Source organism: Lissotriton helveticus, chromosome 9, assembly GCF_964261635.1.
Source record: "Lissotriton helveticus chromosome 9, aLisHel1.1, whole genome shotgun sequence".
Classification (NCBI taxonomy): Eukaryota; Metazoa; Chordata; class Amphibia; order Caudata; family Salamandridae; genus Lissotriton; species Lissotriton helveticus.
Genome location: NC_136070.1, coordinates 623221889 through 624197063, shown reverse-complemented (window position 1 = coordinate 624197063; position 975175 = coordinate 623221889). Strand labels below are relative to the sequence as shown.

At 43.5% G+C, this 975175-nt stretch overlaps 2 protein-coding genes and 1 pseudogene across 4 annotated transcripts; all 3 read right to left on the bottom strand.

The window, feature by feature from the left end:
- Positions 1–2858: 2858 nt before the first annotated feature.
- Positions 2859–500794, bottom strand: LOC144781703 (cytochrome P450 2C20-like). 3 transcript variants are annotated; one of them, XM_078660677.1, is made up of 9 exons: positions 500537–500794; positions 444148–444310; positions 381966–382115; positions 269514–269674; positions 236282–236458; positions 233896–234037; positions 170860–171047; positions 97910–98051; positions 2859–4934 (listed from the first exon to the last, which is right to left on the bottom strand). In XM_078660677.1, the coding sequence occupies exons 1-9, from the start codon at positions 500714–500716 to the stop codon at positions 4747–4749; spliced, it is 1491 nt and encodes a 496-aa protein (XP_078516803.1). In that variant the 5' UTR covers positions 500717–500794; the 3' UTR covers positions 2859–4746. The 3 variants fall into 3 exon arrangements, with proteins under 3 accessions (XP_078516803.1, XP_078516805.1, XP_078516804.1); XM_078660679.1 differs by lacking the exon at positions 97910–98051; XM_078660678.1 differs by lacking the exon at positions 381966–382115.
- Positions 415106–415660, bottom strand: LOC144782563 (lecithin retinol acyltransferase pseudogene; annotated as a pseudogene).
- Positions 500795–626827: 126033 nt separating the features above from the next.
- LOC144781700 (cytochrome P450 2G1-like) lies at positions 626828–948833 on the bottom strand. The gene is made up of 9 exons (XM_078660675.1): positions 948585–948833; positions 935235–935397; positions 881768–881917; positions 766808–766968; positions 737573–737749; positions 730386–730527; positions 648538–648725; positions 645067–645208; positions 626828–629204 (listed from the first exon to the last, which is right to left on the bottom strand). The coding sequence occupies exons 1-9, from the start codon at positions 948783–948785 to the stop codon at positions 629017–629019; spliced, it is 1512 nt and encodes a 503-aa protein (XP_078516801.1). The 5' UTR covers positions 948786–948833; the 3' UTR covers positions 626828–629016.
- Between the last annotated feature and the right edge of the window lie 26342 nt (positions 948834–975175).

Genomic DNA, 975175 nt, shown 5'->3' with positions numbered 1-975175 from the left:
AAGTGGGGAGCTGAGCAGAGGTATGCGAGTGAGTCGAGCGAGCGAGCATGCCGGAGTGTCTAAAGACCGGGTCCCACTGGATCCTGCTTGAGCTCAAGCTCTGTGCTCTGCCTCCGTGCTTAATGCTTCGTGTGAAAATCCCTCCTCCTCAAACAGACCAGTGTGGGCTGTACGCAAACAGGTGTTTGAGCTATTGGCATTGTAAATGACAATGCTTTTTATTTATGTGTTTTGAAAACATGCAAGCGGCGTTTATAGCCCTTGCTTAGGAGAAGCAAGGCTGACAGTAACGGCGCCTCTTTTACTGCCAGCCTTGCTTCTAGAAGTACAAAGTGCGTATTTACACACCGTTTGCAAATTTTCAAAACACATAAATAAAAGGCGTTGTCATTTACAATGCCAATACCTCAAACTCTCGCAAATATGAGACCTATTGCATTGCAAATGCTTGTTCTTAAAAATGGGCACAGTAGAACAGTGGTACAACCAAACATTATTCTCCACTAATAGTCTGAAAAAACGTCAGAAGAAGCTGCAGAGCGTAAAAGGAAATCACATTTTGTGGCACTTAATGCCTCAGACCTCTAACTTCAGTCCAAACTCCAGTGTACCAATTTTAACTAGAGGCATTTAGGGCCAGATGTACGACCCGTTTTTGCATGCGCAAACGGGTTTGCGAATCTGTTTGAGCATGCAAAAACATACTTGGCCATGTACATAGCCTAATTAGCGAGTCGCAATTTTTTTGCGACTTGCTATTTGGGAGGGGTGTTCCCTTCCAAATAGCGAGTTTCAAAACAATGCACTAATGTTTTGCGACCGCAATTGCGGTCGCAATACACTCGCAGTTACCACCTACTTCAAGTAGGTGGTAATGCATTTGCAAACGGAAGGGGGACCCCTTTCCCTTTGCAAATGCATGCAACATAATTTTGTAAGTGCTGGTAGTAGTCCCAGGGACCATTGCCTGCCCATAAAAAATTAAACGAAAAAGTTTTATTTTTATTTTTTTTAAATGCAGCCCATTTTCCTTTAAGGAAAACGGGCTGCATTTAAAAAAAAATAGCTGCTTTATTAACCCCTCCGCTGCGCCGAACGTTCCGCGCTGGTGCGGAACGTTCTAATGCGCGGGCGGGGCGGGAATGTTCAGTGGACGTGCGCAGCACTACTGAGGTAGTGCACGCAACGTCCGCTGAACGTGGCCAGCACTGAAGGGGTTAAAAAGCAGTCCCAGACATGGTGGTCTGCTGAGCCCAGCAGGCCACCATCCCTGGGAGGGCTGGCATTCACAATGGGCTCGCAAATTGCGAGAGGCTCATTCATTTTAATGAGCCTCGCAATTTGCGACTCAATTGGGAATCTCAAAACTGTGTAAACACACTGTTGTACATTTCATTTAGAGATTTGCAATTTGTGACTCGCAATGTGTCTCAAATTGAGAGGCGCTAAATGAAACTGCCTTACATCTGGCCCTTAATGATTCGTTTTTAAACAGCTCTTGCCTTCTTCTTGGGAAACTACCTTTTACTGTGAAACAGTATTCTCACTCTTCTTGTTTCTGCGCCAAATCATCCATAATTGTCATCTTAGTCGACTTCAAGTGAACCGCTGTTCAGAATTAGGTTTCTGTCTCCCACTATTGGATCTTGTCTCTGCCTGTGCTTAGCTACAGCATACCACCCTACCTTATTACAAAGACTGACCAAACGTATAATTCTATAATGCAAGTTTCTTCTCTGGACTGGATCTCACCAATTCTGTCAAACAGATCGCAAATTATCTCCCTTTGTCTGTTTGTGCCATGACCTTTCCTCTCCGATGCATGCACCTCACCAGCATAGTTTAGAGATGAAAATTATTTGTAGAAAGGGACTGCTCAGTCGGATTGACCCATAGGCGCACACTCATCCAACCCTACCACTCTAGTAGTATATCAGGATGAGCCACCCCCTTCACATCCTGTAAAACACCTTTTGCAACCAATGTCTCCACGAAAGCTCTAGGGAAGTCTTGGTATTGATATCAAGTCAGCATGCTGCAGCTGCTCTCTCTGCAGTTAGATTAATATGACGTCCCATGTACTTCCCTGAAAGGTCAGTTCTTGGCTGTGAATTGCATTATCGAAAAGTGCCCTCCATATATTCATTCAACAACCTTTACTCCCACTAATGAAAGGCAATGAACTTTGTGGATCTATTACATGTGACGATCAAAGGTATTAAGTGGTAAATCGGTACTGAAGGTTATTTAGTTGTGGCAAAGAATTGTGGTTCAGCACATTTATATGTGGAGTGGGGAAAGATGCCATAGTTAAAGAATGTAAACTGAAAATCGGTGCTGTTTATGACTATGTAAACATACTGATGTAAATGGTAAATTATAATGGATAGATAGTATGCCTTAGTTTGGAAGTACCTTTCATTATTTTAATCTGGTGGTACATGCCTGAGTGTCATTTATGCATAGTCCAGACTGTCACTTTATTGACAATTTTAGTAATTGATAGCACTTGCAGTAGCTGCAACACCATGATACTTTAGCTGAAAAAAAATACAAAGACAAGTAAGTCTGGATTGAGCCTTAAGTTTGAGCAGGTATTAAAATGGTAGAAAACTCAGTAGATCATAGACAGTAAATCATAGACAGTTAGTCATATTTCTAGAGGTATAGCATAACTAATGATAATGAAGTGGTATATAATCCAGAATGCCTTGATCAACGCTCTTACTATTCAACCACACAGTAGGAGCTGTTCATAGTCCACCTATTCGCTCACGGGCCTCACACTATGCAAAAGGTACACATTGAAATCACACAATTAGAAAGAATAGCACAGAGGAGACATAATAACGGAGATACAGAATTCACAATACCCTTTTTATTTAAATCCATTTAAGGTAAATATTGCATGCGCAATACCCTTTTTATTTAAAGCAGTTTATGTCACAGTTTAAAATTACTACACCATTAATTCATTGTTCATCAAAAAATAATAAGATGATCTCAGTTTTCAATAATTCATTGCTGAATAAATGCATCTGTATCCATCATAATGTGAGGGGATGAAGACTCGTAAATCTACATCTAACGTTAAATCTAGACATGGAAATGGTGACTTCCATCCAAGAGGACATTTACAAGTATATGTACGTGTAGATCTACACGTGAGGAGATCTTATAAGCAAACTTCCCTTTGTGAACAGGACTCTACAGTTTTAAGGCTAAACTAACATTTTACTGTAAGGTCTGCACTGGGTGGAACATCCATCTGATGACAAAGGCAAAAATTGTCTGGTAAGCACAGTAAAAGTTCTAAGACAGTTGAGGCAATAGATATACAGACGCCTGATGAAGGACTATTTTCTCTCAGAAAAATGCATTATGGCTCTTATACAACTGATCAATAAAACAAAGTTAAAAACCATGGAGATACTTTGTCAATGGCCATAATCTTGATCAAACAACTCCTACCATGACACAAGTGTTGTGAATCAACATATGAAAAACAACATTTCAAACTGTAAAATGTGCGATCCTGTTCATCAAAAAGTTGTAAGTAAAAATATAAAATGTTTAAAGAAATTAGACTTATTCATAGAACATTTAACCTGTAATTTTTCGCAACACAACATAAAGTTTTTGGGATCACATATTTGAGTTTTGACAGTTTAGATGAGTATTGTCGGGTAATAAGTGCTAACATTTTCTGACACAATCAATTATTTTTAAAATGTATATTAAGAACTGTTATTTATGAGTGTTGCAAAAGCTTACATTGTATTTCAATAAAGACACAACTTTCTCAATGCAAGTGCAATTTTTTTAGATATTGATTAGCTGTTTTTTTAACAAGCATCTTACACTATTTGGATAATGCACAATTGCCTTTTCGAAGTTACATAAAAATATGGGACTGAATTACAAAAGTGTAACTTGGAGCAATTATAAGTTAGGTCTATGTTGGTCTTAAAGTTACATCTTACCCTGTAATTAACAAAACCAAGCAAAGCAAAAACAAACAATTTAATAATGCATTCGGTTTGAAACATTGCTAGTTGGTATTCACAAAAAGGCCCATTTATATGTATTTTTGGCCTCGTCTTAGAAATTCACCTGTAGCAAAATGATGAAGTAGTATAGAAGTAGTATATAGCATATGAAAGGTATAGAAAGGAAAATAGCTAACACAACTTTTGTCAGGGCACGCACGGCTCAGTTTATGGGGTCAGTTAGTGGTTGCCTGGGATGGCATTCGATTTCCCAGACTTACCTGTTGGTACTCTCACCACTGTTTTTACTGTCACTTGTCTAAGGAGCCATGAAGGTAGCAGCAGAAGGAAAACCAGCTTTCTTTTTGTTGTGTCCGCTCTTTGAATTGGTTAAGTGTGAAACTATGAATCAACCCTGGGTTTTAATCAGTACGAAAAGTGGGTATGACGTCACCTCAACTCCATTTCGTGAATCAATGTCTGTTGCTCACTCCATAAAATCTCAACTCCACTAGCCATTCCCATTTGTTCAGCTCTTGCTTTCATGGGTTAGGAACTCATGCTACTTCCCACAAACAGCAATATTGATATTTTTGCATATGCAAGATTTATTCACCAATGTACTTTTAATATATTTAAATATATCCCCACTCCGTTTACACACATTTCAATTTCTAAATGAGGTTTGTCCTTCGCTTACACTGCTGATTGTTCATATATTAAATTAGACCCCCTAAATTATTATTATGGCAGTGGTTTATCTTAAGCGTGGAATGAGCTGGAGTTGATACCAGCGAGGGAGATGTGAAAAACCACTCATCTCTGGGGTGAGGTCAATATTATCAGGATTTCCATTTGCTTTTAAAGTGAAGTTCTGCAGTATGGTGGTGAAGAACAGGAAAAGCTCCATGCGCGCAAGTCCCTCCCCGAGGCACATGCGCTTCCCTGGAATAAAAAGACAAGATTTGATTAGGATATTCAGGAACAGAGACTTGACAATGTGGCATTGGGTGCAACTGCAGGAGGATTAAAGCCCGCTATGTTTGCCAGAATAGGGTGGGGTATTTACCATACATGTGGAAAATACCTGCTACTCTGAGATTTAATAATAGAAATAGGTCATAACATGCAGATTTGATATTTAACACAATCTGATCATAGGTACCATAGCACGAGTATCAAGGGGCCAGCCCAAAAGCATCATCAGCAGGCTCGTGCAGTAGGGCTCCTTGGCAAGATGCCAACACGCAAGCTTCTGTGAAACAAACTCTCACCAATAACAGCAAAAGCACCACTACCATCCTTTCACCACTGAAAGAAATTGATTGACTGTGCCCACACTCAAATAGAAACATCATTTCTGAAAATCTAGGCAGTCCAAAATCAGGTACTTACTATGGAGTCCTAGCATTCAACTCTTCCATTGGTCATAAGGAGTTGTGCCCCCCTGGTACCCCACAACTCTAACATAGTGCAGGTAGATCCTTTAATGGAACCTAGCCGGCATTAAGCAAACACTAATGGATCCTGATTGGGGGACTTACATTGACGAATATGACATCTGTGTTTTTCAGGAAACTTGGGGGCATATTAGCGAAAAGTTTTTTAAAATTATCGCAGTTTTAGCGGCAGGAAACTGCCGCTAAAATGGCGATAATGGACTTGCTCATATACGTTATAGAATTTCAATAGAAGCCCAGGTTAGATGTGCAGGACATCTAACCTGGGCTTCTATTGGAATTCTATAACGAATATTAGCAAGCCCATTATCGCTGTTTTAGGGGCAGTTTCCTGCCGCTAAAACGGTGATATTTTTAACGAGCTTCTTGCTAATATGCCCCCTGGTTCCCTGAATCTTGTTATAGATGTGGCTATTCTAGTTTTGCATGCCCCGCTGCTAGCCAGGAGAGGCCGCTCAGTGGGGGTGTTATTAGTTTGGGTGAAAAACACATTAAATTGCCAAATTACCTCACGCAATGGATCCACCCCTAACCTCCTTGGCTTCCAATTATATAGAGACAATATTTGCCTCTATCTCTTTAACGTTTACAGTAGGCCTATTCAATCTTAACACTTCTAGGCAACCAATTAAGCTTACTGCTGCACGAAACTCGTATAATAGTGGCAGGAGATTTGAATGTAACTATAGAACCATTGGATTGCTGCGTCTCAACTATAAATGATGAGGAGGAACCCAATGGAATATCCCAAAACTAGACATCACACAAGTAGGGAAATGCTCAGTCCTAGCTCTACAGTTGATGGGTATTACACTAAGATCAGGGCTGTGAGCTTGCAATGGCAGATCCCCTTCTGATCAAAATGGAGCTATGACCTACAAACGTGAGACCAGCTCTAGCAAAATTGACTATATATTTCTCTCTCTGCAATTATGGGTACACATGGGCGACATGACGGTCATAGAAAGGGGAGACAGTGATCACAACGCCCTGAAACCGGAACTCATAGGGCTATACAAACATTGTCTAGAAGCAACAATACCAATGCCTTGGGGAATGCAGTTCTATCCAGTAATAAAAAGGCTCTAAGGTGGGAGCAAGCCCTGGTCCATCCTGAAATCCTGAAACAGGTATATACTGGTGTAGGCACTACCGTGAAGACAATCAGTAAATTGACTGAGAATGGAACAATTCCAAAGCAAATTGTAGATGTCCACGAAAGCTGGTTTGCACTAATGAGGGGCCTGTTCTCTAGGGAACATAAGAATTCATTGAAGAGTCATCCCAAACTGCACACATGGTAAAATGCAAAGTGTAGGACAGCAAAAGCCGATCTCCGGGACAGTATAAAAGCAGGAGAACAAAGCCTTATTGCAGAGGCTCACAAAATCTACAAGGCAGAGTTAAGAAATGCCCGTAATGATTGGGAAGCAAAGATTTGGGCAGATTTAACTTGTGCAGCAAAGCTAGGGGATTCTAAAGCATATTAGGCCACTCTGGCACATGGCGACCGCAGTGCAGTCAGCCCAGTAAGTTCAAGTTCAATGTTTTATTGTTTCAGTTAATTAAAACCATAACCATACAATATCAATTCTAATAAATTCTAAAAAAACCTGGAAAAGACCGTAAAAAAAAGTGTATTTGTAAATTCCTTATGATTTAAAAATCTTTTCTCAGCAATTAACACTCATATATATATATATATATATATATATATATATAAAATGTCCATTAGACAATTAGTCAGCCCAGTAACTTTCCATATTGAGCCGTGCAAATGGGTTCAACACCTCTCAGAGCTATACACTATTCAGGCTACTAATGACTAAGGCGATATAGGTGAAGCCTCTCCTATCATCATCCAGGTGCATGTAAATATTCTCAAAATCTCTCTTGCAGACTCGTTACGGGCAGTGAAATCAATAGTCCCTTATAAAGCCACTGGCTCAGACAGCACCCCTTCCAACGTCTGTGGTTCAGACCCTGATATCTGAGCTACATATCTAAATCTTATTACGAGGGCAATTATGAGGGGGGCCTAATACCTGAGTCCTGACACAGCACAAACATTGCCTCGATTTATAAGAAAGGTCAACAGGATGATCCCAGGAACTAAAGGGCCAATCAGTCTTTTAGATGGGCTACAAAATATCTTTTGTCGCCAGATGTCGGGAAAACTGGCAGAATGGGCATTGACACACAATATATTTACCATCCTGCAAGCAGGCTTTCATCCCAAAGTAATACTCTAGATCAAATCTTTAGATTCAGTATGATCTATTGGAAAACTGTTTTACTAGAAAACGGTCATCTATACGTTATTTTTGGGGACCCGTTATTGTGCCTTTGGTGTGGTGTTAGCCCTCGCAGAGTCCGTGGACTCATGACCCCAGCATTCCTAGTGGCAGGAGCCGTTGCCATCATTTCAGTGCACCTAGTGGCGCTTTAAAAACCGGTGCGGGCTACCGCAGCACAGGATGCGCGTGGGCGTGCCCGGGCTGCACCTGTCCGAGGCCGGCCGAGGCTGAGCCCACCCTCTTGGCTCTCCAACCAGGATCCCATCGCTTACTGGTCTACAGTGGTTTCAACCTACCAGGGAGCTGTGCCCCTCACGAGTAGCTGCATCTCCTTGTGATATCTTCAGCGACGAAGGAGATAGGATTGTCTCTTGTCGCTGACAGGCCCTGGCCTCTTGTTGAATTGTCCCCTTTAAATGCAGTGAAGTTTGTGACTGGAGTGATTGGAGTGTTCTTGCTGTGCTCTGTCTCGGGCAGCCTTCGTCTTTCGCTCTCAGGGCTGGACTTTTGTCAACTCTATTTGGGACTGCAGTTCCCTGCTTTTGGATTTTGGTCTGCTGAGCCATGGTTAGGTGCAAGGTAGCATCAGCCACTGTGAGGGCAAAGACTGGTACCACTGTAACTGTAACTACCATGGATTCTTTTTTGCAGTGGGCAGCAGCGGTGATAGATAAGGAGATCGAGTAACAGACATCTTTCTAGGTCACCAACCAGTATCTCTCAACCACCACTTGTTGTTACTCACGTGTCTCAGACAGAAGGTGATGATGAACTTTTGAGTCAATCCAGCAGTTCTGGGATTCTAGAAGGTTTGCAGGCCGGTGATGGGTCACTTAGCTTGTTAATAGCCTCTCCTAAGCCCATGCCACAGCCTCTTTTGCCTGTTATTGCAATATTCAACATGGTGGGTAGAGATTCCAATCATACACAAGGGAATGCCGTTAACCCAACTTGTGAGCCAACGGAACTATCCTCAGCCTCTAGAAGCGAAGACGTACACCTGGTCCCTACGGGGAAATAGCGGCTAGGCGCCATCACCAAAAGGAAATCTCAAGCTATCAGGAGTAAAGCGAAGAAATCTAAACCTAATCTGGTTCCTAAACCCTCAGTACCATCTTCAGTGGCCCCCACCATGGATTCTCTCATGGCTTTAGAAACCTTCCAGGCAGCGAAGACTAGTCTGCTGGACTTAAAACTGGGTCTGCTCCTTGAGAGGTTGACTCTGATCGAGAAAAATTTAGCAGCCCGAAACCATACTTAACTACCTCTCTTAACAGGAGGGCCAAGGGTTAGCCCAGGCCAGAGTACTGCAAGGGACTCTGCTTCATTGTCAATTTTGCCTAATAATAATATGGATCAGCCACAAATCCAACCACAGATGCAGCCTCTAGTACGGGGGGGGGCTTGTAGCAATGAGCAAAGCCACAAGTAAGAGTAGGGATATGCCTGTACAGGTGCTGGTCACAGAAGAAACCCAATTTTCAGGGAGTCGGATGCTGGGGAGTGGTGAGGTTCAGCCACAGTGTCTAGCAGTTATTGATTTACCGCCTTAATCTAGCCCTTATGTAGTATTTTTGAGAACGTCCCTCCTCTCTCCCAGAGAATTAAAGAGGATTTTTACCAGTTAAAGAACAAAGTACTCCACTGGCTATCAAATAATACTACACTGGGTTCAAGGGTGGCAAGAAATATCATCAGTGTTCGTAGAGTCAGTTGGATAGGTAGCTCTTGTAAAATTTGTGCGGATGATTGTGTCATTATAAACTTTGATAGACCACATCTTGTCGAAAGGATTTTGTTTAGGGACATACATCCCGCTGTTCCTAGATCCGGGTCGTCTGTTAGGGCTTTACCATTGGATTTTTTTGTATAACTCTGACACACCAGGGTTTACCCACAGGATTATTAACAGGGATCCATCTCTAGATGGTTGGTCACAAAGATTTCCTCCAGTATATACACAATTTCCCCCACACTCAGTTCACTCAATACATCTGCCAGGTCGCCAGTATACCGCACCTCCCTTTCTGGAGTTGTTTAATAGATTTTCTCCATTAGCAATGTTGGAGGAGTGTGATTGACTTACGTGCCCCACATTGTCTGCCACTGAGTTTGAGCCTAAATATCAGGATTGCCCACTGCAAAACAGGGGGGGGGCCTTGCACACTTGATAATAATATTCTATTGTGGAACATCATAGGCCTGGCCAATAAGTTCCATGTTACAATCTGGCTTCAATTTGTGAATCAATTCAGTGTGATGTATTTGCAAGAAACGTGGTTGGTGGATTGTGACTTGTTTTTGGAGGGTTATAAGGCTTTCTTTGTGCCAGCTTCTCCGTCGGTGGGTGGCAGATCTAAGGGTGGCCTCGTCACTTATATATCCCTTGGCGGTTGACTGCCAGGTACAGGTTTTGTCGACATCAAGCCCAGGTCTTCAGGCTCTGGTAATTAAAAGGGGGCCAACAGATTGGGTCTCATAAATTTGTATTATTCTGTGGCTTGTCCCCCAGGTATTTGTAATATTACATTGCTGGGCTCATTTATAAGGCAGTCTTGTACTTCTATTATACATAACCTTATGGTCCTGGGTGATTTTAATATCCACCCATGTGGATACCCTAGGACCACAAGTGCTGCTGACTTGTGCTGCCCTCGGATGAGAGGGACCCATTTTGAACACCTTACTCAGGGGGAATAATTGAAAAATTTACTAAGCAAATTTGATTTGATGTCCCTTATGTCCTTATCAGATACGCATAGTAAAGCATCTGTCCCCTCCTTTAAAGGGAGAGGTAGTGGTTCTTTTATGAATTATATTTTAATTTCATCTTCTTTGCCAGCCTTATTTTGTTGTTTATTTATTCTGGACTGTGTCTATAGTGACCATCATCTTCTCTGTGTCCAATTGCGTGGTCCCCTAATATTTCTAAATATAAGTGCGGCAAATAAGGGTATGCTAAGACCAACAGATGGTAGACGAAGGCTCAAATGGTCCCATATCTCTCCAGATGATTTTTATTGTGAAGTAAGAGAATCCTGTACTACAGAATTAGCACTGTGTACAATTCCAGGTACATCCCCAGCGGAGGTTATCAGTGCTTACAATATTATCTCCATTAAAGTCACCAAACTCTTAAGTGCTCCGGCTCACAGAGCAGTTACTTCGACTCCCAGATGGTTTGATTCATCTTGCTCCCAGGCGGCAAGGAAGCTGAAGGAAGCATTGAATGTTATCCCGAGAAATCAATCCCAGGTTAGATCTTGTCCTAAAGAGTATAAAATAACATTGGCTATACAGAAGGGTGTCTTGAAGGAGGAGGCTTGGAGGGAGTTGATTCAGTCAAGTACCCTCAGGAATAGCTATAGGTTTTGGACCATTGTCAACAGACCGCTCTTTGAGTATGAAGTAGGGGGCGAACTAGGTTTGCACATTACAGAGGACGAATGGGTGCTCCATTTTAAAGCTATATTTGAAAGCCCAATGGAGCAAATTCGTCAGCCAGGTCGTAATATGGACGTCCCCGCAGTGTTTTTTGAACAGGGAGAGGTTGAGGCTGGTATTGCTGGGCTAACCTGCAATAAATCTCCAGGACCAGATGGCATCCCCCTGATCTTTTTAAGTCTGATCCACTTTTTTGGGCGCCGTTCCTTGTGGCCGTGTTTAGCTCAGAGGCCATGAACGATTGCCCTGAGTCCTAGGCCACCTTCACTTTAGTACCCATTTTCAAGAAGGGTGATCGTAAAAGCACCTATTGCTATAGACCGATCTCACTTCTTGATTCAGTGGTTAAGGTGGTGGGCCGCATACACTTAGAACGATTGTCCACTTGGGCGGAGGAGCCCAAGATAATTTCTGATGTCCAATTTGGATTCCGCCCTGGTCGGTCAACCACGGCCCAATGCCTTAACTTAACCATGTTACTCAGTAAATATACGGTCGCGCGCTCAGGTACTGTCTATCTAGCTTTAATGGACTTGTCTTCTGCATTCAATTGCGTGAATAGGGTCAAACTGTGGCAGTCCATGAGGGGTATAGGGTTAGAGAGTAATATTATCAACTTCATTGAGGGCCTTCACAGGGCAACGAAGGCCAATGTCAGATTCGCCCAGGATCTCCATGTCTCACAGGACTCTGATATAAAGAGGGGTGTAAGGCAAGGTTATATCCTTGCCCCATTTTTGTTTAACCTCTATATCAATGACCTAGACAGAGCCCTAATAGCTACGGGGGAAGATTATCCGTATGTAGGACAACTTGGTCTCCCCGTCCTACTATATGCAGTTTACGCAGTTCTTTTAGCTAGAACTGCTAGGGGTCTCCAACCCCTGTTAGATGCCTTTACAAACTTTATGTCGGAATAAGACCTATCAATTAACAAATCAAAATCCTACATAATGCAGGTGGGGACTCTTCCCAAAAGAAGTTTTCTATTTAGAGTTGGCCCTGCCAAAGTCCCCCACTCTGACGTTTTTTCTTATTTGGGGTTGTTGGACTTGGCCCTTTTCCCTGAATTTTTTCGCTTTTGTGGAATCAACATGTCATGTGGATGTATTTCAAATGCAAATGTTAAATGCTGTGCAATGGTGTACGCCCCTTTATCTCCCCCATGTTAGAGGAATGTATAGGCATTGTGTGGTGTAAGATGCAGGGATACGTGCTGCGCAATGGCGTGCGCAGAGTTATTTTCACCTTTGCAGAAGGGTTACTTTTAAAATGGATGCCATTGCTGTGTGCTTGTGACTGTCTGCCGACCAGGGAAGCGCTGGGTGCCTGACACCTGAAATCTCTCCCCAGCACTGGGACTGCGATGCGCTGTTGCCCTGAGAGTGCTGTTGCTGTAGTGGAACCACAAGGTAAAGCGCTGTGTCCCCCAAGCACTACATTGTCAGAATTTCGCCACTTTCTGTGAGTGCTGTGCTGGCGCGCCGCTGTGGGCCAGGACCTGATGGTGCTGCAATTGCGAGTGGGAGCCTACCCCACTGTTTGTCGCCTTAGTGGGTGCCCACCTCGCATTTGCACCGCTTCTGGGCTGATTTAACCATAGCGGGTGCCCACCCCGCATCTACATTTTATCTCTTACAGCGGGTGCCTACCACGCGTGCCAGCCTAATCAGAAACCCAGCGGGTGCCCACCCCGTGGGTTCATTGCCAATGGAAGCGGGAGCCCACCCCGCGCGTTAAGATTGCCGGGAATCACTGTCGCAGCCCGGGAGAACGGTCTATTTTTAAACTACAGCGGGTGCCCACCCCGCATGGTGCTTCGCTCGAGGGAGCCGATCCCTCGTTGCAGTGCAGAGGAACCGCCACACTCAATGCCTGTTGGCAGCCCCGGATTGGGGCTCTCGTCGCCAGTGCTCATTGACTTTACCCAACTGCCCTTTCGGACGGCGGGCGTTTGCAATGCTTTGGGGCCCACTTTTGTTTCTAGAAGCCTAGAGAGGGGGGCTCCAACAAGCCAAAAACGAATCTGTAATATTGGGCGTGTTGGTTTTGGATGCCCGGTCGTGCCCCTACGAAACGACCAACTCCAGATGTACACGTATTACTGGTGACGACAGGCATGATATTCTGAGATTATAACTAATGTGGCCCTATGCCTCTGGTTTATGCTAATGCTGCTTAGGTTAGTGAGGTGTGCCTAATGTTTTCCCCTAATGCCTGCCTTGTTGGTGGCTTGCATAATGGGCTCACACCCGATCTAAGAGGACTAGGCCTAATGGGAGGCATCATGTTTTTCTGCCTAATGTCTTCATGCTAATGAAATGCCACATGCACCTGTTTAGGCCTGCTCCGACCTATGCAAATGTGATTTAGGCTCATGGTTTATGCCCAGTGCTAATGTGGTTATGCTCCCTGTCGTGCATAATATATTTTTCTGTCAATGTGATGCTGATGTGGATGCCTCATAGTTTTGCGCCCATGTGATTATGCTGATGGTGTTGCGCCTAGTGTGTTTAAGGCCTAATATTAACGCCATTGCTAATGTTGTTTATGCTAATGAGGTTTTTATGCCCTATGTTATGCCTAGTGCCAGGCGAGGATGCTTTATGGTCCTACCTAAAGCTAATTAGGATGTTTTTCCCCCGCAGGCTTACATCGCTGGAGTTCTACCTAATGTTGCATCAATGCTTATGATTATACCAATGCTAATGTGCATGTTTAATGAGATGTTCATAGGCCCATGCCTTATGCAGATGTTCAGACCTAATGCTCTGTGTTAATGATAATGTTTTCCCCAAGGCTTGACGACGTCTTTATGCCTAAGGTGAGGCCTCCTGGCCTGCAAGCATGTTTTCCTTTCAGGACCGGTGCCGATGTGTCCTAATGCTGATGGACTTTACATTTATTTTTGGTACTTAGTTAAGATTATGGCAACGGCCCGATTGGCCCTGCCTTGTAAATAGTCCCCTGTGTATGGTTACCCGGTGCCGGCTGGCACGGAAGATATGCACCTGTGTTCTGCATTCTAGTGTGTTTTTATAAATACACAAGTTATTTTTCATGCAACTTGGTGTGGAGTCTCTTTTCGTAGTGTGCCTGGTGTGTCGCCTGTGTGTGCTGCACGGATGCTTTTCACATTTCCTCCGGGGTTTGGCCCGCCCGCTCTGCACCACGCTACCCGTTTCTAACAGGGGTCTTATTGGACGATCAATAAAAAGGGGACCACTAATTCATAGGAAAAAGGGGGATCTGGCCCGGGTGAACGCGGCGATTTTTAACTTTGCCTCCAAACTGGGTAAGAGACCAATTGCAGCTATGCTGAAAGTCTACCAAGCAAAAAGTTCTCCGGAACAAGTAACGGAAGAAGGATCTAGAGACCCGAAGATAACACACTTAGGAGATTCCTCCCCACCACAAAAATTACAAAAAAGGGAGAGCGGCACCCATGAGGCATTGAGGACACCCCCCGGTAGCGAACAAATAAAAAGCACTTACCCCTGACTAACCAGGAGAATGAACATCAGAAAAGCACGCCTACCAATGGTCCTTTAGCTTGCAGAGCATTAACCGAAGCCGCCCAACACACAACAATGAAGCGGGTTAGCCATATAGAAGACAAATTAAAAGAGCCTTAGCATTCACTAAGTATAATTTACCAACATGGCACAGTGGCACACAATAACACCAAGAAACCTAATGACACAATGTAAATCTTGCAACATAGCACCGACCCAAGGCTAAACAATGCTAACAACACAAGGCCAAAAGAGCACACCACTACTAACAGGGATCTCACTCAGTATGTAAACCACAAACCTTATAATGAAGAAGTGACAGACACCATAATCTTTTCTCCCCATTACAAATCAAGAGGTCGAGGAGACATTTTAAATAGAGGAAATGTACTAATACTTCTGCAATCTATCCCCTACCTTGTGAATATTAACACATTGGATCTACTGTCAATCGAATTTCTGCCAAACAGTAGTCAGTCCAGCCCAGAGGTTACCAAAATTATATGGAAAATGCCAGAGATAGCAAGTAGAATAATACAGGGACTAAATACTTTCCAAAGTTGGGGGATAGTCTTGAAACCAGTGCCAAAACCACCTTATCCAGCACTCTTTTTAAGAACAGCCACTAACAACGAAAACAGCAAACTTTCCTCAGTTCTTAAAGGAGCAATGGGCAGTTCTCTAACCCCAGGTCAACCTGCATTGACTAATTTTTCACCTACGAGCAATTGGCGGAGCATACAACAAACAATATCATCAGCTCAACCAAATTGACATTGGAAGTCTAATTTACAGAATTCACAACTGGCAAAAAATGAGATTATCATGTGCATTTGGAATATAAATGGTTTAGCATCCAAACTAAATGATGATGAAGTCCTAAATTACTTAAAATGCCTTGACATCATCTTAATTCAGGTAATCTGGGAAGAAAAACCCTCCGAGCTACAAGGTTACACTTCTAGCTTTATTCCGGCAATAGAGAGGTCGGACTTTAAACGTTGCTCAGGGGGCCTACAGTCCCTATTTTCAATAATACGAATAAGCGAAACCTGTCCTTTAAAGATCTGTATGACTCCTCCAAGCTACATTCAGGCTTCAGTAGTAAAATTGTTCCTGAATCAAACTGCACAAAAGGTAATAATGATGAACATCTATGTACATCCAAAATACAAATTAAAAACAGCTAAAGAACTGATTAAAGAACTAAAAAGAGTAACGGAGGAAGAGAACACTGAACACATCATCTTGGCTGGTGATTTTAACATGCACCTCCTAGGGGGAGATTATGATGACGGCATCGCACAGGAACTTACGGCTGCATGGGGAATTCCAGCTCAAGGCCCGCAAAAAAAGTGAAGCAAACACGATGCTCTAAATTTCTCATTCAGGAACTGGAACACCTAAATCTAAGATCAGTAAACGGTCGCTATAAGGAGGACAACCCACCAGCTCCCACATATCACTCAGCAAAAACATCGACCCATCTGGATTTTACTTTTATGTCTTCATCTCTGTTCAATAAAATAGCCATTTTCAAAATAGGGAATAACGTGTCTAGTGGCCATATGCCACAGGAGCTGACACTAAAAACGAAGTCAGTCTTATCAGTGGAGGCTGACAAAAATATTGTTTCAGTTGAAGCAAGAAATCTCAAGCGACTAAGATGCAACTCAACGAACATGGAGGTAGTATCAACTACTGCAAAAAACATTCTAACCCGAGTACATAAAACTCCGCTCATCCGATGGATAGTTGGGATGAATTCACCACGTCACTTGGAGATAAAATTCCAACTGGGACTGACCAGAAACAGAGGAGCAAGGCTGTCTATTTAACAAAAATGGCTATGAGCCCTGTCTCAAAAAAAAATTAAACAGATTATAAATAATACCTTAAGGCAACTCCGCAAATCACCGGCAAATCAAAAACTGCAGCAATCTCTCCGTGAATCAAAGACTCTTTTAAAGCGAAGGAGATGGGCCAGGAAAAGAGCAATGAACAATGATTTATGGGCTAAACTACTTTATGAATCGTACATGAAAAATAGTGCCAAGTTTTGGCAATCTATTAACAGACTACAACGCCCAACCCATCCTGGTATAAACTCTAATATCTCCAAAGCAGCCTGGGTCGATTGTCTTTATAATCATTTTAATGAAACTAATTCCCCACCAGTTTTAACCGCTAGCCCGAGAACTGAGAGAGTCATCAGACCTCCAAAGGAGACGTTATACCAAAACCACTTCCCTCCAGACGAAAACCTCTGGCAAGTCTCCCCCCAACAACAATGGGAAACGGATTTAAGATTGGCTCAATGTAACGTCAGAAGCATAATAGAGATGTCCATCAGCCTGGAAACAACCTTGATCCGGAAACAAATAGCAATGGGAAGGCTGGCAGGGGCACCAGGCCCCAACAGCATTCCGCCAAAACTGTTCAAACACGATCCCGAATTTTGGAGTAATGCGTTAGAACCTGTATTTAAATATTCATTTGAAACATCCACAATCCCAGAATCTTGGAGAGGTTCAATTATAAGCCCAATTTACAATCAAGGCAAGAGGTCCATGCCAAAAAACTACAGATTGATAGCCCTCATATATATCAAGGCTAAATACTTTGAGTGGCTTATTTTAAATAACCTAACAACCTGGGCTTCAGAGAACCACATCATTTCACCAACACAAACAGGGTTCCGGCAAGGTCAAGGCACAATAACAAATATTATGGCTCTAACTTTAATTATGGACGCAGCGAAACAGGGGAAATACCCACTGTTTCTCTGCTTCATGGATTTTACAGCCGCCTTTGACCCCGTGGACAGAACAAAACTTTGGCAAAAACTACATGGTAGGGGAATACCGTCCCTGCTTTTGGGTTAGCTTAGGAACCTGCATACAAACACATGGATAACGATAAAGCTTGGTGCAGGGACTCGTGTATCCAAACAAATCCCTAACTCAAAAGGGTTAAAACAAGGGTGCGTCCTAGCCCCGTCGCTTTTTAATCTTTATCTAGGGGACCTACCAGGGGAACTGGACAAGTGCAAAAATCATGCACCAAAATTAGGACATATAACCCTATCAAACCTGATATATGCCGATGATTTGGTTCTGATAAGGTGGACCCCCGTTGGATTACAACACCTCCTGAATGTGACTCACAGTTTCTCACAACAGAATGCCTTGAAAATAAATTATAGCAAGACAAAAATAATGGCAGTAAACCATCATAGGAAGAAAAGCTTCAATTGGTACCTGGACAGTCACTTCTTAGACCAAGCACCCAGCTACAAATATCTGGGATTAATTTAATACTAGATCAAAACAATTCTTTCAAATTACAGATAGAATCCTTTTGGAGGAAATGGGTAATGACATATCTAGCTGTAAAACCTCTAAAGAAGCTCCTGCCAGACTTAACACTTGACCCTTTAATAAAAGTCCTGCAAGCAAAATGTCACCCTACAATAACATACGGTAGCACAGCGATGAAAGGCAAAGACGCAACAGCTGTAGAGAACACAATAACTAACGCATATCGAGCCATCTTTCAGCTCCCTAAGTATGCTTCCTCTGCCCAAATACGTTTGGAGTTTGGGCTACAAAAACAATCAATTGAAAGAAGGGGAGCATACGTAAAATGCTGGCATAAAATTAAAGAAGCAGAGGAAGGGTCCTTGAATAACCATATTTGGACTGAGTTACTCTGTCCTAAAAAATCGCCAGCTAGAGATTACCTGCAGGAATCTATCACACTTTTAGGTCTGTCAGACCTTTGGAGAATTACTGTGTCACACTCAATATTTAAAAAAGCTGTAACAAAGGTATCCCGTCAACTGTCAGTCATAGAGGATAAAAATACGCTATCCAAACGATCTCATGGCTGGGTAGTACTAAATATGTATAAAGCCTTAAAACCGCAATCATACTTGAAAATCGGAATAAAAACAATCACTAAGGAGCAATTCTTAAAACTCCGCCTGGGTATTGGTGCAATTAATCAGTTTCTTCCTCCTTGGGAGAGAAAAGGCGGTGACCAGCCTTGTCGCCTCTGTGGAGTGGAGGACCTATTACACGTAATCTGCACCTGCAACAACCTAAGGGATATAAGAATAACCCTTTTAAAACCTATGTTTAGACAGTATGGAGTTAGGACCTGCGGACAAGCGGCACTGCTGTGTTTCAATCCAGAGAGAGTGCAGCTAAATTGTCGACTCAACATAATAGCTAAGAAACTGAAAAATTCATGCACACTGCCCTTGGAACATTTACCAACAGAAGCTTCGCCAAATGGATTAATCTACTAAAAAGGATAAGTGGCAGAAGATTTACCAATGGAGCCAATGCCCTAAAAACTCTTCTTCTTCTCTTCAACTTAAGAGTAGTACAGTAACTCGCTGTAAAAAACACGGACCTGCCTCAGTGCCTCTTATCATAATCATACTGTAGGGGTTTATCCTGGCGGAGTGTTGCAAGATTGTCGACGGAAAATATGTGTTATGGCAATGACACTGAAAAATCTTTCCATGTTGGCCACGGTCTTCTTTACAACAACACTGTGATTATTTGGAAAAATGTTAGATGGTACACAGGAAAAAAGTCTAATTATTCTGGCAAACGTCCTCCTCCTCCCCTTTTTTAAACGAGTAACTGATGTTAAATATGTGGCCTTTTTAAAAGTGGTTTTTTTCTTTTTTTTAAATATATACGAACAAGATGTTTTCAATTTAGTTTTAATGTATGCAATGGTTTTAATTAATCATGCATAATAAACATTTCTACATTTCTACCAAGCAAAAAGTGTAGCTATAGCCAGTTACGGAAGAAAAATTTGGGGGCATACCGTCACAGACTTACTACAGGTGGTGGAGAACACTTTCTTGAAGCGCCTGTTGTGTGTTCTGCGAGGTCAGTCTAATTTGGTGGTCCACGAGGAAATGGGGGTGCCCTTTTTAAGTGATATTCTGGCTCGGCACCCCATTGTGTTTTGGCTTAAGTGTTGGCTGAATAAAGAACTCTTTGCCACTTGATTTTAAAAGAGTGCATGTTTCTTGACAATGCGCTCCGAATACTGTGGCTTAGATATATCAAAAGCAGTAAAAACACAGCAGCGTTCCCTATTCCAGGGATGACATAGCATTACCACATGGAGACAATTAGGGAATCCTTTAATAGTCTAAGGAAAATGAAAAGGGATGAGCAGGAATTGAGGAAACCCAGCGTCCGCACATTTTTAATGCTCAAAACTACTCCATCTGCAGAGCCTTATCTCCTGGGGTCCTTATCCACTTATGAGCGGTTTTTATTGACCAGGTTCTGCTTGGATCTTTTTCACCTCCTGCCTGCCAGTCCAAGAGGATGCAGTGGAGGTCAATTGTTAGCTCCTTGTGGCTGTGACGGAGAGTATCCACAGGACCTGCTACATTTTATTCTTTTTTGTAAATTTTAAGCTGTACCTCGAAGGTACTTTTTAGTCCCTATTCTAAAGAAAATGAATTTTAACCATGCTTGTCCAGCTCTCCTGTACCTCCAACTGTTGCAGGTGGGTTGTATAATTTTTATTGTTGGCTACCTAAAATGCACTGTGAGAACTAAGGCTTGTTTGGATAAATAGCTATTTAAGCAATGATTGATCTATGAGATAAATGTCTATGCGGACCAGGTTACCCTTGTAGGGCAGTATTAATCAAGGGGGCTACCGCTTGACTCTGCACTCTGAAATTTATTTATGGAGACTAATATGGGAGGTTGTGCAATGGATTCTCACGATATGTTATCTGGCTTGTTATTTTATGGAATCATGCTTTTATTGTAATTTGGATGTTTTGCAACTTTTATGGTTTTATATATGTGAAACTGAATAAAGTTTAATTTGATTGATTGATTGACCTCAGTCTGCCTTCAACTTGGTTCCAATATTGAAAATGTGAGAAGTTCTTAGCAACATGGGAATACCAATCAACATCCTAAACATTTTGATAAAGATCCATGGGAACAACCAGGCGCAGGTGTGATATTGGAAGAAATGGGGAACAAACTGAAGCCTTTAACATAGAGAAGAGAGTTAGGCAAGGTTGTGTTTTCCTTGTATATAAATGACCTTTCAGAAGTCTTGGATTTTTGAAACGATGCTCCAAGGGTTGGTGCTGTAAAATATCTGATGCTACTATTCGCAGATGACAATCTGCTGATCTCAAAGACCCCTAGAGGAAACCAAGAAATGTTCAATAATTTCTTGTTGTTCTGTACTAACCAGGGCCTAGAGCTGGACACAAACAAGACTAAATATATGGTGTTCAACCCCTATAAACTCTCTAGAATAATGGCAAATAACATACCCCTATAGCAAGTTGTAAATTTCACCTATTTAGGGGTTACTATATTGCACAATCGTAGCTGCAAGGAGGACATTAGCAAGAATGCACTAAAATTAGAGCAGGAGACTGGAGCTCTCCTAAGGTTGGCAAGGAAGCTCACATCAACAAGCATAGCTAAAGCTCCAGAAATATATAAGTTGAGGGCAAAAAGTGCTGCCCTTTATGGGGCCAAACTCTGGGGCCATAATGCTATCAAAGAGTTATCAGTTGCAGAGAACAAATTCCTCAAGCGTCAAATGAACCTCCCATATAGTTCTCCTATTCTCCCACTAATGCAGGACATGGGCCTATACCCCATTGCATTTACTATCCAGCTGAGACCAGTACAATTCTGGCAAAGAGCGATGCAGAAAATATTTCTGGGGTGCAAAAGTTAAAGAATGTAATCTGTGAGTCTAACAGATCAATTCCTTGACCAAAGGACTGTCCCACTTTATGAACCTACACTAGATGTCATCCAGGGTACTTTTCCCAGACAGTTGTATATGAAGTTTAGATACAGCACCACAGCACCAGTACCTACACTTGAGTTTACAGCCAGATGAGTAGAAACAAAGAGTCCCAACACTATCTGCCCTGCGTGCAATATTGCTTCTGAAATCCTGGAACACCTCATATTTGTCTGTGAAGCCTGTAAATCCCCAAGAAGAAAGTGGATCATCCTATTATGTAATTTATCAGGTATAAGGTCCCTCCATCCAGCCTTGAGAATAATGAAAACTGACACAGGCAAGGTGATCGATGTCAGCATAGCAAAAATGTTATATGCTACATGGATAATCCGCAGTCGGAAGAAGGAATGCCACTTGGGCCACTAACCTTAATCAATTTACCGGCATTTGACATCCAGGATTAATTAACCCAGAAGAGTGCAACAAAAAGTTTTGCTCTGTGATTTAGCTTAGCTAGGAAGTGCAACTACGAAGGCCTTTCCAGTTTGATTCTATTTTATTCCAGAACATAGTTGAATGAAGTGCAACAACAAGTTTGAAAGGCTGATGCCAAATTGTCACATCCATAACGTTTATGAAATACAGCAAGAGATGCTTTCCTCAGAAACCTAATTCCTGAATTATTGTGCCATATTTGATCATATATTCATAAGCTCGAAATGTTGCTGCTAATTTGACCTTGCCTTTCCCTATAACATTGTCCCATGAAATGCAATAGTAAGTTGAAAGATGCTGTTAGTTTTTTGCTCCTTTGAATCCTTATGAATTACAAGAAACGCTCTTTCCAGAAATTTCAAAATACACTGCTAAATTGATATTTATTTATGCATAGAGAGAGTCCCCTAAACTGATTTTATAAGGATGCGGTAATGATTGTATGATAACTGGCTGGACTTTTAACTATCTATTTTAGCAAACGCGTCAACTTTATGAATGTTTTATGAATTCCTTTTTAACCTGAAGTCTCATATAACGATCCGGAGGGCATGGCTAACCCATGCTCGACTCTATTTTTGGACTCTTAATAAGGTTTTTTGCTTCTGGTGTCAGAAGAAGAAGGGAGGCTTACCAAACTGTAACTGCTCCTGAATGAACGCAATTCGGTTTTAATTTGCTATAGTAGTAAGAAAACAAGTTACTTACCTGTAACTACAGTATCCAGTATTGATATCTTTCATAGATTCACATGCCTGAATCATTCCCCGTCGTCGAGGCGGGAGTCCCACGGTAAAAAATATATACAATAGCAGTGCCTAAAAACCATTAGTAGTAGGCTGGAAAGGGATATAGGCCCAACTAGGCCCAAAACTTAGCAGCCTATCTACCTCATTATGTGAAAAGAACTGAAACTGTAGCCTCAGCCAATCAGCTGACCTCACCCTCTAGAACCTACCTAGCTCAGGCAGTTCTCCTCAGATTTTCCCAGCACAAGTGAGAAGTAGTATCCATAATAAAGAACTGCCCTGCCGGGGAGGAGGGTGGGTGCATGTGAATCTATGAAAGATACCAATACTGGATAACTGTAGTTACAGGTAAGTAACTTGTTTTCTTATCCAGTATTGGGGTATCTTTCATAGATTCACATGCCTGAATCAGAATAGCAAGCAGTAATAAACATGTCTGTCGGTAGAGGAAGGTGGGAGACAATCCAAAAACATATATCCCCACACAACCTGGAAGGTACTAGAGCAAAAACATGTTTCAGAACATATGCATAATCATGACAATACCTTCATATAATATACAGTGTATTAAAAAACAGTATGCAAAACCAGTTTAACACTATAGAAAAATAAGAATCTTTAAAATTGTAATAAACAGTGAAAAACACCATTAAACTCTAACCTCAGTGAAGAAGATGCTGCAACACTACTTCACCAACTGATGTATCTTCATTTACAACCGACTGCAGGCAGTAGTGCTTGGTAAAAGTGTGTACACTTTTCCATGTAGCAGCACGGCAAATGTTCTCCAGGGTCACTCCTGCAAAGAGGGCTGTTGACGCTGACATCATCCTGGTGGAATGCGCCTTAACCTTTCTCGTCAGAGGTTTATTCACCTTCTCATGACAGAAGATAATGACAGAGGAAAGCCATCTGGCTATAGTTGCCTTCGTCACGGCCTGACCACGGGTAGCTTGGCCATAAGCCACAGACAGTTGGTTAGATTTGCGCAAATCTTTTGTCTTTTGCAAATAAAATTTGAGGCATCTTTGGACATCCAAGGAATGTAGCACCCTTTCAGCTGGAGTTTTGGGTTCCGGAAAGAAAGTTCTGAGTTTTACCGGTTGATTGATGTGAAACTGAGTCGGAACTTTGGGAATGAACTTAGGATGAGTTCTAAGTGTCACACAATCCTTGGAAAAATGGAGGAAAGGTTCCGAGATTGTGAAAGCCTGTATCTCGCTTACTCTACGGGCTGAAGTGAGAGCCAATAAAATAGCCACCTTCCAAGTCAAGAACTTCAGCTCTGCTTTATGAATGGGTTCAAAGGGTCTTTTTAGTAATTGAGATAACACAATATTGAGATCCCACTCAGGAGGAGGAGGTCGTACTGGAGGGAAAACTCGAAATAACCCTTTAAGGAACTGTTTTATTAAAGAGGAAGAGCACAACGATGGTTTGCTATAACCCTTTCTGAATCTTGATATAGCTGCTGGGTGAACCTTAATAGAAGAGAAAACAAGACCTGATCTAGCAAGAGACAGCAGATAAGGTAGAATCTGTTCCGGTGGAGCCTGTAGTGGATGGACATCATGTTCTCCGCACCACGAACAGAATCTCTTCCATTTAAAGCGATAAGTTCTGATGGTACTCTGGGCACGAGCCTGAGAAAGAACAGCTCTACAATCTGGAGAGATCTCAAGGTCCTTAAACTCTAGGAAATCAGGAGCCAGGCGTGCAAGTGCAGCGATTGAGGGTCCGGATGTAGTATTTGACCCTCCTCCCGTGTTAGCATTGAAAGTGTTGGCTTGAGGCGCAGTGGAGGCTGATGAGAGAGCAGGAGAAGCTCTTGGAACCAATACTGTCTCGGCCAGCGAGGAGCAATTAGGATTAGAGAGCAACGCTCTCTCTTCATTTTCTGTAGAACCCTCGGGATGAGAGGGATTGGTGGGAAGGCATACGCAAAGATTCCGGACCACCTCATCAACAGGGCATTTCCTCTTGACCCTTGTTGGTGGAACCTGCTGGCAAAATATAGGCATTTGCTGTTCTGTTGTGTGGCGAACAGATCCAGCGTTGGTGTGCCCCAGATCCGAAAAATTCTGTCTACTTGGCGTTGTTCGAGTTCCCACTCGTGACATCCTGTGAAAGTCCTGCTGAGATCGTCGGCCAGAGAGTTCTGAATTCCCTGTACATGCTCCGCTCTGAGGGAAATTCTGTGATGGATCAGCCATTCCCACATTTCCGGTGCTTCCAGTGACAGGGCCAGAGATCTTGTGCCCCCTTGCTTGTTTACGTAGAACATGCTGGTGGTGTTGTCCGTGCGCACCAGCACTGCAGAGCCTGCAATTCTTGGCAGGAAGGCTTGCAAGGACAGAAAAATGGCCCTCAACTCGAGGCTGTTGATGTGTTTTTGTTTGTACTGATGAGACCATCGTCCCTGTACTTGAAGGTCTTGCAGATGGCCTCCCCAACCCTCCATGGAGGCATCTGTTGTCAGAGTAAACTCCGGTATGGTCTGAAGAAATGTGAGTCCTGGAGACAAATTGTTCTTTGACGCCCACCAGAGAAGAGCCTGTTTCATTTTGGGTGTGACCTGGATGCGGTCTTCGAATGAGCCGTCTATCTGCAACTCCTCCTGGAGAGGCCTCATTCTGAGCCGAGCCAGTGGGACTAGATTGAGTGCAGAGGAACACATCCCTAGCAGGGAAACAAATTGTCGGACCGAAAGAGACTTTCTTGTCCTTATTTGACTTGCCAGCTTTGTGATCCTGTCCTGACGAATTTGGGTCAAAAAAGCTTTGCACTGAGAAGTGTCCAATACTGCTCCTAAAAATGTTAGAATTTGTTTGGGTTGCAGTTGAGATTTGGTCACGTTGAGGGTCAGGCCCAGATTCGAGAACAGTGATAGAGCACTCTTGACCGATTGCCTCGTTGAATTTCTTGTTGGACTTTTTATCAACCAATCGTCGAGGTACGGGAACACTTGTATTCCCTATGACCTCAACGCAGCTGCCACCGGAGCTAGAGTCTTGGTAAAGATCCTCGGTGCAGATTTCAGGCCGAAAGGGAGCACTTTGAATTGAAAATGGACACCAGCCACTGTGAATCTCAGATATTTGCGGTGGTTTGGGTGTATGGGAATGTGGAAGTAAGCGTCTTCCATATCCAGTGAAGCCATGAAGTCCCCTTCGATGAGGCAATTGAGGACATCCGTGAGCGTCACCATGCGAAAACTCTGTTTTTTCAGATATTTGTTTAGTTTTCGCAGATCCAAAATTGGACGCCACTCTCCTGAAGCCTTTTCCACAAGGAAGAAGCGAGAATAAAATCCCTGATTTTCCTGGGATGTTGGAACTCTTTCTATCACATTCTTGTGCAGCATCTTCATGGCTTCTATGAATAACAAATGAAGACGTGGGGGAGGTGGACCCCTGGGCGGTGATGTTGGGGGTTTCTGTAAGAACTCCAGAGTGTGTCCGTTCTTGACAAGGTCCAGAACCCACTGATCTGAAGTTATCTTCCGCCACTGTTGATAAAAGACGGAGATCTTGGCGCCCACAGGGAGGGAAGGGAGGATGGATGGTGTCCGGCAAAGCTCACTGGCGCTTATTTGAATCGCGCCCCTGGTTGTTAGAACGTCGTTTTCCTCCTTGACGAGAGAAACCCGCGGACGATGATTGCCTATAGGACTGTTGGTAGTACGGCTTATTCTGAGTTTGATACTGGCGGTTTTGCTGGTTGTGGTAATTTCCTCTGGAAGAAAAACCACGGCCCCTTGCTCTTCTGAAAAATCCTCGCTTATACTGTAGGGTACCAAGCGATTTGGCCGTATCAGTGTCCGTCTTGATCGCAAGCAAAGCTTCATCTATGTGCTTGCCAAACAACAACTCTCCATCATAGGCCATGTCAAGAATCTTGGTCTGGACTTCAGGTCTGAAAGAAGTTGCCCTGAGCCACCCTTGTCGTCTGAGAACTGCCGACCCAGCCAATTGCCTGAAGGCAGTATTAGAAATATCTAGGGCGCAATCAATAATCTCTGAAGCCGCCCGCTCCCCTTCCATGACAACCTTCCGGACCTCTTGAATACGGTCCTCAGGAATAAGGTTGATGAATTCTGACAGATCTGACCACATTTGTCTGTCATAACGTGCTAAAATTGCTAAAGAGTTAGCAACTTTAACAGAAGCAGCGGCATTAGCTGAGAATTTCTTCCCAATCGCATCCAATCTTCTGCCCTCCTTGTCAGGAGGCATTGATATTGGAGTTGCTGGATTCTTGGATTTCTGTTGAGCCGCCTGTAAAATTACTGAATCAGGGCGTGGGTGACCAATCAAACACGATGGAGTATCCGGTGGTGCTCGATACTTCTTTTCCACTCTTGGAAGAACCGCCGGGATGGAAGCTGGCGTCTTCATTATGTTAACCCCTTCCTTCCAAATGTAGTCAATGATAGGTATAGATCTGGACACCCTTCTATACCCCTCTTTAAAATCATGAAGAAAACAGTCAGTCTGCTCAACCGAAACTGTAATCTGGAATCTAGCGGCTGCCCGTTGCATGATGTTATTGAAACCGCCGATGTCTTCTGGCGGAGAATCCGAAGGACGTGGTAAATTCGGAGAGGGCATCGGAATGACGTAATCATTCCATGGTTCCGTAGGCGTGGAATCCGGGATTTCGCCATCCTCTCTTTCATCCTCATCTGGAGAGGAGACGTCAACATCATCACCCCCAGTCTCAGGGTTAACCTCCTGCCTTGGAGACTGTGAAGGTTGTGGCGGAGGATGCCTCGGCATCTCCACTGGCACAGGCTGCTCATTAGTATTAGGCAGAGTCGGTGGAAACCTCTGGTGATAGTCAGCCAGCATGGCTTGTAAATCTTGAATCAAAGAAGACGGAAGATGGGCTGTGTCCTCTGTGCGTTGCGGCTCAGGGTGATAAGGAGTTGCTAAATCCTCCTGATAATAATGATCATCCTCATCGTCATCCTCTTGATATTTTATATGCAACTGGGAAGGGTGATGGGCCACTCCAAAGGGCTCTTCATCATCCCCTTCATCGTCAGAGTCTTCCTCCACGTAAGTTTCCAGAATATGTGAAGGCAAAAGAGGAGATATATGAGAATAACCTTGCCTCTGAAATGACTTCATCTGGAAATGGGTATATTGCACTCTTGCCGGAGATGTGGGCAATAGATGCGTAGATGGCACATTCAAAGGGACCAGTGCTCCTGTCGACGGTGGAATAGAAACAGATGCGGTCGTCGACGGAACTGTCGTCGACGGGACCGTCATCGCTGTTGTTGCCGTCGACGAGGCCTTCTTCGACGACATCCTCGTTGTCGAATCCTTCGACTTACTCTTCGTCGACGAGCCTGCCGTCAATGGAGCTGAAGTCTTCGTCGACGGGGCCGTCGACGGGCTCGTCGTCGACGGAGCGGCAATCTTCGTCGACAGAGTGGCACTCTTCGTCGACGGGGTCTTCGTCGACGGGGTCTTCGTCGACAGGGTCTTCGTCGACGGGGTCTTCGTCGACGGAACTGATGAAATCTTCGTCGGCGGGAGAGCCGTCGACGAGGTCGTCGACGGAACTGATGACGAATGCTTCGTAGACGGTGATTTGATCGCCGACGGAACACCCGTCGACGATGGGCTTTTCATAGACGATGCCTTTTTATCAGACGAAGAAGGTGAAGTGACAGGTACTGAGGAAATCCTGACAGACATCACAGGTGAAGTAATTGCTGAGGTGGAAACCGTGCTTGAAGATGTAGAGGATGTAGAAGAGGTGGTGACAGTATGAGAGGACACCAAAGAGACAGTTTTAGTTCGGGCTGTACTCACAGTTGGTGACCCTGTTGACGCAGCACTCTTTGTGGAGTCAGAGGTTATGTGAGAGAGTTTAAGTTTCTTCTTTCTCTCAGGAGAACACCTCTCTTTGGAACTGGCTCTCTTACTTGAGGTAGAGGCTCTGTCCTCGTCATCTGTGGAAGACGACTTCAACCACAAAAGAACTCTTGCCTCTCTATCCCTGATGGTCTTAGGAGGAAAGGTTTGACAAATCCTGCAGTCCTTCACAACATGTGAAGGATGCAAACAATAAATGCAATCAGAGTGCTGGTCGTCCACATGTACCCTCTTCTTGAAGCAGAATCCACAAGCCTTGAAAAGAGCCTTCTTTTCAGACATCTTGAAGAAATTTGAAGAAAAACTGAGTAGGCACTCAGGGAGACTCCCTTACACTCGAAGTGCGGTGAAAATCTGAGGAGAACTGCCTGAGCTAGGAAGGTTCTAGAGGGTGAGCTCAGCTGATTGGCTGAGGCTACAGTTTCAGTTCTTTTCACATAATGAGGTAGATAGGCTGCTAAGTTTTGGGCCTAGTTGGGCCTATATCCCTTTCCAGCCTACTATTAATGGTTTTTAGGCACTGCTATTGTATATATTTTTTACCGTGGGACTCCCACCTCGACGACGGGGAATGATTCAGGCATGTGAATCTATGAAAGATACCCCAATACTGGATAACGTATTAATTTATTAATTTTTTTATTTTAAAGATTTATAAAGCGCACAGCTACCCCACAGGGTTTCCCAGCACAACGCAGGGCATGTGAGGTTGCAGATAATTAAAACATAGGGATTATACTTGGTTATAAAGAAAGGTCTTTAGCTTTTTATGGAAGGCTGAAAGCGACTGACAGATCCTAAGTTCCAAGGGAAGGGAATTCCACAATTTAGCTCCAAGATATGAGAAGGAGCGGCCTCTCATACAAGTCAGCCGCACTCTGGGAACAGAGAAAAGAAAGAGGCTGGCAGATCTCAGCTGCCGTGTGGGTAGGTAAGGTTTGACCATGCTTTGTATGTACGAGGGTGCCAAGCCATGCTTAGCTCGAAACATGTAACATAGAGCTTGAACTCAATGGGTTTGTTTACCTTAAGCCAGTGAAGTTGATGGAGCAGAGGGGAGACAGAGGCATGTCGAGGCAACCAAAAAAGCAGGTGAGGAGCCGCATTTTGAATGAGCTGTAAACGGCAGACAAAGGCCCTATCTGCGCCCAAGTACAATGCATTGCCATAGTCAAGTCTGGAGATCACCAATGCTTGCAATACGGTTCTTTGGGCTGCGGGTGGAATGAACCAAATGATTTTTTTTAGACACTTGAGTACCGCAAAGCAAGTTGCGGTGACTCCAGGCACTTGGGCTCTCTAAGAGAGAGATTATTATCAATGGTAAAACCCAAGTTCTTAACCTTCGTGACCGGAGCAGGTAGAGGACCCAGAGAGTCAGGCCAATGGCTAGCTCCCCAGAGTTCAGGATTGTTTCCCAGAATGAGGACCTCAGTTTTAGAGCCATTCATCTTTAAATCCTTGCTGTAAATCCACAAAGAGATATTACACAGTTCGAGCTGGAGCAAAGAAGGGTCATGAGGCTGAGCAGATGAGAGAGAGAAAATGATTTGAGTATCATCTGTGTAAGAAAAGTGGTCAAACCAGACTTTTCAGCAATGTCCGCCAGAGGGCGAACGTTAAGATTAAAAAGCAAAGGGCTTAAAATCGAGCCCTGCGGTACTCATGATATTAGAGCTATTGAGTTAGATTTATTAGTATTTGAGAAGACTTAGAATGAGCAATCTTTTAGAAAAGAGATCAGCCACTGCAAGGCCTCTCCTACAATGCCTGAGGTTTCAAGGCGATCCACCAGGATGGAGTGTGAGACCGTGTCAAAGGCAGAGCTCAAATCCAGTAAGATGAGTGCTGCCGTACCACCGAAGTCAAGCTGCTGCCTAAGATATTCCATAACAACAAGCAGAGGTGATTCCTTACTATGCCCAGGACAAAATCCCGACTGTGACAGATGAAATAACTTGTGCAATGCCACATGTGAGGAAAGTTGGGAATTGATGTGTCTTTACAATAATTTGGAAAAGGTTGAAAGAAGGGATACAGGATGGTAATTTGACCAACAGAGAGGGCCAAGATCGTTTTTTTTTTTTCAACAAAGGGAGCACAAGATCGTGCTTCCAATTCCGGGGCACCTGACCTGAGCTTATAGAGGAATTGAAGAGAGTAAGTATCACACCAAGGGCTGATTCCTCCAAAAGTCTGAGCCAGGATGGGGGGAGAGGTTCAACTGGAGAGTTAGAATTGCTGGTTCCCAATAAACACTGAAGAGAGGTCACATACCGTAGTGAATTATGTTCATACCGCTGTATGTTTTATGTGACTTTAGTGTTTTATATTGTGCTTTTATGGTTCTTTGAACCAAAATAAAGTGATGGATGATGGTGATATTTAACACAGCAAAATCTGCATGTCTTGCCTTCTTCCCAAGACCCCACTAAATGTCAGCAGGTTTGACCTGCCAGAATTCATAAATTGAAAACTGTGAGGGTATGAAAATGATCACACAATTTGTTATACCAATCATTGTGCAAACACGTTTGCACTGGAATCAGTAGATATCCCATTAATTGTCCTAAAGGCCTAAGACTACTCACAGTCTGCACATGCCTGGGGGATGTGTGTATCTGGCTACCAGCCCACTAAGCCTAGGAACTATTAGCTAAGGGTAGTGTCTCAGCAGAAGTCTGATCACAAATGAAGTACAGATAGTACTCTCAATATAGTACCCACAAGAGTAAGGTAGAATAGATTGGGAATAGTTATAGAGAAGCGTACTTGGATTACAAAGGGCCTGAAGAAAGCCCTATGTTTTTAAAGCACATGAGGGCTGGACAGAAACATGCCACATGGAGGATAGATGAGGGAGGCATTGTAATTCATCTTTCCCCATTCTGAGTGTTTTTAATCTTGTGTAAGTAGCGAGATAGTCTAGATAAAGCTACTCTTCTCCTTAACTTAATTCAACTTTAACCTAACTCTTCTCAAAAACACACAAATAATCAGCTGAAAAAATAGGCTAGGAAAGAGTCCACTTTACTAGCAGAGGAGAACTACTATGGTGAAGCATGCCACCTAGTGTGGACGAGGGGGGTTCTTCTTTTGTATACAATGATTTAGAGATGTATACATTTCACTAACCATTAAACCTATAAGTCAGGGTGAATTATTATTCTTACATGAGCAACAATGTCTCTTTTCTGAGGTATTGAAAATCATGGAGTGAATACTGTATATCTGAACTCAGAACATCTTACCAATATGATATACATATGCTGATTGATTGTGTACACATTTTTTATTTGTTCATAATCTATTTTCTTCTATTAAGATTACATTATCAAACAAGTAGTAACCATAAGCGTAAGAGTGTCTATTGAGATAAAAAAAAATTTTTAATGCAGAATTCATAGCAAATGATAAATGATAACATGTTTTGGCAAAATGAATCATGGCATTGAAGAGAACTAATCATAACATTCATTTGTAATGGTGCAGGCCAACAGTTTGTTCTTGAATGTCATCTGGTCTTTTATGCTCCTATTTATTCATATTGAATGAATAAATGAATGCGAGACTTTTAGGGCGCGGACTTAGCCCAAGGGCGTGAAGGCCCTAAAACAGATCAACATGCACGCAAAACCGATTCCTACTAAAACCCGTCTCTCAGGGAACAACCATTTCTTCAGAGCTTTACGAAAGATTGGGTGTACTCGTTGCCTCGGGAGAAAATCCGGGAGGGAGTTCCAAACATTGGCAGCCGCAAATGAAAAGGCCCTCCTGCCCCATCTCATCTTTCTGACCCTAGGAACAACAAGGAGGTTCTTTTTTGCTGACCTCAGGTTCCTGGAGGGCACATACTGTTGGATTTTCAGATTTTGATTGACACATACCAGCTGGAACAACTGCAACAGCCTTGCATCTTGGAGGAAGGGCTCGCAAGGTAATTGATTAAAGGAAAAATGGAATGTGATCTCTCAGAGTGAGATCTTGTGGGATATGGGCCACACCTAATCTTGGTGGGAATTTTAAGATAGGCGCGCGTAAAAAAGGCTGAGCGCTTAATACCATACTTGTTATTATGAGTTCCCCTGAGCAAGTGGAACCAGCACTGACTTTGGACTCCACAGCAAGATGCCAACTGGGCTTGGTGGGCCCATGTTTTGGAGAACCGTCTTGTGCAACAGGGGAGAGTGGAAAAGAATAATTCTTGCTAGAGCAATGGCTACATTAAAAAGTAAACCAGAAATCCTTGAGAAAAAGTAAATAAATATTTAATACTATTTCAACTCCGTATTTCAATCTCCCTACCTGTGTCTATCAATGAGAGTCATAGGGGCACATACATCAAGCCATTTTCCGTTCGCAAACAGGCCAATTCTCATGTATGTAGGTAGGTTTTGTCATTCGCAAATTAGGTAATCGCAATTTTTGCGATTACCTACATTGTGAATGCATTTAGTGAATCGCAATTTGCGATTCCCTAATGGCGATGCATGCAGCCTTTCCTAAATGCAAACTGTGCATTTAAAAAACTCTAATTACCATCAACTTCAAGTTGATGGTAATATGTGCATGCTTTGAAAAATGCACAAAAGTGCATTTTTCAAAGTGCCATGTAGCACACACATACCCCTAGGGCATGTATGTGCATTACATCTGCACACTTACCTTTTTTGTGGGGTGCTTCAGTGGGGCCTTAGGCCCCCAGGCACCCTTGGTTTGCATTTGCTATTTACTTCCTATTGGCCTGTAGGCACATAGGAATGAATGAAGTCACATTAACTAATAGCGATTCGCAATTTCTTGGTGATTCCTACATTCATAGGCATTTGCGATTACCAAATAGCGATTCCTTAATAATTACTATTTGATAATTGCAAATTGTAACATTGATGCATGTACCCCTATAGATGTATAATAGAAATCAGAAGGAGGAATTTGAATCTAGGAATGGGTGGACCTCCCTGTAGCCTCTAGAAGGAATGATAACACAGCCTTTTGGGATAATATTGAACATGGGAGTTTGAATACTAGTACTGCCACAGAACATCATATACAACCTCAAGTTTGCAAAAATTAGTTGGCAAAATTATATTCCAATGGCTTGGGTGATGTAACTCTAGCTCATATTGACACAGTGACCACCCTTTAGCTTTGAACCCAGCGATTGACATTACTTTTTCTTTCATTGACTGAGACACTGAAAGCAGCAGAAGCTGTAAAACCAAGGAAAGGTCTGGACCCATACAAAATTCTGGGGGATCTTTATCGATCAGAGTTGGAAGCCTGGGGTTAATATATAGATTTTTGTGAAATAGAATATATAATGGAGCAAATACCCCTGAGTCTTTGTGTGGGGCAGATATTACACCTATTTTTGAGAAAGGCGAAATGAGTGCACTCGTGAATTATAGAACAATCAGGCTAATAGATCATCTACAAAAAATGTTTGCTAGACAGTTTCTTGATGAGGAATTGGAGTGGATGAATGAGGCACATGTTTTTTCCCCTTATGAAGTGGGATTTAGGAGTAGAACCAGAACAATAGACTATGCCAGGAGCGGCTAGTGTCAGGGAAAAGAGGATGGCGGAAGGGTCGGCGGTGGGTGGGGGTCAACAGCGGATATTATATATATTTTTAAAACTTACCTGCTGCGCTCCAGCATTGCGCTCTTCTTCTTCTCCTCTCCTCTGCAGGCAGGAACAGGCTCTCAGACTGCCCTGTGGCCAATCCTGAAGCTTCTTGCATGCATGAGAGCAGCTTCAGTATTGGCCTGAGCGCTGTGAATTTGCGCTTCCAGACAGACGAGGAGTCTGTGCCTGCTCTCTCCAACTCGGCTATGCAGCTCTGGTTGAAGAGAGCTTCAGTGCGCATGACAATTTTGCCAGCCTGACACGGCCGGCCAAACTGTCATGCTCACTAACAACAGTGCTCACCACTCCCCCTCCAGTACTGTCACCCAAAGGCCCCTCCCCCAAGACTCAGTACAAGAAAAAGAAAACAATAATTGAATGGGTTTAAACCCGTTTTATTGTTCAAAATTTATGAGGGTGCTGGCAGGGGGGTGACCCTCATCCACCATATCGGAGGAGCTGCTGCTGGAATATGGGCCTGATTAACAAAGGTAAAGACCTGAAGTCTAACTTGAGACCTAAAGTCTAACTTTTAAACTGAAGTCTAAGTTTAGACCTGAAGTCAAAGGCCCTCAATTATGGGATTTTGGTGTAGGACAGCGCTGCAAGGAACCTTACTGCTCTGCCCTATACCAAAGTGAAAGGGGAGAAATGCATGGTATTAATGCAATATTGTGCATTCCGGTCCTTTCTCCCAGCACAGAGCACAGGCGCCATTTCGGCAACCTAGCACCAAAGTAGGCACCCTTGCACCATGGTGCAAGAGTGCCTCCGTTGCATGCAATGTTGTTTTTGTGCAGGAAGGGACACCTTCCTGCACAAAAACATCCTAAGAGGGGCTTTCTCTTTTCTATATGTGCTGCGGAATGCAGTGCCAAAATCCATGGGTGTTGCGTGGGAAAACCCACTGCATTTCTCATGGAACGCCTCCCGGGTGCAGAGTAAGGCGACGCAGTGATTTGCGCTTTATTGCCTTACTAAAGATTTCTGAGGGCACTCAAAGCCATGCAGAGTGGCTTTGCATGGCTTCATAAATCAGATTTAGATCACTGCGTCACGTAAATAAGCCCCTCAGGTTCGACAGAAGGCTAAGGTCCTGAATTGATCTTGGCGGAAGGGTTACTCTGTCACAATGGTGGATATCCCATCCGCCAAAATATAAACCCCATTATATCCTATGTGATTTATATTTTGGTGGACGGAAAAGCCATCACAGTTGTCACGGAGTAGCCCGTCTCCTAAGACCTAAAAGGCCCTAAGTTCAGACCTGAACTCTAAGTTTACACCAGAAGTCTAACTTTAGACCTAAAGTCTAACTTTAGACCCGAAGACTAAACGTAGACTTTAGGTCTAGGTTTATCTTTGTGAATCTGGCCCCAGGTCTTTAGCTTTGTTTTAACTTTCGGAAGTATTCCAAATTAAAAAAATTAATGTTTGTATGTGTCTTTTGTTGGCTTGAAGGCTGCTTTTGATCTTGTGCCCAGAAATACACTTTGGGACACCCTTAGGTCAATTGGCGTTCAGGAAATATTTTTGATACCATAATTAGGCTCCATGAAAATAATTATGCCCAAGTGCATTGGGGCTTACATGGAGAGTTAATTGCTCATATCCCTGTCAACCATGGTCTAAGGGGTGCATTTTAGCCCCATCTTTGTTCTCCCTTTATATCAATGTGGCTATAGACTTTTTGAAAAACTGTGTCCATGATGCTCCTAAATTGTGGAACAGTAAGGCTGTACCTGCACTTTTATTTGCAAATGATATGTTTCTTCTATCATACTACTCTACGGAGCTGCAGAATGTACTAGATATATTTACTAACTTTTGTGCTCTGAGGGGTTTGGAGATTAATGCTAAACTAAATATATGATTATTTGGGCATGAAAATCCTTCAGGAGGGGATTAAGGATGGGTCCACAATTGTTGGACAGGGTTGATACGTTTGACAGTTTGGGGATTAGGAGTGACGATTCATCCCTGTGGGAAGGCTAAATAGAGAAGAGTAGAGCAATGCTGCTGCACCATCGAGAATCAGCTTTTGGGAAAATGTAGAGAATAACAATTTTTCAGTCTCTATCCCTGGCTATCGAGATATGTAAGGACAAGGCACATGTAGCTGCAGCTGCACCTTATAGTGCAGACATCTGGAGAATTGTTAACACTACTGACCTGTCCCAGTGTGAGACAGGTATCATAAAATCCTTATTAAAGGCACAACATCTATTCCATTGTATTTTGATCTTGGCCTGAAGAGGATTGGGGATTTAGCAGTTCTTAGACACCTATCTTAAATGAGGACCATATGTCGCTGTGGCCTGCTCATGTAAAATCCTTGATGATAACCTTAGGTTTGGAAACAGTGATATATGATCCGTCATTGATTACAAGAGGAGCAAGAGGGATCAAAGTTGCTGCTTTTTGGAATTATGTAATCCATCATTGCCATCATTATGTGAGATGCAGCAAACTAATGGGCAAGTTTTTAGCTATAAGCCAACTCCCTATTTTGGAAATTTTATTTGAACATCTTTCTACAACAGGCCAAAACACTTTGGTCTTTGAATATGGTATGGTTGCATACTCCCATTTCCCTATGGTAGCCTGTGCTGCAGCTTTAACCCGCCTATAGTACATGCTCCCATGGAGAAATGGGAACTTGTGTCAATCCCTGCACCATGCAGGAATAAACAGGGGCACGGTGCCCCCTCGGCCCCCAACCGTAGGCTGCTGGGAGAAGGAGGCCATGCTAGGGGCCCCAAACTTGCTTTCTGGCAGGCTTTCAATGTCTGAAAGCCCAGCATGGAAAGCCTGTCAGAAACTGAGCATTGTAAATCCAATGCCAGAACCATTGTCCATTGGGATTATGTGCCGGTCTCCGACTGGCCGACATGCTCCTTGAGACCATCAGAATCCAACGAGAATGAACGGCAGGTTTCAGTTTTGACCGCATGCATCATAATGCGGTAGTCAGAACTGAAACAGTGATGGGACTTGGAAAACCTCCGACCTAAGGTTAGAGGCTTTCCACACCTCATTGTAAGAAGGCCCTATTTGTTAAATTCAGCTTTGGAATTCTGTACTGTACTGTAGCTAATAGCTTTACATATAAGTTGAAAGGTCATTATGTATCTACTGTGACTTGTTTGACTCGCACTAATGTTTTTGAAAATGTCATTGTCTATTTGTCTGGTATATAATCATCGCAGGAGGAATTAGATGAGACCACTCTGTTTAACTCAAGACTTAAGCAGTATGCTACAGCTTCCAGGGGGCTTCACACTGAAGTGAGTGACCACATTGTTTTTAGCTTTGGTAAATGTTTATACAATTTATGGCTGTGAAGGAAGAAGCAAGGACTTTTTCTCTAGAAATACAAAGGAATTAGAATGAAGCCAAATCCACGCATCCAATTCAGATGGTGCAGTATGAACAAAACTATTAATTCAAGAAGTAAGATACAGAAGATCAGGAAGCATGAGTCCAAATGTCCCTGCGTCGAAGGTTGATAAGTGAAAAGCCTTAAATCTATCCCTATTCTAGAGCAAAGGTGACATCCCTTATCTAAACTTTTTCAGATGGGGAAAGGAAAAGGTGTCAGTACATAGAGCCTTTCTAAGAAGCCTCTCCACCATCGTTTGGGTCAAGTAGCATAAAGCCACTATCGCAAACAAAGAGCTTGTTCTAGGAAGCTCTCGGTCTGGTGGCAAGAAAGAAGTGGAGCTCTTTCCCTAGTTCCAACAATCAATTATCCACAGGTAGAAATCCCATAGTGCACTTTGCATCACATCATCCTCTCTGGGTATGGTCCTGGATGTAATTTTCCATGATGTCGTCCATGTACCTTCCTTCACCACCATTGTCCTTGGCTCTCAGGCCTTCTCCCCTGTGAATCCTATTGTCCTTCCGTTATCGACTTAAGTCACACAATCACAACTGCTTCTCTCCTTGCCTAGCTACTAAAACAAAGGTGGTATGCTACCTAAAAGAACCGCTTATTCACTTGCAATGCAAAACGTGAGAAAGAACAGATTTCACAGTGCACATGAATTTCAAACTGTTAATTCTAAGCAAGAGTTTTCAGGTACTTTCATTTTAGGCCTACGACTTCAGCTAACATAAGAATGCATCATGGTCACATTACGGATTCCCATAATAATCAATACATTTTTAACTAATGCATTTACCTACGTATAGAAATGTCACATTAATAAACACTAGTGGTACATGAGTATTTGTTAGTTTTCACAACACAAGTTCTTCCTGTTAACAATTTTCTGCTAGTTACATCCATTTCCTATGTTAATTCTCCAAGCTACTTTTCAAACGCCTAAAATACATCACGTATTCATGTTACTACATTTCACAATGCTAACACTTCACGGTAATACAGTTGCAAGATTATATGCGGGTGCAGTCTATATATGATTATGATGCACCCCTAAAATAAAACTAGATTTGCACTCCATCATTGATTAATATTGATTGAATTCTTGCTAGAGCTTTCAGAAGTCTGAGGCAAGGGACAATTGTATTTTGACTTGCAGAATCTTAAGTTAAGCTTATTTGAGAAGGTAAGGACTTTGAGAGACAATTCTTCAGGCCAGTGTGGGGGAGGGGGCAAGAAGAGGAAGTTGCAGACTGAAAGCCTGTTTATTTGTTTCCTTTCTAAGTGAATCAACATGTGATATTAGGAATGGGAAGTACGACATTTATGCCAGCATTGTTCTGTATTTCACTGATAAGACTTACAAAACTCATCTAAACAGTTCTGTGGAAGAAAAGGGGTATTTTAACAAAGGCCAAGAGAATAATATGAGTATGAACTTTAATTCTACTCCAAATGACAGAATATGTTCTTGTTGATATTGGTGTAAAGTAATATTGCAATTAAAACAAACCCTACTGCCTAATATTTGTGGAGAATGCTGCTGAACAGTGGTATTCCTGGGAGAGTAAACCCCGAAGAATTGCACCTAACATTATCATAAGACATTTTGTTGCATATCCCAGGAATGCCATCCCTACTTACTTTCTTATAAATCTTCAGCTTAAGAATTACTATTGGATACACTGAGTAGCTTGTAAGACCCTATATTAAATCTTCCTAGCTTCACTACCCACGAGGCTACCCATTTATTCAGTTGTCAAAATTCTGTCATCCGCTCCAGTATAGTGGCCACTTTACATTCGAAGATTTGCCCTTTTCTGGACTTGATACAAAATACTTTTGCCAGTGGTAATTCCAACACAGATAAGGATCATAGAATCCAAGAGTATATACTGTATCTGCTGTCCAGAATTATCTAAGTACATTTTTTACAACATCTTCTAACAATCTTATATACTTAAGACTAAACTAAATTTCACTGTCCTCCGGCACCTAGGTATGAGTACTCATCCCTTTTTATTCCTCAAGTTTTATGCTTATTGGAGATGGTATTTTCGTGAGGATGTAAAAGTGTTTGCTCTATTTTCCACCGATGATCTTAGTTTTTAGGTTTGTGGCTAATTAAGTTTACACCCTGTCAGGAATTAGGATAAAGTGTAAGGTTATCCAAAGGGGTCCAACAAAAATCCCATTAGTCCACCCATTCAAATTAAAATGAGGACAAAAAATAGGCAGAGACACTGATAAACACTGGGTATGGACAGACACTGTATATCAATGTAAGATCTTCATGGGATGATCGCTAAATGCTCTTTAAAAAAAACACAACACGAATAATCTGTATACTCATAAAACAAATGCACTGTGTGAAATGTTTGCATTCCCTAATAAACCAATCTGGTTCTCATGAAAGAAAAGTAATGTTCCACAGATGATCTGCTGCACACTGATCTGGACATTTGTATTAGATTAATGGATACTTCAGCACAGCTATTGTAACTGAACAGATGACTCTGGCTATTGCTGTTATCTGTATGTTGGATCACTGACATAATGTCAAAGCACACACTATTGAGAGACACAAAAGTATTGGAAAATAAATATTGTTAACCAAAATATCACCTTCTTATGCTTTAATAACAAAGCCACAAATATTGTTGTTAAAAATATTGATTCTGATAGCAAAGCAACTAACAACAACTAATGAAGCAATCTGTAACCCAAATTGCACCTAAACTTAGCAAACAAACCAAGAGTATGAAATGCTACAATTTAAAATCAAATTCTTCATATAAATCAAAGGAGTAGGTTGCTTTGCAATATTAGCCAAAAGGATAATATAAAATAAATAATAGCCTACCAAACTCCCAAAAAGCAATAATTTAGGGGCACATTAGTATGTCCGCCCGCCATACCAGTGGGAAATGGGACCACCCGCTAAGGGTGCGGCGGTCCCGCACATCCCATTAGGATGCGCCCGCCACACTGGCGGGCGCATCCCGCATTTTTAATATTGCCGCGGGCGGTGCTAAAAGCGCCGCCCGCCACAATACCAAAAATGCATGTTGTGCTTTTCATTGCACAACGTGACAGGCACCGCACAGTTCCTCCCATTTTGCACATAGAAATGCAGGGAGATACCATAGGTACCCCCCATGTGCACCCCCTAGAGTACATGGGAGCCCGCAACGGGCCCCCGCAAGAAATCCCCGCATGCCTGGCCGTGGCAGCAATGCAGACATGGAAAGGCATATTCCCTTCAACATCTTAATATGGCTGGCGGTGTCCCTTTTCCACCTGGCCGACTTGTCGACCGGGCGGAAATGCAGCGGACGGTCTTTTCATCCACCGCGGACTCCCAAGCCATGGTAAAATGGCAGGGGACTTTGCAGCAAGGATGGCGGGCGGATCGACCCCACCGGGCCGGCAGTGGCTCCCGCCGGCCCGGCAGGAGCGATCCGCCCGCCATCCTAATGGGGCCCTATATCTCAACCAACATTACAAATTATTTTTGATATAAATAATAAACATCATTTTTTTCCATCAGTCAAAACATTAAATAAAACCCCAATCTTAAATACGACTGATATAATAAAATAAAAAGAATACATAAATCATTGATATTTAAAATATAGACCTCACCAACCAAAAAGCTGAAAGAACAAACTAATTCTGTTACGTAAAATAATTACAACACATAAGATGCACATTTTCAAATAGCAATTAGCAGAATAGTTACACAAATAATAAAATATAACATTTCCCACCCAAAATAAATACAATAATATGACCTACTGTTCTGTAGCTGCAGATCATCCTCTGTAACCATATGTAGTCAAAAACTATAATTCACCGAAAATGGAAAAAATATTTTCCAAAAAGCTCCCAAAAAATTTGAAAATGAAACCAATACAATAGAGATCCCTGGAAGCAATCTAAAGTTTCTAGAAAACATTAAAAAAAAAAAAAAGTGTTTAAAAAAGAAAAGTTCCTGAAAACCCAAGAAGACAATTGGTTTATTATAAACCAAAAGAGAGTTCCTTTTGGAAAAAAGGTACATTTGAATGCCCATACAACGTGTTCGTAGAGAAAACCTTCAAAGTAAAACAGAAAACCCATCAAACATTACTTTACTAAAAGTACATATCCATTATATTTAGGCACCGATTACGAGACTGGCAGTCGACTCGCTGGGGCGTGGCAGTGGCGGTCGAGGTCTCCCAACCGCTCTATTACAATAGTCCCGCTGTGATGCCTGCGAATCCCCGTTTCCTGGCGGTGTTGCAGCAGTGAGGAGGCAGTAATATGCTTGGTGGGACCACCACAGTCCTGCAAAGCATATTACAAGTTTCCTCTCTGCCAAAACCGTAGTGGAAAGGTAACAAAGGGGGCCACACAGGGCCCCCGGGTGTCTTACGCCCTGAAGATGCACACAGGTAGGTGGGCACAACTGTGCCCCCCTGTGTGCATGCACACCAGTTCCTGCATGGCATGAAGGTGCAGAAACGTTTTTGGGCGTTCCCATAGTGATGTCCATTTTCAGGTCACTGCTGTGGGAACATTAAAAACAAAGTCTGCCAGACAGGATGGAGCTCCTAATCTGGCAGGCGATCTGACCTCGGCTTTGGTGGTGCAGCGGCAGGGCGGACCCGGTACAGCAATGCCAAAGTTGTAATCGAGCCCTTAATCAGCATAAAGCAAATAACATAACACAGTATAAAATACCAAATTGTTAGATTACTAAAACGGTGTAGAAACACCCAAACATACACATTTATGAAAACAATTCACTTAATACAAGTAAATGTACCACAAAACTAACAAACAACACTATAACTAACCACTATACTTCCCCCCACCATCCTAACCCTAATAAATACCTTTAAAAAGGAATAGCAGCACTTTACCGCAACCTGGATCCCAGAAAATAGACTACAAATGACACGGATAGAATATAATAGCATTAAAACAAATGGCTGTACAATGAAACAAAAAAAAGACTGCCTACCAACAGAAATGAATGAGTAAATACATTAAAGATAATAAATAAATGTATATAAAAATGTAGAAAAGTATTAGACACACAAAACATGTAAAACTATGTTGGAAATTGTAAAATATAAATTAAATAATAGTATAAAATATACAATTATTTAATTTGTACTGAAAAATTGTATGCTAGTTAGAAATATGTATATGAAACGATTTAAGAAATGTTAAGAACATGTTAAATAACAAAGTATGCCTGGAAAATGAACAACATACAATACTATTTAAATATGATTCACTTTGTTTATTTAATCATTAAAATGATTTAAAAGGTCCCAGCGCTGCACTGCCAAAGTTGTTATTGGGCCCTTAATCAGCATAAAGCAAATACCATAACACAATATAAAATACTATATTGATATATTACTAAAACAGAGTAAGAAAACCCAAACATACACATTTACGAAAACACTTCACTTAATATAAGTAAATGTACTAAAAAACCAACAAACACTATAACTAACCACTATACTTCTCTCGACCGTCATAACCATAAACAAATACCTTTAATAGGAATAGCAGCATCTTACCTCAACCTGGATCCCGGAAAATAGACTACAAATGACACAAATAGACTATAAAATAGAAGGTAGCAGTATAATAGAAATGGCCGCACGATGAAACTAAAAAAAGACTATCTGCCAATAGAAATGAATGGGAAAATACATTCAGAATGTTGAATAAATGTATATAAAAGTTTAGAAAACTATTAAAAATATAAAACATGTAAAACAATGTTGTAAAAGGTAAAATATAAATCAAATAATATTATAAAATTTACAATTATTTAATATGTATTGAAAAAATGTATGTTAGAAATACGTTTATGAAGTGACTTAAGAAATATTAAGAAAATGTGAAACAATAGAAAGTATGCCCGGAAAATGCACAACATATGATACTATTTCAATATGATTCACTTTCTTTATTTAATAATAACAATGATTTAAAATTTGTTTTATTTATAGATTTATAAATGTGTTTTTAACTAGGAATACATGTTTAAAAATGTGCACAAATACATTAAATAAGCTTTGAAAAATAAACATTCAAAAATGTGTTACATGTATTTATTCTATGAAAATATGTAACTAATAGTGTTGTTCAATTCAAATGTACAACTAACTACTTTTTAAATTATCATTCTAAGCACCAACAATACTAATTAAATGGCATAAACTACGCCTACTACATGTAATACAGTTTAAGAAAAGTATCTCACCCCAGAATGGATAAATTAAATAATGACACTCCAATGTAAATCATTTTGTAGAAAGTGTTAGACACTTAAGGGGGGACATTTACTATTCCGACTCCTATCTGAACCAATTTAGGGGAAGTGTTGGACACTAAAGGGGGGACATTTACTATTCATACTCAAATCTACACCAATTTGTAGAAGGTGTGGGACACTAAAGGGGTGTAAATTACTCTTCCCACACCTATCTAAGCCAATTTGTGGAAGGTGTTGGACACTAAAGGAGAGAAATTTACTATTTCCACTACACTCTATAACATTGTATTCAAGGTGGTGGACACTAAAAATGTTAGGTACACAATCAACACATACATATTTTTGAGCTATACAATAAAATAAAAATTAGTTAAAAACACAATAACTCAAATTAAAAAACAATATATTTATAATTAAACATTAACATATAAAATAATGTTTATCACTACTAATAATAAATGTATGTTGACTAACCCCTTGCGCGCTGCGATAATTCTCCCACTGTGCGGGAGAATTAATGAGCAGGCCTTCCTCCGCACACGCCCACCGTAACATATGTGTCCCGGGGGCCGTCACAAGCACCGAAGGGGTTAATATTTAGTATTATTCCAAAACTTTGAAACATAAGATATTAAAATTCATACTCCAAAAAGGAAAATCATAAAAGTTTAAAAATACATTTACATTAATACAATAATACATTTTTAGAAAATATAACAACATAGTTTATTCCAATAACAAACATGTGACAATTGTATTATAAAAATGTGGTTTAATACATTTTTCATAAAAAAAACAATAACATACAAATATACTGCAAGTTATAAGTTATATATCATAAATAATACATATTTATTATATTTACATAATTTAATTTAACATTTCAAAAACTTTCAAAATAAATATAAATATAAAAATTAAAGATTGTTTCAACAATTTATTTATAATGACAATATAATTTTCAACATGCAAACAATGTAAATATAAAACAATTGATAAAAGTAAATGTACACATAATTTACATTATTAAATGGATTTTTGATATATTTTACATTTTAACAAATTTTCTTTAATTTAAATAGTTTTAAAAAAAAGATTTACAACACAATATAATTGTCCATTTAATAACATTTACATATACACTTAAAATACTTGTAAAGTATTAATAAAAAAACGAATTAATGTAACACAACTAATTTGAACATTTACAATATTAATGTGCATGCCATTAAAATAATTAATGTTAAATTTAAATAAAAATATTAACTTTTGAAAAGTCTTCCCACCCTTATGCCCTAAAAGCCTAACATCCTGCTACTAAACGCACAAGTTACTTACCTTCGGTAACGATATATCTGTAAGAAACAGTAGTTAGTATTAGATTCCTTACCTTAGAATATCCCCAGGCGTCAGACTGGATCCGGAAGCTTTTGCGTAGCAGTACCCTTGCGCGTCGGTAGGTGTCGTTTGCGGCTCCGCATCAGTCGTTGGCGCCGGGATGGCGTCGCTGGAGTACTTAGACGCCGCCCTCGCGCGCTGATGTCAGTCCTTATACACAGCTTTTCCATGTCAGTCCTTATACACAGCTTTTCCACGCCAGAAACGCAGAGCCATGATAAAAACCAACACTGGCGCCATGAAACTAGGGCCCTGAAAAAGGATGTCCTTAACCCTAGATATCGGTTCGCAGAACGGGGAGGATGGGTGGGGCGGTATGGAATCTAATACTAACTACTGTTTCTTACAGATATATCGTTACCGAAGGTAAGTAACTTGTGCATCTGAAAGAAACAGGTTAGTATTAGATTCCTTACCTTAGAATAGATGCCCCAGCAATACCAACCCCGGTGGTGGGTCTGCGAACCAATGATCACACCAGAAAGTCCTGGAGAACGGAAAGGCCGCAAAAAAAGCCATCTCTCCGGACTTCGCTGTCCAGGCAGTAGTGTCTTGCGAACGTGTGCAGCGAGGCCCACGTAGCTGCCTGACAGATGTCCTGCAAGGGGACTCCACAGCCCAGGGCAGTAGTAGCCGCCGTGGCCCGTGTGGAATGGGCACGAAGCCCCACAGGAGGCTCCTTTCGAGCCAAAGAGTAACAAGCCTTGATGCACAAGAAGACCCATTGAGAAATGGTTCGTTTTTTGCACCGCCCGTCCCTTCTTAGCGCCCACGTAACCAACAAAGAGTTGGTCATCCACCCGGAACTGGCGTGTGCGATCCAGATAGAATGAGAGTGCACATTTTGGGTCCAGATGGTGGAGCCTCTCTTCCTCTTTTGAGGGATGCGGAGGCGGAAAGAAGGTGGCCAAACTGATGGACTGCCTGATGTGGAAGGCTGTGACTACCTTGGGCAGGAAAGAGGGTCGTGTCCACAACACAACTTTGTCCGGAAGGACTGAAAGGAAAGGAGGCTTAGAAAAAAGGGCCTGGAGCTCACTCACTCTCCTGGCAGAGGTGATGGCAAGCAGGAAAGCGATCTTCAGAGTAAGGAGGTGAAGAGGACAGTTATGAAGTGGCTCAAAGGGAGCGCACATCAGAAAAGTAAGAACAAGGTTCAAGTCCCACTGAGGCATCACGATAGGAACTGGAGGAAACATATGAGTCATGCCCTTCAAAAACCTATTTACAACCGGGGACTTGAACAAAGAGGGCTGATCAGGTAGCCTTAAGAAGTCGGAAATGGCCGAGAGGTAGCCCTTCAGAGTGCCCAGAGCAGAGCCCTGCTTGGCAAGAGAAAGAAGAAAGAGGAGAACCTCTGAAAGAGGGGCAGAAAGGGGATCCACAGCCTTTGCTGTGCACCATGCCACTAATTTGTTCCACCTGCAGGCGTATACCGATTTTGTGGAGGGACGCCTGGCTGCCAGAATGACATTACAGACTTCAGGAGGCAAGTCAAATGGCCTCAACTGCCGCCGCTCAATCTCCATGCATGTAAGTGGAGACTGGACAGGTTCGGGTGGAGGACCGTCCCCTGCTGCTGTGACAGAAGGTCCTCCTGAAGGGGCAGACAAATCGGGGGATCGACAGACATGCTGAGTAGCTCGGGATACCAAAACCTCCATGTCCAGTCCGGAGCCACAAGGATGACTTGGGCCCCGTCGCGCCTGATCTTCTTCAGCAATCTGGGCAGAAGTGGTATAGGCGGAAAGGCGTACAACAGACCGCAACTCCACTTCTGACGAAAAGCGTCTCCGAGCGAGTGCCGCCTTGGAAATTCCAATGCGCAGAACTGATGACATTGCGCGTCCTCTTCTGTGGCGAATAGATCTAACCAAGGCTCTCCCCACTGCTGAAAGAGGCCTTGCGCCACGTCCGAGTTCAGACGCCATTCGTGATCCATCATGCACCGACTGCTGAGTTCATCCGCCCTGGCGTTCAGGGAACCTGCCAGGTGTTGTACCACCAGGGTCACGCCCTGATGTTCCAGCCACTGCCAGAGGCGCAGAGCGTCCTGACATAGGGACCACGACCCCACCCCGCCCTGTTTGTTGCAGTACCACATGGCGGTGGTGTTGTCCGTGAACACCTGCACTACACTCCCCCGGACAGAGGGGAGGAATGCCTTCAGTGCAAGCCGGATCGCCCGCTGCTCCAGAAGGTTGATATGGAGCTGGGACTCCGCCGGAGACCAGAGGCCTCTGATCTCTGCTTCTCCCGTGTGGCCTCCCCAACCCTGGATGAACGCATCCATTACAACTACGTGCTCCGGTTGGGGTAGGGTAGAGGGATCTGCCACTGACCCAATCGCGGTCCATGAGCCACCACTGCAACTGTCTTGCAGTGCCCTCCGAGATCAAGACTTGGTCGGACAAGTTGTCCTGATGCTGGGCCCACTGAAACTTCAGGTCCCACTGCCGAGCCCGCATCCACCACCTGAAGGATGCAGGAGGCCATCAGCCCCAGGAGCTGCAGCGTCAACCTGACCGAGACTCGGGATAATGGCTGAAAGATCGGAATCAGAGCCTGAATATCCCGAACCTGCTGTTCGGGAGGATAAACCCAACACTGTGCCGAGTCTAGAACCGCTCCGATGAAGAGGAGCTTCTGAGAGGGACACAGGTGCGACTTCGGCACATTGATGGAGAACCCCAGCAGGTGCAGGAGGTCGGCTGTAGTCAGGAGGTGGCGGACGACTGTCTGGGGCGAGCCCGCCTTCAACAACCAGTCATCGAGGTAGGGGAAGACTGAAACCCCTAACCTACGCAGATGAGCTGCGACCACCCCCATCACTTTCGTGAACACCCGTGGGGCGTTGGTAAGGCCGAAGGGGAGCACGGTAAACTGAAAGTGCTCGTGGCCTACCGTAAACCGCAGGTAGCGCCGGTGGGCCGGCAGGACCGGGATGTGGAAATAAGCGTCCTGCAAGTCCAACGTTACCATCCAGTCTCCCGGGCAGCTAAGACCTGAGCCAGTGTCAGCATCTTGAACCTCTTCTTCCAGAGGAAGCCGTTGATGTTCCGTAGGTCCAAGATAGGGCGTAGGCCTCCTTGGGAACCAGAAAGTAGTGGGAGTAACAACCACACCCTACTTCTGACCCAGGAACGCGCTCGATGACCCCCTTGGCCAAGAGGGTCATAACTCCCTCTTGCAGAAGATTCAAGTGATCCCCCGACACTTGGTGGTACTGCAGTGGCATGGCTGGATGGGTCACCTCGAAAGGGAGGGAGTAGCCCCTTCAGACAATTTGCAGCACCCACCTGTCCGATGTGATGTTGCGCTAGTGGAGGAGGTGATGGCGAACCCTGTCCCCCACTGGCGTCACGTTGGCCTGAAAGCTCGGACTAGGAGGGCTTTGAGGCGGATGCTGCGGGGGTGGATGTGGACTGGCCTCGCCACGCGCTGGATGTTAATCTGTGGCCCGTGGCTGCAGGCCCTGTGGCGGCATCCCTTGCTTGGCCACGAAAGGGGCGAAAGGCAGCAGATTGCTGGCGCAGGGCCGACATGCCCAAGGACTTGACCGTAGCCCTGGAGTCCTTAAAGCGCTACAGCGCACTGTCTGCCTTGTCGCCAAAGAGGCGACGGCCATCAAACAGCATGTCCATAAGGGTGTTTTGGACATCAGCCGAAAAGTTGGCGGACCTCGGCCAGGCGTGGTGACGAATTGCCACCGTCGTTGCTATCGCCCTACCCAGCGAGTCCTTTGTATCCAGCCCACATCGGATGGAGTACCGTGCCGCATCTCGACCCTCCGCAAGGGCTTGGCCGAGTTTAGTCCGGGCCTCCTCCGGACATTGTGGCAGCACGTCTGCAACCGCGTCCCACAGAGAGTGGGTATAACGGCCCAAGAGGCACGCGATGTTAACGGACCGCAATCCAAAACTCAGTGAGGAGAACATCTTTTTGCCATACTGTTCGTACCTCTTGGATTCCCGATCGAGGGGGAGCCGTCGGGAATGCGGTCTGGGAGTTAGAGGCCTGTATGACCAGGCTCTCGGGAGTGGGGAGAGTGGACAGGAAACAAGGGTCGCCCGGAGCCGGGGGTGGCGTCTGGCCACGTTCCTATCTATAGGGGGACCTGTAGTGGGCCTGGACCAGGTGCCCAGAAGAACGTCAGACAAGGCCTCATTAAACGGCAACAGAGGCTCCGAAGAGCTTGCTTGCGGTTTAAGGACCTCAGTGAGGAGGTTAGTCCTCACTGCCGCGACGGGGAGTTCAAGGGATAAGGCCTTGCCCGCCCGCTTCAACACCACACTATAGGCAGCCCCCTCCTCCAAAGCCACGGTAGGAGGGGAGAAAAAAACAGTGTCTGGCGAAGTGTCCAGACCACTGGCGTCCCCTAGCTCACCTGCCCAGTCCTGATAAGACTGGCACTCATGTGCCAGAGGGTCCTCAGACCCCTCCCAATCCGCCTCGCCACCCATCGCCTGGCACTCAGGGTAAAATGATGGGGCCGGATCATAGAAGAAAAAATCTCCCATCGGTGTCGGAACCGGACCGAGGGGGGGACTGGGGACGACGTCGTCCGTGGACGGCACCGGGGGCAACACCCTAGGGGCCGGCGCCGGCGAGGTCGAGACCGAAGCTGCCGACGGCACCAAAGCACCCGGCCCGCTTGGGCTCCCAGTCAAGGCCGCTTGGCCCAAAGGCGCCGCGGAACCCGACGGAGGAGTGAGCGACCTCATGGCCGTGAGGAAGGCGTCCATCTCCTCTGGTGTCGCGTTCTGCCCAGGGACCGGCGGGTATGGGGCAGGCCGCGACACCCGCGGCTCCGTGTGGGCGATGTTGCCCGAACCCCCGGCCGCGTCCCGCGAGCGTCGGGGGGAGGTGGAAGAGTGATGTCGCTTCTTCAACTTCTTGTGCCACTTACCCGAGGACTTGGAGCTCGAGGAGTGCTGTCGATCTTCCGAGCCGTGATGACTCCGGCCCCCGTGACCGGCCCCTCGACCTCCTTCCGGACTGGGACCTCGAACGGCGCAGGGCCGACTTCCGGGGCTCGAGGCGCTTGCGGGACCGCTCCCGCCTAGCCTTCGACATCAAGGCCCGGCAGTCGGGGCACAACTTGTCATCGTGGTCGGGCCTCAGCCAATGAAGACACCGACGATGGGGGTTGGTAACCGATATCAGTTGGTTGCAATCGACGCAGGGCTTAACCCCGGGCATCCCTACCGGCACCGTTGTTCGACTTCGTAAAATGATCAAAAATGATCGAAAAAGTTTAGTCAAAAATTGACTAAGGGTACCATTGTTCCCGGATCGGCGCTTGCTGGCGCGGAAAAAATAGGAACTGACGTCAGCGCGCGAGGGGGGCGTCTAAGTACTCCAACGACGTCATCCCGGCGCCAACGACGCCAACGACGGACGCGGAGCCGCAGACGACGCCTACCGTCGCGAAAGGGTACTGCTACGCAAATGTTTCTGGATCCAGTCTGACACCTGGGGATATTCTAAGGTAAGGAATCTAATACAAACCTGTTTCTTTCAGATAACATTATATATAGATATTTTTTACACATGAATACCACAAAAAATTATTAATTATCTTACTAATCACACAAATTAAAAAATGTTTTAAACATCTATATAAATACAAATGTAAATGTTCGTTAGTTCAAAATCACAAATCTCCGAAAGTTCTTCACCGATTGCTTTGGAAATTTTGACACAACGTTGGATTAGAACGCGGGTGTGTTTTTATATACACAACACTGGATTCCAATACGCGTGTGTCGAATACGCACGTGTATTTAATCGAAAGCCCGAACAGACACATAAAAATGTCAATGTTAGTTTGTTCAAGATCTTAAATCTCTGAAAGTTCTTCACCGATTGATTTGAAATTTTGACACAATGTTAGATTCGGTTAAGCGCGTGTTTATATATACACAACGTGGGATTAGAATACGCGCGTGTCCAATAAGCGCGTGTTTTTAATCAAAAGGCCGAACAGACCCTATCCATTTGGTTGCTGTGCAAAAACTACAAGAGACGCATAGAGACAATAGTCTACATATATTAGGATGGACAGTTGGTGTAAGGATGGCAGACCGGGAAGTGGGTGGAGGGAGGGGGGAGGAGTTGGTTCACTGTGCAACATTAAGAAAGGACTCATAGAGACAATAGTCTACATATATTAGGATGGACAGTTGGTGTCAGGATGGCAGACCGGGAAGTGGGTGGAGGGAGGAGGGAGGAGTTGGTTCACTGTGCAACATTAAGAAAGGACGCATAGAGACAATAGTCTACATATATTAGGATGGACAGTTGGTGTCAGGATGGCAGACCGGGAAGTGGGTGGAGGGAGGAGGGAGGAGTTGGTTCACTTTGCAACATTAGCGCCTGTTTATATATACATAACGTTGGATTTGAATACGCGCGTGTCCAATACGCGCATGTTTTTCATCGAAAGGCCGAACAGACCCTATCGATTTGGTTGCTGCGCAACAACTACAAGGGACGCATAGAGACAATAGTCTACATATATTAGGATGGACAGTTGGTGTCAGGATGGCAGACCGGGAAGTGGGTGGAGGGAGCAGGGAGGAGTTAGTTCACTTTGCAACACTAGCGCATGTTTATATATACAAAACGTGACAATAGTCACAAAGACATATTGTGTGCCCACAAGCATTGTGAAATTAAACATATTAGAAACGTGCGCTTACTCTTTTCTTTCTCTTCCATTTAACAAGACTGAGCAACAGCAACGCATGGCAGGGTACAGCTAGTATAAAATAAAACACACTACAATAAACTATATACAAAATAAAACTTACAAACAATATTATATACAATATTTTCTAAATTAATATTTTATGGAACACTATTAAAAACAACACTCAAAACAATATTCTTACCTAAATCAGAAGTCTTCAAACTGGGGGCACCCCCCTTGGTGCGGCCTTGAGTGATCCCAGAGGAGGCACCAGGCTCTGGCCAAGACAAGCATCATGCTTTGTTTTAAGTGATAAAAAATTTGAGCAGCACTGTATAATGGGCCATTGCTAACTTCTTTTTTCATTGATATCATGACAGGAAGTATGTGCACAAGGGGTAAAAGAACTTAACTACAAAGTTTAAATATGTTTAGACATATTTAAACATTGCCAATTTAACCGAATAATTGTGAAACATTGAGGGGTGCAGCAATAGGAAGTTTGAAGACCACTGCCTCAGATATTCCTGTTGATGATATTTTTGACATCCCAATATTCTTGACGCAATAGTTTTGTATCACAATATTTTGTATTCAATATTTTGTCCAAATTGGGGGCGGAGCTTGCCAGGCACCAAGAAGGTGGCAGCCTAAGCGAGCTCCGTTAACCGCTGAAGTTATCCTCAAGGAATTCGCATCATCTGAGGGCTTAGCCCGCTTTAAAATACTGCAAGTTGCGGAATAGCAGGTAAGCTACTCTGCAACATGCAGTTTTTTAAATGATGGAGCTCCGTTTATTGCTGCCGGAGGAGCTTGCTGAGCGCAATAACTTACTTGTGACTGCCGCGGCCTAGTCGGCTGGATAAACGCTGTGGAGCGTGACCGCGCTCTACAAGGAAATTTTCCTGCAGCGGCGATCTGCCTGACTCCTGTGTTGCTGTGGATCGGCTCGCGCCAGAAGAGCTGCAGTCCCTTACTGGCCAGGGCCTGTGACGTTCTCACTGACTAGAGGTGCTGCAATGTCATGAGGCCTTGTGCTGAGGGCTCGAGGGCCTGCCCCCCTCTGGGGCTGTGGTGAATGCCAGCCGCCTTGGCTGCAGGGGGCACCGACTTCTGGCTGTTGTACGGAGGGCCCCTCGAGCGACGGTCTATCCTCCAGGAGCCCGGCGACTGCTTCGCTGTATGTGCCAGTGATGACGGAATGGGTCAGAGACTGCTCCCCTTTACAGCGCAGCTCCCTGGAGGTCATCAACATTGAACATTGCCGGTGAGTGCAAAACATGACGGCGAGGCTCCTGGTCCCATTTGTTATCAGAAATTGCAAGATTGCTCTCCGGAGAGGGGCGTTTCTACTGACTCAATCCTCCTGATGAACTCTGATGGTGGAGTACACGGCGATATCACATTCCCCCACAGCAGTCCCTGCCTACACTGTGATCGACAGACATAGTTAGACACTGCTTGCTTGCATCAATATACAGAATGGGGGTGGGGTAGAGTGACATCCTGAGTCTCGGGTGGAGACTGTGAGCAGGAATTGCGTATTCTATACCTTTCTATGTGTTTGCAGACTGCACAGGGATCTACGCTGTAACGTATCACGAGAGTAGTCTGATCACTGATTAAGTTTGGTGCTACCGGTGGACACAACTAACTTGTATCTCCGACACACAACGGGGATAGAACATTCCATTGCACCCCTGCAGGGAATTTTTGGGCTGGAGGATCGGAGGCGGGCGCAGCCATGGGAAAAGTGGACAAGTCGCAATCAAAACTGCAATTTAAGCAATGGAAAATGCTGAGGAACAGGGAGGAAGGGGTGGAATTGGCCCCATTGGACCAGGGGGATATGCCGGATGACACAGGGGGAGACATTTGTCTTATTCTGTCGGCCATGCAGAAAAGCCTCACCGCGATATACGGCAAAATCAATTCCTTTTCCTACCACATGGATCGCATGTCTGAGCGTTTTGATAAGTATGCGGAGCGTCTTGACTTGGCCGAAAGAAGAGTGTCAGAAGTGGAGGACGCCCAATCGGAGACAGTTGCCTCTCAGAAACAAATGAGGAATTTGCTAACAACACTGAAAAACAAAGCCGAGGATTTGGAAGCAAGATCTAGGCGCAATACATATGTATAATAGGTCTCCCTAAATCCACAGCTACTCGTAACATGGAACTTTTTGCGGACCAGTTACTGGTGACTCTGCTTGGCCAAGCCACTTTATCCCCTCCCCTATGTTTATACTTGAATTGGCTCATCGATCATTAGCCCCTAAACCACCACCTGGCACTCTTGTGACGGCTCAATTGGTAATTTACAGGGATTGAGATGCTGCACGGCGCAGGGTGAGGGAATTACGCAAATTCAAATATTAAGGCACCATGTTGTTGCTTTTTCCTGACTAGTACAGGAAGCTAGATGGCAGTTTGCTCCCATGAAATACAAACTCGTGGAGCTTAATCTGGATTATGCGATGCTCTACTCAGCCAGGCTCAACATCACGATGGCAAGATCTACATGGACCACAAGGTTCTGCAGAAGGTCCTCAAGGGTTATGACTCCTCTGCTGCTAGACAGCGATGTTCAGACACTGAGCAGCAGGACACTACTTCCAGTTTATCCCTTGATAAACAAGATCAACTCTCCCTTAACTAAAGAGTCGCTCACTCTACACGGAGGATACACTTTACTGGATTTACTCCTACGCAAGATCACTCTGTACATTATGATGAACTTACAATGGGGTGTGGGAGGGCATTGGTGGTGGCAACGATCTGCAGAGTACACATCAGAATAGATACTGGGCTAGTATGTTATCGCTTTGTATTGCTGTTGTTCCATTGGTGCGCCTGCCGCACAGGGTGCATATAAGTTTTGTTTTGCTCATCTCACTTGTTAATTAACAATTGGGGCATAGTACCTGGATGGTAAATATGATGGGTGGACAGTTGGGTATCACAGGAGGTAGAAGAGGGTATAAAAACGCTCTGTCTGGTAACGTACACCCCTGTGTGTTACTCGCTTTGTGACAAATAAGTTATTTTTTTCTTTTTTTGTTGTGTTGAATTTAATCGGTGTAATGTGTTGTAGTGGAAGTGAGGGTGATGCTTTGTCTGTGCCTAATTGGGGTTGACATAGCGTGGGTGGGATGCATGTTGCCTCGGGTGAAGGATGAGAGGGGGGATTATTGTTTCTGTTTAGGTATTGCAGTACACACTCGTCAGGTAAACAATAAACAGATGCAGATATGGCTACAACTTGATGGGTGGCTGGACATTGTTACATGGAGTACCATATGACATCTCTGGGGTTAATTCATGACACAAATTTGACTCCTGACTTGGAATGTTAGGGGTCTTAATGACCACATGAAGGTGAGAAAGGTGGCTGCCTATCTAAAACATCAAGAAATCAATATTGCACTGATCCATGAAACTCATCTGCCTTAAAACAGTAATATGCTTACTTCCAAGCGACTTCAGGGTCAACAGGGTCAATTCACCTCAGCGGGCTTTACTACACATGCTAGGGGTGTTCACATATGGGTGAATTCTAAGTCTGGCATTACATTAGAGGAAGCAGAGGGGGTCCAATGGCAGATATGTAATTGTCAGGTGTATAGGGCAGGGCATTGATGTATATGTTGTAAATGGCTAAGTTCCAAACTACGACGACCTGCATTTTTATCATTCACTATCCGCTCGCACGCTGAAAAAATCCGACATTCCGCAACTTTGGGGTGGAGATATTAACTGGGTTCTGGACCCTTCCCTAGATCTCTCCAAGGGCTCCTCCAGAGGCCCGTCAGCCGCAGCCAGAGCAATTAAAGATATAGCATTACAGTTGTGACTACTAGACGTATGGTGCAGCAAGATCCCCGGACATTGGGGGCTTTACCCACTATTCACCCTCACACGATACCTACACCAGAATTGATTACTGGTTAACCTCTAGTCCATTGCTCACCCACATGACTAATTGCACTCCACCCCCTCGCTCCTTTTTGGATCACTCCCCTGAACTGCTAGACATAGAGTTCCCTCCAAAAATGATTGCTCCTTTCACATGGAGATTCCCTCCATATTCACTGTTAGATACAGTCTTTAAAGCAAAGAAGGCATCCTCAATGTCTGAAATTCTCAGCATTAATGTTGGATCAGTGGATTACTTTAACACAGTCTAAGAGGCGTTTAAAGCATTCATTAGAGGGGTGACTATCTCCAAGCATGCAGGAGTGATGCGATCATTGACGAGCAGGTTGTCTACACTTGAGGGGCAATTAGCTAGTCTGGAACATTCCTTGTTGCATGGGGGAGAAGAGGGCATTCTGGAGAAAATTAGAAAAGCACTATAGGAATACAATTAAGTGCTGGATAGCGAGGTAAAGCATTTTGGAAAATACGCTACTGCAAAACCGTATGGTGAGGGAGAACGTCCCTGCTCGGTTTTGGCTTCACTACAATGGCACAACAGAGAATCGGACAAGATTGAGAAGCTGCGGGACGAAAAGGGTGATCTACTATGTAATCCTTTAGAGATAGTGGATATATTCTGTAGATACTATATGGAACTATACAGCTCCAAAGTAGTTCCTAATGACCATTCGAGAATATCTGGAACATATGAGAGTGTTTGTTCTATAGACCACTCTCACTGTTGGAAGTTGATACCAAAATATTTTCCAAAATTTTAGCAAATAGGCAGACTCCTTTGGTCCCACTTCTAGTTGGCCCAAAGCAGGCGGGTTTGTCCCGGGCGTACACTAACTTATAACTTGAGAACAGTATTCTGAGCCATTAAGCATACTAGGCCATATGTGAAAGCCGCAGCCGTCTTTCTTGATGCAGAGAAGGCTTTAGATTCAGTAGAATGGGCATATATGAAGACGGTGTTGCGTAGAGTGGGAGTGGATGAGATCTTTCTTGATTTAGTGACGTTGTTACATAACATTCCAGTGGCCAGGGTGAGAGTTGGCGAAGTGGTTACCCCACCATAGCAATATCGAGAGGAACACAACAGCGCTGCCCGCTTTCTCCATTATTTTATGCTATAGTTGCGGAGCCTTTGGCATGTGCGCCCAGAGAATATCACGGGTATAGAGGAATTCGCTTCCCAGATTACCTTCTCATTTTATCGCCATATGCAGATGATATGCTTCTGTATGTCCAAGACCAAGGTGACAATTTAACCCCTGTATTAAATGAGGTGCTGCGATTTGGCGCCACATCGGGACTCTGAGTCAACTGGACTAAATCCATAATTTTTCCATTAACCCCGGCCATGACTCCTGTAGAACTGGACTTCCCATTGAAGTGGTCCATGGATCCTGTGTGATACTTAAAAAATACTAGTTCACAATGACTCGGAATTGGTCCTTCAGAAAAACTACAGGAGGGCAATCTCCAGATTGGAAGATGATGTTAACCGCTGGATTCATGTCCGATCTCGCTATTGGGCTGGATTTCCCTTATGAAGATGGATGTCCTCCCTAGATTTCTATTCCTGTTTCAAAACATTCTAATCACGCTCCCTAAACATATATTTAAATCTCTTTGTACTCTACTGATAAAACTTGCCTGGGCAGGGAAGCAACTTAGGGTGAGATAGGAGATACTCACTTTGCCTTACTCCATGAGAGACTTTAATACACCCGATCTGGAATTATATTACAGATCAGCGCAGTTTTCGAAGCACATTCTTGGATACATGGTTCACAAATTCTACCGCACTTGCAGATTGAGAAGTTAGCGGTTGACCCACTAGTTCTACCACGTAAGCTGTTTCAGGCACCCACCAGACGTACCTGTGTTCTTTTTATCCATGCTTGGCAGGCCTTGTTAAATAGACAAGCTAGGGCTCTTTTGTATTCTCCTCTGACCGTGGTGGAGTGGTGTCACTGGTTCACATTGAGTGAAGAAAAAGAAGTATCAAAAGCACTAGCGCTCCTTAACATCAAAATGATGGGAGACTTATTTGTGGGGGGAGAGGCCCGTAGGTGGGATGCTATCACATCTGAAGGACATGACCACTCTCCACTCACGCAGTGCCACTTTTATAGAGTGAAACACATTTTACTTGAATTACTAGGAGAAGATATGCAGGAACCAACTGAATTATTATCACTTACTTTTCTTTTACGCTCTTCATCTCCAGCTAAGATTATTACCACTATTTAGGATTTGACACAAGAATCTAGGCGGGCACATTCCTCCAAACCAAGTCTAGAGTGGCAGAATGATCTGGGGGTAGTTATTGAGGACAACACTTGGTGGTATGGTTGCGAAGCCACTAAGAGCATTTCACTAAACTTTAGACATCGCCTCATTCATTTGAAATGTCTTAATAGGGTTTACTATATTCCTGAGAGACTATTTTGTTATGGCTTGCGGGATACACCAGCTTGTTAACACTGCAATGAGAGGTCAACCGGTTTCTTGCATGTTGCTTGGCTCTGTCCGAAAATAGGTAAATTTTTGCCACTCGACCCGTTACTGATGCTGTAAGAATATAACAAACATTTGAAGAAAGGTGTCAGACACCTTGTAGCAATGGGATTATTGCTCGCTAAACGCTGAATTGCAAAGTGCTGGTCTAGAGGCCCAGTCCAGAAAATACAAAAGATAAATGGGACACCCAATAAACCCTTGTAGGCATGGGCAATGAACAATACCGTGTAGAGGGGTCTACAAGGGATTTAGTTTGAAATATCACTTAGTTAATTTTAGATTCAATTCAAAAAGTCAGTCATAAGATCAAACTCATATGTGTCCACAAGACAACAACAATTAATGCCAAGAGAAAATATATAATAATAATAAGCACACGGCAAAACCTGATTGTATTGGATGAATGTGTATTTCAAAATTTCATTTCTTTTAAAACATGAGTATACAGGGATATATATATACAAGAAATAAATCAGTTACAAGTAGTCATGAACAGACGTCTGATTACTTAACATCAAAAACAGTTCATAACAATCATCAGCTCCTATGAATGAAAGAGTAACTGAAAACAGAAATCTAAAAACGGTACTCTAAGCTACAAAAATTCTTTTTGGAGATGATGTACGAGTCCGACAGCATCTGAAAACCGCGTATGCGGTTTTCAGATGCTGTGGAACTCCGGTTTCCGTTACGAATTTCTGCAAATAATTTTCTGAATCGCGGCGGCTCACAATCTCCACGCCAGTTACCTCAAAACAGAACATTTTATTTGTTTGTGTAGGACCATAGTTTTTAAAGATAACTCTGCGGTTGAGCTAGAGAAGTTACTTCAAGTGGACTAAATTATATGTCCACCTTTTCTCATGAACAAGGGTTCTTTTCCTGCAATAATCTAATGTCCTGATGATGGTTTTATAGACTTATGCTGCGAAGACCGAAACGTCGACTTGTACATCATCTCCAAAAAGAATTTTTGTAGCTTAGAGTAACGTTTTTACATTTCTGTTTTCAGTTACTCTTTCATTCATAGGAGCTGATGATTGTTATGAACTGTTTTTGCTGTTAAGTAATCAGACATCTGTTCATGACTACTTGCAACTGATTTATTTCTTGTATATATATCCCCGTATACTCATGTTTTAAAAGAAATGAAATTTTGAAATACACATTCATCCAATACAATCAGGTTTTGCGGTGTGCTTCTTATTATTATATATTTTCTCTTGGCATTAATTGTTGCTGACTTTTTTAATTGAAACCGAAACTAACTAAGTGATATTTCAAACTAAATCCCATGCAGTCCAGAAAATAGCAGATTGGTACAATGACATGTTATATTGTAACACACAGTTGGAAACTTATAACGAACTCCTTCCCCCACAGAGTTGGCCTAAAAGTTTTTGGGGTCTGCATCAACAATACCTGATTGGTAAGGAAACAGGTGAACCAAAAGGCAATGCTAATATTTAGGTCTATTCATTTTAAGCCGTGTGATGATTAGTTCATTGTTGGTTGAGAAATGGGGGTTGGGTCGGATGTATGTAGTTGACGTTGATATCAGTATAGATATGGGGCTCCGAATTATGTCTAGAATGCTTCATTCCTCTGATCATGATAATACCTGCATGTTGTAAATGTACTGCTCTTGTTCTTTTTGTCAATAAGATATTCAGTTGTGTATTATTGTAAAATGACTAAATAAAATAACTTTAATTTTTTTTTATATATATATATATATATATATATATATATATATATATATATATATATATACATACACACATATATATATCATTTTCCATGACCTTACTGTTGCAGGGATTAAAAAGTCACATGTGTCAACTTTAAAGACAAAACGAAAAAACAGCATCTACAACAACAAGTATAACAATTTGGTCAGGAAGATACAAGCCGACAATTCGATCATTGTCCGCCAGGTCGACAAGGGGGGCAATGTCGTGCTATGGCCACGGACTTTATACTTGGAAGAGGCATATTCACAATTATTGGATACCTCATGTTATAAACGATGCGAACTTACTGACATAAGACAGGCACAAAATGAATTGGGGAGCCTACTATTGAGTTGGAAGAGTGTGGGCCTCTTAAGTCTTGATGAACTCAAATTTCTGAAACAAGACTTTCCAGTTATGCCTGTGTTCTATTTAATCCCTAAAATTCAGAAGGATTCCCACAAACCTCCTGGCAGACCGATCATCTCTGCCATAAATGGGTTACTAGAAAATGTCACTAAGTACATTGATTTTTTTCTCCAAGACTTTGTTACTGCTCTACCGTCATATGTTCAAGATTCAAGTGACTTTTTAAGACAATTAGAATCTGTGAAATGGCAAACTGGGTACTGGCTAATCACACTTGATGTTTCATCACTTTACACCAGTATCAGAGACTGTGATGGTTTAAGGGCTATGCAATTTTACTTGGATAACAGACCTGTCCAGTTTGCGGAACACAATAGAATGCTGATGTCAATGACCTCTTTCTGTTTGAACAATAACTATTTTCAGTTTAACAACCAATTTTTCCAACAGATCAGGGGTGTGGCCATGGGGGGCCTGTTTTTCTCCCAGTTATGCCTGTCTGCTGATGGGCTACTGGGAGAGACAGGTCCTCATGGAGACGCACCACCTGATCGTAGCAGAACAGATTGTTCAATGGTATCGCTACATTGACAATATTTTTTTGATTTGGCGCGGTACCGAGACAGAAGCTTTAGATTTCATTAGGCAATTTAACATCAATGCATTCAACTTAGAATTCACTCACCACATGAGTCAGGAGAGTGTGTGTTTCTTGGATGTTCAGGTGCTGATCAAAAATGACAAATTCCAAACTACACTGTTCCGTAAACCAACTGCAGGGAACACTAGTCTCCACGCTAGGAGTCATCATCCTGCACACCTGATTCGCAGCATCCCCTACGGGGAGATGCTGCGAATCAGACGCATTTGCAGTACAGAAGAACAGTGTAGACAAGCACAGGAGGACAGCAAGAGGCGGTTTGTAGCCCGAGGATATTCTTTGAATACTATCAATTCTGCAATCAGAAAAGTTAATACTTTGACAAGAAAAGATGCATTGCAAACCTGGCAGGGTAGAAGACAGGAAACCGACAGCAGTGATCAACCAATTAGATTGGTGTTGACTTTTAATCAGCAACTCCAGGCTATACGCAAAATCGTTTTCAAAAACTGGAATTTGGTCAACAATGATCCCACTATGGTCATCTGATGCCTTTGAAGCACAGTTTTTCATGTAAAAGGGTGTTCTCACTGAGAGAATCATTAGTTAAATCCAGCCCTGAAGTGGTCACCGTGACCCCTTGGTTTAAAGCAGTTAAGGGCTTCAAAAAGTGCTCATCCTGTAAAGCCTGCCAACATGGTGTCAATAAAACTCAATATATGACTCCTTTTTCTGATACCCCCCGGCTAATTACCAAACAGCTCACATGTAAGTCGGAGTATACGGTTTATGTGCTGGAGTGTCCCTGTGCCCTGCAATATGTGGGTAGTTCCAAGTTGCAGGTGCACAAAAGGATTCTCCAGCACATAAGGGCAATTAATACCGAGGATGCCTCTTATCCGGTGGCGCGCCACTTTAAAGAACTTCATGGCAAACAGAGTCATCTTCTGAGATACTTTGCCATTGATGCAATTCCACCCTTACGTAGGGGTGGTAATAGGGAAGCAATGTTACGGGCCCTGGAAACCAGATATATTCTGGATCTGGATACCAGGTCCCCTATGGGTCTCAATACAAGTGTTGATTTCCATACACACTTATAACTTGTCCCGTGCTTCCGTTCCCTCGGTTCACATGATGACATTTAGCCCTTATTCCTGGTTGTACCCTGATGAATGTGATCTGTCCCCGTAATCTAAGAACTCCTGTGCTAGGAAGTGTTAAGGCTGGGACACTTGTCATAACTTGAATTTTTTCAACTGTAAATTACATGCTTGCTCGGTGTGACGGTTATCCCATGGTGGTCAAGAATATATGGAATCATGAAAATATACCTCGAATCTATTTGTAAATAGGGGGTTTTTAACATCACACTTTTTCATATTTACACCTTTTTTCTGTTACACATTTTTCTACTTGTATAGCATATAATTGGGGGGTTATTGGTCCGGGGGATGTTTTACCACAATGTGATTGATATATAACAAACATTAGATAGTAGGTGATTGGCATACAGTTACACGGTCAATATACATTACCCACTTGGGTGTTATTAATTTGATTGTACATAGACATTGGTGTTGGCAATGCTAGCATGAACGTTATGAAGTTATCACAGATTTTGTAATTTTATGCAGCATTTGGCCACATGCATCAACGTGTTTTGCATTCGCAAACGGTGCGATTTGGAAAAATCGGCCGTTTGCGAATGCAAAATCCGTTTTTGGGATGCATCAAACCTTTGTGCTTAATTCGCTATTTTTAGCATTTCTTAAAAATGCGATTGCATTTAAGGAATCGCATTTGTGCGATTCCTTAAATGCAATGCATCATTTTTTTAAAAATAGCGAATTTGAAAATTGGAAGTGCAAATTAACACGAGGTTAAGCCTCGTGTTAATTTGCGAAAAGCCTCAAAAACGTAAAAAAATGCATTTTTAAAACTGACATGTTACAGACACACATGTCCTTAGGACATGTGTGTGTGAAACATCCACTTAAAAATACATTTCAGGGGTGCAAGGGGGGGTCCTGTGGACCCCCCCTGCACCCATGGAATGCATCAACATTATGCGAATTCTAATTAGCAAATTCGCAATTCCCATTGATTCCTATGGGCCTTTTGGCCCATAGGAATCAATGGGAAATGCGAATTTGCAAATTAGAAGTCGCATAATATTTGCGAACCGGCAAAAAAAGCGAATTTTACCGAATCGCAAATATTAAGAAAAAATAATCATGCATCCCGTTTTGCGACTTCCAAATTGCGATTCGGTATTTTTCGCAATTTGGAAGTCGCAAACGGCCGGGATGATGCATGTGGCCGATTGGGTGGTTCTTCTCTTTCGTTTCCCAAAATTGACTGCATTTCATGTAGATAAGGGCGTGTAAATTTGATTTTATGAAATGTTGTGAAATCTTTGCTCCCCCGGGAATAATGCCTTTGTCTCTATGTACAACCGATTATGATCGTGCAATACATTTGAAGGCTGTGTACTATGTCTATCACCTTGTACTGAAACCCTCCAATCATGTTTTAACATTTTCGGCACTTGCAGTTTAAAAAACCTGTGTCCCTCCCCTAACGTCATGTGATCAGGCCTCTGAGAAGGCCGAAACGTTATGCTGGTGGCGATTCTGAAAATGTAAATAAAAAAATATCCTTTAACCTCAGCCTGGGTCAACTTTCGTTTTTCGACCGGCGACACCTGATGACTACAGGTACGCTGGTTGTTTGGAGACGAGTGTGTATCATATATATATATATATATATATATATATATATATATATATATATTCACTGAAAAAACCATAGGTTATAGACCATATATAGTTAGGAATTAGCATTTAAAAAACCTTATTTTACTCACACAAAACCATTGAAATTCCATATATAGTTAGTTGTACTAACTATATATCGCGCACCCGCAATCCACTGCTGATGACGTCACATATTACATCATTCATGACATGGTCAGTGACATCACTGATGACATCACTGATGACATCTCAAATGACATCACTGATGACATCACTGATGACATCTTAAATGACATCACTGATGACATCACTGATGACTACATTCAGTGACTGTATAATTCTGTAAAGTTAAAATATGTCTTACATATTGAAGAATGAGTGGATGTATAAGTGTCTTGATGAAGGATTTAGTAGGGGCATGACTGACTGTATGAGTGACTGATTAAATGTGTCTCACTGAGTGCATGGGTTAGTGACTAAACTGTCTTCATTTGTGCATCATTATGTCTGTTGTTCTGTAAACTGCTGCATGTGTTGATCAGTAGCTATATGATTAACTGTATGGGTTATTGATTGGTTGCCCAAGCATTTGTATGGGAGACTGAGTGTGTGTGTGGGTGGCTGGGAGGTGTATGACTCTTTGCATAGATGTGTGAGCAGTTGATCGACTAGATGTATGGGTTCAAAAGTGCATGTGGAAACAGCTGTATGGGCGGTTGACTGTGTGCATGAGTGTATTGGTGAGTGAATGGATATCTCAGTGCTACATGTTAAAGTAAGTACATATGTAAAATACAGTACATGTGAGAGTTGACATATATAAATAACTGTGCATAAGAGCCAGTGAATGTGTGAGTGGCTGTATGGATCATTGTGAACTTGTATCCAGGATTGTATAAGTCAGTAAATATGTTTTAGTATATGTTTGAATAAGTAAGGTGTGTATAACTGTATAGTTGAGGAAATGGAGGAGTGATTGATTCTTTGCATGACTGACTAAGTGTCTGAGTAACTCCATGGATGAGTGACAGTCTGTGAATGTCTGTTTACACTGAGTGTATCTAAGGTTATATTAGAGTCTGAAGAGGTTCATCGTATTATCACATGAATGATGTCATCAGTGATGTGATCAGTGATGTCATTTGAGATGTCAGCAGTGATGTCATCAGTGATGTCATTTGAGATGTCATCAGTGATGTCATCAGTGATGTCATTTGAGATGTCATCAGTGATGTCATCAGTGATGTCACTGACCATGTCATGAATGATGTAATATGTGACATGATCAGCAGTGGATTGCGGGTGCGCGATATATAGTTAGTACAACTAACTATATATGGAATTTCAATGGTTTTGTGTGAGTAAAATAAGGTTTTTTAAATGCTAATTCCTAACTATATATGGTCTATAACCTATGGTTTTTTCAGTGAATTTTCAAGGTTTTGTAAATGCTAATTCCTAACTATATATGGTCTATAACCTATGGTTTTTTCAGTGAATTTCATTGGTTTTTTAAAAGCTAATATCTATAGCTGTAAAATGTATTCTTCTTTAAATCCAAAAATATATTTTATATGTTTATTAATAATTTTTTTTTTAAATATTTTTTTTGTTTCGCTCCCAGTTCGCGAACCGGGAAGCTTTCCGTTAGCTCAATTTGATGCCGCGACCCGGTCCGCGAACCGGTAAACGTTCCGTTAGCGCAACTGCCGCGTTAGAAATCAACATCGTGACGCGTCGCGGAAGCGCGACGTATCACGTTGTCGCGTAATGCGTCTTATGACGCGCCGCGTTAGCGCACCCGGAAGTGCTCCGGAGCGCGAACCGAAGCGCGAAGCGCAGCGACCCGGAAGCGATCCGGGGCGCGTTCCGCAGCGCGTAACATAAGCGTGAGAGGTCATGTGACTTGTTAATAAAACTTTTCATTGGTTCATTTAACTTTTGGTTTCATAATCATGTAAGGCTAGGTCAGGTGACCTAAAAATAACACTTTTCATTGGTTTAGAACTATTGTTTTTCCCAAATGATGAAAACCCCTCCTTCTTTCCTCACTCTGACTTTCATCATTGTGAGAGGAAGACCTTTATTCATAGTAGAGCAATGGCTTCAGTACTTGCTTCAGCTGGTGCACCCCCACCACCACCTCCACCTCCTCATGGGAAGAGAGGACCACCTCCCCAGGTCATCACCAACACAGAGGAGGAAGAGGAAGAACTAGAGGAAGAGGAGAGAGAAGGACCACAGTTCTTGGAAGAGGTGCCCCGGGTTTCCCATAGGAAAGCCAGTTTCATTTGGCAGTTTTTTTCTATCCCTCCAGGGCAGAAGAAAGTGAATGCGAGGTATGTCACCTGCCTCATTTGCAAAGAGAAATTATCAAGAGGGACTGATAAAAAGTGTAGCTATGGGAACTATACCATGCATAGGCACATGAACAGGTGGCATCCACTCAATTACAGCCGGGCGGAAATTCGTGACATGGAACAAAACCCAACAGCAACTCCTGTGGCCAGGTCAACATCTTTAATATCTTTGACAGCAGCAGAGGCACGGGAAACCGTGCCAAACATCCAGGATAATTTTGGGCATATGAAATGTACTTGTCTGCACTGCGGTGCATTGATATCATGTGGCAACATGAGTATTAATTCCATCAACCTGGCTTATAACAATCATAATTGCCCTAACCGCCCCACACAGTAATTTTTTTTTTTGCTCCTGTTGAGCCCTTTTCAATGCCTGTTTTTTGTTGTTCCCCCCCCCAAAAAAACCAAAAATAAAATAAAATTGTTCAAAAAATACAAAAAAAAACAAAAAATGTTCAAAAAAAAAATATATATATAAAACAACAAAAACATTAAAAAAAAAGTTCTTTTCAGAACTACCTCCCCTTTCAAAAAAAATTGCTAGAATGTTTAGCACTCTAGCAAGCTCTATTTCTTTTAGTTCGCTTCCCAGTTCGCTTCCCGGTTCGCGAACCGGGAGCGAACCAAAAAAAAAAAAAAAAAAAAAAGAAGAGTAAGTATAAGGAAAGTAAACAGAGAGTGATGTTAAAAGAAAGACAGCTATAGGGAGTAAACCAGAGATACTGTTTAATAGATCTATTTACCGAAGAAAAGACGGAAGAGGGTATAATTGTGGAAAACAAAATAGATAAGGAAGTGAAAGAAAAAAAAGAGAGTAGAACAATAACAAAGAAGAGTTTCTTGGAGAATGTGAGTGAATGTTCAAAATAAGATTAAAACATGGGGAATAACAGAGAGAAAAAATAGAAAACAGAAAACAAAAAATAACAGAAAAAGATTAATTGAAACAGCAAAGAAATGTAAATAACATAGAGCCATATCATCAACATAGGCAATAAAAGTTTTGCAGCTTTTATCGGCAGAAATATGTCACCAAAGCCGCTTTTGCGGCAGAAAACTGCCGCTAAAACCACTTTTGCACCAGTTTTCTGCCAATAAAAACAGCAATAATTTTATTGGCTGTGTTTATAATATGCCCCTTAGTGTGCTTCAACTACACAGAGAGAGCATTATGAACAAGTAGTGAAAAAGTGATCAGTCAAAGACACTAAGAGTAATAGAGACGGAGTGAGTGAACAAGAGTGAGGAACTATGAGAAGAGAGGGACTGAGAAAAAGAGTGGAAGGAGTTGAGTAAGTAGGTAAAAGAGAAAGGAATGAGGAAAGTAGCAAAGGCAGGAAACTGAGGGTTAAAGAAATAAAGCTGTGGAACTAATAGTAGGTGAATATGATAGAAATGTAACGAAAAGAATACAAAACATTTACCTTATAATTGTCGTTAAATTACTCACTTTTTGTTTTTATACTTTCAATCTGTGAAAGAGAGAACAGACATTTGAAAAATATTAAAACATGTATTTAAAAATTACAAAAGACAAGGGAAAAGATTGAAGGACAAACAGTTTTTCAACAACTTTGACACTGACAGAAGCTTCTGCTTCTCCAGGCCCCCTACACAGTCCTAAAGATATACATTTTAAACTAACAGTATCTTGATGCAGATGAAGTGAGGCCTATCTTAAAACATGGTGCATCTTTTGCACTGCTGTTGTCTCAGAAAAGTGTCGCAAGACACTAACATTTTAAATGATTGCTTCAGGATGCCAATAAGATGTGTCCTATCCAGAGGTTTGTTTGAGGTGGGACCTACTCAGGGTTCCAAATGAAATTTCGAGTTGTTTGAAGAGAACAGAGGACATAATACATGTGGAGGCCTACCAACGAAGTGATTAATGTCCACTGCACTCTTGAACAAATGTCAGACCTCCTCTGTCTCCAGGAACAGGCCTAAACCTCATCTACACAATGTGGTGTGTAATGTTAGGAAACACAGGTAATATAATTGAAAAACATGCACATTTTTTTGCTCATTCCACAATCATATGACCTGTGTTTCCTTTACTTAGGTATCTCATTGTGGAAATGTAGTCTATCATATGAAAGACTACGTAGAATATGAGCACTGTATGCAAGAACTTTGACACTTACAGAAGCCTCTCCTTCTCCATGCCTCCTACACAGTTCTAAATGTACATCATAAATGGAAACAGTACAGAATTAATTATACATGTTAAATGGTTTATTTTTGCTGTTCTCAGAATGTATCAAATTTCACTAAAAACAGTGACTTGAAGGTATTCATCATATAACAGCGGGAAAAAAAAAACACAATCAAAATGATTGTGTTTAAAAAACCCATACAACATAACAAATCAGAATTCAGAACTCCTTAAAGTTAACTTACTTTCCATGACGGCGAAGGATGTCCTATGAACAGCTTACTCTCTGTTGTGCTGTTATTACTTTCAGCCCGCCACTTTCTGAAAGAAAACCTCCATCGTTTTGAAAAACATGTTACATACAATAAATGACTTCTTGCTCTCTACCACAAGTTTCCACAAGGCCAAATCTTGTCAGAGCCATTTATAACTCTTGGATTTCTTGTAAGCCAATCCCGTCATTTGGCATTTCCGCAACTTTCAGAATTAAAATGTTGAAGATCATTTTCACAATCCTGGACTAGTAATATCTTCCCCTTCTTCCTCAGTCATGTTCTACATTTCCTATGACACTGATACTGCTTACTATGAAGCAGACTTACACTACCTCTATGACTACTACAATTATTTAATTCTCTACATCACTTTTAATCACAAAGCAATGTAAAACAGTAGACAGCATTGCAGACTTACATTCCCTCTACTCTATGTTTTGATTGGCTGCTTCAATTAGCTTATAAAAAGAAATAGTTTTTCTGAACTCATTCAAAGTGCACTTATTTCTCCATGATGTCCAGTCTTATGGTTAGAAGTTATGTCTCTGAACTACACTTATCCTCAAGGCCAAATCGTGTAGGAGCCATTAGAACTTCTTGAAATTCCGCAGAGCACATCCCGAGATTCTTTCCCTAAAATTTTGGTTTTAAAAACACCAGGTAAGAGTTTTTAAGGTCATACGGCAATTTTTTTTTTTTAAATTAAAACAGAATCATTGCAGAATGACCAGCCATTTCTAGACTTTAAATAAGCTGTGTAATGTCCTGATGTTATTGAAGGACCGTCATGATATATAATTGCTGCAGTTACAAAAGTCCTTCCTGATATTGACAACTGCGAAGCCACAAAATTTTTAATTAAAGTTGTCAATTTTGTTCCATCAGGCCTACATCGTTGGAACATTAAAATGACATACTGGCCATATGTTTGTATAAATAATGTGGACATCATTTCAGATTTACATTGGCTACACTCCATGTTGTGATCAGCTGCTTTTACTAGCTTATTAAAGGAGACTGATTTACTGTCTGGCAAAGTTAAATATATAAATCTTTCTGAGTCTACACTAGTAGTACTTGATACCATACAGTTCTCGCAGTCATGCTGCCATTGATAAGAAAGCCCAAACAGCTGATCTACATCTACACCTTCAGCATGCAATACATCAAGCATATACATTAAAAACTCCTGACAATCTTGCTGAATATTTTGAGAGAATTGTGTTTGGCCTGAACATCTGTCTAACAGATTTCGAATTTCAGACACACTTTCTATGTTTGTTCTATCAGTGCTACATTTTTCTAAGACAGAATTTAACAAACTGCAAAATCTTTGATCAGAATTGACCACAATCTCTTCTTTTACATTTTCTAGAGAAAACAAAACATTAACCACTACATTAGCATAGCAGTTGACACCAGAACTGTTTTCAAATTGAAAACCAACAACATCTTCAACAGAATCCTTTTTGTTTCTGCTTATAATTTCAGGTTCATCGACTTTTCGTCTTTTTGCTACAACCTCCCCAGTATTGGTCACATTTCTTCGTTTCCGGCCTACCACACGTTTCTCAAACAAAGGATATTGAGGCAAATGTGGCGCATACTCTCTTCTTAACCTATTGTATTCCTTAACACAATCTAGATCCGCACAAATGCTTGTGACATCACACTCAATCAAGTACAATCCCGATAAAGTTCTAACTCGTGACAATGCCACATATGCCATACCCTCCTTGAACACAGAACTGCCAATATTCACCAATGCACTGTCTACACTTAAACCTTGCGATTTATGGATTGTCACCGCATATGCTAAGCAAACAGGAAACTGCTTACGGCGAACATATAAGTCTTTTACAAGCAAAAATCTAGCAGAACAACGACCAATTAGCTGTACTTCCTCAATGCCATCAAATTTAATTTTTAAAAATTCAATTCCATCTCTATTTCTGTATTTTACAAAATCAACAACATTACCCATTGATCCATTTACCAGACCTCTTTCAACATGTAAATTCCTTCTTAAAATTATACGGCAGTTCAAGCACACATTCAGAGTCTTTTCAAAACCTGCAGTTTTAGATATACTCTTCTCTAATGAATCCAATTTTGTTTTCAGATTCTCAGACAAAATAATTGTTGATCCCATATGCTCTACTCTGTCAATAGCTTCCAGTTTCACAATCTCTTGCTTTTCTAAATGCAACATTTTGTTGTTGAATTTGGCACATTCTGCAAGAGTTGGCATCAAACATATTCCAGATTTCTTCTCAGTAATTTTCTGAAAAATATTCTCAGGCACAACATCTTGTTCTGGATATAAATTTGACAGTAATCGTGCATGTAAAGCTTCTTTCCCATGCTCGGTCACTTTTCCAATTCTAACATCTTGTAGAATAGTCTTGTAAACTTCATCCTTCGCCTGACGCATATTTTCATGCAGTTCAGCATAATTGAAGTTTAACCATATATTGACGTTGCCAATGCTGCCTAGGCACTTCCTGGTATCTTCATGCGTGAGCATTTTGAACACAGGTTGCCCTTTCACTGGTGTCAGCTGCAGAAGATCTCCGAAAACAATGATGTGTTTGCCACCAAATAACACATCATACTCTGTTTTGAGAACTTCTTGCATTCTCAAATGCACAAAGGCAAGCATGACATTGGAAACCATGCTTACTTCGTCAATGATAAGAAGTTTCATTTTCCTCAAGATTCTTGAAACTTCAAAACAAGCATCTCCAGATAGCTTGTGATATTGTAATTTGTTGTCATGCTCCACTGGCAGCATCAGTAAACGATGTAAAGTAATCCCTTTAATGTTATGTGCTGCCAGTCCAGTTGGAGCGGTGACAACACAAGACAGCGATGACTCTGTCCTTTCCTGCAAATAACATGAAATTGCTTTAATAAGGAAACTTTTTCCAGTTCCCGCTTCTCCACTCACGTACAGTCGGACAGGCTTCAACGACGTACATGAGCACTCTTTCTTGTCATGACTTAATCCATGATCAATTTGCATGGTAACTTCGTCATATATTTTCCTCTGCTCAACGTTGAGTTGTCTTTCCAACTCTTCTAAGTTAACCGCATCCTCCTGAGCATGTGCCATGGCTCTTTCCACTTCATTCATAGCAGTGGCAGCTTCATTTTCGATAACAGGTCCTCCTAGTGGATCCTGACTCAATGAAGCAGAACTCTGACTGTCCTGAGAACTGTCTCTGGCAATCTCGGCTGCAATCATTGCTTCCTGCTCAATTTCCGCATTCAACATTTCTACATATTTGGGAAAAGCAGGACATTCTATGGTCTCCTTGGCGGCATTGAAAGAGTCTTCGTAACAGAGAAAATCTCCAAGCAGTTCCTCTTCTGCACGCCAAGGCTTGAAAAGTTGCAAAAGTGCTAAATAGAAAAACTCCTTTTTTTCAGGAGATTCGCCACTCAATTTTCGATGGTTTACCAAGTGGCATTTTCTTTGCTTGACCAGACATCCCTCACTTCCTATTACAGCATACACTCCTTTCTCAGTATCTTCTTTGATGTTCCTCTTGAATATGTAATTTTGAAGAACCTCATATAAACAAACATTCTCGAGGTGAATGCTTCGATTTGGATAATATGTATCCAACATGTTGGTCTTCAAAATGTCGGTACTGTTTGGCTCCTTTTCCGCCAAATACTCAATTTCCCGCACAGGTTTGAGAACTCGATTACGCGTTGCAGCAAGACCAAGACTCGCCCAAACGATACTCCTGGACTTGGCATAGAGACTTGCTGAAGACAACCGGTCAGAACATTCGTACGCTCCGATTTTTCGATGCGACAACATCTTCAGACTGAAACTGTACAACTTCTTGCTGAGGCTCTTTTCATGGGAAATGTCCTCCCACATATCCTTCAATTCTGTCTTCTCTTTTTTGGTGATGTAAGACGTCACATACCGAGCCACAGCCATACAGTTATCAGCCACAAACTGTATATCCATGTTAGCATTCCACATGGACAAAATCACCGGGTTGTAGTCGTTGATGTACTTGGACTCTTCGTTCCTCTTCAAATTGTATGTGTTTTTAGGTGATTTCTTCATCACATTATGTCGCAGCGAAGACATCAAACTGTTTACTCTTCCTTTAGAAATCACCGGTCGTGGAAAGCCGAAACGACATTTGGTGTAGAACTTGTCCTTGTTTCGGAATTTACGACGACAGTACTTTCCACATCGATGGCTTTGGAAACGCAGAACTTTTTCTCTTAGGCTTTTCTTCTCCTTTGCGTTTGGAACAGCACATGTAGAATACTGTTGTATAAAACTCATCACTGAGTCTTCTGGATCCGTTCCAAATTTAGGTGCATTCTTGATCCACAGCAACATATGTATATGAGGAGCACCTCTTGCTTGGTACTCCTTTCTCCAGAAGAAATCCAACACCTCTCCAAGAGGTGGATTCTTCTTATTCATGATGAAAGACATCATAGCTTCAAATCTATGATTGAAGTACCTACATACATTGACTGGATCCAAAGAGCACAGTTCTCTGGGTGTCTTGAATTCGATGTTTTCTACGTTAGCATTTGCCTCTCGTAGAAATTCAAGTAAGTCTTCCCAGCCATACTCGGCACAGCTCAGAGTGAGGAACCATGTGGGAGTTCCTAAGTTCCTCAGCATACATTTTAAATCACCATGACGACGGTACCAGTACTCATTAGTACCACGCTGACACGCCATGAGATTAATCAGGTGAGAATCCAAAATACTGTCTTGGACATTGACTTTATCCATAAAGTCACTTGCCGAGATGTTTTGCATGTGTATACCACTTTTCAAGATGTGGTTCACTGCATATGACAGTCCAGACAGATCGCTTTCAAACAGGAGATGAAACAAATAAGGAATGCATTGTCGAAACCTAGCATCTCCTGCATACAATCGCAAAGTCCGGTATTCAGAAGCAGGAATTTGATGAGGTCGCTCATCATATCTTCCTCCCTGACCTGTTGGAAAAAGCTGTGGGAAACACCGAGCTTCCAAACTTTCCTCCCAAACACTAATGGGACTCCCTTTGGCTTGTTTCATTTGAAACAACTCAATAGCATTCCCCATGACTTCCTTGGAATGCAAAGGATGAACACTATAATGTTCATATATTTCTTCACTAGTAGAGGGTTCTACTTTCTCAATTTGACCAGCACACAAATCGCTATCCTCTTCCTCACTTACTTCCTCTTCTGCAACATATACATTCTTATAGTATTTATTATTTTTTTTCAAATACAATGTTGCCTTTTTAACTTTCCTAACATCCACTAAATCTTGCCATATTTTCTTATTCTTTGTCGGAACCCCATTAACTAAGATAACCAGAGGTTCCTCTTCCACTTTTTCTACTCCAATTGTGTTAATGTTTTTCTTCAAATCTAGAGGCAAATAAACAACTCTTCCCTTTAATCCTCTCTGTAAATCTGATGGAGGCAATTTCCCTGTCTTTGGCTCCATTCTTACAATAGCCTGAAAGGGATGGATACTTTGAATCAAAATAGATTCATAAGTATTTAAATCCTTCAATTTAGAAGGAATCTCAACCAATTCCAGATTATTATGAACTGCTCTAGCAGGCATCTGGTTTTGATTTAATTTGCAACAACAATAAGTACACACACGTTGATCCAATCCCAAATCAAAACAATTTTCTACCATCAAGTATGTTGTGAAATCCTTCCATTCACTATTATTTTCCCTTTCACTTTTTGCATATAAATCCACTAACTTAGTCTGATTCTTATAATAAGTGCGTCGACACCACACACAAGTGAAATTTGGCCTCTTACTTGATTTGACCTGAAACGTCGCAATTTCCCTCTGGAAATTATCTGTACTGGAAACCTGTACACTATCTTCCACATTACCCGCTTCTTCTTGGTCAATTTTAACATTCTCCTCTTTACTTCCAAAGTAACAAAACTCAATTTCTTCACATATATTCTTCACATCTATTTCAGAACCATGCAAAAGAGCAGCGCATAATTGTTTAAGCATAATTGCTGGACTCTTAGCATAATACAACATTCTAACTAATTTCCTCACTTTATTATGATGCACTGCTAGCATCCTGAAATGATGAAAAACACTCTGGCATACTCTCCTGGAAAGACAAGCCAGTGAATGACCATGCAAACCTGTCACTTCTCTCACTCTGCAAGGATCTAATTCTTGCAACAACCTCATTTTCTGCTTCAAACTTTTCTTATTAAATGACCGTACAAAATCACAAAGCAAATTGATGGAATCCTGTCGCACACTGCAAATACTACTACACTTCCAGGTGTACACAGGACCCTTAGCACGTCTTCCTAAAACCTCATTACCTAACACCTCTTCTGCCTCTGTTGTCACAAGTTTTTCTTTTTCAACTGGACAACCATCTTTCACTTCATAAGCACGACCACTGGTGTCAACTGCATGCACCAAATCATTATCCTGGAAATAACTCTCCTCATTAAAAAATGCCTCAGAGCTTGAACTATGCATCCATTCTCCTGAAAAAACTTCACAAAAATTACTACGATTAACTATTCTCTTCCATCTACTATTTCTTTTGAAATCATAAATTGCCTTGTTTAGCTTCCTAATTCTATTGATTATCAAAATAAATAACTTACGTTTAATTTCAAATGCCTGATCAATAACTTTCTCAACTTTTTTTTTCTCTTATAAAAAAGCACTTTCTGTTGACCTTTCTTAATATTTTTTAACAAATTGCCAATTATCCTGTTGCGGAACATTCGTTTACGAATGTCCCTAAACTGTTGTTTCCTTCTACTATCATGCACAGAGTTATCTCTTGCTCTAGCAGTAACATTTTTGATTGGCCTTTCCTTTCCGTTTGAATTGCTTCTCTTTTTCTGGACTGAAACATTTTCTGTAGTAATATTTTTTTTACTACAAATATTTCTTATGAATGTTTTTGTACTCTTACCCGGTGCTTTCTTGGTGACTTTACAAATCTTTTTGTTAGAGGACTGCTGCTTTTTTTCATTCACCTGCTGTCTTTGACGTTTTGCAGCCTTTCTCAGTCTTTCTTTCGTTGGCATGGTGAAATGTTGAAATGATCTGCAGTTGAATCTGTGGTAAAATATATTAAAAAATGTTATTAACCACTATTACCCAACAGTACATCAATAACAGTAATCAAAAACTTAAAACACTACTTGACATTTTTACATAAGATTTTTTAGTGCTTGGCAAATTTAGAATACAAAAATAGCAGAAAAGAAATGGAATTTATATTCATGTTACCTGTGCTATTTTATATGTGAATCTGATCTAATTTTATGAGCATATTTTAATATTTTATTGAAGACACTACACATAACCTGTTTTTGAAGGTGTCTTTATTTTTAAATTAAACGGTTTACATTTTTACTTTTTATTTATTATAAATTTTAAAAATAAATGTTTATAGTTCCATAGGCTCAAGCAGGTCAGCTTCCCACCCTATGTCATATAATTCGGACAAATCTGCATCCTCATCACGTTCTTCTTCATCCTCAGGATTTAAATCATCCAAGGGCTCAACATCCACTGATGTTTCAATTACGAGTTCAATGATGAGGTCAAAATCAACTGATTGCTGATTGTCGCTCATGTTGATGTTGTCTTTATCTTTAAAGAAAGATAACAACAATGAGATGTTGCAGAGTAAGAGACAAATCTCAGAGATTATAATAGTAAAATTGTTTAACAAGAGTAACATTTTGCAGCTATTATTTAGCCATGTCCAGCGATGCTGAGCAGGTGAAGCCTATGTCTAATTTTTCAGTGAACAGGACTCATCTCTTCTTAACCTTGGATAAGCCTCACCGACTCTGTGTCCCCTGCACATACTTAAATGTAAAGGGGCAGATTTATGTTAAATGGCACATCCCCAGGCATGCACCAGTTAACGTGCACCACTGCTCTGCCACCCATGGTGTGCCGCATTTACAATCAGATAGGAAAAAGCTGCGTCAAAACCCTGCGCCTGCTTTAAGCAGGCATAGGTCTTGACGCAACATTGTGGAGATGGGGCACCCCTGAGCCTTGCTGGAGCTGCATCGCACTTGCGATACAACTCCAGCAATGTGCCACCTTTACGGCACAGATGCGTCATGCATCTGTGCCATTTTTGCCCCATGCTGCGCCGCATTGTAAATGCAGCACACCATGGGTGGCGGAACAGCGGCGCAGGATGACTGGCACATCCCTGGTGATGCGCCAGTCATCATAAATCTATCCCTAAGCTTCTTATCTTGTTACAGATGAACCGCCATATGTATCATCAAACTATTTTGCATTTCCTAAATAGCGAATTTTAAGGGATAAATAGCGATTCTTTACCATTCCTAATTTGCGATGAGCAAATTGCTAATTGCAAATTACCCATTCATTTCCATGGGCCAGGAGGCCCATAGGAATGAAGGTGCAATTTGCGATTAGCAATTAGCTCATCACAAATTAGGAATTTTTCCAAAGGTGCAGGGGTGTCTCAAGAACACCCTGCTGAACCCCATAAAAAGAAATTTGGGGGCATATGGCGCACATACATGCCCTAAGGGCATATATGGGCGTCATATGGCACCTTTTGTTTTTTGGAAAAAAAGCTTTTTGAAAAGAATTCGCAAATTACCACCAACTAGAAGTTGGTGGTAGTTTGCAAATCCTTAATGGCATTTTTTGCATATTTTTTGTTTGATACATTGCATTTAAGGAATCGCAATATTTGCAAATCCTTCAGTGCAATCGCAAAATAAGGAATAGCAAATTTTGCTATTCCTTATTTTGCATCAAACTTGTTTGATACATACCATTTGTCTAATTAGCATTCGCAAAGGCCGAAATTCGCAGAATTTTGACCTTTGCGAATGGTAATTAGCTTGATACATATGGCCCCAAGTGAGGCCTGTCTTGCAACATGGTGCATCTTTTGCATCACTGCTGCATCGGTTTCATGTGGCACGTTTTTTTTACACCATGACACATCTGCCTAAATGCATCAATGTGTAATTTTGTCGCCTCATAGCAAATCTTTTGCACCACCGCTGCATCACAAAAGTGACGCACAGTGGCGCAAAAGAGGCATACACCTATCATAAATCTGTCCCTAGCATTTTAAATGATTAATTCAGGATGACGATAAGGTGTGTCCTATCCAGAGGTTTGTTTAAGGTGAGGCCTACTCAGGATTGCAGATTAAAGTTAAGCTTGATGAAGAATACAGAGGAGATAATACATGTAAAGGCCTACCAATGAAGTAAGTAATGTCCACTTCATTGCGCCAGTCATCATAAATGTATCCCTAAGCTTCTTATCTTGTTACAGATGAACCGCCATATGTATCATCAAACTATTTTGCATTTCCTAAATAGCGAATTTTAAGGAATAAATAGCGATTCTTTACCATTCCTAATTTGCAATGAGCAAATTGCTAATTGCAAATTACCCATTCATTTCCATGGGCCAGGAGGCCCATAGGAATGAAGGTGCAATTTGCGATTAGCAATTAGCTCATCGCAAATTAGGAATTTTTCCAAGGGTGCAGGGGTGTCTCAAGAACACCCTGCTGCACCCCCTGAAAAAGAAATTTGGGGGCATATGGCGCACATACATGCCCTAAGGGCATGTATGGCCGTCAAATGTCACCTTTTGTTTTTTGGAAAAAAAGCTTTTTGAAAAGAATTCGCAAATTACCACCAACTAGAAGTTGGTGGTAATTTGCAAATCCTTAATGGCATTTTTTGCATATTTTTTGTTTGATACATTGCATTTAAGGAATCGCAAAATTTGCAAATCCTTCAATGCAATCGCAAAATAAGGAATAGCAAATTTGGAATTAAGGACATTTTAAGTCATTTCCCCATGTACAGTGTTTTCAAATTATGATTTGAAAATCGTTTTTAGGGAAAAGGAATGGTTTGTAAATTTATGACAAGGACATAATGGTGTAGGCTTCTTTATAAGGCATTTCAGTGTCTCTGAAGTCATTTTTCCCATATTACATTAAAAGACCTTTCCCCGTGGAGCACATTCCTTGTAAATATGCTCCCACCTGTGCATGGTAAATTTAGATTTTGACTGTTTGAGTTACATAGCCATGTTAAAAGTGACCCAAAAAAGTTGCAAAGGCTTTAAAAAAACACTTTCATGTGTCTTAAGGACATTTTAAGTCATTTCCCCGTGGGCAGTGTTTTGTAAGTGGCGCGAAAGAGGCATACACCTATCATAAATCTGTCCCTAGCATTTTAAATGATTAATTCAGGATGACGATAAGGTGTGGCCTATCCAGAGGTTTGTTTAAGGTGAGGCCTACTCAGGATTGCAGATTAAAGTTACGCTTGATGAAGAATATAGAGGAGATAATACATGTAAAGGCCTACCAATGAAGTAAGTAATGTCCACTTCATTGCGCCAGTCATCATAAATGTATCCCTAAGCTTCTTATCTTGTTACAGATGAACCGCCATATGTAGTATCAAACTATTTTGCATTTCCTAAATAGCGAATTTTAAGGAATAAATAGCGATTCTTTACCATTCCTAATTTGCAATGAGGAAATTGCTAATTGCAAATTACCCATTCATTTCCATGGGCCAGGAGGCCCATAGGAATGAAGGTGCAATTTGCGATTAGCAATTAGCTCATCGCAAATTAGGAATTTTTCCAAGGGTGCAGGGGTGTCTCCAGAACACCCTGCTGCACCCCTCAAAAAGAAATTTGGGGGCATATGGCGCACATACATGCCCTAAGGGCATGTATGGGCGTCATATGGCATCTTTTGTTTTTTGGAAAAAAAGCTTTTTGAAAAGAATTCGCAAATTAACACCAACTAGAAGTTGGTGGTAATTTGCAAATCCTTAATGGCATTTTTTGCATATTTTTTGTTTGATACATTGCATTTAAAGAATCGCAAAATTTGCAAATCCTTCAGTGCAATCGCAAAATAAGGAATAGCAAATTTTGCTATTCCTTATTTTGCATCAAACTTGTTTTATACATACCATTTGTCTAATTAGCATTCGCAAAGGCTGAAATTCGCAGAATTTAGGCCTTTGCGAATGCTAATTAGCTTGATACATATAGCCCCAAGTGAGGCCTGTCTTGCAACATGGTGCATCTTTTGCATCACTGCTGCATCGATTTCATGTGGCACGGTTTTTTTACACCATGACACATCTGCCTAAATGCATCAATTTGTAATTTTGTCGCCTCATAGCAAGTCTTTTGCAACGCCGCTGCATCAGAAAAGTGACGCACAGTGGCGCAAAAGAGGCATACACCTATCATAAATCTGTCCCTAGCATTTTAAATGATTAATTCAGGATGACGATAAGGTGTGGCCTATCCAGAGGTTTGTTTAAGGTGAGGCCTACTCAGTATTTCAGATCAAAGTTACACTTGATGAACAATACAGAGGAGATAATACATGTAAAGGCCTACCAATGAAGTAAGTTATGTCCACTTCATTGTGCCAGTCATCATAAATCTATCCCTATGCTTCTTATCTTGTTAGAGATGAACTGCCACATGTATCATCAAACTATTTTGCATTTCCTAAATAGCGAATTTTAAGGAATAAATAGCGATTCTTTACCATTCCTAATTTGCAATGAGCAAATTGCTAATTGCAAATTACTCATTCATTTCCATGGGCCAGGAGGCCCATAGGAATGAAGGTGCAATTTGCGATTAGCAATTAGCTCATCGCAAATTAGGAATTTTTCCAAGGGTGCATGGATGTCTCAAGAACACCCTGCTGCACCCCCTGAAAAAGAAATTTGGGGGCATATGGCGCACATACATGCCCTAAGGGCATGTATGGGCGTCATATGGCACCTTTTGTTTTTTGGAAAAAAAGCTTTTTGAAAAGAATTCGCAAATTACCACCAACTAGAAGTTGGTGGTAATTTGCAAATCCTTAATGGCCTTTTTTGCATATTTTTAGTTTGATACATTGCATTTAAGAAATCACAAAATTTGCAAATCCTTCAGTGCAATCGCAAAATAAAGAATAGCAAATTCTGCTATTCCTTATTTTGCATCAAACTTGTTTGATACATACCATTTGTCTAATTAGCATTCGCAAAGGCCAAAATTCACAGAACTTCGACCTTTGCAAATGCTAATTAGCTTCATACATATGGCCCCAAGTGAGGCCTGTCTTGCAACATGGTGCATCTTTTGCATCACTGCTGCATCAGTTTCATGTGGCACGGTGTTTTTTACACCATGACACATCTGCCTAAATGCATCAATTTGTAATTTTGTCGCCTCATAGCAAATCTTTTGCACCGCCGCTGCATCACAAAAGTGACGCACAGTGGCGTAAAAGAGGCATACACCTATCATAAATCTGTCCCTAGCATTTTAAATGATTAATTCAGGATGACGATAAGGTGTGCCCTATCCAGAGGTTTGTTTAAGGTGAGGCCTACTCAGGATTGCAGATGAAAGTTACGCTTGACGAAGAATACAGAGGAGATAATACATGTAAAGCTCTACCAATGAAGTAAGTGATGTCCACTTCATTGCGCCAGTCATCATAAATGTATCCCTAAGCTTCTTATCTTGTTAGAGATGAACCGCCATATGTATCATCAAACTATTTTGCATTTCCAAAATAGCAAATTTTAAGGAATAAATAGCGATTCTTTACCATTCCTAATTTGCGATGAGCAAATTGCTAATTGCAAATTACCCATTCATTTCCATGGGCCAGGAGGCCCATAGGAATGAAGGTGCAATTTGCGATTAGCAATTAGCTCATCGCAAATTAGGAATTTTTCCAAAGGTGCAGGGGTGTCTCAATAACACCCTGCTGCACCCCTGAAAAAGAAATTTGGGGGCATATGGCGCACATACATTTTAACAACATTCCTTTACGTCAAAAACGGTTTTCAAGTCAAAACACTGCCCACGGGGAAATGACTTAAAATGTCCTTAAGACACATGAAAGTGTTTTTTTAAAGCCTTTGCAACTTTTTTGGGTCACTTTTAACATGGCTATGTAACTCAAACAGTCAAAATCTAAATTTACCATGCACAGGTGGGAGCATATTTACAAGGAATGTGCCCCACGGGGAAAGGTCTTTTAATGTAATATGGGAAAAATGACATCAGAGACACTGAAATGCCTTATAAAGAAGCATACACCATTATATCCTTGTCATAAATTTACAAACCATTCCTTTTCCCCAAAAACGATTTTCAAATCATAATTTGAAAACACTGCACATAGGGAAATGACTTAAAATGTCCTTAAGACACATGAAAGCGTTTTTTGATTGCCTTTCCAGCATGGTTGGGTCACTTTTAACATAGCTATGTAACACAAACATTCAAAATCTAAATTTGCCATGCACAGGTGGGAGCATATTTACAAGGAATGTGCCTCACGGGGAAAGGTCTTTTAATGTAATATGGGAAAAATGACATCAGAGACACTGAAATGCCTTATAAAGAAGCATACACCATTATATCCTTGTCATAAATTTACAAACCATTCCTTTTCCCCAAAAACGATTTTCAAATCATATTTTGAAAACACTGCACATAGGGAAATGACTTAAAATGTCCTTAAGACACATAAAAGCGTTTTTTGATTGCCTTTGCAGCATGGTTGGGTCACTTTTAACATAGCTATGTAACACAAACATTCAAAATCTAAATTTGCCATGCACAGGTGGGAGCATATTTACAAGCAATTTGCTCCACAGAGAAAGGTCTTACATTACAATGGGAAAAATAACATCGGAGACACTCAATTGCCATATAATGAAGCATACACCATTATGTCCTTGTCATAAATATTATAACCATTCATTTTCCTCAAAAACGATTTTCAAATCATAATTTGAAAAGACTCCACAGCTCCTATGCACAATAACACCCTGTCAGTACTAATACTTCACATTTTCTCCAATTACATTTTCTCAAAGAAACAAAATCTATTTGTAAACCACTTGAGACAAAGCAACATTTGAAGAACACAACTTTCTTCATAATTTTCTCCTTAAAGCACACTATTCTCTATCTAAATTAAAGAAATCTTTTCTCACCTTAGCAAATACTTTGAGTTTCAAAACAGTCTCAGAAACACACCAATTTGTCTTCAGCAGAGCAAAAGGTATGCACTCCAGAGTCTGCAGCTATCAAAAGCACAGAAATGCTGTAATTCTTCACACATATCTCTCATGTCACCCAATCAAAACTCTTCCCTCACTTTTTTTCAAATGAAAACCCTTCCCCCCTCTGCCATTTCATGCCTTTTCTGCATGGCAACCACCTCTTGGAAGCCCTCTGGTGTTTGCAAGTTCACACAACAATGTTGCAATTGAACTCTGAACTCTCAGTGCACCTGCATATCCAGTGCATTCTTTCATTTAATGATTTTTTCTTGACCACTCAAAATACATCTTTCAAACAACTCATCCATGTACCCTAACTTTCTGTTTTCAGCAATCATAATCCACCAATCACTGTTACTGCTTCATTAACACAGAAACTCCACAGTTTTTTTCATTTTAAACTCTTATTTTTTCAACTGCCATTTCATTGCCACACTTCATCTGACTGCAGGAGAACCTTCTCTCACCATGTTTCTGTCTGGATTGTTGGACATAGTTACATCTATTGGGCTCAGAGGTATGCTAAGAACAGGAATTTACCTAACCTCAATTTACAAGATGTGGAAATTAAGTGGTTTGGCCACAGAGGATTAAAATGTCACCAATTGATACCATTGGTGAAAACCTTTATGCATTTGCGAAAACCTGACCTGTTAATTGTGCACTGTGGAGGTAATGATTTGGGCACTTTGACTGGGGTAGGTCTGGAAATGCTTTTAAAGGACACCTTTCAGCAATTGATGGCACTTTTTCCTCAGACTGCCTTGGTATATTCAAATATATGCCAAAGACAGAAATGGAGGTGGTCAAACCAATTTTGTCCACAAATTGAGAAGTCGAGGAAGCATGTAAACAAATCTGTTTCAGCTTACATGAGAGACCATGGAATGGGCTCCCTGTACAACAATAACTTGCGTTACTACATGCAAGATATCTACAGAGGAGATGGAGTTCACTTCTCAGATGAGGGCAACAGAATTTTCATTCTGAATTTAAGACTGTGCATTGGTACCTACTTATAAGTACCTAAATGTACCATAAACCCAAAAGCTCTTCTCAGAGCTACCCTACATCTGATCACTCACAATTATTATTTTACTCTAACATTTTTCACTAATTTTCAACAAAGTGCGCTCCCTGGGGCGCTACCCGGTACGCGAACCGGGAGCTAACCTCGCTAAACTTTTTTAAAAAATGGTTTTTTTTTCGCACATATGGGCCTCCTCAGCCACCCTCAGAAAACCTAGGGGGTCAAGATAAGTCTACCGTGCCCCCTTCTACCCATTCTGAACATTATTTGCCCTCCATCTTGTATTTTAATTCGACCGAAACACAAAATGGTGGACTCCCGTAACGCTTAAAGTTCGCGAACCGGGCGCTCGCCAGTTCGCGTACCGGGTCGCTCCCTGGGAAGCGCACCATCAAAAAAGGTGGGAAAGTAGTTTACAGAAAAGCGACTGGAGACAATTTCACCAAATATAGATTAGCTCATACTACATACCAATGCCTACCATTTTCACAAATTTGATTGAAATTCCATTTAACCATTTACCTGTAGACCTCTCTAAATACCCTGAGGTAAATTACTTCACAAAACACATCTGAAGTGTTGGAATTCACAACCAATTAAAATATTACTTTCATTTTCTACTTTTTTTACCTGACATTTGATTGGTTATCTACCTGAATATATATAAAGGAAGAGAGAGAAACACAGCCATTTTGACTACTACTTCCTGAACTACATTGCAAGATCATTTTCACTCGCAACTTAAACTTCTTTTTAGAAGGTGAGATATTATTTTATAAATTTGAAAACATTTTCAGATAGTTATATACTATCCCTCTGTAAGAGTTAGACATTGAGAAAGGCTTCTTTATTATAATTATGGATTGATTTAGGTTTCTGTGGTATAATTATGAATTTACTTAGGCTTCTTCACAGGCACTTTTTAATAGTACTACTTCACGCCTGAAACCATACAGTGCCCATAGATTACTTCTCTGTTATAAACTCACAAGTACCTGTCTGAACTTAAACCCAACAGTGCCCTATCTCTACTGATATATTTATTTTTTATGCAAATTACAGCAATAAAATGGAAGGTGAGCAGAATGTTTCCTTCGAAATTGTTCTGGAGAACAACACAGAAAAAGATATTGAGGACAATGATGACTCAGATTTCATGGATGAATCACGGGACCATGAATTAGTTCAATGTGTAGAATCTGTGGATCATTTACTACATTATGATGACGGTCAAATGTGGGAACTTATGTTCACTCAACAAGAGGACATATCGGACAGTCAAATGCTAGACGTTCTATTAAATTTTGAAAAACAATCCGAAAAATAAAATTGTATGTAATATTAAAAAATTGTTTGAGTCTTTAATCATTTTTATATGTAATTCATAAACTAGTTAAATGTTAGAAATGTTATTAAATTTTCAAACACAATCACAATAATAAATAATTGCTTAAAAAATAAAAAAAAATAAAAAATAATCAACAAAACCAACAATCAATTAACATACAGTATTTGAAAAGTCTATCATTCTTTTTTCCTTATAGTACGCTGCCCAGAACGCTTCCCGGTTTGCGAACCGGGCGCTACCCACGCAAAAAAAACAAATTTTTTTTTTTTTTTTTTTGCCCCGCGGGGCCCTTTTAAAGCCTCCACATTAAACCTAGGGGGTCAGGGAGGATCTACTATGCCCCCTTATGGTCATTTCCCCCTTTGTTTTGGCCTCCTCTTGTCTCTCAATCCTACCGAGACACAAGATGGCGGCCGCTCCGGACTGTTTAAAATGTTGACAGACACCGGAGAGCCAATCAGCTTCGCTACGCGAAGTTCCGTTACGCGTAAAGTCCGCGAACCGGAGCGCTGCCCGGTCCGCTGTTACAGATATATATTTTTTTTGAACGTTAATTTCTCAAAATCCACTGGAGCACATATATTGAGACCTAGCAAAGGCACATCGGGCTACCAGTCCCTACAATTTTGCCAAGTTTCGTGGAAATCCATTCAGCCGTTCGGGCTAAAAGTGAGGCCAACCGCCCTATGGAAAACTCAATGTTAAAAACACGTTTTGGGACCCCCCTTTTTTCTCGGCCCCCCCTTGACGAACCCCCCCCAAATTTCCAGGGGCTGCTCAGAAACATAATGTTCCATTTTCCAGAACATTTCAGCCAATTCCGTCCACAAACGCCAAAGTTATTAGACATAGAATTTTCAAAAATCCCATAGAGAAAAAATCCTAACTATATGTACCTACTGGCGACCGCCAGTAGGTAATATATATATATATACATATATATATATATATATGCTCTCCCAAGGTTGCCCAGATTCAAATCCGCACTCCATTTCAGGTAAGTGTGCCACACTTTATTAAACCAGCATGTGACTCCCCGTCCTGTATTCAGTCTCTTGGTCCGACGCGTTTCAAAAGCATTTAGGCTTTCTCATCAGGGACTGTGGCAGGGCTCGATTTACTTGCTGGTACATTCTCCCCTTCTTGCTTGCTCCGGTGTCCAATTGACTACAGGTGCGCCAAATTTGAATTCCTTCCATTGTGCAAAGGCTGCTGGGGCATGTAGTTATTTGCATATTTCTCTCCCTTCGGTGGGTCCGAGTCCTGGCACCAGTTCCAGAGGCAATTTCATGCCCTCCTTCCTTTTGTAATTAGGCTTCATGATTGGCTTAGTAGCGCATGATCCCTCCTACTGGATTCTGGGATATGAAGTCTTACTGCCCTAGTAAATTACCCTCAGTGGGTTCCACATGTACATTTTTAATAACCAAGTTCGTTGTGGCTGCAGTGAGCCACCGCGATGTTGAAGCACCACAGTGTGCCCCGTTCTCCGACTCTTCCTCATTAACGCTGCAGCCTGCTCCCGCCTCACTCGGTAGTGAAAGTCACAGCGAGATGGCCCCTTGCTCCAACGGCTCCCTCCTTCACTGGCTGGGGGTCGCTTCACTTTCAAGGCGGTGCTCCTTTCCGCGACGAAGCTGTCGCGTGTAATGTTTTTTTGTCCAAATGCTCTGCAGCGAAAGGATCACTCGACAGCAGGTAGGTGAGAAACCTTCATTTATTGCATATGCAGGAGGAGTCAGGTCCCGTATCTTTAGCTTGCAATCCCGACGCGTTTCAGTGCTGTCTGCACTTTCTTCTGGGGAGATAATGTAATTGCGGACAGGCAGTGTCCACTTCCTTTTGTAATTAGGCTTCATGATTGGCTTAGTAGCGCATGATCCCTCCTACTGGATTCTGGGATATGAAGTCTTACTGCCCTAGTAAATTACCCTCAGTGGGTTCCACATGTACATTTTTAATAACCAAGTTCGTTGTGGCTGCAGTGAGCCACCGCGATGTTGAAGCACCACAGTGTGCCCCGTTCTCCGACTCTTCCTCATTAACGCTGCAGCCTGCTCCCGCCTCACTCGGTAGTGAAAGTCACAGCGAGATGGCCCCTTGCTCCAACGGCTCCCTCCTTCACTGGCTGGGGGTCGCTTCACTTTCAAGGCGGTGCTCCTTTCCGCGACGAAGCTGTCGCGTGTAATGTTTTTTTGTCCAAATGCTCTGCAGCGAAAGGATCACTCGACAGCAGGTAGGTGAGAAACCTTCATTTATTGCATATGCAGGAGGAGTCAGGTCCCGTATCTTTAGCTTGCAATCCCGACGCGTTTCAGTGCTGTCTGCACTTTCTTCTGGGGAGATAATGTAATTGCGGACAGGCAGTGTCCACTTCCTTTTGTAATTAGGCTTCATGATTGGCTTAGTAGCGCATGATCCCTCCTACTGGATTCTGGGATATGAAGTCTTACTGCCCTAGTAAATTACCCTCAGTGGGTTCCACATGTACATTTTTAATAACCAAGTTCGTTGTGGCTGCAGTGAGCCACCGCGATGTTGAAGCACCACAGTGTGCCCCGTTCTCCGACTCTTCCTCATTAACGCTGCAGCCTGCTCCCGCCTCACTCGGTAGTGAAAGTCACAGCGAGATGGCCCCTTGCTCCAACGGCTCCCTCCTTCACTGGCTGGGGGTCGCTTCACTTTCAAGGCGGTGCTCCTTTCCGCGACGAAGCTGTCGCGTGTAATGTTTTTTTGTCCAAATGCTCTGCAGCGAAAGGATCACTCGACAGCAGGTAGGTGAGAAACCTTCATTTATTGCATATGCAGGAGGAGTCAGGTCCCGTATCTTTAGCTTGCAATCCCGACGCGTTTCAGTGCTGTCTGCACTTTCTTCTGGGGAGATAATGTAATTGCGGACAGGCAGTGTCCACTTCCTTTTGTAATTAGGCTTCATGATTGGCTTAGTAGCGCATGATCCCTCCTACTGGATTCTGGGATATGAAGTCTTACTGCCCTAGTAAATTACCCTCAGGACTGTGAACAGTTAAATATACCGAATTGCCGGAGCCCAGGACGAAGGAGCAGACAGCTCAGAAACGCGTTGGCAAACAAGTTTTAAATAAACGGATGTGAAGCCACCCTCGATGTGCCAATAAATGAGGTATTACCTTTAACGCTGTGGAGTGCCTTTCTAAAAGCTGAGCCTTTGCATTTAAAACATTCAACACGACAGCTTCGTCGTGGGAAAAGCACCACCCAGGTACAATGAAGGAGGGAATCTCTGGAGAAAGGGGCCGTCAGACCAGGACTACCCAGAGGTCTAATACACGGCGCAGCGTTTGGTGTGAATTGCGAAGGTGGAATTACAGACCGGGGCACACTGGAGTGCTTTAATTATCACAGTGGTGCTGGATTCAACCACTGTGATCTTGTGTAATATTGCGGTAAAACGGAACCCACTGTGGGTGTTTCAAACAAAGAACTACATGTCCCAATATTCCAAGCTACTAAGCTGACACGCCTACAGCTGACACTACTAAAGACAGCTTAAGCAAGGACTGTGAACAGTTAAATATACCGAATTGCCGGAGCCCAGGACGAAGGAGCAGACAGCTCAGAAACGCGTTGGCAAACAAGTTTTAAATAAACGGATGTGAAGCCACCCTCGATGTGCCAATAAATGAGGTATTACCTTTAACGCTGTGGAGTGCCTTTCTAAAAGCTGAGCCTTTGCATTTAATATATATATATATATATATATATATATATATATATATATATATATATATATATATATATATATATATATATATATATATATATATATATATATATATATATATATATATATATATATATATATATATAGTCCAAATAGCCTTTGTGCCTTTTGTTAGTATGAGTCCAGTGCAAATTTGATAAATGTTCCATATTTCCTCCTCTACGGTCTATGATCTTCAAAATGTGTGATCAGAATACCATCCATTATGGTCTAAGCTCTTCTAAATATATGCCTATAATTCCCTCCTCTATGGTCTAAGCTTAACCTGGGACATTCCCTTGGGGTCTGTTAAAAAGTCATGCTGAGGTACACAAAAACATTAATATGCACATAATAGGAGGATCTAAAAATGAGAAAACGTAGGAGATCACAGTTGGCAGCGAACCTAAGCAAAGGTGCTTATTTGCAGTACTGCTGGTATAATTACAACTAAGAAACCTACTTGTGAGCTTGTCAAATGTTTTCAGCCATTTCTTTGGCTGGTTTCCCCCCTATTAATAATTATGTTGGCAGACAATATTTACCATAAGGACCTCATAACCAGGGCCTTCAGAGGCAATTATCTTTTCTATGCTGTTATACTGAGTATTCAAAGGTAGTTTAAGTAAAGCAAACGTATGACCTTTGCTGTATAAAGGAATTCTGGCCAGAGCCTAAGCTTAATGAATGGCAATAAAATTGAAATTCTCAAACATATCTTGGTAGATTGCTTTCTGGGAAATGTCCTTGTGTTCCCAATCTTATTTGGCAGACGAAACTTCAACTGAAGGACTTACTAGGGAATATACCTCAAAATAGTAGCATTTCTGTTATACTGCGTGCTATGTTTACATTTTAATTATTTTACAGGTATGTGGATACGTTGAGGGAAACCTGGAAGCCATGACTTTCACTATAACAGAATCTGTCAATCAAAGCTGTAAGGTTTAAGCTGGGAATGGTGGGGTGGTGCTTTTGGAAGTATTTCCAAATGATTCATTATTTGGTATAGTATTCAAATGCCTTCTCTGGGGACTCTTATGAGCCTGATATAGCAAGAGTTGTCCACTAATCCAGACAACATGTACATCTGTAGGAGGTTGTTCCATGATTCAATAACGAAACAAGAGACCTTAGCAAAAAGCTCCACTACAATTATGTTTAGTGCACATTGTGAAGTTAGGAAGCTTTGAATTGAAATTTGGTCATTGCAGAAAAATTATATGTTTGATACCAATTGCTAAAGTGGGCGTTATTTGAAATACACTATGTTATTCTTGTAATAATTTGGAACAGAATATTCAATGTTGCCATGTAAATTTTAATATAGGTGGTTTGCCTCGTGCTGATATTGTCTTTACTTGTATGATTTTTGGCTCTGGAGACATGAACCACAACATTTGAAAGTCTCCAATTCAAGATACTGTACAATTTTGTTGTCCATCTGGAGCATGTATGGGAATTCGATTTTGAGATTGATGTTTGCTGCACAAGTGACAATTATTATTAAAGCAACTAACTTACTGTACACTGACTCCTGTCAGCGGCAGCTATAGATTTCTCCTGCCTAATTTCTTCCAGATTTTTCAGCAACGCATAGTGGTTGCTACATATCTTGACGCACAAGGAGTAAACTCCCTGCATGTCAGGAACATTTAATTTGTGTTTTTTCAGGAACAACCCCCTACTTTGTGTGCTTACTTATGAAAAAAATCCATAGGCGTAGTCTAGCAGGGCATTTTTGCTGAACCATATCAGCTGGGGCACTTTCAGGGAAAATTTTAACCCTAATAGAAACCAACTCTAACTTTCATAGATAAGGCACCTTGAGGCTTGCAAAGGCTGATAGAGACAGGACTTCTTATGCTCTTCTAAAAAGTCTGCCCATCTGCCACATTTTAAGTAGGAGCCTAAGATAGGTCCCGAGTTGTTGGAGGACAAAAAGAGAAAATCTATCATTTAGCCGGCCATATTTTCTAAACACATCTCTCAAAGCATGTCTTCTATATTAAGTGTGAATTTAGTCTGAGGGAATTCTACCTTTATAAATACCCCCATTCTATCACCCGGTCTTACCTTGATCATGTTTAAACTGCCAGTTGAAGAATGGCTGATATACCCTGATTTCAGATGGATTAATCTCTGTAAAAACCTGCCACAGTATCAGTGGTAAAAGTTAAATGTAGTCTACTAAACTTGCTGGTAAGTACCTCACAACATGGTAGGAAAATCAGATATATGGAAAATGGCAATAGACCCAGACTTTGAGAGTATTTTTCCAGGTGTCCATACATTTTGGTGGAAATTGAGAGGGAAATTGTGGAAAACTGGTCCTTCCAATTGCAGATAAGTCTCTTTCATTGAGAGTATTGCAACACTGATGATAGTTTCATAGGAGCACTTTCTTTTCTGGCAACTTTCAGCAGCAGTGGGGGCTACGAGGGAGGAGAACCACGCTCCTCATCCCTGGACTTTTGACATTACTTCTCGCGTTTCCCGCTTTGCAGGAAACCCTCGTAGCAGTGCCTGTGACCAGCAGCTGTGGGGGCCACGATTAGGTTGAGGACTACGCCACCCATAATCCAGCGGGGCAGAGAGACGCCCTCCCACAACACGCCCTGCCCAGGTGTTCTTAATCGGTCTGCTAGTCCCACCTCGCGGGACGAGCTGGGCGAAGCCCGGGCCCGTTTAAGCCCGTTCAAGACTGACCAAGGACGGGCCCGTTTAAGCCCGTTCAAGACCGGCCAAGGACAGGACGGGCCACCCATTTAACATCTACACTTGGACCAAAAGGTCAGTTTTGCCTGTTAAGAAATTTGATGTGATTTAATATTTACCACAATACGTGATTAAACATCTAGAATATAGTGAGGATGTCTACCTCTCCAGATCCTGGCCAAAGTAGCAGGAAATCAACGGGAGGTTCATTATTGGGAACTCTAGACAATTTCCTTATCAGGGTATCAACTGTACTTGCTAAGGATATAGAACTTACTGAGAAAAGACTATCCTTGGACATACCCTTTGACAAAAGATCTTCCCTGGGCCCCCTGGCAGGAGGCAGATCACCGATACACATACCAACTGACTTACAGGGTACGCTTCCTCCATCTGGAGTGGAGGCACTACTTTGTCGCCTCAGCTAGTAACCATCTTAAATATAAGTGATACCTCTTCAACAGTTGGAGTTTCTGCCAGTGATATAGGTAGAGCCCCATCCCCTAACATTAAAACTTGTTCGGCTGGCTAAGTAAAAGCAGGTCTGGTCCAGCAGAAGGGGGGGGGGGTGCAAGTAAAAAGGAAGCGCCCTGGGCCTCAAACACTTGCTGGGGGGAAAAAAGCAAAGTCCGGTAAAAATATTGCTCCTGCTGATGATCCAGTAGTGACGCCAGCATCTTGCCCCACACAACATGGATCGTGGGATAAAAACGGGCAGGGACGTCACCCAGATAATATGGGGGAGGAACCACACCTGGACTTGGGCCCTTCTTTTTGGAAAAGATTGGAAGGCACTCTTAAGAAGATAAGTCAACCTTTACATGAGCGATTGGACTCTATTGAAAATAGATTGGTGTGCCTTGAACTTCCGCTGGTAACATCTCAGAAACATGCAGGATCAAGGCACAGTGCCCATATTGGTCGGGCTAAAACCCCCGTAGCCCATGGTTCCACCTGCCCTAGTAGTGGTGCCGGTATAGGGCAGGGTGGTAGATCTATCTTAGCTGCTGATAAGGTGCACATTGCTAATCCCCAATCGCCAGCACAGACATGGGTGGGAAATACAACACAGCCAAATGGGGTGCCCCAAATTACTTTGGCCTCGACAGTTGCACCCCCGTCTCATAATCAAGCTGGGGTTGGAGTGCCACTATTAAGCAAAGGGAGTAATCAGGGAGACGGCACTAAGACGGATGCCAGAAAGCAAAATCTCACCGTTTTACCCAGGGCTCACAGTGACGCTCCCTTACCCTACATTGACCTCCCTCCCCAATCAGCCCCTTTTGTGGTAGTTTTGGCAGGGGTTCCACCAGTAGCTCAGGGGAAACGAGAATCATTCCTAGACCTCAAGCATAAGTGTATTTTCTGGCTTAATAAAAACCGTCCATTGCCAGCAAATATGCGAGCTAATATCCTGGGTACTAGGAGAGTTAACTAGATAGGTAGGGGTTGTAAGACGGTGGCAGGGGACTGTATCATCATTAATTTTAGAGACCAGGCATGCGTTAATTACATTTGCAACTGGCCTCATAATGATCAGTCTAATGGGATACAAGCTCTACCCTTAGCCTATTTCTATGGACCCCCAAATCCGGTTTCCTTTGAGAGTGATATGTTTTCACATGGGGTTGTACCAAATTTCTGCACATTGGGGAACATAAGGTTGTTCAATAGATTCCAGCCCTTGTCGGGGCTGGGGGATTGCGACTGACAGTTTGAACCCCAAAGGCCTATCCCAGGTGGTAGAACTGGGGGCACAATGGAAGGGGTAGAGATTTGGAGAGGGCAAGTGACCCCCCAGAACAGTGGGAAAGAAGGGAAGGATGAGGGAGGCCAAAGTTTCATGTGCGATGGCAATATCGAGGTCTCTAAGCTAGATCGGCCACTGGGAAGGCAGATTCATGTACAACAAGGCCCAGGGGATCTCTCCCTATGGGACGAACTGGCCGCAGTACCTGATGGACCATTAAGTCAGACATCTCTTATCTCATGGAATGTGGCGGGGCTGGGGTCAAAGCTTAACTCGCAGGCTTGGGTACAATTTATTGATCGCTTTGACATTTGCCTGTTTCAAGAGGTTTGGGCGGTTGAACCAATGTTTAGAGTAGGCTATTTGAATTTTTTTGTTCCTGCTGTTAAAAAATATCAGGGCCGACCTATGGGGGGATTAGTGATATGGGTTAGGCAGTCCTTAAAATGTTACACCAAGCTCCTCCCTGTTGTAAGCAATGATATTCTCGGGGTTAGGTTTAGTTTCCCTGCTAATTTAGAAATTGATATTTACAATGTATACGCTAGGGGGCTCCAAGGTGGCAAGAAATCTGATGTTGTAGCAGAGTTGGATATACTACTGCAGGCTACCCCTCCTAACACATTGCCATTGATTGCAGGGGACTTTAACACCACTTTTGAACCCCTTGGCTTGGATGATACACATTTAACAGAGGATGAGGATGCTAGGTGGGGAGTTCCTCAACTCAGTACTAAACCCATAAGAAAATGGACCGAGGCTGCAATCCAGTTAAAGGGCCTCTGCATGGGAAACCAGTTGAGGGCTGCCAACGGGCGCACATTGTCTGATAAAATGGGAAAGGAAACTTCCGACAATGGTGCCAGGGCAAGTAACATTGACTATTTACTTGTCCCCCTTCGGATGTGGTCAACCCTTCTGGACATGGCGGTGGTGACTCGTATTGAGAGTGACCATAATCCCCTGACTGCAATGTTCAACCTGGGTCTACATAAAGGGGATGAGGACTTTGGGGGATCAACTCTTCCAGATTTAGCTTTGGCAAATGACGAGCGCCACCTTAAGTGGCGTCAAATGGTAGACCATCAGGAAATTATTGGTAACATTGAAGGAGATTTGGAAGGGGCATTAGAGGCTATGGAGGAAGGCACCTTGAATGGGTCTCCCCTCAATCTTTTGTTAGAGGCACATAATAAGCTCTTCACTAAATTAAAAACATACTTTTGTAAACCGAGTTCAGGAAACAGAAGAGTTCAAATTAAAAAAGTGGAGAGCTGGTATGACGGCTCCTGCCGCCAAGCTAGGAGAGAATTGGGCCAAGCACAATAAGGTTGGCCCGTACGAATTATAGGCTTAAGCAACATATAGCTAAAAGGGATTGGGAAGAGGGCATGTGGCAGTATCTTAAAGTGGCGTGTAATGCAAAGAATCCTAAACATTTCTGGGATATTTTTAAATGTAAATGTAAATGTAAATGTAAATGTAGCCGTACTTGTAAAGCGCACTGATACTCCTGAGTGCCCTGGCGCTGTACTCATACCGCTAGGGAACCCTTCCTGGTTTTTCCCTGTGAAATGTCCACTCCTGGGCATCCCCAGGGTGCAACCAGGCATCCCTAGCGCTGTAGGGGGCCGTTGTGGAGACTAAGCAAGCTATTGCCCAGAGTTGCAGCGTGGGACCCATGCTTAGAGTAGGCACCGAGGCGAGAAATCAGGTCCGAGGAATTATGAGCCCAAGATCCACCGAGACCAGCCAAGGCAGGAATTGAACCCTGGTCCCGGGCCAGACCTCTGCATCAGGGTCTGCCGCTCTAACCATTGAGCCACACTTCTCCACTTCTCTTCTTAAATGGGACAGGGGAGGGCACCGCGAGAGCCCCCAAAACAACGTCGACCGAAATTTATGGGTTGATTATTTTAAGCCCCAATTTGCCAACAGGGCGATTGGCATCAGTGTGGGAGCATTCGCTCACACTTTTTAAAAGGAGTCTGTCTTTACTCTGGGAGAAGTGGACAGGGCATTGGACCTAGTCACTGAGGGACGTGCTACCGGCATGGATTGTGTTCCCGCAGATCTATTCTTAAACAATAGAGGGCGATGGCGGTTTTATATTTTATATGTGGCGAACACCATAGCCCAAGGGATGGAAGTCCCTAAATCATGGAAAGGGGCAGAAATTGTGCCAGTGTACAAAAAAGGGGACAAGGCATTAGCGGTAAATTGTAGACCAATAAGTCTGATCGACTGTATACAAAAGATCATGGGGTGGCTGGTTCTAGGTAGAATCCAGACCTTTATGGATGATGATAATATCTTGAGTCACCTCCAGGCTGGATTTCGCCCAAAAACAAGTACCATAGACCAGTTTTTCTGGTTTATTATGTTATATTGGCGCACCGTAGTCCTGGAAAAAGGTACCCTGTATGCTGTCTTTGTCGACTTAAGGGCGGCTTTTGACTTGGTCCCACGCAATATATTGTGGAAAGTCCTTGCGGGGTTGGGGATGGCATCTGAACTGCTGAGTTTGATCGTCCGCTTGCATGAGGGTACGTTCGCTCGGGTTCGGTGGGGTCGCCAGAGAGAGGTTACGGAGCCGTTCCCGGTGGAGCAGGGAGTGAGGCAAGGTTGCGTCAAGGCGCCGACCTTGTTCTCGCTCTTTGTGAATGGGGTTGCAGCCTTCCTCTCCCTGGTTCCTAACGATGCCCCTGCGATGTCTGGAGAGCGGGGCCCGATCCTCATGTTTGCTGACGACACCCTCATCATTTCAAAAACACCAAGTGGACTCCAGCTCGCACTGAAACGATTTGAAGACTTTTGCCTAGATAGGGGTTTAGAAATAAACACGGCAAAAAACAAGTTTATGGTCCTTACTGGCCGTAAAACTCATGGGTCTGCCAGACCTTTTAGAGGGTCGATATGTATGAATGGTTCCCCGCTGGAGAGGGTAGATGCCTTCACTTATCTGGGGGTTACCCTCCAGAGAGATCTGGGGTGGTCTAGCCAATTAGATATTGTAGTGCTAAAACACCGCCAGCAGGCAGGCATTCTTTTAAAAAAATGTACCTCCTCGATAACAAAGCCCATCAGCACACTGTTGGAAGTATACGGGATCAAGGTGTTAAGTTCGACACTTTATGGTGCTGAACTTTGGGATTCGAGGATTTAAGAAAGCTGACGCTGGCAGAAAATGAATTTCTGCGGAAAGCTACAAGCGTTCCCATAAGTACCCCGTTAATACCACTAATGTGGGATCTTGGAAAAAAGACAGGGCAAGATCTTGCCTTTTTACGGCCATTATTGTACTGGCGCCGTTTATGGTCCACTGAAGAATTACAACATTATGCCCAAGGGCTGAGGGAGATAATGATTATGGATTCATGCCAGAAAATTCATTGGCTGAAGGCCATTCGGTCTTTACTTTTCAAAATGGGAATGAGGGAACTCTGGGATGACCCGGAAAACGCCATATTCCCCTCCAAAAAAATTGTAAAAGAAAAGTATTGGGAGATGGTGATTACAGAAGCGAGGACAAAAGGACTCTCCTTGCACTTAACAGGCCGATTCATGGAAATTAAAGCCCGACCGAAGCTGGAATTATATTGGGACACTATCGGGAAACAGCAGGACTGTACACTCTATTTCCAACTGAGAGTAGGCTCCCTTCGAGTAAGGTCTTTTACAGCTAAATGGGCAGGAGAAAATGGTAATGACAGATGTCCTAAGTGTGGAGAGAAACAAGAGTCACTAAGTCACTTCCTCTTCTTCTGTCCTTTCTATTCGGCCCCTAGATCGATGTCGATTAAGCCTATATGTAAATTGTTTGGCATCCATAGGCATCAAGAGGCTTTAAGAATCCTATGTACTGACCCGACGCCACTAATTGCTGTTGCTGTGGCCACATTTTTTAAATGGGCCTGGGTAATTCGTATAAAACAAATAGCGGCAGGCATGTGAATAATAAGCTGTTTTATACTTGTACATTTTTGGGGGTTGTTTTTATGAGCTTTTTGTGCAATACTCCCCTGTACCAAATGTATATTGATGAGTTGTTTTTAGAATTTATGAAATAATGTAAGAAGATATTCAGCAATAGTCTAACGTAGTTGAATACCTTTTAATATTTATGTATAAGTTTTAATGGATTTTTAATCTAAAATTGTGTATTTTATGTATACTTTTATGACTTAATTGTCGAATAAAGTTTAAGAATGCATGATGATAGTTTTGAATGTGGTAGATTTTCTCTGAAACCTTGATGGGGAGAAAGATTTGTCACAGTGCTCAGCAGAATGGCCTGCAGCTAAACTCTCAATCATATATTTAAACATTTTATCCCATTAATGTTGATTTTAAAGTCTGAGATCCCTTTTTTCATGTGAAACTTTAGCTGGTCATCATTAGCTCTTCAGAAGACCTCTACTTAATGATTGTGTCTAAGTGTCATACCTGCAGAAAATGGCACAAATGCATCATTTTTCTTAAAGCATCCATTGTCATCCAGGAATCGCTGTGGGTCAAAACATTCTGGATTTCCAAACTTCTTTAGGTCATGAAGCACGGAGGACAGTACAGGGATAACATCTGTGCCCTGTGTGAACAAATGAACAGTAGTAAAGTAAGGTACAAGGGGATGAAAAAATGTGCTAAGAGCAGCGTGCAAACCTGTCTAGGGCATGCTACAAAAAGATTGGATAAGGACAGAAATCTTTAATTAAAGACAAGATTAAGAAGCTTGTTTACAGTTTGGTGAAATAAGTGTAATGGAATACATCTGTGGTGCTTTGTCTCCCCCACTAATTTCACTTTTCCTCTGCTCCATTTAGAGTCAGGCGAAACACATTGTTTTGGACAGTGAGCCATAAACTGGCTCTGCCATCAGAAACACCGTACCTTGTGACCCATCCACCCCTTGGATGCTAGGCCACGTGGAAGTTTGCTATTCCCTATTTTGTAGAGGGACATTATTACTTTTTCCTGCCAGGGTCCACCATGAGGAGCGTGATGAAGTGGATTTGGGGAAACTAACACTGGCTCCCTTATGCAGGGAGAAAACTCCCTGTGCTTCAGGAAATCTTTTGGAGGACTTAAATGAATCAAGCTCTCTCTTTGGCAGTTTCGTTTACTTAAACAAAAAGACGCCAAAGCAGGTCCCATAGAACATAGTTTCTGCTTGGTATAGTGCCTTGTTTTCTGTGCATCCGAAGTAAAAGCGGATGTACAGTAGGCAATGAGATTATTGCCAGCCAAAGGATCTCAAAATATGACAGACGGTCCTCATTCAAGGTGATAAAGCCAGGCTGAGGGCCCCCCTTACAATGTTCAGATGGCCCCCCAGGTGCTAAAATCTGTCAATCAATGTACAAAATGGAAGTATTAGTTGAGGGGGTAATTACCCACCTCAAATGCTAACCACAGTCCTTTTTCAGGGTGAACCCTTAAAGTCACTAAATTAACCTGAGATCAACCCCCTCGTAGCTATGGCACAGAGAAGGGGGGCTCAACTTAGAGGGAATGTATAAAGTATTTATGCAGTACTCAAAAATTAATAAAGTTGAATTACAAAGCAAGAAAAATTCCCAACCAATTTAAATATTAGGGAAAATTATAATAAAACGATACAAAAATGACAAATATACAGTCAGTAAAACCGGAGTTGTGAATATTTATATTTTTAAGTTTCAAAATAGTGCCGAAAAGCCCTAAGCACCAACTGCGGTCATGTGATTGAGCTAGTCCAGGACATGGGTAATATTTAAGGCCAACTGTGATGGGGCGAAGGTCGGATACAGTGACAAGGTCCTCCAGTTGAAAAAGTTACCTTTGCATTTAAAAATGTTTGAGGACCAGAATGTCTTCTGCAGGACAAGGCAGCAGGCTGTGACCAAAATGAATTTGTTGATGATGAGAAGACAAAGGGCAAGGTCTTGGTGCAGTTGTTGATGAAGTGGAAAAAGCACTGCACAGGGAAAGTTAATGTTTCACCTCCAAACATCCCTCAACATCGATCCGATGAAGGTGGCTGATTGGTCTGTGAAGGTTTCTACATACAGACTTAGAAACATTTCTAGAAGTCATATTTCTTCAGTGGGGAAAGGCTGCAGGCTGTAGCCAAAGAGGGTTCGAAGTTGTTAGATGCCAGTCAATGGCGGTCCTGCTGAATTGGATTTGCTGCTCCAGAGCACAATGAAGCGCAACATGCTGGGAACTTAATCCCTGCTTCAAGGCACCCTTGGTGGATTGGCTAGGCATATTGTCCCCAGTCTCACATCAGTTTTCAGAGCATAAAGTCGGCAAAACGGCCCATTTTCAGGAAAACTTAAGAGGGTTACACTTTTACACCAGGCAAGGGTACAATGCTTTGGGAGCAGCACTTGGGGGGGGGGGAGGAGGGGGGGTCAAGACGTACTACAGCCGAGGATAGAAGAAGGTTCCAGGGCTAGTCCAAATGGAATTAGTCAGCTGGAAATGTAGGAAAAATGCTGCTTGAAGCTTGTTGTATCCCTGTAACTCAAAAAGGAGGTCATCCTTATGACACTTTGAGTCCATTTATTTGTCCTGGATATAAGAATGTCTAGCCCTCGGGGTCCTTTTCAGGCCACAGACAGCAGGTTCTGTCCTTTTCTGTTCAACCATAGGTCCAGAAGCGATCTGGGAAGGTACTGTGGGTGCCCTGTTCACTAGGGTGACCCTTCCCTCTTTTGCAGCACTTCCTATTGGTTTTACTACAGACAATCCGACAGTGCCCCTTTCTGCCCAAAGCCAACATGACAGAACCTTTCTTCCCCTTTGCAGAGATCATGTGCCTACCCTAGAGGAAGGGCTCGTGAAATGAGCAACCCCTCCTCTGTTGTGACTCAAAACCTGTACTGGGGGTATCTCCTCTCCCACTGGACTTCATGCCTGGCTGCCTAAAAGGACAAAGAAAGGGCAGACCGAGGTTCTAGCCACATCTGGAGGACGGGTGCAGTGTGCTCTGTACAATTCTTTAGAGAAGTTGCTTTTGCAATTTTACAGTTTAAGGACCCTTCTAGGAGGACTTCAAGGTAACCTTTTGAAACTTAAGAAGTTGGAGAGCCACCCCACCCGTGGATACCGTAGTACCTATCCCAGAAGAGCCGGTGCATAGGTCTGGAGTGGTGTCGGAAACCGCAGTCGTTCTCAGTGGAGGGCTGTGAACAAGTACTGCTGTCATGAACGTAAAAAGGGTCCGGTGGAATCCAATCCTAGATTCTGGAAGGAAGGAACCTGAAAGCAGAGGGGAAAGAGTCTGGGTCACTTCAGAGTGACAAGGGGCTCGGTAGACGAATGCCCACCGATGTTGGGTGCGTCAGGTGCGAAGAAGGGATGCTTGACTCTGCCGCCACGAGGACAACAGATTTAGACGATGACCAGGAGCCAGATGTGAGCTGTCCCATGAAAGATGTTGAGTGCTGAGGGTTCGGTGTCCGGCTGGAGCATCAACAAGCCTTGGAAAAAGCAACCCACACAGGAAGTTCAAGCGGTTCCGGTGTGGACCAGAAAGGAATCACGGCATGTCTGGAGCAACCAGGAAAGCCAAACAGAAATCAAGATGACCCTCAGGAGGACCCACAGGCTGAATGACCAGGCTGAATGAGCAGAGTCGCGAGGGGACCTCAAGCAAAATTGCAGAGTACCAGCCCAGGGAGCACACGGTGTGACGAGGCCGGAGTTCTTTGGTGCAAATACTGCTCAGGGTCAGGACTTTATGGAGTCCAATGCACAAGCACAGGAATTGCCAACAAGCATATGCTACTGCAAATAGATGCGGTGCTCAGGGGTTCGGGTTATGCAGTCTCCACGAGGAATTCTGGCTTCAAACTTGATGAGAGGGCAGATCAACCTCAGAGACGTTCATAACCCACCTCCTGTGTTGTTGAAATCTTCGGAGACCGCAGGAGCTTAGGAGCAGCAGAACGGTCAGTTGTGTTGAGGTGCCTGCAAATGCAGGGGAGTGACTACTTCACCCCAAGGGAGATTCTTCAGTTGTCCTTAGTGCACCACTGATCCTGCACGGAGCCTGTGTGGAGCAAGGGCACAGACAAAGCTTTGGACGGAGAGGGAGACGAAGTCAGGCCCAGCCGAAGTCCAGGGAAGTCCAGAGTGTTCAGACGGTCGAAGGTCAGTGCTTTCCTTTTTTACATTGTTGTCCACGTAAAATCTAAAGAGCTGCAGTCAGGTAAGCCCTTTTGTACCCACAGGAGAGGGTTGGACAGATTCAGGGGACCCTCCTAGGGGAGGGGCAGGACAAAGTGGAGGTTACTCCCATGACCCTTGTCCAATTATGTGCCAGAGCAGGAGCCACTGGCTCCCAGAACTAGTTTGAGCTGGACTATGCACAAGGACACCAAATGTGCCCCAGGTGCGGACTTTCAGGCACTCTCAGAGTGCACCCACCCAGCCCCAATACACTAAATCCTGTCTGGGAGGTGGTCAGACCTCCCTGTATGCCTATTGTGCTCCCTTCCTCTGCTGGATGTTTGCTCAGCAGCTGGAGGGCAGAAATGTGTCTCTGGTCGGCAGCATCAATTTTGTGCTGTCCAGGTCGAGAAGGCTGGCACCGGATAGACAAGTGACCCCACGAAGCTCGCTCAGTTACTGATGTGAAGTTATGATTCCAAGGTGTTTGATACCAAACACGGTATGTTTCTATACAGCCTTTTTTGAGATAGCATTTACAGCGAGGTTATAATGCACCTCTACCTATATATTCGACTGAGTCACAGAGAATCCAGGAGAATAGTCCCTGAAGGCTGCAGAGAGGCTCTGCTCAAGCAGAGGCACCCTCTCACTTAAAACCCAGCACCCTGCCTTCAGGTTTGATAAGGCCTGCTATAGGGGTGACTTAATAGTTTTAAGTGTAGTGACCTATAGATATAGTGAACCTATATCTAAAGTAAGAGGTGCAAGCACCAACTTACACAGGTTGCAGTAACAGACCTGTAGTTCCATTTTGCATGGACTCTCATGGGTGGCATAACACATGCTTCAGCCCATGGGAGGCCTCTAGGGTACCTATGCCCTGGGTCCATGGGTACCATATACTAGGGACTTATAAGGTACCCCAGTATCCAATCTGGAGTGTACCAACGTACATGCATAACAATTAAAGGAGAAAGAGGATAGACTTGGGTACTAGTTAGCAGGATCCCAGTCAGACTAGTCAAAACAGTGAGACATCAAGCAAAAAGTGGTGGTAACCATAAGAAGCAGATCCTACTTTCCTACACAACCCCCCGAAAGAAAGGAGATAAGACTAACCTTGACCAGTTGAGTATTCATTTTCTAAGTGGAAATATCGGGAGAGTCCATCTGCATTGGCATGTTTACTCCCCGGTCTATGTTCCACTGTATAGTCCATAACCTGTAGGTAAATGGACCTCCTCAAAAGTTTGGGATTTTCACTCTTCATCTGTTTTAGCCATAAGAGGGGCTTATGGTCTGTCTGAACAATGAAGTGAGTGCCAAAAAAGTATGGCCTCAGCTTCTTCAGAGCCCAAACCACAGCAAAGGCTTCCCTCTCTATAGCTTTCCTGTTCCGGGGAGCAGGAAAGATGCTGTCAAATGGCAGAGATCCTAGTTATAACGCAGTTTTGACCAAGAAGAAGCCCGTCACTCAACCAGAAGTGTTTCTTGGGCATGATGGGAGCTGTAGTTTATTACCCAATTTGGCACTGATTACGGCATGCATTTAATCTTAAAAAGGGACCCACATGTGCTCATGAGGTTTAAAAAAGGGGCAAATGGTAACATACGCCAGCCTCTGTAGTATGTATGCGGCTAAAAGGAGCTGGACCAGTGCCCTGTAGGAGACGTTTCCCAGACAGACGCTCCTGCTGCCACGCTTAGGCTGAGCGGTGAGTTCCTTCATTCTCTATTATGCTCTTAACTAGGCTCTAGGCTCTTTTCCTCACTCAGCACTAGCATGCTGATGTGCCCTGAAGGGCTACTTTACCTGGGGTCACATCTTCCCATTCTCCACTGGGCCGGTCCTTTCTATACCATTGCTGTGCCTGGCTTGGATCGTGTTTGCAAGGGTTTCCACACTGGGACTCGTGCTCAACGTGACATCCCTCATACATCTCTCCGCACACTTGCGAGGTACACCACCTGGGACTGCTAGCATATAACCCCTCTATGGTCAGAACATCAGACATCACGTTTGTGCAGAATAAATTCCACACCCCTGGGACAACTACACTACACCAGGGCTCTACAAGGTTGGGGCCTATACTCCGATTCTCATGGGCCCTCAATATCTCTAACTCCATTCAGACAGCATGAAGCTCCTCCAAACCTGCTGTTTCAAACTCTTAGACACTGCCCACAGCTCTAAATATAGATTTAGTTTGCATTCAGCACCTTTTGCGATAGTTCTGTAGCCATGGGTGCATCCTGGCAAACAGCATTAGTTTGTTCAAATCTTTTAGTTACCTCTTTTTGTTATTGGATACTTGCTCTCGTACATGCTAGTAGGCAGTATTATAATTTTTAACCCCCCTCCTCTACTCATTAGGTTGGATGGGCATTTGTACCTCGGGCCACTTGCCTGGGAGAGAGATGTAAGATACCTGACACAACAGCAGAGTGTTACATAACTAAGTAATTGCTTAACTACGCACTTATTCTGTTGTATAGCACTTGCGATACTCACTTAACGTGCGCTGAGTTGTCTCTCTAGATATGTGAGAATGTGGTTTAAATATGCTGTACCTCACTATTTAACAGAGCTGTATGTTGTTTTTATATCACCACAGGTACACCAGTGAATCTGCTGGATCACTGGTTTTGCATTACACTGCATCGATTTTGCTAGTACACTTTATCTTTATTGTTTTTGTTTTCATACACTTTGCAGTAGCTATTATAAAAGAGATCCTGAAGAAGGCCACAACTCTATTACAGGTCAATACAGCTAAAACATGTTGATCGCTCTTCAGTACAGCTATCTCTAATTACGGTAGCCACACTACTCGATTTCTGGATTTAATTCTGGCACCAGGAAGTATCAATAAACTATGGTAGGCTTACCTTGTAGCTAGTTTTAATCACTCTTACTCACCACTGCTAAGTCAGCACTGCACTACCTCACTCACACTTTAGCTCACATTGGGTTTTAGTAATACCCCTCTTCTTCACTAAAACATCCCTCAGCTCCTTCCTCGCAGAGAGGGGGTTGTAGTCCGCGTCACAACTAGGCTTGTGACACAAGGAGGTATCCACATGATAAAGCATGACACCTTTGGTGTGTGAGGGGAAACTGTCCTTAAAAGGGACCCCTCCTTTTCCACAGCATGTTTTTCATTTTTATCTCATTGGGACAACCGGTACCCAATTTCTCGCACCCCAGCACTTTTTGTGTTATTGAGTGGTGACTGTTGATCTGGGAAAGGAATTTGACACTGTGAACTGGTCATGCCTGGAGAAGGTCAAGCTTAAAATGATGTTGGGACTTGCTGGGTACGGTGGGTGTGCTGGCTCTATACTTACTTCACTGTCGGGATGCAGACAGGTCACAACTTCTCAGAATCCTACTGGATCCATCAGGATACTAGACAGGGATGTCCACTGCCTATGGTCCTGTTTGTGCTTGCCATTGAGCTCCTGGCTGTACTGTGCACTGAGAGAGATAGAGGTAGGGGCATTATCCTACATGGAACTGAACAAAATATATCCCTGTATACCGAAGACCAACTAAAATATGTTGCAGGCATAGAGGCCATTGTCCTATACATGCTGCGTCTGCCACAGCAGTTTGGCCAGGTCTCAGGACTGCATGTTAATATAACTAAACATGCATTTCCCCCTGAAATAGGGACAGAAGAGGCCTCCTTCCCTGAGGCTGGCTATCCGGCAGGCACCCCACACTTTCAGGTACATGGGAATACAAATTTTCCACACACTTGATGGCGCTTGGGAGGGAAACCTTGTGTCCACGTTACGCTCCTTATGTGGATGAATAGCCTTTTGCTTGATGCTTTAGCTCCCCATTATGGGGCGGATAGCACTCGCCAAGATGAATATGTTGCCTCAGGTGCCTTATTATTTTATAAATCTGTCTGTGTGGACCTCAGCTGCGTGGATTGAACAAGTTGACTCTCTCCTCCGAAACTCATATGGGATGGGAAACACAATCGAGTGGACCTGGACATACTAAAGAGGCCCATTTCTTAGGGGGGCTGAGGGTATTCGATTTTGAGACCATTTATCTAGCTGCTCATCTGCAGTAGATTGACAAGTGACTGGATGCCATGCATTTGCCATAATTAGAGCAGCTTGGGGCAGAGCCACACCAAGGGTACTTCCCGGGAGTTTTTGACAAGGGGACTCTTGCTTCAGATGCCCAGGAGAGGAAACGTTAGCATCTTGTGGCCATGGCTCTCCACTGTTGGTAGTCTTGTGTGTGGGGTGCAGGAGACTCTCCTGTATGCCCTGGCCCTCCAGCTGGTGAGCCTGTGACACGGAAATCGCCCTTTTTTCTTTTCGGCAGCCCACATGGTCGGTTGGATGTAGGTGGGACTGATCACAGTGGGTGACTGCTATTAGGTCTCCACTCTGAAACCGTTGGCTACTCTGATTGAGGCATATGGTCTACCCCGGGGGCAGTTTCTTAATTTACGAAGCACTCATATTGACATTCAAATCACTCTGGGACAGGGGCCAAAATGAGCCGCAGATGCATGTGATTTTTCAGCTACTAATGTCAATGCGAGCTAGGGCGCATTTAGTGAAGTGATTTTACGGTGCTATTAGTATGGTGTGCAGGAAACCGTTGCATGCACTGCGGACCAGGTGGGATTGGGAGTTGAGGTGAGACATATTGGACCATGACTGGGTAAGACTGTTGGAATACCCACAGAGGGTCTCCCGTAACACCTGCCTCAAATTTTAACAATTCAGTTATCTTCAACTAACATACCTTGCCACAAGATGACATCAGTAGTGCGGAGGCTGGCCGAGATGCTGCAGTGGGACATAACCTGTACTTTGGAAATGTGCTTAATGGGACCTTCATTAGACCAAAGACCAAGAAAGTAGGGAACCGCTTTCTTGACCTAGCACTAGTGCAGGTCAGGCAGCAGATTTCCATGACATGGAAGTCGGCGGAGGGGCCAATTGTGCCTAATTAAGAATCCTCAGCTAAAGAATGGGAAGAGAGGGAAGAATTGGCTTTGCAAAGGGAGGAAGCAAGGGGAGTAAGGAGACGCCCCTTGCACTCCTCTGGTCGGAGGTATTAGAAGTGTTCAAAAATCCAGATGGAGGGAATGTGCCCTTCTCTGATGCATCAGACTCAGGGACAGATGGTGAGCTGACTGCCTGACAGACCACTCAATTGACCTGCTAGGGCTGCATACAGGGTGGGTGGGCAGGGGAGCTCTCAGTTGGGGACTGTGGTCCGTATTGTGAGTTAGCCTATTCCTGGGGCATTATTCCCGGGTGATTTGTGTACATGCCATCTTCCTGAGTGTATGTTTTAATATCCAAGGCGGTCCTCATGGCCCTGAATGTGGCAAGTAAATGACCCATTGATTATTGAGACCCAATGTTTTAATTGTTTTGCTATGGTTTAAAATATGTTCTGTCGGATAGCTGCTGTGCCCAAGATTGCACCCTGATGTACAAAGTGTGTGAGGGGGACTTCTAAAGTGTCAATGATAGTGTCCCTGAATTACTTATAGAGGGAATTGATTTGATGGTGTCTGATTTTTCACTTTCAAGTTCAGTTTATCAGAAACTGAACATTGTTAACGGAGATCTTGGTTAGACACTCCCAGCTTTTTCTTTAATTATATTGTTATTATCTTTTTATATGTTTTTATAGAAGTCTCTGAATACCTTTCATATTTCTGTATCTTTGGACACAAAGTTCCCTAATTGATCATTAATTCTAGTTGTAATGGTTTTCTTTCTTTTAAATTTTAAATAGGCTGCAAGGGCGATTCCAGCTCTATTAAAAGTTATCATTATTTCAAAATCTTGTTGCATTCATGTTTAACCTCATGCGCGCTAAGCGTTTTACCGCCGTGCGCTGAGTTTTTCTAAAACCCGCGGTTCATGACGAGCTCAGTTCGTCATGAGCGTACGAGAGGTGTAACTCATGACGAGCTGAGCTCGTCATGAGCGTCGAAGGGGTTAAGTTGTTTTTTAGCTGGTCTGTGTTCGTCCTGTCTTTGGAGTGCCAGTGTTTCTGCTCTGTCTCTTTTATATCTATGGTCAGTTTATCTTATTGGGTTTTGGTCTCACCATTTTTTTTTTGCCCTGTGGCATATCATTAGACCTCTTGTATAGAATTTGAAGGTGTCTCAGCAGAGGAGAAGATCACGTCTATATTATTACTATTAAACAGATCTCTGTGATTTTATATCCTAGATGATGGCCTCATTATTCACCAATTCTGGGTTTGTGCCCCATTATCTATTACCTGGACTGTTCAGGGGAATGGATAGAGGGGTCTATTTTTGTCTCCATTACAGTACTTAAAAGAAGGTACATTTGTGGGGCCTCCAGGCATCACTAAATTTATGTTTTGAACAAAGACTTTTTATTTGCTTTTATGCCCAGAAAAGTATGAATTTGGAATTGGATTGTGTCAAGAATGTTGTCTTTTGGAAGGTTAAAGTCTCCACCTAAAATGATAGAGGCATATAAAATCACATATGTATTGCACACAGTAGTACAGTAAAATACATAAATTCAATAGACATCATTGCGTTATAAGTCCCAAACCCTTCTGACATTTGAGGTCAATTATTGGCACCCCCTTTTAATGATTAACTTATTGGACAATTGAACTTTCACATTAAAATTGATTTCCTACATTTCACTACACTTTTTAAAAACATTAATAATATCCAGGTTATATATTCATTTTCTAAAAACTGTAATGCTAAAAAGGTGGGACAACATTGTCTACAACCAATTTTTTTTAAAAGAGGTAAAATCAATTTTTTCCTTTGCACAAAATAAAATTTACAGAATAAGACCGTGTGTAGTGTTGTTTTCTCCGAACAATCATCACAGGGACGAAGTTGTATAACTCTTCTCCAGTCATTCATATTTGGGAAACTGGTTATTCTGTGTCGTATCCCAAGTCTGAATCTTGTCAGTAGTAATCTATCATAAGTACCACAGAAAAATGTAAGATAAGGTTGAATGTTGTGAGTGGTTAGGATCGTTTGGTTATACAGTACTGGGGGCTTCATTATTTCTTCTGTTAATCTAAGTGATTCAAGTAGGGTTAAGCCTTTTGATTTTAACACTTTTCTTGTCCAACTACTCATTGTGCTCAGCTCAGTATAAAACTCTGGGTGGCCTAAATCATGCATAAAGTATTGCGCATACTTTAGCCATACAATTCTTAAAACACCTTCCAGTTTGAAAATATAATTTAAATTGTCCCTATTAAGGTTGGTGTCTACAGATGTCCATATCCTGTGCCATAACAGGATTGCTTCCACTTTTGTAAGATCTGTGATGTATGGGACCCCCGAATCAGAATGACAAAGACATGACGAGGTACTACAGAGTCTGTCAAAATGCATTTTAAAAACACATTTTCGACAATTTGAACTGATTGAAGATCGGAATATCCCCAGACCCCTGCCCCATACATGGCCGTCGAGACGCACTTGGCCCTGTATATCTACAGTAGCTCATGCGGAGGCCGCCTGCCCAATTTTTTCGAGAAGTTAACTAAGGCGGCAGTTGCACAGCACAGGTCCATGTAGCATTATGGTCAAATAGAATTCACAGTAACTAAATCTGCTTGTGAAATCTGTTTTCTGTTTATCAATGGACATGTCCCTATATTTGTGGCTACCAGCGCCGCATCTCATACCAAAGGTTTTTGTCGTATTTACCCTCAACCCTAGGTCACGCATGAAATCCGCAAATCTATTTAATATTCTTTGTAGACCCACTTAAGTATGAGACATCAGAATGGCGTCATCCGTATACAGTAATGGGGGTATGGGCCATCCTTTTATTTGGGGGAGGCCTTGGCATGTGTTAATCAGTGCTTGGCCTAAACCGTTTATATAAAGATTAAAAAGGAAGGGGGCCAGCACGCAGCCTTGCCTTACCCCTTATTAGTTTGAAACCGGCTGTACATTCTCCATTGGCACCATATTGTACCCTAGCCTTAGCATTCCTATAGAGTTGTCTTAAAAAGAGGATGATGGTGGGCTCAACTCCTATTTCCTGAAGGATCCTCCATAGCTTGTCATGCCTCATGCAGTCAAAGGCTTCGGTGAGGTCAACAAAGGCAAGGAACAACCTGCACTTCTATATATCAGTATACTTCCCTATAATAACATTCAGGTTTAATAACATTTCCACAGTTCCTAACCCCTTGCGAAAGCCAAATTGTAATTCAGAAATAATCTTATTTTCCTCGGACCAATCCTGTAATCTTTTGAGTATGATACGTCCAACTACTTTTGCCAAGGAATCCAGCAGTAATATCGGCCGATAACAAGCAGGGTCTTGTCGATTTCCTTTTTTAATATTGGCACTAGAATTGACTCCGACCACATGTCTATAAGATGGGAAGAACAACTAGCTGTGATTACCTGGGTTAACAGCGGGTCTCATAATGCTGTATTATTTTTAAATAAGTCTACGGGGATCCCATCTGGCCCAGGGGCCATCCCACCCTTACTTGCCATGATTACTCGATTTACATCATCCAGGGTTACCTAGAGGTCAATCGTGGTTATTAATGGTGCCGTATCATCGGCACCTGCCGGTTGAGTTTAAAAAATATTGGCACACGTACTACTGTTAAATGTGTTCGAGAAATGCTCCATCCAATGCTCCTCAGTTATCTCAATTGCGATGGGTGGGGCATCCATGGGATCCAAAAAAGGGATCTTATCAGTCTTCCAAATGGCTGCACCATTTTTATACACCGAGGCCTTATGCAGCGCCATAAAGATCTCATCTCTCAGCATCACCTTACGTAGCTTTAATGCATTTTTATAGACCCACCTATCTTATATCAAGCGGTTTCTGGGGGTTTTATGTGTCTCATATTTTAGTTTGGCATATGCCCGCGTACACGTTGTATCAAACCACCCTTTTGTGTTCTCATTTTGTTTTCTTTTTTGTACAAATAGGGCCTCTTTAACAGCTCCTGTAATTTGCTGAAACTATTTCATGTGTGGCATTTTCAGTCAGACAGGCAGCAAATGCTGATTTACTCTTTCTTAAAATATTCCTTGTGATTTGTAGGGGATCCACCATCGACCAATGCAGAGAATAACCATTCACTCTGTTTAATAATAGATTTTGAGGTACATGCGTATTTTTAATCTCAGAATAGGTCTGTCTGCTTAGGTGTGAAAGAGAAACACTCTGTGGGAAATGATCACTCAAGGTGATGTTATGAGTATTACATGACTTCACTCTATTTGAGTATCTGTTTAATATCAAAATATAATTTATTATTGTAGAACATCCTCTGCCATTGAAGGTGCTTTTGAATGGAACAGGTGTAACACACATCTCATTAGCAAAACCAAGGTCATGGCCCAACAATACTTCATTAAGAGATTCCCTGTATTGTGTGTGCGGGAAGTGCGTATCACTATTCCCCTCTTCTGTCATTAGACTGCATACTTCCCTTCCATTGTATGGACACAGAGCAATATTAAAATTGCCCCTCCTTCAAATAATGGGCATGTCCACTTCACAGTCACTTTGGATGGATTTAAGATCATTATCTACTTTTTTCAAGATCCTCCCAATCTGATCAGGCGGGGCATTATTATAAAAATGTGTCAGTACAACACAGTGCTTATTATCAATATACAATATCATCACTTGAAAATATATTTTGACAAATTTCAATTAAATTTTTCTTACATTTACCATATTAGATATGTAAATAGACAAACCCCCCTTTGCCCTCCCAAGACTCCCTGCCACTGTCGCAGTATGAAAAGTTTGGCAACAGTTAATATGGAAAGCATACTTTACCCAGGTTTCTTGGACGCACATGATGGAAAACTTTGATATAAATTCACACCAAAAGGGGTTCCCTTTTTTGATGATCGAATTCCTGAAACATTCCAATAAACCAAGTTGGTTAACTCTGTATTGTTTCAGCCCTTGCAGTTCTTTGGGATCACTTCTGCTGTTGTTACAATATGGACACTAGCTAGTGTCTAGATCTGACTTATACCTACAATAGGGGTAGTATCCTCTGCTGATTGACTGATAATTGACACTTTGTTGTTCATATGTGGCTGAATCGATATCTGGGTCGCTGTCATTGATACCTGTGGATGCTTATTTTAATAGGGATATTTCTGTCTAAAACCTTCTTGTTTTAAGGATGTTGCTCTACCTCCTTTCTTAGTCAGTCAATATCTTCTAAGTTGTTTAGACTATCGAAGCGGTTGGTTACTGTAACACTATACCTAGAATAGGTTTTGACTGGGAAGTTCCTAATCAAGTTTCCATCACTCGGTATCTTTGGTGGTTGATAGAAGTAACCTAGTGGGATGATATTTACTTCTTGGGGACTAATAATATGGCTCCCTGCTCTCTCAAAAATAGTTCGCACCAGATGGGAGATCTAAATGTTAAGACCACACAGTCCCCCACCAGGAATTTATGGGTTTTGCCTATCCAATCTATTCTTCTTACCATTTTGAATTCAGAGAAAAGAGCCTCGGTTAATTTTGTCCTAGTACTCAGCCAATGTAAAGATTTATTTCTCAGAGCAATCCAGGATTCACTTTCATGATCAGGGAGCTGGGGGCTATTTGCCAGAACTATTGTGTAGGGTCTAGCTTCTGGTGAGAGTTCTAAAGATTGTGGAATGTTTTTGAGACAGACCCTTGCTTGTGGAATCAAGGTGAAATTGACCTTTTAAGTGCGGTATGTCATTTAAGTCCCTCCCATGAAAGTTTCTTTGAGTATCTCCCCTCCCATTGTTATTATGATGGTACCTTTCTAAACCAGGGAATTATTTCAGCCTCCACATTCATTTCTAGTGCTATAGCATGGGATACTCCATTAGTCCAAGTTCGTGTGGAATCCACACGTTTTCTTATGTCATTATCACTACTAAGTGTAGCGTTTCCTAAATATTTTTCTATCATTGCCTCTACAGATTTGAAACTCTTTGCCATCTTCGGTAGGGCTTCTTTAAGGATACTCTCTAACCTTTCTATCTGCCCAGATAACCTACTTAAGTCATCTTTTGAGCAGGTATACTCTGTAGGGGATAGTAATTTCACGCAATGACCTGCTTGTGGAAATATTGATGCTTTTTTTCCACTTTGTTACCCTTTTCTGCTGCATTTTGCTCACAATTTTTGGGCCTCCATGTCTATCTTGTACTGTCCAGTTATCTTCCCCCGGATTTCTAGGGTGTTTGAATGGGGGTTGGGTAGCACTATCCTCATCACTAACCCACACGTGGTCCAATACATTTTGCACACAGCCGTTTTCAGACGCTCGGCATTCAGTTCCTTCGGGTGTTGGGGGTCCTTCTCTCAAAATAGTCTCCACTCTCTGGCTTTCTACTCTAGTTTCCGCATTTAAAGTCTCCTCAATGGTGGATATCTGCTTTTAAATTGCCCCCATTGCCCCATAAGGTAGTTCAATAAAGAGGAACATGAACCCATAGCCGCCTCAGGTGCCGACTTTGTGGGGGGCATCTTATTTGCTTCCTCTGCCCCATCGTTCGATCTTTAGATGAGAAAAGGTCGATGGTCACTAACAATACTTAGTATTCTTTCTTGTATTTGTTTATTTGCCAAAACAAAAGGTCCAGGGGCTAATGCTCAAAACAGCAGGTCTCGCAATCACAGGTAGAGTTACAGTCATAGGGTTTTCTTGAAATGCCCAGGTAAATACATGAATTACCAGGGGTCACCCCCTTTGGGTACTTACTAGCGATAAAACAGTGGATAAGCTCTTTTCAGCCAGTATGACCACGAGAGGTGGAGCAGCCCGGCCTCTTCATGTCTCTGACGGGCAAAGACAGGCCCGTCTTGGCCTGGTCTTCATCCGGGCCGAGCCAGGGCACACCCCGTGTGCAAATGTTATAGTGCTCCTGCGTTGAGTTGCTGCCTCCCAGCAGGGTCAGGGATCGTGGCCAAAGTGCAAGTTGCTCCTGCCAGGGTCCCGCGCTGCGGGACACATCTGCTGTTAATATAGTGCTCCTGCGCTGAGTTGCAGCCTCCCAGCAGGGTCAGTGATCGTGGCCAAAGTGCAAGGTGCTCCTTAAATCTTGTAAGGGACCATCCCCCTTCCTCGTCATTCTCTAAAGCAACAATAGATAGTCTGGAAAGCCTACATTTTTTTGACCACCCTATTTCTTTTACAGGTAAACATGTTCCTTACCCAACTTGTTCTCATAGCCAAAGCCTCACAATATCCAATTTCGGACATTTGGATAAAGTCTATGTCGGAGTTTTGCGATGTAGTCTAGGATACTCTTTTTTTACAGGGTGGTTAAGGAAACAACTTAGATGACATTCGTCAATTGCCAAGGAGGATTAAGGGTGCTTGTATATTAGAAGGAAATTAGTAATACATTTTGTAACAGTAAAAGAAAAAGTAACAGCCCATAGAGAGTTCACTCTTCACTCCTGTTTTCCTGCCCATTCACCTTCTTCACAGGAGACCATCCGACTTCTAACAGCATACTGTGGAACTGTGGTGGGAACCCAAGAAACGATGGGAAAAATTGGTAGGGAGACCCTTACCATAAGAAAGCGTGATGTGAAAACCAGGGCTAGTAGCCAAAAATGAACATGCAATAACATAGATGCAGCATGATATAACGATGACGTCAATGTCACAAAAACACAACATGGTGATAGTGTCAGGAGTGACATAATCTTACATTATCATTAGTAACCATTATCTTAGGCATGGCTTATGGCCACTAACACCTAGCTTATAACCTATTATGCAAGTAAATAAATATTGATAAGCATTTTGTAAAGGAATTCAGATTTTCATAAGCTCAGGATATTTGAATAAAATCCCAACAAGGGTCAGTAACAGGGGGGCGTGGCTTAACCAAAATGGTCGGCTAGACGTCTTTTAGCCCAGCACCTGCCCAACTGAAATTAATCCTGCAAAATCCTGGCACTTTTAGCGACAAACTCGGTGCTCCCGAGGTGAGGAGCCCCCCCCCCAGGCCCTGAGACGCCGTAAATTGGGACTCGGTGCTCTGTCGGGGGTAGAGGACGTCCCGGCGACCTGACGCGGACTGGCTGGAGCGGGCAGAAAATGGCGGCTGCCGCACCCTGAGGCCGCCGGAGCCGAGAGTTCTGCAGGCGAGACGGGAGGCGCCCCCCGCGGAGGCTACCGGAGCAGTGGGGTCGCCCGAACAGCGGCGGAGTTACCAGAGGAGACGCCGCACGCCAGAGGTGCCGCAGCCAAGAACAGATTGCTTCGCAGGTGAGGCGGGGGACCTGCCGGCCGGCCACAGACATATCCGCGCGGCCAGTGATAGCGGCCGCCCCATCCTGGGGTAAGGGGATCATGAGGACCTGCCGGTGTGGCCGAGCATCCTCCGTTGGGGCCGGAGGTGAGACGCGCGGCCCAGGAGGACAGCGCAGCAGCCAGTGCACTCCTGGGGCCCGCGCTACGGAGTGGAGCAAAGGCGCCGCGGACCTAGCGGAGCACATCCCCCACTGGTGAAACATTCCTTGGCCCCCAGGCAGCATCGGGGGGGGCGAGGAAGAGATCGGAGGACATTCGGGGGTGTTTTCCTTTCCCCCCCTCGCCCCCCGCCGGGCGGGCGGTGAGAGCGAGTGGAGTGCACCGGCCCTAGGCCTCGTGGGGGCGCGGAGGGGCCTGCCACGATTCTCCGGATCCCAGGGGGCGCACAACGGACGAAGCAGTGCTGGTGGCGAGGGACCTATACCATAGGAGCGGCGGTGGCGGCGGGCCCCCCTGCGCTCTCCAACGGGCCCAGCGGAGTGTCGCTTGAGGGGTCTGGGGGTGTTGTCGCCCCCCACCTCCCACACTTACTGATTGGGGCCCACTGGCTCGGCTGGAACAATAGCGGAAAGGACGCCTGGTGGAGGGAAGACACTATTCGGGCGCAGAAGCGCAAAGAAGGGGCGGCCGCGAAGGCGAGACACCCCATAACAGTCGCGGGGCCCGGACCCGCTGTGTGGACGGCCGGCGGAGGGGGTGATCACTGTGACCGGGCTAGCTAGGGGCCATCCTGACTTTCCCACCCCCGCCCCTGTCCTGATTGGGACCCAAGAACGCTGCTGAAGCCTCGGGGGTGGAGAGAACCGGGACACCCAGGGGGAAGCCTGACGGACTGCCCTAGGAAAACACAGTAGTATGGGAAAGGACCGACCGACAACGAGGGGAGCGCAGGCCAACAAGATTGACCAGTATACGGTCCCAGGGCCCACAGCGGCGGATCGCCCTGGACTGGATCGGAGGATGGAGGCCCATACGGAGGCGGCGGCACGAGATAAAGCAGATATCCTGGCGGCGATCCGTGACTCCAGGGTAGCACTGGAGAATAAGATTAATGGAATGGGTATGGACATTAACCACCTGCGTCTGGACCTCAGAAAGGTGGCGGACAGGGTCACCACCATGGAAGGAGGCTTATCGGTACTACAATCAGAAGTCCATTAGATGAAAGACACGATTGTGGCCCTCCAGGACCAAGCGGCCCGTTTGGAAGACCGGGCGGAGGATGCAGAAGGGCGGTCCCGGAGGAACAACCTCCGCTTCTTAGGCTTCCCGGAGCGTGTAGAGCACCCGGCGACTGACCTGTTCCTTGAGGACTGGATTGGCAAAGTCTTCCCAAACTTGCGCTTCTCTAAGCTATTCGCCATCGAGAGAGCCCACAGGACCCTGGGACCGCCCCCGAAACCGGGCTCTCCACCTAGGGCCATAATAGCCCGGTTCTTTAACTTCAGGGACCGTGGCGTGATTCTTCAACATATCCGCAAGACTGGCCCGCCCAGGTTCGAAAACCATGACATACACATCTTCCCAGACTACACTAGGAAGGTACAGGACCTCAGAAATTACTTCTTGCAGGTCAAGCGGCGTTTGCGGGCCCACGATGTTAAGTACAGTCTGCTTTTCCCAGCCCGGCTCAGAGTGCAACACAACGTTAGGACACACTTCTTCGACCTCCCTTCGGATGCAGAGGGGTGGATGGGCGCACTGGGACTGGCGAGCCACGACCACGCGCAGGGGTGGCAGGAACAGCGACGACGAAGTGCACGCAGGCGGAGCCGGCGACGCGGAGAGAACAGTCAACCCCTGAGGGAACGAGCCTCCGTGGAAAGTGGACGCATCACGGTGGGACCGGATGGTACCTTGCAGACAGAACTCCCGGAGATCCCAACCCAGAACCAATTTTCCCCACTGTGCCTGGTTCAAGAAACCCAGTCGGACGCAGGGGCAGGAACGAGCCCAGTAGATGAACAAGCGCAGAATGAGTGACGGGTGCATCATGTGGTCCATATGTAAGGCATGGGGTCCTGGACGCTGTGAGTAATTTCCTACTTTGGTCTGAAGGGGGTGCTGCAGTCCGACGGAGTAGTGCTGAGGAGATTTTATGTAATAATAGGAGGGCAGGGATGGGGGGGGGGCGGGAGCGATGCACCTGTTCCGACATAGTGACTCTTACTAAAGTGCCAACTTCCACTCTTGCGGCCGGTTGTAGTGTGCCACTATGACCTGCTAGGCCTCGGCTGGGCAGGGCTGCGTGGTACCAGGCAGTCGGCTGAAGATTCAACTTCAAGGCGAAGGGACATTTCTGGACTACTAAATACTCAATTTTAGTAACTACTTTGTTAATTAAGTTGAAGGGGGAGATTTGAGGGGGGTATTTCTTTGGGGCGGGGTTCGAGGTCTCCTGACCAGTTCCAGATTGGGAGATGCGATGCTACCGCCCGAGGGTGGGTGTTGCTGGAGTTCCACGTTGCGGGTTAGGGTGGGATGCTGCCGTGATTGTTTCTGCTCCTGCTTTACATTATGGGGGAAGTGTACCTAACAGAGGGTCGAGTGCAATGAATTGCTTACAAGGTCTAAATGCTACGGGGTCATGTCACATAATGGTGAGGGCTCAGGGGACCTCCTGCTGGGGGTCGTCATGTCAAACACTCACCTACCATGGCGGGTGACGCATGTAAATATAAGCTCATCACATGGAAGGTCAGAGGGCTTAATAATACGATCAAGAGGATCAGGGTGGCCACCTATCTTCGTCGTTATAATGTCAAAATTGCCTTCCTTCAGGAAACACACCTCTGGGGTGACTGCCTTAAACATGTCCAGCGAAGATGGAGGGGTCAGTTCTTTGCCACCTCCTACTCCGGGTTCGCCAGAGGGGCCCTTATTTGGGTAGCTCCGGGGGTTCCTTTTAAGGCTGTTCACTCCAAGATAGACCCAGAGGGCAGATTTGTTATAGTGGTGGGCACTTTGGATAGTCGTGATGTATGCCTGGTGAATGTGTACACCCCGAATGTGGATGATGGTGAGTTTTTGGGTCAAGTGTTGGGACAGGTGGATATTGACCCTGACATGGAGCTCCTTATAGCTGGAGATTTTAATTGTGCATTGGACGGTGGTTTAGGTAGGTGCCCCCCCAAATTAGATGCGAATCCTAAAATGAGGGAAGCACTAACTCAGATGCTCCGTAGTTATGACCTGGTAGATGTTTGGAGGCATCGTAACCCGGTTAGGCGGGTGAATTCATGCTATACACCTGCTGCCGACACCCACAGTAGGTTGGACTACTTCTTCCTCCAGGGCGGGGTCACTGATCGGGTGGAGGACATTCATTATTTGGCGCGTTACTTGTCAGACCACTCTCCGCTCTTGCTTACGTATCTGGTGGGTGGTCCCCGGCACAGGGTCCCGCTCTGGAGGCTTAATGTTGAGGCGTTGGCTGATCTCGTATATAGGGAGACTATCTCGCAAGGCCTCGAGGCGTATTTGGATATGAACTGGGGGTCGGCCAGTACCAGGGCAATTGAGTGGGATGCCATGAAGGTGGTTATGCGGGGTGTCTGCCTCTCCACAGTAGTAGGGGTCAAGCGGGTATTAGAAGAGGAGCTTAGACGGCATGAGGATACGCTGGCAGAACTAGAAAGGAACTTCCCCACTGACAAGGAGCAAAAACCGGAATGGACGGCCACGCGGCAACACCTGGGGGACACTTGGGCCTCCCTCGGCAAGTTTAACAGAACGACCAGTAGGAAAAAGTGGTACGCGGAGGGTGACATGGCGGGGAGGTTACTGGCACGTCTGATTCGAGCCGAAACTCGACCTCACCCAATTTTGGCACTGAGGGATGACTTGGGCCAGTTAGTGTATACCCAGCAGGCGATCACTGAGGTGTTACGCTCCCATCTGTCTAAAATGTATTCGGACTCACAGTCCCTAGCGGGCATGGAGGACATAGAACAATATCTGGAGGGGGTACAATTGCCAAGTATCGCGGCTGAGAGTCAGGAGGACTTGGGTGGGCCACTCCGAGACGAGGAAATAAGAGCGGCGATAGCCCATCTACAGACGGCTAAATCCCCGGGGTTGGATGGCCTCGCAGCTGAACTTTACAAAGATTTCAAAGACGTTTTGGTCCCGAAACTCCTGGAGGTGGCTTCGGAGGCATATGATCGGGGCTTGCTCCCGGACTCCATGCAAGCGGCGACGGTAGTGATGCTCCCCAAACCGGGGAAGGATCCTCTTCTCCCAGGATCCTATAGACCCATATCCATGTTAAATGTGGATTTAAAAATAATCAGTCAGGTCCTCGCCTCCAGACTCCTTCCATATCGCCGACGCCTGGTCAATGATGACCAATCGGGATTTATCCCGGGCCGAAACACCTTGCGTAATATACGCCGCCTGGCCCATGTTATGCAGACCTTAGAGGGTCGGGCTGGACAGAACACGCTGGTTTTCCTAGACATCGAACAAGCATTCGATTCGGTCCGATGGCCCTATTTATGGAAGGTACTTTTAAGACTAGGACTGGGGGAAGGATTTGTACGATGGGTTTGACTGCTCTATACCAGACCGGTAGCCAGAGTTCGCACGGGCAGGTGCGTCTCGGAGGAGATACCTATTTTGAGGGGTACTCGCCAGGGGTGCCCTCTATCCCCCCTGCTTTTTGCCCTGGCAATAGAGCCGCTGGCATGTCACCTTCGTTCAGTGCTTAGAGACCAGGGCATTCGAATAGGGGCGATGGAACACATGGTGTCCTTATATGCGGACGACGTCTTGATCTACCTGCGTCAGCCAACGCACTCCCTGCCGATCCTGATGGCCGCATTAACGCAGTTCACAGCCGCTTCCGGTCTGGCAGTCAATAAAACAAAATCCCAGTTGTACGCGATTGGGACGCAGGAAGAGTGGTAAGGGGTTCCACGCCCTGAGTTGGGACTCCCATGGGTGGATGACACACTGCGCTACCGGGGTGTGTGGATAAGCCGGCACTCCGACACCTTTTTCCAGCATAATATGGGACGGATGATCCGAGGTCTAAAGGGAAGCATCGCCTTTTGGAATACCCTTCCGCTTTCCCTGATGGGAAAGATAGCCTTAATTAAGATGGTGATCCTCCCGCCTTGCTTATACACTATGCAGGGGTTCTTTTACGAGATACCACATCGGGTTTTTCGAGAGCTGGACTCACTCCTCATCCTCCTGTTATGGAATGGGAAGCGATGCAGGGTGAGTTTGGAGGTCTTAAGCGCAGTTGGGGCGCTGGTGGTTTAGAAGTTCCCGACCTGGAGATGTACTATTTTGCCTCACAACTACAACACGCGGTCGCATGGCTGTATACGGACCCCTCGTGGGAAAGATCCTTAATGGAGGGGACGTTTGGAAACAGGCAACTGGGGGCAGTGCTTTGGCGTTTGGGGGGACAACCAGAACATACCCCCCCACTGGCGCGGTTGATGGCGTCGATCTGGGATCGGGTGACACGACGCCTCCTCCACAGCAAACCCTTCGCCCCGGACTTGGATTTGTGGCTCTTACCGCCATTTGCCCGGATTGCACGGGTCATGACTATAGATAAATGGACGGAGGGAGGGTGCCTGATGTTAGCGGACTTGTATCCGAATGACCAATTTGTAACTTATCAGGAGGCAGTAGCCTCCTTTGAGCTTGGCCCAGGACAATTCCTCCAATACGCGAAAATAGCGGCGACGGCGCGGCAGTTGTGGCCGACATTCCCGGAGGCTCCGGGGCACACCCGTACACTGGTCACAATGTTGGCGATGGCTGGGGGTCGGAAGTTTGTGACTCACCTTTATAGGGCCTTGAGGGAGGACAAGAAGTTGGGGCCCCTGACGATTGAGGACAGATAATACACAAATGAAGGTGTAGGGTCCTACAACTGACCAGCCTGGACCTCAATAATCGAGAAACAGAAAAGAATGGCTGATCAGGGTAATTGGAAACAAAATATGTATAACCACACAACCAGTGAGTGTCGTGCAGCCAAGGGTTTAAATATTCCCAACAACTTAGGTATTTTTGAAAAAACTTTATATTATTTCAATAAAAATGGCATCAAAATGGACACCCGTCACCACAGTTGATACAAAAACATACACGAATATATATACAAATATATACAACAAATATATATACATCACATTAAAGGCAACGTATACTTGAAAAAATGATGGAAAACAATATATTACAATTTGTTGTGATGACACCAACTGTAATCTACAATGTGAATTCAGACGCACATATTTGCAAATTAAACACCTCTTTACGATTCATTAAAGAAATAAACCAGTCCTTTGGTAACACAAAACATGTGAACAGGGCGGACACTGAGGTGAAATGGCCTGCCTGTCACACAACACCTGTGAATAGTAGTTTCTAAGAAATTGCAGGTAGGGCCCACAGAAGTGGTATGACTTTCTCCCTAGCTGCACCCTCCGTTCTTAACACAGGCTGGGGGTCAACGCGTTTCGAACCTTGTATATTCTCGGTTCTCCTCAGGACGAGGACTGGATAAATAATTACCTAAAAGGAAATATAGGGAAGGTGTCAGCAGCTGTAAAGAGTATATATATATCTGGCAAGACAGTGCTCTGACTAGCTACCCATACATAAGATTACCTTCTCAGCCAACACGTTGACTGCGTGGAGAGAAGGGGAACCACCGGAATGATTCTGAAAAAACAAAGGGAGGCTTTCACCGTGGGCATTACGTAAGGTTTGTCACACATGGGTTAGGGTGGTTGGCAAGATGCCTAGGTATAGTGAAATGTCGAAATACCTGGGTGTGGTGTCAAAGGTGACGCAGACGGGGGCGCCCAGAGCGAGCTGTATTTATCAGCGCGGACTCACATCCTCTCTTAATTGCGTGTTATTCTGATGAAGAGAGCTGGGGATTGAAAGTGTAGAGTTCACAAGTTCAAACTCTGGAACGGAAAAGTTCGTGCTTCACAAGCTTTAAAATCAACCAGAGGAAGCGTCTCCTACCTGCACACGTTGTGCGCTGTTCAAGGGAAACGAGCCGCAGTATGTCTTTCAAGCTTGCGAGTGGGAATCAATCTCTCGCTGTCGACTGTGAACAAACAAGCCCGTCAGACAGCTGGTATTAGGCACTCGTTAAGCCGCATTTCGAGTGAGCATTAAAGACGGCTCGAATTCACTTACTTCAAGCCTTGTTTAGATGAGTCCGCGATGTTCGTCTGCCAGAAGGGTCAGATTGATGAAGCGGCGCCGCCCTACTGCAGGCTACTTAAAGGCCCAGCCGCATAGGCAAGTAGAGAAGACTGCGAAGGATCATGGTCCTTGTAGTCCATAGTGGAAGGGCAATTGTCAAAGATGAAAAGTGTGGGGAGCCAAATGTCGTTTTGAATATTGGAATGACTTTTAAGCATGTAGTTGTTAAACCCCCCAACGATTAGTTGAGCGTTGAAAGAATGCATTGCGCATACCAAAACCATCATACGCCCACAGTACTTTGTATACATCGTTTCCCCCAATATGACACAACATACACATTTCAAAATGTCCAAAAGAATGGATGTAAGCCCCAATATGACAAAACATACACATTTCAAAATGTCAAAAAAATGGATGTAAGCCCCATAACACTACGGAACTTTGTCATTCAACAAGCAGGTTTTACTATGCCAATCTACCCCCATGGTCCTTTCAATATAAACGAGTGAAACCAAAGAGTAATATCAGACAGACATATGGAAGCCCGGACATTTCCTACTAGCTAATCTCAGAGCCGGGACCATCCCGTGGGGGCTTCAAATAAAGAATGTGCCAGTTATATTCACGGACGACCCAGTCTACCGCAAAGGATTCAGTTTCATCAGCACCAAATGCAGTAGAGACCTGATGGTCCACACCGTAGAAACTGCACAAAGAATCTTGAAAAAGGAGGAGGAGGAAATTGAGGAACAACTACGAGCAATAAAAGACAATCATACGGAAAGTGAGGCGAAAGCTCTCCTAGATAAGATCGAAAAGGAGTTAGTCACTTTCAGAGACAATACCATCAATTTCAAAACTCTCAAATTCGAGAAGGATCAAAAGAACTTTAACATTGAGACAGTGTATCCATATCTCAAGGATGATTTCTATTCCAAACCAGAATCCACGAGATATTTGAATTCCAACCAAGGAAGGTCAAAAAAAGGTTCACTACCTTCTCTGAGACATCATCTTCGGAATCAACGGAAGACTCTGATGCAGGCGAGGGCCCGTCCAATAGAAACCAACACAACAGGAATACTCCCAAGAGGCCTTTTTTAGGCCAGGGCCAACCGCAGAAACGAACAAGATTCAAGCCCGAGTGGGAGATGACCACCCGGAAACAACACTACAAGTCATAGAACCTTCATCTATTATTAACATCTCTGACAAAGCCTTATCATCAGCCGAAAAAGAAGTGTTGGAACTAGGTCTGTCTTTCGTTCCTGGGGTCGCCATGGATTTCACAAGAATCAAAATGGAAGTAATGGAATTTTTTCGCAAAATTCGCCTTAGATGGTTCTTTCGAGACTCGCCCGACCAGGTTTCATGTGAAGCGTCTGGATTGAGGAATAAATCCACATTTTGCCCCTCCAATCACAACATGTCCAAGAATATCCTCGCTTTTGAACGTTCGGTCATGTCATCTCTGAACAATCTTGAAAAAAAACGTCCATTTGTACGGCCTAATATCACAAAAAAACAGAAAGAGGCTATACATCAACTCAAGGGTCAACAGGAAGCGATTATACGCCCAGCGGACAAGGGAGGAGCAGTAGTTTTGTGGTCCAAGGATCTCTACAGGTCTGAGGGAAGAAATCATGTATATAACCTGGAATGGTATCGCCGTATCAATCAAGATCCCACTGCACAAATACAGGACGAAGTCACGAAACTTGTCAATGAGGCTAGGGAATCTGGTATATTAGGACCTAAAGAATCTGAATATCTTATAAAGAAACATCCCAGAACTCCCCACTTGTATTTTCTGCCGAAAGTACATAAGGACCCGAAAACACCTCCAGGACGCCCTATCGTTTCTGGGTGCGATTCTGTGTTGGAGCCCATTGCACAATTCGTTGACATTTTCTTGAAACCCTTGGTGGTCCAAGTTCCATCATATCTCAGGGATACCATGGACTTTATCAACAAGGTGGAGGGACGGCATTTTGACTCATCTTCCCAATTACTTGTGACCATGGACGTCTGTTCGCTTTACACACAGATACCCCAACAAGACGGTTTAGATGTGATTGAACTCTATTTGGAAAGTAGACCCCGTCCCCACAGAGTCCCCACTGAATTGATTGTTTCCTTTGCCACACTAGCCCTCAAAAAGAACTTCTTCACGTTTGAGGAAGAGATGTTCCTACAGGTGAAGGGCTCTGCTATGGGCTGTCCATTTGCTCCCGAAATGGCCATTCTCTATATGGGCCAATATGAAGAGAAGTTCGTGTACAATGACAATCCCTACATCGATCATATCGAGCAATGGCTCAGATTCATAGACGACGTCTGGTGCATTTGGAGTGGTTCTCAAGCGCTCCTGGAGGAGTTCCATACATGGCTGAATAATAGGAGCCCGGACATCAAATTTAGCTTGAGCCACAGTACAAAGTCCTTGCCCTTTTTAGATGTTGAGATTTCGGTCAGAAATGAAGAACTTACGTGTTCATTGTATCAAAAGAAAACGGACAAGAACAACGCTCTCCACTATAGGAGCTACCACCCGAGGAGCCTTCGGGATAATCTCCCGTATGGGCAATATCTTCGGGTGAGGAGGAATTGCTCCTCAGTCCAACAATTTGAGCTCCATGGACAAGCGCTCACGGCCAAGTTACAGGATAGAGGCTATCCACGCAAGCTGCTAAAACACTCGATGAAGAGAGCAAGATGGACCCCGAGGGAGCACCTCCTAGAAAAAAGATCTAAAACCAACATGCAGAGGATTGTGTGCGTCTCTACCTTTGGACCACACACCAGCGAATTACAAAAAATCATCAGAAAGAGTTGGCACCTGGTCGAAGAAATCCTACCGGACGTAGGCACCCCACTATTTGCCCTAAAGAAGAACCGGAGTATAGGTCAGATGATTACGTCCACCAGGCCACCCACAAAAAAAGACACCCAGAGCACTATCTTCGGGTCAACACCAGTTAAGGGACATCGCAAATGCGGTACGTGCACTGTATGCCATATCACGATGGAAGGATCACTGTTCACCGATGGGAACAAATTCTGGCGACATGAGGAACACACCAATTGCAAGACCAAGTACACTGTGTATGCAATCCAGTGTCCCTGCAAAAAGCTATATATCGGCAAGACCACGCAGGAGGTACGCCAGAGAATTATACAACACAGGTCCCGTATAAATAACAAGACTCTCACGGCACCCTTGGTGGCCCATTTCTTACAACAGAAACACACAGTGAATGATATGCGATGGACCGTTCTGGCAGTGATCCGCGGAGGCAGTGGTGACCCAGATGTACGTCTGTCACAAAAGGAAGCGTATCTCATCCTAAAATTTGACACTTCAAACACAGGATTGAATGAAATGTCCGAACTTTCGAATCTGTGACCTGAAATCCTCCTTTAACAGGTCCTCTCCTGTATGCGTAATTTCAGAGAACCTATGCTGAGCTGTGAGACTGCGGCTGCAGTCTTTATTTCCTACTTTCCATTTTCCTGCATGCGCAATCTCAACGAACCTATATTGAGCTGTTAGACTGTTGCTGCAGATCTTATTTCATTTCACACTTTCACCAGGGCTTCCATATGTCTGTCTGATATTACTCTTTGGTTTCACTCGTTTATATTGAAAGGACCATGGGGGTAGATTGGCATAGTAAAACCTGCTTGTTGAATGACAAAGTTCCGTAGTGTTATGGGGCTTACATCCATTTTTTTGACATTTTGAAATGTGTATGTTTTGTCATATTGGGGCTTACATCCATTCTTTTGGACATTTTGAAATGTGTATGTTGTGTCATATTGGGGGAAACGATGTATACAAAGTACTGTGGGCGTATGATGGTTTTGGTATGCGCAATGCATTCTTTCAACGCTCAACTAATCGTTGGGGGGTTTAACAACTACATGCTTAAAAGTCATTCCAATATTCAAAACGACATTTGGCTCCCCACACTTTTCATCTTTGACAATTGCCCTTCCACTATGGACTACAAGGACCATGATCCTTCGCAGTCTTCTCTACTTGCCTATGCGGCTGGGCCTTTAAGTAGCCTGCAGTAGGGCGGCGCCGCTTCATCAATCTGACCCTTCTGGCAGACGAACATCGCGGACTCATCTAAACAAGGCTTGAAGTAAGTGAATTCGAGCCGTCTTTAATGCTCACTCGAAATGCGGCTTAACGAGTGCCTAATACCAGCTGTCTGACGGGCTTGTTTGTTCACAGTCGACAGCGAGAGATTGATTCCCACTCGCAAGCTTGAAAGACATACTGCGGCTCGTTTCCCTTGAACAGCGCACAACGTGTGCAGGTAGGAGACGCTTCCTCTGGTTGATTTTAAAGCTTGTGAAGCACGAACTTTTCCGTTCCAGAGTTTGAACTTGTGAACTCTACACTTTCAATCCCCAGCTCTCTTCATCAGAATAACACGCAATTAAGAGAGGATGTGAGTCCGCGCTGATAAATACAGCTCGCTCTGGGCGCCCCCGTCTGCGTCACCTTTGACACCACACCCAGGTATTTCGACATTTCACTATACCTAGGCATCTTGCCAACCACCCTAACCCATGTGTGACAAACCTTACGTAATGCCCACGGTGAAAGCCTCCCTTTGTTTTTTCAGAATCATTCCGGTGGTTCCCCTTCTCTCCACGCAGTCAACGTGTTGGCTGAGAAGGTAATCTTATGTATGGGTAGCTAGTCAGAGCACTGTCTTGCCAGATATATATATACTCTTTACAGCTGCTGACACCTTCCCTATATTTCCTTTTAGGTAATTATTTATCCAGTCCTCGTCCTGAGGAGAACCGAGAATATACAAGGTTCGAAACGCGTTGACCCCCAGCCTGTGTTAAGAACGGAGGGTGCAGCTAGGGAGAAAGTCATACCACTTCTGTGGGCCCTACCTGCAATTTCTTAGAAACTACTATTCACAGGTGTTGTGTGACAGGCAGGCCATTTCACCTCAGTGTCCGCCCTGTTCACATGTTTTGTGTTACCAAAGGACTGGTTTATTTCTTTAATGAATCGTAAAGAGGTGTTTAATTTGCAAATATGTGCGTCTGAATTCACATTGTAGATTACAGTTGGTGTCATCACAACAAATTGTAATATATTGTTTTCCATCATTTTTTCAAGTATACGTTGCCTTTAATGTGATGTATATATATTTGTTGTATATATTTGTATATATATTCGTGTATGTTTTTGTATCAACTGTGGTGACGGGTGTCCATTTTGATGCCATTTTTATTGAAATAATATAAAGTTTTTTCAAAAATACCTAAGTTGTTGGGAATATTTAAACCCTTGGCTGCACGACACTCACTGGTTGTGTGGTTATACATATTTTGTTTCCAATTACCCTGATCAGCCATTCTTTTCTGTTTCTCGATTGAGGACAGATGGCAGCGGGCGTGTCCGCAGGAGATCACCTCCCGTGACTGGGAAAAAATTCATGAAAGTGTGAGGAAAGTGTCAGTTAGCAACAGATTCAAATTAATTTAGTACAACATTGTACATATGACCTACCTTTCCCCTAGGCGTCTCTAGACCATTGATAGCACTAGGGACGCTCACTGCCCAAGATGCCGCAACTCAATTGCAGACTTTGTGCATATGGTATGGGTGTGTCCGGTCCTCCAAACATACTGGGAGTCGGTCCTGGAGGTTTTGGAAAAGGTGTCAGGATGGGTGGTAGATTTGGACCCCCACCCATGCCTCTTGGGCCTTATCCCTCGAGACCCCAAACGAAAGATGAGCAGGCGGTTTTTGGTATTGAGCCTGGTGATGGCTCGACGCCGCATTGCAATACACTGGTTATCCCCACAGGGTCCGGCGCTGCAGAAATGGAAGTCTGACCTGAGAGAATGGGCGCTGGCAGAAGAAGACCATATAAGGCGTACTAGAAGAGATGGGAAGTTGCCCGAGGTTCTCCAGGCCTGGGGGGTTATGGTCCAAGAGTTGGTGGTATTGGATGCCCCTCTGACGCAAAATAGCCCGGAACTGGTAGAAACGGGACAAGAAGGCATTAGTCCTCCAGAAATCACAACACCTGGTGACCCGATATGAGGAGCTGATTGCACAGACCCGATATCACTGTTTTTGCTTGTTTCTGGTGAATCAAATTGTAAGGCACACAGACCACATTGGGAAGGGTTCTAATCTCGGCAGGGGGGGAAGAAGGGAACGGGGAAGTTGTGAATTGGGGAGGGAGGATGGGTGGGGTGTCATGGGAGTTCAATTGCGTTCAAGAAAGTTTGTGCGACAAGCGATAAGCAACGTCACAGTGTCCATACAAGGGGTGGTTGGGGACCTAATGATCCTCATGACTGTTATGCAACTGACTGTTGATAATATTGTGGAGATAATTTTTTTCACCACTAGAGCAATTGCACTGTGTGATTGTACCTTGTTGGATATACTCTGCAGGAGATGAATAACTTGTGAAACTTGAGAAATAAAGTTATTAAAAAAAATAAAAAAATAAAAAGTTGACGCGGCCGGCCCAGAGTGGTTGTAGGCGGTTTACTGTGTATTTCTATGCTGACAACAATGCTTTCCTTGGTCTGATTCTTACGCTGCTGGCCTGTAAGAGGTTGTAGGCATCATGCCGTGTTCAAAATTGCTTGCCTTTAATAAAGGTTTTTGAAACTTAAAAAAAAAAGGGGTCAGTAACAATAACATGTATAAACATATCTTTGGTGATGAAATGCACAGTAATATATAATTGATCAACTTGCTATGATGTGCAAATCTCAGGAAGAGTAACACTGAATGGTGCCATGTTGACGAGGTGGGGAAAGCCCTAAAATAAAGCATGGCAAAGTTTCAAATTAGCTATGGATGTTGCATTTGTTAAGCAGAATTAAATGCTAAATTGTAACATACACTATTGATGTGCATAAAGTGTGAGTTGCTGGATGAAAGCCAAAGTGGGGATTCTGAAGTGATAAAGAGATGAGAGTAAGGTTGGCCAAATCAGTGCTAGGGGCATCTCTGCCACCACTGGGTGTGGTCCCTGCCTGCCTGGGAGAACAAAGGAAGGGGCTGGTCATGATGGCATCTGATTGTGATAATGTAGGGCTCTTTGAAGCTAATTACGTTCCTGGATGCAGCCCAGTTGATCAACCTGCCAGAAACACCGAAGTCCTCCCCACACCCAAGCCCTGTGCCTCAGCTTTGGGATCAGGTTTACAACACATTAAGGTGCCTAGTTATCTACTGGGTGACAGTTAAAAGCTTATGCAAATGGACTTCTATAGGCTTTAAGCAGGTAACAGGCAACTTTTAAAAAGTACCTGTTCTAAAATATACATCACAAATTTGACTTTACCAATACATTGAGTTTGTAAGAATTTTTTTTTTAATGCCCAAATATGAACTCTGCAGCTGTTTCCACCAAGGGAAGATAAGCAATATTGAATGTAATATTCTATCTCAGTGCTTTCCCATAGAATAGCTAACCCTGCTAAAGTAAAAACAGCATTCTCACTATATGAACATGTTTAACATTAAACCTTTACATCTCCTAATCTTAAGTACCATGCACCCTGCCTTATTGGGAAGTAAGGCCAACTTAAAGGGTGATGTTAAAAATGGGGTCTCTAGTTGGCAGAACTATGCACCCAAATGACCTGCCAGAGGCACATCATGAGCCCAATCCAGTAGGAAGGCTCTGTAGCACTGGGGTACCACCAGCACATGGGCTACCACAGCCTCAGCAATTTTAGGCTCGCTATATAAGAGAGCATTCTTCAAGTAAAACAGGTGAGTTCCAGAGGCGTCACCAGTTGCTTGGGCCTTGACCTGCTTCCGAAGACCCAAAAGAGTAGGTAACTCTGCAGGAATCTTCCCTGGAGGGACTGCCGTCCTGCTGTCACAAGCATAGTTTCGGCAAGTTTTCCAGTTTGGCCACATCTTCCCTTGTAGGTTCCGATGTGTCCCCTTCAGGTTCAGCCTCCTCCTGGACCACCAGAATCTCTGGAGTGGGTTTCCCATGCCCCTTGCCCTTCCTCTCCCTTGTAGAGACCTGGGCCACACTTTCAGGCTCCAAGTCCTTCTGACCACCCTCATATGCTACCATGGACCATGTGGTCAGGCACACCCACTCAGGCAATCCTCCAAGTGTGACCTGAGCTCCACCTCCTTCCAGGCAGTATGCTGCAGGTCAGTGCCCAGCAGACAATCCACAGGCATGGATGGACTCACATCTACCCTTAAGGAACCTGAGATTCCCCATTCAAAGGGAACCTGAGCCAGCAAACCTTGGTGCTCACTGTTGTCTACAGCAACTACTTGATGGACCACATTAGGGACTATCTGCTCTGAAGACACCAGATGGTACCTGACAGTTGTCATGCTTGTTCTTGTGTCTCTCAGAGCCTCCACCCACTGCCTGTACTTCCTAGTGTTGTCAGGCATGAGGGTCTTATTGACTATCTCACTGTCACCAAGGGAAACGAGGGTTAACTTAGCTGGTTCCACACTACTAACTGGTACCAACTCCACCGTAAGTGCTACACTCGCTATCCCTGGTGACTCCTCACCAGTTCGGGACAGTTAGGATCCCCCTTGAGGCACCCTTCCTGATTACATGCAAAACACTTCAGGGGTCCCTTCCCTGCAGGCTTTCTTGAATGGGATCAAATCGTCTTCTCAACAGGGGGTTGGGATACTAGTTGGGACCAGTTAGGAAACTCCTTTTTTTTGTCCCCCTCCTTCTTCTTTGGGGGCCCTGTACACCATTGGCAGATTCTCCCACTTCTTTTGGACCCTGGTGATGAGCCAGAGGTCTGCCTCCTTAGCAAGCTTCCTGGGGTCAGTCAGCTTACTATAAATCAAGTGCTGACACAGCTCTGGAAAGCAAAGACTAAACATTTTCTCATGGGCAATCAAACTGTAAAACTCCTGATAGTCTGTTACCTCACTGCGCTTCACCCAACCACCCAGTGCTCTGCAGAATCAACGCACTCTACCCATGTCTGAGGACCAAGTTTCTCACTGGCCCTAAACTTCTGCCTATATTTCTCTGGAGGCAGACCATATCTCATGATCAGGGTCTCCTTCATGGCAGTGTACTTTGTTCTGTCCTCATCTCCTAGGGCCAAAAAGGTGTCCCTCCCCTCCCCTGAGAAATGCTTCCATAAACCTGCATCCCAATCCCTCTAAGGAATCCTGTGCATCTGCAAAGCAATCTTATAGACCTGAGACCATCAATCTATTTCCTTTCCCACTCCGTAATCCACAAGAGACTTTTGTGTATGTGTACCTTTCCCTCTCAGTGTACTGAAGAAATGCTGCCACCATCTGTGCTGAATGCAGCCCTCTTTGCTTTTAAATCCAGCTCCTTCAAGCTCAGCTCCTTAGCCAAAAGCATCTTCCATTCTTCCATGGCCAATTTATCCCTTTAAATTGCCAATTCTTGCTCCTCTACAACCATATTCAATTTTGCCAGCTCCAACTGGAGCCTTCTTTCTTCACACCTGTCTTTCAACTCTGCTGCAGACAGGCTTTTAGATGAAACACAACTGCCAGCTCTCGATCGAGCTCTTCCACCATTCAGGCTGGCCGCTGCCCCTCAGACAATGTTATATCCTCCAGCCATTTCAGATGCAAGTTTTTTTTTCTCTGCCTCCTCCACAACAATATTCTCATCCTCTGGGTGCACAACTCTAGCCCTGGCTGCTGACCAGGACCTTGGTACCTTTTGCAGCTCCTCCTTTTTAGTGAGGCCTTTGTAAGAACATGTGCACTCCCTGCAGAAACTTTGAGCTGGGGCACCTTGTAAGTTTCCAACTTCTCCTGCTCAAACTCTACTACTGCAGGTACAGCTGTTGACTTTTCAGATTGAGACATGACTGTTGAAAAAAACTCAAAGGGTTGCCAAAGAGGAAAAAGAAAATAAATAGTATATTGTTATGTAATGGTTTGAGATATGGAAGAAGTGTATACCAATCACTGTATGTAACACAGAAATACAAGTTCTATCCCACAGTTGCCACCAATGTTAGAAACGGGGTCTCTAATTGGCAGAGGTATGCACCCTGTCCAAGTAGGGATCCACACTATAGTCAGGGTAAGTGTAGTACACACTAAGGGGCCGATTATGATGGCGGACGGACCTGTGTCCGTCCGCCACCATAGAGTAGGAGGGAACCTCCGCATTGCCTGCGTTCCCTCCTGTGCAATTAGGATGTGACCGCCACCCTGGCGGTCACATCCTCTATTTTTACCAATGCGGCGGGTGCGGCTTCAAGCTGCATCCGCCGCAATGGTAAAAATGCATAGATTGCATTTGTATGCAGAAAGCGGCAGGCACCATGCGGTGCCTGCCGATTTCTGCATACAAATGCAGGGGGGTACCATAGGTACCCCCCATGTGCACCCCCCACACCCCCTTCACCTAGGGGGCCCGCAACGGGCCCCCGCAGTGAAGTTACACATGCTTCTCCACGGCGGAAAACCTGCCGCGGAAAAGCATCTTTTAAAGCCCTCCCTAATATGGTGGACGGTATCTGAGAGACACCGCCACCATATTAGAGCTTTTCCGCCGCGGTTGTAAGCCAACCGCGGCGGAAAAGCTGCGGACGGAAACCAGGACCCACCAGCCATCCTAATGAGGCGGTGGGTCTTTGCTGGGTCCGCTGCGGTTTTTCTGTATCCTCTGGGCCGGCGGTGGCTTCCGCCGGCCCGGAGGATGCGGAAAAACCGCAATCATAATAGGCCCCTAAATGTTTATCTGTGCTCACCATAGTGTAGCTTGGCGCAGGGCAGTCAGGCTAAACTAAAGAGGCAATATGTAAAGTATTTGTGCACACACACAGTATCACAGTGAAAACACCACAAAAGTACTCCACACTGGCTTAGAACAATATCCAATATTTATGTGAGTAAAACAAGACCACAGTGACAAACATCCAACATACAGGAATCAAGATATGAATTTTTAAAGATTGAATAGAAATACAGTGATACAAGGGGTGACCGTAATGTAGAAACACAATTTATTATATTTGTTTAAACTAGAAACTATATTGGGCTGCAATGTAACTCTCAAAATATTAATCATGATATAGATAGCACTAGCACCATACACATTGCTATACACTGCTCACTACAACTGACTTGTCCCCTATATGTACATAGCGCCCCAGAATGAATTCTATTTTATTATTCTTGTTTAATGTTTTAACCAAATATGCTGCTATTAATTCTATCTTATGAGACTTTTTAGTAACCCTCTGTATTACATGATATTTTTCTCTTTTTATTGTACAGATTCTATGTTATTGTATATATTCTATTTGATGCTTTTATTACACATGCTGTCGAATAAGGCTATTTTGAATTGAATTGAATTGAAATATAGCGTCTATAGCTCCAACTGGGGCTAACTGGTTGTACCTGACCGGGACAAATCCAAAAGTTCAGTCCGACCGCGATGGAGCGCGGGCTGGGTTTAGGAATCACGCAGAACTGCTTACAGTACCTTGGATGAGTTGGAAATCAAAGGTTTGAAGCATAGGAGGTGAGGCGTCACAGTTGCAGGGAATGCATCAGTTCCTTAAGCCTGTGTAGTGTCCTAGAGTATTTCCGCTCAAGGATGATGTGTTGCGCAGAGGAAGAGATCCATTGGTTGCTTGTGCGAGACATCGGTTCCTGAAGGCAATGCGGTGTTGATGATGCATCAATGTCGAAAGAACACTGTGTCAATTCTTCAGAAGCCTAAGGGACATGCTGGTAAATACCCGACCAAGCACCCCTAAGGACAAGTCAACGGGTCATATTTTCATCACACCTCTCAGCGGACAAGATCAATGTGGTACCTGCAGTGTGTGCCATCTGACACAAACCAGTAAATCCATCCCTTTTAATAGTTTCAGTTTATTAACTTTATTCGGGTAACTTGGTACCCATAAAAGCACAGCATCGTAACAGGTTATATGACAAGCGGAGAGTTTAGAAATACAAGGCAATGAAAAAATTTACAATTATATAGCCGTAAAATTTTGGTGAATTAGATTACAAGTTAAAAATAACTTCATTGGTAATAAATAAGTAAATAGAATACTATCATATAAAACATTATGTCATCCTACAATTATACAAAAATACAATTTCAGGGATCAGACATGGACTTACGTGCTCTAGTAGCGATTCTTAAAAATGTACATATACGAAGGATCAACTCTTCGTCAGCCAAAGAAACTAAGCACAAATAGGTTTTAACCAGACTAATAGTTTTAGAAAATGGATATAAAAGCCACTTTGTGTATTTCATATAATACTTACAAGAAGTAAAAAGTGTAAGATTGATTGACCACTCTCCCCATCACAGGGACATGGTATGTGATCAAGGTTAGAGTAGTAACCAAGAGGGAAACACAGTGCAAATCTGACAGTTCCTGTTCTTAAGCAGAATAATAGGCTCATTTCCCATTAACTCATGGATAGAGTAAGGTACATAGGTAGAGAATGGTGATACTGTTCAATGGACATGTAACTAGGAACAGAGGATTTCTTGGATTCCACTTCAATCCTTTCTGTGTTATATAAGGAATAGAGGGCATCTCTTAATTCCTTTTTAGAATCAGTTTCAGCTATACTTGGATTTGAAAAGATACATTCCTTGTTGACACTGCGTAAGCTTTGGTGCACTACACTCAACCAAGGGATGTCCATCCCTTTCTCGCACATAACACAGTCATTAATAATCTCTCTAGTGAGTGAGGCGGTCTGGTTGTTCAATACTGATAACCAGAAAAGAGCAGTCGGGCATGTATGAAGTCCGATATAAAATTAAGATTAAGTTCTCTGTGGCAAATATATTGTGGGTTGGATTGGGACACCCAGCAGCTTCCCACAAAACCTATTTTCTTCCTGCTGAATGCAGGAACTGTTTGCAATGCCCCAAATCTCAGCCCATATGTAGCCATGGGAACGCAGTGTAATTAAAAAAAAAATTGAACGGCTAAAATGGCACCAGTGGTCTTTCGGCAGGGAAGGCTAAGGATTGAGTTGGTGGCCTTTTCAGAACTTGCTCCTGGAGTGAGCAAGATGCTCAGTTCAGGAGCCGTTCACAGCAAAGACTAGCCCAAGATAGGGGGAAATATCAGTACTTGTTAATTTCTGGCTATCCACTGCAATAAAGATTCCCAGGACCACAGGATATTAAAAATGATTTTTTTTTAAATTAACACACAAATCCAAGTTATCCATACACCTGACAAAACTCTGTACTAAAATACGCAGGGAGTTAGGAGTGCTGCCTATAAGGACCGCATCATCTGCATATAGTAACATGGAAAGATTTTTCCCAATGATTATTGGAACATCATGAGTTGAGGTTTTTAACGAGTTATTTAACCCATTAATGTAAATAATAAAAAGGAGGGGGGCCAAGACACAGCCCTGTCGGACCCCCCTTCCTACCTTAATGGATTCCGAAACCTCTCCGCCCATGCCGATCCTCACCTGCGCCTGGAGATCTTTATGAAGGTAAACTAGAAAGTGCACCAGAGGCTCATCCAGCCCATATGCCATAAGGATTGTCCAAAGCTTTGACCTAGTAACAAGGTGAAATGCCTAGGACAAATCCATGAAAGCCAGATAAACTGGAGACTTCCGTGCAATGGTATATTTCCCAATGACCAGATTAAGTTTAAGGCATTGTTCATTGGTGCCCACCTTGCTACGGAAGCTTAGCTGACATGGCTCTAAGATACCATTTTCCTCTGTCCAGGTTAAGATCTTATTATACAAAACTCTTCCCAGTATTTTTAGAGTGTTGTCAATTAGTGATATCGGCCTGTATTTACTAGGCTGGGACCGATCCCCTTTTTTGAAGATTGGGACTATAATACTCTTGGCCCATGTTTCAAGTAGCGTAGTGTTGATTAAGCTATTAAAAACATTCAAAAGCAATGGCGCCCAGAAGTCTGGTTTCCATTTTATTAAATCAATTGGCAGCCAATGCTCTGATGGATAGCCTCTTCTACTTCAGAAATGGTTAGCTCTATGGTGGTCAATGGGCCGAGGTCGTGATGGTCTGGGTCTGATTGGGGGTAGCGTATATTTTTGAGCAATGATTTTCCCAAGACTTACTAGAGATGTTACAACTGATGGGGGTTAATAGCTGACCCATCGATCGGAGGTTCCTTACTGCGGACCAGAAGATGTTTCCCTTTTTTATGCTGGTGGCCTGTGACAGAGTTTCCCAGCATTCGTTTAGAAGAACTCTCTTCCTATTTGTAGTCGCTGTATTATATTTCTGCCTTGCCAGTTGTACATCTATGACACACCTTGGGTTAGATGACAATGCCCTGCGGAGATTCCGATTGGACAATGTACATTCTCGGTTTAACCATCTAGGAATACTTCCTGCCGAAGGGGAAGGTTTCGACAAGAGTGTTTTAGTGGCCAGGCAAAGTTTAGAAAAATCCTGAATTACCTCAGTGTGTGTAGTTTGTCATGACAAGCAAGAGTTAATAAGATGCATGTGGCCCTTAACTAATGTTTTGAACACTTCGCCACTATCAGCGCCCTTCCATATTATTCTTAAGTTATCAGTTGAGGGAATGAGATTTGTGGCCCCGCATTCAGAAGGGAACGCGGGTTGGGGTGCAGAACTCAGTACTATTTTAATAGGGTTGTGATCCCCATGGTCCGTAGCAATAACCTCTGTGGCCATTCGTTGATCTTCAAGAGAAGGGGAGATAAAAATGAAATCAATGGTTGAGCAACATCCCCTTCCCCTAAATGTTGGTAATATGTGTTTGGTGGCATTGGAACCACCCACCAAATCCATGACATTGGCCGAATTATATGATTTTAAGAAGATTGCTAACTCTGCGCCCCTACGAAAAGAGGGACCAAAATTACTTGTTCCTGCATCATGCTCCGTATTGGTAAGTTTGGCATCAAAATCACCCCCAACAGAATCCAAGTGGGTCCCTCCGTGTTTTGCTGGCTATCCAAATTAGAAATAAAATCAAAGAGCCCAACGAAGTTCCTGTTGGGAACGGAGTAAAAATCATTGTTATAAAAATGTACCAGGTAGACACAAACTCTCCTTTTAAAAAACACAACTTAGTAGTTTTTACTGTTAGTTGAGAGGGCCTTAAAACTGCCTCCAGCGGCCACATTAATCCCAATAAATAGGCCCCCCGATGGTCTGGCCATTTTGGGGCTTGGGCTACTGCACTACGTTCCAGCTTAGGATACTCAGGTCAGCCCCCATACTCGCCCTGGTTATAACTGGCTTATCATTGTGAGGTAATACCTAATTGATCCTCCTCATAATCCTGTTTGCTGGGCATCGACAGTGGTTGTCAGTCCTGGGAGTCTAAGTTGGGAAGTGTGTGAAACCTATTTGCTGCCAGAGGTAATACATACACATCCCTGTCCGGTGTGGCTAGTGCTTTGTAAAAATAGACTAAGGGAAGGGCACAAATACCAGTGTTTTGTGTGAAAGATTGCGGTCGGGCGGTTAATAAATGATGAACCATTTGTGGTCTACAAAAATTAAGAAAAATACAGTCGCCGTTGATATTCTTATTCGATTGGCCTACCCACCCTACTCTTCTGGCCATGATAATTTCATCCATTGAGGAAGGGTGGAAACCTTTGTGTTTACATGGCCAATATACTGATTTGTGGCGAAGATCTGGCCAGGACTCCCTCTGCCCCCCAGCAAGGTTGGGAACACCAGCCAAGACTAGAACGTAAGGACTGGAGGCCGGTGGTAGGCTCAATACATCAGTATTTGGGCTTGAGCGTATGTCCCTAGGACGGTTCACAGCATCATTACTTGGGTCAGCTGCAATAATACCCGGCTGTGGCTGATTACAGTTAACGCTCCCTGGGGCCGGGTTTGAGGTATTAATATTATGCACTCGTAACATGTCCTGGCTTCGCCTCCACACAGGGGTGGGGTCCGGCACAGAAAGATCTTTCTGGTTACAGCAGGATACACAGGGATTAGCAAAGGGGGTGTCTGGTGGGGGGACAGTACCCATCAATTTCTAATCGGGCCCATATTTATTAGCCACAGATGTTAAAAAGTCCCCCACCACATCATCAAGCACGTTATTCAACTTCCCACGGCTTAGAGTGTCCATAGCAGAGTCCAAGTGCTTTAATTTGCCCCAAAGCAGATCAAAATGTTTAACAATCATTTCCTTGATATTAACCAGCATAGTTTCAAGTGCTTCCATTGCAGGTCCTGTGAGTATAGCTCCCCCAACAGCCCCTATGTCAGCTTCATTACACATAAGCTCTGAGGTAATGTCTGTCTGGGTCGCAACTGGGTTTGTAGTGATAGCCACATGATCGTTTGGGCTGCTAAGAGATTGACAGCCTTTAACATTTTTGGGTTTGGGCTTAGCAATGGCGGCATTTCTCTTCCTTTTAATAGGTCGAGCAGTTAATTTGGTGTTCCTTTGTGACCTTGCTTTAAATAAACAAGGGGAATGATTCATTTGAGGAAGTCTGAGGCTGGAATCAAGGAACTGATATCAACAAAAACAAGGTGCCTCAGACACCATAAATCACACTGGATTTTTTTGTACACAGGAGTCCCTTTTATTGACCCTGTACTTCTTTTCTTTTTTACATCTTTTATATACTTTTTGTAATTAAGAATTCCTTCACCATATGTACAACACAAATATTCATACAAGGGCAAAGCCTTTACATTTATATACACAACATGACAAATATATACAAAAAAACTAATTATACATGTACAACACTACCAATATTTGAAATTTTTACAGTTTGGCGTTTAAATATTTTTGCACAAAGAAGAGAAACCTTTGACACCTTGTGTCAAGACTATATACAATGTTCGTCCTGTTCACCTGTCCTGACTTATGGTCCTTTAGGGTGGTCTGAAAGAAGTTTTTGAGTTTATTTGCAAAGGGGAATTTATCCTATTTCAACTCCACCAGATGGAAAAATGCCAACATGTCTTGGAATGGATCTTTCTAGACCACTGGGTTCTGCCGACACGTTTCGACCTTGCAATTGTGGGACCAACACGTTAATTTATCTCAAGGTCTTCATCAGGGCTGATATCGTTTGCAGTAGGACGGGTTTTGATGTCGTCTTGGTAGCAGAAGAACTTAGACTTTTTTTCTTTTTTATTACCCTCTCTTTTATGGTTTGTATCTTTTCTTAGTGCGGGATTATCCCTGTGCATACAGCTGATTTCTTCTCTTTTCCAGTCCGTACTGGGTTTCCTGGACATGCTGTTTTGACGAGGGCTGCCTTCTTCTTCCGTTCCTGGACTTGCTCTCGCTCTAGCTTGAATGGCGTCTGACGTCTTTGTGACTTTGCAGCATGTCCCCTGGTATTAATGCAGGACGCACCTGGGACAGACGTGTTAGGAGAGTCCAGGAGTAGCAAGGGTGAATTGGAGGGAACAGAGTCAGTTCTCACTGGTGGTGTATTTACTGTGTCTAGACGTATTACATTAGGAGAAACTCAACCCCCAAGTGACAGACGAGACTGTAGAGTGGCAGGGTCCAAAATCAACCATCTCTTCGTCATTTAAATTACGTGCGTTAGGAGTGACTCAGTCCTCACAATAAATGCGTCCAAGGTCCCGACTACTCCTCTTGACTTGCTCATTTTATATCAGTGGTGGCCGGATATCCCGAATACAAACCCGCCAAACAGTACAATTGGTGCAATAGCTAGCAAACTGCTTCACATTACCTTAAGGGCGGATGTTCCCAGAACAAGGGTCAGGACAGCATGGGTGGGTTCTGCCAAAGCCAAAGCCAGAACCAAATAACGTGGCCCAGCCCAGCCTCCTTCGGCCTCTGACGGCCTCAGACGGGCCCGCCCTTGGTCCGGGCCTCATCCAGTCTCGCCTGGACTCGAACAATGCCCTATACGTGGGGGCACCTGAGATGACCCTCCGAAAACTGCAGGTTGTCCAAAACTGTGCAGCGCGCACCCTGCTGAAAATTCCACGCACACAGTCAGCCAGACCTGCTCTAAAAGGTCTTCACTGGTTGCCAGTGAGGCAGAGAGTGGCCTTCAAGGCGCTATGCTTGGCGCACCGCGCCTTCTGGAAAACGGGTCCAGCCATTAACACCGACCTTGTCACCCCCTACCACCCCAACAGGAACCTTCGGTCGACGGAGGCGTTCCTTGCCGTTGTCCCCAGAGTGAAGCGAGCCAGGTCTGGAGGTAGGCTGTTCTCTCTGAACACCGCCAGGCTCTGGAATGCTCTCCCCATCTCACTCCGGTCTAACCCACGCCTCCTCTCCTTCCGAAAAAACTTAAAGACAATGCTGTTTGCCAAATCCTATGTACCCTAGCCTCCCGTCTCCTCCCTGCTTCAACTCAGCGCTTGGACGCCTACGGGCAGCAACCGCGCTTAACAAATATTTTTACAATTACAATTACAATTACAATCCCACAACCAGTATCTCTCTACGTGGCTCATCAGAATACACCTGTACGGAGGAGCAAATTTGGCACCCATCGCGGTTCCGAGAGTCTTATTGTATAGTTGTCCATTAAAGCTGAAGACGTTGTTTTCTTGACAGATTTCGAGCATCTCTAGTACCATTTTGTTGGTCTCCAAGAAGTTTGCTGGCTGTGTCCAGGGAGATTGTCGTGCTGCTCGTATACCATCAGGATGTTTGATGGAGGTGTTTAAGCTGACAATGGCAATCCATGGTAGTACAAAGTCAGGTTCCCATGCGATGTCCTGCAATTTGAGGAGAATATCCTTTGAGTCCTGTATAAATGATGGTATGTCTTTCATAATCACTTGCAATTTTTTATCAACAAATTCTCCCAGTCTGGAACATGGTGAATTTATCCCTGCTATGATCGGTCTACCCGGGGGCGGGTATGTGCCTTTGAGTAATTTGGGCAGTAGGTAGAACGTTGGCATTTTGGGATATTGAATAAAGAGAAATGTTTTTTCATCATGGGATAGAAGTTCAAGTCCATACCATTTGTCAATTTTCTCTTTAATTTGGCGGAGGATTGTTGGAGTCGGATCTTGTGACAGTGGTTGGTATTGCGTAAATTGTTTCCTTTTTCGTCCTGCACTGTAAATACTATATACCTTTTCACATGTAAATAAACAGCCCTGAGGAAGCCCCAGGCGGATGACCATGTAGGGGGGAAAAAACGTTTTGGCTGTCACCTTTTTGCTACTCTCCTGAGAGGGAGTTTGAACTTCAAAAACTGTATATACAAGCATTTACAATGCAATGGTCTCGGCATCATTAAAGGTAGAGCTATTGGCATTGCTCATGACATTTCTTTTTTTTTCTTTAAATCATAAATAATTGGCATTGTCATTTACATTGCCAATACACAGCACTCTGCACTCAACAGCACACACCGCTCTGCACCTGCACTCACTGCTCTGCACCCGCACTCACTGCTCTGCACCTGCACTCACTGCTCTGCACACTCACTCTGCACCTGCACTCACTGCTCTGCACCTGCACTCACTGCTCTGCACACTCACTCTGCACCTGCACTCACTACTCTGCACTCACTACTCTGCACTCACTACTCTGCACTCACTACTCTGCACTCACTACTCTGCACTCACTACTCTGCACTCACTACTCACTACTGTGCACTCACTACTCTGCACTCACTACTCACTACTCACTACTCTGCACTCACTACTCACTACTCTGCACTCACTACTCTGCACTCACTACTCACTACTCTGCACTCACTACTCACTACTCTGCACTCACTACTCACTACTCTGCACTCACTACTCACTACTCTGCACTCACTACTCACTACTCTGCACTCACTACTCTGCACTCACTACTCTGCACTCACTACTCTGCACTCACTACTCTGCACTCACTACTCACTACTCTGCACTCACTACTCACTACTCACTACTCTGCACTCACTACTCACTACTCTGCACTCACTACTCTGCACTCACTACTCACTACTCTGCACTCACTACTCACTACTCTGCACTCACTACTCACTACTCTGCACTCACTACTCACTACTCTGCACTCACTACTCTGCACTCACTACTCTGCACTCACTACTCTGCACTCACTACTCACTACTCACTACTCACTACTCTGCACTCACTACTCTGCACTCACTACTCACTACTCTGCACTCACCACTCACTACTCTGCACTCACTACCCACTACTCTGCACTCACTACTCTGCACTCACTACTCATTACTCTGCACTCACTACTCACTACTCTGCACTCGCTACTCACTACTCTGCACTCGCTACTCACTACTCTGCACTCACTACTCACTACTCTGCACTCACTACTCACTACTCACTATTCTGCACTCACTACTCACTACTCTGCACTCACTACTCACTACTCACTACTCTGCACTCACTACTCTGCACTCACTACTCACTACTCTGCACTCACTACTCACTGCTCACTACTCTGCACTCACTACTCTGCACTCACTACTCACTACTCTGCACTCACTACTCACTGCTCACAACTCTGCACTCACTACTCACTACTCTGCACTCACTACTCACTACTCTGCACTCACTACTCACTACTCTGCACTCACTACTCACTACTCACTACTTTGCACTCACTACTCTGCACTCTGCACTCACTACTCTGCACTCTGCACTCACTACTCTGCACTCACTACTCTGCACTCACTACTCACTACTCACTACTCTGCACTCACTACTCACTACTCTGCACTCACTACTCACTACTCTGCACTCACTACTCTGCACTCACTACTCACTACTCTGCACTCACTACTCTGCACTCCCTACTCTGCACTCACTACTCTGCACTCACTACTCTGCACTCTGCACTCACTACTCTGCACTCTGTACTCACTACTCTGCACTCTGCACTCACTACTCTGCACTCTGCACTCACTACTCTGCACTCTGCACTTACTACTCTGCACTCACTACTCTGCACTCACTACTCACTACTCTGCACTCACTACTCACTACTCACTACTCTGCACTCACTACTCTGCACTCACTACTCTGCACTCTGCACTCACTACTCTGCACTCTGCACTCACTACTCTGCACTCACTACTCACTACTCTGCACTCACTACTCTGCACTCACTACTATATACCTTTTCACATGTAAATAAACAGCCCTGAGGAAGCCCCAGGGGGATGACCATGTAGGGGGGAAAAAACGTTTTGGCTGTCACCTTTTTGCTACTCTCCTGAGAGGGAGTTTGAACTTCAAAAACTGTATATACAAGCATTTACAATGTAATGGTCTCGGCATCATTAAAGGTAGAGCTATTGGCATTGCTCATGACATTTCTTTTTTTTTCTTTAAATCATAAATAAATGTCATTGTCATTTACATTGCCAATACACAGCACTCTGCACTCAACAGCACACACCGCTCTGCACCTGCACTCACTGCTCTGCACCTGCACTCACTGCTCTGCACACTCACTCTGCACCTGCACTCACTGCTCTGCACCTGCACTCACTGCTCTGCACACTCACTCTGCACCTGCACTTACTACTCTGCACTTACTACTCTGCACTCACTACTCTGCACTCACTACTCTGCACTCACTACTCTGCACTCACTACTCACTACTCTGCACTCACTACTCTGCACTCACTACTCTGCACTCACTACTCTGCACTCTGCACTCACTACTCTGCACTCTGCACTCACTACTCTGCACTCTGCACTCACTACTCTGCACTCTGCACTCACTACTCTGCACTCTGCACTCTGCACTCACTACTCTGCACTCACTACTCTGCACTCTGCACTCACTACTCTGCACTCTGCACTCACTACTCTGCACTCTGCACTCACTACTCTGCACTCTGCACTCACTACTCTGCACTCTGCACTCACTACTCTGCACTCTGCACTCACCACTCTGCACTCACTACTCTGCACTCACTACTCTGCACTCACTACTCTGCACTCACTACTCTGCACTCACTACTCACTACTCTGCACTCACTACTCACTACTCTGCACTCACTACTCACTACTCACTACTTTGCACTCACTACTCTGCACTCTGCACTCTGCACTCACTACTCTGCACTCTGCACTCACTACTCTGCACTCACTACTCTGCACTCACTACTCACTACTCACTACTCTGCACTCACTACTCACTACTCTGCACTCACTACTCACTACTCTGCACTCACTACTCTGCACTCACTACTCACTACTCTGCACTCACTACTCTGCACTCCCTACTCTGCACTCACTACTCTGCACTCACTACTCTGCACTCTCTACTCTGCACTCTGTACTCACTACTCTGCACTCTGCACTCACTACTCTGCACTCTGCACTCACTACTCTGCACTCTGCACTTACTACTCTGCACTCACTACTCTGCACTCACTACTCACTACTCACTACTCTGCACTCACTACTCACTACTCTGCACTCACTACTCTGCACTCACTACTCTGCACTCTGCACTCACTACTCTGCACTCTGCACTCACTACTCTGCACTCACTACTCACTACTCTGCACTCACTACTCTGCACTCACTACTATATACCTTTTCACATGTAAATAAACAGCCCTGAGGAAGCCCCAGGCGGATGACCATGTAGGGGGGAAAAAACGTTTTGGCTGTCACCTTTTTGCTACTCTCCTGAGAGGGAGTTTGAACTTCAAAAACTGTATATACAAGCATTTACAATGTAATGGTCTCGGCATCATTAAAGGTAGAGCTATTGGCATTGCTCATGACATTTCTTTTTTTTTCTTTAAATCATAAATAAATGTCATTGTCATTTACATTGCCAATACACAGCACTCTGCACTCAACAGCACACACCGCTCTGCACCTGCACTCACTGCTCTGCACCTGCACTCACTGCTCTGCACCTGCACTCACTGCTCTGCACACTCACTCTGCACCTGCACTCACTGCTCTACACCTGCACTCACTGCTCTGCACACTCACTCTGCACCTGCACTTACTACTCTGCACTTACTACTCTGCACTCACTACTCTGCACTCACTACTCTGCACTCACTACTCTGCACTCACTACTCTGCACTCACTACTCTGCACTCACTACTCTGCACTCACTACTCTGCACTCTGCACTCACTACTCTGCACTCACTACTCTGCACTCTGCACTCACTACTCTGCACTCTGCACTCACTACTCTGCACTCTGCACTCACCACTCTGCACTCACTACTCTGCACTCACTACTCTGCACTCACTACTCACTACTCTGCACTCACTACTCACTACTCTGCACTCACTACTCACTACTCTGCACTCACTACTCACTACTCACTACTTTGCACTCACTACTCTGCACTCTGCACTCACTACTCTGCACTCTGCACTCACTACTCTGCACTCACTACTCTGCACTCACTACTCACTACTCACTACTCTGCACTCACTACTCACTACTCTGCACTCACTACTCACTACTCTGCACTCACTACTCTGCACTCACTACTCACTACTCTGCACTCACTACTCTGCACTCCCTACTCTGCACTCACTACTCTGCGCTCACTACTCTGCACTCTGCACTCACTACTCTGCACTCTGTACTCACTACTCTGCACTCTGCACTCACTACTCTGCACTCTGCACTCACTACTCTGCACTCTGCACTTACTACTCTGCACTCACTACTCTGCACTCACTACTCACTACTCACTACTCTGCACTCACTACTCACTACTCACTACTCTGCACTCACTACTCTGCACTCACTACTCTGCACTCTGCACTCACTACTCTGCACTCTGCACTCACTACTCTGCACTCACTACTCACTACTCTGCACTCACTACTCTGCACTCACTACTATATACCTTTTCACATGTAAATAAACAGCCCTGAGGAAGCCCCAGGCGGATGACCATGTAGGGGGGAAAAACGTTTTGGCTGTCACCTTTTTGCTACTCTCCTGAGAGGGAGTTTGAACTTCAAAAACTGTATATACAAGCATTTACAATGTAATGGTCTCGGCATCATTAAAGGTAGAGCTATTGGCATTGCTCATGACATTTCTTTTTTTTTCTTTAAATCATAAATAAATGGCATTGTCATTTACATTGCCAATACACAGCACTCTGCACTCAACAGCACACACCGCTCTGCACCTGCACTCACTGCTCTGCACCTGCACTCACTGCTCTGCACCTGCACTCATTGCTCTGCACACTCACTCTGCACCTGCACTCACTGCTCTGCACCTGCACTCACTGCTCTGCACACTCACTCTGCACCTGCACTTACTACTCTGCACTCACTACTCTGCACTCACTACTCTGCACTCACTACTCTGCACTCACTACTCACTACTCTGCACTCACTACTCTGCACTCACTACTCTGCACTCACTACTCTGCACTCACTACTCTGCACTCTGCACTCACTACTCTGCACTCTGCACTCACTACTCTGCACTCTGCACTCACTACTCTGCACTCTGCACTCACTACTCTGCACTCTGCACTCACTACTCTGCACTCTGCACTCACTACTCTGCACTCACTACTCACTACTCTGCACTCACTACTCTGCACTCCCTACTCTGCACTCACTACTCTGCACTCACTACTCTGCACTCTGCACTCACTACTCTGCACTCTGTACTCACTACTCTGCACTCTGCACTCACTACTCTGCACTCTGCACTCACTACTCTGCACTATGCACTTACTACTCTGCACTCACTACTCTGCACTCACTACTCACTACTCACTACTCTGCACTCACTACTCACTACTCACTACTCTGCACTCACTACTCTGCACTCACTACTCTGCACTCTGCACTCACTACTCTGCACTCTGCACTCACTACTCTGCACTCACTACTCACTACTCTGCACTCACTACTCTGCACTCACTACTATATACCTTTTCACATGTAAATAAACAGCCCTGAGGAAGCCCCAGGCGGATGACCATGTAGGGGGGAAAAACGTTTTGGCTGTCACCTTTTTGCTACTCTCCTGAGAGGGAGTTTGAACTTCAAAAACTGTATATACAAGCATTTACAATGTAATGGTCTCGGCATCATTAAAGGTAGAGCTATTGGCATTGCTCATGACATTTCTTTTTTTTTCTTTAAATCATAAATAAATGTCATTGTCATTTACATTGCCAATACACAGCACTCTGCACTCAACAGCACACACCGCTCTGCACCTGCACTCACTGCTCTGCACCTGCACTCACTGCTCTGCACCTGCACTCACTGCTCTGCACACTCACTCTGCACCTGCACTCACTGCTCTGCACCTGCACTCACTGCTCTGCACACTCACTCTGCACCTGCACTTACTACTCTGCACTTACTACTCTGCACTCACTACTCTGCACTCACTACTCTGCACTCACTACTCTGCACTCACTACTCTGCACTCACTACTCACTACTCTGCACTCACTACTCTGCACTCACTACTCTGCACTCACTACTCTGCACTCTGCACTCACTACTCTGCACTCTGCACTCACTACTCTGCACTCTGCACTCACTACTCTGCACTCTGCACTCACTACTCTGCACTCACCACTCTGCACTCACTACTCTGCACTCACTACTCTGCACTCACTACTCTGCACTCACTACTCACTACTCTGCACTCACTACTCACTACTCTGCACTCACTACTCTGCACTCACTACTCACTACTCACTACTCACTACTCTGCACTCACTACTCACTACTCACTAATCTGCACTCTGCACTCACTACTCTGCACTCACTACTCTGCACTCTGCACTCACTACTCTGCACTCTGCACTCACTACTCACTACTCACTACTCTGCACTCACTACTCTGCACTCTGCACTCCCTACTCACTACTCACTACTCTGCACTCACTACTCTGCACTCACTACTCTGCACTCACTACTCTGCACTCACTACTCTGCACTCTGCACTCACTACTCTGCACTCACTACTCTGCACTCACTACTCTGCACTCACTACTCTCCACTCACTACTCTGCACTCTGCACTCACTACTCTGTACTCACTACTCTGTACTCACTACTCTGCACTCACTACTCTGCACTCTGCACTCACTACTCTGCACTCTGCACTCACTACTCTGCACTCACTACTCTGCACTCACTACTCTGCACTCACTACTCTGCACTCTGCACTCACTACTCTGCACTCACTACTCTGCACTCTCCACTCTGCACTCTCCACTCACTACTCACTACTCTGCACTCACTACTCTGCACTTACTACTCTGCACTCTGCACTCACTACTCTGCACTCACTACTCTGCACTCTCCACTCTGCACTCTCCACTCACTACTCACTACTCTGCACTCACTACTCTGCACTTACTACTCTGCACTCACTACTCTGCACTCACTACTCTGCACTCACTACTCTGCACTCACTACTCACTACTCACTACTCACTACTCTGCACTCACTACTCTGCACTCACTACTCTGCACTCACTACTCTGCACTCACTACTCTGCACTCACTACTCTGCACTCACTACTCACTACTCTGCACTCACTACTCACTACTCTGCACTCACTACTCTGCACTCACTACTCACTACTCACTACTCTGCACTCACTACTCACTACTCACTACTCTGCACTCACTACTCACTACTCACTACTCTGCACTCTGCACTCGCTACTCTGCACTCACTACTCTGCACTCTGCACTCACTACTCTGCACTCTGCACTCACTACTCACTACTCACTACTCTGCACTCACTACTCTGCACTCACTACTCACTACTCTGCACTCACTACTCACTACTCTGCACTCGCTACTCACTACTCTGCACTCGCTACTCACTACTCTGCACTCACTACTCACTGCTCACAACTCTGCACTCACTACTCACTACTCTGCACTCACTACTCACTACTCTGCACTCACTACTCACTACTCTGCACTCACTACTCACTACTCACTACTTTGCACTCACTACTCTGCACTCTGCACTCACTACTCTGCACTCTGCACTCACTACTCTGCACTCACTACTCTGCACTCACTACTCACTACTCACTACTCTGCACTCACTACTCACTACTCTGCACTCACTACTCTGCACTCACTACTCTGCACTCACTACTCTGCACTCTGCACTCACTACTCTGCACTCACTACTCTGCACTCACTACTCTGCACTCTGCACTCTGCACTCACTACTCTGCACTCTGCACTCACTACTCTGCACTCACTACTCACTGCACTCTGCACTCACTACTCTGCACTCACTACTCTGCACTCACTACTCACTACTCACTACTCTGCACTCTGCATTCACTACTCTGCACTCACTACTCTGCACTCACTACTCTGCACTCACTACTCTGCACTCTGCACTCACTACTCTGCACTCACTACTCTGCACTCACTACTCTGCACTCTGCACTCACTACTCCGCACTCTGCACACACTACTCTGCACTCACTACTCTGCACTCTGCACTCACTACTCTGCACTCACTACTCTGCACTCACTACTCTGCACTCACTACTCTGCACTCTGCACTCACTACTCTGCACTCACTACTCTGCACTCTGCACTCACTACTCACTACTCTGCACTCTGCACCCACTACTCTGCACTCACTACTCACTACTCTGCACTCACTACTCTGCACTCTGCACTCACTACTCTGCACTCACTACTCTGCACTCTCCACTCACTACTCACTACTCTGCACTCGGCACTCACTACTCTGCACTTACTACTCTGCACTCACTACTCTGCACTCACTACTCTGCACTCTGCACTCACTACTCTGCATTCTGCACTCACTACTCTGCACTCACTACTCTGCACTCTGCACTCACTACTGACTACTCTGTACTCTGCACTCACTACTCTGCACTCACTACTCACTACTCTGCACTCTGCACTCACTACTCTGCACTCACTACTTTGCACTCACTACTCTGCACTCTGCACTCACTACTCTGCACTCACTACTCTGCACTCTCCACTCTGCACTCTCCACTCACTACTCACTACTCTGCACTCACTACTCTGCACTTACTACTCTGCACTCACTACTCTGCACTCACTACTCTGCACTCACTACTCTGCACTCACTACTCACTACTCACTACTCACTACTCTGCACTCACTACTCTGCACTCACTACTCTGCACTCACTACTCTGCACTCACTACTCTGCACTCACTACTCTGCACTCACTACTCACTACTCTGCACTCACTACTCACTACTCTGCACTCACTACTCTGCACTCACTACTCACTACTCACTACTCTGCACTCACTACTCACTACTCACTACTCTGCACTCACTACTCACTACTCACTACTCTGCACTCTGCACTCGCTACTCTGCACTCACTACTCTGCACTCTGCACTCACTACTCTGCACTCTGCACTCACTACTCACTACTCACTACTCTGCACTCACTACTCTGCACTCACTACTCACTACTCTGCACTCACTACTCACTACTCTGCACTCGCTACTCACTACTACGCACTCGCTACTCACTACTCTGCACTCACTACTCACTGCTCACAACTCTGCACTCACTACTCACTACTCACTACTCACTACTCACTACTCACTACTTTGCACTCACTACTCTGCACTCTGCACTCACTACTCTGCACTCTGCACTCACTACTCTGCACTCACTACTCTGCACTCACTACTCACTACTCACTACTCTGCACTCACTACTCACTACTCTGCACTCACTACTCACTACTCTGCACTCACTACTCTGCACTCACTACTCACTACTCTGCACTCACTACTCTGCACTCCCTACTCTGCACTCACTACTCTGCACTCACTACTCTGCACTCTGCACTCACTACTCTGCACTCTGTACTCACTACTCTGCACTCTGCACTCACTACTCTGCACTCTGCACTCACTACTCTGCACTCTGCACTTACTACTCTGCACTCACTACTCTGCACTCACTACTCACTACTCACTACTCTGCACTCACTACTCACTACTCTGCACTCACTACTCTGCACTCTGCACTCACTACTCTGCACTCTGCACTCACTACTCTGCACTCTGCACTCACTACTCTGCACTCACTACTCACTACTCTGCACTCACTACTCTGCACTCACTACTATATACCTTTTCACATGTAAATAAACAGCCCTGAGGAAGCCCCAGGCGGATGACCATGTAGGGGGGAAAAAACGTTTTGGCTGTCACCTTTTTGCTACTCTCCTGAGAGGGAGTTTGAACTTCAAAAACTGTATATACAAGCATTTACAATGTAATGGTCTCGGCATCATTAAAGGTAGAGCTATTGGCATTGCTCATGACATTTCTTTTTTTTTCTTTAAATCATAAATAAATGTCATTGTCATTTACATTGCCAATACACAGCACTCTGCACTCAACAGCACACACCGCTCTGCACCTGCACTCACTGCTCTGCACCTGCACTCACTGCTCTGCACACTCACTCTGCACCTGCACTCACTGCTCTGCACCTGCACTCACTGCTCTGCACACTCACTCTGCACCTGCACTTACTACTCTGCACTTACTACTCTGCACTCACTACTCTGCACTCACTACTCTGCACTCACTACTCTGCACTCACTACTCTGCACTCACTACTCACTACTCTGCACTCACTACTCTGCACTCACTACTCTGCACTCACTACTCTGCACTCTGCACTCACTACTCTGCACTCTGCACTCACTACTCTGCACTCTGCACTCACTACTCTGCACTCTGCACTCACTACTCTGCACTCTGCACTCACTACTCTGCACTCTGCACTCACTACTCTGCACTCACTACTCTGCACTCACTACTCTGCACTCACTACTCTGCACTCACTACTCACTACTCTGCACTCACTACTCACTACTCTGCACTCACTACTCACTACTCTGCACTCACTACTCACTACTCACTACTTTGCACTCACTACTCTGCACTCTGCACTCACTACTCTGCACTCTGCACTCACTACTCTGCACTCACTACTCTGCACTCACTACTCACTACTCACTACTCTGCACTCACTACTGACTACTCTGCACTCACTACTCACTACTCTGCACTCACTACTCTGCACTCACTACTCTGCACTCACTACTCTGCACTCCCTACTCTGCACTCACTACTCTGCACTCACTACTCTGCACTCTCTACTCTGCACTCTGTACTCACTACTCTGCACTCTGCACTCACTACTCTGCACTCTGCACTCACTACTCTGCACTCTGCACTTACTACTCTGCACTCACTACTCTGCACTCACTACTCACTACTCACTACTCTGCACTCACTACTCACTACTCACTACTCTGCACTCACTACTCTGCACTCACTACTCTGCACTCTGCACTCACTACTCTGCACTCTGCACTCACTACTCTGCACTCACTACTCACTACTCTGCACTCACTACTCTGCACTCACTACTATATACCTTTTCACATGTAAATAAACAGCCCTGAGGAAGCCCCAGGCGGATGACCATGTAGGGGGGAAAAAACGTTTTGGCTGTCACCTTTTTGCTACTCTCCTGAGAGGGAGTTTGAACTTCAAAAACTGTATATACAAGCATTTACAATGTAATGGTCTCGGCATCATTAAAGGTAGAGCTATTGGCATTGCTCATGACATTTCTTTTTTTTTCTTTAAATCATAAATAAATGTCATTGTCATTTACATTGCCAATACACAGCACTCTGCACTCAACAGCACACACCGCTCTGCACCTGCACTCACTGCTCTGCACCTGCACTCACTGCTCTGCACCTGCACTCACTGCTCTGCACACTCACTCTGCACCTGCACTCACTGCTCTGCACCTGCACTCACTGCTCTGCACACTCACTCTGCACCTGCACTTACTACTCTGCACTTACTACTCTGCACTCACTACTCTGCACTCACTACTCTGCACTCATTACTCTGCACTCACTACTCTGCACTCACTACTCACTACTCTGCACTCACTACTCTGCACTCACTACTCTGCACTCACTACTCTGCACTCTGCACTCACTACTCTGCACTCACTACTCTGCACTCAGCACTCACTACTCTGCACTCTGCACTCACTACTCTGCACTCTGCACTCACCACTCTGCACTCACTACTCTGCACTCACTACTCACTACTCTGCACTCACTACTCACTACTCTGCACTCACTACTCACTACTCTGCACTCACTACTCACTACTCACTACTTTGCACTCACTACTCTGCACTCTGCACTCACTACTCTGCACTCTGCACTCACTACTCTGCACTCACTACTCTGCACTCACTACTCACTACTCACTACTCTGCACTCACTACTCACTACTCTGCACTCACTACTCACTACTCTGCACTCACTACTCTGCACTCACTACTCACTACTCTGCACTCACTACTCTGCACTCCCTACTCTGCACTCACTACTCTGCGCTCACTACTCTGCACTCTGCACTCACTACTCTGCACTCTGTACTCACTACTCTGCACTCTGCACTCACTACTCTGCACTCTGCACTCACTACTCTGCACTCTGCACTTACTACTCTGCACTCACTACTCTGCACTCACTACTCACTACTCACTACTCTGCACTCACTACTCACTACTCACTACTCTGCACTCACTACTCTGCACTCACTACTCTGCACTCTGCACTCACTACTCTGCACTCTGCACTCACTACTCTGCACTCACTACTCACTACTCTGCACTCACTACTCTGCACTCACTACTATATACCTTTTCACATGTAAATAAACAGCCCTGAGGAAGCCCCAGGCGGATGACCATGTAGGGGGGAAAAAACGTTTTGGCTGTCACCTTTTTGCTACTCTCCTGAGAGGGAGTTTGAACTTCAAAAACTGTATATACAAGCATTTACAATGTAATGGTCTCGGCATCATTAAAGGTAGAGCTATTGGCATTGCTCATGACATTTCTTTTTTTTTCTTTAAATCATAAATAAATGGCATTGTCATTTACATTGCCAATACACAGCACTCTGCACTCAACAGCACACACCGCTCTGCACCTGCACTCACTGCTCTGCACCTGCACTCACTGCTCTGCACCTGCACTCATTGCTCTGCACACTCACTCTGCACCTGCACTCACTGCTCTGCACCTGCACTCACTGCTCTGCACACTCACTCTGCACCTGCACTTACTACTCTGCACTCACTACTCTGCACTCACTACTCTGCACTCACTACTCTGCACTCACTACTCTGCACTCACTACTCTGCACTCACTACTCTGCACTCTGCACTCACTACTCTGCACTCTGCACTCACTACTCTGCACTCTGCACTCACTACTCTGCACTCTGCACTCACTACTCTGCACTCTGCACTCTGCACTCTGCACTCACTACTCTGCACTCACTACTCACTACTCTGCACTCACTACTCTGCACTCCCTACTCTGCACTCACTACTCTGCACTCACTACTCTGCACTCTGCACTCACTACTCTGCACTCTGTACTCACTACTCTGCACTCTGCACTCACTACTCTGCACTCTGCACTCACTACTCTGCACTATGCACTTACTACTCTGCACTCACTACTCTGCACTCACTACTCACTACTCACTACTCTGCACTCACTACTCACTACTCACTACTCTGCACTCACTACTCTGCACTCACTACTCTGCACTCTGCACTCACTACTCTGCACTCTGCACTCACTACTCTGCACTCACTACTCACTACTCTGCACTCACTACTATATACCTTTTCACATGTAAATAAACAGCCCTGAGGAAGCCCCAGGCGGATGACCATGTAGGGGGGAAAAACGTTTTGGCTGTCACCTTTTTGCTACTCTCCTGAGAGGGAGTTTGAACTTCAAAAACTGTATATACAAGCATTTACAATGTAATGGTCTCGGCATCATTAAAGGTAGAGCTATTGGCATTGCTCATGACATTTCTTTTTTTTTCTTTAAATCATAAATAAATGTCATTGTCATTTACATTGCCAATACACAGCACTCTGCACTCAACAGCACACACCGCTCTGCACCTGCACTCACTGCTCTGCACCTGCACTCACTGCTCTGCACCTGCACTCACTGCTCTGCACACTCACTCTGCACCTGCACTCACTGCTCTGCACCTGCACTCACTGCTCTGCACACTCACTCTGCACCTGCACTTACTACTCTGCACTTACTACTCTGCACTCACTACTCTGCACTCACTACTCTGCACTCACTACTCTGCACTCACTACTCTGCACTCACTACTCACTACTCTGCACTCACTACTCTGCACTCACTACTCTGCACTCACTACTCTGCACTCTGCACTCACTACTCTGCACTCTGCACTCACTACTCTGCACTCTGCACTCACTACTCTGCACTCTGCACTCACTACTCTGCACTCTGCACTCACTACTCTGCACTCTGCACTCACCACTCTGCACTCACTACTCTGCACTCACTACTCTGCACTCACTACTCTGCACTCACTACTCACTACTCTGCACTCACTACTCACTACTCTGCACTCACTACTCTGCACTCACTACTCACTACTCACTACTCACTACTCTGCACTCACTACTCACTACTCACTACTCTGCACTCACTACTCACTACTCACTACTCTGCACTCTGCACTCACTACTCTGCACTCACTACTCTGCACTCTGCACTCACTACTCTGCACTCTGCACTCACTACTCACTACTCACTACTCTGCACTCACTACTCTGCACTCACTACTCTGCACTCTGCACTCCCTACTCACTACTCACTACTCTGCACTCACTACTCTGCACTCACTACTCTGCACTCACTACTCTGCACTCACTACTCTGCACTCTGCACTCACTACTCTGCACTCACTACTCTGCACTCACTACTCTGCACTCACTACTCCACTCACTACTCTGCACTCTGCACTCACTACTCTGTACTCACTACTCTGTACTCACTACTCTGCACTCACTACTCTGCACTCTGCACTCACTACTCTGCACTCTGCACTCACTACTCTGCACTCACTACTCTGCACTCACTACTCTGCACTCACTACTCTGCACTCACTACTCTGCACTCTGCACTCACTACTCTGCACTCACTACTCTGCACTCTCCACTCACTACTCACTACTCTGCACTCTGCACTCACTACTCTGCACTCACTACTCTGCACTCACTACTCTGCACTCACTACTCTGCACTCACTACTCTGCACTCACTACTCTGCACTCTGCACTCACTACTCTGCACTCTGCACTCACTACTCTGCACTCACTACTCTGCACTCTGCACTCACTACTCTGCACTCTGCACTCACTACTCTGCACTCTGCACTCACTACTCTGCACTCTCCACTCACTACTCACTACTCTGCACTCACTACTCTGCACTTACTACTCTGCACTCACTACTGTGCACTCACTACTCTGCACTCACTACTCACTACTCTGCACTCACTACTCACTACTCTGCACTCACTACTCTGCACTCTGCACTCACTACTCTGCACTCACTACTCTGCACTCTCCACTCTCCACTCACTACTCTGCACTCACTACTCTGCACTCTCCACTCTCCACTCACTACTCACTACTCTGCACTCACTACTCTGCACTCACTACTCTGCACTCACTACTCTGCACTCACTACTCTGCACTCTCCACTCTCCACTCTCCACTCACTACTCTACACTCCCTACTCTGCACTCTCCACTCTCCACTCACTATTCTACACTCCCTACTCTCCACTCTCCACTCTCCACTCACTACTCACTACTCTGCACTCTGCACTCACTACTCTGCACTCACTAATCTGCACTCACTACTCTGCACTTACTACTCTGCACTCTGCACTCACTACTCTGCACTCACTACTCTGCACTCACTACTCTGCACTTACTACTCTGCACTCACTACTCTGCACTCACTACTCTGCACTCACTACTCTGCACTCACTACTCTGCACTCACTACTCTGCACTCACTACTCTGCACTCTGCACTCACTACTCTGCACTCACTACTCTGCACTCACTACTCTGCACTCTGCACTCTGCACTCACTACTCTGCACTCTGCACTCACTACTCTGCACTCACTACTCACTGCACTCTGCACTCACTACTCTGCACTCACTACTCTGCACTCACTACTCACTACTCACTACTCTGCACTCTGCATTCACTACTCTGCACTCACTACTCTGCACTCACTACTCTGCACTCACTACTCTGCACTCTGCACTCACTACTCTGCACTCACTACTCTGCACTCACTACTCTGCACTCTGCACTCACTACTCCGCACTCTGCACACACTACTCTGCACTCACTACTCTGCACTCTGCACTCACTACTCTGCACTCACTACTCTGCACTCACTACTCTGCACTCACTACTCTGCACTCACTACTCTGCACTCTGCACTCACTACTCTGCACTCACTACTCTGCACTCTGCACTCACTACTCACTACTCTGCACTCTGCACCCACTACTCTGCACTCACTACTCACTACTCTGCACTCACTACTCTGCACTCTGCACTCACTACTCTGCACTCACTACTCTGCACTCTCCACTCACTACTCTGCACTCGGCACTCACTACTCTGCACTTACTACTCTGCACTCACTACTCTGCACTCACTACTCTGCACTCTGCACTCACTACTCTGCATTCTGCACTCACTACTCTGCACTCACTACTCTGCACTCTGCACTCACTACTGACTACTCTTTACTCTGCACTCACTACTCTGCACTCACTACTCACTACTCTGCACTCTGCACTCACTACTCTGCACTCACTACTTTGCACTCACTACTCTGCACTCTGCACTCACTACTCTGCACTCACTACTCTGCACTCTCCACTCTGCACTCTCCACTCACTACTCACTACTCTGCACTCACTACTCTGCACTTACTACTCTGCACTCACTACTCTGCACTCACTACTCTGCACTCACTACTCTGCACTCACTACTCACTACTCACTACTCACTACTCTGCACTCACTACTCTGCACTCACTACTCTGCACTCACTACTCTGCACTCACTACTCTGCACTCACTACTCTGCACTCACTACTCACTACTCTGCACTCACTACTCACTACTCTGCACTCACTACTCTGCACTCACTACTCACTACTCACTACTCTGCACTCACTACTCACTACTCACTACTCTGCACTCACTACTCACTACTCACTACTCTGCACTCTGCACTCGCTACTCTGCACTCACTACTCTGCACTCTGCACTCACTACTCTGCACTCTGCACTCACTACTCACTACTCACTACTCTGCACTCACTACTCTGCACTCACTACTCACTACTCTGCACTCACTACTCACTACTCTGCACTCGCTACTCACTACTCTGCACTCGCTACTCACTACTCTGCACTCACTACTCACTACTCTGCACTCACTACTCACTACTCACTATTCTGCACTCACTACTCACTACTCTGCACTCACTACTCACTACTCTGCACTCACTACTCACTACTCTGCACTCACTACTCTGCACTCACTACTCACTACTCTGCACTCACTACTCACTGCTCACTATTCTGCACTCACTACTCTGCACTCACTACTCACTACTCTGCACTCACTACTCACTGCTCACAACTCTGCACTCACTACTCACTACTCTGCACTCACTACTCACTACTCTGCACTCACTACTCACTACTCTGCACATACTACTCACTACTCACTACTTTGCACTCACTACTCTGCACTCTGCACTCACTACTCTGCACTCTGCACTCACTACTCTGCACTCACTACTCTGCACTCACTACTCACTACTCACTGCTCTGCACTCACTACTCACTACGCTGCACTCACTACTCACTACTCTGCACTCACTACTCACTACTCTGCACTCACTACTCTGCACTCACTACTCACTACTCTGCACTCACTACTCTGCACTCCCTACTCTGCACTCACTACTCTGCACTCACTACTCTGCACTCTGCACTCACTACTCTGCACTCTGTACTCACTACTCTGCACTCTGCACTCACTACTCTGCACTCTGCACTCACTACTCTGCACTCTGCACTTACTACTCTGCACTCACTACTCTGCACTCACTACTCACTACTCACTACTCTGCACTCACTACTCACTACTCACTACTCTGCACTCACTACTCTGCACTCACTACTCTGCACTCTGCACTCACTACTCTGCACTCTGCACTCACTACTCTGCACTCACTACTCACTACTCTGCACTCACTACTCTGCACTCACTACTATATACCTTTTCACATGTAAATAAACAGCCCTGAGGAAGCCCCAGGCGGATGACCATGTAGGGGGGAAAAAACGTTTTGGCTGTCACCTTTTTGCTACTCTCCTGAGAGGGAGTTTGAACTTCAAAAACTGTATATACAAGCATTTACAATGTAATGGTCTCGGCATCATTAAAGGTAGAGCTATTGGCATTGCTCATGACATTTCTTTTTTTTTCTTTAAATCATAAATAAATGGCATTGTCATTTACATTGCCAATACACAGCACTCTGCACTCAACAGCACACACCGCTCTGCACCTGCACTCACTGCTCTGCACCTGCACTCACTGCTCAGCACCTGCACTCATTGCTCTGAACACTCACTCTGCACCTGCACTCACTGCTCTGCACCTGCACTCACTGCTCTGCACACTCACTCTGCACCTGCACTTACTACTCTGCACTCACTACTCTGCACTCACTACTCTGCACTCACTACTCTGAACTCACTACTCACTACTCTGCACTCACTACTCTGCACTCACTACTCTGCACTCACTACTCTGCACTCACTACTCTGCACTCTGCACTCACTACTCTGCACTCTGCACTCACTACTCTGCACTCTGCACTCACTACTCTGCACTCTGCACTCACTACTCTGCACTCTGCACTCACCACTCTGCACTCACTACTCTGCACTCACTACTCTGCACTCACTACTCTGCACTCACTACTCTGCACTCACTACTCACTACTCTGCACTCACTACTCACTACTCTGCACTCACTACTCACTACTCACTACTCACTACTCTGCACTCACTACTCACTACTCACTACTCTGCACTCACTACTCACTACTCACTACTCTGCACTCTGCACTCGCTACTCTGCACTCACTACTCTGCACTCTGCACTCACTACTCTGCACTCTGCACTCACTACTCACTACTCACTACTCTGCACTCACTACTCTGCACTCACTACTCTGCACTCTGCACTCCCTACTCACTACTCACTACTCTGCACTCACTACTCTGCACTCACTACTCTGCACTCTGCACTCACTACTCTGCACTCACTACTCTGCACTCACTACTCTGCACTATGCACTCACTACTCTGCACTCACTACTCTGCACTCACTACTCTCCACTCACTACTCTGCACTCTGTACTCACTACTCTGTACTCACTACTCTGTACTCACTACTCTGTACTCACTACTCTGCACTCACTACTCTGCACTCTGCACTCACTACTCTGCACTCTGCACTCACTACTCTGCACTCACTACTCTGCACTCACTACTCTGCACTCACTACTCTGCACTCACTACTCTGCACTCACTACTCTGCACTCTGCACTCACTACTCTGCACTCTGCACTCACTACTCTGCACTCTCCACTCACTACTCACTACTCTGCACTCTGCACTCACTACTCTGCACTCACTACTCTGCACTCACTACTCTGCACTCACTACTCTGCACTCACTACTCTGCACTCTGCACTCACTACTCTGCACTCACTACTCTGCACTCTGCACTCACTACTCACTACTCTGCACTCACTACTCTGCACTCACTACTCTGCACTCACTACTCTGCACTCTGCACTCACTACTCTGCACTCTGCACTCACTACTCTGCACTCACTACTCTGCACTCTGCACTCACTACTCTGCACTCTGCACTCACTACTCTGCACTCTGCACTCACTACTCTGCACTCTCCACTCACTACTCACTACTCTGCACTCACTACTCTGCACTTACTACTCTGCACTCACTACTCTGTACTCACTACTCTGCACTCACTACTCACTACTCTGCACTCACTACTCACTACTCTGCACTCACTACTCTGCACTCTGCACTCACTACTCTGCACTCACTACTCTGCACTCTCCACTCTCCACTCACTACTCTGCACTCACTACTCTGCACTCTCCACTCTCCACTCACTACTCTGCACTCACTACTCTGCACTCTCCACTCTCCACTCACTACTCACTACTCACTACTCTGCACTCACTACTCTGCACTCACTACTCTGCACTCACTACTCTGCACTCTCCACTCTCCACTCACTACTCTACACTCCCTACTCTGCACTCTCCACTCTCCACTCACTACTCACTACTCTGCACTCTGCACTCACTACTCTGCACTCACTAATCTGCACTCACTACTCTGCACTTACTACTCTGCACTCTGCACTCACTACTCTGCACTCACTACTCTGCACTCACTACTCTGCACTCTGCACTCACTACTCTGCACTCACTACTCTGCACTCTGCACTCACTACTCTGCACTCACTACTCTGCACTCACTACTCTGCACTCTGCACTCTGCACTCACTACTCTGCACTCTGCACTCACTACTCTGCACTCACTACTCACTGCACTCTGCACTCACTACTCTGCACTCACTACTCTGCACTCACTACTACTCACTACTCACTACTCACTACTCTGCACTCACTACTCTGCACTCACTACTCTGCACTCACTACTCTGCACTCACTACTCTGCACTCTGCACTCACTACTCTGCACTCACTACTCTGCACTCACTACTCTGCACTCTGCACTCACTACTCCGCACTCTGCACACACTACTCTGCACTCACTACTCTGCACTCTGCACTCACTACTCTGCACTCTGCACTCACTACTCACTACTCTGCACTCACTACTCTGCACTCTGCACTCACTACTCTGCACTCTGCACTCACTACTCTGCACTCACTACTCTGCACTCTGCACTCACTACTCACTACTCTGCACTCACTACTCTGCACTCTGCACCCACTACTCTGCACTCACTACTCACTACTCTGCACTCACTACTCTGCACTCACTACTCTGCACTCTGCACTCACTACTCTGCACTCACTACTCTGCACTCACTACTCTGCACTCTCCACTCACTACTCACTACTCTGCATTCTGCACTCACTACTCTGCACTTACTACTCTGCACTCACTACTCTGCACTCACTACTCTGCACTCTGCACTCACTACTCTGCATTCTGCACTCACTACTCTGCACTCAATACTCTGTACTCTGCACTCACTACTGACTACTCTGTACTCTGCACTCACTACTCTGCACTCACTACTCACTACTCTGCACTCTGCACTCACTACTCTGCACTCACTACTTTGCACTCACTATTCTGCACTCTGCACTCACTACTCTGCACTCACTACTCTGCACTCTCCACTCTGCACTCTCCACTCACTACTCACTACTCTGCACTCACTACTCTGCACTTACTACTCTGCACTCACTACTCTGTACTCACTACTCTGCACTCACTACTCACTACTCTGCACTCACTACTCACTACTCTGCACTCACTACTCTGCACTCTGCACTCACTACTCTGCACTCACTACTCTGCACTCTCCACTCTCCACTCACTACTCTGCACTCACTACTCTGCACTCTCCACTCTCCACTCACTACTCACTACTCACTACTCTGCACTCACTACTCTGCACTCACTACTCTGCACTCACTACTCTGCACTCTCCACTCTCCACTCACTACTCTACACTCCCTACTCTGCACTCTCCACTCTCCACTCACTACTCACTACTCTGCACTCTGCACTCACTACTCTGCACTCACTAATCTGCACTCACTACTCTGCACTTACTACTCTGCACTCTGCACTCACTACTCTGCACTCACTACTCTGCACTCTGCACTCACTACTCTGCACTCACTACTCTGCACTCTGCACTCACTACTCTGCACTCACTACTCTGCACTCACTACTCTGCACTCTGCACTCACTACTCTGCACTCTGCACTCACTACTCTGCACTCACTACTCACTGCACTCTGCACTCACTACTCTGCACTCACTACTCTGCACTCACTACTACTCACTACTCACTACTCACTACTCTGCACTCACTACTCTGCACTCACTACTCTGCACTCACTACTCTGCACTCACTACTCTGCACTCTGCACTCACTACTCTGCACTCACTACTCTGCACTCACTACTCTGCACTCTGCACTCACTACTCCGCACTCTGCACACACTACTCTGCACTCACTACTCTGCACTCTGCACTCACTACTCTGCACTCTGCACTCACTACTCACTACTCTGCACTCACTACTCTGCACTCTGCACTCACTACTCTGCACTCTGCACTCACTACTCTGCACTCACTACTCTGCACTCTGCACTCACTACTCACTACTCTGCACTCACTACTCTGCACTCTGCACCCACTACTCTGCACTCACTACTCACTACTCTGCACTCACTACTCTGCACTCACTACTCTGCACTCTGCACTCACTACTCTGCACTCACTACTCTGCACTCACTACTCTGCACTCTCCACTCACTACTCACTACTCTGCATTCTGCACTCACTACTCTGCACTTACTACTCTGCACTCACTACTCTGCACTCACTACTCTGCACTCTGCACTCACTACTCTGCATTCTGCACTCACTACTCTGCACTCAATACTCTGTACTCTGCACTCACTACTGACTACTCTGTACTCTGCACTCACTACTCTGCACTCACTACTCACTACTCTGCACTCTGCACTCACTACTCTGCACTCACTACTTTGCACTCACTATTCTGCACTCTGCACTCACTACTCTGCACTCACTACTCTGCACTCTCCACTCTGCACTCTCCACTCACTACTCACTACTCTGCACTCACTACTCTGCACTTACTACTCTGCACTCACTACTCTGTACTCACTACTCTGCACTCACTACTCACTACTCTGCACTCACTACTCACTACTCTGCACTCACTACTCTGCACTCTGCACTCACTACTCTGCACTCACTACTCTGCACTCTCCACTCTCCACTCACTACTCTGCACTCACTACTCTGCACTCTCCACTCTCCACTCACTACTCACTACTCACTACTCTGCACTCACTACTCTGCACTCACTACTCTGCACTCACTACTCTGCACTCTCCACTCTCCACTCACTACTCTACACTCCCTACTCTGCACTCTCCACTCTCCACTCACTACTCACTACTCTGCACTCTGCACTCACTACTCTGCACTCACTAATCTGCACTCACTACTCTGCACTTACTACTCTGCACTCTGCACTCACTACTCTGCACTCACTACTCTGCACTCTGCACTCACTACTCTGCACTCACTACTCTGCACTCTGCACTCACTACTCTGCACTCACTACTCTGCACTCACTACTCTGCACTCTGCACTCACTACTCTGCACTCTGCACTCACTACTCTGCACTCACTACTCACTGCACTCTGCACTCACTACTCTGCACTCACTACTCTGCACTCACTACTACTCACTACTCACTACTCACTACTCTGCACTCACTACTCTGCACTCACTACTCTGCACTCACTACTCTGCACTCACTACTCTGCACTCTGCACTCACTACTCTGCACTCACTACTCTGCACTCACTACTCTGCACTCTGCACTCACTACTCCGCACTCTGCACACACTACTCTGCACTCACTACTCTGCACTCTGCACTCACTACTCTGCACTCTGCACTCACTACTCACTACTCTGCACTCACTACTCTGCACTCTGCACTCACTACTCTGCACTCTGCACTCACTACTCTGCACTCACTACTCTGCACTCTGCACTCACTACTCACTACTCTGCACTCACTACTCTGCACTCTGCACCCACTACTCTGCACTCACTACTCACTACTCTGCACTCACTACTCTGCACTCACTACTCTGCACTCTGCACTCACTACTCTGCACTCACTACTCTGCACTCACTACTCTGCACTCTCCACTCACTACTCACTACTCTGCATTCTGCACTCACTACTCTGCACTTACTACTCTGCACTCACTACTCTGCACTCACTACTCTGCACTCTGCACTCACTACTCTGCATTCTGCACTCACTACTCTGCACTCAATACTCTGTACTCTGCACTCACTACTGACTACTCTGTACTCTGCACTCACTACTCTGCACTCACTACTCACTACTCTGCACTCTGCACTCACTACTCTGCACTCACTACTTTGCACTCACTATTCTGCACTCTGCACTCACTACTCTGCACTCTCCACTCTGCACTCTCCACTCACTACTAACTACTCTGCACTCACTACTCTGCACTTACTACTCTGCACTCACTACTCTGCACTCACTACTCTGCACTCACTACTCACTACTCTGCACTCACTACTCACTACTCTGCACTCACTACTCTGCACTCTGCACTCACTACTCTGCACTCACTACTCTGCACTCTCCACTCTCCACTCACTACTCACTACTCACTACTCTGCACTCTGCACTCACTACTCTGCACTCACTACTCTGCACTCACTACTCTGCACTCTCCACTCTCCACTCACTACTCACTACTCACTACTCTGCACTCTGCACTCACTACTCTGCACTCACTACTCTGCACTCACTACTCTGCACTCACTACTCTGCACTCACTACTCTGCACTCTGCACTCACTACTCTGCACTCACTACTCTGCACTCACTACTCTGCACTCACTACTCTGCACTCTGCACTCACTACTCTGCACTCACTACTCTGCACTCACTACTCTGCACTCTGCACTCACTACTCTGCACTCACTACTCTGCACTCTGAACTCACTACTCTGCACTCTGCTCTCACTACTCTGCACTCTGCACTCACTACTCTGCACTCACTACTCTGCACTCTGCACTCACTACTCTGCACTCACACTCTGCACTCACACTCTGCACTCACACTCTGCACTCACTACTCTGCACTCACTACTCTGCACTCACTACTCTGCACTCACTACTCTGCACTCACTACTGTGCACTCACACTCTGCACTCACACTCTGCACTCACACTCTGCACTCACACTTTGGAGTCAGCACACAGGTTGGCACATGGGCAGTCTTTTTCTATGTCTATGACACCCAGGTTCCGCACTGTGTGCGCCACCGATATCATGGAATCTTCCACCACACTTTCTAAAACTCTATAGTCCGAAGCATAATAGGCACAGGACCAAATGAAGGGTAGACATTTGCTTAAAAAAATCTTATTGTATTTATGAGAAGCAAAAGCGAGACTGTGAAATGTGCTGAATATCAGTTTGTTGCGAATCAACAGAGTGGAGTTAGAGAACCAAGAAATAGTAATTTATAATCCGGGTTAGAAGGAGTAGTAATCACAAGCTGAGCATCAACGGGCGCGAAACAGCGTGGTGGGCGCGCACGAGACGCAGCGTGGGCGTGCACATCAGCTGAAAATCGCCGGAGAAGACACTGAGTCTGCCTGCTGCCGTGACTGACCCGCTGCGGAGGGAAAGAGCCCGGTGAGTGGGGGTAGAGGGGGGCGGCAGAGAGGGAGTGGGCAGAGAGGGAGGGTGTGTGCGTGTGTGTGCGCGTGTGTGTGCGTGCGTGTGTCTGTCTGTCTGTCTGTCTATGTGTGTCTGGCGCGTGCCTACCTGCCTGCCTGTGTGTGTGCGCGTCCACAGACCCTGGTAGGCTCGTGCACCGCTCTGTCCTCCCTTGAGAGCTTACTCAGCTGCAATAGGTCTCGGCCGAGACCTAATAAAACACTGCACATGATTGAATGACTCTTGGAATTTTTCCGTGATTGAACTATTATTCTCTCAGTTTGTCCTGACACCTTGTTGGAACTATCTTAGCAACCTTAGGTACAGATGAGTAACAACACAAATGGCCACCGACTTCATAGAAAAAGAACATACTATCAACGACTTATGTTTGACAGTAATCAAGCAAGTCAAGCAAGAGTCCCTATTGTTCGAGAAAGAACAGCGATGGCTTTACAGACTGAAGACACATGAGATAGGCCTGAATGAAAACATCTCCTGGGGTCAGTTTATATGACTAACCCTGGATCCACCAGTGACAAATATAGCACCTGAGATGCCTTCTACTATTGCGATTATCCCCTCATGATACTCTCAGATGCCTGGGGTTAGTTTAGAGCTTTTACAGAACTAACTATATAGCCATCTAAAACCACCTCAGCACCTTAGAAGCTTTATAGCATTGTGACCTTTCCAATGGGGTGTTTTGATAAAGCAGATGTTAACTAAGGATGGCCCACCTGGGCGAGTGCACATCTATTTTCCTACTATCTGCACCTCTGTCTACAAATCCACCTACAACCCGACGTTGGTGTCCTAGCATATGAACAAGGTGTATTGTACGAGTATCTCCACTATAATTTATATGATTTGCCAAGGGTCTGATTCAGACGAACCCGGTTGTAAACCCACAAATTTGAATGTTTTTCCTCTGATTGATTAACAACAACTTTTTTTAGACCCTATAGGAAGTGATTCCTGTAATTCCATTGCTTAATCTTTTTCGCTTTTTTTTGGGGCGGGGGGGGGGGGGGGCGGGTTCCCACTGTGCGGGTATTCACCAATCCGGCACTAACAAAAATATTTTTCCCCTCAGTAGACAAGGCGCGGACCCAGGGACAGTGGACGTGCCTCGTGGGGCTGAGAGAAAGCTCTTCCTCTCCAAGCAGGTTAGCGGTTTAGAGCGGCACTGCCACGAGGACGCCGACAGCAGCACTTATATTACGGGACTTGCCACACCCCTCTGGCCTCACCGAAGCCACGGGCAATCAGGTAGTTCTACAAGGAGGGAGTAGCCTTGATGACGTAAGTCCTGCCATACAATCTTAGAATTCAGGTACTATGGGTTTAGCGGATCGCCATTTCTAATAATAGGAGTTTTTCCTATCCATGGCTGCATCTAATTATCCCTTTGGTATATTGTTTTATACCAACAGACTATGACTACAGGCATCCCTTCTTCCCCGTTTGGACTCATGAGGCCTAACCAGGGCATTTGACATGTAAGTATTGTTTTGTGTGCAGGTCTGTTTCTATTTGGGAATAAGTGCTGTATGTGTCTATCTATTGTGTGTCTACTCTCCCCTTACATTGTAATAAGTTAGTGCTCACTTGTTATTAGTATGAGAAATATTTCACTATCCACTCACTTTAGTGCATGATGGACAACACATAATGCAATTATGAGACCCACGGGCCATGCATATTTTTAACTACTCTTTTTCTCTCCCAACCTCTGTAAAAATAATTTGAAAATTTAAGTACAGACGAAATAGGTGATGTATACCTTTTTGCAATTATTAAGAGATCTGATGACTGTAGGAGTGGGAACAGGAAGTAACCCCCTGAGGTCCTGATGAAAAGCCTTGGGGTAGGGTTTTAAACTAGTTGACTAGAGAAACTAAGGGTCGTTTACCATATCGACTAGGGGACTAGGGGACTGGATAAACTAATCCTTTTCTCACTAGACAGATATTTGTAACCCATTTCTTACACCAAAAACACCACTCCAATATCATTACAAGTAGCGTAGGTGTATAGGCAAAACCTACTATCAGTGCTCCCACATATCAGTCGGTCGCAGCACGCTCCTTTCCGTAGCAGATTAGGGATGAACCTTATGATGAAGCATGCAATAACCCTGGTGGGTTAGGGTTACTTAAAAGGAAAACCTTTTCCTTCCCACGATGAGGTTGACATAGTTCTTATTTCTCTAGGAGTGACTCCTTTTGGTTATTTGATAAATGTTTGGAGGACTTTCCTATCCTTTTTCCTCTATCTCCCTCCTTTCTTGTTTTGAATTTCCAACAGTCACCATATAGGTCTAAAATATATTTCAAAAGTTTGTTTGCTGACAACAAGTAATGAATGATTTATGCAGGGCACAGAGCTGCCAAGCAGATAAAATTCTGGATGAAAATGGTGATGCTGTATTTTGCATCCATAATATAATGTATCTCCTCTCTGCTTGTAAACCACACAGGGTCATTTCTAGGACAAGACGAGATGAGGCAGTAGTCTAAGGCACAACTAGCACTCTACCTAGGACAACAGATTTGCCTACCCTTACGTTGCATTTTTCTGTTTTCTAGTCAGTGGAATATGCTCATCAAGGTATTCCTGTAAAAATGAAGAAAAGGTATTACGAGGAATAGTCCAAATGACATGCTTCCATGAACATCATTCTCCTGATAGAAATCAGTTAACTGTACTACAGTGTAAAGGTGATTTGTGAGTTCACTGTAGTAGCCTGAAGACTTGACGTGCTTCACTTTCTACACCATCAGTCCCTACTCATAGAGTTAACTAGAGACTCAGGGTTAGCCAACATAGATGGTGCTCACCATCATTCCCCATGTTGCAGACTAGTAAAACACCACATCAAATTACATTCCCACCTGCCACCTGCTACCTCCCACCACTCTACCCTTACTGGCCATATGGTTACATTATGTGTAGGGCAGAGTGGTATACATGGGTAGGATACTGATGTGCCTGATCACAATAGGTCAGGTGTTCTTGTACTCAGATGTAACCAATGTGGGAACACTAGGACCAGTTTTACCAGCTGGAAAATTTGTCCAGTAACATTAAATGTCGATCAGGCAAAGGCTGCTGACATAAGCACAGCCTGGAACCGGCCTGACCCCCTCATATTTCACCTCAGGAGGCTGGATGAGCCCCTTCTGCCTGTCTAACCTCCTCTGCCCTGCATGCCCTCGTAGATCCACCTTTCCACCACCAACCCATAGTGATCCACTGCTCCAAATTACTCTCTGCCTTCAGCAGGTGAAACCTATGAGCAAACAAATGTCCATTGGTACACACAGTAATGGGGGTGCACACGTGGATCTTTCCTCAGGAAAACTGGGTCAGCATTAGATTCCCTATTTCTACCGGTATAACTTGTAATTGGGGGGTGCAGATTAGTGACTGACAGACAGAGCTGGTAATTCTGGTCACGGTGACCCTGACTCTGGTAGACCACCAAACTCATAATCATGCTCATAGTGCTGACTTTCTGTGCAGTTTACATAAATGGCTTTTACGAAAGCTCTTTGAGTTCCCTGATCATTGAGAATAAATGACATTTTGTCTCTCAAAATAGTAATGTGATAATAGATAGATTTCTGGGGAATGTAATCCTTGCCTATATGAAGCGCCCATTAACTGGGTGGCACCTAAAACATGCTATTTTTACCTGCATCATGTTTGCTAACAAGATGCACTGGAGAAGGCAGTAGATACTCAAAACATTTGGATTTTTGATAGATGTCCTGTTCCAGTACATCTCTAAATATGCCCTTGAGCCTTTTTCTTTAAAAGCATTCCACAACTTTTGAATCAGGAGACCAAGTGACATGTTTGTAGCACATTCAACATGTAGCTTCCATGAACAATGCTTAATACAACAGATATCGGAACAATGGACATTAAATTAGGACCAGCACATTTTTCATCCTGATCAGGCGAAGGCAGAGTTTGTTTGGTGCATTCATCAATTTCTTTGATTTGACAAAAGACCAGTTTTCAGAATACAATCATAATATACTCCTGTGTTATATTTTACCTTTGGAATGGTGTAGCCCCTAAATGTTGTATCACGAGTCACAGAATGTGGTAGATTCAATGGGATGATATCAATAAAGCGCTGGATCTCATGGATTACAGCATCAGTGTACGGCATCTTGCTTCGGTCCTCCATACAAGGCGGGCGACTTTCACCAATCACATGGTCAATTTCCTTGTGGACCTTTTCTGTAGCGGGAAAAATATCAGTCTGTAAATGTCAAATTTTGTGGTTTTCTCAATAATTCTTACTCTGGAGGTGACTAAAGACAGACATCTTTTTACAGTAACAAGTCTGTACAGGCGTTAATCAGAAACTGTTTAGATAAATGCCCCTTTTTATACGCATAAGTATTGAATCAGAGTACTAACAAATTGGACAACGAGAACCTTTGTATCATGTTAACAGCCTTTAATGTTAATCAAATGTTTGATACATTGACTGTGAAACTCACTATTCACCACTTGTGCTTATTTTTATAGGCTCCTTAGTTTTTACTAATCCTAATTAACTATGTAACTGTGAGAGTGACACTAATCCCTAAGAACTGCAGTTTTTTGCACTTTTGTTTTTTGTATGTGTATTACATCTGTGGCCCACAACAAATTAGGCAATGAGAAGATAAAAGCAGTTTGTTCTCTATTTACTATGAATATATTCCATTGGCCATATTAACATCAAAATTAAATGAGCCATTCAGATGATTTTTTTTATCCCCTTCATTGATTAGTCTTAATCGTCTGTAAAAGTCCAATACCCATGTGACTATAAGTGGTACCACCTCATATATGAACCAAGTAGATTGGCTGTTTCCTTTCATTTTGTCATCTCAAATTTTTAGGTATACAGTGCTTATGCATTATTATTATTATTATTATTTATTATTTAACACTTATATGGCGGAATGGATCATACCCAGGGGATCTCTCGGTGCTTGGCAGCACATAGCAGGACACTCACCGACTTATCCCTCTAAAACATCCAGAGTTTTAGACATTTCTTAAAGTGCCCCAAGGAGGTGCTGCGACGGATCTCTTCCGGTATCCTGTTCCAATAAAAGGGGGCAAAATAGGAAAATGCACGCCCTCCTATTCTTGATTTGTTAATCCTGCATGGGCGTAATAGGTTCTGATTACTTGAGCTAAGCTGGCGGCCCGGGACATAAGGAATTACCTTCCTCCTTAGGTATACTGGCCCCAAACCTTGCCTTGCCTTGCATTATGCAATTAAGAGCCAAAAACAACTTGAACTTTGTTTCATATAAACATGCTGCTTTTCCAATAAACGTTGTGACTCTGAGTGGCTTGAATTCTATGACAACATAGACATTTGCTTGTTTCAATAAACCTGGGTTGTTTGAGAAATTTAAAAATGGGCTACCTGCCTTATAGTATCCAGCACCCTGAAAAAGGGCTAACAATATGGATTAAAATATATCTTAACTGTAAGGCAAATGTGTTGCAGGATGGTTGTCCAGACATGTAATACCTGATACTCACATTTCTTACAACATTTTAAATTAAATTAACCAATTTAATATTTATATTAATAGACCTTCAACCGGGAAATGGACTCTCAGATGATGCATCCTATATACATTGTTACGCTTTTTATCTAGGCGAAAACACTATGAAGATGAAATGAAAATGAAATGAAATGAAAGTGTGTCTTGTAAAGCGCACTGCTACCCGCACCGCAGGCCTCGTAGTGCTATAGACCGCTGGGGAACCCGTCCTGGCTTTCCCTGTGAGATAGTTCCTCCTGGGAGTCTCCAAGGTGAAACCAGGCATCCCTGACATTTGTGAGAGGCTGTTGTGGAGATGAGGCAAGCTTAATGCCCAGAGTTACCGAGTGTGGTCCCTGGATAGAGTAGGCACCGAGGCGAGAATTATCGAGTCCGCTGAACCTGTTCCAAGACCCTGCCATGTCGGGAATCGAACCCTGGTCCCAACCCGTTCTCTGCTCTCGGGTCTGCCGCCTCTAACCAGTGAGCCACACCACTCCACTCCACTATTAGAAGTGGAACAATGGCTATACTATCAGAATATTTTATTTGTCAATATAATCCCCTGGTTATTGTAAGCAATATTATCTTGTCTGAGTGCTTAGGTAGCTTTGAATTGTCAGGCCCTGTGATCAGTTTTCTCTCTCTCATTCTAATAGAATGATAATTGTTCTGACTTTACAAAAAGTCCTGAGTGCCTGTAAAAGAACTGCATTCTTCTCAATCAATCATTTTTGGCGGAAATGCCACAGAAATACTCATTTAAGTTTCACATTGGTATATGATAGCTGACATGAAGATTGTTAAGCAAAAGACACACAAATGATGGACGGAATGCTGAACAAACCAAACATTCACCCCCAGTCAAGAGATCTGGGTTAAATACATTGTTCTTTTGCTCTCCATCCCACCCCAGTTGAGACCCAGCCATATGCAAATCAGTCTTGACCCTGCTTCTTATAGGAACAGTCCAGCCTGAACTGCCAAGCCAGGTCCTTCCTGAGGCACAATCAAGCATCCTTGGACCGATTTCGGTGTATCACCCATCATCAACCAAGCTAGCTTGCATCAAGTGGCACAGAGAGCCTGGGACCCACATCTGGGCATTTTCAGCATATCTAGGGTGAGAAAGCAAAAGACACACATATGATGGATGGGTAGTTCAATATGGACTGTTCCCATGAGGAGTAGGGTCAAGACTGATCTGCATATAGCTGGGTCTAAACTGGATTGGCATGGTAGGCAAAAAAGCTATGCATTTAGGCCCATATCTAATATTCAATATCCAGTATTTGTAAAGTGTGAACCAATCACCCCTAATAGTCTCAACGCGCTGGGGGCCGTCGGGAGATTAAGTGACCTATTGCCCAGAGTCACATGAGGCTGTGCTGAGCTGCCGCCGGTGATCAAACCGTGAGCCCTGTGTTCTGGAGTCAGACGATCTGGCTGCTGCACTACACCTCTCCCTATCTCTGTAGTAGGAGTGAATGTTTGATATTGTTTAGCATTCCATCCATCAATTGATTGTTAACGCACTCGAGATGTTCACAGTTCCTTAGTGTTGACCTACCCTATATTATTTGATCAATTAGTACCATTGAGGCGTGCATTATTGAATCCTCCAATTACAAACATTTAGTTTTCATTAATAAGATGATAACAGAAATCGATACAAATCTTGACACGTAGTCCATTTAGCCAAATGAAAATATAAAAAAACAGTGTAACAAGTAACAAATACTTAAATTAATTTTTTGGCAAACAAGTTAAATCTAGTTAAACCAAAGTTAATAGAAATTATAATAGTGATGTTGAGTTTGTTTAGTTTGGTAGAAATACTTATAGAAAGGATACATATGAGAAGAAAACAGACTGGGAAATGAAAGAAGTGCAACTTGCTCTCATATGCTGTTTGGTATGAGGAGACTAGTGGATAGTGGCTCATGTAAACGCTTATATAACCCCTTGGTCATGATATCCATCTTGAAAGCTTGATTGGAAATTATTATTTTGGTACTCTCTATCCCAACCTTGGGCTATGGAGAATGTCTGGCTTGAATATTGCTCAGTGTTCTAGGGCATTACATGAATTTATCATTTTTACACTGAAGGAAGTTAGTACAGATCTCAAATATTTAAAATGGGGCAACACCCAATGTAATTGCATCGAACTTCTATACTTAAAATCCTATAATATGGGGCCCTTGCCTCATGTTGTAACCCAATACCATTTTGATTGGTTAAAATCCTATTAATTTTTGGAATGGGTCCAAACCTGTCTTTTAGTATAAGAAAGGAGGCTCTCAGCTCTCATTGGTCGACAGAAAACGTCCTCCCACTAGCTTGATTGAGGTTTTTCAGAAACTCTATGGAAAACAACTCCGAAATCATGTATAAGAATAGATAGTCAACTGTGTAACTGTGGATGCCATTCCAGCACAGGATCAATATTATTGACCTGGCATGCAGATGAACCATTCTGACTGGCAAACGTCTTAGATGAAGAAGAGTCTCTGTTTGTAGCATTCACCAATTTAAACAGAATTAACCATATAAGATCATGGAATATTATAGAGAAGATAGGGATGCTACAATGTTTGCTGTTGGATTCGAAAGTGCAGCATAAAAGAAGCATTGCACGAGTTAGCTGGTGCCCAACTGGCAAAATAATAGATGTCTTTTTGTTCACCATCGGGGTACATCAAATATGCATGTTGGTGCCAATTCTGTGTGCTTATATATGAATGTGCTGGTTAAGTATCCGAGTAATGCAGTTGAGGATGATTCAAAGTTGACTGTAAACCTGTTAGAATTATTATTTTGGAGAATAATAAAGCATTCCTCTCAAAATCTCTAATGGGATTTAAAGAATTTGCTGACCCATTTGTCAGATTATTTTGCGGCCATCATGACATTATTACAAATATATTAAAACTCACTAATTTTACCATCTGCGCAAATAATCTAATCAGCTAAATTCTGTAATGGAGAATGTTCACAGAAAGTCTCCATCCTTTGCTCACCTCTGAGTTTGTTTAATTGATACCTTCAGTTTGGGACAGTACAGAGAAGCACGGCTGTTCTGATCAATTGCAGTGATACTATAAAAAGGTTTAAGAGGATTCTGCTCTGGCAGACTTTAAATGAAGATATATGTGTTTTTGTTTACCTGTGTTTTGTCGAATGGTCATATGTGAAGATTGGGTTGAAATACAAATACATTTACCTTAATGAAAATAATTACTGTAAAAGCCAGTGTACATGCAGCATTTGAAACGTGTCACCACCAAAACAACTGGCAAATCGTTAAAATTCTCTTTAAAAATTACATCGTTTTTTAGGATTAAACCTTAGAGGCTGGTACCTAGCAATGTGCACTAACATCATTTCACCTGCCAAAACCAAAAACAAATATTTGTATTGGTCTCTTTGCTTTTTCCCATCTGTTAACACATCATCTATCAACACCAACTTGACAACCACAACACGACCATTTGAACACCAATGAGCATACAGAACTTTACAGTCATTCCGTATTTCTTTGAACGCAGCACCATGGATGTGCTTACACTAATGTCTTCACTAGCCTTTGCGAGATGCATCTGCATAACCAGCTTAACATTATGTGGGCCGCACAACATCAAATACCAGTGCTACTACACGAACTATGGAGAAAGTCCAGTTTTGCCAGGACATCACTCAACCCATTATGTAAGTGGCCAATTCACTTCGTAACTACCTATTGACTGGGTATGACCATTATACAGTACCCCGGACTGCATTGGAGATGCACTGGAGCCCCTTATTGGCAAACATATTGCCCTACTTCAGCTAAAATACTTATTTGCTGAAACTCTATGATATGGACAGATATAAAAATACAGTGGGTATTCTAGCCAGAATAGCCAGCAGCACTCGTGCCACCCACTACAATAGCCTTTCAAAACATGCCTCAGGCGTTCCACTGCTGCCTGTAGAGCAGCGTTTTTACTGCCATTTCCACATGGCAAAATAAACATTTTGCCAGGCTCAAACTATCCTTTTAAATACTTATAAGTCACCCCTAAGGTAGGCCCTAAAGGTTCATAGGACAGGACTAATTGTATTCAGAAAGTAGGACATGTGTGTTTAAGTTTTATATATCCTGACAGTGGGAAACTCCTAAAATGGGTTTTCACTGTTGCAAGGCCTTTCTGTCCCATCTAACTAACACTGGGTTAACATATTACATTTAATAAGTGATGACTTTAGATTGGGGGCAGATAGAGATATTGTGTTTACACTCAAATAGATTGAAATGTAAAACCCTCTTTTATAGTAACGTTGATTTTAGGTCATAATTCTAAAAATGGCCCTATTTGAAAGCTGCCCTTTTCTTTTACCATCCATTTATGCCTTCTGCCAGTGTCCTGGGTCATGTGACTATGACTATGAATGGCTCTACAGTTGGGGCTTGGATATTGCTTCCACACAGTAACACAAAGAGGGCTTAGGTGTGGACAGGATTGGCCTTCCTGACAGGATGATGGGGGAGGTGCTGTTCTCAGCTCTATTGAGACTTCAAGGTGCTTTGCCTCCTCACACACAGGGGAACCTGACACCAGGTCGACTTACCATTTTTCACCCCAGACAGTTTGTAGCCTTGACAGGGGAAGGAGAAGAACTTACCAGAGCCAGATGTGGATCTAGGATAAGTAGTACTCCCACACGAAGGCTGGCATTAGGTATAAATATCGGACCTTCAGAACCACTCATTAGATTACTCCTGGACCTGTGGAAGTTACAGAAGGAGGACTGCACTGCCATTTAGCTGAAGGACTGTCTTGCTGTCTGAGACTGGACCTGCGAGTTCAAATATATTTTGTGTAACACGTGCCCGGGGGGCTTGGACGTGTTACGCTGCTTCTTTGACGAAGTTTACCGTATTTGGAAACCGCAAAATATATTTGAACTCGCTTAAGGGAAGACGGGGTATATTGATATCGACATATATCCTCTAAAAATATTTTAATCAAAATGAATGATTAACACCCTGATGTCACACATGAGATTACAGATTTGAATGAACCAGGATTTCGGTAGGACACAAAACAAGTCCTAACCACGGTTAACATAATCCGTAGATCAAGATATTAAGATCCATACAGGTGGAATGAGAACCCTGTACATGTAGGTCGAGACAATTTTCAAACATTGCAGTAATTGAAGAAAAACTGCGGGTGTCATTTTATAAAATCATCTGAGATAGGACACCGAGAAATAGACAAATGTAACCGATGATTGGATAAAACCTTTTTAATGTGTAAATAAGAAAAGAGACATTCAACTATTGGGGTCTGGATAAAGGTGGTGCGTAACAAGCAAATCACCGAAACGCGTCGACGCTTCTGTTATATTAAATTCAATGGACTATACGTTTGGGACAGCAACAATACAAACCCAACCGTGATTATAGATCCTAATGAATTAATTTTTGTGGATGTTTTATATTGAATCACCTATTGTTGTCTCTTTCTATGTGTTTTTTTTTAAATTATTGCTTTGATGTACTTCTTGGGGGATTGTCTACATGATTTATGTTTATTATCATGGTTTTACATTTTTGATTGAAAAGATTTTTTTACAAATAAATCAATATATTGTTTTATATTTGGGTTTTTAGTGTTTGTGCTTATATTCACAGCTGACAGAGGGACATACAAAAAATTGTTTTTGATATGGTGTTATATGTTTACTGAGAGTGGAAGTATGAGTGAATAGTAATTCCAAGGGAAATTGTTGACATTACAATTGGTCTTTAAAGGTCACAGGCACCGTATGCTGAGTCCTAATTGTTAACAACATCTGAGCAGTGCAAAACATTGGAATTGCAATTCCTAACCTACCTATAAACGCAAAGCTAAGAAACAATTTGTAGGTTGCGCGAGTATTCTTTCTCCGTTTCCAGCACTGGAAACTCCTACTTCATCTTTCCTTCTATATTTAAACGACATATCAAAAAGCCCCCCACACACATGGCCACCTATTGATTTCTTGCTTTCAAAATCAGATGTAGGTTGTGAAAAAGAACACACAAGGTACTAGGAAAACCAGTGTGTACTTTAATTGTTCACCAGGGAACTTTTTGAGGTCAGTTGTATCCCGGGGTCTGTATCTGAGAAAGGTTTTGGAAAGAGGTAATTTATTAGTAGCTACATGGCTCCTGGGGAGGTTATTAGTAGCTTTTAATGTACATGGCTGCCATTGGTCACGTTCATTACACCCGCAAATGTAGCTTCTTGATGTAAATGCCAGCATTTTTAAAGCGCACAGCTACCTCCAACGGAAGTGTCCTGCGCTGTCCGTATACCGCTATGGAACCCTTCCTGGCTTTTCCCTGTGAAATGTCCACTCCTGGGCACCCCCAAGGTGAAGCCAGGCATCCAGAGCTGTTGGGGCCGTTGTGGAGATTAAGCAAGCTATTGCCCAGAGTTGCAGAGTGGGACCCATGATTAGAATAGGCACCGAGGCGAGAATTATCAGGTTCGAGGAAATTGAGCCCAAGACCCGCCGAGGCGGGTATTGAACCCTGGTCCCGGGCTAGACCTCTGCATCAGGGTCTGCCGCTCTAACCATTGAGCCACACTTCTCCACATGATGATGCAAGCCATGCCGTGAATCTGAAAGGGCCTCACAGGATACATTTAAAATTATTATTTAATGTACATGTATGTTACGCCACAGTTTCTCAATGCAAAAATTTGCCTAAAGACTATAAATACTACACAGATTCCTGAATATAGCTCACATAAGCAGAATATAAGAGGCATACCTACTATTGCAAGAAGAATGCACTTGTAGATTGGTGTCCTGCTAACTGCATTATTCCTCCGTATCACAAGTGGATATAATGCACCAGTAGTATGGTGGTTGGAATATCCTTCACATTTGTGACGGAATAACCTGCCAGCAGAACTCTAAATCAGGCCCTATGTCCTATTACAACATGTGAGATTATAGGGTTTTGTATTCTCTTCTTTACCTATTGGTTAAACATGTGCTAAATTACCTAATCCTCAGTGACCTATATGCATTCACCAGTGGCATTTTCAAGGTGGTTATAAATACGCTTGTCAATATCATAAATGTGTTATTTGGCTTTTTACCCACACAAAGACCATGAAACTCTGAATCTTAAAAATATAATTGTTAATCTTTATGTTGCTCCCATCGGTTATTCCAGGCCTCTCCTTACAGAATGCATTGGGGTCTTATATTTTAAAGAATAACATTTACACACACCGTTGCCTGGTGGTTCACAAACTAAAAGAGGCAACAAATAGGTGGCCGTTCCTTTCGCTACCTTGGAGTAAAATACTGGAATGCCCTCCCTGTTCATTTGAGAATGGAACCTTCAGAAACTCTTTTTAGAGCCAAACTAAAAACTCACCTCTTTCCCCAATAATATTTTCTGCTCCTTTTCCGTCCTTTTTCCGCTGTGAGTTTTGTTGGCAGTCAGCACGGGGATACACAGTTGTGCAGCCATGCGCTTTATAAATGTTCTATTATTATTATTATTATTAAATATGGTGGTGGGATCCTCTCATTTTCAGATACACTGCATTTTTTAAAACAAGCTACACGCAGAGGCACACAAAGTAATTCTTAGATTACTTACTGGTAAGCTCATTATTATGACTTGATCTACACAATAAGTACATGACCGCAGAGGCGGATATTTAGAAGAGAAGCATTTGAAACTGAAACAGTATATCATGTGTAGAGGTATCCCATGTATATGTTGGGGGACTCAACAAAAGATAAAATGCCATAAGTACTAAATATGTTGTAGTGTACTTTCACTATGGTAACCAATAAAGTATGTTTTAAAAAAAATATATGACTTGATCTACTCCTCGTCACAGTCCTGGCCCATTGAATGTCATTCTCCCTTCAGCACAGAGTACAACTCAGTGCTTAATTTGTGCCAGTGGTTTTTAGTGTTTAGCACCAGCACTTACTTCTTAGGGTTGGGTCTACAAGTGATATCGGCTCACTAAATTCACACAGTTTCAGAGCTGATATCACATGGTAAATCAATTCCTGATTGGGTTTCAATGTTGTTTGATTGGGCTGGATTTGTGTGTAAAATATTTTAATTTCGATGCCGCAGCCACCCACGTCACATATTACATCACTCATGACATGATCAGTGACATCACTCATGACATCACTGATGACATCTCAAATGACATCCCTGAATTTGCAAGGTTTTTTAAATGCTAATTCCTAACTATAACGTGTGTGAAACCTATGGTTTTTTCAGTGAATTTCAAAGGTTTTGTAAATGATAATTTATAAATGTATTAATTATTATGTCTTTCTTTTTATACTAATTTCTTATATTTTTAATATACATATTTATATTTATTTTATTTTTTAGATTATATTTCATATTCTTATTATAAAATAATAATAATAACAAAACTAAATTGAAAGGAATTTTTGGATTAATAATTGCTTGACGTCGGTTGCAAGTATAACACAGCTCCACCAATGCTCTTGGGGCCCTATGCTCACAATGCTGTATCAACCCTTACACCTGCTTCAAGTATGTGCAAGGTTTTGACGCAGCATAAGCTCAAAAGTGACTGAATGAAATGTTATACATTTCACTCAGTCACTTTTAGGAGGCGTTGCTGCACCCCCTTCTGCACAAGAAAGCCTCTTCTGTTGCAGCGCTTTACAATGTAATACACCCTCCAGATGCGTCACATTGTTAGTAGCACACACCATGGCACATCTTTTGCACCACTGCTGTGTCACAAAAGTGATGCAACGGCTGTGTAAAAGAGGCACAAGGGGATTGTAAATCCGTCCCTAACACATACAAAGTCACCCAGGCAGTTTCACCAGCAGTGCAAATTGAAGCATAGATTTGTAACATATTTATGTACATATGTTACATTCAAGTGCTTCGGACATACTACAGTATACTATAAACACCTTATAGATTTATGCTGTAGCAGTTCCTTATAGTTCTGCACTTTCACATTCTCCATACACTAGTAACATATTCATTCATTCATTTATGAACTACACATTTATTCTGACAAACTTTTACACACTAACATAGGAATATAGTTCTTTCTTTGACCACTGAAGGTAGTGCTAAAAAGAACTGTTTCTTTTGTTTTGAATTTTTTATGTGTTTTCTCAACAAATTCCAAGCGGAACAAAAGAATGAAAAAAAGAACAACTAATGTCGAGGACAGCAATGATCCTGCATCCTGCGTTTCATCAAGTCTATAGACTGTTCCCCATAACACAAAAGTTTATTGCAATAAATGCATAGAATTTTAACTTTAGTAAAGTCAGAATCAATATGTGGGTGTGGACTGCTTGCTGTAAATCATGCTGCCGCAGTTGATGTACTTGGTATAGCAGCAGGTGGGTTCTCGTGCAACCTCCATCTTGCAGCTGGAGCAAAGTTCTTGGGGTGCAAATTCTTCACGTGTTGCACCATATTTGCTGTGCCAAAGGAGTATTTTTTACATGGATCACCCCTTGAAAGAGTTGTTTCGCAAATTTTACAGGTTACTTTTGGAGCATTAACCTTTTTTTGACCTTCTGGAAAAGTGAAAAACTTCCAAATTTGAGCTTCTTTCCTCTTCTTTGGACGTTCTTCAGGAATGAAATCTCCCTCTGAAGAACTGCTGCAAGATGACTCCATTGTTCTTATTATTGTGATCTTCCTTCTATTTGAGAAGATTCTCAGAACAAATGCTTCTTCTTAGAAAGTCAAAGTCGAATAATTATAATGGGATGGAACTTTCAACAGTCGCAATAGGAAAAGTTATGAACCAATCAAATCTCTACTTTTTAAGTCACATGGCTTTGCGTACGCTTATGATGCGCTTGCGTAGCTCTTTCAATACGAGTACGCATGATGTTCTACCGCGATTTGTGTAATTCTTTTTAAAAGATATATATGATTATTACAAGTATTAAAAAAATTCATAGTTATCCCAAATGTCTACCCTTAGTATGTACATTAAATACATACATGTTTTAAACCAAGTAGAAACATTGCCCCCTTTCGTGTACAGAACGCCGTACATGACGTCACACCGAAGCTTTAATGCGACGCGTAACGTCAAAGCATATTCGTACTGTATGCACGGGTACACGCTGAGTAGGATCAGCAGTACAAACTATGGTGCGATCACCCTTCAGTGACAAATCAGAGCTCAGGGCGCGCTAAGGAGAATGATTAGAAGTGCTGACTCATTGCATATCCGATTCTGGGCCTGCATCTGCGTACATTATAACACCGCCCCATCTCTCTCTGTTGTTAATTGTTAGTGCACACACTCATACTTGCACATGCGCGGTGCACGGCCATCCACACTACCCACATGCCACCACCTAGCATGCTTGCTATCATTTAGCCTGGAAACCAATACATTAACCAATGGCATGTCCCCCAGGGCCATCATTCTTGTAGACCGTGAAAACGCTACCAATGACGGCCCTGGGCTTGGTTTGGTCAGCCCCCGCGGTTCCCATCTAATGCGGGCACTGACGTGAGCACGCTCTCTTTTGCCTGCCTGTGCTGCAGTGACAGACAGACTGCCAGACTCAGCAAAACCACATCCTTTCAAGACCTGACAAAAGACGACAGTAGCAAAGGTAAGAGAAGAGGTCACAACATCAGCCTCCACTGTAAATTGTTTATGCTTAATGCTATTGTTTTATCCTTCATATGCTTTCCTACCCCCTCAATGGTTTTAAATTGTACTTACATAATTGAAATATTTCTTTATAAGTCACGAGGTCCTATACACCTCTAATCTTAAAAATTGTGCATGCATAAATTTCTGTGTCGTATTTCTGTACTACGCCACGTACTTAGGCCTCTATTATTATTAATTGTGCGTCCATGATAGTATTTTTTTTTCTGCGTGACGAGGCCGTCCCAGGCCTCTATTAACTTATTAATCTTCCTTTCTTTGCAGGAGCTCCAACAGTCTTAACTACGGAATATTAAGAACCCACATTAAAATTCCCTTTTAATGGTAGTTACGCAACTCAGTTTACGATGACTAATCAAAATGTCCTTTTGTTTCCTTCACCAAATATCGATCAGAAGCAACTAAGGCCTATCGAGCAACAGCAATGGAATTCTCTGCAATTTACTGAATATACTTTGATGTATAGAAGCAGACTTCAAGTCGAATGGTGAACTGCGGTGGCCGCACTCTCTATACAAGGTAAGCACAGCACCCTAGATCTACAAATCCTTCATAGGAATGCATTAAAAATAAGTCGCCATAACGGGCGTCAGTAACGCAGTAGGCACTTCCATATAAACACCATTTGAATGCGGCACTATAACAACTGAAATATACAAGGTACACTGCACTCGTAAAACTGAAGTGTTAGCTTTATTTGTGAAATGAGAGAGGGCCATATTATCAAACCTGGGCGACAAAATTATCGCCACTTTATCGGCAGCAAACTGCCGCTAAAGTGCCCATGATAGGTTTGATAATATGCTCTATTGAATTCCAATCGAAGCTCATGTAAGATGTGAAGGACATCAGACATGAGCTTCGATTGGAATTCCATAGAGCATATTATCAAACCCATTATCCCCACTTTAGCAACACCTTCCTGCCGATAAAGTGGCAATAATTTTGTCGCCCAGGCTTGATATTATGGCCCAGAGTGCGTAGTGTACAGCAGCTTCCCTGTAAAATCTATAATTACCTCCGAGCAGTGACAACAGATAGGTTTCAACAGTCTGACAAACAGATCCACAACCTTATTACGCCACTTTTGAGCCACTTTTAACATGGGTAAAGTGATGCAAGGAGCTAGTAAATGTACATCTCAATTTTCAAGACAAAATCTCAACTCCAGACTGGACACAGTTTTAATGTTGTTTTCTCTCTCTTTCTCTCTCTCTCACTCTCTGTGACATAATTTCTCTTTCTCTCTTAAACTTTGACACTACTGTCTGCTTGGACGTGTAGAAGATCAGCCCAACTGAAGTTGTCAATCCAACTGGCTGCAGTGTTTGGCCGCAAGGTTTATGCACCGGTAAGCACAGAGGCCTAGATCTACAAATCCTTCATAGGAATGCATTAGAAATAAGTCGCCATAACGGGCGTTAGTAACGCATTAGGCACTTCCATATAGACACCACTTGAACGCGGCACTATAACAAGTAAAATGTACCAGGTACACTGCACTCCTAAAACTGTAGTGTTAGCTTTATTTGTGAAGCGAGAGAGGGCCATATTATCAACCCTTGGCGACAAAATTATCGTCAATTTATAGGCAGAAAACTGCCGCTAAAGTGGCCATAATAGTATGATAATATGCTCTATGGAATTCCAATCCAAGCTCATGTTAAATGTGAAGGACATCTGACATGAGCTTCGATTGGAATTCCATAGAGCATATTATCAAACCCATTATTGCCACTTTAGCGACACTTTCCTGCCAATAAAGTAGCAATAATTTTGTTGCCCAGGCTTGATATTATGGCCCAGAGTGCATAGTGCACAGCAGCTTCTCTGTAAAATCTATAATTACCTCCGAGCAGTGACAACAGATAGGTTACAACAGTCTGACAAACAGATCCAAAACCTTATTACGCCTCTTTTGAGTCACTTTTAACATGGGTAAAGAGATGCAAGGAGCTAGTAAATTTACGTCTCACTTTTCAAGACAAAATCTCAACTCCAGACTCTGCGACACAGTTTTAATGTTGTTTTCTCTCTCTCTCTCTCACTCTCTGTGACATAATTTCTCTTTCTCTCTTAAACGTATAGACACTGCTGTCTTCGACGTGTAGAAGAATTGTTCAGAAAAAGTTGTGACACCAATTGCCTGAAATGTTTACCCGCAAGGTTTATACAATGGTAAGCACAGAGGCCTAGATCTACAAAGCCTTCATAGGAATGCATTAGAAATAAGTCGCCATAACGGGCGTCAGTAACGCAATAGGCACTTCCATATAGACACCACTTGAACGCAGCACTATAACAGAACTGCAATGTACGAGTCACACTGCACACGTAAAACCGTAGAGTTACCAAAACTTGTAGGGGCATAGTATCAAGAACGGCGATAAAATTATCGCTGTTTCAGCAGCAGGAAACTGCCGCTAAAGCTGCGATAATGGGCTTGATAATATGCCCTTGTGAATTCCCATAGTAGCCCAGGTTAACACCAGAACCTGGACTGCTATGGGAATACACAACAGCATATTATCAAGCCCATTATCGCCCCTTTAGCTGCAGTTTCCTGCCCCTAAAACGGCGATAATTTTATCGCCGTTCCTGATAATATGCCCCGTAATGCTTCAGCTCATTTACTCACATCTACATAATTCTAAACTCTAATTTTCTTTTTTCTTTTGTAGATTATCAATCGGACACCTTTTGGAATCCATTTCACAATTTGTTTATAACATTGTTTAAGTTATTTTTTCAGTTCTAATATAGTTATAATTGAGTTACATTTATATTTATTGTTTAATAAAAGTTAATAAAAAAAAACACATACTTCTTTTATTTTGTGGGGGAGGGGTATGAAGGGCCACAATAAAAATAATGTTGAAATACTATAGTAAGATATTCAAGACTAGGATCGAAAACTACTGAGTTCAAACTAACAGATATAATAAAAACAACGGTGAGAAACTACTAAAATGGCGGTGGACGGAGTACGTAATCAACGTTTGGTGCTTCATCACTACCTTTCAAATAAATATATAAAAAATACTGTACAAAAGTACAGTAGTGCATGACACACACGAACCGGGAAAAGAAAATAACAGATTTACTAACTGATATAAAGAAAGGTTTGCTTGTTGAACTTGAAGAAAAAGAAAACGTGGGCTTCGAAACGACGCTGAGCATGCGAAGAGAGTACAACTGCTACACCAAAAAAAAAGAAAGCTTTACATACTATCATAGAAATGAAGGAGCATATAATCAACAAAAGGCGATATATTATCACCGCTTTTATCAACAGGAAACTGCCGATAAAGCGGCGATACTGTGCTTGATAATAGGCCCTTGTAACTTCCCATAGCAGCCCAGGTTCTGGTGTTAACCTGGGCGCCTATGGTTATTCACAATGGCATATTGTCAAGCCCATTATTGCCGCTTTATCGGCAGTTTCCTGCCGATAAAAGCGACGATAATATATCGCCTTTTGTTGATAATATTGCTCTTTTTTTTTACCAGTAAACTTAGGTGCATATTATCAAGGACCGGTGTAACAATTATCGCAGTTTTATTGGCAGGAAACTGCCAATAAAACGGCGATAATGACCATGATAATACGGCCTTGTTATTTCCCGTAGAAGCCCATGTTAACACCAGAACATAGGCTTCTAAGGCAATTAACAAAGACGTATTATCAAGCCCACCCTCCCAACATTAATAAAAAACTCCAGACAATGCAGGTACCCGGAGCTGGAAGGTCATTTTACATATCACTGCCCCAGAAATGTGGGAAATGTGGCATTCCCCGCGACGTGTACTGGGAGAGAGAGAGAGAGACCTCAAAACATTTTTTTTTAAAGAAAAATCTGAGGGTTGTCGCTCACCGAGACTGTGGGGAGTAGGACCGTAACCCCCACATACTTCAAAATAAAACCAGAGGAGTTCCGTTCCCCAGTGCTCGGGGCACCTTCCAAGCCCCCATTATGCAGAAAAATTGCCCCCGTAATTTGCCCCCCGGGACCAAATGAATAAAACTGACTTCTACTTTTTTCACCTTTTCCACCGTGTACAAGTACTGCACGAGCACCCCGCCATTTTTTATTTAAAAAATAAATAAATTGAGCCTAAAGATCCATGTACCACCCCCTGACCAAGACTATAGGCTCAGAATGTTTCTACCCTGCCCCGTTTCCTTATTTCTCAACTTTGTTTTACTGTTTTCTTTTGACTCCGCTCTCCCGACAAACAACATGGCTGCCAACACTTCCTGGTTTGGAGTATTAATAGCCAATCAGAATGCAGCTCCTGCTCGTAATTGTACGTATTTCCATACGCGTACGCCGTGATTTTTCTTTAAAAAAAAAAAAATGGAGCCTAAACATCCATGTACGACCCTCTAGAGGGTCAGAATGCCTCTACCTTACCCCTTCCCTTATTTCTCAACTTTGTTTTACTGTTTTCTTGTGACTCGGTTCTAGCGAGGCACAAGATGGCCGCCAACAGTTCCTGGTTTCGAGTGTTGACAGACAGTTCACAGCCAATCAGCATGCTGCTCCCGCTCGTAATTGAACAGATTTCCGTACGTGTGCTGAACTCCGTCTCTAGATATCGCTATGATTTTACTTGCAATTTTCTCAGACACTACTGAACGGATTTACACCATTTAACAAAAAGCACAATCTGCGAACGGAACTCTACCTCTCTGCCAAATTTAGTGTAATTCCATTCAGCCTTTCGAGCTGTAGCCCTGGCTAAAAGTCCCTATGGAAATTGACGAATCACCCCCAAACTTTCAGGGAAGGAGCGGAACCAAGCAGTCCATTTTCTTGGAGAAATTCATGAAGATTCGTCCACCAGCGCCAACGTTATTGCAAATAGAATGTTGTGGATTTCCTATGGAAGCTAGGTCCTAACTATAACTACCTACTGGCGACCGCCAGTAGGTAATACATATATATATATGTATATATCTATTACCTACTGGAGGTCGCCAGTAGATAGTTATAGTTAGGAACTGATTTCTAGTAAAAATCTGTTTTTTATTTGCCAATAGTTTGGAAAAGATTAGTCAAACGGCAGTTTGACAAATCTTTGTGAAATTTTCTAAACTATCGAGGCAGTCACTTGATTGCTGTCTGGAAAATGTTGGGGTGATCCATCACGCTGGGGTCGAGAAAAAGGGGGGACTATAAATGCTTTTTCTCCATGTCAATTCCCAGAGGAAACTTTAGACACAGCTACAGCCCGAACTGCTGAACAGAATTACACCACATCTGGCAGAAAGGTAGCTCTTGGTTTCAAAAGCACTCTTTTTGTTGAATGGTGTAAATGCGTTCAATAGTTGCTGAGAAATTTAAAGAAATTCCCAGTTGTATATCTAGGAACGTGAAGGATTCACAAACCGTCCCGATCTCGTGCCTGAGATTAGGTAAACCCAGTCAGAGAAAAAACGTAAAAATAAAATAAGAAAAGGGGGCAGGGTACAATCACCCAGAGCGGCTAGGCCTGGTTAGGGGGGGTCCCACAGGGACCCGCAGGGCCTAAATAAGCACTAAAAATTTATATATTAAAAACGAACCATGGTTTCATGGGCTTTGTTTCATTTAGGCCCCCGGGTGGGCTTACATTTCGGCACTTGAACTTAGTATGTTACAAATTAAGCACTAGAAAACTAAACATTTTGTGTGTCCCTTTAGGCCATCACCTTCTTTTGAAGTGACCCATAAAGTAGAAGCTAAATTTATGGTACACCCCTTGGCTCTTGAGGGTTCTTGGGGGTCAACTACCCCTCCTGTTAAGTTGTCAGTTTTCAGAGTTGTCAGAGGCATGCCCCCTTTCTCCACCACTCTGCAAACGTGTCTCCTGTCACACTACTAATGGGGAGATGAAGTCCCCTTGGTTCCATAGGAACCTTGGGGGCCAATAAGCCCTCATAGTACCTCCTGTAAGTCCTATACAGAGGAAATCCTGTGATCCGGTTGAGGGCCCCCCTTTCTCTACTATTCTGCAAATGTGATTACTACTTTAAAAACCATAGACATTCACACAAAAAAACTGAAGGTTACAGGGACATTATAGTTAGGAATTAGCATTTAAAAAGCCTTAGACAATCATTGAAAAAAAGTGACATGGTGTTATAGTTAGGATATGGAATGAAAAATACCTTAGAAGTTTACTGAAAAAACTAAAGGTTACAGGGTTGTTATAGTTAGGCTGCCATTTCACTCGTACAAAACCAGAGAACTCCAGCAGTTATAATTAGCTGAGCTAACTATAATTCCCACTCTCACAATGCAAAGCTTGTGACCTCACATATTACATCACTCATGATATGGTCAGTGACATCGATGATGGCATCACTTATGACATCTCAAATGACAACACTGATGACATCAGTAATGACATAATCCACATAATCTCTGACGCACCCACTCACACCCCATATAACCTTTCATACACCAACTCCAACTTCCACACTACCATTCTCAAAACCATTGACACAACCATAGCAGTACATACACACCCACTTACTGATTCAGAGGTCTATACACACAGCCACTCAGTCACCCATACAACCAATTCATACAACAACTCACTCACTAATACATCCCCTGATATATTCACTCATTCACCCATACAGTCACTTACACACTATCAGTCGCAAATAGAGCTACTCACACACCTACTCACTCACCCATGGTCAATCACACAGCCACTTACTCATCTATACAGTTATATACAAACACCAACTCACTTATTCATACAGATACTAACACATACTCACTCACCTATACAGTCATTGGCACAAGCACACACTCACCCATACAGCAACTCTCACAATCACTCACTCACAGATACAGTAACTTATTGTCAGACTTGGCATCTTTGGCATGGTTTCCCCTGACGCAATGCCTCTACCTCCTGCATTTTTGATGCTGTGCTGGATTTCGTTTTTGCTAGCTTAGGTGCTTTGGGCACTTTGCCACCATGGATCAGTGTCAACGTGCAAGTGCTCCCTGTGTAAATTGTTATTATGATCGGTTCTCCCTGATTGGCATATCTGATTCACTACTAGGACCCTAGTAGAGTGCACTAAGTGTGCCAGGGCTGGTAAATCAAATACTACTAGTGGTCCTCGAGCACTGATTGTGACACCCACATGAGTAACCCTGAAAAGGTGTCTCGGTCTGCCAATGCAGTGCCTCTGTTTAGTTTGTTAACTGCCATGTCAGCCTGGCAAGTGCACCCACTCTCCAGGCCCTAACCTTCCCTTTTCCTACATGTCAGTCACCCCTAAGGTAGGCCAGGTATGGTGTATGTGAAAGGTAGGACATGAATATGTGCTTGTGCACACCCTTTTTTTCCAGATATTTCATTGGATGAAGTGATTCAAAGTTTGATGTGCTACTGGGGTATCACTCATTGAGCAAGAGCGTGGTTAATCTGAATCTGTAGTCAGCCCAAATTGGGTTGGATCCCCTGGTGCACAATCTTGGCCTCTAGATCACTAGATTTTTAAAATTAGTGTATGTTAGACCTGTCTGACTTTTTGCGTAGTCCCTCCAATGTATTATTTATTTTGTCCCCTTTTTGCCCCTCATGCCTTTAATTATTTTTGTGTCCACTAGATTTTTCAAGGTGTTGGTCAAGGGGATAGGTGCTCTTTTACCCTCATAATCATTCACCTCAGTTTAGGTGCCCTTCCTGACAGGAATTTCCTTAGTTCAACAAAATGGTGGCTTCTAACTGCCACAACTGTCAGTCCCCTAGAGTACCCCATTGGTTAGTATTAGGCCTTCCAGAACCTTCTGGACCTACTGGACCCTGTAAGGATAGGCTATATAAGGGTAGGGGTCAGGAAGCCATTTTGTGTAGACTGTTGAGCTAGAGGAGGGAGGCGGTGGTGAGAGGAGGTGGACGCGCTAGGAGAGTTTAGTTTGTCGGTGGAATAGGCAGCCTCTCCAAGGAGACGTTCCCCCGTTCATCCCTGACCAAACCCTCTTGCTAAGGCTTGGTAGCTGGAGGCATTGGTGGAACACTGACTGGGCCTTGTGAATCCTGCAACCCCTGCTTTAAGTGACGCTGTCTGAAAGAAGCTCCTTCCCTGCTTCTTGCCCCCTCGCCAGATCCCCTTACCGATTGATCTGAGGGAGATTCAAGCGAGTCACAGGGTCCTGCGTTGACTGTGGTAGTGGCAGGCGGCGCGCATGAGCAGAGGAGCGCTTAGTCTTGCGCAGGCTCCGTGATGCCGGCCTTGTGTGAGGAGTGGCGCTGTACGTGAGCAGGCCGGGAAGTGTCCTGGAACCCCGGGCTTCGGAGGCGTTGCCAGACAGAGACACTACTCCGACGCGCAGGAGCGGAAGCGCCGACAACGAAGGAACGACGGCAGCAGCGCGGGAGAGTACTTCACCGGCAGCCCCCGTCTGGCCTTCCTTTGTCCTTCTAGCAAGTGCGGAGAACCCGTAGTCCGGTAGAGGACCAGCCAGAGTACGAACCAGGAGGGACTTTGCCTCATCCCTATGTCAAATCAGCCAAGTGAGGTGGCGGAAAGGGGGGAAAAGGTGAAAGAGGATTGTCGGGTGACTGGAAGAGTGGGATCCGCCCCAAGCACACCGGCAGCCCTGCTGAATAAGGGCTGTGAGTAAGTCAGCAGCAGCCAGTGAGTGAAGGGGTGCCCCTGAGTAACCCAGTTGGCCGGTATCGGCCGAGTGAACTACACCTCTCCGTTGATGCAGGGTCAGAGGTTTCCCTTCGTGGTAACAGTGGGTTGCCTGTTTTAATAGGAGGAAGCCGCTGTGGGTGGTTACACAAGTTCAGAGCAGAAGGCGCCAGATAAACGGGGGTAAAGGGGAATACTGCCTCAGTAATAAGTCCTCTGGGAGTTGCTAAGAGAGGACAGTACCTGTTTGGAGATGGAGTGGTAGTCTCCCTGCACAAGGAATGTAGTGCAGGATATATTACTTATCCAGTAGCCCTGAAACGGTGTGGGAGTTAAAAGTCAAGGAAATCATTGGTGTGAGCTCCTGGAAATACTTCTAGGAGGCCATTGTTCAATGAGAATACAGCATAGATTGGTCTCTTTAACTCTTTACTTCTTCATTAAATGTGTAGCACTGTTAAGTAAATGTAAAGGAAGCCATATTGAACTGTAATGAAACTGACCAATGGAATGTGAAATGAAATTGTAAATGTTATCTGTTAAGCAAAGTGAGAAGGAATAAGGAGAAATATTGGTGTAAAAAGAAAAGAGATATACAGAAGAACCTAATTATTTTTATAAAGCAATCCATATTTTTCCAAACATTGGTGTAGCGTCCTTTTTGAGTGAAATTACGTTGGTTTACTGCTGGGTGGTTTGCAACCTTCACACATGTGCCTCTAGTGATAGTGTCTTACCCTAGGCCAGTCTACCCTGGTGACCTGACATATTTAGGTTCCAACAAGTTGGTGTCTAGCGGTGGGATCCTGACTGTGGTTGCAACTTCTCTGTAGTAATTGAGCGTAATTCACTAGCCTACACTAGGAGTTTTCTCCTAGCGGCCCTCCTAATTCTTATTTTTGTTTTTTTCAAATTTGTTCCTGGTGGTGGGGTGGAGGTAGCTTCAGGTTGCCTTGCAACTCTATTCTTCTTGTGTGTGTAGCTTTGAATTGCCTGTGGTAAAATAGAGTTTGCACTAGAAAAACTAGACACCTATTCGGTGGCTCAGCTAAAAGATTTCTGTCAATAATTGGGAGTGTTCTTTAAGCGTGGTGCCGAGAAGGGGGAACTCCAGACCAGTTTGAGGGCTTGGGTGGAAGCACGCAATGAGGAGGGAACGGTGAATGAGGAGGAATCGGACAGAGGTACTGTCATTGATAGGACTGCGGAATGTTCCCCGGGGGTGGGTGAGATGTCAATCAGCCCCAAGGCAACCTCACGGGAGGGCAGCAGTGTGTCATAGAGAGGGTTGTCAGAAACCGAGTTAGCTGACAGGAGAGAGGATAGACTGTTAAGGTGGGAAATAGCAAAAATGGAGTTGGAAGAAAAGAGGGAGGGGAGGAGGTTAGAACAGGAGAAGGAAGAGCGGAGAATGGCTCATGAATTCAAACTAAAAGAGTTAGAACTCCAGGCGCTGCAACGGGGACTCTTTCCAATTCCAAATGGTGGCAGCGAAACCAGAGAACCAACCAGGGAGTCCAGACCCTACCTGCCTGAGGATATAATTGCCAGCTATAGTCAGGGGGATGACATAGCCAAGTGGCTGGCAGCCTATGAGGTCTCCTTAAGAGCCCATGGGATCCAGGAGAAGCACTGGGGGGGAGGGTTGTATAAGTACGTGCCTCCTACTGGTCGGGACACCTTGCTGGCCTTGGAATCAGAGGAGCAGACCAACTACCCCACCATGAAGCTAGCATTGGTCAGGAAGTTTGTGCTTACCCCGGAAAGGTATCGCCAAAAGTTCAGGGGGAGCCACAAGTTAAGCACCCAGAACTGGGTGGACTTCCTTGATTATGCAAGAAAGGCATTGGAGGGCTGGGTAAAGGGCAGTGAGGTGAGGGATTATGAGGGGTTGTATGATCTATTTTTGAAAGAGCACCTCCTCGAGAAATGCTTTCCCGAGCTGCGCCAACACCTGGTGGACAGCAAGCTGACCAATCCCCGGAAGCTTGCAGAGGAGGCGGACATCTGGGCAAGTACCCGGGTGTCCTCAAAGGGGACTGGAGGGGATTCCCAAAAGGCTGGACAGGGCGCCCCCCAGAAGAAGGAGGGGGGAGATAAAAATAGGGAGTTCTCTAAAGGTCCCCAAAACAATTTCCAGGGAAAGGGAACAGGTTTCACCCCTAGGGCAAACCCGCCCAGAAACCCTAATCCTGGCCAAAGCCAGCAGCCAAGGGTTCTCCACTGCTTTGAGTGTGGTGGTGTTGGACATTATAAGGGAGATGTCAGATGCCCAAAGAGACCACCCCCTCCCACCGGAGGAAAACCACCGGGAGTAGCTAGTGTAGCGCTCGGGGAGGAGTTGCCCTTAGATAAGGGGGGTGAGTGGGCGGGTGTCACCTTAGTGTCCCTGGGAGAACGGGAGATGGTTCCTAAGATCCAGGTGCCCCCAAATACTATGGGCAGTGGATCACCATCAATTGCCAGAGAGGGGAGGCTCTGAGAGATACAGGAGCCAGTATGACTATGGTGAGAAGTCAACTGGTGTCTCCAGAGCAGGTGGTTCCCAATGTACTCCACCCCGCCGCGATGGCTGACGGCAGAATGGGCCACTATCCAGTGGCTGAGGTTCCCTTTGAGTGGGAAGGGGTTGCAGGTTCACTTCGAGTTGCCGTAAGCCCTGCCGTGCCAGTTGATTGTTTGCTGGGGAATGATATGGAGCACAACGCTTGGAGAGAGGTGGAATACCGGACGCACACCGCGATGCTGGGCACACCTGACTGGGCCTGTGTGAGCACAAGGTCTGCGACTGCCCGGAGAGGGAGTTCGCCTGGGTTGGAGCCTGGAACAATGGCCCAACCCGCTGCCAAAAAGGGACTGACCCGAAGTCAGGAAGAGTCTGCTTCGGCTTCTACACCCCATGTGACAGATCGGCCACCTGCGGTGGTGGACCAGGAGTCCGTGGAGGGGGAAGTAGACTCGCTGGAGGACCTACCCATCCCTGCTGAGTGGCATGTGGAGGGAGGGCCTACCAGAGAGGAATTCTGTAAGGGGCAGAGGGAGTGCCCTACCCTTGAGGGACTGAGGCGACAGGCTGAAGCCCAGGCAGCGGGTGATGTTACGGGACACTACCACATTTACTGGGAGGATGGACTCCTCTACAGTGAACCCAAGGTACCCTTACCTGGTTCGTCAAGGGCCTTGGTAGTCCCGCAACAATACCGAGCCTTTCTGCTGGAATTGGCTCATGCTATACCCTTGGCAGGACACTTAGGTCAGGACAAGACCTTTGCTCGGCTTGTCCTTCACTTTTACTGGCCTCAGATGAAAGTGGCGTCCAACACCTACTGTCGGACATGTGTATCCTGCCAGGCCAGTGGGAAAACAGGGGTGAAGCTGAAAGCTCCTCTGGAACCACTTCCCGCCGTTAGCACCCCCTTTGAAAGGGTGGGCATCGACATTGTAGGGCCATTGGATCCACCAACAACAGCTGGTCACAGGTTTATCCTGGTTCTGGTGGATCATGCCACACGGTACCCAGAGGCAATCCCTCTGAGGACTGTCACTGCACCTGTGGTGGCTAGGGCCCTAATGGGGATCTTTACCCGAGTGGGTTTCCCCAAAGAAGTTGTGTCTGACAGGGGGACCAACTTTATGTCAGCTTACATGCGGGCAATGTGGAAGGAGTGTGGAGTGACCTACCGGTTCACCACTCCTTATCACCCCCAGTCGAATGGACTGGTTGAGAGGTTCAACAAAACCTTGAAGGGCATGATCAGAAGTCTGCCCGAAAGCCTGCGGAGGAAATGGGACGTCCTCCTACCCTGTTTGCTATTCTCCTACAGGGAAATGCCACAGAAGGGAGTGGGCTTCAGCCCCTTTGAACTTCTGTATGGGCACCCTGTACGCGGTCCTCTCAGCCTGGTGAAGGATGGTTGGGAGAAGTCTCCCAGGAAACCCCCCCAGGATGTGGTGAGCTACATGCTGGCCTTCAGGAGCCAAATGGCGCAGTTGTGGAAGCAAGCTGCTGACAACTTGGAGGCCAGCCAGGCAGTCATGAAAGAGTGGTATGACCACAATGCTCACCAGGTGGAATTGGAGCCTGGCCAGAAAGTGTGGGTGATGGAGCCTGGAGAGCTTAGTGCCCTCCAGGATCGCTGGACAGGCCCATTTGAAGTGTTGGAGAAGAAGGGTAAGGCCACATACCTGGTGGACCTTAAGACCCCTCGACAGCCCCTACGGGTGCTGCATGCCAACCGACTCAAACCCCACCATGAGAGGTCGAGGTCATTTTAATGATGGTGACTGATGGGGGAGAGGAAGCGGAAAGCGAACCTCTCCCAGACTTGTTCTCGTCTCAAGAGAAGGATGGGTCAGTGGAGGGAATGATTCTCTCTCCCACTCTAACTCCTGAACAGCGGGAGGACTGCCGCCAGATACTGGAGCAGTACTCTACGTTGTTCTCCCTTGTCCCGGGAAGGACTCACCTGTGTACCCATGATGTGGACACAGGGGACAGCCCATCAGTGAAGTCGAAGACCTACCGGCTGTCCGACAAGGTGAAGGCTAGCATCCATGGAGAGGTTGCCAAGATGCTAGAGCTGGGAGTTATAGAACCTTCCAACAGCCCTTGGTCCAGTCCGGTGGTGCTAGTGCCAAAAGCCGCTCCACCAGGCACCACGCCAGAACTGAGGTTCTGTGTGGATTACCGGGGACTGAACTCAGTTACAAAGACTGATGCTCATCCGATCCCTAGGGCGGATGAATTAATTGACCGGCTAGGAGCTGCCCAATACCTAAGTACCTTTGACCTCACTTCAGGGTACTGGCAGATCTCCTTGACAGATGGAGCAAAGGAAAGGTCAGCCTTCTCCACGCCTGAGGGACACTTCCAATTTTGCGTGATGCCCTTTGGGCTCAAAAATGCCCCTGCCACATTTCAGCGGCTGGTGAATCAGGTCCTCTCTGGAATGGAGGGTTTCTCCGCTGCTTACCTGGATGACATTGCTGTCTTCAGTAGCAGTTGGGAGGACCATTTGCAACATTTGCAAGCAGTTCTCCAGGCCCTGAAACAAGCTGGATTGACAATCAAAGCCAGCAAATGCCAGATTGGGCAGGGGTCGGTTGTGTACCTTGGACACTTGGTGGGTAGGGGGACAGTGCAGCCCCTGCAGGCAAAGATTAAGGCAATTATGGCCTGGGAACCCCCCAAGACACAGACTGAGGTCCGAGCTTTCCTGGGCCTCACAGGATACTACCGTCACTTTGTGAAGGGGTATGGCACTGTGGTAGCGCCCCTCACAGAGCTCACCTCCAAGAAACAACCTCGACGGGTAGTTTGGACGAAAGCTTGTCAGCAAGCTTTTGAGAAACTGAAGCAGGCAATATGTGCAGCACCGGTCCTGAGGGCCCCAGACTTCTCCAAGGAATTCATTGTCCAGACAGATGCATCAGAACATGGCATTGGGGCATTGTTATCGCAACTGAATGAAGAGGGCCTGGATCAGCCTGTAGTCTTCCTATCCAGGAGACTGCTTCCCCGGGAACAGAAGTGGAGTGCAATTGAGAGGGAAGCTTTTGCGGTGGTGTGGGCTCTGAAGAAGCTGCGGCCATACCTGTTTGGCTCGCACTTTCTGGTTCAGACTGACCACCGCCCCCTTCGTTGGCTAATGCAGATGAAGGGGGAGAATCCCAAGCTGTTGAGGTGGTCCATCTCCCTACAGGGAATGGACTTCCGGGTGGAACATCGACCTGGAGTGGACCACGCCAATGCAGACGGTCTTTCCAGGTATTTCCGCCTTAGTGAAGAGGACTCCCAAGGGGTTGGGTAGCTCTCCCCACTTTCAGCTGGGGGGGACGCGTGTTAGACCTGTCTGACTTTTTGCGTAGTCCCTCCAATGTATTATTTATTTTGTCCCCTTTTTGCCCCTCATGCCTTTAATTATTTTTGTGTCCACTAGATTTTTCAAGGTGTTGGTCAAGGGGATAGGTGCTCTTTTACCCTCATAATCATTCACCTCAGTTTAGGTGCCCTTCCTGACAGGAATTTCCTTAGTTCAACAAAATGGTGGCTTCTAACTGCCACAACTGTCAGTCCCCTAGAGTGCCCCATAGGTTAGTATTAGGCCTTCCATAACCTTCTGGACCTTACTGGACCCTGTAAGGATAGGCTATATAAGGGTAGGGGTCAGGAAGCCATTTTGTGTAGACTGTTGAGCTAGAGGAGGGAGGCGGTGGTGAGAGGAGGTGGACGCGCTAGGAGAGTTTAGTTTGTCGGTGGAATAGGCAGCCTCTCCAAGGAGACGTTCCCCCGTTCATCCCTGACCAAACCCTCTTGCTAAGGCTTGGTAGCTGGAGGCATTGGTGGAACACTGACTGGGCCTTGTGAATCCTGCAACCCCTGCTTTAAGTGACGCTGTCTGAAAGAAGCTCCTTCCCTGCTTCTTGCCCCCTCGCCAGATCCCCTTACCGATTGATCTGAGGGAGATTCAAGCGAGTCACAGGGTCCTGCGTTGACTGTGGTAGTGGCAGGCGGCGCGCATGAGCAGAGGAGCGCTTAGTCTTGCGCAGGCTCCGTGATGCCGGCCTTGTGTGAGGAGTGGCGCTGTACGTGAGCAGGCCGGGAAGTGTCCTGGAACCCCGGGCTTCGGAGGCGTTGCCAGACAGAGACACTACTCCGACGCGCAGGAGCGGAAGCGCCGACAACGAAGGAACGACGGCAGCAGCGCGGGAGAGTACTTCACCGGCAGCCCCCGTCTGGCCTTCCTTTGTCCTTCTAGCAAGTGCGGAGAACCCGTAGTCCGGTAGAGGACCAGCCAGAGTACGAACCAGGAGGGACTTTGCCTCATCCCTGTGTCAAATCAGCCAAGTAAGGTGGCGGAAAGGGGGGAAAAGGTGAAAGAGGATTGTCGGGTGACTGGAAGAGTGGGATCCGCCCCAAGCACACCGGCAGCCCTGCTGAATAAGGGCTGTGAGTAAGTCAGCAGCAGCCAGTGAGTGAAGGGGTGCCCCTGAGTAACCCAGTTGGCCGGTATTGGCCGAGTGAACTACACCTCTCCGTTGATGCAGGGTCAGAGGTTTCCCTTCGTGGTAACAGTGGGTTGCCTGTTTTAATAGGAGGAAGCCGCTGTGGGTGGTTACACGAGTTCAGAGCAGAAGGCGCCAGATAAACGGGGGTAGAGGGGAATACTGCCTCAGTAATAAGTCCTCTGGGAGTTGCTAAGAGAGGACAGTACCTGTTTGGAGACGGAGTGGTAGTCTCCCTGCACAAGGAATGTAGTGCAGGATATATTACTTATCCAGTAGCCCTGAAACGGTGTGGGAGTTAAAAGTCAAGGAAATCATTGGTGTGAGCTCCTGGAAATACTTCTAGGAGGCCATTGTTCAATGAGAATACAGCATAGATTGGTCTCTTTAACTCTTTCCTTCTTCATTAAATGTGTAGCACTGTTAAGTAAATGTAAAGGAAGCCATATTGAACTGTAATGAAACTGACCAATGGAATGTGAAATGAAATTGTAAATGTTATCTGTTAAGCAAAGTGAGAAGGAATAAGGAGAAATATTGGTGTAAAAAGAAAAGAGATATACAGAAGAACCTAATTATTTTTATAAAGCAATCCATATTTTTCCAAACATTGGTGTAGCGTCCTTTTTGAGTGAAATTACGTTGGTTTACTGCTGGGTGGTTTGCAACCTTCACACATGTGCCTCTAGTGATAGTGTCTTACCCTAGGCCAGGCTACCCTAGGTGACCTGACATATTAAGGTTCCACCAGTGTAGTTTTATGAAAGAACAGTAATCAAAGTTTTTCAATCCAATTGGTTTTATTAGATGAACTTGAATTCAGTCCATTGTTATATTGTATGCATAATACCATCATCATTATCCTTTTTAGATTTCCGAAATCCAATGCATTTCGGGCTGATGCCCTTTGTCAGGGATCACTCTAAAGTTAAAATGAAAAAATGCTGTGAAGCATGGGAGAAACCATCTTTTCATTCATAAAGTATCAAAAAATGAAATCTTAAGTCTGATTTAAGAGTCAAAAACTAACAAGTGATGTGAGTGAAGTTAAATGGTCAATGCTCAAAATCTGATGGAATGTTTAAGGAAAAGTAACAATATTAGCTATGTGGGTATGCCCATTGTTAAACAGTGTGTTTTAGTGCTTTAAAATGAAAACATGCCCATTGTGAAGCAAAGTGCTCTGATGTGTTAGAAAAAGGAAAATCATCCTATTGTGAAAGGGTGTGGCTAGTGCCACGACATAATGGCAATATACATAAATGTACAAGTCGTGGCGTTGAGCCATGTAAAAAAGTGCTGCAAAAATAGAGAAAGTGACATGCTTTTTCAAGGTTGTGTAACGTGTTCCATGACCGTTAATAAGAACTTAAGTAGACAGTGTTAGGTGCAAAATCTTAAAGCTATAAGATAACGGTGACATGCTTTTACAAGTAATTGGAACGAATCCCCTGGCGTAGCGAGAGTTTAAACTAACGGCTTTTGAAGCGTGTTCCATTATGTTAAAGAAAGGTGACCAACTGATGTAAAGCTTGTCAATGAGTAGCCTACACCGTCCTGATAAAACAGACTGTAATGGTGAATCCATTAGTTGAAACAAATAAGCAAGAACTTACTCAAAGGTCGAGATGGTCAGAGTTAATCCAGCGTGTAACCAGGTACTTGCTTCCGGGTCGAAGCTGTGAGCGATGTCGGCCATTTTTGTGACATATTTACATGTTTACGGTATCTGGTGTGAGTTAGTCGCCATTAAAAAAGAACTAGGTTAAAGCTTGACGCGTGTCGGCCATGTTGAATATATTTTCATGATGGTCATTGATGTGAAAGGTGATAAAAATAAATGTGTGGGAATGTTGCTGAACGCAACATTGATTAGCGTAAGAAATGTGTGTATGTATTGGTAGGCTAGGGACTATGGAGATTTCTAGGAACATGAATTAGTGTGTCACGGTGTAATAAGGATATGCAAAAAAAGTACCATGATTTCACAAAGTGTTAAGAATGCTGAACTTGCAACAAGAGAATTACTTGCACAGTTAAAATGGGATAAAAAATGAAAATGAAAAAATAAAAGTAAAACAACATCTCATATGTCAACCGTCTAAGAGATGCCGTCCATGTTTGAACATACAACCTTCGGACATTTTGATACAAGCTAAGCCGATGTATATTTCTTCACTATCATTGCTCATGATTCTTCATACCATTTATATTTGTTCAGATTACCACTGGTTGACCCTCTATGGCTACATCAGGTCGTATATTCTCCATCTCTTAGTTACACATTTTTAATGACCTGTGAAATAATGGTATTTTTTTTGCTTATCCTTATTACACCGTGACACACTAATTTGTGTTCCTAGAAATCTCCATAGTCCCTAGCATACAAATACATACACGCATACATTGATATGCCTGAACTCAGAATGTTAAGATGCATCTTTTAGTGAGGTTGATTTTTACAATCTGTGTTTGAAAATACCACTTTTAGAAAGGGGGTATTTTCTTGCTTAGCCATCCAGTGTGCCTCTGCAAGGATGTGTATTAACTGTCTGGCTGTGATGTGACAGGGGCTCTGGTGTAGTGGCTCCAGAGAGTCTGGATGAGTCATGGCTGGGCTGAATAGACCTGGGCTGCATTTAGAGTAGGGGGAGGAGATTTCCTTTCACCTGAATGGGCATGGTCTGCCTTCCGCAATGCTGTCTCCACCTCCTGCCAGGCAGCTGCACTAGAGAGGACATAACTGGTTTTGTCAGGACACAGACACTCTCTGCCTTAAGAGAACAAAGACATTTACTGTATAAAAAGAGGGGCTCAGACCCCAGAACTTCAGATTACTTCTGGAATCCAGAGGAACCTTTGCCAAGGAGAAGAGCTAGAAAAACTAAGGAGAAGTACTGCCCTTGCCGTATGTCTGGGGTTGGCCTGCAGTTACTGTTTCTGCCAAGGAAAGGAGAAGGACTTTGATGTGTGCTGGGTTCCCTGCTTGAGGAAATTCTCCAAGGGCTTGAGTAGAGCTGGCCTCCTGTTTTGAAGTCTCAGGAACACAAACTTCAACCCCAGCTGCCCTGAACTTCCTTGCTGGGAGTTCTGACCTGACAATAAGTGACTGTGACTGTGTAGGGTTCAAATACCGGGAGTTGGAAAGCAGCACAACAGCATAAGGTCGACGCATCGCTCTTCTTGTGATACAATGCCGTGGTGTGAGAAGAATCTTCATGCATCGCTGCACTGCTGCCGGCGCATCCCGGATTTCCACGCATCGTCCCTGTGCGGCCAATTTTCCTCGACGCAATACCAGCGGATCGGTGTCGTCTCAGAATCGACGCATCACTTCCACCTACATACCGAACCTGACGCACTACTCCCCTGTGCCCAGCAGAACTGTCACATCGCATCTCCCTATCTCTTTGTTTTTCCGACGCTTCCCATCGCTGCGGCTGTTTGTCTTGGTGAATTTTGTCTCAAATACAGGTACTTTGCAAGAAATCAGACATCCATAGTTTTCTATGGTCTCAGTTGCTAAAACTTTATGAAAGTCATTTTTCTTAATACTTGTATGTGGATTTTTATTGTTTTGGTCTTATGTTTAGATAAAGAAACTTTATTTTTCTAATCTGAAGTGGTGTCCATTTGTGTTATTATCACTGTATTAATGTGTGTTTTGAGTACAAATACTTTACACATTGCCTTTGGGATAAGCCTGTCTGCCCGTGCCAAGCTACCTAGGGGGTGAGCAGCAGTTATCTAAAGTGTGTATCCCCCTTTCCTTGACTAGAAGCAAGGGTCCCCATTTGGACAAATGTACCTACCTCTGCCAACTAGAGACCCCCATTTATAACACTTATGTACTCCAACACTCACCTATACTGCCTTTCACATATGGAGTTACACATATACCACTGACACTTCCATTCGCTCACTGACACAGCCATATGCATACTCACTCATACAGCCCTTCACAGACACACTCACAAACCCATGCAGCCACTGACTCACCCACTCACTCATCCATGCAAGCAGTCACACACACTCTCACCCACCCACACAGACCCTCATACACCCATACAGGCACTCAGACAAGCAATCAATAACCCATACAGACACTCATGTACCTACTCACCAACCCATGCAGTAGATTACACACAAACTGACAGACTGATACAGACATTCACACAACCTAGTCACTCACCCATACATTCATTGAGACACATATAATCACTCAATTATACAGTCAGTTACGCACCCACTAAATCATCCTTACAGGCACTCATACACCCACTGATTCATAAATACACCTTACTGTATATTGATTTAACACACACCCATAAACTTTTTAGACACACACAGTCATCAGATGATGTAATCAATGATGTCAATTGAGATGTCATCAGTCATGTCATCAGTGATATCACTGACCATGTCATGAGTGATGTAAAATGTGAGGTCATAAGCAATGCATTGCGGGGGCGCGAGTTATAGTTAGCTCAGCTAACTATAACCGCTGAATTTCTCGTTTTGTATGAGTGAAATGTCAGACTAATTATAACGTTCCTGTAACCTTTGGGTTTTTTAAGTGACACAAAAACCAAAGGTTAAAGATATGTTGTAGTTAGAAGATTTTATGTATGTTTTGGTATACAAACACAACTTAAACTACACAAACATTAGAAATTCTACACAGTTACAGCTTGATCTTTAATTTACTATTTAATCACCACTTTCAAACTAATATGTCATACTTAATAACTCATATAGATAGATAGATAGATAGATAGATAGATAGATAGATAGACAGACAGACAGACAGACAGACAGACAGACAGACAGACAGACAGATAGATAGATAGATAGATAGATAGATAGATAGATAGATAGATAGATAGATAGATAGATAGATAGATAGATAGATAGATAGATAGATAGATAGATAGATAGATAGATAGATAGATAGATAGATAGATAGATAGATAGATAGATAGATAGATAGATAGATAGATAGATAGATAGATAGATAGATAGATAGATAGATAGATAGATAGATAGATAGACAGATAGATAGATAGATTACATACTGGCAGTTGCCGGTAGATAGTTATAGTGGTAGTTATAGTTAGTGCCTAGTTTCCATAGGAAAAGCAGTTTTTGATTTGCCTCTATCTTTACCACTGTTTGACAATTCTTCATGACATTTTCCAGAAAAAGTGCCCCAGTGATTTTAGTTGTGCATAGAAGATTTTGGGGGCGATCACTCAAGCAGGGGCAGAGAAAGAGGGGGGTCAAAAAAGTGTGTCTCCAATCATAATTACCATAGAGTCTGTAAACATGCCTACAGCCCAAACTGCTTGACGGAATGACACTAAATTTGGCAGAAAGGTAGCTTTTGGTTTGCAGAGCATGCCATTAGGTGTATATCTGTACAGTAGTTTTAAATTTATTAAAATAAATCTAAATTTGCATATTTTGAGGCGTGAAAGCTCTGCGAACCCTCCCGATCTTGTGCTGAGATCTGATTGGTTGCCAACACTTCAACCAGGAAGTGTTTGCAACTTAATCTTGGGACTCGGTCTCAGCCGAGCCCCCAAAAAAAGATTTTTTTTAAAGAGACAGGGGCAGGGTAGGAATACCCTGACCCTTAGCCTTGGTACTGGGGTCTGTTTAGAAGTTGTGCAGTGATCCCCACATAGAGGGTATTGTCATAGTCTAGATGGCTGGTAATGAGTGCCTGGGTGATGGTGCGTCTGGTGTTGTTGAGGAGCCATTTGAATATTTACTTCAACATGCATAGGATGAGGAAACATGATAACGAGACAGTGTTTATCTGCATCCTCATCATGAGCTTGCTGTTGAGTATGATGCCTAGGTTCCTTGCATGTTATGTGGGTGGGGGGCCAAGTTGGGTTGGCCACCATGAGTTGTTCCAAGAGGAGGTATTTCCCAAAGATGAGTACCTCAGTTTTGTCGGTGTTGAGGTTGAGGCAGTTGCTCTGAATCCAGCTGGCCATGCTGGGAATAATGTTCATCTCATGGGCACTGACAAGGGTGGCCAGTGGGACCAGGTATGTGTTGAAAAGGGTGAGCCTGAGAGATGACTCTTGTGGGACACCGCAGTTGATGTCCTTTGGGTCCAAGAAGAAAGGGGGAGGTGCATACTCTGGGTTTTACCAGTGAGAAAGGATGCAATACATTTAAGGGCTTTCCCTTAGAATCCCATCTGGTGGAGACCCTGTAGGAGGGTGTATTGGGACATGGCATCAAAGGCTGTGGATTGGTTGATGAGGATCAGGGCTGCAGTCTTACCCTTGTCTAGGAGAACCTGATTAGCTTCAATGAGGCATACCCTAACACAAGCATATGTAGCTAACACCCAGGCCTACACCGTTCTTTTGTCCCCCAAGCCAGACAGGCCCTATTCACAGTGGGCCTCTTGTTGTCATCAAAGTATCAGATCCTACTGGAGTGTCAAGTCCTTATTGATAGGTCTTCTGGGGTTTAACATGTCACACCTGGGGCACACTTCAAAATATGAGAGCTCGATGCCAAAACCATTCTTGTTTATCAATTGTCTGCTTGCTAATGAACCCTGCTGTGTTCTACTAAATATCTGTCTCTGGATTTATTGAGGGTACTGTGGCTGCCTCAAACTGGATGTTGGTGTTAGATGTTAGAGAATAATAGGGTTACCTTAGTACACTCCCCACACATGCATTTAGTCCTCAGAGTACACGTGCACGAAGCTACCCACCTAAAAGGGCACACACTGGACCAAGTCTGGCCTGCTAACCTGATGATCTCGACCCCCCTGATCTCTCCTTGCACTTGGTCGGATCATCGTTTTATCACTTTTACTCTCTCTGATGTTCGTCCTACTAAAATCCAATTAACAAAGAACTGCACGTCCAGAAATTGGATATATGCTAATATTGATCATCTCTGCTCACTTTTAACTGCTACGGCACTGTCTGTACCTGAATCGGTTCAAACTCAGGCAGAGAACTTTAAGTTAAGGCTTGAATCCGCATGCGACTTCATCGCCCCTCTTAAGACAACCAAGATTCTGAGACCCCACTACGCACAGCAGTGGATTTCTGATGATTTACAAATTAAGAAGCTGGCATTGAGACAAGCAGAATGCAGATGGAGACACCATTATCTTGTAGAAGAAAAGACTAAATATTTTAACTTGATGAAAGAATATTAAAATTCCATTCTTCAAACCAAGGCAGACTATTTCTCTAAGAAGATTCTAAATTCAGCTCATAAGTCTAAAGATATCTTCTCAATAGTAAATGAATCACGTTGAACCCGGCCCCCTCACAGTCCTTCTGTGATTCTCTAAATTCATATTTTATAGAGAAAATGATTGCCATTAAGGCCAGTATTCCAACCTCCACTTCTTTCACAGATGTTCCCAACATTTGTTAGTCTCCATTTCAGTTGATTCTGATTCCTCCCATTTCTCACAATACTTTTCTAGGTCTACTTAAAAAGGTTGGCTCTGGTTCCCCTACTGATTACTGCCCTTCTAACGTCCTTCAGGAAGTTTTCACCAAATGCCCGGATCCCCCACTATCTCTCCTAACAACTCACTTAAGTCTGGCATTGCCCTTGACCTTTTTAAAAGTGCGGAAATCATCCCTATTTTAATGAAGCCAGGCGCTGATCCATCTATCCTCAGTAACTACCAGTCTATTTCCTTACTGCCTTACCTGGGTAAGGTCCTAGAGGTACATTTCTCGACCCAACTTAGTTCCTTCGTCGAACAGTCCCATGTTCTGGACCCTCGCCAGGCTTGGTTTCGACCTGCCTATTCTACAAAGTCAGTCATCTTGACAGTAATGGATGAACTTAGAGGGGGGTTGGATAGGGGCCTTAACCAGGCCCTTGTACTCCTGGATCTGTCAGCAGCATTCAACACGGTTGATCATAACATTCTGATTGACCATGTCAGCAATGCCGGGACCCAGAGTCTGGCTCTGAAGTAGCTCTCCTCCTTTCTCAGCAACCAGTTTTAAGCAGTACGTCTTGCCAACTTCTCCTCTAAAAAGATGGAATTGACCTGTGGGGTTCCCCAGGGCTTCTCCCTTTCTCAGCTCTTTTTTTATTTGTATCTACTTCCTTTAATCTCCTCCTTGCGAGAAAGGAAAGTTGGAACATATAATTATGCTGATGAGCTTCAATTGGTTTTCGACATCAATCTCTCTCCATCCTCTGTGTCTCACTTTCAAGGTACCATGATCTTCATGAGTGAATGGATGAATGAAAATGAATAGAAGCTCAACCCTGAGCTCGATGGTCTCTGCTGTTTTTTTTCAACTGCGTACAATAAAGAAGATCAGCAGATTTCTGTCCAGGGAAGCACCGACTTTAGTTATCCTCGCCATCTCCTGACTGGACTATGCCAACTGACTGTATGTAGGCATCTCAGCGTGCCAGCTCAGATGCCTTCAGCTAGTCCAGAATCAGGCTACTAGACTGATCTTTCACCAACCTAAATGGCATCACATCAGGCCACTGTTGAAAAGCCTCCATTGGCTCCCAGTGGTCAAGCGTTGTGTATTTAAGCTGGGACGTACTATTTTCAAAGCTTTTCACGGCAACAGTCCAGCCTTCATCTCCTCTAAGATTCTACGTTATGCCGCCTCTCGTAACCTGCAATCCTCCCATCTGAATCTGTTAGCCACTCCCACTTTTAAACACAAGGAACATGGTGGCTCCTGATTTACGACTTTAGCCCCCAGTTCTGGAATTCGCTCCCCGTGGAGATGAGGTCTGTTAACTCCTTTGCATTATTCAGGAAACAGCTAAAGACATGGTTGTTTTCCCAGGCATACGATAACTAGGCTACTTTCCCCTTGCTGCTACCTTACTCTCTACCCCAGAGCCAAGAAACCGTCCAGTGAACGTGCGCTTAATAAATATTTTAACATAACATAACAGTGTGGCTGAAGACTATCACCATCTTGAAAATGCCCAAAGTGAGCAGGGTTAGTCCTAGGAACCTTTACCCCATTGGTTCAGGTATCCCTAGTGGTCATTCTCACCCACTAGCTCATGCAAGCATAAATGTGGCATCTCCAGGCACCCACTTCAGAACACCCCTAGACATGTGGATGATAAGTAGTGGACAGAACCTGCTGTCTGAGACCCAAGTAGAGCCTAGAATAACGGGCCTGCTCTCCGTCTTTAACCCAGGACAAAGAAGTGGACTCCATGGATCATCAGCAGACCTCCTGTTAAAGCTTTAGAGACACAACAAGCTAAAAGAGGCTCAGGGGTAACTCAACTTGGACTGGACCCTCCTGGGTGCCTCTACCTGCCAACCTGTGAGTCTCTATGTGACTCTCATGTGACTCTCATGCTGTCCTTGGGACTTTATAAATAATCCTGTGTGGATAAAGAAGTAAAATCAGAAGGTGAATTTTTTTAGCAGGATGAACCTGATTAGTGTAGCTGACTCATGCCCCACTGCAGTCGGCATTAAATTGCTCCTTGGTCCAATCCTACCACGATCATTGACTATAATTGCCAGTTTGTGCTTCTTGGCATTATATCGACTTTAAACTTTAAAAAATCATATCTCTGGTTCCCTTTATTGATTTTTTTTTTTAATTCAGTGTAATTTTGTTTTTCAATTTTACGCTACTTTTCTAAATCGTTTTGGGATTTTGTATTGTATTGCATTTCAACTTTATTACTGTTTTAAATAATACATATTTTACACATTGCATCTAAGTTAAGCCAGTCTGCTCTGGGCAATAGCTACAAGGGAGTTGAACTCAGGTTTGTTTGCGACTTTAGTTGTCACCCAGAAAAGGATTGTGATTATTATTTATTACTTGAGGTGGGTAGACTCAGCATCCGTTTTCTCTCACTTTTGGAGCATGAAACAGAGGTGTAGTATATTTTCAGTGACAGTCATGTCATGTCATCCAAATTGCACTTTTTCTTCACATCAGAAACAATTTCTTCTTCAAAATGGAAGTCTCAGTGAACCTCTTATCATTAAATAGTATAGAAAACAGTACTCCGAAAGAGGCGAGATATGATAGGTCAACCACGTGCCCAGGAATCCCTTTTGAAGAACATAAGTTCGCAAAAAGCTATTTTTCGCACTTTAACCAGTATCTACTTGTAGGGAGTGTTGTAGTGACTGCCCTGTCTCTAATGCAGTGTTCTCAAGGTTTTGCCAGGATGTATTAAAATTGTGGTTAGAGAGTGTGGTGTTTCATTTTTCAACTTTGTTGTCATTATTTAAAAAAAAACATGCAACTGAAACATTTTGTTCCACATTATGTATCCCACTGTATCCCATGGAAGAGTGGCTGCCCTAAGCAGTTTCAGCAGATCAGGTAAAACTTTCAATCATTATGCTTGATTCAAAACATTGCTTCTTTCAGCAGGGTAAGGACGTTAACAGCACATTTTGACATGCCAGAGAAAAAAAATAACTTACACTGTGCAACGTCCACATTCCCGCATAGATTTGCATTTGGCACCATCACACCAACTTCATTCAGTAATCTGTTTGCAAAGTGGGCATGTTTATTTTTTGTAATTGCTTTGTTTTTTCATCTGTATTTCACGTTGTGGTCTATATATATCTTCATCGTATCAGCTACTTTCACTTCCCTTGATTTAACAATTGATCAACTGCTTAACTTTGCAAGCAGGACAGCAATTTCAGGGTGGTCTTGTGTCTGGGGAATCCTTCAAGCTATGGATCCTCATTGTACAGCTCACCAAGTCGTTAGTGAGTCTGTCATCTGTTTTTAGTGCATTACATTTACCCTTCTTCCGCAACCCTCACATTGTCCCAACATGTATTGTAAACAACTGCTCAGCAGCGGTGCACTAGCTCTCACCCAATGGATTGCTTCATGCGTATTAGCCAAGATCACACCGAGTGATAAACCACATGTTTATGGTCTGCCTTGACCATGCAGCAGTCCCCGGACAGTTATGTGGCCACCACTAGAGAGGGGCTTTGGCTCAACCCAGATTTTTGGAGCCAGGAGTATGTTTTAATTGAGTAGAAGTTGTGTGCTTGCCCTTCACAGAGCGGTGATAATTTGTTTATTAATCCAACTGTCCGAGCTTGACCCTTTAGAGGCACGCACAGAAAATCTAATGTTGTAAAAGTGTCTTAGATAACCTGATAATTTATGGTGTTTCTCTTTCTCTAGCAGCAGCAGAGGTGGGAGGAGGGCTTCCCTGAGCAATGTAGTGCAGTCTAATCATTCACCTCTTTCAATATCTGCTTTAGACTTAAGAGGGCGGATTTCTGTTTGAAAACAGTATGGGATGCCCAGGGCTACAGTATTGTACATACATTTTTATGCCTGGCTTGACAGGGCAACTGTCACCTCAACATATGTGATCAACATAAAAGAACTTTCAGAGAACTATTGAGACAGGGGATTAGGCTCCATCCACATATTGGTTTCCCATAGCACATGATTTGATTGGGTCGCATTTATGTGCTTTCACTAAAAGCCTACTTGAATTGCACAATTTGGTTTGTGGTAAGCCTTATACTCAATACTGGTCTGGATTGGTTATGGTGGCAAACCAACGATCATGGATATATGCCTGATCTGATTATGAACTGTTAGGATAAAGGCATTGGGCCTACCCTATTTATTGTGAAAAACATATGCTCACATCAATAGGCATCTAAGTGTTGATTGATATTACTCTATTTTAACGCCCAACAATAGGATTTTTGTTACCTGGACCCTTTGTCACAAACCATGACTATAGAAGGTTTGTTCTGTGAGAATCCTTGTTAGGCTGTCTTTTGAGAGACATTATTGTGCTTAGCTAACAGTGATTTTGTATTCCTTTCTAATTTTATGACTCAGTGTCCGATGGTTGCCTCGTGGAAAATATTACGCTCAAAACTGAAGGCCTTAGATTATTATGGGGACAATCTATGGACCTGATTAGTGCACTGGGAATCGTTATGCACAATGCCATAGGTCTGGCATGCAAAGGCAGTTCATCTAGCTTATTGCAAAAAGCATTTGTTAAAGCCAATAAGCCTTTAACAGTTGGCTGTTATCCCTTTTGTGTGAACAGCTATAGACACATATATTGTTACATATAATCTCACAGATTACCATAGGAGACAAAGGTTGTGGGGTTGGCCTCCCACTCTGATTCAGTTTTTTTACTGTGATGATTCTTGCTATATCATGTTGAGAGGGGTGGCATATTGTTTTGTAAGCTATATTTTTCTTCATATTTGCTATTTTGTAACTGGATGTATGATGGTTGCCAATGTGTGTGCACTTGAACAGGCCAGTGGTGAGTAAGGTGAAAAGTCAATGGTAAATGGTAAAGGCTTAATCGGTTCATTAGGAAAGGGCATGCTAGATTTAATAGATTTGATCTGTTTATTATGAAGCTTTATACGGAGCAAGATGGCCGCCGGGTAGGAGCTCTTGGGAAGAGCTCCAAGTGCTGGGGATCCCATTTCTTCGGATTTTATCCCTGTTTAGCACCCAGCAGCATCTGCCACGCAGAGCAACACGCAAGTAACGGGATTGAGCAAGTAACTGGAGCAGTACAAGTAACTGGACTGGAAAGTAACTGGATTGGAACAACATCTTCCTTACCTGCCGGTGCGGAGGACGAAAGCCGCAGCCTGGAGGCTGAGCATCGCAGGAGAAGACCGAGTCACCCCCACCCTCTTCTTTGGACCCGGGGCTCTCCCTGACCATTTGCGGAGCAAGGCACGGCGGATTATTGCCTGGAGCCCGCCGTGGACAACTGCTGCTTGTTGTGGATGCCCGCGATTTCACCGGAGGTCTCTGACACGCCCAAAATCACCGCTGCTACCGCCGGACCTCGCGGAAGTGGACCCGGACCTGGAGCACTGCTGGCGCCGGACAGACGACGGGAGCCCCACTGCGGAGATGCTCCTGCCTGCCTGCAGTCTCCGCCAAGACCACCCCGTTGTCCCGCTCACGCTGGAAGTGCTCTCCCTGTCCGGGAGCCTGTTTCGCCATCGACACAGCCGGGACGCTGCCTCGCCAGGCTGCTGCGGGTTACTGAGGGACCGGGACGGAGGTCCGGAGCCCACTCGGCACTGCAGGCACCCCCATCGCTCTGACCGGACCGATCAGCTGGGGCACCTGGACGGATTGGACCTGGCTGGAGACGGGACAGGTGGTTGGAGTCTACCGGCTTCCGACGTCCACTCACGGCTGGACGGCCACAGCCTGGAGCCTGACCCACCTCGACAGACTGCTACGGGTCATCGCGGGACCTGGAACGGAGGTCCAAAGCAAGTCCCCTGCTACTGCGGAGGCTCCGAGCCTCGCCGGGTTGCTGCCAGACACTGAGGGACCAGGAGGAGGGCATTGGCTTCGACGCCGGGCTGCCCAGAGCTGCCCAGAGCCTTTAGTCTGGATTGTGGCATCGCTCCTCATCCAGCGACGCCGGGAGCTGCCCGAGGTAGAGGCGTAGACCCTGAACTGCCTCGGGAACAAGCCCCTTGCGGCTACGGAGGCTCCGAGCCTCGCCGGGTCCCGCAAGACACTGCGGGCAGTGGCTTGGACGCTGATCTGCCCTGACACCCTGCAGAGCAAGACGACGAGACCCCCCCTCCTGCCGAGGGTCTCGCACCGGGGAAAAACAGGCTTTGGGAGCCTCCTTGTTGCCACAGCTCTTCAACACACACGGAGCTAAGTCGCTCCACGACCCTGACCCCGCACTAAAGGAAAGGGAGCAAAAATGGCACAAAACAGCACCGATAACGTGTGCCCAATATCGCTAATGTTTTAAGGATGGATTCAGCCGGATAAAGAAGGAATGCCTCACGCTGGCAAAGTGCTCAAAAGAGACAGAATGCAGCCAGCAGTGCAATCGCCTCACTCGTAAAACGCCCCCAGGCTCAGGACAAGGTATCGTGTTTTCATTTAATTTGCATCACCTCTTCACTGAATTACTCGAGTTTATTTCTCAGACTTGTTTGCCCAAAATGGCTGGGGCCATAAAACTTGTAGCCTCACCGGCCTCCATTTTCCCTGAAACCCACATAAAGCCGGTTCCCTCGCCCAAAATGGCTGGGGTCATAAATCTAGAACATCTAAGCACCATACCCCCACAAAACTAATCTAAACACCCACTCTGCCTTCCCCTCACTCGCCAAAATAGACATAAGATTCCCCTCCACCCACCCAGTGAGATAGAAATAGGACTCCTAGACCTGCCTTTTCTTGAACTTCTGAAACTGGCTCACCTCCTTGTTCTCATTACGTAACAATAAACAAAGGACTGCTATACCCCTCAATCTCTCTAACTTGGCAGCCATCTTAGGCTAGTCAATCCTCATCACTGCATCACGCCTAAAGAAGCGGCCATCTTAGACTAGTCTAAATCACTACTCCTTCGCACTCATTCCTTGACTGCTGCACCCACTCTTTCCTCACACACATCATAGCGCCGTTCCTACACCCAGCCACGCATCCCCCTACTCCCAACATGGAACCCTTGGGCAAACACACTTACAAAATAAATTACCCCCCCCCGGGCTCACCAAAAAAAACGCAAAAAGGTTTAAGCACAACTTCTTGAAGTCCCACCCTGAAACACCCTTTGTAGACACCTACTTCTCCCTCAACAATGGAACCAAGAGCACTGATATCATCCTATACACTACACGCAGAGCACAATGGAGAAAAGCACTCCTTACCCTACTTACCGTCTCGACCACTAGGAAAAGTGCCTATGGAGTAACACTCTCAACCACACAATCCCAGTACTACCCTGCTAGAGCAACCATCACCATCTACAACAACGGCACCATCTTAATTCAATCCACAGACAGAAACCTAGACCTATTTGACAACCTGTTCCCCACCTTTAAAGAATACTTCTCTAAATCCCTGATCCCTCACCCTCCCGCCATCATTCCCAACATCTTGGACTCCACACCACCTCCTGACATTAACACGCACCCCCTCACTCCCCCACTACTCTACTCTATCACCCTCCGTCTACAGACACATCACACCTTTCAGCATCAGACGCCGAACGCACCTCCTCTAGCATCCCCCACACCGCCACCCCCTCGACCCCTCCCCCACAGAACACGCACACCTCCGACTAGCTTCTCAGAACACCCCCCTCCCCTAACTGTACCCAACGCAACATGACTCTCTCTCTTCCCATATCCCCCCCACACCTTGCACTGCCGTCCCGCCCCTCATACCAAGCTTCTCAGAACAACCCTCCTTCAACCTCACACCCCCCACTCTCAGTCCCCACTATCCCACCTCCACCCCCGCAACCCCCAGTCTCCACACCGCCCCCATTTACCCATCCCCTCTTAGCACTAATTCCCTGCCCAATAACGCTAACACCAACCCTAACACCAATCCTCTCTCGAACACTTCCAACCCCTTCACCAGCTCCACCTCTCCACCCCGATCACCCCCCTTCTCCAGTAACCTATACGCCTGTTCACCGCCAGTACCCTTCCCCAACTCCGCCACCAACACCACGCTGGACATGATTATGTCCTCCCTCCTCCAAATGAAAGAAGAACTACACTCCATCAAAGAGTTGCTCATCACACACCCCTCACACCCCAGACACCCCCCTCCCACCACCAACCTTACACCTAATAACACTTCCCCCTCACCTCCTACTCTCCTTACCACACAACACCCCCCTCACTGGACCTCTATCCCCTCTTGCAATACCGCCAATCGCAATACCAATCGCAATCGCAATACTACCAATCACAATACTTCCTTTACCCCTAATAACACCTCCTCCTCACCTCCTACTCGCCTTATCACACAACACTCCCCACACTGGACCTCTATGCCCTCTCGCAATACCACCAATCGCCCCAGACGCACTACCGATACGATCTCAGACCATGACATACAAACCCTTCTCCACTCTTACGTCCCGGCTCCCCAAAATGACCTAGCCACCAACCATCTGTCCATCCCAACGATTATCTCTAACCCTCTCAGGCACCACACGCATAACAACAGAGGCTCCGTCCCCAACAACCTCACAAATGTACCCCTCACTATAGAACCTTCCTCCACCCTCTGCACCCCTAGACTCAAATGCATACTTCTCAATTGCAGATCGGCCCAAAGACATTCCGCGGGGGTCGCCGATCTCATCATTTCTCTGGAACCGGATCTAGCCATTCTGACTGAAACATGGTTGTCCGATTCTTCTACACCTATCATGGATATCCTAGTCCCCCCCAACTACTGTATCATTAGATTTGACAGGATCAAAAAGACAGGCGGTGGAATTGCCTGTATTTACAGAAGCAACCTTTCAGTTATTAAAGCGTCCGCCCCCTCCCTTACTTCCTGTGAATACCTCTGCCTTGATGTCATCAGCGAAAGCAAACCGGTATGCTCACTACACATCATATACCACCCACCTGGGGACAAGCTCTCCTTCTCCCAACAACTCATGGACACAATCTCAACCAACTCAGGACGGCAAAACACCCAAATTTTCCTTGGCGACTACAATCCCCACTGGAATGACAGTAGTGGCACAGTGGTAAATAGCCTCAAAATCTTCCTCAACGCCCTTGATCTCACCCAAATATGCAACAGCCCGACCCATGAGAAAGGTTCTATCCTCGACCTTATCATCTCCAAAGAGGACGCTATTCAACTTGAGTCAATCCAACCTTGTGACTGGTCAGATCATCATATTGTCTCCTTCCTTATCAATGAAATAATTAAATTTAACCCAGTTCAACCCTCTAAGCCCAAAGTTTGGAAAAGAGACATGAAGAAACTCAACCCAGACTCCTTACCGCCTAACAGCTGCAATCTCCTACTTCCCCCCTCCGGCGCTACGGACGTTCAACTCCTGACTGACCACTATCTCAATGCTATGACCACGATAATCAATGAGGCTGCACCCATGCAACTGAAAAGAGTCTCATCCAAGATCTCAAACCCATGGTATGACGGGAGCCTCAATGAAGATAGACGGGCCATGCGATTGGTAGAGCGCGCCTGGAGATCAGCCCCCTCTGCACTGCACCTAAAAACCCTGAAGAAACAGAGAAACGCCTACTTCAGGAAAATAAAACGCTCAAAAAGAGATTTCTTCAGCCTCCAGTTCTCCCAAGCAAAAAACCGCCCAAGAAAACTGTTTGAGCTAATCAGAACACAATCCAAAGAACAACTCCAGACACTCAGCACCATGGGCGTTACACCTTCCTGTGAAGACTTCTCTGCTTTCTTTAACCAAAAAACCGACAACATAAGAAGCGATCTCCTCAATGACGCAATCCTTTACTCCAACCCCCAACACACAGCAGCGTCTGAACCAAAGAACAATGCTACATGGTCATCCTTTGGCACCTACTACGAAGAAGAAATTGGCAGATTGCACAGCACCCTGAAACCATCCAATCACCTCACTGACCCTTTTCTTGCTAAGGCTGTAAAAGACTTTACTCCTTTGCTCCTCCCACTCTGGACTAAGATTATCAATAGCTCTCTTCAACAAGGATCCATCCCCAGCGCCCTCCAAGTCGGACAAGTCACACCGCTACTAAAAAAAACAACAGCAGACCCCACTGATCTAAACAATTACCGGCCTATTACAAATATTCCCACTCTCGCTAAACTGTTGGAAAAATGCGTACAGCTACAACTGACTAAACACATAGATAAGTTTGATCTCCTCAACCCTCATCAATCAGGCTTCCGAGCTGGGCACAGTACCGAAACTGCTATGATTCACATAGTTGACGACGCCCTCCAAATCCTAGACCAAAACGATACCTGCCTCCTCATCCTTCTTGATCTCTCTTCAGCATTCGACACAGTTAAACATGAGAACCTACTCGAACTATTAAACACAAGAATGGGCATATCTGGGACTGTTCTCAAGTGGTTCACTTCCTTTCTACACAACCGGTCTCAGAGACTCAAAAGCAACAACCTGATGTCCTCTCCGGTACCTGTATCGCTAGGCGTCCCTCAAGGATCCTCCCTCTCCCCAACACTGTTCGACCTAGTTATGGAACCTCTCACTACTTTGCTACAAGCATCCAATGTTCACTTTCACATGTATGCCGACGACACCCAACTTTATCTCAAAATACAATCTCCCAAGGACATCATGCTTCTGAACACCACGATCAGAAACACCCAATCCTGGCTTGCCGAGAATCACCTCAAACTCAATGCGCTGAAGACTGAATTCCTCCTGATCTCACCTCCCGCAAAAATCTCTACCGCTCAAACATGGCTTAAGCACCTAACGGCTCTAAATGTACAACCTACCATCGTAGACTCAGCAAAATCTTTAGGCATAACACTTGATGCCAATCTCAACATGCAGCAACACATCAGCAAGGCAACGAAAGGAGCGAACTTCCAAATCAATACCTTGAGAAAACTTAAACCCTTCCTTCCAGCCAAAGACTTCCATACTGCAGTACAATCTATAGTCATCCCGCACATAGAATACGGTAGCACCGCCCTCTGCGGGCTCCCCCTAACTACAACTGCACCCCTAAGAGCGTCCCTTAACGCGGCAGCGAGACTCATCACTGGCTCAAAAAAACACTCGCATATTTCCCCTGACTTTAAATCTCTGAACTGGCTACCTTTTGAAGCCAGAATACATCTGAAAATCGCCTGCATGACACACAAGGCTGTACACATGAACTCACCCGCCTACCTCACTCAAAAGCTGACAACTTCTGGTGGCTCTAGAACTACTAGAAGCACAAACAATCTTCTGCTGAAGCCTCGAAGATTTCGGAAGGAAAAAACCTATAAACGCTCCTTCTCAGGAATGGCGCCCAGGATCTGGAACTCACTCCCTCCTGAAACCAGGCTCATCTCCTCCAACAAACTTTTTAAGAAAGAAGTAAAAGCGATCCTCATGGCTAAATACACATGATCTATTATTCTGTATTTCTCAAGAATCCGCTCTGTACTACCTGCCTGACCCCATGCGCTATTTGTTTCACTTGTATTATCGACTTATCTGATTGTATACGTTCCCTCTTTGGATATTTCTATATTGTTGACGCACCTGTTTGACTTTGCATACTGTACCTACTCCACCTCAACTATTCCTACTAGTGTACTACTGATGCACCTGTGTGACTATGCACCCTGTACTCACCTACCTCAACTTTGCCTACCTTTATGCTATCTCCAAAAGCATTTTAAGCACGCTTAAACAAGTATATGCTCCTTCTTTTTGTACCTTTATACTATTGGCGCAACTGTTTGACTATGCACCTTGTACCTACACTACTTCAACTTTGACCTACCTCTTGTATTTTTACCTACCTATGTAACTATGCACGCATCTGTTTGACTATGCACCTTGTACCCACACTACCTCAACGTTGACCTACCTCTTGTATTGTATTTTGACCTACCTATATAACTATGCACCTTGTACCTAACTACCTCAACTATTACATACTATTATTCTATCACCCCCTTGTCCTTGTAAAGCGCTCTGATATCTGCAAAGATCTTGTTCGCGCTATATAAAACTTCAAAAATAAAAATAAATAAAAAATAAAATAAATTATAGCAAAGCCATTCGGTATGACCTACTTATTGTAAAAAGCATGTGCTAAATGCAACAGGCTTTTTAAGGATTGCTTGTTAACACACTATGCTAAAGCTTGTAAGCAGGTATTTTGTTATATTGAATTACCATAGCAGGAATGGGATTTTAATGTTTGTGATCCAACCCAACAAACCGTGGGGATAGAGTATATGCACTACAATAGTCTAGTTAGGCTCTCTTGTGAGAAATTGTATTGTGCTTTTCCAAGTGTAATTTGGAATATATTAATGACTGTATGCTGGACAGTTGGTTTGTGGAAATCTTATGCTCAGTACCATAGGCTTGAGTTGGTTATAATGCCAAGCCAATGATATAGGCTATAAGCATGAATATGATTATTATGAAAAGTTACGAGAACAGTAGTAGTCATAGTATATGGACTGTGAAAAGTATATGTTAAAGTCAGTAGGCATTTAAAGATGGATTGTTATTACTCTAAATTAGAACCTACCAATAGTTTTTTTTGTTACATGGAATCTCACAGATTTCCTCAGTGACAAGGCTTTTGGTTTGGTACCCCCTCTGACAAACCATGGCTGTATAAAAAGTATAAAATGTGCACTGTGAGAATTCTTGTTTAGCCCTGTTACAAGAGATAGTTTGTCACTGTTATTTTATTTACATTTGTTATTTGTTGGTTGCCTTGTGGGAAAGCTTACGCTCAGCGTACAGTACACCTGAGTTGGTTATGGTGAGAAGCCAATGATAGCAGCAATAGGCTTAAACGGTGTGCAGGGAAATGTTATGCAAATGCCATAATGCTGGGGTACATTTTTGCAGAGATAGCAGGCCTGGATTATGCATTTTGAAAAGTATATGGTAAATTCAATAGGACTCTAACAATAGATTGTTGACATATTATGATACAGTCCATAGAAACATATTTGCTTGTATGTATTACCATAGTAGGCAAGGGTACTGGTGTTGACAGGGAGAACATTTTCAATGTGCTGATTCTTTAGAGAGGAGTTGCATATTGTTTTGCCAATGCTCATTTTTACATATTTGTAATTTGCATGATGGTTGCCAGTTAATTCACACTTCAGTAGTCTTGTATTGTATATAGCGTCACGCCATGGGTAAAGGCAGGAGGCCTTATTAGTTCACTAGGAAAAGTTATGTCTGATTCCTTATGTGTGATCTGTTTATAAGGAAATGTTATTGTGGGAAGTATTTATTCATCCAGTATGAATAACGCAGGAAGAATCAAGTTGAGTCCAGAAGAAGTTTATTGCATCTCTTCAAGTCAAAATGTCAGTTCATAATGCCCTTCGAGGACACCCTAACCGACCCCATAAACTAAGTGCGTTCAAAACACAACATGTTTAATAGAGCGTGACTAGAATCCAAAAGACACACAAAGGAAGAGCATGATCTCCACGAGCACATAAGCACGCTCGTGGAAACCACGCTCAATACTACATACAACAGTTATGCCAAAGGAAATAGGCCTTACTAACATATTGTGAAGGGCATCTGTTAAAGGCAGTAGGCTTTTAAGGGGGTATTGTTATTATATTGTGATAAAGCCTAAAGGCAGGTATTTTGGGGCTCATTATGATGGGACCAACCTCCAGACATGCCGCTGCCCCACCGGCCCAATTAGGATGCGCCCGCCATACTGGTGGGCGCATCCTGACCTTTTACCATTGCGGACAGTGCTGCTGGCTGCAGCACCATCTGCGATGGTAAAAGGGCCTACACAGCATTTCCTTGCTTCAAGTGGCATGCACCATGCGGTGCCTGGCACTTGGTGCAGGGAACTTCAGGGGTGGTACCATGGGTACCACCCCAAGTACACCCCCCACCCCACCCAGGGATGCCGCAATGGGCCCCCATAGCCAATCCCTGCCAGCCTTTCCATGGGAGCGAAAGGTCTTTAAACCACCCACATCGTAATATGGCTGGTGGTGCCTGCTAGGCACCACCACCATATTGATGGCCCAGCTCTGCCCAGCTGGCAATCGTAACGATTGGCGACCGGCGGAAAGGTGGCGGAAGGACTTTGCATCCGCTGCGATACCCACAGCCATCATGCTAGATAGAATCCATTATTTGCCGTCAGCCAGGATCTTCTAAGAAGCAAAATCATTTGTTCATAATAGAAAGGGCTAGGCACCACCACCATATTGATGGCCCAGCTCTGCCCAGCTGGCAACCGTAACGATTGTCGACCCGCGGAAAAGTGGCAGAAGGACTTTGCATCCGCTGCGATACCCACAGCCATCATGCTAGGAAGAATCTATTATTTGCCGTCTGCCAGGATCTTCTAAAAAGCAAAATCATTCATTCACAATAGAAAGGGTAATCGTAAATTCCACAGCCATCAATGGCTCTCTTGCAGGATATATGACATAATCTAAACCCCAAATATCGACCTACAGAAATATAAAGTCCTAAATACCATTGTTAAAAATATCATCTCTTTATACATATAAAGGGAAGTACAATAATATCGAAAAAATATATATAATTTTACACTATTATTGAATAAATATATACAAAAATATTGTTTATATATATATATATATATATATATATATATATATATATATATATATATATATATATATATATATATATATAGTTAAAACAGTAAATAGTAAATATTTTAACATGTAACATTAATTTGATGTAAATTAAATATGTTCAAATAATATTTAAAACTATATATAAATATATACTTATATAAACACACACACACATATATATGTATGTATTTATGCACACACAAAATATAAAACTATTACAAATATTCATTTTAATTTATAATATGATTTTCAATTACTAAAATATATATATATATATATATATATATATATATATATATATATATATATATATATATATATATATGTATAAACATATATATACATAAATATATATGCAAAAATAATAACAATATAACCAAATAAATTGCCAAAACATAAAAAATTGTCAATTTCATTATACACAAAGAGTAACCAATAGAAAAAATAAATTTTACAAAAAATATCTTCAAACTTTCCAAGAAAGTATATATATAAAATTAAACACATAATCACATTATAATACTATATATTTGTACAGTATTAACAAAGCTATTAAACTGTAGGAATAATGAATACACTATTCCCAATCTAGTCTCTGCAGCAGTAGGGAATTCATTGGGTGCCGGAGGGGTGAAATTTACTATTCCCACTCCAGTCTCTGCAAGAGTAGGAAAAGTGTTGGACTAAGGAGGGGTAACAATTTACTATTCCCGCTCCAGTGTGTGTAACAGTAGCGAAAGCGCAGGACTGCGGAGGGGTAAAATTTACCATTGCCACCTCAATTGGTGCAACACTAGGGAAAGGGTTGGACTGCAAATGAGTCAAATGTACTATTCCCGCTCCAGTCAGTGCAACACTAGGGAAGCGTTGGACTAAGTAAGAGTAGAAATCACTAGTCCCACTCCAGTCTGTGAAACAGTAAAGAATGCATTGGACTCATGAGAGGTAAAATCTACTTTTCCCTCTCCAGCCTGTGCAACAGTAAGGAAGGCGTTGAACTCAGGAGGGGTAACATTTACTATTCCCATTCCAGTCTGTACAACAGTAGGGAAAACATTGAACTGTAAAGGGGTAACATTTACTATTCCCAATACGATCAGTGCAACAGTAGGGAAATCGTTGGAGTCAGGAGGGGTAAAATTTACTATTCCCACTCCAGTCTGTGCAGTAGTAGGGAAAGTACTTCACCTCAAACACATACCATATTTTAATAAATGTATTACCTGTACAAACATTTAAATTCTTAATATAAATATTATGTATATACATTTTAAAACAATTAAACACTTTAGATAATTATAATGTTTTTAAATAATTAGTATTAAATAAAAAATGCTATTAATTGACTATTTAATTAAATTCTCACACTATACTCCCACATACCCAGCGGCCCACATTTAAAATATAATTAAAATAAAATATGATAACACGATTTCCATATTAAGTAATAAATAAAATAATTAATAATGAATGAATAATTAATTTTTAATTAACTACCACCTAAATGACTTTCCAGCCTATCCCCTAAAAATACAACAACCCACACCTAAAATATATTTATTAAACAATTTACATAATTATAAATAAAGTACATATTTTAATTAAAATTAATAATGAATTGCTTATTAATATTTACTTAATTAACTTCCCACCATATACCCCTACAACCCCAACAACCTGCACCTAAAATATAACTTTAAAACTATAACAATTACACAATTTACATAATTGATTATCAATTAAATAATTAATAAAGCTGAGAATTAAAACCTGCCACCAATCGGTCTGGGAGGACGGCAACGCTATCACTCACCGCAGGCACCCGCTGTACCTGTTCCCCCCATCTTCACCACCATTAGCGGGGCTCACAGCAACTCAAGGACTCAAAGTCCCAGCACTCCCCCTGCGGCGCTAGCAATCCTCGTCAACAGCCAGCGCCAGGAGGTGCCTGAAAAGCAGAGCAGGGCTTCCGCCCACGCAGAATGCGCGCGTGCGCGTGCCGGGAGAAGCCCGGGACCAGGGCGGGGCCGTCTGCGGCCTTCCGAGGCTGGAAGAGGCTGGAAGAGGCTGGGCTGGGCGACCCCTCTTGGCCCTGGATTCCAGAAAATAACTATTATATCAGGGTATGTTGCATACGATTTAATCCGATTTAATATACATGATATTTTCTCCTATTTATTCTTTGATTGACTGTAACTGAAACCGGGCCGCGTTTGGACAAGGCCAAAAGAATGTTCTGAGCTGTGGCCTTCCACTCCGGATGATCCTTCCCAAGTGACCTTATTAGTAAATAATGGAGGAGTGAAAGGGAGGGGGCATTCTATATTGTTATTTCTAGGAGCTACTAATTCTGTTGTATTGTGATATCGTGTCTGTTGACAAAAGGCTTACCCCTTTTGCTGTGAGTAAGGTTGATATCTGTTAGCCAAGTGTATAGAGAAAGCTCATTAGCGTACCTTATATACTACGGTTAAAAACAGCATATCACTATGAGCAAACAAAAAAGTACAACGGGTACTCTGGACAACTTTATTCTAAGGGCGGAATCGATTATAACCCATGAAATTGCCCTTGCTGAAAGAAGGTTATCCTTGGATCCGTCTAAATTACCATCACATAAAGAACCTGGTCAACCAGTCCCATTGTTAATGGTTAACAGTGATTGCATTACATCTCCCATTCACATTTTAGGGATTTCTGTGATAGATCATACTCCTACTCCGATCGACAGCGATCGCCCAGTGGCAGAAGTGCCGTCAACTTCACCGATGGCGACTAGGCATCAAGGGGCAAGGCAAGGGGGACTTGCAAAAAGCAAACCCAAATATATAACGCAAGGGAAACTAAATGTTACCAAAAATGGGGGTGTAGGGCGTCCAAGGATGTCGAACAAAAGCCATCCTGTACTAGTAGAACATATGGGGCATGAAAGTAGATCTTGTGGAACCCAAACCGAGGTTGATAACTCCTCATATACTAACAGAGTGGATGGCATGGCCGAGACATTAGAACATATTGTCGCAGATATCTTTAAGACCACCCTAGATTCTGTGCAGGCACAAATAAACGATTTTTGGGGTAATAGATTGAAGGATTTGGATGAAAAAATTGCCCAGATAAATCAAGCTACAACCAAGCTAGACATTATGCTTGAGGTGGGGAGAGCTAATGTTGAAGATGGGGTGAAATTACTTGCAGAGTACAGGACAAGTCACCATAAAAACAAGGAAGCGATTTGTGATGGAAATATTGTGGTGCAATTGATACAGCCCCTCTGAACGATACTGGTGTTGCGGGAGAAAGAAAACAATTACCAAGAAATAAGGAAGCAAAAGGTAACGCAACCCGATTAGGAGAGAAGAGAAAAGACCAAATCGTACAGAGCTCAAGTAACCCCTGTAGTAGTAGTCTAAGGGTACCGGCACCTAGCACTGATGAAACTGAATATATCCCCAATTGTGACAACTTAAGTTTACCCCCAGCCTCATGCCCGTATGTTCTAATACTAACTGGATTACCGGTTCTAAGGAGGGATCAAACCGAAACGTGGTTCACCCTTAGAAACAAGGTAGTTTATTGGCTCCAAAAGTTTAAAAGATTCAGCCCACAAAAAATGAACGAGATCTTGATGGTGCGTAGGGTAGGGTGGGTGGGAGACCAGAGGAAAAATATTGAAGGCGACTGTATAGTCGTAAACTTTAAGCGCCCTTACATGGCCCGTAATCTGCTAAAAATAAGCGAAGAATCCCTGACGGAGAACACCAATATTCATGCCCTCCCTCTGGGGTACTTCTATCGACCGAATGGGGATGAGACACGTAGGAATTGCGACAATTTTACCCCTCTTGACACAACTAACAGATTCCAAGAACTATCCTCTCTGGAGGCTGTAGATTGACTGCATCTGAGGATAGCCGGAGGAGAAGGAGGAGTGGCTCCAAGAGTAGAAATAGAGATAAACGAGATAATGGTTGCACCAGTTATTGATTATTTGACTAATGTGTCTACGGTGAAAGAGACAGATATGGAAGAAGGTGGGTTAATGTCCCAAAATTTGTTGTTGACTTTGGGTCAAGAAGTGGTGTTGCCTGGAGCAAACATATGTACAAGCGATATCTTGCTAGACGAACCCCCCTTAGCTACGAGTAACTTCACAGATCTAAAACTAATTTCATGGAATATAGCGGGCTTAGGAAGAATGTCAGTGACCCAGAATGGAGTGATTATATTGAATCAAGTGATATCTATATTTTTCAGGAAACTTGGGCATTAAAGTCCCCGCACAGAGTGGGATATAGAACTTTTAATATTGATGCAGTTCCTTCCGTTAGAGGCAGGCCCTCGGGGGGCTTACATTATGGGTGAAGGTAACACTTGAGATCCGAAAAACAATGTTAAAAATTAACTCATTGGATGTTCTGGCTTTAAGATTAATCACAAAGGTAGGAAGGGTGTTATACCTATTCAATGTCTATAATAGACTATGTCCTTTATCAAAAGAGTCACTGATACTGGAAGCGTTGGACTCCTTCCTAAATCGTATGGAGGAGGAACCAAGTATAATACTGGGTGGCGATCTGAATTGTAACTATGAGCCAATTATAGGCCTTAAAGACATCTTTGAAGATGAGGACAGGGCCAATAATATACCCACATTATATAATATTAATCCGGTTCAGTGTACAGTATTGGCAGTTCAAATTATGAGGATGATAGCTGCACATGGATTGAGAGCCTGTAATGGCCGATTACCATCGGACATAGCAAAAGCCTCGACTTTTATAAGGAATAATTCCCAAAGTAACATTGACTTCGTAATGGTTTCCCTTGATATCTGGTCTTATGTAATTGACCTTGAAATCATGCCTACTTTCACCAGCGCTAAAAGGAACTCCATAATTGATTTCACCCTAATAAGCAAGGAACTAAGAAAGAACATAGTGCACTTTGGAATACAAATCCGACCAGAGAGTGATCACTCCCCACAAGAGACAATAATGAGGAAAAACATCGAGGAGAGAACACAATTAGAATATCTGACAGCATTTCCGGAAATATACAAACTGAAGAAAATTAAAAGCAAGGGCCCAGTAAAAAAGGAGATAATGAACGAAGTATTAGAATACGGAAAATCTATGATGGCTTTTGAAAATCAATCACCCATAACTAAATGGGAGAATTTGCACAAATTTGTGCCGGGAAAATTTGCGATAAACACATCAGTAACCCATGGCCACAACGCAAATACTGAGCCATGGTATAACACTAACCTAAGAGACAGGAAAAGGGAAATTGGGAAAAAACTAAGAAAAAAGGCCGCAGAAAAAAGGTTAGGAAAAAAAGTAGACAACAGCGATATACAAAAAATGAGGAAAGAATACAAAGAGGAGTGTAGAAAAGCCGAAAAATCCCACACAGAGGAAATCTGGGAAGAGCTGTTAAGGACTAGTAAATTACCAAATAGTGGAGAATTCTGGAATGTAATAAATAAACTTTTGAGAGGAGCAGGTGGTCAACTCAATATAGGAATAAGTGAAACAACATGGGCCACTTATATTGATAATCTGTATAACATCCAGAGTTACCCAATCAACAGAGAAGCATTCAAAAACCCAAAAAACGGTATAGAACAGAAAGAATCAGTTCTTGGACAAAGAAAAAATGACCGGCAGGACGACACAGACAAAGATGAACAAATGCCGCTGACAACTACCAAACAGCTAACTGGCCTAATAAAGAAAATGAAAGCGGAAGGAGCAGCAGGGCCGAATGGAATGCCAAACGCTTTATTCAAATACGACGCCGACTTCTGGGCAATATACCTAACACCATTATTTAATTACATTCATAAAGAAAAAAAGATCCCACTTTCCTGGCAAGGAAACATCTTCCATCCAATATACAAAAGTGGATGCAGAATGGAACCCGGGAACTATAGATTAATAGCTTTAATCGACGTGAAGGCAAAGCTTTTTTCATCTTGTATATTGTCTCTTCTACGAAAATGGGTAAAGGACAATAAAATAATACCCAAATTCCAAACCGGTTTCAGAGAAGGCATGGGCTGTTTAACCAATCTGTCTGCTCTGTCATTACTAATCGAAGGTGCAGTGAAAAGGAAGACCGGATTAATAGCTTGCTACATAGACCTGAAATCCGCCTTCGACCGAGTGCCCAGAAGACGCCTATGGAAAAAACTGGACCAGTGGGGTCTTCCAAAAACATTAATGGAAACATTAATGGCACTATATAGCGGAACATGGGCAAAAGTAAAACTGGGAGACGGAAGAAGAGTATCCGCAGAACAAAAAATAACTAACGGCCTCAAACAGGGCTGCGTGCTTTCACCAACCCTTTTTAACATATATCTGGCCGATTTGAAAGACCAACTCAAGAACGTGAACGGACACCCGCCTAAACTGGCAAATGAAAGCATTCAATTCCTCCAATACGCGGATGATATTGCAATCTTAAGTCAAACACCAATAGGCCTACAAAGAACAATAGCCGAATTAACAGATTATTTTGAGAGAGAAGGCCTGGAACTAAACATCAAACAAACAAAAGTGGTGAGATTGGCGGGCACCAGTAAAAGATCTTTTAAGTGGTTCACAAATGGCAGACAGATTGAGGAAGTAACGGCTTACAAATACCTAGGGGTCTCAATAAGCAAAAATATGTCCCTTTCAACTCAAAAAAGAACAATCGCTGCAAAAGCACAATCACTGAGCTTTGCGTACAAAGTTCTCCAAAAGAAACTGCAATGTCCATCACACGACCATCTGCTAAAAGTAATGGCAGCCCAAGTTCTACCCTCTCTCTCATACGGACTGGAAATATGGCATGGGAAAGAAGCAGCCATTTTAAATACCCTCCAGACAAAAATATACAAATCCATGTTTCACCTACATAAAGGATCGGCTCCGGCCCAAATTAGGCTGGAATTTGGTTTACAAAATCAAATATACCAAAGGAAAGCTGCCCTAGCGAAATGGTGCTGGAAACTGAGAACGGCGGAAACAGGATCCTTAAACACTTTATGTTGGCAAGAAATTAAAAAACAATACGACCAACAGGAATCTAACTCATGGGGCAATGATCTGCGAGCATCTTTGGAAACCCTCAAAATGGAGGAGATCTGGAAGAATCCACCAGAAGAAGCTGCCTTTAAAAAGATTTGCAAGCTAAATGCAAAAGCCTTATCTCTGGTTGAAGATAAAAAGACTCTGGCCAAATGGCGACATGCATGGACCATTTTAAACTCGTATAAATGTTTAAAGCCTCAACCCTATCTCGTGGCGCACTTCAGGCTATCCTTAAAAAGAAAATTTATGGCCCTCAGAATGGGTGACCATTTCTCTAAAGACTTGATTCCATCATGGAAGGACACACATCAGGGACCAAGATGTAGACTATGCGATTATCACAGTGAGACTCTGTGCCATCTCCTGTGTACATGTGTGCCCTTAAAAGAAAAGAGGAAAATTTTATTGAAACCTATTTTTAACATGCTACAGATTCGTACCTGTAGGCAAGCTGTGATCAGCTGGATGGGAGGAGGCTCAAACATCCTATCATGCAGCGGGGTAAAATTTATGAATTTTGTAGAGTCTCAGCTTCAAAAAGTAGAAATAGACCACAGATAAGGCCTGAGACAAAGTGTGTAATTAATGAACGAGAAAATACATTTTAACTAAATGAATTTTTAACTTGCAGCTATTTTATATGGAATTCTTTTTTGTATATGCATGCTTTATGGTTATGACTAACCAAATAAAGTAAACTTATGACTGACTGACTGACTGAAATCATGCCTAGGATTGAGAGTGACCATCGTCCACTCCAATTGCTATTTTCCATTAGCCTTCTGTCCAATGTAATTCCAACAAATGAAGTAGTCAACCTAGCCAATGCACCTAACAATGTTATACTGGCCAGTAACAATTGTCGCTCATTAAAATGGGCTCATATACTGGAGCATGGAGAAACACTAGCCGAAATTTATAGATTGCTAGCTGATACGTTTGCTAGATTTTCAAGCATACCGTTAGAGGGGAGTACCTTTGTTGACTTATATAATGGGTTTTTCAAATCACTAATATCGTTGGTAACTAAAATGCCAAAAAAACAATCAAAATGCAAATAATATGTCATGTGGAAAACCCTGGTATGGGAAGGATTGCCGTAAGGGCAAGGCTAGATTACTACTAGCAGTAAAAAATCAGACCCCTGCTGAGATTAAGAAAGCCAGAAAAGATTATAAGGTAATACAAGAGCAGGCTAGAAGAAACTGGGATGAGAAAAGTTGGGCAGAATTGCTTATGGCAGCCAAGGAAAAGGACCAAGTGGGTTCTGGAGACTGGTGGCGAAGGGGAATCGTACTGGAGGGGTGGTCAAGGATGTGTTCCTTGATGAAATAACTTGGGTCGAACACTTCTCACAGTTATATAGGGCTCCAGAAGATACTGAGGTATTTGATGAAGATAGATTAGGGCCTACCCCAAGTGTAGATAAACTGGAGTTTGAAATAGAGGAAACAGTGCTAGCAATCAATACAGTTAAAAATGGAAAGGCGCCCGGACTAGACAGAATTACGGGTGATTTATACAAGCATGCAATTAACGTCTGGGCACCTTACATTAATTCTTTATGCAATGCCTTAGCAGCCGGTGCTGATTTTCCGGATAGTTGGAGGGGTGCGGAAATCGTACTTATTTTTAAAAAGGGCAATAGGAGCAAGCCAGCAAACTATCGTCCCATTAGTTTAATGGATATTTTACAGAAAATGTACGCAAGGCACATTTTAACACGTGTGAAAATATGGATGGAGAAAAACTCCATACTTACTAAGTTTCAAGCTGGCTTTAGACCCAGAATAAGCACCATAGATCAGGGTTTTAGATTCTGTTGTTTACGTTGGAAATATGTCCACATAAGGAAAGGGCATCTCTATGTTGCATTTGTTGATCTTAGGGCTGCCTTTGATCTTGTTTCCCGCGAACTTTTATGGGAGTCATTATATTCTCAAGGACTCCCGGCCCGTCTCTTACAGCAGATTATAAGGTTGCATGAAAATAATTATGCCAAAGTACGATGGGGGCCAAATGGCGAACTAACAAACGCTATCCCAATTAAGAGAGGAGTCCGCCAGGGATGTGTGTCGGCTCCCACACTATTCTCAATGTTCGTCAATGTTATTCCATCATTTTTAGAGGGCTGCAATAATGATGCTCCGAAACTGAATGGAGAAAGGGTTTCGTCACTTTTATTCGCAGACGACACTATACTGATATCCCAAACACCCAGAGGTCTGCAATCCCTTTTAAACTCATTCCGAACATATTGCAACAGGAAAGGCCTCGAGAATAATACTAACAAGACTAAATATATGGCCATAAACCCTCATAAATCTTTTAGGGGGAACCTGTTTTTAAATGACCAAAAATTTGAATCCGTGCATAGCTTTATCTACTTGGGAGTTTCATTGGATTCAAAACTTTCATGGAAGACCCAAGTAGAAAAAAGCAAAATGATATTTACACAGAACACACTGCCAATTACGAAAAAACACGGGGCGAGCCTTAGTATGGCTGTGTCCCTGGCACAAGTCTTTAAGTTTAAGGTCCAGACCGCTGCATTATATGGTGCAGAAATATGGGGGCCGTTCTGTAGGAATGTTTTTGAAAACAGCGAAAACAAATTCTATAGGACTCTCTTATGGCTGCCAACAAGTACACCACTAACTCCTTTAATGCTCGATCTAAACATGAAGTGCACAGATCATTATGCTATCCTGAGACCATTGCCATTATGGGTGAGACTCTGGTGCACACCAGAGCTGGTTGATTTTAGAAATGGCCTCGAGGAAATAATGAGATTGGATTTAAACACTTCCAATATTTTGCTAAAACACGTGCGTTTTTGGTTAAATAGGATTGGGTTGGCACAGTTTTGGGAAGAACCATTGAGCTTAACCCAAAACTCCATAAAATTGTTGAAAACTGACTTTTGGTCATACAACGATCATAGTTTACTATCTGGCCAAGTGGGCAGAACTCTCACATGTAACTTTCTAGCTTTTAAAGATAGTCCTTGCTTTGAACAGTTCTTAGATGAGGTCCAACCACCCCTGGCCAAAACCCTATACATGAAATTTAGATATGGAACTCTGAAAACTAACAAGACTATAGCGAGATGGACAAACACTCGTATAGACAAGATTAGTGACCAATGTATTATGTGCCAAAACACCATAAGAGAAGATGAGCCTCATATCCTCTTCTTTTGCCCAGCTTATGCGGCGGCAAGGAAAAGATGAATTAAGCCACTTTGTCTTAACCTAGCCATCCGCTCGTATAAGGAAGCGAAAAGGATTATCAAGACTGATACTAGGCAGATGATAGTCTTTGGTGTTAGCAGATTTCTATTTGCAATAAGCTTTGCACGAGACAAAGTGGGTCTGAAGTTATAAAAGGATCTGTAATATAATCTAGTTTCCTGCACTTTGTACATGTAATGATTGCTGCTATTCTAGGCTAGCCAAATATTCTATATATATCCACATTCTTAAAGTTATTAGCAATTGGAAATACTGATGAGATTAATTTAATCAATGTTCCCATTGTGTTTCTTATAGATTGATGCCTTTTTAACTAATTTATATTGAGATTTTATTGTACTGATTTCCAAACTGTATCCATAAATCCACAAAATTACTAGTTCTTCCATATAGATTTTATATTGTGTAATGATTGATTTTAAGTATCTTTTATGGCTATATTGTGCCGAAATAAAGATTATAAATGAAATGAATTAATAATAAATTAATAATTAATTATTAATCAATATTACTTAATTAACTTCCCACCCTATACCCCTACAAACTCAGCAACCCACACCTAAAATATAACTTAAAAAATATAATAATTACATAATTTACATAATTAATTATCGCTTAAGCAAATAATTACAAATTAATTACTAATAAATTAGTACTTAATTAATTTCCCACACGGACCTATACCCTAACAAACCCAAAAACCCACACCTAAAATATAACTTTAAAAAAAACACACAATTTACAGAATTCATTATCAATGAAAAAATTGATATTAATTACAAATTAATTCGTTATACTTAATTAACTTTCCACCCTGTACCCCTGCAAACCTCAAATCCCACTACAACACTATAAATTACTATTAGCATTTAAATTAAAATGATAAATAGCTTAAAATTGCAAACTATAGTAAAAAACATTAACAGCAATTATACAAACAATATCTAACATATACAATTAAACTATTATTTAAAATACAGAGATAATTATTAAACTATATTTTATACAACCAAGTTACTGAAAACGATATTAACAACACAGATATTTTTTAAATGGATATTGCTTCCATTGAAAAAGCGGTATTTTTATCAGCGTAATTTCTGCATCACAATATTTATGTGATACGATATTAAAACCTTGATATTTGTGTAGCTCAATATATATATAACTTGATATTATGTTCAAATATCTCTCTTGCAATGTGATTCACAGCATTTTCTGATCACATGTGTAAATTCACCTGAAAATGAGTTTGCTTCAGTTTAAGGGTTGGTTGGCCAGTCCTTTAGTTTTTAATTTTCTCATTTTATAGATTCCCTTTCATTTCTTTGATCCTCCTTTTTTTAGTTTAATATTTCTTAAGATGATACTACAGCTCTCCAGGGAGTGTTCATGTATCACTTGTTTTCTGCTCATTTCATCTACAGTGAGACACACCCCACGTGGCCACTTTCTCTAAACCAGGAGACCAAGATGGAATGCTGCTGTCCCTAGTGTTTTGTTCTTTAACCATTCCAATATGGACAACACATTGGTCCCAAATGTGGTAGCAATGCATAAACTTTAAAACAAGGACAGACTATTTACAATACCCCTGCAAGACCGACACCAACTGTCTTGTTTAGTTTCTTTATTGCAAGCAAATGCCCATCGTGGTTAAACAGAAGGAAGTTTTAATTTTTTCTACTTGAATTCTTTTAATTTATTGTACATATATTGTTGATTTTATTTGTGTTTTATTGCAATTGTGTCAGAGGATAATGCAAGAATGAGTCAGTGGATAGATGACTGGATGCACAAGTGCAAAGGTCAGTTACAGAGTACATGTACGATTACCTTTGGAGTGCCTACTCCCATCAGTGACACCAGAGGCACTTTCCTTCAAAAGCCAGACTTATTTGCATTGCCAATGCTTGTTAAAATTCATAAGGCACCTGGTTCTCATTGAATGGATTAACCTTGATTATACCAGGTAACCCCAGTCACTATTTTTTCCAGCACTTGATTATTAAACCTCATAAGGGCATCTTTAGTAACTGTTTATAAAATAATGAGCAGTTTGCAATAGTCTCCATACTTGACATTTTAGGGATTAATTTTAACAATTGTTATGGTTGTAAACAGCAAAGCATAGAAAGAATTCAGTTTATTTCCCAAAAAGCAGGTCATTTTACATGGTATGTTATACCTTATTTTAATAATATTAAATCTTTGATTCATTGTATGCTTTTAACCAGTCTTTATTGAGAACTCAGCGCTCAAGTTTTCATGTAAATAGCAATTGATAGAAATTTCAAACCAAATAGCTTTACACTCTGTCAGATATTAAGGGCAATGTCATTCTTAAGATATTGATTAAACACATCAGCAAAGTCTCACTAACTTCCCCAAAATAATGCAAATGTATTTCTCTCTCTTTCGTCCTCTCATGCTCTTTCTCACTTTATTTTTGCAGGAGATGTGGTGATAGTGCAAGTTGGTGAAATATCTTTTCTATCAATTAGATTTTTTAATAAACAAATATGTGCTTTGACCCTGGTAAATTATTAATCATGTTGCAGCTAATTAAGTCAATATTTGTGTTTTTGGGTCTGTTGTTTGGCACTATGGTTTAGAATGTAAGGAACTTATAGCTTTAGCAGTTAGTAGTCTAGTCTTACCTTCTACTTCTGGATTCTTCAATAATATCATGAGCCCATATCTGAGGGTAGTACTGACTGTTTCAGTTCCTGCAACAAAAAGGTTCAGTGTGGTCATCACCAAGTTTTTCCTGGAAAATTCAGTGTCCGGGTTCTGTGTTTCCTAATGGAAAACAAGATTTCACATTAATTTGAAGATTCTTTTATGGTCCCACTTGAATTTGTGTTTAATTGATGTTTTGTGGTGTGTGTAGTATGGCTAAAAGACAGTCTCAGAACACTAATGTTTACTTATACTAAGAGAAATATATTTAGGATAATCATGGAGCGAAGAAATGTAAATGGTTACTTAGGGCACAATCAGAAAACCGATTGTTAGAAGTTAATGTTCACAGAAAGATAATATAATCTGGGTGTAGTTGGCTTGGACAAAGTGTCTGTTACGCTGGCGTAATCTCATGTAGTTACATTAACTTGGCATATGAAATTGCCAAAAGTAATCTATCATGCCATGTTAGGTACGTAAGTGATGTTCCCAGCAAAAATGTAGGGGCTTTATGCGAGTTTGGCAGTCCTCCTGTGATTCCGCCACCATTGCACTCACAGGAGGACTGCCAAGTCTGTGGTGCACCCGCCCGCCAGATACCAAGTTGAATACAGGGAGGGTGTGTGGTGCGTTGGCAGTGTCACAGCAGCGTTCTGTTAAGCTCATAGGAAAGCCTAGCATGCAAACCGCTGTTGTGACTGTGCCTACAGCACGTTTCTACATAGTATGGCATGCACCATGTCATGCATGCCACCCAGTGCAGAAACATAGGCACCCTCCCACACGCACCCCCATGGACAACTCCGCCTGTTAGGGCCCCTTTACTTGCCTGCCCGCCACTATTTTCATGGTTGGCTCACTGCCATTAAATGGGCTGTGGAAATGAAACTCAGAATATGCTTGATTGTGCCAGCATCAGCACCACTAGTATATTCCTGCTCATTCACACACCGCCACCGCTGCAGGATCCTGGATACCAGTGGAGGCGGTGGTCCTGTGGCAGTCCGACCGCTGCACTTCGAATACGACAGGCAGACCCGCAGGGGTGGTGCAGGTCAGACCGCCACTGCTAGTTGACTGCTCAGGAGTGAACCAGTAAGATTGCTATTTATTTGGATGTCTGGCATTGACCAAGATCTTTTGATTTTAATAAAAAAATATATAGGGGCATATTTACAAGCCCCTTGCACCTCATTTACGCCGCCGTTGCGTCACTTATGTGATGCAGCGGCAGCGCAATTCCTGCTCCATGGTGCAGGGGTACTTACAACGTGACGCATCTGGGGGATGCGTCACATTGTAATGCCTTGCGCCACATGTAGGCATTCCTGTGCAGTGGCTGAGTGAAATCTACAAGATTTCACTCAGTCACTTTTAGGCCCATGCTGCGTCTAAACCCTGCGCCTGCCTGAGCAGGCGTAAGGATTGACGCAGCATTAACTAGATAGGGCCCCCAGAGCATTGCTGGAGCTGCGTCGCGCTTGCGACGCAACTCCAGCAATGCGTCACTTTTACAGCACAGATGCGTCACGTATACAATGCGGCGCATCCATGATGGCGGAGCTGTGGTGCACAATAACTGGCGCATCCCTGCTGATTTGCAGGGATGCGCCCGTTATTGTAAATATGCCCCAAACTATTCCCCACCATCACCACCACCCCAGTGATCAACAGGTTTGTAGCTTGTGAATCTTCATTGTAGGTGGGTGAGTCCCCACTAGAGCCCCTGTAACAAACCTCTACTATTTAGGTGAAAACCTCTTATATCTCTGAACCACTCACTGAGTGACCAATGATACTGACAGATATGTGGGCTACAGACACAGAGAGGGCACTGTGGCATGCTAGTGTCTTCCATAAAATACACATTTGCTCAAAAGTAGTTCCAATGTGGTTCTGGCATCACAGGCATGAAGGCTAAATCTATCAGTGGCAATGGCAAATTAGTTCTTTTTATACTCGAATCTTGCCCCTAACTTGGCTTGATGTAAGAGTGAACTCTCAAGAATCATTTATTGAAGGCATGATACCTTGTGCTGGGAGTTAGATGTAGCCAGCATAAGAGACAGGCCAAATACATCACTGAATGCAGTATTTACTGGAGTTAGAAAAGAGAAAGGATTAGCTCACAGATACAGCTTTTGTCAATTAGTCTAAGATGGACATAGTGGCTAAAGACAGATGTAGATGGAGTTAGTTTTTCTTTATATTTTTTTTGTATTGTTCAGCTTGTCTGTCCTATTCTGAATCATAACCTTGCAGACAGACATAGAATAAGTTAACTCAGTGTAGGTGTACATGCACTAACAGCACTGAAAGATCACAGTTGGGGTCTCTGTGGAGTCATCTTTGGTAACTCACCTGCTGCATTTTAATGAGGAAGCAGTCAATGAAGTCACGAGGGTTGCCTGGATCAAGAGTCGCTTGATGTTCTTTGATATACTCTTTCACAAATCTTTTTGCCACCTTAACATTTTTCTGCACCTTCCTGTGAGGACCAGGCAATGGTTGGATAATGCCTGGAAAGCGATTAAGGAGCTGTAGAAAGAGCAGAGTATTTACAAATGTAATGATATAGTCCTTAAATTTGGCTGTCACTCTCCTCTTTTTTGGTCTACAGTTGTGTTCTCATGTAAATCAGGAAAGTTTTTCATCAACCTCATTTAAAGTTGCTTTTCTCCCTCCTGATTACCCAAGTCGTGGTTCAATGCTAAGCAAGAAGTTACATTTCTGCATTCACATCTTCTAGCTCTGTGCATTACAACTTGAGTTCTGGATAGCTGACTCCTCCACCCCTTTGCAGATATTGGCCTTGGTTGGCTCCAAAAGAAGATGCAGACCTACGGCCACCTTGCTGGTTTGGGTGAACTTGGCCTTGGTTCTGATGATAAATTCAGTACTTAACCAGGAAGTCTGCGAGTCTGGGCAAATCTATGCAAGGACTGCTTCCTATTGATTTACAACAGCCATGCAACCTTCACTTAGCTGTATGTATGCGATTTCCATGGCAATAAAGTACCATTGCTTATAAGAAGGTACATTTCACCAATAGATCTGTATGGATAGCATGGTATTGTTCTGCCATCATGCCATGTACCCAGCATGTATTACAGAAAGTAAGTGTGGATTATATGTGGGTGTTCCCCAATTCTGCTCCACTCACATTGTAGGTGCCATGGTTTAAAAATAATGGAAAACTACAGCACGTGTCTTATGAATAGGGAGCACTGTCCTGGGTGCATCAGACGCAGACCAGGACCTATTACCTTAAATGTGATGTCCCTAGCACAACGCCAAATGTGTGCCTGCCATGAGGGGTGCTTGTTAGTCAAAGGTGGACCGAATGTTTGAAGCAACTGGGTCCCCTCTCACTCTGCAGGTGGCAATGCTTTCTGAATTACAAGGTGATGTCTAAGGGGTTCTTGGGACCCCATTTTCCTGCTTTGAAACAGTGTCCTCAGGGACTCACTGTGAGCCCCCTTAAATGTAGAGAACAATCACTCCACCCTCTGATTGCCTCTTGTTCTTCTGTGGTGCGATATAGGGTGTGGATGCAGAGGCAACCCCCTAGTTACATGGGCCTACAACACCATGCAAATGAGTAAAGCCCTCTCTAAAATTGTGATGGTGCTACATCGCATGGTGTAATATGTATTACAGAATGGGTTGTGTAACTTTCTGTAGCATCTTCTGTCATGCCAAGGTGCCCCAGGGGCATAGAAATCAGATACACGTATGCTTGTTGCGAACCCGAGGGCACGTTTAATAATTTCCCTATGTTTCTTTTCTGCACAACACATTCTTTATTTGTCTAAATCTTCACACACGCTCAATGAGATTAAGTCAGGAGAAAGTCCTCAACATTTTCGCCTTTAAAATCTATTCTGTTTCGCTTTTGGAAAATGTATGTATTTATGATGAACTGGAAACCACAATGAGTGGCACTAGTGTGGTGTGTTTTCAGGTATAAAACAGACCTGCCCTTATAGTATCAAATTAACTTTTTTAACTATCGGTAAAATCGCCAAAGAAATATCATAGCAAATATTTTAGACATGCTCCATAATAACAAGAATAATCCAGAGGGAGGCAGATCTCTGGTGCCACCTTTCTTAGCATGATGAAAGACCCTTGCCATGACTTCAGGATCTTGTGTTTTTTTTCATATCTTGCTAAACAATAAAAGGAAATCAAGTTTCACCAACCAGTTAGAATCCCAAAAATGGATTACACTAGTGAACATGAGGACCCAGAGTGCTTGCACTACCAGTGATTAAAATGTGCTAGCATTATCCACTGCCAAACACTGTATTAATTTGGGGCTAGATCAACTATTTGGCTTTTGTTTTATTGGGCCTGTCAACAATCTACAATCTCCACTAAGTCCTTACCACTCTACATGCTGTGAGAACATTTAGGCTTGCAGATGTTTGGAGAGCCCCAGCTGTCAATGAGGTAGATGCTTCTTATCCTGTGGTCTGCATCAAATAATTTCCCTCGCATCCCTATAATTCAGGACTTCTACGGGAATAAGGCCTTCAATCATATAGCTCAGGAGAGCCCAGATAATTTTGGATGAGACAGCGTTTCAGCAATGCTTTCAATATGAAATGTATGCAGTCTGTACAGAGTGCCTACCTCATATTTCACAGATAACCTGCATGAAATAGACATTTTCCCCACGAGTGGGAATTCAGCTTCTTTCTTAAATATCGTTTGGAAAAATATTAAGGGGACAATATTTATGTCTGAGGGCATTTCTGCATTCTGCATACAATATTCTGACCCACAGAAATATATTGAGCCTATTTCACATATAAAAGTGTAACTTACATGTCTCCACCCCCTCTGTAAGCAATTGGCTAAGGGGCCAATTACGACTTTGGCAGTCCTCCTTAGGGCCCCCATGCCATACTCACACTGGGTTACGATTGCAATCCTTGGTGGGCAGGTGCTGCTGCAGGGTGTCATGGCGGTGCCTGTCTAAGTGAGTATTGCAAGTGTAAACACGTACTTGCCCCTGCCCGCACAGCTGTGGTTGCAAAAACCTTGCTAAATTAATACATTGTTTATTGTCTACAATATACTAATATAAACATATTATGCACTCAAACTTATTTCAAAGTTTACATTTCTTTTACTGCGCATAACTCTCCGCAGTCACACTATAATTGAACATGCTGTACAATAATAATGTATTACTTTTTGATACATCATTTATGTCAACAAGCAAAGATGAATTTCCATAGTTGTTTCCCTTCCCAATGCATTTCGGGATAACCTTACCCCTTCGTCAGAGGAACAGTTCAGAAACCGACTAGAAAAAACTCAATAACTGGAGCATACCACTGCCGTTCAAACAGGCTATATACAATTGAATCCAAGAAGTGTGCTCAAAGCTTCCCCTTGATGAACCGACGCAACCGCGTACTCTCTGGCCGTGATGCCTGTCTAAGTCCCATAAGTGAGCCTCAGACAGGCACCGCCATGACACCACCACAGCATGTTTCTGCCGCACCATGGAGGAACTGAGGTGCACATGTGCAGGGGGGCACAATGTGTGCCCCCTGCGTCCACTCCCAGGACATGGAGCAGCATGGGCCCATTTAGGGTACTCTTTGTTGCCTCACCGCTAACCTTTACATGGCAGGCTCACCGTCATGGAAAGGCTGGCAGTGAGGCAACTTGTATTATGCTCGGTGGTGCCGCAGCAGCACGCTAGCATATTACTCAGCCTGAACACTGTACCACCACCATGGGATCAAGGATCCTGAGTGGCCACAGAGATCCAGTGGCGGTTCAGCTGCCAAACTCGAATATTGTGTGAGGACTGCCAGTCTGGCGGTTAGTGGACCACCATCGACGGTTTGGCGGCCCAATGGACCACCAAACTCATAATGACCCCCCTATTCCGTATCGGCGGTCGCTCCTTCCGGGTCAAAGCGGCCGAACTCTGGAATTCTCTTCCGGTGGAGATTCGGTTGCTGGAAGACCTCCTCTCCTTTCGCAAGGCGATAAAAACTTTTCGGTTCTAATCTTAGTTTCTACTTTTAGCTGTTGTGTTTCTTGTGGTTGTTGCGTGTTACCTTGACATGCGCCGGGACGCCCCTTGGCTGGGGCAGCTGTGCGCAATACAAATCCACGTAACATAATATAACATTCTTGTATGGGTGGGTGACGTCCCTCCCTGAACCCCTAACTGACCCTCCTCAAACCTTGTTAACTTCTCCCGAATCACATTCTCTTTAGTAGTAAAGGTCCCTGTTTTAAGGCACTCCCCTGTGTTCCTCTCACATTTACTACTAAAACGTACGCTTACATGAGTGGAGAATCCGCCGTCAGGCGGAGAATTCAATACACATAAAAATAGGTAATGTGAATCGTAGACTCTGTAAATAGTTTGTGAAAAGCACTTTCTAGTATATTTTGTAGTACTACTGTAGTACAAAAAAAAGTACTACAACGTACAGCTTGTGAATCAGGTTCAGACGTTCCAGTGTACCAGACTTTTTATCATCAAAGTTAAAGCAACTCTAGTATTTAGATCAACCCTTGCAATGCCTTGCACCAACCCATAAAACTCTCTACTATGAGACGAATCTGACAGGATGATGTGTCGAGTATTCCATGTGCCCAGCTCCTCCCCCAGGTGGACTTTCTTACCATCACCCTATCAATTATGAAGATAGTGACTTGGAATATTGCAGGCCAAAACAGACAATGCATTATGGCTAACAATACTTGGGCATTGTCCTATAGTTGTTTTGCACGAATCCTGGTACACATGTGAATCCTTTTTTTTATGGATTCTCTTCAGTTTTTTAAAGTTGCATCACCCTCCCCAGAGGGATGCGCTAAGGGCGGTTTGCTTACTTTAGTATTGGCACTTGCTAGCAGTAGAGCTGTCATTCACAGATCGTTTCTCCTGATGGTGGCGAACTTTCTAATACCTTTTGCAAAAAAATGGACAGTGAACATATTGCCACACTGGAGGACTTTCTTGAACTCTATCCCCCAGATGCATCAAGCATCCATTTTGCGATTCCTTATTAGCGAAAAATAAGGAATCGCTAATAAGGATTAGCAAAATGGTATGCAAGTAGAAATCACTTTAAAAATAGCGATTACTTAAAATTCCTTAATTGCGATTCGCAAATTGCGAGTCGCAATTAAGGAATACCTCCCCATTCATTCCTATGGGCCTAGAGGCCCGTAGGAAGGAATGGGAAGAATTTTCAATTTGCGAATCACAATTAGCGAATCGCAAAATGAGATTGCGATTTCAATGGTGCAGGGGTGTCCAAAGGACACCCTGTTGCACCCCTGAAATTGATCTGTGCACATATGTTGCGCACACACATGCCCTTAGGGCATGTGTGTGAGCAACATGAAACTTTGAAAAATGCACTTTAGTGCATTTTTCAAAGTTTTTGCAAATAACCATGAAGTTGTACTTCATGGTAATTTGCAAGCCCTATTAGCGAAATCGCAATTTTTTAAACTTTAATGCATTGCATTTAAGGAATCTCAATTTGAGATTCCTTAAATGCAAGTAATCGCAATTTAGCGAATTCTCAATTTGCGATTTTTGCATTTGGGATGATGCATCCCAAATGCAAAAATACTGGTCGCAAAGGGGCAGATTCTGAGAATCTGCCCCTTTGCGAGCGGTTTGTAGCTTCATGCATCTGGGCCTATGTGTAGAGGGGATGGCCTTACTATGAAGCTATAGTCCTAGGTGATTTTAACACACATCTCTGTCAGCTTAACTGCACCTTCGTAAAAGGCCACGAGGACAAACTATCATCGGCCGCTCATTTTGAACACACGGACCAAGGCTTCCGACTAGAAGGACTACTTGCAGCTAAAAATCTGCATTGTTTAGAACAGTCAGTTGTAGCAGAAACTTTTCCAATTTTTTCAGGCAGGGCTGTTCCTCTACTATCGATTTTATAATGTTACCTTCTCCCCTGGTCCCTGTGGTATACAATCTGAGAAACTGTTGGGGCAGCTTCAGTGACCATGATCTTTTTTTTATTTTTTTTAAAGTCAAGTCTTTTTTTATTTCACCCCCGAAACAGGGAGTAATCAAGCGAGTGACTGGTACACAGCGTTAAGCCTACAACCCATTCAGGGCCGGCCGCGTCAGGGCAAGATGTAATAAATAACATTGATTGTTCTCGTATTCAACAACATTGTACACAGCGTTCTGCCTACAACCCAGCAGGGCCGGCCGCGTCATATATTTCCCAGTGTACGGCGGGCAGTCACCGCCTAAGATAGCCCGGTCCCTAGGACCAAATGTAACCAGTAAACCAGGAAGGTTAGAACTATGAGACCAATGAGGTCTGAACTTCAACAGAATGTCAGGAAGGAGGACAGCAGGTCAGAGAAGATAGTAGGAATAAGTAAACAGATAAGACTAGGAAAGAAAAGGAGTTCAGAGTGCATCGGAGAGGGCGGGGGGGGTAGGGGGAAGAGCATCACGCCGGTCAACTGGACAGCTTGTAACACCTACATTGTTCTAGGCCTCACGCACTGGAGCTTCTATGACAGCAGCCTGTCTGGTTCAGGGGGACCACGGCGTCCTCCACTAGCCGCAGCGCCCAAGCTTGGGGGGCATGTGTCGCGCCTGTTCTACTGTACATAAATATTTCACCAGGGGTTGCCACACCGCCTTAAAGCGTGTGTCGCGAGCCTGTAATCTAGCTGTGAGAAGTTCCATTGTTATGACATGCCAGAGTCGCACAAACCACGAAGCAATGGGCGGCGCCTCCGTCTTTTTCCAATATAAAGCAATGAGCTGCTTAGCTGCTCCTAGCATTTGAAGCCCCAATGCCCAGTCGCTCCGGGTTAGAGCCTTCAGGCCAGCAGGTTTGACACCCATCAGTAGCGTGCTAATGGCTTCAGGTAGAGGAAACCCCAGTACCCCTCTGATGTGGCTTAAGACCTCCTTCCAGAAGAGGGTCAGCTAAGAGCAGGTCCACCATATGTGTAGAAAGTCCCCAGTCGCAGACCATCACCTCCAGCACTCAGGGGAAGAGGCCGGAAACATTTTGTGCAGACGCTGTGGCGTGTAGTACCACTGGGTCATCATTTTATATGCATTCTCCTGTTGTGGTGTGATATCATTTATTTTGGGTATGTCGCACCACAAACGGCACCACTGTGCCGGGGTGATGTCTGTGCCTGAGATGGAGAGCCAACGTTGCTGGTACGGATGGGAGGGCGGCGTGCGTGGGTGCTGTAGGATCTGATACATTTTTGAAATCAGGCCCTTCGATTCAGTAAAGGAGTGAGCTAGCCGCTCGAACGGGGTGAAAGCGCGTGTGGCCGCCTGATATGTGTCATCTGCCAATACCCAATGCCTCAGTTGAGCATATTGCATCCCAGCCTCGGGCGGTATTTGGAATTCCTCCCTGCAGTGGGCGAAGGTCTTGATAGAGCCCCCATCAAACAGATCTGTAAGTACTCGACAGTTGCCCTGAAGCCACTTATGGAAAGCCCTAGTACGATGGGCCGGGAGGAAGCTCGGGTTCCCCTCAATTGGGGTGCGTGGCGAGGGAAAGGTCGTGAGGCCCTTGCGCACCACTATTCTGTCCCAGATCTCCAGCACCGTTTTCTTGGGCACCGCCAAGTATGCACTCGGAGACCGCCCCACCTGATTTCCACGCCACATCCCAAATGGTGCGCCCAGTCACGGCCCTGTCCATGTGTAGCCACCCCTTCTCGCTCTCAGTTACGCCCCATTCTACTATAAAACGAAGGTGCGCAGCCCAATAGTACTCCACCAGGTTAGGGCAGGCTAGTCCCCCCCCGATCTCGTGGCGCCAACAGAAGAGCTTGGGAGAAGCGAGGCCTCCTCCCCCCCCAGATGAAGTTGGTCAGGTCTCGCTGCAAACCTCTTATGTTATGCAGCGGTATGGGAGTGTGAAGACACTGAAATAAATATAAGATTTTGGGTAGAATGGACATCTTAATTGCATTGAATCTGCCCAGCCATGACGGCACAAGCAGCTTCCACTGCCGCAGATCTTCAAGGACGGATCGTCGACACTCCCTCCAGTTGGCTTGCGTCCAGTCATGCAGCGAGGGGGTCAACTGTAGGCCAAGATACCGGATATGCTGGGCCGTCCATCGATAAGGGGCTATCTGTTCCAGATGAGGTATTTCTGTCTTTGGGATGGTAAGGTTGAGTGCCCAGGACTTGTCGTGGTTGATTTTCAGGCCAGAGACACGTTCAGAAGGCACAGTGCTAAATGCACTGCCGACAGGGACTCTCGGGGCTTTGTGAGTGTAAGGATGAGGTCATCCGCGAAGGGCGCTACTTTGTTGTCTTGGCCGCCTAGAGGGATGCCATGAATGTTAGGGGCCCGACGAAACATATCCGCTAGAGGCTCTATTGCCAAGGTAAATAATAGGGGCGAGAGCGGGCAGCCCTGCCTGGTTCCCCTCCCGATGTTAAACGGCTCCGTGAGCTGCCCGTTGACTCGAATCCTGGCCCGTGGTGCAAGGTACGGTGCCATGATCCTAGCGATCATCTTCTGGCTGAGCCCTATCTTATGTAGTACCACCCTTAGGAAGGACCAGTCCACCCAATCAAACGCCTTTTCCACGTCTAGACAGGCTGGAATCTTCCAGTGGTGAGCCTTCCCCACAAGGTGTGCAATCCTGCGCACGTTGTCTCCCCCCTGTCGGTCGTGGATGAAACCCACCTGGTCAGGGTCTATCAAGCCCGGCATATGGGGGTCCAATCGCTTTGCCAGCAACTTGGTGTATATTTTAAAGTCAGTGTTTGGTAAAGCAATCGGGCGGTACAACGCGTACATTGTAGGGTCTTTCCCAGGCTTCAGGATTAAGGCAATTTCCGCCAGTCCCATGTCAGAGGACGGCCCCTGTAAAGGAGTTGTATAGCCGGAGAAGGTAGGGTCCGAGCTGCACCTGGTACATGCGAAAGAAGGATAGAGGGAGCCCATCAGGCCCCGGAGTTTTCCCCAGGGGGAGCTCTCGAATGGCTGATGCTATCTCCTCCTGCGTGATCGGTTCCTCCATTAACTTCGCATAGTGGGGATGTAGCGTCGTCCCCCATACTGCCCCAGTACCAGCTCTGGAGGCGGTTTCTCTTCCGTATACAGTGCCGCGTAATAGTCCCTAAAAGCCTGACATTTATCCTTCGCTGTCGCGACTCTGGTCCCATTCGACAATTGAACGTTCACTATATGCGCTTTAGCGACACGGGCTCTCAGCCTCCTCGCCAGTAGCCTCCCCACCTTGTCCCCGCCCTCGAAATACCTCTGTATTTATTGCCAAGAGGGATTTCTCCACCCTATTTGTGCGCAACATCCTGAGCTGCCCTCTAAGACTAGCTAACTGCCGTCGCGACCGCAGGGTAGGACAGCCCTGGTCCTGCATCTTCGCCTTCTTTAAGTCTCCTGTTAGTTTGTCCTCCAGCGCTCGTGCCTCTCGCGTCCTCGCGATCGAGAGGGATGTGATATGCCCCCGTATCGTGGCCTTGAAGGCGTCCCAAACCACTGGAAAGGGCGTCTCCGGCAGATCATTACACTCGAAGTAGGAGACAATGGCCCCCCTGATGTCCTCGACATCCGCCGCATCCCGAAGGATACTCGGCGGAAGACACCACCTTCGTTCCTGGGCAGGACAAGCGGCCGGGTCCTGCAGGAGTAGCTCAACATGGGCGTGGTCGGAGAGTGAGATATCGGACATAGTGACCCCTAGAGCATCGCGGGAGAGATCGTGAGATATAAACAAATAATCGATGCGAGAGTAGGATCGATGTGCATGTGAGTAGAACGAGTACTCCCTCTTGTCTGGGGAGAAGTAATGCCACACATCAAACAGCCCTAAGTACGTTATCTGCTTACGCAGTGCCAAAGACATTTCCCCCGCACCACTGAAGGAGCCCTCACTCCAATCCTTTTCAGGGCTCCAGACCAGGTTGAGGTCCCCCCCTATGATGAGCGAGGGGCCTCCCTGTGGCACTTGTTCCCTCAAAAGGTCTCGAAAGTAGCGGTCTTGCGCCTGGTTAGGGGCATATATATTACACAGCGTGAAGCGGCGACACCCAACCTCCACATTCACTCTAAGGAAGCGCCCATCACCACCTCGAAAGGGCCTGTCGCCTCCGCGCCTGATGCCAGCCCTGCACAGTATCGCCACTCCTGCTTTCTTTGTGTCTGCTGCAGCCCAGAACTGAAGAGGGTACCTAGGGTGTGCCATGCGCACGGTGTCAGCTTGCAAGAGGTGCGTCTCTTGCAGGAATATAGTGTCTGGATTCTGTCAAATGAGATAGTGCCATACCTGCTTACGCTTATTGGGCGAGTTAAGGCCCTTCACGTTGAGCGTCACGACCTTCAAAGGGCTAGGTGTGTTCACTGCCATGCTAGGGTCTTGTCATGAGTCATCCACGCCCCGTCAACTGCCATCCCGCATACTCCACACTCACTATAGGCATGCACTCGCACAGTCCCACACCAATCCATTGTCCAGTGCCCCCCCCCACACCCCCCTGAGAAGAGAAGGGAAAGTAGAATAGCAAGAAACAATAGAAGAAGGAAAGGAGTAGAGAGATAAAGAGCGGCCAAAAGGGCCACTCATTTTTACACAACAATCGCGGCCAACAGGGCCTTATTACACTGTCCCCGTTACAGGGCATCCTGCACCCGCAGGTTTGGACGCACTCTGGGATGTCACTGCCTTAGGGGCAGACCGAAGGGGGTTTTGTGGCGGTCTTAAAGGTCGAACAACTGAGGAGCTCCCGCCATCCCCTCAACCCGCACACCAGGGTAGTGTGTGAGGAGCCGCAGTGCATCTCCACCCATAGGTTCATGTGGGCTTAGGTGTGAAACCCCCCTCCCAGGAGGAAGGAAGCAGACGTCCCGTAGTTCATTGTGTTGGGGAGCGCCTGTCGGGCTCTTCTTTATCCCCCTCAAGTGACTGGATGTGGGCTATGATGTCCTGTTTGGCCTAAGAGGGTGATCGCTCAGCGTTGGGAGATACACGATGTTGCCGATGCACTGTAGTCCAGGACGGCCCAGCGGGTATCCTTTCCTTTCCACTAGGCCGGGATGGGCTCGCCGGCGGTGTTGTCGGGAGGCGGATGAGTTGCGCCGCTTCCGTACAGGACCGTATGATTCTGCGCTTGGATTCCCACTGAAATATGAGCGCAAACGGATGACCCCATTGGTAGGCGATGCCCATATTGCGCAGTTTTTCTTTCACTGGCCGAAACGCTCACCTCCTCTTCAGGGTGTTGGGCGCCAAATCTTGAAAAATCTGAATCTTGTGCCCCTTGTATTGCAGGTCAGGCTTGTCTCGCACAATTTTCCAGATTGCGTCCTTTTCGGTGAAGAAATGGACCCAAGTCAGAATGTCCAGTAGGAGCCCCGGCCTCCCTGCGGGCTGGACACACGATGTGCCCAATCCAAAGCCGGAGGAGAAGCGTTCTCATCCCCCCAGACCTTGTGTAGAAGCTGTGCCACATATCCCATGATGTCCTTCCCTTCTTCTCCAAGAGGATCGCCCCGGATGCGGAGGTTATTGCGACGGCTTCTGTTCTCCAAGTCCTCCTGCTTTACTTGGAGCTCGATATTCTGCTCTTCAAGAGCCGCCAGACGCTGCCATAGATGTTCCTGGTCTTCCGTGCGCGTGTCCATCGTCCTTTCCAGCCCATCTACGCGGTCCCTGAGGTCCGTGACCTCCTTCCGCAGTTCCTTCACACACATATGCACCTCAGTCCGCAGAGATCCTACCTCCATTTTCAATTCCGACATAAAAATGGACATAAATGCCTGAGTGACCGGCGGAGAGTCTCCAGCGGTCTGGGATGAACCTTCACCGGCAGCAGGCGTCCCCGCTTTCCCCCACATTGCTACGACAGTATTGTCCCTGGGGGCTGCAGTCGGTCGACTGTGTTTCCTTTGTTGGAGCGCGTCATTGCCAGTTTCACTCACTTCCAGCCCAGAGGCACGAATGATTCCCACAATATCCCAGGGAATGGGCCAGGGCACGGGGGGCTAGTCAAAGAACCAAGCGAGGGCCTGCACTCACTCCTGAGCTCCTCTACTGTATAGTACCCAAACAGGTCCTCCCCTCCACCCGCGGGGCGCAAGTCTATGTGCTGGGATCACCAGTCTCGCTTTCAAGAGCCCGGGCTATCAACATTGTGGGGGCAGGGGCTGGGGTACAGCACAGCGCACCCGGATTACTTCTCCCACCCGGGGCAAGGAAGGCAAGGGACACGTCAGGGCACCAGGGTCACCCCCCGCTTTAATCCACTGCAAGTAAAGGCCTATCCAGGCGCACAAGAACACCCCCCCTGCCACAGGCCAATCCAGGGGGATGCAGGGGCAAATGAGAGGTTTGACCGGCCACTACACAGCCAAAGGATTCACCAGCAATGTCCCCTTCAAAGGCACCCAGGCGACAGTTAGTGCACTCCTACTTTCAAACTGCAGAGCTTGCCGCTATTTCCCAAGGCCGTCGCACCAAGCTCCACTGGTGTCGCGCAGATTTTAAATGGTGGGAGTGGCGAACACGTCCGACTGAGCTTTCCAGGCCCCCACAGCAAGCCCCTATGCCGCGCCAAGCACCACACTGTCCAGTTAGCCACCCAGAACGCAGGGCGTCCACATAGAGGGGGAGAGGCAGTTTACACCCTCCCCACCCAAAGGTCCGTTGCTCACAGCGCCTGGCCTCCCAAGGCAGTCCCCACAGTCAAAAAAGAAAAACGGCGGGCTGCGCCTTCCACTGCCGCCCTGCTCGCTGGACCAGTGCCGCTCACCTTGGTGTCTGATGCTGTCTCGAGTCCATGCCCAACTTCAGTGACTCACCGGAGAGCCAGGCTCGCCCACAGCAAGTGCCTGCCACCTCAAAACTCAGGCCCAGTCAGGCCCAGTCCTGGCGAGGGCCGCGTCGTTGATTGCGCCGCCGAGTCTCTGCACTGCGACTCATAGGTGGCCTTCTATATCCCAGGGGCAGGCCAGTCTCTCTCCGTACAAAGAAAGCTCCGGTAGGCCACACAGTCAGCCCCTCCAGGGCCCACCGTGTTTCAGGCCTCAAGATGTCCCAGTGGTGGGGGGCCGACTGCCAGCCACCACGCACTTTCCAGGCCACACCTCAGGGATCACTGTCCATAGGGCGCCCTTAGACACGCGTGCACCTCGCCAGCGTCCCTCAAAATGGCGGGTCGCATCAGTGTCAGGATCTCAGGCCCCCGGGACAGGGCCGCCTCCGCCAGGGGTCCGGGCCGCAGGGCACCGCAGCGATTGCCCCGCTGGTCTCACCACAAGCAACCCTCCGCCCCACACTCCGGGGTCGTTTCCGTGCCACACCGCGTCACAGAGAGGGTCGCTGCACTCGCTACAAGAGGGCCCAGGTGTCCGGCCCTCTGCTGCTGGTCTCGCTCCTCCGAGTCCCAGGCTCAGAAAATGGCGGGCCCCCCTTTCCAAGCCCGCGACCGGGCTCCGCAGTTCCCGCTCACCGACGACTCTTCGGGCGGTCGAGGGTGCATCCGCAGGCACCCGACAGCCAGATCCCCGCACCCTGGGGCCCAGACTCGTTACTCTCGCACCAGGGCTCGCCGTCCGATCACCAAGCGTGGGTCCTTCTTCGACAGAGGGTCCCAAGATGGTGGGTCGCTGCACCAGGTCCGCCACCTGACTCCTCCGATCTTCGTATGCCAGCTACTTCCCAAGGGGATTTTGACTCGACCGCTGGCTCCTGCTGCTCCGACACCCTCGGTGAGTCCCGGGGGCGATTTCAGGGCCCCCTAGCTCCGCTTAAATTGCACTTGAAGGCAGGAGACAGCGGGAGCCCCACCAGAGCACGTCTGCTCACATCGCCTGCTAAGCCACGCCCCCCCATGATCCTTTAACATTGGACCTGGCTTGGACTCAAGATTTATCTGGAGAGGAGGGCAATAGCGTACCAAGTAGTGCAATTAGTCTATGAGACAAATCACGCAGAATAAAATGAGAGAAGGTGTTACCAGAAGCCTTACTAGACCATCTGTATGCAGAAGGCACAGGTAAGGTAAGGTAAAATTTATTATGCATAGTTAGTTAAAACCGGTGCATAACATGTTATGTAACAAAAGGATCGTAAAATATCATACTTTAAAACGTTAAAAAATAAACGTACAATTAAAAGGTCCATGCGCCTTTTTACAAAGACGGAACAGTGGGTTCCCTTGCTTCCTTCTGTCCGTTTGCTTGTTAGCCTGTATCTGTGTTGTTGATCCCCGGTTTTGTTTATGTTTATGTTTATTAGATTTGTATTGCGCACAAATACCCAAAGGTGTCTCGGCGCAGAGGATTGTCAAGTGACATATATCATGCTGAAGGAAGTCATTGGTCAAAGAGCCAAGTTTTCAGTTGTTTCCGGAAAATTAGAAGTGTTGGACTAGTCTTGATGGTGAAAGGGAGGATGTTCCAAAGCCTCGCAGTAGCTACTAGGAAACGTCAGTCTCCCCAGGCAACTGTTCTAGTGCGAGGGACAGGGAGAAGGTGAGTAGATGCCGAACGAAGGGGCCTGATCGGAGTGTAGATCTTGAAAGCCTTTATTAGAAATCGTGGTCCGGAATTATGGATGGCCTTGCACGCGATTCAGAGGGCTTTACATTTTATGCTGCTTCTGATTCGTAGCCAATGCAGTTGACGTATGGCCGCAGAAACAGAGTGGTGCTTGGGAATGGAAAGTAATATTCTTGCCGCCGCATTTTGGACAGACTGCAGTTTGTCCAGAACCTGCTCCTGAGCATTCAGCAAGAGGGCGTTACAGTAATCCAGTTTGGAAAATATTAAAGTGGTTATAAGAGTTTTTTCCTGCCGCAGGAGGTAAGTAAGGAAGTATTTTTTTGATTTTTCTGAGAATAAAAAAAGAGGACGAGATCACTGCGTTAACATGATGGTGAAATGTTAATTTGGTGTCAAATATGACCCCAAGATTTCTGACCTTGTCAACGGGTACTGGCGGGAGGCCCAGGTCAGTTGGCCACCAGCTATCCGGCCATACCGGAAACAAGTTGCCAAAAGTCATCACCTCAGTCTTGTCCGAGTTTAATTTTAAGCAGTTCATCGACATCCAGGAGCCTATGGCTAGCATACCCTCCTGGAATCTCGACCCCACTGCCACTCCGTCCTTGTGGACAGCCAACACCAATTGGGTGTCGTCTGCATAGGTGGTTAAACTCAGCCCATACGATTGTATGACCCTCGCCAAGTCCGACACATAGATATTAAATAGTGTTGGACTTAGCGATGATCCCTGAGGCACTCCGCACGGCAAGGTGGATGTGGGCGAGTGAAATGTGCCCAGTTTCACCGATTGAGTGCGGTTAGCCAGGAACGAGGCGACCAGATCTCTGGCTAGATGGTTGACCCCCAGTGTTGAGACACGGTCGATCAAGGTGGAGTGATCGACCGTGTCAAAGGCAGCGGAAAGATCTAACAATATGAGGGCCGCTGCCCCGCCATGATCTAGAATAGTCCTGATCTCGTCAGCCGCCTTTATCAATGCAATTTCTGTCCCATGGCCTTGCCTAAACCCTAGACCCTTTGGCGGTCTTGGAATTCTTTGCTCGACCATCGCGAGAAATTTGACATATCTGCAGTTCAATCTAGTATTTGCAGGATTCAGGCAGGCGAGCACCGCTTGCCTTCAGGTACTGATCCCTTTCTGCTTAAACTGGTCCTTAAGGAGCAGGCGGCGGGCTTGTTGTAGTTCTTCACAGAGACAGGTCACATGGAGAATGTCACCTTTCTTTGAGTTGCAGAGTAGGCAGGCCTCGTTGCCCTCTGTCCTGAGCCATGGTGGGAGATATTCTGTACTTGGCAGAATCCCTAATCTGTGTTTCAGGAACCTCATTTTTGTGGCTTTTGGGTAACCAAGACTAAAGTATGATTGTGGTGTCAAAGATTTGTATGAGTTGAGGGTCATCCATGCATGAGATCTTTTGGAAAAAGTAGCCTTGTCCTCTAGTAAGGAAAGTGATTTGACATTTTTCCAAACTAGTTTTTTAAAAGTGTTATGCCCAAGTTGCATGTCCCAAAGCGCAGAGAGTTTAGTCGCTCCCAGCGCTGCCTGCAAGTAAGTTCTTGCCTGAGATGCGTCCCTGCCTTGTATGTCCTGCCATAGCAAAGAGTTTCATGTGTCTGTAGTGGCGGTGCTGAGTTTGTGGCAGCAAATAATGTATGCTCCGTGCCTGGCTAGATCTTGTTTTTGCAGGCCGAACTCCAGTCTTATTTGAGCAGGCGAAGTGTGGAGCGGGAGCGAAAACATTGTTCTGTAAGCTTTAACCTGTATGTTGTCCAGGTTTTTGGAGTCTCCGCAAGGCCTCGCAGCCATAGGTAATTGAGGGGAGTAGCTTCGCCTGAATGACTTTCGGATAGGGGGTCAGGGTCGGTCCCATCAGTTGGGTAGCTACATTTTTCAACGTCACGGCAATCAGTGCTCCTCTCCTTCTTGTTTCCTGCTTCTGCTGCACAAATGAGCCTTCTCTATCAAAAATAACTCTCAAGTATTTATACTCACAAGCTGGCTCAATTTTTAGACCACCAAGAGACCTGGTCTTCTGTTGTTTTTTGTTGATGTTGATTGACATCGTATGAGTCTTGCTCAGGTTTATTTTTAAGTTGTTTTCCGTTGCATAATTGTGCATTTCCATCAGAAGCTGCTGGAGACCAATATAGGTGTGGCTGAGTAGTACAACTTCATCAGCGTACAGAAGGTTACTCAGAGTTTTCCCTCCCATCCTCGGGGAGTGGGAATTGCAGGTATCGAGTAGTCTTGGTAAATCCGCCATAAAGAGATTGAACAATATTGGAGCAATCACGCACCCTTGTTTAAGTCCTTTGGTGGTACGAACTTTTGAGGACAGATGGGTGCCACTTCCTAGCTTCACCTGCACCCAGGTGTCAGTGTGAAGAAGCTTCAGCATGTTTAGAATCGGCTGTGATATGCCCCATTGTGCCAGTTTCCCCCATAGTCTGCCTCTCTTGATGTTGTCGAATGCAGCACTGAAGTCGATGTAGCACAAATGCAGCGGGAGTTTTTTGGTTTTTGCTGCATCTATAATTAATGAAATGGCAAGGATGTTAGTTGCTGTGCCGATCTTTTTCCGAAAGCCGGTCTGGTTCAGTGGTATGATCAGATTTGACTCAGCCAAAGGTGCGATCTCCTCTAAGATGGTGCCCGCGAAGTATTTCGCCTCGTTGTGAAGGAGGGCTACTAAGCGATAGTTGTTTGGGTCCATCTTGTCTCCTTTTTTGTAAATAGGGACGATCGTCGACCCCCTCCAGGATTGTGGGATTCTGTTTAGAAGCCTAACTTTCGTGAAAAGGGTTTGCATGATGTCCGCCCACTCTGTGTTTTTGCTTTGAAAAGGGCTTGGGCACCTTCTTTCCTGCCTTTGGTTATCTGCTTTTTAATTGAGGCTATCTGCTGAGTTCTAGAGGTGTCTTGGCTGTTGGTGAGTGAGCCTTGATCACCCTGACCCAATATCGCAGACATGTACGTTTCACAATCTGTGCTCTTGTTGATCCTTTTTTGTGCTCCTGCGTACTCTGAAGGGTCAGTGAAGTGACTGGAGAGGTAATTAATCCAAGTCTCTTCCGTAATGTGAGATCCTAAATCTTTGTGCTGTGGCGCAAGATCCTATTCACTGATAGCCAGAAGTGGGCACTGTTGTTAGTTTTGGTGTTGTATAGTAATTTTGCCCAAATCTCATTTTCAACGTCTTTTTTAATGTTCCATTTTGTTCGATTGAGCACAGCCCTTTGGTGTTTCAGCTCTGCTCGTAGGTAGATGTTGTTAGGGGCTAATCTCAGCTTCCGTAATGTCAGGTTTACTGATCTTTTTTGTGTCTTTAGTTGTGCTCTCGGTTCTTTCTTTAGGTTGTTTTTGCTGCTCTCTTTGTGAGGATTAACTTTTGGGGCAGTCTTGATTGCCAGTTCTTTTAGCAGTATTCCCATGTAGTGCTCCCAGTAGATAGTGTGCCCGACTGCAATTGATTTTTGGATGTTGTATAGTTGAAGTGCAGCTTCAGCCAGAATAGTTGAATTAACTGGCATGTATTTAATCCTTTTTTGGTTAATGGAGTAAGTCGACCCAAGCGTTATATCTGGCCTGATTGCAGTTGGCGTCTTTGATATTATATGGCATTCCTGGGGGCGATGATCGCTTTCACCCTTATCCCCCATTCTAAACCCCAAGATGTATGGGAATAACGCAAGACTAGCAAAAGTATAGTCCAGAATGGAGCTTGCTGTGGTCGAATAAAAGGTTTCTACTGGAGGAGAGTCTGTCAGAAAATCTTCAGTTTAGTGCCTGAAGGTTTTGATGTTCTAGGTCGTGGAGAAAATGGTTGTTTTGATGTTTTCTCCTGTTTAGTGGGGCACTTTGCGCTGGTATAGTATAGATTCTGTTTAGAGCCAGTGCCTCTTCTCCTGCTGACGAGCCAAGTAGATCTTGATTTAAGCCCCCTGTTAGAAGGAAGAGTGGTTTTTCCATCTGGGTGACATACTCAGCCAATTGATTGGAGATTTTGGAGGAGTCTTTAGCTCTGTTTTTGGGACGGGCGTATGCGTTGATTATGCATACCTCTTCTTCTTTATTCCCAAGGGCTAATTTTATCTTTACTGTTAATGTTGTAGATGAAGATGGATCCATAAGGATTGCCGAAGATATTGATGTAGTGGAAACGTAGGTGGCCAAGCCTCCTGAATGGTGCCAAATCTGCTGGTCCTTGCTGCTGCCATGGCAAAGCAAGTATAGCCTGTGATGTGCTGTGGAGTTATAAGCCAGGTTTCTTGCAGCGTTATTATGTCAAAGAGAGTAATATAATGCTGGAACTCTGGATCGTCCATTTTTGAGTGTAGGCCGTTAATATCCTAGGAGCAGATGCCTATGGTTGGTGCCCTTCCCCTACTGCCTTCACTGTTTTGTTGATAGCGTCAGGCCTCTTCAGGGCGTATAAAGATGGTTCGGGACAGTGTTTCCCTTATTGGAGCTTGATTTTGCTCTGATGCCACCCTTGAGCTTGCTTCCGACCAGCCCCAGAGGCTGCATATGCTTCCTTTTGGTGAGCTTCCTCGTGTGGTCCTAATTGCACTGAAGGTGCGAGTCTGATGTTTCTTTAGCACTGGGCTCAACCGGCTCGTGAATGGTGCTAAGTGAGGGCCTGCTGCCGCCGTTGAACGTGCTGCTGGGTGCTGCCAGGGGCTACTCTTGCTTCTTTTAGGTGAGCTTCCCAGTGCATCCCTAAGAACGCTAAAGGTGTGAACCTGGTGTATCTCTGGCTCCAGACTTGTCCTGCAGAAGGCACACACGATATTACACTTTGCCTTGAAAGTAGTACGCAGGACAGTTTGGTACTAGATGCTTTTAATAACGTAACCAGGTGGATTGCTGGTAATTTATACATCTGTGGTAGAGCAGGAGGCAGGAGGCACTGAGGGGAAAAATTGGTTTGATGGTGAATGTTGCAAAACACATAATAACTTAGCCATTGCTCTCAAACAGAACCCCAGGGTTGAGGAAAGGGTCAATGAATGTAGGAGTGCATACAAATCTGCCCCTCAGCAGAGGAAAAAGGTAATTAGGGAGCAGGCGTGGGAGGACCAATGTCAGGCCAGTGTACTGGAAAATAGCTCCAAGTTCTGCGAAGTGGTTAATTAACAGCCCTTTCTTCTCTGACTCTGCAAACACCAGAGTGGAATGCATCATACCTGCTGAGAGATGGGTTCAACATTTTGAAGGGACCTACAGCAGAGCTGACACAGGGGAAACTGACAATCTGTGGGAGCCTGGAATAGAAATTTTATCGCTGTCTTTTAATGTGGGTTAGGTGCATAAACGTCATTGTGGCCACAGCCGGGAAGAAAGCGTTGGGCCCGGATAGGGTGCCTTCGGATCTTTACAAAGTTGACCCCTTGACCTGGGCTAAGATTCTGACACAGGTTTTTAATGCATTATTTGTGGATTGCCCTCTTCTTGGTCCATGGCCATCATCTTGCCTATCTGTCAAAAGGGTTTGAGGTACGACCCAGCATACTACCGTCCGATTTCTTTACTGGACTAAGCTGCCAACATTATGGGCAAGATAGTACTGGACCTCTTAACCCTATGGTACGACAACTTTAAGATTATTTCAAACCTGCAGTACTTCTTCAGGCAAGGTAGAGATACCTGGATCAATGCTTTGATTTGCATAATATAATGGGACAATATGCTAAAGTCAATAAGGGCCGCCCGCATATGGCCTTCATGGATCTAACCTCTGCGTTCGATCGTGTTAACATATCTAAGCTTTGGCCCTCCTTATCAGATATGGGCATCGATGCACATTTGGTGGCCTTATTACACAGCTCTCATTTCAATCTCAGAGCCTCAGTAAGATATAATGAGAATGGTACTACATCAGCCTTCTGGGATGTTAAGAGAGGGGTCAGGCAGGGTTGTATCCTGGCCACTGTGCTGTTTACCCTCTACATTTAACAAGCTAGTGGATGTACTGTCAGCAGCGTGTAAAGATAGCCCTAGCACTCGTACCAAACTCATCCGTGCGTTATTGTACAATGTACTGTTACTTGCCCTGGCGGCTGTGGGACTGCAAACCCTTCTAAATACCTTTAATGACTTTATGGACTCCCTTGCCTCTCAATAATTTTTTCTAAATCACATATTATGATAACAGGTAGCACAAAGTCACTTAGCTGCACATTCTTCTGTAGGGGGGCAGGACTTACTAAACTTTCCACTGCCCCCTAATTGGGGTGTTGTTTAATGAAAAGGGGTCATGGGTGGCTCAAAGAGCACTTAAAAAGATTATCTTGGCAAGGGCAGCGGGGCCCACCATGGACTTTGCTAAGAGATTAGAAGCCAAACCTATACCTGCGCTACTAAAGGTCTATAGAGAAAAATGTATACCTATGGCTGTGATGTGTAGGGATACAAAGGTGTAAGTGAACTGCAGGTGGCTGAGAAGAAGTTTTTGTACAGACTTCTCGCTGCTCCCACTTCCACCCCCTCTTATATGAAACACAAAGAGCTTTGCCAGGGTTACATCTCTGACCACATCGCAGTTGCACCATTAATGCGATGGATTAAAATTTGGTCAAGCCCTGTTCCTACCTTAAATCAGATTGTTCTAGAGGACTGTATTGAACTTGAGGGGGCTCTGAATATCCCCTGGCTGGATTAAGTCCTGGAGCAGCTGAGGAGGTTAGGCTCCCCCGAGCTATTCACAAATACAAGGAGGTGGTTACGCCATAGTGATTTGAGACACATCAAAAATATGTTCCTGGCTAGGAGTCTGGGGGAAAGGGAAGGCAAGGGACTTTCCAAGCCCACAGAAAGGCAATATATAATATTGAACACAAGTCCACTAGGGCAGCCTTATTGGTCTTTTATTAATAATGCCCATCACAGTTTTCTCCTGACCAGATTTAGATGTAATTTTCTTCATTGGCTCTTAGCTGTTCCCAGAGGATTTTGAAAGCCAGATGCCTTAAAGCCCTGTCGTTGTGATCACTTTTCAGAGCAATATATTTTACATTTGATCTTTTTCTGTGATTTGTATAGTATTTTACGGAAAAAAATATATTTTTCCATTGATAAGGAACTGTAATTTTGCACAAGTGAGGCCCACCCTGATTTACTTACAAGTGCTGTCCTACCCATGGTCTGCTTTGAAGTTGCAAGCTTTCTCTCAGGAGCACTAAGACACAGGAAGAAGCTGTTTAAGGAATAGAGAGCTCCTATTTGTCTCGGTGTTGTGATGAATTGTGCATGTTTTATTAATTGTTGGATGTTTTATGGACAGTTTCTGATGTTATTCTTACTGTCGCTGCACTATTATATCCCGACTTTACATGACCCATTTTTATAGCATTGATTCTGTGTTTTTGTACTATATTCCTGATGTTATGCTTTACTCCTTTTTAGCCAAAGGTTTTACATGGGTTTATCCATATCTAATTGGAAATGTATATGTATTACTGGTTTGTTTTTAAATAGTTATGCATTGAACTTGATTTTAGGCACAAATGTTTTATTTAATGCACTGAAAAAGCTGCGTGACGCTCTTTGTGCACAAAGGAAATAGTACACAGACTGAGTAACAACCAAATAGAGGGGCCATCAGCCATGGGAGGATACACATTTTGTCCAGGACGCACATTTTGTCCAGGACGCTTGGGGAATCATTGAGACACATACGAGCGCTGGCCATGAGACACTAATCACTCAAAGTCCGATACAAAGAACAGGAGGTACCTTCCCTGTGTAGAACTCAATGTATAGAGGAACATACACTGGATATATCAAAAAGAATATATTAGACCGGTTGAAATTATATGGTGACTGACGCCAACTAGCAATCTCGTCTGAACATTAAACTTTTGAGCCCTGAAGAAGTCACAGTGGTGACGAAACGTGTTGGCACAAGCAATTCTGTGGATTTTAACTCAGAACTTGAATAAAGAAAACTGAAAATTCTACTATCAAGTCTTTTTGAAATTCTTATATGTGGGAAGATTTTGTCTGAAAGTTTATTATCACTCTGATATATTTAAACTGTACAAAACAAGTATCTATATATAAACCTTGGTGCGGGTCAACTTTCTGTGATACATGGGAGGATACAAATACCTTTTACTCACACATGGAAGGGGAGAGGGTCCACACACAACTATACCCCCCCGAACCCCCTAAAGTAAATCTAATATACACAAAAAGGGGTGGAGAGGAAAGAAAAGCATATACTGAGGCGTATAAGCAGTGACACATTTGTGTAATATGAAAAACTGCCCTCACTCACACACAATGTGTGTGACATGCTTCATCATCGGGTCTGCTGAGACGCCCAGGCGTAGCCACACACCAGGCAGAGCATAGGTAGGGGAAACATAAAATACAAGCACTTCTGCATCGGTGTATTTATATTTGTTTTGTAATGCAGGTTGTGCTTGACCTACACTCCAGATTCTTTTCACTCTCCTCTTCTGCTAGGAAGACGACAGGGTGATAAGGATCACTATGAAAGCCTGACATCCTTCTTCTTTTCTGCTCATCTGTGGTGACCTTATTTAACAGACAAGGCATCTCTTGCCTGGCCCACACATCACATAAAGATAAACCAAAACATTGTCACTCCTAACTGCATCTGCAAACAAACTTGCTTTCTACCATACTCTTTGAAGCGTAAACTTTTAACACTCCTTGCAACAAAGTGGTTTGCTCACTCTACTTCAAGTTGGAAACGAGCAGTGTCACAATTAGTACTGTCACCTACACCAAGAGAATTGTGTTTATGTTGGTAGATTTTCTTTTAACAATTAATAAATACAAACGTTGGCTTCAGCACCTACATAATTATGTCTGTAATTGATTTCCATGTCCGTAACAGTGGTTTTGGGGACTTAAATAGTGTAGGAAAGTGCCCTTTTTGTATTGTCCCCCTCCCTACTTTTGTTCCAATGCTGATAGGTATGACTCTGAATGTGCACTGGAGTCTCCTGCCTTTCACCAGACCCCTGTGCCAGCACTCTCTCCTTAAAATCATTATGTGTAAATTGAGACAAGGACTTTACCCTCCTTATAAGACAACTGTATATAGTATCAGTGGTACTCAGGACATGTGTGGTAAAGGGGTACCCAGGGCTTACAGCGCTGTTTGTGCCACCCTGAGTAACCCAAATAAACTATCTACAGCAGGTTACCATTGCAGACAGCAGGGGCAAAGCAGACTGCTTGAACTAAACTTTACCCTCACCATGCATGCAAATCAACCCTAAGGAAGGCCTCCTAAAGCCCAGGAGGCAGGGTTCATTATATCAAAGGTGTGGACATGTAAGGGCAAGCTTATATAACCTTATAGTGCATTTTACCATTAATGGATACTATAAGTGATGGACTATCATTGACATGGGCTGGCACCCAGGTAAACCCAATGTTGGCAGGTCCATTATTGTATCGCCTAAATATGTAAATGTAGTTGAGCTTATATAGCGCACAGCTACCCGCAGTGGGTTTCCCGGCGCTTGCTTAGGGAACCCGTCCTGGTATTCCCCATGTGAGATATCAGGGTATCCACAAGGTGAAAGTCAGGCATCCCGCCACGAGGGGCCGTTGTGGAGATTAAGCAAGCTATTGCCCAGAGTCGCAGAGTGTGAACCCAAGAGTCGAGGAGGCACCGGGGCGAGAATTATCGAGTCCGTGGAATTTTTAGCCCAAGACCCGCCGAGGCGGGGAATTGAACCCTGGTCCAGGACCGATCTCAGCTTCCGGGTCTGCTGCCTCTAACCCCTGAGCCACACTTCTCCTAACCCCTGAGCCACACTTCTCATATGTCATCTTTCCTATCAAACAATGTGCCTTCTCTCCCCTAACACAAATCTCAAGTCGAGGGCGATGTGGCATGCACCCAGGTGGCTACCATAGAGTATGTCCACCTTGGTTGCCCCAGCTTCTCGGTGCTCCAGCTGTTAAGCCCCCTCTTCCCGTGCTTGCTGCCACCAAGATAAGATTTTGATCTTCTGCTAGGCAGTGTGATCACTCCCAAGAGTCAGGAACAAAGGCCTGGGTAGGAAGTAGGTCACACCTCCTCCGTTCCAGGTAGTCTAGTGAAGTGGCATATAGAGGCGGTAAGCTTCAAAGGCTGCACCACCTCTGTTATGCATCAGGGCTGACTTTCAGAAGAGGAAACAGCCCTGCCCCTGCCACAAACACATTTGCACCTGGGCAGGCAGGAAATTAAATAGTTAAGGAGGTGTACACCACAGAAGGCAAGCCACACTTCTAGGGTGGGAAGCCTCGGTCTGTACATTGGAAGAAGGTTTCTAACATTTTTAGAAGCAGCAGAATAGAGGGTTTTTGTGGAAAAGGTGACCCATGCCCCAGAATGTGGTCATCTCAGGGGCGGACTAGCAGTAGGGTTTAGCAGCCCATTGGCAACTTGCTCCCACACCCCTATCTCCTCTAAATCTCGGATTTAATGGACACCTCTGATGCTAGAACCTCAGTTCTGAACAACCTGCATCAAAGGGGCCAGAAGAAGAGAACCATGTCTGCGACAACAGGACTAGCCCAAACCAAAAGAGAGATCCTCTGCACCTGGGGCAATGCTCCTAAGACTGCCTGATTGAGATTGTCCTAGGCTATCTCTCGGTTTCCCCATACAGTGGGACCGAAAATGAAAGCCTGTATCACCCTCAGACTCCCCTGGACTAGTGGCATTAGTCCCCTGAAGACTGCAGATATTACAATGTGCTGTACCTGAAGAATCACTGGTCATTGGGCCCTCACTGTATTATTGTGCATTGATTCCAAAATCCATAACTCCAGTTGTGTGTATGCTATTCCATTCATGTTGGTGTCGAAATTAAGATAAAAATACAAACTATATTTATAAATTGGTGTTGGATTTCTTTCGAGTTGTGTCAATTACTTATTGTCCATATTGGTACTCTAAAATGCTTAACACATTTTCCTCTAGTAAACCCTGACTGCTCTTTGCCACACTGCCAGGACTGAGCTTAGGATTTATTAGTGTGAATCCTAGGACCAACTTTGGGGTTTGTGATAGTACTGCATGGTGAAGCCTAATCAGCTTCACCACATAATACTCCACCTTCCTACAGATGGGCATGGGCACATGCGATAAACCAACCAAGGCACACAATGCTATATCCACTTTCATGAAAGGTATGTCACAAAGCACACAGTGCCCAAACAGCTACAAACTTTTCTTGTGGCATCTTGGGATCGATCAGGGTCAGACTCAGGAACCAAAGGAAGTCCTCGAAAATATGCTCAAACCCGCTCTGCTCCCTTGGTATCTCTTTGTATCCTCGGGCAATCGCTCTCTTTCCATCCATTCATTCTCTAACCCTCCTTCTCAATCAATCAATCAATCATAACACTTGTAAAGCGCACTACACACCGGTGAGGGTCTCAAGGCTCTTGGGGTGTGGGGGGGTCCAGCTAGTGATCGAAGAGCCAGGTCTTGAGGAGTCTCATGAAGGCCAGTAGGCACTGGGCCTGCCATACGTTGGTGGGGAGGGTGTTCCAGGTCTTGGCGGTGAGGTGGGAGAAGGATCTGCCGCAGGTGGTCGCTTTTCAGATGCGGGGGACTGTGGGGAGGGCGAGGCTGGCGGAGCGGAGCTGGCGGGTGGGGGTGTAGAAGTTGAGTCGAGAGTTGAGGTATGCTGGGCCGGTCTTGCGGAGAGCTTTGTGTGCATGAATGAGGAGCTTGAAGGTTATCCTCTTGTTGACGGGGAGCCAGTGCAGGTCTCTCAGGTGTGGTGTGATGTGGCTGCAGTGGGGGATGTCGAGGATCAGACGCGCTGATGCATTCTGGATGCGTTGCAATCGCCTCAGGAGCTTGGCCGACGTTCCTGCGTAGAGGGCGTTTCCGTAGTCCAGCCTGCTGGTGATGAGGGCCTGGGTGACTGTTCTTCTTGTCTCGGTGGGGATCCACTTGAAGATCCTGCGGAGCATTCAGAGGATGAGGAGACGGCATTGACCTGTTTGGTCATGGAGAGGGTGGAGTCAAGGATGACCCCTGGGTTGCGTGCATGGTCGGTGGGTGTCGGGGCTGTTCCTAGGGTTGCAGGCCACCAGGAGTCATCCTAGGCTGAGGGGGTTGAGCCGAGGATTAGGACCTCTGTCTTGTTCGAGTTCAGCTTCAGTCTGTTGTTGCTAAGCCATTCGGCGATGGCCTTCCTTCCTTCGTGGAGGTTGGTCTTGGCTGTGTGAGGGTCTTTGGTGAGGGATATGATCAGCTGGGTGTCGTCAGCATAGGAGATGGTGTTGAGGTCGTGCTGTCGGGCGACGTGGGTGAGGGGTGCCATGTAGATGTTGAACAGCGTCGGGCTGAGGGAAGAGCCCTGGGGTACGCCGCAGATGATTTTGATGGCCGTGGAGTGGAAGGGGGGGGGGGCGGAGGCTCTGAGTTCTGCTGGAGAGGAAGGATGTTGTCCAATCCAGGGCCTTCTCTTGGATCACGGCGTTGTGTAGGCGTGTGCATAGAGTGTGGTGGTAGACCGTGTCGAAGGTGGCTGACAGGTCCAGAAGGATGAGGGCTGCTCTTTCTCCGTTGTCAAGCAGGGTCCCGCTGTTGTCCGTGGCGGCGATGAGGGCGGTCTCGGTGCTGTGGTTGCTGCGGATCCTGGACGGGTCCAGGATGTGGTTATTCTCGAGGAAGTGGGTCAGTTGTGTGTTGACGATTTTCTCAGTGACCTAGCTGGGAATGGGAGCAGGGAGATGGGTCGGAAGTTCTTGAGGTCCTTGGAGTCCACCTTGGGTTTCTTGAGTAAGGCATTGATCTCGGCATGCTTCCAGCTTTCAGGGAAGGTTGCTGTCTCGAAGGAGGTGTTGATTGTTTTCTGGAGATGGGGTGCGATGGCTGTGCTGGCTTTGTTGAAGATGTGGTGGGGGCATGGGTCCAGTGGTGATCCGGAGTCGATGGTGTTCATGGTCTCGCTGGTTTCCTCGTCATTGACCTTGGTCCAGGAGAGCAGGCGATTGGTGCAGGTGGTGATCGTAGGGGGCGGTGGTTGTCAGGGTGATCGTGGCGTTGAAGCTGTCGTGGATGTCAATGATCTTGCGGTGGAAGAAGGTGGCCAATGAATCGCACAGGTCTTGCGAAGGCGGAATGTCGTTGGTGTTGGAGCTGGGGTTGGAGAGTTCCTTCATGATATTAAAGAGCTCTTTGCTGTTTTGTGCGTTGTTATCAAGGCGGTTTATGATGGTGTCTGCGGGTGGCATCCTTGTGGGCTGCGTAGTTGTCCAGTGTTTGTTTGCGGAGCCAGTTCTTCTCCAATTTTCGGCAGGTTCGTTTGGAGGCGTGGAGGTCTTCGGTGAACCAGGTGGCTTTCTTGCTGGTGTGGTTGTTGGAAGGTGTCTTGAGCGGGGCGAGGGTGTTGGCGCAGTCGTCGATCCACTGTCTAAGGTTGCAGGCGGCGGTGTTGGGGTCGGCGGAGTCGGCAGGTGGGTTCTGGGCGAGGGTGTTGGTTAGCTGGTCTTCTGTGATCTTGATCCAGCAGCATCGGGCATTTGTTGGGTGCGGTGGTGTGTGGTGGGTTTCCTGAAGGTGAAGTGGATGCAGTGGTGGTCAGTCCAGTGGGGTTCGGTGGTGTGGCTGAAGAAGATGTGGGGGATTGCGGTGAAGATGGGGTCCAGCTTGTGACCGGCGGCGTGGTTGGGTGTTATCACGAGCTGTCTAAGTCCGAGGTTGGCGAGGTTAGCGATCAGGGTGGTGGAGTTGGTGTCGTTGTTGTTCTCTAGGTGGAAGATCAGGTCCCCGAGGAGGATGTAGTCTGGGGAGGTGAGGGCGTGTAAGCTGATGAAGTCGGCAATGGAGTCGCTGAACTGTGGTCGGGGTCTGGGGCTCTGTAGACGAGGGTTCCTCTGATGGTGGTGACGGGGTCGGTGTGGATCTGTAAGTGCATGTGTTCGGCAGTGGTGAGGGTGTCGTCGGTGTTGGTCGAGACTCTAAGGGTGTTTCTGTGGACTATGGCGATTCCTCCTCCGATGCCATTGGTACGGGCCCTGCGGGTGATCTTGTAGTCTTCCGGGATGGCTATGGCGATGTAGAGTCGAGAAGGTCCCAGAGTTCGATGGCGTGTTTGCTGGCGGAGCGGGTGTTGAGGAGGATGCATCTGAGGTAGTTGGGTTCTTTTGTTGGAGGTTTGGTTGGCCAGATGCTGGTGAAGCTGCAGTTCTGGCAGGAGAAGGGTCCGTGGGTAAGCTTCGGGGAGGCCCAGAAGCAGGTGTGATTTCGTCCGGGATTGAGTGTGTGGAGGGTGCTGGCATCATAGCGGAGTCGGGCATCATGGCGTACCTGGGGGGCAGGGGTTCTGGTTCTGATCACTTTGTCTCTACCTTCTTTCTTCCTCTCTTTGTCTCTCAGGAAACCTCCTGCAGCTGCTGCAATTAACCTTAAGAAGCTGAGGTAAGTGACGGAGCCACCAGTAGCATCCCTGGTCTTTGAAAACTATCCTCCAAGGTTCCAGCCTACTGGGTAAATGCTCAGTGGAATAAAATGCCTGCCAAGTGTCCAGCCCTGGGCATGATGATAAACTCATATCAATCTCTGCAACATCAGTCACATCCAAGGGTCTACACAGACAGTGCTTAATTTATAAAACAAGGAGTGCAGGTGCTGAAGCTATGCTCAGAAACCTGCAGCCGGCACTATTACATGTCAGTGCGCAGAATACCAAGGCTGCATAATCTGGAATCCACCTCATGCCTCTCTAATCAACTACCAGACACTCCCTGCCCCTTTATCTCACTGTTGCATGTTTCTGCTTTCTCCCTTTGTGACAATTTTCCATCTTTCTCTTTCCCTTTTGTTTGCGATTTCCTATCTTACCCTTGAGAAATGTTCGATGTATGTGCTAGTCACTCAAAACAAATGCCGGTGGGCACCACCGGCGGCCACCAGCTCAATTTAAGCACTGTACACAGAGCTCCGGCCTACACAGCCCTCTCTATGGAGAAACCTCCCAACAGATACTAGACTTCCAGGAACTGGCTTTCATTTTCTCACTCTCTTTCTGCTTACCTGCGATCTGACAAACAGTTCTAAAAACAGTGGGAGCACCGCCGCTAACGCAGAGGAGCGTTGCCACACTACCCGCAGCACTGCAAAAAAAGGAAAAATAAATTTATAACAAGTGATCTTATTATCATTTTATTATAATGTACTCAGGCAGTTTTGTGGGCGGGTGGGGCTGCCTTTCTCACAGGGGAGGAGTGGTTTGCTCACTCCAAGTGGGCATGAATGTTTGGCCGGCACTCTGGGACGGCATAACACTCATGCACACTTTACATGTTAACCATCCAGGCTGCATTACTGCCTGGGTGGAGAACATACCCCAGGCTTTCATTTCCTGGCTGGACACCGAACCACGGCGCTCAGACCAATCACAATGCTGCATTGCAGCATTGAGATTGGTCAAGGGAGCCTGGCTGGGTGCTTCCTGATCCTGCCTCCTGTTAAGCAGAAGGAATGAAGAAAGGTTGCAGAGGCCTGAGGTGAAGCGGTGGCCGGCCAGCCGGCAGCTAAGAGATTCTTTCTTTCTTTACCCCCCCACCCCACCAATGCCAGCAGTTGCCACTGATAAAGAATGTATTATATTAGTTAAACTAATAAAACCGAATTGTATTAAAGATTAAAAAAAATATTTATATGTTTTGCCCAGCAGCACTACAACGTGAATAAACAAGCGTTTACAAGCACTATTTTCAAAAAAAGTACATTTTCATCGAATGTCTGACAAAATGTCGATATACAAAATATCTACAAACAAAAATATCGCAACAAAAATATCGATGTCAACAATATCGACATCCTATCTCCAAAAATGTAAGTACAAAAATACTGAGAAAAAAAATATCGATGTCAAAAATATCGTAATTAAAAAACATATTTTTTTTTATTAAACAAAATGTTAAATACATTAAATAATACTTATAAATGTAATAAACATAGTTAAAAATATGTCATAATATTTAAAATGTATAATTAATATCCATAATTTAATAAAAAATGAATTAAACATATACATATAATACATAATATATACTTACCTAATAATAACTTTTCATAAATATTTTAATAACTTATAAATAATTAAAACATTTATAAATTACAAATACATCTATACACATAAAATAATAATATAAATACAAATGTAAAACACATTTTAAAAAGTAAGGAGAATGTTGGCTACCGTAGGGATAAAAATTACTATTCCCACTCCAAAGAGTGCAACAGTAGGGAAAGTGTTGGAAAGCGTAGGGGTAAAAAATACTATTCCCACTCCAGAGTGTGCAACAGTAGGGAAAGTGTTGGATAGCGTAGGGGTAAAACTTACTATTCCAACTCCAGAGAGTGCAATAGTAGGGAAAGTGTTGGATAGCTTAGGGGTAAAAAAATGTATTCCAACTCCAGAGAGTGCAACAGTAGGGAAAGTGTTGGATAGCGTAGGGGTAAAAATTACTATTCCAACTCCAGAGAGTGCTACATTAGGGAAAGTGTTGGATAGGGTAGGGGTAAAAATTACTATTCCAACTCCAGAGAGTGTAACAGTAGGGAACGTGTTGGATAGCATAGGGGTAAAAATTACTGTTCCAACTCCAGAGAGTGCAACAGTAGGGAAAGTGTTGGATCGCGTAGGGGTAAAAATTAGTATTCCAACTCCAGAAAGTGCAACAGTAGGGAAAGTGTTGGATAATGTAGGGGTAAAAATTACTATTCACTCCAGAGAGTGCAACAGTAGGGAAAGTGTTGGATAGCGTAGTAGTTAAAATATAACATACTTATAAATAAACTAGTATTTTAAAATATTACATTTTTTTATAATTAAATAAATCTAAATGATTTACAAATACCAATGCATAATTATTAAAAACATAATTACTAATGAATAATTAGGTCACAATAAAGTAATAATAACTACTAATTAATAAAAATGAATTACCAATTAATAATACATTAACAATAATATAATTAGTAAAAACAATGAATGAAAATAAATTATTACTTAATTACATTTAAATTACTTCTCACCCCATTCCCCTATAAACCCATAACCCTCTGCAGAACATAATTATCAATTAATCAATTAATAAAAATTAATTACCAATTAATAAAAATTAATATTTAATTCAAAATTATATAATTAGCAAAAACAATTAATGAAAATAAATTATTACTTAATTACATTTAAATTACTTCCCACCCTATTCCCCTATAAACCCATAACCCGCTACAGAACATAATTATCAATTAATCAATGAATTAAAATGAATTACCAATTAATAAAAATTAATGACCAATTAATTAAAATTAATTTATCATTCCTAAAAATGTATAATGAATTTAGTATAATTAAATTACTTCCCACCCTATTCCCCTATAAACCCACAACCCACTACGGTCCTAAAATACAAAATGCACTTAAATTACATTAAAAAAACATATTAAATACATAATAATATACATAAAAATCATATAAAAATCGATATTAGTAATATCGACATTACTAACATCAATATTAGTAACATCGATATTACTTAGATCGATATTAACAAAATCGATATTGCTTTCCTTCGAAATTCTGTCCCTTCGATATTAAAAAAATCAATATTACTTACCTTCTATATTCTGTACCTTCGATATTTAAACATCGATATTATTGTAGGTCAATATTAAAATATCTATATTTTGTCTGCCTACCATTTTCATCACACAGAGAATAAATGAATGATTTTTTCCCTTTTTGCTTGACGCGAGGACATTTCATCCACTGCTACTACCGATGATCATAAGTAGGGAGCATGGCTTAAAGAAATAAACATGCTCGTTAGTTAATTGTGAATGTTGCCAGTACGTGGGTCCCAGGTAGCGACAAGCATTGTGTTTAGTGAAAATTCCTAACATACTCTTGCTGCCTTCACTTCTAGGCGCTATGCTTTACTATTGGTTCCACTTACAGAGATCTTCCCATAGGAAGATGCAGTGAACAATGGTCTCAAGACAACAGTCACTCTTATTTTTTGTAAGTGTATTTCATTGAAAGCTGTGTGTGAGGGTTACGGGTAAGTGTCCTACGTAAAGAATTCCTGATGTGACAGTCTTTGCATTTGGGGCCCACTGGCTCATCAGAACATCAGGGGCCGTATAATGATGGGCTGCACCAGCTCAGGGAAGGGCAGGTCGTCTACTTTTATACACCTGCACTGGGTAACCTGATATTTCTCGGGTTATGGACTGTTTTTTTCAGACAGAAATGTTCATAACAGTCAGCACTTTTGCCTCTTTCGGCTTCTGAGCTGTGGTTTCTGAAATAATACACTGGGGCCATATTTTTGAGAGGCTTGTGTCCTGTTTGCACCACGCAAAGTGGTACAGGCGTGACGTGAACCTCTAAGTAAGATTTATGAAGCCACGCAAAGCTACATTTCGTGTCTTTGAATGGCTTATAAAACTGTGCTGTGTTACCTTCTTCTTTGCAAGGGAGGTGTTCTATGGGCGTTTCTGTGGGGGTTTCCACGCAACTCCCATGGTTCTTTAAACATTCCCAGACTTACAAGGCTTGGTGCAAGGGCGACTCAAAACCCTTGATAAATATGCCCCTGTGTCTTTACTTCTTCTGTTCTTGCCCCCTCCCAACTATCTTGCTGCATTTGGTGTTCCATGCTGCTCATTGTGTTAGAAATCAACTGGCATCCCTACATATATCATTTTCTATGGAGTACTGTAATGTCTCTTGGAGTCAGTGGTCCTATGAGGCAGATAATGTAACTCCTTTTTTCTTTCAATCTACTCAACACAGGTAACCTATTTAAAATGTCCATAGTTCTCAAGGTTAAATCTCCATCTAAAATTTCAAGCAAAACCAGATCTGACGTTTGCCAGGATTCTAAGGGATACCATGGTCAAAAATAGAATTTGCGATTAAATCTAGTACCCATTCAGCCGTAGTTTACGATGATGGCATGTATTCTTGTATAAAACTCTAACCTATGCAATCACTGTCAGTCGCCATGATGTCAATAACCTTACCTGTGCCCATGTGGAGTTCAGAAAGCGAAAGTTCTCATTGAACAGCTGGAGCAGAGAGAGGTATTTCTTGTCTTCATAGTCAAACCGCGTTCCAAAGACCACTGAGCAAATGACATTTGCTACTGTTTTGCCGAAGACAAATGTTGGATCAAAAGCACCCTCTGGCGTAGGAAAAATAAAAAGAAATAGATTGCTTTAGATATCACAACGTTTTGGAGTTGTATTTGCTAGAATCAGCTCCTCACAGTGAAGAAAATATAATGGCATGTAGGCTGAAAAAGGCTGATCTTGCCATGGAACTAGAAGTGAAGAGCATGTGCTCAAGAATCCCATGGGGAAAATGGCACCCAATCAGACAGCTCTTTATAATGTCAGTAACATTATTATAATTGCTTCCTACTGAAGCTCAGCTGTTAGTGCTATAAATTCGGACTGAAAATTGCCTAAGTATTTCTCCATTTAAATGTTTAAAGACGGTATGAGATGTGTGAATGGGTGCTGGTAAGGATGTTCCTTTAGGTTAATAGGGCAGAACCCTGAGAAATACATGGAAGTGTTTAGCAATGCAGAAATGTATGGATCAGACTCCACGACAACCGCCATGTTTGTGTAATCTGGCCTACCTGAGTGTTTGACACAGCAGTTACTGAATTCATAAGCAATTGTTTGTCTGACATAAGTATTAAGCCTACAAATTTTGAGCGATGTAAATAATTTCTGTTTTCTGGTTCGACTCCTCCTCTGTTGATTATTGGAGGACGGTTATTCAACCGCCCACCCGTTGTGTACCTTTTGGCTCAATACTTTCTTTTATTTTTATTACAGGCATCCAACTAGTTTTTGTCAGAAGAACAAGAATATTGCTACTCAGTTTTTTTTAACATATCTATATGTTGAAGAAAGGATTCCTATGTTCAGCGCACAAAAAAAGTTTGCACAGTTGTGATCAATGTACTCTCCTGACTTAACTGCGCCAATGAATTGATTTTTTGTTTTTTTAAACAAAGTTTTATTAACTTTTTTGCTTGATATCATACAACATATCGCTAGCACAGTACACTGAGCCCTGGCATGTTACATATTGCGTCAGCTCTGCATCGTGAAGCAAATAAATAAAGAAAAGGAAAGGAACCATGTGCTCATTGTGCAACAGAATAATTGTCAGTAACCTTCCTAACCCATTACCCCCAACTTGTTTCCCCACCCCCCTCCCTCTAGCCATTCATCTTAGTACCATCTTCTCTTAGGGAATCTTAATACTCAGATTCCGGCATGCATTGTTACTGTCATGGCAAAAACAGTCCTGAAATACAACACAATACTATCTATTATTAACCAACACTACATCTTCCTGTCATTGTGAGTGGTGTGCCCAGTGGACCAACTCTGGAAGCCCACAGTCCTCATTGCGAGCTATTATGCGGTTCCACGCATCCACTTTCTGCAATTTAAAAGCTTCCAACATTACATCCCACTCCAATGCTATTGGGGTTTTCCGTAGTCCCCTGGCCTCCTCCCGTCTCAGTGCCGCACTTTTGGCACTACCCCACCTGACCATTTCACTATGCCATGTATGTATGGGGGTGGTTTCTTGGACTTCCATCTCATAGTGATGGCCCGTATCGTGAGGAGTAAAGACAGGTTTATAAACCTATATTGCACTTTTTTTTTTGAGTGACTTATGGAGACCTAAGAAGCATACCTCCATGGCGTTGGGTACGTCTCTTTGTGTGGCGGCAGTTACGTGTCGTCTGACTGAGTCCCAGAGCCTCCCTAAGTGTGGGCAGGACCACACCATGTGAGCTAAATCGGCTCCCACTTCAGAACATCTAGGACAGTGGTGTTGCGTTTGCGGGAATATTTTTTCTAATCTACGAGGGGTAATATAGGCCCTGTGCAATACCATGGTTTGGATAAATTAGAATTTTGCATTTCTCGAACTTTTCCTAGGGTGTGCTACAATTTTCTCCCATTCCTTATCATTGAGGATCCGCCCTATATCTTCTGACCATGCGGTTCACAGCGTGGTGAGGGCTATCCCCACATGGGCTTGTATCCCAACGTAAAACCATTTATCAGGTGCCTGCCCCTTCCCATGTAGTATAGCATCTTAACCAGGTCATTTGTGGGTGGCTCCTGCCTCTGTGGGGCCCAATGTGTTTTGACATAGTGTGTAACAGCTGCATGTAAAATGTACATATGGTCGGGTACTCCTGTCTCGCTAACGAAATTATCATAATCCGATAACTGTCCCTCATGAAACAAATCTGACACTGTGGTAACTCCTGCGGCAGTCCGTGGAGCAATGGCGCGCTTTATGATATGCGCCGCCGTTAGTTTAATACCCAGTAGGGGGATGTTGCCAGCATAAGCTCAATGTGTATGAGTGTAGTGGAGGGCTGCCTTCCAGCAGTGCAGTGCTGTGCGCAACATGGCAGGTAGATGCAGCGGGAGTTTACATCTCGGCAGTAGGAGTACATGTAAGCCGCCTCCTGCAACATCTTGGTCTGTGTATCCTATTTCTTGGAGGTTACGTACGGCCGTCCAGTAGGGCAGCCATTGCAGTTGGCAAGGGTAGTAGTATGCCCTGAGGTCTGGGACTCCGAATCCTCCGTTATCCGTGCTCAGTTGAAGCTGTTGGAGGCTTATCCTACGTCTGCCGGATCCACATATGAGGTCCACCAACATGGTGTTTAGGAGTTTAAAAGTGCAGTGTTGGATCAACACCGGTAAGTTTGTAAAATAATATATCAATTGCGGAAGGACCACCATTTTGGTAATAGCCACTTTTCCCATTACTGACAACGGCAAGGTGGTCCAAAATGCAATGCCAGATCGCAGGGCTCTGATTGCTCTATGTAAGTTGCCATCCAGCAGGTCAGTGGGCGTCCAATAGACATGTATGCCCAAATATTTAAAGGTGTGTGGAGCGACCGTTAATGTCATGGGCCCGAATGAGATTTCCATGGGTCGCTCCTGTTCTTGAAAGAAAAAGGCATGAGATTTCATTGGATCAAAGGCTAGACCTGACACACAATCAAAATCAGCAAAGATCTCCGCCAGAGGTGCCAAATCCGAACTCAGGCCCCTAATATATAGAATGATATCATCGGCATATGCCGAGAAGAGGTGAGTGGTAGGCCCAATTGGAATATCCATCTCCTGTGCCTCGGCTCATATTTTAATCGCCAGGGGTTCCAGCGTTAGTATAAACAAGAGTGGCGAGAGCGGGCATCCCTGCCTCGTCCCACAGAATATCGGATATTCAGCCGAGATATGTCCTCCGGTACGTACACTGGCAGTGGGGGCATGATATAGCAGGCAGAGCCAATTAACATAATCTTACGGCAGGCCTAATTTTGCAAGAGCCCTGAATATGTATTCCCATTTAAGCGTATCAAACGCTTGGCGGAGGTCTAGGGATATGCAACCCGCTTGAGTGTGGAGTGGTGTGGTGTGGCAGCCGACATAAGATAGTGTAATCTCCTGGTATTCAGAGACGTGCTCCGGGCTGGCAGAAAACCTGTTTGGTCTATGTGTATCAGTTTATTCAAGAGGGGCATGAGTCTATTTGCCAGGATCTTGCTAAGAATTTTGTATTCTGTTGCTATGAGCGGTAGGGGACGGTAGCTCGCCATGTCAGTGAGGTCTCTGCCTGGCTTCGGGAGCGTGATCACCAGTGCCTGTGCCATCGTTAGTGGCAATGCCCCCTTTTCCAGCACCGTGTTATACAACTGTTCTAGGTGGGGAAGGAGGGAATCCATATAAATGTCATAAAATTATGCAGGCAACCCATCGAGCCCCGGGATTTTATTATGGGGAAGCCCCTTGATCGCTGCCTTGATTTTAGCCATGGTGACTGGGCCAGAGAGTTCTTTCCGAGCTGCTGGGGTCGGTTGTGGACACGGCAACTCGGGTAGAAAGGCATCTATTCGCGAGTTCGTGCTATGTGTAGTGTTACTGTATAATGTGGCATAGTTTTTACAAAAGGCTGTATTAATGTCAACTTGGGTATAGGCTTTAACTCCTCCGGGGTGTTAAGTTCCCTAATCACAATGGCAGGGGGGTCATCTCTCAACAGCTTAGCCAAAAGCGCTCCTGATTTATCCACCTCAGTGTGTCATCTCTGCATGTAGCTCTGGTAATCTATGATGCAAAGGGATTCCAATAGTTCTGCATGTTGGACGTGTATATCCTGAAGTGCCTCCTGTTTCCCTCTGTCGTGTGCGGCCTCTTGCTCTAGTCTATCCATGTTCCGTTCCGAGTCTGTAAGGGATTAATGGATCTCCTGCCTAGCACCCACTTTCGCGCTAATAGCCCTCCCTCGAATTACCGCCTTAAAAGCATCCCACAACAGAGCACCTTTGCTTGTTTAATCACTCCCGCACCGTGAAGGGGGGGTGGGACCTGTCTAATGTGACATCCATGATCGTGTTACAGTCACCCCCTATAATCCAGGGATGGGCCTCCCAGCCTGCTAGTGCCATATTCAGTGTGGTGAAAAAACGCTCCTGCTCAGTGATCGGTGCATATATGCTACCCAGCACTAGTTGCTGGCCATCGAGAGTCCTTCGTAAAAAAATATATCGCCCCTGTTTGTCAATTCACTGTTCCGCACATGTAAATGGTACCCCATGTGATAGCCATATGGTGACACCACCTGCATATCCCGAATTATTAGTAGTAAAAACCTGCCTCTCGACCTCCTATGGAGCTTCACTGCCTCCTGGTTCAGCATATGGGATTCTTGTAAATACACTATTTGTGCCTTCCTCCTAAGTAGCTGTGTGTGAATTCTATGGCACTTCTGCATCAAGCCCAATCCCCTGACATTCCACGTCACAATGTTTTACTGACTGAGTGTATGCATTCAGATAGTAGGTCCGGCGCATGTTCAGGCCGTAGCATAATCCCTGCCGTGACAGCCCATTTCATATCTAGCAAATAAAAAGGACTGCCTCCCACCCCGAAATACCCAATACTCGGCCCAGTCAAACAACTCTACCTGACCATGCAACATAACATGGCAAACAGAACAGTGCCTTGTGCTACCACAGCATTCACAACTAGGGGGACATCGCCAACGCCGCACTCGGTGCACTGTTTCATAAAATTAGTGCAAAAAGGATATTGAGATCAGCGACACTATCTAGTCCTTAGGCAGCATGTCTTGATGGTAGTCAGCCAAACAGTCCATCTGCCGTCTGAGGGGTCATGGTGGGAAAGCGAGCCACACTGCCCTCCGAGTCCGACCTGTTTGCCTCTTCTTCTGAGGATACCGAATCCTCAATGAGCGCAGTCTGTCGGAAAGTAGCGGCTGCGATAAGTGCCTGCTCTTTACTCGGTTGCTGCTGGATTGTTGTCAGATTAGGCCTCCGAAAATTTGGCAGACGCCATTTTACGCCGTTCTACCCGAGCTGTGTTGTGTACTTTGAGAAGCGTTGCCTCCTGCATTTCTAGGGTCCAGTACCTCTAGCAATTCCTCAACATCTTCCAGGCTCTCGAAAAAAGGTGTCTTGCACTCTTAGATGATTTTTAGTCGGACCGGGAAAAGCAGTGCATATTTTAAGTTCAGGTCCCTTAATTTTCTTTTGACTGCCAAGAAGAAGGAATGCTGCTTCTGCACCATAACCATGTAGCCCGGGTACAGGGATACTCTGCTGTTCGCAAAGTGAAATAGATCTAGTAGTCATGCTTTCTGCAACAGTGCGTCCCTGTCCCTATAGTTCAATAGCCGGACAATGAGAGGCCGCGGTGGATCACCCAGTTTGGGCTGGCCGGTCGGTAATCTTTGTGCCCTTTCCACAGAGTACTGAGCAGAGAGGCCCTCTGAGGTAACATGGTCGCTGAACCATTGCTCCATGTACGTAGCTGGGTCCGTCCCCTTGCTTCTTTTAAGCAGCCCAATGACGTGTACAATATTCCATCTTGTACTCCCTTCCGCGTCTTCCACCCGGTCCAATAGGGTATTGACTTGCTTCTGGAGTTGCTGTATGTGGGCTCTATTCTGGGCTTGTTGGGGGGATATATCAGCTGTTGCCGCAGTGTTCTACTTGACCTCATCAGCCAATTTAGTGTGGTCTGCCTTTAATAATATAAATCCAGTCATGAGGGAACCTATCTGTTGTTCGATGGCTTTCCTAGAGTCCCGAACTTCCTGTAGGATAAGGTCCAGTTTCTCCACCGGGCCCGTTTCGGCTGTAGGCGGTATGCAGCTAGGCAGTTGCGATTTTCTATTAAAGTCTGCCTGCAGCATCGTGGGGTTCACTGCAGCATCAGAGTCCTGATTCTTTCCCTTGGTGCCGCCCATCCCCGCAGGACAGGGCGCATGAGCCAGTCAAGGAGTCGTCGCACCACAGTGTGCCCAGTGGACTGCAGTGATAGGACACCGCGACAATATGCTAGTGGCGCTAGCTGCGTAGCCCCAGGTGTATAGTATGAATACACTAGAACCAGTACCAGTAGGCACTATGGACCCCCATGCCAGCTCCGTCGCCTCAAACAACCACACAATGCACCCCAGTAGTCTCTCTCAGGGCCACATATACTCAGGCCCCTGTGTATCTAGCATTCCACCAATGGGTGTAAAACAGGCATGCGTCTGGGCCCCAGCCTCGCAGCTTGTCACTGGACCCGAGCCGTCCTCTACCTCCACACATGCAGCGAGGGTTCCCAGAATTCCATAATATGGCGCCCTCCGTGGTTAGGCGAGTAAACCCACCATTGTGCCAACGTCACAGCTTCCTCTCCCTCTGGGCCCTCTGCAACCATGTATGGCTCCTTACTGACGTTCACCTTCGCCCATGCAGCAGTGGCATGTGCAGCTACGTCGCCGGGTCCGCAGTGGCCATAGTCAGGCGGAAGGCCTCGGCCGTAGGCCACACCCAAGCCCCGGGGTTCGCGTAGGTCCGGCCCCGGGGAACACCCCCTGCCACCGCGATGCAGCACGTCACCGCCCGGCCGGTCTGCTGGGATCACCGCCCGCAGAGTCTTATGCCGCTCCTCTCTAGTACCCCCTGCCGGAGCTCCGATGTCGCTCAGGCACCACACAGGTACGGTCCTCGGCCATCGGCGCACAACAGCAATGTCACAATTAAGGGCCCGCGCTTCTCTCCTTGCAGCAGTCTGGTGCCCGACCACTGCGAACTCCGCTTGCGGCCGATCTCTGGGCCCAAGAGCGGACTGGACAGTGGCACCACTCCCTTACCCCACAGCCCGCCTCAAATAGCAGCCATGGACAGCGTGTGCAGGATGTAGGCAGAATTTTAGGAGCCCGGGTCCGGAGCCTCACTAGAAGGCTGCCGCCATGCTCGGTAGTCAGCCACGCCCCCTCATGAATTGATAAATTTAGGAATACATCACATGAATCTTTTGACATAAATTTAATGGAGCCCACAAAAGATTTTGCTCCACTTAGACATAAACCATGAGCTCGTGCTGTTTACAAAAATGTGTCAATTTCGATACCCCCTTAAGAAGAACAATGATCTAATTAATGGCCATAAAACATCTATGGAGGTACTGTCCAAATGAAATATTTTGACATTCTGACCCTTTCATTACTTAGGATCATCATCAGGGCATGGAAAGTAAACTGAATCTATTTGGGTAACACTTCTGTCCCACTGCATGACACTGAAGGCAGACTGAAGCAGCAAACCATGTGACTAGGAATCAAGGGCCAGATGTACTAAGAAACCATTTTGTGATTCCACAATTGGAATCCTTGCAATTCACAATTAGGAAATCGCAAAAAGACATGTTCGAAAGTGTGTTGAACACTTTCTGCGATTTCCAGTAGGTCGCAAATGACCTCCCTCATGAATATTAATGCAATTTGCAACCCATTAGAAAATGCGAAAATGACAGGCGTGGTGGCCTGCTGAGATCAGTAGACCACCATCTCTGTGATTACTTTTAAATAAAGCAATATTTTTTTTGCAAAGCAGCCCGTTTTCCTTAAAGGAAAAGGGTGGCATTACAAAAAGAATAATGAAAAGTTTCCTTTTCATTTTTTAAGATTAGGCAGTGGTCTGTGGGACCACTGCCTGATCTTAAAAAAAGTCCCGTCCAAATGGGCACTACTTTAAATATTTGCAGATTCATACTATGCTCAAACATAAGGATCCTAATATTAACTAGGAGAAAATTGAAATTATCGATACCATCGCTAAAAGAACAGCAAGAATAGGTACAATCTATGGTCAACTACTGGATAAGGTACAAGATGATCTAGAACATACAGAAACTGCTTGGGCTCACAGACTTGACAATCCGAATGTAGATATTGACATGAGTCTCTCCCTATCATCACAACTACTTATGTCAGCTAGTTTAAAAGCCCAGACCTATAAAACTATCTATAATCTATACTATACTCCGGCCAAATTATATGCCTGGGGCAAAAGAGAGAACGATCATTGCCCCAGATGTCTTAAAGGTCCTGCAACGCTTATTCACATGCTCTGTGAATGCGACCAATTAACACTTATTAAAAAAATGATCTGTGAATTCTGGGAGGAAGTGTTTGGCCATAAAATACCCGACTCCCCTACTCTATATCTGCTAGGCACTGATAATACACTAAACCTGAGCAGGGAAGAAGAGGACATGCTTTTTATAAGCTCGGCAGTCCTCAGGGTAATACTAGCAGCACGGTGGAAAGATTCAGATCCACCGAGTTTTCAAATGTGGTTAGCACGTCTTCTCAGGGTCTTCAATCAGGAAAGTGCCATCTATGCCACCAGAGGGCTAAGATCTGCTATGCGTGGTATGGCGATCTGGCAACCCATCACTAATTGGAGGAGGAGGCTTAGCACAGTGTGATAGTATGATAATGACTTACTCTAATATGTTGTTTTATATGTCTATTCATTGCCCTTTTTCTTTTCATTTCTTTTCTTTTTTTATCGTTTTCTTCACTTTTATTTCACTCTTCCTCTCAATATGAGAATGAAAACAAATCAAACATGGAAGTAATTGTTTATTGTACAATATTATCGTATTTCGACTACTTTTTTTGGTTTGTACCTGTTTTATCTGGTTCTGAAAAATAAAATGCTAAAAAAAAAAAAAGTCCCGTCCCTGTTTGCGAATGGGTTACCAACAACTTGAAAGTGGTGGTAACTGCAGATGTTTTGCGACTGGATTACCAGTTGCAAAACATTCCTACATACCAGTGGGAATCGCTGTTAGGAATGGATGCCCTTAACAAGCCCCTTCCTAATAGTGACTCGAAAACCCTATTTTCGAGTCGGTAATAGGTTACCGACTCACAAAATAGGGTTGGTACATGCCAAAAAACATTTTACTGTCCACAAACGGCCGGTAAAATGCTTTGTACATATGGCCCCAAGAGTCTGCTCAGACATTTGAATAAAGTACTGTCTTAGTGACCATGAACAATGACAAAAATTGTTATGCTCGTCATTTGGTAGCAGGAGTGGCAGTCTGAAAAGTGCCACTTCCACAATGCTTTCTCTCAGTACTGTTAAGAAGGCCTATTCGGCCTTCCTACGCTTGCTTTACTGATCCATCCCAAATAGTTTACTGCAGAATTAGAGTGTTACTAACACTCTCTACCTGCATGTGAACTGCACTATATTCAGGGTAGAAAATGACTTAGTCACCTAACATGTGACTATTTCATCTCTAAAATACTCATTAATAAACATATTTCACCAATGACATGTATAGAAAAATTTGTCATATAGGAAGAAGCGAATGAATGAGAATTATAGAATATCTGCACCTGTAATAAGGGGGATAGGATATTACTCACTTTTGTTATGGAGTAACTCGTCCGCAAAACTCTATGGGTCTTATATATAAAAGCACTTTGGGGGTTTTAACCACAAAAATATTTTTCACAAAGGACCTGATTACGATCCTAGACCGTGTTGGATCCCATCGAAATCGGACGGTCGGAATTGTTTCCGACCGACTGATTACGATGCTCGTGGTCGGAAGGGGACCCGTTCGGTCATTCCAAATCAGTTCCGAATGGCATTCAGAGAATTTGAGTCAGTCAGAGGCGATTTGTACAGCTCTACAGAGAGCATTGCTGACTGACCAATTACGATATTGGATTCGGACACATAAAGGCTGTCAGAAACTGACATTGGGGCCTTCATCCTGATGCCTCCAGGGTCAAGGGGTACCCAAGGGACCCCCCCTATAAAAACATCCACCACAGTGTGCAAGGTTTTCTGCAGACACCCATTTTCCCCATAGGAGCCTGTGTTGTTGGTTGGCACACAGGCTCCCATTGTAGTCAATAGGAGTTCTTACGAACGGTGATCAGAAGCATCATAATTGGTCAGAAAGAACCACCAACAGCGAGTCGGTCGGAACCACAAACCATGAGTCGGTCGGAACCGAATCCGACAAGGTGTCGGGTGGTTTAGTTTCCGGCCGAGTTCGTAATCAGGCCCAAAGTGCGATTTAGTTACATGTTACTGAATCACAATTTGTGTATGGTGATTCAGTATTTGGAAGGGGAATATTTAGGGCATCCCTTCCAAATACTGAATTGCAGTGCTTCGTATGAATGAATAGCAACAGAATTATAGTTGCAAAACATTAATTTTCTACTGACAGTTCAAGGGTGACGATAACTATTCACAAATGTGAATTGGTCCTCTTGGGACCCTTTCCCCTTTGTGAATGTTGAAACAAATATTTTTTAAGAGCAGGTCTACTCTTGGAAAACTTAAACCTAAATGTTTTATTTTATTTTTTTAAACACATGCTGTTTTCTTTTAATGGAAACGGGCTGCATTTTAAAAAAAAGATTGTTTTACTAAAAAGCACTCACAGACATTGACATAAAGGTCTGCAGGCCACCAACCCTTTGATGGGTGTAATTCCTAATAGGTTGCAAATTGCAACCTAACTCTTTGGCGACCCCATTAGGAATCTCTATTTGATGTTTGTACGTTTTCTTACATTAGGAATAGTGATTTCCTAAATGAGATTTGGTAAAACTTGCAAGTACATATGGCCCCTATATTAGGACTTAAAGCACCTCATATATAAATGGATTTTCAATGTACCAGGAAGTGGGACAAAATACAAATAAAATAATACATATATTTTGAGAACTGTTTTAAAGAAATAGAGGCAGAGTAAAACACTAGCTGGAGGGTCATATTTGAAAACTGAAGTATAAGCGCTGGACATCTAAAAAAATCTTGTTACAAACACGCTTTAGTGGTGAAGGAATTTGCTCTCCCAGCATTTCTGAATTTGAGGGATCCCTTAAGCGAACTAAAATGCCTGGACTAATGACACATATAACTTCTTGTCTGTCACTGCTTCTGCCTCAATAGAGGATTGCAGGTTCATTCGAGGTTTGGGTAGCTGGCAGGACAGGCAGAGAGCTGCTGAAAAATCTGCCCACATCTAGTTTTGTGTTCACCTTTGACATGTTCTGCCAGTGTCATTTAATGGAACATTACATTTTTGGGCAATGTCCAAAGGATGTGTTATCACTTGTGTGCTTGCAAAATTGCTGGACTTTGATTTTGTACTTTGCACAGCATTCATCAGAAATGTTCATGAAGTCAGAAAATCTATTTTTAAACAGCTGAGGGAGAAAATATATATATCTTTTTCTGGTATACAGAGGGGGATATACCTCTCCAGGCAACTGTAGGCCACCTGCAATTTACAGACCTGGAGCGAAGCCATACGCAGAGAAACTACAAATTACTGTGAGCATGTTCTGCAGGTAGATATATATCATTAGTGGACCTGAAATAGGGAACTAATTTGAGGTCCTTTAGAGAAATCCTTACTTTTGTTTTTTCCCCCGCTTCTTCTTCTGGTGAGGACCCTGCCCACCCTTGTTGTGCTCCCTCCCAGAGACCTTTCTGTGGACCCTAGTGCTGGCCCAGCTATCGGCCTCCTTACCAAGCTCCCTGGGGTCAGAGAGCTTACCGTTAACAAGGTATTGGCACAGATCTGAAAAACAAAGATAAACATGTGCTCTTTTGCAAACAAATTGTACAGCCACTAGTAATCTTTTAACTCACTGCCCTTCAACCAACTGTCCAGTGGCTTGCACAACAAATCTACACAATCCACCCAGTCTGTTAAGGTAGCTTCTGAATGTCCACGTGCTTCTGTCTGTACTTCTCTGGGTTCAAACCAAACTTCCTGAGTAGGGCTTGCTTCATGGAGGGATATCTCATCCTGTCACTCACTCCCTTTTAGGGCCAGTAGAGTGTTTCTCCTCTCACAAGGGATATGCCTCCACAGACTACCTCCCCAATCCTCCTCAGGGTACTTTTGCTTTTGAAGTCCATAATAGGGCATTAGTTTTGGAACAGACGTTTATTATTTTTAGGAACTTGGCTTTTTCGGAACAGTTGTATACAGATTGAGCACCGTAAAGAATGAGGGTTTCCAATATATTTCTAGTTGATTGTTAGTATTACCTGTGAAGTGTATGGTATAGAATCAATGAGGCTCATACCCCATGCTTTCTACACACAAGGGAATTGTTTCTGTGATCAAATTAATGACACATCTTATTCTTCTGAGCTATTTTGTACCTACTTTCAGAGCTATGCCTGTTTATTAAGCAATGTGTACAAAAGAAGTTTGGATGATGTCATCAGTAATGTCACCAGTGATGTCATCTATTATGTTATTTGAGATCTCATTAGTGATGTCATAAATGATGTTATGGAACATGTCATGAGTGATGTAATATGCTAGGTCATAAGCAGTGCACGGCGGGGGTGCACCTTATAGTTAGCTCTGCTAACTATAAGAAGTGAATATCTGTGTTTTTTAGTTCGAAACGTTAATGTTGTCACTGACAAATTCACCTAACTATAACCTTTGTTTTTTCAATAATTTCAAAGGATTTAAAAACATAAAAACAGATCTTTTTATCACATAGAATCAGAAAATTACTTTAACGCTTGTTTTTTCAGTGAATTTTTTATTTTTGTAGCATAAAGTAACATTTTATTACCATAGGTAAAGCCAACCACACACCATGCACGGCCTATGGGCCTAATGCCCTTTCTGCTGGTGATCTACAGCTCACAACCCGGCTCCCCCAGATGCATGAGGCTGCTGCTCACCTTCTGCGGGCACTACTTTCACAGGTAAAAACGGACAGTAACTCTTTGATTGCAAAAACTATGTCAGCATGCCTGCTGAAAAAAAAATTCTTTCACTGTTTGGAGCAGCTTGGTTTGCGAAAGCAGTTTGTTACAACTACAACTATTCCTTGGGTTTCCCCTCATGATTAGCTCAGAGCATGAGTTTAAGTAGTCTTACAGTTTTTGTGTAGTCTTACATTTTTTGTGTAGTTTAAATTTTCTAAAGGTATGATCCTTATTTACAGATCAAAATATGTCTCAATTTGTTAACAATATTCTGCCTCAAGTGATGCAGTTTTTGGAGCTGTTTCCCCAAAGGTTTCAAAGGGCAGCAAGACTGGCCTGAGGAAAGATTGAATGGTTGTTTGGGATAGCATGAGTCAGGGACACCCTATTAGTTTTTAGAGGTAGGTGCAGTCTTGTACAAGGCACCCCACCTCACACCACCACTAGACCACTCAAAGTTACAAGGCATCACAGGGAAAAGAAGGGATTTTAGTTTGTCACCCAGTACAGAGTTCACCAGAGTGGGTCATGGAGGGCCAGATCCATGCCAGATTTTTAGTATATCCCCATTTAGATACATGTAGTTATCTTAAAATTCTATTATGGATCCGGCCCTCCAGGACCGACTTTGGAGAATCCTGACCTAGGACATCACCAGCTGGGGCCTTCATTTGGCACTAGAAGCATCAAAATTCAACAGGTACAGGGAAGATGGGCTCTAAAAATCCTATCTCTGGCCCTTGCTTATCAAGGCAGTGTTGCATTTCTATTCATCACGCACGCTGAGGTGAACCTGGGGGCCTGTATGCGCCTGGGCCATGCAATATGGCAAGCACATTGAAATTAGGAATGCTAAGGGCAGCACTAGAACGGACCTGGCTTGCACAGCCCAGACATGTGCAGTCACCATAAGTAGGTGTATTTCACCATAAGTTAAATAAGCATGATTTGTAAGTGACCTGCAACTGTTTAAATACAAATACTCACTGAAATCAGTAGGTGGTCCAAGGTAAAAATGTATTTCAGTAGAATTGCCTGCATAGCCATTCATTAGAGTGGAAATTGCATTCCTTCAAAAAGAGCCAGTACAAACCATTTGCAACTGGTCTTGTGAGATTTCTATCAAAAACGGCAAGCATACAAGAGACGTGCACTTTTGTATTGTTTCTTATCCTGGTAGATTTAATTTAAAAGTCTTTTCCTTGGGAAACAGATAAGGGGGCATCGAGTATTGTGCTGAGGCAGAAACTGTCAAGCAATCGGCTGCATCTGCCTCATAATGCTTGCAGTGAACTTTTATTGGTTCTTATGGAAAGCTCTCCAAAACCTTTGGGTTGAGCTCGTACTGCCTAAAACTGCACAAAACAAAACAAAAAGTGAAGGAGGCGCGCGGCAGTGGCAGCGCAAGATGGCCGCCACTTGATGAGCTCCTCACCTTCGAGCGCCGCTCGGAAATACCGGGACTTTTTCTAGGGGGCTTTACAGCATTTCTCTGATGGATTCCTGAATCGGAACACCCATGGACTGCCTGCTGTAAGTTTCAGACCGTTTCATGGTCTGAAAGGACTTTAATCGGCATTTCTACCTTTTCGTTTTTGCCGCGACCGCCATTTTGCGACTTCCACGTTGTGATGCATTCATTACCGGCTTTATGCCTCCTCCTGTTAGCACAATGTGGTGATGTTCCAGGGTTTTCTGCTTCTCTCCTCAGTTTTCCTGCAGCGTATGTCATTTTTGGGAAATGCTTATGACTTTTGCTTGCCTGTCATACTGTGGAACTTGCCTCATATTTTATGTCCGCCATTTTAATTACTATTTTTTCTGCGCTACAATGTTCTCCCCTTCTTTATCATAGTATGCTGCACTTGTGGCCCTTACAAATTTTTTTTTGCCTAATTATGAAGTGATGTGCCCTTATCATCTGTGTTTTTATGGTCATTTTGATGGTAGCCTTCGCTGACTCCACGCTTATTTGATCTTCATTATTTGCTGTGGCCGCCATTTTAAGCATCAATTCCTTTTCGCAGTTCCTACTTGGTTGCGCAGTAGTGTGCCTTCATGATTCCTTCACTACAATAAACTTTCTACTCAGTTTGGGATTGGAAAGGACTCTCTGGTTTAATCTGCATACCTACAATGTTCCTCATTGTTCCTTCACACGACGATGGAGCACTCACACAAAACCCAGGGGCCCTCTTCTGGATCTCGTAAAGATGCAAATGCTGGTGCTGGCAAACGCCTTAAAAAGGATCCTCCTTCTCCTTCTAAATCACCACTTCCTCTCACACTGCAAGATATTATGGAGGAACTGCGTTTAATTAGGCCCTTTATGTCTGATACTGCTTCCACTCTCCAGCGGATAGAAGAGAAGTGGTCTGGTCTAGATTCCAGACTCTCTGACGTAGAACAAAAGATCAGTGATGTCCAGGATGTTGCGGCCAATGTTCAAAGCCTTACTAAGGAAATTAATCAACTCAAAAAAAAACACTGAGGATTTGGAAAACCGAAACAGACGCACTAATCTGCGTATTTATGGTATTCCGGAGAATTCTGAGGGATCAGACATGATTTCTTTCCTAAAATCTCAAGTTCTTCCAATTGTAGGTCTCTCGAAATCCACGGACATTAATATACAAAGAGCTCACAGACTTGGGCCCCAGGGTTCATCCTCTTTGAAACCACGAGGAATAATTGCATATTTCCTTCTTTACTCTGATCTCATGGAAATCCTTCATGCAGCAAAACAACACAAGCAATTGCTATGGTCGGGCCACAACATTTTTTTCAGTCAAGATGTTTCTAAGTTGACTGCTAATCGAAGGAAGGAATTCCTTGATCTTCGGCCTGCACTACATTCCATGAATGCTCGCTATGGTTTGATACATCCCTGTTTTATCAAAGTCACCTACAAAGACAGAACCTGGAGTTTTGAGGACCCTGCTGTTCTTTGGAAGTTTATTCATTCTCAGAAGGGAGAACAAATGGATCTTGGCAAATCTTGATTGATTACTGTATCTTTATGTTTTTTTGTATTAGTATTGTGTATTGTTCTACTTCATTCTTGTTTTGTTCCTTTTTATTGATCTTTTTTTGTTTCTGCACTAATTTTTTCTTTTGTTGTTATTCCCTTATCTGTTTTTTAGGTTGTCCTGTTCACCATGGCTGACGTTGTTCCCACCCTCGTTTCTTCATATATGTATAGTCTTTTTACATAACTTTATTTGTTTTTGTTTTTTGTGTATGACCAAGTTCCTGTTTCTGTTCTAAAAACATCTTTTCTATCTTTATTCTTTCGATATTCTACCCCCTTTCCTCAATTATTCAATTTTTATCCCGTTTTGCGTTGGAATCTCTTCTTTCTCATTGCTCCTCTACAGTGTGGCTGTCTCGCTAATCGCCGCCCCCCCTCTCTCTTCAATGGACGTTTTCTTATATGGCTTTATGGCTGAAGTCTTCAGGCTTTTTGTCATCTTCTTTTCGTTACTTTTTGTGGAGGTGTATGCTCCTCCTTTCCTTCTTGTCTCATTTTCCTTTCTTTATCCTCTCCTTTCTTTTTTGGTGAATGTTTCTCTTCTTTCACAGTCACCTATTCTATCTGTCGCGTCTTTTTTCTTTTTTTCTCTTTCTGGGCCTTGTTTGGCACAATTGTTTCTTCTTTCTACTTTGCTCTTTTATGATGCTGATTTTTTTCTCTCAATTTGATTCACTTCTTTTGTTGGACCTTACAACTTTAGATTCTTTTTTTTTTCCTTTTGCTATTTTCTTTCTTCATTACCTTCCTTTTTTTATATTGGTAAATTCTTCTGTTTCCTAATACCTTAACATACATCTTTCCTCCACTCTTTTCCCTTTAAAATTGTATATCCTTTTATGCTCTTTACCTATGACAAATCTCCGCATTGTTTCATGGAATGTAAAAGGAATGCATAATCCTGTTAAGAAGCAGAGAGTGTTGTCTCACCTTGCTAAATTGAAATGTCATATTGCTTTGCTACAAGAATCACACCTCAGGACACAAGATTTGCCTTCACTACGTAAACACTGGGTGGGTGAAATGTTTTGCTCCCCAGCTGTTAGTAATAAGAATGGTGTAGTTATTTTATTCCATAAATCTTTGACTGTGCAATTACATAATGAATCCAAAGACACCAATGGTAGATGGTTGTTTTTAGATGTAGCAGTTAATAACTCTCCTTATTCTTTTTGTAATGTATATGGCCCTACTGGTATTGATTGCATTTTTTGGTCTGAGTTCTCCATTCTTCTCTCCTCATACACTACTGACAATTTGATTGTAAGTGATGACTGCAACCAACTCATGGATCCTTTTATGGATCGAAAATCTCAAGCCAAATATGTCCCTAACAAGATGCAGAAATCCTTTCATAGAACAATCACTACAAGAGGTCTAGTAGATGCATGGAGAACTTCTCATCCGGATGTTCTAGAATATTCCTTTTTCTCTCCAGCCCACAGATCCCATTCCCGGATAGATTATATTTTCCTCACTCAACATACTCTACAATTCATGAATAGTATTGAGATTGGCTCCATTCTTATCTCTGATAATGCCCCCATTATTTTGGACATAGATCATCGTTCTCCTGTACCTTCATCTAGGCCCTGATGCTTTAACAATACCCTTCTCTTAGATTCTCAATTCTTGGAACAGTTTTCACTCTTTGCTCAAGAATGGGTCCTTCATAATTTATCTTCTGTCTCTCAATTTCACTTCATCTGGGATGCCTTTAAAGCTTCCGCCAGAGGTTTTAATATTGATTTGTATCCCGTACAAAGAAGAAGGCCTTCTCGGATTCTACTTCACTTCTTACACAAATTAATTTGTTGGAACATCAATATTTCTCTGCTAATTGTCCGGATACATTATCCAAACTTATTAAAGCATAAATGCAATACAACAAGCAGTCTTTAGACTCGGCCTGTAATAATCTTCTTAAATTTAATGCTAAAATGTATGGTGGGCGAAATAAAGCTGGTAGATCCCTCGCCAATTATCTCAAAATTAAAAAGCAAAAAACTAAAATTGCTGCTATTAAAGATTCTTCTGGAGTTTTGCATTTTACAGATTCTAAAATTCTTGATTGTTTTACTGAGTTCTACTCCTCTTTGTATACCCCAGAATCTTCTCCGTCTTCTGATCTTATTAATTCTTATTTTCAACGAATTTCTAAGTCTCCCGAAAATCAATTTGATCTTTCTTCTCTGAATTCCCCCATCTCTGAACAAGAAATTAATGATACTATTGCCATTCTACCCAAGGATAAAACTCCGGGTCCTGATGGTCTCACCGTACAAATCTTTCTCCAATGTAAATCTCTTCTGACCCCTCATCTTCTCTCTTTAATTAATCACTTTTTCAATACTGGTTCTGCACAGGGTTCTTTTACTCAGGCTATGCTTTGTATGATACCTAAAAAAGATAAAGACCCGCCCCTTTGCAAAAATGATAGGCCCGTCTCTTTGATTAATACAGATTGTAAAATCTTTGCAACATGACTTGCCATGCGTATTAATAAAGTTATCCCTGATCTTGTTAACATATACCAATCCGGATTTGTCAAAGGTCGTTCCATTACTGATAATTCATGCACCTTTCTTAATATCCTCCACCTGGCCTCCAAATCAGATTCTCCTCTAGCCGCCATAACATTAGATGCTGAGAGAGCGTTTGATAGGGTCAACTGGGAATTTGTCTTTGGTGCTCTTAAAGGCATGGTTTTGGCCCGCCTATCCTCCAATACATTCAACTCCTCTACTCAGCCTCTACTTCTTCTATTTGGGTAAATGGTTGTCAGTCCAATTATTTCCCCCTTCTCTGGGGAACTAGGCAGGGTTGCCCCCTTTCCCCCCTTCTTTTTGTTCTTGCATTGGAACCCTTTTTAGAATCCATCAGACGTTCCCCCCACTATTCAGGCTTTCAATTCAAATCACTCGACATAAAATTACTGCTTATGCAGATGATATTCTTTTGTATATCTCTAATCCATCTACTTCCTTGCCAGCTTTTTTTTTCACTTTTACGGAATTATTCTAATGTCTCTGGTTATAAACACAACGTAGATAAATCTGAGATCCCTTCTCTCAATAAGTTTTGTCTTCCTTCTATGTTCTCTACTTCAGGTTTCAAATGGAACTCTAAATATATCAAATGTCTTGGTATCCTCTACATTAATACCATTAGGGATACAATTAAAATTAACCTTGCGAATATACTTAAGAAACTTTCCACTCTGATTGATGGTTGGTCTCCTCTTTTCGTCTCATGGTGGGGTAGGTTAGCTACCATCAAGATGATGCTCCTTCCTATTATTAATTATTAATCTTCCATGCTTCCTATTTCTCTTCCCAACTCCTTCTTCCGTGTTTTTACTGGTTCTCTTTCAAAGTTTCTTTGGAACAACCGCAAACCCAGGATTTCTTTGGCTCGTCTTCAGACTTCTAAAGAATTGGGTGGTGTTAATTTTCCTAACATTCGCCGTTATCACTCTGCTTTTTACTCTAAAACAAATTTGGACTTCTTTATCCGAATCTTCTGATCCTCTTTTAACTGCTGTTTGTTTATCTCAACCACCTCAACGTTTCTCATCTCCCATCTTTACCCACTCCAAGGCAATTGCTACCTCTCTGCTGCACTCTCATTTACCTCCGACTGATCCCTTTTCACGCATTCCAATTTGGTATCATAAATATATTAAGATTATTAAACGATCCTTATTTTAGAAAGAGTGGATTGACAAAGGTGTTATTACACCTCACCATTTAATGAAAGATGGTTCCTTTATGGATTTTCCAGATGTTCAAGCCTCTTACAACATTTCGTCTTATCATGCCCTTCATTATCCTCTACTAAAAGATTCTCTCATTCACCTTTCCCTTCAGGACCCCCCCACGATCACACCTGCTCAAACTTTATATCCCACTATTGATTTCTCCGCTCAGTTTAAAGCTGCTATCATTTACAAAATACTCTCCCGCCCTCTCCAAGCTAGGACCAAGTCAAAAATATAGCTTTTTTGGGAAAAGGATCTGGCCCTAACAATCCCCTTATGCACGTGGGATACCCTCTGGTCAGAAATTTATACCTCCTCACATTCTGCCAGCACTACGCAGACCTTATATTATTTTTACAACAGACTTTTTCTCACTCCTTGTGATATGTATAAGTTTAGGTCACTAGATTCTCCGAAGTGCTTGTCTTGTCCTCACAATAATAGCAATTTCCTTCATATGTTTTTCCTCTGCCCTTTAGTTAAAGCTTTTTGGTCTCAAGTTTGGTCCAAATTGAATGATATTTTATCTACTAATGTTACTTTTGATATTTCACATGTTTTTTTGGGCAGCTGTTCTTTAGTTTGGAATGTTCCATTTATGGTGGGTAAATTCATTGATTTATTTTTTGCTATTACTTTTCAAATTATTACTACCAACTGGAAGGACACTTCAAAAATCTCTGTCCAAGCATGGTGGAATTTACTTTGCCATCACCACAGACTTAATCGTGCTTTTGCAAATTCCACAGCCCTGTTGATCAAAAAGGACTTGTTGTGGTTACCTCTAACTTCTTTTCTTTCTAGGTCAAATTGTTGTTGTTTATATATGCATTTTTATTAGCTTTTTATTCTTAGTATAGTTTTACTGTTATGTTCTATCTTTCCCTTTTAGTCGGAGCCTTTTTCCTTTTCTTCTTTTCTTCTTTCTTCTCCCTTTTTCTCTTCTTCTTTCCCTCTTCCCCCCCCTCATTCCTTTTTCTCTTTTTTCTTTTCTCTTAAAATCTTAAAATGCATTTGACTATGTACAGTTCTTTATCTTTTAGCTGAGGTGTGATTCTTTTTTTTATTTTTTTATTATGGGTTTTTACCCGTTTGGTCATTTCTATTCAAGAATTGAGGCCTCTCTCCATAATATTCTGTATTGATGTTTTACTTTACACAACAAGAAGCAAAAGATAGAAGGTTTTCAACTTGAGCTCAATTGTCAAAAGTACTGAAGAGAGTTATTGGAGCTGCTACAGGGGATAATAGTGACGTCTATCTAGCGTCATGAATAATGTAGTAAACCACATTCACAATGTTATATACAATATATCCCGAGCATAACTGAATTGTGTACAAAACAGCTGTTGAATAAAGTAACCTGTTCCAAAATCGGTGTCAATCTTCTTCTTTAATGTTCTTTTCAAGCATCAAGCATCTCTTTGGATTACTAGCCAACACGTGTTTCGTCTATTTACAGCAGTTTATGCAATTAGACTTCATCAGGGCAGTCTGTTTGTTTACGTAATTGGTATTGCCACTGGCTTGTTGTTTAAAGCGACGTTGTCTATAAGCTTAAAAGCATTGAAAAACGATAGAGTCAATCGAAGACGTAGCACCTTTGTTAATATTAATGAACACGACCCACGTCAGGGCTGGTCCAGCTTACACATCCGTATTATTTTGGATGTTTGGAGTCACGATAGCAGCACGAGTACGGATGTTTTACTTTGTTTATCACTTCAATAAAGCTTTCTAAACTTAAAAAAAAACAAAAACAAATAGTGAACAAGGGTGCTTTACAAAGCTAGAGATGGCAGCGTCCCATGAGGTACAGCAACAGGTTGCACTCTGCCCAAAATATGTAAACAGTTTTGGGAGCTTAGGAACCAGCACTTGCTATGAGGGAGAAAGTGCATCCTGTGAACTGTCTGGACAATGCTCAGATGGCTGGATCGCCCGGCAAATATTTGTTTCTTACTTGATGTTTCCTGGCACAATCCCACAGCTCCCATCTAAATTGAGATGGAATGGAAGTGATACATCAGTGCTTGAAATGGAACTATAGAAGTGTAGGTAGTCACTTTGACAATTGACAGTGCATTTGTTTGCTGATGAGAAGTGCTGGTACTCCCATGTTAAAAGTATTGCACTTTACTTAAGAAGTACTGATACTCTGCCTTTCAAATGCAAGAAGCGCAGGTACTAAGGGCCTTATTTATGAGGCCTTGCGACAGTTTTGGGCTTCCATTGCGTCAATGCGTAGTAAAACATGCCTCCTGTTGAACCCTATTTACAAAGTGACGCATCTAAGCAGATGCGTCACTTTGTAAACCCCTGCACTACATTATACCTGCGTCAGGTATAATGTATACAGGGTGAGCATTCCCACGTACGTAAGCCTCATAGAAGTGAGGCAGTGAAATCTACCAGATTTCACTGCGTCACTGCTAGGGTGCAAATGCGTCAATATCTTAAGAGGAAGCAAGATGGCTCCCACAGGGGGTGACATGATCAAAGGCTAAGGCGATAAAACCCCCAGTCTCCTGCACCTAGAAAATGCAAGCACTCCATCTGAAGGAGAGAGATTCCTCATACCTGGCGTTAGAGAGTGGGTGGCGGCATTGACAGCGGCTGCGGAGGTCCTGATCGCCGGCTGTGCGGCATTTGAGAATTGCCTCTCTGGAGCTCTACATCGGGACATGGCTTCTGGAGAACCCGTCCTGATGCCGCCGAAGGGAAGCGTGAAAGGAAGGGGGGGGCTCTGTGCAGGCTGGCCCTCTTGGCTCTCCTAGAGGGGATGCGGTCGAGCCCAAAATGACTCCTGTGGCGGCTCAGGAGAGCAAGCGAAGGCTCCAGACGGAGAATCCCCTGGATGGGAAGGGGAGGGGCCTGGGCTCGCAGCCCCAGCCACAGCGGACTGTCATCAACCTGCTCCGGGGGCCGCAAACAGCGCGGATGGAGGAGCAGACAGGGACTGGCAGCCAGAGAAAGAACATTTTAGGTAAGCCATCATCAGGGGCGGAGGAAACGGGGCTTGAAGCTGACCCTACACGGGGGAATTATCTGAGACTGTGCGGGCACCCGACCGGGAACAATGGGTGGATACTGAATTTTCTAGTGAGCCAGGGGGCTCAGAAGAAGAACTGAGGAGCACTAAGGAGGACCTAACAGCAGAGCCAGCTACAACTGAAAATATAGGGCTCCCTATTAGCGTTGTCAGTGCTCTAACCGCCTTAACCTCCTCAAACCCCATAAACACCAAATAACCCAGATTCCATAAACAACATAGCCACTCCCAACTCTGACAGTGAGGGGGGAGGCCTCCCCAACAGGCTGTGCAGAGAGGACCTACAAGCGTGGGGGAGGTCCAAGAGAAATCTCGGGGGTGGCGGATTATCGCAACTGGAGCGGATCTGAATATCCCCAAGAGACAGGAGCTAAGGACTAATAGGCCCGAGAAGGGAGCCGAGAAGGAACCCATTGGGCCCAAAAAAATACACAGGATGCCAGGGGAGAAGGATGTTGACTCCGAGGCAAATTACTTTTACTCCTTATCGGACGCCACCTGGTCCGGTTTGGAATCAGAGTCAGGTTCTAACTTTGAATCTAGTGAGGACAGTGGCTCAGATAAAGGCACTAGTGGTAGGCAAGTTACTCAGGTCACCCGAAAGCCAAACAACAGAGCCCATAGAATAGATAACCTCAAGTCACAGGAGCTAAGGTGGGATTACTCCCTTGGGGACCAACTGGTAGGGGTTGAAAAAGGAGCGGAGAAACAGTTGACTAAAAAATGAGGCAGTAACCCAGGTCCCTCCTACTCTGGAATCAATCCTTCAGTGCGTTGTGGCACATCGGGAGGAAGCCCGAATGGAGAGCAAACATGCATAAAATGTTGCCCGGAAACTACAGGGGGCTGTGAGGAAAATTGGGAGAACCTGTAATAATATTTGTGACCGGATGTCCGAAGTGGAAACAAGAACAGCAGCCCTTGAGGTGTATCTCGCAGGGTCAAAGGGGCAAGTGGAGGCACAACTTGTAGATATTCAATGGAAGCTCGAGGAGAGTGAGAATCGTCAAAGAAGGAACAATCTACGATTCTTGGGGGTGCCGGAAGAAAAGGAGGGGTCAGAAATGAGAGCATTCATGGTCCAGATGCTACAAAAAGCCTTTCCAGATCTAGAAGGCTGGAGGTGGTCCCATGAAATCCAGAGGGCGCACCGAGTTCCATTTAATATACGCCAACCAATTCGCCCCAATGCCAAACCTCGGGCAATCTTAGTCTATTTCGGGAAATTTCCTATTGAGGCAACAGATCTTCGAGAAGGCCAGACCTGATCCACAATGGGCAGCGGATCGGTTCTCCTTCACCAGGCCCGATTTCTGCCACATCACTGTGGAGCGAAGGTGGCGCTTGCGCCAAGTGATCTCCCAGTTCAAGGAGAAGGGGGCACAAGCATTCCTATTAAACCCAGCCCAGCTAAAAGTCATTTGGAAGGACCGGGTCAGAGTCTTTACATCTGAAATCAAGGCTAAGGAGTTTTTAGACGGTGGAGGCAAATGAACTTTGAATGGGCTGGTGGGCAGGGTACATGTGGTGTATAAAAAATAGTAAGACTGACCAGAACTCTTGGACAAAAAACAAAACAAATTCAGGAAAAGAAAGCACTGTATATTGAATAGATTCAGGGCTCAATGTAGCTGGATGGCTTGGCTCATGAAGCAGAATAGGCGAAGGTGGTACCAAGGAAAATACTGGGATGGGTAAGCTAACTTTCTGTACGATCAACATTGGGGGGTTGAATGATCGAGCCAAAAGAGACAGGACTAGTGAAGCACTGCGAACTCTGGGCTTGGACTTTATCTGTCAGCAGGAGACCCACTTTCCTTGGCAGAAGAGAGGTCTTAACTATATTCCAGGCTTCACACAAGCAATCTGCTCTTCACAGACCTCAAACACGAGAGGGGTGGCAATACATGTTTCTAACCAGCTTCCACCAAGTAATCACACACTATCCGACAAATGGGGCCGGTGGGCAATTACTGTAATTCCCACCTTTGGTACACTTTGCATCATATATGGGTCAAATCTAGATGATGCAGATTTATTGACAGAACTTGAGGTAGAGCTTGCTTCTTGGCCTGCTCCATTGATAATATGTGGAGATTTTATTATTCATATGGATTCTGGGTTAGGGAGGGATGGGTATCAAGGTAGGAAACCACGAGTTTTTCATGCAGTACAGGCACTAGCCGATAGCCATAAGCTGTCAGATATTTGGCCTATAAATAAACCTGGCGATCCAGGATATACATATTACTCGTGCCAACATAGAAAGTATGTTAGGCTGGATTATTTTTATATCCCTATCTCACTAGTAAACAAAGCTCAGATAAGGAAGCTACCCATGGTTCTCTCGGACTATAACCCCCTGGTTCTGGATATTGAGATCCCAGGGTATACAAAACTCCCAGTAAAGTGGACCTTTGATAGGAAACTACTGGCTACCAATGGGTTTATTGATCACATTAAGCGCTGGACTATACAGTTTTTTGACATTAATAGGTACAGTACGTCAAGGGAAATGGCATGGGACGCATTTAAATCTGGACTTAGAGGGGAGGTATTTAGCTTTGTAGGGTTTCATAGGAAAAATCAATAGGAGGTTATTAGATCGCTGATGCAAGATCTGAGTAGATATGAGACAGAACATATGGTTACTATTGCCCAAAAACAGACTCTGCTGCAATCAGAGATCGAACTAAAAGAAATTAGTACCAAAGCTAAGATAAACGGAGTGTTTAATCAATCTATAGCCAAAAGATTTCAAACTGATAGACAGGATCACTATGAATACGGGGAAAAGACAGGGAAATATCTGACTCTTTGGATCAGACAAAGAACAGCGGCAAGTAGCATCACAAAGCTAAAAAGAAAGGATGGTACAGTGTCCTGTGATCCTCGAGAGATAGTGGGTATTTTCCAAGACTTTTATCAAGATCTCTATAAGTCCAGGCTTCAAACCGCAGTGGATGTTGGGACCAGTTTCCCGCCTCTGATACAAGAGATAGAGGAAGATATCTTACTGGAAGAGGTGGATGAGGTTTCGCTGTCTATGGCTTCCGGGAAGGCGGCAGGCCCAGATACACAACAACATGACTATTACTGGTCTGCTAGCATGAGATAATACGGTCCAATACACATAGTAAAAAGCAGTTAGGCCTGTGTGAGTTTGGAAATGAATCCCACCAGCCCACCAAATGGCAGAACCTCATCATCTGGGATTGTGTAGTACAGGTATATGATAGGCGTCTCACCTATAATGAGACGTCCTAACAGAAAAAAACAGTGATGGAACAGGCCATGAGATGATAACTCAGTGGTGCTGAAAAACTAATTTTGCAGTGTAATTTAAATGTGAAAAGGAAATGTGATTTAAAATTGACTCTTATGATAACAAAGATAAGTTTATTGAGAGAATATCATAACGTCAAGACTAAAAACAGCGTGTAGGTAGTTTGACAACATAACTACTCTTAGTTGACTAAAGAGGGTAGGGCAAACGTCATAAAAATGACAATGTTTCTGAAAATACTCTACCTGCTACGCTGTATACCACTAGAACCCCCGAATCTCTTGTTTAAAAAAGTTGAAGTGATCTTTTCACAGTTTATCTGGGGATATGGGAAGGTAAGGAGATCTCTGAAATTTATGTCCCTTCCCCAAAATCAAGGGGGGCTGGCAGTGCCAAATATCCTATACTATTACTGGGTCATTACGCTCCAACAAAAGATTATTAGACCAAACCCGGTAATACAAGATGTAGAGACTCTACCATCCATCTTTGAACTAGCTGTGGGTAACCAAGCTCCGGGTTTACTACTTAGACAATTGGAGAGTAGCTACTATAAGAGAACTTGTTTCAAACCTCTCAGAGCAGCATGGAGGGTGTGGCAAAGAACCAGTAAATTGTTAAATATTCCAAAAATTCATCGTTACCTTTTATTATGGCGGTCATCATTCTTCCCAGATTTCCTGTCTGATAAGATCGGCAGCAAGTGGAATCAGGCGGGAATCAACTATGTTGGAGATATTATAAATTCAATTGGTATCATGACATTTGCTGAGATTCAGGACCGGTATGAGATAGATCCACAAAGCTTATTTAAATATTTACAGCTAAGGGAAACTACTAAAACAGTTATGATGCACCTTACCTCCCATCTAAGTATTCCGCTCTTAGACATTCTGGTCCGGAAACAACCCCAGGTGAAGGAAGTATACGCTCTGATGATGGAAGCTAGCGATGACGATATAGTCAAAGTAGAATGTGCATGGGTAGGTAAACTCGGAAATCAAGATGTGGGCTTATGTAGGTCCCTTGAATTGTCCAAGAAGGTCCTTTTATCGGCCAACCTAAAGGCTCAACATTTTAAAACCATATACAGATTACACTTTACACCGGCCTAACTTTGGACCTGGGGGAAAAGAGAGTCGAACGAATGTCCAAGATGTATGCAAGGTCCTGCCGATATAATTCATATGTTCGCTGAATGCTCTGAATTGGTAAAAATGGGGATCGAATCCTTCCTTAGTAAGACTATTGGACGCCCAGTCATATTAACTCCTACTTTAATAATTCTGGGTTGGGATGAGTCCCTGCAGCTAGAATCAGCTCAAGTCTACTTCTGCTTCATGGTAACAGCAGCTCTGTGTATAATGATAGCCTCCAAATGGAAGGATAAGGATCCCCCGACATATCAGGCTTGGTATGCTAGATTGTTCTATATATTTAATCTAGAGATCGCACTATACAAGTGCAAAGGGAGCAGAGCTAGGAAAAAAGGGCAGCAAATCTGGGGACCCTTGTTTGGGCTGCAGAGACAGGGATGAAGATGGAAGTGGGGGGGATAGGAGGGGAGGGGGAGGGAGGGGGAGAGGGGGGGACCCTGTGAATGTTCAAATGTTTATGTTTATTTTATTTTCGTGTCTCTGCTCCTACTTTCTTCCTCTCTGCTCTCCCGCTCCTCCCTTACTGCCATATTCTCTGCCTTCTTTTTTTGTGTTCTTCTTGCTCCAAATAATGCTTTAATCAATGTATGATGTTTTCTTTGTTTTCATTATATATGTGGTTTTTTTTATCATTACGAACTCTGTGTAACTTTCCTGCAAAATAATTTAAAAAATAATAATAAATTACTCACGCCTGCCTTATAGCAGGCGTAAGACTGATGCAAACCCTTTTACATGGGGCTGCCCCATGTGAAAGGACACATTGGTGGAGTTGTGTCACTTTTATGACACACTCCAGTAATGCGTCACTTTTGCGCCATACAGATACGTCAGAAATACTGACGTATCTGTAACTCCTTGCGATGAAATGAAATGAAATGAAATGAAATGAAAAAGATTCTTAATAGAGCGCACTGTGACCAAGCGGCTTCCTGGCGCTAGAGGTGAGAAACTGAGGGAGGTAGGGGATACCAGAACTGTTTACCAGGAATAAGCAATGGAGAACAAGTGTGTTTTAGGCCCTTCCAAAATTGTGAATAAACAGTGATGGATCTGAGTGGAAGAGGGAGACTGTTCCAAAAGGAGGGACCCAGAACAGAGAATCTGGTGCCTCCAGGTTTGGATCTACGGAATCGAGGTACATTAGAGAGGAACTGATTAGCAGAACGGAGGGAACGGTTGGGGGTATAGGGAGTGATGAGAGAATTGATAAAGGCTGGGCCGGTGCGGGCTCGAGCCATGAAGACCAGACAACCCATCTTAAAGAGGGATCTCTGAGAGATGGGGAGCCAATGAAGTGTTTTCAGAACGGGGGTGATGTGGGAGGACTTTGGGAGGTGAAGGATAAGACGGGCGGCCTGGTTCTGAACAGCCTGTAGGCGGCGAAGTTCATACGCTGGAATGCCCACATACAGGCTGTTCCCGTAATCGAGACGGGAAAGAATCATGGCCAAGATGATGAGCTTAAGGGCGTCAGAAGAAAAGAAACGGGACACCTTTCGGATGATTCGGAGGGAGAGAAAACAGGAGGAGACAACCGAGCTGATCTGGGCATGCATAGAGAGGTCCCGACTGACTCTAATGCCCAAGGTCTTTGCCGAGGCCGCTGGTAAAGGTGGAGGGCCAGAGATGGAGGGCCAGAAGGCAGTCGACCAAGGGGAGGAGGAAGAGCCAGTCAAGACCAGCTCCGTCTTGTCCAGATTGAGCTTCAGTTGGTTCCGATTCATCCAATCTGAAATAAAGACCAGGGTAGAGTGAAATTTGGGAGGGGAGTGCAAGGGAGAGGAAAGATCAAAAACAAGCTGGAGGTCATCTGCGTAGTTATACACAGAGACCCCCATATCAAGAAGGGAAAGAATAAGAGGACGGATATAGAGGTTGAAAAGAAGAAGGGACAAAGAGGAGCCTTGGGGAACTCCACAGGGGACCAAGCGGGAGGGGGAAGAGTAACAGGAAAGATGAACCGCCTGAGTTTGATCTTTAAGGAAGGAGGCGAGCCAAGAGAGGGCAGTGCCCCGAACGCCCTCTGCGCTGACACGGTCGAGAAGGATGGCATGGTCGACCGTGTCAAACGCAGCGGACAGATCGAGGAGCACCAGGGCTTGGGGCAGGTTAGAATCTGCCTTACTCTTTAGCTCGTCCAAGACGGACAGGACAACAGACTCGGTGGAGTGAGCCGGTCGGAAGCCCGCTTGGTGGGAGGCCAGGAGGTGGTTGTCCTCGATGTAGGAAGAGAGACAAGAAGTGATGTAGCTCTCCAGGATCTTTCCAAGGTAGGGGACAAGGGAAATAGGCCTAAAGTTAGAGCGGAGGGAAGGGTCTAGGCCAGGTTTTTTTTAAATAGGACGAACTATAGCGGATTTGAAATACTTGGGGACAGAACCAGAGGAAATGGAAAAATTAAGAAGAGAGAGAGGAGGGTCAGGGCAATGGGTGAAAAATACTTTCAGAAAGCGGGCAGGCGCACAATCGGCTGGGGAACCGGACTTCACTTTCTGGAGTAGAGCCAAGAACACATCCAAGGAGATAGGGGGGAACTGATTAAGAGGAATAGAGGACAGAGAGGGGGCAAAAAGAGGAGGGGACGGAGAGACAGGGGGAATATTAGATTTGATCTTGGCAATCTTCTCCAGGAAGAAGTCATTAAGAGAAAGGCAAAGGTCTTGGGAAGGGATAGTGTTCAAATTGGCTCTGTCGGATGCAACAAGATTGCGAACTATAGAGAAGATCTCCTTCGGTTTATTGGCTGAAAGGGATATTTATACAGTAAATATAACGCATCAATTATGTTGCAAGGAGGGCACACTGAGAAGTGACGAATCGCTGCTTTCACGCAGCGATGCATCACTTCTCATAAATGAGGCCCTCAGTGTCTTTGAGTACCTTCCCATTTAAAGCCTGCTCCTCACGCAGTGGCATTCACTCCTAAATGTGCAGTACCCAGTTAGAGTACTCAGGGAGACCAGTGTTCTACGCTCATCGATTTGTATATGTACCTTTCCTTTGTTTAGCTGACTTCTAAGAACTCCAGGTTCCCTTTGATGATGTATTTAACGCAAATAGAAGATATAGGGAGTCATTCAGGCTAAGTTTACAGAAAGTACCTAGTAGAGACCCCAAAACTGAAATAAGGGTTTCATTTAGATTAACCCCTTGACAGCACCTCTCACGAATAATACAGGGAGGAAGCAGTGCTTAATTTGAGCAGGTGCTTTCAGGTGCTCAGCACCGGCACTTTTTTCACAGGACCGGAGCTAAGATTTCTGGTCCTGCATGTGATGGTCTCAATATTAAACGCCTAATTTAAAATAAAAAGAACCACATACCTTGCATGGTGACGTGCTCGTATGTTTTCATAGGGAGGCATACATATGTTCAGGCAGGTATGATTGTGTATCATCACTTTAGTGATAATGTTGTCACGCCTGTCATGAATCCAAGAAGTCATCACTAACGAATGGCTTTCATTCTATTCCCCGAGTCTGCTGCACCCTGCCACTGCCTGGGCCTAAGCCTCCCATTGGATAATTGTAGTGGGGGCCTGCAGCCCTGCATTGCTGCTATCCTCAACGTGCTTGATGTGGCTCTGGCCCACAGCAACTTTTGTGCGCTGTGGAGTCACCTGCAGTTTCCTTGCGCTGCCTCCAAGCATGCTAATTGCTGAGTGTGCTTGAACCCAGTAAGTGCAACAGCCATACTCACGTCTCACAGGCATTGCAGCATTACGGTTGTGGACAGTGCTTTTGCTGGAGCAGGCAGGGTCACAGCAAGCTGAGCAGTGGATGCCTATTCCGTCGTCATAACTGGGCCAAACTAATTACAGGCAGCACTAGCAGTAACATGACTTGCTGTGCTCAATCAGCCTCCTGACCTGCAATAAACCCAGTGATACCGCACTGATTAATAGGTTCAAAAAACGCATTTTCATGTGGTGTGCATTTTGTTTCCACACTCATCTGTTGGTGTAGGTAAAGAAGTAAAACGCATGTCTTATGGGACCGACAGCACAGCATGGTTACAGGATAGAGACTGAGGCAGTGCGGGTGTTGACAGTTGGGCACATTGGAGGTAGAAGTGAGCTCTATAGCCTCCTTGGCAGCATTGTCAGCCCCGGCACTTCATTTTTTACGAATTATACACTGGGAGGAAGTAATCAATATGAATTAACCAGGCAGCGCAAGGCCTGAATTCAAACGTGTTTTCTGAGGATCTAAGTGCAGGTACTTAACCTTTCTTCACCATGAATCGTACCTTGTAAATATTGTTTTTGCTCTCTCCTTTGCAACCGTTGTTTGTAAAGTTTGCACTTTTATTAGTTGATTTTATTGTAAGTACACCAAGCCAGTTTTGTTAATAGGTTTTAAATAGTTAGATTCCCAGCACTTGACTGCTGTTGGGTGCTCGCTGAGAGATATAATCATGTGCCTTAAATATCGATTTTTATGTAGCGTCTCTGCCTTTCTTTTGCTACTGCATCGTTAAAATGATTTGTGCCATGGCATATTTTAAATGTACTTTCCCCTCTTGGTCTCAGGCGGTGTCATCACCACATGGCACAGATGTTCAGCAGTTGTCCTGCAGTTCTTTGACTAAAACCCTTGTTCCACAATAGCACTATGAAGACAAACAAATCATTAGAAAGGGCACTGACTGCTGTAGTGTGACCTGCTGCTGCAGTCGAAGAAGTTGTTCCCGTCCAGTACAGTTACATATCACTGGTAACATCAACACTTTGCACAACTCAGAAACCGTTCTCTTTGCTTTACCTCCGCCTGCCGCATTTTTCTGCTGTTGGGCAACCTTTCAGGATGCATAACTACGCATTTTCTTTTGATAACAAGCATATTTTTTTCGAGAAATGACCTGCTATAATGTTTGAGATGATCAGACATGTACCCACTCTCACACCCACTCACACACCCACAAAACCACTTTTACACCCACTCACCAGACGATACAGCCACTTACACACCCACTTACAGACCCATACAGCCACCCACATACCTACTCACAGACCCCTACAAAAACTCTCACACCCACTAACAGACTCATACACTCATTTACACACCCACTCACATACCCATACAGTCACTTACATACCCACTCACATACCCATACAGTCACTTACACACCCACCCACCGCCCTATGCAGCCACTCGCACCACCACTCTCAAATGTTAATTGTTACAATTAGGAAATTAAAAAAAAACCTTAGAAATTCACTAAAAAACGAAAGTTACAGGGACGTTATATTTAGGAAATAACATTAAAAAAACTGCAGAAATTCATTGAAAAAAACAAAATTTACAGGTGTGTTATAGTTAAGAAAAAGCATTACAACACCTTAGAAATCCACTGAAAAAAAAACAAAGGTTAATGCAGCATTATAGTGAGATTCAGATTTTACACACACAAACACATAGAAATTCATCAGTTATAGTTACCTGAGCTAACTATAACTTATGCCCCCGCAATGCAATGCTTAAGACCTCACATGTTACATCACTCATGACATGGTCAACTGACATCACTGATGACATCATTAAATGAGTGTTAGTGTTTTTAAGAATTAATGGGTGTTAGACATATACTAACCTACTACAAAAGCTACATTAGTATACTTGGAGCACTCCTACTGAGTGACACTACTATTACCATATATTATGTGAGTGGCTGTTTGACTGTATGCATCCTTGTGTGCATGGGTGTGTGAGTGGCTGTATTGGTGAATAAGTGGGTTTGTGAGGAGCTATGTGGACGAGTGAGGAGTGAGTGGCTCCATGGGTGGGGAACTGGGTGTACTGTATAGGTGAGTGAATGGGTGTCTAAATGGCTAAATGAGTGAGGGATTGGGTGTGTATGTGGCTATATGGGTGAGTGAGTGGCTGTTTGAGTGGGTATTTTTTTAAGTAAGTTGGTGTGTTAGTGGCTGTATTGGAGAGTGTCTGTCTGACTGACTGTATGGGTGAGTGAGAGGATGTGTGAGTGCTAATATGGATATGTGGATATGTGAATAGATATGTAACTGATAGTGTGGGTGGGTGAGTGATTGTGTGAGTACTTGTATGGATGTGTAAGTGCCTGTGTTGAGAGGCTGTTTGGGTGGGTGGGTGTGTGAGTGACTGTGTAGGTGAATAAGTAAGTGTGTGAGTCGATGTATGGCTGACTGTGGTGTTGTGTGAGTGGCTGTTTGGGTGAGTGATTGGTTGTATGAGTAGCTGTATGGGTGAGTGAATGGTTGTGTGAGTGGCTGTACAAGTAAATAAGTGGATGTGTGAGTACTGGTATGGATCTGTGAATGGGTATGTGAGTGGTTGTGTGGGTGTGTGAATGGGCATATGAGAGGTTATATGGTGGTGTGAATGGTTCTGTGGATGTCATGAGTGATGTCATTTGAGATGTCATCGGTGATGTCACTGACCATGTCATGAGTGATTGTAATATGTGAGGTCATAAACAGCGCATTGCGGGGCGTGAGTTATAGTTAGCTCAGGTAACTATAACTGCTGAATTTCACTGTTTTTATACGAGTAAAATCTGAGCCTAACTATAACATTAATGTAACCTTTGCTTTTTTTCAGTGAATTTCTAAGGTTTTTCAAATTCTTTTTCTTAACTATATCATCCCTATAACCTTTGCTTTTTTTAAAGTGAATTTTTATGATTTTTTTGACTAGTAATCGTGTTTGCAGAGTGGTGGAAAAAAGAGGCGGGCTTCCAACCAGCTCTCAGGAATCCTGCTGTGCCAGACTTCCTCATCGTAACATAATGGCTTCTGGGCCCCCAAGAACCCCCAGCATCCTAAAGGACTTCATCTCCCAACCAGCAGTGCACCAGGAGGCGCGTTTGCCGAGTGGTGGGGAAAGGGGGCATGGCCTCCGAAGACCTCTCAGCAATTCTGCTATGTGGGACTTACTGGAGGTTACAGGTAGGCTTGTTGGCCCCCAAGGAAATTCTAGAGACAAGGAGACTTCATCCCCCAACCGGAAGTACACCGGGGTGTGCATTTGCAGAGTGGGAGAGAAAGGGAGTGTGGCTTCTGAATTCCTCCCAGCAAACACGCTCTGTGGGACTTACTGGAGATAACAGGGGGTCTTGTTGCCCCCCCAAGGACCCTCTACAGCCAAGGGGATTTCATCCCCCAGCGCGTTTGCAGAGTGGTGGTGAAAGGGCCAGGGGCCTCCAGCGATTTTCCAGTCTTTATTTAATTTTTTATTGGGGGAAGGGTCGTGAGCCCCCCCAGGGCCAATTTTTGCACCGGTACCCTATACACCGGGGAGCGGCCTCTCATCTGGGTGCCCAGGTCCCACCCAGGGGCACCCAGTTATTTTTGCTGTGGAGCGTGGGGGGAGAATCCAGGCCCCGCAGTCCCTGCCAGCTCACTGCCTCCTGGGGGAAATGGTGTTGCTTTTACACATAAGGAGCTGCTAAACATGCAACTCCCTCGATGTGAAAGCAATTGTGCGCAGTTTGTTGCAAATGAGACCCTTTTTTATGCTCTCACTTGCTAAAAGTGGAGGTCAGTTTGCTATGGCTTGGTGGGTGCGGTAAAGCTCCTGCCAAGCCATAGCAAACATCTATGTCCCGGGGTCGAGCACCACGGGACATAGCTGGTGCTGGCCCTGGGGGGATGGCCGTCCACAGGTTGATCTATGACTCCAGGGAGGTGACCTTGTGGCCCCCCCTCTTTCTTTAATTTTGCCCTGTGGAGGTGGTGGTCCATGGGGCTACGGGTCAGGCCGTGCTGCCCCCAAACTATACAAAATATTAAAAGAATTCACTTCCCCTTGTACCGAACAGGTTCCTTTTAGTCCCTCCCAAAATTGGGTCGAATCAATGTCAGAGTTCTTCGATAACATGATTAAATCTATCTATTCCTCCTTCTCCAACTTAGACCTAGGTCAGTCTCCTCAAGTTGATAGCCTGATGCCCTCGCCCCTGCCGATGGATTGCAATGAATCCTCCCATTTGATTGAATTCGACCGATCACTGCAACTGAAGGGCTTAAGAAAAATAAAATCTGGATCCCCTTTGGACCCTTTCTCTCCGCGCCGCTGTGCCGCAATTATGCCACTGCTAGTTAATTCCCTTACTGACATTTTTAACACCTCATTGGAACAAGCCAGGGTACCAAAAGATGGAAACATGCACAAGTTAGACCTATTCTTAAAAAGCCTTCTGACGACCCAACTTTACCTTCCCATTACCGGCCTATATCTTTGCTGCCCTTTTTCGGGAAAGTGCTGGAATATCTGGTAAATAAATGGCTCACGACTTTTGGCTGTTTGATGTTGAGGCACACGGAGTCCTTGACCCTTCCCAATCCGGTTTCCATGCTGCTCATAGCACGAAGACAGCTGTCGTGGAGATTGTGGACAACATCAGTCTCCCGGTTGATAGGGGCAAATTGGCCATTCTCATCCTCCTGGACCTCTCCGCTGCTTTTGACACCATCTCCCACAGTATTCTGTAACATCGTCTGTGGGAGATAGGTGTCAGAGGGGGGGCCCTAGGGTGGATTGAAAACTATCTGACTGATCGCCACACCACCGTTCGAGTAGACACCTTGGTCTCCAGTAGTCGCCAAGTAGTAATCGGGGTACCACAAGGGTCGATCTTAAGCCCGTTACTTTTTAATCTGTACTTAACACCATTGGCTAAAATTATTAATTCCTACGGCTTTGGAACTGTGTCGTATGCCGACGATACACAGTTGCTTATCACCTGCGGCGTGGATCTCGCCGGCACTTGTTCACGTTTCAAAAGCTGCATGATTGAGATAAGCAGTTGGATGAGGAACAACAAACTCCAACTGAATGCCAGTAAGACGGAGATTATTCTGTTCGGTAAAGCAGAAAAGTGCTGTACTCAAGACTGGTGGCCTCCGGAATTGGGAGTGTGTCCCTCTCCTAAATCAGCAGTCTGTAACTTGGGAATCATAATTGATAGCACCCTGTCTATGAAAAAACACATTGCCAAAGTAACTGGGACTTGCTATGGAATTATGCGCAGTCTCAGGAAGATTTTCAGATGGCTTCCTATAGAAGCCAGAAAACCGTTGGTTCAGGGCCTGATCATCAGCCATCTTGATTATGGCAATGCCATGCACCTTGGACTGAACGAGGATTTGCTGTCAAAACTGTAAACTCTCCAGAATGTGGCTGCCAGACTGGTCCTAGACCTTCCCCCCAGAACTGCATCAGCGCCATGTTTGAGAAAGCTCCATTGGCTGCCCATCCTTCAGAGAAGCCACTTTAAGATCTTAAGTATAACGCACAAATCTCTGTATAATAACGGGCCCAAATATCTCCAACACAAACTCAATTGGTATGTCCCAAATAGACCTTTAAGGTCTAGTAATAAATAATTTCTGACCCAACCGCGCGTCCGTACATCCAGGTATGGGCAGCGTTCTTTCTCCTATCTTGCTCCTCTCCTATGGAACAAACTGCCCCCCACCTTCTTTCCATCATTGAGCACAAGCAATTTCGTAAAGCTTTAAAAACCTGGCTCTTCCCCTTTCTGTTAGCTCCAATTCATTCTCTCCACTCTATTCTGCCCCTCAGCTGTTCATCTGGTTTCATGCTGCAAGCACCTTGAGACATTACGGTGATAAGATGCGCTATATAAAAATCTTTGACAATGACAAAAGCCCCAGGGAATTGGCGGACCCTAGGGCTGTAGGGGGTTCCACGTGCCCCCCCACATTATTTGAATTAAAGCCCTGGGGAGGTGGGGGTTTGCGTGGCCCCCCACATTGTTATCATGTTGAGCTCTGGGGAGGTGGCTGTCCCTGGGGCTGGGGGGTTCAAGAGGTCCCCCCTTTTATAAATGAATTAGCTCCACAGACATGGTGGTCCCCAGGCATCGAAAAGCCCCAGCAGGGGGGCATGCACCCCCTCCTTTATTATTATAATACCCCAGGACCTGGCGTACCCAGGGGCCGATCAGTAACGAAGCACGAGAGCCAGTGCTTCATTTTTTTTCATTTTTAGCTCTATTTGCGGATAGCACCAATAAAAAAAAATGCTTTTATTGGCCCAGTAGCCTTAAGAGGCCTAGGGGGTCAGGGTGTCCTTACCCTGGCCCTTTTTATTCCTTTATACATCTTTTCTGGGATTCGGCTAAAGCCGAGTCCCAAGATGGCTGACAACACTTTTTGGTTTGAAGTGTTGGCAGCCAATCAGATCTCAGCACAAGATCGGAAGAGGTCATGGATCCTCTGTGTCCCTCTATATCTGAATTGGGATTTTTCTTAATATTTCAAAAACTACAGAATACATTTATGCCAATTTACACAAAGGTCACTTTCTGGACCAACAGCTAACTTTCTGCCAAATTTGGTGTAATTACGTACAGCAGTTCAGGATGTCCCTTTTTCTCAGCCCCCGCTTGATGAATTATCCCGATACCTTGAAGACAGCCACAGAAGTGAACGTTGAACTAGTTTTGAAAATTTCGAGAGTATTCGTAAAATAACGCAAAAGTTATTGCCATATAAAAATATTGTCTTCCTATAGAAACTGAAACTAGGTCCTAACTATAACTGCCAGTAGGTAGTATATATATATATATATATATATATATATATATATATATATATATATATATAATATATATATATATATATATATATATATATATTCACTGAAAAAACCATAGGTTATAGACCATATATAGTTAGGAATTAGCATTTACAAAACCTTGAAAATTCACTGAAAAAACCATAGGTTATAGACCATATATAGTTAGGAATTAGCATTTAAAAAACCTTATTTTACTCACACAAAACCATTGAAATTCCATATATAGTTAGTTGCACTAACTATATATCGCGCACCCGCAATCCACTGCTGATCATGTCACATATTACATCATTCATGACATGGTCAGTGACATCACTGATGACATCACTGATGACATCTCAAATGACATCACTGATGAGATCACTGATGACGTCATCCAGTGACTGTATAATTCTGTAAAGTTAAAATATGTCTTACATATTGAAGAATGAATGGATGTATAAGTGTCTTGATGAAGGATTTAGTAGGGGCATGGCTGACTGTATGAGTGACTGATTAAATGTGTCTCACTGAGTGCATGGGTTAGTGACTAAACTGTCTTAATTTGTGCATCATTATGTCTGTTGTTCTGTAAACTGCTGCATGTGTTGATCATTAGCTATATGATTAACTGTATGGGTTATTGATTGGTTGCCCAAGCATTTGTATGGGAGACTGAGTGTGTGTGTGGGTGGCTGGGAGGTGTATCACTCTCTGCATAGATGTGTGAGCAGTTGATTGACTGGATGTATGGGTTCAAAAGTGCATGTGGAAACAGCTGTATGGGCGGTTGACTGTGTGCATGAGTGTATTGGTGAGTGAATGGATATCTCAGTGCTACATGTCAAAGTAAGTACATATGTAAAACACAGTACATGTGAGAGTTACCATATATAAATAACTGTGCATAAGAGCCAGTGAATGTGTGAGTGGCTGTATGGATCATTGTGAACTTGTATCCAGGATTGTATAAGTGAGTAAATATGTTTTAGTATATGTTTGAATAAGTAAGGTGTGTATAACTGTATAGTTGAGGAAATGGAGGTGTGATTGATTCTTTGCATGACTGACTAAGTGTCTGAGTAACTCCATGGATGAGTGACAGTCTATGAGTGTCTGTTTACACTGAGTGTATCTAAGGTTATATTAGAGTCTGAAGAGGTTTATCGTATTATCACATGAATGATGTCATCAGTGATGTGATCAGTAATGTCAAATGAGATGTCATCAGTGATGTCATCAGTGATGTCATTTGAGATGTCATCAGTGATGTCATCAGTGATGTCATTTGAGATGTCATCAGTGATGTCATCAGTGATGTCATTTGAGATGTCATCAGTGATGTCATCAGTGATGTCACTGACCATGTCATGAATGATGTAATATGTGACATGATCAGCAGTGGATTGCGGGTGCGCGATATATAGTTAGTGCAACTAACTATATATGGAATTTCAATGGTTTTGTGTGAGTAAAATAAGGTTTTTTAAATGCTAATTCCTAACTATATATGGTCTATAACCTATGGTTTTTTCAGTGAATTTTCAAGGTTTTGTAAATGCTAATTCCTAACTATATATGGTCTATAACCTATGGTTTTTTCAGTGAATTTTCAAGGTTTTGTAAATGCTAATTCCTAACTATATATGGTCCATAACCTATGGTTTTTTCTGTGAATTTCATTGGTTTTTTAACAGCTAATATCTGTAGCTGTAAAATGTATTCTTCTTTAAATCCAAAAATATATTTTATATGTTTATGAATAATTTTTTTTTTAAATATTTTTTTTTCTGCGTTCCCGCTTCGCAAATCGGGAAGCTTCCCGTTAGCTGACCTTGATGCCGCGAAATAGACCGCGAGCCGGTAAACGTTTCTTTACCGCAAGTGCCGCGTTACAAAACAACATCGTGATGCCTCCCGTCCGCATGACGTTTCACGTTGTCGCGTGATACGTCATATGACGTACTACGTTAGCGAACTGGTACGCGAAGCGAGTCGCAAAGCGCAGGTTTCTGGAAGCAAACCGGGAGGCCCTGCAAAGCGCTTAACGTAAACACAGCAAGTCATGTGACTTGGTAATAACACTTTTCATTGGTTCATTTCACTTTTGGTTTCCTAATGATGTAAGACTAGGTCATATAATCTAAAATGAACACTTTTGATTGGTTGAGAACTCTTGTTTTTCCCAAATGATGAAAATCCCTCCTTCTTTCCTCACTCTGACTTTCATCATTGTGAGAGAAAGACCCTTTGTGATCACTGAGCAATGGCTTCTTTAGTAGCTTCAGCTGGTGCTTCCCCACCACCTCCACCACATCCAAGGAAGAGTGGACCACCTGCTCAAGTTATAATTCAACAAGAAGAAGAAGAAGAGGAACAGGAGGACGAGCACGAAGAGAGGCAGTTTTTGCCTGAGCAGCCCAGGACGTCTCACCGGAAAGAAAACTTCATTTGGCAATTTTTTAAAATTCCCAAAGGTCAGAAAAAAGTAAATGCAAGATACGTAACTTGCCTTATATGTCAAGATAGACTGTCCAGAGGGACCGACAAAAAATACAGTTTCGGAAACTACACAATGCATCGCCATATGACTAGGTGGCATCCTAACAACTACAGTGCTGCACAGTTTCGGAACGACCTAGATAATCTCCCTATTATGGCCAGAAGATCTGTTGTACCGGAAGTAACGGGACCAGAGGGCAGGGAGATGGTGCCAAATATACAAATGAGATTTGGTGATGTAAAACACATCTGCGTATTTTGCGATGGATTCATTTCCTACGGAGAAAAAAGCATCACTCTGATCAACAGAGCTATTGACTATCATATGCAAGTTTGTACGAAACGCCCAAAATAATAAATGCTTCTTTTTTTTGTTTTGTTGCTCCTGTTGAGCCCTTTACAATGAATCGTTTTCATTGCCCCCTCCAAGAAAAACCCAAAAAAATATAAAACTGTTCCGAAAAATTCAAAAACAGTAAAAAAATGTTCAGAAAAATAAAAAAAAAAGTTCTTTTCAGAACTACCTCCCCGTTATTAAAAAATTGGTACAATATTTGGAACTGTGCCAACCTCTATTTCTCTTAGTTCGCTTCCCAGTTCGCTCACCGGTACGCGAACCGGAAGCGAACCAAAAACAGTAAGTATAAGGGAAGGAAACAGACACTTATGTTAAAAGAAAGACAGCTATAGGGGAGTAAACTAGAGATACTATTACCCGTAATCCACTGCTGATGATGTCACATATTACATCATTCATGACATGCTCAGTGACATCATCAGCAGAGGATTGCGGGTTTTTTGGCAACATGCCTTATCCACGGTTTAATAACGCTGCCTTTTGCTTTATATAAGTTTTCAAATTGTATGAAATATATACCAATAGGTCGTTATGAACCTTTAGGTAGTGCTTTTCTTCATGAGGTCTGGTCGCTTCCATACACATACAGAGGTTTCAAAGATGATCAAGAAGTTTATCTGAATGGAGAGGAATGCACTGAGACGCCAGATCATTCACTAATGTGTAGGCACATACAGTTACACGGTTCATGCAACAAACACCGACCAAATATGGCTTGCGTGTTGCAAGGCACGCCAGTTCCTGCTATCATCCCCACGTTCAAGTTGTTGGAAAATGGTAGTTATTTGATGCTCAATAATGAAGATTGTTCTGAGTTAATTAAAAGTATTCCTTTTATCGTAACAGTAAGTGAACGGGTTATTTGCTGCAGAAATGTTCTATTTCCTCCCACACATGAAAATAGGGAGTTTTCAATCTGGCCACAAATACCAACCTTGGGACACGTTTCAACGGCATGGCAAGAATAAGAGCTCTTTTGTCTCAGAGAGAGGTGGCCTTGAGTTCGGCCCGTGAAACTTTCGTACTTCACATAGCGAACACCCGTACAGAGGTGCACACCCTTTTCAATTAAGATTTGCCTTTCAATTTCAGCAACATGTTTCCGACTATCTTTAACGCATCCTCCACAAAGTCCCTGGCGCACTTTTTTAAAGTTGTTACCAGTGGTCTCGTGACTTCATTTGAGAAAATCTTTGGAGTCATCCCTGCTTCCTTTCATTCTATTTTCTCCACTCTGGTTCGTGGATTGGCATTTTTACTTGCATTACCAGCGGACGCTCTTGTGCTTTTTTACATTTTTAAATATGGATGTCCCTCCTATGCAACCTCCCACCCTGCAGCTGCTGACACTGTTCCGCAATCGCATGCTAGAATATTATGGTACAATGCCGTTGGCGATATTAAGCACGGCATATGGATTATCTTTTCGATTCTCCTACTTCACCTGTGTCCAGCCTGTATTTCACTGCCTGACCTGTGATTTCGATTGGGCCATTGATTTGTGTCTCTGCGGACCGGTTTCTCCTGACGTCGACTTTAATCAGCTGATGACTCCTATCATTACTCACGAGTTGGTTTGTCCTGGCGAAAGGATTATGGCTGTGGCATTGATGCATGGACTACTTGGTCCCTGGAATTTACTGGCGGCAGCACAGTCTTTCTTGGAACAGAGCTTTCTTGAAAACCCACCGAGCTGTCCTCTGATGGTGATAGAGGATCCGGTGCTGGGAGAGCACGTATGTTCTTTTCCGCTTTTAAATTGGATGGCTGAACTGTTTTCGGATGAAGACGGTGACTTCCTATTGGAGGCTGTTGCAGCTTATTTTGCATACACAGTTATGTCATAGACCTTTTTCATGTTTGATATGCTGAGTACTAGCATTTCATTGACAATTCATTGACTTATTTGTCAAGTTTTTATTATTTACCTTGCCTATTGGCTTAAGACTCGATAAAGTACTTGGCTGTTTTATTTTTCTTTAGCATTAAATTTTCCTAGTTTTTAATGCTTTACCTTGCGGACCGTCCACATATAAACTTGCAATCTGCTCTCATGAGATGGCACTTCTATTATCTTATTCAGTTCGTTTCCGGATCATGGGGAGGTGTCATCTAGGTCCTGGATATCTTTACACCGTGTTAAGTTAGCATGGGCTCATTACCGGTTTAAACGCCATTTTTCCTTTTTTGCAACTTCTGCACACGACACTTAGTTGTTGCTTTAGCTTTCCACCTAGTAGTTCATCGTGGTTTACATGAGAATAATATGTTATTGCTCTACTATCTGCTTTGCTTGTTAAACTATATCTGTACAGCGAGTGCTAAAGTTTCAAGAACAACACGATACAGAATTGTTATGAGGTCTGATCTCCACGACTTCATACTCATAACATAAGTGCAACTTCTGCCAATTCTGGGCATGAGGCGGGTTTTATATTGCTTTGCCGAACACACATACACAACACTTGATGCGGTTCACATGAAGAGAGAGCTGGTGTATGCTGATGTGATTCCTTCAAATCTAAGACACTAAAGTATGGGCACGCCCTAAACCAACACAAAGAGACCTTCTTAGCAAATAATATAATATGTGTATTAGGGAGGGTGAGATATAAGCAGCCGCGGGCCGTGGAGGGAGTTACGGTGAGGCAGGGAGGCGGGGAGGGGGAGAAGCAGGGTGGAGCCCTCTCCACCCTGCCCCTCCCCCTCCCCGCCTCCCTGCCCCACCGTAACTCCCTCCACGGCCCGCGGCTGCTTATAAGTGTTGCTAACTCTTATTCATTTACAGCATGTTAACATACTGTCACCATTCGCTTTTTATGTACTAGTAACTATGCTGGTAATTTTGCTACTGATAATATGTGTACTTGTATTCTCCACCCTGACCCTCCCCCTCCCCGCCTCCCTGCCTCACCGTAACTCCCTCCACGGCCCGCGGCTGCTTATAAGTGTTGCTAACTCTTATTCATTTACAGCATGTTAACATACTATCACCATTCACTTTTTATGTACTAGTAACTATGCTGGTAATTTTGCTACTGATAATATGTGTACTTTTATTATCTAAGGTACTACGCCTGAGAAGACGGCATTAGTAAATAAACATTTCAAATACACATCTGTTCTTCTTAACTCCATGTTCTGGTTTCTAAGAAATCTATAACGACCGACTGTTCATGAGTTCCACGTATCCTGAGGTACTATAAGTTCATATTCTGGATTGTCTAAACATTGAGAGTTTGTTATATCCAATGTGACACTGTACCTAGCTTGCTAAGGAGTTTTTCATTACTAACGTGAGTTTTGGGACACCCTAATTCGCCGAGGTTCCAATCCTCTGTCCACAGTTCTGTGTGAGAACAGAAACCCTGCGACAGGGGCACCCCCAACCCTTGCTGGAGCTTCATCACACTTGCGATACAACTCCAGCAATGCATTCGCCGAGGTTCCAATCCTCTGTCCACAGTTCTGTGTGAGAACAGAAACCCTGCGACAGGGGCACCCCCGACCCTTGCTGGAGCTTCATCACACTTGCGATACAACTCCAGCAATGCGCCACCTTTACGGCACAGATACATCACGCATCTGTGCTGTTTTTGCCCCATGATGCGCCGCATTGTAAATGCAGCACACCATAGGTGACGGAACAGCGGCACAGAATGACTAACACATCCCTGGTGATGCGCCAGTCATCACAAATGTATCCCTATGCTTCTTATCTTGTTAGAGATGAACCGCCATATGTATCATCAAAGTTTTTTGCATTTCCTAAATAGCGAACTTTAAGGAATAAATAGCGATTCTTTACCATTCCTAGTTTGCGATGAGCTATTTGCTAATTAGCCGAATGTAGCCCAATGAAGCCCAATGTAGCCCAATGTAGCCCAAAGATGGCCGCCAGACACACAAAAAAACAAATGTAGCCCAAATATCAGCCAGATGTAGCCCAACTATAGCCCAGTGACAGAATGACCAATCAGCTTCGCAAACCTCCGTTACGCGAAGCGGAGCGCTGTTACAGATATATATCTTTTTTTGAACGTTAATTTCTCAAAATCCACTGGAGCACATATATTGAGACCTAGCAAAGGCACATCGGGCTACCAGTCCCTAATATTTTGCCAAGTTTCGTGCAAATCCATTCAGCCGTTCGATTATTATTATTATTATTTTTTTTGCCCCGCGGGGCCCTTTTAAAACCTCCACATCAAACCTAGGGGGTCAGCGAGGATCTACTATGCCCCCTTATAGTTATTTCCCCCTTTGTTTTGACCTCCTCTTGTCTCTCGATCCTACCGAGAGACAAGATGGCGGCCGCTACGGACTGTTTGGAATGTTGACAGACGCCGGAGAACCAATCAGCTTCGCTTCACAAAGCTCCGTTGCGCGACAAGTACGCGTCCTGGGCCGCTGCCCAGTCCGCTGTTACAGATATATATCTTTTTTTAAACGTTAATTTCTCAAAATCCACTGGAGCACATATATTGAGACCTACAAAAGGCACATCGGGCTACCAGTCCCTACAATTTTGCCAAGTTTCGTGCAAATCCATTCAGCCGTTCGGGCTAAAAGTGAGGCCAACCGCCCTATGGAAATTAACATGGGAAAAACGCGTTTTGGGACCCCCCTTTTTTCTCGGCCCCCCCTTGACGAACCCCCCCAAAATTTTCGGGGGCTGCTCAGAAACAAAATGTGCCATTTTCCTGAAAATTTCAGCCAATTCGGTCCACAAACGCCAAAGTTATTAGACATAGAATTTTCAAAAAACCCATAGAGAAAAAATCCTAACTATATATACCTACTGGCGACCGCCAGTAGGTAATATATATATATATATATATATATATGTTTGCAAAGGCCCAGAAGCTTTTGAGGAAGCACACGACAGCAAATGAAAACCAAGAGGTTTATTTAAACAGAGGAACCAGCATATGCCTTCCAGTAAAGATTCATAGCGCCTGACGCGTTTCAAGGCTCCTGTCATTCTTCAGAGGCGACTTACAGATTGTGAATGTTTTCCAGAAAGGATTAAATACCCAGCTGCATGTAATGTTCATCAATTACTTTGCTCAGTGCATTTTTTTTTATTTCAAAGCATGCTGGAATAGGTAGTCCAATTTAATACCAGTCATTCCCTTGGGTAGGTTCTGTTCAAAACTTCACACTTTGAAAATCCATTATTTACCTCAGTGGGGCCCAGAGTGCAGAGCTGATCATTTTTTCCTTCATTTGCTGTACTGCAACAGGCGTGGACACAGTTCCCACCAGGAGCCTCTCTCCTTCGTGATGGTGCATTCCTCCATGACAGGGGCTGTCGTGTTAATTTATGTTTGCAAAGGCCCAGAAGCTTTTGAGGAAGCACACAACAGCAAATGAAAAGGAAATAAAGACACTCACCAAAGATACTACATGTCCCAGGATACAGCTAACAGATTGGGCACAGCAACTCCTACTAAGGACCTGATTAGTAATAAATAACACTGCAAAACACATGGTGAGCTTGCAATGTGGTGTTTTAATTAGCAGCCCAAGAAGAAGAGGCCCAGAGCCTTGAAACGCGTCGGCATGTAAAATGCTAAATGGTGAAACATGAAGGCGAGCTGCATCAGAAAACCGGAAGGTGCGAGCGCTGTGTGTGCCCTCTCAATGCTTTGGGGCACTTTGTTGGTATATCTATTCACACGGCAGCCCAGCCGTGGAGAGGAGCACCGTCATCAAAGAAGTGAGGCTGTGGTTTTTGAACTGTTTGTAACCATTTACAGTACAGCGCTCGAAATGCAAAATGAGCCCGTCTGCAATGTTTCAAAATCCTACTAAGGACATTAAAATGCTTTAATTGTAAAATGCACATCGAACTTACTAAAGGAAATAATGACACTCACCAAAGAGACTACATGTCCCAGGATACAGCTAACAGATTGGACACAGCACCTCCTACTAAGGACCTGAATAGTAATAAATAACGCTGCAAAACACATGGTGAGCTTGCGATGTGGTGTTTTAATTAGCAGCCCAAGAAGAAGAGGCCCAGAGCCTTGAAACGCGTCGGCATATAAAATGCTAAATGGTGAAACATGAAGGCGAGCTGCATCAGAAAACCGGAAGGTGCGAGCGCTGGGTGTGCCCTCGCAATGCTTTGGGGCACTTTGTTGGTATATATATATATATATATATATATATATATATATATATATATATATATATATATATATTACCTACTGGCGGTCGCCAGTAGGTATATATAGTTAGGATTTTTTCTCTATGGGATTTTTGAAAATTCTATGTCTAATAACTTTGGCGTGTGTGGACGGAATTGGCTGAAATTTTCAGGAAAATTGCACATTTTGTTTCTGAGCAGCCCTTGAAAATTTGGGGGGGGTTCGTAAAGGGGGGACCGAAAAAAAAGGGGGGTCCCAAAACGTGTTTTTAACATTGAGTTTTCCATAGGGCGGTTGGCCTCACTTTTAGCCCGAACGGCTGAATGGATTTGCACGAAACTTGGCAAAATTGTAGGGACTGGTAGCCCGATGTGCCTTTTGTAGGTCTCAATATATGTGCTCCAGTGGATTTTGAGAAATTAACGTTTAAAAAAAGATATATATCTGTAACAGCGGACCTGGCAGCGTCCCAGGACGCGTACTTTACGCGCAACGGAGCTTTGTGAAGCGAAGCTGATTGGTTCTCCGGCGTCTGTCAACATTCCAAAAAGTCCGTAGCGGCCGCCATCTTGTCTCTCGGTAGGATCGAGAGACAAGAGGAGGTCAAAACAAAGGGGGAAATAACTATAAGGGGGCATAGTAGATCCTCGCTGACCCCCTAGGTTTGATGTGGAGGTTTTAAAAGGGCCCCGCGGGGCAAAAAAAAAAAATAATAATAATAATCGAACGGCTGAATGGATTTGCACGAAACTTGGCAAAATATTAGGGACTGGTAGCCCGATGTGCCTTTGCTAGGTCTCAATATATGTGCTCCAGTGGATTTTGAGAAATTAACGTTCAAAAAAAGATATATATCTGTAACAGCGCTCCGCTTCGCGTAACGGAGGTTTGCGAAGCTGATTGGTCATTCTGTCACTGGGCTATAGTTGGGCTACATCTGGCTGATATTTGGGCTACATTTGTTTTTTTGTGTGTCTGGCGGCCATCTTTGGGCTACATTGGGCTACATTGGGCTTCATTGGGCTACATTGGGCTACATTTGGGATCCAACATATATATAGGCCAATGTAGCCCAATATATATTTTTCAAAGTTAATTTTCGTAAAAACCACTGGAGCATATATCTTGAGACATAGCAAAGGCACATCGGGCTACCAGTCCCTACAATTTTGCCAAGTTTCGTGGAAATCCATTCAGCCGTTCGAGCTAAAAGTGAGTCCAACCGCCCTATGGAAATGAAGGAAATGAATGGGTAATTTGTAATTAGCAAATAGCTAATCGCAAACTAGGAATGGTAAAGAATCGCTATTTATTCCTTAAAGTTCGCTATTTAGGAAATGCAAAAAACTTTGATTATACATATGGCGGTTCATCTCTAACAAGATAAGAAGCATAGGGATACATTTATGATGACTGGCGCATCACCAGGGATGTGTTAGTCATTCTGTGCCGCTGTTCCGTCACCTATGGTGTGCTGCATTTACAATGCGGCGCATCATGGGGCAAAAACAGCACAGATGCGTGATGTATATGTGCCGTAAAGGTGGCGCATTGCTGGAGTTGTATCGCAAGTGTGATGAAGCTCCAGCAAGGGTCGGGGGTGCCCCTGTCGCAGGGTTTCTGTTCTCACACAGAACTGTGGACAGAGGATTGGAACCTCGGCGAATTAGGGTGTCCCAAAACTCACGTTAGTAATCAAAAACTCCTTAGCAAGCTAGGTACAGTGTCACATTGGATATAACAAACTCTCAATGTTTAGACAATCCAGAATATGAACTTATAGTACCTCAGGATACGTGGAACTCATGAACAGTCGGTCGTTATATATTTCTTAGAAACCAGAACATGGAGTTAAGAAGAACACATGTGTATTTGAAATGTTTATTTACTAATGCCGTCTTCTCAGGCGTAGTATCTTAGATAATAGAAGTACACATATTATCAGTAGCAAAATTACCAGCATAGTTACTAGTACATAAAAAGCGAATGGTGACAGTATGTTAACATGCTGTAAATGAATAAGAGTTAGCAACACTTATAAGCAGCCGCGGGCCGTGGAGGGAGTTACGGTGGGGCAGGGAGGCGGGGAGGGGGAGGGGCAAGGTAGAGAGGGCTCCACCCTGCTTCTCCCCCTCCCCGCCTCCCTGCCTCACCTTAACTCCCTCCACGGCCCGCGGCTGCTTATATCTCACCCTCTCTAATACACATAATATATTATTTGCTAAGAAGGTCTCTTTGTGTTGGTTTAGGGCGTGCCCATACTTTAGTGTCTTAGATTTGAAGGAATCACATCAGCATACACCAGCTCTCTCTTCATGTGAACCGCATCAACTGTTGTGTATGTGTGTTCGGCAAAGCAATATAAAACCCGCCTCATGCCCAGAATTGGCAGAAGTTGCACTTATGTTATGAGTATGAAGTCGTGGAGATCAGACCTCATAACAATTCTGTATCGTGTTGTTCTTGAAACTTTAGCACTCGCTGTACAGATATAGTTTAACAAGCAAAGCAGATAGTAGAGCAATAACATATTATTCTCATGTAAACCACGATGAACTACTAGGTGGAAAGCTAAAGCAACAACTAAGTGTCGTGTGCAGAAGTTGCAAAAAAGGAAAAATGGCGTTTAAACCGGTAATGAGCCCATGCTAACTTAACACGGTGTAAAGATATCCAGGACCTAGATGACACCTCCCCATGATCCGGAAACGAACTGAATAAGATAATAGAAGTGCCATCTCATGAGAGCAGATTGCAAGTTTATATGTGGACGGTCCGCAAGGTAAAGCATTAAAAACTAGGAAAATTTAATGCTAAAGAAAAATAAAACAGCCAAGTACTTTATCGAGTCTTAAGCCAATAGGCAAGGTAAATAATAAAAACTTGACAAATAAGTCAATGAATTGTCAATGAAATGCTAGTACTCAGCATATCAAACATGAAAAAGGTCTATGACATAACTGTGTATGCAAAATAAGCTGCAACAGCCTCCAATAGGAAGTCACCGTCTTCATCCGAAAACAGTTCAGCCATCCAATTTAAAAGCGGAAAAGAACATACGTGCTCTCCCAGCACCGGATCCTCTATCACCATCAGAGGACAGCTCGGTGGGTTTTCAAGAAAGCTCTGTTCCAAGAAAGACTGTGCTGCCGCCAGTAAATTCCAGGGACCAAGTAGTCCATGCATCAATGCCACAGCCATAATCCTTTCGCCAGGACAAACCAACTCGTGAGTAATGATAGGAGTCATCAGCTGATTAAAGTCGACGTCAGGAGAAACCGGTCCGCAGAGACACAAATCAATGGCCCAATCGAAATCACAGGTCAGGCAGTGAAATACAGGCTGGACACAGGTGAAGTAGGAGAATCGAAAAGATAATCCATATGCCGTGCTTAATATCGCCAACGGCATTGTGCCATAATATTCTAGCATGCGATTGCGGAACAGTGTCAGCAGCTGCAGGGTGGGAGGTTGCATAGGAGGGACATCCATATTTAAAAATGTAAAAAAGCACAAGAGCGTCCGCTGGTAATGCAAGTAAAAATGCCAATCCACGAACCAGAGTGGAGAAAATAGAATGAAAGGAAGCAGGGATGACTCCAAAGATTTTCTCAAATGAAGTCACGAGACCACTGGTAACAACTTTAAAAAAGTGCGCCAGGGTCTTTGTGGAGGATGCGTTAAAGATAGTCGGAACCATCTTGCTGAAATTGAAAGGCAAATCTGAATTAAAAGTATTCCTTTTATCGTAACAGTAAGTGAACGGGTTATTTGCTGCAGAAATGTTCTATTTCCTCCCACACATGAACATAGGGAGTTTTCAATCTGGCCACAAATACCAACCTTGGGACAGATTTCAATGGCATGGCAAGAATAAGAGCTCTTTTGTCTCAGAGAGAGGTGGCCTTGAGTTCGGCCCGTGAAACTTTCGTGCTTCACATAGCGAACACCCGTACAGAGGTGCAGACCCTTTTCAATTAACTCAGAACAATCTTCATTATTGAGCATCAAATAACTACCATTTTCCAACAACTTGAACGTGGGGATGATAGCAGGAACTGGCGTGCCTTGCAACACGCAAGCCATATTTGGTCGGTGTTTGTTGCATGAACCGTGTAACTGTATGTGCCTACACATTAGTGAATGATCTGGCGTCTCAGTGCATTCCTCTCCATTCAGATAAACTTCTTGATCATCTTTGAAACATCTGTATGTGTATGGAAGCGACCAGACCTCATGAAGAAAAGCACTACCTAAAGGTTCATAACGACCTATTGGTATATATTTCATACAATTTGAAAACTTATATAAAGCAAAAGGCAGCGTTATTAAACCGTGGATAAGGCACGTTGCCAAAAAACCCGCAATCCTCTGCTGATGATGTCACTGAGCATGTCATGAATGATGTAATATGTGACATCATCAGCAGTGGATTACGGGTAATAGTATCTCTAGTTTACTCCCCTATAGCTGTCTTTCTTTTAACATAAGTGTCTGTTTCCTTCCCTTATACTTACTGTTTTTGGTTCGCTTCTAGTTCGCGTACCGGCGAGCGAACTGGGAAGCGAACTAAGAGAAATAGAGGTTGGCACAGTTCCAAATATTGTACCAATTTTTTAATAACGGGGAGGTAGTTCTGAAAAGAACTTTTTTTTTTATTGTTTTTGTTGTTTTATATTTTTTTTATTATTTTTCGGAACATTTTTTTACTTTTTTTGAATTTTTCTGAAGTTTTATATTTTTGGGGGTTTTTTTTGGAGGGGGCAATGAAAACGATTCATTGTAAAGGGCTCTACAGGAGCAACAAAACAAAAAAAGAAGTATTTATTATTTTGGGCGTTTCGTACAAACTTGCATATGATAGTCAATAGCTCTGTTGATCAGAGTGATGCTTTTTTCTCCGTAGGAAATGAATCCATCGCAAAATACGCAGGTGTGTTTTACTTCACCAAATTTCATTTGTATATTTGGCACCATCTCCCTGCCCTCTGGTCCCGTTACTTCCGGTACAACAGATCTTCTGGCCATAATAGGGAGATTATCTAGGTCGTTCCGAAACTGTGCAGCACTGTAGTTGTTAGGATGCCACCTAGTCATATGGCGATGCATTGTGTAGTTTCCGAAACTGTATTTTTTCTCGGTTCCTCTGGACAGTCTATCTTGACATATAAGGCAAGTTACGTATCTTGCATTTACTTTTTTCTGACCTTGGGGAATTTTAAAAAATTGCCAAATGAAGTTTTCTTTCCGGTGAGACGTCCTGGGCTGCTCAGGCAAAAACTGCCTCTCTTCGTGCTCATCGTCCTGTTCCTCTTCTTCTTCTTCTTGTTGAATTATAACTTGAGCAGGTGGTCCACTCTTCCTTGGATGTGGTGGAGGTGGTGGGGAAGCACCAGCTGAAGCTACTAAAGAAGCCATTGCTCAGTGATCACAAAGGGTCTTTCCCTCACAATGATGAAAGTCAGAGTGAGGAAAGAAGGAGGGATTTTCATCATTTGGGAAAAACAAGAGTTCTCAACCAATCAAAAGTGTTCATTTTAGATTATATGACCTAGTCTTACATCATTAGGAAACCAAAAGTGAAATGAACCAATGAAAAGTGTTATTACCAAGTCACATGACTTGCTGTGTTTACGTTAAGCGCTTTGCAGGGCCTCCCGGTTTGCTTCCAGAAACCTGCGCTTTGCGACTCGCTTCGCGTACCAGTTCGCTAACGTAGCACGTCATATGACGTATCACGCGACAACGTGAAACGTCATGCGGACGGGAGGCGTCACGATGTTGTTTTCTAACGCGGCACTTGCGGTAAAGAAACGTTTACCGGCTCGCGGTCTATTTCGCGGCATCAAGGTCAGCTAACGGGAAGCTTCCCGATTCGCGAAGCGGGAACGAAGAAAAAAAAATATTTAAAAAAAAAATTATTCATAAACATATAAAATATATTTTTGGATTTCAAGAAGAATACATTTTACAGCTACAGATATTAGCTGTTAAAAAACCAATGAAATTCACAGAAAAAACCATAGGTTATAGACCATATATAGTTAGGAATTAGCATTTACAAAACCTTGAAAATTCACTGAAAAAACCATAGGTTATAGACCATATATAGTTAGGAATTAGCATTTAGAAAACCTTATTTTACTCACACAAAACCATTGAAATTCCATATATAGTTAGTTGCACTAACTATATATCGTGCACCCGCAATCCACTGCTGATGATGTCACATATTACATCATTCATGACATGGTCAGTGACATCACTGATGACATCACTGATGACATCTCAAATGACATCACTGATGACATCACTGATGACATCTCATTTGACATCAATGACCACATCACTGATGATATCATTCATGTGACAATACAATGCATCTCCTCACATTTTAATATAACCTCTGTTTCACCCAGTGTTAAAAAGAGAGTATAATTTTTGAAACCATTGACACACCAATACTAGTTACTACATACGCACTCACTGATTGCTACGTCTACACACACCTTCACTCATTCACCCATACAATCATTCATACATACAATCACTCATCTTTACAACACTATCATATGCACTCATACTCCTATACAGACACTCACAGTCTGCCACTCATCCATGGAGTTACTCACACACCTAGTCAGTCCTGTAAAGAATCAATGACACTTCCATTTTCTTGTCTATACAGTTAAACATAGAGCACCTTACATTTTCAAACATATACTAACACATACTTACCTTCTTATACAATCATTGATACAAGTACAGATTGATCTGCACAGAGTCACACACCTCCCAGCTAGCCACACACACACTCAGTCTCCCATACAAATACTTGGGCAATCAATCAATAACCCATATAGTTACTCATATAGCTACTGATCAACACATGCAGCAGTTTACAGAACAACAGACATAATGATGCACAAATTAAGACAGTTTAGTCACTAACCCATGCAGTCAGTGAGACACATTTAATCACTCACTCATACAGTCAGTCATGCACCTACTAAATCCTTCGTCCAGACACTTACACATCCACTCATTCTTCAATATGTAAGACATATTTAAACTTTATAGAAACAAAAAATCACTGGATGTTGTTATCAGTGATGTCATCAGTGATGTCATTTGAGATGTCATCAGTGATGTCATCAGTGATGTCACTGACCATGTCATGAATGATGTAATATGTGACATCATCAGCAGTGGATTGCGGGTGCACGATATATAGTTAGTGCAACTAACTATATATGGAATTTCAATGGTTTTGTGTGAGTAAAATAAGGTTTTCTAAATGCTAATTCCTAACTATATATGGTCTATAACCTATGTTTTTTTCAGTGAATATATATATATATATATATATATATATATATATATATATATTCACTGAAAAAACCATAGGTTATAGACCATATATAGTTAGGAATTAGCATTTACAAAACCTTGAAAATTCACTGAAAAAACCATAGGTTATAGACCATATATAGTTAGGGATTAGCATTTAAAAAAACTTTTTTTACTCACACAAAACCATTGAAATTCCATATATAGTTAGTTGCACTAACTATATATCGCGCACCCGCAATCCACTGCTGATGATGTCACATATTACATCATTCATGACATGGTCAGTGACATCACTGATGACATCACTGATGACATCTCAAATGACATCACTGATGACATCATCCAGTGACTGTGTGTTTCTGTAAAGTTTAAATATGTTTTACATATTGAAGAATGAGTAGATGTAGAAGTGTCTGGATGAAGGATTTAGTAGCTGCGTGACTGACTGTATGAGTGAGTGATTAAATGTGTCTCACTGAGTGCACGGGTTAGTGACTAAACTGTCTTAATTTGTGCATCATTATGTCTGTTGTTCTGTAAACTGCTGCATGTGTTGATCAGTAGCTATATGAGTAACTATATGGGTTATTGATTGATTGCCCAAGTATTTGTATGGGAGACTGAGTGTGTGTGTGGCTGGCTGGGAGGTGTGTGACTCTGTGCAGATCAATGTGTACTTGTATCAATGATTGTATAAGAGAGTAAGTATGTGTTAGTATATGTTTCAAAATGTAAGGTGCTCTATGTTTAACTGTATAGATTAGAAAATGGAAGTGTGATTGATTCTTTACAGGACTGACTAGGTGTGTGAGTAACTCCATGGATGAGTGACAGAGTGTGAGAGTCTGTATAGGTGTATGAGTGCATATGATAGTGTTGTAAAGATGAGTGATTGTATGTATGAATGATTGTATGGGTAAATGAGTGAATGTGAGTGTAAACATAGGAATCACTGAGTGCGTATGTAGTAACTAGTATTGGTGTGTCAATGGTTTCAAAAATTATACTCTGTATTTAACACTGGGTGTAACAGAGGTTATATTAAAGTGTGAGGAGATGCATTGTATTGTCACATGAATGATATCATCAGTGATGTGGTCATTGATGTCAAATGAGATGTCATCAGTGATGTCATCAGTGATGTCATTTGAGATATAATCAGTGATGTCATTTGAGATGTTATCAGTGATGTCATTTGAGATGTCATCAGTGATGTCATCAGTGATGTCATTTGAGATGTCATCAGTGATGTCATCAGTGATGTCACTGACCATGTCATGAATGATGTAATATGTGACATCATCAGCAGTGGATTGCGGGTGCGCGATATATAGTTAGTGCAACTAACTATATATGGAATTTCAATGGTTTTGTGTGAGTAAAATAAGGTTTTTTAAATGCTAATCCCTAACTATATATGGTCTATAACCTATGGTTTTTTCAGTGAATTTTCAAGGTTTTGTAAATGCTAATTCCTAACTATATATGGTCTATAACCTATGGTTTTTTCAGTGAATTTCAATGGTTTTTTAATAGCAAATATCATAAGCTGTCGAATGTCAAGTACGTGGTAAGTAAAAACATTTTCGTGTTTATGCACACTGATCTGCTTTGAATGCTGCCCCCCCCCCTCCCCCTCGTTTCTATTAGGAGTACTCTCTCTTTGCAGATAGTGAAGGGTAGTTAACGCAGGCCTTTGCCCCCGTTGTAATCCGTTGTGCCTGCTTCTCTCTCCGTTTGATTGATTGTTATACAAGCATTTACTGTTTTAGAATTGTTTCTCTTTGGTTCATTCTCTATTTACAAACAAGCACAGAGTCGCAATACTCTGTTTAGTCTTTGCAGATAGTGAAAAATCGTGTTAAAAAACAAAAGGAATCGAGCAAAATCAGTAGGCCACTAATGGGATCTCTTTTTGACCTCGCTAAAATAGAAACATTAGGAACAACCCCTCATGAGAAATACGAAACTAGTGAGATGAACTGAGCTCCACACCATGATGGCTGCAAGACAGCTCGGCTCCGCCACCCACCCCGCCCAAAATAACGATAAACTCTATGCAAATATTACAAATATATACAACACACCAGCAAAGTAACAGGGTAAAACATTTTATTAAATAACTATTTACATAACTATTTTATACTTTTTGTTGCCCGATCCGGCTAGCTCAATCGATCGAGCATGAAACTCATGCACTCTGATAATTGAAAGTTTTGAGGAGTGCTTGTAACACTGTCTGAAGCCTATTTGCACTTGCTACAGCTTCACTATTCTCAATGTAAGTGGGGGCTGTTTGAGGACGTGACTGCATTTGAAAACAATGTGATGCGGTGCCACCCTGAACCGCTTGACGGAGGCCCCCGAGGGACGGTGTCATGGCGCGGACTCGGAGGGGGCGCTTGGCTCCGGCCCCCTCCGCAAGTCGTGTTGCCCTGGTGTGGCCTGAGATCGCCCCCGACATAGGTGGCCGGCTCCCGGGGTCAAGCGGAACTTTTGCCTTTTGGTGACTCTTCCATTCTTGACCTTGTCCCACAATCCATTTCACCTAAAGACACGCTGTAGTGGGGCGCCCCTTTACCGTTTCAGTTGCCATTCCGCCCGCTTTTGCTACACTGTGCCTCTTCCGCTATTCAGCTGTTTACCGCCTGCTCTTTTGACTACAGCGTCTCGCTCACCATGTACTTGAGTTGTTCCCGCTCTTGCGGTGCAGCGATAGGCGGCTGCCACAGGACTCTCAAAATGGCGGCCGGCTCTTCAGATTTGGGTGTGGTCCACTAAAATGGGCCTGCAACACCTTGGAACTCGGACGCTTGTCTGCTAGAGCTTGGGCTCCATTCTCGAAAGCGTCCCCTCAGCCTTGAAGATTCTACAAAAGTCTTGGGGGCCCCCGACTCTCGCAGGCTTCTGGTGGGGAGCGGCTAGCATGATTGCTCGTGGAATGGCCACGACGGAGCTACGAAATGGTGGTGCTCTCATGCTAACGCCAGCTTCAGTCTGAAACATCCAGAAACACTGTAGACTACCAATTCGATCAGTTCCGGTAGCGCCCCAACGTGACCCGGTAGAGAAGAACTTGCCCTCCCCTCTTTGACTGATGGTTCTTGTTGCCCGTCCCTTCTGTTGTCATTTAACAGAACTATTTAGCCTGCTGAAAGGGGTTGTGTTCCGACCGCTGGTTGGTGGAGACATTTTGACTATATTCTGGACCTGCGTTGTCGCGTAATGCGTCATATGACGCGCCGCGTTAGCGCATCCGGAAGTGCTCCGGTGCGCAAAGCGCAGCTTCCCGGAAGCGATCTGGGGCGCGGCGCGCAGCGCGTAACGTAAGCATAACAGGTCATGTGACTTGCTAATAAAACTTTTCATTGGTTCATTTTACTTTTCTTATTCTAATGATGAAAGGCTTGGTCATATGACCTAAAAATTACGCTTTTTATTACTTTCGAACATTATTTTTTCTTAAACATATGTTATAATGTTCCAGGCTAATGTACTTTCCCGGAAAATTTACAACTGTCCTGCAAGTAAAATATATTCCTTTTTCGAGAAAAAGGGCGTTTCTTCGTCCCATGACGGAGCCGTTGAGCAAAAGAGGCTCGGCCTGCTGTCTTAGTCGCCGATACGCCTGAATATCAGATTCTTATCGATCACTTTATGTTGCAGAAGTAGAAACACAACAGCCCTTGACCATTTATCTTTACTGCGTTCCTGCGTATTATACCTTTTACCCTTCATGTAATTGGACTGCTTTATTTCACTTGCCTTTTACTGATTCTAAAACAGTGACTATTATTAAAAACTTTACCAATGTAAATACTACTACCATGTTTTCTTTTAAAAACCTTTATTGTGAAAATGTCAGTATACAAATACGGGCCTATAACCACGTGGGCCGGCCACGGAGCAAACTGTAATCATATATGATGAGTAGACATTTACACTGTAGAGGAACGTAACAGGCGGGCCATTAGGTTGCAAGAACTAAGGTGTCTAACAGTTGCGGAATCGGTGGACGTGCATTTTATAATTAAAATACGACAGAGCCAGTTACAATAAAATTATCTAGATATACATTTGCGGGCAAGTACCATGGGTGACGTTAATTCGAACTTTCAATAGTACAGTAATCAATAACACATCAGAACTTAATATCAATAGGGATGTCGAAATATTCAATCAATTCTCGTCCCCGCCCGCCATGTGCTTCAAAACTGCATACGTATCTCGTGATTTCAAGGTTCAGCAACCAGTACACAACAAGGAGTTACGAGTCCCATTTATTCCGGCGCCATTTTGGGCGAGGACGGGCAGATCCAGGATATAGTCAAAATGTCTCTACCAACCATCGACTATGATGATGTTCATATGCTGTATTTATTAGAGTAACACTCATCTGTCCACATGAAATTAATTTGCCACAATCTAAACATGTCATTTTAATCTTTCCAAAGTTCTTCTAAATATTTGGGACCGTTTCCCTTGCTTCTGATGCTGTCAGTGTCACTTCTTTGGTGAATGTACTGGCAGGTCGGGGGTTCTCCTCCAAATCTCTCTTTTGTGCAGCACTATAATTAAACGGTGCCACCTCTCCATATGACGATGCATGGTATAGTTACCATAACTATATTTTTTTTCGGTTCCTCTGGAGAGTACATCGTGGCAGATGAGGCAGGTAACGTACCGGGCATTTACCTTTTTTGCATGTAGAGGAAAGGAAAAAAAATTCGAGCGTCCGAGTTCTAAGGTGTCCCAGGGCCATTTTAGTGGACCAGGCCCAAATCCAAAGAACAGGCCGTCATTTTGAGAGTCCTGTTGCAGCCGCCTGTCGCTGTAGCATCAAGAGCGGCCGAAACTCAGCAGAATGGCAACTGAAACGGTAAAGGGGCACCCCACTACAGCAGACGAGCCTCCACCTGGGAAGGCCCGTTCACGCCGCCTCCCCCCCCCCTTCGGGCACCCCACGCCGTTATTCGGAGCAGGATTGTAGGATGGCCACACCAGTGCGGCAACTTGCTAGACACCACCTCGGTGCCAACCGAATCTCAGCGCCTTGTGGTGTCTTCTATTCAGAAAATATTGTTGTGCTGCCTTCGGCCTATTCGCCGCAAGTGCGCACGCAAACTCAGCTGCATTGCGAGTGAAACACCAAGGGGCGCCCCACTGCAGCCGAGGAACCTTCATCTTGGGGGCGACGCACAGCATCACATTGCTTTCCAATGCAGTCAGATCCTCAAACAACCCCCACTGACTGACGCGAACTCACAGGCCAACGGAGCGCCCCACGCCGACTTTTGGCGCAGCATTGTAGGATGGCCACACCAGTGCGGCAACTTGCTAGACACCACCTCGTTGCCATCCGGATCTTGGCGCGTTGCGCTGCCTTTGGCCCTATTCGCACATCGGTCTGCTACTGACGCCATCTCACAGGCCAACGGGGCGCCCCACGCCGACTTTAAGCATTGTAGGATGGCCACACCAGTGCGGCAACTTGCTAGACACCACCTCGGTGCCATCCGGATCTTGGCGCGTTGTGCTGCCTTCGGCCTATTCGCACATCGGTCCGCTATTGACGCCATCTCACAGGCCAACGGGGCGCCCCACGCCGACTTTCAGCATTGTAGGATGGCCACACCAGTGCGGCAACTTGCTAGACACCACCTCGGTGCCATCCGGATCTTGGCGCGTTGTGCTGCCTTCGGCCTATTCGCACATCGGTCCGCTACTGACGCGAACTCACAGGCCAACGGGGCGCCCCATGCCGACTTTCAGCATTGTAGGATGGCCACACCAGTGCTGCAACTTGCTAGACACCACCTCGATGCCATCCGGATCTTGGCGCGTTGTGCTGCCTTCGGCCTATTCGCACATCGGTCCGCTACTGACGCCATCTCACAGGCCAACGAGGCGCCCCACGCTGACTTTCAGCATTGTAGGATGGCCACACCAGTGCGGCAACTTGCTAGACACCACCTCGGTGCCATCCGGATCTTGGCGCGTTGTGCTGCCTTCGGCCTATTCGCACATCGGTCCGCTACTGACGCGAACTCACCGGCCAACGGGGCGCCTCACGCCGACTTTCAGCATTGTAGGATGGCCACACCAGTGCGGCAACTTGCTAGACACCACCTCGGTGCCATCCGGATCTTGGCGCGTTGTGCTGCCTTCGGCCTATTCGCACATCGGTCTGCTACTGACGCCGCCTCACGTGCCAACGGATTTTCTACGCTTTTTATACCCTATGCCGCATAACAGGTCATGTGACTTGTTTATAAAACTTTTCATTGGTTCATTTTACTTTTGGTTTCCTAATGATGGAAGGCTTGATCATATGACCTAAAAATAACACTTTTCATTGGATGAAAACTTTTTTTTTTTCCCAAACGATGAAAGCCCCACCTTGTTTCTGGATGTTTCAGACTGAAGCTGGCGTCAGCATGAGAGCACCACCATCTCGTGGCTCCGTCGTGGTCATTCCGCGAGCAATCATGGCAGCCGCTCCCCACCGGAAGCCTGCAGGAGTCGGGGGCCCCCAAGACTTTTGTAGAATCCTCAAGGCTGAGGGGACGCTTTCGAGAATGGGGTCCAAGACCTAGCAGACAAGCGTCCGATTTCCAAGGTGTCCCAGGGCCATTTCAGTGGACCAGGCCCAAAAAGGAAAGAGCCTGCCGCCGTTTTGAGAGTCCTGTGGCAGCCGCCTATCGCTGCACCGCAAGAGTGGGCGCAACTCAGCTGAATGGCGGATTTTGACACAGTGTACCAAAAGCGGGCGGAATGGCAACTGAAACGGTAAAGGGGCGCCCCACTACAGCAGACGAGCCTCCACCTGGGGAGGCCCGTTCACGCCGCCTCACCCCCCCCCCCCCGGGGCGCCCCACGCCGTTATTCGGAGCAGCATTGTGGGATACCAAAACCAGTGCCGCAACTTACTTGACATCACCTGGGTGCCATCCACATCTCAGCGCATTCTGCTGCCTTGGGACTATTCGCACAACAGACCGCTACTGACGAGCCACCCCCCGGGACGCCCCACGCCGTTATTCGGAGCAGCATTGTAGGATACCCAAAACCAGTGCGGCACCCAGGCAACATCACCTGGGTGCCGTCCAGAACTCAGGACGTTGTGCTGCCTTGGGACTATTCGCACAACCGACCGCTACTGACCATTGTTCCTTCTTTTTTCCTAAAAATGTTTAAATGTTTTTACTGTTTTTGTTGCGTTGTTTATATTTATAAGTTATTAAAGTTTTATAATCCTACTACTTTGTTGGAGTGCTATATATTTTTAATGTGACACATAATTGTAAAAACTTTGATGTACAAAGAGGCATCCTTGGAATCTTCCGCTTCAGGCTCGGTCTCCTCCCCAATCACAATACAGGATGGTTTTCAGATAGTAGGAACGCGTGTGGTGTGACGGATCTCATCGGGTGGGTGCCTTGATCTACTGTAACTCCTTTGAAGAGGGGTGATTCTTTACAGCTGGGGCCATAAAGTACATCTGCAGGGCTACCTGATAGCCTGGGACCGGCCTGGACAATCGGACACTGAGGAAGAGGAGTGTCAGAGGGTGCGGTAGTGAATAGGGCGAAAGGGAGGTGTCGGGCGGGCACAGAGTGTGATTCTCAGGGAAGAGCAGCGCAGATGGGGGGAGGTTTATTGCCCATGCATAAGACAGATAGCGGGGGTGACCAGTGCCTGGGGGAGATGCTTGCGAGGGTGGGGAGCCATGCTAAGGATCGACAGCGTGCAGAGAGTGGGTCTGGTCAAGGCATTTAAAATAGCTGCCGTTCACGACAAAAGTGTGGCATTTGAAAAAAGGCAAGATGGCGCAGACAATGTTTTTCAACACTTCCTGATTTCCTTCGAATCGAACGTTAACAGACGTTATCTCTCCCACATTACCGGTCCCCCTGGGCTTAAACGCCGAGATGGTAGGGACTGCATCCCGTGGAGATAGGCCGAGACGTCACTCAGCAGAAAAAAAAGTTTAAAAAAGTCTATAAACATACAATAAGTTAAAAGTCAATCATTCTTGTTTCCTTGTAGTACGCTCCCCAGTCCGCTTCCCGTTACGCTAACCGGGCGCACCCCACCAAAAAAAACGATTTTTTTTTATTTTTTTTTGGCCCCGCGGAGCCCTTTTAAAGCCTCCACATCAAACCTATGGGGTCAGGGAGGATCTACTATGCCCCTTATGGTCATTTGCCCCTTCGCTTTGGCCTCCTCTTGTCTCTCGATCCTACCGAGAGACAAGATGGCGGCCGCTCCGTACTGTTTGGAATGTTTACAGACACCGGAGAGCCAATCAGCTTCGCTTCGCAAAGCTCCGTAATGCGAAAAGTACGCGAAACGGAGCGCTACCCGGGACGCTGTCACAGATATATATCTTTTTTTGAACATTAATTTCTCAAAATCCACTGCAGCACATATATTGAGACCCAGCAAAGGCACATCGGGCTACCGGTCCCTACAATTTTGCCAAGTTTCATGCAAATCCATTCACCCGTTCGATTTTTTTTTTTTTGGATTTTTTTTTGCCCCGCGGGGCCCTTTTAAAACCTCCACATCAAACCTAGGGGGTCAGGGAGGATCTACTATGCCCCCTTATGGTCATTTGCCCCTTCGCTTTGGCCTCCTCTTGTCTCTCGATCCTACCGAGAGACAAGATGGCGGCCGCTACGGACTGTTTGGAATGTTTACAGACGCCGGAGAACCAATCACCGTAACGCGAAAAGTACGCGAAGCGGAGCGCTGCCCGGAGCGCTGTCACAGATATATATCTTTTTTTGAACGTTAATTTCTCAAAATCCACTGGAGCACATATATTGAGACCTAGCAAAGGCACATCGGGCTACCAGTCCCTACAATTTTGCCAAGTTTCGTGCAAATCCATTCAGCCGTTCGAGCTAAAAGTGAGTCCAACCGCCCTATGGATATTAACATGGGAAAAAGGTGTTTTGGGACCCCCCTTTTTTCTCGGCCCCCCCTTGACGAACCCCCCCCAAATTTTCAGGGGCTGCTCAGAAACAAAATGTTCCATTTTCCTGAAAATTTCAGCCAATTCCGTCCACAAACGCCAAAGTTATTAGACATAGAATTTTCAAAAATCCCATAGAGAAAAAATCCTAACTATATATACCTACTGGCGACCGCCAGTAGGTAATATATATATATATATATATATATATATATATATATATATATATATAGAGAGAGAGAGAGAGAGAGAGAGAGAGAGAGAGATTACCAAAGTTCCTTTGTCTGTCAGTAGTAAATGATTATCCCTGTGGCACTACTTGGAATTTCACTTTAGGAACTGGTGACAATAACCTCTGTGCGTTTAAAATTTATTGCTCGTCCCATTTTCATACTTTTATTGTTAGCTCTAGGTCACTGTATGGCTTTCATGCATTCTCCAAACATTTGTCAAGTAAAGTAGCTTGCCTGAAGTAGAATGTTGTGCCTGCAGGATTGAACTCAAGACAGGCAACACAAATTCTCAAATGAGCTCAAGACAGGCAACACAAATTCTCAAACCATGGGCCTGATTCAAAATCACCATTTTAAGCAACGTTCATGTGTTTATAGCGAAATATGTCACCATTCATGCTTGGAAGGTATGCAAAAAAAGGTATTTGGCACGCATAAATGTTTTTTGTGCAACCTAACTTTAAAGATAGGCTGCTTACAATAAGGCAATATTACACCCAGTGACGGAAAAAAAGTGGTTATATCAGTGTGTATTTTTTCTTGAGAGTTTGTGAAAGCTTACAAATGTGCGTTTGTCAAACATACATTTGTCTTCTGCTTTTTCCCACTCTGGAATGGTCTTAAAAGTTCTCCAGCTAGGAGCTGAAGCGAATCTTATTTTAGGGAGTCTAGGGGAGCAGAACACCTCCAAACCTTTGCGCTTGTAGGGATGGGGTTTCTCCACAGGGAAATATTCTCCCCTTTAAGATTATGTACGAAAGAGTTAATCTGTTTAGGTTCATAACAACAATTAAATGCATTTAAAAGAAAAACAAACTGAGGGTGATATAATCCAGAAGGATTTTTAGCCCAGAACACAAATTCTCACCTAATCCTTCACTTTTACACCACACTCCTTCACAGAATGCTTTCATAAATAATAGGTTTTGCTCTCAGCCTGACCTCCTGTTCCCACCAGTGACCATCCACAGAAACATTTACTCAACCTTTGTCTACCCCATCCATCCTGCTGAACAATTTAAAAGGAGTGAGATATCAGGTGGGAAGCCATCAGATTATTCTGAACTCCTTTTGTCTAGTCAACGCCATTGGCTGTAGCCAATTGAAAGCATTCTTTAATGGTCCTCTTTCAGTCATCACATTCATATGTGTATAGTTCGGGAAGAATTTCTTTTGAACCACTTCTTGTTTGAGAAAAATATTTTCGACCTCACATGAAAAAACTGGAACTCATTGTCCAGAAGCACATTTTTTGGAAGACCCTCTCTCCTGAATACATTTTCCAGGAACATGATGATTGCAGCAGAGCAGATATCCCTAATGCATGCAACCTCTAGCCAATTGGAAAATGGATCTATAGTTACAGCCAACTTTGGTGTTGATTTTCCCACCCAATGTTTGCCATCAGCTATTTCTGCACAAGGATCCCAGGGCAACCTCCTACAAACCATGGTGCAACCCTCATTTTCCAATTCTTATCAATCTTCAAACATTCGTGACATCCTCTAATCCTTGTTTGAATCTCCAAATTAAGGGCTGGCCACCAAATGTTCTTCTTGACTCTCTCCTTGGTCTTAACCACCCCAAAATATACTACAAGAACCACTAAAACAATCATTCCCCTAAGTCCATTTGGCACCACCAAACCCTTACCACACAAAATAAGACCATCCTGAGCAGACAACCCATCCATAAAAAAGGTTTAAGTCCCGAGCTTTTCAACCATCTCTCAGGCCAACCTTCCTTGATGTGCTGGGAACATAACACAAGAACCTGATCCTCTTCCATGACATCTTTCTACTCCTTCTCAGATACAGAACCCTCCGTTATAACGCAATCACCCTCTAACACCCAGAATTCTTGTCTGGACCTTCATCGTGACCCTCACCATTCCTACTGAACCATGCTTAAATAAGTAGTCAGCAGCTCTTGTAACTCCACCACCCACTTTCTGATCGGTGCAGACAAGAAGTGTAAACCTTTTTTGAAAAAATTCTCCCTGAAAGGCTACTTCCTATAAGAAATGTCTAGACTTCTAGATAACTTCAAATTTAGTGCATGGTATCTCATGGATCTTGCATTATTAAAGGAAACCCTGCACTCCATTAAGACTGGTTCTCTGCTGAATCCCCTCCCTGCTAAGCGCAACCTTTTTGATGATTCTGTCCTAATTGTTATTTTAAAGCTTCTTAATACCTCTTTGAGGGATTGCAGCATATCCCAGAATTGGAAGAGTTCTTTGGTTCTTCCCCTTCTAAAAAAAGCTTGTTTGGACCCCTCATGTCTTCTCCAAAGGCATGTTAATATGCAACTCTCAATATTCATTGAGACCCATCAGATCCTCCATCCGTTGCAAGCCGGCTTCAGAGCGGCGCATAGAACCAATGCTGCTCTACTTGGTATAACTGACGGGCATATGTACAAGGAGTTAACACCGCCGTAGCATCAATTTGTTGACATTACGGCAGCTTTTATTTATCAAATGGTGTCGTTGGGCGCACAACTAATGTTTAAGAACAGTGTTACGTTGTAAGATGCTCCTGGGTATCACTCTCTGAACTGGAGTGTATATAAATAATCAAGTCGGATGCATTCCCACATCTGTGGGGTATGTCCCCCGGGCATCAATAAAGTCCTCCAGAAGGAAGGTTTCTTCTTAGTAAAACTAAGTTGAAACGAAAAAGTTGATTTCCACTATTATTTTATTCTTATTCAGAATTTAGTTTTCATCACAAAAGGCGTTCAAATGTGTGATTTATCCATCATTTCACAAAATGTAATGTAGTTGCATATCCAATCTTTTATTATCCCGATGCATTTCGGCAGATACACTGCCTTCATCCAAAGATATTCTAAAACAAAAAACGGAGCGCGATGTAACAATGCATCGTTTCACATATAATTCAGATGTCAACGGTGAGATTACTGTGTGAATTCTGTGAGGACACTTATGGCTATTTGTGAAAACACGGTGGGGTGAAAAGGATAAATGAAAGCAGGAGTGATGTTAAAAGAACAGAAAAAAAAGAGAAACATTGTCTTTAAAGCTGTTAAATGGGCTGTGTTCATACTTTAAAGTAACGGGGAAGGAAAAAACGAGAAAATGCCGTGTATAATGTGAAGAACCACAATATACGCATGCTCCTATAAATCGTGCTTTTAAACGGTTTAGGATCGCTTAAGTGTTCAGCATGAAAATGCGGTATCGATGTCCATGAGAATTCAACAAATTATTCGGTCGTATGCAGTGGAGAGTCCCAATGTGTGCTAGCATGCAAAAAATTAAAACAGTAGCGGTTCCGCGCTTACCACAACGTTCTGTGTGTGTATTATCAGCTTCTTCACAGTCCCATCGGCGATCCGGAAGTAAACATGCGAGTTAGGGGAAGTGATTTATGTGTTCCAGAGGGCGTGAGTCAATTAGTGCCTAAATAAAGGGTTTAAACTCATGACGTGGGAGATGCCCGAAAGGATAAAGGATGGGTGTGGGGAAATAAAAAAGGTGGGGTGTTTACAAATAATGTTACGCGCAAGTTAAACAGTTTTTTTGTCAATTGAAAAAATCAATAAAGTTTTGTTAAATAAAGATGTAAAACAATATAAGCAGAACTCTCTCTATATATATATATATATATATATATATATATATATATAGACAAATCGAACCACGGTTCTACAGGTAACATGCATATTACATTCGATCATTGAGGCCGTGTGGTTTCATAGCAGATAACAATAAAATCCAGTAGTTTTCATATTGCAAGAGTGTATTATGATTGCCCTTTCCTTCAGTTTTTGCAACGTTCTCAAGTACGCAGTATCTTATCTGGCTGACATTATGTCCTGCTTCGATAAAGTATTGGGCTACTGTTGATTTCATCTGCTTTGTTCTTATGTTGGATTTATGTTAATTTAATCTTATTTTTATTTTTCTCTCAGTCTGTCCAACATAAATTTTGCCCCAGGGGCATTTAAGCATGTATACCACATTTGTGGTATCACAGGTGGCTGTATCTCTAATGTTAATCTTATGACCCTTCATGGGGTGGTTGATGGTTGTCCCTTTTATGATGCTGTTACAATGGTTACAATTCCAGCATGGAAGAGTTCCCTTGAAGCGAGTTGTTGCGTACGTTTGTTCAGGATGTTTTATTAATTCTCCGATGTTCTTACTTCGTGTTTACGCTGGAACAACTTGCCCCTACTGATCAGGACACAACCCAACTATCTGAGATTCCGCAAAGACCTTAAAAGAACAATTGTTACTTACCTGTAAACAGGTGGTTCTCCAGTATTGGTGTCTTTCATAGATTCACATGCTTGAATATTCCCCGTCGTCGAAGTGGGAGTCCCACGGTATATAAAAATAGCAATAATGCTAATATAACATAAATGAGAACATCATACATAATCAAATAGAGATAATACATACTGTAAAACCTCTACAATGGTAACTTCCATAGGAAGACATTATAAAGAGAAAAACTCATTTGTAACATATCAGTGTCATTATGTTAGTCCAAACTGCAGCCAATCAGGCTCAAGCACCCTCTAGAACCTTCTCCTCAGAAGCTCAAGCCCTCAGATTTTCGTAGCACTAGTAATAATAGCGCATGAGGAGAAGAGAGCCTCTGAGGGGAGGAAGGGTGGGTCGCATGTGAATCTATGAAAGACACCAATACTGGAGAACCACCTGTTTACAGGTAAGTAACAATTGTTCTTCTCCAGTATTAGGGGTGTCTTTCATAGATTCACATGCTTGAATAGAATAGATAGCAGTAACTCCTTAGAACTGGGATTGCTAATAGATTCTTAAAATGAAGGCAAACATATAGCTTAAAAGCATATAGCAATCACAGAAAGAAAAGGAGTAGGGAACAGAGGCTCACCTTATTTAAGGAGATGGCGAAGCACTGCTTGCCCCACTGCGGTATCCACTTCATTGATGGAATCCAAACAGTAATGTCTGGTAAAGGTGTGCCTACTTGACCATGTTGCCGCCCGGCAAATCTGGTGTAGAGGCACTCCAGCAAACAAGGCGGTGGAGGACGCCATCGCTCTCGTCGAATGCGCCTTTACTGGACACTGTAAAGGCTTGCCAGCTTGTCGGTGACAGAAGGATATGGCTGCTGAGAGCCACCTTGCAAGTGTTTGTTTCGTCACTGAATGTCCCCTCCGCATCCTTCGATATGCCACAAAAAGTTGATCGGATTTGCGGAAAGGGGTAGTCCTTGAAATGTAAAACTTTAGACAACGTCTGATGTCTAAAGAATGAAGTCGTTGTTCTGCCGGTGATTTTGGATCCGGGAAAAAAGTCTTTAAGAAGACAGGTTCGTTCAGATGGAAATCAGTAGGCACTTTTGGCAAAAACGAGGGATTGGTACGAAGAGACACTCCATCGGGCTTAAATTGCAAATATGGAGGCTTGATTGTGAAAGCGTGAAGATCGCTTACACGACGAGAAGATGTTAGGGCCAAAAGCAATACAACCTTCCAGGTAAGAAATTTGGTGTCTGCCCTGTGAATTGGCTCAAAAGGAGTCTTCATGAGCTGTGACAATACCACGTTGAGCTGCCATGCTGGAGGAGGGCGTCTAATAGGAGGAAACTTTCTGAAGAGACCTTTAAAGAATTGCCGGATTATTCTGGATGAGCAGAGAGACGTCGAACCATCGTGTCTAAAACGCGAAATAGCTGCCAGAAAGACTCTCAAGGTGGCATGAGAGAGACCAGACTGAGCAAGGCTCAGAAAGAAAGGCAAAAGCTGCTCCGGAGCAGAAGTGAGTGGATGGATACCTGATGCAGCGCACCAATGGCAAAAACGTTTCCACTTTAGCTTGTACGTTTTGATGGTTGATGAAGCTCTAGCAGAAGCCAGAATGTCTCTGCATTCCTGGGGCATATCTAAGTTTGCGAATTCGAGGTATTCAGGTTCCATGCCCATAACTGAAGCGTGGTCGGGTCTGGATGGCAAATTTGACCCTCGTCCATTGACTGGAGATCTGGACGTGGATGCAGATGAATGGGAGCGCATTGTGATAACAGAAGAAGTTCTGAGAACCAAGCCTGTCTGGGCCAACGAGGGGCGATCAGTATCAAGTGGCAGGGTTGCCTGCGCATCTTCCACAACGTTCTCGGTACCAACGGTATTGGAGGAAATGCATAGGCGAACAGGCCGCTCCAATCCATGAGAAGGGCATTTCCGCTGGACTCTGGATGGGGATGCCAGCTCGCAAAGGCGGGGCACTTCCGATTCAGTGGAGTGGCAAAAAGGTCTATCATGGGATGACCCCAACGGCGGAACACCATGTCCAGAGTAGGCTGATGAAGTTCCCACTCGTGGGTCGATGACGTGGACCTGCTCAACGAATCCGCTAGGATGTTTGAAACCCCCGGCAGATGGCCCGCCGTCAAGGAAATTTGATGACGAAGAGCCCAATTCCAGATCCTTTGAGCTAGCCTAGACAATGGCTGAGATCTTGTGCCGCCCTGTTTGTTCATGTAGTGCATGCTGGTTGTGTTGTCCGTTTGAACCAGCACGGACTCCCCTTGCACTACGGGCAAAAAGGATCTGAGAGCAAGGAAAATCGGCATCAACTCCAGTCTGTTGATATGCCAGGTTCGTTGTGTCGCCGTCCACTTGCCCTTGATTGAAAGGTCCAGGAGATGAGCACCCCAACCCTCCATGGACGCATCTGTAGTCAGTGTTAGATCCGGAGAATGGGCCAGAAACGAAACTCCTTCGTCCAGGTTGGATGGTTCTTTCCACCAAAGCAGACTGTCCTTCATGCGAGACGAGACTCGCACTAGGTCGTTGAAGGACCCTGACACTTGGCGCCATTGCAGGTCTAGTTCTTCCTGTATAGGATGAGTGCGTAGCCTGCAGTTCGGGAGCAGAGCGATGCAGGACGACGCCATCCCCAGAAATGACTTCAACATCCGCACAGAAACTGACTGTTTTGAACGGATGATGGTGACCAGACGTTCTATCTTCCTCTGTCGTTCTTGGGAGATGAAGGCTTTTGATAGGCTCGTGTCTAGAATTGCTCCCAGGAAGTTTCTCCTTTGCAATGGTGCAAAATGTGACTTCTCCATGTTGATGGTCAACCCCAGTGACTCGAATGTCTGCAGGCAGAGACTTGTGTCGTGAGCCAGCTGTAGAGGGGATGGAGATTTCAGAAGGCAATCGTCTAGATAAGGAAAGATTTGCACTCCCTGAAGACGTAGATAAGCCATGACAGGGGCCAAAACCTTCGTGAAAACACGAGGTGCCGATCGCAGGCCAAAAGGCAGCACCTTGAACTGGTAATGCATATTGCCCACTTTGAACCTCAGAAATTGGCGATGGTCTTGGAGAATCGGCACATAAAATAGGCGTCTTGTAGATCTATTGTTGTTAGGAAATCTCCGCTGCAGAGAAGCCGCAAGACTTCCGATAACGTCAGCATGCGGAAAGATTGTTGTTTCAGAAAGAAATTGAGTGCTCTCAAATCCAGTATGGGCCGCCACTCTCCTGTCTTCTTGGCAATGAGGAAAAAACGTGAGTAGAAACCTGTCCCTTGTTGAGAAATAGGAACCACTTCGACTGCACCTTTTAGTATTAGAAGACGAACTTGATGTTGCAATTCCCTGAAATGGGGAGGTGGCGGGCCTGATGGTGGAGAATGTGGAGGAAACTCTGTGAACTCCAAGGCATGACCCTTGCGAACAATGTCTAATACCCATTGGTCCGATGTTATCAGAGACCATTGGGAATAAAACTGCGAGATTCTCCCTCCAACTCCTTGCGCAACTTGAGAGTCATTGACGTTTGTTAGTGGAACCCCTATAATTTGACTTTCCTCTATAGGGTTTCGACTGTGGCTGGCGATTAGACTGTTGGTTGGAGTAACGCTGATTTCCTTGATTGTACTGGCGGTACTGAGTGTGTCCTCCTCGAAAAGAAGTTGAAGACGAGCCTCGTCCACGTGCGCCACGAAAGGGCTGCTTTTTAAATTGCAAGGATCCTAGCGATTTTGCTGTATCGGTGTCTTTCTTTATTGACTCAAGCGCTTCATCAATGTGAGCGCCGAAGAGAGATTCACCGTCATATGGCATGTCGAGTATCTTCGACTGGACCTCCTGCCGAAATGAAGTGGATTTAAGCCAACACTGACGGCGGAGCGCCGCAGCACTGGCAAGGATACGAAAACCAGTACTTGCCACGTCAATCGCACAGTCAATCATTTCTTCTGATGCCCTCATGCCATCCTGAAGGATCTGTTGCGCCTCTGCTCTGGACGCTTCCGGTATCAGCGAAACCAGTGCAGAAATATCCGACCACATTTGCCGGTCGAAACGACCCAAAATGGCCAATGCATTTGCAGCACGAACGGACGTAGACGACATGGTCGAAAACTTTTTCCCAATTGCGTCCAAACGTCGACCCTCTCGATCAGGCGGAGCGGTGATAGGAGTCGCCGGGTTACGGGACCGTCGCTGCGCTGCCTGTGTGACCACTGAATCTGGCTTAGGATGCGAGAGCAAACAAGCGGGGGAACCAGCCGGAGCTTTATATTTCTTTTCCAGGCGAGGGACTTGTGCAGGCAAGGAGTTAGGAGCATGCATGATCTTTATACCCTCTTTCCATACAAATTCTATAATAGGTATGGTGTGAATTTGTTTGTACGGTTGGTTTTTGAAATCATAGAGAAAACAGTCTTCCTGTCGTTGTGCTCTCGGTAATTTAAAGCGGTCCGCCGCTTTATTCATCAGCACATGGAAGCTTGCGATGTCAACCGGAGGTGAATCACCAGCATCTGCTTGCTGAGGAGAGGGTGTCTGTATCCGATAGTCATCGAATTCCGCCATATGTGGGTCCTGTTCCTCATCAGTATCCTGGGGTACTTCCCCTTCCTCTCTGTCCGACTCCTCTTCCTCTTGCGCAACAGGTTGCGGGTTCGTGGGGATAGTAGGACGGGGTCGGTCTGGTTGAAAAGTCTGCCCCGAAGAATGCTGATGGTTTGTAGGGCCTGGTGTGTCCGATGGAGCGGGGCCTGGTGTACCCTGAGGGGTTGGCGGAAATCTTCGATTGTAGTCGTCCAGCATATGCTGGAGGTTAGAAAAAAAAAATACTGGAAATGTTGCCATAGGAACCTGTACATATTGTTCGTCCTGGTGGTCAACTTCCTCCTCCTCCTCGTCCTCAGAACTTGTGTCCTGACATTTAATTATTAATTCTGATGGACTATGTGCATCGTCAAGGACATCGTCGTCCCCAATAGATTCCGTTTCGTGATCAGTAGCCATCATTGGTGATGGTAGCTGGAGAGTAGGAGTTGGCAAGTGGAGAGTAGATTCCTTGCCAGAGGCCATGGAAGGCAGAGGCACTAGAGGCATAGTGGCGAAAGAACCCACTCCTGACGTGGATCCTGCATGTTCCAGCCGTGATCCCTGTGAAACTGCCGCAGCAGTAGCTGTCGCCGTCGACGAGGCAGTTGTTTCCACGGCAGGCGTCGACGATGTAGCAGTAGACGTCGATGAGCGTTTAGGCTCTACCGTCGACGGTGCCGTCGTCGACGGAATCTTCGTCGACGGAATCTTCGTCGACGGTACCTTCGTCGACGGTACCTTCGTCGACGGAATCTTCGACGACGGAACCGTCGTCATCTTCTTCGTCGACGAAGCCGTCGTCGATGAGCTGGTCGACGGAGCGGTCAGCGTCGACGGGACCTTTGTCGACGATGAACTCTTCGACGTCGACGAGGATTTCTTCGTCGACGGTAATTTCGTCGCCGACGAGACAATCGGGATCGTCGACGAGACAGAGGAGATAGAAGCTCTCGTCGACGTAGAAGACGTCGACATAACCATCGTCGACGACGAGGAAGCAGACGTCGTCGTCACTGAAGTCGTCGACGAAGACACCACAGCCAATCTCGTTGATGGAACGGTCGTCGACGAGCCCGTCGACGACCGCGGTGTCAGAAGTGTTACAACACTTATAGAGGCTGGAAATGACGCCTGAGAGCCAGGTCTCGTGGGCGTAGACACAGAAACCATAGGAGCTGTTGGTTGAACTTGTGCCACAGTTAAAGCCATCTTTTTCTTCTTCAAAAAAGGAGAAGGTAACTCCTGAACACTTCCACGCTTGGAAGCAACAGTAGAACAGCCTGACTGGAAACTTTCTGCGTCTGACAAAACATCCTCTTTATCCTGAAGGCACTTCAACCATAGAAGAAGACGACCTTCCCTGTCTCTGAGAGTCTTAGCTGGAAAAGCTCTACAGAATTTACAGTCATCCACCTTGTGTTCAGGATACAAACAGTAAATACACTTTTGGTGGGGGTCCGTCTCAAACAAACGTAGCTTCCCACAGGAAGAGCAAGGTCTAAACAAAGACTTCTTACTTGACATCTTGTAGAAAAAACAACTGAAGTGAAATACTTGAAGAAAACTGAGCAGCGCTCAGGGAGACTCCCTTCACACGACGTGTGGTAGAAAATCTGAGGGCTTGAGCTTCTGAGGAGAAGGTTCTAGAGGGTGCTTGAGGCTGATTGGCTGCAGTTTGGACTAACATAATGACACTGATATGTTACAAATGAGTTTTTCTCTTTATAATGTCTTCCTATGGAAGTTACCATTGTAGAGGTTTTACAGTATGTATTATCTCTATTTGATTATGTATGATGTTCTCATTTATGTTATATTAGCATTATTGCTATTTTTATATACCGTGGGACTCCCACTTCGACGACGGGGAATATTCAAGCATGTGAATCTATGAAAGACACCCCTAATACTGGAGAACCTGGCTTTTCTAAATCTCCTGCCCTATACTCTCTGTCTGGCGGATATGCTAGCGCTCTGAGACCTTCGGGTGCTTTACGCGCTATATAAATGCAATTTACATTACACATTACGCGAAGATGGGTTCTGTGTCAAAAATCCTTACACCTCTCGGATCAGGAAACCTACATGAAATTAGAAAGTAATCCCACGAATTACTTTACGGAAGTCCTACAAACCATTTTACAGAAAGCCCATGACAATGGCATCATAAATGAGAAGACTAGAAAGTACTTGACTCAAGTAAATTCTAAAAGCCCTACATGTTTTATGATCCCAAAGATTCACATAAATCTCAAGGAGCCACCTTGTAGACCAATAGTTTCAACACGAGGTAGTATACATGAACCTGTGGGGAAGTTTTTAGACAAGTATCTGCAACCAATCGTAATGGCCATGAAAACATACATCAAGGACATTACGGACTTTCTTCACAAACTTAATGACATCACTCTTGACGAACAACAAACAACATTCCTGTGTACAGTAGATGTTAATTCATTATACACCTCCATTCCGCACCAAATGGGGATACACGCCATAGAATTCAGCTTAATAAGAACAGAGCTTGATGAAAATGTCAAAGTTTTTCTAATGGAACTCATGGAATTTACTTTGCTATACAGCTATTTCAAATGGAACAATGAATGGTACCAACAAAAAACTGGTACGTCCATGGGAAATTGCGCAGCCCCAGTCTACGCAAATATCTTTATGAACAGATTTGAGGAAGATCATGTACTGACTGTACAACCATGCATAAATTATCTCAAACTTTTTGTGAGATTCATCGATGATATTTTTATTTTATGGCAGGGACCTGAATAAACCTTGAGAGAAGAATTACACAAACTCAACAGCATCGATACACGAATACAATTTACCCATGACATACAAACAGAACCGACAACATTCTTGGACGTGAAGATCACTAAGACATCAACGGGATTTGAAACTGATTTATATAGGAAAGAAACTGACAGAAATAATACATTACACTATTCGAACTTCCATCCACAACCACTCAAGGAACATCTTCCATATAGTCAAATGATGAGAGTCAAAAGAATAGTTTCTAACCCGGAAATGACCGAACAACAACTCGCCAACATGACACAGAGATTCCAGCAACGTGGTTACCCCAATCAGATACTCGAGCAGGCACAACAACATTGTGCACTGAAACCCAGACCAGAACTATTGTCCACACAAAACAAAAACAGTAGAGACATGATTACCGTAGTATCCAAATATTCCACCATGAGCGGAGCATACAAACGTATCATTAAAAAAACATTGGCAAATATTCAGAATGGAACAGGAGTTTAATCACATTTTCGACACAGAACCCATCTTCGCGTACACACAAAGTAAGAACATCGGAGAATTAATAAAACATCCTGAACAAACGTACACAACAACACGCTTCAAGGAAACTCTTCCATGCTGGAATTGTAACCATTGTAACAGCCTCATAAAAGGGACAACCATCAACCACCCCATGAAGGGTCATAAGATTGACATTGGAGCTACAGCCACCTGTGATACCACAAATGTGGTATACATGCCTAAATGCCCCTGGGGCAAAATTTATGTTGGAGAGACTGAGAGAAAAATAAAAATAAGATTAAATGAACATAAATCCAACATAAGAACAAAGCAGATGAAATCAATAGTAGCTCAACACTATATCGAAGCAGGACATAATGTCAGCCGGATAAGATACTGGGTACTTGAGAACGTTGCAAAAACTGAAGGAAAGGACAATCATAATACACTCTTGCAACGTGAAAACTACTGTATTTCATTGTTATCTACTATGAAACCACACGGCCTCAATGATCAAATGGAATATACATGTTACCTGTAGAACCGTGGTTCGATTTGTCCATATTGTAGTTCTGCTTATATTGTTTTACATCTTTAGTTAACAAAACTTTATTGATTTTTTTCAATTGACAAAAAAACTATTTAACTTGCGCGTAACATTATTTGTAAACACCCCACCTTTTTTAATTTCCCCACACCCATCCTTTATCCTTTTGGGCACCTCCCACGTCATGAGTTTAAACCCTTTATTTAGGCACTAATTAACTCACGCCCTCTGAAACACTTAAATCACTTCCCCTAACCCACATGTTTACTTCCGGTTCGCCGATGGGACCGTGATGAAGCTGATAATACACACACAGAACGTTGTGGTAAGCGCGGAACCACTATTGTTTTAATTTTTTGCATGCTAGCACACATTGGGACTCTCAACTTCATACGATCGAATAATTTGTTTAATTCTCATGGACATCGATACCGCATTTTCACGCTGAACACTTAAGCGATCCTGCACCGGTTAAAAGCACGATTTATAGGAGCATGCGTATATTGTTTTTCTTCACATTATACACGGCATTTTCTCGTTTTTTCCTTCCCCGTTACTTTAAATTATGAACACAGCCCATTTAACAGCTTTAAAGACAATGTTTCTTTTTTTTTTTCCTGTTCTTTCAACATCACTCCAGCTTTCATTTATCCTTTTCACCCCACCGTGTTATCATAAATAAACCATAAGTGTCCTCACAGAATTCACACAGTAATCTCACCGTTGACATCTGAATTATATATGAAACGATGCATTGTTACATCGCGCTCCGTTTTTTGTTTTAGAATATCCCCGGATGAAGGCAGTGTATCTGCCGAAATGTATCGGGATAATAAAAGATTGGATATGCAACTACATTACATTTTGTGAAATGATGGATAAATCACACATTTGAACGCCTTTTGTGATGAAAACAAAATTCTGAATAAGAATAAAACAATAGTGGAAATCAACTTTTTTGTTTCAACTTATAGTTTTACTAAGAAGAAACCTTCCTTCTGGAGGACTTTATTGATGCCCGGGGGACATACCCCACAGATGTGGGAATGCATCCGACTTGATTATTTATATACACTCCAATTCAGAGAGTGATACCCAGGAGCATTTTACAACGTAACACTGTTCTTAAACATTAGTTGTGCGCCCAACGACACCATTTGAATTACTTAATTTTTCTGAAACCCGCGGGCGGCACACCCAATTTTCAACATGCAGTACGATGAAATACTCAACCTAACAGAAACCAGAGCAGAAACTTTCGCCTATGGCGATGAAGAAGCATCCAGAATATATGCACTTATAAACGAAGATGTCACGGAATTCACCACAAATCGAACCAAGGAGCAAAACGTTCGTCAACTGTTATATCTTTCCAAAAAAGAGATGATTAACCAACGCCTGCATGTGAGTACCATGATCAAGTACCATAAAGCTCAAAGGATTCAGAGAGGTTTAATGATACCATTAAAACCGTCATTATGCAAGAATGTCCAGAAGTTTAAAGATCGATGGTTTGCAATTTTGAACAAATGTTCATTGGATTTGATACTTTTAATCATTGAGGAGTTGTCAAATTTTTTAGAAGGCCTAACCAAATAAATATCGAAGGTGAAGACAGAGCTTGAAAATAACCTCTCTTCAGAGGAACTCACTAAGATACTGGATGATATCAACATCCAACTTTCCAACATGCCGCTGAAGTGAACGAACATAAAGTACGTAAACTAAGAAGAGATACCATTAACTACAAAATGGGTGAGGTGTATACATGGGCTGATATTTATGCGAGAAGCCGTCAAAATAAACCCGACGCATCTAATACTGATGCCTCATCATCTGAGAGTGATTTAAGCAATCAACAAAGAAGGACTGGACAACTCTTTCAACAGACGCCAACGACTAGTGCAGTGTCCACCTCTTCGGGTATCCCATCAACTTCAACAACAAACACTACACCATTGAGTGAGCCTTTTTTAGAGGTAAGCCACGAATGGCAGGAAGAACCAGGAGGAGCAAAAGAAAAAAGCATTGACAAAGAACCTCCACAGACACGCACAGTGACAGCCAAGAAGGACAAAACAAAGAAAGTGAACTAGGTGACAACCTGGTCATCAACTTCTCTGACCATCAGTTAAGCCAGACACAGATCACAACTTTACAAAAAGGCACGTCATTCGTCCCTACAGCCAACACTAACAAATTAGAATTGAACATTTCATTTTTTAATCCAATGAGGAAACTCAGCTTAAGACACTTTTTTGACAACATCATAGAAACACCAACAAATAAGGAAGAAGATCAATTTAATGGTTTACCTACAAATAGCACGTACATGGCACCAATGTCCCACAAAAGTTTAGACATGTTTGAAACATTGGTTAAGAATCACATATCAAAACTCAATTGCCAAAAGAGATCCAAAAATAAAAATTACACCATTAAAGAGTTGGGGATTTTAAAGGCCATATCACAGAACAAAGACATAACTTGTACCAATGCGGACAAAGGCGGCGCACTAGTAGTTCTAAACACAACCTATTACAACAAACAAGCATCCTTACACCTATGGGATCAGGAAACCTACATAAAATTAGAAAGTAATCCCACGAATTACTTAACGGAAGTCCTACAAACCATTCTACAGAAAGCCCATAACAATGGCATCATAACTGAGAAGATTAGAAAGTACTTGACTCAAGTCAGTTCTAAAAGCCCTACATTTTTTATGGTCCAGAAGATTCACAAAAATCTCAAGGAGCCACCTTGTAGACCGATAGTTTCAACACGAGGTAGTATACATGAACCTGTGGGGAAGTTTTTAGACAAGTATCTGCAACCAGTCGTAATGGCCATGAAAACATACATCAAGGACACTACAGACTTTCTTCACAAACTTAACGACATCCCTCTTGACGAAAAACAAACAACATTCCTCTGTACAGTAGATGTTAATTCATTATACACCTCCATTCCGCACCAAATGGGGATAGACGCCATAGAATTCAGCTTAATAAGAACAGGGCTTGATGAAAATTTCAAAGTTTTTCTAATGGAACTCATGGAATTTACTTTGCTACACAGCTATTTTAAATAGAACAATGAATGGTACCAACAAAAAACTGGTACGTCCATGGGAAATTGCGCAGCCCCAGCCTACGCAAATATCTTTATGAACAGATTTGAGGAAGATCATGTACTGACTGTTCAACCATGGATAGATCATCTCAAACTTTTTGTGAGATTCATCGATGATATTTTTATTTTATGGCAGGGACCTGAACAAACCTTGAGAGAAGAATTACACAAACTCAACAGCATCAATACACGAATACAATTTACCCATGACAACAGAAACGATAACATTCTTGGGCGTGAAGATCACTAAGACATCAACGGGATTTGAAACTGATTTATATAGGAAAGAAACTGAGAGAAATAACACATTACACTATTCGAACTTCCATCCGCAACCACTCAAGGAACATCTTCCATATAGTCAAATGATAAGAGTCAAAAAAATTGTTTCTAACCCGGAAAGGACCGAACAACAACTCGCCAACATGACACAGAGATTCCAGCAACGTGGTTACCCCAATCAGATACTCGAGCAGGCACAACAACGTTGCGCACTGAAAACCAGACCAGAACTATTGTCCACACAAAACAAAAACAGTAGAGACATGATTACCGTAGTATCCAAATATTCCACCATGAGCGGAGCATACAAACGTATCATTAAAAAACATTGGCAAATACTCAGAATGGAACAGGACTTTAATCACATTTTCGACACAGAACCCATCTTCTCGTACACACGAAGTAAGAACATCGGAGAAATAATAAAACATCCTGAACAAACGTACGCAACAACAACGCTTCAAGGGAACTCTTCCATGCTGGAATTGTAACCATTGTAACAGCATCATAAAAGGGACAACCATCAACCACCCCATGAAGGGTCATAAGATTACCATTAGAGCTACAGCCACCTGCGATACCACAAATGTGGTATACATGCTTAAATGCCCCTGTGGCAAAATTTATGTTGGACAGACTGAGAGAAAAATAAAAATAAGATGAAATGAACATAAATCCAACATAAGAACAAAGCAAATGAAATCAACAGTAGCCCAACACTTTATCGAAGCAGGACATAATGTCAGCCAGATAAGATACTGCGTACTTGAGAAGGTTGCAAAAACTGAAGGAAAGGACAATCATAATACACTCTTGCAACGTGAAAACTACTGATTTCATTGTTATCTACTATGAAACCACACGGCCTCAATGATCGACTGGAATATACATGTTACCTGTAGAACCGTGGTTCAATTTGTCTATATTGTAGTTCTGCTTATATTGTTTTGCATCTTTAGTTAACAAAACTTTATTGATTTTTTTCAATTGACAAAAAAACTGTTTAACTTGCGCGTATCATTATTTGTAAACACCCCACCTTTTTTAATTTCTCCACACCCATCCTTTATCCTTTCGGGCACCTCCCATGTCATGAGTTTAAACCCTTTATTTAGGCACTAATTAACTCACGCCCTCTGGAACACATAAATCACTTCCCCTAACCCGCATGTTTACTTCCTGTTCGACGATGGGACCGTGATGAAGCTGATAATACACACACAGAACGTTGTGGTAAGCGCGGAACCGCTACTGTTTTAATTTTTTGCATGCTAGCACACATTGGGACTCTCCACTGCATACGATCGAATAATTTATTGAATTCTCATGGACATCGATACTGCGTTTTCACGCTGAACACTTAAGCAATCCTGCACCGGTTAAAAGCACGATTTATAGGAGCATGCATATATTGTGTTTCATCACATTATACACGGTATTTTCTAGTTTTTTCCCTACCCGTTACTTTAAAGTATGAACACAGCACATTTAACAGCTTTAAAGACACTGTTTCTTTTTTTTTTCTTCTGTTCTTTTAACATCACTCCAGCTTTCATTTATCCTTTTCACCCCACCGTGTTTTCACAAATAGCCATAAGTGTCCTCACAGAATTCACACATTATCTCACCGTTGACATCTGAATTATATGTGAAACGATGCATTGTTACATCGCGCTCCGTTTTTTGTTTTAGAATATCCCCGGATGAAGGCAGTTTATCTGCCGAAATGCATCAGGATAATAAAAGATTGTATATGCAACTATATTACATTTTGTGAAATGATGGATAAATCACACATTTGAACGCCTTTTGTGATGAAAACAAAATTCTGAATAAGAATAAAATAATAGTGGAAATCAACTTTTTCGTTTCAACTTACAGTTTTACTAAGAAGAAACCTTCCTTCTGGAGGATTAATGCCCGGGGGACATATCCCACAGATATGGGAATGCATCCGACTTGAGCTTTTATTTATCGCCTTATTTACAAGTTGCCGCTAACTTCAGTTAGTGTCAGTTTTCTGGATAAAAATGTGAAGTTTTTAAGATCGCCACTTCTGTTAGCGGGAGTTAATGAAAATGAGATGCAAGATAAGCATTCCTGTGCAGTAACTGCTGCTAACCCCACTTCATGATATTTACAAGGAATTCCTTGTACGGGGCAAAACCACCAAAACTGCCTCTAACTGCAGTTAGAGGCAGTTTTTTAAGACCAGAAAATAGCTGGTCTTAAAAATGGTGCAAACACTTGGGGTCTCATTTCAGAAGGTTTTGGTGCTGGACAGTGCTGGGAGGAATGTTGCTATGCTGCCTTGTGACAAAACTACAGGGCAGGACTGCGCACCATCAACAAGATAGGGCGCATTCCTGGGCATCATTCATGAAAAGTGTTGCATTGCTGCGACAAATCAGTGTTGCACCACTTTTCACTACGCTCTTCTTACGACATCATGGATGCGCTGTATTCACTGTACGGAGCTCCAAGTCGCAATTAATGACAGATACGTCTGGAATCCTGATGTATCTGTCAGCCCTAAAGTCACGCATTGCTGCAGTTGTGTCACAAGTATGACCCAACTCAAGCAATGCATCGGGCCAGTCTATCCCTGTGGCACTGTGTCACACTTACGCCTGCCATGAGTCAGGCGTAAGGTACTGATGCAGTGGCATCCTACAATTGCTGCAGTGAAATCTGATGGATTTCATTGCGCCACACCTATGAGGCTTTGTTGTGTGGGAACGGCCACCGTGCATACATCATACCTGTTACAGGTATAATATGGCATAGGGCTTCACAAGGTCACGCATATGCCTAAATGCATCACTTTGCAAATACGGCACAACGTGGTGCAAGAACCAAGAAAATGATGCACTGGCGGGGTGAATCTGTCAGAAAGAGCTCATGAATAAGCCCCCCTGTCGTTTTCCCCTATGGTGGTGCAAAATGACTGCCATGCGCCAACGCAGGCACACTTGCGCCATGGTGCAAGGGTGACTGTGTTGTCGAGTTCATTGATGTTGTGGCTCCATCACTTCTCGAGACATCTGCAGGTGCGTTTGGACTAGTGGAGTGCAGGAGTGAATCTGTTGGCCTTCCTGGAGTGTTGTTTGCCTGGTCTTTTCTTGAGGGGTGCTAGGGTGTCAGTGCAGTTGGAGATCCATAGGTGGAGGTTGCGCGCTGCAGTGTTGGCATCTGTAAGTGTTGGCAGAGTGGTGGTGCTGAGGGAGTTGACAAGAAGTTCTTCGGTGGCCTTGATCCAGCTGCGAGCGGGGGGCGATGATGTACGGTGGGCATGGTGATGTATACAATGATGGTCGGTCCAGGAGAGTCTGGTGGTGTGGCTGTAGTTGAAGTTGGTGGAGAATATGGGCTCGAGCGTGTGTCCGGCTATGTGGGTTTGTGCGGTGACTAGCTGCTTGAGATCGATGTTGGCAAGGTTCCCCAGGAGGGCTGTGGTGTTCTTGTCACTGGGGTTGTCCAGATTTAACTTGAGGTTTCCCAGTTGGATGTAGTTGGTGGAAGGGAGAGCCTGGGGTGAAATGAGGCCTACAATGGCATTGGTGAATGGTGGTCCATAGCCCCGGGCACCTGTAGATAAGGGTGCTGCAGAGGATGGTGTTGGGGTTGATCTGGATCTGGAAGTGGAGGTGTTCCATGGTCACCGTTGGATCATTAGTGTGCATTGTCAGTCGGAGTGTGCTTTTGTATAAGATGGAAATGCCTCCTCCTGGACTGTCGGGTGGTCCTTGCAGGTGATTTAGTAGCCATCAGGGATGTTGATGGCGATGTCCGGTCCGGAGCAGAGGTTGGTCCAGCTTTCTGTGAAGAAGGCGATGTCTGAAGAAGTGGCATCGAGGAGGTCCCAGATCTCTGTGGCGTATTTGTGGAGGGACCGCACATTGAGGAGGATGGAGTTGAGCCGGTCGGGTATGCTGTTCGTTGGCTGGGCGGCAAGTTTCAGGGTGCAAGGGTATTCTTCGGTGATGCTAGATGGCAGACAGCGTTGCGTCCATGGTTGAGAGTGAGGAGGGTGCTTGCGTCGTAGCGGTGAGTGTCCGAAAGGCAGGGTCTCTCGTACTAGGCACGAGACAGGGCTGGACAGACACAGACAGGCTTGCCTTTGGCACACCAGTGGAACGCCCGCTGCACATGGCAGCACAGCGTCTGCCATTAAGTAGTGCTGCAGGGAAGCTGGACTGCTGTGAGGCGGGAAACACAGGAAAGGACACTGGAGGGGACGGGGATGCAGGTGATTGCAGCAGGAATGAGGGAGAGGATAGGGAAAAGAGAACTGCAAAATAGCACAGGAAAAACAAAGCCAAACACAGCAAAGATACAACAATAATAAAATGGTAGGAAAGAAAGTGGAGAAGAGCAGAAAGATGAACAGGAACAGCAGACGAGAGGGACAGGAGAGCAGTCAAGCTGCAGAGCAGTGACGCTCTACCGCTAGACCACCAGGGATGAGGCGTAGGAAGGTGCCTGCGGGTGGAGGAGGGACTCGAACACCTGACCTCTGTGTCAGAGGAACCAGCAGCAGCAGATGGGAACAGCAGCACCAACTAGACGGTGCAGCGCTGTGGAAAGAGGAAGTCCACTAAGGGTTTGTCCCCTGTACACCCAAAGCAAACTAACAGGGGGCAAGGAAGGGCAGCACCACCCGGTTGCCTCTTCTGATCTGACAGTGGCAACCAGATTCCGTGTTCCCCAGTTCCCCAGTTCCCCAACAAGTAACAGCGGTTCAAGTTGCATACCCAAGGGCCTGGGCCAGAACCAGCCCCGTGCCCCTGGCACCCATAGCCACCAATGGCTGTTCTCAACAAATTGAGCGAGTTAGTGGAGTCCCCCACCAGTCTTGTGTGGTGCCTTCACTGATGTAGGTCAAGGTCAGCCACAGTGCAGGGATTGCTATGGGCACGGTGTGCTTCACCCACAGGCGCTAGGCCTGGGCCTGACTCGTAGACGGGCCTCCTCCACTACGCATCTCACCTTCTCCTCACCTGGACATTGAGACCGGGGGCTCGATGGGATCCACTCTCTCCAAATCTGTGACTCAGGCAACAGGAGCCTCAGCCAGGTGGGATTACACAAGCCTGGGTACAACAGTTGCCGCAAATTCTGCTGGGGAACCTCCTGATGCAAGTGTGGTAACAGGGCCCCCCTAGGAGCAAAGTTGCAGTGCTCCCGCCACACAAGTTGGCACCGCTCAGGGGCCTCAACCTCCACAGTGTCTGGCCAGCACAACATCCTACATCCTGTGATGCAGAGAGACGCGGCACACCATTGATAATCTCCTCTGTGCACCATGTGGTAGTGGTGGATCGTAGTATGCGATTCAGACCTCCCTATGTTGGTGCGCAGGAGCGCCTCTACTGTTCACAGCTCCAAGGGGTGCAAGACGGCCTTCTCACATAGTTCACTGACATGTCTCCATGTGACCTGCCAGGTGTCACCACCAGGTGAGGGCGATCGCCGCACCTCAATGTCTACCGCCACGATCCAGCGACTCAACAGCACCTCCACATCCCACTCAGGGTCCCAGATGCAGGCCCAGCGAGGTCTCGGGCCCCGGGGACTGTCTGTGCTTTCAAGGTTTTGGATGCCATGGTGTTGCAAGGAGTGTGCCATGAAAAGTGATGCATCACTGGTTTGGCACAGCAATGTGCCTCTTTTCATAGATGTAGCCCTGAATTTCCTATGGGACTCTGGCTGGTCATCCTGGCTGTTGAAGGGGTGGGGGGAGGGGGGTTTATTCAAGCTGTACTTGTCCCTGGCTGCTCCATTCTGCATGCCGTTGGTTTTATTTCCTATTTTTCATTGGAGGAGGCCTTATAGCTGCCTCTAGAGGCAAAAAAAGTCACGTTAAGCTGACTAACATTCGTTTTTGTTCCGCTAATGGACGTTTTTTCAGTATTCACCTCTAACGTCAGAATTTGTATCGCCTTCACTCTAGTGTTACCGGCAGTTTTCACCGCAGCTACCTTTAGAAGATGTAATTGAGAAGTATGGGCTTATCCTTTTCTCACACGCTGACGACACTCAGATTATTTTCTTTTTATCAGCAGCCCAGCACTGCAACCCTTCTCTGTTTCACCTCGGCCTGAGGAATATTTCCTTAGGGATGAACAAAAATGCGCTGAGGCTCAAAGGTGATAAAACCGGGGTCCTGGTTCAGGGTAAAAACCATGAAATTTGGGGCACTAGACACTGGCTGGACTCCCTAGGGCATTTAGCCACCCCTCCTACCAAGCCTGCTGGGAACAGTTCAGCCCGAACTGCCAGGGCAGATCCTCCCTGAACTGGAAACAAGCATTTTAGGACCGGTTTCGGGGTTTGTGGCTGATGAAGGGTGACATATCCCGAAACCGGCCGATGATGCTTGTTTCCGGTCCAGGGAGGGCTTGGCAGTTCGTTCTCGACTGTTCCCATGAGGCACAGGGTCAAGACTGATTTGCATATTGTAGTACTTAAAATTTTGGACCCGTGTTATAAACATTGTCGTACCATGACGATTTTGATATCAGAAGACCGAGAATGGCTAGGACACTATGCACAAGCATTTTCGTCATATTCGAGTGATGATTTCATCATGAAATCGCCGTTTTTCGTCCTGAACCCTCGGGTTCCATTTTGTGTACAGCAGCCATTTTGTGAGTTGCCCTCACATAGGCCAATGATTTAGGCCAAACACGATCCTGAAGGACACGTACACCTTTCCTGACTTCTCTGTGACCTGGGCAAGCTGACTCCACTGCCCAAGGCCAAACCTGTTCGGTCAGTTCCTCTCCCAGTGGCCGAACGAGATAGTATCAAGGCACAACGTGCCATAAAACCTTTCATCGCACACAAACCATGCCTAATCTTGCACACACCTGTCCCTGTTTCCTACTTTATGACTTGCTTTACGAGGAGGAGGCGCCCGTTTTTATTGGGGTCCGTCGATATCTGATGAAAATACTGGGCCTTGCCGGGTAATTGATTGTGGGCTGAACAAACTGAAATGTGGAATTGTCATTGTGACTCTGCTTTTCCTTTGTAGTGAAAATATGTGAATGGTCAACTGTAAACTAAAGAATGTTTGCCTGAAGCATAATATTTTGTATAAAAAGAGAAGGCTGGCTTTGTAAGATTGAGCAGTCTCCTGAGAATATACACCGTGTTGTACTTCTAGGACGCCTGTTACTTGGTTGCAGCCAATAAATTCGATCTTTGACCCGAAGTCTTAGGGTGTTGTCCCTGGCACCGCTGGGTTACCGGTTCGGTACCGGTTCTGAAAAACCCAGTACTTCAGTTGGCGCACAACGTGGGGCGATATCAGCGGTACCGGTCCAAGCCAGAGGTTCGTGAGGAGCTTCGTGTGAAAATTCTGGAGGAAGGCCGCCACTTCATCGACCCCTGCATGTCGACGTGGTCCGAAAGTCTTTGCTGCGAGGTTCCCCGCTTCCCGACGGCTACGAAGGATTGCTGCCCTGACTATAGCCCTGATTTGGATCCTTGATGATTGGTAGAGCGAAACGAAAGACGAGTCTTCTGGTGACATCATCGATACCTCAGTTAAGTATAAGTGGAGCGTCTCCCAGTCCTTAGTTGGTTCTTAGTTTGGGTATCCTTCGGGATCTCTGATTTGGAACTTGCAAGTACCAAAGCCGAGGGACTCGTGTATTCACGAGAATATCGTATTCGATACCCCTTCGAAGTTTGAAGCTAGACTAGTGAGCGAAGATGCCTGGTTTTAGCAGACTTGGAAATTTGTTTTGTCTTGGTTGTAATAGGGATTCCCGATTGGAGGACTCGTGTCCGGTTCCTCCGATTGGAACTCCAACTTATGAATTATATGTGAAACATGGCGTAGGTCCCATCACATACAATGAAGTATGGATCAAATACACCAGAAGGGATGGTGTTCTAAAATGGCCCCAATATGGTAGCTTTGACACGGAAATCCTAGATGATCTAGAGGTTAGACTTTTCAAGAAGAAAGCCCGGCCGGCGATGTTTGACTCTTTCCGCCTATGGCGAAAGGAAGCCAAACAGAAAGAAATTAAATTAGAGAAGAAAAATAAAAGAGAAAAGGGTATCTCGATAATGCAAGCTGCTATGCAGTTTAAAGATAATGAAGAGGAACAGATGAGCGAACAGTTGCACAGGCAACGTAAAATGATAATCGATAAATGTTATCCAGTCTTGCCACCTCTTCAGCAAGATGCAGCAAAAGAACTTGAAAAAGACCCCCTAATGACGCATTTGTTGAGTTCGCCACCCCCTTATGCGCAAAGTGCACGGCACCTCCGCAACCTTTAGCTGCGCAACCTTTGGTTGTAGTGCCTCCTGCTCCTCCACAGCCACCAGCTGTTCTCCAGTTGGCTCCTATTCCTCCGGTGCAGCCTCCTCAAGGGCCACCGGCTTTGACATCTGCTCTGCCTTTACTTCCTACAACTTTGACCACTATATCGATTACCACTCCTGGTATTCCTCCTGACACTGCCTCTGCATCTGCCTTGCCTCACTCTGCTTTTCCGCCTGCCCTTTCATCGACCTCCCCCTTTGTTCGCCAGAGAGTGACTAGCACTGTTGCTAGCCTTCTATATCCTTTCTTTGGGGCGACAAGTACAACCCCTATCTCAGAGCGTACACAGTTGCGTAGTCAACTGCCTGATTCTAGGGAGAAGGAAACATTGAATTATTTGGCACATAAATGGGTTACTGACCCGATGAGATATGAGCTAGAGTCTGTTATGGATGTCTTCCATCAGTGGGAAGCACCGAAACAGAGATACGTTTTTGAGAAAGTGTGTACTTTCCTATCTGAGGATTTAGAGGAAAATGATTTGGAGCCTAATCCGCCCGAGTTGAGTCGTGTACGGTTCGAGTTTTCAAAAGTCACGATTGTGGGTTCAGATGTTGAAAAAGCGGTTGCGACATTGTTATCCTTCAGGAGTGAAGGTGTTTCTCGTTCATTGTTTGATTCCTCTGTTAAGAAGAAGGTGAGACAGTACCCAATGCGAGAAGTTCCTCCAGTATGGAAGGAAGCAGTACAGGCTGATGTAGGTCTTGGTATTGTAGCTGCACCAGCACATTTTCAGCGTGTTTGGGTACATGTTCCATGGAAGCGAGCTGAAGTTTTGGCCCTTAACCTGTTCGGTGCTCATGACAAGGTCAGCTCGTCATGCAGTACATTGGAGCTGTGCTTATGACTAGTTGACCTTGTCATGAACCATAAGCTTTTAGGATTTTCAGCGTAGGAGGGGAAAACCTCTAGCAGCCTAGGTGTTAAACAGACATTGCCTGATCCCCGTAAGAATCCTGCAGGGTATCACAAGGAGTTATCGCAGACTGCAGGCTCTTGTATTATGAATTTAGCTGATATAGATATGTTGTTTGGAAATGTTGTTCCACAGCCTTTATGGGGAAATATTCGTCATGCAGATCATGATCAGGAGTTAGGTGACACATGGGCTAATATTACTGCTGCAGATGGCCGACAAGTTGGTGGTGCTAAACCCAAAACTTTAGTGGCAGACCTCCCTGGTAGGATTATAGATTACATGAAGACTTTAATGCCTGCGATGCGTGTGAATTGGGATAAATTGTCTGCGTTTAAGCAGAAGAAAGATGAAACGGTGTCGGATTTCTTCACCAGGTTTGAAGAAACTTTTGTCGACCACAGTGGTCAAGATATGAGTACAGAAGGTGGTCAACGGTTGTTCGTTGACAAGTTCGTGCACAATTTGCTTCCAGAGCTGTGTAAGAAACTGAAAGATTCAGAAAGTTCTTGGGCCGTTTCCTCGTCAGCACAGATATTGGCGACTGCACAGTATTGTGAAAATCGAGATAAAGATAAGAAGGATAGAGCAGAGAAGAAAACTAAAGAGTTAAAAACTAAGGTTCTGTTACAGCAAGCGTATCCGCCACTTGGTGGTCAGAATAACTATCAGCAACCTCAACAGTATCAGAGGAACTCGCAAAAGGTCGAGTTTTCTCAACCACGTGTTCCTGTAGGTCCCAATCAGTGTTCATATTGTAAAGAAGAGGGTCATTTCAAGTATAGTTGTCCTATCTTGTTACAGCGTACAAATGGTGCTTCTGGTGTAAGAGGTCGAGGTGTTCAGCAAGCGCCTACAGCTAGAGGACGTGGAAATTTCCCCCAGAACGCACGTTCCCTTCCACCTTAAAATTCAATTAATAGGTTGGATCAGCAGAATAATGCATCTGGTAGGACAGCTCAGTACTATGCTGACGACTACTATGCAGAAGATGAACACACGGAAGGTAATGATTGCTAGGACAGCCGTAGACAAAGAGAGGGAGCTGTTTCAGTTCCAGTAGATCAGAGTGGACCTTATGTTGAGGTGATTACATCAGGTGTGTCAGAGCCTTTCCTGTTGGATACTGGTGCTACAAAGAGTTTTATTATGCACTCTAAACTCCCTGGCGCACCTTTGTCTGGCGAAATGAATGTCTCAGTAGGTTTTTCTGGCGCCCCGGTTAGAAACCCAGTTTCTAGTCCTATGTCCCTTTCTGTTGGACCTTGTGAATTCGAAGCACCCCTTATTCTGACGACAGGTTGTGGTGAAAACCTGTTGGGATTGGACCTGTTGAAAAGATTGTATGCGACTCTGTATTATTCTCCTTCGGGAGTACAACTTACACTGGGTAAGAAAGTGGTCTCTCCAATGTATTTGTCGAAGGATAAACTTCCAACAGAATTGTCATTTCTCCCTGATACTCTTTGGGCAACTGGTCCTAATGATGTGGGTCTTTTGGAAATACCGCTATATGTTGTGACATTGAAAGCCAATGTTAAAATGCCACGCATTCCCCAATACAAAATTTCTAGCGAAGGTGAAAAAGCTTTGCTAGCGATCATTTACGATTTAATTGAAAAAGATGTAATTGAAGAGACAAGAGGAAACGTTTGCAATAGTCCTCTTCTGCCTGTTTTGAAGCGTACTGATCCCTCTCAGCCACCTGTATACAGATTTGTGATTGATCTTAGAGAGGTGAATAAGATTGTTGTGCCACAATTTCCAGTTGTTCCTGATATCACTGCCCTATTGACTATGATTCCAGCTTCCGCCACTTGGTTCTCGGTGATTGACTTGAAGAATGCTTTCTTCAGCATCCCGATTGCCGAGGAGAGTAGGGACATTTTTGGCTTCAGTTTAGGAGGACGAAGCTTTCGCTTTAAGCACGCTCCCCAGGGCTACTGTGAAAGCCCATCGATATATAGTCAGGCTCTAAAAACACAACTCGATACGATTGTTTTAACTGATGGAGCTACACTTATTCAGTACGTCGATGATTTGCTCATTGCTGCAGATACTGAGGAAATCTGTAAAGAAGCCACGTTGTTATTGTTACGTCATTTATCTGATTTATATCACAAAGTGTCTCTTTCAAAGTTGCAATATTGTCGACAAGAAGTGACCTACTTAGGTCATCTCTTATCGAAGGAGGGAAGGAAACTGACCCCAGAAAGAATTCAGGCAATAGCAAAATTGAGTGTGCCAAAGACACAGAGAGAAGTGTGTGCTTTCTTGGGTATTACATCCTATTGCAGACAATGGATACCAAATTTTTCTTTGTTGGCCAAACCTTTGGTGGCATTAACTTGTAGAGATACACCGAATCCCCTTCCATGGTCTGAAGAGTGTCAGAATTTTTTTTCCGAATTGCGCAATGCATTATGTTCGGCTCCTGTGTTGGGTACCCCCGACTACAGTAAGCCCTTTACATTGTATGTCCAGGAGAAGGAAGGTTGTGCATTATCGGTGTTGACACAGTTGTTCGGAGACAAGCAGCGTCCATGCGTGTATTTTTCGTCGACTTTGGATCCGGTAGCTAAAGCGTTGCCAAGTTGTTTAAGAGCCATCGCAGCAGCAGCTGTTTCTATTCGACAGTCTGCTGGTCTAGTGATGAATAATACATTGATTGTGATGGTTCCACATGCAGTGGACACGTTGTTAAACCGGACCAAGACACAGCACTTAACTAGTACTCGGTTGTCAGGTTACGAGTTAACACTGTTAGCGAGTCATGTGCACATAAAAAGATGCAAAAGCTTAACCCAGCTACGTTGTTACCGATTGTAACAGAGTTAGATACTGTTCTGAACAGCATGATTGTTTTCTCAGAACAGAAGAAGAAACAAAAGGGAGAATAGATCTTAGTGACACTCCTCTTGCAAAGTGTGATGGTACCTTATGGGTGGATGGTTCATGCTTCAAGCTTCCGAATGGAGATACGACTGCGGCATATGCTGTTATGACTTTGCATACGATTGTTGAAGCTGCACGTATCCCACCTAATTCAGCTCAAGCAGCAGAGTTGATTGCACTTACAAGAGCGTGTGTGTTGTCGAAAGGAATGAAAGTGAACATATATACCGACAGCCAGTATGCATTTGGTGTAGCTCACAGTTTTGGACGATTGTGGAAAGAACGTGGATTTATGACTTCGCATGGAGCTAAGATACAGCATGGTCAGTTGGTGAATGAGCTTCTCGAGTCGCTTACCTTGCCGTTGCAAGTTGCGATTGTAAAATGCAGTGCACACAAGAAGGTGACTGATGATGTTGGTCGTGGAAATGCATTTGCTGACGAAGTCGCAAAAGAAACAGCGAGGGATGTGATGAGTCGAATGTATGTTGCAGGCCCTGCAAGATGGATTGGTGATGTTGGAATGTGTGAAGACACGATAGAGAGTGTAAAGTCTATTCAGGCTGAAGCTACAGAGAAAGAGTTGAGTGTGTGGAGAGAGAGTAAGGGTAAATTGGATGTGAATGGTTGTTGGGTTGAATTGTCAGAGCATCAGAGATGGTTGTTACCCGTTGCATACGTGCTTGCAGTTGTTACAATGGCTCATGGAATGGCTCACATCAGTGTGAAAGGGATTTGTAAGTTGTTGGCTCCAGTATGGCAAAATGCTGGAATTCCTAAGTGTGCAGAGAATGTGGTCAAGAATTGCATGGTGTGTCTGAAATACAATCCTGGTAGGGGAACCCCAACTCCAGCTGGTCATTTTGCTCCTCCTACGTATCCGTTCGGGTTTTGCAGCTAGATTTCATCCACATGGAAAGGTGCAACAATTTGAAATACGTACTCGTTGTTGTTTGTGCCTTTTTAAGATGGGTAGAAGCATATCCCCTGAAAGACAACACTGCCTTATCAACAGCTAAAGCCCTTGTCAAAGAATTCTTCCCTAGCTTTGGAATGCCGAGAATGGTCTGGAGTGACAATGGGAGTGAATTTGTGGGTCAAGTGATGAAGAAAGTATGCGAAGGGCTAGGCATCCAACAGAAATTTCACGCTGCAAATCACCCCCAATCAGCTGGACTAGTAGAATGCTACAACGGCACGTTAAAACTTAAACTGGCCAAAATTCAAGCGAGCTCTGGTCTTAAATGGCCTGACGCTCTGCCTTTAGCACTCCTATCCACCATAATGACTGTGCATTCGCGAGTGGGACTTAGTCCATATGAGATTGTGTTCGGCCATCCGGCCAACATATCGGGAGTGCCAAGGCCGAAAAGATTCAGTGGAATCGAACACCCTGTCCTGCTTGATTATTTGTATGAATTGACGGCTAAATTGCGTGTTTTACACCAACAGGTTCACGATACTCTGCCTCAGGTCTCTGAAGATCCAGGACATCCGATCGATCCTGGATCCTGGGTGCTGGTGAAGAACTTCCAGCGAACAAAGAATGACCAGCCCCGGTGGACCGGCCCTCACCTAGTTCTTCTCTCAACGAGTTCAGCAATTCGAGTGGAAGGGAAGAAGCACTGGATCCACGGTGTACACTGCAAGAGGGTCCCTTTACCTCTACCGTACGACCGGTGGGTACAGGAGGGCGTCGCTGACTCAGAGACTGAAACTGTGCCTCGATTTCTGCCTTTCAGTGATGCACGTGTAAAGGGAACAAGTTCTGAAAAAGAAAGTGACAATCTCTTACAAGAAGTTGTGCCACCGTCAATTCGATTGGACACTATAGAGCCTGAACTCCTTTTCCAAGACCAGACAATACCTGGAAGGAAAAGATATAATCTGAGGCCGAGAACTATGGACAAATAAAATATATATATTCCTTTTCTTTGCTATTTTTGAAAGTGCAGCTCTCCCATCTGAGAAACTTTTTTATTTTTGTTTTTCGAACCACCATCCGGGTTCCGCTGTAGGGTCGCGGTTGCCCAAGTCTTTGGGGTGCAGCTGGAGACGTTAGGTCGAAGTTTCTGGTTGGTCTAAGGGAGTTGCCCTGGACTGACAGAAGCATCCTTTAGCATAGAACACCCTACCATCGGGAGCAGCATTTCAGAGAGGATGGAGTTTTTCGAGATGGAGAGACCTGTCAAACAAATGAACTTTAAGACTACAATTTGCAAAATGATGACCAAGAAAAGTTTTTTGATATCGTGCATTTTCATGTTGTTCAGTGTATTGATGTTTTTTATAGGATATGTTTTATTCTCTTTTCAAGTGACATTTACACCCACTACATCGCCCATACCTCCTCCTTCCACTGTTTCTTCACATTCTTTTCAACCTCTTCCTGAACATGAGTCCGCTAGGAGATTAGAGTTCATTAATAACTCCTTCGTTCAGCTTTTACACCAACACCAACTAGTTATGAACACGACTAACTGTTGGGTGTGTGGTCTTATGCCTCACACAACGGATAAAGGTATCCCTTATCTGGTTCTGCCTTTCAGCCATAATGGTTCTGTGTGGGCATACAGAACAATGTTCATCTACGAACATGAGACCTACCCCCTACGTTCTGTGACAGACAATCCTAAGAATAGTGCTCTAGTTAAGGGTATAGTAGATATGATTAAGGAAGATATTTCCTATGAGACTATCCCGAGAGATGAGACACTAGTATATATAGGATGGAACGTAACCGGATATGGAGCTACTCTGAGTGAGAAACAGCAAGCTGAGAGATCTTCCCCGATTTGGATTGTACCCCATAAGGGTCACCTATGTCTGCAAGGTACTGGCAGGAATCCCAGAGCTCAGTTAGGGAAGAGCATCTGCACTGAAATGTATGTCTTTGCATCCCAGACTTCCCCTTCGTTCCTAGCAGCTAAGGGTACCTATTTCATCTGCCATGATAGAGCCTATACATGGTTGCCCCCTGACTTTTCGGGCACTTGTTTTGTTTCGTTCCTGTTGCCTCCCACCTACACAGCTGCGACAGATTACCATAAAACAAGGATAGTTAGAGGTGTCTTCAGTAAAGAAGACACTACAGGACAAGAATTTGGGGACTTCATAAAGGGTTTTCTGCAGTTCTGGGGACCAATGGTTAACAGCAGGAACATAAGGCAATTGACAAGGGTGGTTGAGTCCACCGTAATTGAAACTACCGGTGCCCTTAGTAACTTGACTGCTGAACTCCAGTCTTATGACCCTTCAGAACAGGGTCACGTTAGACGTCATCCTTGCAGACCGAGGTGGGGTATGTAAATTGATCCAATCGAGTTGCTGTGTTTTCATTCCAGATAACGCTCCAACAGTGTACCAGGCCATCTCCAAACTACATAAGATTTCAGAATCTATTCATGTAGACAAAGGAGATTGGTCGTTAATGGGATGGTTCTGGGAACTGGTATCCGACTGGGGATGGAACATTCTGATGGTCACTGGGTTGGTCTTAGCCATCCTTTTCCTGCTCTGTCTGTGCGTACAGTGCGCTCCTGCTATATGTGGCTTCTGTGCTACATCGTGTGTAAGGAAGCCTGTATCGAGGGACGAGCTAAGTAATAAGATGATGCTACAGCAACATCTCAATGACTTTACGAATATAGACCTGGACTCAGATTAGCATGAGTATAGGTTATTGCCTATGTAAGGGCAAAAGGAGGGGCTGTAGTACTTAAAATTTTGGACCCGTGTTATAAACATTGTCGTACCATGACGATTTTGATATCAGAAGACCGAGAATGGCTAGTACACTATGCACAAGCATTTTCGGCATATTCGAGTGATGATTTCATCATGAAATCGCAGTTTTTCGTCCTGGACCCTCGGGTTCCATTTTGTGTACGGCAGCCATTTTGTGAGTTGCCCTCACATAGGCCAATGATTTAGGCCAAACACGATCCTGAAGGACACGTACACCTTTCCTGACTTCTCTGTGACCTGGGCAAGCTGACTCCACTGCCCAAGGCCAAACCTGTTCGGTCAGTTCCTCTCCCAGTGGCCGAACGAGATAGTATCAAGGCACAACGTGCCATAAAACCTTTCATCGCACACAAACCATGCCTAATCTTGCACACACCTGTCCCTGTTTCCTACTTTATGACTTGCTTTACGAGGAGGAGGCGTCCGTTTTTATTGGGGGTCCGTCGATATCTGATGAAAATACTGGGCCTGGCCGGGTAATTGATTGTGGGCTGAACAAACTGAAATGTGGGATTGTCATTGTGACTCTGCTTTTCCTTTGTAGTGAAAATATGTGAATGGTCAACTGTAAACTAAAGAATGTTTGCCTGAAGCATAATATTTTGTAGAAAAAGAGAAGGCTGGCTTTGTAAGATTGAGCAGTCTCCTGAGAATATACACCGTGTTGTACTTCTAGGACGCCTGTTACTTGGTTGCAGCCAATAAATTCGATCTTTGACTTCACCTAGAAGACTTTGTGTTTCTGTAGTCTGAATCAGGAAGAACCCGAAGTCTTAGGGTGTTGTCCCTGGCACTGCTGGGTTACCAGTTCGGTACTGGTTCTGAAAATCCCAGTACTTCAATATAGATGGGTCCACACTGGAGTGGCGTAGTAGGCAAAAGAATGATGGCTTTAACCCAGATGTCTTTGCTGGGGGAAAAAGTTTAAATCATTCAGCATTCCATCCATCATTTATTGCAATTACCATATTCTAAAAATGTGCCCCTTTTTTCCAGTAGGCAACTGGTTCGTTTTCTTTGCCCTTACTGTTCTGTTTGCACCTGGACACTCTTTTGAGTAGCTGCGCGCTTTACAAATCCTTATTAACATAACATAAAGTACACCATAAATATGCTTCCCACTTCTTTTGAAAAACATATTTTCCACATTCAGAGTCAAAAATAAGTGTCCCAGAGTCTCTTTAACACTTTGGGCATATTTAGTACAGCATGGTGAAGCATGACATTAAGCCAAAAATGCTAATGCCGCACTCCGCCATTTTCTGAAAACGCAGGGATGTGCTGCATTCACAAGAATGGGGCGCACCCCTGCGTTTCACCTAGCACTGGTGCTAAATTTAGCTGCCAAGGCAGGCACCCTTGTGCCATAGTACAAGGGAGCCTGCATTACAAGGAATGATTGTTCATGTGTAGGAAGGTGTCCCTTGCTGCGCATAAACAATCAGTAACGGCAAATTGTAACTTCGATGTGTGCTGTCATATGTCGCGCACATAGAAGTTGCAACTTGTCATTTTTTAGTGATTATTTATGTGCAGGAATGGACTCCTTCCTGCACATGAACAATCACTAGTGGCGATTTGCTGTTCCTGTGTGCTGCAGATTGCAGCAAACATAGAAACAACAACAACTAGGAGAAATGATTAATGTCTCCTTGTTTTGCCAGGTTAAGACCAGGTTTTCCCTGGTCTTATTTTTGGTGCTGCCTCCTATTTACGCCACCCTTGTAAGTAGGGGGCAGTATCAAAAGGAATGGGTTTTGCAGCGGAACGCCCACTGCAACACCCATTCCTGCCCCTTTCAAGCAAAGTGCTGCGTAAAAAGGAGCCTTATTCACATGGCAGCATTAAGCCATATAAAGTGGCTTAATGCCGCCTTGTAAATAAGGCAAGGGCTTATTGCCACCAGAACGTCACAAAAAGTGATGTTCTAGTGGCAATAAGCTCTTGTAAATATGCCCCTTTGTGTACCTGTACGTTATATTCCAACCATGTCAAACGCTGGGACATAATCTTGAAAACACAGTGGTGGCCGTATTTCCTCATAAAATAACAACATTAATAACACATGCTTCATACAGCATTTTGAGTAGCTGTATGTTTTTATACCACTGCTTAGGTATTAGCTCTGGTTGTAGGCATTAAGATCACCAGAGGCAAGCAAAGTAGTTCACGGTCACTGGGTGAAGGCCACAAAGCTGGCCTATCCAGTTCTTGGAGACATGTTGTTGCAACTGGAACTTTCTGTTTGACTGAGGCAGTGCCCTAGCCAGGCAGAACATACCACTCCCATCAGGGGTGGGTGATTACACTCAATGTGTAACCTGCACCCAGAGGGTTTCTGTGGTGATCTGTAATGTGTACCACTTGTTATTATCTCATCACTGAACCCTATGATGTCATCCATGGAGTTTCCATGTACTGAGCATTCCTCCCCAGCGTTCCCTGTTTGGCAGTTGCAGCTGCTGTGTCTTCCCTTCAAGCTGGACGGCTCTCTTTCCTTGAATAAACCTCCAACAACAATTCCTTGCCTACGCCTCATCTTTACATTGGCGACGGAGGATGGTCAGCTGTTCCTCAGCTGTTTTTACAATCGTCACGCTAATCGTTCTGAAACCATTCTGAAACTCAGGATCTTTTTATTTCCACAAACAACGCTCATGTGAGTACATTTTCAAACGTATTTGCCTGCTGTACCTGTTGAGAGCCGTCACAGCCACCGGACTTTCGTTCTATTTGCCTGCCATTTCGTTATCTTCTACTATTTAAGCTTAATCTACGTGTGACTTTAAACTGCGTGTGACTTTCTAAGCTACGTGCGACATTCCCTTGTGCCGGTCTACGAAACTCAATGGAACATCCCCTCTACCGGCTGACTTCGTCAAGACTTTTTTCTCCACTACCTAAGTCTTTCTCACCTTTGATTCTGCTATCCCAGCGCTGCGTATTTTCTTTGCCGCTTGTTCCTCCCCTTCCGAACTGCTCTTCATTATGATGACGTTGTAAGATTTCCAACGTTCCTCCGTCAAGCGCCATCACGCTTCACGCACGCTGGTTGTCATAGCAAGTTTCATTCGTCACGACGCCCTTGCTGTCTGTCAGCTGCTACACGTCACAAAGACTTCATCTCTGCTGGATTCAAGTGCTCATTATTTCTCATGTGCACAGTGAGAAATACATTCTTCTACACGTCACAAAGGATTTACTCGTCATAAAGGCTCCATCTGCTGCTCTTAAGCCTTCTTTGTTCCTGCCGTGCACAGCTAAACAACCACAAAGCTTTTGCCTTCGCTGATGCACACAGCCATTAATGTTCCGCTTTGTTTATTCACACGCTGATGTGCACAGCTTAAGCACGCAGCAAATCATTCCTCCCTTCACACGCTGATGTGCACAGCTTTATATATCTGATGTGCACAGCTTTATATATATATAACAAAAAAAAAAAACACATTTTCGCGCTGATGCGCACAGCCGATATATATATACACCTACTATAGCAACGTTTACACGCTGATGTGCACAGCATCTGTACATGCCAAAAGATTATTTACACATTTGTGCTACAGTACATTTTCTCTGTTATTTGGTCATTGCTAATTGCAAGTTTTATTCTGAAGACCTATTTGCATTTACAGTAGTTATTCTCATTTCATATAAACAATTTCTCTTAATTTATTGTCCAATTAAAACGTTCCTATTCAAAGAAAAAAAATAGAAGATCTCACGATGCAAAGCGTTTCTCCACCAGCTCCATTTCTTCAGACTCCTGGAGATCCTCCTCTCGAATGGAAGCTTTGGTTGAGATCTTTCATGGCTTACTTAGGTGCAATTGATGGTCTCAGATATCGTGCAGAAAGAAAAAAAAGTCTAATGTATTATCATCTTGGAGTGGAAGGCCAGAACGTTTTCGACCATCTGCCTCCTTATGTCCCTCCTCCCGGTGAAGCTCCAGATGAATTCGACATAGCTATAGCCAAATTGGACAAGTACTTTGTTAAAACTAAAAACATGGTCGTACATCGTTACAAATTCTTCACCAGAGCTCAAAAACCTGAAGAAAGCATTGACACCTTTGTTACTGCCTTGAAAATACTTGCTTCCAAATGTGAATTTGATAATTTCACCTCTCAACTTATTAGGGATCAACTTGTTGCTCGCTTTTCCTGTAAACAAATCCAAGGGAAACTATTATCTTGCAAAGATCCTTCTCTGGATAAGGCTATTGACATAGCCAAAAGTATAGAGACATCTTTGGAGGATTCTAAACAATTAGAAGTTTCCCTCTCCACTACCTCTATTTCTAGCACAGTTTCCACTAAAACGCCTGCTCCTACCAAAACTTCTAACTTTATTCCTCGTGACTCACGTGGTTATTTTAAAAGAATGGGAACCACTAGTACTAGAAGACCCTTTATGCCCAATAGACAATTCAGCCAAAGTACCTTTTGTTTTAGAAGTGGCTCATCTTACCATGTTTCCAATTTCAAGAATTGTCCTGCTGCCAACCAACAATGCAGTCAATGTGGCAAAAATGGTCATTTTTCAAGGGTTTGCATGAGAGGTAGAAGAGGCAGTGTGCGATGTGTCATGAATGAGAATGATCCTCCCCCTGATTTGAATTCTCTAGAGCATCCAGCTGAATATTCGGAATGTGATATAACTACTCAGGAATATGTAGTTGTTGTGAAAGACAATGACAACGTCAGTCACACATTTCATATTCCTGATCCTGAAGTTGATACTATTATTGAAAAACATCATGTCCAATTACTTGTAGATACCGGTGCTCGTATCACTATTGTTTCCCATGACAAATATTCTCATTTTTGGCAAGACAAGTGTTTACTTCCTCCTGATGTTCTCACTGTGGCTTTTGAAGGAAGCAAAATTAATCTTTTAGGTTATTTCTGGGCTGAAATCTCTATTTTTGGCAGATCTATTAAAGGGAAGGTTTATGTTGCCAAACGTGGCATTAATGTCCTTGGTCTCATACATCAGGCAGAATTCGGTAGTACTATTAAACCTGGTTTACCCAACCCTGTTTAGGTCTCGTCCTTTTCCATTGCGAAGCAATGGTAAATGGGGGAGAATTCATGTGCTCCATCGGATAGTCAAACCACCACTTTTGTCCGTGGCGTTTTCTTCGAGTGCACGTACAGGCACGCGCATTTGGCCCATACACTTTCATGGCCATCTGTTCCTGTTCCTAATGGCCCTCCCCCAGCACAGAGCACGCATCGCGGCCGCACAGCACATCAAAGGGCTTCGCCCAGCGTGTGCTGTGCGGCTTCTCCTCCCCTAATTATGTGGCCGGCCGTACTTGTGTTTCCTGGCCGCTTCCCGGCCGCTCTTGTATTTAATTAGCAGCTTCTTTTGTAAAGCATCTACACTCCCACCCGTTCATCTCCCTCCTTCCCCTGTGGCCGGCCAGTGGCTGCTGGACACTGCGCTTCATGTTTGTTAGGGTATACTTTACAGATTACTTTACTTTACAGATGCCTCGCACACCACATCACCACATCAAATGCTTCTTCTCCCCCTCACTCACTCCTCATCCCCATATGCTCGCTCCTTCCCTCCCACTCTTTGAAATTGCTTTGCCGCCCCATGCCGTGCCTCTCACGCGCACAACACGCCATGCCCGCTTTCACTTTCTCCTCCCCCCGCTCTCCACAGCAATGCTAAGAGCTTGTTTTCATTGGGGCTCTTTTCTTAAAGTGCGAATAAAGAGACATTGTCGTGACAGTCCATACCGGTAGCTGCAGTGCGGCAAAAAGCATGTTTGCTTTCCTTTTAATATGAATGTTTTTATTGTTTGGGTCACTCGGTTCTCCCTCGTTCCCACTCCTAAAATCCCATGGCGAAATCTGTTGTCTGATCAACATTTGTATTTCTACAGTACTCGGTGACTAGTTGGACTCACACGTTTTGCGTGTAGAGGACTCCTCATCCCCATATGCTCGCTCCTTCCCTCCCACTCTTTGAAATTGCTTTGCCGCCCCATGCCGTGCCTCTCACGCGCACAACACGCCATGCCCGCTTTCACTTTCTCCTCCCCCCGCTCTCCACAGCAATGCTAAGAGCTTGTTTTCATTGGGGCTCTTTTCTTAAAGTGCGAACAAAGAGACATTGTCGTGACAGTCCATACCGGTAGCTGCAGTGCGGCAAAAAGCATGTTTGCTTTCCTTTTAATATGAATGTTTTTATTGTTTGGGTCACTCGGTTCTCCCTCGTTCCCACTCCTAAAATCCCATGGCGAAATCTGTTGTCTGATCATTATTTGTATTTCTACAGTACTCGGTGACTAGTTGGACTCACACGTTTTGCGTGTAGAGGAGTCTGTTGTAAGTAATCTATGCATCAACTTTTAACACGTGTTCACAGAAGTTGCACTGTTTGTCAAGTGACTTAACAGCACTGCTGCCTTTTACACCAATATTTTTCATTCGTGAGATGGTAGCTTTGCTTCATTTGTTGAACATACTAGTGAATAACTTCATTGTGCGATTGCCTCTTCATTGATTCACTTAGGTCAAGGCCATGCTGTTTATGGGCACACAGGGGCACTGTCCTTTCCAGCATAACATCACGTTTGAAAACATTTCCTCTCAGCAGACGGAATGCTGCATCTGTTAAACCGTAGGAGTACCGCCTATTACTTTTTACGTCACTGATGGTTACCAGAAGACCCATAGGAGGTGAACATGTCTCTTCCTGTAGGCACTGTTTAGTGTTCCTTAATAATTACTGGATATTTCCTGTTTTATTGATGAACATTCACAAATATTTCTATCCGAGAAGGCTGCAAAAAAATGCGAGAGGACTGCATCATTTGAGTTGACACCACTTTGGGTGGTGAAGATATTTGTAGATTGTGGATGGAGATGCATACAGCGAATGATATAAAAAGCATTGGAAATCCAATAGGTCTCGCAATTACGCGAGTCTGAACTATTAGCATTGTAAATGATAATTCCCTTTATTTTTGCGTTCTGGTTTTTAGAACATAAATAAAAGGCTTTGTCATCTACAAGGCCTATAGCTTAAATTTGCGTTAAAACGAGACCTATTGCATTGCAAATGCTTGTTTTATTGAAGGGTACAATCTTCCTTGTTCTACGTCTTCATTTTCTACCCCTGTATGCAACATTTTGGATATTAAATTGTGGGAGCATAAATATGAAAAAAAAATTGAAAATCGCCTTGGTAAAATCACCAACTTTCAACATTTCATCAAAGTTAAAGATTGCATTACCCCGGTCAAACACAAACTCAGAAATGTCCCACTCAGTATTAGAGACGATTTGTCCAAACACCTAAAGTCACTATGTGAACAAGAAATTATTGAAAAAGTAGAATCTACATTATGGCTTTCTCCTATTGTACTTGCCAGGAAAAGGTCTGGTGACCTTAGGATGTGTGTGGATTTGCGCAGTCTTAATGAAGCTATCTGGGTCGATGGTTTTCCCCTTCCTCGTATTGAGGATTTGATAGCAAAAGTAGGCTCATCCACTTGGTTTTCCAAACTTGATCTAAAAGCAGCCTATCACCAGATTGAATTGCATCCCCTCTCACGACATCTCACTGCTTTTGTAACACCTGATGGTGTATTCCAATTTCTTCGCCTTCCTTTTGGATTGGCTTCTGCCGCCGCTGTTTTCCAGCGAATCATGTCCGAAATGTTTGAGGAACTCTAACGTAGTCGTCTTCCGGGACGATATTCTTATTTTTACTCAAACTGAGAGCGAGCATGACAAAGTCATTGACCAAGTTTTTAACATCCTGGAACAGAGAGGTGTAACTCTACAGAAGAGTAAGTGTATATTCAAAACCAGAGAGGTAGAATATCTTGGTCATACTATCTCTGAGTGTGGCATCAAGCCCAGACCAGGTTTGGTCAAAAGCATCATTGAAGCTCCTGCCCCTTCTAACAAAGAACAACTTTTGTCCTTTCTTGGTCTTTGTGAGTTTTACTCAAAATTCATGAGAGACTATGTCAAGACTACTGAATGTTTTAGACTTTTACTAAAAAAGGGTGCCACCTTCAGCTGGTCTGATGAGTGTGAGAAGGGCTTTCAGCTCATTAAAGAACACATCACTAAAGCTCCCGCCCTTCAGCCTTTTAATGGGAATAGAGAAACTGTAGTCACTGTTGATGCTTGTGAATACGGCTTAGGAGCTGTCCTCTCACAATTGGCTTACGGTAAGGAATTTACCGTAGGGTTTGCCTCCAGGACTCTCCGTCCTGTTGAAAGAAAATATTCGGTCATTGAGAAAGAACTGCTAGCTTGCACTTGGAGCGTTGAGAAATTCAAATCTTATTTATGGGGTAGACCCTTTATTCTTCAAACCGACCATAGACCTCTTGTCGACATCTTGTCAGGTAGAAATATCAAACGTACAACCGCACGGTTGGCTAGACTTTCCACTAAATTATTGGAATTCAACTTCAAAGTTATCTATATCCCTGGTGGTAAAAACAAACGAGCAGACTGTTTGTCCAGGTTACCCATACAAGAACCTGACGAAAATGATTGGGAAACTGAGATTGAAGAATGTTTTGTGGCCAACATTTCCCAAAATTCCATTTCTTTCGCTGAAAGTGATTGGATTAAAGCTGTTGAAAATGATGCTGTGCTTAAGGAAGTAACTTCCTTCATACAAAAAGGTTGGCCCAAAGAAAAATCTCTTTCTCCCGAACTTCAGATCTATTGGAAAATTAACTCAGAACTTTCTTTGGAAAATGGCAAAATTGTTAGGGGTAATAAATTCATTCCCCCTTCTATTTACCGAGAGAAAATTATTGCTGATGCCCATTCTGGACATCTAGGAGCCACCATTACCAAGAGAAATGTCAGATCGAATTTTTGGTGGCCAAAAATGGACAATCAAATTGTGGATGCTATCAAACTTTGTACACGTTGCAACACCAGTGACAAAGTCCTTATCTTAGAAGGTGTTTGTGATTCCGTTGTTCCTCCACCTGTTAGAGCTTGGCAAAAAATTGGTCTGGATTTTCTGGGTCCATTTCATGTTCTTCCCAATACTTCCAAATACTTCTTGGTCCTTGTTGATCACCTCTGTAGGTGGGTCGAAGTTGAACCTATCAATGTTCCCAACTCTAAAAGTGTCATTGATTGCTTAAGCAAAATCTTCCTGAGGGAGGGTTGTCCGGAAGAAATTCTCATTGACAATGGGGTGCAATTCATTTCTAAGGAAATGGGTGTTTTTTTGAATAATTGCTGTATTAAACATACCAGAACTCCTTTGTATCATCCCCAGAGCAATGGCAAAACCGAGAGGTTTAATAGAGTTATTGTTGAATGTGTACAAGCTGCTTTCAGGTCCAATAACTGTATCTTCCAAGCTGTAAAAGATCTTATATGGTCTTATCGTATTTCCCCCCATGTTGCCACGGGCTTTTCTCCTTTCGAACTGATGAGAGGAAGGAAAGCCTGCTCCCAGGCTTTCCCCTTTTGGATGGTCAAAAGTCTCCACAGGGGTTGTGATTTGGAAGAGGTGTGGGAATGTGCTAATAAAAAGTCTTCCTGTTCACTGCCTTGCCATGTGGAATTAGGCAAGAAGTCTTTTCACAGTATTCATGCTGGCGATTGGGTCAGGATTAAAAATCCTGTCACTGTTAAGAAAGGTTTTTCAAAATATCTTGATTCCCAGCAAGTTGTGGAAGTTCGCAAGAATGCTGTCAAATTGTCAAACGGCAATTGGTGGAGCACTTCTCGTGTTGCTAAAGATCCTTCCAGTGCAACTGCTCCTTCACCCAATGTCAATGTTAGTAATGGCTTAAGGAAAAGCTCAAGAATGACTGTTAGACCTAACAAATTTCGTGATTATATCTGATTTGCCTTTCATTGTGTTTCGCTCTGCTTTTAAGATAATTTTTTTTCTTCCTGTTTTCTTTTTAAAAAAGGGGGGAGGTGTGTGGTGATCTGTAATGTGTACCACTTGTTATTATCTCATCACTGAACCCTATGATGTCATCCATGGAGTTTCCATGTACTGAGCATTCCTCCCCAGCGTTCCCTGTTTGGCAGTTGCAGCTGCTGTGTCTTCCCTTCAAGCTGGACGGCTCTCTTCTCTTGAATAAACCTCCAACAACAATTCCTTGCCTACGCCTCATCTTTACAGTTTCTCTTTGAACCACTGATGTCTCCCCTAAATTTCAGTCCTGTCTGCCATGAGGCCATGGAATGCAGATCTTAATCTTTGTTGAGGCCATGATCTGGCTCCCAAAGGCCAAGTGTCAAAACCTCTCCCTCCAAACTATCCAGGCAGGCCCACAAATGGCAGAGGTCTGTCGTTCCAGTTGCATGCCCAATGTTTATAGCTGTCACTGGGGAATGCACAGATGTGCTCTCCCAGCCTCCAGTGTGGGATGGAGGCACACTAAAAGGCAGACAAAGAGTTTTAGAGAAGAGAAATACTTACATTCTAGAAGTAGCATTTCTAAGCTATTATAAAAAAACACCTTTATCACAGGGGTGGCTTGGCATTGTGAATCCAATGATAGGAAACATTATGAGGCTGCTCCACTGCAAGCTGCTACTGCAGCTTGAAGTAATTTCAACCTTTCTCCCTTATTAACCTACGGGAAGAGCAAATCTCAAAGGTAGTAAAAACACACATGGGTGTTCTTTACTACCTGGGCAGAGAACATGCATGTGTACCTTCCCTGCCTTTCACCTACAACTTGCTAGACTATTAAGGACTTACCCTAGGGCTGCTCTAGTGGTAGTGAAACATCCTGCCAGGGTTGGCAAGGGTTTAGAAAGGCCAACCTGAGCATAAATGGACACAGAGGCCTGCAATGGCAGACTAGACACATGTTTAAAAGACCAGAGGTTCAAGTGCACACACCCAGGCCATCAATGGCAGGCTGGACACATATTTAAAAACATCATTGGTGCAAGTGGCACACACACGCCAGCAATGGCAAGCTTGTAACATGTTTTAAAATCATCAGGTAAGCACCACTTCATAACGTGTAGGAAAGGCATGTGCACTTTCACACTGCATTTGCAGTGGGAAAGTGCCCTGAGCTCTAAGGCCACAAATAGAAAACAAGCAACACCCTGGTGGTGTTCCATGGGAAGAGCTGACTGCCTAGGTAGGGAAAACCTACATGGAGGTTCTTCATACTTGGGCATAGAAAACCCATGTGTACCTGCCCTGCCTTTCGCCCACCACTTGCTCCGCCCATCAGGGCTCACCCTAGAAGTGCTCTAGTGGTAGTGGAAGGCCCACTCAGGGTTGACTAAGGAGTGAGAAATGCTAACCCGAGCATGAGCTCAACTGCACAGCCACAAGCCTGCAATGGTAGGTCTGATACAGGTTTGACAGGCTATTCTGGTGGGTGGCACAATCAGTATCAGTATCTGCCCTGGGGAGGGGGTGGACCTTTTTACAGGGCACACCTAGGTACAGCACCTAAACCAATCAAGTAGGCACCACTTCCTAGCATGTGTAGGAAGGGTGTGCGCGCTTTTACAGTGCATTACAGGGTGAAAGTGCCCAATGTCCTATGGCCATGAAATGAGAGCAAAAATCAGGAGGAAAAACTAAAATGTTTTAGGGAAATTCCCCTAAGAAGGGCCATGCCCAACATGACCTCCTCCCAGCCTAAAGCCAGGGTAGTGTAATTATCCATTTGATAAACATCCCTGCTCATGATGGTATAGTCTGGATGATTTCCCACCACTGAGGTGGTACCCCACTTCAGCTCTAGGGCCAAGGAACCCAGTAGGATAACTTTTGCCTCACTTGGGGCCCACTCTAGGGTGTGGCCCCTTCGTTCACAGGGATGGTACTTCCATCCCTAACCCCGGGCCACCTTTGTTCACTGGAACAGCACCAGGCCAAGGGCGCCAACAATCTATACAATTTGCAACCCAATTTCTCCAGGAGCTTGAATCCCCTAATGTGTTTTCAGATTTGGAATGTTTTGGACTGGTTAGAGACAGCTTTAGTAACTAGCCAGAGATCAAGCAATCTCAAAACTAGCTTTAAAAATAGTACGGGTGGGTGTGTTGGCTCTGCCTCTATGTTGATCTTATTTATAAGCATGCATTTAATTGGATGCCAGTTGTGTTAGAGCACCCACAAAGTAATAACTCATTTGCACTGTCCATGCACAATTATTCATTATTGTTTCTTTTTTTGACATCTTATTCATTTAGGACCAACCCACTGGGCAGCATACATAGCGTGGGAAAATTCTGTAAAAAAACAATGAGGCTATGCGGCGCCAGTGGCTGTCATGTACAATTCTTTGCTCCACCTAAGACAGCAAGCATGCCACAGTGTGACATTGGTTCTACAAACCAGACAAGCAGACAAATGTTGGCACAAAATGTCGAGGAACGATCTGAGTATTGTGCAAGCCTTTCCAAACAGCAGGCCCTGGGACCCAATAAGCACAGGAGTGGCCAAGCAGCTGAGAGCTATGGAAGCCAGAACAGATATGGGAGATGCAGCTGCACCGTTAGAGCCAAGCAGGTCCCAATTGTTAATAATTCCCCCAAGTACCAGGAGCAGCTACCCAGATCTCGCTCACAAGTAAGAAAGGAATAAGCTGGCAACAGATTAGAGAGGTGATCAGGTATTTTTTGACAGTGCTTGGCTCATACCTCAATGTCTTACTCTTAACGTGTGACTTCAAAGAGGTCTTTCTTTAAAATAGGTCTGTTGTGTGCTCTCTAAGCCAGAGGAAGACCACACATTGATTGTGAATTATCCAGCAATCCTCACTATGGAGCTTAGAAAAATGGGGTTTCGTTCAACAAATTTAAACACAACTAAAACTGCTTTAGCCAATGTTGATGCACTGTTCAGTAACAGAATTATGTAATCTATAAATGTACTCTTGTGGTTCTTTGATTAAGCAGAATACACCAATTTCCTGTTGGGATAAATGGATTGATGTCGGTATATTTTACATGTCTGATATTTGTCAAAGTATATAAGTAATATAACAATCCTCACTCCCCTCACTCATCACTCCTCAATCATTCTATAGACTCATGATACTGAACCAAAATATATGCGAAAATGTGTGTTATTTATTATATTATAGTAATATACATAGAAATCCCTTCAAAATGACACCGTTTTTTCACATAGATATAGGTGTTTGTTTTTTCTTTTTAACCACCTCCTTTTCCTTTCTATGTCAGTGTATTTCATGCATCAAGTGTCACAGGTCAAAAAACTTTAAAAACTAATTGAAAACACATATACAATATACATTTTATACTATATGCTATTCAGCATTTGAATATTTGTGATATTTATCAGTCTTTATACAATATACATTTTATAAAGACTGATAAATATCACAAATATTCAAATGCTGAATAGCATATAGTTGTCGACGCGGCATTTCGGTGGATGAAATTCGATATAACCACCTTCTTCATGACAACAATCATCTGTTTGATTGTTCATGGTTGACACATGGTCAGTGTTATGCTGCTCAATGGATTACAATCCTACTTAGAATCACTCCCTAATCTTTCTCCAGTCACCTTTAAGTATTCTGTCCAGGTGTCTCTACTAATACTAGAGAGGAGAACCTTTTGATTCAATACTCCACCATATGTCTCAATTTGTCGTTGGTGGTGAGTAAGGGCTCCTTGTACACCGTGCTTTGTAGTAATCGCCCCTAATTTTCCTATGTTTGATTTAGGCACCCTTCTGACATATTTTTTCCAGTTGTTCCCGTCCCACAGATCAGGTCTGTTCTGTTTACTCAACAGAATTTTTGTAGTTACACCGAAGTGAAACCTGTCCCCTACTGTTGTAAGGGTACCTCTCGAATTTTGAGACTGATATTTGTCAAAGCAATATGTTTTTATCTTTTTCAGGTATGCAATTTAAATGTCATTTTCCCTCCTCAGAAAATCACAAGTATGTTATTTTATTCAAGGCAACTTTTAATGCCTAAAACTGTTCTACTCCTCATACTCAATATTTTGAAGTCGGGGCATATTTACAACTAATTAGACAAACGCCGCTCTCGTCACTTTAGAAGCACAGGGCTACACCATATGAGTGCTGCTTATGCAGTACACATAGAAGTTGCAACGCATCATTTTTAAAATGATTGTTTATGTGCAGGAAGGTGTTTCTTTCTGCACCTAAACTATCATACATGGTGTTTTGTTGTTTCTATGCCTGTTGCACAATGCATCACATATAGAAATAGAAAAAACAAGGAGAAATAAAGCATTTCTCCTCCTTTCACCTGTTTAAGACCAGGTTTTCCCTGGTCTTAGTTTTGTAGGTGCCCCATATTTACACCACCCCTATAAATATGGGGAAGCATCAAAATCAATGGGCGTTGCGGTGGAACACCCACCGCATCACCCATTGCCCACCCTTTCACACTAAGTGTAGCTTGAAAGAGGGGCTTATTCACAAGGGGGCATTAGGCCGCGATAACTGGCTTTAAGCTGCCTTGTGAATAAACCGAAGACTCTATCGCCACAGGAACATGGGAAAATGTGACGGTCCTGTGGCGATAGGGGCTTGTGAAAATGCCCCATACATCTTTTCTTCAATATTCACAGATTTTCTTGCCACTTTGCTTCTAAAACATTTAAAAGTTGATCTCTACTAATTCTTCCAACCTATTGAAATTATGTGAATTTTGGAACTTTATTGTACATACAAATTTTGCAATACAGCCATGGAAGAAATCTTGCTCTTTAATGTTTCTATTTAGTTACCATCTTTTATTTTCTAATTTATTTAATTTTTATTAAACAGTTGTTATTGGTCTTTTGTTAAATCGCATAATGCAAATATTCGTGATAGATTAGATTATTAGCACTGTGATATAGAACCCGGTATATTGTAACTCGTGTTATATGATTGTCCTATCATTTTTAAATTTTGGATTAATGTTTGGGATAGAGCTTCTCAAATATTCTGTATTAATATTCATCCTTGCTATGAAGTTGTTATAAGTACATTCTCAGCTCTTATATTTCCTTTATCATACATGCCTATGAAGTTATTTAATATTTGAATTTCCTCTGCTACTAAATCTATTACTGTGAATTGGAAATCTGCTAACCTTTTGTCCACTCATGTCTGGTGGGATTGAAATTGATATATGAGAAATTGAATTGAAATCTCTTTTAACAAAAATAAGAAGTCTTCTTCAATCAAATCTTTAAGTATGGAAAACCGTGGATGAATATGTTTCTAATTGCTAAATATATCCAAGTATTTCTAATATTGCTAACTTATAGTGCATCAGTACCTCTATGTAGGTTTTTATAATTTATGTTTATTTTAGATTGTATACTGTTCATATTCACATTGTCTTTTATGTTTTGATCCAATGTTCATAATTGCATTCTCACTGGACAACACTTTTTGGCTGATATTTTTTTCGATTTATTTGTTCTTGTACTTCATTACAATTCAATATAATATTTTGAACAAAAAATTGCTCCGTATGTTCATGTGTCTGTTGTGGAACTGTGTGTGAGTTGGCGTTCTATAAATAACAAATGGTATTACTCGCTATAAAATAACAAATTGTTTCTCCTAACAAATATGAAAGGGTGAGTTGGCCCTACCAAACTTTGTAACTGACCTGCCCACATCTCTGTACCAAGAGTTTATCCAAGTACAGTATTTTGCAGGGCAGAAGCTGCATTCATATATTTTTTTATTTATTTGATATATTTTATTGATTTTGATTTCCTTTTGTAAAGCTGAAGACTTGGCTGGTTTGAGTGACCAAGCCTCATTGCACATCTTTTTGTGTGTATCTTCAGTGCACCTTTCAGCTTGACATGGGGAACAAAGAGAGGAGAAGCCAGCTCTATCACTATTGTAGGTCTACATTGTTTCCTGAGGATAGTGAAACTGCAAGTCCCAGATTGAAGAGTGCTGTTTGTTAAGAAAATATAAATAGGACTGACTGACGGATGTCATGGTCCAAACAATTCTGCTACTTATACATAATGCATATTACCTCTTCTTCGCTTTCTCCATCGCAATAGCTACTCCATGAGTGCATGTACCCATTCGAGTAGTGTTATGGGTTGTTCCTTCTACCCATCTATGGAAACAGAAGACAGCTTTGAAATAGTGGAAAGCGAATGGTGAATAGGTACCTTCACTCATGGATTAAGTACTGAGAAGAATAAAAGAGAGTCCCAGTGATGAAGATGACCGGTTAGTAATCCGAGCATTTCCAAATGCTTAGCCAGCCACCTGTCCCATGTTTCATCTGGACAGGTTACATTCTAGAGTTTGAAGGATGTAGCCAAGTTGCAGATATATGGATTAACAAGTATTCACAAACTCAATGGGTCTGTCTTTAATGTGCTAATGTATGTAAACAGAGATCAAGCTAGCACATTAAAGCCAGAAATATTGGCTTTGCCAATGCGTACTTTTTAAATGTTTTCATGATAATAATGTAGCTTGTTAACCTGTATTCCTGTCAAAATTAATGTACTACAATGTTTCGCTATTACCTTTGACCCGGACCAGAAAAAACTCTGTCAGGGCACCAAAGTCATCTACTTGGTATCGAAACACACGAGCAAAAGAGTTGGATGAAAACAAATAGGAAATCGGTTTGCTTTGAAATGGTTTGTGGAATGTGTCAGACTCCAACATTAGAGGGAAGTACCTAGACTTACAGCCCAGTGCAGACTTCCTTCTCTGAGTCTCTGCACCACCGCCACACAACAGGAGCAAAAAAAAAAGAACTACCCGTCTCAGATAGAAGACTGCACGCACCAATCAGCGCACGTACCGGAACAGTGCTCAGGTATAAACAGGTGGTGGGATTAAGGCTAATATTCCACACTTTATTTGCTACAGTACCTTTAGTTTTTCTGAGCTCTTCCACCAAAAACTGTGCCTCCTCCTGGATTCTCTCTTCGATGCTTCTCTTTCCCATCCCACAATTCCTTAAGGTCATGAGTGAAAATCGCCGCAGTTGCTTCCAGCGCTCTCCATTGCTAATTACGACACCTAGAACAAACACAGGCATAATTATTCTCCTGACGTTTCTTTAAGAAGCGAACAATGACAATGGAGAGTGATGTTTACTGTGTAGTGTTGACGCAACAGTGCACTACTTCTGCCTGTTACATAGCATAGACTTTAGCTTTCTTACCTATACATTATTCCTCATTAGCTGAACATGGAGAACAACCTGGACCAGAAAATGGAACGCGTAGAACTCAGAGACTTTCCATTTCATGAATATCACCTGAGAGATGCAGACACTCTATTTGACATAGAGACAGGTAGAAATAGAGTAGGAAAGAACTAGGCTATTTAAGATCTCAATTAGGCGCTTCCACTGTTTATCTAAGGTCCTCGTTTGCACCAGCCTGATCTGGAACTGAGCCCCATCTTTACAGGACCAGCAACATGTGGGTCCCTAGCCTTCCAACCGCAGATACTATTTCTGGACAATGCCTCATTCCCTAAATGCCTCCATCGTATTGCAATCAATACCTGGCTACTAATGACACCATTTTTGGTACACAGACTCCCTTGTGTGAACAAGGCAGGAAATGCCGAATCGCTTAACAGCTTTACGAATAAACAAGGAACAGATGAATGATCTAAGCCCTTATATCGGTGTCCGTTTCTGATTGGGGAAACTGGAGTTGGAATTCATACACTCCCCTTAATAATGCAGATTTGGGGGAAACTCACACCCCACACTGAAGTCACATTTTTAGAGTCAGTTTTCAGTCTGACTACAAATGTGTCCCATAGTCCAAGATGTTTAGTGCATAGCAGTGTTGTCCAGCAGTTCAGAAGAGCATTCATAATATTAGGGGTCTGTTGGTGATAATGATCAGAATCAGGAAGGTATTGTAGAACCACAGGGTCTCAGGACTTCCTACCATGAGAGAATCATAAATGAATAGGAAGGCAATTATTAATAGAGCAAGGCATCCAGTCCTTCCCTCTTGCATCAATCGCTGAATCCAAAAGAGAAATGTCTGAGTGAGAATCTTTTTAAAGCTCCTCTCTCTATGACATTAGAAACTATTAGAGTTTGAGAGTCATTACACAATAGAATTTGTTTAGATCTGTGATAGACTCCTTCCCCCATATGGTGGTGCACGTCACATGGCTTCCTGAACCTCAAACTATGGTTATCAAAAGAACTTTGACAATGTGTTTAAACAATGGCTTTAAATAGGGCCTGTTTCCTGGCTCTACCAGCTGATTTCATCATGTAAAGTTGCGGAAACTCAACAATGCACACTTTTGTGATGTTGCCAGTTAACGATTCTCAAACCCACCAGTGACAATGAGATAAAGCCTTCATTCAATTGTAGTGCAAGCTTAGGTGGATGCTAATCGAAGTTCGTGTCCCCTGTGTGCTTAGAGAACCAGGAAAATTTTAATGTGAGGCAGATAGACTCTCACACCATTCATGAACTCTCAAAAGCTTCCATGGCAAGTGTCCCACTTTAAACAAGTTACAAACCTCTTGCATGATACAAGCCAGTCGAGGATCTGCAGCTCCCACGGTTGACGTATGTCTTGTACATTTATCAGGTGAGGACCTGCAGACATGACTGATGGCTTCGTAGGGATATGCTAGGTCCAGAAAGTGTGCATTTCTTGTGCCTTTTAATAAACAATTCTCCAGCAAACCGGTTCTTGTAGGGCATTGTGTTGTTTTTCCAGTCAGGGTTTTCAAGTCAATTAGGATAGTTGATGGTGGATTGTGCAACTTTGATGATAAGGCACCGTGGCCATGGCAGACCACATTAGATAAGGTGAATTTTTGTCACCACAATGACAATCAGATTTATTGCCCCCAAGACTTGAAATGAGACAGTAATGCGTTTATTTTACAGTCTTGCTACAAACAGCAGAAGCTCTCTCATGTTTACATGGCTTGCCAATCTCAGCTCCCTGCTCTGTATTGCATGGCTTTCATCTCTATTCTGTGTTTTCTCCACCCTTGCATTATAACTTGTTTGCACTTGCTTTCATTTGGATAGATTGAATCAGTCCATTGCTGATATTATGGAATTACTTTTTTGTCACTTGTTCTTTAGCATGCGTGGGAGTGCATGTTTTTTTCTTCAGAGTGCATCATGCTCTATCCCTTGCTCCCCCTCACTCACCCAACCTCTTGCCTCCCACTCTTACTTGCACTGTTTCTCCGTATCATGCCAGGTGCCAGATGGCAGCCTTCATTATGCCCTAGATGTTGTCCTCCATCCTCATTCCTTTCATCTTGGAGAGGTAGAAAATATTGCTTTCTATGATTTCTAAGTGCCTGGCGTGTTGTATGACACAACGTGATGCCACTGTGCACAATGCGCCACACAATGTGCCTTCCATCCTTAAACTGCAGAAAACACTCTACTCTATACTTTTAAAATGGCGGGTCACCACTGCTTTTCAAATGCCAGCTCATTTTTAAAACCTCTGGTACTGACACTCAGCAGATTCACCTCAACAGCAATGGCAACGTGAAAGCAATTGGTTTTTCCAGTGCTTGTTTAAGGAATGAAGGTTGTGAGGCCATTTGTTCAAAGCAGTGCACGCCAATGGTTTACTGTTGTGTTTTTTTTTTAAATCTGGCGGTCAGGTTGACATGCCTGGAGTTACCGCATGTATAGGTAGGTGCCAGCCTGAGGGAGGAGACATTTACAATAATACTTATCAGAAATGTTCTTGAGAGAAGGTGCTTGGACCTGGTCCACAGAGACCGAATTCCTGAAACATGGATTGTCTTTGTGGGATGTTTTGATCAATCTCTCTATTCAGGAACTCTTGACAGCGGTCATAGAAGAATTTCTAAGATATACAAAGTGACACTAAATCAGGGGCTTCCAGCCTTTTCTTCATTAAGAGCTACTTATGTTCAGGGAAAAGCATCCCAAGCTATTCATATTAGTGGTGTAATTGCGACGACCCCAGACAAGAGAACTCTGAATGACCACCATATTCACGATTACTAGCAGTGATCACCTCATTGCATCAGACAGGGTTTCTAGCAGTTATTTAAAAGTGTTTTGTCAATTTCGCATACCTCCACATGGGAAATACACAACCCATTGCCCCTGACGTTAAGGCTATGGTAATAATAATAAGCCTGTCCACAACACATGATTGATCAGACAAATATCAGTTTTGAATATATCTTGGAAATTTGACCATTTTCCTCTCAATGTCAACGTATCAGTTCTGAAAATACACACATTTTCGTCTTGAATACACACTCTCAACTTTATTATACATAAATTAATTCAGCCAAGCAAAAGCTGTTAATTTACTAGGCTGGACTGCACACAGGAGATCTACTTACAGGTGGCAGTAGTGGAGAAGCCTTCTCTAAATATACTGTCTTCTAGCAACTCTAATGTACATGGGAGTGGGGAGATTTGTTGATGGCAAGGTGCTATGGAGATGAGATGAGCTTCAGTGATCTGTAGCTACTCAAATTACCTATTCCTTGTAAAGGTATTGTGATGGTGGAGGCTTAATAAGTGCGAAGTTGACCTGAAACGTGTGAGTTTAGGTCACTCCAGAAACAAATACTTAGGATCAGTGTGGGAGGTAAAGCACAGTTTCAGTGCATTATACACCTGTGGTATTAGTGAAAGATCAACATCAAGCAGATGTAAAAGGTTTTTGCATTCGTAACACAAATGGTCCAATGTCCCATGGAGGTGGAACATAGATGTCTCAGTCTCATCTGATTCGGGCTACCAACTTGCGACTACGCAACTTCGATCTCTGTGAAGTTGAATTTAAAACTTTTGCTATTCATTCAAGATTGAAAAGATTGCAAGAAGCTTCTTTGTGAAGGATACTGCAACAAAGGTGGCGAATGGCATAAAATAGTGAATAACCTGACTATCAACAACATAGCTAAAAATGACAAACTGAATGTTCAGGAGTAGTACGATGAGCACTAGAATTGAACAATGAATGGCTGGCGAGATGACTGACAGTTAAAGTATTTTTGAGTTTAGGCAAGTTGAGGGCAAATGAAATGGATAAATGGAAACAAATGTGGGCCATTTCTCAAAGCCATTGCACAGGTAAACTGGACTAATACTTGGGCTGGGAGGTGGGGTGAGCGCTCCCCCCTCCCAGAGCATCACACGCAGCACCTGTGAGAGGAGTTGCCCCTGAAGGGGCACAGAAGACGGATAAGACCCCGGGGAAGGCCTCTTCTCCGCCCAAGCTACTGGCAACACATTGAAGGTAGCATAGCTGTTGCCGACCGCTGAGACAGGCCTGGCAGTGCAAGCAGGGCGGGGGCCCCTGGCAAGCGGCAAAACCTTTGTATACTAAGGATAGCTTCACTACCTGTGAGAGAGGGCAATGGGAATATTTCCATCAGGAGGGGACATTCCTGAACGTGATGCCTGGAGGTGATCGGGGAGACTGCGGCAGGGCCTCTTTGACTGAGAGGGGTGTGCGAGGCCGCCGGAGGAGCGGTCCCTCGAGCTATTAAGGTGGCACTTGGTGGTTGATTGCCACGCCAGGCTGGCCATCTTCCCCCCTTCCTCCCGCCCCACGTATCTATTTGCTTGAACTTGCCCTTCCCCCCCTGCGGTGCTATGTCCCTGTGAAGATACCCGCTTACGGGTACGATTGGCAGGCTGGGGCTGACTTGTATTACAGGCCACGGGGCAGTGGAGGCTGTCTAACACCTGAGTCTGTTCGAACTCGCCATGGGAAGAGGCAGAGATCCGAAACTGCCGCGCCAGGGCAAGATGGACCAGTATACGAAGGTCGTCACCCTCCCCCCCCCCCCGGAGGAGTGACCGGGTGCCCGCTCGGATAAGGATACCCTCCTCCAGGCAATCCAGGATGACGCTAGAAGGCCAGATTGGCGCAGTGGGGTCGGAGGTAGCGCTCTTACTTCAAGACCTTTGAAGACAAGATTGCTACCATCCTGAGCAATCTTGCTACACCGCCAGGCTCTGACTCTCAGTCCTTGCCTAATCTCACTTCGATGTTTATCATGGAGAGAGATGCTAGGCTAATCCGGCTGAACAGTTTTCCTCTGCCGTCCTTTGAGGATTTTTGTGTATTGGCTAACGGTGTCTCTTCGGGCTCGCCGTTTAATCCACTTCCACATACATTTTGGAAACTGTTCCGTGAAGAGCTTTTCCCCCCACTTTTTTCCATTTGCTGTCAGTCCCTCAGGTCTGCACGGGTCCCGGATTGCTGGAAGCGGGCGTTGGTCTCCCCCCTTCTGAAGAAGGAAACTTTGGATCCCACCTGTCCAGCAAATTACAGGCCTATCTCTTTACTTCCATTTCCAATTAAAATTCTAGAGAAATGGGCCACAAAACATCTTTCCAGCTCCTTAGAGACCAATGCTTGCTTGGACGTGGCTCAATTCGGTTTTAGACCAGCCCATGGGATGGAGTCAGCAATGGTGACGGTTCTGGATGATCTTCGGACGTGTGCCGACCAAGGTCGAGCAGCCTTCTTAGTTCTGCTCGACATGTCGGCCGCGTTCGACACGGTCAGCCACACGATATTGATCAGGAGACTGGAGGAAGTGGGGGTGTCTGGCTTGGCCCTTGACTGGTTGGTGTCTTACCTTGGTAATAGGCACCAGGTGGTGGCCCTGCCACCCTTCAAATCTAACATCAAAAGGGTTGGGCAGGGCGTGCCTCAGGGGTCGGCCATCAGCCCGATTTTATTCAATCTCTTCCTCCGTCCCCTGATCAAGCTGATAAAATCTTTCAGCATAGCAGTCACCAATTATGCTGACAACACACAACTTATCTTCTCGTTTGAGGGAAAGGAGGCTGTGTCACAAGAGATCTTTCACCGTTGCATGACTACTACGGCGGAATGGTTGAGCCACAACTCCTTGCAATTTAACAGCTCCAAAACTGAGGTGTTGCACTGCTCAATGGATCGCACCCCTAGGCCTCTTCCACAGGATTTTTGGCCTCCTTCTTTTCAGGGCACTAGCTTACCAGCTGAATCCGTTCGGAACCTGGGGGTGATGTTTGGTTCCAACCTGCAGCTGGACGTGTCCGTAAATAAAACGGTGGCCACTTGTATGGCACTGCTTCGTACGCTACGGAAGATTCTACCCCTGCTCCCTGTGCAGGTTAGGCCAGAGGTAGTGCGGAGCATCATCCTAAGTAGGCTTGACTACTGCAACGCACTACTCCTGGGGGCGCCTATGACTTTGGTGGGAAAATTGCAGCGTGTACAGAACTTTGCTGCTAAACTGGCCCTTTCGCGCCGACGTTCTGACTCACCTGCTATGGCACTCAAGGATCTTCACTGGGTGCCAGTCCTTCAGCGGATTGACTTTAAAGCCCTTTGTTTGGTATTTAGAGCTCTCCATGGACAGGGTCCGTCTCCACTGCAGGACTTGTTCTCCTGGTACACCCCATCCAGATCTCTCCGCTCGGCTTCAGCCTGCTTGGTAGTAGCTCCCAAGATTCTGAAGACCCGGATGGGAGGTCGGTCCTTCAGGTTCACCGCAGCGAGACTGTGGAACTCTCTACCGTTGTGCTTGAGGAGTATGGGAGATCTCCCTTCTTTCAAGAAAGCTCTAAAAACATACCTCTTTCCTAGAATAATGTAAGCTGAGCAGTAGCTGTAAACATCGTGTATGGGTGACAAAAGTCTAAGGCGCCAGGATACCCGTTGGGTGACAGCCATTGCACTATACAAGTATGCCAATACATACATACATACCTTAGAAACTTGGCTGGGCGAGACGGAAGACTCAGTACACGACCTCCACAAGGGTATTCAGGAACTCCAATCCTCTCAGAAGGACCTGCTATGGAGGGTGGACGACGCGAAAAAAGAGCGAGACAGAACAATCTCCGCTTTGTGGGCTTTAGAGAAGGAATTGAAGGGACAAATGTACCGGAATTTCTCTACATCTGGCTACGGAACACCTTCCTGGCGGACAAGTTCTCCTCTTGTTTTGTCATAGAAAGAGCCCACCTGGCACTGCTGGCTCGAACACCTGCAGGGGCGCAGTCAAGGCCCGTAAAGGCTGGAGAAGCGACCCCCCCCGGGGCAACTGGAAACACAAACTGTAGGGCACCCTCCGGTGGAGTTGGCAACCGACCCCTGAACTCACTGCGCTTGCATCGGCCCCAGCAGCTACGAAAGGGCCGCACCCTGGAGGCCACCCCATATGCCCAGAGGGGCACAGGAAGACGAAAAAGACGCACAGGTGGATCTCTCGACTCCCGGCTCTCGGTGGGCGCTCGTGCGTTCCGTCCCTCCGGACGGCTTCGGAGGGGCAACGTCACTGAGAAAGACGAGGGGACTGAAAGCAGACACTCTTCCTCCGGAGGGGAAGAGGTGGTAGGCCCCTCAATGCACCCCTTGGCGGCTGAAATATTGGCGATGAAGCAGGCAACGTTGACTGAGGCGGGGGCATCCCAGAATGAACCCCTGGATTCCAACTCCTGAACAGGGGCCTGCAGGGACGACCGTGGTTCAAATTAATATACTGGAGCATTGAAGCTGGAAAAGGCACGCCCTCTTCTTTCTGATCATTCTCTGCTGATCTCGACTTTTTTCCTACTTTTCTTTCTTTCCTTTCTTGCACTGACGTCTCTGACCTTATATTTTCTGGACTCTGTCTCGATGGTTCTGGGACAGCCGCAGGAGTTTAAGCTTGTGGCGTAAGTTGGGCAAAGGAGGGCGACAGACCTCTGCCTGCCCTAAAGTCCACTCCCCGACATATTGCCGTGGATGAGTCATGGGGAAGGGGAGGTGGGGTGGGGGAGAGGGAAAGGGGGTTGCGCTTGTTTTCTGGTTGGGAATGTTTTGGGTTATGTTTTGTTTCATGTTTGCTTGGCACACTGATCGCAGGTAGGCACTGGTAGGCAAACATTCCGTCCACCCCCACCAGGGATGAACTGGACACATGCCACCCTATGGCCTCCTTGACGGTGCATGGAACCCCGAGGATATATTAGTAAACGGCCCCTACAAGGTTCTAACGTGGATCGTAAATGGTCTAGGGGACAAGATTAAAAGAGGACTGATGACGGCACATATAAAATGATTACACCCTGATATAGTCCTCCTCCAGGAGACCAACCTTAAAGGAACGAAGTGCGCTTTTATGGCGAGAAGAGCTTCTAAGGTACTGGCACATGCGGGATACACGGCTGGATCCCGGGGGGGTAGCTATTTTGATTAAAAAATCACTGCCTTTTTCAGTGACCCAGACCTGGACGGACCCCCAGAGGACTTACGTAGGGATGTCAGGAACATGGAGGTGGCAGAGGGTCACAATAGCCTCGATATACTCTCTCCCGAAATTCCAAGCCAGGACTCTCTCAGCATTGGCCGATGTCCTGCTGGACACACGGGGCACGTTACACATCATAGGTGGGGACTTTAAAAACATTATATCCATCCCCATGGACTGCTCAGGGAAGCGTGAAGATGGCTCCCAGACTACTCCCCTGGCCAGGGTTATGACCACACTAGGCCTGACAGACGTGTGGAGACGGCTGCACCCGGCTACCAGAAGCTACTCATATTACTCAGGGGCACATAGGCTACACTCCAGACTGGACTATGTCTTCCTCCCCAGACATGCACTTGCGGCTGGCGATGAGGCAGAGTATCTGGCAAGGGGCCTTTCGGAACATTCACCTCTTTTGGTTTGGCTGGGTGGGAGGCCTCGAGCCAGAGAAGGAGTTTGGAGACTGACGACATGGGATCTACAGAATAATGAGATAGTGCAGGGCCTGAGGGCTGTCACGAAAGTGTACTTTGCAGAAATCATGGGCTCAGTGCAGTCCGGAGTGACCGTATGGGAGGTTTACAAGACTGTACTCCGCGGCAGGGCTCAAAATCGAATATCCTGGGGGAAACGGAAAGCCCAGAAGGAGCTTAATACCCTGGAAACCCAAGTATTGGACCTGCAACGGTGGTACTTCTCGGGAGGGGACTCTCAGGTGCTTCGGCGCCTGACAGATACCCAAAAACAGTATAAAGCCTTAGCGACAGATGAAGCCAAAGCACAGGCGCTTGCGACCTTGCACAGGCTATATGACGTTGAGGACAAGTCCGGAAAACTGCTGACTGGGTTAAGCCATAAGGAAAGGGATGCCAGGTGGATTGAAGGGGTGGTGGATGGTCAGGGACAGATGCAGAAAGGAGATGCTCAGATCGTCCTGATGTTTGCTTCCTACTATCGGGACATTTATAAAGCCAGGGCATTGGGTGGGTCAGAAGAAATCAAGGACTACCTGTCTACTGTCCAAACCTCAGTCTTAATGGACAAGGACAAGGAGACCCTTGAAACTGACATAACGACCACTGAAATTAGAGAGGCAATAGCCAGACTCCGGCCAGGGAAGTCACCGGGTCCGAATGGACTCCCGGTGGAATTTTTAAAAAAAGCTGTAGATCTGCTGACGCCTCACTTCCTGGCACTCTTTAAAGACGCAGCCCAAGAGGGTCTCCTCCCGTTGGACCTGCGGATGGACACGATCGTACCTATATATAAGCAGGGCAGAACTCCTGAGGACTGCACGTCTTATAGACCAATCTCCCTTCTTAACGTGGAGGCTAAGCTCTTGGCGGCGGTCTTGGCCCTTCTTCTGTGTCAGGTGATTTCGAAGCCTGGTCCACCAGGACCAGACGGGATTCCTGCAAGACAGGGCGACTAGGCAAAATTTAAGACTAACACATAACTGGCTTATGGAGGTGAAGGGCGGAAGGAACCGCACATGTTCCTCTCTCTCCACGCTGAAAAAGCATTCAACGCTGTACACTGGCCCTTTTTGGAGGAGGCATTGGTCAAATTCGGCATGGGCCCCAATTTTAGGAAATGGGTGGGACTGCTCTATGCAGACTCTAGAGCCCGGGTGAAAGTGACCAGGATCCTATCTGAGGATTTCCCTGTCAGGAGGGGGACCCGGCAGGGATGCCCCCTGTCACCACTACTATTCGCCCTCACCATTGAAGTAGTGAGGGCCGGCAGACAGACGAGATACGGGGATTTCATATATCATAGGCCGACATGCAGGAAGAAAAAAGTTTGCTTTACGCGGATGATATTCTTTTATATGTGGCCCAACCGGCCATTACGGTCCCTCCACTGTTTATGCTCCTGTGTAGGTATGGCTCCTTCTCGGGATACACGATAAACTGCCATAAATCGGTCTTGTATAGCCCACGCGGGAAGGAGGAGTGGCCCCCTCTGCCTGCTGCCCTTCCGGTTACCCAGACGGGGTTTACATATTTGGGGATCTATCTAACAACGGACCGACACGTCTCCTACGAAACGAACATTCAGCGAATTTTGCAGATGATGCCCTTAGATGGAAGGCCCTCCCTCTCACAATCTTAGGCCGGGCTGCAATGTTTAAGATGATCACACTGCCCCGCTTCCTGTATGCCCTACAGAATGAGTACTTCCCCCTCCCCGGACAGACATTCAAGGTGATAAATGCGGAACTATGTTCTCTGCTGTGGTTAGGAAAACAACAGAGAATAGCTCTAGATACGTTACAGAGAAATCAATACAATAGGGGGATTTCCTTGCCAGATGTGGAAGCATATTATTGGGCTGAACACTTGGCACTGATAAATGAATGGCTCCACGCAGCTGCGGATCACCCGATATACAGGCTGGAAAGAGCCATCATGACACGTCACACTAGTCTCCACTATTTATATGGGGGGGCGGGAAAGAGGCAACTACTCCCGGCTACGCAGATAACTATTTAGATCTGGGACACGGTGACAAAGATGATGGGGTGGTCACACAAACCTACCAAACAGACACCAATATGGACCTGCACATGGTTAAAGGAGCTCCACAAACTCTGAGGTTTAAGGGGATGGGACGATATCGGGTCTCGACGCTGGGAGACCCGGTAGCGCAGAGAAAACGTAAACCCTATGGGACCCTGGTGGCAGAATATGGACTGGGCCCCACTCAGTTCCTCAAATACGAGCAACTGCACCATGCTTGGAGGGCTGAGATGGCACTCGCATTGCCAGAATATGCCCCACTGGAGGGTCGTCTGTTGCAAGAATGGGTACCCAGTAAACTAGTGTCATTGACGTCTAAGACTCTGAATAATAACACGCCGGACAGATGAGGGAAACTGAGAGCAACATGGGAACAGGACTTGGGCGAGATGGACACAATAGACTGGGAGGCCTTGATGCACCACAGAGAAGTTGCGATTAAATCCCGACTACGACTCATACAATATAAGATACTACACAGGGTATATTACAACAGGGCCAGACTGCACCACATGGGTCGAGGCAGTAACTCCTGTTGTCTTACATGTGGACACCTGCAGGGGGCCTTCGCCCATATTATCTGGGACTGACCTATTATACATGCCTACTGGACATATTGGGGAATTGAGTGAGGTGCTAGAGGCAGCGCTCCCAATGGAGCCAAAATGTGTTTTTACTTGGGATAACTACAGATGTAGATTTGAGCCGCCCACATTTGATCTTTGCGATGTTAATCAGGCATCAGGCATTCGTCAGGACCAATGAAATAAAGTGTAGTGATGAACCCCGGTGGTATGGGCGCGCTAAGGCCCACCCTAGCCTGAGGTTACTAGTGTTAGAAAGGACCCCTCTGGCAAGAGAGGGCTCATGCAGGTTCTAAGCGAGTACCTATCGTACAGGGTAGTGTACCCCCCTCCCAAGACCCATGGCGCTCTGATCTTTTGCACCTACTAATAAACTCGGTTCCACTCCAAAGTGACGGAATCTAAATATAATGTTTATAAAATCCTTTTTAACACTAGTAACCTCAGGCTAGGGAGGGCCTTAGCGCGCCCATACCACCGGGGTTCATCACTACACTTTATTTCATTGGTTCTGACGAATGCCTGATTAGCTACTCACACATAGGCAGAAACATGTTGACCACACAGCAGGGATAAAACTGGACTTTTAATTTTGGTCCTTTAACCTACACTTTTGTTAGTATTTATGTCCAATTGGCAAAACTAATAAATTACCTTTTCGACACAATTTTGACATTTTTAACTCACTTAATTCACACTTCACATTTCACAAAAACCAGCTCCACAGTAACCTGGCATTGCAGCACACTAGGGTGGCACTCGGCCACTCCTGGTGGGGCCCGATGATGAAGCATGTCACCAACTAGGTTGGTGAGTGAGGGCTTTTTGAATAACCTAATTTGGTTTTCCTCACAGGTAACCCTTACCGTGAGTGTCGCTACATGCCTGCCCTTGTCTAGTCTCTATTGGTATTACGCTCTTCTGTTGTTTCCTTGATTTCTCTCGAGGGGAGTAGGAGTGTGTGTTCCGTTCCCTTCCTCTCTTGTTGTTACAAGTATGTTGTACATTGCACATTTTGCAATGTTGAGCACAAATAATAGAAAAGCTGCTTTAAACTAATAGCTTTTGCTAGGTAAAAACTAATACAGAGTATTAGTATGGGGGAGATATACATAATGGCTTTTATTTCATAAATTAATATGTTGTGTTTATTTAGTTTTTGGGCGGAAAATAAAATGGATGCTTAAGAATCCAGCATGGCTGAGAATTGTTAGCAGTATGCTGAATGAGAGATGCATGCGCAGAAGAATGTGCCAGCTGCATGAACTGCCAAGTGCCTCAAGTGAAGACACATGGGTCAAGGCCACAATGACCTGTACACACCTGTCACCGTGCCAATGTACCAGTGTTTGTGGGAGAGTCATCCCTGCGTGCAATGTGAAAGCGGGAAGGACATGGACTGATAATATTTCTGCCTAAATGTTGCAATATTGTATTATTATTGATGGTGAAACATATGACTGTATTAAGCCTTAACTCTTCCTTTGTTAAAACTGGTATGAGTTGGATTTGCAATGAGAACAGGATGGTGAGACCCTCATGTCAGCTATTCTAACCAATCACAGTGCAAGTTTCTACTGAAACTGCAACATTATTAGTGTAGTCAGCCAAGAATTAGAATATAAATAATGACCCCTCAGGGGGCGTGTTGGGCATAGAGGAGAGATGAAAGGAATGAGCAAATCTTGCTCATATTTTTTTTCAGAGCGGCATAGGCTAGCCTTGCACGTCATATTTTTGGCAAGGCAGATCGCATTCCTCTGTGGTCTTGTGAAGGGAGGGCAGCCTCTCTGTGTAAGACACAGAGAGACAGATTGAACAGACCTGGGCAGGGAGATCAGCTGATGGAACAGGTTTAGATTAAGATGCTAAAACTCTAAGTTAGGGTTTGACTAACTAACTAATTTTGAAACGATTTATTTGTTTTATGCATTTATTTCTCTTTATGGGAGATTTGTGCCAATCAATAATTATTTATTAGCCGTGCAAAACTCACTCTTGCCTTATATTTTACTGAACTCTTTAAAGAAAGTTGACTGACATTTGATGCCTCATTCCCTTCCTTTATAAAATGCTTTGTATGCAACCTATAATATGCTCTGTGTTAATTCTATTTTCCTATTTTCAATTCTGTAACCTGATTTGATATTTGAGTAATGAATAAAGGGCAGAAGAACCTTAACTTTTAACTAGAAAATAAAACCTTTTAAAATACTCACAATTCTCTTTATTGGCTTAAATATTAACTGCATTTTGATTTTTCATGTTTATGTAAAGTCTCCTGAAGGTAATACATGGTGGCAAAGGTCCATCGCCTTTAAAGGGGTAAACTAGAGGTAAATGAAGTTTTGCATTGAGAAACTACTGTGAAATTACCACTGGATCAGTTTCTGGTAGCAGAGGTTAGGTTAACACCATCACCAAAAGGAGCATAGTTTAATTTAAAGCCTAAATAGCGATAGAAAATAATTGGTCAAGTTAGATAAATGTCCAGATTCTCAAAAGAATGTCCTGATTCCAATGTGCAGAACCTGAAGACTGGCAAAGCAGTACTGGAAGGTGATGCAAGAAGGCAATTGCTGGAGTGGTGTGACTATCAATAGTGTTGTGAAATGTTGTTAATGTGCTAGGATGTATTTTTGAAGTGTTAAAAATAGTAAGGGTTTTGACTGTTGGTAAAATGTTGCTAATTTTGAATTGATGGTTTTATTGATTATATTAGTATTTTCATAGGACAGAGCTTTTGATTTTTGATTATATGTTCTTAACATGAAAAATGAGTGTCTCATTTTATGTTGTCTGGTAATACAGGTACAGTGATACCTGGAAATCCCGGGAAGGAATAGCAGGTGGTAAATGGAAGCCACACTGCAGTGAGGTTACTCATCTGTTGGAATAGCACTGAGAAGCTACGCAGGGCTGGCAGTGTTAAATTAGGGACTATTTTCTGTGTAAAAGTGAGAGTGATTAATAGCAAAGAGTTCGCTGGTGAACCTTTGGTGTTATGTCACCTAGAAAGGGTAACCCTGAAGGAGTAGCAGGTTCTTCCGAGCTTGAGTGACAGCAAAGAGTTCACTGGTGAAACTTTGGTCTTACATAACGTAGAAAGAGTAACACCAAAGGAGTAGCTGGTTCTTCTGAGCTGGAGTGAAGGGTAAGTGGAAGGGATTTACTCGCAGCGTTTGAACAGTAAACTGAAGTTCTTCCTTTGTGAAGAGTAAGCAGAATGTGTTGCGCACCTTGAAAATAAATCTATCCTTTGTTTAGTGGAACAGACAGAGTAGTGAATGTTTTTATGTTGTTACTAACAGAAATTTGATTAAGATAACTCAGAAAAATATTGCAGTAAGATTTTGTTTGAGAAGGTCCGTAGTAGTAGTTAAACTGACTGACATTGAAACTGACATCATTGTAAAAAAATAAATTGCATTGAACTATTGCAGAAATGAAAATGTTTGAAGGTTTAAAGAATGTGTTGGGAGGTAAAGTGAAACATTTGCTTTTAATTGGTGATACTCCTGAAGAAACACCCATGCATTTTATGTCTGCCAATTTGGGACAAAATTCATGTATGTGGACTCACCAATGGTGCAAGATAACTGAAAAAGACTGTCCTTTGAGGTTTCCAAAATATGGTACTTTTGAATTGCAAATCATTGACAAATTAAGGGAAGTGTTTTGTGAAATAAAGACACCATCTAGAGCTAGACAATTTGAGGCTTGAAGCATGTGGGAAAAAGCAGCTAGAGACAAAGCAAGTGAGGATAAAGAGGTAAAGCATCAGATACAGGAGAAGGAAATTAAAGGTGACAAACATTTTCAAATACACAATGATTGAAGGGATGAAATATTGGATGCATTATTAACTAAGTGTCCACCAACTTATGTGGTTCCCATTAAACATATTGATAATATTGTACCAGTAAGTACTACAGTGGCTACTGCTTCTGTTAAACAGAGAGAAACACAGACTGGGAGAACTGTGCAGACATTTCATATTGACCCACTATCTGTTGATTCAGCACTGGCAGTGATACCTCCAGGTGTTCCTGCTTCAAATGTGACTGATTCCAATATTACAAACTGCAGATGCACAGGCAGTGCCTAGAAGAATTGTGACTGTCCCAATTACTATGGCCCCTATTCAAACGGTTCAAAGAGCTTCAGAAAGACTAATTATGTCAGGGTTTATTTTAGAAACTCAGAATTCACAAATCCTTGAACAGAAATGACCCCAGACAGTCCAAGCACTGAAAGGTGGGGGACAATGGTCTTTACAACACCAATAGCCCAGGATAAAATGAATATAGTGGAAGATGGGATTTTTCAAACCTGCTTTGAAGAAGCAGCAGTGATTAAAAAGATAAAAAGCATGGGGGAACAAATTAACTCAGACCCTGAAAAAGAAAAACAGCTTAGTGTTTTGAATTCAACATTTGAACATGAAGAAATTAATAATCCCTGCTGTTTAAATAATGAAAATGTGAACCAGTATCAGGAGAAATAATTAATTTCCCTGAGTAAGGAAACAGCTACATGTGCAGTAACTACACATGATAGACTGACTGATTTGGCTCAAAAATATGAAATTGGTGTTTCAGAAAGTTTTCCATTTCATAAGAATTTCAGGGTACATATGAATGATGAAGCAAATGAGAAAATGTGTTCTTCAAGAATGCAATTGCACATTGCAGAAATAATAACATATATTTTCAAATGCAATGGGTTTGAGAAATTGGTTAACAAGTGGGCAAGAAAACATGAGAAGAAAAAGAAACCACCCGACCTTGTTGAAGAAAATAATAAACAGGATGAGGGAGAAACGTTTTCTTACTCATTGAGAGAAAAGGTAGGAGAAGTGCATGTTCATGTGCCACGGACAAAAGTAAACTTGCAGCATTTCTGAACACATTCCCAAAATTGATAGACAAACTTATGCTGTGGTACCTAAAAGTTGATGGATTTGTTGAAATTTTAAAATTTTCTTTGACATTGCCATGCAAACTGAATTGTGGTTTGAATCTAACGTTGTTGTGCAAAGGCCAGGTGAGGAGACAATGAAAAGGGTTTACATGAATGCACCATCATTTTCTGTTGTTATGGAGAAAATCGTAGCAGTGATTACTTTCCTGAAGGGCAGAGTGCCAGCAAAGGACGTTAATTGGGTACAGATTAAAAGAACGCAGGATGGAAGTAGAGGTGTTTTGTTTTGTGCAAATTCAGGTATGGATGTTGCACTGCTGGAAAAGTATTATTTTGCCATCTTTATGACAGATTTGAGCATTGGAAGAAGAAATATAAGTTTAAACAGGATGCAGCAGTTGGAAATATGCAAAAACCAGAGAGAAATGCAGGTGCAAAATATGTCAGTTAAGCAAATGCAAATGTCAGTTCAGAAACAGGTACAAATGGCAGGAGTTTTTCAAGCTCAGATGCTCCTACAAAATATGGAAAATGCTCAAATTAATTTAAATCAGTTGCCCAGAACAAGTGTGAATTCATCCAGAAAAAAAATCAGAACCCATTTCACCTAGTTACTGTATACACAGGCCTCGCAGGAAAACAATGGTTATGCAAATAAACAGCACAGATTACTGTTCACCAGATAATGATAATTTTCAGATTCCTGAGCAGGATGTACATTTAAAAATGGCCCACGAGAAGCTGTAGCATTGTTTTCAGAAAGGACAGTTGAAAAATTACCTTCTGATTTGAAAGAAATAACAAACACAGAAATAAGAGAGCTCACAGAGAAGGATGCCAGATTAACAACATGTGCAGAACATGTCTTATTAAAATTAGAACCAGATGACATGTATTCAAGAACACCATCAGTTGCAGAACGTTTACCCATAATTGGAGATAAACTGAGTAAAGGATTTTTGATGGTATTGATTGGAAGTTTATGTAACCTTTTGATCACAGGTTCACCGAAACTAAATGAAAAGAACAGATTAGTGCAGGAGATTAATAGCATAACTTTTCCATGTTGTCCTGTGGTATCGAATCCGGCCAATATATTTTTTCACATTCCATGTGCTGAAGAATGGCTTACTGTTATTGATTTTTGTCAAGTTCATGTCACAGGCCCATTACATGAGAATAGTCAGGAGTACAGTAAAAAAAAGATGAATGTCTGGGACACATCATTTGAAGGGGAGGAAGAAAGGTGTCACCAGAGAGAGTGGAAATAATTACGCAGATGAATCCCCCTCAAATTCAGAAAGAAGTCAGGAAGTTTTTGGGAATGGTTGGCTGCTGTAGAGAGTGGTTACTAAACCTTTCCCTAGTGGCTAAGCCTTCACTAAGGCTGACACACAAGGATATGTCTGATCCGCTTCCATTGGACCACAATTGCACCAGAACATTCCTAGATTTGAAAGAGGAAAAGTGTTGCGCCCCGGCGCTAGGAATACAAGTTTATTTAAAAGAAAATACACCAATTTGCAGTGAGATGGAGGGCTGCCCTCTCCCAGTGCCTATTCAAAAACATGAATGTGTTCAAAGGTCTGTGATATATTTCCCAATGACCTTTGATGCCAACATCAATCAAACTGAATATGAATGTCTAGATGTCATGGCAATATGCACAAAGCTAAGAGCAGACTTTAAGGATGAACATCTGACTCAGCTCAACAATGTCCATTTTGTAGATGGCCCATGTTTGAAAGGTAATAATGACACATTAGGAGCAACACTTGCTGTGCTTTCTATACATGATGTTGTCAAGGCTTCATGGTGTTCAGTAGTTACCTCAGCCCAACATTTGAAATTGATTGCCCTTACCATAACATGCAGTATAGCTGCTCAAATGGGAGTCACTATTGTCATGAGAGAGAGAAATGCTAATTCAGTTGCATAATATTGTGTTCTGTTAGCCTATACATTCAATGGAATTTCCACAGGTGAATCAGAAAAGGATACTGTTTATCTCGAAAATGTTTCAGAAGCAGAACAACAGGGTTGTACCAGAACACATTTTGAGAAAAATGACAACTGCATAGTAGCAAATGTGTTATTGCAAAAACTGATGCCCAGGTAGAGATTGCCAGTTTCTCTGAAATCAGATCATAATGAGGTCTCAAAGATGATGTGTGCAGAACAACAGATTGGACAAAGATTGGATTGTAGCTATCTGCCTAAAGATGCAAGCATAATAAAGCAACACAAAGACAGTACAGAGTTTCGCTTTGCAAAATACTGTGTTTCAGCATCACTGAAGTGGCTTGAATCAAATGCACTTGTGAAAAACACAGATGAAAAGACTAACCATTGCTGTGAAGGTCTGACTGATGTGGAGCGTGCAGTTTCTCACCAGATTGCAGCAGCTACACAAGATCTGCATAATGGATGGTGCCAAAACTTTGATCTGAGAGATGCTGTGAAATGGAAAGACCTGTTCCAAATGATCCTGGCAAAGACTGTCGAGAAATGTGGTGGCCTTCCAAATTGGGTGCATGCCTCTCACACACGTATGGTCCTGTGTCCCCCTGATAAAAGAGCTCCTCTTTAAGAAGAGATGCCAGCAGTGGTCAAAAGCACACAGAAAAGGATTAGTCCAGCTGTAAGGGAACTCTCAGAGTCTGAAGCAATACTAGAGAAAACTGAAGTGGCACTGGAAAAGCAATAGGAGGAAACTGACTCAGATGAAAGCGATGTCAAAAGGGTGAAAGAGTCAGATGCAGCCTCTGAAGAAGAAATTAGTGCTGTGGGCCTACGAGTGGAAGTAGGAAAAAACTGGATTAAAGGGTATCCAAAATGTCTGCAGTGGTCCCATGAAAAATCATTGCACCCATAGCTGAAACATCTGAATCTGATCAAAGCGAAAGGCTTGGATTAAAAAAGTGCAAATAATTGATGGTGCTCTGTCAGAGTATCTCAGCACCTGGGTGGTCAAATTGCATGGAAAAATGACAGAATGCCATACTGTATGAGCCACACTGATGGCAAGCTGATGACATAGAGCAAAGAAATGCTGAAACAATAACTGAGAATTGTCAAGAGCTGAAGAGAAAAGAATCTTTGAATGATGAAAGAAAAAGAAGAAAGGAAAAAAAAGAGAACTGTTCTGTTGAATTTTCCTTTTAATATTTTAATTACTATTTTAGAGAAGACTAACAGTTCCAAGAAGCTACTTACAGAACTCAGCACTAACCATTTGAGCTTGGCTATATCTGATCTGATTACAGACAAAACATGTGTTGCCTTAGAAATAGAGGTAAAATTGTTATATGCTCAGCTTTTGCAATAAAAATGTCATCTGTGAAAATAAATAAGTGCGATGATTTACAAATCATTTGAGGTATCATGATTTGTTATCATCAAAGGGTGAGTTGATAGAGCTGTATTTTATAAAGATTAAACATCGCTCTGTTTTGTGTTTCAGACAGACTGCATTTAAAATGACATGCAGATTTTGGTGCACGTGAAAACACATGGCACATGAAACATGAAATGAGGCCTAGTCAAATGCTTTTTAAAAGTGTCACTTTTGGTGCATGCAAAGTGAAAGACATGAAATGAGGTCTGGTCAAATTGCTTTCAGTCTGAAATGCTTTCATTTAAAACCATGCTTAATTAATTAATCATGGGTGTTAATGTGTTGAGTTTAAATTTAACCTCACTATAGAATGTACATTTAATTTAGAGAATGTTTTTTTTAAACTTTTAAAGTAGCACGTACTTGTGCTGAATTAAAATGTGTTTTTGCAGTGTAGAAAAACTCATGATTTCAGTTTCCTCTTTAGGTTTGAAGGTAAGAATGAAATGTGTGTTCTCACCTCCCAGCTCCTTTCCCTTGTATTCTACACTCCCTGTTCCCGTCTCAAGAGACTTTGTTGCATATTTAGACAATACATATTCAATTCATAAGACATCTTCCTTATAATATGTATTAATTAATCAACCATGCACCAACACTACATGTGGGGCAAACACATTTTGCATGAAAAGCTATTTAAAACATTAGAGCATGTTGCTATGAGTATGTATTAATTGTTTGCGCTTTGAAAATTTGCACTAGGCATGTTTAGGCTATGTTGTACATTGCACATTTTGCAATGTTGTGCACAAATAATAGAAAAGCTGCTTTAAACTAATAGCTTTTGCTAGGTACTAACTAATACAGGGTACTAGAATGGGGGAGGGAAACATAATGGGTTTTATTTAATAAGTTAATATTCTTTTGTGTTTGTTTTGTTTTTGGGCCGAAAATAAAATGGATGCCTGAGTATCCAGCATGGCTGAGAATTGTTAGCAGCTTCCTGAATGAGAGACGCATGCGCAGAAGAATGTGCAAGTTACATGAACTGCCAAGTGCCTCAAGTGAAGGCACATGGGTCAAGGCCACATGAACTGTACACTCCTGTCACCGTGCCAATGTACCAGTTTTTGTGGGAGAGTGTCATCCCTGCGTGCGATGTGAAAGCGAGAAGGAAATGGACTGATAAAATTTTCTGCCTAAATGTTGCAATATTGTATAATTATTGATGGTGAAACATATGGCTGTATTAAGCCTTAACGCTTCCTTTGTTAAAACTGCTATGAGTTGAGAACAGGATGGTGAGACCCCCATGTCACCTATGCTAACTAATCACAGTGCGATTTTCTACTGAAACTGCAACATTATTAGTGTAGTCAGCCAAGAATTAGAGTATAAATAATACCCCCTTAGAAGGCGTGTCGGGCTTAGAGGAGAGATGCAAGGAGGGAGCAGATCTGACCAGACATCATATGGATTAGGTACGTAAAGGTTGTGGGTGCAGCCTGGGAGGAGATTGCGTCCGAGGAGAGACAGAGGGAGGAGGGGTCTTGCGCATATTTTTTTCAGAGAGGCATTGGCTAGTCTTGCATATCATATTTTTGGGAAGGCAGATCACATTCCTCTGTGGTCTTGTGAAGGTAGGGCAGCCTCTCTGTGTGAGACACAGAGACACAGATCAACAGACCTAGGCAGAGAGAGCAGCTGATGGAACAGGTTTAGATTTAGATGCTAAAACTCTGCGTTAATGCTTTGACTAACTAACTAGCTTTGAAAATATGTATTTGTCTTATGCATTAATTTCTCTTTATGGTAGATTTTTGCCAATTAATAATTATTGATTAGCCGTGCAAAACTCACTCTTGAATTATATTTTTCCGAACTCTTTAAAGAATGTTGACTGACATTTGATGCCTCATTCCCTTCCTTTATGGAATGCCTTGTATTCAATTTGTAATATGTATTGTATTAATTCTATTTTTCCTATTTTCAATTCTGTAACCTGATTAATATTTGACTAATGAATAAAGGGTCAGAGAACCTTAATTTTTAACTAGAAAATGAAACCCTTTAAAAATACTCACAACTCTCCTTATTGGCTTAAATATTAATTGTATTTTGATTTTTCATGTTTATATAAAGTCTCCTGAAAGTGATTCACGGTGGCAAAGATCCATCATCTTTAAAGCGGTAAACTAGAGGCAAATGAGTTCTTGCATTAAGAAAATACCGTTAAATTACCGCTGGATCACACCTAAAATTCAAGGATAGTGACATGTTTTTTCAATATTCTAATTCAGCAGCAGCCGACTAATATTATTGCTGATAATCTTTGTGACCCCCGGCATTTCTTGTATGTGAGGTCCTATTTTGATCTGAAAGAAACTCTTTATATGGATGTTGCATGGTGGTGAAAAACAAACATTTCTCTACCAAATGTCTGTAAAAGACTCCAATATACCACATACATTAAAAATAAATTAAAGGAAAACATTATTTAAAAAATATGTTAGATTTATTCAAGGTCATCATGGCAAGAAAAGAGCAGGCTCTATCAGGGGGCCCATGAAAGGCCAGGTACCTGGGGCAGGGCCCACTTTGCCCATGCCTCAAAATGTCTCTGAATGCACAACTCTCTCACTATTGCTTCACTTGCTACTCAATCTCTCTCTGTCTTACTACCTAACATCTTAATTTCTGCTTTCCAATTAGCATCACCATGTGCTCATTGTTTTACCTCTCCACCTACCTTTCACTTTCAGCCCTCATCAGCCAGGATAGCTTGACTCCAGTGCATGGAGAGCACGGGACCCACGTCAGGGCATACCCGTCCCACTCGGGGTGACAAATGCAAAAAAAACAATTGATGGACAGAATGTAGGACAATGTCATACATTCACCCCAGTACAGCGATCTGGGCCTAAATCCATGATTTGCATATAGCTGTGTCTGAAATGGGATGGCAAAGTGAGCTAAAGAATGATGATGGATTCAACCGAGATCTGTGACTGGGGTTGAGTGTTTGAACAGTTTCAGCACTCCGTCCATCATCTCCTTGTGTTTGCTTTGTTCACCCTAAGTTGGCAGGGTATGCCCAGATGTGGGTCCCTTAGTCACTTTGCCACTGGATTCAAGCTAGCCTGGCTGAAGAGGGCAGTTAGCCCGAAACCGGCCCCAGGATGCTTGTTTCCAGTCCAGGGAAGACATGGCTTGGCAGTTCGGGCTGGACTGTTCCCATGAGGCACAGGGTCAAGACTGATATGCATATAGCTGTGTCTGAACTGGGATGACAAAGTGAGCTAAAGAATAATGATGGACTCAACCCAGATCTGTGACTGGAGTGAGTGTTTGAAAAGTTTCAGCACTCCGTCCATTATCTCCTTGTCTTTGCTTTGTTCGCCCTAAGTTGGCAGATTATGCCCAGACGTGGGTCCGTTGCTCACTTTGTTACTGGATTCAAGCTAGCCTGGCTGATGAGGGCTGAAAGCCCGAAACCGGTCCTAGGATGCTTGTTTCCAGTCCAGGGAGGACCTGGCCTGGCAGTTCTGGCTGGACTGTTCCCATTGGGCACAGGGCCAAGACTGATTTGCATATGGCTGGGTCCAAACTGGAATGGCATGGTGAGCAAATAAACAATGGATTTAGGCCCAGATCTCTGTACTGGGGTGAATGTGTGACATTGTTCTGCATTCTGTCCATCGATTGTTCTTTTTGCATTTATAATTATGGGTATTCATATGGGAGCCCTTTTTATGGATAGGGAAAATAATTCCCTTTAACATTCTCTTGTACTTTACCCTTGCTATAGTAGGCAGCAAATAAGAATTTTCACCATAACTCTGAGTTCTGCATTAGTATCACAATGGGTGAGCAATCCCCTATTTGGACTATAGCTGTTCTTACAGCTTTAACATGCTTCTCTATTAAAAGTGAAGAAGAATACTGAATAAAGAAAGAAGTTCATTCACTTTCATTTCTGTTAAAGACTGTACTGAACTGGAGGAGTACTAAGTGAGAAGATAGTCCAGTTTTCTTCAATAGTAGAGACTGCTGTATTCTGACCTTTTGCAGAAAGTTATCCAACACTGCATAGTGGTTTGGGAAGAATCTTGTAGAAAAATGTCTCTTTTTGCATAATCATCCCCATTTTCTGTGGCCTGATGCTGCTGTATTTTTTTACTCTATGCCCTGGACCCTGCTAGCCAGGCCCCAGTGCATGTGCTGTGGCAACCAGAACATGTTGAACATGACCATACTCCTAACTGGCATATTAAACTGACCTATAAATCTTTAAAACATATTACAAAGTGTTCCTGGGCCTATAAATTAAATGGTCTTAGTAGCCTGTAGTAGCCATTGTGTCTCTGATAACAGTGACAGTGCAAACACAGTTGAAGCCCTACCACCGTAGCCTTTAGTTTTAAAACCTCAAATTCAACATGTCAAAATAACCGCTTATGATAGGTCCTAACCCCCGCCCCCCTTTTAAATATTATGAGTCACACTTAAGTTGTCCTTATGGTCCAATTGGCAGTAGGCATGGTATTGAAAAGAAGGACCTGATAAGTTAAGGTTAAACATGTCCTTACAGTAAAGAGCCACAAAAACTATGTTTACTGTAGCAGGATTAGCTGTTCCATAAGAAAGCATTGTCATACAATATTAAATGTAATAATGATATCACCGGCTAGCAAATACCTCCAAAAATTATTTTTTATGAATTTTTAAAGTATTCATTACAATCCTAATTTACTGGTGAAGTTTAATTTGTATTACTAATGTTGGTAGTGGTACTTAGAAAGTTACCTTTTTCCTGCCTAAAGCATCTAGAAGTCCTTTTGTCACCTGTCAGCTGAATAGCATCCTTGGTGAGGTGTGAACTAGTTCCCAGTTCTGAGACAAAGGTCTTGAGTGTGGGGAGGTGTGCAGTTTTCTGGCAGGATGGCCATCTCTGCTGTGTCCAGGACATTATTTAGCTTCACATAGGCCTACCTTGTTACAGGCAAATGTTAGCTGACACCTGGGCAGGACACTCATTTGTCTACCTAGTTAGACAAGTACTGATCCAAGTGGAGAGGAGCTGCCCCAGAACTGTTTGAAGTGACCACAGAGGAGGGATTTCTCATTTCACTTGCCACTACTGGGGGCTGGCACAGGAGCTCTGCGCAGAGGAAGAAAATGTCTGTTATCTTGGTTTTAGGTAGAGAGGGCCACTGTGGGATTGTTTGCAGTAGGGCACACAGGAACTGCTGCTAAGTTGGGTAGGGCTACCCATGGGAACATTTTCCTTCTTGGTTAGGGAGGGTCCAGGAGTCAGACTCACCCACAAGCTAGTGCCAGGCATAAATGTGGCATTCCTGAGCAACCTCGTTAGAGCAATAACCTGTGAAATACAGAAGAAGGACTGCATCGGTTGTTACACATTCCCACCGCCTCACTGATCACCTTAGAAAACACTACCTACTCAGGGAAACAGGTTTACAACGCTGTCATCACATCGCATAACTATTACAATGCAGTCGTTACTAAGAATGCGTTGTTAGAACGCGATGCCTTTACATCGCAAGTCATTGGATTAACTTGCTGTAGGGAGCGCTCTAACCTAAGGAATAGTATAATTTACTATTCTAACACCTTCCCTACTGTTGGGCAGGCTGGAGTTGGAATAGTAAATTATACTATTCATATGTCCAGAGCGTCCCCTACAGCAAGTATATCTAATGACTTGTGATGTAAAGGTATCACGTTCTAACAACGCGGTTGCTGTAACGACCACATTGTAATAGAACGCGATGTTATGGTATGCGATTTAACATGGTGTATTCCCTACTCTGAAGAGTAAAATGGGCAACCCAAACTACCCTTGAGGGCTCAGGCAGAGTAAAATGGTAGAGTAAGTGTACCTTCAAGTGATTTATTTAGAGATTTTACTAATTTATATGGAGATTTCAAGGCCAAACAAATGATTACCTTGTAAGTTAATTTCTTTCAGCAAATGCTTTTAGTACTCAGTTATGTTATCTCAAAAATCAGAATCATAGAAATCATACAGAATATGAATCATTAGTTCAAGAATGTGTAAAGAACTAGAACAGAAGCGGGTGTATATAGAAAAACATTAACTTTTTATCTTTAGTAATGAAAAAATAGAGACCAAAACGTCGACCTACGCTTTTTCTTCTGGAATCTGTTTCATTTCTGTTAAGAAGAAAAGTGTTGGCAATTGTTACAGGGAAGGCTTTGAATTTTTATATTATTTCCTTCTTGTTACATTGTCTGTATTTTTAGGTACCCTAAATCTAAAGATAAAAAGTAAATGTTTTTCTATATACACCCGCTTCTGTTCTTTACACATTCTTGCACTAATGATTTATATTCTGTATGATTTCTATGATTCTGATTCACGAGATAACATAACTGAGTACTAAAAGCATTTGCTGGAAGAAATTAACTTACAAGGTAATCATTTGTTTTTTCCTTGAAATTTCCCTATCCATTAGTAAAATCTCTAAAGAAATCCCTTGAAGGCACACTTATTCTACCATATTCCCTACTCAACATCATGCAGTTCAGATTCAGACCATCTTACAGAACCAGCACTCTTCATCACCACAGATGACACCTACATGATTCTTGACAGAGGAGACAGAGTACCCCTCATACTCCTAGACACCACTCCAGCATTTCCGATTTCTTTCTGGTGTGGCACAGTACATAATCCTATGAATAGTTCCTGAACAACTGATGGACTGACCCCTCTTTGCCTCAGGGCCCTGGACTGTCTGCTGACAGTAATACCTTCCTATTTAATGCGCAGAGCGGGGAGGCATATCTGCCTCCACAGTCATCTGCCTATCTGAGGTTGCATGTGCTGTATTATCCCTGATGTGCAAGGGGGCCCTGGGTGCCTCCATATTCCTTTCTTGGGTGTGATCATTCAACACTTCTGCTACCCATAGTAGCTCTTGCTTTGTGGCCCCCTGAGAAATGTAGTGCCAGGAGATGCATGCCCCTTTGGGGCATGGACTACTGGGCCCAAGACTCTACCTGAAAGGGAGCTTTTCTGAGGGGTGGGCTCCTCGCCCTCGGGGTGCCTTCACCCATCATTCTGTCTCCTTGAACCCCCATCCCAAGGTGGAGACAAAACATTTGGTGGCTGGGCCAAGCTATTACAGGTCAAATGTCCTGCAATCAGCGAATGACTAAATTGAAGAGTATGGGAAACTACGAGGTTCAAGGGATAGTGGTTTGGGGCTCTCGTCCTGGGTTGAGGGCCGGTCTCTTCTGGGGCTTGCCACACCACTGGACTCCTCACAGTCGGTGATTAACAAAAGTAGCAACATGACCAAAGATTAAGAACCCAAGCCCTCCAGACAGGGCAAAATGGACCACTATGTGAAAGTGGTGATCCCCTTGGCAGAAACAGATCCAATCGCCCGACCATGCCGGGTAATGCAGCCCTGGTACTGGCAATCCAATTCAATCCACCAGAGAGGCTTTGGAAGGGAGGATCGGAGAAGTACGGTTGGAAGTATCCCTCATATGGCAACACTTATGGAACATATCCGAAAGGGTCACCACAGCAATTACTAGAATTTCGGAGGTGGAAGACGTAACCAGCAGACAATGGAGGGACGTATCGGAAGTTAGCACTATGGCAAAGGACCTGTACTGGAGGTTGGAGGATGCAGAAAATCATGCTCGAAGGAACAATCTACGCTTTCTGGGTTTCCTGGAGGGGGTTGAGGGTCCCAGTTGGGGGCATTTCTGAACAAATGGTTACAGGCCTCCCTTCCATCGGAACAGTTCTCCCCCTGCTTTTTGAATGCTGGATGACCTCCGGGTGCCCCTCAGACTGATCATTGCTAGATTTCTGAACTTCTTGGATGGTGACATAATGCTGAGAGTAGTTCGCCGCATGGTAGAGATCCACTATGTTCCCAGATTACTCCTGAGAGTTGCAGAAGCAGTGACGCACGTTCAACTCTGTGAAAGCAAAATTAAAAGCCCTCCAACTTGACTATATGTTGTTGTTTCTGACGAAGCTCAAGGTCATAGTCCAGGGCAAGATGTTTTTCTTCCACTCCTCAGGGGAGTCTTGGGATTGGTTAGGGGAGTGCCCACCCGTGAGGATGGGGCAGACAATCCGTAGGGGTGCCCCCTGTCTGGAGGTAGCAACACCTAAGACATGCCAGCCCGCGCAGAAGAGACAGAGCCAGGCAGATCGGCTTTGGTGCGCGGATACCGTGGACAGGGTGGGGATGAGAGAGAAGACAGGGCTGTCCTCGGACACCAAGGGACAGGCACCCCTGATCCTGAAAAAGTCAAAACATGCCCAAGAACCAAGTGGCCAGACTCCGGCTGTCCTGGAAATGGGACCTGTCCTCGGACACAGATGGCTCACACCCGTTCGTTAAAGAGATTGCAAGCCTAGAACAAAAACAAAAAAGCACAGCCTCCCCTGTGAGAAATGGCACAATGGAACAAGGTGTACTTGGCAGCCAAATGGTGGTACTGAGCTAAAAACAAAGATAAGGAAGATGGCTGGAACACCTCTGCCACCCCTCCAAAGCTCTCAGACGTTTCTGGGAGAGTGCCTGTACTCTATTTTTCTGTTTTCTTTTCTTTCTCTTCTTCTTCTTATGGTTCTAAGTTAACCATTATTGTTCTTAATATTGGGAAGTTGTGAGCAATTGATGGACAGAGGGCTACAGACCTCTCATACTCTTCCATACATGCTTTGAATCGAGGTTTTTGTACAGTGCAGGGGGGAGCTACTGGGGGGTGGAGTGGGGTATACTTTTGGGAGTTTACAAAGTTTGTTTGATTCTTTTTGAAAGTATGGGGTCACGATAGTGCTTCACTACGGGTGCACACAGACACACAGAGCTACATCTTTTGATTCCTCCCAGATGGCACCACACAACTCATTATGACCTCCTTGCTGCAGAGAGAATTTAGTATACACCTGACCCAATTTCTAAACTATGTACAACTGAGACACACCGAGTTGGAAGAGGTAGAGTTACTTGAATTCACCCCATTAAAGGATTGAATTCTACTAAGTGAACTAGGAAAGGGAGCAATCTCCACCATGTGCAAAACGATCCACAAAAACATGCCAGATACCCTGGGCCAGCTGCGTAGGAGGTGGCAACAGGATGTGGGAGAATTTGAAAACATAGACCGGAAGTTGGCACTGATGCATCCGCGGGAAGTTGCTAGAAAGTCACGCCTATGCCTGATACAGTTCAAAATTCTCCACAGACTTTATTATGATCACCGTAAACTACACACTCATGGGAGGACATCTGCTCCAAACTGCTAGCGCAGTGAGGATGTTGTAGTAACCTTTATTCACATGACCTGGGAGTGTCTCCGCATAAGACCGTACTGGACAGGAATCTTCCAGGAGCTTTCTACCATTTTGGAGGATTTGCTTCCGCTTGTACTGTTTAGGTCGAGCCTGTGCAGCGCATGCAGCGCATGAGCTGTCTCAGCGAGACCTGAAGTAATGTGAATGTTGGCTGAAACTTCCTCTAATTTGTTCTTCTGCTTGTGATTGGTTTACTTGGGCCACTGCTGTTGTTTCTGTGCTTTCTGTTGGCTGTTGATGGTAGAGTTACTTCCTTGTAGTCCTGAAGCAGTGGCGCCTAAGTACAGTTTCCATCCGCTCTGCTTGCACTTCCTTTAATTGAAGTGCAATGTGCCATCTGTAGCCTGCGTCTGTAACTGGGGACTCTCCTGTTGCCGCCGCTCTTGCTGCAGTCATAAATCACTGTAGCTGCTTTCTTGTGCCATCTTCCCTGGCGTTCATTCTCCTGCGTGTCCCCAGACACGGTGATAATTAAAAGCGAGGAGCGGCCTGTTGTTTTCACCTCCTCTACCCCGTCCCCCTCCCGTTGTCCGCGCCTTCTCATTGGCAACTCCTCTTCGCTTATCTCACGCGCGTTTATAGTTTTTTTTTTACTATAGCAATCGCTTTCAGTGCTGCTTGTATTTTTTGGATCCATTTCAAGGCAAAACAACTTGCTGATTGCTGAACGCGATGTCATAACCGAAGCTCCGCTTCTTTTTTAGCTTTTGTCAATTGCCTGGCTGTCAGATTTGCTTCCCACCCACTCCCTTTTTATCATTACGTATTTCCTGTGCCTGCCTCTGTGTTGCTCGAGCGTCAAAGACCCCGGGATTGGATGCTCGTAAATAGCCGCCGGGGGTCCAACGAATGCCCAACGGGGATGACTGGTCATGAGATAGTGTAGTAGTTAGCCTACAGAGGGCACTGGAAGGAGATTGCTAAGTAGGTCTCTAAATAGCGTCGAACGCATGAAGGAGACAATTAGTGACAGGCCCATAGAGGTAAGGCTTGGTTAGGAACAGGACGCCTAGTTAGATAGCTTGGTCGGCATACACAGGCAGGTGATTCCAGCAGGGCTTAGCTAAGCTTGTGACAGGCAGGGGCTGGCAACCAAGGTGATTATTTAGGTTGCAAGCATGCACCAGGAGATGGGGCCCAAGCCCACCCAAGACAGATAATACACCTGCGCTAGAGCCAGGCGCTACGCTGTGGTGGTAGCTGCTAGTTGATTGTGGGTGGCGGTGCAATGACCTGTGGAGAACGTGGGGTCAACAGAATTTGGCCACAAGGATTGCAGAAGGTTGTTCTGGTGTTCCGACTGCCCAGAAAGGGATGAGTGTTTTGCATTCAGGTGTCGCCCCCCCTTTTCAAATATCAAGGACACCCGTTTCTAAGTCTCTTATTCCATGGCAGAGTAGTCCCCAAGGTGGGATATGGCCATTTTGTGCCCCGCCTGGGCAGGGACAGCCGCGCTCACCAGCTGGAGCCGGTAAGGGAGATAGGAGTTGGACATATAGACTGGGGGTGCGGAGCCCATCCCCCTCACTAGGCCAGGGTAAGGAGCCTTAAAAGCGACGGGCTAGGGCTCCTTAGGGCTGAAGGGGGTGAAACAGCTTCGGCAGGGACACAGATGGGTCCCCCGCAAATCGTCCAAAAGGTCTATAGCTAAACATGTGACCCACTAGCGTGTAGTTCAACGCCTTACTGGTACAAGTATAAAGGGCCACAGGTGGATAACAGGGCCATCTGCAGGTTGGTACTTCGCGATATGTGCAGGGTCTAAGGATGGACACCTCACAATTATTCCCTCTCACCTGCGGTGACACATGGGCACCAGGGATAATTTGAACATAATTACGAAGTTGTCTGGTCGAAGTTGGGATGGATAAAGTCCTCCTTGAGGCGCGCGAGGCACTGAAGCTGCTGGATGGAAGTAGGTAACTCTGAGGTGGGGGGCTCTGTCATCGACGGCAGCCTCCTCCAGAGCTGTGGCAGAGTTACAGGGCGATCTGGAGGCAGACGGGTACAGTAAGGGTACCTCTGCGGCAGACTGGTACAGTAAGGGTACCTCTGCCTGGCACAGTAAGGGTGCCTGAGCCAAAGACCTGGAGCTGCAGGAGGTTCAGGGAAAACCGCGACGGCGCCCCGTTAGTCCTCGGGCAGTTGGGGGGCCTTACCAACCGGGGGTGTGCCATACCGCTCCGCCCTGAAAGGGGCCGGAGTATAAGACGCGATCACGTGATCCGGAAAGGGATCTACGAAGGTCCTGCACTGTCTGGGCGTTGACCCACCGTGCTGGCTGGCTCATTAGGCAGGCGGGGCGGCGAGGGGCTGCCGCCTCGATCGCCCGTAAGATAACCCATGAACGTCATACTGTGTTGTATGAAAATAAACCTGCAGCAGTTCTCACCCATAAACAATGTGTGCTGTGTAGTCATTATATGGTCAAAATGTGTAATATGTTTGGTGGGAGCGGATGACGGTGTGGGCACTATGGAGCCGCCACTGTCCAGAGGATAACCAAACCGGGAGAGGTGAGGCCTGTTGTGCAGGTCTGTTCTGGTGACTGAAAAAACAGGTGAACAGGCAGATAGGGAATCTGTTCACTGTCGTATCCAGCTTTCCACCCGGAGGGGGCCTAGGGCGGATGAGGAATGTATTGTACCCCACTGGGGCACCCCGGCTTTCTTTGCTCACTTGTAGTCAGTCTCAAGGTCCCCGTTGTTTCTCGACTCTGTTGGCGGCACAGCATTAGTCGTCTTTCAGCGGGGATGGGATGAACTGAGCTAGGGACGTCTCACCTGACGCCAGGTATTTGGGTCTGCGGTCTCGCCCTGGCCTCACGAGTACGGTGGGAGACTGAAGCTTGCTCTGCCTGGGCAGTGGTCTCATCCTGATGGAAGTGCTTACCTGCCAGCTCAGCTTAGGAGGATGTGAGGTTGAGTGTGGGTATTCGAAGGACGGGGTCGTCTTTTAAGTGTCATCTGCTTCTGGTGGGCAGGGATTTTGTATTTTAGCAGTCCTTCAAGCTACGACAGAAAGAGTGGTCTGTGTAGTCGGTTATAGACGAAGGGCATATACCTCCTAAGTTTGGGAAGCAGCGTAGACTTGCTAGCATTCCCTGGCGGGTAGGAGTAGACGTGGTCATCCCTGATAGTTTTCCTATAGCATCTCACTAGCCAGGTATCTGTTAACTCAGTAAGCACGTACACACACCGGCTCTTTATAAACAGAAGCAGGTGCGTACTAACATGCTTACTCTACCCCTTGAGATGGGATGAGTGTTAAAAAGCCAGGTCCTCAGGAGTTTCTCAGGATTCAGTTGCTCCATCAGTGTACTGAACCGCAACGTTATTTTCCATTTCTAGAGTAGTGGCATGGATACGTTTGAGTCTGTGTGCTGTTTCGACTCAGTTTGTAGTAATTGATGTTCAGTGTTGGCTTGTGACTTGACCAGTGCTTCTTGTGTGCCGGTAATTGCCCAAGAGTTAGTTTCGCCATCAGACTTTGACCCTCAGCAAAAGAGATGCTGAAAGGTGAAAATAATTGGGATGGGTAAGATGCGAATGAGCGAGAAAAGGAGACTGGAAGTGGTGAAAAACAAGATAGCCGTAGTATTTGGCGAGATTATTATTATTATTTTTTTACAAAAACCTGTGACCTGCCCACACTTTTTTATGAGTTAAGCAGTGTTAGGAAGCAGCCATGTCTTTACTACCGTGTGGTGGTGCTGCAGGGCTCCTGGCCCAGTTTTCCCCTTTTTTTCCCCGTTATGACTACCTGTAAATATTGGGTATTACAGCTACTCGGCTCTATAATACCCATGTGATTGATTGACTAGGGAGAATGAAAGGCCTGCTCAACTTCTGCAGGATTCGAATATGTGCGATCTAGAAGGAAAAGTGCTAGAATTTTTTTTCCCTAGAAACCCTGCCGTTTAATCCCAGCTATCCCACGACGTGTGATTTTGGGCAAATGCCATTACTTTAGTGCGCTTCAATGCAACTATTTTCTCGTAACGCAGTCCCCTATAAATATGCTAAAAGCGGGTCACACATAGCGTTACCTTGTCGAGCTGGAGGCTGGCTGGGCTGCCATACCTGCAGAGGGTCACAAAGTGCCCGCAGTTGTTCCACAGCAGTACTGTACTCCATGGCCCCACCAGCTGCTCGGCTCGTTGCGCCACCTCCTCCGCGGGCAGCGCCCCCTGTCGGAAGCTCCGGTCCAGGTGGTTGACCAGCATGAGGTTCCCGTAGATGAAGTCTTGCACCGAGTCCACCCGCACGCTGGCTGCCTTGGCCAGGACCCCCAGCACCAGCCGCTTGTTGGTCACCACCTTCTGCAGCAGGGACGGGCCTTCGGACAGCAGGGGCAGGATATCCGACATCAGGTGGGCTACCCGGTCCTCCCCCAGGTAGATGCCAAAGTGGAAGAAAAGGGTGTGGGGCACCTCCAGCAGGCCCCCCCTTTTCCATATGGACACATTGTAGTGACTGGCAGTAAATACCTCATCTGAGGGCAAAAGTTTGAAGTTGGAAATCAGCAGCACTTTCTCGATAATGAAAGCCAGCAGTTCCAGCATCAAGGATTTCATCCTTCCTTCGCTGCAGGCTGCATTTTCCTGTTGTAGTTACTTCTGCCACTATGATGAGTTTGGCAATTTGGAAATTCGCCCTCCCACTTAATCCCCCCCAAACCCAACGCAGACCCGGCATTGAGAGATGCTGGCTGTGTGATCGGCTGGAAAGAATGTGGGTGGCCGACAGAAAGAAACTTGTTGCTCATTGAAACAGAACATTTTGAATAAAAGCGCATGCCGCAGAAGCCACGACTTTGTTTACAGTCTGGCGTGAAAGCCCTGCCTGAGGAACTGCGGTAACATGTCGTCATTTGGTGTCCTCCTGGCCGTGCCACCTAACGCTGGGGAGTGGGGACCCGTGGACGGGCTCCAGAATGTGTCATTTTCTAAGGATTAGAACCGGGCCTGTCGGGGATCCGTCTTTCGTGCTCCTGATCGTTGTGCCCACTCTTTTCCTCTGAGAAAAGTATTTTAAATCCTTTATCTAGTCTAACTTGGTAGCGAAGTTGCTCTCAAAGAGCTCGAACAACAAGCCCCACTAAGCATGGAAAGTGGCAGCATTTCAAATGGTTTCAGGGATGTTTCGCACAAATGACGCCCACAAAGATACTGTTCCTCTGCTGTTCCTGGCTTCACATTCTATGACAGCATGAAGAGTGCATCGCCGTCTCACCCGGAGAATGAGACGGCAGTCTCATCACATGACAGAGAGAGACTGCCAAGGCATGGTGGAGTGTGGGCCTCGAATGTGGAGAGCTACAGTAATTCATAAGTTGCAGCAGAGATAGGAGGTGGCAGGTCCCCATGATTCTTCTGCCTGACATCTGAGGCCATGTTTACTTAGAAAGGACACAACACAGGTGCTGCGCTGCTTTGCATGAAATGTAGCGAGCAGGATGGCTTCATATCTGATATCTACAAAGATTCGGTGCGGTTGCTGTCATTCCTTGCACTGTCGCATGTTAGGCTGCTTTGAGCCAGGCTGTGTGCGTGATGTTGTCACAGGTTCTGCATTGAAAGGGTGTCATAATAGTACAAAATACTATGCTTGTGTGTACTGCAAAATTAGAAAAGCTTTCAGAAAAGAAAACTTTACACCTTTTATTCAAACGGTTTGTCTGCCTTGAATAGGCCTAGCCTTTTGGTGCAATCCCCTTTCTACATTCTTTAGTAGATAGAGCTTAGCGTCAAAATCCAAGGGTGATTGCATTGGATAACCTCTGTCACCCACTGGAAGCCATTTTTACACAAATTAGCGCAAAGTAACACAAAGTAAAGAAAATCCCAGTTCAAGACTTTGCACTGGTTTGCTTTGCTTCCCCTTCTGTGACCCTGCACCATGCAAAGCCTTGATAAATCTGACCCTATGTATCTACAATAAGAATAGATGAACTCACATCGAGCATTGCATCTGTTATCAGAAGTCTCTCACATGCTCTCCAATGAATCACAATCCCTCACATCTGACTTCAATGCTACTTCTAATTGTTATTTCACACAGCTTGGAGTTCATCAGAAGAGCACAGTAATGATGTTTGCAACTAGTTATTCAAGCAGCATAATGCTGCTTCAGTACCAGTTGGTTCAAATAACAATGCAAACTGAAAGGGAATATCCATATCAGTGTGTAGTCACAAATCCAAAGCTCAGTGCCACATAATTACACGCCACATAATTACACTGCACTCAATACAACATACATTCCAAATACCACTCAGTGCCACATAATTACGTGCCACATAATTACACTACACTCGATGCAACATACACTATAAATACCACTCAGTGCCACAAAATTACACGCCACATAATTACACTGCACTCAATGCAACATACACTCCAAATCCCACTCAGTGCCACATAATTACACGCCACATAATTACACTGCACTCAATGCCACATACACTCCAAATCCCACTCAGTGCAACATAATTACACGCCACATAATTACACTGCACTCGATGCCACATACACTCCAAAAACCACTCAGTGCCACAAAATTACACGCCACATAATTACACTGCACTCAATGCAACATACACTCCAAATACCACTCAGTGCCAGATAATTACACACCACATAATTACACTCTACTGAATGCAACACACACTCCACACTATCTATCTATCTATTTATCTATCTATCTATCTATCTATCGCCCTCACTCCATCTATCTAGCGCCCTCACTCTATCTATCTATCGCCCTCACTCTATCTATCTATCGCCCTCACTCTATCTATCGCCCTCACTCTATCGTTCGCCCTCACTCTATCTATCTTTCGCCCTCACTCTAGCTATCTATCGCCCTCACTCTAGCTATCTATCGCTCTCACTCTGTCTATGGCACCACCACAGCATCAATCAGCACCACCACTGCATCACTCAGCGGCACCACAACATCACTATGTGCTACCACAGCATCACTGAACGCCACAGCATCACTCGTCGCCACCACAACATCACTCAGCGCCACCACCGCATCAACTTGTGCAACCATTCAACAACAACTGGTTCAAATATGTTCTCTCAATGTTACAAGCTTTATTACAAATGTCACAAAAAGATGTTAATATTTCACGTCTGTTCTTGGATTTTCGTCACAATAAACTACATTGAACATAATCTTCACAAAATTATGTACAAAAGCTAATGCCATTATAAATTACAATAACTTTTATTATTAAAAAAATTAAAAGCCATTTTTATTTGTAATATCAATACATCTAGGTCACGGAAATACAACACATATCGCATTACAAATGCTATAGGTGTCACATTTGCAAAAGTTAAAACTATTGGCATTGTAAATTACAAAGCTATTCATTGTTTGTCTTGCTGGCGTTTCCGGTGGTGGTGGCAAGAATACAAGAATTACAGCTGGGGATGAACCTCTATATGGTGGCAGAAAAGGTGACATATAGTAGTAGAGGCTGTCCCTGTAAATTCTATAAGATATGGGGGTGTGGAGAAATTATTTTGGGCTTGGGTCCCTGAAGGGAGGCCTTGTTATCACATCGGACCAGTCCTCAGTCAGAGTTAATTGCTACAAGGCTGTTCCGCATTGTTTACTTGAATACTACTGACCGCTTTAGATGGACAATAATGCCTGAAGTACGTGACTGTATTGCCTTATATTGTATTGGTTTTCGTTTTTGTTGTACCTGGAGCGCTACAGTTGAGTGCCAAGCTGAGTGCCTCGCTGAGAGCTGCCTAATCACTGAACCGCTGAGCCGCCATGCAGCCGTGCAGTCAACATGTACAGAGTACGGCCATGAATGCTGCATCGAGGCAAGGCAGGACGCGGGACGTGGAGAGAGCGTCGCGAGTAGCGTATGGTGAGCCCGGCAACCAAACACACAGCCGCCAAGCTACAACCAACGTCACCGCCATCACTGCTGCTGCGAGGGGGCCACCAGGGCTGACAGGGGAAGCGAGAAGGCGAGCACCCTACAGCTAACAGCCTACAGCCAACCACAGCACCACACCGCCGTTGTGAGCCATTGTGAGCCATTGTGCAAATGAAAAAACAAGCAAACTCTTTACAAACAAATTGATCTTCTACGACATTGCTAGTATGGTTACAGTTCACAGAGCAGTTGTTTGAGTGGAGTGGGGCGGGGTGAAAATGGAGCCGTGGCCAGAACTGATCCGGCAAAGAACAGGGGATTAGAGATACAGGGCAACGATCAGAGGCAAGTTGGGTTGACCATCGTCGAGTTCGAGCGAGTTGGAGTGGCAGCGTTCAATCTCCTGCCCTCCCACTTCCCACTCCTCGCTCGCTCTTTGCTTTGTGCTCCTGTGGTTCCTGCTCCTTTGCTTCCTGCACTGAGCGCTGAGTAGCGCTGGATCGAGCGGAATTCGGAACTAAGCTGTGAGTACTGGTGAGTCAAATTGAGCCAAACCTTGTGTGATCATTCCCTGAGCAGAGGGCATATAATTCAGAGGCCCTGGGCTAACAGCTCAACTGAGGCAGCCAGGAGGTTGTAGGTGTGCTGCATGATGCACCAAAGCAAGGCAAGGGGGTAAGAGCTGTGGAGCTGTGGTGTTTACCTGCCCGCTTGCTTATGCTTAAGCTTGTTTTAGCATATCTGTACATTGTGGCCTATAGGGGTACTATATCAAAGCGCTTATAGCATAGAAATCATTCCAACAAGGAAACAGCGCTTGTACAAATTGAAAAGCTCCTGTCCTAAAGGAACTTTTAGAATTTTGTAGTTTTCAAGTGGCGCTATAGGAGATAGCGCTTGTGCAAATTGAAAAGCTCTTTTAGAAAAACTTTTGGAATTTTGCAGTTTTTAAGGGGTGTAACTGCAGACTGGGGAGCAATCCGTAAATCTGGAACCTCTACAAGGTTCTGTTGTGTGTTCTTTGACAACTTAAAATTGCAATTTGAGATCTGGGTGTGTGAGAGGTCAAGTGCAGGAAAAAACTATCCCACTCTAAAAAAAGAAATCTCCAAAAGATGGTTGAGACAGGCGACGAGAGTGTATTGGAAAATACTGGGTCAAGCCCAAACTCAAGCCCGGGGGCTCCCTTGAAGGGTATGGGGCTAATTAGTACCCCATCCTCTATAGGAGGAGGGCCCAACTATTCCCAGATTAGTATTAAGGATTTCTTTATGCAGCAGGGTGTTGTCAAAAATTAGAGTAATGGTGATATCAATTCACCCCTCTTATTGGAAACTGTAAATAAAGATCAAACAGAATTTGAGAACTCTATAACTCCAGAGGAGCTGAGAGTCAGTGGAAATCAAGTACTCAGCCCTATACAATCAACACAACAAGTTCAATTAAGTCAAGATGTATCTGTGGCGAAAACAACAACGCACAAAATGGTAGTTAAGTCACAAGTTCATGCTACCCCAACTAATGAGTACATAAAGGAGGAGTCTCAATGGAAGACGGGCCTGTTGTAAAGGTTGATCAGTCGGCGGTCATTTCTTTCGACTTATCAAGCTGCACTATGCCCTTGAATGTTAGTGATGCATCTGTTATCTGTATGGGGGATGTGCAGGTTAACAAAGTGTTCCAAGACCTTTTGATAACTGGGAGGTCCGTGTTTGGGGCTGATAAAAAAGGTGAGAATCTAGGATTGCCAATTTTAGAGATAATAAATGATAAGAATATGTTAATTTATTTGGTTCCGAGAAATGTGGTGATGACCAGGTACCGGTCCAGTTATTGGATGACCAGGCAATTTTAATCCCAGTAAAAATGGATAATATAAGCTACCCTCAGGGTGATCAGATCTTAGGAAAAGCTGATATTTCATTGAATGCTGCTGATCCTATTTTAGGTCAGCCTGATAACTCACTGAGCCCTTCGGATCTTTCATTTTTGGAATAATATGACGTTTTAGCCAATGTTGATGGACATGTTACAAAAAACGAAAATACAGCTGACATGGGTGTATGGAAAAGTTTGCTTAATACCATGAATGTTATAACAAGTGCACTTGACTTCCACTCAAAGAAACTTGAAATTCAGGTTGATTTGTTAAACACTTTAGCAGTCTATGTGGCCAGTATTGACTCGAAATTACAAAACCTGACAGGTTTGGTGGTTAAGGCCCAGGCTGAGGTTAATGACCAATTGATAAGATGTACATGTTCCCATATGTTGGACAAAATGTCTGAGCTCCCAGAAATTTTAGGCTCTCTTGTAAAAAAAGTTAAAAATACAGCAGGGAAATCGGTTTTGGATAAAAACTTGGTTTGTACAAAAGAAGGGGACAATAGTGTATATTTTGAAAATAAGAAGCTGCAAGATGTTGAGGCGAACGTGGGTTGTGATGACTTGGGTCCACGAAAGGAGGTAGATGGGGAGGCCGTGGTCAGTAAGTGTCTAGATGTACATGTAGAGAATAGCCAGGTCTCCAATGGACCCAAGAAAGGCAAGCCACTATCCACAGCCAAACCCCTGTGTATAAGCCCAGGGGAAGGTATAAATGATTATCCTCTGCTATCTAAACGTTCAAGGAAAAGGCTGCGGAAAGAACGGAATAAGGCCAGAACTGTAGTTGTGTTATCAGCTATAGCAGCAAAGCCTAGGGACTATTACCCTATATTTAAACCAGCTGTTAAGAAATTCCCACCGCAGGTCACTGTTGTAGCAGGTGGGAATTCTTCTATAGCACTGCCGTTACCTATGAGGGATAATGATCAGGGTCCTATGATTGGTAATAATATTGATGTTCTCAAACCAAATGATATAATAAAATTGGATTTGGTTGACGTCAATAAGGAATGTGTGATAAAATTGAATAATTAACCCCAGGGGTTAGGACCTTTGCCCAAACATCATGTTGTTGACACACGGAATCGGTCAAGTATGGTAGAAATGCTATAACCTACTATTGCCCAGAGTCAACCCCCACTACAAATATTTCCTAAATCTAATTTATCTAAAGAAATTAACTCAGGTTTATTAAGCCCCTTGTGCGGCAGACAAGACTATAGTTGTATAAACGGGGACACCAAATTAGTAATGCACCCATTGTATGAATCCCAGGGATCCCAGGATAGCCTCAACCGGGGTTTACTATTGAAAATCATTTCCACTATCCCTGATTTAGCATTTATTAAATCCTCTGATTTGGTGTCGGAACAATTTAGACAGGTACAGCCCAACACTCCTCGGGAGTCCACTATTACAACTTGGTCCTCGAGTGATATTTTTACTAAGATTTTAGGATCCAGGTTGAATTTTATGGATTGTGGAATCAAGGACGAGATCTGGGCCTGAGTACAATATCCCCCGATCTTGAAGGTAGTGGTAGACTTTAGTTTGGGTATGGGCGGATTTAGCGAATCTGGCGTACGCGAACTTGCGTATTTACGGATTCGCAATCCGCAAGATCGCGAATTTGCGGATTTTTGTGTTTTTTGTGTTCGCAAGGGTTCGCGAGGATTTGTGTACCAGTTCGCAATTGCGAACTTACTTGTCGGCTCGCAACGGCCGCGACTATGTTGTTTCTACGTCTGGTTCATCATCACAGGTTCACAGCACCCTCTGTTTCACCACTGCCACCCTCTGGTACACCCATGCCAGTGATGCCACCCTCTGGTACACCCATGCATCCCTCTGGTACACCCTCACTGCCACCCTCTGGTTGGTTTATCACTGTAAATTATGGGGGTGAAAAAAAGCAAGCACACCTGCCCTGCTTCAACTGCCATGAATTAATTTGGGGTTGATTAATGTATCAGTGATTTTGAAACTTCCAGTCTGGCTGGCACCTGCTTCCTTCCTTATCTGTAATTTGCTTTCTGTTGCAGTGCAATTTTTTTTCACAGGACCTTTATGGCCTACTTGTAGCTATTCTATGAGCCTGCTGTTTGGGTCAGAGCAGGGTCATAGAATAGTTGCAAATAGGCAACTGAACTCTGGAGGGGCCCCTCAGGAAGCACTAGAGTGAATGGTTACTAATGTTAAGATTGAACTTTTGCATCTGCAAATTGCTTTCAGTTCTGCAAAAATCGTTTTTCTGCAATTTCGCGCGATTTGCGGGGCGCGAATCCGTGCGAGATCGATTTCGGAAGCCGCAAATTCATGCGAATACACGATTTTTTTTTTGCGGCGTGTATGTTCGCGTGAGTTTGTGCGTGTTCGCAAGGCGCTTGTAGCGCTACGTTTGCGAAGTTACCCTAGCGGTCGTACATGGGCGCGGCCATCTTGTTTGCGTGACGTAATTCCGTTTCCGGCCGCTATGTGTAATCTCGCAAAGTGTGCGGCTCGCTAGTACAATTTCGCACGTGATCGCGAGGAAAATCTCGCGCGAACCTACCCACGCGGTCGTGAACGGGCGCGGCCATCTTGTTTCTCAATCATTGCTATGGTTCTGGGCATGCTCTCTGTATCCTTTCCTAATCTCTGCCATCCTTTGCTTTTTTGAAGTTTTTTTTTATCTGTTTTACTTATTATCTATCCCTCTATTTTTCTAGCTCTATATTTTTGTGTTTTCTGCTACTTTTTGTTAATTTTGAACTACTTTTTTAAACGCTTTTATTTTCTTCTTCCCTGTTCTATTTCTTCTTTCTTATTTTGCTTCCTTTCTGCCCAGACCATGGTAAAGGGAGCCGGGAAGAAGCCCGCAATGGGGAAGGGTCCCGCACCCCGTGCCCGGCTCCCGTGCGGGCGTTTGAGGGGGGAGACAGTGGTAGCTCGGGAGATTTTTAGTGCGGAGGAGGTGGCCGCACTAATATTTCACGTCCAGCGCCGCCTCCCCAAGACCATCATGGGAGGTGGCAAGATCGCAACCGGCTACGGCATCCGGGAGCGCCGGAAGCGGTGGGAGAAGGTGTGCCGGGCCATGTTTAAACTCTCTGGGGTCCGGCGCACTTATAACCAGGCCACCCACCGCTGGACGGATGTCATGGACCGGGAACGCGACTTGCTGGACGTGCTTGGCGTAGAGATCCCCGGGCCTGGTGAGTAGTAGTAGCTATTTCATCACTACTCTGTTTTATCCGGCTCTGTTATTTGCAAATGTTTGTTTTTTACCAAGAGCAATAATGCTGCCGATTACATTGTAGGTAAATTATATTTCAAAATCTCCTATGCATTTCAGGTGCACTGCTTTCCTTCTCAGTAGCCTTGCTACTATGCTTATTTGTTTTGTATTTTGTGTTCATTTCATTGGCCTGAGAAATTATGTATGAGTGTAGTGTAAAGAACTGCGTAATGCTAGATACTAAGGGTCATATTTTCAATTACCGGCGCATCCCTGCAAAGTAGCAGGGAGGCGCCAGTAATTGTGCGCCATGCCACCACCACCCATGGGCCCAAAACGTCACAGAAGCCTTACGCATCTGTGCCGTAAAGGCGGCGCATTGCTGGAGTTGCGTGCCAACGATGGCGCAGCTCCAGCAATGCTCTGGGGTGTCCTATCTCCCCAATGCTGCATCAAGCCGTACGTCGGCTTCAAGCAGGCGCAGGGTTTGAGTCACGCATCATTGTCCTAAAAGTGACTGATTGACATCTTGTAGATTTCCCTCAGCCACTTTTAGGATTCGTTCCTGCGCAGGAACGCCCTCCCTTGCGCCGGAATGCCCCCTGATGGCGCAGGGCTTTACAACGTGATGCATCTCCCATATGCGTCACTTTGTTAATATACGCCGCACCATGGCACCTCTTTTGTTCTGCCGCTGCGTCACAAAAGTCACGCAACAATGGAGCAAAAGAGCCGCAAGGGGCTTCAAAATCAGCCCCTACAGACTCAAGTCCAGTCCTTCCTTTAGACACATGGCTACAGGAAGAAATAGTGGTGGTGGTCGGTGGATTTATAGTTTGAGTATTCACTGATCTGCAAGCACGATGGACTTTGTCTGTCACTTCGCGTGCTGCGGACTGCTGCCTGCCAGGCCAAGTTAAACCTTTTTAGTAGTCTGTTTAGTGAGTTACATAGGAACTTTCAAAGTCAACGGTCCGCAAATCAAGCAATACTAATAACGTAGTATACCACATGAGATCGGTCAATATATCCCTTGGAATAGTTGTCTATCTATTTGCTATTTCGCCAAAATATTTTGTATTGTTATTTTGAAATGTTTGATTTGGTTGACAAATATCATCCATGTTTTCTGGTCTTTCTTTCTTTCATGTTGTACATCAGCTTCCCCCAGGGGCAAGAGGAGGACACAGGAGGAGGAGGAGGGTGCTGTTCAGGATGCGGGCCAGGATCGGGCAGGCGAGGGCTCCTTTGCTGGCCCCAGTAAGTTTTAATTTTAATATAGAGTACCTATTTTTTCCTAGCGTTCCTCATTCGATTTTTTCTAAATCGTCTTTGATCTTCTTGTAGACTGGATCTAAATTCTTATCCTGCCTCGACTATGACTCCCTGTGGTATTACTAGATTATTCTTATTAGTCTGTCTGTGTAGCTAACTAAGATTGCACATTTGGCAATTCCATTGGACTCCCATTCTAGTCAGCAATAGCTCTATGCACTGAGTGCAGTCCTCTGGGATTGTCCATAATGTCTTTTCAAGTCTTCGAAATGTTTATGCTTTGACAATTGCCAACAATAAAAAGGTGAATGACCACCAAGAAAGAATAAGATACTACTTTACTTTTGTTTTGGATACTAGGACAATCCATTCTACTACTGTTGCAGGGACAAATCTGCACAAACAGAACTATGGACACGAAATAATGCAATAAATTATTACATTGTATTTAGTTTTTTTCACATTTCTTTATTCCTCCTAGACCAAATATTATATAGTAATGAGTGGTGTATTCTAACATTCTTAAATGTACTTTGTAGGTGGAACATCTGGTGGCGGGGCCAGCGCGGAGGTGGTGGTGTTGGACCAGGACTCTGGGGAGGAGGCGGTGCAAGTGCCAGACGTTCCTGTGAGGGTTCACACGGTGGTGGCGGGAAGAGGTAAGCTATATATTCCTTACTTATTGAGATTGAAGACTGCATAGTGTGCTTTCTGCACAGGTGTATTATAAATCAACCAGGTAGTAGCCTCCTCTAAATGTACTTCGACTTAGCTGTGAAGTTTTTGGCGAGAAGAATCCCAATAAGATCTGAGATGAACTTGATGGATGGGATGAACGAAAAGCGAAAGAAAGGTGTAAGTAAGTATGGAAGGACGAGAAATTTAATGATGGCTGGCAAAGAACAATGATATGTGTTTTCTTGGTCCCCGAGGTGGCTGGGAAGGAAAGAAAATGGTATGGTGCATGGCTGGGTGAATGATGAAGCAAGAATGGTTGGAAGGAGAACAGCCTGGGTGGGTGAAACAGAAACTGTATGTGTGCATATACTTTGAATGGATGGATGCCTGGATCATGGTATTATCGGACTCTTAGATAGCATATGTGTATCTAGAGAGAGTAGACGGTCACTGGATGAACTAAGTGTTACCTTGAAGAGCATGTAACACCGCACCCGCACGTCCGTTCCAGTGTAGGAAAGGCAAGGAAAAGAAGTTGTAATTTTGTCCAAATACTACCATGAATAGTAGCAGTAGTTTGTATTGCAACTGCAAGCACAGCATATATCCGGTTCTTACGGTGGACACTCCCTCCCTACCTCTCTTAGTAACTTTAGTTTAGTAGTAGTACGTCATTCATGTGTGGGTGTATCACTGTTCACTCAATAATAAGCAAAGCACCTAAAGTCATCCCATATGTCATCAAATACATCCCATGTGAAGTGATAGATAATCAAATTATTTAGCTTCTTCATTTTCCTTTTCTAGTACTCATTTGCACTGCAGGGTGAAAGCTAAATTAATTAAGCAGTAGCCCTTGTAACAGAGTATTCTCAGTGCCACCCGTAATAGAAAAGGAAGAGCTTCACCACCTGCATGTACTGGACCAGTACAGTAACGCAAGTCTGTCTCACTCATCATGGTGTGCGTCTGTTTTTCTCGGGTGCAAGTTCACTGCGCTGGCATTATGCCGGCTTGCATAAGATAACGTACCAATTTTCCTAAACAAGAGAGAAGAAGAAGAATAAGACTGGTGGACTGTCATAGTCGACTGTAATGGAAGTCCATAGTGCTCGTAGAATTTGTTCCTTAAACTCCCACTAATGTTAAAGCAAGGATGAAGAAGTGGGAGGTTAGATAGATACTGTCCTCAATAGTTATGTACTGTGCTTTCAATTTGCTGCTTGTACTGTGACACAACTTTCTGCTCAATCACTTTGTGTTATTAATCTTAAGGAGCATTGGTTACAGACTATGTCTTTCTTTCTTCATATAGTTGCTCCTTCCAAATCAAATAGACCATCACGGAGGGAGCAGGCTCGAATGGCCCGGCAACGGAGGCTGGATGCCACTGTCGCCGAATATCGGCGGCTGGTAGCCCTGGAGGAGGAGGACACGCAGTCAACCAGTACAACAACAACAACATCCACTGGCACAGCTGCATCCTCCTCCGTGCCCCCACGGGCTGCCAGCCAGCGCAGTGGTCCAGCGGTACGGAGCCGGGCTACCAAAGCCAACCGCCACCGCCGAGCAGCAAAGACACCAGCTACCCCCCACAGGAGTTGCAAGGCACGCCAGCGCCGCTTAGGACTCAGAGTGTCCTACCTGGAGCAGGAGGTCCTTAGCTATAAGAACTTGGTGGAGGGCCTCCGCTTCGACCATGCCACCCTCCGCAAGGAGTATGATGCCCTGGCCGCTAAAGTCAACAGCACCCTCCCGTAGTGTAGTGTCCCTTGCCCCTTTTTTAGAGACTTTTGGGGGTGGGATTTGGGAGTTGGGTTCTTTTTGGGACTTTTGAAAGACAATCGTTGGGGTTAGGGAGGGTCTTGAGGGAGATTATTTTGTTAGGGCTACATAAATATACTTTTTGAAACTTTATCTGACCATACCTGTTTTTTACTGCTTTTGAGTCTGGTGGGTGGGGGTTTAACAGTAAGTTTGTTTTTCTGAAGAGTCCTAGGACTTTAGTAGTACTACCGTCAATCTCTCGTCTAGTCCTAATAGTCCATTATACTACCTCCCACCAAACGCTTATGTTACCTGTAATTTGTGTTTGAAAGTAGGGCTAGGCCCAGGGCTGGCTCCACGGGAAATGGGGATTAAGATTGGCAATCCTGGGCGGATGAAATGTCCTCATTGGGGTGGTACTAGTGGTGTGACAGAGTGGCAGTTGCATGCCTATGGAAAAAAAGAAAATGAAACCTGGTTTGTCCTTACTGTAGCATTACAACAGTACGATAGAGAATATAGCAGGTGACAGTACACTAGAACAGTGCCACAATGTAGCCTAACAAATGGTAAAGTATTGCAAGTATAACTAGTACTTGCGTTGAATTTCTTTGACATTGGCAACTACTACAAGAAATAGTACTGAAGCTGAGTAAGTCTAGAATATATCCTCGGATTCCTTCACCAGCCTGTTGCTATGACCTTATCCTCCCCAGCAAGTGTGTGGAATTATTGATGTCATTTAGTCACACATCAAGCAAAACCACACAGCCCGGGGGAAGAGGGTTAGGGTTTGGAAAATGGATGGGAATGGGGGTTTCTTTTTGGGTAGGTTTTGTTGAGAGAAGAAAAAAAAAGCACAGCATGTACAAACAATAATTGAAGATAAAGAAATCTTTGGGTACAAAGCTAACCACAAATCTTTTAAGTGACATAAAGGAAGTGCATGCCCTACTGCATGCATTGTTACTGAAAAGTAAGTAGTACTAGAATGCGACAGTAGTACAGGGCTGTAGCGTTTTCACTTGCCTATCTCTGCACTCAGAGAATCACTTCTTACATTAAATAATTTAGGTTTACAAATTAGCCGAAGTAAAACCTATAGAATGGCTGTAGGGATCAATTTAGAAGCAGAGAGAGATCCAAGAAATGCAGTCACACTCATAGAAGAAAACAATGGATACTGTATCTGTATGTTGTTGTAGTTGTCCTGTTGAATTTGGTAAGTAAGTTGCATGCAGCAAACAATTCCTCTTATTAGCGGCACTCCTCCATTCCAGCTGACGCTTCGTCCATCAATGTTGGTGACCAGAAGACACCCTGTCCACTGCCTGCCTGGCGGATGTTGAATTGCGGCTCGTTAATGTGAAGCCTGACTCCATCTTTTTTCCCCATTGCACAGACTGAAACCCAGCCTGTAATTATTGAACGAAAAACAGGAAGTGCTATTACAATACCACTGATAAATAAATATAAGGTATGTACGCTGTGTGGTGCAAAAAGTCACACTTTGATTTTCCTAATAGACAGTACAATATTTTTGAAAGTGCGTACTCTGAGTCACCTTTTGAAGGATAAATAAGTATGGCCAAATTAATTTAGCGGATCTTTCCCCTCAAGCTAGGTGTAGTGTAAACTGTGTTTTAGAACAAAATTAGACCTTCCCAGCAGTGCTCCCACCCAGACCCTTACTAAAGCCAGTCGCAAAAATGTAGAAGGCCCCCAATCAGATCTCAAAAAACGAGGCCTAGCAGAAAACTGGTGACAAAACGTACTTTGAAAGTAAAAGTAGGCCCAAATACCCCCTTACCCACCATGGATTTTCTTCAAATGACTTGCAACCAAAATTACACATTCTCACAAGTGCTCTAAGACCCCAGAACTCAGTTGCAAAAATCTAGAACACCCCGAAACACATGCAATCCTGCTGCTAGGGCTAACCCTAAGTTACAAAAAGTGCCAAAAGGCTTTTCCTTATGGATTTAGTCCAAACCACTTCTATCCAGTATTAGACCTTCCCAGGAATGCCCCAAGACCCGCCAACCCACCCGCAAAAAAACACAACACCCCCAAACAGCCAAAAAGGAAAATCTCATACTTACAATATTTCTCGGCCTTCGGTCCAAACGCGCTGTGCAGCTAGGTCATAACTCCCGTTTTCCACCACGGATTTCCTGAAAAGCAAATGCAATCAAGATTAGACTGTCGCAGCAGTGCTCCCAGACCCCAAAACTCACCCACAAACACCTGGAACCCCGCCAAAGAGCACCTCAAAGGCAAGCAAGTCAGCAAAAACGGCAAAAAAGTTCCGCCTCCGATTTGGTCCAAACCACTTTTATCCGGTATTAGAGCTTCACAGCAATGGCCCAGAGCCGTCAACCCAGGAGAAAACTAGTAAAAGGCCCCCAAACAGCCAAAAAGCAAAAGTACAAAAATGGTCACAGTCATTTTCTTGCCAATTTCCAAAATCACTCCGCGCGCGCTCTGCAGCTAGGCCCTAACTCCCCTCTGCCACCATGGATTTGCTTCAAACCTCTTGCAAACTAAAGTATCCATAGCCAGCAGTGCTCCCAGATCCCAAAACCCACCCACAAACACCAGGAAGCCCCCCAAACAGGCCCCCGAAAACGCTACATTGAGCAAGATATCAGAAGAAATAGCAAAAAAAAATTCTGCATGGATTTTGTCCAAACCACTTCTATCCGGTATTAGACCTTCCCAGGAATGCCCCAAGACCCGCCAACCCACCCGCAAAAAAACACAACACCCCCAAACAGCCAAAAAGAAAAATCTCATACTTACAATATTTCTCGGCCTTCGGTCCAAACGCGCTGTGCAGCTAGGTCATAACTCCCGTTTTCCACCACGGATTTCCTGAAAAGCAAATGCAATCAAGATTAGACTGTCGCAGCAGTGCTCCCAGACCCCAAAACTCACCCACAAACACCCGGAACCCCGCCAAAGAGCACCTCAAAGGCAAGCAAGTCAGCAAAAACGTCAAAAAATTTCCGCCTCCGATTTGGTCCAAACCACGTTTATCCGTTATTAGAGCTTCACAGCAATGGCCCCAGAGCCGTCAACTCACCTGCAAAGAAGTAGAACACCCCCACAAGTGCTGAGTCTTTCTTCATTGGCGTAATCCAGCCCTCTGCTTTGAGGGAAATAGGAGTCTGGAGGAGGAGGATAGAGGAGCATGTTCTTCTGAACTTGTGAACCTGAGGAATGCAGACTGCGGCACCTTCAAATCAATAAACAAACAAGTGAAGACAGTTCTGCTGATGGGCTTGTTTTTGTGATTAGGTGATTAAAGTTTGAATTAAATTAACTGTGCAAAACAAAGAAAGACAGACACACAGGAATAAAAGTGAATAAGGACGAAAAAGAAAGTTATTGATTCATTGTCTCATTTTCAGGGCTCGGTGTCAGGGAATAAGAATAAGAGTTCGTCATCATACTCTGCGAATTCAGGCAGGATGCGGTCAGTGTCACTGAACAGAGAACAAATTCCCTCATCTACGTTACTGTCCTCCTCGTCTTCATTAATTAATTAATTAATTATGTGCTTATATAGCGCTGGAATCACTCCCGAAGGGGTACCTCCGCGCTTCGACCGCTGCGAAACCCTTCCTGGCTTCCCTGAGAGATGGTCCCTTAGTGGGTATCTCCAGGGTGAGACCAGGCATCCCCGGCGGTCTGGTGGGGCCGTTAGTGAAGATGTGGCAAGCTAGTGCCCAGAGTTGCCGAGTGTGATCGCTGATCAGAGTGGGCACCGAGGCGAGAGAATTATCGAGTCCGCTGACCCTGGTCCAGAAACCTGCCGCGTCGGGAATCGAACCCTGGTCCCGGGCCGTCCTCTGCTCTTGGGTCTGCCGCTTCTAACCAGTGAGCCACACTACTCCACTTCATGCAGCGTGGTTTCTCGTACTTTGTAATCTGGTGGTATGAGGTGCTGATTCATCTTTATCATTGTTAACCTCTCCACATTTTTGGGCGAGAGGCGGCTCCGTTTGGGAGTTACAATGCCACCAGCAGCACTGAAAACACGTTCAGAAGACACACTTGCGAGTGGGCAAGACAAGTAGTTTATAGCCAGGTTGGAGAGCTGTGGCCACAATTGTTTTTTCCCATGCCAATACTCCAATGGCTCATCATTAAGAAAGACCTCTGTTGAGTCATTCAGATAGTCCTGCACCATCGACTCAAGGTCCTCAACGGTTCCTCCAATTTGCTTACTTTTTGCTGTGCCTGTGACCTTTTTTTGAGAACCATACCCACGCCAAGTTAGCCAATCCTCTTCAGCAGCCAATGTTACTCTTGTGTGTGGTGCAGATGATCCGGTTGCCGGTGTCTTTAATGGCTGAGAGGTCACTTGTGCCACAGCCACAGGTGCAGAAGTGGATTCTTTTGACTGGGGATGGCCTGCTGATGCTGATGCTGATGTACAGCCTTCTCCTTCAATATCCTGCCGTTCTTTTTCAAACCTCTTGGCTGACCTGGCTAGCCAAAGTTTGTACTTTTTAACATCTTCATCAGCAAAAGGAAAGAATGCTTGGCCTGCCAGCTCCTTTTTGTAGCGTGGATCCAGAATAGTAGCACAAATGTAATGCTGTTCTGAGTTGATCATTTTAAGACGTTCATCACCACGTAGGCGCTCTAATAATTTCTCCGACAAAACAAAAGGGTCTTTGTTTTTTTCATCTTTTTCTAACTCAGAAGACACCGCCTTCAGTTGGTGCTCCAGCATGCACAACAATGGGATAGCTTTTTACAGTCCTCCTTGCTGACTGCACGCGTGAAGACCTCAAAAGGACGAAGCATTTCTGTCAGGCTTTTAACTATGTCCCATTGCGCCGCATCCATCCTCAGGTCCTTCTGAGCTGTACCCTGTTTTAAGAAATAGTGATCGAGTACCGTATACTGCTCATACAGACGCTCAAGCATGTAGAAGGTTGAGTTCCAACGTGTTGACACCTCCTGGATGAGTGCTTTCACTGGCATTCGACGTTGATGTAGCAGGCTCCTCAGATGCTTCCGGGCCTTAAAAGAATGGCTGAAATGGTTGCACATTTTTCGGCAGGTGGCCATTACCTCGCACGCTGGACTGTCTTTATCACTCAAGAATTTTTGAACTACCAGGTTGATACAGTGCGCCAAACACGGCACTCTGAAATAGTCACCCAGCGCCATGGCCTTAACTACATTGGCGCCATTATCCGTGGAAACATAACCAATCTGGCATTTTTTTGGGGACAGCCAGTGAAAGACCTTTTTGTTAAACTCGTCCAAAATGTTTCGTGCTGTGTGACGTTTCTCCAAGCCAAACATGGCTAGTGTTGCATGTTTCCGAGCAGCTTTAAAAACTTGGTCCGGGTCAACACCTGCGTTTAGCTTAGCTTTAACCCCTGAAAAAGAGACCCAGTGTGCAGTGATGCACATGTAATCAGCGCCTGCGCCACTGGTCCACATGTCTGTTGTCAGATGTATAGTGTGAACAGCACTCTTCTGCAAAGCTGCCCCAATCACCTCCAGCACATCTTCATGTAGTGCTGGAACCGCAACTCTGGCAAAATAGAACCGACTAGGAACCTTCCATTTAGGGCAGAGAGCTGCCACTAATTCTAGAAAACCTACCGCTTCTACAAAAGAAAAAGGGAGAAGGTCCAGAGCTAGCATTTTAGCCAGCTTAGTGTTATACAGACGCGTCAGTGGGTGGTTGCGTTCATATGGCGCGTCTGAACAAAACATGGTTCTAATGTTGCCCTGGACCAAGCATTTACGGGATGATAATGACTTCTTTGACCCAGTTATGCTCGCTGATTAACTTTTTCGCATTGGTGTCTCACTCGCTCCCACACTCTTAGTGTGCCTCACATGGGGTGTGCTGCTGACAGGGGTACTGGGTGTAAGTGAAGTGTTTGACACGTCTTCTTCCTCCTCGTCATCATCAGATGAAACATCAACGTTTTCTTGACTTCCAATTCGGGCTTCCTTGATCTCCTTTAGGTGCGCATACCATTGGACAGCGTGCTGTCTCCTAAGATGACCTCTCTGGCCGCCGGTACCATAGTTGGTACCAGACTTACCACGACTAACTGCAAGCTTACAAATGCTACAAAGGGCGTACTTTTGCCTTTTTGGGCAAACACTAAAGAAGTCCCAAACTGGGGACTTGAATTGTCTGTGGGGGCCGGAGGAGGCGGCGATACTGGTGGTGGTGGTCATGCTGCTAAGGCCAGATGAAGTGGAGGATGTGGATTGCCGAACTTTAGTACGTTGTGCACTTTCACCACCACTAATTGAGGTCAAGGTGGATGGAGGTCCCTTCTGGCGAGGAAGAAATATGGAAGCGGTACGGGTTGGTGTACTAGTTAACTCCAATGATTGTGGTGTTTTCACTGCCTCCTCGTCGACAACATCATCATCATCACGCTCAGCAGCTTTTCGGGCTAGGTTCAAAATGTCTGTTTGCTGCATGCCCGCTGGGGCTGCAGTGACCTTTATGATGACTGGGTCGTCGTTGTCAGAGTCTTCATCAGCAGCAGTATCCGCCACTTCTTGTTGAGCCTCATCATCACACTCCATAACTCTGAGACTTTGGACGAGCTTCCTTTTACGCTTAACTACCTTTGTCAGATCATGGTGTGCCTCACTCTCAGACGGCAGTGGTGCTGGTTCCCAATTATGATCCGTATCATCAGAAGGAGGTGTGCTTGAAGAAGATGTAGACACCACCCTTGATCTCTTCCTTGCTAGGGGTGTGGAAGACAATGAATGATCATCAGGAGGAGTGGCTTCCTCAAATGATACCTCGCCTTGATTGTCGATTTCCTGATGTGCCCCTACTTCGGGAGGAACAACTATTGTGGGCACTTGTGACCCTCCATGCACCTCTGCTTGCGCATCTCCTTGCGCTGCCTCTCCTTCCACATGTACTTGGGCTTGTACTTGCACATGTGGTTTTTGTTGCGGCTGTGGTTGTTCACACTCATCAGATGAGTTACAACAACCTGTGTTGATTGAGGGACATTGCTGCTACTTTCTTGCGATGAGCCAACATCACTGGTCGATGGTGATTGAACAACTAGACTAAGTGCCTCTGCAGCAGTCAAGGGCTTGGACTTAAGTTGGCGTGGTGGTGGTGGTGGCACTGAGCCCAATGGAGCGGGGGTGCTGCTCCCAGCTTGGTCCCCAGCAGATTCCGCTGCTGCTGCAGGCGTACCTTTTTTTTCCTCCCAAAAAAAGAGGCGGCCGGCCCACCAGTCTCCTTGGTAACTTGCTTCTTCTGCTCCTTACTGGCAACTTTCTTGCCAGAGGAGCTACGGGGAACTTTTTTTGGGGCCATCTTCTTCAGAGCGGGTCAGAACAGCAGGCCGCAGTTGCACGAGTTGCAGAGTTGTCTGTGTCCAGACGTGACGTCGCGTGACGTTATGCTGCACACACACACCGCTGCAGGACTTCTTCCTGGCACTGGTGGTTCTCTTGAGTCTTGTGCACCTAAAAGCAATGGAAGACAGAGGAACATCAGTTCAGTTATACACCCCAATAAATCGAAAAACACAGAAAAATCAGCACAATCCCATGCCATCCATGATGTTTACATTCAAGACACCCCACAGAAAGACTAGGCCCATGCAACACTCACTACCCCTGGGCATAAAGGTTGAAAGCTAGGCAAAATGGTTGCAGACTTAAGAACACTGCCTGCATTCAAAATGGCCCCCTGCCTCCCGGGCACATGGCCAGGGCCTGCCTGTAGCAGCACTCAAAATGGCCCACACCCACATGGCCTGTCTCCATGAACACCCCAAAAAAACGAAAATCACAGAAAAATCAGCACAATCCCAAGCCATCATTGCCCTCCATGATGTTTACATTCAAGACACCCCACAGAAAGATTAGGCCCATGCAACACTCACCACCCCTGGGCAAAGGGCCCCACCAGCAGCCCCAAAAAAACGACAAAAAGCACAAAAATCAGCACAATCCCAGCCCATCCATGGCCTCAATGGTGTTTAAATTCAAGAAGACACCCCACAGAAAGACTAGGCCCATGCAACACTCACCACCCCTGGGCATAATGGATGAAAAGTAGGCGAAATAAGTGCAGGCCTCAGACACTGCCTCTCTTCAAAATGGCCCCTTGCACCCCAAGCACATGTTGCCTGTACCAGCAGCACTCAAGATGGCCACCACCACCAACCACATGGCCAGTCCACATCAACAGTACACCCCAAAAATAAAACGAAAAACACACAAAAATCACCACAATCCAATGCCATCCAGGATGTTTACATTAAAGAGAGTGAGACCCCACAAGCAGACTCAGTCCATGCACCACCACCCCTGGGCAAAGGGCCCACCAGCAGCCCCCAAAAAACTACAAAAAGCACAAAAATCAGCACAATCCCAGCCCATCCATGGCCTCAATGGTGTTTAAATTCAAGAAGACACCCCACAGAAAGACTAGGCCCATGCAACACTCACCACCCCTGGGCAAAGGGCCCCACCAGCAGCCCCAAAAAAACAACAAAAAGCACAAAAATCAGCACAATCCCAGCCCATCCATGGCCTCAATGGTGTTTAAATTCAAGAAGACACCCCACAGAAAGACTAGGCCCATGCAACACTCACCACCCCTGGGCATAATGGATGAAAAGTAGGCAAAATAAGCGCAGGCCTCAGACACTGCCTCTCTTCAAAATGGCCCCTTGCACCCCAAGCACATGTTGCCTGTACCAGCAGAACTCAAGATGGCCACCACCACCAACCACATGGCCAGTCCACATCAACAGTACACCCCAAAATTAAAATGAAAAACACACAAAAATCACCACAATCCAATGCCATCCAGGATGTTTACATTAAAGAGAGTGAGACCCCACAAACAGACTCAGTCCATGCACCACCACCCCTGGGCAAAGGGCCCCACCAGCAGCCCCAAAAAAACAACAAAAAGCACAAAAATCAGCACAATCCCAGCCCATCCATGGCCTCAATGGTGTTTAAATTCAAGAAGACACCCCACAGAAAGACTAGGCCCATGCAACACTCACCACCCCTGGGCATAATGGATGAAAAGTAGGCAAAATAAGCGCAGGCCTCAGACACTGCCTCTCTTCAAAATGGCCCCTTGCACCCCAAGCACATGTTGCCTGTACCAGCAGAACTCAAGATGGCCACCACCACCAACCACATGGCCAGTCCACATCAACAGTACACCCCAAAATTAAAACGAAAAACACACAAAAATCACCACAATCCAATGCCATCCAGGATGTTTACATTAAAGAGAGTGAGACCCCACAAGCAGACTCAGTCCATGCACCACCACCCCTGGGCAAAGGGCCCCACCAGCAGCCCCAAAACAACGACAAAAAGCACAAAAATCAGCACAATCCCAGCCCATCCATGGCCTCAATGGTGTTTAAATTCAAGAAGACACCCCACAGAAAGACTAGGCCCATGCAACACTCACCACCACTGGGCAAAGGGCCCCACCAGCAGCCCCAAAAAAACGACAAAAAACACAAAATTCAGCACAATCCCAGCCCATCCATGGCCTCAATGGTGTTTAAATTCAAGAAGACACCCCACAGAAAGACTAGGCCCATGCAACACTCACCACCCCTAGGCATAATGGATGAAAAGTAGGCAAAATAAGTGCAGGCCTCAGACACTGCCTCTCTTCAAAATGGCCCCTTGCACCCCAAGCACATGTTGCCTGTACCAGCAGCACTCAAGATGGCCACCACCACCAACCACATGGCCAGTCCACATCAACAGTACACCCCAAAAATAAAACGAAAAACACACAAAAATCACCACAATCCAATGCCATCCAGGATGTTTACATTAAAGCGAGTGAGACCCCACAAGCAGACTCAGTCCATGCACCACCACCCCTGGGCAAAGGGCCCCACCAGCAGCCCAAAAAAAACGACAAAAAACACAAAATTCAGCACAATCCCAGCTCATCCATGGCCTCAATGATGTTTAAATTCAACAAAACAGTTGTATCATGCACCCATAACTAACCCTGGTCCTACTGGATACTTTGGCTACCCACAATATATTTTATTAAATGTTCTGAAAAAGTTCCAAAATTGTAGTTGCAGCAACTGTAATGCCCCAAACAAACTTACTTGTGAACATTGATTTCTAATCCAAAAGTGATCCAAAGAAAGTCAAAAAGGCCTCAAATCCAAATATCCAGCAGCACCCACAAAAAGTAATCCTTCCAGGTCAAGGTCCAAATGAAAGTGACCAGCACATGAAGAAAGCACTGGGAGGAGCCTGCTGGACAGGAACAGGAAGTTGGAGACTGTGGGGCACTTCCTTCCTCCCCCCCCCCCAAAATGGACTCCTTGCAAAAAAAAAGGGCATGCAAATGTCAACATGAGAAGTGATTCTGATAAAAATCATCATTTTCTGAAGGTTTATGCTGTTTGCTGGTGGATTTCTTGTGCAGAATTGCAAAATCTCTATTTCGCGAGTGCGAGATTGTTCCTGTCCGCCGCAACTACGTGTTCGCAATTGCGAACTCTCGCGAGGTGTGCTCTGCAAGGTGGCAAGCCGCGATTACGTATTCGCGGGCGCCAAACTCCCGCGGGATCCCGCAGCAAGATCCAAAATGGCGCAGCACTCGCAAAATATGATCGAGAAAAACAACTCGGCAAACGCTGAATGACGGAAAGTGAACGCCGTGCACCATATTGTATCACCAAGCAAAAAATCAGCCGCGGGCGAATTCACGGATTTTCGGCAAATTCGCGAGAGTTCGCGGATTGCGAATTTGCCAAAAATCCGCAAAATCCGCGAGCGGAACGGATTTTACACCCATGCTTAGTTACAATGCCTTGTGGTAAATACCTCTGAGCTAAGGTTAGTTTTTCTTAATGTGTACCTGAGTGCTAGTAAAAATAAGTCTGCCCAGCTGTATACCCTTCGGGATGTACTGAGTGTATGAATACTCCAATATCCAGATGCTGGCCTAATAGTATCAGGTGATTTTAATTTGCAATTATTTCGGTATTCAGAATCTAACTATAAATCAGGAGATTTAGCTAAGAATTGCTGTGACATTATGTCTGAGGCTTGAACCAGCCAGTTAAAAGAAAAATCTGGATCTACTCCCACATTTAAGAACTCTTAGGAAGAGTCAATCATCTATTATACATTTATGTCAGACAATCTGAGAGTACATTTGTCTGATTTTGAGGGAATCGGCCGGCCAGAAAGTGATCACAACCCTCAGGTTGTAAAATTAAATTTTTGGGCAGAATGTCTTCTAAAATCTAAGCATCTTCTCAACACAGCATGTTCTGCATATAACCTGAAGAGGCTGGGATGGAATTTAGCCAAAAAGGAGGACATTATGCAAACAGCTGAGGCATTGATTAAGGAATGTGGTCAGGGTATCCAGGGTGACATGAATATAATTAATACATGGAATTTTATCACAGAGTCTATTGTGGGGACATTTTCAACTGGAAAGACCAGGAAAATTAACACCAATCTGAATATACATAAAATATGGTTTTACCCCAATCTATTAAAGTTAAACTGTAACTTTCTATTCCCGCCCACGTATTAGGCTTAGGTCAGGTACACGGGGTAGGCGTATTTAGAAACACCAGTTGAGTACGTTTAGTCAAATGTATATGTGTATGTAATATATTTTATTCATTTTAAACATCTTATGGCTTAGAAACCATATCAATGTTTTTACAGTATTATTTTATACTATTGCTTTTAATGTATGCACTTTACTTAACTATAAGTATTGCAATAATATCGATCCATTTCTCTTGTATGAGAAAAGAGACTGATCAAATAAATAACACCTTTTTATTGAACACGCCCGTCTCTTCCTTTTCTCTACAATCTGATGAGACTAAGAATGCACGTACTGACTGAGTAAAATAAATTGCCTTTTGTTCACACGACTCTCGAGATATACTCTTGATTAGGGGAGAGCAAAGTTGTCATGTTCTATGGTTGTCAGAAACTAAATCCCTTCTTGTCTAATCAGGGAAGTTAAGTCCTCCTTGAACATTCGAGAAAGTTTCTAGTGAACTCTGAGCTAAGCTGGCAAACCCAAAATTTTAAGTCTAGTATCAACAGTAGTAGACCTAGTTAACGTCTGGTCTAGGCCTTTACTGCTGTAGGTATTATTCCAATGCGCAGAGCCTATTGGGATGATAGGAACTACACTACAAAGGTACTCAATAGAACTTTTGTGAGGCATACACCAATATATTTTGTCAGACCTACCCAGTGTATAAAGAAAACCTGAAGGAACTTAAGAACGCCTACAAACAATAAATATGGAAGGCAAAATTGAAATATCAAACTGGGCTATGGAATAGCCTACTGCCTGCCACTAAGCAAAATAATGTAAAACAATATTGGGGGGTTATTATTAACCTCGCAAGGGGAGGCTGTAGGGCTTTTTCTGTAAATATACCTGAACCCAGTTGGGTAATGTTTATAACCAATTTGTATGGGGTATCGGTTTGGGTGGGAAAACACCCCGACAGGTTTGCTTTAGGTGAGGTAAATAATATATCACTAACCAATGCTGAGAATGAAAAGTGTCTCGATTTGAACTCTAATGATCATGTTATTGACTCTAGTTCTGATTCAAATTTTGATTTAGATATTCCAAGCCGTAATCAGGTATTAACCCTGTTACGCGGGCTGCGAGCAAATGGAGCCCTGGGACCTAATGGGCTACCGAATGCCCTGTTTTGTGTTAATAGTGATCTGAGGGCCGGCATTTTGCATTATTTATTTAGGGAAGTTTTGACATTGGGAGTTGTTCAGGAATCATGGCAAGGTAGCATAGTGCAACCAATTTATAAAAGCGGCCCGGTGTCAAACACCGCTAATTATCGACTAATCTCGTTGACCGATGTCAATGCAAAGGTGTTTGCTTCTTGTCTCCTAATAGAATTGGAAGACTGGGCTATGAAGGAGAGTATTATTCCATTTAATCAGACTGGTTTCCAGAAAGGTCAATCCACTATTACTAATTTGTTGGCTCTAACCCTGCTTGCCGAGAAGGCTGTCTTGAATAAACACAATTTATATATTGCTTTTATTAATCTTAAGGCAAAGAAATTGTTGGAAGCTATTATACTTCTGTATACCAACACTTGGGCTCAAGTTAAGATTGGGGAGGGTAATTCCTTTTCAGGGAAGGTTAGAACATATAATGGCCTGAAGCAGGGCTGTGTTCTCGCCCCCTGCTTATTTAATTTATTTGTATCCAATCTTTCTCAGCATTTGGATGTTGTTAATGGGCATGTTCCTAGGATTGGGGGAGTGCAAATTAGCTACCTCTAGTATGCTGATGATACGATTCTTGTGAGCCATACTCCAATCGGCCTACAAAGACTTATTACTGCCTTTGATGATTATATACAGCAGAATGGGCATTCAACTGAATGTTAAAAAAACAAAGTGATGAAAATTGGTGTAGTCAAACTGAAGTTCAATCCCTGGAAGGCCAGATCAGGTACAATTGATATTGTTAAGACGTATAGATACTTAGGGGTGATATTTGACAATCATATGTCTTTTAAATTTCACCTTAAAGATCTAAGGGCCAAGGCTATGACATTGATCCATGCTTTTAAATGTTTAAAGAAATCACAGAACTGTCAATCATATGAGTTTATTCTTAAAGTATTCAAAGCCAAGTTACAACCTATCCTCATTTATGGTTCTCCCATTACTAGAGGAAAAGATGTGAAGGTGCTTGACTTAGTGATTGTTAAGGTTTTTAAAGCAACTTTTGGAATTGCCAGGTCAGTGTGTCAAGCAGCAATTAGATTGGAATTCGATCTCCAAAGACAGTGCCTGGTATCAAAAGGGTCTTTCCTAAAATGTATGGCTGCAATGTCAACATCAGTCCCTGCATCTTTAGGGAATATTTGTTGGCAACAAATTGATAAATCTGCTTACACGGCTAAATGGAGAGCTTATATTTTAACTTCCCTATGAGATATCGGCCTGCAAATTGAACTGCCAGCTCTGAAAATGCCCAACTATAAATTAATTTAAAAAAAGCATATTAAAATTGAATCGTTTAAATTGGATAAAATTGCATTAGCTGAGAAAAGCTATGCATGGTACTTGATCAATTCATACCAATCTCCACGAGTTCAGCCGTATTTAAATGTTTTCTTGTCTGTAAAGTTTACAAAAATGTTTTTAAGGCTATGTATGAGTATAAACCCAGCAAAGGAAGGCACTCGATCTTGGATCAAAGAGTGGCCGGATTCTAATTGTAAATTTTGCGGATGGCCACAGGAAACTCTTGTACATATAATATGTGTATGCCCGAAGCTGACTAATCTTAGACGTTTACTTTTGAGACCTTATTTTTTGATGAGTGGTGTGAGATCTGCCCGACAGGCATTAACCATGTCATTGTCCGGTGAATCGGTTCCATTACTATGTCAACTGGTAAAAATTTTAATGGCAGTTGAAAAATATCTAATATAGGGCAGATCCCCTCTATTTGTATGGCCTTGGTGTTATTAGTATTAACGGCTTATCCATTTTATTCCTTAATAATTTTTGTTGCAACATTATTAATTTGAAATGTAACAATAGCTGGGTTATCATTGCAGCAAACTGATGTATTTTTTGCACATTAGCACTTTGAAAGGAAGGGGAAATTAATGTTTATTGGTCAGGATATTTCTCTTATATATCTATGGAAATAGTATGTAAAGCACACCGTCACTTTAAAATGTATATTGTGCAATAATATTCTGTGATAAACGATGCAAGGCGGCTAGATTTGGGCTTATCGATAAGTTTTTAAATAGTATTTATGGGACAGTTTTTTGTATTATGTGATAAGAAGATGTTTTGTTTGTAATGTAAATATGTTTTCTCTGAGACATAAGATGTTGTGATTGCAGTGATTTTAATTAATCAAGCAATAAAGATTATATTGTTAAGTATTTCCTTTAGTGGTTTATGTATTTACATGAAAATTGAAAAATAAAAACATATTAAAAAAAAATCAACGGCTTCACTATTAGCTCACCTGATATGTATCCAGCCTCGTGGAGCCTTCTCGGCCACAGCCAGCTGCCTTGCCTACTGAGGAATTTTGACTTCGATTTCAGAGGCTAACTCAGAAGGTAAAACTTTCAACTGGGTCAAAACTGGTTCCTGTATATGACATGCGCTCCACCCAATTTGAAAATAAATCGTTCCTAAGTATTGATGAAGCACAACCAGATGACCGCGGTTCCTGCTGAACGCATTTTGCCACCATTTTTATTTTAAACTTTATAAATCCATATTTCCGATTCCCCATATTGGATTTTAGGTTTGTTTTGGTGTTGTTTTGTTCACATTGGATTGGGCATTTTAATTTTGTTGTGTTTTCAACTTTTTAACTGTTTTGGTACTTCTAAATACTTCTCATATTTTCTGCGTTAAGCCTGTCTGCTCTGTGCCACAGCAACCAGGGTTTGAACTCAGGTCTAAATTAATGAAACCTTAACTGGACCCAACAAGAATAGTGACCTTATTACTTAAGATGGATTGCCATCCATCCCCAACTAGTAATCCACTATCTCAAAGGCTGCTATTGTCAGAGCCCAGATTTGGGCTCCTTTTCCTAACTTCATTTGTTTAACTCCCTATATGGAGAATATCTACCTGAATCTTATTCGAGTTATGTTTTATTAAATGTTTAATCAACTTCTCGTAATTTACAAACTTAGCTCCTTCAAGAAAAAGAGTAGTTTGACCAATTTTAGCAATACATTCAGTATGTAATTTGAGAGGGGAGTGGTGTGACCAATAACTTCTAAATATACTTTTAGCAATTAAGAATTGTCCATCAACATATAACTAGCAATGGGTGGAATGATTAACCACAGGCAATGTAACATCAATCAATTTAACATCACTTTAAACATCAAAACCAGGAAATTTATTTGAGTTCAAGGAAAAAAGACCACATGATATAGATATATATTTGAAAACGTAATTATTATATAAAATGCGGAAGAAATGTCACCTTCAACTTCAACATTCACAATCTTGAATTCTAACTCAGTTAAATCAGCTACTAAATGTGTTCCCAATGTGGTGATTCTTATGTTGTGTAACCAAGCTATCTAAAGAAAGCACTTGGTGACAATAAAACATAATTAAATAATGAAATCACTAGATAAATACATATTACAAAATTCAAGAAATCAGTGTGGGTTTCAATACTTTTTTACAGCTTCATTGTGAGATGTGATGCACTATCCCGTAGATTTTGTTTCATGGGTAAAAAAGTATCAATTATTTACCATATCCTTTGGTGATTAAATGGAACACTGGAAAGTGTCCACGTCCACTAAAGTCATCTGCCTGGTCCACCAAAGCTTCCTTCACCGTGTCATAACCACAAAGCACAAGCAGTGGTCGAGAACCAATGTGGATCGTAAAGACTGTGCCATACTTTTCACCGAGCTACGGACAAAAAAGAGATTTTATCAAGGTTAAATAAATAAATAATGTAAAATACCAGTTACCGTCATGATTTTTTGGTAGATCGCAAGCATACCAGACAAGAGGTTTATAAAGTTATTGCTAGGCAATTTTATTTGATGCTTGTTAGTTGCTCAAGTGATATAAAAAGTCTATAATATTACAAGGCACATTTTTATGATTATTTGAAACTGCAAATAAAAAGCTTGGTTATTTTTAGAAGGCACACATCAGCACTGATTTTGTGTATCCTTCAGGTTTATAGTTATTTCCTTTCTTTTTGTACTTTTTTTTAAATTAAAGTGAAGTATTCAGTTAGTGAAAAGGCAATGTGTTTTTGAGTCTCATATATCAGAGGTCAATTTACATTGCTGTGTCAGTCAGTCAGTCAAAACACTTTTATTCGATTAGTTAAGATCATAAAAAGACACAGATACAGACAATTCATAACAAATATAGCTTAAATGATGTTCATCAAAAATGTAAAATCATAAAAATTCATCTTATATAAGGGAACAGATCATAAAATAGCATAAAACTCATTTTATAAAAGTGCAGTCAAACAGGAATGGTCGGGGCACAAAAACTCTTAGGGGTTTATTAGGATGCCGCCCGCCACCCTTTCGGTAATGTGGACCGCCCGCCTACAGGGCGGGGGTCCCGATTTTGGCATTAGGATGCGCCCGCCACACAGGCAGGTGCATCCTGTATATTTACCATTGCGGCGGGCGGAGCTGAAATCTCCGCCCAACGCAATGGTAAAAATGAACGTTGTGCATTTCAAAGAACAACATGACAGGCACCGCGCGCTGCCTGCTATGTTGCACTTTGAAATGCGGGGGGTACCATAGGTACCCTCCATGTGCAGCCCCCAAGCCCCAAACTCCCAGGGGGCCCACAAGGGGCCCCCGCAGGGAGTCTCCGCATGCCTTTCCGTGGCGGCATTGCCGCCACGGAAAAGCATTTGAAAATGCCCATAGTAATATGGCGGGCGGTGTCTAACAGACACCGCCACCATGTAACTCATTGTCTGCCCCGGCCGCAAGGCGACCGGGGCGGAAAACAGGTGGGCGGTGTTTGACACTGCCGCGGTCCCCCCGCCATCCAAATATGGCGGGGGGAATTGGGCAGTGGATGTCGGGCGGATTTCCTCCGCCAGGCTGGCGGTGGCCACCGCCAGCCTGGTGGAGGAAATCCGCCCGACATCGTAATGGCCCCCTTAGTCTTGATTCGCACAGCGGCCACTAAAAAGCTTGCAACATGAAATATATCACGGGCACTACTCAGCAACTGCAAATAAATGAGGGCTGGCCTGACCTGTATGAACCCCGCCTCCCTCAGAATAGGCATCAAATATTTTTTACAGATATCAGAGTAATGCTCGCAAAACATAATAAAATGTAAAGTGTCTTGTGCAGAAAAGTTATCACACTTACATGGGTTAGAGTTTTCTGGCTTACCCCATATTGGGAAGTAACCCAATGTAAGGTGGATAAATTAAAACAAAATCTAATCAAGAGGTGCCGATGAAAGGGTCTCAGTCATTACTAGTTTTAGATAAGGCTCAATCGTAGGAGAAGTAACCAGTAAATAGTTTGCTTTTACAAGGGGTTTATTCAGTTGCTGCTCCTACCTTTCCAGAACTAGCATATTTAAAAAACAAATTTTGGTCCAACCCACATCCTCTCGCTTGATACAGTCCTGAGAAGAATAAAGCTCAGGGTGCCCTAATCTTGTAAACATTTTTTTAAAATAGGTCAGCCATGGGACCTTACAAGCTCTATCCAGGGCTAAACAATCCTCTAGGATCAGGTGATTCAATGAGATTTCCTGTTTGAGCCACGTCTTGAGCCAACAAATCAAAGGGGCCATTTACAATAGGTCTGTAACATACCCCAGTCACAATTCTGTGTGGATCGAGAAAGTCGGTGTGGACTGTGGCACAGATAGCAGAACTCTTAAAAATTAATTTTCCACCACCTGTATCCTATCTTGCGGCATGTAGCCCCAGATCGTGGAGCCATATGTGGCAATTGCTAAGCACTTGGATTTGTAAACTTTTATAATTGCCTCCATTGGTCTAGCCCCCAGACATTTTACAAATCCCATAGGAGCCGAGGTAGATATAGCTACCGCATTACTTTTCTGCTTCTGCTGGGGACCCCAAGTACCTCTTTCGTTAAATATGACCCCATGGTACGTAAAAATGGGGACCCTCTTGACCTCAGCACCGCAGCAAAAAAATGCCTTCATTTTCTGTTTTCGGCTTTTCTCCCCTACAATCATAACCTGAGACTTGTTTATATTTTATTTCAGGTCTAATGACATCATAAAATTACCAAAGGAGTCCAAAAGTTTTTGCAAACTTACCAGGTACGGGCCAGTAGGACCGCGTCGTCAGCGTATAGAAGTACCGGAATAACAGTATCTCATATACGTCCAAAGAAGCCTCAGCTAGCGATTTCTCCAGTGCATTTATGTATAGTGTAAAGAGAAGGGTGGCCAAAATACACCCTTGCCTGATGTCCCTCTCTGAACTAAAGTGGCTAGCGCATCTTCCCTCCTGTGTGACCCCCACTGAAGCTAAAAGACCACAGTGTAGATGAGCTAAAAAGTTGACCAAAGACAGATCAATACCCAAATCCAATAAAATTTGCCAAAGCTTTGACCTGTTCACCAGATCAAAGGCTGTTGAGAGGTCCATAAAGCCCATGTAAAGGGACTCCTCCTTGGCAATTGTATATTTGCTTATTAGAAGCTGTAGGTTCAAGCATTGATCTAAAGTACTTCTCTTCGGTCTAAAACCATATTGTAAATCTGAGAGGACCCCTCTGCCATCCAACCAATCCGTAAGTTTGTGAAGGATGACTCTGCCCAAGATTTTAACTGCAGAGTCAATCAGGGAAATTGGTCTATAGCAAGAGGGGTCCCATCTCTGCCCCTTTTTAAAAACTGGGATAATGGTTGATCTAGCCCATGATACAGGAAACCCATTTGCTCCTGACACGTTGAACACACTTGTCAGGACCTTAGCCCAAAGTTTAGAAGCACTTTTATAGAGATCTGCTGGCACGCCGTCAGGGCCAGGCGCTTTGTTCTTTGACGTCTCTAAGATTGCTCTCTCTACTTCATGCACTTAAAAAACTAAGGGGGAAGCTGACTGCATGAAAGATGCGTCCACTAATGGGGGTCTCCTGGTCCAAATATCAATATATGGACCTAAAGTGTGCTAACCACTGTTCATCCGGAATATTACATTCCAGAGGAGTGTTATCTGATCCAGAAAAAAAATGATGGTTAACAGTAGACCAGAATTTTTCACTATCCTTTAGAACTTCGTCTGATAAAAGTTTATTCCAGGCCTCATCTTTGATCTATTGTTTACGGAGTAGGATAGCCTGTTTATATGAATTTCTTAAAGTTACAATCCATGCCCTGTCTCTAGGTCCTGCTTTCAGAGCCTGGAGCAGGGAAGAATGAGCCCGGAAACAGCTACTGTCAAACTATTTTTCACCATAACTAGTTCTAGATTTAGTTTTCACCATCAGGTCATTCGTTATCTGATTACATATGGCAACAAAGGCGTCCAATATCTTCAACCTTGAGGCAGAATTATCTAGGCATGTGGCTACTTCCATCTTCACCTTGGGCAACAGTTCTTGTAGGAAGGATTCCGGTAATACCTTAGACCATTTGAGCCTCCTTCCTTGATCCTTTATTGTCAGATGGCTAGCTCCCAAGGTTGGACATGCCTTAAATCCCAGAGCGGTCCCCGAGTCTACCTCTAGGACCACCGGATTATGATCACTAAAAACAGACAGTACAACTTTATAAGATAAAACCCTATCCAAAGCAAAAGATGACAAAAAAATGTAATCAATAACAGTACCCGTGTCTCTCCCTTCAAAAATCGGGGCCCTCGGACCCCCATCAACACAACCTGACTCAAAGAAGTTCATAATTGACAAGAAGTTCTCCAAGGCCTCTCCTTGTTTCGTGTTTTCAAAGTGTGGAATAACAGCATAGGGGGGGCATTGGTGAACTTCTGTATTGCAGTTCAAGCTATAGGGGTGTATATTAAAATCGCCCATTAAGATAACATCGATTATAGTGTTTTGTTTGGATTTATATTCCAATAAGAAATCCTCCAGGGATACAAAGTGTTGATTAATAAAATCATTCTCCCCGGAATTATAAAAATTAATAAACAGCGTTTTTGGTGTTTTAGACAGAGAGAGCTCCACTATTAGGCAATTCGAAGATCCTGACTCCAGCTGCTTCAGGGTGCCCTCCAATTTTAAGTGAGAAAAGAAAGACTAATCCTCCCTTCGCTCTACCTGCCAACCCTGGGACTGCCGGTTTGCCAAATTGACTATACCCATCTAAGAAGAAATTGTTTGTTATGTCCCAAGTTTCCTGAATGGCTATAATGTCATACAATTTTAAAAAGGCCACCCAGTTCTTGTCGTCTTTCTTCGACCTTAATCCTGCGATATTCCAGCTTAGAATCTTACAGGAGGTAACTTGGTTCTGGACATTCACTCCCATCCTTATGGGCTGATTAACATCTTCTAGTCAATCATTCTCCTCCAAATGGGATAAAGGAGAAAAGTGATTAGACAGGGCTATATCAATAACCTGTTAAGCCCTTGCTTGCACTTGTGGGGACACTTCTATACCATTAGAGGTCTGATGAGTCTTGCTCACCATTTGGGACCAACCAGAGCTTTGGGCAGTATTTAGGATTGGCTTCCTCCTCCTCACTGGCGAAGATGGAAATGTAGAATGTGCCTTTATCTGTACGTCTAGGGGAGGATAAAAGAACCCCAGGGGCATTGGTCTTATACCACTGTTAGTAAAATCAGAACAATCTGGTATAGAGTCAAAATATCGAGTTTTTAATATCGACTAGACATAATATCGAGTAAAAAATATAGAATGGACATAATATCGACTAGACATGATATAGACAACAAAAATATCGAATTTAAGGTAAGTTAATATTAATTTTTATTTTTTGTGTAATATAATTCTGTAGCAGGTTGTAGGTTTATAGGGGAATAGGGTGGGAAGTAATTTAATTATAATTAATTAAATGTTATTTTATTTATTGTTATTTATTTAGGATTAATTGTTAATTAATTATTAATTGGTAATTAATTAAAATATAATTGGTAATTAATTTTAATTGATTAATTGATAAATATTTTAATTTTAGTAATTTATTTTCTGTAGCGGGTTGTGGGTTTATAGGGGAATAGGGTGGGAAGTAATTTAATTATAATTTATTAAATATGTTATTTTATTTATTGTTATTTATTTAGAATTAATTGTTAATTAATTATTAATTGGTAATTAATTAAAATATAATTGGTAATTATTTTAATTGATTAATTGATAAATATGTTAATTTTAGTAATTTATTTTCTGTAGCGGGTTGTTGGTTTATAGGGGAATAGGGTGGGAAGTAATTTAATTATAATTAATTAAATATGTTATTTTATTTATTGGTATTTATTTAGAATTAATAGGTAATTAATTATTAATTGGTAATTAATTAAAATATAATTGGTAATTAATTTTAATTGATTAATTGATAAACATGTTAATTTTAGTAATTTATTTTCTGTAGCGGGTTGTGGGTTTATAGGGGAATAAGGTGGGAAGTAATTTAATTATAATTAATTAAATATGTTATTTTATTTATTGGTATTTATTTAGAATTAATTGTTAAATAAATATTAATTGGTAATTAATTAAAATATAATTTGTAATTTATTGTAATTGATTAATTGATAAATATGTTACTTTTATTACATTATTTTCTGTAGTGGGTTTTGTGTTTATAGGGGTATAGCTTGGGAAGTAATTTAATTGTAAGTAATTATATTTTTAAAATATTTTTTTGTGTCTAATTTTTATTTATTTTTATATTGTAAATTAATTTATTGGTAATCGGTAAATAATTAGTATTAGTAGGTAATTTTTATTATTAGTTAATTTTTATTTGTAATTTTAATTGATTAATTATTATAATTGATAAAATGTTAAAATATTTTAATTATTTTGTAATTGGTATTAATATTTATGTTATTTATATTTATATATGAAGTATTTACTTTCCCTACTATTGCACTCACTGGAGTGGGAATAGTAATTTTTACCCCTACGCTATCCAACGCTTTCCCTACTGTTGCACTCACTGGAGTGGGAATAGTAATTTTTACCCCTACGCTATCCAACGTTTTCCCTACTGTTGCACTCTCTGGAGTTGGAATAGTAATTTTTACCCCTACGCTATCCAACGCTTTCCCTACTGTTGCACTCTCTGGAGTAGGAATAATAATTTTTACCACTACGCTATCCAACGCTTTCACTACTGTTGCACTCACTGGAGTGGGAATATTAATTTTTACCCCTACGCTATCCAACGCTTTCCGTACTGTTGCACTCTCTGGAGTTGGAATAGTAATTTATACCCCTACGCTATCCAACACTTTCCCTACTGTTGCACTCACTGGAGTGGGAATAGTAATTTTTATATCTACGCTATCCAACGCTTTCCCTACTGTTGCACTCTTTGGAGTAGGAATAGTAATTTTTATCCCTACGCTATCCAACGTTTTCCCTACTGTTGCACTCACTGGAGTGGGAATAGTAATTTTTACCCCTACGCTATCCAACGCTTTCCCTACTGTTGCACTCTCTGGAGTAGGAATAATAATTTTTACCACTACGCTATCCAACGCTTTCACTACTGTTGCACTCACTGGAGTGGGAATAGTAATTTTTACCCCTACACTATCCAACGCTTTCCCTACTGTTGCACTCACTGGAGTGGGAATAGTAATTTTTTTCCTTACGCTATCCAACACTTTCCCTACTGTTGCACTCTTTGGAGTAGGAATAGTAATTGTTATCCCTACGCTATCCAACGCTTTCTCTACTGTTGCTCTCACTGGCGTGGGAATAATAATTTTTACTCCTACGCTATCCAACACTTTCCCTACTGTTGCACTCTCTGGAGTGGGAATAGGTATTTTTACCCCTACGCTATCCAATGCTTTCCCTACTGTTGTGCTCTCTGGAGTGGGAATAGTAATTTTTACCCCTAAGCTATCCAATACTTTCCCTACTGTTGTACTCTCTGGAGTTGGAATAGTAATTTTTACCCCAACGCTATCCAACGCTTTCCCTACTGTTGCACTCACTGGAGTAGGAATAGTAATTTTTACCTCTACGCTGTCCAACCATTTCCCTACTGTTGCGCTCACTGGAGTGGGAATAGTAATTTTTAACCTTACGCTATCCAACGCTTTCCCTACTGTTGCGCTCTCTGGAGTGGGAATAGTAATTGTTATCCCTACGCTATCCAACGCTTTCCCTACTGTTGCACTCTCCGGAGTGTGAATAGTAAATTTAACCCTCTCGCTATCCTACGGAAAAAATATTGTATATGTTATGTTAATAATATGTATATATATATTTATATATAATGTTCCAATTTTCGCCCCAATCCAGTGGCAAGGAATAAACCGTACTCACACGGGGGGAACGTTGGTTATCGCTTCTTTTATTAGAACGCAAACAGACGCGTTTCGGCTGGAAGCCTTCCAGCCGAAACGCGTCTGTTTGCGTTCCATTAAAAGAAGCGATAACCCACGTTCCCCCCGTGTGAGTGCGGTTTATTCCTTGCCACTGGATTGGGGCGAAAATTGGAGCATTATATACTAGTGGACTCCCACTGCCGCTTGCCGCACCCGCCGAGGAGTGCTCTGTATCGAGGTGGGAATCGAGCGGAAAAAAAAAAAATATATATATATATATATATATATATTACCTACTGGCGGTCGCCAGTAGGTATATATAGTTAGGATTTTTTCTCTATGGGTTTTTTGAAAATTCTATGTCTAATAACTTTGGCGTTTGTGGACGGAATCGGCTGAAATTTTCAGGAAAATGGCACATTTCGTTTCTGAGCAGCCCTTGAAAATTTGGGGGGGGTTCGTCCAGTGGGGGCCGAGAAAAAAGGGGGGTCCCAAAACGTGTTTTTAACATTGAGTTTTCCATAGGGCGGTTGGCCTCACTTTTAGCCCGAACGGCTGAATGGATTTGCACGAAACTTGGCAAAATTGTAGGGACTGGTAGCCCGATGTGCCTTTTGTAGGTCTCAATATATGTGCTCCAGTGGATTTTGAGAAATTAACGTTTAAAAAAAGATATATATCTGTAACAGCGGACCGGTTAGCGCTCTGGTTCGCGGACTTTTCGCGCAACGGAGCTTTGTGAAGCGAAGCTGATTGGTTCTCCGGCGTCTGTCAACATTCCAAACAGTCCGTAGCGGCCGCCATCTTGTCTCTCGGTAGGATCGAGAGACAAGAGGAGGTCAAAACAAAGGGGGAAATAACTATAAGGGGGCATAGTAGATCCTCGCTGACCCCCTAGGTTTGATGTGGAGGTTTTAAAAGGGCCCCGCGGGGCAAAAAAAAATAATAATAATAATAATCGAACGGCTGAATGGATTTGCACGAAACTTGGCAAAATTGTAGGGACTGGTAGCCCGATGTGCCTTTGCTAGGTCTCAATATATGTGCTTCAGTGGATTTTGAGAAATTAACGTTCAAAAAAAGATATATATCTGTAACAGCGCACCGCTTCGCGTACTTTTCGCGTTACGGAGCTTTGCGAAGCGAAGCTGATTGGCTCTCCGGTGTCTGTAAACATTCCAAACAGTACGTAGCGGCCGCCATCTTGTCTCTCGGTAGGATCGAGAGACAAGAGGAGGCCAAAGCGAAGGGGCAAATGACCATAAGGGGGCATAGTAGATCCTCGCTGACCCCCTAGGTTTGATGTGGAGGTTTTAAAAGGGCCCCGCGGGGCAAAAAATAATAATAATAATAATAATCGAGCGGCTGATGACCATAAGGGGGCATAGTAGATCCTCGCTGACCCCCTAGGTTTGATGTGGAGGTTTTAAAAGGGCCCCGCGGGGCAAAAAAAAAAAATAATAATAATAATCGAACGGCTGAATGGATTTGCACGAAACTTGGTAAAATATTAGGGACTGGTAGCCCGATGTGCCTTTGCTATGTCTCAATATATGTGCTTCAGTGCATTTTGAGAAATTAACGTTCAAAAACAAGATATATATCTGTAACAGCGCTCCGCTTCGCGGAGATAAAATTATATCTGTATTACCTAGCTGTTGCTAACACCAGTTAGCGACGGCTAGTAGGAGATAGCGACCATCTTGGGTCCCACTTTGCATGTGAGTGATATTTATCACTAATGACATGCAAAGTGGGCATGCCAAGATGTTAGCGACTGGAAACAGTCGCTAACATCGCTATCTCCTATTATCAACTTTTGGAAATATTCGAGATAAGTGCGAATATCTCCAAAAAGTAACAGCTGCCCTGAGCAGTTCTTAGCCATGTTATCCAATGGGAGGTGGATAACATGGCTAAGAGCATTAGCTCGGTAATGCATGAATATCGCGGAGTTTTCAGCGATATTAATGCATTGCGCTCGTTTTTTATCGTATTTGCGATAAACCTTGATAATAGCAAGGTTTATCTGCGATAATTTCTGACGGTAAAAAAATCTTTGCAATGCATCGTTAGGGATAAATATCGCTTAACTTTGGTAATATGCCCCAACGTCTGTTAACGTTCGATTCGAAGGAAATCAGGAATTGTTGAAAAACATTGTGTGCGCCATCTTGTCTTTTTTCAAATGCCACACTTTTGTCGTGCACGGCAGCCATTTTAGATGCCTTGACCAGATCCACTCTGTGCACGCTGTCGATCCTTAGCATGGCTCCCCACCCTCGCAAGCATCTCCCCCAGGCAGTGGTCACCCCCGCTCTCTGTTTTATGCATGGGTAATAAACCTCCCCCCATCTGCGCTGTTCTTCCCTGAGAATCACACCCTGTGCCCGCCCGACACCTCCCTTTCGCCCTATTCACTACCGCACCCTCTGACACTCCTTTTCCTCTGTGTCCGATTGTCCAGGCCGGTCCTAGGCTATCAGCTAGCCCTGCAGATGTAGTTTATGGCCACAGCTGTAAAGAATCACCCGTCTTCAAAGGAGTTATAATAGATCAAGGCCCACACTCGATGAGATCCGTCACAGCAGAAGCGTTGCTATTATCTGAAAACCATCCTGTATTGTGATTGGGGAGGGGACCGAGCGTGAAGCGGAAGATTCCAGGGATGACTCTTTGTACATCAAAGTTTTTACAATTATGTGTCACATTAAAAATATATAGCACTCCGACAAAGTAGTAAGATTATAAAACTTTAATAATTTATAAATATATACAAGAAAACAAAAATAGTAATAACATATAAACATTTTTAGAGAAAAACAACGAAGTAGCGGTCGGCTGTGCGAATAGTCCCAACGCAGCACAACGTCCAGATTTCCGGCGTGGGGCGTCGCGGGGGGTGGGTCATCAGTAGCAAACTGTTGTGCGAATAGTTCCAAGGCAGCAGAACGCGCCGAAATCTAGATGACACGAAAGTGATGTCTAGTAAGTTGCCACCCAGCAAATAACGGCGTGGGGCGTCGCGGGGGGTGGGTCATCAGTAGCAAACTGTTGTGCGAATAGTTCCAAGGCAGCAGAACGATGGCACCAAGGTGATGTCCAGTAAGTTGCCGCACTGGTTTTGGTATCCTACAATGCTGCTCCGAATAACGGCGTGGAGCGCCCCGGGGGAGGCGGCGTGAACGGGCCTCTCCAGGTGGAGTCTCATCTGTTTTAGTGGGGCGCCCCTTTACCGTTTCAGTTGCCATTCCGTCCGCTTTTGGTCCACTGTGTCAAAATCCGCCATTCAGCTGAGTTGCGCCCACTCTTGCGGTGCAGCGATAGGCGGCTGTCACAGGACTCTCAAAATGGCGGCAGGCTGTTTCCTTTTTGGGCCTGGTCCACTGAAATGGCCCTGGGACACCTTGGAAATCGGACGCTTGTCTGCTAGGTCTTGGACCCCATTCTCGAAAGCGTCCCCTCCGCCTTGAGAATTCATCAAAAGTTTTGGGGGCTCCGACTCCTGCAGGCTTCTGGTGGGGAGCGGCTGCCATGATTGCTCGCGGAATGACCACGACTGAGCTACGAGATGGTGGTGCTTTCATGCTGACGCCAGCTTCAGTCTGAAACATCCAGAAACAAGGTGGGGCTTTCATCGTTTGGGGGGAAAAAAAAGTTTTCATCCAATGAAAAGTGTTGTTTTTAGGTCATATGATCAAGCCTTCCATCATTAGGAAACCAAAAGTAAAATGAACCAATGAAAAGTTTTATAAACAAGTCACATGACCTGTTATGCGGCATAGGGTATAAAATGCGGAGAAAATACGTTGGCACGTGAGGCGGCGTCAGTAGCGGACCGATGTGCGAATAGGCCGAAGGCAATACAACGCGCCAAGATCCGGATGGCACCGAGGTGGTGTCATAGTTGAGAGTTCTGAGCAGCGGTTGTAACACTGTCTGAAGCTTATTTGCAGCTGCTGCAGCTTCACTACGCGCCAAGATCCGGATGGCACCGAGGTGGTGTGTAGGAAGTTGCCGCACTGGTGTGGCCATCCTACAATGCTGAAAGTCGGCGTGGGGCGCCCCGTTGGCCTGTGAGTTTGCGTCAGTAGCGGACCGATGTGCGAATAGGCCGAAGGCAGCACAACGCGCCAAGATCCGGATGGCACCGAGGTGGTGTCTAGTAAGTTGTCGCACTTCTGTGGCCATCCTACAATGTTGAAAGTCGGCGTGGGGCGCCCCGTTGGCCTGTGAGATGGTGTCAGTAGCGGACTGATGTGTGAATGGGGCCAAAGGCAGCGCAACAATATTTTCTACTATATTTCCGGTGTAGAAGACACCACAAGGCGCTGAGATGCCAAGATCCGGATGGCACCGAGGTGGTGTGTAGCAAGTTGCCGCACTGGTGTGGCCATCCTACAATGCTGAAAGTCGGCGTGGGGCGCCCCGTTGGCCTGTGAGATGGCGTCAGTAGCGGACCGATGTGCGAATAGGCCGAAGGCAGCACAACAATATTTTCTGACTGACACCACAAGGCGCTGAGATGCCAAGATCCGGATGGCACCGAGGTGATGTCTAAGTTGCGGACTGATGTGCGAATGGGGCCAAAGGCAGCGTAACAATATTTTTTGTATGGAAGATACCACTAGGCGTTGAGATGCCAAGATTCGGATGGCACTGAGGTGATGTCTAGCAAGTTGGTGTGGTCATCCTACAATGCTGAAACTCGGCGTGGGTCACCCCATTAGCCTGTGAGATGGCGTCAGTAGCGGACCGATGTGCGAATAGGCCGAAGGCAGCACAACGCGCCAAGATCCGGATGTCACCGTGGTGGTTTCATAGTTGAGAGGCACTTCATCTGCAGTGGGGCGCCGAGATCCGGATGGCACCGAGGTGATGTCTAGCAAGTTGCTGTACTGGTGTGGTCATCCTACAATGCTGAAACTCGGCGTGGGTCGCCCCATTAGCCTGTGAGATGGCGTCAGTAGCGGACCGATGTGCGAATAGGCCGAAGGCAGCACAACGCGCCAAGATCCGGATGTCACCGTGGTGGTTTCATAGTTGAGAGGCACTTCATCTGCAGTGGGGCGCCGAGATCCGGATGGCACCGAGGTGATGTCTAGCAAGTTGCTGTACTTGTGTGGTCATCCTACAATGCTGAAACTCGGCGTGGGTCGCCCCATTAGCCTGTGAGATAGCTGTTCTTTGGATTTGGGCCTGGTCCACCAAAATGGCCCTGGGACACCTTAGAACTCGGACGCTCGATTTTTTTTTCCTTTCCTGTACATGCAAAAAAAGGTAAATGCCCGGTACGTTACACGCTTCATCTGCCACGATGAACTCTCCAGAGGAACCGAAAAAAAATATAGTTGTGGTAACTATACCATGCATCGTCATATGGAGAGGTGGCACCAATTAATTATAGTGCTGCATAAAAGAGAGATTTGGAGGAGAACCCCTGACCTGCTAGTACATTCATCAAAGAAGTGGCACTGAGAGCTTCAGAGGCAAGGGAAACGGTCCCAAATATTTAGAAGAACTTTGGAAAGATTAAAATGACATGTTTAGATTGTGGCAAATTAATTTCATGTGGACAGATGAGTGTTACTCTAATAAATACAGCATATGAACATCATCATAGTCGATGGTTGGTAGAGACATTTTGACTATATCCTGGACCTGCCCGTCCTCGCCCAAAATGGCGCCAGAATAAATGGGACTCGTAACTCCTTGTTGTGTACTGGTTGCAGAACCTTGAAATCACGAGATACGTATGTAGTTTTGAAGCACATGGCGGGCGGGGACGAGAATTGATTGAATATTTCGACATCCCTATTGATATTAAGTTCTGATGTGTTATTGATTACTGTACTGTTGAAAGTTCGAATTAACGTCACCCATGGTACTTGCCCGCAAATGTATATCTAGATAATTTTATTGTAACTGGCCCTGTCGTATTTTAATTATAAAATGTACGTCCACCGATTCCGTAACTGTTAGACACCTTAGTTCTTGCAACCTAATGGCCCGCCCGTTACGTTCCTCTACAGTGTAAATGTCTATTCATCATATACGATTACAGTTTGCTCCGTGGCCGGCCCACGTGGTTATAGGCTCGTATTTGTATAATGAAATTTTCACAATAAAGGTTTTTAAAAGAAAACATGGTAGTAGTATATACATTGGTAAAGTTTTTAATAATAGTCACTGTTTTAGAATCATTAAAAGGCAAGTGTAATAAAGCAGACCAATTACATGAAGGGTAAAAGGTATAATACGAAGGAACGCAGTAAAGATAAATGGTCAAGGGCTGTTGTGTTTTCTATTCCTGCAACATAAAGTGATCGATAAGAATCTCATATTCAGGCGTATCGGCGACTAAGACAGCAGGTCGACCCTCTTTTGCTCAACGGCTCCGTCATGGGACGAAGAAACGCTCTTTTTCTCGAAAAAAGAATATATTTTACTTGCAGGACAGTTGTAAAATTTCCGGGAAAGTACATTAGCCTGGAACATTATAACATATATTTAAGAAAAAATAATGTTCGGAAGTAATGAAAAGCGTAATTTTTAGGTCATATGACCAAGCCTTTCATCATTACAATAAGAAAAGTAAAATGAACCAATGAAAAGTTTTATTAACAAGTCACATGACTTGTTATGCTTACGTTACGCGCTGCGCGCCCCGGATGACTTCCGGATGCGCTAACGCGGCGCGTCATATGACGCATTACGCGACAACGCAGGTACAGAATATAGTCAAAATGTCTCCACCAACCAGCGGTCGGAACACAACCCCTTTCAGCAGGCTAAATAGTTCTGTTAAATGACAACAGAAGGGACAGGCAACAAGAACCATCAGTCAAAGAGGGGAGGGCTAGTTCTTCTCTACCGGATTACATTGGGGCGCTACCGGAACTGATCGAATTGGTAGTCTACAGTGTTTCTGGATGTTTCAGACTGAAGCTGGGGTTAGCATGAGAGCAGCACCATTTCGTAGCTCCGTTGTGGTAATTCCGCAACCAATCATGGCAGCCGTTCTTTATCGTTATTTTGGGCGGGGTGGGTGGCGGAGCCGAGCTGTTTTGCAGCCATCATTGTGTGGAGTTCAGTTCATCTCACTAGTTTTGTATTTGTCATGAGGGGTTGTTCCTAATGTTTCTATTTTAGCGAGGTCAAAAAGAGATCCCATTAGTGGCCTACTGATTTTGCTCGATTCCTTTTCTTTTTTTTTACACGATTTTTCGTTATCTGCAAAGACTAAACAGAGTATTGCGACTCTGTGTTTGTTTGTAAATAGAGAATGAACCAAAGAGAACTAATTCTAAAACAGTAAATACTTGGATAACAATGAATCAAATGGAGAGAGAAGCAGGCACGACGGATTACAATGGGGGCAAAGACCTGCGTTAACTACCTTTCACTATCTGCAAAGAGAGAGTACTCCTAATAGAAATGAGGGGGGGGGGGGCACCATTCAAAGCAGATCAGTGTGCATAAACACGAAAATGTTTTCACTTACCACGTACTTGACATTCGACAGCTTATGATATTTGCTATTAAAAAACCATTGAAATTCACTGAAAAAACCATAGGTTATAGACCATATATAGTTAGGAATTAGCATTTACAAAACCTTGAAAATTCACTGAAAAAACCATAGGTTATAGACCATATATAGTTAGGAATTAGCATTTAAAAAACCTTATTTTACTCACACAAAACCATTGAAATTCCATATATAGTTAGTTGCACTAACTATATATTGCGCACCCGCAATCCACTGCTGATGATGTCACATATTACATCATTCATGACATGGTCAGTGACATCACTGATGACATCACTGATGACATCTCAAATGACATCACTGATGACATCACTGATGACATCATCCAGTGATTATGTGTTTCTGTAAAGTTTAAATATGTTTTACATATTGAAGAATGAGTGGATGTATAAGTGTCTGAATGAAGGTTTTAGTAGGTGCGTGATTGACTGTATGAGTGACTGATTAAATGCGTCCTACTGAATGCACGGGTTAGTGACTAAACTGTCTGAAAGTGTGCATCAGTATGTCTGTTGTTGTGCAAGCTGCTGCATGTGTTGATCAGTAGCTATATGAGTGGCTATATGGGTTATTGATTGGTTGCACAAGTATTTGTATGGGAGACTGAGTGTGTGTATGGCTGGCTGGGAGGTGTGTGACTCTGTGCAGATCAATGTGTACTTGTATCAGTGATTGTATAAGAGAGTAAGTATGTGTTAGTATATGTTTCAAAAATGTAAGGTGTTCTGTGTTTAACTGTATAGATGAGAAAATGGAAGTGTGATTGATTCTTTTCAGGACTGACTAGGTGTGTGAGTAACTCCATGGATGAGTGGCAGAGTGTGAGTGTCTGTATAGGTGTATGAGTGCATATGATAGTGTTTTAAAGATGAGTGATTGTATGTATGAATGATTGTATGGGTGAATGAGTGAATGTGTGTGTAGACATAGGAATCAGTGAGTGCGTATGTAGTAACTAGTATTGGTGTGTCAATGGTTTCAAAAATTATACTCTGTATTTAACACTGGGTGTAACGGAGGTTATATTAGAGTGTGAGGAGATGCATTGTATTATCACATGAATGATATCATCAGTGATGTGATCATTGATGTCAAATGAGATGTCATCAGTGATGTCATCAGTGATGTCATTTGAGATGTCATCAGTGATGTCATCAGTGATGTCACTGACCATGTCATGAATGATGTAATATGTGACATCATCAGCAGTGGATTGCGGGTGCGCAATATATAGTTAGTGCAACTAACTATATATGGAATTTCAATGGTTTTGTGTGAGTAAAATAAGGTTTTTTAAATGCTAATTCCTAACTATATATGGTCTATAACCTATGGTTTTTTCAGTGAATTTTCAAGGTTTTGTAAATGCTAATTCCTAACTATATATGGTCTATAACCTATGGTTTTTTCAGTGAATATATATATATATATATATATATATATATATATATATATATATTATATGTTTTAAAAGTAAATTTATTTTAAAAATTCGATATTTTGACTATCTATATTTTTTCCTATCGATATTTTGGAGTCGATATTTTTGTACTTACCTGTTTATAGATAGGAATTCGATATTCTGGCATTCTATATTTTTACCTCGATATTTTGGCAAGTCGATATTTTGACTATCGATATTCTGTCAGTGATCCGAAGAATCTATCTGCTACATCACATTTGTTGAAATTTGTAATTATACAATCCCCTTCCATACATTTAGGCCGATGTCCAACCCATCCTACCCTTCTGGCCATATTTATTCTTGTAGGAATATCTATATCCCCGCTGGAGTACTCCCTACACCAATTTCAGGAGTATCTTAAAAGCTCCTCAGTGGACTCTGTACAGTTTTCTTCTAATGGAGGTACTCCTATCAATACGGCCACCAAAGGGGCTGCCACAGGGGGGAGATGCAACTTAATCTCTCATCGGTTTAGTGACTTAGCACCGGGGATAGCGGGCCTTAAGAAATTCCTTTTGCACAACTGTGGTTCGAGGAACAGGGACGACACAAGGGGGAAAAATTCCAGAGTCGTGACGTTTAGCGACCTTATTTGCACCCCTATTATTTGGAATAAAGAGAATAAGTCTCTTCACTCCCTGTGTTCGCTTCAGAGAATAAGTCTCTTCACTCCCTGTGTTCGCTTTATGAACTTGCTGGGCTTGTGTAGATAGGCCCTGCTGCCCTCTATAATCTTTAATGAAGGAGTCAATAAGATCGCATCTCTTTAAAAGTCCAGACACACATGTGTTCAGGGTATCCACAATGTCTTTAGCAATTTCAACCAAAACGGGCTCTAAACGTGAGCTGAACATAGTCTCTACCAAGTCCCCCATTTTTTTTAATATGACGGAGTCACTAGTGCTCGGTTGTTCATTTATGACTTTTGTCTTCCTAGTACATTTCTTGGTACTTCGTTTTCCTACATTTTGTCTTACATTTGGGCTCGGGCAATCTTCAGGCAGTGACTGGGCATTCTCAGGACCCACACCAACTGCCTCAATATTATAGAGCCTATAGAGAAAAAGGTTTTTTAGGGTACAGGGAAATACTAGGCGCACAGCACACGTTAGTGTAGATTTATAGGTGGGTCTGGGTGCAAGTAGGTGAGGGGAAAAAAGCCCTAAACCCCTCCAAGAGTGTGCGGAGCACACGCAAACAAGGCAAACACAAAAACCAAATGCACTCCAAATACAGTAAAGAGAGAGATGCCTCAATGGACATGAAATTCCGGGTACACAGCAGTTCCGGGTACGTACCCGGAACTGCTGTTGGGAGCACCCTCCCCGCTGACCATCGTCCCGATCTCGGATCCCGCCACTACCGAGCAACCTCAAGATTAATGTTTACTTAGACGGAATCAACCACTGAGATACTCCTGTATCTAGAGGTGAATGCTTGCTACCATTAGTGGCATCCACGCACTAAGAAAGTTGGAGCACTGTTTCCTTACTCTGAGCTTCTTTTTTACCACATTTTCCCACTGGATCTGGAGCAACATCCATTTACCTTCGACTGCCTGGTCCCGAGCAAGGGCCGGGTCGGAAGTATCACCGGCTAAGCGACCTGTGGTCCTTCCTTCTTTCGCTACAGCCCTGATGAGTCGTGCAAGCATTGTTACCGCTTGACGACGAAACACGTGTCGGCTGGCCATTCATGCAATAAAAGAGGATTCACCCAACAACCATCTTTCCTCTGCTTCAATCACTGTCAACTGTACATTTCATGTCCATTGAGGCATCTGCCTCAATATTAGTGTTCTGTAACTCGGAATCATCCGTGGGATTAGAAGATGGCATTGTTTCCGTATTTTCCCCTAATAAAGGCTTAACAGTCGTTGCAGCCCCTTCATTCGTAGTTGTCAACCAAGGGGAACTTAATCCCAGCTCTTTCTCTGCATTAGCAATCTCCTTTGTTATAACTTCCACTGCTGATGTCAAGTAGGAAATAATAGAGTCCGCCTTCTAGGAACTTTTGCCTTCTGACCCCCCTGTCCCCCATTAGACACTTGTTTGCGCTTACCCATTTGTAGAGTTAAGGGTGGTGGTCCGCCCCGTCCTCTTCTGGCCTCTGACGGCCGCAGACGGCCCGACCTTTGCCCGGCGCACGTTTGCGCGCGCGGCCCACGGGACGGAGGTGACGTATTGCTTATACAGCACTACGGGCGGAAAGGGAGGGCTCGGTCCGTCACTGGCTGCCCCCAATGGCTCCTGGGGCTGGTAGTCCTTCTAACTCCCACAAGCCCCAAATACTCGGCGCTGCGTCTCCCGCGAAGTGGGAGGTGCGAGGTCTATTTACAGCTGGTGCGGGTGGAATGGGAGGGCTGGGTCCGTCGCTGGCTGCCCCCAATGGCTCCTGGGGCTGGTAGTCCTTCTAGCCCCTACACGTCCCAAACACTCTGCACTGCGTCTTCCGCGAAGTGGGAGGCGCGAGGTATATTTACAGCTGGTGCGGGCGGAAATGGAGGGCTGGGTCCATCGCTGGCTGCCCCCAATGGCTCCTGGGGCTGGTTCCTTCTAGCCCCCAGACGCCCCAAACACTCGGCGCTGCGTCTCCCGTGAAGCGGGAGGCGCAAGGTCTATTTACAGCTGGCGCGGGCAGAAAGGGAGGGCTGGGTCCATCGCTGGCTGCCCCAATGGCTCCTGGGGCTCGTAGTCCTTCTAGCTCCCACACGCCCCAAACACATGGCGCTGCGTCTCCATTGCTGTGGAATTGGAGTATTTGGAGTGAGAATGAGAAAAGGAGGGTCTCCTTCTGATGAAGAGATTCTAGAAAACGTTTCCACTTGTAGATGGGTATTTGCACCCCCCTCCATTATGTGAGTGAGAGTCATATGATATTGGGGTTTGGAAACGACCAGGTTCATATTTAGTAAGTTAACTGACTGCAATACACAAAGGGACATAGTTACGAACCCCTTGCGCCGCCGTTTCATCACTTTTTGTAAAGCAACAGCAGTGCAAACCACCAAATCATATTTATGAGCCACTTTGCATGGCTTTAAACCGCCTTATTGATATGGAGAAAGGCAAGGCAGCGCAAATTACTGCTTTGCCTTACTCTGCACAAGGGAGGCATTCCATGGGTGTTGCGGTGTTCCCATGCAGCAGCCATGAATTTTGATGCATCCAGAGATTTAACAGGCTATGTAAACTTAGGGATATGCCAAAACCTTAAACCTCACTAGGGACGGCATAACAAGGAGAAATGTGTTTATTTCTCCTCGTCTTTTCATCTTTCTTTGTATGCTGCATTCTGCAGGACTAAAAGCCCTTAAACTGGCACTATAAAATACGAATCGCGAATTCCCCACACTTATCGTGTGTGATTGATTCTACTGTGTCCGGTCTTACAATGAATAGTTTCACTATTGGGACCAACATGGGATTTGAGATTCAAAGGGATGTACAATAAAGCACAAGATGCTTTGGGAACAAGTTTCGAATCTGAAAGTAGGCCTGCCACGGGCTCATGTTAGCCATACATTGAGTCATCAACGTGTTGGGATTCATGTTGAAGGAAATTCAATGGCAGATGAAGCTGCCAAGGCAACACTTCGAACTGCTTCCATTGCTGCAATCATTCATTCTAGTACGAGGATAGATGGAACAACTATGATAGCTGTCAATGCCACAAGCAACAGCTTAGCACTACCAAAAGGTTTTCCACTCAAGAACTCCTACAAGTTAGATGCACAAAGCATTTTGTATGCTCAGATTCCAGGAGTGGTGGATAGCGTAATACCAAACACTGATCGCAGATTGGAATTGATACTAGCTGCACATGAGGGTCTGGGTTCAGCACATGCAGGGATTACTGCTACAGTTTCATTACTGAAGCGGCACTACTGGTGGCCAAGTCTCACTAAACAAATCAAGGACTTTGTCCTCAAATGCGATATCTGCTAGTCCATGTCAACATCCATAGATTGAATCCTCTCCCAGTTCTAAAAAATCTGCTTAACTGCCCAAAAAAGACAGGACGGCGTCTGGCTACTTTGCGCATTATGATGCCTTTTCATCGGATCCAAGTAAACCTGAACTGCCAACAACGCCACTCCCTATCAAACTGTGAGTTTATTCTCTCTATCTTTGGCTGGAAAAGACATACCTTGTTGCTCCCTTGATATATTACTGGGTTACAATTGGATTAATTTTCCTTGTACTCTGGATTGGTTGGTGAATTTCTTTTTTCTACTTCTGAATGGACATTATTTACCAGGACGCTCTACAGTCTAATATGTGAACTTGGTACTAAAACCAACTTGGTGCGACCCCATTTTGTGAATGTTTATGTTCCTTGGAGCCGTGGGCTGACGAGCTCGGGACCCCGCACCTGCGTGCCTTTGTGTGGTACTATACCTGGTAATATTTGGCAGCACACAGCAACCCCAGAAGATGGCCTAATCCCTGCTGACGAGGGGTAAATACCCCGAAACACGTGTACAGGGATGTCGAAGACTTGAAGAGACACAAGAATTCGAAAGAAGATGCATCGCAGAAAACGGTACTACAATTACCATGGTCCTTAGGGGCGATCCCGCTGGTGTATAAGCAGTGTGCGACCCAATTTTTTGAATGGTACTAAAACCACATGCATCATCGCACCATGAACCGAGGGACCTGTCCCTGGTGTACATTACAGCAGTTCCAGTTCCTGATGGAGTTTTTGGGACAGGGTATTGTATGATGTGTATGGTCCTACTGACTTTCTATCTTGGTTTATCTAAGGCAAAAGATTTTAACATACCTCGCATTCCCATATTTACATGCTTTGAACACTGGCAACGATACAGAAAGTATAATGAGGATACTTTAGATGCCATGCTCCGCAATGGATCATACAACACACCAGACTCTGATTTGCAGGGTTGGTTGGTTTGGGTTCTCTACACAGATAAATGTCAGTCTGGGTTCCGGGGTAACATGGGTCGGTTTAAGATCAAAAGGCCTGACCTACGCTATGGAGAAACAGAACACGCAGGGGTGGTGACATCATATAGTGTTGGGAAGTTATGCCTAGATTGGCTAAAGACCTCAACACTTTCCCAGGTGAAACACTTGTCCCTTCTTTCTGATAACCTGAATCTCACAGACTTTTTGCTGGGTCCCAGAAACCCATATCAAAAACGTTTATTGTAGGGTATATACAATGAGCTATGGAATGTTTCTCAGTAGGAAGCTGCAGAGAGATTGCGCAAGATTGACAGGTTAAATATGGAAAAGGCTTTGGTTGTGGTTGACAACAATATGACCACTATATCATTACAGAATGTATTCACTGGGCAACATTGTGTCTTCTGCATCCGACAAAATCCAGCAGGACATGTCTATTTTGCAACATGGACAGTCACAATTCCATTCAATCGTAATATTGAGCTGGACATTACACACAATACATTCTGGGCACATGCAGTGGCGTTACATCAACACTACCAGTCTTTCTGAATATTTTCTGGTGGAAAGAAAGGTAACTATAGCACGCAGAGATGCAAAATACACCTTGTTGCACATTGAAAAATTAGACCAATTACCTTTTACCATGGCAGAGACACCATTCACAGACTGGATTATCCATGTTTATCTCACCCAATTGTCACGACTTTCCAATGCCAATATTGTCTCTAGTACCAAAATGTAGGCAGATAGGATGCACTAGGGGAAGGTTATGTGCATGAGTATTGGGAGTTACCTTTCAGGTTTAAATGCCGGAAAGAGGACAAAGAAGTTTTTCCGAGCAGTTCCTACTATAAGGAGGCCTTAACGCGTCCTTAGTTTGCAAAGACATTTCTCTTCACGGGCCTTGCAATGCTTCTGCTGAAAACTTGTCCTGTTATCCGAAGGGTTCCCCAGCTGCTGTGATGCATCCGGTTTTCAAACTGCTCTCAAATGGGAGCTACTTGATGCTGAATGATCAAGGTTGCTGTGGAATGGAACTGGGCATCACTTATCTGGTGACAGTTAATTCCTTAATCACAAGTACTGTTTCCACCTACCCGTAAAATTAGGGAGGCAACACTGTGGACTTGAATAAATGTTTCCAACATATGCTTTAATTCCCTTAGCAGATTGAAAGCGATGCTTTTTCACCAGGATGTGGCCTTAACTTCATCCAAGAGACGTTTGATCTCCAGGTTGCTAGGTCCTCGTCAGTGATACTGACACTACTTTAAATGTATTGGCTCTGGACTGGTTAGCACCTTTCAGACAATCTTCAGAGTTATTCCATCATTCATACACTTCGTGCTGGGAAGTGTTTTTGGAGGGCTCCCGCTTGTCCTTCTACTTTTGGCAGGAATCCTGATTTTAATTTCCTGCTCTGCAATGGACTTCCCAGTACGATTCAGATTGGAGACAGCGCTGCTTGTGCTACGATGCCGTGAGCATATGGTTCACATGCTTGGTACACTTTGACTTTGAGACCTGGATGAGCACTGGTTCTTGTCCTTCAGGCCTGTTTGGCTTAACTGCATACAACATGTATTCTACTGCCTGATTTGTGGCCACAAAAGCATATTAGACATATGCCTAGGATCTCAACTGGTTGCACCATTGGGCATTGATGTACTGCTGGACCCGGTAACTACCCATGGGTATTGTTGTCCCCAGCATCTTCCATTGCTGATGTACGCATTTCTTGAGCAACCCTGGGATGCCTTGCCTCTTAGTGACTTGGACCACGGACCTACGATACGCATACAGGATGCAGTCTCTCCCTCAGAGGCTGCTGTGGGAAATTGATGGAATGACCTTTGCTCTATAACTCTGCTTCGAGGTGCACCTCTGGGATCGTTGTCTGAGGTTATGAACAACAACAATGGTGTCTGTGCCACTCGAAAGACATGAAATAATTGGCCTCTTTCAGCGTGGGAACAATTTGGCTTGTTTTTGTAAACAGAATTCGTCCAAAACAGTTTTGTTTTTTCTAATTTTTCTAGGCACTATGGCTTTTGGAGTGCTTAGTATTTTTAACAGTATTATGGCTTTAAGGCTTTTATGATTATTTTAAAGTGAAGCTTGCTTTTAGATGATGTTAAGAGTAGCTTTTACCTTTTATTCCATTTTATGATATGCTGATATGTTGGCTTTTATATATCAACAGCTTTTATATATCGACCCTTTGGATGAGGAGTGGGTGTTATATTCCCGGCTAGGCCCATGTAGCGAAGCAGCTTATTCTTTACATTGTCCTAGAAAATAACATTTCCGCTCTGAACTTTTGCACACATTTGCATACACAACAAAGTAGGATTTGTCTCTCCAAAACTAATTTGTTTACACATCCAGCTTCGGCCAAAATTATCTTGATGCCTTGAATATCATGTACTAGGCCTCTCTACGCACTAGGTACAAAAGTAATTCTATCTTAATCTACAGGACGACAGCGCTATCTACATATCCATAACATCACTAATCTAGCGTGCACATCGCAAAGGCTGCTTTTTATTATAAATAATAGGCATCCAGATGGATTGGCAGATGAGGCACTTCTGCTGACACTGAAGTTCTCTGCATGCTGAGAAATCACCATGCACCGGTCTGACCTTCTATGAGGAACGTCTAACTCGAGACCAAGACGGGGTCCTTCACTCTCTCCTATCAGGTAATGGTGTTGAATCGTTCCTTGGGGGGATTATTGGTTCTATACCGATATACATTCTAGGTACACTTAGTGTAGGGTTGGCGTTGTAGGAGTACATTAGATTACCATTTTGCATGTATGTCCTCATATAGTCATTGCTTCAGCGCCATGGTAGAAATGTATATACTGTTTACTCATTTGGTGCTTGTAATCTCCTTTATTTGCTTCTGTCTCCTAATCATTGTAGCACATGTATTTTATAGTAGAATAAAGTTGGTTCGATAAATATATTGAGAATGTCCCACTGTGTATTCTGTATAGTTCTTTGAGAGAAAGTAAGCACGAGTGACTGAGCAAAAGGATCTGTAGTGTTTCCACACTCCCTGAGTAATCAGAGTTGTCAAATTCAGTGGTTGTAAGTAACTGGTCACTCTCTGGTAAGTGATTGGGGCTTACAGTGGCACTGTGAGTTAGCTGGTCTATAGGCCAACATATCCTGTGGGGGTGTCTGTAATAAGTCTTGACACCAAGCCCTTAGTTTATGTTGTCTAGACAATGCACAGATCCTACAGATTAGTAGGAACGACACAAAACTGTTTGATGGTAGTATTAATTGTGCAGTTGTTAGGTAGTAAATCCAATGAACAAAACATACTGCTGTAAGCGGACAAACATTGCTTGCTTCCCAGTTGATTAGAGAAACTGCTACCCAAGCACTGACTTCTCAGTCCAGTGAGACAACCTGTTTTGTCAGACCTATGTAGACTCATTTACTGAGCCACACAAGGTCCAGCAAAACAAATGTTGTGAGCTTAGCTTTTCCTTCAACCATCCTCCTCCCAGGTGCATACCAACACAATTAATATCCTTAGTATCATAGAGAGGGCAAAAGAGCAAAAGAGAAAAGCAGAGATTTGTCCAATGTGTAACAATACTTCAAACACATACTACTAATGTAATTTTAGTCACTGATTTAAAATCCAGTATTGGCTTAGGTAATGGATGTGGGAATATAAACTGCTGTCAAAAATGTCTTGGTTGAAGACAAGTACTGACACATATCAAAAAGAATAAAATTCCAGGTACTGTATTTCATTAGGTTTTTCTCAGTCAATTGTCAAAATAACTTTATTCGTTCAAAGACCATACAAGTTTGGCAAACAAACATTACAATTTAAAATTTTCATTTAATTTTTATAAAACCACATAAATAAAACTATTGAGATAAAAAATATCATCAATAATAACATTTCATGGGAATTAAAATTGTGCATTAAAAATCACAACATTCCTATTTATCTGCTATTGCCCATAACACTTTCTAATAGCCATTGCAAGTTTCATATAATTAGAGACCGCAATACAGATAACAGAATTTGCCGAAGATTCTCAAGTAATTAAAACCTTCAATGTAAGTACAAGGATGTCCCTTAGAGTGGAGCTATGAACTTTTCCCCTTGGCTCTTAGCAAAGGGGGCAAAATAACGTAAAGTGCAGCATGCTCTGAGTTGCCATATTATCACATGTACAGGGTGTAAGTTTGTTGACTCACCCAGATTGTCTTCCATATTGCCATTAAAATGGGCAGAGTGCTTAAACGAAATCTAGTTCAAAGAAATTGTGTCTGTGCATTAGTGGTGATAGTTAGATAAAATTGCTGCTGGGCGAAAAAAGAGCAAGAGGGACTTGAGGCCTCAGATTGTATGTGGCGCATAATTGCCCAAGAATAATACGCCTCTTTTATAATGGCCTTAGCGTTTGTGTATATACTTGCAGGATTATCATAGTAATGTCCCAGGCCTATCTCAAAGAGCCTATCTTTCACAAATCGGAGACACAGGATTGACAGTGCACTGTCCAAGTTACTACAATCTTCAATCACTTCCCTTGAAAAGAATAATTCCTCTGACAGCCAGATTTTTGCCCATAGGAGCAAAGGGGCAATGTCAATGAGGTCCTCTACATATTCCTGCCCCCACTTTCAGTGATAGAATAGTGTAGGGGCGCTATTTGGGGTCATCAATAGCCTTTTTATAAACTTGTTTCCATGACTTGTACGAGGCAACTTTTATGGTAACCCCAGACCCCTGCCACATAGGAAGCAACAGACAAGCATTATGCTTTGTATAGGGTACCTAGCTTCGTGACCAGCTTGTGATCTAGCTTACAGGCAAAGCGGGAAAGCCCCTCCACAACCATGCTTGTCTTCTGAAGTCTTGCAATGGCGAGTGGTTCCCACTTCATCCTATTATTAACTATGACCCCCAAATAAGTAAAATTATTCAGCTTTTCAATACTCTTGCCACTTACAGCAAAGTTTCTAGTTTTAATCAATTCAGGGCCACACACCATAATATACGATCTTGTAAAATTAACTTTTAGATCAAGTGCCGGCATAAAATCCGTAAAATTATTGAGTGATTTTTAAAGGCTGTTTGCTGTTAGATCCATTAGCACGGTGTCATCTGTATTGAAAGTAGGGGCACAGATTTTCCCCCAATATGGGGGAAATCAATTTCCTTGTCTAATAAAAATTCCTTTAGGACATTAGTGTAAATTAAGAAAAGAAAAGGAGCTAAAATGCACCCCTGCCGGACACCTTCTGTCCTTGTGGGCCGTATCTTATGGCAACGGTAACGTTATCATGGAGCCTTCACAAAAGGGAGATCAATGGTTCCTCTAAGCACATTTTTCCCATTAGATCCCACAATTTCTTCCTGTTAACGGTTTCGAAAGCACTGGACAAGTCCATGAAGGCCAGGTGAATGGAACCCTTCCTGGCCTTCATGTACTTGCACATAATCAGGGACAAACTGAGGCACTGCTCTGTGGTACCCAACCCCCTCCTGAAGCCATATTGGGTTTTTGACATGACCCCTGTGGTACTTGCCCAAGCCTAAAGTAGGGCAGGGACGACCCTCCCCAATACCTTTGCTGTAGCGTCGATAAGGGAAACTGGCGTGTAACAGGCAGGGTCATTCCAATTGCCCTTTTTAAACCCAGGAACCGCAATGGCATAATTCCAGGTTGCTGGGATGGGACCAATCACCACTGCTTTGAAGACATGAGTCCATAGGGGTGCCAAAGCTTGAGATTCCTTTTAAACAAATCTAATGGGACCCCATCAGGTCCTGGAGCTTTCATACAAATTCCCTTCACTAAGGCCTCCTCAACCTCATGTCCTCTTTAAGCCACGTTTCCTGGAAGCAAATAATGTCAAAACCCATAATGTACACCTCATTGGCCAATTTAGGGCGAATGCCTGCGATATTCCAGGAAACAATTTTAAGTGGGTGAATAGGGTTTGCCTGATTCATCAAGTCCTCTACTATAGCATTAGCAGACATAATAACAGGAGTTGTACCCCCTCCGCTCCAGGGTTACCCTTGGCGATTGAATGTGGAGGCTGAAAATGGATTACAGTTTTGTTAATGACCTCATTTGCACTGATGGAGTTATACAGATTGGTGCCAGATAAACCTAAAAGCTCTATGTTACCGAGTTCATCTTCATATGAAACTCTCCCTGGATAGATACATTGCAACCCCATTCGTATCTTATCGGCTGGCTGTCCGGGTCGTATGGTCAGTCAGTCGATCTCAGTTAAACCTGTAAGGGCAGCAAAGTGGTTGGGGTGGGTAAATGAAAAAGACTGTGGGGGGGTATGTGTTCTGACATAATTGTGAGGGTCACTGTCTCAAGGTAGTCACCTGGTGGGGGGATAGAAGAAAACAATGGGAGAGCCTTTATCAGTTCGACAGGTGAATCTCTGAGGTGCTTTAAAGCAAAATGCACACACCTTTGCATCACTAAAGTTCAGCACAACACACTCCTATTTCACACTTTTAGCCGTAAAACCCATCCAACTCACCCGCCTGGCCATGATGATGTATTCAAACCAGTTTAAATGAGAGTGAATTTTCCCGGATCACCAATGAACTGATTTATTGATTAGGCTTTGACAGATTTCTTGTTGACCAGTGGGCAACTGTGGAACCCCCGCCAAGATCAAAGTGTAGGTTGTGCAATCAGGGGGTACATTTAGTATGTTTTTTGACCCACTTGGTGAACCTTGCAGTAGGCCATTAATTTTTGTGACTCCGTGTGAAGGTGTGCCTCCCCCACCGGGTCTGGTCTTGTTCTATTTATAACCCCATTTTCCAAATTTCGATTATTCCTGTGGGCATTCCCCTGGGGCGCAAGTTCTCATAGTGTTGGAATCAAGGGGTTATTATTTATGTTATTGTGAGGGGGATCTTGAGAGGAGACCCAGTTATTTAAAGTAGATGTTGCTCTTATAGGGGCTATGACTTGCGTTATCCCGTACAGTGGAAAACCTCCCCAGGATGCACTCAAGGAAATACTTCAATAAATGTTAAACAATTGTTTCTTCAATTTTCTTTGATATCTTAATTCGAAAAAAAAATGAAACTATTTCTTTAACAATGATTGTATTCATCATATATTTCACATCATATGCCCAATGCATTTCGGGCCCTGCCCGTCTTCAGGGGACTTAGCTTCTGCAATAGGTAAAACAAAGCATTTAGCATTTCAATCAATGTTTCACTGTCATCCTTAATTGATTTTAAGGAAAATTCATGATTGCTTCACTGGTGAAAACCTTATATCCCCAAAGTGAAAGCTTAAACTTGAATGGTGAATAGTGCCACTCAATAAAGTTTTCATTGAAAAAATGCAAAAAGAAAGTTGTGTAACGGATTTTCAAAAAAGGAGAGATGAATCGTGCAAACTGAAAATCTAATGCAAGAATGACCACGACTGAGAAATAATAAACAAGTGAGCGGTGAACTGACAATATCATTGTGCAGTTTCAAATTAATTCACGAGTATCCAATACTTTAAATTGCTATCAAGAATGGCCAAAATGCCACCGGCCATTAATAGCTTAATCATCAAAAAACATACTGTGACGTGGGTGCAGTGAGAGGCCTGAGGCGACATTTAGGTAAAGAGGGCTTTATTTTCCACAAAGGGTTTCTATGCGAGAATGTCAGTCTCTCTCGTATAAACTCGGATGGATCCGTGGTGATTCTGGACTCCGTCTCGTCCTCCCGGCGTCTTGGGCCTCTTCCGGATGTGGTCTTGGGAGGCTGGTACCCTTTCCGTCGGTTTTCAGCGTGAGGGGGACAGAAACAGAAGGACCGTTAAGTCACACAGCCTAGGTTTATATACACCCGGAGGGATACCTGGGGAGTGAGGGGGTCACCCGTGACTCGTGCTATATACTTTAGGTAGCATGAGTTACGTAGTGAGGGAAGGAGGTGTAGGGCGCAGGAGGGAGACGAGGATAGAGGGGTTCGGGAGTATTTACAACAATGTCCAGCTATGTACAGTAGGGATGGGGTGTTCCCTTCATCTACGGTGGTGCAACACCCCGCTTCCCCACCCAACTCGCAATCCTCTGCCGTACCTGTCTGAGCCACACTCCTCCCTCGGGAGTGTGGCACGGCGATTCGCGGGGTTGTTGGCCTCCGGGCTCATCTGTTTCTCTTCCTCGACTGTTTCGTTCTCCACTCTTCTCTCCGTCTGCGGGTTTCCTCTTCCCGTCTTCCTCCACGGTGTCGTCACACGCCGTCTCCTGTTCTTCCTGTGTTTTCACCAATGCTGAGAAGCCGACGTCATACAGGGGCGTTTCTTCGTCTTTGGTGTACGTCCAATTAAAGGTGCCGTTTTCGTATTTTTCACATCCTGGCAACAGTTGCCATGATTCCTGTTTGTCCTGAAGGGAAGGAGGGGAGGGATCAGTGACCCACCAGTCAGTATAGGGGTCGTGTTCCTCCATACGGTGTTGTTCCGTGTTACACATACACATCTTATCAGTTAACCCATGTGAATCGTCAAAAAAGGAAGTATGTCGAACTCAAACATTAGGAGCCTATAAAACAATATGAAAAAACCTCTATCAAAAACTGCAAGATGACCACAATTACAACTATGTTTTATATGCAATTAGAGCCATTTTTTTTAAAAAGGATGAAAAAACTCACGGATAAGTGTTCCAATGGCTCATAGAGTCCTGTTTTATTATAAGTTTGACACAAGGTCAGCTGTTGGATAAAAATAAGTTTGAGTAACTATTCCATTTCTATATCCAGTCAACATTTCTAGTTACCTGAAAGATGTCCGGACGTTTACCCCGAGTATTCCAAACAGCGAGCGTCCTCGGGTCCCCCTAAGTTAATCAGATTCCATAATCCGACCCCGAGTTAAACCTCCACGGGTCTGTCTCACGTGACTCCATGAAAATGGAAAGTAGACTATGACACTAAGGGAAGGTGGAAAGTAAGGGGAAGAAAGACCCCCGATTTCAATTATCACAAAACGAGTGAAATACAAAAGATCCCAAAAAACTAAATCATCCATATATCAAGAATTGAAAGTAAGGTAAAAAATAGTAAAAGATGAGATGAGAATAAAGGAAACTAAGATGCAAAGGAATAAGGATGGAAAGAAAAAGGCTAGAGTGTACACTATATATTGTCAACCTATTTTAGAAAACCTATTTTAGAAAAAGTATTACCATGATGTATGATTAGGGTGGTATCACCAGGTAAATTCAGAATGGAAATGAGAATAATTATAACAACTACTATGCATGTGAAAATTGTTATACATGTGAAGAGTTATACATATCACAAAATTGTTATACATGTCAAAAAATGGTATACATGTCAAAAATATTATCATATTCATTTGTCAATGATTGGATGGCTCAAATTAAATGTCCATGTCTCATTTTTGGGAACCCTAAGTCAAAGAAAACAATTCAGATCTACACGCTCATTAAGTCCTTTTGGATACACCGTATTCAAAAAGTTGATCCAGTGTATTTCTCTTCGCAGTAAATGTTGCGTATTATCTCTTCGAGGAAGTATTTGGGTTTGTTCTAATACCATAAAACGTAGCTGACTTGGATTATGATTATGAGAATTGAAATGCGTGGCTAGTGGAGATTTGGAATTCTTTGTACACATATTACTCCTATGTTCAATTAGGCGTGTTTTTATTTTGCGTTCCGTCTTGCCCACATAGGCCAGTCCATATCTTGCAAATGAGGTTACTACTGTCACAAGTTTCTGTGAGCCTCAATTTGATTGGTGTACCCTTGTTAGGATAAAGAAATTGATTGCCTTTAATTATGGCGTTACAATTGCCACAATTGTAACATGGTAGTGTGCCTTTATACGCTCTGTTTTTACAATCCTCTTTCTCATTCAATATTTCTTTGATGTTTCGTGTGCGCAAATACGCAAATCTCGGTGGGCTTGAAAATATTCCATTAAAATCTTCCTCCAAGGTTAGCAATTGCCAGTGTTTCAATATGATTCTCTTTATGCTGTGACTTTTGGTAGAACATTTGGAAACAAATACCATTCTGTTCTCTTCTTGTTTTAGCAAGTTTTCTCGCTCAAGTTTTTCAATCATTGTTACTGCTTCATCTAGAATGCTAGCGGGGTATCTTCTCTCTCAAAACTTCTTAAATGTGGTGAGCATACTGTCCTTGAATGATTCGTTAGTAGAAGAAATTCTTATAAGACGTAATAGTTGGGAAAACGGTAGGTGTTTTTTTAATGAAGGTTGATGAAAGCTGTTGAAATGTAAAAGATTATTCCTGTCGGTAGCTTTGGTTTATACAGTGGTGATCAATATTCTGTCAGAATTATGTACCATGACATCCCAAAATGTTATTTCTTCTTTGTGTATGGTATGGGTGAAACTGATTCCATCATTTACTATGTTTACATTCTCAATGGCCTGAATTAAAGATGATTCCAATCCTGTCCATAGAATGAAAATATCATAGATGTACTTTTTGTACATAATTAAATTTTCAATCCATTCTGATTGGTTTAAAATATTATCCAGTTCGAATCAATACATGAAAATATTCGCGTAGGCATGAGCTGCACAATTTCCCATTGAAGTGCTGGAAGCTTGATTAAAATATTCATTCTGCCATTTGAAGTAACTGTGGTAAAGGGTGAAATTGAGAAGATCCATCAAAAAAACATTCAACTCCAGATCTTTATTGGTCAACATCAAAAATGATTCTACTGCTTCTAGCCCAAGATCATGTGGGATCGATGTATATAATGAACTCACGTCAATAGTACATAGAATCATATCCTTGGTGTACTTCGGTTTATATTCTTCCAGGATATTTCGGAAATCCATTGTGTCTTTTATGTATGTTGACATGGTTTGAACAATCAGCTGTAAATGTTTGTCTAAATACTTCCCAATGGGTTTGTGCATTGAGTTTACTGTTGAAACTATTGGTCTGCATGGTGGTTTGGTGGGATGCTTATGTATCTTAGGGACCATATACATATACATATATATATATATATATATATATATATATATATATATATATATATATATATATATATATATATATATATATATATATATATATATATATATATATATATATATATATGTAGCAGTGCTGGATTGTTTATAATCAAAAATTCCTTTCTTTAGTTCAAATGGTACCTCTGCATATGACTTTATCTATAATAGCTCACGGAATCTTAGTAAATTCCTTAGTAGGATCTGTGTCAATTCTGGTATAGATGTTGGTGTCATTGACATGTTCATTCACATTCATCAAATAGAATTGAGTATCCATAATTACCATAGCACCACCTTTATCTGCTTAGTGGATGGTTATTTGTGAGTTATTTGCCAGTTGTTTTAAAGCTTGTTGTTCCTTTTGAGTGAGATTAGTAACTTTTGCTTTCGGCTGTTTGAAAATCTTTTCCATGCGATGACCTTTTCAAAGGCGTCCAATACCTTATGACTGATTGGTGGTGTACACTTACTTTTGTTCCGTAATCCCATTAATGTATCTTTGGGTTGTTCTTCAGTTCTTTCTACTATGTTGGTGAAAAAAAATCTTAGTCCTAGAGATCGAAGGAATTTGTACGTACATACATGTGTTTCCAGCAAATTAGAATGGTAAGTAGATACACAAGATGTACTTTTCTGTAAAACCTTAGATTGAAAGTCTGTGATTTCTTGTTTGGAAATGTTAATTACTAGGTTTTTTGACTCCTCGTGTTCTTCACCACAGCATCTGATTGTGGTTTTGACCTTTCCACGTCCCCTCCTGGTTCTTCGTATGGGGTAGAACCTGTTACTAAAAAAGGAATATTAGTGACGGTTTCTAAGGATAAACCACTCGATGTAGAAGGTGTTTCACTCTCCTTGCTGAACTCTTTTCTCTTGAATGGAGGTCTACTTCTGAATTGCGAGTCATCTGATGATAAAGTGTCATCCGTTGATCTTCCAGTTTTGGGTTTCTGCTGTCGGTGTCAAGCATAGATGTCTGCCCAGTTGTAAACCTCTCCCAACTTGTAATCCAATGTGTCTCCTTTAAATTTTCAAATTTTGCGTTCATTGATCTCTTTTGTGTATCAATTGTTTTCTTTTCCCTAGGGTTTCCAGAAGTGAGACATGGACATTTAATTTCAGCCATCCAATCCTTGACAAACCAATATGATAATATTTTTGACATGTATAACATTTTTTGACATGTATAACAATTTTGTGATATGTATAACTCTTCACATGTATAACATTTTTCACATGCATAGTAGTTGTTATAATTATTCTCATTTCCATTCTGAATATACCTGGTGATACCACCCTAATCATACATCATGGTAGTACTTTTTCTAAAGTAGGTTTTCTAAAATAGGTTGAAAATATATAGTGTACACTCGAACCTTTTTCTTTCCATCCGTATTCCTTAGCATCTTCGTTTCCTTTATTCTCATGTCATCTTTTACCTTACTTTCAATTCTTGATATATGGATGATTTTGTTTTTGGGATCATTTGCATTCCACTCATTTTGTGATTATTGAAATCGGGAGTCTTTCTTCCCCTTACTTTCCACCTTCCCTTAGTGTCATAGTCTCCTTTCTATTTCCATGGAGTCACGTGAGACAGACCCGCGGAGGTTTAACTCAGCGTCGGGTTAATGCAACTTATTAACTTTGCGAGACTCGAGGAGGCTCGCTGTTTAGAATACTCGGAATAAGCGTCCGGACATCTTTCGGGTTACTAGACATGCAACCTGGATAAAGAAATGGAATAGTTACTCACACTTATTTTTATACAACAGCTGACCTTGTGTCGAATTTATAAGAAATGACTCTACGAGCCATTGGATATCTTATCCGTGAGTTTTTTCATCCTTTTAAAAAAAAAATGGCTCTAATTGCATATAAAACGTAGTTGTAATTGTGGTCATCTTGCAGTTTTCAATAGCGTTTTTTTCATATTGTTTTATAGGCTCCTCATGTTTGAGTTCGATATACTTCCTTTTTGTGACGATTCACATAGGTTAACTGATAAGATGTGTAAGTGTTTTGATGATTAAGCTATTAATATACGGCGGCATTTTGACCACTCTTGATAGCAATACAAAGTATTGGTTACTCGTGAATGAATTAGAAATTTCACCAATATATTGTCAGTTCACCGCTCACTTGTTTATTATTTGTCAGTCATGGTCACTCTTGCATTAGATTTTCAGTTTGCACTATTCCTCTCTCCTTTTTTGAAAATCTGTTTCATGACTCTCTTTTTGCATTCTTTCAATGAAAACTTTATTGAGTGACACTATTCACCATTCAAGTTTAAGCTTTCACTTTGGGGATATAGGATATTCACCAGTGATGGAATCGTGAATTTTCCTTATACATCAATTAAGGATGACAGTAAAACATTGATTGAAATGCTAAATGCTGTGAGTTTTTTCTATTGCAGAAGATAAGTCCCCTGAAGAAGGGCAGGGTTCGAAATGCATTGGGCGTATGATTTGAAATATATGATGAATACAATCATTGTTAAAGAAATAATTTCAATCTTTTTTCGAATAAAGATATCAAAGAAAATTGAAGAAACAATTGTTTAAAATGTATTGAAGTATTTCCTTGAGTGCATCCTGGGGACGTTTTCCACTGTACAGGATAACGCAAGTCATAGCATATTCAACACCCTCGTACTCAGGAGGGTTAACCAGGCTGCACCGACTCACCATTATCAAATGGTTTACATTATTTACCTAGGAGTGCGATTGCTCTAAAACTGACTGGATAATTTGCTCTTATAGGGGCCACAGCAGTCGAAGGGGCACCAGAAAGAGCAACATCCAGCCCTTTATCTGTGCCACTTGGTTGGGTTGCCCTGTCAGTCTGCTTTTTTGGTGACAAATGTTCCCCTAAATCCTGTAGAACTCGGTCAAGTTGCTCTTCTATGCAAACCAATCGAATATGTTCCCCTAAATCCTGTAGAACGCGGGCAAGTTGCTCTTCTATGCAAACTAATCGAAATAGGATAGGCGCCAAGTCCTCCTGTACTAATTAAAAAAAAAATTAAATGGAGGCATTAAAACCCATCCTGTACAGTTCTTCTTCCTCCTCCTACACACAATTTACATGCATTTCCTATTATTTGAGTTTGTTTAGATCTCTTAACCCTTGGCGAGTAGACCTTCAGTTTTTGGTCAACACCTGCCAGCTCAGTTTGTTTTCTCTTCCCCCCTGATACCATCTGTAGACCAATCTGCTCCGCAGTTGAGCAGGAGGTAGGTTCAACTTCATCCCGTGTGGCACCTTGGTCGCCCTTGGGCAAGATTATAGCAGTGGTCGAGAGTGGAGCTTGTGGTCTCTGTTCAGTGGCTATTTCAGTCATATCAATCTGAGGGTTGACGTTAACAGAAACTGAAACATTGGGTCAGGGATTGGAGCTAATGAAAGTCTTCGCTCAGCAAGTTCAATTTCCTTACTAATGGCCCCTGCAACCATTTGGAGGAAACCATCCAGGATAGCATCCGTGGTTTTCAGAGAAGGCGGAGGTTTCCTTTTCCCAATGGTACAGTTTGCCTTATATATGCACAACTAAGGGAGGTTAATAATGTTACCTTTTGCCGTCACGTAGCTGCGCAAGGCTGAATCTCGCCACCGAAATCCCAGGATCAAAAGTGAAAATAAAAGAACCAAGAGGATAGGCCCAGCCCAGCCCCTTCTGGGATCTGATGGGCTCAGATGGGCTTGCCCTTAGCCCAGGCTTTGCCAGATCATGTCCCTTGCCGCGGATGCCATGGTGTAGCTAAGAGCACCTCCTGGCGCAATGACGTAGCGGCGTAGCTGCCGCAATGTGGGCTCCTGCAGTGCTGACTGGGGGCTATTTTCCTTCTCCTCCCCTGTCGATGGAAACGTTTGTTGTAGGCTCTGGCACTGTGGGAACTCAGGTGCAGCTAAACAATCCAACAGAAGAAAATCTCTGTGCAACAACAAATCTCAATGACCACCATATGAGTTTAGGAGAACATTGTAAATCTCCCATTCCTGAGATCAAAAATGTATATGTAAGCTTAAAGGTCATTTTTCACTGACAAGATCCCAAATTCTTTGCTTGTACCCTCTTGGTTTGACAGAAACTGATCATTTTTCCAAGATTGCTCCATTACAGTCTAGTCTTAACTCCTTCATCCTTCTACTTTTTCCTCATCATTTTCCACTCACTCCACTCTGTCTCTTGCCTCTCATTGTAGGTTTCTTTTTCATCTCAGCATATTTTTAAAATCTTCGGTATTACTTCTAAAGTTATATATGGACTTGCCCCACTCATCTAAATCTTTTCTTGTGTTAATATTATAGCTCGGTAACAATCTTTGCTCCTCCAAGCTCTGACTCTCTCTCCAGGCTCCTATGCTCCACCTCACTTTATTTCTGTCTTAGCATTCTACTACAGGAACTCTCTTCCACCCTCTGCCTTGACTACTTCAACTCAAAAATCCTTATATTCCTTTCCTATTACAAGCCCACCAAAACTTTCCAATCATTTGCAATCTGTCTACTGTTTGTGCAGGGGTTGGAATTACAAGTTGTGTAGCCTTCATCAACCTCCATTGATTACATAATGTGATATAGTCTGCATTGCCTACTACATTTTGGATGGAATTTAGGAGGATAGAAGGCAGCACCAGGACGTCGACCCACTGCCTCCCTCTGCCACTACTGTTTGTCATATTACAGCTTTTATATGAAAACAAACTATTTTACTGATCGTTTGTTTGCATATAAAAGCTGTAATATTATCTTGCCAACAGAAGAGGGTTCCACTAGCTGTATTGCACATGTGTCAGTTGGGGCCCGTTACAGCCTGGCCTCACACATACATAATACATATCTTACATGTTGCACTAGCACTACGCAGTACAGCAGGTCAGATAGCTGAGCTTTCGGTCTTGTCCATCACACACCCTGTTGCCCAATCAGAAGCTATAATAGAGAAAAAAAGGTTTACCTTGGTACCCGTACCTTCAATACTATTACAGGTTCTGAACGGGTGGAAGCTCATGGGTGTGTCTCTGGCTGTTGTAGATAGACAGGGAAGATGGTAATCGTGGGCCTGCCCAAGTAAGTTTTTGTGTTTAAAAGTTTGAGGGTGTGTTTGTTTGTGAGCTGGGGAGTGCATGTGTATGTATGTGTGAATGTCTGTGTGCATGCCTGCAACTGTGCTTCTGAGCGACCTAAAAGTCTGGCTCAGGGGTTGGCAAGCTAGACCCAAGACAGAGTGCTGGATAGTGCTTTTGTGCCTCACCACATTCATAATCCACCAGCCGCCACTGGCCTCACCACATCCATAATCCACCACCCGCCACTGATAGAAAGGTTGGATTTTGCATGGGACATGCAAATTTTGGTACGGTAAGCACCAAACTCTGCATGCTGTTCCCCTTAAAAGCAACCATAACTTTGAATTGATGCTATTATTACACCCAATACATTCCGAATCCTGATGTGTCAGATAAAATCCAAATCCCGATGTGTCAGATTTTATTGAGGGTGATGAATATCCACTGCTCCTCCGGGGCACTCGTAATCAGGCTCTTAAGTTGAAGTGCTTTATATGTTCAATAAAATCAGGTTAAATTATATCATAATAATTAACACCATAAACAGACCAGCACATCATTCCATATGCCAGCCTGACACACAGTAACAGATGCACATCATAACAAATCACATCACACCCCCTCACTTTGCACCATACACCAAATCATACCCTACATCATCATACCATACACCATCATGCTATTCTTCACTGGAGTTATCCCACCAGTCCTGGACACTTGGTTACAGCGCAAAAGGTGCCCAAATGGCCATTTTCCAAAACTGAGGCAAGAAGTACCCCGGGAACGAGGAGGAGACCGGGACCAACCTGCTCGTCTATCCGTCTGAGGTGCATCGCCAGTTGGATTGACTTTGCGACTTCTCCAGGTATGTTCTTTTATGCAGCAGCAAATCCATTTCAGCAGTCCTCCACTGTTAGAAATGGGATTTCTGGTTGGCTAAGGTTTGCACCAAAGCCAGGCAGAAACCATCACTCTAGTCAGGATAAGGGAGTTACACCCCAAAAATAACCCCTACTCACCCTCTTGATAGCTTGGCACGAGCAGTCAGGCTTATCTCAGAGGCAGTGTGTAAAGCATTTGCACATAACCAACAGTAATACTGTGTAAGCACTACAAACAGACACCACACAAGTTTAGAATAATGACCAATATTTTTATATACTCAAACAAGACCAAATACGATAAAAATCCACAGTATAGTACTTTAAAATAAATGTGTTGCAAGATGTCTTTAAACTGCACATTTATGCTGAAAACACAGTTCGTACGAGTCGGTAGCTTGGTCCGAGCCTACTGTGATGCTGAAGACAACAGAGTCTCGCAATTTCAACTGACCGCGTCGGTATGGGCCAGCAACAGCGGGACAGGTTCGTTTATAGTACCTTTCTTAGTGCAACTCACATAGCGGTGTCAGTCGGTCTTGGAGTTCGTTGCGGTTGCGATGCAAAGTGGTAGCAGTGCACGGTGCGGTGCCTCTCGATGCGGTGCGAGCAGGGGCTCGGTGACGAACGTCCAGATGGTGTCGGTGAAACCAACGCTTATGGTGCAGGGCGAGACGGTGCACATTGCGGTGCTGGCAAGTTGCGATGCAGGCGACAGAGCCAGTTGGCAGGAACTGGTGCGGGCCGAGCCGGACAGTTATGTGTGATGAGGCGGTCACAGGTGTCGAGCCAGCAGCAACCGTGTTGTTAAGCCTAGGGCAGCGAAGTGAAGCGAGGCGGTGCAGGATGAGGTGCCTCTCGATGGGTTGTGAGCAGTGGCTCGGTGACGATCGGCCAGGACGGCATCGGTGAGACCAAGGCGGGCGCTGCAGGGCGAGATGGTGCTTCAATGCGGTGCCTTTTGGACACAAGGCCAGTGTCGGAGTCGGATGACAGATTCGGTCGGTGTTCCCTCTTCTTTGTGGCAACTGAAACAACGGTTCCAGGAGCAGTACCCAGAGGTTGGTGAAGTCTTTGCAGTCCCTGAGGCTTCTTAACAGGAGACCAGCTCGGTTTCAGGCCCTGGGAGATACTCAGCACAAGTTCAGTCCAGTCTTTTTATGCCTAAGGTAGAAGAAGCATCTGCAGGCCAACCCAACCAAGCAACAACACAGCAAAGGGGCAGTACTCCTCCTGGCAACTCTTCCAGCTCTTGGCAGGTTTCTTGATTCCAGCGAGTTCTCTGAAGCCTTTTCTATCCCTGAGACTGCCAAAAGGAGTCAAGCTCTACTTCAAGCCCTTGGAGAAAACTCTAACAGCAGGATGATGAAAGCACAATCCAGTCCTTTCCCTACCCAAGACAGAAGCAACCACTGCAGGCTAACCCATCAACACGGAGTATATGTGCAGTATTCCTCCTTCAGCTTTCCCGGTCCCTCTTCCTGGCAGGTTCCTTAGTACAGAAGTAATCTAAGTCTTGGGGTCTGTGCCCCAATATTTATACAAGCAAATCCTTTGTCCTCTGAAGGCAGAGGGGCCTGGACCTAGTTCGAACCAGTTCAGGGTGCATTCTGCCAGGGTGCTCCTTCCTCCTTTGTCAGTGTGGGCCAGTGTCCTCAAACGCACCACAAAAGGTGGAGCCAGCATTGTTGAAGGTGAGCTCAGCCCTATTCAGACCTAGGCGCTACTCCTCCCACCCATCTAGGTGTAGATGTGCCTATTCAGCCCGGCTGAATCACCCCGTCTGCCCCAGCCCCTGTCACTCACAAACTAGACAGACAATACACACTCTAGCAGAGGCAGGCTGGATGGTTAGGTCAGAAAATGCAGACTTTCTAAAAGTGGCATTTTCAAACACAGAATGTTAAAACCAACTTCACTAAAAGATGCATTTTCTCATTCTGAATTCAGGCATACTAAACTTGAATTTCTACCATGTTCTCTGAGTAAGTTAGGATCACAGGATGTAATGATCAAACTGCCCATTCTGGCCTATGGAGAACAGATAGCCTTGCAAAAGTGAGAAACAAATTAGGCTGTACACCAGGGCATGTCCTACCTTTTACATACAATGCACCCTGCCCATGGGGGTACCATGGGCCTACCTTAGGGGTGACTCACATGTAGCAAAGGGAAGGTTTAGGTAACTTGCGAGTGTACGCACTCACCAAGTCGGCATGGCAGCCTCAGGCTGCGCACAGGCTCTGCGATGGCAGGCTAGAGTTACACTTTACAGGCTGTTTACGTGGGTGGCACAATCCAGTGCTGCAGCCCACCAACAGCATTCGATTTATAGGCCCCGGCACAGGCAATGCACTTTACTGGGGACTGACACATAAATCAAATATACCAATCATGGAAACACCAATACATAACACATTTTATACAGAGATCATATGCACTTTAGCACTGATTAGCAGTGGTAAAGTGCCCAGAGGTCTAAAACCAACACAAACAGGTCAGGAAAAAATAGGAGGAAAAAGCAAAAAGCTTAGGGATAACCCTGCAAAAAGGGCCATTTCCAACACAATCCCCTTCCAGCCTAAAGCCAGGGTAGACCAACCCATACCTCGATGGACTTCGCTGCTTGGGGCAATAGAACACGTAACTTGGCCTGCAACAGCAGGGTTTCATACCCGTTGTATGCCTTCCTGAACTTAGTTGGATCCCTCTATCCATACTCTCAGGGTCCCCTAAGTTGACCCATGGGGAACCCTTCTTCTCTCCTGTGAACACCATCTGTGCAGCGCCAAAACTTACTTTGCTCACAGATGTGTTCCAACAGGCCGACAGTACCAACATGGCCAACACAGTGGTGTGGCCCAGTCCACCCCTGGGGTGTGACTTCTGTCCACCTCCCAGGGGCAACCCTGTCCACCAGGACAGCAAGCCACAGTGGCTACCGACAGTTGTCATTGGGGAGACCCAGGTCTTATGCCTCTCAGGGCTCTCTAACCTCTGTGGTGCCAGAGAGTGGGGGGCAGTAGCCCCAGGTGCCTGGCCCACTTTGTCCACTCTCCCTCTTGTCAGGCTAGGGATGACATCCTGGCACTGACCCCCAGCCCAGGGTGTGTACCCTGTAGCTGGACAGGAGACTGGGGAGGGCTCTCCCACACCCTGTCCTCCTCCCTGGGGCTCTGTACCTTCCCACCTGGAGTGGTACCCCCTTCCAGAATTGTCAGGCCACCTGTGGCAGGTGTTTTGCACAATTCTACCACCAGTTCAGGGGTGCTATCCTGCAACTGGTACACCAGCCCAGGGTCAGTACCCTGAGGCCGAACGAGGGACTGGAGTGGGCTCTCCCACACCTGGTCTACCTCCTTGGGGCACTGTACCCTCCTACCCGGAGCAGCACCCCCAGAAGACAAACTGGTAGGGGGACTGTTAGCAGTCACCCCTCACAGGGGGGACACTTTGAACCTGGCCCTCCAACCCAGGGTCTGTACCCACTGGCTGGACCTGTGCCTGGCAACCCAGGACTTCCGGGGGAGTGCACCAACCCCCTACAAGAGAAACACACTCCTAATGAGTAGTGCCAGAGTCTGCCTGGTGCAGGTCTCCAGCCTTCTGTCCACCTGACAGAGCATGACGGCACCCCAGGCCAGAAGTGGCCTCACCAGAGACAGTCCTGGGGGGCTCTGACCTCAGAGCTGGCAACCCCTGACCCACTGGTCCTGCCAGAATTGTCAGGGCACCTGTGGCAAATGTCCTGCCCAATTCGCCCACCAGTTCAGGACCTCTCTCCAGCAACTGGCCTACCAACCTAAGGTCTAAACCCTCGGGTTGAACCGGGGTCAGAGGCGAGGACCACCTCCCTCTGTACCCCCTTCCAGGTTCTGCACCCTCCCACCTGGAGTGGTACCCCTCGAAGGCAACCTGGTCAGGACACTGCTTTCGGTCATCCTTCCTTCCAGGTCAGGCATTACCTGAACCTGGCTTCCCAACCCAGGGACTAAACCCTGCAGCTGAGCACCTGCCTGACGTACCACGACATCCTTGGGAGCACGCATGTCCCCCTGAGTGTAACACATGACTCATGTGTTGTGTGATAGTCTGCCTGGCACAGATCTCCTGACCTCTGTCCATCTGACAGTGCAGGAAGTTCCCCCAGGGCAGAAGTGGAGTCACCATGGTCACTGCTAGGAGGTTCAGCCCTTCTGGCTGGCCCCTGATCCACTGGTTCTCCCATGGGGTAACGCATCCCCCTCCTACCCCTCCATACTGTAGCGGTGTTGCCAGACACCAGAACCGGTGGGATGCTTGTTATAGCAGTCCCCCCCAGTTCCCCGGATACTAGGAGATCCCCCTCAATGGACAGCTTACCAGTACAGCCTAGGCTCTTTACCTGGTGTCCCCTCATGGAACCAACCAGGTTCTGGGACCGAGTTTCGGGCATCTTGGGCTGCAGCCCCTTCCCACTCCTTCTCCGCAGAAATAGAACGTGAGACCCTACACCCTTCCCACGACACCAGGACCTATCTGGGCTACTATAAACCTTTCTTACCACCCTCAGTGGGGAAATACCCAAGCCACTCCCTTCCGGGTCACCCCCAGATGCTTTTGCCGACCCTCTGGAATCCACCAAAAGGTCTGCCTCCAGTGCAAGTTCCCTGGGGTCAGAGAACTCACAATCCACTGGGTGTTGGCACAGCTCTGGAAAACAGGGACTTAAAATATGCTCTCCAATAATTGAATCACACAGCCCCACACAGGTGTTAACCGCACTACCCTTCACCCAACCATCCAGTGCCTCAGTAAAGTGCCCCACATCATTCTCACAAGACTGGCAAAACAGTGTCTGACTGATGCTGTCTCTCAACCCAAAGTCTTCTGGCTGGTCTCCATACGCACTTACCAGGAATTCTATCATGGGGGAACCCCTCTCCCTGCAACTCTCATCCAGAGTCAGTAGAGTGTCCCTCCCACTACCAGAAATATGATCCCCTGAGTCATTTCCCCAATCCACCTCAGGGACACTGCGTACCAGTGGAGTAACCTCACAATCCTGAACCCCCTGGTGTATGTCAACCCCCTCCTTGAAGCAGGGCCTCAAATCTGTGTGTGTGTCTACCTCACCCTCAATACTAGACACTACATTTTTGCTTCCACCATCTGGGCTGGACAAAGCCCTACCGGCTTCCCAATCCAGCTCCAGTTCTCTCATTTTATGCTCATGATCCAAGATCATCTTCCTTTCCTCCATGGCTATTCTTTTGTCTTCTTTTTCCCTCTCCATCCAGTGCTTTTCCAACTCAAACTTCCTTGCATTCCGCCTGTCCTCCAGCTCCTCTGGGGACAAGCTACTGCTGCCTTTCCTGGAGAGTTCCCCCCTTCCCAAAAGCACATCTACCCTAGGAATAGGCTCCTCCGCCTCTCCAATGAGATCACCAAATTTCCCACTGGCATGTCTGGCTGCTACCCAGGCCCTCAGCGCCTTTTGTAGCTCCTCCTTTCTAGTGAAGCCTCTGATTTGGATACTTAGGTTTTTGCATATCGCTCTCAATTGCTTAACATTCTAGGATTCCAACCTATCCTCCTCAAAGGCAATTTCCCAGGATGCACCAGATGATGCAATTGATTCAGGCATGTTGAAGTAGCAAGTTCAAATTGGCAAGATCAAAAATAGGCCAAAAAGAAAAAGAACCTGTATGTGGTACGTAATGGTCTGCGATCTGGAAGTAGTGCACACCAATCACTGTAAGTCAAGTGCAAACACAAGTCCTATCCTCACCGCTGACAACCAATGTTAGAAATGGGATTTCTGGTTGGCTAAGGCTTGCACCAAAGCCAGGCAGAAACCACCACACTAGTCAGGGTAAGAGAGTTACACTCCTAAAATATCCCCTGCTCACCCCCTTGGTAGCTTGGCACGAGCAGTCAGGCCTATCTCAGAGGCAGTCTGTAAAGCATTTGCACATAGCTAACAGTAATACTGTGTAAGCACTACAAACGGACACCACACGAGTTTAGAAAAATATTCAATATTTTTATTTACTCACACAAGACTAAGGGCCAGATGTAGGTAATTTCTATATACCGATTCCTAAATACCGAATTTTACCAATTCGGTATTTAAGAATCGGTAAATAGTATGTAGGTAAAAAATCGGTAATTTTTTCCGATTCGGTAATATTCGTTATAACCGCTTCGGTATTTACTGAATCGGTAATAGGAAATACCTTCCCCTTCATTCCTATGGGCTTGGCGGCCCATAGAAATGAATGGTAAGCCATTCACCATTACCGATTCGGGATATAACAAATCGGTAATAGGGGGAGCATATTCAAGGGTGGCTGGGTGTCACATTGACACCCTGTTGCACCCCTGAATCCTGCATGTGTGCACATGTGGGGTACATACATGTCTTAAGGCAATGTATGTCTGCCACATGGCACTTTTAAAAAAGCACAACATTGTAGTTGGTGGTAAATAACGAATCCTTAAATCATAAATGCACTCACTTGAGTGCTCCCCACATAGGATTTAAGGATTCGGTAATTTACCGATTCCTTAAATTAACGAATCGGTAAATTACCGAATCCTTAAATCCAGCCACCTACATTAGAAAAAGCTAAATACCGGTCGGTAACGGGGAATTTACCGATTTTCAGCCGTTACCGACCGGTATTAAGCTACCTACATATGGCCCCAAATACGATAAACATTCACAGTACAGTACTTTAAAATGCGGAGCAAGATGTCTTTAAACTGCAAAGTTACGTTGAAAACGAGTCGGTAGCTCGGTCCGAGCCTATCGTGATGCTGAAAACAACAGAGTCTCGCAATTCCAACTGACTGTGTTTGTACGGGCCAGCAATAGCGGGACAGGTTCGTTCACAGTACTTTTCTTAGCGCGACTCAAATGGCGGTGCGAGTAGGTCTTGGCATCCATCACGGTTGTGATGTGGAGTGGAAGCGGTGCACGGTGCGGTGTCTCTCAATGCGGTGCGAGCAGCGGCTCAGTGGCGATCGTTCAGACAGCATTGGTGAGACCAAGGCTTATGGTGCAGGGCGAGACGGTGCTAGATGCGGTGCTGGCAAGTTGCGATGCAAGTGACAGAGCCGGTTGGCGGGACCTGGTGCGGGCCGCGCCAGACAGCTGTGTGTGACGAGGCGGTCACGGGTGTCGAGCCAGCAGCAACCGTGTCGGTGAGCCCAGGCCAGCAAAGTGAAGCATGCTGTGCCTCTCAATGTGGTGTGAGCAGCGGCTCGGTGAAGATCGTCCAGGGTGGCATTGGTGAGACCAAGCCGGGCGGTGCAGGTTTAGTCGGTGCTTTGATGCGGTGTCTTCAGGACACAAGGCCAGTGTCGGAGTCAGATGACAGAGTCGGTCGCGGTTCCCTCTTCTCTGTGACAACTTAAACAATGGTTCCAGGAGCGGTACTCAGAGGTTGGTGAAGTCTTTGCAGTCCCTGAGACTTCTTAACAGGAGGCCAGCTCGGTTTCAGGCCCTTGGAGATACTCAGCACAAGTAGAGAAAGTTCAGTCCTTTCTCTACTTGTGCTGGGGGTACCTTGGGCCTACGTTAGGGGCGACTCACATGTAGCAAAGGGAAGGTTTAGGGACTTGCGAGTGTGTGCACTCGCCAAGTCAGCACGGCAGCCCCAGGCTGTGGAGAGGCTCTGCGATGGCAGGCCAGAGTTACACTTTACGGGCTGTTTACGTGGGTGGCACAATCCAGTGCTGCAGCCCACCAACAGCATTCGATTTATAGGCTCCGGCACATGCAGTGCACTTTACTGGGGACTGACACATAAATCAAATATACCAATCATGGAAACACCAATCCATAACACATTTTATACAGAGAGCATATGCACTTTAGCACTGATTAGCAGTGGTAAAGTGCCCAGAGTCCTAACACCAACACAAACAGGTCTGGAAAAAATAGGAGGAAAAAGTAAAAAGCTTAGGGATAACCCTGCAAAAAGGGCCATTTCCATCATCCACCAAAGGGGCATCTGACCTTGTAGAACTGTCTTTGGGTACAGACCTCTACTTCGTCCTGCTGGAGTTATTTGACTTCCATTTCTCCAATTAAGTCAGAACATAGAACTCTTCACAGTGGTCCCCTCCTGCTTCCTGAAATGAGGTTTTGTTGGCTTTAGGGCTCTGTGCACTTTACCAATGCTAATCAGTGCTTGTGTGCTTGTGTGCACTCCTTCAAACATGGTAAAATTGGCTTGAACTCAATTGGCGTATTTCATATACTTGTACATCCCTAGTAAAGTGGGACTATATTTATCCAGGGGCTGTAAATTGAATAGTACAAATGGGCTGCAGCACTTATTGTACAATCCACTTCGTCAATCAATCAATCACAAAATGTGTTTCTTTAGAACAATGGCCTTTAAACAATACAGCATTAAAATATGGTAACAAATACATATATAATAATAATTTTCATCTAGTAAAACCATAAATAAATTGATCAGATAAAACCTATATTTCAATAAAATCTGTATACAGTTCTTAAAAATACACCACACTTTTACTTGTTTTCAATAAACACTGCCTTAACTGCCTAATAAATCTACCAATAGCGCATGCTATATCTAACAAAGGCATCTTGGTAAAAAATTCTGTGGGGTGCCCTCGAGCCATAATTCCATATTTCAAGAATATTGAGGGTAGCCATTGTCTCCGCTGTTGTCTAAGTTTTAAACAATCCAACAGAATATGCAACATATCACATTTGGTGTTGAACCCACAGACACAAATCCCTTGTATGCCGATCTTTTTTGCTTTTGCCATATTACTTATCTTACAGGGGTTGAAACCAATTCTTACTCTCAGCACTTTATTTAATAACAACAGACTTGGTAAAGTGTCCACATATGGGTAACTCACTTTATTACGCCACGCATTTAACATAAAATATATAGAATTTTTCTCTTTTAGGTATTGGTAGTCATTTGCAAAGGACAATTCTTTGCCTAGCGCTTTTAGCTCACTCTTGGAGATATCAATTTGTAAGGACTGGGGAAGCTGCTGAACTTTCATAGCAGTACAGATAGTGGCCAGGTTAGCCCTAACCCTTTGTTCCCATTTTAATTCACTGCACATAATTTCATTCTTGCACCACTGAGACATTTTTTGTCCATCTGCCCCATTCAGTTTCCCCCAGAATCTTATTAGGGCATTTGCTGCCAACATATTCCATGGAGTTATGTCAGTTTCCATTCTTATTTCTTGGATGATAGCAGAACAGGGGAGTGACAGTAAATACTTCAGACATTTTCCCTCCTCAGCATCCAACCGGTCTTTTCCACTAATAGATATAAATTCAGCTCCATATTGAAGTTGTGGGGGGATCATTGCTTCATAGGCTTTTAGTACATGTCTGCATGACATATCTCCAAAGGACTTATTAAACGGTTTCAGCCAGCGCACCGAGGCAGTAGCCCTAGTCTTTAGGGCCTCTAGGTGGATAGTCCATTTCAGAGATCACTCTAACCAAATTCCAAGGTACTCGTATTTAGTAACTACTTCCAGTCTCTCGGATCTTAAGTGCCAGTTAAATTTGCCTTTAGTTTTCCCAAAGCAAAGCACTTGAGTTTTGTCCACCATCCACTTAAATAATCCTTTAAATCATGTTTCAAGTCTACCGTTGCAGCCTTTGTGCAGTTTTAAACAGCCAGTTCCACCCGGCAAAATAATCCTTTATCAGGCCTCAACCTCCCATTTTAATGCATGTAAGTCAGAGGGTTGGCCCTAAGTAGCCTATTGGGCAGGGTGCATTGTATTTAAGAGGATGGGCATGTACTTTTGAGTTTTACGTGTTCTAGTAGTGAGAAACTCCTACATTTGTTCTTCACCAGAATGCAAACTACCTCTCCCATGAGATAACATTGGGTTCCCCAATTATAATAAATAGGTGGTAACCTTCAATTTGGAACATGTATGAATGTAGAGTTTGGTGTGGAATTGTAATTTAAAGCCCTCGTTAATGGTAAAGTCTGACTTTAAGTTACAATTCTGAAGATGCCCCGTTTAGAAAGTTGGCATTTTCTTGTCATAATCAATTGGTGCCTACAGCTTGTTCCTGGGTCACTTGACAGGTGTAGTTGGTCTTTGTGAATTGCTCCCAGACAGTAATACAAAGGTAAGATAGGTGTTGGCAGGATAAGACACTCTGGGGCATATTTACAAGCTCCTATTGCCACTGTTGTGATGGCGATAGGAGCTTCGCCTTATTTACAAGGCAGCGTTAAGCTACTTAATGTGGCTTAACGCTCCCTTGTAAAAAAGGCCCCCTTTCAAGCTACACTCAGCGTGAAAGGGGTGGGCAATGGGTGTTGTGGTAGGCATTTCACCGCAACACCCATTGATTTTGTCGCTGCCCCCTATTTACAAGATCAGCGTAAATAGGAGGAAGCACCAACATTTACATCTGGGAAAACCTGGCCTTAAACAGGCCAACAAGGAGAAATGCTTTATTTCTCTTCATTTTTGCTGTTTCCATGTGTGCCACCTTGGGTAGTACACATTGAAACAGCGAAACATAAAGGATTGTTTGTGTGCAGGAAGGTCCCCCTTCCTGCACATAAACAATCATTTAAAAAACAAATGCCATTTTACAACTTCTCTGTGTGCTGCATAAATCAGCACACATAGAAGTTACAAAACAGCATTTCAAGATTGTGTTTGTGCAGGAAGGGGGACCTTCCTGCACATAAACAATCTTCCCCTCAACACAGGCACCCTTGCAATATAGTGCAAAGATGCCTGTGTTGGAGCTAGGCAGCTAAATTTAGCATCAGCGCAAGGAGAAACGCAGAGCTGCACCATGTTCTAGTAAATATGGCGCAGCTCAGCATTTCTAAAGTGATGAATCATGTCATTAGCCTTCTTGGCTTAACGACACGCTTCGCCACTTTCTTGTAAATATGCCCCTTTAACTCAATGAAGGCAAAGAGCTGTCATCTAACACACTTGCACATAACAACTGCACTCCCTGAGCACACTCGCAAAGGGTTTGTCACTAGTATTTTGCGTCCCCAGACAAGCCTGGGTCTGGGGCAACTATTTTCACTTAAATCTTTAAAATTGCATATCCCCGGATCTACTAGTTGGATTTTTGTCAATGTGGCCTTATCTAATTTGTAAATTTGACTCTATTTTCAAAATTGGTGAGGGATTTTTAATTGTCCTGTTTTTTCACTTTATTGCAGTTTGAAGTGCTACATAAATACTTTACACATTTAGGCAAAGACTGACTGATTTTGTGCGAAGCTACCATAGGGTTAAGCACAGATTAATTTGGGGTTTGCTTATGTTTCACCCAGACAGAAATTGTTGTTGCTGCTTGTGTAGGGGTTCACTCCCCTCAGCCTTTAACCCAATTTCCAACAGCTGGACTTTGCAGAGTCAGTGAATTGGACTCTTTATTGAAGGAATTTAGGCAATGTTAGACAAGAATGTCCCTGCGTAGGGCCTGGTTACACATCAGGCATAAAATAATTAGCACATGCTTGCAAGCGTTAATTTTTGTCACCTCGATGATAAGTGGTTACGTTTTTTCCAAACATCAGATGTAGTACAACCTGACACCATTTTTCCTGCCAGAAAACCTTGCTGCAAAAATCACTTGAGCCTTTGGCTATATCAGCAACTAATTCTAAAGCAGCTCTCATTTTTACTGGGGGGGACAAGCTCTGACACCCCCTTCCTCACCCACCACACCACGCAAACGCGTCTGTATAAATTAATCACCTGCTCGGAACTGGCATTAAATGTATATGGTAAAACTATATGGAATATTGGAATCCTTGTGGCTTTATGACGCGAAAAATCAGCCCCACACTGTCATTCCCCAACCCATGGCATTTCACTTGTAATTTCATGGTACTGATGTGATCTTACCACTCGGAAACAGTAACGTCACATGTGATGTTGTCGTGCATGAAATTTGCCAAATACTGTGCAACTTGCAGTTAGAGCCATGAGATACTGGCGTTTACCTCTGCCCTGATTGCCTGACTGCATTTTTAATCTGGTCTTTCAACCACACTAATCTAGCATGTATGTGGAGACCTAGGCCTGTCCATATAAGTGCAAGGTCCAGAGCCTGTTCTGTGACCTGGTGAGGCACACCAACCGTGCCCTAATATACCAACATGAAACTACTGCCATGACCTACAATAATCACGTGAAGTGGTTGCTGCAGTGTACTGTGGTTAGCGAATTATTAATCTTCACCAGACATTTTTCCTGTTTCAAAGGAGTGTGTAAAGTTCACTCCCAGACCCTTGTCCTCACATTCCAAATGCATGTTGCAAGCATGTACCTGCAGTGAATGTGTAGTGTGTGTGTAGTAGTAAGACTCCTTTAGTGATGAGAATCTGCTGGGACCAGTGGGATGCATTTTGGATGGGCCTTGGTCTAGCATGTCACTAGAGGGAGGTGGGATGCAGCTTCCCCAGACAGTGTAGTCCGATTTACTGTATTCCTGTGGCAGGAGGATGGAGACACAGGCACTGAAGTTAGGGAGGATGGAAAGGCAGCTACCTTTAGAAATTCAATGAGGTCCTTATTAGCAGATGTTGCACAGCTGTCTCACTCGACACCAATTCCTAGGGTGTTTTCAGGCGGGTAGGGTGCTCAGCTCATTGGTGGCAGGAGAAGTGCAGGGAGTGCCAGCAGGCCAATGCCCTCCTCACAAGCACTTACCTTGCAGCAGCTTGCCCGCCGGTATAATTCTCTGCATTTTCGCCTGGTTCCTCTGAGAGAAAATTGTTAGGAGACTCCTCTGGTACCTTCAATCCACAAACAATTTTCTTCCCAGGATCCTGTAGTGAGGGTTCCTGGGATATTACCTTCCCAATCCAAGATGGCAGCCACCCATAGACTTCCATTAGGCCTTTCCCTATCCATCATGGCACCATTCTTGCATGGTATAATTTCCTGGTCTTTGGGATATAAAAGGGCTGGAGAATTCTTTCCCTTTGCGTCGCAACACTTTGGCAGTCCTGTTGATAGCATCTTCATTCCCAACTGGTTTTCAGTTGTTCCCGGTTCCTGTTTGGCTGTTTTTTCTCCTTCACTTTCCTACATATTCCTTCAGCTCACCCCAGGGTGTTCTGCCTGTTTCCTGGATTCCTTCTACCCACTCCTAGATTCCTCTGCCATCTTGGAGTTTTTTTGCCCATCAGGCATTTTCCTCCGGCAGGGCCTTCTTTTGTAATGCTCTATCTGCTTTGGTGTTCCCCAATGTTGATGGCATCATGGTTTCTAGAAGAGTAGCTGTTAGCTCTGGCAGACCGAGACCATCAAGACTTGGACCTCCGATCCAGCCGCTACCAAAGGCCTTCTGCTGAGTGTCAGTCCTTGGCTTACAACTGCAAAGGGTTGTTGATTAGTTATTTCTGTATACAAAAAAGTGATGGATGGAATGCTTGAATTGATCTCAGCCACTGGTAATTACTTGCGCCGTATTCCAATCCATTGTTATTCTGCACACCATGCCACCTCAGTTTGGACCCAGCTATATGCAAACCAGTCTCGACCCTGCTCCAGTCTGAACAGTCAAGCCTGAACTGCCCAGACAGATTCTCCCTGAACTGGAACACAAGCAACCAGGACTGGTTTAACCCTAAATATAGACTCATCAGCCAGGTACAGTTTGGGTCTAGTGACAAATTGTGCACAGGAGCCACCTCGGGCGACACACTAAAGTATGCAAAAACATTATGGACGGAATGCCTGAATTAATCGCAGCCACTGGTAATTACTCAGAGTCAAATCCCAATCAATTATTATTTTGCACACAATGTCACCACAGTTTGGACCGGGCTATATGCAAATCAGTAACAACCCTGAACAGTGCAGCCTGAACTGTAAAGCCAGGTTCTCCAAGAACAGCTTTGTTCCAGTGACACATCATGTGTCAGACCCACATCTGGGCATACACGTTTCACGTAGGTCGAGCTGTACCCTGCTGATGAGCACATAATTAGGGTTAAACTGGTCCTGGGTTGCTTGTGTTCTGGTTCAGAGGGGACCTGGCTTAGCAGTTCAGGCTAGACTGTTCCTATTGGAGCTGGGTCAAGACTGATTTGTATGTAGCTGGGTCGAAGCTGAAGTGGCATGGTGTGCAGAATGATGATGGATTGGGATGTGGCTCAATTGATTTCCAGTGGCTGAGATTAATTCAAGCATCGCCTCTATTGCTTTTTTGTACACTCATTATGTCACTTAATTGGGACGGGTATGGACAGACGTGGGTCTTGTGCACACTGTGTCAATGGAACCAATCTATATCTGGCCGATGAGCCCAAAACTAGGGTGAAACCGGTCCTGGGCTGCTTGTGTTCTGGTTCAGAGAGGACCTGGCTTGGCAGTTCAGGATGGATTTTTCCTATTGGAGTGGGGTCAAGACTGATTGCAATACCTGGGCCCAAACTGAAATGGCAAGGTGTGCAGAATAATGATGGATTGCGATGTGGCCCGATCAATTACGAGTGGCTGAGATTATTTCAAGCATTCCATGCATCACTGCTTTCTGTACTGATTAGTTATTTCACTGTACTACCATTTGGTGGGAGGTAGGGGTTAAGGCTGGGTGAACAGTTTCTGTTGATGAAGAATTTTCCAAAGAATGCCTTCTCTTGTTCTTGTCCCTGGTTACCGTTTCAGAAAGGCTGATGACAACCAGTTACATAGATCTCATATTTCAGCGGGCCCTTGTTTTGGATACTCCTGCTTGGAGCCAGTTCCAATGCTACCTGCTATGAGAGCCATTGTCTTGCACAAAATCTGTGTCTGAGCTACAGCAATAAAAAGACATTTGAAAGAACCCCTTCTCCAATTCAGATCTGAAGCTGTACCCAATGGATGCACATTCCATTTCTGGTAAATGAGTCTAAAAGAGGGACTGTAAAATGATTGCTCCAGAGGACACAGGAATGGAGGAAACAACACATTTCTGTTAATTGAAAGTGCCATAATTACTAAAATATTTGTAATACAGTAAATGAATAAAATATCTCTCTCCATCTCTTTTCTTCTGCACCTTTGATGCATATATGTCTTTCTCTAATTAATTTTGAATTATTTCTTACATAATCCAATGACATTCAGCTCAATTAGTTATAGTCCCATTTCATTGCTAATAAAAAAGAGTATGAGTTGACCATATGGTGGGGAATAGATGACACTACTAGAACCTTCACCTCCTAGCTGTCCTCAAGGAATTAGCCAATATTAATATGCTTCTACTAAGACCTATCACCATGTAGCCTGGCTTGCTAGGGCAGTAGTCAGTCTTACTCAGAATGGGTACAATTTTGGTGTCCCACAGTCATTAGAGCCCCGCAGAACAGAAAAGCAAATGGATGAAGCAGTTCCAGGGGACACGCATGATTGTTTGGTTCACTGGATGTAAATATAGGTGTAGCTAGAATAAATTAGAGTGTAGAATATTATCGAATTTGCGAGCCATACAGAGGACTTTTATCCCATTAATTTAAACATTTCTGAACCAAGGAGTGCAATCAAATAATTTATGTAATAATCACGCTCCTTTACTCCTGCACAACATGATTAGTCTGCCACCATTTCAGATGTTTCTATAAACATCCCCAATACATTTTTTGTTAATCCCACAAGTACCACAACACAGTAGAGATTGAAGCACTGTTTCATTGGCAGCCTTATTTATATGCAGAAAATATGAGTTGCCTAGACTCAACCACAACCCTTGTAGGTTTTTATTCTCGTTTACCCTATAGTCTGAGTACTGGCTGTACAAAATCAATTCTATTTGTTAACATTTATAAAGTATTTTAACATGGTGATAATCAATAAACACCAGTTTGGAACATTAACTTCTGTAATGTTACAAATGGGGGTGGGGTCGCACACTACTCGCACACCGGCGGTGTCGCCCCTAAGGACTCTGGTCTATGTAGTAAAGTGTTCGCGATGCATCATCTTTCGATCTTCTGCTATCTTCGCTGTCTTCGCCATCCCTGGACACGTGTTTCGGGGTATTACCCCTCATCAGCAGGGATAGGCCGTGTACTGGGGTTGCCGATGGCTGCCAATATCTGCCAGGTATAGTACCACTCGGGCGCGTAGGTGCGGGATCCCAGGCTCGTCAGCCCGCTGCTCAAGGGAGCTTTAAAGTTACAAATGGGGGTGGGGTCGCACACTACTCGCACACCGGCGGTGTCGCCCCTAAGGACTCTGGTCTATGTAGTAAAGTGTTCGCGATGCATCATCTTTCGATCTTCTGCTATCTTCGCTGCTTCGCCATCCCTGGACACGTGTTTCGGGGTATTACCCCTCATCAGCAGGGATAGGCCGTGTACTGGGGTTGCCGATGGCTGCCAATATCTGCCAGGTATAGTACCACTCGGGCGCGTAGGTGCGGGATCCCAGGCTTGTCAGCCCGCTGCTCAAGGGAGCTTTAAAGTTACAAATGGGGGTGGGGTCGCACACTACTTGCACACCGGCGGTGTCGCCCCTAAGGACTCTGGTCTATGTAGTACTATACCTGGCAGATATTGGCAGCCATCGGCAACCCCAGTACACGGCCTATCCCTGCTGATGAGGGGTAATACCCCGAAACACGTGTCCAGGGATGGCGAAGACAGCGAAGATAGCAGAAGATCGAAAGATGATGCATCGCGAACACTTTACTACATTGACCAGAGTCCTTAGGGGCGACACCGCCGGTGTGTGAGTAGTGTGCGACCCCACCCCTATTTGTAACTTTAAAGCTCCCTTGAGCAGCGGGCTGACGAGCCTGGGATCCCGCACCTACGCGCCTGAGTGGTACTATACCTGGCAGATATTGGCAGCCATCGGCAACCCCAGTACACGGCCTATCCCTGCTGATGAGGGGTAATACCCCGAAACACGTGTCCAGGGATGGCGAAGATAGCAGAAGATCGAAAGATGATGCATCGCGAACACTTTACTACATTGACCAGAGTCCTTAGGGGCGACACCGCCGGTGTGTGAGTAGTGTGCGACCCCACCCCTATTTGTAACTTCTGTAATGTGATTGCAACGAAAACTCTCAATGATACTGAGTTGGTTACTTGCATAAGGGACCCATAAACAGGTGCTAGTTTAAAATTATCACCCCAGATCGTATTTGACTGGGGTTATCCAATGGTAGTATGGCACTGGGATACAACTTTTCTAGTTATGGATTTTGATTTTACAAATCACTTGTTTTCAGGCGTTTTATTCTTAATAATTGAACTGAACCAGAATTCCGACGTCCAGAATACACTGATGCGTTGTATGAAAACACAGGACAGAAGAAGAGGTGTTCCAAGAACATGGAGCCTTTTCACAATTCTCTATCTGGCTACTGTACATTCTTATGACCTTGTGAGTAAGAACGAGTATATAGATGTAGAAAAGTACGCAGCATCACTCATTCTTGTGAAGAACCTACTCATTTTTATCATTAGCAACCTCGGCAGATTAAGTTAAAGGAGTGAGAGCATTTGTTTAGAAAATGATAGATCCAAAATGGGCTTCCAAAGACACTGTATCTTGTCCCTTGGTATAAAGAGTTACCACAATTTGGAAGCTGTAAATTTACCAGAGCTTCTTTAGGGAAAAATTAACCATTTCTCTGAACAATACTTATCTGAAAATTATTGTAAGCATCAAGCTTCCATACCTTCAAAATTGACTTGACCAAGTTTTTGCTATCCAATTGGAGAACGTTCCCAAGAAATGGAAGTGGAATGGGTCCAGGTGGCAGTTTGCTTCTTTGATGGGTGGATTTCCAGACTGTGATGAAAACCAGGCAGGTCAGGGTGAGAACCAATGAAAGGAAGATTCCACCCCCGAGATCCATAACTGAGAAATACGTGTCAATGATACCAGACCTTTACTGTGTGCTCCAAAAAACAAGATCTGTGTCTTGTGTTTTCAGTTTTATGGAGAGATGCCTAAACGTTAACAACGAGCTGTTTGTCCAGTCTTGCAAATAAATGAATGTTTAACTTTGAGAGACAGTAGGTCAGCTGACAAATTACACAGCACAGTAACAGTAACATTTCTTTTCAGAGAAACAGCTTGCATGAAGACTTTGTCTCTCCATGTAATACACCGAAGGGAACTATTGATACAGAGATATATTTTTTAAACATTTTAGGGCAAATAGCACTAAGAAAAAGTAAAGTGCCACTCAGAAGCTACTGTTTGCGGTTGACCAGGACTTAGGCAAGAATTCAGGCCAACTGCAATGGAGCAGAGGTCTGGTATATCAAGTTGATCGTCCCGGTCAAAGTTTTTAGTTTCTGGTTTAGTGTCTGTTTATGAAAGTTGAATCCTATTATGAAAGATTGAAGGCTATATCTGATGACATCTCACTTAAGCCATTCCTTTTGGCGGGAAAAACTCAAAGCAGGAAAATTCAAATTCACATCCAGCAAAGTCCTTATGGAGATTTTTTGTGCCTTTGCCAGGTCAGGACTAAGGGCCTGAATTTTATCTTGTTGGCATGGATACTCCGTTGCAACAGGCACAGAGTATCCATACCACCGAAACTGTGGTCCACCCGCCCAATTTAAAAGTGGACAGCCCTTTGGTTTAATCACGGTGGGGACTACTCCATCCGTTTCCTTTATTAAACACCGTCAACGGCCCGGTGGGGAGAGGGCCGTTTGAGGTTAACTTCTAATTCTGCTCACCAAATTTACATGGGCAGAATTAGAGGCCAGTTTTCACTGCTCATCATCGCCAGGAAAACCATTGCAGTAAGGGGCAGTGAAAACTACAAAATACTCCACTCACCATGGGAGAGGAATTCCACGGAGCTGTACTTCAAATTGCAAAAAAATATTGACAAGAACCATCATGATGGCAGTTCCTGGCAATGCTTAAAGAAAGGATTGCCAGCCAGCTTGGCAGTCATTTCATAATGTTTGTGGCTGGAGGTCCATTCAAGGTGACAGAGTAAATTACCCCATCACCCTGACAGTCAAACCTCCTTCTGCCAAAATATAAACCTGTTCCTGAATGTCTTTTTTGGAGCTCAAAAATCTCCAGCGAGGCAAGCCTGGAAGCTGAAGCCAGGCAGTTCTCACCAAAGCAGTATACCTAAGCCATGAGGGTCCCCTGACGCCTTCTTTCAGGTGGTAAAACTCTGAGCCACACCGACCTCATTTTCTTTTCTACCAAGGTTCCACCTTGGGTGGTTAGTCCTGATCTTGAGGAGTTTGAAAATTCCAAGTCCTAACTTTTTCTTCTTTTTGAAGCAATTTGTCTGAGTCACGTCTAATGCTCCCAGAACCTGGGGACAAGGGAACATAGTCATAACCATTCAGCTCACCACACAGGTCACAGAGAGGAGGTTCAGTTATTTTCTGTTCATCCACAAGTCCAGATGTGTTCTGATGAGCTGAGGGAGGTGTGCCCATTTGTAGTATCCCTAGCATTTGGTGGAGGAAACTCTTGCACACTGCATAAAATGTTTGCCTTACGGCAAAGTATCCCTCTGTGCACTATTCTTAGTGAAATCCTATGTGACAGAAACCTCCTGCCTTTGGAGGAAACTAGTGTGTGTTGAGATCAAAAAGCCTCTCTTTCCTAGATCTCCTTGAGCTATGATTGTGCAGGGCTCGCACTGTTTGCTTTCAATTTAATGGAGTTCCTGAACCTTTCCCTGCGGCCCTTCCTGAGATAAGCATGAGTTGCTTAGTTCACACCCCCATCATCCAACCCATACCATTATATCTGCTCTGGGACAAGTTTTCACACATCATCAAGAGGAAAACACTGACAGGGGCCAGCAACAGGCAGGCTAATACTAATTAGCCCACTGAAACTTTACAAACGCAAACTAAATGTTGCTATTTATGTATATCTATATATATATAAAAACGAAAGTATGTCTGTTTGTCCTTTATGCATTACTACACCATTCATCCGATTGCCATGAAACTTTGGGAAGTTTTTGAGTACGCTCCCGCGAAGGTTTCTGGCAATTTGTTTTATAAATAAATAAATGAATAAAGAGAAAATTGTTAAAAGTTGTTGAGTACAGTCCTGCGAAGGTTTCTGGCAATAACAAAAAAAAATTGTTAAATATCGGCCCCCCGGCTCCCCAGGGTCCTCATAATCTTTCCAATACAGAACGTTTACACTTTACGGTGCGACTCGCTTTTGCAATGCCCATCGACAAAGCACAAGAACAATCGCTGCAAGTGTGTGGACTAGATTTGGAGAATCCGTGCTTCTCACATGGACAACTGTATGTGGCCAGCTCACGCGTCGGAAAACCTGATTTATTCGTGTATGCACCAGACGTAAAAACAAAAAATAACGTGTATCCACAAGCACTCGAATAAATAAACAGAATTAAAACAACAATTTAAAATGTTTTCCATATTAAAATGAATACGTTTCAATAAAAATGACACAATGTAAATTGAATGTTATCATAACAAGTTTCCTTAAATTTCCTTTCTTCTGAGATCGCAGCAACGCACAACGGGTAAGCTAGTTTATTTATATTTTATATTAAAATCAGTGTTTGAATGGCCTCTGTAGCATATTCCAAAATAAAGTAAGAGAATGATCTAAAGCTATGCCTAAAGCCCTATACTGTGAAAATAGCTCTTGGAAGTTAGTCAGTATGGGAACATGCCAAACTTAATTTCTTACATGTTCCACTTTTAACTGCACAGCACTCAACATTATGGTCTATGAGGCCTACTTAGGGATTATCTACTTGATATTTAAAAGTAGGTTTCCCTACTGTTGAAAGGGTTACTGTGACAGGTCAGCCTGCAGGTTTAAAAGCTGCAGCAGTAAGGCTATTCATATTGGCCTGAAGTTATATTTTTCCTTGTCAGGCTAATGGATGGCACAATGTGTTCTGCAGTCCACAGGTGACATTTAAGTACCATGAAATTTGTGTACTTCTTGCACAATATTACGTGGCCTTGCTGGGAAGTTCAATATGCCAACTAGGAGTTAGCCAATGACTTTATGTTAAGGGTCAGCACACACACTGAGGACTGGTCAGTAGTGCGCCTGTGTACAGAGATAAAATTAAACACAGCTACACCAGTAAGCAGAAAATCTGGGTGACCAAGTAAAAAAAGAATAGTTTTTCTCATACTGTGCATAAAATATCCTATCACTGTGCACCTACCTTTCTTGAATTGTGGCTATGCCACAAGCATAATGTAACGGTGTGAGCAGAGTAGACAAGATCGTTTAGCCAACTCAAGTAGTGGGTGAGAATTGTGTGCGAGTTCCGTTATATCTAGTAACACTGTGAGCATTACGGTGCTGATTTAAATACATTTTTGTATTTACAAATTTAGAAAATTAGTGGGCCTCATCCTGATGGTTGGATCTTAATGAACATTGTGTTATTAAAAAGAGGCTACTAAGGGGCTGATTACAATGTTGGGTGGACTTGTGTCCGACTGACACTATATCGGTCTGAAACCTCCCGACTGTAGGTCTTCGAGTACAACCTCAGGAATAGGATGCGACTGCCAATAAGGCGGTCACAAACATCAATTTTACAATGGAAGCTTGTGCGTGGGCAGAAAAGGCCAACAGCACAAGCTTCCATTAAACAATGGATGTTTGTGACCATCCCTGCACTGTGTGGGAAGCACCATGTGGTGCTTGCCACATGGTGCAATGATATTTAGGGCCACCCCCGGTCCCCTTAGCGGGCAGCCAGGGGAGTAATTTTCCGACAGCCTTACCAAGTCAAAAAGGCCAACATGGAAAGGCTTTCGGAAAATAACATCATGATCCCGATGGCGGAGCCGCCGTCATTAAGGGATCATGAGCATTTCCGATGCTCCAATGGGCTCACAGAGTCAGTTAGAACAGCAGCGGATGGTCCCTTGTCCCGATGCCTCTGCCCGCCGCATCGTAATGAGGCGGGCGGACCACAGAGGCAGATGTCGGTGGGACCGGCATCGTATTTAGACCCATAATCTCTTGGCTCATTTAGGATATAAATCTCAAAATGGAAAGAATGTGGTTGGTGTGCTGGAGAGTTCACTGAAGAGAAGAAATAGCAGTGTATGAAAGCTGAGTATTTGTTTAGAAACAAGTGCAAATGCCCTCCAAGTGTACCATGTCTCCTTTTCCGCTCAGCCGACAGACGATTGTAGTGGTGGTACATTTCCAGGGTGGATGATGTAGGAGTGAAGGTAATAGGTCCAATCGGTATGTCAGAAACTGTTCTTTTATTGAATTTGAATATCCCATGTGAAAATAGGGCTGAGATATTGCTTTACCTTTACTGTACAGCACATGTCAGCCGTGAGCTCTGCCTGCTGCCTTGTGCTCAATTGACAAGACTATTTTGATGGTTTTGTTTACTAGATTTTGAAAGCTGGTGTGAGTTGCAGATGTTTCCCAGATACCCTGTAGGCCGAGTTTAGTAACTGATTTGTTAAGGTAGGACTTGGCACGAGAGTTTGTCCTGATCGACAGTACCAGCAATAGGTGTGGGTATAGTGGGTTTAATTCTGCGTTTTTGATTTTGTGCCAGCACTCTCTTTGCAAGGGATTGTTTCTGAAGTCTGAACTCCAAGCATATCTAAGCTGTAGAGGTGCATTTGGGGAGACCAAAGATCCTTCTATAGGATTCAACCATGATCCTGTACAAAGATGATGTGTCCATTCTGAGTAATGGCTCACCCCCATATGTTATTGTTGAGGTCAATTTCACTTGTATTACCTGGAGAAGCTGTGTTAGGGTGCGTCCGGCCACTTTCTTCTTTAGGTTCTTTAGGACCAGTGCTAGGGCATTCCCCTTCCGTTTTAAGGCCTCTTTCTGTAGTTTAAAGGAGCCCATTTGCTGTCTCGTAATTGGCTAGCCTATTCCATCTCATGTGACATGATTGCAGGTTTTTCTGTAACCCTAAGAGCATCCTTCAGTAATGGCATAAAGTTTAAAATACATGCACTGTGACAACTCCCATGTTTGGCCCTGACTGAGCCTAAACTAAGTATGAGTAAACAACCTTATGACCCATACACTCTTCAAACCCAATAATGTTATTCTTTCTTAAATTAGAAAGACACAACTCTGTTCCTGAAATGTGCGCCCTTAGATTTCCTGCGCTTTACTCTGCTAACTAATCATCTCCCATTATATACATCTCCTCTCTTCGCTCTAGTCTCTATTCAACATAAATCTCAAGTGGGTATTTCTGTCCTAAGCACTAGTAGCAATATTTTGGTCCTCAATAAACAATATGTATTGTTAAGAATATAGTTGCCTGCTTGTTCTCATGAAATTAATCTTCTTGGGTTAGACCTAAGCATTTCCAGGTAGACTACGTACATTGTTTTTTAATCATATGTATAGTTGCTGAAATCTGTATCTCACTGAAAAGATCTGTTCCCCTCCTTGACTGCTCATATTTTTTTGGACTTCATATTTTTGCAATTTTTGGAATCTGCACTTCCTCAGAAAGCATTCCTGTGCTCATAGGTTGACTCCCATTGACTTTAATATAGTGCCTTGCATCTTCTCAGGAACGCTCCTCCTCTGGACAGAACCTTGGCTGATCCTAGGAGGACCCCATAAGCTGTTTAGACAGTTTGCAGCATTTGATGAAACCATCACCTCCCTGGGAAGCACTAATTTCACTCCTGAATGAATTCCACCTTTAAAAATATATTAAATTACTTGTTTTTGGGAGGTGTGCATTGGGCAGCCATTTCACCACAAGTGCGGCAGAGTTATCCCAGTGTCTCTGTTAATGGGAGCTACCTGTATCAAAAAAGATTTCCTTTCTGTGTTACTCACTTTCGCTTTGTGACCAAAAGGCCTACCCACTAATATCGCTTTTTAGTGTTCCATAGTGACACGGATAATTATATCTGCACAAAACTAGGGTTGTTTTTGTCTCTCAAATATTTATTCTGATTAAAAACATTTGAATTCATTTATTCCATAACATTTTCATTAAAACATATCATCAAATAATGATTCTCTAATACATGTAATGATCCCTATAGTGGTTCCAACTCAAATTAAAATGAATCAATACAGAATAATATTCACATATTAAGAAATTCAATTCAATTATTACGGCTTTAAGTCTGCGCCAGATCACTTGAGGTCTATGCAGTTGGTAGCGGGCCTCTGTTTCTTTAAAGAGGGGAGAATGATGTCTCCTGTGTCTAATTCAATTGTTGCGGCTTTAAATCTGCGCCAAATCACTTGTGGTCATTTGCTTGGATTTGACCTTTAAAATCATGTGTGAGGTCCCTGTGTAATCTTCGAAGACGGGTTTTCTTCTCGTCTTAGGGGTTTCTTCACTTTGTACCCATGAGAAAATGTAGGGATATTCCTTCTTGCAACGTTACCTCATAGCCGTATTCCCGGAGCGATCAACACGTCCTCTCTCCCGTCAATGGTATATACCATTGACGGGAGAGAGGACGTGTTGATCGCTCTGGCGCAGACTTAAAGCCGTAATAATTGAATTAGACACTGGAGCGATTATTCTCCCCGTTTTAAAGAAATAGAGGCTTGCTACCAACCGCATAGAGGATCCACTGCTAACCAATCCTCAACGGTGCAGAATCTTAAAGATATAAGATTAATGACAAGACACTCGAAAATCAAGAACCATTGTTTTTAAATAAAAGTTTGTCCTGAAGAAGGTGTTAAAACAGCACAAAGCACCGAAACGCGTCGACAAAGGACTTTCTTCTATCATTTTATATTTGATGTTATGATGTTATTATTTCTTAATATGTGAATATTATTCTGTATTGATTAATTTTAATTTGAGTTGGAACTTCTATAGGGATCATTACATGTATTAGAGAATCATTATTTGATGATATGTTTTAATGAAAATGTTATGGAATAAATGAATTCAAATGTTTTTAATCAGAATAAATATTTGAGAGACAAAAGCAACCCTAGTTTTGTGCAGATATAATTATCCGTGTCACTATGGAACACTAAAAAGCGATATTAGTGGGTAGGCCTTTTGGTCACAAAGAGAAAGTGAGTAACACAGAAAGGAAATCTTTTTTGATACTGTTTGATACCCAGTCCTTTCTGGTTTTCTGGGAAACTCTCTTTTTTGAAAATGGGAGCTACCTGCCACTTTGAGATGACAGTGTTGAGGGAACACTGTGGCTCCCAAATTTTTATTTGGATATTTCCCCTGCTTAAATCAGGCAAAATGTCCAGGTGACAAAATACCACTAAATCTGAATAATGTGCATACATCTGCACAGAAACAAAGACTGCATTGTGTTATTCCCCTTTTTTCAGGGGGAAATATAATTTTCCAGTGCTTCCGCAAATCAGAAATACAGATACCTTTGATATCAGTACTTTCCATTGCAGGAATACCTATATGGTATTCCTGAATTATGGACCCTTATGTGTGAATGTATAGGCTATCTGGGATAAATATTTTATACATTTTGGAGTTCCCTCCCACTTATTCCTAATTGGAAACACATTTGTGAAACCAAGGCACTGAAATCTAATAACCCTCCCAATACTGCAGTTTCAGAGTCACTGTAATTCATACCAAGACCAGTCATGTGTAAACCCACAGGCTGTAACATGGGAGATGTGCTTCTGTGAATACCTTAATGCCTGATGCATGTGAATTATTGGGAAAAGGAAAACGTTGAAACCATGTTGGAGGAAACCAAATCATGTGTTGCAAAGTTGATTATTAATAGTGATAAATAGTGAATACTAATAATAGGGCCACAAACACAATAAAAGGGTCAGTCAAGGTCTCAATACATTATTCCCTTGGTCAACACTTGGTAGCTGGCAATGAGCAGGAAGGAGTAACTTAGGAGACGGGTGTGTAAACCATTTAAAAACACCAATACATTAAATAAGTAAGACATTAATTTTTAAAGAACAAACACTTTCTAGTTTGTAAAAACATATAACACCACTTTGTGGCATATGGTTGCGCTTTACCGTGGCAAAGTCAAAGTTTGAGGCCAACCGCGATGGAGCCCTGATCGGATACACTAAGCAGGAGGCCCAGGTCAAAAGGTTACCTTCGCACTTAGAAACTTTTCTGTAGGATTTCACTCTGTGTTGAGCTGTCCCATCAAGCAGGCCAATTTCAATGTAACATCGTCGGATTGCCTATTCTGCGAGGCTCCAATCAAATCCTGGAAGTCTGGAGCTCTGAAGCTTTCAGCAGGACAAACCTGAAATCCCAGACGAGCCGCAGTGAAAGATAGCCAGCTTGACTCTCAAAATCGAGTTGATCACTTTATAGAGTTTTTCGAAAAGATGCTTCAAACTTCTCCAAACTTCTGGAACTTCTTCCTGAAGTTCCTCCTTCACTGATGACTACCTCTCCTGTTAACGCCAATAAGTTCCACACAGTGGGTTTGCTAAGAGGTTTTCAGTGGCCACACCCTCTTTCTCCACCACTCTGCAAACTACTGCACTACTAGTTGGGGGACAAAGTCCCCTTGCCTCTTGAGGGTCCATGGGGGCCAACTACCCCTCCTGCTACCTCCAGTAAGATCCACAAAGCTGGATTGTTGAGACGTCGTTAGACGACATGCCCCCTTTCTCCTCCACTCTGCAAATGTGCCTCCTGGTGCACTACTAGTGGGGGAAAGAAGTACACTTTAGTCCTGATGCCCTCAGGAGTAAAGTAGAATTCATTACCCAACCAGTAATGCACCAGGAGGCGTGTTTGCAAAATGGTGGAGAAACGGTGCGTGGCCTCCAAGTCCTCTCAGCAATCCCACTGTCTCTGACTTACTGGAGGTAACAGATGGGGTTCCTGGACCCCAAGGACCCTCAGCATCCGCAACCACCACTGCGGCAGGAGGCCTGTTACCTGTTTGCAGAGTAATGGAGAAAGGGGGGGCTTCCCACATCTTGTGGTAAAAAAGGAAAATTATGGGAGGATGGCTGTGTGGGCCCCCCCCCCCGTCTTGGGTTGATTTCGGCCCGGGAACCAAATTCCCCGTGTTGTGTGTCGATTTAGATACCGTATATAGATTTCCAGAATCATGCCCTTATATAGGTACAATTCACATTGCCCTTATTTAGGCATAGAAATCCAGCCCTTATTTAGGCACAGCCATTCATCTTCGTCACAATGAGTTCTTGTAAAACTAGACTCTTAAGCCTTTAGGACTTCCCCTTGCCTGGATATTGATTTGTCCAAGAACTCATTTATTATGCAAGAAACGTCTATTCCTTAGGGGTTCATTCATGACGTTCGTATGCCTGACTTGTACGTCAATACTGGCATTCCTAAACACCTTCATGGTATACATATACCTTCACTTGCCATGGCAAACAATGGTGCGGTGCGGTGCGGTTTGGCTACCTACTTGCACGGCACGGCTCCCCACAGCAAGTTCGGAAGGAAGTCAAGTCCCCAACTGACGCACTGACCAGACGCTGTCATCCTCCTCGCAGAGAATCCAGCTCCAGTGTTTATGACTCCCCTTACGGGGTATTCGAGATCGAGTCCCGGAAAAGAGATTCCAACCTCTTTCATTCTAAGGTATTGAGCAGACTAGAACCTAGAGAAACTTCTGGCTACTCTTGGCAAAACTAAACTTAAATTATACTATAGCTAAACAGCACATACTTATTCCCTCGTACTACACTTAGGTTAGGTACACTGGGGTAGGATTATTTTAGAAGCACCAGTTGAAGTTTTTAGCCTGTGTTATTTACGTATGTATTCTTATATATGTCATAGCTACAGACCATGCTATTGCAATATTATTTTATCTTACTGCTAACGCTGTACGTATTATACTTCCCAGTCTGTCTTAGGATTGTAGCAGTTCGTATCTCTTGCATGAGAACTAAGACTGTTCAATAAACCCTTTTTATTGAAATGCCCGTCTTTCTATTTCTGTGCAACTCTGTAGAAACGAAGCATGCCCGATTGACAGAGTGAAACTGTTATCTATTGTTTCCACGATTCTGAGATTGTTCCGATTCTAAGGGAAACAAAGTTGTCATGTTTATGCAGTTGTCAGAAACGAATCCCTTCTTGTTCATTCGAGAAGTTTCTAGTGACCTCTGAGTTAGCTGGCACACACGAGTAATTAAGTTTAATATACTTGATAGAGACATACTGACCTCAATCCAATGTAAAAACTATAGTGTATAATAATCCAATGTGCAAAGCCTATCAGGGATGCAGGAACTACACTACATGGCGCCGAATGGTTTGGTAAGGCACTAATTTAACGCTAGATACTGAAGTAACTCAGTCGTGCTTTTCTCAGAGACCCTCTACTCATAATACTCCATAAGATGTCTGGAGTGGGTAGAGATAATATCTGCCATAGCAGAGTAGGACGAAAGATCCTATGTATTAGCTGTTTGGCTTGATCAACGTTGAAGGATACTCCGCTATATGTATCAAGCTATTTAGCATTCGCAAAGGCCGAAATTCTGCGAATTTCGGCCTTTGCGAATGCTAATTAGACAAATGGAATGTATCAAACTAGTTTGATGCAAAATAAGGAATAGCAAAATTTGCTATTCCTTATTTTGCGATTGCACTTAAGGAATTGCAAATTTTGCGATTCCTTAAATGCAATGTATCAAACAAATAAAATGCAAAAAATGCCATTAAGGATTAGCACATTACCACCAACTTCTAGTTGGTGGTAATTTGCGAATTCTTATCAAATATCTTTTTTGATAAAAACCAAAGGTGCCATATGACGCCCATACATGCCCTTAGGGCATGTATGTGCGCCATATGCCCCCAAATGTCTTTTTCAGGGGTGCAGCAGGGTGTTCTTGAGACACCCCTGCACCCTTGGAAACATCCTAATTTGCGATCAGCAAATTGCTAATTGCAAATTGCACTTTCATTCCTATGGGCCTCCTGGCCCATGGAAATGAAGGGGTAATTTGCGATTGACAATTTGCTAATCTCAAATTAAGGAATGCTAAGGAATCGCTATTGGAAAGCGATTTTGTACATACATACCGTTTTGCATTTCCTAAATAGCGATTCCTTAAAATTCGCTATTTAGGAAATGCAAACTGGTTTGTTGATACATATAGCGGACTGTGTTCTAAAATATTTTGCACCTTATTTTTGTTCCCTTGAAACTGGCTCTGCAATTTTCATTTCACTGTGGAAAAGTACATTTTGCCATGTTCTGTGTCCCTACGCCTCATCCATCATATGTTATGTGTGCATGACCAATATGCATATGTTATTCCCCATGTCCGATTAATGGCGCAATTCCAGTTGTGTCCACCTTTAGTATGCTAGTTTCCAGTCCTCGTGAATACTACGAATATCAGGCCTATGTAAAGTTATGTTGCCACGTTTCTCAGTGTGCACGTTATTCCATTATAAAGTCCCCGTTTCCAGGCCTCAACAGGGCCCGGACCACAGATTCAGCTCCTGTCTCCTGAAAGCCTCGCTGAGGAGCGATACAGCCCCCACCTGTATCCTCGACCCTTCACTTACTTCCTGCCTCGCAGTGCCCGGTGCAGCTTGGCTCTGTCTCTGAGTCTGCCAAGAGTATGTTATGATTCCAGCTATCAGTTCAGTCCTCCTCTTCTGCATTCCTAAGCTACTGAACTGCATCAATAGTTTCCGTCATTGTCTAGCCTTCTCGTCTCCACGTTAGAGAAATACTGTATTAATGGTCATTTAATATTCTTCATCACGCACTACATGTAGAATAATGCATGGTCCAGTCTTAGAGTCAAGTTAGCTTTTCCCCTCATGACTTCTAGTTTATATCAACATGTTCCCTAAACATCAGATACCAGATAGGGTTTAGGTACATGTCGCTCCGACCCTCCAGACTTTAGTCTCTGCTCCTAGCACAGAGTTCGTAGCCCCCAGCTTCTCCTAGTAACACGTCATTGCCAGTTTTCGCGCACCATTAGGTTAGAGGTCCCGGCTCCTTAGGTAGCCCCCTCCAATGTTTCCGCCCCATTCATGACATATTCTGTTACGTTTGCATCACATGTCTAAGTATACTCCCAGTTACACCTCTTTTTACTGTTATCTTTCGCGACTGCTACGCGTCACGCCTTCTGCTCCACCCACTGTTACGCCTACTGCAATGTAATGCTATGTGTTGCGCTATGTATATAAGTCAATGTATTGTTATTAAAAGTTAGCGCGCTCATCCCAGACCCGGCCCCAGCAGCTGCTGGGCCTCTTTTCCCCTGCTGGGCCCCAGTTGTCCTGCTGGGCCCTGTTACCTCTGTTCCTATGCAGGTTGTCCTGATCCTGTCCTTATGCTGTAATAAACCTGCAGATACTCCTACTACCTCGAATCTTGACTCTTATTTTATTGAGCTATCTGTTATTCATTCATTCATCCAAAAATAGATCCGGTATTATTTATTTATATACCACATAATGGCGCCCGAATAGGGACTTGCCCTTTCCCCACGCGTCGGTGAAGCCACGCCGACCCCCTGACCCTCTGCAGCCGTGACGGAACCATACCGGCCACGTGCAGATATTTCTGCTTCAAGTATCCCTCAGGCCCACGGAGGAGACGGAGGAGGCGGTCCAGCATCCGAACGAGACGGTGGAGGAACGCGGCGAGTCCCGACCAGAGCCCAAGCCGAGAGTTCAAGGTCCGAGGTATCCGGAGGCCCACCCGTAACTGAAGTCCGAAGTCCGAAGTTCGTCGTCGTAGCAGTCCAGTCCCGTCCGAGGCCTTCCGTTCCGTGCTGCCCGGTGAGTACCATTGCTGGGGTAGTATCTAGACAGGACCAATCTAAATTGACTCCTGGTCCGTGGGTTGGTGGTGCCCAGACTCACAAACGAAGTGTCCACTTCGGTGGATGCGGGTTCTGACGTGTCTCTTTATGGGACCGGTATGTTCCGTACTGTTATAGCAGTGCATCCAGTAACTCTAGTCTGTTCCGTTCTCGAGAAATTCTGTTCTGTTTCTGTTTTCAGTATTCCAGGTAATATTCTGTTCGAACTGTTATTTCATAATGTTCTTCATGTATTTTAATGTTGTGGTATGAGTGTGATGTGATTTCGTGTTTTTATTGTGTATTGTATTGTGTCCAGATTACAGTTCAGTCATGCCTATATTTTCCAAGTTACGTCAGTTAAAAACTAGAAAGGGTCTGTTAGAGGAAGCAGTTCCTGTCCCACCTAGGGACAGTCCAGGTCACTTTATGTATCAGAAACATGGCATAAGCGCCATATTGTATCTAGATTTATGGGTAGAGTATACCAAACAGTTAGAAGAAAAGTATAGATGGCCCGTATCGGGTACATGGGATGCCGAATGTATCATGCGAGTAGAAGAAGCATTATGGAAAAAGAAAGCCAGACAGTCACAAAAGGATGCCATCGAGTTATGGCGGAAAGAAGCGCACAGAAGAACGGAAAAGGAAGTCAGAAAGTCAGAGTTAAGTAGAGAATCCCAGGAACGAGCCCAAGAAAGAGAATTAATCGAGATAGGTGAACAAGTCAAAACCGAACAGTCAGACAGACAGAGGCATGCCCTCATTAAGGGTATGTATCCTCTTCTTGCCGAAGGTGTGCCAAAAGCGACCCCAGAGGCATCCAGTAATTTCCCGCCACCATTAGTTCCGACCAAGCTACGTCACAAACCGACCGCAGCTGATATTTTTATTTCGTCCTACTTGGACGACACAGTCCCCGAATATGCAAATCCTGTTCGCGCTCCGCCAGTCCCTGTAAATCAGGCACTTCCCGCTCCTCTAGACACCGGGGTGCCCTTAACAGCTCCCCCGGCCCAGTCCGCCATACAAGTCCAGCCCACGTTACAATTACCGACCCTGCCAGGACGAAGAATGTCAGTCGACGATTCCAGTTTAGGGGCCGCGGGAGGAGGTCTTCCTCAAACCCCGCCGCCACACAAGCGTTTATCAGCACTCGAATTACATGCCCAAGCATCACAGCGTACTCCTAAAAGTAATAAGTCTGTCACAGAAATCAGACAAGCCCTTAACGAATGTGTCTATGATCCAGTTCCAGGCGAATATAATATGGTTTTATATTCCGTACGTGTAAGGAGAGTGACCGAGTATCTAGTCACCTTACCGAATATGAAAGAAGATCTAGACAGAATATATCGTTTCATCCGTACAGGGGATGATCCAGAAAGTATTGGCGAGATTATGTCTCAAAGGAAAGCCGAGATCCAGCTCATGATATTAAAGTTCCTGATCAATTGTCTAATAAGAGAACAAGATTATCCGTCTAAAGATTCTGCCGAAATGAGAATCCTGACAAGGTGGAGTGATAATATAGCCGAGGGTAAGCACAAGACCGTCGGTGCCATGGAGAGTATGTACAAGAAAATTCGTAAAGAAATAATAAGGTTACACGAACAGCGTAAAGCAGCACAAGTAAGCGAGAAAGAAAGTATCTCTGATCCTGAAGAAGAGGACGAGAATTCCGCCAGAATAGCGTATGTAGGAAAATCTAGATTTCCAGATCGCCATTCACGCCTAGAACACAAGTCTATTTTTCATCATCCAGCACCAGAACAAGGTTCCCTAGAACAAGTATTTCAAGCTACCGATCACATTCTGAAATCACGAGTCGGTTACAGTGAATTAAGTACTATGCATGAACAAGAACTAGTCCGATCAGCAGTCCGATGGATTACTGATTCTACCACTTTTCCAGACGAAATAGTGGCACAAATGTTTCTGAAACTGCCCCCAGCCGAGCAACGACTGGTGGGTATGTATATGATCCAACACCTTATTACTCTGTATGAGGGTCAACATTCTGATCCAGGCCCGTTGCATGATATCCTGAACGAGTTACTCCAGTATAGATGGAGAGGTCTAGGTACCGATTTAATTAGTGTCATTCTAGAACAGCGTCACAAATATAGAACGTTTCTGAACCCGCATTTTGTTCATGTCTCACCCCCAGAAAGTAAACCATTCTACATAGACAGACAGAATCCGTTACGAGAGGTCCACCCAGTCCAAGGGGCGGGTGGCGTAATGCAACGAGTGTTTGTATACACTCCGATTTCAAAGATGGAACTTCTTGAAATGAAGAAATTAATCCCCTGTCATGACAAAGATCCAGCAGGGTTCCATAGAGAATTAAAAGACATGCTCCGTATGGGAGAATACACTTACCCAGATATCATTAAAATGTTAAAGGTCCTGTTACCCGCAGGGGTATATGAAAAGTTAAAAGAAAAAGAATGGGAGGTGGGAGAGAAAAAGATCGATTGGGCAGCTCTAGAAGCTGAAGACAAGGCACGAGTACCAGGTACCGGTCTTGGAGATAAATGTAAAGAATTACCAGAATTATTGATTCAAGTTTTACCCAGATTATTGACAACGAGAAAAGAAGACTGGGATGCAATCTCAGCCTGTAAACAGAAACAAGATGAAGATATTAGTGATTTTTATTCTAGATTCGAGAAATGTTTCAGTATTAATAGTGGTCTCAAGACAAGTAGTGAGTCATACCCTCATCTTTTCGTTACCAAATTAGTCGAGAATTCAAGCCCACAAATTAAAAATCGAGTTTTGAAAGTCGAAAGCACCTGGCAAGCTAATACTCCGTCCCAGATGCTCCAGATGCTCCAGTACCACCAGAATAGAATCAGAGAAGAGCAAGAACACGAGAGAAAACGTATGAAAGACACGAAAATGAAAGTGCTAGTTGCACAAACTGTTCCTCAAGACAGTCAGAAGAGGGGTCCGAATCAGGCCAGTCATCCTGCAGCTCCCGTTAAAGGGAACTGCAATTATTGTAAACAGCCAGGTCATTTTATAAACGAGTGTGCAGTTCTGAAACATAACATAGCTACTGGTAAGACTAAAGAAAGACCACGTCCGCCTAGACAAGAACAAGTTTCACAGATTCCTCAGTCACAGAATGCACAACAGACAGTTACAGTACCGCAGCCTATCGCTGCAACACAGCACGTTACATCGCAGATGTACCAGTATGCACAGTCTGAGTATCCAGAGTACCAGTCATATTCATGAAATAGCCTAGAGAGGGAGGTAGGCTTGCCTCTCATCGAGATACCTGTAGATCAAGAAGGTCCCTATGTTCACAGTCAAGTATTAGGGAAAGATAGAAAGTTTTTGATCGATACAGGGGCAAGTAGGACCACAATTAGTCATGCCGAAGTTCCAGGGGCTCCGCTCTCAGGCTCAAGAAATGTTTCCCTTGGATTTTCAGGAAAGCCAATAGTTAATGAGATATCAAAGCCAGTCACTCTAGAAGTAGGTCCATTGTCCCGTACTACTGATCTGTTACTTACTAAGTCATGTCCAGAAAACCTATTAGGCATTAAGACACTGAAAGAATTAGGTGCAGTTATTTGCTGTTCCCCAGAGGGAATACGTCTGTTCCTACGTGACTTCAAGGGTCACTATGTATTACGAGATTTTGATTCAAGATTGTCTAATGTTCCACAGCATTTATGGGCGCAAGGTCCAACTGATGTAGGTTACATGCAAATCACACCCCATCGTGTGACTCTCAAGCCAGGTGTAGTGTTACCACGAATCAGACAGTACAGATTGCCACCTGAGGCTGTAGCAGCCTTATCCAAAATTATTGACGAGCTCATGGCTCAAGGAGTAGTTGTAGAAACTGACTCCAATGTATGTAATTCTCCGATCATTCCAGTCATGAAACGTACTGATCCGAATGCACCCCCAGTATATCGATTAGTGATTGATTTACGAGAGCTTAATAAATGTATTATTCCTCAGTATCCAGTTGTCCCAGACATCTCTTCCCTGTTAACAGCCATTGATTCCGAAGCCATGTTTTTCACTGTCATAGACCTCAAGAATGCATTTTTAGTGTTCCGATTCATCCAGACAGCCAGTTTCTTTTCGGATTTTGTTTAAATGGAAGGAGCTATATGTTCACACGCGCTCCTCAAGGTTTCACAGAAAGCCCTAGTATTTACAGTCAAGCACTCAAGAGACAACTAGACAATATTCACATGCCAACTGACACTGCCCTGCTCCAGTATGTCGATGATCTACTGATCACAGCCCGTTCTGAACGCGCCTGTGAGCGAGCATCCCTTACAGTCCTGTATTTCCTAGCCGAGATGGGGCACAAGGTGTCACCTTCGAAGCTTCAATTCTGTGTCCAGCAAGTGGTATACTTAGGACACTTGCTGTCCAAGAGGGGTAGGCAGTTGACACCCGACCGTATCCAGTTAATAGCGAGTCTTCCCCAGCCCAGAACCCAGAAGGAGGTACGTGCCTTTATCGGCCTTACTTCTTATTGTAGACAATGGATTCCCCAGTATGCATTTCTAGCCAAGCCACTGATACAGTTAACGACACAGGAGGCAGCCGTATCGACTGTCCTCCCTTGGACATCTGAACATACACTTAGTTTCAACGAGTTAAAGAAAGCCCTATGTCAAGCTCCAGTTCTAGCTACACCGAACTACAGTAAGCCTTTTACACTTTTCGTTACTGAACGCGAAGGTACAGCATTATCTGTTCTCACACAAGATCAAGCAGGACAATACAAGCCCTGTGCTTATTTTTCGAGCACATTAGATCCAGTCGCCCAGGCGTTGCCTGCGTGCCTCAAGTCAGTTGCAGCCACAGCACTAGCTATCAGACAAAGTGATTCCATAGTTTTAGGGCATTCCCTGACAGTACAAGTTCCACATTCAGTAGAAGTTCTTTTAAATCGAACACAAACACAGCACTTGACAATTGCACGTTTAACAGGTTATGAATTGACACTGTTCCAGCCACACATAGAAATTAGACGCTGCAACGTCCTGAATCCTGCTACACTGTTACCATCAGTTAGTTCAAATCCTGACCCACATGACTGTGTGGAAGTAGTCAACATTACGACAAAGCCAAGACAAGACCTGACAGACATTCCGTTACCAGATCCTGACCTGACACTTTATGTGGATGGTTCATGTATGAGAACTAGTACAGGAGAACTAGTCGCCGCGTATGCAGTGACTACTGACACTGAAGTTATTGAAACACACCGTATTGATACCCTGTCCGCTCAAGCAGCAGAGCTAGTCGCTCTGACACAAGCCTGTATACATGCCAAGAACCTGAAAGTTAATGTTTACACAGATTCACGTTACGCATTCGGAGTTGTACACGACTTCGGAGTGCTCTGGCAGGAGAGAGGTTTCATGACTTCTCATGGAACCAAGATTCAGCATGGTCTCCTTATTCAAGCCCTGTTAGATGCCATACATTTACCGACATCCATTGCTATCATGAAATGCAAAGCACATACGAAAGTTACTGACATTATTTCTCAAGGTAACGATCTAGCAGATCGCACAGCCAAGCTTACAGCACAGACTCCAGACATTCCAGTTAATCAGACACATACTCCAGATCTGATTACATGCATGACAGTTAAGGACCCTACACAAGATGTCATAGATATCCAGTTACATGCTACTCCCGATGAAATCAAGAAATGGTCTGAACAAGGAGGGGTCCAGACAGATCAGGGATGGTTAACGAAGGGTAGAGCCACATGGTTTCTCCCCGACTCTATGGTTCAAGTCATTATCAATACCGCACATAGTCCAGCCCATTTAGGAGAAAAAGCTATGTTAGACAGTATCCAGAACATTTGGTTCAACAAGCATTTACGAGCTGCAGCCAAGCAGAAAGTCCGTACCTGTATGATATGTTGTCAGTTTAATCCAGGTAAAAGTGTCCCGGTGGAACAAGGTGGTTTCCAGCCCCCTGACCACCCTTTTGAGGTCCTCCAGATGGATTATATTCAGATGGAGCGATGTCGAGGTTTCAAGTATGTCCTTGTAGTTGTATGCGCTTTGTCCAGGTGGACAGAAGCATATCCAGTCCCAGATTACACAGCCGCGACCACTGCCAAGCAGTTGGTTCGTGAATTCTTCCCTAGATATGGACTCCCTAGAGTCGTATATTCTGATAACGGTCAGCCATTCTCATCCGAACTCATGAAGCATGTTTCCCTGTTGTTAGGGTACCAGTGGAAGTTTCATTGTGTACGCCATCCTGAAGCAGCCGGTCTGGTAGAGAGACATAATCAGACCCTGAAAATCCGTATTGCAAAAGTTTGTAAAGAAAAAGGTGTGGACTGGCTAGTAGCTCTGCCAGTCGCCCTGTTTTATATGCGCATGGTCGCACATTCCAGATCAGGTCTGTCCCCGTATGAGGTCGTATTCGGCCGCCCCCCTAACATGTGGGGTACTCCTAGACCCCGAAGTATTACCGATGTTTCATGTAATATGCTGACAGATTACCTAGCTTCCTTGATGTCTGCCCTCAACTCATGTCGTTCACAGGTTGCTGCCGCATTTCCAGACAATACCGAGGTGGCACCGCACGAGATCGTTCCAGGCTCCTTGGTGATGATCAGAAATTTTGACAGATCAAGTCCGCTGGAACCACGTTGGAAGGAGCCACGTCAGGTCCTCCTCACCACCCGTACAGCCGTCAAGTTGGAAGGCAGAAAAGGATGGATCCATCTGTCCCATGTTAAACTTTTTAAAGGATTGAAATCCGTTTCTAAAAACATTTCCAAGGATTCCCAAGATTCGAAAGACTGTCAAGACATTATTTTAAAGGACTGTCCCGCACAAGACATTATTACAACCCCTCCCTTGGTAGAGAAAACTCCGCAACAGGAGTATAAGTTAAAGCTCAGGTCTAGTAAAATAAGTCAGTCAGTTTGATTGTATAAGTCCTCCCCTAGGTGAAACGGTTAGACTGTTTCTGACATGTATAAAATAGACCCCCATAGTGAGAGAGTCAGTCAAAGTTCAATCAGATGTATCGTTTTTCTGAGTTTCGTATTATTCATCAGCATTTTGATTTCCTGCACCAGCTATGCGTTCTATCTGTATTGTCCAGTTCCTCATGTAAATATGTCTGCTAATACTACAGTAGAGCACACGTTTAGTGATCTGCCTCCTCACGAATATTCTTACCGCCTCGCTATGCGTAACAACTCATTTATCCGTATGTTACATTACTCACACCAGACCAGCAATGCTACTAATTGTTGGGTGTGTGGTCGACTCCCCCCTTTCCAGACACCGAAAGGAGTTCTGCCACTCTTTCCTTATCCATTCTCACACAATGGTTCGTGTGGAGCATGGTCCACGTTAACGTCATCCTCAACAGATATGTCTTTTCTTAACAATACATGTTTTCCAGACAAGAAAGGTTTCCCCCACAGAACAGGTTTAGATCTAGAAAATGAAGTATATAATTTAGGTAATTATTCGTCGAATTTTATGGTCCTGAATGTTCAGTCTGATACTACTCCAGACTTACCTGCTATTTCAGTACTACCAGTCAAAGGCGAATTATGTGTCCGTAGTTATGGTTCCGTACATGTAGGTCATAGTGAATGTACTACTGTTATCCAGTATAGTGACAGTGGGAAATCTGTTTTCAAAGCTTCACGTCATTCTTATTTTATTTGTGGTCAGACCGCATATGTCCGTCTGCCCCTCGATTGGGAGAGAACCTGTTACATTGCTTTTCTACTGCCACCTGTTTTCCTAGCCCCATCTGATTATCACAGAAACACACATCTAGTACACATTAGACATAGAAGGGAGTCCCCAATTGTCGATTATACTGAAACTACTCTAGAACAGTATACAGATTTCAATAAAGGTTTCTTCTTCTTTGTAGGACCTGTCCAGAATAGTAAACTGATCCGTAGGTTAACAAGAACCCTTGAAGCTGTAGTAAATGAGACTGCCTCTGCTCTAGGTAACCTAACCGAAGAACAATCTGCTATGAGATTTGTCGTTTTGCAAAATCGTCTCGTCCTTGACGTCATACTGGCCGATAGGGGCGGGGCCTGTAGAGTCATCGGATCTAGTTGCTGTATTTTCATTCCAAATAACGCGCCGTCTGTTTATTCAGCTATAACCAGACTCCATAAAATTGCCCATCTGTTACATCAAGATCCAGGCACCTGGACATGGTCAGGTTGGTTCTGGAATATAATTTCCGCATGGGGATGGAAAGTCCTGTCCTTTTTAGGTATTGCAGTAACGATCATATTTAGCTGCTGCCTCTGTATACAATGTGGCCCTGCGATTTGCAGCATGTGTGCTACCTCTTGTATTCCTAGTCCCAAGCCCCGTTCTAAATCCCGTTCCAAGACAATTCGAGACGAGCAAATGGTACTGTATGAAATGATAGATGGTATCATGAAAATTGATGTTTCCTGATGGAAACGTAGTGACAAGGAGGGAATGTGGAAAAGTAAATTTTGCCATGTTCTGTGTCCCTACGCCTCATCCATCATATGTTATGTGTGCATGACCAATATGCATATGTTATTCCCCATGTCCGATTAATGGCGCAATTCCAGTTGTGTCCACCTTTAGTATGCTAGTTTCCAGTCCTCGTGAATACTACGAATATCAGGCCTATGTAAAGTTATGTTGCCACGTTTCTCAGTGTGCACGTTATTCCATTATAAAGTCCCCGTTTCCAGGCCTCAACAGGGCCCGGACCACAGATTCAGCTCCTGTCTCCTGAAAGCCTCGCTGAGGAGCGATACAGCCCCCACCTGTATCCTCGACCCTTCACTTACTTCCTGCCTCGCAGTGCCCGGTGCAGCTTGGCTCTGTCTCTGAGTCTGCCAAGAGTATGTTATGATTCCAGCTATCAGTTCAGTCCTCCTCTTCTGCATTCCTAAGCTACTGAACTGCATCAATAGTTTCCGTCATTGTCTAGCCTTCTCGTCTCCACGTTAGAGAAATACTGTATTAATGGTCATTTAATATTCTTCATCACGCACTACATGTAGAATAATGCATGGTCCAGTCTTAGAGTCAAGTTAGCTTTTCCCCTCATGACTTCTAGTTTATATCAACATGTTCCCTAAACATCAGATACCAGATAGGGTTTAGGTACATGTCGCTCCGACCCTCCAGACTTTAGTCTCTGCTCCTAGCACAGAGTTCGTAGCCCCCAGCTTCTCCTAGTAACACGTCATTGCCAGTTTTCGCGCACCATTAGGTTAGAGGTCCCGGCTCCTTAGGTAGCCCCCTCCAATGTTTCCGCCCCATTCATGACATATTCTGTTACGTTTGCATCACATGTCTAAGTATACTCCCAGTTACACCTCTTTTTACTGTTATCTTTCGCGACTGCTACGCGTCACGCCTTCTGCTCCACCCACTGTTACGCCTACTGCAATGTAATGCTATGTGTTGCGCTATGTATATAAGTCAATGTATTGTTATTAAAAGTTAGCGCGCTCATCCCAGACCCGGCCCCAGCAGCTGCTGGGCCTCTTTTCCCCTGCTGGGCCCCAGTTGTCCTGCTGGGCCCTGTTACCTCTGTTCCTATGCAGGTTGTCCTGATCCTGTCCTTATGCTGTAATAAACCTGCAGATACTCCTACTACCTCGAATCTTGACTCTTATTTTATTGAGCTATCTGTTATTCATTCATTCATCCAAAAATAGATCCGGTATTATTTATTTATATACCACAACGTTGTATAGTGTATAATAATAATTTTATCTTACTGCTAACGCTGTACGTATTATACTTCCCAGTCTGTCTTAGGATTGTAGCAGTTCGTATCTCTTGCATGAGAACTAAGACTGTTCAATAAACCCTTTTTATTGAAATGCCCGTCTTTCTATTTCTGTGCAACTCTGTAGAAACGAAGCATGCCCGATTGACAGAGTGAAACTGTTATCTATTGTTTCCACGATTCTGAGATTGTTCCGATTCTAAGGGAAACAAAGTTGTCATGTTTATGCAGTTGTCAGAAACGAATCCCTTCTTGTTCATTCGAGAAGTTTCTAGTGACCTCTGAGTTAGCTGGCACACACGAGTAATTAAGTTTAATATACTTGATAGAGACATACTGACCTCAATCCAATGTAAAAACTATAGTGTATAATAATCCAATGTGCAAAGCCTATCAGGGATGCAGGAACTACACTACATGGCGCCGAATGGTTTGGTAAGGCACTAATTTAACGCTAGATACTGAAGTAACTCAGTCGTGCTTTTCTCAGAGACCCTCTACTCATAATACTCCATAAGATGTCTGGAGTGGGTAGAGATAATATCTGCCATAGCAGAGTAGGACGAAAGATCCTATGTATTAGCTGTTTGGCTTGATCAACGTTGAAGGATACTCCGCTATATGTATCAAGCTATTTAGCATTCGCAAAGGCCGAAATTCTGCGAATTTCGGCCTTTGCGAATGCTAATTAGACAAATGGAATGTATCAAACTAGTTTGATGCAAAATAAGGAATAGCAAAATTTGCTATTCCTTATTTTGCGATTGCACTTAAGGAATTGCAAATTTTGCGATTCCTTAAATGCAATGTATCAAACAAATAAAATGCAAAAAATGCCATTAAGGATTAGCACATTACCACCAACTTCTAGTTGGTGGTAATTTGCGAATTCTTATCAAATATCTTTTTTGATAAAAACCAAAGGTGCCATATGACGCCCATACATGCCCTTAGGGCATGTATGTGCGCCATATGCCCCCAAATGTCTTTTTCAGGGGTGCAGCAGGGTGTTCTTGAGACACCCCTGCACCCTTGGAAACATCCTAATTTGCGATCAGCAAATTGCTAATTGCAAATTGCACTTTCATTCCTATGGGCCTCCTGGCCCATGGAAATGAAGGGGTAATTTGCGATTGACAATTTGCTAATCTCAAATTAAGGAATGCTAAGGAATCGCTATTGGAAAGCGATTTTGTACATACATACCGTTTTGCATTTCCTAAATAGCGATTCCTTAAAATTCGCTATTTAGGAAATGCAAACTGGTTTGTTGATACATATAGCGGACTGTGTTCTAAAATATTTTGCACCTTATTTTTGTTCCCTTGAAACTGGCTCTGCAATTTTCATTTCACTATGACTGAGAATGTCAATGACACTGAAAACGGTGGAGCTGCAGGCGACAACGCCGTACCAGCTTTAAACTTTACAGGTTTTACTGAAACCGATGAGAATGCTATAATCATTCCTATTAATTTAAGGAGAGCCATCACTCTAAAACTTATAAAACATGGCCTGACACCAAGAGGTGGTAGAGCAGTTTTTGTAATAGAGGCACATGAATCTCACCAGACAGTGGTATTCTACTCATGGAAAGTATTCCCCGAATCAAATCCAATAAAACATTTGTTTCACTTCTACAAAGAAGATGATCCACCAGAGGAATATATTCCTTTCGAGGATATTGAAATTCCACTCACATACCAGGAGCATGGTCTCTGGTTTAAAGGAGCCCTAAAACATTTAAATCACATGACCAGGCTCGGTCCACTAGGTAGACCAGGAGCAACATAGCTGTTTTTAGCAGGATACAACTTTATATGACATATGTCGATTTCACTGCCGCTTTCGACTGTGTGAGCCATTTGAAACTTTGGACGATTCTCTTGCAAATGGGAGTCGAATTGTTGTTGGTCAATTTTCTTCGTGAACTTTACTCTAATGCAACGGCTAGAGTAAGGTTTGGGATCAATGGTGAACTCACGGTGTCGTTTGGAGTGGAGCGGGGTGTTAGGCAGGGTTGTGTCCTGGCCCCCTTCCTTTTTACCCTCTACACCAATGGCTTGGAGGGGGCCATGTTGGAGGGAAGCAGAGACTTGCCTCGCATCTGACCATGCCCAATACCGGCACTCCTCTATGCCGATGATGCTGTGATCCTCGCTAGAACCCCTTTGGAGCTCCTGCGCAGTGTAGCAAGATATCAAAAATTTATGAAGGGGTTGGATCTTAAAATTAACATTAAAAAAACTTGTGCCATGTATTCAGGGATGGGTTCCAAGAAAACAATGGATATTTTCATTGACAGTACAGAGTTGGAAAGAACGCCTACTTATCCATACTTGGGGATTTTAATAGACAATAATGCCTCATGGAAGCAGGCGATTGAGGCAAGAAAATTACTGTTTCTTAGGGCGACAACCGCCCTGATTGCTTTTGCGCAAAGGTTGGGCAAAAGGTCAGCTTCCGAATTGATTAAAATATTCCAAGCCAAATGCATCAGCGTAGCCTGTTATGGAGCAGGGGTTTGGGGGCATGGGATGGTGGATCCTCTCCAGAAAATCGAGAATAGTTTTTTGAGATACTTGTTAGCATTACCAAAGAGCTCTTCGTCCTACTGCTGCCATGTAGAATTGTAAGTAAGCTAGATATACCTGGAATCCCACTAATTTCGTTTTTAAGAAACCACACTATATACTTTTGGCGGTTTAGGTTATTTATTTTACCCATCAATTTGTATTTTCTTTTTCAGCAAAACAATGTTTTGGGTGAATGATCTCTTTTTTTCAGAGAAGCACACTGTACAATTTAGCGTTCCATATTTAGACATCAATGTATTCAGACACTGTACAACATGAATAACTCCACATACATGAATGATTATTCTACAACATATATACAAAATGTATGACAAATTGAAAAAAATTAAACAAATATTTTTGACGCTATATACATCACATATATATATCACAACCTGCACAACAGTTTATCAAGTGCATAAACACTACCACAAACTCAATCCTGATTTGAAAAGACAATTCGTCAATTTGGTTCAAAAAGGCATAAATTAATTCTATCTGCCTTTTTTTTGGAGATTGAGGGCATAAATGTCTGCCGACGCATTTCAAGCCTCGTCTTTGTAGTTACTTGTAATTATTGGAATAATAAGATCCGGACGGATTGGCATATTGGCCCAGAACAGGTAGCCAGAAGCACCATTAATTAAAGGACACGCATAGCGCATCTTTGAATGCATCTAAAGAGAGAGAAAATACACCCAAAAAGGATCTGTGTGCGAAAAAGTGGAATAGGACGGTCCAATTCATGGCAATTGATATGACCAGTTGAACTCAGAGTAAGAAGCCCTGATGAAAGACCGTAACTACAAAGACGAGGCTTGAAACTCGTCGGCAGACATCATTTATTTATATATATATATATATATGTATATGTGATGTATATAGCGTCAAAAATATTTGTTTCATTTTTTTCAATTTGTCATACATTTTGTATATATGTTGTAGAATAATCATTTATGTATGTGGAGTCATTCATGTTGTACAGTGTCTGAATACATTGATGTCTAAATATGGAATGCTAAATTGTACAGTGTGCTTCTCTGAAAAAAAGAGATCATCCACCCCAAAAATTGTTTTGCTGAAAAAGAAAATACAAATTGATGGGTAAAATAAATAACCTAAACCGCCAAAAGTATATAGTGTGGTTTCTTAAAAACTAAATTAGTGGGATTCCGGGTATATCTAGCTTACTTATTATTTAAGGCCCTTCCTGGGTCCTGTCGCTTGGGCCAAACCCCCATTTGGTGTTCGCCATGTAGAATTGGGCATGGCATATATTTCGGACATTATCAAACTCCAACCGATTCTCTTGTGGCATCGGGTTTGGACTTCCGAAAAAAGCGAACTATCTCGAAACCTTCTCCGTGACTGTCTACTATTAGAAAATAGGCATTAAATCAGCTGGCTTGTTTATATAAAAAACTTTTTCTAGGACTTGGGTCTGGAGAAATACTATCCCCATTGACCATTTCTGAAATATCGAGAAGCTCCTTAAAAAAGATCTGTTTGCCCCACCTGGAAGACCTTAGATTAACTACACAGGTCGCAAAAAGCTCAGTGCAGCACGTTTTAACAATTCAGACCTCATTTGGCATACAACCGAACCTGACATTTAAGATGAGCAACTTTGAGAAAATGCTGTTGACCCGCTTTAGGCTCAATATTTTTCATAGACTGGTATCATTTCCTCACATCAACGACTGGACTAAGAGTTTCTCGATGTGCCCTTGCGATGACGTTTCCTTCCAGTCCACGTTACACATTGTTTTGTTCTGTAAATTTTATACTGACCCTAAAAAAATATGGATAATCCCAATTCTAAAAAAGATGGGCTTACGTACTTGCCACCCTGCTTTTTTACCCCATCAGTTTCTGGAAGACGAGCCATACACAACATTTTTTGCCTGTTTTCTTAAATTTTGCCTCAGACATAGAGCAAATCTTAGTTACATTCTACTTTGTCTTTTAAAATGCTTTTAATGAATTTATTCCGACTCCGAGAAAACAAAACTGTGGTAATGAATTTTATTGGATATTTTATAGTATCATATACTGTTTTAGTATACTGTTCTTTTTTATTACTCTGATATCTTTTATCCATATTGTTATGTTCGTATTGATGAACTTTTATGGGTTTCTTGGAATCTGAAACCGAATAAAGGACTTTGATTGATTGACGTCCATTTCTCTAATTAAGTCAGAATGTAGAAATCTTAACAGTGGTCCCCTCCTGCTTAATGAAATGAGATTTTGTTGGCTTTAGGGCTCTGTGCACTTTACCAATTCTAATCAGTGCTAATGTGCTTGTGTGCACTCCCTCAAACATGGTAAAATTGGCTTGAACTCAATTGGCGTATTTCATATACTTGTACATCCCTAGTAAAGTGGGACTATATTTATCCAGGGGCTATAAATTGAATAGTGCAAATGGCTGCAGCATTTATTGTACCATCCACTTAGTCAATCAATCAATCACAAAATGTGTTTATTTAAACAATACAACATTAAAATATGGTAACAAATACATATATAATAATCATTTTCATCTAGTAAAACCATAAATAAACTGCTCAGATAAAACCTATATTTCAATAAAATCTGTATACAGTTCTTAAAAACACACCACACTTTTATTTGTTTTCAATAAACACTGCGTTAACTGCCTAACAAATCTACCAATAGCACATGCTATATCTAACAAACGCATCTCCTTAAAAAATTCTGTGGGATGCCCTTGAGTCATAATTCCATATTTCAAGAATATTGAGGGTAGCCATTGTCTCCGCTGTTGTCTAAGTTTTAAACAATACAACAGAATATGCAACATATCACATTTGGTGTTCAGCCCACAGACACAATTCCCTCGTATGCCGATCTTTTTAGCTTTTGCCGTATTACTTATCTTACAGGGGTTGAAACCAATTCATACTCTCAGCACTTTATTTATTAACAACGGACTTGGTAAAGTGTCCACAAATGGGTAACTCACTTTATTACGCATTTAACATAAAATATACAGATTTTTTATCTTTTAGGTATTGGTAGTCATTTGAAAATGACAATTCTTTTACTAGCGCTTTTAGCTCACTCTTGGAGATATCAATTTGTAAGGACTGGGGAAGCTGCTGAACTTGCAAAGCAGTGCAGACAGTGGCCTGGTTAGCCCTAACCCTTTTTACCCATTTTAATTCACTGCACATAATTTCATTCTTGCACCACTGAGACCTTTTTTGTCCATCTGCCCCATTCAGTTCCCCCCAGAATCTTATTAGGACTTTTGCAGCCAACATATTCCATGAAATTATGTCAGTTTTCATTCTTATTTCTTAGATTGTAGCAGAACTGGGGAGTGACAGTAAATACTTCAGACATTTTCCCTCCTCAGCATCCAACCTGTTTTTTCCAGTAATAGATATAAATTCAGCTCCATATTGAAGTTGTGGGGGGGATCATTGCTTCATAGGCATTTAGTACAGGTCTGCATGACATATCTCCAAAGGACTTATTAAACTGTTTCAGCCAGCACACCAAGGCAATAGCCTAGTCTTTAGGGTCTCTAGGTGGATAGTCCATTTCAGAGACCGCTCAAACCAAATTCCAAGGTACTTGTATTCAGTGACTACTTCCAGTCTCTCTGATCTTAAGTGCCAGTTAAATTTGCCTTTAGTTTTCCCAAAGCAAAGCACCTGAGTTTTGTCCACCATCCACTTAAATAATCCTTTAAATCATGTTTCAGATCTACCGTTGCAGCCTTTGTGCAGTTGTAAACAGCTTTTTCCACCCTGCAAAATAATCCTTTATCAGGCCTCAACCTCCCATTTTAATGCATGTAAGTCAGCCTTAGGGCTGGCCCTAAGTAGCCTATTGGGCAGGGTGCATTGTATTTAAGAGGTTGGACATGTACTTTTGAGTTTTACGTGTTCTAGTAGTGAGAAACTCCTACATTTGTTTTTCACAAGAATAAAGACTACCTCTCCCATAAGATAACATTGGGTTCCCTTATTATAATAAATAGGTGGTAACTTTCAATTGGGAACATGTATGAATTTCGAGTTTGGTGTGGAATTGTAATTTAAAGCCCTCGTTAATGGTAAAGTCTGATTTTAAGTTACAATTCTGAAGAAGCCCCGTTTCGAAATTTGGCATTCTCTTGTTGTAATCAATTGGTGCCTACAGCTTGTTCCTGGGTCACTTGACAGGTGTAGTTGGTGTTTGTGAATTGCTCCCAGACAGTAAGACAAAGGTAAGATAGGTGTTGGCAGGATAAGACACTTTGGACATATTTAGAAGCCCCTATTGCTACTGTTGTGATGGCGATAGGAGCTTTGCCTTATTTACAAGGCAGCGTTAAGCTACTTAATGTGGCTTAACGCTCCCTTGTAAAAAAGGCCCCCTTTCAAGCTACACTCAGCGTGAAAGGGGCGGGCAATGGGTGTTGTGGTAGGCGTTTCACCACAACACCCATTGATTTTGTTGCTGCCCCCTATTTACAAGAGCAGCATAAATAGGAGGCAGAACCAACATTTACATCTGGGAAAACCTGGCCTTACACAGGCAAACAAGGAAAAATGCTTTGTTTCTCCTCATTTTTGCTGTTTCCATGTGTGCCACCTTGGGTAGTACACATGGAAACAGCGAAACTTAAAGGATTGTTTGTGTTCAGGAAGGTCCCCCTTCCTGCACATAAACAATCATTTAAAAAACAAATGCCATTTTACAACTTCTCTGTGTGTTGCATAAACCAGCACACATAGAAGTTACAAAACAGCATTTCAAGATTGTGTATGTGCAGGAAGGGGAACCTTCCTGCACATAAACAATCTTCCCCTCAACACAGGCACCCTTGCACTATAGTGCAAAGATGCCTGTGTTGGCTCTAGGCAGCTAAATTTAGCATCAGCGCAAGGGGAAACAAAGAGCTGCACCATATTCTAGTAAATATGGCGCAGCTCAGCATTTCTAAAGTGATGAATCATGTCATTAGCCTACTTGGCTTAACGACACGCTTCGCCACTTTCTTGTAAATATGCCCCTTTAACTTAATGAAGGCAAAGAGCTGTCATCTAACACACTTGCACATAACAACTTCAGTCCCTGAGCACACTCGCAAAGGGTTTGTCACTAGTCTTTTGCGTCCCCAGACAAGCCTGGGTCTGGGACAACGATATTCACTTAAATCTTTAAAATTGCATATCTCCGGATCTACTAATTGGATTTTTTTTTTTTTCACAACAAGATACTAATTGGATTTTTATCGATTTTGTCTTATCTTATTTGTAAATTTAACTCTATTTTCAAAATTGGTGAGGGATTTTAATTGTCCTGTTTTTTCACTTTATTGCAGTTTGAAGTGCTACATAAATACTTTACACATTTAGGCAAAGACTGCAAAGAAGCTACCATAGGGTTAAGCACAGATTAATTTGGGAATGCTTATGTTTCACCCAGACAGAAATTGTTGTTGCTGCTTGTGTAGGGGTTCACTCCCCTCAGCCTTTAACCCAATTTCCAACAGCTGGACTTTGCAGAGTCAGTGAATTGGACTCTTTATTGAAGGAATTTAGGCAATGTTAGACAAGAATGTCCCTGCGTAGGGCCTGGTTACACATCAGGCATAAATAATTAACACATGCTTGCAAGCGTTAATTTTTGTCACCCCGATGATAAGTGGTTACGTTTTTTCCAAACATCAGATGTAGTACAACCTGACATAATTTTTCCTGCCAGAAAACCTTGCTGCAAAAATCACTTGAGCCTTTGGCTATATCAGCAACTAAGTCTAAAGCAGCTCTCATTTTTGCTGGGGGGGAACAAGCTCCGACACCCCCCTTCCTCACCCACCACTCCACGCAAAAGCGTCTGTATAAATTAATCACCTGCTCAGAACTGGCATTAAATGTATATGGTAAAGCTATATGGAATATGGGAATCCTTGTGGCTTTATGACGCGAAAAATCCGCTCCACGCTGTCATTCCCCAACCCATGGCATTTTACTTGTAATTTCATGGTACTGATGTGATCTTACCACTCGGAAACAGTAACGTCACGTGATTTCGTCGTGCATGAAATTTGCCAAGTACTGTGAAACTTGCAATTAGAGCCATTAGATACTGGCGTTTACCTCTGCCCTAATTGCTTGACTGCATTTTTAATCTGGTCTTTCAAGCACACTAATCTAGCATGTATGTAGAGATCTAGGCCTGTCCATATAAGTGCAAGGTCCAGAGCCTGTTCAGTGACCTGGTGAGGCACACCAACCGTGCCCTAATATACCAACATGAAACTACTGCCATGACCTCCAATGATCACGTGAAGTGGTTGCTGCAGTGAACTGTGGTTAGCGAATTATTAATCTTCACCAGACGTTTTTCCTGTTTCAAAGGAGTGTGTAAAGTTCACTCCCAGACCCTTGTCCTCACATTCCAAATGCATGTTGCAAGCATTTACCTGCAGTGAATGTGTAGTGTGTGTGTAGTAGTAAGACTCCTTTAGTGATGAGAATCTGCTGGGACCAGTGGGATGCATTTTGGATGGGCCTTGTCCTAGCATGTCACAAGAAGGAGGTTGGATGCAGCTTCCCCAGACAGTGTAGTCCGATTTACTGTATTCCTGTGGCAGGAGGATGGAGACACAGGCACTGAAGTTAGGGAGGATGGAAAGGCAGCTACCTTTAGAAATTCAATGAGGTCCTTATTAAGAAAATGTTGCACAGCTGTCTCACTCGACACCAATTCCTAGGGTGTTTTCAGGTGGGTAGGGTGCTCAGCTCACTGGTGGCAGGAGAAGTGCAGGGAGTGCCAGCAGGCCACTGCCCTCCTCACAAGCACTTACCTTGCAGCAGCTTGCCCGCCGGTATAATTCTCTGCATTTTCGCCTGGTTCCTCTGAGAGAAAATTGTTAGGAGACTCCTCTGGTACCTTCAATCCACAAACAATTTTCTTCCCAGAATCCTGTAGTGTGGGTTCCTGGGATATTACCTTCCCAATCCAAGATGGCAGCCGCCCATAGACTTCCATTAGGCCTTTTCCTATCCATCATGGCACCATTCTTGCATGGTATAATTTCCTGGTCTTTGGGATATAAAAGGGCTGGAGAATTCTTTCCCTTTGCGTCGCAACACTTTGGCATCTTCATTCCGAACTGGTTTTCAGTGGTTCCCGGTTCCTGTTTGGCTGTTTTTTCTCCTTCACTTTCCTACATATTCCTTCAGCTCGCCCCAGGGTGTTCTGCCTGTTTCCTGGATTCCTTCTACCCACTCCTAGATTCCTCTGCCATCTTGGAGTTTTTTTGCCCATCAGGCATTTTCCTCCGGCAGGGCCTTCTTTTTTAATGCTCTATCTTCTTTGGTGTTCCCCAATGTTGATGGCATCATGGTTTCTAGAAGGGTAGCTGTTAGCTCTGGCAGACCAAGACCATCAAGACTTGGGCCTCCGTTCCAGCTGCTACCAAGGGCCTTCTGCTGAGTGTCAGTCCTTGGCTTACAACTGTAAAGGGTTGTTGATTAATTATTTCTGTATACAAAAAAGTGATGGATGGAATGCTTGAATTGATCTCAGCCCCTGGTAATTACTTGTGCCGCATTCCAATCCATTGTTATTCTGCACACCATGCCACCTCAGTTTGGACCCAGCTATATGCAAACCAGTCTCGACCCTGCTCCAGTCTGAACAGTCCAGCCTGAACTGCCAAGACAGATTCTCCCTGAACTGGAACACAAGCAACCAGGACTGGTTTAACCCTAAATATGGACTCATCAGCCAGGTACAGTTTGGTTCTAGTGACAAATTGTGCACAGGAGCCCCTTTGGGCGACACAATAAAGTATGCAAAAAAATTATGGTTGGAATGCCTGAATTAATCGCAGCCACTGGTTATTACTGAGAGTCAAATCCCAATCAATTATTATTTTGCACACAATGTCACCACAGTTTGGACCCGGCTATATGCAAATCAGTAACAACCCTGATCCAATCGGAACAGTGCAGCCTGAACTCTAAAGCCAGGTTGTCCAAGAACAGCTTTGTTCCAGTGACACAGCATGTGTCGGACCCACATCTGGGCATACACATTTCACGTAGGTCAAGCTGTACCCTGCTGATGAGCACATAATTAGGTTTAAACTGGTCCTGGGTTGCTTGTGTTCTGGTTCAGAGGGGACCTGGCTTAGCAGTTCAGGCTAGACTGTTCCTATTGGAGCAGGGTCAAGACTGATTTGTATGTAGCTGGGTCGAAGCTGAAGTGGCATGGTGTGCAGAATGATTATGGATTGGGATATGGCTCAATTGATTACAAGTGGCTGAGATTAATTCAAGCATCGCCTCTATTGCTTTTTTGTACACTCATTGTGTCACTTAAGTAGGACGGGTATGGACAGACGTGGGTCTTGTGCACACTGTGTCAATGGAACCAATCTATATCTGGCCGATGAGCCCAAAACTAGGGTGAAACCGGTCCTGGGCTGCTTGTGTTCTGGTTCAGAGAGGACCTGGCTTGGCAGTTCTGGATGGATTGTTCCTATTGGAGTGGGGTCAAGACTGATTGCAATACCTGGGCCCAAACTGAAATGGCATGGTGTGCAGAATAATGATGGATTGGGACGTGGCCCGATCAATCACGAGTGGCTGAGATTATTTCAAGCATTCCATGCATCACTGTTTTCTGTACTGATTAGTAATTTCTCCGTACTGCCATTTGGTGGGAGGTAGGGGTTAAGGCTGGGTGGGTGATCAGTTTCTGTTGATGAAGATGAAGAATTTTCCAAAGAATGCCTTCCCTTGTTCTTGTCCCTGATTACCGTTTCAGAAAGGCTGATGACAACCAGTTACAGAGATCTCATATTTCAGCGGGCCCTTGTTTTGGATACTCCTGCTTGGAGCCAATCCAAAGCTACCTGCTAAGAGAGCCATTGTCTTGCACACAGTTTGTGTCTGAGCTACAGCCATAAAAAGACATTTGAAAGAACCCCTTCTCCAATTCAGATCTGAAGCTGTACCCAATGGATGCACATTCCATTTCTGGTAAATTAGTCTAAAAGAGGGACTGTAAAATGATTGCTCCAGAGGTCACAGGAATGGAGGAAACAACACATTTCTGTTAATTGAAAATGCCATAATTACCACAATATTTGTAATACAGTAAATGAATAAAATATCTCTCTCTATCTCTTTTCTTCTGCACTTTTGATGAATATATATCTTTCTCTGATTAATTTTGAATTATTTCTTACATAATCCAATGACAATCAGCTCAATTAGTTATAGTCCCATTTCATTGGTAATAAAAAAGAGTATGAGTTGACCATATGGTGGGGAATAGATGACACTACTAGAACCTTCACCCCCTAGGCGTCCTCAAGGAATTATTCACTGTTCTCAGAGAAAGAAGAAGCAGTGGTCAGCTCTGGTGTGCAGCTTGAATGTTCTGACCCATCTCCCTTTAAGAATATCCTTTTATTCCTTTGAGAATTCCTGCCTAAGAGAGAGAAAAGGCAGTGATGATATCTGGCATAAGGCTTGAATGTTTTCAAATTTGCCATTTCTATTGAGGGTGTACGAAAGCTACTGATTCCCTATTGATGGAGTTCTGGCTAGAGGGAACAGCAATATTATCGCCATGACGTTGATTGGGTGATCGGCCATAAGAGTTGTTCCAAACCCACCCACTTTAAAACCTGAATTCTCTTCTGCTGTTCTGCCATCATTGGCAAATGGACCTATTGCATGTCCAGTTATTATTGAAGGAAATTCTCTAACTGTTCCCACACAGATGATAAACTTAGGACAGATTAAAGGACATTGATGTGTACCCACAAGTTTGACTCCATCTATCTTACAATTTTCTGTCACACTCCATGCACAAGTGCACCTTCAAGATTGTTGTCAAAAGATTGTAGCAATCCCCTGAAACTCCCACATGATGTTTAATACTTTTCATATAGGTCACCATGTAGCCTGGTTTGCTAGGTCAGTAGTCAGTCTTACTCAGAATGGGTACAATTTTGGTGTCCCACAGTCATCAGAGCCCCGCAGAACAGAAAAGCAAAAGGATGAAGCAGTTCCAGGGGACACGCATGATTGTTCGGTTCACTGGATGTAAATATAGGGGTAGAATAAATTAGAGTGTAGAATGTTATGGAATTTGCGAGCCATACAGAGTACTTTTATCCCATTAATCTAAACATTTCTGATCCAAGGAGTGCAATCAAATAATGTATGTAATAATGACGCTCCTTTACTCCTGCAAAGTCACAACATGATTAGTCTGACACCATTTCAGATGTTTCTATAAACTTCCCCAATACATTCTTTGTTAATCCCACAAGTACCACAACACAGTAGAGATTGAAGCACTGTTTCATTGGCAGCCTTATTTATATGCAGAAAATATGAGTTGCCTAGACTCAACCACAACCCTTGTAGGTTTTTATTCTCGTTTACCCTGTAGTCTGAATACTGGCTGTACAAAATCAATGCTATATGTTAAAATGTATAAAGTATTTTAACATGATGATAATCAATAAACACAAGTTTGGAACATTAACTTCTGTAATGTGATTGCAACGAAAACTCTCAATGATACTGAGTTGGTTAATTGCATAAGGGACCCATAAACTGGTGCTAGTTTAAAATTATCACCCCAGATCGTATTTGACTGGGGTTATCCAATGGTAGTATGACACTGGGATACAACTTTTCTAGTTATGGCTTTTGATTTTACAAATCACTTGTTTTCAGGCGTTTTATTCCCAATAATTGAACTGAACCAGAATTCCGATGTCCAGAATACACTGATGCGTTGTATGAAAACACAGGACAGAAGAAGAGGTGTTCCAAGAACATGGAGCCTTTTCACAATTCTCTAACTGGCTACTGTACATTCTTATGACCATGTGAGTAAGAACGAGTATATAGCTGTAGAAAAGTACACAGCATCACCCATTCTTGTAAAGAACCTACTCATTTTTATCATTAGCAACCTCGGCAGATTAAGTTAAAGGAGTGAGAGCATTTGTTTAGAAAATTATAGATCCAAAATGGGCTTCCAAAGACACTGGGGCAGATTTATGATGGGAATGCGCCACGTTTGCGTCACGCAACTGCGGCGTAAATGTGGCGCATCCCTACGACCCATTTACAACGTGACGCATCTAGGCAGATGCGTCACGTTGTAAAGCCCTGCGCCACTTGGGGGCGTTCCGGCGCAGGGTGGGCGTTCCGGGGCAGGTGCGCCTCGCAAAAGTGGCTGAGTGAAATCTATAAGATTTCACTCAGTCACTTTCAGGCCAATGCTGCGTCAAAACCCTGCGCCTGCTTGAAGCAGGCGTAGGTCTTGACGCAGCATTGTAAAGATGGGGCACCCCCGAGCCTTGCTGGAGCTGCGTTGCGCTTGCGACGCAACTCCAGCAATGCGCCACCTTTACGGCACAGATGCGTCACGCATCTGTGCCGTTTTTGCCCCATGGTGCGCCGCATTGTAAATGCGGCGCACCATGGGTGGCGGAGCAGCGGCGCAAAATAACTGGCGCATCCCTGGGGATGCGCCAGTTATCATAAATCTGCCCCACAGTGTCTTGTCCCTTGGTATAAAGAGTTACCACCATTTGGAAGCTGTAAATTTAATAGAGCTTCTTTGGGGAAAAATTAACCAATTTTCTGAACAATACTTACTCTGAAAATTATAGTCAGTATCAAGCTTCCATACCTTCAAAATTGACTTGACCAAGTTTTTGCTATCCAATTGGAGAACGTTCCCAAGAAATGGAAGTGGAATGGGTCCAGGTGGCAGTTTGCTTCTTTGACCGATAGATTTCCAGACTGTGATGAAAACCAGGCAGGTCAGGGTGAGAACCAATGAAAGGAAGATTCCACCCCCGAGATCCATAACTGAGAAATACATGTCAATGATACCAAAAAAAAAAAAAAAAAAAAAACCTAACATTCCTATCACTCAATTTCAAAACTTACGGCCAATTTCCCTACTGCCCCAATGCGCCAAAATAATAGAAAAAATTGTGAACATTCAACTCATGGCGTATTTAGAGGCAGAAAACATTCTCCATCCCACCCAATCTGGCTTTAGACCCAAATACTCCACAGAAACTGCTGTCTTGTACTCTACGGAATCCATCCGTAAGATGGTGGACGAGGGTGAAACCGCAGCGTTGGTCATGCTAGACTTAAGCGCCGCTTTCGATACGGTGCTACATGCCACGCTGCTGTCCCGGCTTTCTGACATTGGAGTAAAAGATGACGCGCTGGAGTGGATTAAATCTTTCCTCACCAACAGAACCTTCCAGCTCCATTGCCCGCCTTTCAAATCATCCTCTCGGATCGTGAGCTATGGGGTTCCACAGGGCTCTAGTCTGAGCCCTACTTTGTTCAACATCTATATGGAACCCCTGGCTCAAATCATAGAGAATTTTGGTGTGGGCATAGTGAGCTATGCCGATGATACGCAGCTCATGTTCAAGCTTACCCCGGATACTGATAAGAATGCTTCTAATTTCTCGGAGTGCATGACTGCTGTCGCCGGATGGATGGACAGTAACTGCCTCCGGCTGAATGGTGACAAAACTGAGGTGTTAGTAATAGGAAATAAAACCTCCCTTTGGTCCCAAGCATGGTGGCCCACACTGCTTGGTGAATGCCCTCAACCGGTCGAGAAAGTCAAAAATCTCGGGATCATGATCGACTCTGACCTTTCAGGTAAATCCCAAGTCCACAAGGTCATTGGCAAATGCATCGGTACACTTAGAATTCTTAGGAAAATCATCGACCTAATACCGATTACAGCCAGGAAAACCATCGTTCATGCTCTTGTCACACCTCACCTGGACTACGGGAATGCCCTTTTGCTAGGCATTAACCAAAAACTTCTACACCAGCTGCAATGTGTACAGAATGCAGCCGCTCGATTGGTACTAGGCCTTTCGAAAAGAACCTCGGCCAAGACAGCACTGTCCAAGCTGCACTGGCTTCCCGTAAGGGAAAGAATAAAATTCAAGAGTCTCTGCCATGTCCACAGGATAGCCCACAACAAAGGCCCCTCATATCTAAAAAGCCTCATGACCATTCATCGTCCTATTCGCCATTTGAGGTCTTCAGGAATGTCCCTCTTCAAACTGCCCCGCGTTCAAAAAGCAAGAATCGGCGGCCGATCCTTCTGTTATCTAGGAGCGAAACTCTGGAACGCTCTTCCGATACATTTAAGAATGGAACCCTCTGAAACTCTTTTCAGAGCGAATTTAAAAACCCACCTTTTTCCTCAATAACTCCGGCCCCTGTCCCCTCTGACATAACCTTCGGATGAGAGTTTTCAGCATTTAGCGCGGGGATACACAGCTGTGCAGCCATGCGCTTAATAAATGTTTTATTATTATTATTTATTATGCTCCAAAAAACAAGATCTGTGTCTTGTGTTTTCAGTTTTATGGAGAGATGCCTAAACGTTAACAACGAGCTGTTTGTCCAGTCTTGCAAATAAATTAATGTTTAACTTTGAGAGACAGTAGGTCAGCTGACAAATTACACAGCACAGTAACAGTAACATTTCTTTTCAGAGAAACAGCTTGCATGAAGACTTACAGCCTGATTCATCAAGCTAAATTGCACTTGCAAAGGGCAAGATTCTCAGAATCTTGCCTTTTGCGAGTGCAATTTTTGCATTTGGGATTCATCATCCCAAATGCAAAATTCGCTATTAAAGAATTCGCACATTTGCGAAGAATTGCATTTAAGGAATCTCTATTTGAGATTCCTTAAATGCAATTCATGAATCATTTTAAAATTGCGAAATTGCAATTTTGGGCCGCTATTTACCGAGAGGTCAGACCTCGTGGTAAATAGCAAAAACTTAGAAAAATGCATTTAAATGCATTTTTCTAAGTTGCATGTTACACACACACATGTCCTTTGGACATGTGTGTGCGCAACACCAATGTAGATTACATTTCAGGTGTGCTACAGGGTGTCCTTTGGACACCCCTGCACCCTTGAAATCGCATCCTTATTTGCGATTAGCAAATTGCTATTCGCAAATAAGGAATAACTCCCCATTCATTCTTATGGGCCTGTAGGCCCATAGGAATGAATGGGGAGTTATTCCTTATTTGCGATTAGCAATTTGCTAATCGCAAATAAGGAACATGTAGGAATCGCAATATTTTTTGCAATTCCTACATGAATCCCGTTTTGCAAGTCCTCAATAGCGATTCCTTATGATTCGCTATTAGGGGCTCGCAAAACGGGAGATTGATGAATCAGGCTGAAAGATTGATAGGTTCCCTGTGTTTTCTGCACCGTAATGGTGACAAATGTGCTTACATTTTGTTATTTTTTAGAGGCCAGGGCCAATCGAATGCTGGAGAGAGGAGTGTGGCCTGTGTCTCCTTAGGATGTGCTTTCTCGGCAGTGCTTACAGCCAGATTCATCAAGCGAAATGCGCTCGCAAAAGGGCCAGATTCTGAGAATCTGGCCTTTTTGCGAGTGCAATTTTTGCATTTGGGATTCATCATCCCAAATGCAAAAATCGTTAATGAAGAATTCGCAAATATGCGAGGATTAGCATTTAAGGAATCTCTATTAGAGATTCCTTAAATGCTATTCATGAAACATTTAGAAATTGCGAATTCTCAATTTAGGACCGCTATTTACCACGAAGTCAAACCTCGTGGTAAATAGCGAAAACTTAGAAAAATGCATTTTAATGCATTTTTCTAAGTTGCATGTTACACACACACATGTCCTTTGGACATGTGTGTGCACAACATCAGTGTAAATTCACATTTCAGGGGTGCTACAGGGTGTCCTTTGGACACCCCTGCACCCTTGAAATCGCATCCTTATTTGCGATTAGCAAATTGGTAATCGCAAATAAGGAATAACTCCCCATTCATTCCTATGGGCCTGTAGGCCCATAGGAATGCATGGGGAGTTATTCCTTATTTGCGATTAGCAATTTGCTAATCGCAAATAAGGAACATGTAGGAATCGCAATGTTTTTTGCAATTCCTACATAAATCCCGTTTTGCAAGTCCTTAATAGCGATTCCTTATGAATCGCTATTAAAGACTCGCAAAACGGGTCTTTGATGAATCTGGCAGTTTGTCTCTCCATGTAATACACCGAAGGAGACTATTGATACAGGGATATATTTTTAAAACATTTTAGGGCAAATAGCACTAAGAAAAAGTAAAGTGCCACTCAGAAGCTACTGTTTGCGGTTGACCAGGACTTAGGCAAGAATTCAGGCCAACTGCAAAGGAGCAGAGGTCTGGTATATCAAGTTGATCGTCCCGGTCAAAGTTTTTAGTTTCTGGTTTAGTGTCTGTTTATGAAAGTTGAATCCTATTATGAAAGATTGAAGGCTATATCTGATAACATCTCACTTAAGCCATTCCTTTTGGCGGGAAAAACTCAAAGCAGGAAAATTCAAATTCACATCCAGCAAAGTCCTTATGGAGATTTTTTCTGCCTTTGCCAGGTCAGGACTAAGGGCCTGATTTTTATCTTGTTGGCATGGATACCCCGTTGCAACAGGCACAGAGTATCCATACCACCGAAACTGTGGTCCATTCGCCCAATTTAAAAGTGGACAGCCCTTTGGTTTAATCACGGTGGGGACTACTCCATCGGTTTGCTTTATTAAACACCGTCAACGGCCCGGTGGAGAGAGGGCCGTTAGAGGTTAACTTCTAATTCTGCTCACCAAATTTACATGGGCAGAATTAGAGGTCAGTTTTTACTGCTCATCATCGCCAGGAAAACCATTGCAGTAAGGGGCAGTGAAAACTAAAAAATACTCCACTCACCATGGGAGAGGAATTCCACAGTGAGGGCAGAATTGTCTTCTTATTTTTTATTTTTTAAATTAAAAAAGAAAACAATATGCTAAACAGCCCCATTGTGCTTCACGGAGCTGTACTTCAAATTGCAAAAGAACATTGACAAGAACCATCATGATGGCAGTTCCTGGCAATGCTTAAAGAAAGGATTGCCAGCCAGCTTGGCAGTCATTTCATAATGTTTGTGGCTGGAGGTCCATTCAAGGTGACAGAGTAAATTACCCCATCACCCTGACAGTCAAACCTCCTTCTGCCAAAATATAAACCTGTTCCTGAATGTCTTTTTTGGAGCTCAAAAATCTCCAGCGAGGCAAGCCTGGAAGCTGAAGCCAGGCAGTTCTCACCAAACAGTATACCTAAGCCATGAGGGTCCGCTGAAGCCTTCTTTCAGGTGGTAAAACTCTGAGCCACACCAACCTCATTTTCTTTTCTACCAAGGTTCCACCTTGGGTGGTTAGTCCTGATCTTGAGGAGTTTGAAAATGCCAAGTCCTAACTTTTTCTTCTTTTTGAAGCAATTTGTCTAAGTCACTTCTAAGGCTACCAGAACCTGGGGACAAGGGAAAATAGTCATAACCATTCAGCTCACCACACAGGTCACAGAGATGAGGTTCAGTTATTTTCTGTTCATCCACAAGTCCAGATGTGTTCTGATGAGCTGAGGGAGGTGTGCCTATTTGTAGTATCCCTAGCATTTGGTGGGGGAAACTCTTGCACACTGCATATAATTTTTGCATTACTGCAAAGTATCCCTCTGTGCACTATTCTTTGTGAAATCCTATGTGACAGAAACCTCCTGCCTTTGGAGGAAACTAGTGTGTGCTGAGATCAAAAGTCCTCTCTTTCCTAGATCTCACTTTACAGTGAGCTATGATTGTGCAGGGCTCGCACTGTTTCCTTTCAATTTAATGAAGTTCCTGAACCTTTCCCTGTGGCAGTTCCTGAGATAAGCATGAGTTGCATACTTCACACCCCCATCATCCAACCCATACCATTATATCTGCTCTGGGACCAGTTCTCACACATCACCAAGAGGAAAGCACTGACAGGGGTCAGCAACAGGCAGGCTAATACTAATTAGTCCACTGAAACTTTACAAACGCAAACTAAATGTTGCTACTTATGTGTATCTATATATATAAAAACGAAAGTATGTCTGTTTGCCCTTTATGCATTACTACACCATTCATCCGATCGCCATGAAACTTTGGGAAGTTGTTGAGTACCCTACCGCGAAGGTTTCTGGCAAAAAAAAAAAAACAATTGTTAAATATCGTCCCTCATAATCTTTCCAATACTGAACGTTTACACTTTACGGTGCGACACGCTTTTGCAATGACCATTGACAAAGCACAAGAACAATCGCTGCAAGTGTGTGGACTAGATTTGGACAATCCGTGCTTCTCACATGGACAACTGTATGTGGCCAGCACACGCGTCGGAAAACCTTCTGATTTATGCGTGTACGCACCAGACAGAAAACCAAAAAATACCGTGTATCCACAAGCACTCAAATAAATAAACAGAATTAAAACAACAATTTAAAATGTTTTCCATATTAAAATGAATACGTTTCAATAAAAATGACACAATGTAAATCTAATGTTATCATAACAAGTTTCCTTAAATTTCCTTTCTTCTGAGATCGGAGCAACGCAGGACGGGTAAGCTAGTTTATTTATACTTTATATTAAAATCAGTGTTTGAATGGTCTCTCTAGCATATTCCAAAATAAAGTAAGAGAATGATCAATTTTAGCTTTTCCTTACAGAACATGCTAAAGCCCTATTCTGTGAAAATAACTCTTGGAAGTTAGTCAGTATGGGAACATGCCAACCCTAATTTCTTACATGTTCCACTTTTAACTGCACAGCACTCAACATTATGGTCTATGAGGCCTACTTAGGGATTATCTACTTGATATATAAAGTAGGTTTCCTTACTGTTGAAAGGGTTACTGTGACAGGTCAGCCTGCAGGTTTAAAAGCTGCAGCAGTAAGGCTATTCATATTGGCCTGAAGTCATATTTTTCCTTGTCAGGCTAATGGATGGTGCAATGTGTTCTGCAGTCCACAGTTGACATTTAAGTTCCATGAACTTTGTGTACTTCTTGCACAATAGTACGTGGCTTTGCTGGGAAGTTCAATATGCCAATTAGGAGTTAGCCAATGACTTTATGTTAAGGGTCAGCACACACACTGAGGACTGGTCAGTAGTGCGCCTGTGTACAGAGATAAAAATTAAACACAGCTACACCAGTAAGCAGAAAATCTGGGTGACCAAGTAAAAAAAGAATAGTTTTTCTCATACTGTGCATAAAAGTTCCTATCACTGTGCACCTAACTTTCTTGATTTGCGGCTATGCCACAAGCATAATGTAATGGTGTGAGCAGAGTAGACAAGATTGTTTAGCCAACTCAAGTAGTGGGTGAGATTTGTGTCGGAGTTCCCTTATATCTAGTAACAGTGTGAGCATTACGGTGCTGATTTAAATAAATTTTTGTATTTACAAATTTAGAAAATTAGTGGGCCTAATCCTGATGGTTGGATCTTAATGAAAATTGTGTAATTTAAAAGAGGCTACTAAGGGGCTGATTACAATGTTGGGTGGACTTGTGTCCGCCTGACACTGTATCGGTCTGAAACCTCCCGACTGTATATCTTCGAGTACAACCTTCAGAGTAGGATGCGATGGCCAATAAGGCGGTCACAAACATCAATTTTACAATTGAAGCTTGTGCGTGGGCAGAAAAGGCCAACAGCACAAGCTTCCATTAAACAATGGATGTTTGTGACCATCCCTGCACTGTGTGGGAAGCACCATGCGGTGCTTGCTACACGGTGCAATGATATTTAGGGGGCACCCCCGGTCCCCTTAGCGGCGGCCAGGGGAGTAATTTTCCGACAGCCTTACCAAGTCAAAAAGGCCAACATGGAAAGGCTTTCGGAAAATGGCATCATGATTCCGATGGCGGAGCCGCCGTCATCAAGGGATCATGAGCATTTCCAATGCTCCAACGGGCTCACAGAGTCAGTTAGAACAGCAGCAGATGGTCCCTCGTCCCAATACCTCTGCCTGCCGCATCGTAATGAGGCGGGCGGACCACAGGGGCAGATGTCTGTGGGACCGGCATCGTATTTAGACCCGTAATCTCTTGGCTCATTTAGGATATAAATCTCAAAATGGAAAGAATGTGGTTGGTGTGCTGGAGAGTTCACTGAAGAGAAGAAATAGCAGTGTATGAAAGCTGAGTATTTGTTTAGAAACAAGTGCAAATACCCTCCAAGTGTACCATGTCTCCTTTTCCGCTCAGCCGACAGACGATTGTAGTGGTGGTACATTTCCAGGGTGGGTGATGTAGGAGTGAAGGTAATAGGTCCAATCGGTATGTCAGAAACTGTTCTTTTATTGAGTTTGAATATCCCATGTGAAAATAGGGCTGAGATATTGCTTTACTATAACTGTACAGCACATGTCAGCCGTGAGCTCTGCCTGCTGCCTTGTGCTCAATTGACAAGACTATTTTGATGGTTTTGTTTACTAGATTTTGAAAGCTGGTGTGGTTGCAGATGTTTCCCAGATACCCTGTAGGCCGAGTTTAGTAACTGATTTGTTAAGGTAGTACTTGGCAGGAGAGTCTGTCCTGATCGACAGTTCCAGCAATAGGTGTGGGTATAGTGGGTTTAATTCTGCGGTTTTGATTTTGTGCCAGCACTCTCTTGGCAAGGGATTGTTTCTGAAGTCTGAACTCCAAGCATATCTGAGCTGTAGAGGTGTATTTGGGGAGACCAAAGATCCTTCTGTAGGATTCAACCATGATCCTGTCCAAAGTTGATGTGTCCATTCTGAGTAATGGCTCACCCCCATATGTTATTGTTGAGGTCAATTTCACTTGTATTACCTGGAGAAGCTGTGTTAGGGTACGTCCGGCCACTTTCTTCTTTAGGTTCTTTAGGGCCAGTGCTAGGGCATTCCCCTTCCATTTCAAGGCCTCTTTCTGTAGTTTAAAGGAGCCCATTTGCTGTCTCGTGATTGGCTACCCTATTCCATCTCATGTGACATGATTGTAGGTTTATTCTTCAACCCTAAGAGCATCCTTCGGTTAATGGCATAAAGGTTAAAATACATGCACTGTGACAACTCCCATGTTTGGCCCTGACTGAGCCTCAACTAAGTATGAGTAAACAACCTTATGACCCATACACTCTTCAAACCCAATAACGTTATTCTTTCTTAAATTAGAATGACACAACTCTGTTCCTGAAATGTGCGCCCTTAGATTTTTGAGCGCTTGACTCTGCTAACTAATCATCTCCCATTATATACATCTCCTCTCTTCACTCTAGTCTCTATTCAATATATTCTCAAGTGGGTATTTATGTCCTAAGCACTAGTAGCAATATTTTGGTCCTCAATGAACAATATATATTGTTTAGAATATAGTTGCCTGCTTGTTCTCATGAAATTAATCTTCTTGGGTGAGACCTAAGCATTTCCAGGTAGACTACATACGTTGTTTTTTATACATATGTATAGTTGCTGAAATCTGTATCTCAATGAAAAGATCAGCTCCCCTCCTTGACTACTCATATTTTTTTTGGCTTCATATTTTTGCAATTTTGGGAATCTGCACTTTCTCAGAAAGCATTCCCGTGCTCATAGGTTGACTCCCATTGACTTCAATATAGTGCCTTGCATCTTCTCAGGAACTCTCCTCCTCCGGGCAGAACCTTGGCGGATCCTAGGAGGACCCCATAAGCTGTTTAGACAGTTTTCAGCATTTGATGAAATCTTTACCTCCCTGGGAAGCACTAATTTCACTCCTGAATGAATTCCGCTTTTTAAAAATATAATAAATTACTTGTTTTTGGGAGGTGCGCATTGGGCAGCCATTTCACCACAATGGAGCTATTCAAATGCGGCAGAGTTATCCCAGTGTCTCTGATAATGGGAGCTACCTGCCACTTTGCGATGACAGTGTTGTGGGAACACTGTGGCTCCTAAATTTTTATTTGGATATTTCCCCTGCTTAAATCAGGCAAAATGTCCAGGTGACATAATACCACTAAATCGGAATAATATGCATACATCTGCACAGAAACAAAGACTGCATTGTGTTATTCCCCCTTTTTCAGGGGGAAATATAATTTTCCAGTGCTCCCACAATTCAGAAATACAGATACATTTGATATCAGTACTTTCCATTGCAGAAATACCTATATGGTATTCCTGAATTATGGACCCTTATGTGTGAACATATAGGTTATCTGGGATAAATATTTTATACATTTTGGAGTTCCTCCCACTTATTCCTAATTGGAAACACATTTGTGAAACCAAGGCACTGAAATCTAATCACCCTCCCAATACTGCAGTTTCAGAGTCACTGTAATTCATACCAAGACCAGTCATGTGTAAACCCACAGGCTGTAACATGGGAGATGTGCTTCTGTCAATACCTTAATGCCTGATGCATGTGAATTATTGGGAAAAGGAAAACGTTGAAACCATGTTGGAGGAAACCAAATCATGTGTTGCAAAGTTGATTATTAATAGTGATAAGTAGTGAATACTAATAATAGGGCCACAAACACAATAAAAGGGTCAGTCAAGGGCTCAATACATTATTCCCTTGCTCAACACTTGGTAGCTGGCAATGAGCAGGAAGGAGTAACTTAGGAGACAGGTGTGTAAACCATTTAAAAACACCAATACATTAAATAAGTAAGATATTAATTTTTAAAGAACAAACACTTTCTAGTTTGTAAAAACATATAACACCACTTTGTGGCATATGGTTGCGCTTTACCGTGACAAAGTCAAAGTTTGAGGCCAACCGCGATGGAGCCCTGATCGGATACACTAAGCAGGATGCCCAGGTCAAAATGTTACCTTCGCACTTAGAAACTTTTCTGTAGGATTTCTCTCTGTGTTGAGCTGTCCCATCAAGCAGGCCAATTTCAATTTAACGTCGTCGGATTGCTTTTCTGCGAGGCTCCAATCAAATCTTGAAAGTATGGAGCTCTGAAGCTTTCAGCGGGACAAACCTGAAATCCCAGACGAACCGCAGTGAAAGATAGCCAGCTTGACTCTCAAAGTCGAGTTGATCACTTTATGGAGTTTTTCCAAAAGATGCTTCAAACTTCTGCAAACTTCTGGAACTTCTTCCTGAAGTTCCTCCTTCACTGATGACTACCCCTCCTGTTACCGCCAATAAGTCCCACACAGTGGGTTTGCTGAGAGGTTTTCAGTGGCCACACCCTCTTTCTCCACCACTCTGCAAACTACTGCACTACTAGTTGGGGGACGAAGTCCCCTTGCCTCTTGAGGGTCCATGGGGGCCAACTACCCCTCCTGCTACCTCCAGTAAGACCCACAAAGCTGGATTGTTGAGAGGTTATTAGAGGACATGCCCCCTTTCTCCTCCACTCTGAAAATGTGCCTCCTGGGGCACTACTAGTGGGGGAAAGAAGTACACTTTAGTCCTGATGCCCTCAGGAGTAAAGTGGAATTCATTACCCAACCAGTAATGCACCAGGAGGCGTGTTTGCAAAATGGTGGAGAAAGGGTGCGTGGCCTCCAAATCCTCTCAGCAATCCCACTGTCTCTGACTTACTGGAGGTAACAGATGGGGTTCCTGAACCCCAAGGACCCTCAGCATCCATGGGGACTTAATCCCCAACCACCACTGCGGCAGGAGGCCTGCTACCTGTTTGCAGAGTAATGGAGAAAGGGGGGCTTACCACAACTTGTGGTAAAAAAAGAAAATTATGGGAGGATGGCCGTGTGCCCCCCCCCCCTTTCTTGGGCTGATTTCGGCCCGGGAACCCGATTCCCTGTGTTGTGTGTCGATTTAGATACCGTATATAGATTTCCCGATTCATGCCCTTATATAGGTACAATTCACATTGCCCTTATTTAGGCATAAAAATCCAGCCCTTATTTAGGCCCAGCCATTCATCTTCGTCACAACGAGTTCTTGGAAAACTAGACTCTTAAGCCTTTAGGACTTCCCCTTGCCTGGATATTGATTTCTCCAAGAACTCATTTATTATACAAGAAACGTCTATTCCTTAGGTGTTCATTCATGACATTCTTATGCCCGACTTGTACATCAATACTGGCATTCCTAAACATCTTCAAGGTATAAATATACCTTCACTTGCCATGGCAAACAATGGTACGGTGCGGTGCGGCTACCTACTTGTGCGACACGGCTCCCCACAGCAAGTTCGGAAGGAAGTCAAGTCCCCAACTGACGCACTGACCAGACGCTGTCATCCTCCTTGCAGAGAACCCAGCTCCAGTGTTTCAGACTCCCCTTGTGGGGTATTAGAGATCGAGTCCTGGAAAAGAGATACCAACCTCTCTCATTCTAAGGTATTGAGCAGACTAGAACCTAGAGAAACTTTTGGCAACTCTTGGCAAAACTAAACTTAAACTATACTCTAGCTAAACAGCACCTACTTATTCACTCGTACTACACTTAGGTTAGGTACACTGGGGTAGGATTATTTTAGAAGCACCAGAAGTTTTTTTTTTTTTATTCTTTTTATTAACAATGGCAAAACAGGTGGCAATCATCACATTCAAGGCATTAATTCGGCTACATTTAAGCGCAGGGAGTCTCAGGACATAATCAGTCATCACAGTATGAAGGCATTCAGGAGTACATCAAACAGAGTTCACAGTACAAGTGGTTCGTCATTTAGAGCGGTCTGGGGGGGTTCACAGATGTTCCCTCTGTGTTCGTTCCAAGTGGTCCATATCTGTGTCCACTTCCGAGGGCATCCCCGTGTCTCATACACCGTCTTCTCCTGGAGCATGCACCAGTCCATATCGGACTTCCATTGATAAATCTTAGGAGGTTGAACCGCTCCCCACAACCTTGCAATGTTCCTTTTAGCAACCATAAATCCTAGAGTGGCCCACAATTTCCCGCTAGGTGATAGGTCCGTAGGTTCCCAGATGTTTAGGAGGCATTTTTTGGCTTCAAGCCTGATCTCCACCTCGCACACCTCCTGCATGCAGCGGGTCACTCGGGTCCAGTAGTGTTTCAACCGCAGGCAGTCCCATAGTATGTGAAAGAAGGTTCCCACCTCCCCACAAACCCGTCTGCAAAGCCCGTCTGCACTTCGGCCCATTCGCTGCAGTCTAGTCCCTGAAAGGTAGACACGATGTAGGATTTTTAGTTGAATGAGCCGAAGTCTGGCCGAAATAGCCACCTCCTTAGGGGAGGCTAGTGCAATTCTCCATTCCTCCTCATCTATCTCTAGTCCATCGGCTTCCCATTTACCCTTGAGGGGGAGCAGTAAGTCAGGGGACTGGTTAATGATTTTTTTGTACGTGAGTGATATAGCGTGTTCGGGGAGGTGGCCATCAAGGAGCCTGTCCTCCAGCGGTGAGGAGGTAGGGGGCTGTGTTCCCGCAGGAATGTTGGCTTGTAGGGAGTGTCTGACCTGTGTGTATCTAAAGTATTCCGAGTGAGCTAGTTCGTATGTGTGCTGGAGTGATGCAAATGGTATCATCCCCTTCGGGCCCCACAGATCCCGGACGTGAGATATGCCTATGAGGTCCCAGTTACGGAACCCCTTGGTGCGGCCAAGCCTGACGAGTCTCTCCGAGACCCACAGGGGGGCGGCCATCGTGAGGGTGTCAGCCCAGCCTAATGGACGCTGTACAACATGCCAGAGCTGCACCGAATGGTGTGTGGGCCCCGTGAGCGGGTATCGTCCCGGTTTGGAGTAAAGTGCCGCTTCGAAGTTCCCGCCCTGTAGCAGCCGCCGGTCCATTCCGAACGATGGGTCGTTCCCATCACTGTAGGTGCATTGGTTGATGGCAGAAAGATGCGCAGCCCAGTAATATTTGCGGATGTCAGGAAGTGCTATACCACCATCGAACCATCCCAGGGTCAGTTTCTGTATGGAGATGAGGGGCATTCCGGACCACAGCAGTTCCCTCTGTGTGGCCTCAATAGAGGCGAAGTATGTCTTCGGGACCAGGTCTGGGTGGTTTTGTAGGGCGTACAGGAACCTAGGCAGTGCCATCATTTTAAAAAGTGCTGCCCGTCCGAGGAGGGACAGCGGGAGTCTCCGCCAGGAGGCAGCGTCTCTCTTGAATCGCTAGATAGGCGGAAGGAGGTTCTTCTCGTATCTAATCTCCGGTTCTTTGGATATGAACACCCCCAGATAGCGGAACCCTTCGGTGGCTACCGTGATAGGGCAGTTCCGTGGGAGCACGGGAGCCTCCCCCTGCAGTATGTAGAGAACGGACTTGCCCCAGTTGATGCTGTAGCCAGAGTTTTTCCCGAAGTTGTTGATGATATCCATTACCACTATTAGGGACTTACGGGGTTTGGTGAGGTACAGTAGGACATCATCTGCATAGAGCGAAATCCTTTCCTCCCAGCCATCAGCCCAGCGTATCCACTTCATGGATAGATCTTGCCTGATCCACGCGGCCAAGGGCTCCAGCGAGAGGGCAAAGAGGAGGGGTGAGGGGGGGCAGCCCTGTCTCGTTCCCCGTCCAAGTTCAAATATTGTGGAGATTTTGTTGTTGACCGAGACTTGGGCTAAGGGTGCTGCGTACAAGAGGCGCACCCACCCTATAAAGCTTGGGCCAAATCCCAGTTTGCGGAGGACCGCCATCATGTAGGACCACTCAAGCATATCAAACGCCATTGTAGCATCAAGGGAGAGCAACACCGCATCTTCCTGGAGAGTATGGCAATGACCCAAAACTCCATGCAACCTTCGGAGGTTAAGCGCTGTGTTCCAGTGTGGCATAAAGCCAGACTGGTCCGGGTGGACTAAGGTGGGAAGGACAGGCTTCAGTCTGTTGGCGAGGACTTTGGACAATATTTTGGGCTCTGCATTCAGAAGGGATATGGGCCTGTAGGAGGCACAGGAGTCTCTGGGTTTCCCTTCTTTGTGGACGGCCACTATCGTGGCTATGCGCTGATCCCGTGGCAAAATAGCTTGTTCCTTGCACTCCTCGAACATCCGTTTAAGGTATGGGCCGATGCCAGAGGGCTTTAGCTTATATAGTTCTATTGGTAAGCCATTGGGCCCTAAAGCCTTCCCAGCCGGGGGGTCTCCGATTGCTCTGGTAAGTTCCTCAACGGTAATCGGCACCTCCAAGTCCTCTCTCTCCAAGTCTGAGAGAGAGGGCATTCGTATAACGGTCAATAAGGAGACCGAGTCATCCTCTGGCCTATCAGAACCTTTACTGTATACCTATTGGTAATGTGATGCGAATTCCCTAACTATATCACGGGGTTTGATGAGTGCGTCCCCAGACTCCGTTCGGAGTTCAGCGACTATTCTGTGGGCCTGTTGTTTTTTGTCCAGCCAGGCTATGAGCTTGCCCGCTTTGTCCCCTTGGTCCTACCGTCTACCCTCTTTGTCCCTGGCTATGGTCCTGGCAGCGTCTGTGACTAGGGCTCTATATTCCACTGCTTTAAGTTCCATAAGGTGGACCACCGCGGGCTCACCCTCCACGTTAGCCTCTGCTTCTCGCTGTAGAAGGTCTCCCTCCATGCTTACTAATTGCTCTGCACGCTCCTTACGGCGACCTGAGATATCCGATAGGGCCTCTCCTCTAAGCACGGTTTTAAAGGCCTCCCTGAACACCGTGGACGAGGCCACCGTATCATCGTTTTCTGTGACGTAGCGGTCAATAGACAGGAGGAGACTACGTCTGATAGGTTCGCAACGCAGGTACTACGCGTTAATCGGCGCCGTGCAGCCCTCTTGTTTGTCACCCATTGTGAGGTGAGCCAACAGCGGCGAGCGGTCTGAGATTCCTCTCGCCAGGTGTGTAACCTCCTGAAGTGTTGTGTCGTGATATTGTGGCGCTAGTATGTAATCGAGGCGTGAGAACGACCGGTGTGGACCCGAGAAGAAGGTGTACTGTGTGTCTCGTGGGTGGCGGATTCGCCACAAGTCTAGAAGGCCGAATGCATCTAAGAAGTCAGTGAGCCATCTGTGACCTTGTGGGATGTCTCTAGGTGGAAATCTGTCTAGGCTCCCTGACACTACAGCGTTAAAGTCGCCCCCTATCAGAAGGCGCCCCTCTGGAAGTGAAAGGATCAGCTTACCCAGGTCATGGTACGATTGTATTTGAAGACCAGGTGGCATGTAGACCGTAACTAGGTTGACCTTGTAACCTTCCCAGGAACCTGACACCGCAGCGAAGCGCCCCAGGGGGTCTATGTCTCAGTGTTCAATTACTAAGGGGAAGTTGCGCCGAAGCAGTATGCCTACCCCTCGTGAGCCTGAGGTGAAGCCAGAGTTTGCCGCCATATAGTAACCCCAGCGGTTCAGTGCTTGGCATGTATTGCCTAATAAATGCGTCTCCTGCAGGAGTACTACGTCAGGGAGGTGTCTTTTAATAGCTTGCAGAACAATGGTGCGTTTGAGCTTTTCCCCCAGCCCGTTGACGTTCCAACTCAGTACTTTCAGACTCTTATCCCACTTCATTAAAACGTGTGCCGACTAACGGATTCTCCCGCCAAACTTCCTGCAAGTGTGCAAAACAGTCCTTCGGGCCCGAGGTCCTGCCCAGAGTAGCACTGCTTTTAGCATAACAATAGCATGAGTGATGTGACATTGCCAAAATCACGGAACTGACCCCAACCACCTCCCATCCCTTCCCACCCACTTCTCCAACATCCTGTGCCCCATCCTCCCGCCCTGCCGCCCTGCTCCGCGGGTTTAAAATGACCCACATCCCCAATTAGCAGAGTGCCTTCCGCCCCAGTTACACACCCCTGCAAGGGAAGAAACTAAAACACTAAACAACCCGTCTTCCCTCTAGATGGACCTTTCACTTGAAGCGTGTAGCGGCCCAGCCCCTCCCGCCGCCCGTTACCCTCCCCCCAACTTCAATATGAGAATTGTCAGCAAGTCCTGCAACTTGGAGTGCCCAGTGTCTATACTCAGTTATGATGCCAATTGAGTCACTAACCCCCCTTAGGTCGGCATCTCAGGGCCAGGGGCAACAGATTAATATACAAAGTGACACTTATCGGTATCGTAGGTCTCGCGATTCCCGCCTCAAGACGTCTCGCTGTTGTCTCTCTCATCTCGGACTTGCGGAGCGGGATCTCGAGGAGCGTTGACTTTGACCATCTTGTTCAGATCTCCCGGCCGCCGAGCCCGGAGATGCAGTCTGGGTGTCTCTCCAGTTCTGACCCTCTGCTCCCTCGCTGACAACGGGCGCCTCCTTATTGATCCAGTCCTGCACCTCCGACGGCGAAGTGAAAAAGAAGGATTTGTCCCCCATGAGGACCTTGAGTTTGGCAGGGAAAAACATCATGTATTTGATGCCTTTTTCACGAAGTGCCCTCTTCACACCCGCGAAGGATCTCCTCTCCCGTTGGACCTGGAGGGTGAAGTCAGGGAAGAATCGTATTGTGGCGTTCTCATAGAGCAGGTCCCCAGTTTGTCTGGCTGCCTGCAAGACGGCGTCTCTGTCTCTATAGTTGAGAATTTTAGCAATGATCGTCCTCGGTGGTGCTCCCGGTTTTGGTTTTGGGATGGGCGCCTGGTTTGCACGCTCAACGGTTTGGATTGAGGTGATTGAGGATCAAGTCCTCAACAAAGAGCTCCACACTGGGCCCCTCGAGGTCCTCCGGCACACCAACAAGGCGGACATTACTCCTTCGAGCCCTCCCTTCCTGGTCGTCCAGCCATAGCGTCATCTGGCGATGTTGATGGACCAGATCATTTACGCACCTTTCCAGTTGCTTTGTCGACGTCTGCAGGTCCGCAATGCCGGCCTCATTAGCCTTAGTCTTTTCCGACGTTTTGTTAAGGTTGGTTCGGAGAAGGATGACTTCTACGGCCATCTTGTCTATTTTAGTTTCCAGGGTCATGCCTAGCGATTGAATGGCCGTCATAATGCTGGCCAGCGATGGTTCTTTCGGACTCTGTCGGTGGTCTGCCGGCACCCCCGTCCGCGGCGTGCCCCTCTGCACTGTATATTTGTTGAGGTTATTCGACTGGGTGGACGTATCCTGCTTAGGCCTCATGGTTGTGCTTCAATTGTAGACCAGTCCCGTGGGTAGGAACGGTGTTGTGTTGCGACAGAGGCCCACAGACAGTCAGTGGGGAAAGATCCACTAACAGGGACGCGACCAGAGCATGCGCTGTTGCTTATCAGTATGAAGTCTCACCGTACCCGCCTCTCCAGCACAGCAGCGCGTCGAATGGCGGGGCAGTGGCCTCCGCCGCTTCCAGCATATGACCGCTAGGGCAGGCGGAATAAGGCTGCGCGTCCAGAAAGTCCGTAAGGCCCAATGGGTATTAAACAACATGGTAAGGGCATCGAGGGCTGCACAAAGAGGGCACGCCGGCACTGATGTGAGTCACTGATAGTGTTGGTAGCCACCTCTGCGCCGTCGTGCCATTAATTATGGTGAAGAGACCACTTCTCCAGCGAAAAGGCCCAGCTGCTCACCAGGCTAAGGTACGACTGGGCTACAGCCACCCAGCGTAGGCGCTACGGCGTGTCGGGGGTCGCAGTCGGGTCCGCCGTCTTCGGCGCGTCGCAGCCTCACACAGCCTCTTCCCTCCTCAGGCTGGTGCTCCACTGTTCCGGTGCTGCTGGCGATGTGTCGAGGGTCCCCGCACTCAGGGAATCTCACCCCCACTGAGCGCGGCACAGAGAAAGCCGGGCGTGTGTCCCAGGGCCCAATCCGCCTCGGCTGCAACTAGGCCTCAAGCCGGGGCCTCACGTAGCGCGGCACACCTGCCGCGAGGCACTCACTTCCCAGGTCGTCTCTCGGGCCGCTACCCCGGGGGCCGTATCACGGTGGCGGAGTGGCGCAGAGGAGCCAGAGTCAGACCGCTGTGTGCGGCACGGATAGGGGAACAAAGTACCACTGGGCATCCGCAGGTATCGGTGGATTTAGGCGGATACAAGGTAGTTGGAGGCTCGGGCCGACGGAGCTCCCGGTTTAGGTGGCCATTTCAGCCGGCGCCAAGCCACGCCCCCCCAGTTGAAGTTTTTAGCCTGTGTTATTTACGTATGTATTCTTATATATGTCATAGCTACAGACTATTGCAGTATTATTTTATCTTACTGCTAACGCAGTACGTATTATACTTCCCAGTCTGTCTTAGGATTGTAGCAGTTAGTATCTCTTGCATGAGAAATAAGACTGTTCAATAAACCCTTTTTATTGAAATGCCCGTCTTTCTATTTCTGTGCAACTCTGTAGAAACGAAGCATGCACGATTGACTGAGTGAAACTGTTACCTATTGTTTCCACGATTCTGAGATTGTTCCGATTCTAAGGGAAACAAAGTTGTCATGTTTATGCAGTTGTCAGAAACTAATCCCTTCTTGTTCATTCGAGAAGTTTCTAGTGACCTTTGAGTTAGGTGGCACACACAAGTAATTAAGTTTAATATACTTGATAGAGACATACTGACCTCAATCCAATGTAAAAACTATAGTGTATATTAATCCAATGTGCAGAGCCTATCAGGGATATAGAAACTACACTACATGGTGCCCAATGGTTTGGTAAGGCACTAATTTAACGCTAGATACTGAAGTAACTCAATCGTGCTTTTCTCAGAGACCCTCTACTCATAATACTCCATAAGATGTCTGGAGTGGGTAGAGATAATATCTGCCATAGCAGAGTAGGACGAAAAATCCTATGTATTAGCTGTTTGGCTTGTTCAACGTTGAAGGATACAGTGTTCTAAAATATTTTGCACCTTATCTTTGTTCCCTTGAAACTGGCTCTGCTATTTTCATTTCACTATGACCGAGAATGGCAATGACACTGAAAACGGTGGAGCTGCAGGCGACAACGCTGTACCAGCTTTAAACTTTACAGGTTTTACTGAAACCGATGAGAATGCTATAATCATTCCTATTAAGAGAGCCATCACTCTAAAACTTATAAAACATGGCCTGACCAGACAGTGGTATTCTACTCATGGAAAGTATTCCCTGAATCAAATCCAATAAAACATTTGTTTCACTTCTGCAAAGAAGATCATCCACCAGAGGAATGCATTCCTTTCGAGGATATTGAAATTCCACTCACTTACCAGGAGCATGATCTCTGGTTTAAAGGAGCCCTAAAACATTTAAATCACATTACCAGGCTCGGTCCACTAGGTAGACCAAGAGCAACATAGCTGGTTTTAGCAGTTTACAAACCTCATCCTGAACTCGAAGACATGACAGACGTAGAATTACTTGCTCAACTCAAAGAGTTAATCAAGATCTACAGACAATTGGTCCAATATGTCATGTGGACTTTAACAGTCCAACCAACATTAGTTATTCCACAACAAACCTCTCCTAAGGGGAATACACTAAAAATCATTCCACAGACTTTACACGCAGTCATGGGTAAATTGCCCGCAAAAAGTGAACAAATTCCATTCTGGGTAGCACAGAAAATTACTCAAATTGAAGCGGTATTTCCTAATACCAGCCCTTATGAGAAAAATAGAATTCTAACAATCTGTTTACCAATGGGGATCCCACCACATCTGGAAGACTGCACCACTTGGGGCACAGTCTTTGCTGCTATCTACACTAAAACACATGGGGGTCGATTCCGATTCGAGAAAAACCGCTCCAAATAGCCGTTCGGAGAGTTTTTCCCGTACGAATCGTACCCTGCAACGTCCCCCCGTACGTACGACGAAGTACAATTCGTACCAGAAGCCGTACTCCGTACGAGTCGTACAAGACACCGTACGACTCTAATCTCCGTACGATTCTCCCTCAGAACCCGCTGTACACGACATCTGTACGGTTCGCGGCTGGTTTGTACGATCCAGCAAGTACGATACGTGTCGGGTACGCACCGTATGACCCTTTTTCTAGGGAAGCTGAAAACAGCCATAAAAGCAGAGTTCGTGCTGAAACAGGTATAGAACGCCCCCCGGGTACAGTGCGTACCCCCCATGATCGCAGGGGTACGCACCGTACCCCTGCGATAATGGGGTGTACAAGCCGTACCCCCATTGTACGATGGTTGTACGAGCCGTACCCCCATTGTACGATCGGTGTACGAGCCGTACCCCCATTGTACGTTGGGTGTACGAGCCGTACCCCCATTGTACGATCGGTGTATGAGCCGTACCCCCATTGTAAGATGGGTGTACGTGCCGTACCCCCATTGTAAGATCGGTGTACGAGCCGTACACCCATCGTACAATGGGGGTACGGCTCGTACACCGATCGTACAATGGGGGTACGGCTCGTACACCCATCGTACAATGGGGGTATGGCTCGTACACCCCATGATCGCAGGGGTACGGTGCGTACCCCTGCGATCATGGGGGGTACGGACCGTACGGTGTGTATGTGTTTGTGTGCTTTTCCGTACGACTCGCCCTTACCTGACGTGGACCATACGAATCGCGTCCTCATACCCCGGTCCGGATCGTACTCGTTGGGTCGTACGGCATGTGTATGAGTCATACGGTATGTGTACGAGTCGTACGGTTCACGGTTTCAGCCTTGCAATACGTACGGAACGCGACGATTCGGACGGATTCACAGAATACGGATCGTACTTCGCGACTCGGACGGACGGGTTTGATTCGTACGGAGAGGGCTCCGGATACAAATCGTACGGACGTTTTTTTTCTAGAATCGCAATCGACCCCATGGTGTTCCGTCCATGGCGGTAATACCTGACATCCTGAAACAGATTCAAAATGAATACGGGGCAGAGCCTGCTCTGAATTTAGGTATGAAATTACTGAAACATTTTAACCAGGTCTCGACAATAATATTTTCTAATAAAAAAGGAGAAGCACCATCAGTGGCAATCCACCAGAAATTAAGGGAATTTGATGTAACAGAACAACCACAAGATCTAGCCAGAATAATTGAAAAATCCTATGAAGAATTAGGCAGAGACAGTTTGGGTGGGAAACCAGTTAAACCACAACTGTCTGAAAGTCCTGAAAAGGTCTTTACTAAAAACAATCCTACATCTTCTAAAAAGAAGTGGGAAAATAGCAAACGACATTCAAAAGAGTAAGATTCTCAATCCCGAGGTAGGTCTCCTCAAAAGGAGCCATCTCAAAGAAGGTATAACCACAGGAATAGGGATAATTTGACAAAACCTGACAGGTATCAAGATACTAATACACGTTCCTCTCGTACCTTTCAGATATTGTCACAGACATCTGAAAGAAGAGGACAATCAGATCAAAAAGAAGAACGCGTGAAGTCCAAAGACGATCAACACGTTCAGATAAACAAACAAAAACCTAAATTCTCCAAGAAGAAGGTAGCAGGTTTGAAGATCAGACCTGCCGAGGATATTGAGAACACAACTCAAGAACGGAAAATGGGCTCAGACAATGCTGGACAGTGCAGCAGAAGTAACAATATCTCGCCAGAACCTGACGGGACTTCTGGAGACAGTGGACTTAAATGAAGAAATTGAAGTTGAAACTGCAGATACTAGGGTTAGTTCTCCACATAGGTTATATGAAATAACACTCCGGATGGAGGAAGAAATAGCAAGAAAAGTGAAAGCACTCTCTGTTGGGAGCGGCTTTCAAAGGGTTATGATATACTTCTAGCAGAACAAGACTGGCCACCAGCATTTGTCAGAGACTGCCCACATGGCGAAGACATCACTAGCCAGCCTTCTCTAACCATATTCCAGTACATTTAAAATATACTTATGCCAGGAAATGGGCAGTTGCCCAAGCCCCAGCATTATACAAAAATCATGTAGGATGGGATTTGGATTCACCTCACAATAAAATCCAGTTAAAAAATCAACCAACTGCACAAAGGCAGTATCCAGTTAAGCAAGAAGCTAAAAACAGGTCAGGGAGATTTTAGATCAACTTGAATACCAAGGGGTGATTGAAACATGCCCTCACCTATGAACAATCTTTGTTTCCTGTTTCCAAACCAGCCAGTACATATTGTCTAGTTTTGGATTACAGACACTTAAAATCTTGCTGCAAAACATTTGCAGTGCAAAATGCACACAGTGCAGCAATAATGAATAACATTGTGCGTAAAAAATATAAAACCACATTGGACATTTCAAATGGTTTCTTTTGTCAGAACTTTGCATCTGAAAGTAGGTATTTGACCGCTTTCTCAATAATGGGGACACAGCCTCAGTGGTGTCGTCTCCCTCAAGAAATCAAGAATAGTCTGGGGCTATTATCAGCATGGGTATCAAAGTTACTACAAACTTATGATGACGAGGCATTGTCATATGTTGATGATATCTATCAATGACCTGGATAGGCACTTGAACAAGGTGAACCCCATTATACTGGGCTGCGCCTCTGAAGGGTATAAATTCAATTAAAAAAAATCTAGAATTGCCCATCTCAACGTCCTTTTTCTAGGATATGAACAATCAAGTGAAGGAAAAAGCCTGGCAGCCAACTTTTTAGAAAAGTGTGCGCTGCTCCAACCTCCAAAAACGCAGAAAAACTTACATTCGATTCTAGGTTTCCGGAATTTTGGAAGAACTTACACTCTAAACTACGCAGAAAGGGTTAAACCTCTCTACGAATTAATCAAACCTGATTTTAAAACAATCAATTGGACACAAGAACACACAGAAATCTTGTGTTCACTTCAAGCTGACATGTTAGCAACAAAATATTTACAAACACGCGTAAATGTACGCAATTTAGTGATCCAAATAATTCCAGGTCAATGCGGATTCACCTACTTAACTTTTACCGAAGGTGAAAAAGTACTAATTGCATACAAATCACATTTGTACACACTCGCAGAAATGAAATTTACATCTACAGAAAAGATTCTGACAGTAGTTCAAACTGCTGTAGCAAAAGAAAGAGCCTTAGCACAGGGAAAACACATTATGGTCGTAACACCTGTACCAGCCTTAGAGGCAGTTACAAAAGCAAGCATTCCGAATGCAAAAGCTTTACATCTGAGATGGATACAATAGGTTAATTCTCTTGCTGCAACTGATGTTGACTTTGTTTTTGATTCTTATTTGAAAACACAAGCATTCCTGCAATACGAACAAAAATGTCCTCTGCCTACTGGAATTCTCCCTCTAGACCAGGATGAATGTATAATTTATACTGACAGATCTGCACTCCGCTACGGGGGGTAAGCAAGCTTACAGTGCAGCATGCGCAATCGTTAAAGGTCGTATGCGTGATGGCAAATTCAGACCTATGGTCACAAAAAGGCAATCTCTAGGAGATTGTCCAGCTCAGTGAGCTGAACTACAAGCATTAATAATGGCACTTGAAAATACGGATCGCGAATTCCCCACACTCATAGTGTGCGATTCCTTCTACTGTGTACAATCTTACAATGAATATTTACAGAACTGTCTTCAAAATGTAAATGTAAATGTAGATTGTGCTTATATAGCGCACGGCTACCCGCAGTGGGTGTCCCGGCGCTTGCTTAGGGAACCCGTCCTGATATTCCCCTGTGAGATAGCAGGGTATCCACAAGGTGAAAGTCAGGCATCCCGCCGCGAGGGGCCGTTGTGGAGATTAAGCAAGCTATTGCCCAGAGTCGCAGAGTGTGAACCCGTGAGTCGAGGAGGCACCGGGGCGAGAATTATCGAGTCCGTGGAAGTTTTAGTCCAAGACCGGCCGAGGCGGGGAATTGAACCCTGGTCCAGGACCGATCTCAGCTTCCGGGTCTGCCGCCTCTAACCCCTGAGCCACACTTCTCCAAAACAGTTTCAATGATGCAAAAGGTGGCACAATAAAGCATAAAACGCTTTGGGAACAAGTAGTTCAGTTGCAAAACGGACTACAAAACACTCACGTGATACACACGCTGAGTCATCAACCTGACGGCGTTCACGTTGAAGGGAATTCATTGGCTGATGAAGACGCCAAGGGGGCTGTGCAACCTGCTTCCGTAGCTGCAAGCACTCATTCCAAAATGAAAATAGACAGTGAAATAATACTGGCTGTCAATGCTTCAAGCAAAGGCAGCGGTGGTACGTTTCCACTCAAATACTCATTTATAACTGATACAAACAATGTTCCGTTTGCTCGAATACCTGGAGTGGGGGATAGGGTAATTCCAAACATGGAACATAAATTAGGACTAATCCTAGCAGCACATGAAGGGCTTGCCTCTGCTCATGCAGGTGTTTCTGCCACAGTATCATTATTAAAACAGAGGTACTGGTGGCCAGATATTAGGAAACAGACCAGAAATTATGTCCTGGACTGTAAAATATGCCAAAAGAGTAAAGTCTCTTCTGTGAAAGGTCCTGCGCAGACGCCCCTGTTAATCAGAGATAAACCACTAGCGTGTGTTTACCTGGGCCACTGCGGTCCCTTACAAAGGGATGGTAACTACAAATATATCATGGTCGCAGTGGATTCATGTTCAAGATTCCTTTGGAAGTGGCATCAGCGCTCGGCTGACGCTCAATCTGGTATAAAGGATTTGCAAGTCTTTATAGGCACATACACAATAGGCACTATGCACTCTGACCAGGGCCCTGCATTTAGCTCTCAAGCTTACAAAGAAGCTATGACCAGTTTGGGTGTTGAATTGCGGAATTCTTCTCCATTCCATCCTGAGGGAAATTCTGTAGTGAAAAGAAAGAACCGGGACATAAAGCAGTCTATAACAGCTAGGGTATTAGGTTAAGGTGATGGGTGGGTCAAACATCTGTATGGTGTTCAACGTGCTTTAAACAACTTGCCAGGAAGTTCTCTAGGGGGTGTCACTCCATATGAGGTCCTATTTGGGACAAGAATGATGGTTCCGGATCTTGATTGTCATGAAACAGTGGTGGAAAATAAGAAATTTGATATCAAAGATCGTTTGGCTGTTTTACAGGACTTAAATGAACTAAGAGCGAAACAAAGCAACGTGTTCCTGAAGCCAACCACCACTGGGGAACAAGCACCCATCCCAGCAAGACCTGTCTTGATCCCAAAGCTTGGTGATCTAGTCAGAGAAAAGATCGCGGACAAGAAGGAATTTGGGCCTTCTTACAGACAACCAGTACCTGTCCTAGCAATCCATGGATCAATAAGAGTACTACTGCCGCCTCTTGCTGATAAAAAGGAGAGAAGATTTGTGTCCATCCACCTGATCAAACCACACTATGTGGCCGATACTAAGCAGTAGGCCAAGTGGACTCCGACAATGTAGCAGGCGCACTCCTCTAGCTACAAGAACACGCAACAGACGTTTTTCATCACCTGAAAATGACATATCTGGTTTCTCCATGGATTGAACTATGGATTGTTTTGGGAATATTTTTCTCTCTACTTTGGTTAGCTCTCGTAATACCTCTTGGTATGCTAATAAACTGAAGATATATTCAAATGGACACAGCAAGTAAAAGAGTGAACTTACTTCTCCTTATACACAAATCATCCCATCCTGAACAAAGAGACTTGTCAGCACTGAACATCACAGACGTTCCTATACAGGATGGAATAGTTTGGAACAAAACAGAATATTACATTTTTTACCCGTCCGAGCTTTTGAAGATTCCACACTTATTCAAGATTTCATTAAGTGACTTTTTTACCTCTAGTACCTTTTCTGATGACTGGGACTTTAAGACTGTTAATAACATGATATAACTAGTCTAGAAATGTCCGCAGTATTCACAAATCATGAATATTTAGACTGTTCATCAGACTATGAACAAATGCACTGTTAAAAGTATTATGGTCATCATTTCTTGCGCAAATCTGCAATGCCTAGAAATGTATATATGTATAACCAATGGGAACATTGTCCTACACCTCCAAAGGGTAGCTCAAAAACATTTGCAATGAAGTTTCCATTTTTTTCAGGGTGCAATGTATCCAATGCTGAATCATTTTACTTTAAAAATGTGAACAAAACAGGAATACAAAATATGTCAACAAATACAAAACAGATTTATTCTGCAGCCTTAATTGCCCAACTGTCTAGACAGGGTTTCGACTTTTAGAAAGACAAAAACTGTCTGGGGTACAAAATATTGGCAAGTGCAGGGGTAGAAGCTATGTTTAGAGCCTGTATCATCCCTGAGCAAATTATGTTTTTGAATGACACTGTCCAACAAACGTCTTGCCTTGGGTTAGCCAAGATCAAAGACATGTACACACCGACCGTACCTATACCTGCTAGTAACAGCACTACATGGGGGGAGGTCGTTGTACATAATATTTTGCATCACAACAGATCAGATCCAGATTGGAACAAATGGTTGCTCTGGCCCACAGACGCAAACAACTGTCAAGATCGATTCCTGAACAAAACACAGGGTTTTACTATCAATAGGCCAGACAGATATGTTCAAAGACAGCATCCTGGGGTAGTAACAACATACAGTGTAGGGAAAATATGCCTTGATTGGCTACAGAAATCTAAACTTGAGGATGTAAAAGAACACTTATCTTTACTTAAAGATGGTGCAGACCTTAGGGAATTGCTAAGACCAAGAAAACCGTGTCAAAACTTTTTATATATGCCGGTATCTATGCTGCATATAACGAAATAGGTAAGATTACCCAAGCAGAGACTGCAGAACGAATACGAGAAATTGATTGTATTAATTTAGAGAAATCTCTCTCTATAGTAGACAATGGGTTAATGACTCTGTCGTCCAGGATATATTCATTGGACAGCATTGTGTCTTCTGCCATAGACATAATGGAAAAAGACTTGGGGCCAGATGTAGGTAGCCTCATACCGGTCGGTAACGGGCAAAATTACCGAATATCAGCCGTTACCGACCGGTATTAGGCTTTTCAGATGTAGGAGGCCAAATTGAAGGGTTCAGTAACTTACCGAATCGGTAATTTAAGGAATCGGTAAATTACCGAAATCTTAAATTCCGATTTGGTAATTTACCGAATCCCTATTGTAGGGAGCACTCAAAAGAGTGCATTTGTCATTTAAGGATTTGTTATTTACCACCAACTACAAGTTGGTGGTAAATATCAAAAACCTGTGAAAAAGCTAATTTGTGCTTTATCAAAAGTGCCTTGTGGCAGACATACCTGCCAGTGCCACATTACAACAGTCCTCAGCTCTTTTGTCGAGGACAATGGCTGTTTAGCCCCATGCCAGGCTGGCCTTCGTCCGCTCCACTCCACCGAGAAAGTTGTGGTCTCAGTCATGGACAAACTCAGGGAGGGGATGGATGTCAACCGGCCCCAGGCTCTGGTCCTCCTTGATTTGTCCGTCGCCTTCGACACGGTTGACCATTCCATTCTTCTTACCTGTGTCGAGGTGGCGGGCGTCAGAGGGCCCGTCCTGGCTTGGCTCACTTCTTTTCTGAGAGACCGCACTCAGGCCGTCCACCTGGCAGACTTTTCTGCCTCCCCACGCAAGGTGAAGTGCGGTGTCCCTCAGGGTTCTTCCCTTTCCCCCCTTCTGTTTAATTTGTACATCTTTCCCTCATTTTTGCTTTACAGCAGCTGGAGGTTACGGTTTTCAATTATGCTGATTACCTCCAGCTCATCTTCAACCTCTCTCACTCCCCTCAGTCCATTCACAGTTTTCATTCAGTTATGATTTTCCTCAGGGACTGGATGAACCTTAACCATCTTAAACTTAACCAAGACAAAACCGAGTTAGTTCTTACCGGCGGTCCATCCAGTCCTTCGACCTCCACGTTTTGGCCCACCTCCCTTGGTTCCCCCCTTCACCCTCCCACTCAGTCAAAACACTTGGGATCACGCTGAACCAACATCTCACTCTGCACTCCCAGATCAGCATGGTGGTCTCATCTTGTTTTTTTACCCTTCGCACCATTAGAAAGATTTCCAGATTCTTTTCTTTTCCTGCCTTAAAACTCATCTTGATGGCGATGGTTCTATTGTGCCTAGACTACGGCAACATCTTGTACCATGGCGCCCTCCGACGTCTCCAATTGGTCCAGAACCAAGCTGCCCGCCTCATCCATGGTCTTTCCAAATCGCACCATGTTACTCCTCTATTAAAGGCCTTGCACTGGCTCCCCATCAGAGAGCGGGCCCTCTTTAAGCTGGGATGCACAACATTTCAGGCCCGCGCCGGAACTGCGCCAGCTTTTATGAACTCGGAAATTAAAAACTATAGTCCCGCTAGAGAACTGCGCTCTTCCACCCAGTCTCTCCTTCTTGTACCGCGGTTCAGGAAGAATAAATTGGGGAGCATGAAATTCTCTGTTCTTGGCCCCACTTTCTGGAACTCCCTCCCTCCCACTATCAGATTTACACCCTCGTATCCTGAGTTCCGCAAGGCGCTCAAAACTTTTCTTTTTCTGCAAGCTTTCTCGCCCTAGCCCCCGCACCTCTGCCTCCCAGGCTTTGCATCCCTCAGCACCAGGAAACCGTCTGGTATACGTGCGCTTAACAAATACTTTTAAATTCAAATTATTTTCCAATACATACATGCCTTTAGTGCATGTATGTGTGCCACATGTGCACCCATGCACTATTCTGTGGCATGCTGCCAGGTATCCCATAACTAGTGACTGTTACATTCAGGGTCACTTGCTGTATGCCAGTATTGTTTCCACAAACCAAGACAGCCAGGGAGTAGCCTTTATGGCCTTCACTGAACATCTCTTCTATACGAATTGATACTCTAAGCAGAATGAAAGCCATTCTTTTGCAACAAACTGTGCCACTGACTTCGGTCAAAGAACCCTATGATCTACAAGTCGCAAGGACTTCTGCCAAGATTCATGCCCTTTTGAATACAAACTGCCCTATACATTTCTCAGAAATGTTATGTCGTATCTTAAACATGTCTGATATGAGCGGTATTATACATGTATTTAAGACCGTGTGTTCAGGACTGTTAGCACCTTTTCAAGCACTCCTCGGAATAATTCCAAACTTCGTGCACTCTGTGTTTGGCAGACTGCCACTACTTTTTGGACTCGTTGCAGAGATCCTATTTTTGCTCCTACTGCTATGATATGGCAAGCCAAATCACCAGCAACACCCAATTTACAATGGAGAGAGCTCTGCTGGTGATGAAGTGTCGTGAGCGCAACGTCCAAATTGTGGGTTTACCTCGTCTCCGAGAATTAAATACCACTTGGTTTCCGTCATTCAGCCCCATCTGGCAAGATTGCATCCTACCTGTTCTATGCTGCCTGATTTGCAGTGAAGAATGCGTGCTAGACATCTGTCTAACACTCCCATCAGTCATGTCTACAGATGTCGATACTCTGCTGGACCTTGTAACGGCCATGCTCTGTGTTGTCCCCAGCAGCTACCAATCCTGATGACGGCATTCATTGAGATCTCGCAGACGCAAATTGCTACTGTTGAGGTACAAGAGGAAACAACAGGCACGCAGGTATCATCCGATACGAGCATTGCTTCTTGTCTACAGAAATAGAAGGTTTCATGCTTTCCTAAGCCCTAACACTGACTTTTGATTTTGGCACACAGTGTACTGAAAGAATTTGGCCTTCAGTTTTTCAAAACAAAGGACTCATTTTGGAACTTTATTTCTATGATTAAGTTTTTTTCTCCAAATTTGTATTTTTCATTTTTGGCACAAGTAATCTGCTTATAGCAGAACTATTCATAGAGAACAGAATTCTTTGAATACTTCCGGAGACAATATGTAACCTTGTCCACAACAGTTTTATGTAATCTGAAATTAAATGGTTTCAGCCCTTTTTTTTCTGTATTTACGAGCCATTAAATCCTATATATATATATTCATGATTCATTCATGTGCCATTCAAACGTCTACATATGCTTAGAAGGAAACATTGCTTTAATGCTTACAGCAACACTCTTAAATGCATTTTTTTAAATTTATTTTTGGACATGTTTAAGAAAAACTCTTTTTTAGATATGTTTAACATGTTTAGGATTTAGTAATGTCGTTCATACGAAAGTGGAGTGGGTGTTGTGTGTCGATTTAGATACTGTATATAGATTTCCCGATTCATGCCCTTATATAGGTACAATTCACATTGCCCTTATTTAGGGAAAGAAATCCAGCCCTTATTTAGGCATTGCTCATACTAACCAAATACAGTCATGGTATACGACATCCGTTCATCTTCGTCACAACGAGTTCTTGGAAAACCAGACTCTTAAGCCTTTAGGACTTCCCCTTGCCTGGATATTGATTTCTCCAAGAACTCATTTATTATGCATGAACATCTATTCCTTAGGGGTTCATTCATGACGTTCTTATGCTTGACTTGTACATCAATACTGGCATTCCTAAACACCTTCAAGGTATAAATATACCTTCACTTGCCATGGTAACAACGGTGCGGTTCGGCTAAATACTTGCACGACGCGGCTCGCCACAGCAAGTTCGGAAGGAAGTCAAGTCCCCAACTGACACACTGACCACACGCTGGCATCCTCCTCACAGAGAATCCAGCTCCAGTGGTACTGACTTTCCTTGCGGGGGGTTAGAGATCGAGTCCCGGAAAAGGGATACCAATCTCTCTCATTCTAAGGTATGGAGCAGACTAGAACCTAGAGAAACGTTTGGCAACTCTTGGCAAAACTAAACTTAAACTATACTATAGCTAAACAGCACCTACTTATTCCCTCGTACTACACTTAGGTTAGGTACACTGGGGTAGGATTATTTTAGAAGCACCAGTTGAGTATTTTAGCCTGTGTTATCTATGTATGTATTCTTATATATGTCATAGCTACAGACCATGCTATTGCAGTATTATTTTATCTTACTGCTAACACTGTACGTATTATACTTCGCATTCTGTCTTACAATTGTAGCAGTTCATATCTCTTGCATGAGAAATAAGACTGTTCAAAAAACCCTTTTTATTGAAAGGCCCGTCTCTCTATTTCTGTGCAACTCTGTAGAAACGAAGCATGCTCGATTGACTGAGTGAAACTGTTATGTATTGTTTTCTTGATTCTTAGATTTGTATGCGGTTGTCAGAAACAAATCCCTTCTTGTTCATTCGAGAAGTGTTTAGTGACCTCTGAGTTAGCTGTCACACACAAGTAATTAAGTTTAATATACTCAATAGATACATACTGACCTCAGTTCTATGTCAAAACTATAGTGTATATTATTCCAATGCGCAGAGCCTATCAGGGACATAGGAACTACACTACACCCAGGGCCATGCCTTTTTTTAATGTTGGAGGGTGGCCATGCAGCCCCCCTCCCGGGCCTATTTCGGCCCGGAGGTTCCATCCCCTGGGGCCTGCCCCTTCTTCATTTATTTAATTATTATTATTTTTAATGGAGGGGGATGTACGCCGCCCCTACTGGGCCGATTTCAGCACCGCGGACCCGAATACCCCTGGGCGCAGCCTGTAGTGTGGGCGCCCTGGTCCAATGCAGGGCACCCACTTTTTAAAGGTTGGGGACTGTGGGGGGAGCCTCAAGTCCTCCGGTCCCTGCTGGCTTCCCGCCTCCTGTGGGAGCCAGCATTGCCTTTACACATAGGGAGCTGCTAACATGCAGCTCCCTGTGTGAATAAAAGGCTATTCTGCCCCTCTTCTAGTAAGAAACAGCATTTTCCGCTCTCTATTACTAGAAGTGGAGCAGTGTTTGCTATGACTTGGTGGGCACCCCGGGAGATTGCAGGAGCCGGCCCGTTGGGATCCCGAGGCCATCAAGGGCTCCAGGAGGAAGCTGTGTGCCCCCCTTCTTTAATTAAAAGGGCTACCCCGGGGAGGTGATGATCCTCGGGGTAGTGAAGGCCCAGAAGGAGGGGCCACACTGCCCCCTCCCATTTTGGTATTTTTGCCCCTGGGAGGTGGTTCTCCCCGGGGCCTGGGGTGTCCGTGAGGTCCCCAAATACAAATATTTGAGCAAATATTAAGGGGAGGTGGTGGTCCTTGGGGTATGGGGGGGTCTGTGAGACCCCCAAATTAATTTAAAATGGCTCTCAGGAGGTGGTGGTCCCTGGGCCCGGGTAAGTCTGTGAGGCTCCCCCTTTATGGAGGTGGCGGTACCCGAGGCCTATGCAGCCCCCTGTAGTGAAATAAACCACAGGGAGGTGGCGGTCCCATGGGTCACAAATACCCTAGAAGGAGGCCCTGTGAGCCCCCCTTCTTTTTTATAAATTGACCATGCCCCCAGGATTTGGCCCACCCGGGGGCCTTCTCATTAAGATGTGTGGGAACCCTCACGTCTTGCTTTTTTTTGTTAATTGTGCCTGATATCGTGAATCCAGCGCACATTTGTGGCAATATTGACAAAAAGAAATGCTTTTAAGCCCTCTTGGCGTCCCTCAGGGGTCCCACCATCATTCCTAGCGAGTCACAGTATTCTTACCCTGCCCCCTTTCTTTCTTAAAAAAAAAAAAAGTTTTTTCTGAGACTTGGCTTCAAGCCGAGTCCAAAGATGGCTGCCAACGGTTCCTGGTTGGAAGTGTTGACAGCCAAACAGAACTCAGCACAAGACTGGGAGGGGTCAAGGATCCTTCTTGTCCCTATATATACAACTGGCTGTTTCTTTATATAGCCCCAAATCTACTGAATGGAATTACACCAAATAACAAAAAGGCACATCCCTGAACCAACATCTACCTCCCGTAGCAGTGTCTAAAGGTCCTATCGGAATTACATTGGGGAAAACAAGCTTTTCAGCAACCCCTGGTTCTCGGCCCCTGCTTGACGGTACACCTTGAAACTCTCCAGACAGCAGCTAAAGTGAGCGTTGTATCTATTTAAAAAAATTAGTGAAGGTTCGTCAAACAGCAGCAAAGTTATTGGCAAAACAAAAACGCTCTTCCCCTGGTAACTACATCCTAACTATAACAACCTACTGGTGACCACCAGTAGGCAATACATATTACCTACTGGCAGTTGCCAGTAGGTAGTTAGGGTCAGGTCCAAGTTTCTATAGGAAAAGGCTTTTTTGGTTTGCTTCCAGTTGGTAATACATATTACCTACTGGCGGTTGGCAGTAGGCAGTTAAGGTTAGGACCTAGTTTTTTTCAGTTTGCTTATAACTTTGGCGTCATTAGACAAATCTTCACAAAATGTTCCATACAATGTGCCCTTCTGAGTCTTGCTGTGCATGGAAAGTTTTGGGCTGATTAATCAAGCGGGGGCTAAAAAGTGTGTATCCAGTGTTAATTCTATTCCAGATTTTAGACAAAACTACAGCCTGAACCACTGAACAGTATTACATTAAACTTGGCAGAAAGCCAGATCTTGGTCCAGAAAGATCTTTTTGGGGGATTTGGTACAACTTCGTTCATTAATTTTTGAAATATTAAAAGAAATATAGATATCTAGGGTCACAGAGCCTCTATGGTACCGACAGATCCCATGCTAAGATCTGATTGGCTGCCAAAATTTTATCGGAAGTGTTGGCAGTCATTTTGGGATTCTAACTCAGTCGAGGCACAAAAAAGTTTTTAAAAAAGAGAAGGAGCAAGGGTAGGAATACCCTGACCCCTAGGCCTGTTGGTGGGGTCCCTACCAGGGCCAAAAATATTTATTTTAAAAAAAAGTTGTCAAGAAAATCACGTCAGATCTGCGAATCAATGCAATTTTTTTTTAAAGCAATTGTTGTCTTCCATGCTTGTTTATACCTTGGCACCCGGGTGGGCCAGGTCCCATGAGCAAATAATAATAATTAAGTTAGGGAGAGGGTGCACAAGGCCCCCCTCCCACGGCCATTTAAGGCCCCAGGGATGCCCCCTCCCCAGTGGATAGACCAATATAAATAGGGTGGCTGCAAAGACCCTGCTTCTAAGCCCATTATGATCCCAGGGATCACCATCTCCCCTAGGTCAATTTTGAATGGGGAGGGGGGCTCCTTGGCCCCCATGCCGGGCCGTTGTTTGCCTCTGGGGACCACCACACCTCCAGGACAGGCCCTACAAAAACAAAGGAGGGGTGCTGCATGGCCCCGACTCCTGGAGCCATTATGGCCCTGTCAGCCCCTACCCCCCGGGGCCAGCTCCCCATATCATAAGTTGCCCACTTTGTTTGTTCGTTTGTAGTTGTTTGCTTTGGCATTGCGGGAGCTTAAAAGCTGAGTGAGAGCAAACAGTAAGGACCTTAGTACAAGTCAGATGGTCTGCAGTAGCGGTATTCTGACCACCCTAATGCGATCAGGGCTGTAGGGCCACCCTGGGACTGCCACAATGCCAGGTATCAGAGATCCCTGGCAGTGACGCAGCTGTCTTGATGCCACAATATGCTTGGCAGGGCTGCGGCAGCCCCACCAAGCATATTATGAGTTTCCTCAGCACCACACTCTTTAAGGCGGTGCAACCGCCATGAAAAGTGTAGCGTGAGGAAAAAAAGCAGGCCCTACAGGCCAGTTCCTGCATGGCCTAGATTTGACAGTCCATGCCCTGCAGTAATTGCCTTTGACACTCCCATTGCAGTGTCTTTTTCGAAAGCACCACCGTGGGACCACCAAAGAACTGCCCAATAGAGACTTTAAAAGTTGTATTCTGGTGGGTGTTTGTTTATGGCTTTGGCAGTCTCTGAGCAGCACAGCAGTGTGGTGGCCCTGCCCCGAGGCCGCCAAAGGCATAATCAGGCCCTTAGTCCGAAACCTGCTCCCGCCTACTGGGAGCAGACTTTTCATCTGTTTTACTGTCCGCTGTTGGCTCCTGCTGGAGACGAGGAGCCCCAACAGACCATGAGGGCACTGAGGTTCCTACCTCGGTCACCAACAGTTCACACTGTGTGCCCTGGGAAGGGCCAGGACACCTAGCAAAAAATGGCCAGGCACCGAGGATTGGGCCCCAGGGGCTGAAATCAGCCGGGGAGGGAAGCGTGTGGCCCCACTTCCCTTACCTCTAATTGGCCAGGCCCTGGGGGATGTGGTCTATGGAGACAAAATCGGCATAGATAGGAAGAGCTGCTTGGTCCCCCTCCCCTTCAAATAATTGGGCGGGCCCCGGGAATTGGTTCATGGGGCCAAAATCAGCCTAGGAAAGGGGTCATGCAGCACCCCTGCCCTTTCAACAAAGTTAGATGTCTGTGGGGGTTCCCTGCAAGGCCTGGGTGCATGCTGTGCCCTGCGGCCATACGCCACCACACATGGCCGAAGGCCCTCGACATTTACTGCTACTTACCGTATATATTACATCAGTAAAGACATCTTGTATGACATCATTCATAATATAACTGCAACATTTGCAATGAAATTATTGATGAGAGTGAGAAAACTGTGGATGGCAGGGACCAGAGTTGAAGTCTCCTTAGGGCATGACTTATAGTTTCTTGGGATAAGTATAACTATAACTGTTGAATTTCTATGGTTTTGTGCTAGTAAAATCTGAACCTATATAATGTCCCTCTAACTCTTGTTTTTTTTAATGAATTTCTAAGGTTTTTTGAATTCTATTTCCTAACTATAACGTCCCTGTAATCTTTGGCTTTTGCAGTGCATTTCCATATATAGATAGATATATAGACTGCCACTGGGTAGTTTTAGTTACAACCATGTTTCCATAGGAAAAGCATGCTTTGCTTAAGACTTTGGTGCAGTTTCATGAATCTTCCCAAAACTTTCCAAAAAGCAATGTTCTTACAGCTCAGCTTGATCAGTCAAGCAAGAGCCTAGAAAAAGGGGGGTACCAAAATACATTTTCCCCATTAATTTTTCCATAGAAAAATTGGACACAGCTGCAGCCAAAAAGGCAGAACAGAATAACACCTAATTTGGCAGAAAGCTAGAACTTGGTCCAGAAAGTGTGCTTTACTGATTTAATGTAACTTTGATCAACAGATGTTGAGACACTATAATAAAATTTGATTGGCTGCCACAACATTAACAAAGATGGGGATGCAGCCATTTTAGGACTTGGGAATCAGACCCCAGTCCTCAAAAAAAGGTATAAGAAATATATAAGGGGCAGGGAAGGGATATAATGCTTCCCTTAGCCTGGGGGAGGCTCTCAGAATGTTACCACAAGCTATTATTGACGCACTCGCCATGCGCTGGTTATGACTTCACATATTACATTCCTCATGACATTTTCTATAACATCATTGATAACATCGGTACAAAAGGGGGTGGTGATGGACGGAGAATCTGAATCAATCAAACACTCACACCCAGTCAAAAGATCTGGGTTTAATCCATCACCGTTCTTTAGCCCACTCTGCCACCCCAGTTCAGACATGGCTATATGCAAATCAGTCTGACCCTGTGCCTCATGGGAACAGTCCAGCCCGAACTGCCAAGCCATGTCTTCCCTGGACCGGAAACAAGCTTCCGAGGACCGTTTTCTGGCATTCCAGCCGTCTTCAGCCCGGCTTGCTTGAATCCAGTGGCAAAGTGAGCAAGGGACTCACGTCTGAGCATACCCTGCCACACTTATGGCAGCCAAAAGCGGTACAAAATGGGGTGGTGATGGACGGAACATCTGAATCAATCAAACACTCACACCCAGTCAAAAGATCAGGGTTTAATCCATCACCGTTCTTTAGCCCACTCTGCCACCCCAGTTCAGACATGGCTATATGCAAATCAGTCTGACCATGTGACTCATGGGAACAGTCCAGCCTGAACTGCCAAGCCATGTCATCCCTGGACCGGAAACAAGCTTCCGAGGACCGTTTTCTGGCATTCCAGCCGTCTTCAGCCCGGCTTGCTTGAATCCAGTGGCAAAGTGAGCAAGGGACTCACGTCTGAGCATACCCTGCCACACTTATGGCGGCCAAAAGCGGTACAAAAGGGGATGGTGATGGACGGAGCATCTGAATCAATCAAACACTCACACCCAGTCAAAAGATCTGGGTTTAATCCATCACCGTTCTTTAGCCCACTCTGCCACATCAGTTCTGACATGGCTATATGCAAATCAGTCTGACCCTGTGCCTCATGGGTACAGTCCAGCCCGAACTGCCAAGCCATATCTTCCCTGGACCGGAAACAAGCTTCCGAGGACCGGTTTCTGGCTTTCCAGCCGTCTTCAGCCCGGCTTGCTTGAATCCAGTGGCAAAGTGAGCAAGGGACTCACGTATGAGCATACCCTACCACACTTATGGCGGCCAAAAGCGGTACAAAAGGGGGTGGTGATGGACAGAGCATCTGAATCAATCAAACACTCACAACCAGTCAAAAGATCTGGGTTTAATCCATCACCGTTCTTTAGCCCACTCTGCCACCCCAGTTCAGACATGGCTATATGCAAATCAGTCTGACTCTGTGCCTCATGGGAACAGTCCAGCCCGAACTGCCAAGCCATGTCTTCCTTGGACCGGAAACAAGCTTCTGAGGACCGGTTTCTGGCATTCCAGCCATCTTCAGCCCGGCTTGCTTGAATCCAGTGGCAAAGTGAGCAAGGGACTCACGTCTGAGCATACCCTGCCACACTTATGGCAGCCAAAAGCGGTACAAAAGGGGGTGGTGATGGACGGAGCATCTGAATCAATCAAACACTCACACCCAGTCAAAAGATCTGGGTTTAATCCATCACCGTTCTTTAGCCCACTCTGCCACCCCAGTTCAGACATGGCTATATGCAAATCAGTCTGACCCTGTGCCTCATGGGAACAGTCCAGCCCGAACTGCCAAGCCATGTCTTCCTTGGACTGGAAACAAGCTTCCGAGGACCGGTTTTTGGCATTCCAGCCGTCTTCAGCCCGGCTTGCTTGAATCCAGTGGCAAAGTGAGCAAGGGACTCACGTCTGAGCATACCCTGCCACACTTATGGCGGCCAAAAGCGCTACAAAAGGGGGTGGTGATGGATAACATCAGTGCAACATCTGAAATTACATCATTGATAACAAAACTGTGCATAAAGGGGGTGCTAGTTATAGTTACTTTAGGGCATGAGTTATAGTTACTTGGGGTACCTATAACTGGTGAGTTTCTGTGGTTTTGTTATTTTAAAACAGTATTTTTTAATTGACATTTTCACCCAAATACCATCCTTTTCACCTTGGTTTTTTCAGTGATATACCTATGTTTGAGATTTGGTTTTAGAAATCTGTGTTTAACGACATGCTTGGAGTGAGCTTGAAGTGTAATAGGTGTATCTTGAAGCTTGGTACCAAGGAAGTCCTGCCGTACTGTAATTTTTTTGAAAAGGGGCCTTCAGATTGGCCAGGGAGCTTTTTCCTTTGGGCCTTTTCAGTACTGTTGTATCTGTACAGGTATTGCGGTACAGAGGGATTTGATTGGCTGGCTTCAACAAAGAAAAACATTTGGTACAAGCCATTACAGCTCTTGTGGACTCAGGGGCTAATGCAATGTGGTATAAATACACACATATGGCATTTAATGCCCATCCTATTGATGCGTTTTCAACGGCAATTACTCTGGCCTAAAAAAATTATTTTTCCAATTAGGGTAATCCAATGCACAGTAAATGTATTATGGGGAATTTAGTGGTGATATACTGCTGTTTAGCAGTGGTGTACCACACAGGATCCAGCAAAACTAAACATGAAAAATATGAGTGGAAAATAACAAACATATCTATATATATACTTTTACCCTATTTGAAACCATTCAATCAGAGATTTATGATCTAGATTATGTGGTGCCCATATCTGATTGTATGTGTCTCTTACATTTATCAAATTAAAGCCTTGTAGAAGTAAACATGTAGGGATCCACTTGAAAACCTAGGGTCAATCCTTTTCTCAACAGCTTTTACCTCTCTTGATTCTATAACAAACTCGGTTTCATCAGATCAGCAATTGTAGAGTATTTTGTAATGTTTGCTCTCCCATTTGAGAGCATACTTCATTGTATGTTAACTCTTGCTCTCTTTTGAGGAACGCAGGTACAAACAAAGTTGAAACTTTCAGTACTTGAGGTAATCTGTGCCCAATACATAAGTTCTCAAAAAAAGCTGCACATTAACAGGCCCATTCCCCATAATAATTAAACTTAGGATCCATTTGTAATAACAGGCCGGAGCTGTATTAAAGAATTTAAAATATGTATTTATGTAATACCACCTGAAACCCATCTCTAGAGTTTTGAGTATAATCACGTGTCTAGGATTCTAGATCACTTTATGGTGAAGGAGAACGCACTAACCCCACAGTAGCCTTCAAAACCATTCCAAGTTTGACATTCAAACTCCTATCATACCTTGAATCCTGAGGCTGGGTCTACATCAATGCATGAGATGCTACACATTATACTTTTAAAAATTATGGCATTTTGATTAAGATCCCATTCCCAGTAGGCAGCCACCAATAGATATTTATTTTATTTATTTAAGAGCTTTATATAGCGCTAGCCAGACCCGAAGGTATCGGTGCACTTTACAGCATGATCACTCGCAAGATACATAAACATATCAATATTGTTAGAAATGAGGGTCTCTAGTTGGGCATGGTGTGCACCTTTAACCAAATAGGGACCCTTGCTTCCAGTCAGGATAAGGGGGAACACTCCTAGATAACCCCTGCTCACCCCCTTGGTAGCTTAGCACGAGCCGACAAACTTATCTCAGAGCAAGTGTGTAAAGCACTTGTGAACACATACAGTAATACAGTGAAAACACTACAAAGGAACACCACACCAGTTTAGAAAAAATAATTAATCTTTGCTATACTTAACGCAAAACCAAACAACAAAAATCCACAATACAATATTAGGAATATGACTTTAAAATGCTAGAAATAAATTAAATGGTAAATACAACACTTTACTCTCAAAGTACATTGGATGAGTCAAGCAAAACAAAGAAAAGGGTCAGGGAAGGTGATGCGTTGGTTTCTTGCTTCGGTGGAGGTGATGCGTAGGTTCCTTACTGTAGGGCAGAGGAGGTGATGCATCGGTTCCTTACCTCGATGTGATGTGATGATGCGGTGTGATGCGACAAAATGGAGTCTTTGGTTCGATGCAACACGCCCGATGGCCGTGCGGCAAAATAGATGAACTTTGGAGCTGTGACAGGCCTTGCGACGCGCTTCTCCGGTGATGCGACAGTGACCTCTGTGGCAGCGGCACACTTTTCCGGTGATGCCACAAGCCTCGTCAGTGATGCAACTGCGCACAACTGTGGCGCGCTTCTTCCGAGATACGATGGCAACTGCTGCTGCGGCGACACGCTTCTCCTTGTTGAGTCGCACTTTCAGCTCAACAGCAGGCACCTCACTGCAGGTAGAATTCCCAGCAAGAGAATTCCGGGGGGAGCTGGTGGTGAAGTCTGTGTGGCCCTGAGACTTCAGAACAGGAGGCAAGCTCAACTTCAAGCCCTTAGAGATCTTCCTCAAGATGATTTAAGTACACCAAAAGTTCCTTTTCTCCTTTCCTTGGCAATCAAGTAACCACTGCAGGCCAACCCCAAACAGTCACTATCACAGGGGCAGTCTCCTCTTTCAGCTTCCTTGGTTCTTCTCCTTGGCAAAGGTTTGTCTTGATTCCCAGAAGTGATCTAAAGTTCTGAGATCTGGGCCCCAATATTTATACTGCAAAATCCTTTGTTCTCTGAAGGCAGAGAGTGTCTGTACCGTCAAAACCAGTTCTGTCCTCCTGGGTGCAGCTTCCTGGCAGGAGGTGGAGATAGCATTGTTTGAGAGCTGACCTGGCATAGGTAGCTGAAAGGATATCTCCTCCCCCAACTCTCTATTCCATGAGGGCTTAGGTCAGTGAAAGGAAATCTCCTCCCCCTACTCTCTATTCTATGAGGACTCAAGGCAGTGAAAGGAAATATCCTCCCCCTACTCTCTATTAAGTGCAGGTCCTATTCAGCTCAGCCTGACCCATTAGACTGCTGGAGCTAAGGCCCTCTCCAGCCCCCTGTCACTCGCAAAGCAGATACGGAACACACAAACCCAGCAGCGACATACGGGACAGTTAGGCAAGAAAATACCTACTTTCTAAAAGTGGTATTTTCAAACACAGAATGTAAAAATCACCTTCCCTAAGAGATGTATTTTAACCGCTTCGCCGCCGCGGACATTAAGCCACAGTGCGGAAAAAAATTATGCTTGCGCTGTTCGGATGGCCCCTGGCCATCCGACGCACGCGCCCACTGTGACATCGGACGGCCGGGGGCCGTCCGTCGCATGGAAAAGGGTAACATTCTGTGTTCAGGTATACTAAACTCAAATTTCTACCTGGTTCCATGGGTCAGTTAGGATTATAAGATGTTATAATCAAACTGCCCATTCTGGCCTATGGGAACAGATAGCCTAGCAATAGTGAACAATTAAATTGGCAGTAATTCACTATCAGGACATGCCACACACATCAGGGCAGGTCCTACCTTTTACAGACAATGCACCCTGCCCATGGGGGTACCTTGGGCCTACCTTAGGGGTGACTAATATGTAGAAAAGGGAAGGTTTAGGGACTGGCAAGTGTGTGCACTTGCCAAGTCGACATGGCAGTCCCAGACTGCACACAGGCTCTGCAATGGCAGGCCTGAGCCATATTTTACAAGCTGCTTCTGTTGGTGGCACAACCAGTGCTGCAAGCCCACCAGCAGCATTAGATTTACAGGCCCTGAATACACATGGTGCACTGTACTAGGGTCTGACAAGTAAATCAAATAGCTAATCATGGAGTCACTAATCCATTACAACAATTTACAACAGACACTTTAGCACTGATCAGCAGTGGTAAAGTGCCCAGAGTCATAAAACCCCCAACAACAGGTCAGAAAAAATACAAGAGGAAGGCAAAATGTTCAGGGATGACCCTGCAAAGTGGGCCAAGTCCAACAAGTATATACAATGACTCAAAGCGCATCGCATAATATTGTGGTAGAGAGCACAGTGTCACTAGTAGGGTATGTTATCATAATAGTATGTACAAAGGCTTGTCATCAAAGAGAGCACAATGACTCGTGGCAAGATTAGACCAGGGAAGGGGGATATAGGAGAGTCATGAGGAGAGTGAGGTAGAGGTCTTAATGTCAAAGTGTCTGTGTGCTGCTGTGGGCAGGCTTCTGTGGTTAGGTTGTATCTATCCATTTGGGAGAGATCGGTTGAGGAGGAGGTCTTTGAGCTGCCTTTTGAATTGCAAGTAGGAGGGGTTAGACCTAATATGGACTGGTATGGAGTTCCAGATTTTGGGTGCATTTCGTGCGAAGGATCAAGATGTGTTTTTTTGTTTGCAAGTTCTCGGAGGGATAAGAAGTAGGGTGGTGGTACTCCTCAGGCTTCTTGTCTGACTGGCCTTCTGGAGTTTGGCTGCCAGGTAGGTGGGTTTCTTTGTGTGCAGCGCTTTGAGCGTGAGGCAGGCAGTTCTGAAATTGGCCCATATTTCAATGGGGAGCCATTGTAGCTCTCTGAGTGCAGGGGAGATGTGTTCATATTTCTTTACTCCGGTGACCATTCTGGCTGCTACGTTCAGAATTAATCTGAGGGGAGCTAGTTGAGATTTAGCTGATCCTGTTAGGGTTGCAATCCCCTAGTCCAATCTGGACAGCACCAACGCTTAAGTCTCATCTCTGTCTCATTTTAAAGACGTGCTGGACCGAAATGTAGTGCTGCCCTACAGACACCTCTTCAGCGCGGTGTTGCGAGAGGGGTGGAATGCATCAGCCAGACTGCGCGTGTGCGAATAAGCAATATTGCCGAGTGTTATGATGTGATCTTTGCCCTCATTCAGTCACATCTCTGTCTCATTTTAAAGACCATCTGTACCATAAGGTAGGCCTGAGCATACGGGCAGCGCTGCCCTACAGATACCTGTTGAGGGCGATTCTGCGGGAGGAGTGGGGTGAATCACCCTGAGTGTGCACGTGCGAAAAAGCGATGTTGCCATCCGTAATCATGTGATCTCTGACCTCATTCAGTCACATCTGTCTAATTTTAAGGACCTGTTGGTCCGTGAATAGACCCGAGCCAGCAGGCAGCGCTGCCCTACAGACTCGTGGCGTTGGCTTTTAGGACCCTGTAGTTAGCTCCTTACTGAGTGTACATGCACACAGGCTTCCGCCACTTCATTACTTGCGAACATCAATCTTCTAGCATGCGCTCTATTCCTTTGTATGTAAACCTTACCATAGCATGTCATTATTTAACCTTGTATATTCTTGTGCACTCCAAATCCTCTTTGAACCACAATTACCACTAACAGTTGGTTGATCATACTTCAAAACCGAAGAATGCACTCAACTCCTATTTTCTATCAAGCTTAAAATTAACCTTCATTTACCTCCAGACGTTCCACAATTAAATTATTTTTCGCTTTACAGAAATTCATTGATTGGCTGAAAAGGGGCTGAGTGGGAACTCTCTCCCGCAAACATGCCCTGAGCATTCTAACACCTTCCATGGCAGTATCAAGACACCGTTCCATTTTAGAGACCTGCTCTACCATAAAAACGTACCCCGGACTAGGAGCTTGCATCAACACGTCGTGGGACACACCAGTGGTGGCAGGTGAGCAGTGAAGCCTCAGTGTGTAAGACCTACAATTGAGCACAGTATGGGGGAAGCGACTGGGGTGCAGCACTCTGGGTGCACAGGTGCATGCAAGCGATTTTCCAGTAACTAATAATGTAGGACTATATTATCAAAGAACGGCGATAACATTATCCCTACTTTAGCGACAGGAAATTGCCGCTAAAGGAACGATAAGGGGTTGATATATGCCCTTGTGATTTGCCATAGAATCGCAGGTTCACACCAAAACCTGAGCTTCTAAGGGAATCCACAAGGGCATATTATGAACCCATTATCGCCGCTTTAGCGGCGGTTTCCTGCCGCTAAAGCGGCAATATTATCGAGCTTCCTTCATAATATGGCCCATAATCTCTGGCTTCATGTATTTAATTTTAAGGACTTCTTAAACCACACTTTTTCTTGCAGATCCCAGCATCCTAGACAAATGGGTGACGGAGGGTAAACACTAAGGGCTGAGTGCAAAAGGCCGACGTTCTGTCTCCTCCTGCCTCTCTTCTTTTAACTCTCCCTCCCCTTCTTCCTTCCACCCACTGCCCCTCCCTTCCATTTTCACTATGGTCCTTTCATTCGAACCAGCCTTCTTTACCTCTTCCACATAGCACACATACTTATGTTTAATTTTTGTCTTCCAGGTGTCCTACGATGCTTCCACTGGAGTCCAACCCAACATTTTTTATTATACTGTTCTGTTAAAGCTGCATTTCTATTTATTTCTGTTTTAATAAAGGTTACTTAAAAAAAAACTGAGTGTATAGGTCTTCTTTTTCTGACAACACGTGACTATTATTTATTGTGATAATCATCTGCATATAGAAGATTTTAAGGACAACACTATTTAATATTAGAGTGCACCTACAAAAAATAATCTAACTAACTGAATCCTGGGTAATTGTACAACTGCAAAAGTTCTATGAGTGTATCACTTTATAACGGATCACTGACATAATATCGAATACAAAAATATAGACTTACCAAAATATCGTGGACAGAATATAGAATGCAAAAGTATCAAATTCCTTTCTACAAACAGGTAAGTACAAAAATATTGAATCAAAAATATTGTTGTAAAAAATATAGTTAGTCAAAATATCATTTTTTTAATGTCTTAAAAGTAATTTAAAATTAATGAAATAATAAATATAATTAAGTAAAACATATTTAAAAACTTAAATAACCTTAAAATTAATAAATCATTAATTTAAGTCAAAAAAATAAACCTACATTTTTTTATATATACATGTGTATATATATATATATATATATATATATATATATATATAACTTCCTCTCCGGTTCCATTCGCCGATGATATGGTGCTCAAAACGGGTGCGGCGCCCTGCAGCTGAACCACGCTGCTCTCAATTCTCACACTATTCCTCCAGCTGGAGAAACAAGGCGGGTCGCACTCCACAGGTCATTTTGCAATTTTTTTTTCTTCTTACATTCTCTTGAAGTTTAACAGGGGCAGCTGTAACGATCTACGCGTTTTGGTATTTCCAATACCTTGTTCACGATCAACCGACCACTTGGCACCCACCCTCCTTGTTATACTGAATTACATACAACATCACTTCCTGTTTGGGGTTTGCCAGCGCCTCTATGCTTTCTGGGAGATGTAGTTTTTATGTTACTAATGCAGTTCATTGTAATTCATTTGCTCATTATTATGCTTGTTTACATTCATTTTCTATTCATTAAAACTCATGTGTATTGGCAAACTTCAAAGTTCCTACAAATTGGTTCCCTCTAGTGGGATTATTTTACTTTTTTATACAATATTGACTTTCTCAGCCAATTATTTTCAAAACCAATTATTTTCAACACCTATACATACCCTCTGGTGGGTTGACTCTGTTTCTGCGTATATACACCAAGGTTTATCCCCAGCAGCAAATCTGCTGTTTGTCACACATGGTTAAGAATTTATATCTATTATCATACTGACCAATAGTATGTTAAACATAAGAAGCATAGTAATTTGCAATTGTGTTTTTCGAAGCGAAGTCATTATAGATGTATGTATAGCTCTTCCGACTGATTTAATCCATGCGGGCTCAGGTTTCTTAGGTTTAGGATGTGAGGTGACTCCTTCTGTCTTAGGAGTCTTTCTCTGGAACCCCCTCGTTCATTTTTAGGGACACTTTCAATTCCAAAGAATTTCAGTTGGTTCCAGTCACTTTGGTGACATTGTTCCATGTGCTTGGCTACCGCATTTGCTCTGTCTTGATGAATGGTAGCTCGAACGTGCTCCAGTATTCGCTTCTTTAATTCGCACACAGTACTGCCCACATATTTCAAAGGGCACGGGCATTCCACTACATATACCACGTGTGTTGTTTTGCAAGTGATAAGTTCTCTGATCTCCCATATTTTTTTATTTGCCATTTGTACTTTCTTTGTAGGTTTGGCTATTTGGCACGCCTTGCATGCATAACATTTCACAAATCCTGTTGATTTCAACCATATGTCTTTTTTCGTCTTTATGGATTTCCTGAAGTGGCTGTGAATTAGGTGATCTTTCAAATTTTTCGCCCTTCTATACGTAATTGTTGGATGATGCCCCACAATGTTTTTCACTCTTTCATCCAGTTGTAAGATTTTCCAATTACGTTTCAGAATATTTGCAATTTCCTTGCTCTCATTTGAGAAATCCATTATCATTCGTACTGGTTCGGATTCACTTTTGGGATTCTTTTGTTTTTTCACTAGGCATTCTTCTCTTGTTTTTTGATTCGTTTTCTCCCAGCATTTTTTGATTACGCCTCCATTATATCTCCGCCGCTTGAATCTGTCTGTAGTTGCCGCACTGTGTTTCAGCCATTCCTCGTTTTCGCTGCAGATTCGGCGAATTCTCAGGAACTCCCCATAGGGGATACTTGTAATCAGGGATTACTGGTGGAAGCTAGTGGCTTCCAAGGTTGCATTGGTGGCAGTACATTTGCGATGTAGAGTAGTGTGTATTTGGTTTTCTCTTATATAGATCTCCGTGTCTAGGAATACAATTCGTTCATTGCTTATTTCAAAGCTAAATTTTAGATTTGGTATACTGTTGTTCATGATTTCGAAGTATTCCAGAAATTCTTCTGCCAGAGGAAGAACCAATAAAAGATGAACTCCAGGTGTTTAATCTATCCAAGAGAGCGATTTCGAAGACAGAAGAAGAATTACTTAAAAAGGGAATAAACTTCTGTCCAACGAGAAAAATGGATTTGGCTCAAGTTCGGATAGATTTCTATCTATACATCAGGAAGATAAAACTAGCGAAATATTTTGCAGAAAAAGAGAAAGAAAAAGTAAAAAAGATACAAAAGGTGGACACTGGGCCATCATTAACAGTAAAAGACACGGAAGCCCTCATGACTTTGGTGAATTTAGACACGGAAGGAAATGATGAGATCTCCCTGGAAGTAGCGTGCAAACAAGAAGGAGCTGGCCTAAGTGGTAAAAAACCAAAATCTAAATTTTACCCTCAACTAATCCCAGGAAACAAAATCGACCTATTCCAGGAAGCAGTAACCCAAGAGTTATACAAATTGAAAAACAAGAACTATAAAGACAATCTAACTAAAAATGAGAGGGAGGCTCTTTTGGAACTATCCTCAAATGATCTAATAGAAATCAAAATGGCCGATAAAGGCGGCAATATTGTGATATTGGAAAAAACAGCATACATCACAGAAGCACATCGCCAATTAAGAGACACCAAATATTATGACAAACTAAAAAGAAATCCAACAAATGAAATAAAAGAGATGGTGGATGCGAAATTGTCAGAATGGACAATGAGAGGCGTGATTGATGAGGAGGAGAGGAAATATCTCACGGTGGCACATCCAGTAACAGCTACCATATATTTCCTCCCAAAACTGCATAAGAACCAAAAGATGCACCCAGGATGCCCAATTCTATCAGCGAAGGGTTCTCTCCTAGAACCAATTGCCAACTACATTGACTATTTTTTGAATCCGTTTGTAACGTGCCTAGACTCCTACATACAGGATACAAGTGATCTACTTAGAAAATTGGAAAATACTCCCTGGCAAGACTCATACCAACTGATATCAATGGATGTCATATCCCTTTATACCAACATAGGGAATGACATGGGCCTCAAAGCATGCAACTCCTTTCTAAATGAAAGAAAAATAGAATTTGGAAACCATAACCAAATGTTATTGGAAATGATCACAATATGTCTGACGAGAAATGTGTTTCTGTTTGGGGACGAGGTATACTGTCAGAACAATGGAACAGCGATGGGATTTTCCTTCAGCCCCAGCTACGCCTGTTTAGCGATGGGATGGTGGGAGAAGGAGGTGGCGTGGAACAACAGCAACGAGGTATCATTAAACAAAGTCATCAGTTGGACAAGGTACACCGATGACTTACTAATCATTTGGGATGGGAGTAAAGAAGAATTTCTGGAATACTTCGAAATCATGAACAACAGTATACCAAATCTAAAATTTAGCTTTGAAATAAGCAATGAACGAATTGTATTCCTAGACACGGAGATCTATATAAGAGAAAACCAAATACACACTACTCTACATCGCAAATGTACTGCCACCAATGCAACCTTGGAAGCCACTAGCTTCCACCAGCAATCCCTGATTACAAGTATCCCCTATGGGGAGTTCCTGAGAATTCGCCGAATCTGCAGCGAAAATGAGGAATGGCTGAAACACAGTGCGGCAACTACAGACAGATTCAAGTGGCGGAGATATAATGGAGGGGTAATCAAAAAATGCTGGGAGAAAACGAATCAAAAAACGAGAGAAGAATGCCTAGTGAAAAAACAAAAGAATCCCAAAAGTGAATCAGAACCAGTACGAATGATAATGGATTTCTCAAATGAGAGCAAGAAAATTGCAAATATTCTGAAACGTAATTGGAAAATCCTACAACTGGATGAAACAGTGAAAAACAGTGTGGGGCATCATCCAACAATTACGTATAGAAGGGTGAAAAATTTGAAAGATCACCTAATTCACAGCCACTTCAGGAAATCCATAAAGACGAAAAAAGACATATGGTTGAAATCAACAGGATTTGTGAAATGTTATGCATGCAAGGCGTGCCAAATAGCCAAACCTACAAAGAAAGTACAAATGGCAAATAAAAAAATATGGGAGATCAGAGAACTTATCACTTGCAAAACAACACACGTGGTATATGTAGTGGAATGCCCGTGCCCTTTGAAATATGTGGGCAGTACTGTGTGCGAATTAAAGAAGCGAATACTGGAGCACGTTCGAGCTACCATTCATCAAGACAGAGCAAATGCGGTAGCCAAGCACATGGAACAATGTCACCAAAGTGACTGGAACCAACTGAAATTCTTTGGAATTGAAAGTGTCCCTAAAAATGAACGAGGGGGTGACAGAGAAAGACTCCTAAGACAGAAGGAGTCACGTCACATCCTAAACCTAAGAACCCTGAGCCCGCATGGATTAAATCAGTCGGAAGAGCTATACATACATCTATAATGACTTCGCTTCGAAAAACACAATTGCCAATTACTATGCTTCTTATGTTTAACATGCTATTGGTCAGTATGATAATAGATATAAATTCTTAACCATGTGTGACAAACAGCAGATTTGCTGCTGGGGATAAACCTTGGTGTATATACGCACAAACAGAGTCAACCCACCAGAGGGTATGTATAGGTGTTGAAAATAATTGGTTTTGAAAATAATTGGCTGAGAATGTCAATATTGTATAAAAAAGTAAAATAATCCCACTAGAGGGAACCAATTTGTAGGAACTTTGAAGTTTGCCAATACACATGAGTTTTAATGAATAGAAAATGAATGTAAACAAGCATAATAATGAGCAAATGAATTACAATGAACTGCATTAGTAACATACAAACTACATCTCCCAGAAAGCATAGAGGCGCTGGCAAACCCCAAACTGGAAGTGATGTTGTATGTAATTCAGTATAACAAGGAGGGTGGGTGCCAAGTGGTCGGTTGATCGTGAACAAGGTATTGGAAATACCGAAAAGCGTAGATCGTTACAGCTGCCCCTGTTAAACTTCAAGAGAATGTAAGAAAAATAAAAATAAAATTGCAAAATGACCTGTGGAGTGCGACCCGCTTTGTTTCTCCAGCTGGAGGAATAGTGTGAGAATATATATATATATATATATATATATATATATATATATATATATATATATATTCACTGAAAAAACCATAGGTTATAGACCATATATAGTTAGGAATTAGCATTTAAAAAACCTTATTTTACTCACACAAAACCATTGAAATTCCATATATAGTTAGTTGCACTAACTATATATCGCGCACCCGCAATCCACTGCTGATCATGTCACATATTACATCATTCATGACATGGTCAGTGACATCACTGATGACATCACTGATGACATCTCAAATGACATCACTGATGACATCACTGATGACAACATCCAGTGACTATGTTTCTGTAAAGTTAAAATATGTCTTACATATTGAAGAATGAGTGGATGTATAAGTGTCTGGATGAAGGATTTAGTAGGTGCATGCCTGACTGTATGAGTGAGTGATTAAATGTGTCTCACTGAGTGCATGGGTTAGTGACTAAACTGTCTTAATTTGTGCATCATTATGTCTGTTGTTCTGTAAACTGCTGCATGTGTTGATCAGTAGCTATATGAGTAACTATATGGGTTATTGATTGGTTGCCCAAGTATTTGTATGGGAGACTGAGTGTGTGTGTGGGTGGCTGGGAGGTGTATGACTCTGTGCATAGATGTGTGAGCAGTTGATTCACTAGATGTATGGGTTCAAAAGTGCATGTGGAAACAGCTGTATGGGCGGTTGACTGTGTGCATGAGTGTATTGGTGAGTGAATGGATATCTCAGTGCTGCATGTAAAAGTAAGTACATATGTAAAACACAGTACATGTGAGAGTTGACATATATAAATAACTGTGCATAAGAGCCAGTGAATGTGTGAGTGGCTGTATGGATCACTGTGAACTTGTATCAGGGATTGTATAATAGAGTAAATATGTGTTAGTATATGTTTGAATAAGTAAGGTGTGTATAACTGTATAGTTGAGGAAATGGAGGTGTGATTGATTCTTTGCATGACTGACTAGGTGTGTGAGTAACTCCATGGATGAGTGACAGTCTGTGAGTGTCTGTTTACACTGAGTGTATCTAAGGTTATATTAGAGTCTGAAGAGGTTCATCGTATTATCACATGAATGATGTCATCAGTGATGTGATCAGTAATGTCAAATGAGATGTCATCAGTGATGTCATCAGTGATGTCATTTGAGATGTCATCAGTGATGTCATCAGTGATGTCATTTGAGATGTCATCAGTGATGTCATCAGTGATGTCATTTGAGATGTCATCAGTGATGTCATCAGTGATGTCATTTGAGATGTCATCAGTGATGTCACTGACCATGTCATGAATGATGTAATATGTGACATGATCAGCAGTGGATTGCGGGTGCGCGATATATAGTTAGTGCAACTAACTATATATGGAATTTCAATGGTTTTGTGTGAGTAAAATAAGGTTTTTTAAATGCTAATTCCTAACTATATATGGTCTATAACCTATGGTTTTTTCAGTGAATTTTCAAGGTTTTGTAAATGCTAATTCCTAACTATATATGGTCTATAACCTATGGTTTTTTCAACAATAACTTGCGTTACTACATGCAAGATATCTACAGAGGAGATGGAGTTCACTTCTCAGATGAGGGCAACAGAATTTTCACTCTGAATTTAAGAATGTGCATTGGTACCTACTTATAAGTACCTAAATGTACCATAAACCCAAAAGCTCTTCTCAGAGCTACCCTACATCTAATCACTCACAATTATTATTTTACTCTAACTTTTTTCACTAATTTTCAACAAAGTACACTCCCTGGGGCGCTACCCGGTACGCGTACCGGGAGCTAACCTCGCGAAATTTTTAAAAAAAATGTTATTTTTTCGCACATATGGGCCTCATCAGCCACCCTCACAAAACCTAGGGGGTCAAGATAAGTCTACCGTGCCCCCTTCTACCTATTCTGAACATTATTTGCCCTCCATCTTGTATCATAATTCGACCGAAACACAAAATGGTGGACTCCCGTTACGCTTAAGGTTCGCGTACCAGGGCGCTCACCGGTTCGCGTACCGGGTCGCTTCCTGGGGAGCGCACCATCAAAAAAGGTGGGAAAGTAGTTCACACAAAAGCCACTTGAGACAATTTCACCAAATATAGATTAGCTCATACTACATACCAATCCCTACCATTTTCACAAATTTGATTGGAATTCCATTTAGCCATTTAGCCTGTAGACCTCTCTAAATACCGTGAGGTAAATTACTTCACAAAACACATCTGAAGTGTTGGAATTGACAACCAATTAAAATGTTACTTTCATTTTCTACTTTTTTTACCTGACATTTGATTGGTTATGTACCCGAATATATATAAAGGAAGAGAAGGAAACACAGCCATTTTGACTACTACTTCCTGGTGTACATTTCTATTAGAATTTTCATTAATAACTTCAACTTCTTTTTAAAGGTAAGTTGTTATTTTTAAAACTGAAGTATATTGTGCACTTTAAGTTAATATGGCAAACTTTTTCTGTTAGTTATATACTATCCCTCTGTAGTACTTATAAATTTAGATACACTTTTTTATATTCCTACTTCCACTCTGATACTATACACTGCCCAAAGATAAATTCTCTGTTAAAAACTGCCTATCTAAAATTAATCCCAACAGTGCCCTACCTCTACTAATATATATTTTTTTTATGCAAATTTCAGGAAAAATGGAAAGTGAACAAAACATTTCATTTGAAATTGTCCTTCCAGAGTCCAACACAGAAATCATTGATCCAAATGAGATTGAATTTATGGATGAAACTTGGGACCAAGAACTACTGCAATGTGTGCAAGCAGTAGATAACCTCCTTGCAAATGAGGACATTTTACAACCTCAGAGACTACAATCTATATTCCATGATTATGAAATTTCTGACAATGAAATGTTAGAAAGTTTAATAAATTATGAAACACAATAAAAAAAGTTAAAAAAAAAAAAAAATAATCAACAAAACCAACAATAAATTAACATACAGCATTTGAAAAGTCTATCATTCATTTTTTATTGTGATACGCTCCCCAGTACGCTTCCCGGTTCGCGTACCGGGCGCTAACCACGAAAAAAAACAAAAAAAAATTTTTTTTTTTTTGCTTAGCGGGGCCCCTTTAAAGCCTCCATATCAAACCTAGGGGGTCAGGGAGTATCTACTATGCCCCCTTATGGTCATTTGCCCCTTCGCTTTTGCCTCCTCTTGTCTCTCGATCCTACCGAGAGACAAGATGGCGGCCGCTCCGGACTGTTTAGAATGTTGACAGACACCGGAGAGCCAATCAACTTCGCTACGCGAAGTTCCGTTACGCGTCAAGTACGCGTACCGGGGCGCTGCCTGGTCCGCGCTTACAGATATATATCTTTTTTTGAACGTTATTTTCTCAAAATCCACTGCAGCACATATATTGAGACCTACAAAAGGCACATCGGGCTACCAGTCCCTACAATTTTGCCAAGTTTCGTGCAAATCCATTCAGCCGTTCGGGCTAAAAATGAGGCTAACCGCCCTATGGAAAACTCAATGTTAAAAACACGTTTTGGGACCCCCCTTTTTTCTCGCCCCCCCCTGGACCAACTCCCCCCAAATTTCCAGTGGCTGCTCAGAAACAAAATGTTCCATTTTGCTGAAAATTTCAGCCAATTCCGTCCACAAACGCCAAAGTTATTAGACATAGAATTTTCAAAAAACCCATAGGGAAAAAATCCTAACTATATATACCTACTGGCGACCGCCAGTAGGTAATTAACGTAGTATTAATAAAAAATATACAATATTTTTACCGTAGGATAGAGGGAGGTTAACATTTATTATTACCACTCCAGTGAGTGCAACAGTAGGGAAAGCGTTGGATAGCGTAGGGATAAAAACTACTATTCTCACTCCAGTGAGGGCAACAGTAGGGAAAGCGTTGGATAGTGGGAGGGTAAAAATTACTATTCCCACTCCAGAGAGTGCAGCAGTAGGGAAAGCATTGGATAGCGGGAGGGTAAAAATTACTATTCCCACTCCAGAGTGTGCAATAGCAGGGAAAGCGTTGGATAGCATAGGGGTAAAAATGACTATTCCTACTCCAGAGAGTGCAACATTAGGGAAAACATTGGATAGCGTAGGGGTAAAAATTATTATTCCCACTCCAGAGAGTGCAATAGTAGAGAAAGCGTTGGATAGCGTAGAGGTAAAAATTAATATTCCCACTTCAGAGAGTGCAACAGTAGGGAAAGCGTTGGATAGTGTAGGGGTAAAAAATACTATTCCCACTCCAGAGAGTGCAACAGTAGTGAAAGTGTTGGATAGCGGGAGGGTAAAAAATACTATTCCCTCTCCAGAAAGTGCAACTGTAGGGAAAGCGTTGGAGAGCAATGGGGGTAAAAATTACTTTTCCCACTCCAGGGAGTGCAACAGTAGGGAAAGCGTTGGAAAGCCTAGGGGTAAAAATTACTATTCCCACTCTAGTGAGTTTAACAGTAGGGAAAGTAATGATTTAATATATTAATTAAAATTAATTAAATATCAATACCCCCAAAAAATAATTAAAATTAATTACCAATTTAATATTATGTCATAATTAATAAATTAGAAATACAAATAAATATTAGTTATTAAAATTAATTACCTATTCATAATTAATTAACAACTAATTAATTTTCAATAACAAAAACTAATTAATAATAAAAATTAATACCAATGAATAATTAATTAACAGTAATTTAATTATCAATACACAAAAAGTATTTTTTATTTGTAATTATTTACAATTAAATTATTTCCCACCCTATTCCCCTATAAACCCACAAACCGCTACAGAAAATACATTAATACAATTATCATAATTATCAATTAATCAATTAATACAAATCAATTACCAATTAAAAATTAAATAATAATACATTAAAAATCAATCTCTGTGCCCTTCCGCGCCGAATTCACATGTGACATTAAGACAGTACTTAATTTGTAAAAGAATAAGTGCTGGGGCTCAAAGTTTTACTAAGAAGAGAATGGTTTGTGCTACTGAATGTCAGCGTGCGGAATGCCAAGGCTGCCAGGCTCGGACAGGCCTATAGGGCAATCAAGTAGTGATGGGCTGCTCTGACAGGTCAGAGTATGGGCCATTTTATTGGGCTGTTTGTGGGTGTGTTTTACGGTCTACTGTGCTGGTATTTACTGTTAAGTTCCCTGGTATTGAACCACACATTATCTACAGCACACTCATATTCACAAGGAATTCCATATCTTAAAAGTACTTATACAGCGTTCTTTACAAATTCAAAGGTGCCTCAATTTGTATACATTGGTTTATTTTCTAGCTGACTAATTCACAAATCAGGGCAACTTTTACTTTGGTGCCTGCGCATATTTTCTGTGCCAGTCCAACCCTAAATTCAGCATATTCTTGATTCCACTTTATGCCATTTTCAGTTCTGAGTTGTATGACGGGAAGTGTAATACCCTGGCTGACTCTTTACCAGCTCTTCTAGCTTTTCAGAGGTGGTGGCTGTAGGGAAGCCGTCATATTTCCCCTGGGGCCTCTAGATGACGGAGGGGAAAGCAAACAGAGACGACCGAGCGCTGTGTACATTAGGAGCAAAAGGAGTACACAACTCTTCGGATTAACCTCAAGAGAGGGCGCGAGCAGCAGCCACTGGCGTTAGAAAACCCCATGTACAATTTGCCTACTCTGTGCTCGTCAGTGGGCAATTCTTTATCGATCACAATCAGACACTGCTGTTTCACGTTTTGTGAAACGCTTCACAGTGTGCGCTTCACTAAATACTTCATGGCTATTTAAGTGGGAGACAGGATTGTGGACATTCCAAAACTTAGAGACTCCTAATTTTACTGTGAAAAAAAATTAGCACCTACCACTTATTTTTATTCTCCCCAGGGACCCCATCCCCCGGGGCCTGTATACAACGTTGGGGTCCGTGGGGGGAGCACCAACGCCACCCTCCCTTACTACAAAGACAAAACAAACTCTGCATTCAAATGGCTTCTCTAGACTCGATCTCATCAAGTTTGTCTAACAGATCTCAAATAATCTCCCATTGTCTGTTTGTGTCCTGGCCTTTCATCTCCAATGCATGCACCTCACATGCAGCTCCCCGTGTGGAAAAGCAATATGGTTTGCATTTTGAAAGAGAGAGCAGGTTTCCCTGCTCTCTCTTTCAAAATCCAAACCAAGTGGCCGATTAGGATGGCGGATGGATCGCCACCGCCATGCAGGCGGTTGGGATCCACCCGCCATCTGTGCCCGTCCGCCACCAATTTCCCCCCACCATATTACAATGGCGGGGGGACCACGGCGGACAGAAACACCGTCCGCCACCTTTCCGCCCCGGTGGCCTTGCGGCTGGGGCGGAATAGGGTTCATATGGCTGGCGGTGTCTTCCAGACACCGCCAGCCATATTACATTGGCCGGATGCAGATGCCTTACCGTGGCGGCAATGCTGCCACGGAAAGGCGTACGGGCTTTGCTTTGGGGGCCCGTTGCAGGCCCCCAGGGTGAAGGGGGTGTGGGGGGTGCACATAGGGGGTACCTATGGTACCCCCCTGCATTTCACAGTACAACATGGAAGGCACTGCGCGGGGCCTGTCATGTTGTGCTGTGAAACGCACAACATGCATTTTTGACATTGCGGCGGACGGTGCTTTCAGCACCCTCGGCCGCAAAGTTAAAAATGCGGGATGCACCCGCCACTGTGGCGGGTGCATCCTAATTCGGGGCACAGTACCTCCACCCTTGTGGCGGGCGGTCCCTGCCCCTGACAGAAACAAAGTCCGTCCGCCATCCTAATCGACCCCCAAGTTTGCTATGACAGGGCGGGAGCCTCGGCTCCCACCCTCCCATAGCAAACAGCAGTGTCCCGGCGGTGGGCACCCAGAGACACTGCAGGAGCTGGCCCTGGGGGGTGGCGGTCCCCAGGGCCCTCGAGGGCTCCAGGAGGGGGTCCACGCTGCCCCCTTCCCACAACATACATAGGCCCGGGGTGGTGGTCCATAGGCTGGGGGGCCCCCTCTGGGCCCCCATTAAATAAAAAAATTATGCCCCCAGGATTTGGCCCCCACCGGGGGCTAATTATTAAACAGGCGCTTCATTTTTATTTGTTTTACGGCATATCCGCGCACGCTGCGCGCATTTTGCCGTTTAAAAAAATAATATTAATAATTTGGGGGGCCCTGGAGGTCCTTGTGGGACCACCTAAGCAGCTCCAGAGGGTCAGGATATTGCTACCCTGCCCCCTTTATAGGTTTTGCACACTTGTTTCACTGATTTCTTGAGCCTCGCTTCTACCGAGGCACAAAATGGCTGCCAACATTTCCTAGTTTGGAGTGTTGACAGACAGTTGACAGCCAATTAGCATGCAGCTCGTGATCGGAAGGGTGTGCTCAGGGTGTGCTCAGGGTGCGCGGATCTTCAGCGGCCATAGATATATCTATGATTTTACTTTTGATTTTCTCAGCAACTACTGAGCAGATTTACACCATTTAACCAAAAGACACGACTCTGAACCAAGGGCTACCTCTTTGCCAAATTTGGTGTACTTCCGTTCAGCAGTTCGGGCTGTACCTGCGATTAAAGGTTCCTTTGGGAAATTGCATGGGGAAAACACATTTTGGGACCCCTCTTTTCTCGTCCCCCGCTTGACAAATCACCCCGAGACTTTCAGGATAGGAGCAGACTGGAGCGGGCCACCAGTTTTGAAAATTGCGCAAAGATTCGTCAACCGGCGCCAAAGTTATTCCAAATAGAATGTTGCGGATTTCCTATGGATAATAGGTCCTAACCATAACTACCTACTGGTGACCGCCAGTAGGTAATATATATATATATATATATATATATATATATATATATATATATATATATATATATATATATTATATATATATATATATATATATATATATTCACTGAAAAAACCATAGGTTATAGACCATATATAGTTAGGAATTAGCATTTAAAAAACCTTATTTTACTCACACAAAACCATTGAAATTCCATATATAGTTAGTTGTACTAACTATATATCGCGCACCCGCAATCCACTGCTGATCATGTCACATATTACATCATTCATGACATGGTCAGTGACATCACTGATGACATCACTGATGACATCTCAAATGACATCACTGATGACATCACTGATGACATCTCAAATGACATCACTGATGACATCACATCACAACTAAATGAGTGGATGTATAAGTGTCTGAATGAAGGTTTTAGTAGGTGCGTGACTGACTGTATGAGTGAGTGATTAAATGTGTCTCACTGAATGCATAGGTTAGTGACTAAACTGTCTTAATTTGTGCATCATTATGTCTGGTATTCTGTAAACTGCTGCATGTGTTGATCAGTAGCTATATGAGTAACTATATGGGTTATTGATTGATTGTCCAAGTATTTGTATGGGAGACTGAGTGTGTGTGTGGCTGGCTGGGAGATGTGTGACTCTGTGCAGATCAATGTATTCTTGTATCAATGATTTATAAGAGAGTAAGTATGTGTTAGAATATGTTTGGAAATGTAAGGTACTCTATGTTTAACTGTATAGATTAGAAAATGGAAGTGTGATTGATTCTTTACAGGACTGACTAGGTGTGTGAGTAACTCCAAGGATGAGTGGCAGAGTGTGAGTGTCTGTATAGGGTGTATGAGTGCATATGATAGTGTTGTAAAGATGAGTGATTGTATGTATGAATGATTGTATGGGTGAATGAGTGAATGTGTGTGTAGACGTAGGAATCAGTGAGTGCGTATGTAGTAACTAGTATTGGTGTGTCAATTGTTTAAAAAAATATGTTCTGTATTTAACACTGGGTGTAACAGAGGTTATATTAAAGTGTGAGGAGATGCATTGTATTGTCACATGAATGATATCATCAGTGATGTGACCATTGATTTCAAATGAGATGTCATCAGTGATGTCATTTGAGATGTTATCAGTGATGTCATTTGAGATGTTATCAGTGATGTCATCAGTGATGTCATTTGAGATGTCATCAGTGATGTCATCAGTGATGTCATTTGAGATGTCATCAGTGATGTCATCAGTGATGTCATTTGAGATGTCATCAGTGATGTCATCAGTGATGTCACTGACCATGTCATGAATGATGTAATATGTGACATGATCAGCAGTGGATTGCGGGTGCGCGATATATAGTTAGTACAACTAACTATATATGGAATTTCAATGGTTTTGTGTGAGTAAAATAAGGTTTTTTAAATGCTAATTCCTAACTATATATGGTCTATAACCTATGGTTTTTTCTGTGAATTTTCAAGGTTTTGTAAATGCTAATTCCTAACTATATATGGTCTATAACCGATGGTTTTTTCAGTGAATTTCATTGGTTTTTTAAAAGCTAATATCTATAGCTGTAAAATTTATTCTTCTTTAAATCCAAAAATATATTTTATATGTTTATTAATAATTTTTTTTAAATATTTTTTTTGTTTCGCTCCCGGTCCGCGAACCGGGAAGCTTCCCGTTAGCTCACTTTGATTCCGCGACCCGGTCCGCGAACCGGTAAGAAATCAACATAGTGACGGTATCGCGTTGCCGTGTAATGCGTCTTATGACGTACTGCGTTAGCGCACCCGGAAGTGCCCCGGGGCGCGGACCGAGGCGCGAAACGCAGCTCCCCGGAAGCGATCCGCGGCGTGAAAGCGCGACGTATCGCGTTGCCGCGAAATGCGTCTTGTGACGTATCGCGTTAGCGCACCCGAAAGTGTCCCGGGGCGCGTACCGAGGCGCGAAGCGGAGCGAACCGGAAGCTAACCGGGGAGCGTTCCGCAGCGCGTAACATGAGCGTGAGAGGTCATGTGACTTGTTAATAAAACTTTTCATTGGTTCATTTCACTTTTGGTTTCATAATGATGGAAGGCTAGGTCAGGTGACTTAAAAATAACACTTTTCATTGGTTGAGAAGTATTGTTTTTTCCCAAATGATGAAAACCCCTCCTTCTTTCCTCACTCTGACTTTCATCATTGTGAGAGGAAGACCTATTTTGCTTCTTGGAAAATGGCTTCATTGGTAGCTTCAGCTGGTGGACCCCCACCACCACCACCACCTCCTCATGGGAAGAAAGGACCACCTCCCCAGGTCCTTACCAACACTGAGGAGGAAGAGGAAGAAATGGATGAGGAGGGAGAAGAACCACAATTTTTAGAAGAGTTGCCCCGGGTTTCCAGAAAGAAAGCCAGTTTCATCTGGCAGTTTTTTTCAATACCTCGTGGGCAAAAAAAAGTCAACGCGAGGTATGTCACCTGCCTGATATGCAAGGAACAATTGTCCAGAGGGACGGACAAAAAATATAGCTTTGGCAATCACACTATGCACAGGCACATGACGAGGAAACATCCCCTAAATTACAGCCGGGCGGAATTAAGGGATATGCACGACAATCCCAGACCAACTCCTGTGGCCAGACCAACAATACCGGTTTCTCTATCACCAGAAGAGGCACGGGAAACTGTGCCAAATATTCAACAAAATTTTGGGCACATGATCCACTTATGTATGCACTGTCGTGCATTATTAGCTTGTGGCAACATGAGCATCAATGCACTGAACCTGGCGTATGAACACCATGATTGCCCTAACCGCCCCCAGTAATTTTTTTTTGCTCCTGTTGAGCCCTTTTCAACGCCTGTTTTTTGTTGTTTCCCCCCCCCCAAAAAAAACCAAAAAAAATATAAAATCGTTCAAAAAATACAAAAAAAACAAAAAATGTTCAAAAAAAAAAATATATATATAAAACAACAGAAATATAAAAAAAAGTTCTTTTCAGAACTACCTTCCCTTTCCAAAAAAATTGCTAGAATGTTTAGCACTCTGGCAAGCTCTATTTCTTTTGGTTCGCTTTCGGGTTAGCTTCCCGGTACGCGGACCGGGAGCTAACCAAAAAAGTAAAAAAAAAAAAAAAAGTGTAAGTATAAGGAAAGGAAACAGAGAGTGATGTTAAAAGAAAGACAGCTATAGGGAGTAAAGAAGAGATACTGTTTAATAGATCTATTTACCGAAGAAAAGACAGAAGAGGGTATAATTGTGAAAAACAAAATAGATAACGAAGTGAAAGAAAAAAAAAAGAGAGTATAACATTAACAAAGAAGAGTTTATTGGAGAATGTGAGTGAATGTTCAAAATAAGATTAAAAAAATGAGGAATAACAGAGAGAAAAAATAGAAAACAGAAAACAAAAAATAACAGAAAAAGATTAATTGAAACAGCAAAGAAATGTAATTAACATAGAGCCATATCATCAACATAGGCAATAAAAGTTTTGCAGCTTTTATTGACAGAAATGTGTCGCTAAAGCTGCTTTTGTGGCAGAAAACTGCCACTAAAACCACTTTTGCACCAGTTTTCTGCCAATAAAAAGAGCAATAATTTTATTGGCTGTGTTCATAATATTACCCTTAGTGTGCTTCAACTACACAGAGAAAGCATTATGAACAAGTAGTGATAGAGTGATCAGTCAAAGACACTAAGAGTAATAGAGACGCAGTGAGTGAACAAGAGTAAGGAACTATGAGAAGAGAGGGACTGAGAAAAAGAGTGGAAGGAGTTGAGTAAGTAGGTAATAGAGAAAGGAATGAGGGAAGTAGCAAAGGCAGGAAACTGAGGGTTAAAGAAATGAAGCAGTGGAACTAATAGTAGTTAAATGTGATAGAAATGTAACAAAAACAGTACAAAATATTTACCTTATAATTGTCGTTAAATTACTCACTTTTTGTTTTTATACTTTCAATCTGTGAAAGAGAGAACAAACATTTGAAAAATATTAAAAAATGTATTTAAAAATTAGAAAAGACAAGGGAAAAGATTGAAGGTCAAACAGTTTTTCAACAACTTTGACACTTACAGAAGCTTCTGCTTCTCCAGGCCCCCTACACAGTCCTAAAGATATACATTTTAAACTAACAGTATCTTGATGCAGATGAAGTGAGGCGTATCTTAAAACATGGTGCATCTTTTGCATTGCTGTTGTTTCAGAAAAGTGTCGCAAGACACTAACATTTTAAATAATTGCTTCAGGATGCCAATAAGATGTCTACTATCCAGAGGTTTGTTTCAGGTGAGGCCTACTCAGGGTTGCAGATGAGATTTACACTTGTTGAAGAGTACAGAGGAGATAATACATGTGAAGGTCTACCAATGAAGTGAGTCATGTCCACTGCACTCTTCAACAAAGTCCAAATCTCCTATGTTTCCCTGGACAGACCTAAACTTGATCTGCACAATGTGATTCGTAATGATAGGAAACACAGGTGATGTAATTGAAATACGTGCAATTTATTTTGCTCATTTCACAATCACATCACTTGTGTTTCCTTTGCTTAGGTATCTCATTGTGCAGATGTAGTCTAGCATATGAAAGAATACGCAGAAGTGCAGCACTGCATGCAACAACTTTGACACTTACAGAAGCCTCACCTTCTCCATGGCTCCTACACAGTTCTACATATACATCATAAATGCAAACAGTACAGAATTAATTATACATGTTAAATGGTTTATTTTTGCTGTTCTCAGAATGTATCAAAATTCACTAAAAACAGTGACTTGAAGGTATTCATCATGTAACAGCGGGGAAAAAAAAACACAATCAAAATGATTGTGTTTAAAAAAACCATACAACATCAGAAATCAAAATTCAGAACTCGTTAAAGTTAACTTACTTTTCATGACGTCCAAGGATGTCCTATGAACAGCTTACACTCTTTTGTGCTGTTATTACTTTCAGCCCGCCACTTTCTGAAAGAAAATCTCCATCGTTTTTAAAAACACATTACATGCAATAAATGACTTCTTGCTCTCTACCACAATTTTCCACAAGGCCAAATCTGGTCAGAGCCATTTATAACTCTTGGATTTCTTGTAAGCCAATCCCGTCATTTGGCATTTCCGCAACTTTCAGAATTAAAATGTTGAAGATCATTTTCACAATCCTGGAATAGTAATATCTTCCCCTTCTTGCTCAGTCATGTTCTACATTTCCTATGACACTGATACTGCTTACTATGAAGCAGACTTACACTACCTCTATGACTACTACAATTATTTAATTCTCTACATCACTTTTAATCACAAAGCAATGTAAAACAGTAGACAGCATTGCAGACTTACATTCCCTCTACTCCATGTTTTGATTGGCTGCTTCAATTAGCTTATAAAAAGAAACAGTTTTTCTGAACTCATTGAAAGTGCATGTATTTCTCCATGACGTCCAGTCCTATGGTTAGAAGTTATGTCTCTGAACTACACTTATCCTCAAGGCCAAATTGTGTAGGAGCCATTAGAACTTCTTGAAATTCCACAGAGCACATCCCAAGCTTATTTCCCTAAAATTTTGGTTTTAAAAACACCAGGTAAGAGTTTTTAAGGTCATACGGCAATTTTTTTTTGAAAATTAAAACAGAATCATTGCAGAATGACCAGCCATTTCTAGACTTTAAATAAGCTGTGTAATGTCCTGATGTTATTGAAGGGCCGTCATGATATATAATTGCTGCAGTTACAAAAGTCCTTCATGATATTGACAACTGCGAAGCTACAAAATTTTTAATTAAAGTTGTCAATTTTGTTCCATCAGGCCTACATCGTTGGAACATTAAAATGACATACTGGCCATATGTTCGTATAAATAATGTGGACATCATTTCAGATTTACATTGGCTACACTCCATGTTGTGATCAGCTGCTTTTACTAGCTTATTAAAGGAGACTGATTTACTGTCTGGCAAAGTTAAATATATAAATCTTTCTGAGTCTACACTAGTAGTACTTGATACCATACAGTTCTCGCAGTCATGCTGCCATTGATAAGAAAGCCCAAACAGCTGATCTACATCTACACCTTCAGCATGCAATACATCAAGCATATACATTAAAAACTCCTGACAATCTTGCTGAATATTTTGAGAGAATTGTGTTTGGCCTGAACATCTGTCTAACAGATTTCGAATTTCAGACACACTTTCTATGTTTCTTCTATCAGTGGTACATTTCTCTAACACAGAATTTAACAAACTGCAAAATCTTTGATCAGAATTGACCACAATCTCTTCTTTTACATTTTTTAGAGAAAACAAAACATTAACCACTACATTAGCATAGCAGTTGACACCAGAACTGTTTTCAAACTGAAAACCAACAACATCTTCAACAGAATCCTTTTTGTTTCTGCTTGTAATTTTAGGTTCATTGACTTTTTGTCTTTTTGCTACAACCTCCCCAGTATTGTTCTCATTTCTTCGTTTCCGGCCTACCACACGTTTCTCAAACAAAGGATACTGAGGCAAATGTGGCGCATACTCTCTTCTTAACCTATTGTATTCCTTAACACAATCTAGATCCGCACAAATGTTTGTGACATCACACTCAATCAAGTACAATCCCGATAAAGTTCTAACTCGTGACAATGCCACATATGCCATACCCTCCTTGAACACAGAACTGCCAATATTCACCAATGCACTGTCTACACTTAAACCTTGCGATTTATGAATTGTCACCGCATATGCCAAGCAAACAGGAAACTGCTTACGGCGAACATATAAGTCTTTTACAAGCAAAAATCTAGCAGAACAACGAGCAATTAGCTGTACTTCCTCAATGCCATCAAATTTAATTTTTAAAAATTCAATTCCATCTCTATTTCTGTATTTCACAAAATCAACAACATTACCCATTGATCCATTTACCAGACCTCTTTCAACATGTAAATTCCTTCTTAAAATTATATGGCAGTTCAAGCACACATTCAGAGTCTTTTCAAAACCTGCAGTTTTAGATATACTCTTCTCTAATGAATCCAATTTTGTTTTCAGATTCTCAGACAAAATAATTGTTGATCCCATATGCTCTACTCTATCAATAGCTTCCAGTTTCACAATCTCTTGCTTTTCTAAATGCAACATTTTGTTGTTAAATTTGGCACATTCTGCAAGAGTTGGCATCAAACATATTCCAGATTTCTTCTCAGTAATTTTCTGAAAAATATTCTCAGGCACAACATCTTGTTCTGGATATAAATTTGACAGTAATCGTGCATGTAAAGCTTCTTTCCCATGCTCGGTCACTTTTCCAATTCTAACATCTTGTAGAATAGTCTTGTAAACTTCATCCTTCGCCTGACGCATATTTTCATGCAGTTCAGCATAATTGAAGTTTAACCATATATTGACGTTGCCAATGCTGCCTAGGCACTTCCTGGTGTCTTCATGCGTGAGCATTTTGAACACAGGTTGCCCTTTCACTGGTGTCAGCTGCAGAAGATCTCCGAAAACAATGATGTGTTTGCCACCAAATAACACATCATACTCTGTTTTGAGAACTTCTTGCATCCTCAAATGCACAAAGGCAAGCATGACATTGGAAACCATGCTTACTTCGTCAATGATAAGAAGTTTCATTTTCCTCAAGATTCTTGAAACTTCAAAACAAGCATCTCCAGATAGCTTGTGATATTGTAATTTGTTGTCATGCTCCACTGGCAGCATCAGTAAACGATGTAAAGTAATCCCTTTAATATTATGTGCTGCCAGTCCAGTTGGAGCAGTGACAACACAAGACAGCGATGACTCTGTCCTTTCCTGCAAATAGCATGAAATTGCTTTAATGAGGAAACTTTTTCCAGTTCCCGCTTCTCCACTCACGTACAGTCGGACAGGCTTCAACGACGTACATGAGCACTCTTTCTTATCATGACTTAATCCATGATCAATTTGCATGGTAACTTCGTCATATATTTTCCTCTGCTCAACGTTGAGTTGTCTTTCCAACTCTTCTATGTTAACCGCATCCTCTTGAGCATGTGCCATGGCTCTTTCCACTTCATTCATAGCAGTGGCAGCTTCATTTTCGATAACAGGTCCTCCTAGTGGATCCTGACTCAATGAAGCAGAACTCTGACTGTCCTGAGAACTGTCTCTGGCAATCTCGGCTGCAATCGTTGCTTCCTGCTCAATTTCCGCATTCAACATTTCTACATATTTGGGAAAAGCAGGACATTCTATGGTCTCCTTGGCGGCATTGAAAGAGTCTTCGTAACAGAGGAAATCTCCAAGCAGTTCCTCTTCTGCACGCCAAGGCTTGAAAAGTTGCAAAAGTGCTAAATAGAAAAACTCCTTTTTTTCAGGAGATTCGCCACTCAATTTTCGATGGTTTACCAAGTGGCATTTTCTTTGCTTGACCAGACATCCCTCACTTCCTATTACAGCATACACTCCTTTCTCAGTATCTTCTTTGATGTTCCTCTTGAATATGTAATTTTGCAGAACCTCATACAGACAAACATTCTCGAGGTGACTGCTTCGATTTGGATAATATGTATCCAACATGTTTGTCTTCAAAATGTCGGTACTGTTTGGCTCCTTTTCCGCCAAATACTCAATTTCCCGCACAGGTTTGAGAACTCGATTACGCGTTGCTGCAAGACCAAGACTTGCCCAAACGATACTCCTGGACTTGGCATAGAGACTTGCTGAAGACAACCAGTCAGAACATTCGTACGCTCCGATTTCTCGATGCGACAACATCTTCAGACTGAAACTGTACAACTTCTTGCTGAGGCTCTTTTCATGGGAAATGTCCTCCCACATATCCTTCAATTCTGTCTTCTCTTTTTTGGTGATGTAAGACGTCACATACCGAGCCACAGCCATACAGTTATCAGCCACAAACTGTATATCCATGTTAGCATTCCACATGGACAAAATCACCGGGTTGTAGTCGTTGATGTACTTGGACTCTTGGTTCCTCTTCAAATTGTAAGTGTTTTTAGGTGATTTCTTCATGACATTGTGTCGCAGCGAAGACATCAAACTGTTTACTCTTCCTTTAGAAATCACCGGTCGTGGAAAGCCGAAACGACATTTAGTGTAGAACTTGTCCTTATTTCGGAATTTACGACGGCAGTACTTTCCACATCGATGGCTTTGGAAACGCAGAACTTTTTCTCTTAGGCTTTTCTTCTCCTTTGCGTTTGGAACAGCACACGTAGAATACTGTTGGATGAAACTCATCACTGAGTCTTCTGGATCCGTTCCAAATTTAGGTGCATCCTTGATCCACAGCAACATATGTATATGAGGAGCACCTCTTGCTTGGTACTCCTTTCTCCAGAAGAAATCCAACACCTCTCCAAGAGGTGGATTCTTCTTATTCATGATGAAAGACATCATAGCTTCAAATCTATGATTGAAGTACCTACATACATTGACTGGATCCAAAGAGCACAGTTCTCCAGGTGTCTTGAATTCGATGTTATCTACGTTAGCATTTGCCTCTCGTAGAAATTCAAGTAAGTCTTCCCAGCCATACTCGGCACAGCTCAGAGTGAGGAACCATGTGGGAGTACCTAAGTTCCTCAGCATACATTTTAAATCACCATGACGACGGTACCAGTACTCATTAGTACCACGCTGACACGCCATGAGATTAATCAGGTGAGAATCCAAAATACTGTCTTGGACATTGACTTTATCCATAAAGTCACTTGCCGAGATGTTTTGCATGTGTATACCACTTTTCAAGATGTGGTTCACTGCATATGACAGTCCAGACAGATCGCTTTCAAACAGGAGATGAAACAAACAGGGAATGCATTGTCGAAACCTAGCATCTCCTGCATACAATCGCAAAGTCCGGTTTTCAGAAGCAGGAATTTGATGAGGTCGCTCATCATATCTTCCTCCCTGACCTGTTGGAAAAAGCTGTGGGAAACACCGAGCTTCCAAACTTTCCTCCCAAACACTAATGGGACTCCCTTTGGCTTGTTTCATTTGAAACAACTCAATAGCATTCCCCATGACTTCCTTGGAATGCAAAGGATGAACACTATAATGTTCATATATTTCTTCACTAGTAGAGGGTTCTACTTTCTCAATTTGACCAGCACACAAATCGCTATCCTCTTCCTCACTTACTTCCTCTTCTGCAACATATACATTCTTATAGTATTTATTATTTTTTTTCAAATACAATGTTGCCTTTTTAACTTTCCTAACATCTACTAAATCTTGCCATATTTTCTTATTCTTTGTCGGAACCCCATTAACTAAGATAACCAGAGGTTCCTCTTCCACTTTTTCTACTCCAATTGTGTTAATGTTTTTCTTCAAATCTAGAGGCAAATAAACAACTCTTCCCTTTAATCCTCTCTGTAAATCTGATGGAGGCAATTTCCCTGTCTTTGGCTCCATTCTTACAATAGCCTGAAAGGGATGGATACTTTGAATCAAAATAGATTCATAAGTATTTAAATCCTTCAATTCAGAAGGAATCTCAACCAATTCCAGATTATTATGAACTGCTCTAGCAGGCATCTGGTTTTGATTTAATTTGCAACAACAATAAGTACACACACGTTGATCCAATCCCAAATCAAACAATTTTCTACCATCAAGTATGTTGCGAAATCCTTCCATTCACTATTATTTTCCCTTTCACTTTTTGCATATAAATCCACTAACTTAGTCTGATTCTGATAATAAGTGCGTCGACAACACACACAAGTGAAATTAGGCCTCTCACTTGATTTCACCTCAAATGTCGCAATTTCCCTCTGGAAATTATCTGTACTGGAAACCTGTACACTATCTTCCACATGACCCTCTTCTTCTTGCTCAATTTCAACATTCTCCTCTTTACTTCCAAAGTAACAAAACTCAATTTCTTCACATATATTCTTCACATCTATTTCAGAACCATGCAAAAGAGCAGCGCATAATTTTTTAAGCATAATTGCTGGACTCTTAGCATAATACAACATTCTAACTAATTTCCTCACTTTATTATGATGCACTGCTAGCATCCTGAAATGATGAAAAACACTCTGGCATACTCTCCTTGAAAGACAAGCCAGTGAATGACCATGCAAACCTGTCACTTCTCTCACTCTGCAAGGATCTAATTCTTGCAACAACCTTATTTTCTGCTTCAAACTTTTCTTATTAAATGACCGTACAAAATCACAAAGCAAATTGATGGAATCCTGTCGCACACTGCAAATACTACTACACTTCCAGGTGTACACAGGACCCTTAGCACGTCTTCCTAAAACCTCATTACCTAACACCTCTTCTGCCTCTGTTGTCACAAGTTTTTCTTTTTCAACTGGACAACCATCTTTCACTTCATAAGCACGACCACTGGTGTCAACTGCATGCACCAAATCATTATCCTGGAAATAACTCTCCTCATTAAAAAATGCCTCACAGCTTGAACTATGCATCCATTCTCCAGAAAAAACTTCACAAAAATTACTACGATTAACTATTCTCTTCCATCTACTATTTCTTTTGAAATCATAAATTGCCTTGTTTAGCTTCCTAATTCTATTGATTATCAAAATAAATAACTTACGTTTAATTTCAAATGCCTGATCAATAACTTTCTCAACTTTTTTTTTTCTCTTATAAAAAACCAGTTTCTGTTGACGTTTCTTAATATTTTTTAACAAATTGCCAATTATCCTGTTGCGGAACATTAGTTTACGAATCTCCCTAAACTGTTGTTTCCTTCTACTATCATGCACAGAGTTATCTCTTGCTCTAGCAGTAACATTTTTCATTGGCCTTTCCTTTCCATTTGATTTCCTTCTCGTTTTATGGACTGAAACATTTTCTGTAGTAATATTTTTTTTACTACACATATTTCTTATGAATTGTTTTGTGCTCTTACCCGGTGCTTTCTTCGTGACTTGACAAATCTTTTTGTTAGAGGACTGCTGCTTATTTTTTTTCACCTGCTGTCTTTGACGTTTTGCAGCCTTTCTCTGTCTTTCTATTGTAGGCATGGTGAAATCTTGAAATAATCTGCAGTTGAATCTGTGGTAAAATATATTAAAAAATGTTATTAACCATTATTACCAAACAGTAAAACAATAACAGTGATCTTCAAAATATTTTGCATTTCCTAAATAGCGAATTTTAAGGAATAAATAGCGATTCTTTACCATTCCTAATTTGCAATGAGCAAATTGCTAATTGCAAGTTACCCATTCATTTCCATGGGCTAGGAGGCTCATAGGAATGAAGGTTTAATTTGCGATTAGCAATTTGCTCATCACAAATTAGGAATTTTTCCAAGGGTGCAGGGGTGGCTCAAGAACACCCTGCTGCACCCCTGAAAAAGAAATTTGGGGGCATATGGCACACATACATGCCCTAAGGGCATGTGTTGGCGTCATATGGGACCTTTTGTTTTTTTTTAAAAAAGCTTTTTGAAAAGAATTCACAAATTACCACCAATTTACCACAATAGTTTCCAAATCCTTAATGTCATTTTTACATATTTTTTGTTTGATACATTGCATTTAAGTAGTCACAAAATTTGCAAATCCTTCAGTGCAATTGCAAAATAAGGAATAGCAAATTTTGCTACTCCTTATTTTGCATCAAACTTGTTTGATACATACCATTTGTCTAATTTACATTTGCAAAGGCCGAAATTCGTAGAATTTTGATCTTTGCGAATGCTAATTAGCTTGATACATATGGCCCCAAGTGAGGCCTGTCTTGCGACATGGTGCATCTTTTGCATCACTGCTGCATCGGTTTCATGTGGTACGTTTTTTTTACACCATGACATATCTGCCTAAATGCATCAATTTGTAATGTTGTCGCCTCATAGCAAATCTTTTCCACCGCCGCTGCATCATAAAAGTGACGCACAGTGGCAGAAAAGAGGCATACACCTATCATAAATCTGTCCCTAGCATTTTAAATGATTAATTCAGGATGACAATAAGGTGTGGCCTATCCAAAGGTTTGTTTAAGTTGAGGCCTACTCAGGATTGCAGATTAAAGTTACGCTTGATGAAAAATACAGAGGAGATAATACATGTAAAGGCCTACCAATGAAGTAAGTAATGTCCACTTTATTGCACCAGTCATCATAAATGTATCCCTAAGCTTCTTATCTTGTTACAGATGAACCACCATATGTACCATCAAACTATTTTGCATTTCTTAAATAGCAAATTTTAAGGAATAAATAGCAATTCTTTACCATTCCTAATTTGCAATGAGCAAATTGCTAATTGCAAATTACCCATTCATTTCCATGGGCTAGGAGGCTCATAGGAATGAAGGTTGCAATTTGCGATTAGCAATTAGCTCATCACAAAAAATGGAATTTTTTCAAGCGTGCAGGGGTATCTCAAGAACACCCTGCTGCACCCCTGAAAAAGAAATTTGGGGGCATATGGCACACATACATGCCCTAAGGACATGTATGGGCGTCATATGGGACCTTTTGTTTTTTAGAAAAAAATGCTTTTTGAAAAGAATTCGCAAATTACCACAAACTAGAAGTTGGTGGTAGTTTCCAAATCCTTAATATCATTTTTTACATATTTTTTGTTTGATACATTGCATTTAAGGAATCGTAAAATTTGCAAATCCTTCAGTGCAATCGCAAAATAAGGAATAGCAAATTTTGAATTAAGGACATTTTAAGTCATTTCCATATGTGCAGTGTTTTGAAATTATGATTTGAAAATCGTTTTTGGGGAAAAGTAATGGTTTGCAAATTTATGACAAGGACATAATGGTGTATGCTTCTCTATAAGGCATTTCAGTGTCTCTGATGTCATTTTTCACATATTACATTATAAGACCTTTCCCCATGGAGCACATTCCTTGTAAATATGCTCCCACCTGAGCATGGCGAATTTAGATTTTGACTGTTTGAGTCACATAACCATGTTAAAAGTGACCCAAAAAAATTGCAAACGTTTTAAAAAAACACATTCATGTGTCTTAAGGACATTTTAAGTCATTTCCCCATGGACAGTGTTTTCTAAGTGGCGCAAAAGAGGCATACACCTATCATACATCTGTCCCTAGCATTTTAAATGATTAATTCAGGATGACAATAAGATGTGGCCTATCCAGAGGTTTGTTTAAGGTGAGGCCTACTCAGGATTGCAGATTAAAGTTACGCTTGATGAAGAATACAGAGGACATAATACATGTAAAGCTCTACCAATGAAGTAAGTGATGTCAACTTCATTGCGCCAGTCATCATAAATGTATCCCTAAGCTTCTTATCTTCTTAGACATCAACCGCCATATGTATCATATAACTATTTTGCATTTCCAAAATAGCGAATTTTAAGGAATAAATAGCGATTCTTTACCATTCCAAATTTGCGATGAGCAAATTGCTAATTGCAAATTACCCATTCATTTCCATGGGCTAGGAGGCTCATATAAATGAAGGTGCAATTTGCGATTAACAATTTGCTCATCGCAAATTAGGAATTTTTCCAAAGCTGCAGGGGTGTCTCAATAACACCCTGCTGCACCCCTGAAAAAGAAATTTGGGGGCATATGGCGCACATAAATTTTAACAACATTCCTTTACCTCAAAAACGATTTTCAAATCATAATTTCAAAACACTGCACATGGGAAAATTACTTAAAATGTCCTTAAGACACATAAAAGCGTTTTTTGATTGCCTTTGCAGCATGTTTGTATCACTTTTAACATGGCTATGTAACACAAACATTCAAAATCTAAATTTGCCATGCACAGGTGGGAGCATATTTACAAGCAATTTGCGCCACAGACAAAGGTCTTACACTAAAATGGGAAAAATAACATCAGGGACAGTCAATTGCCTTATAAAGAAGCATACACCATTATGTCCTTGTCATAAATTTAAAAACAATTCCTTTTCCCCAAAAACGATTTTCAAATCATAATTTCAAAACACTGCACATGGGAAAATGACTTAAAATGTCCTTAAGACACATGAAAGCGTTTTTTGATTGCCTTTCCAGCATGGTTGGGTCACTTTTTTTTTTTTTTTTAAGTTTGAAGTTTATTGAAATAAGAACAAACAAAGGCAGAAAATGAAGAAACAATCATAAGTTATGGAAGCGAAAAATCTCTCTTACAAAATAATGGCAACTCAATAAAGCTATGTCATACAGAAAAATAAAAATCAAAGGAAATATCAGGGAAACAAAGGAATACGGGAGCATCTGTAGTAAAAAAAAAAGCATGTAAATAGAATGATAAACAATACATGTAATGAAGAAACATTATAAGTAAATAAGAAAATGCGCTCACGGTGGTTTACGAACTTCAACATTACGCATTGGGGATTTGGGAAGAGGTCTGGCCATCTTAGACAAATAATCTGTGATGGGAATCCATAAAAGGTCACGCTTAATTGCTAAAGAGATGGGGGAAACAAAATTAGTATCTAGACGATGGTTAAAACAAACTGCATTCCACCAAGCATTAAAGGAAACATCATTAGCTTGTTTCCAATGGGAGGTAATATGATGAAAGGCAATAGCTATTAAGAGGTCAAGCAATTTATGTTGATGATGCGTGTCGGTGAAAGCAGGGGAAAGAGATCCTAGGAAAATGTGAACGATTGAAAAGGAAAAAGTAAAGTGGAAAATCTTTTGTAATTGGGACCATACCAAGTGCCAAAAACGTAAAATGTGAGGGCAATCAAATAACATGTGTTTCAAATCAGCTAGGGGGCAAGGACAGGACCAACAAGTGGAGGGAGTGTCTGGGGAGAAAGATGACAGAGTCGATGGAGTAAAAAGTGTACGATTATATATAAAAAATAAGGTTTGCGTAGTGTTAGCAGCTCTGGATGTACTGTGAATTTTGGACCAGATTTTATCCCACAAAGTGAATGACCAATTTTGAGATAAATCTGTTTCCCAAGCCAACTCAACCTTAGATTTAGTACGGTCTGTAAAAGACTGCAGAGATTTATAGATAAATGAAGCGGAAAGGGATTGATCGAGAGTATTAGAAATTGAAAGATGAGTGACAGGGATAGAGTTGGTGGATGGGAGCGAAGCAAGGTACTGGGTAAGGGAAGGAATTAGTGTCAAATATTGTTTATGGGAAGAGGAAGGTAGCGAGAATTGTGTTTGAAGGTCTTGAAAGGGAAGCGGATGATTATTGGAAAGAAGTTGGGAAATCCATTTTAGACCAAGAGAATGCCAGGTTTTCCAATATAATGAACGGTTACGGATTTTGAGGAATTTATTATGCCAGATGGGTTGGGTGTGAATAGAGGAAGCCGAGGGATAAGTGGATAGGACATAAGGGCGAAGGAGAGAACAGGAGTGAGAAATGATGGGGGAACGAAGGGATGAGACATTAGAGGAAAAGGAGAGAACTTCTGAGAATTCATAAGGATGCAGTAAGGAAGATTCCAACGTAAGCCATAATGGAGGAATGTGAGGAAGATCTGAGGAGAGCCAACGCAAGGTTTGTTTTAAAGAAAAAGCATTATGATATGATTTAAAGTTAGGGAATTTGATTCCGCCTAGGGATTTGTCCTTTTTTAAAGAAGAGAGAGCTATTCGAGCTTTTTTACCTTTCCATAAAAATTTTATTAGAAGAGAATCTATCGATTTGAAATAATGATCAGGAATACGAATGGGAACCATGGAGATAGTATATAGAACCAAAGGTGCTAGCATCATTTTGATGGAATCTAAACGTCCCCACCAAGAAAGGAAGAGAGGATGCCAACGATTAATTGAAGTAGTAATTTTATTAGATAGAGATTCGAAATTAAATTTAAGTGTGTCAGGGAGGCGAGGGGCAAACCAAACACCCAGATATTTAATCTTAGAGGGCTGCCAGGAGAAGCCAGAGGAATCAAAGAGATGTTTTTGACATAAAGGATTTAAGGGTAAAATTTCGCATTTGTCAATATTGAGACGGTAACCTGAAACAGTCGAGAAAGAAGAAACTTGATTAAGGAAGGAAGGAAGAGTTGTTTGGGGGTTCGAACAATAAAATAAAATATCATCTGCATATACTGATAATTTAGCTTGCTTTTGAGATCCATAATGAAAACCAGTAATACTCTCATCAAGATGAATTTTTGTTAAGAAGGGTTCTAGGGCCAGAATAAACAAAAGAGGAGAAAGAGGGCAGCCTTGACGCACCCCTCTTTGAAGAAGAAAATAATCGGAAGTCATACCATTTGCAAAGATTGATGCGTGGGGACTAGAGTAAAGTAAGGAAATAAGAGAAATGAATTTAGGAGGGAAACGAAACCAATGAAGTGCTTGAAACATAAAATCCCAACCTATTCGATCAAATGCCTTTTCGGCGTCTAGAGAGATAGCGGCAAGGGGAATAGATAGGGAGGGGGCTTTACTCAAAATGTTAAAGAAAACACGGGAATTGTCTGATGATAAACGACCTTTAACGAATCCGGACTGTTCAGGGCCAATGATGTCTGGTAGTAGAGGATCTAATCTAAGAGCTACAATTTTGGCAAAAATTTTATAATCAGTGTTTACTAGGGAAATGGGACGATAATTTTTACATAGGGTGTGATCTTTATCTGGTTTAGGAATTAGACAAATTAATGCTTCTTGGAAAGTTCCTTGAGAAGATCCAGAAGCCGAGAAAGATTGAAATAACAAAAGTAGTTTAGGGAGAAGAAGGGAGGAGAAATGAGTGTAGAATTCGATAGTAAAACCATCGGGTCCAGGAGCTTTACCGCGGCGAAGAACAGAGACGGCATGTGAGATTTCAGAGAGGGTAATGTCCGAATCCAACGGTTGGAAGTCAATGTGAGAAGAATCCGGAGAGGGAATATCTTGAAAATATACAAGAAGATCATTAGGATCAGGAGTAGATTCGGGAGTGTATAGAGCTTTGTAGAACGAAACAAATTGAGCTAATATTTCCTTGTCTTTAAACAAAGAAACACCAGCTGGGCCTTGTAAAGATTCAATTTTAGTCCTTTCAGTACGTATTTTGAGATAATTTGCAAGAAGTTTGCCCATTTTGTTTTGTCCGCCGTAGTATCGGGAGTTGCATTTAAGAAGCGAATTCGAGGCAGCATTGGTGGTATATTTATTAAAGTCAATTTTGGCAGATATAAGTTCACGGAGGGAGGATTCAGAGTTAGAGTTGTAATAGATATATTCTAGCTTTTTAATTTTATCCAATATTTGAGTTGACTTAGAAATAGATTGTTTTTTCTTTTGAGAAACAAAATTAATAATGAAACCCCTTGCGGCTGCTTTAAATGAGTCCCATATCATGGGAAAGGAGGATTCCGGAAGGTGGTTAATTGTAAAAAATTCAGTGACAAAGGAATTAAAACGGGTGCAAAAATTAGAATCAAGGAGTAAGGAATTATTAAATCGCCAGCGCCCTGAGTGAGGGGAGTATGGGATAAGATCAATATCTACAAAGACAGGAGCGTGATCTGATATTAAAATGGAATCTATATCTGAATGTATAGCAAGTTGTGCTAGGGGTTTGCTGAGGAAAAGGTAATCAATACGGGATTGTGAGTGGTGGGTAGGGGAATAAAAAGTATATTCTCTGAGATCTGGGTTACATAGCCTCCAAATGTCAACCAAAGCATTATTTCTCATAGATGTGACAAATTGGGAATGCATTTTGGAGGGAACAAATTTAACTTTCGAATTTTTATCTAAAAAAGGATCAAAAACTTGGTTGCAATCACCACCAAAAATAACATACTGTTCATTAAGAGTTACAAGTTTATCAGATATAGCAGGCCAAAACAATTTATCAACACCTGTAGGAGCATAAACATTAAAAATAACTAAAGGAATTTTATCAATAAGAAAATTGACAACAACCCAACGACCATTAACATCGCATTCTTGTGAAGAAACTGAAACATCTAACTTTTTATGACATAAGATAATTGTACCATTTTTCTTACCTAAAGCGGGAGAGTAAAAAACATGACCCACCCAAGAACGTTTGAGTTTGGTAGCCTCCGATTCTTGAAGGTGGGATTCTTGGAGGAGGGCTATGTCTGCTTTAAGTCTAGTCAAATGTGTTAAAACTCTTTGACGTTTAATAGGGTTATTTAAACCCTTAACATTCCAAGTAACTACTCGGAATATAGATTAATAAGAGAATGATAAAAAGAGAGGCTGAAGTAAAAGTAGAAAATGAGTATAGAGGAAAGGGGAGAAGTAGTATGAATGCGAAGAAAAATCTGTAAGATAAATAAATAAAGAGAGAGGATCAAGAATAAGGTAATTGAAAAGAAGAGAAAAGAGTAAAGAAAGAAAATAGAGAGAAAGAACAGTAGGGAGAATAGAAGAAAGTTAGAAAGGAGGAAAAACATATCAACAAATACAGATGAGAACTGAAGGGTGACGACGCCAGAAGAGGACGACATCAACAACAGAAACTCACGCCATCGAACACCTGAGGAACCAGCTTAGGGTCAATTGAAGGGAGTAAAATACACCGGGATGGAGAACATGAGGAGAGGATCTGTAAAAAGACAAAAATGGAAAAGAAGATATCAGGAGTACATAAGAAAATCAAAAAGATGAAACTGCGCAATACGTAGGACAAAATATACTAGGAATAGGAATAGACAATAGGATAAGGGAAACCGAGACTAGATACAATATGGTAACTAAAGGGTGAACATTTTAGTCAAACAGGAGAAAAACATAAACAATTAAACAGGTCTTGCAGTGTCCATGTTGACGGTTTCATGATGAAGGAGAAATTCTTCAAGGACTCGTGGATCTTCGAAAGTTGTTGTCTTTTCTTTGTAAGTGACCTTGAAGAGGCAAGGGTGGAGGAGACCAAATCTGGCACCAAGGTCTCGTAGTCGTGGTCGTAGATCAAGAAATTGTTTCCTGCGGTCAGCTGTCACTTTAGCTACATCTTGAGAGAGATACAAGCGGTGACCTTCCCACATAACCTGTTGCTTAGTTTTGGCCGCCGAGAGTACTTGAAGTAGGTCAGTATATTGTAAGAATAGCATGATGACTCCGCGGGGTTTGGAGGAAACTTTCGGACCAAGTCTATGTGCACGTTGAATGTTTAGTGTGGAAGAAGGTGGAAGATCCAGAATTTTTGGCAGGAAGGTTTGGAAGAAGGCAGTTGGATTGGACCCTTCTGTGTGTTCCGGAAGATTATAAAGGCGTAGGTTATTTCTACGATTTCTATTTTCCAACTCTTCAGTCTGCCGCCGTAAGATAGAGACATCCTTCTCCAACGTTGAAATTCTAGAACAGGAAGTTTGAAGAGCTTCCGTTGATTGTTCCACCAAAAGGACTCTGGATTCGAGAGTGGACCATTTGTCATGAAGAAATTGTAGTGTTTTGGTAGTTTCGGCCATGAAAGGTTTAAGCGCACGGAGTTCTTCAAGGATAAGATCCATGGCTGCGGAATGAGACGCAGAGTCTGGAGATGGAGGATCCTTTTTTAAACGTTTCGTAGAGCCAGGTTGTAAGAGCTTACTGGAGGTGGTAGCTTTAGGAATTGCCCCACGAGTGACATCAGGTTTAGGGGGAATAAGGTCCTCCATGGTCTGCGTCGTCGAGTCAGAGTCTGAGGAATGACGTGGTTTGGTCTTAGAAGCTGTAAGCTTGAGGTTGCGCAGTTTCCCCATATATGGCAAGGTAGATAGATGGCAATGCTACTCCAGATTTGAAGAAAAAAGAGTTCTGTGAAGAAGGCACTCTCCAGTGTGATAATATAAAATAAAATAAAATAAGGAGTAGTAGTGCTTTGATGTAAAGAGCAAAAGTTATTGGTATCACAGACAACTCCTCGCAGTAAATTCTCCACAAGATAGAAGAGTTGAAAAGTGCGTCACTCCAAAGACACCATTTAATTAAGAGTTCAGGCACAATTGAGAAGAGTTGTCAGAGCGCGCAGACGATGTTTAAAACATAGAGGTTACTTTTCATGAGGAGTAAACATTGCTGCAGGAACCTGTGAGGTAAATTCCTGTGAGAAATGGCGCCTGAATAATAGTGTAGCGTGAGACGCTACTCAGCGTGACTGAAAACATCAAAGAAAGAGTCCTGCTGAGGATTTCCAATGCTAATGCGCAAGTTAGCGAAACTTCTGAACACAGGGAACATGGAGGTAGCACTGTGTCATAATTAACTTCATTTGCCGGCAGAGTATGAGACGCGGCAAATTTTGAGGGAAAATGGCGGCCGCGCATGGCTAATCTAGGGGTAATCTAAAGTAAATAAGGTAATGAAATAAAGTGGTGGATCCGCTTCATGTCCACCATGATACCGCATGGTCTTAACGACAGGATGGAATTTCAATGTTATTTGTGATTATAAATTGTGCATGTGCATGATATTACACTACCACTTTATTTCATTACCTTATTTACTTTAGATTACCCCTTTTCAATTTAGCTTTTGCACCTATTCTGAATTTCACCCATAGTTTTGCAACCATTCTAAGATGGCGCCCACATTCACTCGTTGTAGCTTCACGACCTGGTCATTTATCGCACTCTCTTCTATGTTTAGTTTCACTCTTCATAATATCACCGCGATCACACCCGGTGTTTGTTTCACCACTACCCGTCGGAACTCCCCGGAGTCCCTGCATAGTTGTCCTGAACGTGAGTACTTTATGAGCACCCCGCAGCCTCTTATACCGCTTTACGGTTATGGGCACATTTTCGGCTTCATGCTTTGTGGGCAGGACCTGTTTGTTACTGTTCACGCGCACTTTTAATTTAATCACCCGTCTATATTTGAGTCCACGCGAATGCTTGTGAACACCCTTGGCTCCCTCACTGATGGTTTTTATTTTTGCAACGAGTAGCTTGTGTACACTTTTCAACCTTGGCGTTTTCTGACCACATTCTTATAATTCACGACGTTATCGCGCACCTATTTTTTTTTTTTTCATGCACCATGTATATCACCGTGCACCAGTTAACTAACATTGTAATTTTGAATATGTATCGATACCACGATTCTTTCATTTTCCGTTTGTAGAGCCATCCCCTGAAGAAGGGCGGAGCCCGAAATGCATCGGGATTGGTTATAACTATGCCATCACTCTTTAAAACAACAACTCAATGTTGACTTATTAAACCATGAAGGTTGAATGCGTTTAATGAATAAAGAAGTTCCAAAGAAAACCACAATGTCTGGATTAAACTCACTTATGGAATAAGACCTACCCGGTCACCCCACGTAGTGCTCGGAGGTGCTTCCCCCTAGTTAGGGGTGGGCATTGTATTAGTTCTCGTACTTTGTGGTACCCCTGCCAGCCCACGAAGGAACTTATTTTCTGCAGTAGTCAAGTTTGTTAGGTCACTGAGGCCCCATAGTTCTGAACCGTATAAACTAGCACTAATAACTTTCATGTGATAGATCTCAAGAACACAGTTTACTGGTTTGGTAAGAGAAGCTCTATGTTTTAATGATAATGCTCCTGCTAGTTGTCTAAACTTTAGTACAGCAGTGTCTATATGTGTGTTCCATTTCAAGTTTCCCTGTAGTGTTATTCCAAGGTATGTGAAAGCATCTACCTGCTCAAGGGGGATACCTTTGAAAGTGATAACGCCTTTAAACAACGAACGACGGTTCATACACATAAACTTTGTCTTACTGGTATTCAATTCTAAACCTCGAGAATCACAGAACCCGCCAAATGCGTTTACCGCCTTTTGGAGACCGCTTGGTGTACGCGATAATATAAGCGTATCGTCCGCAAACATTAGTACGGGAACATGTGAGCCAGCTATTTTGGGGGCATCGGAAGGGGACCTCTTCAGGAATTCTACTATACCATTTATATATATCGAAAACAGTGTTGGTGCTAGAACGCAACCTTGCCTCACCCCACGCTCTACGGGGAAAGGCTCGGTTACTTCTCCCTGAGAGCCCCATCTAATTTTGGCGTAGTTATTTTCATGCAGTCGTACAAGGAGAGTGAGAAGTTCTTGGCTTATCCCTGCGTCAACTAGGACCTTCCAAAGCTTGTCCCTGGGAACCAAGTCAAAAGCTGACTTTAGGTCCACAAAGACAGCATATAGAGAGCCGTTATTTAGGATGACGTTTCTCCAGTACAGGGCAGTGAAGTAGAAAACCTGGTCGATGGAACTTGTCAGCGGACGGAACCCCGCTTGATATGGTGACAAGATGTTATTTTCCTCTATCCATGCTTGGAGCTTATTCTGCACCATTCGTCCCATCAGTTTCTGGGCTGAATCCATGAGACTGATGGGTCTATATTTGCTGGGGAGGGATTTGTCACCTTTTTTAAAAACTGGGATGATTTCCGCTCCTTTCCAGGACAAAGGTACTTCACCACCCATCGCCACTGCATTTGCAAGCCAAGCAAAGTATGTACACCATGTATTCCGATCACTAAGGTAGATGTATGCTGGTATTCCGTCCATACCTGGCGCTCTTCCCCTCGTTACACAGTCAAGGGCTGCATCTACATCATTTTCATTAAACACATTATACTTGTAAAAAACAGCCGGTGGCAGAGTAGCACAAGCCTGCGACTGATTTCGAGCATATTGAGGTTCGAAGAATTCTATCCAGTTATTAATAGCAACATGGTTTTGAGGGGGGGCAGCCAACCCTCCCCGATCCCACTTCACTATGGACCAGAATAACTTCGAATCTTTAGCCGCACATGCAGTTTTAAGCTCACCCCATAGTTCCTCGTCCCATAACCTCTTCGCCTGCTTTTGTGTGCGTCTATAAGTATCCCTTGCTTTCCTGACTGTGTCGGCGTTTCCCGATTGAAGCTCTCTACTAAGGTTCTGGCGTGCCAGTCTACAGCTTTTGCCGTACCATCCCTGTTTACTTTGATGTTTTTTGCCTTTATTATGGCCTACTGGTTTTAGGAAAAATGTTTGGAGTCTACAAAAAAGTTTTTTTATGAGCCTCCATTAAGATGTCTCGGAAGTTAGAGTTGCTTGTGAGTAGTTTTATATTATTTACTTCCTCTCTTACTACTCTCTTAAGTTCATCTAGCTTCCCCTCGTCCTCTACTAACTTCCCCCATTTTAGTTGCCGCTGATTGTTTGAACATACTAAGTCCAAGGTCACCCTCTCTTCCTCTAAGCTTATCCCCCTTGCCTCCAAATAGGACTTGAAGGCCATACACAATGGGTTATGGTCACTTTCCATTCTTTTTACTACGGTCATATCAATCAGTTTGTTCCAGACCCTGGTATCTATCAGAAAATAGTCTATTCTGCTAGATGCCCGACCATTGTCAAATGTGCAATTCCCATCCCGGTCCGAAAATGTGCGACCATTTACGGCTCTAAGGCCTCTGGCTAAGCAAAGGCTCTTCACTTGAATAGCCACCGTACTCCATCTTTTAACTGCAGCTATCTCAAGTTGGGGGATTCCCCATTTACTATCCTCTTCCTCAGCTAAGAATTTATCCTCTGGACCCAGGGGTTCAAAAGTAGTATTTATGTCCCCCCCGACAATAATAAATTGTTCTAGGGGCAATGATTCTAGCTCTTGTTCGAGGACCGTTATTACATCTGAGGTTTTTCCCCCTCTAACTCCCCTAGCATATATGTTAAAAAGGGCTAGTTCTTCACCATTATTCCATCTGATATTAACTGATAGTATATCCCCAGTAGGGAGGGATCTTTGCTGGATTTCGCAATTCAGCAACTGGCAAACCCAAATCAGCAAACCTCCTGATAGACGGCCTTTGCCATTTGTCACTGCAGGAATAAAAAAGTTAAGGTACCCCACCCGATGTACAGGGCTTTGCGACCATGTTTCTTGGAATAATATTATATCATGTAGGTCGATAAAAGCACACCATTCAGGGGATGTTACTTTATTCGCTATCCCAGCAAGATTCCAAGAGATAAAGGTCAATGATGGATTAGATATGGCGAGCCCTGGCTGACCTAATCTTGGGGGGTTGCTTTTATTTATATTCAGCCGTGTGGTTTCTACTGCTAGAAATTTTGGAGAGATGCCAATGGGATCATGTAGGTGAGTCTCGGGTACTAGATCACTGCCATTGCACCGGACTAAACTACTATACCATTCCAAAGTATCTGGCCCCCCTCCCTGTTTTTACTATTGGGAGCTTCCTTGTGGTTGGCTGTCTGGGTCGGAGTTTGATATACGAGTCAATCGCAATCGTTTACATTAGATAAAGCTGCAAATCTATTTTCTAAGTTAACACCCCAGTCGCAGCTTTGGACACCCCCACCCACACCCCCACTCCTTCTATTAGCCACTGTAGTCCATTTGGTTCTCAAGACACTTGATTTAGCAATAATGCCTCTTCTGCTGTAAAAGAAATCAAGTGTGAGAGGGATGATTTCTGCTGTTCTACGTTGAGGGGGCAAAAGATTAGGTAGGATATCAGGCAATACTTCTGGCCCCCTAAAATTGAGTACCACGCAATCACCTTCAAATCTTTTAGGGCTACTGCCTATCCATTTCACTCTTCTGGCAGTTAGTAGTTCCTCTGAGAGTTTATGTTTACCCCAATGGGTGATGTGCATATTATTGGTTAGCCAGTGTAAAGCTTTACTTAAGAGTGATTGGGAAGACTCAGTCTGGCCAGGTTTCAGGGTTGGTACATTAGCTAGAACCAGGATCAGTGGGGATGCTTCTACAATTAACTCCACTGGACCTGGTTCCGAAGAAGGATCTTCCCTAGACCCGTTAGTTGTTAGCGGATCTGATGTGCGATTGGAGTTTACTGTTTACTGCAGACTGTCCCGCCCTTGTCCCGGGCTTCTCCCGGGACGCTCCCGGGACGCTCCCGCGCAGCGGAAAGAGCTACTCCAATTATAGGAGGGAGGTGTTCAGGGGGCGGGGCAGGCAGGGAGAGCGTCCAGGTGCAGGTGATGACAGCGCAGGGGCTCCTGGGCAATGGAGTCCCTGTCCCTCACCTGGCGCTCGCAGCCCTGGTAGTCTTCTCACAGCCCTGGTCTCTGGTCCACAGTTCGAGCCCCAGCAAAACGAAGCGCCTAGACAGGCGGGCGATGCGGGACCCGCGCAGCGGGTTCCGCGAGGTTCCTCGTTGGCTAAAGAAGTCAGGAGCAGAGGCAAAAAGCAGCAAACAGACGGCACTCCTACAATCAAACGGTGAGGCATCTCCCAACGATTGCAGGGGGAGGCAGGCACCTTTCACTCGGTGCTCGGGTGGCGGGGCAGACAGGGAGAGCGTCCAGGTGCAGGTGATGACAGCGCAGGGGCTCCTGGGCAATGGAGTCCCTGTCCCTCACCTGGCACTCGCAGCCCTGGTAGTCTTCTCACAGCCCTGGTCTCTGGTCCATAGTTCGAGCCCCAGCAAAACGAAGCGCCTAGACAGGCCGGCGATGCGGGACCCGCGCAGCGGGTTCCGCGAGGTTCCTCGTTGGCTAAAGAAGTCAGGAGCAGAGGCAAAAAGCAGCAAACAGACGGGACTCCTACAATCAAACGGTGAGGTGTCTCGGTCATCACTGTTTTAAAAAATCACACACAGGGAGGCCAGATTTCTAGAGGCTAAGGTAGTGAAGTGGTGTATAATCAAAAGTCCCTTAGTCAAATCTCTCCCAGTTCAACAGTACTGGAGGACCTCTTCAATTTTCATCCTGCTATCTAGGTGTTCCCCACCAGGTAAAAGGTTCACATTGAGATGCCACAGTTAGCATTAGTAGCACGTAGGAGACATTGTAAGTATGTTTTTCTGTTTTCAGTAGTTGTTTGTTTAGAATTCCCGTGGGTATTTTTTCAGTGTTTTCTCAAATTGTGAAAGCAAGTGGCTATCAGTGTTTTCACATTTTGGAGACACAAACGTTTGGCCGTGGGAATGTTTTACCAATATTCACAAAACATTTTTGTCTTTTTTCCAATACATTTTCCAGACCCTCTTGGTGTACTCTGCCTTTCCTTCACCTTGTCCCTGTCTTTCATAGGTATTGTAGAATATTAGATGCCACATTGTGTACAGAAAGTCCTCACACGGGTAATGAGTTCACTGCGCAGCCATAAGGAGAGAAATTAATCTCATCAGCCAGGACTAGCAGTTTGAAGGCATTTACAACGCTCCCTACGGATCTGTTCTTTTGTTCTACTTACTCTTCACTGCATGTTTATCTACTGCTTAGAAATAAGGAGCATACGCTTTGTAAAAGTCATGAGGTATTACAGGAATAGGAGGAGTGTGGCTCAATGGTTAGAGCGGCAGACCCTGATGTATAGCTCTGGCCCGGGACCAGGGTTCAATTCCCGCCTCGGCGGGTCTTGGGCTCCATTTCCTCAGACCTGACAATTCTCGCCTCGGTGCCTATTCTAATCATGGGCCCCACGCTGCAACTCTGGGCAATAGCTTGCTTAACCTCCACACTGGCCCCAACAGCGCTAGGATGCCTGGCTTCACCCTGGGGGTGCCCCGGAGTGGGAATTTCACCGGGAAAAAGCCAGGAAGGGTTCCACAATGGTATGAGTAATAGCGCCAGGAAACCGCTTGGTGACAGTGCGCTCTACAAATACCTTGACATTTACATTTGACATAGTCAATGGCTGTAACAATCACCTCTGCAGCAGTTGTTGCCTCCCTGTAACCTGTATACATGAGCAAACCAACAGCATAAAAGAATAATCATTACCCGCAAAAGCAGGGTGGCACATCACAAGAGAGTCCCATCACAGCAGGGTGTGTATCTGTCTCCTGTTTGCCTGCCCTCAGTATCTCCTTGGCCTCTCAGGGTGTTTTTCCTGCTTTCTCCTCCCCTGTCTTTACTTCAAAGTTATTTTGTGCTGGCCGAGCCCGCTCACACAGACTATTACGTTGCTGTCAATTATTTCTAATTAACTGTAGAACAGTGATGATCTATATGGCAAACTGCAGTTTTTAACTGTTTGACATGTTTCAAATACAAAAGGTGTGAATTGTTTTACTTCAGATGTATCAGGATTTCTGCATTTTATTCTAACAAAACTTTTTGGACAGTACTGGTAAGAACTTGAAACAAAATCCGTAGCAACAACTCCAAACCAACTTCCCCTTTCTTGCACCGCTGTACATCTTCATTTTCTGATGAATGCTATCATGGCAGTGCAGGGCAACGATAAATGGCAGTCTCCCATCAGGACTCAAAAATGGCGGGGTCACAAGAAATAACCAGCCCAACAGACATTGAACAGTGGTAAACCAATTAAAGTGAGGAGCTCACGTCAACCCAAAATAGCTCTGACATCATCCATTACCATTCTGGCAGAAGTTATGGCTACTAAAAGGGCAGTTTTCATAGTGAGCTGCGAAGGGGGCAATTGTGCATAGACTAAAACGGTGTACACATCAAAAAGGTAAGGACCAACTTAAGTTCAGATTGTGGCATAAGAAAAGGAGAAGGGGGACACAGATGAGTAAGCCCCTTCAAAAATCTTTGTACAAGAGGAAATTTAAACAGAGACGGCTGATCTTATAGCCAAAGGAAAGCAAACATGCCTAAAAGGTAGCACTTCAGAGTTCCCAAAGCAGAGCCCTGCTCGGCAAATGAAAGAATGAAAAGAAGAACATCTGATAAAGAGACAGAAAAAGAGTCAACAGATCGCTCTGTACAGTATTTACAAAATGTTTGTAATCAGCAGGCATATACCAACTTCTTGGAGGGATGCCTGGCTGCCAGAATAACCTCACAGACTTTGGCAGGAAGGTTGAAAGCTGTCAACAGTCGGCGCTCAATGTCCACGTAAGGAGGCGGAAAGTGGATGGGTTTGGGTGGAGGACCTTTTTCTGCTGCTGCTAGAGAAGATCCTCCCGAAGAGGCAGCCAGACCAGAGGATCGATGCTCATTTGCAGAAGCTCAGGATACCAGACTCTCCGTGCCCAGTCTGGAGCCACAAGGACGACTTGGGACCAGTCACTTCTGATCTTCTCGAGCACTCTGGGCAGGAGTTGTATGGGTGGAAAGGTGTACAGGAGGCCTGTGCTCCACTCGTGATGAAAAGAGTTGCCAAGTGATAGCTGCCTTGGAAACTCCAGCGCGCAATACTGGTGACATTGCGCGTTCTCTTCGGAGGCAAATAGATTTACGCAAGCCTCTCTCGAATGCTGAAAGAGACCATGTAGGACCTCCAGATGGAGATGCCATTCATGATCCGCAAGGCACCAGTGGCTGAGTTCATCCGCTCTGGCGTTCAGAAAACCGGCCAGGTTTTGAACCACCAGGGAAATGCCCTGTTATTCCAGCCAAGTCCAGAGATTCAGGGCCTATTGACAGAGGTTTCATGACCCCACTCCTACCTGCTTGTTGCAGTACAAAATGGCAGTAGTGTTGTCCCTGAACACCTCAACTAGTCTTTCTTTGAGGAATGGTAAAAAGGCTTTCAGTGCAAACCGGATCGCTCGAAGCTCCAAAAGGTCAATATGGAGCCTGGCTTCCGCCTGAGGCCAGAGTCCTCTGATCTCCACCTCCCCCAGATGGCCGCCTCATCCCAGACATGACACATCCATCACTACCATGAGATCTGGCTGTGGAAGGGAGAGGGGTCTGCCTCAGACCGAATCGCGGTCTGTCAAACACCACCACAGGTCATTCATGCTTCCCTCCGATATCTGAACTAGCTTGGTGAGATTTCCATGATGCTGTGGCCATTGGAACTTCAGGCCCCACTGCAGAGCCCGCATGTGCCATCTGGCATGGTCCACTAGCAGGATGCAGGAGACAATGAGGCCCAACAGCCTCGGAGTCATCGACATCCAGGATAGAGGCTGAAACATCGGTATCATAGCCTGAATATACTGGCTTCACTGTTTGGGAGGATAAGCCCGAAACTGCACCATGCCCAGAACTCCTCCGATGAAAGGGAGCATCTCAGAGGGAGTCAGGTGTGACTTCAGGATGTTGAAAGTGAACCCCAGCGAATGCAGGAGGTTTACCGTAGTCTGGAGGTGGGAGACGACTGCCTGGGATGAGCCCGCCTTCAACAACCAGTCATCGAGATAGGGTAATAATGGGACCCTTGATCTCCGCAGATGGACTGTGAGCACTGCCATCACCTTGGTGAACACCTGAGGGGCACTGGTGAGGCCGAAGGGGAGCACAGTAAACTAAAAGTGCTTGCGGCCCACCGTCAACCACAGGTAACGACGATGGGCTGGCAGAACGGATGTTGAGTTGTTTGCACTGTCTCTTCTATCTTGCAGTGATATGCTCCCATTAGATTTTAAGTAGTGATGATGAGTCTGCTACGAAGTGCTCCAGTCTAGAATAGTGCCCGAGATAAGGTGTTTTTCCTAGGTCAATAACAGTTGATAAAAAGTGGTGAAACTTACATCATGCATGAATTATGCGAATACAAAAAAATATATATCATGAAATTCAAAAAGTAAAAGAAATTCTTGGACCCCTTAATACTTTTCCACAACACAAATATTACACATCCGCGAAGCACAAATGAGATTGACTGCATTTCCATTGCACTTGGTCACAGACACATATGCTACTAAATTTCAATTTTTAGTTAATACCTGCTAATGTTACTAGATATGTATTGGGGTCGGGAGGGAAGGGTCTCCTAATGTCCAAATAATACTAACTAGCATCTCCTATGGAATAACCATAATCCCGCCAAGCACCTCTGATGCATAGTGGGTGTACTTTTAAAGTGTTCCAATGTGACATACCCCTGCCATTGTTATGCATCATTTGGACTTGATGACATAGAGCAATAAAATAAAGCTCTATATCTTATGCATGTGTAGAATACATTTGGATACATTTAGTGCATATATACTTACCCATGCATATTTTATATAAACATGCAAATAATATGCATCCTTTTGTTTTAGGTATCAGTGTCAGATGTATCATGATAAGGCTTCCGGTTTTATGTTATTTTTTTTTTACATCTGAATTTATACATATTTATTTTTTGTCAACTTTATATATATATATATCCATATTTATTATGGGTGTTGTGAAAAAAATAAGGTTGAAATTGGTATACGTCCACATTTATTTAACCAATAAATATGCAGTCATTCTTGAATGACTGCCAGGTTTCAGTGATATGAACACCCGCAGAAGATAAATCAATGCATTTATATGAAAAATTGCACATTTCAGTATCAGCCTTGGGCATATATACTGCTGTTTAAGCCTCTTTACTAAAATTCCTTTCTTTTTGAACTCCCTTGCCTATCAATCCACACTGGCAGTCATGGCAAAGTGTATTTAGAATCACTCAAAAAACACCCAATTCCGTTTTTATCCACATTTAAAAATAAATACAGACAAGAAAATAAATGTTTTTCTGTCTGTAATTATTTGTAAAAATCTGTAAAAACGGAAAACGGAGCCTTAAACATGGTGTGACAAATGCATGCATGTGTTGGTTAGGTAGTGAGTTACTTTTCCTGGCTTTCTAAAGAATGTGAACTTTGTTGTTTTGAGGCAGATGTGTATGCATTATTGCTTTTCAGTGTGTTGGTGCATAGGTATCATTAGATTTAATTAACGTGTATTCTTAGAATGGCGAGGTGGCTTGTTCAGTGTGCTTGAGTGTGGCGCCAAGTCACTGACTGAAAATTGCCTATTGGACAAGCCACATATCATGTGTGGTATTGATGCAATCTTTGCTTTGTCCTGTTTATATGGTATTTTTTTTTGCATTGTATTTCCGTGGAGTTACAGATAAAAACATGCATTATATATACATTTTCATAAGATAATTTTTTTAGATGTTCCATTCTTAAGAAACTCGTGTCTAGTTTTTTGATTTGTGAAATGGGTCTCCATGTTTTAAACATTCTGTCAATTCACATAGAAGTAAACATTTTAAGAGTTTCAAACTTCTTAGAAAACAAACAATCTAATGATTATAAAAATGCATACCTTTTTTATATTGAGGGTCTTTTATTAAGAAATTATAATTTAACATTGAATAGTACTCTTTTCTACCTGCATTAGAACCCAAAACAGCTGTTTTAATATTTCTTTAGAAGCCCACAACATTATTTGATGGACATGAATTATTATGCAAAAATTCCATTCATTGAGAAACTCATCGAATCTCATCAGTACTTGTTACATCACTGAAATTTGAAATAAAATCCCCCAAACCCTACATTTTAATTTAACATAAATCATTCATAGTTTTCTCCAGAATCAGAGAAGCTCTTTTTGTGCTAAAATTCAAGTAATGTGAATCTTGTTCTTTGGAATGTGATCAAGTTGGCACTGGTTCGCAGCAAGTGTTGTCCAAGGTGCCAACAGTATGGGTGTTCAGGTGCTTAAGTGGTGTAGTATAATCAAGTTCCCACAATTCATCCCAAATCACAATCAACAATTCAACTTTATGATTCTTTAAGCATTTTGGGCCCGATTCACAGAACTAACTTCAGACAAAATCCTAAACTTACCACCATTTTGGTATTCAAAGAAGGCAATTACTCATTTCAGTATTCACAGAAGTCATTTTGGAGTCCTAAACTTAGGACTCCTAACTATACTACTCCTAAACTGAGAAAAAGCCTAACTTTAAGACTTTCGGTATTCACAGAAGGCATTTAGGAGTCCTAAAGTTAGGAGTCCTAACTTTACTACTCCTAAACTGAGAAAAATCCTAACTTTAAGACTTTCAGTATTCACAGAAGGCATTTAGGAGTCCTAAAGTTAGGAGTCCTAACTTTACTACTCCTAAACTGAGAAAATCCTAACTTTTAGACTTTCAGTATTCACAGAAGGCATTTAGGAGTCCCAAAGTTAGGAGTTCTAACTTTAGGACTCCTAAAGGCCTACTGTGAATACCAAAAGTCTTAAGGTTAGGATTTTTCTGAGTTTAGGAGTAGTAAAGTTAGGACTCCTAACTTTAGGACTCCTACATTACTTCTGTGAATACCGAAATAAGTAAGTGCCTTCTGTGAATACCAAAATGAGTAAGGGCCTTCTGTGAATACCAAAATGGTAATAAGTTTAGGATTTTGTCTTAAGTTAATTCTGTGTATCAGGCCCTTTGTCTTTATCCTGATCGAACTAACCGCTTTCCAGGTGCAGGCCTGCAGCCTGTATAACTACACCTGACCTCTTACATTGTGGTTTATGAATCTTCCTGTATAAAAGTAAAGATAAGGGAGAAGGCACATCCTAGACTGATGCAAAGGGTTTTACTACCATATGCAAAGTGGCATCTTTTCCACACACCTCTTCTGACAATGCGCCACATAACCTGCTTCCAGTAACCATCTCCTTCCCCCGCTTGCTGTTAGCTTCTCTCACACCTACTTTTCTTGGCCTTGTCTTAGAAACGGACCTGGAGCAAAACTATGCACTAGTAAGACATATACAAGGTATATTGGGGAAAATGGGTAACACAACTCTTCTCAGTGTATGCAAGACTCAATTAATTAGGGTCAATTAGCCATTGCCTGGAAGGACTTTTGATCATCCCTGTACTATCTCTGGTCTCAGGAATCATGAAGGCAATAGAAGGAGAAAGGAAACAGTGCTCATACAGCCAACCTTACTTTCTCTAACGTCCACTCTTTACAGTGGGTCACAAATGAAATTATGGTTGAACTCTGGATTATGATCATGGCTCAAAGGGGGGTTGATGCCACTTTGATTTCACATGGCATTTAGGTGACTCAATACATGTGACTCCCTCCATAAATGATTAACTTCTCTACCTATTTGCATTTGTCCAGCTCTTGGGTTAATTGATAGGAACTCATTAGACTGCCCACAAGATTTACTCATTAGTGTACCCATAGGGCCTGATTTAGATCTCTGTGAATTGGTTACTCCATCACAACAGTGACGGGTAACCCGTCCACTGAAATTTAAATTCCATTGTATCCAATGGGATTTATATTTCAGCAGACAGGATATCTGTCACCATTGTGACGGAGTAACCTATCTGCCGAGATCTAAATCAGGTCCTTAGTATATCCCATACTTACAGTTTTAAACCACACAGTTTACACAAACTTCTAATTCCAAATTATGTGTGTCCTCCTTAAAAAAAATAAACACAGATTGTTATTTTATTAAATGAGACTTTTAAATTAACAATAGGCCAGTGGTTCATCCCAATCGAGGAATGAGGTGGAGTTGATACGGGTGAGGGATATTTGAAAATCCACTCATCTCTGGGGTGAGGTTGATATTATCTGGATTTCCAACCGCTTTTAAAGTGAAGTGCTGCAGTATGGTGGTAAAAAACAAGAAGAGCTCCATGCGGGCAAGTCCCTCTCCGAGGCAAATGCGCTTTCCTGGAAGAAAAGACAAGATTCAATTACAATATTCATGAACAGAAACAAAGCACTATTGAATTAGGTGCAAAGAGGTCATGAACATTAAGTCTTCTCACTGTCTAGACATGATGACAGGGAAATGTGTGCCTCTCACTACCAGCCATAGCAAACCTACAAATTATATGTTTAGGACTGTGTCTTCTGAATAAACATGAGCACGAATAAAGTACAAGTTATACTCTGAATATTTTACCCACTAAAGTAAGGTGGAGCAAGTTGGAACTAGTTAGACAGAAGGGTATTTTAAGGTCCTCAAGAAATCCATGTAATTTAAAAACACAATAGACTAGGACAGAAAGATGTCCTATGAAGCAACTCTCCTCCTTTATATAATACAAAACACACTCATGATCTGCTGAAAAAGTACTATGCGAAAAACCTTCCTTGCAAAAGTAGATACTGGCACGGGAGCACCTTTATGATGAAGCTTGCAGCATAGAGCCTCATTTAGATGCCGGTTGGACCGCCACCGACAGCCTGTCTCTGGCAGTCCAATCGGTTGACAGCCCTTTGATACGACTGCAGAATTATGATACTGGCGGTAGGACCATTGCTGTAGGGGGAAGACCGCTGTACCCGACCGGATGAAGGATCCCGCCCCGGTGGCAGTCGGACTCCTATCCCTACAATGGAGTCGGTGCCTGCGCAGGCACTGCAGTAGAGATTAGGATGTCTGTTTCCGACTGCCTTTTCATGATGGTCCCACCACCATGAAAAGGCAGCCAGAAAGGGACTTTGGGAGCCCCAAGCAGGTCCCTCGTGGGCTACTGCTAAGTTGCCCTTTGGGTACAAATATGGCTCCCATACATCCATGCACCTTGTGCAAAGCATCACATGGTGCTTGGCATGTGGTGCATGGATGTGCACAAAATACCTTTTCCTACTGCAGCTTGTGCTGCGGCCCTTTTACTGGCCCACAACACAAGCCACAGTAGTAAAAGGCACTTTACGACTGCCTGAACGGCGGTCCGATCAAAATAGGGCAGGTGGGACCACTGACTCATTGTTGGATGGACACCTGCCCGCAAGCATCTGACCACCATTGCAATGAGGGCCTTAGTGTGGGCGAAGCATTACTTCTTTGAGACATTGATTGAGAGCTATAGAAATTTGATTATTCCTTGGGACTTTAAATTAGGGTAAAATATTATCCCTGCATGAGCATCAAACTCTCTATTTTGAGGTATGGAAATCATGCACTATTACAGAGTGGATACTGTATATCACATTAAAAAACACAATTCTGAACATGTTACCCATTTGATGTACACATTGCTTATTGATTTGTGTACGCATTTCTTATTTGTGCAAAATGTATATTTATTATTAAGATTAAGGGAGTCATTTAGAGTTTAGTGATCATAAACATGATGGATATCCAGACCTCCTGATTAAAAGTGCATTAGGATACAAAGCACTTTTATTAATGAGGGTGGGATATGCATCACATGTGTGCTGTATAACCCATCCACCAAACTATAAGCCCCTAAGTCTGCAAACAGGAACAAGTCATTTGCATAGTATTACTTTGGATTTTTCACAATGGACTTTGTGCAGCCATTGTTAGGGCAGGCTCTTTCTGTTTTCCACGGATAAACTTGGCAATTTGTTTCACAGGTTGAAGGGGAGCTCTCATGCACATTTCCAATCAGAACTAAAATGCTCTGTTTTCACTAACAAGATACCTCCTTAAGGTGAACATCTGAAGAATTATTTAAACATCAAGGAAATGTTTTACAAACGTTAAAGGCATAGCAAATATTAAATGTTAACATGTGTTGGCAGATTGAATCATGACTAGAGGCTTCCATCCTTTAGAGAGAAGTACTAGTCTCATCAATCATAATGATGCAGGGCTGCAGTCTTTCTCCAGAGTGAGCTGGATTTTTGTGTTGATGTTTATTCAGAATCAAATTTGTATTAACACATACCATCTCACTTTCTATCCTGATGTGAGAGAATCTGATTTCAATACCAATAATGTAAAAGGAGCAAAAAAAGCAGTAAAAGAGGACAGGGTAAAAAAGACCAGAAGGGTTGAAGGGCTAGGGGGTGTTCTGAGTGCATTTGTGTGACATTCTTGCAATGGTAATTTATTCAGACTTCAGGTATAAGCTAGCAATTATTGACTGCAGTTTTCCTTTTATCTTGACTTCTCAAACATTCCATTGCCCCTGAAAACCTGTGGGTTCTTTGGCATGTATTCCACCTCCTTTGTATAAACATCATTGATGGATGTGACGATAATGTTAAATGTGGGAAATACTTTCTAATTTTACATCTAAAATGTAATTATTTATTTATTTATTTATGTGTTTCAAAAAAAGGCCTGTGATAGGACGATCACTTGGGTAGTGGCAATATACAGTAGAATTATCTCCCAAGGCCCCACTGTAACACAAACTATCTTGTCTTGTGCTCATCCTATGAAAACATCTCCCATCAGCACTCAAAGACCCTATCCTCGTAAGTCTCAAACAGTTGGACCTATCAAAACAACATAATGTTTTAATTAATTATAATTTTGTCAGGGATTACATGCTAACCTTTTGCCCCTCTACAACTGTGGACAAAGCTGAAACAGCCTAGGCAATAGCCTAGGCTCAGTGATTCCATGTACAAACAAGATGGGGAATCCACAAGGTAGAATCTTCCTGGTACACCTCCTAAGTTTCCCATACTTCTCATTAAATTATCAGCACAAAGAACAGAATGTAATCTGACCATTCATTCTACCAAGCTAGTTTACCTAACAGCCTTAATTTTCAAATTTACCAGCCAGACTAGAAGCATTTTACAATTTGTGTACCAAAATACCACCACCCTAAATCCTATCAGAAGAATCCACCGAAATTCAACAAGCTTTTTAACTACTCAGTGACATGTGAAACTTCCAAAAGAGACCTTTCCCTGTCATTTAAAACAAACAACACCTTGGTCATTTCTCACCCGTTTTGATAGTACCATGGTTCTCCCTAATCAAGGTCTCCCAGTCCCTAGGAACCTTAAAAGGAGGTTGAGGGTATGGAGTTAGAACGTTAATGGTTTGGGGGATAAAATCAAGCGCAGTGTGGTTATACAATTCCTTAAAAGACATTCCCCGGATGTAGTCCTACTTCAGGAAACTCACTTGGTTGGAAATGTATGTAAGGCGATGAATAGGAAAGGTTATTGGCTGGTGATGCACGTGGGTTTTACTTCTGGGTCCCGGGGTATTGGGATCCTTCTCAAGAATTCTCGCCCGTTTGTGGTTGACTCGGTCGCTGCAGATGAGAGGGGATGATATACAGCCGTCTCGGGACGTTGGGAGGGGCCCACTCTCTCCCTGGTTTTGATTTATGTCCCTCCGGGTCTGCAGAGTATGACTTTTTTTGAGTTGGGGAAGATTGTGTTGGATATTCCTAATGGACTGTTGATCTTGGGTGGAGATTTCAATGCTGTAGTCTCTGGCACCTTGGACAGGTATCCGTCACGGGACGTGAGGCGGGCTCAAAGATGGCTGCCGGACTTTATGGAGGCACTGGGCTTGGTTGATAGCTGGAGATTATTTCATCCTAGTCAGCGGCAGTATACCTTCCTCTCTGGTGCTCATGGTAGTCTCTCTCGGATTGACTATGGCCTGGTGCCTGCGGCCCGGGCTTCGTATATTGTTGAAGTACACCATCTGGCCAGAGGTATTTCGGATCACTTGCCGCTATGGCTTAGGTTTGATTTTGCTTCTGGCTCAAGTGGTAGAGTCGCCCCCATTAATCCCTGGTATCTGCGTAATCCTAAAATTCGCAAGGATTTGTTGCAAGCGTTGGAGCATTATTTTCAAGATAATGAGGGATCGGTTTCCTCGTCGATTTCGTTGTGGGAGGCTTTTAAGACTGTGGTCAGGGGTCAGGCTTTATCCCTGATCGCAGGTGTCAAAAAACAGAAAGAGGAGGACATAGTGAGAATTGAGTCGGAAATAGCTAACATAGAAATGGAATTGGAACAGGAGGTGACCCGTGCCAGATTGCATGTTTTACAATTTAAGCAGCTTGAGTATAGGACATTGGTCACTGACAGTGCTAGAGCCCTAAGTCGAGAGCAGCAGGGGCGTCTGTATGATGTGAGGGACAAGGCTAGTAAATTGATTGCCTGGTTAGATAGGAGGGATAGAGCAGATCGGGTGGTTCCAGAGATTGAGACGAAGGACGGGACTTGTATAACTGACCCACAGGGGATAGTGGATCGTTTCGCTGAATACTTTCGTATTATTTACACTTCCGTCTCAGATAGACCGGAGGAAGATTCATGTCTATTATTGAGGGATATTAAGCTTCCGTGTCTGTCTACGGAAGATCATGACCTCATGGACGGTAAGCTTACCGCTGATGAGGTAGCCTTGGCAGTGCGCTCCTTGAATTCCGGAAAAGCAATGGGTCCCAATGGTCTACCTATTGAACTATACAAGCTTCGACCCGATAAGATCGCCCCCTATTTGAGAGATATGTTTTTGGAGTCCCAAGAGTGTGGTGTGCTCCACCAGGATCAGAGACTGGCATCGATAGTGGTGATACATAAGGAGGGGAAGCCCAGAGCTAGCTGCGCTTCGTACAGGCCGATCTCATTGGTGAATTCGGAACCCAAGATACTGGCTAAAATACTGTCCAATAGATTGATTAAAGTCATTGGTGAGCTTGTACATCCCGACCAATCTGGATTTATTCCGCATAGAAATACGGCTTTGAACCTGAGGTGGTTGCATGGGGTTCTTGCGAGGGCGCATACATTGCGAGAGCCGGCAATCATAGCGTCGCTTGACGCGACGATAGGCTTTTGACACGGTGGAATGGCCATATTTGTGGGCCGTTGTGGCTAAATTCGGTTTTGGTCCGGAGTTCATTAGCTGGGTACGCCTAATATACACTGAGCCTCTTGCGCAGGTTGTCGTGAACGGTCGTGTCTCGGCGCCATTTTGTTTAGGGCGCGGCACTAGGCAGGGCTGCCCGCTTTCTACCCTTCTGTTTTCGCTGGCTCTCGAGCCTCTAGTGGCCTGGCTCTGTTGGGAGCCCTCGATCAGGGGTATTCGTTGGTCTTCGCAATTTGAAGATCGGATCTCTTTATATGCTGACGATATCTTACTTTATCTTTCCTCTCCTAGGAAGTCCCTTATTGTGCTCTGTGATGTATTGGCCTCTAATGGTAGAAATTCAGGATTGATCATAAACTGGGCGAAATCTTATTTGTATGTATTATGTGGGGATGCCCCCATTTTGCCTCAGAATTGTCCTATTCAAATAGCAAAGGAAGGGTTCAAATATCTCGGGGATTATATTTCAATGGATCCCACGATCCGGTATGAAAAAACCCTTCTCCCTCCACTGGCCCGGCTGAAAAGTGACGTAGCTGGGTGGCAGAGACTTCCGCTCTCGATTCTAGGACGGGCGGGCCTTTTTAAAATGATGTCCCTGCCCCGTTTCCTTTATACCCTCCAAAATACTCTAGATGTGGTACCTACTAGCTATTTTCGAGAAGTGGAGGGTTTGCGGCGTAAACTACTCTGGGGTGGCAGGCCGCGTATAGCATTAGCCAAGCTGACGCTTCCGTGGTATGATGGAGCGATCGCCCTCCCCGATATCAAGAGATATTATTGGGCGTCGCAATTGGGGGCTATAAATCATGGTACCTACGGTTCCGATACCGATCCCGGTTATATCATGGATCGATGGCTACTTCCTGGTGGTAGTTATAGCAGAGCTCTGTATACCAAATCAGTAGAGAAAAATCTGACGGGACCATCCAGGGTGGCGGTACGTATATGGCATGATGTTACTAGTTCGCTTAGATGGAAGGACCCCTTGGCTTTGGCTACCCCACTCTTTGGATCTGATAGGTTTGGTAAGCTATGGAATATGAAGGGATTTGACAAATGGGACCTGATAGGGATTACTACTGTAGGTGATCTCTGGGCGAAGGGAAGATTAAGTCATTTGCTGAATTATAAACTGAATACGAGCTGAGTGGGACGGAGTACTTTCGTTATGCGCAGGTAAGTCATGCAATGATATTGGTCTTCCCCGAGGGGGAGGAGATACCAGAGGCATCCCCCTTAGAGGAAGGCATATTAGATGGACATCTGCCCGATAGCACCACTTCTCTTATTTATAAAAAAACGATAAATCACAGAGCGGATCTTCTAGTAGATTTGAGGGATAAGTGGACCCAATCCATTTGGAATCTAAAACGATATACATCAAACATATGGGGCCCCAGCATCAGCATATTGGGCCTCCGCTGTAGTGGTACAATACAGGGGAGTCAACCTACCCAGGGGGGTGATGGAGGGATTGAGATCCCCAATACAAAAGAGGGGAATACAAATAAACCCCTGATTATGAGTAGTTTGTTGTCAATTGCCCAACTTGAGCCGCAAGTATAAGTGACACATCCTGTACACCAAACTCAACCCCATCGGAGAGATGAGACCCCCTCATTGCAATCTGTCACTGCCACTAACGACCTAGGCAATAATATTTGTCTAATTTTGCACGGTCAGGAGGGGAGGGTCCCTCATTCAAACAAACATAGTCTGCTTAGGGGGGCATCTATTAAAACCCACCAGCCTTTGCATCTCCCTCGGGCCTCAGACCATTTTGTGCTGATTTTGGCGATTGTTCTGATCTTAGGGAAAGATCAGCCTGAAAGTACTATCCAATTGCTAAATAAATCTCTGCACTGGCTGTCCTGCCAGGTCCCCAAAGAGGTCCCTGGGGTTGTCCCACTCGCAAAACAAATTATTATGGCAAGAAGGGTAGAGTGGCGGGCTGGACAAACAAACCAATGGATGGGGATTGTGTTATCCTGAATTTTAATAATCATCACACCCCTAGAGCTCTTCTGGACTACTTGTGGGGGGGAGAAGCAAGATCTGCTGCCTCAATGGATGGTAGAAATAGAGAGTTAGCCCCCATAATAGATTTGTCCCCCTCAGCGATTTGGAACAATGTGATTGACTGAAACCATTACTAAATCCAGAGCAGCAAGGGTAATCCACTCCGTAACTTTCTGATAGGCCAATAAGCAAACTAGGGCCCTGGGATGGCCCACATATAACAAAGATCTCTTGTATGGGTGGGCAGGTTGAAACTATGGTGACTGATGTAGGGGAGGCATGTGAGGAACTAGACGAAGACCACTTTAGAATTAGAACAACATATACCAGGCATATTTGAAAACACCATGGGGAAGGGTTTGTTTTCGCAACCTGGAATGTAAATGGGCTGACGAATAAGGTTGAGAATATTGACTGGGCGAATTTCATTTCCCGTTATGATATTATATGTTTTCAGGAAACATGGTGCATAAACCCTGTACATATTGATGGATTCTCTTCCCATTTCCTCCCAGCAACCGGCTCACAATCAGGTCGAGCAAATGGGGGCATACAGATCCGCCTCTCTAACAAAGTTTCTGTAAGGGTTAAAAAAGCAGTATCAGTGGTACCTCATGCCTAGATCCTATGAGTAAGCAAAAAGGAAGGAAAATCTCTCATCCTTGTAAATTTTTATGATAACATTTTTGACTCGAGTCGTATCAATGTGGTAACAACCCTTGATCGGCAAATAGAAACCTTCCTAGATCTAATTAGTACAGATTATGTCCTATTGTAGGCAGGAGATTTTAATATACAGGCATACTGTATGCCCAACCTTCAAGCATGTAGGCCCCCTTGGTGACGGGGACGGAACTGACCACTTTTTCCACAATGAGTATGGGGCAGCCTTAAATCAGATGATATCTAAATATAATCTCCTCTTACTTAGAGGAGGTTGTGGTCAAAACGGGGTCATATTCCCAACCTTTATAGGGAGAAATATGTATTTGGCTATTGACCACATATTAGTGTCTGCCGTGGATATGTTAAGGTTTGGCAACTCTATTGTTGTTCCCTTCATTCTGAGCGATCACAATTTACTGGCCCTATCTCTGTTTTTTTGGGGCCCCAAGAGTGAAGTATTTACTCTAGCTGACCATATTACCCCTTCTAGGAAAAATGTAATTAGAAAAAGTGGACGGGCGTTGATCCAAGTAGGACATTTAAGCAAATAATAACACATAATCAGTGCGAAATGGCCTATTGCCTTCAAGATGAGATGTCCCCAACCATATTAATTAGAAATTGTAATTGTATTACATCAATTAAAACACTTTTGCCTAGGCAGACTGATAAAATACATAAAAATAAAAAGGGGTGGTTGGATATTACTTGCACCAATGCACTTCAGGTGCTCAGATACGCACTGTCCAAAACACAGCAAGACGCGCTGGTGATTATATCCCGACAACAAAAATATAAAACAGCTCTAGTTGCCCAGAAAATGGTATTACAAGAGGAAGCGTGGGAAAACCTGATTACTTCCACAGAAACCAGGAACAACAAACCCTTTTTTTAAGCATGATGATGTACCAGAGTTTGAATCATTTATTCTGGCTGATAAATGGGTGGCACACTTCCCCAGAATTTTTAATAACAGCAAGGAGATGGTGGGGGGATTAGACCAGGAACCCAACGAAGAGAGGCCCTTCCCCTTAGACATTATATGTAAAGAAGTCCTCCAATTTAGGAGAGTGCTGGGAGGTGGGCACCAGGTCCCAATGGAGTCCCAGTTGACAATTATAAATCCAAACCAGAATTATGGGGACCTATTTTAACAAGAGTGTTTAATTAAGCTGCAATGGAAATAACACCACAAACATGGGGCGAGTCTATCATCGTCCTGATCTATAAAAAGGGGGACAAAACCGACCCTAAAAATTACTGTCCGATTTCCCTCCTAGATACCGCCTTAAAAGTTATGAGTCTGGTTTTACTTAAAAGGTTGGAGGAATGGGTTTTACCCCTGTGCAGTATGGGCTCAAGAAACGCCTGGGGACAGGTGAACAATGTCTTAACTTGTAGCTACTCATCAGCAAATACACCAGGGCAAAGATGGGTACCCTATATTTATGTTTTGCCAATTTGAATACTGTCCTTTGATTTAGTTGACCATAATTTACTTTGGCAAACTCTGAACGACCTGGGAGCCCCTCGGGAGATCATCAGGTTTTTTTTCCGTCTGTATGAAAAACGAACTAGTTTGGTCAGTTTTGGCCCTCAGGCTGAATGTACTCCTAAATTTAAAGTGGGACAGGGTATATGACAAGGATGTGTGTTAGCTCCAATTTTATTCTCCCTTTTTATTAATGAGGTCGATACTTATTTACAAAAAATACAGGCTGACGCACCAAGGGTGGCTGGTCCCCCGATACCTGTATTACTATATGCGGACAACGCTGTTCTACTGGCACGAACCCCAGTAGGCCTCCAAAGACTCATGGATGGTTTTTCAGGTTTTATGAAACAACAGAGAATGGTAATTAACAAACCAAAAACATTTACCATGGTGTGTGGGCCCAAAAAGAAATCCTGTAAAACCCTTTTTATAGATGGTTCCCCAATATGTACAGTACATTCTTTCTCTTATCTTGGCATACTATTCTCAGGTAATAGTACATGTTCCCAACATATCACAAATACAAGAGACAAAATGAGCAGGGCAACCAAGGGATTTTTTAATTTGCGGCCAAATTGGGTAACCGACCCATTAAGGTATTTATAAAGCTAAAGGAGTAAGTACTGCCACATATGGGGCAGGGTTTTGGGGCAACACAAACTGTGTTGCACTGCAAACAGAAGAAAATCGCTTCTTAAAATGGTTGTTGTCCTTACCGTCATCAGTATCGAATACCATCGTACATCACAAGGTGGGGTTGTAATTTTTGAGGGACACCTTGATGGTAGGGCCATTGTTACTATGGGCATCAATCTGGAGACGTGAGGAGACCACTTTTACCAGATCTATTATCTTAAATTGCTAAATTTGGATGATGCCCTGAAAATCCCTTGGTTGTTTTATAATAATACCACATTGGGGAATTTGTTTAAAATGTCCGTACGGCTGGACCCTAGAAAAATGCTAACCATTACAAAGAAAGAGACCAAGGATTCTTTTCTGTCATCAAGACAGAATCTCAGAGCAAAATCGGATCTGAGTAACTGACTGTGGTTTTATATAAATCTTTTATGCTAGAAGAGGGAGTTAATAGTTATCTGTTGCATGTGACCCATGCACAGCACCGATTTGTTTTACTGAGGCTGAGATGTGGTATTGTACACTACTGTGTTGCTTTACCAAAAATGAAGACACGTCCCCCCAACACGATACCTTGCCCGTGCGATAATAGGAGTAAACAAAGCACGCTGCACTTTTTATTATTCTGTACATTTTATTTTAATTTTAGAGGTTTTTGTCTGAAGCCCCTGTTTGTTAATCATGGAATTAGGTCTCATAAAATGGCAATGACATTTCTTGGAACGCTAGAGGACAATTGACGTGTTATAATACTGCCCTGTTTCTTCTAAAATCGATTAACGGAAGGAAAAGCATTATGTTATATTTTAGAAACAAATGTCCTTAATGTTGATATTTAAAATATGCACAAAACTTTTATTGTATTATACAGGGTGTGCTTTTATGGCTGTTTGTTTTAATATCCGAATAAAGATGTTGAATTGAATTGAAACTACCTTTATGAGGTCCATTTGTTTGGCAGTCATTGGCTCCATGGTCCCTTCTGAGCTTGGACTTGTTGATGCCTACTTCTGTTATTGTATCTTTTTAAATTTCATAATCATGTTGAAACTGTTCTTTGTCCTACTATTCAGATCCTAAGTTAGGCATCATAATTGCTTGACAAGTAAAGTACCACCCTTGTTATTAAGTCAGATGTTGGTCCAGTCTTCTCTGGAGTTTGTGTTGGAAGCTCTACAACTTCCTCACTGTTTCCCACCATTCTGGTTGACCCGGAAGGCAATCACCATGACCTGGTGCACTTGAGTCACTGTCATATACTGCTCTAAGACATTTCATGTGCTCATGGTGCATAAGGAAGATTTCAAAGAATGATCTTGATGTCCTTTAAGGGTGTTAGGCTCCCAGGGTGAGAAAAAACACACATCAGCCTGCAAGGGCAGGTTCTGTTTTTTGTCTGGGAGAATGTGTGCCCACACCTGATCCTATAGAGGAATTTGTGAACTTTTCAACTGGTATCCATGTCTTCAATAAAATGTAGATTTTGTATTGAAGCCAATTAGTAGAATTAACATTATTATTAGTATTATTATTTTGGGACTTGGACATGAGGTCTGCACAAATAATAGCCAAAGATGAATACAATGTATTGGCCTATTGATTTTCTTTTAGGAGTCTCATTCTCCTTGTTGGCAAAATGAGATGTATGTCGTTACAACTCATGCGTTTTCCACGCATGCCTTTACAACGCAGGTTTTACAACGCAAGTCATTACAATCTATGCCTTTAACCTTAGACAGACACATTTCGGAATTAAAGAAGCAGCAACACGCCTTTTGGCGTAATTGTAAAGTTGAATACAGTGTTTAAATAGACCTGATTTAGAAATCTAAAAAACCTGCCTAGACATATTCATTGTAAACATGGAAATCTAAAATGAACACGGGGATAGTGAATAGTTTAATTTACTCTTCCAACTCCAGTCCCCGTGGATAGTAGGGAAGGTTTTGGATAGTAAATTAAACTACTCCCTATCCTACAGCTCCCCCCAACGCAAGTCGTTGTAACGACTTGCGTTGTAATTCCTGCGTTCTTAAGGTACTGCGTGGAAAAAGTTTTGTTGTAAGGGATGTTTACCGGCAAAATGTGTTTCATTACTAAAATCTTCACCATTTTGGCAATCTATGCCTTTAACCTTAGACAGACACATTTCGGAATTAAAGAAGCAGCAACACGCCTTTTGGCATAATTGTAAAGTTGAATCCAGTGTTTAAATAGGCCTGATTTAGAAATCTAAAAAACCTGCCTAGACATATTCATTGTAAACATGGAAATCTAAAATGAACACGGGAAGGGAGCATTTGCAATACAAACACAAGAATCTGAGAGTTCTTATTATAATATAATTCCGAGTTTGCCAGGCTGCCACCCTAAGAAAACAGAAATTTCATACTACCCATGATGTGACTGAAATCCAGTTTCTGACATCGATATGGGGGTGAAAATACGTGCCCATACATCCCTCCACCCCAGTTTAAGTTCTACCTAAAGCATTCTATTAAAAAGTCTTATTGTGGTACACAAAAACTGTAGGGTAAGAATACTAACATGGCCCACAAATTAGTAAACAGGCAGGTTCCCAGTTGGCAATGAGCTTAAACGAGAGTTCATACCCACTGCACTGCAATTACATTTATAACCAGCTGACTTATCTGCGAGCTTGTCCAAACTAGTCCCTGGCCCCTCCTTTAGCCGGTTTGTCTATATTGTTGATTATGTACGCAGGCAATATTTTGTCTATGGACCTCAGACTAATTGGCATTCCATGACAATTGTCTTTCCTATGGTGTAAACCTCAGTCACACAGATTAAACTTTGATTTAATTAAGCACAGGCATGACGTTTGGTCCATATAGGAGCGCTAGCTAGAGCATAAGGGTAACCAATGGGCGTAAAGTTTAGGGAGAAGGATTTTCTTGCCAGAATCCCTGGTGGTCTGAGGAGGAGGGATTTGTTATTTCCTGCCATTGTTGCCTGGTGCTATATAAGTGCATTGAGATTCCCGCAGCACGGGACATGAATTTGGGCTGAAGGACTCGGTTGCCCAGAATTGTTAGTGGTCAGAGGAGGAGGGGCCTGCCATCACTGCCTGGTGCTTTATAATCGTTTTGAGACTCCTGCAGAGCAGGATGCAAGTTTAGGCTGAAGGACTCATTTGCCCAGAATCCTTGATGGTCAGAGGAGGCGGGATCTGCCATTGCCTGTCATTGCTGCCTGGCAGTATATAATATGGGTGTTGGGACTCCCGTAGCACAGGACATGAGTTTGGGCTCAAGGACTCAGTTGCACAGAATCTTTGGTGTTCAGAGGAGGAGAACATTGCCTGCCATTACCCTATGATGCTACAAAAGCCCAAAGGGACTCCGACAGTGTTGGGTGCATGAAGGCTGTGCCTGAGCTAGTGCCTGGGCCAAGAGCGGGCCCGTCTACACCTATCCAGGACCAAACAATGTTGGGCCAGGCCACGCCTCTTTCTTCCTCTCCTCTGGTCTCTGGAATCTTAGGGAGCTATGGGGAAGCAAAAAATCCCTCTCATAATATTGACTTTGCTAATCTGGGAAAACACAAAGGTTTCTCAATCATCTCGTTTTTAGCATCAGTGGTGGGAGCACTAACTGACAAAATATAATCTGTAGTAGAAGCGATTGGATTTGGTGGAGGTAATAGAGTTATAGGTTAATTGGGTTGCAAGGCTGAGGCTCTCATCATGGCCCCTTTTTCTAAACCTGTAGCCTCAGTCAATAAGTCCACTACCATACAAGTGGGTCTCAGTAACACCAAGATGATTGTGGATGTCCATCACTCTTACTAAGAAGTTTCACGTGAGCTGGTTTCTCCTGAATGCAAGAGGTAAAAGAGAGACCTCCTCTTAAAAAAAAAAACACTGGCCCCCTTGTGATGGGACTTGGTGGGGGGGAAGGGTCCACTAAGGCTATTGATAAATGTACAGGAAAATGCAGAGCCTAGAGTTTTGCTGAACCTAACCTGCAAGCCCCAATTTAGGTGGATCAGTACTCTTAAGCTGAGCTCTTAGTAAAGAACTGTCTGGAAACAATCGATGCCAGTCTATCATCAATTGAAAAAACCATTGTGGATCTGAGAGACAATTCTTCTCCAGGCCAGAAAACCAGAGGGGGTTTGATTAATAACACATCGTCTGTCTCCAGACCCATTTTACATCCTTATGACCCTGTGGGAACTGCAGGAGGGAAGGAAGTGCAAAATTGTGGGGTATCATAACAGTCAGCAAACCTAGCTAGTCGTGTGAAGTCCTGTGACCCCACACGCAATGCTCCTCTTTTACCGACATTAAAGGCTAGGGTCCCAAAAGCACTCAGTAGTTAATAGACAACGTTGTACATTGGTGCAATGGGCAAGTGGGTGGAGTTTAATTTTTATCGAACCTTGTAAACATGGCAAGATGTGTTGACTGGATTGGGGTGGTGACAACAGCTGTGAGGGGAATTGTGTTGAGAATGGGCACACAATTTTAAATGTTGTACATATCTTGATAGATTGCTTTCTGGGAATCTTTACTAATGTTCCTACCTTTCAAATCAATTGGCAAAAGCAACTTTTGTTGGAAAGGGCATTCTTTGTTTTTTTGCCTCTCTTGGTACACAACATATAAAGGACTAGCTAATGGCATGTAATACGAAAATATCAGCCCTTCTAATATTCTGTATGTTATTCTGGGTGGTATTTAGAGATGCCAAGTAAAAAAAGTCTGGAAGGCATAACATTCAGTGTGACAAAACATGTCAATAGAGGCTATAAGATTAGAATTTGGTATTGTGGGGTGACACTTTCTGGGGATTCTCAAACTTTAGTTATTGGTATAATATTCATTTGGCTTAGAAGCCTAATACATGTAGAGTAGTCCACTGATGCAGGTATCATTACATACGTAAAGAGGTTGTTGTGCGATTCAATATGTAACCTGGAAATAACATAACAAATGATCTTAGCAAAAACCTATAGTTCTCAACTAAAATTATGGATAAAGCGCATTGCACAATTAAAGAGAGTTTATCTAGTAGTATTGTGAAGGGAACTAACTATAAACTTGATGTAGGTAAGCCATAATGTTCCTAAACTGTGCCAGGACCAGGACATATGTCATGTGCTTGGGTTGGTGATCTAGCTGCGGGTAGCGTTGTATGTTGCAGTATTTTTCGTTATTTTAGACTGCATACCGGAGATAGAAATGGAGAATTCAAAGTTGGTCAGTTGTTTCGATATTTTTATGGGTTTTTATTCTGTTTGCAAGGAATTGCAAATTTATAGGAAAGGACTTTAATCGAACAATGCATGGAAGATACCCCCTCATGTCAAATATGAAGATTTTGTATTGTACTTGCTTTCAGCAATGAACACAGTTTGATGAAGGAAAGATTTAAGATAATTGTAGTGCATACAGTGTTACCATGCATTACTCCATGTCAAAAGAAATTATAATGGGATATGCACAATTAGAGAATGAATACTGTTATGCGCAGCTAGACATCTAAAAATATAATACAACTTCAGTGTCAGATCCAAGACATATAGTTGAATGGTCAGTCATTTGATTTACAATATCTTTACTATAGGAATATAATACTATAAATGTCCTTTGTTAAAATGAACAAAATAAGGAGAAATTAAATAAATACAATTAAAAAGAAAGTGGATAAATAACAATTTGAATGATTAACTTTACGGAGAAAAAAAAGGGTTAAGTGGGAGTGTTTACTGTTAAGAGAGTTAACAGTTTTCCCCTTTCTCGAACCTAAGAATTTGGGGGTGCATTATGTTACTAATTTAAAACCACAGACTTTGGCTGAAACTGAGAGGATGTGAAAAACCATGTTTTCACAATCAGTTAAGCTCTTTCAATTGCAAATACATCTCTTTCATTGAGACCATCACCTCTCTGATGAGAACTCCAAATGTGGTAAATTTCCCTCTGACACCTTGTTAGGGGAGGACAATTTGCCACAATGGTTGGCTGCATTTCCAGTAGCTAAACTCTAAATCATATATTTAAACACTGCTTTGAATATTGACTTTTGAATCCAAGATCCCTGTTTTCTTGTACAGCTGTAGTTGATTGACGTAATACTTTCGAAGTTATCTACTTATCAATTTGTGTTTTGGTTAAAGATAAAATGAAATACCTGCAGAAAATGGCATAAATGCATCATTTTTCTTAAAGAATCCAGTGTCATCAAGGAAACGCTGGGGGTCAAAACATTCTGGATTTCCAAACTTCTTATGGTCATGTAGCACAGAGGTAAGTACAGGGATAACATCTGTATCCTGTGTGACAAATTAGCAGAATTAAAGTGAGATATACAGTAAATGAAGTATTTACTAAGTGCAGTGTGCAAACAAGTCTCAAAAATGCAGAAATAAGGATGGATAATGACAGAAATATTTAATTAAAGACAAATATTAGGATCTCATTTCGATGTTAGCGAGGCAATGCATTACATTTGTGGTGCTGTGTATTATCCCACTAATTTCACTGTTTGGCGGTCTAATTTAGAATCAGGGGAAGCATATGGTTTTGAAAGGCAAGCCTCAACTGGTTCTGCCATCAGAAACACTTGAATGCATGCCCCATCCACCACTTATTATTATTAGGGTTTTGTAGAGCACGTAGTAACCCGTGAGCATCCCAGCGCTGGAACCTAGACAGTCGAGAGGGTGGGTTGCAGGGGAAGTCAGAGAGATCAGGGAAAGAGGAGCGTTTTCAGTGATTTTCTGAAAAGGAGGTGATTAGATTCCATCCTCAATTTACGGGGGAGGGTATTCCAAAGGTTCGCCGTGTTCACAGAAAATCGCCGTCCCCCCGTGCGGGCCTTTTTCACTCTGTGAACTGTAATGAGGTGCTCGTGGTCCAACCAGAGTGATCTGGTGGCTTTGTAAGGGGTGATAAAGTTTTTGAGGATGGGGGGGCCTTTGTTATGAAGGAGTTTATGGGCCAGGCAGAGAGCCTTGAACATCACTCTTTCTCTAACTGGCAGCCAGTGAAGTTGCTTTAAGGCTGGCTTAGGCGATGATCTGGGCGGGGTATTAGTTAGAAGCCAGGCAGTGGCATTCTGAATTCTCTGTAAAATATTAAAGGTGGCTTCGGGGGCTCCCAGATAGATGGCATTGCTGTAATCCAGCCTAGATAGAATAAGGCCTTGGATCAGCAGTTTCCGGGAGATGGGAGGGAGCAGGGGGAGGATTTTCCTGACTGACCTGAGAAGTCCAAAGCAGATGCCCGCAGTTTTTTTTGCCTGGGTTTTGAAGGACAGGTCTTTCTCAAGCCAGATTCCCAGGCTCTTGACCTCAGTTTTGGGGACAGGGGGTTCACCTAGGCAGGCCGGCCAGATGTTAGGAGGAAGGGAGAGCCCTTTTTGTCCAAGAAGCAGAATTTCGGTCTTGGACCCGTTGAGTTTCAACGCTGAGTTGTTCATCCACCCCTGGATTTCCGAGAGGCAGCTGTGGAGGTTGGATGGTTCTTGGTTGGGATGGGAAAGGGTCACCACCAGCTGGGTGTCATCGGCATAATTGATGATTTTCACTCCAAACGGGGTGACCAACTCCTCCAGTGGGGACATGTAAACATTGAATAACATCGGGCTTAATGACGAGCCCTGCGGCACTCCGCACTGGAGGGGAACTGCTGGGGAGTGGTTGTCGTTCTCCCAGACCTGGAAGGAGCAGTGGTTGAGGAATGACGCGAGCCACACCAGGGCGATGCCCTCCTCTCCGATGTCTCTGAGACGCTGGATTAAGACCCGGTGGTTAACAGTGTCGAAGGCCGCACTGAGGTCCTAGAGGATCACTGCCACTAATCCTCCTGTATCCAGAATGCATCTGGTCTCCTCCACTGCCACCAGGAGGGCGGTGTCCGTGCCCTGCCCTGGGCGGAATCCAGTTTCCAATCCACTTGGCCCTAGGACACATAGAAGTTTGCCCTACCCAATTTATGTTGGGGGTATCATTAATTTTCCCTGCCTGAGTCTGTTTACTGTTGACATAGTTAACCGTTTCCCCCTTTACCGGACCTAAGACTTTGGGAACGCCCTATGTGTTTTGTTTCTAATTTTGAACCAGGTATGTTTTCCACCCACACTCTCTTAGCATAGCTACCATACCTAGTGTGAAAGGCTTAAAGGGGAAGCCTGCCTTGGGAAGTGCACTAACTACATCATCTGAACTTCCAATGTTGGTGTTTAAACTGCCAGATCAAGACTGACTGATATACTCTACTGTCACTTCTGGTGGTTTTTATCTCGGTGAAAACGTTAGTGAAACTTTGTGACTATTTAAATGTAGTCTCATAAATATGCTGGTGAATACTTCTCAGCATGGTTGGAAAATTAGATATTTGGAAATGGCAGAATGGACAGATTTTGAGAGTGCTAGAATCTGTGAAATTGTAAAATTCAGCATGTAGTGTGTTTGCTAGCAACAAGTAACACATCATTTATCCTTCGTGTAGGGCATAAAGAGCCAAGCACACACAATTCAGGATGAAGAATATAATTTAATATAATATATGATATTTTCTCTCCTCTCATAGATGGAGCTCATCAGAGTTCACCAGGTTGCAGACTAGAAGAACCTTACATGAAATGATATTGCTTTTTCCCACAACCAAACACTAGACCCCTTACCATACTTAGGGCTAAATTATATGTAGGCCAGAGTGGTAACCCTGGGTGAGATATTGCTCTGTCTGAAAAGGTTTGATGCTCTCACATTCAGATTAACAGATTTTGGAATACTGGGCTGATTTTACCAGCTGGAAAATGTGGCCAGTAAAATCAAGTGTGGATTGGGCAAGGGCTGCAGACATTAACTTCCCCTGCCCTTGATGCCTTTAGTAGACATTACGTGGAAACATTTCCATTGTTTCACACAGGACGGAGTGCGCATGTAGATTTTCACTCAGCAAAATTGGGTAGGCATAATACTTCCTACTCCAGCTGGAATAAATCGTAACTGCAATTTAGTCATCGCAAGTCAGAACTGGCAATTCTGGCCCTCCTGCAGTGCCCAACTCATAATCATGCTTTTAGTGCTGCTTCTGTGCAGATATCATGAATCACTTCTAGTAGGCTCTTGCTACCGTTTTATCATTGAGAATAAATGATGTACAGTCTCTCAACATAGTGTGATTATAGGACTGTAATGGTCTGCTTAATAATTGGGTTGCCACTGGAATGCCATTACCATCTGCATCATGTCTGCTAACAAGATATATGGGTGAATGCAGAAGTGGGTAGTCAAGTATTTGCATATTTATTGGTAGCTGTCCCAATACATCACTCCTTTACATGAGCCCTTGAGCCATTTTCTTTAAAAACTTTCCACAATTTCTAAATTTGGAGAATGAGTGACATGGTTGATGCTCATTCTCAAGCAATCCTAATTATCTTCATAGATCACTAACAAAGGATTTAACAACAAACTATCATGAATAATGAGTAGTATAGCAGGCCAATTGGTATTCAATTGGGCAGCAAATGTTTCACCTTTATCAGATGGTGACAGAGCACGCTCTGTGCTTATATCAAATGTTTAAATTTGACAGACAATCAGTTTTCAGAACACAATTCTAGGATACTCCTTCTTTGTTTCATTTGTACCTTTGGAATGGTGTAGCCCCTAAAAGTTGTGTCCCGTGTCACGGAATGTAGTACATTCAATGGGACAATATCAATAAAGCGCTGGATCTCATGGATTACAGCTTCAGTGTATGGCATCTTGCTTCGGTCCTCCGTACAAGGTAGGCGACTTTGACCAATCACACGGTCAATCTCCTGGTGCACTTTTTCTGTTTGGAAAACATATTAATCTGTAAATATCAACATTTGTGTTTTCTCAGTTATTCCTATTGTGGATATGACATACAACAAACATCTCTTTATAATCACAGGCTGTTGTGTGTTATGTAGAAACTGTGTGCTGGTGATGACCCATTTTTCTATACAATGGTACTGAAACATTGAGTAGTAACAAATGGGCCAAGGAGAGACTTTGGACGAAATTAACACCATTCAATTTCATTCAAATTATTGACAAATCATCTATATAACTGACAACTCACCACTTCACCACTAGTGCTTTTTTTTGACTCACTAGCTTTGACTAATCTTACTTAACCCCTTCGATGCTTGTGACGGAACCATTCCGTCATCAGTCACGGTTGAGCTGTGCTGATGACGGAATGGTTCCGTCACGACCACACCCTGTTCTGGAATGTCCAGCACCGGGGGAGAATCGGCGCCGCACGCAAGGTGTTAACATATAACTCTGAGTGTGACACTAATCACTGAAGACTACAGTATTTGGATGTATGTTTTTTGCATATTTATTATATGTGTGTGCCATGTAAAATGAGGCAATGAAAAGATTCAAGACAGTTTATCTATTTACTATCGATGTATTCCCCTCATGATATTAACATCCAAAGAAAATGTGCCATCTTCATGATTTTTTATCCCTGTGCATTGATTAGTCTCAATCATCTGTAAAGCCGACTAATCATGTAACTATAAGCAACAACACCTTAAAAATGAAGCACATAGCGAGGCAGCTTCCTTCTCTTTGGGTACTTCAAGCTAAGGATAAACTGCTTATGCATCTTGCAGTTAACAGTCCAAACAAATTACGGATTCTATCACAAAAGCTTGACACCTTTCCCAATAAACTTTTTGTCTTAGTGGCTTGAACTCTATGATAACATAGACATTTGCATGTTTCAACAAACCTAGGCTGTTTCAGATATTTAAAAAATAGTCACCATGATTTATAGTATTGAGTCTTTCCAGTAACTTATGAGATATGGCAAATATTATGTAATAACATAGATCTTAACTGCATGGCAAAGGTGTTTCATGTTCATGTTTTCTTCAAGATTTTAAATCCAATTATCCAAATTACTTTTAATAGTAATAGACTTCTGAACAAGAAATAGTGCCTTAAATAATGTACTCTGTGCACCTTTTTAAGCTGGAAACTAGAGTTGCTCTAATGGCTATTCTAGCAGAACATTTTATTGTCAATGTGAACCTGACTTTTGTAGGCAATATTATCTTATGTGTTATGGTATCCTCCAAATGTCAGTCCATGACATTGGTCTCTCTCACTCATTTTGCTAAACATCTAATTGATCAGAATTTACAAGAAGGCCTAAATGCCTGTAATGGAACATCAATGTCCGACCTGCCTCTGCCAATATATCATATTTAGAGAAAACATATAGATATATTAAATGAGGCTTCACAATGTGTTTTGATAATTGACAAGAACATTGTAAAGGTATCAGAGAGTGTTAATAGTTTCTAAGTTCCCAAGTATTGAGCCCCCCCAGGTGAGATTTGATTCATTAATATCATTGAGGCTCAAATTAATGAATCCTCCAATTACAAATTTCTGGTTCCTGTTCATGATATTATCAAAAAAATTGCTATAAATCTTGAAATAAAATCAATTTTTCTTAGTAATAATATAAAAACATAGGATACAACGTAACAAATATTTAAATCAATATTTTGTCAAACAATATTGCAATGCCAAATCAGACTAGATATAATACTAATGTTGACCAGAAAAACCTATAAAAAATCTAATGCATGAGAAGATAACAATGGGAAATAAAAAATGGGACAAATCTTTTTTAGTCCATCAGTTGCACACATTTAATCTTATTGTTTGACCATCTTAACAAATTGTCTTAATTTTTGTGCGACTCCCTCGTGAAGTGTTTTGTCTCTGAACACTGTTAAATAATTGAACATGGATGGGGGTAGAGGTACTGCTCCCAATTTTGAGGTGTGCACACTTTTCTTTGGACCAGAGACGGTCCTGTTCCTAGATCATCATTTCTCAGTGAAAAAATTCATTCGGAGAACTTATTTCTTGTAACATATTCAGTGTAACATTTATTGATGATATTTTCTCATTCAACTCGTTTTTTTAGATATCAGCAGATTTCATTTTTTTAACGCATTCCGCATTTAACCCAATGCATTTCGGGTACAAATGGACCCTTCGTCAGGGGTCTCTATGGAAAGAATCAAAGAACAATTTTGAGCCCACAGCTACGTTCAACATAATACAAAGAGATACAAACGATCAATTTAAACGAACATAATAACCCGTCTGCAGTTCAAAGTATAAAACTACACAACTAGCGATTAATGTACTTTCTATGTCAATGGCTCTAAACAGTTGCACTCACTGCATTCCTGCAAAAATCTAGAGCAGATAACACATGTATGCAATTTGCGGTTATTCTCAAATCGGAACGGCAAGCGTTCCGTGTCAGTTACTCACAGAAATGCTGTATTTCAAACCGCCTCTCCTTCTCACCAATAGCGACCTGGTTAGGATCACGTATGCTACTCTATTTTTAATGTGTGATCTTATTGGTTGGCTGCGCGGTCACGTGACCGCCACTAAGTCCCAATGTTTACATGTATATATTTCGTATAAACCAACTAGTGTGGAGAACCCACTAACGCTAGTATATATTCTGATAGTCTCTTTCAAAATTGCTCAATTGTTCACCATAACGAAACTCTCATGCAAAATTCTATCGTTATTCATATATCAGTTTCGCAATCTCGAGACTATTATAATTCAAAACGCACTGGATTTCAGACTTAGGTTCTAACATCGACATAATTCTACATCAAGCAGAAATACAATGCATTTTTCAATGGCATCAAAGTATGTAAACATATGATAATGTAGCTCAAGTTACGGTCCTAATGTGTCGGCCATATTGGAATGGAGTGTAGCATAGATACTAAACACATGTTTTCATCATCAGAGACTTTTGGTTATGTTATAATTTCACAATAACCCCGGGGATAGCCCTGTTCGCCGAGGCTATATCAGGACCAATCTCATCACTTTCTCTTAATTTACAAAAAACATGCTAATTCCAGTCTGTCATTAAGCCCATCCGGCTGAAGGCTTCCCATCTTTTTTATCCAGAAATATTCTGATCTGAGTCTCATTTTGTGTGTGTCCAAATCTGGGCGTGCAACAACCACTTCTAGTATGGTGAAGCGTAATTGAGAAATATTATGTCCTGTTTCTGCCCAGTGTGCTGCCACTGTCGATTTCAAATTCTTTTGACGGATGTTACTTTTATGTTCAGTAATTCTTACCTTTATCTTCCGTTCGGTTTGCCCAACATACAATTTCCCACACGGGCATTTGATCCCATAAATCACTCCTTTTGTATCACACGTACTTGAATGTTTTAATGGAATCGATTGACCAGTTCTAGGATGTGTAAAGGACGATCCAGTTATTACATTATTGCAGTGTGTGCAGTTTTCACATTTGCGCATGCCTTTGTAAGTTGTCTTGTTAGAATTCTTTTCTTTCCTTTTCAACAATTCTTTTAAATTTTTTGATCTACTGTAAGCAAATGTTATTCGTTCTGCAAACAAAGGTTGAAGATCAGGTTCTTGAGTGATGATGGCCCAATGTTTCCTCATGATGTTGCTAATTTGCAATGCCTGCATAGAATATTTGAGAACACACACTGTGAGTTTTTGATCAGTTTTATCTTTTTTTGTGAGTAGAGACTCTCTTGTCATAGCCATGACTTTATTTTTTGATTCTTGTAGAAGTTTATTTGGATAACCTCTTTTTTCATATTTTTTGATCTGTCTGTCGATAGTGTCAGAAGCATCCATGGCATCTGATGTGATCCTTTTGTAGCGGATAAACTGAGATAATGGCAGATGTTGCTTCAAAGCTTGATGATGAAAACTGGAGTAGTGCAATCCGCTGTTACGGTCCGTTTCTTTTATATGTACATTAGTGCATATTTGACACTGTTTTATGGATACTTTTACATCCAGAAAAGATAATTGATGTTGATCAATCTCATGTGTAAACTTGATTCTTTCATGTATCACATTCAATCTCTTGATATTAGTTTCCAATTCTTCTCTCTTGCCTCTCCACATGATGAAGATATCATCTATGTAACGTTTATAGACCAGCAGGCCGATTTTCCAGTCTGGGTTGTTGAGTATGTAATCATTCTCAAACTTGGACATAAATATATTCGCGTACGATGGTGCTCCAGCGAAACCCATGCTGGTTCCACTGCATTGTGCATAATAATCTTCTTCCCATTCCAGGTAACTATGGAAGAGCGCAAAATGTAAAATTTCCAACAAATTTTTTTTTTCTGGTCCCTCAATTTCGTTCTGTAATAGACACCACTCCATTGCTTCAAGCCCCTCATTGTGAGGGATCGAAGTGTATAATGCGGTAACATCAATTGAACTGAGCCAGATTTCTTCATTTTCTGGAATCTTCACCTCCTGTAGAATGGTTAAGAATGACGTAGTATCTTTTATGTGGGTGCACCAGTTTTGAACTAGTGGTTGTAAAAACCAGTCTAAATATTGTCCAATTGGTTCAGAGAGAGATCCGCAAGCTGATACGATTGGCCTGAATGGTGGTCGTGTTAGGTGCTTGTGCACCTTGGGCAACATGTAAAATTGTGGCCTCCTTGGATGTTTAATATTCAAGAATTGATAAGTTTTGTTGGTGATCCATTTCATCTCAAGAGCCTTGTCTAGTATCTCTTTGAGTGTAGCAGCAAAAGTTTCTGTCGGATCGCATTCAAGTTTATGGTAAATGTTTGTGTCTTGTAAATGCTGATTAACACTTTCTTTGTAGAAGGTTGAATTCATTACCACAAGGGCTCCCCCTTTATCCGCTTTTTGAATGGTTATTTCAGTCATATCTTTCAAAGATTTCAATGTATTCCATTCTTTCTTTGAGAAATTACTTTTAGTACCACTCTTGTAATTGATGTTTTTGATTTCTGTGGTGATCACACGTTCATAGGCATCGATTGTTTTATGTGATGTGGGGGCACAAAATGTGCTCTTGACTCTAAATTCTTTCTATGTACTTTCTCCTTGGTCTGTGGGTGGAAGAGTATTGAAAACATTTTTTAGCCTCAATGTGCGAAAGAATTTAAATAATGCAATTTCAGTCTCTTCCGGGTTAGATTTGTACATCGGGACAAATGTGATGCCTTTGTTCAGTAAGTTCAGTTGAGCTTTAGACAATGTCCTGTCTGAGATGTTAATTACAAGTTCGTTTTCTTTTTCTGGGATCTCAACTCTCGATCCATTACGTCTAAAAAAGCCTTGTCTGTTGAAGCTTTCTGTCCTGTTTTGAGTTGTATCGGACTCTGATACCACGCTCTCCTGAGAGGAACTGATGTTTGTAGAAGGTTTTTGCCATTTTCTTTGGTTGTAAACCTCTGCATAGGTATATAGCTGGGCAGAGGTTTACAACCAAAGAAAATGGCAAAAACCTTCTACAAACATCAGTTCCTCTCAGGAGAGCGTGGTATCAGAGTCCGATACAACTCAAAACAGAAGACCAATAGAGAAGAATGCACCAACAGGACAGAAAGCTTCAACAGACAAGGCTTTTTTAGACGTAAGTCCAGCGGCCAACAATGTACCAACAACATCCGTAACAACAGAACCCTTAAAACCAGGAGGGGAAAAAGAAAAGGCAAAGGAGTCAGCGGCGGATCGAGAGTTGAGATCCCAGAAAAAGAAAACAAACTTGTAATTAACATCTCAGACAGGACATTGTCTAAAGCTCAACTGAACTTACTGAACAAAGGCATCACATTTGTCCCGATGTACAAATCTAACCCGGAAGAGACTGAAATTGCTTTATTTAAATTCTTTTGCACATTGAGGCTAAAAAATGTTTTCAATACTCTTCCACCCACAGACCAAGGAGAAAGTACAAAGAAAGAATTTAGAGTCAAGAGCACATTTTGTGCCCCCACATCACATAAAACAATCGATGCCTATGAACGTGTGATCACCACAGAAATCAAAAACATCAATTACAAGAGTGGTACTAAAAGTAATTTCTCAAAGAAAGAATGGAATACATTGAAATCTTTGAAAGATATGACTGAAATAACCATTCAAAAAGCGGATAAAGGGGGAGCCCTTGTGGTAATGAATTCAACCTTCTACAAAGAAAGTGTTAATCAGCATTTACAAGACACGAACATTTACCATAAACTTGAATGCGATCCGACAGAAACCTTTGCTGCTACACTCAAAGAGATACTAGACAAGGCTCTTGAGATGAAATGGATCACCAACAAAACTTATCAATTCTTGAATATTAAACATCCAAGGAGGCCACAATTTTACATGTTGCCCAAGGTGCACAAGCACCTAACACGACCACCATTCAGGCCAATCGTATCAGCTTGCGGATCTCTCTCTGAACCAATTGGACAATATTTAGACTGGTTTTTACAACCACTAGTTCAAAACTGGTGCACCCACATAAAAGATACTACGTCATTCTTAACCATTCTACAGGAGGTGAAGATTCCAGAAAATGAAGAAATCTGGCTCAGTTCAATTGATGTTACCGCATTATACACTTCGATCCCTCACAATGAGGGGCTTGAAGCAATGGAGTGGTGTCTATTACAGAACGAAATTGAGGGACCAGAAAAAAAAAAATTGTTGGAAATTTTACATTTTGCGCTCTTCCATAGTTACCTGGAATGGGAAGAAGATTATTATGCACAATGCAGTGGAACCAGCATGGGTTTTGCTGGAGCACCATCGTACGCGAATATATTTATGTCCAAGTTTGAGAATGATTACATACTCAACAATCCAGACTGGAAAATCGGCCTGCTGGTCTATAAACGTTACATAGATGATATCTTCATCATGTGGAGAGGCAAGAGAGAAGAATTGGAAACTAATATCGAGAGATTGAATGTGATACATGAAAGAATCAAGTTTACACATGCGATTGATCAACATCAATTATCTTTTCTGGATGTAAAAGTATCCATAAAACAGTGTCAAATATGCACTAATGTACATATAAAAGAAACGGACCGTAACAGCGGATTGCACTACTCGAGTTTTCACCATCAAGCTTTGAAGCAACATCTGCCATTATATCAGTTTATCCGCTACAAAAGGATCACATCAGATGCCATGGAAGCTTCTGACACTATCGACAGACAGATCAAAAAAATATGAAAAAAGAGGTTATCCAAATAAACTTCTACAAGAATCAAAAAATAAAGTCATGGCTATGACAAGAGAGTCTCTACTCACAAAAAAAAATAAAACTGATCAAAAACTCACAGTGTGTGTTCTCAAATATTCTATGCAGGCATTGCAAATTAGCAACATCATGAGGAAACATTGGGCCATCATCACTCAAGAACCTGATCTTCAACCTTTGTTTGCAGAACGAATAACATTTGCTTACAGTAGATCAAAAAATGTAAAAGAATTGTTGAAAAGGAAAGAAAAGAATTCTAACAAGACAACTTACAAAGGCATGCGCAAATGTGAAAACTGCACACACTGCAATAATGTAATAACTGGATCGTCCTTTACACATCCTAGAACTGGTCAATTGATTCCATTAAAACATTCAAGTACGTGTGATACAAAAGGAGTGATTTATGGGATCAAATGCCCGTGTGGGAAATTGTATGTTGGGCAAACCGAACGGAAGATAAAGGTAAGAATTACTGAACATAAAAGTAACATCCGTCAAAAGAATTTGAAATCGACAGTGGCAGCACACTGGGCAGAAACAGGACATAATATTTCTCAATTACGCTTCACCATACTAGAAGTGGTTGTTGCACGCCCAGATTTGGACACACACAAAATGAGACTCAGATCAGAATATTTCTGGATAAAAAAGATGGGAAGCCTTCAGCCGGATGGGCTTAATGACAGACTGGAATTAGCATGTTTTTTGTAAATTAAGAGAAAGTGATGAGATTGGTCCTGATATAGCCTCGGCGAACAGGGCTATCCCCGGGGTTATTGTGAAATTATAACATAACCAAAAGTCTCTGATGATGAAAACATGTGTTTAGTATCTATGCTACACTCCATTCCAATATGGCCGACACATTAGGACCGTGACTTGAGCTACATTATCATATGTTTACATACTTTGATGCCATTGAAAAATGCATTGTATTTCTGCTTGATGTAGAATTATGTCGATGTTAGAACCTAAGTCTGAAATCCAGTGCGTTTTGAATTATAATAGTCTCGAGATTGCGAAACTGATATATGAATAACGATAGAATTTTGCATGAGAGTTTCGTTATGGTGAACAATTGAGCAATTTTGAAAGAGACTATCAGAATATATACTAGCGTTAGTGGGTTCTCCACACTAGTTGGTTTATACGAAATATATACATGTAAACATTGGGACTTAGTGGCGGTCACGTGACCGCGCAGCCAACCAATAAGATCACACATTAAAAATAGAGTAGCATACGTGATCCTAACCAGGTCACTATTGGTGAGAAGGAGAGGCGGTTTGAAATACAGCATTTCTGTGAGTAACTGACACGGAACGCTTGCCGTTCCGATTTGAGAATAACCGCAAATTGCATACATGTTTTATCTGCTCTAGATTTTTGCAGGAATGCAGTGAGTGCAACTGTTTAGAGCCATTGACATAGAAAGTACATTAATCGCTAGTTGTGTAGTTTTATACTTTGAACTGCAGACGGGTTATTATGTTCGTTTAAATTGATCGTTTGTATCTCTTTGTATTATGTTGAACGTAGCTGTGGGCTCAAAATTGTTCTTTGATTCTTTCCATAGAGACCCCTGACGAAGGGTCCATTTGTACCCGAAATGCATTGGGTTAAATGCGGAATGCGTTAAAAAAATGAAATCTGCTGATATCTAAAAAAACAAGTTGAATGAGAAAATATCATCAATAAATGTTACACTGAATATGTTACAAGAAATAAGTTCTCCGAATGAATTTTTTCACTGAGAAATGATGATCTAGGAACAGGACCGTCTCTGGTCCAAAGAAAAGTGTGCACACCTCAAAATTGGGAGCAGTACCTCTACCCCCATCCATGTTCAAATAAAAAATGGGGACATGCTCTCAGATGCCTTTTCTTGTCCAGAGGCCCAAGCATACTGATGTATAGCTGCTGATCGGACCCCTTTTATAACACTTCAGCACTGCGGTCCATATTGCAAGCAAGATTTAGTTTTTCGATTATGGCCCTCTCTGTCCCATCATTGGGATATGGTAGAACAAATGTCTGGCTCAAATATATATTCTGTTTCTCAGTATCATAAGGAATATGGGGGCACATGCATTAAGGTAATCATTTACGATTACCAAATAGCGAATTTTAAGGATTCGCTATTTGGTAATCGCAAATGCCTATGCATGAAGGATTCACAAATAATCTTACGAATACTTAACGTTCGCTATTAGCAATTCGCAAATTGCTAATCGCTATTAGGGAATGCATTCTTGTTTATTCCTATGGGCCAACAGGCCTTCATGGAAGGAGGTGAGGTGGTGGGTTCACCCGAGCGCTGCCAGAGAACAGAAACACAGCGTGGCCACACAGAGCGCACCAGCGGGGTATTATCAAGGAGGCTGGCCAGCGCAGTTTACACCAATTCCCCCCCCCTCGCAGCCCTGATACTACACGGACCTGGTGATCACCTGATTGAAGCAGAATCTCTACTGCGTCCTCGTCGGATGAAGTAACGGGGCTTCTCGGGGTGGCGGATTGCGAGGGACATCAGTGGAGCCAGCACAGAGGGTATTGAGTAGCATCCAGATTGCCCTCCTGAACGCCCGCTTCGTGAGGTTTTTGCCAACTTTGTTCTCCGACAAGGTATAATTACATGGCCGGTGTTTGCTGGCCTTTCGGCAGTCGTCAATTGAAGTTGCCTGACCCTGGGATGGCGTCTTAGTTGTACGGGAAGCACACTATCTTGCCATGCGGAGCTGTGCTGTTTAGATCAGCAACACCTTCCAATATTTTAAGTAAGACTGTGTCCCCTTACTGTAATGAGCGCCATTTCGCACAAATCGGTTTCCACCAGCATGACAATCCTCCCCAGAGCAGGTCCTGGCCCTGAGATAGCGCCTATGATGTAGCTATGGCAGGCTCCTACGGCCCGCGACATCACCCGAGCACACACGGCCGTCCTCCCCATACCCCCTCATCAAAACTTAACACCAAGTACCTCCCATGCAAGGCACAAATCTCCGACCGCCTGGGCCACACTACACGTGACTGACTATCAGAAGCTTCCCCTCCGGTGCAATGATCAGGCGAGAATACACTCGTGGAGGAGGATGCCTGACTCCACCATGGCGGCAATGCTAGCCACGTAAGATCTCTACTAAAGCAGGTATTGATGGGGCCAATTGAATCTGTAGAGACTACTAATGCAGTTGACTCTGTCCTCTAGAATCATCAGGAGGCAGCGGTCGAGGGATTTCAAAATACCTGGGTGCCTGACCTTGACATGGCCTACACACAAACGGACTAAACAACTATGCTCCTACCTCCTATTCCTCACTCTCGAAGCCCTTCCTCCACCCACCCCCTTCCCGCTCCACTGGACAGCAGTAAATAGAGAAGCCCCTCCAACCACACCGGACTCCATGGACTGGCTCATCGTGCTTACACCAGCGAGGCTAGGGGTTCTCCCCACCTGGCTCACCAATCATGACATACATTTTGAGATCTTCCTCCAACCGCTGAGACCTAGCTAGCTAGCTGTCCATTGCCCGGTGGAGTTACCTGTTAGCTAAAGAGGAGATGGGTTGTGGACTTCCCCCTCAGCCATCACCTACCCAGCTGGACTTTGGGCAGACTTTTCCTTCGTCTCACCATCGTATTCTCCCCCTACCTTTTACCCTAATGAGGAAAATTGAATTTTGCCCTGTTATGTGTCCCTACGTGTTCCCCATCGTATGTTATATGTGCATGATTAATATGCATATTTACCCCCTTGACTGAATAAAGACGCAATTATAGTTGTGTCTAACGTTAGTATGTTAGTTATCCAGTCCTCCTGAAAGCAACGAGTATCAGGCCTGTGTTGCCAACGTCTTTACATTGTGCACGTTAAATCATCGAGTTGCACCCGTTTCTAGGCCTCACAGGGCCCGGACACCAGATTCAAGCCTCAAGTATCCTGAACTCCGAGGAGCGATGCAGCCCCTCCCGCATCCCTGACCCTTCACTTACTCCCTGCCAAGCAGTGCGGTGCCCGGCCTGGCCTGCCTGCCTGTCTGCCAAGAATATGTTATGCTTACAGTTATCAGTTCAGCTCCCCGGTTTCACATTCCTAGCTAACGAACTGCATAAACATCTTCATCTACAGTCTAGTCTTTCTGTCTCCATGCAAGAGAATTACTGAATTAATATCCATAGACGATTCATAGCACACGCAATACATAAAGAAATATATGCATGCATTAGCCTTAGTGACAAGTAGCCTCTGCCCTGATGACTTTTAGATTCAAGCAACATGTACTCCAAACACAAGATATCAGATAAGCTATAGGTACAGGTCGTTCTGACATCCCAGACTTTAGTCTCCTCTAGTAGTGCTAGAAGTCAGAGCCCCCAGCTCTCCCCAGTTACACGTCATGACTCGTTTTGCGCGTACCAGTAGGTTAAAGGTTCCAGCTGCCCAGGTAGCCCCCTCCATGTATCCACCCATTTATGACACTTCTGTGACGTCTACATCACATGTCTCCGTGCACGCCCTGTGCACGCCTTCTTTTCACGCCCATATGTTCTTATCTTCCGTTTGTCACTTGTTACGCCTACTGTATTCAATGCAATTGTACTGTTTTACTATATATACTGTATGATGTTAATGAGATGCTGCAGCTGCCATTCCCCTTTGTCCTGTGTCTGTCCCTTCCTGAACCTTCGCAGGTGATGGAACCCGATGGTCCATTGGCTCGAGCCATCTGATTAAAGCCCTTATGACTCAGACACCTCGGATTCTGCCTCTTATTTATTGAGCTATCCTTTCCAGTTAATGCATAGAAAAATAGTACCGGTAATTATTTATTTATTTACCACAAAATGGCGCCCGAATAGGGACGAGCCCCTTCCCCACGCGCCGGCGATGTAACGCAGGCCCCCTGACCCTTCTACAGCCGTGACGGACCCCTACTGTGCACGTGCAGATATTTCTGCTTCAAGTCTCCCTCAGGCCCACGGAGGAGACGGAGACTGCGGTCCGGCATCCAGACGAGGCGGTGAGGAAGGCGGATCGTCCCGACCAGAGCCCAAGCCGAGAGAGCAAGGTCCGAGGTATCCGGAGGCCCACCTGTGTCCGAAGTCCGAGGCGCATGCGTAGTGTGTAGCAGTAACCAGACGTCGTAGCAGTCCAGTCCAGTCCGAGGCCTTCAGTTTTTCTTCCCGGTGAGTACCGTTGCTGGGGAAGTATCTAGACGGGTTCATTAATTTGTGCCCGGTCCGACGGGTTTGGGTACACAGATCCGGTCCGACGTGTTCACTTAGGTGGATACGGTATGACGTGTCTCTTTAGGAGACCGGTATGTTCTGTACTGTTTTAGCAGTGCATCCGTTCTGTACTGTTTTAGCAGTGCATCCAGTAATTCTAGTAAGTCTGTTCTCGAGAAATTCAAGTATTATGTTTTCAATGTATTAGGTACTATCTGTTCGAACTGTTATTAATGTGTTTTTGATGTCGTGGTATGAATGATTTGTTTCGCTACTGCATTACTGTGTTCATTGTGTTCAAGTTCAAGTACGGTTCAAATATGCCGCTGTTTTCCAAGTTACATCAGATAAAAACCAGAAAAGGGTTACTCGAAGAATCAGTTCCTGTCCCTCCTAGGGACAGTCCTGGACATTTCATGTATCATAAGCATGGCTTAGATGCCATACTGTATCTAGATTTATGGGTGGACTACACCAAAGATCTCGAAGAGAAATATAGATGGCCTGTTTCAGGAACTTGGGATGCTGAGTGCATCATGAGAGTAGAAGAAGCATTATGGAAAAAGAAAGCCAGACAATCCCAGAAAGACGCCATAGAATTGTGGCGTAAAGAATCGCATAAAAGAATTGAAAAGGAATTCAGAAAAGCAGAATTAAGTAGGGAATCCTCAGAAAAAGCCCAAGAAAGGGAATTACTAGAAGAAGGTGAACGAGTTAGAGCAGAACAGTCAGACAGACAAAGAAATGCCCTTATTAAAGGCATGTATCCCCTTCTCGCCGAGGGCCTGCCGAAGGCGACCCCGGAAGCACCCTGTAATTTACCGCCACCATTGGTCCCGACTAAGCTACGTCATAAACCGACCGCAGCTGAAATTTTTCTTTCTTCCTATTTAGACGACACTGTCCCAGAATATGCAAATCCGAATCCTACTCCGCCTGTTCAACCCCATCACCCTGTTAATCACGTAATTACTGTGCCTCCAGCCATGGGTCCCGGGAATCCTGTCCATATGCCAGTACCCCCGGACCAACCCACATTACGTACACCTACTTTACCAGTCACGTTACCAGCAGCTGCGCATCCAGTATTAATTGACGATTCTAGTTCAGGAGGAGCAGGGGGAGGTATTCCTATCACCCCGCCTCAAACCAAGCGCCTGACGCTAAGAGAAGCAGCATTACAGCGTACGCCAAAAGTGGCCACGTGCGAAGCCCTCAAGAAATACCTTACTGATTGTAGATATGATCCAGTGCCAGGCGAAGATCACATGATATTATATTCCGTACGTTTACGACGAGTTGCAAACTTCTTGACTACCATGCCAGATATGAAGGAACATCTAGACAGAATATATCATTTCATTCGAACAGGGGAGAAACCAGAAAGTATTCACGAAGCTATGGCACACAGGAAAGTGGAGATTCAAAGTATGATTTTGCAGTTTTTGATAAATTGCTTAATAAGAGAACAAGATCATCCTGATAAAAACAAAGACGAGATGAAGGTCCTGACAAGGTGGAGTGACAATATAGCAGACGGAAAACACAAGACACAGAATAGTATAGAAACGATGTACAGAAAGATTCGTAAAGAAATCATAGGCATACACGAGAGGGAGAAAGCAAGAGTAATAGCAGAGAAAGAGAACGATTCTTCAGACGAAGATGTACACAACGAGAATCCCGCCAGAATAGCGTATGTAGGTAGGACGAGATTTTCTGATAGACGCACACGCCTAGATTACAAGAAAGCTTTTCCTCCTCCAGTACCAGAACAGTGTTCTCTTGAACAATTATTCCAGGCCACCGATAAAGTTCTGAAACTACGAATAGGTTACAGTGAGCTTAGTACCATGCATGAACAAGAACTAGCCCGATCAGCAGTACGATGGACTAGTGATTCTACCACGTTTCCAGACGAAGCAGTGGCTCAAATGTTTCTGAAGCTGCCCCCAGCCGAGCAGCGACTGGTGGGTAAGTACATGATCCAGCATCTCATTACATTGTATGAGAGTCAGCATTCTGATCCAGGTCCTTTATATAATGTACTGAACGAGTTACTCCTAAACCGATGGAAAGGTCTAGGTACCGATTTAATTAGTGTCATTTTAGAACAGCGCCATAAATACAGAACGTTCCTGACTCCGCATTTTGTTCCTGTTTCACCCCCATTCCACATAGATAGACAGAATCCGTTGCGAGAAGTGCATCCTGTTAAGGGAACGGGGGGTGAGCTCGAACGAGTATTTGTTTACACCCCTTTATTGAAAATAGAACTACTCGAGATGAAGAAGTTAGTGCCCTGTCACGATAAAGATCCAGCAGGGTTCCACCGAGAGTTAAAAGACATGCTCCGTATGGGAGAATACACGTATCCTGATATCATTAAAATGTTAAAGGTCCTGTTGCCTGCAGGCATATATATGAAAAACTCAAAGAAAAAGAATGGGAGGTGGGAGAGAAAAAGATTGACTGGACAGCATTAGAGAACGAAGATAAAACACGAGTTCCAGGTACTGGTCTTGGGGATAAAGCCAAGGAATTGCCCGAGTTGTTAATACAAGTCTTGCCAAGATTACTAGCCACGAAAAAGGAAGACTGGGATGCCATCTCAGCCTGTAAACAGAAACAAGACGAAGACACTAGTGATTTTTATTCCAGATTTGAGAAATGTTTTATTATAAATAGCGATTTGAAAACAAGTAGTGAGTCGTATCCACATCTTTTTGTTACTAAACTAGTTGAGAATTCCTTACCACAAGTTAAAAATCGAGTACTAAAAGTCGAGAGTACCTGGCAAGCTAATACCCCGTCCCAAATGCTACAGATGTTACAATATCACCAGAACCGAATCAGGGAAGAGCAAGAACACGAAAGAAGACGTATGAAAGACACGAAAATGAAAGTATTAGTTGCACAGTCTGTTCCAATAGATAGTCACAAGAGGGGTACGAATCAGACTACTCATTCTGCAGCTCCCGTTAAAGGGACATGCAATTACTGTAAACAGCCAGGTCACTATATAAACGAATGTGCAGTTCTGAAACACAACATAGCCACTGGTAAGACGAAAGAGAGACCGCGTCCTCCAAGACAGGAACATGTTCCGCAAAATTCGCAACCACCGCAGAACGCACCACAGACAGTTACGGGGCCGCAGCCTATAGCTGCTACACAACACGTTACACAGCAGATGTACCAGTATGCACAGTCAGATTATCCAGAATACCAGCAGTATTCATGAAACAGCCTAGAGAGGGAGGTTGGCTTGCCTCTCATCGAGGTTCCTGTAGATCAAGAGGGTCCCTATGTACACAGTCAAGTATTAGGGAAAGACAGAAAGTTTCTGATTGATACAGGGGCAAGTAGGACTACCATCAGTCATGACGAGGTTCCAGGGGCTCCTCTCTCAGGCTCAAGAAATGTTTCCCTGGGATTTTCAGGAAAGCCTATTGTTAATGAAATATCGAAACCAGTTTCCCTAGAAGTTGGTCCCTTGTCCCGAACTACAGACTTGTTACTTACGAAATCATGTCCAGAAAATTTACTTGGTATTAAAACATTGAAAGAATTAGGAGCTGTTATTTGCTGCTCTCCGGAAGGAGTGAGATTGTTTTTACGTGATTTTAAAGGACATTATGTGTTACGTGATTTTGATCCAAGATTATTGAATGTACCACAGCATTTATGGGCGCAAGGTCCAACTGATGTAGGTTGTATGCACATTACACCATATCGTGTTACTCTGAAACAAGGTGTTGTATTACCACGAATTCGACAATATAAGTTGCCACCTGAGGCTGTAGCAGCCTTATCGAAAATCATTGATGAACTCATTGCTCAAGGAGTAGTTGTAGAGACTGACTCCAATGTATGTAATTCTCCTATCATTCCGATTCTTAAACGTACTGACCCAAATGCACCTCCAGTTTATCGATTAGTGATTGACCTTCGAGAACTTAATAAATGTATCATACCCCAGTACCCAGTGGTTCCAGATATCTCTTCCCTATTGACTGCCATTGATTCTGAAGCTACGTTCTTTACTGTTATTGATCTCAAGAACGCATTCTTTAGTGTCCCCATTCATCCAGACAGCCAGTTCCTTTTCGGATTCTGTTTAAATGGAAGAAGCTATAAATTTACACGTGCACCTCAAGGTTTCACAGAAAGTCCCAGTATTTACAGTCAAGCACTGAAACGACAACTAGACAGTATTCACATGCCAACTGACACTGCCCTGATCCAGTATGTCGATGATTTATTGATCACAGCCCGTACAGAACGTGACTGCGAACGAGCATCACTGACAGTTTTGTATTTCCTGGCAGAAATGGGGCACAAGGTGTCCCCTTCGAAACTGCAATTCTGTGTCCAGCAAGTGGTATACCTTGAACACTTGCTGTCCAAGAGGGGTAGACAGTTGACACCTGATCGTATCCAGTTAATAGCACATCTTCCACAGCCCAAGACACAGAAGGAGGTACGAGCTTTTATCGGCCTCACTTCTTACTGCAGACAATGGATCCCTCAGTATGCATATCTAGCCAAACCACTGATACAGTTAACAACACAGGAGGCAGTGACATCGACTGTCCTCCCTTGGACCCAGGAACATACACTTGTTTTCAATGAATTAAAGAAAGCTTTATGTCAAGCTCCTGTGTTAGCGACACCAAATTACAGTAAACCTTTTACACTTTTTGTCACTGAACGTGATGGTACAGCATTATCTGTTCTCACACAAGATCAAGCAGGACAACACAAGCCCTGTGCTTATTTTTCTAGCACATTAGATCCAGTAGCCCAGGCTCTGCCTGCGTGCCTCAAGTCAGTTGCAGCCACAGCTCTAGCTATCAGACAAAGTGATTCCATAGTGTTAGGACACCCCCTGACAGTACAAGTTCCACACTCCGTGGAAGTTCTTTTAAACCGAACACAGACTCAGCACTTGACAATTGCACGTTTAACAGGATATGAACTGACACTGTTTCAGCCACACATAGAGATCAGACGCTGCAACATATTAAATCCTGCTACACTGTTACCCTCGACTGTTCCAAATCCTGACACACATGACTGTGTGGAAGTTATTAACATTATGACAAAGCCAAGACAAGACTTGACGGACATTGCATTACCTGACCCAGACCTGACACTTTACGTGGATGGTTCATGTATGAGAACAAGTACAGGAGAGTTAGTAGCTGCATATGCAGTGACTACTGAAATTAAAGTTATAGAAACACAACGTATTGACACCCTGTCTGCTCAAGCAGCAGAGCTCATCGCTCTGACCCAAGCCTGCATACGAGCCAAGAACCTGAAAGTAAACATATATACAGATTCACGTTATGCATTCGGAGTCGTACACGACTTCGGAGTCCTCTGGCAAGAAAGAGGTTTCATGACCTCTCATGGAGCCAAGATTCAGCATGGCCCCCTCATTCAAGCTCTGTTAGATGCAATACATTTACCGACAGCCATTGCCATTATGAAGTGCAAAGCACATACGAAAGCCACTGACACCATTTCCCAGGGTAACGACCTGGCAGATCGAACAGCCAAGCTTACAGCTCAGACTCCAGACATTCCAGTTAACATGACAAAGACAGACATTCCAGTCCCGACAACTTGCATGACAGTTAAGGATCCTACACAAGACGTACTAGACATACAGACACATGCTACCCCAGACGAAATCAAGAAATGGTCTGAACAAGGAGGGGTCCAGACAGATCAGGGATGGTTGACGAAGGGAAAAGCCACATGGTTTCTCCCCGACTCTATGGTTCAAGTCATTATTAATACAGCACACAGTCCAGCGCATTTAGGAGAAAAAGCCATGTTAGATAGCATTCAGAACCTTTGGTTTAACAAGCATCTACGAGCAGCAGCGATGCAGAAAGTGCGTACCTGCATGATCTGTTGTCAGTTCAATCCAGGTAAAGGTGTTCCCGTGGAACAAGGTGGATTCCATCCTCCTGACCACCCTTTTGAAGTCCTCCAGATGGATTATATCCAGATGGATCGATGTCGAGGTTTCAAGTATGTCCTCGTAGTTGTATGCGCTTTGTCCAGATGGACAGAAGCATATCCAGTCCCAGATTATACTGCCGCGACCACTGCCAGGCAGTTGGTTCGTGAGTTCTTCCCTCGCTATGGTTTACCCAGGGTCGTGTATTCAGACAACGGACAGCCATTCTCATCCGAACTCATGAAACAAGTATCACTTCTGTTAGGGTACCAGTGGAAATTCCATTGCGTACGACATCCCGAGGCAGCTGGCCTCGTAGAAAGACACAATCAAACCCTGAAAATACGAATTGCGAAGGTCTGTGCCGAGAAAGGTGTAGATTGGATGGTAGCCCTGCCGGTTGCCCTTTTCTACATGAGAATGGTTGCTCACTCCCGATCAGGTCTGTCACCTTTTGAAGTTATTTTCGGTCGTCCCCCAAACATGTGGGGTACACCCATGCCTCGTAAAATTACAGATGTTGACAGTAATATGCTGTCAGATTACCTAGCTTCCTTGATGTCTGCACTACTCTCTTGTCGTTCACAGGTCGCGGCTGCCTTTCCAGACAACACTCAGGTGAAACCGCACGAGGTCGTTCCAGGCGATCTTGTTTTGATCCGCAACTTTGATCGTTCAAGCCCTCTGGAGCCCCGCTGGAAGGAGCCGAAACTTGTTCTGATGACCACAAGGACCGCTGTGAAACTGGAGGGCCGGAAGGGCTGGCTACATTCCAGCCACATCAATCGTTTTCATGGACTCCGTCCAAAGACTTTTCTCAAGGACTGCCCCGATACTGACTCTAAACTTCCCCTGTTAGAGAAAACTCCGCAGCAGGAGTATAAAATCAAATTGAGGTCTAGTAAGTCAGACAGCGTTTAATTGTTTAAGTCCCTCTCGGGTGAAGCGGTTAGACAGGTTCCTGACATGTATGAGATAGACCCACATAGTGAGAGAGATAGAATCTCCAAGAAAATACGTTACTGTAAAAGTCTGCGAAGCAGATGCATTGTTACGTTATTGTTTATGTTATTTCTGAGTCTTACGATCACATGTATAAGTTATGTTTTACACGTATTTTTTCCTCCTCTTGGTCCACATGTACATCTTTCTTCTAATGATACAGTAGAGCACACATTTAGTGAACTACCCCCTCACGAATTATCCTATCGACTTGCAATGCGCAACAATACTTTTATCCGCATGTTACACTATTCGCACCAGACCAGCAATGCCACTAATTGTTGGGTGTGTGGTCAACTCCCCCCTTACCAGACAGTGAAGGGAGTTCTGCCACTCTTTCCCTATCCGTTTTCACACAATGGTTCGTGTGGAGCATGGGTTACGTTAACATCATCCTTAGACGATAAGTCCCTTTTGAACAGAACATGTGCCCCAGACAAGGAAGGTCTTTCCCATAGGACAGGGTTAGATCTAGAAAATGAAGTATATAATCTAGGTAATTTCTCCTCCAATTTCATGGTTTTGAATGTTCAGTCCGAGACTACTCCAGACTTACCTTCTATAACGGTTCTACCAGTGAAAGGCGAATTATGTGTTAGAAAGAATGGTTCAGTACACCTAGGACACAGTGATTGTACTACTGTGGTCGAATACAGTGACAGTGGGAAATCTACTTTCAAAGCTTCACGTCATTCTTATTTTGTATGTGGTCAGACCGCTTATGTACGTTTGCCCCTAGATTGGGATGGAACATGTTACATTGCATTCCTACTGCCACCAGTTTTTCTAGCTCCATCGGATTATCACAGAAATACACATCTAGTACACATCAGACATAGAAGGGAGATCGAGTCCCCAATTGTCGATCAGACTGAAACTGCATTAGAACAGTATACAGATTTCAATAAAGGTTTCTTTTTCTTCATAGGACCTATCCAGAATAGTAAGCTAATACGTAGGTTAACCAGAACCCTTGAAGCAGTAGTGAATGAGACTACTTCCGCTCTAGGTAACTTAACAGAAGAACAGTCTGCTATGAGATTTGTTGTTCTTCAGAACCGCCTTGTTCTTGACGTCATACTGGCCGATAGGGGCGGAGCTTGTAGAGTCATCGGATCTAGTTGTTGCGTTTTCATTCCTAATAACGCACCGTCTGTATATTCAGCAATAACAAGACTTCACAAAATAGCACATCAGCTACACCAGAATCCAGGCACCTGGACATGGTCCGGTTGGCTCTGGAATATAATATCTGCCTGGGGATGGAAAGTACTGTCGTTCCTAGGAATAGTAGTAATGATCATTTTCAGTTGTTGTCTCTGTTTACAATGTGGCCCTGCGATTTGCGGTTTGTGTGCTACATCTTGTATTCCAAGTCCAAAGTCCTATTCCCAGAAGATAAGAGACGAGCAAATGATGCTGTATGAACAGATAGATGGTATCATGAATATTGATGTTTCCTGAGGGAAACGTAGGGAACAAGGAGGGAATGAGGAAAATTGAATTTTGCCCTGTTATGTGTCCCTACGTGTTCCCCATCGTATGTTATATGTGCATGATTAATATGCATATTTACCCCCTTGACTGAATAAAGACGCAATTATAGTTGTGTCCAACGTTAGTATGTTAGTTATCCAGTCCTCCTGAAAGCAACGAGTATCAGGCCTGTGTTGCCAACGTCTTTACATTGTGCACGTTAAATCATCGAGTTGCACCCGTTTCTAGGCCTCACAGGGCCCGGACACCAGATTCAAGCCTCAAGTCTCCTGAACTCCGAGGAGCGATGCAGCCCCTCCCGCATCCCTGACCCTTCACTAACTCCCTGCCAAGCAGTGCGGTGCCCGGCCTGGCCTGCCTGCCTGTCTGCCAAGAATATGTTATGCTTCAGTTATCAGTTCAGCTCCCCGGTTTCACATTCCTAGCTAACGAACTGCATAAACATCTTCATCTACAGTCTAGTCTTTCTGTCTCCATGCAAGAGAATTACTGAATTAATATCCATAGACGATTCATAGCACACGCAATACATAAAGAAATATATGCATGCATTAGCCTTAGTGACAAGTAGCCTCTGCCCTGATGACTTTTAGATTCAAGCAACATGTACTCCAAACACAAGATATCAGATAAGCTATAGGTACAGGTCGTTCTGACATCCCAGACTTTAGTCTCCTCTAGTAGTGCTAGAAGTCAGAGCCCCCAGCTCTCCCCAGTTACACGTCATGACTCGTTTTGCGCGTACCAGTAGGTTAAAGGTTCCAGCTGCCCAGGTAGCCCCCTCCATGTATTCACCCATTTATGACACTTCTGTGACGTCTACATCACATGTCTCCGTGCACGCCCTGTGCACGCCTTCTTTTCACGCCCATATGTTCTTATCTTCCGTTTGTCACTTGTTACGCCTACTGTATTCAATGCAATTCTACTGTTTTACTATATATACTGTATGATGTTAATGAGATGCTGCAGCTGCCATTCCCCTTTGTCCTGTGTCTGTCCCTTCCTGAACCTTCGCAGGTGATGGAACCCGATGGTCCATTGGCTCGAGCCATCTGATTAAAGCCCTTATGACTCAGACACCTCGGATTCTGCCTCTTATTTATTGAGCTATCCTTTCCAGTTAATGCATAGAAAAATAGTACCGGTAATTATTTATTTATTTACCACACTTCCCCCTACCCTTCAACACCCCATTCATCTCATCTTCCTATGCTCTTTAAAATGTTTTTTTCTTTTTAACCGAGACCTTGCTATTTAGCCGATGCCTGGTGGAGCTCCCTGATAGCTAAAGAGGAGATGGGCTGTGGACTTCCCCCTAGGCCGTCATCTACCCAGCTGGACTTGGGTCTGACTTTCCTTAGTCTCGCCCTCGTATATCCCCCCCACCCCTTCACCCTACTCCCTTACCCTTCTACGCTTCATTTATCACATCTCCTATGCTCTTTAAATGTTTTACTAGTAACTTCTGTAACCTGTTAACTGATGTAATTTTGTAACTTTGCGGTACCTCATGTAAAGCACTCTGATACCTTCGGGTCTTACCAGCGCTATATAAAACTCATTAAATAAATAAATTCGCAATTTGTGATTACCAAATTGGTAATTGAAATTTTCAAATGCAAATCCAAGGGTGCCTGGGGGCCTAAGGCCCCCCTGAGGCACCCCCTAAAAAAGGTAAGTATGCACATGTGTAGCGCATTGAAAAAAGCATTTTTTGTGCATTTTTCAATGCATGCACAAATTACCATCAACTTCAAGTTGATGGTAATTAGCGTTTCCTAAATGCACAGTCACAGGAAATGCTACATGTATCTCAAATAGGAGATCACAAATTGCGCTTCCCTGAATGCATTCGCAAATTAGGTAATCGCCAAAAATTGTTATTACCTATTTTGCGAAAGCAAAAAGGTACATGCATTGGAAAAGGCATTTTTCCAGCCGTAAATGGGTGGATTCTGTGAATCAGCCCATATGCGACCGGTAAAATGCTTGATGCATGTGCCCCTAAATCATATTATCACATTTACTCAGAAGGAAGTCAATAGACCTATAAAATGCTGACATTTTTAAAGCTCAATTTGATCTGGTTTCCAGCACAGAATCAACATAATTGACCTGGCATTCAGGTTAAGCATTCTTATTGACAAATGTCTGAGATTAGGAGGGGATTATGTGTGTGTAGTATTCACTAATTGTCAGCATTCAATAGATTAATCGTAACCTCTGGGAGATTATGGGGAAAACAGAGATGTATCAATATATGATGTTGGACTTGAAAGTGCTGTAGGTAAGAAGCATTGCACAAGTTATCTGAGGTCCACAGGTGGAAAACTATGGCTGGCTCTCTATTAATGATTGTAGTACATCAAATATTAATCTTGGCTGAAATTCTGTTTCACTAATATAGCAATAGACTATGGGGCACATGCATCAAAGGTTTTTGCGAGTGCAAACTGCAATTCGCAAAAATCGTCCGTTTGCGCCCGCAAAAAGGCCTTTTTGCGATGCATTAAAGTTTTAGGCACTCGCAATGTAAAAAAATCACAATTTATTGCGATTTCCTAAATTGCGATTGCATTTAAGGAATAGCAACTTGTGATTCATTAAATGCAATGCTTAAAGCACTTAGAAATAGCAAATTCGCTATTTGGGGCCGCATAATTCGGAGAAATTACTCTGGTCTGTTTTTTTTAAAAACCTTGAAAAATGCACTAAAGTGCATTTTTAAAGGTTTCAGGTTACATGTGTGTGCAACATGGGTGCACATCACAATTTCTGGGGTGCAACAGGATGTCATTTTTACACCTTTGCACCCTTGAAAATGCATGCCCAATTTGCGAGTACCTATTGGTACTGGCAAATTGCGCATGCAATTTCCCATTCATTCTTGTGGGCCTGTAGGCTTTTCTTGAAGCATGTGCCTGTAAGTATCATATCATAAATCATTGGTGATTAACGAAATTTCAGCTGTTCAATCAGTTATAGCATGGGCTCGGAAAGCTCAGGATCATCCCTCATTTACCAAATGCGGTCTGGCGTTTTCACAAGCTTCTATTCTGAGAGAGCCATTGTGATAAGAAATAACAGGCTACAACCATTTAGATTTAAATGGGGTCTAGTATTGACGTTTCTAGAATTATAAATGGGGAAAATCCATTAAGGTATTCTAGAAAGATTTTTTTTGTGAAGGCCATTTTCAGCATTTATCATTTCTTACTTCTGCTTTGATGTGAAAAATATTTGGCTAGTTGATACATTTTGAAGGGTCAAATAATTGTGGAATTTCTGTTTTATTTTTAGTTTTTTCTGATTACTTGAAAGTCTATTTTGGATTCAGTACATTTATTTCTCTCAATCGCCAAAAATATTTCACCATCTAGGAGCAGAGGGGGCTGAGGCATTTGACTCTTCTTCATATTTTGAAGGCATCCAAGATGAAGGAGAATAAATAATGATCCCAACAACTCATGTCTCCCTGCCTTCTTCATGGCCAATAATTTAGAAAAGGTTTCAGCCATTAAGGGGCACATGCATCAAAGTAGGCATTTGCAAGTCCTTAATTGCAATTATTAAGGAATCGAAATTAGGGACTCTCAAAAGCCTATGCATGTAGTTATCGCTATTAAAATACCGATTTCTAAACATTCCTTAATTGCGACTCGCAAATTGTGAGTCACAATTAAGGAATGGCTTCCCATTCATTTCTATGCGAATACAAGCCCATAGGAATGAATGGGAAATTGCATGCGCAATTTGCGAGTACCACTAGGTACTAGCAGATTGCGCATGCAATTTCAAGGGTGCAAATGTGTCAAAATAACACCCTGTTGCCCCCCCGAAATTGTGATGGGCACCCATGTTGTGCACACACATGCCCCAAGGGCATGTGTGTGTGTAACCTGAAATCTTGAAAAATGCACTTTGGTGCATTTTTCAAGGTTCTTGCAAAATACAGACCAAAGTTTGCTATTTCTAAGTGCTTCAAGCATTATATTTAAGGAATCTCAAATGACACCCTGTTGCTCCCTTGAAATTGTGATGTGCTCCCATGTTGCGCACCGTCATGCCCCAAGGGCATGTGTGTGTGTAACCTGAACACATTAGTGCATTTTCAAGGTTTTTTCAAAATATGGACCTGAGTATTTTCTTTGTATTTTGCGGCCCTAAATAGCGAATCCGCTATTTCTAAGGGGTAGATGCATTACATTTAAGGAATCGCATATTGCGATTCCTTAAATACAATCGCAATATAAAAAATCACAATTAATTGCGAGTGCCTAAATTGCGGGTGCCTGACACTTTCATGCATCACAATAGGCCTTTTTGCAGGCGTAAACGGGCGTTTTTTGCAAATCGCACTGTTTGCGCTCCCAAAAACCTTTGATGCATGTGCCCCATAGTCCATTGCTGTGCTTAGCAGAAAACCTTTCCCTCCTTGATATATCAAAGAGTGAACAAATACAGTGAAAATCACAGACATCATGGACCAAAATAAGGAAACTTACCTGGGTGCAAACTGTTGTACTTCTCAAATCTGTCTTGGTGCTTCAACCTCTAGAATGCTAGGTATTCAATGTTGTTGTAGATTGCAGGCCCGAAAACAAGATGGCCACCACATGTTGTCGAATTAGCCCTGTGGTGACATTGCTCTCCCTCCTCTCTAGTAGTCGTCCTGCCCACTGTCACCTGCCCCTGGAAGAAACAATAACTGTCCCTGTGCTCAGGCCCAGCTGGAACATGGGAGTGCTCCAGTACAATGTAACCCTTCCTTGCCAGACACCATGAACCATGAGGAGGGGAAAGAAATATGATGGGAAAAAGATACTCACCTCAAGTAACATCAAAGATGGACCCACCCAAAGGTAATTACAGATTGTCTCCACAGGCAGCCAGAACAAAAAAAAGGAGCAAATATTGGTAGTCACTCTCTTTGTGGGATCTGCTGGGGGGTGTTTAAAAAACGACTATAGAAGTGGCCGCCAGGCAGATAGGACATCCTTGTATGTAATGCCGGGGATGTGAAAGAAAGAAGAGGAGGTAATATGTGTTTATACAAAATTACTCAGAGTAGATATGTGAGAAAGAAGGCTATGATATCAATTGTTTTCTTTTGCTGGAGTATTGTAAAATAAATATATTGGAATTTAGTTAGAATGTTTGTGGGCAAATTATTTTCTTATATACCTCACCAGGTAAATGAATGCAAGCTCATTATCAAAAACACTTTTGAAGATTTAATCTGGGAAATGTAGGATATAATTATTGTATATTCATATACAGGAACTACATTAACCTCTGCACCAAGAACAGTTTTGGGATTGATGAGTTGTATTGCTTTATTGATTTTAGATGTTTTCCTTGTGTTCATTTAAGTCAATTATTTTCGATAATTTCCCAATGTAAAACGCAAGTTCCCAATATATTACATACAAGTGTATCTGTCTTTCAAATGTGCTTTTAGACACAAGGTCCTTTAAAGATGTCATCACAAATTTTGATAGTGGCAATAGCAGCAATGCACAGCAGGCACAATGGATGTCCTAGAGGATGTGTGGTATCGTCATTTCTATGCCATGCAGTCTCTCCTTAGTGTTATATCCCCTGCTGCTCAGCCAGAGTGACTGTGATGTAGTTAGAATGCTGATGTGTGCCTGGTTGGCTGAATGTCAGTTGGAGTGTGTGGGCTGTGCAGCAAGGTTGCTGCTCCCAGTGGGGCTTCCTAATTACCAACTTTTCCTGTAACCTGAGACTCCTGTTGTACGTATAAAACTTATCTTGTTTCACCTATACTACTGGCTACCCTGCATTTTCATTTACTACAATGGTGTCGAGCGGAAAAAAGGACTGCACATGCAGAAAAGGCTACAACAGGAAAGGAGAGGAAATTAAAACTGAAGATTACTTGAAATTATACAAGAGACTTAACACTAAAACTGAACTTATATGTTATAGATAATTTCTCCCAGGCGGCAGTCTGGATCCGGAGATTTTTCAGCAGTACCTGTGCGTGCCGGAGGATCATGTGGTTTGGCTCCTTAGCGATGTCATACACGGATATGATGTCTGTGGAGCCATATAAGTCCCCTCCGGCAGTTTTCTTCTTTTCCGTGCTGTAACGCTGATCCTGCTGAAGCGGTCCTCAGGCCTCTGTTCATTTTTTGGTCTACTCAATGCCTTTCACATTTGGAACAGTGTGCCGATGCCTTCAGGCTTTACAACGTGCAAGACTTGTAAGTGGCTTATGTGTGTGACAGATCCGCATACCATTTGTATGTGGTGCTTGAAAGAGCATCATGACTCCGAGGAGTCCAGTAAAGCCAAGATTTACTGGATAAGGATTCAACTATAACAGGGTTACAACATCATTTAGATACAAGAACTGAGTGTTAGGATTATATGACTAAAGCCTAGAAAAAGCCCAAAGCGGGCGAAACGCGCGTCGGCTGTGGACTATAACGTGTGCAAAATAAAGGCTTGAATCTTCTACATCTTCTGTTTTTTTTGGATTTGGCTTCTGATCAAGGATATGGATTTTTTGTGAAACGCTACAATTGGGAAGGGATTAAAGTGACTATCTTGGAAGTGCACTGGTGTTATATTCTACGAGGTTGGGAAACAACCTGGTGCGGCTTCTTGCTAAGACGTCGGTGGCATCTACAGAGGGTGACCTGTCAACGCCTCGACGCTGTGCGATACCGACAACACCTTTAAAGGTAGATGCCGATACGACACCGTCTCAATGCCGTTTGGTGCCGGAGACGCCCCCAGTGGTGGCCGTCTGTACGTCGCCGTCTTGATGTCGGTCGGCGCCAGAGATGCCTTTTCTTGCCACTGGTGCTTCTGCTTCATCTCCTCGACAAATTGAGGATGAGACTCCTTCCGTTGCCATTTCCCCAGTGTTGATGGACGAGCCTGCAGATACTGGTAGCATTGAATGTTTGGGTGGTCTTGGCCAGCCGCATGGAGGAGGTTCTTTGGTTTTTGGTGGGGACATCAGCTTTCAACCGTCCCCTACCTACGATTTACTTTCACCTCCTAGAATAGCAACAGAGGCTAGTGCGGCTTTTGCTGGGGTAATGAAATGGGAAGCTGACCTTTTAAAGCTGCAGCTTCCTGTGGTGACTCTGTCCTCTGATCCCTTATTGGATCTGTTCCATCAAGGAGGCACTGGAGTCAAACCATTGCTTCCTTTTGGGGAGTCGCTATATGATATTCTTTTGGGGACATGGGCCAAACTCTCGTCATGTGTCTCTGTTGAGCATGCTATTGCGCACCGTCATCGACCTGCTCCAGATGACCCTGTTTTTATTTCTCAGCACCCTAAGGCTGGAGGGCTTGTTGTGCAGGCAGCTTGGGCTTTGCAGAATTAGGAAGCTCCACCCTTGCTTCCACCAAACAGGGAGTCTCGGTGGCTGGAGACGTGTGACCGAAATTTGTTTGCATCTACTAGTTTGGTCTTTTGAAACGTCCTGTGTGCTTGGAAGGGCTTCCTTTGCCCCATGGGATTCTGTTGACCGACTACTTCCTTCTCTTCCAGAAGAAGTTAGAGCTGAACTTTTTCAGTTTTCAGCTGGTACAGGATGGTCATGGACTGGCTAAGTTCACTATCTGGTTGGCGATCGACACTACAGATTCCGTAGGTAGGGCTACAGCTAGATCAGTAGCTCTAAGGAGGCACACTTGGCTGTGTGATTCTAGTTTCCCCGAGAATGTTCGGGAGAGTCTAAGGGACTTACCTTTTGATGGCCTCAATTTATTCGATGGTACAAAAGGGGGTGGTGATGGACGGAGCATCTGAACCAATCAAACACTCACACCCAGTCAAAAGATCTGGGTTTGATCCATCACCGTTCTTTAGCCCACTCTGCCACCCCAGTTCAGACATGGCTATATGCAAATCAGTCTGACCCTGTGCCTCATGGGAACAGTCCAGCCCGAACTGCCAAGCCATGTCTTCGCTGGACTGGAAACAAGCTTTCGAGGACCGGTTTCTGGCATTCCAGCCGTCTTCAGCCCGGCTTACTTGAATCCAGTGGCAAAGTGAGCAAGGGACTCACGTCTGAGCATACCCTGCCACATTTATGGCGGCCAAAAGCGGTACAAAAGGGGGTGGTGATGGACGGAGCATCTGAACCAATCAAACACTCACACCCAGTCAAAAGATCTGGGTTTGATCCATCACCGTTCTTTAGCCCACTCTGCCACCCCAGTTCAGACATGGCTATATGCAAATCAGTCTGACCCTGTGCCTCCTGGGAACAGTACAGCCCGAACTGCCAAGCCATGTCTTCCCTGGACCGGAAACAAGCTTCTGAGGACCGGTTTCTGGCATTTCAGCTGTCTTCAGCCCGGCTTACTTGAATCCAGTGGCAAAATGAGCAAGGGACTCACGTCTGAGCATACCCTGCCACACTTATGGCGGCCAAAAGCGGTACAAAAGGGGGTGGTGATGGACGGAGCATCTGAACCAATCAAACACTCACACCCAGTCAAAAGATCTGGGTTTGATCCATCACCGTTCTTTAGCCCACTCTGCCACCCCAGTTCAGACATGGCTATATGCAAATCAGTCTAACCCTGTGCCTCATGGGAACAGTCCAGCCCGAACTGCCAAGCCATGTCTTCCCTGGACCGGAAACAAGCTTCCGAAGACCGGTTTCTGGCATTCCAGCCGTCTTCAGCCCGGCTTGCTTGAATCCAGTGGCAAAGTGAGCAAGGGACTCACGTCTGATCATACCCTGCCACACTTATGGCGGCCAAAAGCGGTACAAAAGGGGGTGGTGATGGACGGAGCAGCTGAACCAATCAAACACTCACACCCAGTCAAAAGGGCTTGCTTGAATTCAGTGGCAAATTGAGCAAGGGACTCACGTCTACATTGTGTCCATCAACTGTGTTTTTTGCAATTTTCACCCCGAGTGGGCTGGGTATGCTCAGACGTGAGTCCCAGGCTCTCCACTCCACTGGAGTCAAGCTATCCAGGCTGATGAAGGCTGATAGCCAGAAACCGGTCCTTGGATGCTTGATTCCGGTCTGGGAAAGACATGGCTTGGTAGTTCGGACTGGACTGTTCCCATGAGGCACAGGGTCAGAGCTGATTTGCATATAGCGAGTGTCTAGCCCAGGGTGATGTGGAGTGCAAAAAAAACGATGGATTTAGGCCCAGATCCTTGTACTGGGGTGAATGTATGACATTGTTCTACATTCTGTCCATCAACTGTGTTTTTTGCAATTTTCACCCCGAGTGGGCCGGGTATGCTCAGACGTGAGTCCCAGGCTCTCCACACCACTGGAGTCAAGCTATCCAGACTGATGAAGGCTGATAGCCAGAAACCGGTCCTTGGATGCTTGATTCCGGTCTGGGAAAGACACGGCTTGGTAGTTCGGACTGGACTGTTCCCATGAGGCACAGGGTCAGAACTGATTTGCATATAGCCAGTGTCTAACCCAGGGTGGTGTGGAGTGCAATAAAACAATGGATTTAGGCCCAGATCCTTGTACTGGGGTGAATGTATGACATTGTTCTACATTCTGTCCATCAACTGTGTTTTTTGCAATTTTCACCTCGAGTGGGCTGGGTATGCTCAGACGTGAGTCCCAGGCTCTCCACACCACTGGAGTCAAGCTATCCAGGCTGATGAAGGCTGATAGCCAGAAACCGGTCCTTGGATGCTTGATTCCGGTCTGGGAAAGACATGGCTTGGTAGTTCGGACTGGACTGTTCCCATGAGGCACAGGGTCAGAGCTGATTTGCATATAGCCAGTGTCTAAGCCAGGGTGGTGTGGAGTGCAAAAAAACGATGGATTTAGGCCCAGATCCTTGTACCGCGGGTGAATGTATGACATTGTTCTACATTCTCTCCATCAACTGTGTTTTTTGCAATTTTCACCCCGAGTGGGCTGGGTATGCTCAGACGTGAGTCCCAGGCTCTCCACACCACTGGAGTCAAGCTATCCAGGCTGATGAAGGCTGATAGCCAGAAACCGGTCCTTGGAAGCTTGATTCCGGTCTGGGAAAGTCATGGCTTGGTAGTTCGGACTGGACTGTTCCCATGAGGCACAGGGTCAGAGCTGATTTGCATATAGCCAGTGTCTAACCCAGGGTGGTGTGGAGTGCAAAAAAAGATGGATTTAGGCCCAGATCCTTGTTATGGGGTGAATGTATGACATTGTTCTACATTCTGTCCATCAACTGTGTTTTTTTCAATTTATTCGATAGCCATGCTGATTCTGCAGTCCAGCGTCTCATGGCTGGCAACTTGTGATTGGGCCTCTTCGGATTGTGTTTAATTTGTTCTATAATGTCCAAGGCTGTGGTCTCTATGTTATGGCTTTCATTACCTTGGTAGTTTTGAAGTATAAGCACTACTTCTGACTTATAGTAGTCTGTTAGTCTCTGGGTTTGAGTCCTTAAGTTCTGGACAGTTTTTGCACATGGGTAGCTGGTTCGATTTATTTTCCATTATCTCTGATAAAGAGCTAGGCTCAAGAGACTATACCCCTTTTATGGGTATACGAACTCCTCTATGTGGAGTACTGGTTTGCTATGGTATAGCTCTTCAGGAATACTACCTTAGTAGTGTATTACTTCGCTGTACATTCTTTCTGTTATGTTCTTCTGAGAACTACTGTAGTAAGCTAAGAGCTCTATTTTCTTCTTGTGATAGCCTTTCACAAGGTTCTGTTGCACTTTCATGCATCTATGGTTTGATTTTGTTTCCAAACCAGTGGATTCTGCGGTTATATCTCGCTTCCTTAGTGTCCTAAGTATTTCTTGAGTGCATCATGGCTCTGAAGAGGCGACACAAGTAGGGTCATTGCTCTAGTTCACAATTTACATTTTGCATTGTTTGGCTTCTACTTGCTTGTACATTCTTCTTTTAGGGTAAAGAACAGGGTCCCAAGTTATCATGAATTGGAGCATTCACCCATCTAGTAAATGTTCTTGCTATATGTAGTTCTGTCTGGCCTACATTCCCTATCTTCTGGTGGGCATGTACTTTTTCTCCAACATTTCTCACTTTGCAAGGTTTCATGACTTTATTTTCTTGTTCGCCAATTGACAGACAGCACTTTCTTCTGACAACTCACCTATACTGTTGTGGTGCGCCCCCTCTTTTTTCTTGGGGTGGTGCAACTTTTGCCAAATATTTCCTTTCAGGGATATTACGTGAGATAATATACGGAGAATACATATAACTACATGCTGCTGTGTTTATGTATGATAATATACGGAGTAGACATGCTACAACATGTTTCTGTGTTTCTCATCTTGTTAGGTATCACAGGTGTTGTATGTGTCTGTTGTTGACAGGGCTGTCCTTTTAGTTGAATCACAGTTATGTGCATCTCTTTTTGCTCCGTCATCGTGTTTTAAAGAAAAAAGAAAGAAAGAAAGGAACAGAAGGTTCTTTTTTGCTTGCCCTGATATTCAGAGCTAATTGGGAATCTAGTTATGTTCCATTCTTCGAACTTTGATACTGTAGTGGGCAAGTTTTATATGTCCCTGCATTTCTGCAGTATTTCTTGGCAAGTAGAATTCTGTGAATGCATGGGCCAACTAGAGTATCTGACGATATACTTCTGTATATGTTCAAGGCATATGTGCTCTAGATACTCATGCTTGCATACTCCTGCCATTTAGGCCTGGGATAGGATGTTGCACATTGTTTTAAAGATCGATGGGCTCTCTGTGTACCCCTGAGGGATACGACACCACGTTAAGACACGGTTTTCCAGTTTGAAGGCGAAAAGAAACTGTCTCTCTTCATGCAAAGGTATCGAGAAGAAACCTTGACAAAGATCAATTACAGTGAACTACTCAGCTTGGCACTGGATCTGGAATAAGATTACAGATGGATTCGGTACCACCGGACAACAAGGAACAACTATGTTGTTCACTCGGCGCAAATCCTGTACAATCCTAAACTTCCCGCTCGGTTTCTGCAATCCCATGATTGGAGAGTTACATGGACTGCCCAATATCTCTTTCAGAATTCCTTGTTTGATCATAGACTCAATCATAGGCTTTATCCCTGCAATCGTCTATGGGGTCAAATTATACTGAGGCGTCCTTGGGACCTCAGCATTCTGCTTAAACTGAATCTTAACTGGCCTAACTCCTTTAATCAATCCTATGTCTTCTCCTGTAAAGTCCCACACCTCCTGTGAGACTGAATCTCTCAAATCAAGAGGAAGTTCCTCTACTGTCAAGGCTGGGTACATCTCTATGCACACATGCTGATTTGCGACTTTAAAGTTAGCGTCATGATCATTAGTCTGCAGTTCCACTCCCTTAGGGGCGCAATAAATGGTGCAGTTAAGCTTGAATAGGAGATCCCTTCCTAAGAAATAAACAGGACTTGAATCGCACACCACAAATGGATGTTTGTCCCTAAACGTTCCCATCTTCACAGGAATCGGTTCTGTCAGAGGATTTGTCATTTTCCTATTCGCAACACCTACAACTTGGATTGTCTGTCCCAAAGGGTAGGTTGCGGACTACTGCAGATCTCAAAAAGGTTGTAGGGTGACTATCTACATCAGCTTCTACAAATGGTCCCCTCTGGTCTACCTCCAAGACTGCCCCAAGAGTGCAGTCTTCCTCCCCTCTCAAGCACCGTCATGCCAACAGGTCTAGGTCACAGTCATCGCTCTCTTCAAAGAGAGGCATATGCTGGTAAGTCCGAGTCCCTGTCGAGATTCTTGGTGGCTGAGGAACCTGGACTCGAGGAGCCGAAGTCCCCCCTTTTATCGACTTAGTCTTTGCTACTGCTGTCGTTGTCACCTGAGGTACCTGTACCTGAACCACTTCCTCCTCCTGCTGCACCTGCTTTGCAGGATTATAGGGACACTCGCGTCTCCAGTGTCCAATCTGATGACACTGGTGGTACTCAGTAGTCTTTTTCAGAGTTGCCAAATCTACTCTTGGCTTGGAGTCATCCCCATTTCCCTTTTTCTGACTATTCTGTTTCCTCCCTAGAGTACCTCCCCCAATTGAACTTGACCTCCCTTGTCGGCAGATTGCATCTGGACCAACATCAGCTTGTCTTTAAACTTTTTGTGTTTCGAGTCCATTTCATCACTACAGTATCTGGCATACCTCAAAATCTCGTCCAGTGGCTTTTTCTGCCTACAGATCGTGTTGCTGGATCATTAGGCAAATCTCAGGTCTCAACCCTAGAACGAACTTTGAAACAAACTGCCCCATGTCCTTAGGGTCCATTACATCTAGGCCACTGTACTGCTTAAAGACCTGCAACAATCATTCGTAATATTCGTACACTGTCTCTTTAGGTTCCTGAACTGTCGGATCTATCTTCACCCAGTCGATATCCTGTGGTGGTACCTTAGATTTCAACCACATATTCACCTGTTCATACTTCTTCATAACCATAGCTGATGGTCCATTTGTTGCAGCATCTCTATCTGGCTCCAAAGTGGGCCATTCAATAGCAACTTTGCAAGCTACCCACAAATCTCCTGGAACCACAATGTCAAACAAAGTTTTCAATCCACAGTACTTTCGAGATCTTAACAAACCTCTCTACCTGCTTGTACCATTCAACTGGGCTCTCTTTCAGCTTTGGGAAATCATTCGTAAAGGCAGCCAAATCTCCCCGACTCCAGGGCACATGTACATAACCTCCATTGGCCACCTCCCGTAAAGGGTATGCCCCAATTCCTGCCATTCCTCCTCCTGGAGGTGGTCTCTATGTCATTCTCCTTCTGACACTCTTTTTCTTTGACCACCTTTCTTCCCATTTGTCAAGTCTACTCCAGGCTCGTATCCCTATAATCAGTTCTCGAATGTGAGTCTTTAGTCCGATCACCCTTTTCTCTTCTAGGTCTTCATCAGTATATTGCAGTCTGTGATTACCCTGTAACATTTTTGTCCTGGACAGATCCACATCATATTTATTTATTCACTAATTCAGTCAGTTTCTCATGGGTCGACCAAGCTTTCCGAGGCACATCCTTCGCTACAAACAGCAACTCATCTGGTTCGTAAAGTTCGATCCTCTCTACAGGCAAGTTTCCTTCAACAATCTCATCCACTTCCACTTTTAGTTGCATAACATCAATTATTTTTGTCCTTATTGCTGCACTCAAGGTACCTCGACTAGATGCACCACTTATCTCTCTACAAGCACTGTCTTGTTGTCTGCATCTGTTTGCCTCAGATACGTTTCCGAAAACCGTCCTGTTCTCGGCACTCCCATGGTCCCAGTCCTCCCTCGGCCTGCTGCTCTGATCCCCTTCAACTGTCTCTCATGTCCTCAAATCTGGCCTCAATTCCCCGAAAGATTTTGGCCTTGGTCCCCTTAGGTCCATCAGCCCTCTCAATGAAACTGCCGTAGCTGGTAATGGAGTACTCGATTCTACAGGCCTTGGCATTTGACTCAATCCACCCACTACACCTTTCCTGTCAGAACTGATACTTCCTTCCATACCCCTCTGTGGTGAAATTCCACTTCGTGTCTGCTCTGGATTCTATACTGACACTATGGGACCAATGGTAACCGGTACTGTATGAGCATCCGGCAACTTCTGAGAACTGACACTTTCTACATTCTGTCCTTCTCCTGTCGAGAGCTTTCCCACTACTTCAGTTCTAGAAGGAACTTGCGGTACCCTAACTTCCTCTACCGGGGCAGATCTCTCCTCCACTGACTCTGGGTTGTATGGGGGTGGTCTCTCAGATAACAGCCTTTCTACCAAGCTATCATCCGTATCACTGTTGTCTTCCTCTGAATTCTTTTTCTGCGCATCCCCTGTCTTAACCAACAGTGGGTACAATCTGTCTACCTCAATCTCTTTTCCAATGCATCCCACCTCGCATTTTGGACTGCCCTAATTGACCTCTTCACTCTTTCCTGTCGCCTGTTCCTGTTCCTTTTGTGCGCCACCCTGATCCACGCATTCAATGCCTCAAACTGTGTCGGTCTAGGTAGAGGTCGCAAAGAAGCCATAATCGTTTTCAACTGATATAACACTTCCAATCTAAAAGTTCCATATCTGGGAAAGGTCAACTCCTCATTTCCGTCAGTCATCTTGCACCAGTTCTCAAGCCACAATATAGTGTGCAACCCAACATTCGTAGTCATATAATGAACCGGAGTATCCTTGGGCGAAGCCTCTTCTCCCCCCCCGGGGTTCTATCCTCTTTTCTTTTCTGAACAAATCTCACAAAACTTTAAAACATTTCATGATGAAACGCAGGGTTTCTGTTTACAGCGCAATTTTACTTTCTGATGACAATCCACCAATCCCAGCACGGCTTCACACCAACCGCCCTATCCCAGCACGGCAACTTCTGACGTCACTCATCCCCGCTCTCGCAGCAGTTCCTCTCCTTTACAGCTCGTCTCTCACTCACACGCACGTCCCAATCATACACTGAAATGATCACTTCCGACCAAGCAATCACTTCGCTGACTATACGTCCAGTCTGACTGTACGTCCACAGTTGCGTAATTGTCACCGAACTGGCAACTGTATGTCCACGAAACTACTGGACAATCATCTCAACTGATAGGTTACAAACACACAGCAATCACGACCAGAGTCAGTTACTCACTCACTCATACATTCATTTCCCCTATCTCGGTCCAGCGGGCAATCGATTGTACCTCATGATTGCCTTAACAATGGTCGACAATTACTATAGGTGTGCGGTACACCTGAAACACTTAAGCTACTCCTTGAGCCTAAGATTTTCCAAGGCTGCACGCGCTCACAGCCTGATCTCCTTTCATACAACAGGCATTCCAACTCCGCAAGACATTACAACACAACACAACATATAAACACCGCAATCTAACAACATATAACCCTATTCATACTCACTCCGCTACAAACTGCTGCTTTTCGCCGCACCGTCATTCTCTGTCGGTTTCCATGAAACGCCGTCTTCCGCCGACAATCCACTGGGCAATCATCACCTAATTTCTATGGGCCTTGGGAACCTCTAATCCTAATCTAGATCTTCCCCCACTCTAGAAGGGAACCATCCTACACTGCTACCAATTGGTGAAGCCGGGATTCTCACCTAGTTTTTACTTACCAATCTCTAGAATCCCAGGTCAGGCCGGCTGAACCTTTTTCCCTGCCTTAGAAGCGTAGAGGGAAGATTGCTACAACCATAACTTTAAACAGCTTTACAACTCAAATCCAAATTAGACTCAAAGGACCACTGACAACAACTGAAGTTTCGAAGATTTATTACATAGCCAAAAATAGTTGAACATACAGGCATCTCAATAAAAGATTCAAGAAATAGACTGGTACTAGTACAAACATAATCCTACGTAGGAGTCTCAGACGACTCTGAATGAAAATAAAAGTCAACTCAAGCAGCATTAGGCATGCTATATCGACAATGTAGGAAGTCTGGACGGCATTTACAAAAAGCAAAAGAATTTGGTTAGACTATCCCTGTACTAACTCTAGAGTGACATCTCTACTTAACATCACACCCAGGCAAGAATAAAGGTGTCAGCAGTGAAGACTTCCTAAAAAGTACACTCACTTTCCCATAAGTAACCTCAGCTACGAGCTCGTTCTAAGATGCTCCTTCTTACACCCTACTCTGCCTTAAGTTCACAAACTACCTACATCTTGCCTTCCCCAAAGCCCACTTTCTAACTCCTAGTCTGCTCTCCGCTAGAATCTGCTCTAGTCTGCTCTCCACTCCAGACTGACTCTCCTCACGGGTGCTGTCTCTAATACAAAATCACAAAAACAGTCGACACGCCCAGAAGCACACCACTCTGGCAGGTACGGATCTTCAGATTTTTCCAGAATGGCACCTCTCCACCAAGTGTCCGTTGGGTCCCAGGCACATTCTCTGCTAAATGTTGCACTCCCAAATTCCTTGGCTGCTCCTCTGCACTCGCGCCTACTATGCTAACTTCTAAACAATGGATCTTTCTACCTAACGCGTCTTGTGGTCTTGCACTTGCAAGCTGAAATACGTGTGAACAACCTTGCAACACTCGAAGTTACAATTCAATATTCGCTGAGGATAGCCTTTCTAAGGCGAGAGAAAATCATTTCTTGTCGACTAAGGCTAACCAAAGAAAATACAGTTAGGCCTCTATTGGCTTCAGCGTATCCCAGGCCTTTGCACGTTTAAATGCAGTTCTAGCATGACATAACTTTACATTTAATCACTTTAAAACATGTATTTTAATTTCTACGTTAGCTGTGTATTTTTCATATTAAATGCCTATGTTAATCCATTCATTAATAGGCACATATATACTTCAATAAGGCACATCATTGCTAATACGACATTTCACATATGATTACATCCTACGTTAAACAGACATTGTTTTCTGATTATAGCACTACATTAATCTGTGAATAGCTATTACAAATTACTACTTATTGCACTGATCCCCAGCCTAATGTTAAATGCTAAACTAAATTAGTAAAAGTCCTCTAAATATGTGGGTGCTGACTACTCTGGATTATGATGCACCCCAACAATTTTCAAACTAACATGGCGCTCTCTCAGGAGCATATATGTACATATATATCATGACAAAGGGGTGATTTAGGCATTCAGGGCTGGGATAGGATGTTGCAACTTGTTTTTCTTCAAAGGAGCATATATGTGTTTGTATATATATATATATACATATATATATATATAAATATATATATATATATATATATATATATATATATATATATATATATATATATATATATATATCACAGGAGGGGGAGGAGAACCAGGTGCAAACGAGTATTTAACACAGGAGGAGTTAATGTGGGGTGTGTTCTTTACAGCGAAGGGCGCTGAAGAAGGCTACCACGCCGAAAGGCATCCGGCGCCGCTGGGGTCTGATGGAATAAAGTTGTGTTCTGCTCAAAACCCCCCTTGTGGCCTCTGATCTTTTCTTGCAAAGGATTCTCCAGTCATATATCCTGTGTTTGTCAGATACACAGCACAGAGAGCCCTGCAGTGACAAGAGACCCGGGAATCAACTGGCATCCCGCTGCGTGCAGCAACTTTCGTAACCGAGGGATCGGTAATCCCGGAGTCCGCCTGGAACTTCAAACAGCCTTGAATGGACTGAGGTCTTTTATCTCTATGAGGCACACAGTCTCGCATTTGACTGCCCCCACTCATTGTTCGTCGTGGAGCAACAGGCTACTGCAGCATGCAAGGGGACCTAGGGTAGACACGCTTGTTTCAGCTAACCCTTGACCCACCAGACTCAACTGCAATTTGCGCCCATCCAATGATGTTACTCACTCCCCCACACCACCAACCCGATGCTGCCAACATAGTGCTTGCTTGGGATTCGTAGTTCGCTTCATCTTTTCACGAACTTCTGTTGGTGTGCTGATCACAGGAGGGGGAGGGGACCCAGGTGCAAACGAGTATTTAACACAGGAGGAGTTAATATGGGGTGTGTTCTATAAATCGAAGGGCGCTGAAGAAGGCTACCACGCCGAAATGCATCCGCCGCCGCTGGGGTCTGATGGAATAAAGTTGTGTTCTGCTCGAAACCCCCCTTGTGGCCTCTGATCTTTTCTTGCAAAGGATTCTCCAGTCATATATACATATATATATATATATATATATATATATATATATTCCAGCAGCCTCCCCACACGAGAGAGGAAATGAGTCGCAACCTCTGTCCGGTTTAAAAATGTATTTATTTTTCTTTTCAAAAGCGGCATTTTCTTGTTTGGCTCTAATGCATTTCGCTCACCACTGTGAGCTTCGTCAGAGAGGAGGCGCCGCAGGTTCAGGTTGTAACAGCTCACCCACACGACCATCAGTGTACCGGTGCTTCCGTTTTTAAACCCCTTGTTGGGTACCGCATTTCAGCTGTTCTTTGCAGTGCTGCATGTTATGTCATGTAGTTCGCTGTAGCCTTCCATGCGTGCTATATTTGAATTTGCGCCTCTTGTGCCGGCCGGAAAACCCTGAGAATGTCCTTTTAAAACATCTTCTGGGACCCTAACCATAGTCCAGTCTATGGGAGCACCTCACACCCTTCGTGTTTTGCACGTTCAAACAAAAGGGTCCAGGTTCGGGTGTGAATGGCGCTCTTTAGCGGGCGGTGCGTTTCTCTTGGGCCAGACCTTGGCCACATAAATATTCCAGCAGCCTCCCCACACGAGAGAGGAAATGAGTCGCAACCTCTGTCCGGTTTAAAAATGTATTTATTTTTCTTTTCAAAAGCGGCATTTTCTTGTTTGGCTCTAATGCATTTCGCTCACCACTGTGAGCTTCGTCAGAGAGGAGGCGCCGCAGGTTCAGGTTGTAACAGCTCACCCACACGACCATCAGTGTACCGGTGCTTCCGTTTTTAAACCCCTTGTTGGGTACCGCATTTCAGCTGTTCTTTGCAGTGCTGCATGTTGGGTCATGTAGTTCGCTGTAGCCTTCCATGCGTGCTATATTTGAATTTGCGCCTCTTGTGCCGGCCGGAAAACCCTGAGAATGTCCTTTTAAAACATCTTCTGGGACCCTAACCATAGTCCAGTCTATGGGAGCACCTCACACCCTTCGTGTTTTGCACGTTCAAACAAAAGGGTCCAGGTTCGGGTGTGAATGGCGCTCTTTAGCGGGCGGTGCGTTTCTCTTGGGCCGGACCTTGGCCACATAAATATTCCAGCAGCCTCCCCACACGAGAGAGGAAATGAGTCGCAACCTCTGTCCGGTTTAAAAATGTATTTATTTTTCTTTTCAAAAGCGGCATTTTCTTGTTTGGCTCTAATGCATTTCGCTCACCACTGTGAGCTTCGTCAGAGAGGAGGCGCCGCAGGTTCAGGTTGTAACAGCTCACCCACACGACCATCAGTGTACCGGTGCTTCCGTTTTTAAACCCCTTGTTGGGTACCGCATTTCAGCTGTTCTTTGCAGTGCTGCATGTTGGGTCATGTAGTTCGCTGTAGCCTTTCATGCGTGCTATATTTGAATTTGCGCCTCTTGTGCCGGCCGGAAAACCCTGAGAATGTCCTTTTAAAACATCTTCTGGGACCCTAACCATAGTCCAGTCTATGGGAGCACCTCACACCCTTCGTGTTTTGCACGTTCAAACAAAAGGGTCCAGGTTCGGGTGTGAATGGCGCTCTTTAGCGGGCGGTGCGTTTCTCTTGGGCCGGACCTTGGCCACATAAATATTCCAGCAGCCTCCCCACACGAGAGAGGAAATGAGTCGCAACCTCTGTCCGGTTTAAAAATGTATTTATTTTTCTTTTCAAAAGCGGCATTTTCTTGTTTGGCTCTAATGCATTTCGCTCACCACTGTGAGCTTCGTCAGAGAGGAGGCGCCGCAGGTTCAGGTTGTAACAGCTCACCCACACGACCATCAGTGTACCGGTGCTTCCGTTTTTAAACCCCTTGTTGGGTACCGCATTTCAGCTGTTCTTTGCAGTGCTGCATGTTGGGTCATGTAGTTCGCTGTAGCCTTCCATGCGTGCTATATTTGAATTTGCGCCTCTTGTGCCGGCCGGAAAACCCTGAGAATGTCCTTTTAAAACATCTTCTGGGACCCTAACCATAGTCCAGTCTATGGGAGCACCTCACACCCTTCGTGTTTTGCACGTTCAAACAAAAGGGTCTAGGTTCGGGTGTGAATGGCGCTCTTTAGCGGGCGGTGCGTTTCTCTTGGGCCGGACCTTGGCCACATAAATATTCCAGCAGCCTCCCCACACGAGAGAGGAAATGAGTCGCAACCTCTGTCCGGTTTAAAAATGTATTTATTTTTCTTTTCAAAAGCGGCATTTTCTTGTTTGGCTCTACTGCATTTCGCTCACCACTGTGAGCTTCGTCAGAGAGGAGGCGCCGCAGGTTCAGGTTGTAACAGCTCACCCACACGACCATCAGTGTACCGGTGCTTCCGTTTTTAAACCCCTTGTTGGGTACCGCATTTCAGCTGTTCTTTGCAGTGCTGCATGTTGGGTCATGTAGTTCGCTGTAGCCTTCCATGCGTGCTATATTTGAATTTACGCCTCTTGTGCCGGCCGCAAAACCCTGAGAATGTCCTTTTAAAACATCTTCTGGGACCCTAACCATAGTCCAGTCTATGGGAGCACCTCACACCCTTCGTGTTTTGCACGTTCAAACAAAAGGGTCCAGGTTCGGGTGTGAATGGCGCTGTTTAGCGGGCGGTGCGTTTCTCTTGGGCCGGACCTTGGCCACATAAATATTCCAGCAGCCTCCCCACACGAGAGAGGAAATGAGTCGCAACCTCTGTCCGGTTTAAAAATGTATTTATTTTTCTTTTCAAAAGCGGCATTTTCTTGTTTGGCTCTAATGCATTTCGCTCACCACTGTGAGCTTCGTCAGAGAGGAGGCGCCGCAGGTTCAGGTTGTAACAGCTCACCCACACGACCATCAGTGTACCGGTGCTTCCGTTTTTAAACCCCTTGTTGGGTACCGCATTTCAGCTGTTCTTTGCAGTGCTGCATGTTGGGTCATGTAGTTCGCTGTAGCCTTCCATGCGTGCTATATTTGAATTTGCGCCTCTTGTGCCGGCCGGAAAACCCTGAGAATGTCCTTTTAAAACATCTTCTGGGACCCTAACCATAGTCCAGTCTATGGGAGCACCTCACACCCTTCGTGTTTTGCACGTTCAAACAAAAGGGTCCAGGTTCGGGTGTGAATGGCGCTCTTTAGCGGGCGGTGCGTTTCTCTTGGGCCGGACCTTGGCCACATAAATATTCCAGCAGCCTCCCCACACGAGAGAGGAAATGAGTCGCAACCTCTGTCCGGTTTAAAATTTTATTTATTTTTCTTTTCAAAAGCGGCATTTTCTTGTTTGGCTCTAATGCAATTCGCTCACCACTGTGAGCTTCGTCAGAGAGGAGGCGCCGCAGGTTCAGGTTGTAACAGCTCACCCACACGACCATCAGTGTACCGGTGCTTCCGTTTATATATATGAATGGAAATTCTTCTCCAACGAAAATAAATAGTGACCCATGCAGAGGATTCGAAGCGGCACTTTATTAAAGAAATGTCCTCAGCGAATGCATTTCGGCATGTGTGCCTTCGTCAGCGCTCCTTCCCATCTGCTTGCTCTGCTGTGGCGTAGGCAAACCTGCCTCGATGTTGTTTAAGTCCAAATTGCTCTGCCCCCTGATGATTTCAAGCTCCCACGTGCAGTCCTGTAGGCAAAGACTGCAAATCCCAGAATGCCACGGTATGGTGCCAACTAGGGAAGGAGATGCTTGGCGGGGTTTCATTCGCGGAGAGGGAATCGATGGCAGGCACAGACTCCAAGCATGATGGCAGGTAGGGCAAATCGATAATCCACGGCCCCCTCAAGTCCCCTGCATTAGAACAGCAGCAACCTCTCAGCCGGGAGTTCGTCGCGGGGGTGTGCACAGGAATCCCGGTCACCCAGAAAGGAAGTGAAATACCTCCTAACCGCTGCATGGTCCTGGCGCCCTGGTGGGTTCTTGGGTGGAATTGCTAATGCAATCAAAGTGAAGAGATGCTCGGATGAGCAAGCCAGAGCGCCCTGACCTCTTTGTGCTGCGGGGGTACACTGAAGTGCGCGCTGGCAGTCGCATGGAAACATGAATGAAAATTCTTCTCCAACGAAAAGAAATAGTGACCCACGCAGAGGATTCAAAGTGGCACTTTATTAAAGAAATGTCCTCAGCGAATGCATTTCGGCATGTGTGCCTTCGTCAGCGCTCCTTCCCATCTGCTTGCTCTGCTGTGGCATAGGCAAACCTGCCTCGATGTTGTTTAAGTCCAAATTGCTCCGCCCCCTGATGATTTCAAGCTCCCACGTGCTGTCCTGTAGGCAAAGACTGCAAATCCCAGAATGCCACGGTATGGTGCCAACTAGGGAAGGAGATGCTTGGCGGGGTTTCATTCGCGGAGAGGGAATCGATGGCAGGCACAGACTCCAAGCATGATGGCAGGTAGGGCAAATCGATAATCCAGCGCCCCCTCAAGTCCCCTGCATTAGAACCGCAGCAACCTCTCAGCCGGGAGTTCGTCGCGGGGGTGTGCACAGGAATCCCGGTCACCCAGAAAGGAAGTGAAATACCTCCTAACTGCTGCATGGTCCCGGCGTCCTGGTGGGTTCTTGGGCGGAATTGCTAACGCAATCAAAGTGAAGAGATGCTCGGATGATATATAATGAATATATATAATATATATCATGACAAAGAGGTGTTGTTCATATTTCCTTCGAGAAATGGGTTCTGAAAGGTCCTGTTAGATTTCCGGTAGGACTTCTCTTCTTTTATGTTTCTTATTGTCAGAAACAACAGAGATTCTGTGCCTTCTATCATGCATTGACCCTTTTGGTAATCCTATCTTTTGCCCCCTTTTTAAGGGTAAAGGGGTCATGTTTCTCTACTGCCGGAAGACTTCTTAAGCTTTTTAAATCTTTCTCTTCAAGGAACGATTTTTTTTCGGGCCCGTACGATTGCTTTTATTTATATGCTCCATGTCACATTTTGTTAGGGTAGCGTTTCCTGCATGAATGCGGAAGGGATGCTGATCCGTACCGGTCCGAAGGGTGTTAGCGGTCTAGCTGCACTCGGCGACTTCAAGCGCTTCCGGCAGGGGAAACCACTTAAGACCCGTGGTTTCCGCCCGCTCAGTGCTTCGGATTCCGGATTACATGGCGGTCCTCAGCGCAGAAGTGAGTTCCCTGCCTTCCTTCTACTGTTCCTTTTCGGAACATACCTTGTGGTTCTCGCACTGTTGCGCGTTGCTGTCTCTGGCTCTTCTCACACGCAGAGTGACGATCCGACTCCCTGGATTCCCACACGCGCTGGAGGGCATTTCCTTGTTTGGGCCACGTTGGGGATGCCCTGTTCCTACCCTGCTTTCCTACACACCATAACGAGCTGGAGCGCATTGTTTGCTCATCTTCTGCACTTGCTGATTTTTCCATGCCGTGCTGGGAGCGCCCATGCTGATTTCTTTCCAACTCACACAGGAGCGCTGATACCTTGTTTACGCCTGACGACTTCCTCTACAGGTACTAGAACATTCCTTGCATGTGCATAGAGGGAGGAGTAAGGAAGGGGCTAGGTTGTGTGTTTGTGTTTTGTATTAATAAGGGCTCTTATTTCTCCTATATAGTGGTCAGTACACATGGTGGTCCCCCAAACAGAGGGAGGTTCCTTACCAAGCTACCAAGTACATCCCAGCGTTCTTTTGGCTTCCTTCCCCGTGCCCATCAACATCCTAACCTGTGTATAGCCAGCTTGGGAGTAAGGTGGGTCCGGTGGGGGTGGCTCATGTCGTCTCTGCAAGATTACTTCGCAAGTCACAGGTAAGATTTGTGGGGTCCTTGACACTCCATAACGGAAGTCATAGGTTCTATTGAGAGCCAAGCTCTTATTTTACTATTCCCACATGCTCTTGCTCAGTCTTTAGTGAACCGCGTAGTTGTCCTTGAGAACTTTTATGGGATTAGTTCACAGACCCTCATCCAGTGGGGTATAGCTATGGTATCTAATTCTAAGTTAAGGAATCTGTGGCTAGATGCCTCTATCAGATTGAAAATTGATTTACATTTGGTAATGCTATATCTGGTAGAGACATAGTCTAGACGCAGATTCCTTAACGCCCAACCAATTTTTCCCACTCTGCGAAGGTCTTTTGATGTAAGGGTTATACACTCTAAACGCTGGCCTTATATGCCAGTGATCACTATATCAATCTATGTTGTACTTCTTTTGCACCCTGGGTTCTTTCACCAGTGAGCAGTTTGAATTATACCTCTTTCTATTCAAAGTAGCATTACATCTTGACACTCGTACTGTTAATAGGTCATGTATTTGAGTGAATTCACTAACAGTTTGGTGCTGTTGTTGTTGGTTTTGTTGAACTTTTACAGTATCATTCATTATCATTCAGGACTGGTTCATTAAGAGCATGGTCTCCCCTTATAGGAGCTATTCATTAGGGCGCAAGTTTCATATGGTCCTGTGTTACACTTTGATTTCTTAGTATTGAAATCTATGTCTGCTATTTTCATACCATTTGTTGTTTAATGTTATTGTTGTTTCAAAGATCTTTTTTGGCACACAGTTTCTACATCAAGTTTTAGTGGTGGCTCCGCGTTCTGGCACGGAAAAGTGTCACAGTAGAAAACTGACATCTGCGCGCAGGAGGGGACATATATGGCTCAACTGACATCATATCCATGGATGACGTCACTACGGAGCAAACCGACGCTGTCCCCCAGCGCGCAGAGGTACTGCTGAAAAATCTCTGGATCCAGACTGGCGCCTGGGGGAAGTTCTAAGTTAAGAAATCTGTGGCTAGACTATGTCTCTACCAGATATAGCCTTACCGAAGATAAGTAACTTTTTCATTAGATATTGAAACACCCTGAAAGACCCACTGGTGTCTCTTTACAGCTGACAGTCTGCAGTCTAGGGCTTTCAACCTTCTGCCTTATTGAACCTGCTGCAACTGAATGCGGTAAAAGTTTTGACAACATTGACAGCGTTTATCCTGCTTAACTTTAAAATGTTTACTGCAGAACCTCATCAATGTGCAATACAGGAGAAATAAAACTGACAATTTTGCTGATGAAAGTAATACAGAAAACGTTTCAAGCGATTTCAGAGAACAGCGCCTGAATAACTGGCAGCACTTTATTGAACTGGCAGCATATTTGACAATAACACCAACATTTAATTGTAGTGTTCCGACTACATTTTACCGGTGGTGAGTAAGCAAGGGCCGGTATGGAAAGTGAGCGGTTCTGCACCTTGTCATTGACTTTCCTGGATTTCACTTAGTAAGGGTTTCCACTGCTCATGCTGTGAGTACTTTTTGCATTTTAGACCTGGTGTTTAAATTTGAAAGTTCTGCGGGGAGTGAAAAGCAAGTGTCTTAAAAATGTCTATTACAGTTGAAGGCACCACCTGTGGTAAAGCGCGAGCCTTTGGTCAATTATCCATGTGCATCAAATGGCGATGTTTGAAATCACCCGCGAGGCTGCCATGCCCCGTATTTAAGAACGAGAAACTGTTAATCCTTCAACACTTACAACACGTGAAAAGCGCAGGACAGGTATTTTGGAAGCACTTACCAGTGGTGGCGACTTTTGAAAATATAAGTGCGCACTCCCTGCATTATTTTTAATTACCTAAATACATTCTCTCCTCGAGGAGCAAGACCGAGAATACTGTGAGGCAGAGGATGCGCCAAAGGAATGCAGCCGCTTTGCCCATGCTGCATCGTATCCCTAGTGACAGGGCCGGTTCTAGAATTTGCTAGGCCCTGGGATAAAATGGAATGTGCGAGGCCCTTCTAATGTAGTTAAGTGGCCCCTTGCAAGGAGACCCTTCGCAGACACTGTGGGAGGCCAATTGTCCAGCATTTTGGCGCTGCCCCCACAGTTTAACATTCAGCCCACAAGCATTTCTCACACCTTCAGTTGATAGGTGTGAGAATTGCTTGTGGGCTAAAAGTTAAAACTGTGGCAGCGCAAAAAATGCTGGATAATGAGCCTCCCACAGTGTCTGTGAATGGGTCTCCTTGCAATTGAAGGGAGCTTTTCCCTCCCCTATGCCTCCAGACACCATCCCTGAGAGGCCCGGGGAGGGGGGCCCCTCCGTAGGACCTTAATTGCAAGGCGACACCTTTCTTTGAAATAGATCGCCAGGGAAACAACAGGACACATCACCGGTGCGTGGCCCCATGCTGGTGGGCTGAGTGCGAGGCCCTGGGCAGCTGCCCATGCTGCCCATGCCTAGCGCCGGCCCTGCCTAGTGACGTGCCTCAAACAACAATGTAGCAATGCATGTGGGGAGCGCGAAAAATCACGCTCCACTCCCAGACGCACTGCATTTATGGATATCTAATCCAGCCAGTATTTCTCCGTTTGACCATGTTCATAAATTATCCAGTTTAATCCATATTATTTTCCTCATTTTCTTCATATTCTTCCGTTCAATTCACATATGTGTCGTAGTGTATAAGGAATGCTCGCCATATTCGCGTGCGCCCATCCAGACTTCTTCGCAAATACGATCCAAGTACACAAGATGATTCAAAGCAGCGTGTCTTTATTAAAAACCCAATGCATTTCGGGCTACTTTCCAGCCCTTCGTCAGGGGTAACTGCAAATTAACAATTACAGCATTACTAAAGTGTTCCATTTTCGACTAAAATCATTGTTACGTCTTACATATATGCTTAGGCTATCATTTCTAGGTGCAACATCATCATTTCAAGTTAAACCAAACAAATAAGTGTTCAACCCCCGAACCCTTATTCTTTCATCCCTCTACCCAACTTAAATAAAAACCAGCATTATTGCAACATACATTGCATTTGTTATCAGAGCTTTTCCTCACCCCGCGTTCTCTCTAATTACCTCTCCCTCCCCTCTACCAGATTTCATTTATGACTTGCCTTCTCCTTAGACTACACCAACTCAGTCATAGTAACAGATAGGTTCTAATTCTCTCTTTCATCACGTCAAATTAACTTCTCTCCCGGCGGGACAGATTTTATATATATCTTCTAACCGCTCGGCATGCGCCTCAGGCTATTCTTGGTCACGTGTAACCGCCCTTCCGTTGCAACCCAATTTTATACCCACGTGTTGTTTTTGCACCCAGGATGAAAAGTTAAATCTGAATGAACAATCTTATACAAATTCACACATGGGGAGACAGCGAGTTTTTAGTAGTAAAAAAAGTGGACATTTGAAGATGTTGAAAAGAGAAATAGAATTGTCATGCTCGTAAAATATGTAGAAATTAACTTGACGCGCACACAACTAAGTGCATTATGGGCATTTTAGTTCTTAGAAAAGAAGCTTGCATACGAGGTCATCAAGTAGTAGTCACTCAAGGGGGGAACACGTGGGTTTAAAAGTGGGTTGCAACGGAAGGGCGGTTACACGTGACCAAGAATAGCCTGAGGCGCATGCCGAGCAGTTAGAAGCAGTACCTCTTGGGGATCAGGAAATGACTCCAGCCGAGGCCAGCAAGGCTCAGGCAGGTCCATGTAGGTCTAGTGTAGCAGGTCAGCTGAGCACTTGCAGGGAGACCTCTGGTGAATGTTGTGTACCTACAGCTTGAAACAGGAGGTCAGGCAGCTGACCCCTGGAGTCACTTCAGGCTAGGATGAAGGGTGCAGGTACAGTCTTCCTTCTGAGTCAGAAGGGCAGGACTCAAGCAGCAGGGTAGTCCTTTGGCAGCAGGGAAGCCCTTCTTCTCTAGTATCCACATGTTAAAGAGTGTACTGAAGAGTGGAACTAAAAGTCCCCGTTTTACACTTGGTCCCCACGTGGTAGTAGAAGAAACGTCTGGAGTCTTCCCTCAACAGAAGTGTCTAGAAATTCCTGTCTCTGCAGGCACCATAACAACAAAGAGGGGTGAAAGGGGATAATATGCGCTGGGAAGAGAAATATAAGTACAATCACAATATTTGGTAAGCTCAAAGGATCAAATTCTGGTCACCCCACCAGAATCAAAGCCTGCGACACCGAGGGGCCACAGTTAACCAATACAAACATGCACCAGACCCTGAGCTACAAAAAGTTCAAATAAGTTCGAAATATCAAGTCCCAATATTTTAGGTGCTCTTCATTTAATTCTTCATAAAAAAGTTTTTCTTTCATTCAACTGATAGAGTCCAATCTTCATATATTAGCAAGAAAAAACAACCACCGCCAACACGTGTTTCGTCTGGGTCGTTAAGACCACTAGACTTCGTCAGGGCAAAATTTATCAAATGCAAGCTTCCAATGGGTAAGCGTGGGCGTATTGTTCAGGCTGAAAATTTTAAGTCTCCAAATAGGAAGCGTCTAGCTCAAGGTATATATCACAGGGGAAGGACAATCACCGTGACACGCGAAGGAACACACTGTTTCCTGAACAGGACCCCGTACTCGGAGGAGATATTATGAGCACCGGATTGGGTGGATACGTGTTAACGACTTTAAGGACTGATTGTCCTTCCCCTGTGATATATACCTTGAGCTAGACGCTTCCTATTTGGAGACTTAAAATTTTCAGCCTGAACAATACGCCCACGCTTACCCATTGGAAGCTTGCATTTGATAAATTTTGCCCTGACGAAGTCTAGTGGTCTTAACGACCCAGACGAAACACGTGTTGGCGGTGGTTGTTTTTTCTTGCTAATATATGAAGATTGGACTCTATCAGTTGAATGAAAGAAAAACTTTTTTATGAAGAATTAAATGAAGAGCACCTAAAATATTGGGACTTGATATTTCGAACTTATTTGAACTTTTTGTAGCTCAGGATCTGGTGCATGTTTGTATCTGCAGGCACCATAGGCTAGTGTGAAGTCCTTTGTTTGTGAGATGAGGCAGTGTCTAAAAGTGCAAGTGTTATAAAGGAACACAGGTCCCTCATCGGAACATGTATAATAATATAATGGGAAAACAATTATGCCTTTATATGTTATCCAAAAAACATATTAAAATCATTTTATTAAACAATATCATTAAATAGGTGGGTGAAAACACAAACAACAAACAATTAAATTAAGTCAGAAACTATGGCATTAGTATGTGAAAGAAATAAAAAAAATGGGTTAGTCACAATTCAGAACAGCACTTCTGCCATTTAATTACTATAAACATTACAGTAGGGTCAAGGTGCGAGAGTCGACAATGTGTCGATCTTTATAAAATCATAGAATCATCATCAGGACTTTCGAAATTCATGCTTGAGAATTGCATATGCTATGGAAAAATGAAATAACTAAAAGAGTGGGAAGGAAAAAATGTGAGAAAGGAGAAGAAAAGAGAAAAAGAGAAAAAATTAGTTGTCAACAGGTAGAAGGTAGGTTAATACCCCATTCGTCCATAGTGGAGTGGAGGATGCATTAGGTGTCTATGACCTGGCATATGTCGGTCCCATGCAGCATGCTCCCCACACGGTCTGTGTGATACTAGTTCATAAATTATCCAGTTTAATCCATATTATTTTCCTCATTTTCTTCATATTCTTCCGTTCAATTCACATATGTGTCGTAGTGTATAAGGAATGCTCGCCATATTCGCGTGCGCCCATCCAGACTTCTTCGCAAATACGATCCAAGTACACAAGATGATTCAAAGCAGCGTGTCTTTATTAAAAACCCAATGCATTTCGGGCTACTTTCCAGCCCTTCGTCAGGGGTAACTGCAAATTAACAATTACAGCATTACTAAAGTGTTCCATTTTCGACTAAAATCATTGTTACGTCTTACATATATGCTTAGGCTATCATTTCTAGGTGCAACATCATCATTTCAAGTTAAACCAAACAAATAAGTGTTCAACCCCCGAACCCTTATTCTTTCATCCCTCTACCCAACTTAAATAAAAACCAGCATTATTGCAACATACATTGCATTTGTTATCAGAGCTTTTCCTCACCCCGCGTTCTCTCTAATTACCTCTCCCTCCCCTCTACCAGATTTCATTTATGACTTGCCTTCTCCTTAGACTACACCAACTCAGTCATAGTAACAGATAGGTTCTAATTCTCTCTTTCATCACGTCAAATTAACTTCTCTCCCGGCGGGACAGATTTTATATATATCTTCTAACCGCTCGGCATGCGCCTCAGGCTATTCTTGGTCACGTGTAACCGCCCTTCCGTTGCAACCCAATTTTATACCCACGTGTTGTTTTTGCACCCAGGATGAAAAGTTAAATCTGAATGAACAATCTTATACAAATTCACACATGGGGAGACAGCGAGTTTTTAGTAGTAAAAAAAGTGGACATTTGAAGATGTTGAAAAGAGAAATAGAATTGTCATGCTCGTAAAATATGTAGAAATTAACTTGACGCGCACACAACTAAGTGCATTATGGGCATTTTAGTTCTTAGAAAAGAAGCTTGCATACGAGGTCATCAAGTAGTAGTCACTCAAGGGGGGAACACGTGGGTTTAAAAGTGGGTTGCAACGGAAGGGCGGTTACACGTGACCAAGAATAGCCTGAGGCGCATGCCGAGCAGTTAGAAGATTACATTATGAGCAGGTACGCATAGAATCAGGCTTGTAACAATTAAGGAGTGCGCGTAATGTAGAAAAGTCTAGCAGAGTGTCGGAGTATATATAAAATCTGTCCCGCCGGGAGAGAAGTTAATTTGACGTGATGAAGGAGAGAATTAGAACCTATCTGTTACTATGACTGAGTTGGTGTAGTCTAAGGAAAAGGCAAGTCATAAATGAATCTGGTAGATGGGAGGGAGAGGTAATTAGAGAGAACGCGGCGTGAGGGAAAGCTCTGATAACAAATGCAATGTATGTTGCAATAACGCTGGTTTTTATTTAAGTTGGGTAGAGGGATGAAAGAATAACAGTTCGGGGGTTGAACACTTATTTGTTTGGTTTAACTTGAAATGGTGATGTTGCACCTAGAAATGATGGCCTAAGCATATATGTAAGACGTAACAATGATTTTAGTTATTATAGTCGAAAATGGAACACTTTAGTAATGCTGTAATTGTTAATTTGCAGTTACCCCTGACGAAGGGCTGGAAAGTAGCCCGAAATGCATTGGGTTTTTAATAAAGACACGCTGCTTTGAATTATCTTGTGTACTTGGATCGTATTTGCGAAGAAGTCTGGATGGGCGCACGCGAATATGGGAAGCATTCCTTACACACTACGACACATATATGAATTGAATGGAAGAATATGAAGAAAATGAGGAAAATAATATGGATTAAACTGGATAATTTATGAACATGGTCAAACGGAAAAATACTGGCTGGATTAGATATTCATAAATGCAGTGCGTCTGGGAGTAGAGCGTGATTTTCCGCGCTCCCCACATGCATTGTTTTAATAAGGTGCACGAAGGGCGAAGCACTGCCCAGTTTTGCACGCAACTTGCATAGTTTGTTTAAAATATAAATTAATACATTATGATAAACATGGTGTACATACCACCTTCTTTCATTATTTCAAACAACAATGTAGCCTATGGACCTGGCAGAGAAGAGGTGTAATGACGTTGCCGAGTATTTCCTGGACAAAGCTTCGCTTTAGGCATGAGAGTGAAGCTACGGTTTCTAGATGTGTACTCAATTTGTCCTCACAACTTTATAGACCCAGTTAGTAGCACCAGAATGAGCGGTGACGGAGGAAAACAAGCATTTGCAATGCAATTGGTCTTGCCTTTGGGATCTTATATGTATTTAGCTATGCAGCACATTAGCCTGGGTGCTGAAACATCTACTGTCCTTTAACATGGAGGGAAAGTAAGCACCAAACTGTGACATGCCAGGTATGAGAACACATGGAGAGAAATATTGCCTTTCAGCAGGAGATGGTATAGTCCAAAGCTCTGTTTTTAATATAAAATAAGGCCTTCTGTGGTCTTATCCCTGAAAACACAAGATTTGAAAAAAATATTATTGGCTATGGTGCTTGTGAAAGACAATTTCCTTGGACTGGAATCTAGAGAATGCGAAAGCAATTCTGGTATTTTACTGACCTCTGCTGGACGTTTTCTATCAAGACAGTTACATAGAGGCAGTTGAACAGAAAAATAATTCCCTAAGTGGAAGCAGACAAGTCCTAGGGCTGATCTCCAGAGCACACAAAGTACATACACATAAGATACACATAAAAATATATAATAAGTATATACTAAAGTATATACAAGAGGTCTTGAATGCTCAACCTAATAAAAAAGTGAAAACTTTTTCGAGGGTGAAGTGCAACTGGTATACTTTGGTATGGGCTCAGAACACTCACACCTGATGCACACAGCTTTGAATTCTTATTTGAATGCCATTTTTTACAACATTTGAAACTCTTCTTCTCAAGTATCAACGCTTTGATAACCATATCTGGAGGCGTTGCCATTGGGATGTCTCAATTATTTAAGAAAGATGTTGAAATCTTAATGTTATACCAGTATATGTCTGCTGCTGTTCATTATTTACTACCAAAAGGGACGGACTGTTAAAATTTCTTGGGAAAGCTAGTTATTTATCTATGCCATTTTGAGATCCTTTGTAATGCCTTCTTAGCATACTTCTGAGTGCTATTCATGAGTTAATGCCTAATTATTTATGCAATGCTAACTGCATGTGTTTTAAATGCCAAGTTAGCATATTTTGAGTGCTATTTTTGGATTCAGACCGTACAGGGTGTGAGTATTGCACCTTGTTCTAGTAATACTTTATTTTCCTTGTTGTGGGAGTTACGTTTTTCACCCATATGTTTCGTACTCTTATTTGAGCTGGGGCATGGCTAGTGTATCCCAATCAATTCTTACAGTTCCTGGTGATGAGGAAAGGATTCTTCAACCTAAACTTTTTTTACATTTTTGTACCTGGTGATGGGCATTTGCATAGTGCCAAAACCATTCTTGCTTTTACTTGTACTGGGTTATACCCCAACATTACTTACTATTTCTGGTGATGGGGTACCTGCATTGCACCCAAAACCACACTAATTGTCTTGGGGAACACTAAATTCATCCAGACAAGGCTTTTGCTGGTGTTGGGCATATGTTTTGCTTGTGTCAGTTGTGTGGCATCCATCCGGGCACATGTATTGCAACCTTGTGGTGATGGGGCATTTGTACCGGACTCAGACCTTTGCTTTGGATTATATGTGTTGCACCTATAGGGGCATATGTTTTGCTTGTGGCAGGTGTAAGCATCCGTTGGGGTCCACATAGTTCACCCATGTGCTATGAGGTGTCACTTTTGTTGCTTCTCTATATGTTATTGTCTGCTGAGGTGGGAGACTGTGGGTGATTCTCCTGAGTGATGTTTGTATGTGACATTCTTAACTGTGTATCAGTATTTCCATATCTGGTACTTTTGTTTGTATATATTGCGCAGTTAAATTTGTACTCCCTTGCTTCGTTCTCATTCTTATGGATGCTGTGTATTACTATTTTATTTTGATTTATATTTTTTATTTGTTCCATAAAGAAGGGAGGTGTGTGGTATCTTCATTTCTATGCCATGCATTCTACCCTTAGTGTTATGTCCCCTGCTGCTCAGCCAGAGTGACTGTGATGTCATTAGAATGCTCATGTGTGCCTGGTTCAGTGAATGTCAGTTGGAGTGCTTGGGCTGAGCAGCACAGTTGCTGCTCCAGGTGGGGCTTCCTTATTACCATCTTTACCAGTAACCTGAGACTCCTATCTAAAGAACAAACCTTATCTTGCTACACCTATACTACTGTCTACTCTGCATCATCATTCACCACAGAAGGGTTATCCAAGTTTTTATGTGAAAGGTAGAATGCAGGTATGCTAGGGGCTTAATTTACACCATAGTCAAACTCTTTTGTGCTTATATCCTATTTTTCATTTTCAAATCATTGATTATATTCCCAGTTTGAATTCTTATGTTGGATGTGAGAAATCGGGTTGTTGGTTGAGGGGGGGTCTCAAGCAATGAGGAGGCCATGAGGAGCAGGAAGAGTTAATAGTCATCATGGTAGCATGAGGAGCGGGCTGGGCATTTTGCACAGTAGTCGTTGTAGCATGAGTATCCTGATGGTCATTGCTGGAGCCTCAGGCTAACAGTCACCAAGGGCTGTCGATGCTGTAGAGCGAAGACCAGATCGTGCTGGCGGTCGCTGTAGCATGAAAAGTCAGGTGCACTGGAGCTTTACATTGGCGGTCAGTATGAGCGACAAGATCTTGGCACAAACATGCCCATTTGCTGTCACAAAGAGCTCAAAACTTCTCAAATTCTGCATTTCTTATAGGAGGAGCTCAACTGATGCCACACCAAGGATCCAGGACCTGGAGGTACCTCTTGGGGATCAGGAAATGACTCCAGCCGAGGCCAGCAAGGCTCAGGCAGGTCCATGTAGGTCTAGTGTAGCAGGTCAGCTGAGCACTTGCAGGGAGACCTCTGGTGAATGTTGTGTACCTACAGCTTGAAACAGGAGGTCAGGCAGCTGACCCCTGGAGTCACTTCAGGCTAGGATGAAGGGTGCAGGTACAGTCTTCCTTCTGAGTCAGAAGGGCAGGACTCAAGCAGCAGGGTAGTCCTTTGGCAGCAGGGAAGCCCTTCTTCTCTAGTATCCACATGTTAAAGAGTGTACTGAAGAGTGGAACTAAAAGTCCCCGTTTTACACTTGGTCCCCACGTGGTAGTAGAAGAAACGTCTGGAGTCTTCCCTCAACAGAAGTGTCTAGAAATTCCTGTCTCTGCAGGCACCATAACAACAAAGAGGGGTGAAAGGGGATAATATGCGCTGGGAAGAGAAATATAAGTACAATCACAATATTTGGTAAGCTCAAAGGATCAAATTCTGGTCACCCCACCAGAATCAAAGCCTGCGACACCGAGGGGCCACAGTTAACCAATACAAACATGCACCAGATCCTGAGGTACAAAAAGTTCAAATAAGTTCGAAATATCAAGTCCCAATATTTTAGGTGCTCTTCATTTAATTCTTCATAAAAAAGTTTTTCTTTCATTCAACTGATAGAGTCCAATCTTCATATATTAGCAAGAAAAAACAACCACCGCCAACACGTGTTTCGTCTGGGTCGTTAAGACCACTAGACTTCGTCAGGGCAAAATTTATCAAATGCAAGCTTCCAATGGGTAAGCGTGGGCGTATTGTTCAGGCTGAAAATTTTAAGTCTCCAAATAGGAAGCGTCTAGCTCAAGGTATATATCACAGGGGAAGGACAATCACCGTGACACGCGAAGGAACACACTGTTTCCTGAACAGGACCCCGTACTCGGAGGAGATATTATGAGCACCGGATTGGGTGGATACGTGTTAACGACTTTAAGGACTGATTGTCCTTCCCCTGTGATATATACCTTGAGCTAGACGCTTCCTATTTGGAGACTTAAAATTTTCAGCCTGAACAATACGCCCACGCTTACCCATTGGAAGCTTGCATTTGATAAATTTTGCCCTGACGAAGTCTAGTGGTCTTAATGACCCAGACGAAACACGTGTTGGCGGTGGTTGTTCTTTCTTGCTAATATATGAAGATTGGACTCTATCAGTTGAATGAAAGAAAAACTTTTTTATGAAGAATTAAATGAAGAGCACCTAAAATATTGGGACTTGATATTTCGAACTTATTTGAACTTTTTGTAGCTCAGGATCTGGTGCATGTTTGTATCTGCAGGCACCATAGGCTAGTGTGAAGTCCTTTGTTTGTGAGATGAGGCAGTGTCTAAAAGTGCAAGTGTTATAAAGGAACACAGGTCCCTCATCGGAACATGTATAATAATATAATGGGAAAACAATTATGCCTTTATATGTTATCCAAAAAACATATTAAAATCATTTTATTAAACAATATCATTAAATAGGTGGGTGAAAACACAAACAACAAACAATTAAATTAAGTCAGAAACTATGGCATTAGTATGTGAAAGAAATAAAAAAAATGGGTTAGTCACAATTCAGAACAGCACTTCTGCCATTTAATTACTATAAACATTACAGTAGGGTCAAGGTGCGAGAGTCGACAATGTGTCGATCTTTATAAAATCATAGAATCATCATCAGGACTTTCGAAATTCATGCTTGAGAATTGCATATGCTATGGAAAAATGAAATAACTAAAAGAGTGGGAAGGAAAAAATGTGAGAAAGGAGAAGAAAAGAGAAAAAGAGAAAAAATTAGTTGTCAACAGGTAGAAGGTAGGTTAATACCCCATTCGTCCATAGTGGAGTGGAGGATGCATTAGGTGTCTATGACCTGGCATATGTCGGTCCCATGCAGCATGCTCCCCACACGGTCTGTGTGATACTAGTTCTTGTAATGCTTTTAGGTTAAATTCCTGCATTGTTTCTTCCCCCATAGCGGCATACAGGCTACCGACTCCTATCGATTATTTCAATCCTTCTTCTCCCATGAGCAGCTTCACTGAGGTAAGTCCAGCCCCCCCTCCCCCATCGCTAGACCACCACGGAACCCCTGAAAATGTTTAATGGCACGTGCATGGGACCCACGTATCCCTGGTCCTGTTTGCTTAATGCATCTACTCCTGTTATACAGATAGATGAGGTATCAACCTACCTTCTACCGGTTGGCAGCTAATGTTTTCTCTTTTTCTCTTTTCTTCTCTTTTTTTCCCCATTTATTCATTGCCTATACAATTCTCGAACATGAATTTCAAATGTCCTGATGATGATCCTATATTTTTCTGAGGATAGAAACATTGTAAACTCCCGCACCTTGACCCTACTATAATCTTTATAGGAATGTACTTAGGAGCAGAAGTGCTGTTCTGAATTGTGACTAGCCTATTTTTTTTGTTTCTGTCACAAACTTGTGCCCGTGTCTCTTGGTTAAATTAACTGTTTGTCATTTGTGTTTTCACCCACCTATTTAATAATATTGTTTAATAGAAATATTACAATCTGTCTATTGGACAACATACATGGACATAATTGTTTTCCCATTATATTATTAATACATGTTCTGATGAGAGACCACTTTTCCTTTATAATACTACGCACTCCTGGTCCCTTGATATCCATGGGTCCCCCACATTGCTAATAACATCAAAGTGCATGTGTGACAGGTGACAGCTCCTCCCTCTCATCAAGTCAGGATGGCCCATCCTGTCACCACCCAGACCCTCCTTTGTGTAGCTGTCTGGAAGGAATACACAAAGGTTAACTGCCAACTACACTTAGTCATGTGACCAATGAAACAGGCTGCAGGCAAAAAATGGTTAGGACAAGAAAACGTCAACTTTATAAAGGTGGTATTTTCAGAATTGTGACATAAATTCTGACTTTACCATAATAGAGTGTTTTAAATTACAATTTCCTAGACACCTAACATGACATTTCTACCCAATCAAAAGTTACCACTTATTAAATGTAATAAGGTAACTAAATGTTATCCTGTGGGAGAAGTAGGCCTTGCAATAGCGAAAAACGAATTGGAGAGTTTTTCAATACCGGGACATGTAAAACTTAAAAGCTCATGCCCAACGTTTTAAATATAACACACTCTGCCCTATGGGCTGTTTAGGGCCCATCACAGGGATGACGTGTATATATATTAAAAGGAAGGTTTGGGTCTGGCAAATGGTTTATTGTGCTAGGTCGAAAAGACAGTTTAAAACAAACTGCACACACATGCTGCAATGGCAGGCCTGAAATGTATTTTAAAAGACTACTTAAGTGGGTGGCATAATAAGTGCTGCAGGCTCAGTAGTAGCATTTAATTTACCAGCCCTGGATAACTGCAGTTCCACTTCACTAGGGTGTGGAAAAGTAAATTTTGCCATGTTCTGTGTCCCTACGTGTTCCCCATCTTATGTTATATGTGCATGATTAATATGCATATGTATTCCCTTATGATCGATTAAAGACGCAATTCTAGTGGTGTCCATCTCTAGTATGCCAGTTTCCAGTCTTCGCGAATACAACGAATATTAGGCCTATGTAAACCTATGTTGCCACGTTTCACAGTGTGCACGTTAATTCAGTAAAAGTCCCCGTCTCTAGGCCTCAAAAGGGCCTGGACACCAGATTCAGCTCCTGTCTCCTGAACCCTCGCTGAGGAGCGATACACCCCCACCTGCATCCCTGACCCTTCACTCACTTCCTGCCTCACAGTGCCCGGCTCGGCCTGGCTCTGCCTGCCAGTCTGCCAAGAGTATGTTATGATTCTAGTTATCAGTCCAGCCCTCCTTCTCTGCATTCCTAAGCTACTGAATCGCATCAATAGTTTCAGTCATCGTCTAGCCTTTTCGTCTCCATGTGAGAGAAATACTGTATTAATGGTCATTTAATACTCCTCAACACGCACTACATGTAGAATAATGCATGCACCAGTCTTAGAGTCTGTTAGCCTCTGCCCTGATAACTTTTGGATTCTATCAACATGTTCTCTAAACATCAGATACTAGATAGTGTTTAGGTACATGTCGCTCTGACTCTCCAGACTTTCGTCTCCTCTTCTAGTGCAGAAGTCATAGCCCCCAGTTCCTCCTGGTATTACGTCATTGCCAGCTTGCGCGCACCACTAGGTCAGAGGTCCCGGCTCCTTAGGTAGCCCCCTCCATGTTTCCGCCCCCTTTATGATATATTCTGTTACGTTTGCATCACATGTCTATGTATACGCCTCTTGTTACACCTACTTTCTGCCTTATCTTTCGCGACTGCTACAAACCCCGCCCACTGCTACGCCTACTGTATTAACTGTAATGTATTTGTTTAACTATATATACTTGTGCACTGTTATTAAAAGTTGCCACTCTTGCCCAGATCCTGCCCCCGGCAGCTGCCATCCTATTCCCGTGCAGGTTGTCCTGTTCCTGTCCTTTATGCTGTATTAAAACCTGCACACTCCAGCTACCTCGAATCTTGACTCTTATTTATTGAGCTATCTGTTATTAGTATATCTTGTCAAAAATAGCACAGGTATTTAATTATTTATTTACCACATAATGGCGCCCGAACAGGGACTTGCCCTTTCCCCACGCGCCGGAGAAGCCACGCAAGCCCCCTGATCCTCTGCAGTCGTGACGGAACCATCCTGCGCAGTGGCAGATATTTCTGCTTCAAGTATCCCTCAGGCCCACGGAGGAGACGGAGGTTGCGGTCCAGCATCCAGACGAGGCGGTGGAGGAACGCGGCGAGTCCCGACCAGAGCCCAAGCCGAGAGTCCAAGGTCCGAGGTATCCGGAGGCCCACCCGTAACTGAAGTCCGAAGTTCGTCCGTCCGTCGTCGTAGCAGTCCAGTCCAGTCCGAGGCCTTCCGTTCTTGCTGCCCGGTGAGTACCGTTGCTGGGGTAGTATCTAGACAGGGTCAATTAATTTGTCTCTGGTCCGTGGGTTTGGGTACGCAAATCCAACACGAAGTGTCCACCTAGGTGGATGCGGGTCCTGACGTGTCTCTTTATGAGACCGGTATGTTTCGTACTGTTTCAGCAGTGCATCTAGTAATTCTAGTAAGTTCTGTTCTCGAGAAATTCATGTGTTTCTGTTCTCAAGTATTCCAGGTAATGTTTCTGTCCGAACTGTTATTTTAATGTTATTTCATGTGTTTTCAATGTCGTGGTATGAGTGATCAGTCTCAAGTGATTATTGTGTTCATTGTGTATTGTATTGTGTCTAGATCCCAGTTTACGTCATGCCTCTGTTCTCCAAATTACGTCAATTAAAAACTAGAAAAGGGCTGCTTGTGGAAGCAGTTCCTGTCCCGCCTAGGGACAGTCCAGGTCATTTTATGTATCAAAAGCATGGCATAAGTGCCATATTATATCTAGATTTATGGGTGGAGTACACCAAGGAATTAGAAGAAAAGTATAGATGGTCCGTATCAGGTACGTGGGATGCCGAGTGCATCATGCGAGTAGAAGAAGTATTATGGAAAAAGAAAGCCAGACAGTCCCAGAAAGATGCCATCGAGTTATGGCGCAAAGAATCTCATAAAAGAACCGAAAAAGAAATCAGAAAGTCAGAATTAAGTAGGGAATCCTCAGAAAGAGCCCAAGAAAGGGAATTAATCGAAATAGGTGAACGAGTTAAAACCGAACAGTCAGACAGACAGAGGAATGCCCTCATTAAGGGTATGTACCCTCTTCTTGCCGAGGGCTTGCCAAAAGCAACCCCGGAGGCATCCAGTAATTTCCCGCCACCATTAGTTCCGACCAAGCTACGTCACAAACCGACCGCAGCTGATATTTTTCTCTCGTCCTATTTGGACGACACAGTCCCAGAATATGCAAATCCTGTTCCGCCAGCTCCTGTAAATAATGTAAATCCTGCTCCTCCAGTCACCGGGGCACCTGTTACAGCACCTGTTATGGTACCCCCGGTCCAGCCTACATTACAAGTACCCGCTACACTGATCACTCTGCCAGCACGAAGAGTATCAGTCGACGATTCCAGTTTAGGGGCCGCGGGAGGAGGTCCTCCGGGAACCCCGCTGCCACACAAACGTGTAACGTCAGTCGAGTTACATGAACGTGCGTTACAGCGCACGCCCAAACATCAGTCCGTTGCAGATATCAGGCGAGCTCTTACCGAATGCCGTTATGATCCGGTCCCAGGTGATGATAGTATGGTTATATATTCATTACGTGTAAGACGGGTGACCGAGTATTTGGACACCCTACCAAATATGAAAGAAGATCTAGACAGAATATATCGTTTCATTCGTACAGGAACAGACCCAGAAAGTATTGGCGAAGTTATGTCTTTAAGGAAAGCTGAGATTCAGCTCATGCTATTAAAGTTTCTGATTAATTGTTTAATAAGGGAACAAGATTATCCGACTAAAGATCCGACTGAAATGAAAGTTCTGACAAGGTGGAGTGATAATATAGCCGAGGGTAAACACAGGACACTCAGTTGTATAGAGAGTATGTACAAGAAAATTCGTAAGGAAATAATAAGGTTACACGAGAAACGCAAAACAGCACAATTAAGCGAGAAAGAAGACGACTCTCCTACCGAAGAGGTAGACGACGAGAATCCTTCCAGAATAGCGTATGTAGGTAAAACTAGACTTTCCGACCGACATTCACGTCTAGAACACAAGAAAGTTTTCTCTCTTCCAGCACCAGAACAAGGTTCTCTAGAGCAAGTATTTCAAGCTACCGATCACATTCTGAAATCACGAATCGGTTATAGTGAACTTAGTACTATGCATGAACAAGAACTAGCCCGATCAGCAGTCCGATGGGCTACTGATTCTACCACTTTTCCAGACGAAATAGTGGCACAAATGTTTCTGAAATTGCCCCCAGCCGAGCAGCGACTGGTGGGCATGTATATGATCCAGCACCTCATTACACTGTATGAGGGTCAGCATTCTGATCCAGGTCCGTTACATGATGTTCTAAACGAGTTACTCCAGTATAGATGGAAAGGTCTAGGTACCGACTTAATTAGTATCATTCTAGAACAGCGCCACAAATATAGAACGTTTCTGAACCCGCATTTTGTTCACGTCTCACCCCCAGAAAGTAAACCGTTCTACATAGACAGACAGCATCCGTTACGAGAAGTACACCCAGTTAGGACAGCGGGTGGTGAAATGCAACGAGTATTTGTTTACACCCCGATTACAAAGATGGAACTCTTAGAGATGAAAAAGTTAATTCCCTGTCACGACAAAGACCCAGCAGGGTTCCACCGTGAATTAAAAGACATGCTCCGTATGGGAGAATACACGTATCCAGATATCATTAAAATGTTAAAGGTTCTGTCGCCTGCGGGCACATATGAAAAACTCAAGGAAAAAGAATGGGAGGTGGGAGAGAAAAAGATAGATTGGGCAGCTCTAGAAGCTGAAGATAAAATACGAGTACCAGGTACCGGTCTAGGAGATAAATGTAAAGAATTACCTGAACTGTTAATACAAGTTTTACCAAGATTACTAGCCACGAAAAAGGAAGACTGGGATGCAATCTCAGCCTGTAAACAGAAACCAGACGAAGATACTAGTGATTTTTATTCTAGATTTGAGAAATGTTTTATCATCAACAGTGGTTTGAAGACGAGTAGTGAGTCATACCCTCATCTTTTTGTTACTAAACTAGTCGAGAATTCAAGTCCACAAGTTAAAAACCGAGTTTTGAAAGTCGAAAGTACATGGCAAGCTAATACCCCGTCACAAATGCTTCAGATGCTCCAGTATCACCAGAATAGAATCAGGGAAGAGCAAGATCATGAAAGGAAACGTATGAAAGACACGAAAATGAAAGTATTAGTTGCACAAACTGTTCCTCAAGACAGTCAGAAGAGGGGTCCGAATCAAGCCAGTCATCCTGCAGTTCCTGTTAAAGGGACCTGCAATTATTGTAAACAGCCAGGTCATTTTATAAACGAATGTGCAGTTCTGAAACACAACATAGCTACCGGTAAGACTAAAGAAAGACCACGTCCGCCTAGACAAGAACAAGTTTCACAGACTTCTCAGTCACCACAGAATGCACCACAGACAGTTACAGCACCGCAGCCTATAGCTGCAACACAGCATGTTACACAGCAAATGTACCAGTATGCACAGTCCGAGTATCCAGATTACCAGCAGTATTCATGAAACAGCCTAGAGAGGGAGGTAGGCTTGCCTCTCATCGAGATTCCTGTAGATCAAGAGGGTCCCTATGTTCACAGTCAAGTATTAGGGAAAGACAGAAAGTTTTTGATTGATACAGGGGCAAGTAGGACTACTATCAGTCATGACGAGGTTCCAGGGGCTCCGCTCTCAGGCTCTAGAACTGTTTCCCTTGGATTTTCAGGAAAGCCAATAGTTAACGAGATTTCCAAACCAGTTACTCTAGAAGTAGGCCCATTGTCCCGAACTACTGACCTGTTACTTACGAAGTCATGTCCAGAAAATTTGTTAGGTATTAAGACATTAAAAGAATTAGGTGCAGTTATTTGTTGCTCCCCAGAAGGAATACGTTTGTTGTTACGTGACTTTAAGGGTCACTATGTATTACGTGATTTTGATCCAAGATTACTGAATGTCCCGCAGCATCTATGGGCACAAGGTCCAACTGATGTTGGTTTTATGCAAATCACACCCCACCGTGTGACTCTGAAACCAGGTGTAGTGTTACCACGAATCAGACAGTACAGATTACCACCTGAGGCTGTAGCAGCCTTATCCAAAATTATTGACGAGCTCATTGTCCAAGGAGTGGTTGTAGAAACTGACTCCAATGTATGTAATTCTCCTATCATTCCAGTCATGAAACGTACTGATCCAAATGCACCTCCAGTATATCGATTAGTGATTGACCTTCGAGAGCTTAATAAATGTATCATACCCCAGTACCCAGTTGTCCCAGATATTTCTTCCCTATTGACAGCCATTGATTCCGAAGCTACGTTTTTCACAGTCATCGACCTCAAGAACGCATTTTTCAGTGTCCCCATTCATCCAGACAGTCAGTTCCTTTTCGGATTCTGTTTAAATGGAAGGAGCTATAAATTTACACGAGCTCCTCAAGGTTTCACAGAAAGTCCTAGTATTTACAGTCAAGCACTTAAGAGACAACTAGACAATATTCACATGCCAACTGACACTGCCCTGCTCCAGTATGTCGATGATCTACTGATCACAGCCCGTTCTGAACGTGACTGCGAGCGAGCGTCACTTACAGTCCGAGATGGGGCACAAGGTGTCCCCTTCAAAGCTTCAATTCTGTGTCCAGCAAGTGATCTATTTAGGCCACTTACTGTCCAAGAGGGGTAGGCAGTTGACACCTGACCGTACTCAGTTAATAGCGAGTCTTCCTCAGCCCAAGACCCAGAAGGAGGTACGAGCTTTTATTGGCCTCACTTCTTATTGCAGACAATGGATTCCTCAGTATGCATTCCTAGCCAAGCCACTGATACAGTTAACGACACAGGAGGCAGCCGTATCGACTGTCCTCCCTTGGACATCTGAACATACACTTAGTTTTAATGAATTAAAGAAAGCCTTATGCCAAGCTCCTGTTCTAGCTACACCGAACTACAGTAAGCCTTTTACACTTTTTGTCACAGAACGTAATGGTACAGCATTATCTGTTCTCACACAAGATCAAGCAGGACAATAGAAGCCTTGTGCTTATTTTTCGAGCACATTAGATCCAGTGGCCCAGGCTCTGCCTGCGTGCCTCAAGTCAGTTGCAGCCACAGCACTAGCTATCAGACAAAGTGATTCCATAGTGTTAGGACACTCCCTGACAGTACAAGTTCCACACTCCGTGGAAGTTCTTCTAAACCGAACACAGACTCAGCACTTGACAATTGCACGTTTAACAGGTTATGAATTGACACTGTTCCAGCCACACATAGAAATCAGACGCTGCAACGTTCTAAATCCCGCTACACTGTTACCGTCAGTTACTTCAAATCCTGCCACACATGACTGTGTGGAAGTTGTTAACACCATGACAAAGCCAAGACAAGACCTGACAGATATTCCATTACCAGATCCCGACCTGACACTCTATGTGGATGGTTCATGTATGAGAACAAGTACAGGAGAACTAGTAGCCGCGTATGCAGTGACTACTGACACTGAAGTTATAGAGACACACCGTATTGACACCCTGTCCGCTCAAGCAGCAGAGCTAGTTGCTCTGACCCAAGCCTGCATACGTGCCAAGAACCTGAAAGTTAATGTTTACACAGATTCACGTTATGCATTCGGAGTTGTACACGACTTTGGAGTGCTCTGGCAAGAAAGAGGTTTTATGACTTCTCATGGGACCAAGATTCAGCATGGTCTCCTCATTCAAGCTCTGTTAGATGCAATACATTTACCGACAGCTATCGCTATCATGAAGTGCAAAGCACATACGAAAGTTACTGACATCATTTCCCAAGGTAACGATCTAGCAGATCGAACAGCCAAGCTTACAGCTCAGACACCAGACATTCCAGTTAACAAGACACCGACATACACTCCAGATCCGACTACATGTATGACAGTTAAGGACCCCACACAAGATGTCATAGACATACAGCTACATGCTACTCCCGATGAAATCAAGAAATGGTCCGAACAAGGAGGGGTCCAGACAGATCAGGGATGGTTGACTAAGGGAAAAGCCACATGGTTTCTCCCCGACTCAATGGTTCAAGTTATTATCAATACCGCACATAGTCCTGCACATTTAGGAGAAAAAGCCATGTTAGACAGTATCCAGAACATTTGGTTCAACAAGCATTTACGAGCTGCAGCCAAGCAGAAAGTCCGTACCTGTATGATATGTTGTCAGTTTAATCCAGGTAAAAGTGTCCCGGTGGAACAAGGGGGATTCCAGCCTCCTGACCACCCTTTTGAGGTCCTCCAGATGGATTATATTCAGATGGAGCGATGTCGAGGTTTCAAGTATGTCCTTGTAGTTGTATGCGCTTTGTCCAGGTGGACAGAGGCATATCCAGTCCCAGATTACACTGCCGCGACCACTGCCAAGCAGCTGGTTCGTGAATTCTTCCCCCGCTATGGACTCCCTAGGGTCGTGTATTCTGATAACGGCCAGCCATTCTCATCTGAACTCATGAAGCATGTGTCCCTTCTGTTAGGGTACCAGTGGAAGTTTCATTGTGTACGTCATCCTGAAGCAGCCGGTCTCGTAGAGAGACATAACCAGACTTTAAAAATCCGCATTGCCAAAGTCTGTAAGGAGAAAGGTGTAGACTGGCTAGTAGCTCTGCCAGTCGCTCTGTTTTATATGCGCATGGTCGCACATTCCAGATCAGGTCTGTCCCCTTATGAGGTCGTATTCGGCCGCCCCCGAACATGTGGGGTACACCTAGACCCCGAAGTATTACCGATGTTTCCAGTAATATGCTGACAGATTACCTAGCTTCCTTGATGTCTGCCCTCCACTCTTGTCGTTCACAGGTTGCCGCCGCATTTCCAGACAATACCGAGGTGAAACCGCATGAAATCGCTCCAGGAAGTCTGGTCCTTGTCCGGAATTTTGATCGTTCAAGTCCGCTGGAGCCTCGCTGGAAAGAACCGAAACTAGTCCTTCTGACCACCCGTACGGCCGTGAAGTTGGAGGGCCGTAAGGGTTGGGTCCATCTGTCTCATGTCAAGAAATTTCACGGACTCCGAAACAAGACTTTTAATGACATTTCTACAGACATTTCCTTTTCTAAAGACTGCCTGAAACCAGACTCTAAATCAGACATTCATTCAAACCCAGAACTAAAAGTTCCCCTGTTAGAGGAAACTCCGCAGCAGGAGTATAAACAGAAGCTCCGGTCTAGTAAAATAAGTCAGCCAGTTTAATTGTCTAAGTCCCCCTCGGGTGAAGCGGTTAGACAGGTTTCTGACATGTATGAGATAGACCCCCATAGTGAGAGAGTTAGTCAAAACTCCATCAGATGTATCGTTATTCTATGTTTTCTTCTATTTTTGAGTTTGCTGGTTACCTGCACAAGTTATGCATTGCATTTATGTTCAATTTCTCATGTAAATAAGTTTTCTAATGCTACAGTAGAGCACACATTTAGTGATCTGCCTCCTCACGAGCTATCCTATCGTCTTGCTATGAGAAATAACACGTTTATCAGAATGTTGCACTATTCACACCAGACCAGCAATGCCACTAATTGTTGGGTGTGTGGTCGACTCCCCACTTTCCAGACACCGAAGGGAGTTCTGCCACTCTTTCCTTATCCGTTTTCACATAATGGTTCGTGTGGAGCGTGGTCCACGTTAACGTCATCCTCAACTGATATGTCCCTTCTGAATAGTACATGTTTTCCAGACAAGCAAGGTCTCACCCATAGAACCGGGTTAGATCTAGAAAATGAAGTTTATGATTTAGGTAACTATTCTTCGAATTTTATGGTCCTGAATGTTCAGTCTGATACTACTCCAGATTTACCTGCTATTTCAGTACTACCAGTCAAAGGCGAATTATGTGTCCGAAAAAATGGTTCCGCACATGTAGGACATAGTGATTGTACTACTATTGTCAAGTATAGTGACAGTGGGAAATCTATTTTCAAAGCCTCACGTCATTCATATTTTGTTTGTGGTCAGACCGCATATGTTCGTCTGCCCCTCGATTGGGATGGAACCTGTTACATTGCCTTCCTACTGCCACCAGTTTTCCTAGCCCCATCCGATTATCATAGAAACACACATCTAGTACACATTAGACATAAAAGAGAGATCGAGTCCCCGATTGTCGATCAAACTGAAACTGCTCTAGAACAGTATACAGACTTCAATAGAGGTTTCTTCTTCTTTATAGGACCTATCCAGAATAGTAAGTTAATCCGTAGGTTAACCAGAACCCTTGAAGCAGTAGTGAATGAGACTACTTCTGCTCTAGGTAACTTAACTGAAGAGCAATCTGCTATGAGATTTGTTGTGCTCCAAAATCGTCTCGTTCTTGACGTCATACTGGCCGATAGAGTAGGAGCATGTAGAGTCATCGGATCTAGTTGCTGCATTTTCATTCCTAATAACGCGCCGTCTGTTTATTCAGCTATAACCAGACTTCATAAAATTGCCCATCAGTTACACCAAAATCCAGGCACCTGGACGTGGTCCGGTTGGCTCTGGAGTATAATTTCTGCCTGGGGATGGAAAGTATTGTCATTCCTAGGTATAGCAGTAATGATCATTTTCAGTTGCTGCCTCTGTCTACAATGTGGCCCTGCGATTTGCGGCATTTGTGCTACATCCTGTATTCCAAGTCCTAGTCCTAAGTCCCGTTCCAAGACAATTCGAGACGAGCAAATGATACTGTATGAAATGATAGATGGTATCATGAACATTGATGTTTCCTGATGGAAACGTAGTGACAAGGAGGGAATGTGGAAAAGTAAATTTTGCCATGTTCTGTGTCCCTACGTGTTCCCCATCTTATGTTATATGTGCATGATTAATATGCATATGTATTCCCTTATGATCGATTAAAGACGCAATTCTAGTGGTGTCCATCTCTAGTATGCCAGTTTCCAGTCTTCGCGAATACAACGAATATTAGGCCTATGTAAACCTATGTTGCCACGTTTCACAGTGTGCACGTTAATTCAGTAAAAGTCCCCGTCTCTAGGCCTCAAAAGGGCCTGGACACCAGATTCAGCTCCTGTCTCCTGAACCCTCGCTGAGGAGCGATACACCCCCACCTGCATCCCTGACCCTTCACTCACTTCCTGCCTCACAGTGCCCGGCTCGGCCTGGCTCTGCCTGCCAGTCTGTTATTAAAAGTTGCCACTCTTGCCCAGATCCTGCCCCCGGCAGCTGCCATCCTATTCCCGTGCAGGTTGTCCTGTTCCTGTCCTTTATGCTGTATTAAAACCTGCAAACTCCAGCTACCTCGAATCTTGACTCTTATTTATTGAGCTATCTGTTATTAGTATATCTTGTCAAAAATAGCACAGGTATTTAATTATTTATTTACCACAAGGGACATACAGGTAAATTACATTTGCCAATTGGGAAAGAGCATGAGCACTTTAGCACTGGTTAACATTGGTAAAGTGCACAGAGTCCTAAAAGTCAACAAAAATGGATCCAGAACACTGGAAGGGTGAATGCAAATAGTTTGGGCATGGCCCTGCAGAGAGGGCCAGCTCCAAAATTGGGTTAAATTGCAATCTCTTGTTTTGGGCTGGATTGTAAAAATATTATTCTGCTTCTGTGAGGCAATCAGCTCTTTGGCAGCGGCCGGTGCAGGTAAACATGGTGAGGAAGGGTGGGGCAGAGTGTGGGGATGGAGACAGATGACGGAATAGGGAAAATTACATAAATAAAACCTATTCCTTCGTCTGTCAACATCTGCCCGCCCCTCCCCAGCGCTCCACCATGCTTACCTGCACCGGCTGCTGCTGCTCTGTTTTATTAAACAAACTATTTGCTCGTAGTCGTCTGATTTTAGATATGGTAGTGACCTCAAGTTTTAAGCTAGTAAAGTCTTTGGTCAGATTTCGCATTTTCTGTATGTGCATTATTCCCTTCAATGTTTGATTCTACTTTTCACTTGGTCCTTAGGTTTTTTTGCTAACTGATATGGTTTGTTTGTTCTTGATTTCACCTGCAAGAGCGAATTCATTCTAGCAGAGTTTTGTGCATTTTCTGTTAAAGAGAAGGTTATATTTGGTTCAATATTTTTCGTCATTGCTAAAAAATGATTGGTACGGTACTTATGTGCAGAATTACAGGAAGAGTAGCTGTTCATATATGTTTTGCAAGGATAGACCTCTGTATTACAGCTCTTATATAATTATTTTGCAACCTTTGTGTTTATCTGTGTCATGGTCTGTTCAGTTTTGTTCTTAAATGCCTCAGGAAAGGGTGACTCTTCCCTGCAGCCATGCTGTCACCCTGCACATGGTGTCAAGTTTCTCCTTAAGAAGGTCCCAGATAGGATGAGGAAAAACAATTACGTAAAAATCCTCCTTGGCAATCTGATAATGCTTGATTGAAGATGAAGAGTTAGACTACAGCAGATAAGACTGAACCAGGCACCTGCCTGGCATCAGGAATGTATACGAATTTAGCCAAGGGATCCAGGAGAAGAATCTGAAAGCAATCTGTTACCATGAAGGCAAGAATTAAGGGCAAACATACAACAACATTGTGCTATGAATGCAATGAAAAATAGGGAACAAATGTGTTTTGACACACCTTCCTCTCCTTATTGCCTCACTTATACTATATATATGAATTAAACAGGAACTGACATTACAGAAAAGACTCACTTCATCTTAGATTGTAAATCAGTAATAGTAACCTGTGGAGAGCTCCACATATTTGGAAGGGTAGTTCATAGGCTTTAGAGTGGCTCTCTTTTCAGAATTTGGCACCCGCTGAACACATGCGGAAAAAAAAAGAAGTTTGACATCATTCCCTGCTGCCAGATTACACAACTCTGCTGCCAGCAAGCCAGTGACTGCCTTCTATTGAGTGCGGGACATCCATCTAGGTGACCATGATCCCAGATGATCCTCAGGCTGTGAGAATGCTTGTCTATGCAATAGGTGCAGCATTTAGTCACATACTGTCAGGGTGCATTGTATACTCATAGCCTTCCCCTGATGGCAGACAGCCTATGGGGAGTTCTGGGCACAGTGGTGCAAATCTGTTTAGTGTATGATACATATTCGGAAGAGGCCTGTAGATAAAACCAAAGGTTTACCTAAAAGTCTTTTGATTTGTTTATTGGAATAACTCAAAGTTCCTAACTATGGGTGACTACTTAAATGTATATAAAACACTTACTGTAGCAACAGTAATTATAATGGAGGTTTTTAAAAGGACTGCTTGTATGATCCACAATACCTTTAGAATGTGGGAATGGGACATAGTTTACATATGTTTCTCACAATTTAGGGCCTCATTAGGATGTCGGTCGGATGACTGACTCCTTGTCGGTATAGGTTCCGACAGACTCGCGATTGGCGAGTCTGACCAACCGATTACGATGGTTCAGAACCCCGTTCCTAAAGTCTTCCATTGACTTCAATGGGAGCCTGTGTTCCGACCGACAACAAGTCTTCCGTTGACTTCAATGGGAGCCTGTGTTCCGACCGACAACACAGCTCCCATTGAAAAAATGGGCGGTTGCCGAAAACCTTGCACACTCTGGTGGGCCCCCGATGGTGCCTGCCACACTGCATGGTTTTAAAGGGGGGCCTCTTAAATACCCCACAGGACTCAACCGGAGCCCTCAGGATGAAGGAGGGTCTGTTAGGGGCCCCCAGGGTCAGTTTCCAACAGCCTTTTCATGTCGGGCAGTCTGACTCTGAAAAGCTGTCAGAATCCGACATCGTAATCGTCAGAGGGAAACGCTGTCCATTCAGCTATATAAATCGGCTCCAACCGAGTCCCCGAATGCCGGTAGAACCGATTCAGACTGGCCAAACGGTTGCCTTTCCATCATAATCGGTCTGTCAGAAATGTTTCCAATTTGATCAGAACCGTAGGTTTTGACACGATTTAGGAGACTCCGACTGCCGCTCGCAGCCTTTCTGACAAACATCGTAATGAGGCCATAAATGTTGCTCTTTTTAAACTACTGAGAGTTGAGTTTATGTGGATATGATACCAAATACAGAGGTACCCCCACTTACTTCCAGCCTTCTTTAAATGTAAAGATCATAAAATAGCTCACATTTAGTTCTAATTGTTAGACAAAAACCTAGATGTAACATCTATGATCCATGAGGTGTTCTTTTGGCCCCACAATCAAGTGCATTAAAAAAACTCAGGAGACATGCTACATTCCAAGTATTCCCGACACATCCAAATTGTTCCCTACATCAATGCTAAACGACACAGACCTCTCACTTCTTTGTTGCAGTCAAAAACTACTACAAGGCACAGACAATGCAAGCCCCCTCCATTGTAATAAACTTAATCTTAATATACACAAAGAAACATGTCCCAATCTATCTAAAATCAGACAGAAAGAAGATAACAGAGAACTGATACTGAATATGATTAACAAATCATTAACATGAACATGCTGAAGAAAATATACACTATTTCTCTAAATCGTAATAAATGCAGTTGGACATAAGCAATGAGCAAAATGTAAAAATAAATGAATATTTGCAGGTCATATTGAAGCACTGGCTCGCCTGAAAGCCACCAAAACAACTTGAGAAACCTTAGTGGCAGAATTAGGCCTAGTATGACATCTACATATTTTCACTACTGCACAGAATCTAAAATTTAAGGTAACTCTTAACTGATGGTGTATACACTAGAGGCCCATGATAAGACCCAAGCATCCACCCTGCAACGCAGGGGCCCAACAAAGATCTAACTACATTTCTCACTGAGAGGATCAAACTTTCACTAAGGTAGAGTATCATAATCAATGAAAATCCAGTTCTCACTACCTGCTAGGTATATTTAGATTTGCCAATCATTGCCCCACTGAACTATCACCCTATCTAAGAGGTCATAATATAAAGATATTATCTGACTTATTGAAAATTACTCTTAGTTTTTATGAATGATGGCACTGTTTATTTGTCTAATTGTTTATTGTTTTAAATATCCTAGCTATGTGTTAATGTAAACCACAGCCACATTTTTAATACTATCGGTGATAAACATGCATGGTTATAAACACCAGGGTGCTGATTTAGATGATTGGCGGAATTCCTTCCGCCCAACACCAACTCGGTCCTGGGACCGACCGACACCCGGTCGGCTCATTAGGATGTGACCAGACACTGTTCAGTCGCATTCCTATATTTCAATATGTGAGCATGCATTACGGCCGGGGCGGATTGGCAAGGCGGGCATTCGGGCATGGGCCGAAGGGCCGGTGCCTCAGTGCCCTCTGTGGGCCGTTTTTTTCTCCCCTGTCCCAGTCCACAGAGAGTGAACTAGGAAAAGAGGAGAAAAAAAACGGCCCACAGAGTGCACGGAGACAGACAGAGAAAATGAAAGCAGCCTCGCTGTGCGGCCGGACAGCGATTGTCAGCTGTGTGGCCTCTCCTTCACCCCTGCCCTGCCAAGCAATCAAGCTGAGGCTGGGCTGGGGAGGGGTGATTGTTTGCAAGAATCGGCCTCCCTGGGGGCCAGGAGTTTCTCAGGCCTTTGAGCCATTTTCACCTCGGCCCCCCTGGGGCCCATGCAGCCCAGAAACGGTGTTAGTCTTAACAACTTGCCCACAGCCCTTCACATTCAGGGCATAGTGGGCGAGGAAGAATGGGTCTTGCTGTGGGGGCCAGGTGATGTTTGGAATTTTTTATTTTATTTATTTATTTATGCGATTTTATATAGCGCGGACTTTACCCGAAGGTGTCAGAGCACTTCACACTAGGAACAGCAATAATACATGAGGAGAAAAATTACAAGTGGACAAATTACAAAAGCAAACGTTAAGTTACATGAATCAAAAGTGACAATAGTGAGCAACCAAAATACATTAGGTAGCAATCGGTACATTACAGGAGGAAAAAGTGATATGTGTGCAGGTTACAAAAGCGTACAAAGTACAAGTAGAGGTATAATACTGCAATAAATGGCAGACACTCCAGCACAAGAACAAATGTTACGTAGGCAATGGTGGCACTTGTGCAAGTATCTAAAGCAAACAAAAGTGAGAGGTAGCATACAGTGTGATACCAGAGAAAAGTGACGTGTGCAAGTTACAAAAGGGTACCATACACAGGTACAAGGGTAATACTACAGTAAATGGTAAACACTCAAACTGCCAGAACACACTGGGAAGGCACTTCCCATGCTCCAGCTTCACCTCAGCCTCCCCCTGGCTACCTTGGATGACCCAGAAAGCTGTGTTTTGTGCTCCCCTGCCAGGACATTTTCCCGAGGTCAGGAGGGCAGATTAATTTACTAATTGCAGGGGCCTTACCTCTGTTCATGTGCTCCTGAGCTGAAGGTCTGGGGATGGCTAAGTAGGTTAGTAATAGCAGGGGCTTTGCTGCTTTTCAGGTGCTCCTGTGCTGGAGGGCTGGAATAATTTTGTGACAGAAAGGGGCCTTGCTATTTTTTTTAGTTGCTCAGCATGTAGGCCATTGTCACCTTGGCCCTGTGTCTTGTGCAAGAACAGTATCCTCCCACTTTCATTCCTTGTCTGTGCAAATGGTGTTTCATGAAAGGGCACGCTCCTTGAATGTGGGCCACGCCCCTTAAATATGGGCCACGCCTCTTGAATGTGGGCCACTTTTTTCGTCAGTGCCAGGGCCGAATTGTGATCCCAATCCGACCCTGATTACGGCCATAAACCAGTCATAATGCATGCTTCCATAGTGAAATGGCACGGTGCAGGGATCAACAGGGGGGCATTGTAGGTGCCTCCTCGGCCTCCACCTGGAGGCCGTGCACCAAATCAGGCACTGCTGGGGCCCCCCAAACACGCTTTCTGACGTGGTTTCCATGTCGGACAGGCCGGCATAGAAACCATGTCGGAAACGTGATTATAATCTCAAGGGCGGAAACGCCTGTCCCTGAGATTACTAATCGGTTTCCGACTTGCTGACGGGCCCTCCGAGCCCATTGGAAGCCAGCCGGAATGACCGGCCGGTTTCCTTTCCTACCACCTCCATTATAATGAGGCGGACAGAAAGGAAACCAAGCGGCCCATTACTCTGCGGCCCTGAAGGCTAAGGTCGCAGGTTGGAGCCTTTTACTGGCCGCATCATAATCCACCCCCAAGTATGATGTAATTTATCTTGATATTCTTATGCGAAAAATATGAAATACATTGCTTTTTTAACAGCTTTCTTGGTTCCTATTTGTTTCTCTTAAGTGATGACTACTTAGTTTAGATTAAATGAATGGTGAACAAGAATGTTATGTCTAATTGTTCAGTCCTTGCCATAATTACTGCTTGACTATTGCATTTCCAGAGATCTGTGGCAAACTGGGGGTCACCTTTATGTATCTGAGCCAGACGCTAGTTTAAAAACCACATTGTGAGAAAGAGTTTCAACAGTTTAAATACTTGGTTGTGAGAAGCACAGTGTGGCATGACCATTTAAAACCCCCATTCTGAGAAACATGGAGAAACATGGAGCGGCATGGCACAAACATTGAATGACTAGGTACAGTAGAAGGGGTGTGAATATTTCAGCAGCTGCACCACTTTTGAGTAAGGTATAGTAGGGAATCAAAGTCTTATGGGCATTTGGTTTCTGGACCTCTGTGTATGCACATGTGCAGTTTGAAAAAGGAAAAATATTATCTGATTCAATCGTACTTCTCGGCACAGGTAGCACTGAGTATAGGTGAAACCCCGACAAAACCAGTGTGCACTGTTGAGGACGTATAATTCTATTGGGAATCCCAAAAAAAAAATCCCTTTCTTTATGGGTGAAATGTAAGTCAATAGCATTGAAAGTGTTTTCCAAAATAGGCAAAATTTAATTTTTAGCACAAGGTTAGGGATTGTTGACGAGTCCTTCTATAAAAATGAATGGTGCACAAACGCACATAATTCTTTCTTATGCTTATCTGCCTCTGAGACAGCCATTATGAGAGTCATGCTTTTAGCTGCCCTGCTGGAAGGTTTAATTTATTTGCTGCCCAGCCAGCAGATAAAAGCCCAATGAACACAAAGGACCATTCTAGGGAGATTAATGCTTCTCCTGCTGAATGAAGGGATGATATAGTAATTCCCATAGCTGTAGCAACATCACATTGTCGAGTAGCTTGCTGGATGTTCCTAGATGGGGCAAAGGGAGGTAAAGCAGAACCCCGGCTATAGTCACCACAGGGTTTTTTTGTTTGTGTGTGAAAAAAACATGGCTGGGTAGCGTGGCTCAGGGTAAAGATATGGTGGAATTTTGGAAGTGGATGCCATGTTGAATTCTCTGAGAGTACAGTCTTGCACAGCCAATGGGCTGAACCCTTGTAGTGCTAATTGGGGGCAGAGCTGTGATATGCCACCACGTGATTGCCATCACGTGATTGGGTGGGCAACTTTTGAGTGTTGACCCCGATTAAAATCCTGCTCAGGGAAGAAAAGCTGTTAAGAAGAGGAACAGAAGGAGGGAGACAGACCATTGCTGCTAATGAACTCATGTTTGAGAGGTGGAACGTGGAGGATGCCTAGACGTGTGTGCACAAGCTGGGAACCCTACATTGAGAGGGTCGATTAGGACCCCTGTGGACTGGTTCTGATGCAGGTACCCAAACACAAGGGGAGAGAGAGGACTTTAGAGAGCAAGTCTCAGATTCAGTGTGATCTCTCTACTCACAAATTAATATAGACAATCAAAAGTGACCAGATTTTATTATAAAGACAAACTTTTCTTTATCTTCTAAAGTCATGCATGTGCCTCTTCCAGAATACGGTAATTTATTTTCTGTTATCAATTAGAGAGAAACGTTTATTAAAAAGTAGGCAATTTCTCCACCACACTTAAATGGCTTTCTTCACCAGCACTAATAGGTACTAGGTGGGTACATCCAGAGCCTGGTATTTTTTCGATGTTTATTGAATTGTAAGATTTAAAATTGTATTAAAAGTGGGATGTCAACTGGAATGTCATTGAAGCTGAACCCTATTGTATGCATAATTAATATAAAGTTAAGCAAATTGATTGTATGGCATTTATTAGGATACCTCCCTCACCTCTTAAATGGTCAGAATGTTTTAGTATATGGATGCATCACTGACCTTTCACTAGGACAGGGCTTTCATTAGGAGAAGGTAAAAATATTTGTCCTCTACAATAAGAGCTGGTCAGTCTTGATTGTCCATCCTGACCTGTTATGGGTGCTCCCGGACTGGGCACTTTAGTCTTCGGATGGACATACAGATGCACAAGTGGATGAAAGCCAGGTTTTGGAGTGTGCAGGCAAGGATAGTGATTTGCCATGAAGGAACTTTTGGTGATGATGCAAGGAAGACCCCAGCTCAAAAGACTACCAGAGATGGATTAAAGGACAGGTTCTGGCCCTTCTGGAAAAGCCGCTACAAGGAGGAGGAAATAGCAACACTATAGGCTATAGAAAGGCACAAAGGACCCTCACTGAAACTTGTGGTGGTCAGGAAGACTCAGAGGCATACCACTGGAGACTGGAGCGTGCCAAAGGAAACACAGATCAGGCACTCCCTTGTAAACTGGATCAACTTGGAAAGAGTTATCTAAAAACATCTAGATACCTGTATAGTGCTAGTTCTGGTCCTGCAGCAAGTGCCATGCAGCCGTAAGCACCAGTTACCATCAAGAGATCCTAAACGGGATCAGACGTCTTTCCCCTGCCCCCACCTCCACGCTGGAGGAGCATAGATAAGGACTAGAGGCCGTGGGGAATCATGAGCAAAACTACTCTATTTTTCAGTCAATGCCGTTGAATGAGGAGTGTGGGGGCAACCACGACTGTCCCCATCGCCACTTTGGAAGGCCATAGGCTTTTGCTTAGTTGCCTTTTGAGGAAAAGTTCCCTCAGGCACATGGAGTGCATACAAAATTAATTCCCTGCTCCTGACCCCAAGAGCAGAAGGCAGCCTCTTCCCTCTTCAGCAGCATGTGCAGAGTTCCGGGTGGTGAGAGCCCTCAGGGCTGAGGAAACTCTACTACATCTTTAGAGAGATGGGTGTGGGTGATGCACAGATGGACAGAAGTAGTAGCACCAGCAGCCAAAATAATTGGTTTTCCTATTGAGTATATCAACAAATAAATAAACAGGAAAGTATAGTTTCACAGCTGTGGTGGAGGCGCATCAAGGGAGGCAAGATAAGATCACCTTAGGATGAGCGAGCATCCCTTAAGCTAATAGGGCTAACAGAAATTGGCAATGGTTGTGTTGTACTGGCCCAGACAGTCATGGATAACCCAATGCATTTGAGTTGGTTCTGGAGGCCCCCTTAAGTCAAGGAAAGCTACACAAGAGCCCACATATCAGGGAGAAAAGTGTCACACTAGGTTTCCAAGATAGTGCAATTAGTGATCCCATGAGAATGGGGGATTGATTTTCCGTATGCTTCATGGGCTGTGCTTGTATATTATCCTGGGCTTGTTGGACTACTTGTGTTTTTGGATTCTGAGTGGTTGTTCTGTATATGGGGTAGACCAATAAATATGCATTTCTACTGAAATATTCGTTGTATTGAATTGTTTCTTTTTCATTGCTTCTTGAAATATTAAGATCTATAGAGGTTGATGTTTGGTAGTCAAGGCCAAATGATATGATTTTTGTGTGAAGCCTATGGGCTTATGGTATAACATGCGGCATAAATTATCATCAACTCTATTCATTGATTATAGCCACATATCGGTGTATTGTGATTTTAGCAGTTATGGTTGTGTCTGCATATGTACGAACAGCTACATGTGCCTCTGCACTATGGTGTCTATTGTGGGTTTAGCGGTTAGTTACCATAAGAACGTTTTACTAGGGTATAGTTTTGAACCTCATATATTTAGCAAGATCCCTTTAAAATGGGTACCAATTGCTTTTTCTATCTGCCATTATGTAAATATCTGAATTTTATGTAGTATTTGGAGACTTGCCAGTAAAAACCACTGACTAGACAATTGATTATTGAGTGCTTATTGTGTTGCGTAGTTCTGAGCTTCTAATCCACAGAACCTCACCTGCTTTATTATCAGTGCCATGTTTCACAAAGGGTTCTCGGTCCTCATTTTTTGGGTCGGTAGCATAGTGGCCACAGGACATCAGAGGCAAAAAACCTCAGTTGACACAACTGGACCTAAAAGCGTCCGATTGACCTGAGACCTACCAGCCCAAATTTGTCAAAATGAAATCTGACCCTATAGACTCACTCAGGAGTTAGATAAATCATGTTTCAATGAAAGCAGGCACCTGTATTGATCTACCTTCCAGTATTGGTCGCAAAGACAAAACTAGTAAAAACACTTTTAAAATACATAGCCAGGTTTGGTCAGAGGGATGTTTCAGGGTGTGGGAAAAACAGAGTGCAATACTACAGTATACAGATTTAGATCAGCTGTTGGAATGGGCAGAGCAGAAACACATGGCATTTTGTATTTCCCAACAGTGTTTACATTAGTTCGAATTTATTTAGATCCGGCGCAAAACTAAAAACAAAACTTAACCCGAAATGTCACTGGTTCTCATCTATAGAAGGCAGACATAAATGTTCTTTCTAGTCAAAATATCACTAGATTCCCTAATTGTGTTTTAGGTATATTTTCCTCTAAATGCATATGTGACAGTGACGTCAGAGAAAAAGATTACTAACCGTTTATTAAGCAGGATTATATTTAATCATTTTTAAAATAAAATAAACTCACTCTATTTGACGTTTCTTTTATTGTTCATTGGTTAAGAAGACACATTATTATTTGCTAAGATCAAAAGAAGACTCTTATGGCAGACTTTCAAGCTCCGATGAATAAATAATTCTTTGTTTAATCTCTGCAAGTATAACACAGAAATATACTTGCAATTTAGATTTGGTCCAAAAGGGAAAATACTAATCTATGGGAGGCATCCCAAGAAATGTGTAAAGAATGCATGTAGTTGTATCTATAAAATTGAACTTTGCTATGACAGAGTTGTAGGGCCGGATGAACGACGGTGGGAATAGTGCCTCGCAAATTGTGAGTTTTTTTGCGACTCTCAATTTGCGAGGCGCCATTTCCAATGTACAACAGAGTATTTCATACTGTTAGCGATCCCCAAAGGGGTCGCAAATTGAGAGGCTCATGAATATTAATGAGCCTCTCGCAATTTGCGACCCCATTGGGAATGGTAGGCCCTCCCAGATATGGTGGCCTGCTGGGCTCAGCAGACCACCATGTCTGAGACTGCTTTTAAATAAAGCAGTTTTTTTTTAATGCATCCCATTTTCGTTAAAGGAAAACAGGATGCATTTAAAAAACAAAAACGTTTTCGGTTCATTTTTTAAGGGCAGGTAGTGGCCCCTGGGACCACAGCCTTCCCTTAAAAAATGTTTTCCCCTGCATTTGCAAAGGGGAAGGGGTCCCCTATGGACCTCTTCCCTTTTGCGAGTGCATTACCACCCTTTTAAATAGGGTTGCAACTCGCAAACTAGGGCTTGTACATTCCCCATGCTGTTTTTGCGTGCCAAACGGGCTCCCAAACCCGTTTGCGCATGCAAAAATGGTCATGGAACATCCGGCCACTAATTTATTACCAAAAATGCCTAGTTCTACTGATAACATCGGATTAAAATGTATTAATTAACTGTTGTACTAGTTTTTCTAAACATATATAGATGTCACAGTGTGTGGATACTTGCATTGTACCAGGAAACAGTTACTATTTCTATTATTGTTCTATTATTAGTCCGATAATACTGTCTTCCTTGAGAACTTAACCCCTTGCATGCTCATGATGGCTCCACGCCATCATGCCGCCGCAGATCCTCCACGCAGCACTAATTCCCCGCCTGTGCGGGCGAATTAATGAGCGGGTGGGGTCATAACGGCACCACGCTGTCACGAGCACACGCCGCCCATGACTCATGCGGCGTGGAGCCATCATGAGCACCGAAGCGCCATGCTCAACCTTGCCCGCCCGCCCCCCCCCCCCGCCCGCCCGTGCCGTGGTGGAATTCGGTCCGCAGCGAAGGGGTTAAGGCTTGATTTACAGGATGGTCGACAGGTTAAAGTAAAGGAAAATCGTATTAACTTGAACAACAAATGAGAACTCGTTTTACACTGGCCATAAGTGCAATTTTTTCTTTATGGTGTGTTGGCAACTTAAATGGCGAGCTCTCTAAGAAATGTGCTTTCTTTTTTATAAATGAGGTTTTTATTGAATAACATGTCCTTCATCCTAACATACTGGATTGTCTCGGCCCTGTTAATTAGGTTGTTTTACCTTCCACTTCTGGATACTTCAGGAATATCATGAGCCCATATCTGAGGGTGGTACTGACTGTTTCAGTTCCTGCGGCAAAAAGGTTCAATGCAGTCGACACCAAGTTCTTCATGGAATATTCACTGGCCGGGTTCTGTGTTTCCTAATGGAAAAGTACAATGTTCACAAGAATATGAAGATTCTTTGATAGCTGCCGATGAACATGTTTTTCTTTTTAATGGATGCCTTTTGTGATGTGTTTTCTTAGCCGTATACAGACAAATTTACTAATAAGACAGCCTCGGAGTATGTATGTTTATTTCTCTGAACTAAAGCGAGGAAAAAGTATTTAGCCCAATTAAGGAGCAAAGAAACACAAATGGTTACTGAGGCACACTGAGACAGGCTTTTTAAAGTTTATGGGCCATATGTATGACGAAGTGGAGGAGCGTGTCTTTAGCCTCCTGGGCCTATCGACACGCTCAGCCACTTCGGAAACGCAAGGCTGCACCATATTTAATAGAATGTGGTGCAGCCTTGCGTTTCCTTCTGCGATGGCGCTAAATAAAAAAAACTTAGCACCAACACAGGCACCCTTTCACTCTCAGGCACCCTTTCACCAGAGTGCAAGGATGTCTGTGTGCAGGAGAGGATTGGTTATGTGTAGGAAAGTGTCCCTTCCTGCACATAAACAATCCTAAAATGCCATTTTGTAACTTTCATGTATGCTGCTTCATGCAGCACACATCAAAGTTACAAAATGGCATTTTTAAAAAGGTTTGTTTATGTACAGGAAGGGATACCTTCCTGTACATAACCAAACCATGACATTTTGCTTTTTCCTTGTGTGCTGCACAAGGCAGCACAAATGGAAAAACAAAAATGAGGGGAAAAACTGCTCGTTTCGCCACCTTAAGACTAGGTTTTTCCTGGTCTTTATTTTGGTGCCACCCTTGTACTTAGGGGGCAGTGTCCAATACAATGGGTGTTGCTGTGGAACACCCATCACAACACCCACTGCATGCCCCTTTCACGCTAAACATAGTGTGAAAGGGTGCCTTATGTAAAAGGCAGCGTTAAGACACGTTAAGTGGCTTAACGCTGCCTTGTACATGGGGCAAGGCCCCTATCGCCATGGGAACATCCCAAAAAGTGACAAGCTACCAGAGGGTGACCACTGGATAATTTAAAGTGTGTTTCTAACTTACCCTGACTAGAGTGGTGATTCATGCTTGAACAGGGGGCATACTTCTGCCAACCAGAAACCTAATTTCTAACATGCATAATCACGTCAATCAAATTTGAATCATATTACAAGAGAACAAGAAAAAAGTTAGCAAAATGTGTAATTTCGTCTATCGTAAAAAACATAAAAATAACAGTACACAGCCACAAACAAACAAACAAATACACACAGGTGATTCCAACTAGCCAATGTTTCTATGAAAGGAGGATACACACAAAGCCACATTCTTCTCTTGTAGTTTGTCGATAGAGCAAGTGGGTATGGCAGAACTCTTTGTCCTGGATGAGATCCTAATCCTTACTTAGGAGGCCCTTGTCTTGGACTTGTGCAGGAAGAGGTGGGGTCACTGTATTAAATGTGCAGGGCAAACCAAGGTGGCTTACCAAATATTCCTAAACCCCCTGAACACAACTGGAGCCTATGCATTAAAATTATACCAGCTGGTCGTGGTGTCCTTCAACTACCTCCTTAGTATCATTAGGGAGGCATTAAACCTAATTTTGCCACCAGTTCAGCAATATCCCTCTTTTGAAACTGCTGACTTTGCTACATTTCCATGCAAGAGAGGGCGACCAGAACCCAGCAGGACACTTACATAGTATATCACAGCCAATGTTTTGTAATACCTTCAGGTAGGCGATGGGTGCATTTCTCACACTAGTACTCCAACTCACCAATTCCCAAACTGATCCTCGATCATACCACTGTGGCAAATTTCTATGTCACTAAGTGGTTCCCTAATGTGTTGGGGCAAAAGACTGTTCCCACATAAGTCTTATACCACCACGGTTAAGTCAGAAACAACAGCACACCAAAAATATACAGATGGTGTGTGATGCTGCTCTAGCATTCATTCCCTGCTGCACACAATTCACAGAATCAGCCTGTGACTCCATAAACATTCGGAAGAGAAGGATTCCATATGCCATGGAAACATAGCATACAAGAAGGGCATAGCTACTAAGATGAGTACATACATCTCTCCACTTCTTCCCCTGACTGCACCTAACAGTACAAATACAGCAAAGAAATGCATGATTGTAATGAGACTAATTATCTTCATCACCTGCAACACAGGTAAAACACAGACAAACACATCATGGTAGTTGTGCTGCAAAGCTAAAGCTCACATCAACAGCAGAACCCCAAAATAAACTTCAAAGACCCAGACCCTAAATCACATTTGCTGTCTGTAAAAGAACTATAAGATGGGGAGGTTGTGCCCCCAAAAATGTGTCATCAGCCAAGCAGCCAGATTGGCTGTGTGAGAAGTGAAGCTCTGTAAGACTTCTGCCTGTGACCAGGACTGGGGTCAAGGCTTGCTAGTATCCCTGTTGGGTGAGGGGACATCACCCAGGGAAACCAAGACCACGTGCCCTTGAGCCTGAAGCACCAGCACCTGCCTGCTTGCCAAGACCAGTGAGAGAGAGCTTTGGAGGGAGCAAAGTCCTGTGGGAAGCTCTACAGTGAGGACTCCCTGTGTGACGTGTGAGGATTTGGCGGAGCACAGAGCAGGTCATCACCCATGTGCAAGATTGTTTCCAGCAACCCCGGTATGCCAGGAGTGGTCAGCCATAGATTGAGCCATGTGATGCACACCTTGCGCGCTTGCTACCCTGTTCCCGCAGTGCTCTGGTGACCCCATATGCCAGAGGCAGGCCACTGATAAAGGATCATTCCACGGAGGGCCAAGTCTTGTTATCGTCTGTGCCGGGATGCTGAGGCTGGAAGATCCTGCACCCGGATAATCACGTGCCACAGCAACTCCGTATGACACAAGGACTGCCAGAGACACTGTGGACAGCATCACACCCTCGCTTACTCCAGTCGGGAGCTGAAGAAAGGATTACACCATCCCCTCCCTCCCTGTTGAGCAAAATCAACTTACAGAAGCTGCAATCACAGAGATCTGCTCTGACATTTGGAAGACCTCCTGCAGTGCCGTTCAAGAGAGAGGGCCGGAACTGCCAAGTGCTGTCGCATGGGCCACAAGCAGCCTGACCTCTCCGAACTGAGCAGGACCAGTAAGTGTGCATTTAAAGGCACCTGCTGCATCATTGAATTCTTAAGCAAGAATGGGTAAGACATAAACTGTGCTTGTTGGGCCTCCGGCAACTCACTACTAATGGTGCTGCTGCACCATAGGCACTTTTGACTAAGTTCCTAAAAGGTCAAAAGGGAAAACTCTGAGTATGGCCTAATAGTTTGCATTCCTTGATGCAGTCACCAGTGAATGGGGAATAACACTGAACATGTTACGTTAGGAGAGTGGGACAGTGATTCCTCTGACAACGACTAGAGCACCGACCTGAAATGAAAAAAAAATCTATAAAATGAAGCATTTGGACGGACACTGATTTATTGTTTGCACTTTTTGCATTTTGAGTTATGAGTCGTGTTCACTCACCTAAATCTCCCCCCCTCCCCAAGGGAGCCTTGACTGCTCGACCACAGGGGGTTGTAAATGCCTCTGCAACAGCTTGTAAATGAAGAGTGCCGGGAAGTGCAACTTTGCTTGTTTGGCACTTTTTCAGGCTGTTTTCATTTACATGCACAGTTGAAGTGCTAAAAAAAGTATGTGAACTATGATTCTGGGTGCAATGGTTTCGGGGTCATTGAGAGGGATGGCAGGGTCAAAGATGTAGCTAAAAAGAGTAAAATATTGTTTAACTATTTTGTTTTTTCACTTTCAAGTGACAACATATGAAATGATTTGCACATGATAAATGAAAAATATATGTGAGTTAAAATAGTTAAAATAATTAAAATAGTCAGTTGGAAATTTACTCTCTTACATTGTGAAACCTCTGCTGGCTAAGGCTACCACTGCAGATGTTTGTGTGTGACAGAGAATCACAAAATTGAATCCTATTTGGCGCAGTGGGAAATAGTGGCTTGTGTATTTATAGTGCTACAAGGTTTCCATCATGTGGCAGAAAGCACTGTGAATATACAAATCATCTTTTATAGCTATACATTTTAGTAATAAGCAGGGCCACAGGAATTATGGGAGTCTGCAGGTGTTTCTTTTTCCACATAATTGTTGCATTTGCCAAATAATGCATCATCTGCTGAATCATCTGCACATTTTATTAAAAACAAATTAGCTGTTGGCCCAAACAGACCAAAAGTTACTAAAAACATTGCAATGTGTCTGGCGCTTTGGAATGTCCTTGACAAAAGTTGACCAATCATCTTTCAGTTGCTTATTGCTTGGTAAACTGGCACTAATAAGATTAAATCTTCGCACAGATTGTGTTACCATGAGTAAAAAAAAGGACAAACAAATGAAGTAATACTACCACAGAAAAGGATGCCTTTTGCTGCATAATTTGCCTTTTCTTGTCACATAATTCAGTCAACCCTGCCTCATAATTGGTCCTCCCCTACTGAATAATTACAGTGCCCCCCCAGATTTTTTTTTATATGTGTCAATTAAAAGAACTCTGCTGGAAATACCCTCACATTACTTTTCAAGAAGAAAGAATATTTGTCACCATGGAGGTCCCGGAGACTCCATCAGTTAAAACCTATACTGGCTTACAAGCAGCCTTTATATGTGGTGATTAACCAATTGCGCAAGTTTACTTTTCTTTCAGGTAACAGGCACCATGGTGCGTGGTGAGAAGGCCTGCTTTTTATTTAGTTTTCTGTACCTTTCTGGCCGCACAACACTGGAGTTCTGCCGCTTTCACTTTCAGGAGGAGGCATCACAAGATCAGTCTTAACATTCAAGGTGTGACTGTTTTTGTTTTTGTAATAGGGTGAGTCCAGGTGGTGGTGGGGAGGAGGCCAGCAGCGATGCACTCAGATACAGAGCCCTGGTCCTTCAGACCACTGGAGCCTCGGAGTAATGGCCAGGTGAAAGTGGAGCCAGATTCATGGATATTGCCAGAGAGATGTGGGGGGTCATTTTTTGTTTAGAAATAGACAGAGACAGCTTGCTCTGAGAGATGCCTCTAGAGAATTGGGGTGATATGATCGTACGTTTTGCAGGGCCATCAAACCCTTAGTGCAGCAGGTGTTGTGGATCTGGGGTGTTATTGGCTACTGCCCCATAATTATGGGAAACATCCTTTACAACGAAACTTTTACAACGCAGTGCTTTTACAACGCAGGTTTTACAATGAAAATCATTACAACGTATTGCGCTGGGGGGCGCTCTAGGATAGGGAATAGATTTAATTTACTATCCAACACCTTCCCTAGTGTCCACGGGGACTGGAGTTGGAATAGTAAATTAAACTATTCACTATCCAGCACCCCAAAGCGCTATGCGTTGTAAAGGTTTGCGTTGTAATACTTGCGTTGTAACAGCATGCGTGGTAAAAGCATGCGTTGAGACTTCATACATCCCATAATTATGGCTGTCCTACTACAAAAAAGGGCTAGCAGGGGCCCTTTTGCTAGTATTAGGGCCGAGGTCATGCTTGCTGTGCATGGAACAGGGCCCTAACAACGGGGGCGAGATGTGTTTCATGATGGCCAGTAAAGCGGGCACTGCAGACAGCCTGGTTCACAGAGGTGTAGGTAACATTGGTGCTACAGGTGCAGTGGTATGATGGCCCGCAGTATGAGGGGTCAACTAAAACTATTAAGGCTCTCGTTCTACGCATCTGTGCTTGAATTGGAGCTCACTGCACACTTAGGGGCATATCTGCAAGAGATTGCACTACCGGGACGTCACTTTTTTTGACGTTCTGGTGGCGCAATGCCCTGCGCCATATTTCGAAAGTGGCATTGTAAATATGATGTAGTTTCATGCAGTTATATGCATAAAAGGGGCTGGCAGTGGGTGTTGCTGTGGGCGTTGCACAGCAACACCAATTGCTTTTTGATGGTGCTCCAGATGTATAGTGTATGTTGCGCTCTATAAATGCCTTTCACATCACATGCACAAGGACGTGTAAATCTGAGGCAGTGCCAAAAACAAGCTCCATGAAATAGCTGGCATTAGAATGGTGCAACGAGGAGAAGTACTTTCATTTCTCCTCGTTTTTGCTTTTTCTATGTGTGCATATCAGCACACATAGAAAGAGCAAAATACCTGTAATGATTGTTAATGTGCAGGAAGGTGTCCCCATAAACAATAATTAAATAATGGTGATTTACTACACATAGAAGTAACAAATCACCATTATTGATTGTTTATGTTGCAACGCAAGGGTGTCTGTGTTAGCACTAGGTAGCTATTTTTAGCGCTAGCATTAGGGAAAACACAGGGGTGCACCGTATTGTTGTAAATACAGTGCATCACTGTGTTTTGGAAATGGCTGAGCGTGGTGCTGCAAAGTTTGCAGTAGCTCAATGCCCCATCAGTTCCTAAATATTCACCTTGTAGGGCCGGCGCCGCTTTTGACTGCAGAGCAATGGATAAGGGACGGGGACAACTGAGCCTGTTTCAAGATTGGAGCAATAATCGTGCATGGTGTGGAGTGGGTGAAAGAGACAGAGGAGAACCTGCTACTCTAGGCCGGAGCTATTATTAGTACATGAGGTGCAGTTATACTGCAGCCCGGGAGTGTGTAGGGCTCACAACACCCAAAATATAGGGAGCAGCGTTTTTTGGTCAATTTCTGTTTGATGCATTTACACTGGTTTAGGTCTCACATGTATTGTGCTTCATAAGATACAGATAATGTCTCCCTGAAATTATCTCACAAGAGCCACCCCCTGTGCTCAGCCCTGTCACTCACGCTCCTCTAGTCCTGGCATACATTTTGGGAGGGGGGCCCTGACTTCAAAATATTTTGCTTTGGGGGCTCAGACCGAAAAAGTTTGAAGATCTGATTTAGATAGTGACAGATTGTACTTATATTTTTTCTGCATGGTTCCGCTTTACAGCCATTTTTTTTAATCGGACCACTTTATAACCTTTCAGAAAAGGCAGAAAATACATTTATTCTGTGCATGTAAAAGCGCTAAAAATCCACAGATATGAAGTCACCTTATGGGAACTCACCTGCTGCATTTTAATGAGGAAGCAGTCAATGAAGTCCCGAGGGTTGCTTGGATCCAACGTCGCTTGATGTTCTTTGACATATTCTTTAATAAATATTCTTGTTTCCTTAATATTTTTTAGAAACTTGTTGTGAGGACCAGGCAATGGTAGTATAAAACTTGGAAAGCGATTAAAGATCTGTAAAAACAGGAGAGTATTTGGTAGCATAATTGCATAGGGTATAATGGTAGCAGTCACTCTTCTCGTTTTTTTGGGCTATATTCAGGGCCGGACTGGGAACACGAACCCGCCCTGGCAATTAAGTCGGACCAGCCCTTGAGGGGTGCTGGTGGGAAGCACTGCTGCGGGGCATATGTAGCAGGGGGCCTATATTCAACACTGCTGCAAAACCTGCCCCCAGTAAGAAAAACGGCCCCCACCAGTCCAAAACCGACCCCACCCTTCCAACCCACTGGGAAAAAGCACAATGCTTAGCTTCGGCCAGTCTGGCTCTTCCTATAATTGTTTCTTGTGTCAACTAGGATGACTTTTTATCAACCTGTGTCAAAGTTGTAAAACACAAATCCTGTGCACACGTTCTAATGAGTTAATCATGCAGCTTTTTTTCATATATACGAAAACTATCCAGTAAGTCACCTAACCAGCCTTGGTCCTTGTACCCGTTTAAACGCCGGGTTGGAATTATCACCGGCTACCCAAACCCATTCCACTCACACTGCTTACAGCCCTGAAGAGTCACGGGCTATCAGCTCGCTTGACGCAACACGCGTCGGCTGGTTAAGTTGTTTTGTTTTGAAGTCACCCCTCCAGAACAGGAGGGCCCAAAACATCAAAAAAGAAACTATCTACATGTGTCTACCTTGTCTCATTACTATGACTTACGCTCGATAGTTTTCGTATATATGAAAAAACCCTGCATGATTAACTCATTATAACGTGTGCACAGGATTTGTGTTTTATTTAACCCCTTCCATGCTGGGCCGATTCCGCCGCTGTGCGGTAAACAAAAGAACAGGGCGGGGCCGTGAAGAACCCCAGCCGTCATCAGCACACAAGCACCGTGGAGGGTGACGGCTGGGGTTCGTCATCAGAATGGAAGGGGTTAATTGGCTGGGCCCTTGCCTACCTATACAGAGGTTTTTGGGTCTCCTCTGACCTCGTTGCACCGTTCTTATCTTGTTGTCTTTACCTTTACTAACCGCTATCAGCATAGGCGCCACTTTTTCTTGTACACTCCAAAACCTTACATGGAATCCTCAGCACTGTGTCAAAGTTGTGTTTTTCTCTCCTAATTGCAAAAGTCACGGTGGAATGCTTGGGAGGAATTTTTTCAACAGGCATCTAGAGTCATAATTGGAGAGGTTCCCTTTCATGAGGCATGAGGACTGAATACCTACCCACTCTCCAACCCTATGACACTAGTTTCAAGGATGTGATATTGCATGGCTTTGAAAGAAGGTTCAGCCTAGTGGCCTCCCTACTGATTTTGGGAAGTAAAGCCTTGGGGCCAGATTTAGTCATGTTTTATGCAATGCAACTGAGTAAGGGAACGTGCTGTGCTGTGTGAAACAGAGAGAGTAGAAATACACCATATCTACGAAGATATGGTGCACTTCTGCTCGCCCTTGGCTGGTGCACCGCGTGCTGCTTAGAACCAATTCAGGCACCCTTGTGCCATGGTGCAAGGGTATCTGCGTTACAGGCAGATTTGTTTTTGTGCTGGATGTAATAACTCCCTGCACAAAAACAATCCCAAGGGGCAGTTTTCTCTTTCTATGTGGGATGCAGAATGCATAATCCATAAAAAGAGAAAATAAGGAGAAGAAACAAAAATATTTTTTCTCATTACGCCGAATTCGGGAGGCACACCATCTTGGCACAATCCCTGGCTTACTGATTTTAGTAAATCTAGGATTGGGTTTAAATTTCATGGGTGGATAAATGGGGACAGCCTTGCTCCACCCGTGGAATGCATACCACTGTGATAAAAAATAATGCAGCTCAAGACACTGCATTGCGTTACATTTCTGTACAAAGTTACGCAATCATCCCTTGGGTAGCTTAGTAAATATCACTTAAGGACTTGCGCTGTCTTGAGTCGACTTGCATGATGCAAAGACAACGCAAGTCCTTAGTAAATCTGGGCACTGGTTATAATCACATTTTTTAGCACTTAGCCATATTAGTCTCAATCTCTATGTGCGTACTCTTGACCCATTGATTTACAACACTAACCATGCTGTGTTAATGCTATGTAATGCTACTGTGTGTTGTGGTATCAAAACAAAACAAGAAAATAAAACTCCAGGGGCCTCATTTATGAAAAGTGATGCATCGCTGCGTGAAAACAGCGATGCGTCACTTTTCACTGCGCCCTCCTTGCGACACCAATGATGCGTCATATTTACAGTATGACGCATCATGGCGCAAGGAGTTACAGATACGTCAGTATTTCGGACGTATCTGATTGGCGCAAAAGTGACGCATTGCTTGAGTGTGTCACAAAAGTGACGCAATGCCACTTCTGTTTCCAGAATATTTGTGTCGTAACTTACGACACAAATATTCTGGAAACAGAAGTGGCATTTTACAAGTTCATGAGGATATTACGCCTTAAACATTTTCTCAACAATGTACTTCCAGAACAAACACAAAAAGAACATCCAGAATTTCTGGAATTTAAACCCAAATCTAAGTTCCAAGCGCCAATATCACATAAAGTACTGGATGCTTTTGAAAACACGGTTCTACGAGACTTTCAAGGACTAAATTTGCAGAAGTCCTCCAAAAAGAATCTGACATTTCAAGACAGACGAACACTCTTAACCCTTCAAAATGATGAACAAATTATGATACAAAAAGCAGACAAAGGAGGAGCTATTGTAGTTATGGAAGCTTCCTTCTATACCAACAAAGTGAATGAGCATGTTTTTGATGAGACCACATACTTACGTCTGGAGACTGACCCAATCATGGATTTGAAAAACACGCTAAATGAGATACTAGAGAAGGCTTTCGAAGCAGCCTGATTACCACCTCCACCCGCCAGTTCCTTGCAAATGATTTTCCAAGACAACCGAAGTTGTATATGCTTCCAAAGATATACAAGTACCTATATAATCCTCCAATGAGGCCGATAGTCACAGGTTGTGGAACAATTTTTGAACCTTTAGGTCAATATATTGATACCTTCTTACAGCCCTTTGTGCAAAAGTGGTCGTCATACGTCAAGGATACCACAGATTTTCTCAATAAGATCAGAGACTTTTCCTACACTGAGAACATGCTGCTGTGTACAGTGGACGTCAAATCACTGTACACATCGATACCACACCAAGCAGGTATTGAAGCGGTTGAATGGGCGCAACTGCAACAATCAGACATCAAGGCAGATAATGTATTTATTTTGGAGATTTTACATTTTTGCCTTTATCATAGTTATTTTTCCTGGGACAATCAATTTTTCCTTCAACAGAAGGGAACATCAATGGGCTTTGCCGGGGGCGCCGGCTTATGCCAACACCTTTATGGCCAAATTTGAGTCAGACCATATATTCGAAGATCAGGAATGGAGTACCAGCATAAAACTTTTCTGCAGGTTCATTGATGATATCTTCATCATTTGGACAGGCAGTAGACATAAACCTGAAGACAAATTATCACAGTAAACCAGTATGATGAAAACATTCAATTTACTTATACCATAAGTGAGTCACAAACAACGTTTTTGGACGTTCAGATTAATTTCATAGAAAAACCAAATCGTCACATCGGTTTACAGAAAGCAAACTGATGTTAATAATGCATTACAGTTTCAAAGTTTCCACCCACCAAGCTTGAAGAAAAATCTCCCTTTCTCGCAATTTATGAGATTAAAAAGGATTTTTTCACACAACCAGAATCTAGAAGCACAATTGAAGATCCAGGCAAGGAAGTATCAAGAGCGAGGGTATCCCCAAGAAATCATCGAACAGGCCAACACAGGGATCTAGGCTACGGATCGGAAAAACTTACTGAAACAAAAACCGAAAGAGAGGAAGGAGAGACATGTGTTTGTGTCTAAATTTAGCACGAGTACACAGAAGATCAAAAACATCATTAACCGCCACTGGGTTCTCTTAGACAGTGAACCAGATTTTCAAGGCTTGTTTAGCATGAAACCACTATTTGCCTTCACAAGGTCTAAAAACCTCAAAGAAATTTTGAAATCCTCATTCAAACAAACACTATCTACATCTTACAGAGGAATGAGGAAATGTACTAATTGTGGACATTGTAACAATGTAATCGTTGGAGGAAGTTTACACCATCCCTCGTCGGGCAAAGACATTAAGTTATATCACAACTCAGACTGTAACTCCATGAATTTGATATACTACATTAAATGTCCTGGCGGAAAATTATACGTAGGGAAAACTGAAAGAAAACTCAAAGTGAGAATTTCAGAACATAAAAGCACGATTAGGAACAAAAACATGAAGAGTAGTCTAGCACTACACTGGACACAGGAAAGGCATAGTATATCGCAATTACAATTCTCAGTTCTTGAACAAGTTTCTCACTCTGAAGGCACGGATCGGACTCGATCCCTCCTCTAGAGAGAAATATTTTGGATAAAAAAACTGGGTACCCAGGACCCGAAAAGGTTAAATGAACGTATAGATTTTGCATGTTTTCTGTAATTAGGCTATTGTGGTTACTGTTGTAAATATGCCCATGCTTAAGTTATCAGATAATCATGAAGTACTAATGGTGACTAGTTAGTAAATGTTTTTGAGTCAGTCATTGATCATGAGGGGAGGATTTTTTTACACAACACAAATCATTATTCATTATTGGTATTTTCATTCACCATTTTCCTTTGTGTGTTTTTTCGTTTTTTATTTGTTTGCACCTTTCACATCAGACCCGGTTTCACAAAGACCTATATGATAGCTGAGTTTGTCGATTCTCCCCCTAGTGTAGGTTCGTTGTTCGTACCATTCGCAAAGTAGGTACTTCGAGAATTAGGTGTCCGGTACCGGTCACCTTTCCAAGATGGCGGCCATCCTCAGTTCGTAGTTAGTATTCAGTCCGACGTTTGTTTTTATGAAGTCAAAAAGACGCCAGGCAGACCAGTTACCGATATTGAAACGCGAAGGTGCGTCGAAAAAAGCAAGTGGAGAATGACGATTTCGAGCATTGTTTTTTGAGCAAGGTGAGCCAGCATGTAAAGGGAATTTAGATTGTGTAGTTACTGCAGCAAGAGCGTGATTTTGATTCCTGGTAACCTTTGTGCTTACCACAGGTGTTAGATTGGGTCGTTTGTAGTCCTGGGAGAGACCGGCGTTTTGGACAACAACCTGTTGAGCAGCAGAGTCTTTAGCACGGGTAAGGACAGAGTCGTTTTATTAAGGAGAGGGTCTATGTTTTTGTTCACATAAGCAGTCATTGCTGATAGCCGCGCTTTGTTCCACAGATCAAATAGGTCCACTCAATTGCAAGACCACGTAAGCATATTTGGTTGCTTCATTCAGTGTCCTTTTAATGTTTGTTTTGAGCACCACGGTGTGGAAAAGGGTTCTTTGAGTTTCCCACTACATACACACTCCCTTTTTGGCATTATGAGTACCGTTATATACACTTCATGTTTGTCCCTACTAACAAGTATGTTATGAATTCTCCAATCTGGAGAGGTTGCTGATGGAAATATTGCATTGTTTTTTTAGATAAAACGGGCTCCTGATGAAGGGCCAAGCATGGCCCGGAATGCATTGAGCATCTAAAAAGGATTCACAGAAGAAATTGTGGAAATTAATTTCTTTATGTACTTATTTGGAGAAATGCAATATATAAATTACATGTTTTCATTTTCTGTGATTAAGTTGATTCTGCATTTTGGTGTCGAAATTAAAATATTTTCCACGTGAAAAGTAGGGAAGAATAATGTGTTTGACATATATTCAGTTGTGTTAATCAAATAGATACAATCCAAAGCTACAGTGCGTCGGGGTCGGGACCTTTGGTCTCGAGATAGGTAGGCCAAACAGATAACCCCATCTCTGCCTGTTGGACAAGTTTCATTTCCTTGTAGTGCCTTTGAAATGTTGATATAACTGGAAGGGATGCTTTTTAAAGTAAAATGTTTAAAAGATTGAGCGTGGTCCAAATTTAGCCACTTTTCCACTCTTATCCCATGCCAGTTTTTACGCTACATCTCAACATTGTCCTTCCAATTTTTTGTTAAAGTAGGGGTACTAGCTCTTTCCTACCATGAGCGCTGCTTGGGTAGAAGTGACCATCAGCCTCTGTGAGGCCAAGAACCCCCTGTCTATACACACCAATATCTATCTACCTTGTCCCTTCAACTGCTGTAAACTAACAACAGTTACTGACGCAGTGGTTCACGACCACGAAATGGCTGCGGAGAACCCCGCCTCCGCTTAGCCATAGGTGACCGATGCTCCTCTCCTGGCAATGGAGCTCGCGGATTCCCACACCTGAGCGTTAGCAAGCCGGAACAGAGGTCTCGTCGGCCAGCTGGCATTTTGAATTGCTTACAATGGGGCTCACTACAGGAAAAGCCTGCAGTGCGATGGTGGATGCGGTTAAAGACCATGACCGCAGGTGTTCTATTCCTGCTGATTGGAGACTGACGGGTGAAAACTAGCGTGAGGCGAAGCAGCGCAGAACAGAGTGTTCCACGACCCTCCCCCCCTGGTGATTAGTGCCTGGTGAAATCTCTGCACCTGAGCCTGGAAGTAACCACGGTGACGTGAAGTAAGGACAAAGCCGGTCTGCAAAGGTGAGCCTGCCTGGCAATATTTGTTTCAGCTGACTCAGCTGACAGAATAGGTTGCGGGGATACCAAAGGGAATGATGGATGGAGCGTTTGAGCAAATCAAACACTCACCCGCAGTCAACTGATCTGGGTTTAATCCATCATAATTCTTTAACTCACACCACCACCCCAGTTCAGACATGGCCATATGCAAATCAGTCTGACCCTGTGCCTCATGGGAACAGTCCAGCCCGAACTGCCAAGCCATGTCTTCCCTGTACCGGAAAAAAGCATTCTGGGACCAGTTTCTGGCTAATCAGCCGTCATCAGCCAGGCTAGCTTGAATCCAGTGGCTAAGTGAGCAAGGGACCCACATCTGGGCATACCCTGCCAACTTAGGACAAACAAAGAGATACCAAAGGGGTGATGGATTGATCAAATCAAACAGTCACCCCAGTCAACTGATCTGGGTTTAATCCATCATCATTCTTTAGCTCACTCCACCACCCCAGTTCAGACATGGCCATATGCAAATCAGTCTGACCCTGTGCTTCATGGGAACAGTCCAGCCTGAACTGCCAAGCCATGTCTTCCATGGACTGGAAAGAAGCATCCTGGGACCGGTTTCTGGCTAATCAGCCGTCCTCAGCCAGGCTAGCTTGAATCCAGTGGCAAAGTGAGCAAGGGACCCACGTCTGGGCATACCCTGCCAACTTAGGGCGAACAAAGCGATACCAAAGGGGATGATCGATGGAGCAAATCAAACACTCACCCCCAGTGAAACAAGCATCCTGGGACCGGTTTCTGGCTAGGGGCTGTTTGTATGGTCAGCTTCTGGGTTTACTTTTCCCTTCCCTCCTTTACGGTCTGATGGTCTTAGAGTCGACAGCTCTCCCCCTCAAGGTCTCAGTTTGTTGGGTGGAAAGCAAGACTTTTGTTCATTAATTGGGGCATTGAATACCTTGAGGACTAGAACCAAGATCCAAGCGAAAATGGGAAAACATTTGAAGCAGGCCAACGCTATTGCAAAAGTTGACTCTGAGGCAGGGTTCAAAGCCAAAACTCGCCTAGCTCAGGCAAAAATGGTGTCATCGGCGGCCAGAGCTGAACATACTACAAATCGACCTGGCCTATATTCAGGTTTTAAGAACTCTGAAGAAGAGCCGTTTGAGTTTCACCAGGAGGGGGAAGATCCCGTTGCACAGAACCAAACAGGGGGAAAGCTGGACCACTCAACTAGTGTGGGGAAGGAACAGACAGTCGAGTCTACAGCAGGGGCAAACAAGGATGAGACAAAAAGCTTTAAGGATTTTCTGCTATTCTCCAAAACAAAAGCATCTCAGCTGGCTCTGGCCAAATCTATGGCAAAACTGCAGCGACCTACAAGGGGGGGGGGGCAGAGGGTGTACCAACTAGCTCCTCGCAGACTTTATTTTCATTACCACCGGCTCAGGCACCTGGGCAGCCTCCCTCTATAGTTGCTCTGGTATCACAAAAGTCTGGTCAACCTCTGCACAGAGAGACTATACCATCAATGTTACAGAGGCAGGCTTTGGTGCCGGTTCAGTCACCTCCTGAAGACATCATAGTGCAGCAGCCGGAGGCTCAGATTCAGCCGCAAACACAGCCCCAGACGCCTAGTAATGCCGGTTCAGAATTCTCAGACCAGCTAGCCAGGAACCAAAAGCAAGATGGGAAATCACAACAGGACGAGTTCGAAACATTGACAGAAGGAGCTAACATTCAACAGATCGACATAAAGACCATGCTGAATCTTATCCTAGAGGAGATAAGAGAAATGAAGAATTGCTAAGAGAATGAGATAGCCTCCCTCCACCTGCGTCTTGGGAAAACTGAGGAGGTAGTGGCTTGTTTTCCAGCTAGAATTCAAGAGGCTGAATCAAGGATCGCCCTGTTGGAGGATCAAATGAGCACTATGCTCCTGAGAGTAAATGAGGCAGCAAAAGATAAAATGGTTCTAGAGAATAAACTTGAGGAACTTGAAAATCATTCTCGATGGGTACCTGAGGGGAGTGAGGGATCACAAACTCTTCAATGGGTTGAGTCGTTTATTAAGCAGAAGGTGTTGCCGGAATTTACTGGCGACCTTACCATAACAAGGGCACATCGAGTTCCCTCAAACCCTCTGCCCAATTCAAAGATCCCACATTGCATCTTGATTAACTTTGCTGACTAAGGCATTAAAGAGAAGATTCTGGCTAAAGCAATACAGCAGAGACAATTTTCCATCAATGAGGTCTCAAAATGTCGGATATTTGCTGATATGTCTGTGGTAGCCGCACGCAGGTGGAAATAGTTTATGAAACTATTATATATTTTTAAAGCTCAAGGGGCGCAAGCTTCAATAGCCTAGCAATCCAAGCATTGAGTCCATATGTTCTCCAATATAGAGGAAGCCGAGGATTTGCTGAAAGAGATCTCCTCCTCAAAATGAAAATGTACATAGTTTGACGCTAAAGGTCTCCAAGGCCGAGGGTCACCCAGGGTGTAGCACCAGGGCACCCCACAGCCAAGTAGGGAGGTGAGATGTGGCCAGTGGGGAGTTACACATTTCTTGGGGGGGTTGCATGGGGGGAGGGTGGTAGTGGGGGGATGTATGGCAGTAAAAAGAGCAGTAGCAAAGGGGACAAGTTAGAGGGAAACATGGTTTTGAACTCGACTGATTATTGTCGCAATTTAAATCATGGAAATGGTTAGTAAATGTCGTATTATGTCGGTACATCCTAATGGTATGCCAAACAAATAAAAATATGGAGGGCTCATACAATGGCTGGCCTCCTTTATGCCTTAAGTTCTCTTTTCCCAAGAAACTCACCTTAAAACAAATTCACCTAAGCTCTTTCTCCCTAGAGTCTTCTCGAATGCTTGTTTTGCATCAGCTGGGCTGGCTATGAGAAGAGTAGCTATTCACTTCTGTAGAAGTGTGGCATGAGAGTTTGTCCAAGTCCGGAGAGATCCTCAGGGAAGATGGTTATGGGTCATGGCTAAAATAAATGGGATTACATTACATTTTGTTAACTATTATGGCTCTATCATGGATGACCCCTCATCTTTGATGAAGGTTAATGATCTGCTCAGGGGAGTTCCCAGACAGATCATTTTTGGAGGGGATTTCAACTACATCCAAGACCTGAGAAAAGACTCTTCCAACAAAAATATGAAGCAACTGAAGCCAAAGACTAAAAAAGTCCTAGATGCCATAATACATGATTATCAGCTGATTGATCCACTGTGTAAAGCCAATCAGGCAGCTTGAGATTATACATGCTACTCTCTTCAATTTCAGACAGCATCTCGTATTGATTTTTTCTTAACATCTCGGTACCTGAATTACGTAGATGCAGAAATTGGGGCTAATTTATTTTCAGACCACTCCTTTATTAAGCTAGATCTTGGAATTGAAGAGGGGAGGAGGACGAGATCCAGGTGGCAGATAGATCGTCTCCTTCTCCAAGATCACCAATGGGTAGCAGGCTTAAGAGAGTGGATACATGATTATTTCAGGATCAATGAGAGGATGGCAGAACCATTCTCAGTTTGGGGGGGGTCAAGGCGGCTGTGCGTGGGCAAATGATCGCCTTTTCGGCGGCTCAGTCCAAAACATGACATATTAAAATAGCTGAACTCCAGCAGGCAGTCAATAGTGCCTTGAATCAGAGAAATGCCCCTCAGCAGGGAGACTGGGTAGCAGCGAATCATCTCGAAAAGGCTAAAAAGGCGTTAAGGGATTTTATCTACTTAGAAGAAATCAACATCTCCGGGACTTTTCAACAACAAGTATATAAAGAAAGCCAAAAGGTTGGTAACTTGTTAGCCAGGTCAAGTAAGACCAGACAGGAAGCAGCCTTAATTACGGAGGTCATAGATCCCAAGACCAGAGTCGCGGTGGCAGATAGGGACGGGATTGCTCATGTTTTTTATGGAGCATTATCAACAGCTCTAAGCGACTAAATATTTGGTCAGGCAAGACTCAATGCAGAATTACTTCAAGGGCGTAAATCTCCCAAGTTTGTCCAACTCACACAGATTCAACTTGACATATCAGGCGCGGACATTTTGGCTGCCCTGAATTAAATTGTGGGAGCGAAAGCCTGTGGAAACGATGGGCTGCCTATAGAATTTTATAATGCATTTTTTACGCAATTGATCCCTCACTTGACAAAGCTTTTTAATTATACAAAGACTGGTGGCGCTGTCCCCTCAGTCTTTAAAGATGCCATCATCATTAGCTTTGTGAAAAAGGGTAAGAATACCAAGGACTTTAACACCTACAGACAAATCAGCCTGTTTAATGCTGACTACAACATTTTTATGAAAATTTGGACTCAGCGTTTCACTCCCCTAGCACAGGAAGTGATCCACAAAGACCAGTCTGGGTTCGTTGAGGGGAGGTTAATGTCATCGTATACAGGGTTTTTAATACAGGCTCTCAACTTTTTTAATAATAATTGTACTCCGGCGCTCATTATGATGGTAGATGCCAAAAAGGCGTTTGACCTAGTTAATTGGGACGCCCTTTTTTATGGTCTGGGTAGGTTCAGTGTCCCCCTCCAGGTCACAAAAATGCTCTGGAATATCTATCAGGGGGCTCAGGCTCAGGTGGTGATAAATGTAAACCGAGCAGGGATAGTAAGTATAAACCGTGGGACTAGACAAGGGTGTCCGCTTTCTCCCTTATTATTTACTTTCTTTATCGAACCTCTGGCTATTAAAATCAATGATAATGTAGCAATTAGAGCTCCGATTGCGGGTATGGCAAAATAAAAGTTGTTCTCTGATGACATTATTTTATATCTCAGTCCCGAGAGCCAGAATTTAGACCTGGTCTTAACATAATTTAGTCAATTTGAATTGATTGGGGGCTATAAAATTCCCGAGCGCTTAGAGGCCTGTAGGTGATTGAGCGCGCTATAAATCAAAAATAACAATAACAATAACAATAAAATAAATCAAAACAAAACAGAGATTCTAACTTTAAATACTTATAGCGATTTTCTTTCCGCAAATCTTAAACCTCAAGCCCTTAAGTCGGATCCAATACGTTATTTGGGAATATATGTCTCTAATCAATATGGGCAGCTTTATAAATTGAACTATGAAGTCAGGTGGAGTAAAATTAAAAAATTGCTGGATAACTGATTGCTTTTACCACTAACTCTGTTAGGCCGTGTAGCCCTCATCAAAATGTCCATACTCCCTCTACTTGTCTTTCTTTTTACAAATATACCCATAACAATTAATACTTATTATTTCAAAGAGCTAGAAACTATGTTTAGAGAGTTTGTCTGGAGTAAGAAGACACTCAGGGTTAAACACTCGGTGCTACAACTGTATATCAATCATGGTGGGTTAGCATTACCGCAAATTTGTACATATTATGGAGCGGCTATTTTTAATTTAACAGCTTTTTTGCTGGAATCAAAGGGTTTATTAGACAACTTTTTTATGGATAAAATGGTGCAGGAGTCTTGTTCGCAGAGCCCGATATTTCTAAAAACATCTAAACTCCCCAAGAAGACTAGATATAAGACTCTGCAGGAATATTCCCTTAGATCTCAGTCCTTTTTTAAGCAAACTGGTTCTTCTAGGTTTTATTATCTAGAATGAGGTGAATGTAAAAGTTTGGGTCTTCAAATCCAATCCAGTCACCTTAGAAATTGGAAGGAATGTAGTCTAGAAGAGCTGGGGCTCTTGTTAATGAAGAACAGAGTAATTACCTGGAAAGAGGTTCACAATAGATGCGGTGACCTGAGTAAGCCTGTTTTATTTGAATATTTACAGATTATATATTTTTCAAACAGATATAATCTGTCATCTCCAACTAAGCTGGCGACCGCTCTATTTGGAGCAAAAGTAAGAGGGGTGGTTAATTGGTACCGTCTTCTTTGTAACCAAAGTGAATCTCCACTGGTCGAGAAAGTCTTAGAAAGAGTAACCCAGGAAACTCAATGTACCTTTTCAAGTCAGGAGTGGCAGGCCATATCTCAGTTAGAGAGCAAGGCTTTAAGAGCTGCTAATGTTAAAAGAATGGCCTTTTTGTCTTGGTGGGTGGCATACTATAAACCTAAAGCACTCAAAAAGAAATATCCAGAAGTAGAGAATAGATGCTTCCTCTGTCAGGCAGAAGGGGAAGGGACTATATATATTCTTTACATGTCAAAGGCCAGGGCTATTTTGGGTCAAGATTTTTTCAGCCATAAGTCGGGCGATCCAGAAGAGGTTAGAGCCAGAGGCTGATGTAGCCCTCTTCAGCATTACCAGATCTAGGGTAAACTTGACAAAAGTGGAGGAGACTTTTCTAACTATTTCCTACCTCGTTGCTCGCTCTCTAATTCGCCTGAATTTGAGGTCGATGGAAGCACCTTCATATTCAAGGTGGTTAAATAAGATTAAACGAACCAGGAATTTCAAAGAAGCATATGCAAGGGGGGTGGGCGCTATAAAAAAGTTCATTGCGGTCTGGAAATACTTAGTGAATCTTGAAACTACAACGGAATATAAGTCTTATCCCTATTCTAAGCAGGATTAACTAAGGGGCAGATGTATCAAACGTTTTTTATGTCGCAAACGCTGCGAATCGCAAAATAGCAGCGTTTGCGACAAAAAAATCGGAAAATGCGATGTATCATTGAAATCGCATCGCAAACTTAAGGAATCGCAAAATTTGCGATTCCTAAAGTTTGTGTCAGCATTTAAGTAATTCCTTAAATGCTATGTATGAAGCATTCAGGTTTTGCGAATTTACACTAAGTAATCGCAAATTACCACCAACGTGTTGTTGGTGTTAATTTGCGAATTCTTTTACAAATGCACTTTTTGACTTTTGTAAAGGTGCCATGTGGCGCTCATACATGCCCTTAGGGCATGTAAGTGCGCCATATGCGCACACATGTAAATTTCAGGGATGCAGCAGGGTGTTCCTATGACACCCTTGCACCCTTGAAATTATTCTCAATTTGCGATTAGCAAAATGCGAATCCCAAATTGAGAATAACTTCCCATTCCTTCCTATGTGCCTCCTGGCCCATCGAAATGAATGGGAAATAATTCCTTAATTGCGATTAGCAATTTGCTAATTGCAATTAAGGAATTTTAAGAAATCGCTAAAAAATAGCGAATTTACAAACATACCATTTTGCTATTCTCAAATAGCGATGATTCTCAAAAAATCGGTATTTGAGAATCGCATATAGGTATTTTGGTACATCTGGCCCTTAATCTTAAAGCTAGGGTTAATATTTTAACAAAAAAGAAAAAAAGCACACTTACTGGACTTTGGTATATCTCGTGGAGCTATTTCGCTTGGTAAAGGATAGTTTGCTCTGGGTTTTCCAGCGTACTTTAGCACGTTAGAATAGCTTATCTGTAAAAAGGTAGGACATTAACTTAAGCACTCCTCAAAAACGGGTTTGCTGCCAGATTATTGTTGCAATATGTCTCTGCGCACTTTTAATGTAATGGTTTTATTCATGATTTGTATGTTCTGATCAAATTGTGTTTTTAAACTCCCTGTTATTTATTACCATTGGTATGCCCCTCATGCTCTGCTCAATAAAAAAAAATGTTTTAAAAGTTACTGACGCACTAATTACATTACCAGTTTACACAAAGCTCAGGCCTAACCACCCAAACTAAAGAGAACGCTCACTACAGATAGGATGGTGTCATGCAATTGTTTCTTAGAATATTCGCATTTTCCAACTCTGTCTTATTCTAATATTCCAGGAAGGGGCTTTATTTTGTCACTCTTTTAGAGCCACAGATTCTTTAAAAAGGTTCTAAATAAGTTATGTAACATTTGAACTTATGAAAGAAAACTGCATTATAGATTTTTAAAAATTACATCCACTTGGAAAAATAACAAGCAGTTGTAAGATGAATTTTAAAGAAAGTTCATTTTTCATCAAGCAGACCAAAATGAATGAATAGTCCTTTTCACTCGAAGCCAGAAAATGTCCTTCAGCGCTACTGAACGTCAACGAAAAAGCAGGGAGAGTAGCTTACAGAGCAATCATGTGTTTTGAATAATTAATTGTGCATTCACAGAAGCTACGGCTAACAGGTGGTATGCATTAAAATGTGTTCCGTTTCAGAACTTCCCAGGTAGATCTGGAAACAAGAGTCTCAAACACAATAGTCGCTGTTGTTTTTTGTTAATTCAGCATTTAATTGAGAGCCTCCATGTTGCATCGTGGGCCCATCGCAGTTCGATGCTACATCGACTGGATCATCTCTTTCATGGGTGAGTGCTATATTTACAAAACCTAATGTTCGGAATAACTTGGATACCATCCAAGACAACTTAAGACCTGGCTTTTTAATCAGTAAACATTGATCTTTCCTCTTGGGTTAAATATCACAGATACTCCTGCGCAGAGACGCCCACGGGCCATTGTTTGAGCTTTCTAAATGTTATTAATAAATAAATAAATAATACCATTCATTAAGAATTAAGCATTAATATTCAATGTGGTATGTTGTACATTCACCTATTAACAATAATGTACAGAGGTATGCAGTACATTCTTTGTAAGAGTTGTTTTGTCAGCAGTAAAACAATATTAATTGTATTTTGTTTTATATTGTATTTTAGTAATTTACGTAACATCATATGGCCCTGAAGAAGCGATTGATTCATGAAACACTTGTTGGCCGAAGTGTACATTGCTTTTAAATTAATATATGTTTCAATAAAGAAAATTTCTTAATACTCGATAAGCATACCCCTCACCCACTAATTGATTTAATGCCACTTTTTGGGTTCCATCTGCTTGTTAGGTTTTTAGTACTGTTTCCAATAAGATTGAGCTATGAAGGGACATTTCCTTCAAGAGGACCCCTTTAAGACTCTTATTAAAGAGCAGATGGCTAAGAAGGCCTCTCAAGCGAAGATTTCCCGAGTTCCAATTACGGTTTGGACATTGATGCCTCTTTATTTTTATTTTTTCAGCCACCTGAAATTGAACTAGAAGATTTTACTGGTGATTCTAGATTTGCAGATTTGTCAGTTTTCAGATGTGTGAAAATGTGGTATATTTAAGTATTCTGGTGTTTTGCCTCAAGAGGCCATAAGAAAGAAATCATAACATTTGGTTGAGTTATATATTTTCCTGAATTTCAGGTAGAATGTGACTGCTTCATTTCGGATTCTGCTGAGCTTTCAAAGTTTATTTTCGGGTGCATCCATGAAATGGAGGTCACAGAATTCTAGGTGACACAACATCATTGGAATTTTAACTAATGGTGGCCCGCAAGTGGGACGAATTTCATGGCCAATGTTAGTTAGAATTGGGTTTTCCATATTATAGATTTGATTGGTGTGAAAAATTGGGTTGTTCATTGAAGGAGGGTGGGCCCTGGTCAAGCAACAGTAACAATCCCTGTACGGATGAGCTACAAAAAATCCTAAATTAAACTGTGCTTAACCCTCAGGTAGCTTGGCACAAAAGCACTCAGGCTTAATTTACAGGCACTGTATGAAGTATTTATGCAGCATACAAACAAGAATAACGTGAATGCACACTACAAGAAAATTCCCACACCAATTTAGAAAAATAGTAAATCTTAATACTTTATTTGACACCAAAATGACAAAAATCCAATCAGTAGAATTTTTTATTTTTTTTAGTTTAAGGTAAAAAATAGGGCCTAAAAGTTCAAAGCACCAATTGAAGACATCTAGTCCCACGAGACAAGGTCAAAGTCGGAAAATATGGTGGACAGCTATGGAGCATGGGTCGGATACAAAGAGTGGAAACGACTAGGTCAGCGCTTACTGGTGGATTTGGAAGAAATTAGAAGAAAAATGTTCTGAGAAGATAAAGTTCAATGGGGCCAGGGGCACAAACCCCTGCTCGAATTCCTTCAGACTCCATTAGAGTGATCACATACTCTAAAGAACAGCTAGAAAACCTCTGCCCACCTATCAGGAAAGCATGCAGGCATTCACTGAAAGCTGAAATGATGCCCCTGAGCTGTAGGACTTGCTCTCACAACCCCAAGAACAGAAACGAACTTGAACATAAGATGAAGTCTCTGACTATGTTTCAGATCAATTGTCGATCGCTTAGGAAACACAATTTCGAAATATTTGACCTTTTAATAGAACAGCAACCTGAAGTTCTTTTTCTGACTGAGACGTGGCTAGATGAGGAGTGCACCCCAGATATTCTGGAGGCTCAACCCCAAGATTATGGTATACTAAAATTGGACCGAGACAAAAGAAGGCGAGGGGTATTGCTATTATTTTTAAACTCGAATTGACATGCACCCTGGAAGCTGTTACTATTAAGGATATTAAAGCTGCTTTCTTTGCGATTAAATACAGGCCTAATATAACCTTCAACGGCTACCTAATCTATCGCCCGCCTGGAGGGTCTACTAATTTTATAGACAGTCTGACAGAGGTAATTGCCCAATCAGTTCTGCGTTACAATAAGCTTCTTATCCTAGGGGACCTAAACCTCCATCTTGAAGATGAAAATAATAGGGATGCCAGAGGATTACTTGCATCCTTAGAAATGTTTAATCTTAAATTACAATCCCTGAGATCTACCCATAAGGAAGGTCACCTCCTTGATCCGATCTTTGCTAACTGGGAGGGAGTGGTGGTCCAACCTCCTATCCAGGTACTATGGTCGGACCACTTTTTGATCAAGTTTACTATCCCAGGAGGGCCCAAACAACCTCTATGAACCAAGCCGATGGCATCTAAGCGCAGACAATGAGGGAAACTTAAACATTTTGATTTAGAGCTCGCCCTTAAGGCAGGTAGCCCCCCATTGAAAGAAAGTATAGAGGAAGCCTGGACGGATTATGAGAATTGGCTAACAAGAGCGCTGGACGCAGCTGCACCATGGACAAGCAAGGCGCCAGTAAGATGCTCCAAGTCGGCACAATGGTTTGACGCTGATTTAAAAGCTATCAAATCAAAGTGCAAAAAGCTAGAGCGCATCTGGCGCAGTAAATATGAAGAAACAGCCAAACTCGACTACAAAAATAGCATATAAAATTACCATAGGAGGATTAGAATAGCCAAATAAATAAAAGAATTGAATCAGCTGATAATTCTACCAAGGAACTCTTTGTTATCTATAAGGAACTCACCTCATCTGAGAGGACTATAGCCCCAGATATGCACTCTATAGCAACTTGCGAAGCGATTGCGGATTTCTTCGTACAAAAAGTTGAAAATATCTACAAAACCTTTCCGGAGGACACGAATGGTCCATTTACAGACCATGCCACTAGTGTTGAGCTGACAAACACTTGTCACCTAAACCATTTTACAGTGCCAGATAACACTGAGTTGCTGAGAATCAATCATAGTATTCAATCGGGCTCCCCTAAAGACGTAGCTCGCCCCAAGATCTTTAGAAACTAGGCTGAACTTCTTGTAAATCATATAAGCCATATGGCTAAATTATCTTTACAGATGAGCCACGTACCACAAGACTGGAAAACAGCGCAGGTTATCCCTGTCAAGAAAAAGGCCAATCTCAGTATAACCCAGCTGGACAACTATCGTCCTATATCGCTTCTACCCTTCTGCGCTAAGGTGGTGTAAAAGATAGTTAATGCCCAGCTGATAAAACACTTAGAAGAGGGTCATTATCTCCATCCCTCGCAATCAGGGTTCAGAGCGTATCATTCTACCGAATCAGCTCTTCTCTTTTCCACAGAGTTATTAAGAGGTAGAGTAGATGAGGGGATGACAGCTGCGCTCCTCTTGTTAGATCTGAGTGCGGCATTTGATACCGTCTCACACCCCCTACTACTCTCGCGTCTTAGTGAGGTTGGAATCGAGGGCCTGGCTCACGAATGGATTCGCGTGTTCTTGGAAAATAGGCAATTCCAAGTCCATTGCCCTCCTTTCAAATCGGAGGTACGATCACTCAGGCACGGGGTACCGCAGGGCTCAATTTTGAGCCCTACGCTATTCAATCTTTATATGGCACCCCTGGCCAAGATAGTCGAGGCGTACGGAGTCGAGATAGTGTCATACGCGGATGACACTCACCTGGTAGTGACACTCTCTCGGCCGTCCGAGGAAGCCTCGGCTAGCTTTTCGGCATGTCTCAGCGATCTAGCCAGATGGATGAATACCAACTGTCTGTGCCTCAATGCGAATAAAACAGAGCTTCTCGTGTTGGGGAAGACTCCATCCATCTGGTCGTCTGCATGGTGGCCACTAGAACTCGGCGCCATTCCAAAGCCCTCAGAGCAGGTGAAAAATTTGGGGGTCAGATTAGACTCAACTTTGTCCTTCGAACATCACACTAGAGGGATTGCAGGCAAATGCTACGGCATCCTTCAGACTCTACGTAAGACCCTGGACTCTCTCCCTGCAACTAGTAGGAAAACTCTGATCCATGCCCTCGTAAACCCCTTCTTGACTACAGTAACTCACTGTATATGGGTCTGAGCAAAAAAGGTCTTCAGCGTCTGCAATGCGTGCAGAACGCAGCTGCTAGACTGGCACTTAACCTATCTAGAAAGCCCTCAGGGAAACGTGCCTTAGCCACCCTCCACTGACTGCCCATACGGGAGCGCATTGTATTCAAAACAATGTGCCTGACTCACCGCATTGCCCAAGAGAAAGGACCAATATACCTCCAAAAATTACTGACCAAGTATCAATCCAAACGCCATTTAAGATCCCTAGGCTGTATGCTTTTTCAAGTGCCCAGAATTTACCGAGCGCGTATGGGTGGTCGGTCCTTCAAATACCTGGCCAGTAAACAATGGAACTCTCTACCCATTGAACTCAGGATGGAGCCATCAGAGAAGATCTTCCGTCAAAAACTAAAAACCTATCTGTTCCCGAAGCTATGAGTTCCCTTCTTTGCCTCCTATACTGTCTATTCCTCTCTTCTCCCGGTATCTGCCCAGTCCTTTGTTCATACAGCACGGGGACACACTGTTTCATAGTGTAACCAGGCGCTATATAAGATGCTTTTATTATTATTAATATTATAGGGCAAGGCTGCAGGTGGTTCGTCATTTGAGAGTCGCGGGACAAAGTTGTGGTGAAGCTTTCTACATATAGACTTTGTCACTTCTCCAGTGGGACGAAGCAGGAGACTGTAGCCGAAGAGAGTTCCATGAGGCCAGATACCTCTTTTGCAAAGGACTGCTGAACAGGATTTGCTGCGAAGAAGAAGAACGTAACCGGTGGTGCTACAAAGTCAGGCTGACCGGCAATGCACCTTGGGGGACAGACGAGCAGGTTGGTCCTATTCTCCTCTCAGTTCTCAGAGCAGTTTTTAGTCAAAATCAAAGTCCCACGTTTTAGATTTTGACTATCTGGGCACCTTTAGCACCACCACCAAAGTTCCAGGACACAAGGGGCACCACCTGAGGGGTTAGGACTCACTCAGACTGGCTGTGTTCAAGTTGGAGGGAACCTTTTCTTTCCCTGACGCTTAGATCAGGAGGCCAGCTATCTAGCCCTCTGAGTCACTCTGAAAGCCCTGGTTTCAATCAGAAAAGAAAGTCTCAAGCAGCAAGGCAGTCCTCTGAGGGCACAAGGCAGGCTTAAGGCAGCAGGGCTGTCCTCTTGGAGCAGCAGGGTAGTCCTCTGAAATACAAAGCAGGATACAGAGAGTAGGGCAGTCCTCTGAGAGTCCTTCCTCACGTCCAGAAGTGAACAGAAGAGTGGGTCTGAGGGACCTAAATGTAAAAGCTGGTGAAAGCTTTCAGTAGAAGAAACTTCTGCAGCTTTTTATTCACAGAAGTGTCTGGAATTTCCTGCCTCCTTGCCATGGTTCCAGGCTGTCTGCACTCACAATATTCTAGCGTGAAGTTCCTTTTAAGTGAGCTGAGGAAGTGTCTTTGAAAGGCAAGTGGGGCTGTGCACAGCTCCACACTCTCATCCTGCAAGGATTGCTAATCCTGCCAACACCCAGTTCCTAGGTTGTGTGGCTGTCTGGGAGGAATGCACACATCCTAATTGCGGACTACACTTAGTCCTGTGACCCAGGAAACAGGCTGCAGTCAAGAGAATTTAGACTCACACAAGATGCAAGGGGTTTAATCAAACAACTACAGGATCATATTAGTCCTCTGTAATGCTCTTGGAGTAACGAAAAGGAAACAAACAAAACCTACAAAAAATCTCTGCTTTAAGGACGAAAAACTTCCATCCATCATGTGCTGACATTCTTCATCATTGTGTTCCTTTCACAGGCTAAAAAACTGGGTTAGTGTGTAGGAACCTTCACAAAGCTGAAGAGGAGCTCTTTGGAATTTGTCAATGAGGATATCCCTACATGAGCTGTGAGGGTGAAGGAGAGAAAAGTGATTAAAAATACCTATTAGTGGACAAAATCGTATCTTTAATGAATGCCCCCATGTACACATTAATAAGGGAAATAGCTGGTGATACAACTTCACCCTAATAGTGGTAAGGAATCACATTTTTTTTTGTCATTCCTACTAACAATACTAACTGGTGTAAGGTATTCTTCAGGAACTAAACTATAAGTTTTATCACTCTGCACGAAAAACTAAGCATAGAAATAAAGAAATAAAATGGACTACATATGCTGGTCCCCAATAACTGTGGCTGGACCAGTGTAGGAAGTTGGATCTCTATATAGTGCCTAAAAAAGGAACACTGTGTAGAGATTCCAGAGGGTCCCCAATTAGCTTGCAGAGGCTAAAGTAGATAATAGTAACACTCTTTTTTGTGGTAGTGTGGACGAGCAGTTATTAGAGGGTAGTGTCTAGTATTTCTTGTACTCACAGAGGCAATAAATGAGACACACTTAAAGAATAAATTTGAGACCAAACTAGAAAAATAACACTTCTTTTTATATATGTTGTAAAATCAAGAACTTAGTTCAAAAGTTAGTACTGCATTTGTTAGCAATTTTAACAGGTAAGTAAATCTTTCACACCTGAGCGCCTTTACGCACAATGCAATTCTATGGGAGAAAAAGTCATAAATGCAGAAAGAAAAGTAGTCTTTTTCAGGGTTCCGAGTTGCAGTGGGCCAAGGCCCAAAGTACTACCAGCAGTTCTTTGGGAACTGCCCGGGTTTCACAGAGAGCATGGAGCTGGTTAGGTTGTAGCTGGGCGCGCTACGGTGTAGGGGTGCTGACTGGAACCAGGTTGCACAGGGGGACTTGAGGACAAAACCGAGAGCTCACAAATGGGGTCTTGGATTCCAAGGGTCTTGGAGCAAGAGGGCACAGCCAGTTCTTCAGTACCCGGGCCGCGCGGTTAGGGTGCAGAGTGGTTAGGATGGCTCGGCGGATGCACAAAGATGCTACTCGTGGTAAGGACAAACAGCTGGCATGACCAAAATCAGGACCGCTGGGCCATTCCCGAAGTTGGTCTCAGTGATGCTGTTGTCCCTCGATGGCTGCTTGTTCATGGTGCTGTGAGAATTAGGACTGGAAATTGGTGTTTAGTGCAGGGCATCCGGTACCCCAGGGATTGGTGCTGCACGGCTCCGGTTGATCTTGGTGTCTTCACACTCAGTGGGGAGACAGATCTGAGCTTCCAGAGCATTAGTACCTTCTCCTCTGGTCATCTGAAATGTAGGTCGGACCAGGGAGCTGCAAGGCGATGGACTTGACTTTGCTTGCGATGCCTGCGGGCTGATGGGGAGTAGCTCCTCTACTCCAAGGAGGACTGTAGGAAAATTTCGAAGTGCTAGCAGGCTACCCAAGGCTTTGATAGTTCTCCAGCTTGCAGGGTCAGTCACTCTGTTATGATTGTAAAGAGAGGTGCGAGCAGGTAAGGTTTCACGCCAAAAGTTCTCAGTTCCCAGATCTAGCCAGACAGTCACTCTTCTTCCTCCTTGTTATCTTGATCCATCAAATCTGAGAACTTGGGTTCAGGAGTGCCACCTAAATACTCAACTCAGGGGCGTTTAGGGAAGTGATGGGTTTAGGAAAGCCAATAGTCTACCTACCTGTAGGGTGTCTACATCCTCTATAGAGACACTACCTATAGGAAGTGGGCATAACTCTGGCCCTGGAAGGCTAATTTGGTCCAATACAAGATAGAAGAGTTTGAAAAGGTGGTGTCCACATCAGATGGTCCACCTTAGGGTTGGTGCTGGCAGGAAGTGGGCACACCTCCTATTCTTATTAATTTTCTGACCTGTCTTGCCCCCAAATGTGGGGTTAGGACGTGGATGGCATCTCTGCTAATTGGAGATGCCTGGGTTGCATAACAAAGGCAGCAGGACTGTTGAAGCTTCCCACCCTGGAATGCAGTTCTTGTGTGGAGCAGGCTTTGATCCCGACATTTGAGAGCAATGGCTCTCATCACAGGAGGTCAGAAACTTGTCTAGGGTGACTGGCTGGCTGAGACCAGGCAGTCAATACACTAATGTTCGGCAGGTTTTCAGGAGCCCTACAGGTGCATTTTTTAATAAATCCAATGCTGCCATCAGTGTGGGTTTATTAAGAGTAAATGCTTGGTACCAAAGATATGCGGGTACAGGGAAATCATGATGTAAGTGGGGAACTCGTAATCACGAATGTCTTGCCCATGTACTTGGTATGGCTTCCCTGGGCACTTGTGGTATCTAATGGTGAACTTAGATATCACAAGGACAGATCCATTTATGCAGATATATCCACACATAGATATAGTGAACCTTGCCTTAGGGTTGTAAGGCCTGCCGTAGAGGTAACTTACCTATACCACATGCAGTGCTGTGTAGGCATGGCACACATGGATGTTGGCCATGTCAACTCTTCACTTTTCTCTGCACCAAAGAACGCAGGCTACAAGGGAAGTGTGTACAAGCTTGGTGAGGGGACCCATAGGGTGACACAATTCATGCTGCAGCCCTAAGGGGCCCTCTTTATTCCCAAGCCCTGTGTACCACGGGTGCCATTTAAGGGGAACTTACATAAAGTCAAAAGTGGTGCCACTTGTGGAACAATGGTAAAGTTTAGGGAAAGAACACTGGTGATGGGGACCTGTTTAGTAAGCACCCACTGTACTTCCAGTCAAAGTTGCATTAGATACCAGGTAACAAGTGTCAGGGTAACCATGTCAAAAGGGGCACTTTCCTGAAACCAGTGTTGCCACATTCACACAATCGACAGTATATCAGTCTCAACTCACCAACCCAATGACAAACAGAGGCAGGGTTTTGCACATGTCCTCTGCCGACCCATTCAGACTAATAAAAAAAAGAACAATTGATGGATATAATGCAGAACAATGTCATACATTCACCCCAGTACAGAGATCTGGGCCATCCCAGTTTGAACCCAGCCATATGTAAATCAGTCTTGACCCTGGCGCCCAATGGGAACAGACCAGCCCTAACTTCCTTGCCAGGTCCTCCCTGGACTGGAAACAAGTATCCTAGCACTGTTTTCGCGGTTTCACCCCTACTCAGCCAGGATAGCTTGACTCCAGTGGCATGGAGTGCACAGGACCCACGTCTGGGGATACCAGTCCAACTTGGGGTGATATTTGGAAAAAGAACAATTGATGGACAGAATGCAGAACAATGTCATTCATTCACCCCAGTACAGAGAAGTGTGTGTGTCTTTTGCTTTCTGACCGTCAGCTGTGAGGAGAAGAGAATGCCAACTTTCTAGAGGTGCTAAGGCAACAAATGACGGCCGGAATGTTAAATGAATCAAACATTCACCCACTGTCAAGAGATCTGGGTTAAATCCATCATTCTGTTGCTCACTACATCACCCCAATATGGACCCGGCCATATGCAAATCAGTCTTGAAACTGCTCGTCATGGGAACAATCCAGCCCGAACTGCCAAGCCAGGTCTTCTCTGGAACGGAAACAAGAATCCTGGGACAGGTTTCGGGGTAACACCCCTCATCAGCCAGGCTTGCTTGAATCCAGTGGCACAGCAAGCAACAGACCCATGTCTGGGTATACCCATCCCACTTAGAGCAAAAAGTGCTGCAGCAACAGATGATGGATGGAATGCTGAAGGAATCAAACATTCGGCCCCAGTCAAGAGATCTGAGTTATAGCCATTGTTCTTTTTCTCACTATGCCACCGAAATTTGGAACTAGTCATATGCAAATAAACCTTGACCCAAGTTCAAGTTCAAGTTCAAAGATTTGTATAGCGCACTACTCACCCAGAGGGTCTCAAGACACTTGAGGGAGGGGGGTTGCTTTACTTATCGAATAACCAAGTTTTTAGTTGCTTTCTGAAGGAGAGGTGGTTCTGTGAAAGGCGGAGGTGGGTGGGGAGAGAATTCCAGGTTTTGGCCGCTAAGTAGGAGAAGGATCTTCCCCCCATGGTTGATTTATGGATGCGCGGAATTGCGGCGAGGGCTTGGTTGGACGATCGTAGTTGGCGGGAGGGGATGTAGAAGGACAGTCGCGTGTTGAGGCATTCGGGTCCTAGGTCGTAGAGGGCTTTGTGTGCGTGGGTGAGGAGACGGAACGTTATTCTCTTGTTGACGGGGAGCCAATGGAGATCTTTCAGGTGGCTGGAAATGTGAGCTTGCCGAGGAATGACCAATATGAGTCTGGCTGAGGCGTTTTGGATGCGTTGGAGCTTTTTCTGTAGTTTGGCTGTGGTTCCGGCGTAGAGGGTGTTTCCGTAGTCCAGTCTGCTGGTGACCAGTGCGTGGGTGACCGTCTTTCTTGTTTCGGTGGGGATCCAACGGAAGATTTTTGAGCATGCGAAGTATGTTGAAGCATGATGATGAGACGGCGTTTGCTTGTCTGGTCATCGAGAGGGAGGAGTCCAGGATGAAGCCCAGTTTACGTGCGTGAGGGGAATGACCCTAGGATGAGGACTTCCGTTTTGTCAGAATTTAGTTTTAAACGGCTGTTCTTCATCCACTTGGCTACTTCTTTCATTCCTTCGTTTAAGTTGGTTTTGGCGTTGTTTGGGTCATTGGTGAGGGAGAGGATCAGCTGGGTATCGTCTGCATATGAGATGATGTTGAAGTTGTGTTGGCGCGCGATGGATGCGAGGGGACTCATGTATACCTTGAAGAGGGTGGGACTGAGTGATGATCCTTGTGGTACGCCGCAGATGACTTCAGTGGCCTCTGATCTAAAAGGGGGTAGGCGGACTCTTTGGGTCTTCCAGTGAGGAACGAGATGATCCAGTCCAATGCTTTTCCTTGTATTCCGACGTTGCTGAGGCGTTGTATGAGGGTGCTATGACACACTGTGTCGAAGGCTGCGGAGAGGTCAAGTAGGATGAGGGCGGCTGTTTCTCCGTTGTCCAGTAGAGTTCGAATGTCGTCTGTTGCTGCGATGAGGGTGGTTTTGATGCTGTATTTGGCCCGGAAGCCGGACTGTGAGGGGTCGAGGGATTTGTTGGATTCAAGGAAGGCGGCGAGCTGACTATTGACGGCTTTCTCAATGACTTTGGCAGGGAATGGGAGGAGCGAGATGGGGCGGTAGTTCTTAAGTTCAGTGGGGTCTGCTGTGGGTTTCTTCAGAAGGGCGCTGAGTTCGGCATGTTTCCATCTTTCCGGGAAGGTAGCGGAGTTGAAGGAGCAGTTGATGACATCGCGGAGGTGGGGTGCGATGATGGAGTGTACGACAGAACTTCTTGGATTTCTTAAGGTCATCGTTGAACCAGGGGGCTTTTTTGCTACCTTGCTTGATTAGATGGTTTTTCAAGGGTGCTAGTTCGTCGGCGCTGTGGATGATCCATTGTGTGAGGTTGGTCGCTGCTTGGTTTGGGTTCGATGATTTGGCAGGAGGGTTTTGGTGAAGTGATGTAAAGAGCTGGTGGCTGGTGATTTTGTTCCAATTTCTTCGCGGAATAGGTTGTGGGGGGTTGTGGGTCGTGGTCTTTTTGTAGTTGAAGTGAACGCAGCTGTGGTCCGTCCAATGGAGAGCTGTGGTGTGATCGAAGGAGATGTGCTTGCTGGAGGTGAAGATAGGGTCGAGCGTGTGTCCGGCTAAGTGGGTGGGGGTGTCAACAAGTTGTTTGAGTCTGAGATTGGCCAGGTTGTCCAGAAGGGTGGTGGTGTTGCTGTCGTTTTTCTTTTCCAGGTGGAAGTTGAGGTCTCCCAGTAGAATGTAGTTCTCGGAGGTGATGGCATGTGGGCTGATGAAGTCCACATTTGTAGAGCGCACAATCACCCGTACGGGTCTCTAGGCGCTGGGGGCCGTCGGGAAGATTAAGCGAGCTATTGCCCAGAGTCACATGGTGCTGGGCTAACCTGCCGCCGGAGCCGGGGATCGAACCGTGGTCCCCAGATTCCAGCGTCAGTCGCCCTGGCCGCGGCGCCACACCTGATGTCTTCGCTGAATTGTGTGCGGGGTCCCGGTGGTCTGTAGATGAGGGTGCCTCTGAGTGCGGTCTTGGGGTCGGTGTGGATCTGGAAGTGAAGGTGTTCGGCGGTAGTGAGGTTATCGTCAGAACTGGTTGTGATGCGGATGGTGTTCTTATGGACGATGGCGATGCCTCCTCCTTTTTGGTTGGTGCGATCTTTTCGGATGATCTTGTAGGCGTTCGGGATGGCTATGGCGATGTCGGGTGCTGATGAGGCGTTCATCCAGGTTTCTGTAAGGAAGGCGACGTCCGGCGATGTGGTGTTGAGTAGGTTCCAGAGTTCAATGGAGTGTCTGTGGATCGAGCGGGTGTTGAGCAGGATGCACTTGAGGTGGTTAGTGTCGGAGTTCTGTTTGGAGTTTGTGGATTTGGTGGGGGTCTTGATGCAGTCGAACTTGCAGGAGTGGCAGGTTAAAGGTCCATGGGTGTGTCCTGGGGCAGCTTGGTAGCATTGTGGTGTGAGGCCGGGGTTAAGGGCTGAGAGGGTTGCGGCGTCGTATGTTATTCGGGTTGGATGGGTTTTGCGGGGGCCAGGGGGTCTGGCGCTGGGCGCGGTCCAGGCGCGGACGGGCGTAGACGGGCTAACCTTTGGCGCGCCTTCGGCACGCATGTGGCGCAGCCGCTGCGCGCGGAGGCATCTGTCATATGTGGATAGTGGAGGGGGAGGGGCGAGGGAGGAGCAGCTGGGAGGCGGGAGTGGGGTGGAGATCCGGGCAGGGAGGCACGACAACAACAACAAGATGGCAGCAAGCCAAAATCGAAACAGGATTGGGGCACAGTCACAATAAACGCGATACAAATGGCAGTGGCACCGGCACAATCAGACACAAATGGATTCTACAGGCAGCACAGCACAATTGAAAAGAATGTTAAAGCGCACTTTGGCAATCTAGCGCTACAATATAATTATGATTAGCAATTAATAAACAATCAGGCAATCTAGCTCTAGAATATAATTGTGATAATCAATCAGGCAATAGCAATTGTGGGAGCAAGGCGAGGTAGCAGACAGCAGTATGGCGGTATAGCGCTACAATACCAGGCGGCAGGTAGAGCAGGGAGCAGCGTGAGGAGCGGCCGCTTCTGATGGGATCAGGGGTCCACCCTGGACTGGAATCATGCATCATGGGACCGGTTTTGGGGTAACACCACTCATCAGCCAGGCTAGCTTGAATCCAGTGGCACTGCGAGTAAGGGACCAACGTCTGGACATACCCATTCCACTTAGGGCGAAAAAGTGCTGCAGCAATAATGGTGGACGGAATGCTGAGTGAAACAAACATTCACCGCAGTCAAGTAATCTGCGTTAAATTCATCATTCTTTTGCTCACTACACCATCCCAGTTTGGACCCAGCCAAATTTGCAGTTCAGTCTTGACCCTGCTCCTCATGGGAACCGTCCAGCCCGAACTGCCAATCCGGGTCCTTCGTGGACCAGAAACAAGCAACAATACTTTGGATTTGCATTTTATTTTTAATCTTTAACACCACAATGATTATAAATCCTTTCATCTTTAAACGCCATAATGAATATGAATATATTTCAGTCCAAATACTGACTTAAAGAGTATACCCCAAGCAAAGGTTTTAATACCTTTACCTTGAAGTCAATTTTTTTTCTAGGTGCAACATAGTGAAACTGCAACATTCCCCGTACAGTTCCACTGATTCTGCCATAGTCACCAAATGTCTCCATATAAAAATGCACCTGCAAGTTATCAGAAGAAGATTACTACTATACTTTAAAACTCATAAATGAATGATTTAAAGATATAATATGTACACATGAAAAGAAATATTTTGAAGCACTCATTTATTTCAGGAACATACAGCTGTTGAGATAGGAAACATTTCATTAACATATATTCAGCCTTCTGTACAGGAGAGTGAATGATTCTAAGGCTGCATTCTTCAGCGTCATGTCTCCTAGTGCAGACACAATCTGTGAAATTTGTGCAAATTCTAGTTCTTTATTAGAACTCTGTGATCTTCACTTGTAGAAGTTATGGAAGGCGACATAGTGATATGTAGCTTAATGCTGTATTAAGGCTTGCATCAAGAAATAGCTACGAATCTCTTGGATAGATATGAAAATGCACTATTTATGGTAGTGTACAGCTGTCAGATTTACAATTGGGTGTGAAATTGTAACCTAGAAAATAACAGTTAGTCAGTATGATTTCCTTAACCTTACCTCTCCCCAGGAGGAACTTGTAAAGCGGGTCAGCTCATTCAACATCTGGAGCAAAGAACGAAATTTCTTGTCTTCATAGTCAAACCGATTTCCAAAGACCAGTGAACATATTACATTGGCTACTGCTTTGCTGAAGAAAAAGGTGGGGTCAAATGCCCCCTCTACCATAAGATAAAACAATAGAGGTAGATTAAATTAGACAGTCATATGCTTTGTGTTTGCATTTTCTAATACCAACTACCCACAGTGTAGAAAAACCAATGACATATACTCTCCTATATTGCCCCTCTTCAAAACCCAAAATATGACCTTCCCGTGATATAAAATGTCAGCCTCATGTTCTCAATGCTCTCTTATGAAATTAACAGAGCTATTTAAAATGCATCATGATTCTGATAGTTTTGTATGTAACTTTAGTTGTTAGATCTGTAATGGAGATTGAATAATTACCCAACTGTATTTTCATTTAAAGCTTTAAGGTTCAAATTAGATTAGTGAAAGGATGCTGATACAAATATTTGTGTAGGTTAATAGGGGCCAGATCATTGTGAAATACACTAAAGGTATCAACTGTGTCTAAACATGTGGACCACAGTCCATTGCAATGACCATCCTTCTGGTATTGGACTTATCTGAGTCTTTGACACAACAATCACTGACCACTCACTTATCTTAAAGGGGTATTTAGACTTAGGGCATGATTTATAGTTTAATAGACAGGGTTCTCCATCATAAACATAAAAAAGTATACTGTCCCCAAAACCCTCTGTCTGCTCACTGTATTTTGAGTAAGGTGGGCTGTCAGTTTTTCATCAGTGGGGCACCCACTAACAATGCTTTCATGAAACTTACACCAATGGCCTGATGGAGTAGGGGCCTTGATTTAAGGCCATCAGACTCCCTGTCCAATGTGGAGAACATTCTATCTACTTGGTGGTCACAAAGACAAAAAGAAATTACCAGCCCAAATTCTGGGAGACTGTTTCCATATTGCCATCAGTTTTTTTTATTTTTCAAAACAAACTCCTACTTAGGAATTCTGTGTCTGAAATACAACAACGTTTAGTGAGTTGTCATCTACAAGATGGTCGCTTCACAGCAAACTTTCAATGCCTTGGAGAAATCAAGGGTACTTGAAAAGACTATGAAACAAGAGGATTCCAATGAAAGCCACAGGGGGTGGGATGATTGGGCAAAATATCATGGGATCTTAGACTAGAAGCTCTGGCACGTGGCCATGAAAAAAATGTATTTAGATGACCAGTCTTGTTATGTGTACTACTTGGATCAAAAAGTTTGCTGCATTATGTGGAGCCATGGAAGACTTTATTGAATGTTTTGTGTATTCATTGTGTTGTTATAACTTTGATACCTCTGGAGGTAACTGCTATACAGTAGCATATAATCCTTGCTATATTCCTATGCTCCTTAATGTTGCAAATAAAAAATAAATGTATTTTAAAAAAACAATCGTTCAGTGCCTTCACTGGAGCTGTCATGGTTGTGGCTCCTCTGAAGGCACAGAGATCACTGTGGGGCCAGCGGTGATCTCATAGTTTGTCAGGCAGTACTCGATCCGGTTTGGCGGAGAAGATAGCCTCTACCACCCTGACGGATGGTGAGTTTGCTGCAGCATTTAAATAATGCCCCACGTCTCTTGAGTGGGTTGAATCATTGTTTTCCAATTCTTCTGGTCTTTTGGATAGTCACTATAGGATAGATATTGATCTGTCCAAATGTGCTGTTCCAGTAGAATCAACACATTGTTTTTGCATAATTGGTACCTGCTCCCAATGACTCTTCTGATTAAACCACATCTATTTTACAAGTAATGCTTTTTCTACCCAGTTATTTAAATATTTAGATTCCAGAGAAAGTATTCTTAAATTAAGTATATGGTAATTTCTAGCACGCTTGATGTCCTAAGACTCATCTGAATGAACTATTACAATGAGGCATACCAAGGACAAATAATATACTAACAGCTGCAGCATAAGATAGCGTCTTGATCTAATGCTTCAAAAAAATCAACCATGTGAACCGCATAAGACGTTTGCTTGGGTACAGTGCAGTGCTAAAGTGTTTGGAAAATCAGAAGCAAGCATAAATGTGTTAACCAGTAATGTACCAAGAATAAATGAGGATTTTGTCTGATTTAAACAAAAAAGTGTCAAGAGTGGTAAATAGTTAACGAGAAGGAACAGGCTTATACACAGAGAATCCACAAAAGTACATTCCAAATTAAGTAGTTTAACACTTGGACCCCCCCCCCCAACCCCCCATTTTCAGTATTCTGGAGATTCTGGATAATTATCATGGCCGGGAAAGTAAATTGAACCCATTTGGGTAACACTCCTGACCCACTTCATTACTCTAAAAGCAGGCTGAAAATAAAAACCATGGGAACAGGGTTCAGGGCTTACTCAGGAGGTTGAAAGAAGTACCAAACTAGTGGATGTGGCAATATTTATTGCGCTCCCTGTTTGGTAGCAGGTGAGGCAATTCTTATAATGCCAAATCTAAAACATTGCCTTCAGTATTATTAGGATGTCATCTGATACCTTCTGCTCCTTGCTTTATTCATGTATCCCAAATAGTTCACTACAGCAAGAAGTTATTACTGTCTACCTGCAAGTAGAATTCACTTCATGCTAAACAGAAAATTAATGTTAGTTCCCTAAAATCGAATAATTTTCATCTACCATGCAATTAATAAACAGATATCAACAATAACATCCACAGCAAACATATCTACTGCAAACACAGCCATGTGTACAACTGCAGATGAATCTGTGGCTGAATAAGTGAGCTGCGCTGCAAGAAAATAAGTAGGCAACTGTGTAGAAAAGTACATGATTGTATTAGTCAATGAGTGAGGTCATTTGTATAACACTCATAACAGCATTTCTAACCTTCTTTATTATTGTATTTCTGGTATTCAAACAACTGAAAAAACAACATTAAATACATACTTATATTTTGGGAAGGGTTCTAAAGAATGGGAGACTACAGAAAAGATTAGCTATAATGTCATACACACCTGATCTATAAGCCCTGGGCAGCTATTGAAATAATCTGTCTGCAAACAAGCTGTAGTGTTGAAGCAGGAGAGGGAAGGAACATTGCTCTCTGAGCATTATGGAACGTGGGGAAATATAATTGAGGAACTGATATGCCAGGGCAAATGGCACATGTTGCTTCTTATGTGCTAAGGGCCACGCATAGGCATTAATGAATGGACCACTAGACCACTTCTATAATATAAGTACCTACCCAGCTTTGCAGTGGATGCATGTTAACAAGAAATACATTTTCTATGTGATTTTATGACATAATATTGTTGTAAAAAATATTGTAGTACACAAGTATCATGGCAAAATATTGCGGTACTAAATATCAAGTTTACATATAGGTAAGTATTTAAAAGTACAATAACATAAAAAAATCACTTGTATAATTTAAAAACGTCAATATAAAGATAATGCATACTTTAAAAAAATGTTTAAATATAAATCTAAATGAAGAAATAAATACATAATAAACAATATATTGTTACACAATAATCTTTACTAACATTAAAACAAATACTATTCTCCACAAAAATAAAAAACTCAAAATATATACCCTATAGGTTTATAAAAAAAGTATATAGCACTGAACTTGCATTGCTCACCGCTACCGAGGAAATTAGAATGGCAGTTGACAAAGGCGGATCAGCAGTCTTGATACTGCTTGATCAGTCAGCTGCCTTCGATACAGTAGATCACGACATCCTAATCTATCGACTCGGTGAGTCGGGAGTTGGTGGTACGGCCCTTGCATTGCTGAAATCTTTTTTACAGGGTAGAGAACAATTTGTTGAATCGGATTGTTTTAAATCAAAACCGTTTAGACTCCCATGTGGGGTCCCTCATTCAGGGCGCTTCGCTGAGCCCCACCCTTTTCAACATTTATGTGGCTCCCCTGGCTCGCTTGATAAAAAAGCACGGGTTTGAATTGGTATCATATGCTGATGATACACAGATTATCATCACAATTTCAAGCAATAAGCAAGACATAGCACTAAAATTCAAGGGCTGTATGAGAAACTCAAGTAAAACGGTGGTGCTGCTCTTTGGTAAAGATACCACTTTCTGGTCCGTAGACTGGTGGCTTCCAGAACTTGGAGCGGTTCCCACTCCTGTGGCTAAAGCCAAAAATCTTGGGATCATATTGGATTTCTCTCTCTCCTTTTCCTTGCATATAAAAAGGCTCACCTCATCCATTTTTTTCGTCTTGAAAATTTTAAGGAAAGTGCTCCCCTTTATCCTAGGAAACCTACAAAAAACAGTGATGTCAGCGTTAGTCCTCTCAAAACTCGACTATTGTTATGGGCTCCTGGTAGGAGTAAACAAATTCGTGCTGGTTAAGCTTCAGGTTCTTCAGGGCTCTGCTGCAAGACTGCTTTTTGGATTAGCCAAATTTACATCTGCAAAACAAGCTCTTAAAACATTACATTGGCTACCTATGGAAAAGCGTATAATGTTCAAGGCCATGTGTATTGCTTTCAAGTCACTGCAGGGCATTGGACCATGCTTTGTGAGGAAGCGTTTTTCATGGTACACCCCCTGTCGAACTTTGCGATCAACCTCATTGAAGTAAGTAGAGGAACCCACTTTCCGTCTTCAAAGATGGGTGGTCAAAGCTTTTTTAGTATTTCCACTAGGTGGTGGAACAAGCTACCGTTCAATTTTGAGAAATGCCCCCGATTTGCTATCCTTTAGGAAAAACCTAAAGACGTGGCTCTTCTGCTTGTAACCTGGAGTTGGTCTGAGCTGTTGCTCAGTTAATCGGTCACCTGATGTAGTTTCCTCAAGCACCTTGAGGCCTTCGGGTATATGTTGTGCTATATAAATATTTTTAAAAAAATAGTATAATTTCTAATTATTTAAAAATACATTTAAAAAACATGTGATACAATTATTATTAATACCACAAGTTACTAACCCAACACAAAAATATATAAAGCACAGCAAAATTAATAAATACTAAGACTAAGAAAACTAAATCAACTCAGAAATATAGATATATCTAAAAAAAGGAGACATGATTTTAAAGGTAAAACCAAAGTAATACAAATTCACCAAAACATGTTAACCAAATATTACATGTTGAAAAATATAAATGCAGAAAAAGTTTTGATTCCGATGCACTCGTTTTAATTGAAAATAGAACTGTTCTTGATTTTGGGTAGCGCTGACACTTGTCACACGATGCCTGGTCGTGCCTTAGTAAATAGTAACCAATGTGTGGAGGTTAAATCACCTTTCACATAAATGTGCGCTCAGGTTAACATGAAACTGGGATCTTTCTTCGCAAATTTTTTCAAATTACTTCCAATAATATAGAGTCAAAAATATGTCATGAAATCATTTCAATTTTTATTCGCTGATCATTTTCTTGCCTTATTTTATCTCATACGGGTATGTCAACTTGTTTTTCTAACAATCCATTCATGAACATTATTCTTCCGCCCAATGCATTTCGGGTCGATGGATAAGACCCTTCATCAGGGGCCTAAAAATGAATCAATACAGGACCTTAGCAAACAATACAGGTCAGAATATATACAATACGATTATCGAGGGTGACGTATTTAAAACAAACAAACATGATTAAGATAAATGTGAATGGTAACGGACTGGACGCGCATTTGAGAGAAGTGAAAGAAGATTATACTTGCTATGTTAACTCTGAAGTGAAAGGGATGTGTGCTAATAATACTCTATAATGTTGACGATGAACGGAAATGTGTCGTTGGAAAATGAATGGACAGTGTGCTGGTGGGATTACGGGGAGTGCACCATGATGTAAACAAGTGACGATAATCAGGCATAGTGCTAAAGTATCGTTATAAATAAACTAGGAAACAGCGTGCAAAGTGAAAATACAAGAAGAAACTTACTGAAAATCAGCGTGATAGTTCACCCAGGATGTTAATGATTACCAAATGTTCGCGGGTGTGGAGTAGGTTCAAAAGATGGATGTTACGATCACGTGATATGAGTATTCAGACTTCAATGAAAGTCGAAAACAGACTATGCGGAAGATATAAGGTGGTAAAGCGTATAATGTTCAAGGCCATGTGTATTGCTTTCAAGTCACTGCAGGGCATTGGACCATGCTTTGTGAGGAAGCGTTTTTCATGGTACACCCCCTGTCGAACTTTGCGATCAACCTCATTGAAGTAAGTAGAGGAACCCACTTTCCGTCTTCAAAGATGGGTGGTCAAAGCTTTTTTAGTATTTCCACTAGGTGGAAACCGCAGGTTTTTTCCTCTCCTTCCAAAAGAAGCAAAAGACACTGTCATTCGTGCCTTAATTTTGTCTAGGTTAGACTATGCGAATGGGCTGTTCTGTGGATTGCCGGCATATCTGATCCACCGCCTTCAGGTTATTCAGAATGCCGCTGCCAGACTCCTGTTTAATGTCCCCAGGCGTTCCAGTGCTCGCCCGCTTCTCCACGCTCTTCATTGGCTTCCAGTTGCACATAGGATCCTGTTCAAAATTCTTGTGCTTGCCTACCGAGCTATCCATCTAACTGGCCCGGTCTATCTGAGAAAAAGGTTTTGCCTATATGTCCCTAGCCGCTCGCTGCGATCGGCCAACCTGTGCCAAATGTCCATTCCTAAATTTAAATACTGTAGACTTGGCGGACAATCAATCTCAGTCAGAGCGGCTAAATCTTGGAATACCCTACCCCTCCATCTGAAAACTGCATCTACTCTCAGTGCGTTTAAGAAGGGTCTAAAAACCCACCTCTTTAACACCATAGTTTAACTCTTCCCCATTGAGTGTTTGCAGTTATCTGCCTTCTGTCATTTCTGCTGTGCCTTCATCGCGCCAGGATACTATTTTTTTAGTAATTGAGCGCGCTATAAAAGCATTTAATAATAATAATAATAATAATAATAAACGTGCGTGATGGGAAGGTGTGATTGCTTAATGAAAACGGAAAATGGATATGTAAGGGAAAAGTGTGTGATATCAGTTAAATAATGAATTACGATTCGATTCATAAACTTTTATTCGGTTACAAATCACGTAACCATAAAAAGTACATAAATATAGTATTACGATACACATATAAAAAATCAATGGATGTTACATTAAAAACAGTAAACATAAAAACCATATTTATAAACAATTCATATACATGGTGCAAAATACTTCAAAGATTACAACGAAATTTAAGACATGACTTTAAGAAGCAAGCTATGCATTTAGCGGTATATTGAGAATCCAGAAACTGCAAGGCTAAGTAAGCAGGCCGACAAGTTCTTAGTCTCATTTTCCGTAGCAAAGGAATGATCCAGCGCCTGCGAGGTATATCATAGTATCTGCAAAACAGAATTACATGGATTGTTGATTGTGTTGATATACCATCGCAAGGGCATTTCATGAGGGTATGCGACCAGTCCTTTGCTGTTGGAAAAGTGACTAGGCGAAAAAATGAATCAAAACGAAACCTAGTCAGAACATACTTTTCATGGTTTGTTAAATAGTAAGACAAATAAGGCTGAATTCCAAAAACAGTCTGGACAGACAGAATCTGTACATTTGAAGTTTTCCTAATTTCCTGTGTAAGACACAAATCTCTCAGGTGGCTTAAACACAGTCTTTTTTAGCTCTTTCCTGTTGATATCAGCCAATGAGCAAGGGTCTGAGAAATAGGATGTACGATTCAAGTCATTAAGGAAGTTAGAGACGTAGGAAAGCCAGGGGATTTTGTTCCAGTTTGCCAAAGACAGGCAGTCAGTTATCAGAGAACGGGTAAGATGGCATTGCTCTTTAGACCAAATACGGTGCCATAACAGGATCGGCTGGCATTTGATGTTATCTGTCAGGTAGTCTATACCCAGCTCGACATGGCATCCGTACGATGGGGCACTTTGTGGTAAAGCCAAAAGATATTTTAAGAACCCGTTCTGAACCGTTTGGAGAATAGCAGTAGCAGTGTACCCCCATACCCCTGCACCATAGGTTGCTACGCTGTGACATTTGGCATGGTAAATTTTTAGCTGCTCTCCTGGGGCTGGTTTGCCCAGTTTCCTAGAAAAGGAAACTAGGGCGGAGGTTGCTCTTTGGAAGAGTAGCTTTTTACTTAACATGGCTTGTTTCCACGAAAGTTTGTCGTCAACTAAAATTCCTAAATAGGGATATTCTCTGGTGCATTCCAACCTGTCTTGATCTATAAAAACTGACTTAGGTTTTTTCGCCTTGGGGCCGAGATGCATGACAAAAGTTTTATTTTTGTTGACTTTTAAGCCTAAGGATAGCATGAAGTGGCAGTACTTATTTAGCTGTTTTTGTAGCTGGTTTAATGTTCTGGCTAGAATCACCGAGTCATCCGCGTATAACAGAGTGGGAATGGGGCGGTGGTTAATAGTTGGGAGGTCCTGGCAGCCCTCAAGCATGGCAGCTTCCAAGCCATTAGTGTATAAATTGAAGAGGAAGGGAGCCAGGACACAACCTTGTCTTACTCCTTTAACAACAGGGAATGATGATGTTAGTTCTCCGCCGATGCCATATCTGACGCACGCAGTAGCATCAGAATAGAGCTCGCGGAGGAATTAAATAAGAGGGGGATCCGCCCCCAAATTACCTAGTATAGACCACAACCTGGTGTGAATAACACAATCAAATGCTGAACTAAGGTCAACATAAACTAGGTAAAGGTTGCCTTTTTTGGCCCCCACGTATTTACCAACTAGAAGGGCCAAATTCAACGCTTGTTCTACGGTGCCAAGGCCCTCCTGGAAACCGTACTGGAGATCAGTCAAGATGTTGTTAGAGGATGCCCAATCCTGGAGGCGTTCCAGGACCAGCCAACCAGCGACTTTCCCCAAGGAGTCCAGAAGGGAGATAGGCCTGTAGCAAGCGGGGTTGTTACGATCGCCCTTCTTAAATATAGGGAGCAGAATGGAGGTGGAACATGAGTCTATTAAGCCAGTTTTTGTAACTGCTGACATGACCTGTGTGATAAGGGGTGTCCAGAGTTCTAGATTATGTGCAAAGATATCCAGCGGGACCCCGTCCGGGAGCTTTACCAGTTTTTGAGGTTGACAACGCCATAATGACCTCGTTGTGGTAAAAAAGGAGGTCAACAGGGAATATGGTTTCCATGGAAGGGTTACCTGATGAGCAAACCTCAGCACTGGTAACCTCTGGGGGACTACTAAAAATCTTTGAGAAATGGACCACCCACTCATTTGCTGTCACTGCCACGTCAAGGTGCTGAGGAGATGCGGCTTCTGACAGGAAAGGAGATTTTACTGTGCGCCAGAACAGTGAGCTGTCTTTATGTAGGCAGCTCTCGTGTAGTTGGGCACACACATTCTTTTTGATTTCTTTTCTGCGTTTATTAAGCGCTTGATTGTAGTTCTTTCTGAGTTTAGAAATTTCAGCGCGATCTCTAGGTTGTTTGTGAACCGCTTTTTTTAGATTAGTTAAAGCTACGCGGCAGGTAGAGTCAAACCAGCCTTTAAAGTCTAGGTTTCTGGATTTTTGTTTACGGAACAACTCGTCTCGTATAATTTTTATAATTTCCGAAAAGCTGCTTAGTATCAGCTGTGGAGAAGAGTCTGTGGATAAACAATTGTTCATCCATGGTAAAGCTCTGCTTACCACTTTTCTAGTTATTGCTTCTGGGTCAGTTTTGGACCACTTTACAGAGAAGCCATTTACTCTATCCATAGACAGGGATTGTTGATTCAATAAACTGTCCCTAGATGTATGAGGAAGGGGATTTTTGAGTATTATATCAATACTAATAGGAAAATGATCGCTAGTAATATCAGAGCCTATATAATAACAATTTTAAGTTGACCCTTAATTATCTGTGAACATAGAATATAATCGATGACACTTGAAAGACCCCTACCATGAAAAGTTGGAGTAAAGTCAACAGGTGGGTCTACAAGGTCATTCGCATATTCCAGTTTCAAGGAAAACAAGCAGTCATTTAGGCAGTTTCCTAACTTCGTGTGGGAAAAATGGGTCATAGGGCAACCATTATCATCCTGTAGGCCACATGTGCCGTTCTTATAGTTGTTACATAATTGTGCGTTACAATCGCCCCCCCAAATCACATACGGGATTAAAGTAATGAACCTATTCCTCTGTATCATTACGTACGATGTAATCTCGGTCAAAGTATTAACACAGTCGTTAGGATGGAGGTTGTTATAAAAATTAACCAGAAAAAACAACATACATTGATTAAGTAAGACCTTTAAAATCTGAAAATGTTCACCCGACAATAGGACAGTTATGTCCATTTCAGATAGTTTATTAGAAATATATACTGCAAGGCCACCTTTTGGTCTGCCCAAGGATTTCCGAAAAGCTGCTTAGTATCAGCTGTGGAGAAGAGTCTGTGGATAAACAATTGTTCATCCATGGTAAAGCTCTGCTTACCACTTTTCTAGTTATTGCTTCTGGGTCAGTTTTGGACCACTTTACAGAGAAGCCATTTACTCTATCCATAGACAGGGATTGTTGATTCAATAAACTGTCCCTAGATGTATGAGGAAGGGGATTTTTGAGTATTATATCAATACTAATAGGAAAATGATCGCTAGTAATATCAGAGCCTATATAATAAAAATTTTAAGTTGACCCTTAATTATCTGTGAACATAGAATATAATCGAAGACACTTGAAAGACCCCTACCATGAAAAGTTGGAGTAAAGTCAACAGGTGGGTCTACAAGGTCATTCGCATATTCCAGTTTCAAGGAAAACAAGCAGTCATTTAGGCAGTTTCCTAACTTCGTGTGGGAAAAATGGGTCATAGGGCAACCATTATCATCCTGTAGGCCACATGTGCCGTTCTTATAGTTGTTACATAATTGTGCGTTACAATCGCCCCCCCCAAATCACATACGGGATTAAAGTAGTGAACCTATTCCTCTGTATCATTACGTACGATGTAATCTCGGTCAAAGTATTAACACAGTCGTTAGGATGGAGGTTGTTATAAAAATTAACCAGAAAAAACAACATACATTGATTAAGTAAGATCTTTAAAATCTGAAAATGTTCACCCGACAATAGGACAGTTATGTCCATTTCAGATAGTTTATTAGAAATATATACTGCAAGGCCACCTTTTGGTCTGCCCAAGGATTTTGTGCTAGCTGGGATGTGATAAGTTTTATAGCCTACAATATGTATGGCTTCAACAGCCTAGGTTTCCTGAAAGCATGCTATTTGGTGCAGCGTTAACTATGTCCGACCAAGATTTAAGTTTTGTCTTGGAACGCAGACCAGCAACGTTCCAAAACAATACTGATAAGGTCGGTGTTGGGTTTATCGGAGCAATTATTTCAGGAAAAGCGTTACAGGGTCTTGTACCGGGCGGGGGAAGCAGATCAGGCCACGAGGCTACAGAGAGGTTAGTAGCTAAATCATTGTGCGTAGATGGAATTGCACTAGGTAAACCTACTTCTGCTGCACTTGCGTAAAGAGTCTTCCCTACATTACCGAGTAACTCATTAAATTCATTTAGGTTAGCGTGGGACTGTTGGAAATCAGCAGTCGTTTGAAGGGTAAGTATGGATACATCCTTCATCAACGCCAAGGCTTTACTTGGGCGGGAGGTTCTTACAGAATTAATAGGTGGGGATGGGGTTTGGAGTCTTATGGATAGGGGGCCCTTATGTGACTGATCACTAGCCAATAGTGGTCAATCAACCAATTCTAGGCAGTCGTATCTATTGGCGACTGGTGGTCCTCTCCAATTTATAGAGGGGGCTGAATCTCTAGCATCGTATCCTGACCAATTAACCCAGTCTCTTCGCCTATCCCGGCTTCCAATGTGGGTCCAGTTCTAGGATAAGCTGTCATTATAGCGTGGTTTTGGAGGGTAAAAATAAGCGAGTCTTTTTGTGTCGACCCCGTCCTTATTGACTTGCATACCCCAGGAGCAAATTTGCTCAGCTGTAAAAGGATCGTCAAAGTTAACTATGACGCAGTCACCAGAGAGTCTTTTCGGCTCATTGCCTATCCACGTGACCCTACGAACCGCAGAAACTCTGATTGTAGAATATGGTGGTAGAAGTCTATTTGTGGATAACCAATGCAGCACCTTATTTTTTAAAGACCATTCTGGTTCCCCCGCGTTGGGACTCAGCTCGGGAACCCCAGTCATAATTACCACGAAGGGACTTGATTCTGGTGGCAAATGTACTGGGTACCCACCCTTCCCCTTCGTCTGTTATTAGAAGTTTTGCCTCCTAGAGGCTTAGTTTGGTTGTGTTTCAAAATGGTGGGGGTGACTGGAGTGAATGAAGTACAAAATCAACTAATCGAAAAGTTTCTCCTAAAGATTATAAATAATGAATGATAAACAAACTACATGGTCATGTGATCAGAATGAAAAGACTACAATAGAAATGGAAAAACATGAAGGAATATGTACAGAGTTCACATCAAATAATCAGATGATGTAACCAATAAATCATAGTGATCAAATTTTAGTGACATATATATATGGTTAAAGTAAAGTCAATAAAACAAAGTATACATTTTCAATCATTAGCAAATAGGCATCTAATACGTATATGGTGATCAATTAAATGGTACAGGGAGCAGAGTAGTCCTTAATTCATGCTATCTATAGAAAGCAGGAGTATTCGATACGGTCATTCATTCCAATAGGTTGTAAAGTATTCAGTTTTTTTATCCAGAAAAATTCTGCTTTTAGTCTCTGTTTTGTGGGGTCCATGTCATTGCGTTGCAATCTATCGACTCGGTGAGTCGGGAGTTGGTGGTACGGCCCTTGCATTGCTGAAATCTTTTTTACAGGGTAGAGAACAATTTGTTGAATCGGATTGTTTTAAATCAAAACCGTTTAGACTCCCATGTGGGGTCCCTTAGTGTGGGCGCTTCGCTGAGCCCCACCCTTTTCAACATTTATGTGGCTCCCCTGGCTCGCTTGATAAAAAAGCACTTGTTTGAATTGGTATCATATGCTGATGATACACAGATTATCATCACAATTTCAAGCAATAAGCAAGACATAGCACTAAAATTCAAGGGCTGTATGAGAAACTCAAGTAAAACGGTGGTGCTGCTCTTTGGTAAAGATACCACTTTCTGGTCCGTAGACTGGTGGCTTCCAGAACTTGGAGCGGTTCCCACTCCTGTGGCTAAAGCCAAAAATCTTGGGATCATATTGGATTTCTCTCTCTCCTTTTCCTTGCATATAAAAAGGCTCACCTCATCCATTTTTTTCGTCTTGAAAATTTTAAGGAAAGTGCTCCCCTTTATCCTAGGAAACCTACAAAAAACAGTGATGTCAGCGTTAGTCCTCTCAAAACTCGACTATTGTTATGGGCTCCTGGTAGGAGTAAACAAATTCGTGCTGGTTAAGCTTCAGGTTCTTCAGGGCTCTGCTGCAAGACTGCTTTTTGGATTAGCCAAATTTACATCTGCAAAACAAGCTCTTAAAACATTACATTGGCTACCTATGGAAAAGCGTATAATGTTCAAGGCCATGTGTATTGCTTTCAAGTCACTGCAGGGCATTGGACCATGCTTTGTGAGGAAGCGTTTTTCATGGTACACCCCCTGTCGAACTTTGCGATCAACCTCATTGAAGTAAGTAGAGGAACCCACTTTCCGTCTTCAAAGATGGGTGGTCAAAGCTTTTTTAGTATTTCCACTAGGTGGTGGAACAAGCTACCGTTCAATTTGAGAAATGCCCCCGATTTGCTATCCTTTAGGAAAAACCTAAAGACGTGGCTCTTCTGCTTGTAACCTGGAGTTGGTCTGAGCTGTTGCTCAGTTAATCGGTCACCTGATGTAGTTTCCTCAAGCACCTTGAGGCCTTCGGGTATATGTTGTGCTATATAAATATTTTTTTTAAAAATAGTATAATTTCTAATTATTTAAAAATACATTTAAAAAACATGTGATACAATTATTATTAATACCACAAGTTACTAACCCAACACAAAAATATATAAAGCACAGCAAAATTAATAAATACTAAGACTAAGAAAACTAAATCAACTCAGAAATATAGATATATCTAAAAAAAAAGGAGACATGATTTTAAAGGTAAAACCAAAGTAATACAAAATTCACCAAAACATGTTAACCAAATATTACATGTTGAAAAATATAAATGCAGAAAAAGTTTTGATCCCGATGCACTCGTTTTAATTGAAAATAGAACTGTTCTTGATTTTGGGTAGCGCTGACACTTGTCACACGATGCCTGGTCGTGCCTTAGTAAATAGAAACCAATGTGTGGAGGTTAAATCACCTTTCACATAAATGTGCGCTCAGGTTAACATGAAACTGGGATGTTTCTTCGCAAATTTTTCCAAATTACTTCCAATAATATAGAGTCAAAAATATGTCATGAAATCATTTCAATTTTTATTCGCTGATCATTTTCTTGCCTTATTTTATCTCATACGGGTATGTCAACTTGTTTTTCTAACAATCCATTCATGAACATTATTCTTCCGCCCAATGCATTTCGGGTCGATGGATAAGACCCTTCCTCAGGGGCCTAAAAATGAATCAATACAGGACCTTAGCAAACAATACAGGTCAGAATATATACAATACGATTATCGAGGGTGACGTATTTAAAACAAACAAACATGATTAAGAAAAATGTGAACGGTAACGGACTGGACGCGCATTTGAGAGAAGTGAAAGAAGATTATACTTGCTATGTTAACTCTGAAGTGAAAGGGATGTATGCTAATAATACTCTATAATGTTGACGATGAACGGAAATGTGTCATTGGAAAATGAATGGACAGTGTGCTGGTGGGATTACGGGGAGTGCACCATGATGTAAACAAGTGACGATAATCAGGCATAGTCCTAAAGTATCGTTATAAATAAACTAGGAAACAGCGTGCAAAGTGAAAATACAAGAAGAAACTTACTGAAAATCAGCGTGATAGTTCACCCAGGATGTTAATGATTACCAAATGTTCGCGGGTGTGGAGTAGGTTCAAAAGATGGATGTTACGATCACGTGATATGAGTATTCAGACTTCAATGAAAGTCGAAAACAGACTATGCGGAAGATATAAGGTGGTAAAAGTGCGTGATGGGAAGGTGTGATTGCTTAATGAAAACGGAAAATGGATATGTAAGGGAAAAGTGTGTGATATCAGTTAAATAATGAATTACGATTCGATTCATAAACTTTTATTCAGTTACAAATCACGTAACCATAAAAAGTACATAAATATAGTATTACGATACACATATAAAAAATCAATGGATGTTACATTAAAAACAGTAAACATAAAAACCATATTTAGAAAACAATTCATATACATGGTGCAAAATACTTCAAAGATTACAACGAAATTTAAGACATGACTTTAAGAAGCAAGCTATGCATTTAGCGGTATATTGAGAATCCAGAAACTGCAAGGCTAAGTAAGCAGGCCGACAAGTTCTTAGTCCCATTTTCCGTAGCAAAGGAATGATCCAGCGCCTGCGAGGTATATCATAGTATCTGCAAAACATAATTACATGGATTGTTGATTGTGTTGATATACCATCGCAAGGGCATTTCATGAGGGTATGCGACCAGTCCTTTGCTGTTGGAAAAGTGACTAGGCGAAAAAAGGAATCAAAACGAAACCTAGTCAGAACATACTTTTCATGGTTTGTTAAATAATAAGACAAATAAGGCTGAATTCCAAAAACAGTCTGGACAGACAGAATCTGTACATTTGAAGTTTTCCTAATTTCTTGTGTAAGACGCAAATCTCTCAGGTGGCTTAAACACAGTTTTTTTAGCTCTTTCCTGTTGATATCAGCCAATGAGCAAGGGTCTGAGAAATAGGATGTACGATTCAAGTCATTAAGGAAGTTAGAGACGTAGGAAAGCCAGGGGTTTTTGTTCCAGTTTGCCAAAGACAGGCAGTCAGTTATCAGAGAACGGGTAAGATGGCATTGCTCTTTAGACCAAATACGGTGCCATAACAGGATCGGCTGGCATTTGATGTTATCTGTCAGGTAGTCTATACCCAGCTCGACATGGCATCCGTACGATGGGGCACTTTGTGGTAAAGCCAAAAGATATTTTAAGAACCCGTTCTGAACCGTTTGGAGAATAGCAGTAGCAGTGTACCCTCATACCCCTGCACCATAGGTTGCTACGCTGTGACATTTGGCATGGTAAATTTTTAGCTGCTCTCCTGGGGCTGGTTTGCCCAGTTTCCTAGAAAAGGAAACTAGGGCGGAGGTTGCTCTTTGGAAGAGTAGCTTTTTACTTAACATGGCTTGTTTCCACGAAAGTTTGTCGTCAACTAAAATTCCTAAATAGGGATATTCTCTGGTGCATTCCAACCTGTCTTGATCTATAAAAACTGACTTAGGTTTTTTCACCTTGGGGCCGAGATGCATGACAAAAGTTTTATTTTTGTTCACTTTTAAGCCTACAAAGCTTGAAGTGGCAGTACTTATTTAGCTGTTTTTGTAGCTGGTTTAATGTTCTGGCTAGAATCACCGAGTCATCCGCGTATAACAGAGCGGGAATGGGGCGGTGGTTAATAGTTGGGAGGTCCTGGCAGCCCTCAAGCATGGCAGCTTCCAAGCCATTAGTGTATAAATTGAAGAGGAAGGTAGCCAGGACACAACCTTGTCTTACTCCTTTAACAACAGGGAATGATGATGTTAGTTCTCCGCCGATGCCATATCTGACGCACGCAGTAGCGTCAGAATAGAGCTCGCGGAGGAATTGAATAAGAGGGGGATCCGCCCCCAAATTACCTAGTATAGACCACAACCTGGTGTGAATAACACAATCAAATGCTGAACTAAGGTCAACATAAACTAGGTAAAGGTTGCCTTTTTTGGCCCCCACGTATTTACCAACTAGAAGGGCCAAATTCAACGCTTGTTCTACGGTGCCAAGGCCCTCCTGGAAACCGTACTGGAGATCATTCAAGATGTTGTTAGAGGATGCCCAATCCTGGAGGCGTTCCAGGACCAGCCGACCAGCGACTTTCCCCAAGGAGTCCAGAAGGGAGATAGGCCTGTAGCTAGCGGGGTTGTTACGATCGCCCTTCTTAAATATAGGGAGCAGAATGGAGGTGGAACATGAGTCTATTAAGCCAGTTTTTGTAACTGCTGACATGACCTGTGTGATAAGGGGTGTCCAGAGTTCTAGATTATGTGCAAAGATATCCAGCGGGACCCCGTCCGGGAACTTTACCAGTTTTTGAGGTTGACAACGCCATAATGACCTCGTTGTGGTCAAAAGGGAGGTCAACAGGGAATATGGTTTCCATGGAAGGGTTACCTGATGAGCAAACCTCAGCACTGGTAACCTCTGGGGGACTACTAAAAATCTTTGAGAAATGGACCACCCACTCATTTGCTGTCACTGCCACGTCAAGGTGCTGAGGAGATGCGGCTTCTGACAGGAAAGGAGATTTTACTGTGCGCCAGAACAGTGAGCTGTCTTTATGTAGGCAGCTCTCGTGTAGTTGGGCACACAAATTCTTTTTTATTTCTTTTCTGCGTTTATTAAGCGCTTGATTGTAGTTCTTTCTGAGTTTAGAAATTTCAGCGCGATCTCTAGGTTGTTTGTGAACTGCTTTTTTTAGATTAGTTAAAGCTACGCGGCAGGTAGAGTCAAACCAGCCTTTAAAGCCTAGGTTTCTGGATTTTTGTTTACGGAACAACTCATCTCGTATAATTTTTATAATTTCCGAAAAGCTGCTTAGTATCAGCTGTGGAGAAGAGTCTGTGGATAAACAATTGTTCATCCATGGTAAAGCTCTGCTTACCACTTTTCTAGTTATTGCTTCTGGATCGGTTTGGGACCACTTTACAGAGAAGCCATTTACTCTATCCATAGACAGGGATTGTTGATTCAATAAACTGTCCCTAGATGTATGAGGAAGGGGATTTTTGAGTATTATATCAATACTAATAGGAAAATGATCGCTAGTAATATCAGAGCCTATATTAAAATTTTTAAGTTGACCCTTAATTATCTGTGAACATAGAATATAATCGATGACACTTGAAAGACCCCTACCATGAAAAGTTGGAGTAAAGTCAACGGGTGGGTCTACAAGGTCATTCGCATATTCCAGTTCCAAGGAAAACAAGCAGTCATTTAGGCAGTTTCCTAACTTCGTGTGGGAAAAATGGGTCATAGGGCAACCATTATCATCCTGTAGGCCACATGTTCCGTTCTTATAGTTGTTACATAATTGTGCGTTACAATCGCCCCCCCAAATCACATACGGGATTAAAGTAATGAACCTATTCCTCTGTATCATTACGTACGATGTAATCTCGGTCAAAGTATTAACACAGTCGTTAGGATGGAGGTTGTTATAAAAATTAACCAGAAAAAACAACATACATTGATTAAGACCTTTAAAATCTAAAAATGTTCACCCGACAATAGGACAGTTATGTCCATTTCAGATAGTTTATTAGAAATATATACTGCAAGGCCACCTTTTGGTCTGCCCAAGGATTTTGTGCTAGCTGGGATGTGATAAGTTTTATAGCCTACAATATGTATGGCTTCAACAGCCCAGGTTTCCTGAAAGCATGCTATTTGGTGCAGCGTTAACTATGTCCGACCAAGATTTAAGTTTTGTCTTGGAACGCAGACCAGCAACGTTCCAAAACAATACTGATAAGGTCGGTGTTAGGTTTATCGGAGCAATTATTTCAGGAAAAGCGTTACAGGGTCTTGTACCGGGCGGGGGAAGCAGATCAGGCCACGAGGCTACAGAGAGGTTAGTAGCTAAATCATTGTGCGGAGATGGAATTGCACTAGGTAAACCTACTTCTGCTGCACTTGCGTAAAGAGTCTTCCCTACATTACCGAGTAACTCATTAAATTCATTTAGGTTAGCGTGGGACTGTTTGGAAATCAGCAGTCGTTTGAAGGGTAAGTATGGATACATCCTTCATCAACGCCAAGGCTTTACTTGGGCGGGAGGTTCTTACAGAATTAATAGGTGGGGATGAGGTTTGGAGTCTTATGGATAGGGGGCCCTTATGTGACTGATCACTAGCCAATAGTGGTCAATCAACCAATTCTAGGCAGTCGTATCTATTGGCGACTGGTGGTCCTCTCCAATTTATAGAGGGGGCTGAATCTCTAGCATCGTATCCTGACCAATTAACCCAGTCTCTTCGCCTATCCCGGCTTCCAATGTGGGTCCAGTTCCAGGATAAGCTGTCATTATAGCGTGGTTTTGGAGGGTAAAAATAAGCGAGTCTTTTTGTGTCGACCCCGTCATTATTGACTTGCATACCCCAGGAGCAAATTTGCTCAGCTGTAAAATGATCGTCAAAGTTAACTATGACGCAGTCACCAGAGAGTCTTTTCGGCTCATTGCCTATCCACGTGACCCTACGAACCGCAGAAACTCTGATTGTAGAATATGGTGGTAGAAGTCTATTTGTGGATAACCAATGCAGCACCTTCTTTTTTAAAGACCATTCTGGTTCCCCCGCGTTGGGACTCAGCTCGGGAACCCCAGTCATAATTACCACGAAGGGACTTGATTCTGGTGGCAAATGTACTGGGTACCCACCCTTCCCCTTTGTCTGTTATTAGAAGTTTTGCCTCCTAGAGGCTTAGTTTGGTTGTGTTTCAAAATGGTGGGGGTGACTGGAGTGAATGAAGTACAAAATCAACTAATCGAAAAGTTTCTCCTAAAGATTATAAATAATGAATGGTAAACAAACTACATGGTCATGTGATCAGAATGAAAAGACTACAATAGAAATGGAAAAACATGAAGGAATATGTGCAGAGTTCACATCAAATAATCAGATGATGTAACCAATAAATCATAGTGATCAAATTTTAGTGACATATATATATGGTTAAAGTAAAGTCAATAAAACAAAGTATACATTTTCAATCATTAGCAAATAGGCATCTAATACGTATATGGTGATCAATTAAATGGTACAGGGAGCAGAGTAGTCCTTAATTCATGCTATCTATAGAAAGCAGGAGTATTTTGATACGGTCATTCATTCCAATAGGTTGTAAAGTATTCAGTTCTTTTATCCAGAAAAATTCTGCTTTTAGTCTCTGTTTTGTGGGGTCCATGTCATTGCGTTGCGGAATTACCTCCAAAATAGTGAATATCAATTGGGATATTTGATGTTCTGCCTCTATCCAATGGGAAGCAATAGTTGATTTAGTATTGTGTAAACGAATATTACTTTTGTGCTCTGTTATGCGCACCTTGATTTTTCTCTCAGTTTGGCCTACCTAAGTTTTTCCGCAGGGACATTTAATTGCGTAAATGGTGTTTTTGGTATCACATGTGCTGGTATGTTGTAACTCTATTTCATATCCGTGAGTTGGATGCATGAATTTATTACCGACCAGAACATTGTTGCAGTGGGTGCAGTTGAGACACTTAGACATTCCTTTGTGAATAATTTTTTGATTTTTTGTGGTCGTCAGGATTTCTTTCAAGTTTTTTGATCTCTGGAATGCAAATGTGATGTGTTCACTGAAAAGGCCTTTTAAATCCGGTTCCGTGTTGATTAAACTCCAGTGTTTATTGATTATTCTTTTAATCTTTATGGCCTCTGTAGAGTATTTTAACACACATACCGTTTTCTGTTCCGGAGTCGTGGTTTTAGGTAGCAATAGATTTTCTCTAGGGATATTTTGTACTTTTTTGATTGATTCTTGGAGGATATCGATAGGATACCCTCTTTGTTGATACTTGGTCATTTGTTCTTTGAATGTTATCTCAAGTTGTCTGGAATCTGATGTGATCCTTTTTAGTCTGATCAACTGGGAGGTTGGTAGATGCTTTTTGAGCATATCAGGGTGAAAACTTTGAAATAGGAGGCTCGAGTTCCTGTCAGTTGGTTTGGTGTGCCCTTGAGTTGTGAATTGAAAATCTGTGATGTTGACCTTCACTTCCCAGAAAACAATCGATTCATGATTGATATTGTGGGTGAATTTGATTCTCTCATTTCATGTGTTCATGATGGTGATGTTCCTTTCAATCTGAGTTCGGTCTCCCCGCCATAGGATGAATATATCATCAATGAAACGTTTAAAAATGATCAGATTGTTATGCCAGTCAGGGTTATTCAGGATGAAATCAGTTTCGAATTTTGACATATATATATAAAGGCATATGAGGGAGCCCCCCCAAAACCCATCGATGTCCCATTACATTGGTTGAAGAAGTGGTGTTGCCATTCAAAGTAACTATGGAAGAGAGCGAAGTGCATCAGTTCTAGTAAGAATACTTTCTGAGTTTCTTCAATTTCTTCATTGAGTAAGCTCCATTCTAGGGCCTCAAGGCCTTCATTGTGAGGGATTGAAGTGTAGAGTGAGGTAACATCTACAGTACATAGCCAGTAGTCGCATTCTGTAGATAGAATGACATCTTTAAGAAGTTTGAGAAATGCCGTGGTGTCTTTTATGTAAGTACTGCCTTTTTGAACAATAGGTTGAAGATACCAATCGATGTATTTTCCTATAGGTTCGGAGATAGATCCGCAGGCAGAGACTATTGGTCTGAATGGCGGATTCTTGCTGTCCTTACGAATTTTAGGTAGCATGTAAAGTTTAGGACGCCTTGGATATTTTGTCTCAAAAAATTGGTGAGTCTTTTTTCCAATCCATTTCATTTCGAGAGCTTGATCAATTATCTGTTGTAAAAAAAATTTGTACTCATTGGTTGGATCAAAGTCAAGTGGTATATATGTGTGAACATCTTGAACATGTGTGTTCACACATTGAAGGTAGTAGTTTGTGTCCATTACAATCAGAGCTCCCCCTTTATCAGCTCGTTGGAAGGTAAGTTCTTCATCTTACTTAAAAAAAAATTCTTGACTTAAAATTTTTAGAATATTCCATTCTCAAGATGACAGGTTTGTTCTCTTGGGTTTTGCAAATTTGATCTTTTGAAGTTCTGTGAGCACCGTTCTTTCAAATGCTTCAATAGTTTTGTGGGTTACTGGTGCGCAAAATGTACTTTTAGGTTTGAATTCTTTGGTTTGAGTTTCTGGTTCAATTTCTATGATATTTTCATTGGTTTTGAAAAAGTAGCGTAATTTCAAATTTCGAAAGAATTTAAAAACAGCTATTTCGGTTTCAGGTAAGTTTGATCTATATGTAGGGACGAATGAAGTTCCTTTGTTTAAGATCATCATCTGAGTATTAGTGAGTTGTTTTTTAGAAATGTTAATGACTAAGTCACTTTCGTTTGGCTCCTTGTGACTCGCCTTACTCGTTCTTCTTCTGTTTCTCTTTCCTCTCCTTGTTTCCCTGTTTGTGGTGGAGCGTTTGCCGCTGGACTTATGTCTAAAAAGCCGGTTGTTGTGCTTGAGTTGAGGATATTTGAGTTGCTGGTAGTTTTGAGGTACAAGGAATAGGTTTCCTTGTTTGAGATATTTCGGATTCCGAAACTACACTTTCTTGGGATGATCCAATGTTTGATCTTTGTTGCGGTTGTTGCCATTTCTTTTGGTTATAAATTTCGGCCCATGTATAAACTTCTTCCAATTTGTAGTCGATGGTGTCTCAACGGTATTTACGTATCTTACGATCATTCACCTCTTTAGTATATTTGTCAAGTTTTATGTTGATTTCATCTAGTTGTTTTTGAAGATCTTCTTGTTTATTTAATTATCTTTTTATACCTTCTAATTCTTCTTCAAGCTCCTTTAGTACTTTAGCTAGTTCTTCAATAATTAGCAGGATGAGATCCAAAGAACACTTATTGAAGATTTGATACCACTTTTCAATACATTTCTTATTGTTTTTGCACAGCATCCGCTTAAGGGCTATTCGTAGTCCCCGAGGAATTCTTCGATTTTTGTGATAGTGAATCAAAGTCGTAGCGTGGAGCCTTTGATTGATTTCCTTTTTGCTAATATATTCAAATTGACGTAGCAGTTGTGCCACTGTGGACATTTGGGGTGTGAATGCTCTGGTGTCCTGTATTAAGCCATATATATCTTTGGCTGCTACTGAGGAAAATGCTAAGGTTTCAGCTTTGTTCGCGGTGATCTGTGCTATTTCATCAAGTTGCATGATTGATCGTTGGTGCAACCGGGATGGGGTAGGCAAAAAGTATCAAATATAGAAAAAGTTTTGATCCCAATGCACTTGTTTTAATTGAAAATAGAACTGTTCTTGATTTTGGGTAGCGCTGACACTTGTCAGACGATGCCTGGTCGTGCCTTAGTAAATAGTAACCAATGTGTGGAGGTTAAATCACCTTTCACATAAATGTGCGCTCAGGTTAACATGAAACTGGGATGTTTCTTCTCAAATTTTTTCAAATTACTTCCAATAATATAGAGTCAAAAATATGTCATGAAATCATTTCAATTTTTATTCGCTGATCATTTTCTTTCCTTATTTTATCTCATAAGGGTATGTCAACTTGTTTTTCTAACAATCCATTCATGAACATTATTCTTCCGCCCAATGCATTTCGGGTCGATGGATAAGACCCTTCGTCAGGGGCCTAAAAATTAATCAATACAGGACCTTAGCAAACAATACAGGTCAGAATATATACAATACGATTATCGAGGGTGACGTATTTAAAACAAACAAACATGATTAAGATAAATGTGAACGGTAACGGAGTGGACGCGCATTTGAGAGAAGTGAAAGAAGATTATACATGCTATGTTAACTCTGAAGTGAAAGGGATGTGTGCTAATAATACTCTATAATGTTGACGATGAACGGAAATGTGTCGTTGAAAAATGAATGGACAGTGTGCTGGTGGGTTTACGGGGAGTGCACCATGATGTAAACGAGTGACGATAATCAGGCATAGTGCTAAAGTATCGTTATAAATAAACTAGGGAACAGCGTGCAAAGTGAAAATACAAGAAGAAACTTACTGAAAATCAGCGTGGTAGTTCACCCAGGATGTTAATGATTACCAAATGTTTGCGGGTGTGGAGTAGGTTCAAAAGATGGATGTTGCGATCACGTGATATGAGTATTCACACTTCAATGAAAGTCGAAAACAGACTATGCGGAAGATATAAGGTGGTAAATGTACGTGATGGGAAGGTTTGATTGCTTAATGAAAACGGAAAATGGATATGTAAGGGAAAAGTGTGTGATATCAGTTAAATAATGAATTACAAAATCAACTAATCGAAAAGTTTCTCCTAAAGATTATAAATAACGAATGGTAAACAAACTACATGGTCATGTGATCAGAATGAAAAGACTACAATAGAAATGGAAAAACATGAAGGAATATGTACAGAGTTCACATCAAATAATCAGATGATGTAACCAATAAATCATAGTGATCAAATTTTAGTGACATATATATATGGTTAAAGTAAAGTCAATAAAACAAAGTATACATTTTCAATCATTAGCAAATAGGCATCTAATACGTATATGGTGATCAATTAAATGGTACGGGGAGCAGAGTAGTCCTTAATTCATGCTATCTATAGAAAGCAGGAGTATTCGATACGGTCATTCATTCCAATAGGTTGTAAAGTATTCAGTTTTTTTATCCAGAAAAATTCTGCTTTTAGTCTCTGTTTTGTGGTGTCCAGGTCATTGCGTTGCGGAATTACCTCCAAAATAGTGAATCTCAATTGGGATATTTGATGTTTTGCCTCTATCCAATGGGTAGCAATAGTTGATTTAGTATTGTGTAAACGAATATTACTTTTGTGCTCTGTTATGCGCACCTTGATTTTTCTCTCAGTTTGGCCTACATATGTTTTTCCGCAGGGACATTTAATTGCGTAAATGGTGTTTTTGGTATCACATGTGCTGGTCTGTTGTAACTATATTTCATATCCTTGAGTTGGATGCATGAATTTATTACCGACCAGAACATTGTTGCAGTGGGTGCAGTTGAGACACTTAGACATTCCTTTGTGAATAATTTTTTGATTTTTTGTGGTCGTCAGGATTTCTTTCAAGTTTTTTGATCTTTGGAATGCAAATGTGATGCGTTCACTGAAAAGGCCTTTTAAATCCGGTTCCGTGTTGATTAAACTCCAGTGTTTATTGATTATTCTTTTAATCTTCATGGCCTCTGTAGAGTATTTTAACACACATACCTTTTTCTGTTCTGGAGTCGTGGTTTTAGGTAGCAATAGATTTTCTCTAGGGATATTTTGTAATCTTTTGATTGATTCTTGGAGGATATCGATAGGATACCCTCTTTGTTGATACTTGGTCATTTGTTCTTTGAATGTTATCTCAAGTTGTCTGGAATCTGATGTGATCCTTTTTAGTCTGATCAACTGGGAGGTTGGTAGATGCTTTTTGAGCGTATCAGGGTGAAAACTTTGAAATAGGAAACTCGAGTTCCTGTCAGTTGGTTTGGTGTGCACTTGAGTTGTGAATTGAAAATCTGTGATGTTGACCTTTACGTCCAAGAAAACAATCGATTCAGGATTGATATTGTGGGTGAATTTGATTCTCTCATTTCGTGTGTTCATGATGGTGATGTTCCTTTCAAGCTGAGTTCGGTCTCCCCGCCATAGGATGAATATATCATCAATGAAACGTTTAAAAATGATCAGATTGTTTTGCCAGTCAGGGTTATTCAGGATGAAATCAGTTTCGAATTTTGACATATATATACAGGCATATGAGGGAGCCCCCCCAAAACCCATCGATGTCCCATTACATTGGTTGAAGAAGTGGTTTTGCCATTCAAAGTAACTATGGAAGAGAGCGAAGTACATCAGTTCTAGTAAGAATACTTTCTGAGTTTCTTCAATTTCTTCATTGAGTAAGCTCCATTCTAGGGCCTCAAGGCCTTCATTGTGAGGGATTGAAGTGTAGAGTGAGGTAACATCTACAGTACATAGCCAGTAGTCGCATTCTGTAGATAGAATGACATCTTTAAGAAGTTTGAGTAATGCTGTGGTGTCTTTTATGTAAGTACTGCCTTTTTGAACTATAGGTTGAAGATACCAATCAATGTATTTTCCTATAGGTTCGGAGATAGATCCGCAGGCAGAGACTATTGGTCTGAATGGTGGATTCTTGCTGTCCTTATGAATTTTAGGTAGCATGTAAAGTTTAGGACGCCTTGGATATTTTGTCTCAAAAAATTGGTGAGTCTTTTTTCCAATCCATTTCATTTCGAGAGCTTGATCAATTATCTGTTGTAAAAATGTTTTGTATTCATTGGTTGGATCAAAGTCAAGTGGTATATATGTGTGAACATCTTGAACATGTGTGTGCACACATTGAAGGTAGTAGTTTGTGTCCATTACAATCAGAGCTCCCCCTTTATCAGCTCGTTGGAAGGTAAGTTCTTCATCTTGACTTAAATTTTTTAGAATATTCCATTCTCGAGATGACAGGTTTGTTCTCTTGGGTTTTGCAAATTTGATCTTTTGAAGTTCTGTGAGCACCGTTCTTTCAAATGCTTCAATAGTTTTGTGGGTTACTGGTGCGCAAAATGTACTTTTAGGTTTGAATTCTTTGGTTTGAGTTTCTGGTTCAATTTCTATGATATTTTCATTGGTTTTGAAAAAGTAGCGTAATTTCAAATTTCGAAAGAATTTAAAAACAGCTATTTCGGTTTCAGGTAAGTTTGATCTATATGTAGGGACGAATGAAGTTCCTTTGTTTAAGATCATCATCTGAGTATTAGTGAGTTGTTTTTTAGAAATGTTAATGACTAAGTCACTTTCGTTTGGCTCCTTGTGACTCGCCTTACTCGTTCTTCTTCTGTTTCTCTTTCCTCTCCTTGTTTCCCTGTTTGTGGTGGAGCGTTTGCCGCTGGACTTATGTCTAAAAAAGCTGGTTGTTGTGCTTGAGTTGAGGATATTTGAGTTGCTGGTAGTTTTGAGGTAGAAGGAATAGGTTTCCTTGTTTGAGATATTTCGGATTCCGAAACTACACTTTCTTGGGATGATCCAATGTTTGATCTTTGTTGCGGTTGTTGCCATTTCTTTTGGTTATAAATTTCGGCCCATGTATAAACTTCTTCCAATTTGTAGTCAATGGTGTCTCGACGGTATTTACGTATCTTACGATCATTCACCTCTTTAGTATATTTGTCAAGTTTTATGTTGATTTCATCTAGTTGTTTTTGAAGATCTTCTTGTTTATTTAATTCTCTTTTTATACCTTCTAATTCTTCTTCAAGCTCCTTTAGTACTTTAGCTAGTTCTTCAATAATTAGCAGGATGAGATCCAAAGAACACTTATTGAGGATTGGATACCACTTTTCAATAAATTTCTTATTGTTTTTGCACAGCATCGGCTTAAGGGCTATTCGTAGTCCCCGAGGAATTCTTTGATTTTTGTGATAGTGAATCAAAGTCGTAGCGTGGAGCCTTCGATTGATTTCCTTTTTGCTAATATATTCAAATTGACGTAGCAGTTGTGCCACTGTGGACATTTGGGGTGTGAATGCTCTGGTGTCCTGTATTAAGCCATATATATCTTTGGCTGCTACTGAGGAAAATGCTAAGGTTTCAGCTTTGTTCGCGGTGATCTGTGCTATTTCATCAAGTTGCATGATTGATCGTTGGTGCAACCGGGATGGGGTAGGCAAAAAGTATCAAATATAGAAAAAGTTTTGATCCTGATGAACTCGTTTTAATTGAAAATAGAACTGTTCTTGATTTTGGGTAGCGCTTACACTTGTCACACGATGCCTGGTCGTGCCTTAGTAATTAGTAACCAATGTGTGGAGGTTAAATCACCTTTCACATAAATGTGCGCTTAGGTTAACATGAAACATTGTAAGATCTATTATGGATAGAATTTATTAAATGCAAGCACGAATTTATAAACTTGTTAAAGGATTAAGTTAATAATGAATGTTATTTGATTTTCTTATCTCGTGGAAATATATAATGAAAATGTAATTGTAATCTTGATGATGATGAATAAAAAAAATTTTTAAAAAAGGTTAACATGAAACTGGGATGTTTCTTCTCAAATTTTTTCAAATTACTTCCAATAATATAGAGTCAAAAATATGTCATGAAATCATTTCAATTTTTATTCGCTGATCATTTTCTTTCCTTATTTTATAGGGTATGTCAACTTGTTTTTCTAACAATCCATTCATGAACATTATTCTTCCGCCCAATGCATTTCGGGTCGATGGATAAGACCCTTCGTCAGGGGCCTAAAAATTAATCAATACAGGACCTTAGCAAACAATACAGGTCAGAATATATACAATACGATTATCGAGGGTGACGTATTTAAAACAAACAAACATGATTAAGATAAATGTGAACGGTAACGGAGTGGACGCGTATTTGAGAGAAGTGAAAGAAGATTATACATGCTATGTTAACTCTGAAGTGAAAGGGATGTGTGCTAATAATACTCTATAATGTTGACGATGAACGGAAATGTGTCGTTGAAAAATAAATGGACAGTGTGCTGGTGGGATTACGGGGAGTGCACCATGATGTATTCGAGTGACGATAATCAGGCATAGTGCTAAAGTATCGTTATAAATAAACTAGGAAACAGCATGCAAAGTGAAAATACTAGAAGAAGCTTACTGAAAATCAGCGTGATAGTTCACCCAGGATGTTAATGATTACCAAATGTTCGCGGGTGTGGAGTAGGTTCAAAAGATGGATGTTGCGATCACGTGATATGAGTATTCAGACTTCAATGAAAGTCGAAAACAGACTATGCGGAAGATATAAGGTGGTAAACGTACGTGATGGGAAGGTGTGATTGCTTAATGAAAACGGAAAATGGATATGTAAGGGAAAAGTGTGTGATATCAGTTAAATAATGAATTACAAAATCAACTAATCGAAAAGTTTCTCCTAAAGATTATAAATAATGAATGGTAATCAAACTATATGGTCATGTGATCAGAATGAAAAGACTACAATAGAAATGGAAAAACATGAAGGAATATGTACAGAGTTCACATCAAATAATCAGATGATGTAACCAATAAATCATAGTGATCAAATTTTAGTGACATATATAAATGGTTAAAGTAAAGTCAATAAAACAAAGTATACATTTTCAATCATTAGCAAATAGGCAACTAATACGTATGAGGCCTTCGGGTATATGTTGCGCTATATAAATATTTTAAAAAAATAGTATAATTTCTAATTATTCAAAAATACATTTAAAAAACATGTGATACAATTATTATTAATACCACAAGTTACTAACCCAACACAAAAATATATAAAGCACAGCAAAATTAATAAATACTAAGACTAAGAAAACAAAATCAACTCAGAAATGTAGATATATCTAAAAAAAGGAGACATGATTTTAAAGGTAAAACCAAAGTAATACAAAATTCACCAAAACATGTTAACCAAATATTACATGTTGAAAAATATAAATGCACCACTTCCTATTCAACCCAAAAAACAGTAGGTAAGCTATTACTTATTAGCAGGATAAAATGTATGTCCAAAAGTGGAATGAGGATAAGGACCTAGAAATTGAAGAAAGTTCTTGGGGCAGAGAACTAGTGTATTAAATTAATAGAAACTATATAAAAAATATTGCTTAGATGGTACCTTACACCAATACATCTGAAGCAATATATAGAGGCCTCTGAAATTGCTAGCGAGCATGTAACAAGTCTTGTACCTATATAAATATATATGTGGTGGGTGTGTGACAATGTGTAAGGATAACGATTGTGAATTGTCCAGAAGATAGGACATTACAAGAACACACTTCCCATTAACTACTTTGATGCTTTTACTAGAGGCAGGTAGGCAATGAAGCGTTGTTTCCACTTTCAGCATCTGTTGGGGGGATAATATCCCAGTTGTTGCAAGCAGCCAGATTAATAGCACCTCAGAAATGGAGGCCACCTGACACTCCCACCCCAAAACAATGTAGGAGTAAAATTTGGAATTTCTGTTCTATGGTAATTTTGACGGTGATATGCAGGATAAACCAGCCCAATTTAGATTACTGTGGACTATTTTTTATGTACTACAAGAGACAGGGCCCAGAGGCTTAACTTTACCTATCTCCCACTGCTGTCTTATTAAGAATAAACGTGATTAGTCTTCTTCTGGGGCGAACTTGAAAGTGATTGGGTGGAAGGAGAGCTAATATAAATGTATAATTTGCTTACCTGAAGCACTTACAGTTGTTTTGCACGCACATTGTTTGGAAAATCCTGATCTTTATAGTGCCCTCAGCTGTATACTTTAGAAATTGTAGGCTCTGCAAATACCTTATACATAGGAAGCTCTGGGAGGTTACAGTGTTGAAGAAAGAAAGACAGATTGAGAAAATGTGACGAGGAAGGATTTCTTCTTCCCTTTGCTGATAAGGGGCCTCTAGAAGGGGATAAGGGTTTTAGATCTTAACTAGTTGTTTTTGTGAATTTTTAGGCTTTTGTGCTAACTCAATTTGATTTTTGTAAAGTATTTAACAGTACTTTTGTGATTTAAAATGTAAAAAATTGGGGCCTGAATATGATGTCGGTCAGAAAGACTCTGATTGACATGGTAGGTTTAAAGTCCGATCACTGTATTACAGTGATGGTAGTCGGAGTTTAAACCGGCCAGGGGATCCGACTGGGTTCCGACAGGCTTCGAGACTGTCGGCCAGTTGGATTGGCCTCATAATCCCTTAAGGAAGGCATTTCGACTGTCCCAAATATGATGTCGGTTTCCGACAGCCTTTGAGAGTCGGCCTTTCCGACATGGAAAGGCTGTTGAAAAGTGAATTTGGGGGCCCCTAGCAGGGCCCTCTTCCCCCCGGCCCTCCATCTTAGGGGCCTGGGGGCATCTATGGTGCCCCCCTGAAAATCCCTGCAAACTGTGGTAGGCATAAGGAGGTGCCTGCCAGGTGCAGGCATTTTCATAAACCCCCATTTCTCAATCGGAACTTGTGTTGTTTGTGGTTTCCGCCCGCCACATTAGCTCCCATAGAGAAATGGGAGTTTACGACCGCACCATGTGCGGTCACAGGGTAATTAGTTGTGTGGAACCGCTGACCTTTTTTCAGGCGGTTTCCACACCAAAATGGTGTAGGTGGGAGGCAACACTGACAAACATCATATTTATTGTCAAAGTGTTTAGAAGGCTAAAATTACTATTGCCATTCCATTCTAAGCTATTGAAGGGAAAATGATAGCATTTGGAAAAGCCATATTTAGCATTCTGACTCCAAATTATTTTTTTGTAAATTTCTTTATTGCATTTTTTCCCATTTTATGCAAAAAGAACAGAACGTAAGTAACAGCAGCAAAAAGACAAAAAAGGCATTTCAATACATAAGACAGGGGTCAGGTCCAACCAGAAAAAGCATTGCAGGGTGACATTTGTTCAAGTTCAACAACAGAGACAGGGAGAGAAAAACAAAGAAAGAAAATATGCAAACAGGATAGATAATGCACCTAGAAAAATCCATATTAATAATCCAGCTCCCGTTGAATCCAGTGCCGAACCGGTGCCCAGATATTCATGCCTAAAGCTCTTTTTTTCCGGCCCTTCGTTCTATATATGGCTGCTTCTATATTGTATGTGGCTAAGAGACGGGCTCTCCAAGTGTCAAAGGAGGGGGGAACTGGATTAATCCAATCTTGCGTGATACATGCCCGTATTAATGCCATACAGATAAATAATAGATTTTTCTTCCCTTCTGCTAATATATCGGAGGTTACCCCAATTAAAACTAATTCCCCTGTCAGAATAACTGTTGAGCCAAACAATACTGCCAGAAATTTCTGAATTGCAGAAAAAAATACAGATAACTGAGCACATAGAAAAAACATATGTAGTGCATCAGCTGCAAACACCCCACATCTACTGCACGACATGCCAGCAGTCGTCCCGAATTTGGAAATTTTTGAAGGCGTATCATATAGGTCAAAAATGGCCATATAGTGCTGTGAGCGTAATCTGCCAGTGATCAAAATGCTGTTCGCAAGAAAAATAGATTCCTCTAACTGAATAGCATCGCTGCCCAACTTTTCAGCCCATCTCCTTTGATGAACCTCTAAATCATCTGAACATGAAGAAATGAGTAAATTATAATAATTTCCTATCGATTTTTTACTGAACATGCTATCAATAAGAGGAATCCTCCGCAAGCCAGAACGCGCCTGTACGCCTAAAGTATTGAAAAAACTATGGATCTGCAAATACTTAAAATAATCATTACTAGTTACATTATACTTATCTAGAAGAACCGCAAAAGAGATCAACTGATTGTTCTGCCACAAATCACCCACATAATGTATTCCGCAGTTATGCCATCTAATCATAACATAATCTTGAAAAACTGGGGGAAGAATGCATGGTGCGGAGAAAGGTGTGTACAGCAGAATTCTCTGGATCCCCAGTTGACGCTTTATTATCCTCCATACCCCATACGCTTCTTTCAAAGTCTTGAACTTAGTTTTTTTTAAATAACTGGACTCTATGTTTTTAACCAAGCATCCACTGCACTCTTCTCCCAAAGCAAATTCATATATTGATGGTGAGTGGCTCACTGGGATCCATGCCTTTGCACCAATTATCAGCGGAGTAATAAACTGTATAACAGATGCAAGATAATAATACAAAAAGTGCGGGATACCCCAGCCTCCCCAAGCCTTTGGAAGCATCATCTTCTTGTATGATCTTCGCTGGCGTTTATGACCCCACAAGAATCTGGCTGCCATCCTTTCTAGTTGTTTGAAACAACTAAGGGGAAATTCAAGAGGGATTGTTCGTAACATATATAAGAATTTAGGGAGTATCATCATTTTTAAAACATTATTCCAGCCGTATAAGGATAAATGAAGATGATCAATACGCTCGAGCGAGGAATTTGCTTTTTTCAATACCGAATTTAAATTTAACTCTGGAATAGCAGACACTAGAGATGTAATTTTAATACCCAAATATGTCGCTACTGCCACTGTTTTAATCTGTACAGGCGGATTCTGACCTACAAATAATATTTGAGTTTTTGAAATATTCAGTTTAAAGCCTGAAAAGGCTCCAAACTGAATCGCCAGATCCTCTATTATTGGCAATGCAGTCTGAATATCTGTAGTGGTCACCACTATATCATCCCCGTAAGCGAGAGCTCTATAGTTAGTATGCGCAACTTGTACTGGTGCAATATCCTCCGCTTGATTCAATTTATTAAAAAAATATCAATATAAAGAGCAAACAAAAGTGGTGAGGACGGGAATCCCTGTCGGGTACCCCGTAAAATAGAAAAGGGGGCAGATTTTTTCCCTGCTAGTCTAATACATAATATTGGAGAAGCATAAAAGGCTTTTAAGGATAAAATCATCTGAGGACCAACGCCCTTCAACAAAAGCAAATCCCAAAGATACGGCCAGGCTAACCTGTCGAATTCCTTCTCGGCATCCAACAGGGTAATACCAAGTGCCGTCTTAGTCTCTTGAGCCCAGTCCATTAGGGCAATCACACGCCGGACGTGGTCCATAGTATCGAGATTAGGGATAAAGCTGTGTTGCCAATGTGATACAATTGATGAGATTATGCCTGCGAGTCGTGAGGCTAAGATTTTTGAGAATATCTTGCTGTCAGTATTATTTAATGAAATAGGCCTATAGGAGGATGGTAGAAGGGGGGCTTGTCTTTTTTAGGAAAGGCCATAATAATCAATTGCCGCCAAGATACTGGTGCTATCCCTTTCTGTGCTTCTAAAAAAGTTAGAAGCAGGTCTTGTTTTAACAGATGGCGAAATATCCTGTAAAACTCCAACGGGATACCATCCGGACCCATAGCCTTGCCGGCCGCGAGGAAGAGAATAGCGGTTTCTATTTCTCCCCATGTAATGTCTGAATCTAACTCTGCCTCCTGTGCGTGGGATAATTTAGAGATATTTCCAAGACCAGAAAAAATTAGGATACATTCTGATGAATAGGTTGACACTTCCTCCTTGTACAATTTACTATAAAATAGTCGAAAAACCTCTAAGACTTCATCCGGTTGTTGATGAAGTTTTCCCGTTTCGTTGTATGTTATTAATACTATTATATGCTTTTTTTGCCTGGTCTTTTTGGCCAAAATACGTCCTGAATTTTCCCCAACTTCGTACACTTGTGATCGAGAAACTGCAACCTGTTCGGCTAATTTCATAGCGAAAATCTCGTATGGGCTAGATTTATGTATAGAAAGATTAGATTTTATATGTTCAGTATCTTGAGAGGACTTAATAGCAATTACTAATTTGACTTCCCACTCCCGCACTTTCTTGTAAAAAGAAGCCAATTTGTCCCGGGAGATGCTTTGCTTATTAATTGAAAAAGATAGAGTCTCCCAGCGTATCCCAGCTTTAAAAGCATCCCATACCATTTGGGTTGAAGCAGACCCTCGATTAAACTCAAAGAATTCCTTTATCCATTTACCCATATACTCAATATATGATGGGTCTGCCAACAGTTTGCGCTCAAACGTCCATGAGCTCCCATTGGATGAGGAGTCCAGATCTATTTTAATCTCTATCACTATGGGATTATAGTCAGATATTATTTTAGGAAATACCTCATACATAATGTCACTAATAAGCCAGGAAGTAACAAAGAAATAGTCCAAAACGGACACATTTCTGATGAGGAGCTGAAAAGAAAGTATAGCCCGATGCCGTAGTATTCTTGGCAAACCCAACATCACATAGTCCAAATTCATTTACTAGGCCTCTTATTGCTTTATGTCTTCTTTTTTAACCCAGCATATATCATCTCGCTCCTTATATCAAAGTCTCCCTCAAGATGAATATTAAAATCTCCGCATAAAACACGCGTTGTAACAGTACGCGTGGTAATAGCCCGCTTCGTACCGTCATACATCCGGGCCAGCCAGCTAACTCTATACTAAGGAAGTTTATCATATCTGGATCATCCAAATTTGGGCCATAGATCGAGCAGATAGTCCAGGGGTTACCCTCAATACAGATTTCACTTATTACCCACCTGCCATACTGATCAGTTTTAGTGCGTTTACAGCACCCCACTCCTCTTTTCATCAGTTCTGACTCCAACTTAACCAACAGTGGGGAATGCATTGGACTTTTGGAGAGTCAGGTTTACTAGTCCCATCCACCTTAGAAAACAGTAGGGAAAGTGCTGATCTCTGAGGGGTCAGATTTACTTATCCTACTCCAATTTAAGCAACATTTGGGAAAGCACTGAATGTTGTTAGTCAGGTGTGCTATTCCAACTCCATGTTAAGAATCAGTAAGAACTTTAGAGGATCTGAGTTGCTGTTCCCACTCAAATTTAAGCAACAATATGTGAAGGGTTGGTCTTTGGAGGGGTCTGGTCTACTATTCTCACTCCAATCTATGCATTGGATTTGTGAGGATCCAGATCCAATTTGCTGTTTCGACTCAAACCTAAGAAATATTGTTGAAAGCATAGAAATTTGTAGAGGTCAGAGTTACTCTTTCAACTACAGCCTAAGCTACAGCACAGAACATGTTGGATTTTGGAGGTGTCAGATTTTCTATTCTCACTCTAACCTAATTCACAGTAGGGAAAGTACTGGACTTTGGAGGGGTGAAATTTACCATTTCCACTCCACCATCATCATACCCCCTACAACCTAAATAGCAATAATGAAAGTGTTGGAAAATATATATAATACATGTTATAAATATTTAAAAAATCACATTTAAAATCAATTATAAAAAATTCCAAAAATATTACTAAACATATTATTTTAAACAACTATTTTTATAAACCGGTAAAGATGTTATTAAATTAGTTAAAATATTTTAAAAGCAACTTAGGGCCTCATTACGATGTCCGCCCGACCGATTACAATGCAACAGAACGCTGTTAGGTTAGATTCCCCTTGACTTCTATGGGAGATGGTGTTCCGCGCGACAACACAGGCTCCTATGGGGAACAGAGGCTTGTGCGGAAAACCCTGCACCCTGTCGCAGGCAACCCGTTGTGCCTGCCACACAGTGCAGGGTTTTACAGGGTGGTCCCTTAAGTACCCTCTTGGCCCCAAACTGGAGGGCGCAGGATGAAGGCGGCCTGCTAGGGGCCCCCAAAGTCAGTTTTCTGACATCCTTTTTGTGTTGGACACACCAAACCGGAAAGGCTGTTGGAAACCGGCATCATAATCGCTTGGTCTGGAACATTGTCTATAGAGCTGTACGATGCAGTGCCAAACAACACAAATTCTCTGAGAGTCGGGTGGAGCTAATTCGGAAAGATCGTGTGGCGCACAATCCAACCGCGAACATCGTAATCGGTCGGGCAGATTGTAAACCGACTAAGGGGGTCATTAGGATGGCGGATGGACCTGCGTCCGTCCGCCACCCCTGAGGTAGAGCGACCGTCCGTATGGGCTGCGGCGGTCCCTCCATGCAAATTAGGATGTGACCGCCATCCTGGCGGTCACATCCCGTATGTTTAACCTTGCGGCGGGTGCTGCTTGAAGCAGCACCCACCGCAAGGTTAAAATTGCATGCTTTGCATATTCATGCACAAAGCGGCAGGCACCGCGCGGTGCCTGCCGCTTTGTGCATGCATATGCAGGGGGTACCATAGGTACTCCCCATGTGCACCCCCCAACACCCTAGGGGCCCGCAACGGGCCCCCAGAAGCAAAGGTACACATGCTTTTCCACGGCGGAATATCCGCTGCGGAAAAGCATGTTTCCCCACCCTTCGGAATTCGGCTGGCGGTGTCTTGCAGACTTGCCGTCCGCCGCTGATAACACCGCCATCCTAATGTGGCTGGTGGTGTTTTGGAGGTCCGCAGCGGTGAATCCGCATCCTCCGGGCCGGCGGTGGCTTCCGCCGGCCCGGAGGATGCGGATTCACCGCAATCCGAATTACCCCCTAAGTCGGTCAGAAGGGTTCCGACACGGTCTAGGGGAATCTGACTGTCGGGAGGAGGCTTTCCTCTCGACATCGTAATGAGGCCCCACCTAAAAAATTACAAATACATACATTCTTTACCAATTTAAACGCTATAAACATTTGTAATCAAATTGCTTACCATCCTGCTCCCCTTCAAACACAACCCACAAAAAACTTAAATGATACCAAAAACAATAAGTAAATTCAAACAAAAAAATAACAAATAGTTAATCTTTAAAAATGTAACACATTAAAAATGGATATGAATAGATTTAATCAATTAAATGATATACATAATTAACTGTCTAATCATCAACTTAAAGTAAAGGAAAGATTTAAACTTAAGTAATTCATTAACAAACTTGCTCATCTCTTGCCCTGCTGTGTCCCTCTTATACTGAGATATCTGTTTTTCCTAAATTGTAGTGCTTAGCCTATGGGAAATTGAGTTTCTGCTAACTTAAGAAAACTTTGTGTTTTTTTTCCATCTTAGAAGTGAAATCATAGCATATCACGTGATCATTTCCACTATTATTATTTTGATGCAATAAAGAATTGTAAGCTTTGCAATGAAAGGACTGAGATTTTCCTCACCACATAAACAAGATCTACCTATCCAAGGACAACGTAACTGTCCCGGACCGTAAACATACTATGTCACATGTAGAGACACTGGGAGAGTCTGCATCTAATGTAGTAGAATGGTGAGAGAATCTCCAAATGTATCCTGTGGTCAATTGTTTCTTCTTGCTTGTTCTCAATTGGTGAAAACCATGTGAACCATGTATTTGTGTAATGAATGTATGAAATTCTTTGTCTAAAGCCTATAAAAGGATGTGATTTCTCTGTGCTGGAGTCTCACGCTTTCCCTTCCTCAGAATGCAAATATATGCTGGATTTTCAGTATAACTTTATCTAGTTCTTTCCTGTATTCCTTCTGATTTGTATATTTACTATACTAATTGAATGATGGTCCACCCTATGCATTTCTGTTACTGATATTCTTTAAGTAAACCTCTAAGCCTTACGCCTTGTCTGTCTTCCTTATATAAATGCTTGAAATTAATATTAATGTATGACATTGAAATCAAGTAGAGATGGATCCAACGGGGAGTACCAAAGTCCAATAAGGACTGCACCGCTCATGGTCCAAGTCATTGTCCAAGTCGTTGCTATACATTGAAAGTAAATGAGACACAGGTTTGTGCATCAACAGATCCCCCCTCGTCTTGTTAGGGGAGTTAGACAGGCAGTCAAACTGTGCTAGACAGGCAGTCAAACTGTGCTTCTCTACTAGCGACATCAAATTGAACTGCCAAGTTGTGAAGTTCTTTGACCTAATAAGAAAGAGACTTAACCATGCCGGATGAACTTTTTAAATTCCTCGAGGATAATCATAAAACTGTTAACAATACTGTAATTTTATGCATTCCAATTTTGTTATGTTTAAGTAACAACGATTATTGGACGTTTTACAATTTTGTAAAGATTTTAATTAATCATATACAAATAAATATTACTTACCCTCCCCTAGTTCCTATGTCCTCTGATCCATTGCTCACCACCGAGTACCATTTATCGCCTACACCAGCAGGTGTTAAGTGACAGTAGCAAAGCACTCATGACTGGGCTCGAAATCAGGAATGGCATGAGGAAAAGGGTCTTGTATTCCTGGATACACTTGCTCCTTTCTATTCTGCAGTTAATAATGTCTAGTGCCAGATTCACAGTGCAAGGATATCAGTGGGGATTTGAGTTCCCTCACCCAAAAAATCTGACCTCTCTCAACGAAACAACTTGGCATGTGTTCCGCTTACATTACTAAACAAATAGCTGAAAATTTCCTTTTTGTAACAAACTCCACAGGCATCATATATATAATATTGCCTGTTGCATAATGATACAAACAAATTGTAAATAGGTCATTTCCATATACAATAAATGCTAATATCACATAAGCTGGTATTCCTTTTTCTGTAGGTCTCCTAAGTGTAGAGAACATTAGAAGAACTGAAATATTTTTCCAGAATGGAACATTGGATGTGTTTTTGCAACTTTAAAAGAAAACACAGCTCAGTTTTAGATATCTAAACCCTCTGGTAAAGTGTACGGTTAGCCAATTTACCAACCCAAGACAAGGAATCTGGCAGACTGTAACCCTTTAATCTCCCTCATATTGCAGGCAACAATCAGTGCTATGAGATATAGAATGCTTTATTTTAATGGTAAATTTTGAAACTCTTTCCTCACGGATGGGTATGCAAGCAATTCACACTATATATATAAAATACTTTAATGAAAAGTAATGTCCTAATCTAGCATAGATTAGATGTGCAGATGTTACTATAAAAATACACACAATACTGGCAATTAAAGCAATTAATAAAGAAGTATAAAAAAGAATTGCAAATTGTAATGTTATTTAATAAATAATTGCATCAAATGAAGAAATCAGTTTTTGGTAACTAATCCCTCTATTCCAGCCCCTAGTTAAAACATCTTAGCAATAAAGTGTTCATCTGAGTTTCTCCAGTGGTCTCTAAATAGAATTATCTAATGAATAACAGAATTGGTTTACAGTGAGCTATGATATTGACCAGAGAAATATGCAGCTATAAGCCTGACTTGAGAGAGCCGATGGCTCGCACTGATGTTCGTGGTGTTGCACAAAGCTCCCAGAGGATCGAAGATTGTTCTTTTTGATATATGCATGTATCACACTTGAATACCTTTTTCCGATCACCATCATTGTGGTCAATTATGTAAAATGCAAAAATTAGCATAGGAATTCTGTTGCATATTCACTAAATGTTATCATGCATTATAAATCATATCAATATATGTAATTGTATTTATATAGTGCTTACTACTTTCGACGAGACGCTAAAGCACTTTTCAGCCAGTAGCATGCTACTCTGGAACCCAAAATGGATCAGTGGGTAAATAATACAGGCAAATATAAGTTGCTATTCAGGCAATGTACATGTGAGTCAGTTAGTTTGATTTAATAGGATAAAGGAGGGATGGAGGAGAGAAGAGTCTAGGAAGTGTTATTTCTGAGATCATAGTAGTAAAATTAGGTTTTGGAAGTGTCTGAGGAGGGACAAGTCTAGAAAGTGTTATTTGGGAGGTCATAGTTGCAAAAAGAAGTTTGGGATGAATCAAAATGGGGGTAGAGGAGGGAAGAGTCTAGAAAGGGTTATTGTGAGATAATGGTAGCACAATGATGTTTGGAATGAGTCAGAAAGTGGAGGAAGAGGATATATTGAGAGAGGTATAGGATGAGACATAGAGTGGTACACTGGAGAGAGTTGAAGGTTTTTTTCTATAGTAAGAGTAATGCAATGAATATATAGATACAAAACCACATAGGAGGTGTATGAAGCTGACTCTGCAGATACTATACCAAAGTAACGTATAGTGTGCACAGTGTCCAGTGGAAATCCAGAAATATACAGAGGCACAAGTAGATAATACCCAAACGCTCTATTTCTGATAGAGTGGTTGAGCAGTTAGGCTTATCTGAGGGTAGTGTGAATGTATTTGTTGTACATATTCATAAAGGAAGAGAACATACAGTCAATGACTGACTCCAGACCAATGTTTTACAAAAATATTACTTTAGTTACTTTTATTTCAGGAACCAAGTTGAACTCAGTTACAGGTAAGTAGGCTTTTCCAACAGGTAATATTTTCAACAAGCAGTAGAAATGTTTTAGGGTCTTGAGAATACTTTGGTATTGTCAAACTGAACCAGTAACATTTAAAAACCTGAAAAGGATAGACAGTTGTATGCAAAAGATATAATACAATGCAATCCTAAGGAAGGAAACCAGTGTTATGCATCAACAGGTAAGTGTACAACTTACTTTTCCAGTCTTTGAGGGTTTACACTGGCCCTTGGCAAGGGTCAGTTTAAGATAGGCACTGCACCACTAGCGGCACTGAGGTGGCCAAGTGCAGAGTCCTCCCAGCTCAAGGCTAGTCACTGGAGACTGGGGGCAGCCGAAGAGGTGCCAAGTTCCGTATCTAAGCCACGGTGGCGGTCAATACCAACAATGATGGTTACTCTCATGGTCTGTGGACGGCAATGGGGATGAATGGGAGTCAGTAGGCCGCCAACGCCTGTACCATCGTGATCATCATCAGCGAGTCACTGTAGGTCTAAGGGAGGCACCACCACTCCAGCAGTCGCGGTCCTAGGGATGGAGATGCGCAGGGGATGGAGGAGTTCAACCGATGCTGGACCATCTCTGAAAGGCTGTGGTCGAGCCAGTGGGGCAGGACGAGGCGGACAGGACCACTTGAAGGAGGGTACAGGCTCCCGGGAACGGAGCTCTGACCAACTTAGGCCGTTCGGCCAAGAGGATCACTCTAGGTAGTGGAGGCCATCCAGTTGCGGTGCTTTCTTCTGGCAGGGCAGAGTCACACCAACACAAGGGTCAGTCCTTTAGCACTGAGGTCTTGGGATTCTTTTGGCGGTAGTGAGTCGTGTTGACACAAGTGTCGGTCCTCAACTACTGGGATTCTTGTACTGGCAGATACCAAGGACTAGAGCCTCTAGCCCAGAAGGGAGTTTCTTGGAGATTGGTTGACGGCTGGACGATCTCTGTTGTTTCTTGGAGACCTTGTAGTGTTTCTGGAAGGGCAGCAGGTCCAGTTGTCAAACCGGCTTCAGGTGTCAGGATTCATGCTGAGTTCTGTCTGCAGCAGTTCGGTTTGTGGTCCCGCAGCACTCTCCTTCCGTCTTCCTCTTTGGTCCGTCGAATCTGAGGGACAAGGTTAATGGTGCTACTGAGGACAGGGGCAGTAGCCGAAGGCTACTGTCCCCTAAGGTGAATACACCCTTTGGGTGCCCACTCCATTTGGGGAGAGGGGCACATCCCTGTTCTTATTGGGCCTAATTCTCCAATTCAAGGTGGATAATTTCTAAGAGAGCGCTTAGCCTCAGCCCCTGGTGACCGTAGACGTGTGCCAGGCTAAGGTGGACACTCCTACTGTGCTCACTAATTTTCCCGACTGTCCTACCAACAAATGTGGTCCCTGAACAGGGGGGGGCGGGCATCTCCACTAGTTGGGGCTGCCCAAACAGCATATCAGAAGATGAAAGCCTTTGAGTCTCACCACTGTGTGTTGCTGTTCCTGCCAGCACCTCCACCAAGAATAGACTTTGTTTCCGACCCCTACGAGGACAAAGGATTTAATCCTATAAGGTCATAAACCTGTCTGTTGGTGGCTGGCTAGCAGGGACCAGTCCACCAATACACTAGAAGCTGGGATTTTTTTAGGGCGCATCTCTAAACAACCCTCTCAGTGCATTTTATATTAAATCCAACACTGGCACCAGTGGGATTCATTATGCTGTGAAATTTGATATCAAACTTCCCAGATTTCAGTAAAACCATGATGGAGCTGTGGAGCTCGTAATGACAAACTCCCAGCCCATGTACTCAATATGGCTTTGCTGCATTTACAATGTCTGTGAATGGCACAGACACTGTAGGTCAGATTGTTCTTGGACTTATGCCCTTACTTGTGGGATGGTGCACCCTACCTTAGGGCTGTGAGGTCTGTTAGAGGGGTGAATTATTCATGCCATAGGCATAGTTGGTGGGCATGGCACACAGGGATGTGTGCCAAGTCGACTCTTCACTTTCACCTGCACCAAAACACGCAGTCTGCAAAGGCAGTATGTGGGTGTTAGGGTGAGTGTTGTCTAATAGTAACATAAAACATTCTGCAGCCCTCAGAGATTACGAGGCTCTTGGTAACAGGTGTATCTTTACAAGGGACTTGCATGTGGCCCAGAGGTGCTCCAATTGTGGAAACAAAGGTACCATTTATGGGACGAACACAGGTGCTGCGGCACGGTTGGCAGGGTCCCAGCACACATAGTCAAGTTAGCATCTGAAATCTTACAAAAAGTGGGGGGTTACTCCAACAAAAACCAACTTTCCTACAGTAAGGTTTTCAAGTATATGGCAAATAATAAAGAGATGTAAAGTTGTATTATATAATGTCACATATGTGCATGTATGGATAAATCATTAGAAACTCAGACTTTCTAGTGTTATTATACATAAAGCTATTTTTGGGGGTATTTGTTTTAATAGCTTTTTTAAAGTTATGCATTTTTTATTTATTTTTGTTCATTAATGTTATATTTGCTTCAATATTTTAATAGTGAAGCACTTATAGATGTGATTGTTATGATCACATTTACACATTGTGATAGATAAAATAAAACAGAGACACATAAGCATCTAATAAAAATAATTTATATAATTTAGCACACATAGTGATAGATTAAAATAAACAGAGACCCATAAGCATATAATAAACATAAATGTTTATATGTTAACTATGGAGAGACATATGTACATGTTAGGCATAAATAATAATATATATATATTACCTACTGGCAGTCGCCAGTAAGTGGTTATAGTCAAATAGCATTTTTTCTTTTAGCAATATCTATGGCGCCGTTTGACAAATATTCGTGAAATTTTCAAAACTAATGAGGAGTTCCGATCAGCTCCTGTCTTGAAAGCTTCAGGGTGATTCATCAATGGGGGGCCGAGAAAAAAGTGGGGTCCCAAAAACTGGAACAGACTACAGCCCGAACTGCTGAACAGAATTACACCAAATTCGGCGTAAATACGTTCAGTAGTTCCTGAGAAATTAAAAAATGAAAAAATATTGATATCTGAGCACCAAGGAGGATTTGCGGTCCCCCCCGGGCACGAGCTTCACTCTGGTTGGCTTCCAACACTCCAAACAAGGAAGTGTTGGCAGCCATCTTGTGACTCGGTAGAACCAAGTCACAAGAAAACTGTCAAAAAGATGTTAAAGAAGAAGAAATGGGGGCAGGGTAGAAACACCCTGACCCCCTAGGCCTGCTCAGGGGGTCCTACAAGGACCCCCAGGGCCCTAAAAAAAATGTTTTGTTTAAAACAGCAGAATTTGCTTTGGGGTCGCGAATCCCACCAATTTTCTTTTTATTTAAATGAAGCACCGGCTCCCGCGCTTCATTTTAATGAGGCCCCTGAGTGGGCCATATCCCCGGGGCAATGGCAAAAAGAAATAGCGGGGGCCTCCACAGCCCCGGGGACCACCAGCACCCTGGGGCTATGCTATTTATGTGCAGGGGGCACATGGCCCCCCTGCAACCCCGGGGACCGCCACTTCCCGGGGCTTCTTTTAAAATTAATGCGTGGGGGGTCCTAGCCTCCCCATGCTGCCCCGGGAACCGCCATCTCCTTCGGGCTCTATTTTATGTTTTTTTTAAAAAGATGTGCTGGGGCAAGAGCACCCCACACGCCCCAGGGACCACCACCTCCCAGGGGCAAGGACTTATTTGAATGCTGACCCCAGGGCCCCAGGGACCACCACCTTTCCGGGGCTATGTAAATTAAGGGAGGAGGCCATGCGGCCCCCGCGGGAAACATCGAAACTTTTACAACGCACTACCATTACAACGCAACCATTACAACGCAAACTATTACAACGCATTGCTCTGGGGGGCGCTATAGGATAGGGAATAGGTTAATTTACTATCCAATAACCTTCCCTAGTGTCCACGGGGACTGGAGTTGGAATAGTAAATTAAACTATTCACTATCCAGCACCCAGAAGCACTATGCATTGTAATGGTATGCGATGTAAAAACCGCATTGTAAAGGCAGGCGTTGTAATAGCCTGCGTTGTAACGTCATACATCCGGCCCCCCCTCTAGGAGCCATTGACGGCCCTGGGAACCGTCACTCCCTCAGGGCCAGCTCCTGCAATGTCCTGGGGTGCCACCCCCGGGACATTGCCATTTGCTATGGCAGGGAGGGAGCCGTGTTCCCGCCCTGCCGTAGCAAATGGCAATCACTTCAATGAAGCAAAGCAGGATTGCTTTTGAGCAAGGGGAGCTGCATGTCAGCAGCTCCCCTTGCTCAAAAGCAATGCCGGCTCCCGCAGTACACAGGGCGCCTGCAGGACCATGGGGGCACGATGCCCAATGCAAAGGGCCGGATCCGGAGGATGGGATCCCTGGGCCAGGAGTGGCCTGGGAGTGGGGCCATGCGACCCCCCAACGTTAATAAAAAAAAGGGTGTTCCCCGGGGGATGGGGTCCCCGGGGCTAGAAATGGCCCAGGGGAGGGGGCCACACGGCCACCCTCCCCGGAAATATAATTTAAAAAAAGAACCAGGCCAGGCCACAGGGGATGGGGTCCCCAGGGCCAATAGTGGGCCAGGAAAGGGGGCCCACATGACCCCCTTCCCGTCTCTTTAAAAAATAAAAAAAATATGAAAAGTAAATGCTCAGACCCAGGGGGATGGGGTCTCCCGGGCCAAAAGTAGCCCAAGGAAGGGGGGCCACACAGCTCCCTCCAATAAAATAAAAAGAAAAAAGAAACCGGCAACTTGCCACACCCCTTTTTCCACCTCTCTGCAACTGGAGGAACCTGGTGTGCTAGTTGGCCTCCGGGACCCTCAGGATTCAAGGGCACTGAATCCCCTAACTTACAATGTACCTGGGGGTGTGCTTGCACAGCGGTGCAGGGAGGGGATGGGTCTGACATAAGAAGTGTACAAATGTGCCCCTGGTGCGTTGTAAATTAGGGGTTTAAGTAAGTCCCCTTCAACCCTGAGGGTCTCTGGGGGCCAACTAGCCCACCAGTTACCTCCAGTAAGCGCCACAGAGCTGCATTGCAGAGAGGTGGTTTGAGGCCACGCCCCTTTTTACACTTACTGGAGGTACCTGGTGGGTTAGTTGGTTCCTAGGGATCCTCAGGATTTAAGAGGACTTAATCCCCCAACTTACAACGTGCCAGGGGGCGTGTTTTCACAGTGGTGCAGGGAGGGGGAGGGGCCTGATATAACAAGTGTGCAACGTTGTTCAATCCTAAAGGTCCCTGGGGGCCAACTAGCCCACCAGGTACCTCCAGTAAGCGCCACAGAGCTGCGTTGCAGAGAGGTGGTCTGGTGCACTGCTTTTGGGGTGATGAGGTCCTCTTGTATCCTGAGGACCTCAGGACACAAGTGGACTTCATCCTCCGAGCAGCAGTGTGCCAGAAGCCACGTTTGCAGTGTGGTGTAAAAGGGGGCGTGGTTATTGATTGGTTGTCTGAGCGGAGACTTTCGCTGGAACTGATCAGCCTGCCTTCAAGTCCGATACCATCAAACACCTCACCCCATATTGTACAAAGTGAGCCCGTGCCATCGCCATTGGTTGATACGCATTTAATTGACGGGGTTGATGGCAACCAAGATGAGGGCCCCTCCTTATTTGAGCCACCAGTAAAAAAGTAAAGAGGCGGAGGCAGGAAAATAGCTCTCCAGCTGAAAAAACAAACTGTGTTATTTATTGAAGATCAAATTAATATGGGACTTGGACAAATTGTTAATAACCTTCCTATAAAAGTTGAAGAAATTATAATATCGCACCTTAGCCAGCCCTATTCTTGTCAGCTGGATAAACTAGAATTACAATGTAAGTCTGAGGGAAATCCCTGGACTGACTTGTGAACAGCACTCTATACGTTGACAACATTAGACTCCCATTTCATCCATACATATCCTCTTTATAAACAGGCCAAAAACCCCCTGTAGACAAATAATTCGAATGATATTTCTACACATTCATTAGATCCAAAAAGCCTTAAAAAGATTAATGGAGGGTCACCAATACTCCTGATATAACATATAGATGGTACCCTCTAGGCTTTACTTGGATTCTCTAAAGCACAGTGCGTCGACGCGTTTCGGTGTTAATCCCGTAGATGTGGTTACACCTTCATCAGGACAGTTTTAAGTGGGGTCATCAATTTCATGTAACTGGTATCCATCTTAGATATGCATGCCAGTATTGATGATGGGCTTTAAAGTTCTGTGGATCTGTTCTTGCCAAATGTCTTTTGCAGTGTCCCTCGAGTTAGGGTCGTTGTTTGCTGTCTTGAATCTTTTAGGAGGTCTGTGTATTGCGTTCCTCTCTCTTAGTTATTATTTGTGTTTTGGTGTTCCCCTCTCAGGTATCCATTGAGGTTTCATATGAATACTGGTATCTCATATCATAAAAGAGTATCTTTATCACCCCACTTCTTTGATAGTTAGCTGGGCTGTAAGATGAATCGCTTCGCTGGCTCCTAGAACTGGATACGTTCTGGTGGATGGCCGCTAACGTCGTCTTCTCGGGTCTTTCTCGATTCCAAATGATTCTAAACTAGAATTACTACTACTTCAGGCAAACAATTGTCTTACTGCTAGTACCCCAGTCTGCACTGGTTTAGCACCAAGTGGATAGATTTGTCCGTTAGCGGCTAAGGAGAATGACTGTAATAGTCATGCACAAAATATGGGGTTGTTAACTAACAATAGTAACCCAAGGGTACACAAGGTGTCACAGCAGTTATCAAGAGTAAGTATGCAGAACTCAGGTTGTATAGGCCTACAAGGAATGACCAGTCTTCCAGAAAATGGCATAGCCCAAGGAATTGCCTCTGACCCAGCCACAGTCCTGTGTACTCCTCTTGGGGCTGCCCCTGAGGGGACTGGACTGATGCATTAAAATGAATCCAGTGGCTCGAGACCTGTTAAACCTAGTATCCTGGTGAGTCCGAGATCTGAAGTTTTACACCTGCCCCCTGAGTCAACCCTGCTTGTGACTGTCCTAGTAGGAGTTCCACCCCAACAGGAGAACATCAAAGAGTCTACAATGGACTTAATACACAGGGTACACACTGGCTAGGCAAAACACATTCACACAGTCAATCTTTTGCCCCCCACATTATTATGGCTATAAGAGTTGGTTGGGTAGGGAAAGTCACAAGGAAACATAGGAGTGGGGATTGCATTCTGGTTAACGTAACCCACCCTGCACACGTAAGAGCCATGTTACCAGGCCAATTGAGAGCTGTGGCGTCTACAGGAATACAGGTTTTCACACTTTCCTTTTTTCATCCAGAAGGGCCACTACAGGGGGCAACAGATTTTTTTTTTTGTCCTCATCTCACCCTTGGCAAATACAATCGAACACTGGCAACCCTAATCCATCCTGGGCGCCCAGAGCTGAAGTTCTTGCTTCGCCTGGAGCCATCCCGGCTGCCCCTTTATTCCAGGGCCAGGTGTAATCATAGGACATTCTCAGGACTTTGAACCAGCCTCATTTCTACGCCCCAGTCTATATGGGGTTGCCAGACAATGCTATTGGTGTTATGTAGCATTCTAGATTCCAAATGTGCCATTCTTAATACAGCCCGGAGCCAATTTTCATATAGGGGGGACTAGCATCTTTCCACAACTTGCAGATTTCTCTACGTGCAATGAGTATAAGAGTAAAGAATAGAGCAACCTGTGTCCCCCTAAATCTGCTAATGAGGTCCATGTCCAGACCCAACAAGACCCTTACAGCGTTCAGTCTCAATGTCACCTTAAAAATACTCTCCAAAGCCTTCTCCACAGTACCCCAGAAATTACACAGAATAGAACATTCATAAAAGACGTGGATATCATCCGCCTCTAACATACCACATCTGGGGCACAAGGGGAATGGGCTAACAAACTTTGCAATTTTCTTTGGCGTATAGTAAAGCCTATTTACAACATAGAAGTGATTCTTCTTAAGAGAGGCAGACCTAACATATTTATACAGGTATTGGAGAGATGTATCATAAAGGGTGTCCGAGACAACATCCAAACTAGACATGCTCCAAACAAGATGTAATAAGGGTGCCTGTAATTCATCTGCCTCCATCAGTTTCCTGTACCATAGTCCCACTTCCCTTTTCCTAAAACCTGAGGATTGGAGAGCAAACTCAATGTCCCAGTTACCGCCAATGTTCTCTTTCTCAGCGGAAAACCAGGAACAGAGTTGGATATATTTAAACCTAGAAAAGGAGTCCCCGATTTTTGATCTCAAGACCTCCCAGGGGAGTACTCCCTCTGATGTTACCAGGTCTGACCAAGTTGTTATTCCTGCTCTCCTAACAGGAAGGGACAGAATATCCTGGAGACAAGATGGTGTGCCGGGGGAATCCCATATTGGGGCAAAATCTGACTAGTATTTTATACCCCAACTATCTTTTACTCTACTCCAAAGCAATAGGGCAGATTGTAAAACCTTGAGGCGTACCCTTTTGTAGAACCTCGGTGCGCCGAATTTATACAAAAACCCAGGCCCACCTCCCTCTTGGTCTACCATCGTATTGAGGATCTGTCCCCAATTGGAATCGTCAGGGGTAGTGAGGAGGCTTCGAATATTTTTTAGTTGGAAAGCAAAGGCGTACCATAGGATATCAGGAAGCGCAAGTCCCCCCTTTAACAGCCTTCTTTTAAATTTTTTCCATGATATCCTTGCATTCTTATTTGCCCAAATAAACCTGCCAATCTTTCCCTGAATTATTTCCAAGATTTTATTAGAAAAGGTCAGGGGTATCATATTAAACAGGTATGTCAACTTGGGCAAAATAACCATCTTGACCAGATTTACGCGTCCATATATTGTTAGCGGAAGGTTTTGCCATCTCAGAAAGAGCTGGTCGATGTCCTTAGTGACCCTTTTTATATTAATCTTCACTATGTTATTGAGATCGGCTGTTATTAATATACCCAAGTACTTAAACTGGCTGCTTCGTGCTCCCTCCCATTCATCGACTCCCCAGCACATTATCTCTGTCTTTGAGTTATTAATTAAATAGCCGGAGTGTCGAGCAAATTCAGCCATGTTCTCCTCCACTCTCGGGAATACCTCTATCGGGTTACTGGTGTAGACCATCAAGTCATCTGCATACAATGCCAACTGGCAGCTAAATTCCTCTATTCTGAAAGGTGCGTCTCCTGTTTGCAGTCCCTCCTAAAAGAAATGGATCCAAATTTTACCCTTCCTGCGGCATCTTCCATGAAGGGCTAAAACTCTATTTGGTATTTTGGTGGCTGGAGCCTAGCCGCGGAAGAGAGCCTGCCACTTGCTGCGGACCCATGATTGCGCTCAACAGTGCGATCAGTGTACGGGGGATTGGTATCCAGGAGCAGCTGACCACTGACAAGAGGACACCCAGAGCAGCATTCTCACCAGCCCACTTGGGTTTTTAATCATTCATTTAATAACTGCCACAATGATGAACTCACACGAGGCAAAAGTGTATGCACTACAAGACCCAGAAGGCTACTTAATTTGACCACGCCCTTGGAGGCAGTCGTTATAAATCACGAGTGCATACTGCACCATCATTGCCCAGCAGAAGCCATTGAAGAAGGGATAGACTCCCGAAAATGGTTTGGCTGAACAGGAACAGATGGTGATTGTTTCCCTGCGTCTCCTGTTTGCAGTCGCTCCTAAAAGAAATGGATCCAAATTTTACCATTCCTGTGGCATCTTCCACCGAGGGCTAAAACTCCATTTGATATATATATATATATATATATTCACTGAAAAAACCATAGGTTATAGACCATATATAGTTAGGAATTTGCATTTACAAAACCTTGAAAATTCACTGAAAAAACCATAGGTTAGAGACCATATATAGTTAGCTGGACATTTTATTGACATAAAACCAATGAAATTCCATATATAGTTAGTTGCACTAACTATATATCGTGCACCCGCAATCCACTGCTGATGATGTCACATATTACATCATTCATGACATGGTCAGTGACATCACTGATGACATCACTGATGACATCTCAAATGACATCACTGATGACATCACTGATGACATCTCAAATGACATCACTGATGACATCATCTAGTGTCTGTGTTTTTGTAAAGTTTAAATATGTTTTACATATTGAAGAATGAGTGGATGTATGGAAGACTGAGTGTGTGTGTGGCTGGCTGGGAGGTGTGTGACTCTGTGCATATCAATGTGTACTTGTATCAGTGATTGTATAAGAGAGTAAGTATGTGTTAGTATATGTGTGAAAAAGTATGGTGGTCTGTGTTTAACTGTATAGATGAGGAAATCGAAGTGTGATTGATTCTTCACAGGACTGACTAGGTGTATGAGTGCATATGATAGTGTTGTAATAATGAGTGACTGTATGTATGAGTGATTGTATGGGTGAATGAGTGAATGTGTGTGTAGACGTAGGAATCAGTGAGTGCGTATGTAGTAACTGGTATTGGTGTTTCATGATGTCATCAGTGATGTCATTTGAGATGTCATCAGTGATGTCATTTGAGATGTCATCAGTGATGTCATCAGTGATGTCACTGAAGTATGGTGTTCTGTGTTTAACTGTATAGATGAGGAAATGGAAGTGTGATTGATTCTTTACAGGACTGACTATGTGTGTGAGTAACTCCATGGATGAGTGGCAGTGTGTGAGTGTCTGCATAGGTGTATGAGTGCATATGATAGTGTTGTAATAATGAGTGACTGTATGTATGAGTGATTGTATGGGTGAATGAGTGAATGTGTGTGTAGACGTAGGAATCAGTGAGTGCGTATGTAGTAACTGGTATTGGTGTGTCATGATGTCATCATTGATGTCATTTGAGATGTCATCAGTGATGTCATCAGTGATGTCATTTGAGATGTCATCAGTGATGTCATCAGTGATGTCACTGACCATGTCATGAATGATGTAATATGTGACATCATCAGCAGTGGATTGCGGGTGCACGATATATAGTTAGTGCAACTAACTATATATGGAATTTCATTGGTTTTATGTCAATAAAATGTCCAGCTAACTATATATGGTCTCTAACCTATGGTTTTTTCAGTGAATTTTCAAGGTTTTGTAAATGCAAATTCCTAACTATATATGGTCTATAACCTATGGTCTTTTCAGTGAATTTCATTGGTTTTTTAACAGCTAATATCTGTAGCTGTAAAATGTATTCTTCTTTAAATCCAAAAATATATTTTATATGTTTATTAATAACTTTTTTTTTAAATATTTTTTTTTCTTCGTTCCCGCTTCGCGAATCGGGAAGCTTCCCGTTAGCTGACCTTGATGCCGCGAAATAGACCACGAGCCGGTAAACGTTTCTTTACCGCAACTGCCGCGTTAGAAAACAACATCATGACGCCTCCCGTCCGCATGACGTTTCGCGTTGTCGCGTGATACGTCATATGACGTGCTACGTTAGCGAACTCGTACGCTTACCGAGTCGCAAAGCACAGGTTTCTGGAAGCAAACCGGGAGGCCCTGCAAAGCGCGTAACATACACACAGCAGGTCATGTGACTTGGTAATAACACTTTTCATTGGTTCATTTCACTTTCGGTTTCCTAATGATGTAAGACTAGGTCATATGATCTAAAATGAACACTTTTCATTGGTTGAGAACTATTTTTTTTCCCAAATGGTGAAAATCCCTCCTTCTTTCCTCACTCTGACTTTCATCATTGTGAGAGAAAGACCCTTTGTTACCAGTGAGCAATGGCTTCTTTACTAGCTTCAGCTGGTGCTTCCCCACCACCTCCACCACATCCAAGGAAGAGTGGACCACCTGCTAAAGTTATAATTCAGCAAGAAGACGAAGAAGAGGAACAGGACGACCTAGATAATCTCCCTATTATGGCCAGAAGATCTGTTGTACCGGAAGTAACGGGACCAGAGGGCAGGGAGATGGTGCCAAATATACAAACGAGATTTCGTGAAGTAAAACAAGTCTGCCTACATTGCAGTGGATTCATTTGCTACGCAGAAAGTAGCATCACTCTGATCAACAGAGCTATTGACAATCATGCTCATGTTTGTCCGAAACTCCCCAAACAATAAATTCTTTTTTTTTGTTTTCTTGCTCCTGTTGAGCCCTTTACAATGAATCGTTTTCGTTGCCCCCTCCGAAAAAAAAACAAAAAAATTATAAAACTGTTCAGAAAAATTCGAAAAAAGTAAAAAAATGTTCAGAAAAATAATAAAAAAAATATAAAACAACAAAAACAATTTAAAAAAAAGTTCTTTTCAGAACTACCTCCCCGTTATTAAAAAATTGGTACAATATTTGCAACTGTGCCAACCTCTATTTCTCTTAGTTCGCTTCCCAGTTCGCTCCCCGGTACGCGAACCGGAAGCGAACCCAAAATTTTTTTTTTAAAAAAGAACAGTAAGTATAAGGGAAGGAAACAGACACTTATGTTAAAAGAAAGACAGCTATAAGGGAGTAAACTAGAGATACTATTACCCGTAATTCACTGCTGATGATGTCACATATTACATCATTCATGACATGCTCAGTGACATCATCAGCAGAGGATTGCGGGTAACAGTATCCCTAGTTTATTCCCTATAGCTGTGTTTCTTTTAACATAACTGTCTGTTTCCTTCCCTTATACTTACTGTTCTTTTTAAAAAAAAAAATTTAGATCAGTCAGAAACAGTGAAAGTAATGAAATATAAAAGACTACGTAGAATATGAGGACTGTATGCAACAACTTTGACACTTACAGAAGCCTCACCTTCTCCATGCCTCCTACACAGTTCTACATGTACATCATAAATGCAAACAGAACAGAATTAATTATACATGTTAAATGGTTTATTTTTGCTGTTCTCAGAATGTATCAAATTTCACTAAAACAGTGACTTGAAGGTATTCATCATATAACAGCGGGGAAAAAAAAACACAATCAAAATGATTGTGTTTAAAAAACCCATACAACATTAAAAATCAGAATTCAGAACTCCTTAAAGTTAACTTACTTTCCATGACGGCCAAGGATGTCCTATGAACAGCTTACACTCTGTTGTGCTGTTATTACTTTCAACCCGCCACTTTCTGAAAGAAAACCTCCATCGTTTTCAAAAACATGTTACATACAATAAATGACTTCTTGCTCTCTACCACAAGATTAAACAAGGCCAAATCTTGTCAGAGCCATGTATAACTCTTGGATTTCTTGTTAGCCAATCCCGTCTTTTCGCATTTCCACAACTTTCAGAATTAAAATGTTGAAGATCATTTACACAATCCTGGACTAGTAATATCTTCCCCTTCTTCCTCAATCATGTTCTACATTTCCTATCACACTGATACTGCTTACTATGAAGCAGACTTACACTACCTTTATGACTAGTACAATTATTTAATTCTCTACATCACTTTTAATCACAAAGCAATGTAAAACAGTAGACAGCATTGCAGACTTACATTCCCTCTACTCCATGTTTTGATTGGCTGCTTCAATTAGCTTATAAAAAGAAACAGTTTTTCTGAACTCATTCAAAGTGCACGTATTTCTCCATAAAGTCCAGTGTTATGGTAAGAAGTTATGTCTCTGTACTACACTTATCCTCAAGGCCAAATCGTGTAGGAGCCATGAGAACTTCTTGAAATTCCTCAGAGCACATCCCGAGATTCTTTCCCTAAAATTTTGGTTTTAAAAACACCAGGTAAGAGTTTTTAAGGTCAAACGGCAATTTTTTTTTGAAAATTAAAACAGAATCATTGCAGAATGACCAGCCATTTCTACACTTTAAATAAGCTGTATAATGTCCTGATGTTATTGAAGGACCATCATGATATATAATTGCTACAGTTACAAAAGTCCTTCCTGATATTGACAACTGTGAAGCCACAACATTTTTAATTAAAGTTGTCAATTTTGTTCCATCAGGCCTACATCGTTGGAACATTAAAATGACATACTGGCCATATGTTCGTATAAATAATGTGGACATCATTTCAGATTTACATTGGCTACACTCCATGTTGTGATCAGCTGCTTTTACTAGCTTATTAAAAGAGACTGATTTACTGTCTGGCAAAGTTAAATATATAAATCTTTCTGAGTCTACACTAGTAGTACTTGATACCCTACAGTTCTCGCAGTCATGCTGCCATTGATAAGAAAGCCCAAACAGGTGATCTACATCTACACCTTCATCATGCAATACATCAAGCATGTACATTAAAAACTCCTGACAATCTTGCTGACTATTTTGAGAGAATTGTGTTTGGCCTGAACATCTGTCTAACAGATTTCGAATTTCAGACACACTTTCTATGTAAGTTCTATCAGTGCTACATTTCTCTAACACAGAATTTAACAAACTGCAAAATCTTTGATCAGAATTGACCACAATCTCTTCTTTTACATTTTCTAGAGAAAACAAAACATTAACTACTACATTAGCATAGCAGTTGACACCAGAACTGTTTTCAAATTGAAAACCAACAACATCTTCAACAGAATCCTTTTTGTTTCTGCTTGTAATTTCAGGTTCATCGACTTTTCGTCTTTTTGCTACAACCTCCCCAGTATTGGTCACATTTCTTCGTTTCCGGCCTACCACACGTTTCTCAAACAAAGGATACTGAGGCAAATGTGGCGCATACTCTCTTCTCAACCTATTGTATTCCTTAACACAATCTAGATCCGCACAAATGTTTGTGACATCACACTCAATCAAGTACAATCCCGATAAAGTCCTAACTCGTGACAATGCCACATATGCCATACCCTCCTTGAACACAGAACTGCCAATATTCACCAATGCACAGTCTACACTTAAACCTTGCGATTTATGAATTGTCACCGCATATGCCAGGCAAACAGGAAACTGCTTACGACGAACATATAAGTCTTTTACAAGCAAAAATCTAGCAGAACAACGAGCAATTAGCTGTACTTCCTCAATGCCATCAAATTTAATTTTTAAAAATTCAATTCCATCTCTATTTCTGTATTTCACAAAATCAACAACATTACCCATTGATCCATTTACCAGACCTCTTTCAACATGTAAATTCCTTCTTAAAATTATACGGCAGTTCAAGCACACATTCAGAGTCTTTTCAAAACCCGCAGTTTTAGATATACTCTTCTCTAATGAATCCAATTTTGTTTTCAGATTCTCAGACAAAATAATTGTTGATCCCATATGCTCTACTCTGTCAATAGCTTCCAATTTCACAATCTCTTGCTTTTCTAAATGCAACATTTTGTTGTTGAATTTGGCACATTCTGCAAGAGTTGGCATCAAACATATTCCAGATTTTTTCTCAGTAACTTTCTGAAAAATATTCTCAGGCACAACATCTTCGTCTGGATATAAATTTGTCAGTAATCGTGCATGTAAAGCTTCTTTCCCATGCTCGGTCACTTTTCCAATTCTAACATCTTGTAGAATAGTCTTGTAAACTTCATCCTTTGCCTGACGCATATTTTCATGCAGTTCAGCATAATTGAAGTTTAACCATATATTGACGTTGCCAATACTCCCTAAGCACTTCCTGGTATCTTCATGCGTGAGCATTTTGAACACAGGTTGCCCTTTCACTGGTGTCAGCTGCAGAAGATCTCCGAAAACAATGATGTGTTTGCCACCAAATAACACATCATACTCTGTTTTGAGAACTTCTTGCATTCTCAAATGCACAAAGGCAAGCATGACATTGGAAACCATGCTTACTTCGTCAATGATAAGAAGTTTCATTTTCCTCAAGACTCTTGAAACTTCAAAACAAGCATCTCCAGATAGCTTGTGATATTCTAATTTGTTGTCATGCTCCACTGGCAGCATCAGTAAACGATGTAAAGTAATCCCTTTAATGTTATGTGCTGCCAGTCCAGTTGGAGCGGTGACAACACAAGACAGCGATGACTCTGTCCTTTCCTGCAAATAACATGAAATTGCTTTAATAAGGAAACTTTTTCCAGTTCCCGCTTCTCCACTCACGTACAGTCGGACAGGCTTCAACGACGTACATGAGCACTCTTTCTTGTCATGACTTAATCCATGATCAATTTGCATGGTAAGTTCGTCATATATTTTCCTCTGCTCAACGTTGAGTTGTCTTTCCAACTCTTCTAAGTTAACCGCATCCTCCTGAGCATGTGCCATGGCTCTTTCCACTTCATTCATAGCAGTGGCAGCTTCATTTTCGATAAGAGGTCCTCCTAGTGGATCCTGACTCAATGAAGCAGAACTCTGACTGTCCTGAGAACTGTCTCTGGCAATCTCGGCTGCAATCGTTGCTTCCTGCTCAATTTCCACATTCAACATTTCTACATATTTGGGAAAAGCAGGACATTCTATGGTCTCCTTGGCAGCATTGAATGAGTCTTCGTAACAAAGGAAATCTCCAAGCAGTTCCTCTTCTGCACGCCAAGGCTTAAAATGTTGCAAAAGTGCTAAATAGAAAAACTCCTTTTTTTCAGGAGATTCGCCACTCAATTTTCGATGGTTTATCAAGTGGCATTTTCTTTGCTTGACCAGACATCCCTCACTTCCTATTACAGCATACACTCCTTTCTCAGTATCTTCTTTGATGTTCCTCTTGAATATGTAATTTTGCAGAACCTCATACAGACAAACATTCTCGAGGTGACTGCTTCGATTTGGATAATATGTATCCAACATGTTGCTCTTCAAAATGTCGGTACTGTTTGGCTCCTTTTCCGCCAAATACTCAATTTCCCGCACAGGTTTCAGAACTCGATTACGCGTTGCAGCAAGACCAACACTCGCCCAAACGATACTCCTGGACTTGGCATAGAGACTTGCTGAAGACAACCGGTCAGAACATTCGTAAGCTCCGATTTCTCGATGCGACAACATCTTCAGACTGAAACTGTACAACTTCTTGCTGAGGCTCTTTTCATGGGAAATGTCCTCCCACATATCCTTCAATTCTGTCTTCTCTTTTTTGGTGATGTAAGATGTCACATACCGAGCCACAGCCATACAGTTATCAGCCACAAACTGTATATCCATGTTAGCATTCCACATGGACAAAATCACCGGGTTGTAGTCGTTAATGTACTTAGACTCTTCGTTCCTCTTCAAATTGTATGTGTTTTCAGGTGATTTCTTCATCACATTATGTCGCAGCGAAGACATCAAACTGTTCACTCTTCCTTTAGAAATCACCGGTCGTGGAAAGCCGAAACGACATTTGGTGTAGAACTTGTCTTTGTTCCGGAATTTACGACGACAGTACTTTCCACATCGATGGCTTTGGAAACGTAGAACTTTTTCTCGTAGGCTTTTTTTCTCCTTTGCGTTTGGAACAGCACACGTAGAATACTGTTCTATGAAACTCATCACTGAGTCTTCTGCATCCGTTCCAAATTTAGGTGCATCCTTGATCCACAGCAACATATGTATATGAGGAGCACCTCTTGCTTGGTACTCCTTCCTCCAGAAGAAATCCAACACCTCTCCAAGAGGTGGATTCTTCTTATTCATGATGAAAGACATCATACCTTCAAATCTATGATTGAAGTACCTACATACATTGACTGGATCCAAAGAGCACAGTTCTCCGGGTGTCTTGAATTCGATGTTTTCTACGTTAGCATTTGCCTCTCGTAGAAATTCAAGTAAGTCTTCCCAGCCATACTCAGCACAGCTCAAAGTGAGGAACCATGTGGGAGTTCCTAAGTTCCTTAGCATACATTTTAAATCACCATGACGACGGTACCAGTACTCATTAGTACCACGCTGACACGCCATGAGATTAATCAGGTGAGAATCCAAAATACTGTCTTGGACATTGACTTTATCCATAAAGTCACTTGCCGAGATGTTTTGCATGTGTATACCACTTTTCAAGATGTGGTTCACTGCATATGACAGTCCAGACAGATCGCTTTCAAACAGGAGATGAAACAAATAAGGAATGCATTGTCGAAACCTAGGATCTCCTGCATACAATCGCAAAGTCCGGTATTCAGAAGCAGGAATTTGATGAGGTCGCTCATCATATCTTCCTCCCTGACCTGTTGGAAAAAGCTGTGGGAAACACCGAGCTTCCAAACTTTCCTCCCAAACACTAATGGGACTCCCTTTCGCTTGTTTCATTTGAAACAACTCAATAGCATTCCCCATGACTTCCTTGGAATGCAAAGGATGAACACTATAATGTTCATATATTTCTTCACTAGTACAGGGTTCTACTTTCTCAATTTGACCAGCACACAAATCGCTATCCTCTTCCTCACTTACTTCCTCTTCTGCAACATATACATTTTTATAGTACTTATTATATTTTTTCAAATACAATGTTGCCCTTTTGACTTTCCTAACATCTACTAAATCTTGCCATATTTTCTTATTCTTTGTCGGAACCCCATTAACTAAGATAACAAGAGGTTCCTCTTCCACTTTTTCTACTCCAATTGTGTTAATGTTTTTCTTCAAATCTAGAGGCAAATAAACAACTCTTCCCTTTAATCCTCTCTGTAAATCTGATGGAGGCAATTTCCCTGTCTTTGGCTCCATTCTTACAATAGCCTGAAAGGGATGGATACTTTGAATCAAAATAGATTCATAAGTATTTAAATCCTTCAATTCAGAAGGAATCTCAACCAATTCCAGATTATTATGAACTGCTCTAGCAGGCATCTGGTTTTGATTTAATTTGTTACAACAATAAGTACACACACGTTGATCCAATCCCAAATCAAAACAATTTTCTACCATCAAGTATGTTGTAAATTCCTTCCATTCACTATTATTTTCCCTTTCACTTTTTCCATATAAATCCACTAACTTAGTCTGATTCTTATAATAAGTGCGTCGACAACACACACAAGTGAAATTTGGCCTCTCACTTGATTTCACCTCAAACGTCGCAATTTCCCTCTGGAAATTATCTGTACTGGAAACCTGTACACTATCTTCCACATTACTCTCTTCTTCTTGGTCAATTTCAACATTCTCCTCTTTACTTCCAAAGTAACAAAACTCAATTTCTTCACATATATTCTTCACATCTATTTCAGAACCATGCAAAAGAGCAGCGCATAATTGTTTAAGCATAATTGCTGGACTCTTAGCATAATACAACATTCTAACTAATTTCCTCACTTTATTATGATGCACTGCTAGCATCCTGAAATGATGAAAAACACTCTGGCATACTCTCCTGGAAAGACAAGCCAGTGAATGACCATGCAAACCTATCACTTCTCTCACTCTGCAAGGATCTAATTCTTGCAACAACTTCATTTTCTGCTTCAAACTGTTCTTACTAAATGACCGTATAAAATCACAAAGCAAATTGATGGAATCCTGTCGTACACTGCAAATACTACTACACTTCCAGGTGTACACAGGACCCTTAGGACGTCTCCCTAAAACCTCATTACCTAACACCTCTTCTATCTCTGTTGTCACAAGTTTTTCTTTTTCAACTGGACAACCATCTTTCACTTCATAAGCTCGACCACTGGTGTCAACTGCATGCACCAAATCATTATCCTGGAAATAACTCTCCTCATTAAAAAATGCCTCAGAGCTGGAACTATGCATCCATTCTCCAGAAAAAACTTCACAAAAATTACTACGATTAACTATTCTCTTCCATCTACTATTTCTTTTGAAATCATAAATTACCTTGTTTAGCTTCCGAATTCTATTGATTGTCAAAATAAATAACTTACGTTTAATTTCAAATGCCTGATCAATAACTTTCTCAACAATTTTTTTTCTCTTATAAAAAACCACTTTCTGCTGACCTTTCTTAATATTTTTTAACAAATTCCCAATTATCCTGTTGCGGAACATTCGTTTACGAATATCCCTAAACTCTTGTTTCCTTCTACTTTCATGCATAGAGTTATCTCTTACTCTAGCAGTAACATTTCTCATTGGCCTTTCCTTACCATTTGAATTCTGTCTCCTTTTCTGGAGTGAAACATTTTCTGTAGTAATATTTTTTTTACTACACATATTTCTTATGACTGTTTTTCGACTCTTACCCGGTGCTTTCTTGGTGACTTGACAAATCTTTTTGTTAGAGGACTGCTGCATTCTTCCATGGTCCTGCTGTCTTTCACGTTTTGCAGCCTTTCTTACTCTTTCTTTGCTAGGCATCCTAAAATCTTGAAATAATCTGCAGTTGAATCTGTGGTAAAATATAATAAAAAATGTTATTAACCACTATTACCCAACAGTAAATTAATAACAGTCATCAAAAACTTAACACACTACTTAAGTATATAATATACTGAAGCCTATCTCCAATTTTTCACTGAACAGGACTCATCTCTTCTTAACCTTGGATAAACCTCACCTACTCTGTGTCCCCTGCACATAATTAAATGTAAAGGGGCAGATTTATATTATCTAGCACATCCCCAGGGATGCACCAGTTAACGTGCACCGCTGCTCTGCCACCCACGGTGTGCCGCATTTACAATCAGATAGGACAAAGCTACATCAAAACCCTGCGCCTGCTTGAAGCAGGCATAGATCTTGACGCAGGTAGGCTGAAAGCTAAAGCAACAACTAAGTATCGTGTGCAGAAGTTACAAAAAAGGAAAAATGGCGTTTAAACCAGTAATGAGCCCATGCTAACGTAACACAGTGTAAAAATATCCAGGATCTACATCAGTTTGGGGTTCACGAACCTGGCAGGTACAAGGCACTGAGGCTTTCCACCGTGCATGTCTCATCCCAAATCATATGTTGTTTGTGAATGAAACAATTTCCCAGACCAAATGCTTTGGATTGGCTACTTCTAAAAAATTAAACACCCCTACTATCCCGGAGTTAGAGGAATATGATGGTTGGAGTAATTTTACTCGTTGTCCATTAAAGATTTACAGGCCCTACTCCGTAATTCTTCCTTTAACATTTCCAGTATAAATCCAAAAGGTTCACTGCTTTGGCAACGTGCCTTATCCACGGTTTAATAACGCTGCCTTTTGCTTTATATAAGTTTTCAAATTGTATGAAATATATACCAATAGGTCGTTATTAACCTTTAGGTAGTGGTTTTCTTCATGAGGTCTGGTCGCTTCCATACACATACAGATTTTCAAAGATGATCAAGACCTTTATCTGAATGGAGAGGAATGCACTGAGACGCCAGATCATTCACTAATGTGTAGGCACATACAGTTACACGGTTCATGCAACAAACACCGACCAAATATGGCTTGCGTGTTGCAAGGCACGCCAGTTCCTGCTATCATCCCCACGTTCAAGTTCTTGGAAAATGGTAGTTATTTGATGCTCAATAATGAAGATTGTTCTGGGTTAATTAAAAGTATTCATTTTATCGTAACAGTAAATGAACGAGTTATTTGCTGCAGAAATGTTCTATTTCCTCCCACACATGAACATAGGGAGTTTTCAATCTGGCCACAAATACCAACCTTGGGAGCACATTTCAACAGCATGGCAAGAATAAGAGCTCTTTTGTCTCAGAGAGAGGTGGCCTTGAGTTCGGCCCGTGAAACTTTCGTGCTTCACATAGCGAACACCCGTACAGAGGTGCAGACCCTTTTAAATACAGATTCGACTTTGCATTTCAGCAAGATTACCCATTCATTTCCATGCAGCAGGAGGCCCATAGGAATGAAGGTGCAATTTGCGATTAGCAATTACCTCATCGCAAATTACGAATTTTTCCGACGGTGCAGGGGTGTCTCAAGAACACCCTGCTGCACCCCTGAAAAAAAAATTTGGGGTCATATGGCGCACATAAATTTTGAAAACATTCCTTTACCTCAAAAACGATTTTCAACTCATAATTTGAAAACACTGCACATGGGGAAATGACTTAAAATGTCCTTAAGACACATAAAAGCATTTTTTGATTGCCTTTGCAGCATGTTTCAGTCACCTTTAACATGCCTATGTAACGGAAACATTCAAAATCTAAATTTGCCATGCACAGGTGGGAGCATATTTACAAGCAATTTGCTCCACACACAAACTTCTTACATTGAAATGGGAAAAATAACATCAGAGACTCTCAATTACCTTATAAAGAAGCAGACACCATTATGTCCTTCTCATCAATATTAAAACCATTGCTTTTTCTCAAAAACGATTTACAAGTCATAATTTGAAAACACTCCACAGCTCCTATGCACATAAAAGCCCTGTCAGTACTAATACTTCACATTTTCTCCAATTACAATTTCTCAAAGAAACAAAATCTATTTGTGAAACACTTGAGACAAAGCAACATTTGAAAAACACAACTTTCTTCATAATTTTCTCCTTAAAGCACACTATTTTCTATCTAAATTAAAGAAATTTTTTCTCACCTTAGCAAATACTTTGAGTTTCAAAACAGTCTCAGAAACACACCAATTTGTCTTCAGCAGAGCAAAAGGTATGCACTCCAGAGTCTGCAGCTATCAAAAGCACAGAAATGCTATAATTCCTCACACAGATCTCTCATGTCACCCAATCAAAACTCTTCCCTCACTTTTTTTCAAAGCAAAACCCTTCCCCCCTCTGCCCCCTCTCTGCTTTTTCTGCATAGCAACCACCTCTTGCAAGACCTCTCACACAACAATGTTGCAATTGAACTCTGAACTCTCAGTGCACCTGCATATCCAAAGCATTCTTTCATTTAATGATTTTTTCTTCGCCACTCAAAATACATCTTTCAACGAACTCATCCATGCACACTAACTTTCTGTTTTCAGCAATCAAAATCCACCAATCACTCTTACTGCTTCATTAACACAGAAACTCCTCAGTTTTTTTCATTTTACACTCTCATTTTTTCAACTGCCATTTCATTGCCACACTTCATCTGACTGCAGGAGAACCTTCTCTCGCCATGTTTTCTGTCTGGATTGTTGGACATAGCTACATCTATTGGGCTCAAAGGTACGCTGAAAACAGGAATTTACCTAACCTCAATTTACAAGATGTGGAAATTAAGTGGTTTGGCCACAGAGGATTAAAATGTCACCAATTGATACCATTGGTGAAAACCTTTATGCATTTGCCAAAACCTGACCTGTTAATTGTGCACTGTGGAGGTAATGATTTGGGCACTTTGACTGGGGTAGGTCTGGAAATGCTTTTAAAGGACACCTTTGAGCAATTGATGGCACTTTTTCCTCAGACTGCCTTGGTATATTTAAATATATGCCAAAGACAGAAATGGAGGTGGTCGAACCAATTTTGTCCACAAATTGAGAAATCGAGGAAGCATGTAAACAAATCTGTTTCAGCTTACATGAGAGACCATGGAATGGGCTCCCTGTACAACAATAACTTGCGTTACTACATGCAAGATATCTACAGAGCAGATGGAGTTCACTTCTCAGATGAGGGCAACAGAGTTTTCACTCTGAATTTAAGACTGTGCATTGGTACCTACTTATAAGTACCTAAATGTACCATAAACCCAAAAGCTCTTCTCAGAGCTACCCTACATCTGATCACTCACAATTATTATTTTACTCTAACTTTTTTCACTAATTTTCAAGAAAGTACGCTCCCCAGACCGCTTCCCGGTTCGCGAACCGAGCGCACTCCACGCAAAAAAACTAAAAAAACTGTATATTTTTTTTTTGCCCTGCGAGACCCTTTCAAAGCCTCCACATCAAACCTAGGGGGTCAGGGAGGATCTACTATGCCCCCTTATGGTCATTTGCCCCTTCGCTTTGGCCTCCTCTTGTCTCTCGATCCTACCGAGAGACAAGATGGCGGCCGCTACGGACTGTTTGGAATGTTTACAGACGCCGAAAAACCAATCAGCTTCGCAAACCTCCGTAACGCGAAAAGTACGCGAAGCGGAGCGCTGTTACAGATATATATCTTTTTTTGAACGTTAATTTCTCAAAATCCACTAGAGCACATATATTGAGACCTAGCAAAGGCACATCGGGCTACCAGTCCCTACAATTTTGCCAAGTTTCGTGAAAATCCATTCAGCCGTTCGATTATTATTATTATTATTTTTTTTGCCCCGCGGTGCCCTTTTAAAACCTCCACATCAAACGTAGGGGGTCACCGACGATCTACTATTCCCCCTTATGGTCATTTGCCCCTTCGCTTTGGCCTCCTCTTGTCTCTTGATCCTACCGAGAGACAAGATGGCGGCCGCTACGGACTGTTTGGAATGTTTACAGACGCCGGAGAGCCAATCAGCTTCGCTTCGCAAAGCTCCGTAACGCGAAAAGTACGCGAAGCGGTGCGCTGTTACAGATATATATCTTTTTTTGAACGTTAATTTCTCAAAATCCACTGGAGCACATATATTGAGATCTAGCAAAGGCACATCGGGCTACCAGTCCCTACAATTTTGCCAACTTTCGTGCAAATCCATTCAGCTGTTCGATTATTATTATTTTTATTTTTTTTTGCCCCGCGGGGCCCTTTTAAAACCTCCACATCAAACCTAGGGGGTGAGCGACAATGTACTATGCCCCCTTATGGTCATTTGCCCCTTCGCTTCGGCCTCCTCTTGTCTCTCGATCCTACCGAGAGACAAGATGGCGGCCGCTACGGACTGTTTGGAATGTTGACAGACGCCGGAGAACCAATCAGCTTCGCTTCACAAAGCTCCGTTGCGCGAAAAGTCCGCGAACCAGAGCGCTGCCCGGTCCGCTGTTACAGATATATATATTTTTTTAAACGTTAATTTCTCAAAATCCACTGGAGCACATATATTGAGACCTACAAAAGGCACATCGGGCTACCAGTCCCTACAATTTTGCCAAGTTTCGTGCAAATCCATTCAGCCGTTCGGGCTAAAAGTGAGGCCAACCTCCCTATGGAAAACTCAATGTTAAAAACACGTTTTGGGACCCCCCTTTTTTCTCGGCCCCCCCTTGACGAACCCCCCCAAAATTTTCAGGGGCTGCTCAGAAACAAAATGTGCCATTTTCCTGAAACTTTCAGCCAATTCCGTCCACAAACGCCAAAGTTATTAGACATAGAATTTTCAAAAAACCCATAGAGAAAAAATCCTAACTATATATACCTACTGGCGACCGCCAGTAGGTAATATATATATATATATATATATATATATATATATATATATATATATATATATATACATACAGACTCACCGGCGTGATCCCTCCTCCAATGATGGAAAGAAACAACAACGGAGCCGTGGCCTCTATTCTGGATGCAGTTTATTCAGAACACAACGTCCTACGCATTTCGGAGTAGAATTACTCCTTCATCACGCGCAAGAATGTGCATTTCAATAGTGATAATAAAGAAAAGTAATATGTCACGTGACAGTTAACATAAACAACATACTTTGACTTAATACATTTTATCTGTTTCACTTTAGACAATAGGTATCCGGACTCATGATTGTTCTACCCTGTCAAGTTTGCAATTAATATTGAAGCATCTTATATACAAATGCTACTCGAGTTCAGAAATTAATTCTCACATGTTCGCTTTTAAACAAAAATAAAAGATACAATTTAAGATTTGGAGTTGCGGTGTATAACGCAATTGTATTCTAAATGTTCTACCCAATTACGGTTGCAAACAGAATTTTTTTTCAAATTGAACAAATAAGAAACGGGTTCGGGGCTCGAACCTACCATCCCAAAAGAGAGTTATCTCTATAGCTGTTTAGCTCCTTACGCTATATAGATGGCAACTTCAAATTCAACAAATTTCTGATTTATCATGTTAAATGCATGGGGGCTACCCATTGAATATATGCATGTAGCTCATCCTTATTAAGGTTATTTGGACAGCAATCTGAAACCAGAAAACAGTTTCGCCCCAGTGGGCATTGGCTACGTTGTGGGTACCTTAGAGAATTATCAAACAAATCAGAAAAATCACACAACAAATGAGCAAAACGGATGCGGGGCACGAACCTCCCATCCCCAAAGAGAGTTATCTCAGTAGTTGTCTCGTGCCTAGCGCTATATACGTGCCGAACTCAATATTTACAAATTACGGTTACCTCATATTGAATACCAACGTGCTATCTAATAAGTGTACGTACGTAACTTATGTTAGTTCTGTACCCAGCATTTGTTCCATATTTTGACCAACTATTAGAGAACAGTTTTGCACTCAAAAAACAGTATTGCCCCAGTGGGCATGCGTCTGCACAAATAAAGTTCATCGTGATACAGCGCTATATAGATGCCAAACTCAATATTTACAAATTGTGGTTACCTCATATTGAATACCAACGTGCTATCTATTAAGTGTACATACGTGACTTATGTTAGTTCTGTACCCAGCATTTGTTCCATATTATGTCCAACTATTAGAGAACACTTTTGCACTCAAAAGACAGTATTGCCCCCGTGGGCATGAGTCTGCACAAATAAAGTTCATCGTGATACAGTGGGTTAATACATTCTTGATCATAGGTGGAGTCCTTGGTATATCATTCTTGTATGTGCGTCTGTAACAAATAAGACAATAAAGACAAAATTCTATTAAAATCTCTACAGCCTTAATACACTGGTTGTAAAGCTAAAACACACAAATTCTAAAAAACAACAATCAGAGATTGTAAGCAGCAAGAAACATATTTGATTAACCTCGTGTTCAGTTATTATGTACATGCACAGACATTTCTTCGTCCATATTTAACCCATGAGGCATCATGGTGTTAAATCTAATAATGAACTTGGACTCTAATTTCCTGAGCTCCAACAGTCTATTTCCTCCTCTCACATTGGGAGGGATGAAGTCAATAACTGCAAATTTTACCAGATTAGCATTGCTTTTGTGGTACTCCTGAAAGTGACGAGCCACCTGGTAGGATTTGTCATTTTTGTTTATAGCCCTAAAGTGTTCTAACACACGTTTTTTGCCTTTATGGATGGTACTTCCAATATAATAATTCAAACATGGGCATTTCAGAGTATAAATGGCATGGTCGGTATTACAGTTAAGGTGTTTTTGTATGACCCATGGATCCTCATTGTTATTGAATTTTAGGGATTTGATACTACTGCTAAATTTGCAGGCTTTGCACTGATTGCAAGTAAAGAAGCCTTTTACTGCATTACTTTTTTTGGGGGTTTGGATCATATTACTGCAAAGGTAATCACGTAGTGATTTTGGTTTGCGAAAAGTCAAAGAGGGATAACTTCCTATGTGATCACTAAGGTCATCATCAGTCTTTAAGACCTCCCAAAATTTCTTAAGGCTCTTTTTTACTTCCCATGCTTCTGTGTTGTACGTCGTTATAAATCTTATGATATCTTTGGGTTTACTTTGAGACTCTTCGACTTTGGGAAATATGACATCTCTGCGATTTAGGGCATCAACCTTTGTGATGGCTATTTTGATATTTTTGGGGCTGTAGCCTCGTGTCAGAAATCTTTCACTCATGAATGCTTTTTCTTTCTCAAATTTATCAATCGTGCTGCAGTTCCTTCGGGCACGTAGTAGTTCCCCGAATGGTATACTGTGTATCAAATTTTGCGGATGGCAACTGCCCGCATGAAGTAGGCTGTTGCCAGCCGTGAGTTTTCTATACAATGAGCTCTCGATGGTATTGTTTCTTATCTCAAGTTTGAGGTCAAGAAATTCCATGACGTCAGTACTTATCTGGTGTGTGAATTGGAGATTGAGCTGATTTTCATTTAATGTCTCCACGAATTGATTAGCTTGTGTTTCTGTGCCACTCCATTAGTATGGATCACTTTGAGACTCTTTGACTTTGGGAATTGATTAGCTTGTGTTTCTGTGCCACTCCATTAGTATGGAGTGGCACAGAAACACAAGCTAATCAATTTGTGGAGACATTAAATCAAAATCAGCTCAATCTCCAATTCAAACACCAGATAAGTACTGACGTCATGGAATTTCTTGACCTCAAACTTGAGATAAGAAACAATACCATCGAGAGCTCATTGTATAGAAAACTCACGGCTGGCAACAGCCTAATTCATGCGGGCAGTTGCCATCCGCAAAATTTGATACACAGTATACCATTCAGGGAACTACTACGTGCCCGAAGGAACTGCAGCACGATTGATAAATTTGAGAAAGAAAAAGCATTCATGAGTGAAAGATTTCTGACACGAGGCTACAGCCCCAAAAATATCAAAATAGCCATCACAAAGGTTGATGCCCTAAATCGCAGAGATCTCATATTCGCCAAAGTCGAAGAGTCTTAATGTAAACCCAAAGATATCATAAGATTTATAACGACGTACAACACAGAAGCATAGGAAGTAAAAAAGAGCCTTAAGAAATTTTGGGAGGTCTTAAAGACTGATGATGACATTAGTGATCACATAGGAAGTTATCCCTCTTTGACTTTTCGCAAACCAAAATCACTACGTGATTACCTTTGCAGTAATATGATCCAAACCACCAAAAAAAGTAATGCAGGAAAAGGCTTCTTTACTTGCAATCAGTGCAAAGCCTGCAAATTTAGCAGCAGCATCAAATCCCTAAAATTCAATAACAATGAGGATCCATGGGTCATACAAAAACACCTTAACTGTAATACCGACCATACCATTTACACTCTGAAATGCCCATGTTTGAAGTATTATATTGGAAGTACCATCCATAAAGGCAAAAAACGTGTGTTAGAACACTTTGGGGCTATAAACAAAAATGACAAATCCTACCTGGTGGCTCGTCACTTTCAGGAGTACCACAAAAGCAATGCTAATCTGGTAAAATTTGCAGTTATTGACTGCATCCCTCCCAATGTGAGAGGAGGAAATAGACTGTTGGAGCTCAGGAAATTAGAGTCCAAATTCATTATTAGATTTAACACCAGATACCTCATGGGTTAAATATGGACGAAGAAATGTCTGTGCATGTACATAATAACTGAACACGAGGTTAATCAAATATGTTTCTTGCTGCTTACAATCTCTGATTGTTGTTTTTTAGAATTTGTGTGTTTTAGCTTTACAACCAGTGTATTAAGGCTGTAGAGATTTTAATAGAATTTTGTCTTTATTGTCTTATTTGTTACAGACGCACATACAAGAATGATATACCAAGGACTCCACCTATGATCAAGAATGTATTAACCCACTGTATCACGATGAACTTTATTTGTGCAGACTCATGCCCACGGGGGCAATACTGTCTTTTGAGTGCAAAAGTGTTCTCTAATAGTTGGACATAATATGGAACAAACGCTGGGTACAGAACTAACATAAGTCACGTATGTACACTTAATAGATAGCACGTTGGTATTCAATATGAGGTAACCACAATTTGTAAATATTGAGTTTGGCATGTATATAGCGCTGTATCACGATGAACTTTATTTGTGCAGACGCATGCCCACTGGGGCAATACTGTTTTTTGAGTGCAAAACTGTTCTCTAATAGTTGGTCAAAATATGGAACAAATGCTGGGTACAGAACTAACATAAGTTACGTACGTACACTTATTAGATAGCACGTTGGTATTCAATATGAGGTAACCGTAATTTGTAAATATTGAGTTCGGCACGTATATAGCGCTAGGCACGAGACAACTACTGAGATAACTCTCTTTGGGGATGGGAGGTTTGTGCCCCGCATCCGTTTTGCTCATTTGTTGTGTGATTTTTCTGATTTGTTTGATAATTCTCTAAGGTGCCCACAACGTAGCCAAACTGTTTTCTGGTTTCAGATTGCTGTCCAAATAACCTTAATAAGGATGAGCTACAAGCATATATTCAATGGGTAGCCCCCATGCATTTAACATGATAAATCAGAAATTTGTTGAATTTGAAGTTGCCATCTATATAGCGTAAGGAGCTAAACAGCTATAGAGATAACTCTCTTTTGGGATGGTAGGTTCGAGCCCCGAACCCGTTTCTTATTTATTCAATTTGAAAAAAAATTCTGTTTGCACCCGTAATTGGGTAGAACATTTAGAATACAATTGCGTTATACACCGCAACTCCAAATCTTAAATTGTATCTTTTACTTTTGTTTAAAAGCGAACATGTGAGAATTAATTTCTGAACTCGAGTAGCATTTGTATATAAGATGCTTCAATATTAATTGCAAACTTGACAGGGTAGAACAATCACGAGTCTGGATACCTATTGTCTAAAGTGAAACAGATAAGATGTATTAAGTCAAAGTATGTTGTTTATGTTAACTGTCACGTGACATATTACTTTTCTTTATTATCACTATTGAAATGCACATTCTTGCCCGTGATGAAGGAGTAATTCTACTCCGAAATGCGTAGGACGTTGTGTTCTGAATAAACTGCATCCAGAATAGAGGCCACGGCTCCGTTGTTGTTTCTTTCCATCATTGGAGGAGGGATCACGCCGGTGAGACTGTGTTACTATTGAAGGGGGTGGCTACCCCTGCCGTGTGCCCGCCGAATTTGAGGCTCGGGTAACAGCCACAACTTGGTGTTTATATATATATATATATATATATATATATATATATATATATATATATCCAAAGAAAGTTTTGGCGCTAAGCTGATCTGGCCCTTTGCAGCGGTGGGCTTCGGACGGGATCGCCAATCCCACAATACTCCAACCTTTCGTCCACAGATAAGAAAGAACGATGTCCAAGCCTCAGTTGTATGCAAAATGGAGTTTAATTCACATCCCACTCGACGCGTTTCGGGAAAGCCTTCCCTTTGTCACGAGTACATTGGTCAGTTACATCCATTCTTTTAAAGAAAAAATCACATGACTTAATTGCATGATAAACATAGCCAACAGACTACCAACATATCCTATGTCTGGAGCTATGCATTGCGCCTTCTATTCCCAATATTGGGCTAAAGTATGCTTATAATTTATAGATTCAATTTAAAGGCTTGAATCTAACATTTAAATCCATGTTCTGTAACGGGTGATTTAGACAGCATATGTCACGTAATAAATCGAGCGCTTTTAAAACATTACATTGAGCATTATGTGATATTTTATCTTAGCGCTATTCAGTTTAAATAAATATCGTATTCAAACTCATGTCAATTAAGGAGAGAATCACACACGACATGAATCACATGGATGAAAATAAATAAATGAAATGAACAAATGACACGGCAGTTAGTCAGCCTCGAACCCGTGGTCAGGCATATGCTTCTGAATGCCGAGCGAGCGCGCTATGGGTAGAGCTACCATTAATCTCAGCTCGCTGCCACATTATTGTACGGTACAGTTGCATTTGTGCTCACACATGCAGTAACTTGTATTTGAATGCTTACACTTATTTAGCAAGCGACATTCCGCCCCAGTGGGCATGCATATTTGTCACCCTTACATTAAGTTCATGCTGGGATCTTGACTCTTTCATGAGATTCATCATTCATCGTGATTTACCAGTTCATTTTGGAAATATTGAAGCACACTAGCACACAAAAGGACCGGCGCCTTCTCAAACTCTCCCACATTGTTAGGTACCTGTGGCAAAATAATAATAAAACAGTGTTACATAAATTTCAAAACATGTCACATCTTTCATACTTTCATACAATTTAAAATTTCCAGGGAATTGAGAGCAGCTTTGACAGAATGATGTACACACTCACTAAAAATCATCCCAGGTGCACACCTAAGCCTTCATCGCAGTTATGCCCTTGCGGTTGCATAAGTTGGTATTTAATTATGAACCTCGACTCCAGCCGTCTAAGTTCCTGTAGGCGATTCCCGCCTCTTTCTCTTGTTGGCACTTGGTCTAGTGCCACATAGGAGAGAAGGCTGTTGTTGCTATTATGGTGGGACATAAAGTGCCTAGCCATTGGGTACTGCTTGTCCTGATTTTTAATCGCTCTTAAGTGTTGCAAGATTCTTTCCTTGACGGGTTTAATCGTGCTGCCTACGTAGTATTTTTTGCACGGGCATTTCAGTGCATACACCACGTGATCTGTATGGCAGTTCAAATGTTTGTTGATTTTGAACGGCTCACATATTCCAGACAACCTCACTTCCTTTGTGTTGTGGCTGAATTTGCAAGCTTTGCATTTTCCACATACATAGAATCCTACAACCGGGTTCGATCTCTTTTTGGTCACAATGAGTGTTTGACAGACTTTGTCTCTAAGGCATGTAGGTTTCCTATACGTGATTTGGGGATAGTCTCTAATGCTGCAAGAGATATCCTTGTCAGTCTTAAGGGTGCCCCAAAATTTGTTGAGTGCCCCTCTTACTTTCTGTGTTTGAGAGTGATAATCGGTAATGAATCTCACTCCGTCCTTTTCATCATTGCCTTGGGTTTTAGAGGATTTGGTGTTATCTCTCTCTTGCACCTTAAGTATTGCTTCCTTGATACATTTATTGCTGTACCCTCTTGACTTGAATCTGGTGCACATTATGTCTCTTTCAGTCTCATAATCTGATTGCCTGGTACAATTTCTCTTGGCTCTCAAAAGTTCGCCAAAGGGTATTGAATTGACCAGATTACGAGGATGGCAGCTCTGTGCATGCAGGAGACTGTTGCCTGCAGTCTCCTTTCTGTACAGCGTTGTCGTGAGTTTCTTTTCATCAATGCTGACCTTAAGGTCTAGGAAGTCAACTGTTCTTTCACTAATGTGGCTGGTGAAAGTCAGATTGAGTTCATTCACATTCAAGGTTGCCACAAATTCCTCTGCCTGCTCCTTGGTACCATCCCAGACCACAAAAATGTCATCTATGTACCGGAGCCACGTACGCACTCCGGTACTAAATGGATTCAGTTTGCTCACAATGAGTTCCTCCCACCATCCCAGGTAGATTCCAGCAAAGCTCGGGGCAAAGCAAGTGCCCATAGATGTGCCAAGCAATTGGTGGTAGATGGTACCATTGAACAGAAAATAGTTCTGGGTGAGGCATATGTGGATCATATCTAAAATCATCTCGGTATGGAACAGATAAGATAAGGATCTTGTATTAAGAAAGTGTCTGCACGCCTTGATTCCTAGTTCATGGGGAATGTTAGTGTATAAGCTGTTTACGTCTAAGGTCATGAGTAAACAGCTTGGGGCTACTACAACATCAGATATTTTCTTAAGGAAATCACCTGAGTCTTTTAAATAGGAAGGTAGCCCTTGGACTATTGGTTGCAGAAAATGATCAACATATCTTGAAGTATTTTCAAGGTTGCTCCCCCTCGAGGACACAATAGGTCTGCCTGGGGGATTCGTAGGGTTTTTGTGCAGTTTTGGGAGTAGGTACAGAGCTGGAATTTTAGGGAATTTACAGTTGAGGAAATTAAACTCCTCCTTCTCTATTAATCCCTGACTGTGCCATTCACCCAGTTTCTCACAGTACGCTTGGTTTTTACTCTCATACACTTTCTTACTGCTCACCTCATACTTAGTTGTGTCACTTAGCTGTTTCATACCTTCTTGAATGTACATTTCTCTAGACATAATGACAATATTTCCCCCTTTGTCAGATTTCTTAATGACAATGTTGTGATCATTACTCAAACTCTCAATGGCTAGTCTGTGATTCATGTTAAGATTACTCCTCCCTCGCATGTTGTTACCAGCAAGTTTCTTAAATTCCATAATGACACCCTTCTCAAAGACATCAATAGCTTCATTATTGATCATCGGTAGAAAAATGGATTTGGGTTTAAATCCAGTCTTACTACTGAGGTCTAGCCTCACATTCTCATTAATCAGATTAAGAGTTGGGTTTTCAATAGTGTTGGGGTTACCTGCAAGATCATGCAGGACTTGAATCATTTCTGCATCCCCAATTAGCGCTGCACTAGGAGTCTCAGAGATAGTTCCTGGTTCACTGTTCAATCTTGTAGCGAACCATTTCCTCAATCTGAGTTTCCTAGTGAATTGAAACAGGTCAATGCGGCTCTGTGTGTAGTTAAAGTTAGAGGTGGGGCAAAATGTTAAACCAAGGGACAGTACCTCTATTTCTGCGCTGGTCAGGCTTCTGTCGGAGAGGTTGATTACTGTCTTTGTGTCCTTCATTTCGATTTCTTTTGGCCCCTTGTTCTGGTTCCCACTGGGCTGGATATGTTGTCGTCTGTTAGATTCAATCTTTTTCCGCCTCTGCCTCCTCTTCCTCGTCCTCTTATTCCGGCGGTTGATGCTTTGCTCTGGGATGCCTGTCTGCCTTTGGCCACGAGCGAGTACTCCGTTAAAATTTTGTCTTTTGGGCTAAGGAATCCAGGCCCCAATTCATTCGGTTGTGCAATGTCGTCATCATTCTCTTCATTTTGCACTCCTTCATTAGCCTCTGGTCGTGCAGCTCCGCCCATTGCTCCCGCTTGCTAAATAAGTGTAAGCATTCAAATACAAGTTACTGCATGTGTGAGCACAAATGCAACTGTACCGTACAATAATGTGGCAGCGAGCTGAGATTAATGGTAGCTCTACCCATAGCGCGCTCGCTCGGCATTCAGAAGCATATGCCTGACCACGGGTTCGAGGCTGACTAACTGCCGTGTCATTTGTTCATTTCATTTATTTATTTTCATCCATGTGATTCATGTCGTGTGTGATTCTCTCCTTAATTGACATGAGTTTGAATACGATATTTATTTAAACTGAATAGCGCTAAGATAAAATATCACATAATGCTCAATGTAATGTTTTAAAAGCGCTCGATTTATTACGTGACATATGCTGTCTAAATCACCCGTTACAGAACATGGATTTAAATGTTAGATTCAAGCCTTTAAATTGAATCTATAAATTATAAGCATACTTTAGCCCAATATTGGGAATAGAAGGCGCAATGCATAGCTCCAGACATAGGATATGTTGGTAGTCTGTTGGCTATGTTTATCATGCAATTAAGTCATGTGATTTTTTCTTTAAAAGAATGGATGTAACTGACCAATGTACTCGTGACAAAGGGAAGGCTTTCCCGAAACGCGTCGAGTGGGATGTGAATTAAACTCCATTTTGCATACAACTGAGGCTTGGACATCGTTCTTTCTTATCTGTGGACGAAAGGTTGGAGTATTGTGGGATTGGCGATCCCGTCCGAAGCCCACCGCTGCAAAGGGCCAGATCAGCTTAGCGCCAAAACTTTCTTTGGAACTATTTGTAACAGCTGTGGCCCGCCTAAACCCTTTCCTGTAACGGAAGCAAGATTCCGACTGCAACCGCCGTGACGGATGTGACCAGGAAGCCCGACCGCGTTTAGAACAACACGACGCGTGAGCTCACGGGTAAGTGCAAAGCGAAGGCACGCTCTAATCTACCCGAGCCGCGTCCGGTACTAATACAAACGCGAGGTGGTGCAAGGGGCTGTTTACACACGGGGAAAGGCAAGCGGGAGTCTGACAGCGGTGTAGGATTTCAACACACGCGCAGACTGTGCAATTAATGGGAGCGCATTTAAAATCAACATTTTGCGCGATCAAACGAAACTGACAATATTTACATCATGGCAACATCCAGGTTTTCCAAGAGAAACGAGGCAGCCAAACAGATGTTTGACACACTACCAGGAGAAAATAATGCCAGCACACCGCCAAGCAGGGGGAATGGTGCACAAAACAGTAGCAAACAAGATCTCTGGGCAAAGTTGTTTAAACTCCTAAAGCAAGAACAAAACAAATGGTGGGAGGCCACCACATTGGCAAAATACGTAGAGGTCGGTAGAATCCCGAGGGGATTAAGAATTTACACAACACCGACCTTCAATGACCCAGATCCCGAATTGGTGGATGAATGGGCTACAAATAGCCATGAGTGCTCCACCATTATGCTGAAACTCCTGGTGAAATATGCAAATAAAGACTGTGAGAAATGTGCGTTGGATATCCAAAAGATTACAGAGGAGCTAACTAAACTGTGTACCAAAGATGAATACGACACAGAAATGAGCAAACTAGAAAAGAAACTTGAAACCCTTGAAAAAGAGATAAAAGAGAAAAAACAAAGAAAGTTTTTAAGAGATCGTCTGGACTACGAGAGAGGTCAAGTCCTCACTTTCTCTAAGAAATATGACCACCTAAGAGCTGACACAATGAAGGCAGTGATGGCAGCGGGAGCAATGGGCGGAGCTGCACGACCAGAGGCTAATGAAGGAGTGCAAAATGAAGAGAATGATGACGACATTGCACAACCGAATGAATTGGGGCCTGGATTCCTTAGCCCAAAAGACAAAATTTTAACGGAGTACTCGCTCGTGGCCAAAGGCAGACAGGCATCCCAGAGCAAAGCATCAACCGCCGGAATAAGAGGACGAGGAAGAGGAGGCAGAGGCGGAAAAAGATTGAATCTAACAGACGACAACATATCCAGCCCAGTGGGAACCAGAACAAGGGGCCAAAAGAAATCGAAATGAAGGACACAAAGACAGTAATCAACCTCTCCGACAGAAGCCTGACCAGCGCAGAAATAGAGGTACTGTCCCTTGGTTTAACATTTTGCCCCACCTCTAACTTTAACTACACACAGAGCCGCATTGACCTGTTTCAATTCACTAGGAAACTCAGATTGAGGAAATGGTTCGCTACAAGATTGAACAGTGAACCAGGAACTATCTCTGAGACTCCTAGTGCAGCGCTAATTGGGGATGCAGAAATGATTCAAGTCCTGCATGATCTTGCAGGTAACCCCAACACTATTGAAAACCCAACTCTTAATCTGATTAATGAGAATGTGAGGCTAGACCTCAGTAGTAAGACTGGATTTAAACCCAAATCCATTTTTCTACCGATGATCAATAATGAAGCTATTGATGTCTTTGAGAAGGGTGTCATTATGGAATTTAAGAAACTTGCTGGTAACAACATGCGAGGGAGGAGTAATCTTAACATGAATCACAGACTAGCCATTGAGAGTTTGAGTAATGATCACAACATTGTCATTAAGAAATCTGACAAAGGGGGAAATATTGTCATTATGTCTAGAGAAATGTACATTCAAGAAGGTATGAAACAGCTAAGTGACACAACTAAGTATGAGGTGAGCAGTAAGAAAGTGTATGAGAGTAAAAACCAAGCGTACTGTGAGAAACTGGGTGAATGGCACAGTCAGGGATTAATAGAGAAGGAGGAGTTTAATTTCCTCAACTGTAAATTCCCTAAAATTCCAGCTCTGTACCTACTCCCAAAACTGCACAAAAACCCTACGAATCCCCCAGGCAGACCTATTGTGTCCTCGAGGGGGAGCAACCTTGAAAATACTTCAAGATATGTTGATCATTTTCTGCAACCAATAGTCCAAGGGCTACCTTCCTATTTAAAAGACTCAGGTGATTTCCTTAAGAAAATATCTGATGTTGTAGTAGCCCCAAGCTGTTTACTCATGACCTTAGACGTAAACAGCTTATACACTAACATTCCCCATGAACTAGGAATCAAGGCGTGCAGACACTTTCTTAATACAAGATCCTTATCTTATCTGTTCCATACCGAGATGATTTTAGATATGATCCACATATGCCTCACCCAGAACTATTTTCTGTTCAATGGTACCATCTACCACCAATTGCTTGGCACATCTATGGGCACTTGCTTTGCCCCGAGCTTTGCTGGAATCTACCTGGGATGGTGGGAGGAACTCATTGTGAGCAAACTGAATCCATTTAGTACCGGAGTGCGTACGTGGCTCCGGTACATAGATGACATTTTTGTGGTCTGGGATGGTACCAAGGAGCAGGCAGAGGAATTTGTGGCAACCTTGAATGTGAATGAACTCAATCTGACTTTCACCAGCCACATTAGTGAAAGAACAGTTGACTTCCTAGACCTTAAGGTCAGCATTGATGAAAAGAAACTCACGACAACGCTGTACAGAAAGGAGACTGCAGGCAACAGTCTCCTGCATGCACAGAGCTGCCATCCTCGTAATCTGGTCAATTCAATACCCTTTGGCGAACTTTTGAGAGCCAAGAGAAATTGTACCAGGCAATCAGATTATGAGACTGAAAGAGACATAATGTGCACCAGATTCAAGTCAAGAGGGTACAGCAATAAATGTATCAAGGAAGCAATACTTAAGGTGCAAGAGAGAGATAACACCAAATCCTCTAAAACCCAAGGCAATGATGAAAAGGACGGAGTGAGATTCATTACCGATTATCACTCTCAAACACAGAAAGTAAGAGGGGCACTCAACAAATTTTGGGGCACCCTTAAGACTGACAAGGATATCTCTTGCAGCATTAGAGACTATCCCCAAATCACGTATAGGAAACCTACATGCCTTAGAGACAAAGTCTGTCAAACACTCATTGTGACCAAAAAGAGATCGAACCCGGTTGTAGGATTCTATGTATGTGGAAAATGCAAAGCTTGCAAATTCAGCCACAACACAAAGGAAGTGAGGTTGTCTGGAATATGTGAGCCGTTCAAAATCAACAAACATTTGAACTGCCATACAGATCACGTGGTGTATGCACTGAAATGCCCGTGCAAAAAATACTACGTAGGCAGCACGATTAAACCCGTCAAGGAAAGAATCTTGCAACACTTAAGAGCGATTAAAAATCAGGACAAGCAGTACCCAATGGCTAGGCACTTTATGTCCCACCATAATAGCAACAACAGCCTTCTCTCCTATGTGGCACTAGACCAAGTGCCAACAAGAGAAAGAGGCGGGAATCGCCTACAGGAACTTAGACGGCTGGAGTCGAGGTTCATAATTAAATACCAACTTATGCAACCGCAAGGGCATAACTGCGATGAAGGCTTAGGTGTGCACCTGGGATGATTTTTAGTGAGTGTGTACATCATTCTGTCAAAGCTGCTCTCAATTCCCTGGAAATTTTAAATTGTATGAAAGTATGAAAGATGTGACATGTTTTGAAATTTATGTAACACTGTTTTATTATTATTTTGCCACAGGTACCTAACAATGTGGGAGAGTTTGAGAAGGCGCCGGTCCTTTTGTGTGCTAGTGTGCTTCAATATTTCCAAAATGAACTGGTAAATCACGATGAATGATGAATCTCATGAAAGAGTCAAGATCCCAGCATGAACTTAATGTAAGGGTGACAAATATGCATGCCCACTGGGGCGGAATGTCGCTTGCTAAATAAGTGTAAGCATTCAAATACAAGTTACTGCATGTGTGAGCACAAATGCAACTGTACCGTACAATAATGTGGCAGCGAGCTGAGATTAATGGTAGCTCTACCCATAGCGCGCTCGCTCGGCATTCAGAAGCATATGCCTGACCACGGGTTCGAGGCTGACTAACTGCCGTGTCATTTGTTCATTTCATTTATTTATTTTCATCCATGTGATTCATGTCGTGTGTGATTCTCTCCTTAATTGACATGAGTTTGAATACGATATTTATTTAAACTGAATAGCGCTAAGATAAAATATCACATAATGCTCAATGTAATGTTTTAAAAGCGCTCGATTTATTACGTGACATATGCTGTCTAAATCACCCGTTACAGAACATGGATTTAAATGTTAGATTCAAGCCTTTAAATTGAATCTATAAATTATAAGCATACTTTAGCCCAATATTGGGAATAGAAGGCGCAATGCATAGCTCCAGACATAGGATATGTTGGTAGTCTGTTGGCTATGTTTATCATGCAATTAAGTCATGTGATTTTTTCTTTAAAAGAATGGATGTAACTGACCAATGTACTCGTGACAAAGGGAAGGCTTTCCCGAAACGCGTCGAGTGGGATGTGAATTAAACTCCATTTTGCATACAACTGAGGCTTGGACATCGTTCTTTCTTATCTGTGGACGAAAGGTTGGAATATATATATATATATATATATATATATTCACTCAAAAAAACCATAGGTTATAGACCATATATAGTTAGGAATTTGCATTTACAAAACCTTGAAAATTCACTGAAAAAACCATAGGTTAGAGACCATATATAGTTAGCTGGACATTTTATTGACATAAAACCAATGAAATTCCATATATAGTTAGTTGCACTAACTATATATCGCGCACCCGCAATCCACTGCTGATGATGTCACATATTACATCATTCATGACATGGTCAGTGACATCACTGATGACATCACTGATGACATCTCAAATGACATCACTGATGACATCACTGATGACATCTCAAATGACAACACTGATGACATCATCTAGTGTCTGTGTGTTTTTGTAAAGTTTAAATATGTTTTACATATTGAAGAATGAGTGGATGTATGGAAGACTGAGTGTGTGTGTGGCTGGCTGGGAGGTGTGTGACTCTGTGCATATCAATGTGTACTTGTATCAGTGATTGTATAAGAGAGTAAGTATGTGTTAGTATATGTGTGAAAAGTATGGTGTTCTGTGTTTAACTGTATAGATGAGGAAATCGAAGTGTGATTGATTCTTCACAGGACTGACTAGGTGTATGAGTGCATATGATAGTGTTGTAATAATGAGTGACTGTATGTATGAGTGATTGTATGGGTGAATGAGTGAATGTGTGTGTAGACGTAGGAATCAGTGAGTGCGTATGTAGTAACTGGTATTGGTGTGTCATGATGTCATCAGTGATGTCATTTGAGATGTCATCAGTGATGTCATTTGAGATGTCATCAGTGATGTCATCAGTGATGTCACTGAAGTATGGTGTTCTGTGTTTAACTGTATAGATGAGGAAATGGAAGTGTGATTGATTCTTTACAGGACTGACTAGGTGTGTGAGTAACTCCATGGATGAGTGGCAGTGTGTGAGTGTCTGCATAGGTGTATGAGTGCATATGATAGTGTTGTAATAATGAGTGACTGTATGTATGAGTGATTGTATGGGTGAATGAGTGAATGTGTGTGTAGACGTAGGAATCAGTGAGTGCGTATGTAGTAACTGGTATTGGTGTGTCATGATGTCATCAGTGATGTCATTTGAGATGTCATCAGTGATGTCATCAGTGATGTCATTTGAGATGTCATCAGTGATGTCATCAGTGATGTCACTGACCATGTCATGAATGATGTAATATGTGACATCATCAGCAGTGGATTGCGGGTGCGCGATATATAGTTAGTGCAACTAACTATATATGGAATTTCATTGGTTTTATGTCAATAAAATGTCCAGCTAACTATATATGGTCTCTAACCTATGGTTTTTTCAGTGAATTTTCAAGGTTTTGTAAATGCAAATTCCTAACTATATATGGTCTATAACCTATGGTTTTTTTGAGTGAATTTCATTGGTTTTTTAAAAGCTAATATCTATAGCTGTAAAATATATTTTTTATTACGTGACGTATCACGTAGCCACGTGAGACGCCTCATGACGCGTCGCATAACCGTGACGTATCGGCTCTGCAGCGCAAACAAAACCCGTAACGTAAGCGTGCCGGAGCACGCTTACAGATATATATTTTTTTTAACCTTAATTAGACAAAATACACACGTGCACATATCTTGAGGCCTTGCAAAGGCACATCAAACAAACAGTCCCTACAATTTTGCCAAGTTTGCTGGAAATCTATTCCCTTAATTTTTTTTTTACTGTTTCTCTTGGTTTTTCCCTTGTTACGCTTACCGGGACGCTACCCGGTACGCGAACCGGACGCTCCAAAAACACAAGATGGCTGACTCCCGTTACGCTGCTGGTTAGCTGCCCGGTTCGCGTACCGGGAAGCGCCTCTACCGCGAAAAATCGCGGGGGACTTTAATATCCCCCTCATCAATCCTAGGGGGTCAGGAGGGGTTTACCTTGCCCCCTTTCCTTCATTTCCCCCTTCTTTTTTCACCACATCTTGTCTCTCGAACCTACCGAGAGACAAGATGGCGGCCGCTCCGGACTGTTTACAATGTTGACAGCTACGCTGCCGGTTAGCTGCCCGGTTAGCTGCCCGGTGAGCTGCCCGGTGAGCTGCCCGGTTCGCGTACCGGGACGCGCCTCTACGGCGTAAAATCGCAAAAAAAAAATCTTTTTTATTTTTTGCCCCGCGGGGCACTTTAATATCCCCCTCATCAATCCTAGGGGGTCAGGAGTGGTCTACCTTGCCCCCTTTCCTTCATTTCCCCCTTCGTTTTTCACCACATCTTGTCTCTCGATCGTACCGAGAGACAAGATGGTGGCCGCTCCGGACTGTTTCGAATGTTGACAGACACCGGAGAGCCAATCAGCTTCGCTTCGCGAAGTTCCGTTATGCGTCAGGTACGCGAACCGGGGCGCTAACCGGAGCGCTGTCACAGATATATATATTTTTTTAAACGTTAATTTCTCAAAATCCACTGGAGCACATATATTGAGACATAGCAAAGGCACGTCGGGCAAACCATATCTACAATTTTGCCAAGTTTCATGTAAACCTATTCAGCCGTTCGAGCTAAAAGTGAGTCCAACCGCCCTATGGAAAAATGAATGGGAAAAACGCGTTTTGGGACCCCCCTTTTTTCTCGGCCCCCCCTTGACGAAACCCCCCCAAATTTTCAGGGGCTGCTCAGAAACAAAATGTGCCATTTTCCTGAAAGTTTCAGCCAATTCCGTCCACGAACGCCAAAGTTATTAGACATAGAATTTTCAGAAATCCCATAGAGAAAAAATCCTAACTATATATACCCACTGGCTATCGCCAGTAGGTAATATACATATATAAACACATATAATCTGCATATCTATATAAATATAAATGCATGCATACATATACATATATGCATACATATGCATGTTATTTACATGAAAGTTTTAAAAACACTAATAAAAGCAAAGCTAAAAAGCCACCTCATTACAAACAGAATGGCTTTAACTTAAACGAGGGCGAGATCTATTGCATTTTCAATGCTTGTTTACTTTGGTTCTATCAAGAAGGCATTCAGATGTGTCACACATTTGCCATAAATTCTGAATGTTAGCACTCTAGTTGCTCATTAGATCACTGTAGTAAAGCTAGTGCTCACTAGGGAAGTCTGCTGCTAATCATGGTTTGCAGCCATTTTCCCGCATTTTTTATCCCGCAGACTTTCAGTCCGCATACCAAAATCCCGCAAGGTCATTGACCTCGCATACCATTATCCCGCATTTTTTCAAAACGCATGTGCATTTATCGCGCATGCCTTTACAAAGAATTACGTTTTAAAGGCATGCATGGTAAATGCATTTGCGTTGTGAAAACCACGATGACGAGAGAGGTAAGTGGGTTTGTGTTAATTTTTTCGTGGGTTAGTGATTGTGTAGTGTAGTGTAGTGTTGTGTAGTGTAGTGTTGTGTTAGTGTAGTGTAGAGTTATGGTGGTTGTTTAGTGTAGGGTCATGCTGGGGGTAGTGTTTTAGGGTTTAGGGTTGTGTTGTAGTGTTTGCGTAGTGTAGGGTCATGCTGGGGGTAGTGTTTTAGGGTTTAGGGTAGTGTTGTAGTGTTTGCATAGTGTAGGGTCATGCTGGGGGTAGTGTTTTAGGGTTTAGGGTTGTGTTGTAGTGTTTGCGTAGTGTAGGGTCATGCTGGGGCTAGTATTTTAGGGTTTAGGGTAGTGTTGTAGTGTTTGCGTAGTGTAGGGTCATGCTGGGCGTAGTGTTTTAGGGTTTAGGATAGTGTTGTAGTGTTTGCGTAGTGTAGGGTCATGCTGGGGGTAGTGTTTTAGGGTTTTGGGTAGTGTTGTAGTGTTTGCGTAGTGTAGGGTCATGCTGGGGTGTAGTATTTTAGGGTTTAGGGTAGTGTTGTAGTGTTTGCGTAGTGTAGGGTCATGCTGGGGGTAGTGTTTTAGGGTTTTGGGTAGTGTTGTAGTGTTTGCGTAGTGTAGGGTCATGCTGGGGGTAGTGTTTTAGGTAGTGTTGTTGTGTTTGCGTAGTGTAGGGTCATGCTGGGGTGTAGTGTTTTAGGGTTTTGGGTAGTGTTGTAGTGTTTGCGTAGTGTAGGGTCATGCTGGGGTGTAGTGTTTTAGGGTTTTGGGTAGTGTTGTAGTGTTTGCGTAGTGTAGGGTCATGCTGGGGGTAGTGTTTTAGGGTTTTGGGTAGTGTTGTAGTGTTTGCGTAGTGTAGGGTCATGCTGGGGGTAGTGTTTTAGGGTTTTGGGTAGTGTTGTAGTGTTTGCGTAGTGTAGGGTCATGCTGGGGGGTAGTGTTTTAGGGTTTTGGGTAGTGTTGTAGTGTTTGCGTAGTGTAGGGTCATGCTGGGGGTAGTGTTTTAGGGTTTTGGGTAGTGTTGTAGTGTTTGCGTAGTGTAGGGTCATGCTGGGGGTAGTGTTTTAGGGTTTAGGGTAGTGTTGTAGTGTTTGCGTAGTGTAGGGTCATGCTGGGGGTAGTGTTTTAGGGTTTAGGGTAGTGTTGTAGTGTTTGCGTAGTGTAGGGTCATGCTGGGGGTAGTGTTTTAGGGTTTAGGGTAGTGTTGTAGTGTTTGCGTAGTGTAGGGTCATGCTGGGGGTAGTGTTTTAGGGTTTAGGGTAGTGTTGTAGTGTTTGCGTAGTGTAGGGTCATGCTTGGGGTAGTGTTTTAGGGTTTAGGGTAGTGTTGTAGTGTTTGCGTAGTGTAGGGTCATGCTGGGGTGTAGTGTTTTAGGGTTTTGGGTAGTGTTGTAGTGTTTGCGTAGTGTAGGGTCATGCTGGGGGTAGTGTTTTAGGGTTTAGGGTAGTGTTGTAGTGTTTGCGTAGTGTAGGGTCATGCTGGGGTGTAGTGTTTTAGGGTTTTGGGTAGTGTTGTAGTGTTTGCGTAGTGTAGGGTCATGCTGGGGGTAGTGTTTTAGGGTTTAGGGTAGTGTTGTAGTGTTTGCGTAGTGTAGGGTCATGCTGGGGGTAGTGTTTTAGGGTTTAGGGTTGTGTTGTAGTATTTGCGTAGTGTAGGGTTATGCTGGGGGTAGTGTTTTAGGGTTTAGGGTTGTGTTGTAGTGTTTGTGTAGTGTAGGGTCATGCTGGGGGTAGTGTTTTAGGGTTTAGGGTAGTGTTGTAGTGTTTGCGTAGTGTAGGGTCATGCTGAGGTGTAGTGTCGTGTATTTCTATAGGTTCTGAATCGATCCCCCTATTCCTGACCCTATTCTGGTTAAACTACCTAGCTAGTTAACTAACAGTCAGCCCATGAGGCAAGAAATTCCCCATGATGCAGATACCGTTATCTGACGCAGTCACACTACGGCACAGGAACGTGTTATCTGATTGGGTCATAACGCTTGAGATCTAATTAGACAAGCGATATTCCTCCAGCCCCTGATAAGGCATACGACGTTCTCATAACAAATCAAACCTATGACAACCTGGATAATCCGTGCGGCCATTGTTTTGATTTCACAGAGAACTTTAGTAAAGAATGTGCTAACGAGCAAGTCGTATGACATCTTTATTGACGTACCTATGTCCATCCTTACGTCAATCCCGGCACCTTTAAGGTATAAATATTGCCGATCTTGCCCTATGCAAAACACATGCGTGGTGACAAGACGGAGCAGCCATACTTGCCGAAGCCGAGAGCAGAAGCAGACCCCGCAGGCAGCAGCCCCGCCTTCCTGACGCGCTGAGAGACGCGCTGCTATCTCAAGCCGAGAGACCCAGCACCGGCGCTTCCGGGTAGCCCTCGCAGGCAGCCTGGAATATCGAGAGCAGAGAAAGAGATACCATTCCTCATTCATCCTAAATTCCAGGTACAGAACTGAATAACCCCTCCTAGAGAATTCTTTAGTTATTCACTTGGCAAAAACAAACTTAACTTAAACTGTAACTTTCTATTCCCACCCACGCATTAGACTTAGGTCAGGTACACGGGGTAGGCGTATTTAGAAACACCAGTTGAGTACGTTTAGTCAAATGTATATGTGTATGTAAATATATTTTAATCATTTTAAACATCATATGGCTCAGAAACCATATCAATGTTTTTACAGTATTATTTTATACTATTGCTTCTAATGTATGCACTTTACTTAACTATAAGTATCGCAATAATATCGATCCATTTCTCTTGTACGAGAAAAGAGACTGATCAATAAATAACACCTTTTATTGAACACGCCCGTCTCTTCCTTTTCTCTACATTCTGATGAGACTAAGAATGCACGTACTGACTGAGTAAAATAATTGCCTTGTGCTCACACGACTCTCGAGATTGACTCTTGATTAGGGGAGAGCAAAGTTGTCATGTTCTATGGTTGTCAGAAACTAAATCCCTTCTTGTCTAATCAGGGAAGTTAATCCTTCCTTGAACATTCGAGAAAGTTTCTAGCGAACTCTGAGCTTAGCTGGCAAACCCAAAAATTAAGTCTAGTATCGACAGTAGTAGACCTAGTTAACGTCTGGCCTAGGCCTTTACTGCTGTAGGTACTATTCCAATGCGCAGAGCCTATTGGGAAAATAGGAACTACACTACATGGCGCCCAACGCGTTTGGAAAGGGCGATAAAACTAACGTAAGACATTTACAGTAACTCAGTCGTGCTTTCTCACTCAGACCCCTTTTCCCAAATACTCCAAAGACGTCTGGAGTGGGTGAAAGGTTATTATATCCTCCAAAACCTCGCAGGAGGGAACTCCTATGTACGGTTCTTGGTCTAGTCAACGTTGAAGGATAAAACAGTTCCAGAATATTGTGCATCTAATCTCTGTTTCCATAAAGAAACCTGATCTGCAAATAAAAATAATACCATCCTGTCAGTAAAATGGGAGACAGTGATGGAGAAAGAGAGGCAATTAGATTAGCTACTGAAATAGCAGATGCTGATGCTACCATGCAAGCAGCAGACCCGGATATAATACTCATCCAGGTCGCCAAAAGGAGATCTATAACCTTAAAACTTATAGAAAATGGACTGACACCTAGAGGTGGCACAGTCATATTCGTAATTGAGGCACACGAATATCGGCAGACAGAGGTATACTATACATGGATACATTTTCCAGCAGCAAATGCTGTAACAAAGTACTTCCACTATTACAAAGTAGAGGAACCTCCTGAAACGTACACTCCTTTCGAGGAGGTGGAAGTACCACTCAAATTCCAAGAGCATTTGCTCTTATTTGATGGCGCCCTAAAACATAATAATCACATTACAAGGCTCGGTCCTTTAGGAAGACCAGGAGCAACGTGGCCGGTCTTAGCCGGATACACACCACATCCAGACATCGACGAGATGACTGCACCAGAGCTATTAATACAGCTAAAACAACTACTAAAAATTCACAGACAATTAGTTCAGTATGTAATGCGGACTTCTACAATTCAGCCAGCGATTAAACTACCACAGCTGACCTCTCACCAGGGGAACACAAATAAAATTACACCACAGAACATCCAATCCTGCCTAGGTAAGGTTCCAGCTAAAAGGGAACAGATACCATTCTGGTTGGCACAGAAAATCACCCAAATAGAGGCGGTGTTTCCTGACACCACCCCGCTAGAAAAACACAGGATTCTGACTATATGTCTCCCAATGGGAATCGCACCACACATTGAGGACTGTGACACTTGGGGTACAGTCTTTGCTTCCATCTACACAAAAACGCACGGTGTTCCATCCATTTCGGTAATACCAGATGTGCTAAAACAAATTCAAGATGAATATGGTCCAGAACCTGCTTTAACTCTTGGTATGAAATTACTGAAAGACTTCAAGCAGGTCTCGGCTATATTACTAGCCAACATAAAGGGTGAAGCAGCAAACGTGGCGATCCGCCAGAGGTTAAAAGAGACAGATATAGCAGACCAACCAGCTGAAATTGCCAGAATCATAGAAAAATCCTATGAAGAACTAGGCAGAGATAGTCTAGGTGGAATACCAGTAAAACCGCAACTGACTACAAGTCCAGAAAAAATGTTTTTTAATAATAATAATAATTCACCAAAAAAGAACTGGGATGGGAACAAACAATCCAATCCTAAAGAAAAGAAATTCCAGTCCAGAGGAAGGTCTCCTAGGCGAAGAGAGAAATCTCCAAACCCGAGACAAAGGTCACCTCAGAGTGAACCCTCTGGGAATAGATATAACCTTAGAAATAGGGATAATATTAAAAAACCTGATAGATATCAAGACATTGATACACGTCCCTCTCAATCTTTTCAGAATTCCTCGCAGAAATCGGAAAGAAGAGGACGATCAGAAGAGCACGCCAAGTCCAAAGACAAGGAACCTGCTCAACTGAAAAAGAAATCACAATTTCCAAAAAAGAAGGTAGCCAGTATCAAGGTAGTTAACAATGCCGAGAATACTGAGGACACAATTGAAAAACGGAGAGTGGGCTCAGACAATGCTAGACAGCGCAGCAGAGGTGAGCATAGCTCGCAAAGTCCTTATGAATCATCTGGAGACAGTGGACACGAATGAATACCTTCAAGTGGAAACTGCAGATACCAGAGTTAGCAAGCCCCACAAAATATACGAGATAACATTACGTATAGAGGGAGATAAGACTAGGAAAATAAGGGGACTATTTTGGGATAACCTATCCAAGGGCTATGACATCCTTCTAGCTGAAAAAGACTGGCCACCGGAGTTTGTCAGGGAGTGCCCTCATGGCGAAGAAGTAATTATGCCTGCCTTCTCGAATCAAATACCGATTCATAAAAAATACACACTTGCTAGAAAGTGGGCAGTGGCCTTAGCACCTGCTTTATATAAAAATCACGTAGGATGGGATGAGGATTCTCCTCCTCACAAAGTCCAGCTAAAATCACAACCAACTGCACAAAGGCAGTACCCAATTAAGCAAGAAGCTAAAAAACAAGTAAATGAAATACTAGATCAGCTAGAATACCAAGGGGTGATTGAAACTTGCACCTCACAAATGAACAATCCTTTGTTTCCGGTCTCCAAACCAGACAATTCGTACCGTCTAGTTTTGGATTACCGACACCTTAACACATGTTGCAAAACTTTTGCAGTGCAAAACTCACACAGTGCTGCACTAATGAATAACATAGTGCGCAAAAAATACAAAACAACCTTGGACATCTCCAACGGATTCTTTTGTCAAAACATAGCACCAGAGAGCAGATATTTAACTGCATTCTCAGTAAATGGCACTCAAAAACAATTCTGTCGGTTAGCCCAGGGGTACAAGAATAGCCCGGGGGTATTCTCAGCGAGAGTAACAGAATTACTACAACAATATGATGATGAAGCATTATCTTATGTCGATGACATTTACTTAACAGATGATGACTTGGAAACTCACTTGAAAAGAGTGAACACCATAATACTTGGTTTCGCTGCAGAGGGTTACAAATTCAACTTCAAAAAGTCCAGAATTGCCCATCTGACGGTCCTATTCTTAGGATATGAGTTATCAAGTGAAGGCAAAAGCCTGGCAGACAATTTCCTAGAGAAATGTGCCGTAATCCAAGCTCCTAAAACACTAAAAAACCTACAGTCAATTCTAGGCTTCCTAAATTTCGGAAGAACTTACATTGCTAATTACGCAGAAAGGGTCAAGCCCCTTTACGATCTAATTAAACCAGACTTTAAAAGATCCAGTTGGACTCAAACTCACACAGAAATTTTGAGATCCTTACAAACAGACATGCTAATTAAAACAAAATTATAAACCCGTGATAATACACGCAACCTTGTGATCCGAGTAATCCCAGGGAAATGCGGATACACATACCTGACCTCTAATGAGGGAGAAAAGGTACCAATTGCATTTAAATCACATTTGTACACAAAAGCTGAACAGAGATTCAGCAACAAAGGAAAAATGGTTCAAGCAGTTCAAACCGCAATAGCTAGAGAAAAAGACATAGCTGATGGTCGACATATCACAGTCAGAACAGCTGAATCAGCCTTCGAGTCATTAACAACACCGTGTAATTTACCAACAACAACATTGGATCCAGATTGGTTGCAATGGGTAAATTCAATCACAACGGACAAAGTATACTACTTCTTTGATCCAGAACTAGAAGAATTGAAAAATCTAAAATATGAAAAAACGTATCCTCTGCCAATCGACATTCTGCCTCTAAGACATTACGCCTGTGTAATCTATACAGACGGACATGCTCAACCCTCCGTTTGGGGAGAACATGCATACAATCCCGCATGTGAGATTACAAAAGAAGTGTGGCACGGAGGTAAACTAAGACCTCTATTAACAAAATCACACTCAGTAGAAACTAATTCAGAACTGCAAACTGAAATATTAGCTTTGAAAATGGCGCTAGATAATGCGGATCGCGAATTCCCGACGCTTATAGTGTCAGATTCATATTTCTGCGTCAAAGCATATAACAAGGATTTGCAGACATGGATTCAGAACGGTTACAAAGATGACACAGATACACCAATAAAGCAGAGACTTCTCTGGGAACAAATAGCTCTTTTGAAGAAAGAACTACCAAAGACTCACGTGACTCACTCACTGAGTCATCAACGTGATGGCGTTCACGTTGTGGGGAATTCATTGGCTGAGACAGCCGCAGCGGCAGCCACTAAATCGGCTCCCGTAGATCGAAAAAAGCGTACATTAAAATACATTGACGGCGAAACATTGCTGGCGGTGAAAACGTCATCAAAAGGCGACTGCTCAGCGTTACCGATCAACTATCCACTCAATTATACATACATAATCGATGCAAACTCCGTCCCTTTTGCTCGAATCCCTGGAGTGGGGGATAGAGTGATTCCAAACATGGACAGGAGAAACTTGTTAATCGCAGACGCACACATGGGCGAGGGTCACAGACACCTTAAATTAAAAGATTCTCTGGAAGAATTACAATCACGGTACTGGTGGCCAGGCATGAGCCTGCACTACACCATGTTTGTAAAAAACTGCCCAAACTGCAACAGAAATCGCAGTGGGGAGAGAAGCAGTCTAATACCTCGTCGTATCAAGGCAGATAATATTACCAACAAAAAGAATGGCTTGCGATTAACATACACAGGCTAGTTCCACTTATAATGTAGATCCACAGCACTCGGCTGACGTCCGGACTGTTATACAAGATTTGCGAGTCTAAATGGCATATACGCTAAGAGCATGCTACGTTCGACCATTTTTTTCTTTTTCTCAGGCAATCCAGCCTGGGGGGGGAAAGAATGGCCAAATGAGCACAGCCCAGCGGGAATCTTCTCACTTCCTTCCTGAGGGTATGGGATGGTGTAAAGAAAAAACCAAGACAGAAAGCAATCTATAATAGAAAGGATATTAGGTTCGGGAGCTGGGTGGGTCAAACATCTAATAAGTGTCCAACGTAGTCTAAATAACTTGCCAAGAAATTCTCTGAAGGGATTCAGTCCGTACGAATTATTATTCGGAACTAGGATGTTGATCTCTGACCTTGATAGTCAGACTTCAGTGGTAATAGAAAAAACCTTTGATGTCAAAGACAGTTTGGCTATTTTGCAGGACTTAAACAAAACAAGAAAAGACCTGAGCAACATACAGTTGAAACAACAGCCAACAACCACTGAAGAATCACCACCTGTCCCAGCAAGACCTGTCTGGATTCCAAAAGTCGGGGATCTAGTCAGGGAAAAGATCGCGGTAAAGAAGGAATTTGGGCCTTCTTACAGAAAAGCAGTTCCTGTCTTGTCTGTCAACGGGACAAGATCAGTTGTACTACCGCCACTTGCTGGAAAAAAGGAGAACCGAGTTGTATCCATCGACCTGGTAAAACCACAACATGTGGCCGATAACAAACAGTAGGCCAAGTGGACTCCCAATAAGTAGCAGAACACCAAGGTTTGCTACCAGTACAGAGGTCCTATCAAAGAGGCTCATCACATTCGAAACGCCTACAGAAGAACAACAAGGACTATGCAACAATGCAATAGAACTTAGACCTCTGAAAACCCAAATAAAGACATTTAGTAGATACACACCAATCTATACAGAAGTACCAAGTGAAAATGAAAGAAACAAAAATCCTGAACCAATTGGAACAATTGACAGAACTGCATCCGGTTACTTCATCAACTTCGATGATTCCTCTGACGGTTTCAGCGAACAAAAGACACAGCCATCATCAAAATCCTTTAAAGACAAAGCGAAGGAACTTTTGAAACAACTAAAAGAAACATATCTGATTTCTCCATGGATTGAATTTTGGGTGGGTTTTGGTGCATTTATCCTCATACTTTGGCTCATCATGGTATTTACTTTGGGACGCTTCATTGAGGGAAAATATGCTAAAATGGACACAGCAAGTCAGAACATCAACTTGGTCCTCAAACCACACACATCTTCACACGTCGAGAAACGAGAACTTTCTTCAGCCAACTTCACAGCAATTCCAATACCTGGTGGGGTAGCCTGGGACAACACTGACTATGAAATTTATGGTCCGGTCGAGATCCTGAAATATCCACACCAAATCAAGATCTCTTTGAGTGACTTTGCAAAACCAAACTCATTTGCTGGTGATTGGGACTTTGAAAGTATTAACAATATGATGTCTGACTTAGTAATGTCTGCTAAATTTACAAAACATGATTATTTGCAAGGTTCTACAAATTATGATAGTATGTATTGCTATAACCACTATGGTAACCATTTCTTGCATAAATCTGCACAACCTAGAAATGTTTTAAATTATAATCAATGGGAACATTGTGCTACACCTCCAAAAGGGAGCTCTAGAACCGTATATGACAAATATTCATATTTTTCAGGTTTTAACATAACTAATGCTGAAACATTTTATTACAAATTGTCAAACAAGACAGGGATGAAAACCATGATAACCAACACAAAATTGATATATTCGGATTCTTTCTTTGAAAAAATGAATACTTTTGGATTTGATTATTGGGACAAACATGTTGATTTGAAAAGTGTTTGGGGTACAAAAGAATGGCAAGTACAGGGTATAGAAGCTTTGTTTGGAGCCTGCATGATCCCAGAACAAATGATATTTTTAAATGACACTGTTCAACAAACCACCTGTCTTGGCTTAGCCAAAATCAAAGATTTAAATAACCTATCTATTCCAAAGCCAACAATGTTTAGCAATAACTCTGATACAGATGAAGGAATAGACATAAACCATATACTTAACCAAAACAGAACACATCCTGATTGGAAACAATGGTTGATCTGGCCCACAGATACAAATAACTGTCAAGATAGATTCCTGAATAAAACACAGGGTTTCAAAATGACCAGGCCAGACCCTAGATATCCCCAAAGACATCACCCAGGGATAATAACAACCTACAGTGTGGGCAAATTATGCCTTCAATGGCTACAAACTTCCACACTGCCTGAAATTAAGCAACACCTAACTTTACTTACTAATGGTGCTGACTTGCGTGATTTCATACTGGGACCACGCAAACAGCGTCATAAGCGTTTCATAGCAGCCTCTGTATATGCAGCATACAATGAGGCCTGGAAGGTTACTCAAATTGAGACAGCAGAAAGAATACGGGAAATTGACCGTATTAATTTGGAAAAATCACTTTCTGTAGTGGACAATGGGTTAATGACTCTGTCCTCCAGAATTTTTTCATTGGACAGCATTGTGTCTTCAGCAATCGATATATTATCGCAAGACTTACTATTATTACAACATGGTCAGTCACAATTGCGTTCTATTGTACAGCTTGGTTGGACGTTACAAAATCTGCGTTCAGGCTATGTGCCTTGGCGTTTAATCAACACAACGTCACTATTCCAAATCTTTAACCTTACTGATAGACAAATCGGTATGGTGCAGAAGGGTGCTGATTATACAATCTTGAGCATTGAAAAACTAGAAAGATTACCAATGACAATGTCAGAACGACCTGTCAGTGAATGGATAATACACGGAATCATAAATATTCCAATCTCAACCTTCAGGTTTCAATACTGCCAAAAATATATACAGGCTGGCATGTACGAGAAATTGGGAAAAGGGTACCTTAAAACAACTTGGAACCTGCCCTATTCACATGCATGTGTCAGTAACAAAGGACAGAAAGTGTTTCTTAGTGGCAACAATTGTGCTATGTCACTGAGCGGCACGCTTCTGTGTAACGGTATTAGTTTGCACGGAGCCTGTGAAGGGAATTCATACAACCTTTCATGTCACCAGCAAGGCGCACCTGCAACTGAAATAGAACCATTCTTTCAAAGACTCTATAATGGGAGTTACATTCTTATTGTAGACCGCAGATGCTGTAGTCTTATGCCCGGGACTCCTTATCTCGTCACTACGACGGCGAAGGTCAAGTGCTGTGGACGTTCTTTGTTCCCCAGCTCCTTTCCAGACAGGGAGGCAAGGGCATGGCCCGGTCTGAAAATTACTTCTATTCGAATAGACACTTTAAGCAGAATGAAAACAGTGCTTCTTCAGACGCCTACAAGGCTCACGTCATCTAAAGAAACGTATGATCTACAAGTCGCAAGGACGACTGCAGAGATACATACATTATTATCAACCAATTCCCCCGTACATTTCGCGGAAATCCTGAGCGAAATCTTAAATATTTCTGATACCACAGGGGTCTCAAAGGTATTTAAGACAGTATTTTCGATGGCATTAACACCATTCAAAGCCATACTGGGTATTTTTCCAGACTTCGTCCATTCGATTTTTGGCGGACTTCCCCTGATCCTAGGACTAATTGCAGGAATCCTATTCCTAGTCCTTATTTTTCGTTATGGCAACCCATGTCACAGAACAAAATCTCACGACAATGGAAGATACGATCCTAGCCATTGGATACCGGGACCGGATATCAAAAATCCTGGGACTCTCCCGGCTTAGAGACCTAAACATGACTTGGTTTCTATCATTTCGACCAATGTGGCAAAGGTGTGTTTTACCTGTACTAAGGTGTCTGCTATGCGGAGAAGAATGCGTGTTAGACACCTGTCTGACGCTACAATCGGATGCGCCAGTGGATGCAGATACACCGTTGGTTCCTACCAAGGTTCACGCACTGTGCTGCCCTCAAAGGCTGCCAATTCTGATGACGGCATTCCTGGAATCTTCACCACTGCGATTGAAGAGTAGTGAAGTTCAAGATGAAAGCAGCATCGAACAGGTACGACCTTCTGTCAGCAATGCAAATCAGAATGTCAATGGAGACAATCATGCGCATAAATGCATGGTTACCCCTATTTCCGACTTAGTGGAACTTTCCCATGAAGCTGTTGACAGTTTTTTCGAAAGCCTGAATGATATGATGTTCTCTCCGGAACAGAAATAGAGACTTTTGAGTAAACTCGCACACGGCGTTCCCTGAATTCGGCCTTCAACTTTAAAAATAAAGTCACATGAACAATTACAATCCAGTTCACGGACAGCAACTTTTTTCAGCAAGCCCCTAAAATATTTTTCTATATATTTTTTCCCGGGACACTGATCTTCTGCTTAAAGTAAGAAACTATTCCTAGAGAACTAAGATTTCTATTTTTTTAGATTCTTTATAGACTTTATATAGACTTTAGCTGCCCACTGGTATGTTCACAATATATTTTATGTGATGAAATGGTTTCGACTTTTTTTTCTGTATAGCCATATTAAGAGCCATTTCATGTGTATTTATCAAATACCAACAAACAATAATGCATAACAATGCGTGTTTACTTTTGCATTTGATTCATAGCTTAAGTGCATACGATATATATGACTGCAATTTTTCAGTATATTTGAAAATTTCAAAATGCATTTATGTATTTTGGGGTGGTAAGGTATACACTATACTCTATAGTATGTTGTACTATGTTATACTATGCATAGATTAGTAGATATGACCATAGTTAGCATGGAGTGGGTGTCGTGTATTTCTATAGGTTCTGAATCGATCCCCCTATTCCTGACCCTATTCTGGTTAAACTACCTAGCTAGTTAACTAACAGTCAGCCCATGAGGCAAGAAATTCCCCATGATGCAGATACCGTTATCTGACGCAGTCACACTACGGCACAGGAACGTGTTATCTGATTGGGTCATAACGCTTGAGATCTAATTAGACAAGCGATATTCCTCCAGCCCCTGATAAGGCATACGACGTTCTCATAACAAATCAAACCTATGACAACCTGGATAATCCGTGCGGCCATTGTTTTGATTTCACAGAGAACTTTAGTAAAGAATGTGCTAACGAGCAAGTCGTATGACATCTTTATTGACGTACCTATGTCCATCCTTACGTCAATCCCGGCACCTTTAAGGTATAAATATTGCCGATCTTGCCCTATGCAAAACACACGCGTGGTGACAAGACGGAGCAGCCATACTTGCCGAAGCCGAGAGCAGAAGCAGACCCCGCAGGCAGCAGCCCCGCCTTCCTGACGCGCTGAGAGACGCGCTGCTATCTCAAGCCGAGAGACCCAGCACCGGCGCTTCCGGGTAGCCCTCGCAGGCAGCCTGGAATATCGAGAGCAGAGAAAGAGATACCATTCCTCATTCATCCTAAATTCCAGGTACAGAACTGAATAACCCCTCCTAGAGAATTCTTTAGTTATTCACTTGGCAAAAACAAACTTAACTTAAACTGTAACTTTCTATTCCCGCCCACGCATTAGACTTAGGTCAGGTACACGGGGTAGGCGTATTTAGAAACACCAGTTGAGTACGTTTAGTCAAATGTATATGTGTATGTAAATATATTTTAATCATTTTAAACATCATATGGCTCAGAAACCATATCAATGTTTTTACAGTATTATTTTATACTATTGCTTCTAATGTATGCACTTTACTTAACTATAAGTATCGCAATAATATCGATCCATTTCTCTTGTACGAGAAAAGAGACTGATCAATAAATAACACCTTTTATTGAACACGCCCGTCTCTTCCTTTTCTCTACATTCTGATGAGACTAAGAATGCACGTACTGACTGAGTAAAATAATTGCCTTGTGCTCACACGACTCTCGAGATTGACTCTTGATTAGGGGAGAGCAAAGTTGTCATGTTCTATGGTTGTCAGAAACTAAATCCCTTCTTGTCTAATCAGGGAAGTTAATCCTTCCTTGAACATTCGAGAAAGTTTCTAGCGAACTCTGAGCTTAGCTGGCAAACCCAAAAATTAAGTCTAGTATCGACAGTAGTAGACCTAGTTAACGTCTGGCCTAGGCCTTTACTGCTGTAGGTACTATTCCAATGCGCAGAGCCTATTGGGAAAATAGGAACTACACTACAGTAGTGTTTTAGGGTTTTGGGTAGTGTTGTAGTGTTTGCGTAGTGTAGGGTCATGCTGGGCGTAGTGTTTTAGGGTTTAGGGTAGTGTTGTACTGTTTGTGTAGTATAGGGTCATGCTGGGGGTAGTGTTTTAGGGTTTAGGGTAGTTTAGTTGTTTAGTGTATGCTAAAGGCATATTCGTTCTAAAAGTTTTCGTTATTTTAATTTGCGGCCTAATAGTACATGCGGGATTTTTTTTGCTGACTGATGGTATGCGGGATTTCGTCATATATTCGCTAATCATACTTTCTATGTCAAAATGAACCCCCTCATTTTGTTCCTTTTTAAATTAAATGTTTTAAGAGTTACCACTTTATTCCAATCAAGATGGCTTCAGGTGTGCCATACCTTTGTAATAAGTAGGACTGTTAGCACTCTAGTTGTTCTTTAGAACACTCTGGGACATTCTGTCATTGGGCTATAGTTGGGCTACATCTGGCTGATATTTGGGCTACATTTGTTTTTTTTTGTCTCTGGTGGCCATCTTTGGGCTACATTGGGCTACATTGGGCTACATTTGGGCTCCAACATATATATAGCCCAATGTAGCCCAATATATATTTTTCAAAGTTAATTTTCGTAAAAACCACTGGAGCCTATATCTTGAGACATAGCAAAGGCACATCGGGCTACCAGTCCCTACAATTTTGCCAAGTTTGGTGTAAATCCATTCAGCCGTTCAGGCTAAAAGTGAGGCCAACCGCCCTATGGAAAATTGCATGGGAAATATATATTACCTACTGGCGGTCGCCAGTAGGTATATACAGTTAGGATTTTTTCTCTATGGGATTTTTGAAAATTCTATGTCTAATAACTTTGGCGTTTGTGGACGGAATTGGCTGAAATTTTCAGGAAAATGGAACATTTTGTTTCTGAGCAGCCCCTGAAAATTTGGGGGGGTTTCGTCAAGGGGGGGCCGAGAAAAAAGGGGGGTCCCAAAACGTGTTTTTAACATTGAGTTTTCCATAGGGCGGTTGGCCTCACTTTTAGCCCGAACGGCTGAATGGATTTCCACGAAACTTGGCAAAATTGTAGATATTGTTTGCCCGATGTGCCTTTGCTAGGTCTCAAGATATGTGGTCCTGTGAATTTTGAGTAAATTAGGTTTAAAAAAAGATATATATCTAGAGCCGCGCCCGGTACGCGTACCGGGGAGCGCTTCAGGCGCGCCACGCGACTTGCGCACGGCAAGCTGATTGGTTCTCGGGTGTCTGTAAACATTCGAAACAGTCCGCAGCGGCCGCCATCTTGTGTCTCGGTGGGATTGAGACACAAGAGGTGGCAAGAATCAAAGGGGGGAAATGAGCAAAAGGGGGCAGGGTACACCCCCCTGACCCCCTACTTTTGATGTGGGGGCCATAAAAGGCTCCCGCGGGTGAAAAATTTTTTTTAAAAAAATCGATTTTCACGGGGGGGAGCGCCCGGTACGCGCACCGGGGAGCTTACGGGGGAGCGTACCATGGAGATTAAAAATGACAGACTTTTAAAAAAAAAAAAAAGCTTCTTTTTATAAATTGGAGGTAGTTCTGAAAAGAACTTTTTTTTGATTTTGTTGTTTTATATATATTTTTTTGTTTTTGTTGTTTTATATTTTTTTTAGACTTTTTAAAACAATTTTATATTTTTTTTGGATTTTTGTCAAGGGAAAAACAAAAACAGGGATTCCAAAACTGCTCAACAGGAGCAAAAAAAATTGAAAATTTAGGGACTGGCAGAGCAGCGGTGTTGCTGTTTCTTTAGGGCAATGAGTTCAACACTCTGCTCCCCATAGCAGAGCAGTTCGTCACACTCCGTGCACAAAAATGTGATGCCTGCAAACACCGGCTGAATGTTAGGGACCATTCTTCCACGGGGTGGTCCCGAAGGTGTTGCTCCACCAGTGGAGGTGCTGCCGCCATCTGTTGGTACATTCCGTGCCAGCTCTCTGACACTCTCCCTGGCAAAGTTGTTAGGGTGTCTTCTTTTCACATGCCTGATCAAATTAGCATTCCCAAAACTATATTTTTTCAGAGGATTGCCTCTGGATAAACTACTCCCACATATTTTGCAGGTTACTTTGGGAGCGTTGACTTTTTTCTGTCCTTCAGGGATGTCGTAAAATTTCCAGATGAAATGGGTTTTTTTCTTTTGCTGAGGAGGGTCCTCATCTAAAAATCCATCTGAATCACTGCTGGATGACTCTCTTGCAGCCATTGCTGGAGATCAGAAAAGTAGGAGATAGAGTAGACAGAACAGCTCTTGCTCTCTCCAAGTACAAAGCAATAGTGAGAGAAATGGGTTGGTTTCACACAATTTGGAAAAAAAAAGTTCTGAACCAATGAAAAGTGTTATTTTAAAGTCACATGGTTTGACGCGCTTACGCTACGCGCCCCGGGGCGCGTCCCGGGCGTGTATCGTAAGCGCTTCGGGGCGCTTACGTTGCGCGATCGTATGCGCTTCCGGGTGCGCTTACGCGGTGCGTCATAAGACGCATCTCGCGGCTACGCGATACGTGTCTTATGACGCAAGGCGTGGCGGCTACGCGATACGTCACGATGTTGTTTTCGTTCGCGGCAATAGCGCTTCCGGGACGCGTATTAGTACGCGCCCCGGGGCGCGCCGCAAGATTGCGCTTACCCGTGCGTTCACCTGTCCGCGCCCCGGGAGCTTACAAAAAAAAAGTATTAAAACATTTTTTATTAGTAAACATATAAAATATATGTTTGGATTTAAAGAAAAATACATTTTACAGCTACAGATATTAGCTTTTAAAAAACCAATGAAATTCACTGAAAAAACCATAGGTTATAGACCATATATAGTTAGGAATTAGCATTTACAAAACCTTGAAAATTCACTGAAAAAACCATAGGTTATAGACCATATATAGTTAGGAATTAGCATTTAAAAAACCTTATTTTACTCACACAAAACCATTGAAATTCCATATATAGTTAGTTGTACTAACTATATATCGCGCACCCGCAATCCACTGCTGATGATGTCACATATTACATCATTCATGACATGGTCAGTGACATCACTGATGACATCACTGATGACATCTCAAATGACATCACTGATGACATCACTGATGACATCTCATTTGACATTACTCATGACATAATTCATGTGATGATACGATGAACCTCTTCAGACTCTAATATAACCTTAGATACACTCAGTGTAAACAGACACTTACAGACTGTCACTCATCCATGGAGTTACTCACACACCTAATCAGTCTTGCAAAGAATCAATCACACCTCCATTTCCTCAACTATATAGTTAAACACACCTTACTTATTGAAACATATAATAACACATATTTACTCTGTTATACAATCCCTGATACAAGTTCACAATAATCCATACAGCCACTCACACATTCACTGGCTCTTATGCACAGTTATTTATATATGTCAACTACCACATGTACTGTGTTTTACATATGTACTTACTTTGACATGTAGCACTGAGATATCCATTCACTCACCAATACACTCATGCACACAGTAAACCGCCCATACAGCTGTTTCCACATGCACTTTTGAACCCATACATCTAGTGAATCAACTGCTCACACATCTATGCACAGAGTCATACACCTCCCAGACACCCACACACACACTCAGTCTCCCATACAAATACTTGGCCAACTAATCAATAACCCATATAGTTAGTCATATAGCTAATGATCAACAATTGCATCAGATTACAAAACAACAGACACAATGGTGCACAATTTAAAACAGTTTAGTCACTAACCCATGCACTCAGTGAGACACATTTAATCACTCACTTATACAGTCAGTCATGCACCTACTAAATACATCATCCAGACACTTATACATCCACTCATTCTTCAATATATAAGACATATTTTAACTTTACAGAAACATACAGTCACTGGATGTTATCATCAGTGATGTCATCAGTGATGTCATTTGAGATGTCATCAGTGATGTCATCAGTGATGTCACTGACCATGTCATGAATGATGTAATATGTGACATCATCAGCAGTGGATTGCGGGTGCGCGATATATAGTTAGTACAACTAACTATATATGGAATTTCAATGGTTTTGTGTGAGTAAAATAAGGTTTTTTAAATGCTAATTCCTAACTATATATGGTCTATAACCTATGGTTTTTTCAGTGAATATATATATATATATATATATATATCAAGGTCTGCCCATGTGACTGGAGTAATCCTTTGAAAGGTAACTAGTTCTGGATTTGCAAAAATGACATCTAGGATGTGTCCAGCAATGTGTGTGGGTTTGTGGATGATCCGATATGTATTCAGTGTGTCTAGGCCTGTGATGATAGATCTTGGATGTGGCATATTGGGTTTGTCAAACCAAATGTTTAGGTCACCAAGGATGCATAGCTTGGAGTGTGGTGCCATAAGGTTTGAAGCTGTGTCTAGAAACGTGTCTGGGAATGTTCCACTGCTACGTGGAGGTCTGTGAAGAAGGGGGAAGTTACAGGAGGAAATTGGCGTAGGGTTGCATCTGGTGATGAGGGCCTCACAATCATGTATGGAAATGTTGTCAACTTTAGTGAGCTCTATTGTTTCCTTGAATATAACAGCTAGTTCACCTACTTATTTGCCTTTGTAATTTTGCATGACCATTGGAGCAATGTCATCTCCCGTCTATACTGCACTTCTGAGTCAGGTTGTATGTCAGTGAGTAGGTCGTAGATGTGATACTTATTTTTAGAGAGTGTTCAAGCATTTATAAGTAGGCAGTATATAAATTGTGTTTTGGTGGTGGTGCAACTTTGTTTTCCAGAAGAGTGAGTAGTATTGTTTGAACCAGGATGACAAAAGTGTTGCTTGTCTATTTCGGAATCCAGCAGGTTTAGAAGCCATTTTGTTTGGTCTGTGTGTATAGGTGAGAGAGAGGGTGTTAGAGTGTGAACTGATGGGCTGTTTTGTGTTTGTACATTAGACTTGTGTACTAGATAAGGAGATGTGTGGTTGTGAAGAGCGGTATGTAATTTATTTTGATTGTGTCGGTTTAGGGTGGAAGGTACATATGTTAGGGGTGGTGGTGAAACATGTGTTTTAAGGCTCTAGATCATGGGTACTCACAAACTTTCTCTCGGGGCCAAATTTACAGTGTGGTTTGTGGCCGATGGCCGTACCAGTGGGGGTGGGGGCAGTGGGGGAGGGGGGCGAGTCTAGAGCAAAAAAAACAGACCATGAGGTTGAACACAGGTCACTGCAGCGGACGCTTTTGTCCACTGAGCCACTAGACCTGGCACACACACACACCTCTCTCTCACACCCTCACCCTCACCCTCACTCTCTGTCACCCTGACTGTGACTGTCTCCCTCTCTCTCCCTCTCTCTCACACCCTCACTCTCTGTCACCCTCACTGTGACTGTCACCCTCACTGTGACTGCCTCCCTCTCTCTCCCTCTGTCTTACTCCTTCCCTCTCTCCCTCTGTCTCAGTCCCTCCCTCTGTCTCACTCCCTCTCTCACTCCCTGTCTCCCTCCCTATCTCCCTCCCTCTCTGTCTCCCTCCCTCTCTGTCTCCTTCCCTCTGTCTGTCACCCTCTTTCAACCTTCCCTCTGCCTCCCTCCCTCTACCTCCCTCCCTCTGTCTCCCTCTCCCTCCCTCTGCCGGTCTCCCTCCCTCTGTCTCCCTCTGCCTGTCTCCCTTCCTCTGTCTCCCTCTGCCAGTCTCCCTCCCTCCGCCCGTCTCCTCCCTCTGCCGGTCTCCCTACCTCTGCTGGTCTCCCTCCCTCCGCCGGTCTCCCCCCTCTGCCGGTCTCCCTTCCTCTGCTGGTCTCCCTCCCTCTCTGTCTCCCTCCCTCTGCCGGTCTCCCTCCCTCTGCCTTCTGCCTTCCCTCTGTCTCCCTCTCCCTGTCTCCCTCTGCCTGTCCCCCTCCCTCCGCCAATGTCCCTCCCTCTGCTGGTCTTCCTCCCTCCGCTGGTCTCCCTCCCTCTCTGTCTCCCTCCCTCTCTGTCTCCCTCCCTCTGCCAGTCTCCCTCTCTCTGTCTCCCTCTCCCTCTGCCTGTCTCCCTCCCTCTGTCTCCCTCCCTCTGTCTCCCTCCCTCTGTCTGTCTCCCTCTGTCTGTCTCCCTCTGTCTGTCTCCCTCTGTCTGTCTCCCTCCCTCTGCTGGTCTCCCTCCCTCTGCCAGTCTCCCTCCCTCCGCCTGTCTCCCTCCCTCTGCCTGTCTTCCTCCCTCTCTGTCTCTCTCCCTCTCCCTCTCCCTCCGCCTGTCTCTCTCCCTCTGTCTCTTTCCCTCTCTGTCCCCCTCCCTCTCTGTCTCCCCGTCCCTCCCTGCTTCCCTCTGTCTCCCTCTCCCTCCGCCTGTCTCCCTCCCTCTGTCTTCCTCTGCCTGTCTCCCTCCCTTTGTCTCCCTCCCTCTCTGCCTCCCTTCTTCTGCCTGTCTCCCGCCCTTTGCCTGTCTCCCTCCCTCTCTGCCTCCCTCCCTCTCTGCCTCCCTCCCTCTCTGCCTCCCTCTCTGTCTCCCTCTCTCTGACGGTCTCCCTCCCTCTGTCTCCCTCTCCCTCCCTCTGCTTGTCTCCCTCCCTCTGCTTGTCTCCCTCCCTCTGCCTGTCTCCCTCCCTCCACCTGTCTCCCCCCTTCCGCTTGTCTCCCTCCCTCTGCCTGTCTCCCTCCCTCTGCCTGTCCCCCTCCCTCCGTCTCCCTCTGCCAGTCCCCCTCCCTCTGCCGGTATCCCTCCCTCTCTGTCTCCCTCCATCTCTGTCTCCCTCCCTCTGCTTGTCTCCCTCCCTCTGCTTGTCTCCCTCCCTCTGCCTGTCTACCTCCACCGGTCTCCCTCCCTCTGCCTGTCTCCCTCCCTCTGCCTGTCTCCCTCCCTCTGCCGTTCCCCTCCCTCTGCCGGTCTCCCTCCCTCTCTGTCTCCCTCCCTCTCTGTCTCCCTCCCTCTATGTCTCCCTCTCTCTCTTTGTCTCCCTCCCTCTCTCTGTCTCCCTCACTCTCTGTCACCCTCTCTCTGTCTCCTCTGTCTCCCTCCCTCTGTTTCTCTCCCTCTGTCTCCCCGTCCCTCCCTCTCCCACTCCCTCCCTCTCCCCCCTCTGTCTCCCACCCTCTCTGTCTCCCTCCCTCTTTGTCTCCCTCTCTCTCTGTCACCCTCTGTCTCCCTCCCCCTGTCTGCTTCTCTCTCCCTCCCCCCTCCCTCTCCCTTCGTCTCCCTCCCTCTCCCTCCCTCTGTCACCTCACCTGGCGTGCGAGTGTGTCAGCCTATGTCAGCCAGGGCTGAGACAGCTTCCCGGACGCAACTCAAGTACTTCACAAGTCTTTAAAAGACCATTACCTTGTTAATGAGGCTTTGTTGTATTTCACCTCTTCTTAGCGCCCCTGCATCTCCACTCTGACCTTCGCTGGAATCGCCCGACCCCATAGAGCGCTGCTAAGACCAGCAGTGTTTGCGGACATTTTAAAAAAAAATGTCAAAACACAGGTAGGATGTCTGCAAGGTCCACGGGCCGCCAAGGAAGACTTGCCGGGCCATACTATGAGTACCTGTGCTCTAGAACGTGCAATGGATGAGAGGCAGGTGAATAAATGTTGTTGTGTGGTGGTGTTTGTGGAAGGTGTTCATGAAGCTAGAGAATTTGGGAGTTAAGTTAATTTGTATTATTTGTGTAGTCATGACGGTGGGAGTGGATGTTTGTTTCTATTTTGTGACAAAATGTAGCATGAAATTGTGTGTTTGTGAGATGTTGACATGCTGGTGTGTGTGTTATGTTTTGTTTTTGTGGAATAGTGGGATGAGATATTGATGTAGTGAATTTCTATGAAGGATTTGGATGTAAAGTGCTGTTGGTGAGTGGAAGTTGGATGGTAAAGTGGAGGGTACCCTGTGTTGGAGGAGATTGCATGAGGTATGTAAGAGGGGGATAAACAGGGGTTATGGCTGTTTGCATTAGCTTTGGCAGTAGGAAGAGGTAATATGTGTGGTGGGGTTGAGTATAAGGATTGTGTGTTTTGGGTAAAAAGAGGAGGGTGTTATTGGTAGATGATGTAAGAGCAGATTTAGTTTAGGGTTGGTGGTGATGGAAAGGGGTCTGTTGGGAGTATGTAGAGGATAGAACTGGTGTTTTGCATGGACAGGGAGGGTGTGTATGAAGGGACTAAGGTTATGTATAATGTGGGTTTGTGTTGTATTGGTGATGTGTGGATTTGATACTGGTATAGGATCGAGCGGTAGTTTGTGGGAGAGAGATAGTGTAATTGTGTAGCTTGAGTTTGCTGGGGTCGGCGGAGGGTTTCATGAGAAGTGGTCCAACGTTTGTGGGTTTCCATGCTTCAGGAAAAGTGGCCATGGAGATGGATTTGTTGAAGATGGTGGTGAGAGTGCTGCTGATTTCTTTGTGACCGGGGTTAAAGGCATGTTGGTGGCAGGGTTCCGATGGTGCTCCAGAGTGGATATAGGTCATGATGGTGGTGGTCTGTTGCATTCTGAGAGGCATCCAGGTGGTGAGCGGGTGGTCGTGGGTGTCGGTTTGCATCAGGAGGGTGTCGAAGTAAGTGGACTATGGGTCTAGATTGCCGCAGATGGTGAAAATCTTGTAGCGGAAGTAGTTGGCTAGCATGTCACAGAGTTCTTCGGAAGGGCGTACTGTATTCTCGATGACTGATGGATAGGAGAACTCTCTGACAATGCTGAAGAGGTCCTTGGTGTGGTTGGCGCTAGCTTCTATGCAGTTTGCCAGGGCGTCTTTCTAGGCATTCTGAGGTGGTGGCATTTGCTGAGGGCTGCTTTGAAGGTGGCGAGGTCTGTGGTGTCCCTGTTGGAGCACCATTGTCTTTCTAGCTGCCTGCATTCCCATTTGAATGTCTGGAGTTCTGGTGTGTATTAGCTGGTGTTTTTGGTTGATCTGCTGGTGTTGGCCATCTTCATGGCAGCAACTATGTCGGCACAGCCGGGGAACCATGTGGAGAAATTCTGGACTGCTTGTTCCAGGTTGCTAGTGGTTTTAGGCAAGGTAGTGCTGAGGGTGGATGTCCACTGGGTCTCTGTGACTTTATTCCAGATGCAGTGGAGGGCACCCGGGGGCTTGGTGGTGGTGCTCGGGTGGGTTTGTGATGGTGAAGTGTATGAGGATGTGGTTGTTCCAGGTGAGTACAGAGACATGGCTGAACTTGACTCTGTCTCTGGCTGTGAAGATGGGGTCCAGCGGGTGTTCTGCGATGTGGGTGGGACAAGTGAGCAGCTGGGTGAGGCCGATGTTGCTCATGCTTTCCAGGAGATTGTTGGAGTTGGCATCCTTGTGGTCGTTTAGGTCACTGAGGAAGATGTATGCTTGGATTTGATGACTAGGGGGCGATGAATTTGGAGATGGCATTGCAGAAGCCTGGGCGAGGCAAGTGAGCAACTGGGTGAGGCCGATGTTGCTCATGCTTTCCAGGAAATGGGGGCAATGAATTCGGAGATGGCATTGCAGAAGTCTGGGTGGGGCCCAGGTGGTCAGGAGGATGAGGGTCCGGCTGACGGCTGTCTTGTCATCAGTCCAAAGTTGGAAATTGAGGTGTTCCATGACTGGTGTTGTTGTTTCATTTTCAGTGATGGTGCTTTGGAGGGATAACTTTGTGGACAATGGCGATGCCTCCTTTGTGTTTGTTGGCTTGGTCTTGGTGTATCATCTTGTAGCTGTCGGGCAGTGGTGATTTTGGGGGATGTGGAGGGCTTGAGCTAGGTCTCGGTGATGAATATCAAGTTGGTGGTGGTTGTAGTGTCCCATATTTCTGTGATTTGTTCACATAGGGACCTGGTATTGAGCATAATGCACTGAAGCTTTTCCAGGATGTCCGTGGACTGCTGGGTGGGGTTGGTGTGCGGTCCTGTGCAAATGGCGGTTCCTGTGTTACATGTAAAGTGGCAGCCGGGGCAGGAAAAAGGTCCTTCTGTTGATCAAGGAGATGAGGTGCAACAGCTTTTGAGGCATTTGAGGGCAAGGAGTTCTGCAATAGAGTATTGGTGGGTGGTCATGGGGCCAGGGCTCCTGGCGTTGGGAGTGATCCATCAGCGTGCCAGTGGCACGCCCACTGCTTGGCCATGCTGTGGCCTCCATTAAGTAGGTCCTGGGGCTGGGAGGGGCACTGGGCAGTGGGAGGCAGGATTATGCGAGGGCAGTAAAAATACAGTGGGAACAAGTGCAGCAGGAAGCACAATACATTCAGCAGGGGAAAATGACTAAAAGACTGGCACGCACTCCTCAAAATATACAGAAAAACAAAGGCTAAACTGGCACACTTCACTAAACTTACAGAAAAAGAAGGCTAAACTGGCACACACTTGCAGGCAAAGGCAGGAAACAAACACACGCAGGGCTGGCAGGGGACAGACAGTGGTGGAGGACTGGCAGCAGTAGCGGCCCAGCCCAGGCAGCTAGGCACAATCATGGGCTGCAATAAGACAACGAGGGAGAGCTGACACAAGGACCTGCTCATTTATTGGTACAACCCATATGTTGCATGCAATGCAACAGCTATTTTGGAAAACAAGTTTGAACAAAGAATTGCAAAGCAGATCTGAAGTACAGAAAAATACGAATTAACTATATTTGCGTCTTCAGTGGGAACCATGCACGACTGCACACTAAGTTCTGAAAAACATGACACCAGAGCTCACAACTGTGCTGGTAAGTGAGCAAAAAAAAAGTGAACACATGTTTATGAGAAGGTTTCCTTAATGAGCTATCCAGTTTAGAGTCTGAACCCTTCTCTATTAGCCCAAGAATTCCTATGTCTCATGTCAAAGCTACAAATATAAAATGTACCCATACCTAGCTTGTTGATCCACTTTTTCATCGACTCTTGCAGCGATTTGAATTTACTCTAAACTGAGCATCCCTCTCAACATGCATCTTCTGAATGAGTCTGAAAGACAGCCATTGAAGACTCTGAGGTGCTTGGCTTCTTTGTCATTAAACTCACTAAACTAACAGTGTTTGATAGCAGATCAAGTCTTTCAACAAGCTCATTCATCGTCTCACCTACTTGTTGTCTCACTTGATTGAAAAGGTACCTTTCAAAGTCGACATTCAGCATCAGATTGAATTTGGATCCTAATGCTTCCTTGATCTGACGGTACAATATTGCATCAGCCTTTGAGATTTTATTTATCATGTCTTTTAAACTTACCATTTAAGTGCACTTCGAGTATGAGGGTGGGGCCATTCTGACTTGCAGACAGTTGCCTAAAGTATAAAGAGCACATGTCAGATTGGCCGGCTGTCTTGTGTATCTTTTACTCCATCAACAGCAAGGTTCTTTAAGTATTTAATGATTTTCTTGTCAGCTACTTTATCTAGGGCATCTATGAAGTAATCAAATGTCTTGATCCATGCAGTCCACCTGGGGCCAATGTTCTGCTTTTTAATAGTGTTGAATGGCGGTGGTGATTTCAGAAATGTGGCTGCCATGTATTTTGGGCACATATCTGCAGCTGTTGAGAGTAACTGCTGTTCTGACAGCATTCATTGTGCACGTGAATCTGCACCTTCTGTACAGTACATATGTACAGCTTTGTGCTCGACCCTGGGTCATCCTGCCTGTTCAAAGATCGTGTTGCACTTTCTTCATCCTTGACGCTGAGTGCTTTTTCTGCTTCTAGTTGCCTTTGCTGTTGTCTTTTGTTTAGTTTGAGTAACTCAGTATCTCTTCATTTAGCCTTAATCAATCAATCAATCAATCAAAGCATTTATATAGCGCACTACTCACCCGGAGGGTCTCAAGGCACTGGGCTGCTTCCTGAAGGCGAGGTGGTCCTGGGTCAGTCGGAGGTGGGTCGGAAGGGAGTTCCAAGTCTTGGCGGCCAGGTGGGAGAAGGATCTTCCTCCTGTGGTGGCTCTCGGATTCGGGGGACGGCGGCGAGGGCGTGGTTGGTCGATCGAAGCTGGCGTTTGGGAACGTAGAAGTTGAGGCGGCTGTTGAGGTATCCTGGGCCTTGGTTGTGTAGGGCTTTGTGTGCGTGGGTGAGGAGCCGGAAGGTGATTCTCTTGTTGACCGGGAGCCAGTGGCAGGTCTCTCAGGTGTCCGGAGATGTGGCTGCGGCGGGGGATGTCCAGGATGAGTCGTGCTGAGGTGTTCTGGATCCGCTGGAGTCTCTTCTGGAGTTTGGCGGTGGTTCCGGCGTAGAGGGAGTTGCCGTAGTCCAGACGGCTGGTGACGAGGGCCTGGGTGACCGTCTTCCTGGTCTCGGTGGGGATCCATCGGAAGATCTTACGTAGCATGCGCAGGATGTTGAAGCACGATGAGGAGACGGCGTTGACTTGCCTGGTCATGGAGAGGGAGGAGTCCAGGATGAAGCCCAGGTTGCGTGCGTGGTCTGTGGGTTTGGGTGCGCTGCCCAGGGCGGGGGTCCACCAGGAGTCGTCCCAGGCGGAGGGTGAAGATCCCAGGATGAGGACTTCCGTCTTGTCCGAGTTCAGTTTCAGGCGACTGTTCATCATCCACTTGGCAACGTCTGTCATCCCTTCGTGTAGGTTGGCTCTGGCGGTGTCGGGGTCGTTGGTGAGGGAGAGGATCAGCTGGGTGTCGTCGGCGTAGGAGATGATGTTGAGGTTGTGCTGGCGTGCGATGGCTGCGAGGGGGCTCATGTAGACGTTGAAGAGTGTTGGGCTGAGCGAGGAGCCTTGAGGGACGCCGCAGATGACTTCGGTGGCCTCCGATCTGAACGGGGGAGGCGGACTCTCTGTGTCCTTCCGGCGAGGAAGGAGATGATCCACTCCAGTGCCTTATCCTGGATTCCGACGTTGCTGAGGCGCTGTACTAGGGTACGGTGGCAGACAGTGTCGAAGGCCGCGGATAGGTCCAGGAGGATGAGGGCCGCTGTTTCTCCGTTGTCGAGCAGGGCTCGGATGTCATCGGTAGCAGCGATCAGGGCGGTCTCGGTGCTGTGGTTGGCCCGGAAGCCAAACTGCGAGAGGTCGAGGGAGCCGTTCGTCTCGAGGAAGGCGGTCAGTTGCTTGTTGACGGTCTTCTCGATGACTTTAGCCGGAAACGGGAGCAGCGAGATGGGGCGGTAGTTCTTGAGGTCGGTGGGGTCGGCTGATGGCTTCTTAAGTAGGGCGCTGAGTTCGGCGTGCTTCCAGCTCTCCGGGAAGGTGGCGGTGTCGAAGGAGGTGTTGATGATGTCCCGCAGGTGGGGTGCGATGACAGCGTCGGCCTTGTTGAAGACGTGATGAGGGCAGGGGTCTGTCGGAGAACCGGAGTGGATGGAGTTCATCGTGTGGACGGTGTCTTCTGTACTGATCGGGGTCCAGGCGCGGAGGGTGGTTGTGGGGGGCGGTGGTTCAGTCGTGGCGTGCGTCGGTTGAGTGCTGAAGCTGTTGTGTATGTCCGCGATCTTGTTGTGGAAGTAGGAGGCGAGGGAATTGCAGAGGTCTTGCGTTTTGGTGGGAGTTTCCAACTGTGCTCCTCTGCGAGATATTTAACTTCTTCAAAGGGTCGTGTATGGGCTGGAGCTGGATTTTGACTCCAATTACATCAACTGCACGGTGCTTAGCATCGACTTCAGGCACACATGGCTTGCACAAGAAGGTAGCTGTTTTGTTGCAAACTCTCAGGGAAAGCAATCTTGTTTTTTTGGGGCGCGAATCTCCTACTCGTCACCAGTTGTTGCATCTTCCCCAGTCCGGGAGCAATACAAATGAACACGCAACACATGGAGCTGAGTAACAGACATCTTTATTCTTCAGCATGCAACACACATATTGCTTTCCCATGACATCATAACCATTATTAACCACACCTTAACATCTCCCAGGCAATTACGCAATTCCTCTATTGAGTCCGCCCAGAGCCATGAGGTCCTAGCGCACATACTCTCAAGACATTACAGTGTCCACAGAGGAATTAACATGCTTTCACTGTAAGCCTTTGCATTCTACATACACATGTGCTATTTGTATGTGTAGCAAAGGGAGAATCAAGTTACTAATTTCCTTGTTTAGAGCAAAAAATATTTATAACATCTGCAAACCAATTCTAATGGACTGTTCAATCCCTTAATGTATTTTTCGAGCATGAAATATTTAGGTCTGACTATAGACATGTTTTATTTTTAACTCAATATAATGGAATCACAAAATTAGAATTATAAACAGTGCAGTGAAGAAGGGGCGGGTGCTCTACATTGATCTTGATCTTTATAAGCATTTGATTTGTCAGCAGTTGTGTTTTTATACCTATGAAGAAGTACCTCAATTGCAGTGCCCATGCATTGTTATTAATTATAGTTTTCTTTTGTTAACATGCCATTTAGTACAATTCTATGCCCCTCAGATGGCAAGCATGCCATGTTGTGACATTGTTTCTGTACACAAGACATGCATAAATTGTACCTTGAAGGTTGATATGTGCCTCTTATGAGAAGGTGGTCCTGTGGTGTCAAGAAATTGCTTCACCGAAATGGAGGCATGTGGGAGCTGTAATAGAAAGTGTGGATCAGTGCACCTTCTAAGATGACATGTATGTGGCCTTGTAATATTGCTTTCTCCAACTGAGCCCTGGAAGTGCTGACATAAGGGGCCTCATAATGATGTTGGGCATCACTCTAGGAGTCCTGGCTTCAGGTGCAGGTCCAAATCCCTCTGATACAGGCAGGAGGGCATAAGGGGAGAAGGGCAGCAAGCCATCAAGGCAGCAGTCCAGCAAGGCAGTAGTCCAGCAGGACAGCAGTCCAGCATATTGGCAGGTCTTTCAGCAGCACAGCAATCCTTCTTCCTGGCAGACTCCCCACAGGTCTAGGGTGCTTGTTTCCAGTCCAGGGAGGACCTGGCTTGGCAGTTCGGGCTGGACTGTTCCCATGAGGCACAGGGTCAAGACTGATTTGCACATGGGTTCAAACTGGAATGGCATGGTGAGCAAAAAAACAATGGATTTAGGCCCAGATCTCTGTACTGGGGTGAATGTATGACATTGTTCTGCATTCTGTCCATCAACTGTTGTTTTTGCATTTGTCACCCCGAGTGGGACAGGTATGCCCAGACGTGGGTCCCGTGCTCTCCATGCCACTGGAATCAAGCTATCCTGGCTGAAGAGGGGTGAAACCCCGAAACCGGTCCTAGGATGCTTGTTTGCAGTCCAAGGAGGACCTGGCTTGGCAGTTCAGGCTGGAATGTTCCCATGAGGTACAGGGTCAAGACTGATTTGCATATGGCTTGGTTCAAACTGGAATGGCATGGTGAGCAACATAAACAATGGATTTAGGCTCAGATCTATGTACTGGGGTGAATGTATGACATTGTTCTGCATTCTGTCCATCAACTGCTATTTTTGCATTTGTCACTACAAGTGGGACGGGTATGCCCAGACGTGGGTCCCGTGCTCTCCATGCCACTGGAATCAAGCTATCCTGGCTGAAGAGGGGTGAAACCATGAAACCAGTCCTTGGATGCTTGTTTCCAGCCCAGGGAGGACCTGGCTTGGCAGTTCAGGCTGGACTGTTTTCATGATGCACAGGGTCAAAACTGATTTGCATATGGCTGAGTTCAAACTGGAATGACATGGTGAGCAAACAAACGATGGATTTAGGCCCAGATCACTGTACTGAGGTAAATGTTCGACATTGTTCTGTATTCTGTCCATCAACTGTTGTTTTTGCATTTGTCACCCCAAGTGCGGCGTGTATGCCCAGTCGTGGATCCCGTGTTCTCCATGCCACTGGAATCAAGCTATCCTGGCTGAAGAGGGGTGAAACCCCAAAACCGATCCTAGGATGCATGTTTCCAGTCCAGGGAGGACCTGGCTTGGCAGTTCGGGCTAAACAGTTCCCGTGAGGCACAGGGTCAAGACTGATTTGTATATGGCTGGGTTCAAACTGGAATGCCATGGTGAGCAAAACAACAATGGATTTAGGCCCAGATCTCTGTACTGGGGTGAATGTATGACATTGTTCTGCATCCTGTCCATCAACTGTTGTTTTTTCATTTGTCACCCCGAGTGGGACGGGTATGCCCAGATGTGGGTCCCGTGCTCTCCATGCCACTGGAATCAAGCTATCCTGGCTGAAGAGGGATGAAACCCCGAAATCGGTCCTAGGATACTTAGTTTTCATTCCAGGGGGGACCTGGCTTGACAGTTTGGGTTGGACTGTTCCCATGAGGCACAGGGTCAAGACTGATTTTCATATGGCTGGGTTCAAACTGGAAAGGCAATGTGAGCAAAAAAACAATGGATTTAGGCCCAGATCTCTGTACTGGGGTAAATGTATGACATTGTTCTGCATTCTGTCTATCAACTGTTGTTTTTGCAAATTCTAAAATTAGCATTTACAAAATTGTAATACAAAATATATGTCTTCACCATAAAAGATGATTTTTATTACAATTCCAAAGACATCAAACACAAACTTTTTATACTGTTCCGAATGGGAAGTTACAGCTTCATAAATATAATAAAGTAACTCCAATGTTATCTTTTTGGAGAGGTATGGCTTGGAATAGTGAAAAACGAATTCATGAATTATTTACTACAATGACATGTAATACTTAAAAGTGCATGTCCTGCATTTTAAATACATTGCTTCCTGTCCTGTAGGCTGTTCATAGTCTATCGTAGAAGTGACTGATATTTATTAAAAAGGAATGTTGAGCCCTGGCAAAAGATTTATTTTGGCAGGTCAAAATGTCAGTTTAAAACTGCACCAACAGTCTGTATTTTTCAGATCTGTAGATCTGTGTGTTTGTGTGTGTGTGTGTTGATGTTCTATGAGTAGCAAATGGGATTACTCAACATAACAGTTCCCAATTGATCTGCTTCACAAAGACGAAAGGTTGAATTTATCAGGTTATTGCAGAGATCCCTGAGAAGCCAATTCTTTTGTTATTGTAGGATCATGCTTTTCAGTACGAATGTGAAACTGCATATCTCAGATTACAAGGGTTGCAAATGGAAAATAGTCTTTCAAAAATTCTCCAACATCTGTTTTCTTTATTTGATGGACAACATGTTTATCTATGGCTTAAATGCACTCTTCATGTTTAAAAAAGTCTGCTGCAGAAACATAATTCTTTCCAAATACTGGCCCAGCTATCTGTGTTGTGTTGGAGCTGGACAGGCTCCTTTCTGGAGTTTGAGGGAAACACCCCCAAGTTGCATATATGATGTTTTACCAACATTAAAAAAGTCAATTGACAGGGGTTTAATGTACTAACGCATGCAAAATGCACTCATGCATGCCCACATTGTCGGATGCTAGCATATTCAAATCCAATCTACTGAGTTTGCCAGTTTAAAAAAAAAAAACGTTTCATGGGCAAAATATAGTTTGTTAAACTCTATTACTATGAAAATAAAGATACTACAATGTCCTTATCTGAACTTTTTGGCAGACCTGAAAATATGTATGACCGCTGTCAAGATATTCACTTGTAATTATACCTCACAGGCAAAATAATAGCCCAAATTCAATATGGAATTGTAAGAAATCAGTTTGCTTTAAAATACTTTACAGACTCTAAAATTAGAGCGAAATAGCCAGGCCTGCAATCTAGTGCAGATTTACTGTTCAGCATATCCTAATCCACCCCCACCTGAAAAGTGCCAAAGGACGCATTATTTGTCTTTGGCTAAAGATAGTATTCTATTATTCTGCATATGTACTGTGATATTGCACTTGTGTGGTTTGGTGGTGGGATTATGACTAATATTTCATTCTGTGTTAGGTCCAGTACCTTTAGTTTTTCGAAGCTCTTCCACCAAAAACTGAGCCTCTTCTTGGACCCGCTTTTCAAGGCTCTTCTTCCCCATTCCAAAATTCCTTAAAGTCGTGAGGGAAAATCTCCTCAATTGCTTCCAGCGCTCTCCATTGCTAACTACAACACCTAGAACAAATACAAACTTGATTATTCTCAGAAACAAAATGTTACTTTAAGAAGCTAAAACCATGCTGTTGAAGAGTTATGATTGTTGGGCAGTGTTGGAGCAACATTACACTTCTGCCTGTTTCATAAAATAGATTTTAGTTTTCTTAACTCCACATTATTCCTGGTTAGCTGCACATGTAACAACTTGAAACAGAAAAGGAACATGTAAAACTCAGAACTTTCAATTTCATGAATATCACCTGGAAGAGGCAGACATTCTACTTGGCATAGGTACAGCCATAGACAGAGTAGAACTGGGGTATTCAAGAGCCCAAGTAAACACACCCACCGCTTATCCTAACTCTACTTTTGGAGTAACCTAATCCAACCACATGTGGGACCTTCACTTGCCCACTGCCAATATCACATCTGGGCAATACCTCAGCCCTTCAATGCCACCATTGTATTGCAGTGAATAACTGACCATTGATGATACTATTTTGAGGGACATAATTCTACCTAATAATACAAATTTGGAGGGAAGTCACAGCCCACAATGAAGTCACATTTTTGGAGGAAGCAACTTGTATGACTACCATCATGGCCTACGGAAAAGCCATTCAGTGAATAACAATGTTGTTCATCAGTACAGACGAGCATGCTTGATATTTGGGGGTTCTTAATGACAGTGGTTATATTCAGAAAGGTTTGTAGAACCACAGGGGTCTCAGATCTTCCTATCAAGAGAGGCTTATAAATATGTTCTAAGCCTGAACAGGAAGTTAATAATTACAAGAAGAAATCATCCTGTTCTCTTCTTTTTCATCACTGTATGAATGCAAATGATACACATCTAAGTGGGTTTATTTGTATCCTCTCCACTGCCATGAAATTAGACGCTGCTAGGTTTTGAAAGGCAATACTCACCTGGCTTTGCTTAACAAACAGGCAGCTTTACTCCATATGATGCCACACTACTTTTGGCTTAAATAGCATCCATCCTTCTTAATTTAGTATGGGAAGAAACCCTTACAACGCAGTCATTACAACGCACTACCTTTACAATGCAGTCATTACAACGCAACATCCTTCTCAACACATGCCATTACAACGCAGCCATTACAACGCATGTACCTACAACTCATGCCATTACAACGCATGCCACTACAACATTTGCCATTACAATGCATTATAAGGTAAAATAGTAATTTTTACCCCTACACTATTTAACACTTACCCTACTGTTGCACTCACTGGAGTGGGAATAGTAATTTTTACCACCAACACTTACCCTACTGTTGCACTCAATAGAGTGGGAATAGTGGGGCATATTATCAAGCAGGGCGTTAAAATTATCGCCGTTTTAGCGGCAGAAAACTGCTGCTAAAGTGGCGATAATGGGCTCGATAATATGTGCTGGAGAATTCCAATAGAAGCCCATGTTAACACCAGAACAAGGGTTTCTATTGGAATTCACAAGGCCATAATATCAAGCCCATTATCGCCGCTTTAGCGGCAATATTCTGCCGCTAAAAGGGCGATAATTTTTAATGCCCTGCTTGATAATATGCCCCAGTATTTTTTACCCCTACACTATCCAACACTTACACTAGTGTTGCCCCAAAAGTATTATGCGTTGTAATGGTATGAGTTGTAATGGACAATCTCATTTCCCTGTCCGTTATTAAATAGCTTTCCTCCCTATTCTGTGTTTGCCTCTCCCTTTCGCTTATAGTGTGTTTACACTTGCATTTATTTGGATACGGTGTATCCTCCAACTGCTAAAGTCATGGAACTACTTTTAAGAATGTCATATGTTGTTTTTGCACTACATGGGAGAGCATGTCTTGTTCTTCAGAGTGCTCTAACACTCTATCCCTTGTTTACCCTCACTCATCTCTCTCTTGCTTCCCAACCTGGTACGCGCTGTTTCTCCACAGCATGCTTTTCACCTGTAAAGCCACATGGAATATCCCATTAAATAGGGGGGTTTCCACCTACATTTACCACTTGTTCAGAGCAGGTGTGAAATGCATGCATGGCCGGTGTGTGGGGTGGGGAAGGGGGGAGGGGGCAGTGAAGTAGAGGAGAGAAGGGGCAGTTTTTTCGGGTGGGTAAGCAATGTATGCTGCAGCCAGTCTCATGTGAGTTTTCCTAGTCAGTTTTTCATAAGAAACACAGGTGTGAATTTACCTAAGAACTAATAATCAGGCATAACGAAATTGACGCATGAAAGCATGCAATCATTTACAGACTTTTAAGGAGGGCCTTTGATATTTAATTTAAAAAATGCAATTGATTCAAGATTCAACTGCATGCAGTTTGTTTGTGAAGAATCCTGAGATAAAGGAGGTGAACATCTAAGATGTTGCAAAACCTGATTATCAGCAAGATAGATAATAATAATGACAATCTGTATGTTCATGTATGTAGTTAAACATTAAATGGGTGGCTTCCAACAAGGTATACAGTTAAAGAAAGTTGAGGGCAACTGAAATAGATAGAAACATATCTGGTCCATTTCTTAAAGTTATTTGCACCAATAATTGGAATTACACATTCAAATAGCCCTACTGGTGTAAAATCTCAAAAAGGTAGCTGAGAAATCAAAATCTGAAAAGTGTTTGCAAATTCCAAAACTCAAAGCCTTTCATTCATGCGATGGTGGAATCTTGAGATGCTGGGTTAAATAAAAAGGATTAAGGGACTACAAAGTCCATGGAAGGCAGCCTGCCACCCAACCAGGTCAACAGAGACCCTGACCTCTACTTCCCCGGTAAAAGAGAACCATCTACATTTAGATATCTCTGCCTGTCTGCGGGGTCTCTATGATGAAAGTCAGTGTATCTGTGCAGCAGATAAACTTACATCATTGGTGAAAGTGTGTATATATATGTCCCATTATATGACATATATTACATCATATGACAATAACATCTCATATATTTCATCAACCCAATCTCGATCTTGCAAGGTAAATATAGGCACATAGATGTGTCTTTAAGTGCAGCAATTATATATTCACCAATATGATGTAGTAGCAGGCGATCTAGTAATATTGCAGTAAGTGTATATTATCGACCTCAATATAGTGTCATGCAACTGTATTTGTCAGTCGAAAATTACAAAATCACTTTGTCATTTGTCAAAAAATATACACAAACGTGCATCATTAGTAAAAAGAGCCAACAGCGGAAAACAGAGAGAATTTGTGCTCTAGGCCAAACCAGATGCAAAAAACTGCAAGGTATAAAAGGAGGGACTTTAGTAGTATGCACTTGCACAAAAATGAACACCCTTCCCTTTTGTGGTGCATGGGATTTTCAACTCCCTCACACCAAAAAGAGACTGTTTGCAAAAAGCTGCAAACAGACTCCAGGTTACTAATAATGAAACAGGAATCAGCTCGCAACTACACACAACAAATGGCATATTCTGGGAGAGAGGCATTCTGTCCAATGCAGTCCCCCGACCCAGCATTCACAACTTTTCACAAGGACTTTCAAGAAGATTCCTACCTCATTAATATTTATGAGTGAGTTGGTTAAGATAGTTTGCAGTGTGTTAGAAAGTGGGTTGTAGGTTGACTGGGGGTATGCGCCCTAGGCAAACAGCAACCACAATCCTAGTCAAGGTAAGAAGCAGGCAAACCCTAAATATGTTGTGTTTAGCCTCTGGTAGCTTGACAGAGAGCAGTCAGGCTTAACTTAGATGCAATGTGTAAAGAACTTGTGCAACAATTCAGACAGTAAAACAGTGAAAAGACCACACAAAAAGATTCCACACCAGGTTAGAAAAATAGAACATAATTTAATAAATAACTCAAGATTAAAAAAACAAAAATCCAACAAGTAGAACTTGAGCTATGAATGTGTATAGAATAAACTGTAAAATAGCGCTTAGAAGCAATAAGCACTTGGGATATTTGACCATGCCGGACCGGGTCAAAATTTATAGTTCAGTCCAACCTCGATGGAGTACGGACTGGTTACAAGGACGCAGTGAGACTCGTTGAACAAAGTTACCTTGATCCTGGCACCGTCGATATTGAAGATATGGGCCACCGCTGAGGTAATGCGCCGTTCATTTTCCGCTCCGCAGCGATGACGTTTCACATCCAATAAGCGAAGAGCTGGGATATTGAGATCGTCATCGTCGAGGATGCCAGCGTCAGCGATATAAAGACCTTGTTCAGTGGTGGGTCCGGAGGTGAAGCATCAGGGCTGATTGACGCGGCAGAGGCAATGCGCCGGTCTTGGTCATGCAACAGGAGAGATTAAGCTGCTTCTGATCCATGCAACAGGAGCAATGTGCCAGTTTTGATCCACACAACTGGGGTGATGCGCCAACTCTGATCCATGCAACAGTGCTGATGCGTCGGTTTGCGAGAGGATGCGTGGGTTTCACTAAAGCAAGCACCCCAGGCCTCACTTCCAAGGGTCCAGGTCTGGGTGGCACCACTTGGCAGGGTAGACTCACAGATGGCAGAACATCAGGTGCAGAAACAGATACGGTGGAAGTGTTTTAGGTCCCTGAGAGTTTAGATCAGGAAGCCAGTCAGCTAGACCTTGGAGTCACTCTGGGTTCAAGTGATGCTGGTCCAGTCCTTCTCACCCAGGCAGGGGAAGAGCAGGCAACAGGGCAGCACAGCAAAGCAGGAGTCCAGCAAAGCAGCAGTCCAGCAGAGTGGCAGTCCTTCGGCAGCACAGTAGTCCTTCTTCCGGGCAGACTATCCTCAGGTCCAGAAGTAAATTGAAGTGATGGTGTCTGAATTCCAGTTCTTTTATCCAGATGTGCCTTTAAAGTGGGGGAGACTTCAAAGACAGGTCTTTGAAAAGCACAGAGGTACTCACTTCCTGCCCTGGCTCCGAACTCACTACAGGGGCATGTGTAGCCATTTGTGTGGGGACAGCACACAGCCTTTTCAGGTGTCAGTGAGGCTGTGTCCAGCTCCTCCCTCCCATCCTCACAGGATGGCCCATCAAGTCACACATAAGCTCCTATTGTGTATGGCTGTCTAGGAGGAACACACAAAACTCAGCTATCACCTACGCCACACTGATCAAAGACTGGTAACAGGGACAACATTTGTTAAAGTATGAAAATGCCAGCTTTTCAAAACAGGCACATCCCGAACTGTAATTTAAAATTGAGTGTCACCATGGGTTAGGATTTTAAATTCGGAGTCCAGAGAGACCAGACTTAGGGGTCAAATCTCTTCCCAACTGGAAATTACGCACATAAATTGTCATAAGGTAATCCCAATATATCCTAGGTCTAAAACAGTGTGAAGGCTTTGAGAGCATTGCTTGCATTGCAGAGGGAGAAAATGGTTGCAGTTAGCTTACTTGACCATAAGGTTCTCCCTATGTTTCTGAAGTAAGAGTTTGGTGATTAAGAACAGAGATGGAAAGGCATGGGCAACAGTTATGTCCTTGCTTGGATGAGTGATTGGTTTACCCTGAGCCATGATGTGTGCTGGGTCCTGCCATGAAGATCTCATCTTCTCTCACCGACTGACACTTCAGTGGCAAAACTTATGAATGAAGGAAATTGGACTTGGAAGAGACCCAGCTCAAGGCAAAGATGTCTTCTGTGTCTCTACCCTACTGCAGCTATTTTCCTCTGGCCTCTCTTGTTCTTTAGTGCTTTGCCATGGCTTGTCTGCTACTAACATTGTCCATAGACACATTGTAAGAAATAGCAATGTGACTTACTGCCCCGGCCCTTCACCTGTTCCCTTGCTCAACCTTCAGGAGCAGGCTACAAGCAGGGAGGCTTAACTAAGGAGAGAGGCGGGTAAAGCATTTAAAGCACCAATACATAAAATACGAAGACACAACACACATTTACAATCCAAAACCAATTCATAAAAATAGAAAGGAAATGTTTTTATGATTACAATGACACCAAAATGGCAAACATTCAATGTAGGGAGCCGGAGATATTAATTTTTAAAGAAAAAACACTTTCTAGTGCCTCAAAGGCAAAGCGCCACTTTAGGATATCTGGTCGCGCTTGACCGGGACAAAGTCAAAGTTTCAGGCCGACCACGATGGAGTGCTGGTCGGATCTACTTAGCAGTAGGGCCCAGTCAAAATGTTACCTTCTGTCTCTTTTTGTAGCTTTTTCTCTCTGCGTCGAGCGAGGCTCCTCGTATGGCTGAGTTTCGAGTCGACGATGGCGGCTTGGATCAGTGCGAGGACTTTGTGAAATCCTGGAAATCTTGAGGTCCAGAGCTTTCAGTAAGATGAACCAGAAATACAGGCCGAGTTGTGGTTCAGCATCGGGGGCTTGACTTTTATTGACGGATCGGTAATCTTATGGAGCTTTTTACCAAAAGTTCCAGAAGCTCTGAGTTGCTCCTTGGAATGTTGGGACAAGGGCAATCACAATGCACCTGGCCAAATCCTTTTAAAGTCCAACTGAAGGTGGTCAGCTGGGTTCTTCTTGCTGTAGATGATGCTTTTGGAGCTCTTTTAACCTGTTGCTCTCAGGGAGTAAAGTCCAACTATTTTTTAAAGCAAGGCAAAATCCTTAGGGCTGTAGTTCCCAAGGTGTGCAGCAAGTGCAGTCACTCAGAGTGCAATCCTCTTGGTGCAGGCCAAGGTTTCAGCAGGGCAGTCCTTCTAGTAGTTTCAGGCAGGGATCTGAGTTTCTGGGCAGCTCTCCCATATTTATCCAGTGTTCTTTGATGACAAGCAGCACAGCACCCCTGAACAATGAGGTGCAGGGTGCCACCCTAAGGTACAAACACTTCTTTCAAAGTGTGTCATATTTTTGTCCCAGAAAGCACTCATTCTTTTAAACCCAAAATGGAAAATCTCTCTCCTGGAGGTTAAGATCTGGCTAAGCCAACCCACTGGTGTGGCTAAGTTTCACTAACACTCCTCTTTCAGCCCTTCTGCTAATTTAATTTCTGGGGCTAAGGGTGAACCTGTGTCCTGTCCTAACTGGCATTCCCTCTTTGAAGACCAGTTTGGCTACCCAGCCCCTTCGCTGCCTTTTGTTCTGCGCTTGAAGATCACCTCCCACCAGATGTCCTATGTCTCTATGCAGGCCACTTCACACCTCATCAGAGCAGTTTGACTTAGCCTGTCAAAGTTTGGCCAATAAGGAGAAGCTCCGGAAGGCTGGATTTCAGTTCATCAGAAAAGAAAGTACTATAACTTCTTTTCTGGGATATTTATAATACATCTAACCATGGCAAGTTGTTGGATTTATTCTAATACTCCAAAGTATATTTTTAGCTGGCTCCTGACAATATTTAACCGCTACCGCGCTAGCGGGTTTTCCCGCTGTGCGCTGAAATTTAAAAATCGCGCGGTTTGTGACAAAGCCAGCTCGTCATCCGCGTAGCGCAGTTAACGCCCATGACGAGCTGGCTTTGTCATCCGCATCAAAGGGGTTAAATAAAAACAACCTATTGCATTGAAACTGCATTGGCACATTTCATGAGCGTAGACATGGTACGAAGTAGTGGCCTCTGGTGGGAGCTTTCCAAAGAATATTAACTGGCTCCTCAGAGACACTAGAAACTCCAGGAATTGGTTTAATTGAGATAGATTTGTTATGTGACATGAATTGAGAGCTTTGTCTCACCCTAATGAATGATTTTTACCTGCAAGCAGTATGACAATAAGATGGCACCACTCTCCAGGACGGCATGATCTTTGAAAAACCAAACTCTTGGGTACAAAAGGGGGTGGTGATGGACGGAGCATCTGAATCAATCAAACACTCACACCCAGTCAACAGATCTGGATTTAATCCATCACCGTTCTTTAGCCCACTCTGCCACCCCAGTTCAGACATGGCCATATGCAAATCAGTCTGACCCTGTGCCTCATGGGAACAGTCCAGCCCGAACTGCCAAGCAATGCCTTCCCTGGACCAGAAACAAGCTTCCGAGGACCGGTTTCTGGCATTTCAGCCATCTTCAGCCCGGCTTGCTTGAATCCAGTGGCAAAGTGAGCAAGGGACTCACGTCTGAGCATAACCTGCCAACTTATGGCGAACAAAGTGGTACAAAAGGGGGTGGTGATGGACAGAGCATTTGAACCAATCAAACACTCTCACCCAGTCAACAGATCTGGGTTTAATCCATCACCGTTCTTTAGCCCACTCCGCCACCCCAGTTCAGACATGGCCATATGTAAATCAGTCTGACCCTGTGCCTCATGGGAACATTCCAGCCCGAACTGCCAAGCCATGCCTTCCCTGTACCAGAAATAAGCTTCCGAGGACCGGTTTCTGGCATTTCAGCCGTCTTCAGACCGGCTTGCTTGAATCCAGTGGCAAAGTGAGCAAGGGACTCACGTCTGAGCATACCCTGCCAACTTATGGCAAACAAAGTGGTACAAAAGGGGGTGGTGATGGATGGAGCATCTGAACCAATCAAACACTCACACCCAGTAAACAGATCTGGGTTTAATCCATCACTGTTATTTAGCCCACTCTGACACCCCAGTTCAGACATGGCCATATGCAAATCAGCCTGACCCTGTGCCTCATGGGAACAGTCCAGCCCGAACTGCCAAGCCATGCCTTCCCTGGACCGGAAACAAGCTTCCGAGGACCGGTTTCTGGCATTTCGGCCGTCTTCAGCTAGGCTTGCTTGAATCCTGTGGCAAAGTGAGCAAGAGACTCACGTCTGAATGTACCCTGCCATCTTATGGCGAACAAAGTGGTACAAAAGGGGGTAGTGATGGACGGAGCATCTGAACCAATCAAACACTCACACCCAGTCAACAGATCTGGGTGTAATCCATCACCGTTCTTTAGCCCATTCTGCCACCCCAGTTCAGACATGGCCATATGCAAATCAGCCTGACCCTGTGCCTCATGGGAACAGTCCAGCCCGAACTGCAAAGCCATGCCTTCCCTAGACCGGAAACAAGCTTCCGAGGACCGGTTTCTGGCATTTCAGCTGTCTTCAGCTCGACTTGCTTGAATCCAGTGGCAAAGACAGCAAGGGACTCACGTCTGAGAATACCCTGCCATCTTATGGCGAACTAAGTGGTACAAAAGGGGGTGGTGATGGACGAAGCATCTGAACCAATCAAATACTCACACCCAGTCAACAGATCTGGGTTTAATCCATCACCGTTCTTTAGCCCATTCTGCCACCCCAGTTCAGACATGGCCATATGCAAATTAGCCTGGCCCTGTGCCTCGTGGGAACAGTCCAGCCCGAACTGCTAAGCCATGCCTTCCCTGGACCGGAAACAAGCTTCGGAGGACCGGTTTCTGGCATTTCAGCCGTCTTCAGTTTGGCTTGCTTGAATCCAGTGGCAAAGTGAGCAAGGGACTCACGTCTGAGCATACCCTGCCAACTTATGGCGAACAAAGCGGTACAAAAGGGGGGGTGATGGACTAAAGGAGGGCAATGAAATGATGGCTCTGCCTTCAACTGGGGTGAAAAATTCCAAACAACTGAACCCTAATTATTAGGATGCGGCTGGTTGAATTCTCCATTTCGTTGTATATCAGTGTGGGTGCCCCACTGGGTTCAATCTTGCCCCTGTTTCGACTACTTTTATAATACAAAAGTGCACCAATCCATCTGAAATTAAACATATCAGCTGAAATTCTAGTTATACAGTTTACACAAAATATGTCTCCACCTGGAAATAAATCAGGTAATTGGGCAAACCTTTTATATTGGCTTAATTCAATGTTCCTCTGTATGAGAGAGACGTATTGTGCTCTCAAAGAAGTAACAGGCATTTGCAATGCAATCGATCTCGCCTTTGGGACCTTATTTGTATTAAGCTATGCAGCACATTGGCCTGGGTGCTGAAACATCTACTATTCTTTAACATTGAGAGAAAGTAAGCACCAAACTGCGTGACACGCCTGGTATGCACCCCCTACTGCAGTTTGTCTAATAACCCGCTGTACCCCCTGCTGCAGTGTCTCCTGTACCCCACTGTACCCGTGCAACAGTGTATCCTGTAACCCACTGTATTCCCTGTTGTAGTGTATCCTGTAACCTACTGTACCCCCTGCTGTAGTGTATCCAGTAACCCATTGTACCTTGTGCCGTGTGCCTTTATGTATTTATTTGAAAGTTTTGTATAGCGCGAACAAGACCCTTACGGGTATCAGAGCACTTTACAGGGTCGATGTAAGTAAATAAATACACACAAAGAAAAAGTTTAGGTGAGACTAATGCAAAAATATATTTCTAAACCGTACTAGCAGGTATATTATAGGTAACATGTACATGTAAAAAGATCAGGTAAATTTAGTCATGAGAATAGCTTTCACTTCTTTTTTGAAGAATGCAGTGGAGGGATTCAGTCTCGTTTCTGGGGGCAAAGCATTCCAAATGCTGGGAGCCATTCCTTAAAAGGACCAATTGTATGTTTTCTTCTTGAGAAATCGTTGTGGTTTCAGTAGAAGATTGCTGGAGCACCTGGTGGATCTATTACCACATGATAGCACTAATTTCTGAGATAGATAACTCAGTGTTTTGTGATGTAGTGCCTTGTGTGTCATACAAGCGATTTTCAAGTAAGTTCTAGCCTCGAGATGTAGCCAGTTGAGAGCTCGAAGGTAGGGTGAGATGTGACTGTTTCTTTTAGAGCCAGTGATGAGTATAGCAGCAGCGTTGATTGAAGCTCTTAAAGGGGCCGTTGCTGCTCTGGGAAGTCCGCAGAGAGTTACACTCCAATATTCCACTCTGGGGATTACTAGAGCTTGAACTGCATGTTTGAAGTCATTTGGGGTCAGGAAGGGTGTATTTTTCTCAAGGCGTTAATCTGAAAATGTGCTCCTTTTGTACAGGCTCTGATGTGTTTTAGCATGTTTAGGTTTCTATCTAGTGTCACTCCCAGTGATTTTGCTGACACAATAATGCAAGGTTGACCTTTGAGTGCTTTTAGGTGGTTCATCCAGTCGAGGATGGTGGTTGATTGGTTGGGGAAAGCGATTAAGAGGAATTCAGTTTGGAGAGTGTTCAGTTTCAGGTGGTTTTCAGCCAGCCAGGTCTGTGTTTTTTTAAGTGTTCTATTGAGAGATTTGATGTTCTCAAGTGAGTGGATCTTTATGTAGAGTTGAGTGTCATCCGTGTACATGTGGTAATGTACATTCGATGAGCTGAGAAGTTCGGTGAGTGGTTCCATGAAGAGGTTGAAAAGCCATGTAACCCACTGATCCGCACCACCAAAAGGTCATCCTTCAGAGAACGACTGGACAACAACACCCACAACAGCAAGGAACTCTTCAATGTCGTGAAAGAGCTCTCCAACCCCAACGCCAGCAACAACGACATCACGCCTTCTCAAGACCTCTGCAACTCTCTGGCTACCTTTTTTCACCGTAAGATCGTCGACATACACGACAGCTTCGGCGCTCAGAACTCGTACCCCACCACCGAACCTACACCCCCCACCACCACCCTGTGCGCCTGGACTCAGGTCAGCACTGAAGGTACCACCAACACAATGAACACCATCCACTTGGGCTCCCCAGCCGATCCCTGCCCACACCACATCTTCAACAAAGCCGACTCCATCATCGCACCCAAACTTCGGGACATCATCAACAACTCCTTCATATCCGCCACCTTCCCGGAGAGCTGGAAGCACGCAGAGATCAGCACCCTACTGAAGAAACCCACCGCAGACCCCTCAGACCTCAAGAACTTCCACCCCATCTCGCTCCTCCCTTTCCCTGCAAAAGTCATCGAGAAAACCGTCAACAAACAGCTGACAGCCTTCCTGGAGACGAACGTCTCCCTCGACCCATCGCAGTCCGGATTCCAAGCGAACCACAGCACCGAGACCGCCCTCATCGCAGCCACGGACGACATCCGGACCCTGCTGGACAACGGGGAAACCGCCGCCCTCATCCTGCTCGACCTTTCAGCTGCGTTCGACACGGTCTGCCACCGCACCCTGACAACCCGCCTCCGCCACGCCGGGATCCAAGGAAAGGCCCTGGAATGGATCACCTCCTTCCTCTCCGACAGAACTCAAAGAGTCAGTCTCCCGCCCTTCCTCGCAGGAGCCACCAAGATCATCTGCGGCGTACCTCAAGGCTCAAGGCTCAAGGCTCCTCGGTCAGCCCCACCCTCTTCAACGTCTACATGAGCCCCCGCGCAGCCATCGCACACAACCTCAACATCATCTCCTACGCCGACGATACCCAACTGATCCTCTCCCTCACCAACGACTCCACCTCCGCCAGAGCCAGCTTCCAGGACGGAATAAAAGACATCGCAGACTGGATGAATCTCAGCCACCTGAAACTTAACTCAGACAAGATGGAAGTCCTCATCCTCAGCCCATCCATCTCCGCCTGAGACGACTGCTGGTGGCCCCCTGCTCTGGGCCCCCGCCCAAGCCCACGGACCACGCACGCAACCTGGGCTTCATCCTTGACTCCTCCCTCACGATGGCCAGGCAAGTTACCGCCGTTACCTCCTCCTGCTTCAACACACTCCGCATGCTCCGTAAGATCTTCCGCTGGATCCCCACTGGAACCAGGAAAACGGTCACCCAGGCCCTCGTCACCAGCCGTCTGGACTACGGTAACGCTCTCTACGCTGGGACTACCGCCAAACTACAGAAAAGACTCCAGCGCATCCAGAACGCCTCAGCACGACTCGTCTTGGACATCCCCCGACACAGCCACTTCTCTGCCCACCTGAGGGACCTGCACTGGCTCCCCGTCAGCAAGAGGATCACGTTCAGACTCCTCATCCACGCACACAAGGCTCTCCACGACTTGGGCCCCGAATACCTCAACAACCGCCTCACGTTCTGCACGCCAACCCGCCAGCTCCGCTCCGCCAGCCTCGCCCTCGCCACCGTCCCTCGGATCCGCAGAACCACCGCCAGAGGAAGATCTTTCACCTACCTGGCGGCCAAGACCTGGAACACCCTCCCCACCCGCCTACAACTCACCCAGGACCATCTCTCCTTCAGGAAGCAACTCAAGACCTGGCTTTTCGAGCAGTAGCAGCCCCCCCCAGCGCCTTGAAACCCTAGCGGGTGAGTAGCACGCTTTACAAATACTCTTGATTGATTGATTGACTGTACCCCCATTGCAGTGTGTCCAGTAACCCACTGTACCCCCTGCTGCAGTGTATCCTGTAACCCACAGTACTCCCTGCTGCAATGTCTCCTGTATCCCACTATACCCCCTGCTGCAGTGTATCCTGTAACCCAGTGTACTCCCTGCTGTAGTGCATCCTGTAACCCACTGTACCCCCTGTTGTTGTAATGTATCCTGTAACCCACTATGCCCCCTGCTGCAGTCTCCTGTAAACCACTGTACCCCCTGCTGCAGTGTCTCCTGTAATCCACTGTATCCCCTAGTGTAGTGTATCCTGTAACCCACTGTACCCCCTGCTGTAGTGTATCCTGTAACTCACTGTAACCCCTGCTGCAGTGTATCCTGTAACCCACTGTACCCGCTGCTGTAGTGTGTCCTGTACCCCACTGTGCCCCCACTGCAGTGTGTCATGTACCCCACACTGCAGTGTGTCCTGTAACCCACTGTACCTCATGCAGTGGGCCCTGTAACAACCTGCAACCCACCATTGGGACAGTTCCTTCCTTCGTATCTCACCCCAGTACTACTCCAATACTGCTACCAGCCCCATTCCCACGCCCACCCTGCTCTGCACAGAGCCAGGGCCAACTTCGGGGTCTGCTGAGTGATCCCGAGGAGTGACAGACCTGCGTTACCAGTATTAGTAGATGCGGAGCCATGTAGGTAGGGTACGGGGTACTGACAGCACGGAGCCCTGACCTGGTATATGCCACCAGTGGAGTGACAAGCACTGCCTGCCTTCAAGCCCCAATAAACCCCCGCCTCGTGCCATGTCCCAACTTGCCCCACGCTTGGCAGCACATCTGAGTGTGGCACCTTGACAGGGTAGCATGGCGAAGCCCCGGAGCCGGTTCCTGTACATGGCAGGGAGCCTAAAATGCCATCTGAGGGCAGCCATGGGCGCTCTCATTCTAAAAGTACCACCGCCGAGGGAAGTGCTTTGGAAATTCAAGGCGCATCTGCAGAACTCTCCATCACTTCCACAAGTTAACAAAAAAAAGTGATCGGACTCCTCATTAGCAATCTTAAAAACAATAACAGAACACTAGGACCCAAGATTCAAGGCTGCTCACTTCATCGGAGTTGGCCTGCTCTGTGGTTTGCAGTTTACTGAAGAAGGTGGTCTGCCACATAAACCTGGAGGGAGGTATTAACAGACAAAGGGCTATAGGGTGTTCAAAGGCCGGTGAATGACTAGGTCTACATGCACTCACCAGTACTGATGCAGAGCCAAGGGTCCGGATGTAGGTAGGGTACGGGGTACTGGCAGCACGGAGCTCTGACCCAGTATATACCACCAGTGGAGCGACGAGACTGCCTGCCTCCAAGCCCCCTTAAACCCCCGCCTGGTGCCATGTCCCGACTTGCCCCACGCTTGGCGGCAAATTCCTGAGTAATGCGTCTAGACAGGGTGGTACGGGGAAACCCCAGAGCCGGTTCCTGCACATGCCAGGGAGCCTGAAATGCCATCTGAGGGCAGCCATGGGTGCTCTCATTCTAAAAGAGATAGTGCTGTGTGGTAAGACACAAAACATACCACTGCTGAGAGCAAGTGCACGGGAAGTGCAAGGCGCATGTGCAGAACTCTCCATCACTTTCACAAGAGTTAACGAAAAAAATGATTGAACACTTCATTAGCAATCTTAAAAACAATGACAGAACACTAGGATGTAAGAGTCAAGGCTGCTCACTTTATCAGAGTTGGCCTGCTCTGTGGTTTACAGTTTACTGAAGGTGGTGGTCTGCCACATAAACCTGGAGGGAGGTATTAACAGACAAAGGGGTATAGGGTTTTCAAAGGCCCGTGAATGACTAGGTGTATATGCAGTCACCATCGCTGCGCTTGATCTCCACATAGATCCCGATGTGCATGAACGGGAGTGGGGGGGTAAGGGGGAGGCGAGAAGTCACAGACTGCAGGAGGGGACGGGGGACACAGGGAAGAAAAAGGTGTTGGATTAAAGGGGCCAGTAGCCAGGGAAGGATCCAAATGACAACATGGCCGTCAGGAGGAGGGCCTAACAAGCCTAAAACCAATCAGAAGGTAGCATTTAGGATCTAAGCCAATCAAAAAGATAGGTGGAGAGTGGGCGTAGCTTCTACAAAGCTTCCAAGCTATAGTGTTTACAGCATGGCTCGCAAAGCGAGCAGTGCATGAACTGCAACGCAAGGCAAGACCTAAAAAGTATTATACTCACTTTCCGTATTTCAGCTAATTATTTTCTCCTATTCAAATGGCCAACATTCTTGGTGTCAATTTCCTACTCTGTTTTATTGAATGTAAATTAATTCCGAATTAAGACTGACTACTCCAGTTAAGGCAACGGCCAGCAGCAACAACCTTCTGTTTTAAATTTTTCTTAAAAATACTGCCATTCCTCAAAATGAGTCAGAGACCAAGGTCTCCCCAAATGTGCCCAATAGACTGCAGAGACGAAGCTGTGAGACCTGCACCAGCATTTATCAAATCGCTCCCTGTGCAATGCATACTGGGGAAAGAGCGCTGACTGTTTACAGAATTTGGCTTCCCACGATTAACTAACTTGGACTCTTTGCACATCTGACTCAAAGCTCATCTACCATCAAAAGATCAATTCCAAGAAACTTTGGAATTCAGTGTCAAACCTTATGGAATACATTCATTTCATCCTGGTAATCCCAAATAAACTATTGTGCCTTTGTGAGCCTATTTCTGAATACATTTTGCGGCATATCATTTAGCCAATGTGGATGGAGGGCTAATGGTGATTCACGTCTAAAGCTTTTATACCAGCTTATATTTACAGTCTGTGTCTAACACATTCTCCTAACCTTATTGTTTACTCTTCACCCCAGGTCATTGCTATGAAGTAAGCTGTTTTGATCTTGAGAGACGAAGTGCTGTCATGCCACAACCTACCAACACTCCGCACAACCATCTCAGCTACAAACTCACTATCTGGTACTTGCCCTAGCCAGATTTCAGTATATCACAATAATGCGATAAAACTGATTACAATTAAAAAAATCACAGAGATAAAATAATTAAGTGACTATTAAAGTTAAATTTAAAAACACCTCACTCACAAATGTAAGAATATTTTAAGAACCGTATTAAAATGAAGTCCGTCCGTTTGTCCATTGCTGCAGGGGCGGCCTTAGCATGTGCAGGCTGTGCACATGCACAGGGCCGCCAAACCCCAGGGGCCGCCACGCCAATATATATCCCAGTCCTGCCAAGTGTCACGCAACAGGTGTGACGGTCACGCATTTCAGTGCGGTGATCCGCATCACAGCACTGAAATGCATTGTCACGCATTTTGCCACCTGCCAGGCGTGCCACCAGCGGCGCCTGTGTCCCGGCTCTCTGCTGCTCCAAGAGAGGTGCTGGTTGCTGAGCCAAGTTCCCAAATAGTATCTCTGCACTCCAGGCAGCTGCCTGCTGTGTTGCCCTGGAAACAATGAATGCGGCGCAAGCGAGGTGGCGTGCGGCTTCAGAGACACTCACACACACGGGGGGCTGGGCTGCCCACTCAGCAGTTGATACTGCAGCTGTCAATCACCAGCGTGGCACCATGGGGGCTGGGATTATTAATCCGAATGTGCCGGCGCAGAGTGCCGTCACTCCCGGAGGAACTAGGAAGTAGGCAGAAGCGGCGGGGGAATCTGAGAGAGACTAGTGCAGGCGAGACTCGAGACTCTCTCATGCCATGGCCGCCAGCCGCTGTGGGGCCGCTAGAGGGGGCATGAATGATCGATTGAGGTGGGCGGCCGGCTGCGCCCCACGCTAAACACTGCAGGTTGCACCTTGTTGACCTGGCTGTGGCAGCTGAGCCGGCTACAGTCAGCTCTGGTCACCAAGACTGCGAGCGCCCGCGCCGGGGGGGGGGCGAGGAGTGTCGACTCGAGTGTGGCCAGCACGGAGCAGCTGCCTGGATGAAGACAGGCAGTCCCAGAGTGCACATCGTGGCTGGGCAGCAGTGCATGCAGGTCACTCAACTATAAGTAAGTGAAGTCCGCGCTGCGCACGCCGGTGTCACTTTATGTGTTACATGCACGTCGTGCATCAATGCTTGCAAAACATTTTGGTACAACACAGGTAGTAGCAAGATAAAAAGTAAGTGGCAAGTTACTAAATGGAAACAAAGTAACCCTGTGTTTAATGAGCACTGACTGGCTCAGACATGCAGGTGCATATATGTAGGTTAGGTAGCAATCCAGACTATAATGTAGCAATTATGAGCAAGGCTGGCTGTCACTAGATGGTACAAAAAGTAAAACCTCACTCTAAAACAGCACGTTCCTATAGACTTTGAAACCTAAAGCGTTAATGATGCAGTATAAGACTACAGGAGGATGTCTAAGCAACATCTCATCACTTTACATTCTCGGCCTTCTTGGATAATTTTATAGTGTTTTAGTCTTTTTTCGAGCTTCAGTTTTACAACATGACAAACTTTCGGGACAGGTGGGCCACCATGGGGCCCACCTGTAAACGTGGTGCGGCTTGCCTTGCAGAAATAAGTGCCTGAACTGACAATAATCATCTCCTAGTTGCACTGACTTGCTATGCTCAAAATGTACTTTTTTGACTGGCATGTGGTCATGAGATCAATCAGATCTTGTGTCCTCCAGGGCCCTTTCACTTGGACACTGCAGTGTTCTGTGGTCCATCTGACACCTGCTGCTGCCCTCTAGTGAAACTTCTGTTAGGTGACCACATAATAAGGGACGATCTCCTCTCTGTCCACCCGTGGCCTGCCCAAAATGTCAGCTGCTGTACCAAGTTCTGGAATACTCCAGGGCTTACCTTCACAGCTGCAGAAAAACAGTGGGCAATGCTTCACAAATCTACATATGTGGTATTCATTGAAGCGTTACCCCTCAGTTTTGATGTTTGAGGCGCACTGTGGGGATGCTGATTCTGGGATTCAGGAGCAGAGTGCTAAAACACACGCCCACTTCATTTGATCACTGGCCACCAAATTTGCATCTTTAAATCTAAGAGTTGTACTCTTATCACAAAGGTACTCCTTTCATGAAAATGTTAAAAATACAGGGATCATAAATTATTGAGTCATTTTTGATGCAATGTAAAGAGGAAAAGGAAATCCACCCTTGCCTGTAAGCTTTCAACCAGTTTGCAGTTTCATTTGAGAGTACAACACATATGTGTCATGAAAATAAATATAGTGTAAATTAGGGCATGTTTATTAACTAAGCTGCCTGCCTGCCCTTAAACTACAATCACGCAGTCTGTCTCTGCACTACTAGTTACCGCACTACTCTAACTCATTTTGGGTGGGGGTGAGGTAGACTTGGAGCCACTGTCATCATTGGTGCATTGCAACTGTTGGTATTAAAGTACTGCCTGTGAAAGACTTGTTTAGTGTTTAATATCATGACTACACATTTGGTTAACAGTACAATCAGGTTAGGGATGGATAGGCATCCCGTATAGCCCTCCACACACTCACCAAGGGATGGTACGATGGGGGCATTGCCCTACCTGATATACGCCTCTATTATTGGGCATCCCAATTGGTGGCCACAAATCATTGGGTCCACGGATCGCCTTCAAATCCGGTCTTCCATTTGCAGCGCTACCAGAGAGGACGGGTGGGTTATTTAGGAGCCCTTTACAGTAAAACCACTCGAAATCGGTATGTTGGGCCCATGGCACAGACAGTAGCTATATGGCATCAAGCCAATAAAAATATGGGTTGGTTTAATAAATTCACTAAAGCCACGCAGCTATGGGCATCACAGACTCTTGGCTCCCTTTGTTTCCAACTAGGTTTCGATAAATGGGACACTATAGGTATATCCACTCTGGGGGATTTGATCCACAGAGGGAAGCTACTAATTTTCGCCGAGCTGCAGAACAAACACGCACTTGCTCAGGGAGAGGTCTTTCCATATCTCCATATCAAACATGCTATTCTCACGAACATATCTGACCTTTCTTCCCTCCCAGAGGCCTCACCCCTTGAAGACAGATGCTTTCAGAACCCCTCCCGGCGAAGGCCATATCATATATCTATCGTAAATTATGTAATAACCTCCCCGATTCCTTCCAGACCCTATGTGACAGATGGCAAGAGGATGTGGGACACCTAGAGGAATAGGAATGGCAGACAGCATTGTTGTCCCCCAAGGAAACGGCGATCAATCATCGTTTCCGGCTGATTCAGTTGAAAATTTTGCATAGGGCCTACATGTCTGCTCCCCTCTTTGCTAGGATAGGCAGACGTCCCTACGAACTATGTCTCCGGGGATGTGGCCTGATTGGCACCTTTTATCATATCCTGTGGGACTGGCCTGTGATCCAACAGTTATGGGAGGGGGCGACCCGGAAAATGAAAGATGCACTAGGGAAACCCATCCCACTGTCACCTAAGGGGGGATCCTTAACGTATGGGGCGCCACAGATTTGACTGAAATAGAGCTTCAATGGGTGGCTCTGGGATTCCTGCTTATAACATTTTTGATAGCAATGCATTGGAGCGTTTCTCTGTGACCATTGGTAGTTGGGTGGTTGGCGGAAATGGATCGATGGACGCTCACTGAGAAGACCGTGTATAAACTCAGGGGATGTCTCAAAAAATGGGACAAGAAATTGGGACATTGGAATATATATAGAGGTGAGATTTGTAGTTCCCCCACAACTGACATAGCCATGGACAGAACTGGACCCTTACGTCGAAATACCCGCTGATATATTATGTTCTTATTGTACAATGTCTATTGTATTGATTCTGCTATATGTCATTATGCTATTGAATTTTTGACTCTGCTCTCTCCATTTTAATAAAATGTTATTTAAAAAAAAAAAAAAGTACAACCAGGTTAAAAGGGCACAAGGTTAGTGCCCTTCAGTTTCAGGTGCTTTGCAGCAGTTTTAAGATGATCTTCTAGAGTTTTTCATTGTTCAAATGAGTGTAATTACGGTTATTTATATGTTCCGTCGTCTTCATTGCTTGATTTTGCTCGCAAAAAAGTGTCACTCATAGTTTTTGAATTGTCCCTCATAATTACACTGAAATTATGAAAATGTCACACATCACATAGCAATCTGAAACCTTGGCAGCTATGATACCCTTAATATAATAATCCTCTGAGGATGGATACATATTTGTGTGGTGGCCCCAGGCAGGGATTTGGCAGCCTCTGGGTCTGTTCCACTTCAAAACACCCTTCCCCCCCTTCACTGGCCTCCACGCCTGCGTTCCTCCTGGTTCCTGATTGGCTTCTTTTTTTTCCCTACCCACTGCTGGCCAATTCGTGTGTCACAATACCCTCCTCCTCCTAAATGTTATCGTTCTGAGACAAATTCTGAAGGGTAGGAGCAGCCACAGGTACTGGTCATCTAACCCCTCTTCCGGGGCCCCCTACCTACGCTCCCTGTCCAGGGCCGCCATGAGCCTAGAGCCGCCCCTGATTTCTGTTAGGGATTGCAACAATTGTTAAGGGCAGATATTCATTTAATACATGGTCCCTTCGCAAACAACTCAAGACCTGGCTTTTTAACCAGTAAATTTATATCTCCCCTCTCCGGTTAAATATTGCAGATATCTTAGCGCCGAGACGCCTATGGGCCTTCGTTCGCGCTCTAGAAATGTTATTAATAAATAATAAATAAATAAATATCTATAAACAAAAATCATTCACAAATAGGGACAAGAGTCTGACATAGAAATAAAACATGCTTTAGATCCTCAGTGACCGGCTTATTCAAAGGTCAAAAGAAGATCTAGCTGCAAGCCGAAGACCATTTAATCAGATTACAATTCATTCATTCTAAAATTTTAATTCCATCTACACAGCTTCTGATCTAAAAAAAAGCAAATAAGTTTACAACGAGCTTTGGCTTTGCACTTTTTACATGTAACCTACTGGCAGACATTATGTCTGCTGTAATAGATGTCTCCTTCACTGTTACCCTTTTGAGGTTTGGGTTTGGATGTTATCAACAGTAAAAGAGCTTTCAGAAGTGCTACAGGGAGAGGGACTAATCCTCTATCTATACGTCGTTTTTTCTGCTCAACATTTGATTGGCTAGATGTTTTGTGCTTCCACTGAAAAAGAGTGATTGTATTGAACTTTTCACCTGATGGGAAAACTTATTGTCAAAACAGCATGACTGAATTGGTTACAGTTTGACACCTATTATGAAATCTATAATCCTGAACATGTCTACTCTGAAAAGTGATGGCAAAGGCAGTAGGTCTGGTTTATGTGTTTTTAAAAAACATTAATTAAAGGCAAAAGGCCTTTAAAAGTGGATTGTTATCACACTGTGTTACAGGTTGCAGGAAATCCTTGTAAGGCTCTTTTAGAGAGGTTGTATATTGTTTCGGCAACTGTAATTGTGTACATATTCCTAATTTCATATCTGTGTGCATGATGGGTGCCATCTTGTGTGCAATTTATTTGGCCTGTGTTGGTTTTAGTGTTAAGCCAGTGGTAACTATTATAGCCTTATTTATTCATTGTGAAGTGTTACAGAAGATTTCATCGGTTTGTTTTGTTTATTATGAAACATTTAAACAAAGCTTGTAGACCCCTGACGTACTTATGGTGAACAGCATGTGTTAAAAGCAATAGGTTTTTTAAGGATAAATTATTACAACAGGCATTTGTTTTGGTGAATAGAATCAGACAGATTATCATAGTTGGCAAGGGTTTTAGGGTTGTTGACCCACTCAGATAAACAATGGGATAGAAGATTTGGACAATACTAATTCTTGTTAGGCCCTCTAAGGAGGGATTTTAAATTGGTTTGACAAATTTAATTTGTATATATTTATAATTGTATTATGGTATTATTGATGGTTGCCTTGTGAGATAGCAAATATTGTGGGCCGTGATCCGAGATGGTCATCAGCTCCCAAGATACCTCTCCCACTTGGGCCAGCAATGTTTGGCCAGGAGAAGACAGTCCATTCTGGTGTAAGTATTATGTGCCATTAATAAGTGGGAATAATCAGCCTCTACTGGGTGGCGCTAGAGCCAATGCCTCAGTCAGGGCCAGCTCATTAAGCGTCACCTTACCCACAGCAGAAAGGGCTGGTGTCCCTTCCAATCTATGCTGCGACTTGTCTAGTGCTACGTGCATGATGCTGTTAAAGTCCCCCCTGATTTATAGGGGATGTCCTGTTGCCTCTTGGAAATGTTGAGCTATGGGGATCAAAAAGCCTCTTGTCCTGTTTTCAGACAGTAAATTTTACCAATCACTATGGGGACCACTCCCAGTCCCCACCCCCAGCAGCAGCCTTCTCCCGCGGTCTTCAGTCAGGACCTGTCGTTTGTGGAGTTTCTGGCATCCTGCAATAGGATTGCATTCCATGCAAGCTTTGTCGGGTCCGAGGCATGGTAATGTAGCAGAAAGGTTTTACAGCGGAGCCAGTGGATGCCCTAAGTAAGTGTGTCTCTTGGGGCAGGTATATGTCCACCCCAGATCTCATTCTCCTGGTGCCATGACCCTTAATGTACCCCAACGCATTAACATACCGATAAACATCAACATCAAATAACTAAGGTCAAGTAAAAATGGGGAAGAGTAGCCCATTATCTAGGTTCAGGCCTATATTTAACCTACCCCTCGCAGGTTGGCAGTGTGTATATAGTCAAAGGGAAGTATTAGCCTTGTGTTAGCATTCCAATGATTATCCCTCCTGGGTTTCCCCTTATCACCAAAGCAAGTGTATAAAAACAGCCAGTTTTCTTATCAGTACCAAGGTAATGCAGTCTTCAAGGTGCCTCTGTGGCATGCTGCAACAGGGTCTCATCACTCTTATCCTCCTGTGTCATGGGACTCTCCAGTAGCTTTCAAGTGTGTGAGGAGTCTCTCCTTGCTGGCCTCTATCACCTTGTCATGGAGTTTTGAACATAGTGGCCACAGAGTAGCATTGTCCACTTCTCGCTTCACTGGTGCTTCTCTGGTGTGCCCAGGCATCCCAGGGAGTCCTCCGGGGAGGGAATGTTAAGAAGTTCTGCAGCCGCCTCTAAGGAGGTGAGGGATCTGGCTCTGCCCTCCCACTGAAAGAGGAGTCCAAATGGGTGGCCCCACTGGTAGTTGATTACATTGGAACTCAAGAAGTCTGTGAGGGGTTTAAAGCATCTGCAGTTGGCCAAAGGGATCGTGACAGATCTTGGAACAGCAACAGGGGCTCAGTTGGTTGAGATCTTCCCCCTTCTTGTGTCTTTGCCATAAGAGTTACATTGTCGTCAGCGCCGAGACGCCCTAGGGCAGTTATGCGCTTTATGAATGTCAAAAAAAATAAAAGAAATAAAGAAGTGGAGTTGTGTCAGGACATCAGGTGGCAGCCTCCCTCCTGGCGCCCCAAGGCTACTTGATGCGTTATGTCAAACAGGATGTATAGGTGCGCCGGGTCTTTCAATACGGTCATGAACAGGTTTTGGAAATATGTGTGGAGGTCCACGGTCCCCATCACTAGCGGAACTTTGCATCTGTTGATGTTTTTCCGGTGGGATATCTTCTCTAGATCTTTGCACTTATCTGGCAGGTGCTGGTGTTGTTTTTTAAGGAATACCATGCTCTGTTGGGGTTTTTCACAGTCATCCACCTGGTCGTCAGGCCTTTCTACTCTTCCTCCAACCTGTCTCCCAAGTCGGAGACCTCCCTGCGTAGTTCATGAATGTTGCTCCAGAGGTCAGATTTAAAGGAAAGGATCTTGTCTTTAAGATCCTGGAATGCTGCTAAGAGGAAGTCCTTGATGACTTCAGAGTCTACTGAGGTGAAGGGAGTTCCTAGACCGTGGAAATAGGTCTTGTCGGCCTGCACTGGTGGAGTCTACGGACCCGTGCAACACAATGCTGAGCATTAGACTAATCTAGTTGTTGAATATTTTCAAAAAAATGATCAGCATATAGGTCGGGCAATGGGTAATGTGGCTGGGGTTCCCAATTCTAACTATAGGGCATGATAAATGTGTATTTTTAAGGTAAACTTGCATGAATAGGTAAACTTCATGAACCGGCGGGCTGCTAGGGACTTCAGTAATTAGCGGCCACCTATCCCGCCATGCTCGGGTACTCACTTTGTTTAACCTGCCATTTTAATGATGCATAGTTTTGCACACCTGCACTTTTACAGGGGGAAACCATTACCCATCTAGCTCCGCATGAATACCCGTCCCAGTCCTGCACAATGCATTTAATTATCTATAGCGGCTTACGTATGTGAATCTAAGTCACTCGTGAGGCAATTTTGCACTTTGCACATTATCGAAATGACCAGTCCCTGAACAGCCATTTCTGTCCCTTTATTATCTTGATCTGACACCTCTACTTACATACTTAGGAAGGAAAGCTAAGGAAAGTGATGGACTAGTGACAAGATGATTAGCACTCAAAATAGATGTATGACAAATCTTTTTACATTTCTTTTGTATGCATTTTTAAATCTTATGAATTGTATGATCTTGTTTATGGTTTTAATGGACTAATAAACTACATATTGAGGTCTACTGAGATGTAGTTGACGCTGCTGTCCCCAGTCATAGCCTCTGCATTTTCAGAGAAGTCTGCTGTAGGGCAACGCATAGAGGCCTGCTGCCACATGTGTCCCTCCTGGGTCCCAGTGATTCCCCACGCCCAGCATCACAGCCTCTCACCAGTGGGGTAGGTGGTGGGATCCCTGATTCCCCTCATCCTTGCTGGCTAGCCACGGGTAGTGGTTAAGATTGGCCAATGCCCAACTGGCACGATCTCTGTCATCACGGTCGGGGAGCGTAGAGACTGCTCCAAGTCCCAGGGGTAAGGTGCTTCACTTCAGGGCTAAGAGGCCCAGGTGCAGCTCTACCGGCAGTTGCATTGAAACATGGGCCATGTCGCCTCACCTCCCCCATTCTCCTTTAGATTAGAAGTCAGGGTCGCTTCAGTATCATCAGTGCCTAGGGTATGATGCTGTCCCTTTGGGTATGCAGTGTAGTTCCAGTGCAGTCGTGCCAGCCTCTCTTCCCCGGCCACAGCACTGTTTCGGCAGCTTGGCCTGTTGGCACATCAATGCGACGTTGCTCAGCAGCTCAGGGGCTGGGGCCCAACCCAAGCCCGCTCCATGGTCCGGTGCTGTCTTGCGCCTGCGTGGGCCACTGATGTGGTGTTGGTTGGGCTCTAGGACTGTGCATAAAGGGAAGATAAGGATCCCCAGGCCGGAGGAACAGAATTAGGCATCGACATTGTTCGAAGCCTGGCCCCGCCCCTAATGTGTTTTTAATTGTGTTTGTATAAGTGATGCAAGAATGAGTTTCAAAGTGCATGTCCGATGATTTATTGAGTGCCTAAACCCATCGTTGATTTAAAAGGCACTTTCATTTGTAATCTGGACTTATTGCTATTGCTAATGGTTGTTGTAATTAACGGGAAGGATTTGGAGAACACAGAAATTGATTAAAGACCTAATTTCAAACCTAATTTGTGCAGCACATATGAGAGATTCCTAGGGTTTTTTAAACCTTTTTGTCATCTTTCCACGGTTCATCCCTAAATACCCTGGGCAATGCATTTGCTTCTGTTTTATAGATTTTATTGTGCCACACACTTTGAACTCACAAGCAGTAAGCAATAGCTTGAATGGAGAGACTTTCTCAAACATTCAACAAGAACTTTAAAATTCTTCGATCAACCCTTTCTAGAAAAGCATGTTTTGAATATGTAACACAGTCAATCCCATATAAGTGAGTTGATGGCTTCTGAACATTAAATACATATTTCAACATCTTTCCATAGAGCCTGATATACTATTGAGAGACCAAAGGATTAAGAAAAACCTTTTGTGGAGATTGCTGAATGTAGAGCTTAAATTTCATTTTTTGAAATAAGATGACTTCTTATTATTTGTAATGAGATAACATCTTCTAATTTTAGTCCATCTAATGCCAGCAGAAACTTGACCGCCAACAGTACTTACTAAAGGTCAGTATCTTAGTCCTCTCTGTGTTAATGATTAAGCTGTGAGAACCCAATTATAATTGAAGGGCTGCTGGGCAACTGTCTTGACCCACAGAAGTTAAAGTGCGAATAACGTTATCTGCATATAGAAGCATGTTGACAAATTATATTTCCTAATTCAGGGGGAACATTTGAAACTAGACTTCGTAAATCTTAAATATAAAGGCAAATACTTAAAAGGGGCTAACAAGTATCCCTGCTTTTGATTATTTAACAGGGGTGTTTTATTTTTTAAACCTGTGGCAGACCCTAAGGGGACCCTAGCCCTTGTATCAGTAATCTTCATTACCCCGATTAGGGTCCTCCCCGTCTCAGTTCTTATTACGTGAGGCAGTCCTCCTCCACCCAGCCAATCACAACGCCAGTATTCAAAAACGTACATAAGTCCCTCCCACCTACCGCCATGCCTGTTATCAACAAGACTCCGACACAAACACAGCGGGAGGGAGGGAGGGTCGAGGACTGGGACGGGGAGGACCCTAATCGGGGTATTGAAGATTACCGGTAAGTAACAAGACATTACGCCCTCATGGGTCCTCCCCGTCCCAGTACTTATTACGTGAGGAACTCAGAAGCAGAAAACTAATAAAAACGCAGGACACCAGGGATCCATGCAGAGTACAAAACTTTATTCAATAAAAGATCAAGGAAAAACAGCGTTCAAGACGCCAACAGAAAAACTGTCAGCGGATGCATGTAAAACAGCAAACCCATAATGTCGCACAAATGTGTGATGAGACTGCCAGGTGGCCGTCCGACAAATCTCCAGGATAGAGACCCCCGCCGCCTCAGCCCAGGAAGCAGACACAGAACACATCAAACGACCCTGCCCATGAGACGGAGGAGGCAAATCCAAAAACTTGTAAGATTGGCAGACCGCCAAACACACCCACCGACTGATCTTGGAAGTAGAAACCTTCCCCTTAGCCACACCCCATAGGAGACAAACAGGGCAGGAGAAATCAGGAACCCCAGGGAACGTTGGAGGTAAATCTAGAGAGCCCTGCGAACATCCAAGGAAGGGGGAATAAGGGAATCCCCCTCAGCAGGCAATCAGGAAAGAATCACTTCCTGCTGCAAATGAAAACTTGAAGAAACCTTAGGCAGGAATGCCGGATCAAGCTGCAAAATGACCCGATCCGGGAGGACCTGCAAATAAGGAGACAAAATGAGCAAGGCACCCAACTCACCCAACTGGTGAGTGAAGGTAATGGCCAGCAGGAAAGCCACCTTAGCGGACAGCCACAACAAATCTGCCTCCATCAAAGGCTCAAAAGGTCGGCAACTGTAGACCCCGCAAAACAGTAGGCAAATCCCAAGAAGGAACGAGAACAGGAGAAACTGGCCGACATAGCCGAAAGCTCCAAAGAAGCCAACTAACCAAAGAGGCAACACTCTCCAAGGAGGCCTCAGGACCCCGACAAGCACGGACCGCCGCCCACTGAGCAGACAACTTGGAAGGGGAAAGGCCTTTCAAAAAACCATCTCGTAGAAAATCCAATATAGACGTAGGAACCCTCAGTACAGGATCCTCCCCATGAGAAGAACACCAAGAAACAAAAGAACCCCAATGACGACCATAGCACTTAAGGGTCGAAGGGCGGCGAGACAACTCAATGTCATGAGCCACCACAGACGAAAAGCCCAAAGACTCCAACGTCAACCGCTCAACACCCAAGCCGTCAGCTCAAACGTCGAAGACAAGGCAGAGACAGGAGCAGAAACTAAAGAGGAGACGGACACAAAGGAAGCTGGGCAAACCGACCCTCCGCCAGCTGCAACAGGAGAGCAAACCAAAGGCGGTGAGGCCAGAAAGAAGCAATTAACAGGACCGAAACTTTCTCCCCCCAAATCTTCAGCAGCACCCTCGGGAGAGGGGAATGGGAGGGAATGCATACAGAAGGCCCGAAGGCCAGGGAATTGAAAGAGCATCCACCTCCCAAGCCTGAGGACACAGCACCTCTGAACAAAACCAGGGAAGGAGAGAGTTGTGAGGAGATGCAAAAAGATTGATCTATGGTGTTTTAGACCGAAGGCAAAGGGACTGGAACAGAGGAAGAGAGAGATCGTACAGAACAGAAGATGGAAGGTTGCGGCTCAAAGTGTCCGAATGAAAATTCAACCATCCCAGAATGTACACCGCCCTCAAGGCCAACAGATGAGACTCCGCCCAAGCACAAATCATGGAGGCCAACATGTTCAGAGATGCGCACCTGGTCCCCCTGTTGGTTCAGGTAACAAAGAGCCACCTAGTTGTCGGTACGAACCAAGAGATTCATCCCCGAGGAGGTGAACCTGAAAGAACTGCACCGCCTCCCAGATGGCCAACAAATCCCGCCAATTCGAGGAACGGGTGCCAACCCCACAAGACCACCAACCCTTGTGTTTCAAGGAACCCAAAGTGGCCCCCAAACCCCAAAGACTGGCATCTGTCGTCAACAAATGGGGAGGAGAAAGACAAAACTGCTCCCCCTTCTCCAGATTGGGAGTGCAAAGCCACCAGTCCAAGTCCTGAATCAGAGCAGGAGAAAGAGGAACCAGAGCCTCCTAATCCACCCAGGAGGGATCCCACCGAGCCAACAGATGAGTCCCTAAGGGCTTGAGATGGAGGCGAGTCTGTAGAGAAAGGACTCAAGCAGGAGGGAGAAACACCGCTCCCAGAGAGGTGTTGAACAATCCCCCGATGAACTGAAGTCTCATAACATGATCCAGATGAGACTTGGCCAAATTCACCTTGAACCCCAGCTCCTGGAACAGGGTCAACGTAGCCTCCACCACCAGAAGAGCCTGAGGAAAAGAGGAAGCAGTGACCAAACAATCATCAATATAGGGAAACACGGAGAAACCCTGATGTTGCAAAACCCCCACAGCAGGAGCAATACCTTGGTAAATGTCCTGGGAGCAGTGGAGAGGCCGAACGGCAGAACCTGAAACTGAAAATGCATCCCCTGGACCGCAAACCTCAGGAACCGCTGACTGGCAGGATGGACCTGAAGGTGAAAATAGGCATCCTCTAAGTCCAGGGAAGCCAAACAATCGCCCTCCTGGATGAGGGAAATAACGGACTGCAACGTGACCATCCAAAAATTATCCAAAGCACCAATTTTCAGGGAACAGAGATTCAATATGAGGCAGAAGGAACCATCGGGCTTTGGAACCAGAAACAGACGGGAAGTGAACCCCAGGCCCACTTCCTCCACTGGAACTGGCACCACAGCCCCTTTCCTTAACAACATGGAGACACTGGACAACATGGCAGATTGTCGCACGGGTCTCTTGACAACGGGGTAACCAGAAAACAATCCAGAGGGAGAGGGCCCCCGGAATGAAATCTGGTAACCCCACATGATGGCAGACCAGACCCATTGGTCGGAAATCAGAGCTGACCAACGGTCCAGAAACAAACGGAGATGAGACCCCACAGCGGCATACTCATTTCTGTCCAGCACCAGAGGGCAGCTGCTGCTGCTGCTGCGGACGGGATTTATAATGGAACGCGGCCCCCCGACCATGGGCCCGACCACGAAAGGGCTGAGAGGACAAAACCCCCTGAAACCCCTGCTTCTGAAAGAAATACCTTTTCTTAGGAGCAGGCTGAAAAGGCGTTAACAACTTCTTTTCCTCCGCAGAGTGCTGCACCATCATATACAAAGCATGAGAAAGCCCATAAGGAATCCAAAGTGACATCCGAGAGGAATTGCACCAAGACCTCCATTTGAGCCAACACAGGAGTAGGATCCCCCTGATCCTGAAGATAGTCAAACAGCTTCTTGGAATCCTTAAGCAGGACCTGCGATGCATAGGCCGCATAAGTGCTAGCACGCACCCCAAAGTGAGAAGCGGCATAAGAACGTCTGAGAGCAGACTCCACCTTACACTCCACTGGATAAGACAGGAAAGCCTCCTCCGAGGACAAAGAGGAAGAAGAGGCAGCCATAGATGACAAAAGAGAATTAACCTTCGGAATCGCAGGAAACTGGGAATCAATGTCCGCCAGGCGATACCGCTTCCCCAGGAATCGCGGAATACCCTGCTTATCCACCTCAGCCACTCTTTCGTGAGGATATACTTCAGGACATCATGGAAGGGGAGGTCATCCACCACAGAGGAACAATACTGTGCGCCAGATCCCTCCTCAGCCAGGGATTTAGGGTCAAACCCAAGTACTTCTCGAATATAGACCAGCATGTCAGAAAAAACCTTGCCCGGGACGTACTTTCCCTTAGGGGAATTGTCCATGTCTTCCTCATCATCCTTAGCCCGCTTAGCTGCAGGCTCCAGGAGCGCAGACTGGACCCCAGAATTAATCAATTCCTGTAAATCTGCCCTAGAAATCTGCAAGACTTCGTCCTCTTGCAGATCCTGAACATTATGCTGCTTTGGAATCGCTTTAGCAGGCACAGGTGAAGAAGCCCCTTCACTCATGGCGAGAAATCCAGTGTCAAACAAACAGGAACTCACCACACAATCAAAGGAAGTGCCCAGAAACCTCCACTAAATACTGCCCCAAACACCCAATCACACAAAGGTGAGACTGGGGAAGGAAATAAAAAAAAGGGCAGCCCTGTAGTCTCCACCCACAGCTAAAGATCAAAAGATAATGACCGCGGGTGCTGGACGCTGCACGAGAGCCCCAGCGCCGGAACGACCAGGGGTCAGGAAACCATAAAACTCCCCAGCCCAGCACATGAACGGGGAGCGTCCCTGACTCCAGAACAGGAGCACGGTCGACCAGAATACCGGAGCGGCCGCGCCGATAAATAACAATGCAGAATACATAAAAACTGCAAATCAAACTCTCACAGCACCGTTCTGTAGAAAATCCAGACCACAAAACAGGAACCGGGAGCACCAGCATTCCGACGGTCGTCAGAAGAGCAAAAAAAACAGGCATGGCGGCAGGTGGGAGGGGCTTATGTAAGTTTTTAAATATGGTGCTGTGATTGGTTCGTAGGAGGCAGGACTGCCTCACGCAATATGGACTCGGACGGGGAGGACCCATGAGGGGGTAATGGAGTGCCATCAGTACTCTAAGCAGGTCCCCGACTTTCAGTGCTAGCCAGTTTACACTATATGGTGGCTCTGTCAAGCTTCTCAAAGGAAGTGGAAAAATCCATTAATGCATCATAGATTGGCTGTCCCTTGTTTTTCACATATCTCTCTAAAATGATTTGCAGTGCTGAAACACTACCCAAGCCAGAGTGAGTCTGTGAAAATCCTACTTGACCATTCATAATATTCTCCTATCTTCCAACCAAGGGGCCGATTAGGATGGCGGACGGACCTGCGTCCGTCACCTCAGAGGTGGAGGGACCGTCCGCAGGGGCAGCGGTGGTCTCTCCGAGCAAATTAGGATGTGACCGCCATTCTGGCGGTCACATCCTGTATGTTTAACATTGCGACGGGTGCTGCTTGAAGCAGCACCCGCCGCAATGTTAAAACTGCATGTTTTACATTTACATGCACAAAGCGGCAGGCACCGCGCGGTGCCTGCCGCTTTGTGCATGTAAATGTTGGGGGGTACCATAGGTACCCCCCATGTGCACCCACCACCCCCGACACCCTGGGGGCACGCAACGGGCCCCCAAACGCCAAAGTCCACATGATTTTCCACGGCGGAAAAGCCGCCGCTCAAAAGCATGTGTCCGATTAGGATGGCGGACGGACCTGCGTCCGTCCGCCACCCCAGAGGTGGAGGGACCGTCCGCAGCGCAGCGGCGGTCCCTCCGAGCAAATTAGGATGTGACCGCCACCCTGGCGGTCACATCCTGTATGTTTAACATTGCGGCGGGTGCTGCTTGAAGCAGCACCCGCTGCAATGTTAAAACTGCATGTTTTACATTTACATGCACAAAGTGGCAGGCACTGCTTTGTGCATGCCGCTTTGTGCATGTAAATGTTGGGGGTACCATAGGTACCCCCCATGTGCACCCCCCACACCCCGACACCCCGGGGACCCGCAACGGGTCCCCAAACGCCAAAGTCCACATGCTTTTCCACGGCGGAAAAGCCGCCGCGGAAAAGCATGTGTCCATGCACATCCTAATTTGGCTGACGGTGTCTTGCAGACACCGTCACCAAATAGCCCTCCCCACCCCGTGGATCAGCGGCGGATGGACCAGCCGTCCGCCGCTGGTCCCACCGCATTCCCACCGCCATCCTAATCTGGCAGTGGGTGTTGTTTGTGGCCGCGGCGGTTAATCCGCATCCTCCGGGCCGGCGGTGGCTTCCGCCGGCCCGGGGGATGCGGATTAACCACCATCCTAATCGGCCCCCAAGTGTGGAGTTACTACAGAACTGATGCTGCAGGCCATTTACCAATTGCATCTAAAAAGCACAATATTTCTATTATTTTGGGGATTCGTGCACAAGACCATCTTGAGGATGGGAACATAATTCCCTCCTTACAATACTCTGGGACTCTACCCTTTAGTAAGCAGCACATAGAGTTCCTAAGAGAGTTCAGCATACCCCTTGTTTGAGGATTAGGACTACAGCGAGTACATCACCAGGTCTTTGGGCTTTAGTTGTTCTTGCAGCTTTATTATTCTTCACTATTAGAGGTGGAGAAGAAAGCTGAATAGATATAGAAGTAAGTTCAGTCACTCTCTTTCTGTTAAAGACCGAACTCCTTGGAGTAGTAGTGAATAAAAACATAGTTAGCATACGATTCTTTAAAGATACTGACTGCTGTTTTCTGAGCTTTTGAACGAGAAAGGTTTACAACAATTCACTAAAACTGTATAGTGTTTTGGGAAGAGGTTGCTAAAGTCATAGAGGTCGAGACATAGACAAAATGTTATTGGCCCAGTTGGCATTATAATTAAGATAACGACTCCAAATTAACTTGTTTAATATTTCCTCATTTGAGCTAAAGACACGTCCTTCAAAATGTTCAGTTCTAAAAGGGAGATTATCTACATGAGTCTTATTTGAGTTATTTATTTGGATAGGTAAATCAAGGAAGTAGCAAGAAGGAGATTGTGTAATAGTAATTTTCGGGCATCCTAATATGGCGGAAAGTATTTTACCAAGCATGTAACACATGAACAATGGGAGTAACATCAAAGTAGTCCCTCGCTTCTTTCGTCCTTTAAATATAGACAATATATACAGCAGAAGCATCTTGGCATGATCAGTGATTTCAGTGATTACACTGAGTAATGGTTTTGCCCCATTATCCTCATTGGAGGGAATTGTTTGACTTTTAAGTGTGAACAATTCCAACCTGGTAGCTGATATAAAGGAATTACCAATGCACAAAGGAGCAAAAATAAGAGCCGACCAAACATCAGCAGAGGAAGACCTTAATTCTTGTCCGATGATCAGCCATATGAAAGTCCTTCAAAGATCAATAGTAGTATTGTGGAATATAGCAGCCTGGCCAACAAACCATCAACATCTTCCTGGATGAGATTTGTTAAGGGAGCTCAGATAATTTGTTTCAGGAAACATGGATGTTAAATAATTTTGATGTAGATGGTTTTATTTCACTATATGAAGCTGCTGTAGAATCTAGAGTGGGTAGGGCAAAGGGTGGGTTAGCTGTACAAATTCATACTAATGCCCCTTTTGGGATACTTAAAACCTTTTTGGCCTAACCTTATTATCAGTTTGTATTGGGCAGAGGAAATAATATTTTATTAAGATCACAATGTGCAGTGCTTAATTTGAGCCGGTGTTTTCCAGTGCTCAACACCAGTACTTCAATTGGTTTCTGGTGCTCGGCACCTAATTGTCAACACTATACTTAGAACAGTCCACCACATGGTGGTGCTGCTCCGCTAATTTAGAGATGAGCAGAGCAAAGGTAGTTTCAGAATACAATATACGTTAAAATTGCGAATACCTGACCCCACAGCCATTCCTTTACCTTTGGGGACCTGGAATAATCTGAACTGTTTCACTTACATGCTAGAGAGATGGTTAGTAGTTGTTTTGGCAGTGATAGCAAGGGCGATTGGTGGTGCAAGCTGCAGTGGCCTCCTAGTCAGAGCCCTGGCAATTTTTTGCAAATTAAGAGCTGACAGTGTGCCTTCAGAATGGCCTTAGGGACCATGGAACAATGCCTGAATTGGAATCTCCTAATGGGGAACTATTTAAAGGCTAGAGCAGGGTATGTGTACATGTGCTTGATGGACCTAAACAGTGCCTTCGATATGGTGAGTTATAATATATTATGGAAGGGCATGTCCACTCTAGGGGCCTCAGAAGAAATCCTTACATACTTGCTTACATGTATAGTAATCTAACTGTAAGAGTTTGGTACGGAATGCAGGATACACTAACTAGAACATTGAAGAAATGCAAAGGTGAAAGATAGGGTGTGTGTTAGCTCCGTTCCTTCTTTCAATATATGTAAATGGAATAGATGAGCAATAAAAGATACTCGGAGCCAACAGCTCGAGAGTAGGATTTTGCCCATTACTGATTCTGCTATATCCAGATGATGCTGTTCTTCTGTCCCAAACACCAGCAAGTCTGCAGATTTGATTCATTTAATGATTTTATGACAAGTATTCATCTGAAGATAAATCAGGGGAAAACTTCAATAATCGGAGTTGGGATTTGCATAAACAGGCGAGTGTGGCTAATGTGCCCAGGAAAAATGAGGGAATATTTAGGTTTGCTGCAAAAGTAAGAAAATAACCAGAAATGTTAACACTTTATAACACTAAGACGGTATCTGTCTCAACTTATGGAGCAGTCCGGAGGTTGGGAGAAATGAAGACTCTAAATAGAAAAGAGGATCCATTTCTGAAAAGACTAATAGCTGCCTCACATTCTAGACCTGGCTTTACTGTACAAATAGATTTGGGGCTTCATTCTATTACGGGCATTATAGAGCCCAAACCGCTGCTGTTACAGCGGTCGATTTGGGCAAACTCTGAGGCTCAACTAACTCAAGAAATATTTAGGATTTTAGAAACTGCATAGCACCAGATCAGGTACATAAAATACTGTGGCTATCCCACGTCAAGGACAGTTTAAAACTTATAGAAGATAGGGATATGAACCTGTGGGAGAAGTCAGAAAACATTTCAAATTTTCCCAAAACTATACTAAAACGGCTTGTATTGGATAAGTGTTTGGAAACAACTAAACTAACTAAATTCAGGGAGGAGTCGAAAAGCACATTGAGGGCATATATCATATCACAACCAACAAGGTTTACAGAGCTATATTTGTAGGGTACAATATGTCCAACATAGATTTCTCTTGACAAGATTTTGTTTTTCCCTAATACACAATTTATTGACTGTCAAGACAGATTTGGAACACTTAAACTTAAGAGCACTAAATGGTAGATCAAGAGGAGATAATCCCCCCGTAGCAACATATTGCTCATCCAGAATAAACACTATACTAGACTACAATTTTGTCTCCCTTGAGTTGTTTCATCAAATCACCCTATTTCGTTTAGGGGACAAAGGGGACAGGGATTACCGGCCACAGGAAATCGAGCTCAGAATAGCAGTCCATATGTTCGAGCATTGCCGGACCGCCCACGGAGGAGATTATACTATCAATCTCAAGAGAATTAAATTATGACCCGCCATACACATCAGAGGGGTGGGAATTGCTAAAGATCACTTTGAACTGAGAGCCGGACCAGACGAGGTTAAAAAGTGGGAAAGCTTCACTGATACCACGGCAGCTTACACAACGAACATCAAGCCAAAAATCCAACATAGAATCGGCAGTGCGAAATCGATATCGCAATTTGCGCTGAAAAAAATCAAGCGCACCAAGAGAGCTATCTATCGTACATTGAGACAGCTACGGTGGAACCCTCAAGATACGACATTACTAAATTCACTGCAAAAGCAAAAGGCTCTGTTGAAAAAACAAACAAATTATGCAAAAAGGGAGAAAGAGAACTCCATGTGGGCTAAACTACACGCTGATATTAAGCAAAACAACAGCGCAAGTTTCTGGAGAACCATAAATACATTTGTTCATCCTAATAATGAGGGAACTACCTCCAACATTTCGGAAGCAGCCTGGACAAAATATCTTGGGTCTCACTTCCACGAAGCCACGAGTTTAGAACAAAGGGGGAAAACTCCTCGGGCGCTTCCGAAGGTTACAACATCAGTACTGTACATGCAGGAATCAATCAGACCACACAATGCAAAACCGAAAATGACACCTTAACTGTTGACTCACCAACAAATCGAACCATGATCATAAAAAGGCAAATAGGCAAGGGAAGGAGGGAAGGGGCCCCCAGCCCAAACGGTATACCGCCTGCGCTCTACAAGGAAGAGTCAACATTCTGGGCTGAAGCATTAGAACCACTGTTTAGGGAAATCAGATGGACAAATATTCTACCAGAGTCATGGAGGGGATCCATCATTGCACCAATTCATAAGTCATGGGACAGATCAGAGCCTCAGAGCTATTGGCTATTTGCACTACTGGACAATGAGGCAAAATTATTCGCGGGATTGCGCCTGGAAGAGCTCCAGGCCTGGGCAGAAGCAAAATCCATTATCCCCCTGAACCAGACCGGTTTTGCAAAGAATGTGGGGACAACCACAAATATAATAACAATGGCAATGCTCTTTGACAAGGTGGAAACGACTAGGAGCTCCCTGCATTTGTGCTTTATTGATTATAAAGCAGCCTTCGATCACGTAAAACAAAACAGACTGTGGTCCAAACTCCAAAGCTGGGGGCTCCCCAATCCCTCCTAAACCTCCTGATAAACCTGCACACTAACACTTGGGTCGAGATTAAGCTGGGCGACGGAGCACACTTGTCGAGACGCATTGCAATGGACAAAGGGCTCAAACAAGGGTGCGTCCTGGCCCCCACACTCTTTAACCTGTTTGTAGCTGATATTATACCGATATTAAATGCCTGCAACTCACACGCTCCAAAACTGGGAGACATCTTAGTGCCATGTCTCTTATACGCAGACGACATAGTACTGATCATCAAAATGTGAGTAGGCCTCCAACATCTTATAAATGCCACACATAATTATTCAAAAGAAAACGGTCTAATGATAAATCTTGATAAAACTAAAACCATCACCATGAGCAAAAAAAGGGAAAAACCCTCAGTATGGTTCTTGGGTAGCACCCGAATAGAGAGTACCACGGAATACAAATACCTGGGTGTGGAGATCGATAAAGGAGGTAAATTCACTGCACAGAGAAACAGCATCAGGCACAAAGGAATCGCCCTGGCAATCTCCCTAAAATCTTTGAACTCCAAACTAACTGGCCCGTCGATTCTGCCCATAGTTGAGGTGATACGTGCAAAGTTACTGCCAACAATAACTTACGGAAGTGAAGCCCAGAAAGGAAGAGGCACCAAATTACTGGACTCCACAGTTACAAGCACGTTTAGGATTATATTTGGGCTGCCCTAATACACCCCCCCCCCTCGCAAATAAGGCTCGAGTTTGGCATCCAGAAGCAATCTCTTGCGAGACATGGGGCATACATCATATCGTGGGATAAAATACGAAAAGCCGCTTCAGGGTCGCTAAATGCACAGTTATGGAAAGAGTTAAGCGGCACACTACCTCACTCGCAACGAGATACCTCAAAGAAGGGCTACAAAAATTGGGACTGAACCAACTGTGGGAAACTCCCGCCAGCTCTGGTGTACTCAAGAAACTAGTTTGGAAATCAGTCAAGTACCTATCGTGGTTGGAGGACAAAGCCTCACTCGCTGAAAGGTCTCATGGCTGGATGACTCTGAATACTTACAGTGAGCAAGCAGCCCAGAAGTACCTCAACATGGGTTATGCCAAGCACACAAAAATTAGCTTCATGAAGTTTAGACTTGGCCTAATACCTGGCACTCAGGACTCTCCACCCTGGCTTAAGGAGAAGGTGGACCCGAGGTGCCGCCTATGCGGGTTAGCACCAGAAGACCTGCTGCATCTATTATGCTCCTGCAAACAACTCTCACAAGAACGGCTACAAATAATAAAAGTAAAATTCAACCAGCGTGGAATTCGAACTAGGAGGCAGGCTGTCCTGGCTTGCTTTGCTCCAAGTGATCCCCAACTAAACTGCGCTTTGGTAAAATTCTTGACAGCATGCCAAAAGAAGTTGCCGGAAATTAAAACATCGGCTGAAATCTAACTTTTAAATTTACCTGTGCATTTACAAACAAAGGAATATATCCAAGAATCACCGAGGTGCAAACAAACGCGACATGCATTTCTGGTTATAACGTGCCTAAATAAGTGACTTCTAACAGCTGAATTTTTATTGTACAGTCGTTTTAATAGAATTTTTATCCTTTTATAATTAAGGAGATTTTATATACATAAACTTGTCTGTAATGAAATATTTTTGTGTTGCAATGGTTTTAACAAACTATGCAAATAAAATAAACTTGAACTTGAACTTGAACTTGACTTTCAAGACAGGGACAAAGTGGACTGATAATGAAGTGAAATGTCCGTGTGATAATCTCTCAATACAATCAACAATGCATATAACCCTCTTTTGTAAATTTTACCTCAAGTGCAGGAAAAATAATTTAAAGCTTTTGTTTTTACAATTATCAGAAAACGTATACATTATTATAGATATGGATGATATCATGGCCAGTTACATTTGAGCAAAATAAGAATTAGGAAAGTACTATAGAAAAGTGGATCAGCACTATTTGATTAATAGATGTATTTCATCTCTTGGCACTCATTGGCATTTTTCACTTTAGATTTTTAAAGATGACGTTAAATGTTAAGAATGATGATCAGTGTTTTCACATTTGCCTACATTTTAGTTGGAAATACATTTTGAGAAATGGGAAATAGCACTATGCATTTTAAGATTTTGAAGTTGATGTTAATTGCTTAGATTGTGACTGTTTTTTTGCTATTTTTACTTTTTTATGAAATCAATTCTGTACTTTAGGATATTGGTATTTTTTAATAAGAATGAGATTGTTTTTATTTTATTATAAGCACTTCATCATTACAAAATATTTCTTTCTTTCTATTTTGAGACCAGTAATTACAAAGTGGGAATGTGTTTTGATTTATTGCATTGTATTAATTGTATATTGATGGAATGTTTAAGATGTTGTGCTTTTATGGTTTATCAAAGAAATGGACCAAATAATGTTCATTTGAATTGAATTGAGTACATTTTTACTAAATGCATATTCAGCTTCTCATAATCACAATACATATATCCTTCGAAGAAAGAGAGGAGTTTGACGAATTTAGCAATACTTCAGTATGCAATTTAAGAGTGGGGTGGTATGACCAATATATTCTAAGTTTATTTTTTGCAGTTAATAGTTCTCCATCAACATATAAACAGCAATGAGATAAATAAGGAAAACAAAAGGTGGAACTGCCTGCGGAAGCATGGGCAAAACTGCAACATGCAGTGGAAACAAGAGATGTTACCCTTTTCTTGAAAACTTTAGAGCCCTGTTTAAAAGATTTGTCCGCCCCTCTGATAGAGCTGTTAGTTCAACAGGCCAACCGGCTAAGTCATTATGGTGGAATTTCCAACCTGGAAAGCATGACCTGGACGTTACCACTGGTGCAATATGCTTTGTAGGACCATCATACCTAAAACCCTTTAGTCTAGAGGGGGTTACTATCTCCTTGGAAACATTTGCTGCTGCAAAGGCACCTGGCCTTAATGGGGTCCTAGTTGACACAATCAAATTATGTATTCATTTATGGGCCCTATACTGATGTAAGTATGCAATGCAGCATCCAGAGGATATCTGTCCACATCTTGGACATAAAGTATTATTGTCCCATTTTTTAAAATAGGGGTGAGGGGGACGCAGGATACTATCGTCCAATATCCCTCCCTGATTTCTCTGCAAAATTAATGGGCAGAGTCTTATTAGAAAGGTTGGAATCTTGGGTGACAGATAATCAGATCCTAACAAACGCACAATATGGTTTTAGAAGGAATGTGGGCACCATGGAGCAATGTATTAACCTTCATCTGCTCATCATCAAATATACCCTGGGGAAAGAGGACCACATCCATGTTTTGCTGATTTGAGCAGTGCATTTGAACTGGTTAATCACACCAAGTTGTGGGAGTCTCGGGTTAAGATGGAGATACCCACCGAGATTGTGAATTTTTTGTCACAGCTATAAGCACAGTTAACATAATTGGGGGAAAGTTACAAGCCAATGGGAGAAGTTACATCACGGTTTTAAATGACCTAAGGAATATGGAAAGGCTGCATCCTTGCCCCCTTTTATTCTTGTTATATATTAATGAGGTAGATGAGTTTTTGCAAAAGATAAACGCAGATGCTCCAAATGTTGGCCAAAGTCTAACACCGCTACTCCTGTACGCTGATAACACCGTCCTGATATCTAGAACTGGTCATGGTCTCCAGCACTTGATAGACAGTTTAACAACATACATGGAGGACAAGGATATGAAAATTATTCTAAAGAAAACCTTTAACCCGACTTGTGGGAAAGGGAGATCTAAGAAGAAAACTCATCATTTTAAGGGAACAGCACTTGCTGTAACAGAAAGTTTTACATATCTAGGTATGAATTTCTCTAGTAATGACCAATGATCATGTAATTGGAGCAAAACTGAAATTCTTTAGATCTTCAGAAGTCCTTTTTAGGTTTGCATCAAAAATTGGTAATAAGCCCATTAGAGAGATGTTGACCATATATAGAAGCAAATGTATTCCAAGTATCAATTATGGAGCCTCATTGTAGGGACCGGCAAATTGTAAAACAGGAACACCTTTTCTTATGCAGATTATTAGCAGTGCCCCATTCAAACTCCTCCTGTAATGCTCAGAAGGAATTAGGAGTCCCCTGATTAGAAGACGGCTTGCAGACAAGCCCCATCACACTCTGGTATATATGGAGTAAAGATGGCACTAAATTCACCAAAGATATAATAACAGACTGTCTTACTCTGGAACGTAGAGCACAAATACCTTGTTTGGCTTATGTAAATAGTTTGCTAAAGAAGGTGGATGGGAAATTGAGCATTGATGAGCCAGAGGAAGTACTACAATCTAGTAAGAAAGGTGTAAAATAGGTTTTGATGAGGAAAAGGACGGCCAATATAGAAAAGAGAGAGTGTTAAACCGACTGTGTCAATGTACCTCTCAGACCCCCTTACAATCAAATGCTAAGACTTAACTCATAGTAGTACCAAATATTCAACACAGATTTTTTTTAGCAAGACTGCGAATAGGCATATTGAACATTTTGGTTGCTTTCCCCGAGATGGGCTTTTGTTCCCAAGCGTTACCGAAATGCTCATGTGATGGCAAGTCCAACCAAACTACATTGCATTTTCTACTTTTTTGTAACTTTTTTAGTTATCTGAGGAAAAAAATGCTGCAGCCATTCTTTTTATTTTTTTTATTGAACCAGGACAGACACGAGTAAAAGAAAACCACACAATTCAAAATAGTACATAACACAATAACAATATGTTGTAAAAGAATATTGGAGCAAAAGCAGACAAACTGAAAACTGAAACAATGATATCAAAACGTATTGAAAAAGGTTAAAGAATACAAACACAGGGACCAACCAGCCAGCAGCATCAATATCAGCAATATATAGCTCTAAGACTATTTACTACCCCTAAGAGTCGGGCTTATTCCTGCTTTCCAATTACTGACAGGAAGGCAAATTGCAGCTCCCAGCTTCTTTGCTTTGTAGCCCCTTGTGGCATAAATAGTTGTTTCGTAGCTATAGACCGCTAAGAAACGGGCTCACCACATCTGGAAGCTGGGAGGATCAGACTCTTTCCAGCGTGCGGACAAGATGATTCTTAATACCGCTGTACCAATAAATAAGAGTCTATCTTCACTTCTTGACAGGCTTAAAGAGTTGTCATAGCCCAACAAATATAAAGAGTCAGAATCAGGGAGTTTATGTCTAAACAGTTCTTCCCAAAAGTCTGAGATCATGCTTTTTATTAAGTCCAACTCACAGCAATTACTAAACATGTGGATTATGGTCGCTGGTCCAAGTGAACATCTGGGACACAGGTCATTCTCTCTTTTACCCCATGTGTGTAACTTAGCCGGAGTGTAATAGAGACTGAAAATAGTTTTAAAAAGCTGAGCTTTGAGGTTACTAGACATAAGAAGAAGGTGGGTCAAATTCAAAACTCTATAAATGTCAACATTTGGGTTGCCCAGTTTGGCTGCCCATTTAACTTCGTTTTTTTCAAGATCGTCCTGGATTTTAGTCATTAAGATATCATACAATATTCCGATTCTAGTCTTTGATCTGCTCATTACATCAATAATTTCGATTCTAAGCAAGCAGATGGTGGATTCATTGGCTTTAAGCTTAGCGTGCAGTTGTACAAATTTAAGGTAATCTCCATTAGAAAAATTAGATTTCAGTTTTAAATCTAAAAAGGTAGTATCAAAACCTCTTAACAAAAAGTCATTAATTGTTCTAATACCGAGCCTTTCCCATTTTTTCGCTATAGCATCAAAATCCATGCCAGTTGTAACATTCGAGTGCCACAGAGGTGTGTATCTATTGATTGTCCCAATATGCATATGCTTAGTAATCTTATTCCATACCCTCAGGGCGCTAGTTATGGTAGCAAATTTACAGTTCTTCCTATAGTACATCGAATCTGTATGGCGTAGAAAAAGACATTTCGCTTTCTGCCCAAGTAAAAGGTCATATATTGATGGTATTGAGCTAATTTCGACGTTGACTTCAGCGGTAGAGAATCAGATCAAAATAGCAATGTGTTGAAGAAGTGTCGCCCAATGATACAGGATTGTATTGGGTATAGCAAGCCCACCTCTCTCCAGTGGTAGTGAAAGTAGTTTATGTGACCTCCTAATCTTGCCTTGCTGCCAGATGAATTTGGACATGAAAGAGTTTAATGTTTTTAATATTTTATCATCGATGGCAAGGGGAATAGCACGGAATAAATATAGACACCTGGGTAGCACATTCATTTTTAAAAAATTGCCTCTAACTACAATTGAAAGGTGAAGACTATTTACCCGATCCAAATCTTGTTTTATCTTATCCAGAAGGGGGTCGAAGTTGAGCCTTGAGATGAGTTTAATATTAGGGCTGATAATAACTCCCAAATATGTAGCTTTGTTAGCAGTCCTAATATCGGGGCAAGTAATGTTATCAGTACATACTATTACTGTCTTCCCCTTGTTAAGACAGTAGCCTGAGTGGTTGCCATATTCCAACGTCACATTCTCAATTGCGTTCATGGCCTCCATCGGGTCAGATGTGATAACCGCGATGTCGTCGGCATAAGCCAACACTTTCGTTTCATATTGGCCACAAACAACAGGTTTAATTGATTGATTCTCAAGAAGTTTTATGATTAAAGGATTAATATAGAGTAAAAATAATAGGGGTGAACAGGGGCACCCCTGCCTGGTGCCCCTGGAAACGTGGATGTAGCCAGAATCAAAACCTAACATCTGCATCTTTGCTTTGGGAGATAAATACATAGACTTAATAGATTTCACAAATTTGGGACCGAAATTATTTCGTGACATGACCGCCCAGAGGAAAGACCAGGAAACGCGGTCGAAGGCTTTTTCAGCGTCTAGTAGGATCATTGACATCCGGCCCCCCGTAACAGACATGGCATCGAATAGGGCGATAGCCCTACATATGTGATCAGTAGTCCCTTTGCCCGGGATAAAGCCATGCTGCCACGGGGAGACCAAGTGTTCAATGACCCCACTGAGCCTGGCGGCCATCACTTTAGCGTATAATTTAGAGTCCGAATTGATTAAAGAAATTGAGCGATAAGACGTTAAATGTTCGGGGTGTTTACCTTTTTTAGGGAAGACAATTATATTAGCCTCATTCCATGATTCAGGGGGGACCCGATTATATTGAATCCCTAAAAATAAATCATGAAGAAGAGGCCCGAGTTGGTGACTTAATAATTTATATAAATCAATGGATATTTTATCAGGGCCAGCGGCCTTGCCCGATGAGAGTGACGACAAGGCAGCCAACACCTCTGCCAATGTAATTTCTTTTTCTAAATCTTCCCGAGATACATCGTCTAGACGTAGTTCAGCCTCTGGGCTGCTAAGGAGGTTATTTAAATAAACAGATGAATCACTTTCAGTAGAAGCTCTATCCTCAGTATAAAGTTTCTGATAATATTGTTGAAACAACAATATAATATCTGAGGTTTGGATATAAGTCTGCCCATTATCATGTATAGAGCTGATATTATTAGAGACATTCTTCTGCCGTGTGCATAATGCCAGCTGTCTACCAACCTTTTCACCACTCTCATATACATCCTTCCTATAGGCCCTATAAGTTTGAGCAGCTCTCTGACTGAGGCTATGGTATAGTTCTGATTTCAATACTGCTACTTGATACATCTCGTGCTTTGCATCAAGTCCCTGTGAGATTTGTATAGTATGTTTTTCTTCAGCTTTTGCTAAGGCTAGTATCTTTACATTATATTCACTAGTTAGTTGCTTCCTAGCCCTATTTTGAAAGCTAATAGTTTCCCCTCTTAGTGCGGCTTGAAACCTGTCCCAAACGATATTTCTCGACATACTAAAGCGATTGATGCTGAAATATTCTTCCGTCCACTTTTTAATAAAAGTGATATACTCATTATTCAGCAGCAATTTACAGTCGAACGTCCATGGCCTGCACTGTTTAGATGGGTCTCCTACTTTGGTTATCAAGATAAGTGGATTATGGTCTGAAATAATCTTCGGACATTTACTGATTGAGGACTGTGAGGCCAGATCGTTAGTAACAAAAATATAATCTATCCGAACATGTTTCTGATGTGGATTCGAGAAATATGTGTACCCTGGATCCTGATGGTTCATATGAGCCCATAAATCAATTAAGCCCAGGCTGCCAGCCAGTCTTTTGAGAGCCTTAAAAACCTTCGGCTTGCGGCCGACATACTTCTGTTGGAGGGGTGTTTTGCTTGACTGAGTTTTAAGGGAGATGTTAAAGTCCCCACAAACAATAAGTGGGCCCTGCCAAGTAGAGAGCTCTGTTTCTAAAAACTCAAAAACAGCAAGATCATCTTGATTTGACCCATAGATGGTGCAGACAGTGATGCCCAGGGCAAGTCTAACCACCGCCCACCTGCCATAAGGGTCTGAGAGGTGACGTGATACATCACCTAGAAGTGTTTTAACTAAAATCGCCACCCCACTTATATTTGATTTTTGTGTCGATGTTGCCAGTAGATTATAGCCCCTCAGCTTCAAAAGTGATCTTTTCGCCCAGGGAACGTGTGTCTCTTGAAGACATAGAATATCGACTGGGTTTAGGCGAATCAGTTCAGCCAGCCGCTGTCGTTTATTAATAGTCAGTAATCCCCCTACATTCAAGGTTTGAAAGTCAGCCTACCCAATGCCGTATAAGAATAATTAACCAAGCTGTCTTCCTAAAATATTGCTTAATATGCTTAATATGCTGCATCGTCTTGCTTTGCTTTACATTTGTTTTAGCAAAAAGAACACACCCAGCTGGGCAGCAAATAGTATAAAGTATGAACAGTGTGACTCCTGCTAGTTGACCTGGTTCTTTTCTGAGATTTTCAATTGCCCCCCCGCCACCTCCCAACCTCCCCATCCACCCCCAACAGCCCCTCCCCCCGAGCTGGTCCCCCCCCCCCCCAAAGGCATTCAGACTCCACCAGAGTCTGGGTGATGAAAGCAGTGCGACACCTGAGCTACCGCCTTAAACTATATAACACCATAAACAGGACACCAACAGCAAACAGAAGAAAAGCTAAATAGTGCACCCCTCAAAAACAATACAATACAGTGTGAATTCCCACTTCAGTTTTCTCATTTCAGTTTCAGGAGGGATGTTAAATTAAGTTAACAACCTACTCAGCCCCTTATTTTTTTTTTTTTTTATAACTCGTCCAGATAAGCTTTAGCTTTAATCTCCGACAGAAAGAATTTTGAATGGCCACCTCGAACAACCTTTAATCTGGCAGGATTGTTCAGATACGCCTGGGCTCCCTTATCCTGGAAGGGCTTAATTAATGACCGCAGGCGCCATCGTCGCTCGACCGTTGCATGGCAAAAGTCTGGCCTTGTAAAGTACGAAAAATCATTAAACATCAGTTTGTGATCAGGCCTAGCTTTCTCTGCAACTGTCTGCCTTAGCAAAAAGTTTCCAAAGTAAACTAAGATAGCTCGTGGATAAACTCCAGGGTTAGGTGGTAGATTAAACGGCATCCGATGGGCACGTTATATTTCGACATCCCAATTCCAGTTAGTTGTTTCAGGCATTGACTCCCTGAACAACTTCACCACAAAGGCACGCACATTTTCCCCCTCCATTTTCTCAGGGATTCCTAGAATACGTAGATTATTGCGGCGTTGCCGATTTTCAAAATCTTCAAGTTTCCATTTCATATCAGTTACTTCTGCTTCTTGTTGTTTAATTTTTTCAGTGTTAGCCGTCCCCTCATTTTCGTTAAGGAGCACCCTTGACTCAATCTCGGTGACTCTTTCCCCAAATGTGGTGCAGGTCTTGGTGAGTTTTCTGACCACCCCTTGCACTTTACGAAGTGCTGCTCTTGATCTCTTACTGTCGAGAGTCGTTTCTTCCCTATGAGCTGCAATGGCCTGCAGAATAGTCTCCACAGCTGTTGATGGAAGCTCAAATGAGTTGGGGTTACCGGGTCCTTGTGTGAGGTGCAGCGACTGTTTTGAGGCGGGGTGATCCCCTACTAAGCTACTTTGCATAGATCTAGAAGTAGGGATGGGTTTGGAGCGTATTGTGTTGACTTTCAAGCTTTCTTCCGCGCTACCCCCCTCAGAGGAACTGTAGATAAACTCAGATTCTTCAGATTCTTCATCGGACTCCAAATCGGACTCAAATTCTTCTGACCCCTCTGCTTCTATCTCCGCTCCCGCTTCATCTGAGAAGGAGTAGAATTCACTTGGTTCCTTATCCCCCTCAGCTGCTAGATTGAGCGTTGAGGTCGTAGGTCGCAAATCATGAGCAGCTTTAGATAACAACAAAGAATGGGGAATAATCTCAGGAAGTATTGAGGGCGGGGCAGCATTTGTTGGCGAATTGGAGATAGTTAACGCTGATGTTGCGGAGGGAGTAGTGGGTAAAGTTTGAATTAGTTCCGAAATAGGGGCGTTCGCTTCGCTGGCCTGCTCCTCTTGCCCCTCTTGCCACTCTTGGACTCCAAGTATGTTTCCGCCCTCTCCAGAGAAGGACATACAGTGCCCTGCTAAGCCTTGCTCGCCATGTACATCATTATCTGCTGCATCCGTAATTTCACTGGCCTCACTGGGCTCTATAGTCACCCCAAAGTTAAAAGTACTTACAGTTTCCAAGACCTGAGGAGGCGGGGCAATACTGGAGTTCAATCCTTTTGCTGACGGCCCTTCTGCTGGAGTCTGGGGGCTGGTAAAATGTTGTTCAGGGGTCTCAGCTCCATTACCAAAATTAATTAAGCCTGGAGGGCTCACTGTGGCTTGAAGCTGCGGTTTTTGAGGCAGTACTTGTGATTTACTCTTGGCTCCTTGCTTTTTCAGAAGCATATCCATGACTGTACCCCCCGGGGTTGCAGTTTGATGTTGGGTGTCCTTGTTCAGCTTCCTTCTTGAGGCAAGTGCCACCTGCTCGGGGAACATTCCAACACAGCGGGCTTCTGTTTTTTCCCTCTGGTCTTCCCTGCAGGAGAAGAGGCGTTTTCCGTCCCGCCCCCATTCCGCTGAATCCGCTCCATTTCCTCGCGGAGGGTTCTGGCTGCCTTTGCTATCCTTGCTCGAGCCGCAGCCGCAGAAACTGCCGAGGCTGTCTTGGGAGGCATAGTAAAGGGCTCCCTAAGGGGAGCGGACGCGATACCAGGATTTCTCTGCTGCTGGAATGAATCAGAGCCAGCCTCGAGGGCCGATTCGGGACCCGCTTTAGAACTGCTACAATGTATCTGTAGCTGCGGCGTTTGGCAGAGGCACAGAGAGCACAAAGAACACCTTAAAGGGGTGATGGTCAGGATTTTCAGCATTGCCTAGCAAAGTAGCGCATGTAGCGCATGAAGCGTATGGAGTGTATGGAGCGTAGTCGGAGGATACGTTTCTACTGCAGGTAGGTCTCCAGCCTCCCGTTGCATCTCGGCATATTGTTTCTTTCCGTACTGGTTAAATTGTTTGAGGTTCTGTTTCACTGTAAAATATCACGGCATCGCGGTAGTACTGAGGAGGCTTCTTTTTACTAATACACATTCAGGAGCGAGAGTGAAGTGCCATAACCTCTCTCTATCTGCTAGCGGAGCGGAGCTCAGGCATGGTGCTGCAGCGCGGTCCTCAGTCAGACTCAGTCAGACTCAGCCATTCTTTTTAAAAGGAAAAATTATTTAATATAAAGAGGCCCTTAATTTTATCCATAATCCTAATAATGTGAAACTGCGTTATCAGGTTTTTGTCTAGGTTTTTATGCCATCCAAAGAAGGAAACAGCTGCTATACCTGGACGTGTTAAGATATGAAAATGAATAGTCCATTAAATATCCCTCCTCTGATGTTTTTGATATTGCCTTTTAACTTGATGACCATTAAGGTGACACCTAGCATGGCATGTTGTGTCCTGTGTCTGTACACCTAACTGTCCACGTTATGAGATCATTTTTATGGGTTTTGTATAGAATCTTTATTAGGATCTTTTGTAAATTTTAACTGTGCAATTCTTTTATAGATATTTTTACCTGCATAAAGATTCATTTGGTTTGATTTGATTTGAGATAAATATGTATCTCTGCCAAAATAAGAAAAATCTAATTATCTTTACTTAGTTCAGTAGACCTTGAACATGTTTAAGTCGAAGGAAAACAGACCACTCACACCAGGGGTTCAAGAATCAGAAATCAATGGGAAAGCCTGAAGAGAGCCCTGTCTTGTCAGGCATTCAATTCTAATGAGATGGAAGAGAAACCCCCTGCAGTTATCAGGGCCTTTGGAAATTGATATATCCATTTGACTTTGACTCTGTGGTCCAAAACAGATATCTCCACTTCCCCATGCCAAATACCTTTTTGGGAACCCAGGGAAACTGCCAGTATTTTGTTGGATTGGTCTTTTGATTCTGCCAGGGCAAATAAGATCTTGTATAACCTCTCTTCATTGGTAGTCGAGGAGGGAGAAATTTCATTCTGACAGAGTCATACAGAGATTTCTAGAGCTTGACAAAGGCTTCAATAATGTAGTAAGAATTGATCAAAAGACTGCAATCGGCATTATGTATTGCCAGGCGGCTTATTGGCCTACTCTCTGCTGCAATTGGAAGAGAAGCTTTCTGCCTAGCTTTTCTCCATGTTCATAAGGTTGCTGCTAGAATTTGGAAAGTGCTTTCTCTGAACAGTGGTATATAGGGCATTCAGAGTAATCCTCTCAGCTTTGATACATTCTCTTGGAAGTGGGGCTTGATTTATATCCCAATGTTAAAGAGACAATGTTCAGTTAAAGTCTGTATTGCCAGCATATTTCTTCTTTTCTTTGGCTTCCCTACCTGATAGCGAGTCACCATGCCATGTACAATTGTTTTGCCACCGCAATTGCGGCTGAAAAACACTTGCAGTTTACCACCTACTTCCCTTTGTGATTATGTGAGAAAATATTTTTAAGAGCAGGCAATTGTCCCAGGGACCACTGCTTGCTCTTAAAAAATGAATCTGAAAGGTTTCATTTTATTTTTAAAATGCATCCTGTTTTCCTTTAAGGAAAATGGGCTGCATTAAAAAAAAGACTTCTTTATTTAAAAGCAGTCCCAGACATGGTGGTCTGCTGACCCCAGCAGGCCACCATCCCTGGGAGTGCTAGCCATTCCTAATGGGGTCGCAAATTGTAACAGCCTGATTAATATTCATGAGGTATGCAATTTGCGACCCCATTATGAATCACCAACAGTGTCTGAGACACTGTTATACATCCAAATTTGCAAGTCGCAAATGCAACCCAATTTGCAAGTCACGAATTGGTGGGTTGTACATCTGACCCTAAGTCTTTCACCACTGCTCGATCATCATCATTGCATCTGTCCGGTGTCCTGGTCAAATTGGTAACCTGACTAAGTTCAAGTCTCCACACACCATAGTCAAAGTGTTGACAAATTCCGTAAATAGTCTATAGGGTTTTGTTATGCATCTAACCTTGCTAGAAATGGATGTATAGCTTGAGCTTTGTATTAGTGTCTGTCTTGCGGATGTATGATGTTACAACGCATACTTTTACAACGCCTACCTTTACAACGCGGTTTTTACCACGCATACCATTACAACGCATAGCGCTTTGGGGTGCTGGATAGTGAATAGTTTAATTTACTATTCCAACTCCAGTCCCCGTGGATAGTAGGGAAGGTTATTGGATAGTAAATTAACCTATTCCTTATCCTAGAGCGCCCCCCAGAGCAATGCGTTGTAATAGTTTGCGTTGTAAAAGTTGCGTTGTAATGGTAGGTCGTTGTAAAAGTTTCGTTGTAAAGGTTGTATACCCTGTCTTGCTGTTTAAATTTTGGAGGCCCACACAATTTGAGAAGATAGTGTGTGGGAGCGATTTTCAGATTAGTATTGCTACTCCACATTTTCAAAATAGATCTGTGCAGTGTTCTTGGGGGAATTCTCTACATTATGTAGTTCTTAACAATTATTTTTCCTACCCAATCACATTACAACTTATTTGTCTCAGTTGATTGAAGAGGAGTTTTCTGAGAGAGAGCTATGTCACTACTTTTTTTGCAATTTTTGTTTGCAAATTAATGTAGTTGTACTGTTTGTTACTCACACATAACCATGCGATCAGGAAAGGATTTTGATTAGCACAAAGTGCAGACAAAGGGTAACTAGAACAGTGTCTATATGAATGATTCAGATCAGTCTGGGTTATAGTCCTGAATTCTGGCCATGATCAGCTGGCACCAAGAAGTGAGGTGCTGGGCCTTCCTACCCTACCCCACATTCATTTTAGCATCATCCTCTAGCTACATCTGCTTCCAAGAGTTGGTAGGCTAGGAACAGTGAAGTGAGTGTGATCCAAAGCATTGCTGGGCAAATATGAAATTTTCGCATTTGGAAGAAATATGTTTCAACTAAGAATCCTTAAGGAGGAGTTGCTGTTTTTTGTCTGCGAAACATATATCTGTGTATTGTGCCAGGTTCACCATTTTCTAAATTGATGTAATTTAACTCTTGAAATGGCATGGAGTCAGTTGGGCTTGATCATGGAATACGTCTTGTGAATCGGAGGCTTCTGTGTGTTCTTTGTTGACAATCATTCTTCAAGCCAATTACATGAAACACCAGTTTCCAGAGGGCAGCGATCATGTTCTTTTCTGCCAACCTCAACATATCTGAGACTCAGACAGGTGCTTCTCTGCATATGTTGAGGTTCATAGAAGAGAAGCTCCAAGATAATATTTCAAGTTTCCAACATCTAAGTAGAACAGCTGTCCTTGCTGAAGTGGTGGTCTAGGATAGCCTAGCATTTCAGAGACTTTCCAAAGTGCCACACACAGAATTTACCTTCACGTGCAAATAATGTTGCTTCTGTTGCTTCTGTCTTGAGTCTTGCATCCTCAAACTGCATGCTGTATTTCAAAAATGCATTCTCTATATTTTTTTAATGTGGCATGAAAAACTGATCCCATCCCTTGGGAAACAGTTGGAAAACCGCAGTCTCAGCTACATGTGTTCTGACATCACAAGTGTAACCATTCTTGCATGAACTACACATATGCCTTAACCATGCAGATATGTGGTTAAGGCATATGCGCTGTCTAGTTGCTAGCTGCAGCTCGGCACAACATCAAGAAGCAGATGGAGGAAAGATCAGGACGAATCAGTGAGGTAAGTGAGGTTTTGGGTGGGTGGGGGTAGTTTGTAGGGGTTGAGAAGTAGTTTTCAGGGCTTGAAGGAGGTCGGGAGTTTTAGGGCTCAGGCAGGGGACAGGGGTGAGGGTAGTTTGTTTGGGTTGGGGGTAGCTTTGGGGGCTAGGAAGTCGGGTAGTTTTAAAGGCTGGGGGGTCAGGTAGGTTTCAAGGCTGGGGGTCAGGTTGTTTTAGGTCTCAGGACAGGGGACAGAAAAAAGGCAGTTTAAGGCAAAGGGGCAGCTGGGCTGGGGCAGGAGCTTGGTGGGGTAGATTTTAGGGGGTGGGGCTGGTTTTTGGGCTCAGGGAGGGGGGCTGGGGTTGGAGTAGTTTTTAGGGGGCTGAGCTTTAGGGCTCAGGGCAGAAGACAGGAAAGGGGTAGTTTTCAGGTCAAGGGCATTTGGGCTGGGCAGGGGGAAGTAGGGTAGGTTTTAGGGTTTGGGGCCTGGAGTTAGTGCTCAAGGAGGGAGGCTGTGGTCAAAGTAGTTTTTAGGGGCTGGGGATTCGAGTATTAAGGTTCAGGAGAGGGGTTGAGGAAGTTTATAGTACTGGAGCTGGTAGAATAGACCACAGAAGGGCTGAATTTCAGGGCTTAGGGAAGAGGGGCAGGAGTTTGATCTTTATCACACATGTTCCTTTACCTATCATGTCTTTACCACAAAATTGCGTGGTAAAGTCATGCTTGGTAAAAGGATTTGTGGTAAAGATGCAGTTGTGGTTGAGACCGCGTGGGTCAGGCATACATTGTTCTATCACACAACCGTTTGCTTTTATCTCTAAATCTCTGCAATTTTCCCACTAGTCATCTTGAATATCACAATCTTAAAAGTCATACCCTTGCAACCTAACAACATCTAATGTCCTCTAGCTCATTTATCAACTCCTCCAAACATCTGCACTGAGACTACCTCCCCCCCATTGAAAACACACAACTCCTATTGGTCTAATCATCCAACAAGAAACTGGAGTGAAAGCATTAAGTAGTTTGCCTTAACACACAAGACTAATCCCAAAACCAGCAGTTACAAATAACACTTGACTAACTAGTAACACTGGGTTCCAGAACAGCATGCTGCTCTGAATGAAGCACATTAATGCCTCGTAAAGAGTAGTAAGCACATTTCTAAGTTGCAATTTCAAATACAGATAATATGGATTAACCAATAACTGAAACATTATATTAACATAAGGAAGGAAATCCACCTTTATCTCTGTCATTCGAAATTAGGCAGGCTAACACACTTGTATCAGCCAATAAACATTTATCTCATTTAGTTACACATATTTTGTGTAACAAGTTGTCTAGATGAAGCATTTGATAACGATAGAACAACAATAAATAAATACGTGATATGATAAATACATAATACAGTATTTTAAAAGGAGTGTAGCTTTCCAAGACATTGCTACAGCTTCATTGTCAAAAGAAGTGACGCACTTTTCTGTATATTCTGTTTGATGAGTGAAAAGTATTCATTATTTACCATATCCTTTGGTGAGCATATTGAAAATTGGAAAGTATCCACGTCCACTAAAGTCATCTGCCTGGTCCACCAGAGCTTCTTTCACCGCCTCATAACCGCAAAGCACAAGCATTGGCCGAGAACCAACATGGATCATAAAGACTTTGCCATACTTTTCACTAAGCTGTGGAAAAATATTTAGATGAAATGAATCAATAATGTCCAAAAAATAGAACAGTGATTATTTGACAAATTGCAAGCATGCCATGCTAGATATTCATGAAATAAATAACGGTTTTCTTTCATTTTGAGTGGTTGTTCTTGTGGTTCAAAAAGTCTGTAATGTTACAAGGAAACTTTATATTGTTTATGTTCTATCTAAAATGGAAATGAAAGTCTGAATCACTTTAAAGAGACACACCAACAGTGCTGCTTTTGTGTAGCCTTCAGGTTCATGCTGACTTTGTTTCTTTCGTGTTCTTTTTTGTGATGCATTTGGTAGTGAATTCTTTAAAGATTAAGGAGTAGGTTCTGGAGTCTCAGAGATCATCAGTCAATTTACAATGCTTTGGAGCTGCTGAATTGGAAGGAGGATGAGACAGAGAGGCTCTCTCTGCTGGAGAGACTGTGATAAACTTTTGCGCTTCTAGATAGCCCCTTATATGCAGCTCTATTGTGTGGGTGAGAAACCCATGTTGCTGGGGTTTGTGCATTTCTGTTTATTGCTTTAAGTTAGCTAATTCTACTAAATCGAGCCATAGACTTACATCCAGCCCTGTCGTTGTGTAAGTGCATGGTAATCTGTTAAGCGGGATGGTAGCCGTGTCAGCCGTTCAAAGAAGAACTACTTCAATGACAGACTCTAGGGCTCCTGGGAGCTTTATCAATGCAAAATATGCTTTCTTTCTTGAAAGCCAGAGAAGAACAAGCCAGAACTAACTAGTTGATCCAACAGCATTATCCAAGGCCATTGGCCCTTCTAACAGTATGTGTTTTGTTCTTTGGCAGCAAACCGCTGCCACTATTCCACCCAGCTGCAGTTCCTTATTTAGGGCCTTCTTACGATGTCAGGCAGACGCTATGTCGGTTTGAGAACCACCCGACCATTGGTCTGCGGGTCCGCATACCTAATTACAATGCAACTGCATGTGGTCGGAAACTACCATTTCCCTATTGGAGCTTCTGCTGGGGCCTTAAACCGGCCATAGCACAAGTTCACATAGAGAAATGGGAGTTTGTGTGAATCCCTGCACCGTGTGGCAGGCAGTGCCTGCCACAGGATGCAGGAATTGATCTGCACCACAGGGTGCCTGCCACACGGTTCAGGAATTGCCCCTCAGCCCCCAACCGGTGGCTGCAGGGTGAAGAGGGCCATACTAGGAGCATCCAATGTCGCTTTCCGACAAGCTTTCCATTTCGAAAAGCCTGACATGAAAAACCTGTTGGAAACCAACATCATAATCCCAACGGCAGACGCTCCGTCAATTGGGGTTACGTGCCAGTCTCTGACTGGCCAACTGGCTCTTTGAGCCCATCAGAATCCAGCCAGTATGACTGGCCGGTTTCAGTTTTGACTGCCTGCATTGTAATGCGGCAGTCAAACCTGAAACTGCAGTTAGACTCGGAAAGCCTCCTACCCTCATTGTAATCAGGCTCTAGTGTTTATCTCCTGTGTAATGGAATCTTATAAGAGGGCGTCAGTGTGCAGCTAGCAAGGAATCTGAAACATGCCAGATTCCTTACCAAGATAACTGAAGCAGAAGACAAGCAGACCATGCAAGGCAGATAATGGTGACTCTCTCACAGTACTGTTGGATTGTGGTATTTATTATGCAGTTACACACTAAATATAAGCACACCTTTTTCACATATTGGGTTGTGAGTAAAATAAATAGAAAACACTGTCAGAAGGGTTAGTTTCTTGCCATTTCCAACTTGACTGGAGAAACTGCTTCCCAGTTCAGTCAGAAAACCTAGCTCGTCAAACATATCCAGAATACTTTACTGAGTCCCACAAAGACCAGCTAAAAACATTTAATGGCCTTTGTTCTTCTTACAGCCATCTTCGTCCCAGGTGCATTCTAACATAAAACAATATCCTTATTTTCACAGTAGGGGCGAAATAGCAAATCAGAGATTTCTTTAAGTTGTAATCATACTCCAAGCACACCCTACTTAACTCTGGCTGGCATAGAACCCAGTATGCACTTAGGTAATGGGAGTGAGAACATGGGCTGCTCTCACAAATGTCTTGATTGAAGCGGGTACTGACATATTTGAAAAAGATTAAGTTCCAGGTACTATATTTTATGAGCAAGGTTTTCTTCGTTTTTTGTATATGAAAGTGTGAAGAAGAGTGCAATTTTTTATAGGAAACAAAACCGATGCTTCCTATTATCGCAATAGGCTTAGCAAAATGTAATTACATTTATTAAAAAACATTTTGTATCAAAAATAAAAAGAAGCAATATGGTTCCATGTTTTTTAAAATTACTCAACCCTAGAGAGTGTTGTAAGTAGAATAAGTATGGAGAAGAATACCAATAAGACCCATTTTCACAGGGACTGAGTTAGAGCAGAATACTTTTCATGGAAAAAGGTACCACTATATATGTGAAATGCCTATAATTTCTGATCCTCGCATCTTAAAAACAGTTACATAAAGAGAATTAAGCATGGGCGGATTTTGAGAATTGGCAATCAGCGAAATTGCGTATTTACGGATTCGCTATCTGCAAAATCCGCGAACTCTCGCGAATTTTGCGGATTCCTTTTTTTCTTGTGTTCGCAAGTGTTTCTGCCATTTCGCAAGGGTTTTTTACCAGTTCGCAAACGCAAACTTACTTGTCGGGTAGCAACGGTCGCGACCATGTTGTTTCTACGTCTGGTTCATCACAGCACCTTCTGTTTCACCACTGCCACCCTCTGTTTCACCACTGCCACCCTCTGGCTCACCCATGCCACCCTCTGGCTCACCCATGCCACCCTCTAGTTCATCACTGTAGATTATGGGGGGAAAAGCACACCTGCCCTGCCTCAACTGACATGAATGAATTAGGGGCTTATTAATGTGGCACTGAATTTGAACTTCCAGGCTGGCACCTGCTTCCTTATCTGTAATTGCTTTCTGTTGCAGTGTAACTTTTTTTAACAGGACCTTTGTTGTATACTTGTAGCTATTCTCTGAGCCTGCTGTGAGGGTCAGAGCAGGGTCATAGAATAATTGCAAGTAGGCAACTGAACTCTGAAGGGGCCCCTCAGGAAGCACTACAGGAAATGGTTACTAATAATAAGATTGGACTTTTGCACCTGCTGAGTGCTTTCAGTTTTGCAGAAATCCAAATATCCAGCAGCATCCACAAAAAGTAATCCTTCCAGGTCAAGATCCAAAGCAAAGTGACCAGCACATGAAGAAAGCACTGGGAGGAGCCTGCTGGACAGGAACAGGAAGTTGGAGACTGTGGGGCACTTCCTTCCTCCCCCCCCCCAAATGGACTCCTTGCAAAAAAAAGTGCAGGCAAATGTCAACCTGAGGAGTTATTCTGATAAAAATCATAATTTTCAAGGTTTATGCTGCCTGCTGGTGGATTTCTTGTGCGAAATTGCAAATTTTGCAATCTTGCAATTGCGAGATTGTCGCTGTCCGCCGCATCTACGTGTTCGCAAGTGTTTACTCCCGCGATGCGTGATCACGGGCCTTTATGACGTACTCGCGTTGAAAAACTCTCGCTGTGCAAGGTGGCAAGCCGCAATGACGTCGACAAACTCCCGCCGGATCCCGCAGCAAGATCCAAAATGGCGCAGCACACGCAAACATGGAGAAAAACAACTCTGCAAACGCTGAATGACGGTAAGTGAACGCTGCGCGCCGCAAAATTGTATAGTATTCTAGTTGGCAAGTCCAACCAAGCAAAAAATCCGCTTCGCACGGATTTACGAATTTTCGGCAAATTCGCGAGAGTTCGCGGATTGCGAATTTGCCCAAAATCCGCAAAATCCGCAAGCGGAACGGATTTTACGCCCATGCTTAAAGAGAATTCCATTTGTCCAGCTTTTGCTGTACAACATTTGTGTAGTCAGTTAAAAATGTAATTATGTATACAATAGAATTAACTCAATTTCGTGTTTGGCCAGTCATTGATCCAATTTTTTCATTTTAAAGAATTATATTTGTTGACTCACAAAACATATATTATAAGGATGAATAAAATGACATTTTGAAATTTGGAATGCAACGTACTGCTGTTCGGAGACTGTTCCATTCCTTCACTCCCTGCTTTTTCTTTAGGATTCCCAAAAATAATCATGCTTTGTTAATCTTAATGTGGCAAAACTCTGCAAATCCCACTAAAGGCAACTTTGTATTGGGACAAATCAGCAATCAACCACATCACAAAAGAAGCCCTGGGTCACAAACCTGTTGATGTACAAAGAAAGAGACTGCTTTGTGAGTAAGTGCTTTTTACATAAGGCCCTAAACCGGTCCCAGCTTTTGAGCTTTTTTATGAAAGACATTTATCCACTTTATGCAAGGTGCTTGTACACAAAGTTTAGGTTTGGCATACTGCCCATTAATTATTTCATTTGAAAGTGGTACTCTGGCAGCATTGAGTTTGTTACATGTAATATGTGTTTTTCTCACCTGAAACTGACGAACACATTTTATTTGTTTGCCGGGCCTATTAGGAAGCAAGGACATAATGGATAAGACCCTTATGTATTAACCTGCGGTTGACACTATATAAGAGTGCTGAGATTTTTCGAATAAGATTGTAGCAAATTAATTGTACTTGGAGTGAGTACATTTTTACATTCATTCTGACTGAGTAGGAACCGTCAGCTCCATTTTCTCTAGTGAATTGACTTTTTATGCTGTTGTACATTTTGTTGATTTTCAAACATTTTGATAGCTTGTAATGTGTATATTCATATGTTTTATTGGGGTTTACCCCAAAGTAAATATGATTACTACTACTGGTAGTCAGAGATGATTTGCTAACTCTCCAGAATATCTACACTGCAGTGTACCTCAGTGTGTAGTCATTAGTCCAATGCTATTTCATCTCTACGTGACGCCCTTGTGCAAATCATTAACGATCATCAGCTATCCTATGTGTTTTATGCCGATGACACCCAAATTATACTTAGGTGAGGTGGCGGCTACTCCATAGAAGCACTCAAGCTCCGCCCTACCAATTTCCCAGTTAGATGAGTTTAACAGTGACAAAGGAATCGACTTTGACGGCGCAAAGATTAGGTCCTGCTTCATAAAGGTCTTCAATTGGCTTAAGGTAAATCAGCTGTAGTGTAACCCGGGCAAAACAAGTCGTAGCTGTAGGCGGGGGTGGTAGGTCTTTTGGCAACCAAGTGCTCCAGTTGTATGTTTTGGGAAACAATCTTTACATCGCGGTCATTAGACCGCGATGCCTTTACAACAATGTTGTTACAATGACCACGTTGTTACAACGCGATGCCATTACTACGCAAGTTATTACACCGACTTGCCGTAGATGGCGCTGTAACATAAGGAATGTATCATTTACAATTCCAACTCCAGCCTACGCAACAGTAGGGAAGGGAACATGCAACTGGAGCACTTGGTGGCCAAAAGACCTGCCACCCCCGCGTACAGCTAAGGAAAAAGTCAAGAACGTAGGTATTGTCATCACCAATATTCTCTCCATGCGCTCTCAGATCCAAAATTTAACAGGTGCATACTCTGCATGATAAAAAAATGTCTTCCGCTGCTAACACCAGACAGTAGAAAGATTGTGGTGCAAGCCCTGGTGACATCTAAACTTGACTATGTCAACAGTTTGTACTTCGGTTTACCCAAATGTCTCATCCAGCACCTTCAAGTGGTGCAAAACGCAGCGGCCATAGCGATTGTGAGGCCCAAACCCAGATCAACTATGACCTCCATTCTAAGGTCTCTGCATTGGCTTCATATGAAGGAACGGATCGACTTCATAGTGATGGTCATCTTTTTTAAAGCTTTCTACTGCTTAGGAGCCGGCTACCTGAATAAATGTGTTAACTGCTACATTCCAACTACATCCCTAAGATCCACAAATACTAACCTTGCCCTTGTGCCCAAAATACGCTGTGCACACTTTGGGGGAAGATCGTTAGTTTTCTGTGGCACAAGGATGTGGAACAGTCTTCCAGAACCTCTGAGACTAACCACAGACCTATTGACTTTTAGAAATAACCTTAAAATCTGGCTTTTTTAAAACAAACCCGTTCCTAAGTTCCAAAACTCTTCCCGCTATTTTTGCGCCAGGACACTATAGTTTGAGTAGCTGTGTGATATATTAAATGTTCTATTTCTTTTCATTTAATAATATTGGGGTTTGTGATGGTGCTGGAGCAGCCTGCAAAGGGTATTTATTGTTTTTTGATGCCATGTGCATCAGGTTATTTTACAATGTAAATTAGTGAAACACTGGTAACTCACTGCGCATCTGCAGGGTGCACTGTTGTCCAGCTTCCAGGATACTCAATGAAGGATCAGGTAGCTTACATGTATGCACTAGCGCTTGCTTCTTCGTCTACTTATTTGGTAATTAACTGCATTATTCTACAGTGCCAAGCATCTTCGTGTAGGTGAAAGCTTTATAAATATGTTAAAGATGATATAAAACACACTGCTTTTTGATATAGGTTGAGGGGACACATATGTATGCAGATGGTGCAGTAATGTTTCCCCTAGGATGGGTTTTTATAAACCAGGGGGGTTTGTAGGGGCTTAAGGGAGTGACATTGGCCCCATCACACCTCAACCCCATCAAGTTGATCACAGACCTCAGATGCCAATGCCGCGTTGTGCTGATGTCATGAGGGCGGGGCATTCCTTTGCATCTGGATGAGGGAAAACAGGAGGACCTTTGAGGAGCTTCCTTTAGGGAAGCAGCAGCAGGGAAAGGAACCAAGATCCTGTTACTAAATTTGCTGTTGGTGAACAGTGTAGATAATTATTTGTTACAGCATGGTGAGGTGGAAACAGTAGTCATTTCATGGCCTCACCATCATCATTGGTGGGGGCAACACTGGACTGTAGAGAGGTGAAAGGTGGCTCCTAGAGTTTCACACACTGGATTTGTGTGACACTCTTGAAAAAACACACAGGGAAGTGTTCGCCCCCAACCTGTGCCATGATGTATCAACAGAACAGATGTTTTTATTATTATACGTCCTAGTTTTCACTGCTGTAGTCACTAAAATCCAACACTAGCTGCCGGCCTTATAAGGTGAAACATCATGTTGGGTAGTTATTTCCTACCTATATTGTAAGTTACAGCACAGCACGTTTCAGGGGGTAAGAGGGAGGGTGACAGGCTCGGACCATACCTTGACCCGTTGTCCAATGAAAAATGTATATTAAACTCAAATAGGCCTCCATGGTCCATTTCATAGATATGAGGCTTGTTGTAAGTAAAGCGATCAAATGGCAATCATGTGTACAAAATGGGGGTATAAGAAATAGGTAAGCTTGTAAATAGACATGGCATCTGGGCATGAACGTAATTGAAATAAGTGATGAAAATAATTTTCAGCGAAAGTCAACAGAGCATTTGAAAATGTAAACATTTTAAGTGGTCAAGCTCCACCGTGGGTATTTAAGAATGTCAAAGGGCAAAATACAAAGCCCAATATGAATGCACTCAAGAATAACATTTTCTCAGTTAACATTATTGGTGTTGTTGATACTTGCCGAGAACTGAACGTCTGTGCAATAATGTTAGACTTACTTTTAGGTTTGTTTTGTTTAAAAATAATAATTTTATTGGCATTTAGAGAATTACATACAGCACAGTCAAGTAGAAGTCCATCTTGGAATATACATCCATCCTCTCCACCATCCCCACAAAAATGAAGATAAACAGCACGTGGAAGAATCAATAATTCTCAGGATATCCTGGAATGAGAGAGTGAGGGAGGGCAAATCCACAATAATCTCATGCATATAAATGTATCATCACTCAGCCATGAACTAGAAGACACTCAGGTAGGTTCCACTGTAGTTTTGTTGTTTGAAAACTAGAAAACCAATCCACACTATCCAGGGAACTCCATGGCAACGTATAACAAGTTTATCCCCCTCACCCCTCTCAATTTACCTCTGTGTCAGAGAATTGTGTTGAAAAGAATGAAGTGTATGAATATGCCCTAGGTATCTTAATATTTAGTCAGTCATCTTTTTCCATCATCTATCATATGGTCACCCCACCGGGGTCAGCAATATACCCCCTCACCAGCGTCCCCGGACATCAACAGTGTCTGTGGTTCCCGCAAATCAGATAGCATATAGGACCATGCCTGAAGGTCGTTGTCAAGCTTTTCATCTCTCCAGACATGCTTCAGCCGTACCTCTTCCACCGTCGCCCATTCGCGCATGTCTCTCGACCATGCATCAAAGGACAGGGGAGTAGGCCAAAGCTACATGATTGCATGGCGTCTCTTTGCCAGAACCAATCCCAAGAGAACAAATCTCCTACTTAGGGCCCGATTCTGATCTCGGTTGGAAGGGCTCAGAATCGGATTTGGTTCTACCTAAACTGATCCGGAGCCCTTGTTTCCGACAGACTCATTCCCAATTCCGAACGACCAAGTATGATGCGAAGATCGCATATGTGCTGACCAAATCGTTTCTGGAACCCGAACCTGGCCGTATGACTCATTCGTAGCCGAATTGTACCGCGCTATGGAGCCGTATTTTGACCGAGCGAGTACAATGCACGATTTGGACAGCTGCTTCCCCTTGGTCTCAGCGAGATGAAATGGCTATTGGAAGCGTACTTCGGGGGGCCGTAGCAGGCCCCCCTTGACCTGGGGCCCTCCAAATCTGCCATAGGGCTGTGCCCATGGATCCCCCCGAATCTGACATGCCCAATCTGGCGGGCACCATAGGGTGCCTGCCACAGGGTGTATGCTTTTCCCCACCCACCCCTTTTCTGCTATGGGAGCCTGTGTATGCATCTGTACATAGGCTCCAATAGAGTTCAATGGGAGTCCGAGCGTACTGAGTTCGTAAGCACACAGCAGCATCGTACTCTTTCGTTCGGACTCCCGGAGCACGTCTTGCTTGGAAAGCCCTCCTGGTCCGAGTTGTACGGAGGGCTTTCCTAGCCCTCCATACGGCTCGTATCCGGGGTATCCGGAGTTTGTTATTTTTTGAGGAGGGAAGTAAACCAAGCAATACCTGCTGAATTTCCATAGAAGCCACCCATCCCGAAGCTCCCCCATCTGAGAAAGTATGTCTTCTCAGTAAGAGGTAAGCAACAAACAAGACCACATCATATGAATAAAATCAGTCTCCAATGACTCACATTGTGGGCACGTTCCCGGACTGGCAGGGTATATCACATGGAATGTTCATGGGGAAAGGCAAGTCTGGTGTACAAAATTATATTGAAGGAGTTTAAAATGTGCACTAGAACTCACATTGCGAACAAGCTCATGGAATTTCATCCATTCCCTCTCCGTTAGGGGTTCCCAACCAGTTGGTCCCCCTTCGTCTGCATGAGTAGAATCCCCCCCCTGGTAAGTCATCAAGTAAAGCTTGATAGAGATGAGATACCAACCGGTGCCCTTCGGCCATATACAACATCACCATTAATATATTAGTGCTGGGGATTCCTAAGGGAAAAGGACAGCCAGACCTCCCTTGCAACACTCAACACCTTTTCGTATTGGAAAAATTGTCCAGATCCCAGATTAAAGGAAGTCACTGCCTCCTCTCGGGTTGAGTACTCCCTTTAGCATATAGATCTGCCAATAACCGACACCCTCCCTCTTTCTAGCACCGTAGAGACATGGACTCAGCAATGTGCAAGAAAGGTCATATTGCCCAGAGAGTCCTCCAAGGGGCATGTCACCTTAGCCGCCTGCCCAAACTCTCCCAGGTGATGGTCACATGTTGTACAACATAGGGGAGCGGTGCAGTAATACCGGAGCCGAGCATCAGGAGATCCGGCAGAGGGTGACCACGGCATTTGCCTGCCAGGAGTCATTCCTCCCAATTATCCTCATTGTCTAACCAGTGGACTGCATGCTGTAATTGGGCAGCCGTGTAACACCTCTTCAGCATCTAGAGCACCACTGGAGGTCCACTAGCAGTCCATCCAATGTTTGAAAATAATGTCTGGGAACCACGTAAAAAGAATGCTGTAGGGCCTAGACAGTGCTGCAAAAATATAATTTTAACAATCACTATCCTGCCCATAAGGGACAGGGGTATTTTTTTCCAGAACCTTATGGAGCCACAGACTACGTCCACCACTCTCCCAATATTTAGATCTAAGTACGTTGGGTCGTATTGGCCAATTGGAACCCGAAATATCAAGCCCCAGTGGTCACCCAAGGACACCCTGCCTTTGGTAGCGTATTTACAGGTATTCCCATTAGTCTTCCTAAGGGGATCAGTTTAGATTGTCCAGGGTTAATACGGAGATCAGAGATATCCCCAAACATCAGCATACCTTTGAGGAGAATAGGCACCAAATATGCTGGCTGTCGAAGAGATACTAACGTATCATCGGCATAAAGAAAGACAACATGGTTGGTCTCCCCCCCATAGATATCCACTACAAACCTATTGTCTCCATGGTAACTGCGAATAAGAGTGGTGATAGAGGGCATCCCTGACGGGTGCCCGGACACAGCCCAAAGGGAGTGGAAACCAGACCTCTGGACCTTATCCAAGCCAATGGAGCAGTATAAAGCAATTGGACCCAGTTGATGCAACCTGGACCCAATTGAATCCACTGGAGCACTTGCCAAATATAAAACTAGTCTACAGAATCAAACGCTTGTACTATATCTGGGAGTGCCAGGGCATAATCGTTCTCCATGAGGCACAGAGCATGCCACATGTGTGCTAAGCATTGCAAGTTATGAGTGGTACTATGCTGCGCGATAAACCATGCTTGATCTGGATGCATAAGAAGGGGCATGTGTGAGAGGACGTGGGCCACCAGAAATCCACTAAGATTTTTCTCGTCTAGATTTAGGAGCAAAATTGGCCTGTAGGATACTGCAAGCAAAGGATATTTATCAGGTTTCAAGATGATAGCCACCAAGGCCTCACACATGGATGCCGGCAAAGAGTTAACCTCGAGTGCTTCGTTGTGGACCCCCAGGAGTTGATCAACCAGCAGCAGAGCACACCTACTTCCGGGGCTTTTGACACGTTTGAGATGCCTGATTGCCATGAGTATTTCCTCCTCGGTTTTCAGAGCATTCAACGACTCGGCCACCTCCGGGTTTAGTCTAGGGAGCTCAACAGTGGCAAGAAAGTCCTGGATATCTTCCGGGGGGGGGCACTCATTTTGCAAATACTTCACTGAGATGTGCAACGAAGACTTCATTGATCGCGTGCTGCTTACATACCTGCTCTCTGTTCTGACCGCAGAGCTGTAGTGCAGGTGTCACAGATGCCTCCTGTTTAACCGGTCGGGCCAGCAGAGCTCCTGTTCTATCTCTCTCCAAGGGTAGCCAGTGTGCTGTGTGTGTGTGTGTGTGTGTGTGTGCATTTCTCCAAACTGTTTCAATCCTCCAACAGGGTCTCCCAGGTGGCACACCACTCTGACTTGGTATGAGAAGCTGAGGCAAGTGCCACCTCCATTTTGCCCAGTTTGGATTCCTGGATTTTAATATCTTGCTCTAATTTATGTGGAACCCCATAAGACGTCTTCATATACACTCCCCTAAGGACGACCTTCATGGCCTCCCAATTGACCACTGAGCTAGATGCAGATCCCCAGTTTTCTTTAAAGTAATGCATTGGTGACCATTGCCACAAAGGGGGGGGGGTCTGTCAATGCTTCTGCCCAAAGGTGCCACAAAGGTATTGCCAGGTGGTCGTGGATTCCCCGTGACTCAGCAGAACAGGCAAATTATCTGAAAGCTATCTAGGCAAATAGGCGATCCCCGCAGCCACAGGTGCTAGTTCCACCAAGAGGAAGCAGTAATCTAGGCGACTGAACGTTTCAGATGCTGGGGAGTGACAAGAAAATAATTTCTTCGCTAGGTGACGCTCTCTCCAGATGTCACACCGCTCCATAGCAGCTAAGATTACCCTAAGTGACCCTGTCAACTGGGATTTAGTATAAGCATGAGGATGTTTGTGATCCAGCGTCCAGCCATGGCCAATACTGAATTCTTTTGTGTTACTCTGTTCTGATTTCCCTGTGAATTGTGTAGAAATAGAAGGTAAAATAACTAGTCCCATGGGACCCCATTCCGCCTGAGTAGAATTCTGCAATATGAACATTGAGCCCTCAGTTCAAATGCACATTTTTCAATCTACAAGCCAATGTTTTTGCATTAGGGAAAGCACTTCTCCCTCCAAATCTGGGGTTGATCTATTCCCTTCCCACCTTGAAAGAGGAGTTACTCCAGTTCTCAACTTGATTAAATCATTGACTATTTACAAGTAGGGAAGGGGTTGAATCTAAGTTTAGAATGCCCACAAAGCTGCTGTTGTGGGTGTTCCTAAAAATACAAGGCAAGCAATGACTTGGAGCTCCTACTTCCACCCTCTGAACCAGATTTACAACTGTGGATTTCTGCACACTCGTGGCAGAGACTTTTGCAGTGGTAAATGCACGTTCCAATTAGAGCAGGCTCAAGAATGATTTGCATATGGCTGGGTCCAAACCTGAGGAAACTGGGGAAAAGGTGGGCAAAAGAATTGAACAGTTGGAATGCTACCCTGAGGGATTGCCAGTAGTTAGACCTATTGCAAACATTCCTCCCATCATCTTGTATGTGTTTGATGTGTGTTTAAGTGGTCAAGGGGTTACACAGCTGTGGGTCCAGTGTTCCCTGTGCCATCACCTTTTGTGTGTTTGATTTACTCAACATAAGGCAATATGGCTAGCTGTCCAGTGGAAAATCAGGCTGGCGCCTTCTTCTAGATTATTACATTAATTGCACAAATCACACTCTGACTGAAATGCCCACCAGCCTCCCTACACTAAATGGTTGGAATAGAAACCTACCTGGAAGGTGGAATAGATTCCACCCAATAGAACATTAATTTAAGAAACAATTCTCATTGCACTTTAAAGCAACCTATGTTGGACCCTAGTGGTGCCTTGAATTACTCACAGACTTGAAGAGCCTTCCAAAGGGTTTTAAATGTGATGCGAAACATAATTACAAGAAACAAATGTGTTTATGTGCATCCTCAATTAGGCACTGGAGAAGTTACACTCAAGAAGCTGCATTGTAGGACACACTACTAAATTAAACTGTGTAAGCACATACAAATAAAACTTACATGTCAAGTGCATTTCCCAAACATTTTGAAGCTGTAAAGCTAGTAGGGCTTCTTTAAAAAAAATGCACCAAGCCTGTGAACCATACCTTCATAATTGACTTGACCAGGTTTTTGGTATCCAATTGAAGCACGTTCCCAAGAAACGGAAGAGGAATGGGCCCAGGGGGCAAGTTACTTCTCAGGCAGGTGGATTTCCAGACCATGATGGAAATCAGGCAGGTGAGAATAAAAACCAATAAAAGGGGGGTCGCACCCCCAAGATCCATAAAGGAGAAATAAGTATCCATTTTCCTAAAGCTGCACTGTGTGCTCCAGCAAACCAAGGCCTGTGTCTTGTGTTGTCAGTAATTTGGAGTGATACCTAAACGTTATCATCAAGAGCTGTTTACACGGTTTGCAAATAAATGAATGTTTAACTTTGAAAGACTGTAGGTCAGTTGGCATATCACACAGCACTTTCACTCTAATCTTTTTGGCAGAGCAAATGCTTGCATCAAGATGACATAGCACTTTGGTTTCCCTATTTACAGATTGAAAAAAAAAGTAATACATTTTAAAATCATTTTTGCATAGGACTGCATTGCTGTGATACATACAAAATGCACAAGTTTATATTTGATGGGATCACTGACATAATATTGGTGCATATAATATCGAAACACAAAAATATCGGAAATTAAATATTGATAACAAAAATATTGACTCCCTATACCTAACTAGAAATACCACAAATATAGAGAATACAAATATCATTCTTAAAAATACATATTTTAATTGATATCAAAAAGACAAACATCAGAAACAAAAATATTGTTGCCTTTAAATAAACATATAATATGCCAAAAACATTGATTCAAACAATATCAACTACAATTATAACGGTATTGAAATATTTTATATAGTGCACAAATGCCAAAGGCATCTTGGCGCTGATGTCTGCTGCATTTCGAAAAGGGCGGATGAAAACCAACAATTTACCACCAGGAAGGGCCTATACTTGAACATAATGAATGGGAGATAAAACAGGTTTTCAGATATTTTTTTTAATTGGAAAGGTTAGATTGAGCACTAAGCTGGCAGGGTAAGTTTTCCACAGTTGATATGTAATGTGGATAAAGCTCCTTCCTCCCCAGCTCTCTCTTCTGATCTTAAAGACACTGATTGTTCTAGAATTTGCTTAGCGAAGGGTTCTTCTGGGGGTATACAAAAAAGGGTTTATTTCAGGTACGCAGGACTTTTGCCATACAGAGTTTCATGTGCCATACATGAGGCTTGGAAAACCACTCGTTTTATCATGGGGAGCCAATGGGGTTCAGATAGAGCTTCAGAAATTTACTTAAACTTGGGAATTTTCTTCAGTAGTCATGCTGCTGCATTTTGTAGACCTTGATGTTTCTTAAGAGAACGTTGGTGGATGCTTAAATATATAAGGCATTATAATAGTCCAGTCTGGACAGGACTAAAGCAAAGAACACTGATTTCTGCAGTTCGTATGGAATAAAAGGGCGAATTTTCTTTAAGATGCGCAGTGGAAAATAGCAAGAGGAAGTACGTTTATTGATTTGTGCATTAAAAGAGAGACTGGAATCAAAAATTGTTCCCAGGTTCCTGACCGAAGATACTGGGATAGGAAGTGGATCAGGCATCTGAGGCCACCAAGATTGGTCCCAAAAAGTTGTGTCCTTGCCGAACAGAAGGACCTCAGTTTTATTTGACTTCAACATAAGACTAATGTTGCTCAGCCATTCTAAGACTCCACCCATAAAGTTGATAAAGCAGGATGCAGGCTCTTCAACATCATTCGGGATGTACACAACACAACAATCTGGGTATCATCAGCATAGACCACAGTGACCAGACCAAAAGACAAATCTGTCTTGTCAAAGGAGCCGCATTAGTATTACAGAGCATGGAGCTCAACGATGAGCCCTTGGGAACACCACACAGCAATGGGAAAGGTTTAGATACTATGTCCCCCAGGGCTACTTATTGCTCTCTGCTCGCCAGAGAGAAACGGATGAAACAGATCAAGGGCCATGTCTCCGATTCTGATGTCCAACAAGTGTTTCAGCAAGATCACAATGGTTCACGGTGTCGAAGGCAGCTGATAGATCCAATAGGATCATCGCCGCCATCCCACAATGTTTGGAATACTTCTCAGCTCCTCTGTGGCTACTGCTAGCACTGGCTTTGTACTATGGTTTGGTCTAAACCCAAATTGAGCTGAGTACAGAATATAATTTTCCCTAGACATTTAGAGAGTGCAATGTCCAGGACTTTTGCTGGATGGGGTAAACGAGATATGGGTCAGTAGTTCTTTACTTCTTTGGGATCGAGGGAAGATTTTTTCAATAATGGGAGGATCTAGGCTTTTTTCACTCTAGAAGGAACTCTCCTGAGTCAATAATAATCTTCAGAAGTATAGTTAGAGGAGGGCAACTGTCCCTGCTATAATGTGAGCTATTTTTGGAGCTCAGGGGTCAGATGAAACCCCTGACTTTGTTTGACCTATAAGTTCAACTACTTTTCCTCTGTAAGAGGTGGAACTTTGCAGAAAATATTTTTTCAGAGAGCTACATCAATGGAACCTGATGTCGAAACTGCAGACCTGTCATTAGAGTTTAATTTGTCATGTATTTCCTCCACTTTGTTTTAAAAACAAATTCCGCTAGCTAATCAGAGAAAAGTTGACAAGGAGGCACTATTCGGCTGGATGATACACACAGCAGGACCAGGACTGTCATGAAAAATTATTTTGTGGGAATTTTGCTGCATAAATCTTTTACGAAAAATATTTATTTTTCTCAATAACATTAACTTTTTGTATTCATAAATGAGCTAATTCTATCTGGCCTTTTATTCCTTGAGATAATTTCTCCTCCATATTCCTTCCTGCCTTCGGCAATTGTGTTTTAATTCCTTAGACTAAGGAGAAAACCAAGGAGCTGATGGACGACATCTGGAATTTTTTATAGTTTTCAAAGGAGCCGTTTTAGTAGCTGCGGTCCATAACCAATCTGAGTATTTACATATAGTTAATATGTAATCCTTCATAATTGAGGCCTGAGACTTCTCTAAGATATCGAATAAGTCTATATTATTAATTTTACTGCAGGCGTGAACCTTCTCACTTTAAGCCTTCTTGTTAATAACAGTAGTTGGTGGGACAAATAGAATTTTAGACTAACAGTGATGACTTTCCGGTCCGACCTAGTAATGGGTAAAATACTGTCAAATTTTAGGTCTGAGTTATTAGAAAAAATACCATCAATGGTGTGTCCTGCTACTTGTGTAAAAATAATCACCAACTGAATGAAGCTAAAACCATTTTAAATGTCAATCTTTATTATTATCTATTTCTAAATTAAAGTTAAATTCACCTAAAATAGTGAAATTAGTGTATTGCATACATGATTTTAAAATATATCATATGCCTTCTAAGAAATTTGCTTTAGGCCCAGGCAGTCTGTACATCAGTAATCCATTGAAGTTACTATTGTTAGATAACTTACAGCTGAACAACAATGCTTCGCTATCCACCACAGTAACAGGTTCACTTATGAATTCAGGGTAGTCTTAACAGACCACTGCAAGTCCACCCCCTCAGTTGCCTACTTGATTAATGCTAGGAATAGCAAACCCAGCTGGTAATGCATTGACTAAGGGCCTGATTCCGATGCGGTTAGGAAGGCCTCCTAAAGGCATTTAGCTTGTCCGAATCGGATCAGTAACGTGTCTGTCTGACCGACTCGGAAACATTTCAAGTACGATGAGAGTTAGTTATTAGGAATATCCCAATCTGGACACACCGGCATTTGGAATGACTGAGCAGAATCATACGTCTCTACGGGCCGCGTTTACGAGCGTCTGAGTACGATGCTGGATTTGAACAGCCTTTCCGAAACATGCCGTCTGATTAGAATCAGTAGTCAGAATCAGACTTTGAGGGCCAGTAGAATTTGATTCAAACACTGGGAGCTATTGTTTTTTCCTTACGAAGGTGATGGTCTAAATAAAGTGCCCACCGAAACGCGTTGATGCACTGATGAGGGAACCCTACTTTAAATCTACGTGGACAACTGTTATTGAGGGCAAAGAAAGATAAAAGAATTCTCACATGACTTATCAATTGATCTGTGCAAGATTTAGTGGTTCTTTCTTTGACAAGGAAACATTTTCCTGCTTGTTCTCCCATTTTTATTACTGTTATAAATTGATGCAATTTGTAATTTCTCCCGATCCAATCCGAGTCGATCGGAAACCATACCCAAACCCATTCCTCCGGGAAGATTTCTGTACCACATCGGAATCGGGCCCTAAGTCAAAGGGGTCGATTACGATCTTGTCAGGAAGGCCATCCCGGAGCCGTCCGGAGGCGGACCATCCAACTGAATCGTGCTGGGACCCGGTTTAACCAAACAACGAAGTATGATGCCGTAAACCCTTCACTTATCAAACTACTTGGTCATGTCGACTTTGTCATCATTTTCCATGCGAGACGCCACCGGATACGTACGATTGAGTCGTCTGGAGGCATTTTCGCAGGCCGATTCCGAACGACTAAGTAAGATGCGTACTTTCTGTGCGCTGAATCAGTCGCTACAACCAACACGTCCAAGCATCCGGAAGGAGAGTATTTCAGGACCGAATCATGCCACAACACAATTCCTGTGAAAGAGCCAGTGCAGCCATATATTAATCGCTCCATCATCCCTATACTATATGCTTATGGAGAATTCAACCACCCTCACCGATGCAATCATCGCAGAAGTCCAAAGCCTACCCACATCGAATAACGTAACTACCCCACCAAAGACAACAGTAGATAAAGCAGTGGCAAAATTACAGTTAATTTGGGGGTGGGGGAATACTTGCAGCAATGGAGAGGCAATCAGGGTGGGGGGCAATAGTTCCAGAAATTCAGACACAAAGGGGGGAAGAGGGCTCATACTCCCAGCAATATCCTTCCAAAATTGGTAGGCGGTGGTATGACACTCACAGCAATTCAGAGTTAAAACTGGTGTTGGGTGCAAATACCCCCAGCAATGATTAGCCAATTATTGATAGTGTGGCAAATACCACCAGCAATGTTGAGGCAATCTTGGCATTGGGTGGCAAATACCCCTAGGAATGTAGCAGCAAACATGGGTTTTTGTGGGCAAATACCCCCAGTAATCTGAATGCAAAACTGGGGTTTGTGGGCCAAATACTCCAGTAATCTATATGCAAAATTGGAGTGTGTGGGGCAACTACTCCCAGTAAACTGTATGCAAAATTGGGGTTTGTGGGGCAACTACTCCCAGTAATCTGTATGCAAAATTGGGGTTGGTGGGGCAAATACCACCAGTAAACTATATCCAAAGTTGGGGTTTGTGGGGCAAATACCGCCAGTACTCAATATGCAAAATTGGAGTTTGTAGGGCAAATACCCCCAATAGTCTATCTGCGAAATTGGGGTTTGTTTGGCAAATACACCCAGTAATCTAGCAAAACAATTGGAGTTCGTGGGGCAAATACCCCGAGTACTGTATATGCAAAATTGGGGATTGTGGGGAAAATACCCCCAGTAATCTGTATGCAAAAATGGGGTTTATGGGGCAAATTCCTCCGGTACTCCATTGCAAAATTGCTGTTTGTGGGGCGAATACCCCCAGCAAGGTATGTGCAAAAACGTGTTTTGAGCCCAAAACACCCAGTAATGTGTATGTTAACAATGTAACTCCTGCACATGCAAAGTGACTCAATACCTAGAGGCTGAGTACATGCTGCAGGAATGCATAAATAAAAAAACACACAATTAATTTACCATCAAATACATTACAACATTGTTGCAGACAAAGTAACTGTGAACTTTGAGGAATGGGCAGAGTGGAGATGCAAGTGATCCAGGAACCTCAACAAAAACAAGCTTCAACATGTACTAAATGGTACCTTAAAAAGATGTGAAATACTGGGAGGCGGATGTGCAAACAAGACACACCAGCCACCAACAGCATCTCAACGACTGTTTGTGCATGTGGAGAAGCTGCCTAAGCCTGGGCTGACACACACGACGGGGGGACGAAGACCATCCAGACCTATGGGTGTTGAGTCCAATCAGAAAGTGTTCAGCATACCTGTGGATTGGCCATGATGGCAACTGGGCATTGGTTGATGGGCTGGTGTACCAGGGTCACCTGTAGGCCAAGATTTATGAACCTTTGTAAACCGCACCAAGAGACTGACTCACTTACACAGTCACCACCACACCACTGCAATGTGGTGACAGGATTTTCTCCGATCACCAGCTGTGCCATAAATTGAGGCTGGGAGGCAGCCTTTGGAGCATAGTTACCTTAGAGCACTGCCTCACTTGCCTTGAAAGAGGTAGTGTCATCTCCTCCACACAGCCATCACTTTCAGGTCATGGCAGGTGCAAGGAGAATTAGTTGTATGTAGGGGTCTTGCACCACTCCCTTGATCAGAAGCAGTGTGCCTTTTTTTGTTTTTTAAACTTGATAGGTAAAAGCACAGAGGCCAGAATAAAAGAGATGATAACAGATTGTGTGCCAATTACTTTCTGATGGGCTGGTGCATCATCGTGATCTCAATCAGAACATGGGTCCATGGCATATTGTGTATGTACAATGATGTAGATACACTTACAACTCAATTTACTAGGGGAACACACATTTTACAATGGTACAGGAATTTCCATAACCACACATATGTATGTATCACAAACTGAATGCATTACTCCACAATAACACACACTGAAACATCGCAAGACAACTGAACTACTATATACTCACAATAGTATGTCATTGTGATGCGTCTGTGTGCAGTAGAGCATAGAGGGTATTGGCCATGGCAACACACATGTCCACAAACCAAGCCACTCTGTACTGCTCTCTGTGTCTCAAAATACAGCAACCAAAAGAAGTTGTGTCACAGTTGTCATGGATATTTTTGTACAAAATCCATCTTGGATGTGAACAATGCATGGGCCAACAAAAATATAGGATACAGTCACCATATGTGGACTAATGATTATGCACACAGCTCACAATCTGCACGTGTCTACGGTCATCTTTGGAGAATGTCATTAACAGCAAGTCAGTATTTACCTCATCAGGCTGTAGTGTGTGTTTCTAAATAATAAGCACATTGTGAATGTTCAGAGTGTGTCCTGGACATCAGTCTAAGTATGCATGAGTCTCATGTCTAACGATTCACAAACAGTGTTGGTTTGTCTGGTGCACAGCTCACTGGGTAAGATAAGCTGCAAGCAAGGGTGAGGATGCTGGGGGAGTGACTCCATCTCTGTCTCACCTACACAAGCCAGAGGATATAGGTACATCTTGTGAGGATGAAAGACATGTGCAGAATGAAGTCTGCTTTGTACACATCAAGGAGATCTTCAACAAACACATAGTACCATGAGGGCCTTTGACAGTATCTAATGGGCACAATGGAAGCAAGCAGGGACACACAAGGGTTACACTAGCACAAACAGATCAGAGGAATATAAATTTAGAGTATGCAAACACTTATGTAACTGCTGTACTGTTCCAGTGTCACATATGTTTGCTCACAGTGCACAGTTAGAGAAATCATTACAATGATTTCATCTCACTTTCTCTCCCAATACCACAGACATTCAACGTCAGAACACCAGCAATACCCATGCATTTACTGGCAAGTGTGGCAATGATTTTTGGAGTAGTCAGACCCCATGTGGCACAACAACAAACACCCATGACTTGAACATTGATGGGGCTGTACTCCTCTAAGGAATGGACTGTAATCCAATGTTCTGAATCATGACATTTCAAATTTAGCAATATCCACATCCATCACAGGTCAGTTTTCAAGGGCAACAAGCATTTCCAATGCAATAGGTCTCGCCTTTGGGACCTCATATGTATTTAGCTATGCAGCACATTAGCCTGGGTGCTGAAACATCTACTGTTCTTTAACATGGAGGGAAAGTAAGCACCAAACTGATTGACACGTCAGGTATGGGAACACATGGAGAAAAAATTGCCTTTCAGCTGGAAATGGATTAGCCAAAAGCTCTGTTTTTAATATAAAATTAGGTCCTTTGGTGGTCATATCACTGAAAATGCAAGATTTGAAAAAAATATTAATGTCTACGGTGCTCATGGAAGACAATTTATATGGAATGGAATCTAGAGAATGATAAAGTGATTCTGGTATTTTACTGACCTCTGCTGGTCGTTTTCTATCAAGAAAGTTAAATAGAGGCAGTTGCCAGAAAAATTGAAAAAAGAAAGTCCCTCAGCAGAAAGTAATTCTGGTATTTTATTGCCCTCTGCTGGACGTTTTGTATCAAGACAGTTAAATAGAGGCAGTCGAACAGAAAAAAATTCCGTAAGCAGAAGCAGACAAGTCCTAGGGCTGATCTCCAGAGCCCACAAAGTACATACACATATGTATATAGTAAAGTATATACAAGAGGTCTTGAATGCTCGACCTAAAAATGAACAGTAACTGAGTATAAATACCTACAATTGGTGATACACCACATACGCAAACACACAACTCAGACAAGGCAAAGCTAGGTGGAGCATACTGTTCTGGTGATCCCAATAGGTTTTGCATATGACAGTTTACTAAAAGTGCCCATTAAAACAATCAGTTATGAACATTCATTAGTAGACAGCAAACTGCAGACAACGCATTTCACATCTTCGCATTCACTCAGGCAACAGTTTATGACTACTTACATATACCAAATATACGCATATGTACATAGCAACCTTATCTCATGGCCTGCATGAACTCTACTTGTGCAGGTATGACCCCTCTCACATCCACCCTAAAGTACATGCTCAACTTTTCAATACTAACCTACAGACAAGCACCTCATAAGTGCACTCTGGTGCAGCTAGATGGAAAAATATGTCTTTCACACAAGCTACAGTCTTGTAATCAAACTCTTCAAACACGATTATCACAATCTCACACTGGCGCTGCACTTCTCACATCCACCGCTACATGCACAGCACCACTCTTCATCATTATGTACACAACAACTCTCACATAGCTGACATGTACCCATCACCTCCTCAGCAGATGTCAACCGTAACTTGTCAAATGGACCACGCTCATCACCAGTTTCACCCTCAGTGCTTGGAATACAATCAAATCACAACTTGCAGCGTCACAGCACACTCTGACATGCACACTTCGCACATCATCACATCTATTGACAAGACATTTACATTCCTCAATGGATATGTCCTCAGTTATTCACATCACCATACACCCACCATACGCTACTTCAGTTCTACAGATTGTCATGTCTAAAACACATGGATACACTGATTCAAAAAAAGACATAAACTAGACAGCAGCTAATATTTAACCGTTCCACACTCTAAAATACACAAATGGTATATATCCTTTACATACACTTATCAACTTTGTCACATATGAATAGTTTCACATTGTCTTACTGTGGCCTTGTCACATACACATAACTCCCAATGCACAACAACCCCATTGAATTATGCATATTAACAATAACCATTTTATCAGGAACAGCGGTCCTTAGCTTAAGAAATACAATTTTTTAAATAGCAAACATAGACTTAAATAAGTACTATGGCGTGGTTTTCCAATGTCCAGCCGGACAAGGAAATATTTATTTTCAAAGTTGTACCAGAAATTGTAAATACGTGAAACAGGGATCAAACAAACTGGGCACAAGCCTGTACCAAGTCAAGGAAAACAAACAATCAGAGGAAAGAATAAGGAAAGTTTAAAGCAGGCAAAAGAGTTGGAGCGAGTGGCGGCTTGCGTTACAATACAATCTTGTGCAAGCACAGACCAACAGTAGCTGCAATAATTATATACAAATGAGACATGCAGTACTGTCAAAACAGTCGACGTGACGTTTCGATCCCTAGCTCCTAATTTAAACTGGGATCATCTTCAGGACTAATGTTAAAGCTATTACCTGAATTATTAGCAGCCTGTGAAAATAAACTGGGGAAGAAGAAGGAAAACATTTTAAACGGCAAGCATTGCATATGAAGTAAGCATGTCATCCACTTATCCACGATTACATTAAAAGTGCACAAGTGAATCTTTTTAAGATAGTGCCAACTGTGTAAAAGGTATCTAGGTCGCATTGAGGGTCCATGCAAGTGTGGCGCAAGTGTCTGGTGAGTTGTGACACTAACCCGAGTAACATTACGGACATTGGTGGGCCGTGTGTTTTAGGGCAAGACGGGCGATTGGTACGTGGGGTGCCCATCTGCAAGCAACCTGGGTCGTGTGGCTAGTGCTGGTGATGTGTCGCTTGGGGGACAAGTGAGCTGGCTAATGTGAAAGAAGCCAGGTACCAGATACTAACCCAATCTACCATCAGGGGACGAGGTCCAGGATAGCGTCTTGGTAGCCCAGGGGCGGGAGTTATCTAACAAGGTAAAAAATTAGGTAACAAAGGGCCTGTTAGAAGTGCCAATAGCACGCGGGGGGCCGTGCGGCGGTCACATAGCCACACGACCCAGGTTGCTTGCAGATGGGCACCCCACGTACCAATCGCCCGTCTTGCCCTAAAACACACGGCCCACCAATGTCCGTAATGTTACTCGGGTTAGTGTCACAACTCACCAGACACTTGCGCCACACTTGCATGGACCCGCAATGCGACCTAGATACCTTTTACACAGTTGGCACTATCTTAAAAAGATTCACTTGTGCACTTTTAATGTAATCGTGGATAAGTGGATGACATGCTTACTTCATATGCAATGCTTGCCGTTTAAAATGTTTTCCTTCTTCTTCCCCTGTTTATTTTCACAGGCTGCTAATAATTCAGGCAATAGCTTTAACATTAGTCCTGAAGATGATCCCAGTTTAAATTAGGAGCTAGGGATCGAAACGTCACGTCGACTGTTTTGACAGTACTGCATGTCTCATTTGTATATAATTATTGCAGCTACTGTTGGTCTGTGCTTGCACAAGATTGTATTGTAACGCAAGCCGCCACTCGCTCCAACTCTTTTGCCTGCTTTAAACTTTCCTTATTCTTTCCTCTGATTGTTTGTTTTCCTTGACTTGGTACAGGCTTGTGCCCAGTTTGTTTGATCCCTGTTTCACGTATTTACAATTTCTGGTACAACTTTGAAAATAAATATTTCCTTGTCCGGCTGGACATTGGAAAACCACGCCATAGTACTTATTTAAGTCTATGTTTGCTATTTAAAAAATTGTATTTCTTAAGCTAAGGACCGCTGTTCCTGATAAAATGACTAATTACCCGAGGTCCTTTGCTACCTAATACGGGTTCCCTTGTTCAACATACTATTAACAATAACCCTCACACATTGTAAATGCACTGCTCCACTCATATCTCACAATAGTGCTGCAGACTACAGCTCTCATTACCTGCCATAATCCAATCATCTCTAGCTGGATATATCGCTCTCACATTGAAGTATTCCTTCCATACATTGTTCAGGATTAAAACAGTGTTACGTGCTTTCATACTCTGATTCAAATCCCTGCATGCAACACCAATCACAATGTGACAATGTGGCTACTTCACGTCTCATACACAAGATCTGCTCACAATCATGGCACATACCTTACACTCCATGACAAAAACAAAAGGTGTGCTGGCTCCATTACAGAGGAGTCTCCACTCCATATCAAAGTTGGAAATACCAGTTGCTCTCACCTCTATACTTGTTTGAGTCAGCTTAGCACATTCAACGTCAACCTTGCCAAAAATATATGCAGCTTGACTTGCCAACATAAATACCACCTTTTCCCTGTGTGTGTCAACTCAGAGCATGGATGTGACACTGACTCTAGTGTGATCTGCACGGCAGAGAGAACAACAACACTCCTGTGCACTCACTGTCCACTCAGCTTACCACATGTAACACAGGGCAATGTGACAGACATTACAGCACACCTAGGTAAGCTCCATAGGAACTGAAACAGCATGAAGCATAGCTCAAAAATACACCATCGTCCATCATGCACAAATGACAACGTATACACATAGCATATGCTCAACATGACTGCTCTGTGGATGTAAATATGATATGTAAGCTTGGACAGGCAAAAAATATCATACACATGATGTTAACAAAAAAAAGCAGGATGGCATGAATAACATCTGTTTTGGAATACAAAGGACTATTAAGACAACACACACCTTGACTAACATTGATCACTGCAGAGAGTGGCGTCCTTGGAGGCAACAGGGTCTGAAGACTGTGAGAATACTACTCACCTTACACTCACCAAGGTCTCAGAAAACGTATCAGATAAGTACACAGCCATGAAATGTACTTGACTACGGTTGCATGCCACCTGCGGCAAGGTTGACATTGCCAATAGTCTACCAGATCTAAAGGAGACAGATATGGGTCCATCACTATCAAGTCACATACATGTATTGTATCATTACTCTGTGTACATGGGGGTGTCCAAAGTCACTACCATGTACTCACATTCCATAACTAGCCAGATGTATCGATGAAGCAGGTGTGTTTATGTACATCACAAACATGTGCTGCATGCTGCTACTAAACTGTAGTACTCAGTGACACTTGCAGTATGTTGGCATATTAAAGCATGACCTATGTGCAATTCTGATGTGAAGAAGTAAAGGTTTGTAACTTCATGTCACACTCATAGTCAAAACTGATGTTGACAAAGGCACCCAGAAAATTTAGACACCAAAGCCTGGAATACATACTGTCAAAGTGCACATACCCCATGGACCATATCCAATGCATGCCATACTAACATAATTTTAGACTTACACTACTATTTGTACATGATTAACAGTTGACTTAAAGAACAATTTGATGACTTAAGAAATCTGCAACTGCAAATTTGAACTTGCTTTATTCAGCATGATAAGGTAAGAAAATAAATATCACAAGGCCAATGGCCAGTCCATAAAATTCCAAAAGCCCAATGGGCACACACAACTTGCCCATTGTCTCTTGCCTGCAACAAATGTGCCAAGGGTCACCTCCCTTGGGAGGGCAATCTGGGTGGCATGCCAGGCACTAAATGGAGAAAGCTAGGGAGGACTGGGTTGGGTTTTGGGAGGGATGGGATCAGGAGGGGTGTGTGGCTCCACTGCTGTGGTTGTGTCCAATTGCGGGGGTGGTGTGCCCACTGTAGTGGCAGGCTCAGAATGAGGGGGGCAGGTGTAGTGCAAAGGCTTGTTGGAGAATGGGAGGGACTTGGTTTAACCATTTTGGGGATGGTAAACGTCATAATGGCTGGTAAAGAGAAAGGGAGGGGCGCACCTGTTTTTAGGGGGTTTTCGAGTGCGTGCTGGGCTGGTCTGGGGTAGTACAGGTTAGTGGAGGGGTTTTGGACTTGGGAGACCTTGGGGATTTGCATATGGGGGTTTGGAGCTTGACTTTGTAGAGGGGGTGGCAGTTGTATATGTCATGCCTGGGGGGGTGGGTTGTCTCTTCCTCTTTGAAGGGTCTTCGGATGGGTTGGTAGGGAAGAGGCCAAAGTCACAATAGAAGACTTTCTGGGTAGAGGGGAGTGCAGGGGAGGAAAGGGTAGGTGTTTTGGAGGGAGATAGTTGTGAGGTATTCAGAGTATCTGTGGATGCAAGTATGTCATCAGCTGATGTGTCTGTGATGGTGAGTGTGCTGTCTCTCTCCTGAGTGGGATTGGGTTTGCCCTTCTGACTGTGTGTCTGTGTGCTGCGTGTGGCTGTTGAGGTTTGTGCATGTGTGTGTTTGCTTGTGCTTGGGACAAGTAGGGTAGCTGGGACAGTGGATTGGGAAGAGGTAGGAGGGATAAGAGACTGCTGGAGTTCAGATACTGATGCCATCAGTGTGGAGGCATGTGCCTGATTGGATCTGTGTAGGTTAGACAGTTCAGAGCGAATGTCCTCTACGAATGACAACATTTGAGTTAAAATACTGGTATGCGCATGGAAGACATTTAGCACTGATGTCTACCCTACAGAGATCTGTCTCAGGATGTCTATTGCCTCTACAGGGCAGCAGGGGAGACAGGAGCAGGGGGTGAGGTGTCTGGCCCAAAAGAGAGAGCTCCCCTGACACAGGAGCAACCACGGGCAGTGGGATGGGGAGCAGCTTGGAGGATAGAGATGGGAGTGGTGGTAGATTCAGATGTTGATGAATAATTTCCTTGCTCCATCACCAGGGAGTCATCACTTGGGGCTGACCGGTCCTCATATGTGTCATGTGGACTTGCCGAACTGCCCTCAGTGTGGCTCCCCTCATCCTGCCCACCACTGGATGCCTCAGTGTCAGATTTGGCACTGGGCGCAGACTGGCGCTCTGCTCCCCCTACATCCGTGGTACTGTCTCCTCCTGTTGCTTCTGCTGATGCTGTGAATAAAAATGTAAAAGAATCATTAGACATCTGTATGTACTTGACACATGGGTAAAATCACAAATTATCACATTTCAAACTACTACATCTGTTTCACTAATGCTATTTCCTCTACATACAATATTATACATGGCACTTTTCATTATGCAAGTCAACCCTTGTCACAAACCCATACCTTGACTAATTTAGTGTGAAGGTGCGGAGTATGTGATGCTAGATTAAATGAATGGTGAGTACAGGGTTTTACTGTACAGCAATCTCATTGCTGTGTCACCATCCATTGGTAACATGTCTGTGAAGGGTACTAATGCTGTGATATATAGGAGAGGTAAGTGTTTTAAATGAAATGCATTTTTCAAAGATTTTTTATCTTTATTTGTTTAACTAAGTCATGTTCAGTTTGTCTCAATCCATGTTGCTTTGTACATTGTAAACTGACACCAACTCTGTTTACACCCTACATATAGGTATCGTAGACGTCTCCCAACCAACAAGCCCTCTCCCGACCGACAATGGAGGAATGTGATACCATCAGGCAATATTGGTTCAACTGGCAAATTATTGAAGATTTGTCAGCGCAGTTGGCACCACATCTGCAGCCGCAACACCCATATCTTATTGCGCTGACCCCAAGGTGAAGGTGATGGCAACCGTACATTTCTTTGTCACCGGGTCATTTCAATTTACAATGGAAATAGCTAGTGGCATGTCCCAGACCATGTTTAGTCATGTCCTGAGTGATGTGTTGGAGGCACTGATGGAGCACCTGGTTCATTTTCCATCAACTGGGGAATTGGCTGACATCAAGGATGACTTTTTTGCTGTGGAGAAGATACCACATGCAATTGGCTTAATTGATGGCACCCATGTTTCCTTGGTACCACCTCAAGCACATGAACAGACCTACCGCAACCACAAGCACTATCATTCAATCAATGTGCAGGTAGTATGTCTGGCTGACATGTTAATATCCCATGTCTGTGCAAGATTCCCTGGCTCGGCACATGACACGTACATCATGAGGAACAGTGTCATCCACTACTTGATGTCACAGCTGCAACTTGCCCATGCTTGGCTTGTTAGTAGGTGATGTTGTATGTTTATGTTTGGTGTGTGTTGTTTGTACATCAGATAGTGCTCTATTGTCAGACTACTGACGCTTTTCTGTGTTTAATGTAGGAGACTCTGGATACCCCAACCTTCCTTGCTTTCTGACCCCTCTCCGCAACCCTCTAACACCTACGGAGGTTCGGTTCAATGAGGCCCATGAAAGGACCAGGCACGTTGTGGAGAGGACTTTTGGACTCTTGACGACATGATTCCGCTGACTGGATCATAAAGGGGTAGCCCTTCAATATGCACTGTTGAAGGTACGTAACATCATCAATGCATGCTCATGCTTCACAACCTGACAATCAGGAAGGCAATCCCTCTGATCCACGATGACGAAGACGAGCATCCACCTGTGAGGGAGGATCCTGGACAGGGACATGTTGCCAGTGATGATGAGGAGGAGGCCTTGGATGTGCAATGAGACAACATCATCAACTTTTTAGTGTCACTATGCAATGATATAAGGTATTAAATCCCATTAGTTTGCTTGTGTGTTGCTGGTGTGCAATGTGTGTGTATGCGTGTGAGTGTATGGTGATTAACAATAGGTTTTCTAAAGTAATGGTTCAATTAATGTTGTATGTCACACAATACAGTGCTGACTTGAACCCTAGCTATTTTTCACACAGACAAATTTGTGCACTTGTTGAAACTTTCTTGTAAACTTTGTCAACTCATTCATGTTTTCCTGACTCTGTGCTATGTTTCTCCTTACAAGAGTACTTTGCCATGTCTTCTTCAGACTTGAGATCTCCAAGACCCATGATACAGTGACGGATTCAATCTTTCAACATTATTTGAATTCCATGGCACACACTTACTTCAGACCTACTGGACAACCTTTGGTGTGTTTTATGTTTGTTCACAGTGTTATGCAATCTTATTTGGTGTGAAGGTGCCAGATTGTATCTGGCAAATAAACCTGTGCTGCAAATTGAGGTGTGCACTGTCTGTTTTCAAAAATCCTGTTATTTGTTACAAAAGAAAACATGTTCCATGGTTATCTCTTTTGATGGGAATGATTGTTGATTGTGCTTGCACTATGTGCACTTTTTTGATACACTACTCTTCCATTGATCCTACCAAATGTCCTATGGAATGTGTTTTGACCTGTATGTGTCTACTTATCATGCTGCGACAAGGTACATTCACTCACAATTCAGGGGTAATTTTCATGAAGTGATTTGTTACCAATGTTATTGACAATTTTTTGCTTTGTGATTTTGTGCATCATTTAAATGTGTACAATTGCGAATGAAAGTTAGAACATGAGCTAGTATTTTGTGCAAAGTGATTTATTATATTGCATTAGTTGATTAATTAATCCCACACCATATTTTTGTTATCATAAAAATACAAAACAAAGTGCAGATAGGAGTTAGTAATGTTCGTAGATGAAATATTCATCAGGAGATCCACAGTTATTTGAGTCCATAGTCCAACTTAGACCCTCCAGCCAATGTGGGAGAGTTCGGTGACAGTCAACAAAGTGAACACTCAGCATACAATGCAGGATATCAGGAGCATGTTGTCACTTCCTAGAGTGTTGCGTAGTCTACTGTCTCTCAGTGATTCTTCTTTGGACGACCTCTCACACATTTGAGGGGGGGCAGCATCAGATGCAGGCAGTGGCCGTGCTGCGAATTCTCTGCCAGAGTCCACAACCCTCCCAGTGCCTTGTGCAGATGTTAAATTGTAAATTGATACTTGTATAGCGCACTATTCACCCGCAAGGGTCTCAAGGCGCTTGTACGAATACCGCTGTGGAACTCATCCTGGCTTTCCCTGTGAGGTGTCCACTCCTGGGCACCCCCAAGGTGGAGGCCAGGCATCCTTAGCGTTGTGGGGGCCGTTGTGGAGATTAAGCAAGCTATTGCCCAGAGTTGCAGAGTGGGACTCCATGATTGGAATAGGCACCAAGGCGAGAATTATCAGGTCCGTGGAATTTTGAGCCCAAGACCCGCCGAGGCGGGGAATCGAACCCTGATCCCGGGCTAGACCTCTGCATCAGGGTCTGACGCTCTAACCATTGAGCCACACTTCTCTCACACTTCTCCGCTTCCCCAGATGTTGATGTACTGGATGTTGTGGGTACACAGGGAAGCATGGACATGTTGCTGTCAATCTGGTGGCAGAGTGGGCTAAAGAACGGTGATGGATTAAACCCAGATCTGTTGACTGGGTGTGAGTGTTTGATTGGTTCAGATGCTCCGTCCATCACCACCCCCTTTTGTACCGCTTTGTTTGCCATAAGTTGGCAGGGTATGCTCAGACGTGAGTCCCTTGCTCACTTTGCCACTGGACTCAAGCAAGCCTGGCTAAAGACGGCTGTAATGCCAGTAACCAGTCCTAGGAAGCTTGTTTCCGGTCCAGGGAAGGCATGGCTTGGCAGTTCTGACTGGACTGTTCCCATGAGGCACAGGGTCAGGCTGATTTGCATATGGCCTTGTCTGAACTGGGGTGGCAGAGTGGGCTAAAGAACGGTGATGGATTAAACCCAGATCTGTTGACTGGGTGTGAGTGTTTGATTGGTTCAGATGCTCCGTCCATCACCACCCCCTTTTGTACCGCTTTGTTCGCCATAGGTTGGCAGGGTATGCTCAGACCTGTGTGTTAAGTCCGTCGGATGAGCGCCTCATATTCCGGAGTTTGCGGCGGTCGAATGGGATATGGACAAAAAGACTACATCTCCCAGAGGCCCGAGCGACGACCCGGAAGTGAGAGGATTCATATAGGAAGACACCGCCAGCAGCCGGTGTCGGATATTTTGTATCGGCGGCCAGAGCAGAAGAGTTCTGCTTCTTCTCTGATGATTCTTGGTTCCTGTGTATAGGAAGGCTTCCAGGCCTTTTCTTCTAGTGAACTTCTTGGCTTACGAAGTTCGGCAATTGCGGGTTTCTTTTCCCTGACCTTGGTCCTCCGTTGGCGAGTCCTGTTAGACTCATGCGGAGGACGATTTTGTGTATTAACTGTGAGCCTCCTTTTGTGCCTGCCTTGCCCTCCGTTGGACGAGCCTGCTATCACACGGCTCATGCGGAGGACGAACTGTGGTACACAAGTAGGGAGGTTCTTTATTTGCACCTCATTTTGCCCTCCGTTGGAAAGCCTGTTTTCCCAAGGCTATTGCGGAGGACGATATATATATATCGTTAGTGGCATAAACTCTGGATTGGTGATTTGTCCTCTGTTGGCGAACCTGCGGCTTGCGGTTCATGCGGAGGACCTTTACGGAATTTATGGCAGAAGTCTTTTCCAGCCCACAGATGAACAACTGAGTAGTTATTGGGTGTGGAAGGTTTTTGGACAAACCTATCGGGACCTATTGAGCAACTTGGTACAGCTACTGTACATTTAGATTTATTCATCGGGGTGACATATCCCATTTTGGATTATTGGTTGATAACATTCTCATGTTAGATGACATTGTGCTACAATAATACTGCTTAGGAGTGGCCCCTTTCTCGATATCGAAAATGCAATATGGGGGTAGGTATCAATTCTACATATAGCTACATTACTAAGGAGAATATAGTACAGTGGGTCATAGTAGTTGTTCTTTGTGTTTTACAGGGGGGAGTAGAGCAGTTCACCTCCTTAAAGTGCCCATGAAGATTGTGAAGAGTCGTATCTTTTCTCTTGCAGTGGAATTCTTTTCTTTTACAGGTAGAGTTTACGATGGTGTAGCTGTTCATGTAGATATAAGTTGGTGACATACATTAGGGTTAGGCAGGAGAAAGCTCAACATTCTTTGTTTCTCGTTACAGATCTCCCTCCCTGCTGTTCGCTTCCTTCCCGGCCCTCGCTTGATCCTTCCCTTGCCCACGGCTATTATAGCATTCGGGGTTTGGATAGATCAGGAGGTGGCCCCATTGAGCATCACGCTGATCCCGAGGACCGTGAGGATAACAGAATATCCGACCCACGATACAGCGTCCTCCTGGTCAGCTGGTGCTGAATATGGCCACTCTTGATGATGTTTTAGCTGCCGTAGCACTAGTGCAGACGGAGTTGGTTGCCTCTAGGCAGGAGACAGCAGACTTACGAAACAGTATAGATAACATACAGAGGAATCCTTTCAACGCAGGGGCCTCGGTTGCCACCCCGCCTAGTTCAGTGATGGTGGAAATGCCTGTGACTATTCCTTTAGCTAACCCTGAATGTTTTAAGGGGGACTCAGGTTCTGTTCAGGTGTTTCTTACGCAGGTAATGCTGCATTTTTCATGTAAACCACGATCATTTCCTACCAATCAGGCCAAGGTTGCGTTCCTTATCTCTTATTTAGCAGGAGACACAGCCTGTAGTGTAGTTCCTATTATCCCAATAGGCTCTGCGCATTGGAATAATATCTTCAATAGTATAGACGTAGGACTGAGGTTAACTAGGTCTTCTACCGACGATATTAGACTTAAAGTTATGTGTGTGCCAGCTAGCTCAGAGTTCACTAGAAACTTTCTTGAATAGGCAAGGAGGAGTTTAACCTCCCTGGATAGACAAGAAGGGATTTAGTTTCTGACAACCATAGAACATGACAACTTTGCTCTCCCCTAATCAAGAGTATATCTCTAGAGTCGTGTGAAAACAAAAGACAACTTATTTTACTCAGTCAGTACGTGCATTCTTAGTTTCACCAGATTGTAGAGAAAAGGAAGAGACGGGCGTGTTCAATAAAAAGGTGTTATTTATTGATCAGTCTCCTTTCTCATACAAGAGAAATGAATCGCTATTATTGCAATACTTATAGTTAAGTAAAGTGCATACAGTAAAAACAGGATTATAAAATAATACTGCAAAAGCATTGATATGGTTTCTTAGCCATATGATACTTAAAATGGATAAAAGTTATATACATATATACATTGACTAATCGTACTCAACTGGTGCTTCTAGCTACGCCTACCCCAGTGTACCTGACCTAAGCCTAATACGTGGGCGGGAGTAGATAAGTAGCAGTTTAAGTTAAGTTAGCTTTGCCAAGGATCTGATTCAAGAATTCTCTGTGAGGGGTTATTCAGTTCAGTACCTGGGATTTAGAAGGCTGGAGGGCTGGTATCTCAATCTCAGGACTCGATATCCCAGTTGCCCGCAAGGGCGGCTGGAAACGCCGGGGCTGGATTTCTCGGCAAGAGAAAAGGCAGCGTCTCTCTCTCAGCGCGTCAAAAGGGAGGGGCAGCGTCCGTGGGCTTTTTCTGCATCAGCTGGGCTCCTCGGCAAGTATCGCTGCTCCAATCTCGTCACCACCGTGTGTTTGCTTAGGGCAATGTCGGTAATATTTATACCTGAAAGGTGCCGAGATTGACGTAAGGATGGACATAAATACGTCAATAAGGATGTCATAAGAACTGGTCGTTCGTACATTCTTTACTGGAGTTCCTGGTTAAATCAAAACAATAGCTGCGGGGGATTTCCCAGGTTGCTGGAGGTTTGATTTGTTTTGAGAACTCGGTATGCTTTCTATGGGGGCTGGGGGAATAGTGCTTGCCTAACGTGGTAGCATGCGCTATGACCTAATCAGAGAACGGGTTTCTGTGCCGTTGTATGGCCACTATTGATTTATTAACCGGACATGGGTCAGAAACAGGTATATTGGTACAGTTCCCATAGGAAATACATCACACCCACTCCACGGAATCTATGTCCATATTTACTAACCTAAGCATAGTAAACATAACTAATATTGTATGTGTATTCAAACCGCCCCAAAAATACATTAATTTGTATTAAATTTGGATTTGCGTAATACATGAAAAATGAATATAGTTACTGTATGCATTCAAGCAGTGTAATCATTCAAAGAGGATGCACATTTTATATCTGCACGAATGATTTGCGAAAATAACACATGAAATGGCTCTTAATACAGAAGAAAAAGTGCGAGTCCATTTCATCACATAGAAATACAATCGTATGTGTAAATAACCTAGAGGTCGAGGTAAAGTTTTCTTGAGGTACCTAAAAATAGAAGTGTCTGTTCTCTAAGAATAGTTTACTTTAAGCAGAAGATAAGTGCCTGAAAGGTAAATATTTTGGATGTTTGGAGAAAGTTCCTGTTTGCCGGAGCAGATTCGAAAAATTCGTAGTGGCTTTATTTTTAAATTTGAAGGCCAAATTCAGAGTTCAGGGAACGCTGTGTGCATGTTTGCTCAAAGTCATTCTTTCTGATCTGGTGAAAACATCATATCATTAAGATGTTCGAAAAAACAGTCAACGGCTTCTGGTTAGAGTTCGACAAGGTTGAAAAATGACGCTACCATGCAGTCATGAGCATGATTGCTTTCAGTGATGGTTTGATCAGCATAGCTGACAGATGGTCGTACCTGATCGATGCTGCTTTCATCTTGTACTTCACTACCATTCAATCGCAGTGGTGAAGTCTCCACGAATGCCGTCATCAGGATTGGTAGCCGCTGGGGACAGCACAATGCATGAGCCTTAACTGGACTCAACAAAGTCTCTGCATCCAATGGCACTTCCGATTGTAGTGTGAGACAGGTGTCCAACACGCATTCTTCGCCGCATAGCAAGCACCTTAATACAGGCATAACACAGGTCTGCCATAAAGGTCTAAATGAAAGAAACCAGGTCATATTTAAATCTCGTAGCCGTGCTAATCCAAGGACTTTAGTTATGCGGTCCCGGTAGCGGATAGCTAGGATCGTTTCTTGCATTGTTGTGGGAGTCATGTCTGTGACACGGTTTGCCATATCGAAGCACAAGTAGCAAAAATAGGATGCCTGCTACTGGTCCCAACAGGAGAGGTAGTCCGCCAAAGCGAGAATGGACGAAGTTTGGAAAAATACCCAGGATCGCTTTGAATGGTGTTAAAGCGCCTGAAAAAACTGTCTTAAATACACTGGCGATACCACTTGTATCAGAAATATTTAAAATTTCGTTCAACATTTCTGCGAAGTGTAGGGGGCTATTCGTTGATAGCAGTGAATGAATCTCTGCTGTTGTCCTTGCAACTTGGAGATCATACGTTTCTTTTTATGACGTCAACCTGGTTGGCGTCTGTAGGAGCACAGTCTTCATTCTGCTTAAAGTATCAATTCGAATAGAAGAGAAATTAAAACTGGGCCATAACCTTGCCTCCCTGTCTGGAGTATCGTTTGGGAACAATACTCTTTCACAGCACATGACCCTGGTAGTCACGCTCACAAGATAAGGTTTACCGGGCATTAGGCTGCAACATCTGCGATCTACAATTAGAATGTAACTCCCATTCGAGAGTCTCCTAAAGAATGGTTCTATTCGTGTTGCAGGTGTGCCTAGCTGGTGACATGAAAGGTTATTTGAAGTCCCTTCACAGGCCCCATGCAAACTTAAACCATGACACAGAAATATACCACTTAGTGATTTTGCACAATTATTGCCACTAAGAAATACACTCTGTCCTTTATTACTAACACATGTGTGTGTATAGGGCAAGTCCCATGTCGACTTAATGTATCCTTTACCCAACCTTTCATACTGGCCTGCCTGTATATATTTTTGGCAGTATTGAAACTGGAAAGTTTTTATTGGAATATTTATTATCCCATGTATTATCCATTCAATGACAGGTCGTTCTGACATTGTCAATGGTAATCTCTCAAGTTTTTCAATGCGCAGAATTGTATAGTCAGCACCCTTCTGTGCCAAACTGATTTGTTTATCAGTAAGGTTAAAGATATTAAACAGTGACGTTGTGTTGATTAAACGCCAAGGCACATAGCCTGAACGCAGATTTTGCAACGTCCAGCCAAGTTGTACAATAGAACGTAATTGAGACTGACCGTGTTGTAACATCAGTAAGTCTTGCTCTATTATATCGATTGTTGAAGATACAATACTGTCCAGTGAATATATTCTGGAACACAGAGTCATTAACCCATTGTCCACAACAGAAAGTGATTTTTCCAAATTAACACGGTCAATTTCCCGTATTTTTTCTGCTGTCTCAATTTGAGTTTGTTTCCAGGCTTCGTTATAAGCTGCATATATAGAGGCCGCTATGAAACGTTTTTGACGCCGCTTGCGTGGTCCCATAATGAAATCGCGCAAGTCAGCACCTTCTTTAAGTAAAGTTAGGTGTTGCTTAATTTCCGCCAGTGTGGATGTATGTAGCCACAGAAGGCAGAGCTTTCCCACACTGTAAGTAGTTACAATCCCTGGATGTTGTCTCTGGGAGTATCTTGGGTCTGGCCTGGTCAATGTGAACCCCTGTATTTTGTTCAGGAATCTGTCTTGACATTTATTTGTGTCTGTGGGCCAGATCAACCATTTTTTCCATTCAGGATGTGTTCTGTTTTGGTTTAAAATACTGGTTACGTCTATCTTCATATCAGAGGTGCTATTACTATCCATTGTTGGCTTTGGAATAGACGGTTTGTTTAACTCTTTGATTTTGGCTAGACCAAGACAGCTGGTCTGCTGAATCGTGTCATTCAAAAATATAATTTGTTCTGGGATCATGCAGGCTCTAAATAATGATTCTATACCTTGCACTTGCCAATCTTTTGTGCCCCAGATCGTTTTCGTTTCAATGTTATCGTTCCAGAAATCAAAACCAAATGTATTAATTTTTTCAAAAAATGAGTCTGAATATATCAATTTTGTGTTTGTAAGCATGGTTTTCACTCCTGTCTTATTTAACAATTTGAAGTAGAATGTTTCTGTATTGCTTGTGTTAAACCCTGAAAAGTATGAATATTTATCATAAAATGTTTTTGAACTGCCTTTTGGTGGAGTTGCACAACGTTCCCATTGGTTAAAATTTAAAACATTTCTAGGCTGAGTAGATTTATGCAGATAGTGGTTACCATAATGGTTATAGCAAAACATTTTATCGTAATTTGATGAACCTTGTAAATAATCATGTTCTGTAAATTTGGCTGACATCACTAGATCAGACATCATATCATTAATACTTTCAAAATCCCAATCATCAGCAAATGTGCTTGGTTTTACAAAGTCACTTAATGAAATCTTAAATTGGTGTGGGTACTTCAGTAGTTCAACCGGACCATATATTTCATATTCAGTTTTGTCCCATGCTACCCCGCCGGGTATAGGATTGGCTGTGAAGTTGACTGAAGAAAGTTCTCTTTTCTCGACGTGTGAAGATGTGTGTGGTTTAAGGACCAAGTTGATATTCTGGCTTGCTGTGTCCATTTTAGCATATTTTCCCTCAGTGAAATGTCCCAAGCATAGTACCATGATGAAACACACGGAAGATACCAAAGGTCTGTCGTTAATCCAAACTCAATGCAGAGCCTGTTAAGTGTTCTACACAGGTAACTGGAACCAAAAGATTCTTATTCTACAGGAGACACACAGAGAAGAAGTGAATATAGAAATATAGTTCAAAGTAAGAACTCAGTCCAGAAAAAGATTATGAACCCATAGAAAAATACCCATCAGCCCACTCAATAGTGGAACTTCGTCATCTGGGATTTTTTGTTTGAAAAATTGGTGTCCAATATGCCCTTCCTCAGATATAACTTGAGGCTAGCTTAGGACCCAATGGTTGAACCCTCAACCAAAGAAGATGACAGAGTGTGAAGTCTGATAAGGCTTAGTTGCAGTGCTTAGAAAAAGTGTAAGAGAAGAAAATAGTACTCAACGTGATTAAAAATACCTATCTTCATGTCAATAAGAAAACTTTATTATATGTGCCCATCAAGATGGTATAGTTAAAAGCAGAGTGAAAATAGCAGTGAAAATATTTGCTATTTACCATAGGTGTTTAATTGGTCAACATGTTTCAGCCTCTCCAGGCTTTCGTCAGGACCTGTAATTCACTACTGCAACACTTACTTATTGTGCTGTGAAGGACAGACTAAAGATATTCTTTGAATTTGTGTATCATCTACTGTAGAACAACATAAACACAAAGAAACGAAAAAACCATACAGCAAACAGTTATGGTGATTTCAACGACAATCGTTGGTTAGTGTTTTACATACATATACATTTTATTGTATGATTTATAACTTACCCAATATTATGGGATGAAAGGCCTCACCTCACCTGGCAACGGCTCAGGATAAGGAGGCCACGCACTGTAGAGGATTGAGAAAGTAGTATATTTTAGTTCATCTCATTACTTATTTGAGTTCATCTCATGGTTTGGATATGTATATCCAAATTACGTTCTAATAAAGACACAAAGTGGCAAAGAAGAAGGCCAAAATCTAGATGACTTTTCTGGTATGGTATTTATATCAAAAACTCACTCCAGATCATTCCTGATCATCCGAAGTGGCAGACATGTAACTTTCAACCCGAGTGTTAAGGGCACGTTTGTATCCTAATACGTTTCATTCCCGCTAAGGCTAAGGAAAGGGGCCAGTAAATCAGGCACGTTTGTATCTTAATACGTTTCATTCCCGCTAAGGTTAAGGAAAGGGGCCAGTAAATCAGGCACGTTTGTATCTTAATACGTTTCAATCCCGCTAAGGTTAAGGAAAGGGGCCAGTAAATCAGGCACTATTGCAGCTCATTGCAAAATATTCTTTCCCGATTTTAAATAGTAGCATGTATTCAGCCCGTATTCTGGGCAGATACTACAGCGCAAGACCCACCGCCGCCTGGAGCACACTCACCTCTCCGTCGTTACCTCGTGCTTCACCGAGCCGAGGGGGAGGTGGTGGCCCAGTGCGGTGCGCTCGATTAATAGCGCGGCCTGCGGACCTGGGAGGGAGTCATGTCTGTGACACGGTTTGCCATATCGAAGCACAAGTAGCAAAAATAGGATGCCTGCTACTGGTCCCAACAGGAGAGGTAGTCCGCCAAAGCGAGAATGGACGAAGTTTGGAAAAATACCCAGGATCGCTTTGAATGGTGTTAAAGCGCCTGAAAAAACTGTCTTAAATACACTGGCGATACCACTTGTATCAGAAATATTTAAAATTTCGTTCAACATTTCTGCGAAGTGTAGGGGGCTATTCGTTGATAGCAGTGAATGAATCTCTGCTGTTGTCCTTGCAACTTGGAGATCATACGTTTCTTTTTATGACGTCAACCTGGTTGGCGTCTGTAGGAGCACAGTCTTCATTCTGCTTAAAGTATCAATTCGAATAGAAGAGAAATTAAAACTGGGCCATAACCTTGCCTCCCTGTCTGGAGTATCGTTTGGGAACAATACTCTTTCACAGCACATGACCCTGGTAGTCACGCTCACAAGATAGGGTTTACCGGGCATTAGGCTGCAACATCTGCG

Coding starts and splice junctions, on each gene's coding strand:
- LOC144781703 (XM_078660677.1), bottom strand. CDS start 500,716: ATGGATCTCGGGGGTGGAATCTTCCTTTCATTGGTTCTCACCCTGACC. Junction 444,311..500,536: donor TGGTCAAGTCAATTTTGAAG/GTATGGAAGCTT, acceptor TTTTGTCCGTAG/CTCGGTGAAAAGTATGGCAC. Junction 171,048..233,895: donor GAAGAATCCAGAAGTAGAAG/GTAAGACTAGAC, acceptor TTCCCGCTACAG/AAAAGGTCCACAAGGAAATT.
- LOC144781700 (XM_078660675.1), bottom strand. CDS start 948,785: ATGGATACTTATTTCTCCTTTATGGATCTTGGGGGTGCGACCCCCCTT. Junction 648,726..730,385: donor GAAGTATCCAGAAGTGGAAG/GTAAAACAACCT, acceptor TTTTCCAAACAG/AAAAAGTGCACCAGGAGATT. Junction 629,205..645,066: donor ATTTATGCCATTTTCTGCAG/GTATTTCATTTT, acceptor CTTTTCTTCCAG/GAAAGCGCATTTGCCTCGGA.